This window comes from Scyliorhinus canicula, chromosome 2, assembly GCF_902713615.1.
Source record: "Scyliorhinus canicula chromosome 2, sScyCan1.1, whole genome shotgun sequence".
Lineage (NCBI taxonomy): Eukaryota > Metazoa > Chordata > Chondrichthyes > Carcharhiniformes > Scyliorhinidae > Scyliorhinus > Scyliorhinus canicula.
In genome coordinates, this window is record NC_052147.1 from 16805697 (window position 1) to 17959129 (window position 1153433).

The 1153433-nt window shown below is 47.1% G+C and overlaps 5 protein-coding genes across 8 annotated transcripts; 2 read left to right on the forward strand and 3 right to left on the reverse strand.

Annotated features, from left to right (window-relative positions):
• Window positions 1-127898: 127898 nt before the first annotated feature.
• Window positions 127899-144527, reverse strand: isca2 (iron-sulfur cluster assembly 2). Of its 3 annotated transcripts, none has more exons than XM_038774233.1 (5): window positions 144365-144527; window positions 134859-135048; window positions 134130-134245; window positions 131090-131265; window positions 127899-129853 (listed from the first exon to the last, which is right to left on the reverse strand). In XM_038774233.1, the coding sequence occupies exons 1-4, from the start codon at window positions 144427-144429 to the stop codon at window positions 131091-131093; spliced, it is 546 nt and encodes a 181-aa protein (XP_038630161.1). In that variant the 5' UTR covers window positions 144430-144527; the 3' UTR covers window positions 127899-129853; window position 131090. The 3 variants fall into 3 exon arrangements, with proteins under 3 accessions (XP_038630161.1, XP_038630169.1, XP_038630154.1); XM_038774241.1 differs by lacking the exon at window positions 127899-129853 and adding an exon at window positions 142335-142359 and having other exon boundaries at window positions 130926-131265; window positions 134859-135020; window positions 144365-144516; XM_038774226.1 differs by lacking the exon at window positions 127899-129853 and having other exon boundaries at window positions 130926-131265; window positions 144365-144526.
• Window positions 144528-144788: 261 nt separating this feature from the next.
• On the forward strand, window positions 144789-155220 carry LOC119951215 (NPC intracellular cholesterol transporter 2-like). The gene is made up of 4 exons (XM_038774254.1): window positions 144789-145337; window positions 152482-152589; window positions 153869-154041; window positions 154907-155220. The coding sequence occupies exons 1-4, from the start codon at window positions 145253-145255 to the stop codon at window positions 154991-154993; spliced, it is 453 nt and encodes a 150-aa protein (XP_038630182.1). The 5' UTR covers window positions 144789-145252; the 3' UTR covers window positions 154994-155220.
• A 2921-nt stretch (window positions 155221-158141) lies between these two features.
• LOC119951232 (NPC intracellular cholesterol transporter 2-like) lies at window positions 158142-172673 on the forward strand. The gene is made up of 4 exons (XM_038774286.1): window positions 158142-158339; window positions 163967-164071; window positions 166451-166623; window positions 172349-172673. The coding sequence occupies exons 1-4, from the start codon at window positions 158255-158257 to the stop codon at window positions 172433-172435; spliced, it is 450 nt and encodes a 149-aa protein (XP_038630214.1). The 5' UTR covers window positions 158142-158254; the 3' UTR covers window positions 172436-172673.
• On the reverse strand, window positions 161791-195380 carry LOC119951222 (haptoglobin-like). 2 transcript variants are annotated; one of them, XM_038774274.1, is made up of 3 exons: window positions 195290-195380; window positions 193164-193351; window positions 161791-161984 (listed from the first exon to the last, which is right to left on the reverse strand). In XM_038774274.1, the coding sequence occupies exons 1-3, from the start codon at window positions 195292-195294 to the stop codon at window positions 161929-161931; spliced, it is 249 nt and encodes an 82-aa protein (XP_038630202.1). In that variant the 5' UTR covers window positions 195295-195380; the 3' UTR covers window positions 161791-161928. The 2 variants fall into 2 exon arrangements, with proteins under 2 accessions (XP_038630202.1, XP_038630194.1); XM_038774266.1 differs by lacking the exon at window positions 161791-161984 and adding an exon at window positions 189500-191671.
• A 12927-nt stretch (window positions 195381-208307) lies between these two features.
• LOC119951242 (latent-transforming growth factor beta-binding protein 2-like) lies at window positions 208308-886091 on the reverse strand. Its single transcript, XM_038774298.1, has 36 exons — window positions 884985-886091; window positions 811840-811910; window positions 766757-767030; window positions 687778-687974; window positions 679769-679939; window positions 649358-649549; window positions 636567-636829; window positions 615752-615854; window positions 555415-555489; window positions 549162-549284; window positions 533628-533792; window positions 530930-531127; window positions 513706-513725; window positions 512278-512335; window positions 497656-497754; window positions 438036-438161; window positions 430346-430471; window positions 424603-424731; window positions 386642-386761; window positions 380275-380394; window positions 357922-358044; window positions 350087-350212; window positions 344368-344493; window positions 335523-335651; window positions 314829-314951; window positions 313734-313865; window positions 290557-290682; window positions 267781-267924; window positions 257467-257679; window positions 253903-253989; window positions 252432-252560; window positions 251350-251490; window positions 246232-246402; window positions 234785-235225; window positions 210268-210417; window positions 208308-209175 (listed from the first exon to the last, which is right to left on the reverse strand). The coding sequence occupies exons 1-36, from the start codon at window positions 885764-885766 to the stop codon at window positions 209018-209020; spliced, it is 5931 nt and encodes a 1976-aa protein (XP_038630226.1). The 5' UTR covers window positions 885767-886091; the 3' UTR covers window positions 208308-209017.
• Between the last annotated feature and the right edge of the window lie 267342 nt (window positions 886092-1153433).

A 1153433-nucleotide genomic window follows, 5' to 3' on the forward strand; every position in this document is an offset into this window, starting at 1 on the left:
TAAATACCATATAGTTTGTAGCGGGATGTCGGCGAATCAGCCGGTCGATCGTGACAGCCACCACTGCGAGTAAAAGGGATTTTTTTAGTTATCAAACAACTGTGAATTACTGGGGTCTTACTTCAAATGGCGGATCAAAGTTTTCAGTGCATTATTATTGTAGTGGATGGAGCGGCGCAGACCACGTACGAGGCACTGACAGGGGCCACGGGGAAAGTGAACCTACAGGGCTGTCGGTTCTATTGCCCAGGAATCGCCAGCGAGGCACAGAAACAGCTGGTCTGTTTGTGCACGGCGAGTTTCTCTGCTTTAAACAGAGAGAAAATAAACAGCAGGGAGGCAGGTTGAGGGCTGAGTAGCACAGATCAGGGAGCTACAATTCAAAAATGTCGGGAAGAAAAGACGCCATGGATCTGATTGATGAGGCGGAGGAGACATGGAACGCTTATGGGGAAAGGTTCCAGTCATTCCGCAAAGCCAGTCAGACACCAGCATGTCTTGTCCTTCCCTCAGCATGTTGCTCCTCCTTGGGATGAATTTATGTTGTGCCTCCCGAATAACCTCCAAAAACACCTGCCATTGCTGTTCCACTGTCTTCCCTGCTAGGCTCCCCTTCCAATCAACTCTGGCCAGCTCCTCCCTCATATCTTTGTAGTTACCTTTATTCAGTTGTCAACATTTAGCCGCCATTTTGAAGATTCCCAGCCATTGTGTCCGGTCTTCGAGGCCTGGGGTCTTACGCTGTCTTGTCCTCTTACGTTTCTCGAAAGGTTGGAGACTGTCTGACACAACTGGTTTCCACCACCCGCTGGGCCTACGTTTCTCATTACCGGGGTTTCGGGGGCGACAATACGGAGATGCAGGGGCTTCGATGAAATTCCGGATGTTGCTCGAAAATCCTATTGTGGATTTGGCCTTTCTAAGCTCAGTGGGTGATTATATTTTCCTGCAGTTCATCATTAATCCTGAACTTTGTTCTCTTGCGATGTATCGCTGACCTTGTGTTTATGCCTTTTAACCTGACAAGGGTATATGATATATGAGCACAGAGGTGGTCGTCGCCTTTTATCCGGTTGTGAGTAAATCATGCTGAGTTGTTAATACACAGTGAGCGTTGTTCAGTATTTCCATCGCTTTGTTTTATATATGCGCTGCCATCTTCGTTTTTACAATGAGGGAGTAGGTTTTTTTAGGTATCGTTCACTTTGTTTGGAAAGATGATGAGTGTTGCCACAGGCAGGATGGTGGGTGGATGGTTTAGTTTAGAGGTGGTTATTGTGGCCTTAAGCCCTCATAGTGACTGAGGAAAAACCCCCCATTAAACCTATCAGTATTGTGTTTGCCTTTTGTACTTTGGTTATTTTGAGACTAAGGAATCGGCACTCGTCTCCTTGGAAGGTACGGACTGACGATGTATCCGAGAGGAGACTGGGTCCATCTTTTATTTTCTCCTGTGATTGGCACTTCTTGTGTTGTTGGCATCGGGAGGAATGTGTATCGGTGCACATCTGGACTTAGTAGGTTAATCCTCACATCTATCCTTTCTTGGGTTGGTCTTTAATATTTACTTGGCTGCACGGATATTGGCAGTGGTCACTTGACGGAGTAGGTTAGAGCAGTAGTAACTGTGATTACCCGGGTCGGTTGGCAGGTATGTTGGGTGGTGGGGTAGGTTACCTTTCCCTGAAATGTCCCTCTTGGCCCCTGGTCTGCTCTCCTGCTCGAGATAGGAAGTACCCTCTTGGCTGTCGGGCCTGAGCGCGTCTGAATGCTGTGGTACAGCATGGTTAGTCTTTCTTCTGTCGGGGGTGAGGCTGGATGGAGGAGTAGGGCTCCTTCCTCCAAACGGTCTGATATAGGACTTCCTCCTTCTTGAACATAAGAACATAAGAACATAAGAAATAGGAGCAGGAGTAGGCCATCTGGCCCCTCGAGCCTGCTCCGCCATTCAATGAGATCATGGCTGATCTTTTGTGGACTCAGCTCCACTTTCCGGCCCGAACACCATAACCCTTAATCCCTTTATTCTTCAAAAAACTATCTATCTTTACCTTAAAAACATGTAATGAAGGAGCCTCAACTGCTTCACTGGGCAAGGAATTCCATAGATTCACAACCCTTTGGGTGAAGAAGTTCCTCCTAAACTCAGTTCTAAATCTACTTCCCCTTATTTTGAGGCTATGCCCCCTAGTTCTGCTGTCACCCGCCAGTGGAAACAACCTGCCCGCATCTATCCTATCTATTCCCTTCATAATTTTAAATGTTTCTATAAGATCCCCCCTCATCCTTCTAAATTCCAACGAGTACAGTCCCAGTCTACTCAACCTCTCCTCATAATCCAACCCCTTCAGCTCTGGGATTAACCTAGTGAATCTCCTCTGCACACCCTCCAGCGCCAGTACGTCCTTTCTCAAGTAAGGAGACCAAAACTGAACACAATACTCCAGGTGTGGCCGCACTAACACCTTATACAATTGCAACATAACCTCCCTAGTCTTAAACTCCATCCCTCTAGCAATGAAGGACAAAATTCCATTTGCCTTCTTAATCACCTGTTGCACTTGTAAACCAACCTTCTGTGACTCATGCACTAGCACACCCAAGTCTCTCTGAACAGCGGCATGCTTTAATATTTTATCGTTTAAATAATAATCCCGTTTGCTGTTATTCCTACCAAAATGGATAACCTCACATTTGTCAACATTGTATTCCATCTGCCAGACCCGAGCCCATTCACTTAACCTATCCAAATCCCTCTGCAGACTTCCAGTATCCTCTGCACTTTTCGCTTTACCACTCATCTTAGTGTCATCTGCAAACTTGGACACATTGCCCTTGGTCCCCAACTCCAAATCATCAATGTAAATTGTGAACAATTGTGGGCCCAACACGGATCCCTGAGGGACACCACTAGCTACTGATTGCCAACCAGAGAAACACCCATTTATCCCAACTCTTTGCTTTCTATTAATTAACCAATCCTCTATCCATGCTACTACTTTACCCTTAATGCCATGCATCTTTATCTTATGCAGCAACCTTTTGTGTGGCACCTTGTCAAAGGCTTTCTGGAAATCCAGATATACCACATCCATCGGCTCCCCGTTATCTACTGCACTGGTAATGTCCTCAAAAAATTCCACTAAATTAGTTAGGCACGACCTGCCTTTTACGAACCCATGCTGCGTCTGCCCAATGGGACAATTTCTATCCAGATGCCTCGCAATTTCTTCCTTGATGATAGATTCCAGCATCTTCCCTATTACCGAAGTTAAACTCACTGGCCTATAATTTCCTGCTTTCTGCCTACCTCCTTTTTTAAACAGTGGCGTCACGTTTGCTAATTTCCAATCCACCGGGACCACCCCAGAGTCTAGTGAATTTCGGTAAATTATCACTAGTGCATCTGCAATTTCCCTAGCCATCTCTTTTAGCACTCTGGGATGCATTCCATCAGGGCCAGGAGACTTGTCTACCTTTAGCCCCATTAGCTTGCCCATCACTCCCTTCTTAGTGATAACAATCGTCTCAAGGTCCTCACCTGTCATAGCCTCATTTCTATCAGTCACTGGCATGTTATTTGTGTCTTCCACTGTGAAGACCGACCCAAAAAACCTGTTCAGTTCCTCAGCCATTTCCTCATTTCCCATTATTAAAACTCCCTTCTCATCCTCTAAAGGACCAATATTTACCTTAGCCACTCTTTTTTGTCTTATATATTTGTAAAACCTTTTACTGTCTGTTTTTATATTCTGAGCAAGTTTACTCTCATACTCTATCTTACTCTTCTTTATAGCTTTTTTAGTAGCTTTCTGTTGCCCCCTAAAGATTTCCCAGTCCTCTAATCTCCCAGCAATCTTTGCCACTTTATATGCTTTTTCCTTCAATTTGATACTCTCCCTTATTTCCTTAGATATCCACGGTCGATTTTCCCTCTTTCTTCCGTCCTTCCTTTTTGTTGGTATAAACCTTTGCTGAGCACTGTGAAAAATCGCTTGGAAGGTTCTCCACTGTTCCTCAACTGTTCCACCATAAAGTCTTAGCTCCCAGTCTACCTTAGCTAGTTCTTCTCTCATCCCCTTGTAATCTCCCTTGTTTAAACACAAAACACTAGTATTTGATTTTACTTTCTCACCCTCCATCTGTATTTTAAATTCCACCATATTGTGATCGCTCCTTCCGAGAGGATCCCTAACTATGAGATCATGAATCAATCCTGTCTCATTACACAGGACAAGATCCAGGACCGCTTGTTCCCTCGTAGGTTCCATCACATACTGTTCTAGGAAACTATCGCGGATACATTCTATAAACTCCTCCTCACGGTTGCCCTGACCGACCTGGTTAAACCAATCGACATGTAGATTAAAATCCCCCATGATAACTGCTGTACCATTTCTACATGCATCAGTTATTTCTTTGTTTATTGCCTGCCCCACCATCTCGTTACTATTTGGTGGCCGATAGACTACTCCTATCAGTGACTTTTTCGCCTTACTATTCCTGATTTCCACCCAAATGGATTCAACCTTATCCTCCATAGCACCGATGTCATCCCTTACTATTGCCCGGATGTCATCCTTAAATAACAGAGCATGGGCTGCCCTGGGGAAGCAGTGTCCTGTTTCTCATGAGGTGATGCCGTTTTGTCCCAGGTATCCTTTCTGCAAAGGTGCACATTGCTAGACCTTGTTTGACGTTTGTTGGCTAATCTTGGTGTTCCTCTTTTCCTGGGGTTTCCTTTCTTTACCTGGGTTGTGGAGTCACTGATTCAGGCTCCAACCTTTATATTTTGGTTCGGGTCTTCCAGTGTTGACAGGGCCTGAACGGTGCCGCTGATTTGGCTGGAGAGGAGCGAGGTCTGTTGTGTAGTGGACCTTGTCATGGGATAAGTGTCCCTTGGTATACTGACTCCGGTGTACAGGAGTGTACAGTGTTAAGTCATGTCTTAGCTGAGGTGGTGTCGTGTTCCACTCACTTGGGATTTCCTTTTGTTGCCTGGGAATCTTGGGAGGCTGAGTTAGGTTCCGAATGTGTGATTGTTCTTGTGGAGGGGGATGTACACAATAGGGTGATGTGCTCCATGATTCATCCTGATATCCTTTCATCCTCAAATCCCCTCCTCTTTGCGGCATAATTTTATCCTGTTATTGTCTGTGTGAAGGGAGACTCCGACTGTAATGAATACAATCTGAACCAATCGTATGAATATTTGCTGGTATTCTCCATATAAATACATGGAATAATGATCGCTTTGTACCGTTCTAAGTTTTGGGGATTTGTTGCGCCTTGTGCTTTTCTGTAAAATATCCTCTTAGGGGCAGCACGGTGGCACAGTGGTTAGCATTGCTGCCTACGGCGCTGAGGACCCGGGTTCGAATCCCGGCCCTGGGTCACTGTCCGTGAGGAGTTTGCACATTCTCCCCGTGTCTGCGTGGGTTTCACCCCCACAACCCAAAAGATGTGCAGGATAGGCAGATTGGCCACGCTAAATTGCCCCTTAATTGGAAAAAATAATTGGGTACTCTAAATTTATTTAAAAAAAAAAAAATATCCTCTTAGAACTAATGTCTTTGTGAATTTCTTTTCTTTATTTTGGGGTTAAAGACAGGACTCACCAGCCTCGCTTGGGAGACCCCGCCAAGGCGCCATTTTGTACTGACCCACACAAACGTGGACCAGTCGTTATGGCACCAAGACCATTGGAGACCCCCGACTGGTCGGAGACAGGGTGAGGTGGCACAGCCGGGGTGCCAAGGTACCCATGTGCCAAGTTGGCACTTCCAGGAGTCGGACCCAGAAGGGCCTTGCCAAGCAGAGAGAATGTGAGAGGAGGTTCCTGGGGGGCCTCTCTAAGGTTGAGGGGGTGAGGGTCGTCAAAAGAGCAAACCAACCCAAAATGGCGCCCGGATTTGCAAGGAAGCCCGCCAGCAGGAAATCCCTCTAAGTGCAGCCTCAGCGGAGAGAATCTCCCCAAGACCAAAAAACCGGCAAAGTGCCGTTGGATAGTGGAATGATTCTCGGCACTGCAGCCGCCGAGAAACATCCCGGTAAACATGAAACTCAGCGGACTTTAACTTCAGTCCGCCGAATCATGCTGATTATAATGTGCCATTGGTGCCTCTGCTCTGAATGGAGTTGGGGGAGGTGCTCCCTGGTGCGCGTCCGAAAGTGGAGCAAAAATCTTATCCTATATTCTCGTTGGCTGTGTGAAGAATTGCTGCACGTGATGGTGAGCGCCATTTTACCATGTTGTCACGGCTTTAGCCTATTCTTCCTTATTCTCTAGTTTATCTGTTCGGCATCTTTCGTTGTATAATGTTTAATAGTTAAACTGAACCAACTGTGTTGGTGATCTCCTGTCTTTTCTGTATTCATCCATGCTGAAGTATTTATATTCTACCATATCTGAGGATGTTGTTGCATTATTTGTGAAAATGGAAGAACTCTAATAAAGATATGTATACATTAAAAATGTATAATTTCATACATAAATTAAATCTGCTGCGTCCTGCCCAGTCCACCTGCCTGTTGAGAGGGGCTGGTTTAGCACAGGGCTAAATACCTGGCTTGCAATGCAGAACAATGTCAGTAGCATGGGTTAAATTCCCGTACCAGCCTCCCTCCCCAAACAGGCGCCTGAATGTGGCGACTAGGGGCTTTTCACAGTAACTTCATTGTCTTATGGGAGCGGCGTTTTCAGAACCCCAAAATATATCATGGAGTTCAACCAACCTCCCCCTTTAATGTATTGTTGCTTTTGAAGCACACGGCTTGGTCTCCAGGTGTGGTATTACAATTATGGACATGTGGGTTTTTAAACACAAAATAATGTTTATTCCATAACTCAACTTAACCTTTTAAATAAACATTGGATCACTTAACACTCCTTACTTCAAAGATAACCCCGAAAATAATACAACACTAAATAATCCTTCAGTTGTTCCTTTAAACCTCCAAAAGACTTAACATCTTTAAACAGAAACACATCAGGTTAAAGACATTACTATTATGAGTTTAAATCACCCAAATGATTCAGAGATAATCTTTCATGGCAGAGATCACAGCAGATCCAGCTCACTGCAAAACACAGACACACCCAAGCTCTTTTCCTCAAAACTGAAACCAAAAACAGAAGTGAGCTCAGCTCAGCTCCCCCCACCCTCTGACATCACTTCAGTAATATGAGCTGCTTCATTTCTTAAAGGTACATTGCTTAAACATCCATTTCTTAAAGGTACTCTCACATGACAATTGGAGTCTACTTGTGACAATAAGCGATTATTATTATTATATCACTCTCCTCCTCACGGTTCACAATATTTCCCAAGTCTTGCATCATCGTGAAATTTTGCAATTGTGCCTTGTACACCCAGGTCTAGGTTAGAAATATAAATCTAGAAAAGCAGAACCCCCTCTCGATATCATCCCCAAGTCAGAAGTCAGTAATGTTTTCTATAATTGATATTTTTAATAAGTTTGAATTAAATAATTAAACTATTGCATAATGAAATTCCAGCGATACTATAAACTAATATTTCATTACTACCACATTGTTTGAAATAAAATGCGGGCTGGCTTTAATATTTTTCGCTTCGGAAGCATGGAGCTGAATTTTCCGGCCATTCCCACTGGCGGGATATTCTGGTCCCGCCGATGGTGTACCCCGCAGCATGTACCATGGCGAACAACACGAAACGCCGTTGGCACCGGTCGGACTGGGAGATCCTGCCACCAGCCAAATCCCCCCCCCCCCTCCCCCAGCAAATATGCCACAGGGTGTGTGTTTGTGCCGGTGTGGAAAATCCCATCCATAGTTGTGCTGATGTTCGGGGACTTACAACACTGGCTAGGACTGCCTCTCAAGTGGGGGCGAGCGTCCTCCAGACAATTAACACTCCTCCGACCGTGAAGCCGCAGTGGGGTTTCATGTGATTGGCGGGGATGCATTCTCCCATTGACAATTTGGATGGTGGGGTGGGAAATCCTACTGGCCACAGTTATTAATATGTATTCCAAAATTGGATTTTCTCACTTCATCACAGCTTCTGGATACCTACTGGGAGGGTGTTAATAAACAATTCTTCACCTCTATTGCAGTTATTTTTAATTGTGCGATAGTCATACACCAAGCAGCCTGATTAAACCAATCTAGGTTTGCTGACAATAAGGGGAGGAAACTTATTCACACATTTACCACAAATTCAGTGCATTAAAAAGCAAATGAGGCTCCACTTGCTTGGGATAAAAAACTAGAAATGGAGAAAAGAACACAATGTCAATAAATGAGGTGGCTGAGAAACCAGAGGGAAGAGAGTGTAAGATAAGTGGCAGAAAGAAGCACTTGTGAGAGGGGCAAGCAAGAGAGAGAGCTGAGAGGAGTCAAACAGACAGTGTAAAAGGAAGGTTATCTCGGAGCTCCAGCACCCTGCACTGATTGATCAAATGGCTTTGTCGCTAAGCCTTCCGCAGTAGTCAGAGTCCATTTAGCAAAACTGAATGGGGTCACGCAGCTCATTCCGACAGAACGATCTCACCGTATTGTCTTATCAGAGAAAGCGTTGTGATCTTATCAAACAGAACATGCCCAACATTTCTATTTCCATTATGCTTTGCAATGCTGTGCATGCCACCGACATGGCAAACTGTTACATGGACGTTACTGCACGCACGATGAGGGCGTTTCAAAGTGAATGTTTGCTAATGCCCGCTGTTGCTCAAACAGTCAAATGCCTGGCACATCCAGGAGGTGAAATTGTTGCTTCTCTGTTCTGTCTAACTAGCTCTCTGCTGTAGACTTGTTCGCTTAATATTTAGCATTCATAGCACTGCTGCGCTTCCAGAATCTGACAAGTATGTTGTGCTTGACGGAATGAAATGCAGGATGATTTGTTGCCCTGCAAACGTCACTCATTTACTGTTGTTAAGCTTTGTTGATGAAGTAATGAAAAGGGCTGTGTGATGTCCTTTGTGTTGCTAAATTCAGGATGGTTGGCAGTGTTCACACAGACCATAAAATAGCTTTAACTTGAACAAAGCTATAAATGTATTAATACTATTAATTTGGATTCAACACTTACTCCTACATAATACACAGTGATAATAAATATAATCTACACTCATCTACTACTCTCTACACTATAACATTGGGCGGAATTCTCCAACCCTCCGCCGGGTCGGAGAATCAGCGCAGCGCCCCGCGAGTCGCACCACGCTGCCGGGACGCAATTCTCCGCAATGTGGAGAATCGGCGCCGTCGGCGTGTTCAGCGCGGTGCCGTTCGGGGTATGCCCCGACTCACCGGCCCAGGCCAGCACGGGCCGGCATGCCGATTCTCCAGCCCGGATGGGCTGAGCGGTCGTCAACAAAAAGCCGAGTCGCGCCGGCGCCGTTCGAACCTGCTCTGGGCCAGCGGGACCTCGGCATTGAAGAGTCCGGGTGCGGCCTGTGGGGGGTGTCAGGGGTGTCGTGGGAGGGGGGGGGGGGGGGCCTCCATAGTGGCCTGGCCCGCGATCGGGGCCCACTGATCGGCGGGCCGGCCTCACTGCCCAATTGGCCTCCTTTCCTCCGCGCTGGCTCCTGTAGTCCTGCGGGGAAGAAGGCTACTGTGCATGTGATAGTTGCCGCCGGCTCAACTGCGCATGCGCGGACCCCGGGTTTAGGCCAGGATTGGCAGCTGGGGCGGCGGAGGCCACTCCAGCGCCGTGCTAGCCCCCACAGAATGGGGTCCCGGAACGGGTGCCGGAGCCGGAGTAAAACACTCCTGTCTTTACTCCGGCGTCGGCACTTAGCCACCCGTTGGGAGAATCCCACCCATTAATAATGATCTGCTCTCACCCACACTATCTTTCCTTCAGTCTGCTCTCTAGCCTTCTCCTCAACCTCTCACCCATAAGGCTTAATGTCTTATACACTTGTACACCTAGCTCTCTCTCGTGATCGAGTTATACATTTTTTGCCTTGCACATACTTCTAATATAGCCCTTCCTGCTACAGGTGTAACACACAGCTTTCCTAAACCTACATTTCTCCAGATGTGGGCTCCCAACACCAATAGCATTCTTCACCACTCTTGGTTTATGGACTGAATCTCCGATATCTCCGCACCCTCTCTGATTATGAACTTTTTTGTTCATTAAACTCTGTTTCCACATCTCTGCCGCTACTGCTGTTGGCAGTTTCCCGGCAATCTTGGTGGACCTCGCCAACTTGGACGCTTTGTTCTATCAAGCCTTTTTCTGCACTTTACATAGCACGGGCAATTTCTAACATCTTCTTCAGGGTTACTTCTGACTCTGCCAACAGTTTCTTCTGTATAGCAGTATTATTCACCCCACACACTAGCCTGTCTCTCAACATGTCATTGAGGCAGACTCACATTCACAATGTTCAGCCTCAACCTCACTAGGAAAGCTGTGATCACCTCCCTGGGGTTCTTGCCATTGAATTAAATGTACATCTCTGCAGAATTACTGAGCGCTTCAGATGGCTACAGTGGGCTGGTTTAGCACACTTGGCTAAATCGCTGGCTTTGAAAGCAGACCAAGGCTGGCCAGCAGCACGGTTCAATTCCCATGCCAGCCTCCCCGAACAGGCACCGGAATGTGGTGACTAGGGGCTTTTCACAGTAACTTCATTTGAAGCCTACTTGTGACAATAAGCGATTTTCATTTCTTACAGGGGCTGGTTTAGCTCACTGGGCTAGATCACTGGTTTTTAAAGCAGACCAAGCAGGCCAGCAGCGCGGTTCGATTCCCGTACCAGCCTCCCCGAACAGGCGCCGGAATGTGGCGACTAGGGGCTTTTCACAGTAACTTCATTGAAGCCTACTCGTGACAATAAGCGATTTTCATTTTTACATTTCATTTTCATGATAATGCCCTTTTACTATTTCTGAGTTCTTCTAAGGTTTTAGTGCCAAGGCACCTAGCGACGTCCGGCTCCCAATCACACTCTAGGTTTGGGCACCACAAACTGTTAACAGGATTACCCTCGGCTTCTCCTCACCCCCCCCCCCCCTCTATTTTGTTTGCTTTGAAGAAATATCTCAAGAGTTCAATGTATTGAACCCAATCCTCCGAATTAAGGTTGACTGGCTTAAGCTTTACAAATAGAGGTTTGTGACAACTTAGTGACTGCTGAATAGATGTGTTTCCAACAACTTGTACACAAGGCTAGCACTGCCGTCCTCCGTGGCTAATGAAAAGCACTCCATTGATCCTCGCCGCGTCGCCAAATGTAGTATCTTGGAAGGAATGGCGGCCACCAAGGAGAGCAACTATATAACTATTTATTAACAGAATAAGTATATAGAGAGAATTATGGTACCAATGACTTTGACCCCAGTTTCCAGACCGGCCAGGAAAACCCGCACTCAGCCCCAGGATTCGCATGCTCCGGCCCAAGTGGCCGAACGGGTGCCATGACCCTGACAACTCACCCCTTAAAGGGGCACATCTGGCTAAACTCAGCTAACAATCTCAAACAGGAATCTGGCGTGATTATGCATGGGCGCGTAGGAGCAGGATTAGGCCATTTGGCCCTTCAATGCTACTCTGCCCTTCCGCTGTTCTGACTTATCTTGCATAGTTTTACACCACGTGACACATGCACCCACTGTGCTCTCAGAGGAGAATGATTACAAGAGAAAGCTCTTTTTTTAATTAAAGCATAAGACGTGAAGTACTCTGTGAGCTGCTACTTTTCACTGTTACTCAGGTATCAGGCTATATTCCCATTTAATTAGTAAGTAAGTAAAGTCGCCGTAGTCCCAGATGATCATAGGCTGCTTTTCCCTTTGAGGGGGAGTTGTTCATGATGTACTCACCCAGATAATGAGCTATCTCTAATAGCAAAAGCTACAAATCTAATCCACATTATTATTTCAGTTACTAAATAATCGGATGAAGGTTATGGAAAGTGTTTTGCTGTTATCTGTTGTAAATTAAAAATCAGACACATGAATGTGTTGGACCCGCAGATTATCTGTTAGTCAGCTGGTAGGATATTGGCTAAATACTTACTCACATTTACTTTGCCAGAATTATTTCTTTCACTGCCCTGAAGGATTTCAGTGTTGTGTGTTTCTAAATAAAGCCGGTAAGATTACATAAAACTGCCTTTCCGTTTCTTTGTCAGCTTTCAGTGCCAGAGTTTTTAAAAATCAATAACTGGAAATATTGCAAGTCCATCCATGTCTGAGAGGTGAAAAGAAGGCTTAATGTTTCGGGTAAAGGCCTTTTCTGAGAACTAATTTCGTCAATTGCTGGCTCAGTGTCCTATCTTCCTGTGCCGAGGGTAGTGGTATTGATTTCAGGACCTGCATTATTTTGGTCCTATGGTCCAATATATACCTGGGTAAATCCAACAGAACATCCTTCATGAAGGTTTTTGACCGTGATCTGTCGGTGATTTCAATGTCTCTTTGCTCTTTAAGTTGCAGGTTCTGTCGCAGGTGTTGCATTATTAAACTTCCAAACTTGTTCGATAGTTCTATTTAGTTTGAACAACATTTCATCAGGAGTAACATTCGCGCCACACAAGTTCCAGGTAACGACCGTCTCCAAAAACACAGAATCTAATCGTCTCTCCTTGATACTCAATAGCAGTACCATTGCTGAAACCCCCACTATCAACATCCTGGGGGCTTATCACTGATGGAAACGGAATCAGATCAGCTCTCTGACTACAAGAGCAGGCCAGAAGCTGGGAATCCCGCGGCGAGTAACTCATCTTCTGGCTCCCCAAAGCCTGCCCACAAGGCGTACGTGTGATGGAATACTCTCTACTTGCCTGGATGAGTGCAACTCCAATAACACTCAAGAAACTCAACTCCATCCAGCACAAAGCAGCCCATTTAATTATCATCCCATCCATCAGCTTAAACATTCACTCCCTCCACCACTGGCACTCAGTAGCAGCAGTGTATACCATCTAGAAAACACACTGCAGGAACTCAAAGCTCTGGTAGAAACCTAGGAACAGGAGGAGGCCATTCAGCCCTTCGAGCCTGCTCCGCCATTTATTATGATCATGGCTGATCATCCAACTCAATAACCTGTTCCAGCTTTCTCCCTATATGCTTTGATCCCTTTAGCCCCAAGAGCCTCTTTCTCACTCCTTGGAAACATTTGGTCTCAATGGCTTTCTGCGGAAGCGAATTCCACAGGCTCACCACTCATCTCCACATCTCAGTCCTAAATGGTTTATCCTGTATCCTTGCACTGTGACTTCTGGTCCTGGACTCTCCTGCCATCGGGAACATTCTTCCTGCATCGACCCTGACTAGTCCTGTTAGAATTTTATAGGTTTCTATTTTTTATTACAAACATGTATCAAAACAGGTTACAGCAAATAAACACCTCAGGAAACATACTTCCCAACAATCAACTATACAGTCTGTACAAATTTCCCCGTTTTTCACCCCCCCCCCCCAACTCCCCCCCCCCCCCCCCCCCGCCGGCGACGAACAGCTCCTCAAACAAGTTCGCAAACACCCCCCACCTTTTCTCAAACTCCCCTGCTGAGCCCCTTAACTCATACTTTATATTCTCTAACTGCAGGAAGTCGTACAGGTCACCCAACCATGCTGCTACCCCCGGTGGCGATCCCGACTGCCACTCCAGCAAAATTCGTTGCCGTGCAATCAGAGAGGCGACGGCCAAGACATTGGCCTTCCTCCTCTCCATGAGCTCCGGCTTCTCTGAAACCCCAAATATCACCACCAAAGGATCCAGGTCCACCTCCTCCTCCACTATCCTGGCCAAGACCGCGAACACTCCCGCCCAGAATCTTCCCAATTTTTCACAACCCCAAAACATGTCTGTGTGATTCACTGGCCCCCCGCCCACACCTCTCACACTCATCTGCTACCCCCTGAAAGAACCCACTCATTCTGGCCCGAGTCATATGCACCCTGTGCACCATCTTAAACTGTATCAGGCTCATCCTTGCACAAGAGGAGGTCCTGTTTACCCTTCGCAGTGCCTCACTCCATGCTCCCCAATTGATCTCCATTCCCAACTTCACCTCCCATTTCTCCTTGATCTTTACCACCCACTCGCCTCCCTGCTCCCCCAGCCACTTATATATATCCCCAATTCTTCCCTCCCCTTCCACATCCGGAAGCAGCAGTCGCACCAGCAGGGTGTATCCCGGCAATCTAGGGAACCCCTTCCAGACCTTTCGCGCAAAGTCTCTAACCTGCAGATATCTGAACCCACTTCCCCTCAGCAGCTCTACCCTCTCCCTTAGCTCCTCCAGACTGGCGAACCCTTCCTCCAAATACAAATCCCTAACCTTGTCCAGCCCCACTTCCCTCCACCTCCTGTATACACTATCCACCCCCCCCCACCCCCCCCCCCCACCCCCCCCCCCCCACCCCCCCCCCAACCCCCACCCCCCCACCCTCCCCCCCCCCCCCCCCCCCCCCCCCCCCGCCGGCTCAAACCCATGATTCTCGCACAGCGGCGTTAACACCGACATCCCTTCCACCCTAAAATGCCTCCTCAGCTGATTCCATATCTTCACCGTGGACTACACCACTGGGCTCCCTGAATACCTACTCGGAGCCATTGGCAATGCTTCCATCACCATAGCTCTCAAACTAGATCCCTTACAAGATTCCTCCTCCATCCTAACCCACTCTATCCCTTCTCCTTCCCACCACCGCCGCACCTTGTCCACATTAGCCACCCAATAATAATGAAGCAAGTTTGGCAATGCCAACCAGCCCTGCTGCCTCTGTAGCAGGATCCTCCACACCCTCAGCACCTTCCCCGCCCATATAAAGTCCAAGGTGATTGTGTCCACTTTCCGAAAAAAGGCCTTTGGTATAAAGATCAGGAGAGCCTGAAAGATAAACAAGAACCTCGGCAGAATATTCATTTTCACCACTTAGACCCTCCCCGTCAATGTTAAGTGCAGTGTATCCCACCTCCTAAGATCCTACCTGGCCTCCTCCACCAGCTTTGTTAAGTTCCACTTATGGAACTTAACAACAGCCCCACCCTTTCCCTCACTACCCGAATCTCCAAATACCTAAACCTATCCCTCGCTACCATAAGTGGCATCCCCCTTAAATTAACCCACTGCCCCAGCTCATTCACTGGGAATACTTTGCTTTTCCCTACATTCAGTTTGTATCCCGAGAATCCTCCAAACCTCCCCAGCCGGCCCATAGTCCTTCCCATACTCTCCAATGGATCCAAAACATACACCAAGAGGTCATCAGCATAGAGCGACACCCGATGTTCCCACTGTCCCTTCATAATCCCCCGCCAATCCGCTGATGCCCTGAGAGCCATCGCCAATGGCTCTATGGCCAGTGCAAACAGTAACGGCGACAGTGGGCATCCCTGCCTCATACCCCTGTGTAAGTCAAAGCTTCGTGAGCTAATATCATTTGTCCTCACAGATCTTGTAGGTTTCCATGAGATCACCAATCATTCTTCTGAACTCCAGCGAAAGTAATCCTAACCAACTCAATCTCTCCTCGTACGTCAGCCCCGCCATCCCAGGAATCAGTCTGTCAAACCTTCTCTCAACTCCCTCTATAGCAAGACATCCTTCCTGAAATAAGGAGACCAAAGCTGCACAATATATCCCAGGTGTGACCTCACCAAGGCCCTGTATAACTGCAGCAAGACATTGCTCCTCCTCTATTCAAATTCTTTCAGTATGAAGACCAACATACCATTTGCTTTGTTGACCGCCTGCTGGACCTGCGTGCTTACCTTCAGTACTGGTGTAAAAGGGTGCCCAGGTCTCATTGCACATTCCCCTCTCTCAATGTATAGCTATGTGTGCAGGAACTGTCTCCAGCTGCCGCTCCAGCTCTGAAACCCGAGCTTCCAGGAGCTGCAGCTGGAGACACTTCCTGCACATGTGCTGGCCCCAAGCACTTCAAATGTATATGGATTCCCACATAGAGCAGGAGGAGCACACCATAGCTTTGAGCTTTCCTGCCATGACTTACCCTTTTAAATGTAACCTTTTGGGCGATAATTAAAAACAAATAATATCAATTACTTTCGGACCCTACTTCCCTGGTCCTCGTTACTACAGAATATAGCCCTTACAAACTATAGACCACAAAATATAGCCCTTACAAACTTTAAGCGATAAAAGTAGGATATACTTACCCAATCATGCTCATCCAATCAGCTGCTTCCACTTTCCCGACATCACTTTTAAATCCTGAAGTCACCTCAGGAGCTCCAAACTCCAAGCACACACTCCGCTCTCAGTCCCGCTCTTTCTCGTAATCCTTTAGCTCTGCTCTCAGTCTCAGACAGACAGGGGTGGGGCTCCCTCTGTTGTAAACCACTTCACAGCGAACTTACATTGGGTCTCAGCATATGGTCAGCAGTTACGTACGCGGTAAGCTCTGAATGTCAGCAGTGCTGGAGATCAGCTGGACGCCCAAGTCTGGAACCATAGCCTGGACTGATGTCAAGAGAATTTTTTTTTTTTTTAAAGGATTCATTATGGCCCCTTACAAGGGGGTCTAGGAGCAGAACTTTATTCTTTCCAGCCCTGAACTTAGGAATTCTGTAAATGTTAAAGAGCCTTGAAAGCTTTTTATTTTGGCAGTTTATCTCCAGGTCTTACGAGAATAGCTTTAAGACCGTGGCAAATAAATGTGAGTCATTGATTTGGGAGAATAGAACAAAGGACAAAGAACAAAGAAAATTACAGCACAGGAACAGGCCCTTCGGCCCTCCCAGCCTGCGCCGATCCAGATCCTGTTGCCTATTTTCCAAGGACCTGCTTCTCCTTTGCCTGGAGGGACTGTCAGGGGAGAATGGTTCTCCTTTGCCTGGAGGGACTGTCAGGGGAGCATGGGTCTCCTTTGCCTGGAGGGACTGTCAGGGGAGAATGGTTCTCCTTTGCCTGGAGGGACTGTCAGGGGAGCATGGTTCTCCTTTGCCTGGAGGGACTGTCAGGGGAGAATGGTTCTCCTTTGCCTGGAGGGACCGTCAGGGGAGAATGGTTCTCCTTTGCCTGGAGGGACTGTCAGGGGAGAATGGTTCCCCTTTGCTTGGAGGGACTGTAAGGGGAGCATGGTTCTCCTTTGCCTGGAGGGACTGTCAGGGGAGAATGGGTCTCCTTTGCCTGGACGGACTGTCAGGGGAGAATGGTTCTCCCATGCCTGGAGGGACTGTCAGGGGAGAATGGTTCTCCCATGCCTGGAGGGACTGTCAGTCTCACAGACTAATGAGTAAGCCAGTTGACAGCAGTATCACTAGACAGACTGTATTGTTTATGATGAGAATTGTTCACTGAAAATGTACGATTTGAGCCAGACTCATACATCTGTCACCAGAGCGGAGAATCGCGGCCCTTGTTCTTTTCAGCAGTAGGCAATGCCCTGACACATAGTAACTGTTGTGTTGTGTAATTTGGAATAACACAAGCTGCCACTTGATGCAGTTTTGAGTAAAAGATGCTCTAGACTTTGAAGTGAGTTCAATGTGTTTTATTGAACTATTAGCATAGTTCTCAATGAGTTTGACTCTCTGCTAATCTAAATGTAGTAACTCAGTCTAACTGAACTAGCCTTGCTCTCAGCCGCGTGGGGTGTGATGCTGGGGGTACACTCTGTCTCACTCTGTAGATGTTGGTCTGTGGGAAGAGGCGGGGTGTGAGTGCCTCATCCCTTTTATAGTGATATACCACCCCTGAGTGTCCTGACTGCTCATTGGTCGTATCCTATTCTATGTGTTCATTAGCTGCATGTTTGCACATCATGACAGTAACCAGTGGTTTCCACTGCCCAGACTAATCCAATGAATGAAAGAGTTGTAATTTGTCAATGCTGTCATATCTAAAACCATTTCTGTCATTTGACAGGCGGAGCACAGCAGACTCGAACATAGCATGGCAAACGACACACTGTCTGATTAGTGGCTTGTGGATTCCTGTTCAGTTCCCAGATCGCTGAGTTGTGTGCGCCAACACAGGCTCAAATCAGTATGAGGCAGAACCCAGATTTCCAATTAAATACTGAATTCTATTGAGATGGTGAGAATTAAGGGCCAAATCTGAGGCTTTTCTCTTTGAAGAATATAAAATGCAAACATTTAGCAAATCCATAAATCTTTTCTTCCTTACACACATAACAAAGCCATTCCCAACATAAGAAGCTGCAGTAGATTATATTAGGTTCCATCCTTCTACTAATTATCCATTATTCAATGCACAAACTATTTGAAGCCATTCACCAGATTTAAGGCTGTGACCAGTTCATGCGCTTGCCGTGCTTATTTGGCATCAGTACTCGATGAGCAATTAAGCATTGGGGGAGTCTTAAACCATTGCTTTTGGTGCCCGTGCAGTGCCCATTCCCCAGCTACTGACTCTATCCCTCTCCCAGACAACTGTCTGAGATTAAGCCAGTCAGTTTGCATCCAACAGTTTGCAGTTGGATGAGCATCCAACTTCATATTTATGCGATCGTTAAGGCCACCTATTTGCACCTCCACAACATCAATTGAATTCATCCCTCTTACTTAGAACATGGAACATACAGTGTAGAGGGAGGCCATTCGGCCCATCAAGTATGCACCGACCCACTTAAGCTCTCACTTCCTCCCCATGCCCGTAACCCCATCTAACCTTTTTTGGTCACTAGAGGCAATTTATCATGGCCAATCCACCTAACCTGACGTCTTTGGACTGTGGGAAGAAACCGGAGCACCCAGAGGAAACCCTCGCAGACATGGGGAGAACGTGCAGACTCCGCACAGACAGTGACCCAGCCGGGAATTGAACCTGGGACCCTGGCGCTGTGATGCCACAGTGCTAGCCACTGTGCTACCGTGCTGCCCTTCATTATTTAGCTCATTTGCTGCTGAAACCTCATTTCTACCTTTGTTTCCTCTGGACTTGACTATTGTACATCTGGTTGGTCTTCCATCCCCTGTAAACTGGAGGTCATCCAAAACTCTTCTGACCCTGTATTAACGTACAGCAAAGCCTGTTCCATTACCACTCCTGTGCGTGTTGAGCTACATCGACTCCACCTTGACTTTAAAATTATCATTTTTGTTTTCAAATCCCTCCTTGTGTTGGGGGCAAGAACTAACTCTATATTTTTATAAAATATATATATGATTTATTATCACCATAACTCATTTATAAAAATTGTAAAAACTGGAAAAATGACTGAGAGAAAAAGAATGTTCTGGCCTTTAGAAAAGCTGACACCTCACTATCTCTAAAGATGCGCTAATGACCCCCTGTGTCTGCAGTGGTCAAATCCAAGGGAACCGTACAAAGACCATTTACATTTCTCAGGTCAAGCCCAGCCAATGGAAACGACCAGTCTGATTCTGAAATCTCTTTTGGAACCCTTAATGGCTGAAATATTACTAATCGTAAAAACCCAGACTAAATCAAAGTGAAGAGGTGGGCGTCACATATCCCTCCACAAGCTGGTGGATCCTGTAATGTTGCCCTGTAGATCTGCAAAGCAGTCTGTCACCTTCCATCTTCCATCACCTTCTTGTCCAGGTTTGAACGCCTGGCCCCCATTTGCGCTGTTTCTACTGGAACTTCTAAACTTCTGTGTCGGTGCATACAAGACTAAGTCATCTTTACTGGAAAAGTGAATTATCCAGCATCAATCTTCAACCTGGTTACTCCGTGAAAGAATACACCATTGGACTTTGATTCTGGACTGGAGTCACGTGAAACAATAACTCTTCATTCTCAGTTTTTACCCTGTAAACCTTTCTTTTTCAATTGCCTCCTTCTTTTATTGTACAACTTAAAACATCTTCCTGTTTAGGGGCAGGTGGCGAGAGGAGAATCATGGAATCCCTACTGTGCGGAAGGAGGCCGTTCACCCCATCGTGTCTGCACCGACCCTCCATAGCAGCTGCCCACCCAGACCCCCCCCCCCGCTATCCCTGCAACCCCATCTAACCTTTTGTGTTGGACATTAAGGGGAAACTTAGCGTGGCCAATCCACAGACCCTGCCCATCTTTGGACTGTTGGAGGAAACCGGAGCACCCGGAGGAAACCCCCGCAGACACGGGGAGAATGTACCAGTTCCACACAGCCGGTCACCCAAGACCAGAATTGAATCCGTGTCCTTGGCGCTGTGAGGCAGTAGTGCTAACCACTGTGCCACCGTGCCGGCCTGAATCAGGGCTGTTTAAACTAAACCCCCTTCCTGTCCACAACAGTAGTCTGGATACTGTTTTGGTCCCTCCATTTTCTTTCTGAAATTGGTTTTATTTCCCATCTGTGGGATGTCTGACTATCACAGATGCCAGTGCGATCAGCTTTTAACTTTTAGAGCATCAGTGATGAGGAAAGTCTGCAAACTTTGCAGCGCTCAATGCTGCTTCTTGACCTGCTGGAATCACAAATAAACATGGGTTTCTGAAAGTTTACCATAATTGATTCTTTTGTAATTGGACTAATTCAATTTGAAATTATTCGACCCAGTTCATTTTGCATTTCGAAGAAAGATGAAAACATAATGCGAAGCTTTGTTGCATTGTTGTGCTATTCATTCTGGGCCAATTTATGATAAGACTCCAAAGCTGATCCAACAGCTTTAACGTTTTGAGATATGATTCAAAGACGGGAAGATTAATATCCTGTGGCCTCCATCAATATGCTTCAATCAGCAACAGCCACGGGCAGGCAAAGATAATGAGTTCAGTACTGCTATCTTTAAGTAATGTTTTAATAGACAATAGCTGTATTTGCAGGCACACAGTTTCATTCTGATTAATGGCAACCACTGTTTCCTCCAAATACAATTTTTTCAAAAGTTAAAAATTGTTGTAAATTCCTGCTTGTTTAGCCAAGATAAATGTAGTTACCCGATTATTTTGGCACCTTAACACCTGTTTAATCAAATTGCTGGTCATTTTCCTCCACAGAGAGAAAGAATAGCAAAAAATCAACCATTTACCTCCTGTAAATATGCTGCTTTAACATCTCCCAGCGGCCTAATTGGTCAATGAATCCTTATATAGATACTGATGCTTTCACCCAACACACAGCACTGGGCAATGTGGTTGTTCAATTCATAAATCGAGCTGAGCAGTCTACAATGTAAAGAAAGAAGGACTTGCTTCCTTCATGACCGCAGGATATCCCAAATCAATTGCAGCTCGCAAAGTAATATATAGTCTTCACGGTGGAAAACATCAGTGGGTTGCCAGAGCTCCAGCAGAACCTGGGGGCAGAGGTGAGTGCAGTGACCATTACTAAGGAGAAAATTCTGGGGAAACTGAAAGGTCTGAAGGTGGATAAGTAACCTGGACCGGATGGACTGCACCACATGGTCCTAAAGAGATAGCTGAGGAAATTATGGAGGCATTAGTGATGATCTTTCAGGAATCACTAGAGGCAGGAAGAGTCCCAGAGGACTGGAAGGTGGCTAATGTAACACCACTGTTTAAGAAGGGAGGGAGGCAGAAGATGGGAAATGATAGGCCGGTTAGCCTAATTTCGGTCATTGGTAAGATTTTAGAGTCTATTATTAAAGATGAGATTGCGAAGCACCTGGAAGTGCATGGTTAAATAGGACAGAGTCAGCACTACTTTGTCAAAGGGAGGTCGTGTCTGACAAACCTGTTAGAGTTCTTTGAGGAGGTAACAAGCAAGTTAGATAAAGGAGAACCAGTGGATGTGATTTATTTAGATTCCCAGAAGGCCTTTGACAAGGTGCTGCACAGGAGACTGTAAAATAAGTTAAGAGCCCACGGTGTTAAGGGTAAGATCCTGGTATGGATAGAGTATTGCCTGACTAACAGAAGGCAGGGAGTGGGGATAAAGGGGTCTTTTTCAGGATAGCAGCTGGTGACTAGTGGTGTGCCTCAGGGGTCGGTGCTGGGACCACAACCTTTTTACAATATACATTAATGATCTGGAAGAAGGTACTGAAGGCACTGTTGCTAAATTTGCAGATGATACAAAGATCTGTAGAGAGACAGGTAGTATTGAGGAAGCAAGGGGGCTGCAGAAGGACTTGGACAAACTCGGAGAGTAGGCAATGAAGTGGCAAATGAAATACAATGTGGAAAAGTGTGAGGTTGTGCATTTTGGAAGGAGAAATCTAGGCATAGACTATTTTCTAAATGGGGACATGCTTTGGAAAGCAGAAGCACAAACAGAGTTGACAGTCCTTGTTCACAATTCTCTTAAGGTTAATGTGCAGGTTCAGTCGGCAGTTAAGAAGGCAAATGCAATGTTAGCATTCATGTCAAGAGGGCTAGAGTACAAGACCAGGGATGTACTTCTGAGGCTGTATAATGCACATTTGGAGTATTGTGAGCAGTTTTGGGCCCCATATCTAAGGAAGGCTGTGCTGGCCTTGGAAAAGGTCCAGAAGAGGTTCACAAGAATGATCCCTGGAATGAAGAACTTGTCATACGAGGAACGTTTGTGGACTCTGGGTCTGTACACGTTGAAGTTTAGAAGGATGAGAGGGAATCTTATTGAAACTTACAGGATACTGTGAGGCCTGGATAGAGTGGATGTGGAGAGGATGTTTCCACTTGTAGGAAAAACTAGAACCAGAGGACACCTTCTCAGATTAAAGGGACGATCCTTTAAAACAGAGATGAGGAGGAATTTTTTCAGCCAGAGGGTGGTGAATCTGTGGAACTCTTTGCCGCAGAAGGCTGTGGAGGCCAATTAACTGTGTGTCTTTAAGACGGAGATAGAGAGGTTCCTGATCAATAAGGGGGTCAGGGGTCATGGGGAGAAGACAGGAGACTGGGGATGAGAAAATATCAGCCATGATTGAATGGCGGAGCAGACTCGATGGGCCAAGTGGCCTAATTCTGCTCCTATGTCTTATGGTCTTATAGTAACTGTTGCAAAGTAGGAAATGGAAATGCAATTGGCAATGTTTTGCAAAAGGATCAATTGTTTTGCTGCATCTTGGTGCACTGCGCAAGGTTATTCGTCTAAGATCAGATGAACTCTAGGTTAAAAGAATTAGGACAATGTAGAATCAAAGAATGGGATAGCACAGCAGGAGGCCATTCGGCCACTCACTCTTTACTTTAAGCTTAAAGACTGTGTTCCTGCCCTGGTGTCAACTTTCATTTTAAAGGGTCCACCATTCACCCTTAAGGCAATTCCAATCGGAAATATTTCACTCAGTTTGGCTGCATTCATCAATTTCTCTTCTTCAGAGTTCTTCTCCACTACGTAGGATGACACTGTGAACTGCTGCTTTACTGCTTTATTTGCAATGGTACGCCTTGCCTCATGCGACATGCTTGAACGGGCCCCCTTTGGTTTCAGAAGAAGCACACAATCTCCCAAACATGGCAGGTCTCCCGGGGATGGACCACAATGATAGTAGTCCACCCCAGATTCGGTTTGACGCCCTGATTACTTCCAATTCCTGTCTGACTGAGCTGTGCTTGCTGATCCCGCCGCAGACTTCGCAGCTGTACCGCACCATACTTGGTTAACCTTTCCTTCAGCCACCCTTTGAATCTCAGTGGCCACCTTTCTCGCCGTGTTCCATTGCCTGAGTTATCTCAATCGCTTTTTCAGACGTAATTGTGGTAGCCACCAGAAGCTTCTTCTGGATGTTGAAATGATGCATCCCACAAACCAGTCTGTCACACAATGTGTCACTGAGCACTATGACATTATTATAAATGTAAAAAACTGTAAGGGTTAATGTAATGTCTAAATCAACCACTACAGGGAGCGAGATGTACAACTATATAAGTCATTGATGCTAAGTCTTGTGGGCGAGAGTTGAGGAGAAAGCTAGAAGACAGACTGAAGGAAAGATAGTGTGAGTGAGAGCAGATCACAGTTAATGTAATAATGTCGAGATTAGTTGTAGATGAGTGTAGATTATGTTTATTATCAACTGTGTATTATATAGGAGTAAGTGTCAAATCCAATTAAGTATAATTAATACATTTCTAGCTTTGTTCAAGTTAAAAGCTAGTTGTGGACTTTGTGAACACTACGCCAACCATCCTTATGTTTAGCAACACAAAGACCATCACAAGCGCGAACCCAACCTCTCACTGCTCAGCAAGCTGGTGAAGTCTGGCTATGAAGGCTGAGACAGACCCTTCATGGCCCCTCACTGCAGAGTTGAACTTGTAACATTGGAGAATAATCGAGGGCCTTGGATTGTAATGTTCTTTTACCGATTTCACTATCTGGTCAAAGGTCTTTGAGTCGGGTGCCTCCAGGGGCTTCAGGTTCCTAATCAAATTGTAGGTCTGGTGCCCATGAACTGTCGAAAGTATCACCTTCTGCTTGTCCTCACCTGTGATCTCATTCATGGTAAAGAGGAAATGGAGTTGTGCGATGTACTAACTCCGTGGCTCAAGCCCTTGGTCAAATGGGTCTAGTTTACTATGGTAGGCATTTCCACTCACGGTTTAAGTGATTCCAACTCTTGATGGAGTTTCTCTGTTTTCTCGACCATTCCTTCCTTCCCCCCTTGATTCATAATGGACGGCTGCGATCGAATGTGGTGGCTCGAGATATGCACTGGGGGCTTCCAGTAGTTAACAAAATGGGTTTATTGACGAAAGACAAAGACAGATAGATAATAGGTACCGAACACTATACACCAGGGGCTGGATTCTCCGCCCCGCCGTGCCACATTTCAGGTTCACCCCGCCGGCGGAATGCTCCGTTATGTCGGCCAATCAATGGGGTTTCCTATTGTGGGGCAGACCCATGACATCAGGGAAACCCCCGGTCTGCCGGCAAAACGGAGCAGTCTGCCGGCAGAGAATCCAGCCCCAGGTCTTTACTCTTCAGTTCCCTGGTTCACACTTCCTGGGGCCTGCCCCCAGGGCCCCATGCAAACTCCTCATGGCTGGGATTCGTGGCTTCTGCTCGATTGGCCCCGAGCAGGTCACATGGTCAGTGGTGCCACAGTACAACACGGTGATCAAATATCTGTAGAATGTATGTGCTGAGCCATGGGTTGGAGAATCGCTGGGGGGCGGCATGAATCCCGCCCCCGCCGGCTGCCGAATTATTCAGCGCCGGGGTTTTGGTGGGGACGGGAATCGTGGCGAGACGGTCGGCGGCTGCTGGCAGATGCCCCCCCCCCGGCGATTCTCCGGCCCATGATGGGCCGAGTGGCTGTCCATTTTCGGCGGGTCCCACCGGCGTAAATTACCACAGATCCTTACTGGTGGGACCTGGCTCCACGGGCGGCCTCCAGAGTCCTCGGGGGGGACGTGGGGGGATCTGGCCCCGGGAGGTGCCCCCACAGTGGCCTAGCCCGCGGTCAGGGCCCACCGAAGCGCAGGCGGGCCTGTGCCGTGGGGGCACTCTTTCCATCCGCACCGGCCGCTATCAACCTCCACCATGGCCGGTGCAGAGACGAACCCCCCTGCGCATGAGCTGGGATGGCCGCAGCACATGCTGGCGCTCCCGCGCATGCGCCAACTCAAGCCGGCCAGCGGAGACCCTTCGGCGCCAGTTGGCGTGGTGCCAAGCCCTTCCGCGGCGACTGGCACGCCGCCAAACACTCCGGCGCCGGCCTTGCCCCTGAAGGTACGGAATCTCTGCACCTTTGCGGCGGCCCAATGCCGGAGTGGTTCACGTCACTCCTCGGCGCCGGAGTGGCCCGCCCCGCCGGTCCGCGGAGAATCCCGCCCCATTATTTTGGGAACAAAAAGCATTTACAATTATTGAATTGATTTTTTTTAAGTTGCTGGTCAGTCACGTTCCTATAACAGGCCTACCCTGTGGTTTATTTACATGAAAAAAGTAGAGATGATTTTCAGCATTAAAGAGTAGATAATCGCCTCAAAGTAGCGCAGGGGTTATCACTGTGTTAATGCTGAAAATTACACCATTGCTTTCAGAGGAGCCGACCAGTGGATGGTTGATGCATCTCCCTATTCAGGGGGTTGATAGTTTCACATTCAAATCGGGGCCATATGACATAGAAACACTCCACTGCGAGGCCGGAGAATCTTCCCCATTGTGCGGTTTGTGCGCCTGAGTTAGCAGTTTAAAAAAAAGGCTGTGAATTGAATTTACAAAAAAAAATTACAGTTAATACAAATTCAACCATGAGATGCCTGTCTTCCAGTCAGAAACCAGTGTTTTCTGCAGCATTATGTGATCTGTATCATTTCTAATTCAGCAACAATTTGGGAGGGGGTACTTTTTTTAGCGTGAAGGCAAATGCTAGAACTTGATACATTGGTACTTGGTAGCCAGTGCTAACTGTTGAGAAATAACATGGGTTAGAGGACAAGGAATAACTGGTGAAATTGTTGGTGTATGTATAAAGCAGGACAAACATCTTCAGGCTGTCTTCTTAATAAATAGGGCAAGCTGAGGGCAATGCCCGTTCGTTAGAGCTGGGGGACCTTTCTTCATGAGGAGTGCCAATACCTGGTGGGCTGGCGATTGAACATGGCCACGCCCATCCCCTTTATGATACTGCTGGGGTCTGAGGCTTTCCGGGGTGGGCGGGCTTCCCACATGACCAGGCAGCAGTGTGAGCATCCAGGAGGCTGGATGTAGCAGACAGGCGCATTAGAATTGCATAGTGTAGCAATGGCGGATTGAGCCAGGCCCTCCAGATCCCGAGGGGGACACCCTGAGTGCACGGGTTTGGCACCAAGTCATTCCCTACTACTCCCCGTGGCCCAGGTAGCCACCCCCCAGCAAGCCCAACAAGCTTTGAGAAAATATATGAGTTTTCTTACCCGCTCGCTCTCCCTGCTTGTAAGTATTTGCACCAATTAACGGCCATGTGACACCCGCCTGAGAGGGGTGGAGCCTCACGCGGGAGGGGGAGCAAATGACAGTTTTGCACAGATCTGCCCGCATGGGGCACGAACTTCATTACCGCCACCAGCGGAGGAGCGGATCCGGCATGGCTTCGGAATCGGCGCCGGGCGCAAATTGTGATTTTAGTATAACCCGCTATTCTCCACCTGACTGCAATTCTAGCTGCTGCCAACAAGCGGTGGAGAATTTAGCTCCAGAAGGCGGCAAAATCACGGGGCGGGATTCTCCAACCTCCCCGCCGGGCCGGAGAATCGCCGGGGGGGGGCGGTGTGAATCCCGCCCCGCCGCCCCGACGCCGGCTGCTGGACTGTCCGCTGCCGGATTTTCGGTGGGGCAGGAATCGCGTTGCGCCGGTCGGGGGCCATTGGCAGTGGCCTCCCAGGCGATTCTCTGCTCCTCGATGGGCCGAGTGGCCACCCATTTTTCGGCCAGTCCCGCCGGCGTAGATCAAACAAGGTCCTTACTGGCGGGACCTGACTCTGCGGGCGGCCTGCGGAGTCCTCGGTGGGGCGTGGGGAGATCTGGTCCTAACGGTCCGCCATGGCCGGCGCGGAGAAGAGGCCCTTCGGCGCCGGTTGATGCGGCGCCAACCCCGCCGGCGCCAGCCTAGCCCCTGAAGGTGCAGAGGATTCTGCACCTCCGGGCAGCCCGTCTCCGGAGTGGTTCACGCCACTCTTTGGCGCCAGTACGGCCTGCCCACTGGATTCCGGAGAATCCCGCCCAACCTTCGTCAATCGGCCAGAGAATCACAGTTCCCGACCAAATCAGGGACGGCGCCGCTTTCACGATGCACCCCACCCTCCAAAGCAGTGTGCCCGGAGAATGCGCCACACTACGTATCAGGACGTTGCCTGAGGCGCCCCCCCCCCCCCCCCCCCCCCACCCCCTCCCTATGCTCCGACCCTGAACCGACCGAGTTGCCGAAAGCGTCTGTCGCGTGTGGTCTCATCCATCAGGAACTGGGCCTGGCGGCTGCGGACTCGGTCCAGTGCCGCCACAGTCGGGGGAGGGCCGATCCGCGGGCAGGGGGCACTCTGCCAGGAACTGGGGATACTGTGGGGGAGTAGTCCAGGTCACACTAGCCGGTCGAAGTGGGGGGACACTATTCCATAGGCCGAGTCCCCAAGCAGCCTCCGCCATGTACACGGCATGGCCGCTGTAGGTCGCCGCTGTGTGCATGCGCAGCCAAGGACCCGGCAATCCCCTGGCCGTTTCGGCAGCTAGAGCCAGGTTCTCAACGCTGCCGGCATGCTAGCCCCCAGCAAAACGGGGAATCAGTGGCCGTTTTACGCACCACTCCCACGCCGGAGTAGGGACATAGCCCCAGAATCGGAGAATCCAGCCCCCCGATATCTCCTGGTTGAAGTTTTTTTTTTAAATCGCTAATTTTTTTTTTGTAAATTGAATTCACTGCCTTTTAAAAAAAACTAATAATCCAGGGGTACAGACAACACAAAGGTGATTGGGGACCAAATGACTCTGGAAATATGGGTAGATGGAGACCGCATTTACGCTTTGGCAAAGAGTGAACAGTTAGGTTTGAAAGCTCGCAGCTGCTGGGAAACTTCAGTTTACCAAGTCCAATGTATAATTAGTTTGCCAAATTGATTCTTGTTTCCACTCTGGCCTTTAATGCCACAGTAAAGTGGAGAGTGTCCAAAAGTGGATTGTAAAGGTATACTGGAGAATAAAGCCATTGCAGTGTGGTGTTCTAATAACCTGCATTATTTAACAACTACATTAGCCTGTTAATCTTTTAATTGCTTCTACTTCATTTGCTGCATTTTCTCCAGCCTACTCTCCTGACTCTAAAACCCATTAAACCCCTTTTGTTATTCACTTTGTACTTTTAATTCACTTCCAGGTCCTTTCATTTTTTCCCCCCCCCCAAATGAGTCTGCTCAATGTCAAAGGCTGGTTAACATAAACCATCAGTCAAATCATTAAAGCAAAACATCTTCAGTTTTAAGCGATGAGTTTCTCATTAAAAGTCCCGGTGTTCAAACATTTCAAACTCACAATTTGCTGTGTCACTTGATTAACCATCCACCACAGACTCATCCACTGATGATATCAAAATGTAAGGCCACACTTCCTGCCGGGATGTAAATTGCCCGTTGCACCATCAATAATGTGGGAGAGCGAGAGATTCAAATTGCAGAAACCAATTTCTGTCTTCCCGTGGCTGACTGTGGGGAAAATGAATAGTTTAATAAATGAGTACACATGCACTTTTCATCTGTACACAGAACCTCCCAGACAGTTATTGTTGAGGTCAAGCCAACACACCTACTAAAAAGTCAATGAGAACGTACCTTACACAGGCAGCCATTAATCATCGTAAGCCTTAGCATCTGTCGACTGTTAGAGGCGGGCAAAGTTCGATCTGGATGTGATTCAGTCCTCGCCAGCAACCCACATATTTCCAACAAGGATCCTCAGGTGTGGGAATCTCGCACTATTTTGGTCCACTGCTTAACCAAGATGGTGGCGAGGTTTTTATTAAATAAATGTTGCCACAGTCCCAGAGGACCACGGACTGCTCTCCGCTTTGAGAGCTGACTGGTGGTGAGGGTTAACATGCCTCAGGCGAAGGGCAAGGTTGAGTGAGCTCAGCCGGTCTGGGAATTGAACCTGCGCTGTTGGCGCTGATGTGTTAGGCAGGTTGGTTCGATGTGGACTGCACTCAATGCAGGGAAGTTAGAAACAGACGTCTAACACTGGAGAAGATCCCACACTGTTTTATTCAACTATAGAACTGCTATACATATTCAGCTGTGGGTCGACACTATACTGATCTGACTGGTGACCTTGTAGTAGCCTGACCAGACTTACTAGCTACCGCATGGTGTTTGCACTTGCTAGCTCGTGGACTCTGACTGTCTCAGTAGCTGGGTCCCGAGAGAACGGGAAACCTAGTGCCCTCTGGTGATTGGCTGTACTGTGTTGTATGCTTACTGGGCATCCTGTGTGTCAATCACTGCCTGTCTGCATCTCATTATATACATGAGTGGATTTTATGACAGGCGCCACTCTGTATCATGAACCAGGCGTCCATCCAACTGTGCTAACTGACCCCGAGGTCTTTTATTCCACCATCTATATCCGCCCTGAATGTACTTGATGATGGAGCATCCGCAATCGTTCGGGGTAGACAATTCCAAAATTCACAAACCTCTCAGTGAAGGGATTTCTCATCATCCCAGCCCTAAATTCTTTTCCCGTGACTGTGCCTCCATGTTTTAGATTCTGCAGCAACGGAAATCTAGTTTTCAGTGTCTAGCCTTTGAAGCCCCTTTAGTGTCCTCTTCACACAAACAAATTAGGAGATGTAGGCCCCTCAGCCCTTCGAGCCTACTCTGCCGTTCAACAAGATCATGGCTGATCTAGTTTTAACGTCACTCCAACATTCCTGCCCAACCCTGATAACCTTTCACCCCCCTGCTTATCAAGAATCTGTCTACTTACGGCTTTGAGCTATTCAAAGACTACCTCAGCCACCTTTGGAGGAAGAGAGTTCCAAAGTCTCAAAGAGCCGCTGAAAGAAAAAAAAATCTTCATCTTTGTCTTAAGTGGGTGACCCCTCGTGGCTCCTAGTTCCAGGTTCTCCAACAAGAGGAAACATCTTTTCCACACCCACCCTGTTAAGTCAGCTCAGGATCTTATATGTTTCAATCAAGTTGCCTCTTACTTTTCTAAACTCCGGTGGATACAAGTCTAGCCTGTCCAAGACAACCCACCATTCAAAGTATTATTCCAGTAAACTTTCTCCAAACGGCTTCCAATGTATTTACATATTTCCTTAAATGAGGACACCAATACTGTACACAATACTCCTGATGTAGTCTCATCAATGCCCTGTATAACTGAAGCAAAACCTCCCTCCTCTTGTATTGAATTCCGCTCGCAACAAACGCTAACATTCTATGACAATTCTATTCGGTGACAATAAGCTATTATTATTATTATTATCTCTCCTAATTGCTGGCTGTACCTGCATACTGACCTTTCACCATTCACACAGGAGGACGATATGGTTTCCCCTATTACATCTGCACCTATGGGGTCTCCCTATCCCAGGGGTCCCGGTGGTGGGGGTCTCCCTATCGCAGGTCCTGTGGGGGATCTCCCTATCATAGGGGTCCCTGTTGGGGGGGGGGGGGGGGGGAGGTCGGGTAATCCCTGTAATTGGGGGTGGGGTGGAGGGCACCCAGGCACTCCAGGGTTGGGAACCACTGTGCGGTGCGGGGGTGGTCGAGACCGATTTGCTATTTGCGGTGCAGTAGGTAAATTAGATATTCTGAATTCTCCCTCTGTGCACCCGAACAGGCGCCGGAGTGTGGCGACGAGGGCCTTTTCACAGTAGCTTCATTGCAGTGTTAATGTAAGCCACTTGTGACAATAAAGCTTATTATTATTATTAAATAGATGCAAATTGGTCCATTACGACCCATTTGCATTTATTTACACCGCCAGCAGAGGATCGGAGCATCGTGTTCGGGTCGCCGCCCAGCCTGATATTGTCCCGACACCCGGTTCTCCGTCCCATCGGGGAATGCATTCCCGGGATAGTGAATCCAACTCAATATTGGCCGGGATTCTCCGACCCGGCGGAGAATCGCGACCCCCGCTGCCCGCCGACGCCGACCTCCCCATTCTCCGGCGCTGTTTTTTTTCGGGCGACGGCGGGATCACCGCCACACCGATCGGGGGGCCGACAGCGGCGATTATCCGGGCATCGAAGGGCCGAGTGGCAACGAGTTTGGCCGAGTCCCACAGGCGTGGGTTACTCACCTCCCACGCGGCAAGACCTGGCAGGTAAATGTGCGGGGGCCATCCTGGAGGGAGTGCGGGGGGGGCCCCCACTATGGCTTGGCCCACGATCAGGACCTACCGATCGGCGGGTGGGCTCGTTCCGTGGGGGCCCACTTCACTCCATGCCGGGATCCTGTAGGGCTCCGCCATATTGCCCGGGGGCCGGCGCGGAGAAGGGAACCCCCCTGCATGCATATAAATATGCCGGCCGTTCCGCGCATGCGCAGACTCGCGTGGGCCGTTCCCCGCTGACTGGTGCAGCGGGGACGATTCCGGCGGCAACCTAGCCCCCTAGAAAGGTGAGAATTCCTCACTTTCGGGGGACGTTGACACCGGAGCCGTTGCCGCAGGTTTTTGTCCTGGCGTGGCGACATAGCCGCATTATTAGAGAATCCCGCCCAAAGTCTCTAATTATCTCTTCCCCAGAAACCATAGCAAAAAACCCTTTAGTCCTCCTTGTTAACGTAAACATGGTTTGAAAGGATGATGATCTCACATTTCCGACTTTTTTTTTAAGGGGAATGTTTTATTTACACAATAATCATACAGAGAATAACAAAACTGTGCACTCAATATATGAAATTTGAAACAATTTTTTTTTTAAGAGTGTGATTTAAATTACAAGTCTCAAAAATACATGATAATTCGCGTTTGAGTGTCTATGATTTGCAAAAGATACTTCTAAAATAGGGGCAGCATGGTGGCGCAGTGGTTATCACTGCTGCCTCACGCTGCCGATGTCCCAGGTTTGATCCCGGCTCTGGGATCAAACCTAACCTTTTGGACACTGAGGGAAAATTAGCGTGGCCAATCCACCTAACCTGCACTTCTTTGGACTGTGGGAGGAAACCCACACGCACACGGGGAGAGCGTGCAGACTCCGCATATATAGTGGCCCAAGGTGGGAATCGAACCTGGGACCCTGGAGCTGTGAAGTAACTGTGCTAACCACTGTGCTGCCCTGCAGCCCAAAGATGTCTTTAATCCTGGCACCAGGCAGGCAACACAACTTTCAGAACTCCCAGTTATGGTGGCAGAGAACAGTATATGTCTCCCTTGCTATACTTCCACCCTATCACGACCATATTCATTTCCAATCCCCCCCCACCACCCACCACCACCAAAATGGTTTCCAGCAGCAGGATGCTATGGTCAGTTTGCCCATCTATTCAGAAATCCTTGCTCCCATCCACACAAGTAGCAAGTACCTCATACTTGTTGGTCAAAGTCGATGGCCATTACTTCAATCTGGATCCCCATACTTGCCTGTACCGTAGTCACACCCTCCTATCCGCAATCACAACACAACTCTGGAATTCTACTCTGACTGCCTCCTGGAACAAACAGCGAGATTTTCCCCTGGGTTTCGGGACCCCAAACTGGGAACCAAATATGGGCTCCTGATCATACAAATGAAAAAAAGATTCAGGTCAGGAGGAACACATGGGTTAAGGGGAAGCCACTCCACTAGTTTAGGCCTGGCCAATCAATGAATACAACTCATGTCTTTATGGCAATTTGCCTCCGGCTCCAATACTCCCAGACCAGCAAAGCTGAAAAAGCGCTCTTAATTGAAACCTAAACTTGTCAATTGTCCGCCCCCCCCTCCTTGGAGCAGGCAACCAATCCACTTCCAAGAACTGCCCATGGGAAACATCCCAAAAGCATTGGGAGTTGACCTGATGTGTCTCCCTCCACTACCTTCTCTGCCCCTGGCCTCCATGCCCAACTACTATATAGCCAAGAACATTCAGCTCAAGTTGTCCAGGTAACTCTCCGCATTCTGCAGCTCAGACTCCAGCTGAACAGCTCTGTGCCAAAGATGCTCAAAACTGTCGACACTTACTACAGATATGGTCTTCCAGGATCAGGATGCTCTTGTTAACCTCCCACATATTACAGTTACAGCGTCTTGCCTTGTCTTGTCTGTTCGGCTTTATTTATGATGCCGGCGTTGGACTGGGGTGAGCACAGTAAGAGGTCTCACCACACCAGGTTAAAGCCCAACAGGTTTGTTTCAAATCACTAGCTTTCAGAGCACTGCTCCTTCCTCAGGTGATTAAGCTAGTGATTTGAAACAACCTGTTGGACTTTAACCTGGTGTGGTAAGACTTCTTACTGACTTTATTAATTCATTTGATTAGTTAATTAGCTGCTAATTTAGTAAAGTAATGGCAAAGTGACAGTTTCTTAACTTTGAGACAAAAGAAAAATACTCACCAGCTACTGGACGCAAAACAAAAATAATAAAAAGCAGTACGTCCTTCACCCACCCCGGCACCAATATCCTACTTTCGCTATCTTTCCCATTTTAGCACCCCTTTCTATTCACTCTGTGCTCCACACTCCGCAGCATCAAATTCCCATTCTAATTCTCTTCCCACACCGCGTGGTGCACTAAGGCAGACTGTTTCCATAGCTACAAATTCCCGGAATAGGTCACTAGACCGCCAGAAGCTTATAGCTTGAGGGGCGCCACTCCACATCAAGTGCGGCTAACCAGGAGTCTCTCCTGCTCTTACCAGCGGTAATTGGGGGGTGTTTGGAAGGGTTTTGCAGGTTGATATTTAACCTGCTTGACTGCGTTATGAACGCACCGTCCTTGGCCATCAGGTCCTGGGGTGGGATTCAAATCCAGAACATCTGGCTCAGAGGCAGGTGTAATATTCACGTCGGATGGCCCAAGAGGTGAATAACAGCATGATGATGCACAAGCAACCTCCCTCCCAGCTCTCCAGTCAGCCTGAGGTCACGTGACTCTAATATTCACTTAGAGGGGGCTGCACGGTGGCACAGTGGCTAGCGCCAGGGTCCCAGGTTCGATTCCCGGCTGGGTCACTGTCTGTGTGGAGTCTGCACGTTCTCCCCGCATCTGCGTGGGTTTTCTCCACGTGCTCCGGTTTCCTCCCACAGTCCAAAGATGTGCAGGTTAGGTGGATTGGCCATGCTAAATTGCCCTTAGTGTCCGAAAAGGATAGGTGGGGTTACTGGGTTACGGGGATAGGTTGGGAGTGAGGGCTTAAGTGGGTCGGTGCAGACTCGATGGGCCGAATGGCCTCCTTCTGCACTGTATGTTCTATGTTCTATATACTAATGAGACTCCTAGTGGTCAGTCGATGAATTACAACACAACCATGATATCACTACAGTAGGGACATTGCCCACTGCACTATAAGACCACCTTGAGGTATCAAATACCATCTACATATATAAAGAACATATGCCTCACGTCCTAGTTACAACTTGTTGTCATTTGATTCCAAGCCTGCTAGCGATGGAACATTGGTGACAAATGTAAATAGATCAGGAATTTTCAGCTCCATTGGTCTGAGGTTCCCATTCCGAGGGTAGTAGGGACACTGGGATTCTGGGAGCTCCATTATGGAGCAAGTGCTCACCACTTGTTTTGGTCATGACCATGTTCCTGGGAATAGGGCGAGGCTGTGTGGTGATAACCACTGTAGATATGCGTACTTGCAGTAGGGGGATGTATGGCTGTACCTGTAATACAGGTTCCTCCGGTAAGCCCCTGCCGGCTAGCTCCGCCCACAGGGAGCTTGTGTATAAATATGCGTGTGAGTCACTCAGACCCTATTCTACAGTTGCAGCCAGAGGAATAGCATCACACAGCAATAAAGCCTCGATTGTACATGTCTCTCATCTTTGAGTGCAATTGTTAGCGCCACAGGCTGTTGAGGGGTTATGTCGGAAAGCACTTGTGCCACACGGAGTGTGGAAAACCTGGAACTTTCCCTTGCATAAAACTGCTGAAACTTTCGAAACTGTGATTGATAGATTTTTTTTGTTGGGCACGGTTATTAAAGATTTCAAATCTAATCATAACACACATCCCTTGTTGCCTGCACTGAAGATAATGATCTTGGTTTTATGGAAAGCAGATTGAAAATATTCCAACAAAATAAGACAAGAGTTAAACCAACAAACTGATTTCTTTCACATAAAATACATGAATGAACAGAATAGATTTTTCAATGGGATTCAGCGATTGCCTCCAGTCCCTTGCACCTGTGTAATAATAAAATGCATGTTGTCCAGCTCAGTAACCGGACGACACGTACTGAAGGTGATTGTCAAAAGGGCCAGAGGTGACATGAGGTAACCTTTTTGGATACGGTGAATTGTGATGACCTGGAATGCACTCTCCGAAATAATGGCAGAAGCAGATTTAACAGCAACTCGCCAAAGAAAATTAGATGAACACTTGAAGGGAGGAAAATTGAATCGCTAGACTGTGGGAAGAGAGCAGTGGAGAGGATTAATTGGAAGGAGCGAGCAAAGAACAGGCAAAAGCATGATGGCTGAATGGCCTCCTTCTGTACTGAATAATTGCAAATGGACACCCTTGATCAAAAAAGAGTCAGTCAGTTTAACGTCAGTGGTGGGGTAATGTTATTATGGCCACAAAGGACATGAGGAATCTTCAATGGACCTCCCTCTGGGCTTTGTGGAGTATGAACGTCCTGATTGAGCGGAAGGGAACGAGCAAGCAGCGGGAGTTTAAAGGCTGCTGCTTCTACCCGGGCCGACGTTCTGTCGGTCCCCAGGCTTGGACTTGCGCACTGTAAGCTGCGGCCTTTTTCACTATGTAAATAAAAGGGTGTGATGGTGGAAGACTGGCCTTGGCAAAATTATTACAAATGAATAGTCAGGTGGGCAAATGAGAGTTAATTAAGAAAATCTAGCATGGATTTCTTCAGGGAAAACTGTGTTTAACCAACTTGCTGGAATTGTTTTGAAACAGAGAGGGTTGATGAGGGCAACGTTGTTGATGTGGTGTACATGGACTTCTGAAAGGTATTTGATACAGTGCCACACAACAGGCCTGTGAGCAAAGTTACAGCTCATGGAATCAAAGGGATAGTAACAGCATAGACATGAAGAAGGCCCACTTTCCCACCCCACCCCGTAACCCCACGCATTTCATGGACAATCCACCAAACGTTCCTGTTCGGCGCCGTACCACTGGATAAAGGGAGAGAGGCAGGAAGGTGGTAAGTCCCCGAGGTAAAATTTATGCTCTATTCCTTACAGATCTATTAACCAGATCTTTATGGTCACGTCCTCAGTCAGCTTTGCAAATTGTTTGTTGAAGATTACAACAACAAAAAAAACCACTAAATGAAGGAGATGATAAAACGGTGTGTTTGCATTTGGGGACGGCTGTCATGTTTGGAATCATGGTTATATTTTGGGTCCTATCTTGTCTTTCAATTTACTAAGAATGGTTTAGCAATAACAGTAAAAGTGTTAAATTGTCTCCAGTAATGAAGCTTCTCTCTCCACAATGCTGTCCAATAATTAACTCCAATCAGGCTTTAATTCTGTATGCAAATCAGCCCACCCGAATGAAACACTTTCGACAATAATTAAAAAGAGGGATTATCCAATCTAAGCTGCACGATTTAATGCTTTTTTAAAAAAAACTGGGTGTCTGAGAGCGTGGGGGCAGAGGTGAGAGATAAACAAGGTCCTGACATTCGGTGATACAAAAGTTGGATCTGGGTTCACTTTCTAACTAACAGCGCCATCTCGTGTTTGGAAGGAACATCACAGCTATCTCAGTTAAAGAGACCAATTGCAGATAATCAGCGCAGTAAAATCTCAGTTAAACAGTGCAAGAGTTTGTCAGGAAATATTCCACTTGGTTTCGAATTTCTATTGAGTGAAGCCACTTCATTCACAAACAGAATATAATTGGGTCTATCCCTTTTTTTATTTTGCTGCATTCCTGTTTGATCTTTCATTCAGCAATCAGAGACACCCTGACAAAACGCAACCAGCTTCAATTTTTTAAATGCTCTTCTCCTTCTGAGTGATGAATCACATGCAAGGCTGATGTTTCACACTTGCACCAGCCCCTACCCGTACATGGTAAAATCACAGACTTGAAATGTGTGCTGCACCATGGCTCCAAGAGGTGGCGCTGTCCATGGGGGCTTCTCCTGCCATTTTTCATCTCTCTGGAGAACTCTCCGAAGCACATGGTCCGGGAATCTCCAATCCCGCGGCCAGGTTCTGACGCCGGCGTGAAAAGCAGCGTGAACCACTCCCGCGTCAACGGTCCTCAATTGTCCAGTACGCTCCTCTACTTAGGGTTCTGGGTCGGCACCAGAGTGGTCTCCGCTGCTCCAGTCGGCCCACTGGGGCCGGCGCGAGTTTGCGCATACCCATGGGTTCCCGTCTCTGTGCCGGCCTCCGGGCAACATGGCGGAGCCCTACAGGGGCCCCGCGTGGTGGAACATAGGCCCCCACGGAACCAGCCATGTCCCCACGGAACCAGCCCGCCCGCCGATCGGTAGGCCCCGATCGCGGGCCAGGCCACTCTGGAGGCCCCGCCCCCGGGGTCGGATCACCCCGGCCCCCACCAGGAATTCCAGGTACCACCATGTGGGAACATACGTGACCCACGCCGACAGGACTCGGCCGAACTCAGCGGTCAGCGTCGAGGCCCGGAGAATCGCCGGGGGAGGCCGTTGCAGGCGAGCCGGCGATTCCGCAGGCACCCGAGAATCGGCACGCCGGTGTCGGGGGTCGGCTCTCGCCCCCCCCCCCCCCCCCCCCCCCCCCCTTCCCGGGGATTCTCCGAATCCCAGCTCTGGTGTCCACTGGTCCGCTGGAGATCAACATCAATTGGCTAACTCTGCAAAGGTCTGGAGTGGATACAAGAAGTAATATTATTCCATTTGTTAAGTCTCTTTTGCCTTTTTATCCTTTGGATTTTATTATCTGGGGGCACCTTTTTATTGTGCTGGTGACACTCGGTCAACAGAAAAGGCACTTGACATTGAAACAAAGGAAATAAGTTCCGATGAATTTCAAGGTAGTTTAGGGTTTCTTCATGAAAAGAGCGCTGAAGGTGATGTGGTCTTTTACGTGGACTAGTGGAGATATCAGACTCCATGCAAATCTAAAATGTTTTCTTCACCATTAGGGGTGCAATAGGATTTTAATATAACCTGAATAACCCACATCAGAAAGTTGAGACTGGGAATACTAGAAATCTCAAACAAAAACTGAAAATGGAGGAAGTGCATAAGCTGTGAAATAAAGGTGCTGTAATGAAGGTGCCCCGCATAAGGAGCACTGCTGTGGCCATGTGCATAAGAGCTGTAATGGACCGCTAAGCAAGAGGTTTGCCAAGACAAGCGAGGAATAAGCATTTGCAATCTGCAAACAATTTGGATATTTCTAAGCAAGCAAACCCACCAGCAACCCAATGTCACCAGGGGCAGCTTTCACGAGCCAGAGTTTTAATCAGTGACAGTACCCGGGGAGAGAGGAGTCCAGAGAGATGAAAGGTGGTAGGTGAAACTTTATTAGTGGCAATCGGTGCAGCATTTAACTACTTCAAACCAATTTCTCCCAAATAACCAAAAGGACTCCTGTTATCCAGCTCATTTTAATGGCTCAACAGCACTTGTGCCCACCACCCAGCCATCCCCCCCCCCCCCGACACCGTGCACCCACCCCCCCAGTAATCATTATTAGTAAAATGCATTTCTCGAGTGCCTGTAATTAATACACTTGTTAGTGGGTTGCAACAAATCCCAGAATAACATCACCAGTCAGTCACTGGCAGTCGCAGAGATAATTAAACACGAGGAACGGCAAATTAAGGCATTTGAAATATACACCCAAACTTACAGGAACTGTAAGACCACATTTACGGCAATTGTATACTGCAAACTCGCCAGAAAATACAAAACAGGCTTAAAGCCAACCCTACAGCACGGTAGCATGGTGGTTAGCATAAATGCTTTACAGCTCCAGGGTCCCAGGTTCGATTCCCGGCTGGGTCACTGTCTGTGCGGAGTCTGCACGTCCTCCCCGTGTGTGCGTGAGTTTCCTCCGGGTGCTCCGGTTTCCTCCCACAGTCCAAAGATGTGTGGGTTAGGTGGATTGACCATGCTAAATTGCCCGTAGTGTCCTAAAAAGTAAGGTTAAGGGGGGGGGGGGGGTTGTTGGGTTACGGGTACAGGGTGGATACGTGGGTTTGGGTAGGGTGATAATTGCTCGGCACAACATCGAGGGCCGAAGGGCCTGTTCTGTGCTGTGCTGTTCTATGTTCTATGTTCTACATAGCAGATGCAATCACTTTGTGCTGGGTGATTAAATCTTGTGGAGAAAGTTGAGGGACGCTGCCATGGGGGTTTGTTGGCACGGGGTGTTGAGGTAGCGGGGGAGGGGGCAGGAAGGATTGCAACCAGGGCTGTGAGGGGGGAGGGGGGGGATGCTGCCAGGGCACACAAACTGGAGGAGAGTGGGTACTACGGGTACTGCGCATGCACAGGATGTAAATGCCCTGGCAACATTCAACCCAGGAGGTGGCACTGTGGCCACAAATATGGTACCGATGTCCCTGGTTGGTTAGTCTCTAGGTGGTCCACGTGTTTACATAGGGTCTTCCCTTCAACCTTATCCTCGTACGAGAGAGGCCCTGTTTTCTCCTCTATGACCCCTGGGAACCAGAGTGCACCATCTCCGAAATTGCAGACATAAACCGTGGCTCCCGGGTGGAAAGTCTGGCCTGGCGTCATGATACCATCGCTGTGAGTCCTGCTACAGCTCTACATTCCCGCCCAGGTTTTGGAAAGACAGGCTCAATCGGGTTCTAAGGCGTCGGCCAACCAGCAGCTCCATTGGTGCCACCCCTGTCTTCACATGTGGCATAGTCCAATAGTTAGAAAGGAATCTTGCCAGGCCCGAATCCAGGGAGCCGGTGGTCTGCTTCCACAGGCCTCCTCCAAACGTCTGAACCACTCGCGTGGCCAGGCCGCTAGATAATGGGTGGCGCAGAGCGGTTCTCATGTGTCTGACTCCATTCATCCTTGTGAAGATCGAAAATGCTTCGCTTCTGAGCAGTGTCCCATTGACGGTGACCAGGACTTCAGGGAGCCCGTGAGTGCTGAATGAGCAACTCAATTTCTCGCTGGTGGCCCTCGATGTGGTAGACGCCATCTCGTAGATGTCGAGCCGTTGGGATGGACGTCCACAAGGATAAGAAAACATGGACCCCATAAAAGGCCCGGCGAGATAAGGATACAGTCTTACCCAGGGGCATCCTGGACATTCCCGAGGTGGAGGGAGGCGACAGGTGGGGGATTTTGATGGGCCTGACACATTGGGCAGTTACACATGACTCACATGATGATCCCATCCATTCCAGGCCACTAGATAAAATTTTGTGCCCTCATCTTCATTTTTGAAGCTCCCGGGGGGTGACCACTGTGCAAGTCCTTCGGGATCAAATCCTGACCCGGCAGAGAGCTTCCCACAGGAGGATGTCACCTTGCACACTCAATTCTTGAAGCTTTTGGGCACAGGTCTGAGGGGCTGTCCCCTGTAACCCGCCATATAACAACATGTCTCGGAGCTTCGCCAATTTAGGATCTTTTTGCGTCCATGCTCGTATCTGTACCAGCGGTAGGGTATCCATAAAGTTCAAAGTCGCTACAACTTCATCCACCACTGGTGGAGACGGGGGACTCACGGGAAGGGGAGATGACGGAGGGCGTCAGTTCAGGCTACCTGGGCCACCGGGCGATGCTGAATATGTGTAGCGAGCGAAAGCACCCAGCACTAAAGCTATGGGGGGAATCCCCTTGTCCTCCTTAAAGAGGCCCAGCAGAGGATAATGGCCTGTAATAATGAAGTGTCACCCATAAACATCCTGATGAAATTTCTTTACAGTAAACACCACCGCCAAGCCTGCCTTCTCTATCTGGGCATAGCGGTACTCTGCATCTACCAGAGTCCAGGATGCAATGAGGCACTCCGTGCCATCGTCCCATCTATGGGCCAGCACCGCCCTGATGCCATGGGGGAGGTGTCGCATGAGCAGCTGGGATGGGTCAATTGAGAGGATGACAACTTCCTCTTCACTTCAACCAATGCCACTTCCTGTGGAGTACCTCAGGCCCACTTTTGGTTCTTCTTGGAGTGCCAAGAGAGTGGCCAAGTCCGGAATGCATTTTCCATAGTAATTTACAAGGCCCAAAAATGGTCGTAGCTCTATGACATTCCTTGGAGTCAGGGCCCCTTTTATGGCCTGAACATTCTCCTCCACAGGGTGCAGGCCTTCTTTGTCAACCCTCTAACCCAAGTACAGGTTAAGCTTTCGCTCTAAAGACGCATTTGCTGTTTTTCAGCCAGGCGCCAACTTGGGAGAATCGTCTGAGAAACCTCCTCCAGGTTTCCCAGGTGATCCTCGTCAGTGGTCCCTGTAATAAGGTCATCGAACAAATACACCGACCTTCGGCAGTCCCTGAGTATGCCTTCCATCACCCTTTGGGAGATCGCAGGAGCTAAAGAGACCCCGCCCGGGAGGCGGATACACTCGTTAAGCCCCCTGTGGGTGTTTATAGTTGCTGACCTTTGAGGTGTGGAGTACAGTTCCAACTGCAGATAAGCGTGGCTGATATCGAGCTTAGTAAAGGAGCACCCTCCAGCCAGTTTTGCGTAAAAGTCCATGAATCCAGCCATAGGACAAAGGTCCAGATGGAATGCCCTGTTCAGCGTTAGTTTGTGGGCCCCACAGAGGTGAACGGACTTGTCCCTGCGGACCACTCTGCAAATTGAAATGGGAATATGATTCCAGTAGCTGCAGCCCTGCATCCACCTTTGTGAGTAAGGCATAAGGAACAGGCCGTGTCCAGAAATATCTGGCTCCCTTTATCCTGCCCAGGCCCTCCTGGAATATCTCTGGATACTTGCAGAGGGCCTCATGCAGGTTGCCAGTGCCAATCCAGAAAATTTGATGCCAATTGAGGCAGAGCATTCATAGCCAATCACACCCCAGCAGGTTAGCTCCCGGCCCCTGCCCTAAGACCAAAGGAAGCCTGACTGTGGGTCACAGTGGTTCCCAGGATACTCTGTGTAAGTTGTTAGCTTGGTCATGGTGTCACTCAGGGTTAGTGGCAAGATTCCTGTGCGGAGTCGGCGGCAGGTTTGCTGACAAAGTATGGAGACAACAGTCCCTGTGTCCATCTCCATCACCAGGGGGTGTCCATTCACCTGCAGTGTCACCCGAATTGACGGCACCTTCGGGGTCGTGATGCAGTTTAGCTGCATCATGTTTTCTTCCCCGATGGGGCCGTGTGCAAGGACCCGTGTCACGGCGACATCGTTGCCTGCCCTTGGCAGAGCTCTCTCCGCCCACTCTGGTGACCCTGACTACCGCGTGTTCTATGCCCACGTGCCTGGCAATGCTGTTGGAATTTCTCCTTGTCCTTGAGGTAGACGTCCTGCTGGTCAGCAGCGGCCCCCGAATACTGAGCCTGTTTGTGGTACTGTACCTTTACAGGTGACCTGGGCATTCAGGCACTGCCCTGGGATGTCACGGAAGTCCAATATGGTGGTTGGGTAACTTTATGGACCCCATAGTCCATGAGACCTTGACGTTCCTGTGCTCCTTTCTCCCCATTTCCAAGGGGCACTGAATGAAATGAAAATCTCTTATTGTCACTAGTAGGTATTAATGAAGTTACTGTGAAAAGCCCTTAGCCGCTACATTCCGGCGCCTGTTCGGGGAGGCCGGTACGGGAATTGAACCCGCGCTGTTGGCGTTGTTCTGCTTTACAAGCCAGCTGTCTAGCCCACTGTGCTAAACCAGCCCCTGCTAGCTCAATGGTCCACTTTAAATCCATTGTTGGCTCTGCCGACAGCTTTCTTTGCATGGCCTTGTTGTTGATTCCACACACAAACCTATCTCTCAACATTTCAGAAAGGGGCGACCCAAACTCGCAGTGCTCCGCCATCCGCCAGAGGCGGGTCAAGAAATCAGTCACTGACTCACCCAGTGTTCGTACAGCCATGTTGAATCACGACCATTGCATAATAACTAATGGCTTTGGGTCATAATGATTAGACACCAGAGCAACTAACTGCTCAAATGTCTTGGAATCCCTGCTCCCTCAACCACCTGTATATGTCCCTAATCCTATCCTCCCCCAACAATATGTACTCCGGTAATGGGGCGGGTGGAGAACGTCTGCCACTCCTTTCGCGCAAAGTCCCGCATCTGTATATACATAAACTCACTGCCCCTCGGCAGCTCAAACCTCTCCCACAGCTCATCGAGCCCCATAAACCTCCTCTCCGAGAACATAACCCTCAGCCGGTCCGGCCCCGCCTCTTTCGCATACCCTCCACTCCCCCTCCAACTTATACCTATGGTTCCCACAAGCGGTGCCAACACCGACATTTTATCCAACTTAAAATGCCTCCTCCACAGGTCCTGATGGTCGACTGCACCACCGGACTCCCCATATACTTCCTGTGGTAATATGACTAGAGGTACTACGGTAGCTGGGAGTGTGAGCTGCTTTTGGTGGAGAAGGCTTGCTGCTCATTGGCCCAAGTATTGCTTTCTCAATGGTCAAGACGAAGGTAGCTCCGCCCAATGAGGCGGGGTATAAGAACCCGTGTTTCCCAGTAGCCATCGTTCTTTCTGTACTCAAGCTGCTGGGGATACATCTTGTAGACTAAAGCCTTCAATTCGGACTACTCCTTTGTTTCTGTGGTTATTGATGGCGCATCACTTCCCCAGAGCTAACGGCAATGGGGCCGGGACCAGGGCCCTCATGCTGGAGGCTCTGCAGGATTCCTCCTCCAAGCTGATCCACTCCGCTCCCCCCTCCCTCCCTCCCCCACCTACCCCTCACCAACGCCCCACCAACACCACATTCGCAGCCCAGTAATAATACATCAGGTTGGGGAGCACCAACCCCCTTTGGCTTTGTCTCTGTAGCAGAGCCCTCGTCACCCTCGGTACCTTCCCAGCTCATATAAACTCCAAAATCAGTGCCTCCACCCTCCAAAGAAGGTCTCAGGGAGAAAGATCGGGAGGGTTTGAAAGACAAACAGGAACCTTGGCAGCACATTCATCTTTACCACCGGTACCCTCCAATGTCAAGTACAAAGTATCCCACCCCTTCAGATACCCCTCAACTCTCTCCACTAAAGCTGTCAAGTTTCATCGGTGCATCGTGGCCCACTGATGCTTCACCTGAATCCACAAATTCCTATATCGCTCTCTTAAACGGTAGTACCCCCAAATTGGCCATATTGACCGGGAACACCTCGCTCTTCCCTACATTCAGCTTATACCCGAAGGCCCCAACCCTCTTCAGCAGACCCAGAATTCTACGCATACTCTCCAGCGGGTCCGACACAAACAGCAGCAGGTCGTCCGTGTACAACAGCTCCTGATTCTCTTTGTCCCCCTCACAGTCACTCGCCACTCAGTCAACCCCCAAAGGGCCATTGCCAAGGGCTCAATCGCTAGCGTATCTGATTATAATTCTAATCCCTGATACCCTCCCTCTCCTGGAAAACCAGGGCAGCATAAACGCGACAGAAACCCAACCAAAATTGGCCACTCACCCTCCCCATAGTGGCTGATATGCAAGGATCATGAAAAGTTCAACTTTAAGCGTTCCCATATTCAGCTTCTAACTCAACAACAGCACATTTGACCATTAGGCATCGACAATAATTACAAATAAGCAACTGAATAAAACGGGAATTAGGGCCATGATCCCTTTACATCGTTACACAATAACAAATCAAATTTGTAAATGGTGCCCAATTCTCAGAAAGCAGAGACGCCCATGTTCTATGATTGAAAGGTAGAACTGTGGACGGAGGTTGTCACATTTATGATACAAATATGACAAAATCCAAGTACAAAAATGTTCTTCTCCCCACAGATAAACCACAGGTTAGGTGGGGATACTGGGTTACAGGGATAGAGTGGAGGTATGGGCTTAAGTAGGGTGCCATTTCCAAGGGCTGGTGCAGAGTCGATGGGCTGAATGGCCTCCTTCTGCACTGTAAATTCTATGATTCTAGATAAGAACGTAAGAACTACGAGCAGGACTAGACAATTCCGTCCCTCGAGCCTGTTCCGCCATTCAATACGATCATGGCTGATATAATCATGGCCTCAACTCCACTGGCTGTTCTTCGTATCCCTTCAACCCATTACTAATTAAAAATCTGTCTATCTCCTCCTTAAATTTACTCAATGTCCACCGCGCTCTGGGGTTGCGAATTCCACAGATTCATGACCCTTTGAGAGAAGTAATTTCTTCTCATCCCTGTTTTAGACCTGCTGTCCCATATCCGAAAATCATGACCTCTTGTTCCCATAAAAAACATGCAGGTTAGGTGGATTGGCCATGATAAATTGCCCTTAGTGACCAAAAAGGTTAGGAGGGGTTATTGGGTTACGAGGATAGGGTGAAAGTCAGGGCTAAGTGGGTCGGTGCAGATGGGCCGAATGGCCTCCTTCTGCACTGTATGTTCTATGTTCTTGTTCTATATTGCTGCACAAGAGAAAACGTTGTCAATACCTTTTATAATCGGATATACCCTGAATTAGATCCCCTCTCATTCCTCTAAATTCGAGAGAGTATCGGCCAAAACTTCTCAATCTCCCTTCACAAGACAAACCTCTCACCTCCGGAATCAATCTAATGAATCTCCTCTGATCTGCCGCCAATGCAACTACATCCCTTCTCGAGCAAAGGGACCAAAACTGTACACGGTACTCTAGGTGCGGCCTCACCATTGCGTTGTACGTTTGCAGCAACACTTCCCTACGTTTCTACTCCATTCCTTCAGCCAATAATGTCAAAATTCCATTTTCCTTCCTTATTACCGGCTGTGCCTGCATGTTAGCTTTCTGTGATTCATACACAGGATACCCACGTCCCTCTGCACCGAAGCACTGTGATGTTTCTCTCCATTTCAACCAAAATGGATGAGTTCACACTTACCCATGTTAAACTCCCTCTGCCCGCTCACCTAACCTATCCATATCCATACGTAAATTTCTTGTTTCCTCATGGCAACTTATTACATTGCCTATATTAGTGTCATCTGCAAATGTGGCTATACTACCTTATTGGGGTGCAGGAGCAGAAGGACCTGAGTGTATATGTGCATAGATGATTGAAGGTAGCAGGACAGGTCGAATGAGCAGTTAATAAAGCGTACAGTATCCTGGGCTTTATGAATAGGGGCTTAGACTACAAGAGCAAGGAGGCTTTGCTGACCTTACACAAAACACTAATTAGATCTCAGCTGGAATATTGTGTACAGTTCTGGTGCCAAGCTATATAAAAGATGTCAACGCATTGCAGAAGGCGTTTACAGAAATGATTGATTCTCGGGGTGAGAAACTTCATTTTGGAGGATAGTTGGAGAGGTTGGGAACGTTCTCCTTGGAGAAAAGAAGGCTGAGGGGATTTGGTCGAGATGTTCAAAATCATGAGGGGGCAGGACAGAGCAGATAGATCAAAGCTGTTGCCAGTTGAAAAAGGATCAAGAACGTGAGGGCACAGATTTAAAGTGATTTGCAAAAGTAGCAATTGTTATGTGAGAAACAGCGAGTGCTTCGGTTGTGAAATGCACGGCCTGAAAGCGCGGTGAAGTCAGGTTCAATTGCAACATTCGAAAGGGCATCAGATGATCATTTAACTAAAAACAATGAGCAGGGGTACGGGGAAAAGACAGGGGAATTGTACTAAGTCATGATGCTCATTTGGAGAGCTGGTGCAGACATGATGGGCCGAATGGCCTCCTTCTGTGTTGTAACAATTGTGTGATTCTGTGAATTGAGAGGCACGGATTATATGTATTCAATATCATGAGAGCTTCAGATTCCAACTCGCCAATTATGCTCAGCGCAGATATTCATTATTCCATAGCTAAACCATCAGAACCCAAACATTTGGGGCGGGATTCTCTCAGCCCGGGGCTGGGCCGGAGAATCCCCGCGACCAGCGTGAATCGCGCCACGCCGCCCCGACACGATTCTCCGCAGAGCAATGAATTGGCGCCATTGGCGCCACTATGGTTGGCGCGACGCCGGTCGGGGGCCGTTCTCTGCCGTTTCTCGGCCCGGGCTACAGCAAAAAACCTGAGTCACGCCGACGCCGTTCTAATCTGCTCTTAGCCGGTGGGACCTCAGTGTGGGAGGGTCCGGGGACGGCCTTTGGGGCGTGGAGGGGGGGGGGGATCGACCCCGGGAGAGGCCTCCGTTGTGGCCTGGCCTGCGATCGGGGCCCACCGATTGGCGGGCCGACCCCTTTAGCCTTACACCATGTTGGGTCGGGGCCGGCGCGGAGAAGGGAGCCACTGCGCATACGCGCGTTGGCGCCGGTGCCACTGCGCATGCACGGAACCCGCGGCACCCAGTTGATGCTGGGATCAGCAGGCGGAGCGGCATGGGCCGCTACAGTGCCCTGCTGGCCCCTTGTAGAATCAGAGAATCCCGTCTTTGATTTCTGTTTGTTAGTCATTCCCAAGTATTCGATACATAAACTATATGAATCCTTTTATCATTTTCCAACTTGTAACACACTCCTTGCCATTCGGCCTTTATTCATTCATGCAACATGTGTGTCACTGACTAGGTTGCCCATCCCTACTTGCCCTTGAGTAGGTGGAGGTGAGCCATCTCCCTGAACCACTGTAGCCCATGTGGATTCCGTATGTTTTTGTAACAGTTTAGATCTAACTGAGCGACTTTAGAACAGTACAGCACAGAACAGGCCCTTCGGCCCTCAATGTTGTGCCGAGCCATGATCACCCTACTCAAACCCACGTATCCACCCTATACCCGTAACCCAACAACCCCCCCCCTTAACCTTACTTTTATTAGGACACTACGGGCAATTTATCATGGCCAATCCACCTAACCTGCACATCTTTGGACTGTGGGAGGAAACCGGAGCACCCGGAGGAAACCCACGCACACAGGGGGAGGACGTGCAGACTCCACACAGACAGTGACCCAGCCGGGAATCGAACCTGGGACCCTGGAGCTGTGAAGCATTTATGCTAACCACCGTGCTACCCTGCTGCACCTTGCTAGGCCATTCCAGAGGACAGTTAAGAATTAACCACAGTGCCGAAGGTCAGGAGTCACATGTAGGCCAGGCCGGGTAAGGACGGCAGATTTCCTTCCCTAAAGGACCTCAGTGAACCAATAGGCTTTTTATGACAAATCTGGTGGTTTCATAGCCACTGCTACTTTTTGTTTCAAAACTCATATTAGTCTTTTGTTCCACGTTGACTCAAACAAATTTAAATTCCTCAATTACTGTGGTAAGATTTGAACTTATTCAGTCTCCGCTCTGAAGCGGGGACTGGCTACTACGTGCCGCTGAGCTAACCAGAGGCACACAGAGATGTCTGCCTGCAGTTATCATTGGGTCTGCTCATTTGAAGAATTGCCGCGAGTTCCCAGGAAGGTTTCTACAGACCAAATTGCATACTGCTGAGCTTCAACAGTAGCATAGTGAATTGTGCAGTATATAATTTAAAGCGCTTGTTTTTTATACACATTAGACAACATATTAGCCTACCTACTGTGAGAATTGCTTAGCCAATGCGATCAACAACACATACAGATATACACAAGTGACCTGATTTGGCCAAAGGACAAGTGTAATTAACTAGGATGCAGTTTTTGAGTCATAGTGGGATCAACGATGAAAAGACCCTGCTCTCTATATTAGAATGGAGCTGAGATTGCACAGCTTTCACATCCATCAATACTTTTAAATTCCACCTGGGGATTCAATCCCCCCCCCCCCCCCCCCCCCCCCCCCACCACCCGCTCCCAGTAGCAACCCATTCATAGCTACAGCAAGAAACTATCAACCATGTAAATATTTATTTCCCTGGCAGCTGAAATGTGTTTTCAATTGGAGCGCATGTATTTTTAATATGTATTATTCCTGACGATGTGCAGAGTCAGAAATTTGGAAGGAGCAGGGAGCACAAGAGAGGCTTTTAGTGCGACGTTGATGTAATCTACTTGGTGGAGCATTACCGAGGAATAATTCCAGCGAGGGTGCTTTCACTTTGTGGCAATATAATGAGCAACACTCTCTCCTCCCAATGGCTTCGAATGAAACATTTGGCCATGTTAAATACCCTGAATAAAAGCCAGATTATAGGCAATCCTGAAGCACGAGCATTAAACATTCGTAAGCCTTTTTCATCATCCCATCAAATCTGATTAATTTTTTACGAGAACCCAAGAGCAGTCAAAACGACACAAGATCAAATCCCATTTAATCAGCCGCTTGCAATCATCAGGAAAACAACCTTTTTCCCTGTTCTTTTAGGTTAATGGGATTTTTTTGTTGCCGAGTGAATTGAAGGACCATCTTATTTCTTTCTCCTGTGGGCCAATATTTTGCTAAATTGCCCGATGCCAACGTCCACTTAGTGAAATGGTGTTAATACCTCTGAAAAATTGAATTATCCTAAAAAGCTCTGTTAATTTCATACCCAATTAGGTAAAATAATTATCAATCTTGTGTTAGAATAACCGTCTCTATTTTTAAAAGTAATGCTATCCTCTTTTCACTCATTAGATCTACTTGCTGTTACAGTGAAAATGCTTCCTCACCTCTGCCAAAGTTGCTGTGGAAAAAGCAGCTTGACGTACCGTCCACCCAGTCCAATTACAGCCTCCTTAATACCTTCCCACAGGGATCTGCCTTGTTCATTGGTGTAAGGGCTTTGGTCGTTCAGGGACCAATTAAACTAAATCAAATGATCTGAGGGACAAAAGGAAAGGGGCAGTCTGAAGAGTCAACCACATTGCTGTGGGCCTGAGTCCCATGTAGGCCAGACCAGGTAAGGATGGTGGATTTCCTAAAGGACATTAGTGAGCCAGATGGGTTTTTAATGACAGCCGATTCACGGTCATCATTCGACTTTTCATTCCAGATTTTTTTTTAAATTGAATTCAAATTCCACTAGCTGCCATGGTGGGATTCAAACCCAGGGCCCCAGAGCATGACCTTGAGGTTTCTGGATTAGTAGTTCAGTGACAATACCACTATGCCACTGACTGAATTTTCAGAACTCAGCATATTGCATGGTTTGTCAAAGCCTTCCGGTTCCGAGCATAATCAGCCAAATAATCATTGAGGTTATCTCCCAATTGGGAACAATGTTTTATGGTCAGATTACAAATCAAAGCACTTATGACTGATGAGAGAACTATGGAGGCTTAGCACAGCAGATGTTACCGGTAGGCTAGGTTCATGAACATTTAAGGCTCAGCGGTACCAGGATGAAGTTGCAAACTGCTGAAGTTCTCAGCTCCAACCTTTTACTGGGGCGGCATGGTAGAACAGTGGTTAGCACCATTGCTTCATAGCGCCAGGGACCCAGGTTCGATACCCAGCTTGGGTCTGTGCGGAGTCTGCGCATTCTCCCCGTGACTGCGTGGGTTTCCTCCGGGTCCTCCGGTTTCCTCCCACAGTCCAAAGATGTGCAGGTTAGGTGGATTGGCCATGCTAAATTGCCCTTCGTGTCCAAAAAGGTTAGGTCATGTTACTGGGTTACGGGGATAGGATGGGGGTGTATGCTTGGGTAGGGTGCTCTTTCCAAGGGTCAGTGCCGACTCGATGGGCCGAATGGCCTCCTTCTGCACTGTGAATTCTATGATTCTTCACATCTGTGTTTACCCCCATCTCAGCTGCCCAGGAACAGTGGTGATGGATCGACTCCTTGTACAACTCCCAGCAATAATAAAGGTAACATACATTCAAGCCAAGATGATGTGTGACTTGAAAGGGAACTTCGAGCTACAGCGTTCGCACAGCACTGCGGTATTTGTCCTTTTCACTGTTAGTATCCACTGGGGAGGGAGATCTGTATTGGCTGCTTTTTAATTATTTCATCGTACAAGTAAGCTTCATGATCGTGCTTCTGATAATCATTCCATTGCTTGGCCGTTGTTGATGCAAGACGACTAGATCTGTAAGATTTTCAGAATTGTTGCTATAGCGGCCTTCTTTTAAAGGTCGTCTTCTTACATGCAAGCTGTGCGGTGAAGGTGCTGCTGAGTAGAAGCTTCTAGACTATTAATGCAGTAACATTGAAGGAGCAGCAATATATGCTCTTCAGGACGGTGTGTGATTTGGACCAGATTATGGTTGTAACAGTGTTCCCAACTGCAGCCTTTGTTATTTCCAAGTTGGCCAATGTTGCAGGGAGGGTGCTGCCAAAGGAACATGCGTGTCTTGCTCTGTGGTTGGTGTGCAAGGCAGTCACGGTGTGCCGATAGTGGATTGGGTGACTGCTTAGGCTAGTGAGTGAAATCAAGCAGACTGCTTTATTCTGAGCTTATGTAGAGATCCATGCGTGTCACTGCAGCTACAAGTGGAGGTTATTCCATTCCATCCCTAACGTGTGCCTGGTAGATGGTGAAAAGGTTTCTTGCAGCTAGGAGGTGAGTGACTCAGTACAGAGTGCCCAATTCTCATCTGCTCTTGTAGCCGTATTATAGAACATAGAACATTACAGCGCAGTACGGGCCCTTTGGCCCTCGATGTTGCGCCGACCTGTGAAACCATCTGAAGCCTATCTGACCTATACTATTCCATTTTCATCCATATGTCTATCCAGAAAACAGGGGCTGTTTAGCTCACAGGGCTAAATCGCTGGCTTTGAAAGCAGACCAAGGCAAGCCAGCAGCACGGTTCGATTCCCGTAACAGCCTCCCCGAACAGGCGCCGGAATGTGGCGACTAGGGGCTTTTCACAGTAACTTCATTTGAAGCCTACTCGTGACAATAAGCAATTTTCATTTTCAGTGACCACTTAAATGCCCTTAAAGTTGGCGAGTCTACTACTGTTGCAGGCAGGGCGTTCCACACCCCTACTACTCTCTGAGTAAAGAAACTGCCTCTGACATCTGTCCTATATCTACCACCCCTCAATTTAAAGCTATGTCCCCTCGTGTTGGTCATCACCATCCGAGGAAAAAGACTCTCACTGTCCACCCTATCTAACCCTCTGACTATCTTATATGTCTCTATTAAGTCACCTCTCAGCCTTCTCCTCTCTAATGAAAACAACCTCAAGTCCCTGAGCCTTTCCTCGTAAGACCTTCCCTCCATACCAGGCAATGTCCTAGTAAATCTCCTCTGAGCCCTTTCCAAAGCTTCCACATCCTTCCTATAATGTGGTGACCAGAACTGCACGCAGTATTCCAGGAGCGGCCACACCAGAGTTATGTACAGCTGCAGCATGACCTTGTGGCTCCGAAACTCAATCCCCCTACTGATAAAGGCTAGCACACCATATGCCTTCTTAACAGCCCTATTAACCTGGGTGGCAACTTTCAGGGATTTATGTACCTGGATGCCGAGATCTCTCTGTTCATCTACACTACCAAGAATCTTGCCATTAGCCCAGTACTCTGCATTCCTGTTACTCCTTCCAAAGTGAACCACCTCACACTTTTCCGCATTAAACTCCATCTGCCACCTCTCAGCCCAGCTCTGCAGCTTATCTATGTCCCTCTGTATCCTATAACATCCTTCAGCACTATCCACAACTCCACCGACCTTCGTGTCATCTGCAAATTTACTAACCCATCCTTCTACACCCTCTTCCAGGTCATTTATAAAAATGACAAATAGCAGTGGCCCCAAATCAGATCCTTGCAGTACACCACTAGTAACTGAACTCCAGGATGAACATTTGCCATCAACCACCACCCTCTGTCTTTTTTCAGCTAGCCAATTACTGATCCAAACCGCTAAATCACCTTCAATCCCATACTTCCTTATTTTCTGCAATAGCCTACCGTGGGGAACCTTATCAAACGCCTTACTGAAATCCATATACACCACATCAACCGCTTTACCCTCATCCACCTGTTTGGTCACCTCCTCAAAAAACTCAATAAGGTTTGTGAGGCATGACCTACCCTTCACAAAACCGTGTTGATTATCGCTAATCAACTTGTTCTTTTCAAGATGATTATAAACCCTATCTCTTATAACCTTTTCCAACATTTTACCCACAACCGAAGTAAGGCTCACAAGTCTATAATTACCAGGGTTGTCTCTACTCCCCTTCTTGAACAAGGAGACAACATTTGCTATCCTCCAGTCTTCCGGCACTATTCCTGTCGACAACGACGACATAAAGATCAAGGACAAAGGCTCTGCAATCTCCTCCCTGGCTTCCCAGAGAATCCTAGGATAAATCAAATCTGGCCCAGGGGACTTATCTATTTTTACACTTTCCAAAATTGCCAACACCTCCTCCTTGTGAACCTCAATTCCATCTAGCCTGGTCGACTGAACCTGAGTATTCTCCTCGACAACATTGTCTTTCTCCAGTGTAAACACTGACGAAAAATATCCATTTAACGCTTCCCCTATCTCCTCTGATTCCACACACAACTTTCCACTACTATCCTTGATTGGCCCTAATCTTACTCTAGTCATTCCTTTGTTCCTGATATACCTATAGAAAGCCTTAGGGTTTTCCTTGATCCTATCCGCCAACGACTTATCGTGTCCTCTCCTCGCTCTTCTTAACTCTCCCTTTAGGTCCTTCCTGGCTAACTTGTAACTCTCAAGTGCCCTAACTGAGCCTTCATGTCTCATCCTAACATAAGCCTTCTTCTTCCTCTTGACAAGTGCTTCAACTTCCTTAGTAAACCACGGTTCCCTTGCTCGACAACTTCCTCCCTGCCTGACAGGTACATACTTATCAAGGACACGCAGTAGCTGTTCCTTGAAAAAGCTCCACATTTCGATTGTACCCATCCCCTGCAGTTTCCTTCCCCATCCTATACATCCTAAATCTTGCCGAATAGCATCATAATTGCCTTTCCCCCAGCTATAAGTCTTGACTTGTGGTATATACCTATCCCTGCCCATCGCTAAAGTAAACATAACCGAATTGTGAACACTGTCACCAAAGTGCTCACCTACATCTAAATCTAACACCTGGCCGGGTTCATTACCCAGTACCAAATCCAATGTGGCCTCGCCCCTTGTTGGCCTGTCTACTACTGTGTCAGAAAACCCTCCTGCACACACTGCACAAAAACTGACCCATCTATAGTACTCAAACTATAGTATTTCCAGTCAAAATTTGGAAAGTTAAAGTCCCCCATAACAACTACCCTGTTACTCTCGCTCCTGTCGAGAATCATCTTTGCAATCCTTTCCTCTACATCTCTGGAACTATTCGGAGGTCTATAGACAACTCCCAACAGGGTGACCTCTCCTCTCCTGTTCCTAACCTCGGCCCATACTACCTCAGTAGACGAGTCCTCAAACGTCCTTTCTACCGCCGTAATACTTTCCTTGATTAACAATGCCACCCCCCCCCCCCCTCTTTTACCATCTTCTCTGTTCTTCCAGAAACATCTAAATCCTGGAGGCTGATCCAGTTAACTTTCTGGCCAGTATGATGGAGTCCCAGAATGATGATAGTTGGAGATTCAACTATGCTAATTCCATTGAACGTCGAGCGGAGGTGGGTCGACTCCCTTATTGGAGTTGGTTATGGCAAGGCCCGTGCGTGGTACAAATATAATATCCAGATCTTGTTGCATGTGGGCATAAACTGCTTGAATTGGAATTGGGGCTTTAATAATTAGCCTTCACTAACCATAACCAAGTTCCACATTCCTTCCATCCCACCCTCAGAATCATTTTCCTGGAGGTCGGATGGGGGACGTGGAGTCTGGCAGGGCTGCAAGCAGCAGATAGCTCATGGATCCAATTAATGGCAACTAAAGGCCAATTGTCAGAGGTCAACCAGAATTTTCCTGTCAGCCTCCAGGTATTGACAAGAGATGGGGGAAGAACGGCCCCAGCTGCCTGAAGGTAACCTCCAGACTGCAGACCAGAGGACCCAGCAGCACAAGGCAGCTTAGAGACAACCTCCTTCACCCCTGCATTCCTCAGATCAGATGCAGCTGCAGGTCGCTCGATGGGGGTGTTCCCCCACCCAGCGTAATACCAACGTGTTGCTGCGGTTACATTTTATTTCAGATTTTAGAGATTGGAGAGTGACGGCTGTATTTTGGGTGCCCTCTCCCTCACTTACCTGCAATGTTATCATCCTGCTGCATCAGAGCTGGACGCTCACTTTTTTGCCCTCCAGCTTTGAGAGTTCACCCACTGGCCAGCAAGCTGGCCTCTGGGCCATCAATAGACCAATTGAGGGAAAAGTATAGGGGAGTGACTGTTTCCCACACAGTGTGACTATCTGACCTTCATTCAAACCTCACAATGGAGTCCTGAAGCTTCCACGGAAAATCCAGCCAGGGGAGTGCATTGTTTATTGGCCAGATTGGATTTGCAATGTTCCACATTGTCGCGTAGCTGCTGGTCTAGTGGCTGAATTGGAACAGCTTACCTAGAGGATCAGCTTGTTTTGGAGAATCGGTCTTCAGCACCACAGTCTTGTCAAGATCTGTGGTGTTTGATGTGTCCTGTACACACACTCTCTCTACACCGTGTAATACCATCCATTCTTTGACATTTTATCATTTTGAGCTCCATTAACTCATTTAAGAACTCCGTCATAATGATGCCAAAATGACAGGGCGGCACGGTGATGCTATAGTTAGCATTGCTGCCTCAAGGTGCTGAGGATCCGGGTTCGATCCCGGCTCCGGGTCACTGTCCGTGTGGAGTTTGAAGATTCTCTGTGTTTGCGTAGGTCCCACTCCTACAATCCAAAGATGTGCAGGTTAGGTGGATTGGCCACGATAAATTGCCTCTTAATTGTGGGAAAAAATAATTGGGTACTCTCAATTTATATTTTTTTAAAAATGATGTCAAAAGGATTGTACAGACGTTGATTATCCCTGAATATTGAGGATAAATTGGTGCCCTCTTTAGTGAATACTGGAGTTTTGCAATCACTGTAGGATCCAGTCCCGGTAGTTAATAAACATGGAGCTAACCCACTATACGACCCATTTTCCTCAGTCCTATTGTATAATGCTGCAAGAAACACGTTCACTTTGTAATTAGCTGGATGGTATGATTGATTGAATTATAATCATTTTGAAACCATGTGAAATAACCGATAAAATGTAATTCAGGAAATCAGACCTCTTTCCTGTTTCATTGTGGAACGGACTCACAGCCAGGAAATTGATCTGATCAAATCTGTTGCCACCTCAGTGGAATGTTCCAATTCAGTTGATACTGGCACACGTCAGCCATTAACTCTCAGGGGAACTGAATTTCTGAAGCCCCGGTTCTCACTACAATCTAAGTTGGTACATTTCTCCCGCAGGAGTAAAGCCAAGTACTACACCCCCCCCCCCCCCGCCCCCCCCCCCACCCCCCCCCCCCCCACCCCCCCCCCCCAGCCTCCGCCTCCAAGCTTCAAGTGTGCGTTATAATTTCTTCCTCATTTTCCGAAGGCCTCTTCCATAGTGTTCAATTCTGTGCCATCAGTTGTAACCCTGCGTGGGACTCATGCAGCTGGGAATGATTGAGCTCTAGTGCTGATTGGGATGTGAGTTAACCAGCAGCAGTACAGCAGCTGACAGAAAGGAATGAGCACCTTCAAATATGTAAATGGACCCTGTGTAAATACTGCTGTAACCGGGCCCTGTGTAAATGCTGCTGTAACCGGGCCCTGTGTAAATACTGCTGTAACTGGGCCCTGTGTAAATACTGCTGTAACCGGGCCCTGTGTAAATACTGCTGTAACAGGGCCCTGTGTAAATACTGCTGTAACTGGGCCCTGTGTAAATACTGCTGTAACCAGGCCCCGTGTAAATACTGCTGTAACTGGGCCCTGTGTAAATACTGCTGTAACCGGGCCCTATGTAAATACTGCTGTAACCGGGCCCTGTGTAAATACTGCTGTAACCGGGCCCTGTGTAAATACTGCTGTAACCGGTCCCTGTGTAAATACTGCTGTAACTGGGCCTTGGGTAAATACTGCTGTAACTGGGCCATGGGTAAATACTGCTGTAACTGGGCCCTGGGTAAATACTGCTGTAACCGGTCCCTGTGTAAAGACTGCTGTAACTGGGCCATGGGTAAATACTGCTGTAACCGGGCCCTGTGTAAATACTGCTGTAACCGGGCCCTGTGTAAATACTGCTGTAACTGGGTCCTGTGTAAATACTGCTGTAACAGGGCCCTATGTAAATACTGCTGTAACAGGGCCCTGTGTAAATACTGCTGTAAACGGGTCCTGTGTAAGTACTGCTGTAACTGGGCCCTGTGTAAATACTGCTGTAACTGGGCCCTGTGTAAATACTGCTGTAACTGGGCCCTGTGTAAGTACTGCTGTAACTAGGCCCTGTGTAAACACTGCTGTAACTGGGCCCTGTGTAAATACTGCTATAACCGGGCCCTGTATAAATACTGCTGTAACCGGGCCCTGTGTAAATACTGCTGTAACCGGGCCCTGTGAAAATACTGCTGTAACAGGGCCCTGTGTAAATACTGCTGTAACCGGGCCCTGTGTAAATACTGCTGTAACCGGGCCCTGTGTAAATACTGCTGTAACCGGGCCCTGTGTAAATACTGCTGTAACAGGGCCCTGTGTAAGTACTGCTGTAACTGGGCCCTGTGTAAATACTGCTGTAACCGGGCCCTGTGTAAATACTGCTGTAACCGGGCCCTGTGTAAATACTGCTGTAACCGGGCCCTGTGTAAATACTGCTGTAACAGGGCCCTGTGTAAATACTGCTGTAACCGGGCCCTGTGTAAATACTGCTGTAACCGGGCCCTGTGTAAATACTGCTGTAACTGGGCCCTGTGTAAATACTGCTGTAACTGGGCCCCGTGTAAATACTGCTGTAACCGGGCCCCGTGTAAATACTGCTGTAACAGGGCCCCGTGTAAATACTGCTGTAACAGGGCCCTGTGTAAATACTGCTGTAACAGGGCCCTGTGTAAATACTGCTGTAACTGGGCCCTGTGTAAATACTGCTGTAACCGGGCCCTATGTAAATACTGCTGTAACCGGGCCCTGTGTAAATACTGCTGTAACCGGGCCCTGTGTAAATACTGCTGTAACCGGTCCCTGTGTAAATACTGCTGTAACTGGGCCTTGGGTAAATACTGCTGTAACTGGGCCATGGGTAAATACTGCTGTAACTGGGCCCTGGGTAAATACTGCTGTAACCGGTCCCTGTGTAAAGACTGCTGTAACTGGGCCATGGGTAAATACTGCTGTAACCGGGCCCTGTGTAAATACTGCTGTAACCGGGCCCTGTGTAAATACTGCTGTAACTGGGTCCTGTGTAAATACTGCTGTAACAGGGCCCTATGTAAATACTGCTGTAACAGGGCCCTGTGTAAATACTGCTGTAAACGGGTCCTGTGTAAGTACTGCTGTAACTGGGCCCTGTGTAAATACTGCTGTAACTGGGCCCTGTGTAAATACTGCTGTAACTGGGCCCTGTGTAAGTACTGCTGTAACTAGGCCCTGTGTAAACACTGCTGTAACTGGGCCCTGTGTAAATACTGCTATAACCGGGCCCTGTATAAATACTGCTGTAACCGGGCCCTGTGTAAATACTGCTGTAACCGGGCCCTGTGAAAATACTGCTGTAACAGGGCCCTGTGTAAATACTGCTGTAACCGGGCCCTGTGTAAATACTGCTGTAACCGGGCCCTGTGTAAATACTGCTGTAACCGGGCCCTGTGTAAATACTGCTGTAACAGGGCCCTGTGTAAGTACTGCTGTAACTGGGTCCTGTGTAAATACTGCTGTAACCGGGCCCGGTGTAAATACTGCTGTAACCGGGCCCTGTGTAAATACTGCTGTAACCGGGCCCTGTGTAAATACTGCTGTAACCGGGCCCCGTGTAAATACTGCTGTAACCGGGCCCCGTGTAAATACTGCTGTAACCGGGCCCCGTGTAAATACTGCTGTAACCGGGCCCCGTGTAAATACTGCTGTAACCGGGCCCTGTGTAAATACTGCTGTAACCGGGCTCTGTGTAAATACTGCTGTAACCGGGCCCTGTGTAAATACTGCTGTAACCGGGCCCGGTGTAAATACTGCTGTAACCGGGCCCTGTGTAAATACTGCTGTAACTGGGCCCTGTGTAAATACTGCTGTAACCAGGCCCCGTGTAAATACTGCTGTAACTGGGCCCCGTGTAAATACTGCTGTAACCGGGCCCTGTGTAAATACTGCTGTAACTGGGCCCTGTGTAAATACTGCTGTAATCGGGCCCGGTGTAAAAACTGCTGTTATGCTGAATAAATGTCTTTCTTGCAAATCCTTCGCACTGCCTCTTTGCCGTTTATTTCATTATCAATTCACAGTTTATTCCTTTGGCCCATTGAGTCTGCACCAACCCTCTGAAAGAGCAATCTACCTAGGCCCGCTCTCCCACCCTATCTCTGCAACCTAACCTACACATCTTTGGACACTAAGGGGCAATATAGCATGGTCAATCCACCTAACCTGCACACCTTTGGACTGTGGGAGGAAACCGGAGCACCCGGAGGAAACCCACGCAGACATGGGGAGAATATGCAAACTCCACACAGACAGTCACCCGAGGCTGAAATCAAACCCGGGTCCCTGGCACTGTGCTAACCATTGTGTCGCAGTGCCGCCTCGTTTCTTGTTGACCTGCACAGATCCTCCTCAGCTCTGAAATAAATACTGTCCTCCGGAAATAAAATTTGCATTTGCAACCAACTACACACCCGCTAGAGTTCCCTTTAATACTTGAATTATTAATATTGCTATTTACTTCGGTTTCTCACAGCAAAGACTAATTGTAATCTCTGCCTATCGGAGTTGTGGGTTTTTGAAAACATTGAACATTAGCTGGACCATGAATGGTTTATGACTAAACATTTAAATAAAATCTATGACTTCAGAAAGGCAACTGAGAGAGAAAGAGGTGGTGGGCAGAGGGGGTGGTTGTGAAAATAACCCGTGTAGGATTGAAGATTTAATGATTCAACTCTGCGTGAGGAAAATTATTTTGGGCCTTGGATTTCCTCATACCACGTGTAATGTTCCTCCACGTTCCTGTTGAAGTTTGATCAACGCAGCAGCAGATAGCCCAAGGAAATTCAGGCCACCATCTGAAGTTAATGTGCCCTCAGGAAATGTGTAAGTAGAAAATGAAATCACCCCTAGTGAATAGGGTCATTGTTCTGGACAAATAAAGTTCAGATACATGAATTAATCAAGATTTAAGTGAGGAATAAATATTGACCGGAACCCAAAAACTCCCCAGCTCTTATTCAAAACCGTTTGATCTTTTACATCTGCCCTAGAGCAGATGGGGCCTCCCTCGACACCTCACAGACCTAGATTGTGTGCTTGAGTCTCATGTGTGGAACTTGCCCCTACAATCGTTTGAGTCAAGAACTGTGAGTGCGAGCACCAAATCAAAATTGAAACTTCAGAACAATTTTCCGAAAAGGATTTGTAGATAATGCATGTGGTGTTCTTTTGTGTTTCTTATACTCAAGATGGATGTCGTAGCGTCCACAAAAACCACACAAGCTAAATTCAATAACAAAGCTAACATTTATTACACTACTTAATATAGAGCTCGGCCACTTACTCCTATAGCAAGCAATAATCTATTAAACTACAATCTACACTATACTAATACTTGTCTCATGCACAGAATCTTAAACTGTACTCTGCTCTCTTTCCTGCACTCTCTCCCACTCTTCCCCAGAAGCTTGAGAGTCAGTTCTTTATATAGGTCTGTTCCCAGCTCCATCTAGTGGTCAATTATGATACTACATTAACCCTTTATATACTAGACATTGTATATCACAATGCATTTTTTTTTAATGCGGCTGCACACTTTTCCCCCCTTTGGGGAATAGTGGAAGAAATCCTGAGCTGATTATCTGCCCATTGAACCACATTATGAACACATCTTCTGTGGCTAACAAGTCCTGGGGTTGGACTTGAACCTTCTGCTCCAGATATAGGAATGTACCACAAGACCTCCATGTTAATGCAGTTGAGTTGGTTTTATTGAAGAAGAAATACATAAGCTGCGCATAAAATATATATATAGAACATTACAGCACAGAACAGGCCCTTCGGCCCTCGATGTTGTGCCGAGCAATGATCACCCTACTCAAACCCACGTATCCACCCTATACCCGTAACCCAACAACCCCCCCTTAACCTTACACTACGGGCAATTTAGCATGGCCAATCCACCTAACCCGCACATCTTTGGACTGTGGGAGGAAACCGGAGCACCCGGAGGAAACCCACGCACACACGGGGAGGACGTGCAGACTCCACACAGACAGTGACCCAGCCGGGAATCGAACCTGGGACCCTGGAGCTGTGAAGCATTTATGCTAACCACCATGCTACCATGCTATAATATATATATATATATATATTTTAAAGCTGATGAAGCATCCTATTTCTGATTGTTCAGGAAGGAAATGAACCACAGTGAGTACATTACTGAGAGGAATGAATAGATTCACCAGAGATTGGAACAGCTTCCTGCTGAAAATTTTATATTTTGTTCTCTTATTTAAAGAAATTTGGAGGAAAATAAGCTCTGTAGAAGGTTTGATTATAATGTCATATCAAGGCAGCCGCAGGCTTGCAAACGGTTGCCCTGGCAACAGTTATTGCTGATTTCTGATTGAACGAGATTTGACTACATTTTTCCACCTAAAGCCAGATTGAAAGATGTCGGAGTTGTGATTACGAACTTGGCCAAATGAGAAATTTGGAAATAAACTGCGGAAAGATTCATTCCCACGGAGGCAACGGTAAAGGGTCTTGTTGCACATAATCAGTGGCTTCCTGTCGGATTCTCTCCAGTTTTGTCCACTTCCATCAGCTCTGGAAGGCAATGATGTTTGATTAATTCATGCACCTGTAATGAAACCAGGTTCTTTCTCCTCGCTCATCGTAATTGTAATCGTTCACGTGTGCGCTTTGACAGTGAATGCCAGCAAGCTGTCCAACTGTGGAGAGCATCACAGCCAAGCCTGAACCTATTCTCATCCATGTCCATTGCAACAGCAGGGCGCCCCACAGTAACTGACAGTGAGGGGCCAGGATAATCTTCACAGAGCAGTTGCTGGCCCCTGGGATTCACTGCTTAACTCAAATAGAACCAAAGCGGAGGTTTCTCTTTATCGATGGAACACAAAGGGGGAGGGTGTTCATTTGGATAGCACCCAAAATATGCACGATTCACCCGTTCACTGCGCTGTGGGCAGCACAATTAGTGTTGCCCACATGATGAATGAATGCAGAAAGAGCACCCATGTTAGTCAGTGGCTGTACATGTCAGCAGGGGCCCCAATATCGCAAGTGCTACTTAAAGGCAGCCTGCACCTCTGACATCCACTGTGACTGCAGACAGCAATAAGTGAATCTGCCCTGTGAAAGAGTGAAGGATGGCTGGCCACGTGGAGAGCATCCACTGAGGATTTCAGACATGTTACTGGAGGGCTGGGTGGGAGAGGTGGAAAGGAGGAGAGGCACCTTCAATCCACAAGGGGGCAGGATTCCCTTCACATACTTGCTCAGGGGGCAGTGGAAGTAGTAATAGAGGTTAATGTCATGGATGTTGCTTCTGGAATCTAGGTTCCTTGCAGGAAGAGGTTCCATGATCTTTCAAGATCAGCGAGTTCATCTTCACAGAAGCACAGGATTGTTACGGCACAGAAGGAAGCTATTCAGCCTATTGCATCTGTGCCAGTTCTGCAAATGAACATTGTGTCTCAGTGCCATTCTCCTGTCATTTTCCCCTTTACCCTTGCACATGCCACGATTGAACCTGCCTCCATCACACTTCTGGCCCGTGCATTCCAGACCCCAACCACTCGCTGTGTGAATAGTTTTTTTTCCTCCAAGGAGGACAATCCCAACCTCTTCAATTTATCCTCATGAATGAAATTTTTCATCCATGGAACCGTTCTTGTAAACCTCTCCTGCACGCTCTCCAACATCCTTTTGATAGTGTGGCGTCCAGAACTGTCCACAATACTCCAGCTGAGGTCAGCAACTTGTATGTGCCCTTTTGAAGTTCTACGCTCTCTTCAAATGGCATACCCAACCAACCCTACCACTAGTCACCATTTACTCCTCAATACACCATGTTCCCCATCACTCAACTACCAACAATCTCCATCCCTTATCTCCATATATTTTACCTCACTCTTTCTTGCACACCCAGCACCATTGCAAGTCCCGCACCTACAACTTAACATTAACTGTGGGTCAACTACATACAAAACAACAGATGAATAACAGTATGACCATACACAAGCAACCTCTATTCCCTGCTCTCCAGTCAGTCTGATGTCACCTGACTCTAACATTCACTTATATACTAGTGAGACTCCTAGTGGTCAGTCGGTGAATTACAACACAACTATGATATCACTACATTAATCAGCATGGAAAAGACAGTGCTGGCCATCATTGGGTGATGGAATCACTGAGGCCAGGATCCCCAGTCACAGTGAAGAGATTGACGATTAGGCATCACTATACATGTTGCTTCTTCTGTCACCCCACTCCTCCCTCATCCCACAATCCCTTCTGAGTCAGAAGCTGTTGATGGTGTAAACATGCACTTCATACTTCCTCTTCTCCCCTCTCCACAAACCCACACTTGTCCCTTTTCCACTTCAGGTACCCAAGAACTGGAAGAAGCTATCCAGTCAGCAGCGGCAAGGAGGCAGGCAGTAAAAGGATTCAGCCGCCATCACTCAATCTTACAGTCGGCAGCCGTCAGCTTCACGTCTGACACTACCTGTAAATTGGAAGGATCTGTGCGTGTGTGAGCACAAGTGCGCTGGACAACAACTGGGAGAAAGGCAGGTGCTGGCTCACTGATAGGTGAGGCATGTACAAGAATTCGGCTGTAGGGGGTTCAGGTGAGAACTTTGACGGACCAGGCATTTAGACATTTGGTTTTGTTGAAGTACTTTTCAATCTGCCTCAAAAGATAGGAGAATGGACCAGATCGAATATCAGATCGTTGTTTGCAGTGCATCCAGATGATATGTGTATGAATAGCCCTCACTCCCAACCCCACCATCACTGCAAAGCATGCAATCGTTGAACCAAAAAGTACAAAGTAAGGGTTCATGATAATAGCTGAATTTAGATGAGATAAGTGCAAGGCAATGTGTGTGTAGTTCATGGCAGCGTGAACCTTGGGGAAGCCTGTAATCCATACAAATGATGGTGCTCAGTCTGCCTGCTTCTCTCTGGAAAGAGGGAAATAGATTAAGCTGTCTCTCGACTCAGTGAACTTCTGCAGCAACACTCGGCAAGCTGAGATGTGAATTAAGTGCCCATCAGCAGCCTAGACAGATCCAAACATTCCGAGCCACCTTCAGAACAAGAATCAATGTGGTCCCTGTCTTACATTGAAGTTGCAGGTGTTGGCAGACTTCAGTTATAACCTCTTCAAAGACACCACAAGCATTCATCATTGCTGAATCAAGGTGAGAAAATTTCTTCCAAAGGATGCGCTACCTAAAGATCCTGCTGAAAGACCTTCTTCCCCTCACCTTCCTCCTCCTTCCCCTCATCTTCCTCCTCCCTCTTCTGGTAGCTTGTCCTGCTCTGCATGGCCTCTCTTCATTATCCCAGTCATGCTCAATTTTAAGGCAAAGACCTACCAGATCATTCATGTTTGGATGGCACTTGATTCAGCACAAACTTTTAAAATCAACAGATAAAGTATTTCCAGACCTACTGGAGCACTCCAAGACTATAGAAAAGCGCCAAAAATAAAACAATTATAGTAGAAGCTTGCAGAGGCAATTCAGTAACTAATCTGTAAGCAATTCTTAATCCCTTTATGCAGCACTGGTAAGGGTGCCTTCAAGTTGTTTAATATCATACACAACATTGAGACAGGACGTAGGCTGGAGCATCTCATTTGAAAATGACAACATTGTGCACAGATACAACAGAAGAATTAGAAGCAGGAGCAGGCGACCAGGTCCTTCAAGCTTGCCCCTGCCATTCAATATGATCATGGCTGATCCATGCCAGCCTCCACCCCTTTCCTGTGCCATTTCAACATCGCCCTCAATTCCTCGATCTATCAAATATTTATCCACCTTCACTTCAAATACTTCGAATGATCCATCCTCCACTGCCCTCCGGGATAGAGAATTCCAGAGAATCACCACTGTCTGCGAGACGAAATTTCTGCGCATCTCAGTGACCGGCCCTTTATCTTGTAGCTATGTCTCCTTGTTCGACACTCTCCCACTGGTGGGAGAGTGGTCACCTCTCACTCTTGTAAACGCCAAGGTATGCAGACCCAGACTATTCAATCTCTCTTGATAGTGTAGTGTGATCATGGTTGTGCTGTAATTCACCGACTGACCACCAGGAGTCTCAGTAGTATATAAGTGAATGTAAAGACAGCTGACCAGACACTGGCTGGAGGAAGTAAAAGAGAGAGCTTGCATGTGCATGAGTTTGCTGTTGTTCATCTGTTGTGTTGTATATAGTTTACCCCCAGTTAATGTTAATAAACGGTTTATAACTTTACCTACAAGTGTATTTGTGATAAATCAAGCCACCAAACAAGAACATTACAGATAGGATAACCCTCTTGTCCCAGGAATTAGCCTGGTGAATATTACCTTTGGGCTGCCTCCAATGCTATGATATCCTCTTTCAGGTAAGGGGACCAAACCTGTATGCAGTATTCCAGGTGAGGTCTCACCAAGACCCTGTATAATTACAACAAAACCTCCCTATTTTTAAACTCCAACCCCTTTGCAGTATAGGCCAAATACCAGTTTCCTTTTTAACTATTTGCTGCCAGATTTTTGTGATTGATGCACTAGAACACCTAGATCCCTCTGTACTTCACTCACCTGCAGTCTCTCTCCATTCAGATAATAATCTGCCTTTTGATTCCTCCTATCAAAATGCATGACCTCACACTTCCCCACATTAAACTCCATTTGCCAGGTTTCCGCCCACTCACCCAATCTATCTATATCCCGTTGCAGAATCGCAATATCCTCATCACAACATGCCCTTCCACCTATTTTTATATAATCGGAAACTTTAGGAACCTGACATTCTGTTGCTTCCTCCAGGTTGTCAATGTAAATAGTGAACAATTGCGGGCCAAGAATTGACATCGATACTCCACTAGTTACATCTTTCCATTCCGAAAAGGATCTATTTATTCCAATTTTCTGTTTCCTTTGTGACAGCTAGTTTTCAATCCATGCTAACAGATTTCCTCCAATTCCATAGGCTTCAATTTTATGCACCAGCGTCTTATGCGGCACTTTGGCAAAAGCCTTTTAAAAATCTAAATACACTACTTCTCCAGGTTCTGCTCGACCTACTTTCCCTGTTACATCCTCAAATAATTTGAGCAAATTTGTCAAACATGCTTTACCTTTCATAAAACCATGTTGACCCCTGTGACTGCATGGGTCTCACCCCCACAACCCAAAAAGATGTGCAGGGTAGGTGAATTGGCCACACTATATTGACCCTTAATTGAAAAAAAATAATAATTGGGGGTGGGATTCTCTGATTCTGAGACTAAGTGTTGACGCCATCGTAAACGCCGTCGGGTTTCTCGACGGCGTAGACATGGCCTCAGGATCAGCAATTTTGGCCCCTACAGGGGGCCAGCATGGCACTGGAGCAACCCACGCCGCTCCAGCTGCCAATCCCAACGTCAGATGAGCGGCACCGGTCCACGCATGCACGGTGGGACCGGCGCGATTTCCGCTCATGCGCGGTGTCTCCCTTCTCCACGCCAGCCCCGATGCAACATGGTGTAGGGCTACAGGGGAAAGCGCGGAACAAAGGAGGCCGGCAGCCCGAGAGGCCACCCACCAATCGATGGGCCTCGATCATGGGCCAGGCCACACCAGAGGCCCCCCCCACCGGGTCGGACCCCGGGTCATACCCCAGGTCGGACCCCCTGTACCCCCTACAGGCAGGGCCTGGACCCTTCCAAGGGGTCCTGCCAGGTAAGACCAGGTTAGAACGGCGCCGGCAGGACTTGGGTTTTTCCGCTACAGCCACTTGGCCCATCCCGGGCGGAGAATCGCCGGGCGGGCCCCGTAGAGCGGCCCCTGGCCCGCGCCGCACCGACCGTGCCGGCGCCAATGATAACGATTCCCCGCTCTGTGGAGAATCACATGCCGACGTCGGGGCGGCGTGGCGCAATTCGCCCCAGTCACGCCGATTCTCCGACCCGGCCCCGGGTCAGAGAATCCTGCCCAGGGTATCTAAATTTATTTTTTTTAAAACATGTTGACCAGGTTTGATTATATCAGATTTCCGAAACGATGAGCTATTTCCTTTTTGATTATTGACTCCAGTATCTTGCCAATAATCTAGTAAATTTACCAGTAATTTAAGTTAGATTTAAAAAAGAATAAAACAAAGATTAAGGTTAATTCTCTAAAAGTCCCACTGCGACCTTAACTCCCGGCACTCAGAGCAAAATGGCACTCCGATTGATTGATGTTACAATCTGCCTTCTCCAGCTGTGAGCAGTGCATGTTCAAACCCTCTTTGCCAAAATGGAGTCTTACACACAAGTACAGGCATCGGCTGTGATTTAACACACACAAAAAAAGGCCTGTTTTGGGCAAGTACAGCGGGATCTTTCTCTGCGCCTGCAGAGCTGAGAACCATCCCACTATCGAGCAGGACCCTGTCGTCCTCTTTGGCCGAGTTGCACTAACCTCACTTCCTGCACTGATAACCTCAGCTTATTTTCTAAGCCTTCAAGCTTTGAGATGTTGGAGTTAATGAACTTTAGATCTCATTGCTTTAATTTTTCTGATGGTTTTCATCCAATCAGAAACCACAAATAACAAACACCAGCAGGTAAAGTCTCTGGGAATGAAGCTGATCTTTGTAATGCCCATCCTTAAGGTACCATGCCACTTCATAAAGTGTGAAAATGGTGGGTGCGATCGAATGGCCTCGCCGTGCCTGACTCAGTGATGCGACAAGGCCGTTAAATCTCACGAGAGCCTCTTCCGAGATTTATAGCACTTGGAATGCTTCACAAGATCTAACGAGATCTCAGGAGACATTGCCATCTGGATCCTGCCTTCCAGGGCCAGGTCCAGATGAATATATTTTAATGAGCTATGAATCTCTGTCCCCACCCCCACCTCCCCACTCCTCCAGTGTACGTCTTGAGCCCCCTACCCCCCCTCACCCCACCTTGTAAGGGCCCCTAGGCCCGATCCCTGGAGCCGGCAGCTTGCCAGGGTGAAGCTGCCAGGGTGCCCAGGTGGTACTGTCAAGGTGCCAGGTGGGCAGTGCCAGGGTGCTAGCAGAAGTAACAGGGTACCACACTATCCGGAGTCCGAGCACCCGGGGGCCTCCGATGGCCAGGGAGACCATCTCAGGTGGCGTTGCACCTGGTCCACGTTTGTGTGAACCAGTGCTAAATGGAGCCACGGAGAGGCCTCCCAGACCTGAGCTTTAGCTCCCGGGACTCGGGAGAATCGGACGCAGGCATATTTAAATGAGCATGTGGACCTCGCCCAGAGATGGCAGAATCCAGATTGCGAATTCTCGTGAGGTCTCATTAGATCTCGCGAGGTGTTCCAAGCATCGCAGATTTTGTGAGAGGCCTTTAACAAAATGTCTCGGCCTCCTCGCGTCACTGAGTCAGGCGCGACGAGGTCATTCAATCACACACCATTTTCACACTTTAGGCGGTGTCATAGCATCTAAAAGATGGGCACAGAGACCAGTTTAGTCCCCAGAGACTTTACCACCTGGTGTTTGTTATTTGTAGTTTCTGAATGGACGAAGATTCCGAAAACTGTCAGGGAAGTGAATGTAATAAGATTGAAAGTTCATTCACTCCAACCTTTCAAAACCTGAATGCTCAGAAAATAAGTCAAGAGGATGGCGGGACTGGGAGAGAAAGTTGCATTGTATCAACCCTGAAGAGGCAGAAGACACCAGTCATTCTACCTGGGAGAGAATAACTGGCGCAGAAACCACAAAGTCAGAGTTCAGCGTAATCTCTTCCCTCACCCCGATACAGAGAGAAGGATGTATCCAAGCCTCAAGGGGCAGGATTCTCCGCCGCCGGGATGTTCCATTTTGCCGGCAGCCCGGGGGTTTCCTGACAGCGTGGGGCTGCCCCACAACGGGAAACTTCATCAAATATGCTGCCCATGATAACCTACAGCAGGGCATTGACTAATATCCAGGCTTGGGCTGGCAAGTGGAATTTTAAGTGCACACTGCATAAGTACCAGGTAGTGAATATCACCAACAAGAGAATTGGCGACATGACGGCACAGTGGTTGGCACTGTTGCCTCATAGTGCCAGGAACCCGGGTTCAATTCCAGAAAGCCAAACCCTCAACACCAATTCCATCATTGGGTATCCTACCATCAGCACCTTGCGGATCACTGTTGACCAGAAGCCAAACAGGACCAATAATATCAGCAATGTGGCTACAATTGGGTTATGGGGTAGGGTGGAGCCATGGGTTTAAGTCGGGTGCTCTTTCCTAAGAGCCAGAGCAGACTCAATGGGCCAAATGGCCTCCTTCTGCACTGTAAATTCTATGATAATTCTATGATACAAGTAGGTTAAATACTGGGCACGGTAGCACAGTGGGTGGCACTGTTGCTTCACAGCTCCAGGGTCCCAGGTTCGATTCCCGGCTTGGGTCACTGTCTGTGCGGAGCCTGCATGTTCTCCCCATGTCTGCGTGGGTTTCCTCCGGGTGCTCCAGTTTCTTCCCACAGTCCAAAGATGTGCAGGTTAGGTGGATTGGCCACGCTAAATTGCCCCTTAGTGTCCAAAAAGGTTAGGTGAGAGAGCAGTGTCGGAAAGTCTGTGTCTTCATCGGACTGGTGCTCCGGGGTGTCGCGGTCTGGTGTCTGGGGGCCCGTGTCGCTATCCCGTGCCGCCTCGTCGCTGGTACCTTTTTAGGGTTGTGGCAGCGGGCGGGGTGACTGGGTTGCGGGGATAGATTGGAGGTGTGGGCTTAGGTAGGGTGCTCTTTCCAAGGGCTGGTGCAGACTCGATGGGCCGAATGGCCTGCTTCTGCACTGTAAATTCTATGTCTATGTCTATGTCTATGACATGTGATTCACCTCCAGACACCTCAAAGAGTTCAACAGTATCTCTGACAAAGCTGTTTGTTCAATCGGCCCATGCCACGAGTCCATGTATGCACATCATACATCATTAGTACTGTAGAGGCAGCAGCTACAATCTGTATGGTGGACTGCAGCAACTCCCCAAGGTTATTTCAACAGTACCTCCCTCCCCTGTGTTTACTACCACTGGGAACGCCAAGAATGGAAATATTGTGGGGAAACGATCACCTTTATGTTCCTTTCCAAGTCACATACCATCCAGACTTAGGAATGTATCGCTGTTTCTTCACTGTAACTGGGTCAATATCCTGGAATTCTTTACCCAAGCACCATCAAAAACCTGGACTGCAAAAATTCACGATGAAAGACCGCCACCGGCTTCTCGGGGCAACTCGGGTGGGCAAGAAATATCACCCATATCACGAGAACTGATAAACTAGTTATTATTGACCCCCATTGCTCCCTCCGGCACATTTCTGTTTGGTTCTACGCACACACAAAACAGTTTGTTTGCAAACTAAAAATTATGTAGTCATTTCTGGGACTTGGATTTGAGTTCCAACCCAGACAATTCACTCATGTTTATAAAGGTCCAAATTAGGTCAGTTTGGATGCTTTGATCTAACAGTACAGAATTTAGAGCATATATCGTTTTGCGAGAATTTTTATATCGATGCCACAGGGATTGTATTGGTAACAGAATAATTTACACTCATCCAGTGAGAAATTTTACTTTGCATCTGCACAGATTATTGAAATTTGTTTCCTCTCGTACAATTGCTCAGGTTTGTGTGTGTGTGTGTTGTGCCATCTCAAATATCTTAGTAAAGACTTGGATAACATTCTGAAAGCTTTTTAGAATCCCGGATGGTGTACCCCGCCCGGGGCCACAACCCTAAAAAGGTACCAGCGACGAGGCGGCACGGGATAGCGACACGGGCCCCCAGACACCAGACCGCGACATCCCGGAGCACCAGTCCGATGAAGACACAGACTTTCCGACACTGCTCTCTCCAACACCTTCCCAGAGACACTCACCTCGGTTGAGCACTTTAGTACGCACCCCACATGTGCAGCGGTACCTCAGGTGGGAACCCCCGAGATGTGGACAGCCGGAGGACGGCCTGACCCCAGGGACGCGAGCTTCCGGAAACGGCGCTCCCATCGATGCTGGAGATGCAAACACAGAGCCAGGGACTACATGAGGGGGGTATCAGCAACCATCCAGCGCCTGCAGGTGCAGGAGATAATGCCGACTATGCGTTCCAACCAGGACAACACTGCACAGCTGCCGTCCACGGTGCCAGGGCCACCTGGATATTGCAGCGACGCTCCAGAGCATGGTCCAGACACAACGGGCGATGGCTGCGGGCATTGATGGCATTGGCCGGGCACTGGCATATCTGAGCCAGTCCCAGAGGGAGGTGGGTCAGTCTCTGTGTTCCATGGCTGTGAGCATTTTAACCCTGGTCGAGGCGAGAGTGGGCCTCCAGGGCTGGCAACGCCAGGTAGCAGGCAAGCCCCCAGAGCTCGCACTCAAGGACTAGCCCTAGGGCCATCGGTCACCCAGAGGGAGGAGGAGGTGATGGGGCCCATGCCTATGACCCCCGCAAGGGGGGGGGGCGGGGGGGGCGGAGGTGCCGGAACATCATAGCACCTTGGACTCCCCTTCCACCACTTCTTTCCGTGGCACATTCGATGGGCAGTGGGTAGAACAGGGTGGCACCACACCACCTGGGGCACCCAAATGACTGCAGGGCCCGTCCAAGCCTGAACGCTCCAGAGGACGGCCGCTAAAGGAGACCCAGGACACAGGGCGAGAATCGCAGTAGGCTGTCTCCATCCCTGATGTATCACCTGGGGATTCACCTAAACGTAGCGCTGGGGCCCATAAGGCCAGAAAGTTAGGCACCAGTTAAGTTGGCACGGGAACATTACATAGAGCCTAGGGCACAGATTTGTACATAAATGTTCACCTTATAGAACATACAACATACAGTACAGAAGGAGGCCATTCGGCCCATGGAGTCTGCACCGACCCACCTAAGTCCTCATTTCCACCCTATCCCCGTAACCCAATAACCCCTCCTAACCTTTTTGCTCACTCAGGGCAATTTAGCATGGCCAATCCACCTAACCTGCACGTCTTTGGACTGTGGGAGGAAACCGGAGCATCCGGAGGAAACCCACGCAGACACGGGGAGAACGTGCAGACTCCACACAGAACAATAACAATAAACACCTGTGTATAACAATAAACACCTTTGCACAAACATTACAATGTGCCTCGGTGCTTTGTCAGAAGAGTGTGAAGGTTTGGCTGGGCTGGCTGCAGAGAGAGTGCTGGGTGGGGACGGGGATGGGAGGGGGGGGAGATGGCCAGCCGCTGATGGTGGGCTCGGGCAGGGCCCACAGTTCAGTCACCACTCCCCACTCTGGTACCAAGTCCCACCCTCATCCCTCGCCTCAATGACGCTGGGAACCGCCGAGTGTGCCAGGGTGAAGACATCGTGCACGCGGCCTGGGTATCGGGCACAGACGCGCATCTCTTGGTCACACACCAGCTGCGCGTGCATCGAGTGGAACCCCTTTTGGTTGGTGAAGACCGGCCCCTCATGCGTCACTGCTTGAACCTGGGGCATCCCGGCAATGACGGCAAGCCCCACTGCCCGGGCACATTAGTGGACTCGGTCCACATTGGATTTGATACATTATGCCGAATGGGTATACAGGGTGCCCGTTACGGTGCAAATGCACCTGTGCACCAAGCTCTGCGAGTTCCCTCGCGGAATCTGGAAGGACCACATGGCGATAAGGTTAAGGGTGACCATCACCTTGATGCCCACCAGGAGCGGGTTTCTTCCCCCATACCCCACTCAGTTCCAGGTGCACCATGATCCAGCAGATATGCCATGCGGTCCCCCTGCTCAGCCAGAGTCTTTGACGTCATGCCCGGTCCGGCAGGTCTTCGAATGACAGGCGCTGCTGGAACGCTTGAGCCCTAATGCAGTGCCTCCTTCCCACTTCCACCTCGGCCTGTTGTGTGGCCGGCTCCCCATCCTCACCAGCTGGCTCCTGTTCCTCTGGGGCAGGCTCCGCTGCTGCAGGTTCCTCCCGAGCAGCTCTTGCTCGTACTTCCTCAGTGCATCCCCCAGGGCTGCGGCGGCTATGATGGTGGCAACCGTTCCTGGTTGGATTCCGAAATTCATTGTCTGCAGGGGGTGAAAGGCAAACATGTTAGCATGGTACATAGCCCCGTGCCCAACCAGGTCCAACGAACTACACGGTGGCCCGAATTGGAGCCCCTGCCACCACATGTCCCTCTCCCTCCATCCAACCTCTCACATCCCCACCCTCACCCCTAGCCATTCCCCCTGGCTCTCTGCCCTCCGCACCACACCCCTGACCCCGTTGGTGTCTGGTACCGCAGGGGCTTCTGAACCCAGCAACCAACCCTGCCGGCAAGGGTACCAGAGACTGGTGCTACCCATGCCACAGATACGCTCTGCGACCCCGTCCATCACCATTCTGTAAGAGCTACCTTGGTCATTGCCCTTGGGTGGGCTGCATGATACCCCGCTGGTGGGTGGCATCTGGCTGTGGGTCGGGGGGGTTGGTGGGATGGAGGTGGGGTAGGGGGAGGGTTTGGGGGTGGGGGGTGGCTACTTCCATATGGCTGGTGTCACTTTGCGCAAGCACAGGCCATGGTGAGTGGTCAGTGCGGTGCGCAGCAAAACTGCTGCCTTGCAGGCTGCGGCAATGGTGGTCCATGCCTGGACACTACCCCAGTCACGGGGGCCAACCCAATGCCATGGCCCATCCCCTGGTCAACCCTGCTACTCCCCGCTATGGCCTCCAGCCCTGGGAAATGCCCCCCTCCCCTCAGCCAGCCATGCCAGCAGCAGTACCGGCAGCCCACAGTCATGCCTTTGGGAACAGACCTGACCTCCTCTCTCCCTCAGCAGCCACGGCGCCTGTTTTCCGATTTTTAAATCCAGAAGTGAAACTCGGCAACAGTAATTCCTGCTGGCGGAGCCGGAGCATCACGAAAGCCCCATAGAATACCGGGTCGGGCCTATTAATGGTATTCCAATGGCGTTTACTGGATGTGCAGAGTAGAATGCATTGACGCTGCTGTCAAGGAGTCGGTCATGATTTTCGGGGGAATGGGACAGATCAGCGCCGACGTTTCAGCGCCGAGGTTTCAGCGCCGCCGTTTCAGCGCCAGGACGTTTCAGCGCCAAATATTTCAGCGCCAAATATTTCAGCGCCAGGACGTTTCAGCGCTCATTCATTCAGAAATCATTCTTGAGTATGGTCACAGGTATACCAGCTTTTACACTTAGTTATTTGGTCGTTTCATCGTTCTAACTATCTTTAGATTTTGTTGGTGTTTTATTATGATTACTGTTTAGATAATGTTAGAGTTTTGTTAACAAGTTTTTATAAAAAATAGTTTTAAACTATTTCGAAGACAATTATATCGGCCGTCCTAATCGCCGAGGAGCAGGCAGACAAAGTCCTTTATTTCCTACCGAGATGTGGAATATGTATCAAAGAACATTAGATGGGGATGACAGAACAAATAACTATGCTGAGGCGGCCAACAGGAGATTGAAAAGTGAACTGTTAATGTCACACCCAACTATCTGGAAGTTCATTGATGTCCTTAAGCATGTTCAAAAGGGAAGAGACGAGCACTTCGAGAAACTTTTAGCTGGCAATGAACCTCAATTAAAATTACTTAAATATAGAAAAGCTGATGAGAGGATATTGAAAATTGTTTCCGAATATGGCAGCAGGAATGAAATTGACTACCTTCGTTCAATAGGGCACAATTTAACAAATTAAATGCGTTTTTTCATATGAATATCCAATGAATGTCCAATGAACTTTCTTTTTAATGATTGATTTTATGAACTTACAGATTTGTAAATTGTTTTAATGTACTGTTTTTGGATCTTTATAAGTGGATCTTTTACAATAAAAACATTTTGTTAACACTTGAGTTTTATTTCATTTTATGAACTTACAGATTTGTAAATTGTTTAGTGCCAAAAAAAATTCTGTCATAACTATATGACAACATTGGAGAATTTTTTTTTTCTGGCGCTGAAATGTCCTGGCGCTGAAAAGTCCTGGCGCTGAAACAGCGGCGCTGAAACGGCAGCGCTGAAACAGGTGCGCTGAAACGGCGGCGCTGAAACGTACCGCACCCGATTTTCGGCTCATGTGCGATTCTCCACCCAATCGCGTTTCACGATTCCAGCGTCATGGACAGAGAATCCCACCCAATATTTCTCAAATTAGCTACACCCCAGGGATCTCCAAATCAAAACAATATTCCATGAGCCACCTATCTGTAAACAAGCAAATGCTTTTCAAATCTATCAGCAGATCACTCCCCCTGCAAAATCAAGGATTGGCTCACTTTTATGACCCTGAAATCACAGCTTTAGCAGACGTACTGGCTGTATGCACCTAGGACCCGTTTTAATAACAGAACTTGAACACATAGACACTATAACACTTAATAACAATTTAATAATAATCTTTTAATAGTGTCACAAGTAGGCTTCCATTCACACTGCAATGAAGTTACTGTGAAAATCCCCTAGTGGCCACACTCCGGTGCCTGTTCAGGTACACGGAGGGAGAATTCAAAATGTCCAATTCAACTCACAAGCACGTCCTTCGGGACTTGTGGGAGGAAACCGGAGCACCCAGAGGAAACCCACTCAGACACAGGGCGAACATGCAAAATCCGCACAGACAGTGACCCAAGCTGGGAATCGAACCCGGGACCCAGCTACTTAGACTTTATTTTAAAGAAGTGCATCTCTAGAGTTGGTGCCATCCTGATGATATTGCCACATGCACTGATCGAGTTTGTATTGCCAGAATTGTTTCAGTAATCTGTGGATAGACCCTACATTGAATGCCATTTGGACCACTGGCAAACAAACCCTTTGCTCATTGGTCGCAGAATCATGTTTTGAACCACGTTTGATGAGAAGCAACAGTTAAAAAGGAAACTGAGCTACTGTATCTAATCATTTGTAGAGAGTGTAATTATAGCGAGGAGTGCACTTCAATCTGTTAAAGTAATTGCAGGTTCCCTCAGCCCTTTGAGTGTAGATGCCTCCAATCAAGCTAAGATAATGAAAGTTCTGAGCGTTGAAATTTTTCTTCATTACTGACGGGTATTCATCAGGAAGATAATCTCATTAATGCTCCCCATCAGCCATTTCTTCAATAATTCCCATCTTATTATAGCGCCTCATGAAGGAAATGCTATCATTATCATGTTTTAATTGGGTTGTTTTTGAAGTGCAAATGAATGCAGTTTGCACATCGGGAGCAAAACGTTTCCACAGAGTTTCCTGCACGTCAGTCCTTATTACTGTGCACATGGACTGTAACATAATACAATATTCGTAACAAAGCCAACATGAAACACCATGGCGGATTTTAATTAGCAGATTATTAAATAAGAGCATATATCCATTCAGGTTTTCTCAAGAGATCATGGATAAAGGAGTATTATAATTAGATCTGTAATGTCCTAGTGAAGAACCTTAATAGCATTAGTTAACAAAGTTATATTTAAATAAATATTCTGACTGGAACAAATGTGTCTATTCTCCTTCTTCCACAAATTTAATTAATTCCAAGTTTCAATGAGAGGGAAGATGGTTCCAAGTATTATCAATATGTCAACAGGTAACAAAGTTAATTTTAAAATAGGAGAAGTAAAAAATGAGATGGTATTATAGTGGCTTCTGGCACTGTCCTTTCACTTGGGGTAATGGACAATGCAGCAGTGCATCATGGGACTGACCTTTAGCATTGGAAGGGTAAAAGTGAACACATGAGGAGAATCTTTTTTTTCACGTTTGCATTGCCTGGGAGGGTATCAATAGAACTTTTAAAGATACTTGAAGTGGGGTGGGTGGTGGTGGAGGGAGGCAGGGAGGGAGGGGAGGGGGGGAGGTGAAATTGCAGGGTTATGGGGAAATAGAATGGGACTGGGATTAATTGGAACTCGTTCAAAGGAGCCAGCACCGACACACAATCAGGAACTGTAGCATGAAGCATTAAAGTTACCAGACTAGAAATCCAGAGTCTTGCATGAATGCCCCAGGGAAAACAGAGAATCCATTTAAATAAATATAACTGGGATAAAACAACCAGTCTCCATAACGGAACTACTAGATTGGCGTAAAATGTTGCGGAATGTTCTTTACAGAGGAAATTGTTGACCTCACCCGGTCTGGCCTGCAATATGTCTCCAGGCCCATAGTAATGTGCTTGACTCTGAAACACCCTCTAAAATGGGGATTAACAAGCTACTCAGTTGTGCAAAACCACTGCAGAAAGGTTGAAAATGAACCAAATCAGACCAATCGCCCACCATCGGCCTCAGGACCAGGCAAAGCCTTATGCAGCTCAGTCAATCCTGTAGCGTTCTCCCTAACATCTGGGGACTTGCACCGTAATTGGGAGAGCTGCCAAGCTAGCCAAGCAACAGCCTGACATAGTCATATTCACTGAATAGTATTTTGCAGCCAATGTCTGAGAACACCTCCATCATCATCCCTGGTTAAGCCTTGTCCTCTCAGGACAGGCCTTCCAGCCGCAGTGGCACAGTGGTACGCAGTTGGCAAAGATGGCCATAGGAGTCCTCAATATTGACTCCAAACCACATGAAGTCCCATGGCATCAGGTCAAACATGATCAAGGAAATCTCCTGCTGATTACCACCTCATTCCCTGTGTCAACTGATAAATCATGTTGAACAATGAAGAAAGCAGGAGCTCAGAATGCACTCTGGATGAGGACGTCAATGCCCTTCACCATGAGTGGCTCCGTAAATCACTATTGGCCAAGCTAGTCATGTGCTATAGGATGCACCTGCCAGACAGGGCCTATGGCAAGTGATTAGAGAACCAACAGAAGGGGAGCTGCATCTGTTCATCCATGACAGGAGTGATGAGCGCACAATCATAGAACATAGAACATGGAACATAGAACATACAGTGCAGAAGGAGGCCATTCAGCCCACCAACCCACTTGCGCCCTCACTTCCACCCTATCCTCGTAAGCCAATAGCCCCTCCTAACATTTTTGAACACTAAGGGCAATTTAGCATGGCCAATCCACCGAACCTGCACGTCTTTGGGCTGTGGGAGGAAACCGGAGCACCCGGAGGAAACCCAGGCAGACATGGGGAGAACCTGCAGACTCCGCACAGACAGTGACCCAAGCCGGCGAATCAAACCTGGGACTCTGGCGCTGTGGAGTCACTGTGCTACCGTGCTGCCCGGTCGTCAAAGTTTTATCGTCACTCTGAGGATACCCTCTATCTTGTAGAGTGACACTGCCACTGTGCTAAATGGGGTAGATCCAGAGCAACTCAAAATGGGCATCAATGAAGTGTTCTGGGCTATCAACAGCACAGGATTGTTTTTCACCACAATCTGGAACCTAATTGTCTGGCATATCCCTCATTTTACCATTATCATCAATCGAAGATCAGTACCAAGCACACCCAAACATGATGTGCCAACCCTATGAAGTTGCAACTCTGGAATGAAAGCATGTTAAACAGACAAACATGATAGACAGAGCTAGGTAATGTCACAGCCAGTGTGTTAGATCAAAGCTCTGCGGTCTTGCCACAACCAGTATTGAATGGTAGTAGACAATCAAACAACCAATGGCAAGAGGAAGCTTCACATATATCCCCATTCTCAATGATGAGAGGAGCCCAGCATGTCAGAGCAAAGGGCGAGCTGCGCTGCTTTGGCAATCATCTTCATTCAGAAGTGCCAAGTGGTTGACCACATTGACCTTGTCCTGAGGTCCCCTGAAAGTCTTCACCACATTTGATTCTCTCCGCATGAGATCACAAAACGGCTGAAGTCAGTCAATACAGCCTGCCGAAATTAATCCCCCTCATGTCCATAACAGTTTATTAATAAATAACAGTTTAAATATGAAGCAGTAACTAATTAGAAAAAAGTAAGTGACCTGTAACATCAGTCAAGAGCAGTTCACAACGTGTGTTGATCTCAGTAACTTGTGATAATAGCATTCTGTTGTCCAGCCAGAAAGTTAGGAAATTCCTCCCTCGACATTTCTCCTCTTCCTCTGGTCGTTCTTCCATTTAAAGAAGGCAGCTCCCTAATGAGCACTGCCACCTCACCAGCAACTCAACAGTATACCATCCCTGACAGTATACAACCGACATACATGCACTTTTCAGAGGCCTGTTAGCTTACCCAGTGTTAATCGTCTATCTAAACCTTTCTGACCAATGCAAACAGGACAGGTATCCAAACTGTCAGGACGGTTGCTATCATCCCAGTTTTTCATGCTGCTCCAGGTCAGCTTTTTGAGTTTACATCATGTTCATAGTCATGTTCTGGTCCTTTCTAAACACTTGTATAGATAAGATGGTACACAAGGCACCAAACTAACTGCTTGGGAATGTCAACAAGGCTGCCTGTTTCGAGGCCAAAGTGTACAGAATAACTTTGCAGAGAGAGAATCTTGCTTCAGGGCAGCCATGTTCTCCTGCCAGCCACCATTTTCCTTTTGCAATTTATCTGCCAGCTCCCTTCACTCCTTGTACTTTTTATTCAGTCGTAAGGCACACAGATATGCACAGTAGGACAACTTACTCCAGACTTTCTCCAATACACCTTTTCCTTCCTGAACCTCTTTAGAAAGCATATCAAGGATACACGCGTAATCTCCATCACAATTCTCTACAGCTCCCAGGATATCGTTCATTCCTGAAGCTCCTGTCTCTTTTGTTGAACCGTCTATCAGTCGCACTCAAGCACATGCCAAACGGCACCACTCGTTTCACTGCAATCTAAGTTTGCTGTTCTCGAAATCCAAGCCAATATATCTCAGCTACTGTTTACCCCACTTCCGAGTTGGCCCTCTCTAAAAGTCAATAGTGAGTCAGCTGGGCTTTCACAACAATCGTTTCATGATCGTCATTAAACATGTAATTTCAGATATTAATTGAATTTAAATATCACCATCTGCCATGGTGGAATTCCAACCCAGGTCCCCAGAGAATTGCCCTGGGTCTTTGAATGATTAGCCCAGCGACAATACCACTTCACCCCCCCCCCCCTCACCATCTGCCCCTGTATCTTTATTGACCTCCCCCTTAAGCTAAATTGCCAGTTCATTTTTGCCAGTTTTGCGTTCATGTCCTCATGATTGTCCTATTTAAGTGGAAAACACTAATCTTAGACCCACACTTCCGTCCCTCACACTCAATTTAAAATTCACACATACGATCACTCTACCCAGGAGTGCCTTCATTATCAGGTCATTAATAAATCCTACCTCATTGCACATTACCAGGTCTAATAGCTTTGGTTGGCTCCAGAATCAAAAAATTATCCCCAAAACATTCTATGAATTCATCATCTAAGCTACCTTTGCCCATTTGATTATTTCAGTCTATTTGTAGATTAAAATCCTCCATGATAATCGCTGCAGCTCTGTGAGAAGCTCCCACTATTTTTTCTTTGTACCCCATTCTACAGTATGATTGCTTTTAGGGGTCCTGTACACAAGTCCCACAAGTGGACTTCTTGCCGTTATCATTTCTAATACCTACCCAAACCGCTGCTATATCCGGTTCCCTGAACTTAGGTCATCTCTCATCACTGTGCTAATGTTGGCATTAATCAACAGAACCACCCCTCCAGCTTTTCCAAACTTCCTATCCTTCTTAAAAGTCATATACCCTTCTATTTTTAAGCCCTAAATCGATACCATCCTGCAGCCATTTTTCTTCAATGGCTATTAGATAGTACTTATTAATCCCTATTTGCACAGTTCACCTGTTTTGTTTCAAATGCTATGTGCACTCAGACACAGAGCCTTAAGTTTTGCCCTTTTATTATTTTTTGTTAACTCTAGTCTTATTTGTTGACTCACTCATAGGTTTCTACTCTCCACCTCTTCCTGTCAAAGTCTGCTTGCCATTTCCTTCCTCCCTTGCCTTGTTTCTACACTTTGATATGCCACAACTGCCCATATTTGATTATATTTATTCTATTGATTCTATTTCTTTTATTTTCTATTTAGTTTAAAACCCTTTCTATTCCTTAGTTTTTCAGCTCCCAGTCAGGTTCAGGTGTGGGGTGTGATTTAACTAAATGGAAACAAAGTCCCACAGCGAGCATGTTTAGCCGCGTGTTTCCCTGCGCTTGCTGCACAGAACAATACCCTGCTATTTAGCCCTGCAGTTAGATAGGAGGCCACAGTGAGGAACACATGGCTGTGGCCTCACATAGCCCCGCTTTCTGCACTGAGGAGCCACACTCGCCGGAACCGCTCAGTGTAGCGAGAGATCGGGATGCCATTTTCTAATGGTGTCCCTATCACTGGAACCCCCAATGTGATCGCTGACCCTCCCCCAAACCCCAACTCACTATGTTGGGGAGGCACCCCCAGCCCGATCACCGCCGCATGAAAATGCTAGCTTGGCATCTTGACAGTGCCAACCTGGTACCCAGGCAGTTCCCCCGCCAGCAGGCAGAGCCATCTGAGCACCTTGGCAGTGCCAGGCTTGCACCCAAGTGACAGTGCCAGGGTGCCAGGATGGCAGTGCCAGGGTGCCCAGGTGGCATCAGCAGTTCCAGGGTGCCACCCTACCTAGAGGGCATGCACCTGGGGGCCTCTGAACACCTGGGAGACCCCCACATGTGCTGTTCCATCTGGTCCCCGTTTGTAGGGACTAGTACTGAACAGCGCTCTCCTGAGGGCTCTGAGGCAAAGGGGATAGACCCCATGCCTCAGGAAACTGCACATTAGAGTGAGTTATCTGTCTTGCTCTAATATGCAGATTTGCCAAAAAGTGATGCCGCCCACAATGGGCAGTATTCACATTGCAATGTCTCACGAGATCTCATGAGGTGTTGCGAGCCAGGTAGATCCCAGGAGCGGGGTCACCCGGCCTCTGTTGTGCCATGGTCCAACGCTTTTCAGCTGCAACCTGTCCGTTGGATTGCGCCCGTAGACTGTCCAAATGGTAAGGCTCCTACTTTGCCTGTGTATTGGTGCCAGTAGCTCCTGAACTGGAATCTACTTCTCCCACACTAGATTTTCAGCTACGCATTCATCTCCCTAATTTTATATACCCCATGTCAATTTGCACGTGGCTCGGATCAAAATCCAAAGATTATGTCTCCTAACTCCTCATACTGGCTATGCTGAACCTGGTTCCTCGTTCTATCTATCATTCTATCTATCTCTTTGCTTATTCTATCTCACTCCTCATACTCTCTATGCTGAACCTCGTTGCATCTATCATTTTATCTATCTCTTTGCTTATTCTATCTAACTCCTCCTACTCTCAATGCTGAAACTCTTTCCTCATTCAACATATATCTTCATAATTTTCTTCTGTCTTGAGCTTAGCTTTGGTACTTACTTGGCCAAGACAACTGGATCATCCCCCTATCATTTTAATTCCTCTCCAGCCCTGAACAGATGTCCTGAAAGCTGGCACGGGGCAGCTGAGAGGTAATCTTATTGAATGATATAAGGTATGACTGCAGCTGATGTTAATGCTGAACAAACCAGACCTTGGGTTGAAATCCATCCCATCTGATCATTACCTTTTCGTTTGTACTATCAAAACAAGGAGAGAAAGCTACTGAACACAAAACCACAGAACTCCAGAAGTAACCTTTAAAATTTGAAGAATTAAAATGTTTATTAAAAATAATGCAATGGTAATACCTAAACACACAAGGTAAAAGATACACATTTAGGAAAATCTTACAAAATAACCCCCAAAATGCTTATTCAATGGTACACAATCAAACGGTTCTTATAGATTATCAACCATAACATGCAGGAAATGTTACCCAAACTGAGAAACTGTTTTCACTTTAAACAGGAGTAAATTTCAGGACTTTGCAGAACTGATCAAAGCTGATGTGGTTTTCCCAGAGGGATATCCAAAACAAACTGTCTCTCAGGATACTCTCCTGGCACAAAGCAGGGTCACATTTTTTCATTAACAGACTTTTACAGCTTTTCAGCATATTCCAAAACCCAATACAGCTGAAACCCTGTTGTCATAAATACCTGTTCACCCTTTCCATCTTAGTTCTCCATTGTCTTCAAACATGACTTTGAAAATTCAGGAAATGCCAGTCCCTGTTTACCCAAGAATCTCGCTGTAAACTGCAAATGTTCTTTGATACCTTTGAAACTCCTTTCAATGTAACGACTGAAAATCTATTTCAAAACATATCTCCAAATGCAAATTTCAGGTCTACTCTGTTTCCTTGTAAGTTAACACCCACCGTCAGACCTCAGTGCAAATTTCAAAAAGGAAACACCTTTAATCTTGAATCTTTGGACTGCGGCAGGTCAAAAAGACAACTCACCAGCACCTGCCTAAGGGTGAGTAGGGATGGGTAATAAATGCTGGCCTCACCAGCAATGCCCACACCCCATGAATGATTTTTTACAATCCCTGTATGTTCATCCCTGAACAAGGTAAGGAGAACAAATCTATATGTTCCAGCTGCTATTCAATGAGAGAGACTGTGAATGTGCTTTGTGGGAACAAGCCCCACCATGTGTTAATAATGAGCATTGCTTTCAGCTGATTGGAACACTGACAATAGCATTAATTACATTCTTGAAAATTCTCTGAGCTGACAAGCAAAATAATCTGTTTTGTGAGACACAATGTGCACAACATTGCCTATGTCCGTTTATACTCCACTTTAGAAATGTGCAAAAAAAAAAACAATGTTTAATGCAACGTGCTGACCCTCATTTGTGTTTAAGTGAAATCCTTGGGACTTAAGAAGATAGGTTTTACAGTGAGAATCCGTCCTTGATGCAGGCAAGTAATTGCACAATCCACATCACCCCCTATCATTAGTGAACACAGCACTTATTGCGATCAGTGCTTGAGTGAATCACATTGCAGTGTGGCATTTAATTTTGCTCTTGAACAAGTTCTGCTGAAAGTTTATTTGGGGGTGCAGGTGGCCTTTTCTGCCTCATCACCTTTTTGTATTCATCTATTGATCTGGTCGGTGCCTTTTCCGACAAACATCTGAATGAAAAACATACAAATTATAAAAATAGGAGCGAGGAAATGTGAGCCGAACAAAAAAGTGAAATTGAAATAGTAGAGTGGCCACCTACATAATCATATTTATATGCTAATTTAATTTATTTCACAGAAGCTGTTCAGAATCCAATGCGGAGCCTTTGGCAGATGACTATAAAGCTTTATAGAGATATAACATGGCACCCCAGATATATAGAGTGTGGCCAAAATGATGGAACCAATTAAAGGAGTTGTCCGTAAGGATTTACATTAGCTCTCCCCCGCCTCTAGACACAAGGCTTATTCTCCCATTTTAGAAAGGTATGTTTTCTCGCAGCCGCGTGTAAAATCCAATGCAGAATTTCTTTTACCGAGAGTGACAGCAGGTTGTGAATGTCTCTGGAATAATTCTAGTAACCAGGCTGTTTCTGTTGAAGAGACATATTCCCAACTCCGAAGGTCATTCTCGCAGGAATGCTACGACACGCTTTAACCACACGGTGTTTGTGACCGGGACTGAGTCGCTTTGAGCTGAGCCTAACATGAAACATGAAACATTGAATAAAACACAAGGCAAGGTCAGACACAGCCACGTGAATGGAAGAGCTGCACAATTGTATTCCCAGCATCAGTCCCAGGTGTCAGCCTTAAGTCCAGTGATAACACCCTTGTTCCTTTAGTCAGTAGTGGAAGATCAAGCCCCATCCCTGTGATTTCAGCAGCTAATCTAGACGTTGCTGGAATTTAAAGGAAGTGTTCTGTTGTTGTCTGCCAGCTGAATGCAGAAGATCCCGTATCATTATTTGTGGAAAAATTAGGAAGTTCTTGGGCAACTTTTATCCCTCAACAAATAAACCTTAAATGGTTTATTCGGTCATCCACTGCTGTTTTGTGTATTTTTGCTGCGTGTAGATTTGCTGATATGCTTCGCAATTTTAAAATATATTTTTTTAAAGGCATTTTGCATATAGACATAGAAATATCAGATAACCAGAAATCCACAGGAACCGAAAAACAAGCCCACAACAGCCCCTGATACCAGTCCCATAATTCTCCCAGCCCGTTGGTTTCCCCCCCCATCTTATTTTCCCCAAAACAACAACAAAACAAACCCCTAACCTCCACACCCCCCACACCCCCTTCCCTGCCCCACTGCTGACACCTTAATTCATCTTAATTCATCGTAAAGAAAAGGTGGTCAAGAAGGCATACGGCATGCTGGCCTTCATTGGTCGGAACATTGAATAAAATTGGCAAGTCATGTTGCAGTTATACAGGACCTTAGTTAGGCCTCATTTGGAATATTGTGTACAATTCTGGTCGCCACACTACCAGAAGGATGTGGATGCTTCGGAGAGGGTACAGAAGCAGTTTACTAAGATGTTGCCTGGTATGCTGGGCATTAGCTATGAGGAGAGGTTGGATAAACTCGGCCTCTTCTCACTGGAACAACAGAGGTTGAGAGGCGACCTGATAGAGGTCTACAAGATTATGAGTGGGATGGACAGAGTGGATAGCCAGGTGTTCTTTCCTAGGGTCGGAGAGTCAAGTACTAGGGGGCATAGGTTTAAAGTGCATGGGGAAAAGTTTATGGTGATGGTTGCCCTGAACATCTTCGCCACAGGGTCCTTCCAGGTGTCTAGGATCTCGAAGACCTCGGTGCACAGGGGCATCCATGCCGTAACGGAGGCCCTGTATGCCCGCATGGCACAACATATCAAATTCAATGTGGACCCAGCCCACCGGGATACCCGGGCAGCAGGGTTAACCACCATCGGGAGGATGCCCCAGGTCTGGGGGGTGGGGGATCGACAGGACTCATATCCTTCGAGGAGTACCGCCGCATGAGGGGGTGGTCTTCACAAACCAAAATGGGTTCCACTCCATGAACTTGCAGCTGGTGTGTGATCACGAGATGCACATCTGCACCAGAAACCTGGGCACTGTGCACAATACCTTCATTCTGGCATAGTGGACGGTGTCTGACACCTTTGAGGTGCTCCCCCGGGTGAGGGGTTAGCTCCTGGGTGGCAGGTATTATTTGCTGCAGCAGTGGCTGATGGCGCTTACTCAGAGGATCACCCACGGAGACCCGTGACAACGATGCCAATGCAGTGACCAGGGGCTTGATCGAGTGGTGCATCAGAGTCCTGAAGATGCCTGGACCCCCCTAGAGGGACCCTCCAGTATAGTTCTAAGAGAGTCTCACGCATTGTGGCGGCCTGCTGGGGGGGGGGGGGGAATGAACGGCAGGCCTTGTCCAATGAGGACGGTGCGGGGGAGGGGCATGATGGGCTGGGCATGGGGCCTGGGCAGGCACAGCAGGCCACATAACGTGTGCACCAAGGCCGGCACACATGGATGCTCTAATCATCTCCAGGTTCACCGACTAGGGGGCCTGGCCGACGGTGGCGCAAACACCCGCCCCACCCCCACACTCCGCACACCTGCGACCCCTACAGTGATTCCAACCTGCCTCACTATGGGGTGGGGCCCTAGGTTGGCAGTAACAGGGGGTCAGGTCCAGGTGCTGGAGGATGATGACGACCCGCTCTGCGATGTGCTCTGCTGCACCGCATCGTATGATAACGTCTGACTCCTGTCCAGGTTCGCACTTTCCACCTGGGTGATCCCTCCGTGCGACCTGGCCATTCCATCACATGGTCCCACTGGACCCTTGGGTGGCGGAGGTGGGAATGGGGTGCGGGGATGGGGGATTGGGGTGGAGATGGGTTGAGCGGTGGCTGACCTGGGGCCCTGGCCCATCCCCCCTCCCCCCGAACGGTCACCCAACACCCCCACCCCGTGCTCCAAGTACCTCCTCTGCAGCCAGCCCAGCGCCACCCTCACACCGTCCTGACTGAGCTGCGACACAGATTGACACTTTGTGAACCGGTGTTTATTGTGAACTGGTGAACATGTATCTACACATCTGTGCCCTAGCCTCTAATGCTATCCTGTGTGCTGCACCCGTGCCAACTTAATTGGTATCTAATTTTCTGGCCTTAAGGGCCCCAATGCCACGAGTTGGATCCCCAGACGGTACATCAGGGATGGAGGCGGCCTGCTGGGATTCCTGCCCTGTGACCTGTGTCCCCTTTGGCGGCCGTCCTCTGAAGCAGGCCCAGCAGTCTTTCATGGGTCCCAGGTCACGTGGTGCCACCTGTTCTGCCCGCTGTCCATCGGATGTGCTAAGAAAAGGAGTAAGGGAGTCTGAGGCACTAGGGTGTTCCGGCACCATTTACCGTCCTCAGTGGGAGGCACCGGCATGGGCCACATCACCTCCTCCTCCCTCGGGGTGCCCAATAGCCCCTTGGCTACTTCTTGGGATAGGGGTGTAGTCAGAGCGAACTCTGGGGGCTCCCCCACCAGCTGGTGCTGTCAGTCCTGGAGACACACTCTCATCTCAACCAGCGTCTTAATGCCCGCGGCCATAGTGCAGAGGAACTGTGCCTCCTCCCTCTGGGACTGTGCTACGCCCCCCTGTGACTGGCCCAGGTCAGCCAGCATCCAGGAAATGCCATGAACGCCCGCAGCCGTGGCCCAGTCACTGGGCCATGCTCTGGAGCGCCGCTGTAATGTCCAGCTGGCTCTGGTACATAGCCCTGTCTAGTGCCTCAGAATGCTCCACGCCTTGGACATCTTGACCCATCACCGATACCTTCACCCCAAGGCCTCCACCGCGGATGCCACCCATGTAATGTTGGCTTGGGTGGCAAGCATGGTCAGCACCGCCTCCTGCCCCTGCAGACAGTTGGACCTCTCCAACTTCACCCGTAGGTGCTGGATGGTTGCTGACAACCCCTGATGTAGTCCCTGAATCTGCGGCCGCATCTCCAGCATCGATGAGGCCATAGAACATAGAACATAGAACGATACAGCGCAGTACAGGCCCTTCGGCCCTCGATGTTGCACCGACATGGAAAAAAAAACTAAAGGCCATCTAACCTACACTATGCCCTTATCATCCATATGCTTATCCAATAAACTTTTAAATGCCCTCAATGTTGGCGAGTTCACTACTGTTGCAGGTAGGGCATTCCACGGCCTCACCACTCTTTGCGTAAAAAACCCACCTCTGACCTCTGTCCTATATCTATTACCCCTCAATTTAAGGCTATGTCCCCTCGTGCTAGCCACCCCCATCCGCGGGAGAAGGCTCTCGCTGTCCACCCTATCTAACCCTCTGATCATTTTGTATGCCTCTATTAAGTCACCTCTTAACCTTCTTCTCTCTAATGAAAACAACCTCAAGTCCATCAGCCTTTCCTCATAAGATTTTCCCTCCATACCAGGCAACATCCTGGTAAATCTCCTCTGCACCCGTTCCAAAGCTTCCACGTCCTTCCTATAATGAGGCGACCAGAACTGTACGCAATACTCCAAATGCGGCTGTACTAGAGTTTTGTACAACTGCAACATGACCTCAGGCCACTGTTTCCAGAAGCCCTATATCCGTCTGGAAGACAGTTAGTCCCTGGGGTCGGTTTGGCCTCCGACCATCTGCCCTCTCGGAGGTTCCTACCTCTACCTGATTTGCTGATGCACATGCAGATCGTGTCCCAGGAGCCTCTTCACTAACATGCCCAACCGAGGTGAGTGTCTCTGGGACGGTGGGGGGTGTTGGAGACAGCTGTGGCTGGAATTCGGTGTCGTTCCCAGACTTGTGCTCCGGCTGGCATTTGGGGGCTTGCGTCGCTGTCCGTTCCCGCCTCCTCGCTGGACGTATCCTGAGGTTGTGCAGCTTCTTGTGACACTGCTGGCCGGCCCTAGTGTTGGGGCCCACGGCGCTCACGACCTCTGCCACATGCACCATCCATCAGGGTCTCGAGCTCTGCATCTGTGAACCGCAGTGCCATTCCTCTTGCTGCCATCTTGTTGGCTGGGATGAGTGTGTGTGGGGAGTGGAGCGTTTATGTGCAGCTGCAGCTTGTCAGCCTCTCAAATGCCAATCCCAACCCTGGAGAATCAGACACCATTTTTCATTGGAATTGCTGTAGTTCCACATGGTGTCGGTGCAGCCCTAATAGATCCTGAATTTCTCAGGACCGGCGCTGATTCCATGGTCATAGAACACCACCGATTCAGTCCCAGCATCTGTACTCAGTCTCTGAAATAGAGAATCCAGCCCCTTGTTTTCCTTTTTCTAGATTCTGACCTGATTAATACTACACTCCTGTATGCTCATCCGATGCCGGTGTCTATGTATTTACATTGTGTACCTTGTGTTGCCCTTTTATGTATTTTCTTTTTCTTTTCTTTTTTTTTAATGTACTAAATGATCTGTTTGAGCTGCTCGCTAAAAAATACTTTTCACTGTACCTCGGTACACATGACAATAAACAAATCCAATCCAATTATGTTCATCTACACAGGATTATGTAGAAAACTCATAAACTGAATTGCATATTGTGAAATATCAAAAGCCCTTGAATCATCACATCCAAAAGCAAAGTAAGAATTGATAGGTTTTGCATAGTGACCGACCAGGCAGTCTAAAAATGACTTCAGTCTTATTTTTTGGGACCATGTAGTTGGTTGCTTAGACAGACAAGTGTGTTCACAGTATGGGAGGTACTGCAGCCCGCTTTGCACACATTCTGATTCAAAAGTGACGATAGTTTTTTAAGAAGGTTCATGGACTCCAGAACTCTTCCAGAGAGCAGTCACCTCCCTTCATTTCGACCAGAGAGAACACCATTCAATGAGCGCACTAGTTTTTCTTAATCAAAAAATGACAACCCCACAGCCACAACCACACAGTTACAATTGGTTCCTGCTCGATATTTCTGTAAACTACAGTTTTCTAAAATTTATTCGAGTCAGGATTGTTCATTCCCTGAAATCACAGAATCATTGGGGAACTAAAGGAGGCCACTTGGCCCATCATATCTGCACAGGCTCTCCGAATGAGCAACTCAGCTAGTGCCGTTTCCCCGCCTTCCCTCCATAACCCTCCACTTTCTTCCTTTTCAGATGACAGTCTAACAAGTCTTTTGAGTGCTTTGATTGAACTTTCCTTCACCACACTGCCAGGCAGCGCATTCCAAACCGTTACCATTCACCGCAGTAAGAATGCTCACCTCACTTTTGCTGCTCTTACTAATTATTTTAAATCTGTGCCCCTTCGTTCTTTTTTTTTAAATTTAGAGTACCCAATTAATTTTTTCCAATTAAGGGGCAATTTAGCATGGCCAATCCACCTAACCTGCACATCTTTGCGTTGTGGGGGTGAAACCCACGCAGACACGGGGAGAATGTGCAAACTCCACACGGACAGTTACCCAGGGCCGGGATCGAACCTGGGACCTCGGCGCCGTGAGGCAGCAGGGCTAACCACTGTGCCACCGTGCCTCCCCTCCCTTTCGTTCTTGACCCATTCACTGCAACAGTTTTTCCCCATCGATTCTGCCCGAACACCCCCCCCCCCCCCCCCCGCCCCCCATGATTTTGAGTACCTCTGTCAAATCTCCTCAGGTTAGTCAGTCTCTTTTTTTAATTTACAGGATGTGAGAGCCGCTGACTGGACACACAGTTATTGTCCACCCCTAACTGCCCTCCATTTCAGAAGGCATTTGTTCGTCGATCACATTGGATCTGGAGTCCAACCAGGTAAGGACGGCAGACTTCCTTCCCTAAAGCGCATTAGTGAACCAGATTGATTTTTACGACTATCAATCAACAAGGTCATCATAAGACTTTTAATTATAGATTTTTATTGAATTCAAATTTTTTCCATCTGCTGTGGTGGGATCTGAACCTTGGTCCCCAGATCCTGCTCTGCATCTCTGGATTACTAGCCCAGTGACAACACCACTGTGTCACTGCCTCCCCGGAACACATTCCTCAGGAAGGAGTCAATTCACTCCATTCCATCAATTGCACATTGTGGAGCTGTCTCCAGTACCACCGCTTGGTGGCTGTATTTGTGTGGGAAAACACCCGTTTTCAATCTTGCGAACATCTGACCAATGAACTGCATCGAGAAATATCAAAGGAATTTGACTTCATTGCAACGAGACAGTAGGGTACAAAACTAATCAGAAAGCTCTGTAGCAGCATTCATAGAATCATAGAATTTACAGTGCAGAAGGAGGCCATTTGGCCCATCAAGTCTGCACCGGCCCTTGGAAAGAGCACCCTACCTAAGCCCATACCTCCACCCTATCCCCGTAACCCCACCTAACCTATTTTGGACACCAGGGGCAATGTAGCTTAGTCAATCCACCTAACCTGCGCATCTTTGGACTGTGGGAGGAAACCGGAGCACCCGGAGGGAACCCACGCAGACACGGGGAGAACGTGCAGACTCCGCACAGACAGTGACCCAAGCCGGGAATTGAACCTGGGACCCTGGAGCTGTGAAGCAACTGTGCTAAGCACTGTGCGACCGAGCTGTCACCCGATAAGAAGTAATAATTGTGTATTGAGGAGCAATACAAAATATTGAGGAGCAACAGAAGAAAGGTGTCACTATAATTTTCTTGGTTTGGCATTGACAGCAGTAGTAAAGATTATTGATCATAAACTATTTTAGGTAGTGTCTGTTTCCTCCTCTATATTTTGTGGTTTGTATTTTGAGCCACCACCTGACAGAGTAGCTTAGTTGGGGAGAGGAAATGGCAGTACCTCCTCTGGACCAAAGTGCAGAGACGAGGGTTCTTTATTTTTCTAAGTCTCGTATATTCGCCCAGCTATTACACAGTCAAAGGCACACTCGGATTCGGAAGAGATGAGACCCAGTAACATAATTGTTCAGGGATGTCACATCTCTCGTCTGAAGATGCCAAAAAGTATCAACAACAGTCAGCAATGGAGACACTATATTAACATCTTTAGTTCTCCAGTGTGTATGTAACTCCTTTACGTTGATGGATCATTTCATTTCTCCTCATGGTAAAATACTAGTCTTAAAACGATAGTGAATCTAATTAGAATAAATCCCCCTTGGTCAGTCTCTACTCCCCAGGCTTAGTCATTGTAAAAGGCTTTATCACATTCAATCTGACTTAATTAAACGTCAACATATTCATTATGTGGAAGGATTGAGAAGATTTTATTAATCCACAAAATGCAGAGGCCACTTGCTGGTTACTGTTCTGCTGCAATTGTCATTGCGGCCTGCTGAATAACCTATGGGTAACAAAGTTAATCAGCGGAAAACACAATGATGAAGGGTGAGACCAATAAATGGCGGCGCCAAGGGCAACCTGTGACTGGGAGGCACTGGCAATACTGGCACTCTCTGCCCAAACTGATAAATTAGAAAGTTCCCATCAATGCAACATTCTAATCCTGTGCTGCTCCCCAGCACCGGAAAGCAACATGATTGTCACTGTTGGAACTGGAACGACCTTTGCATTGAGCACCCTGGTCACCTCCAGCATGGGTTACACATCTGCTGAGAACCTGCCCCAGCAGATATTCCAAGATGAGGCGCAGCTTAAATTAGATGCAGCCTAAAGCTTGTAAGAATATACAGGGAGATACCAATTTGGTGTGTGGGTTACAAGTAGAGTTTGACATCCAAAGTATAACTTGCACAAGGCTGAAGTGAGAGTTACAAAGGAAGCAAAATAATCATCTTGCCCGATCCTGGTGGGATGCATGCAGACCCCTGTCTTTCTCCTCATGCTACGACCTGCTGGATCTATTGTTCTCACAGCATCCGGGTCGTACTCTGCCTAGTAACAGGTGGTGGTTGGATTATATCCCAGTGGAATGCTTTTCAGAGTCCCAAGGAGTTTCAGTTTTGGCAGCTCAGGGGTAAGGACCTGCAAAATCTCCCAGAAAGATCCTGTGTGTGTTCTCTCTCTCTCCAGAAGTTAGAGGCAGAACCAGTTATATCTCTCTCCGGAAAACCTGCTCTGATGATTGCATTCCTGAAATTACAGAGGCCTGACTACAAACCATAAACTTTAAAAAAAGTTTGAAGAACCAGTAAGAAACCTCGCCAGAAAAACTGTGAGTTCCACATTTCTAATCTACTGAGAACCAGAATGAATGAATGATTCTACAGAGAAGACCAGTACAGGCTGCGAACAGAGACTTTAACCTTCAAGCTTGCTGCGAGGAAAGGTGTGCTAAAAACCATCATCTGAAACAAAGACACTTTTTCCTTTCATTTACCACTTTTACCTCTTTCCACCCTCTGTGTCTATCCTATGTGCGTGTACAGAGGGTGGGATCAGGTTAAAGTGTGAATTAGGTATTTGTAAATAATGAATCAGTTGTATTTGCTGCATTGTTCATTATAGTTCTTGCTTTAAATAATCATTAATTATGTTTAAACTTACAAACCTAGTGACTGTAATTATTAGGCAGCCAAAGGTCAAATACTTAGGATATTTTTAGAAGAATTATTGGTTAACTCACTTGTGCTGTGACTCTGGGGCAGGTGGGGCTGGAATTGACAGTGCACTAGCCCAGTGTGTTCTATCCCCTTTCACACACAAAAGATCGTTTGTGAGCCCAGAGCCAATCAAACATTCATGAAATGAAAGGGCAGTGCTACAATCCATAGTGACATTCACCCAATCTCTCCTCCTGTTAACAGTCTTTCCAGGCAAGGCTAAATTATCAAATGTGTTGAGTGTTTTCATCGGTACCATGGCCTCATAACATGAAAGACTCGGCATGTTTGATTGCTGTGAAAGGAAGGGCATGGGTTTGATGAATCCAACGGGCGGAATTCTTCGCTCCCGCGCGGCATCGGGAAGGCCGTCATGAACTCGGCCGAGTTTCACGATGACCTCGGAGGCCGTTCCTCGCACCCTATTCAACCCCCCCCCCAACCAGCATGCGCGGTTGCCGTCTTCCCCTCCGCTGCCGCGCAAGACGTGGCGGCGGAGGGGAAAGAGTGCGTCTCTTTGAGACGCCGGCCCGATGATCGGCGGGCACCGATCGCGGGCCAGTCCCCTCCCGAGCACGGCCATGGTGCTCACTCCCCTCTCTGCCCCCCACAAGCTTCAAACCAGCATTTTGCGCCCATGTTCACGATGGCAGCGACCAGGTGTGGTTGCCGCTGTCGTGAACCGGTCGGGAACGGCAGGCCGCTCGGCCCATCCGGGCCGGTGAATCGCCGGTCGCCGTGAAAAACGGCGAGCGCCGATTCTTCCGAGCGGGGTGTGGGAGAATCGCAGGGGGCGCCAGGGGGTGTGGCCCTCCCACGATTCTCCCACCAGGCGTGGGGAGCGGAGAATTCCACCCAATTTCTTTCCAATGATTAAGAACTATGGTTTCAATGTGACTTTGTAGAAATTGAGCACCTGATGCCCAGCAAGTTATTTACTGTAATTATTGTCCAAAATACAGCACTTTTGGCACTTTGGTGGGCATACGACTCATTTGTAATTCATGCCTTTATCATCTATGTAAGGGCACGGAAAACAAAGGCAAAGAAGTAATGCTAACTGCACAAATTATTGGGTCATGTGAATTTGTTTGCAGGTTTTGGCACCCAGCGTTAGGAAGGAAATCAAAACCATTGAGGCAATTCATGAAAATTAAACCACAAATAAGAGGTTCTCGTTATAAAGATAGTGTTAATAATTAGAATTCCTTTTACGAGAACATTGAAGGTTAAAAGAAAGAGTGATTCCTTTTTTTTTACTTTGTTCATGAAATGTAGGCATGGCCCAGCATTTATTGCCCATCCCTAAATACCCCTATTGAGATTGTGATTTACCACCTTCTTGTGTCGCTGCAGACCATGTGGTATACGTACATCCACAGTGTACGACTGTTACGCTGCTGTTGGGAAGGGAGTTCAAGGATTCTAACCCACTTGCCTAGATGAGTGCAGCTCTAACAATGGTCACAAACATTGATACTTTCCACAACAAAGCATGCCTCTTGATTGGCATCCCATATACAACCTTAGAAATTCACTCCCTCCACCAGCTCACAGTGGCAGCAATGGATGTTATTCACAAGATGCACTGCATCAACTCACCAAGGTTACTTTGACAGCAATCTCCCAAACATTCGACCTCTACCACTTAGAAGGGCTTACGTAGTAGCTACATATGGACGACACCACTTGCAATCATCCTGACCATCTCCCACACTACCCTCAACAATATATTGCTGTTCCTTCATCGCCACTATAACCAATTCCGGTAGCATAGTGGTTAGCACTATGGCTTCACAGCGCCAGTGTTCCGGGTTCGATTCCTGGCTGGGTCACTGACTGTGCGGAGGCTGCACGTTCTCCCTGTGTCTGCGTGGGTTTCCTCCGGGTGCTCCGGTTTCCTCCCACAAGTCCCAAAAGACGTGCTGTTAGGTAATTTGGACATTCTGAGTTCTCCCTCTGTGTACCCAAACAGGCGCCGGAGTGTGGTGACTAGGGACTTTTCACAATAACTTCATTGCGGTGTTAATGTATGCCTACTTGTGACAATAAAGATCATTAAAAACAAAAATCCTGGAATCTCTATGACAGCATCGTCGGAGGACATTCACCACAAAGATTACAGTCGTTGTTTTAGAAAATGGCGCACCATCCCCATCTCCCGGGCAATTAGGGTCGGGTAATAAATGATGGCCTTGCCAGAGATGCCCTTATCTTATGAATAAAAATAAAACGACTGAGCATATAGCATACAAAATTCCCAGCATTGAGGAGCTGACAAACGTTCATTTGCATAGAGACTCAATTATAATAGCCCACCACACAATCCATTCAGGCATCAGCACAAAGGATTGTGCAGAGCGTAGACGCAAATAGCACACCCCAGCCAATACAAAGCAACACGTACTAAACCAAAAACAATTCACTCAATTCATCATTCGAACAATAAGCAGTAAAATGCTGATCATAAAATACTGTCATTATCTCCATTCTGCCCTCCCCAATTCTACTATAACATTTGGGGCTACATAATTATGCGTTCCTATAACACTACATTAGCTTTCAGAAAGCTTGCCCAATCACACTGGTTCCCCTGCAATGCTACTTTTATAGATAATGCCATAATGTCAGAAAATCATGAGAAAAGCCAGTGGATCCATCATACTTTCTAACAGTTCCTTACAACTTGTACCATTATGGATTCTCCCATTCCCCTCACTATTCCCAGCAGTAAGTGTCTTCAAGTTCCATCTACATGGAAACATATATCGAGTCTTTTCTGAGGGCCACGAAGAATCCAGCACGAGTTTTCAGGATACAAAGGAATAACATTTATTTACAATAACATTATATATACAACAGCAGCAGCAACTTCCCTTGCTGCTCACTCTTCTCTCTCTGCTGGTTCCAAACTAGCCAGCTCTACTTATGCAGAGAGTCTGCTAATGATTTCTCCCCCCCCCCCCCCCCCCCCCTCCTTGGGGAAGCTCATACTCCCATAGGATTGTGGGATTGTCATTAGTCCCCAGCCAGTGGTAAGCAGGCAGGTTATAACAGAGTCCTTGATAATGGACCCCAGTAACTTCCCTACTACCGACGTTCCTACATGGAAACATACATAGAAAATAGAAGCAGGAGTAGGCCATTCACCCCTGAGAGCCTGCTCTGCCATTCATCACTGTCTGTGTGAAGAAATTTGTCCTCACCTCAGACTCAAAAGGTTTACCCCTTATCCTCAATCTATGACCCCTAGTTCTGAACTCCCCCACCATCGGGAACATTCTTTCTGAATCTATGAGTTCCCCCCTCACTCTTCTAAACTCCAATGATTATAATCCTAACCAATCTTGTCTCCCCTCAAATGACAGTCCTGCCATCTCAGGAATCAGCCTGGTAAACCTTTGCTGCCCTCCCTCCATCGCAAAAACGTCCTTACTCAGATAACTGCACACAATACTCCAAGGCCCTATACAATTGCAGTAAAACATCTCCATTCCTATACTTAAATCCTCTCGCTCTGAAGGCCAACATACATTTGCCTTCCTTACTGCCTGCTGTACCTGCGCGCTTACTTTCAGCGACTGATGGACAAGGACACCAAGGTCTCGCTGAGTACCCCCTCTCTCAATTTACACCCATTCAAATAATAATCTGCCTTCCTATTTTTGTTACCAAAGTGGACAACCTCACATTTATCCATGTTTACTGCACCTGCCATGCATATGCCCACTCACTCAGCCTGCCCAAATCCCGCTGAAGTATCTGCATCCTCCTCACAGCTCACCCTCCCACCCAAATTTGTATCATCCACAAATTTGGAAATACAACATTTAGTTCCCTCGTCCAAACTATTAATATATAATGTGAACAGTCGGGGCCCTAGCAACATATCCCTGAGGTACCCCACTAGTCACTGCCTGCCAATCGGAAAAAGACCCATTTATTCCAACGTTTTGCTTCCTATTTGCAAACCAGCTTTCTATCCATCACAAGGCACTACCCGTAATCCCATGTTCTTTAACTTTAAATAGTAATCTGCTATGTGAGACCTTGTCGAAAGCCTTCTGAAAGTCTAAATAAACCACATCCACCGAGCTCCCTGGTCAACTCTATGTTGTAACCTGCCTGAATACTATAGGCTGGGGACTATTGGGTATCCCAAAACTCTTAGGGAGTATGAGCTCCCCCTATTAGCGGTTTCACCTGCATAACTAGAGCTAGCCAGTGTGGTACCAGCTAGAGGAGTGAAGCAGTGGTGAACTACTGCTGCTGCTGTATGTATAACATCATAAATAAAGTTTCTTTTTGACTCCACAAACTCGTGCTGGATTCTTTGTGGCCCTCACAGAACTCTACTAGTTACATCACCAAAGCATTCCAGTAGGTTTATCCAGCATGATTTCCCTTTCATAAATCCATGCTGACTTTATACCACTGCTTTCCAAATGCTGTGCTGTGAAATCCTTGATAATGGACTCTAGTAACTTCCCTACTACTGAAGTTAGGCTCACTGGTCCCTATTTGCTCTCTCCGTCCCTTTTTGAATAGCAGGGTTATATTAGCTACCCTCCAATCTACAGGAACCATTCTAGAGTCCAAAGCAGTTTGAAAAATATCCGCCAATGGATCTACTATTTCTAGGACCACGTCCTTAAGTATGAAGATTATCAGACCCTGGAGATTTATCTGCCTTCAATCCCATTCATTTCCAGATAACCATTTCACTAGTAATACTAATTTCCTTCAGCTCCTCAGTGGTATCTGAAAATATACCTAGAATGTTATCACCTAACTATCAGTTACCTGGGAGATTTATCACTTCAGTTCACATTGAACTGAAAAGAAGACTTACATTCTGCATCTTTCACATCCTCTGCACGTCCCAAAGTCTTTTTACAGCCAATTATCCCATTTTGGAATGTGTTGTAATGTAGGAACAGCCAATTTGAACACACCAAAGCCGCACAAAAAGCCATCTGGTACTGACCAGATAATCTGTTTTTGAGATGTTGATTAGGAGTAAAAATTGTTCAGACACGACGTGAACTCTCCGTGGCTTCCTCGACATTCATCTGAGAGGGTAGACAGGGCCTAACATCTCACCCTTCAGTACTGGAATTTCAGCCAGTAATGTTGTGCTCAAGCCCTGGAGTGGGATTCGAGCCCACAATCTTCTGACTCAGACGTGGTGTGCCACCAAATGAATCACAATTAACTAATGGCCAGGTAGTTTGTTCTGTGTATGACGGAGAACAAATCCCAGGTGGGAGTTTATTCCAGAACTCAAGTATTTGGAAATTATCAGCTGACAATTGTAGAATGAGAATCAAAGGGTTAAAAAAATTGCGAGATTTTAAACATACTTGTGAATTTGTGAATGCATTGAAAATATATTGAAATATAATTTACATTTATACAGTAATTTTGCAAGGTTTCAATGCATAGTACCTGACATTCTCTATCACTATGTTCTCACTTGCCTCCCACTGCTTGCTAAGGAGTGACTGCAGCATGTGGAGCAGTGAGACTTTCCCGACCACAGGAATAGTGTGTAACCACCCTATTGCTCTCAGCTATTGAGAGGATTGAAAGTGCAATGTTGCATTAAAAACTAATTTTGAACATCTGTAAGTTGTGCAAGGAATGACTCAGAAACAACGAATATTCGTACATCAGCGGCAGGGTAGCACAGTGGTGAGCACTCTTGAATCGCAGCGCCAGGGATCCAGGTTCAATTCCCGGTTTGGATTACTGTCTGTGCGGAGTCTGAACGTTGTCTCTGTGGGTTTCCTCCGGGTGCTCCGGTTTCCTCCCACAAGTTCCGAAAGACGTGCTTGTCAGGTGAATTGGACATTCTGAATTCTCCCTCCGTGTACCCGAACAGGCGCCGGAGTGTGGCGACTGGTGAACTTTCACAGTAACTTCATGGCAGTGTTAATGTAAACCTCCTTTTGACACTAATAAAGATTATTATTGTTAACTACTGAATCACTGTGGGCAGGGTGAGACAGGATGTGCAAATTCTGGCCTACGCACCATTCCCCTGCCCTGACAATTGCTTTTTGTTGCATATTAACAGCCAGTCAGAACACAACGTTCTTCATGTTGTTTATGTCTGTCAACAAATCACAGACCCCAAATGAGCTGGTTTATCAACAATACCCAAGTTTCATTTTCCACAAGTTCTGAAAGACGTGCTTGTTAGGTGAATTGGACATTCTGAATTCTCGCTCTGTGTACCCGAACAGGTGCCGGAACGTGGCAACTAGGGGATTTTCACAGTAACTTAATGACAGTGTTAATGTAAACCTACTTGTGACACGAATAAAAATATTATTATTTTATTTTGAGCTTTTCTCAGTACAGTTGGACATCATGTCAAACCATTATATTTTGGGGTGTTCTCGAAGGATTACTGTGACGCTACTGTGCAACCTAGTGCTGTCCTTATTGTCCAAATTGAAATATGCATAACTTTATACTTAAACTAACAATTTTCCTCAACGTTAAACATGGGGAAACAATGGTGTTGTGGTATTGTCACTGCACTAGTAATCCAGAGATCCTGGCTATTACGCTGGGACTTGGGTTCAAATCCCACCATGACGGAATGTGAATTTTCAATTCAATGAAAATCTAGAATTAACATTCGAATGATGAAACTATTGTGAAACCCATCTGGCTCACTCATGTCTGCCCACCTGGTCTGGTCTGACCTCCTTGTGACTCCACGACCACAACAATATGTGGTTCTTAAGTGTCCTCTAGCAAGCTCTTCGGAATTATTCAAGGCAGCCCGGTAGCACATGTGGCTAGCACGGTGGCTTCACAGCGCCAGGATCCCAGGTTTGATTCCCTGCTGGGTCACTGTCTGTGCGGAGTCTGCACGTTCTCCCCGTGTCTGCGTGGGTTTCCTCCCACAGTCCAAAGACATGCAGGTTAGGTGGATTGGCCATGCTAAATTGCCCTTAGTGTCCAAAAAGGTTAGAAGGGGTTATTGCGTTATGGGGATAGGGTGGAAGTGAGGGCTTAAGTGGGTCGGTGCAGACTCGATGGGCTGAATGGCCTCCTTCTGCACTGTATGTTCTATGTATCTATTCAAGCAGTAGGTGTTTGAACTGAGGTTGGAGAAGATGACATGGGTTAATAACCTCTGATCATTGTACCAATTTAGCCATTCACCACCAGATCTGGCTGGACCACATAAAGCACTACGGGGTTCTGCTCTTCTCTGGTAAAGCAGGATTCTGGAAAGCAATGGTAATCTCCAATTTTATTTTCCCTGCAAACCATCTTCTTAGAGGCCCCCTCCCCCTGTCTCCTCTACTCTTATCTCCAACAATGTGCAAGGGGTTCATGGATTTATTGGCCACTAAGATTGAGACCAGCTCATCAGCTGTCTTTGTCAACTCCCTCCCTTCCTCTAGCCACCTGACCAAACCTTCTCTAAAATTCCTCACAGCCCTAGTCCTGAACTCTCATCTTTCTTTTTGTTTCTCTCCTATCTCTCCCCAGTGAGGTCATTTTGCCCATGTGACCCACCTCTTGCTCCCTCGACCCTTCTTTCCACTAAACAGCTGAGCACCCAATTTCCCCTCCTGGTTCCCATGTTAGCTGGCAAGGTTCACGATCTCTCTCCTCAGGTCCTTTCCCTCACTCCTTTAATCTGCCTTCATCACCCATCTCCTCAATAAAAAGAACCATTAGCTCCACCTTTCCAAACAAACTCTTGCCCATCTCCAACCTTCCTCTTCCCTCCAAAATCTTTGAATATGTTGCCGTCTCCCAGATCTATTCCCATCTCCCCTGCATCTCCATGTTTGACTTCTTCCAATCAGTTTTCCGCAGAATTGTGCCAACTCTTATCAATGTCACAAATGACATCTTGTGTGCCTGGTTACCTTTCCCTCCTCATCCTTCTGAACCTGTTTGTAGTCTTTAACATTTTTATGTCTGCTCTTGCCCAGCTGGGTGGGATTGCTGTTGCCTGGTTCCATTCTTATCTAACTATTTAAAGCCAGAGAATCGCTTGCCATGGCATTTTTTTCCGCTCCCAAACCGTTACCTCTCGTGTCCCCCAAGGATTGATCCCTGACACGCCCCCCCCCCCCCCCCCCCCCCCCCCCCACCCCCTCCTATTTCTCATGATGTGGAGATGCCGGCGTTGGACTGGGGTGAGCACAGTAAAAGGTCTTACAACCCCAGGTCAAAGTCCAACAGGTTTGTTTTGAATCACTAGCTTTCGGAGCACTGCTCCTTCCTCAGGATTCACCTCTTACTGTTCTATTTCTCATGAACATGCTGCCCCTCAGCAACATCATCCGAAAATACATTGTTAGTTTTCACATGTATGGTGACAACTTTTAGCTCCACTTCACCATCTCCTCTCTCGACTTCTCTACTGTTGGCTTGCAGACTGTTTGTCCAACACCCAATATTGGATGAGCAGGAATTTCCTCCAATTCAATATAAGAAAGACTGAAACCGTTGTTTTCGTCACCCCCCACCCAAACTCTCTTCCTTAACTATTGACTCTATCCCTCCCCTTGATAAATGTTTGAGGGTGAACAAGATTCTTTGCAATCTTGGTATTATACTTGACCCCAAGATGACCCCGCAGCGGCACGGTGGCGCAGTGTTTAGCCCTGCTGCCTCACAGCGTCAGGGACCCAGGTTCAATTCTGGCGTTGGTTCACTGTCTGTGTGGAGACTGCACGTTCTTCCTGCGTCTGCGTGGGTTTCCTCCGGGTGCTCCGGTTTCCTCCCACGGTCTGAAAATGTGCAGGTTAGGTGGATTGACCATAATAAATTGCCCCTTACTGTCTCGGCATGTGTAGGTTAGGTTATGGGGTTACCGGGATAGGGTGGAGTGGACATGGGCAGGGTGCTCTTTTGATGGGTCGGTGCAGACTCGATGGGTCGAATGGCCTCCTTCTGCACAGCAGGGATTCTATGATTCAATGAGCTCCTGACCTCATGTCTGTGCTATCATCAAGACCACCTGTTTCTAACCCCATAACCGGCCAACTCAACCCTGCCTCACATCATCTGCTGCTTAAATCTTCACTTCTGCCTATCTTACCTATAGACTTGGCTATTCCAATGTACTCCCACATTCTGCCCACCATAAATGTTAGACCATTCGAACCTCCGTTGCCAATATTCTATCTAACCCACACCTAAATCCCTTTTCCATACCAGCCTCCCCGAACAGGCACCGGAATGTGGGGACTAGGGGCTTTTCACAGTAACTTAATTGAAGCCTACTTGTGACAATAAGCAATTATTATTATTTTCCGTTCACCCATTTCCCCCATGCTCATTGACCGGAATTAAATCCAGTCAAGCAATGCCTTGATTTTAAACTTCTCATCATTAGTTTCAAACCTTTGTCCCTGCCTACTTCTGTGATCTCCTCCAACCCTACCAACCTCTGAGATCATTCTGGCTACCAGGATATCCCCGATTTGAATTGCTCCAGCACTGATGGCTGTGCCTTCAGCTAGCTATGCTTTAAGGTCTGAGATTATTAATGGGCAGCACGGTAGCAGAAGTGGATAGCACTGTGGCTTCACAGTGCCAGGGTCCCAAGTTCAATTCCCCGCTGGGTCACTGTCTGTGTGGAGTCTGCACGTTCTCCCCGTGTCTGTGTGGGTTTCCTCCGGGTGCTCCGGTTTCTTCCCACAGTCCAAAGACATGCTTTATCATGGATTGGCCATGATAAATTGCCCTTAGTGACTAAAAAAGGTTAGGAGGGGTTATTGGGTTATGGGGCTAGGGGGGAAGTGAGGGTTTAAGTGGGTCGGTGCAGACTCGATGGGCCGAATAGCCTCCTTCTGCACTGTATGTTCTATGTTATCACCTCCCTACACCCCGCCACCTCTCTATCTCCCTCCTTTCCTTTAAGGAACTCCTTCAAATCTATCTCCTTCACCACGATTTCGGCCATCTGATCAAACGTCTCCCTATGTGGCTCAGTTTGCCTCACAACATTTTATTATGGTAAAGGCACTATAAAAATATAGGTTGCTGTCATACTTACTTAGCGACCTTGACTCCTTTAAATCTTGCTAGATCGGTGCAATAAACTGGAAAGTAGTAATATACGTTTTCATAGGGTGATGAATTTCTCCTTTACAGATGGCAATATTGTATTGCACTTTGCCGCCCACAAGCAAACTTAAGAGTATTCTGCCATCTACTGGGCGGGCAAGCTAAAACATTTTCTTTCGCAAAACAGGGAGTGCAAAATAAACAATGCAAACCACCCATGACTTTGGTTGGAATGTTTCGAAAAGGGAAGGGTGGAGATTAAAAGGAGAACATACATGTAGATATTGTCATTGACCTATATATTATAAAGGATCTTTAGAATAATAGGGTTTTGGAGCACAAAAAAGGAGACTTTGGCCCATCGTGTCAGTGTCAACCATTAATCCCATTTTCCAGCACTGGTCCATTGCCTTGTCTGCTATTACTGTGTGCTTTTGAGTCCATGAAGAGTTGTGAAATTTATCCCTATATTTCAGCAGAATCGGATTAAAATTTGGCTGCAAGTAAAACAAAGTCAAATTAGAGGAAGCTTTGCAGGAAGTTTAACAAGTATAATGAAAAGAAAGCAAGCAGGAGAGATATAGAGATCAAAACGTATTTAAAAAGACAAAATCAAATGATACAACGAGCAATCTACATAATCAGACAGTTTGACCTTCTAAGCAAATATGGGACACGACCGTACTTCAGCTCCCTGCCAACAGGTAGAAACATTTTCACCGACATCCAGCTGTGAAATATAAATGTTGGCCAAGTTCCTCCTTCCTGTAGATGTTTGATTGGGATAAATGATTCTGAGGTCAGAAATCAAAATGTCCAAAGAATTAGGCCCAGAAATCCCAGTGCTATCTTTAATGAGGTCTAAAGCTGCCTTGGTGTTTGGGCTCGTTATAACAGAGTTGGCATCTAACTGGAAAAAAAAAACTAGTATTTAATTGGACCGCTCCTAGCTTTTAATGGCTGATGTCTGCATTTACCTTTTTCGACTCCTATAACTATTGTATACTCCTCCATTGGCTCACCCCCTAGATGTCTCCATTTCAGCCCAAAAGTTCAAGTTTCTCCAGCCTTTCATCACTCCACATCAGGGACTAGCCTTATAGTTCACCTCTGCCCTGCCTCCAGTGCTGGTATACCTCTCTTGTTTCTCGATAACCTAGGTGTAGTGTGCAAGGTGCAGACTGGCCTGAACATTATACCATTTAGCTCGCTACCTCCACTGAACCATATCCTACTGCGCTGGTTTTAGAACTCTGCTTCCTATTCATACTGAGTGATGGTGGGACAAGTTTAACATCCAAACTAACAGGACTCTAATGTCTTTTTCGAATGTTTCCTCAGATATCGCAACATCATTCAGGGAGTAGGCACGCCATCTAATTTCTCTTCAGATGTATAGAGCTTCACTTATAGTCACATGAAATTCCACCTGTCAGTGTTCTGCCAATTTACACATCTTGTTTGATTCACTCTGTAATTTATAAGCTGCCTTTTCTGATTTCGTCGCCCTTAGCAATTTGGTATCGTCTGCAAGTTTTACTTGCATCGAGTATTTGAATCCAAGTCATCGAATTAAAATCGAAGTAAAGGTGTTCCCAACGTAGAGCCCTAAGACATGCCAGCTAGTAAATACGCCCCCATATTCTGACCTAACTCCTGAATTAATTATTTCCTACCCATCAGTCATGTTCTTACCACTCCCAATGTTTAACCTAAACCCCCCACAGCTTTCTTTCATGTTGAACTTCAATAAAGCCTTTTGGACGTCGAGGTACATCATGTCCTCTAGGTTTTTTGACAGTCCACTTGAGTGGGCAATGTATCAAAGATGATCAGGGAGTTTTGTCAGGAGTGGGAGTGTTGATCTGCAGAACTGTCAAGAGTTTGAAACTGCCTATTATGCTAAAATAGAAGTGAGGAACCAGTCTCGCCTGCTGACTGTCAATGTCATTGACATGCTAATGTTGCACCAACGTTAATACCTACAATCCAGAGGCTGATCACTTTCCACCAACAAAAACAAAAATCCTAATAATTAAACTATGAACAGCTATGATGCTTCAGAGCACAAGCCCCCAAGACATGAAAGCAGAATTAGGCCGTTCAGTCCATTGAGTCTGCTCCGCCATTCAATCATGGCTGATTTGTTCCTCATTCCCATTCTCATGCCTTCTCCCCATAACCACTGATCCCCTTATTAATCTAGAACCTGGACAGGATTCTCCACTGGCTGACCCCAAAATCATGAAATACGATTGGGCTAATTCGACGCTAAAATCGCGGCGGGTGCCGATTTGACGCCAAATCGCGATCCTCCTTCACCTCGACAGCGGCGTCAATGCGTTCCAGAGTTCACATACAGTAAACACCATTAGCATATCATTAACGAGCCTATCCGGTATTCTCCGGGGCCTCCGTGATGCGCCGCCTCTGATGAGCCGAATTCCCATCTTGTTGGCTGGGTTGTGTGTGTGTGTGGGGATTGTAATGTGTATAAGCGGCTGCAGCTTGTCAGCCTCCCGAGTGTCAATCACGGACCTGGTGAATCCCACGACCGTTTCTCATTGAAATCGATTGTGTTCCACGTGGCGCTGGTGCGAGCCCCTTAATAGTAGTGGAATTGATCCAGGTTCGGCGCCAGTTTTGCTGTTGTGAAAGTCCACAGATTCTGCGTCGGCGTCAACACTTAGTCTCAGAAACAGAGAATCCTGCTCCGTATCTATCGCTGTCTTAAACACACTCAGGACACGATTCTCCAGATAGATTTCTAAGCGTTGCAGCGAGCGAGAATCGCCACGCTTGGCCCAGCGAGGCCGGCAGCGCTATTCAACTTTAATTGGTTCACTTAACAAGGCCCCACACGCTTCTCACTGCACGTGAAGGCTCAGCAGCTGATTCGCTGGGACCGTGCTCGCCAGCACCCAGTTAACAAGGTCGAGCAGCACTTAAGCTGCACTTGCTCAACCAACCCCAGCCAGCTCGCAATAATGGTGCTGAGAAGACTGGCCCCAAGATTCTGGGATGCTGACCTGGGAAGACTCCTAGACGCAGCCAGAAGGGATGTCCTGTTCCCCCGAGGGTCCCGGAGGGTTAGCCATGGGGCAGCCAGTGCTGCCTGTGACAGCAGCTGTGAGCTTGGGCAGTGTGACCAGGAGGACTGGCCTCCAGTGCCGAAAGGTCAACGACCTACAACGGGCAGCACGGGTGAATAGACACCAACAAGAGGGCCCAGACTGATGGTGGGTGGCCAGACCTATGAATCCTCACCACCTTTAAAGAGCAGGCCCTGGAGGTGACTGGGGTGGCTGGGGAAAGAGCGGTCACCCACGCGGAGGCTGGCGGACGCCGCAGAGGTGAGGAAACACCAGGCTCCATCGAGAGGGCCTGCCAAACGTGCGTAGTGATTGCCTGACTGACTGACCCATTCCTCCCACTGACCACATGTCCATTCTCCTGCAGGTCCAGCAGCCGATGGGCTGGTCCATCCTGGGCAACACCCTGTCCTGACTCCGAGGAAAACATCTCGAGGAGAGCTCCGAGGATGCAATTGTTCTCGTTGCGGCATAGCTGTCATCCCTACCCTCCACCAGCGCAGATACACACACCTCGGAAGGACATGTTAGTGGTCAGGCGCACAATCTGGGAGTCCGAGGTCTGCTGGATCCCAGTCTGGTGCTGAGCCTCTGGTATAGGGTTACCCGGAGCTGATGGAGAGGACAGGGAGCAGCCGGGACATTCAGAGGGAGATGTCAGCATCACGCCAACAGATCCATAGCCGATTGGTGGAGTCCCAGAGGCTACGGGCGCAGGACATGGTGCCCGCAATATATGGCACCGAGGCCAAGACTACCAGGGTGGCGACCACAGTGAAGAACCTAGTGCACGAGGTCGGCACCATTAGTGAAGGTGTACAATGCGTCGCGCAGTTGATGACGACCATGGCTGAGGGTCTCGGCTGAATATCTGTCTCGGTGGAGGATATAACCCAAGACCAGGCCGACCTTGATGAGGTTCTACGGGACATGTCCTGCTCTCAGCTGGGAATGGCCGAGGTGCTGCGGAGCTTGTCCCAGTCACAGGTGGGCATTGCTGAGGCGCTGCATCGCATTGCCCACTCACTGAGGAGCATCAGCGAGGGCGCCGACACGATGGTGCGGACCATGGGGAACCGCCAGAGCTGGCAGAGCCGGATGACGCAGGGGCAGCCGGGGCCTGATGGTGGCCACCAGCTCCCCCAAGTTCCAACCCTCTGATAGGGCTGCGTCCCGCAGCCAGCACACGAGACATGGTGGCGCTGCTGTGCGTGCGCCATCGACAGGTGCAACAAGATCCTCCAGCCTTAGAGCCCCCAGAGGACACCTGCCGGGGCATCAAAGGCTACGGGATCAAAGGCTGGCTGCCTCCAACTCTGATGTGCAGCCCGGGGAGACACATAGATCTAAAGGTAGAAGGGCAAAGCACATCGAGGATCATTGAGGGTACCGGGGGAGGGGTAGAGTGGGTAGGTAGGGGGTGGGAGGGGAGGTGAGGGGGTTGGGAGGGTGGGGTGGCAGCACCATTGGGAGAGTAGAGAATTGTTACACATTAAACACCCTTGTGCACCAGCAATATGATGCCTCTGTCACTTTCTTCTGCAATGTGGGCTAACCTTCAAACCCTTGGCCCATCTCTCCAGGCATCACCCCTCCTTGTGGCACCCACTCACCCTCCGGCTATGGACATGACCCCGGAGCTGTGTCCCATCCCCTGAGTGTTTGGATGTTGGCTGCTGCGTGTGTGGTGTTACCTCTCGCAGTGTTCGTGCACAGTGTCCATGCATCAAGGTCTGATTGGGATGCTAGACACGACTCCCACATGCTACATGGTCCGCCCAGCCACGGGAATTCACTTGGGATGGGTGGTCACTTAACCATGATTGCCAATTCCCTGTTAGCAATAGCCTTCAGCTGCATGGCCAGAGGCCTCAGCAGTCAGCGCGGGCTTTAGGTGGTCGTTGGAGCAGACCAGAAGGAGCAAGGATTTCCCCGTAATGGGTACACACGATCCGGGGGTTGGCATGGTGGTACCACAAGCGGTTGCCCCCGGTTGCCCCTCAGCACCTCTCCCCACCCTCCTATGGCAGCCCACATCTGCAGAGGGTCCCCCACCTCCAGCTGAGGATCCCCCACCGAGCACAGGAGCAGCAATCGCAGAGCCCCCGGGCTCTTTGCCTGTGAGCAAAGATGGCTACTCACCATCTCGGCTCCCCACTAAAGCCCTTCCGCCAGGTTCACATTTTTCAAAAGGAGTACGAAGTGAGGCCAGCGTGACAACTTGCTGGGGAGGCTGCTGAATGACAGGAGGCCATAGGATAAGGGGTGGCTCTCTTTAATTGTATGGAAATGGAGCTTAAGTGGTGATAATTGGTTTCTCGCCACGTTACGGTGAGATCCCACTGTCGCCTACTGGAGCAGGCCAGTTGCATCGCAAACTGTTTGGTGCCTGGCGTAGTTCTCATTGTTGGCCTCTCCCGCTATTCACCGGCCTTGATTCGCTAGAGTGAAAGCCTAACGAGGCCGGAGAATCACGCCCTCAGTGACTTGACCTCCACAGCCTTCTGCGGCAATGAATTCCATAGATTCACCGCCCTCTAGCTCAAGAAATTCCTCGGGCGGAATTCTCCGCAAGGCCCAACGCCGTCATGAAACCTGGAGAGGTTCATGACGACGTCGGAAGCCTGTCCCAGCCCCCTATTCTCCCCTACCCGGGGGGGGATAGGCGGGCCGTACCGGGAAACCCGGCGGCCGGGCCTTGTCCCTGGCTTCAAGCCCCGGCGCGCCAAGAATGACGCCGCAGCGGAGCCTAATGACGTCAGCCGCGCATGCGCGGGTTGGACAGCTCAAACCCGCGCATGCGTGATCAAGCATGGCGGCTTGGTCTTACGGGGCGGCGGTGGGGAAAGAGTGCGTCCCCTTGAGACGCCGGCCCGACGATCGGTGGGTACCGATCGCGGGCCCGTCCCCTCCCGAGCACGGTCGTGGTGCTCGATCCCCGATCCGCCCCCCCCCCCCCAGGCCCCACACTTACCTGGCACGTCATGTTCACAACAGCAGCGACCAGGTGTGGTTGCCGCCGTCGTGAACAGGTCGGAAACGGCAGGCCGCTCGGCCCATCCGGGTCGGAGAATCGCGGGCCGCCGTGAAAAACGGCGGCCCACATTTCTCCGAGCAGCGTGTCGGAAAACCGGACACACCGGGCAAAATTCTCCGACCCCCACGACGGGCCGGAGAATAGCGGGAGGGCCTTCCCGACATTTTTCCCGCCCTCCCGCTATTCTCCCCCCCCCCCCCCCCCCGCCCAACTCCCGACACGAATCGCTGCCGCCGTTTTTTTACGGCCGGCAGCGATTCACAGCTGTTCGATGGGCCGAAGTCCCAGCCCTTTACGCTGTTTTTACGAACGGCAAACACACCTGGTCTGGCCGTTCGTAAAAACGGCGGGAACAACTCGCTTTTTATAACCATGGCACCGATTGGCACGGCAGTACCACGGCCGTGCCAAGGGTGCCATGGGCCCGCAATCGGTGGGCGTCATCCGCGCATGCGCGGGTTGGAGTATTCCAATCCGCGCATGCGCGGCTGACGTCATATGACACGTCAGCCGGCGCTAACTCCGGCAAGCGGGCTTAACGAAATTCGTTAAGCCCGTGATGCCGGAGCTTGCGGCGTCGGGCTGCTAGCCCCGACCGGGGACCAGAATCGGTTCCCGGTCAGGAAGGGGCGCGCTGGCGTCAAACCCGCCCGGGTTTGACGCCAGCCTTACGATTTTTCCCGTTTTGGGAGAATCGCGCCCACCATTTTTTGGGGGGGTGGGAGAATAGCGGGAGGTGCGGGAGCGGACACACACACCACACACCGCTATTCTCCCACCCATCGTGGTTGCGGAGAATCGCGGCCCTCATCTCAGTTTTAAAGGATCGTCCCTTCAGTCTGAGACTGCACCCTCAGGTTCTAGTTTCTTCTACTAGTGGAAACAGCCTCTCCACATCCACTCTATCCAAGCCTCTCAGTATTCTGTAAGTTTCAATAAGATTCTCCCTCGTCCTTCTAAACTCATACGAGTACAGACCCAGAGTCCTCAACCGCTCCTCATATGACAAGTCCTTCATTCCAGGGATCATTCTTGTGAACCTCCTCTGGACCCTTTCCAAGGCCAGCACATCCTTCCTTAGATACATATTCCTATATGTTGATATGAAGTCTCTCTCAGAGCAAGTTTAATTAGCAAGCACATTCAGGTTAACAATTACATGGTCCAAGAATCTCTCAAACCTAACTTTAACACTGAGATATAACAAACCATTTCCAGCTGTCAGCAACAAAGAAATCATATAAAATAAGACACATGCTTTTCCTCTCTTCTTCACATAGACACATGCTGACAGAGAACATTATATTAAAAGGGTTTTGCATTATTACTGCTGTGATCTTAGCTAAATCTTTCTATGTGACTATACTGTGAAGTGCACTTCTGAAGTTAAAATGAAGTGATAAATAAATAATATTCACAATTAAGTACTGCCAGAGGCGTCTTCATGGGACCTCAGAGAACACAACCTGTAATGACAGGCTTTTATCTCTTAAAGAATCCTTGGCAAGTTAGTGATGGTATGAGGGTGGACAACCAAGAGAGCAAGCAGGTATCCTTTCTCTTTGTAATATTGAATTCTTAGAGCTTCATTATGTTACAGATACCCCATTAATACAATTCCTACACAATGCATAGTTTTATTTCTCAGTCCCTTCTTCAGTCAGCGTGGGTGGTGCAAGCTTGGTATTTTCTTTTTTTATATAAATTAGAGTACCCAATTTATTTTTTCCAATTAAGGTGCAATTTAGGGTGGCACATCTTTGGGTTGTGGGGGCGAAACCCACGCAAACACGGGGAGAATGTGCAAACGCTACACGGACAGCGACCCAGAGCCGGGATCGAACCTGGGACCTTGGCGCCGTGATGCAGCAGTGCTAACCACTGCGCCACCGTGCTGCCCAGATTGGTATTTTCAAACTACGACACGTATGATCTTAAAGTTGAGATCGTGGCAGCCATTGAGTGTTAGCATACATCTTTTATAATTTTATTGTCACAAGTAGGCTCACATTAACACTGCAATGAAGTTACCGTGAAAAGCCCCTAGTCACCACACTCCAGCACCTGTTTGGGTACACAGAGGGAGAATTCGGAATGTCTAAGTCATCTAACAGCACGTCTTTTGGGACTTGTAGGAGGAAACTGGGTCACCCGGAGGAAACCCACGCAGACACGTGGGGAACCTGCAGACTCAGCACAAACAGTGACCTAAGCAGGAATCGAACCCGGGTCCCTGGCGCTGTGAAGAAACAGTGCTAACCAAATCTCAGACCCTGTCATATTTCTGTAACGGAGATTAAAAAGCAGAAGGAATTCTCCATTTGTTTATCTATTCATGGGATGGGGACGTCACAGACAATGCCAGCATTCAAAGCACATCCCAAGTCGCCCTTGAGAGGGCGGTAGTGATCCACCTTCTTGAACAGTCTCTGTGGTGTAGGCACTGTGCTGTTGGAAGGAAGTCCAAAGATTTTGGCTGAATGACCATGAAGGAATTGGCAGTATATTTCCAAGTCAAGGTGCTGTGCCACTTTGAGGGTGAAGATGGTGGTGCTCTTCAGCACCTCAGGTTCTCCTGGGTGATGGAAGTCCTGGGATTGGGTGGTATGTGTTTGGGATGTTTGAAGGAACCTTGGTGAGTTGCTGTAGTGTAGAGATTCACAACCTTTTCCCCGTTGAGGTGCCCCTTCCCCATATTTTAAAAATCCCATGGACCTCATACAAGTCCAAAAATTAGAAAGTAAATCGAAGTACTACAGTTTCTGGAAGTCTAAAATAGAAACAGAAAAGGCTGGAAATACTCAGAATGTCTGGCAGCGTATGCAGAGAGAGAGAAACAAAGTTAACAGCACGATTCTCCCTTTTATGGGTGGGTTTTGATTGGATAAACTTGAAACTAACGCAAATGTTGCCCTCCTGCACCGCAGATTGAGAAGCAAAATGATCTGGAATCAAAATCTAGAAAGGTCCACAGATCTAGATGCCCACCGACTGGGCCCACTAGCAACAGGTCAAATGATCAGAATTCAGACCGCATGGGGTCATGGCCAGTTGATGGTGGTACATGTCCTGCAGCCAAACAGTTACGTGGTAACCTCAGAAAGTTTCCAGTATGTACACAATCGCCGTCACCTTTTGCAAGTATTAGAACCAGCACCAACAGATAACAACGCACTTCAATCACCTGACCTATGACACCAGCAGAGAACTGACTGTCGAATTTAAGTGTTCCTTCCAACGGAAAAGTGGGGAGAGAAGGAGACACGATGGGTTATGTGCTAGTCACTACAGGTTAATCCTTTCCTCAGTATATATGTATGTAAATATTATGCATTGTTAACTTGTTTAATTGTATGTCACACACTGGTCTGTACATCGTTACCTGCTGCGCAGAGTGCTACATCTCATGTCACCGGGTGTCCCAACTAAACGGGGGAGATGGAGACTGAGAGGTCCACAGCGAACGGGATGACGTGTCTACAAAAGAGGTCACGATGTGGGAGCACAAGGGTGTTCCCCGGGAGCACGAACAGAGTACAAGTGACGATGTAGCTAGAGAGTTAGTGAATAAACTACCTTGTTGAAAGTCCTTGTTGTCAGTGATTCACTGACCCCACAACATATCAACATCACCCCTCCTAGAGAGGGACAGGGACGTTACCTAGACGTCTGTCCACACAGGCCTCAGTCTGTCTCTAGATACATCTTTCACCTCCATGTCTTGTGTTTCAATGACCTATTTTCAAATGTCATCCTATTGCTGATAGCTTCCAGTAGCTGTTCATTTCCCAGTGGCCTCGCTATACTGCCTGAGCAATGTGGGGCTCGCTGATTTTAGAGTGGATGGTGCCATGTTTCATGAGGGCAAGAGAAAAAAACTATTTACTTACATACTGACAGACTCTTTGAAACAGTCCCATGGCCTACGAGGGGCTGTAGACCACAAGTTGATATCTCCAGCTGCAATGCATCTTGTCAGTGATATACACTGCAGCAACTGCGGGAGTCAGTGTTTAAGGTGGTGCATGGGGTGCCAATCATGCGTCAAGGGTTATTTTCTCTTCATTTTTTTATCAATATATTTCTAAACTTTTGACAGCACCGACCAATCCAGGCTCGTTCCACGTCTGTCCCTCAGGGTCTGGCAATATCTCAACATCTCACTGAGTCACCCAAAGACGTGTGAATACTCACACGTGTCAGGTCAAAATAATCCATCTCATCCTCGTTTAGATATTTAATATATTAATAAGGAAAATCTCTAGAGGCCAGCAGGCCCGACTGCCCTGGAGCAGCCCTCCCTTCTGCACCAGTGCCTACAGATCTTCTACATGTCTTCTGGATTTCTTCTGCCCAGGAGAGGACTCTGGGGTGATGACCCACTGGGTCCTAACTGTGCCAGGTGACCTGCGTCTGCTGTGTTGTCCTTAAAGGGGCAAAGACCACAATCATCACAGGGGTGAGTTACTTGCCGCAGAATTCCCAACCGTTAACCTGCTCTTGTAGTATTTAGGTAGCAGTATTTAATTCAATGCATCAGTTAAGTTTCTCCTTGCAAATGGCACAGTGAACAGTCCCACGTCTGCCCTTTGTGTTGGAGGGAAGATCATTGTTGAAGCAGCTCAAGATGGTTGAGGCTGGGATATTGCCCCGAGCAACTCCTTCCTGGGACAGTGGTGATTGGCCTCCACCAAAACCACCTTTCCATGTACAGATATGAATCCATCTAGTGGAGATTTTACCCTTGATCTTCACTGAATTCAATTTTCTTGGGTTTCTCTCAGCTGGATCGGTGACATAAATACTGTGGCTACAGGCAGTCCCCAGTTGCACATGGTGCTAATCGCAGAGGCCTGTGTCTTTGGCTTGGACAGCACTGTCCCCTCTCTCAACCGGCCACCACAGTGTATTTGCAGACAAGCATGTAGTGGTGACCCACCCTAGGACAAGGCCCTGTAATATAAAGGGTTAATTTAGCAAGAGCCCATTTTCTTACAGCCATGGTGCATTCTGGGTGACGTAGCTTACCCTTGGCTGTCGTCTCATCCTCCAGCACAGGTGTTGGCCCACTAAAGGAACACAAGATTCAATCTGGCTGAGCAGGCTGTGGAGTCCAAGAGGACTGGAGGCTGTAACAACACTGAGGTGTTGCACGTTTTACTATGGGCGTAAAACGCGTTTATTGGAGTGTATTAACACGCCTCCGTATTCGACGTGTGCTTAACACTACTAGGCTCTGTTGTATGTAATTATTCAGCTCTGGGAGTCGCCAGTTGCCGTATAGACAACGTCACAAGTATTCCAAGGTCAAGTTCAAAGTAATAAAGACGATACACCGATTAGTAAGGTTCAAACGATCAATATTTATTATACAGTTATAATAAATACTCATGCACACACTAAGAGACTAAGCTATAACTAAACTTAAGTGAACAGAATACTTATCTAACAGGAACAGGCAAGGTCAGAGAACGAGGCCTTCGTCCTGGTCTTGTACTGCAGCCTTCAGCAAGCGTTCTGTTACTGGGGGTCTAGTGGGCTTGGATCGCGTAGCGAGCGTTGAACTTACGGTTTCGGCGGCTGGTGCTCAACGGCTGGAGTCAGGATGCAAGATGTCAGTCAGAGCCGGAGCACGGGTTTAACAGACCGGGCTCTGTGGGGAATTTGCCTTTATACCCCTCTCTAATGTCCTTGCCCCCTTCTAGGCGGGCTCTACCTTTCGGTACCGATTGGAGCGTTTCCAAACGGTTACCTTCGAAATCCTCCAAGGCGGGGGCTTCCCTCGATGTTGGGGGGTGGTTTCGATATTCGTTACTCTGGTGCCATCCTGCCTGCACAACCAATTAAGTGTTACATTGAGATGGAAATGTTGCCATTGTTTGTGCCTGGATCTGGGCTGCCTCATCAGAATGTTAAGCGCTTTGCCATTAACACCTTTGGCTTGGAGATCTTGCACCTGGCCAGAAAACTGGTTTGCTGCTTGCAAAATGCTAATTAGTTGAGAGCAGGCTGTCTGTTCTCACTAAACAGGCTTTTCCTTCTGTCTTCCATTTTAGTTTGGCTCAGTGTCCATTTTGCGTGGCCAGCATGGCTACATTCCCTCCTTGTGATCCTCACAATCATACTATTGTGAAGGATCACCTATGTACGTTGCCTTCCTTGTGTTCTGACCTCTTGCCAGTTCCTGTTCTACTCTATCTTAAACTATGGGAAGAAGAGAAAAATTTTTTTTAACTAACATTTCCACTTGGCCCTATGTCAAAGGGACATGCATTACTACAACTGGGAACCTCTACCTATCACTATTAACCTTAACCTTAACTTAACATTTCATCACTCTAAAACCTTAATCATTCACACCACAACATCACACTTCCCCACTCGGCAGTCGAGTATGGAACAATATAATACATGGCTGAACTTTTTATTTACAGAGTGTTGTAATCAGTGAGGGGTTGAGGGGTTTGGTGGAATCCGAAGATGGGGGATTGAACTCTATAGATGGGTGAGGTGCTGGAACGAGAGGCTCTCCTCTTCCATTTCCTCAACCTGAGGGTCTGTACTAGTATGATGAGGATCGCGATCACCAACAGTGATTCGATTATATAGGACATGGAGTACCACGTCATGAATTTAGTGCACCAGGTCTGAACCTCGCTGATCAGAGCTGAGCACTGGGGGTTTGCTGTAATTGAAACATTTACGGTGGGGGTTGTGGGGGAAACGTGTCTTGTTTCCACACATATACACATGACATTTAGAAACAATAGGTGGGTTTCCATCATTTTGCTGTTCTTCTTCTTTCTCTTCCTTCTTCCTCCGGTATTGACAATCCTTGCTTCGATCCCTGTCTCGTCCTTTGAAACCTTTGGGATCAAGCACAGTATCTGTCAATACACAGTTTAAGACCTTTACTTGTTAGTGCATCTGTCTTTCAAAACCCAATTGACCCTTTAAAATGACTGGCTAAGTCACACCCTGTGACTCCCCTCATTTTTTTTTTCAAAAAGCGAATTTAAAGACCAGCATACACCTAACAATCCTTCCTTCTGCGAGCCGTCTCGCAGGCTTTGCTGATTTACCATCCGAATGTTCCCGGATGTAAATAGCATGTGGGATGGTGGCCGAAGGGCTACCTAACGTAAAATGAAAACAAACTTTGAAACAAACATCCGAATGAGTTGCGTATGGGCCGCGACGGGTATGAGTTGGATGGGATCCCCGGGTAGGGCGTGCTGTGCCATACCCGAGCTTGGCTGACCAAGGGTTGGTTCTCAGACAGGGCGGGTCCTCAGTGCCGTTTGTCCACTGCCTGAGTAACCTGGAAAAAAAACGGGTATGAATGTGTTCATCATGACTTGCAGCCTCTATTCGCCGAATAGAGGGGCACCTAAAAAACCAAGGGAGCCAAGATGCTCCAACTGAGGACATCACTGAAGTTCTCAGAGATATCTGCGGACAAACTATTTGGCGTGTGGCCTTACAACTTTGGAAAAGATCTCCAATCAAACCGAAGTTCTCAAAGGTTTCGGCAGAGAAACTTATTGTGTATGTGAGGTGGTCACAATCTTTTCAGCTGAAAAGAAGATGTCCATCCTCCAGCTGAACAATGTACAATCCTGAAAACAAACAAACATAAAACGAAGACAAACATACGTGCAGGTTCCATCAGAAAGGACATCGTTTCCCTCAAACGATTCCTATTTTACATCATCTGGACACCTCACTTTGATTCTGCCTCTGTGAACAGGGTCACAAAGGGGTTGCCGTGTCGGGAGTCAGACACCGTGTCGTCCTGCTCTCCCGGATCCCACACCCTTGTGTGGATCAGGCATGCAACTTTGGAATTGTGTGACCGGGGGTCACTTTCATCGTTACGGACAAGTCTGTAGGAATTGTCCCTGTGCCATTGTGTAGTGTCGAGTGTGTTGTCGGGGTAGTCGGGGTCGGGTGGTGGTTCTGGATATTTGAGGTAGGTGACTTCCATGGGGTCACTGGAGTCGGGGTCGTAGTTGGTGCAGTGTGGGCTGTATGGCTGTGTGCTGTCGCTGTCTTCAGAGTCAGTGTCTGTCCTACTGTCTCTGCTGTGGCAGCTTGTGGGCGTGTCGGGGCGTGGTCTGTAGTGGTCTGTGGGCGGAGTCGTGGGCGAGTCCGTTGATGAACTGGTCTGTGAGGGGGATGGTGGAGAAGTGTCTCTGGTGGGCGGGGTGAAGTGTTCTGCTGCATCCAGCAGGACATGGTGAGCATGGTTGGCCTGTGTTCCATATGCCTTTAACTGGTTTATATGGAACCACGCGGTCTTCCCATTAGGATACTTTATCCTGTAAACGGAGGGGCTAATTTTGTCCGAAATTGAGTAGGGACCGGAATATTTTGGAGCCAAAAAACTGCTGGGGTTATAAACAGATAACATTACCTGTTGCCCAACCTGGAATTCTGTGGTGTGCACGGTCTTATTGAAACAGGCAGTACGTTGCTGTCGGCGTTTCCCTAGCTGGACTGCGGCTGCGATCTGTGCAGACCTCACAGTCTCAACTAGATCTTTAACTGCCTTTTCATGTGTGAGGGCCGTCACTTCGGGGCTTGTCATGTCCAGTCCTAAAAGGAATTCTGTACCTTTCATAGGGCGTCCGGTCATGAGTGTATGTGGTGTGTATCCTGTAGATGTGGAGACAGTGTTCCTTATGAACATAAGTGCAAAGGGGAGCACTGAATCCCATGTGGAATTATTCTCTTGAACCATTTTCCTGAGGGTCGTTTTTAGGGTCCGATTCATGCGCTCCACAATCCCGCTGGACTGTGGATGATACGCAATATGGAAGTTTTGTTTTATACCGAATATTGTCAGGACGTTCCTCATGACCCGTCCTGTAAAGTGAGATCCCTGGTCCGAATCGATACTTCGGGGTAAACCCCATCTCGTGAAGATGTGGTGGGTCAGGATCTTTGCAGCTGTCTTTGCTGTGTTTGTACGTGATGGAAATGCCTCTACCCATTTTGTAAAGGTATCTATCACCACCAGAACATACTTATAGCCATTCCGACAAGGGGGCAATGGACCTATAAAATCGATCTGGAGGTTTGTCCAAGGGCCGTTAACTGGGCGAGTATGCCGAAGTTGTGCTTTCTTAGAATACCGCTCCGGGTTATTCTGAGCACAAATCAGGCAATTCTCAATGTAGTGCGTTACATCATTCCTGAGATTAGGCCACCAACAGAGTTGCCTGAGGTGCCTCGTGGTTGAATCAATTCCTTGGTGTCCGTGGTTATCGTGAAATAAAGCAATCATTGCATTTCTATCCTGCTGTGGGACCACATAAAGTTGATCCTTAATGATCACACCCTCATGTGTGGTCAGTGCGTGTTTAAAGTGTTCGTACGCAGGCACAAAGTTTCCCTTGAAAACCTCCCTGAGGTCTCCGTCCTGTTTCTGTGCTGCTACGAGATCTTTAACTTCTGTTTGTGAGACTTGTACTGCGCTCACAGGGGCGCTAGCTGGTGCGCTAGCTGGGGGGGTCCATAAGTGTCCTCTCCTGGAACCTGCCTTAGCCAATGCGTCGGCTTTTACATTCCCAGGGGGTGATGACCTATGGTGGCTGCGAACTTTTATTATGCCGAAGGTCCTGTCCTTCGCTTTCTCTAGGATATGCTGGAGTAAGGGGGCTGATGGAAGGGGTTTTCCGTCTGCGGATACAAAACCTCTTGTCCTCCACAGGGGCAGAAAATCTGTTAGACTGTTGCAGACATATAAACTGTCCGAATATATGTCTGCTGGGCTGGGGAAAGAAGCGGGGTGGTCCACTATATAGGCTATGGCTGCTAGCTCTGCTGCCTGCGCGCCTAAGTGACCAGGTAACTTCAGTGCTATTTCCTCGAGAGCGCGCCCCTGCGCGTCCTCGACGTAGATGCCGCATCCAGTGATACGCTCACCATTTAAAACTGTGGATGAACCGTCCACGTATATCTTGAGGGGTCCACACGTGTCTGTGTGTGGGGTGCCTTGTGCTGGGTTTCCTAGCTTCCTGGGGGGTGTTTTTGCTATGAAGGGGCCTGTGTTATGCAGGGGAGCTACAATTTCACAGTCATGGGGCTGTCCGGGGTATTGGAGGTTGTCTGCTAAATATGTGTGTGTGCGTGTCCGTTTTACAGTAATGTCCCGTCCTTGTAAAAGTAGGGTCCACCTAGCTGCCCTAATCTGGCTAACTGAACCGTCCTTCAGTCGACCGTCTAGTAGTAGCTGTGTGGGTGTGTGTTCGGTTAGAATGGTGATGGGGTTTAGTCCGGTTATGTATGAAAAGTACTGTACTGCCCAGAAGACAGCAAGGAGGTGCCTCTCACAGGCAGAGAATCCTTGTTCTACCGGGTCTAACAGTCGGGAGGCATAAGCCACTGGTCTTAGCTGCTCGTGCCGTTCCTGAAGCAACACGGCCGAGAGGGTCAGATCGGTGCTAGCTACCTCGATTGCGTACGGGGAAAGTTGGTCTGGGACTAGCAGCGCGGGTGCTGCACTAAGGGCTCGTTTTAACTCTTCCACAGCGCCTGTATGCTGCGGAAGCCATTCCCAGGGGGCTCCTTTCTTAAGGAGGTCTGAAAGTGGGGCGGCTTTTGTCGCGAATCCGTCGATGTGGTTCCGACAATAACCAACCAGTCCTAAAAACGACCGGAGGGCTGAAACATTCTGGGGAAGGGGCAATTTGACAATCGAATCAATTCTTTTGAATTCGATCTCGCGTTTGCCGTGCGTGATGACTGTTCCCAAATACATCACTTTACTTTCCAATATCTGGGCCTTTCTGGGGTTAACTTTACATCCAATTGAAGTCAACAATTCCAGGAGTTCGGCCAGAAGCGAAATGTGCTCTGCCTTTGTGTCTGTCTGCAGTAGTAGGTCGTCTACATACTGTACCAGACATTCGGGGCGGGAAAATTTTTCTAGTCCACTTGCCAGCTGTCTGTGGAAAATGGAGGGGGAATTGTGGAATCCCTGTGGGAGGCATGTCCACGTATACTGCTGAGTTTTAAAAGTGAATGCAAATTTGTATTGGCACGCTTTTGCCAATGGTATGGACCAGAATCCGTTACTGATATCCAATACCGTGAAGTACTTGGCGTTGAGACCCTGCTTGAGCATGGTCTCGGGACTAGTAGCTACCGTTGGGGCTACTGCGGGGGTTACTTTATTGAGTTCCCGATAATCGATGGTCAGACGCCATGATCCATCGGGCTTCCTCACTGGCCAAATAGGGGCATTGTTGGTGGAGGCTACCGTTCTCAGTACACCTTGGTCCAACAAGCTACCTATAACTTTTTCTATTTCCACCTCTGCCTCGAGGGGAAATCTATATTGCTTTTGCGGTCGGGGGTCCTGTCCGGTAACATGAACTTGTCCAGTCATTCTGCCACAGTCATGACGGTGACTTGCAAATGCTGTCCTGTGTTTGTTCAGTAGGGCCTTAATTTGTCTGTCGGTGTGGAGTGTAGTCAGGTCGAATGAGTACTCTCCCACTGCGCTAATCCGATTAGCGTAGTCTCCTACTGTGAGGGTGGCTGGTGCTCTGTCTGCTCTCGCCATTCGCCAGACACACTGGTTCACTGGGTCGAACGATAAGCTGTGTGTGTTCATAAAATCAATCCCTAGGATGTGTTCTGCTGTCCTGGGAAGGTTTACTAGAACTACGGGGTGTCGTGTGGAAATGTTCCCTAGCTGAATTGCTATGGATGCTGTAATGTGCCCCTGCTGCGAGTGTCCGGTGAACCTGCTAAGTGTAATGGTGGAGGTGGTCGGCCACGTGTCTGAGTGCGCCGTGGTCGTAGAGTTAATGGTGGTGCGGGATCCTCCTGTGTCCCACAGTAACTCTATGGGCTTCCCTTTGACTTTCGCTGTGACTACGGGCCTCCCTGATGAGTCCCATAGTGTGTCACAGACCCAAGTGGGGGAGCCCGGACACCGTCAGTCCGTCTCGTCCACATTGGTGGGTCCTGACTGTACTGTAACATTATGGATCGGTTTTGACTTATTGCGGTTCAGAGTGCCTGTCTGCTGGCCTCTCTGAGATCGCTGGGGTGCATTGCACTCTTTAGCCCAATGCCCTAACTGTCCACAGTTATAGCATTCCTGTCCTTTCTGCTGAGGGCTGCTCTTGCCTTCATTTACCCATGCGGGCTTCTGGTGCTCTCTGACTGCTTGGATATCTGCAGCAGCCTGAGCCTCTTCTGGGGATCTAACTTTGCCTTTTGCCTGAAGCGATTGCTCCCAAGCGCGGGACAATCTTTTCAGGACCCATTTCTCGTTATGGGCCTCTTCTGAGGGGTCATAGCTGTTGCAAGCGCTCTGTCCTGCTTCTGTTGCGTGGGAGATAATTGTGCGCGTCCACTTAACCATGTTTTCGCGGGTTAAATGCGCTCTATCTAATTGTCCAAAAACTGCGCTGAAATGAATCCACAGCCTTCCTGCGAATGCTGTGGGGTGTTCGGATCTTTTCTGCCTGCATTTGTTTAATCCTTCTACTGGGTCACCTCTATTGTACCCTATAGCATCTAAAATGGCGGTGTGCATCTCCTCTAGGCTGCCTCCTGCCACGTTCTGTGGGTCGGGGAGGGCTGCTACTACACTTTGGTCTAAACTCAGCACGGTGAGCTTAACCTGCTCTCTCTCATCCAGGCCGTACATGGTAGCCTGCTGCTTTACTTTAGCGAAGAACTGGTGGGGGTCTGCGGTGGGGAGGAACGGAGTGATCTTTTCACACGCGTCCCTTAGCTGGGTTACTGTTAAAGGGGTGGTGTAGGTTATGTCTGGGGCGCCTTCTGATTCGGCTTTTCTCTGCGTGGTTACGGGATTCATGGGTGCGGTTATGGTCTGAGCTGTGGGGGGTTGGGGTGCCTGTCGTTTCTGCTGAGCTGCTGGCGCACATGTTCCCTGAACATAACGCTGCGCTGTCTCACTTAATTCCTGCCAATCTGGGGCATTTTCCCCATCTAACTGAGCTCCAAAGGTGCTTTGGAAGCCATTCTGCACCGAAAGCAGAGATTGCAGTTCCGCAATCTGTTTCCTGCATTTCGCGTGGTCAACTGTGCTTTGTCTTTGTTCGGTCGTTGCAGCATTGAGTGCTCTCAAAGCTGCTTTGAGATCAGAACATTGCCTCTGCAATGCCTCCACCTGCTTTTCTGATTCCTGTCGTATCAGAACGGCACGTTGCACGTCCTGATAGGCTTTCTCATACTGGGTCTGGGAACTGCTCAGATGAGCTAGACAAGACTGATGAGCCCTTTTGGCATCATCCACCTCTCTATCCTTCTCTGCCAACTTCCCTTTGAGATCCAGATTCTCCTTCTCGATGTCCCTGACATCGACCTTACTCATCCTATTCCTCTCTTCTAAATCTGTCCGGAGCGTCCTGATGACCTCCTCTGCGCCTCGCAACTGTGCCAAACAGGACACAATCGCCATCGGCTTGCGTGCTTTACCTAGGTTCTTTTTGTGTATTTGAGAGAGGTTCTCCCACCAAGTATGACCTATACTCCCGGGACCTGTCTCCTCATTTGCACAAAACTCTTTCCAAAGGGGCCATCCCTTTCCTTGTAAATATTTGCGGAGTTCCAGCTCCCACGTGGGACACTGACCTACCCTGCTACTGTTGCTGGTCGCTGCGACCACAAACTTTTCTGGATCCATCAGACGTTCCATTGCCTGCATGGCCATTTCCTCTGACTCTCTTTGTAAAATTTGGAACAGGGGGTTGTTGGGGTTGTGTTTCAGGAAACGGGTACGGCTTACGCTATTTTCCGATCACAAAACTACCGAAAGTTTGTCGCAACAAAAAGCTTTCAGTTTTACCTTACAGCCCTGTTAGTACGCATGCACTAAACACACTTCCGAATTACGCTTATTATTTTGAACACCTTGAATACTTGTGATCTCTTTCTTTCTCTGCAATTTGGAGTTCTAATTCAAATTTCAGGGTCCTGGACGGTGTGGGGTTTCCACTTACAACCGTGTCCCGTCAGGAAGTCGCCACTAAATGTTGGGCGTTTTACTATGGGCGTAAAACGCGTTTATTGGAGTGTATTAACACGCCTCCGTATTCGACGTGTGCTTAACACTACTAGGCTCTGTTGTATGTAATTATTCAGCTCTGGGAGTCGCCAGTTGCCGTATAGACAACGTCACAAGTATTCCAAGGTCAAGTTCAAAGTAATAAAGACGATACACCGATTAGTAAGGTTCAAACGATCAATATTTATTATACAGTTATAATAAATACTCATGCACACACTAAGAGACTAAGCTATAACTAAACTTAAGTGAACAGAATACTTATCTAACAGGAACAGGCAAGGTCAGAGAACGAGGCCTTCGTCCTGGTCTTGTACTGCAGCCTTCAGCAAGCGTTCTGGTACTGGGGGTCTAGTGGGCTTGGATCGCGTAGCGAGCGTTGAACTTACGGTTTCGGCGGCTGGTGCTCAACGGCTGGAGTCAGGATGCAAGATGTCAGTCAGAGCCGGAGCATGGGTTTAACAGACCGGGCTCTGTGGGGAATTTGCCTTTATACCCCTCTCTAATGTCCTTGCCCCCTTCTAGGCGGGCTCTACCTTTCGGTACCGATTGGAGCGTTTCCAAACGGTTACCTTCGAAATCCTCCAAGGCGGGGGCTTCCCTCGATGTTGGGGGGTGGTTTCGATATTCGTTACTCTGGTGCCATCCTGCCTGCACAACCAATTAAGTGTTACATTGAGATGGAAATGTTGCCATTGTTTGTGCCTGGATCTGGGCTGCCTCATCAGAATGTTAAGCGCTTTGCCATTAACACCTTTGGCTTGGAGATCTTGCACCTGGCCAGAAAACTGGTTTGCTGCTTGCAAAATGCTAATTAGTTGAGAGCAGGCTGTCTGTTCTCACTAAACAGGCTTTTCCTTCTGTCTTCCATTTTAGTTTGGCTCAGTGTCCATTTTGCGTGGCCAGCATGGCTACAGAGGCCCGGAGCAGCTGAAAGGTTAAACAGGGCTGAGAGAAATCTTGTCTCGTCACAGCATGCCCAACTACTCCTCAGCAAGTAAACTTCCAGAAACCCAAGGCTCAGGGGTGAGTGAGTGTGTGCTGGTTGTGAAAGACTGTAGCAGTACACATCAGGGGAGGGCATTCAGGCGATGCACTCACACCGTTCAATGGTGTGTGGCGCACGACATGATGATGCCATTTCAGAGGGGGCGGAGAATACAAAACCTGCTTCAAAAAGGCTCCGCCCCCAATTTCGGCATCAGAAGGAATTCGGCATCAGAAGGAATCGGCGTTCGGAATGGTGAATCCCACCCTGTGCGTGTGCGAAAGAACCATGAGACTGAGAGTGAGCTGACACACACACCCTCCCACACCATATCCCCCACATACCATACACACACACCTCAGTGCAGGGACATGTACACAATGCCTTCCCGCTCCTCCTCCTCTCCCCAAAAACATATCCGCACACAGGGCCAAGTGGGAAGGAAACGCCAAGCTAAACTGCAACTCACTTCCGACCCTTTTCTACGAAATGCATCACGGCCAGCTCAGACTGTGTGCCATCAGTGGCGAATACATGGTCGGTGTTAGTTAAAGCCAGCTCGCTAGCTTGGCCCTAGTGCTCCCTCCCTTCTCAGTAATCCAAACTTGGGGTCTGCTCTGCCTTTCTCTCTGTCGCCCTTCTTGTAAGCGAAAAGGCAAAAAAAAGTTTGTTAGCTCTACTGCTTGGCACTATTTTTAAACATCATTTTTACCCATTATTTTTTTTTTAAACAATCACTTCATTACTTTGACATTGCTGTTTATGTTTTGTTCATACCACAACCCTTATTTCTGAAATCCATGTTTAATGTTGCGGTGACTCAGATCTCAGGCAGTGGCTGCTGGGTTTCTTGCTGAAGGGGAATGAGAGGCTCACAGGAAGTCTCATCGCTTTTCGGAGGACGGTTTAAGGGGTTATTTTTGGTATAACAGAAATGGGAAGTGTTGAAAATGCTCAGCACGCCTGGTGGTTTCTGTGCAGAAAGAAACCTAGGTCGGTGATCCTTTATCAGCACTGACTCAAGTTTCTCTCTCCACAGATGCTGCCAGGCGCTGCTCAGTATTTCCAGTGTATATTTCAAATTTCGAGCCTTTGCAGTACTTTGTTGTCCTATTATATACTCCGTGGGAGGCATTTGTAATTTGGCTAGTTTCAATTTAAAAGGAGAAAATATTTATCACTCAACACCAAGTGTGATATTTCTGATCACCTGAGAATTGGAAATATAACATTATTGAAGGTGAATTGGTTCATGCTCATTTACTGGAAGGTTTTGCCATTTTTAAGCTTGGAAGTGAAACCAGGAATCAATCAGCATTGGAATATGTTACCGTTAGTTCAAGATATTCCTATGTAGGAATAGGACTGTTGTTTGTGGTGCAAGTCTTTCCGATGTGGCTGTCCAGATATTGCCTAGGCCAGATTCAAGGAAGAGGATCTGCTTGCATAAATGAACGAACAAATTGTGTGAATTTCTGAAGAAAATGTGGTTGCAAAGTGCATCATACTGAAACCTGATCTTTCGATGGGCTTCATATCTAGAGGCATAGAGTCCAAAATCTCCAGTTTTGCTAAACCTATATGAAAGGGTTTGACTGCATTGTGACTATGGTCAACTCTGGGCATCCAAAGGCTGTGAAGGAGAGGGGCAAAGGGCCCAGAAATTGGGGAATCACTGGGGTCCATTTCTCTCCTTTGCCATGGCGCTGAGGTCAGAGCTGGGTATTCTGTGGCAAGGGACACACACCCTGACTCCCCAAATCCTTTTATTACTTAAAAGTCAGCAAAGTGCATGGGAAAACCGCAGCCTCTAAGTTCCCCTCAAACTCACTCACGATTCTGACTTAGAAATGTAGTCGGCCCTTCGAATGCATTCAATGTCATGAAACCTCTGTATTTGGATGGCAGACACAAACTAAACTCATCGTGAAAGTTAGGGTTTGTCCATTTAAGGCTAAGGAAGAGTAAGATTTTGTTACTGCTGAACAACCTCAGACAAAAATAATTACTATAAGTGAGGAGCCTCAATCTTCCCTTTTTAATTGTTGAAATTTTGTTTTAAGTTTCAATGTTTAAAAACTCCCTCTTAATCTGATCTTTATTCTGCTTTCTGTTCCTGATGTTACAATAATTTAGTATTCTAGCTTTCACTTCTTGGATTAAACCAGAGGGCTGTTACTTAATATTCTCGAACCGAATTGGTCAAACTGACATAAGTTGCCTGCCCGGTTACACAAGTGCCAGGTGCTCTATAAAGGGCACTACGCCATTTCGATATCCCATTTACAGTAACCTGCTCATAGAAATTAGATACACAAGAGCAAGCCAAAGGTCAGAACAGCTGCAGTAAATTCTGGCCTACTGTCTTATCCAGTTTTGACACCTGAAAGTACAACACGTTACAACACTGAAGCGGCTCATGTCTCAGGAATATGACTTGATTAGATAGCATTCAGAAACAAGAAATCTGCTGTTGAGCCAAAGCTGACACCTAATGAAATACACACATGAACGCAGTGTGCCTATTTCAGTAACTTTTAAAACATATTTATATTAAAAACATGCCCGCATACAAAAACATCTCCAAGTCCTGTATATTTTACAATGTCTTAACAAGTGGTGTGGAAGCCAGCTTATCCAGAACTGGCTGGCAGTACTCCAGGAAGCATTAAAGAACAGTGTGAAGCATGCATTCAAAGAGTCTTTATTATTGCATACAAAACGATTTGCAATTTTACCACACGCTATTATGACAACCACTGTATGAGTGCAAAAAAAAAAAGCCTGTCTCGCCTGTTTCTTTGCAACATAAATTAAAAACACAATTGTTTATTTCTGTTGTGGTGCTTCCTTTCTGCTTCCAACACCGGTTGACAATTCCCACTCCCTTACACGCCGACACATTCTTTTAGCGGAACAAAGCTTCTGTTTCTGAAACACAACATGTTGCTGAGGGAGCAAGCATGGTTTCAGTGTCTGCAGCACAGGACAGATCGAGTGCAAGAGGTCACGAAAGGGGTGGAAAATTCCACTCGTCAGCTGCCTTGTGGTGAGGAAACCGTACAAACCCAGCGAGGTGGCAAAACAAAAAAACTGATCTGAGCACTTTTCCCCAGATTGGACCTTTATTTTCTTGCTGCGTGTGTTTATAAATTCTGTACTTTTCACTATTAACTAGCTTCTCATCTGCAAAGCTTTTTCTTGCTTGTTTTTTTTTTCCTTCCAGTACTTCCTCCATCTTAAGGCACTTGCCGTAACTTTTTAACATGGGGTGTGGTGTAGAATGGGTGTTACTCGATCGACCAACCATTCCACACCCTGCCCGATTTTCCTTCGCCTTGAGGTCAAAAATATGTTTCTTATCAGTTTTTCTAACACCAACCCACTGTGTCAGAGGTAAAAGTAACAGAAAATGCTGGAAATAATCAGCAGACCAGGCAGCATCAGAAGCTCTGACGAAAAGTGATTAACCTGAAACGTTAACTCCTGTTTCTCCTGCTCCACAGTATCTGCCCGACCTGCTGAGTGAATCCAGCGTTTTGCTTTTAGTTCAGATTTCCACCATCTGCAGTATTTTGCTTCTGCGTTGGTGCTTCAAAGTGGTTTGGTCTGTAGCTTACCGGATATCTCAAAAGTGATCATGCATTGTTTAAGCGTTGGTGTCTGCGTAACACATATCAGGATGTTCTAATAATTTTCTGTCATTTCTAAATATGTACAGCTTTCCTGAATTTGCAAAGAATAGGAGCAGTGGGATCAATATTCAATACTCCACGTGACATTTTATTGATACCACTTCATATCAGATCATTAGTGTCATTGCCATGGCAGCATTAAATACTTTACAGGTACATTTGCTTTTATCATTAATGTTTTAGGTCCAACCACAGAAGCCATTCTCAGAGTCGACCTGGTATTTGTACCTTTTCAGACATTCCTTGAAATCTACACGTTTGACTAAGATTTTGTCCATCTGTCCTAATATTGCCTTTACATGGCTGGCATAGAATTCTGTTTGACTCCTGTGAAATGCCTTGCGATGTTTTAGTATATTTAAAGGAGTTAAATAAATGCAGGCTGTTGTATCATACACCACTAGGTGACACTCAAGTGACAGGAAAAACTACAGGCTGGTTAGACAGCTGCTGGCCAGCAGTGAATAAAGGACAAGGGCCAGTTTCAGAGGCAATAACGGCAAAGTTGGGGAGTCAGAGAGAAAAGAGGGCATTTTTAAAAATTGCAACAAAAAAGGTTTCAAAACGTGGTCAAGTGATAAGGTTTATGGAAAACACGGGCAGAAATGTGTTTAATCAAATTGAGACCTGTAAATATAAAAATGCTATTCACCATTCTGTTAATCCCAGAAACAATAAAATTACATACAAGCCAGGAGCAGGTTGCTGCTCTGTATTAGTCTATAACCAGATCTTCCAACTATCTGAGAATAGGCAATAGTGGCATAGATAATAAAAATAAAGAACCCTTTCCCACAACAGTGCTTCCTTTGTGATGAAGACAGCTGATGTCAAGATAGCGATCCAAGCTTCACATTCTTCTCTCTGGACAGACTGGCATCATGCAGATTTCAGACAATGGTCCAGCCATATTGGACAAGTCAGCTCACAACCTATTTTGCAACTGGACATCAAAGGCAAATTGTAAAAGTGACAAATTAAAAAGGTATTCACACCAATTTACTTTTTCCTACATTATGCATTTTTTTGCAGAGCATATCAGACAATGTTGGAGAAAGGTGAAATAGCTGAGAGGAAATGTTTCTTGGTCTCTGCACCAGTATCAGGCTCAGGATGTTGTGAAACTTCTGCTGCAGTCAGTTGATTCTGTGTACATGACAGAACGAGTCACTAACGGAATATAGGAAGCAAGCGGTCACAAGATTGAACAGGCTCCATCCAGCACACAAGTAGAGACGAGAGAAGTTGGGATTGTTTTTTAAAGAACAGAGTAGGTTTTGGGGAGATTTAATAGATCAAAATTATGAGGGGTTTTGAGAGAGTAAATTGGTGGAAACTAGTTCCACTAGTAAGAGGGTCGGTAACCAGAGGGCACAGCTTTAAGGTAATTGACAAAAGAGCCAGAGGGGCACAATGAGGTTAACTGTTTCCTTGCAGTGAGTTGCTAAGAATTGGAATGCACTGCCTGACAGGGTGAAAGCTGATTGAATGATAATTTTCAAAACATTTGAAAATTAAAAGGTTTTCCACAGGGTTCTAATTGGAGCTAGCTGAGATGTGTCAAACCAAACTACAAAGATCAAGTGTGGCTGGTATGGATCATTTTACTTGTGCTTGAGCGCCAAGTAGGGAAAAATGCTGATACATGGTCAAGCAGTTGGAGATGGGCCCAAATTCAACAGTGGGTCATTTCCACCTGTACTAAGTTAAGTCTCCAAGAAGCGCATGGGCACCATACTAGATTTTTCTCTCCAGATAGGAGAAAATACATATACTGTCCCTGGGGCCGGGGGTTGGGGGGGGGGGGGGGGGGGGGGGGGGGGGGGGGGGGGGGGGGGGGGGGGGGGGGGGGGGGGGGGGGGGGGGGGGGGGGGGGGGGGGGTTAATTCCTTCACTGTCTCCCAAGGATATCATGTTAAGAAAAGGAAACATTTATACAACTCTTGCTATTACTATCACATTTTGTTTCAAAACACTTGGCACTATCGCAATACAAAGCATAAATAACGCAGCTCCAGTGTTCTGTTAACATTTGTTCTCTTTGCAATTTTCAACAAGGCTACAAGGTCACACCATTTTGTTTTGAGCTTAGCTGCACCTTCTCCAGGCCAGTCCAGCATTAGTCAGCGGATTTCTGAAATAGAAGACAGGGGACAAACCGCTGCGCAGGGCATCTCACTTTAGAGTTTGATGGAAAAGGAACTCCCGCATGAGCATCCATGTTCCGCCCGTGGATTGTATATCACTTGAAATGAGCTACGGATTAGCTCCTCGCTGTAATCCACCGTCCCTCCTTTCAAGTACTCCAGACTGTCAGAGTCAACGACAAGGCAAACTCCATCCTGTTCGAAGACCCTTGTTTGCAAAGACAACAATACAATTAACATACAGAGTATAAAAATTGATATATTTAAGATATTCATGCTAGACTAATTTATAATTATTCCGTTCTTGCTGGAAGTAAATTAACAACCACGAACTCTGATGTTTCAAATTTCATGCATTTTGGGAGTTTGGGCTCTCATTTTGGATAACTGCAATATAACCCACAGTGCATCACTGGTAAAGTAATGCGCCTTTTTAGATTAAGCCATATTTAAACAGAGTTGTTGTAGCACCAAGAGGAGTTAGAGAGAGATTTTCTCCTCCAAACCTCAATGCTATAAATTCCATTTTGTTTGCCAGCTCCCTTTATTGAATCTACCATGATTGAAAACATTTTTTGTAACGTGTGCTTTATCCGCTGCTGGCCAGGAGACGATAAGTATGATCGGAGGACAACATCACACACTTCCCCTTCTCGGCAGCGATAAAACAGTGCAGAAATCTGGAGCGGCACACCCTTGGTGGACCAGGATAGTGATTTAAAAATATAGAAACTGGGTTTGGGTCATGAGCAGACTTCAAAGTACACTGTTAGAAGGGAAGGTGAGAAAAGGAGCACTCAAACATTCAGGGTAAGAATCTAATGTTGAGAATTAAGGATTGAAATTAGCCCATTGAACTGATTTTGAAGTGTTGGCAATTTCTCATCAATGAGGTTTAACATTCTTTAAAAGTTTGAAATTTAGAGTATTGTTAAATTAAAGTTGCATCTCCCCCCCCCCCCCCCCCCCCCCCCCCGGTGGACTGCACTAGCTGGCCTACCAGCCAGGTCCCGCCATGTGGGACCATGCCCAATACACGCTGGCGGGACTGGCCAGAAACCGACAGCCGCTCGGCCCATCGGGTGCCAGAGGATTGCCGGGGGGCCGCTGCCAATGGCCCCCAACCGACGCGGCCTGATCCCCGCACCCTCCCGAAAATCGGCACCGGAGAACCCGCCCTGTTTCTTTCTCAGAATGAATTCAAACGAATGGCTTATGGATTCCAAAATCACACTGACTGCCTCTAATACCTTATGTGCTCTTTGGATGAGGACTGAAAGTGTTCCATCAAATACTCTAGGCATGACTGCTATTCAACTTACTTCAGAACCACCACCTGCTTAATAATCAAGCAACTGAGAGATAGTACAAGCACAAGTGTGCCTGCTTTCACTGTAATAAAAGGTTTCAAGGTACTTGACATGAATACTGGAAAAATTGACATTGAGCTGCATTTGGAGACAATAGGACAAGTGACCACCCCGCTCCATCCCACCCAGCACGTCCCTGACTCTGGTCACCCTAGCGGCACAAGCCCTTTCTTCCATCAACCATCTACATCCATATTGTTGGTGGTGTGAAATCATGAGCAGCTAAATTAGCATGAGTAGCTAAAATTGAGGTGCCAGAACTGGAAGAATGCAGATATCTGGAAGAGTTGTTGGCAGCAGAAGGTTACAGAGATAGAGAGAGGTAACGAATTGGAAGAATTTGAAAATTAGGTTGAGAATTTTTAAATTGAAGCATACTTAACTAGGAGCCAATGTAAGTCAGCGAGCATGACCAGGTGTGAATGAGGTCATGGCAGCAAAGTTTTGATTAATTTCAAGTTTCTGGAGGGACAATTAGAGGTGGATGCCAGAGAAACCTGACAATTTGGAGAGTGTGGAGGGATCGAGAGAGGTTGTGGTGAGGTAAAGCTTAGTGTTATCAGCGTAAATATGGAAACTGAGCCTGTGCTTTTGGATTTTTAAAATAAGTTTAGAGTACCCAATTAAATTTTTTCTAATCAAGTGGCAATTTAGCGTGGCCAATTCACCTACCCTGCACATTTTTGGGTTGTGGGGGTGAAACCCACGCAGACACGGGGAGAAAGTGCAAACTCCACATGGACAGTGACCCGGGGCCAGGATCGAACCCAGGTCCTCGGCACCGTGAGGCAGCAGTGCTAACCATTGTGTCACTGTGGTGCCCGGCTGTGCTTTTGGACGATGTCACTGAGGGACAGTAAGTAGAAGCGAAGTAAAAAAGGACCCCAAAAATAGTTCCTTGGGAAACGCCAGAGGTAACAGTGTACAAATGGGGAAAAAGCTCCACTGCAGGCTTACAAATGGATAGATAGGAGTGGACCCAGGTGGATGACAGTGGAGATGTGTTGTAGGAGGATGACGTGGTCAACCGTGTCAAAGACTGCAAACAGATTGAGGAAGACATGGAAGGATAATGTTAATCTTGATTAAAGAAACATACTTTCCAAAGGGAAAACAATCATTATAGGTAGATAAACAAAGATGCCAGACTGACAGTGTGGCTTTTTAAGAGCATCCACAACCATGGGACAAGCAGACGACAAGCTAGCATCCCAGATCTGTACAGTGCCTCCCATAGAGAAGGTTATAACTAAAATAGAGAGTTGAACCGATTAGGGGAGGCAGTGGCGTCTTGGTATTTGTCACTGGACAACTAATCCAGAAGACCCAGGGTGGGGACCTGGGTTCAAATCTCACCATGGCAGACGGTGAAATTTGAATTCAATTAAATCTGGAATTAAATGTTTAATGATGACCATTGTTGATTGCTGTAAAAACGAATGTCCTTTAGGGAAGGAAATCTGCCATCGTTACCTGGTCTGGCCTAGTTGTGACTCCAGACCCACAGCAATCTGATTGACTCTTAACTGCCCTCATGCTGGCCAGCAGCGGCGCCCACATCCCATGAATGAATTTTAAAAACTCACGTTTGCAGGTTATTGTCTGCCCTGGAGAATGCTTTTGCATGTGATGTTACTACAGCACTGAGCAAAAAAACATGCATCACCAGTGAACAAATCTCACTCGGGCTTTTTGTTTTTACCTGTCATCTGCCTCTATTGTTTTATCCATGGTGAATTTGTATTGGAATCCTGAGCAGCCACCTCCTTCCACTTGTACCCTCAGGAACTCGTCCTTTCCCAAAATCTGTTTTAGGCGCTGAAACAGAGATTTTTTAAAAAGGACTTTAAAAATGTAACGATTTATAAACTTCATTAAAAATTGCTCTAAAAGATATCTCCAAGCCATGACATTTCTTGCTATTTGACTATGGATTACATCACATTACAGTGTGGGAAATTGCTTGTGCTGTGGTTTGAGTCACTGCCTGGGACCAACAGAAAGAAAGCCATCTCATCCACTTTCATCGTGAAGGTTAATGAATTTTGGATGGGGTCACAAACAAGTTAGCAAGCATGAGACACAGCATAAAGCTGCTCATAATTCAGAACTAATTGGTAATGTCGCAGAGGGATACGACAAGCACGAAATGTTACACTGGCAAGGGGAGGGTTGTTAGTCTGAATCAATCTGGCAGATTGATTTCCCCACTCATTAACAATATGAGAGTTAGGAACTTCAGATTGGAATCCCCTACACTTCCTAAAGCAGCCCAATGCAAATTATAACAGCGGCAGCAATTAATGGACTAGGTATTATGAATCAGATCTAGAATTGTCTGATTTTAGCTCAGCTCTACTAGATATGAAGCCAAATAATTTTTACCAACATTAGAGGTCTCAACCAGACCCCACTGTTTTATTCTCTTTACCTTAACACAGCTCTCACTGATGAACACAACTTCCTGAGGTGCGCCATTCTTTGATTCCGTTTCTTGACCAGCTGTGAAGCACCTTCCTCCAGTTGCTCGCAAAGCTAGCAATTCCCGGGGGGCCAGGATGCGAATTTTGTCAGCCAATAATACAGGACGGCTCTGTAAAGAAATGGTCAAACATGGCACCCTGTTAAAAATTTAAAAATAAAGCAAAAAAACGTCAGTTTGCAGAAAAGAGTGAAAACTGAGACACTTAGTTTGTGTACATGACAGAATAAGGATAAAACAACAATGCTACAAACAATGACTACACTTCAGAAATACTTCATTGGTTGTCGGGTGCTTTGAAATATCCGGTGGTCACGAAAGACACCTTCAATGCAAGTCTTTCTCTAAGTTCAACACAACTATTAATTATCTTAACACTGTCATAATCAGAGGGTTTGTCACATTTAGAATTTAATACCGAGAGAGAAGAATTAATAACAGGTGCCGATAGCAAAATTCGCCAGGTTGCTGAAGCCAAGTCAAATTCCAACACACATCCAATTAGAAGAATCCAATCCAAATTCTTTTTAACACTGACACTGGCATTCAGCATGTCAGAGCTGCTGTGTCTCATGCTTGCCAACTTGTCGGTGATCCCATCCAAACGTCATTAACCTTCATGATGAAATGGATGAGATGGCTTTTCTGAGTTTGGGGTACAACTCATTGTAGGGAATGAGGAAGAAGCTTCATTTCCTCATTCAACTGAAACAGTACCGGATCTGGGCTTAGAATCATAGAATCCCTACAGTGCAGGAGACCATTCGGCCCATCATGTGGCTGAAGTTTCTCATCCCTGGAACCAATCTCGTGAATATTTTCGGCATCTCCTATAATGCATTTGTGCCCTTCCTAAAGTGTGATGCTCTTGTCATTTGAGAATACCTTTATGAAATGGGTGTGTATATAAATATCTGTAGTGAGAGTACCTTTCAGAAATGGGTGTTTATTACTGCAGTGATGTCAGAGAGTGGATGGAGCTGGGCTGTCTGTCAGCTTTTTACTTTTGTTTTAGGCTGTTTGCTGCAGGGTGTGTTTTAGTTTCGTTTTCAGAGCTGGATAGCAAGGGGTATTAGTCTATCTCTCTCTCTGTAATCTAAAAACTGTAAATCGATCCTTTGGTGATTTAAAACTAACAACTGCTCTCAGTAGTGACTTTAACCTGATGTGCTTCTGTTTAAAGGTTTTTTTTCAAAAAGTGTTCTGGACGTTAAAAGGACAACTTAAGGATTACTTAGTGTTGTATTATTTGGGGGTTGTATTTGAATTAATGGTTGCTAAGATGTTCACTGTATGTTTTAAAAAGGTTAACTTGAGTGCATATAGAATAAACATTGTTTTGCTTTAAAAATACTTTTCCATTTCTGCTGTACCACTCCTGTAGAGTGGGCCGTGTGCTCCCCATACCACAATCTATTAAAAGTTGTGGGTCAGGTGAACTCCATGATACGCTTTGGGGTTCTCTAAACCCTGGCCCATAACACTCTGAACTGGTAAAACTCCAGTCAAGGTTGAACCGTGTTCAATACAGGTTTATCATAACATCCTTAATTTTGCCCAGGATCTGGTATACTTCATTAACTGTTCTACCTAATAATAATAATCTTTATTGTCAAAAGTAGGCTTACATTAAAACTGCAATGAAGTTACTGTGAAAACCCCTAGTCGCCACACTCCGGCACCTGTTTGGGTGCAGAGGGAGAATTCAGAATGTCCAATTCACCTTACAAGCACGTCTTTCGGGACTTGTGGAAGGAAACCGGAGCACCCGGAGGAAGCCCACGCAGTCACGGGGAGAACGTGCAGACTCCACAGGCAGTGACCCAAGCTGGGAATAGAACTTCGGACTCTGGAGCTGTGAAGCAACAGTGCTACCCACTGTGCTCCCGTGGTCAAGGTTCTTCTGCTCCGGGACTGAACTCCCTTTAGAATTATAGTGTTCAATTCTGGTCGCCACACTACCAGGAAGTCATGGACGCTTTGGAGAGGATACAGAAGAGGTTTACCAGGATGTTGCCTGGTATGGAGGGCATTAGCTATGAGGAGAGATTGGATAAACTCGGTTTGTTCGATACAGGTTTATCATAACATCCAATGGAGGTTGAAGGGCGACCTGATAGAATTCTACAAGATTATGGGGGCATGGACAGTGGATAGTCAGAAGCTTTTTCTCAGTGTGGAAGAGTCAATTACTAGGGGACATAGGTTTAAGGTGCAAGGGGCAAAGTTTAGAGGAGATGGTTTTTTTGTTCACAGAGAGTAGTGGGTGCCTGGAATCCGCTGCCAGGGGAAGTAGTGGAAGCAGGTTCGATAGTGACTTATAAGGGGCATCTTGACAAATACATGACTAGGATGGGAATAGAGGGACACGGACCCTGGAAGTGCAGGTTTTAGGTTAGACGGGCAGCATGGTTGGCGCATGCTTGGAGGGCAGAAGGGCCTGTTCCTGTGCTGTATTTTTCTTTGTTCTATTAATCCCGGGATACTTCAGGAACCTGGTGAATTTTCTGCACCTACCATTAATTCTGCTCCCTCAGTATTAAATCCTAAACATCACAAACCCTTGGATTATGACAGCATTTCAATATTAAAAGAATCAATAGTTATGTTGAATCATTGGATAAGGATAAGTTATTCCAGCTCAGTATTCAACCTTGATGCCTTGCTCATCTTATCATGTAAGTCAGGGGTGAATAAAGAAAAATTTGCATTCTGCTCAGCAGGCAAGGTTGGTTCAAAGTTAGAACAGAAAATGACAGAAATATTAAGCAGGTCAGGCAACATCTGATCAAGAGGGATTAACCTGAAATGTTAACTTTGTTTCTCTCTCCAAAGATGCTGCCAGACCCGCGCTGAGTTTTTGCAGCAGTTTCTGTTTGTATTATGAAAAGTGCAGTCACTCTGGACGGGACTTTCTGTCCCTCGCAGTGCTTTTGGCAGTGGATGCAGATCGCCATCTGCCGGTGGGAGTGATCGTCCGACCCCCCACAGTATCTATGGCGTTTTGTGTGGATCATCTATCCCGTCGCTGTGAACCCGCCTCGGGGGTTGCCTTCATTGTGACTGAAAAATCATGCTGACGGAAAGGGCCGGAAAATCCCACCCTAGGTCTTGTAGGTAGCAGTCACATTCATCCCAGATGGAACAAACAGCAATGAGATAATGTCCAATTAATCGATTTTGGTTATGGGGCAAAAGATCAACCTTGGTTCAGACGAGAAGAACTCCCCTGCTCTCAAATATTATTCTACATCCACCTGAAGCACATTGGATCGTGTCTGAAAGTCAATATTATAGTGAAATACAATCATATGAAGAGATCCTGCAGGCTAAAAGAACCTGCATTATACAGTCCTAAATTAGCAAATGTGATCGATTTATGATCACTCTGCCAACACGACTCGTTTCAGGATTAATTTGTGATGTCCCTTGGGGTAATAGAATATTAAAATTAATCTGATCAACGGGTATTTACTAGATTCTCATGGAAACCATATGGATATGAAATAAATATCACAAATTCCAGGCTCCAACATATGCCCCTTACAATCTACTGATATTAAATACATGTAACCCAAGGAAGGGTGTGTTTGCTCAGCTTGAACCATTAGGATGCAAAAGATAGCAGCAAATAATCAAATTTAAAAATTAACAACTAAGGATTCTGCAGGACCAAGAATTACTTCTGTTGCCCTTTAACACAATGTGGTCACTCCCGTTGCTTTATGTTTCACTATCAACACTGTTCGGAACATTCTGTTTTCTAGTAAACGGCAACATTTCAACTCTCAAAAAGGTAGAGTAACTGAAAAATGAAGACAAATCCAGGGACATATGGCCTTACAACTTACGTCACTGAAACAAATGATCTGTTTGTTATCTTGCTGTGTGCAGACTGGTTGCCGCATTCGCGACATCACAAGAGTGACCATACCTCAAAGAACACGTCATTAGTTATCAAGGCCTTTGGGACATCCTACGTTTGCGAAAGGCACTATAGCAAGTTTGTTCATTTCAAAAACTTTTAATTTTAATGCCATTTTGTTGGGAATGAAGATTATGCAGCACAATAGTTTGCATCTTGAAACAAAATGTTTTGACGATAGAGTTTTGCTGATTTAATAAAGCAGTTAATTGTGTCGTAATAAACGAATAACCCAATTTAAATCACCCCTGTAATAATGAGGTTTATATGTCATACATCTGTGATGTCCACTTCAAAATACTCGTCAGCAATTGTCTAAGTTATTACAATCACAAAGGGCATCCATCTTATGGGAGTTCCATTTTTAAAATCATTCCTGAGATGTGAGCCGCTGGTAAAGCTCAGCATTTACTGCCCATCCCTAAGTGACCGCGAGGAGGTGGCCGCGCCGACCAATACTTTCATGGACATATGCCTCTGTGATGGGCAGATTGTCAATGATGAAGTCAAGTAGGTTTTCTTTCTTGTTGGTTCCCTTAACACCTGCTGTAATGCTATTCTGATAGCTATGGAAGGGCTCTGTCAGCAGTGATGCTATGGAGCCAGTCTGGTGATGGACACTCAAGTCCAAACCCAGAATCTAATATGCCCTGTAAGAAGTCTTACAACACCAGGTTAAAGTCAACATGTTTGTTTCAAACACTAGCTTTCGGAGCAGTGCTCCGAAAGCTAGTGTTTGAAACAAACATGTTGGACTTTAACCTGGTGTTGTAAGACTTCTTACTGTGCTCACCCCAGTCCAACGCTGGCATCTCCACATCATGGCTAATACGTCCTGGCTACCTTCAGTGCTTCTTCAAAATGCTGTTCAGTATGGTGATTCATCAGTTGAGGCAAGGTGGTAGGTTTAAATCAACAGGAAAGTTTCCTTGCACATTATTTATCTGATGCCATGAGACTTTATGGGTAGTCAATGCTGAGGTTCCCTCCGGAACTATATGGCACTGTGCCACCACCTCTGTTCGATACTGTCCGAACAATAGGACAGGACACATCCAGGGATGGTGGTAGAGTCGTCTGGGGCATGGACTGTATGATGAGCATGAGTAACCATGTCAGGCTGTTGTCTGTGACGCAGCTTTCCTTTTTTAAAAATAAATTTAGAGTAACCAATTTTTTTTTTCCCAATTAAGGGGCAATTTAGTGTGGCCAATTCACCTAACCTGCACATCTTTGGGTTGTGGGGGTGAAATCCACGCAGACATGGGGAGAATGTGAAAACTCCACACGGACAGTGACCCAGGGCCGGGATTTGAACCCGACCGAGGACCCAGGGTCCTCGGCGCCGCAGTCCCAGTACTAACCACTGCCACATCCGACACCTGTCAGACAGCTTTCCTAATGTTGGCACAAATTCACAGATGTTCAGGAGAAGAATTTTGCTGGGTTGACTTGTTCGTGATGCCTACATCAATGGTAGATGGTCTGTCTGGTGTTATTCTTGCTTAATCTTTCTGTACTGGTTTTGAAACAGGTAGGTCCCATTTTAGAGGACAGTTAAGAGTCAACCACATAGTTGTGGATCTGGAGTAACATGTAGGCCAGACCTGACAGCAGGTTTCAGACATTTCAAAGAACTTTACAGGCATTGAAGAGCTGTTTCATAGAATTTACAGTTCAGAAGGAGGCCATTCGGCCCATCGAGGCTGCACCGGCTCTTGGAAAGAGCACCCTACCCAAGGTCAACACCTCCACCCCATCCCCATAACCCAGCAACCCCACCCAACACGAAGGGCAATTTTGAACACTAAAGGCAATTTATCATGGCCAATCCACCTAACCTGCACATCTTTGGACTGTGGGAGGAAACCGGAGCACCCGGAGGAAACTCACGCACACACGGGGAGGATGTGCAGACGCCGCACAGACAGCGACCCAAGCCAGAATCGAACCTGGGACCCTGGAGCTGTGAAGCGATTGTGCTATCCACAATGCTACCGTGCTGCCCTGTTGTAATGAAGGAAACAAAAAAAAGCCTCTTGATTCCACTAGCCTTTGTCCTCCACTTAAAATCAATATCATCTGGTATTTCTTAGAGCTTTTCTTTCTTCGTCCTCTAAATAAGCTACCCTGTGCAGTTTTTTTCTGCTATCTAATTTGAGTGTTGAAAGCTAGACTCTCCTTTCAAGGTCTCTTTTTAAAAATTATTCCTTGGGTACGTGCAACATTGGCAAGTTAGAACTTAGCGTTCACCCCCATGTCATGAGAAACTGCAGTGACATTTAAGCCAGTTTGGCCACGAACAGGACATTAATGATTTCTGGACGATCTGGCAGCTTTCATGGTCATTTCTGATGCTACACCACAAACAGGGTTTACTCAATTCCATTTCTCAACTTGCTAACATGGTGAGATTTGAAGTCATGCTTTCTGTATTATAATTGCTGGGCAACAGTAAGCATTACCCTAGGGGCTGGTTTAGCACAGTGGGCTAATTAGCTGGCTTGTAAAGCAGAACAAGGTCAGCAGCACGGGTTCAATTCCCGTACCAGCCTCCCCGAATAGGCGCCGGAATGTGGCGACTAGTGGCGTTTCACAGTAACTTAATTTGAAGCCTACTTGTGACAATAAGCGATTTTCATTTCTAACTCAATTTTCAGAGCTCAAAGCAGCAAAACTTTATCTTCCTGTCACCTCACAATGTTAAAAGGATTTTAAAATGCAAGTTTCACATTGGTTAGTCATCGTCTCTTAATTTACATGCCCTTGCTTCAATATTTTTTATCTTTGGTTATGTCCTGCCCTTTACCTCAGTTTTGCTGATAGAAAGAGAAGTGCTGACTAATCAGAAGTGGCAGAAATACTGATGTTTCAAACCCATAACCTTTCACTCAATAAAAATGCACTCAAGTACAAATTCCTGATTAGCAGGTTCACAGTGCAATGTCCGACAGATTTTTAAACTGAGTGTTAAGTTTTTAAAATTTCTGCACAATTGAGCAGCATAAAAAAGCAATACAGCAACCAGTAAAGACAGAATTGAGCGCAAGTGCAAATAAGAATGGGGTTTCCATATTCTCCCAACCCCACAGAGCATAACAACACCCTTAAGCTGCAGTGTGGTTTCACGTCCCACTTTACAATGTTAAAGGCTATGGGCTCGTGTACAGACCTCTATTGGAGTATAACTGGTGTGTTATCAAATCTGCTTTAAACAGTGTTCAAATTGCCCTTTGGCTCTCCTGACAACTTAACTGGAGTTAATTTAAATGTTTACTGCGTGCAAGAATAGAAGTAAGAAAGAATTCAAGTGGAGAGCTTTCTCAGTCAGAAATCCCGCTTATATCTTGCAGCTTGGTTGGAACAATAATTATAATATAAATGTACCAAAAAAGAGCCGTTTTAATTTTGAAGTGAATACTTGGAGCTTTCAAAATATTTCAGTCTTTTTCACTGTCTGGATATGCTGTATAGCGATATGTAAAGAATCAAATACAAACCTTCAGCAAATGCAACATCGAGCAACTGCAGTAAAAGTTCACATCCATGTTGTGCGTTGAAGGTCGAGTGATAAAACAAGGTCAAATCAAAGGGTATAAAAATGATCAATTCAATTATGTCACTGTCAAGGACATTTTTCAATTTCAGTGGCGACAATTTAGAATATCAAAGAACCCAACATATGTCATTTCTTTAGTCCCGATACATTTTGTGGCTTCCTATGCCAGTTGGTACAGGTAGACCGTGGCACTTTTCTGCCAATATCAATTTGCTCTCAGATTTATATATTTACATTTAGTGAACTTATAATGCTAAATCATTTTTAAAAAATGACAAGAGACCTCAGCTCAAGACCCCCAAACTTATTAAAATGTATTATTCATAATCATGCAATCATATCATGTATGAGAAATTACACTTATGCCATATACATAATTCCTAACACTTCCCACAAAGTTTTTTTGAAATAAGACCAAACTATTATCAAAGTTGCAGCAAGTAGGCACAATCAATGGTGACAACTGTGGGCAGACTAGACTAATCACACCAAGAGTTTAATGAAGTTTGCATGCCATTGGCTATACTGCAACACTGTGTCTAATCCACAATACAATGCCGATTGACTTCAAATTAGATAAACAGTTGCTCTCACACAGTGTGCTCAAATAAAACAAAGGTTCCTTGTGTGTTTGATAACAGGTGCATATAAAATGGGATCTGAAATCCTGGCTTGCTTCTCTTTTGCCAATGATAATAGCCTATTGAAAACTATAATGATGAATGGCATAAAAAATAAATTATATTTTTGTGACAAAAAACATTCACCCAGGACATTATGTAAATGGTGAATATCACAATTGTGCTGAGGCACCTCAACAGTGCAACTTATCATAGAATTCACAGTGCAGAAGGAGGCCATTCGGCCTGTCGAGTCTGCACCGGTCCTTGGAAAGTGCACCCTACTTAACCCCACACTTCCACTATATCCCTATAACCCTATCGAACGTTTTGGACATTAAGGGGCAATTTAATGGTCAATCCACCTAACCTGCACATCTTTGGACTGTGGGAGGAAACCGGAGCACCTGGAGGAAACCTGCACAGACATGGGGAGAATGTGCAAACTCCACAGTCACCAGAGGCCAGAATTGAACCCAGGAATTGAGAGAGCAGTGCTAACCACTGTGCCACCTTCACCTATGTCGCCAACATAAATTTCACTGCACTTGTCGTAATAACCGTCCTGAAATGTCTGTAATGTTCCTTTGACTGCATTGAAGCAATTAGAGTGTGATCCATGTAGATGAGTTGAACAACATTGCACTTTCTGTGATGGCCATTTGAAATGTTTGTGACGGTATTTTACAAATAATGTATATTTTGCAATCAATAAAGAATACAAAAAAAAGCAGAAAAAGATGTGGAGAAGTTTCAATTAGGTTAAGTTGCCTTTGGACTTCTATCACCCAGGAAAAATATTCCAAATTCCAGAAAATTATAGTTGTCTCAACTTGAAGCCTGTTTCCAATGACAGCCTTCATCCAAAAGAATGCCAATGTATTTTTCCAGTTACTATAGGGCCTGATGCATAATATAGGGGGTAGACAGGTGGATAAGAGGGGCAGCACGGTAGCACAGTGGTTAGCATAGTTGCTTCACAGCTCCTCGGTCCCAGGTTCAATTCCCGGATCAGGTCATTGTCTGTGCGGAGTCTGCACATTCTCCCTGTGTGCGCGTGGGTTTCCTCTGGGTGCTCCAGTTTCCTCCCACAGTCCAAAGATGTGCAGGTTAGGTGGATCAGCCATGGTAAATTGCCTATAGTGGCAAAAAAGGTTAGGTGGGGTTATAGGGATAGAGTGGAAGTGTGTGGTTAAGTAGGGTGCTCTTTCCAATGGCTGGCACAGACTCGATGGGCCAAATCGTCTCCTTCTGCATTGTAAATACTGAGTCCTTTGCTAACATGGCCACCCGTTTGCACCTAGGTCGCCATAAAGGACAAATAACTGACTCTTCAGTTACATTTGCTCACCTCCTCCAGCAAAGCCGAACCGCAGCTGACAAGAGGCCTTTCCTCAGCGGCCCGGTTGCTATCATCTTCCCCTCCCCCACTCCTCCAGGTTACCAGGACACCCGGGCCCCAAAAACAAACGGCGGCGGCGGCGGCGGCGGCGACGACGGCTCAAGCAAGGTTCCGCCCCCCTCCTCCTCCTCCTCCTCTCCCCTCGCCTTCCCATTGGTCCGGCTGCAGGCCTGCCTCCTCGGAACAGCGGTTTCTATTGGAGGCTGAACCCGCCCGTCATAACCGCAGCGTCCACCCCGCCTCTTCGACGCGCGTCTATTGGCGGAGGAAGACACGACGTCACGGGGCGCAGGGCGAGAGCCGATTGGGTTACGGTGGAGTGTGCGGCAATCTGGTTGGGCTGCCCACCTGTCAATCACAACTGCCGGCGTGTGTGCGCATGCGAGCTGTCCGGGCACGTCTAGACGCCGCGCACCTTCGGAGAGGGGAAAAAATAGCGTTTAAATTTAGGGAGCGTGTTTTTAACGTTATTGATTACAGTGTATAAACGCTAACTGTGTGAATACTCGTGTCAATCTTCGGTAACCGGGGATTTTGAGGCCGTTGCGAGGCGCACCTCCGTTGCCGGTTGGTGTGGTACAAAATGGCGACGGTTGCCTCCGCGCTCAGGCCCTTAGCCAGCCTCCCGTCCAAGGGCCCTCCCTCTCGCAGTGGATGGGTGGGGTTTAATGAGTCCCACCCCCCGGGCGGGAGGGGTTTAATGAGTCCCACCCCCCGGGCGGGAGGGGGCTGGCATGTTGTGAGCTGGGGCACCAGCTCCTTTAAAGCGGCCGGTGCCCTGCTGCTCATACCTTGCCCCCTCCCTCCCCTTGTTACTTTGTTCTCGCTCAGGAGAGGATGGAGACCGTGTACCGGCTATTGGCGGCTCTCCTGGCTCTGGGGGCTCTGTGCGAGGCTGAGCCCGTGAAGTTTCGGGACTGTGGTGAGTGATGCGATCAAAAGTATATATGTATTTTTTTAAATTGTCTCATAATATCATTCATATATTCGAACTAACCCTCCTCAAGTCTGCTGGAAACAGTTTGAACTTCATTTGACAGTCGGGACGCCCGGGAGCGAAAGTACCATGCTGAGTCAAGGCTGCATTAGTTATCATTTTTATCACCGATTTAACCCTAGGCGGACTGCAGAGTAACTGGAGTACGTGCCTACATATTCCTGAAGGTAACGGGACTGGTGGTCAAAAGGCAGCTGGAGGCATTTTCCTTTTTTTTGGTTGAGAGTTTCAAGAGCAAAGTGGTTATGCTTAGACCCTATTGTAGGAACGATGCGTTTGCACTAGAAGAAACTTAGGAAGTTGTTGCCAGGAATTATCATTTTAGCTCTGAGAAAAGATTTAGACAGTCTGGATTTATTTTCTTTGGAACAGAGGCAGCTGAGGGGAGTTTTAATTGATAATAGCAAATTACTGCAGATGCTGGTATCTGGAACAAAAACAAAATGCTAGACAATCTCAGCAGGTCTGACAGCATCTCCAGAGAGAGATTGGAGCTAACTTTGGTGACTGTCAAAACTCTGATGAACTGGAAATAGGGTCACATTTGTACTGTTCTGAGGAGGGCCAACAATAGGTGAATATTGAAATGAAAACTGAAAAGCGCTTATTGTAACAAGTATGCTTCAATGAAGTTACTGTGAAAAGCCCCGAGTTGCCATATTCCATCGCCTGTTCGGGGAGGCTGGTATGGGAAGGATTGACAAGGATTTCATGGTCAGAAAGACCAAAAAATGCAAATAGCTGTGATTAAGGCTAACAAGGGTGCTGGTAATGGCACATAAAGAGATTAGAATGTGTTCATGACAATAAAGGTAAGCAGTGTGTCAGAGGGCAGCTAGGAGCGGGTGGGACAGACAGTGGTGAGAGAAAAATAGATTGATGAAAGAAATGAAAATAAATTAATAGAAATAAAAATGGGGTGAAAGTAGAGGAGCAAGTTCATAGTCTGACGTTATAGAACTTCAAGTCCGGAACAGTAAGAAGTCTTACAACACCAGGTTAAAGTCCAACAGGTTTGCTTTGAATCACTAGCTTTCGGAGCACAGCTCCTTCATCAGGTGATTCCGGAGGATGTAAAGGACCTAATCGGAAGATGAAGCGCTGTTCCTCCAGTTTACACTGTGTCTTTACTGGAACATTGCAGCAGGCCAAGGACGGACATGAGAGCAGAGCAGTGAGCTGAAATGGCAAACGACAGGAAGGTCTGCATTTAGTCGATCCAATGTAGAGTAGGCTGCATCAGGAGCAGTAAATATAGAAACCATACATAGAGATTGGAAGCAGGAGGAGGCCATTTGGCCCTTCAATGCAATAGACCAGATAGAAGGTGATGCCCTTGAAGCACTGTGTCTCTTGCAAACTCCACATAGACAGGCACCCAAGGCCGGAATTGAGCCTGGATCCCTGACACTGTGAGACAACACTGCTGCCTCTGCGGTTTAAAAGGGAGGTTTTTTTTTTGCCATGTAGGATTGCCTGAAAGGGTGGTAAAGGCAGAAGCCCTCGTAGGATTTTTTTATTTTTTGCATGTTATCACCTGCAAAGTTACAGGATAAGGTGGAATTTGTTCCTGAAATTAAAGTCAGCTTTTGAAAGAGTGCATGTATTTGAAGGTAGAATGTTAACAGATTTTTTTTTTTTGAATGGTGGCTTCCTGTGCTCAGTGTTAATACAAATAAAAAGTCAACATTGCTCATAGAAATACTTGAGCTCAAAAGTTCTGACTGCCAATCGGGCTTTTTTTATTAAGTACTGTTGAAGAAATTGCAAACTCTCCTTGTTTCAAACAACTTTGAATACAGCTGTGCTTGTAGTGCTTCTGTTACTACTGTTATATTTTGAACTTTAGTTCCTGCATTACAGCCTTCTAACTGTTGCACACTTGGATCCTGGTTACTTTCTTTACACACTGCATGTTGACTTTATGCATAAAAATTTCAAACCCCCAAAAAAAGTTCCCCCGCCTGGCCTTTCCATAGGACCTGTGGAATCTGTCATTTTGTTTTGAGGCTTATGTTATTGACTCCTGGTACTAGAGAGCTTACAATAATAGATGCACACGTGTGCAAATGCTGAACTGTCCTGATTCTGAACAGTTTGTGGTTAAAGTCACTGCATTATCAATCTTTAGCTGTACATTTTCCCTTTGAATTAGCAGAAATCTGATCAAAATATGTGCAATTACTTTCTTCCCATCCTTGCTTATTTCCCTTTTTATAAAGTTAATAAAAAATTTACATCCAGACAAAAAGAATTGCCAGTTATCAGGTGGCCCTTGAATGCTGGGGCTTTCAAAATTTGTATTTTTTCAATGTATTTTATTCCTAACATATTAATAAAAACACCAGAACGCAGATAATCTGAGGAACACTCCCCAACTCAGGTTTCCCCCCCCAAACCTCTGCTGAACCTCAATTCAAACTTCCCCTAGCCAGGCTGCCATCCATGGCGGCGTAGGCGACAACCATTTCAGCAAAATTCTTCGCCAGGCAATGACGTCGGCCTTCCTCCCCTCCATCAGCTCTGTAAGCAGTCTTACATCATCAGGTTAAAGTCCAACAGGTTTGTTTCAAACACAAGCTTTCGGAGTGCAGCTCCTTCCTCAGGTGAAGAAGGAAGGAGCTGCGCTCCGAAAGCTCGTGTTTGAAACAAACCTGTTGGACTTTAACCTGGTGTTGTAAGGCTTCTTACTGTGCTCACCCCAGTCCAACACTGGCATCTCCACATCATGGCTTCCATCAGCTCTGGCATTTACGATATCCCAAAAATCGCCACCATCAGGTCTGGCTCAACCTCCACAATCTTTGCTAGCATCTAGTACACTGCTGCCCAGTATGTCTCTAACTTCTCACAGCCCAAGAACATAATGCTGTGGTTTGCTGGTCCTCGCCAAGTCATGTGAACCCTGTGTACCACCTTAAGCTGTATCAAACTCGCCTTTGCATACGAGGAGATTGAATTCACCCTACGCAGTGCCACTCCACACTCCCCAACATAACTCCTCTCTTTCCCCCCCCCCCCTCCCATTTCCCCAAGATCTTCACCATTTACATATTCCCCTGCTCTTCCAGCCACCCATTTATGTCCCCAAACCTACCCTCCCTTTCCATGTCTAGAAGCAGCATCCTTTCCAAAAGGGCATATTTTGGAGCCTGGGAAACCTGTTCCACATCTTCTGTGCAAAGTCCCTTACTTGTAAATACTTAAATTCACTTCCCTTTGGGAGCTCTATCCTCTCCCACAGCTCCTCGAGGCTTGAGAACTTCTCTTCCAAATACAAATCCCTCGCCCTCACCAGCCCCACCTCTCTCCACCTCCTGTAAATACCATCCGTCACCCCTGGCTTAAAGCTGTGTTAACACCAACAGCTCCCGCCATCCTAAAATGTCGTCTCAGGTGGTTCCACACCTTTACCATCAGGTGGTTCCTGTACAACCAAGCTCTCAGTATACCTCCTCAGTGGCAGCGGTAGCTCTGCCTTCACCATGGCCCTCAGGCTGGACCCCTTACAAGACTCTACCTCCATTCTAACCCCTCTCCTTCCCACCACCCGCCTCACTTTCTCCACATTCACTGCCAATAGTAGTGCAGCAGGTTTGGCAACCCCCCCCCCCCCCCCCCATCTGCCTCTGCAGCACGGCCCTCTTCACCCGTGGCACCTTCCCTGCCCATATGAACTCTGAAATGACTATGTCCAACTTCCAAAAAATCAAAGCCTTTGGAATAAAAATTGGGAGCATCTGGAATATAAATGGAACCTTGGCAGGTTATTCATTTTCACCACTTAAACCCTCCCTGTCAGTGTCAGGTGCAGTGTATCCCACCTCCTAAAGTCTTTCTTTATCTCCTCCACCAAATCTGTTTAAGTTCCACCTATGCAATGTTGCCCCCCCCCCCCCCCCCCCCCCCCCCCCCAAAACCTGCCCGTCGCCTGGATCCCCAGGTCCATCAACGGTCCCTAAATGTCAGCCTCCTGTGAATTAGCTCCCCGACCCGACTCATTCACCGGGAGCACCTCACTTTTACCAATGTTCAACTTGTAGTCCGAGAAACCCTGAACCTCTCGAATAGGCTCATAATCCTCCCCATACACTCCAGTGGGTCTGACACATATAACAGCATGTCATCTTTGTACAACAACACCCGGTGCTCTCCACTTCCCCTCCTAATCCTCTGCCACTCTGCTGACCCCATCAAGTGCCATGGCAATGGCTGTATATCTGGCGCAAACAGCTGCAGGAACAGCGGGTATCCCTGCCTCATTCCCGGATGCAACCTGAAACTCCTTGAGCTCCTCTCATAGAATGTAGAGTGCAGAAGGAGGCCATTCGGCCCATCAAGTCCGCACGGGCCCTTGGAAAGAACACCCAACTTGAGTGCCACACCTGCACCCTATCCCCTTTTATCTTCGTAACCCAACCTAACCTTTTTGGACACTAAGGGCAATTTAGAATGAACAATCCACCTAACCTCCACATCTTTGGAGGAAACCGGAGCACCCGGGGGGAACGCACGAGAGAACGTGCAGTCTCCACACAGGCGGTGACCCAAGCTGGGAATCAAACCTGGGACCCTGGGGCTGTGAAGCAGCTGTGCTAACCACTATGCTACCGTGCTGCCTCCTCATTGGTCCATACACTCGCCACCAGGGCCACGTACAGCAAATGCACCTATGCCACAAACTTTGGCCCAAACCTTGAACAGGTACCGCCACTCCACCCGATCAAATGCCATAGACACCACTACCTCCGGTGCCCGCCCTCTCGATGGGATCATGATCACGTTCAGTAGTTGCTTTATATTACTAGAGAGTTGCCTGCCCTTCACAAAGCCCGTTTAATCCTCTGCAACCACCCCCTGGAACGCATCCTTCCATCCTCCTGCCACTAACTTAACCAGCACGTTCACACCCGTATTCAACAGTGATATGGGCCTGGACCCACGTTCTAACAGGTCATTCCCTTTCTTTAGTATTCATGTGATCGTCGCCTGTGTCATTGTCTCCAGCAGCTCCCCCTCCTTGTTAAATGCCCCCAGTGTTTGTGGTGCCATTTATGCCGCAAATCCCTTATAAAATACCGCCTGATAACCGTCCGTCCCCGGGGCTTCCCCGACTTAATCCCTGTATGCTTTCTGTTACTTCCCTCGGCCCGAGAGGCTCCTCTAGTACCTGCCTCCTCTCCTCGTCCAACCATGGAAATTCCAACCCATTCAAGAACCAGCCCACATCCCCATCCTCACCCCGCTGGATCCACCCCGTAAAATTCCTCATAATATTCCCTGAAGGCCTCCACTAACTTCCCCGCTCCAACACTACCTCCCACTGCCTCTAGCTGATGGGTAACGCGCGTCTCTCCTTCTCTCCATATTCATACTGAATCGCCTTTCATAGATGTGCAACCGCCCTTCCCATCGTCAACCTACTTAACTGCCCCTGTAACTTCTTTCCCTTCACCAATCCCTCCATGCTGGTGACCCTAGAACGCTCCCGATCCACCTCGACTATCTCGCCCAATAACCGTTCGTACCACTCTCCTTTTCCTGTCTCCGAGTGCTTTGAACGAGAGAATGAGTGGCCAAGTTTGGAATTGTTCCCAGCAGCCTCCTCACAAACCCCACATCGTCCCAATTTGGTGCGTATACATTCATTAGCACCACCGTTGTCCCCTTCAGCAACCTGCTTACCATCCCGTATCTATCACCCGGGTCCTACACTTCCTTAGCACTTACAAACCCTGTCTTTTCACTCAGCAATATGCACCCCCCCCCCCCCCCCCCCCCCCCCGGCCACTTTGAGTCAAACCCCGAGTGAAGTACCTGACCTAACCATCCCTTTCTCAGCCTAACCTGATCCCTCACCCAGAGGTGTGTCTCCTGCAGAATGACCACCCTGCCATAAAATCCTTGGGTGCGCGAAGAGCCGAGATCTCTTCACGGCCCGTTTAGCCCCCACACGTTCCATGTTATGAGTCTTACTCGGGGGCATTCTCGCCTCCCGATTCCGTCCCATTAAATTTAATCCAAAATGGCCTCCCTTCTCCGCCCATGACCACGCTTATCCTCCAACACTGCCACGTCGCATCTCCCTCCACCGCAACCTCACTTCCATTCATTATATTACCTGCCATATTACCAGCTCCTGCCTGAAGGCTCCAACCCACCCCTTACTCTTTGATCTGTGCAAATGGCTCCCTGTGGAAGCTTGGTTTGAGTCTTGTGTATATGCCCAGCACCAGCCATTGTCCTCGCCAGACCCCACTGGTTAATGGGAAATGCCAGATACTCCTGTTTATCAATGGTGGTTTAAATCAAGACCCATTGTCCTCTGATATCCCTTTGTCTGATCAGCCATTAGCTCATTAAGGAGTTGGGCAGCACGGTAGCATGGTGGTTAGCATAAATGCTTCACAGCTCCAGGGTCCCAGGTTCGATTCCCGGCTGGGTCAATGTCTGTGCGGAGTCTGCACATCCTCCCCGTGTGTGCGTGGGTTTCCTCCGGGTGCTCCGGTTTCCTCCCACAGTCCAAAGATGTGCGGGTTAGGTGGATTGGCCATGCTAAATTGCCCGTAGTGTCCTTAAAAAAAAAAAAAAGTAAGGTTAAGGGGGGGTTGTTGGGTTACGGGTATAGGGTGGATACGTGGGTTTGAGTAGGGTGATCATTGCTCGGCACAACATCGAGGGCCGAAGGGCCTGTTCTGTGCTGTACTGTTCTATGTTCTATGAGTCTGATGGCTTATTTTGTCTGTCCTTCGTTCTGCTGCAAAGTTGATCACCTGTGTCTGGACGTTTGTTACATATTCATAGAATTGGAGTGGGTAATCAAAGTCCATATCGCAATAACAGGTTCATGCTTTGACTTGAGTACTTTTGCATCCAGTATAGATTCCAGCCAGGTTTTCATGAGGCAGCCTCTGTTCCTGGTCCATGTGCATCCCCTCAGCCTGCCTTCAGTTTCTGTGCTACATGTGCTTTACTTGCCGCACCGTAATCTGTATACAGTATTGCCACAACACATTTCTTTCTGTGCAACTGTCAAGTTGTGTAACGTTGCCTGGCCTTTATATTACAGGATCTACAGTTGGAAAAATTCTTCAAGTGGATGTCACCCCCTGCCCCACTCTCCCATGTGTACTTCGCAAAGGAAAATCCTATGCTGTGAATGTCACCTTTACCAGCAGTAAGTATGTTTTAAATGTAAAATAGGAAAAGAACACACTTCTCTGAAAAGTCTACTGGTTTTTAGTTTGTTGGCAATTCTTTTTTAAAAAAAAAACACTTTGTCTATATGAAGCTGTGTGTAGAAAGTTTAAATGTTTTATATCTGCTGGCTTGGCAAATATCAAACATTAAATAGCAAGTTATATTCATTTGATGTTGTAATCTTTTCTGCTTCGAGGGTTACCTTTTATAATGAAACGATGGATGGTGTAGCGGTAATGTCACCAGACTAGTAATCCAGAGGCCCAGGCTGGTGTCTTGAGTTCCAGTCCCACCATGGAAGCTCATGATAAATCTGGAACTGTGAAACCTGATTGGTTGTTGTAAAAACCCATCTGATTCACTATTCTTTTGGGAAGGAAACCTGATGTCCTTATCTGGTGTGGCCCACATGTGACTCCAGACCCACAGCAATGTGGTTGACACTTAACTGCCCTCTGCAATGGCCTGGCAGACCACTTGTTTCAAGGGCAATTAGAATGTGCATCTGGCCTGGCCAATGGTGCCCACATCCCATGAAAAAATAAAAAATCTGGAAAATTTTTCAAATAGCTTAATGTATTTGAATTGTTTCCATTACTGAAGAACCTTGTAATGTCTTCCATGTGTTAAATGATCTGTTAAATTTGAAATATGTTTTGAAAATACATCAGGACTTAGTTTTGAAAGACGGAATTATTTTCCAACTGAGCATGCAAGATAAATATTGAGGGGAGGTTTTTTTTTTCAGATGGGACATCATAATCAGCACAAGCTTGGGGGGCCGATGGGTCTTTTCCTGTAGTGTACTTTTCTTTTTTTCTTTGCATTGATGCAAAAAGAAATTACACCCAAATGGGTGTGCGAAGGAAAATATAACCAACACAAACCTATAAATCCAGTAAAGATGAGGGGGAAACTATTGGAAACTAGAAAAGTGATTAACAGGGGGGGGAAATTAAGAGAAAGAAGTCCATATTAGAGGTTCTACAATTAAATTCAAACACACTAATTTTAATGGATGTGCTCATCTGACTCAAAAAGCCCAATCACTAAATCCCAGTTGCTGGTGTATATTGACTACAGAAAGAGACTATCGATGAACGGGGAGACGCTTCCATCTCCACCTAGTTGTCGTGGTCTTGGTGCTTGAACAAACATATAGGTGTGATCCTGTGTTCTGTTCTTTGCCTGTGATTCTTTTTAATGTGGCAATCTGAGTTAATGAGGCCTAACTGTTGCAACTATTCTTTCTTCAGAAACATCAAGTCAAACAAGCGTGGCTGCAGTTCATGGGATCCTGAGTGGAATTCCAATTCCTTTTTCTATTCCTAATTCTGATGGCTGTAAATCTGGGATTCGGTGCCCCATCCGGAATAATCAGAACTATCACTACATCAATTACTTACCAGTAAAAAACGAATACCCATCAGTAAGTGTTCTCATAATTAGTATGTTGAAATTAGTATGTTGAACTGAAACATTCACCTGATCTACAGGTTATTTAGTCCTGCTATCTGTTCCATGCAGCCTGCATTTATGTTTAAACACATTTCCTGCCAGTTAGTTACAAAGAAAATTAGTGCAGGGTGGTGCATCACAGTAGCCTATCCAATGGGAGTGTCACGTGATAGACTTTTTTAACGATATGTGTCCTGTGTACTACAGGGGCATTCACTATTTTTGACACCTGTAGGGTGTTTAGAACTCTGAAGCCTACTATCTAGTTAAACCAACAAACAGTGCTTTTGTGTATCCCATCAACAACAATCCCATCTACTGACTCTCGACAGCACTTACACATTTGATTTGCTATACCTTTCACTTGAAAATTTATTTGAGCTGGATAGAAACTACAAAAATACACTGCTACAACTGACTCCAATTGGGTTGTCCTTCCCACAGACTAGTGTGAAAGGAAGTGGCACTTTTTTGAGCTCATCAATACCTACACATGCAACAGAATATCGGAAGTTTTGGAATTCCACTTTTTTCTTTTTATTCATTCATGGATTGAGGGGGTCTGGCAAGGACAGTATTTATTTCCCATCCCTAACTGGCCTTAAACTGCTGAAGTCCATCTGGTGTATGTAGACTCCATTCCATTAGTGAGACCGTTGCAGGATTTTGACCCACTGACTGAAAGAACAGAATTCAATCCCAATGTCAGTCTAACTTATAAACTATTACCAATTGCCACATCATAACATTCCTAAGTTTAAGAAATGTATATGTGATTAACTTTAATGAACAAATGTGGTATTAACATTTTGATGTTTTATTTCCCCTTTTCCCAGATTAAGGTGGTGGTTGAATGGGAACTGAAGGATGAAAATAACAAAGACATCTTCTGCTGGAGGCTCCCTGTGCAGATTGCCAACTAAACTAGGTCACTAATTGCCAACTCCTGTAACAGCATCTATCCATTCTGTAGCCAGTTAGCAGTTTCTCGATTCTGCATCTTCAAGAAAAAATTGTCAAACTTGAACAAGGACAGAAGTATTAAATTACAATTTTTGCACTTGTACGTTTTTGAACATGGATTTCTAGACTGTTATCTGTCCTAGCCTTAACATGATGGGATTAATAAAGCTGTGAATTACACTGTAAACTGTTTTGAAATCCAGAGTTCTTTGGGCATCAATAAGAATTTAAACCATGGTGATTGTTTTTAAATTGAGGGTGTACTACTAGTTATGGAACTGACTACTAGAGGAATTACCTGGTTTGGATGCTTGGCAGCCTTTCTTATTTGGGCTTTCCTTATTTCTCTCTCCCCCCCCCCCCCCCCCCCCCCCCATCTCTCTCCCTCCCTCTTCCCAAACCCCACCCACTCCAAAATAATATTAGAAACATAGAAAATAGTACTCAGCCCTTCGAGGAATATTTTGCTTGAATTGTTCCTTCTTGGACTTTCATCTTTTTTTTTTTTGCTTGGGTTTTGGCCTTTTGTTTACCAGGTTCCTCCCTCGTCTCTTCCCCTCATGATTTGGCGACAACAATGTATTGGCAATCTTTTTTCCTGTTTGTCCTGTCTCCTTTGATGCAATGGGTACAGATTTGTTTATCTCGCGAGCCAGATGACCAATGAAGGTATGTCGGGTAAACCACTGGCAACATGTCGAGTGCTGTAAGTGGAAGCATCACTGACCCAATCCATACTACTGAGTGGGGCAGAAAGGGGTAGCATTGTCAGCGTTTGATCAGAACTCTCACCTTTGCACAATCAAGTGATTGGAGAGAGCGGGGACAGGGTCAATGGGTTCTTGCCTCCATGTGGACCATCTTCATCCCTTGACCCCTGTCTCCATTTCGGTGATAGACCAACCATCATTATTACAAACCCCAGACTCTCTCAGCTCCCTCAATTACAGTTCCTCACCCTGCTTCCTATATGGACTCCATTGCATTCTGTCAGTTTCTCTGCCTCATGTGCATCTGTTCTGATTGCCACAGTTGAAAATGGTGCTTCTGACATGTCTGCCTTTTTCCTTAACTAAGGTTCTTCCACACTGCTCCCGGTGGTTGATAGGGCTCAACCAGTTTTGATCCATTTCCTGCACCTCAACCCTTCCTCCCAGAACCATGAAAGGGTCTCCTGCTTGTTCTCATTTTCCACCCCACCAGCCTCTGCATTCAAAGGATTATCCTTTACCATTTCTGCACATTCCAGTGTGATACTACCATAAAACACAGAAAATAGATAAGCCTGCTCAGCTATTCATTATGACCATAGCTGGTCATCAAGTTCAATACCCTGATCAAGCCTCATTTCCCCCCCCCCCCCCCCCCCAATATCCCTTGATATATTTAGCCAGAAGAACTATCTAATTTCTTGAAATTACACAATGTTTTGGCCTCAACTACTTTCTGTGGTAGTGGATTCCACATTTCTCCTCACCTCGGCTCTAAAAGGTTTACCCCTTATCCTTAAACTATGACCCCTAGTTCTGGACTCTCCCATCATCAGGAACATTCTTTCTGAGTCTACTCTGTCTAATCCTGTTAGAATTTTCTAAGTTTCTATGAGATTCCTTCTTGCCCTCTTCTAAACTCCAATAAATATAATCCTAATTGAGTTTATCTCTCCTTGTATGACAGGCCTGCCATCCTGGGAATCAGCCTGGTAAACCTTTGCTGCACTCCATAGCAAGAACATCCTTCCTCAGATAAGGACAGTACTCCAGGTGTGACCTCTCCAATGCCCTATACAATTGCAGTAAAACATCTTGCGTCCTATACTCCAATCCTGCAATGAAGGCCAACAGACTTTGTGCCTTCTTTACCTGCTGTACCTGCGTGCTGACATTCAGCGACTAATGCACGAGGACACCAAGGTTTCACCGAGTATCCATTTCTCTCAATTTACACGCATGCAAATAATAATTTACCTTCCTATTTTTATACCAAAGCTGATAACCTCCCACTTATCCACATTATACTGCAACTGCCATGCATATGCCTGCTCATGCTCACTCAGCCACTCCAAATCCTGAAGCATCTCTGCATCCTCCTCGCAGCTCACCTTCCCACTCAACTTTTTATCATCTGCAAATTTTAAAATAATACATTTTGTTCCCTATTCCTAATAATATATAATTTGAACAGTTGGGGCCCTAGCATAGATCTCTGAGGTACCCCCCTAGTCACTGCTGCCAGTCAGAAAGAAAAACATTTATTCCATCTTGCTTCCTGTCTGCTAACCAGCTTTCTATCCCACCACAGGACATTATTACCCTTAATCCCATGATCTTTAGCATTACATATTAATCTGCTATGTGAGACCTGTCGAAAGCCTTCTGAAAGTCTAAAAACACAGCCACCAGTTCTCCCTGGTCAGTTCTACTAGTTACATCTTCAAAGGACTCTAGATTTGTCAAGCATGATTTTCCTTTTGTAAATAAATGCTGATTTTGATTACACCACTGCTTTCCAAATGGTGTGCTGACAATGGTGACCAAGGACATGAGTCCTGGTCCCACCCAGGTGTAATCCACCCAGTTTGTCTGGGTCCCTTCTGTTTCAGAACCAGTCCCAAAGTTGACAGTTTTGTCTCTGGCTGCTGCCTGATGTGCTGTGTTTTTCCTGCCCTCTGTTTCAATGCATCACTCCTTCCTCAGGCGAAGCGGTGCTCCAAAAGCTAGTGATTTGAAAAAACCTGTTGGATTTCAACCTGGTGTGAGACTTCTTAAAGTGCTCACCCCAGTCCAACGCCAGCATCTCCACATCAGTGCACCAGAGGGTGGGTCCTGGTGATTGACAGGGGGCGGGTGGCGGTGACGCGCCCAGCAGCTGAGTGACAGGGGGCGGGCCCCGGTGACGCGCTGAGTGACAGGGGGCGGGCCCCCGTGACGCGCTGAGCCGCTGAGTGACAGGGGGCGGTCCCCGGTGACACGCCGAGCCGCTGATTGACACAGGGCGGGCCCCGGTGACGCGCCCAGCCGCTGATTGACAGGGCGGAGGAAGGAGCCATTGCTGATGGCGGGCTCCGCGACAGGGGACTGTGTGCATCCCGGTCGGGTGAGGCTGGGCGGGGCGGAGTTTGGTTCCCTGGAGGTTGGGCGGGGAGTGAATCATGTGAGGGCCCAACCTCTATAAAGGTCGCTTGTGGCTGAGTGGCCTTTAGTTCAGGCGGTGTTAGCGGGATGGTAGTTGTGTGTTGGGTAATGGCGGCCCTCCTGGCCCTGGGCGCCCTGTGTCAGGCTGAACCCGTCAAGTTTGTGGACTGCGGTGAGTGATTTGAGGCGGGGGAGCCTTCACATTGACCTTTTTATATATCTTACTAACATTAAATTTCTTTCCCCACGTTCGCCTGCTCTAGTCTAGCAATTCTCTGAGCTTTGTACAACTTTCTGTCAAAATCAGGTTGTATTTCTCTGCGTCAACCTTTGCAAGACAATATGATGGCCCTGAGGGGTTTAAGTGCCATTCCACTGGACTGAAATACTCATTGGCTTTTCTTCGAGCGGACTGAGATATGCTAATTGTATTGGGAGTGTGGTGTGATGGTCTGACTCATGTTCATGTGAGCTCTTATCGCTGCAAGTGGCCGTTTGTTATTTTTTTGTGCTCTGAGAATTGAGTGTCTTCCGGCAGAGTAATGTTTTTCCAACAATGTGTGGGTTTCATAGAATCTCTACAGTGCAGAAGGAGGCCATTCAGCCCATCGAGGCATACAGCCCTCCAAAAGAGCACCCTACCTAGAGTGCACTCCCCTGCCCTATCTCTGTAACCTTGCGTATCAGTCATGGCCAAACTATCTCACTTGAGCACCTTTTTGGACTGTTTGAGGCAGCCAGGGGGAAACCCACTCGGACACAGTGAGAACATGCGAACTCCACGCAGTCGCCCGAGGCTGCAATCGAACCTGGCTGCTGTGAGGCAGCAGTGCTAACCAACCACTGTTGTGAAATGTTTGGTGCCAAAGCTTCGCGGCTGACCGGTGTGAATAAACAGCTGAAAATGTAAAAATGCCTGGGAATTATTGGGTTGCATTGAAAATCAAAGCTTGTCAGTTTGCTCGAAAGTTTTTTTTTAAAAAGCCTGCACTCATGAGAATTTGCAGTAGTGGAAAAGGAAAATTTCAGTCCACCTGTCTGCCTTTCCCTGTCATGCTCCGTTTCTTCTTGTCACCCCTCCACTTGACTTTTAACAGTGGACATTCTTGTTCCCTCTTCCTCACATATACATAGCTTCCGTTTTTAATACATCTATACCATTTGTCCTGGCCACTCCCTGTGATAGCAAGTTCCATATTCTCACCACATTTTGGGTGAAGGAGTTTGTTCTTGTTCTCACTTGCCAAACAAGTAGTGATGATGCTGAAAAGCAATACAATTAAATGGAGCCCCTTTTGGATGGCTATCATTTCTTTAAAAAAGTGCCTTCTGTTGGTGTTTGTTGGGGGCTGGTTTAGCACAGGGCTACTAAATAGCTGACTTTTAAAGCAGACCAAGGCAGGCCAGCAGCACGGTTCAATTCCTGTACCAGCCTCACCGAACAGGCGCAGAATGTGGCAACTATGGGCTTTTCACAGTAACTTCATTTGAAGCCTACTTGTGACAATAAGCGATTTTCATTTAATTTCAAGTTTGTTTCCTGTGTTGCACAGAGCAAGGTTACAACAGTCTTTGTTTGCTATTATGTATTGCGCAAAGTCTCCAAGGGCTACAAAGGCTTGCTGAAACACGTGTATGCAAGTAAAATCAAAATCTTGTTATATTCTTATTTTTGTTTCTTTTTCTTGTCTCTCTTTCTTCCTACTTTTCTTTACAGAAAGCTTCCAGTCCATGACAACTATGGAGTGAAGTGTATTGTACTGTATGCAATTATATTTTGGGCAGTAGAGTCCAGATTGTAATTTTTGTTTTGGAAGTCCTCCACCTTGAGCTGAATTTGAGCTCAAGTACAAATTTTGCCTTTCTGTGCTGCCTCCAGAATCTCCTGAGTGAGACAGTAGGAAATAGATTAAGGGAGATTCCTTGAAGATCTTCAGACAAACTCCAGGAAACTGCAGCTATTATCATTAATTACCGCTAGCCCTCCACCGACCTTCTATCACCCAAGGTGACCTTAATTCTCAGAAGCTCAGTCAATTTTCTTAAAGTAGAATGAATCCATACGTGGCCCACCGTTTGAAAGTACTGTTCACACTATTTCAAACCATCTAGCACTCAACGTTATTGCTGCAAAGTCTGCTGTCTCAGATTGTAGAATCACCTCCTAAAATGATCTTTATCATCTTAACTATTTTCCCCTCCACCATTTTGCACACTCCCTTTTCACCACTCTACATTTCTGCTTCCTCGTGACTAGAGAGCTTCAGAAATGTATTTCCTGTTCTTCCTGCAGATCCGTATTCTCCATAGAAATCTAAGGCTAATTTCACGCAAGGCTATGGTAACATTGTTTTAGTCACATGCATTGCATGTTTTACACCATGCAAGTAAAAAAAAAACTTGTTAGCAGTCACTTCGCTCATGATGTTTATCCAGTCCATATCTCCTACTGTCAGATTATTAAAACCACATTAAGGATCTATTGGTGGTGGCAGCAGCAGCCTTCCATTCCGTAAATTGATGGTTTGCACTACGTGTGGCTCATGAACCCCACTAAGGATTAAACCACTAATTATTTTTGCATTCCGGCAAGTATAATGACCTAACACAGCTTTAAAACATTTTATGTCAAGTACTGTTTCCTGTCACAGTCTAGTGGTTCCTGAATATCTGTGTAAAAAGTGCAGCTTTTAGCAGGTTACTTTGGTCAAGCTTTTGTGCAACTGGATACAGTAAACAGCACATTGCATCTCTGCTAAACTTAGTTACTTACAATTTACCGTGCCGAAGGAGGCTGTTCGCCCATCGAGTCTTACCAGCCCTTGGAAAGAGGGCCCATGTCTCCAACCTAACCCCGTAACCCAGGGGTGGGCAAACTTTTCCATGCAAGGGCCACATTCAGAAATTCACAATTTTAAAGGGCTGCATAGTATATTAAGTAAAATAATTACTTCACCCGGTTATGATTCTGGGTGCCTCATATAGAACACAGAACATAGAACAGTACAGCAGAGAACAAGCCCTTCGGCCCTCGATGTTGTGCCGAGCAATGATCACCCTACTCAAGTCAACGTATCCACCCTATGCCAGTAAGTAACCCAACAGCCCCCCCCCATTAACCTTAAAAAAAAATAATTTTTAAAAAAATTATTATTTTTTTTAATGACTTGGTGGGCTGCATAAAGACCGGCCCGCGGGCCGTAGTTTGCCCACCCCTGCCGTAACCTGACATAACCTTTTATAAATAAATAAGGGACAATTTAGCATGGCCAATCCACCTAACCTGCATATTTTTGGACTGTGGGAGGAAACCGGAGCACCCGGAGGAAACTCGCACAGACGCGGGAAGAAAGTGCAAACTCCACACAGGCCAGAATTGAACCAGGGAGCTGTGAGGCAGCAATGCTAACCACTGTGCCACCTTGCTTCCAGCTTCACAAAGTTCAGCCATCGTTTCCAAAGCTGCTATTGGTGTTATTGTGAAATTGCTGGCGGTGCAGCTATTGGAGAGTCTTTTTTTATCTGGAAAATCTCTGATACTTTGGCCAGTGTATAATCAAAATTCTGGCCAGTGTATAATCAAAATTCTACCGAGGTGCCCTTTGAACAAAAGGCAAAACAGGTTCACGGTTTAATGTAATTTTATTCACAATTCTCTCAACGAAGTATGATTCAAACTCTCAGCTGAGCTTTAGGTTTTACCCGCACTTAAGTGAGGAGGATGGCCAGGCTATAATCACTCTGGATATATTCTCTGGGCTTCAAAACCCAGGCTCTCTGCTTCTGGATGAAAGCAAATTACTGCGGATGCTGGAATCTGAAACCAAAAGAGAAAATGCTGGATAATCTCAGCAGGTCTGGCAGCATCGGTAAGCACAGTAAGAAGTCTGACAACGCCAGGTTAAAGTCCAACAGGTTTGTTTCAAACATGAGCTTTCGGAGCACTGCTTCTTCCTCAGGTGAATGGAGAGGTATGTTCCAGAAACATTTATATAGATAAAGTCAGAGATGCCGGACAATGCTTGGAATGCGAGCATTTGCGGGTAATCAAATCATTCAGATCCAAAGAGAGGGATAATCCCAGGTTAAAGAGGTGTGAATTGTCTCAATCCCGGACAGTTGGTAGGATTTTGCAAGTCCAGGCCAGATGGTGGGGGGGTGAATGTAATGCAACATGAATCCAAGATCCCGGTTGAGGCCGCACTCATGCGTGCGGAACTTAGCTATAAGTTTTTGCTCTGCAATTCTGCGTTGTTGCGTGTCCTGAAGACCACCTTGGAGAACGCTTGCCCGGAGATCAGAGGCTGAATGCCCTTGACTGCTGAAGTGTTCCCCGACTGGAAGGGAACATTCCTGCCTGGTGATTGTCGCACGATGCCCGTTCATTCATTGTCGCAGTGTCTGCATGGTCTCGCCAATGTACCACGCTTCGGGACATCCTTTCCTGCAGCGTATGAGGTAGACGACATTGGTTGAGTCGCACGAGTATGAGCCACGTACCTGGTGGGTGGTGTTTCCACGTGTAATGGTGGTATCTATGTCGATGATCTGGCATGTCTTGCAGAGATTGCCCTGGCAGGGTTGTGTGATGTCGTGGTCGCTGTTCTGAAGGCTGGGTAATTTGCTGCAAACAATGGTTTGTTTGAGGTTGCGCGGTTGTTTGAAGGCCAGTAGTGGGGGTGTGGGGATGACCGTGGCAAAATGTTCACCTTCATTGATGTGTTGAAGGCTGCGAAGAAGATGTCGTAGTTTCTCCGCCCCAGGAAAGTACTGGACAATGAAGGGTACTCTGTCAGTTGTGTCCCGTGTTTGACTTCTGAGGAGGTCGGTGCGGTTCTTTGCTGTGGCGCGTTGGAACTGTCGATCGATGAGTCGAGCGCCATATCCCGTTTGTACGAGGGCATCTTTCAGCATCTGTAGGTGTCTGTTACGCTCATCCTCGTCTGAGCAGATCCTGTGTATGTGGAGGGCTTGTCCATAGGGGATGGCTTCTTTAATGTGTTTCGGGTGAAAGCTGGAGAAGTGGAGCATTGTGAGGTTTCTGGAACATACCTCTCCATTCACTTGAGGAAGGAGCAGTGCTCCGAAAGCTCGTGTTTGAAACAAACCTGTTGGACTTTAATCTGGTGTTGTAAGACTTCTTACTGTGCTGACCCCAGTCCAACGCCGGCACCTCCACATCATAGCATCTGTAAGGAGAGAAAAGAGCTATTGATTTGTCCAGATGACCCTTTGTCAAAGCGAAATGACATAGAAAGTAGGAGATATTTATACTGGTAGGTGAGGGAATGAAAGATGAGTCATAGCCACAGAAACCCAGGGAAAAGAGTGCTAATAGCAGTCCCCAGAGAGAATAGAAGGTGTGAAAGGCCAAACAGCAGAGAAACTAAAATCAGAGGGTGAACTGTGACAGATGTAGATGTGGGGGAGGGGGGCATGAGTGGGAGAGAGGGTTAAATGAGGAGAAGGGAGAAGCAAAGGGGGATAAGATCGGGGGAGAAATATATATATTCGCAGGTGGGAGGATAGTTGTGGCAGGAAACCTCAATCTTTAAAAAGTACTTGGATGTTGTCATAACATTCAAGGCCATGGGCCTAGTGCTGGGAAGTGGGATTAGTGTAGATTCAGAGTAGCGTTTGTTTGGTGCAGGCTTGATGGGCCGAAGGGCCTCTTCTGTTCTGTACAATCCTATGGTCTAGGATTCTCGATGCAGTTATTCCTTTTACTGCATCAAGGTCTGGCTGATTTATTTGTGTAGTTAACTGAGAAGTGATAATAACTCACCATTACTATTTCAGGTTCTAAAGCAGAAAACATTATAGTGGATATAACGCCATGCCCCTCTCTGCCATGTGTTCTTCATAAAGGACAAACCTACAGTGTGAACATCACCTTTACCAGCAGTAAGTGGCTATAATGCAAATCTGAAAAGAACAAAAAAAAAACTGTGCAAATTGTTCAGACGGGGCCTTTACATTTTCACATTGTTTCAACATTTTCCAAATGTTACAGGGCCAATTCTATAAAGTTTACACAATTTGCTGGATTTCTGTGTCGCATTTCTCATATGGTAACTTCTATTCAAATAGAGAGCTGAACACCAAACAGGCCAACAGGCACCAGGATTAGATAAATACCAGAATGCACAGACAGAAAATGTGATTGAGAAACAAAATTTAGTATTTGACAAAAATTACGAGTATGAAAGAAAAGTGGGCATTTAATATTCGGAGGTAAGGTCGCTGGAAGTGGATTGGTAAAGTAATATGAATGGGCATGAGTAACAGAAGAAGATGCAGAAATCCTGTGGGAAATAGGAGAGGAAATAATATAGCAACCTCCGACTGGAACTTCCAGAATGCAAGAACCTCCAATGTTAAAATATCAACCGCGTAGGGAGAGCTAGACCGAGAAAACCCTCTTGCTGCTAGGGCTGGGAATGGAGGCTATTCTAGGATTGCTTGGAGGCAAGAGGTTATAAAGGGCTAGTGTGTTATACCAACTGGAACAGTAATTGGCCCCACCGTTGGTTTTGATGAACATAATGACCTGGATCAGAAATCCAATATAGAACATACAGTGCAGAAGGAGGTCATTCGGCCCATCGAGTCTGCACCGGCTCTTTGAAAGAGCACGCCCCGAAAGCCCACGCCCCCACCCTATCCCTGTAACCCAGGAACTCCACCCCACCGTTTTGGACACTAAGGGCAATGTAGCACGGCCAATCCACATCTTTGAACTGTGGGAGGAAACCGGAGCACCCGGAGGAAACCCACGCAGACACGGGGCGAACGGTGCAGACTCCGCACAGACAGTGACACAAGCCGGGATTCGAACCCGGGACCTTGGAGGTGTGAAGCAACTGTGCGAACCACTGTGCTACCATGCTGCCCCAAAATAATGCCATATTTCCAACTGGAACCAAACTGTGGATATAGCGGAGTATGGTAAAGCAGCTGAGTAGTTGAGGAAAGACCTTGTCAGTGTTTCAAATGGCCACATGACACTGGGTGGAATTTAATATGAGACGTTCAAGGACTTTTTCACAACACTGGGAGTGGTGGTGATGTCGGACGTAATGAATGGCAATACAGAAATGGGGACTTGGGTAGGAACTGATTTTTAAAATAAAAGTTCAAGACTGTCCTCATGAAACATTTAATTGATTCCAGATACTGAATTGTTATGCAGCAATGGGGGAAATTTGGAGTATGGACAAGGTTAACAGTTCCTGTTTATTTTGTGGCATCAGCTGTTCTGATTCTGTCTTTCCATCATTTGTTTATAAGATTTTGTGATCTTGAGAATTAGCCAAACCTGGGGTGAACCAACTGCAGACACCCACTGTTGGTACTGAAATTTTGGATTACCACTTTGAATACAGTGTAATATAGATCACTGTCATTAGAGGGGTCAGATGGAGAATTGCAGTAATGCCCTTTCGTCATCTTCTTTTTCATCTCTCAAATGGTGTTTCAATCCAACTCTGACTGATGGGAGGCTCCCCTTGCTGTGCTAGTGCCAACTGAAGTGAGTTTGAGGTGATCATAACTCCTGTTGAAAGTTGCAACACAGCATCCAGCAGAAAGCTATCCATAAAATATGGAGAAGAGATTCTCCAAAAACATAAATTTGAATACATTTATTTGATTTTAGAATAGAGCATGCAAGGAAGATCTGACCAAAGTTTCTAAAAGCCTTTTTGTAGATTGTTTCATAGTGCTAGCAACGGCAGATCAGACTTGAGTACTCCCATTTCTTCCTTTTCCCCTCATCCCAAGTGGTGAAGGATGGAATTGCATGTATGATCCATACTCTAGTGCATAGAATCCCTACAGTGCAGAAGGAAGCCGTTCGGCCCATAGCGTCGAACCTTTAAATGACCACACTACCTGAGCCCAATCCCCCGTCCTATTCCGGCAACCCCACCCTAAGGGGCAATTTATCGTGGCCAATCCACCTAACGTGCACATCTTTGGACTGTGGGAAGAAACCAGAGCATCCGGAGGAAACCCACGCATACACGGGGAGAACGTGCAAACTCCACAGTCACCCGAGGTCGGCATCAAACCCAGGACCCTCGCAAGGCAGCAGTGCTAACCACTGTGCCACCCAACAGTTGGTAGTCAGCACAGCCTTAATGTTGATTTTAACGGGATACTCACAATTTCCTATTCGCTTGCTGCTGATGCTGTGAAGCTCTGAAACATCAGACTTTCTGCAACCCTTGTCGGCTGTAACATTTTTAAAAAGTGGGCTAACTGTTTAATGTCTTCTTTCAGCAACTTCGAGTCAGACAAGTCAGGCTGAGGTTTATGGTATCCTAGCTGGAATTCCAATTCCCTTTCATATTCCTAACACTGATGGTTGCAAATCTGGGATTCAGTGCCCCATCCAGAAGATGAAGAAGTATAGCTACATCAATTCATTACCAATAAAGAGTGAATACCCATCAGTAAGTATCTTTATGAAACAATAACATCTCTTGTACTTGTTCATTCTGTGGCCTATTTGTTGAAAAGAGGGTGAAATGATTTGCAGATCAAACAAGTTCATTTGTTGTGGGAATAAATGTAGCCATTTGGAACAGAGATTTGTTTGTAGAGATCCTGAGTATGTAACGAGGAAATCTGTGACACATTGTTCAATTGGAATGTGTTATGAGGTTGTTCTAGAAAGTGACGACAATGATGTTTGCCATTTTTCAGGGAAGGGAATTGGAGAACCTAACAAAAGCTGTGTTTTGAGTATCGCCATTACCCTTGCAGCTCTTAATGAATTCAGTATGGGCGATATGTCACCGAGTTGTGGTGCTTTCTGGTGTTTTTAATTAATCTATTACTGTAGACATTTGATAAAAGATTTTTGAACAGGACAGGGTTAGTAGAAACAAGCCACATGATTCCACCGTGAAAGCAGCAGCTATACTGAAGCGTAAGGAAGAGGTTTTCCAAAACACTAAACCATGAGTGGGCACTACTGACCGAAGAAGACTCCAGTTGAAGAGGATACGATATCCAACCTTTAATTGGTTGGTATGGAGGTGGAAAATGCCTTTGAAACACCTCTGCACAAATCCTTCAATCTGGAGTCATGCTGGGAGTGGCTGTTCGAGCTCTTTTGTAACTATTCCACACTAGTCGTCTTTACTTTTTTTTTAACTGTCTGTTATTTTTGTCCTCCAAGTTTTACGTTATTCCTGCCTGTTGACTTAATCTTATCAACTGCTTGGGCCGGGTAGATCTTGAAAAGGGCAGGAAGTAAAACACACCTGATCAAAATGCAAGGGAAATAAAATTTGTTGAAAGCCAAGGAAATTCTGGTTCCATAACCAGGACGTAGCAGGTCAGGCAACTGGAGCTTGTGATTTGTGGACACCAGATCTGGATTGCAGATTAATGGGGACTTCTATAGCAGCTTTATGCTTTACAGGGGAATTATCAAATAAAATTTAACGCCGAGCCACATGAAATATTGAGGTATCTGGAATTCATACAGTGCAGAAGGCCATTCAGTCCACCGGGTCTGCATCGGGCCTCCGAGAGCAGCGTACATAGACCCACTCCCCGGGGCCCCACCTAACCTGCACATCATCTCACACTTGCGGGTTAATTTGTCCTGGCCAATCCACCTAACCTGTACATCTTTGGACTGTGGGAGGAAACCAGTGCACTCGGAGGAAACCCACGCAGACACTGGGAGAAAGTGCAAACTACACAGCTACCCAAGGTAGAATTGAACCCTGATCCCTGGTGCTGTGTTTCCTCTTTTCAGATCTAATTCTTTGACCATGCTTTTTGTTGTGTGATCGAATATCTCGTCATGTGGCTCGGTGTCATACTTTGTTTTATAATGCTCCTGAAAAACACCTTGGATGAGGTTACTGGAACATACATAGAAATATAACTTGATCTGAATTAGGATGCAGGCTGCAACACCTTCAAGATGTCAAGTTTATAGAGAATAGAATATGGGAGGCCAGTCAGGAGTCAGTTGGAATAATTGTGTCTAAAAGTAGCAAATGATTGCTTGAGGGTTTCTGCATCAGTTGTGGTAAGGTTGAAGTTGGTGACGTTCGAGATGGAAATAATGATGATGATGAAGCTGAGGTTGGACACTTATCTCGGGCTGACATATGACATCAAGCTTATGAATCGACTTGATTCAGCTATTCAGATAGTTGCCAGGAAGAGGAATGGAGAGTTGGTGGCTAGGGAATGGAATTTGCTTTTAACCTCCACTGACCCCCTCAAGGCGATCTTGATTTTTTTCCAGCCTATGAATTCCGCACGGTCGCTCGCCCATATCCCTTTCTTTGTTAACCCCCGGGTCCCTCCACTCCAACGTAATCCGCCTCCGGGTTACCAGGGAGGCTAAGGCCAAAATGTTGTCCTCATTCACCCCCTAGACTCCCAGTCTTCCGACACTCCGAATATCACTACCTCTGGACTCGGGTAACCTTCACTTTCAGTACCTTCACCATTTACATCTGCAAACCCCTGCCAAAACCCCATCAGCTACGGGCATGCCCAAAACATGTGACATGGTTCACGGGTGCTCTCCAGCCCCTCAAAGAACCTGCTCGTTTTGGCCACCATCATATGCGTACTATGGACTACTTCCACACGAAGAGGATGCATTTGCTCTCCTCAAAGTCTCCTCCCACAGCCCAGCCTCCATTTCCCTCCCCGCTCTTCCTCCCACTCCCGCGTGACTTCTCCTATCGGGGCTCCCTCCCAGTCCATTGTCACCCTACCCTCGCCAACTCTCTGCTTTCAACACCACCTTGCCCTGCAGCCCCAGGAGTGGTAGGTCAGGAAAGGACAGCACTTGCTTCCTAGTGTATTCCCTCACCTGTAAGTACTGGAACCCATTCCTGCTGGCCAGCTCGTACTCCTCTTCCAATTCCTCTAGACTGGAAAACCATTCGATCACTGCCTGCTGCTGCCCCCAAAACCCTGTGCCAACCCTGCTGGTGCAAATCAGATGCCAAGGCACCCTCCAACCACGGGTGTTGCTGCCACTATCCCCACATCCTTGGGGCCACCACCACCGGGCTCGTGGATTTCTGGCCGGCAGGAACGGCAGAGGTGCCATCAACAGTGCCCCTAAGCTTGTGTCCTTACAAGAGGCTGCCTCCACCTGCTCCCACACCAACCCCTCCTCCACTACCCACTTCCTATCCATGGCTATATTCTCTGCCCAGTAATAGTTTATATTTAGCAAGGCCAGCCCCCTGCGTCCGCATTCCAACAGCAGCTGCTTTACCCGTGGAGATTTCCCCACCCCCACAAGCCCCAAAATCAAAACATTAATTTTCCTGAAAAAGGCCTCTGGAATAAAGATAAGACGGTTCTGGAAAATATGTAAGAACCTTGGGAGTACCGTCATTTTCATGGTCTGCACCCACCCCGCCAGCGACCACAGGAGCACGTCCCATCTCTTAAAATCCCCCTTCAGCTGCTCCACCAACCACGCCAAATTTAATTTGTGTAGTTGTATCTCCTCCTCGTGCCACCTGGATGCCCAAATACCTAAAGCTCACCCCCACCATCTTAAACAGCAGTTCATCCAACTTCCTCTCCTGCCCACTTGCCTGGATTGGAAAGACCTCATTCTTTCCCATCTTTAATTTATACCTAGGAAAACTGGCTGAATTCCTTCATGATTCTCTTTCTCTTTCTCTCCCCCCCCCCCCCCCCCCCCCCCAATACTCCCAGTGGATCCTATATGTAAAGCAGTAAATAGTCTGCATAAAGCACGATCCTGCGCTCTCCCCCGACACTCTCTATCACCAAGGTCAAAAGCAATGGGGAGAGTGGGCACCTCTGCCTTGTCCCATGGTGTAGTTCGAAATACCTCAGACTCGCCCAATTTGTCCTTACACTCGCTACCGGCGCCCTATCCAGCAACTGGACCCAATCCACAAACCCCTGCCCGAAAGACAGAGAATCAACATCTCGAATTTCCTCCAAATTTCAATGCCCTCCCTCCTGCCAGTTCATTGTCTCTGAAGAACTCCATTACCTCCTCCGGTATTCCAAAATAATACTTGTGCCGTTGTGAGTCACGCAGAGGTGGGACGTGCACAGCATCCTGAACTTTACCCCCTTCTTAGAGGCTAGCCTTGTCTCTGTTGAATCCAGCTCTCCTCTTGGCCAGTTCAGCGCCCAGGTCCTGGTATACCCGGAGCTCGCTACCCTCCCAGGTACATCTCCTCGTCTGCCTGGCCCACCGCAAGACCTTCTTTGCCCAAGAACTGATGTAGCCTCCCTGCCATTGCCCTTGGCGGCTCCCTCATCAGTGTCCATGCGCCTGATCAACCTCCAGGAGCTGGTTGAAGGCTCCTTGCCCTATTAGCTGTGCCAGCATTTTGGTTACATAAGAGCCAGTGTCCACTCCCACAATGCCCTCTGGCAGCACCACAATTCTCAGATTCTGCATCTGGGAGCGCTTCTCCAGATCCTCCACTTTCTCCTTGAGCCGCTTCTGGGTCTCCCTCAACATCCCAATTTCGGCCACCAATGAGGTGAGCTGCTCTTTGTGCTCCCCCCATCGCTGCCTCCACCTTCTGGATCGCCTTGTTCTGGTCTCCAGCCTCAACCCCACATGGTCGATCCCTGCTTTGAGCAGGTCCACCACCTTCGCCATGTCCTCCTGAGCCCCCCTCCTCTGACTGAACTTTTTGTTCAGAAAGTCCACTAACTGCTCCATCAACCACTGAGCTGATGGGGCTGGTTCCTTGCTCTCCGCCATCTTCCCCTGTGTCGCACAGCGACTTTCTTGCTCTTGCAGCTCTTTTCTTCTAAACCCACTTCTGGTCCACAAATCCATCCACTGACCTCACCAGTGGAGTATAATTTTCCTCCACTACCTCTACACCTTTTTCCTATAAATTATTCACCCAGTAACTGGGGAAAAGGACTGAAAAAAACGCCTCGAGCGGGAACTGCCAAATGTGTGATCGCTCAGTTCATGGCCATCACCGGAAGTCCTAGGGCATGGAATTTGTGACAGGAAACCAAAGTAGTAACTTTAAACCTCCCAGTGTTCAGCTGGGAGGTATTTATGCTCATTTAGCAAGGAAACAGTTCAGAGCCAGTGGACAGGGGTGTTAATATCAAAGATGGGCATGGATTGGGAGCCACCAACGTAACTGGATTTTGGAGAAGAAAGGAGGTTGAAGATGAAGCTGTTGTTTGTAGGATGGAGGAATCGAGCTAGAATTGGGATGCAGCAAGTTTGAGAAGCAGGGTACTGAGCGTTTTGAAGAGGGGAGAGAATCTTTCACGATATCGGCTATCGTGGGAGCAAGGAAGAAGTTGAAATTGGGTTAAGGAAGCTGCCTGGGTCTTATGGGGAAGATGAACTAGGATGTATAAGAGGAGGGAGGAGAGAAACTTGAGCAGTGTCAGTTCAGATCCAGGGCCTGTAGGAAGAAGGATGTGGCAGAGGCATCTGATCAAATAATCTTACTCTTGATCACACAATCTTTGTGTGTCATTGGGCACCATGGAGGAGACTGGGAGAGTGGCCAGATGATTTGCAACACAAGTTATTGAAGGTTACTTTTACATCACAAGATGATTCTGGAGTAGTAAGCTGTTTTTGATGGTGCTTTCTGTGATCCAGCCAGATCTGGCAGTCAATGGCCAAGTCACTTCTCTGGCATATTCATGCCTTGGACTTGGGATGGGTGAGGGGAATGGCCAGGGTCAGAGAGTGTATATAGGCTTTAATGGGGGACTAAGGCAGCAAGATTGCAGGTGAAGGCGCAGAGGGGCAGGTTGATGGCTGCAGAAATGGCAAGAGTGAAGAGATAGCCAAAGACAGGACAGTTTGGATTTTAAAAATGCAGTTGTAAATGGTGAGTTTTCTTGGGCGGACAAAGAAGGAAATTTGTAGCGGGAAGTCGAATGTGGGTGAAGAACAATGCAGGCGATGGTTTGTGTTTGACGTGAATCGTGAGGCCACACGACGGGGAGGAACAGTTTTAAATGCACCTGGCCAATTTGTACATGGGTGGGGCATAATTTCTGATTGCATCTGAATTGAGGCTATTGGCACATTCAGCCTGGTACTTGAGAATAAATGAATGAATTGGTTTTTAGTGGATGCGGCAAGATTTTGCACTTGTTCTCTTAATCCTCTCCACACCTTCTTTCCCCACCTTTTACCAGGTTGAATTGGTGGTTAAATGGGAGCTGATGGATGACACTAAAAACATCATCTTCTGCTGGAAGATCCCAGTCAAGATCTCCAGCTAAACCAGACTGTGGAATATTAACTGCAATAGTAGCTTGGATAATGCATTCAGCTGCATGATGGGAAATTAAAAGCGACTTTTTTGGAGTGGAGATTTTTTTCATATTTTTTTACAAAATCTTGTACTTGTAACTTTGGAGCACAATTTTGAGATGAACATTGTGACCTGGCTTTGGCTTTAATACTAAGATTGTTCTTTGTACATTAACCTGACTGGCTCAATAAAGAAATTAACTCCAAGTTGAATGTTGTTTGGTTTTAAATCCAGGGAATATTTCCACAGTAGTTAAACTCTGATGGCATTTTGAGATTGGGACAGAGGGAATGGACTATTTAAATGTCTCCCCATTCTGAACCTCTTTCCAGTTACTGAGTTGCGATTTAAATTCTACCGTGTGCATCACACCCTCCTCCATGTGCCCCCTGAAATGTACATCACTTTTTAGTCCCTGGTGCCACTTTTCCCAAGTGAAAATAACCCTCCCACTTGCTTTTCTTCCTTTTCAACCTTTTTATTGAACTGTATTCAATCACAATCTGCAACCTCGTAGCCAAGCATATTCCTCGCTCCATTGTTAGCAAGCCAGGGGACCAACCCCACCAGCCAATCTCTTTTTAAAACAAAAAATAAGACTTACCAAGCTGACAACACATGACTACTTGCATAGCAAACAACAACATGATCAAGTTAAATCTCTATGCTCGCGGCGATGGAGCACAGGGAGTCATAGAATCCCTATAGTACAGAAAGAGGCCATTTGACCCATCAAGCCTGCACCAACCCTTTGAACAACCAGCCTACCTAGGCCCAATCCACAGCCCTGTAACCTTAGCTTGAGGGGCAATTTAGCATGTCCAATTCGTCTTACCGACACATCTTTTGGACTAAGAGGAAACTGGAGCCTCCGGAGGAAACCCCCACAGACACGAGGTGAAAGTGCAAACTCCACACAGGCACTCAAGGTGGGGATTGAACCCTGGACCCTGCTGCTGTGAGGCAGTAGTGCTAACCATTGTGCTGCTGTGGACCATCTCCCTCTGGGGCCATGCCACCACCTTCAGGTCTGTGCCACATAAGCCAGTGACTGCCACATTGGCTAGCGATGGGGCAGTGCTGCAGATGCTCTCAAACATGACTGACTGGATCACACTCTGGAGTGCCGCTGTAATGTCAGGATGGCCCTGACTCGTGGCCGCCTGTGATAAGGCAGCCTGGGCCTTGGCCACTGCCTGCACAGAGTACCCTAAGCATTGGACATCCTGACCCATGTCCGACACCTTCGTCCCTGAAGCCTCCATCGTGGGTGCCACCTGTGGTGCTGGCCTGTGTGGCATGCATGGTTGCCACCACCAACACCTGCAGATGCTTTCATGACTCCAACTGCCCCTACAGGTGCTGACACCCACTCATGTAGTCTCGGCTCTCGGACTGTGTCTCCACTATGAATGGGATTCCCCCCCCTTTCTAGACGCCAAATACCCATCTGGACAGCAACTGGTACCTGGGCTTTGGTTGCCCTCCCAACAGTTCACCACCTCGGGGGTTTGAACCTCCACCTGCTATAACACAGCACCTGTGGTGTGCACCCTATAGTGCCCCAGGAGCCTCTTCACTAATGTGCCCAACTGAGGTGAGTGTCTCTGGGATGATGAATGGTGTCGGAAACAGCTGTAATGGGAAATCCGTGTCGTCCCTGGACTGGTGCTCTTTGCTGCCACCTTGTTGGCTGGGATGTGTATGGGGAGTGGAGAGCTTGTATGTGGCTGCAGCTTGTCAGCCTCTCGAGTGTCAATTCCTACCCCAGTGAATCGGACACCATTTTGCATTGGAATCGGTCATGTTCCATGTGGTGCCGGTGCTAGCCCATTGACGTTCGGTGGATTGGTCTGGGAATGGTGCCAATTTTGCTGTCGTAGAACACCACGATTCAGTCCCAGCGTCAACACTGGCGTGTAGAATTCTGCCGGGGATGTTTGTTATGAAGAGATTGAGTACTGTCGAGTTTAGAAGACTGAAGAGATTTAATAAGTTGATAAAAAGGTATTGACAAGTAAACATGGAGGGGATGCTTCTTCTTGCGGGCCAGTCTAGAATGAGAGATAAAGGGGTAGCAGATTTAAAACCTAGATGAGAAGAAATTGCTTCAGAGTCATGAATCGGGGAAATTCACTATCCCAGAATACGGTGGAAGCTGGGCCATTGAGTAAATTTGAGGAGATGGACAGAATTTTAATTAGTAATGGGTTGAAGGGTTATGGAGACCGGGCAGCAAAGTGGAGTTGAGGTGGAGAGGAGATCAGCCATGATCGTATTGAATGGTGGAGCGGGCTCGAAGACTGAATTACCCACTCCTGCTCCTAGTTCTGATGTTCCCATACACAGCTCCCTCCACTGAAGATGACTGTTGATTTGCCTGAATCATGACTTTTCTTTTGACTGGCCTCTGTCCTGACAAATTTGGAAACAGCAGGCTTAGTCTGGCCCTAAGATGCCAGCCCATCAACAAGTCTGCTGGCAGTGCTCCCGGTATCGGATACAGAGTGGTTCTATAGGCCGGAAGGAATCGTGAGATTCTGGTCTCCAGGGCCGTCCCTGACTGCTCCTGTAGGCCCACCTGGACTATCAATGGTTTGATACCATTCAAGGAGGGGAAATTTTGAAATTCGGCACTTCTGAATGGAAGGCTGTTCCATTATCCAAAGCTTTGACTTGGGCTGGTGTTGCACGTTTTACTATGGGCGTAAAACGCGTTTATTGGAGTGTATTAACACGCCTCCGAGTTCGACGTGTGCTTAACACTGCTAGGCTCTGTTCTATGTAATTATTTAAGCTCTGGAGTCGCCAGCTGCCGTATAGGCAACGTCACAAGTATTCCAAGGTCAAATTCAAAGTAATAAAGACGATACACCGATTAGTCAAGTTCAAACGATCAATATTTATTATACAGTTAATAATAAATACTCATGCACACACACACTAAGAGACTAAGCTACAACTAAACATAAGCAAACAGAATACTTATCTAACAGGAACAGGCAAGGTCAGAGAACGAGGCCTTCGTCCTGGTTTTGTCTGCAGCCTTCAGCAAGCGTTCTGGCACTTGGGAGTCTAGCGGGCTTGGATCGCGTAGCGAGCGTTGAACTTACGGTTTCGGCGGCTGGTGCTCAACGGCTGGAGTCAGGATACCAGGTGTCAGTCGGGGCCGGAGCACAGGTTTAACAGACCGGACAACACGAGGTCCCTATCTTTTATAGGGGTTCCGTTGTCCTTCCCTCTTCTCGGGCGGGCTCTACCTATTGGATCAATTTCTTATCGATACTGGATTAATTCCCCAATGCGAGGGGGTCTCCGTGATGGAGGGGGCGTTTCTTATGTCCTTTTGTTCGGAGGTTTCTGGTGCCTCGATGTCTGGGTCTTGATTGGAATGTGTCCATTCAGAACCAAATGTATCTATTGTGTGGGTGTTCAAGTCTGATGGCCTCATTAGCATGCAAAGCGTTTTGCCATTTGCACCTAGCTAAGGTCTCTTCACCTGAGCCCAAACTGGTTTCTGCTGCTGCAGAATGCAAACTGCTCTTTGCAGACTGCTGTTCTGGCTGAACTGTCTGTTTCTCAGCAGCCTTCCATTTTAGTTTGGCTCAGTGTCCATTTTGCGTGGCCAGCATGGCTACATTCCCTCCTTGTGATCCTCACAATCATACTATTGTGAAGGATCACCTATGTACTTTGCCTCCTTGTGTTCTGACCTCTTGCCAGTTCCTGTTCTACTCTGTTCTAAACTATGGGAAGAAGAGAAAAAATTTTTTAACTAACATTTCTACTTGGCCCTATGTCAAAGGGACATGCATTACTACAATTGGGAACCTCTACCTATCACTATTAACCTTAACCTTAACTTAAACATGTAATCACTCTAAACCTTAACCATTCACACCACAACATCACACTTCCCAACTCGGCAGTCGAGTATGGAACAATATAATACATGGCTGAATTTTATTTACAGAGTGTTGTAATCAGTGAGGGGTTGAGGGGTTTGGTGGAATCCGAAGATGGGGGATTGCACTCTATAGATGGGTGAGGTGCTGGAACGAGAGGCTCTCCTCTTCCATTTCCTCAACCTGAGGGTCTGCACTAGGATGATGAGGATCGCAATCACCAACAGTGATTCGATTATGTAGGACATGGAGTACCACGTCATGAATTTAGTACACCAGGTCTGAACCTCGCTGATCAGAGCTGAGCACTGGGGGTTTGTTGTACTAACATTTACGGTGGGGGTTGTGGGGGAAACGTGTCTTGTTTCCACACATATACATATGACATTAAATAGTAATAAGTGGGCTTCCATCATTTTGCTGTTCTTCTTCTTTCTCTTCCTTCTTCCTCCGGTATTGACAATCCTGGCTTCGACCTCTGTCTCGTCCTTTGAAACCTTTGGGATCAAGCACAGTATCTGTCAATACACAGTTTAAGACCTTTACTTGTTAGTGCATCTGTCTTTCAAAACCCAATTGACCCTTTAAAATGACTGGCTAAGTCACACCCTGTGACTCCCCTCATTTTTTTTTCAAAAAGCGAATTTAAAGACCAGCATACACCTAACAATCCTTCCTTCTGCGAGCCGTCTCGCAGGCTTTGCTGATTTACCATCCGAATGTTTCCGGATGTAAATAGCATGTGGGATGGTGGCCGAAGGGCTACCTAACGTAAAATGAAAACAAAATTTGGAAAGAAACATCCGAATGAGTTGCGTATGGGCCGCTACGGGTATGAGTTGGATGGGATCCCCGGGTAGGGCGTGCTGTGCCATACCCGAGCTTGGCTGACCAAGGGTTGGTTCTCAGACAGGGCGGGTCCTCAGTGCCGTTTGTCCACTGCCTGAGTAACCTGGAAAAACGGGTACGAATGTGTTTACCATGACTTGCAGCCTCTATTTCGCCGAATAGAGGGGCACCTAAAAAAACCAAGGGAGCCAAGATGCTCCAACTGAGGACATCACTGAAGTTCTCAGAGATATCTGCAGATAAACTATTTGGCGTGTGGCCTTACAACTTTGGAAAAGATCTCCAATCAAACCGAAGTTCTCAAAAGTTTCGGCAGACAAGCTAACGTGTATGTGAGGTGGTCACAATCTTTTCAGCTGAAAAGAAGATGTCCATCCTCCAGCTGAAACATTTACATTCCTGAAACAAACAAACATAAAACGAAGACAAACATACGTGCAGGTTCCATCAGAAAGGACATCGTTTCCCTCAAACGATTCCTATCTTACATCATCTGGACACCTCACTTTGATTCTGCCTCTGTGAACAGGGTCACAAAGGGGTTGCCGTGTCGGGAGTCAGACATTGCGTCGTCCTGCTCTCCCGGATCCCACACCCTTGTGTGGATCAGGCATGCTATTTTGGAGTTGTGTGACCGGGGGTCACTCTCGTCATTGCGGACAAGTCTGTAGGAATTGTCCCTGTGCCATTGTGTGGCGTCGAGTGTGTTGTCGGGGTAGTCGGGGTCGGGTGGTGGTTCGGGGTTTTTGAGGTAAGTGACTTCCATGGGGTCACTGGAGTCGGGGTCGTAGTTGGTGCAGTGTGGGCTGTATGGCTGTGTGGTGTCGCTGTCTTCAGAGTCAGTGTCTGTCCTACTGTCTCTGCTGTGGCAGCTTGTGGGCGTGTCGGGGCGTGGTCTGTAGTGGTCTGTGGGCGGAGTCATGGGCGAGTCCGTGGATGAACTGGTCTGTGAGGGGGATGGTGGAAAAGTGTCTCTGGTGGGCGGGGTGAAGTGTTCTGCCGCGTCTAGCAGGACATGGTGAGCATGGTTGGCCTGTGTTCCATAAGCCTTTAACTGGTTTATATGGAACCACGCGGTCTTCCCATTAGGATATTTGATCCTGTAAACGGAGGGGCTAATTTTGTCCGAAATTGAGTAGGGACCGGAATATTTTGGAGCCAAAAAACTGCTGGGGTTATAAACAGATAACATTACCTGTTGCCCAACCTGGAATTCTGTGGTGTGTACGGTCTTATTGAAACAGGCAGTCCGTTGCTGTCGGCGTTTCCCTAGCTGGACTGCGGCTGCGAGCTGTGCAGACCTCACAGTCTCAACTAGATCTCTAACTGCCTTTTCATGTGTGAGGGCCGTCACTTCGGGGCTTGTCATGTCCAGTCCTAAAAGGAATTCTGTACCTTTCATAGGGCGTCCGGTCATGAGTGTGTGTGGTGTGTATCCTGTCGATGTGGAGACAGTGTTCCTTATGAACATAAGTGCAAAGGGGAGCACTGAATCCCATGTGGAATTGTTCTCTTGAACCATTTTCCTAAGGGTAGTTTTTAGGGTCCGATTCATGCGCTCCACAATCCCGCTGGACTGTGGATGATACGCAATGTGGAAGTTCTGTTTGATTCCGAATATTGTCAGGACGTTCCTCATGACCCGTCCTGTAAAGTGAGATCCCTGGTCCGAATCGATACTTCGGGGTAAACCCCATCTCGTGAAGATGTGGTGGGTCAGGATCTTTGCAGCTGTCTTAGCTGTGTTTGTTCGCGAGGGAAATGCCTCTACCCACTTGGTAAAGGTATCTATCACCACCAGAACGTATTTATAGCCATTCCGACAAGGGGGCAATGGACCTATAAAGTCGATCTGGAGGTTTGTCCAAGGGCCGTTAACTGGGCGAGTATGCCGAAGTTGTGCTTTCTTAGAATACCGCTCCGGGTTATTCTGAGCACAAATCAGGCAATTCTCTATGTAGTGCGTAACATCATTCCTGAGATCAGGCCACCAACAGAGTTGCCTGAGGTGCCTCGTTGTTGCATCAATTCCCTGATGGCCGTGTCCGTCATGGAACAAGGCAATCATCTGATTCCTGTCCTGCTGTGGGACCACATAAAGTCGGTCCTTAATGATCACACCCTCATGTGTGGTCAGTGCGTGTTTGAAGTGCTCGTAAGCAGGCACAAAGTTTCCCTTGAAAACCTCCCTGAGGTCTCCGTCCTGTTTTTGTGCTGCCACGAGGTCTTTAATATCAGTCTGTGAGACTTGGACTGCGCTCACAGGGGCGCTAGCTGGTGCGGTAGCTGGGGGGGTCCATAAGTGTCCTCTCCTGGAACCTGCCTTAGCCAACGCGTCGGCTTTTACATTCCCAGGGGGTGATGACCTATGGTGACTTCTTACTTTTATTATGCCGAAGGTCCTGTCCTTCGCTTTCGCTAAAATATGCTGGAGTAGAGGGGCTGATGGAAGGGGTTTCCCGTCTGCGGAGACAAAACCTCGTGTCCTCCACAGGGGCAGAAAATCGGTTAAACTGTTACAGACATATAAGCTGTCTGAATATATGTCTGCTGGGCTGGGGAAAGAATCGGGGTGGTCCACTATGTACGCTATGGCTGCTAGCTCTGCTGCCTGCGCGCCTAAGTGACCTGGTAACTTAAGAGCTATCTCTTCGAGAGCGCGCCCCTGCGCGTCCTCTACATAGATGCCGCATCCTGTGATACGCTCACCATTTAAAACTGTGGAGGAACCGTCTACATAAATCCTCAAGGGTCCACACGTGTCTGTGGGCTGGGGGCTTTGTTTCGGGTTCCCTATCTTCCTGGGGGGTGTTTTGGCTAAAAAGGGTCCTGTGTTATGCAGGGGAGCTACAATTTCACAGTCATGGGGCTGTCCGGGGTATTGGAGGTTGTCTGCTAAGTATGTGTGGGTGCGTGTCCGTTTTACTGTAATGTCCCGTCCTTGTAAAAGTAGGGTCCACCTAGCTGCCCTAATCTGGCTAACTGAACCGTCCTTCAGTCGACCGTCTAGGAGTAGCTGTGTGGGTGTATGTTCGGTTAGAATGGTGATGGGGTTTAGTCCGGTTATGTATGAAAAGTACTGTACTGCCCAGAAGACAGCAAGGAGGTGCCTCTCACAGGCTGAAAATCCTTGTTCTACCGGGTCTAACAGTCGGGAGGCATAAGCCACTGGTCTTAGCTGCTCGTGCCGTTCCTGAAGCAACACGGCCGAGAGGGTTAGATCTGTGCTAGCTACCTCGATTGCGTACGGTGAAAGTTGGTCGGGGACTAGCAGCGCGGGTGCTGCACTAAGGGCTCGTTTCAACTCTTCCACAGCGCCTGTATGCTGCGGAAGCCATTCCCAGGGGGCTCCTTTCTTAAGGAGGTCTGAAAGTGGGGCGGCTTTTGTCGCGAATCCGTCGATGTGGTTCCGACAATAGCCAACCAGTCCTAAAAACGACCGGAGGGCTGATACATTCTGGGGAAGGGGCAATTTGACAATCGAATCAATTCTTTTGAATTCGATCTCGCGTTTGCCGTGCGTGATGACTGATCCCAAATACATCACTTTACTTTCCAATATTTGGGCCTTTTTCGGGTTAACTTTACAGCCAATTTCAGTTAAGAGTTCCAGGAGTTCGGCCAGAAGCGAAATGTGCTCTGCCTTTGTGTCTGTCTGCAGTAGTAGGTCGTCTACATACTGTACCAGACATTCGGGTCGGGAAAATTTTTCTAATCCACTTGCCAGCTGTCGGTGGAAAATGGAGGGGGAATTGTGGAATCCTTGTGGGAGGCATGTCCACGTGTACTGCTGTGTTTTAAAAGTGAATGCGAATTTGTATTGGCACGCTTTTGCCAATGGTATTGACCAGAATCCATTACTGATGTCCAATACCGTGAAGTACTTGGCGTTGAGACCCTGCTTGAGCATGGTCTCGGGACTAGTAGCTACCGTTGGGGCTACTGCGGGGGTTACTTTGTTGAGTTCCCGATAATCGATGGTCAGACGCCATGATCCATCGGGCTTCCTCACTGGCCAAATAGGGGCATTGTTGGTGGAGGCTACCGTTCTCAGTACACCTTGGTCCAACAAGCTGCCTATAACTTTTTCTATTTCCACCTCTGCCTCGAGGGGAAATCTATACTGCTTTTGCGGTCGGGGGTCCTGTCCGGTAACATGAACTTGTCCAGTCATTCTGCCACAGTCATGACGGTGACTTGCAAATGCTGTCCTGTGTTTGTTTAGTAGGGCCTTAATTTGTCGGTCGGTGTGGAGTGTAGTCAGGTCGAATGAGTACTCTCCCACTGCGCTAATCCGATTAGCGTAGTCTCCTACTGTGAGGGTGGCTGGGGCTCTGTCTGATCTCGCCATTCGCCAGACACACTGGTTCACTGGGTCGAACGACAAGCTGTGAGCGTTCATGAAATCTATCCCCAGGATGTGCTCTGCTGTCCGGGGAAGATTTACTAAAACTACGGGGTGCCTTGTGCTAATGTTCCCTAGCTGGATCGCTACGGGTGCTGTGATATGTCCCTGCTGCGAGTGTCCGGTGAACCCGCTAAGTGTGATGGTGGAGGTGGTCGGCCACGTGTCTGCGTGTGCCGTGGTTGTGGAGTTAATGGTGGTGCGGGATCCTCCTGTGTCCCACAGTAACTCTATGGGCTTCCCTTTGACTTTTGCCGTGACTACGGGCCTCCCTGATGAGTCCCATAGTGTGTCACAGACCCAAGTGGGGGAGCCCGAACACCGTCAGTTCGTCTCGTCCACATTGGTGGGTCCTGACTGTACTGCTACATTGTGGATTGGTTTTGCTTTGTTGCGGTTCAGAGTGCCTGTCTGCTGGCCTCTCTGAGATCGCTGGGGTGCATTACACTCTTTTGCCCAATGCCCTAACTGTCCACAGTTATAGCATTCCTGTCCTTTCTGTTGAGGGCTGCTCTTGCCTTCATTTACCCATGCGGGCTTCTGGTGCTCTCTGACTGCTTGGATATCTGCAGCAGCCTGAGCCTCTTCTGGGGATCTAACCTTTCCTTTTGCCTGAAGCGATTGCTCCCAAGCGCGGGACAATCTTTTCAGGACCCATTTTTCGTTATGGGCCTCTTCTGAGGGGTCGTAACTATTGCAAGCGCTCTGTCCTGCTTCTGTTGCGTGTGAGATAATTGTGCGCGTCCATTTAACCATGTTTTCGCGGGTTAAATGCGCTCTATCTAGCTGTCCGAAAACTGCGCTGAAATGAATCCACAGCCTTCCTGCGAATGCTGTGGGGTGTTCAGATCTCTTCTGCCTGCACTTATTCAAGCCTTCTACGGGGTCACCTCTATTGTACCCGATGGCATCTAAAATAGCAGTGTGCATCTCCTCTAGGCTGCCTCCTGCCACGTTTTGTGGGTCGGGGAGGGCTGCCACTACACTCTGGTCTAAGCTCAACACGGTGAGCTTAACCTGCTCTCTCTCATCCAGGCCGTACATGGTAGCCTGCTGTTTTACTTTCGCGAAGAACTGGTGGGGGTCTGCGGTGGGGAGGAACGGAGTGATCTTTTCACAAGCGTCCCTTAGCTGGGTTACTGTTAAAGGGGTGGTGTAAGTTATGTCTGGGGCGCCTTCTGATTCGGCTTTCCTCTGTGTGGTTACGGGATTCATGGGTGCGGTTATGATCTGAGCTGTGGGGGGTTGGGGTGCCTGTCGTTTCTGCTGAGCTGCGGGCGCACATGTTCCCTGAACATAACGCTGCGCTGTCTCGCTTAATTCCTGCCAATCTGGGGCGTTTTCCCCATCTAACTGAGCTCCAAAGGTGCTTTGGAAGCCATTCTGCACCGAAAGCAGAGATTGCAGTTCCGCAATCTGTTTTCTGCATTTCGCGTGGTCAACTGTGCTTTGTCTTTGTTCGGTTGTTGCAGCATGGAGTGCTCTCAAAGCTGCTTTGAGATCGGAACATTGCCTCTGCAATGCCTCCACCTGCTTCTCCGATTCCTGTCTTATCAGAACGGCACGTTGCACGTCCTGATAGGCTTTCTCATACTGGGTCTGGGAACTGTTCAGATGAGCTAGACAAGACTGGTGAGCCCTCTTGGCATCATCCACCTCTCTACCCTTCTCTGCCAACTTCCCTTTAAGATCCAGGTTTTCTTTCTCGATGTCCCTGACATCGACCTTACTCATTCGGTTCTTTTCCTCTAAATCTGTCCGGAGCGTCCTGATGACCTCCTCTGCGCCTCGCAACTGTGCCAAGCAGGACACAATCGCCATCGGCTTGCGTGCTTTACCTAAACTCTTTTTGTGTATCTGAGAGAGGTTCTCCCACCAAGTATGACCTATACTTCCGGGACCTGTCTCCTCATTTGCACAAAACTCTTTCCAAAGGGGCCATCCCTTTCCCTGCAGATATTTGCGGAGTTCCAGCTCCCACGTGGGACACTGGCCTACCCTGCTACTGCTGCTGGTCGCTGCGACCACAAACTTTGCTGGATCCATCAGACGTTCCATTGCCTGCATGGCCATTTCCTCTGACTCTCTTTTTATAATTTGGAACAGGGGGTTGCTGGGGTGGTGTTTCGTAAAAAGGGTACGGCTTACGCTATTTTCCGATTACAAAACTACCGAAAGTTTGTCGCAACAAAAAGCTTTCAGTTTTACCTTACAGCCCTGTTAGTACGCATGCACTAAAACACACTTCCGAATTTCGCTTATTATTTTGAACACCTTGAATACTTGTGATCTCTTTCTTTCTCTGCAATTTGGAGTTCTAATTCAAATTTCAGGGTCCTGGACACTGTGGTGTTTCCACTTGCAACAGGATCCCACCAGAGTCGCCACTAAATGTTGCACGTTTTACTATGGGCGTAAAACGCGTTTATTGGAGTGTATTAACACGCCTCCGAGTTCGACGTGTGCTTAACACTGCTAGGCTCTGTTCTATGTAATTATTTAAGCTCTGGAGTCGCCAGCTGCCGTATAGGCAACGTCACAAGTATTCCAAGGTCAAATTCAAAGTAATAAAGACGATACACCGATTAGTCAAGTTCAAACGATCAATATTTATTATACAGTTAATAATAAATACTCATGCACACACACACTAAGAGACTAAGCTACAACTAAACATAAGCAAACAGAATACTTATCTAACAGGAACAGGCAAGGTCAGAGAACGAGGCCTTCGTCCTGGTTTTGTCTGCAGCCTTCAGCAAGCGTTCTGGCACTTGGGAGTCTAGCGGGCTTGGATCGCGTAGCGAGCGTTGAACTTACGGTTTCGGCGGCTGGTGCTCAACGGCTGGAGTCAGGATACCAGGTGTCAGTCGGGGCCGGAGCACAGGTTTAACAGACCGGACAACACGAGGTCCCTATCTTTTATAGGGGTTCCGTTGTCCTTCCCTCTTCTCGGGCGGGCTCTACCTATTGGATCAATTTCTTATCGATACTGGATTAATTCCCCAATGCGAGGGGGTCTCCGTGATGGAGGGGGCGTTTCTTATGTCCTTTTGTTCGGAGGTTTCTGGTGCCTCGATGTCTGGGTCTTGATTGGAATGTGTCCATTCAGAACCAAATGTATCTATTGTGTGGGTGTTCAAGTCTGATGGCCTCATTAGCATGCAAAGCGTTTTGCCATTTGCACCTAGCTAAGGTCTCTTCACCTGAGCCCAAACTGGTTTCTGCTGCTGCAGAATGCAAACTGCTCTTTGCAGACTGCTGTTCTGGCTGAACTGTCTGTTTCTCAGCAGCCTTCCATTTTAGTTTGGCTCAGTGTCCATTTTGCGTGGCCAGCATGGCTACACTGGGATTCTCTGCTTTCCGGCGGGCGGGCCGTACCGGTGCCAGGGAGTCCGGCTGCCGGCGGGGCGAGGTTCACCCTGCCCCCTCCGGCCCTGTGGGGGGGTCGGAGAATTCCGTTCAGTGGGTTGAAAAACACTGACGCAATTTCTCAATTGTGGCGTGTGACGCTGTCAACTTCGCTTTGGGCATCAACAAAGAGAAAAAACATCGCACAAGGATAGCCCCACATAATCCAACACAAACCCATACTCATGGCTGGCCCAGCCATGCCCAAGGGTGCAATGGGGCTGCAGCATTTGGCACTGTTCGCAACATGTCGCCAGACTCTTAATGTTGGCATCAATGCCAGGCCACCATACATAACTTCTGGTGAGCATCTTCGTCTTGGATATAAACGGATGGGCACTGTGCACTAACTCCATTCCTGTACTCCGTTTGGCCGGCAGCCCGGGGGGGGGGGTTTCCCGTTGCCCCACAATGGGAAACCCCACTGAACAGCCAGCGTAATGGAGCATCCAGCCAGCGGGGTGAAATGGAAATGGGACGGGGGGGGGGCAGAGAATTCAGCCCCCAGTATCTTTGCTCTGGCACATCAGGGACTGGATTCTCCAATAATGGGGCTATGTCCCTATGCTGGTGTTTCACTCTGGACTTTCCTTAAGAAAGTCCTGAGTGATTCTCCCATCTGCAGGGGGCTGGCAGGGCCCCGGAGTGCTTCTAGCAGCTCTGGCTGCGGATACGGGGCCCCTCACCTCCAATCGGGAGTCCGCACATGCACATGGCAGCGGGTTGCAGCGGCCGCCCCGTGGGACATGGCGGACATTAGAGCGGCATCTAAAATGTACCCCCCCCCCACCGAGGTTGTGTGTGCCCACGTGTTCGTGACGCACAATCGTTCCCCTGGCCGTCCATGAGGCCGCCCCCCCTCCCCCCACCCGGTGATCGATCCCCTCGCCCCCCCCCCCACAGTTTTGCACAGAGAATCGCGGCGGGGGGGGGGGGGGGGAGGCTCTGACAATGGCTCCCTATCCGCGCCGCATAGTTCGCACGCGAGAAACCCCTGGGCATGCGGCCACTGCGTCGAACGTGATTTAGACACAGAGGCTCATAGAATCCAGCCCCATGCCTCCAGCTAACAGCCCTGGTAAGATTGCTCAAATTCCACAGGGACAATATTCCGGAGCGGGGAAGGAGGAGAGGTTTAGAATTCCACAGGAACAATATTCCGGGGTGGCGATGGAGGAGAGGTTTAGAATTCCACAGGAACAATATTCCGGGACGGGGATGGAGGAGAGGGAGGATATTCTGGGACGGGGAAGGAGGAGAGGTTTAGAATTCCACAGGGACAATATTCCGGGACGGGGAAGGAGGAGAGGGAGTATGTTCTGGGACGGGGAAGGAGGAGAGGTTTAGAATTCCACAGGGGCAATATTCCGGGACGGGGAAGGAGGAGAGGTTTAGAATTCCACGGGGACAATATTCCGGGATGGGGATGGAGGAGAGGTTTAGAATTCCACAGGGATTATATTCCGGGACGGGAAAGGAGGAGAGGTTTAGAATTCCACAGGGAGGATATTCCAGGACGGGGATGGAGGAGAGGTTTAGAATTCCACAGGGATTATATTCTGGGGCGGGGATGGAGGAGAGGTTTAGAATTCCACAGGGAGGATATTCCGGGGCGGGGAAGGAGGAGAGGTTTAGAATTCCACAGGGAGGATATTCCGGGGCGGGGAAGGAGGAGAGGTTTAGAATTCCACAGGGAGGATATTGCGGGACGGGGATGGAGGAGAGGTTTAGAATTCCACAGGGACGATATTCCTGGACTGCGGCAGATTAATTTTAAATTGATTTTACGGGATGTCGGGGTCGCTGGTTAGGCCAGCATTTATTGCCCATCCCTACTTGTCCTTCACAAGGTGGTGGTGAGCTACCTTCTTGAAGCACATCTCCTCGAGGGGAGGGGCACGATTGAAAAACTCGGGCCTAAGACAATGAGACCATTCAGCAACAGCGCCCACTAGCTGCTCAAAGGGGGCTGTAAAAAAGTCTTTTCTGACTGATAAATTTTCCCTTTAGAATCTGCAGTCCATTGTTGCGCCAAACAAATTGCAGCTTCGTGGTCAGAGCTTCCCACACATCAGGTGAGGCAGCAGCAACTCAGCAGTGCCACCATTGCAGTCAAACACAATTTCCCATTGCAACCACTCCACGCTGCCGGCAAACCCTCGCCCCTCCGTCCACACTTTCTTCCCCCACCACTTTCCCATCTCAGCTCCTTTTCCCATCTGTTACACGCTGGAAGAGTGGAGTTTGGGGTGTTGTGATAATGTCACTGGTCTAGCAATCCGGAAACCCTCGTTCTTTCTCTGGGGCCAACAGAGTCAAGCCTCAGCACGGCAACTGGTAACATTTAAATTCAATTAATCAATCTGGAATTGAAAGCCAACTTTGGTTTTAGTGACCATGAAACGATGGTCGGAAAAACCCATCTTGTTCACTAATGTCCTTTAGGGGTGAAAATCTGCCATCGCCTGATCGACATATAGTTCCGGATCCACAACAATGTGGTTGACTCTTTTTTTTAAATAAATTTAGATTACCCAATTATTTTTTTCCAATTAAGGGGCAATTTAGCGTGGCCAATCCACCTACTCTGCACATTTTTGGGTTGTGGGGGCGAAACCCACGCAGACACGGGGAGAATGTGCAAACACCACACGGACAGTGACCCAGAGCCGGGATCGAACCTGGGACCTCAGTGCCGTGAGGCGGTTGTGCTAACCACTAGGCCACCGTGCTGCCCTGTGGTTGACTCTTAATAGGAGGTCCAACAACACCATCCGAACAGGGCAGCCTGCTTGACCGGCACCCCATCCTCTACCTTAAACATTCACTCTCTCCACTGGTGCACAGTGCAGCAGCAAGCTACTCTATTGTATCAAACCACTGCAGCATCTAAAAGGAATGAAGTCAGACGCACCATCCAGCATCAGACGAGGAACTGAACACAACAGCTAACCCTGCCCCGTTGACACTCCTTACAAACATCTGAGGGTTTGCGTCAAAATTGGGAGGGCTGTCTCACAGTCTAGACTGCCAGTCCCACATACGGAATCAGCTTACAATGTCCTAAACACCACCATTGGCATCCCTGGGTATGTCATGACCAACCAGCAGGACGGCACTATAAAGTGGCAAGGGTGTTGCCCTGGGAGTCCTCAACATTGACCCATGACCCCCATGAAGTCTCATGGCATCAGGTTAAACATGGGCAAGGAAAGCTGCTGATTGCCAACTGCCACCACCATCACCTCCCCTTGCTCCCGAGGGCGGCAAGTCCCGATTAGGGACTTTAATTCAAGAGTGGCTTGTTAGTACCACTAGTGACCAAGCTAGCCGAGTCCCAAATGACACACTGGCCAGACAACGGCCAGATCTAATAAAGTCCGGCCATCTCCCCTTGATTTCAGGACCATAGCCATTGCTGAATTCCCCATTATCAACATCTTGGGGTTACCATTGACCAGGAACAGCTATAATATTGTGGTATGAGAGCAGGTCCACACTCAAGAAGTTTGACACCATCCATACAAGGCAGTCTGCTTGATTGGCACCCCATCCACCACCTTAAACATTCACACCCGCCACCACCGACGCACAGTGGCTGCCATGTGTTCCATCCACAAGATGCACTGTAGCAACTCACCAAAGTTCCTTTAACAGCACCTTCCAACCCCACAACATTTACCACCGGGAAGGGCAAGGACAGCAGATCCATGGGAATGCCACTGTCTGCAAGTTGCCCTCCAAGACGCACATTAACCTGACTTGGAAATATATCGCCGCTGTTCCTTCACTGTCACTGGGTCAAAATCCTGAAACTCTCTCCCCAACAGCATTGTGGGGGTACCACGTAGGCTGCAGCGGGTCAAGAAGGCCTTGCCAACGACACCCACATCCCGTGAACAGATTAGTTTAAAAAAAAGACTCAAGGGAAACATTCACTTGGAGTTGAAGAACTGATATCCATGGAGAAAAGTTGGAAGCTGAATGCATCAGAAATTGCCTCATCTCGCCAGATGCTCTGGATGTTACACACAAGTCAGGCATTGAAGGGAAAGAGTCACCAGTCGATGAGACCAGTACTCTAGCTGCTCCACCATCTGTTGATCAACAGCAAATGCAGATCTTACTGGAAATCCAACAGGTGAGAGCTGCTCAGGTATTGTGACTCCTTCAAGGCCCCAAGTATATGATCTGGTTGGGCCTCAAAGGTAGCTCTGTGCTCCAATTCTGGGCACAACACTTTAATAAGGATGTCAAGCCCTCATTGAGTCTCTGCTGGTAGCAGTGACTCAACCCATTCTGAAAGGCGCTTTGGAAAATGCAAGTCATAAATCAGGAGAAATGTTATAATATTCAGGTGCCACCTGTACCTACATTGAGATCACGGAGAGGTTACATGGAAACACGTCAAACCCCCTCCGCCCCGTGAACCCCCCACTTACATTTGTCAAACACACAGAAATTCTGCTGAGAGATGACTTTATTAATCTGCTGTTTACAGTATTCCGTAAAGCAAGGATCATATTGTCAATAATCTGTTGCCTGCATTCCTTCATCTGTGGAACTCTCTTCTCCAGAAGATGGTGAGTGCAGGTCAATGAATATTTTGAAGGTAGAGGCAGATGAATTCTTGACTCCAAAGGGATGGGCGGTTTGTGGGGTCGAAGCCACACCCAGATCAGGCATGGTCTTATTGAATGACTGAGCTCAAATTCTGAGAGGCTGAATTTCCCACTGCTGCTTCTAATCCATATGATCATATGTTCCATTGCCTCCGTTTAATGGTCTACTTTATAAATAAAGCTGACAAATTAGTTCTGACATTTCAGGGCTTATGATTTCTACAAGTTGAAGGGCAGGAACTCTCCCCCCACTGTGTGGGGGGGTTGAAGAGACCCATAACTTGGGGCATGTCAGGTGATCAGAATTTGGGGAAAGGTGGAACCCCGCAGATTTTAGGGGGGGGGGGTGATGAGATGTCTACACAATTTGGGGGTGGCAGGAATGGGATTGAGCCTCAGGGGACTGTGAAAATTTATTGCGATGGAAGAAGGTCTGTGGTGTTACACACAGGTCTGTGGTGTGAGGGGCTACGAAGGGTGATCGCCTCAATCTTGTGCGCGAGGCTGGGGCTAATACAGCTGAAGGTTGTGTACAGGGTGCACCTCACAAAATCAAAGATGAGCCGGCTGTTTGAGGGGGAGGAGGATGTCTGTGAGTAATGTGGGAGGGGTCCCGCAAACCATGTTCATATGTTTTGGTCCTGCCTGAAGCTTGAAAGGTATTGGCGGGAGGTATTTAGCACAATCTCGGGGTTTTACAGACGGATACGAAGCCCGGTCCCCTGGAAGCTATTTTCAGGTGACGGACCGGCCCAGGCAGCAGGCGGGTGCGGGGGCAGATGTTTAGCCTTTCCTCACTGATCACTCAATGGTGGGTCCTGTCGGAGTGGAGATCGGCTTCTCCACCTTGCGCCTGAGTGAGACGGGGGGGATCTGCTGGAGGTTTTGACCCTGAAGAGGGTGAGGTTTGAGTTGAGGGGGGCAAGGAGGAGTTCTCCAATTGTTGGGGTTGTGGGAGTTGATTGCTGTTGAGGGGAAGAGGGGGGGGGGGGGAACTGCTTTCTTTTCTGTTCTACCTTTTACATTCTCCGTTATATGTTGTTCGGGCTGTTCTGTTTCTCTTTCTTTTTTGTTAAAATGATTAAAATATGGCGAATAAAAATATTTAAAATAATTTTTTTTTCAGATTAGATGCAGCCTGATGCCGACCAATAGGATTTTGCACAGGCGTGTTGGTTTGAGGGAAACCTTAGTCTAAGGATGTGCAGCAATGACGGTGTTGATCCAGTGGAGATAGCTAGACACCCGGGTGTACACCCCGTACCGTCCAGGCCGCCCACACCCAGTGCCCCAGGACACGATGCCCATTAGGTACCAGGCTCCTGAATGCTGGTCAGATACTAGGAACCCGCCACCCGTATCCCCAGCGCAGGCATCCTTCCCCCCTTCAGGAAGTCCAGCACAAAACATGTTGAAGGTAACCAGAGGACGGTAGCCCCCGATTCGGGCCCCCTGGAAAGCCTGCAAGCAGCGGTTCTGATGGATTAAAGGCAACGGTACATAACGCAGCCGGTCACGGAGGAAGTAGCCATCCTCGATGCCCCAGCCAGCCACATAACCTACTCTCCCAGGCTGGTAGAGGTCATTTCCCTTATGCCTCCGAGCCTGGGGTAAGCAGGCAGGCATTGCCCCCTCCTCCTCCCGGGTTGCCCTCAACTTAATCAGGGCAATGTCGTTATCAAAATTGTGCAGTTCCTCCCCAAACCCTGGGTGCACCACAATATCCTCAATCTCCTGAGTGGCCCCTGCCATGTGTGCTGCCAAGCTGGTGCCCAAGTTCATCCGGATCTGGGTGGTGTTGCGTTGGCGGACCAGGTTTATTCGGCGGCTGCCCTTGGGGTAGAAGATGTGAGCAGCTGTCAGAACCCAGCCCCCGCCGATCAGGGTGCCACCAGCCCGCCCCCGTCCCCTTGCCACCACCAATACGTGCCAAGGGAAGCTCCCCTCTTCTGCCAGCTTGCCGCCCAATATCCTCTGCACAGTTGTCACGGGGTTTGAAGGCCTTCCACAAACTGCAACAGTGGGAAGAAGGAAAACAGGAGTCAGCGTATGTAGTGTGAAGTGGGCAAGATAGAGAGAGAGAGAAACAGAGGCCAGATTTTCCTCGGGGTTCCTCGATTTGAAAGATTGGCTCTGAGCCCAGGTCGATAAAAGCAGAGGGGGGAGGGGGGAAGTAGTGGGATGGAGAGAAAGAGACACAGAGAGAGGAAGAAAGAGTGAGATAGTGAGAAAGAAAAAGATACAAAGAGAGGCAACGAGAAAGAGGGGTGAAATCTGCACTGCCCACTCCATCAGAGTTACCGATGCGGCAGAGAATTGCACGTTGGGCAATAAAACAGGACCGGCGCAATGCATCGGCGGCAGCAGTGAGCAACACACCTTGTGCCAACGGCAGGAGGCAGGCTCATTTGCATCCCATTAACGGCTGGAAGCCCAATTCTCTACACCTGCATGATGCTCCCGTCCTCTTGGCCAGGTTTCACGCGGGTATGGATTGCTGCAAGTATTTTTAAGCATGGCCCTGATGCAGTGGACCTCGCAGTGGGTCAAGGGGGTAAGTATGTAACATTGGTGCCTCCAAAGTCCATCGGAATGCCCCCCACAGCGCAAATCCTGCCCACTTTGTCCCTAGCCTCCCCATCAGGCAGTTATTATATCGAATGTGTCTGTGATAAAGGGGGCCTGTGATATGGAGGGGTCTCTGAAATGGGTGTGTCTCTGATATGGGGGGGTCACTGATATGGGGGGGTCATTGATATAGGGGTCATTGACATGGGGGAGGGTTCACTGATATGGGGGTCATTGACATGGGGGAGGGTTCACTGATATGGGGGTCATTGACATGGGGGAGGGTTCACTGATATGGGGGGGTCTCTGTTGGGGATCTGGTGGGGGATCGTTTAGCCTCACCCATGCGTGCTGTGGTGCAGGTGGTGACCCAGCAGTTTCCATGGTGGGGGTGGGGTGTGGGCCGGGGGGGGGGGGGGGGGTAAAGGATGCTCCTACTTTAGTTGTCAGTTGGTGGGGGGGGGGGGGGGGGGGGGGAAGCTGCCACCGGATCTCGGAATCAAGCTGTTGAAAATGGCAGCCTGATAGCGTGATTCGGAACGGAATCCCAGGAGCTCCCGGCCATGCATAAATATGCATGGAAAAGAAGAGGGAATGGCTCCTGGGCACTACTCCGAGCACCAGGAGCGATTCTACTCCGGCAGGAGATTATAATCTCCCAAACAGAAAACCCCGGCCAGAGAGCAGAAGAAAGAGACAGGCAGAGAGAGAGAGAGAGACAGATGAGCAGACAGAGAAAAGTGAAAGGTAGAGGCAGAGAGAAACAAAAATACCAGGGAAGAGAGAGAGGCCGAGAGAGTGAGAGAGAGAGAGACAGACACAGAGAAAAATGAAAGGCAGAGACAAAGGGAGACAGTGAGAGAGAGAGAGAGAAATAGGGAGACACCAGAGACAGTCAATAAGAGACAAAGAGATTAGGAGGGAGATAGAGATTACCTTGAAATCGAGAGCTTCCATTCCTTGTGCCTTCGCCCACACTCTTGCTTATTCCTGTGGCGTTCTGCTCCATGACCCAGGGTTTGATGGTAGTTTGGGGGTCACTGGCTGGTGGGATGTCTAAGCTTCCTCTGGGTTGCTGTGACACGGTGCAGTCACAGAGCAACACAAGTACCAGAGCCTGGAGCCTGGGAGGGAGAGTAGAGAACGGCGGCTGAGAGTTCTGATGAAAATCAGGAGTGGAGACAGGCGGGGCAAGCTTTTGGACTTCTGGCCCCCAGCCTCGCCTCAGGGTCACAACCCCAGATGCTGCCCTTGGTGAAATGTCACTCAAATTCTTGGGCCTCATGAGCGAGATAATGACCTCCTCATTGCCCAGAACATCTTTGTTGCCTGAAAAGCAACAGGCATCCTACCCTCAGCACCACAGCAGTGCCAAAGGAGAAAATGCAAAACTGCCACAAAATGGAAGGTCTCTCACGTTGTGGGCCAGGGTTTAGAGAACCCCAAAGTGTATCATGGAGTTCACCTGACCCACAACTTTTAATAGATTGTGGTATGGGGAGCACACAACCCACTCCACAGGTGCTGTGCAGCAGAAATGGAAAAGTATTTTTTAAAGCAAAACAATGTTTATTCTATGAACTCAAGTTAACCTTTTAAAAAATACAGTGAACATCTTAGCAACCATCAATTCAAATACATCCCCCAAAGACTACAACACTAAATAATCCTTTAAGCTTTCCTTTTAACATCCATACGACTTAAAAACAAAACCTTTAACAGAAGCAGGTTTAAGTCACTACTGGGAACATTTATAATTCTGAATTCACCAAATTATCAAAAGATAGTGGGCGCTATTCTCCGCCCCCCACGCCTGGTGGGAGAATAGCGGGAGGTCCTCCTGACATTTTTCACGCCCTCCCGCTATTCTCCCCCCCCCCCACGCCTTCACGCCCGTTTCAACATGGCAGCAAACACACCTGCTCGCTGCCATTGTGAAACGGGTGCCAGATGCCCGTTTGGGGCATCTGGGGGCCCGATTGGCACGGCAGTACCACGGCCATGCCAAGGGGGCATAGGCCCGCGATCGGTGCCCACGATCCATAACGGACACACTCTTTTCCCTCCACCGCCCCGCAAGATCAAGCCGCCACGTCTTGCAGGGCGGCTGAGGGAAAAGACGCCAACTGCGCATGCGCGGGTTGGCGTTGTCCAACCTGTGCATGCGCAGCTGACGTCATCGGCCGCGTCAGCCACGTGATGCTTGGCGTGCGGCCTTGACGACCGTCATCAAGGCCGCGCCGGCGTGACGTCCGGGGCCCCGCTCCTAGTCCCACCCGGGGGGGAGAATCGGCCCCGGAAGTGGGCGTGAAGGCTGCCGTGGGTCACGGCCTGTCCCACGGCAGCCTTTACGATTCTCCGCATTTGCGGAGAATCTCACCCAGTCTTTTGATGGCAGAGAGAACAGCAGTACACCTGCTCTGTCTGGCTTCAGCTCCAATACTGAAAACAAAACTAAAACACACCCTGCAGCAAACAGCCTAAAATGAAAGTAAAAAGCTGAGACAGCTCAGTTCCACCCACACTCTGACATCATTGATAAACACCCATTTCTTAAAGGTGCATTTCTGAAACACCCATTTCTTAAAGGTACTCTCACATGACACTTAAATTAACTGCCAGGTTCTTAAAATGGTGTTTGGTTTCTGAAGCTTGGCATTTAACCCCTCTTCCGTACAGATGGCGTCCGGCCTTGCCTATTGAAACCATCCTCTCCTCAGAGATCCAACACGATCACGCTTGAGTGGGGATTAGGCTTGACCTCTGGGCCTTGCTTAAGAAAGCAGCTATCAACAATCGAGTTCCAAAGAGGTATTTGTACCTAGGTTTCGTCTTTGGAATAAATTGAGGCTAGAGTCAGGAGGAGATGTAGCCTGTTGGAGGCTCCACAGTCAAGCCGGAAGTGTCTGCAGGTCTAAGTTCATGGGAGGGCCCAGTAAGCCGTTAAACATCAGATTGTAGCTCAGGGCCACAGAAAACGCCCCAGGAGACTGGAGCCAACAACAAATTTGGATCCCACTCAATGCACCACCGTGTCTCTTAACTAAGAGCGTCCAACGTACCTCATCACCCTTCAGCGAGAACAGATCCTGATTTAAATCGCAGTGTTGGAGCACACACACAGCAATACAGCACAAGCAGGAATAGGAGACATTGACCTCTTGGACTGTTACGGTCTATATTCTGCTGCCCACGTCACATACTCAGGAATGTTCATGGCTCAATCGTGTTGCAGTGGCAGGAACAGATTTCAGTTCAGGGCCCCAGAATTACAGCCCGGAAGTTACATAAAGAGTAGATCCCCCTCTACACTGTCCCATCAAACCCAGTGCAGGATGGCACAGAGTTAAACACAAAGTAAATTTCCTTCTACATTAATAAACACTCCCATGGCAGATACAACACGGGGTTAGACACAGGGTGGAGCTCCCTCTACACTGTCCCATTAAACACTTCCAGGACAGGTACAGCACAGGGTTAGATACAGAGTACAATTCATGTACACTGTTCCATCAAACACTTCCAGGACAGGTACAGTACAGGGTTAGATATAGAGTACAATTCCTGTACACTGTTCCATCAAACACTTCCAGGACAGGTACAGCACAGGGTTAGATGCAGAGTAAAACTCCTGTACACTGTCCTATCAAACATTCCCAGGGCAGGTACAGCACAGGGTTAGATACAGATTAGTACTGTTGTACACTGTCCTATCAGACACTCCCAGGACAGGTAGAGCACAGGGTTAGATACAGAGTAAAACTCGTATACACTGTCCTATCAAACCTTCCAGGGCAGGTACAGCACAGGGTTAGATACAGAGTAAAACTCCTGAACACTGTCCTATCAAACATTCCCAGGGCAGGTACAGCACAGGGTTTGATGCAGAGTAAAGGTTTCTTTACACCTGTGTTTCTGTAAGTTTTCCAATGTGACCCCATTCTAACATTTGAAAATAAATGAGATCCCAAATATAGGATGTATACAATCAGTATATAATGATTAAAGTACATGTAAAGTACACGATGGACATATAATACACCACACACACACGTATATTTATGAAAATTTGTGTTATTATTTTATGTACTCATCAAACCATAATTCAGCTGAGCCATTCCAGCTCATCAACTTTGGCAGGAAGTAGAGGACGGCACGGTGGCTCAGAAGTTAGCACTGGGACTGCGGCACTGAGGACCCGGGTTCGAATCCCGGCCCTGGGCTACTACCTGTGTGGAGTTTGCACATTTTCCCTATGTTTGCGTGGGTTTCACCCCCACAGCCCAAAGATGTGCTGGTGAGGTGGGTTGGCCACGCTAAATTGCCTCTTAATTGGAAAAAGAAAAATAATTGGCTACTCTAAAATTAAAAAAAAAACTTTGGCAGGAAGTGGAGGACATGATTGATGTTCACATTTGCATTCAACATCACAGATCCATCACACAAAGGTTCACAAAAGGCCAGCTTGTCATAATTGTTTTAAATGTGAGACAAGCTAAGTTTAAAAAAAGATTTCAAATGAAGATTTCAAATTATATAAAATAATATTCATAGTTCCAGAAGCTTCAGTTTCACTGTGGACTCTGCTACCAACAATGCAGCTTTAACATAAAATTGATTCAATTCACAAGGTAAGTTATCTTACCTGAATATGGAGCTGCGCCTCTCTCTACCTGAGGTCGGTTTTTATGAGGAACATGCAGAATAGATGCTCATGAATAGGCATAGAACATAATGTGCAATTATTAGCCACTGAGATTTCAACCAAGCTCTCCATATTCCCCAGTGACAGAAGATTCAATGAAGTTCCTCTCCCTCCAACTTCAGCAATCCACCCGCATTGCCTCCCACAATTACACACACTGCATTTGTGTGTCCATTTTTAAATGGTCTTGAGAGGGAAGAAAACATTTCCCAAACTGAGATAGGAGCGGGGTTGGATGCCACCTGGATTCAGCATCAGTTTGGGGTGCATTTTTGGAGAGGGGGAGCTTGCTGACCATTACAAATGGGAAATATTAGTTGATAATATGTAAATAATTCTAAATGGGAACTAAATTGCAACATAAATAGTAGAATTGTCAGAGAAAAATCATTCACAGTTTGAAAATGATAGAATATTCATAGAGAAATCATTCCCAACTAGTATTGGGTGTTTCCCATTACGACTAAAGTCTAATCCTTGTAGGAAGTAAGCTGTTTTGTGTCTTTGGTCACCTGCTTTGCAGGAGTCAGCTTTTCTTGAAACCAGACTGAGTGCTGTGGTGATATGCCTGTCGATAATAGGTGGCTATGTACACAGCAGTGTGACCTCCCACCAGCAGGTGGCGTCAGATATAAGTCAGGGCCATCCGGCTATCGAGGGAAGGTTTTAAGGCGTACATGAGGACAGTCATGCATAAGGGTAGTTCCAGGAGAGTCTAATGTAACTCTATGATAACTTGCTCTGTATCTGATCGTTCACCTTACCACGTGTACATTAATAAATCCTAGTTCTGGCTAAGTCACCAGCAGGCCCAGCCTAATGAAAGGCGAATGCTGCTCACGGTGGCAGGTCCTCAAGCAATTGAACTGTATAATACTTTTGCTTTTGACAATGAGGAGAGGAGTAAGCGATACGATAACGTAATTGGATACCTTGATCGACATTGCGCCCCCAAAAAGAATGAGACATTCGAGAGATACATGCTCCGCATGCGTACCCAGAAACCTGGCAAATCTGTCGACAGTTTTGTCAATGACGTGAGGCTGAAGGCCCAGTCCTGAAATTTCAGTAGCCTGAAATCTTCTATGATCCACGACTAATTGTGTTTGGTATATCAAACGATAAGCTACGTGAGAAGTTTCTGCGGGAAGAAGATGTGCTACTGGAACAAGGAATAAAGATTTGCCATGCAAGTGAGTTAGCTGCACAGCATCTCAGTACACTCTGCTCGATGCATTTTGGTGCCAACATAGAGGGAGACGCCAGAGCCATTAGCGCTGTGATGCACATCATAAAGAAATGTAGTCTCAGTGTGGGCGGCCATTTTAAGCAGCTGACAGGAGCCGCCCTCATGTGCCAGAAATGTGGCAATCGACATGGCCCACGGCAATGTCTGGCCTTTGGAAAAGTCTGTTCCAGGTACGGCCGTCTTGGTCATTTTGTGAAACTGTGTTTTTCGCCTCCTACAGTGGACCAAATCAGATCAGTTGAGGCAGTGGATCAGATGTCTCCGCACGACCAGTTCTTCATCGATCTCATCGCAACCAAGGACCAGAAGAGTCCGACTCTTAAAGATGAAGATATATTCTCAAAAAATAACGACGTTAGTACAAACAAACTTGAAGCCATCAAAACCAGGTGGAAAAGGTTAGTGTTCTATAATGACTCCTTGGTACGATGCAATCTCAACATCCGAATGAGAGCCAACCTCCTCAGTCAGTCCGCTTTGCACAGGCTGAACGCGCAGCCAAACCAGGAGTGCTGGTACACTACGGTACGAAAAAGATGGAGACATTTGGTGAATGTGAACTTTAGCTTAGTGCGCACGATACAATGTACATGTTACCATTTTATATTGTGGACATGAAAATCGAGTCCATCATCATAGGAGCAGATGCATGTGAATCCTTGAACCTAGTTGAGCGACTGTACATTCCAGAAGATGGGTGGCCAGGCAAATAGATTATCATAGAATTTACAGTGCAGAAGGAGGCCAATTGGCCCATCGAGTCTGCACCTGCTCTTGGAAAGAGCACTCTACCCAAGTTAACACCTCCACCCTATCCCCATAACTCAGTAACCCCACCCAGCACTAAGGGCAATTTTGGACACTAAGGGCAATTTATCATGCCCATTTCACCTAACCTGCACATCTTTGGACTGTGGGAGGAAACCGGAGCACACGGAGGAAACCCACACAGACACGGGGAGGAAGTGCAGACTCTGCACAGACAGTGACCCAAGCCGGAATCGAACCTGGGACCCTGGAGCTGTGAAGCCATTGTGCTATCCGCAATGCTACCGTGCTGCCCTACTACAAATCCCTAAAAGATTATCATAGTGCAGTCATTCAATGAGGATCTAGCGGATGTACAGGTGGAGGATGATAAATCGGATGAAGAGACAGAAGAGCCAAAGAGCATTCCGCAATTCTGGTTAACAGTCTTCAAGAAGGTGTATGTACTCAGTGGCATGATAAAAGAGCATGATGAGCCTGAATTAAAGCATCTACACAATGTGAATGTTAAATGTTCAGGGCATGAAAAGCCGAGTAGCTTCACTCTGGAGTTTACGTTTGAGCCGAATGAGTACTTTACAAATGAGGTGATAATGAAAGTATACCAGATGGATTCGCGGCCTGACAAGCTTAAATCTTTATTCCTTGATGAACTAGAAATGATAGACTGAAAGAAATGATAAAATGTCACGTTGAAAACAATTAAAACTAAACCGAAGCCCAAGGTTCGAAGTATTTAATTTCTTCAGTCCTCCTGAAGTTCCACAGCATGAAATGTTAAATAGGAGTTTGGCAGCAAAACTCGATGCTGACTTTAAAATTGGCTGCCTCCTGAGCGAATACATAATTCCGTGTGCAATGTTGTATTTTACAAGAGAAATCATTGTAGACGATGCAGACGCCGAGAGCATCCTATATGGCTGCATCACAGCTTGGAATAGCAACTGCTCGGTCCAAGATCGCAAGAAGCTGCAGAGTGGTGAACTCAGCCCAACCCATCACTCAAGCTTGCCACCCCACATTGATTCTGTCTACACCTCCCACTGCCTCAGGAAGGCAGACAGCATTATCAGAGACCCCTCCCACCCAGGCATTGCCTTCTTCCAGACCCTTCCATCAGGCAGAAGGTACAGAAGTCTGAAAACCCGCACATCCAGATATAGGAACAACTTCATCCCCACAGCTACTGGACTCCTCAATGACTATCCCTCGGACTGATCTGTTCCCTGTAAGAACATTATTCATGACGCCCTATGCTGCTCTTGCTCATGTGTTTGCTTTGTTTGGCCCCTTGTTCCGCACTGTAACCAATCACTGTCGATGTACATTTGTCAATGTTCTCTGTTGATTATTCTTTTTGTCCATTATGTACGTACTGTATACGTTCCCTCGACCGCAGAAAAATACTTTTCACTGTACTTTGGTACATGTGACAATGAATCAAATTAATCAATCAATATGAACACTATGAAGATATATATGATGACTTCGAAGATGATGTAGAAAGCAAAGGTGTAGAAGGTGAGCCAGATGAAGACAAATATGAAATGTTCGTCAATCTATTTTGCAGAAGCAATGACGAGCTTGATGAAATAGCCCGAGAAGTGCTGCTCCAGTGGTTTGGCAGGAATGACGAGGTGATCACAAGGCGCGCCAGACAAAGCTGGACACTGAGCAGGGAGAGAGCGCGGAGATGGCGCACTCCAAAATAAAAAGGGAGATCGCAGTGGCCGATACCTCAGAGGACCAGCTAGTCACAGACAATATCTTACCAATATTGGACAAGCTTGCTCCAAAGGCACTTAGTGAATCTTTTCAGGCCGCTGAAGTGGTTACGGTAGTCGATTCCCTGATCCTCGAGGCTACTCCACCAGCAGCTGATGACCATATCGCTGTGCAGCCCATCGGATCACACACATATACTAGGGCAGGACCAGGATGATCCATCACCTGCATCGTCAGATCCTGAGAATGTTGGCATCGTAATTTCCAGTAATGAGGAGCCCTTAAACGTTGTTCCAACAAGCCAAGAAGGGACAACACCTGATGTTATAGCTGTTACTTCACCCAGGCACTAGAGAGAGAGGCTCTCCATCCTCCAGATGAGGACGTAGAATTGGGCGTGGCTACACAATCCCGTGGAGATATGCCGGTGCCACAGGACCCAACTGAGGATCCACACACTTCGATGCACAGGGCGCAGACCAGCATTAAAACAGGGGTTGCCAAACTCAAGCATAAAAAGAAAAGAATTCATCAGATGATCCAAAGATGTGTGGGTTAGGTGGATTGGTCATGCTAAATTGCCCCGTAGGTAAGGTTCTAAGGCATACATGAGGACAGTTGTGCATAAGGGTAGTTCCAGGAGAGTCTAATGTAACTCTATGATAACTTGGTCTGTATCTGATCGTTGCCTTACCATGTGGACATTAATGAATCCTAGTTCTGGCTAAGTCACCAGCAGTTCTGTAGATTCATTGCTAGACAAGATTATGGAACACAACAAGTGCATTAGATGAATATAAATATTTGAATGATGTCTCCCAGGTGTCACCAGACAGCTGATGTTAATAATAATAATCATCTTTATTAGTGTCACAAGAAAAAATGCTGCACGCAAAAGAAAGACAGAGAATATAATGGAGTTACAACCAGTTTTATTTCCAAAGATGAAAATGATAAATTCATGTCTGTTGGACTTTCTAGACAACAGCTCTATTTTCAGAACAGTGATACTGTCTATAGGCAGTGCCAACCCATAACAAGTGACTAGACAATGGAATATTTGATACAATGACCGGAACAAATTAGAAGACGCCCATGACAGGTTGAATCAGGTTCTAGGTAATACCTGTAAAGTGGCTTTTCTTGGAGAGAAAGAACCATGCCATCTCATGGGAAAGTCTGGTACTGCAGCCACCCTGAGCAGCAGCAAATGTGTCCTTTTATCAATGAGCAAGCAAGATATTGTAAGCTCTGGAGGATTTCCAGTATTTTCTCGAGCAAGCACTGATTCCCACACCAACTCTGGTACTTTTTTCAAGCAAATCAGTAATTTTCTCCCTAAATTTGATTTGCTTAATTTTTCAATATATTTTGAAATATTTTACACATCAGTACAGAAACCAGGATCAAACAAATTTTCTCTGATTTCAAATAAGTTTTAGACAATAATTATTTTTTCTCCACATCGTTTGTTTCAAGATTCCAAGGGCGTACTTTTATGGCAGAGGTGGGACCATAAATTGTGGCAAGCTGTTCAAAGGCCCATTGACTTAGGTGTGACAGGAACATCCCATTGGTGGGAGCGACCACAAACTCCCCCACTCACACGATGTGGGGAATGGGTGGAAGGAGAGTTTCACTGTTGCTGTAAAATACTTAGGAAAACAACCAGTGCTTTTAGCAGCTGATTTTATTTTTCAAATAATGCAGATTGTTTTGTTAAACGTTTGTGGATTGTGTGACAACTGATAAATAGTTATAAATACCATAAATCAACCAATACCTAGGTCCTGAATGAGAAGGAATTATTAAACTAAATTATTCCCTGCTCAAGAAGTGTAAGCTTGTTTTTGCACTTGGTCTTCAGGTTCCACAAAGTACCAATAAAGTCAAATCTCAGCACAGTCCTGATAATAATTAGACCAATGTACCGTAAATATTTTAAAGATCCATTTAATATACCAGTAGAATAATGAGCAGTGTTAATGAGAATAACCTATAATCTAAATACAGTAGATTTGAAATTAAATTGAATAACCAAATTAACCATGATGCAATTCTTTTACAAAGAATATACCAGAGAACAGTTAAAAAGTCTCATACAAGTCATTGGACGTGGCTCCAACCGTATGGATACTTCAGGAGTGTTTTTTCTTCATCCACTAAGGGTGATCAGAAGAATTCAGATACACACTACTCAAGAGATTTCTGTTCATTAGCTTAAAGCAGTGCAAGGTTGGAAAATTACCACTTTAGATTCAACCCATGGTGATATGTGGTATTGGTTGATCTATAACAAATACCCAAAACTGCTCCACAGGGCAGAGAATTTGTATTTATGTGGTACAGTGTGGAAAATGCTTTCTAAAAGTTTCATTTTGCAACAGTGAACAGAAATAAAATGAAATATGGCTAAGGCACTTTAACACTTCAAATTATTAGCATGAGATATTTGCGTTTTTAGCCAGATCATATGTAAAGAGAATAAAGTCTGAACTGAAAACAATTACAATGTTATTACTAAATAACTAACATTTACCTAAAACATTAAATACATTGCATTTAGTATATAAATCTGTACAAAATGTATGGTCATTTTTTTTTGAGAATGGTACTTGTATCCACAAAACATATACAGGAATCAGGTGTTGTAGCTTTACAGATGTTTTAGTAGCAAGAATGATTTACAAGGGTGCCAGATTATTAATTATATAAAAAAACAAAATACACACACACAAAGAAAAAAAAATCATATGTTTTCTTCACTTGAGATTTTCAATAATTTACCTGTTCTTTGTTTACCACAGGTTAGATCTGGGTTAGGATTCACAACAGATTCATGTTATTTGCAAGACTTTTGGATTTGAATATAGATTAATATACAGGCTATAGTCAAGCAACGATTTGGACAGCTCATTTGTCATACAGGCATATGTATTAATTTTGTACATATCAATATGCTCCTTAAATTATATGTTATCACAATTATGTAGAAAATCATACTGTAGCTTTAAAAGAATAATTTGGCTCCATCAGTGACTCATCAAGATTATTCATTGAGCTGCTGGACTATATTTGTTCCAGATTTGATCCCATTTCCATGCTGCAGTATGAGCTCTGAATTTAGAATCAGCATTCCTGGGTCTGGGAGTGAAAAGTGACCAGCTTTTTCACTCCATATCCAGCAGCATCTGCACAAAGTTCATTGGATGATGGCAGAAGCAGGCTAAACGGTGATGCCCCATCATTGAATAGCTTGCCAGCCTAGAAGTTTAAACATGAAGATTGACTACCTCAACTATGTTTAGTGCTTGAAATCAGAGCCAATGTGGAATCAATAGCTTCAACAAAGGGCTGAGGGATGACAATTGGTGAGGCCAATAAGTGAACTTAATTCATGTTCAAGGCAACTGAGGTAAATTTTCAAAGCAAGGTAACAATAAAATTAAAGTGCATCCATAAGCTAATAACATCCTTTTAAAAAGAAAACGGCCAAGTAATGGCTCTGTATTAAAATCCAATTCTGAACTACTCAAAATAATATACATCCTATTTTACTGCAAATTTGAGTTACTCCCTTCTCATTACATTTTCTATTGTATGTCCTCAAACATTGAATAGATAATGTGAAGGTTATGATTGATTCAACAGTCTTCAGTAATTTTTGTTCTAGTTAGAATTTTCCTCTGATGACATTGGGTAAAGAAATGTTGAAGTTTTTTTAAAAATTGGTTCTATATCAACAATTGCAAGTACAGTGCATAGAGCATTGACGTCACTCAAGTTGCTAAAGTACATGTATCAAATTGGCTGAGGACAATAGCAGCCAATACTGCATTGTATGTTTCTAGCATCTTACCATATGAATAGTGGAAAAGATTACTTGAGGCTATGTATGATACAATTTCAGACCCATTTTCAGAAATCTAAACTTTTGAAGATTACAGTTTTAATTAATGAACTGCTTTCAATGCACTTTTAATCTTCAGAGATTTAGATAGTGGATTCACTTTAAGATAAGCTTTAACAAAGAAGCCAATTTTAATATTCCTCAATTTGGCAAAAATCCCATCTAAAGCTATCCATTATCATTTTTTCTGTTGGTATATTATGGGAGTTAAGGCACCAACAATGATTATTTAGGTTAAGGCTTATTTGAATTTTTCTTTACTTCAGAATTTCAGTCCAGAAGTTCTTCATCACAGATCTGGAAAAAGTAAGGTCATTGTACAGAAGCAGAACCCTAGAATGTCACTTACTTCATGTTTGAATAGATATACCCTGATGAAGCTGCTTTCAGAAGGAAACATAAGGAATAGCAGATGTAACACAGAATGCAACTTAGTGAGACTTGAATATATGTGAATGCTAGATCATTGATAAGTGCATGTTTTCTGCCTGGAAATGGTAGGGAGCAAGGTGCAAGTTGTTGATTAGTGCTGCGTAGCATGATCCAGCAAGATCTTGCTTACTGTTCTCCTCCGATTAATATTACAAATTGATTGTTATCTATGTGTTGCATTGAAATGTGAGCTGACCCCAGCAATTCCTTTGTGCTGCTGTTGTGAGGTACATTTCATTTTGATCTCGGGCTCTAGAAATACACCTGTCTGTCATCTGATTCTACAATGGAATCCATCCATGTTTTAATGAGGCCAGTAAGAATAACGTTTTTATTTGTAAAATCTACTAAAGTCTATAACTCAATCCTACATCACATGAGAGCTTTCAACTATGGAGATAAAATTTAGCTTATTTTTACATGAACCAAAAAATGAGCTCGAATTTTCAGAAGCCTCTGCCATCGGAAGACTCAATGGGGAGCACATCACCGCTGACTCCAGCAGGCCCGATACCATTTCCTGCTCTCACGAATGTTGATTGACATAAGGCAGGAATTCCACTCCTCACTGGGAGGATGTCCCACCATTAGCCAGCAGCTCTTCAGCCCCTCCAGCAACAGTGCTGCAATGGCCAGAAGAGGCACTGCAGGGAGCTGCCTGGAATTAAGTTCTGGGAACTAGAGAAGAGGGAAATGGCAGGGATCCTAGGGCAGGGAGGATAATGAAGGCTTCTGGGAGGTTTTATGGGGCTAATTGGGGTCCTGGGGATAGGCTGGAAGGGAGGGAGGTCACCGGGCCTTAAGGTGAGGGCACCCCTAGTCAGAAGGGGCATCAGATGGAGGCTCCCCACCCCCTTCCTGTCCAAGATCGAACTCTTTGTTTTTACGTTTGTCCTCCCTGATCTGTCATCTGTTCTCCAGCCTAAAAATTGAGGCTGGGTGGGAAAAGGCCCTTAAGTGGTCAGTGAATGCACATTCAAGGACCTTAACTGAGGCAAGGGCGGTTCCTGGCCGAAGCCCTGCCCACTCAATGTAAAACTGTGACCAGACTGGGCGGGCGAGATACTAGAGAGAATCCTATCCATACAATCTCATGCACTCTCCCACCTCAGAACCTGCTGGAGAGGAGTGTGGGTTAGGATGGGGCGGGGGGGGGGGGGGGGGGGGGGGGAGGTAGAGGAGGAGGAAATGGGGGACTTAAAATTCTGGCCATGCAGTTTGAAATTCCAAAAACATTTGACTTAATAGATGTGGGCAGCACGGTAGCACAGTGACTAGCATTGTGGCTTCACAGCGTCAGGGTCCCAGGTTCCATTCCCCACTGAGTCACTGTCTGTGTGGAGTCTGCACGTACTCCCCGTGTCCGCCTGGGTTTCCTCCGGGTGCTCCGGTTTCCTCCCACAGTCCAAAGATGTGCAGGTTAGGTGGATTGGCCATGCTAAATTGCCCTTTGTGTCCAAAAAGGTTGGGAGGTGTTATTGGGTTAGGGGGATAGGGTGGAAGTAAGGGCTTAAGTGGGTTGGTGCAGACTCAATGGTCCGAATGGCCTCCTTCTGCACTGTATGTTCTATGATTAGATAGGTGACACTTTTGAAATTTAGATTGCATTTTCTTTATAATGTCAAAGCTAACTGGAATTCAAAAGGAAGTTATTAAAATGCAACCAAGTTAGCAAAAAGAATGATCTATTTTAATATCATGGCTTGGCAACCATACACAACTAACAGCTTTTCCTATAGAAGTGAAAATTGAATCTTTGTGTTGCAAAGCTAGTTTCTCTCCTGCATTTACAGTTCCCCTATTATTACTTTCAATTGTCCTTGGCTCCCCACCTAAGTTTATGAACAGGATGCAACATTAAAAGTTCTTACTCAAATAGGGATAACTTTTCAGAATTTGTATTCCTGTTGCTGAGGTTTCCACACTGTCAGTGTACATTCGAAGTCCAATTTATTTAATTTTCCAACTGTTAAATTTAAATTTGGAAAAGTATTGCCCGAATTCCCAGTAGATGCTCTTGTCAGAGCCAAATTGTATGTCGGGTTGCACAGTTTTAAAATTATTCTAGGTGTAGGTTTTATTACATGAATAATCAGTCATCACTTTTTTTCACTGAAAATTATTCAAATTCATTGAAATATTTATCTTATGTCATCTTTAAAAAAAATAAATTTAGAGTACCCAATTATTTTTTTCCAATTAAGGGGCAATTTAGCGTGGCAAATCCACCTACTCTGCACATCTTTGGGTTATGGGGGGGTGAGACCCACGCAGACCCGGGGAGAATGTGCAAACTCCACACCACAGTGACACAGGGCCGTGATCGAACCCGGGACCTCGGTGCCGTGAGGCAGCTGTGCTAACCACTGCACCAGCATGCTGCCATTATGTCAGCTAACATCGATAAGACAATGCAATGATAGCCAAGTTTTAAGGAAGGAAAATAGACAGAAACTAAGAATGAAAATAAATATTTGTAGATTTAAAGAGATTAGCTCAGAAATTATGTCATCCGATATTACCTTTGGAATTTTTCATGCGCTCATATGAAATTACTTTGTGTGCTGTTTTAATAGGCATTATCCGTTTAAAATAAATGTGTTAAATATTGGACAAGATAGTTTCATACAAACATGACCAGTGGTTGGCTGTAAAATTACCCAGTGCTATTTCTAACATAAGGATTTCATATGGAAAGGAGCTGAAAACCATAAGCAGGAAATGATAATACAATCCTATTGACATATTCTTGTCAACACATGGGAGAATAGTCTGATATAGCGGCAATAGCTTGGTGGCTTACAGGAATGCTTCCAAATCACTATCACATGTAGCCAAAGATGACAATCAAGTGTCTGCAGAGATTTCAAGCGGTAATGTGACAGGTTTTCATTTGCTACACCTGGTATCAGCAGCCTTAACATGGGATTGATAGCTCTGCTGCCCACTTAACACCTATCACATGGTTGGCATTGTTTTGGAAGGTCTATCACTAGACACCTACACAATCTACGTTTTTCAAATGTATTTCGATATGCAAGTTTAGGTTGGAAATGGCTATGTTTGTGCTGTGCATGCTCCAATCATTACCAATGGTGGTAAATATGGATAGGAGGCCAAGCCAAGCTTCAATATTGAATCCAGGCCATACACAATCTGGAATCCTCTTCCTCAATCATCACCCTCCCCGCTGGCCCAATAAATGATGCCAGTGCCTCAAATTCATGACCAATGCCTCAAAATGACACGTGCCCTGTCATTATGGGTTCTCTTGTCTGGCTGGTGTGCCTCAAATGTCAAGATTAGCTTCAATGATTTTTGTGTCATTAGAAGCTGTAGTCTGTGATATTGATACATGATGGAAGTATGAGCAGAGATATCTAACGACAGAAAAAAAGGACTGCACTATACATTTTTTTCAACTGATCACGGGGACTTTGAACATGAATATCTAATGATATGTCATTTGAAAACTCTAGGACACCAAAACAGAATCTGTTTTAAACTAGGAAACATTTTATTTCAGAAACAATATGTATGTGAGTCTATCCTAACTATGTTCTCATACTGTAAAAACAAGAAATACTTTGTAGCAATATGTAATAAGAAATAACTTACTTTTTAATCTTTTGCTTAAGCAGGTGATATTTATCACTATGTCCGTGTCAATTATTTCAAAGCTGTTCAGGATGTCTTCAAGTAACAATGACTTCACGTAGTCTGTTAGTCTCAATCTATTGTATGTTACTTGTACTTTGTATTGCCTCTATTATTTTTCCCAATTAAATAATCACAAATCTAATCAACATTTTATTGAAGGTCACAGACATAAATTATTGTTATTGATGCTGGACTGGTGGATTGGTAGAGTCCTAGCACTGAACATTTACTCTCACTCATATAATCAAATTGATAATCCCAAGCAGAATAAACATGTATTTTCATTAAAATAAATCTCCAAGTGCTTCCTTATCTCTTGCCAGGCGACAGTGTTTCAATTTTTAGTGCTGTCTTGCTTCTGTTTCCGGTACACAGTCATTAGGATATTGGGAAAACATATAGCCTGGTAAACAGTTGCACTTATATGATCCCTCTGTGTTCTCACAGCTTGCATTTCTGCAGAGTATGCTGTCACTCAAATCTTCACATTCATTAATATCTGAAATACAGTTAACATGATAAGAGACATTTCAACTAATTGAAAAATAATTTTCACCTCAGAAATAAGAGCAGGAGTAGACCACGACGCCTCTCCAGCTTGCTCCAACATTCAGTTAGATCATGATGGACCTTCAATCTCAACTCCACTTTCCCAATTCATCTCTGCATTCCATAATTTTGTTGTGGCTATAATGTTCTAGTTACTGTGGATGGCATTTTTGTAGGATGCAGTTATTTTATATTCCATCAATTTTCCCCCTTTAGCTCCTGAAATATCGGCCACTTCCTGTGATGAGTATCCTTAGAGAGATCGTTGTCTGCTATTTGAGTTCAATAACTTAATAGGTTAAACTGGATCTTGTCATCACCGCATATATATATGATCACAATGAGAAAAGCCTGCATTCCTTTCTAACCTAGAGATGCTGAAGTAAATTCCCTCAATCCTATCAATACAGAGATTATTCACAACCTACTGTCTGCTACTTACACTTTGTAATGCCTCGGCAATTTTTTTTTATATAGAGATTAGCCAATAGTCAACTCATTTTAGCAATTAATTTGCTGGGTGATGCAGTGAGATAGAGCTTGGTCCTTTGATTTAGAGGATATGGGTTAAAATCAAATGATAATGACAGATCTAATGATAGATAATTAGGTCTTACTCTGATTGTCCCTAGTCAACTATAAAAACAGATGTATCACCTATGTATCACCTATGTTACAACTTAAGTTTACAACCACTTTCAGCCATGTACCACAAAACATTTTCTTATGACCCATTTGCTCAGTGCAATAGCTTTTTAATTCACATGGCTTCTTTTTGCTCAGAATGTCACCTTCCGCAAGGGGACCCTTCAGCTGAAGAAAACTGTATTTGCTGATAGAATAGTGTCAGCAATGGTACTAATGAGAAGGCTAGTTCTGTTTGGGAGAAATGATAAAGCAGAAAGCAGAACTGATAAATACCACCGATAATTCTGCATCCCACCCTCCCAACAGAAGGGGAGTGAATGGAGGTCAGGGGTAGCAGTTTGAGAAAGAAGGGGAAGTAGGGAGAAAGGTTATACAGAAGCAAAAGTACACTCACCTACACAAGTCATTTTTGTCATATCAAGCTCAAATCCATCAAAACAATCACATGTGTATCCTTCTTCCACTCGAACACATCGCCCATTTTCACAGCCATTCAGAATTCCACACTCTTCTGCTTGTAAGCCTTCAAAACTACTGGACCGATCTGGAAAAAATTAGATCAAATAGTGTCGATGAATATATGAGAAAAGCTTCAGGCATTTCCAGTTAGACAACACCATCTTTGAACTGACGATACCAATTCCTATTGAATATTGCTCTGCGATCCAGCTCAATTGTTGATTTCAGCTACATCCCACTGAAGTACCGTAGCTATGCTCATTGATTCCGCTGTGAACTGACAAGAGGTTAGGACACAAATCTGGCAGTTATAATTGTTAAAATCTAAAATATTTGAAATTGAGCAAATCACAACAGATTCAACAACTACAATTCTGAGTTCTGTTCCCATTGTCACTTACATAACCTGTATATTTAGTGAACTGTCTCCTAACTGTATGTCTTTCACTTCCTCTGTAGATACCTGCTGCTTACTCCCTCATCAGCTCATAATTCATTTTATTTAAATACAGTCCACATCACATTCAAAGATCTTTCTGATCTGTATTGTGCTCAGTATTGCCTCAAATTGTACATTAAAATCTTCATGATGGTTTGTTTTACATATAGATTCTCTTCCTTTTTGCATCTACACAAGAACTATGGTTTACCAATTATATACAAAACAGTTATGAGATATGGGCCCAGATCCTCCACGAGGTGGCAATCATTATTAGATTGCCACAGCGCTTGATAGTTTTTCCATGCCCCAACATTGCTTCACATTTCTTACTGGGTCATTCAAGCCAGACCTCTCGCATCTTGGAAAACTCCATTGCAGCAGTGTAGCATTGAAGGAGGTAGTGGGGAGGAGGCGGGGCAGGGGGGAATGGCCAGGACATTGATGTGTTGGGCAAGCCGGGTCTTTGTGGACTGCCTTTGATGCAGTAGAGAGAGAGACAGGCTTCCAACACTTGATGAGATGCAACACGATTTTATTGAACATCTAACTATATTACATGCTTAACTGTGGGTTGACACTATGCTGACTTGACAGGAGACCTGAGGCTAACCTGACCAGACTAATTGACTACCACATGGTGTTTGTACTAGCTGCTGCTCACGAGCTCTGACTGTCTCAGAGGCTGGATCCCAAGAGAGCGGGAAAACTGGTGCCCTCTGGCTTTATAGTGGTCGTGTCCAGTCTGGTGATTGGCTGCTGTGTTCTGTGTGCTCACTGGTCATCCTGTGTGTCAATCACTGCCTGTCTGCAGTCCATCGTATACATGGATGTATATTACGACATCCCCCTTTTTTCCCTAAAAATATGTGTTCAGGTCAATAAATAATGAATATGTGTACAGATACTTGACTATATACAGAATATGCTAATTTATATACATGGGAAGGTGTCTAGTGCAGATAGAGGGTAGATAACACATGCGAAAAATGAGATGTACAAATGTCAAAACGATGAGATAACAAGGTAATGCAACAGTCAGTCTATAAATTCAGTCTCTGTGGCGGGTGACAAATTCTGGTTGACCGCCTCAAGGGTGGGTCAGGGGCTGCCTGCACCTGAACGTGCGGAACTGCCTCCAATGTGGTGGTCGTAGAGGTCAGTAGAATAACTGGAAGATCGGTGGCCTCGTGGAAAGGCGCCTCCTGAGGAAGCAGTGTGCGAGGCGGGACAGCACGCTCGGGTGGCGGGCGTGGAAGTCTGCGCAGTGCCCGCCTGTTGCGCCGGAGAAAAGAGCCATCAGGTATGTGAGCGAGGAACGATCTTGGGGCCACTTGCTTGACCACCACAGCTGTGGCGGACCAGCCACCGTCAGGCAGCTGTACACGAACTCGGTCAGCAGGGACCAGCTCGGGGAGATCTGTGGCATGGGCGTTGTATGCCGATTTGCATTGGGCCCGAGACTGATGCATCCACTGTATGAACGGGAAGTTGTCAAGGTCCGGAATGTGGATGGCCGGAACAGTCGTTTGCAGTGTGCAGTTCATGAGGAGCTGCGCTGGGGACAGCCCAGTGGACAGAGGGGTCACTCTATAAGCTAACACTGCCAGGTTGAAATCGGAACCTGAGTCAGCAGCCTTGCACAATAGTCTTTTTACGATATGGACCCCTTTTCCGGCCTTCCCATTCGACTGGGGGTAGTGGGGGCTGGATGTGACGTGCCAAAAGTTGTACAGCCGGGCAAAATCTGACCACTCCTGGCTGAAAAAATAGGGGCCGTTGTCATCCATCACCGTGAGTGGGATCCCATGTCGGGCAAAAGTTTCCTTGCATGCCTTGATCACCGCCGCCGGCGTGAGGTCAGACAGTCTGACCACTTTGGGGTAGTTGGAAAAATAGTCCACTAGGAGCACATAGTCACGTCCCTTGACATGGAACAGGTCAACACCGACTTTGGAGGGCAGCACGGTGGCCTAGTGGTTAGCACAGATGCCTCACGCCGCTGAGGTCCCAGGTTCAATCCCGGCTCTGGGTCACTGTCCGTGTGGAGTTTGCACATTCTCCCCATGTTTGCGTGGGTTTCGCCCCCACAACCCAAAGATGTGCAGGCTAGGTGGATTGGCCAAGCTAAATTGCCCCTTAATTGGAAAAAATAATTGGGTAATCTAAATTTGAAAAAAAAAAACACCGACTTTGGACCATGGGGAGGTCACCATTTCATGCTGCTGCAGAGTCTCCTTAGGCTGGACCGGCTGGAATTTTTGACACGTCGGGCAATTGAGGACCGCGTTGGCGACATCTTGGCTGATGCCTGGCCAGTATACTGCCTCTCGGGCTCGACAGTGATATTTTTCGACCCCCAGGTGACCCTCGTGGATTTGGCCGAGAACCAAATCTCGCATGCTCTGTGGGATCACAATTCTGTAAAGTTTCATGAGGATGCCATCTACCACCGTCAGATCGTCCTTGACATTATAAAACTGGGGACACTGCCCCCTTTGCCAACCATTCGTGAGGTGCTGCAACACCCGCTGGAGCAGAGGATCCCTGGCCGTCTCCTCACGAATTTGCACGACCCGCTCATCAGAGGCCGGAAAGTTGGAGGCACAGAATTGCACCTGCAGGTCTATTTGACAAAGTCAGTCTGCTCACACGGTGTGGTGATAGATCTGGAGAGTGCATCGGCAACGAGCTCTTTGCCCGGGGTGTAAACCAGGTCGAAATCGTAGCTGCGTAGCTTGAGGAGGATGCGTTGTAACCGTGGCGTCATGTCATTGAGGTCCTTTTGGATGATGTGAACCAATGGCCTGTGGTCCGTCTCGACTGTGAATTTTGGGGAGGCCATACACATAATCATGGAACTTGTCGATCCCTGTGAGGAGGCCCAGGCATTCTTTCACAATCTGAGCGTATTGTTGCTCAGTGGGCGTCATGGCTCTGGAGGCATATGCAACTGGGGCCCAGGAGGAGGAGTCATCCCGTTGGAGGAGCACTGCCCCAATGGCATCCTGTCTCACGTCGGTGGATATTTTTGTTTCCTTGGCGGCGTCGAAAAATGCCAGCACTGGGGCCTTGGTGAGTTTCGCCCTCAGCTCACGCTACTCTTGCTCACGAGTGGGTAGCCACTGGAAGTCCGTCGTTTTTCTAAGGAGATGGCGGAGAGCTGTGGTGTGTGACGCCAAGTTGGGGATGAACTTCGCAAGGAAGTTGATCATCCCTAGAAAGCGGAGGACCGCCTTCTTGTCCTCCGGGGTCTTCATGGCGTTGATTGCCGAAACTTTGTCAGCATCTGGCTGCACGCCTTGCTGCGAAATGTGGGCGCCAAGGAATTTAATTTCTGATTGACGGAATGAGCTTTGGCTCTGTTGAGTCGGAGACCATGCTCGTAGATCCTGTGGAATACCCGCTTGAGGCGACCGATGTGTTCTTGAGGAGTTGTGGACCAGATAATGACATCGTCGATGTACACTCGCACTCCCTCGATGCCCTCCATCATTTGTTCCATTATGCGGTGGAACACCTCTGAGACGGCGATGATGCCAAAGGGCATTCGGTTGTTGCAGTAGAGACCAAACGGGGTATTGATGTGCACAGCTTGCGACTGGACGCACCCAGCTGTATTTGCCAAAACCCCTTGGCGGCGTCCAGCTTTGTGAAGAATTTGGCATGAGCCATCTCGCTGGTTAGCTCTTCTCATTTAGGTATTGGTAGTGTTCCCTCATGATGTTGCGGTTCAAATCTTTGGGGTCGATACAGATTCAAAGTTCCCCTGACGGCCTCTTGACGCAAACCATGGAGCTAAACCAGTCCGTGAGTTCCGTGACCTTTGAAATGACGCCCTGGTCCTGGAGGTCTTGCAGCTGCTGCTTGAGGCGGTTCATGAGGGGTACCGGCACCCGACGCGGTGCGTGAACCACAGGGGTGGCATTTGGCTTCAATAGGATTTTGTATCGGTATGGGAGTGTGCCCATACCGTCGAACACGCTATGGTATTGCGCTATGATGTCATAGAGTTGAGCCTGGAAGTTATCATCTGGTGAGGCTGTTGCTTGTGCGGATGACATGGTGTGAACCCGCTGCACAAGGTTCAGGGGTTTGCTGGCCCGAGCACCGAGCAGGGAAGCTCTGTCGGTTCCTACAATTTCAAATCGCAGCGTCACTTTTAATGACCTATTGGACACTGCAAGCTGGCATGAGCCACTGGCAGCAATGGCATTGCCATTGTAGTCGAGGAGCTGGCAGGCCAGTGGAAGAATGCTTGGTCTGACGCGGATGGTGTCGAGGTCAGATTTTGAAATGAGGTTTGCTGAAGCGCCGGGTGTCCAGCTTGAAACGTATTCGAGCCTTGTTAACCGTAAGGGTGGCACACCACTCATCGTGCGGATCAACGCTTAGGATTGGGAGTTGTTTCACCATCGTTGAGAAAGGCAGCGCATGCTTAGTGATGATGCCCACCCGGAATGGGGATTTGAGACATTCAGCGTCGGGATCTGGTAGGCTGTCGGGGTCGGAGTCTGTCACGGCCTGCTGTACCGATCGGACGCTCCTGCGCTGTGTCTGGGATCGCTGGATGCTGGGCAGTGGTGCAGATCTGCAAAGGGCTGCGTAGTGGCCAAGCTTGCCACACTGGCGACAGCGTCGTGATTTTGCCGGCCATTGCCGCTTTCAATGGGCGGAGCCACAATTCGGACACGTCATGACGCCGACGTCAGGACGTTCCGTGCGCCAACGCGCATGCGCTGTCCGGTCGAACGGCGTGCGCACCTGCGCAGGCTGGTCATCGGTCTCGCCGCCACCTCGGTCGTGGCGTGAATGCGCTGGATCCCGGGAAAAGCGCGCAAAATGGCCACTCTCATCAAGACTCAGGCCCTGCATTTGTTTGATGGGCTGCAACCGTTCTGCCTCGTGGAGGTTTATCCTTGCCGTTTCTGCCGCCCTGATATGTGTGTACCGGTTGTTAGCGGACTCGTGGAGAACGCAGGTTTCGATAGCGTTGGTAAGGGTGAGCTGCTTAACTTTCAGGAGCTGCTGGCGAAGGGAATCAGAGTGGACCCTGAAAACGATCTGATCCCAGATCATGGAATCAGTTGTTGAGCCATAGTTGCATGACTGCGCGAAGATGCGGAGATGGGTTAAAAAGGACTGAAAAGGTTCATCCTTACCCTGAAGCCTCTGCTGGAAAACGTACCGTTCAAAGCTCTCATTGACCTCAATGTCGCAGTGGCTGTCGAACTTCAGCAGGACTGTTTTAAACTTCATCTTGTCTTCGCCTTTAGCAAATGTGAGGGAGTTGTAGATGTGGATAGCGTGGTGCCCAGCTGTAGAAAGGAATTGTGCGATCTTCCTGGCATCTGATGCTACCTCGAGGTCGGTGGCTTCAAGATAGAGCTGGAATTTCGTTTGAAAATCTTCCAGTTTGCACCGAGGTTGCCGGCGATGCGGAGGTGCGGGGGAGGGCGGACGCTGTCCATGCTACCGGATGGCTGATCGCTAGTCAAGGCAGATTATCTCAAGCTAGGTCCGTCAAACTTCAGCATCACTCACTGGTACCATGATGTGTTGGACAAGCTGGGTCTATGTGGACTGCGTTTGTTTGATTTAATACATTCTGTACACTGTGGGCTGGGTATGCCAAAGCAGGAACATTACATGGAAAATTTTCAGAATTGTTTTCATTGTTTTAATGATTTCTAAGGACATTATATTCCAGGCACCCTTCTTGACTAATTATTTCCAAATGTTCCATTATTGTTGAATAAAATGTGCCAAAAAGGAAGAACAAGTTGTTTAATCAATTATGGAAAAATGTTTGATTATGGAGAAAATGGGGCCAGATCTTCTTCAGATCGCCCAGCCACCTGCCACCCTAGCCACTTGCCTCATCCACCTATTCACATCACTCACCACCCTGCCCGTTCACTCATTCATCCACTCACCAATTCGCTAACATTCAAAGTTTCAACTTTCAACAATAACGGAACATTTGGAAATAATTAGTCAAGAAGGGTGCCTGGAATATAATGTCCTTAGAAGCCATTAAAACAATGAAAACAATTCTGAAAATTTTCCATGTAATGTTCCTGCTTTGACATACTCAGCCCACAGTGTGCAGAATGTATTAAATCAAACAAAACTGCACATTTCAAACAAAATTTATTATTGTATCCATTATATTAGAATGTCTATTTATATTGAGAAGAAATGTTAGTTTAAAGTGCCATCTATTGGTAGAAAGAATGAATTTCATCACTAAATTGTTAAAGAACTCGGCAAGGGCAATTAGAAGTTTGGAGTAAAGTTATGCCTTTTCATAGCATACCAAGTTAGCAGTGATGCACAATCAATTGCACAAAGACGAGAGTCGAATACAACTGAGGCTTTACTACATTAAGATGTGTGGCCTCCTACAGCAGCTGCCGAAATGGCTGCTGTATGGGGAGCACACATATTTATACTCCGCCTACTGGGCGGAGCCAGCAGGCAGGGACTACCCTCGTACCTGTAGTACAGGGTCTTACCACACGTCTCCTAATATATACAACAGCGGTGATTACCACTTTCATCCCCTGTTAAAATTGAGTCCGGCGGGGGTGGCGGAGAACTATATACAGAACAGGTTTAATATACAGAGGCAAAAAAAATACTTGAAGTCCAGTACAAGGTGCTTTAACAGTCCCGAATCAATTACAGGTTTTGCCGGTCTGGGGCCTTGATGTGACGTTGGGAGCGATGCAGTGGTGGAGGCGATTCCGGTGGTGGTCTGATCCTCGGTGACTCCGCGAGGGTGCCGAAATCCTCTTCATCCTCGGGCGTGGGCAGGGGAAGGACGGATGGTCCTGGGGGGGATGCTGCTGGGTGCGCGGGGGGGGGAGGGGAGGGTGGCGCCGGGCCGGAGGGGTGTGTGTGTGTGGAACCTTCTGGTGCCAGGTCCCTGAGGGAGACAGTATCCTGGCGGCTGTCTGGGTACGTTACGTCGGCATACAGGGTGTTAGCATGGTGTTACTGCACCCTTTCAACCAAAGGGTCCGCCTTGTGGAGGCGTACGTGCTTACGGAGGAGTACGGGTCCTAGAGCTGCGAGCCAAGTCGGGAGCACCACCCCGGATGTGGACTTCCTGGGGAAGGCAAAGAGACGTTCATGGGGTGTGCATAGGAGCGACTGAATAGAGTGCAGTGCATCGGGTAGGACGTCCTGCCAGCGGGAGGCCGGGAGATTTCTGGACCGTAGGGCCAGCTGGACGGCCCTCCAGACCGTCCCATTCTCCCTCTCCACCTGCCTGTTTTCCCGGGGGTCATAGCTGGTCGTCCTGCTGGAGGCGATACCCCTGCTGAGCAGGAACTGACGCAGCTCATCACTCATGAATGAGGATCCCCTGTCACTGTGGATGTAGGCGGGGAAGCTGAACAGAGCGAAGATTATGTTGAGGGCTTTGATGACGGTGGCAGACATCATGTCGGGCACGGGATGGCAAAGGGGAATTTGGAGTACTCATCGACCATACTGAGGAAATACGTGTTACGGTCGTTGGAGGGGAGGGGCCCTTTGAAGTCCACGCTGAGGCGTTCAAAGGGGCGGGAGGCCTTCACTAGGCGCGCGCGGTCCGGCTGGTAGAAGTGCAGTTTGCACTCCGCACAGACCTGGCAGTCCGTGGTGATTGTCCTGACTTCCTCGACGGAGTAGGGCAGATTGCAGGCCTTGATGAAATGGTACAACCGTGTGACTCCCGGGTGACAATGGCGGCTAAAGCGATGCCTGATGCGTCGTTTTCCACTTGAAAGTGCAGGGTCTGGAGTCGGTCTACTCGTGCGCTGGCACATGTCCCTCAGGATAGGGCATCTGGGGGCTCGTTGAGCTTACCGGGGCGAACAAAATCTCGTAGTTGTAGGTGGAGAGCTCGATCCTCCACCTCAAGATTTTATCGTTCTTGATCTTGCCCTGTTGTGTGTTGTTAAACATAAAGGCTATCGACCGTTGGTCAGTGAGGAGAGTGAATCTCCTGCCGGCCAGGTAATGCCTCCAATGCCGCAGAGCTTCAACGATGGCTTGGGCTTCTTTTACGGCGGAGGAGTGCCGAATTTCGGAGGCATGAAGGGTGCGGAAAAAGAATGCCACGGGCTTGCCTGCCTGATTGAGCATGGCGGCTAAAGCGACGCCTGATGCGTCGCTCTCCACTTGAAAGGGCAACGTCTCGTCGACTGCGTGCATCGTGGCCTTGGCGATGTCGGCTCTAATACGGTTGAAGGCCTGTTAAGCCTCAGGCGTCAGGGGAAAAAGGGTGGATCAGATGAGTGGGCGGGCCTTGTCCGCATAGTTTGGGACCCACTGGGCGTAGTAAGAAAAGAACCCCAGGCAGCGCTTGAGGGCCTTGGGGCAGTGGGGAAGGGGAAGCTCCATGAGGGGGCGCATGCGGTCGGGATCGGGCCCCAGAACTCCGTTCTGGACCACATAGCCGAGGATGGCTAAGCGGTTCGTGCTAAATACGCACTTCTCCTTGTTACAGGTGAGGTTTAGGAGAGAGGCGGTGTGGAGAGATTTGGCAAGGTTGGCATCGTGGACCTGCTGATCGTAGCCGCAGATGGTGACATTATCTAGGTACGGGAAAGTGGCCCGCAGCCCGTACTGGTCGAACATTCGGTCCATCTCCCTTTGGAAGAACGAGACCCCATTGGTGACGCCGAAGGGAACCCTGAGAAAGTGGTAGAGGCAGCCATCTGCCTCGAAGGCAGTGTATGGGCGGTTCGCCTTACGGATGGGGAGCTGGTGGTTGGTGGATTTCAGGTCCACAGTTAAGAAGACCCGGTACTGTGCAATCTGATTTACCATATCAGATATACGTGGGAGGGGGTACAACGTTGAGCTGCGTGTACCGATTGATGGTCTGACTGTAGTCCACGACGATCCTGTGTTTCTCCCCAGATTTCACCACTACCACTTGGGTTCTCCAGGGGCTGTTGCTGGCCTCGATAATGCCTTCCCAAAGCAGTCACTGGACTTCGGACCTGATGAAGGTCCTGTCCTGGGCGCTGTACCGTCTGCTCCTGGTGGCGACAGGTTTGCAATCCGGAGTTAAGTTTGCAAATAGGGAAGGTGGGTCGACCTTTAGGGTCGCGAGGCCGCACACAGTAAGGGGCGGTAGGGGCCCGCCGAATTTCAGTGTTAGGCTGTGGAGGTTACACTGGAAGTCCAGGCCGAGTAGCAGGGCAGCGCAGACGTTGGAGACGACGTAGAGACAGAAGCCGCTGAATTCTACGCTTTGGACCATGAGCAAGGCTATACAGTACCCCCGGATCGCCACGGAGTGGGACCCGGAGGCCAGGGAGATTCTCTGATTGGCGGGGTGTACCGCGAGGGAGCAGCGCCTTACCGTATCTGGATGGATGAAGCTTTCGGTGCTTCCGGAGTTCAGCAGACAAGAGGTCTCGTGCCCATTGATCTTCACGCTTGTCAAGGCGATGGCTAGACTGTGCGGGCGAGACTGGTCAATCGTGACCGAGGCGAGTCGTGGTTGGTCATCGTTGGTGACGAACGATGGTGGAGCATGTGCCGTGGGGGAGACAAGATGGCGCGCCTGATGATCTTGGGTGGACAAGATGGCGGCGCCCACAGGCCGCACGTGTCGGGGTTGACAAATATGGCGGCGCCCATGGGCCTCACGTCGTCCGAGGAGGGGAAGATGGCGGTGCCCACTGGCTGCACGTGGCCCAAGGAGGGGAAGATGGCGGCGCCCACTGTCCGCGCTGGTCCGAGGAGGGGAAGATGGCGGCGCCCACTGTCCGTACGCGAGGGGGGTCGGGGCGATAGCAGCGACTGCGCGGGCCTGGCACACTGCAGCGAAGTGCCCCATTTTGCAGCAGGCCTTGCAAAGGGTGCTGCAGGCCGGGCAGCGTTGGCGGGGGCGGTTTCTGTTGCCCGCAGAAGTAACATCGGGGGCCCCAGGGTTGGCTGGTTGGCACGTGCCACAGGCGAAGTTGGCTGAGTGGGGTCCCCGATGTACAGGAGGGGTGGGCCGCGGAGCTGGGGGTATAGGCCTGAAGATTGCGCGAGGCGACCGTCATCGATAGTGCCAGCTTTTTGGTTTCTGCAAGGTCAAGTGTGGCCCCCTCTAAAAGTAGCTGGCGTATGAGATCTGACCCTATCCCCGTAACGAAAGCGTCCCGCATGAGGAGGTTCGAATGTTCCCTGGCCGTGACGGCCTGACAGTTACAGTCTCTGACCAGGGGAATTAAAGCACGACAGAAATCTTCTACGGACTGACCAGGGTGTTGTCTACGAGTAGAGAATACGTGTCTGGCGAAGAGCGTGTTCGTCCGCTGGGCGTAATTCCCTTTCAGTAGCGCCATGGCTTCCTCGTAGGTCGGCACGTCCTGGATAAGAGGAAATACGTTGGAGCTCAGCCGCGAGTAGAGTATCTGGATCTTCTGAGATTTCGGAATTGGGTCTGGTGCAGACCTGATGTGAGCTTCGAAACAATGTTTTTCCTTTTTGGCGTCGCTCGATTGCGGATCCAGCTGCAGGCGATCCAGCTTAATGCAGAGGTCCATCTTTTGAAAATCTTAGTGTAATAAATTGATGCATGATCAATTGCAAAAAGACGAGAGTTGAATACAACTGAGGCTTTATTACACTAAGATGTGTGGCCTCCTACAGCAGCTGCCGAAATAGCTGCTGTATGGGGAGCACACATATTTATGCTCCACCTATTGGGCAGAGCCAACAGGCAGGGAACTACCCCCGTACTTGTAGTACAGGGTCTCACCACGCATCTCCTAATATATACAACAGTGGTGATTACCACAAGCAGGCAAAACTCCCATTGCTTTATGAGTTTCAAAGATGTCCAAAGCAGAGATCAAAAACACTTGATTATCCTTTGAATCGATAGATTAGGGACCTACTGCTTAATAAAGGCACTATCCTGAACATTCATCATCAATGGCAAGTAGGATGCCAGGTTTACAGCAATCAGGATTCTCAAGTATCACTTCACCCTATCCCTAATCCACCCATGCTGCAAGTGAAAGGTAACATCCATTGTTTAAAACCGTTTCCTGGGAAGTCTGGAGAAAAAGAACTGGTCTCCACAGCAGTTCCAAAGTCCCTGAGTGGTCCTCAGGATCTCCTCCAGAATGCGTCCTTTTCCTGCAGAGCACCTCCACACCCCTCCCAATCAACTTCCACACCCCTATCACCTTCTAGCCCCTCCTCGCCACCTTCCACCCCCTTCCCCAATCATCTTCCATCCTTCCCAACACCTTCCACTCCCTCCCCATCGCCTTCCACCCCCTCCCCATCGCCATCCACCCCCTCCCCATTGCCATTCACTCCCTCCCCATCGCCTTCCACCCCCTCCCCACTGCCATCAACCCCCTCCCCATTGCCTTCCACCCCCTCCCCATCGCCTTCCACCCCCTCCCCACTGCCATCAACCCCCTCCCCATTGCCTTCCACCCCCTCCCCATTGCCTTCCACCCCCTCCCCATCGCCTTCCACCCCTTCCCCACCGCTTTCTACCCCCTCCCAATTACCTTCCACCCTCTCCCCATCGCCATCCAACTCCTCCCCTCCGCCTTCCCCTCCATCGCCTTCCACTCCTTCCCATACCCTCCACTCCCTCCCCAAAGCCTTTAACTCCCTCCCCATCACCTTTCACCCCCGCCCCATTGCTTTCCACGCCCTCCCCATCACCTTCCACCCCCTCCCCATCGTGTTCTGCCCCCCTCCATCGCCTTCCACCCCCTCCCCATCGCTTTCCGCCCCCCTCCATTGCCTTCCACCCCTCCCCATCGCCTTCCACCCTCATCCATCGCCTTCCACCCCCTCCCTATCGTTTCCTCCATCGCCTTCCACTCCCTCCCCATCACCTTTCACCTCCGCCCCATTGCTTTCCACGCCCTCCCCATCACCTTCCACCCCCTCCCCATCGCGTTCTGTCCCCCTCCATCGCCTTCCACCCCCTCCCCATCGCTTTCCGCCCCCCTCCATTGCCTTCCACCCCTCCCCATCGCCTTCCACCCTCCTCCATCGCCTTCCACCCCCCTCCCTATCGTTTCCACCCTCCTCCATCGCCTTCCACTTCCTCCCCATCACCTTTCACCCTCGCCCCATTGCTTTCTACCCCCTCCCCATCACCTTCCACCCCCTCCCCATTGCAATCCGTCCCCCTCCATCGCCTTCCATCCCTTCCCCACTGCCATCCACCCCCTCCCCATCGCCTTCCACCCCCTCCCCATCGCCTTCCACCCCATCGCCTTCCACCGCCTCCACATTGCATTCCGCTTCCCTGCATCGCCTTCCACCCCCTCCCCATCGCCTTCCGCCCGCCTCCATCGCCTTCCACCCTCTCCCCATTGCATTTCGCCCCCCTCCATCGCCTTCCACCACCTCCCCATTGCATTCCGCCCCCCTCCATCGCCTTCCACCGCCTCCCCATTGCATTCCGCCCCCCTCCATCGCCTTCCACCCCTCCCCATCACCTTCCACTCTCCTCCATCGCCTTCCACCCCCTCCCCATTGCATTCCGCCCCCCTCCATCGCCTTCCACCCCTCCCCATCACCTTCCACCCTCCTCCATCGCCTTCCACCCCCTCCCCATCGCCTTCTACCCCCTCCCCATCGTTTCCACCCTCCTCCATCGCCTTCCACCATCTCCCCATCACCTTCCACCCCCTCCCCATCACCTTCTACTCCCTCTCTATCGCCTTCCACCCCCTCCCCATCACCTTCTACTCCCTCCCGATCGCCTTCCACACCCTCCCCATCCCCTTCCACCCCTCCCCCCCATCGCCTTCCACTCCCTCTCTATCACCTTCTACTCCCACTCTATCCCCTTCCACCCCCTCCCCATCACCTTCTGCTCCCTCTCTATCTCCTTCCACCCCCCAACCCAGCACTTTCCATCGGCCTATCTATGCTCAGGAAACTGCCAACCAACTTATGCCTAGCAAGCTCCAACAAACACTAATCAAATGTGTCTGGGGAAATTGTTTTAGTGGTATTAGCTGATGGCAAAATGTTAATCAAGCCAACTGGAGAACTCCCCAGTTCCTCTTTGTATGGGATCTTAGAAGAGTAGTGTAAGGATCCTCCTATTTAAATCTGATTTACCTTGTCTATTCCCTTTATTTTTTTGTTACCTTGGCTGTGATAACTTTTGTATCTGGATAATAACTCAAACACCTTCTGGCAGATGTGCTGTTTGGTTTGGCCAGTGGAGACCCCGATACCAGTGCTATTTGGTCTGGCCCAGTGGTGATGTATTTTCAGAGACTTGGCTGGCAATCAATCGGCTACTTTGATTACCTATGACTTGACTGGCGCTCGATGAAGATTGCACTCTTCTGCCAAACTTAAACAGGCTTCATTTTGTAGAGTGAAGTTCCCTTTGGACGAAGAAGCTTGGAGAGCCATAGTTTTTTTCCTTTCTCCTGATGACCTCCCTAAGGTCCTGAAGAAAAGCTGTTTCTCTCTCTCTCCACAGCCAGTTAAACCTGCAGGAAGATTCAGACCAGCACTCGCTGCACGCAAGCGGGGTTCTATGAAAACCTTCTTTTAAAATCTAATAATCGGAGAACTCTGGGCGGGATTCTCTCAGCCCGGGGCCAGGCCGGAGAATTCCCGCGACCGGCACGAATCGCGCCACGCCCCCCCCCCCCCCCCCCGACGTTGGGATGCAGAGCGGAGAATCGGCGGCATTGGTGCCGGCATGGCTGGCACGGTGCCGGTCGGGGGCGCTCTACGCGGCCCCCCTGCCGATTCTCGGCCCGGGATGGGCTGAGCAGCCGTCGTAAAAAAGCTGAGCCCCGCCGGCGCCGTTCACACCTGTTCTCAGCCGGCGGGACCTCGGCGTGGAAGGGTCCGGAAGCGGCCTGTGGGGGGGTCCTCTAATGTGGCCTGGCTCGCGATTGAAGCCCACCGATCAGCGGGTCGGCCTCTCTGGGTGGGGGCCTCCTTTCTTCCTCGCGGCCCCTGTAGCCCTGCGCCATGTTGCGTCGGGGCCGGCGCGGAGAAGGAAGCCACCGCGCATGCGCGCGTTGGCGCCGGCCCCACTGCACATTCGCGGATCCCACGGTGCCCAGTCCACGCTAGGATCAACAGCTGGAGCGCCATGGGTCGCTCCAGTGCCGTGCTGGCCCCCTGTATGGTCCAGAATTGCTGATCCTGAGGCCGTGTTGACACCGTCGAGAAACGCGACGGCATTTCAGACGGTGTCAATACTTAGCCTCAGGATCACAGAATCCCACCCTCTAACCCTACCTCAGTAAGGCTGATAATTGCGAGTTCTGACTGAATGCACATACGAATCCAACTAGTGGTTTTCAGCACTCCGTATCCCAGAAGAGAGTGGACTACAAAGGCTTCAACATCAGCCACAAGAATCTTCCATATTTTAATCCCCCATCATTTTACCCCTTTCCCTTCCTGTGTGCACGTCTGTCTTGTATGTGTTTGGTAGAGGGGGAACAGTCAAAGGGGAAAGTAATAGATTGACAGCCATTATTCTAGTTTGATTATCGCATATTTTAACTCATTTCTTGTTATAAATAAAGTTTTTGTATTTTCCTTATGAATCTGGTGCCTGTAAGTTATTGGAGCAGTCTAGGGTCAAAGATCTTGAAAACTTTATAAGAATTATTGCTTAATTCACTTATGTTGTGACTCTGGGTCAAGGGGAGCTGAAATTGACCGCACCCTAGCCCAGGATGTTGTAACATAAATTGGAAGCTCAGGTCCGGCATACAAAGCATTAGACGGCAAATTTGGGTTACAATATAAATTTAAAGAGACACCAAGTATGTAGTGATATAATGGGGTGGCACTGGAAGCTGCTAAGCATTTTCGCCAGGTGGAAGACTTAACACAGGATTATTTGTAGGGGTTCCAAGACTGGCTGGTTGAATTGGCTGGAAAATTAAAAGTGGTTCTACCAGCTAGAGCTACGAAGGTGGAGGTATTTGAAGCCATTGCTAAATATTTCAATTTGATGGAGGTGCTAGGAGCACAGGGGCCCCGATGAGAGTGTGTAGCATTAGGGATGTCTTCTGGTGGAGAAATAGAGCTGGAGCGAGTTTGGTTGCAGTTAGAACATGAAAGGGAATTTTTAAAAATTGAGATGGAAATGAAGAGAGAGGAACGATGGAACAGTGGTTAGCACTGCTGCCTCACAGCTCCAGGGACCCGGGTTCGATTCTGACCTTTAATCTTTATTATTGTCGCAAGTAGGCTTACATTAACACTGCAATGAAGTTACTGTGAAAAGCCCCCTAGTTGCCACACTTCTGTTCAGGTACACAGAGGGAGAATTCAGAATGTCCAATTTGCCGAACAAGCACATCTTTCGGGATTTGTGGGAGGAAACCGGAGCACCTGGAGTAACCCCATACAGACACGGGGAGAACGTGCGGACTCCACATAGACAGTGACTGAAGCGGGAATTGAGCCAGGGACCTGGCGCTGTCAAGTAACAGTGCTAACCACTGTGCTCCGTGCCGCCCACATCAGATGGCTGTTGGTGTGGAGTTTGCACATTCTCTCCGTGTCTGCTTGGGTTTCCTCCTACAGTCCAAAGATGTATAGGTAGGTAGTTTGACCGTGCTAAATTGCCCCTGGGAGTGGGGTTGCAGGAATGGCGGGGGGGGGGGGGGGGACTGTGCCTGGGTAGGGTGGTCTTTCAAAGGGTTGGTGCAACCTCGATGGGCCAAATGACCTCCTTCTATACTGTAGGGATTCTACGATTCTGTGAAAAAGACAATGAGAAAAGAAAGAGAGACAGAGATAGATGAAAAAGAAAAGGACAGAGATTTCCAGTTTAGGTGACTGGAAATGCGTGGGAAGCTACCAGAGTGTAGAGGGGTGCTTAGTCCTAGAACGGAACTCAGTGGTGATATGTTTAAATTCATACAGACTCTCCGAACATTTGAAGAGAAGGAAGCAGAAATGTTCTATAGGCTTTTGAGAAAACAGCAACCCAAATGGAGTGTCCAAAAGCGAGGTGGACATTATCCGTGCAGAGTAAATTGACGGCGCGGGCACAGGAAGTTTATGCTGTCTTGTCCAAGTAGGAGTCAAAGGATTATGAGACGGTAAAAAAGACTATTCTAGATGCATACAAATTGGTTCCCCATGCATATAGGCAGAAAATTTGGAATTTAAGGAGACTGATGCAGACTTTTGCAGAATTTGAAAGGGTTAAGCAGAATAATTTTAGTGGATAGGAATGAGCATTGGGAGTTGAAACTACCTATGAGGCTCTGAGAGAGGCCATTCTCTTAGAGGAGTTTAAGAACTCCTTACCATGTATAAAAAAATCCTGTGGTGAAGACCAGAAGTTACAAACTGCTAGGCAAGTAGCAATTATGGCTGACAATTATGAGCTAATCCCTAAATTTAAACCTTTCTTCCATTACATCCATAATTTTGAAAAAGTTAGGAAGTGGGAGAGTGAGAGGACTGAAGGTAGCCAAGGTAGAGAATGGATAGCTGGGAAGGCTCCGAGATCTCCTCCCCAGACCAAAAAGGAAGGTCCTGTGGAGTGGAGGTGCGACTTGGAAGCCTAGACGTTACCATAATGTAATACGATAATGTGACCATTGGTGTAATAAAGTGGGACACTTTCGTGTAGCATGTTGGAAGTTGCAGGGAAAACCCATGGGACTTGTCAGATTTCGGGAGGAGGCTTCTGAAAAGGGAACGAAAGTGGAGAATACTATGGTGCAGACTGTAGCGTTAACTGGACTTAGGAGATCTGAGGTAAACACCGCTGTGGGATCAGATGTAAGGAATGAGGTAGTTGAGAGATATGCCAGAAAGATCATCACATTTTCTTTGACATAACAATTTTAAGAGACACAGGGGCTACTCAAACTCTCTTACTGGAGAAGGACCACGTAGACCCGCGGATGATGACTGAACTGCTGTTCATCGGGTAGTGGTACCACCCAAGTACCGTCAGAAAGTCCTGCGTTCATACTAATGGCAAGATATCTGGGAATACGGAAAACTCAGGTCTCAGTCAACAGGCATTTCTCCTGGTGGGGGCTGCAGGTCGCACGGTAGCACAGTGACTAGCACTGTTGCTTCACAGCGCCAGAGATCCGGGTTCGATTCCCGCCTTGAGTCACTGTCTGTGCGGAGTCTGCATGTTCTCCCCGTGTCTGCGTGGGTTTCCTCCAGGTGCTCCGGTTTCCTCCCACAAGTCCCGAAAGACGTGTTTGTTAAGTGAATTGGACATTCTGAATTCTCTTCAATCTACACAAACAGGCGCTGGAGTAGCTTCATTGTAGTGTTAATGTAAGCCTACTTGTGACACTGTTAAAGATTATTATTACAAGGATGTAGTGCAGTTCTGTAGTGCCTGTTATACCAGTCAGGTAATATGTAAACTCCAGCATATGATCCAACACGTGCCATTAATACCCATCCCGCTGTTTGACAAACCGTTTAGTTGGGTATTTATTGGTTGATTGTGTCAGACCGTTGCCTAAAACTAAGGCAGGGCATCAGTACATTCTTACGGTCATGAGTATGACCAGATGATTCACAGAATCTGTATCTTTACGAACCAATACTGTTAAGATAGTAGTGGAAAGACTGATACAGTTTTTTACCGCTATAGCTTACCATTGGAAGTGCAGTAGGACCAGGGGTCTAACTTCATGTCAAAATTTTCCAGGGTATAATTGGTGGGTTGGGTATCAAGCAGTTAAAATCAACTCTCTAATATCCCTAAACTCAGGGAACTTTGGAGAGGTACCATCAGACTCTCAAGACAATGATTAGGGTCTATTTCAATGACCAACCAAAGGATTGGGACAAAGAATTGGATTTTGTATTATTTGCTACTAGGGATTCCCCAAACAAATCTACTGGATTAAGTCAATTTCAGTTGGTATACGGTCATGAGATATGAGGGACATTAAAACTGATGAAAGAGAAGTATCTCAGACCAGAGGACAATTCCTCCATGTTGGATTACGTATCCACATTTCTGGGAATACTTACAGGGGCCTGTCGGGTAGCCTGGGAGCATTTGACGATTACTGGAGCTTGAACGGTGGCGGCCTGCAGCAGCTGCGCCGTGCAACATGGCGCCAGCCGCTCACGGCCCCTGCCTGCGGAATAGTGCCCCTCCCTTTTCCCGGCTCGTGAGCCCCAGACCGCCCCCCAACAGGGCCCGGCCCCTGATAAAGTGCCCGATGCCCGCGGATCGGCCCTCCCTCGACTGTGACGGCACTGGACTGAGTCGGCAGCCACCACGCCGAGTTTCTGACAGACGATACCACAAGTGACCGACGCCGTCGGGACCTCAGCCAGTCTAGGGCAGAGCATCGGAGAGATGTCCTGAGGCCATCGGTACGCTGCTTTGGAGGGGGCGGAGCATCGCGAAAGTAGTAGACAGGTATTTTCCGCCCGATTGCCAAACACGATTTCGGAGACTGGAGAATCCCGGCCAGGAGTCAGGGCAGAGCCACAGAATATTCTATACCTCCACGTGGAGTTTGCTTTCCCTGACAGTGGCTTGTGACTTCACTTCCACGTACAATCTTATGAAGGGTTGACAACTACTTAAAAATTACTTCCAGCCATTTAATATTTTCTGCAAATCATGTCTGTATGTTGATACATTCTCTATACAGCGAAAGGTTCACAGGGAGAATTTTAAAATTAATTACGTGGGCTGCTATGTAAGTGTTTTAACATTGTCCCAACTATACACTTCTCCTGCACTGTGCACAGTTCAACTGGCATCATGACCACCCATGGAATATTTATCATGAATTTAAATAAATAATGAGTGACATATCTGATGAGTGGTAACAAGAATTTGATGAAGCTAATTAATCATAAGGGCAGGAATTGGAAATATATCTGTTCCATCACTAAATGTCTAAATAGACAGAGAAATACAGCACAGAACAGGCCCTTCGGCCCACGATGTTGCGCTGAACTTTTGTCCTAGGTTAATCATAGAATTTTGGACAATTTTTCATGGCCAATCCACCCAACCCCCAACCTGCACATCTTTGGACTGTGGGAGGAAACCGGAGTACCCGGAGGAAACCCACGCAGTCGCGGGGAGGATGTGCAGACTCCACACAGACAGCGACCCAAGTCGAAATCGAACTTGGGACCCTGGAGCTGTGAAGCAATTGTGCTATCCACAATGCTACCGTGCTGCCCTTAAGAAGTTAACCTACACTCCATTATTCTACCCTAATCCATGTACCTATCCAATAGCCGCTTGCAGGTCCCTAACTTTTCCGACTCAACTACTTCCACAGGCAGTGCATTCCATGCCCCCACTACTCTCTGGGTAAAGAATCTACCTCTGACATCCCCTCTATATCTTCCACCATTTATCTTAAATTTAAGTCCCCTTGTAATGGTGTGTTCCACCCGGGGAAAAAGTCTCTGACTGTCTACTCTATCTATTCCCCTAATCATCTTATAAACCTCTATCAAGTCGCCCCTCATCCTTCTCCGTTCTAATGAGAAAAGGCCTAGCACCCTCAACCTTTCCTCGTATGGCCTACTCTCCATTCCAGGCAACATCCTGGTAAATCTCCTTTGCACCTTTTCCAAAGCTTCCACATCCTTCCTAAAATGAGGTGACCAGAACTGCACACAGTACTCCAAATGTGGCCTGACCAAGGTTTTGTACAGCTGCATCATCACCTCACGGCTCTTAAATTCAATCCCTCTGCTAATGAACGCTAGCACACCATAGGCCTTCTTCACAGCTCTATCCACTTGAGTGGCAACTTTCAAAGATCTATGAACATAGACCCCAAGATCTCTCTGCTCCTCCACATTGCCAAGAACCCTACCATTAACCCTGTATTCCACATTCATATTTGTCCTTCCAAAATGGACAACCTCACACTTGTCAGGGTTAAACTCCATCTGCCACTTCTCAGCCCAGCTCTGCATTCTATCTATGTCTCTTTGAAGCTGACAACAGCCCTCCTCACTATCCACAACTCCACCAATCTTCGTATCATCTGCAAATTTACTGACCCACCCTTCAACTCCCTCATCCAAGTCGTTAATGAAAATCACAAACAGCAGAGGACCCAGAACTGATCCCTGTGGTACGCCACTGATAACTGGGCTCCAGGCTGAATATTTGCCATCCACCACCACTCTCTGTCTTCTATCGGTTAGCCAGTTTGTTATCCAACTGGCCAAATTTCCCACTATCCCATGCCTCCCTACTTTCTGCATAAGCCTACCATGGGGAACCTTATCAAATGCCGTACTAAAATCCATGTACACTACATCCACTGCTTTACCTTCACCCACATGCTTGGTCACCTCCTCAAAGAAGTCAATAAAACTTGTAAGGCAAGACCTACCCCTCACAAATCCGTGCTGACTATCCCTAATCAAGCAATGCCTTTCCAGATGCTCAGAAATCCTATCCCTCAGTACCCTTTCCATTACTTTGCCTACCACCGAAGTAAGACTAACTGGCCTGTAATTCCCAGGGTTATCCTTATTCCCTTTTTTGAACAGGGGCACGACATTCGCCACTCTCCAATCCTCTGGTACCACCCCTGTTGACAGCGAGGACGAAAAGATCATTGCCAACGGCTCTGCAATTTCATTTCTTGCTTTCCAAAGAATCCTTGGATATGTCCCGTCAGGCCCGGGGGACTTGTCTATCCTCAAGTTTTTCAAAACGCGCAACACATCTTCCTTCCTGACAAGTATCTCCTCAAGCTTATCAGTCTGCTTCACGCTATCCTCTCCAACAATATGGCACCTCTCGTTTGTAAATACTGAAGAAAAATACTTGTTCAAGACCTCTCCTATCTCTTCAGACTCAATACACAATCTCCCGCTACTGTCCTTAATCGGACCTTAATCCTGGAACATCCTCCCCAAACAACATTACGGGTGAATCTAAATCATATGGACCACAGCAGTTGAAGATGGTGGCTCACGATCACCTTCAGGGAAGTTAGGAATGAATAATAAATGTTGGCTATGCCTACATCCCTCACAAATATAAATAAAAACTGTAATTTGACTATCATTTGATTAATTAAACCACATCTAATGTAACTGAAATGAAGCTTGATCATTAAAATCACGAGCAGTGCCTTCAGGCTAGGTCAAGTTCACTTCTTCAAAGTCAAAATGGAGCACATCATTCGTAAAATAATCGTGCAATGTAAAATTGCACCTGAATAAAGATGTTTAACAATCTACACACCTAAAACTAGAACTTTGGGGTATTTTGTGCCACTTGGGTAAAAGCTGTATCACAACTGTATTGCGGGAGGACACCTCAGAGGGCAGCGAGGCTATATGGGTAGAGATCAGGAATAAGAAGGGTGCAGTCACAGTGTTGGGGGTTTACTACAGGCCTCCCAATAGCCAGCGGGAGATAGAGGAACAGATAGGTAGACAGATTTTGGAAAGGAGTAAAATCAACAGGGTTGTTGTGATGGGAGACTTTAACTTCCCCAATATTGACTGGGACTCACTTAGTGCTAGGGATTTGGACGGGGCAGAGTTTGTAAGGAACATCCAGGAGGGCTTCTTAAAACCATATTTAGATAGTCCAAAGAGGGAAGGGGCTGTACTGATCCTGGTATTGGGGAATGAGCCCGGTCAGGTGGTAGAAGTTTCAGTAGGGGAGCATTTCGGGAACAGTGACCACAATTCAGTAAGTTTTAAAGTTCTGGTGGACAAGGATAAGAGTGGTCCTAGGGTGAATGTGTTAAATTGGGGGGAGGCTAATTATAACAATATTAGGTGGGAACTGAAGAGCATTCAGTTCTTCAGATTGGGGGCGGATGTTTGAGGGTAAATCAACATCTGACATGTGGGAGGCTTTCAAATGTCAGTTGAAAGGAATTCAGGACCGCATGATCCTGTGAGGCAGAAGGATAAATATGGCAAATTTCGGGAACCTTGGATAACGATAGATATTGTAGGCCTCGTCAAAAAGAAAAAAGAGGCATTTGTCAGGGCTGGAAGGCTGGGAACAGACGAAGCCTGTGTGGAATATAAGGACAGTAGGAAGGAACTTAAGCAAGGAGTCAGGAGGGCTAAAAGGGGTCACGAAAAGTCATTCGCAAATAGGGTTAAGGAAAATCCCAAGGCTTTTTACACGTACATAAAAAGCAAGAGGGTAGCCAGGGAAAGGATTGGCCCACTGCAGGACAGGGGAGGGAATCTATGTGTGGAGTCAGAGGAAATGGGCAAGTACTAAATGAATACTTTGCATCGGTCTTCACCAAAGAGAAGGAATTGGTGGATGTTGAGTCTGGGGAAGGGTGTGCAGATAGCCTGGGCCACATTGAGATCCAAAAAGATGAGGTGCTGGGCATCTTGAAAAATATTAAGGTGGATAAGTCCCCAGGGCCTGATGGGATCTACCCCAGAATACTGAAGGAGGCGAGAGAGGAAATTGCTGAGGCCTTGACAGAAATCTTTGGATTCTCGCTGTTTTCAGGTGATGTCCCGGAGGACTGGAGAATAGCCAATGCTGTTCCTTTGTTTAAGAAGGATAGCAAGGATACTCCAGGGAACTACAGGCCGGTGAGCCTTAAGTCAGTGGTAGGGAAATTACTGGAGAAAATTCTTCGAGACAGGATCTATTCCCATTTGGAAGCAAATGGACGTATTAGCGAGAGGCAGCATGGTTTTGTGACGAGGAGGTCGAGTCTCACTAACTTGAGAGAGTTTTTCGAGGGGGTCACAAAGATGATCAATGCAGGTAGGGCAGTGGATGTTGTCTATATGGACTTCAGTAAGGCCTTTGGCAAGGTCCCTCATGGCAGACTGTGAAGTCACACGGGATCAGAGGTGAGCTGGCAAGATGGATACAGAACTAGCTACGTCATGAAGGCAGAGAGTAGCAATGGAAGGGTGCTTTTCTGATTGGAGTGCTGTGACAAGTGGTGGTCCGCTGGGATCAGTACTGGGACCTTTGCTGTTTGTAGTATCTATAAATGATTTGGAGGAAAATGTAACTGGTCTGATTAGTAAGTTAGCGGACGACACAAAGGTTGGTGGAATTGCGGATAGCGATCAGGACTGTCAGAGGATACAGCAGGATTTAGATCGTTTGGAGACTTGGGTGGAGAGATGGCAGATGGAGTTTAATCCAGACAAATGTGAGGTAATGCATGTTGGAAGGTCTGATACAGGTAGGGAATATACAATGAATGGTAGAACCCTCAAGAGTATTGACAGTCAGAGAGGTCTAGGTGTACAGGTCCACAGGTCAATGAAAGGGGCAACACAGGTGGAGAAGGTAGTCAAGAAGGCATACGGCATGTTTGCCTTCATTGGCCGAGGCATTGAGTATAAAAATTGGCAAGTCATGTTGCAGCTGTATAGAACCTTAGTTAGGCCACACTTGGAGTATAGTGTTCAATTCTGGTCGCCACACTACCAAAGGCTGTGAAAGGCTTTAGAGAGGGTTCAGAAGAGATTTACCAGGATGTTGCCTGGTATGGAGGGCATTAGCTATGAGGAGAGGTTGAATAAACTTGGTTTGTTCTCACTGGAACGAAGGAGGATGAGGCGCGACCTGATAGAGGTTTACAAAATTATGAGGGACAAAGACAGAGTGGATAGTCAGAGACTTTTTCCCAGGGTAGAGGGCTCAACTACTAGGGGGCATAGGTTTAAGGTGCAAGGGGCAAGGTTTAGAGGAGATGTACGAGGCAAGTTTTTTACACAGAGGATAGTGGGTGCCGGAGGACGTGGTGGAAGCAGGGACAATAGTGACGTTTAAGGGGCATCTTGACAAATTCCATGAATAGGATGGGAACAGAGGGATACGGACCCCGGAAGTGTAGAAGATTTTAGTTTATACGGCAGCATGGTCGGCACAGGTTTGGTGGGTTGAAGGGCCTGTTCCTGTGCTGTACTTTGTTCTTTATTCTGCTCTCTTCAGGTTCCTTGTGGATAAAGCCAATGTTATAGTATAACTTCAGCCTGTTCATTAATGGGGAAAGTCTAATGGTGATAAAAAATGAACTGAATTACAGCTTACCGTTGTCACTGCTACTAAATAATGGGACTCTCCCTGGCTGTCGAGGGCTGTACTGTGGAGTGCGTGAATCTCCTCTAGAGCCATACTCAGGCCCAGGTTGTGGATTCCTTGATCCATATCCTTCACCAAACCGGGGGTCTGTCAAACCATATTGAGGAGTAAGATGAGGATCTCTCAGTTCATACACTGAGCCAGGTTGTGGATCTCTCGATTCAAATCTTGGTCCAAGATAGGGATTCACTGGTCCATATTCTAGTTCACGTTGAGAATCATAGGGTCTATATTCAGGCTGAAGATAATTGTCATCGGATCCAATTCCAAGTTGGAAATCTTGACCATAGGATGGTGTTTCTGGGCCGTATTCATAGCCAGGTCTATCATGGAGCCCAGTTGATACATCACCAAATATCCTAGGAATGTTACAAAGCTGTGCAAAATCATCTGTAATGATGCCAAAAGAAAATCAGTAAATAAAAAAGAAAAGCAAGCAAGAAAGCAGGTAAAAAGGCAATAAAAACTGTCTATTCTAATAACACAAATAATACAGATCTGGGGTTGCCTGGTTGTCAAAATTTGACAGTTCCAATATGATGTCCAATTGTGATAACTTTGATATAAAATGTGTTTATTTTTCCTGCGTCATACTTTGAAATAATAGATTACTTGCCTTGACACTTAGACCAACTTGTGATATATAAATCTTCTATATGCACACAAATCTGTCACAAACCTTCTTCCACATTGTTATCTTAATTGGATTCTTTTATACAAATATAAAATTCAGTTGACGTTTGAAAGTAAACATGAAACCACTACATATTTCTGATTATTATCCCTGTTTTTCTTTAGGAAAGGCAAACAAGCTAATTACTGACACACATAAGATTGAGGAAGAGAAAGAGAGAGATAGAAAGGGAGAGAAATTTTAATTGGACTTGCCTTTTAAAAAAATTAATCTGTGAAACTTTGAAAGAAAATAGAAATGTGGGAACGCAGGCCTGTCCTGTACTCAAGGGATGGCTCAAAAAAGCGTCCTAACATCACGTTTCCCCAAAAGGTCAGTGCAGCTGGTAACCATGTCCGAAATGCTATTCAGTTGAGGAACAGGGTGAATGACCTCATTTGCACCATCAGGGTAAGTCATCCTTCAATTCCTTCCAGTATCAAACGTTCATCATGTGCTAAAATGACCACTCTTTTCTCAGATCTCCCACATCCATGAGCGGAGGACACAAACCAATATTAATTCTCTCATGGAGACTTTCACATCACCACCATCCCATCTCACCCTCCATTCTGTGACCCTTCTGGGGAGAGCTCACCACACAGTGTACATGCATTTCATTCAATCTCTGCTCCAACTCTTCCAATCACATGCTTTTCTTTCATTTTCATTCGGGCCAGTCGGGAAAGATCACAGACTGGGAGATGGCTGACATCACTGCCCTCACTAAATTTGAGGAGGCAGCAGCTAAATGCTGAGAGGACAGGGATCGCTCCTGTGAAAAGGGGTGATGGTCTTTCCTAGCAACCGAGGACAGATCACAGCTCGATCACTTCATCAAATCCTGGGAATCAGTGATAAATATGCAGTTTTATATAGCTCATTCTCATCAACTGGAATTCTATTCTGTATTTTTTTAGGCATCGGTAGATAGAGACCCACAAGGCGTACACCTCAGTGGAGCACAGTTCTAGATTAAGCTCAGGGTCACTTTCTCGAGAATACCTGACTGATAGGTCCCTGCGGCAGTCGGAGGCAGGGAAGCCAGATCTCCACCACTCAGAGTGCTGCTGGAGACCAGGCACCCTCTGTGATGAACTTCTGGAAGCAGCCACCAATTCTTTGCTGGAGAATCAACAACAGAAGGTGGAACAAGAGGCAGAGATTTGGCAGTCACTCAGCAGTCTCGAGCGAATGATCGATGAGTCTTCTGCATTCTGTTTGAGTCATGGATTCGATATGCGAGGGCCTTGAGGTCACCATGTGAAGTTTGGTGACCATTGCGGAGGCCTTGATCCAGTTGGTCCAGCGGACCATGCTGGATTTGCGCTTGGTCCTGCACTCCATGGCCACACATCCTGGCAGGCACCATCAAGAAGTCGGCGACATGGAAACGAAACACCTTGACCTCCCTCCAGGTGAACCATCTCCTGTGGATGTCAGGTCAGAGCCCTCGGGCACCTACCGGGAGGATGAGCATCAACTAGATACCCCGGGGGCTTCCACTCCGGATGTGCCATTTTCAGTCCCCTCTGCCTGTGACTTACTCCAGCAGCACTAGCAACCGAGGGTGCTTCTGTCCCTGTGCAGACCCTCAAACCCCTCCTGGTCAGATTTGTTGTTACATTTGTTTTCACTGATCATCTCTATCCACCCTTTCATCAGGCTGGGATTCTCCAGACCTCAGACACCAGAGGATGTCCACCAAGGTCATCACAGGCATTGGGGCTTAGCAGTCAGCAGGCCCCTTCACCTCTGTCACCTGGTGGTGCTATAATTCTAAATAAATTGCTCTTTTGATGTGCATGTGCATGTTTAGACAACTGAAGGTGTTGTGAATTTGTCACTGTAATCCTTTTCTATCGAGGTTTAGACATCCTCCCGTTCAGTGACAATGTCCTACTTTGAGATGAACATTCATATGATGTTAACCTCACTTGAACTAAGTCTCCACTCCCTTGTGTGATGTCAGGGAGATGTGTTTAAATCTTTATTAGAAGTATAGAATGCAAGTATTTTTAACCCTTCTTCCTCAAGAGACACCATTGAGTCAGGGCAGCTCATCAGCACTGATACTCCAGTGGTATTTGTCTCTTCTCAGTGGTAGCACGAGACCGCAAGACATGCACATGAGGAGGAGATCCCTAGCACATCCTCATCTCATATTCGGCAGTGTTTGCATCATTAGATGGTGGCGAAAGCATCAAGTTTTCTCTCGTATCATTCTTGATCCTCAGTGCATTCTCATATCCCAGAGTGAGCACATTCACAAGGCAACACAGACCAAAGCAGAAATCATGTCTTAACAATTCATGAGGCCAGAATGTGCAAGTGTGCCTGCAGGACTCATTCTTGCTGCGAGTGGTTGGACACCCCTGAGATGGAAGGCATTGAGGGCTCGGAGAGATGTGGCCATGTGCCTCACTTAATGTTACTCTTCCTGGAACCTGTCAGCAATTGAAGTGTCACAGGCACATCTCCCAATTTTCCTCCATGGCATCACTGCCCTCATGCTGACCCTCAGTAGCCCCTTGAGCAGACTGGACCTCCAGATCTACATCTTCCGTTTAGCTCTCATCCTGCTCCAGTTCACCTTCTAGCAAGGGCTAAACTCTTTGCACAGTCAGACTGTGAAGGGCCCAACACACTGCGACCCTGTGGAAAGTCCTACCAGCAATGTAATGCAGTGAGCCACCTGAGTGGTCCAAGCATCTAAAATGCATTTTTAGAAACTCTATGGTCTGCTGGAAAGAGAGCATGTGCAACTATGAGCAGCGTTGTACCTGTCCTAGGAATGGCTGTCAGGGTAATACACCGGAGTCATCGGCCTGTGTTTCAGTGGGCAGCCCTTATCCCCAAGCAGCCAACCCTGAAGACATACGTGCCCCTCGGAACCTGAGAGTGACTCAGGATGCGGAAGTCATGGCAACTCCTCAGGTATGGTGAAGTATGTGCTTCCGATGATCACACAACAGTTGTACATTGATGAAATGGTTGCCTTTGCAGTTTAAGCACCTATATAGTCACAAGGGTGCAGTCTATTGCACTCTGCACATTTGGGAAGCCTGAGATGGCAGCAAAGCCGGAGAATTTTGTGGCTTGGCGATCTTCATCTGGAGCAAAGCTGACATAATGATAGACCTTCCTGTAAAGAGTGACCTATTTTATGCGTCAATGTGTAGTGGACTGAGGAATGCTGCACAGGTCACCCACTGATCCTGGAAAGACTCAGAGGCAAAGAAATTGAGTGCTGTGATCATCTTTAAAGCCACTGGCAGGAGAAAGCACCCAACACCATGTGGTGTCAAATCTTCCTGAATAATGTGGCATATGTAATGTACTAGAACATGGGACAAGCGCAAGTATGCCTGGCACTGCCGGGTAATTTGTAAATAGGAAACTCTTTGATGATAAACCCTAGGTCTGGTGAGTTGCCTCCATTGTCTGGGTCTCTCCTCCTGCTCAGACTCTGGCTCCCCTTGACCATGACCCCGGGGTGGGGTCACCTGCTGGAGCTGTGCTTGGTGTCTCCTTTCCTTCCTTCCCCTGCTCAATCTCCTCTATTGTGTCAGGACTCTGACAAAGGCAGCATTAAGCCCAGAATATAGTCCTTTTGCCTGCTCTCTGAAATTAAATATTAACGGCAAGGATGATTAAAGGGTTGAGAAGGTGAATTTCTGAATATGAAACCTGTGGGAAATTTAGGGTTCCACAGCTTTTACTTGCATGGTGGCTGATGTAGCCTTGTCCCCAAGACATTAGCACACACATTGAGGTGACCAAGGTGGCATCCCAGAAATTTGATATATGGAGCCCTGTGTGGTATAATAAGGTAAATTAAATGAGTGACCCAAAGTAGCTCTGCAATCCAAACTCTGATGAGGCATACCAATGAGCAATCAGTTGCTCATGGTCAATGAGTGGAAGCCAAATGGCCAGTTATGCTGAACACGTGACAGCCCTTCAGTGATGTGTGGTGAATTATATGCCTCGTATTTCACACTGTATTGCCTTACATGTATTGTGTCCATGTGGGCTCTGTATGCGAGCCGTTGCGCGGCTCTGCCCATGGGGGAGATGAGGAGTTTGTACTGGGCTCCACCCTTGGCTCCGCCCATGGTTCTGCCCATGGCTCCTCCCACTAACCGGAAGTATAAAGCACTGCAGCCGTAAGCCTGCTCTCAGTTCCTCTGGTCGCAGGCTGGCTTAATTGTAAGACTATTAAAACCACAGTTTACTTCCAATCACGTGTCTTGTGAATTGATTGTCTCATCAATTTAATAGTCTTAGGAAACTTGAAGAAAACTACTATGGAATCAGCCCTCAAACCTGACCGACTAGAACTCGACCCGCAGGCTGCAGAGGTGAAATAAATCTTTCTACACTGGCTCAGATGTTTCAAGGCCTACCTGGCTGAATCAAGCACTTCAGAAACTACGGAGGAGCAGAAACTCAGCCTACTGCACGCAAGGGTGAGCCATCGTATCTCTATGCAACTTAACTGTACTACCTCATATACGGAGGGCCTGGCCACGCTTGACCAAATGTGCGTGCGGCCATCAACGAGGTCTACGCACGCCACATTTTTACAACCCGCCGCCAGCGCCCCGCGGAGTCGCTGGAAGACTTTCTGCGCGATTTAAAAGCCCTAGCTCGGGACTGCAATTTTCAGGCTGTAACAGCCGCCCAGCATATGGAACTCACTGTCCGTGATGTATACGTGGCAGGGCTCAGGTCCAACTATGTGCGCCAACGGTTGCTTCAGAAAGGGGCCCAGAGCTTGGAGGACACTGTAGAGTTAGCTACAACCATGGAGGTCTCGTTCCGCAGTCTCACCTCGTTCCCCGCGGACCAAGCGACCCCATCATGGGCCCCCGACCAGCGACTGCCCCAGGCCTGCGCCATGCGGCCACCCACCCACTATGCAGCACCAGCGTGCCATTTCTGTGGGCAGCCCCAACACCCACGGCAGCACTGCCCGGCCCGCAATGCAACCTGCAGCAAAGGACACTATGCCCAGGTATGCCTAGCGAAGAAAACTCTAAACTCTCCCGCAGCCCAGAGCACTCGCTTCCCAAACACACAGGCCCGCAGGCCCCGTAATGCTGCAGCCTGTATGCCGACTCCGCCCCCACCTGACATGTGCGACTGATGTGGGCCGCCATCTTGGCAACCCTCCTCCATGCGGCCCGCCACGTGCGATCCACGGGGGCGGCCATCTTGGGCTCCATCCTCTCCAGTCTCTGAACCTCATCTCGAAGACTACGACCTTAGCGGACAGTAATCACGTGGCCACTCCAGCACAACTGATCGAGCCGCCGTCTACCCGCAACTCAGCGCGGTCACGTTGGACCAGTTGCGTCCGAAACACCTTCGCAACTCGATGATGACCGTTAAAATCAACGGGTACAGGACACCGTGCCTCTTCGACTCCGGGAGCACCGAGAGCTTCGTACACCCTGACCTGGTAAGACGCTGTTCGCTCCCTATCTTCCCTGCACGGCAAACTATCTCCCTCGCCTCGGGCTCACACTCTGTTCACATCCAAGGGCGCACCGTCGCGACCCTAACGATTCAGGGCGCCAGCTACTCCAATTTGCAGCTGTACGTACTCCCCGAACTCTGCGCCCCACTCTTACTGGGACTCGACTTCCAGTGTAATCTCAAAAGCCTCACACTCAGCTTCGGCGGACCCCGACCTCCACTCACTATCTGCAGTCTAGCGACGCTAAAAATTGACACCCCCTCCACTCTTTGCTAACCTCACTCCGGAGTGCAAACCCGTAGCCACTCGCAGCAGGCGGTATAGTCTGCAGGACAGGGTGTTTATCAGAACCAAGGTCCAGAGGCTCCTACATGAGTGGGTCAGAGAGGCCAGTAACAGCCCCTGGAGAGCTCAGGTGGTGGTCGTCAAGACCGGGGAAAAATTCCGAATGGTAGTGGACTATAGCCAAACCATTAACTGGTTCACGCTCCTTGGTGCGTACCCCCTCCCCAGGATTTCAGACATGGTGAATCAGATCGCCCAGTACCGCATCTTCTCCACGGTGGATCTGAAGTCTGTATACTACCAGCTCCCAATCCGCCCAGAGGACCGCCACTACACGGCATTCGAGGCAGATGGCAGCCTCTTCCATTGCCTCCGGGTTCCCTTTGGCGTCACGAATGGGGTCTCAGTGTTCCAACGAGCAATGGACCGAATGGTGGACCAGTACGGGCTGCGGGCCACGTTTCCGTACTTGGATAACGTCACCATCTGCGGCCATGATCAGCAGGACCACGACGCCAACCTCCACTGATTTCTCCAAACTGCCCAGAAACTTAACCTCACGTATAACACGGAGAAATGCGTTTTTCGCACGACCAGGCTAGCCATCCTCGGCTATGTTGTGGAAAACGGAGTCCTGGGCCCCGACCCGGACCGTATGCGTCCCCTCTTACAACTCCCTCTCCCTCATTGTCCCAGGGTCCTCAAGAGGTGCCTGAGATTCTTCTCGTATTATGCCCAGTGGGTCCCTCAGTATGCGGACAAAGCCCGCCCACTATTTAAGGCCACACTCTTTCCTCTGTCAGCTGAGGCCCGCCAGGCCTTCAACTGCATCAAGGAGGACATCGCCAAAGCGGCCATGCGGGCGGTGGATGAATCCGTCCCCTTCCAGGTGGAAAGCGACGCCTCAGCGGTTGCTCTCGCAGCCACTCTGAATTAGGCAGGGAGACCAGTCGCCTTTTTCTCCCGAACCCTCTCTGCTTCGGAACTTCGACACTCCTCGGTCGAAAAAGAAGCACAAGCCATCGTGGAAGCCATACGACACTGGAGGCACTACCTCGCAGGTAGGAGGTTCACCCTCATCACCGACCAAAGATCGGTTGCCTTCATGTTTGACAACTCACAAAGGGGCAAAATTAAAAATGATAAAATCCTGCGGTGGAAGATCGAACTCTCCACCTACAATTATGATATTATGTATCGACCGGGGAAGCTCAACAAGCCCCCAGATGCCCTGTCCCGCGGCACGTGCGCCAGCGCACAAGACGACCGCCTGAAAGCTATCTACAATGACCTCTGCCACCCGGCTCACCCACTACGTCAAAGCCCGAAATCTGCCTTTCTCCACCGAGGAGGTAAAAGCCATCACCAGGGATTGCCCGATCTGCACGGAGTGCAAACCGCACTTCTATAGACCAGACAAGGCCCACCTGGTAAAGGCCTCCCGGCCCTTTGAACGCCTGAGCATCGATTTCAAAGGGCCACTCCCCTCGACCAATCGGAATGTGTACTTTCTGAACATCATCGATGAGTTCTCCTGCTTCCCGTTTGCGATCCCGTGCCCTGATATGACCTCCCACACAGTCATCAGAGCCCTGCACCCTGTTCGGTTTCCCCAGCTACGTACACAGCGACAGAGGTTCATCCTTTCTGAGCGACGAGCTGCGTCAGTACCTGCTCGACAAGGGCATCGTCTCGAGCAGGACTACCAGCTACAACCCCAGGGGGAACGGGCAGGTGTAGAGGGAGAACGCTACTGTCTGGAAGACTGTCCTACTGACCCTCCAGTCCAGGAAGCTCCCGACCTCCCATTGGCAGGAGGTCCTCCCCGACGTGCTCCATGCTATTAGGTCCCTCCTATGCACCGCCACCAACCAGACCCCTCACGAACGGCTATTTGTTTTTTCTAGGGGCACTACCACGGGGGTTTCGCTCCCAGCCTGGTTGAAGACACCGGGCCCGGTTCTCCTCCAGAAGCACGTCCGGGCACACAAAACTGATCCACTCATAGAAAGAGTGCTCCTACTCCACTCGAACCCCCAATACACCTTCATTGAATACCCTGATGGCCGTCAGGACACTGTTTCCCTCCGGGACCTGGCGCCTGCAGGATCGAACTCCACCACCACTACCGCCGAGGTACCCCCCACGCTACACCCCACCTAACCCTCCGTGCCCTGCGCCCCCGCACCTATAGGTTCACTGCCGATGCTCCGCGCCCCAGCGCCTGTAGGTTTCCTGCGCTCCCCGTCGCCCGTCGCACCGGTCGGGTACGAAGCTCGGACCGAATCACCCCCGGGGTCCACCATTGTACGCTCGCCGACCGCCACCACCCAGCCACCCGAAGAGGCTGCAACCCTGGTGCTCTGCCAATCCCAAAGGACGACTCGGCCACCGGACCGGCTCAGTTTGTAGACCCATCACCCCCGCCGGACTTGATTTTTTTTACAGGGGATGAATGTGGTGAATTATATGCCTCGTAATTCACACTGTATTGCCTTACAGGTATTGTGTCCTTGTGGGCTCTGTATGCGAGCCGTTGCGCGGCTCTGCCCATAGGGGGAGATGAGGAGTTTGTACTGGGCTCCACCCTTGGCTCCGCCCATGGCTCCTCCCACTAACCGGATGCATAAAGCACTGCAGCCGTAAGCCTGCTCTCAGTTCCTCTGGTCGCACGCTGGTTTAGTTGTAAGACTATTAAAACCACAGTTTACTTCCAATCACGTGTCTTGTGAATTGTTGGTTTCATCATGATGTAATGCAATAAATGATGCAGCTGTACTTGCTTCACTATTGCCTGCATTCACAAAGTTCACATTCCAAAGTATTATGCTTGAAATGCAGTGAATGTGATGTGAAGCCTGAGGGAAGACCGAGGGGTGGGGAGCTGGAACCTGATAAGGTTACATGAAATGCTGACAAACGAGAGGGTCAAAGCGATGTCAAATCTTTGACAGAAAGGAGATGCACGCGGACTCTGGAATGGGGCATGGGGGATATTGTTAGCATGGGACATTAGAGATGGTTTGTACCGCCACTCAGAAGATCAGGCATGTGCGTTGGAGGAGACACTGTAATCTTTCGTTCTCATGGCAGTGGGCAACTCTGAGAAAGAACTGAGTTGTAAACATCCCTTTAACTGTGCTAATGAAAGAAGGGGGCCCTTAACCCAGAACTGGGGTCCTCCCACACTACCTCAGACCCCTCCTGGTCAGATTGGTGATTGCCATGTGGACTTCTATCCACCCCGTCGACAGGCAGTGTGCAAGGTCATTCCCCCCTTGAGAGCTTCATATCACTCCTTCCCACCTTTATTATGTGCTTTCAATCTACAGGCTGCCCAGTTTCCATCATCATTCCATCTGCAGCTCAATACATCGACAGCCAAGTCCAGGGACAGCAACTTTGAGACAGCCCTGCACATCAAGCTGTGCCTTTTCCTCTGGTTCCCCAAACCCCTTCCTGCAGCTGGCGTTCACTATGCTCCGAATGATTGCATGCTTGATGCACTTTTGAACCGTCTCCTTTCTCTGACACCTGACTATGAGGTCCACACAGCCCTTGAATTGCCTGTATTCTGTGACTCCATTCAACTTCACCATAGGGACATCTGAGTTCTGTGATTCTTGACTGAAAATCCCAGACCAAAGAAATCCCCTTTCTCAGAGTTGCCCATTGTCATGAGGACTAAAGACTAGTGTCTCCTACAAACCACACCCCTGGTCTTCAGAGCGGAGGTACAAACCATCTCTAATGCGCCATGTTAACAACACCCCAACACCCCCCCAATCCTGAGTCTGCGTGCATCCCCTTCCAGTTAAAGATTTGACATCGCTTTGCCCCTCTTGTTTGTCAGTATTTCATGCCTTACCAGGTTCCAGCTTCAGACCCCTCAGTCTTCCCTCCGCCTTTCATTGTTCCTCATCTTCCTCCACCACTCGTCACTCTTCCTTCCATCGTGCCTCTTTGCACTTTCCCCACTTCCCTTGAAGAGCATTCCTTCTCCATTTCCCCCGGTCTTCATCATCCCCACTCCCCCCCCCCCCCCCCCCCCCCCAACCTCCAGGTTGAAATTCTCATCTGCAAAAATGAATGTCTACATCAGTTTAGCAGCACAATGCTGTCCTTGCAGACAATGGTGTCAGCCACCGGGAGCAGAACCCCATGTATTGTCCAATCCTGGGTGCAATATTGGTCAGCGTCTGAAAGTAGAGGCCTGAATGAGTATCACAGAACAGTGGTATCCTTATAGACAACGTCGGCAAAGAGCAGGAGACCACCAAACCTACAGCCCGAGCAGTGTGGTGTTGATTGCAACAAGAGCAGTGCAGCGCTATGCAAATAGGCTATGTATGTTGCACTCACCTCAAAGTCACAAACTGAAATCTGGCTTGTGTATGGCAAATTTTTTTTGAATGGGTTTGACGCCAACAAATAGAGGAGGTGGGATGCGAGATTGGAAGGCAAGAAGAGATTCCGGCCAGCAGCTGTTTTAATGAGCATTCATGAGATTCAAATGAATGCACAGTTGTTCAAATCACTAGGCAACGAGAATATCAATCTGTCATTAACCTGCCATTGGGAGAATTAAAGACTGGGTGCGATTCTCCGGAAAGGTTTTGAAGTGTAGCAGCAAGCGGGAACTGCTATGGGTTTCCTGGAGCTTGGCCCGGCAAGGTGCTCGACGTTAATTGGTTCACTTAATGAGGCCCCACGGGCTTCTCACTGCAAGTGAAGGCTCGCCACCCGATTTGCCGGGAACGCGCACACCAGCCCCCTCCTCGCTAACAAGGTCGAAGAGCTCTTAAACAGCAGATGGACAGGGAGCCCCACTCAGCTCGCAGCCAGATAAAAAATGGAGTGCCCTTTAATGTCCCTTAAGCCCCTTAAGTCAAATTTACCCCTTAGTAATTATTTGGCATTTACTTTTCAAATAGGTATTGAATATTATCTTACCTGATGTTCTGGAGGGACAGAAGGCACACTGCAAGCCCCAGGCCTCTCCATATAAGCAACAGCATTCAGTGTATGTTGTTGATCTGGTCCTCAAAGGTTTGCTACAGATGTCGTCCTCAGTCACACCTTGCCAGCATACATCCAGATATGTGTCTACCTCTTCAGAGTCAACTAAAGAACAGAATTAATATCAACAGGGTTATCTTCAAAACAAGTCAAAATCTTCTGTCAGGTTACTGTTGGACACATTAAAAAAGGGTAAATCCTGTGAGGTTCCATGCTTTAGGTTCTTGTGTGCACAGGTGATGTCACAATAATGTGGTGTGCTGCCTGGAATTTCCCATCAATTGATTTAAGAAGAAAACAAATCACAGCCAACACACTTGTTAAGCCACATGCAGATCAACTTTCTCAGCCCAATACCAACTGTGTTCACGGCAGCCCAATTTTAAACAGCGGGCATCTAAATAGGCATTACATCCTCTAATATACGAAGGAACAAATGCTAATTTCAGGTATAGGTCCTGAAAGCCTTTTTGATGTCTATACAAACATGGTGATAGGTGAGCTTCTAGCTCAGAATGTGGTTGTGTGACGATCTTTGATCCAGAAGCAAAACAATATGAAAAATTGAAATTTCTTTGAAATGTCCAGGAATCTAATTATTTTAGAAAATGGCGAATTAATAAAAAAAAACAATTAGAGTACCCAATTATTTTTTTCCAATTAAAGGGCCATTGTGCTATGTGCTGCCGGGAAGGGAGGGCACTGAGTAAAGTGCGGGCTAGCACTTCCAATGTGCTCCCTTGAGGGAAAGCCATTGCAAAGCTCTCTGAGGGAGCTGCTGACTTGTAAAATATAGCTTTCAGTGGAAAAACTGCCACACGTGTTTGGACAGTACAATCACACAGAGACCTCAGTTTCTGTATACAAATGTTGATTTTATTGGAATCCTGACTTTCATCCCACCCTGGATCGACGTTGCAGCTTAAACGTGAAGGCAGCCTTGCGAATCGTTCTGCTGCCAACAGCAACTGCAAAGGGCAACATTAAATCAATTGCTGTTTATTAATGTAAATTGGCTTATTTATTGTCAATGGGCATATTTCCGAAACATGCTTGCAGACCAAAATATTGCATGCGAGCGCAATGACATTCTAGTGCAACATTCCAGAGCAAGACTGTAAGATTGCTACATTGTTGGTGGTTCTATTATTTTAGATAAAGTATTAAACTGAAGCCCTGTCTGCCCTCTTGGATAAAATAAAAGATTCCATGGTACTGTTTCAAAGAAGAGCAAGCGAGTTATCCCCATATTACTCAATCACAATTAAAAACAGGGGGCTGGATTCTCTGATTTGGAGACTATGTCTTGACGGCGGCGTGGGAACGGTGGCATTTCATGACCGAAAAATCGGCGTAATACGGCAGAAGGGGCAGAGCATCGTGAACGCGGCCCCGCCGCCAATTTCATTGCAAACAGGGATTCTCCGGCCGATCAGTCTGAAAATATTTACCCTTTATCCTCAAACTATGACCTTAAGTCTGGACTCCTCCATCATCAGGGGCATTCTTTTTGAATTTACCCTGTCTAATCCTGTTAGAATTTAAAAAGTTTCTATGAGATCCTAAATTCCAATGAATATAATCCTAACCAATTTAGTCTCTCCTTATATGACAGTGCCGCCATCCCAGGAATCAGCCTGCAAACCTTCAGTGCACTCCCTCCAGAGCAAAAACATCCTTCCTCAGAGAAGGACACCAAAATTGCACACAATACCCCCGGTGTGGCCTCACAAATGCCCTATACAATTGTCGTAAAATATCCCCATTCCTATACTCAAATCCTGCATATGCCCACTCACTCACCCTGTCCAAATCCCCCGAATCATCTTTGCATTCTCCTCACAGCTCACCCTCCCACCCATTTGTATCATCTGCAAATTTGGAGATAATGCATTTAGTTCCCTCATCCAAATCATTAATATATAATGTGAACAGTTGGATTCCTAGCATAGATCCCTGCGGTACCCTACTAGTCACTGCCTGCCAATTGGAAAAAGACCCCTTCATTCCAACGTTTTGCTTCCTGTCTGCTAACCAGCTTTCTCAGGACACTATCCACAATCCCATGTGCTTTAACTTTACATAGTAATCTGCTATGTGAGCCCTTGTCGAAAGCCTTCTGAATGTCTAAATAAACCATAGACATCAGTTCCCCCTGGTCAACTTTACTAGTTACATCTTCAAAGAATTATGGTACATTTGTCAGGCATGATTTCCTTTCATAAATCCTTTGTCTGATTATACCACTGCTTTCCAAATGCTGTGCTATGAAATCACAGGTCTATAGTTCCCTGTTTTCTCTCTACTTCCCTTTTTTAATAGTGGGGTTATATTAGCTCCCCTCCAGTCTTTCGGAAAAATTCCAAAGAACTTTGGAAAATGACCACCAATGAATATACTAATTCGAGGGCCATGTCCTGAGGTATTCTGGGATAATGATTATCAGGCCCTGAAAATTTATCCACCTTCAATCCCATTAATTTCCCCAAAACCATTTTTCTACCAATACTAATTTCCTTCAGCTCCTCACTAAAGCTTGTGTCTCGCAGAATTTCCGGCACATTATCCATGTCTTCCTTTGTGAAGAAAGAAGCAAAGTCCGAATTTAGTTCCTCAGCCATTTCTTTGTTCCCCATTATGAATTCCCCCTTTCTGACTGTAAGGGGCCTACATTAGTTTCTATCAGTCTTTTTCTCTTTTCATACTGTTGGGGAATATTAAAACCAAGTTTTGAAAATATTGTTAAAACAAATGCTTTTTGCACTCTGGCCCTGCCGAACAGAATGGCTCTGGACTATGTTCTTATTGAAAAGGGTGGAACTTATACCCTGATAGGGGCAGAGTGCTGCACATATATCCCGGAAAGTTCCAAGGAAATGACTAATTTAGCGGAGCACATCAAAAAGGAGGTAAAAAAAACTCAAACAGCCACCACCCAACACCTTGTGGAGTTGGGCAACTGGATGCTGAGCTCTGTGGGAACCTGTTTAGTTCAAGGCTTGATCTTGTTCTTCATTGTCATTCTTATTCTGTAGTGTGTTTTTATGCTTATTAGTGTTGCTGTAAACAATTAACTAAAGTCCCTGCTACGGTTATGCCTCTCAAGACTACCCGACATCCCTTTTTGCCTAATAAGCATGCTTCCTGTATTTAAAGGATTGTAACAGCTTATCGGCTTGCCCTTTCCAGTGTTGAAGGCTGTTCCTAAACAAAGGGATCATCAAAGGCATCTGTGAATGTATTCCTCTGCAATATTTTCCGCTTGCTTGTTTTTATTGACTCATTCTTTTAAAATTTTTTTAGAACAATCAAAACCAACTTTTGAAAATATTGTAACTGTAAGAAAGTATATATCAGCTTTTCAGAATCCAGACTAAAAATGTGACAATGTAACAAAGTAAGCACAGCCAGTACCAGTGTGAGCGATGGTATGGAGCACCATCCAGAAGTCACAATTCAAAACTTGTAAGCCAATAGGGGGCAGAGAGGGGGGCGGTACCAAAAATGTGCAGGTATAAAGTATTTGTTGCACGTGTTTCCCGTTCTTCTTCTAAGTTCTCTTTCCATTGTTTTCTTCTTTACGTCCTGCTGGGTTTTATTTATTTTGTTTGTATTTGAACATGTACGAAACAAGTTTTTTGCAAAAAACTCAATCTCAAACTACTACTGAACCCCGCCTCTTATTTGAAAATAAGAGATCCCGCTCATACCTTTAGAATCTTTTACAGTCAGTTTTTACTTTCCTTATCTCAGACTATTTAAGGAAGTGGCTCTAGAAATAGTAGATCCATTGGTGGTCATTTTCCAAAATTCTTTGGACTCTAGAATAGTTCCTCCAGATTGGAGGGTGGCAAATGTAACCCCACTGTTTGAAAAGGGAGGTAGAGAGAAAACAGGGAACTATAAACCAGTGAGCCTAATGTCGGTAGTAGGGAAGTTGCTGGAGTCCATTATCAAGGATTTCATAGCATAGCATAGCATTTGGAAAGCAGTGGCATAATCAGACAAAGTTAGCATGGATTTACAAAAGGAAATTTATGCTACACAAATCTACTAGAATTCTTTGCTGTTTAATGGTCTGTATACATCCCATGAAAGTTTTTTGCCCCTTGGTGTTTCTTAATTCAACCCATACAGATTCCACTTCGTCTGTGCTAATATCTTTCCTCAATATTGTATCAACATGTTCATTAATCAACAATGCAACTCCATCACCTTTTCCTTTCTATCTGTCCTTCCTAAAAACTGAATAGCCCTCAATGTTTAGTTCCCATCCTTGGAGCCATGTCTTTATAATCCCAACAATATCATACCCCTTTACATCTATCTGCACAACTACTTCATCCATTTTAATTTGAATACTCCGAGCGTTCAGGTATAAAACCTTAAGGCTGGTCCTTTTAACATTCCTTGTCCCGTCCCTTCTATTTTTAACAGTGTCATTATTGGACAATATTGTTCCCAAGTCTTTGTCAATATTGCTCTCGAATCAATAATTTTAAGGGATGTGAGAATAGGTTGACATCAGTCTCCACAGCTCAATGTCCATGGTAAGGATCTTGATAGAAAACAATTCCTTCCCATGGAACTTTGCCTGCTATCTCTCCATGTTGACATATATAAAGACCCCAAATTTAGTGTATGAAAAATGCAAAAGCAAACGCAATCAACCCAAGCATCACAGACATGACAACATTTCAACTGGTTTCCTTTGACACATAACTGAAAAGTAAACCATGCATTTCAAACTCCGATGTTAGCTGATATCATTAGGATAGCTAATATTGGTTTAGATTCTCTGGAATTATAGAGAAAAAACAGCCAATAAACATGTGCATACATGGGAACTTCAAGGGAAGAGGGTTGGTTTCAACCGTGGTATTATCTATGATTTAATGACCGTGTAGATCAAATTAAGAACAGGGTTGTGGAGAGTTGTCAGTGCTGATGGAGGGTGGGGAAGGAGGTGAGGGATCCTTTTAAATTTCTAGCAACTTGGAACAAATGTACAATTATCAATACATTACAAATAGTATGGGAACTTATATTTACCCCCTGATTCTGTGCCATTTATACATCTTTTGCGTGTTACATCCAGTGTAAGTGGTGGGCTGCAGAAACAATTAAAAGCTCCTGGTGTATTGACACACTCTCCATTCACGCAAGTATTTTCATCCTGACACTCATCAATATCTAAATAAATAATGACAAATAAAGGGAATAAATTAAGTTATTTCTTGAGAATGATATATCAATATTTACCAATCTCTACAAGTCATTTAGTACTTTCCCCAGGTGATAATGATTTCTGAAAATCATTTATGCAATTATCTTTCGGCTGCAAATCTTTTATTTACATTGTTGCAATGAAAGTATAGAATGCAGGGGCAAGTAGCATTGTGTGTAAATAAGGGGTGTGCATTCTTCCAAATGTGACTGTAAATTTATCTTCAAAACATAGAAAATGTGTTCTTAAATGGAATGTTTTAAAAATTGGATGGCCGACTTAGTGTTTACATATTCCCAACAGGAACCATAGATCTCTACAGTGCAGGAGGCCGTTCGCTCCATCGCGTCTGCACCGGCCCATGGAAAGAGCCTTTGTCTCCACCATATCCCTATAACCCAGTAATCCCACCTAACCTTTTGGACACTAAGGGGTAATTTAGCACGGCCAATCTACGAACCTTCACATCTTTGGACTGTGGGAAGAAACTGGAGCACCCGGAGGAAACCCATGCAGACACGGGAAGAAAGTGCCAACTCCACACAGTCACCTGAGGCCAGAATTGAACCTGGGTTCCTGGAGCTGTGAGGCAGCAGCGCTAACCACTGTGCCACCGTGCTGCCCAGCACTCATGGAATACACTGCAGGTGCACAGCCTGTGATTTTCAATACCTATAATGAATGGATGTAAAAATTGCAGGCTGTACACCAAACAGTTAACACCATGTTCCATTAGTGAGTGTAGCTTCCCACTAGATTTGTGGAATCTATATTACTTGGGGAGCTTTCATGTCAGTAACGTTTATAAAAAAAGTGAATAATTTACTGCATGCTTACTGGGCACAGTCAGTTTTAAATACATTTGTCGGCACACATAACTATATTCATGCTAATAGCTCAAACTTACCTACGCATTCCAGTCTCACATTGTCATAGTAAAATCCTGTGCCACAATAACAGGCATAGTCACCTATGTTATTTACACAGTGCCCATTCTTGCAAATTTCCGATCCAAACATTGCACATTCATCTGCATCTGCAGGTGGGAAGAAACACACTATTTTAGAGGCATTGTTTTAAAGTTTCCAGTCCTGGTGAAGTTCAGAGCTGAATGATTAGTAAGGAGTACAAAACTATCCAGAGAAGTGAGCCAACCAACAAAGTGTTATACCTAAAGTTGTACTGAACTATGACAGCAAATTTGTGATATCAGAACGTAAATGTTAAAAGGTGACCTGTTCGGGTGGGCACACTAAGTAATTTCTTCACATGTTCTGCAACAATCACCCATTTAAGTCCAAAGATGTGCGGGTTAGGTGGATTGGCCATGCTAAATTGCCCGTAGTGTCCTAATAAAAGTAAGGTTAAGGGGGGGGTTGTTGGGTTACGGGTATAGGGTGGATATGTGGGTTTGAGTAGGGTGATCATGGCTCGGCACAACATTGAGGGCCGAAGGGCCTGTTCTGTGCTGTACTGTTCTATGTTCTATAGTGAGCTTTGTGTGAGCTAAGTACAATGGGAAGCACAATCTGAGTTTAATTTACAGTTTGACAAAGTGAAAGAAACTTTTATTTGTTGCTGGCTCTGAAATAACTGATCTGTGAATTCTTGATGTTGGCATTCGGTTCCCAGGAATGTGACATTGGCCTGGATTTTATAGGGTGCCTGCACCCTCCCCCACCAAACCGGGATAAAGATCAGGGCCAATCAAATGGTGGCAAATCACTGGTCAGCACCATGAGCGGCTGGTAATTGGTCATTTAAGTGCTTCAATTGGGCCACAGGCAGGCGGGCGTTCTGATGCTCAGCGCTGGTAAAATCATGGTGGGGAGAGGGCAGGTGAGTAGGTGGTGTGGTGGGAAAAGGAAAACTCAGAAACAATCAGTCATGAATAAGAGCAAGTTTAGTTTATTTCTTAGCTCTGCAGAGGACACCCTCCTCTCTCTACAGGAGAGAGAGGAAAGCGTGCCGAGCGCAGCAAGCTTCAGCCTTTATACATTGAAAAGATACGAGTAAATCTCCATTCCATATAAGGAGTTGTTTTTCTCCTAGTTTTACAATCTCGACCTTCAGACAGCTGGGATATCGGTTTCTCTCTCTCTAACCTTGCACACACACAAACGCCTGCAGCTTTAGTTAATCACACTATTAAGCAGTTATTCAATATTAAGTATTAAAATTGTCCATTACAGTGGTGAGCATGGAACCCATGGATATTTACAAGATATTTACCTGCAAACCAGTTGTTGAGGTTGCTGTAAACCCCAGTCAAATATTAAATTTTCCAGCACTAACATTGTTGCATGTACGTTTGCAGAACTTCATTATTAAGATCGATTGCTGACAAATCAACTGATTTGGGCTACTTGAAGACTCACCTCCATAATTCTGTGATCCAAAGCTAAAAGAACCAATCTGAAATGGAATAAATCCTTTGCCATCGGGACAAATTTCATTATATTCATCTGAATTAAAGTAAAAAGAACAATTACTAATCATGCAGTTTTGGCTAATAAATGGTCTGAATAATAATTTGATCAGTGACCAAGATAATAATTGATTGTTTCATTGCCCTGTTGTCGTATTAAAATGGGACCATGGGAATCCTATTTGCTGGCTCTCTAGTACCCATACACATCCTGAAAGTGATGGTGACTGAACACTGGGTAATTATCATGGTGTATCCTCAGCCGTTTGCTTTCATATGGATTTCATTGCCTTGTAATTAAGTGTTATTGAACACACCCATTCACCTGATCATCCTGTGACTGCTATCCTCATGAGTGGCTCTTCCAGTTCTGATGTGGTATGTGGGGTAATTTAAACTTTTCAATTTGGGATTGGTACTACTCCTTGCGCTAGGTAAAGATAAAGTCCCTGCTTTGAGTGGCTCTACCAAAGGTAAAGTTGCCATAGTCCCAGATGACCACAGGCTGCTTTCCACTTTGAGGGGGAAAGCTGACTGGTGATGATTTAACCACACCTCAGACAATGGTCAAGGTTGAGAAGGTGAGCCTTCGGACTTCCGATGGCGGCCAGAGTGAGCGGTCGCACATTTGGTAGCTCCCGCTCAAAGTGGAATTTTTCTGCCCTTTCCCCGTCTGAATTTTGGATGAAAGAGGTGTAGGAGTGCCAGGAGAAGGTGTAACTCCTCTGGTATGGCTGGTGGATGGATCCACGAGCTAGGAGTGGGTCAGGAAGAAAGGAGCTGGTGGAACAGGAGAGTCTTTGTGCGCCACAGGTTAAGGTGGCAGAGGGCAAAGGAACTGTCATGCCCACCCAAATGTCAATAGCGAAGCTGGTGGACTTTTTAAATGAGAAGTTCAGCCAGCAGAGAAGGGAAGCCATGGAGGACCTGGCCAAGGTGGTAGAGCCACTCAAAGCAGGGATTGACCGAGTGGAGCAGAGGCTGGAGTCCCAGGGCCAGGCAATCCAGAAAGTGGAGGAGGCGGTGGGGGAGCACGAGGAGCAGCTCGTCTTGTTGGTGGCCGAGGTGGGGGTGATGCGGGAGACCCAAAAAAGGCTGAAGGAAAAGGTGGAGAACCTGGAGACTCGCTCAAGTTTTTTTTTTCAAGGCGGCAAAGTTTGAGCACCGTGGGAATTCCCGAAGGCATCTAAGTGTCCCAATACACTTGTCGAAGAGGAGGCCGGGCTTAATTGGGTCAAGGCAGCCCTCTTCAGCCCCTGCCCAAGGCTTCAATCCTCCTACCCCCCACGATTTCCCCTTACGGAGTTTTATAAAAGGTTTGGGGGGGGGACCTTGGGCCATTGCTGATGAGGGCATACAATGAGGCTAGGGAGAGGGGGGAACTACCCTGCACTATCCATTTCCCTGATACTGAAAAAAGATAAGGATCTGGGGCAGTGTGGATCGTACTGTCTGATATAGTTTCTGAATGAGGGCTTTAAGTTGTTGGCGAAGGTGTTGGCTTCGCGAATTGAGGACTGTATCCCGGGGGTGATAGGTGAGGACCAAATGGGTTTGTGAAAGGGAGACAGTTGTCGGCAAATGTGAAGTGGTCGCTTAACCTGATTATGATGACCCTGGAGGGGCAGGAAGTGGAAGTGGCAGTGGCGATGGACGCAGAGAAAGTTTTCGACCAGGTGGAGTGGGAATATCTGTGGGAGATGCTGGGTCAGTTTGGGTTTGGGCAGGGATTTGAGGACTGGGTCCAATTGGTGTACAAGGCACAGATCACAAACGTGCGGACGAACCGGGTGAGTTCAGGATATTTCGGGTTGCACCATGGGACAAGGCAGGGGTGCCCGCTCTCCACATTGCTTTTTACCTTGGCTATAGAGCCATTGGCAATGGCGCTTAGTATGCTGAGGGATTGGAAAGGGATTATGTGGGGGGGGGGGTGGAGCATCGTGCACAGGGTTAACATGTGACAGAGCAAGGTGTTCCCGATTGAGATCAGAGGCCAGGAGAGAAGGTTGGGAGAGCTGCCGTTTATGGTGGTGTGGCCGAGCTTCAGATACTTGGGCATCCAGATGACGCGGGATTGGGCGCAGTTACACAAGTTAAATTCGTCTCAGCTGGTGGAACAGATGAAGGGGGATTTTAAGAGATGGGATGTGCTGCTACTGTCGTTGACAGGATGGGTGCAGGTAGTGAAGATGACGATTCTTGTTTATATTTTAGAACCTTCCAATCTTTGTCCTGAAGTCATTCTTTAAGAAGATTAATGCATTGATCTTAGGTTTTTTTAAATTAAGGGGCAATTTAGCATGGCCAATCCACCTAACTTGCACATCTTTGGGTTGTGGGGGTGAAATCCACGTAGACATGGGGAGAATGTGCAAACTCCACACAGACTGTGACCCAGGGCCGGGATTTGAACCCGGGTCCTCAGCACCGTAAGCAGCAATGCTAACCATTGTGCCACGTGCCACCCCTATTGACCTTAGGGTTTGTATGGACGGGGAAGAGCTAGCGGGTGAAGAAAGATTTTTGGAGCGGGGGCGAGCAGGGTTGTGGGGTGTTGGCACTGCCAAATATAATGCATTACTACCGGCCGGCTAAAATCGCTATGGTAGTGGGGGAGAGGTCGGTATGGGTACGGATGGAGGTGGCTTCTTGTAGGAAAACAAAGTTAATGGCATTGTTGACAGCGGCTCTGCCGTTTTTGGCAGCCAGGTACTCCATGCCCAGTGGTGGTGTCGGCCTTGAGATATGGGACCAGTGGAGGCAGAATTTGAGTCTGGAGGGTGTCTCAATGTGGGCATCGATCAGTTTGTACCGGGGGGTCTGGATGCAAGGTTTTGGGGTGGCGTCAGGCAGGGATTGAATGATTTGGGGACCCGTTCATAGAGCAGCTTTGAGAAATTGGACCTGGAGGAGGAATACGAGCTGCCCAGGGGGAATGGTTTTAGGTACTTGCAGGTCCAGGATTTCGTGAGGAGGGAAGTGCCTTTCCTTTCCCGGGTTGCCACCCTTGGGCCTGCACGATAAGGTGTTGTCGAGTGTCGGGATGTGGGAGGAGGTTTTGCGGAGGGTGAATGTGTCAATCTTCACTATGAATGGCTACAATGCTTATGGTGCGGGCGTTCTGTTAGGATAGTGTATGACTCGGAGAGGAACTTGAAGGTTAGAATGGTCCTACAATGTAGATGATTTTGTCTTTTCCATTGTAGAGTTTAGAAGGAGGTGAATTTCAATTAACTGGCAGGACTAACTTCATAAGTAGAGTTGTGACTTTCAGAAAATGTTGAAATGTTAGTAAAACTAAACTCCAAAAAACAGCTGTACAATTACCTTTTTCTATAGCATTCATAGGACAGATACACCCAGAGTTTATGGTTTAAACTCTCATTGCAGTTAAACACACTTATCAAGAAATGCTGAAAGATAACATTTTATCGTTATTTTAGTTTCACGCACTCCAACACCATTTCAACTGAGTAACGTGTGTAAGTCCAAGTCCTGAAAATGATTTTACCTGTGTTGATTATGGGACAGGGGTGAACTTCACAATTGTCACCCCAACCAACTCCAACAGTACAGCAACATTCCTCTTTTGTGATGTTCCGGGATAGCAAATTATCGCAGAAGTTTTCATCATTCAGATTGTAGTAGCATTCCTTCAAATCTCCCTTTGCAGGTGCTGACATCCTGGGCAACTCTGGCACTATTGACACTCCTGGTGTTTCCTCTATTGTATTGGACAGATAAACATGTGAAATATAACTGATCAGAATTAGCCCAAACACTTAAGTACATTGCTGTTGTGCAGTAGCAATCTGCACTGGTCCACTATGAAGGTCAAATTAACTGGCTGTGATTTTTTTTTATTGTTCTTTCACAGGATGTGGATGTTGCTAGCTGGACCAGCATATATTGCCCAACCCTAATTGCCCCCGTGAAGGTGGTGGTGAGTCGCCTTCTTTAAACTGCTGCAGACCATGTGGTGTAGGAACATCCACAATGCTGTTATAGAGGGAGTTCCAGGATTTTGAACCAGTGACACCGAAGGCCCCAGATATTTGATAATGTCAGAAAAGTTTACCAAGGCTTCGGGTGGCGGCCATGGAATGAGTGGTTGCATATTTGGCAGCTCCCGCTCATGGTGATCTTTTTGTGGCTTTCATGCCGATTTTTCGCAGGGATTTTGTAAGAAAAAGGTGCAGAAGTAAGAGCAGAAGAGAGTGACCCCTAGTTTATGGAGCTGCGGCCCAGAAGTGCCCGGAAAAAAGCGAACCTGTTGGGTGAGGCAAGCGAGAAACTGATAGCGCACGCAGAGATGGCGGATGTGCAGGGTCTGACCCCGTTTGCTCAGTGGTCGATGGACCAGTTATGAGCTTCCTGAATGAGAAGTTCACCCAACTGCAGAGGACCTGGCCCGGGTGGTGGACTCAATCAAGGCGGTTGTTGACCGTGAGACTGGAGGCCCAGGGACAGACGATCCAGAGGCTAGAGGAGCAGGCGGGGGAGCAGGAGGACCAGTCCACCTCGATGGCAACTGAGATTGGGCTGATGCGTGACCAGCAGAAGCGACTGATGGAGAAGGTGAAGGACCTGGAGAATCGTTCACGGAAGCAGAACATTCGGATTGTGGGTCTGCCGGAGGGAATTGAAGGATTGGATGCGGGGTACATATGTTGGGAAGATACCAGAGAAGCTGCTTGGGAAAGTTGTATTCGACCGACCTATGGAGGGGGATCGAGCCCACAGGGCGCTGATGTGCACACCGCAGCGGGGAGTGCCACCGAGAGCGATGGTTCCTGGACAAGGTTTCCTGCATCGGTTCTTGGACAAGGCACACATCATGAGGTGGGCTAGGCGAGGCGATGCACTTGGGAAGACGTCACAATTCGGGTATACCAGGACCTGGGGGCGGGGTTGGCGAAGAGGAGGGCGAGCTTTAATAAGGTCAAATCGGCCCTGTACAAGAAGGGTGTAAAGTTCAGGCTATTGTTCACGGCCCGCCTATGGGTGACCTATTGAGGTCGGGGGTTGTACTTCGGCAGAGGAGACAGCGGACTTTATGAAGGAGAATGGGCTGACAGGAGAAGGATGATCTTGAACTTTGATTAAGGAGATCTGAACTATATCGTGAAAAACTTTGGGTTTAAGTTGTTTGGATCTTTTTTTATTTTTTTCTCCATTTCTCAGTTCTGGTTACGGTTAGGCCGGTATACTGTGCTTTGTTAAGGGATGAGGGGTGGGCTTTTGTTTTCGGATCTTGTTTGTTTTTATTTCTTGCCTTTAGTTTGACTGTTTGCACTAAGAACGGGGAGAGGGGAATGAGTGGGGAGTAGGATGCTAGGCGCCATGGGCGGGGACTGCCAGGCTAGCTGGGCGGGCTAATTCAAAGTGGGGGGTGAGCTGAAGATCGTTGGGGCGGGGGGAGGAGGGGGGGGGGGGGAGGAGTGGGAGTGCAGGGATTGGGATTATACTGCTGACGAGGAGGGGACTTTCAAACTGGAGGAGGAGGGTTGATGAAGGTAGTTGCCCGACGGCGGGCCAGGGAGGTGCAGGACATGGGCTGCAGACTGGCCTATGAGAGGTTATGGTTGATCGACAGGAGAGAGGGGGGATGAGTGCACCTGACCAGGCTGGTCATGTGGAACGTTCGGGGACTAAATGGGCCAGTCAAAAGGGCCCGTGTGTTCGCACACTTGAGGCAACTGAAGGTGGACGTGACCATGTTGCAGGAGACACATCTGAAGGTGGGGGATCAGGTTAGGTTAAGGAAGGGATGGGTTGGACAGTTGTTCCATTCGGGGTTAGATTTAAAAAGGAGGGGGTTGGCGATCTTGGTTAATAACCGGGTGGCATTCGAGGTGGGGAATTATAAAAGCGGATCCGGGGGGTTATGATTAGTGGGAAGCTGGAGGGAATGGCCGTGGTATTGGTAAATATATATACCCTGAACTGGGATGACGTTAAGTTTGTTAGACAGGTACTGGGGAAGATCCCAGACCTACATTCACATTGTCTGATTATGAGGGAGAGATTTCAATACGGTCCTGGAGTAAGGAGTTTTTATTCTACTCTCATGTGCATAAGGTGTATTCCCGGAGAGACGTCTTTGTGATGGACAAAACGCTGCTGGAAGAAGTGGCAGATGCTGAATATTCAGCAATAGTTGCGTCAGACCATGCCCCGCATTGGGTGGACTTACAAGTCAGCAAGGGAAAGGCCAAGTGCCCACAATGGAGGTTGGATGTGGGCTGCTAGTGGAGGAGAAGGTATGTGAGCGGGTGAGGGAGGCCATTCGGGTATATAAAGGGATCAATGACATGGGTGAGGTTTCTGCGGGGCTGGTTTGGGAGGCACTGAATTCATCTAAATTCAGGCCCATAAGGAGAAGGCTGAGTGGGCGAAGTTGGACAGGCAAAATTTTACAGGTGGACAGGAGGTACGTGGGGCGCGATTCTCCGCAAATCCGGCGTGCCGTGAAGGCTGGCGTGAAACTGGCCGTGTTTCACGCCAGCCTCTGAGCTCTGTCCCGGGACCCGATTCTCCCCCCCGGGCGGGGCTAGTATCGGGGCCGGGGGAATCACGGCGACGTGGAGTTAGCGAACATCGCTAACTCCGCCCGCCAAGAGTCACGGCGGCTGACGCGCACGATGACGTCAGCCGCGCATGCACGGATGACGTCATCACGCAGACGCGTCAAATCCACGCATGCGCGGGCTGTCATGCCCCTCAGAACAAATAGTGCGCAGGTATCGGAACTGCTGCCCGCGATCGGTGCCCACTGATCGCAGGCCCATGCCACCCTTGGCACGGCCGTGGTGCGGCCGTGCCAATCGGTGCCATGGTTGTCCGGGACGGGCACTTTGCGGCCGTTTTCACAAACGCTGAAAGCAGGTGTGATCGCGGCCGTGAAAACGGGCGTAAACTCCGCGGTATTCGGCCCATCGGCCTGCGGAGAATCGCTGTTCGCCGTAAAAAACGGCGAGCAGCGATTCGTGTCGGGGGGCGGCCGGAGTTGGGGGAGAATAGCGGGAGGCCGTGAAAATTGTCGGGAAGGCCCTCCCGCTATTCTCAGACCCGTCGTAGGCAGCAGAGAATCGCGCCCGTGGAGTCTCCGGATGATAGGCTTTTGAAGGAATGTCAGAGACTGCAGCTGGAATTTGGGCTCCTGTCTACAAGTAAGGTGGAGGGACAGTTAAGGAGGGTAAAGGGGGTGGTGTATGAATATGGGGAAAAAGACAGCAGGATGTTGGCTCACTAGCTGAGGAAATAGGAGGCAGCGAGAGAGATGGGGAAAGTGAGAGTTACAGAAGGGAAGGTGGGTTTTGGATCCGGTGGGGGTAAATGATGTGTTTCGGGAGTTTTATAATAAATTGGAACCCCCAACCGGGGAGGAGGGTATGATGCGATTTCTGGGAGGGCTGGAGTTGCTGAGGATAGATGAGGAGTTGGTGGAGGGTTTGGGAGTCCCAATTGGGCTTGGGAGAGGTTATAGATGGATTGGGGGCAATGCAATCGGGTAAAGCACCGGGACCAGACGGATACCTGGTGAAGTTTTATAAAAGGTTTTCTGAACTGTTGGGGCCGCTCTTGGTAAATGCTTTTAACAAGTCAAAGGAGCTGGAAGTGCTCACCCCAACATTATCACAGGCATCAATTTTCCTTATTTTGAAGCGGAATAAGGATCTGGAGAGCTGTGGCTCGTATGGGCTAATCGCCCTGTTAAATGTAGATACGAAATTGCTGGCAAAGATCTTAGCCACATGCATAGAGGATTATGTCCCAGGGGTAATAGTGGAGGACCAGACGGGATTTGTTAAGGGACGACACCTGACGTCCAACATTAGGCGGCTCCTAAATGTGATAATGATGCCTGCGGAGGGGCGCAAGGTCGAGATGGTGGTGGCCATGGATGCAGGAAAGGCCTTTGACTGGGTGGGGTGGAGGTACTTGTGGGATGTTCTGAGAAGGTTTGGGTTTAGACAGGGATTTGTGGAGCGGGTCCAGTTGCTATATCAGGCACCAGTTGTAAGGACAATCCGGGTTTGATCAGAGTATTTTAGTCTGTGTCGGGGGGCGAGACAGGGGTGTCCACTCTCCCCACTACTATTTGCCCTGGCCATAGAGCCTTTGGCAATGACGCTGAGAGCATCGAACATTTGGCGTGGGATAATGAGAGAGGGGGTAGAACTTAGGGTTCGCTCTATATGGATGATTTGCTCTTTGTATAACAAACCCGTGGGGGGAAATTGCAGGAATTATGGTGATACTGGAAGAATTTGGTCGGTTCTCAGGTTACAAACGGAATATATCGATGGTTAGGAAATGAGTAGTGGGGAGGGGTCAGTGTGGGAGCGAGTAGCGGTGGCATCTTGCAAGGGCATGAGTCTGAAGGCTTTGTTAATAGCAGGGGGGAGGTTGGGAGGGGAGGTTGGGGGGAGAGCCCATCGCTGGACCTGACTATAGAGCCACCCGCTCAAGAAAGTGGCCCAAAAGTGAGACTCCTTGGGACTCCTTTGTATTCCAGGCCATGCATATATTTACATGGCAAGGAATATGAAATCTCATCCTGCTTTACCACCCCAATGGCATTGTGAAACTGGTGCAATTCAGCTCCAGCATGAGAACAATGAGCGGGATTCTCCATTCCCCAATGCCAATTTCTTAATTGGTGATCGGGCGGAGAATTCCTTTTTACGATGGAATTGGTGATGTGCCTGTTTTCGCATGCTCTGCCTTCTCCAAAATGGCATAATCGAGGCACCATTGGGATGGCCTCAGGATGTCACCTGAAGGCCCTCCCCCGATGCTCCGCCCCCAATGGACCGGGTTCACGACGGCGTGGGGGCGTGTGGTCCCAGCTGTGTGGGAACCCAGTGTGGTGGCTGCGGACTGTGTCCAGCACCTCCATAGTTGGGCGGGAGCCATGTTGCTGGCTGGGATGGACTTTGGCGAGGGCTGGGGGGACTAGTGGGGGGTGGTGAGGGGCATTTCCAGGTGGGCACTATCTGGCAGGTCGGGTCCGTGCACGGCTGACGCCATGTTGTACGGCGCGACCGCTGCAGGTCGCGGCCATGCGCATGCGTGGCCACAACCCGGAGATTCTCCGGCCCTTTTTGTTGTGGAGGCCGGGAGGTTTACATGGCACAGCTGCTCACCCCTCATCAGTCGGAGAATCAGTGCTGGGGCGCCGCCGATTCTTTTGACGTAAAATGCCCGGACCCTCCAGACATAGCCTGAAAATCGGAGAATCCAAACCATAGTCTCCCAAATGGAGAATCCAGCTTCTCCTATCTTGCCTCACCCAGCAGCCTAGGATACATCTTGGACCTGGGGATTTATCCACTTTTAAGCCTGATAGAACCCCCAACACCTCCTCCCTCAGAATGCTAATCAGTTCAATTATAGTACAGTCTTCCTCCGTCCATTCTATACCTACATTGTCCTTCTTCATAGTGAACACAGATGCAAAATATTTAATTAATCACCTACATCTTTCGGTTCCACACACAGGTTGCCACTTCGATCCCTAATGGGACCCACTCTTTCCCTGGTTATCCTCTTGCCCTTAATATACTTGTAAAACACCATGGGATTTTCCTTTATTTTGCCCCAGTGTTTTTTCATGCTCTGCTTCGCTCCCCTAATTTATTTTTTGAGTACCCCCTGCACTTTCTGTACTTCACTAGGGCATCCACTGTTTTCAGGGCCATGTATCTGCAAAAGGCCTCCCTTTTGTGCCTTATCCATTCCTGTATTTCCCTTGACATCCAGGGTTCTTCGGACTTTTTGGTTCCACCCATTACCTCCATGGGAACATGTTGGCTTTGGATTCTCTGTATTTTCTTTTTGAATGACTCAAACTGCTCTGATGTGCACTTTCCTACAAGTTCTCTTACTTCCCCTTTTCTCTAAAGAAAACATTTAACTGCCTTTGATGTGGTCCAAGTGCTGTCATTCATAGCTAGATGTTTATAAATATTGCAGTTAATATCACAGCAGGCTACTTGAAATCCACTCACGCATGAAGGGAAATGAGATTAAACAATCCAGACAGCTGGGTGTCTGCAAGCTGTCAATCACAGCCGAGTAAAATTAATTTCACATTTATGCGAATAAAAGTCTTGCAAATCAAAAATCTGAGGGGGTTTGAACTCAGCTAATGTGATTTTTCCTTTCTAGGGGTTTACAGATGCTGTTTTCTCTGTGTGAGGTAACAGGTGTATTGCACAGGCGATTTTTAAAGCAGTGATCTTTTTTCACTGTCTCTGTCTAGGCTGCTGTCTAACTTCCACACAGAGGTCTCAATAATGGGGGGATTCCAGGTGGGGTCTCTCTTACGGGGGACTTCCAGGCGGGGTCTCTGTAATTTGGGAGTTTCTGTTGGGGGGTTTCTGTAATGGGCGGTCCCTGTGCGGGTCTTTGTAATGGGGGGGTTTCAGGTGGGGGATCCCTGTAATAGGGGGAGGTCTATGTGGGGTCTCTGGTGGGTGGGTGCCGATAGGGCGGTCTGGTGGGAGTGGGATGGCAGGATTTGCATTGTAAGAAGGGGGGAGGGGAAGGGGGCCCTCCAATAGGTTTTGGGTGCTCCTTCATGAAAATGTTACCCCCTTGGCCCACTGCGAGGTCCACTGTGCCAGGGCCATATTTGGAAATACCTGCACCAATTCTAGCCCATATAAATCCAGGCCTAGAGGACGTGAAATTCACGCAGGCTTGGAGAATTCAGTGCCCAGCCCGTTAATAGGATACAACTGGGTCAATTTGACCGATTTGCATCCTCGCACTGGCCCGACGAGCAAACCTCGATGCCGCCACCAGCGGTGGACCGGAGCATCGGAAACGGATCTTTCCTGTTTTTTGGCAGACACTGGATTCTCCACCACATCGGGAACTCCGCGAGAGGCGGCAGAGAATTCAGCCCCTTATTATTTACTGAAATGACATTCCCAACCTTCCTGGCTGGGAACCTCGTTACATCACCGACGGGGGTGGGGAGAATGGAAAATGATCTCACCGGCGAGACTGTTCTTTTCCAAGTTTTGCGAGATTTTGCGGCCATGACGCCTTTTGAATTCACAGATGCAAAATCGCAGCAAATGTTTTTGTTTGCAGGGGTTAGTTTGTTTTCCTTACTGTCGATTATGTACCTATTAAACAATACCACAGCAAAGACAGCAGAGGGCAGAATTGCTCTTCACAAGAAAATAGTTTACAAACTTTTAGACTTAATCATAAATTCTGCAAAATTAGATCTAGTTTGAGGGCTATGGTGACGGCAATGTTGCCAATGGCTATTCAGAGAGCCCGGTGGTGCAGTCCACGGTGAAGATTTGGAATCAGTTGAGGAGGCATTTTAGGGTGGAAGGGATGTCAGTGTTAACGCCGCTGTGCGAGAATCATGGGTTTGAACCAGGGCGGATGGATAGTGTACACAGGAGGTGGAGAGAAGTGGGGCTGGTTAAGGTAAGGTGTCTGTATTTGGAGGAAGGGTTTGCCAGTCTGTAGGAGCTAAGGGAGAGGGTAGAGCTGCCGAGCAAGAGTGAGCTCAGGTATCTGTAGGTTAGGGACTTTGCGCAAAAGGTCTGGAAGGGGTTCCCTAGGTTTCCGGGATACACCCTGCTGGAGCGACTCCTGTTTCCGTGGAAGAGGAGGAAGAATTGGGGATATACACAAGTGGCTGGGGGAAGGATGGGGGTAGGGAGGTGAGCGGCTGGTGAAGATCAAGGAGAAATGGGAAGCAGAGTTGGGAGGGGAGATCAATTGGAGAGTATGGAGTGAGGCACTGCGAAGGGTAAACGGGACCTTCTCTTGTGCAAGGATGAGCCTGATATAGTTTATGTCACATACCCAAGCCTCTGGCCTTTTGGACAGTTTAATATTACATTTCTGATCTGCCAAGTGGCCTAAAGGCAGAAAGGCTGATCGTGCAGCAGCAGCAGCATTCATTTCAAGGATTTCCAAGCCAGAAATGGAACCCACCACAAAGGAAACACCCTCTGGATCCTGACTTTGGACTCTGGAACTCACGTAAATTAATATTAATTTTCTGTGATCTTTGTGCTACAAAACTCCTTTCCTCTATCCATCCCCTTTTTAGCGTGTGAATGTGTGGAGCAGAAAGTGGGAAACACTTTTCTCTTTTAGGCGAGGCTGGTAGATGTCGGGGGAGGTTTCCCGCAGGCCTCTCGACAGCCAGTGCACCTCACGAGATCGAACCAGATCTCGATAGGCGTTGCGAACAGGAACCCGCCCACAATGGGCGTGACAAAGTCACACGCGCTTAAGTTGGTTTCAAACCCACTTTAGGCATATTCACCCAGATCTAGCAGGCTCCTGGCTTCCAATGGCTTCCCCAAGGAGTTCTCAGCTGGGTGCCGTTTAGTACTGGTCCACACAAATGTGGAATGGCACACAGGGAGTCTTCTGGACCAACAGAGGACGCTGGGTGGTCAGTGACAGGCAGAGTGGCCCTTGGTCTCCCCATGAACACAGGTACCTTATATTGCCAGGTTGGAAGATTGGCACTGCCAGCCTGACACTGTCAAGGTGCTCAGATGGCACTGCAAAGCTGGCAGGAGCACTGCCATTGTGCCAGGGTGGCACTGCCAAGGGTTAGGGCCTGGGGAGCCATGCCCATGAAGGAGGGTGGTGGGGGTGGTATGAAGGGTGGGGGGGGGGGTGCAGGGCGGGTATGAACGGTCTCTGGAAGGTTGAGGGGGTGAAGGGTGTGGCTCCTGGAAGGGGAGAGGGTGAAAAGGGACATGGGAAGGCCTGAAAAGCAAGTCCCTCAGCTACCCCACAGCGGGGTGTTATCACTTGAGGGGGTGTGGGTAATGCCCATGTGTGTGGAGGATGGCATTACCCATGGGTGGGGGAGTGTGAGGGACCCACGAGCCCACTTAGAAATTGGGGCACCCTTTCAAAATGGTGGCTTGATCGCGGAGAAGCCGACCTGGCCAGTGAGTCCAGCTCCCCAGTGATGACAATAATTGTGAGTGTGCGCTTGAAAGGGGAGAAGCTCCCCAGGGCTCAAATATGTTACTAAGTGAGGTTAGATAGCGGTGGGGAACTCGCCGACGGAGCCGGTGGGAGACTCCCAGCAAAACCGGCACAAATGACACTTGCCCAATGTGTAAAATAAATTAAACTTCTGAGTTAATCCTAACACAAAACTTGCTGTGGATTATTTGTGATATTGGATCACAAAAACCGAGGGTTTTGGAAAGCATTGTCTACGCTTTTCAAAACAAGTTCAAAATACCTTCTGCTTATGGACAGGCGATAAGAGGAAATCAATGCAATTCAATCCTGTCTGTTACACCTCACATTTCTACATTGAAATTCATCTGTCAATCAGTGTGCCTATGACCTTCTGCAACCTCCTGCTCCTGTAAATGCAATGTATTGTTCCTCTTAACTTTGCATCTGCTAAACTTGTCATCTGCAAAAGTAGATATACTGTACACTGTTCTATTCTTGCATCCAAGTTATCAGCATATATAATATAAAGTTAAGGCCTCAGTATAGGTCCCTTGGAACACTGGCATTGTTTTCTGATTTGCAATTCCTTCAAGCCTCACTCGTAGCAAGGGCTTGGTGATTTTACCCGAATGCACAAATTCTCTTATACATTTAATATTCCGATTAATTTTACTGGACCGGCATAAATGTAGCAATCCAGGTAGAACAGTGTATATTAGTAATATTAGTGATATTAGTAATATTAAGTACCAGACAGGTGTTTTAAAATCCATGATGTGATTTCTGTTTCCTAAACTGTAAACTACTGAACTGGCTTGTTACTTCTGCACATTTCACTTGGACTTACCCATGGCTATACGAGGGCGGCATTGGCCTCTTGCTGGATCAAAGTCTTCATTTTCATCCATACACTCACAGAAGAAGGAACCTTCAAAGTTTTCGCAGAGTGCTGTTCCACAAACTCCATTCATCATCGCACATTCATCAATATCTAAAAATGAAGACAGAATGAATTTTTAATGATGTTATTTATTTAGTCAGACAGCCTAATGCCAGTGATAGATACATGTCAGGCCAATGGCACCTTTCGCAAAGGAAATCTATCATCCCTACCCAGGCTGGCCTACATGTGACTTCAGACCCAGCAAAACACCCAGTTCTATCAAACCGTAACAAAGAGGTTGCCTACAGGATGCCAGTGGTTCAAGAAGGTATCCTATTTTCAACTTTTCAATGACAAGTAAAGATAGGCAACAAAAGCTGGCCTTGCCAGTGATGAATGAATAAAAAAGGTTACACCATTTCAAATTCACCTGTTCTGAAAATACCTTTTGAGTACAACATTTCTTGACTCTATGGGCTAAAGATTCATCTGCAACAATTTTCCGCTGCAGCGATTGTGATTCATTAGTTATCCGTTGCTCACTTGCGTTGAGATAAACAACAAACAAACTTTGTGCTGCTTCCTCATTTATGTAATTATAGTGCACAGCTGAGCACAACTAGCGCTATTGGCTGGTTATGTGCGCGGCAGGAAGCCTAACTGCGTGCGAGGCTAGTATATGTTCTCGCCAGCTTTCAGCTCTTTAACTAGGGCAGCACGGTGGCCTAGTGGTTAGCACTGCTGCCTCATGGCGCTGAGGTCCCAGGTTCGATCCCAGCTCGGGTCACTGTCCGTGTGGAGTTTGCACATTCTCCCCATGTCTGCAAGGGTTTCACCCCCACAACCCAAAAATGTGGATTTGCCATACTAAATTGCCCCTTAATTGGAAAAATTGGGTAATCTAAATTTTAAAAAAAAGCTTTTAGCTCTTCAATAAAATTTGTCCTTCTTAAGGTGAAGATACAATGAATTAAAGGGAGTTTCTGCTGGTTGCCCATACTGCAATTGTTTGAAGTTGCAAACAACGCAGAGAGAGGACTTCTAAGTTCTCTGATGCAATGCTGGAGTCCTAAGTTGTGGAGTTCAACTGGGGGTGAGAGGGGCCATGTTTTCACAGGTGGGGGGCGGGGAGCGTGGAGGAGGGGCAAGCCAACTAGATATCCCCTTCCCTTCATATGTGGTGTGTAAAACAGAGAGCAGAATCTTCTGTTCTTGCTGGTTGTGAGCTCGGAAGCATGTGTGTGCCAAAACCCCGCCGTCTTCCTGCACCCCCCCCCCCCCCCCCCCCCCACTACCAGATTTTTCTGGGCAGGAAGCCCATGGTCAACCCTCCTGCACTGCCACCTATTGAAGTCCTTAACATGGGTGATTTTAATATGTACACAGGCTGGATTAATCAAATTGGCAAGGGTAGCTTCGAGGGAGAGTTCATTGAATTTATTAGAGATTGTTTCTTGGAATAATATATTGTGGAACCAACCAAGGAGCAGGCTACTCTGGATTTGGTATTGTATAATGATGAGGGATTAATTGATGACCTCAGAGTTAAGGAACCGCTAGGGAATAATGACCATAGTATGCTTAATTCAGTTTGGGGACGAGAAAGTGGAGTCCCACACTAGCCTTCTAGAATTAAACAAAGGTTAAATACGCATGGTGACAGATTTGGCTCAAGTAGAGTGGGCAGGATGGCTAAAAGGTAGGACAGTTGATGAATAGTGGTAGTTGTTTAAGGAGATACTCAATTCCTCACAAATAAAATATATTACAGAGAGGAAGAAAGATGTTAAGAGGAGTAAAAAAACATCCGTAGCTAAGAAAGGAGGTTAAAGACAATATAAAGACAGAAACTATGGTATATCATGTTGCAAAAGCCAGTGGCAGGCTAGAAAATTGAGAAACTTTCAAACATAAACAAAGGGTTAATAAAAAAGTAATAAAAAGAGCTAAGGTGAATTACAAAAGAAAGCTAGTGCAAAATATCAAGAAGGATAGCAAAAGATTCTATAAGTACATAAAAAAGAAGAGAATCGCGAAAGTGAATGTTGGTCCCTTGGAAAATGAAACCGGAGAGTTAATACAGAAACACAGAAACGGCAGAGATGGTAAATCAATATTTTGCCTCAATTTTCACAGTGGAGGATACTGGTTCCATCCCGATAGGAACAGGTCATTCAGAGATAATAGAAAGGGTAGAACTTAGAAAAAGCAGCATCAATAGGGAAACAATACTCAACAAACTATTGGGATTGGAGGCAGACAAGTCCCCAGGGCCTGATGGCCTATATCGTAGGATATTAACAGAAGTGGCTGAGATCTTTTAACTTATCTATTTTTTTAAGTTTAAGAAACTTGGTCGAAGTAGAAAATTTGTCCATAATTGTACGGATTGACAGGAATTAAAATTTTCCTGTAGCTTCAACAGTAATAATGGTAGAACTGAATAGGTTTATGAATTTCAGTCAGCATTGACGAACATGCAAAGGTATCTATGCTTACAGAATAATGTTCTCAAGTTCTCAGCTGACAGGTTATACAGTATTTTCAAAGAGGAAACAAAATTGGTATGAATAATTAAGCCTCACAGAAGTGAATTAACTATTGAATCACAGATTTGTAGGATATTACCATTCAAACTATCCTTATTTCTTGCTCTTGAAAGCAGCGACAGTAAGCAAGTTCGAAACAGGAACATACTACAACATGGGCTAGGTTTTCATGGAGTTGGGGAGATTCTGGAGAGGGGTGAAAATGGCAGCTGGGACCTGATTCAGGGATTCCTCACCTATTTCCAGGGTTTGTGATATTTCCAAGGTTTACGGCATGGTAGCACAGTGAACATGGAACATAGAACAGTTCAACACAGTACAGGCCCTTCCGCCCACAATGTTGTGCTGAACATTTATCCTAATATAAGATCAACCTAACCTACATCCCTTCAATTTACTGCTGTCCATGTGCCTGTCTAAGAATCGCTTAAATGTCCCTAATGACTCTGACTCCACCACCTCTGCTGGCAGTGCATTCGACACACCCCACCACTCTCTGTGTAAAGAACCTACCACTGACACCTCCCTATACCTTCCTCCAATCACATTAAAATTATGTCCCCTGGGGAAAAGCTCTGGCTACCACTCCATCCATGCCTTTCATCACCTTGTACACCTCTATCAAGTCACCTCTCTGCCTTCTTCACTCCAGTGAGAAAAGCCCTAGCTCCCTCAACCTTTCTTCAGAAGACCCATGCCCTCCAGTCCAGGCAGCATCCTGGTAAATCTCCTCTGTACACTCTCCAAAGCATCCACATCTTTTCAATAATGAGGCGACCAGAACTGGACACAATAATCCACATGTGGTCTAAATACAGTTTTATAAAGCTGCAGCAAAACCTCGCGGCTCTTAAACTCAATCCCCCTGTAAATGAAAGCCAACACACCATACGCCTTCTTAACAACCCTATCAACCTGGGTGGCAACTTTGAGAGATCTATGTACGTGGACCCCAAGATCCCTCTGTTCCTCCAAACTTCCAAGAATTCTGCCTTTAACCCTGTATTCAGTATTCAAATTTGACCTTCCAAAATGAATCTCTTCACATTTATCAAGGTTGAACTCCATCTGCCACTTCTCAGCCCAGCTCTGCATCCTGTCAATGTCCTGCTGTAACCTGCAACAACCTTCAACACTATCTACAACTTCCCCAACCTTTGTGTAATCGGCAAACTTACTAACCCACTCTTCCACTTCCTCATCCAAGTCATTTATAAAAACCACAAAGAGCAAAGGTTCCAGAATAGAACTTTGCGGGCCACCACTGGTCACTGACCTCTAGGCAGAATATTTGCCATCCACTACCACTCGCTGTCTTCTTTTGGCCAGCCAATTCTGTATCCAGACAGCCAAATTTCCCTGTATCCCCTGCCCCCTAACTTTCTGAATGAACCTACCATGGGGAACCTTATCAAATGCGTAACTGAAATCCATATACACCACATCCACTACCCGACCTTCATCAATGTGTCTCGTCACATTCTCAAAGAATTCAATGAGGCTTGTGAGGCATGCGCTGCCTCTCACAAAGCCATGCTGACTATCTTTAATCAAACTATGTTTTTCTAAATAATCATGAATCCTATCTCTCAGAATCCTTTCCAATATTTTGCTCACCAGACGTAAGACTGATGGGTCTGTAATTCCCAGGGATTTCCCTATTCCCTTTCTTGAACAGGGGAACATTTGCCTCCCTCCAATCATCTGTTACTACTATAGTGGAGAGTGAGGATGCAAAGATCATAGCCAACAGCGCAGCAATTTCCTCCCTCGCTTCCCGTCGTAACCTTGGATATATCCCGTCAGGCCCAGGGGACTTATCTATCCCGATGCTTTTCAAAATTTCCAGCACATCCTCCTTCTTAATATCAACCTGTTTGAGTCTATTAACCTGGTTCACACTGTTCTCATGAGCACCAAGGTCCCTCTCTCTTGTGAATACTGAAGCAAAGTATTCATTTAGGGCCCCCCATCTCCTCAGACTCTGGGCACAAGTTCCCTCCACTATCCCTGATCGGCCCTACTCTCACTCTGATCATCCTCTTATTTCTCACATAAGTGTAGAACACCTTGGGGTTTTCCCTAATCCTTCTCGCCAGGGCTTTTTCATGCCCACTTCTAACTCTCCTCAGTCCATTTTTGAGTTCTTTCCTGGGTACCTTGTAACCCTCTAGAGTCGAGTCAGATCCTTGCTTCCTCAACCTTACATAAGCTTCCTTCTTCCTCTTGACTAGAAGTTCCACTTCTCTTGTCATCCAAGGCTCCTTCACCTTACCATTCCTTCCTCGTCTCAGTGGGACAAAACTATTCAGCACTCACAGCAAGTGCTCCTTAAACAATCCCCACATTACTGTTGTGCATTTCCCCAAGAACAATTGTTCCAACTTTATGCTCCTCAGCTCCTGTCTAATAGCAGTATAATTTCCCCTCCCCCAATTAAATACCTTCCCATACTGTGTGTTCCTATCCCTCTCCACGACTATGGTAAAGGTCAAGGAGTTGTGGTCACTGTCACCGAAATGCTCTCCCACCGAGACATCTCACACCTGGCCTGGTTCGTTGCCGAGCACCAAGTTCAATATAGCCTCCTCCCTAGTCGGCATATCTACATATTGAGTCAGGAATCCTTCCTGTATACACCTGACAAAATCTGCTCCATCCAAACCATTTGCACTAAGGAGGTTCCAGTCAATATTAGGGAAGTTGAAGTCACCCATGACAACAATTCTGTTACTTCTGCACTTTTCCAAGATCTGCTGCCCAATCTGTTCCTCTATGTCTCTGCTGCTACTGGGGGGGGGGGGGGGGGGGGGGGGTCTATAGAAAACTCCCAATACAGTGACTGCTCCTTTCTTGTTTCTGACTTCCACCCATACTGACTCAGTAGACAAACCCCCCTCAACTACCTCCTTTTCTGCAGCTGTGGTGCACTCCGTAATTAACAGTGCCACTCCCCCTTCTCTTTTACCTCCCTCCCTATTCTTCTGAAAACATCTAAACCCCGGAACATCTAACACATTCCTGCCCCTGTGAAATCCATGTCTCTGTAATGGCCACTACATCGAAGTTCCAAGGAGTGATTCATGCTCTAAGTTTATCTCCCTTATTCCTGACACTCCTTGCATTGAAACAGACACACTTTAACCCATTCTACTGAATGCAACTCTATCAACTGTCTATCCTTCCTCACAGACTTGCTGCATACTATTTCTGCCTGTTCAACAGCTACCCTATCCTCTGATCCATAGCTCTGGTTCCTATCCCCCTGCCAAACTAGTTTAAACCCTCCCGAAGAGCACTAGTAAACCTCCCACCCAGGATATTGGTACCCTTCCAGTTTAGGTGCAATCCGTCCTTCGTGTACAGGTCCCACCTTCCCCAGAAGATATCCCAATGATCCACATATCTGAAGCCTTCCCTCCTGCACCAGTCCTGTAGCCACGTGTTCAGCTGCACTCGCTCTCTGTTCCTTGCCTCACTTGCACATGGCTCCGGTAGCAATCGTGAGATCATCACTCTGCTTGTCCTGTTCTTTAGCTTCCAACCTAACTCCCTAGAATCACTTTTTAGATCCTCATCCCTTTTCTTAGCTATGTCGTGGTGCCTATGTGCACCTCAACTTCTGGTTGCTCCCCCTCCCCCTTAAGAATCCTGTCGACTCAATCACTGGCCCTGGCACCCGAGAGGCAACATACCTTCTGGGAGTCTCGCTCCCAGAATCTCCTATCCATTCCCCTAACCATTGAATCTTTTTTCACTTTTGCTTTTCTATTCTCCCCCCTTCCCTTCTGAGCCACAGAGCCAGACTCAGTGCCAGAGACCTGGCCACTAGGGCCTTCCCCCGGTACGTAATCCCCCCAACAGCATCCAAAACGTTATACTTGTTTAGAAGTGGTTAGCACTATTGCTTCACAGCGCCAGGGACCCGGGTTCGGTTCCTGCTTGGGTCACTGTCTATGCGGGAGTCTGCACGTTCTCCCCGTGTCTGCGTGAGTTTCCTCCGAGTGTTCCGGTTTCTTCCCACAAGTCCAGAAAGACGTGCTTGTTAGGTGAATTGGACATTCTGAATTCTCCCTCAGTGTACCCGAACGGGCGCCCGAGTGTGACGACTTGGGGATTTTCACTAATAAAGATTATTATTAAAAGTGTTTTTTAAGGGCGTGGGCTGTTGTTGTGAGCCTGCACCTCTGACCTAGTCAACTCCATTGCAGGGATAGGCAGACAATTCTCATAGCACAGAATTGTCCATTCGGCCAATTGAGTCTGCAACGACCCACTGAAAGAGCACCATCATGAGGCCCACTCCCCACCCTATCCCCATAACCCCATCTAACCTGCACATTCACACACTAAGAGGCAATTTAGCATGGCCAATCCACCTAACCGGCACATCTTTGGACTGTGGGAGGAAACTGGAGCACCCTTAGGAAACCCAAGCAGGCACAAGGAGAATGTGCAAACCCAAACAAACAGTCACCCAAGGATGGAATTGAACCCAGTGCCCTGACGCTGTGAGGCAGCAGAGCTAACCACTGTGCCACCGGCATATTTTAGTCTTCCACAATTTTCATGGAGTTGGGCTCAAAGAATCATGGTTCACAGCATCTCAGAGGTGTCATGAAGCACAGTCTGCATGAGGAAACCTTTTGAAAGATAAGTTTAAAAGGCTCTCCTTCATTAACCCAGGCTCACTTCTGATGGTGACGTGTAGAAGAGCAGTCACACACAAGGTGGCTCCAGCCAGAGAACTTTTATTTAAACATTTTATGCCTGATTTTTGGAGGAGATTTGGGCTGAAGTTTGGTTAGATCGATGGGTTAAGATTCCCACAACAAAGGGATGCCCAATAAATACAAGACTAGCAGCAGAAAAATAAGGAAACGTTGTTGAACTCGGAAGACTCAAGAGATCAATCGGTGAAGAAAATAGTGGAGGCTCCTGCAGCATTGGTGGCCACTAACTGCTGAGATGCTCATAAGCATCCTAGCGGGGGAATTTCAGAAACTACAGAGAGAGGTCTCTGAGGATCACGAACGGATGATTGAAGAGGTGATGTCCTCCATTTGACCAGCCTTGGCAAAAGTGGATGAAGTGATAAAGACTAAAAGAGGTGGAGGTGGCTCTTTCAAGGCAAAGTGACCAGATTACCTCAGTGGAAGTGGAGATGGCACGCATGGCTGGTGACAACAAGGCATTAAGAGTCAAGATGGGTGATTTAGAAAATCACTCCAGATGACAGAATTTGAGGGTGGCTGAGGGCTTGGAGGATCCAAGTGCACCAATTTTTACTATGTATAGCTAAAATGCATGGGATTGCGGGTGGTGTCTTGAGATGGATAGAAAGCTGGTTAACAGGACTACCGGTGACGATGATAATAAGACCATAAGATATAGGAGCAGAATTAGGCCACTCGGCCCATTGAGTCTGCTCCGCCATTCGTTCATGGCTGATATTTTTCTCATCCCCATTCTCATGTGCTGAGCAGTCACACATCAGGTGGCTCTCCTCCAGAACACAACCAAATAGGCAGTTTTAGTCGAAATTAGCCCGAAAATTCAGACTTATCCCACCACAATTAAGAAAGGGAGAGGATAGGAATAACATGCTAGCAAATGGGATCTTGAGAAGCCGTAGAGAAGGCAGGAAGGCAGGATCACAGGAAAAGTCCATGAGCAGTCGGCTGGACGAGTTGGCAGACCCATAAAGCAAGGAGCTCCCCAGCCACCTCAGAGAGAGGCAGACCGACGACCCAAACAATGGCCACCCACCCTGCCCCACCCGCCTGGAGTGGATGGAAGACACTCCTGACCAAGAAACCAGTGGCGATGAGGGAGGAGTTATGGAGATCCAGGTGGCGGTCAAGGTGGCATCAAGGTGTTGGTTGCCATCCTGATGGGGATCGATGGAATGGGGAAGAAGTTGGAAGCTCAGGGAAAGATGATTGTAGAGCTGGAAAAGGCATTGACGGAGCAGAGCAACAGGATTGTCGCACTGTATGCTGAAATTAAAAGGTTGGTGGTGACCCAGGGGAGCCCGAAGGGGAAGGTCGAGGACCAGGAGAATCGGCCCCAGTGCCAGAATATCCGTGGCCCTGCCAGAGGGGATCGAGGGCAGGGACTCGACAGATTATGGGGGGGGGACCATAAGGGAAATACAAGGATAAGAAAGGAATGGTTCTCAGATCGGCTTCAGGAAGTAAAGTGTAGGTTGAGGGAACAAGATGGCGTCGCAAGCAGCCACTTTGGAGGGTCTCTGAACAAAGGGAAACCCTGGAGTGCAGGAGCGCACACAAGTGGTGTAAACACAGTTGGCGGCCATGTTAGGTGCCCCCTGGACAAAGGGAAACCCCGGAGCACTGGGACCCGACCTCATGGTGAGAACGGTGACTGTAGGCATTTCGGACAGCCCCCTAACAAACGGAAATCCCAGGTTCAATCTCGGCTCTGGGTCACTGTCCATGTGGAGTTTGCACATTCTCCCCGTGTTTGCGTGGGTCTCACCCCCACAACCCAAAAATGTGCAGGATAGGTGGATTAGCCACGCTAAATTGCCTCTTAATTGAAAAAATGAATTGGGTACTTCAAATTTATAGAAAAAAAAAGAAAACCATGGCAGAAATCCCCGACATCGATATACACCGACTGATCATGGGGGGGAATTTAACTGTGTACAGCACCCATTGACAGACCAATCAAACCCCAGAACTTGGAAAAGGACAGGCATGGCTAGGGAACTGGGAGCACTTATGGAGCAGATGGCGGCAGTGGACCCGTGACGGTTCTTACCCCTGGTGAGAAGGAATTCTCGTTCTTTTCACCAGTACACATGGTATACGCCTGTATTGACTACTTTGTAGTGGGAAAATCGGTGCTTCCAGAAATAGTAAGAGCGGAATACTCCGTGATAGTCATCTCCAACCACGCTCCACATTACATGAATGTGAGGTTGGAGAGGGCCCCACATGGAGGTTGGACACGGACCTTTTGGCCGACAAGGTCTTCTGCCAGAAAACATTACAGGCCATCGGCAAGTACAGGACTGACAACTAGAATGGGGAAGTCTCACCTTCCACGTTCTGGTAGGCACTGAAGGCGATGATTAGGGGTCAGATTATAGCCAACAAGGCTCGTGGAAAGAGGGAAGAGAGGGCGGCCAGGCAGCAACTGATCGCATCCATACAGAAGGTACTCTGAGGCCCCAACCGTAGAACTTCTGGCGGAGAGTTAAAAGCTACAAATAGACTTTAACCTGCTATCCACCAGGAAGGCAGTGCACCAACTCCTCCAGACATGGGGGACCTTTTATGAGCATGGAGAGAAGGCTAGCTACCTGTTGGCTCACCAGCTGAGAAAGCAGGCAGCCACGAGGGAGATAGCCCGGATAAAGGACAGCAGAGGCGGACTGGTAGCTGAACCAAAAAAGGTCAACCAAGCATTTGAGGCCTTCTACTGGGGACTGTACACCTCTGACCCCGCGGCGGGGACTCGGGGATGAAACGGTGCCTTATTGGACTGGACAGTCCGTGGGGGGGGTGACAGAAGGAGGGAGCTGGATGCACCAATAGGACTGGGAGAGGTCATGGAGAGCATCACCTCATGCAGGAGGGGAAGGCTCCGGGACCTGATGGGTTTGCAGCAGATTTCTATAAAATATTTGCACCAGCTCTGGCCCTGCACCTATGTGAGATGTTCGCAGACTCGCTAGCAAGGGACACTCTGCCTCCAATGCTAACACAGGCCTCCATATCGCTGTTACTCAAAAATGACAAGACCCAATGGAATGCAGATAACATAGATCCATTTCTTTGCTTAACGTTGATGCAAAAATACTCGTGAAACCTCTGGTCAAGAGACTGGAAGACTGTGTATCAGAAGTGGTCACAGAGATCCAGATGGGCTTTGTCAAGGGTAGACAGCTAACTGCGAACATCAGACGGCTACTGAATGTGATACTGACCCCATCCGGGGAGAGAATACCAGAGATGATCGTCCTCCTGGAGGCAGAAAAGGTCTTTGACCGAGTCGAATGCAAGTACCTCATAGAGGTACTGGAGTGGTTTGGGCTGGGGATGGGGTTCACCTCGTGGGTGAAAATCCTGTACAACACTCCCAAGGTGAGCGTTCGGACCAACACCACTAGCTCAGAGGCACGAGGCTGGGATTCCCGCTCTCCCTGCTCCTGTTCGCCCTGGCAATTGAACCCATGGCGATCGCTCTGTGAGACGTTAGAGGCTGGAATGGCATCCGAGGAGTAGGCAAAGAGCACAGTGTCTCACACTAAGCGGATGACCTGTTCCTCTGCATCTCAGACCCACAGAACAGCTTGAAGCAAATCCTGATGCTTCTGAAAGAGTTTGGGGTCTTCTCGGGCTACAAACTCAATCTGGGCAAGAGCAATGTATTCCCGCTGAACCCGAATGGAGGAGGGACAGAACTGGAGGGTCTACTATTCAAACTAGCCCAAAACAAATTCCGCTAACTGGGGATCCAGATAGCCCATGATCAGACACGGCTCCAGAAGTGGAATCTGACCAGTCTGGCAGAGGAAGTCAGAAATGACCCACAGAGATGGGATGCACTCCCACTCTCCCTGGCAGGGAGGGTGCAGACGATTAAGATGAACATATTGCCAAGGTTCCTCTTCCTGTTTAGACCCATTTCGATCTTCATCCTCAAGGTCCTTTTCCAAGGAATAGATAAAATAATTATGGCGTTTGTGTGTGTGTGTGTCTTGGGGGGGGGGGGGGACAATCCAAGAATCCCAAGACTACACTGCAGAGGAGAAGAAAGATAGGCGGCCTGGCTTATGCAAACTTGCAATACTACCACTGGGCAGCCACAGCTGAGACAGTGAGGGGATGGGTGAGAGAGCCGAGCAAGGAATGGGTGAGGCTGGAGGGAATTCAACTGTAAGGGAAGGACCCTCCGGGCCCTCGCCACGACAACGTTCCCATCGACCCGGCAAAGTACATGTCTAGCCCAGTGGTGCTAGCTATGCTATAAACCTAGAACCAGATGAGACAACACTTCGGCTTAACCGAGGTGTCCACCATGGCCCCCATCTGTGGTAACCACAAATTCCCACCAGCCTTGCTAGATGCCACTTTGAAGAAGTGGAGACAGGACGGTGGGAGGCTAGTGATCAGGGACTTTTACATGGGGAAAAGACTCGCAACTCTGGATGAGCTGCTGGAGAGACTGGAGCTACCAAACGAACAGGAGCTTCGACATTTACAAATCAAACCTTTCTCCCCAAGGAGACAAAGAGGTATCCTAGGGCCCCGAGTGACACAATGCTGGAGGAACTGCTGGACGTGGACTTTATGGAGAAGGGGAAATGCGAGAACACCACTAGATGGAGCAAGACAGAAATTGGAAGGTGAACTAGGGACGGAAGTAGGTCAGGACTCTGGAGCGAAGCACTAAGTAGGGCCTCCTGCGCAAGTGGTGCACAGAGCACACCTAACCAGAACCCAAATGAACTACTTCTTCCCAGAGATGGAGGACAAGTGTGAATGGTGCCAGGGAGGCCGGCCAACCACACCCACATGTTCTGGGCATGCCCCAGACTTGTTGGGTTCTGGACAGCCTTCTTCGAGGCCATATCCAAGGTTGTGGGGGCGAGGATGATTAGCAGACAGGAACAAAAATTTGGAATAGATGGCAGGCAGTGACTAGTGGGGTACCGGAGGGATCTGTGCTGGGACCCCAGCTGTTCACATTATATATTAATGGTTTGGATGAGGGAACTAAATGTAGTATTGCCAAATTTGCAGATGATACAAAGTTGGAAGGAGGGTGAACTGTGAAGAGGATGAAAAGATGCTTAAGCGGGAATTGGACAGGCTGAGTGAGTGGGCATATGCATGGCAGATGCAGTGTAATGTGTATAAATATGAGGTTATCCAATTTCCTGGCAAAAATCGGAAGGCAGATTATTATTTGAATGGGTATAAATTGAGCGAGGTGGATATGCTGCGAGACCTTGGTCCTCGTGCATCAGTCGTTGAAAGTAAGCGCGTATTTTGGCCCTCATAGCGAAAGGATTTGAGTATAGGATGTTTTACTGCAATTATATAGGGCATTGGTGAGGCCACATCTGGAGTATTATGTGCAGTTTTAGTGTCTTTATCTGAGGAAGGATGTTCTTGCTCTGGAGGGAGTGCACCAAAGGTATACCAGGCCGATTCCTGGGATGGCGGGACTGTCATATGAGGAGAAGCTAAATCGGTTAGGATTATATTCATGGACTTTGGAAGAGTGAGGGGGATCTCACAGAAACTTATATAAAATTCTAACAGGATTAGACAGGGTAAATTCAGAAAGAATGTTCCATAACTAGGCATCATAGTTTGATTATAAGGGGTAAACCATTTAGGACTCAGGTGAGGAGAAATTTCTTCACCCAGAGATTGGTGAACCTGTGGAATTCACTACCACAAAAAGTAGTTGAGGCGAAAACATTGTGTAATTTCAAGAAGGAACTAGATATAGCTCTTGGAGCTAAAGGGATCAAGGCACACGGGGGGAAGATGGAATCAGGGTTTTGAACTTGATGATCAGTTACGATCATAGTGAATGATGGGGCAGGCTTAAAGGACCGAATGGCCTCCTCCTGCTTCCATTTTCTTTAAATAAATTTAGTGTACCCAATTATTTTTTTACCAATTAAGGGGTAATTTGGCGTGGCCAATCCCCTTAACCTGCACATCTTTGGGTTGTGGGGGTGAAACTCCACACAGACAATGACCCAGGGCTGGGATTGAACCCGGGTCCTCAGCGCCATAGGCGGCAGTGCTAATCACTGCGCCACCGTGCCGCCTACTGCTTCTATTTTCTATGTATGTTTCTATGTGTTTATGTCTCAGTTGTTTTGGAAGATGGTGGGGGAGGGAGAAATCGCGTCCCCTCCTGAGTCGGATCGGTCGTTGAGGCAGAAACCCCATGCTGATGAGCCATCACATGTGATTATCATGCTTATTCACAGTTTTCAAGTGTTGAGAAGGTGCTGGAGAGGTTTATGGGCACAAAGTCCATGTGGGGTAGACTGAGAGGAGTGCCACTAGAAGCACTTGTTTGAGGGCTTTGGTTCCGGCTCCACTTCTGTCTTCTCCTGTGAAGTGGACTTCATTTCTGGTGGTTGCGGCCACTCTTGAGAAGTGGAGACAGTTTAGGCAACATTTCATGCTGGGTGCCATGTTGTTGTTCGCCCCATTAAGCCCCATTTTGTGGTAAGAATCATTTTATTCCAGCGGCCTTGGATTCTTTATTTTGGAAATGGGGGGAGAAGGGATTAGAGTGGTTCAGGAACATGTTTATAGAAGGGAAGTTTGCTGGCTTTGAGGGGTGCTTGGGCAGGTTTCTGCTTCCAAAAATGAATCTGTTTATTCCTCTTGGTATCCTTGATGGATAGGGTTCTTTCAATGTTGAGCTGGGGGAAGGGAGGATATTGGATATTCATAGTTAGTTAGTGTTAATGGAGCAAGCTCCATTGGATAAGGATAATAGGAAGTGGACTAGGGTAAAAGGCAGTGGGAGAGGAAGCTGGATCAGACTTTTGAAGGGTAGGGTGTGGAGTGAAGCTCTACACAGAATCAACTCCACCTCCTCATGTACTAGGTTCAGATTGAATCAGTTCAATGTGATGCATAGGGCACATCTGATCAGGGCACAGAAGAGTGGTTTTTTTTTCTGGAGGTAGAGGACAGGTGCAAACGCTGTTCACGGGGTCCAGAGAATCACACATATAGGATCTGGTCTTGCCCTAAATTTGTGAGCTTTAGGGTCTCCTTCTTCAGCACCCTGTCAGGAATTCTTGAGATTGAGTTGGAGCCTTGACCTGTGGTGGCTAAAACTGTCTATGAACCACTTGGATTACTGTCCCATATCAGTAAAGCCCCGTTTCAACAATTTCTAAAATGCCATTTTGCAAAAAACTAAATCCTGACATTGCTAAACCTCTCATGTTTATCTTGGCATGTATAAAATCTGTGCTTGGTAACAAAAGTATATTGCTACCAAATTCTTATTTTTTAAATTGAAACTGGTGTAGTGAAATTTCTGTCAGTGTTCCAGAGATTTCCGTAAGATTATAAGTATCTTTCTAAAAAATGTGCTTTTGTTAAGGAAAACATGGCATGATTATTTAAAAAGTGACTTAAAAACAGCCAGACTCCCAAACACCCAGTTCAGATTTTATGTTGGGTCTCGCTTCATTTGAAGGGCAATTCTAATTCCTCCTGTTGAACCTTCATAGAACTGTAAGAAAGTTGAAGGTTTTTCAATTTCCTTTTTTACTGGAGACTTTAATAAGATTTACCACAAAACCTGTGCATATACCAGCCAGTAATTTATATGAACATGGGTCACAATACATTCTATTATGGTGTGGTGTGGGGGTTGGGGGGGGATGGTGACACAAGTGCCATAGGTAACCACAATTCAACGGGATCTCAATTTGTTGCCCCAATGCCGATCTCCACCCCAGCGACCGCCCTTTCTTAGGGCCCGCCAACCATGTTTAGCACCCTTTGTTCTGCTGCAGTGAGGGGCTGCAAGTCCGCTGGACTCCCTCTGAGCTTCTCCCACTCCCGGCACTTATGAGGCCTTCTCCGGACACACACACACAGAAAATGCACGGTGTTAGACAGTCCAATTCATGTAGCCCAGTGGGGTGGGTAGTTGATGGCTTCAGTGGCCAGGGCACCCGGCCATGCCAGCCATATTGGGTGCCGGCAGAGGTGCAGGGTGGGGTTTCACCCACCCTCCGGGTGGTGGTGGGGTAGGGCTACGGGTCTGTGGGATGGGGTTTGGTGCCAGGGCACAGTGTTGCCTACTCACCCTGAACGCCCTGAGGAGGTTGTGCAATTCTTTCAAGCATTGCTAGCCAGTCCAGACGGTGTTGCTCTGGAGAAAGGTAAGTGATAGTGGGATGAGGCTGGCTGGGAGGGGGCAGAAGACATAGGAGATATGAACATGAGTGTGCCCCTTAGGTGCTCGGTTCCTCGACGAGGCAATTAAGTGCCTTTGAATGAGGAGCCCACCCTACCAGTAGTGGCAGGATGAAACACTTAGGTAGACAATAGTTGTCTACTTAAGGACCACAACTGGCATCCGTGTAGGAAGGTCACCCACAAGACTTTCTTCGGCAGGAGGCAGCAGAGGGCGCCATCCTACCCAACCAAATGGTCTCCCCCACTTCTGAACTCAGCTTGGAGGGATGGGAGGCTGGAAGGGTCTTGAACTCTGCCCACTGTGTGCCTAAGTAAGGATTCTCCAATCAGACTGGTTCACCAAACATGCTGTTGCTTGCCATGTTCAAACAGGCCACAGATTCCCTGTCGAGGACAGGGTAAATTGCCACACCAAAGCCAGTGAAATATCTGTCGGCATAATGAAAGGCGAGAAGGCAAGCAGCGTTCTTTCACAATGGACTAAAAAATCCACAATGTGCTCACATCACCTAATTGGCATTTACAATCAATGGACCTGACGGTTGATATATTCATTGGATTGCTGGCTGGATGTTTGTTCTGGCCAGTACACTAGATTGAGGCAACTATTGCATTCACAATTTCTGGATGGTGTTTATGTAAAATATAGACAAAAATATGAGGACTGCACCATAGAAAGCTTACACATGAAGTTAAGAGGCTATACATTCTAGTCTGCTTTGCATTTGTTACTGTTCAATAAAATCCTGAGAAGAAAAACAATAAAATGCACAACTGTCATTATTAAAAGTGACTAATTACCAAACGAAAATGACAGCAAATCTTCAGAATTTTTAGAGTATATCACTTTCAAAGGCAAAAGAACATGTAAAGAACTCTTTCAAGGAAAACAGATTTGAACATTCACTCATACATCATCTACTGTTTTTAAGAACTGAACAAATAAAAGAACCAGCTGGTTACCCAGATAGTTTACTGTTGCCTCACCCTTACGCTCGGAGATGAAAGAAACTCAACATGACATGACATTTCATATGCTGTTTCAATAAGAATTTTCAGCCAGTGCTTGATTGAGTTCTGAAGACTGGGGAATGGTGGGTTTAACGTTCAGTACCCTTACATCATTCTGCATCATTTTGAAGTAACTGTGCTTTGTTCGGGAAATGGTAACTCTCCTGCTCTTTAGGAGAGCTGTTAGGGGCTTAGAGTGCAATCAGCCAATCTGTGCTTGGAAGGAAATTTTAGCGTTATTAACTTCAGTGGGATAGATTCTCTGGCCTCCCCGTGGCATGTTTCTCGGTGACCCGCCACTAGCCAGCGGCAGGATGTTCTGGTCCCGCCGCTGTCAATGGGATTTCTCATTGAATCCACCCCACTCCGCCGAAAAACCTGCGGCGGGGGTGCATTGTCAGTGGGACCGGAAGAGTCAGCTGGCATGAACAGCTGGAAGATCTTGCTCAGTGTTTCAATTTCTGCAAGATCTTAGCTGGTTACAAGAAATAAACAAAATGTTAAACCTGTGAAACAGTTTCTTTCGTAACAATCAAAATTTGGGACAAGGATCTACAATTTCACAACCAGTATGGTACGATCGCATGGAGGTTATGTTACCGAACCAGAGGCCTTAATAACAGGCGATCAGTTCAAATTCAATCTAGTATCAGTAATGGTAACTATGAAGCTACTAGGTTTTGGGCAGCACGGTAGCACAGTGGTTAGCACAATTGCTTCACAGCTCCAGGGTCCCAGGTTCGATTCCTGGCTTGGGTCATTGTCTGTGCGGAGTCTGCGCGTTCTCCCTGTGTGTGCGTGGGGTTCCTCCGGGTGCTCCGGTTTCCTCCCACAGTCCAAAGATGTGCAGGTTAGGTGGATTGGCCACGATAAATTACCCTTAGTGTCCAAAATTGCCCTTATTGATGGGTGGGGTTACTGGGTTATGGCGATAGGGTGGGGGTGTGGGCTTGGATAGGGTGCTCTTTCAAAGAGCCGGTGCAGACTCGATGGGCCAAATGGCCTCCTTCTGCACTGTAAATTCTATGAAAAAATTGTCTTGAAAATCCATTTGGTACAGTAATGTCCTTTGCGGAAGAAAATCTGCCATCATTACTTGGTCTGGCTTATATATGACTTCAGACAGACTGCAAAGTGATTGACCCTTAATTGCTCTCTGAAATGGCTCAGCATGTCATTCAGCTGTGATTAACTGATATGAAAAAGTCACATTTAACTAAAACCTGATGGTCCATCTTACATCAACCCTGGCAACAGACAGAACAAAGGCACACCCAACAAAAATTGAGCCTATAACGTTCTCCTTGCTATCAACTAGCAACTTGGACCAAGATTGGAAAAACTGTCTGACGGACCAGTCATGCAACAGCCGTGCATAGTCATAGGGCTGCATTTTACCACAGGATCTGTAATATGGTAGGGGAAGAGTCCAGTGCCTTCTCGCCAATTACTAGCAGTTGGGAATATGAGTGGCGCAGCTTCTGGATGGGCTGCAGTAGGTGTTCCTGTGCAGGGGAATCCCATAACGGCTGCTCAATGGACCATGGAGGGGCTCCCCAGAGCAACAACTACCTTGGCGGGTACATTCAACTGTTGGAATATGACCCCTCTTCTTTGATTGTTGATGCCTCCCTGTTTAGCTCTGGCTTGCTCAAAGAAACTTACCATGTCTTTCATGTTCAATAAGTATCTGAAAATGATTTGTCTGGCTCTTGATTATGGATAAATAGGCAAGCTGATAAATTCAATAACCGATTCGCATTCATTTCATTTGAAACATTATTTCATTAAGGCAAATACAGAAGGTGTTTGCTATAGAAGACATTCGTATTTTCATCCCCCTTAGCAGTAGTCCATGCAACATTTGGCGCAAGCATGGACAAACTTAAAAATTGAATGCCAACATGCCAACTTTTGCAATAAAAACCCCAAATCCTTTTAATCCTCTCCTAGTAATGCTGCTGGAATTGCAAGATAGTAATTCTGTGAGGAGTTGGTAAGCCTTCCAGGGTGGAGAGTAAGAACATAAGAACCAAGAGCAGGATTGGGCAATTCAGCCACTTGAGCCCGCTCTGCCGTTCAATATGATCATGGGTGATCTTCTCTTGGACCCATCTCCACTTTCCTGCCCGTTCTCCATAATCCTTCAACCCATTCTAATTAAAAATTTGTCTAACTTCTCCTTAAATTGACTCAATGTCTTGGCATCCACCACATTCGGCGGAACGGTAGCACAGCGAGAACAAAGATAGAAGGAACAAAGAAAAGTAGAGCACAGGAACAGGCCCTTTGGCCCTCCAAGCCTGTACCAATCAAAATGCCCTAACGAAAAACAAAACCTTCTGCCCTTTCTCAGTCCATATCCCTCTATTTCCTCCCTATTCATGCATCTATCCAGGTGCCTCTTAAGTGTTGCTAATGTGTCTGCTTCCACCACATCCTCTGGCAGCACGTTCCAGGCATCCACCACTCACTGTGTGAAAACGTACCCCACACATCTCCCTTAAACATTTCCCCTCTCACCTTGAACCTGTGCCCTCTTTTACTGGACACGTCCACCCTTGGAAAAAGCCTCTGACTATCCACCATATCTATGCCTCTTTCAATTTTGTAAACCTCTATCAGTTCTCCCCTCAGCCGCCGTCTTTCCAGTGAAAACCATCCTAGTTTATTCAACTTATCCTCATAGCCAATATCCTCAAGATCAGGCAACATCGTGGTGAACCTTCTTTGCACTCTCTCCAAAGCTTCCACATCCTTCTAATAATGTGGTGACCAGAACTGCACATAATACTCCAAATGCGGCCTGACCACGGTTTTATACGGCTGCAACATGATTTCCAAACTCCTGTACTCAATGCCCGGCTACTGAAGGCAAGAATGCCATATGCCTTCTTAATAAGCTTGGCCACCTGTGTTGCCACTTTTAGGCAACTGTGGACCTGCACCCCAGATCCCCCTGTGTGTTAATCTTCCTAAGGGTTCTGCCAGTTACAATATAATTCATACCTAGATTTGATCCTCCAAAATGCATCACCTCGCATTTGTCCGGATTAAACTCCACCTGCCATTTCTGTGCCCAAGTCTCCAACTTATCTATATCCTGTTGTAGCCTCTTACAATCCTCGGTACTATCAGCAACTCCGCCAATCTTCGTGTCATCTGCAAAATTACTAATCAGACCACCCACAGTTTCCTCAGAATCATTTATACATACTACAAACAACAGGGGTCCCAGCACTGATCCCTGAGGTATACCACTAGCTACAGATCTCTATTCTGAAAATCACCCTTCCACCGCTGCTCTCTCTCTTCTATAAACAAGCCAGTTCTGTATCCATCTAGCCAGCCCACCCTGAATCCCATGTGATTTTAGTTTTTGTACCAGTTTGCCATGTGGACCTTGTCAAGTAACTTACCAGAGTTCATATAAACTACCTGAACAGCCCTTCCCTCACCATTTTCCTTGTCACCTCTTCAAAAAACTCAATCAAGTTGGTGAGACATGACCTTAGCACTGTTACTTCACAGCGCCAGAGATCTAGGTTTGATTCTGAGCTTGGGTCAATGGCTGTGCGGAGTCTACATGTTCTACCCGTGTCTGCATGGGTTTCCTCTGGGCGCTCCGGTTTCCTCCCAGAAAGTCCCAAAAGACTTTTAGGTGAATTGGTGCTTGTTAGGTGAATTGGACATTCTGAATTCTCCCTCAGTGTACATGAACAGGTGACGAGGGGATTTTCACAGAACATCATTGCAGTGTTAATGTAAGCCTACTTGTGACACTAATAAGGATTATTATTGTTATTACTCTGGGATAGTGAATTTCACAGATTCACGACCCTTTGAGAGAACTAATTTCTTCTCATCTGTTTTAAATCTACTACCCCTTATCCTAAAACTATGACCTCTAGTTCTAGATGGCCCACAAGAGGAAGCATCCACTCGATGTTTACTTTGTCAGTAGCTTTTATCATCTTATATACCTCAATCAGATCTCCCGTCATTCTTCAAAAGATGAGTATAGGTCTAAACTGCTCAATTTTTCTTCATAAGTTAAACCCCATGGGCAGGATTCTCCGTCGGCGGTATCCTCCGCTTCACCGCAGTGCACACGTGCCAGTGGATTTCCCGACAGTGTGGGGGTGGCCACAGTGGGAAACCCCATTGGCTGGTTGTCGGGACGTAAGATCCCGCTGCCGGCAGGGGCAGAACACGGGTCTGGTGGGATGGAGAATCCCGTCCCACATCTCTGGAATCAATCTCGTGAACCTGCACTGAACTGCCTCGAATACAACAACATCGCTCCTCAAATAAGAGGACCACAACTGTACACAGTATTCCAGGTGCAGTCTCACCAATGCTTTGTACAGTTGCAGCAACAATTCCCTACTTTTATAATCTATTCCTTTAGCTACACAGACCAAAACTCAATTTACCTTCCTTATTACCTGCTGTGCCAGCATACTAGCTTTCTGAGATTCATGCCAAGGACACCCAGATCCCTCTGTACCGAAGCATTCAGAAGTTTCTCTCCATTTAGATAATAAGTTGCATTTCCATTTTTCCTCACACTTATCCAAGTTAAACTCTATCTGCCAAATTTTGGCCCACTCACCTAACCTATCTATATTCATTTATACTTTAACAGTTGAGGCCCGAGGACCGAACCCTGTGGCACCCCACTAGTTACATCTTATCAAGCAGAAAATATTGGATTTATTTAATGGAAACACAAACAAATTTTTGCTTGGTTCAAAGAATAAATACAAGTTAAATAATCCAATTCTCAGTTAACTCCCACGATCTTAACATTTTGAGTTGCTTCTAAAGGTTTCTATGGAATAATAAAAACAAATCTAATTTGACAGTTTCAATTTATTTATATATTAAATTAACTTTCTGCAGTTTCCAGCACTAAGGAACACCATGAATTATTTCTTAATAGCTTTTTACATTATTGGGATTTGTACTGTATTTAGCTTAAGAAACTTATTTCTGTAACACTTCTCGAGGAGGTAGTGGCACAGTGGTTTCTCATTGGACTAGGAATCTAGATACAAGGGTAATGCTCTGGAAACCTAGTTTGAATCTCACCATGGCAGAAATTTGAATTCAATAAAATTCTAATGATGACATCTTTACCCAGTCTGGCCTACTCCAGACCCACAGCAATGTGACTGACTCTTAAGTGCCCTCAGTTCAAGAGCAGTTAGGGATGGACCCAGCCAATGATAGATACATGGATACATACATAGAAGATAGAAGCAGGAGGAGGCCTTTTGGTCCTTCGAGCCTGCTCCTCCATTTATCACGATCATGGCTGATCATCCCACTCAATAGCCTAATCCTGCTTTCTCCCCATAGCCTTTGATCCCATTCTCCTCAAGCGCTATATCCAGCCGCCTCTTGAATATATTCAAAGTTTTCGCCTCACCACTATTTGTGTTGGTTTAGGGGTGGTTTAGCACACTGGGCTAAATAACTAGCTTTTAAAGCAGACCAAGGCAGGCCAGCAGCACGGTTCAATTCCCGTACCAGCCTCCCCGAACAGGTGCCGGAATGTGGCGACTAGGGGCTTTTCACAGTAACTTCATTGAAGCCTACTTGTGATAATAAGCGATTTTCATTTCATTTCATTTCAAATGTCTCCTCATCTCTGTCCGAAATGGTTTACCCTGAATCCTCAGACTGTGACCCCTGGTTCTGGACACACCCATCATTGGTAACATCTTCCCTACAACTACCTGTTAGAATTTTATAAGTCTCTATGACATCACCCCTCATTCTTCTGAACTCCAGCGAGAACAATCCCAACATAGTCAATCTCTCCTCATATGACGCCATCCCTGAAATCAGTCTAGTAAACCTTCGCTGCACTCCCTCGAGAGCAAGAACATCCTTTCTCAGAGAAGGAGACCAAAACTGCACACAATAGAAGAATGAGGGGAGATCTAATGACGCTCATGTCTCAATAGAAAAAAAGCACAATAACCTGTAGAGCTGTGGACATCAGGCTCAATCTCAACAGAATGGACATCAGCAACATCTAACTGTCAGATGAATTACAATTCAATAGTTTAGTCATCCTGCCTTGCACCAGGAACTTGTGCAACTAGCCTAGGCGTACAAATTTATTTTAGACATTCCAATTGGAGGCAGTGCAGAAGTCTGGAAGAATTTATAAAGCTTGGTTGAGGTTTGGCAGGAAGTTTCTAACTCATCCTTACCCACACATCCTTGTCCTCTTGGTGGAACCTCAAAACCTTGATCACAATGGCAGCGGAAGGAACCATCTGTATTTTCACAATATCCATGAGTACCGCAGATTGTTCCATTTATACACTCATCAATGTCTGCACAAAATCCAAACAAGTGGAATTAATTACAAATTTTCAAAATTGTTCAGTAATACTGTAAAAATAACTCAAGGAATGTACAATTACTGGAATAAGACCTCATTCTTCAGGAGGTTAAGATGATCTTAATGCAAATAGAGTAAGGATAATATCCCACAGATCAATATGGTGTTGATACTCATTGCTTATAATAGCAATGAAACAAATTAGTAAGTGCGGTGGAATTCAGATTTAATGATCATGCGCAGCCTGAGCAATCTCAGTTGGGTCTACCCCCCGATTCAGGGAAGAAGGTCCCTGCCCCACGAGCTGCCGGCCGATCTGACTGGCAAAAAGCTCTTGCAGCACTCAGTGTGGGTGCTGTTGTGATTGCTTGACAAGACAACATGGATTGTGAACTCAGTTAAGTCTGGGCTTTATGGGCGGAAAGGGATTGGCATTGTAGAGAGGTGACGAAGGGACTGGGCTCAGGTTTAACTAGGTTGTGGGGAAGCCCAAAGGGAGTACCACCTTTGGTGGGTGGGAGGAATACTCCTGATGCACACAGGAACCCCCCTCCAAAGGAGGCACCACCTTTGTTTCCACTTGAGTTGGTGAGAAAGGGCTCTGCTCACTTTTGTCCACTTTCCACTGCCAACCATATTATGGCATTAGAGGCAGAATTAAGACCTTTAATTGCCCCTTAGTTGGGCAGTTAAGGACGTCAATAGGTCTAAGGGTGGGCAGGGTGGTAGATACCTAACCCACCCAGTATATTATAGGGAACAAGTTGGGGGTAGGTGGCAAGGTACTTTGATTTGATTTGATTAAGTCCTTTGCAAAAAGAATGATAAAAGTCAAAATCTATTAAGTAGGGTGGCAATTGCAGAGGTATTCAAATCTTAATATTTATTTTTGAATGGTCAGTGCACATCTGTTTGGCATTTTTGTTACAGAACTGTAACAAAGCTTTTGGTTTCATTACTAGCATCAACATAATGTTGGCACTGGAACATTCATAAATGAAGGATGTAAATAAGGTAGTGCTAGATTTCTTGGATTCAATTTTAACCCTGTATAAGTGAATGGGTTGTAAGTAAGTTAAAATCTTGCGCTTAAAATGCGAATATTGGGCGAAGGCCATTAAAATATTAAGACAGTGTTCAATCTATTCCTTGCACATAGTTCATATACATATCAAACAGGTTAACCTGTGATTATCCCTCTCTCTGGATCTGTAATGATTTGATTACCTGCAAATTCTCGCATTCCAAGCATTGTCCGGCATCGCTGACATTGTCTATATAAATGTTTCTGGATCATACCTCTCCAGTCACCTGAAGAAGGAGCTGCGCTCCGCAAGCTCGTGTTTGAAACAAACCTGTTGGGCTTTAACCTGGTGTTGTAAGACTTCTTACTGTGCTCACCCCAATCCAACGCCGGCATCACCACATCATATATAAACTTTGACATAGACCAGGCCCAACAAGATGCTTGGACAGCAGGATTGTCCACCATCAACTGAATGCCCCAGGTCCAGGACTAATAGATGGCATGCATGTCGCCTTGCGCTCAACAGGGCATCAGGGAGTGCCCTACATCATCAGGACAGGGTTACACTCCCTGAACATGCAACTCGTGTGCAACCACCAGATGAAGATCATGCATGCATGTGTGCATGTTTCTAAGGGAGTGTGCATGACAACTACATTCTGGGGCAGTCGGACACCCCTGGCCTTTTCGAGAACTACCCCAGGATGGCCGGTTGGCTCTTGGGGAATAAAGGGTACCTGCTTAGGACCTGATTAATGATGCCAGTACGGAGGCCAGTGACCAATGCAGTGACACGATACATAGAATTACATAGAATTTACAGTGCAGAAGGAGGCCATTCGGCCCATCAAGTCTGCACCGGCTCTTGGAAAGAGCATCCTACCCAAGGTCAACACCTCCACCCTATCCCCATACAACAAGGCCTATGGCGCTACACAGGCTGTGATTGAGCGGTGTATCGCATTCCTCAAAATACAGTTCTGATGTCTCGACTGCTCTGGTGCTGCTCTTCAGTACAACTCTCAGAGGGTCGCCCACTTTGTGGTGGTCTACTGTGCCCTCCACAAACTGACACAGCAGCGGGGTGATACACTGGAGGTGGGGGAAATACGTGGCCACATCTAAGGTGGAGGAGGATGAGGAGGTGCCGGACCAGCTGGGACTGGAGGACTAGCCCGGGGAGGGATGCAGGACCAGCCGGAGTATGTAGGACAGGCAGCAGCGGTGAGGGTTTGGCAAGCCCAGGGAGGCCTTCACTCTTGCCCACTTCACATAGGACGTACCCTCATCCATTATACACCTTTCCCCAGACCCTCCCCAATACATCTGCAACCTCCCTTCACCATCTTCCCCTCTTTCCCCCCACATTTCCCAACCTCCTGGGGCTTCTGTAACATCATGCCAGGGGGATGGGACTGTGTCGGCACTGTCAGCAGGTCAATGTTGAGGGCAGGGTGGTGATGATAACTCGCAGAGAGTTGAGCATTGCTGCTCCTCAATCTATTGCGAAGTCTGACCCCTACCAGAGTTCTGTGCTCGCACACACCCATCACCTACATGGGGTGGGGGGGGGGGGGGGGGGGGGGATGGGGCAAGAGCAGGAGTCCAGGATCCCTATGTCTGGGGAGATGGGGCACGGAATTGGTGCCCGGGCCACATAGTGGAAGAAAGTACCAGAGATGTCACACTGGTCAAGGTGCAGATAGATATTTTAATTGGTTTTTCTGAGTGTTCACCACTGCCCCACTCTCCCGACCCCTCCCATGCGGCGGTGGCTGCCCTTTGGCAGGGGAACATGACATCCCATCTGGCCTCCTCTGCGTCCAACAATTGTGCCAGGTCAGCGTCACCAAAGCGTGGGGCTGGTCTCCATGGCAGCGTGGCTGTGAGCAGAGTGGAGCTTGCTGTGCAGGTGCAGTTTAGGAGGGGCTGGTTTAGCTCACTTGGCTAAATCGCTGGCTTTTAAAGCAGACCAAGCAGGCCAGCAGCACGGTTCGATTCCCGTACCAGCCTCCCCGGACAGGCGCCGGAATGTGGCGACTAGGGGCTTTTCACAGTAACTTCATTGACGCCTACTCGTGACAATAAGCGATTTTCATTTTTTCATTTATGTGTTGCTATGACTTGTTAGCAGGGGGCTGGTGTGCACGGTCCCGGTGAATCAGCCGGAGAACCATGATTTGCGGTGAGAATCCCATGGGGTCTCGGTTGTGGGCCAATTTTGTATAGCGGTGATAGCCCCGCTGGGCTCGAAGAGGAGCTCGTAGCATTTCCCGCTTGCTGCCACACTTGGAAACGTTTCCAACAAATCGTGCCCATCGAGTTGGACGATCAGCCATGATAATAACGAATGGCAGAGCAGGCTCGAAGACCGAGTGGCATCCTCCTGCTCCTATTTTCTGTTTCTATGTTTCTATCAAGGTAATGCATCATCACAAAAACATTGGAGTTTATTTTATTGCGTTGTAGTAATATTTTAAAATTATTTCTCAGTTAAAACATATTTAAATTATTGTACGTAGATTAAATTCCAGCTAGCAGTGTAATCTGGTCAACGTCTCTGTTCATTAAGTAATTTATAATCCATTTGTGATCTGGAAAATTCTAAGTTATCTAGTCAGATAACCAATTAGGGACGGACAACAAAGACTGACCTTGCGAGGTGATCACATACTTTGAACAAATAAGAAAAAACTCATTAGGAGTAACCTTAACCACATTCCGCAGGTGGGAAACCCAAGGAATCGAGTGAAATCTTGGTTTTACACCCCGCCCCCATAATCATAGAATTTACAGCACAGAAGGAGGCCATTCGGCCCATTGAGTCTGCACCGGCTCCTGGAAAGAGCACCCTACCCAAGGTCCACACCTCCACCCTATCCCCACAACCCAGAAACCCCACCCAACACTAAGGGCAATTTTGGACACAAAGAGCAATCGACCTAACCTGCACATCTTTGGACTGTGGGAGGAAACCGGAGCACCCGGAGGAAACCCACGCATACACGGGGAGGATGTGAAGACTCCGCACAGACAGTGACCCAAGCCGGAATCGAACCTGGGACCCTGGAGCTGTGAAGCAATTGTGCTATCCACAATGCTACCGTGCTGCCCAATACTTTCCATTGGAGAATGGCTTATTGAACCGGAATGGCAACCAATCCCGTTAGTTTGATAATGGGAGGGTTTGATTAACATTACCCCCACTTAAGCAGTTAAATACTCTATTGTAACATGGTTATCTTAGTGCTCTCTAACTTAACATTCTCCCTGAAATCTCACGTAGTGGGTTCAATTTACAGTGGCCGAAAATGTCCGTGGCATATTTGCCCACGACGTCAACCCAATACTTTCCATTTGAACTCCTCCCTAAGATTTAAAAATTCAGTTTCTTCACTGTATAATTAATACTTGTGTTACCTTATTGGACTCCAGTGGGTAATGCATTTGTTATTTTAAATTGTATGAAACATTGACAAGTTTATTATCGTGGAATACTTTAGAAAACTGCAAAGGACATTCAGTCCTCAAAACATAAAAGTTTGGTTTCTCTTTATTATTCCATGCTCACACAGGATGTATATGTCTATGAGTGTGTGAAATAAGCAATAAACTCACAGCATGCTGCATATTCTGCATAGGTAAAAGATTGTGAACAAAACATGATCTCATTCTGCTTGCCATCTGCATTTGCCCATTAAAAACCTTAGCTTCAATACTTTCTTTTATGAGTAATGAATGACACGTACAAAATTACTGTGGAATAAATAGGTTATTCAAAGGGTTACACTATTACACAGTCTTAGCTTTATGGATCTAATAAAGCATCACACATTTTTAAACCTTAAGCTAAAATAACGAAGTGTTAGAGAACTGGGATGAAAGAGGCATGTGAACATAACCGTTTACCCTCTTGATTAACAAATAGTAAGTAGCAAGGGGGCAGAAAGATAGAAGAATTGAGGGTAAGAAACGAGGGTAAAGCACAATTCTCTGGAAAGATTTTGAAGTGCGGTAGCGAGTGGGAACTGCCGCGAGCCTCCCGATGCTCGACCTAGGGAGTCTAGGGAAATGAGGCCCCATGGGCTTCTCGCCGCAAATGAAGGCTCATCAGCTGATTCGCTGGCACCCCACTTGCCAGCCCCCTGCTAACAAGATCGAGCAGCACTTAAGCTTCACTTGCTCAACCAACCCCATCCAGCTCGCAACAATGGCGCCCAGGAGACTGGTCCCAAGATTCAGGGATGCAGATCTGGCCAGGATTCTAGACGCAGTGGAGGACAGGAGAAATGTCGTGCTCCCCCGAGGGCCCCGGAGAGTCATTATCAGGGCAGCCAGTGCTACCTGGGACGATATGGCGGCAGCTGTGAACTCCAGGATTGTGACCAGGAGGGCTGGCCTCCAGTGCTGGAAAAAGGTCAACAACCTACACCGGGCAGCACGGGTGAGTAGATACCAACGCCCTCTCCGCCCTTCCCCCACCGAGATCGTTCCACCCCCACATGAGCATCCACCCCTAACCCTCCCTCCATCCCCCTCTCCCTTCAACCCTCCAACCCGTCCTTCATCTCCACTCCCTTCAACACCACCAATCTTTCATTCACACCCCCCCCTCCCACCACTGTGAACCACATGTGTGGCTAATGATGCCCTCTCCGTGTCTCCTCAGGAAAAGCTCCTCCACAATCGCTGGGAGATGGCCCAGACTGGTTTGATGCCGGACCTAAGAATCCTCACCTCCTTCGAGGAATTGCCCTGGAGGTTACTAGGGTGGCCAAGGACAGAGCGGTCACCAATGCAGAGGTTGGCGGACGCCGCAGTAGTAAGGAACCACTGGGCTCCATCCAAAAGACCTGTCAAGTTACTATTGCCTTACTGACTGACCTATCCCTCTCACTGACCACATGTCTATTCTCCTGCAGATCCTCCAGTCGATGGCTCTGGCCCATCCCGGGTGGCACCCTCTCCGGCCTCCCACGAGGGGAGCTCCGATGAAGACATGAGCGAGACGTCACAGCAGTCATCCTCACCCTCCACCAGCGCAGATATATGCACCTCAGTGGGAAATGTTAGTGGTCAGGCTTCTGGGGCACAATCTGGTATGCACCACACAGCTGCTGAAGCACATCAGGTGGAGGCAGGAGACAGTACTCGGGGGTCTGCTGGATTGCAGGACCCAGCTGGGTTCCAGCCTAATGCTGAGCCTATGGAAGAGGTATCCCAGAGTTGATTGGAGACAATAGGCAGCAGTGAGGACATTCAGAGGGAGATGAAAGTGAGGCTCCAGTAGATCCATGGCCAATTGGAGGATCTCAGAGGCTACGGATACAGGAGATGTCGCTGCAATGCACCGAGGCCAACACTGCTAGGGTGGTGACCGCAGTGGAGAGCTTGGTGCACATTGCGGCTCCATTAGTGCAGGCTCACAAGGTGACGCGCAGTCAGTGACAGCCGTGGCTGAGGGTCTTGCCAGAATGTCCTCCTCACGGGGGGTGTTACCCAGTACCAGGCTGACCTTGATAACCTCTAGGCATCCCCCCCTTCCAGCGCACAACGCGTGCAGGTGATGGGTGTAAGCGAGTACTTTGCAGACGGGCAGAGATCAGACTATGGCATGGATTGAGGAGTACTGGCACACAGCTGTCTGCAGGTTATTATCACCCTATCTTCCCTCGACAGTGACCTGCTGATGGTGCCGACACAGTTTCAGCACCTTAGAGTGATGTAACACATACCCTGGGATGGTGGGAGATGGGGTGGGGGGTGCGTAAGGTAGCGATGGTGGACCAGGCCATGTCCTAATTGAATCGGACGATTTTGAGGGCCTCCTTGGCCCTCTGGGCTTGCCGACCCTTCCTGTTGCCGCCTGCCTGCAGCCTCCGGCTCGTTCCTCCCTGGGCTTGCCCTCAAACCACTGCTAGTCCAGTGCTGGCTCATTAACCTTGTCATCCTCCTCATCAGAGGTGCCCACATGTTACACATTCTCCACCTCCAGCACATTGCCCCACTGCTGTGCAAGACAACCACAAAGTGGGCAACCCTCTGGGCGGTGCACTGCAGGGCACCACCGGAGCAGTTGAGGCATCGGAATCATATCTTGAGGAGTCCGATGCACCACTCTATGACAGCCTGGTTGGTCACATTGGCCTTGTTGTACCGGGTCTCCGCTTCGGTCTCCTGCCTCCGTATTGGCATCATTAGCCAAGTCTGCAGCTGGTACCCCTTATCCCCAAGAGTCAGCCACCCATCCTGGGGTGGTCCTCGAAGAGGCCAGGGATGACCAACTGCCCCAGGATGTAGCTGTCGTGGACGCTTCCCGGGAATTGTGCGCACACGTGCATGGTCTTCATATGGTGGTCACACACGAGCTGTATGTTGAGGGAGTGGAATTTCTTTTTGTTAACGTAGGGCACTTCCAGATGGCCCAGTGAACGTAGGGCAACATGCGTGGCATCTATTACCCACTGGACTTGGGGTATCCCGGCAATGGTGGAGAAACCTGCAACTGGCCATCTTGCTGAGCTTGTTCCATGTCAAAGTTGATGTAGTTTTTCACCCGGGAAATCAGATGCACCTGTGGGCTGTGGTCTGTGAGATACCATGCAGGTTCCCGCTCGAGCCTTGGAATGATCCCGAGGCATAATAGTTCAGGGCTGCGGTAAAATTGGCGGCCACCGGGAGCGGGTGTCCGCCTCCTTCATGTGGTGCCAAGTCTGCAAGGACTTGCAACTGTATAAGGTGTTAGTGAGGCTACACCTGGAGTATTATGTTCAGTTTTGGTCTCTTTACCTGAGAAAGGACGTACTGGTGCTGGAGGGTGTGCAGAGGAGATTCACTAGGTTAATCCCAGAGTTGAGGGGTTGGATTACGAGGAGAGGTTGAGTACACTGGGATTGTATTTGTTGGAATTTAGAAGGATGCGGGGGGGGGGATCTTGTAGAAACATATAAAATTTTGAAGGGAATAGATAGGATAGATGCGGGCAGGTTGTTTCAACTGGCGGGTGAAAGTTCACAAGCCATTTGGCCCATCAAGTCTGATCCGCCATTCGATCATGGCTGATTTCATCCTGCCCTTAACTCCACCGTCCTGCCCGTTCACCAGAACCCTTCAACCCATTGGCAATTAAATGTATATTAATCAAATGTAATAACGTTTCACATTGGTCTTTTCCACGTATCAACCTTCTTCCTCTGGGCTAGCAAGGCAGTTCAAATCTATAATATTCTCCAAAGTTGCTGTCAATGCCTGTACATTAGGGCAGCACGGTAGCCTTGTGGATAGCACAATCGCTTCACAGCTCCAGGGTCCCAGGTTCGATTCCAGCTTGGGTCACTGTCTGTGCGGAGTCTGCACATCCTCCCCGTGTGTGCGTGGGTTTCCTCCGGGTGCTCCTGTTTCCTCCCACAGTCCAAAGATGTGCAGGTTAGGTGGATTGGCCATGATAAATTGCCCTTAGTGTCCAAAAAATTGCCCTTAGTGTTGGGTGGGGTTACTGGGTTATGGGGATGGGGTGGAGGTGTTAACCTTGGGTAGGGTGCTCTGTCCAGGAGCTGGTGCAGACTCGATGGGCCGAATGGCCTCCTTCTGCACTGTAAATTCTATGTAAAAATAACAGATCTGTGGAGCAGGACTGACCTGCGATTTTTTTCTATTCCTACACTTTGCATATTTCTATCCCTTGCAACCAACCGCGTTTCTCCACAACCTCCCATCAAGCACAGTATTCAGCCACTAAAAGTAATGATTATCATAAGAACATAAGAAATAGGAGCCATTTAATATCATTCATGGCTAATTTTCTGCCTCAACCCCACAGGTGTGCGATCCAAAGCTGTGAATATCTAAATTGTATGTACTAAATTAATATTTTTAAAGCTGGAGGACTACATATACTGGATTGGCTTGAAGTGTGAATGCTTGAACTTGACCATAATAGTGAACAGTGAATAGTCAGGCATTATAACATTCCTCAAAGGTAAATTAGGCAAGTTTCATTGAGGAACTGGAATACTTTTTCTACCAAATCTCAAAGTCTCAGTATTTTACATACTGCATCACTGTAAAATGCAACATTTTGTTAGTTTTAGATATTTTAGAAGTTGGATATTTATTTAATGTTGGCAGTTCTGTAGGGCTATGTTGAGGTCAATCACAGTTGGAGAAGTCATAATGAGCATTTTCTGAGTGAAAGGTAATTAAGATACTTCAGCCTATGTTGTATCACACTCACGAGTAACTTCCGTTCCAAATTTAATGTTTAATTTTCCGACCATATTCCAAAATCCAAAGATCTGCAGGTTATGTAGACTGGCCAAACTAGTCCAAAGATATGCAGGTTAGATGGGGTTACAGGGATAATGCCGGGGTGTGGGCCGAGGTATGGTGCTCTTTTGGAGGATCGATGTAGACTAATGGGCCAAATGGCTTTCTTATGAACTGTAGGGATTCTATGATTCTATGATGTGTCATGTGAGAGTACCTTTAAGAAATAGGTGTTTAAGAAATCTACCTTTAAGAAATGGGTGTTTATCAGTGATGTCAGAGTGTGGGTGGAGCTGGGCTGTCTGTCAGCTTTTTACTTTCGTTTTAGGCTGTTTGCTGCAGGGTGTGTTTTAGTTTCGTTTTCAATGTTGGAGCTGAAGCCAGACAAAGCAGGTGTACTGCTGTTCTCTCTGCCATGAAAAGACTATTTCTTGATAATTTGGTGAATGTAGGCAGCACGGTAGCATTGTAGTTAGCACAATTGCTTCACAGCTCCAGGGTCCCAGGTTCGATTCCCGGCCTGGGTCACTGTCTGTGCGGAGTCTGCACATTCTCCCTGTGTGTGCGTGGGTTTCCTCCGGGTGCTCCGGTTTCCTCCCACAGTCCAAAGATGTGCAGGTTAGGTGGATTGCTCTTAGTGTCCAAAATTACCCTTAGTGTTGGGTGGGGTTGCTGGGTTGTGGGGATAGGGTGGAGGTGTGGACCTTGGGTAGGGTGCTCTTTCCAGGAGCCGGTGCAGACTCGATGGGCCGAATGGCCTCCTTCTGCACTGTAAATTCTATAAATTCAGAATTATGAATGTTCTCCGTAGTGAATGTAAACCGAATGTGCTTCTGTTAAAAGGTGTTTCTTTTGTCTTCTGGATGTTGTTTGGGAAATGTTTAAGGATTACTTAGTGTTGTATTCTTTGGGGGTTGTATTTGAATTCATGGTTGCTAAGATGTTCACTGTATGTTTTAAAACGGTTAACTTAAGTTCACAGAATAAACATTGTTTTGCTTTAAAAAAATACTTCTCGATTTCTGCTGTACCACACCTCTAGAGTGGGCCGTGTGCTCCCCGTACCACAATCTATTCAAAGTTGTGGGTCAGGTGAACTCCATGATACACTTTGGGGTTCACTAAACCCTGGCCCATAACAGATATTACTGATTTGTATTGAGCATGTACAATCAAACTGATACACACTGGAGAGCTTGACTAAAGTAATATTGCAGATTTAACAAACAAAAGCTGAAATTGTGCTGTGAGAGTGTCATTCTTGCTTCAACACAAATTGGCTTTAGGTGCACATTGGCATGAAAATGGCAGCATAAGATTAGTCACTTCCTGACTGATCCCAAAGTGCACGAAATGCAAGCAATGTGAGACTTCCTTCATGAGGAAGTGCCATAGTACTGTAAGTTCATAAGAAGTTCACTATGTCTCCCGTCCAATATTAAGCCATATTTTAAGTGTTCAGGGAGTATGGTAGTCCACCGAGACACTTATACACCTTTCTTTCCAGACTTGTTAATCTTAAGAGGTAGCATATGCTCCTGCCTGCATGCTCCAAGCACTTAAAAAATAACATTTTGGGGACCATAGTTTTGAACATAATTCAAACATGTAGCATAGTATTTATGCTACTCGACTAGTAACCTCGATGTCTGGAATAATAATCTGCAGATGCAAGATCAAATCCCTGTGGGAACTTAAATTAACCTAATTGAATAAATCATCTGGTTTAAAAAGCTAATAACAGTAATAGTGGATACTGGGTTATCATAAAACCCCAATTGTTTCACTAATGCTTTTCACAATAACTTCACTGCAGTGTTAATGTAAGCCTATTCGTGACAATAAAGATGTCTAAAATTAAAATTTAAAATTAATGCCCCTTAATAGAAGACCTTTCTATATAGCATTGGAACTGGCCTTTTAGCCCAACCAGCCCATGCTATGTTCATGGTCTATTGAATCCTTCCTCATCTAAATCTACCATTGTAATCCTTTATTCTCATCTCCCTCAGATACCTGTCTAACTTCCCCTTAAATGCATCAATGCTTCAAGCACTCGCTGCGGAAACAAATTCCACATTCTCATCACCTTTTGAATTAATAGGACTCTTCCGAATTCTAATTGCATGGCCCTGCTCTGTTGCATTTCTTGGTGAATATTATATGTTGATTGCCTCCAGAAATGTTACTCTCCACAAATAAAAACATAGCCCAAATTTTCGCACCCGGGTCAGGTTTTCCCGGCTCCCTGAACCTGACCTGAGAAAAAGAGACCCGTATACTGTTTAAGAGAGGTCAGAGGAGCTGCTGCAGAGTAGAAGGTCAGTGATAGGCAGGAGCTGGGAGAGAATGCAACAAAGATGTGTAGGTCACGAAATAGAGGAAGTCTAAATGGCAGCCTGAAAGGCTAGTAGTGGCATAAAGTAAGATATCAAAATGTGTAATGGAAGAGTAGTGGGTTTGCAGGGCCGAACGGTAGCATAGTGGTTAGCACTTTAGCATCACAGCGTCAGGGTCATAGGTTTGATTCCCTGCTAGGCCATTATCTGCACGGAGTCTCCCCGTGTCTGTGTGGGTTTCCTCCGAGTGCTCCGGTTTCCTCCCACAGTCCAAAGATGTGTAGGTGAGGAGGATTGGCCACGTTAAATTGCCCTTAACGTCCAAAAAAGGTTAGGAGGGGTTATTGGATTAGGGAGATAGTGTCATGTGAGAGTACCTTGACGAAATGGGTGTTTATAAATGGGTATGTATATAAATATGTGTAGTGAGAATACTTTTAAGAAATGGGTGTTTATTACTGCAGTGATGTCAGAGAGTGGGTGGAGCTGGGCTGTCTGTCAGCTTTTTTACTTTCGTTTTAGGCTGTTTGCTGCAGGGTGTGTTTTAGTTTCGTTTTCATGTTGGAGTAGAAGCCAGACAGAGCAGATGTACTGTTGATCTTTCTGCCATCAAAAGACTATCTCTTCAGCATTTGGTGAATTCAGAATTATAAATGTTCTCAGTAGTGAATGTAAACCTAATGTGCTTCTGTTAAAAGGTGTTTCTTTTGTCTTCTGGATGTTGTTTGGGAAGTTATTAAGCATTATTTAGTGTAGTATTCTTTGGGGGTTGAATTTGAATTAATGGTTGCTAAGATGTTCACTGTATGTTTTAAAATGGTTAACTTGAGTACATAGAATAAATATTGCTTTGCTTTAAACAATACTTTTCAATTTCTGCTGTACCACACCTGTAGCTTGGGCCCTGTGCTCCCCATACCACAATCTATTAAAAGTTGTGGGTCAGGTGAACTCCATGCTACACTTTGGGGTTCTCTAAACCGTGGCTCATAACAATAGGTAGACGTGAGGGCTTAAGTGGGTCAGTGCAGGCTTGATGGGCCAAATAGCCTCCTTCTGCACTGTAGGTTCTATGTTCTAATGACGGGCTGGATTAGAAATTGGATCCGACGCCCTTGAAATGAGTGTGGAAGCTGTCAGGTGTGGACATGGGCTGACCAGAAGGTCTGCTTCCGTGTTCCGACACTGTGGGAAAGATTCAAAGGAAAGCAATAAAACAAAAATATCCCTCCAGCCCTCACCCCATTCATTCCCCCAAACCACACATGCTCCATCAATGCCAACCCATACCACCTCATACCTCCCACCCCCATAGACCATTCATAACTTATGTCCCTGTACCCACCCTCCAAGGGTTCCCACAATCTCTAATGGCAACCTATGCTCTGTACCCACCCAATGCCCCCCCACACCCCATGTCACCCTATGCTCCCATTCATCCCCATAACTCTTTATAGCATAATGTCAACTCAGTGCTAACTCGTGTCAATCCATACCCACACCCATCACCCTTTGCCTTTATCCCTCATCTGATATTTACCTTGGTCAAACCACAGGAGCCATACTGACATAAAGTAGTGTGTCTATTGATGAAGTCCTCATTTTAAAAAATCACTTTCATTGATAAAAAACATTCAATACATTGAAATTCTTCGACTAATCCCTGATAGGAGCAAATATTTAACTTAAGTAGTTAATCCCTTTCCGAATGAAAACACACATTTCACCTATGTACTGAATCTTTTATGAAAACAAATATATCTTCCAAAAGGTTTAGAAGCTGTCAATCAAACTGCTCCCTTAACAGGTATCTCTCTGTGACAATGCTATATTGTAAACTCAGGCTGGCAGCACAAATGGTATAATGATGACCCTCAGACTTGTTACAACAGAGTGAAAGAGCACTGATTTTTTAAAACTCCACATTTAAAGGTGAGAGTGTGCATGTGAGGGTGAGCACATACATGTGAGGGTGAGCACGTGCATATGAGGGTGAGAGCGCACACATGTGAGGGTGAGCACGTGCATGTGAGTGTGAGCGCACGTACATGGGAGCGTGAGCACACGTGCATGGAGGGTGGACACGTGCATGTGAGGGTGAGAGCACGCATATGTGAGGGTGAATGCATGCGCATGTGAGGGTGAGAGCATGTGAGAGTGAGAGCATGTGAGGATGAGAGCATGTGAGGGTGAGAGCATGTGCATGTGAGGGTGAGCGCACATGCATGCGAGGGTGAGAGCATGCTTATGTGAGGATGAGAGCATGTGAGGGTGAGTGCATGCATGTGAGGGCACATGCATGTGAGGGTGAGTGCATGCATGTGAGGGTGAGCATATGTGCATGTGAGGTTGAGAGCATGAATGTGAGCGTGAGCACACACATGTGAGGGTGAGCGCACACATGTGAGGGTGAGTGCATACATGTGAGGGTGAGCACATACATGTAAGGGTGAGTGCACACATGTAAGGGTGAGTGCACGCATGTAAGGGTGAGTGTACACATGTGTGAGAGAGGGATCTCTCTTATTGAACATGGTCATTGACTGACACTTGTGTGGTGCGAATGTTATTGGTCATTTGTCAGTCCAAGCCTGGTTATTGTCCACGTCCTGTTGCATTTGGACATGGAATGCTTCGGTATCTGAGGAGTCACAAATGGTGCTGAACATTGTGCAGTTATCAGCGAACATCCCCATTTCTGACTTTACGATGGAACGTCATCGATGAAGCAGCTAAAGATGGTTGAGCGTAGGGCACTATCCTGAGGAACTCCTGCATTGATCCTTCACATTAAGGATATCCTCCATCGTGTTGTATGGCACTAGAACATAGAACATAGAACAGTACAGCACAGAACAGGCCCTTGGGCCCTCGATGTTGTGCCGAGCAATGATCACCCTACTTAAACCCACGTAACCCGTATACCCGTAACCCAACAATCCCCCCATTAACCTTACACTACGGGCAACTTAGCATGGCCAATCCACCTAACCCGCACATCTTTGGACTGTGGGAGGAAACCGGAGCACCCGGAGGAAACCCACGCACACACGGGGAGGACGTGCAGACTCCACACAGACAGTGACCCAGCCGGGAATCGAACCTGGGACCCTGGAGCTGTGAAGCATTGATGCTAACCACCATGCTACCGTGAGGCCCCAACTACTAACGTGATAAATGGGCAAGATTTTGAACAGATCTAGCAACTCAAGACTGGGTATCCATGAGGAGCTGTGGGCCATTAGCAGCAGCAGAATTGTACTCGTGCACAATTTGCAAACTCATGACATGTCATATCCCCCACTCTACCCTTACCATGAATCCAGGGGCCAGCCCTGGTTCAATGAAGAGTTTTGGAGACCATGCCAGGAGCAACACCATGCATACCCAAAAATGAGGTATCAACCAGATGGAACTACAGCACAGGACAACGTGAATGCCACAAAGAAGAAGCAGCAAGCAATAGACAGAGCTAAGCGATTCCACAAGAAACACATCAGATCTAAGTTCTGCAAACCTGCCACATCCAGCCGTGAATGGTGATGTATAACTCACTGAAGGAGGAGTCTCCACAAATATCCTCTTCCTCAATGATGGAGGAGCCCAGCACAACTGTGCAAAAGATAAGACTGAAGCATTCGCAACAATCTTCAACCAGAAGTGCCTAGTGGATGAACCAATTCGATCTTCTCTGGAGGTCCCCAGCATCACAGATGTCAGACTTCAGCCAATACGATTCAGTCCATGTGATATCAAAAAACAGTGGAAGGCACTGGATACTGCAACGGCTATGGGCACTGACAATATTCTGGCAATAATACTGAACGGTTGTGCTCCAGAACTTGTCGCTGTCCCAGTACAGCTACTACACTGGCAATGTGGAAAATTGCCCAGGTGTATCGTGTACACAGACACAGGGAAAATCCAACCCAGCCAATTACTGCCCTATCAGTCTACTTTCCATCATCAGCAAAGTGATGGAATAAGTCATCAACAGTGCTATCAAGCGGCACTTACTCAGCAATAACCTGCGCAAGGTTGCTCAATTTGGGTTCTGCCAGAGTCACTCAGCTCCTGACGTCATTACAACATTGCATCGTGTCTGGTATGACTCCAATCAGTGGTGGGTTTGCCCTCCCGATTCTCATTGACTCCAATTTTGCTGGAGCTCCTTGATGCCATACTCAGTCAAACACGGCCTTGATGTTAAGGGCAGTCACTCTCACCTCAACTATATCCACCCCTCCACCCTTGTGATCTCTACCCTGAACAGTTCCTACTGGTCCTCTTCTGAAGAATTCCCTGCCTCACAGGGAGCCTAAACTTTCAATCAGGCTGGAATCTGGGTGGGGAGTCTGTAAGATAAAAAGTACATGCCATGGAGTTAAAACTCAAGACTATTGGGAAATATAGACTTCTGACAAGAACTCCACTCCCACCTCCCACTCCTGTAACTTGATAATCTTGCCTCAGTAAATATCAGGGCCTACGGATACTAAATCAATGAATGAGGTTTGGTTTTAGTGCCTCGTCAAATTCCCAATGTTAATCAATGTTATGTAATAATATCTATGCTCTAATTACAAGTTGTCTGGCCACATAAGAAAGGACTGCTGCATTGTAGAAGTAGCCATCAACATTGTTAAGAATAGAGAGTAATCCATTTATATGGGCGCGATTCTCCGCCCCCCACGACGGGTCGGAGAATAGCGGGAGGGCCTTCCCGACATTTTTCCCGACCTCCCGCTATTCTCCCCCCCCACGGCTACCCCACGACACGAATCGCTGCTCGCCGTTTTTTTACGGCGAACAGCGATTCTCCCCTATCCGATGGGCCGCGTTCCCAGGCCTTTACGGCCGTTTTCACGAAACTCAAACACACCTGCTCTCACCGTTCGTGAAAACGGCCGCAAAGTGCCGTTCTGGAGAACCATGGCACCGATTGGCACGGCCGCACCACGGCCGTGCCAAGGGTGGCATGGGCCCGCGATCGGTGCCCACCGATCGCGGGCAGCGGGTCCGAACCCCGCGCACTCTTTGTTCCTCCGCCGCCCCGCTGGATCAGTCCGCGGGGCGGCTGAGGGGCATGATGGCCCGCGCATGCGCGGGTTTCACGCATATGCGTGATGACGTCATCCGCGCATGCGCGGGTTGGAGCCGTCTAATCCGCGCATGCGCGGCTGACGTCATCGTGCGCGTCAGCCGCCGTTACCCTTGGCACGCGGGCTTAGCGAAGCTCGCTAAGCCTGCGATGCCGTGGTTCTCAGGGCCCCGCTGCTAGCCCCGACTGGGGAGCAGAATCGGGTCCCGGGAGGGGGCGTGGAGGCTGCCGTGAAACACGGCCAGTTTCACGGCAGCCTTCACGACTCTCCGCATTTGCGCAGAATCGCACTGTTTTCCAATGCTCAAGGCTAATCACAATAAATCAAGTGGTTGGGTCCTCCAGAGAAACAATGAAGTACTGGTAATCATTTGACTGGATACCAACCCAAACTAACCTGACTGATGTGGTGCCAAAATCTTAAAATGTAATGCACTGGGGTTTGGTGGTGTTTCTTAAAATGCAGAATAACTTGGAGGAAATACTGAAAAAACAAGAATATAGTATAATTTTTGTTGCCTTTCCCACTTTTTTTTCCACAGAATGTTCTTATTCAGCATGAAATAAGCTGAATAAGATGGAACAAAGAAATCACTGCGGTTGCCTTGGAGAATACATAAACAGCTTTTGCTCAACTGTCCCAATGATGTGATAGCTTCAATTTCAGGGTGGGAAAGAAAACTGTTCACTTATGAACTCTGGATATTGTTCAGTCACAGATGTCAGGTATGGGTACAAAGAAAGACTAGCTTGGGTTTCACTTGTGAGATTATATTTTGCATCATGTTAAAGATTAAAAGGCTTGAATTTCACTGACAAATTACTCAGACATGTAGAGGCTTATTGTGCATAGAATTACACAAAAATTACAGATGTTACTTTCAACTAAGGCAGAGGTGTAAAATGGGTGGTAATGATCAGGTAGCTTTGCTCCAGATATGAATAAGAATGCTCAATTGCAGAGGTGAGGTGAGAGTTACTGAACTTGACATCAAGGCAGCATTTGACCGAGTTAACATCAAGGAATCCTAGTAAAACTGAAGCTAATGGAAATCAGGAGAAAAATCTCCACTAGTTGGAGTCAGAACCAGAACAAAGGAGGGGCTGCACGGTGGCGCAGTGGTTAGCACAACTGCCTCACGGCGCCGAGGTCCTAGGTTTGATCCCGGCTCTGGGTCACTGTCCGTGTGGAGTTTGCACATTCTTCCTGTGTTTGCGTGGGTTTTGTCCCCACAACCCAAAGATGTACAGGGTAAATGGATTGGCCATGCTGAATTTCCCCTTAATTGGAAAAAATTAAGTGGGTCCTCTAAATTTATTTTTTTTTAAAATACCCAGCACTAAGGAAGATGGTTGTGGTTTTTGAAAGCCAAACCCCTCAGCCCGAGAAAATCAAGCCAGGAGTGCCTCAGTATCCATTTTTTTGCCTCGAATAAGGCCATCCAGAATTCCCTGAGTCTGGGGCATGACCAGAACATGTGGGTGTGGTTGGTTGGCTGGACCCTCCCCCAGCACCTTTTGCACTTGTCCTCCACCTCCAAGAAGAGCCCGCTCATGCGTGTCTTGGTGTGAGGTGTGTACCTTGAGCTGCATCAGGCTTAGCCTGGTACAAGAGGAGGTAGAGTTGACTCTGTGCAGTGCCTCAATCCAGAGTTCTCTCCTTATTTCCGTGCCCAATTCCTCTCCCCACTTTTGTCTGATCTCGTCCAGTGGAATCCTAACCTTTTCCGTGAGCCTCCTGTATATGTCACCGCACTTGTCATCCCTAACCAGTCCAGCCACACCATCGTGTCCAGTAGTGTGTTTGTGGGTCTTTGTGGGGCACTCTTTTGTCTCCTTGTGGAGAAAGTTGTGTAGTTGCAGATATCTGAGCTTGTTCGCTTTCGAGAGTTAGAACAAAGAACAAAGACAATTACAGCACAGGAACAGGCCCTTCGGCCCTCCCAGCCTGCGCCGATCCAGATCCTTTATCTAAACCTGTCGCCTGTTTTCCAAAGATCTACTTCCCTCTGTTCCCCGTCCGTTCATATATCTGTCTAGAATGATGCATCTTAAATGATGCTATCGTGTCCGCCTCTACCACCTCTTCTGGAAAAGCGTTCCAGGCACCCACCACCCTCTACGTAAAAAACGTTCCACGCACATCTCCCTTAAACTTTCCCCCTCACCTTGAAATCGTGACCGCTTGTAATTGACACCCCCATTCTTGGAAAAAACTTGTTGCTATCCACCCTGTCCATACCTCTCATAATTTTGTGGACGTCAATCAGGTCCCCCCTCAACCTCCGTCTTTCCAACGAAAACAATCCTAATCTACTCAACCTTTCTTCATAGCTAACACCCTCCATACCAGGCAACATCCTGGTGAACCTCCTCTGCACCCTCTCTAAAGCATCCACATCCTTCTGGTAATGTGGCGACCAGGACTGCACACAGTATTCCAAATGTGACCGAACCAAAGACCTATAAAACTGGAACATGACCTGCTGACTCTTGTACTCAATACCCCGTCCGATGAAGGCAAGCATGCTGTATGCCTTCTTGACCACTCTATCGACCTGCGTTGCCACCTTCAGGGTACACTGGACCTGAACTCCCAGATCTCTCTGTACATCAATTTTACCCAGGACACTTCCATTGACCGTATAGTCCGCTCTTGAATTGGATCTTCCAAAATGCATCACCTCGCATTTGCCTGGATTGAACTCCACCTGCCTTTTCTCTGCCCAACTTTCCAATCTATCTATATTTTGCTGTATTTTCTGACAGTCCCCCTCGCTATCTGCAACTCCACCAATCTTAGTATCATCTGCAAACTTGCTAATCAGACCACCTATACCTTCGTCCAGATCATTTATGTATATCACAAACAACAGTGGTCCGAGCACGGATCTCTGTGGAATACCACTAGTCACCTTTCTCCATTTTGAGACACTCCCTTCCACCACTACTCTCTGTCTCCTGTTGCCCAGCCAGTTCTTTATCCATCTAGCTAGTACACCCTGAGCCCCATGCAACTTCACTTTTTCCATGGGAAACTTTAACAAACGCCTTACTGAAGTCCATGTATATGACATCTACAGCTCTTCCCTCATCAATTAACTTTGTCACTTCCTCAAAGAATTCTATTAGGTTTGTAAGGCATTGCCTTCCCTGCACTAAACCATGCTGCCTATCACTGATAAGTCTATTTTCTTCCAAATGTGAATAGATCCTATCCCTCAGTATTTTCTCCAACAGTTTGCCAACCATTGACGTCAAGCTCACAGGTCTATAATTCCCTGGATTATCCCTTTCAACAAAGGGACAACATTAGCAATTCTCCAGTCCTCCGGGACCTCACTCGTGCTCAAGGATGCTGCAAAGATATCTGTTAAGGCCCCAGCTATTTCGTCCCTCGCTTCCCTCAGTAAGCTGGGATAGATCCCATCCGGACCTGGGGACTTGTCCACCTTAATGCCTTTTAGAATACCCAAAACTTCCCCCTTCCTTATGCCAACTTGACCTAGAGTATTTGAACATCCATCCCAACCTCAACATCCGTCATGTCCCTCTCTTTGGTGAATACCGATGCATAGTACTCATTAAGAATCTCACCCATTTCCTCTGACTCCACGCATAAATTCCCTCTTTTGTCTTTGAGAGGGCCAATCCTTTCTCTAGTGACCCTCTTGCTCCTTATATACGAAGTTGGAGCTCCTTTGTGAGTTCCCCCATGGTTGCCTGTCTGTCATCGATGTACATGTTCTCCAATGTCAGCGTTCCTCCATCCCCTCCCCATGTCCCAAAGGTAGGGCCCACACCTCACCCTCTCCATGTTGGTTTCCCAGAGGTAGAACAGAGGATTTGGTTGGGTAGAACCCCCAATTTGCCACCCTTTTTGCAAAATGTGCATCTGCATTTCTAGGTACTCTTCCCCCCCCAACCAAGCTGGAGAGGTTTCATTTGTGGAACCTCTACCAGGTGTGGACCATTGGACCCCCAGGTACCTGAGCTTGATCTGGGTTATTTTAAATGGTAATTCCTCCAGCTCCGCTCCTCTCTCTTGGGGGTTTACCGGGAAGATTTCACTCTTACCCAGGTTGAGTTTGGAACCTGAGAAAGTGTCAAACTCCCTCAGGAGTCCGGTTATCTTTCCCATACTGGCTAGGGGATTCGACACATGGAGGAGCAGGTCATCTGCTTGGTTGAAACTCTATGCTTTCTACCCTGTCTTTGGATGCCCATCCTCCAATCTGCCGAATTAAGGGCGATAGCAAGCGGCTCAATTGCTAGTGTGAACAGGAACAGTGATAGTGGACACCCTTGCTTTGTTCCCCTGTGCAGCTGAAAGTATTTGGAGCTGGTGGTGTTTGTCCATAGCTTGCCATAGGAGCGCTGTATAGAAGCTTCACCCACGTGGCGAATCCCTCCATGAACCCAAATGGTTCAAACACCTCCATGATGTACCTTCATTCTACACGACATTAGGGAGGGGGGTCCCCTTGTGCATTTGGGACGGCTCAATTTGTGCGTGAGGTGAGGTGGTCTCCCGTGTCCGTAGGAGATGGTGTCTCCGTGTAGGGTGGGTTTCTGTGTTTTATTGGAGATCTGGGTGCCTTTTAAAAATGCCGCCCTCATCCCGGGATTCCCAACTGCTGCTTTCTTCTGGCCCTGTCCTGTGAGTGGGACAGTGAGGACTACACTGCCAGATGCTGTGCAGCCTGTGAGCTGTACGCCAGTTTTCTCGTCTCAGCCAGAATTCTGTGTAGGGAATGGAAAATTCCGCCCATGGGCTGAATCCAGGGCATGAATCCAAAAATGGTCATGGTGGGATCCTGGAGGAGATTTTCAAGGTGGCGGCCAATTAAGGTGGAAGTGGGAACCCCAGTTGGGAGAGCCCGTAGCCAGGAGGCCATCAGTATTCCATCAATGAGTTCCAGTCTGTCTCCTTTAAAATCCAGACACCGTGGGAAGATTGACCCCAATCGGAATTCTGATTCTTTCAATGGCCTGCCCATCACTGGTGGGTAAGTAACCATCACCAAACAAAAGCCACATCCCTGAAAACAGGCTAGAGGCAGAAACATGCTGGCAGACCAACACCAGCAGCAAGATACTGCTGGTACATCCTCCTCCAAACCTGGGATAATAATTTAGCCTCATGGTTCAGAACCCACAATGGCAGCTTGAGAATTTTAATCAGTTGAGGAAAATACATTTTTATAATATTTCTATTCAACTATCATTTCAGGAGGTCATGTCTTGTTTAGCTAGCCAGTTTAGCTCAGTTGGCTGGACAGCTGGTTTGTGATACAGAGCAAGGCCAACAGCAAGGTTCATTTCCTATACCAGCTTAGATTATTCATGAAGGCCCACCTTCTCAACCTTGCCCCACGCCCGAGGTGTAGTGATCCTCAGGTTACATTACCACCAGATAGCTCGCCCCTTCAAAGGGGAAAGCAGTCTATGGTCACCTGGGGTTATGGCGACTTTACTTACTTGACCTAGCACTGCCCATCTAAATGTTGGTGGAATATGAAAAACAGTCTGTGATCCCAACACAACTAAAAGCGAAGCAAAAACCTGGAAACAAATCCAGGACAAGTACTAACAAATCTGTCAGGCTGTCATGAAAATCCAAAAGGTTCACTAATATCCTTGATGGAAGGAATCCTGTTCTTGTTACCCGTCTGGCATATATATGACTCCAGTCCCACTCCAACATGGCTGATTCTTAACTTTACCTCTAATATGGCCCAATAAGAATTCAGTTAAAGGCAACTAAGGTTGGCAATAAATCCCAGTCTCACCATTGAAGCCCAGAACTGGAGAATAACGAGAGAAGTAGGCTATTTTTACATTATTTTTCACAGTAACTTAATTGAAGCCTACTTGTGACAATAAGTGATTATTATTATTGAATATGGACCTTCACGTCTCAACATGGCCAATGAGTGAATTCTTGAGAGAGCCCAAAGTATGCATATATTGATGGGACCATAATTTGTTAAAATTACCTCTTGATTTGTTTTTGCTAATTTTCTCAAAAAGTTTAGGATTGACCTATGGACATAGAAAACCAAGGATCTATTTTCAAGAACAAAAGGTTCTTGTCAATTGAATCAACCTCAGTTGAGAAAAACAAAATGATGTCTGAAAAGTATGTTCTGAAGGGAAACATAACAGATGACTAAATACTTTTAATTAAAAGAAAAACGAACTACATTAAAAACAAGTTGTTAAAAATTTCTCGAATTAACAAAGCGTGAAATGCTTAATAAAATATTCTAAATCTAGCAGACAGATCTTAATTCTTCAAGAATACTCACCAATGCATTCTCCAATAGCTGTCCGTTGGAAACCAGGCTGGCATCCTACAATACACTGATAAGAGCCAACTGTATTCTCACACTTCCAGGTCCCACACACTGAGCTGCCATATAAACTGCATTCATCAATATCTAAGTAGATACAAGCAAAAACAAAAGAGTTGGTGATAATTAGTGACATGTTGCTTAATAAACTCATGCATTTTAAAATGAATTGCCTTTGGCCCGGATTTTCCAGCCCCAGTGCAGCAAAATCCATCACAGCGGGTATGGTGAGTCAGCCAAACGTCCATTGACTTCAGGAGGACTGGAAGATCCCTTTGACAGATGGGACCTGAAAATCCTGTCCCTTATTACAAATTTCAAATAACAAAAAGAGGGCGGCGAAAGTCGTTAATGAACAATACCTTTTCTCAGTAGAATGGTTGACGAATGTGACCTTTAAAATCTAAGCAACCATTCTTCTCTGGGTACTTTAGAGCAATTTGATTTTCACTGAAAATTTAGGAAATCTGCACAATCTTTTACAGGCTGCAATTCAAAGTACAATGCAATTTCTAAAAACAGGAACATTTTGTTCGGTATTCTAAAATGCGAGCAGTCTCTCGTCATACTTCTCATGCCACATTCTATGGGACAGGTGGAGATGTGGCTGGGGTCAGGAGGGGTGGAGATCACTATTTAAAGAATTTTTGCAGAGTTTGTCAGCAAAACCCTATGTTTGCTTGTTTCAGTGATATAATGGACAGGAGATAACAGCGGGTCTAATTTCTCTTTTGCCTATGATGGGCATTTCGGAAAGTAACATTGGTTGGTATTGAAAGTTACTGCTTGAAACAGCCTGTGACAAAAATAATTGGCTGCATTTTAAACAAAAGAACTAACGCAGAGATAGGCTTAGTCACTTCCTTCTAATTTTTCTACCATGTGTTTGCAATTTTTTGAAATGTGTACATATGTATGTGCACCAACATTTATAATACACCTGATCTAAAACAATCATTATTGTACAATTTACTTTATAACACAGGTCCTTCATTACTAAAGTACAAAAGTGAGAAATAAAGTTGTTAATATTTTTAAACTGATTCTTACCTATACACTGCTCAGCTTCAGGTAAATGTGTGAAACCTGTTTCACATCGGCACATATAGGATCCATCTGTATTTATACATTGGCCCCCTGAACACTTAGCCTCCTCACTGCATTCATTCACATCTGCAGAATAAACAATATAACTGCAACACAGAACTCAGAAAGTATGAAATGAATAAGACAAAATATTTAGGCACGCACAACAGTATGAAGGACATGATTTAGCCACCGCCTTGCACCTGGCGTGGATCTGGGCGTGCCAGTTAAATAGTGGGAAAGGCCAAAATCGAGATTCGCGCCCGAATCAATTTGCTATCTTACCGGCCCACTCTTGATGGCGAGTTCTGAATCATGCCCAAATATGGCGAGCATATCACGAGCAAGGAAGTATACAGGAGGGGAACCATGTTTAGCATGGGCTGTAGTGGTTAGTGAAGGTGAGTTGATTGCAGGAGAACAGATCCCCGGGAACCAAAGCACAAATAGCTGGATTAATAGTTCTAACAAAGGCCCTGGAATGGGGCAAGGGAAAGCGAATCAATGTGTACACTGACAGTCGTGACGCTTGGAGTTGACAGCTTGGAGTTACGTTGTATTACAACTATGCCAAGTGAAGCATTGTGTGTGAATTGCCTGGCATAATGTTGTTCTAACCAATTTATCTGAGTCTATTACCATTGGCCGACACGAACTGACTCCATACAGTGATGTGTCCATTGTGGACGCGGATGACCGCGAGCGAACTGACGATGACCAGCGGATTCACCAATATGTCCAGAAGGGACTTCCAAGCATCCTGCTCTTGCGGACTGATTGGGAAGGACTTTGGAAGGAGGCAACACAAATTGACCACCTCTGGAACAAGGAGCGGGAACTCATCCAGACTCACGCCGAGAATGCTGCGGAACTGTTTCAGTCACAGAACTTTTTCTCTAAAATATGGAATTGGGGACTGAATGCCAATATCCATCCATGGATAAGTATTATATCGCACGTTGTTATACTTTTGTAGCTGTTTATATTGTTTGCCTTTTTTATTACGCTCTGTTGCCTCCGACGCCGCATTAGGGAATGGCAGACAGAATGTCGCCTCCTAGTTAAAGAGGAACTGTTACAGCTCTTACCTGTTGACTATTCCACACATCAGCCAAACTCCAACAAATTCAGAATGTCTCTTTAACTGCCTATTCTTGGGCTAGCCAAAAGGAGGGATTAAACGAGGGGTTCAGCGATGGTACCTCTTAAAACTGAATAGACATGCCACTAGAGTAGTTTTACATAAACTACTTTATTAAGGATTGAGATGAATTATAGGATTGAGTAATCATTATTAACCATTAAACATGTATTTTTAGGACATAGCAGTAATAAGTAATCAAATGGGAATTAGGATAGCTAACTTGACCGGAAGGACATCACTTCTGATATCTTGTCTTTGTGAAACAAATGCAGGAAGCTGGTTTTGCTGTCCTGCTTTTCACAGACAATGAATGCACAGGAAATTACTAGTAAGCACAGCTGTCAGGATGAAGATCAATCATGCGCTGCTTGCAATTCTATTGGGTGAAGTTTAAACACTGGTTGCAATTCTATTGGATAAGTTTAAACATAGCAGCTTCAGGGATTGGATCGCGTCCAACTGGGATGGGTTATTGATTTTTGAACGCCATCTTGTCCAGGTTGTTGCTGTGTTTTTTCCTCTGTACTGAGTTGAGCCCCACGTGGACGCTGACTCAATACATAGGTCTTGAAACCGCTCCAACATCACTGCCCCTCCAGTTTCTTCCTTTCCACCAGAATTTCCGTCGTTAGGGCCACCGAGAACCACCGATTCACATCTAAAATTCAGCAACCTCTACCTCTCGTCACTCTCAACCCTATCGCTGTGGGCCTCAAACAAATTAATCCCTCCCCCCCGAATCACTGCATTGAATGACTCCTAGAACATTTCAGCAGAGACCTCCCCGTTTTAATTGACCTCAACGTAGTTCTTTATCACAAAACTCCTTATTTGCCAAAAGTGCCGAATAGAACCTCCACCCTGCCCCGACCTAAACCTAACATCCAAATAGTGTGGCGCGTGTTCCAAGATCACTATTCCCGAATATTCCACCCCACAATCCTCATCAAAACAACCTTAACCACAAGAAAAAAATTGATAGGAGAGTATACCCGGGTTACATGGGAGAAGAAGGAATATTCCTTCTCCCCACCGAGTCTTAAACCTCCATATTTATGATCACCACTCCAGGTACCGTGTTACATTCTTGTACAGAGACAAGTACTGAGTTGGCGTACTAAACAACATCGAGTTCAAGACTAGTCAATTTTATTATAGTTATAATAAACTGTGGTAGAAAATTACTGATATTAAACTGCTACTAATAAAAACACGACTAGCCACCTCGATTTCTCCTCCAGACTCCCCCCAGGTTATAGTGTCACGTGCTATTACTTGCCTGACACCTACTGGTCAGAGGTTGTTTATATTTACACTTACACTTGCTTATGCATATCATTATACCCCCTTTCCTTGAGATTTTGAAGAAAACATATAATACATTAATTCAATAAATCTTACATATTATATGCATAACAATGTATTTACATCATGGACAGTTATATTATCCATTCACAGATCTAACCGTTCCGGTTTCTCGTTGATCGTCTCACTTTGGTAAATCTGGTGAATCTGCATGATAGTTCTGAACTTCTGTAGGTACATCTACTATGACTATATCATTGTTCTAAACATCATTCTGTACATTGACATTTGACTCGTTCACTGCTTGTGTCGGTTTTGATGAATGTAAATTTCATATGGATCCTCGCCTTGCTGTTCAGCAACAGTTTGTTTCACTTTTAAGAGTGCTCTTCTATTCCTCCTTAAAACCTGTCCTTGCTCAGTTATCACAGTGTAGGACCTTGGACCTGTTTTCTGCAATACCTAGCACATTTTGACCAGCCATCAGGATCCTCCACTTTCACCATGCAATTTGGCTTCAAAGGTTTCAGACTCCTGGTAGACCTGTCATAATAATTCTTTTGTTTCTTCTTCTGAGATTCCATCTGGTCCCTTATCTTCCTATTTACTCATTGCTTAGTCTGGCATGGCAGAGTTCGTAGTTTTCGACTCATCAACATTTCTGCTGTTGATAAACCACAACTTAATGGAGATTTCAATAGCTTAGCAGTGCTAAATATATGCCATCTTTACTGTCCATAGCCTTCTTCAGTAATTGCTTGACTATCTTAACCCCTTTTTCTGCTTTGCCATTTGATTGCAGGTATAATGGAATTGATGTTACATGCTTAAAATTATATCGGTGTGCAAATTCCTTCTTTCTTTATTGTTGAAACATGATCCATTATCACTCATTACTACCTCAGGTATATCATATCGTGCAAAACATTGCTTTTGTGTGCATGATTACACAATTTGCTGACGAGCTAGGTAATTGTGCTACTTCTGGATAATTTGAGGAATAGTCTACTACTAGCAAATATTCTTTACCATCAAGGTAGAATAAGTCTATCTCAACCTTTTGTCTAGGAACTAACACAATTTCACCTATTTTCATCAGTTCCTTTGCTTGTCGATATTGATATCGTTGACAAGTGGTACACTTTTCAACATGTTCTGTATGTCTTTGTTTATTTCCGGCCAAAATACTGTATCTCGCACTCTTCGCTTGCATGTCTTGATTCCAAGGTGACCCTCAAGAATCTTCTGGAGCAACTCCTTGCGCAGACTGTGGAATTACATTTCTCTCTTGCCTCAGTAATAAACTATTTGCTACACTTAGCTCTGATCGTATGGGATGATACTTAGAACATGAACCTTTTGGCCATCTATTGTTGAGATTGTGTATCACCATTTGTAATACTCCATCCTTTTACGTTTCTTCAACAATCAGTCTTGACTTTGCATTCAATATTGGTAGTGTTTCTGTAATCATATTTACATGAACCTGCACATCCTCTCCAATGGAATTGTCATCTTGAGCAGTTGTAGCTCTAGATAACGCATCCGCTATCACAATGTGCTTCCCAGGTGTATAGATTAATTCAAAGACATATCTCTGAAGTTTCATCATTAGACGTTGAATGTGAGGCGACATCTCACTGAGATTTTTCTTGATTATTGCAACCAGTGGTCTATGAGCTGTTTCGACAATGAACATAGGTAGGCCATATATGTAGCTATGGAATTTCTCCAAACCATTCACTAGCCCTAAACACTCTTTTTCTATTTGTGCATAACAACATTCAGATTCTGTCATAGATCTTGAAGCATATGCTACTGGCTTCCAATCACAACCATTTTCCTGTTGCAGCAACAATAAAAGATTATTATTATTATTAGTGCACCTAGACAATCCTCCGATGCATCTGTGAAATCTTGGTATTTTTTGTTGGATTGAAAAATGTTAATACTAGTGTTGTCGTTAGTGTTATCCATTCTTGTTCATGATGTTCAGTCCAAGTGAAGTTATTTACTCTCTTCAGAACATCTCAAAGACATGCTGTCTTTGCTGAGATTTGGTATGAACTTTCCAATGAAGTTGATCATGGCCAGTACTTTTAGTGCTCCCTTTTTATCTGCAGGTTGAGGCATATTTATTATGGCTTGTATCATAGAATTTACAGTGCAGAAGGAGGCCATTCAGCCCATCGAGTCTGCACCCGTTCTTGGAAAGAGCACGCCACTTAAGCCCACACCTCCAACCCTACCCCCGTAACTCAGCAACCCAACCTAACGTAAGGACAATTTACACTAACCAATCTACTTAATCTGCACGTCTTTGGACTGTGGGAGGAAACCGGAGCATCCGGAGGAAACCCACGCAGACATGGTGAAACGTGCAGACACCGCACAGACAGTGACCCAAACCGGGAATCAAACCTGGGATCCTGGATCTGTGAAGCAACTGTGCTAACCACTGTGCTACTGTGCCTCCCATCATGTCACCAGGCTCTATTCCTTGAGCAGATAATCTATCTCATGGGAATGTTATTTCCTGTACACCAAACTGACATTTGGCCTTGTTGAGTCGTAGCCCATTTTTTCTGACATTTTGTAATACCCTAATTAGCCTGTCATTGTGTTTGTCTTGGATGGAACCCCAAATTATGATCTAATTGATGTAAACTCTGTTGCTCGTTGTGTTCGCTCTCTAATTGGCTCTGTTTATGGTGGTTAATATGGTCGCCTTCCTTAATTCTAATCACGTTTGCTCAAGAGTCGGCAGGTATCTTTTTGATACCGCCACAAGGTTCAAAACCGAATACTGTTCAAAGACTCGATACACCAGTTAGTAAGTTCAAAATCAATGCTCATTTATGTGCACACAGTCAATTATACTCATGCACAAACTCTACTCACTAAACTATCACTACTACTGAAGCCTATACTTAGCTTCGGGTGCCCACTCAGTCAGAGGAACAATGGCTGTTGTCCGGTTCTGAGGCTGTTGGGGTCGAACTTGTACGGAATAGTAGCTAGGAGCGTCTATCTCGTAGCATGCGTTGACTTCGGACTTACTTGTTCTGGTGCAGCTGCTAGGCAGGCCTCTCACCGCTGAGAGCCAAGGCCAAGAAGAACGATTCTCTCTTGGGGGCTTCTTCTTATACCCAAAGGGGGCTCCGCGTGCTTTTGGGCGGTCCTTGAACTTGGTCCCAATTAATTGGACCATATCCTGATCATTGGTATCAATTTCCTCCAATAAAAGGGTGGCTGCCCTAAGTGGCCGTTGGTCTGCTTTGTTCTAGTCTCCTCTGGCACCTGGGTGTCTGCTTTGGTATCGTTTGCTTAAATGTTTCTCTTTTGTCCCTGGAGATGGCTCATTAGTATGCTAATGGTTTTGCAGTATTGGTCTTGTTGGGAGCTGCAAACTCCATTCAACAGCCAAACCTTGCACCTGCTTGTTTTCTCAGCATTGTCCATTTTTCCCTTCATTCTCTGCAAGTATCCAGTTTGTAATCAGGAGGTGGCCACCTCAGGTGGCTGCAACTCGAACATCTTGAATGCCTTCAATAATATGTTCCATCGCTCTGTGGAATATTTCTAAGGGCACACGAAGAAAGCAATACTAACCAAACGGAGTATTGAACATACAGTACTTGGTACTTCTTTCATCTAGCTTGAACTGCCAGAATCCTTGCGAAGCATTGCTGAAATAATTTGCACCAGATATCTCACTTGTGATCTCCTCTCTTTAATGTATCGGATAGTGTTCCCTTTTTATATTCGCATTTAAATCATTGGGATCCATACATATTCGAAGATCATAGTTTCTTTTTATTTACAGATACCATCGAATTGGCCCAATCTGTTGGCTCTTCAATCTTTTTTATAATGGCATGACGTGTCATCCTGTCTAATTCAGCCATTCGATGGTCACGTAATGGTGCTGGAACTCTTTTTGGAGCATGTATCATTGGTTGAGCATCAATTTTTAATTGCATCTTGGAACTGGAAGGTAAAACACCAAAACCGTGGGATACTTTTGAAAAAGCCTGCACAATGGACTCCACTGATCCACTGTGTGTGTTCAGTGCAGTCAGTGCTGCACACCCTTTTTACCAGTTCCACTTCATCAGCTAGCAACGACTCATGATCTTCAGCTACTATCGAGAATTTTACTTTGTGAACTTCAGCTTTTACTTGGACATCAAATTCACAGATTCCCGATGTGTCAATTTTCTGACCATTATAGTCCTTTAAGAAGAATGGTTTATTCAATATTCTCGGATTTAATTGCATAGTCTTGATATCACTGATGCTTATGAGGTTTGCTATTGCTCCTGTGTCAAACTTCACAGTGATAAGTGATCTATTTATTAACAAAGAAACTGTCCATTTATCCTTTGTCACTGTTGCATTACCATTTTTAGCACTTTTGTGATTGGAGGCGACATTCTATTCTTTTTGTCTGCATTTGCCTTGTTTTCTTTCGAGACTGCATCAATTATGTCATTCCAAATTAATGTCATCAATTGTATTGTTGACTTCCTTTCATTAACTTTTTTGCTTGTGAACCATTGTTTCACAAAATGATTTTTTCCTTTGCACTTGTGGCAAATTTTAATCATGGGTGGAATTCTCCGACCCCCCACAGGGTCGGGGAATCGCCCGGGGCCGGCGTAAATCCCGCCCCCGCCGTGGCCGGAATTCTCCGCCACCCAGGAATCGGCGGGAGCGGGAATCATGCCCCGCCGATCGGCGGGGGGGCCCGCGATGGGCCGAAGTCCCGCTGCTGACAGGCCAATCCCGCCGGCGTGGTTTAAACCACCTCTGTGCAGGCGGGATTGGTGGCGCGAGCGGGCCCCTGGGGTCCTGGGGGGGCGCGGGGCGATGAGACCCTGGGGGGTGCCCCCACGGTGGCCTGGCCTGCGATCGGGGCCCACCAATCGGCGGGCGGGCCTGTGCCGTGGGGGCACTCTTTTTCTTCTTCCGCCGCCACCACGGCCTCAACCATGGCAGAGGCGGAAGAGACCCCTCCACACGCATGCGCCGCTGGTGACGTCAGCAGCTGCTGACGCACCGGCGCATGCGCGGACCGGCGAAGGCCTTTCGGCCAGCCCCAAAGCCGGGCGGCGTAGCGCCAAAGGCCATTGGTGCCAGTTTTGGCGCTGGCCGGCGGGGTGGAAACCACTCCGGCGCGGGCCTAGCCCCTAAAGGTGCGGAGAATTCGCACCTTTGGGGAGGCCCGACGCCGGAGTGATTGGCACCACTCCGCTACGCCGGGACCCCCCTCCCCGCAGGGTAGGGCAGAATTGCGCCCCATGTCTTCTAACTAAAGCCCATTCTCCCATAAGAGACGTTCACGCACCTTATCATCATTTATTCCAAAGGCAATTTGATCCTGAATCATGAAGAATTTTAAAGTCCTGAAGTTACACATTTGTACTTTTAACTTAAGGTCGATATGAAACCTATCAAGGACTCGCCCGTCTTCTGCGTGCACATTGTAAATATGTATCGCTCAAAAGTTTCATTCTTTTCCGGCGTGCAATGCCAATCAAATTTTTAAATGACGGTATCAAAGCTTTTACTCTCGTCCTCTCGATTATATACATAGGTGTTATAAATCTCAATTGCCTGCAGATCTGCTACCCTTAGCTACAATGCTATATTTCTTTCATCTGGCTGCACTTGTAATCCTAGTTACTCAAAGTTATTCAGGAGTTTTTAAACTTTTCACCTTCTTCTTGCACTGGTTTTTCATTTTCCGAGATTTCCTTTTGTTCCACGTTTTCCTTGTACCATCATTTCACCAAATTTGAAGACTGTGTCCTAAAAATATTCACACTTCTGATCATTAGTTTTTGATCACCCGCCAGATACCGTGTTATGTTCTTTTACAGAGACAAGTACTGAGTTGGTGTACTGAAGAACATCTAGCTCAGGACTAGTCAATTTTATCATAGTATAATAAACTGTGGGGAGGAAACTAATGCCATCAAACTGGAACTAAAACAAGCACGACTAGCCATGACAAATCCTTCTCCAGACACCTCCCAGGTTACAGTGCCAAGTGCTATTACTTGCCTGACACCTACTGGTTGGAGGCTATTTATATTTACACATACACTTGCTTATGCATATCATCTCAGGGTCCACACCCCCATCTGGTCCAAGAACATGCACAACTCCTTCGCCATCCCAGACCTAGCCATTGATTTGGGACTCGATCTATCCATCCGAGGTTCCACTACACAATTAAAGTCCTCGCCCATCATCAACTGGTGTGAATTCAAATCTGGGATAGATCCTAACAATTTCTTAAAGTCCATGTCATTCCAATTAGGTGCATACACATTCATCAGCACCACCAATGTCCCCGCTAATACCCCACTCACTATCACAAACCTATCCCCCAGGTCCCGCACCTCCTGGCCACCACAAATACAGTCTTCTTGCGAAACAAAATCATGACCACGCTCGACTTTTAACCAAATCCTGAATTAAATGCTTGCCCCATCCAACCCTTCCCTAGCCGCATCTGCTCCTTAACCCATAAATGTGTCTCCTTGAGGAAAATCTCCACCTTCTAACTCTTTAGGCGCATGGACACCCGGGACCTATTAATCGTACCATTTAGTCCATGCACATTCCATGTTACAACCCTCACCAGGGGCTTCTATTCCTCCCCTCTACCAAAATCCACCATCCCCATCAAGCTTGGACCCACCCAAACCTCCATCCCCTCACGAAACTGGGCCCACCGAAGATGGCCACCTCCTTCACCTTCATCCAAACTCAACCAACATACCAAATGCATTGCCAAATCATCCCCACCTGCCGACCCCCCTACTCCTCCCCCTCCCACCACTCAGGCTAACCCTGGCAGCCCTCATCCCCACTCTGCTTCCGTTCACTAGCATCTCCTGCTGGCATGGTGACTCCCACCTGGAGACTCAGAGAAAGAGCCCCATGTATGCCTTCCAAACTCCCCATCCTCCGAGTTCTGCTTGCACAGCCACATCCCCTCCTTGACCCACCCTTTTATCATCTCCATCAATGTCCCATAGCCATTACCCAACCGTGCTCCTGAAGGCAGTCGAAAATTAATATTTCTGGTCCTCAAAAGTTATCCAAAGTTTGGCCGAATATAGCACCCCAAACTGAAAATGCTCTGCCTTAGCTTTATTAAACCCCGCCCATCTCTTGGCCAAGTCAGCACCGATGTCCTGTTAGATCCAAATCCGACTGCTTTCCCAACTGCAGCCCAAACTCGTCTTGGCCCACCTCAAGATCTTTTCTTTGTCCTGAAACTTGTGCATACGCACAATAACCGCCTGCAGCGGCTCCCCAGCCCTCGCTATTGCCTCAATGACCTGTGGGTGTGGTCCACCTCCGGGGCCTCGTCCAAGACACTCTCTTGTACCAACTTGGCAAAAACCTCACGACGTAGCCCATGGCACTTGTTCTGTCCACGTCCTCTGGCAGGCCCACCATATGAAGATTTTGCCGCCGGGACAATTCTCATGGTCATCCACCCTCACACGCAGTACCTGACTGACATCCCCCAGGATTGCCAGCTCTGACTCCAATGACATAACTCAGTCACTTTGGTCAGACACCACCTTTTTTACTTACTGGATCGTCGCTCCTTGCGCCTCCAAGCACCTCCCCACCCGGTCCAAGGTCCCGCAAGAGGTGCTATAGCACCCTTAATCGCGCTCGACCAGTCTCCCTGCAACTCCTATCGTTGCTGCCAAAATTCCTCCTTAGTAAAGCTCAGCTATTGCTCTATCGGCAGTTTAACCATCGACAACGATGACCTGTCCTCTCCGCCATCTTGTCTGCATCACAAGTCTCTTCAAAATCTTCGGCCAGGGTTCTCACCAACTTGAACCAGGTTTGATACCCCGTAGACATTCCAATTTCGGGGAGAAACAATCACCTTCCACTCTCCTCACTTTATCCATAAAAATCACCCATTAATCAGGTAAAAAGGACCAAAACTGACACCTCCAAGCAGGAGCCACCTCCTGTGCGACCAATCAGACCATGAACCAAGTCGAACATTTCTAATTAATGCAGAACAGTAAGCAACAAAGCCAGAATAATATTGGCCTCATGTCAAAACCTGAGAATAAGTCAGAGGAGGTCATGTTTGAACTATGTTTTTGCTAATATCCATGTCTGATCATTGAAGGACAGAAGTAACAGCTAGGGAGGAAAGCAAAGAAAAGCAATGAGTCAGACATTTAGACGGTGATTTTCAACTGAGGCAGACATCGGAGTGTTGGTGGCGGACAGATCACTTGCACTCAATGTTGACTGTGGAAAGCCTAACTGAATTTGGTGACAGATTCTCATTATAAAAAACTGTTCAGCTACCAGTTCTAGAGACGCACTGACAGGCAACCTGCTGATTTTGGGGATGGGGCGCGCAGAAGTCTGTTCATTCCTCGGTTAAGACCCATCAGCAGAAACACAGAAGGACAAGTAGAAACCATAATGACTTTTGTAGGGGGAGGAGATTCATTCATATTTGCCCTAGTCCCAAAAAATCAGTTAAAAACTGAGCAAATATTTTCCAAGCACCTTCCCTTTAAATGCTGCTGGTTAAGCCACTTCATATTTAGTTGCACCGGGCAGTGACCAATATTACACTCGGTTCAAAATGTATGATAGGAATCAGGGATTAAGGTGTAATGGTAGTGTTACTAGGTAAGTAACTCCAGAGGCATAGACTAATGCTCTAAGGACAAATGTTCAAGCCCCACCACAGCAACTGGTGGAATTTTCAATTAAATGATAAGACAATATTAAGGCCACGTCACGAGATTTGCAGTGCTCGGAACGCCTCGCGAAATCTAATGAGATCTTGCGAGAAGTTGCAATCTGGATCTCGCCTAGTGAGGGCGAGATCCAGATTAACATATTTAAGTGCGCCATTAGGTTCATTTAATTATGCCTACGTTGGATTCTCCCAAGGTCTGCGAACTAATGGCCTCGCCATGGCACCATTTAGCACTGGTCCACAAAACATGGACCAGGCGTAATGGCACCTGGGGAATTCCCAGGCCATTGGAGGCCTCCTGGTGGCTGGGTCCTGGGCAGGGTGGTATCCTGTCACTCCTGCTGCCACCTGGGCACCACTTGCCTGGCACCTTGACACTGGCATCTGGCACTGCTGAGCTGGCAGGGGCACTGCCAGGGTGCCAGGTTGGCAGTGCCAAGGTGCCCGGGTGCCAGGTTGCCCATACTAGGGATTGGGTCGGGGTGCCCTGCCCTTAAGAGGTGGGGGAATCGAGGTCCCTCTAGGAAGTAGGTTGGTGCAGTGGAGGGATGGGGATCAAGAAGCAACGGTGGAGGAGCAGAAGGGGGGGGCGTAGGATTGGGGGTGGCATTTAAAAATGGTGCTCCAACCTGTGAGTCATCTTCCTGCACTCATTGCAGGAAATGAGGTAAGTGTAGTCTCAGCGGGGTGTTCGCAGCCAAGGCCAAAAAAAAACTGCAGAGTCCCATTAGATAGCGGGGTCATTCTTGGCGCCACTTCCCTATACATGCCCAAAACGAGATTTTTTTTTGAGTGTCAAATCGTGCCTCAAAAGCTAGTCTCATGAAACTGTTGGGTAGTCACAAAAACCCATCTGGGTTAACTATGTCCTTCAGCGAAGGAAATCATCTGTCTTTACTGGTTTGGCTTGTGACTCCAGACCCTCACAATATTGTTGACACTTAAATGTCCTCTGAAATGGCCTGGCAAGTCACTTGGGTGTAACACATATCTACAGAAAGGTCAAAAGGTCTGCCTGGCATTAACCTTGGCACCAGAAATGACAGTAGCATATCCTACTCATCTGAGGCCCCAGCACTGATCTTTGTGGAACTCCAACTGTAAAATCACCCATTTATCTTGACTCTCTGCTTCCTGTGAGCTAACAAATGCTCTATCCATACTAATATGTTACCCCCTACACCATGAGCTTTTATTTTCTGTAGTGATCTTTGATATGGCACCTTATCAGATGCCTTTTGAAAGTCCAAGCGCGTCACAAGTTTTGCTTTATCCACCTTGCTTGTTACCTCCTCAGAGAACAAGGGCAGCACGGTAGCACATGTGGCTAGCACAGTGGCTTCACAGTGCCAGGGTCCCAGATTCGATTCCCCGCCGGGTCACTGTCTGTGCGGAGTCTGCACGTTACCCCCGTGTCTGCGTGGGTTTCCTCCGAGTGCTCCGGTTTCCTCCCATAGTCCAAAGATGTGCAGGTTAGGTGGATTGGACATGCTAAAATTGCCCTTTTGTGGAAGTGAGGGCTTAAGTGGGTCGGTGCAGACTCGATGGGCTGAATGGCCTCCTTCTGCACTGTATGTTCGATGTCTATGTCTAAACTCTAATGAATTGGTCAAACGCAATTTCTAAGGGCATGAATTTGACAGGCGTCACACGTTCAAGGACATTGTTACAGAAGAGTACTAGAGATGGGGTGGTAGTCTTCAAGGAAGTTGAGGCCAAAGGGTGATTTTGTGAGGAGATGGGTAATGGAAGCAAATTTAAAGGAGAAGGGACAATGCTTAAGAGTGAGAGTTATTAATGGTATCAGCTAACATGAGGACCAGGAGTAGATTAGTCAGAGTAGAGTGGAGGGAACAAGAGGAAATTAACTCAGAGGGCATGAGGGAGGATATAGAAAATAAATTAGAGAAAAGTGTGAGTTCAGTGCTAGGGCAAGAGGGAACTTTACAGGAAGTTTATTCCAGTGATTTAGTGGAAAGAAGGGAAATGGCAGAGGCAGCTGCTCGGATGGTCTCATTTTAGTGACAAAAGTGTCTTTGAGCTCCTCGCACTTATTGTGGAAGGTGTAGATGGAAGGAACAGGAGAGTGGGGTTTATGAAGGCAATTTTCAACAGGCATAAGAAGCTGGGGATTAACCTTTTATTCCAGGATAATCCTGGATTAGTGATCAGTTTTAGCAGACAGGAGCAGCGCACCAAAAGTGTTTTTAATCTGACAGTGAATGGCCTGAACCAATTGTCTGCTATATCCTTTCGTATCTCCGCCCTTTGGAATTAAGGATGCACAGGTGATGGTCATACCAGGGAGAATGGTTAGTGCATGATTAATAATTTGACTGAAGACTAGAACGTGAGATGTGAGAAAATCAATTGTAGAAATGTTAAGGCGAATGGAGAGTCAAAGGAAAGAGAGTTGGGATTTTGAAAGTGCCGTTGTAAATCAATTAGAGCATAGATTTTTCTAGGGGTAGACACAGAAGGAAGTAGGGTTAAGGCTTAGAAGAGGATATGGGTGGAAAGTGATACAGGAATGTTATCAGAGGTGGATTTATCTGTGATCGATACAATGGGAGATAAAAAGTATAGGATTTTCTTGCATTTTTTAGTCTTGTCCATTTTTTCATTTTTAGAATTAATCCTTGGGATTGGTATTTCCATCCAGTTGCTGTTCAATTTTGGATGGTAACTAAGAGTATTTATTTTGATTCTTCAGGAACTCCAGCATCCATTGTCACTCCCTGCATTTTCTTCCAGAATTAACAGTATTTAAATAATATGTTAATACTGGGAATTGATCATCAAACATAATTTCTTCCATGAACATCGTAACTAGGTTTAATCAGGTTCATTTTTGTGAGACTTCACCTGGACAAAGTATACAGCAGGAGTATCTCTCAAAAAGGCACCCAAAGGAGATTTTTAGTTTCAAATTTTAATATGGTCATGGTTAATGTTCCATCTGAGTTGCATGACCTCACAGCAACTGGACGTTTCCACTGAGACCAAGTATAAGTTAGCCTCTTTGCCTTGTAGTGCATTCGCAGTCAAACAAAAAAACTATTCTATGCTATGATTTCCAAGTTGGTTAAAAGTCGGATTATAAATTAGAAAGGAACATTCAGGAATTGAAGCACTGTTTCCATATAATTAAAGGGATTTCACATTTGAGACAAAAAGAATACATGCAATCCTTGACTTTACAACATTTGGGTTACTATAAACTGCACTTACAACATTTATAAATTGGCATTCTTATTTTAATTTTACAATGTTGGTTTAGACATTTAGAACCTACACCCAGCACGCTCATGTGTGCATTGATACAGACAGTTGAACTGTTTTCATTAGGTTGGTAATGAGTGTTTTATCATAAGAACATAAGAACATTAGAACTGGGAGCAGGAGTAGGCCATCTGGCCCCTCGAGCCTGCTCCGCCATTCAATGAGATCATGGCTGATCTTTTGTGGACTTAGCTCCACTTTCCGGCCCGAACACCATAACACTTAATCCCTTTATTCTTCAAAAAACTATCCATCTTTATCTTAAAAACATTTAATGAAGGTGCCTCAACTGCTTCACTGGGTAAGGAATTCCATAGATTCACAACACATTAGGTGAAGAAGTTCCTCCTAAACTCAGTCCTAAATCTACTTCCCCTTATTTTGAGGCTATGCCACCTTGTTCTGCTTTCACCCGCCAGTGGAAACAACCTGCCCGCATCTATCCTATCTATTCCCTTCATAATTTTATATGTTTCTATAAGATCCCCCCTCATCCTTCTAAATTCCAACGAGTACAGTCCCAGTCTACTCAACCTCTCCTCGTAATCCAACCCCTTCAGGTCTGGGATTAACCTAGTGAATCTCCTCTGCACACCTTCCAGTGCCAGTACGTCCTTTCTCAGGTAAGGAGACCAAAACTGAACATAATACTCCAGGTGTGGCCTCACAAACACCTTATACAATTGCAGCATAACCTCCCTAGTCTTTAACTCCATAAATGAACCTGTTAACATTTCTTGGTGTGGAGATGCCGGCGTTGGACTGGGGTGAGCACAGTAAGGAGTCTTACAACACCAGTTTAAAGTCCAACAGGTTTGTTTCAAACACTAGCTTTCGGAGTACTGCTCCTTCCTCAGGTGAATGAAGAGGTATGTTCCAGAAACATATATATAGACAAATTCAAAGATGCCAGACAATGCTTAGAATGCAAGCATTTGCAGGTAATTAAATCTTTACAGATCCAAAGATAGGGGTAACCCCAGGTTAAAGAGGTGTGAATTGTCTCAAGCCAGGACAGTTGGTAGGATTTCGCAAGCCCAGGCCAGATGGTGGGGGATGATTGTAATGCGACATGAATCCCAGGTCCCGGTTGAGGCCGCACTCATGTGTGCGGAACTTGGCTATAAGTTTCTGCTCAGCGATTCTGCGTTGTCGCGCATCCTAAAGGCCGCCTTGGAGAACGCTTACCCGGAGATCAGAGGCTGAATGCCCTTGACTGCTGAAGTGTTCCTCGACTGGAAGGAAACGTTCCTGCCTGGTGATTGTCGCTCGATGTCCGTTCATTTGTTGTTGCAGCTTTTGCATGGTCTCGCCAATGTACCACGCTTCGGGACATCCTTTCCTGCAGCGTATGAGGTAGACAACTTTGGCCGAGTCGCACGTGTATATACCGCGTACCTGGTGGGTGGTGTTCTCACGTGTAATGGTGGTATCCATGTCGATGATCTGGCACGTCTTGCAGAGATTGCCATGGCAGGATTGTGTGGTATCGTGGTCTCTGTTCTGAAAGCTGGGTAGTTTGCTGCAAACAATGGTTTGTTTGAGGCTGGATGAATGTAGCTCCAACAACACTCAAGAAGTTCAACACCATCCAGGACAAAGCCGCCAGCTTGAATGCTCCCTCTTCCAGAAACATTCAATCCCTCCACCACTGACAAACAATGACGGCAGTGTATATCATCCACAAGATGCACTGCAGGAACTCACCAAGATTCCTTAAGAAGCACCTTCCAAACCCACTGTCACGGCCATCTAGATGGACAAGGGTCGCAGATACCTGGAAACACCACCACCTGGATGTTCCCCTCTAAGTCACTCACCACCTTGACTTGGCAATATATCGCTGTTCCTTCATTGTTACTGGGTAAAAATCCTGGAATTCCCTCCCAAACAGCACTGTGGGTGTACCTACGCCTCAGGGATGGTTCAACAAGGCAGCTCGCCACCATCTTCTGAAGGGCAACTAGGGATAGGCAATAAATGGTGGCCCAGCCAGCAACACCCACATCCCATAAATGAATTTTTAAAAGTCCATATTCGTCCAAGTGGACCATCGACTCAAAAGACGTCAGGAAGACAGCGGCAGAGATAAAACCAAAAATGGAATAAGGCAACATGTAAATTCATAAAAGAAAAACCAGAAACACAATGAAATGGCAAAACCAGAGTGGAGAAGGATTTAAACTGAAATATTTTAGTTACTGTCTCAAAAAGGTAATTGCAGACAAATATCAATACAAAGAAAATTCTTAATTTCAACTTAATTCCTTGCCCCTATATCTGGAAGTTAGCTAATCAGCTGAATAATACAGAATTAAAAATGAAAAACGCAGATGGGAGAGAATTATATCCAAAGATTAAGATTACAAATTGACTTACACATTGTCCAACACAAAGCAAATATATATGTCCAACACAAAGCAAATAGATATAAGGAAACAATTAGCTGTGAGTAAAGTTCTAAAGCAAATTAATTTTACAATTGAAAAGAGATAAATTGATCAATCCGTGTATAAACTAAAGAGTCTTACTTACTAAATATCCATGGCTAATTTAATTGATAATCATAAGCCACAGAGCTAGCCACTTGTGCTACCGTGCTGCCCTTAATGCTTGCTACAAGGCCTGGGAGAGTAACAAAGGAATTTGCTTGCAATCTGGATGGATAGTCTTTCCAATTGTAGATCAAGTTGACACATTTGGTTCAAGTCCTAAATGCTTTAATTCACAGAATAATAGTTAGAGTTTCATAATTTAGCTGATAGACCATATGCTTGTGGAAATTATACAAAGTAAAGAAATGTGCAATACCATCCCAATTTAGTGGGCTGTCTTATTTAACTTAAATGGAATAAATCCTCTACTCTGTCCTACAGACACAGTGAACTGTGCTTCCTGATTAATTTTGCGGTCCTATTTCCAAAGTCCAGACTGCCCTTTTAAGGTGTTGAAGATTGTGCTTTTTCCAGGCTATTCAATTGCCGTTCAACCACAGGTTGTGTGTATTTTGTGAGTACATTTTGAAGTATGTTTTAATTATCAGGGCTACCACCTCAGTAGGCCATGCCTGGTTTAGCTAGAGCTACCCATATACATGATAGCGAAATAAAGATCTTAGACTGTGATGCTTATACAACAAAAGCTGAAAGCAGAAGTAAGCTATTCTATCCTGAACAGGAGGGTAAATATGTTTTCTAATTCATCCCAATTCAATTTTGCTTTCCACTAAATAGTTTTTTAAAAAGTATTTTATTCCAAACTCAAACCAATTATTATTATTACAGACAGCATCCACACATAAAATTAATATACAGTTTGTACAAATGTTTCCCCTTTATATCCCCCCTCCCCCTGGTGACAAACAATTCCTTAAACTTGGATAAGAACAGATACCATCTCGCGCAGATCCCTTCCTCCGACCCCTTTAGAGTAAACATAATCTTCTCCAGGCTCAGAAATTCCTGTACATCTCCCCTTTACGCTGCCTCCCCTGGCAGTGCTGCTGACTGCCAATTCTGTAGTAACTTCCACAGGGCAATCAAGGAGGCAAAGGCCACCACATTGCGCACTCCCCCCGCTGCTCCGGCATTTCTGACACACTGAATATTGCCACCAGGAGGCATGTTGTAACCCCAAACCCCCGTGTCCCCGACAAAACATCAAACACAACACAGCCCATCCCTAACCCTCCCCCCAACCCATGGTGGCGGACATAACCATTCGCCTCTTTTGTTGTCTGAAAATAATGCTTCTTCCCCTGGAACTGCACCCACAACTTGACAGCATACAGCACCCCAAACCAACTTTGTTTTGAAAGAGTGCCGCCTTCGCCCTGTTGAACGACATCTGCCTCTTGGCCAGTTCAGTCCCAATGTCCTGGTATAACTTTACCCGATTCCCCTCCCAGGTACAGTCCTCCATCACCTTTGCCCACCTCAGGATCTTCTCCTTATCCTGGAATTTGTGCAATCACACAATCACAGCCCGGGGTGGCTCCCTCGAGGACTAGTGGCCCGATCCACTCAGGGGCCCTCTCAAAGACCTTCTCATCTACCAGCTTCCCAAACATCTTCGACATGTAACTGGTGGCACTAATTCCTTCCACTCCCTCTGGCAGTCCCTGAATATGCAGGTTCTGCCGCCTTGACAGATTTTCCTGGTTGTCAACCCTCGCCCGCAGCACCTTGCACATCTTCCCCATCATCGCCATCCCGGCCCCCAATGAGACGATTTGGTCGCTCTGATCCATAACCGTCTTCTCCACCTCCTTGAATGGTGCCCGCTGCACCTCCAGCCGCTTCTCTACTTGCTCCAGGGACCCGTGAAGAGATGCCCTTGTACCCTCAATCGCCACCGACCAGTTCACCTGCATCTCCTTGCGCTGTTGTCTAAATTCCCCTTGATTAAGTTCATTAAGCTGCTCCATCTGCAAATAGGCCATCGACGACAACCCATCCCCCTTTGCCACCTTTCCCACTGCTGCTGCACCACGAGGGTCCTCCAATCCTGGACGAGGGCTCTTACCCACTTTAATTGGGTCTGGGAGCCCGTCGTCATCACACACCAGGGTAGAATCCACCACCCTCCTCTTTCCTCATGATTCATCACCAAAAATCACCCATCAGATGGGCAGAAAGTTTCAAAACCTCCACCTCCACGCAGGAGTGTGCAACCGGCCACACCCCAGCCGCCACCAGGAGTCGCTTTCCACCAAATAGTTAAGAGTGTAAATTATGTATCACTTATTGAGACAAACCATCAAATTGTTTATGGTTAAATCTCTGGCAAAAAATAACTTCCAATTAGCTTCTTAGAAATTTTTCATCTGAATTTAGATTCACAACCCAGTTCGAGGTTTTCCTGAGGAACTATGCCCCTTAAAGCAAGCTGTAACTCAATGCAAATTTTAAAATAACCCGTCTGTTATTTCCAAGATAATTTCCATCGACAAAAATGCCCCAAAAATCCTAAAATGTGACATGGCTTGAGGCGGAAAAATCTCTTGTTGCAAAAACATATCTAAAGTATCACAATTTGGTTATTTGACAGTACTCTGAGCACACAAAATTTGGCTAGAGAAACATCTAGCATTGATTTTTCAAGGCGTCTCTGGCAATCTGCTCACTTCTTAAATTACACGACACTAAATGAATGATCTCATGAAAGTTACAGAGCAAACTGTGCAGTGCAACCGACATGGCCATTAATGTGTATCTGCTGTTCTCATATATATATTGAAGTTACGATTCTAAACATTTTTTTATTACCGATATGCATTCCCAGACATTTTTACAAATTGCAACTTGGCCGTGTATTTCCTTTCGGGGTTTACAAGGTGTTCAACATTTCATTTCCTTTGACTGCCATATTTGTATTCAACCTCTAATACTTTTCTAATACATGGGCTAACTCTAAAACCGCATGGCAGTGACTGCAGTGCATGGAGTCAAAAGGCGTTAGGCATAAACACAGGCAGAAGTGACATCTGCATGCAGGTGAAGGAGAAAAACCAGAGTAAAGGAAGATGGCACAAAACCTAAAACCTAGTAAAGCAAAAGAAACACAAGCAGGAAAAATAAGTTTATCAAGAACTATGAAAGACGGGGAAATAAACCCCAGATTTTTATTTTATAGTCACTAAAACGTGGGATTGTCTAATTTATGACAATTTATCTCAGTCATCACCAAAGGCTTAGTACACTACTAGAGATTTCTGAGTGAGCCTGTCATCTGAATTCTGAATCAGAAGAGATACCAGGGATAAAATGCATTCTGGACCACTGGTGGAATCTTCTGTTCCCACCGATGTCAACATGAATGGCTCACCGCATCCGCTTCAAGAGAATTCACTTAAGCGGAGCCAGAAAGTTGCGGCCTGCATTTCAGTGGTAGGATAAACTGGTGATATCAAATTGGCAGCCTGTTTTACATCACTGTGGCTGAGTTTTCATTTTTATTGAAATCAAAAACATATCATCACCCATTTTGTTCAAATGCCGAAGAGCAATGCCATCTTCACTGTTGGCACAATGGCCAATATAAAATAAGTTTTACTTACAGCCAATTTATGAATTGTATTACATGTTACATAAACCACCATACAAAGAATTGGGCATTTTGACCGCAGAAACTTAAATATATCTCAGTATCTTACCTTCACAGCCTGTTCCATCAGCAGTAGTGGTATAGCCCTGAGCACAAAGACAGTAATAAGAGCCTGCTTCATTGTTTATGCATTCTCCATTCGGACCACAGATGTCTCTGGCCAAGCATTCATTAATATCTACGGAGTAGAGAATACACTGCAGAAAGTATGATACCGACAGTGAGAGCTCAGTCACAGAAATACAAGTAAAAACTGACCCCAAATCAAATTAAATTGAACTGGGTTATTTCACTATCCAAATCTAGTATTAGTATTTTTCATCACCATTTGTCACTTTTTGGGTAGGCTATTTAATCTAGCCACTTGCTGTTGTCCAATTCTTCATCTTAGGATAAGGAAAAACAAATACCTGCACACCAATGCAAATAGTATTTCTGTTTCACAGTATAAATTTATATTGAAGATAGCTTTTCAGAAGTTTTCTGCCCAGACCGATCAACTCTTTCAACTGAAAAAGTGTAACAAGTAATAACCACAAGAAAATACAGGGTGAAAGATAGGTGATTCAAAAATATTGGATATATGATCAAAGATATATTTTGAGAACCAATCGATAGCTCCTTTGAGGTTTGTTAATTTTCATTGACCTGAGATGGAAATCTTGAAAATCGAACAAAACGTTTCAGATTCACTTGATAAGATTTTCCATACCAACTTAAAAACAAACTAAAAGCTTCGCTGAAACATCTTACGATAAATAACTAATCCAACTGCAGTAATGAACTCAAAATGATCCATTTTAATGCCTAATTTTGTCTTGTGCCAAAAGCAAAATTAAATCCCAAACATTTCCTGTTTAGCACTTAATTCTTGGGATTCACCTTCCTCTAAATACTGACATTTTTGAATTAATTTTTAATTGGTTCATCCCAGTTCACTGGATCTTCACTTTTTATCAGAAGCCTACTTACGTGGTTGATGATGCTGGTTTGCATCTTAATTTAATTTGAAACAAAATAGGACAGTTGGTCATTCTAGCTTATTTATATGAATTTAATAGTTTGTTGTTTAATTTTGAGTAAAATCTACTATAATCAATATTTCCCAATAATTACTGAATTATTGACCTGTTTTTTAATTTCTCAACACGAGAAAGATAAAATTCAACTTTGCCACTAATTGCGTACCCTGTCTATTTACTTAATAGAAGGAAAATTGAATGGGCATATTGGTGTATAATGAGAGGGCTATTTGTTATGTTATGATCCTAGGACCAAACCCCTATGTTGTTATTTTGGGCCAATAATGCTCTATTTTAAAGGAGACAAAGTCTGATGGTGCGATTTAACAGAAACGTTTCTAAGTGTCATTTAAAAATATAAATAGATTACCCAATTCATTTTTTCCAATTAAGTGGCAATTTAGCGTGGCCAATCCATCTATCCTGCACATTTTTGGGTTGTGGGGACGAAACCCACGCAGACAGGGGGAGAATGTGCAAACTCGACACGGACAGTGACCAAGTGCCAGGATCGAACCTGGGACCGCGGCTCAGTGAGGCCTGAGTGCTAACCACTGCGCTATTGTGCTGCCCCTCTAACTGTCATTTTGGGTGCAATTGGTGGGGTGTTTCACGAGATCGCACTTAACGGCACTTAGTGCTGGAACTCAGCCCCCACAAGCTTCTCGCCATTACCGGCTGTCTCGCCGACTGATTCGCCGGACTTGTGCATCTGCGTCTCGCCGCTAACATGGCGGAGCTGCTTTTAAATGCTCCCTCGCCAGTCACTCACAGTCAACACACAAGCATGGCAGCACACCGAACTGCTCCTTGCTTTGGGGATGCCGACATGCCAGGCTTCTCGACTCTGTGGATGCGAGACGGGACATCCTTCTTCCATAAGGGGATCGGAGGACTAGCAGCAGAGTCACCAATACCACCTGGGATGCAGTGGCAGCGGCTGTCAGTGCAGGCAGCATATCAAGGAGTACCGCCGTCCAAAATAGAAAGAAGACCCAACAACTTCCACTGAGCTGCCAGGGTAAATTACCACCTATATCCTGGCATCGGTTGCGTCTGCCACCGCTCAAACTGCAAATCCCTAATACCACTGGCTGGCATTTCACACCCTTCCCACATCCGATCACCGTGTTTGCTCCTCAGAACCCCCTGACATCCAAAACTCTTCGTGTCCGGGTGGAGTGCCCAGCCATGCCTCTGCTATAGAGCTCCCAACCCATCAAGTGTGCGGCTCACAATGCCCTCTCTTTGTCCTCGCAGGAGAAGATAGTCCATAACAATAGGAAAATGCCAAGACGGGCGGTTGGGGGGGGGGGGGGGGGGGGGGGGGGGGGGAGTACCAGAGTCCGCGGCCTCTTTGAGGAACAGGCTCTGGAAATTACAGGATTGTCCGAGGAGCGGGCAGTCACAGACAGAAAGGTTGGGCTGTCGCAGAGGGACGATCCACTGCCACTTCACCCAGAAGAAGTGTCTTTAGTGAGTTGTTCATGATTCTACCCTCTCGCTGACCAAATGTCTATTATCTCGCAGGATTTCCATCTGATGGGGCCAAGCCATCCGGAGTCATTCCCCACCCCCCACCCCCGGGTCACTCAAGACACCACCTCGGAGGATAGTGTCACAGCTATCTCCCCACCTTCCACAGCGCGCAGACACACACCTCAATGGCCGACATTAGTGGACAGGTTTCTGGGGTACAATCTGATGAGCAGCACATAATTACTGATGAACATCAGGTCAAGGTGTAACATCCAAGGGAGTCAGCAGTTGGAGATCTGCTGGATCCCAGGACAGCTGAGTCACAGTCAGAATCCAAACCTCAGGACCAGGTTATCCCAGAGCTGATGCAGATGATAGGACACAGCTGTGAGATTCAGGAGGGTATGTCAGCGACATTTCAGCAAATGCACAGACGACTGGAGGAGTCCCAAAGGGTGCAGGTGAAGCAGGTGATGCCAACCCACGAAGGTCAATAGTGCTTGGGCGTTGACCACAGTGAAAGCCTGAAGCATGGCATCAGCATCTTGAGTGGTGGTGCCCAAGGCATGGCTCAGTCTGTGACAACCATGGTTGAGGGCCTCGACATCATGTCACAGTCATTGAGGGACATGTCCCAGATGCAGGTGGACATTGCCAAGGCACTTGAAAGCATGGCCCAGTCACTGATAAGCATCGCTGAGGGTGTCGATGCCATGGTGTAGACAAGGTAAGGCATCAGGACTGGCAAAGTCAATGACACAGAGGCCTCTGGAGCTCACTGCAGCTGCCCTCCATTCCATCGAGACCCCCCCAGGGCTGAATGAGCACCATCAGGGAGGAGGAAGTGCTGGAGGCCAACCCGGGGCCTACCACCAAGGAGACAACAGCAGTCTCCAGTTTTTCCAAATCCACCCGTCCTGACACCGGCACTGAGGAGCATAAGAGCTAACCTCATTGCGAGTATCATCATTCGCCTGCCTTGTATATAGACCCACTGACTGTGCCTACACAAAAAACTCCTTGCAGGTTCCTCAACAGAAACGAAGGATAAGTCTGAGAATGTGTTATCACGTCCAAAACTTTGACATAAAAATGATCTGTCCATCGATGTGTTACTTGTTCCACGTATCAGTGCCATTTTCCGTCCAGGAGCCGCAGTTGTATCGGCCCTCCCACATGGCCCAATCCTACTGGAACCAAACCCCGGCATCCACATATTTCACTGGCGCTCAAGGTCATAGAGCACAGAAAAGGCTCTTCGGGCCATTAGATCTGCACCAGTCAAACCGGCGCAAGGGGTAGTTGAACATCCTTGACTTCCAGCGTGTTTAAGCTGTGGTGACGGGCCAGTTACATACTGCACTCACCACAACAGCAACAAATGCATCAGCAATCTACGAAAGCATTTCTTCAACGGTGTCATCAGGTGGCACATGTGGATCAGCCAGATGAGCTTTTGTTTTTACAGTTTACGTCCACCGGCCAAAATGCTTAATTAAAATATTTCAAGATGACCCCTAACTGAACTATCCATTTTTTATCATGATCCTAATTCTCTCCCATGCTTTAATAAAGGGTCATCCAGACTCAAAACGTTAGCTCCCTTCTCTCTCCACAGATTCTATCAGAGTTGCTGATATTGTCCAGTATTTTCTGTTTTTGTTTCAGATTCCAGTAATTTGCTTTTACCCTGATCCTCTTCCTTGGGTGACAGTCCCCAATTTATGAGTAATGAGTATTTTAATGTAATCTTTCTTTGACACAGTTTATTCAACATTAGAGTTACTTACTTTAGTCAGAAATGTAATTAAACCTATCTTAATTTATTATACAACACTAAAACACCATCATTATTGGGTTCTTGATTATATCTCTCTTGGTTATGAGGTCATTATACCATTGCTTCACATTTTCTGTGGCATATTTTATAGAATTCACTCTAAAGCACAATGTCAATACTATAGAAACACTTGGCTCCTAAGATAGGATTGACTAGAATTTACCGGAGTAAATGGGTACCAGAGCAATCGGTCAGAAGGTGATAAAATTGAGGGAGAACTAGGAAATAGGGCCACTATGGCTCTGAGGAAGAGCAGACAGGGAGATGTTGCTGAAAACAGTGGGACTGGTGGCCTGGTGCATATGTTTTAATGCAAGAAGTATAATAGGGAAGGCAGATGAATTTAGAGCTTGGATTAGTACTTGGAACTATGACGTTATTGCCATTACAGAGACTTGGTTGAGGGAAGGACAGGATTGGCAGCTAAACATTCCAGGATTTAGATGTTTCAGGTGGGATAGAGGGGGATGTAAAAGGGGTGGAGGTGTTGCGCTACTGGTTAATGAGAATATCACAGCTGTACTGCGGGAGGACACCTCAGAGGGCAGTGAGGCTATATGGTAGAGATCAGGAATAGGAAGGGTGCAGTCACAATGTTGGGGGTTTACTACAGGCCTCCCAAAAGCCAGCGGGAAATAGAGGAGCAGATAGGGAGGCAGATTTTGGAATGGAGTAAAAGCAACAGGGTTGTTATGATGGGAGACTTTAACTTCCCCAATATTGACTGAGACTCACTTAGTGCTAGGGGTTTGGACATATCAGAGTTTGTAAGGAGCATCCAGGAGTGTTTCTTAAAACAATATGCAGATAGTCCAACTAGGGAAGGGGCTGTACTGGACCTGGTATTGGGGAATGAGCCCGGCCAGGTGGTAGATGTTTCAATAGGGGAGCAATTCGGGAACAGTGACCACAATTCAGTAAGTTTTAAAATGCTGGTGGACAAGGATAAGAGTGGTCCTAGGGTGAATGTGCTAAATTGGGGGAAGGCTAATTATAACAATATTAGACGGGAACTGAAGAACATAGTTTGGGGGTGGATGTTTGGGGGTAAATCAACATCTGACATGTGGGAGGTTTTCAAATGTCTGTTGAAAGGAATTCAGGACTGGCAAGTTCCTGTGAGGAAGAAGGATAAATATGGTAAATTTCGGGGATCTTGGATAACAAGAGATATTGTAGGCCTCATGAAAAAGAAAAAAAGAGGCATTTGTCAGGGCTAGAAGGCTGGAAACAGACGAAACCTGTGTGGAATATAAGCAAGGAGTCAGGAGGGCTAAAAGAGGGTCACAAAAAATCATTGGCAAATAGGGTTATGGAAAATCCCAAGGCTTTATACACATACATAAAAAGCAAGAGGGTAGCCAGGGAAAGGGTTGGGCCACTGAAGGACAGGTGATGGAATCTATGTGTGGCGCCAGAGGAAATGGGCGAGGTACAAAATGAATACTTTGCATCAGTATTCACCAAAGAGAAGGAATTGGTGGATGTTGAGTCTGGAGGAGGGTGTGCAGATAGCCTGGGCCACATTGAGATCCAAAAAGATGGGTTGTTGGGCGTCTTGAAAAATATTGAGGTGGATAAGTCCCCAGGGCCTGATGGGATCTACCCCAGAATACTGAAGGAGGCGAGAGAGGAAATTGCTGAGGCCTTGACAGAAATCTTTGGATCCTCACTGTCTTCAGGTGATGTCCCGGAGGACTGGCGAATAGCCAATGTTGTTCCTTTGTTTAAGAAGGGTAGCATACAGTGCAGAAGGAGGCCATTTGGCCCATCGATTCTGCACCGACCCACTTAAACCCTCACTTCCACCCTATCCCCATAACCCAATAATCCCTCCAAACCTTTTTTGGGACACTAAGGGCAATTTAGCATAGCTAAACCACCTACCCTGTACGTCTTTGGACTGTGGGAGGAAACCGGAGCACCCGGAGGAAACGCAGGCAGACACGGGGAGAACGTGCAAACTCCACACAGACAGTGACCCAGCGGAGAATCGAACCAGGGACCCTGGCGCTGTGAATCCACAATGCTATCCACTGTGCTACCGTGCTGCCTAAATAAAAATGAATTGGATGAAAATGTAACTGGTCTGATTAGTAAGTTTGCGGGCGACACAAAGGTTGGTGGAATTGCGACAGCGAGGAGCACTGTCTGAGGATACAGCAGGAATTAGATTGTTTGGACACTTGGGCAGCGGGATGGCAGATGGAGTTTAATCCGGACAAATGTGAGGTAATGTATTTTGGAAGGTCTAATACAGGTAGGGAATACACAGTGAATGGTAGAACCCTCAAGAGGATTGACAGTCAGAGAGATCTTGGTGTACAGGTCCCCACATCACTGAAAGGGACAACACAGGAACACAGGTGGAGAAGGTAGTCAAGAAGGCATATGGCATGCTTGCCTTCAGTGGCCGGGGCATTGAGTATAAAAATTGGCAAGTCATGTTGCAGCTGTATAGAACCTTAGTTCGGCCACACTTGAAGTATAGTGCTCAATCCTGGTCACCACACTGCCAGAAGGATGTGGAAACTTTAGAGAGGGTGCAGAAGTGATTTACCAGGATGTTGCCTGGTATGGACGGCATTAGCTATGAGGAGAGATTGAATAAACTTGGTTTGTTCTCACTGTAACGATGGAGGTTGAGGGGTGACCTGATAGAGGTTTACAAAATTATGAGGGGCATACACAGAGTGGATAGTCAGAGACTTTTCCCCATGGTAGAGGGGTCAATTACTAGGGGGCATAGGTTTAAGGTGCGAGGGGCAAGGTTTAGAGGAGATGTACGAGGTAAATTATTTACACAGAGGGTAGTGGGTGCCTGGAACTCGCTGCTGGGGGAGGTGGTGGAAGCAGGGACGATAGTGACGTTTAAGGGGCATCTTGACAAATACATGAATAGGATGGGAATAGAGAGATACGGTGCCCAGAAGTGTAGAAGATTTTAGTTTAGGCGGGCAGCATGGTCAGTGCAGGTTTAGAGGGCCAAAGGGCCTGTTCCTGTGCTGTAATTTTCTTTGTTCTTTGTCCTTATAACTTTGGAATTTCAAATGAAAAATAAATCCTTGTCATTTTACTGACCCTCCTTTATCTTAATTTGCTTAGGTTTCTAAATGCAGTGAGTAATCTTGTCACCTGCAACCAAAGGTAATGCAGTTCCTTAAATTGACTCCAGGGCTTCAAATACTTAAAATCAAAATGACCTGTTTAAAGTATATGCATTATACAAGAACTACATTGCACAGTATACTGTAATTGAGGATAAACACAAATCTTATTCTTTTGTTATATCTGATACCACACACATAAATCATGACCGCATCAGGTCACATATTCTCAATTAAATCAATTGCCTTTCCAATGAAACTTAAAACTTCAGCAGCCGCCTGGATTTTCACTGAATCAGGCTGACTTGGTAGCTATTTAAAAAAGGCCACTGAGTCTTGATTCTGGGATTCCTGACTCCATTCCCAAGCTGCCTGATCTTTGGAAGTGCCATGGAAGTGTGCATGGTGTTTCCTGCCAGAAGCCGGTATCAGATACTCCTGCCCTAGGTGAATCCTTTGCGAAGATAGGTATCTCCTACTCCTTCACAATTTTCATGGAGTCGGGCCAGGATTTTAAAGAGTCATGGCACATGATCCCTCATTAAATATGATTAGCTGAGAGGCCATATATCTATTATAATGATGGAACACCTGCTTCCCGAGGAAACATTTTTTGATTTACAGATCGGGCTCTCTGATCTATTTGGTCCATTTCGCAATATTTTGTGACATAACTTACGTAGTTAAGCAGTTTCAAGTGTTTTGTTCTTGAAATTTCAAAGGACCTGGATATTAAACACTTTTATTAGCTCATCCAGACTTCTTTTTTTAAGTACAGGAGAAAGTGATCAATGATTACAGTTTTAAAAACCTTTCGTTTTACATATCCCAATTTACACCGAGGTGTTCATTGGCTTTAGAAAGGTGTACAGATGGTCAGTGGGTATGGATGTGCAGAGCTTGACATAGTGGGCATGAGGGGACATGTGAGGTGATTGGAATGGCAGAGCTTGGCAAAGGGGACATAAGGACATATAAGAGGTAGGTGGGGGGCATAACTTGCCATAAAGGGCATAAGGGGTGGGTTTGAGGCATGAGAAGGCACGGATGGGGCAAGGGGAGTGTTTGGAAGGTGTGAGGGGTGAGGCCTGGAGGACTTCTGTATTTTATACCACTGGGACAAAGCTCTGTGACACTGAGGTGGTCTTTTAAATAGTGTTATTCTGCACCTGGCAGTTCCTGTGGCTGCCGCTATACTTTTGACCCAACTCCAGCTCATACCTGGCCCCTAGCAATGCAGATCTCGCCTTTGTGGTCATTTTGCTTGGGGCAGCAGACTAAGCTCAGAATTTTCTCAACCCCCTACCCACTTAGAGGATGAAAGTCCAGGGCAGCCAATCATGATTCAGTGTTCTATTAAATTTGAATTCTATTAAATGTTAATATTATGTTAAAGTGGTTTGGATACTGGGGCCATAAATTTACATGTCTACTGTGATGTCTTACCTTGACAGCCTGTACCGTCAGGAGTGTTTTCAAAACCTCTGGCACAAATGCAGAAATAGGATCCTTCAATGTTCGTACATTCTCCATTTGGGCCACAGATGCCCTTGCTCAAGCATTCATTCATATCTATAACAGCATATTTATTGCAAAATTAGAAAAACATGGAAAACTGCAGAAAAATTCTCCTCATCTACTCATTGGAATGTGAAACAAGTTACAGTCAACTCCCAACTTTTGCAACCCCTCTACGTTTACCTGCATGAATCTAATCGCGTATGCAATCATGTTCGTGGCCCCAAAATTTCACCAATCCATGATTTAGCATATATCTGTGCAGGAGACGTTACAATAAATTACATATCTTAACTACATACAGAATTGTAAGTGTATCAATGACTCTCACTTCATTAGACATGTTAGAAAATTAGCAGAAGGAAGGTTAAACTCTCAGGTTTCCCTCATGTTTCCCATGTAGAAAGCGCTCCCGTGCATGTGCTGCCTCTGGACTTGCACAAGTTTGCGATTTTACCCTACGTGAAACCCCTGCGAACAACAGAAGTTGACTGTAATTGAAAAAAAGACATGCTTTTCATTTTGTATTCATCATGACAGATGCAAGAATGCCCAATTTCAAAGGCAGCAGAAATTATACCTCCTGAAAAAGAGTGCTCAGTGGTTGGCAGGTCACCTCTGATTGGTTGAGGCATTGCCATGGAGAATGTGCCAGAGAACTATCATTCCCCCAGCTTTTGGTTAGTTTAAAGGAGGCACAATGCCTGGACATGTTCTTTTTGCATACAGAGGACACGTCCCCGATCTGAATATTTATAGCTTCTAGAAAATGTAAGTGAACCTCTTGCAAATCTGATTGATAATCTTAAATTAGTTGTTAGTGTGATTCTCAGGATTGTTCAGCAAGTGCGGTACAATCACAGAGTCACATTTAATGTTAGAAATTCTGGATGCGATTTAACGGCTGCAGCGTGCTTAAGTGAGAGCACGATGCGCCTGTTAGATCGCGGGAGATGGCAAAATCGGAATTGTGCCGTGTGCCAATCGGTTTGCGATCTAACCGGCCCAACCCAGTTGGTGAGATCCAGATCCTGCTGCAGAGTGGCCTCCAAGGAAGTGTGTAGCTATCTTCGGTCCCGGACAGTGAACCAGGGGGCATTGGGATTTCTGCCCCAGAGCTCTTGAGCTGCAGCGTGGGAGTGGGGGATGTCTCAGCAACTACAGGTCCGCCCTGCCACCCCCTGGATCGTATGTACCCATAACGGGGGCAAGTACAACTCCTGCCTGTCTGTCCCATCGACTACCCATAACTCCCACTGACCCTGGCAGCCTCTGGCCACGAGGCTGAAGGGTTGCAACAGGGAATCGGCATTCATAGTAAAGTGGGCTCAGAGGAAGATTCCAGGTGGGGGACATGGACAGAGATCAGAAACATCTCCTGTTAAGTAAAGCTGTGAAAAAGGAGCAGAGCAATGGGCTCTGAATTAAAGAGAGAGACCTGTGAGGAGCAGACTTGAAGCAAAGTGGACTCAAAAGAAGCCCCGATGATCAGAGAGGGCTGCCGAAGGTTGGTAACTGTGCTGTGGGCTGCATGGACAAAAGTACCCTTTTGGAGCAGTGACATTTTGCAATGGTCTGAATATATGCTTGGAAGGTGAAGCTTAAGCTTACATGAAGATCCAGAGAAAAGGAATCTCAGAAGTTGAGGCTGAAACTCTGGAGGTGAATCCTGGTTCAAGCCGTCTGAGTTCAAGCAACATTTTGGCACAATTCCAAGTAGAGTTTTTCAAATGTGGAGATCAGAAACCCTTGTGAGGGAGACAGAGTTTCATTGAGATCAGTTGTCTCACAGTGTGACAAGCGTCTGGGTGGGTTGTTGAGAAATTCATAGTAGTATCTGTTATTTACTTTGGAGTGTTGTGTGTCTGACCACAGTTTGCCAGTTGGTTCACATATACTGCATACTTAACCTGGATATTAGAGTATATGATAGATATGGTAAATTGTTTTCTCGTTCAGAATTTGTATGTATCTGCAAGAGATACAACTGGAATGAAAGAATATTTGAATAATTTTCTTGTGTTTGTATTGAGATCTTTCCAATATTTTTGCTTGGTATAATAGTTAATTTTTCTTGGTTTAATAAATGTTTCATTTGTTTTGTTAGATGTTCATCAGCAGACTCCTGTGAATTTGTTCAATAGCTTACCTCCATCGTTTCTAAAAAAATAAAATAAAAGTTAGGATCTACCAAGCCAGGTTTCATTTTGGAATCTGACTTGTCCAATTGTAACATCAGTTGGGATTGTAACATATGACTCTTGTTCAGACCTACTTGGGGCAGAATTTAACTGAGCCCTGCTGGTGGGTTTGCGCTTGTGAAGGCCAACTGGATAATTTTACAGACTCCTCTACCTCCAAACCCAAAGGCAAAAGTCCCTTATATTCTGTCCATGAGTGTGTGAATCCTTATCATTGAATCACATCCACAGTGCAGATGAGGCCTTTCAGCCTACTAAGTCTGCATCAACACATGAAAAACTCCTGACCTACCTACCTAATCCCATTTGCCAGCACTTGGCCCATAACCTTGAATGTTATGACGTGTCAAGTGCTCATCCAGGTATTTTTTAAAGGGTGCGCGGTAACCTGCGTCTACCACTCTCCCATGGATGCATTCTAGACCGTCACCACCCTCTGGGTAAAAAGGTTTTTCCTCAAGTACCTCATATGGCATCAATACTGAATGCAGTGCCCCAGCCCCATCACCACCCACCCAAATATAAATCACTTTCAAGTCAAAAATCCCTTCATTTCACTCACACCCAGATGTGCAGGGAAACTCAGTCACTGAGGCAGGAAGCAGCATGAGGGGCTCTGACTAAGAGAGGGAGGGATCAAGGGATGAGAACTGGGAGCACCTTCAATAGAGACCCCACTTCCATGAGCCTATTCTTCCCACTCGTGGCCCATCTGCATTTTCCTGCTATCCAAGAGCTAGAGAGCGCTTTGTTACGCTTCACAAAATGGTGAAGAGAGGGCTTTCCTCCATCCCATTGAAATTGCGAGACTGAGGACTGGATTTTCATCTTCAAGATGGGAATTAGGAATTGTGAATTTTCCCGACCTGGTGATTCTGCTTCCATCCTGGCAGCGCCTGCCCACCGTATTTTCATCGTGAGGTGGTAATGGGCTGGAGGCCCATTCTGAAGCAGATCTGAGTCAATAATGGAGGCAGGTGAATGTCAACAAGGGAAGGTTAGAAGGCCCAGCTCCATCTGCTGGGATATTGGTCCTCAACATGGTTGTTAGGTTCCCTAGCCTTCGTCGCTCACCCACACCCCATGCTCTCCATACCACCCGTGTTCACTTCATACCACCCCGACCCCCTCCATACCATCCATGCTGCTTCCAAACCCCTGATACATGCTCCATACACATTCTTCGAGTGTCTTCTAGGTACAGAATCAATGAGCCCGATAATAATACTGGTGTATCTTTATATTAATATTGCATCCATAGAATTTACAATGTAGAAGGAGGCCATTCAGCCCATAGAGTCTACACCAGCTCTTGAAAGAGCACCCTGACTAAACCTACGCCTCCACCCTATCCCCTAACCTAGTATCCCCGCCTAACCTTGCGACACTAAGGGGCAATTTAGCATGGCTAATCCACTTAACCTGCACATCTTTGCATTGTGGAGGAAACTGGAGCACCCGGAGGAAATCCACGTTGACATGGGGAGAAAGTGCAAACTCCACACAGAGAGTCACCCGAGGCTGGAATTGAACCCGGGTCCGTGGAGCTGTGAGGAAGCAGTGCTAACCACTGTGTCACATGCCAGGTGGCCACTCTTTTCTTCAAGGTGGCCACTGCGCAAAGGCCTGGGAAATCATAGTAACGATGAGCTTCTTCAATGTCTCTCCAAGAGGGTGCAGTAGCTCTGGAAATGCTGAATCTCCCATATTTTTCTTTGCTACCATAGAATTGTTCTCTTCAAGGATAATTCCACCAAGGCTCAGTGTCCCTGTGTAACTGAGCAGAGAAAACTCATATTTCAGTTTGCGCTGACAGCAAATCGACACGAGCAGCTGTTGTATGGCATGAACAGTGTGATATGTAATTCTGTCACCAGATATCTGGGGATCCCCATACTTTCATCACCAAAGGCCAAGCACTCCACCAGCTTGACGATCTTGTGGTCTTGTCCTCTTCAGTGGTGAGGGTGACTATTGCTGGAGGGTTTCTCCAGTTCTCTGTCTCTCTCCCTGCAGTTTTGTACTTCCTTCACGTGCAAGTAGAGAAAGCAGAGAGTTATGAATGTAAAAGTAGGGCGGCATGGTGGCGCTGTGTTAGCACTGCTGCCTCATGGTGCTGAGGACCAGGTTTGATCCCGGCCCCAGGTCACTGTCTGCGTGGGTCTCATCCTCACAATTCAAACAATGTGTAGGGTAGGTGGATTGGCCATGCCAAGTTGCCCCTTGATTGGAAAAATTAAGAAAAATGAATGTGAAAATGGATTGTGTGGAGAGGGTGGAATGGCAACATTTGTGGAGAGTGACTGAGTAAAATGAGAGTGAGTGTCAGTGCTGGCTGTTCAGATAGGGATCTGAAAAGGTGGCTGGAGAAAGGAATGAGTGGAGCTGCGATGCTGAGCAATGCTATGTTAGGGAATGTTGGGGAATTCAGAGTTTGGGGTTACACTAAATGCTAATCTTTCCCATACAATAAAGTGATTGAACTTCTTGTGGCACTGATTCCAGCCACAAGTCATCTTGTTCTTGCTATTTTCTTACTCGTTCATGGGATGTGAACATCACTGGGTAGGCCAGCATTTACATGACCATCACTAATTGCCCTTGTTCAGAGGGTATTTAAGAGTCAACCACTCTTTTCAGAGGATCTGGAGACACATGTAAGCCAGATCAAGTAAGGACAGCATTAGTGAACTAGATGTTTTTTTTACAGCAATCGACAATGGTTTCATGGTCATCCTCAGACTTTTAAAAATTCTAGATTTGTAGTGAATTCAAATTTCACTATCTGCCGTGGTGGGATTCAAACCAGGGTCCCAGAGCAACAAACAGGGCCTCTGGATTAATAATCCAGTGACAGTACCACTACGCCACCGCCTCTCCATAAATTTCATTTAATACTCATTTCTTCAGCTACTAACAGTTTTATCTGATTGCTTAAGGCTGGTCATTTCCTACTGTCTTTGGGTACTCATAGCCCACAAAATTGTTTCCTGATAAGCATCAGCGAATTGGGTGTGCCGGGTACGCGGCTGGGGTGGAGCATTGGGATAGCCTTCCCACATTGCATATCCATCCAATTGTTCGATCCTCAGTGAAAGACATGCAATGGAACCGTTTCAACGCCTGCTGGGCCCCTTTACACAAAGATCATTCAATTGGCAGGTGCAGGTCAGAATTATGCCAGCACTCTAATTGATTGAAAATGCCAGTAGCAGGAAAATAATGCACCGCCAGAGCAAAGTCTGCCCTCCAACTGCTGCGTTTTTGACCTGGTTTTGCAATGCCCCCACTGCAAGAGGGTAGATTCTGAAATTGCTCGGATTGCTGAGGTGATGCCTTGTGGAAATGGCAGTGGAATTTTCTGCTTTAGTATCTGGGCCCTGTCCATGTACAACTAACTTCACATTTCAAGCATGGAACTCCGACATCATCTCTGTCATACCTACCTTCGCATTTGTCTCTGTCTTCTGATACTCTGTATCCAGAATTGCAGGATGAACATGTGTAAGATCCCTCAGTATTTGTACAAAGCCCATTAAAACAAACATCAGGCGAAACACATTCGTCAATGTCTATAATATAAAGCATAATAAATTGAGTTAAAGTTTCCTAAATTCACGATTTAAGAGAAAAAAATACTTTTTTCAACCATTGAACAAATTGTTTTTGCTTTTGATCTGCCATAAATTTGTTAACTATATCCTTAAAGAACATTGAGGTAATAGGCCTAGAAATTCAGGTGTTCCCATTTTATACAAGCAGAGGGTTCTGCCTGAAAGGTGAAACCAGAGGCACACCTGATAGAGCACCTCAGGCCTTGTGACTATTGAGCAGCAAGCTGTGGTTGTTAATAGACAATCCTTTTTAAAATTAAATTTAGAGTACCCAATTATTATTTTTCCAATTAAGGGGCAATTTAGCAATGGCCAATCCACCTAACCTGCACATCTTTGGGTTGTGGGGGTGAAACCCAAGGCGACAGTGGGAGAAAGTGCACACTCCACACGGACAGTGACTAAGGGCTGGGATTCGAACCCAGGCCTCAGTGCCGTCGTCCCAGTGCTAATCACTGCGCCACATGCCATCCCTAATAGGCAATTCTACTGTGAAGGGAGATTGAAGACTAGATTACTGCAAGTATCGAGACTCCAGACATCCTGTTTCATTGCAGTATAAGGGTAGGTCTATGTTGCATAAAAAAGAAACAGCTTTGAACTACAAGTGCACAAGGACATTTAAAAACAAATCGTTAAAGATACATTTTCTTCATGGTACAATACAGGCTAAGTGATATTTTTAAATATGGATGCTAAGGATTTAACATGTGTTTTTCTGCACGCATGTTCTGCTGGCAAAGATAGGAAAATCCATTTAGTGGCCCTCCAGCCACTGTGTGAGTATCCACCAGGATGAGAAACATCAAACCCAAGAAGGGACCGACATGTACGCGAGCCCAAGAGTGTAGGGGTGCCGCTGCGGGGACCTTCTGGTGCTCTGGAAAGATGGAGCACTGCTGGGCCAATATCTTAATTTCTGTCCAAACCTGGCCACCAGACGTAGCTTCTCACCAGTATCTTCATTTTGGACACTCCAGGACGTCCGTTGTGAAGGTCCTTAAACATATTTGTCTGGCCCTTCGCTTGGACAACAACCCTCGTGCCCCACAGGAGGATACCAGCTCCGACAATTTGGAGGAGAAAGCCTTCAACTCCCATGGTAGCTGCTGTTACCGCCTACTGTAAAGCACCAGATGTTGCATCTTGGCAAGTGCAGGGTCGGTATGCATCCAGTCATGAACACACGTGGCACTGACAGGCAAGGAGTCCATGAAATTCAGGAAAGCAATTACTTTGTCTGGTGTTGGGGGGGGGTTCCACAGATTCAATCTGCAGGGAAAGCGGACGAACTTCCAGGTCCCTGGGCAGTGCTCGAAAGAGTATTCGTAAGCAGCCAATAACAAAGCCCAGCGCTGGATTCGCATAGATTCGTATTGGCAGGATCGCCTTCTCTTCACGGAAGAGACTAAGCAATGGCTTGTGATTGGTGATGATAAAAAGGTGACAGCCAAAGACATATTGATGAAACTACTTTACATCAAGGACGACTGCAGACCTTCTTTTCCGATCTGGGCACATTTTTGCTTGGCCGCAGCCAGCATCCAGGAGTCAAAAGCAATCGGACGGATAAAACTGCCTGAATGCCACAGCGAAGCATCGCACATAACGTACAATGATTTTGAAGAGTCAAGATGTCTCAATACCCTCGAAGAGGACAACCACCACTTCAACTTTTTAAACAGCGCATCCTGAGCCTGGCCCCAAGGCCAAAGCTGGCGCTTCTTCAAGAGCAAGTGGACGGGAGCCAAATTTGGAATAAGTTGCCCATAGTAATTAACTAGTCCAAGAAAAGAGTGAAGTTCTGTAGCGTCTCACAGAGCAGGGGCCATTTTGATCACCCGTACCTTCTGAGCAACCTGAGCGGGTGTAGGCTGTTCCGGTCCACGCACTATCCCAAATATACCACTTATTTCACGTGAAACATGCACTTCGCAGGGGGAACCCATATTCGGAAAACCACTTTAACGCTGCCTTGAGGCTCCGAGAGACCGAATTAATCTGCACTTGGAAGGTCAAGGATTAATCAAGAACAGTCAGCATGGTTTTGTTAAGGGAGGTCATGTCTGACCAACTTGACTGAATTTTTCAAAGAGATGACCAGGTGTATAGATGAGGGGAATGTATTTGACATAGTCTACTTGGACTTCAGCAAGGCTTTTGATACGGTCCCACATGGGAGACTGACAGCGAAGGTAAGAGCCCACGGGATCCAAGGAAATCTGGCAAATTGGATCCAAAATTGGTTGAGTAGCAGGGAGCATAGAGTGATGGTCAAGGGGTATTTTTCTGACTGGAAGCCTGTGTACAATGGAGTATCACAGGGATAAGTTTTGGGGCCCTTGCTGTTTGTGGTTTATATAAATGGTATTGATATGAATGTAAGAGGGTTGATCAGTAAGTTACGGAGTATATGAAAATTTATGGGGTGGTAAATAGCGCAGAGGATAGCCTTCAATTACAGGAGGATATAGATGGCTGGTTAGATGGGCTGATAACTGGCAAATGGAATTCAATCCAGATAAGTGTGAGGTGATGCATTTGGGCAGGACAAACAAGGCAAGGGGAATACATAATAAACAGCAGGACCTTGAGAAGCACCGAGGATCAGAGGGATCTTGGTGTGCATGTACACCTGTCCCTTAAGGTAGCAAAGGAAGCGGATACAGTGGTTTAGAAGACATGTGGTGTACTTGCCTTTATTAGCAGAGGCATAGAATTTAAGGGGACGGACGTGAGGCTGGAACTGTATAAAATGTTGGTTCGGCCACAGCTAGAGTATTGGGTGCAGTTTTGGAATCCACATTATAGGAGGAATGCGTTAGAACTGGAAAGGGTGCAGAGGAGATTTACCAAGATGTTGCCTGCCCTGGAGAGTTTTAGTTATAAAGGGAGAGTGGATAGATTTGGATTGTTTTCCTTGGAGCAGAGGGGACCGAAGGTGGACATGATTGAAATGTACAAAATTATGAGGGGCATAGAGTGGAGGGGTCAATGACCAGGGGGTATAGATTTAAGGTAAGGGGCAGAAGGTTTAGTGGGGACGTGAGGGGGAACCATTTTACTCAGAAAGTGGTGGGAGTTTGAAATTCGCTTCCTGACAGATGGTAAAGGAGAGATCCTCATAACATCTAAGAAGTATTTAGGTGTGCACTTGTAATCCCAGGGTTTACAAGGCTATGGGCCAAGTGCTGGAAAATGGGATTAGAATGGTTAGGTAGTTGTGTTTAACTGGCGCGGACGTGACAGGCCGAAAAGCCTTTTCTGTGCTGTTTGATTCTATGACTCGATTCTATGCAGCATCGACAACAAACCAGTTTACTCCTCGTCGGCAGTTTAATAATGACATAGGGAGTCCACACCGAGTAAAGAAACAAAGATTTATTCACGCAAGCGATATGTACACTGCCCGGTAGATCCCTACTGGGTTCTAGCTCAGTCGGTGCCTTACTGGCCAACCTTATATACATGGGTTGAGATACCCCGCCTTCACCGTGCAGGATATTACAATAAGCATTTCGAACTATTGCTGGGATGTTGCCAGGATCCATAACATTTGCAATGTCCAGTACCTTCAGTCCTTTAATGATATAATGAGGAGTAAATTGAACTGGCAAAAGTCTGAAAAGCATTTGTGAAGCTATGCCAAGATGGATTACCCACTCAGCACTTCTGGCTGAAGACGGTTGCAGAGGTTTTAGCCTTCTCTGTTGCACTAATGTGCTAGGTTTCCATATCATTGAGAATGGGGATATTTATGGAGCCCCTCCATTTGGTTAATTGTTCAATTATCCACCACCATTCACAAATGAATTGGCAGGACTGCAGAGCTTCGATCTAATCCATTGATTATGTAAACACTTAGCTCTATCTATCACATGCTGCTTTCACTGTTCAGCATGCATTGTAGGTTTAAGTAGACGCCTCATTTTTATGTTATACTATATTATTCAGCTTCCTCAAAGATCCTAAGCTAGCCTTTTTCCCTTCCTGCAATCATGGACTCCCTCGGTCCCGGTCTGACATCTGTCTTCAATTTTTGCCAAAATTTCTGCAATCATCCTGATGTTCCAAGTCACACTGCACTCAATCCCCCTTATCATCTCCAGTCATGCAGCAGGAAACTCACATGCCTGAACACTGTCTCTTCTATAGTATTCCTAACTTGATTGGCAAGCAAGCCCATCATTAAAGTTTGTTTCTAGACATAGGCATCTGATGATAAAAATAACATGCACAGAGTGGAGGTATTCAGGGAAACCTGGGGAGACATTGGAGGTGGGGAGAGGGGTGGTGTAAGGGTGAATTGGAATTCTTAGGAAAATGGCTGCTCAGAATATCGGATGTAGTTGGAAGGCTTGTGGTAAGATCAGAGTCTTTGTAGGAAAGCTCGAGGTGAAGTAAGAGGCCGGAATGGGACATTCGGAGACTGGAGGTCTTGTAGATGAAAGTGGAAGTAGGTCAAAGGTCAGAGTAAGTGAATCAGAGGCTTTGTAGGGAAGGTCAATGAGGGATTGGAGGCAACGTTTGGAAGGAGGGGCAGTAGTACATTAGTCAGGAGTAAATCTGTCAGTAGTGGAGAAACAGCTGCGGTAAAATCTAATGTATAACTTGTTATTCACCACTTCTGCTAAGCTCTCTAAATATTGGAGATTAACTTTCAAAGCATTCGAATTTTACTCATATCCTGAGGAATTAAAAAAAATATTTTCTAGGAGTGGAATTTTATGGCCCCTCTCACCTGCAGGATCTTTGGTTCTCACTGAAATCAATGGAGTTTTGAATGGTTTGCCTCATTTTACAGCCACGCCTCTGCCACAACTGTGCTGTAAAGTACCACCCTAGGTTTCCTTGCAACAACCATATTGTGCTGACTAATAGAGCAGATGGGAAAGGGGGAATCTGTTCTTCAGCATCTACAGTCAAGTCAAAAAATCAGTTGTATATTCATAGAATCACAGAATCCCGACAGTGCAGAAGGAGGCCATTCGGCCCATCGAGTCTTCACCAGCCCTTGGTAACAGCACTTAAGCCCACATGTCTTTACCCTATCCCCGTAACCCAGTAACCCTACCTAACTTTTTGGACACTAAGAAGAATGTCCAATCCACCTAACCTGCACATCTTTGGACTGTGGGAGGAAACTGGAGCACCTGGATGAAACCCACACAGACACTGGGAGAACATGCAGACTCCACACAGACAGTCACCCAAGGCCAGAATTGAACCTGGGTCCCTGGAGCTGTAAGGCAGCAGCATTACCCATTGTACCACCGTGCCGCCCGACATTATACACCTCAACATTCTTAGCACATTACTAAAAGAGCAAAATATGGTATCAATTAAATAAGAGTATCCAACTTTTTTGGAGGATAGAATCAATGTAAAATGTTTATGGCCAGGGCACCACATTAGTTCAAGAAAGGGCAGAACAGTAAAACAGATACCATCAGGTCAGGTATTCTATTGTTAGTTGTGATTAACTCACTTAGAATCAACTATTCAAAATAAATTAGGTGAAGCATTTAGAACTTCATGGGTTAAAAGAACAGCCAGTCTGGACATGTCCATTGAAAATCATGTCAACTAAATTAAATAAAGTATTCTGACTGATTGAATAGGCAAAGAAAATTTGCAGAGACAGTGTATGTGGGTTTTAAGAAGATGGTCGATCGGTTTCTTACAAGAGGCTTGAACAAGAAGTCAGTGAAATATCCGAAGAGGAAATAAGGCAGCAGAGAATGAAAGTTGCTTTCTGGACAGCAAACACAGAGCCTAAATGGGTGCTCTTCAGGATAAAAGTAAATTGGAAGGGCTATACCCCATACAAAAGTTTGTTACTCTTATGTATTGATAATTTGGACTTCAGTGAGGGGGAACAAAGTTTAAAATTAACTGAATTTGTGGAAGTAGGAGAATTGGCAAACTTCAAATCTGTAGAAGAATTCAGGAACAGATAAATAGGTTAGGGGACAGATGACAGATCACTTTAAAGTGGATCATTTAGACAAACAAGGAATGGGAGTATATGCTTAATGGGAATACACTGAAAGCCATGTAAGCAGAGAGGTCCAGTTCAAATACATAGTTCCACTGAAGAAAATGTGCAAGCAAAATCAGAAAGAGTAACAGAAATTTGGAATTTATAAATAGGAACATAAAGCGTAATTACATTTTTAAAATCGCGACCATCTACCATCTTGGATCGGGCTAGGAATTGGGATAGGGATGTTGGTCATAGATTTTATTTGGCGTAGAGTGCCCACTGTCTTCCTGACTCCCCACCATAATGTCAGCGGTGAGGAAGATCATGGACAGCCTTCTTGTCCAAAGGTCAATCGAGGTCCTTAAGTGTCACCACTAATATTCTACCAGTGGCAAGTGCATGAGGAGAGAGAGAGATAGAGAGAGAAGTACGCCAAGTGTGAAGGCCGCCTCGTATAGGCTCGTGGTCTCTCAGTGGGATCAGGGGATGGATGGGGTTTTGGTTCTCCTCATCGGGCATTCTGTAGCATTCCATTAGGGCTTCTCAGAATGGTTGGTGTGGGGCTGTTCCCAGCTTCCCATCTGATGGATGCGACCACTACTGTGGCCATTCAATTCAGCTTATAAAGTGCAAGAGTAAAGAAATAATTATAAATCTGTACAAAACATGGGTTTGTGTCCACCATTTCATGTTGCATTACAGACAGGACATTAAAGTCAGAGAGAACCTTCAATGTAAATTCGCCAGAAGTTGTCAGAGGTGTGAAACTGGTTGTGATGGCAGATTGGAGATTGTGAACTATTTCTATCTCCATGAAGAAGGCCAAAAGTGCATTTAATTGCATACAAAATAGGAACTTTCCCTTTAAATAACTTCATTTATAGGCAAAGTTTGATCAACCCTCGCTTCATCTGCTGTCCTCTTCTTCCTCTTCTTGGGCAGCACAGTAGCACAAGTGGATATCACTGTGGCTTCACAGCACCAGGGTCCCAGATTCGATTCCCGGCTGGGTCACTGTCTGTGCAGAGTCTGCACGTTCTCCCAGTGTCTGAGTGGGTTTCCTCCGGGTGCTCCAGTTTCCTCCCACAATTCAAAGAAGTGCAGGTTAGGTGGATTGGTCATGCTAAATTGCCCTTAGTGTCCAAAAAGGTTAGGAGGGTTAATTGGGTTACGGGGATAGGGTGGAAGTGAGGGTGTAAGTGGGTCGGTGCAGACTCGCTGGGCTGAATGGCCTCTTTCTGCACTGTATGTTATATGTTCTGTGTTCTACCGCTGTGCATTGCTGGCCCATTGACATCCTCTGTACCAACCAATGCTTTCTCCCCACTGCTCCTTTTGCCTCTGTTGTTCCTTCCTTTGTTGCTGCACGCACCAGATCTGTGACCAGCATCAATACCAAAATTTTACGACTTGAAAATTTCTAGGGACAGAGGACTATTAACGGCAGAATCCCAAATTAGTCTAAGTATACCAGTCAGAGCGCAGCCTTTTCCAATCCTCTGGGCCTGGGAATTTTAAACCATCAAGCTGGAATCTGCATTACATATAAGCATGCAAAGAAGGAATATCGGTTTAGGTAAAAAGAGTACACAAGACAGTTTTGGCGCATAGGCCACACACACAGAGCTCCTGAGTTAAATGATCTAAATCACACTTCATTTATTTAAAAATGCTTGCATACCTCTGCAGCTCTTTAGGTCTGTCACAGGTTCAAAACCTTGGTTACAAATGCATTTGTAGGATCCATCCATATTGATACAATTTCCATTGGCACAAACGGCAAAAGATAAGCACTCATTCTCATCTGAAACAGGCACAAAATCATATTCACAATAGAGCTTTGATAAAGAGTCATCCAGACTCAAAACTGTCACAATATGTGGATACTGTAAAGCACATAAAGGGTTAATGTAATATTACTACTAGTCACTAGATGGTGCTATAGAGCAACCATATAAATATCACATCCTCCTTGACTTCTGCGAGACAGATGGAGATAGATGAAGAGAGTGGAAGAGAGCAAGACAGAGTGGTTGTGAGATAGTTGTGTAGATATGTAGTGTAATTTTTACTTAACTAATTCCTTATTAATATGTTAGAATCTAATTCAGTGTAGTGTAATAAATTAGCTTTGGTTATCGAACACAAATTGCTGTTCTTTGTTATCACTTCAATCTTCACCATCCTGAAAGAACTAAAACAAAGAACACACTAGAAACGTTAGCTTCTTTCTCTATCCACAGATGCTGTCAGAAATGCTGCGACTGTCCAGTATGTTCTGTTTTTATAACAATAGGGCTGCAAGGTTCCTATTTATTTTTTAAAAAATATTGCAGAAGGTTCAAATATGCAAGAAAAACAGCCAAAATGCCTGCATTTTTTCACTTAATCTCTAGTAAATATTCACAACAATTACGGTATTTAATTAATAATCCACAAAATTGACAGGAGTAGAATTGAAATAATATAAAGTGAAAGTCTCTCATGGCAACATTACTGAGAAAAGAAAAAGTGTTCCCTTTATTCTAATTGTTCCATGAAGCACACACCATCAAGAATGTCTGCACTGATTCCAGCTGGCAGCACTGCATCTTGGATGTTCTCAAGGACTGAAATCATTCATACAAGGAAATAACAGGGTGTAAACAGGCTTCTTGTTGCACTGTCAACAAAAGGAGGTTTTGCCAAATCTACTAAATCACACAAGGTACAATTCATTTTATTTTAAGCACACAAGCTACAATTCACTTTTTTTCCCGCTCTTCCTCTTTCCAATGTTGTTTTCCTTTTTTGTTATGAGCACTGATTCATATTGGGTAAAATTTTATGAATGCCATAATGTCGCTGATGTCCAAACCAAGCAGTTACTTTTCACATGATCCAAGGCAATAAGATTTTTAAAAAAACTATAAAGAACCAATATTAAAGGTCATGTATTGTCAAGAAAAACCGAATCACTAATTTGTTTGTGCCTGCTCTGAGGTGCTGAGCCAAACACGAGCACTCCTATTACTAGCCTGGTAGAGATCAGTTGACTCAACACAGGCTAAAGATAAAGTCTTGGACATGATCCAATGGCCACGCTGCACCTGAAAAGCAGCTCATCACGGTGCAGTGTGGTCGATAAAAGTGCATGGTCGATAAAAGTGCATGGTCGATAAAAGTCAGGAGACCCCGCTCCTGGGATCTCCCCGACTCACCACGCCTTGCGAGATCCAACATGATCTCGTGAGACGTTGCGATGTAAACCCCGCCCATTGTGGGTGGGGGTCACTTTTTTGAAAATCTACATATTGGAGGGAGACAGCTAGCCTCACTCTAATGTGCAGATTCCCGAGGTATCTGAGGCTTTGAGATTCAACCCCTTCCCCTCGGAGATCTCGGGTGAACGCTGTTCAGCACTGGTCTTCACAAACAGGGACCAGATGGAATGGCACTTGTTGGTGTCTCCCAGGGGTTCGGAGACCCCCATTTGCATGTCGTTTGGGCAGGGTGATGCACTGGCACTGCCAGCCTGTTAACTTGACAGTGCTAGCTTTTAACCATGGCAGTGCCACCTGGGTGCCAGCTTGGCACTGTTGCTTCCAGGCTGGCACTGGCAAGGTGCCAAGCTGGCAGTTATGCATGCGCGATCAGGCTGAGGACCTTCCCATAATGCATTCAGGCTGGGGGGGTGGGGTCAGGGGTTGCTTCGGGGGCCTCAGAGATCGGAACGCTATTTAAAAAAGGCGTCCCGGTCTCTCACTATACTGGGACATTCCAGCGAGTGCATAAAATGGGGTTATGTGCGCCCTTATCCATGCGTTCCCCATTGAGACCTCTTATACAACACTAGTCGTGTTTCCCGGCGCTGCAAGCGTCGAGAAATATGCGGCTAAACGCGCTCGCTATGGAACTTTGTACAATCTCTACTGAGATTTTTGTACAATCACAGTAACATCTATGGGACCACCATCATTACAAGTTTGGTAGGGGTATGAATAGAAAGCCCATCGTAGTTGCAGGTTAACCGGAGATGGACAAAATGTGACTTTGCCTTCATTTTAAAAAAAATTTAGATTACCCAATTATTTTTTCCAATTAAGGGGCAATTTAGCGTGGCCAATCCACCTACTCCGCACATTTTTGGGTTGTGGGGGCGAAACCCACGCAGACACGGGGAGAATGTGCAAACTCCACACAGACAGTGACCCAGGGCCGGGTTATGAACCTGGGACCTCAGCGCCGTGAGGCGGTTGTGCTAACCACTAGGCCACCGTGCTGCCCTGACTTTGCCTTCATAACCCACATTCGGAGAACATGGTAAGCAATTAAAAAATATGCATCCATCCTTCTTTTATTTTCCAATCTAAGTTATGAGCATAGATTAAGAGAAATATTGGTCCTCAGGGAATGCGATTATATATTGTTCTCCAGTCCAAAACAAATCTGGCCTGTAATGGCAATTGTTTTAAAAGGTTGGTGACAGTACCAGATGAAAGGAAAATATTAGTATGGCTAAGTTAGTGAGAAGTTGGATTGGATGAGTTGAAGAAGCAGATGAAACTGAAGAGGCTAGGGTATTGGCACAATGGGATTGTGCAAAGCCTTAGGACTTAATTTTTCCTTCCAGGATTAGAAACCTGACACTTGAACCCATGGTGGGCTGGAGGGAAGACAAAACAGTTACATGAAGGCAGTCTTATTAATTCGCTGGAGTGTAGGTTTGGCCGTGAGTTAGTGTCGGTAGGAGCAGGAATGCAGGAGGCACTGTGCAAGTGCAGGCCACCACAGCAACTATTGCTGTGGCTAACATTTGACTGAGGGAATTGAGCAGTTATGGAAGTGGAAAGACTAAGAGCCAGAGGCCAGAGTAGACTGTCCTTTGTTTTGTAATGCTGACTTGGAGGTCTGTCTTGAGGCAGTGAGGGCAAGAAGAGAGGTGCTCTTTCCAGGAGGTGGACCTCCAAAAAGAAGTCCTCCCAAACCAAGCAGGCATGGAGTGAAATCTGCCTTGCCCATCCTGATGAAATTCGCTGGTGGCAGTAATGATGATGGGAATCCAGCACATTGGCCGATGCTGCACTTTTTAGTGTCCTCTGCCCATGCTCCAACCCATGCCGGTATCTAAATCTTGTCCAGCGAGGCTAAATTCTAAAATACTTGTAGATGAGGAGGAATGCTCTTGCCCTAGAGGGAGTGCAGCAATTGTTTACCAGACTGATTCCTGGGATGGCGGGACTGACTATGAGGAGAGATTGAATCAGTTAGGATTGTATTCGCTGGAGTTCAGAAGAATGAGGGGGGGATTTCATAGAAACCTCTAAATTCTAACAGGACTGGACAGGGTAGGTACAGAAAGGACGTTCCCAATGGTGGGTGTGTCCAGAATCAGGGATCACAGTCTGAGGATAATAATAATCTTTTATTATTGTCACAAATAGGCTTACATTAACACTGTAATGAAGTTACTGTAGAGAGTAGACCATTTAGGACAGAGATGAGGAAAAATTTCTTCACCCAGAGAGGGGTTGGCCTGTGGAATTCGTCACCACAGGAAGTAGTTGAGGCCGAAACATTCTGGGTAGTATTCTCCGCTCCCGGGACTAAGTGCCCGCACCGTCGTGAAACGCGACAGGTCCCGGGCACGACCTATTCTGGCCCCCACAGGGGGCCAGCATGGCGCTGAAGTGGTTCACGCCACTCCAGCGTCCCTACGCGGCGCCAAATGGGCACCGTGCCACCCGCGCATGCACAGTTGGGGCAGCTCAAACCTGCGCATGCGCAGTTGAGCCCACCATCCTGCGCATGTGCGGGGAATTTCTTACGTGCGCCGGCCCCTCAACAACATGGCGCCGGTGTTCTGATGCCGGCTGCGGAAAGAGGTAAGCCTGGGGGGGGGAGGGAGAGGCCGGCCCACCGATCGGTGGGCCCTAATCGCGGGCCAGACCCCATGGGAAGCCCCCCCCTGGTGAAGGAGCCCCCTCCCCCCCCTCACAGGTCACCCCCCCCCAGCGTTCTTGCACAGTTCCCGCCGGCAGCGACCAGGGGTGGACGGCGCCGGTGGGAACCTGTCGTGCTGGAGCGGCCGCTCAGCCCATCCGGGCCAGAGAATCGCCGCTCGCGGCGATTCTCCAAGCGGCCCGGCGCGATTCGCGCGGAGCAGGTTTCGGGGGGGGTGGGAGAATCGTGTGCGGGGGTTGGGGCGTCGTGGCACGATTAGCGCGGCGCCCCGGCGATTCTCCCACCCGGCGTGGTGGGGTGGGGGGGGGGGGGAGAATACCGGCCTCTATGTTTTCAAGCAGCAGTTAAATATAGCACAGGGCGAAACGGATCAAAGGATATGGGGGGGGGGGGGGGGGGAAAGCGGGATGAGGCTACTACATTGGATGATCAGCCATGATCATAATGAGTGGTGGAGCAGGCTCAAAGGGCCAAATGGACTCCTCCTGCTCCTATTTTCTATGTTACTATGAGGAAGGTTATTTTATTAGATTAAATTAGAACCATCTTATTTCTTTCTCAATATCTGCATCGAGCTATGTCTTAAATGATTAAAATGGTTTCCATCTTTAAAAGTCTCCCCAGAAGTTCATTCCAAGACATTGTTCTGCATAGAAATCCTGATATTACCTCTAAAATTATGTTAACAGTGTGTGTGCATATCCTCTTGTATAATTTATAATTATCCAGATTCCTTGGGCTGAATTCTCCACCGTCGGAATTCTCCGTTTTGCCGGCAGCCCGGGGGTTTCCACAGTGTGTGGCTGCCCCAAAATGGGAAACCCCATTGATTAGCCGGCGAAACGGAGAATTCCGACGGTGTGCCGCAGCAGAAATCCGGTGTGGAGGGATGGAGAAACCCGCCCCATATCACTGTGATAGTGACATTTTTAAAAATAGTTTGGGAATATGGTGGCTTTGTGTAAAGAACATTCTGAGTTGAGTCTCTTCTGACTCTCCAGTGACAATCCATCAACAAAACACATGTCAAGAGTGTAATGGAAGACCCTCCAGTCACTTGGATGAAAGAGGAGGTGCAAAGGAGGCGCCGCATAAAGCCTCATGTATACCGCCAGCGCTTGTCATTTGAGGACCTGCCAGACCGGGAATACTATCGAATGCTCCGGCTATTCAGGGGGCATTGTGACATCTCTGGGGAAATGGGGAGGACACCCATCCCAGTGGCCGTCAAGGTGATGGTCGCCCTGAACTTTTACTCCACGGGGTCTTTCCAGGCGGCAAATGGGGACCTGCTGTCCGGGATCTCACAGCGCTTGGTGCACAGATGTATCTGCGCCATCGCGGAGGCCCTATATTCCCAGTTGATCCATTCCAATGTGGACTGAGCCCACCAGGATTACTGGACAGCAGGGTTCGCCGCCATCGTCTAGATGCCCCGGGTAGAGGCGGTGGTCAATGGGATACATGTTGCCATATGAGCACCTGCAGATGACAGGCCACTCGACACAAACAGAAAGGGATTCCACTCGATGATGTGGCCATCAGATGTGCATCATGCAAATCTGCACCCAATATCCGGGCAGTGTGCACAACGTCATCGACAGTGCCACACTGGATGGTTCCTGGCCTCTTTGAGACCAGTCCAAAAGCAGAGACCCGCTACAATGACACCCATGCAGTGACCAGGAGCATGATCGAACAGTGATTTGGCCCTCATGATGCGGTTCAGATGCCTGGAGTGCTCTGAAAGGGGCCCTCCAGCATGGCCCTGGGAGGGCCGCTGCATTGTGGTGACCTGCTGCGCCTTCCACAACATTGCACAGCAGATATATGCTGGAGGAGGAGGGTGGACGTCAGTCCTCATCCGACGAGGAGAATGTGGGAGAGGATGAGGATGGACAGGACATGGCACCCGGGCAGGCACGGGAGGTTGCAATCTGTGCGCTAGGGCCAAATGGCAAGATACGCTCTGATCGGGGGAGGACTGGTCAGAGGTACGGGAACCACCCCTCTAACCCCCTCCCCACGCTTCCAACCCCCTCCGTGATAGTGAGACAGCTAGTCTCAGTTTAATATGTAGATTCACGAGCTAGCCGAGGCATGGGATCAATCCCCTTCGCCTTGGAGATGGTGCCTTTCAGTACTCCATTGTGGTTAGCACCATTGCTTCACAGCTCCAGGGTCTCAGGTTCGATTCCTAGCTTGTGTCACTGTCTGTGCGGAGTCTGCACGTTCTCCCCGTGTGTGCGTGGGTTTCCTCCGGGTGCTCCGGTTTCCTCTCACAGTCCAAAGATATGCAGGTTAGGTGGATTGGCCATGCTAAATTGCCCTTAGTGTCCAAAATTGCCCTGAGTGTTAGGTGGGGTACTGGGTTATGGGGATAGGGTGGAGGTGTGGGTTTGGGTAGGGTGCTCTTTCCAAGAGCCGGTGCAGACTCGATGGGCCGAATGGCCTCCTTCTGCACTGTAAATTCTATGAAATGGGGACCAGATGGAATGGCACTCGTGGGGGTCTCTCAGGGGATCGGATGTCTCCAGGTATATACCCTCTGGGCAGTGGTACCCTGGCACTGCTGGTGCCACCCAGGCACCACTGGGCCAGGCTGGGCACAGTCAAGGTGCCCAGCTGGCATTTTGTGTTCACTGGTGACTGGACTGGAGCTGCCTTTCACAGGTGTTGGGGGGTGTGGGGGTCCCTGAGATCCTCCCAAAGTGCATTGGGGTTGGGGGGGGGGTGGCAAGGGTTCGAATCTGGGGGTCTCAGAGATTGGCACTACCAAGGTGCCATGCTGTCATTTTCTGTGCTGTGGCGATCGGGCGGGGTCCTTCCCATTGTGCATTGGGGCTTGCGGTCGGCGGGGTCACTTTGGGGCTCCTTTTAAAAATGGCGTCCCGATTTCTCACTACACTGAGGGGTTCTGGCGAGTGGATCTTCTCAGTGCACAAAACGGGGCTATGTGCAGCCTCAGCCACACAGAGGATAGTCAGGGGCACAGATAGGTGCTTCTGTGGGCGTGAAAGGGACTCCAGGATGGCATGTTGCCTCCCTGGTGTCAGGGTCCAGGATGTCTCCGAATGGGTAGCGGGCATCCTGAAGGGGGAGGGCAAACAGGCAGAGGTTGTTGTACATATTGGTACTAACGACATAGGGAGGAAAGGGATGAGGTCCTGCAGCAGGAGTTCAGGGAGCTAGGCAGAAAGTTAAAAGACAGGACCTCTAGGGTTGTAATTTCGGGATTACTCCCTGTGCCACGTGCCAGTGAGGCTAGAAATAGGAAGATAGAGCAGCTAAACACGTGGCTAAACAGCTGGTGTAGGAGGGAACGTTTCAGTTATCTGGACCACTGGGAGCTCTTCCGGGGAAGGTGTGACCTGTATAAGAAGGACGGGTTGCATCTAAACTGGAGAGGCATAAATATCCTGGCCACGAGGTTTGCTAGTGTCACACGGGAAGGTTTAAATTAGTATGGCAGGGAGGTGGGCACCGGAGCAATAGGTTAGAAGGTGAAAAAATTGAGGAGAACTAGGGAATAGGGCTAGTATGGCTCTGAGGAAGAGCAGACATGGAGATGTTGCTGAAAACAGCAGGACTGGTGGCCTGAAGTACATATGTTTTAATGCAAGAAGTAATACGGGTAAGGCAGATGAACTTAAGAGCTTGGATTAGTACTTGGAACTATGATGTTGCTGTCATTACAGAGACCTGGTTGAGGGAAGGACAGGATTGGCAGCTAAACATTCCAGGATTTAGATGTTTCAGGCGAGATAGAGGGGGAGGTAAAAAGGAGTTGACTACTGGTGAGGGAGAGCATCACATGTGGGAGGACACCTCAGAGGGCACTGAGGCTATATGGGTAGAGATCAGGAATAAGAAGGGTGCAGTCACAATGTTGGGGGTTTACTACAGGCCTCCCAACAGCCAGCGGGAGATAGAGGAGCAGATAGGTAGACAGATCGTGGAAGGAGTAAATGCAACAGGATTGTTGTGAAGGGAGACTTTAACTTCCCCAATATTGACTGGGACTCACTTAGTGCTAGGGGCTTCGATGGGGCAGAATTTGTCAGGAGCATCCAGGAGAGCTTCTTAAAACAATATGCAGATAGTCCAACTAGGGAAGGGGCTATACTGGACCTGATATTGGGGAATGAGCCTGGCCAGGTGGTATGAGTTTCCGTAGGGGAGCATTTCGGGAACAGTGACCACAATTCAGTAAGTTTTAAAATGCTGGTGGACAAGGATAAGAGTGGACCTAGGGTGAATGTGCTAAATTGAAGAAGGCTAATTATAACAATATTAGGCGGGTACTGAAAAACCAAGACTGGGGGTGGATGTTTGAGGATACATCAACATCTGACATGTGGGAGGCTTTCAAATGTCAGTTGAAAATAATTCAGGACCGGTATGCTCCTGTGTGAAGAAAGATAAATATGGCAAGTTTCGGGAACTTTGGATAACGAAAGATATTGTAGGTCTCGTCAAAAAGAAAAAAAGAGGCATTTGTCAGTGCTAGAAGGCTGGGAACAGATGAAGCCTGTGTGGAATATAAGGAAAGCAGGAAGGTACTTAAGCAAGGAGACAGGAGGGCTAAAAGGGATCACAAAAAGTTATTGGCAAATAGGGTTTGGGAAAATCCCAAGACTTTTTATACGTACATAAAGAGCAAGAGGGTAGCCAGGGAAAGGGTTGGCCCACTAAAAGACGGGGACGGAATCTATGTGTGGAGCCAGAGGAAATGAAGAGGTACTAAATGAATACTTTGCATCAGTATTCACCAGAGAAGGAATTGGTGGATGTTGAGTCTGGAGGAGGGTGTGTAGATAGCCTGGGTCACATTGAGATCCAAAAAGACGAGGTGTTGGGCGTCTTGAAAAATATTAAGGTGGATAAGTCTCCAGGACCTGATGGGGTCTATCCCAGAATACTGAAGGAGGCAAGAGAGGAAATTGCTGAGGCCTTAACAGAAATCTTTCGATCCTCACGGTCTTCAGATGATGTCCCGGAGGACTTGAGGATAGCCAATGTTGTTTAGTGGTTTCTTCTTTATTGAGTTTTGTCTTGTTGTCAGATACTAGCAGAGACTCCGTGACCAGGTTTACATGGACCTGCACGTCCTCATCCAACTGGTGTGTTTCCTCTATGTCTGCGGCTCCAGATAGTGTATTAGCAACAATGATACTGTGGCTCTGTGAGTTTACCTTTGTTTTTGACTTTTACTTTCGCTTGCCTGGTGTTTAAATCAGCTCAAAGTCATATCGTTACAACTTCATGATAATTCGCTGAATCCTCGGGGACATCTCATTGAGATTTTTCTTAATTACCGCGACCAGCGGTCTGTTATCCATTTCCAGTAAAAACGATGGAAGACCATAGGCGCAATTCTCCGCACTCACGATGGTGCGGAGAATAGCGGGGGTCGTAAATTTTTACGGCCACGCTAGTCCGACGCCCTCCCGCTATTCTCCCCCCCCCCCCACGCCCGACTCCCGACACGAATCGCTGCCGCCGTTTTTTGACGGCGAGCAGCGATTCACAGCTGGCCGATGGGCCGAATTCCAAGCCCTTTACGGCCGTTTTTACGAATGGCAAACACACCTGGTCTGGCCGTTCGTAAAAACGGCCGTAAAGTCCCGATCTTGGCAACCATGGCACCGATTGGCACGGCAGTACCACGGCCGTGCCAAGGGTGCCATGGGCCCGCGATCGGTGCCCACCGATCGCAGGCAGCGGGTCCGATTCCCGCGCACCCTTTGTCCTTCCGCCGCCCCGCTGTATCACTTCGCGGGGTGGCTGAGGGGCATCCCGGCCCGCGCATGCGCGGGTTTCGCGCAAATGCGCGATGACGTCATCCGCGCATGCGCGGGTTGGAGTCTTCCAATCCGCGCATGCGCGGCTGACGTCATGTGACGCGTCAGCCGTCGCAAACTCTGGCAAGCGGGCTTAACGAAATTCGTTAAGCCCGCGATGCCGGAGTTCACAGCCGCGGCATACTAGCCCCGACCGGGGACCAGAATCGGTTCCCGGTCGGGGAGGGGGAGGCTAGCGTCAAACCCGCCCGGATTTGACGCCAGCCTTACGATTTCTCCCTGTCTGGGAGAATCGCGCCCCATATACATAATCATGGAACTTTGTGAACCCATTAGTCAGCCTGAGGCATTCCTTTTCAATTTGTGTATTGTCATGTGAGTGTCCCTTTCAGAAATGTTTTTGTCTTATCACATAGCTTCAGTGATGTCATTGTGTGGGTGGAGCTGGGCCATGGCTCTGTGAGTTTACTTTTGGTTTTGACTTTTACTTTCGCTTTGAGTTTGGACTGGTTTGTACTGCACAGGTTGAAAGAAGGGTTTCTCTATCTTCCTTTTAAAAGTTGTTTCCAGACTGCTTGATAACTTAAAAGAGATAATTGCTTTCTGAAAGGAATTCAAACCTTCTGTTTGGAAAGGAAACATCAATACCAAGTCTTATACCAGCAAGAATGCCGTGTGCTGGGCCACATCTTTGAAAATGGGTTTTTGGTTTATGGGACCTTGTTATTAAATTGGAACAGTTAAAGGGGGAATTCATGAAGGGTTGTACATAGATTATTGTAGCTATGTGGGATATTTATGTTTGTAGTTGATAAAAATTCTTGCATATTTGTACAAATGTTAACTAAATTTGTAGAATAAAGTTTGTTTTTTTAATTAAAAGCGCCTATGAACACTGTTGAATAACATCTGAAAGGCAGGCTCTTGTGCTCATCCGAGCCACATTCCATAAACAGTTGTAGGTCAGGTGAACACCATGATATACATTGGAGTTTTCTAAACCCTGGCCCATAACAGTATATCTGCATTCTGTATCAGACATCAATCTGGATGCATCCTGGAAGCCAGCTTTCTTCCAGATCTTACTGGAGTAGGACTGCTCCCACACCATCCTTTGATGTGTCCGTCGAAATTTTCATATTTTTCGCTGGGTCGAAAAATGTCTGGACTGGCACTGTGGTTCCTCACAAGCTTCCATTCCTTTCAGTGATTCGCGTTCCGCCACCATAACAGGAAATTTTGACGTTTAAATTCTGTTTATTACATTGATATCGAGCTCGCATCCTCCTCACGTTATGATTTAATTTCCATTGTAATCTCTAATCAATACTGTTTTGTTCACTACTTGTGGTATAATTTGCAGATTTTTGACATCAGACACATTGATGAGCCTGTCCCTCATACCTGTGTCGTTTGAATGTTATTACTGTGTCATTTATCATTAATGGCACTGTCCATTTATCTTTTCATGTTTCTGCATCAACTGCACTGTTGCTACAAATTGTCAATGCAACATTGTCATTTTGCATGAGTTCATGTCGATGAAGAACATGTCTCCGAGGCACTTCATCAACTGTATTGATGGCTTTCGTTGTTGCTCTTTTTGTCGAGAAAAACATTGGTTGGCAAAATGATTTGTTCTTCCACATTTGGAGCGTACCTTTCCAAACGCCGGGTTGGCCATTCAAAATGGCCAGCTGCACTGGGACCACATGTTTTATTCAACTGCGTCACTACACTAATGGCATCGGCTGCCTCTTCTACCTTTGTGCCAAAATCAATGTGCTGATCTGCTTTTCTGCAGGCTCGCTACCATGACATATATGGCTGGCATTTTCGAGTTGAAGCTGTTTCTCTTAGAAGCCTCTCACGTACCTTATCATTGGAGATCCTGAATATTATCTGATCGCGGATCATTGATGACTGGAGGGTACTAAAATTGCACCTTTAAGTCGGTGAGAAAACTACCAAATGATTTGCCCGCTTTCTGGGTGCGCGTGCAAAATATATTTTTTTAGGAGAGCAATGCCAATCAAATTGCTTGAGAACTTCGTCAACTTCGTTACTATCTGCCTCGCTTTTGAAGACAAACGCGTTGAAAATTTCAACTATTTGGGGACCTGCTACAATGAACAGCAACCCGATCTGCCTCTTGTCAGGCCAAGGGCTGCAACATAGAGTTTGAACTGCTGCTTAAACACCTGCCAATTCTCATCTACGTTACTGGTAACCCGAAGCTGTTGAAGTATCTTGATGCCTTCCATCCTGGATTTCGAAGTTTTATCACACATTGAGCATCATTCGCCAGCAACAACTGGCAAAGGATAGTGGAAAAAATGAAATTTATTTCTTCTTCTTTGAAGTTATCTTTAATTGTTCAGATCTGTGCAGAATCATCTTGGTCTTAGACGATCTTTACTCTTGGTACCATGTCATGTTCTGTAAACTGCCTGATTTAAATGATGCATTACAGAACATCTAGTGTAAATAATTTATTATGAAACAACTGCGTAGTAAAGATAACTGAAACAAATAAATAACAAACTACCAACACTAACTAACTATTATAGGGTTACTGCAAAATATGTCTATCCACCAACACAACTTACTCCCTTCTGCCTTGAAGTACAGAGCTGCATGGTAGACTTACACTGCCACACTGCCGGTCAGAGGTCATGTATAATATTATGTACAGAATTGCTTTATGCACATCATCACAGTGAACCAGATGGGTTTTCACAACAATCGACAATGTCAGACCTTTACTCAATCATTGTACATTCAATTCCAGACAATTCATTGAGGCCATCACCTTCCCCTGGGGGCCCTCCAGGCAGGGGTTTCTGCAATTTGGGCTTTTTAGGCAGGGCTCTATCACGGAGGACTTGCAGGCACGGGTCTCTTTTGTGGGGCTTCCAGGCAGGGCTCTCTGTAATAGGGGGCTTCCAGGCAGGGCTCTCTGTAATAGGGGGCTTCCAGGCAGGGCTCTCTGTAATGGGGCCTTCCAGGCTGGGCTCCTTGTAATGTTGGCAATCCAGGCATGGGTCTCTGTAAATAGGGGCTTCCAAGCAGGGGTCTCTTCAAATGGGGGCCTTCCAGGCAGGGCTCTCTGTGATGTGGGCTTCCAGGCAGGGCTCTCTGTAATGGGGGGCTTCCAGGCAGGGCTCTGTAATGGGGGTTTTTTTTAGGCAGGGATCTCTTCAATGGGGCTTCCCAGGCAGGGCTTGTTGTAATGGGGGGCTTCCAGGCAGGTGTCTCTGTAATGGAGGCCTTCCAGGCAGGGCTCTATGCAATGGGCGGGGTCTCTGTTGGGAGTCTCTTTAATGGGGAGCCTCTGGTGGGGGGCTCATGGGGTTTTCTAGGCAGGGTCTCTAATAGCGGGCTTCCAGGCACGGGTCTCTGTATTGGGAGTTCTAAGCAGGTATCTGTAATGAAGGGCTTCCAAGGAGAGGCTCTCTGTAATGGAGGCTTTTCAGACAGGCATCTGTAATGGGGCTTCCAGGCAGGGGGCCTGTAATGGAAGGATTCCAAGGAGGGGCTTTCTGTAATGAAGGCTTTTCAGACAGGGATCTCTGTATTAGAAGGGGAAATGCCGGAAAATCTCAGCAAGTCTGGCAGCATCTGTGGGGAGAGAAAAGAGCTAACGTTTTGAGTCCGATGACTCTTTGTCAAAGCTAACAGACAGAGAGAGTGGGATTCCATTCCAGAGAGTGGGGGTCCCAGTCTCTCTGTTAGCTTTGACAAACAGTCATCGGACTCAAAACATTAGCTCTTTTCTTCCCCTACTGATGCTGCCAGACTTGCTGAGATTTTCCAGCATTTTCCCTTTTGTTTCAGATTCCAGCATCCGCAGTAATTTGCTTTGATCTCTGTAATAGGGCTTCCAGGCAGGGACTCTCTGTAATGGGGGCGTTCCAGGCAGGGGCTCTCTGTAATGGGGGCCTTCTAGGCAGGGCTCTCTGTAATGGGGGCCTTCCAGGCAGGGGCTCTCTGTAATGGGGGCCTTCCAGGAAGGGGCTCTCTGTAATGGGGGCCTTCCAAGCAGGGGCTCTCTGTAATGGGGGCCTTCCAAGCAGGGGCTCTCTGTAATTGGGGCCTCCCAGGCAGGGGCTCTCTGTAATTGGGGCCTCCCAGGCAGGGGCTCTCTGTTATTGGGGCCTTCCAGGCAGGGGCACTCTGTAATTGGGGCCTCCTAGGCAGGGGCTCTCTGTAATTGGGGCCTTCCAGGCAGGGGCTCTCTGTAATTGGGGCCTCCCAGCCACTGGCTCTCTGTAATAGGGGCCTTCTAGGCAGGGTTCTCTGTAATGAGGGCCTTCAAGGCAGGCCTCACTGTAATGGGCGGCATGGTACCATAGTGGTTAGTACTGTTGCTTCACAGCACCAGGAACCCGGGCTCGATTCCCGGCTTGGGTCACTGTCTGTGTGGAGCCTGCACGTTCTCCCCGTGTCTGCGTGGGTTTCCTATGGGTGCGCCAGTTCCTCCCACAAGTCCCGAAAGACGTGTTTGTTAGGTGAATTGAACATTCTGAATTCTCCCTCAGTGTACCTGAACAAGCGCCAGAGTGCAGTGACTAGGGGAATTTCACAGTAACTTCATTGCACTGTTAATGTAAGCCTACTTGTGACACTAATAACGATTATTATTATTAATGGGGGGACTTCCAGGCAGTGCTGTGTAATGGGGGTCCTCTAATCAGGGCTCTCTGTAATGAGGGCCTTCTCGGCAAGGGTCTTTGTTTTGGGGGCCTTCCAGGCAGGGCTCTCTGCAATGGGGGGGGGGGGGGGGCTGCCAGACAGGGCTCTCTGTAATGAAAGCCTTCCATGCAGGATCTCTCTGTAAAAGGGGGGCATCTAGGCAGGGGCCTCTCATGGGGGACTTCCAGACAGGGGTCTCTTGTGTTGGGGCATCCAGGCAGGGGTCTCTTATGGGGGACTTCCAGGCAGGGCTCTCTTATGGGGACCATCCAAGCAGGCTCTCTGTAATGGGGGCCTTCCAGAAAGGACTCTCTAATGCGGGGGCATGCAGGCAGGGGTCTCTTATATGGGAAACTATGTTGGGGGGCTTCCAGGCAGGAGTCTCTGTCATGGGGTCTCACAAGAAGGGGGGGGGGGGGTGCCAGTGAGGAGGTCTGGTGGGGGTGGGGTGGGCAGGATTTGCATTGTGGGGATGGGAGGAGGGTGGACATCCAATGGACTTTGGGGGCAACTCCCTCAAAGAGTTACCCCATTGGCGACCTCTGACGTGTCGCTCTCCACCTGGAAGGGTGCGGACTCGTCCACCGTGCGCACCGCGGCTTTGGCAATATCTGCCTTGATGCGGCTGAAGGTCTGGCAGGCCACAGACGCCAGTGGGAAGATGGTAGCTTTGATCAGTGGGCGGGCTTTGTCCGCGTAGTCGGGGACCCACTGGACGTAATAGGAAAAGAACTCGAGGTACCTTTTCAGGGCCTTGGGGCAGTGTGGAAGAAGGAGTTGCAGGAGGGGGCGCATACGGTCGGGATCGGGCCCTAGAACTCCGTTTTCCACGACGTAGCCAAGGATGGCTAGTCTGGTTGTGCGGAAAATGCATTTCTCCTTATTATAAGTGAGGTTGAGGGCTTTGGCAGTTTGGAGAAATTTCTGGAGGTTGGCATCGTGATCCTGCTGGTCGTGGCCTCAGATGGTGACGTTGTCCAAGTACGGAAATGTGGCCCGCAGCCCGTACTGGTCCACCATTTGGTCCATCGTTCTTTGGAAGACCGAGACCTAGTTTGTGACGCCAAAGGGGACCCGAAGGAAGTGGAAGAGGCGGCCATCTGCCTCAAAGGCCATGTAGTGGCGGTCGTCCGGGCGGTCTGGGAGCTGGTGGTATGCGGACTTCACATCCACCATGGAGAAGACTCGGTAGTGTATGATCTGATTAACCATGTCCACTATCCGGGGGAGGGGGTACGCATCGAGGTACGTGTACCAGTTTATGGTTTGGCTGTCGTCTACAACCACCCGATTCTTTTCCCCGGTCCTGACGACCACCAGCTGAGCTCTCCAGGGGATATTACTGGCCCCGATGATCCCTTCCCGCAAGAGTCGCTGTACCTCGGACCTGATAAAAGTCCTGTCCTGGATACTGTATCACCTGCTTCTGGGGGCGACTGGCTTACAGTCGGCGGTGAGATTTGCGAAGAGCGGGGAGGGTCGACCTTTAGTGTCGCGAGGCTACAGACGGTGAGTGGGGGTAGGGGCCCGCCGAACTTCAGGGTCAGGCTCCTGAGGTTGCATTGGAAGTCCAGTCCCAACAGGAGAGGAGCGCAGAGATCGGGGAGTACATTAAAATTGGCGTACTCGGCGCCCTGTATCACGAGGTTCGCGACAGTGTACCCCTGGATCTGCACTGAGTGCGATCCGGAAGCGAGGGAGATTGTTTGAGGTGCGGGGAAGATTTGGAGCGAACAGCGCCTTACCGTGTCTGGGTGAATGAAGCTCTCCATGCTCCCGGGGTCAAACAGGCAAGGCGTTTCGTGTCCATTGACCCGGACGGTCATCATGGAGTTCCGGAGGTGTTTTGGTCGTGACTGGTCGAGGGTGACCGCGCCGAGTTGCGGGTAGCCAGCGTAGTTGGAGGTGATGGGGTGGTCCCGAGATGGCTGGCCCCGTCCGTCGCACATGTCGAGTGGCGTTGAAGATGGCGGCCAAGATGGCGGCCCCCATGAGTCGCAAATGGCGGGCCGCATGGGGGACGGCGGCCAAGATGGCGGGCCCCGTGAGTCGCACGTGTTGTGTAGAGTCAAAGATGACTGCCCCCACGGACGACACGAGGCGGATGATGCGTCCGAAGGGGGCAGAGCCAGCAGGCACGCAGCCACACTGCGGGGTCTGCGGGCCTGTGAGTCTGAGCGTCGGGTCTGTGATTTGGAGGGCTTGGACCTGGCCAGGCAAACTTTGGCAAAGTGTCCTTTCTTGCCGCAGTTGCTACAGGTCGCGTTCCGAGCCGGGCAACACTGCCTGGGGTGCTGGAGCTGGCCGTAGAAATAGCAGGGTAGCCCCCCAGGTTGGGCGGGCAGTCGCACGGCACAGGCCTGGGGTACTCTCTGGTCGGGTGTTCACGAGGGCGTCGCGTGGTCAGAGGGGAAAGCATTGAGGCTCTGAAATGCTACTTCTAGGGAGGTGGCCAGTTTTACCGTCTCTTCTAAGTCAAGGGCGCCCTTGTCAGGCGCTGTCTGACGTAGTTGGACCGGACTCCAGCCACATAGGCGTCCCGGATGGTGAGTTCCGTGTGTTGGGAGGCTGTGATGTCCTTGTAGTTGCAGCTTCGCGCGAGTACTTTCAGGTTGCGCAGGTACTCCTCCAGCGATTCCCGGGGTGTTGGCGGCGAGTGGTCAGGAGGTGCCTCGTGAACACTTTGTTCACCGGCCTCACATATTGCCGCTTCATGATCGCGACCGCGTCTGCGTGTGTGGTCGCTTCCTCGATTTGCACGGAGATTCGATGGCTCACCTGGGCGTGGAGGAGGCTCAGCTTCTGCTCGTCGGTAACGGAGGGCGAGGAGGAGGCGGCGAGGTAGGCCTCAAAACAGCGGAGCCAGTGCGAAAAAATCCCTTTGGCTTCAGCGGCCTGTGGATCGAGTTCCAGTCGGTCAGGTTTGAGGGCTGCTTCCATCGCGATGTTGCAGCTGATTAAATTGATGCGACCATCAATTCACACGAGATGGAGAGTTGAAGTGAACAGTGGCTTTAATCGACTAGAACAGTGCCTGCCTGCGACTGCTAAGCTAGTGAGAGCCGCCTACAGGGCTGCTGCTCTTTCAACCTCCCCTCAAGGGGGTGGAGCCAGGGGGGAGCCCACAAGGGCACCAACATGATACATTCCGTGCAGTACAGTACAATGGTCCATAGGTGGAGCCCACATGGGCAACAGCGTGGTACAATGTAGTACAGTGGCGAATGGTTAGTACAATACGTTCACCACAATTTCTGAAATAATTTGTGACTATGGGCAAATCCCATCCGAGGTCAATGGACTTCTCCATTGCCTGCGTCTCGCCCGTGGCGATCTTGTGGCGGGCAAGGTGGAAGAATCCAGCCCTATATCTCGTGGAATAAACTATATATGCTGTCACCCATTAAAATCAATTATATTTCTATGGGTATGCAGTTATTAAAAGCAGTTTAATTGTCAGTTTTATTCTTTAAACGTAACTTCTAAAGTCTTGTGGTCTATAATTCGAAAATTACAGGAAAAATATCCTGTTTTGTTAATCTCATACTGCTGAAAACACACCCAAATTCAATTTGGAGCAAGAGAACACACACTGCAGTAGCACATCTGTTGCAGTTTGCTCGGCAAAATATTCCCCTCGTCTTTTGGTTTGAATTTTTGACCTTCTGCAGTATGTTATCCAATATATGAGTATTTGATCAACAACATCTGCTTGAAATTTGTTACAGGAACAGGTAACTGCGAGATGGGGGTGGGGGCGCAGGCTCACTGAAAGACACAGAGTGCACAGTATTAATGCAAATGCCAAGGTAGGGAGAATATTATGAAGGGCGTAAGCGAGTCATTACTAAGAACCAAACAACTGTCTCATGTACACACAGTTCTATAGTCATTTTAAAAATTTAGTCTCCAGTGAATTGCCGTATTGTTGAGCTAAGAATGCTTAAAGCTGTGCCTGATTTCAATACACCATCTTAATTACTGGATTTTCTTCTGTTCGACATAAGGGGCACGATGTAACTAAATGGGACCAAAATCCAACAGCGAGCGCATTTAGCTGTGTGTTTTCCGGTGCTCGCAGTGCCGAGAGACACAACACTATAAAACAGCATTTACATTAGATAGAGGGCCTCAGCAGGGAATGCACGGCCAAGGTGGCAAATAGCCCCATTTTGTGCACTGACGAGCTCCTCTTGTCGGAACTCCTCTTTAGCAGGAAGTCTCTGTCTGGAGCCCCTGAAGTGATCCTTCCCCCACAAGTCCCAATGCACTATGGGAGGGGCAACCCTACCTTCCTGGGTAGCCCAATAAGTGCCAGGGTGCCAGTCTGGCGGTGCCAGGGTGGCACCAGCAGTGCTAGGGGTACTACCCAACCCAAAGGGCATGCACCTGGAGGCCTACGATCCCCTGAGAACCCTCACAAGGGCAGCAACCCCAGTGTCCCTGGAAGCGAAGATTGCTACTCACCTCCTCAGTTTCCCACAGCAGCCGTTCCGCCTGTTTCACCTTTTTAAAAAGATGTACTAATCAACAGCCGTGTGACAACTTGCTGGGGAGGTGGTTAGATCACGAGAGGCCATTAGATAGGCGGTTGTTCCCATTAAATATATGGAGATTGGCTAAAAGTGGTGATCATTGGCTTCTCATCAGACCATGGCGGGATCCTGATATCACCAACGCGAGTGGGCCGGTTAGATCGCAAACCGATCGGCACTTGGTACAGTTTCCAATTTTGGCATCTCTCCCGCAATCTAATGGCATGGGAACGGTGGCGTTTTACGACAGAACAAATGTCGTAAAACGACCACTGATCCTGCATTTGGCCGGGGGCGGCAAACATTCAACACTGAAAAGCATGTACTGGCCGGGATTCAATCATTCATAAGTGGACAACTTGTTCCGATTCTCTGGCAATATTGACCTTGAGAACATTCTGCTTGCTGTACCTCCATAGCATTGCCTTACTCTGTCTACTATCGCCAATTTATTACTGAAACCCTTGTTTGCAGTATTTGTTACGTCTACATTTGACCTATTCCAATGCTCTCCTGGCTGATCTGTCAATCTACACAGATTGCAAGCTGCTGCTCATCCAAAAATACATTTTCTGTTATGTACAAAATCTATTCACCTATCATCCCTGCTCTCGCTCATCTACGTTGGCCCGAGGTCACCAAATGCCTCAATTTTAAAAGCTTCAAAGCTCTAAAACGCCTCTTCTTTTCCTAACTTCTCTCCATATTGATGTGACCATCAATTCACTCGGAACACGATTGGAAGTAAACTGTGGTTTTAATAGTCTTACAACTGAGCCTGCCTGCGACCAGAAGAACTGAGGGCAGGCTCATGGCTGCAGCACTTTATACTTACGGCAGTGGGAGGGGCCAAGGGTGGAGCCCTGTACAAGCTTCTCATCTCCCCCTATGGCAGAGCCGCGCAACGGCTCACGGACAGAGCCCACAAGGACATAATACTATGCAATACAATACAGTGTGAATTACAATACAGTATGAATTCACCACACATAGCAACATTTCTACCAATAGGAGTCCACTTGCCAACTAATCAACACTCTATTCTCATACAGTATATATTGTTGTTTTCCCCTTATATTGGTATTCTCGTGAAATGTCCTCATGATTGCAAGATGAAAGGCTTCCCCATGTCTCTTTTTTGAGCAATACTCATTAAAATTGTTTAATTCTATTTTCAACCAGGCTGTCTGTCTGCCTGGCAAGGAAGGTGACACTACTGGGGTTTGTACCACTGGGGAAGATCACTGAGAAAAATATATTGATTGCGAAAGGGTAGGTTTTGGAGAGATGGCATCAGGGTTTACACAGAAGGCAGGGTGTGGAGGAATGGTTTTGGGAGGCTGTAGGGGGGCACGGGGGTGTGGAGAGATTTCAGGCAGACTGGAGAGATCTCAGGTAGTGGGGTCAGATATTGGAGGGAGGTTCACAAGCTCAGAAGTGCAGGACAAGCTCTTGGCTACTGCAGCCAACTCCTTTCAGCTGCAAGTCATCCGACATTAAATCCAATCCAGTTAAACTGAAAGTGGGCATGTTCATTTTTCAATTGAAGGTGTGTTTCCTATTTATATCAATTTAACCACCCGTCCCCAAATTAAAACTTCGCCAACCTGACAGCGGCTTGAGTGAGGCATTAAAATGACTGCGTAGTGACTTTGGACATTATGTTAAAAATGCTAAAATAAAAGTTGTTTTCATTTCAATCACTGATCAGTGATTCCTTAATTAGACTTCCATGCTTCCTTCTATAGTTCAACTATGCTCAGAAATGCATTGTGAATTACAAACCACCGCCTCCACCAGGTACCATGCTCTAAGAGGACATTAGCAACCATGCACTTCCATTGGATTGGTTTATGATTGTGCTTCGCAAGTACATTTGCCATAGCCTTCTGTCAAATGGCGGACCAGGAAACTGTCCCGCTCTTATCACCTGCCATTAGGCATAGAGGAAGGATTTACATGCTGATAATCAACTTGTTTGGCCATGTAATGAATGCACCTTCCATGGTCAACAAGTCGTGAAGTGGGACTTGAACATGGAGCTTCTGGCTCACAGGTAGGTCCATTACCACTGCATCACAAGACCATCAAATCCCAAGGTCTAATCTGAAAACTTATTTTTCACGTAACTGTTTGCCAGTTCCATCAATGTGCTACACTTATTGGAATGATCATTTCCTTCCAAACAAGTCCTTGAGTAGTGTGGGCTTGGTGGTTAATAGCACTTTATAATCATTGTGACTAAGGTTCTGATATATTGGTTGCATACAATTACCTAATAAAGGAATAATGTTGTTCAATTGACCTGTTCATTGGCAGAGTTTTTAGCCAAATGTTTGATGTGGAGCATTTACCCAAATTGTCTCCACCTGCATATTCCACTATAAATTATTGGCAGATTAGGAATGTTATAAGTAATTGCCTCCTATTTGAAAGTAAAATTGGAACCGTAGTCCAATTAAAAAAGATTATATCTTGCAGATCTCTTGTTTGCTGTAAATTCCAAATTATAAACTTTACTTGAACTCTATTAAACACATACAGGTCAACTTTTGTTTTTTTTCCATTACTAATATCACACCATTATCAATAGGTCATATAATAGGCTTTGTTTGGTGCAGAACTAAAATCTATTACAAAGTAACGCAACTTATACAGGATTCTACATACACAGGATTCTAACTGCTTAAAATAATCAAATGAGGGCAGCACAGTGGCACAGTGGTTAGCATTGCTGCCTACGGCGCTGAGGACCCGGGTTCGAATCCCGACCCTGGGTCACTATCCGTGTGGAGTTTGCACGTTCTTCCCGTGTCTGCATGGGTTTCACCCCCACAACCCAAAGATGTGCAGGTTAGGTGGATTGGCCACGCTAAATTGCCCCTTAATTGGAAAAAATAATTGGCTACTCTAAATTTAAAAAAAAATAATGAAATGAAATATCTTCAAAGCAGAATTTAAGTAATAAATCCATGTTACAAAATCTACAATTTTACTGTATTTCCTTGATGCAAGTAAGAGTGCCAATGCCATACAATTGAACTTTATGAATCTTACCTAGGCATTTTCCATTTATTGCTCTGTAACCAGTTGAACAGCTGACACATTGAAAGGAGCCCATGGTATTGATGCATTCTCCAGTAGGGCATGTATTAGGGCTGCGACATTCATCAATATCTGTTAAATTAATTGAAAACTTAGCTCGGGTTTTCCAAAACATCTTAAAAGCAAAGTTGAGATTTGTTACAAAATAACTGAATAGTCCATGGGCGGGATTCTCCCATGCCACGCCGTTTCGGAGAATCGCCATTCGCACTGGATTTTCGCGCGACACCGGTCCGACGCCATTCCGCTATTCTCCCAACTGGCGAGAACGGCTTCATTGAGGTCGGCGCCGCGCTGTCCGGAGAATCACCCGAGGTGCTAAGTTTGGCGGTTCTCCGGGCCCCCCACTATCCAGCTCACGCCGTCGTGGTTCACACCTGCAAAATAAATTTGTCAGCCAGTTGTGCTGGCTGACGATGCGTGGTGAGAAGGTGAGCGGCCGGCGTTTTCAGAGGCAGCATGTTGTCGTGTCTACGGTTGGTGCTGGCGGGGGGAGGGGTTTTGGGGAAGGTTGCCACAATGCTCGGAGGGGGGGGTGCTGGAACAGTGCAACCATGTTCGGTGGGGGGAAGGAGGGGGGAGAAGGAGGGGGGGGAAGGAGGGGAGGGAAGGAGGGGGGGAAGAAGAGGGGGAAGGAGGGGGGAAGGAGGGGGGAAGGGTGCAGCCATGTTCGGGGGGGAAGGAGGGGGAGGGAAGGGGGGGTGAAGGGTGCAGCCATGTTCGGGGGGAAGTAGCGGTGGGGAAGGTTGCAGCCATGTTCGGGGGGGGGTTGTTTCGGGGCAGAGGGCCTCCATGTTCCGGGGAGTGGGGGAGGGGGAGGGTTTTCTGCGGGAGCTACATGCCAGCCGGCCTGCCATGGCAGGGCGGTGGCAAAGCCACGCCTGCAAGTTGAGGTCATGTTGATGGGCAAAGGCCACTGGCGTTGCCATCCCGCCCGGCCACACACCTTGACCGTGGGTGCGCCAAGCCCCCCTCCCACAGGTGCCGCAACACCCAGCTGATGGAGACCATTTCTGGGAAGGGTCAAAGCGACACACATGCCAGCGTCCGTGAGGGCATGGCCAGCCCACAGTGGCGCAATGAGGAGGGACGGGCAAAACTGAGCAGTGGTCGTATACTGTGGGAAGGGGTCAGGGTGCCTGCGTGTCTGTAGCGACACCAGCCAACCGGGGCACACATGTACCCCATGGCACCTGGCTGTCGAGGTGTCAATGCGCCATCGTTAAACATGTTATATTCCTCCCCGCCCCTCCTGCAGATCGTAATGCTTGAGCACCAGCCAGCTGCCATGGCGGGAGCCGCTGCCCTGCAGGTGGCTCTTTGGCAGCATCGACGCAGGTGGCTCAGAGCAGCTGCGGCAGCGGTCGCTGCGGCAGAGGGACTGGCTGCAGAGGGCCCCATGTCACCCGCTCAGGCTGCGGGCCCGCCCGCCCGACAGTGTACCGTCATCGCATGTCCTTCGAGGACCTGCTGGACAGGGCATGCAGGAGGCGACTTCGGATGAGTAGGGAGACCGTCGCACATATATGCCACGTCATGGCAGACCTGGCACCCCGTGGAATGAGGGGAGGACATGCTATCCCAGTGGCCATCAAGGTGATGGTTGCCCTCAACATCTACGCGACGGGGTCATTCCAGGCGCCGAGCGGGGATCTGTCTGGTATCTCCCAGACACCAGTGCACCAGTGCATCTGAGCAGTCACCGATGCCCTGTATGCCATCACTGACCGGTACATCCAGTTTCCAGAGGACCGCGCACACCAGGATGCCCGGGCAGCAGGATTCACCTCAATGGCCAGGATACTAATGATCCAGGGGGTGATTGATGGGGTGCATGTCACCATGCGTCCACCATTGGAGAACAGGGACGTGTTCATGAACAAAAAGGGGACCTACTCCATGAACATTCAGGTGGCCTGCGACCACCGCATGAAGATCATGCACGTGTGTGCCCAGTACCCCGGCAGTGTGCATGATGCCTTTATACTGGCGCAATCTTTGATCACCGCCATGTTTGAGGGACAACAACCCCCCCCCCCCCCCACCCCCCCGGCTGAGGGGCTGGTTGCTGGGTGACAGGGGTTACCCATTGCAGTCGTGGCTGATGGCGCCAATACGGAGGCCACAGACCAACGCAGAGACCTGCTACAATGAGGCCCATGCAGCAACCAGGGGTATTGTCGAGAGGTGCTTTGGCCTCTTGAAGATGTGCTTCAGGTGCCTGGACCGCTCTGGAGGGGCCCCTCCAGTACCATTCAGAGAGGGTCGGCCGCATAGTTGTTGTCTGCTGCGCCATGCACAACATAGCCCAGCAGAGAGGCGATGTTATGGAGGAGGAGGCACAGGGGGAGCCCGATGAGGGCGACATATCTGTACATGAGGAGGAGGAGGATGGGGGGGGGGGCACAGACGCGACATGGGGGTTGGATATGGCCGGGAGGCTGCAGGACACCACCGGCTTGGCGAGCGAGCACGCGAGGCATTGACCGCCGCACGTTTCACCAACTAGGGGGAGGTCATCGCTGAGCAAGGCACTTGCACCACCAATCCGCACAAATGCACCACCCAGCACCACTCCACCTCCCGCACCATCTGACAACCCTAGCTCCCGCACCACCACTTTCACAGCACCTTACACCTGCGGCACAACGGGATGGTCTCACACAATTGCTTGTGTAAGCGGGTGTGATCAGTGCCATGTTGAATGACGACAACCCGCTCTGCGATGAGCAGCGAGCTCCGGATCGTTACACAATGTCTGACTCATGGCCACAGCTACACCTTCCACCTGGGTGGTCCCTGTATGCGTCACGGACACTCCACTACATGGCCATTTGGGGTAGCTGGCGTCAGTGTTCCGAGGACAACGGGGGGGTTGGAGGGGGGGAACACACACCCCGCCTCGCCGTTGTACCGACTTTCGACCCCAGCTCCACTCGGTTCCCTTCACGCACCTCAGGCACCGGATATAGCACAGAGGCATCTAGGTTTGGTGTAACAGTGACTTTAATCGTGGCATTCACACACAAGTGCCCTAGCCCCTATAACTAAGCTGTGCCCTGCACCCGTGCCAACTTACTACATGTCAAACTTCTTTGCCTTACGGGCCCTACCACTACGCCTTGGTAATTCCCCTGAGTGGAGGCGGACTGCTGAGACTCCTGCCCTGCGACTTGGCTCCTCGTCGACGCGCGTTTCCTGAGGCGGCCTGGCTTGGATGGACCAGGCTGCTCGGCGGGCGTGCTGGATGGCGTGGTACCAACCTGTTCTGCCCATTGCCCACCAGATGCACCAGGGACGGAACGGGGGGAATCCGAGTGTTCCGGGACCTCCCTTGCAGGAGTCTCCAGGACGGGCCCTAGAACCTCCTTCTCCCTCGGGGAGCCCGGTGGCCCCTGGGCCTCACTATGGGACGGTGGTGCGAGCGGACACAAGCGCCATGGCACCACTAACACCTGGCCATGCCAGTCCTGAAGTCCCGCTGTGGCATCGACCAGGGTCTGAACGTTCGCAGAGATGGAGCTCAGGGAGCGCACCATCCCTGTAAGGGACTGTGCAACCTCCCTGTGGGCCTGTCCGACGCTATCCAGCACGTGCGCAAGGCCGCCGACGCTCTCAACGATAGCCTGCTGAGACTGGGCCATGGCCTGCTGAGACTCGGCCAGACCCCAGAGCGCGGCAGCAATGTCCAGCTGGCTCTGGGACATGGCTGCCTGTGAGAGGGCAGCCCCATCCTGGGCCACGGATGACGCGTGCACATGAAGCCTTGCAGAACCTGACCCATAGCTGAAACTGTTGCCCCCATTGCCTCCACTACTGACTCCACCTGTGTGTTGTTGGCCTGTGTGGCAGCCATGACCGGCACCACTCCCTGCTCCTGGACACGGATGGACTCCTCCAACTGTGTCTGCAGATGCTGGAATGCGGCTGTCATCTCGTTGTCCACTCCCTGGGTTTCCAAACGCATCGGGTCTGTGGGTGCGTCTCCGACCGTCCAGCCCCTCGGCTGCTCCTACCTCCATCTGCTGTACCAGTTTGGCTGTGTGGTGCGCAACAGTTAGTGTTCCAGAAGCCTCATCATTAATGTACCCAACCGAGGTGAGGGTATCTGCGATGGTGGAGGGAGTGGTTGACAGGCAGTGACGGAAGGTCCATGTCCTCACCGGACCCCAGGTCTGGGGTCTCCTGGGTTGAACCTTGGACCGATGGACGTTGTCTCCCGCCCATGTGAGGGGCCGTGTCCGGTCTGTCCAACATCTGTCTGGCTGTCCTCTGTGCGTCACTGTCCAGAGTCCCCGTCCTCTGTCCGTCACTGTCCTGGCTCTCCGTCCTCTCTTCATCCGTTTCATGGCCGTCAGTGTCCTGACTGTCCGTCCTCTGTTCGCCACTGTTGTTTGTGTCGGTCCTCTGTGCGTCTGTCTCCTGTGGCCCGGCTTCGGATAAGAGCCCTTCTGTCCGTCTTCCTTCCCCTCCCTGGCGTGCATCCCTGTGGGCGGATGGACGTGGACCTGGACAGCAGTGGGTTGTCTGAGACATTCCAGGACGATCGTCGACTGGCCCTGGAATACACAATAAAGCATGTGTCGTTAGACTCGCGGAGTCGGGTGTGAGGGGGCAGTGTGAGGGTGTGCAGTGTGAGCGGGGTTAGGGGGTGGATGGGGCAGTGTGAGGGGGTGAAGTGTGAGGGGGGATTAGGGGATGGAGGGGGCAGTGTGAGGGGGTGCAGTGTGAGGTGGGGGGGGGGGAGGTGAGCGACTGAGGGAGTGTAGCCAGGCAGGGGAGTCTCACTTGGTGCTGCGCCTCCGATCTGGCATGGCGTTACCTCCCAGGTTGCGACTCCCCCAGCGAGGTCCAGGGCCCTCTACTCATGTGGACGGGGGTGCAGAACAGGTGACCCCCCTCCGGTTCTTGTACACTCCTGATGGTTGTGGGCTGCCTTATCCTGCGGGGGGGGGGGGGAAGCTTCAGAGTTAGACAGTCAGCAGCAAGACACGCAGATGTTGGCAACATTATGACTGGGGGGGGGGTTAGGGTTAGGGTTGGGCACTCCCCACGGCGGCTCGCAAGGGGCGTGTGGTGCCCATGTGGGTCGGGTGAAATGTGGTGCCCTCCACTCCTGTGTGGGCGGGGGAGCGGGGGGGGGGGGGGGGGGGTGCGTGACATGTGGTGGTGGGGGGGGGGGGTGTTGGCCCGAGGGAACTCTCGGGGTACTTACCCTGACTGCCCTTGTGAGGTTGTGAAGCTTCTTGCGGCACTGCTCTCCAGAACGTGGGTTGTGCCCCACAGCGCTAACGGCAATGCCCACATCACGGCAGTTGCGTCTGATTGTGCTGGCCGGGTGCGGGAGGCCACGTCATCGCCCTCCGCTCTTCCACTGCGTCCAGCAGTGTCTCCAGGTCATTGTCCCGGAATCTGTGAGCGGCACGGCGGTCCGCAGTCATCTCTCTGTGCGGATCGTGCACATAAAATGGCGTGGCACCGCGTCATCCGGGCGTCGCATGATGACGGCGCTGCTCTGGCGCCACGCCCACTGCGTTTCTCGCGGTCCCGCTGCTGGCCCCTTTTTGGGGCATGAATCGATGCTGCCAGTGGCCCGTTCGCGCCGTCATGAAACGCGACGGAGTTCACAAAGGCGCAGACACTCTGACTCGCCATCGGAGAATCCCCGCCCCATGTATCTAAAGAGTTGTCCCAGTACTATCCATGAAAGTTTTTTTGTAAAATATAGATTATCAAAATATAAGTAAGAAATAGAAAAATTCAGCTATCCAAATCTGTACAATAATTACGCGTTTTGCACTTCTGCAATCCAAGGCATCCAAATTTGCTTGCTTGCTAAATTGTAATGGTTTCATTCCATAATGTTCAAATTTTGGTGGGTCAGTTAACCTGGTAGAGGCTATATTTTACCACATGTAATCGGACTAAATTTTTCTAACTGCTGCTCTTAGTCAAACTCACTGTTCTCTGTCAGATTTGACTGTTTTCAGCTCCTTAATTGATAAAGCACTGCATCGTAATGAAATGTTCTATTTTTCCATAAGTGTCTGTAAAACTGAATTGCATTTCTATTCAATTGATCTGAGTTTATATATATCTATGGTCATGACAATGATAGGAAGGCAATGTTTCAAACAGTTCCAACTCTATTCACCATAAGAAAGTGACAAGAAAATGTGGATGAGCAGTGAAGAATAGTGTAGTATATTACATTGCGTTTTAACTAACCTTACCAGAAATTAATCTCAGTCATTATTGAATTCTCCACAATGGCGAGGATACAATGCACTATTAGACAGCAGACAATGATTTTATTTACCATTGCATTGTCCTGATCTAGTCATCATGTAACCTACTTCACAGTCACAGCGATAAGAACCTGGGGTGTTTGTGCAATGCCCTCTACGGCACAAATTAGCCTGCGCACACTCATTTATATCTGTGAAGCAAGAAATCAGAAAAAAAAATCAATGGATTAATTTTGAACAGTTATGTTGGTTACAATAATCTAAAAATATGATAATTCATATTTTTGAAATCAGAATTTCTTTTTCATTCACTTGTCACATGAAATAATGTATAATGCAAAATAAAGTATTTTTAATAAAAGGTTATAATGTTCCAAAATCCTTAGATTCTGGAAGGATGCCAATGGATTGGAAAATAGCTAATGGCAACATTTTTTATTCAATAAAGGAGGGAGACAAAGCAGAAAACTACAGGCCAATTAGCCCAACATCTGTCACGGGGAATTTGCTAGAATCCATTATTGAGGAGATTATAGTAGGATACTTAGATAATCATAATTTGATTTGTGCGAGGGAAAGCAGTTGAACTAATTTATTCGGGTTTATTGAGGAAGTAAGAAGCCAGGTGGGGAAGAAGGGGAATTTGTAGCTGTGGTGTACTTAGATTTCCAGAAGTAATTTAATAGGATGCTACAGCAAAGATTGATTTTCAGAAGTCATTTGATAAGGTTCTACACCAAAGCTTATGACACAAGATAGGTTTACATGGTTTTGGGGTAACATACTAACATGGACAAAGGATTGGTTAACTAAGAGGAGTTGGACAGTAAGGATAAATGGATCCTTTTCCAGTTGGAAAGCTGTAACAAGCAGAGCGCCACAAGGATCAGTGCTGGGATCTAAAACATTTACAAACTATGGGCAGGATTTAACTAAATGGGAACAAAGTCCCATAGCGAGCACGTTTAGCTCGCAGCGCCAAGAAACACAACGCTATAAAATGGCACTCACATTAGTTAGGGGGCCTCAGCAGGGAATACATGGCCAAGACCGCACATAGCTCCGTTTTGTGCACTGAAGAGCTCCAAACGCCGGAACCCCTCAGTGTAGCGTGCGATCGGGACATCATTTTTAAAAGGCGTTCCAATTTCTGGAGCCCCAAAGTGACCCCTGAACCCTCCAGCCCCAATGCACTACAGGAGGGTCCACACAGCCCCTCCCCTGCACCCCCACCCAACACCTACGCAGGGCACCCCTGGCCCAATCGCTGCCATGCAAAAAAATGCCAACTTCGCGCCTTGACAATGCCACCCTGACAGTGGCCCTGGTAGCTGTCAGCACCACCTAGGCACCTAGGCACCGCCAGGTTGGCACCAAGTGAGATCCCCACAAGTGCTATTCCGTTTGGTCCCTGTTTCTGGATGCCAGTACTGAGCAGCGCTCACCCGAAGTCTCCAAGGCGGAGGGGATAGATCCCACGCCTAGGGAATCTGCATGTAGACTAGCTGCCTCGCTTTAACATGCAGATTTGTAGAGTGGCACAGTGGCGCAGTGCTGCCTCACGTGCCTAGAACCTGGGTTTGATTCTGGCCCCGGGTCACTGTCCGTGTGGAGTTTGCACGTTCTCCCCATATCTGTGTGGGTTTTACCCCCAGCAACCCAAAGATGTGCAGGGTAGGTGGTTTGGCCACGCTAAATTGCCCCTTAATTGGAAATTTGAAAGAAAAATTATACATATTTGCTAAAAAGTGATCCCACCCAAAGTGGGTGGGATTTACATCGCAAAATCTCGCGACGTCACATTAGATCTCGTGAGGCGTTGCAAGATGGGTAGATCCTGGGAGCGGGGTCTATCAGCTTCCATCAGCAACATTGCGCTGTGGTGTGCTTCCTTTCGGGCGCAGCTTGGCTGTAAAAGCACACAAATTAATGATTTGGATGAAGGGACTGAAAGCATGGGAGCTAAATTTGCTGATGACACCAAGGTAGATGAAAGTAAGTTGTCAAGAGGAGATAGAGAGTCTGCAAATGGATATCAACAGATTAAGTGAACGGAAAAAAAATGGCAGATGAAGAATTATGTGGCAAAACGTGAACATGTTCACTTTGGCAGGAAGTATGGAAAGCAGTATACCAATTAAATGCAGAGAGACTGCAGAGCTCTGTAGTATTCTGGGATCCTGGTACATGCATCACAAAAAGTTAATATGCAGGCATAGCAAATGATTAGGAAGGCAAAAGGAATGTTGGAATTTATTGCAAGGGGAATGGAAGATAAAAGTAGGCAAGTTTACTGCAGCTGTACAGGGTCTTGTTGAGACTACATCTGGAATACTGTGCACAATTTTGGTTTCTTTATGTGAAAAAAATAATTGCATTGGAAGTTGTTCAGAGAATATGCACTCTACTCATTCTGGGATAAGTGGCTTATTTTCTGAAGAAAGGTTGGACATGTACCCATTGGAATTTTGAAGACTGAGACGTGATATAGATTTATTAGATTTGTCATGTGTACCGAGGTACAGTGAAAAGTATTATCTGCGTACAGTCCAGGCAGATTGTTCCATACATGAATAACATAGGACAGATGATGAATGCACAATGTAAATACATAGACATGGATATCAGGTGAAGCATACGGAGTATAGTGCTACAACAGTGGAGAACATGCGTAGAGAGATCAGTTCAGTGTATAAGAGGACCATTCAGAGTCTAGTAACAGCGGGGAAGAAGCGGTTTTGAATCTATTAAGTGCGTGTTCTCAAACTTCTGTACCTTCTGCTGATGGAAGAGGTTGGAAGAGATAATAACCTGGGTGGGAGGTGTCTTTGATTATGCTGCCCGCTTTCCCAAGGCAGCGGAAGGCATGACAGAATCAATGGATGGGAGGTGGTTTCGTGTGATGGATTGGGCTGTGTTCACAACTCCCTGTAGTTTCTTACGGTCTTAGGCCGAGCAGTTGCCATGCCAAGCTGTAATACAGCCAGATAGAATGTTTTCCATGGTGCAACTGTAAAAATTGGTAAGAGTCAATGCGGACATGACGAATTTCCTTAGTTTTCTGAGGAAGTTATAAGTGCTGTTGTACTGTCCATAGAGCATCAAAGGGAAATAGTTAGAATCTCTTGTTGGAGATGGCCATTGCCTGGCACTTGTGTTGCCTTATTATTACTTGCCACTTCTCAGTCCAATCCTGAATATTGTCCATGATTTGGTCATGAACTGTTTTGGCATCTGAGGAGTTGTGAATAGTGCAATTATCCGCCATCAACCATAACCATTTGTCTTTATGCTATGTATGATTCTAAAATGACTCAATTTGTATAGAAACAATAAAACCAGATAGACCACTCAGCATTGACAGGGACACTGATTAGAGCAAGGGAAAGTGTGCTCAGCTGACCTCATCAAGATCCCCTTCATTAACATCTTGGGACTTGTGTCAAAATTGGGAGAACCATCCCAAAGAGTGTTCAACCACAGCCTAAATCAAAGAATAACACATTTCAACAAATGTCCTGGACTCCTCCATCATCATCTCTATGTTTGTCCTAACACACTGGCATAGAGTATACAGCGGTTTACAGTTGGGAGGGAGTGGCCCCGGGAGTCCTCAACCTTGACTTCAAACACCATGAAATCTCATGACATTACATCAAACATGAACTGATTACCACCTACCACCCACCCTCAGTTAATGAATCAGTGCTTCTTCATGTTGAACACCATTTGCAAGAGGCATAGAGTACAGCATGGAGACAGATTGGAGAAATTCAATGTCCATCTTCAAGACTAACTCAGTAGCACCACTAATGGCTGTACTGGGCAAGTTTTCTTTTATTCGTTCATGAGACGTGGGCTTCGCCGGCTGGGTCAGTATTTATTGTTCATCGCCAATTGCCCTTGAGGGGGCAGTTAACAGTCAACCACATTGCTATGGGTTTGGAGTCACATGTAGGCGGGACCAGTAAAGATGGCAGATTTCCTTCCCTAAAGCACAGCAGCGAACCACATGGTTTTTTTCAACAATTGACAAACCATTAGACTTTTAATTTCAGATTTTTATTGAATTCAAATTTCACAATCTGCAGTGGTGGGATTCAAACCCTGGTCCCCAGAGCATTACCCTGGGTTTCTGGTTTACTAGTCCAGTGACAATACCATTATGACACCACCTCCATGCCCACCCCCCCCCCCCCCCCCCCCTCCCCAAGTCCTGAAAGAGATAGCTGCCAATCTATAGCCTGCTGTTTCCACAGAATGCACATAGTCCTTTTGTAGTTTACCAGATTGGAACCTGATTTTAGGTATGCCTGGTTCTGCTCCTGGCATACTCTTTTGCACTCCACAGTAAACAAGGGTTGGTCCCCTGGTTTGTTAGTAATGGCAGTGTGAGGGATGGGCAAGGGCCTGAGGATCCAGATTGTGGTTGAATACAGTTATGCTGCTGTACATTGCCCACAGTATCTCATAGATGCCCAATTTGAGTTGCTACATCTGTTTTGAATCAAGCAAGGTAGTAGTGCCAAACAAGAGAATATAAGGTGCCCTCAGTGTGAAGGTAGAACATTGTTTCAAGAAGGATTATGCAGTAATCACTCATCGCATCATGGATAGATGCATCTGTGACAGGGAAATTGGTGAGGACAAGGTTACGTAGGTTTTTCCTTCTTGCTGTTTTTTTCACCATCTGCTGCAGGCCCAGTCCGGCAGTTATGTCTGCTTTCTGCTGATGGGGCATACCTAGGCGTTTTTCTACTTTCTTTATGTGATTGCTTAGCTTCACCCAACAATGAATCAGATCAAAACTTTAACAGTTCTGTCATATCCAGCTGTGAATAGTCATAGATAATAGAAAGTGGGCAACATATTCAAAGACCCCTGCCACCCGGCTTAACTCACTCTTCCAACTTCTTCCACCGGGCAGGAGATACAAATGTCTGAGAACACGCATAAACAGTGTCAAAAACAGCTTCTTCCCCACTGATACCAGACTCCTAAACAACCCTCTTGTAGACTGACCTGGTTAATACTACACTCCTGTATGCTTTACCCGGTGCCTGTGTCTCTGTGTTTACATTGTGTACCTTGTGTTCTCTATTATGTATTTTCTTTTCATATACTAAATGATCTGGGGCAGCAGGGTAGCATGGTGGTTAGCATAAATGCTTCACAGCTCCAGGGTCCCAGGTTCGATTCCCGGCTGGGTCACTGTCTGTGTGGAGTCTGCACGTCCTCCCCCTGTGTGCGTGGGTTTCCTCCGGGTGCTCCGGTTTCCTCCCACAGTCCAAAGATGTGCGGGTTAGGTGGATTGGCCATGCTAAATTGCCCGTAGTGTCCTAATAAAAGTAAGGTTAAGGGGGGGGGTTGTTGGGTTACGGGTATAGGGTGGATACGTGGGTTTGAGTAGGGTGATCATGGCTCGGCACAACATTAAGGGCCGAAGGGCCTGTTCTGTGCTGTACTGTTCTATGTTCTATGTTCTATGATCTGTTTGAGCTGCTCACAGAAAAATACTTTTCACTGTACCTCGGTATATATGACAATAAACAAATCCAAATCCAAACAAAAGCGAGAATAGGAATCTCCATTGACATCCTCATCTTCAATGATGGCAGAGCTCTGCACCAGACTGCACAAGACAAAGCTGAAACATTTGCAATCACTTTATCCAGAAATACCAAGTGGATGATCCATCACGGCCACCATCCGAGGTCCTCATGCTTACAGATATCAGACTTTTTGCAAACTCTCTTCACTCCACGTTAAACCCAGAAACAGTTGAGTACACTATATTGTAGAAGAGTCTTGAAGGACTTGAAATGTCAACCGTGTTTGTCTCTTCACAGATGCTGAGTTTATCCAACATTTTCTGTTTTTATTTCAGATTTCCAGCATCCACGGTATTTTTCTTTTATTTGATACAGCAAAGGCTATGGGGCCTGAAAACATTCTGCCTGTAGTACTGAAAACCGTGTTCAGAGCGGGCTGTGCCTCTAGCAAACTGCTTCAGTACATGGGATCCACCCAAAAAAAGTAGAAAACGGCTTAGATATGGCCTATCAACAGGAAGTGGGAAAAACCCAATCCAATCAATTATTACTCCATCAGCTATTCTCAGTTATCAGCAAAGTATTGGAAGGAATCGTGCTGTTATACTGCATTCATTCACTTCCTTCATTGTCAAAACCTTGAAATTCACTCCCTAACAACACTGTGGGTGTACCTACGTCACATGGACTGCAGCGGTTCGATGAAGTTTTGACAAAGAGTCATCGGACTCGAAACGTTAGTTCTTTTCTCTCCCTACAGATGCTGCCAGACCTGCTGAGATTTTACTGCAATTTCTCTTTAGAATCAAAGGAAGGCTGTCTACTGGCTGGTGTCATACCTAGCACAAAGGAAGATGATTGTGGTTGTTGAAGGCCAATCATCTAAGCTCCAACGTATCATTGCAGAAGTTCCTCAGGGTAGCAGTTGAGGTCCAAGCACCGTCATCTGCTATATTAATGACCTTTCCTCCATCATAACATTAGAAGTGGGGTTTTTTACTGATAATTGCACAGCTTGTTCCATATGCAATTCCTTTGATAATGAGGCAGTCTATGTCCGCATACAGCAAGATCTGGATAGCATTTTGGCTCAAGTTCATAAATGGCATAAAACATTCATGCCACACAAGTATGAGAAATTACATTCTCCAATAAGAGCAAGAATAAACCCTTCAATATCCTGGAGCTTATCATTGCCTCCCAGAGTGTCTGGGCCAGTCAGGGGCTCACAGAGCAGCATTGCCACCAAATGGGGTTGTCTTTGCTGAGGCTGCAGGAAAAAGAGGCGCCCTTGAAGGCAATGTAACTTTTTGATGTACCTTGTAGAGGCCTGGCAGGCAAGCTCCTGTACTCTCCATCAGCAGCAGAATAACTGCGGGAACGGCCAATACCACCTGCTTTGTGTATCACAAAGCTTTTACCCAATGGTCTCCCTACGCTACAGCGGCCCCTCCTGACACCAGAAAATGGTGATTCATTGGCCACTTCATTGTTCTGTTTGGCTGCCAACATCTAATTAATGGGCTGCCACACCACTGAGGTTTCTGCCCATGAGAATATGTTCTGGCACTGACGCTTTGGGCTCCCCTCCTGACTCCTTTTGCCACCAGTTGAGGCCACCCTAGCCCGTCCCAGAGGGCAGGAAAAATTCAGCATTTCAGATCAATGGCCTTTCATCAGAATATATAATTTTAAAAATGTCTTGGATAATGAAGCAGGAAATCTTGCCTGAATCTGATGTATGCTTCTAATATATCCTAAAGTGTTGAGTATAATATCTCATTTTAGTGTTAAAATTATTTATTTTACAAAAGATTCACAAGCGCATAAGTAAAAGCAATATAATTTAAGTTATATTTACTGAAAATCACCATTCATTAAATGGAAGAAATATTGAAAGGAGCAGAGAATAAATTTCCACAGTATCATCTGCTTGTCGACCATAAATTTGGCAGAAGCACTGAAGAAACCTGGGAAATCAGCTGACAAACAGGAAAACCCCCAAGGAAATTCAACCCCATAACTCTGAAGATCAATGTTGCTTTTGAATAACTTTTGAGGGATACTGCTACTTTCCTTTGCATTTCTTAACGTGAGAATCAAGTGGAGGAGGAGGGCACCTGTTCTTGGTGGGCATCAAGGCCACTGCAGCCTGAACCTCTACGCCTCAGGGCCATTCCAGGGTTCGAGCGGGGACATGTGCGGCATCTCGCAAGCTACAGCCCACAGGCGCATCCGACAGGTCTCGAATACCCTGTTTTCTTGGACAGAGGACTATATGAACTTTGACATGGACCAGACCCAACAAGACACCCAGGCAGCAGGATTCTCCGCTATCGCCAGGATGCCCCAGGTTCAGGGGCTAATAAATGGCACGCATGTCGCTTTACACTCACCAGGCCATCTGGGGCTGCCCCAAGTCAACAGGAAGGGGTTCCACTCCTTGGACATCCTGCTCGTGTGCAGCCACCACCTTAAGATCATGCACGTGTGTGGGTGCACACTTCCCAGGAGTGTGCACGACACTTACATCCTCGGGCAGTCAAACATCCCCAGCCTCTTGGAGGATCATCCCAGGATGGCCGGTTGGCTCTCAGGGGATAAGGGATACCCTCTGATGACCTGGCAAATGACGCCAATACGGAGGCCAGTGACCAATGCGGAGACCCGATACAACGAGGCCCTTGCGGCCACATGGTCTGTCATTGAGTGGTGCAAATGTGGTTCCGATGCCTTTGGGCTCCAGTAGTGCCCTGCAGTACACCCCTTGGAGGGTGGTCCACTTTGTGGTCTGCTGTGTCCTCCACTACCTGGCACAGCAAGAGGCAACATGTTGGAGGTGGACGAACATATGGCCACCTCTGAGGAGGGGCTCGAGGATGATCCAAAGGAAGAACTGGAGGATTAACCATAAGCTGGAGGACAGGCACCAGGGCTAAGGGTCTGGAAAGCCTGGAGGGCCTGGGATGTCCTCATCATCACTCGTTTCACGTAAAACGTGGCCTAGTGCGTCATTGCACACCTCCCCCTATAGCCCCACTCTCCTGACGGTGCAGCCCCACTTACCCCACCACCCCCTCACCATCCCCCCTCCTCAGCCCCCTGTGGTGATATGCATCACTGTAGATACACAAAGGGGTTAATGTAAGTACACGTAGACTAGCTAGACACTAGAGGGAGCACCAGAGACATGACACACAGACATTCAACCAATAGGTCAGTAAGATAGGACACGACCAATGGCATTCACGATACACACAGAGGTGACACCACCACAGGAGGGCATTACACCAACCCATATAAAAAGGACACAGCACACATGATCTTCCTCTTTCCAGTGGAGACACTCAGTGTGTACACAGGGTTGATTCAACACATCACACCCACCACCTGGATTGTAGCAGACTGGTTCGTCAGTCTGAGTAGCTATAGAAGGATTAACGGGAGAGTCGAATCCAAATAGGAGAATTGTTAACAGTTTAAATAAATGTGTTAAAGCTATCTCCAAGTCTGAACCTTCCTTTGTCAGAGTACACATCAAGGAAGCAGCTTATGCTACGTCAAGAGCTTAACAAGACACCCCTCTTACCCACTAGCTACCCCTCCTTCCCTGCCTCACCCCTTCCCCCACCCCACCGTGCCCTCTCAGTGATCCTTGCGTCTAGGTGATTTCCCCAGGTTACACATCAGAGGTGGAGGCAGCCAGCTGCTTACTTCGTCCCATGGCCTTCAACGTCAATGGGTGGCTTCTGGGGCCATTGGGCCCCTGCTCACTTTCCGGCGGCACATGCACAGCTGTGCCGCACTGTACCAGGTACTGACTGTGAAACGCAGCGTCACCACTCCATAGGGTGGGTGCAGGTCAGCAACCAGCACTCCCTCCTCTCGGTCGGTGCCCATAGGGCCCTGGGGTTCACCTTGCGACGGAGGGGCAGCTGGTTCAGCCCCGGCTGCCCCTGCATCCTCTGGCTCTCCCAGTCCTGGCGGCTCCCCAATGTTTGTACCATAGTGTTGACGCCATCAACGATGCTCCTTAGTGACTGGGACAAGCTCTGCAGCGCCTCAACTATTCCCATCTGGGGATGGGACATGTCCCGAAGCGCCACATCATGGTCCACCTGGTACTGGGTCATGTCCCCCAGGAAGTCGGACAATCTGCCAAGGCCCTCAGCCATGGCCATCACCGACTGAGCCACGCCTTGGACACCTCCACACATACTGCTGCTGTCACGCATCAAGCTCTCCACTTCGGTCGCCACCCTAGCAGTGTTGGCCTCAGTACCACACATTGTCGGATTTAACTCCTGCGCCCATAGCCTTTGGGGCTCCTCTAATCAGCCATGGACCTGCTGGAGTTTATATAGTACTCTGACATCCCCCTTTGAATATCACAGCCCCACCCTCTCTCTGCATCAGCATCTGTCTGGGACCCAGCTGGGTCCTGGGATCCAGCACACCTCCAACTGCTGTCTCGCCTGGATGTTCCTGCCTCCACTTGATGTGCATCAGCAACTGTGTGGTGCTCACCAGATTGTGCCCCAGATGCCTGACTACTACCGTTGCCCAATGGTACTGGGTGCCAGTCTTCCTGGTTACGCTGACGGCCGCTGCCACTTCCTGCCCTGTGGCTGCCCCTCAGGGAACAGGACATCCTTTCTGGCCTTGACCGCCTCTAAGAGCCTGCCGCCTCTGCAACCCTGAATCATGGGGCCGGTCGTCTCGGCGTCATGCCTGCGTGCTGAGTGAGGTTGGTTGTGCAAGAGCAGTTTAAGTGCTGCTCTATCTTGTTAGTGGGGGGCTAGCGAGCGCAGTCCCGGTGAATCAGCTGGCGAGCCATGATTTGTGGCGTGAAGCCCATGGTGCCTCCTTAAGTGGACCAATTAACGTTGGATTGTTGTGATGGCCTCGCCGAGCAGAGCGCCAGGTAGCTCGCGGCAGTTCCCGCTTGTTACCAAACGTAGAAACTTTTTCATTGAATCATGCTCTACATAAGTATTGTGAAAGGGTTCAAAGGTGGAGCCACTCATTTAACAATGGGCAAAAATAACTGTTGCTGACTCTTTGATCCATAGTTGCTGTTGCAAACTTTCCACTCCAGAAGACCAACTTAGAAAACTACCCCTCAATGGAAGGTCCCATGATGAAGGTGTCCTTGTATTTCCAAGAAAGAAACTGACGTAAGAAAGTATTAAAAAAATTACTTTATTGCTACAATTGCTTTCATTGAATTGCCGTCTTGCCCTTTGTAGAATACCAGGTTTTTCTCATTACAAATATGGGTATTTGTACAAAAATAAACCATAATTTGCAGATTAATATTCCTGGTGATTGAAAACTAGATTTTTATGTACTGCAGGTTGGACACTTATTCAGCACTTAAAGGTCGATTGGGGTTATTCCCACTGTAGCATTCTGTTTTGAGTGCTGTTGCATGTGTTTCCATGAACACATTCCTATAAATTTTCACTTCAATCATTTTCTAACTCATTACCTTCATTAAAACATGATGTAATTGCTTTTGAATTTCTTTGTATTAAAAATTAAATGTACTGGCATAGCTTGAAAGAGAGTCTACATCTTGGATACAAACATCTGTCTGCTCAACATGAAGTCTCATAATTACAGAAATTATAGTTACATAATCTTATGTGTGTTAGAACGTAAATCTCTGTCACTGTAAAATATGCCATTCTAAACCAAATGAAGTTAATTTCAATTCTTCATTTGTTTTCTCCCCGAAGGCTGGTACAACCCAATTTCCACCATGGGGTAGGGGAATGTGGATGCCCCAGCTGGAATGGGTTTGTACCCTGTGCTGTTGGCATCAATCTGATCCATACTAGCTCTCCAGCCAACTGAGCTAAGCAGCCCCTCAAGAATTGCTCTTGCAGCACACACTTTGTTGAAGCTTGGAGCTATGGAGAGTGATGGTTGAGGCTCCAATTTCTTTCCATCACATGCTAACCAGGAATCTCTCACGCTCTTGCTACCCAAAATTGGTGTATGTTGGAAGGATTTACAAGTTGATACTTAACCTTTTTGGCCACATTATGAATGCACCTTCCTTGGAAGTCCTGGAGTGGTTCTGGTTCAGAGGCAGGGATGCAACCTCAGTGCCACAAGACCCCAAATTCCTATTCTACCACAAGGGAAAAGTACTGAAATGTATCTACATTTTAAAAATTATCTATCAAACCGGAAAGATTGAAGCCGTTCTCTTCAGCCCCACCACTAAATCTGTACTTCTGCCACTGATCTGTCCATGTTCTGCTCCTGTCTCAGCTCATTTATTGTTGCTTGACTGTTGCTGGGATAAAATCCTGGAACTCCCTACCTAACAGAACTGTGAGTGTACTCACAGCAGCTGAACTACAGCAGTTCAAGGTGACAGCTCACCTTCACAAGGGCAGTTAAGGATGGGCAATAAATGCTGACCTATCTAGCGATGCCCGCATCCCATGAAATAATTTTTCAAACTTGTTATTGTCGTTTTTCATCGTTCTTCTATGCTGAACTGAATTTCTTTTATCAAAAATATTTTTATTAAAGTTTTTGATATTTTAACAATTCAAAACTCACAATACAGCAAAGAGAAACAACACAAACCCCCTAAACCCGCCTCCCCATTAACTCAATCAAACCTCCTATAACAGCTGATTGTAACCAGCTCCTTGAAATGTAGCACAAACAAACCCCATCTCTTATGAAGCCCCTCACTCGTCCCCCTCAGAAAAAATTTCATCTTTTCCGGATACAAAAACTCCATTAGATCCCCCAGCCACCCTGAGGCACAGAGTGGAGCGACAGACCTCCACCTCAATGGGACTCGCCTGCGAGCGATCAGCAAGGAGAAGGCCGGTTGGGTGAGTGGAATTCCCTGATGCCTGTGATGTGGAGTGGATGGGGGAGTCCCCCTATTCTGTGAGGTGGTGTTGGGGGGGCGGGGGGGGGAGTGCCCTGATACCTGTGGGGTGGGTGGAATTCCCCGATGCCTATGAGGTGGGGTGAATGAGAGGAGTTCCCCGATGCCTATGAGATGGGGTGGGGGAGTGCCCCGCTGCCTGTAAGGTGGGGTGGGGAAATACCTGATGTCTGGAGGGCTGAGTGGTGGTGGGGGGGGGGGGGGGTAATTCCCCGGTCTGTGGGGTGGTGAGGGGTGGGGGAATGCCCCAATGAATCCAGAGTAATGCAGTGCAGAAGCGGCCCTTTGGCCGACCGAGTCTGCACCCACGCATGAAAGACATCTGACCTGCCGACCTAATTCCACTTGCCAGCACTTGGCCCATAGTCTTGAATGTTATGATGTGCCAAGTACACATCCAGGTGCTTTTTAAAGGATGTGAGGCAACCCGCCTCTATCACCCTCCCAGGAAGTGCGTTCCAGACCATCACCACCCTCTGGATAAAAATGTCTTTCCTCAAATTCCCCCTGAACTTCCTGCACCTGACCTTGAATTTATGTCCCCTCGTAACTAACCCTCCAACTAAAGAGAACAGCTGTTCCTTATCCACTCTGACCATGACCCTCATAACATTGTACCCCTCGATCAGGTCACCCTTCGTTCTTCACTGCTCCAGAGAAAACAATCCAAGCCTATCCAACTTCTCATCATAATTTAAATGTTCCATCCCAGTCAACATTTTGATAAATTACCTCTGCACCCCCTCCAGTGCAATCACTTCCTTCCTATAATATGACGACCAGAACTGCACACAGTACTCCAGCTGTGGCCTCACCAATGTTCCATATAACTCCAACATGACTTCCTTGCTTTTGTAATCTAGGCCACGATTGATAAAGGCAAATGTCCCATAAGCCTTTTTCACCTTTTTATGGGGCAGCACGGTTGCACAGTGTTTAGCACAGTTGCTTCAGAGCTACAGGGTCCCAGGTTCGATTCCCGGCTTGGGTTACTGTCTGTGCGGAGTCTACACGTTCTCCTTGTATCTGCGTGGGTTTCCTCCGGGCGCTTCGGTTTCTTCCCACAGTCCAAAGATGTGCAGGTTAGGTGGATTATCCTTCAATTATCAATTATCCTTCAATTTTCAAGAGAAAATAAACATAACCTGTACCCTAGCCCGGGAAGGAGGCTGCCAGTCGTTGCCTTTCGCCGTGCCTGGGTGCAGAGGCGGTCAGCACAGTCAGCAACATTGTCTGAACCAGCCAGCTGGCGGACCAGCTGCGCGGACCAGCTGGCAGATTGTTCGCGGACATCTTTAACCTGTCCCTACTCTGCTCCGAGGTCCCCACCTGCTTCAAGAAGAACACCATCATACCTGTGCCACAGAAAAACCAGGCAACGTGCCTCAATGACTACTGTCCGGTGGCCCTGACTTCAGTTGTAATGAAGTGCTTCGAGAGGTTGGTCATGAAGCGCATCACAGCTATACTCCCAGAACGCCTTGATCCACTGCAATTCGCATACAACCGCAACCGGTCCATAGCAGGCGCCATATCCCTGGCCCTACACTCATTAGACCATAAGACATAGGAGCAGAATTAGGCCACTCGGCCCATCAAGTCTGCTCTGCCATTCAATCATGGCTGATATTTTCTCATCCCCATTCTCCTGCCTTCTCCCCATAACCCTTGATTGTATTATTTATCAAGAACCTATCTATCTCTGTCTTAAAGAGATTTGGCCTCCACAGCCTTCTGCGGCAAAGAGTTGCACAGATTCACCACTCTCTGGCTGAAGAAATTCCTCCTCATCTCTGTTTTAAAGGATCCTCCCTTTAGTCTGAGATGGTTTCCTCTGGTTCTAGTTTCTCCGACAAGTGGAAACATCCACTCCACGTCCACTGTATCCAGGCCTCACAGTATACTGTAAGTTTCAATAAGATCCCCCAGACCCAGAGTCCTCAACGTTCCTCATACAATAAGTTCTTCATTCCAGGGATCATTCTTGTGAACCTCCTCTGGACCCTTTCCAAGGCCAGCAGATCCTTCCTTAGATACGGGGCCCGAAACTGCTCACAATACTCCAAATGGGGTCTGACCAAAGCCTTATACAGCCTCAGAAGTACCTCTCTGGTCTTGTATTCTAGCCCTCTTAACATGAATGCTAACATTGCATTTGCCTTCTTAACTGCCGACTGAACCTGCATGTTAACCTTAAGAGAATCGTGAACAACAACTCCCAAGTCCCTTTGTGGTTCTGATTTCCTAAGCATTTCCCCGTTTAGAAAATAGTCACTGCCTAAATTCCTCCTTCCAAAGTGCATAACCTCACACAGTCTCCTATGCGGCACCTTGTCAAAGGCCTTCTGGAAATCAAAATAAATCACGTCCAATGGTTCTCCTTTGTCTAACTTCCTTGATACCTCCTCAAAGCACTCTAACAGATTTGTCAGACACGATCTCCCTTTGACAAAGCTGTGCTGACTCAGTCCTATTTTACCATGCACTTCCACATACTTTGCGATCTCATCTTTACTAACAGACTCTCAAATCTCACCAATGACCTAAGTCAGGCTAACCGGCCTATAATTTCCCATATTCTCCCTCCCTCCCTTCTTCAACTGTGGTGTTACATTAGCCACTTTCCAGTCCTCTGGGACCCTTCCTGCCTCCAGTGATTCCTGAAAGATCATCACCAATGCCTCCACAATTTCCTCAGCTATCACTTTTAGGACCCTGGGGTGTAGTCCATCCGGTCCAGGTAACTTACACACCTTCAGACCTTTCAGTTTCCCCTGAACCTTCTCCTAAGTAATGGTCACTGCACTCACCTCTGGCCCCTGGTTCTCCTAGAGCTCTGGCATCCCACTGGTGTCTTCCACCATGAAGACTGATGCAAAGTAACTGTTCCGTTCTTCTGCCATTGTTTTGTTTCCTCTTATTACATCTCCAGCCACATTTTCCAGTGGTCCAATGTCTATTTTTGCCTCTCTCTTACCTTTTATATATTGAAAGAAAAACTCTTCCTATCTTCCTTTATATTACTAGCTAGCTTGCACTCATACTTCACCTTCTCCCCCCTTATTGCTTTTTTAGTTGTCCTCTGCTCACTTTTAAAGGCTTCCCAATCCTCTGGCTTCCCACTAATCCTCACCACTTTGTATGCATTTTCTTTAGCTTTTATGCTGTCCTTGACATCCCTTGTCAGCCATGGATGCCTTGTCCTCCCCTTAGCATGTTTCCTCCAGCTTGGAATGAATTTCTGTTGTGCCTCCCTAATAACCCCCAAACCATCCTGCCATTGCTGTTCCACTGTCTTCCCTGCTAGGCTCCTTTTCCAATCACTCAGGCCAGCTCCTCCCTCATGTCTTTGTTAATTACACCCTTATTTAATTGTAATACCGTTACATCTGATTGAAGTTGCTCTCAAACTGGAGGGTAAATTCTATCATATTGTGGTCACTGCTCCCTAAGGATTCCATCACCTCAAGTTCCCTAATCAAGTCTGCCTCATTACACATCACCAAATTCAGAATCGCCTGTTCCAAGCTGCTCCAAAAAAACATCTCTTCAACTTCGGGCAGCAGGGTAGCATGGTGGTTAGCATAAATGCTTCACAGCTCCAGGGTCCCAGGTTCGATTCCCGGCTGGGTCACTGTCTGTGTGGAGTCTGCACGTCCTCCCCCTGTGTGCGTGGGTTTCCTCCGGGTGCTCCGGTTTCCTCCCACAGTCCAAAGATGTGCGGGTTAGGTGGATTGGCCATGCTAAATTGCCCGTAGTGTCCTAATAAAAGTAAGGTTAAGGGGGAATTGTTGGGTTACGGGTATAGGGTGGATACGTGGGTTTGAGTAGGGTGATCATTGCTCGGCACAACATTGAGGGCCGAAGGGCCTGTTCTGTGCTGTACTGTTCTATGTTCTATGTTCTATTCCACAAATTCCTACCAACTTGATTTTCCCAGTCCACCGGCATATTGAAGTCTCCCATGATTATTGTAATATTACTTTTTTTACATGCCTTTTCTATCTCCTGATTTATTTCTGCCCCACATCCTCACTACTGCAAGGGTGCCCGTAACTCCCATCAGGGTCTTTTTACCTTTGCGATTCCTCAACTCTACCCCAGAGATTCTATGCCTTCTGATCCTATATGGCTCCTTGCTATCGATTTAACTTCATTCCTTACTAACAAAGCAACCCCGCCCCCTTTGCCCATCTGCCTGTCCTTTCAATAGGACATATATCCTTGGATATTTAGATCCCAGACCTGATCCGCTTGCAGCCACATCTCTGTGATGCCCACAACATCGGACTAGCCAATTTCAATGTGCGCAATGTGCGCAATTTACCTTGTTCCGTATACTGCACGCATTTTGGTACATCTTCAATCCTGCATTGACCACCTCCCCTTTCACACTCTCCTCAGTCACTGTACCCTGTACTGTGGCCCTTTTTGATTTTTGACTATGGCTTCTCTGCCTTTCCCCCTTACTGCTTTTTGTTTCTGACCCCATTTTACTTCCCTCCGACTTCCTGCATCGGATCCCATCCCCCTGCCACATTAGTTTAAACCCTCCCCAACAGCATCTAGAGCATCTCGACAACAAGGACTCTGACATCAGACTCCTATTTATTGACTACAGCTCCGCCTTCAACACCATAATCCCAGCCAAGCTCATATCAAAGCTCCAAAACCTAGGACTTGGCTCCTCACTCTGCAACTGGATTCTCGACTTTCGAACCCACATACTACAATCAGTAAGAATAAACAACAACACCTCCTCCACAATAGTACTCAATACCGGGGCCCAGTAAGGCTGCGTACTTAGCCCCCTACTATACTCCCTGTACACACACTGCTGCGGGGCAAAATGTGGTTCCAACTCCATCTACAAGTTTGCTGACAATACGACCATAGTGGGCCAGATCTCGAATAACGACGAGTCAGAATACAGGAGGGAGATTGAGAACCCAGTGGAGTGTGCATCGACAACAATCTATTCCTCAATGCCAGCTGGTCATGGACTTCAGAAAGCAAAGTACTGTTCACAGCCTTGTCAGCATCAACGGGGCCGAGGTGGAGATGGTTAGCAGTTTCAAATTCTTAGGGGTACACATCTCCAAATATCTGTCCTGGTCCACCCATGTTGACGCTACCACCAAGAAAGCACAACAGCACCTATACTTCCTCAGGAACCTAAGGAACTTCGGCATGTCCGCATTAACTCTTACCAACTTTTACAGATGCACCATAGAAAGCATCCTATCTGGCTGCATCACAGCCCGAGATGGGAACTGCTCAGCCCAAGACCGCAAGAAACTTCAGAGAGTCGTGAACACAGCCCAGTCCATCACACGAACCTGCCTCCCATCCATTGACTCCATCTACCCCTCCCGCTGCCTGGGGAAAGCGGGCAGCATAATCAAAGACCCCTCCCACCCGGCTTACTCACTCTTCCAACATCTTCCATTGGGCAGGAGATACAGAACTCTGAGAACACGCACGAACAAACTCAAAAACATCTTCTTCCCCACTGTTACCAGACTCCTAAACGACTCTCTTATGGACCGACCTCATTAACACTACACCCCTGTATGCTTCACCTGATTCCGGTGTAACGTAGTTACATTGTGTACCTTGTGTTGCCCTATTATGTATTTTCTTTTATTTCCTTTTCTTTTCATGTACTTAATGATCTCTGAGCTGCTCGCAGAAAAATACTTTTCACTGTACCTTGGTACACGTGACAATAAACAAAGTACAATCCATCAGCAGTGCTGTAAGTAACCGCACAACCTCCTCAGGGCGGCCAGGGTGAGTAGGCAGCACTGTGCCTCTGGCACCAACCCCCGTCCCACACACACACGTAACCCTAACTCACCCCCCACCCGTAGGGCAGGCGAACCCCCACCTGCACCACATGCCAGCACCCATACCGGCTACCATGGCCAAGTGCCCTGGCTACTGAAGCCACCAGCTACACACTCCCTGGACTGCACATATCAGACTGTCGAACAGTGTGTTTTATGTCCCCCCCCCCCCCCCCCCCCCCCCCCTCCACCACCACCAACTGCCCAGGAGAAGGCCACCCATAACCACCGGGAGAAGACTGGTGGGGGACCACCGGGAGAAGACTGGTGTTGGACCGCCGGACCTGCGGCCCTTCACCACCGCAGTGCAGAGCACCCTGGATGTGGTCGGTGGTCCTGAGGAAGGGGAAAAAGCCGGGGTGGAGGTCGGCGTCGGGCGAGGAAGTGAGGCCTCGCTGAGTTGACGTTCCCTGTGGCATGTGTGTCAACCCATCCCGAATAACACCCTCACCCCCACACCCCGCTCCACCACCACTACCTCTACTTCCCCGTCCCAACATCCCCTTTTCCAAACACATCCCCAACATCCCTACTCTATCCCCCAAACACACCCCCACCACCCCGGCCGTCAGTCTAATCATGCATCTCGTGTCTTGCAGGACCTGCTGGTGATGGGTGGGCCCTTCTGGTGTCCCCAGTCACAGCCAGGACCCCAGGTGTCAACCAGCGACAAAGACAGCGATATGGACGTGAGCGACAGATCCAGGACACCCCGGAGCCCGAGTCCGAGGTTGACACGGACTTCCCATCACAGCTGTCTCCAACACTCTCCACCATCCCAGAGACAAAGTCTCCTCATCTGGGTACTTTAGTGAAGAAGTTCCTGGAGTACTCTCTGGTGCGCACCACACACATGCTCTGGTACAGCAGGTGGAGGTAAGAACTCCTGAGGGGGTGGATGGTCATAGGACGGGCCAGCCCTAGGGACTAGCTGCCATCCAGACAGTTTTCGTACTTCTGGAATGGACAGTCCCATCGATTGTGGTGATTCAGTCGTAGAGCCAGGGACTACATGAGAGGATGTGGGCGAGTATCCAGCACCTGCAGGTGCAGGTGGAGGGGTTCAGCCACATGCAGGAGCAGGTGGTAGTGCTGACCATGCATGCCACCCAGGCCAACACCACATGATGTGATGATGTGTGTGAACGTTGCCGGGGGGCAGTGGGGGGGGGGGGACGCAAACCACGTTCATATATTTTGGTTTTGGTCCTGTCCAAAGTTGGAGGATTACTGGAAGGATGAACTCTAAAGTGGTGCAAGTGAAACTGGACCCGGGCCCTCGGGAGGACATATGCGGGGTGTTTGACAAGCCGGGGCCGGAAATGGGCGCGGAGGCAGATGTTGTAGCCTTTGGCTCGTTGATCATCCGAAGGCGGTTTCTGTTAGGGTGGAGATCAACCTCTCCACCCTGTGCCCTGGCGTGACGGGGGAACCTGCTGGAATTCTTGACGCTTGAAAATGTCAAGTTCGAACTGAGGGGAAGGATGGAGGGGTTCTACAATTCATGGGCTTTATTCATTATGCACTTTTGAGAATTGGATTACATCGAACCTTAGGGGGGGGGCTGGAAAAGCTGGGGGGGGGGGGGGGGGGGAGAGGGACAGTATGTGTTAATAGTGACTATGGGTGATTCCTGATTCCTTTTTGTCATTTGTTTATGTTGGCATGCGGGCTAATGTTTGGGGTTTGGTGGAAGGATGGAATTGTTGTTATTGAAATGGGGTTGACATTACATTTGTTACTGATTATTGTTGGGTGTAAATTTGGGAGAAAATGTGAAAAAGAATAAAAATATTTTTTTAAAAAGACAAGACCTTCGTTCATCCTCCTTCTCCAGTACATTGCCCCTCTGCTGCACAATGTTGTGGGGAACGCAGCAGGCTGACACGATGCAGGCGACCCTCCCAGCACCATAGTGGAGGACCCCTCCCGAGTGGTCCAGGCTTTTGAACTGCATCTTCAGGAGGCCAAAGCACCGCTCGATCACGCTTCTGGTCGCTGCATGGACGTTGTTGTAGCGGGTCTCTGCGTTGATCTGTGGCCTCTGTATAGGTGTCATCAGCTATAACTGCAGTGGATGATCTCTGTCACCCAGGAGCCAAACCCCCAGCTGTGGGTGTACCTCAAAGGGGCCGGGAATCGTCCAATGTGCCAGGATGAAAGCTTTGTGCACACTGCCTGGGTATTGGGGTACAGACGTGCATGTTGTGCATTTGACAGTCACACACCAGCTTCACATTCATAGAGTGGAACCCCTTTTGGTTTGTGTAGAGTGACCTGTCATTTGCAGGTGCTCGTAGGGTGACATGCATCTCTTCGATCACACCCTAGAACCGAGACTTCTCGGCGAGGGCAGAGAACCCTGCTGCCTGGGCATCCTGGTGGGCTCGGTCCACATTGAATTGGATGTAGTGTGCCGACTTGGCACATAGGACCTCTGTGATGGTGCGGATGCACCTGAGAACCGAGGTCTGTGAGATCCAGACAGATCCCCACTTGGCACCTGGAAGGAGCCTTTGGCGTTAAAGTTCAGGGCGACTGTCACCTTGACGCCCACCGGGATTGGGTGTCCTCCCCCATTCCCCCAAGGTGCCATGTGCATTATGATATGGCAGATACATTGCACTGTCCCCCTGCTCAGCCGGAGTCTTCGACAGCATGCCTGTCCACCAGGTCCTCAAATGACAGACATTGCCAATACTCGCGAGGCCTCATGTGGTGCCACCTTTGCACCTCCTCCTCCTCCTCGACCTGTTGGGCGGCCGGCTCTCCATCCTCAGCGGGTGCCTCTTGTTCCTCTGTGGCACCCTCCACTGCTGCAGGTTACTCCTCCTTGAGCATCTCCAGCTAGTACAGCTCCAGGGCTGCGGCGACTAGCGGCAAGGTCACCTTTGCTGTTTGAATTCCAATATCTATTGTCTGCAGGGCGTGAAAGGCCGACATGTAGCATGGTGCACACCCTATGCCCAACCATGTCCAATGGGCTACATGGTGGCCCCGTTACCACTACGGAGTCTGCCCCCCCCCCCCCCCCGCATGCTACCCCACCCCCCCCCCTTCCCCGCACCCCTGGCCCTGTTGATGCCTGGCACCATGACGGCATCTGGCCTTGGTGCCCATCCCTGCTGCATTGGGTACCGTCGGCTAGCGCTGCCCATGCCAGTGGTACACTTCACAGCCCCTGTCTGGCGCCTCCTGTAGAGTCTACTGTGGCCGTTGCCCCTGAGCGGGCCGCATGATGCCCCGCTGGCAGGGGAAGGCTGATTGGGGGGTGTGGTATGCAGAACCAGGGACCAAGGTGGGTGGTCAGTGGAGTGCATAGCAAGATGGCTTCCTTACATGGCAAGGCAAAGGTGGTCTGTTCCTGAACACTGCCCCAGTCCCATGGGGGGTCACCCCGGCCACACGCCCATCCCCCGGTCAAACCCCACCCCCCCCTAATCCCAGTCTGCCTGGCCATTGTCCAGTGCGGCAACCCATGGTCATGTCTGTCCACGTCCTACTTCTGCTTACTCCCTCATCAGCCATGGCATCGCAGAGGCCCCGAAGAATACCGGGTCAGGCCTGCTAATGATTTGCCAACAGCAGTTATTGTATGTGCGGAGTGGAAAATATTGACACCGCTGTCGAGGCACCCGAGAATCACGATTTGCCGTGAAACCGGTGCACGCCACAATTCCGGCATCAACACCAATTCTCTGCCCAATCACGTTTCCTGATTCTGACGTCAGCCAACGGAGAAACCGCCCAACCTCTCTGGACTCCTAGACTTACTGTCTCTGAGCTTGAAAAGTAACAAAGAGAGCCGTCTATAAACCAGTTCCTCATATATCAGCGTGTATAACCACCATCCAACTGTATTGTTTGCAATGGCTGTGAACTTCAAATCATCCTGAGTGGACAATCTGTCTGCAAACCTCATTCTGTGGCCACTGGGATTCTCTTTTCCCACTGTCAGCGTACCCCCACCCCTGGGTTTCCCGGCGGCATGGAGTGGCCTCAATGGGAAATTGCATTGACAAGCAGTGGGAAGAGAAAATAACGCCACCAGCGAATGATGTGCCACTGAGAAACATATGGCTGGGGACTGGAGATTCCCGCCCGAAGTAATAAGACTACAAACAACTAACTTTGTAACCTGATGAAAGTCGACCTCTTTGAGGAAATTCTGCAACAACATTAATATACAATTTTGGTTTCTGAATTCACCTGGCTACACTTCCAAGAATGGAAAAGCAGCTCCTTTTCTCCAGGTTTGCACCTAGATAAGTCAATCAGGTGACTTACGATCTGGTCCTTTGTTAATTGTAAAAGCGCACTATCTTCTTTGCATGCATTTTCTGAGAGTGTGTGAGAGATTGAGTGACGTAGCACTGGATTTGCAGGGTGAACATGTGGAGAAAAAAATCCTTCTTTATTTAAACACGAGGGGCAGGATTCTCTGGCCCACCAGTTTTCTGCTGCAGTGTGCCCTCGCCAGTAGAGGAATCATCCGTCCCGCCAGCCGGCCATTATGGGCACCTCTACACCGTCGGGAAATCCGTGGGCGTGAGTGCTCTGCCAGTGAAACGGAGGATCCCGCCAATGGAGAATTCAGCCCGAGATGTTTGCAGCTGATTATTCAAACTGGCTGTACACTCATGGTTAAGAAACACCCACATCTTACTTTTCAAAAACTGGAAGAGCAGTAAAGGAAGAAAACATGAGTTTTACTTCTTTCTTATCCCTGTTCATTAATTGTTCAAATTTTCTGTATCCGCTCCAGTATTTCCATATCCTTTTTATAATATGGTGAGCAGAAATATATACTGTACTTCAAGTATGCCCTAATGAAGACTCAATACAAATTTAACATAACTTCACTATGGGCACAATTTTACAGGTCCTTGCCATGGGAACTGTCAGAGCCTGGGGGGGGGGGGGGGGGGAGGGGGGTGCATGGGCAAAAGGAAGGTTAACCTGCTCTAACTGCGCGCAAGAAAGTAGGAGGAAGAACACACCTCCCTCACACGCTTTGCTTCCCAATCGGGCTCCAATCCTCTCCACACAAGGTGTTCTCTCCTTTTCTTGCCATTCCAACCGGACTCACACACCCTAATTTCCACCCTCCCCAGGGACCAGCATCCCAGCACTTGACATATGGGACTAGGTGTGGTGCCAGCAGTGGCCACTCTCCTTGGTGGTGCTGCTGGGACTATAGAGCTGCCGTTCAATCAACTTGGCCGACTGTTCTCTCAGATGGGTTTTGCTTCTGAATGTGGGGCCAAGTAAATCCTTCAGAGAATTAACACTCCACAGACATTAGCAGGGTGTGTTCCCCACTGACATTTTTGATGGCATCAGAAAAATCATGCCCTCTGTTTCAATTATATAATCTAGGTATGTTTAAACCCTAGTGCTCAATTTGCCCTTTTGGCTTTATCAACCTACTTTGATACTTTTACTTTTAGTGATTTGTGTATTTGTATTCCCAGATCCCTTTGCTCCCATATCTTATTTAGATCCTTATTTACCAAGTAATATTGACTTCCTTAATTTTCTCACTAAACTATAATACCTCACACTTATCTATTTAATGTCCATTCTGCAAGTTTATTAATGTCTTCTTGTAACTTGCAGTGCTATTGACCATTTCCCATCTCCCAATATGGTGCTGTTCACAAACTTAAAGAAGTGTGGCTTTGATTCCAATGTCTAAGTTGTCAATATAAATTAACCACAGTGGTCCCAGCACTGATCATTATGAGATCCCACTTCTCACCTTCTGCCACTCTGAATTGCAACCCATAAGACAAGAATAAATAGGAACAGGAGGCGGCCATTTGGCCCCTCGAGCCTGCCCTGCCATTCAATAGGATCATGGCTGTTCTGACATTTCACAAGTCCACTTTCCTGCCCTTTCCCCATAAATCTTGATTTCCTCATTGATCAAGAATCTATCTATCTCAGCCTTAAATATACGCAAGGACTCCACCCCCACAACTCTCTGTGGCAAGGAGTTCCAAAGACTCTCAATTGTCTGAAAGAAGAAATTCCTTCACATCTCAGTCTTAATTTGGCACCCCTTTGTCCTGAGACTATGCCCTCTAGTCCTAGACTGCCCTACTTATATACTCCAACCCCCTTTAAATAAGTGGCAATATTCCCATTAGCCCTCCTGATTACTTGCTGTACCTGTTATGCTCTTGGCATAGCATAAGCTGCTTCCTTGATGTTCACTCTGACAAAGGAAGTTTCAGGCGTGGAGATAACTTCAACACGTTTATTAAACTATTTACAATTCTCCTATTCGGATTCGCCTCTACTGTTAATCCTTCTATGGCTATTCAGACTGACGAACCAGTCTGCTACAATCCAGGTGGTGGGTGTGATGTTGAATCAACCCTGTGTCTGTACTCACTGAGTGTATCCACTGGAAAGATGAAGATCATGTGTGCTGTGTCCTTTATATATGGGTTGGTGTAATGCCCCCCTGTGGTAATGTCACCTCTGTGTGTATGTGAATGCCCATTGGTCGTGTCCTATCTTACTGACCTATTGGTTGAGTGTCTGTGTGTCATGTCTCTGGTGCTCCCTCTAGTCTCTAGCTAGTCCACGTGTACTTACATTAACCCCTTGTGTATTTACAGTGATGCATATCACCACACCTGTGTGCTACCTTTCTGTGTTTCGTGTAGAAGAGCCTCTAAGTTCCTTTGCATGGCAGTTTTCTGCACTTTTTCTCCATTTAAATACTTCTCTGTTCTTCTGATCTCTCTTCCAAATGAACAACTTCACATTTTCATCTGCCCCTACTCTCTGCTTTTTGTCTGGCAGCTAGTTCGTCATCCATTCTGCTGTTTGCACTCAACATGCTCAGACCTTATTCATTCATCTATTATGCGATAACTGACCGAAAACTTTTTGGAAATTTAGATACATAACATTTCCCACCCTTGCTTACTCTCTCTGTTAACTGTTTAATGGACTCTTAGTGATTGATCAAGCTAGACTTTACCTTTTGAAAACCAAGCTGACTAATTCTCATCATATTTTTCCTTCACAGATGTTTTCTTATTTTCTACATCAGTAAGGTGAAGCTTGAAGAGCTTCATAGATAGACCATGGGCTCTGTCTGCATTTCTAGGAAGCTCTTTAGAACAAAAAAACAGCTTCTTTAAAAATAACTATGGTTAGAACAACACCTGTTTAAAAGAGGAAGCACTTCAGATTTAATGGACTGTGAAGAGCTTTAAAAATAAACAAAGCTAACCCTCCTCAGAAATAGCCTGGACCTGTCAATCAATAGACTTGTAAAAACTAATGGACCGTGAAATTGAATATGTACAATGCAGTTCAAAGCTTTTAGGATTATCACCATGCCCAGAGGCTTGAAAAGGTTAAAGGGTAATGAATTGACTGTGAATAAAACACTTCACAATGTTCCAACACATCAATGCAAAGACTTTCACCTTCATCTGACAGATCATTGATATTGACATACTGGCAGAGGCATCAAAGGGTTCCAACACATCAGAAGGAAGACCTTTATCTATAACTTGACATGCTGAAATATAGTTTGATGATTTTCAAAGCTACAGAAGGGTACAACCCCCCCATCCCAGGAAGATCCATGACCTGAGCCCCTCAAGCCCAGCCCGAGCACCCCCCTCGCCTGACCTCCATATCCCTTAAAGGACCCACCTCAACACCCTGGAGGTAAGTGTGTGTGTGCGGTGGGGGGGGGGGGGGGGGGGGGGGGTGTTGCGGGTCATACCGGAAAATGGGTGCATCTGGCCTCAAATCCTGTAACTATATTTAAATTAATGCTGATCAGCTGTTCAGATCCCAAGAACCTGACCAGGCCAGGCGCTGCGGGCCGGGAGACTCACAATGGGTTGCCGAACTGCGAGAATCCCGTTTTGGCATTCACGCCCGATTCAACAGGCTATCGGGAATCCCATCAGGGGCTAACGACCCTGGAGAATCACAGCCATTATCTTTCCTGCCACTATTGTCTTATCCCTGATACAAATATTATCCCATTTTGGTTTTTATCATATAGATATCCAAAAAGAGTTCACACTCAGTACCTGGTCTGCATAACTGGTTCACGATGATCTCCTTGATGAATTATTGGTGATTGATACTTAATTTCTTCTGGTCTGATTCTGCTGATAAGTGCGATGGCATAGTATTTCTGATAATTTATAACTTGTGTTTTACCCCAGTCCATTTTCATTGCAAGCAAGAACCACTTGGATGCATACAAACTGAGGGAAGAGGGAAATTGCTAAGGTGCCTTACCATAGAGTAGATGGATTCTCAGTCTCAGTCCAACATTTATAAGCAATTCCCTGATTGTCCCAAGTCGAAAAATACCTGTTTCTCTCATGCAATCGTTATGAAAAATGGCGTCTTAAGCTTCAAAATGCCCTTTCATATCCATTAACAGTGCTCTATCTAAAAACACATTGCCGGATGTGAAGAGTCTGGTCTCCTATGAATGTTTATCAGTGAATGACAGTTGTTAAAGGAAACAAATTAATACGCAAGATAAATGTTTAAGAATGGTCCACCCCAATTCACCGGAAACAATCTTTTTTGTTGGTGACCATGGATGCAGAAAAGGCTTTTGATTGGGTGAAGTGGAAGTATTTGTGGGATGTCCTTGAAAAGTTTGGGTTTGGGCAGGGATTTGTGGATTGGGTCCGGTTGCCATATCAGGCACTGGTGGCAAATGTAAGGACAAACCAGGTGTGGTCGGAATATTTTAGCCTGTGTCGGTGGACGAGACAGGGATGTCCACTCTCCCCACTCTGTTTGCCCTGGCCATAAAGCCTTTGGCAATGGCACTGAGAGCATCGGACGTTTGGTGGAGGATATGAGAGGGGGTGTGGAACATAGGGGGTGGGATTCTCTCAGCCCACGCAGGGCCGGAGAATCGCCGGGCCGGTCGCGAATTGCGTGACGACACCCCGACGCCGGTCCGCCGATTCCCCTGTGAGTGGAGAATCAGCACCATTGGCCCCAGCGCGGTCGGCGCACCACCGGTCTGGGGCTGCGAACGATTATCTGCCCATTATTAAGCGATCCAGGTAAGGGGGCATGAGAGGAGACTGCGGGAGATGCTGTTCAAAGTGGTGGGTGGGAGTTTTAGGTACCTGGGAATCCAAGTGGCAAAGGACTGGGGTCTGCTTCATAAACTAAATTTGGGCAGGCTGATTGACAAATGAAAGGCTACTTCCATAGGTGGGATGTGCTCCCGCTGTCATTGGCGGGAAGGGTACAGACTATGAAAATGGCAGTCCTCCCGAGATTGATGTTCGTGTTTCAGTGTCTTCCAATCTTCATCCCCAAGGCATTTTCTAGGAAGATGAATGCGGCGATCTCGGGTTTTATATGGGCCGGGAGAGCTCCAAGGGTGAAGAAGGTCCTTCTTGAGCAGGGGCGCGGGGAGCGGGGGCTTGGTCCTTCCGAACTTTATTAATTACTACTGGGCGGCTAATATGTCGATGGTTAGGAAATGGGTAGAGGGGGAGGGGTCAGTGTGGGAGAGAGTGGAGGCGGCACCTTGTAAGGCCACAAGTTTGAAGGCTTTGTTAACGGCACCTCTGCTGTTCTCATTGGCTCGGTACTCCACAAGCCCAGTGGTAGTGGCAGCCCTGAGTGTGTGAGGGCAATGGAGGCAGCACATGAGACTAGAGGGAGCATCGGTGTGGTCACCGATCTGTGACAATCACCGGTTCGCTCCGGGGTGGCTGGACATGGGCTTCAGGTGGTGGCAACGGGCAGGGATAGAGAGATTTGGAGATCTCTTCATTGAGGAGGGTTTCCCGAGCCTGGAGGAGCTGGAGGAGGGGTTTGAGTTGCCGGGGAGAATGGGTTCCGGTGCCTGAGATTTTGTTCGGAGGTAGGTCCTGAGCTTCCCTCGCCTCCCACTAAGGGGACGACAGGATAAGGTGATGTCTAAAACAGGGGTTGGGGACGGGAGGGTCTCGGAAATATACAAGGAACTGATGGAGTGCGAAGGGGTCTCAATTGGGGAGGTGAAGAGGAAGTGGGAGGAAGAGCTAGGAGGAGAGTTGGAAGTCGAGTTATGGGGGAAGGCCCGGAGGAGAGTCAATGCATCCTTGTCGTATGCCAGGCTTAGCCTGATCCAATTCAAGGTGGTCCACAGGGCTCACATGACTATGGCCCGGATAAGTAGATTTTTTGAAGGGGTGGAGGGCAGGTGTGAGCGCTGTGGGGGAGGTCCTGCGAATCATGCACACATGTTTTGGGCGTTTCTAAGGCCGGGGCGATTTTGGCAGGGATTTTCAGATGTCATGTCTGAGGTCCTGGAAGGGAGGGTGACTCCGAGTCCAGAGGTGGCAATATTTGGAGTGTCAGAAGATCCAGGAGCTGGGGGGGATGGGGGGGACAGGGACAGGGGGGGGGGGGGGGGGGACACCGACTTTTGGCCTTTGCCTCCCTGGTGCCCGGAGATGGATTTTGTTGGGATGGAGGCACTGGGAGCCTCCAAAGTAGGGTGCTTGGGTCAGTAACATGGCAGGGTTTCTTTGGCTAGAGCAATTAATTTTGCCTTAAGGGGTTCATTACAGGGGTTCGCTCGGAGGTGACAGTTGTTCATTGACTTCTTCAAGGAGAATTGACCATCAGCTGGGGTTGGGGGGGGGGGGGGGGGGGGGAGGCATGAAAGTGATTAATAATGGCAGGGAATATAATGTATGTTTAGTTACAGTTTAAGGCTGGGGGAGTTGGGTATGTTATTGGGTTTTTTTTGCATGTGCCGGATTTGGCTGTTGTTTAAAATGTTAAAATTCTAAATGCCTAAATAAAATATTTTCTTAAAAAAACAATTTATTTTGTTCAGAAAAATACCCAACAGTAAATTAATTTAAAAATATACAAATATCAAATTTGTGTTATAACATTTTTAACTTCAAAACTTTGTTGAATCCTTGAGAAAATGTTGCCTGAGAACAAACGCCTAAGATGCCTTGCTTATTAATTTAATGTCCAGGATTATTTTTAATAGCATGAGCCAGAACTGCTTGGGACAGCATGGTGGCACAGTGGTTAGCAGTGTCTCACAGCGCCAGGGACCTGGTTCGATTCCAACCTCGGGCGACTGTCTGCATGGAGTTTGCATGTTCTCCTTGGTTTCCTCTGGGTGCTCCAGTTTCCTCCCACAGTCCAAAGATGTGTGGGCTAGGTGAATTGTCCATTCTAAATTGCCCTTTAGTGTCTAAAGGTTGGGCACTAACATGGGGATAAGGCAGGGGTGCTCTTTCGCAGGATCGGTACAGACTCTTTTTTTTTAAATTTAGATTAGCCAATTATTTTTTCTAATTAAGGGGCAATTTAGCATGGCCAATCCACCTACTCTGCACATTTTTGGGTTGTGGGGGCGAAACCCACGCAGACACGGGGAGAATGTGCAAACTCCACACGGACAGTGACCCAGAGCCGGGATCGAACCTGGGACCTCAGCGCCGTGAGGCGGTTGTGCTAACCACTAGGCCACTGATCGATACAGACTCGATGGGTTGGGTGGCCTCCATCTGCACTGTATTCTACACTTCAAAAAAATGCTGACAGAGCAGAAGCCATCCTATTGCGCTCTCAACAAAATCTACCATAAACCAATGCCCATTGATTCTATTCTGCATCACTGCTGTTTTCTCAGGTTAACAATCCACAGTGCATAAACTCAGTAGCCTGTTTCACTGACTTACACCTTAACTCATGACCAAGACCACTTATTACACATCTTCAGTGTCACACATGTGGTTAATTCACTCCCACAGCAACAAAAAACGCTCATTCACATCTTTGTCATCTCCATAGTCAATTTAATCAAGTTCTCATTAGTCTACAGAACTCCACCCTAGTATTTTACAGCCCTGAAGGAAGCATGCCTCTGCCAAAATGCTAAAAGAGTTACCTAGTCACATTCCCTGCCGTCTTCTCGAGTATCTTCTCGTAATTAATGTATCCCATCCCTGATATAATCTTAGTAAATCATTTCTATACTCTCTTCATGGCTTTAAAAACCTTTTTAAAATGTGATCTGGTGTAAATAGTAACAATATTCTGATTGAGTCTATCATTGGTACACATTTAGTGATATTCTCTTTAATTTTGTATGCTCATGTAGAATTCTGAAAATTGGAATAATATTCCAATTAAGCCTGTGATGAGTAAGACAAGATTTTGTTTCTGGGATTTGACTTGCTCAGCAAATAACGTCTGTTTTGGTCATAACACAAGCATCTTAGCTTCTCTTTTAAACATATGAATTAGGAGCAGGCATTAGCCCCTCAAGCCTGCTCCGCCATTCAATAAGACTGGGACTGATGTGATTGTAACTGGATTCAAGCCTAGCCTGTGCAACCTTTCCTGATAAAACAACCCAACCATTCCATGTATTAAGTCTAGCAAATCTTCTCTGAACTGCTTCCAATGGATTTACATCCTTCCTCAATAAGGAGACCAATACTGAACACAAGATGTGGTCTCACCAATGCCCTGTATAATTGAAGCATAACCTCTCTACTATTGTACTCAACTCCCCACGTAATAAATGGTAACATTTTATTGGCTTTCCTAATTACTTGCTGTTTCAGCACACTAACCTTTTGCGATTCATGCATGAGGACACCCAGATCCCTGTGCATTTCAGAGCTCTGCAATCTCTCACCATTTTGATAATATGCTGCTTTTTTATTCTTCCTGCCAAAATGGACAATTTTACATTGCAGAAAATACGGAGGCTGGGGATTGAGGGTGATTTAGAGATGTGGATCAGAAATTGGCTAGTTGAAAGAAGACAGAGAGTGGTAGTTGATGGGAAATGTTCAGAATGGAGTTCAGTTACGAGTGGCGTACCACAAGGATCTGTTCTGGGGCCGTTGCTGTTTGTCATTTTTATAAATGACCTAGAGGAGGGCGCAGAAGGATGGGTGAGTAAATTTGCAGACGACACTAAAGTCGGTGGAGTTGTAGACAGTGCGGAAGGATGTTGCAGGTTACAGAGGGACATAGATAAGCTGCAGAGCTGGGCTGAGAGGTGGCAAATGGAGTTTAATGTGGAGAAGTGTGAGGTGATTCACTTTGGAAAGAATAACAGGAATGCGGAATATTTGGCTAATGGTAAAATTCTTGGTAGTGTGGATGAGCAGAGGGATCTCGGTGTCCATGTACATAGATCCCTGAAAGTTGCCACCCAGGTTGATAGGGTTGTGAAGAAGGCCTATGGTGTGTTGGCCTTTATTGGTAGAGGGATTGAGTTCCGGAGCCATGAGGTCATGATGCAGCTGTACCAAACTCTGGTACGGCCGCATTTGGAGTATTGCGTACAGTTCTGGTCGCCTCATTATAGGAAGGACGTGGAAGCTTTGGAACGGGTGCAGAGGAGATTTACCAGGATGTTGCCTGGTATGGAGGGAAAATCTTATGAGGAAAGGCTGATGGACTTGAGGTTGTTTTCGTTAGAGAGAAGAAGGTTAAGAGGTGACTTAATAGAGGCATACAAAATGATCAGAGGGTTAGATAGGGTGGACAGCGAGAGCCTTCTCCCGCGGATGGAGGTGGCTAGCACGAGGGGACATAGCCTTAAATTGAGGGGTAATAGATATAGGACAGAGGTCAGAGGTGGGTTTTTTACGCAAAGAGTGGTGAGGCCGTGGAATGCCCTACCTGCAACAGTAGTGAACTCGCCAACATTGAGGGCATTTAAAAACTTATTGGATAAGCATATGGATGATAAGGGCATAGTGTAGGTTAGATGGCCTTTAGTTTTTTTTTTTTTCCATGTCGGTGCAACATCGAGGGCCGAAGGGCCTGTACTGCGCTGTATCGTTCTATGTTCTATGTTCTATTGTAGTCCATTTTCCAAATCTTTGCTCACTTAACCTAAGTATATCCCTTTGTAACCTCCTTATATTCTTTTCACAATTGACTTTTCTACTTATGTGTATGTAATCAGTAAATTTAGCAATCACGGGCTGAATTCTCCGCCGTCGGGATTTTCTGTTTTACCGGCAGCCCCCACGGGTTTCCCAATGGCATCGGGCTGCCCCACAATGGAAAACCCCATTAACCAGGTGGCGACATTTGGTGTGGCGGGACGGACAAACCCGCCCCATATCTGAGCTTTGACAAAGAGTCATCGGACTCGAAACGTTAGCTATTTTCTCTCCCTACAGATGCTGCCAGACTTGCTGAGATTTTACAGCATTTTCTCTTTCGACCCATATCTTTGCTCTCTTCAGACAAATCATTTGTACGAATTGTAAAAGGTTGAGGCCCCAGCACTGATCCCTGTGTATACCACTCGTTACAACTTGCCAACAAGAAAATGATCCATTTATACCTACTCTCCGTTTCCTGTTCTGTGGTCCAGGCAGATCTGATGGTGGCAAATGGCTAAACCAGCTGTTTGCCACATCCATTTGAGTTTGCATCCCTTAGATATAAGGGAGCAGAGTTGAAAGTTGTAATGGTGGGGTGGGCAATGAATGTGAGGTTGGGCAATGAATGTGAGGTAGAGCAATGGTTTTAATGAGGTATACTTCGGGCTGATGTTATAGCTTTACCGCAAAGAGAAAAGATATGGAGAAAGCCATCTCTGGATTCTTGCAAACACGATGAGTGGTTTTATTAGAGGTGTTGTTCATGCAATCTAAGATGGAAAATGAAGCCTGTGCAAACACTCACTGCTGACAGCACTACAGATTACATGATACTTCACCAGCAGGGATGTATTTTCTGGTACACTAACCTGTTAGGAATGTTTGAGCAGCTTGGGATGTTGTGATAATGGAGCGAGAGACTAGACAGTTGGAATTTTAAAAGTGCAATTGGGAGAGATTTTTTTTCAGGAATGGACAGAGAAGGAAGTTAGGTTGGGAAAGGGAAGGGGATGTGAGTAGACACCAATACATGGAAACAATCGGAGAAAGTCCTTTATAACTATTCCTATTCTTCAGAACTTGTCAGAATGGAGGACTCATATTTACCAAGACATTGATGTAAATAATGAGAGGTGAATCTAAAAACAAAATGACCACAACTGGAACAAATGTTTATTGAAGACCGAGTGCCAGCTGGATAAAACAAAATGGTGTACTAAGGTGACAAAATTGTCACCACTCTCAGTTTATGCTTTATGAAGTTTACAGAACATAAAACCAAAGCTGAAACAGGTGTGTCATGCCCAGCGAAGACAGGTCTCATTTTTACCTTTTGGCATGGTCTGCATTCAATATATATATCTCTAGAATTTTATTTGAAATGGACAATAACAAGGTGGCTGAGATAGCTGCCAAACATCAGGTGACTTCTGCAATTTATGTATTGACTCAAAGGTATTTCAACACTCCAGAAAGGTTCTTAATTAATAGTCTTTGGTGGGGGGCTCTACCTTGAATGGACATACCCAGACAGAATTTAGGCCTGCTATTGTTTCCGGTTTACCCAAAACGCAAACACAATAGACTTCCAGACTTCATGGTTTGAAGTGTAGGCAGGTCATGTACATGCGATCGGCCCAGAAGTGGTGGTGATTTCTGCTTCAGGCTGTGATTGTAACTGACACATGATTTCACATTAGCTGGCCAAAGGGCTGGCCAGCATAAAACTCAGCTGGACATAGGCTCAGTGCTGCCAGTGGGGGTGGGAGCTCGTCAGGCACCAGTTCAAATGGGGACCCAGCAGGTGCTTTAAATAGTCTTTAAACAACTTCCTGAAGCCTAACAGGTGCTGATGAGTAGTCTCAGAGAGCTGGCCATAAGAGAATCTAACATTTGGCAGCAGTTACAGCCTCAGCACTGCTGGGCACGCCAGGTGGGAGGGAAATGCCGATGGGCACTTTGTCCCCCGCTTTTCAGACGAGTGCCCATGCACTCTAGCGGAGATTCTGATTTCCTGGGATGGCAAGATGCCACCCAACAAAACAAAGCAGACTGGGAAGAGGTGGCAGCGGAGGTTAACGGACATGATGTGGTGCTCCGCACATACATACAGTGCCAAAATAATTTCAATGATCTTCTGAGTTTGGCAAGGATGAACGCTAAATTAGCAGGGTCCAGTGCGGAGAGGTCTGAAAGGATCGCCGTCCTTAGTGCTATTCAGGGGTGTAGGAATCAGAGTAACAGAAGGGACATATACCTGTGCATACCTAGAAGGTAAGATCAGATACACTGGGTCCATCAAAGGATCAGGTGTGCAAAAATGACAGGAAATTCAACATGGTGCGCAGGGTGGCGGGTATGCGAACATGGTAAAGTGTTGCAGGTGGAGGATGGAGTAATGAATGGCCTTTTGTACTTATGGGAGAAAATAAGCCATAATGCCACTGAGTGCACAAGAACTGACATCAGGGTCAAGGCAATATATTCTCAGAAATGTGCGTGATGAAGGCGGGCCATTGCACGGAGATGGAGGGAAGCCTTGGTAGCCTTGCTGAAGGAGCATCAAATCAAGGCTTCCCTGATGTCACTGTCTCCCTGAAGATTCATCACATCTACCTCTTCATCCTCAGCCTGTGCTTTTCTGGGATCTTCATCAGAACACTTGTTGAATCTTCCTCTGAGACATGTGGAGCTGCCTCGGTATACTCATCCTCGAGTAGGTTCACCATTGTCAGTGCCAGGTTTTACAAAGCAGACCATGATGACAAGGGGCAGATGGCTGGAGAGTACTGCAGGGCATACCCAGAACAGTCCCAGAACAGTCCTAGCAACAGAACTTCAAAATCAGTCGTCCTATTGACTTTTCAACCATTGCCCTTGTTGGAAGCATGAGACAGATTGTATCTCTCTTACACCTCTTCCCTAGGTTGACAGAATAGCATCCTAAGTCACCATTTCACAGTTACCCTTTATCATCCAGCAGCCAACCATCCAGCCAAGCTGGTAACATAAACAGCCTTGGCACCTGGGAATGTTGGAGAATGTATTCATCATGCGAGTGGCCTGGGTACTTTTCTCAGACTTGACAAGTCTGGGTCCTATGGTTGCATATTATCTGCACATTCATGAAATAGTAACTCTTCTTATTCTCAACGGTATCCAGCTGACCTCATAGATTATCATAGAATTTACAGTGCAGAAGTTGCTGGAACCTTGATGACCACACGAGTGCAGTCTATGGCAATGTTTTTCAAACTTTTTTTCCTGGGACCCATGCCACATTTGCTTACCTTTAATGTGAAAGGGAAGCCTGCTTGGCCTTCTAATCAGGTTCACAGGAGGAGAGGGAAATGTGCATAACAGGTGCAGACTTCAGTCAGTTCATTTGTGCCATCTTCACCTTTGTGTGAATGGAAAATTCAAACCCGCGCATGTAGGTCATTGTGAAGGGCAATAGCAACAAAATGCCCGTTTCACTCAGCACTGGATACTCCTGGGAGATGCTATTCCAGAATGCTGACACCCTCCTGGGCCTTTGGTGTGTTCTTAATATGCTATCACATATGCTGCCACAGGTGAGGTAGAGCAGCATAGTCTTTTCATTTGGAGTCAGCTGTAAGTTAATAACTGACTCTGGGTGGACTTCCGCTGGCGGCCATGGAATGAGTGGTCATACATTTGGTGGCTCCCGCTCGAGGTGGGTTTTTACGGTCTTTTCCCACCCGAATTGTGTGATATTTGATGGCAGAAGGTGCATGAGCACTGAGGGGATGTAAACCTCCTCTGGTGGAACTGGTTTATGGCTCATGTGCAACGTGAAAAAGACAGCAGCTTGAGCAAGAGAGTATTTATGGAGTGACAGAGGAGAAGATGGTGGAGAGTAGGGAGCCAGCGTTGCCCATCCAGTGTCTATGGAGAGTACTGCAGGGCATCCGCAGAACAGTCCTGGCAGCAGAACTTCAACATCAGTAGTCCTATGAATTCCTCAACAGCAAGTTCCAGCAGCAAAGGAAGGAGGCCTTAGAAGACCTGGCTAAGATGGTAGAGTCACTTAGTACAGCTTTTGTGAGTGTGGTGCAGAGGCTGAGACGCAAGGCCTGGCAATCCAAAGGTGGAGGTGTTGGTGGGGGAGCACGTTGACCTCGCTGGAGGTGGAGTTACAGATGGTGACGAGCAGTCAGAAAAAGCTGAGAGAGAAGCAGGAGGATCTCGAGAACTGCTCCAGGAGCAAAACCTTTGGAGCATGGGGATGCCTGCAGGCATTGAAGGTGCGGAGGCTGCCAAGTAGGTGGCGAACATGCTGGAGAAGTGATGGGGAGAGGGTCTTTGACCGTCACCTCAAGTTGGATCACGCACACAGGGCACTGAGGAGGAGGGCATTATGAATGCTGTTTTGTACAAAACATAGGTACGCAGGGTGGGTGGATTGAAGGTCACGATGGGGGGAGCAGTGAGGGTGAGTGTGCCTTTTGTTTTTCCATGTATGTTTGTTGTTTAAAGAGATGAGGGTTGAGGCGCGGATTGGAGAGAGAAAGGGTAGTTAGAGGCCCTGGGGTGGGGGCCACCATGCTAGCTGGTTGGGGTAGTTAACGGGAGTGAAACGGGAGGTTGCCAGGAGGTGGTAGTGGGAGAGGGGGGGGAACGGGTTGGTTTTTTGTTTGGTTATGGGGAGGGAGTGGTGGGAGGGGGTGGAAGGGATGCTGACATGGGAGTGATTGGTGTGGCGCAGTTGGTTAAGGATTGAAGGTGCAGAGGCTGCCAAGTAGGTGGCAAGCATGGTCTCTTGTGGTCTCTGACCATGCTTGGTGGATTTGCGGGTGGTTCGGTTGAGGCCCAACGGCTGCAGTGGAGGTTAGATGTGTGTTTGTTGGCGGGGGGTGAGAGAAGGCGAGGGCAGTCATTTGAGATTATATGAAGCAGAATGACATGGGAGATGTCACGGCATCCAGATTATAGGAGGCACTTAAGGCGGTAGTCGGGGTGAATTTATCTCGATTTGGGTGCACAGGGAGAGAGTAAAGGCGGGATAGCGAGGCTCATGAATAAGATTTTGAGGGTGGGTCAGAGGCATCCGGTTGTGCCAGAGGGTGGGCTACCAAAGGAGCGGCAGCGGCTCCAGATGGAGTTTGGATTGGTGTCCACAGGGAAGGCAGTAGGGCAATTGCGGAAGGCCAGAGGGGCAGTGTACGAGTATGGGGAAAAAGTGAGCCGAATGTTGGTGCACCAACTGAGGAAGCAGCCAGTGATGAGGGAAATCGGAAGAGTGAGGGATGAGAGAAGCAAACTGGTTTCGGACCCAGAAGGGGTGAGTGAGGTGTTTGTGGCTTCCTACAGAAGGTTGTATGATTCGGATCCCCCGCCTGGGGGTGCGCGGGGAGATTTGGGCCGGGGGGGGGGGCACAGTGGCCTGACCTGCAATCAGGGCCCACCGATCCGCAGACGGGCTTGTGCAGTTGAGGCACTCTTTCCCTCCGCACTGGCCGGTTTAACGATCTGCCATGGCCGGCGCAGAGAATAACCCCCCTGCGCATGGATGATGCCAGCACATGCTGGCGCTCCCGCGCATGCGTCCACTTGCGCCGGCCGGCACAGGCCCTTCGGTGCTGGTTGGCACGGCACCAAGCCCTTTGACACCGTCTGGCGTGGCACCAACTCCGCTGGCGCCGGCCTAGCCCCTGAAGGTGCAGAGGATTCCGCACCTTCAGGGCGACCTGATGCCGGAGTGGTTCGCGCCAGTCCGGCCCACCCTGTCGGGTAAGGGAGAATCTCGCTCCTTGTCTTTACTACTTTGTTAACAAAAAGAGTACTAACCTTGGCAACTTTGTTTGTCTTCTAAACTGACTAACGTGTAGCCAGAAAAGCAGGAACAGGAATATGTGCCCACTGTATTAATGCAATGGCCCTTTCCTTCACATGGCTCCAGTTCACATTCATTTATATCTTCAGATCCAAATCATAAGGTGCCAACGGAAAGCGGATTCAATCACAAAAAAAAAGAGAACAAAGTCATGGAATGCTAGTATATAACACAATCTTATTTTACTAGTATTGCGGGTTCAGTTATACTTTCATCACCAAAACACCAACTACTTCCTTTCAGTTCAGACAAAGGGTGCCTATTTGCAATAATCTCTTTTTACAATTGCTGATTTTGTTGTGCATTTTCAACAATTCCTGTTCTCACTGTTTTTTAGTTGTCTGCAGTGTTTGCTTGTCCAACTAACCAGTGCTCACCCCCATTGCAGTATGATTGACTAGCAGCCCTGTAGTCTTAGCAGTATGACCAGGATTGGTGGCCACTGCTGGGACTACAAGAAGTCCCACCAGTCTGAGTGTCTATCAGATGTAAGTCCACAGTCTTACTTGGGGACATGAAGGGAGGTCAGGGGGCGGGGATTCTTGATGGCAAGACCAGACAGGGAGAAAGCAGCAATCGTGCAGGAAATGGGGAATGGAGGGGGGGGGGGGGGGGGGGGGGGGTGTAACAGACTGGGGAAGAGAGAGGCACTTGATTTTGGAGGGGCACTTGATAATAGTAATGATAATAATATTTATTAGTGTCACAAGTAGGCTTACATTAACACTGCAATGAAATTACTGTGAAAATCCCCTGTTCGGGTACACTGAGGGAGAATTCAGAATGTCCAATTCACCTAACAAGCACGTCTTTTGGAAATTGTGGGAGGAAACCGGAGCATCCGGAGGAAAGCCACAAAGACGCGGGGAGACTCTGCCCAGACATTGACCCAAGCTAGGAATCAAACTCGGGTCCCTGGCGCTATCACTGTGCTACCGTGCCGCCCATCTGAAAGGGGGACCCATGAAGGGGGTGCCCCCTTCTTTCATGGATGAGACTTGTGCAGAATAATCTGCCATGCTTCCCCCCTGTTGAACACCTCTGCCTACTGTCCTCATAATTGAGGCACTTGTGGCAAATGGCCAATTAAGGCCCTAAATTGGGGTAAGGGCAGGTGGGCTACCTTAGGTCTTGCCCACTCTCTTTCACCACCCCCCCCCCCCCTCCCCCCCTCCCCCCCCTCCCCCCCACGCCCAAAATAAAATTGGAGAAGGTTGGAGGTGGGAAGAAGGGCAGCAGGAGTGGACAAAAAGGTAGCGGGAAGGCCACTTGAGTAATTTTATGGGCCACCCCACCCAACAACCCGCAGGTGGGGGCCCGTTAAATACTGCCTTAGAAGATTAATATGTTTATAATACAAGTATTATTTTGAAGCTTGCAGGGAACATAAAGACTGACACTAAGAGTTTCCATACATATGTGAAGAGAAAGAGATTGGTAAAGAGAAATTTAGGCCCCCTACAGACAGAAACAGGGGAATGCATAATAAGGGACAAAGAAATGGCTGAGCAATTGAATACATACTTTGGTTCTGTCTTCACAAATGAGGACACAAATCAGATCCCAGAAATGTTGGAGAATGAAAGGTTTAGTGAGAAGGAAGAACTGACGGAGATCAACATTAGTAGAGAAATGGTGCTGGGAAAACTGATGGGATTGAAGGTGGATAAATCCTCAGGGCCTGAGAATCTGCATCCCAGAGTGCTGAAGGAGGTGGCTCTGGAAATAGTGGATGCATCGGTGGTCATCTTCTGGGATTCTGTAGACTCTGGAACTGTCTCTGCAGATTGGAGGGTAGCTCACGTCACTCCGATATTCAAAAAGGGAGGTAGAGAGAAAGCAGGAAATTATAGACCAGCAAGCCTAACTCCGGTAATGGGGAAAATGCTTGAATCCATTATCAAGGACTTTATCGCAGATCATTTAGAAAGCAGTGGCAGGATCAGTCAGAAGTTAGCATGGATTTATGAAGGGAAAATCATGCTTGACAAATCTGTTGGAATTCTTTGAAGAGATAACCAGTATAGTCAACAAGGGGGAGCCAGTCGATGTGGTATATTTGGACTTTCAGAAGGCGTTTGACAAAGTCCCACATAAGAGATTATTGTGCAAAATTAAAGCGCATGGGATTGGGGGAAATGTATTGAGGTGGATAGAAAACTGGTTGGCAGAGAGGAAACAAGAAGTAGTGATTAATGGGTCCTTTTCAAATTGGCAGGCAGTAACCAGTGGGGTACCACAGTGATCGGTGCTGGGACCCCAGCTATTCACAATATATATTAATGATTTGGATGAGGGAACAAAATATAACAACGTTTGTAGATGATACCAAATTAGGTGGGAGGGCGAATTGTGACGAGGATGCAGGGATCCTACAGCAAGATCTGGACAGGTTGGGCGATGGCAGATGCTGTATAATTTGGATAAGTGTGAGGTTATTCATTTTGGAAGCAAAAACAGGAAGGAGGAAGGCAGATTACTACCTGAATGGTTGTAAATTGGGAGAGGGGAGTGTGCAGTGGGACCTGGGTGTCCTTGTGCACCATTCGCTGAAGGTAAGCAATCAGGTGCAGCAGGCGGTAAAGAAGGCTAATGGTATGTTGGCCTTCATTGCAAGAGGTTTTGAGTATAGAAGCAGGGATGTGTTGCTGCAATTGTACAGGGCCTTGGTGAGGCCACACTTGGAATACTGTGTACAGTTTTGGTCTCCTTCTCTGAGAAAGGATGTTCTTGCTCTCGAGGGAGTGCAGCAAAGGTTTACCAGACTGATTCCAGGGATGGTGGGACTGTCATATGATGAGAGATTGACTAGGTTGGGATTGTTCTCGCTGGAGTTCAGAAGAATGAGGGGGGATATTATAGAGACTTATAAAATTCTGACAGGACTAGACAGGGTAGATGCAGGGAATATGTTACCAATGATGGGTGTGTCCAGAACCAGGGGTCACAGTCTGAGGATTCAGGGTAAACCATTTCGGACAGAAATAAGGAGACATTTCTTCACACAAATAGTGGTGAGCCTGTGGAATTCATTACCACAGGAAGTAGTTGATGCTAAAAATTTGAATATATTCAAGAGGTGGCTAGATATAGCACTTGGGAAGAATGGGATCAAAGGCTATGGGGAGAAAGCAGGATTAGGCTATTGAGTTGGATGATCAGCCATGATCGTGATGAATGGCGGAGCAGGTTCGAAGAGCCAAAAGGCCTCCTCCTGCTCCTATCTAAGAAAGAACGAAGAAAAGAGAAAGTAAAACACAAATTATGAAAAATATTGCAAATTTAATTCCAGTCATAAACATTGGGCGGTGTTTTCTGCCATTCTGCCGCAGCATGTTCTGCGGAGGCGACAGGCCATTAGCCGACAGTGGGATCTTCCAGCCCCGCCGCTGTCAACGTGGTTTCCTATTGTTCACACCCTCCACCACTGCAGAACCCACAGTTGGGACTTGCCATCGTGTGGAGGGGAAAATTCCATCAGAAGGAACGGCCGGAAAATTGTGTCTTTTCATAGAATGTGAATCATGAAAAGAATCCAAGATTATATGTGATTAGTCAAAGGAAAAGGAATAAGCAGCTTTGCTGCCTTATCTACACCAAGTCCTCTTCATCCATTACCCCTGTGTTTGCTGTTCTACATTGACTCAAAGTTCATAACATCGATGGCTCAGACAAGAGGTCCATAACGGGATTTGAGGCGGCAAAATCTCAAACGTCATGAACCTGATTATCATGAAATTGACTACATTTAGATATTATAATACGGCTTAACGCCATTGCTCCCTGGAGAGCTGACTACTACCCCCGCCAGCTTGATGTGCCACTGGAGGGAATCACTACTAGTTTCCAAAAACAGAAACCAACCCTGATGACCATTCCGGGGACGCAGAGGTGAGTGTAGTCCCCAGGTAGTGAGTGATATGGCAAACCCTGGCACTGTCAGAGGGCAGTACCAAGGGCTGCGGCCTCTAGGGAACCCCACTGGGGTGGGGGGTTCCATTATGTGATGGAGGGCGGAACACACAGAATAGGGGTGCCCGATGATGGTGAGGATGAGGAGGTGTGGGGTGTGTTCGGTCACTCTGATGCCTGCGTGGTCTGGGGGTTGTGACCTGAATTTATTGCTGAGGTGGACTGCTGATTGTGTTCGAGGGTTGGGGGTGTTCCCCTTGTCTACTTTGCGTCTTGTGCCGGGGAGTGGGGTTTGCACCTTTACCTTCACTTTGAGATCAAGGCGTCTTTTTATCTCTGAATACGAGCTTTGCCGGCGAGTTGATGGCTCAACCCCCTTCTGTCTATGTAATCCTTGCCAGCACTTTGAAATTGCACAGGGTGCTGTTTGATCCGTCTAGAAAAGGCAGCTGTGAAATCAGTGAGTTTCATACTGCTTTTCTTGCCTGATCCGGCACTCTGCAATTTTGAAGAATTCCACCCAATATTACCATTCTCTGTGTTAAAATCATTCCATTCACACTTATGCATCCCCATCTCAGGAACGTCCTTCTTAAACCTTTTCACCTCACCATCTTTCTCTCTTCCTTTAAGGCCCTCCTGAAAATATTCCTCTTTGACCAAGCTTAATGTTCACTCATTAGATTATTCATCAATTTTTGTCTGATTACTGTCTTGTAAAGCGCCTTGGAAGATTTTCCGATGTTAAAAGCACTACATTTTTACATAAAATGGTTGCGAAACTTCGAACTTGATCGCCCAAAAGACTGGTGATGCAATTTTAGTTGGAACTTTAAATGTTAATAACTGTAGATTTTGTTGGATAAGGGTATCAAGGGATATGAAGCAAAAGTGCATAGCTGAAATTGAGGTAGAAATCAGTTAGGATCTTACTGATGACAAGGCTCAAGGGTCTGAATAATTCTGGGTTCCCATACAAATGCAAATTGCCGTTGTACACCAATCATGAAGAAAAAAAATGATAATCAGAAGGTTTGCAGGATATGTAACATTGAGCCTCTTCCATTCCCACTGATCAGGGCCTCATTGACTCCTTCTAGGTGAAACAACAATTTATTTGTCTTTTTTTAAGTTTAACATTGATTTCACTGGTCACTATGATTTCCCCATCATTCCGGGGAAATCGAATGCAGATTGGGTGATTAAGTTGTTGAACACTTATTTTCAGTTTGTATGCTTGAAGGAGAGTTTCTGGTCACTTGCCTTTTTAATTCCCTGCATCACTCGCAAGTTGTCTCTCTGTCGTCAGGTTCCTATACTTATTCTTTGATTGGGCACTTCACAACCTTTTAGACTTTGTGGAGTTCAACAGTTTCAAATCATAACCGATGAAGCCATGTTTTTCGAGCAGCAAATGATGTTAATGATTCTTCTGGTTGTTTAATCTGTCCTATCTTCCACCCTATTACAGACCTTCTCTTTTGTACTTCTCTCCCCTAATTCCGTTATGCTCCCTTTGCATGCTTGAAACCTGGAGCAGCCGTAATAATTACCAATTCTGATGAAAGGTCACTAGTCTGTAATGCTAACCATGTTTCTCTTGATTGTTATACATTTTGTGGATAATTGTATTGTATTTCATATTTGGATCAGTGTCTTACCACCTAGTAGTGCACTTCATATATCTTCACTCAATCATATACTTAGATGTCAGCATGATGTTTAGTTGCAAAAAATATTTTAAAAATAGCAACTCCAAGAACAGATTTTCCAAATATATTTTACCTATGCAGTCAGTGCCTTGCTGATTCAGCACAAAGCCAGTTGAACAAATACATCGATAACCTCCCACTGTATTTTCACATTGTCCATAGCTACAAAGCTGTGGGACTTCTCTGCATTCATCGGTATCTGTCAAGAAAAATCATCAAGTTCAAATGTTGTTCCAAGTAATTATATCTTACTGCTAAAGAAGAAATATGAAAGTTATATTTAGCCACATTTGCATATAACAGAGCGGTGTTGTATAAGGCATAAGTAAGTTTATGAAAAGTATCACAGGCAAGCGGGATCTACTGGTCAGGTCAATGGCACATCCCAGCGGTGGGTTTCCTGGCGGCGAGGTGTGCATTCAACGGGAAACCCCGTTGACAACAGCGAGACCAGATTATCCCACCACTGGCCAATGGCGGGCGCAGCAAAACATGCAACCGCCCACAGTCTCAAAAATGTAAACTTACTAAGATTTTGTAGAAGTATATCCAACTACACTGTAGTTAACAACAGGAACATACTTTATTTTTACTGCAGAAGAAGACATTTCAGAATAAATAAAAGATTTTTCTCTCTCTATATGCTTGCTAAAAATCATGATCAACGTCCTCACCACACCCTCCTGAATATCAGCTGGTATTGCCATTGAACTTGTCGCTCCGCATCACAAACCAGCTGTAAAGTCAATTGAGCTAACCAACCCCCACATCAGTGTATTTATAATATACAAAAATTATCAAAGCTATCATTAACTGCCCAGTCTAACTAATGGCAATGTCATAATGTCTTGTAGCAGGTGGTCTGAATTTTAGAAAGTGCCACATTGATAACACAGTGATTACTCTACATCTAACCACTGTTATGCTGGGTGTATGTAGCATTGTATGGAATACAAAGAGAAAAAAAAAGGTTATACCTCAGGGCTATTACCGAAGAAAGATCACTTCGAAAAAATGTTCTAACTGAATAAAAGATGAGTCACAGTTTATGGCCTCCGATATTAATAATCAAGTAATTCTTTTTTTAAACAAATTTAGAGTACCCAATTCTTTTTTTTTCCAATTATTGGGCAATTTAGCATGGCCAATTCACCTACCCTGCACATCTTTTTGGGTTCTGGGGGTGAGACCCACCCAGACACAAGGAAATGTGCAAACTCCACACAGACAGTGACCCGGAGCCGGGATCGAACCTGGATCCTCGGCGCTCTGAGGCAGCAACACTGCCCTGATAATTAAGCAATTCTGATGAGAAAATGCTGATTAATGTGAAAGAAAAAATATCTAAGTTTTCATGGTTTTTCTCAATACTATTAGCATGATGCATTTGTAAGATTGTGTAACATAGCACAGAAGTAAGGTAAATTTCTAAGGGTGGAATTTTGCCATTTTTCTGGCAACGTATCATCACGGGCAGGAAAAGTGAAGCCCAGTGGCTTTGCTGCCGACTTTTCCAGATGAATTTCTAAACACATTGTCAAAAAACCTAAAGGGCGGATCCAATGATGTCATGCTGGTGGGGAGGGCACCGAATGAGCCTGTCCAGCCAGCAACTTTGTCTTTTACAAATTTGCGGCGCTCTTTAGAGTACCACCAAGGAACTCCACCACCACCGCCCTCCCCTTCCCCACAGAATCCGTTGGCCATTCTCCAACTGAACTCCCAGGCATCTCCCCCTCAGAACCTCCCCACCCAAGTGCCATTCCCCCCCCCACCCCCAGAACTACCTCCTAGGGGCCAGGTGGCAATGCCTGGGCAGTACCAGGGGGCAGTACTCAAGCTGTGCCATGGAGCAGTGTCCAAGCAGTGCCAGGGTACTGCATGGACATGACCCTCTCCCTGAGGGCTGTACTCACCTGTGCACCTCCAGCAGGATCTGCTCACCAGGTGCATATCATAGGGGACCGTCGGTGTACCCTTACTCCAACATGAATGGACAATTTAACCTGTTGGGATTATCGGGCATAAACACTGTTAGTTAAAGAGATGCAAATTAGGATTCCTATTTTTAAAGTTGGGATTCCCATTAAGTTATTGGTGTGAGGCGGGGACAACGAAGTGGGGAAATTTCACTAACGTAAAAGCCGTTTTAGGACTCCCACTCAATTCTCTGCCCCCAGACCCATTCCTGCGCCCCCCCCACCCCCGAAAATGGGAGCGAAGAATTCCCCTCCAAGTCATTTGCAATAATGGCCAGAGTTTTCTTGTTCTGCCATGAACAGTGGGCTTCACTGGCACTCCCCAGGGGCAGTGTCAGATGTTCGGAAAACAACGGTAGTTTTAAGGAATTTATATTTGTATTGGTAACCATTAGAAATAAGGTATAGTTTTCAGTAAGTTTACTGTTTCTGTGCCTCGAAAGGTAAAGCCTATAGTTAGATCTATCTGAGACAAAGGTTTTTGTATGCCAGCGGGTTGGTTTTAATTCCAAATCTGATTCTACTGTGTTGAGAGAGGGCTACGTTGTGAAGGGTAAATAAACTAGTTGTGGTTGCTTAGCAACTGGGACCTGATATGGGAGAGAAGCATAGTTTAGCTAATTTGATTGCAGTTGGAGATAGGTAGTGAGAGAGAAGGTAGCTTTTATAGCTCTGCTAGAATCAGTTGGTTTAAGAAGCTAAAGCAGGAACATTTCTCTCAGCCTTGCTAGAAGAAAACCAATACTATGGAGTAATGGTTAAGAAAACGGATGCCAGAAACCTAAGGTCCAGTAGGGGCTGGTTTAGCACAGTGGGATAAACAGCTGGCTTGTAATGCAGAATAATGCCAGCAGCGTAGGTTCAATTCCTGTACTGGCCTCCCCGAACAGGCGCCAGAATGTGGCGACTAGGGGCTTTTCACAGTAACTTCATTGAAGCCTACTTGTGACAATAAACGACTATTATTATTAGAGAAATGAAGAGAAATTTCAAAGAATCTGGGCTTAATGGACAGAGAAAATGGGAACCGGAACATATTACTGTTCCATAAAGTCACAGAGTTGAAAAGGCATTTGATCATGAGAGGCCAGAAATATATCTGCAGCAGTGCAAAGTTTTGTGAGAAACTGTTAAAATTTGGGAGACATTATTTGAAATAACTGGAAATCGGTGGTTGGACCTTGAAATTTGTGTTAAAGCCTTTAAAACAAAAGAAACCTGAAGGGAGAGGTGTAAAACCTGAAAGTAAAAACTTGATGGAAGAAGTGGAGGAAAAACATAATTTTAAAGAAGATTTGAGAGTATGACTTTTGAAAGCGAAATTTGAAATCACTCGTCCAGAAGCCAGAGTTAAGGGAGACAAGGTGGCTATAAGAATCATATGGGTGGAGGGGATTTTGAGGAGAAATCCACAGACATTCACTTGGGTTCAGAGAGGAGTGTCTCTTGCCATAGTCGTCTTGTGTGCTTAAAAGGTACTTTGTGTGTTAATGAGACCATTATAGCTTAAGACAGTGTTCTTCAAAACCGGGGGTGCGACCCCGCGGTGGGTCGCGGGCGGGTGTCGGGAGGGTCACGGAGCCGTTGTCCGTGGCGCTCCCGATCGCGCAAATCCCCGTGAAGCATCCGGCTTTTAATAACGCCGGCTGCAAGGGGCCGCAAAAAAACTGCGGCAATAATTTGGCAGGCATGCGCAGTGCGGCCGCTATTTTTTTTAAACGGTTGCAACTTTTTGTTTTACAAGTTCTGTAGTGGTTTTTATTCATTTATTTTATTCATTAAATTTTTATTTTTTTCATTTATTTTATTCATTTTATTTTTTTTTACAAGTTTGGGGGGGGGGGTTTATGCATTTTTTTCATTTATTTGACTCATTTTATTTATTTATTTATTACAAGTCCGGGGAGGGGTTTATTTGATAAAAACTTACAGGAAAAATATGCAGAACTTTGGACAGATGGAGACTCCATGCTTTCCGACACCAGAAGGCTTCACCTTCATCCAACAGGTTCCATTGGAGGAATGTGTACGAGGGCCAAAGGGACCCAAAACCATTTCCTCCATTATTATCAGCAATAAACAAGGTAAGAGAAAATGGTGGGTCGCACAGGTCGGCTGGCGTGGGTAACGAAGGTCGGCCAGGTTGGATCTCGAAGGTTGGCCAGTTGGTAAAAATGGGTCCCCGGAAAAAAAGTTTGAAGAACACTGGCTTAAGATGTACTTTGTAATCTGAGTTAATCTTAAAATCTGTGTGTAATTGTGAAGCGAAGTAAATTGTATCATTATTCTTTTTTTTCCATGTTGAATAAATGGTTGTTTTCTTGTTACAACTAATTAGCGGTTATGTCACTCTGTTCTTCCACGTTTAAAAAAAATAAAGTAATCATTACTGTCTATTGAACCAGGGTTCCACTCTGGGATCTTCCTGTCCAGTTATAACACCAACTGCGATCATAACACAGGGTATTGCCTGGGCATGTTCCTCTCCCCCTGGGGGCTGTACTTACCTATGTACCTACGGCTGCCGTGGGTTTTCCTTTCCTTTGCATGGTTCACCTTTTGCAAAACCTGTTGTAAACCTTGCCAATGTGTCAAATTCATAATGTGTGTGTGTGTGGGGGGGGGGGGGGGGAGATGGGTTGTGATATGTCAGAAAGCCTGCAAATTCTATTTAAATGTATGGCAATAAAGGTTTCCAACATTCCTGGGTGGAATCTCCTCACGTCACTGGCAAGGGACAGGGAAAATCAGAATTTCGTCAGCATGATTCTCATTTTTTTGACTCATGGGGGGAGATTCTCTGAGCACCGCACGGAGAATCGGCGCCATTTGTGCCGGCGTATTTGGCACGACGCCGGCCTCAGGCCGCTGGAATCGGCGGGGCCGCGATTCTCCGGCCCGGATGGGCCAAGCGGCCGCGCCGATACGACAGCGTCCTGCCGGCGCTGTTCACCCCAGTCGCTGCCGGCGGGAACTATGCGCGAATGGTCGGGGGGAGGCCTGTGAGCATGGGGGAGGGGGGCTCCTTCATCCGGGGAGGGCCTCCAATGGGGTCTGGCCCGCGATCGGGGCCCACCGATCGGCGGGCTGGCCTCTTCCCCCCCGGGCCTACTTTCTGGCGCGGCCGGCCCGTGAACACCGTCGCCATGTTGAGTCGGGGCCAGGCGCACTACAGAAGTCCCCATTCACGGGTTGGCGCAGCGAAAGGAGGCTGGAGCGACGTGAACCGCTCCAGTGCCATGCTAGCCCCCTGTGGGGGCCAGAATAGGTTGCACCTGGGCCTGGTGCGCGCTGTCACATTTCGCGAACACTTGGACTCCATATTGGAGAATCGTCCCCCATGGGATTTTGTCATGTGCAAAATCCCAGCCAAAGTATTTCAGTTCCAATGCCCACTCATTATTTTTTCATACCTGCATGAAAAACTGCAGTCCATTATGTAATAAAATTTGAACATTTTTTAGCCAGATGAAGTTAGAATCATACAGAGGCATTCAATTATGGTTGTAGGAATCTCATGCCCTAGATATTTACAGATATAAAATATCCAAATTAACATTAATATGCGCTACATAAGAGATACACTAAAAAAATAATACATTTTTCCACATAATCTACCCATTCAGAGTGAATGATAGCATAACTGGAAACTATAATCACACATGTGAAACTCACAGTAACAGTTTTTCATGCTACAAAATATTTCACTTCGCACATTCACCCTCTGGAGCTAATCATCTTTCAAAAACAACCATTTTATGGGAGAAATAGTTTTTTTTCTGAGGGGGAGGAGAAGTTGAAATTACATGAGTCAAATCTATTCCAGCTCTCCTGTCTTTGCTAAATGGGCATTGTAACCTTTTTCAGTTAACGTATCCTTGTTGTTAAATGATCAGTGAAAAAGTGCTTAATTTATTAGTAGAGTTGTACGTAGCACAGTGGTTAGCACTATTGTTTCACAGCGCCAGGGTCCCGGGTTCAATGCCTGGGTTAGGTCACTCTCTGTGCTGAGTTCTCCCCGTGCCTGCATGGATTTTCTCCAGCTGCTCTGGTTTCCTCCCACAAATCCCAAAAGACGTGCTGTTATGTGAATTGGACATTCTGAATTCTCCCTCAGTGTACCCGAACAAGCGCCAGAGTGTGGTGACTAGAGGCTTTTCACAGCAACTTCACTGCAGTATTAATGTAAGCCTACTTGTGACAATCACATAGATTATTATTACCATAGCATGCGTTTAGAAGGCAAATGGAATTTTGTCCTTCATTGCTAGAGGGATGGAGTTTAAGACTAGGGAGGTTATGTTGCAATTGTATAAGGTATTAGTGAGGCCACACCTGGAGTATTGTGTTCAGTTTTGGTCTCCTTACTTAGAAAGGACATACTGGCACTGGAGGGTGTGCAGAGGAGATTCACTAGGTTAATCCCAGAGCTGAAGGGTTTGGATTATGAGGAGAGGTTGAGTAGACTGGGACTGTATCGTTGGAATTTAGAAGGATGAGGGGGGATCTTATAGAAACATTAAAAATTATGAAGGGAATAGATAGGATATATGCGGGCAGGTTGTTTCCACTGGCGGGTGAAAGCAGAACTAGGGGACATAGCCTCAAAATAAGGGGAAGTAGATTTAGGACTGAGTTTAGGAGGAACTTCTTCACCCAAAGGGTTGTGAATCTATGAAATTCCTTGCCCAGTGAAGCAGTTGATGCTCCTTCATTAAATGTTTTTAAGGTAAAGATAGATAGTTTTTTGAAGAATAAAGGGATTAAGGGTTATGGTGTTCGGGCCGGAAAGTGGAGCTGAGTCCACAAAAGATCAGCCATGATCTCATTGAATGGCGGAGCAGGCTCGAGGGGCCAGATGGCCTACTCCTGCTCCTAGTTCTTATGTTTAGCCAGGGAGTGCCGAGAAACACCATGCTATTGAACGGCCATTCGGGTAGATCAGGGGCCTCAGCGGGGAACCGCGGCCGAGGTCATACTTAGTCCAATTTTCTGCACTGAGGAGCCCTGCTCGCTGGCACACCTCAGTGCAGGGAAAGATCAGGACGCGATTTTTATCTTTTGACCCCCCCCCCCCCCCCCGATGTGACTGCCAAACGCCTCCCATGCCCCAAATCACTGATAAGGGAGTCCTCAGTCCCCTCCCCCCCCACCTCTAAACCAGGAAGGGCACACTCAGGCTCGATCCCCGTCGTGCAGAAAATTCCAGCTTGGCACCTTGGAGATCCCCACGAGTGCCGTTCCGTCTGGTCCCTGTTTGTGGGAACCAGCACTGAACGGCTCGCGCCTGAGCTCTCCAAGACAAGGGGGTTAGATCCCGCACCTCTCGGGAATGTATATTAGAGAGAGACTAGCTGTCTCACTCTAACATGCAGATTTACCAGAAAGTGATTCATATCACGACATTCAGGCCAGGCGAGCCGAGCCGGGTTGATCTCAGAAGAGGGATCTCCGACATCTACCAGCCCTTCCTCGCTGCTTTTCAAGCGTAAGAGACTGATAGATCATGCCCTAAATATATCTGGAGAAGCAGCAGGAGTTATGCAGAATGAAAACAGAATAATTATATTAATTCAACAATAGTCCTTATAACTTACATTATGTATGTTTGTGTAGTAACATGGGAAAATTTTTCAACATGCCAACTAGAATTATAGATAGGATTACTATTAAAATTTTACAAATGAAACAACCTGTTGCCACAGATCGAACACCATCAAAACAGTTCAAGATTACAAACTTATTCTTGCAGTTCATGAAGAACATTTATGAAATGTTTCTTACCAACACACTTTGTTTGCTGATTATCCAGCTGATAACCAGAGTCACATTTACACAAGTATCCGACTTGTTGGTTGATGCAAAGTCCTGGACCACAAATGTTTGGTGAAACGTCACATACATTTATAACTATAAGTGAAAAAACAACAAAATAATAAAAGCATAATATCCATTTTCAGACAGTAATTAGTTTCTATCAAGTTAATCAAGTGAGTGTTAAAATGGAACTTGGCATGAAATACTTATATATGTTTAAACTCTTCACACATTGTCAATCATGCGTAACATGTATCTTTTGTAATTTTCTAATGCTTTAACATAACTGTAATTTGAAGAATGGTTTAGTATTCAAGACAACTGTAAATTTGACTGAAGCTGTCCAGATGTATTCAATTGGCACCCCGAAATTTAACAGTCATTAATGTCAAACAAGTTGTCTTTGTCAATCAAAGTAAAATGCCAGAGATCAAGGAACATTTTGTTTTTTACAAAGAAAGATTGTTTAATTATTTTTGTAATTGTTTGGTTACCAGATATTGTTATACATCATTCATAGTAATTGGTGTATAGAAAACATTACAATAAATAACCAGCATTTACCTAGAGCTTTGTGGATCATGCTGGAGGCTGATTTTGAGGAGTGAGACTAATGAAACATTGGGTAGAATTTTAATGATGGTGAGTGATCATCACATGCCATCCTGAGAGTCGGCGCATAAAGCACTACTGCCAATTCTGGGAAGTTCAATTTCAGTTAACACTTACTTTGAATGGCAGTGGAAGGATGTCTCACCCATGAGAGCTCTTGGCCAACAGCTCTTCAACCCAGCCAGGCACAGCACCACCATGGCCAGAAGCAGGACTGCAGTGCTCTGCCTGGAATTAAGTCTCGGGACCGTTGTAATGATAAGTCCAGGGATCTTGGGGGAAGGAGGATAGGAGACAGCTTGGGGGGTCGCGAGGGTGGGCAATTGTGGCATCAAGGGATGGGGGGGGGGGACTGAGCTCCAAAAAAGGTACTTGGGGCGGCACTCAAACTCTGAAAGCGCCTTTATTTTTAGGCACCCCTCACCCACACCCCCCCCCCCCCTTTCTTGCCAGAGGTGGAGAAAAGTTTTTTAACTTGGTTTCCCACCCTACTCCATTCTCGTCAGCCTAAAAATTGAGGTTGGACGGGAAGACAACTTTTTTCTTATTCCAGACTCAAACCAAATTTTGTTACAAAAAACATCCACAGATAGCATTAATATACAGAGCTTGTACAAATTTTTCCGTCCAGTTTCTCACACCTCCAGAACATATGGGCGTGGTTCGCCAATCCCCTCCTCAACTTCTCACAAATGATCTTCCACCCTCGGGAAGAATCCACTCATCTGGGCCTTCGTCACTTGCACCCTGTGCATCACCTTAAATGATATGAGACTCATCCATGCGCACGAGGAGGTTGCATTGACCCGGCACAGTGCATCGCTCCATATCTCCATCCTAGCTCGATCCCCCTTCCCTTCCCACTTGCGCTTAATCCTGTCCACTCATGCTGTCTCTTTCTTTCCCAGCCATCCATGAATATTCCCAATCCTCTCCTCTCCCCATTCATCCGGAAGCAGTTTTTCCAGGAGCGTATATTCTGGTAACAAAAGGAACACGGGTAGTTCTTTAAGTACAAAATCCCGCATCTGTAAGCATCGGAACTTACTTCCCCACAGCAACTCAAATTTCTGTAAAAACTCCACCCACTCCGCAAACCACTCTTCGAGAAACGAGTCCCTTTCGCCATCTCTCATACATCCCATCGGTCCTACCAGGCACAAATCTGTGGTTCCCACACAACGGGGTTAGCACTGACTGGGCTGTTAAAATGGCTAACATGCAGGAGTCCTCCCTACTATCCTACTGCGCCATCAGGATCCCCAAATAACTAAACCGAACACTCGCAATGTTGAACGGCAGGGCACCCAGATTCGTGTTCCTTCCTAATTAATTCATCAGGAAGACCTCACTCTTTCCTCCATTCAATTTGTACCCTGAGAAGGCCCCAGATTTTTCCAGCAATATCACAATTCTTCCCATGCAATTTAATTAGTCGCTATGTATAGCAGTAGGTTGTCTGCATATAACGACACCCTGTGCTCCCCATCACCCCTCACAATACCCTGCCACTCTCACGAGGCCCGGGGTGCAATTGTCAATGGCACAATTGTCAGTCAAACAATAATAGTGACAGCAGGCGCCCCTGCCTGATTCCCTTACGTAGCTTAAACGATCTTCACTCAATCCCATTCTTTTGTACACTCACTTTGGGGGATGCACAGAGCAATCAGATCCATGCCACTAATGTCGGCCTGAATCCAAACCTCAACGTCTCGAACATATACCACCGCTCAACACAATCGAAGACCTTCTCCATATCCATCGATACTATCAACTCCAGCACCCTAATGCCGACAGGGTCATGACCACATTCAATAGCCTCCTAATGTTCCTGGACAACTGCTGCCCCTTCACAAACCAATATCTCCGGCACACACCCCTCCAATCGCCTGGCCAGTAACATGGCCAGAAGCTTTACATCTGTATTTAACAACGAGATGGACCTGTATGATCCATATTCCAATGGAATCTCGTCTTTCTTTGGAATCAAAAAAATAGAGGCCTGCACCAGAGTGTCTGGCATCTTTCCCCTCTCCAATGCCTCATTAAGCATGCTCAGGGAGGTGCAGGGCACATTCCCCCAAAACCATTCAGCCGGGAAGCCAACCAGCCCCGGTGCCTTCCTTGACTGCATTGAACCACCCCCTCCACTAACGGTAGTGCAGTGGTTCGCACAGTTGCATCACAGCTCCAGGGCCTCAGATTCGATTCCCAGTTGGGTCACGTCTGTGCCCAGGTGCTCTGGTTTCCTCCCGCAAGTCCAGAAAGACGTGCTGTTAGGTGAATTAGACATTCTGACTTCTTCCTCACTGATCTCGAACATATACCACCGCTCAACACAATCGAAGACCTTCTCCATATCCATCGATACTATCAACTCCAGCACCCTAATGCCGACAGGGTCATGACCACATTCAATAGCCTCCTAATGTTCCTGGACAACTGCTGCCCCTTCACAAACCAATATCTCCGGCACACACCCCTCCAATCGCCTGGCCAGTAACATGGCCAGAAGCTTTACATCTGTATTTAACAACGAGATGGACCTGTATGATCCATATTCCAATGGAATCTCGTCTTTCTTTGGAATCAAAAAAATAGAGGCCTGCACCAGAGTGTCTGGCATCTTTCCCCTCTCCAATGCCTCATTAAGCATGCTCAGGGAGGTGCAGGGCACATTCCCCCAAAACCATTCAGCCGGGAAGCCAACCAGCCCCGGTGCCTTCCTTGACTGCATTGAACCACCCCCTCCACTAACGGTAGTGCAGTGGTTCGCACAGTTGCATCACAGCTCCAGGGCCTCAGATTCGATTCCCAGTTGGGTCACGTCTGTGCCCAGGTGCTCTGGTTTCCTCCCGCAAGTCCAGAAAGACGTGCTGTTAGGTGAATTAGACATTCTGACTTCTTCCTCACTGAACTCGAACAGGCGCCGGAGTGTGGCAACTGGGAGATTTTCACAGTAACTTCATTGCAGTGTTAATGTAAGTCTGCTTGTGACAATAATAAAAATTATCGTTATCATCTCATGAAACCTTAGTGGCTCCTCCAATGTCTATCGCCTCTCCTTTCCCCACCTCTGGGAACACTAACTCATCCAAGAAACCTCCCATATCTGCCTCTTCCACTCCAGACTCCCTTGTAAAAATCTTCAAAGACCTTATTGATTTATACCAGCTCCTCATTGATATTTTCCAGCTCCGTCTCCACAGTGACCCCCCCCCCCCCCCCCCGCCCCCGTCACCTGCACAATTTCCCGTGTCACCGCTCGTCTCAACCGATGTGCAGCCGACTAGCCTTCTCACTATACTCATATTGGGCACCTCTTACACTATTGAGCTGACGCACCGCCTTTCTCGTTGTCCTGTTGTCAATCAATCGAACCGTCCCTGCAAGTCCTTCCTTTCTGCCAAAAGCTCTCGGCCGCCAGTATTTACGGTCCACTTCCACAATATCCTCCAGCAACTGTCTCCTCCCCCCAACTTTATATTTATGGGCCTGAAACTCAGCCACCTCCCCTGGAACACTGCCTTCAGTGCCTCCCAGAACGTGGCTGCAGTGACCTCCCCATTTTGTTTTAATCCTACATAATCCTTCATCGCCAATTGTCAAGTGTACCGAGGTACAGTGAAAAGTATTTTTCTGCGAGCAGTTCAAACAGATCATTTAGTACATGAAAATAAATGAAAATAAAATACATGAAAGGACAACACAAGGTCCACAATGTAAATACATAGACACCGGCATCGGCTGAAGCATATAGGAGTGTAGTATTAATCAGGTCAGTCCATTGGTGGGTCGTTTAGGAGTCTGGTAACAGCCGGAAAGAAGCTGTTTTTGAGTCCGTTTGTGCATGTTCTCAGATTTTTGTATCTCCTGCCCAAAGGAAGAACTTGGATGAGTGAGTAAGCCAGGTGGGAGGGGTCTTTGATTAGCAGGAGGTGTAGATGGAGTCAGTGGATGGGAGGTAGGTTTGTGTGATAGACTGGGCTGTTCACAACACTCTGATGTCTCTTGCGGTCTTGGGTCGAGCAGTTGCCATACTAGGCTGCGATGCAGCCAGATGGGATGCTTTCTATGGCTCTATTCCCTCTCACCCGGGTGCCGAAACCTCCATTGATCCATCCCTCCCATCTGCTCCATAAAGACCTCTAAATCTCTCACCATCCCTGTCCTCATCACCGACTTGGGCTTCGACTGGTCCACCTTCAAGCCCAGCACACAATTAAATTCACCTTCTTACTGAAATATATCACGACCCCCCCCCCCCCCCCCCCCCCCCACCCCCGGCCCCTTGCGTTTGAATCAAACCACGAGTGGAAAGTTTGCACCACCCACCCCTTGCTCAATTGGATCTGGTCTCTTACTCGTAAATGCGTTTCCAGCAGGAAAATCACATCTGCCCTTAAATGTTTTAGGTGTGTAAACAACCTTGATCTTTTGGCCGGCCCATTCAACACTTGGACATTTTATTTCAATCCTAACTGGAGGCTTTCGACTCCTCCATTAAGATCTGCCAAAATCTTCAATTCCCAAACCCACCCAACTATCCACTCCACAATTGACTTCAGCTCGCCCCCTTCATCCTCTCCTAGATCCAACTTAAAAACAACTGCATCACCAACCCAACCCCTCTCCTCCCCTTCCCTCCACCCCTCATTTTACCTCCCCCTCCTGCGCACCCCTCCCCCCCTCTTCCTCTCTGGCTACTCATCGCAGCCCTCTCCCCCACTCTGCTTCCGTTTACTTGCATATCACACGAGCATGGCGGCTCCTACCTGGAGGCCCAAACAAAGGACCTGACCTCCACCACCATCTCACCCATCCCGCATTCCTTTTACTCCATCCACTCTCCTCGCCGACCCATCATGCTCCCCGCCTAACAAACAAAAAGTCCCATCATCCCAAAACTCCCCCTCATCTTTTCCTAACTGGGTATCACGGGCAGGAAAGCCAACCAACCCAAACCACAGCAAGAAATGCACATTATCAACATCACACTTTTAAGAAAAAAATCAATAACACATCAACAATACAGTTCAACAAAACCTTGACCAGTCATGAAAAGTTACAACTCAACCCATCCCTAACCCTCCCCCAGCCCTTGGTCCCAGACAAAGTAATTTGCTTCTTCAGGTGTCTAAAAATAATGCTCCTTCCTCTGGAACGCCACCCACAACTTGGCAGGGTCCAACACCCCGAACCAAACTCTGATTCCAAAGAGCACCGCCTTGGCCCTGTTGAAACCAGCTCGCCTCTTGACCAGTTCGGCCCCAATGTCCTAACATATCCGGACCTGATTCCACTCCCAGCTACAATCCAGAGTTGCCTTGGCCCACCTCAGGGTCTTCTCTTTATCTTGAAATTTGTGCATTCCCACAATCACAGCCCAGGAAGGTTCCTCCGCCCTCAGCTTCGGTTGCAAAGACTGGCGGGTCCGATCTACTTCAAGGGCCTTATCGAAGACCTTCTCATCTACCAGCTTCCCGAACATCATTGATACGTAACTGGTGGCACTCATTCCTTCCATTCCCTCCGGCAGCCCCACAATACGCAGGTTCTGCCACCTTGACCGATTCTTCTGGCCGTCGACCCTCACCCGCAGCACTTTACACATTTCCCCCATCATCACCATCTCGGCCTGCACTGATATGATTTGGTCGCTCTGGTCCGATACCATCTTCTCTACCTTGATTGTCGCCCCCTGCGCCTCCAGCCACCTCTCAACTCGTTCCAAGGACACGCAAAGAGGTGACACCGAACCCTTAATCGCCATTGACCCTGCGTCTCAATGCGCTGTTGTCTGAATTCTTCCTTAATGAAACTCATAAACTGCTACATCTGCAACGTGGCTGTTGACGATGACCCATCCCCCTCTGCCATTTTTCCCACTGCTGCTGTGCCACAAGGCTCTAACTCCTGGGCGATGGCCCTCACCGACTTTAAATCAGGACCAGTAGCCCATCTTCATCCCACATACTGTGGGAGAATCCACCACACTCTTTTCTTCTCATGATTCATCACCATAAATTGCCCATCAAATGGGCAAAAAGTTCCAAAATCTGCACCTCCATGCAGGGGCCATCCTGTGTGCGACCGATCACACCATGGCCGTCACCTGAAGTCTCTGGAAAAGGCCTTATGTAACCATTAATTGAAAGTGTGGGTTTCCCATCCAGGTCCCTACCCGCCCAAATGTGAAATTGCATCTGGGTTGGGGCGGCAAGTCCCTGGGAGAATCCATCCAATCAATTCTCCACCCGAGAGAGAGGGGGGGGGGATAATTCTGTCCATTAAGTTCAATTGGATATTCCCCTCCCAACACTGAACAAATCACCATTAGAAAGCCAAAATGTGAGGCATGAAAGACCGCAATTTCAAAGTTGTCAGGCCATTCCCACCATTTGCCATTTTCCCTGGATTGAGGAACATGGCAGGTGCCACTTATAATTACTTTGGGTTTTCAATTTAAATTCCTGCTGAAAATTCAAATTTCTCTTCCCATGGTATTTTCCCCAAGGTGGGTGGTTTCCTGAAGGTTGTGGGAAGCTGACAAATATGTTAGTTTGTGAATTTGTGATGGGGAGGGGGGGGGGGGGGGGGGGAGAAAGAGAACCTGTTGTGTAGTTGGAAACATTGTGACAGGTAAGTTTAAATGATCTTGCCAATGCTCTCTCACATTCCCCATGCCCCCTCATATCCCAGCTAACCTCAAATCCCTTTCCATGCATCTTGCATTTCCCATATTGCTCCTTCCATGCAGCCGCCGTACCCACTTTTAGATGGAACTGTGAGATTGACAAGTCTTTGAAATGCTCCTGAAACTGATAAAATAAACAAACAGGCATTGTACAGCTGGGGGAGATTTCAGTGATTGGGAAGGGTAAAGCCATACCTAAAACTAAGGATGTCAATTTTAAAACTGAAAAATTGTTCAACCAGGAGCAAATGTAGGTCAGTGAAGACAGGTAAACATGACAAGCTCTGGTGTGAATTAGGTCACACGTAACAGAGTTTTGGATGACCTCAAGCTTATGGAGGATAGAATAAAGGGAGATTGTCAGAGGTGTATTGGAATAGTTAAATCCAGAGATGGAAAGGGCATGGATGAGGATGTTAGCAGAGGCTGAGCCAAGAACAAAGTCAGAACATATTATGGAGGTGGAAATATGTCATCTTAGTGTGGATGAGTTCAGAGGCAGCACAGAATTAAATACATTCCAGGAAACCACAGATTCCAATATGACCCACCACCCAACAATAATGCTCTCTGGGGCAGACTCATAAGAGCCAAGTAGGACTTCCATCTCTCACTGGGGCACAGGTCCCACCCTCTGGAGCTGCCAGCTAATCTCACTGGCTGGCAGCTCCATCAGTCCCGGCAGCGCCAGAAAGGAATCCTTGGCCTTGGATTCCCAGAACAGATAAGTCCATAGTGGTCCGTAGTAAACAATTACTCTCTCACCCTGGCCGTTTCCCCCGGTACAGCTCTCAATTCCACTCACTTAAGTCCAAGAAGAGAGATCTGAAAGGATATGGTGGACAATGTAGTGATCTGTAAATCCGGGCAAATCCGGAGCCTTCATATTCCCTCCCTTCGGAAATGATTTCTCTCCTTCCATCATCCAGTCATTCCATTTCTTTCTTATATTGTCTTTAAATGGCTTATTAACGGATACGTCAAGTGGCTGAACGACGCTAGTCAAGCCAGCTGGAACGATTCGCGAACAGCTTTCACAACAGAATCCACGCGATGTGACCTAAACATATCCCACACAAGTAAACTTTTTGGGCGTCGTAAACCACCTGCTCTTGATTCCCAAACTCTCTTCAGCCAAATCTTGCAACCATTATCGTTCATCCAACCTTTTTCATGGACATGGACAACGATACCATTTGGAAATTTTACTTTGGGCGTTAATTTCCATTTAAAGATAACCATTGGAGGAAGTTTCGTCCCATCTGCCATACACGTTAGTACAACCGTAAAATGTGTCTTTTCACGCCCTGTAGTTTTGATAAAAATACTTTTCTCACCGACTTTATTAACGGTTGAGTTTGATGGCATATCAAAATTCATGGGTGTTTCATCCATGTTTCCAATGCACGATAACTGATAGCTGTTAGTTTTGCGATGTTTGATTACAAATGTGTGAAAACTAGTCACTTTTTCTTCTAATTCTTTTGGGAGTCTCTGTGCAATTTTTGTTTTTCTTAACACAAAGTCATGTCTTTTCATGAACCGCGTACACCATCCAAGACTTGCAGTAAACTCACGAATGCCCATGTTTCTTGCTTCTCGTAAAGCATAAAGTCTAATTTTAGATAATACAAAAAAAATTTGAAGAGCACTGTATGGAATTTAAACAGTACTGTATGCTCAGAGACCAAACTGTACAGGGAATGATTATTCAAAACTCAAACAATCACTATCAGTACAGAAAGGATGAAGTCTAGAATTCGCAAGTGAAAAGACCAGATCGAAATGAAAAAGTAACTTGAACTTCTTACAAAGAAAAAAACGCTGAAATCCACTGCAAAATGGCGTGTGAGCACATTTACAGTCTCCGGGGAACAAAAGATGAAAATCTGCGAGTAGAAGCCGCGCATGCGCAGCTAAAATCAGCAGTTTTGCGTTCTGTGCATGCGCAAGCCACTCATGCCCAGTTAGAAAAATAAGTTTTGGTCGTGGATCATTCTGCGCATGCGCCAGCCGCGCATGCCCAATTGAAAGGAAAGATTGCACCATTCGAAGAAAAACCGCACAGGAAAGGAAGATTGATTTGCGCATGCACAATCGATTCCTACGCATGACGTCACGAGCGTCATGACATCAGAGGACCCGGATCATGCCCAGTGTAAAGGGAAATGCCCGAAAATTGAAAATAAGACACTTAAGCTGTAAAACCCAATTTTCTTACCTCAAAAGACTGAACAATGCCAGAACTTATACCAGCAGTTGAAAATAACTCTCACAACACCCTGGAACAAGCAGTCTGCACCATCCAAAGTGAAGTGCACAATGAAAAATCCGAAACCAAAGAAGGTGATTTATCCATTGAACATGAAGACAACGATAATAACTCCGAAACAAAAAGGGATGATTTGGCTATCGAACAATACACACAATACTGCTCAGACATGACTGAGTTATTCGGACATGCTGATCACAGCATCAGCAACAAGGTTGAAAAGTTCAACACTGCTCTTCTCATGGTAGATGAATCCAATACCATAGTGCCATGGCAGATCGTTGATACATTGGATGACAGCAATACCCAAGAAGACAACGCCATACAGAGAACACAGAAAGACTCCACAGAGAGCGCGATGACAGACTCCACAGAGAGAGCGATGAAGGACTCCACAGAGCAAGCGATGAAAGACTCCACAAAGAGAGTGACGCAAACCTCCACAAAGAGAGTGACGCAAGCCTCCACAGACAGCTCGGTGACAGACTCAAATATGGAAGCAAGCAAACACTCCATAGCGAATGCCATGCAAACAAGACCATGAAGGTCAACCCACCGTATCTGAGCAACCACAAGCAGACTATGAAAGCCTACCAAGCTCACATAATCAAGAAGACAATGTAAGTCTACCCACTGCATGCGAAAACAGTGACAATGCAATCACACTCAACATTCGGGAGGTGCAGGATCACAGCGAGACTGACAGATCTCAGCTCGTCTGTACAGAAGCACAGAATAGGGCTACTCATGAGTCCAGAGAGACCACGTCAATAGAAATCTTGAAGATTTTGACTCCAGAAGAGGGGCACCAAGAGTCCAGAGAGACCACGTCAATAGAAATCATGAAGATTTTGACTGCAGAAGAGGAGCACCAAGACCAACAAGGAAATGAAATTGTGACGATTTTGACTCCAGAAGAAGAGTACCAAGGAAGCAAAGAAGAGGAATCAAATCCACCACAAATGACTAATGTCACCAACATCAATACAACATCAGATCATTCTCACCATTCTCTAGATGAAACGCTCAATGTAACAGATACCACAAAGGACACTCGCACCAATAACTGTGACAATGACTCAAATTATCCACACGGAACACTCATTGAGCGTAACAAGAAAAACAAAAACCACAAGAAGCACAGCAGAAACAAGAACAACAGCAAGTACAAAAACAACATCAAGCGCAACAAGAACAACAAAAATCGCAAGAAGCACTGCAGAAACAAGAACAACAACAGCAACAAAAACTACAAGCGCAACAACAAAAACTACAAGAACAAAACAACAAGAAGCATAACAAAGACAACAACAAGCACGACAAAAATAATGACAAAAACAACAAAGACAGAAATGACAAAAACAACAAGAAGAACAACAATGAAAACAACAATGACAGAAACGACAAAAACAGCAACAAGAACGACAACGAAAACAGCAAAGACAGAAACGACAGAAACAACAACAATGAAACAACGACCTGCTCAAAATGGTGCACCTCTGCACATGAAGGACAATGCCACAGTACACTGCAAAACAATGGCAAGACTATAAACATGCCATGGCATGACAAAGAATCTTGTGCATTCACATCTGCTCCAGAACAATCAAGCACACCAGCTTTCAAGGCAGATGACATACTAAATCGATACCACAAGCACAGAAAAAAAAAGTCCACGTCAGTCAACATCAGTGGTTCGACCATTCAAACACCTCGGGATGACTTGTCGGTTACTTAACACACAGGAACACTGATGACATTCACAAAGGAGTTGCAATATCAATATCACCACGTCAACAAAAGAAAAAAAAACTCACCGAACAAATTCACAAAGTTTGGTCTCATAAATGTTTTTATTCAGATTGGACTCATAAATATCAATTGACTTTGTATAATAACCAATGTCATCACCACTTGTACAGATATTATATCATAAGTAATCTAACTGTTTTGTCCAATTTTCTTTACCACTGTACAGAAAATATGTAAAAGAGTAAAAGGGGGATGTAGTGACAAGGGGTCAATGTAGATGCAATACTGAGCAAGAGCCAGAGGGAGCACAGGAGAGGTATAAATAGAGAGAGACAGGAAGTTAGAGGCACATCACAGGAACGGCAGCTGGAAGCAGAACAGAGAGGCAGCTCAGATGTAACATTAAGTTAAGCGCTGGAGAGAGAACAAACTCACAATAAAGCATCGACTTCAACTTTAAGACTACGAGCTTTATTTAGAGACAAGAAACAACACAGACAACTTGTTTAACCATCCAGCGCCAAATATGATTGGACCACTTACAACACTATTGGGTCCTGCTCTCATCTGCCAGAACAGCTTACTATTCTGGGATCATCCTGCAATGCAAAGATAACATTGACTATTTTTCTCTAAACTTTCCTGTTCCCTCCAACAACTAAATGTGAGAAGCTTTTGGACTTTATCACTAGGTTTGAGACAATTTGATCAGCTGCTTCTGTCACAGTATTCCATTCCAGAAGCCCACCTGGTCAAACCTCCTTGAATGGTTCTCCTTGCTCTCGCCCTGAATTTGCATCTTGTTTCTCTCCTACCTCCTCACATGTCACCTCTGAGCTTATCTTGTCCACAAGACCGACCTCTTGGTCCCTTAATCCAATTCCCATTAAACTGATTGCCCAGCTTTGCCTCCTGGTCCTCATGGGCGGCATGGTAGCACAGTGGTTAGCACTCTTGCTTCACAGTGCCAGGGATCTGGGTTCAGTTGCCAGCTTGGATCACTGTCTGTGCGAAGTCTGCACGTTCTCCCCATTTCTGCATGGATTTCCTCTGGTGCCCAGGTTTCCTCCCACAAGTCCCGAAAGGTGAATTGGACATTCCGAACTCTTCCTCAGTGTACCTGAACAGGCGCTGTAGTGTGGCAACTAGGGGATTTTCACAGTAACTTCACAGCAGTGTTACTGTAAGCAAACTTGTGACACCAATAAAGGTTACGTTAGCCAAGGTTGTAAATGGTCCTCTCTCTTCAGCTGTTATCCCTCTCTCCTTTAATCTGGCATCATCATTCCCTTCTCAAAAATTAACTCTAGACTCCTCCCTTCTTACACATCATTGTCGCATCTTCAACCTCCCTTTCCTCTACAAAGCCCTTGAATGTGTTGTCACCTCTCAAATATCTTTGCATCTTTCCTGGAACTGCATGTTAGAATCTCTTTAAACAGGTTTCTGCCTATGTTCCAGTACCAACAACGTCTTAACAAAGTCACAAAATTGCATCCTATTGTTATGGGCCGGGGTTTAGAGAATATCAAAGTATATCATGGAGTTCACCTGACCTATAACTGTTTATAGATTTTGGTTATGAGGGGCACAAGGGCCTACTCTTCAGAGTTATGCACCAGAGCCTTAAGCACTTTAAATCAAAAACAAAGTTTATTCCACAAATTCAGTTAACATTTTATAAACACACACAATAAGTGTTTTTATCAACTACAAACATACATCCCCCTACACAGCCAAAGTTCTATAGAAGAATATACCCCTAAATAACTTCCCTTTCAACTGTCTCAATTTGGTAACAACATCCAAGACCAGCAAAACCTTTTTTAACAAAACAGTAGGTTTGAATTCTTTACAGAAAACAGGTATCACTTTTAAATTATCAAGTGATCTGGCCACCTTTTAACATATAGAGAGAGAGACCAAAATAAACCTTCTTTGTCTGAATGCAGCTCCCAACTGTCTGAACCAAATGTAAAACAGAGCCACAAACAGCTCCCAGCTCAAAACAAAAGTAAAAGCCAGAACAACAGCCCAGCCCAGCTCCACCTACAGAATGACATCACTGAAGCTATTTGATAAACACACATTTCTTAAAGGGGCATTCCCATGACACTATATAGCTGTGACAAAGGAAAAATTTCCCTCCTTGTCCTCTCAACATCTTTTTAAAAAAATATTTTTATTAAGGCATTTGTATAAACAGTAAATAAAAACAAACACAAGAGTAAGAACAAACAGGAACATTATAATAATTAAATAACTAACCAACCCCACAACCACCCTGACATTCCCCTCTATTCTCCTGCCTTTCCCATTTAGCCTCTTTAGCTCCCCCCTCCCCCTGCTGATGCCTCAATTTTCCTTCAAAAAGTCGATAAACGGCTTCCACCTCTGAGAAAACCCATCAACCGGCCCTCTTAAGACGAACTTTATGTTCTCCAACTTTAGGAACTCCACCAGGTCACTCACCCACACCACCGGTTTTCGTGGCTCCGATTCCCTCCACTCCAGCAAAATCCGCCTCCAAGCTACTAGGGAGGCAAAGGCCAGACCATTGGCCTATCTCACCCCCTGGACTCCCAGGTCTTCCGACACTTCTGGACTCGGGGCCACCTTCGCCCTCAACACCTCAGACATTACATCCACAAACCCCTCCCAGAATCCCTTCAGTGCCCAAAACATGTAAACATTGTTTGCGGGACTCCATGCGCACCGCCCACACCTATCGTCTACCCCCTCAAAAGAACCTTCCCATCCTAGCCACCGTCATGTGTGCCCTATGTACTACCTTAAACTGGATAAGACTGAGCCTTGCACATGACAAGAACGCATTCTCCCTCCTCAGAGCCTCCTCCCACAACTCGGCCTCCATTTCTCCCCCCAGTTCTTCCTCCCATTTCTGTTTGACTTCCCTTATCGGGACTCCCTCCCAATCCATTAGCTCCTTGTAGATCTCGGACACCTTGCCCTCACCCACCCCTTCCCTTGATAGCAACTTATCCTGTAATCTCAAGGGTGGCAAACCGGAAAAGAATGGCACTTGCTTCCTCACAAAGTCCTGGACCTGTAAGTATCTGAACTCATTCCCACTGGGCATATTCCTCCTCCAAGTACTCTAAACTCGCAAAGCTGTCCCCCACAAACGATCCTCGCCTGTCGCCAGGCCCGAAACCTCGCGTCTAATCCCCCCGCTGTAAATCTGTGATTGTCGCAAATCGGTGCCCACACCAAGGCACCTTTCAACCTCAGATGCTGCTGCCACTGTCCCCACACCCATAGGGCTGCTACTATCACTGGGCTCGAGGAGTACTTGGCTGCTGAGAATGGCAGACGCGCTGTCAACAATGCCCCTAAACTCGTACCCCTGTTAGAGGCTGCTTCCATCTGCCCCTTCACCGACCCCCCCCCCCCCCCACCCACTTCCTCACCATAGCTATGTTTTCTGCCCAATAATAATTCATCTCACAGTTTAAATGTATCAAATTTGCTCCAGATCTTATGATACCTGCAAGCAATTCCATTGAAAATCATCAACTCCCAACAGTGCAGAAGGAGGCCATTTGACTGATCGAGTTTGCACTGACCCTCCAAAAGAGCACTCTACCGAGATCCACCTTCCTGCCCTTCCCCGTAACCTACCCTGCCCATTCCTGCAACGTCACTTTAGCATGGCCAATCGACATAACCAGCCTATATTGAGCTGTGCGAGGAAACCAGAGCACCCAGAGGAAACCCACACAGACACAGGGAGAAAGTGCAAACTCCACACAGTCACCTAAGGCCAGAATTGAAGACGTGTCCCTGGCACTGTGAGACAGCAGTACTAACCACAGTGCCACTGTGTCGTCCTGGATGAGCTGATATATGTATTATGTTACGGCGCCCTGGGATAGAGCATGATCAATTCCAGTGCCCCTTGACCTGAAGTCACAACACAATTGAATTAGCCAATAATTCTGAGATATATACACAAAGTGTTTGGCCCTTGGCTGTCCAATAAGTATAGTCACCAGATTTGTAAATTTAAACACAATTATTTTTATTTATAAAATAACTTTAACAAATTATGCCGCAAATACAACTGGTTAACTATTATCTAATTCCTAATCCCCCATCCTCTACACACACACATATAAGACAGTCAAACACAAAGGGGAGGAGAGGGTTGAAGATAATAGGTAAAAGGAAAAAGAGTCTTTGTTTTAGATGGTTGTCTTTAAGCAGACCTTTCTTCAAAGTAAGCTTTCAGATCCAGGTCTTTGTTTGCAGCCTGTAATGGTTTCACTGTGGATTCATTCATTCAGGTTCTCAGTAGGTTCATAAATACATCAACTCACAGCCTTTCTGGACAGAGTGAGAGAGAGCAAGAGAGAGAGGAAGAGTGAGAGAGCGAGAGGAAGAGAGAGAGCAAGAGAGAGAGAAAGCGTGAGTGTGAGAGAAAGTGCAAGAGAAGGTCCTTGTCCCTGTGCTTCTAGTAGTTAAACTCTGTTTTCCTTTGGTCTCTGGAAATCATCCCTTCAGGCAGGATCCAATTACCACCTGTTACTGGTCAGAATACGGCCTTTTGGCCAATTCATTGGCCACCAGCCAATCAATTGAACTGAGTCCCCCTCATCTCTCGGGTGCTGCAAAGTCTAGGTCTTGCAGTCCAAATCTAACAGCATAATGTACTATGTTGCAATTTCTCAAATTCCTCAGTCTCTCGGCTGCTTTAAAGGTAAATGTCCATTAATCATCCATGGATCAAAAATAATAACGGCAAAAACAAAGGGGAAATAAGGGAATCCATCAGGAAGGCTCCTTACAAGTTTTTATTTAAATATGGCAGGTGGGCTGTCAATTTTGGCCCACCGACCTGGTATGGGAGATAGCTCTGGGGTGGGCAGCAGATTGGTGGGCTTGCATCCCCTCAACATTTCTTGTGCTCCTCCTGCTGAAAATACGCCCAGCTGGGAGCCATAATATCCAGCCACATGTCTTGTGAAAAAATTCTCATGGTGAAATAATAATGTTCTCTATAAAATACAAGAGATCCTTTATTAACATAACAGACATCCATTTCAAAAGTTCTGTAACAACATGTTTGTCCTAAAATGTTGTAAAGGCTGCCATCTATGACATTTGATACTAATCTCCTAATGCTGGTGTATCCTCTGAACAAGTTTGCCAAAAATATGTTGAACAATACGACAGTTATTTAAGAATATTCTCTGTGCTGAGCTAACATAAATTTTACTGTTTTAATTTTTTTCTGCTGTTCAGCTGCTAACAGTGAACTCCCTATATCATCACTACATTTTAGCATTATATTGGCATCTTTGATTTTATACTGCCACTTTCTTTCCATTTCTTTTCATTTATTTCTTCTTGTTTATCCTTTGAAATAGTTTTCTATTATTATTATATTAACAAGAAATGATCAGCTCCCAGCCCTCACCTAACATAGGCCAGGCAAAATTGGTTATACCACCACAGTAATTTGTGCCTCTAACTCACCAACTTTATTTCGGATATAATCGGCATGGCTGCATATACATAACTTCTACCTATCTATATATTTGGTAATCCTTTATTTTCTAAACTCTCCTCTTTCTGTCCTGGTTTGTACTATTTTCTTAAATGACTTTTTCGTTGTCCCAATCCTCCTTGCCACTTTTTATTGTCATCGCCAGATACCTTTCCACGTCACTATGTAATCCATGGAATAATATCTCATCTATTTTCTGCCCAATGTGCAGAACCTTCCACATTTCTGTTGTAAATTTCACCTCCCATTGATCTGCAGGTTTTATGTAATTCCTTTTTTTTCCCTCTGACTCAACTGCCACCCTACTTTAGTATCATTTTTAATCAATCCATTATTCATAATACTGAGTCTCCAGAAAGAACATGTTTGACTGGTTGAGTCATTCTTTATGTTATGTGCATTCTTATATTGGGCATGATTTAACGGAAAAGTTTCTAAGTGTAATTTGTGGCAGGTTTTGCTGGGAGTTTCCTGCCTGCTCTGCCGGCAAATTCCCATTGCTATCTAACAACACTTAGTCACTTTTTGGGCCCTGTGGAGTTTCTCACCAGTTTAGCCCACACCTAGGGCAGAAGATTTCAGCTGGGCCCGTCAACCATAAATTCACACCCAAGGTCAACCGTCCCATCCCTGGTGATATTGCAGTGGGTGCGGCCGAAAAATCCAGCTCTTAGAATTTTTTTCATCACTGGGGAGCTGAACTCCGAGATCAGGCTACCATTTTGAAAGGGTGCTCTGATCTCCAAGTGAGCTTGTGTGTTCCCACACCTCACACCAATGGCAATGTCATCCCCACACACATGGGCACAACACCACAGGTCCCCAAGTGAGGCCACTTCACTAAGGGGACCCTGGAGGCCCCGCCACACACCCTCACAGGCCTCCCCCTTTTAGGACCCCATCCATTACCCTCCAACCACCCTGAGGCCTCTTCTTACCTGCCCTGGACCCCTCACCCTTCATAGCCCCACTCCATCCACCTTTCATGGACATGGCCTCCCTCGGGCACTGAATCTTGGTAGTGACATCCTAGAACCCTGGTCGTGCTCCTGTTAGCTTGGAAGTGCCACCCAGACACCTTGGCAATGCCAGGGTGGCAGTGCCAAGGTGCCAGCCTGGTAGTACTAAAGTGCCCACATTCTAGTGGAAGGGCCAAGCGCGAATCTGCTCTGTCCTTGACCACCCAGGGATCCTCCAGTGGCCTTGGAGACCCCCTTGGTGCCATTCCACCTGGTTCATGCTTGTGTGGACCAGTTCTGAATGGCGCCCAGCTGGGCCTCCCTGGGGAGACCGGTAGATCCTGGGAAACCAATAGATACTGGGTAAGTAGGCCCATTGTGGGCGGGTTCCTGATCCTAGTGCCTCACAGGACCTGGGTAGATCCCGTGAGGCGTCTTGGCAGTCGGAAGGCTTTACCCAGGATCTACTGGACACGTCGTGTTCTATTTGCCGGTAGATCGCGCTTATTATCTCTTCAAATCTTGTCTGGGATAGATTACTTAGCTGAGGGTTAATGTTATCTCTCTTTTGCTGAACAAATTTGACCCAAATCCTTCAGACTGCATAATAGTACAAAGTGCAATTGTAATTGCGGTTGTAAACATGAGCAAAATGCAGTTAAAAAAATGTACTAAAATGTGAAAGCAGCAGACTATTCAGCAATAAAAGAGCACAGATGGCTTACTCAGACATACTCAGTATTACTTCATCAGATCCCTGCTGTCCTGACTTTAAATCAAAGCTTGTCACTTAAAGTATAAACTTGAAATATTTGTTAATTCTATCACATTTGTCAGATAGAAAACAGATAGTGGAAAGTCCAGATTCCACAGTTGATAGCTAATTTGGTTTTATATCAACCTGGCAACTCCACCAAAATAACATAATGTGAACAAAACAATCCAAACACTGTTCCATCTACTTTTATTACGATTTTTAAAAAAATCACTCTGTGCTCTGTGACTAAAACAGCTGGTAATCAAAATGATTAAAATAGCTTTATATAAATGATCTGAGTCAACTCCCGACTGCTTTCTACCCCTATAAAACACAAATGTATGCATCAGACTGTAACTTAGTACCACGTGATATAGGTTATGCTTTGAAGACAAGAGTCATTTTTAAACACCAATGCTTATTATGCCAGTAAACACAGCAGTCAAATTGCACACACCAAGACTTACCAACAGCAAATGAATACATCCCCAATTAATTTAAACCTGTTCTAATGGCATAAGGCATTATTTTAATTCAAGTCTTTATTTTCTTATTCTGCTGACACTACTGTCATCAAAGACAATACTCAGCACAGAATTTGTAACAATATTTACCGCTGGAGACATCATTAAAAAAATTCATGCACAATATATGGTGAGACCCTATGTTAGTGAAGTGGAATCAGTCAACAAATTTACGACCAACTTTCTTTACTGAAAACTGGTTCCATGGTACAAGATCAAGTAACCATTTACATGGAATTGTTGTATGTCATTACAGCTCGGGGTTTTGAGTTTTTTTATGTCAGATACTAGAGGATTTACATATAGGAGCCATTCCTGACAAACCAAAAATATCAAATCGTTTATGTAAACAATGCATTTGAATGAACTATAACAATATATTTGCCCAGAATGGGATAATTAGCAAGAAGTTCCTTGTAGATGCTATTGTAAATACAGCGAAGGAACTGAATTCAAAGAAATCAGTAACGTGTATCTTAATTTCAATTTTCTGTAATTTTTAAGTTGATGATACATGCTAAGGTTTAGTTCCACAATTGTTAATTGCTCTGATACAATGCCTAAGAGGCTATTCTTCACAAACAAGCCGAGACTATGATTTTAACACCTGGTGGGAATCAGTTAAAATGAGGGAAGCTACTTTGCCCTCTGATGCTACTGCCTTCTCATCATATCCTGATGTCAACCTACACTTTTTGAGTAGTTGAATGGGTCCCCCTCGGGGAAGGCATATGGGTCCTTCTTTAAATATAAAGATCACAAAAATGATTCCCAGGCTGAATAACCGTAGCTATAAAGATAGATTGGGAGATTTGACTGTTTTCCTTGGAATAAAGAAGGCTGACAGGAGACTTAATAGAGCTATTCCAGATCCTGAGGGGTGGACAGGGTAACTCACTAGTTTCCATTCAAGTAAGCATCAAAAATGAGAGGCCACAGATGAAAACAATTTTCGCCCAGAGGGTGTTTTGAGTTTGGAACAAACTTCTGAGAGGGTGGTGGAAGCAAGTTTGATTGAGGTATTCAAAAGGGAATTGGATAGCTATCTGAAAAGAAGGAATGTGAAAGGTTACGGGGATAAGGCAGTGGAGTGGAATTTGGTAGAATACTCTTTCAGAGAGTCAGTGCAGACTCAATGGACTGATGGTCTCCTTCTGCACTGTAAAAGATACATGATTTAGTGACCCTTGTGGAATTTCGGTTAGTTGTTTGTTAGTGTCAGCTGAGGATCAGAATAATCCTAAAAGAAGCCAGGCTGAAATTCTTCATGAGGAAAACAGAGTTTTACAAATATTTATGACTAAGATTGATGACATATATGCTGGCCGGGATTCTCCGATCTCACGACCAAGTTCTGACGCCGGAGTCAAAAGGGGCGTGAGCGACTCCGACGACAAAGGGCCTCCAGGCCCAGGCATTCACCCCTTCCTAGGAGGCGGGTATGGTGGCGGAGTGGTGTCTGCTGCTCTGGTGCTCGAAAGCTGGCACGCCAGGGCCAGTGCAGGTCTGCGCATGCGCGTGGGTTGCCGTCTCCGCGCCGGCCCCCAGGCAATATGGCGGAACCCTACAGTGACCTGGCGCGGAGGAACATAGGCCCCCCACGGAATTCCAGCATGGCCCCCGCAGCCAGAACTCCGAGGTTTTGCCGGTAGGACCATGCGTAACCCACGCCGACAGGACTCGGCCGAACTCGGCGGGCACTCGGCCCGTCGAGGTGCAGAGAATTGCCGGGGGAGGGGGGGCACGTTCAACGGCCCCCTACCGGTGCGGCGGCAACTCCGCGGGCGCGATTGCCGGCAATTCTCTGGTCACCGGAGAATCGGTGGCCCAGCATTGGAACGGCGTGGCACGATTCTCGTGCCCCCTGGTGATTACCCGACCCGGCGCAGGATTGGAGAATTCCGGCCACTGAGTGGACTCTGGACGCAATTCGCAAGATCTGTCTCAGTATCACTTAATGTATAGTTTGCAACTTATAATCAACCACAGTTTGCATGTTTAACGTATTCTGATCCTGGATTTTAGAGTAGAGGTGGTTACCCAATATAATGGGGGGGATTCTCCGCGCCCTCCCACAGCATGTTTCTTAGTGGCAGGAAGTGGCAAGCCATTGGTCGGCAGTGGGGTCTTCCAGTCCCGCCGCTGTCAGTGTGATTTCCCATTTCCCATTGAATCCAACCCTGCCACCGGGGAGATCCCACTACTGAGAACATCCGGAAAATCCCCCCCCCCCCAGTATTTAGTAATTGCTTTTTTTACTCTTGTATTGTAAAAATTGATTTGTTTTAAATGGCGGAATCTTGTGGTTCCACAATGGGCGGAATCACGTTTTGGCAAATCTGCACATTAGAGCGAGGCAGTAAGCCTAACTCTAATGTGCAGATCTCCGAGGTACCTGACGCTTTGGGATTCAATCTCTTTGCCTCGAGGAACTCTGGCGAGTGCCATTTGGTACTGGAACCCAAAAACAGGTACCAGATGTACCAGTACTTGTGGGGGTCGCCAAGGGGAATGGAGGCCCCTAGCTGCATGCCCTTTGGGCATGGTGGTGCCCTGGCACTGCTCGTGCCACCTGGGTGCCAGCCTGGTATTGCAAAGGTGCCCGGGGTTGCTTGGCATGTGTGTTAGGAGTGCGGGGGGACTTTCCCATTTGCATTTGGGGGGGGGCAATTTTCTTTGTGGATCTCGGAGATTGGGGCACCAACAATTTCTCGCTTCAACAGAGAGTTCCGGCGAGCAGAGCTCCCCATTGTAAAAAACAGGGCCATGTGTGGCCTTGGCTTCACGTTCCCCGTTTGGGCCTCTTATTCAAAGCAAGTTTGAGTGGTTTGAGCGACATTGCGAGTGCCGGGAAACACGCGGCTAAACGCGTTCGCTCAGGGACTTTGTTCCCTTCTGGGAAGATCACGCCATGTGTAAATAATATCCACAGACATTGTCCTGTCTATTACTTTAGCCACATCTTCTCAAGATTCAATCAAATTTGTCAGGCATGGCTACTCATTCCAAATTCACACTGGCTCTCTGTGATCATCTGAAATCTCCATATCATCATCTGAAATTTTTCAAGTGTTCAATCACGCAATCCTGAAATTATAGACTTCTAATTTCCTGACAACAGGTGTTAGTTTAACTAATCTGTCATGCACTGGTTTTCCTCTCTTATCTTTGTTAAGTAGTAGAGTGACATACACAAATTTTTAATCTAAAGGAGCAATTCCAGAATTGAGGGAACTCTGAAAATTCTAGTTAGGCCAACTACAATCTCATCTATTTATGTTAAAAACCTGCGACAAAAGCTATCTCGGGCGCGATCAATTGGCCACGCTACACCGAAAAGCAGCTCTCTGTGGCACAATGTGGCCGATAGAAGCTGGGAGGCCTCGCTCCCAGGATCTACCCGGCTCACAACGCCTCACAAAATCTAATATGGCCTCACGAGACTTTGTGATCACTTTTTGGCAAATCTGCATATCTGTAAGACAGCTAGTCTCACTTTAATGTGCAGTTTCCAGAGGTACCCGAAGCGTTGGTATCAAAGACCCCTCCCACCCACCTTATTCCCTCTTCCAACTTCTTCCATTGGGTAGGAGATACAAAAGTCTGAGAATACGCACTAACAGATTCAAAAAAAGCTTCCCCACTGTTACCGCACTCCTAAACGACTCTCTTATGGACTGATCTGATCTCTTCATACATCTTCTCTACTAAGTAGTACTAAACTCCTGTATGCTTCACCCGCTGCCTGTGTCTGTGTATTTAAATTATTTTAAAAAAAATTTAGAGTGCCCAATTCACTTTTTCCAATTCAGGGGCAATTTTAGCGTGGCCAATCCACTTACTCTGTACATCTTTGGGTTGTGGGGGCGAAACCCATGCAAACACAGGGAGAATATGCAAACTCCACACGGACAGTGATGCAGAGTACATTGTTTATTCATGTTAGCCCTATGTATTTTTTTCATGTATGCAATGATCTGTCTGAACTGCACGCAGAACAATACTTTTCACTATACCTCAGTACACGTGACAATAAACAAATCCAATCCAATCTATCGTATTCACCTCGAAGAGCTTGGGTGAACGCCATTTAGTCCCGATTTCTTGCCATATTGAGGAGTTCCAGCGAGCAGAGCTCCTCAGTGCAGAAAACAGGGCTATGTGTAGCCTCGGACGTGCATTCCGCGCTGCGGCCCCCTAACTAACCTGGGTGCTGTTTTATGCGTTTCTCTGCACTACGAGCGCTGGGAAACATGTGGCTAAACGCACTCGCTATGGGACTTTGTTCCCATTTAGTTAAATCCCGCCTTAAGTCCTTGGGATTTGCCCATCTTAAGTGTGATTAATTGCTCCAGTACTGTTATCTTGCTTACTTTAATTTTGTCGAGTCTCTGTCCCTGATTCAGTAATGGATACCTTGGGGTGCCACATGCAGGCCTCTCTCTATTCTAAATGCCGACAGAAAGTAATCAATCAGCATCTCTGCCATTTCCTTATTTTGATGAATAGCACTACTGTTATCAATTTTTGGGTCCAATCTGCCCCTGACCATACCAATTTTTCCGAAAGTAATTGCAAAAGTATTTTGTGCTGATTTTCGTATCCCTTGAAAGTTTCTGTTCATACTCCTTTTTTGTGTCTCATATTATCTGCTTTGTAAGCCTTTGCTGCTCTATGCATCTTTCATATTCACCAGAATCTGTGCATTTTTACATTTTCGTACGTAAATTATTTTTGTTTTAGGTTGTCTCCAGTTGTCCATGGCTGTATCTTTTGGCAACTTGAACTCTTGCTCTTTGGGGAATAAATAGGAATAATTGGAATAAAATTGGAATCACATTAAGTTATTTATTGAACACCTCCCACTGATCTTCTGTTGTTTTGCCCATTAACAGATTTGCCCAGTTTCCTGTGGACAGTTTCTGTCTCACCCTATTGCGGTCAGCCTTACCGAAAGCTAGTATCCTAGTAGTTGTTTTCACGTTTCAACTTTTCAAGAACTTCATTGAACATGATCATGTTATGATGGTTATTATAGGTGTCAGACTGTTAATGAAATCTAGCTCATTACTAAATCTAATATGGCATTTCCTTTCTTGGTTCCATGACATATTCTTGTGAAAACTATCCTGAATATATCCTAGAAATTCATTACCCTTCTGATATGTGCTGGTCTGCTTTTCTCAGTCCATATGAAAGCTCCCATCAAAACCACTCTGCCTTTGATACATGCTATCTAATCTCAGCATTTACACAGGCTATTGCTTCACAGCTACTACCAGGGGGCTAGACCAACGTCATATACAGTCTTAGATACCTTTATTACTAAGGGAACAGATTTAACAGGGGGTGGGGGTTTCTCACATTGCAACCCAGGTATTTTACCAGCCTCTTTGGCTGCAAACCTGTCAGTTAGGGATCATGAAATTCTGCCCATAAAGTATCCTGCTGTCTGCTTACTACTCATTATAGGCTCTCTCATCAAGGAGTTGATTTCAGCCTTAATGATCATCCAGGCTACTCCTCCCTTTCTAACATTTACCTACCTTTTCAACAACCTTATAACCTGCTGAACTAAGTCCTGACCATTTTCCAGCTGTCTTTCAAATATGATACATCAAATTAATCATTCTGATTTGTCAATAAGAATTCCTAATTATGCACTGCCTTAAAACTCAACCACTGATATTTCGCTTTCAGCTTGATTAACTAAATATTAAAAACAAAGTTGAGATGTAGCACCTTACCTCACAAAGTACATACACAAAATTGATGTTTTTGGAAGAATTAATTTGTGCTCACGAAGAATTGTGAATGACAATTAGGCTGTTTTTTCTTCTTTCTGTTCTTAATCTGAGTATCAAATAATTGAAAGGTCGGCAAACATTGGCAGACACATAAGAAAGCTCCCTCCAATCTGCACAGCTGCATTTCAAATAAATTTATAATTTTTCATTTTTAAGACAAGTTATCTTTCTCGCTGTGACTAGTAATTTGGATATTGTGGATGCGATCTACCGGCCATGTCACAGCCCCAATAGGAGAGTGACGTGGCCAGTAGGTCCCAGGTGAAGCTTCTCACGGGCTTCCTGACAGCCACAACGCCTCACGGGATCTACCCAAGTCCCGTGAGGCATCAAGGTCAGGAACCCACCCGCCCAGCCGTGCTCGGATAAATAGAATGTAAACCTACTTAAGGCCTATTTCCCCAATATCTATCGGCCTCCCCAGGGAGGCCGCAGCCAGGTGTCATTCAGTACTGGAAAATGGGGACCTTGGCACTACCAGCCTGGCACTGCCAAGGTGCCCAGGTGGCACTGCCAGGGTGCCAGTGGATGAATGCCAAGGGTCAGGGCTTCATGGGGGCCATGGCCATGAAAGGAGAGTGGAGGGGGTATGGGGTAGGGGGGCGGGGGTGAGAGTGCAGGGCAGGTTGGGGGCCTCAAAGGTTGGGGAGGGGTGACAGGTTGGGTCCCTGGAAGGGTGGGGGATGTAAGAGGGTGTGAGGCAATGCCCATGTGTGTGGGGGGTGACATTACCCATGGTAGGAGGGTGTGGTGGACCCACAAGCTCAGTTAGAGATCAGGGCACCATTTCAAAATGGTGACACGATCTCGGAGTTCAGCTCCCCAGTGCTGAAAAAAATTCGAAGTGTGGACTAAATCGGTGAGAAACTCCCTCGGGCCAAAAACGATTGTTGTTACGATAGCGGTGGGGGACTAAACTCCCAGCAAAACTGGCCAGAAATAACACTTAGAAACATTTCCGTTAAATCGTGCCGTGGCTGTGTACATCCCCGTTGAAAGTTCCATGCCATGCATTATTAATAAAGGAGGTTGACTTGAAACAGAAAACCTCAGTCTGCAGAAATAGTGCAAAACGACTGTCATATTATAGGCTGGATTCTAAGCAGAGTTTTCTGCACCCCACTGTAATGTTTTAGGCAAAGGCCCTTTAATTAGTTTGAGGTGGGACTTCCGTCTCCAGGAGGAAGCTTTCGAGACCTACCAGGTCAGAGGAAGGCATCTCTGCACACTAATAGTGGCAGCAGGAATGGTAACCACTGCTAGTTCTGCAAGTAGGTCAAGGAAGTGATGTTCAATGATGGACTGGGACATTCAGGAACATCCAGGATCTCACTAAGGCCAGGCCTGCGAGGGAGTGGGGTGAGTGGGGGGGGGGGGGGGGGGGAGGCGGGGGCTAGCAGTTTGTATTGAACAGGGTGGGTTAGTAATGTGGACATGGGGAGGTTAAATTGTGGGAAGAGGACTCTGATTGGCAGCAGGGTCCCAGCAAGGGGCACCCTTTTCCCCCCTTTAACTGGCTAGCAGCATGAAGGTTAAACTGCTGGGCTACATGTTAATTACCAACTTCTGCACATTCATCAGAGCGGTGATGGGATGAGGCCCTTAATTGGACATTAATTGCCCATTTAATGATCTCAATTTGGCCACAGGTGGGCTTGCAAATTTGTGGAGGAGGGGCAGGCACACCGCTGATTGTTTAGCACCCTAATTTACAGGTCAACCTGCCTGCAACTGCCCGCGGGTGTCCCGTAAAAGACAGCTCTATGGTATTGAGGGCGTGATTAGAAAGTTTAACCAAAGAATGGTGAGTTGGCAAAGAGAAATAGCACGGCAAAAATTAGATCTGATCTGCATTAATTTCAAATGTTAGGTCTGTCTTAGTATAATCAAGCGCAATTGTTTTCTTTCCAGAAAATGTAATGCTGGGCTGTGAGCTGGCCACTGCAGACATCGCAGCGCCATATCTCAACAGGGGCTTCCTCCAATCTGCTCCTTTATGGGTCACATCATTCTTTTTATGCCTTTTACTGTTTTTCTTTTTTCTGACAAGTGTTCCTGACAAGCGTCCTTTTTTATTTTCTGATTCTCAGCATGCTGCTGCAGAGTGTTTGCATAGCCCAGAAGGGAATTGATTAGTAATGGAATTAGTTTCCTCCTGTAGATTTGTTGGGGTTCATTAGGTGGTATCATACAAAGTACTTCAGTTATTAGATTTAATTGTACAATGAGCTTGAAACTTAACTCGGAAACTAAAACTATTCACAAAGCAGGTTACTACCTAGGGATATCAACGGCACACTTTACCCATTACATGCTATCATCCCAATACTTTAATAACCCAAAATAAACTTTGCAATCATCAAGATCTGATATTTCTATTCCCATTGGGCGGGACTTTCCTCCCTCTCCGCAGCGTGTTCTGCAGCTCGCAAGTGACCGGCACCGGGATCTTCTAGTCCTGTCGTTATCGATGGGTTTTCCTGTTCAACACACCCATTGCCCCTGGGAAACCTGCGGTGGGGGGTGGGCCATCAGCGGGACCATAAGATACTGCCAGCGTGAACGGCCAGAAAACCCTACCCATTATCTTTATAAGCACTCCCAATCAGATATAACAGGGGTTAGATGCAGAGTGTACCTTTACTCTCACCTCGGAACAGTAGTGCATTTTTCTACTTCCCTTCCTGGTGACATTTCTGAGATTGCTAAATTAACTGCACATTTCTGCCGACTAGAAATTCGATTGAGACTTCTAAAAGTCTTTTCTTTTCAGATTCTTATAGGCAACAAACATAGGAAACATTCATTTTATCAGACGAGGTGGAATTCAGACTTAAATACCTGTCAGAAAAGTACCCCGTAAATTTGCTTAAAGGGACAAAAGAACCGATCATTTAAATGGTCACATCCAAGACTCTCCATACCTTAGGCAATGTAACAGTTCAGTGTACACCATTGCTCCATTCATATTTTTGACATGTGTATGCTGATAATGTAACATTACAGAGCTGACATTAGTAAAGTAGACGTTGTGTTCATTTACTGTTACTCACCGCCATCTCTTATGCGTTTATCTTGATCACAGAATGTACGTTTTCGAGTAAGATATACTGATAATTTACATTTTTAAAATTCATTTTAATATTTAAGTAAAGCTCTTATGCGCAAATCTTCCTGTCATCATATGTACAATCTGCACTCACTGAAACAAACCCAGATATCAGAAAATTTATTATTTGAAATTAGGAAAACAAAGAGCGGGCATAAATGATCATTGGCAAGCAAAATCAAGATGTGTTACATATATTTTCAATACATTAACAGTAACTGGATAACGGAGGAAAGAGTAGGGCCCATTAAAGGCAAAAAAGGTAACCTATGTGTGAAGGTGGAGAATGTGGATATGGTTGTTAATGAGTAATTTGGGCAAGGTCGGCTGTTCACGCGGTGGGATCTTCTGGTTCCGGCAATGCTGCAGGTTTCCTGACAGTGTGGGGTGGATTCAATGGAGAATTCCATTGACAGCTGCGGGACTAGATGATCCTGCCACCAGCCAAAGTGGACCTCTTCCTGCCGCCGTGAAACATGCCGTGGGATGGCTAGAGAATCACTCTTTGTGTGTCTTCGCAAATGAGAGGGACAATGAAGATGTTGAAGGTCAGGAGAAGGAGTGTGATGTATTAAATGTGACAAACATAGGGAGAGATGAAGTATTAAGGGGATTAGCAACCTTAAAGTGGATAAATCACCTGAGTTAGATGACCTAGGGCAGCACGGTAGCGCAAGTGGCTAGCACTGTGACTTCACAGCGCCAGGGTTCCAGGTTCGATTCCCCGCTGGGTCAATGTCTGTGCAGACTCTGCACATTCTCCCCGTGTCTGTGTGGGTTTCCTCCAGGTGCTCTGGTTTCCTCCCACCATCCAAAGATATGCAGGTGTTAGGTGGATTGGCCATGCTAAACTGCCCTTAGTGTCCAAAAAATGTTAAGAGGGGTTATTGGGATAGGATGGAAGTGAGGGCTTAAGTGGATCGGTGCAGACTCGATGGGCCGAATGCCTTCCTTCTGCACTTTATGTTCTAAATATACCCCAGGCTGTTAAAAGAAGCCTGGGAAGAAATTACAAAGGGTGTGAATAAGTCCAATCCTCCCTGAATACAGGTAAGCTGCCGTAGAATTGGAGGTATGCTAACGTTGTACCTTTGTTTATAAAGGGAACAAGGGATAGATTAAATAATTACAGGCCTATCAGTCTGACCTTGGTGGTGGGCAATTTATTGGAATCAATTCTAAGGGCTAGATGTTATGATCTGGCAGGTGGTAATTGCCACACAAACCAAATCCCAGAGGAAAAATTGGCTAGCTTCTCACAACTCTTTTGTTTTTGGATTTTGGAGCATGAGAAGATAAGTGTATGGAAGTCAGCAGCCACAAATTCCAATAACACCTTTTGAGATTATATGTATTAAGTTAAAACATTTGGTAACAAAAGAAAAGAAAATTTGAACACCCAAGATTACATTTACACAGTTAAAATGTGTCTTACAGAACATTCCCCAAATGATTTCCTACTTGTTTGGACTCACAAATAACCATCCCTTTAGGGAAAAGTCTTCCATAGATATTTAATTGATGAAATCCAGTAATATTACCACAACACCACTATTAATGCAGAGAAATGTGAGGTAATTATTTTGGAAGAAACATGGGAAGACGATACAGGCTCAATGGTACAACTTTAAGAGAAGTACAGGAGCAGGGGGACCTCAGGTGCAAATTCTCTGAAGGTGGCCTGACAAGTTGAAACAGTTGAAGCCTTATAGGATCAGTGGGTTTATAAATAGAGACATAGAGTGTAAAAGCAAGGAAGTGATGCTACATCTCTACAAATCATTGGTCAGACCACATTTGCAATATTGCATTCAGTTCTTTAAAGCCCTAAAGCGAGTGCAGAGAATACCAGAATGATACCAGGAAAGAGGAATTTTAGATACAAGATAAGATTAGAGAAATTGGGCTTGTTCTCCTTAGGGAAGAGAGGATTAAGAGGTGATCTTATCGAGTTGTTCAAAATTATGAACAATTTGGGAAGGGTAAAGAAGGATATTCGGTTTCCACGAGTTGGTAAGTCAGTGACTAGGGTCACAATTTCAAGATGGGTAGCAAGGGAGCTAGGAGTGAGATGAAGAGAAACTTCTTTACTCAGAGTTTTGGGGACTTGGAATGCACTGCTTGGAAAGTGGTGGAGATGGATTCCATAGGAGGCTTAAAAAGAGAACTGCATATATAAGACCATAAGGCATCGGAGCAGAATTTAGCCACTAGGCCCATCGAGTCTGCTCCACCATTCAATCATGGCTTATATTTGCTCATCCCTATTCTCCTGCCTTCTCCCCATAACCCCTGATCCCCTTATTAATAAAGAACCTATCTATCTCTGTCTTAAAGACACACAGTGATTTGGTCTCCACAGCCTTCTGCGGCAAAGAATTCCACAGATTCACCACCCTCTGGCTGAAGAAATTTCTCCTCATCTCCATTTTAAAGGATCGTCCCTTTAGTCTGAGATGGTGTCTTCTGGTTCTAGTTCCTCCTACAAGTGGAAACATTCTCTCCATGTCCACTCTATCCAGGTCTTGCAGTATCCTGTAGGTTTCAATAAGATCCCCCTTCATCCTTCTAAACACCAAAGAGTACAGACCCAGAGTCTTCAACCGTTCCTCATACGACAAGTTCTTCATTCCAGGGATCATTCTTGTGAACCTCCTCTGGACCCTTTCTAAAGCCTGAACGTCCTTCCTTAGATACGGGGCCCAAAACTGCTCACAATACTCCAAATAGCGTCCGACCAGAGCCTTATACAGCCTCAGAAGTACATCCCTGGTCTTGTATTCTAGCTCTCTTGACATGTATGCTCGCATTGCATTTGCCTTCTTAACTGCTGACTGAACCTGCACATTAACCTTAAGTGAGTTGTGAACAAGGACTCCGAAGTCCCTTTGTGCTTCTGTTTTCCTAACCATTTCCCCATTTAGAAAATAGTCTATGCCTAGATTCCTCCTTCCAAAGTGCATAACCTAACACTTTTCCACATTGTATTTCATTTGCCTCTTCATTGCTCACACTCCTAGCTTGTCCAAATCCTTCTGCAGTCCCCTTGCTTCCTCAATACTACCTGTCCCTCTACAGATATTTGTATCATCTGCAAACTTAGTAACAGTGCTTTCAGTTCCTTCTTCAAGATCATTAATTGTGAAAAGTTGTGGTCCCAACACAGACCGCCTGAGGCACACCACTAGTCACCAGCTGCCATTCTGAAAAAGACCCCTTTATCCCCACACTCTGCCTTCTGCCAGTCAGCCAATCCTCTATCCATGCCAGGATCTTACCCTTAACACCATGGGCTTTTAACTTATTTAACAGTCTCCTGTGCCGCACCTTGTTAAAGGCCTTCTGGAAATCTAAATAAATCATGTCCACTGGTTCTCCTTTGTCTGACTTCCTTGTTACCTCCTCAAAGAACTCTAACAGATTTGTCAGACACGACCTCCCTTTGACAAAGCTGTGCTGACTCAGTCCGAATTTTACCATGCACTTGCAAGTACTTTGCGATCTCATCTTTAATAACAGACTCTAAAATCTCACCAATGACCGAAGTCAGGCTAACTGGCCTATAATTTCCCATCTTCTGCCTCCCTCCCTTCTGAAACAGTGGTGTTACATTCACCACTTTCCAGTCCTCTGGGACCCTTCCTGCCTCCAGTGATTCCTTAAAGATCATCAGCAATGTCTACATATATTTGAAGGTGATGCATTTAGAGGGCTATCGAGATAGGGCTGGGGAATGGGACTAGCTAGGTAACTTGGGATCCAGTGCATGATAGGTCAAATGGCCTCCTTCTGTGCTGTAATATTCTATGATTCTATTAATACAGTTGCTGTAAGGAAGGTATGTCATGTGGCTTCTCACTCTCTCCCACTCCACTCGAGAAACTTTAAAACAAAACTTTATGAAAAGCAGATATTTTATTGGGTTGGCTGGAATTCTGCTCATTTTCTTCACAGCTCTTTTCCCCAGCACAAAATAGCTCTCCAGGAAGTCTTATATCGCTGCTCCCAACACAGCTCTCACATCTCTCCTTAAGTGGTTTTTTTTCCCTTTTTCATCTTCCCTCTTTTATCTTTATTCCATTGGCCTTATCCTTCTTTGATGCCAGCTGCTTCTGCGATGGAAAAGTACCTCCTGTGCAGGCATGCTGTGCAGACCTCAGAGGTTGAAAAATATTCTGTCTAAAACAATTGATGTTAGACAGGTCTTTCTCGGAAGCACTCCAGAGTTGAAAAAAAACATTATGAAAAAAAAAGTACTCAGAGCACCTAGTCTTTCTAGGAAGAACATTAGAGCATAAAATAAAATCCACTATAGAAAAACTGCGGTCAGACAGGACACCTGCTCAAAAGAGGAAGCAGTTCAACGTTAATGGATGACGAAGTGCTATAAAAAACAAACATATCAAACTCTCCTTTGAGATAGCCTCCAGCTGTCAATCTAGAGGCTCGTAAAAGTCAATCATTCTCAATCAAGAGGCTTGTAAAAGCCAATCGTTCTCAATCAAGAGGCTTGTAAAAGTCAATCGGTCTCAATCAAGAGGTTTGTAAAACCCAGCTGTGAAATTCAATGAAAACAACCAAGTACAAGCACCCAGGTGACCTACCACTGGGGAGACGGGTGACTGCCACAGTTGACTTTAATTTCAGTAATGAGATTAAAATGAAAGCAAATTTGCTGTGATCAGTTTCTTGCCGTTTCTGGGTGAGATCCTGGTCAGGATCAGGAATTGTTTTTCACCCGGTGTAAATCCTATTTCGAGGCTCTCCCACAGTTCTCCCAATGTAGCGGGGTTTGCGCCATGCCTGAGAATTGCCCCCTCTATGAATTCTGAGGTTTTTAAGAAATAAGCCAGGTAAAACTCTCAAAAGTCTAATTTATGAATTTATCCTCAGTAAATCCTTCCTCTGTAAAATTCAAGTTAAAACTATTTATAATTATTACCTCTATGCGAGAATATGTAAGGATCTATAGTTATTAATTTCCTTTTGCTTTAGTCACAAGAGTTCAAAAATGACACATGTGAGTTTTGGCTGCTTATTCCCTACTTACTTGACTTCAGTGTTGAGTTGATGCCAAATTAAACTCAGATGAAAAGTGCAACTGAACTGTCTGCCGGAAGACAATATATTACCAAACATAAAAGCTATTTTAATTCAGTGGCAGACTTAGAGTTAAGAGAATGTAGGCTTAACATCTCGTGCTTCCATGTGATTCTGTATCATTTCCAACTACGTTACTCTAAAAGTATAAGATAATTTATTAATGACAATCAAAAAAACTTTATACAGTGAAAGAATGTGTATTTATATAGCACCTTTCACAATCTTCCACCTTCCCAGATTCATTCCCTAAAATGAAGTTCAGAACTTCCCTGGGCTTGCTAGTTACTGGCTAAAGAGGTTGTCGGTGCCCTCTCTGAATTTTAAACTGAATTCACGTTAATTAATACAAGATATTTGAAACCCTCCATTACTACTGCTTTGATGGGTGGAATTTAACCTTCCCAATGCAGATCCCGACCACCAGTTATCACAGCTGTGCTGAAGGAGGGCACGATGGAGGACCCGAGCAGTGAGGCGATATGGGCAGCTCAGAAATAGGAAGGGTGCGGTAACAATGTTGGGGCTGTACTACAGACCTCCCAACAGAGAGCGCGAGATAGAGGTACAAATATGTAAACAGATTATGGAAAGATCTAGGAGCAACAGGGTGGTGGTGATAGAAGATTTTAATTTTCCCAACATTGACTGGGATACGCTTAGTGTCAGAGGTCTATATGGAGCAGAATTTGTAAGGAGCATCCAGGAGGGACATGTGGGTGTTACTGATTCAAACAAAGCTGGTAGGTAGAGCTTGTGAAGTGTTTGCATCACTACCCATATGAGATAGTGTCTGAAGCTTACAGACAAAGGTTTAGAAATTTAAGGAAAGAATTTGGTTAAACATACATGGAGTTTGAAAGGCTCAAACAGAGTAATTTTGGTAGGTGGATAAGGGCTTTGAAAATAGATCAAACGTATGACGCTCTCAGAGAAATTATATTTTTGGAGGAGTTTAAAAATTCAATTCCTGATGTAGTGAGAACTCATGTGGAAGAACAGAGGGTTAAAACTGCGAGATTAGCAGCAGAAATGACAGATGATTATCAATTAGTTAATAAATCAAAAATTGGTTTCCAACATCAGTTTCAGCCGGTGAGGGATAGAAACTGGGGGCATGAGAAATACTCAAGTGGTAACGGTAAAGATGATCTGACGGGAGACAATAAAGAGAGTGTACCTCAGATTAAAATAGAAATCCAGGAGGGTGGAAAAGAGATGAAAAGTTTCAAAAGTTTTCATTGTAATAAACTAGGCCATGTCAGGTCACAGTGTTGGTGGTTGAAGAAAAGCACTGGGAAGGCTGATGTGGTAAAACAGAATAAGACAGTGGCATTTGTTGGAGCGGTAAAGGAAAGCCCACGGGAAGCGAAGAAGGTGCAAACGATTGTACAGCCTGTTCAAGAAGTAATTGTTAAGAAGGTGCTAGATGTCTTTAAAGAATTTATTTGTGTGGGTAAAGTTGACTCATGTGTATCAGGAGGAGCAGGTAAAAAAGTCACAATTTTAAGAGATACAGATCAATCTTTAATGGTGAGAGATGAGGAATTATGTAGTTTGGGAAGAATGTTGCCAGAAAAGGTGGTGATATGTGGAATTCAGGGCGAGAGGAGTAGCGTTCCATTATATAAGGTAGGGTTGGAAAGTCCAGTGAAGAGTGGTGAAGTGGTAGTAGGAGTAATAGAGAAAGTATCTTGTCCAGGAATAGTTTATCTTGGGTAATGATATAGCTGGATCGCAGGTGGGAGTGATGCCTACTGTGGTTGATAAGCCAGTGGAAAATCAGACAACTGAAGGGTTCAAGGACGAATATCCTGGGATTTTTCCGGATAGTAACCCGGTCGCAAAGTCACAGGTTAAGACAAGAGGAGAAATCAAAGAGTGAACAAGAAGTTGAAGTGCAATTATCAGAAACGATTTTTGATCAGATGGTTGAAAAAGAACAAGAACAGGTGGAAGATGAGGCGGATATTTTTAGTTCAGGAAAATTGGCGGAGTTACAACAGAAAGATGTAGAAATAAAACGGATATATCAGAAAGCATATACGGAAGAGGAATCGAAGAGTATACCAGAGTGTTATTACCGTAAAAGTGATGTCTTGATGAGAAATTGGAGACCTGTACATATGCAGGCAGATGAAAAGTGGGCAGAAGTTCATCAAGTAGTATTACCGGTAGGGTGTAGAAAGGAGGTGTTGCGAGTTGCACATGAGGTACCAGTGGGAGGTAATTTGAGAATAAGGGAAACTCAAGTTAAAATCCAGAAACATTTTTATTGGCTTGGACTACATAAAGATGTAGTTAAATTTTGTCAGTCATGTCACACATGTCAAGTGATAGGGGAACCTCAAGCAGTGATAAAACCAGCGCTCTTAATACCCATTCCAGCATGTGAGGAACCTTTTACGAGGGTCCTAATTGATTGTGTAAGACCACTTCCTAAAACAAAAAGTGGGAATGAAATCTTGTGACTATAATGGATGTGTCTACTAGGTTTCCAGAGGCCAGATATGGACTACCCACAGAAATTCAATCGGATCAAGGATCAAATTTTACTTCAAAGTTATTCAAAGAAGTTATGGATAGTTTAGGAATAAAACATTTAAAATCAACTGTTGTAGCCACCTAAAATGGACGCTGAGCTACAAAGTAAGCCAAGCGCTAAGACTGCAGGGAAAAAGGCAGTTTAGCCAAAACAGCAGTCTGCAAAGACAGCATTTTGCATTCTGCAAGTAGCAGAAACCAGTTTGGGCTCAGGTGAGAAGACCTTAGTTAGGTGCAAATGGCAAAACGCTTTGCATACTAATGAGGCAATCAGACCTGAACACCCACACAATAGAAACATTTGATTCTGAATGGACACATTTGAACCAAGGCCCAGACATCGAGGCACCAGAAACCTCCAAACAAAAGGGCATAAGAAACGCCCCCCCCCATCACGGAGACCCCCTCGCATTGGGGAATTCAAACAGTATCGATGAGGAATTGACCCAATAGATAACCAAAGGTTAAAGCCCGCCCAAGAAGAGGGAAGGACATTGGGATCCCTATAAAAGACAGGGACCTCGTGTTGTCAGGTCTGTTGTTCCGTGCTCCGGCCCTGACCAAGACCTTGAAGCTGTATCCTGACTCCAGCCGTTGAGCACCAGCCGCCGAACCGTAAGTGCCAGTACGACGCTCGCTACGCGAACTAAGCCCGCTAAACCCCCAGTGACCAGAACGCTTGCTGAAGGTTGCAGCCCAAGACCGGGACGAAGGCCTCGATCCCTGACCTTGCCTGTTCCTGTTAGATAAGTATTCTGATTACTTTAGTTTAGTCATAGCTTAGTCTCTTAGAGTGTGCATGAGTATTTATTATAATTGTATAATAAATATTGATCGTTTGGACCTTACTAATCGGTGTATCGTCGTTATTACTTTGAACTTGACCTTGGAATACTCGTGACGGTGTCTATACGGCACCTGGCGACTCCTGAGCTGAATAAATACATAGAACAGAGCCTAGTGGTGTTAAGCACTTGGAAGTTAATACACCCCAATAAACGCGTTTTACACTCATAGCAAAACGTGCAACATTTAGTGGTGACTTCCTGACGGGACAAGGTTACAAGTGGTACCCCCACTCCGTCCAGGACCCTGAAATTTGAATTATGAACTCCAAATTACAGAGAAAGTAAGAAAGTAAAGAAAATCACAAGTATTCAAGGTGTTCAAACTAATAAGCGTAATTCGGAAGTGTGTTTAGTGCATGCGTACTAACAGGGCTGTAAGGTAAAACTGAAAGCATTTTTGTTGCGACAAACTTTCGGTAGTTTTGTGAACGGAACATAGCGTAAGCCGTACCCGTTTCTTGAAACACAACCCCAGCAACCCCCTGTCCCAAATTAACTAAAAGAGAGTCAGAGGAAATGGCCATGCAGGCAATGGAACGTCTGATGGATCCAGAAAGGTTTGTGGTCACAGCGACCAGCAGCAGTAGCAGGGTAGGTCAGTGTCCCACGTGGGAGCTGGAACTCCGCAAGTATCTGCAAGGAAAGGGATGGCCCCTTTGGAAAGAGTTTTGTTTGAATGAGGAGACAGGTCCCGGAAGTATAGGACATACTTGGTGGGAGAACCTCTCTCAGATTCACAAAAAGAACCTTAGTAAAGCACGTAAGCCGATGGCGATTGTGTCCTGTTTGGCACAATTGCGAGGCACAGAGGAGGTCGTCAGGACGCTCCGGGCAGAATTAGAAGAAAGGAACCGAATGAGTAAGGTCGATGTCAGGGACATTGAAAAGGAAAATATGGATCTAAGAGGGAAGTTGGCAGAGAAACGTAGAGAGGTGGATGATGCCAAGAGGGCACATCAGTCTTGTCTAGCCCATCTCAGCAGTTCCCAGACCCAGTACGAAAAGGCTTATCAGGACGTGCAACGTGCCGTCCTGATAAGAGAAGAATCTGACAAGCAGGTAGAGGCTTTGCAGAGGCAATGCTCTGACCTTAAAGCAGCTTTGAGAGCACTCCATGCTGCAACCACAGAACAAAGGCAAAGTACTGTGGATCACGCGAAATGCAGGAAGCAGATTGCAGAGCTGCAATCGCTGCTTTCGGTGCAAAATGGGTTTCAAAGCACCTTTGGAACCCAGTTAGATGGAGAAAATGCCCCAGATTGGCAAGAATTAAGTGAGACAGCGCAGCGTTATGTTCAGGGAACATGTGCGCCAGCAGCGCAGCAGAAAAGGCAAGCACCCCCACCCCCTACAGATCAGATCATAACCGCACCCATGAATCCCGTAACCACGCAGAGAAAAGCTACAACAGAAGGCGCACCAGATATAACCTACACCACCCCCTTAACTGTAACCCAGCTCAGGGACGCATGTAAGAAGATCACTCCGTTCCTCCCCACCGCAGACCCCCACCAGTTCTTTGCTAAAGTAAAGCAACAGGCGACCATGTACGGCCTGGACGAGAGAGAGCAGGTTAAACTCACAGTTCTGAGCTTAGACCAGTCCATGGTAGCAGCCCTCCCCGACCCACAGAACGTTGCCGGAGGCACCCTAGAGGAGATGCACACCTCCATTTTAGATGCCATAGGGTATAATCGAGGTGACCCCGTAGAAGGACTTAATAAGTGCCGGCAGAAAAGATCCGAACACCCCACAGCATTCGCAGGAAGGCTGTGGATTCATTTCAACGCAGTTTTCGGCGATTTAAATAGAGCGCATTTGAACCGGGAAAATATGGTTAAATGGACGCGCACCATAATCTCACACGCGACAGAGGCAGGACAGAGCGCTTGCAACAGTTATGACCCCTCAGAAGAGGCCCATAATGAGAAATGGGTCCTGAAAAGGTTGTCCCGCGCTTGGGAGCAATCAATTCAGGGAAAGAGTAAGGTTAAATCCCCAGAAGAGGCTCAGGCTGCAGCAGATATTCAGGCAGTGAGAGAGCACCAGAAACCCGCATGGGTAAATGAAGGGAAGAGCAGCCCACAGCAGAAAGGACAGGAATGCTATAACTGTGGACAGTTAGGGCATTGGGCAAAGGAATGCAATGCACCCCAGCAATCTCAGAGAGGCCAGCAGACAGGCACTCTGAACCGCAGTAAGGCAAAACCCATCCACAATATAGCAGTACAGTCAGGACCCACCAATGTGGACGAGACGAACTGACGGTGTTCGGGCTCCCCCACTTGGGTCTGTGACACACTATGGGATCCATCAGGGAGACCCGTAGTCACAGCGAGAGTAAAAGGGAAGCCCATAGAGTTACTTTGGGACACAGGAGGGTCCCGCACCACCATTAACTCTACGACCACGGCACACGCAGACACGTGGCCGACCACATCCACCATTACACTTAGCGGGTTCACAGGACACTCGCAGCAGGGACACATTACGGCACCCGTAGCAATCCAGCTAGGGAACATTTCCACAAGACACCCCGTAGTTTTAGTAAATCTTCCCCGGACAGCAGAACACATCCTGGGGATAGATTTTATGAACGCTCATAGCTTGTCATTCGACCCAGTGAACCAGTGTGTCTGGCGAATGGCTAGATCAGACAGAGCACCCGCCACCCTCACAGTAGGAGACTACGCTAATCGGATTAGCGCAGTGGGAGAGTACTCATTTGACCTGACTACACTCCACACCGACAGACAAATAAAAGCCCTACTGAACAAACACAGGACAGCATTTGCCAGTCACCGTCATGACTGTGGCAGAATGACTGGACCAGTTCACGTTACCGGACAGGACCCCCGACCAGAGAAACAGTATAGATTTCCCCTGGAAGCAGAGGTGGAAATAGAAAAGGTGATAGGAAGCTTATTGGAGCAAGGTGTGCTCAGAACGGTAGCCTCGACCAATAATGCCCCTATTTGGCCAGTGAGGAGGCCCGATGGATCATGGCGTCTGACCATCGATTATCGGGAACTCAACAAAGTAACCCCCGCAGTAGCCCCAACGGTAGCTACTAGTCCCGAGACCATGCTCAAGCAGGGACTCAACTCCAAATACTTCACGGTATTGGACATCAGTAACGGATTCTGGTCAATACCATTGGCAAAAGCGTGCCAGTACAAATTTGCCTTCACCTTCAAATCACAGCAGTATACGTGGACATACCTCCCACAAGGATTCCACAATTCCCCCTCCATTTTCCACCGACAGCTGGCAAGTGGTTTAGAGAAATTTTCCCGCCCCGAATGTCTGGTACAGTATGTAGACGACCTACTACTGCAGACAGACACAAAGGCAGAGCACATTACGCTTCTGGCCGAACTCCTGGAACTGTTGACTTCAATTGGATGTAAAGTTAACCCAAGAAAGGCCCAGATTTTGGAAAATAAAGTGATGTATTTGGGAACAGTCATCACACACGGCAAACGCGAGATCGAATTCAAAAGAATTGATTCGATTGTCAAATTGCCCCTTCCCCAAAATGTTTCAGCCCTCCGGTCGTTTTTAGGACTGGTTGGTTATTGTCGGAACCACATCGACGGATTCGCGACAAAAGCCGCCCCACTCTCAGACCTCCTTAAGAAAGGAGCCCCCTGGGAATGGCTTCCGCAGCATACAGAGGCTGTGGAAGAGTTAAAGAAAGCCCTTAGCGCAGCACCCGCGCTGCTAGTCCCAGACCAACTTTCCCCCTATGCAATAGAGGTAGCGAGCACCGATCTGACCCTCTCGGCCGTGTTGCTTCAGGAACGGCACGAGCAGCTAAGACCAGTGGCTTATGCCTCCCGACTGTTAGACCCGGTAGAACAAGGATTCTCTGCCTGTGAGAGGCACCTCCTTGCTGTCTTCTGGGCAGTACAATACTTCTCATACATTACCGGACTCAACCCCATTACTATTCTGACCGAACACACACCCACACAGTTACTCCTAGACGGTCGACTGAAGGACGGTTCAGTTAGCCAGATTAGGGCAGCTAGATGGACACTACTTCTACAAGGACGGGACATTACAGTAAAACGGACCCGCACACACACATATTTAGCAGACAACCTCCAATACCCCGGACAGCCCCATGACTGTGAAATTGTAGCTCCCCTGCATAACACAGGACCCTTTATCGCAAAAACACCCCCCAGGAAGCTAGGGAACCCAACCCAAAGCACCCCACACACAGACACGTGTGGACCCCTGAGGATTTACGTAGACGGTTCATCCACAGTTTTAGAAGGTGAGCGTATCACAGGATGCGGCATCTATGTCGAGGGCGCGCAGGGTCGCGCTCTCGAAGAAATCGCACTAAAACTACCAGGTCACTTAGGCGCGCAGGCAGCAGAGCTCGCGGCCATAGCTTATATAGTGGACCACCCCGCTTCTTTCCCCAGCCCAGCAGACATATATTCAGACAGCTTATATGTCTGTAACAGTTTAACCGATTTTCTGCCCCTGTGGAGGACACGAGGTTTTGTCTCCGCAGACGGGAAACCCTTCCCATCAGCCCCTCTACTCCAGCATATTTTAGAAAAAGCGAAGGACAGGACCTTCGGAATAATAAAGGTACGAAGTCACCATAGGTCATCCCCCCCTGGGAATGTAAAAGCCGACGCACTGGCTAAGGCAGGTTCCAGGCGAGGACACTTATGGACCCCCCCAGCTAGCGCACCAGCTAGCGCCCCTGTGAGCACCGTCCAAATCTCACAGACAGATATTAAAGATCTTGTAGCAGCACAGAAGCAGGATGAGGATCTCAGGGAGGTTTTCAAAGGCAACTTTGTGCCAGAGTACGAGAGATTTAAACACGCACTGACCACACATGAGGGTGTGATCATAAAGGAACAACTTTATGTGGTCCCGCAGCAGGACAGGAATACAATGATTGCTTTATTCCATGATAACCACGGGCACCAGGGAATTGATGCAACCACGAGGCACCTCAGGCAGCTCTGTTGGTGGCCTAATCTCAGGACTGATGTAACGCATTATATTGAGAATTGCCTTATTTGTGCTCAGAATAACCCGGAGAGGTATTCTAAAAAGGCACAACTTCGGCATACTCGACCAGTTAATGGCCCCTGGACAAACCTCCAGATCGATTTTATAGGACCATTGCCCCCTTGTAGGAATGGCTATAAATACGTTCTGGTGGTCATCGATACCTTTACCAAATGGGTAGAGGCATTCCCCTCTAGAACAAATACAGCTAAGACAGCTGCAAAGATCCTGACCCACCACATCTTCACGAGATGGGGTTTACCCCGAAGTATTGATTCGGACCAGAGATCTCACTTCACAGGACGGGTCATGAAGAACGTCCTGACAATATTCGGCATAAAACAAAATTTCCACATTGCGTATCATCCACAGTCCAGCGGGATTGTGGAGCGCATGAATCGGACCCTAAAAACTACCCTTAGGAAAATGGTACAGGAGAACAATTCGACATGGGATTCAGTGCTCCCATTTGCACTCATGTTCATAAGGAACACTGTTTCCACTTCCACAGGATACACACCACACACACTCATGACCGGACGCCCTATGAAAGGTACAGAATTCCTTTTAGGACTGGACATGACCAGCCCCGAGGTGACGGCCCTCACACACGAAAAGACGGTTAAAGACTTGGTTGAGACTGTGAGGTCTGCACAGATTGCAGCCGCAGTTCAGCTAGGGAAACGCCGTAAACAACGCACAGCTTGTTTTAATAAGACCGTACACCCCACAGAATTCCAGGTTGGGCAACAGGTAATGTTATCTGTTTACAACCCCAGCAGTTTTTTGGCTCCAAAATATTCCGGCCCATACTCAATTTCGGATAAAATTAGCCCCTCAGTTTATAGGATAAAATACCCTAATGGTAAGACCGCGTGGTTCCATATCAACCAGTTAAAGGCATATGGAACACAGGCCAACCATGCACACCACGTCCTGCTAGACGCAGCAGAACACCTCACCCCACCCACTAGAGACACGTTTCCACCATCCCCCTCACAGACCAGTTCGTCATCGGACTCGCCCACGACTCCGCCCACCGACCACAACAGACCACGCCCCGAAACGCCCACAAGCTGCCGCGGCAGAGACAGCGATGCAGACACTGACTCTGAGGACAGCCACAGCACACCACACTACAGCCCACATAGCAGCGACTATGACCCCGACTACAGTGACCCCATGGAAGTCACTTACATTAAAAACCCAGACCCACCACCCGACCCCGACGACCCCGACAATACCCATTCACGTTTGGACCCAACACTATGGCACAGGGACAATTCGTACAGACTTGTCCGCAACGATGAAAGTGACCCCCGGTCACATAATGCAAAAATATCATGCCTGATCCACACAAGGGTGTGGGATCCGGGAGAGCAGGACGACACGGTGTCTGAATCCCGACATGGCAACCCCTTTGTGACCCTGTTCACAGAGACAGAGGAAAAGTGAGGTGTCCAGATGATGTAAAATAGGAATCGTTTGAGGGAAACGATGTCCTTTCTGATGGAACCTGCACATATGTTTGTCTATCGTTTTATGTTTGTTTGTCTTTCAGGAATGTAAATGGTTCAGTTGGAGGATGGACATCTTCTTTTCAGCTGAAAAGATTGTGACCACCTCACATACACGTTAGTTTGTCCGCCGATACCTTTCAGAACTTCGGTTCCAAAAAAACCAGTTTGATTGGAGATCTTTTCAAAGTTGTAAGGCTTGTGACCACCTTACACGCACTTTAGTTTCTCTGCCGAAACCTCTGAGAACTTCTATGGCGAGCAGCTCACCTTATCGGCTACAATATCTGAAGCCCAGCTCAGTTTTCAGATGAAGGAGCATCTTGGCTCCTCCATTGTTTTTAGGTGCCCCTCTATTCGGCGAATAGAGGCTGCAAGTCACGGTTAACACATTCTTACCCGTTTACTCCAGGTTACTCAGGCAGTGGACAAACGGCACTGAGGACCCGCCCTGTCTGAGAACCCACTTTGGTCAGCCAAGCTCGGGTATGGCACAGCACGCCCTACCCGGGGATCCCATCCAACTCGTACCCGTCGCGGCCCATACGCAACTCATTCGGACGTTTCTTTCAAAATTTTGTTTTCATTTTTCGTTAGGCAGCCCTTAGGCCGCCATCCCACATGCTATTTACATCCGGGAACATTCGGATGGTAAACTAGCAAAGCCTGCGAGACGGCTCGCAGGAGAAGGATTGTTAGGTGTATTCTGGTCTTCAAATTCGCTTTTGAAAAAAAAAAATGAGGGGAGTCACAGGGTGTGACTTGGCCAGTCATTTTTAAAGGGTCAATTGGAATTTAAAAGACAGATGCACTAACAGGTAAAGATCTTAAACTGTGTATTGACAGATACTGTGCTTGATCCCATAGCTTTCGAAGGACGAGACAGGGATCGAAGCAAGGATTGTCCATACAGGAGGAAGAAAGAAGGAAGAACAAGTTGAAGATGATGAAAGCTCACCTATTGCTTTTACATGTTATATTTGTATGTGTGGAAGCAAGACACGTTTCCCCCACAACCCCCACCGTAAATGTTTCCCTTACAGCCACTCCCCAGTGCTCAGCTCTGATCAGTGAGGTTCAGACCTGGTGCACAAAATTTATGACATGGTACTCCATGTCATACGTAATCGAATCACTGCTAGTGATTGCGATCCTCGCCATACTTGTACAGACCCTCAGGTTGAGGAAGTGGAAGAGGAGAGCCTCCCGTTCCTGCCCCTCCGTCTATGGAGTTCGATCTCCTATTTTCCGATTTCATCAATCCCCTTTGCCCCATGATGAATAACGCACTGTGTAATGAATAAAGAAATGTACCCATGTATTATATTGTCCTATACTCGACTGCCGAGTTAGGAAGTGTGATGTTGTGGTGTGAATGGTTAAGGTTTTAGAGTCTGTAAGGAAAGGTTTAAGTTAAGTTAAGGATAATTGTGATAGGTAGAGGTTCCCGTTTGTGGTAATGCATGTCCCCTTTGACATAGGGCCAAGTAGAGATGTCAGTTAAAATTTTTTTCCTCCCATAGTTTAAGATAGAGTAGCCCAGGAACTGGCAAGAGGTCAGGGAACACAAAGAAGGCAACCCAGATGCACTCAAGGCAACGTACATAGGTGATCCTTCACGATATTTTGATTGTGAGGATCACAAGGAGGGAATGTAGCCACCTAAAATGGACGCTGAGCTACAAAGTAAGCCAAGCGCTAAGACTGCAGGGAAAAAGGCAGTTTAGCCAAAACAGCAGTCTGCAAAGACAGCATTTTGCATTCTGCAAGTAGCAGAAACCAGTTTGGGCTCAGGTGAGAAGACCTTAGTTAGGTGCAAATGGCAAAACGCTTTGCATACTAATGAGGCAATCAGACCTGAACACCCACACAATAGAAACATTTGATTCTGAATGGACACATTTGAACCAAGGCCCAGACATCGAGGCACCAGAAACCTCCAAACAAAAGGGCATAAGAAACGCCCCCCCCATCACGGAGACCCCCTCGCATTGGGGAATTCAAACAGTATCGATGAGGAATTGACCCAATAGATAACCAAAGGTTAAAGCCCGCCCAAGAAGAGGGAAGGACATTGGGATCCCTATAAAAGACAGGGACCTCGTGTTGTCAGGTCTGTTGTTCCGTGCTCCGGCCCTGACCAAGACCTTGAAGCTGTATCCTGACTCCAGCCGTTGAGCACCAGCCGCCGAACCGTAAGTGCCAGTACGACGCTCGCTACGCGAACTAAGCCCGCTAAACCCCCAGTGACCAGAACGCTTGCTGAAGGTTGCAGCCCAAGACCGGGACGAAGGCCTCGATCCCTGACCTTGCCTGTTCCTGTTAGATAAGTATTCTGATTACTTTAGTTTAGTCATAGCTTAGTCTCTTAGAGTGTGCATGAGTATTTATTATAATTGTATAATAAATATTGATCGTTTGGACCTTACTAATCGGTGTATCGTCGTTATTACTTTGAACTTGACCTTGGAATACTCGTGACGGTGTCTATACGGCACCTGGCGACTCCTGAGCTGAATAAATACATAGAACAGAGCCTAGTGGTGTTAAGCACTTGGAAGTTAATACACCCCAATAAACGCGTTTTACATTCATAGCAAAACGTGCAACACTGTGTATCATCCAGAATCGCAGGGAGCGTTAGAAAGGTGGCATCAGACATTAAAGACAATGTTGAGGGTGTATTGTCAAGATTGTCCAGAAGATTGGGAGAAAGGAATTCTATTCGTATTGTTTGCAATTAGGGATGCACCTAATGAGTCTACCAAATTTAGTCCCTTTGAACTAATTTTTGGTCATGTGGTAAGAGGACCACTTAAATTGATTAAGGAAAAATTGGTGGGTGAGAAATCGGAAATTACACTATTGGATTACGTGTCAAATTTTAAGGAACGATTAAATAGAGAAGGTGAATTGGCTAGACAACATTTGAAAGTTGGACAAAATGTGATGAAACGGGTAGCGAACAAGAAATCCAAAGTTCATAGTTTTGTCAGTGGGGATAAAGTTTTAGTGTTGTTACCAGTGGTAGGTGAGCCTTTAAAAGTTAGGTTTTGTGGACCGTATCAGATTGAAAGGAAATTAAGTGAGGTGAATTATGTAGTAAAAACACCTGATAGAAGGAAGACTCACCGAGTGTGTCATGTGAATATGCTTAAAAGGTACTTTGAAAGGGAAGGAAAGAAAAAGGAAGTTTTAATGATTCTAACTCAAAGTGACAAACCAAATCCAGATGATTGTGAATTTGACATACCTCAAATTAAATTGGAAAATGATGATGTTCTTAAAAATTGGGATGAATTATTAAGTTACCTTCCAGAGGAAAAATGAACTGACCTGAAAGAGTTATTGATATCACATGAGCAAATTTGTAGAGATAAATTGGGAAGTACTAAAATGGCTAGACATGATGTAGATGTGGGAAATGCTGTTCCTATCAAACAACATCCATATAGATTTAATCCTTTAAAATTGGCACAGGTTAACAGAGAGATTGAGAATATGCTGAAAAATGGCATAATTGAAGTGGGTTGCAGCCAATGGAGCTCACCCATAGTGATGGTACCTAAACCAGACTGTACCCAACGGTTGTGTGTGGACTATCGAAAGGTGAATGCAGTTACAAGAACGGACCCTCACCCTATCCCACGTTGAAGGATAGCAATGAGAAAGTGGGACAATCTGCTTTTATTTCCAACTTCCAGACGTGGAAAGAACATTTAAAACATCGTATGGATTTCTTTGATCGACTTTTTCTTGGGGATAGCTGTCATGTGAGAGTACCATTAAGAAATGGATGTTTAAGCAATGTACCTTTAAGAAATGGAGCAGCTCCTTTTACTGAATTGATGTCAGAGGGTGGGGGTAGCTGAGTTGAGCTCACTTCTGCTTTTAGTTTCAGTTTTGAGAGAGAGCAGCTGAAAAGTGCCTGGCTGGTTTGCTGTGAGCTGTTTGAAAGGAAAAGCCAGTTTTGAGGAAAAGAGCTTGGGTGTGTCTGTGTTTGCAGTGAGCTGGATCTGCTGTGATCTCTGCCATGAGAGACTATCTCTGAATCATTTGGGTGATTTAAACTCATAATCGTAATGTCTTTAACCTGGTATGTTTCTGTTGTTTAAAGGTGTTCAGTCTTTTGGAGGTTTGAAGGAACATTTTGAGGGATTATTTAGTGTTGTATTATTTTCGGGGTTATCTTTGAAGTAAGGGGTGGTAAATGATCCAATGTTTATTTAAAAAGGTTAAGTTGAATTCATGGAATAAACATTGTTTTGTGTTTAAAAACCCACGTGTCCATAATTATAATACCACACCTCGTGACCAAACCGTGTGCTTAAAAACCAACAATACATTAAAGGGAGAAGTTGGTTGAACTCCATGATACATTTTGGCATTCTGAAAAAGCCGCTCCCATAACAAGAGCAGTATGTAAATAGCCCAACTCGGGAAGGGGCCATACTGGACCTGGTGTAGGGGAATGAACCCGGCCAGGTAGTTGAAGCTTCAGTCGGGGATTACTTTGGGAATAGTGATCACAATTCTGTAAATTTTAGAATACTCATGGACAAAGACAAAACTGGTCCTTAAGGAAGAGTGAAGGCCAACTATACCAAAATTCGGCAGGAACTGGGGAATGTGGATTGGGAGCTGTTGTTTGAAGGTAAATCCACATTTGATATGTGGGAGGCTTTTAAAGAGAGGTTGATTAGCGTGCAGGACAGACATGTTCCTGTGAAAATGAGGGATAGAAATGGCAAGATTAGAGAACCATGGATGACAGGTGCAATTGTGAGATTAGCTAAGAGGAAAAAGGAAGCATACATAAGGTCTCGGCGACTGAAGACAGACGAAGCTTTGGAAGAATATCGGGAATGTAGGACCAATCTGAAACGAGGAATAAAGAGGGCTAAAAGGGGTCATGAAATATCTTTAGCAAACAGGATTAAGGAAAATCTCAAAGCCTTTTATTCATTTATAAGGAGCAAGAGGGTAACTAGAGAAAGGGTTGGCCCACTCAAGGACAAAGGAGGAAAGTTATGCGTGGAGTCAGAAAAAATGGGTGAGATTCTTAACGAGTACTTTGCATCGGTATTCACCGAGGAGAGGGACATGACGGATGTTGAGGTTAGGGATAGATGTTTGATTACTCTAGGTCAAGTCGGCATAAGGAGGAAGGATGTGTTGGGTATTCTAAAAGGCATTAAGGTGGACAAGTCCCCAAGTGCGGATGGGATCTATCCCAGGTTACTGAGGGAAGTGAGAGAGGAAATAGCTGGGGCCTTAACAGATATCTTTGCAGCATCCTTGAACACGGGTGAGGTACCGGAGAACTGGTGAATTGCTAAAGTTGTCCCCTTGTTTAAGAAGGGTAGCAGGGATAATCCATGTAATTATAGACAGGTGAGCCAGACATCAGTGGTAGGGAAGCTGCTGGAGAAGATACTGAGGGATAGGATCTATTTCCATTTGGAAGAAAATGGGCTTATCAGTGATAGGCAACATGGTTTTGTGCAGGGAAGGTCATGTCATACCAACTTAATAGAATTCTTTGAGGAAGTGACAAAGTTGATTGATGAGGGAAGGGCTGTAGATGTCATATACATGGACTTCAGTAAGGCATTTGATAAGATTCCCCATGGTAGGCTGATGGAGAAAGTGAAGTCTCATGGGGTCCAGAATGTACTCGCCAGATGGATAAAGAACTGGCTGGGCAACAGAAGACAGAGAGTAGTAGTGGAAGGGAGTTTCTCAAAATGGAGAACTGTGACCAGTGGTGTTCCACAGGGATCCGTGCTGGGACCACTGTTGTTTGTAATATACATAAATGATCTGGAGGAAGGTATAGGTGGTCTGATTAGCAAGTTTGCAGATGACACGAAGATTGCTGGATTAGCAGATAGTGAAGGGGGCTGTCAGAGAATACAGCAGAATTATAGATAGATTGGAGAGTTGGGCGGAGAAATGGCAGATGGAGTTCAATCCTGGCAAATGCGAAGTGGTGCATTATGGAAGATCCAATTCAAGAGCGAACTATAGGTAAATGAAAAAGCCCTGGGGAAAATTGATGTACAGAGAGATCTGGGTGTTCAGGTCCATTGTACCTTGAAGGTGGCTGCACAGGTCGATAAGAATGGTCAAAAAGGCATACGGCATGCTTTCCTTCATTGGAAGGGGTATTGAGTACAAGAGTTGGCAGGTTATGTTACAGTTGTATAAAACTTTGGTTAGGCAACATTTGGTCTACTGCGTACAGTTCTGGTCGCCACATTACCAAAAGGTTGTGGATGCTTTGGAGAAGGTACAGAGGAGGTTCACCAGGATGTTGCCTGGCATGGAGGGCGCTAGCTATGAAGAGAGGTTGAGTAGATTATGAAAATCGCTTATTGTCACAAGTAGACTTCAAATGAAATTACTGTGAAAAGCCCCAAGTCGCCACATTCCAGCACCTGTTCGGGGAGACTGGTATGGGAATTGAACCCGCGCTGCTGGCCTGCCTTGGTCTGCTTTAAAAGCCAGCTATTTAGCCCAGTGTGCTAAACCAGCCCCTTTAGCATTATTTTCATTAGAAAGACGGAGGTTGAGGGGGGACCTCATTGAGGTCTACAAAATCATGAGAGGTACAGGCAGGGTGTTCAGTAAGAAGCTTTTTCCCCAGAGTGGGGGACTCAATTACTAGGGGTCACAAGTTCAAGGTGAGAGGGGAAAAGTTTAAGGGAGATATGCGTGGAAAGTTCTTCACGCAGAGGATAGCGGGTGACTGGAACGCATTGCCGGCGGAGGTGGTAGAGGCGGGCACGATAGCATCATTTAAGATGTATCTAGACAGATACATGAATGGGCAGGGATCAGAGGGATACAGATCCTTAGAAAATAGGCAACAGTTTTAGATAGAGGATATGGATCGACGCAGGCTTGGAGGGCCGAAGGGCCTGTTCCTGTGCTGTAATATTTCTTTGTTCTTTGTTGGTATGGTGGTAATGTCACAGGACTAGTGGTCTTGGAGCATAAGTTCAAATCCCACTAAGCACCTGGTGGAATTTAAAGGCAATTAATAAAAAGCTAGAAGATATAGCGAGTTTGACGACCATGAGAATTATCATTGATCACACCTTAAAGAAGCCACACCACCACATTCTTCCTCTCTTAAGTTACCTTGCAGATCCCCGAAATACAAAAACAGAAAAACTCATATTTACAGTTACATACACACAAAAGAGTTACAGTAAGGGAGCTCAAAACAAAGCTTATAAGTCTATCAGCTGACTTCCTAACTCTTGCAGAGCATCTCAACTTGGCAACTGGCTCTCCCAGATGGGAGGCATCCAAGTCTACAGCAAGAGCAGGCAAATCGGTAGAGTCCGAAATAGGGGCAGCACTGGCTACCTGTTCAATTCCCTCCGTGGCCCCTGATGATCCCCCTTGACAATATCCCAGTTCTAACACCACCATCTTGACAAATGGTATAATGGTAGCTGGGATTGGGTCTCCTTCTCAAATGATGAGCAGGTTTCCTAGCTTCATGGTCCTGTAGGTATATGGGATAGGCTAACTGGCACAGTCCCAGGCAACAACTCTCCCAGTTAACCATCGGGCTATCCACCAAAATTTCACACATACTGTGGGGCGATTCAGCCACCGCGTTAACCCCGGCGTGGAGCTGGGTGCGCCGGGTGAATACCGGGAAGTGCCCAAATCAGGCTTTGTGCCTGGAGCCTGGCCGATCGTGATTCACCTCATTTAAATATGCCGACACTGCATTCACCCGCTGCTGGGAATAACTGGCTGCACCGGCTAGGCCTCAACCTGGTGCCGTGGAGACTAGTCATGATGGCCACTCAGGGGGTCTCAGAGCCCATTGGAGCCCTCCAGATAGTCGGGTACATGGCAGGGCAGTATCTAGTTGGCACTGCAAGGGTGCCAGGCTGGCATTGTCAATGTGCCCAGATGCCAGGTTGGCACTGCCAAGGGTCAGGGCTCATGTCTGTGGGGGGTGACTTTCACGTGGGTGGGACCCTCAAGCTCACTTAGAGATCGGGCACCCTTTCAAAATGGCGTGCCGATCTCGGAGAAGCCAGTCTTGCCGGCGGCTTCAGCTCCACATTGCAGAAAAGATTTCCAAGGGTGCAATCCAGTGGCCACGCTGATGCGCGATCAATGAACACAGAAACTAAGGAGTAGTCCGAATCGAAGGCTTTAATCTACAAGAAGTGTGCCCAGCAGCAGGAGTACAGAATGACCTGGCTGCTGGGAAACATGGGTTGTTATACTCCGCCTCGTAGGCGGAGCTACCTTCCTCTTGACGAATGAGAAGACAACACTTGGGCCAATGGGCAGCAAGCCTTCTGCACCAATAGCAGCTCACACTCCCAGGTACCGTAATACCCCTAGTCATGCTACCACATTCACCCCTTGTTGAGAAAGGAACCCGGGTTGGGGGGGGCAGGCGTGTGCCTTTGAGAAGCCGGGGAATGAGAGGGGGGGGTGTCCCGTGCGAGTGGGATGATAGACTGGTAGTGTGACTAGTGATGTGAGATCATACCTCTCCAACGGTGGCTGCCCACTGGCCCGTAACTATATACAGGGACGTGTTCGAACACTGTTACTATTTACATTGTTAGAAAACAAGAGAACAAACAGAAAAGTCCATTAACAGTTCATATCGACTCGATCAGCCGATCGAGGGCCTTGGATGTCCTCTGCGACCTGCGGAGCTTCGCTGGAGACATTGGAGATAGGGGCGTCCATGACTCCAGGAGCGATGATCCGGTCCTCGTGGCTGCGTCCGTACCCCTAGGCGGAGCTGGGGAGGGCCAGGCCGTGGGGTGGGTGTCTGGTCCTCTAGGCAGCACGGGTGAGGGGGTCGGCGGGCCAGGGAGGGGAGCCCCTGCGGGAAGCAGTTGCGGCTGGACAGGGGGTGGGGGAGCTGGTGCCGGGGGCAATGGCGGGGATCCGGCAGGCGCCAGGTCCCGTAAGGAGACCGTGTCCTGTCGGCCGTCGGGGTACTCCACATGCACGTATTGCGGGTTCGCGTGGAGCAGCTGGACCCTCTCGACCAACCGGTCCGACTTGTGCGCCCGCACGTGTTTCCGGAGCAAGATGTGCCCGGGGGCAGCCAGCCAGGTCGGGACCGGGGTCCCTGAGGAAGACTTCCTGGGGAAGACAAGAAGGCGTTCGTGAGGCGTTTGATTGGGAGATGTGCAAAGCAGTGACCGGATTGAGTGGAGGGCGTCTGGGAGGACCTCTTGCCAGCCGGAAACTGGGAGATTTCTAGACCGTAGGCCCAGCAGGACGGTCTTCCAGACCGTACCGTTCTCCCTCTCGACCTGTCCGTTACCCCGGGGGTTATAACTGGTCGCCCTGCTTGAGGCAATGCCCTTGCTAAGCAGGAATTGATGCAGTTCGTCGCTCATAAAGGAGGACCCCCGGTCGCTGTGAATGTACGCGGGGAATCCGAACAGGGAGAAAATGGTGTGTAGGGCTTTAATGATGGTGGGTGTGGTCATGTCGGGGCAGGGGATGGCGAACGGGAAGCGGGAGTACTCGACAATCACGTTGAGGAAGTACGTGTTGTGATTGGTAGAGGGGAAGGGACTTTTGAAATCCATGTTGAGGCGTTCAAAGGGGCAGGAAGCCTTTATCAGATGCGTTTTTTCGGGGCGGTAGAAGTGCGGCTTGCACTCCGCGCAGATGTGGCAGTCCCTAGAGACGGTCCTGACCTCCTCGATGGACTAGGGCAGGTTGCGGGTCTTTACAAAGTGAAAGACACGGGTGACCCCCGGGTGGCAGAGGTCCGCGTGGAGGGATCGAAGGCAGTCCACTTGTGTGTTGGCACACGGGACAGGGCGTCGGGAGGCTCGTTCAGCTTCCCAGGACGATACAAGATGTCGTAGTTGTAGGTGGACAACTCGATCCTCCACCGCAAGATCTTGTTGTTCTTTATCTTGCCCCTCAGTGCATTGTCGAACATGAAGGCCACCGACCGTTGGTCTGTGAGGAGGGTGTACCTGCTGGCCAGATAGTACCTCCAGTGTCGCACAGCGTCTACTATGGCCTGTGCTTCCTTCTCGACCGAGGAGTGGTGGATTTCGGAAGAATGGAGGGTACGGGAGAAGAAGGCCACTTGTCTGCCCATTTGGTTGAGGGTAGCTGCCAGAGCTACATCAGACGCATCGCTCTCGACCTGGAAGGGGAGGGACTCGTCGATAGCGCGCATCGTGGCCTTTGCAATATCTGCTTTGATGCGGCTGAAGGCCTGGCAGGCCTCCATCAACAGGGGGAAAGTGGCTGATTGGATGAGGGGACGGGTTTTGTCAGCGTAATTGCGGACCCACTGGGCGTAATATGAGAAAAACCCGAGGCAGCGCTGGAGGGCCTTGGGGCAGTGAGGGAGGGGAAGCTGGTGGTTGGCAGACTTGAGGTCCACTGTGGAGAAGACCTTGTATTGCGCGATCCTGTTGACCAGGTCAGATATACGGGGGAGAGGGTATGCGTCCAGCTGCGTAAACCTGTTGATGGTCTGACTGTAGTCTATGACCATCCTATTCTTCTCCCCGGTCTTTACCACCAGAACGTGTGCTCGCGAGGCTGTTGCGAGCCTCGATGACCCCTTCCTTCAGAAGCCGTTGGACCTCGGACCTGATGAAAGTCCGGTCCTGGGCACTGTACCGTCAGCTCCTGGTGGCGACAGGTTTGCAATCTGGGGTGAGGTTTGCAAACAAGGACGGGGGATCGACCTTGAGGGTTGCGAGGCTGCAGACAGTGAGGGGGGGCATAGGGCCACCAAATTTAAATGTTAGACTCTGGAGGTTACATTGGAAGTCTAACCCCAGGAGTGCGGCCGCGCAGAGGTGGGGGAGGACGTAGAGTCTATAATTTTTAAACTCCCTCCCCTGGACCGTGAGGTCCGCTATACAACACCCCGTGATCTGTACTGAATGGGAGCCAGAGGCCAGGGCGATATTTTGTTTGACCGGGTAGACAGGGAGAGCGCAGCATCTTACCGTGGTGGGGTGGACGAAACTCTCCGTGCTCCCTGAGTCCAGCAGGCAGGTCGTCTCATGCCCATTGAGCAGTATCCTTGTTGTTGCCGTAGAGAGGGTGCGGGGTCGAGACTGGTCCAGAGTGACTGAAGCGAGTCGTGGCAGATAGTCGGAGTCTGCATCGGGCAGTGAGTAGTCACCCGCTTGGAGCCGATCCAAGATGGCGGCGCCATATTGCCGTCGGTCGCACATGGCGGGGGTGGCCAAAATGGCGGCGCCTGTCCCCCGCACGTGGCGTCGGAGGCGTAAAATAGCGACGCCCAGAGGTCAAACGTGGCGTTGGGGGATGGGGACAACGAGGTCCACGGGCCACACAGGGCCCCTGGAGAGAGAGAAGGGGGAGTCCGCAGCGACCTCCTTTGCCTGGCAGATGGCCACAAAGTAGCCTTTCTTTCCGCAGCCCTTACAGGTTGCAGAACGGGCTGGGCAACGTTGTTGGGGGTGCTTCGCCTGGCCGCAAAAATAGCAGTGGGGCCCCGCGGGTTTTTCGGGTGGCCCTACGGCGCAGGCCTGGGGGGAGTCCAAGTCCATGGAGGAGAGAGAGGCTGAGTTCCACGCTGCCCAGGGGGCCGCCGCGCGGTCGGGGGCGTAGGAGCGTGCGTTTCTGTTCGTGACATCTAGTCAGTTAGCGAGGGACCGTGCCTCCGGGAAACTCAAGGTTTCTCTCTCTAATAGTCTCTGGCGGATCTGTGGGGACTGCATGCCTGCAACAAAGGCGTCCCGGATGAGGAGTTCCGTGTGCTCATTAGCAGACACTTGTGGGCAGCCACAGTTCCTCCCCAATACAAGGAGGGCACGGTAAAAATTGTCCAGTGACTCACCAGGGATCTGCTGCCTTGTGGCTAGTAAGTGCCGAGCGTAGATTTGATTTACCGGCTTGACGAAGTGTCCTTTGAGCAGGTCCATGGCTGCGTCATAGTCAGCCGTGTCCTTGATGAGCTTGTGTAGTGGAGGATGTGTCGTTTCTGCTCCTTCATCGGGATGTTTTCCGCCGTACTAAGGTAGCTGTTGAAACAAGCCAGCCAGCGCTTAAATGCAGCTGCTGCATTCGCTGCGTGGGGGCTGAGTCATAGACACTCTGACTTGATGCGGAGCTCCATCCTTTAAAATCTTTCAGATTAAATTGATGCGCGATCAATGAACACAGAAATGAAGGAGCTGTCCGAATCGAAGGCTTTAATCTACAAGAAGTGTGCCCAGCAGCAGGAGTACAGAAATGACCTGGCTGCTGGGAAACACGGGTTCTTATACTCCGCCTCGGAGGCGGAGCTACCTTCCTCTCGACTAATGTGAAGACAACACTTGGGCCAATGGGCAGCAAGCCTTCTGCACCAATAGCAGCTCACACTCCCAGGTACCGTAATACCCCTAGTCGTACTACCACACATGCTGCACCCAAAAAAGCAGCTCGCAGTTTCCTGCTGAGGTCCTTTACACAATGCGATTGGCCATGGGACTTTGTTCCCAATTAGTTGATTTGAGCCCTAAGTATGGGCTGACCTGGGGAGTAACTCCCCAAGGCCTCCCCCAAAAAAGGTGTATGGGTGAATACTGGTTTGGATCTCTCACAAACAACTGGCAGGAAAGACCCTGCCAGACACACCCACAATGACATTTGAGGCATTATCCAAGCCACGCAGCGCCTGAAAAGCAGCATGACCGATAAAAGCCAGGGAGATCCCACTCCTGAGATCTATCCAGCTCCCAGCCTGGGCAATTTGGCAGTACCACACTGGCAACCTGGTCACAATCTCGTGAGACATTGTGATGTAAATCCTGCCCATTGTAGGCGGAATCACTTTTTAGCAAATCTGCATATTTGATAGAGACAGCTAGTGTCACTTTAATGTGCAGGTTCACGAGGCCACAAATGGGGACCAGACGGAACTGCACTCGTCGGGGTCTCCCAGTGGATTGGAGGTGCCTAGGTGCATGCCCTTTGGGCAGAGTGGTGCCCTGGCACTGCTGCTGTCACCCAGGCACCCTGGCACTTCCACCTGACTGCCAACTGGTAGGGGCACTACCAGAGTGCTAGGTTTGCACTGCCAAGGTGCCAAGCTGGCATTTTGTTTGCTGGCAATTGGGCCAGGGTTGCCCTGTGCAGGTATTGGGAACGGGTATTTGTTTCCCTTCCATAGTGCATTGGGGCTTTGGGGGGGAGGGGGTCACATCGGGGGCCTCGGAGATGGGGACGCTATACTGAGGAGTTCCAGCGAGTGCAGCTCCTTAGTATAGAAATGCAGCCTCAGCCACACTTTTCCCACTGAGGTGCCTTATTTCACGTAAATGGCGTTGTATAGCCATTTGTTTCTCGGTGCTGTGAGTGCCAGGAAACACATGGCTAAATGCACTCACAATGGGACTTTGTTGCCTTTTCGTTGAATCGCACCCTCAGAAATGGTTTGGTTGGATCCTGCCCTATGATGTCTATTTGGAACGACCTATCCTTCTTGCTGTATCTTGCTGGTCCGTGAGGAAAAATAAGATCAAGCTGGGTCCTGTGACGTTTGCCCATTATCACCTCAGCTGGGGTGACCCCAGTAATAGTATGCGGAGTTGAATTATACAAGAGCAACAAGTCCGCTAAATGAAGCAGCAGTGACTGATTAGCTTGTTTCTTCATTGATGCTTTGAAAGTTCAGCCAACCCGGTCGTAGGGGGCTGTCCTTACATGCTGGATCTCATTGGACTTAAGAAGAGTTAAAATTCTCGGCTGTGAAGACTGTAATTATCTGAGACAATCACTCAGGTAGGCCGTGAATGGCAAAGATTTGGCACAGCTTATAATTACTGCAGATTCGGATTGTGAGGTCTCGCTTCAACACTGGGACATTCAGTGCTGCCGATTTTGAAAACCGTACTGGACTAATTAGCCCCAGGTCTTCTAGACACCTCAATTCCACCTCCCCATTTTGGTGTAGATTAAAAGACAATGGTCAGGTGCAAAAAGATCTTTTGCTTCCGCCTCTACATAGATTTTGCTTTCACTCCTTTGATGCGTCCTAACTCTCCCTGGAAGACCTAGTGGTATTTCGTAGAAGTTCCTGAAAAATCCCGTGATGCTGAATATTTCTAACCAATTCAATTTGATTTTCTTCACCCAATTCTGCCCCATGAGGCTCGGCCATCATTCTGTCACAACAAGTAAAGGCAGCTGGGCTGACTGCTGTTGGTTATGATATTGGTATGGATGCCATCGCTAATATCTTTAATGCCACTCCAGTATAGGTGACTAAATTGGTCGATATACTACTGAGGTTCAGACTACAGCCCTCCCTGCAGCTACTTAAATGCTTGTTCATCTGCTACTGTGGCAGACACCTCTGTATCAACCTCCATTTTACGGGGGCGGCCATTGACGACAAGGACAACCTCGTTGGGGGTGTATTACTTAATCTCACCATGTTAAGCTTGTGTACACGCCTTTCAACATTCAAGCTCTGGATCAAATAGTGAATAGTGGCATAACCATTCGACTATAGACTATCTCTTACCTTTTCAGGTCTTAAGAGGTCACACTCCCACCCCCCCACACCACCCACCCTCCAACGTTTGATGAGATTCCATCGACTGGCTTAATTTATTCTCGTCGCCATTATTGTATTGCGAGGCAAGCAACGAGGCAGTGTTTAATTACAATGATGATTTATTTAAATAAGAACAACCCAATACACAGAACAGTACACAGGTCTTGTTCACACGACTCCCAGGTTAACTGACAGCCAGATTCACGCCTAAACATCTGATAGGCTAACATTCACATGCTCTATCCCCATGGGCTTAGGCCCTGTCATGTAGCCCATGCTGTATCGCCCCTTAAAGGGGCCATGCTACCACACTTTTTATTTCAGATTTCCAGCATCTGCAGTATTTTGATTTTATTATTATCTTGTACACCTTTATCAAATCTCCCCTCAATCTCCTTTGCTCCAAGAAAAAGTCAAGTTTCTCCAACTTGACCTTGAAGCTAAATTCCCTCATCCCTTGAAGCATTTTAGCAAATAGTCCTTGCATCCTAGACCTTCACATCCCTCCTAAATATAGTGAACAGAAATGGAGGTAATATGAAGCCCAAGATTCCGTAAGCTTTGCTAACTTCTCTATCAATATGTCCTGAAATCTTCAAAATTCTAAGCATATGAATATCCTTGTCCCTCCACAAGTTTAGAACTGCGCTATTAAGTATATATTAAGAATACTGCCTCTCCCTAATCCTTTTGCCAAAATGCATTACCTCACATTCTATCTGCCACTTTCCTGTTCATTCTGCGAGTCTATTTATGCCGTGTTACAATCACTTAGTACCATCCTCAATATTTATCACACTTCCCAAGTTTGGTATCCTCAGCAAATTTTGAAATTTTATTCTGTATTTCAATATGCAACTCAATATATTTCATAGATATTATGGGGACAATTTTGCACCCATGTTCGCCGTGAGCGCGTATGGTGGCATGGGCGCAAAATGCCGCGAGATTCGATAAACGTGATTCTCGCTGGCAAGATCTCATTTTTCGATTTTCCCCGCCCTTCGCTGGTGATGTAACGAGGTTTCTGACTAGAAACGATGGGAACTTCATTCCATGCGATTAACAGGCTTAGAATTCACCCTTCGCCAACATGACGTCATATCAGTGAGGTTTACTCCAGGTATTTAAAAACTTGGTCCTGCACCGCCACAGTCGAGAGAGGGCCGATCCGCAGGCAGGGGGGACTCTGTCAGGGGCTGTGGGCACTGGGGGGGGGGGGGGGGGGGGGTCCGGGGCGCGGGAGCCGGCCAAAGGGGGGGGGACTATTTCGCAGGCTGGGAGTGCGCGCAGCCAGCGACATGTTACACGGCGCGGCTGCTGCAGGCTGCACCATGCACATGCACAGGAATTCTACGGGACATATCGGCAGCTACAGCCGGGTGCTCCACGCTACCTTGATGCTAGCCCCCAGCCAACGGAGGATCACTGGCCGTTTTTACACCATTTCTTTCTGTCGTAAAACGCCACTGTTCCCACTGACATACTTGCGTTGATAGGAAGGGAATGGAGGAAATAGCTTGTTTTGCATGTTGGTTACATCTTTACATTTTTCACTATTGTTAAAGACTGTAGTGATTGTTAAAGACTGGGACCAACATTGTATAGCCCCAAGGCAATGATCCCACCCCAGGAGATTCAGCAGCATTGCCAAGGGTCCATTGACCAGACGATCCCAGCAGCATGCGGGGCCAGACTTATTATTTTGAATGAATGATGGATGGTTTTCAAACCGTGCACAAAATAAATGCTTCCCCTTTCATTTTAATACAATTTCTCAAACAATTTAAAGAAACTGTATTGCTTCACATGAAAATTGTCCATATATTTTCAGTACAAGATAGTAATCTAGCATTAAAAGTCCATTGCTACTTTTACAAATTTATACACATATAAGCGTGTTCATGACAAATTTATGTCTAAAATGTATTCTTGACAATTAGGTCTTACCTGAAATTTCTGTTGCAAATACAGAAGCCACCTGTCTAGCTGTAGATTCAGGAACAACGTGCACCAATGTAGGTGGGCTTGTCTTCACTACGACTTCCACTGCAGGAAAAAAAACTGTCAGTTCATAAACTAATCCGTTCCATTTGTGTGGAAACAACAGTCAAATCTAAAAATCCTTCAGAAAGGATAGACAAATCATGGAGGGCACGGTAGCGCAGTGGGTAGCACAGTTGCTTCACAGCTCCAGCATCCCAGAATCGATTCCCGGCTTGAGTCACTGTCTATGCAGAGTTTGCACTTCCTCCCCGTGTCTACGTGGGTTTCCTCCGGGTACTCCGGTTTCCTCCCACAGTCTAAAGATGTGCAGGTTAGGTGGATTGGCCATGCTAAATTGCCCTTAGTCTCCAAAAAGGTGAAGTGGGGTTACTGGGTTAAGGGGACAGGGTGGAGATGTGACCTTAGGTAGGGTGCTCTTGCCAAAGGCCATTGCAGACTCAATGAGCTGAAAGGCCTCCTTCTGCACTGTACATTCTATGTAAATACGTGCGGCAGAAAAATTAAGTGGGTTGGCTAAAAGCATAGGCAAAATAGTGGCCGTGATTCTCCAAACCTCCGCACCGAAATGGCGCTGGGCACGGGGTCGGAGAATGGAGCCTCAGACCTGCGATTGGGTCTGACGCCGGGATGTGATTCTCTGGCTACCAGAGAATCTGCGGCAGTCGCGCTCGCGCGCATGGTCGACACGGCGCTGGTCAGGGGCTGTTGAAAGAGGCCCCCGTGGCGATTCTCCACGGTCGACCGGCCGAGTTCAAGCCGGTGTGGTTCACGTATGGTCCCACCCGACAGGAGCTCGGCGTTTCAGCTGCGGTGGCCGTCCTGGTGGGGAGCAGGGGATCAGTCTCCGATCGACGGGCACGCGAGATCTGCGGGGGTGGGGGGGGGCTACCTTCTTCCACATCAGCCTGCTGTGTGGCTCTGCAGACCTGCGGCCACATATGGTAGCTGGAGAAGCACGGAGCACTCTGGCGCCGTGCTGGCCCCCTGTGGGCCATGGAATCGCTGGGCCAAGAGGCCCGTTGACGCTGGCATGAAACACTGCGGTGTTTACGCTGGCGTCAACACTTAGCCGTGTTTTTGGAGAACCCCCGGCCTGTCTGTTTTGCAAAGGTAGGACTAGAGTAAATTTCAAATATTGAGTGGAATAAGACAAAGAGAAAAGATTTAAATTCAATGCACTGAGAGACAAAGTGCCAATGTAGATCAGCTAAAATAGAACTAATAGACTTTGAGATGACGGCAAGCAGGATGGCAGCATGGGGTCTTTGGATAAGTTTACAAGCTGAGGAACGCAACAGACTTGCAGAAGGGACTTGCTACATCTTCAGTGAACAAAAGTGTGGAAAAGGGGTTTCAGTGGCAGACACTCAGAGGGACCAAAGACATACAATGTTGCAGAGATAAAAATTTGCAGTCTTGGTGGTAGACTGAATAAGGCACATTCTCCTACGAGTGACATTGATAGTTACCTTTAATGACTGCACAATTTTTCTGTTCAAGGCTTGCTATGGTGGATAAAGTACTAAAAATTGAAATAACCTTTTGTTTCTTATGATTTTGGCCAGGATCTTGCCAGTTCTACACACGTTTTCTGCTACAATGTATGCCTGCTGGAGGCATGTATTTGGCAGTATCAGATCAGTCCTGCTCAGATGGCTTTGATGGTCGGATCAGTCGGAAGGTAGGACGGGAGGGCGTCAGGATAGTTGGCTGAAGAGTTCCGTCCTCTGGCCGATCTTGCTGGAGGTGGGGTGGAAGTATTGGGCTTCCCATCTGGCAGCAGTAGCTGGCCAATCTGCATATCTGTGGATATTTAGAAGTGGAAAATTGTGGGCAGATTGGGGATGCCACCAGAAGGCCCCCACTAAGGCCGAAGCCTGAGACACTCATGGAGGTAGCTGGAAGGGTACCCAGGAAGTCCTGGCACCAGAACCACGGCAAGGCCATAACCTCTGAAACAGGGGTGGCCTGCAGCTATGAAGATATGAGTAAGAAGTCTTACAACACCAGGTTAAAGTCCAACAGGTTTGTTTCAAACACGAGCTTTCGGAGCACGGCTCCTTCTTCAGGTGAATGGAAAGGCTTGTTCCAGAAATGTTTATATAGACACAGTCAGAGATGCCCCGGAATGCGAGCACCTGCAGGCAATCAAATCATCAAAGATGCAGAGAGAGAGGTAACTCCAGGTTAAAGAGGTGTGAATTGTCCCAAGCCAGTTCAGTCGGTAGGCCTCTGCAAGTCCAGGCTTGTTGGTGGGGGCCGAATGTAATGCGACATGAATCCCAGATCCCGGTTGAGTCCGCATTCATGCGTGCGGAACTTAGCTATAAGTTTTTGCTCAGCAATTTTGCATTGTCGCGTCTCCTGAAGGCCTCCTTGTAGAATGCTGACCCGGAGATCAGAGGCTGAATGTCCTTGACTGCTGAAGTGTTCCCCAACTGGAAGGGAACAGTCCTGCCTGTTGATAGTCGCACGATGCCCGTTTATTCGTTGTCGCAGTGTCTGCATGGTCTCGCCAATGTACCACGCTTCGGGACATCCTTTCCTGCAGCGTATGAGGTAGACTACATTGGTCGAGTCGCACGAGTATGCACCGCGTACCTGGTGGGTGGTGTTTCCACGTGTAATGGTGGTGTCCATGTCGATGATCTGGCATGTCTTGCAGAGATTACCCTGGCAGGGTTTTGTGGTGTTGTGGTTGCTGTTCTGAAGGCTGGGTAATTTGCTGCAAACAATGGTTTGTTTGAGGTTGCGCGGTTGTTTGAAGGCCAGTAGTGGGGGTGTGGGGATGACCTTGGCAAGATGTCCATCCTCGCTGATGATGTGTTGGAGGCTGCGAAGAAGATGTCGTAGTTTCTCCGCCCCAGGAAAGTACTGGACGACGAAGGGTACTCTGTCAGTGGTGTCCCATGTTTGTCTTCTGAGGAGGTCGGTGCGGTTTTTTGCTGTGGCGCGGTGGAACTGTCGATCAATGTAGTCTACCTCATACGCTGCAGGAAAGGATGTCCCGAAGCGTGGTACATTGGCGAGACCATGCAGACACTGCGACAACGAATAAACGGGCATCGTGCGACTATCAACAGGCAGGACTGTTCCCTTCCAGTTGGGGAACACTTCAGCAGTCAAGGACATTCAGCCTCTGATCTCCGGGTCAGCATTCTACAAGGAGGCCTTCAGGAGACGCGACAACGCAAAATTGCTGAGCAAAAACTTATAGCTAAGTTCCGTACGCATGAATGCGGACTCAACCGGGATCTGGGATTCATGTCGCATTACATTCGGCCCCCACCAACAAGCCTGGACTTGCAGAGGCCTACCGACTGAACTGGCTTGGGACAATTCACACCTCTTTAACCTGGAGTTACCTCTCTCTCTGCATCTTTGATGATTTGATTGCCTGCAGGTGCTCGCATTCCGGGGCATCTCTGACTGTGTCTATATAAATATTTCTGGAACAAGCCTTTCCATTCACCTGAAGAAGGAGCCGTGCTCCGAAAGCTCGTGTTTGAAACAAACCTGTTGGACTTTAACCTGGTGTTGTAAGACTTCTTACTGTGCTCACCCCAGTCCAACGCCGGCATCTCCACATCATGAAGATATGAAGTATACCACACATGGTATCATGCAGGCAAAGTAAACATGACATCCACAATAATAACAAAGATTCAGTTTTTACTTTGCATTCCCTGACTAATGGTAAAGAGACCCAAAGGTGGAGAATTTTCAGAGTTCTACATAAAAGGAAACTTCAACAAGCTCCAGGAATCAGGTGAGGTCCTTGGTGACAGAATCAGGAGAATCAAGAGATTATGGTAGGACTCATATACAAAGAGGAATGTACATATTTCTCGTAATATAAATATTATACAAATATTATTGACTGAATAAATACGTCGACTTACCTCAGCTGGCACTAGAGCATTGCTGAGGAAATCCTGCTTTTAATAGCCATAGTCCTTTGATTGAGGCCTTAAACCAAACTCCAGCTGCCTCACAGGTGGACATATAAAGATCCCATAAGACTAACAAAAGAAAATCAGAGTTCTCCTGGGATCCAACATTCCACCCTCAATCAATACTGCTATTGCTAGGTCTAGCAAAGTATCATTGCCATGAACTATTGGGCAGCATGTTATGGCTAGGTTGGGGGGGGGGTGGGGGGAATCACTTAAATACCTAGATGCAGGATTCAACTGACATCCGTGATTCACCGGCTGTGTCCGGGAGACCTCACTAGATCGCCATTTAGTGCTGGTCCACACAGACGTGGACCAGTCGTGAAGGCACCGGGGGGGCGGGGGCTTAAAGGCCATTGAGGCCCCTAGATGGTCGGGCACAGGACAGGGTGGCACTCTGTCACACCCCTGGAACCTTGGCACTGCCAGTCTGGACACTACCAACCTGGCACCCGGGGGGGGGGGGTTGCCAATTAGTGGTGGGGTTCCCGGTGGGGAGAAGCTCCCGAGGCCAAAATAAAATGGCGAAGTGGCGTTGGATAGCAGGATGTTTCTTAACACGACAGCTGCCAAGAAACACCCCACTAACCGTGCCGTTCAGTGGACTTTAACTTGAGCCCGCTGGATCACGTCGATTGAATCTGACAAACATCTAGCTCAAATCAAACTAACTACCCAACAAGATGCAACTCTACAAGCACTAGTATGAAAGGATGGCCTGAGAGTGTCAAGGGTACCTGTGGTCACAAGAGCATATTGGGAATACCGAAATGAACCAACAGCCCAAGGCAGGATCTTGAACAAAGATAATAAAGTAATCATTCCCAAGGAGGAGAGGACAAATTCTGGAACATGTCCATGCAAGCCATCAAGGAATTGAATCAACTCGAAGAAAGGCAAAAGCTCCTTTTACTGACAAAACATGAGCAATTAAAGACCACATTGGTCATTGTGGTGCATGCAACGAATACCAAGGTAAACAAGCTAGAGAAACTTGATGATGCACAACATCCCAGACAGACTACGGCTAAAGCTGGGAGTAGACCTTTTCATTTTTTATAATCAGTAGGAACTGATTATCTTGTCATGGTAAGCTACTATTTAGGCAACTGGGAATTAAACCAGCTGACTTTAATGATACCAAGAGAAAAAGTAGAATGCCTGAAAACTAATTTCAGTCTGTACAGCATTCCAGACATTGGGATGGATGACAAAAGGTCCTCAGTTCACAAGTGAAGAATTCAGCCGATTCAGCTGGGATTGGGACATTTAGAATTACACACCATGTCTGCACTTTCCTCTGTTGAATAGAAAGGCTGAGGTGGCAGTGAAAATCGCCAAAGGACTCGTCAAGAAATGGAGCAAATCTAGCACTGACGTGAATGGCCAAATGTACCAGCGCAATCGCATGTTGATCCGAACAACAAGTGAAGCTGTTCCTTCACAGCAAAGCATTCAGCTGGTCAGGGAGAAGGATCTCAGAGGTCCACCAGTCCCGAACAACCGCAATGGAATAACAGCAGTCACCAAGGCAACAAGCGCCATGGGGACAACACTCTCCGAACAAAGAGCATCACCCAGAAGAACATTCAACACGCATGCATTCCATTCAAGACACTTGCCCGTTTTAAAGTCTGTGGGCAATACATGTGCAGAGACTGACTGGTAGACCAAGCAGTTGCTAATGTACGATAACAGTAACAGGATCATGTATGCAACTGTCGCTTTTGTTCGTTCGAGAAAGGGAGATGTTTGTATCTTTATTTAAATATGAAAGGGGCGGGGTGTTTGGGTTCTGAAGTGTAACCAATATGATTGACACCTCAGGATTTCCATAGATATGTGATAATGCCATGTGTATCAAGACAAGTTCAATAAAGCCTCTCACAGAGACAAACACTAACGAAGACTGTTATCATTATACTTGCAGCACTGACCTGTCCAATTGACTGGAAGCTCCAGCAATCCCAGCTGCGGCAAGAGTGCACGAGTGGGGAAACAGGCCCAAGAAGAAGCACATGGATCTTGGAGTAAGGGCAAGGTAAGTCTGAGGTATTGTGTGGGGACTATTCAAATGGGTTTTACAGAGCAGATGGGTACGAAGAAAGGAGGGGTACTATCTTGGCGGGCTGTCCCCAATGTGCAAAAGGACACGCACCACAGATAGTATCCCACCATTCTTCCTGTTCTTAAGCTTTTTGTTTTTAAAATGACCTGCTCACTCCTGCCTGACTGCTCACACTAACTGCATTATGGTGGGCAGCACATTATCAGAGTCGAATTGTTTTTTTAACTAGCTCAATTGACCCTTGATTATTTATTTAAATGTAACAGGCGGGCTGCTGATTTTGACATCCACACTTCTCTCCATTATGGGGGTAAACACGGGGTGGGTGGGAAGGTGGTGGGTTTTGCACCCTCCCTATTTCACGTCATCCCCGCCGAAAACCTTCCCGCCATGGACACATAAAGCAGCCAATTAACTTTTTTTTTCCTGCTATTACTGTTCATGGGATGCAACTGCCATATAACAGTACTGACACTTCACAGCATTTTAGATATTCTGTTCATGAAGTGTTACATAACTGCAAATAAATATCTTTTGACTCTTGATTGGTATACTTCAACCAAAACTTCTAATGCAGAAAGTAACAAACACATGGGGCTGGATTATTCGATTCTGAGGTTACGTCCGCAGAATCCGTCTGGTATTACGACCAAAAGGTCGGCACCACCCCCGCACTGATGCTCCGCCCAGTGGGGGGCAAGCAGCCACGCAACTTAAAGCTACCGATATGGACGCAGAACGGCTGGGTCCGTGGCCGAGTAAGCGCACGGGGGCGGCCTGTGTCAGCCGCGCGTGGGCCAGCCTGCCAAAAATTGCTCCCCTGTAACCTCCCTCGCCACCCCTGGACCACCCCCCACCAGTCTCCACCAAAGCCACCCCTGCCAGAAGACCGGCTCCCCCTTCTCTCCCCCCCCCCCCCAACCCCTGGCGGCGCTGGACACAGTCCGCAGCCGCCATGCCAGGTGTACGAAAAGTGAGAGGACACGTGACTGACACAGTAAGGAAGTGGGATCATCGGGGGCGGAGCATCGGGTTAAGAGACATTCTTAAGTATTGGGTTAAGAGACATTCCAATTAGTTGTCTCATTTGTGTTAAGTATACAATAATTGACACTGTTATGTAAAGGGGCTTCAGGTGGCCTTTGTGTCAGGTGATGTGATGATAAGAGTTTTGTGCGGCGTCTGATAAAGTGAAGCAAATGTTTCGATGACCCGAAGCAAAGTGTTTTCTGAGCTGGAATTGGAAGAGTTAGACTTAGAAGAACGTCTGGAGACTATATTACGTTATATGGATAAGATTTATAAAAAGAATGACTTGTTATGTGCGTATGAAGCATGGTCGGATTTTGATAGGTTCTGGAAAATAGAGGGTTTCTCCATTGAAGACTATATAATAGAATTTGGCAGACTATATAAAAGGCTGCAGAAACATAACCTGGAATTTCCACAGTCTGTGTTGGCCTTTAAATTACTTGACTGTGCTTAAGTGAGAGCAACATGGATAGGCTCCTGGTTTTGACAGGAGTTTAGTTTGCAGATAAGGATACCTTATTCGATCAGATGACAAAAGCTTTAAAAAAGTTTCTGGTGAAACATTCGATTCCGGTGGCTCTGATGGTCAGTCTGCAATAAAGCAGAATATGGAAGATACACTACTAACAGGATGGTGAAATCTCAAACCTACAAATAGGTTCCAAGACTATAGAAGAAGATCGGGGCCCGGAAATTATGAAGTCAGAAACCCAGTTGGAACCTACAACAGGAAGATGAACCCCAGAAATGCCCGGGGCATGATAAATCGATGTTTTTGATGTGACTCTCAATTCCATTATGCTTCAACTGTCCAACACATTATAATAAAAGTGTTTGAAGTGACACATGACATGGAAGAGTCAGAAGAGGAAAACGATAGTGACCAGAAAGAAGGCATTGTCCTATTAACAAGCAGTTTTACGCCAGTAATGTGGGTGTTAGTTGCAGAATCCTTCAATTGTGCTGTATTGGACAGTGGCTGCACATCTACTATGTGTGGAATTGACTGGTTAAAATGTTACCTGGACTCCTTGAATGCTGAAAATCGTAACAAAGGTTAAGGAATTTGAAAGTTCCACAAGTTTCAGGTTTGGGGTTGATACTATTCTGAAGTCGCTGAAAACAGTGGTGATCCCTTGCAATATTGCTGGAGTGAACCATTTCATTAGCACGGATGTTGTATCAAGTGAGATACCTTTGCTTCTGAGCATACCGTCGATGAAGAAAGCACGCATGAAACTGGATATGGAACAGGATAAGGCAACAGTTTTTGGGAAGAAGGTAGACTTACAATTTACACAGTCGAGACACTATTGTATTCCATTACTGACAAATAATATTTCAAGTACAGTTGTTAAGTATGTGTTAATGGCAGTTGAAAATGGGACTTTAGCTGATAAAAAGCTTGTTGTATTAAAACTGCAACGGCAATTTGCGCATCCGTCTCCTCGGAGGCTACAAAATGTATTAAAGGATGCAGGGGTAAGGAATAAAGACTATACTAAACTGATAGAATAGGTTAGTGATCACTGTGAAGTTTGTAGGAAGTACAGAAGGACACCAGCATGACAGATAGTAACCCAACCTTTGGCCAGGGATTTTAATGACATTGTTGCCATGGACCTGAAGATCTGGGATAAACAGTGGAGGAGGGCACAGGGGGCAGTGTATGAGTACGGGGAGAAGGCAAGCCAGATGTTGGCTCACCAGTTCCGGAAGCGGGAGGCAGCTAGAGAAATTGGGGGAGCCACGGATGCGGGTGGGAACTTAGTGTGGGGTGGGAAGGACATCAATGGGGTGTTCAGATCCTTCTATGAGGGGCTATATCGGGCGGTACCCCCTGGGGAAGCAGGCGGGATGGACCGCTTTTTGGATAAGCTGGAGTTCCCAAGAGTAGGGGACGAGCGGGTGGAGGGTTTGGGGGCCCCAATTGAGCTGGAGGAGTTGGTGGAGGCGCTGGGAAGCATGCAGACAGGAAAGGCGCCGGGGCCTGACGGGTTCCCGGTGGAATTTTATAAGAAATTTCCGGATTTTCTGGGCCCGCTGCTGGTGAGGATCCTGAATGAGGCCAGGGAGGGGGGGGTTTTGCCCCCGACGATGTCCAGGGCAATTATCTCTTTGCTCCTGGAGCGGGACCCTTCAGTGTGGGTCTTATAGGCCGATCTCACTCCTTAACGTAGATGTTAAGTTGTTGGCAAAGGTGCTGTCCAGGAGGGTGGAGGATGTGGTCCCGACTGTGATTCATGAGGACCAAACGGGGTTTGTAAAGGGGAGACAATTGAATGCCAACGTGCGGAGGCTCCTGAATGTTATGATGATGGCGCCGGTGGTTGGGGAGTCAGAAATAGTGGCGTCCATGGATGCGGAGAAAGCTTTTGATGGGGTGGAGTGGAGTTACCTGTGGGAGGTGTTGCGGAGGTTTGGGTTTGGTGAGGGGTTCATTAGCTGGGTGAGGTTGCTGTACAGCTCCCCGGTGGCGAGTGTTGTGACGAATGGGAGGAGGTCAGAGGACTTTCGGCTTTCCAGAGGGACGGGCCCTTGTCTCCCCTGCTCTTCGCGTTGGCAATTGAGCCCCTGGTATCTTGGGATCCACGTGGCTAGGACCTGGTTATGCATAGGCTTAACTTTTCGAGGCAGATGGAGGAGGAGTTTAGGAGGTGGGATGCGCTTCCGCTCTCGTTGGTCGGCAGGGTCCAGTCGGTTAAAATGACGGTGCTCCCGAGGTTTTTGTTTCTTTTGCAGTGCCTCCGCATGTTGATCCCGAAGGCTTTTTTTTTAGAAGGGTGAATAAGTCGATTCTGGGGTTTGTGTAGGCGCGGAAGGCCCCGAGAGTAAGGAGGGTATTTTTGGAGCGAAGAAGGGAGGTAGGGGGCCTGGCACTGCCCAACCTGTGTGGATATTATTGGGCGGCGAACGTGGCGATGATTCGCAGGTGGGTGACGGAAGGGGAGGGTGACGCATGGAAGAGGCTGGAGGTGGCATCCTGTGCGGGTACGAGTCTGGAGGCCTTGGTGACGGCCCCACTTCCACTCCCCCCGGATAAGTACTCCACAAGTCCGGTGGTGGTTGCGTCCCTCAAAATCTGGGGACAGTGGAGGTGGCATAGGGGGGAAGTGAAGGCCTCAGTTTGGGCCCCGATATGGGGCATTTACCGTTTTGCGCCAGGGAGAACGGGTGGGGGATTTGGGAGTTGGCACAGGGCAGGCATCAGACAGTTTGGGGACCTCTTCTTGGATGGGAAGTTCGCGACTCTGGAGGAGCTGGTGGGGAAGTGGAACCTCCCCCCTGGGAACGCTTTTAGGTATATGCAGGTCAGGGACTTTGTTAAGAGGCAGGTGGAGGAGTTTCCGCGGCTGCCGCCAAGGGGGGTGCAGGACAGGGTGCTTTCGGGGACGTGGGTCGGGGAAGGGAAGATCTCGGCTATCTACCAACTGATGCAGGAGGAGGAGGAGGCCTCAGTAGATGAGCTCAAAGTGAAATGGGAGGAAGAGCTAGGGGAAGAGATTGAGGATGGGACGTGGTTGGACGCCCTGGAGAGGGTGAATTCTTCCTCCTCTTGCGCACGGCTCAGCCTAATTCAGCTGAAGGTGCTGCACAGGGCTCACATGACGGGAGCAAGGATGAGCCGGTTTTTCGGAGGGGAAGACGGGTGTGGGAGGTGTTCGGGTGGCCCAGCAAACCACACCCATATGTTTTGGGCATGTCCGGCTCTGGAGGGGTTTTAGAAGGGGGTGGCAGGGATTTTATCGGAAGTGGTTGGGTCTAGGGTCAGGCCGGGCTGGGGGCTCGCGATCTTTGGGGTAGCTTCGGAGCCGGGAGTGCAGGAGGCGAGAGAGGCCGGCATTCTGGCCTTTGCGTCTCTAGTAGCCCGGCGCAGGATTCTGTACAGTGGAGGGATACGAGACCCCCGAGTTCGGAGACCTGGGTCAACGACATGGCTGGGTTCATCCAGTTGGAGAGGATGAAATTTGCCCTGAGGGGGTCGGTACAGGGGTTCTTTCGGCGGTGGCAGCCCTTTCTCGATTTCCTGGCGAAGGGGTAGAGAGTGGTCGGTCTCTGCAGCAACCCGGGGGGGGGGGGGGGGCGGGGGGGGGGGGGTTTGGGATGGTTGGGGGGGGTGGGTTTGGGATGGTTGGGGGGGGTGGGTTTGGGATGGTTGGGGGGGGGTGGGTTTGGGATGGTTGGGGGGGGGGGGTTTGGGATGGTTGGGGGGGGTGGGTTTGGGATGGTTGGGGGGGGTGGGTTTGGGATGGTTGGGGGGGTGGGTTTGGGATGGTTGGGGGGGGTGGGTTTGGGATGGTTGGGGGGGGGGGGTTTGGGATGGTTGGGGGGGGTGGGTTTGGGATGGTTGGGGGGGGTGGGTTTGGGATGGTTGGGGGGGGGGGTTTGGGATGGATGGGGGGGTGGGTTTGGGATGGTTGGGGGGGTGGGTTTGGGATGGTTGGGGGGGTGGGTTTGGGATGGTTGGGGGGGGTGGGTTTGGGATGGTTGGGGGGGTGGGTTTGGGATGGTTGGGGGGGTGGGTTTGGGATGGTGGGTTTGTTATGTTATTTTCTTCTTTCTTGTATTGCTATTTGTTATTATTTATTTTGGGGGGGGAAGAGTTCTTTTCTTGTTCTGTTTTGGTGTGGAAACACGCCTTGTTTGTTTTAAATTGCGGGGAGAAAATTTGTTATTGTTATTAAAAAACTTAATAAAAATTATTTTAAAAATAAAAAATTAAAAAAAAAGATCTGGGATAAAGCCAATAATATATTTATTTTGCATTTTATAGATTTAGCAACCAGATGTAGTCAATCAACGCTTGTATGAAGTAAAGACAAGAGAGTAATTCTGGATCAAATTGTTGAAAAATGGATAGGAACAGGAATAGTCCCACCGGCAAAATTCCTTATGGACAATGGGGGAGAATTTGCGAATAGGGATATGTGTGAAAATATGAATATCACAGTTATGAATACGGCTGCAGAAAGCCTATTTAGTAATGGTGTGTGTGAAAGAAACCATGCGGTAATAGATGACATTCTCCGGAACATTTTGGCAGATAGACCAAACTGCAAGCTAAATTCAGCTTTAGCATGGGCGGTACATGCAAATAATTCAATGCAGATGGTTGGGGGCTATAGTTCCTGTCAATTAGTGTTTGGTAGAAATCCTAAAATTCCGTCCACTTTGGATGACCAGCCTCCAACTCGGGAAGGGACTACAATTAGCTCTGCCTTTGCTGAGCATTTAAATGTATTACATAGCAGTAGAAAAGCTTTTTGGAAGCAGTAGTCTCTGAAAGAATTCGCAGAGCTTTAAGACATAATGTACGGCCATCAAATACCGTTTTTCAGCAAGGAGATATAGTATACTATAAGAGAGAACATTTTAATGAATGGAAAGGCCCAGGGAAGATCATAGGCATAGATGGCAAAACAATTATTTTGCAACATGATAATCAAATGATGATTTTTTGTGGGGTGGGATGAGTGATTTTGAAGCTACTGTAATCTCTGGTTTGAGGAAAGAATTCAGGGTTGGAAGTCAGGCTTCCGGAGCATTTAAATATATTGGACAGGAAATCGGACAGACTAAGTTAGGGGCAACTTTACGTCAGCAATCTTATTAGGAAAGCATCAGCCCAATAGCAATTAGTCGTGGCCGGTTTTACAAAAAGACGCAATGGTTTCAAAGATGGAAAAAGAGCAACTGCGTAGTTTATTTGGGCAACTGAATTGGTTAAGTAGACAGACTAGACCGGACGTGAGTTTTGATGTCTTAGAGTTGAGTACAAAAATGAATGATCCCAAAGTGAAAGACATAATAAGAGCAAATAAAGCTTTGGTCAAACTAAGAATGCAGGAGTGTGTTTTAAGGTTCCTGGTTTTAGGTGACCTTAGGCACTTGAAACTCATAGTTTATAGTGATGCATCCTATGCAAATTTATGTATGAGGTTTCAAGCGCAGGAGTTTTACAATTTTCCTTTTGGGGAACAATAGTAAATGTTGCCCTGTTGTGTGGGAAACAAAGAAAATAAGGAGAGTGGTCAGAGGCATTTTGGCTGCTGAGACGTTAAGCCTTGTAGAGGTGGTGGATATGGCCTTTTATATATCTCAGATATCAACAGAAATTTTGGGATTAGGGGATTTGAGTAATATACCTATTGAATGTCACATTGACAATAAATCCCTGTGGGAAAATGTGCACTCTTCAAAAAGTGTCACTGAAAAAAGGTTAAGGATAGACATCGCAAGTTTGAAGCAATTGTCAGACTGTTTTACAAAAAGAGGGGCAGGTTCACAGAAACTTTTGGATATTGTTAATGAAGGGCCCATGTTTCTGTGACTTTTCTTTTCTTCCAAAAATGAAAAAGAAAAGTGGGGGGAAAATTTTGTGTGTGATTTTGAGTTTCTTGTAATTTTGTTTTCACCTAATTATATTTTTTCTCCAAGGAAGGGGAGACTGTTAAGTAATGGGTTAAGAGACATTCCAATTAGTTGTCTCAGTAGTGTTAAGTATCCAATAATTGACACTGATATGTAAAGAGGCTTCAGGTGGCCTTTGTGTCAGGTGATGTGATGATAGAGTTTTGCGCAGTCTGTTAAAGTTAAATAAAGGTGTTTGTGAAAAGGAGCAGAACCTTTGACTCTTTATACAACAGCAGCTAAATATTTAACACAGGGGAGGGCCTCAGGTGACGTCCTCAGGCCATCCCAACGGCGTGTGGCGTACTCCTTGAATATGCCATTTTTGAGGGGGCAGAGCATCGGAAAAATGGTGCCGCCCCGATTTCGGTGTAAAAATAGATTCATTTAGCCAATTGCCAAATGCAATTTTGGCGTCGGCGATTGGAGACTCCTGCCCATGTTATTAAGCAGAACTTACATACTATAACTTCGAAAGCATAAAAGTTACTAAACAAATAAATCAAAGACAAAAATTATATAAACAACAAATGAGAATTCTTTCTGGTGTTGAACCAGTCGAACATTGATGGTGATAACAGGAGCAAAAGCACGGACATGGAAATCTGGAATGAGGTCTTTGGTAGGCAGGAAATAACAAACGTTTGGAAAGCTCCTTCAAAGAATAAAGACTTGAAGGGAAAATGTCTCATGACATCCCTCTTTGTTTGGTTGATTAGAACTATTTCTTCACAAAAGGTTGTATGTTTGAGGGATATTTCTAAAATACCGAGTTAAAGTACTATGCATTAAAAAGTCTGACTCCCAACAAAAGTAGAACTATATTGTATGCATCCAACAAATGTCTACATACTTTATTGGTTAATGAAGCATTCCTTCAGTGTCCCAAATTTAAATAATGTATATGTTGTACATTCTCACACATATACTTAAAATAAGGCAGTGAGTCGGAATACTTTGAAGTTTGGAGACAACTGCAGAAGATTGAAGTTGTGACATTCTCTGTGGCTTATTGATCATTAACATACAGCAATACAATTATATATAAAGTGGAACTATTTATATAAAAACAGAACTTAAAACTTAGTCATTACTAACCTGGATATGCATCAACTCTTGGGACATGAGCAGGTGCAAAGGGCTGAGGCTGTTGAGGCTGTTTTAAACAGAAACAGATGACATTCAGCAGAAAATTCAGTAAATATTTTTATCCTTACCCATAAAATATGTTTGAGCATTGCATTTTCTTTTTGGTTTCAAATTTGGGTTTATTGCTTAGAGAACAGATTGAGGCCAGCTAAACGTCTTTGAAGCTAAAGTTAAATCTCAAAAGGCAAAAATTTGGATTGAAACTGAAAAAAAACACAGGCTTCCATCATTAAAATAAAATTAATTGTTGAAATTTATACAACAAACCTGTTTTATGATCATTTTTCCTGAAGCAAACTTCTATAGATCTGTTTCTGAAGGGAAAATTGACTTGTAAACACCATCGGATCTCACTGTGCAGCCGTACCAGATCAGTAATTTAACCCTGATTTTAACCTTACCGGCTCACTGGGAACAGATAACTGTTTAATACCTCATCTGATTTTACACTCCATTGAAGTCAAAATCCATCTCATTCTGATTGTGTACATTACTGGTTCAAATCAGTTTGCCACAATTCTAGAGATAGTGTAAACAGCCTAGAATAGCCAAAATAGTTAAACCTGCAAATGCTGGGATTGCACTGCAACAGGTAAAATCAAAGTGACAACAATTCTCTATTCTGCCACCTCGACATTAAGACATATGTCGTCATACTTTACTGCAAATATGTCACTCAGTCTCACCTACGGATGACAGAACATGACCTTGTCATATGACCTAATTATGTTCTTTGTTGTGACATGGATTCAATATCATCTGAAACTGATTTTATATTACCCAAATAGATTTATCTTACAATCTTACATAACTATCAGACAAATTTGAATGCATATGAAAGGTGACAAGCCGGTTGAAATATTTAGTGTAACAAATGCGAGTCCTCAACAAATTCAAGATATTCTCCAGATCGTGTGACAGACTACGGTTTACTAACTGTGACAATCTAACATTGGGGAGGGTGGTGACGCAGTGGTTAGCACTGCTGCCTAGAGGTTGAGGACCCAGGATCGATCCAGTCCCGGGTTACTGTGGAGTTTGCACATTCTCCCTGTGTCTGCGTGACTGTCACCCCCACAACCTAAAGATGTGCAGGTTAGGTGGCTTGGCCACACTAAATTGCCCCTTAATTGGGAAAAAAATAATTGGGTACTCTAAATTTATTTTTTTTAAATGACATGTTAACATGCTGCTGCTGTTCATGACTTTAACAGCAACAACCCTTATGGTTTATTCCAGTGATAATTGAACCTGCATAAGGATAGTTTCCATCTTGCATAAATAAATTGTAATGAATGAATTAACTGCCAACACTTCTAAGTATTTACTAATTTGCACATTGTAATTAGTTAATTAGCCATTTGAAATAATACTTACAGCTTTTATTGTGGTATCATCTGCAAAGAAAGAAAAGTCAGTTACAAAAATTACACATTTATCTTTTCACAAAAAAGAATGAGCTATTAAAAAGAAAGGTTTGCATTTACATGGAGCCTGTCAAGACCACAGGACATCTCACAGCACTTTACACCCAAAGAAGTACTTTTACATAGAATGATACATCGAAAATAGAAGGAGGAGGCCATGCACCTCGTCGAGCCTGCTTCTCCATTCATTATGATCATGGCTAATCATCAAGTTTAATACTCTGATCAATCTCCCCTACCCCGCATCCTTTTAACCCCAAGAGCTATATTTAACTCGTTCTTGAAATTAACTGCATTTTGGCCTCAACTACTTTCTGTAGTAATAAATTCCAAGATTCATCACTCTCTGGGTGAAGAAATTTCTCCTCACCTCAGTCCTAAACTATGACCCTTAGTCCTGGACTCCTCCACCATCAGGAACATTCATTTTGAATCCACCCTGTCTAATCCTGTTAGAATTTTATAAGTTTCGATAAGATTCCCTCTCAACTCTTCTAAACTCCAATGAATATAATCCTAACCGACTTAGTCTCTCCTCATATGACAGTCCTACCATCCCAGAAATCAGCCTGGTAAACTTCGCTTGTGAAGTTGTACGAATTAAGTAATGGCATGATGGGAAAATCGGTCAACTACATGGTACAATGTAAGAAAGGCTGACTCCGCATAACTTAAAGCATGAATAAGATCAGAGAAGGTCAAGCTATTCCAAAATGCCTGACCTCTGTAAATTCTGATAAGGTTAACTCATCATGACCCAGGCTGTATGAGTAAGACAAGATATGGTCAGGGAAGAAGGAGTAACCGACCTCTTAATGTTCTATCAAAGGACAAGATGAGTGATGAGACAAAGAGTCCTAGGAGGTCAGCAGGTTGTACCATGTTTTATGACTTTGCTTATGTTTCCACCTCTGATCGAATTCCTGACTAAGCTGTAGTCACGCAATCTTGATAATGATAATGTATAAATATTGAACTGATTCTCTGTGTAAGCGCAGACTTGAGGAGGAATAAGCAGTGGGTAGGAACTGCTCTCTGAACTCAAGTCGAAACTAACTTTGTTGAGTCTTTCTACCACAGTCCAGAAGCAGGAAAAATATTGACTTCTACACGCTGTGCTCCTTCCATAGCAAGAACATCCTTCCTCAGATAAGGCCATCAAGACTGGCCTCAATATCCAGGTGTGGCCTCAACAATGCCCTATACAATTGCAATAAAACATTCCTATTCCTATATTTCAATCTTCTCACTATGAATTACCATTTGCCTTCTTTATTGCCTGCTGTACCTGCGCACTTTCTTTCAGCGGCTGATGCATGAGGTCACCAAGGTCTCGCTGAGTAATCACCTCTCAATTTACATCATTCAAATGATAATCTACCTTCTTATTTTTGCTACTGAAGCGGATAACCTCACATTTATCCTCATTATACTGCACCTGCCATGCATGTGCCCACTCACTCAGCCTGTCCAAATCCCGCTGAAGTATCTCTGCATCCTTCTCACAGCTCACCCTCCCACCCAACTTTGTATCACCTGCAAATTTGGAGGTAATGCATTTAGTTCCCTCATCCAAATCATTAATATATAACATGAACAGTTGGGGTTCTAGCACAGATCCCTGCGGTACCTCACTCGTCACTGCCTGCGAGTCGGAAAAAGACCCATTTATTCCAACTTTTTGCTTCCTGTCTGCTAACCAGCTTTCGATCCATCTCCAGACATTACCTGCAATCCCATGCGCTTTAACTTTACATAGTAATCTGCTAAGTGAGACCTTGTCGAAAGCCTTCTGAAAGTCTAAATAAACCACATCCACCGGTTCTCCCTCGTCAACTCTACTAGTTACATCTTCAAAGAATTCTGGTAGATTTTGTCAAGCATGATTTCCCTTTCATAAATCCATGCTGACTTTATCTGATTATACCACTGCTTTCCAAGTGCTGTGATATGAAATCCTTGATCATGGATTCCAGCAACTTCCCTACTACCAATGTTAGGCTCACTGGTCTATTGTCCCCAGCTTTCTCTTTACCTCCCTTTTTGAATAGTGGGTTATATAAGCTACCCTCCAATCTGTATGAACTATTCCAGAGTGTAGTCACTGTTGTCGGAAACATGTCAATCAATATGCACACAACAAGCTCTCACAAACAGCAAGCGGATAACGACCAGATAATTTGTTTTTCTGATGTTGATTGAGGGATAAATATTGGCCGGGCACTGGGCCTAACTACGCTTGCTCTTCAACATGGTGCCATGGAACATTTTTTGTCCACCTGAGTGGTGTGATGGAACCTTGCGTCTCATCTGCAAGAGGACACCTCTGACAGTGCAGTAGTCCCTCATTACTTAATTGAATGTTAGCCTTTATGAACTTCCGGTGGCGGCTATGAGGGAGTAGGTCGCACATTTGGTGGCTCCCATTTCGGTCGGACTTTTGGACCTTGTCCCCCGACATTTTTGCGCTTTTGAGCGCGGAACAGGAAAGCAGTACTCAGGCACAGGACCCATACAGAATTGTATGGACTTAAGAAGCCGGAGGGATCGTAAACAGCAGAAGAAGTGGTCAAGTAAGGGCACAGTGGAGGCTGTGAGAGAGACCAGCGTGGCTGGTGTTCAGAGCAAGGCGCCGACAGCCCAGCCCACAATGGTGCAGCTGCTGCAGACTATGCAGGAGGGCTTTTTGGCTCTGAAGCGTGACAACTTGGAGCCGCTACAGAAGTCGAGTGACCGGAAGGAAAAAAGGCTGGATGATCAGGCTAAGAAGCTCCAGCAGTTGGAGAAGTCAGTGGAGGAGCAGGCTGGCTTTCAAATGGTGGCGGATGTGGAGATTCGGAGGTTGATGGACCAGCAAAAAGTGCTTTTTGAAAAGCTGGAGGATCTGGACAACAGGATCTCACCGGCAGAACGTGAGAATCGTGGGCCTCCCGGAGGGGACAGAGGGGCTAGGCGCTGCCGCTTATGTGGAGGGTATGTTTCAGAAGTTCCTGGGGAACAAAGTGTTCCCGTGCCCGCTGGTGGTGGACAGGGTACACAGAGTGCAGGTGAGGCAGCCGTGACGAGGGGGTCCCCAACGAGCGATGGTGGTACGCTTTCACAGGTACCTGGACAAGGAACGGGTGCTGCAATGGGCAAAGAGCACACAAAGCTGTTCTTGGGACAATACCACTCTGCCTGTTTACCAAGATTTGAGTGCTGAGGTGGCCAGGAGGAGGGGAGGCTACCGGCAGGTGAAGGAGATCCTGTATAAAAACAAGGTGAAATTCGGGCTGCTTTTTCTGGTGCGACTGTGAGTTACGTATGAGGGTCAGCACCACTATTGCAAGGAACCCGAAGAGGCAATGGACTTCATTAAGAAGCAAGGGCTGGCCCTGAGTTGAGGGTGTTTGGACTCATGTTAGAACTTTCAAGTATATGTGGTGTCTCTCCTGTTTTGAAAATTGCCTGTATGTTTGGGTCTGTCTGTCGTTTCTTTTTTCGACCTTTTTAGGGGGTTGGAAGGTGGTAGGGATGTGTACTTTTTGCGTGGTTTACCTGAATATTTCCTTTTTGAGCTCTTTGATTAGTTGGAGCTTGGCTGGGGGGAAAATAATAAAGAAAACAGTTAAAAGGGTTGGGTTAACATGGATGCTTCAGGGGAACTTTATGCAATCTTTTCTGTGTCTGTATGGGAAGGACTGAGAGTGCCTGTTATTTCTTATCTCTTTTTTTGTCTTGTTTAACTTGAATTATGCAATTGTGGGAGTTGTTTATGACTTGTATAGAGTGTTTGCTTAAGTAGGGCTGATCTGAGGAAATGATATGGATGGGTCGGGGGAGCGGTGACTGGGAACAATGGGTGGGAGACACGCTGGTGCCGAGGCTGGGAGCCCTAGGCTAGCTGAGTGGGGCTAGTCAATGGAAGCTGAGGAGGGGGGTGTGTGCATATAGTTAGATTAGAGCAGGGGTTAGGTGATAGGATGGTGTTGCGAGGGGGGGGGGGGCAAGGCATGGCAAGAGTGAGGAGGTCATGGGTGGAGCCGGTCAGGAGGCAGGCCAGATGAGGCGCGACACATAGCTGGGGGGATGACCAAGGAAAGGGGATGGCTGATCGGCAAAGGGGGGGGGGGACAAAGTGCCCCCCCCAACCAGGCTGATCACGTGGAATGTTAGAAGATTAAACAAGCCAGTGAAGAGGGCAAGTGTGTTTTCCCATTTGCGGGTTCTGAAGGCAGACATAGTCATGCTGCAGGAGACGCACCTGAAAGTGGCAGACCAGGTTAGGTTAAGGAAGGGCTGGGTCAGTCAGGTCTTTCATTTGGGGCTTGATTCGAAGACGAGGGGTGTTGCGATCCTGATTAATAAAAGGGTACAATTTGAGGCAGAGGGCAGAGTCATGGATGGGGGTGGCAGGTTCGTTATGGTGAGGGGTAAGCTCGAAGCAGTGAGAGTAGTCCTGGTCAGTGCGTATGCCCCTAATTGGGACGATGTGGATTTTATTAGGAGGATGCGAGGGAAGATCCCCGACTTGAACTCGGGTAAGCTGATCATGGGCGGGGACTTTAATACAGTCCTCGACCCGAGCCTGGACCGGTCATGTTCAAGAACGGGCAGGTTGCCAGTGATGGCAAAGGAACTGAGAGGGTTCATGGAGCAAATGGGGGGAGCAAATCCGTGGAGATTTAGCCGGCCGACGGCGAGGGAGTTCTCGTACTACTCCCACGTCCAAACGGTGTATTCCCGAATTGAGTACATTGTTGTGAGTAAGGACCTGCTGGCCGGAATGGTGGGGGCAGAATACTCAGCAATTGCTATATCGGACCATGCTCCGCACTGGGTAGACCTGCAGTTTTTTAAGGAGAGCTTTCAGCACCCGCCATGGAGGCTGGAAGTTGGATTACTCGCGGACGAGGGGTGTGTGAGAGGCTGAGGAAATGCATGCAGAATTACGTCTAGGTGAACGATACTGGAGAAGGCTTGGCAGCGGTGCTCTGGGAGGCGCTGAAGGCAATGGTGAGAGGGGAGCTGATTTCAATCTGGGCGTACAGGGGCAAGACAGACAGGGCAGAGACGGACTGACTGATTAAGGAAATTCTACGGACGGAGGCCAGAGTTACTTAGGAAACAACAGAGGCTTCAGGCCGAATTTGGGGTGCTGACTACAGGCAAGGCTGTAGAGCAGCTTCGAAAGGTAAAAGGCGCGATTTATGAGCATGGTGAGAAGGCCAGTAGAATGCTTGCGCAGCAACTAAGGAAGAGGGAAGCGGCTAGGGAAATAGGGAGGGTAGTGGATGGGGAAGGTAATCTAGTGGGTGACCCGGCAGGGCTGAACAAGGTCTTTAGGGACTTTTATAGGAAGCTGTACACTTCGGAACCATTCGGGGGACCGGGGGGGATAAGGCGATTCCTGGATGGACTGACCTTCGCAAGAGGGGGGAGGGGGTTGGTGGACGGACTGGGGACCCTGGTTAGGACCGAAGAGGTATTGGGGGGCCTGAAGGTCATGCAGTCGGGTAAAGCCTCGCTTCCGGACGGGTATCCGGTGGAGATTTACAAAAGATTTGCCGGGATAGTGGGGCCGGTGCTGGTCAGGGTCTTTAACGTGGCAAGAGACAGAGGGAGTTTACCCCCAACGATGTTGCAGGCCACCACCTCGCTTATTCTGAAACGGGATAAGGACCCGGAGGTCTGTGGGTCATACAGGCCAATCTCTTTGATCAACGTAGACGCAAAGTTACTGGCCAAGATCTTGGCGACCAGAATTGAGGACTGTGTACCGGATGTAATTGTGGAGGACCAAACCGGGTTTGTAAAGGGGAGGCAGCTGGTGGCCAACGTCAGAAGGCTGCTCAACGTGATTATGATGCCCCCGGAGAGTAGTGGTAGCCATGGATGCTGAAAAGGCTTTTGATCGGGTCGAGTGGCATTAATTACTAGGATGATTCGGGTTCGGGGCGGGGTTCATCGACTGGGTTATTACATCAGGCCCCGGAGGCAAGTGTAAGGACGAATAGGTTGACATCGGACTACTTTAGACTGCACCGTGGCACAAGACAGGGCTGTCCTCTCTCCCCACTGCTGTTTGCGCTGGCCATAGAGTTCCGAAGTGTACAGCGCTGGCAATTGTACTGAGAGCTTCTAGGGGCTGGAAAGGGCTGGTCCGGGGGGGAATGGAACATAGAGTCTCGTTATACGCAGACAATCTGCTGTTATATATATCGGACCCAATGGTGGGGATGGACGTATTATGGAAATCCTGAGGGAACTTGCCGGTTCTCAGGATATAAATTGAACATGGCTAAGAGCGAGATGTTCGTAATTCAGGCGAGGGGGCAGGAGAGTAGGCTGAAGCGTTTGCCGTTCAGGCTAGTGGGGGAGAGTTTCCGATATTTGGGGACTCAGGTGGCACGGGATTGGGGCAAGTTGCATAAGCTCAACCTGTCCCGACTGGTGGAACGAGTGAGGGAGGAGGTCCGGAGGTGGGATGCGGTCCTGCTGTCATTGGCGGGGAGGGTGCAGACTGTTAAGATGACAATTCTGCTGCGGTTCTTGTTTGTTTTTCAGTGTCTCCCCATCTTTATCCTTCTTTAAGAGGCTGAATAAAATTATTCTGGGATTTGTATGCGCAGGGAAGTCTCCGCGGGTGAAGAGGGTGATGCTTGAAAGGAACAGAGGAGAAGGGGGGCTGGCATTGCTGAACTTCAGCAACTGTTACTGGGCGGCCAACATAGCGATGATAAGGAAATGGATAGTGGATGCGGGGTCGGTTTGGGAGCGGATGGAGGCTGCTTCGTGCAGGGGCACTAGCTTAGCAGCCCTGGTCACGGCGCCTCTGCCGCTTCTGCCGGCACGGTACTCCACCGGCCCGATAGTGGTGGTGGCACTTCGGATCTGGGGCCAGTGGAGGAGGCATGTAGGGAGGTAAGAGCATCGGTGTGGACCTCAATCTGCGGCAACCACCGATTTGCCCCGGGGAACATGGTATCAACTGTGGAGGAGGCCGGGGATTGTGAGGATGGGGGATCTGTTCCTGGAAGGGACCTTTCCGAGCATGAGGGTGCTGGAGGAGAAGTTTGGGTTGGCGAGAGGGAACGACTTTGGATACTTAACAGGTGCGGGATTTTGTACGCAGACTGGTGCCGTCCTTCCCACGTCTCCCGCCGAAAGGGTGGTAGGACAGGGTAGTTTCTAAGGGAGAGGTGGGAGAGGGTATAGTCTCAGACGGTATCTGGGAAAAAGCCCTGAGCAGAGTGAACACGACCGCAACATGCGCCAGCCTCAGCCTGATCCAGTTTAAGGTCGTGCACCGGGCCCACATGACGGGGGCTCGGATGAGCAGATTCTTCGGGCTGGAGGACAAGTGTGCTAGATGCGCCGGAGGGCCGGCTAACCGTGCAGACATGTTCTGTTCGTGCCCTAAACTCAGGGGGTATTGGCAGGGATTCGCAGATCTCATGTCCCGGGTATTGAAAACTGGTGTGGGAATGATCCGAGGTGGCAATCTTTGGGCTTTCGGAGGACCCGGGAGTCCAGGAAGAGAGAGAGAGGCCGACGTTCTGGCCTTTGCTTCCCTGGTAGCCCAGCTACCATACTGTTAGCATGGAGGGACTCAAAGCCCCCGAGGGTTGAGGTATGGCTATCGGACATGGCGAGCTTTCTTGGCCTGGAGAAAGTCAAGTTCGCCTTGAGAGGTTCGCTATTAGGTTTCGCCCGAAAGTGGCAGCCATTTATTGACTTCTTTGCAGAGGAGTAAGCGTCAGCAGGTGGGCGGGGGGCTGGGGTAGAGTACAGTAGAGTAGGGGGATATCGAGGCAGGTCCATGCGTGAACAGAGCCGTGGTTTACACTATGTTTAATTTGTGTCTTGACTTCTTTTTTTGAACTGTACAATGTCACTTTTTCTATATGCCTAAAATACCTTAATAAAGTTGTTTTCTAAAAAAAAAGAATGTTAGCCTGTATTTTTTCACTTAAGTAATCAACTCAGATATTATTCCCTGAACAGAGAAGTTAATTCTAAATCCATCAATGTATCCAAAATTTTAAAATGTTTGAAATATTATTTCCGCTGTTTGGTAAACGATATTACTTAGGACCACAAGAATCAGAAAGAGGGATGTTAGAAAATACTTTTAAGTGAAGGTTTATTAAATATGTAATACATTATTACACTGGGCTACGAAAGCCAAATATATCATGATTTTTAAGACTGAGTTCAACAAGCATTTGAAAAAGATTAAAGGATATGCGAATAGCGCAGCAAAATAGAATAACAGTATGTAGCTCCAACATGAAACTGGTACAATAAATCCAATGTCCTTCAAAGCTGAAAGTGTAGTACAACTGGGGCTATATTTGTGCATTAGTGCAGACTCTACTTTCACTTTACAGGAAATAGTCATTGTTTAAATTAAAAGTATCCCATATATATGCTTGATGCTCCTAGTTAAGTTGTTGGCCAAGTTAATAAATTGTTTAAAAAACCTGTTTGTTTTTCAGATCTTGGCTCTTTTTCAATATTAATCCCATATTATATTCAAATTTACTGAAGGGATCATTCAGTGCACACTAGAGAAAAATTACCAACTGTTTACTAGATGTATACTGTAAGGTCTCTGTTACTTGCAATGTCAGCTGATTTAGCCTGGTAATAGTTGTAACATTGGTATAAAACAATTATGGGGTACTTATATGGTTTCAGTTAAAGCATAAATCTAAAGTTAAAGCACCACATCATCCCAGAATGAAATTAAGCTCCAGTGGGAGGAAGTTTTATTCCACTACATTCTGTAGTTGAGTCATATTACACTTCATAAGTTTATGGTTGATGTAAAGTGGAAAATGACAAAACGTAGCCTGAAAATGCACCCTTAACAACCATGAACAAAGAATGTCCTAAAAAAAAATTGAAAGTGCTTTGTCATAAAACATTCACCAAAATCTGTTAGACATTTCACTACTGAGATTATGCACCCGACTCGGTGACTCAACAAGGCCTAATGAGATCTTGCGAGACATCGCAATCTGGATATCGCCCTCACTGGGTGGGATCCAGATTCGCATATTTAAGTGAGCAGTCAGCTTCACTTAAACATGTCTGCACCGGAGTACCCAGTATCGAATGCCCGTGCCTGGGAGACCTCACCATGGTACTGTTTCCAAGGGCACTTAGGGGGCAGAGTGGTACCCTGGCCTCCCTGATGCCACCTGTGCACTGCTAGTCTGGCACCTTACATTGCCACTCAGGGGCGCTGTCAAGGTGCAGGGTGCCAGGTTGCCTGTGCCATGGATCGGGACTAGGGGTGCCCTGCCCTTATGAGGTGGGGTGAGGAGGGCTCCTAAGGGATCCTGAGGCCACATTGGGGGGCTGGGAAATTGGGGAAGCATTTAAAAATGGCATCCCCATCTCTTCCTGCAAACTAAGTTAGTCAGTGCAGGAAGTGAGGGGAGTGCGGCCTCGGTGGAGCATCTGTGCTGGCTTCGCTTTCAGTGAACCATTCCCTGTGGTAGTGAGTTCCACATTACCATCACTCTTTGATATCGAAATGTGCATCTAAAACAGTTGATCGTGGCGATTAATTAAGGGAGCTACGTTCAGAATTTTAAAAAAATTTAAAAATCAAATCAGTCAATAGGGCAGCACGGTAGCATAGTGGTTAGCACAGTTGCTTCACAGCTCAAGGGTCCGAGGTTCGATTCCCGGCTTGGGTCACTGTCTGTGTGGCGTCTGCATGTTCTCCCCCAGTGTGCGTGGGTTTCCTCCTGGTGCTCCAGTTTCCTCCTACAGTCCAAAGATGTGCAGGTTAGGTGGATTGGCTCTGCTAAATTGCCCTAGTGACCAAAAAGGTTAATTGGGGTTACTGGGTTAAGGGGATGGTGTGGAGGAAGTGTGTGCTTGAGTGGGGTGCTCCTTCCAAGGGCTGGTGCAGACTCGATGGGCCAAATGGCCTCCTTCTGCACTGTAAATTCTATGATTCTATGATCCGAGCCTGGCCTCTCTGTGCAATGCCTGCTGATGGCTGACTAGTCAGGAGTGGTATCAATAAGTACTTTTTGTCAGCATTCCTTTCATTTATGAGGGGGACTAGGCTCGGGGGTTAATGTGAGGTGGCCCTGATCAGATCTTTGTCAAAGAAAATAATGTTTCATTGATAATATATGTATTGATATAGCTACAAAAGAATTGCATACATCAAAAAAGGAGCAAAAACATGATAAGAATGTTTGGGATTCCCTGACGCTCCTTTTTAAAAAGGAAGGGAGAAAACGGGGAATTATAGACTGGTTAGCCAGACATCGGTGGTGAGGAAAATGCTGGAGTCAATTATTAAGGATGAAATAACTGAGCATTTGGAAAGCAGGGACAGGATTGGTCCAAGTCAGCATGGATTCACTAAAGGGAAATGATGCTTGACAAATCTGGAATTTTTTAAGGATGTGACCAGTTGAGTGAACAAGGGTGAACCAGTGGATGTTGTGTATATGGACATTCAAAAGGCTTTCGACAAGGTCCCACACAAGAGCCAAAAGGCCTACACTTGCACCTATTTTCTATGTTTCTATGAACGTCTGCACAGCATGAATGTCTCCACCACACAAACAGTTACCATCCTCCTGGCAGGATAGCACAAGGTCTAACTAGTGAGGAGACCCATATTAAGAGAAACAGGACAGGGGTGACAGAGACTTTCGCCAATGTCAGTTGCGCAGCCACAGGTACCACTGTTGGTAGGGACTGGTGGTGAGGAGAGAAGCTCCCCACGTGTTATGCTGGGTGCCTGTCACTGATGGGGTGTAGTGCAATGAACTACATCATCTCGAAGGGGCCAAGGTTGGGGGGGGGGGGGGACATGAACGCAGTACAGCTCAGGGTGACCATGTATCCTTGTGTCAAGGGAATCCTCATCTTGCTGTCACTAACCCCTACCCCTGTGCAGAGACATGGGTTTTGGACTACAGTCAGCTGTGTTCGCTATCTACATGGCTGCTGCTGCCATTGTGAATGCGTGGCAGGGAGGGTGCAGGGTCAGCTCAGGGAAGATGCTGCACAAGAAGTGTCTGCCACAAAAGAGTAGGGGCCAGCCGGCCAGCAGTCTAACAGGCCGATGAGGAGGTGCGAAGAGTGTGGCCCATCAGGCCATGTGTATATACCATCAGGACCTGTCCATTGAGGAACTGCTGAATCTTGTCTGCCGCCAACGGCTCCGACTCACCAGGGATACTGGGTGTCACCTAGCGCCATTGGGTACAGAGGAGGATACCCGTTCCTGGTGACTGTCAAGTTGATGGCTGCCCTGCACTATTTTGCCTCTGGTTCATTCCAGGACTCGAGCTGTGTCCTGTGTCAAATTTTACAAATGTCTGTGCAAAGGTGCATCTGCGCTATCACGGATGCTCTATGCGCCTGGGCATCAGACTGCACCACCTACAATCTGGACCAGATCCAAAATGCCCGGGCAGGACTTGCCACCATCGCTGGCACATCCCAGGTCTAGGGGCAATCGATGGCACACACAGGAGCCAGTTGGTGAGTCTCTAAAGTGCCGGCTATCCAACAGGCCGAGGAGGTGCCGTATTAGGCCACGTGTTTACCATCAGAGCCTGTCCACATGGATCAGCATGGAGTGCCCTTCATCAATATGAAGAGCTTCCACTCCATAAATGTAGGGTTGGTGTGCGACCACCAGCTGTATGTCATGCACATCTGAGCTTGATATCCAGGCAGCACGCACAATGCATACATCCTGGCGCACATGTTGGTTCCTGGAATATTTGAGGTGAGTAACTCCCAGATAGATGTGAACATTTTTACCGAGGTTTTAATAATATTACTGCAAAAATACAAAATATAAAGTAATACAATTTCTTATAGTCATCACAAGAGACAGATAAGCTGTGGCACCTGGAATTACCAAAGTATAAAGACTGATGGCTGCTTGCCAAGAACCAGAGCTGTTACACCTTGATGGAAGCCCTTGTTGATGAAAACCACTGGCTGGTCCATGAGAGCCTTGAATCATGTGTGCATCATGTGTGCAGTCGATCGCACCCTGCATCTGGGGGAATAATAGCCTCAAACCCAATTACCTTCAAAGCTTGACTATCTAGATTTAGTGCAACAGTGCATATAGTCGCTGGCCTTCTTGAAAAGGGCACTGGTCACCACCTTCATGGATCAATGTTCTGCAGACGAATAGATCCCAGCCATATCTCCAGTGGATTCATGGAAGATCAGAAGGGGAGAGGTTCAGTGCCATGGTGACCTTCAGAGCAACTGATTCTCATGAGGCTCAGCTCATCCTGCTGCATGGCACACAGATCAATAAAAACTCCCGAGAGAAGTTCATTCCTCGGTAGCACTGCCATTTGAACATCTGCAGATAGCTGAGCCTCTCAAGGCTAACCTCTTCTGCATGCACAAGGCTGTTGCATGTTCCTCTTTCTCCTTTTCCTGTGGCCCCAGGCCCTCCTATTGATCCTGAGGTTGCTGACCTGACGTTGCCTTTTGATGGACTTCTCCTCTGCTCTTCTTTAATGGGGCCCCAAAGCATAGATGAATGAGGCTCAAGGCAGGTGGCCTCTTTGTCTGCAGAAGACCGTTTATGCAAATAGTACAGTCCCTCCTTTCCCTCACCCATGTCTTTTGGTCAAGTGCCACTGCCCTGAAGACATCCAGGCAGCTTATCATCCATTCCTGGCTTCATTATGTTGTTGTCTACGTTACTCCATCATCCCAGGCATGGTACTGGCTCTCTCAATAGTGGTTGGAGAGAGGTAGCACTGAGCTCCCGCTTGCTTGCCATTTCTCATTACCAGGCAAAGCCCTGAAGCTCCATGGTTGCTGTGCACCATTAGTAAAATTTAAAAGCACCATGAAATTGCTACCGGTTGGACAGTTAATTGCCTCAATTACCTTTCCACCATGTCAATGTCTTTTGTTCTAATTTTATGCCTCCCTGAGCCATTTCCAAGTCCATTGCAAAAAGCTCAGTGAAATGTCAACCATTGTTGAATTGGATGTGACAACTCTCAAGGTTATCTTTGTGAATCCCAACTACCAAACAATAAAAAAACGATATATCCGTTCAAGTGCTTACCTCGCAAAGACACACTTTCACAAATAACCTTCTAGAGGTTGCACGATGCGCACACTTTTTCATTTCTGAGGTGCTCCGTGATTAACAGACTCAGCTCATGGCACACTTATAATTCATTATTAATTCATGAAATGATAAATAATTTCTATCTTCGGTTTGTACCAGGATCTACAGTTTCATATCAGTTCAGCTCGTTACCTTTGCACCTTTAAAAATATATAAGTACATCGTGCTGATGCGATGTCGAGAATTTTTTCAATTAAACAAATATTCATATCTCTTTATTGTGGCCAAAGTTCAGGTATTCCTCCCATTAGGAAGTCCACCTTACTGCGTCATAGGGCTAAGGAAAGATTTATATCTTTAGAGATAGTTATAACAATGATTGGTTATATTTGTTAGGGTTGCACAGTCAAATCAGGTATAACTTTTCTAGAACTACTATAATTCAATAAAAAATATATTTTTCAAGAGAACACTATTACCCAAAATTATTACAATCACACATCTCAGCTACCATGTGGTGCAAAGTAATGCTATGAAAGTCCAAATAAATACCAACAAAGATTAGAGAAGTTTGAATGAAAAACACAGAAACATAGGAATTTGGAGGAATAAGCAATTCAGCCCCTCAAGCTTGCTCTGCCATTTAATTAGATCACGTCTGATCCCTTTCTGGTCCCAAATACCCACCTGCTCTCCATACCCATTTTTAAAATCAGAAATATATCTATCTCCGAGGGCAGCACGGTAGCACAACTGCATAGTACTGTGGCTTCACAGCCCCAGGGTCCGGGTTGGATTCCCTGCAAGGTCACGGTCTGTGCGGTGTCTGCACGCTCTCCCCGTGTCTGCGTGGATTTCCTCCGGGTGCTCCGGTTTCCTCCCACAGTCCAAAGACATGCAGGTTAGGTGGATTGGCCATGATAAATTGCCCTTAGTGACCAAAAAGATTACGGGGATAGGGTGGAAGTGAGGGCTTAATTGGGTCGGTGCAGACTCGATGGGCCGAATGGCCTCCTCCTGCACTGTATGTTCTATGTTCTTCTTTAAACCATTGAATGACTCAGACTCCACAGCAATATAGGGCAGCGAGTTCCACAAATTCACCATCCTCTGCAAGAAACAGTTTCTCCTCAACTCAGTTCTAAATCTATTACCTCTCAACCTATGTAGAATTACAGAATTCCTACAGTGCAGGAGGAGGCCATTCGGCCATAGAGTCCACACCAACCCTCTGAAAGAACACTCTACCTAGGCTGCATTCCCCACCTAACCTGCACATCCCTGGAAACTAAGGGACAATTTAACATGGCCAACCCACCTAACCTGCACATCTTTGGATTGTGGGAGGAAACCGGAGCACCCAGAGGATTCCCACGCAGACACCGGGAGAACGTCCAAACTCCACAGTCACACGAGGCCGGAATTGATCCTTGATGCTGTGAGGCAGCAGTGCAAACTACTATGCCACCGTGCCGCCCTTTTATCTGTAACTTCTCATTCTTGATTGCCTCACAAGGGGGACCATTTGGTCTATGTTTACATTATCAATCTCTTTTAGTATTTTATATATCTCGATCAGACCCTCTCTTGTCCTTCTAAACTCCATAAACTCCGAGTATAAGCCCAAACTGCTTAATCTCTCCTCGTACATCAACCCTTTCATCCCTGGAATCAATCTGGTCAACCTCCCCTGAACTGCCGCAATGCCCCCACATCCTTCCTCAAATAAGGAGACCAAAACTGGACACAATACTCCAGATGTGGTCTCACCAACACCCTATACAATTGAACCACACTTCTCTACTTTTATATTCTAGTTCTTTTGCAATAAACATTAACATTCCATTTGCATTTTTAATTACATACTGTACCTGCATACTGAATTTCTGCGATTCATGAACAAAGATACCCAGATCCCTCTGCCCAGATGCATTTTGAATCTATTTTCCATTTAGATAATAATACGGCTTTCTATTTTATCGGCCAAAATGGATAACCGCACACTAGTCTACCATTAAACTCCAATCTCCTAGCCTATCTCTATCTGTCTGTAAAATCTTTATCTCCTCTTCACTGCTTTCCCACCTATGTTAGTATCATCCACAAACTTGCTATGTTACACTGATTGAAAATCATTCATATAGATTGTAAACAATTGAGGCCCGAGGACTGCCCCTGCAGCAACCCGATAGTTACAGTTCGCGAGCCAAAGAAGGGCCCATTTATCCCAACCCTCTGCTTTCGGTCAGTCAAGCCAACCCTCAATCCAATCTAGTGTGATCAATACCTGTGATCTCACCTTCTTATTCAGTCTTTTGTGCGGCACCTTGTCAGACGTCTTCTGGAAGTCTAGATATACCACGACCACATGTTCCCCACTATCCAACTTGATGCTCATATCCTCAAAGAACTCAAGCAAGTTTGTCAAGCATGACTTACCGTTCATGAAACCATGGTGGAAATGGTGGATTGAGCTTTGTCTTTCGAAACGTTCAGTCATCTCCTCCTTAATAATTAATTCCAGCAACTTCCCCACCACAGTGGTCAAAGCTAACCAGTCTATAGTTTCCTACTTTTTGCCTCTCTCCTTTTCTGAATTGGGGTGCTACATCAGCGCACTTCCAATCCACCAGGACTTCTCCAGAATCCATGGAATTTTGAAATACCATAGCCAATGTATCCACTATTTCCCTGCCACCTCCCTTAATACCTTAGGGTGCAGGTAATCAGGTCCCAGAGACTTATCTGCCTTTAATCCCATTAGTTTATTCAATACCATCTCCCTAGTGATGGTTATTGCACTAAATGACTCCGCATTAACTGCAGTTCTTGGAAAATTTGCATTATCCTCGATCGTGAAGACTGAAGCAAAATTTTGGTTCAGAGCTTCCGCCATCTCGGTGTTCCCCATTGTTACCTCACCAGTATTGACTTCTAAAGGGCCAACATTTACTTTAGCTATTCTCTTCTCTCTATATACTTATAGAAGCTTTTGGTATCAGTGTTTATGTTTTCTGCTGGTTTCCTTTCATAGTTCATCTTGGCTCTTTTGATTTGATTTTAGTAGTCTTTTGCTGAACCTTACAATTCTCCATCTTGCCACTAGTTTTTGCAGTATGATATGCCCTAGTTTTTGCTTTTCTGCCTTCCTTGATTTTATTGCTTAGCCATGGAACATTTTTCTCCCTTTTACAATTCTCATTCCTCTCGGGAATATACTTTAATTGAGAGGTATTTAATATCTCCCGGAACATCTGCCATTGTTCCTCAACTGTCCGACCCTCAATTATTTGTGCCCAGTATACTTGGGCCAGGCCTGTATAATTACCTCTGCCCAACGCTAAAACTCTAGGTTGGCAATCTGTCTTCTCTCACTCAATCTGAATTTGAAATTCTAGCATGCTGTGATCACGCCTTCCAAGAGGATCCTCAATAACAAGATTATTTATCAACCCTTCTTCATTATATACAAAAAAACACAATGGTTTAAAAAATGTGATTCTACATGATTTATTACTTTGGGCAAAGACATTCTCCATTATTTGTAGCAGAATGATAATTATATTATTTTTTTCCTCGAGTTATCATTTCACTACGAATATTTATTGCATAACTTTGATCTATCTCAGTACGTATCAATGTGAAGGATGTTAGTGTTAAAGAATGAAACACTGGAAGTGAAATAAATTTACACTTCCCCCAAATGTGTTTAATTTTAATCTCAGAAGCATGCATCAATTATTAACTTAACTGGGTTAAGGGGATAGGGTGGAGGTGTTGACCTTGGATGGGTGCTCTTTCCAGGAGCCGGTGCAGACTCGATGGGCCAAATGGCCTCCTTCTGCACTGTAAATTCTATGATCTATGATTTTCCCCTCTTTGCAAGCTAGCTATGCATGTAGCCTTTCTGAATAAATCTGTCAAACTGGCCACATGCAGTGGACTGAAATTTCCTCAAACTAATTCCATATACAATAATTGACAAAGAGAATGCTCATCTTTTTAGTCTAGAGTAGAGTCAAAATCATCTAATTGAGCTAAAATACAGCATGCAAAATTAGTGGACTTTAAACGCAAATACAGTACTTACATCCTTCTAATCTTACATCCTCATTCTTTTCCTTTGAGGTTAAATCAGAATCCTTGATGGTGCTCTGCTGACTGTCAAGATATTGTTCGGAGGTAATCTGAGCTAATTCATGTTCTTCAGCAGGTCTCACTGAGATCTGGATGTGAGACCTGGAGTAATGATAGCCATGACCCGCTGGGCAGATTTCATTGAACACAACTGAAACATAACAAAGATTTGATGAAAATATTATTAAAGCAGGAATGCAGATGTTTTGTGCTGTCAAATTGTTGAAAAGATGAATGTTTGAATGACAAAGCTTTGTTAAAAACCTAAAGTTAAAAAAATCTATGTTATGAGAATTAAACTTAGTCTAGTACCGTTCTCTGTCATCCTGAAGTCAGTTACATACCATAAATCATTTCCATTAGTACAGTAAGAATAATGCATTTGCAATTTATTTTTCAACTTGAATGCTGAGTACATTTGCACACCTTAGATAGGCAAGTGCAATACTTTGGGTGAACAACATATATTTTAGAAAATTAACTTCTAGCATAAAAGGTTCTTGGCAGATCAGTATAACGTGGATAAATGTGAGGTTATCCTCTTCAGCAGCAAAAATGGGAAGGCAGATTATTATTTGAATGGTTGTGAATTGAGAGAGGTAGATACTCAGCAGGATCTTGGTGTCCTTGTGCATCAGTCACTGAAAGTAAACGCGCAGGTACATCAGGCAGTAAAGGAGGGAAATGGTATGTTGGTCTTCATCGTGAGAGGATTTGAGTATAGGAATAGGGATGTTTTACTACAATAGGGCAATTGCGAGGCCACACCTAGAGCACAGTTTTGTTGTCCTTATTGGAGGATGAATGTTTTTGCTATGGTGGGAAAGCAGCAAAGGTTTACCAGGCTGATTTCTAGGATGGGGGACTGTCATATGAGGAGAGAATAAATCGGTTAGAATTATATTCGTTGGAGTTTAGAAGAGTGAAAGGGGGGGATCTCATGGAAGCATATAAAATTATAACAGGATTGGACAGGGTAGATTCAGAAAGAATGTTCCCGATGGTGGATGTGTCCAGAACCAGAGGTCACAGTCTGAGGATAGGGTAGACCATTTAGGATAGAGATGAGGAGAAATTTCTTTACCCAAAGAGTGGTGAGACTGTGGAATTTGTTATCACAGGAAGTAGTTGAGTCCAAAATGTTGTATCATTTCAAGTGCAGTTAGATATAGCACTTAGGGCGAAGGGGATCAAAGGATATGGGGGAAAGCGGGATTAGGCTATTGAGTTGATTGATCATCCATGATCATAATGAATGGCATTGTGGGCTTGAAGGGCCGAACGGCCTCCTCCTGCTCCTATTTTTTCTATGTTTCTATGAACCAGATAGACTACATGGTCAGCGTGTTGGAGCAAAAGATCACAGTTCGGAAGCCCTAGTCAGAATCATGCAGGATTGGTAAGTGGGAAGGTGATGAGGGAGTATGTGGGTGTGTGGGTCCAAAGGTGGTTCAAGGATTCTTTATAATTCCTGAAGAAGGATCCCTGCTCCTTCTGGCCCACAAGCGAACCTAAAATGCAAATACAAAAACTTATCTTCCTTAGAGCCTTTTCCGTTCCTGATATATTGGCCTGGCAGGGAAGCAGCAATTGCTCCCTTATTCTGGCTTTGGAATAAAGTAGCTATTAACAATCAGAACCAAGAAGGGGTGATCTAATTTTCAAAAATTAAAAAATACTCATCCGCCCTAGGTTTCATACTTGGGACCACAATAAATAAACAGTAAACAATGGTGGTTCCTGGATATTCACTGTAGTGCACATTATGCACTCATTTTAAATTTATTGTTTCATTCTTTGAACGGTAGTTTTCCATTTAGTAAATTAAATCTGTTTTTAATGTAAGAAAAAACAATCTTTTCTAGGCCACGGTTCAAGTTCTAAATACATTTCAGGATAATTAAGGATTGTTTTTGATCCATAATGTTTGTTTCCTGACATATTTTCAGTATGAGGGAGATCACATTGCAGTGGCTTTTCCCAGATGGTTTTTACTTGATACTGAAATACTGTTTAAACAATATCAAAATTCATCCAAGAAATTTGCTCGAGAACAATTTTTTATCAAATGCATTATTTAAATGATCCATTGTGCCTTGTAAAATCAAATCAACTTGACCACTCTGTTTACACAGCATTAAAGAGCACAATCAACTTATGTGTTTGTATTACAAAAACATTCAAGTGAGTAAAATATAGTTAGCAGAAATTACATTAATTCTGATCTGTAACTTCTCATAAATAGATATCAATCTCTTTCATGGTGGCATGTGGGACAGTGGTTAGCACTGTTGCCTCACAGCGCCAAGGACTTGGATTCAATTCCGGCCCTGCGTGACTGTCGGTGTGGAGTTTGCACGTTCTCCCCGTGTCTCCATGGGTTTCTTCCGAGTGCTCCGGTTTCCTCCCACAGTCCAAAGATGTGCAGGTTAGGTGGATTGGTCACAATAAATTTCCCCTTAGCATCCAAAAAGTTGGGAGAGTTACAGAGATAAAGTAGGTTAGTCGGCCTGGGTAGGGTTCTCTTTCGGAGGGTCAGTGTGAACCAGATGGGCCGAATGGCCTTCTACTGCACTGTAGGGATTCTATGAGTCTTTAACCTTCAGCTATTTATAGAGAACAGTGATGCATAATGTGTAAAAGATTATCACCTGAGCCAGGAAGTGGACACTTCTCACAGTTTCTACCCCATCCTTTGCCCACACGGCTACAGCAGCAGATCTGTTTTGTGATTTGCTGAGAAAGAGGCAAAGAGCAGTTTCTTCTGGATAATGATCTGAAACAAGTTCCTTTTTCTACTGAAACAGCCTTGTCAGCTGAAAAGGAAAAAACATTTTTTTTAAAATTAACAATTGATTTATAGGAGGATAGTTCAAAAGGCAAATAATCTCCAATCTGCAAACAACCTATGTCCTAACATCCCAGAATGACTGATCATTAAAATGTTGAAAGCTTCAGTACCAAAAATAACTTTTGCTTCTTTTTAAATCCAGGTTGAAACAATTTTTAGGCAATATTATCTTCATTGTCTATGTTTCTATCATCAGTGTTCATTGATGCGGCTTTGTATAGTGTGATGGAATATTTTGTTTGTGTACAGAACAACAGTGGCTAGATTTTTTTTTTAAATGGCCGTGAACTCTTTGGGATGTCCAGGAGAGAGCTACAAGTATGTAAACATAAATTCTCATTTGCTCTTTTAAATTGTATATAATCTACTTTGAAAATGTTGGAATTTTGAAATATAACTTTCATTCGCAGCTGGCAAGTTCACAATGAGAATCTTCCGAGAAAGGATGAAAGGGAAGAGCAAAGGAGATGCCAATATCATCACAGAGCATCAGGATGTTTAAGCACATGAAGAGAAGAAATATAAGGGGGTTAGTTAGCCAGTATTGCTCTTGTACACCTCTTATTTAGTGATCAGTTCGAAATAAACTCTAACAAAGGCCAACTAGCACTTATTCAACTTGCAATAAAGGCACACTCCAGGAGACGTAGTGAGGGGGAAGATAAATAATTTGGGGATTTTCCACACGGAGGCGGCCCACCATTGGCTGCCAGTGGGACCTTCTGATTCCACCGTGGTTTCCCATTGAATGCATGCCACGCCTCGCCGCTGAGAAACCCGTGGTAGGGCGCGCTGAATGGCCGGAAATTTCCCGCCCACATATATGTATGATTGCATTTTATGGCAGTTATAAAACAACTGCAGGTCACAATTATTAATTGGCTATGAATCAGTTGAGGATATCAAATGTGCTATATAAATAACTGCAAGTTTTGTTCCATTGAGTTCTGCCATTGGAACATTGAGTAAATCCACGGCCACATAGAGCAGACCCCCATGTGGGAAACGACAAAGAGAAATTAGTTTTCCAGCAAAACAAATTCAACTGGTATTGAGCAATAGAAGCCTAAGCGATCCGGATCATGCCTCAAATATCACCTGTCTGCACTTTACCAATATTTTACATTCAAAATATCAACCAAGAACTAATTTAACCCACCTACTGGGAAACTGGTATGATTGGCAAGGCTGCCCATTACATATCTTACCCAATTTAACTTTCCATTGAAGTCAATTTTGGGGTGCCTATCAGATGTCATTAGTTTCCAACAGAACAATCCTAGAATAAAATTACTCTAAAGAAAACATGGAGCTGTTTGAGATTATTCTTAGTTAATCTTATCTCAAGGGAATGAGAAGAGGCAGTAATAGCCTCAAAGTTTCAGATTATGGTGGACAATATTCAGGCTAGTGTTCCTACTTTTCATTACTACACATGATCTGATGTAAAATATTAAGTGAGGTTTGATTCCTGAGCTATACTGATCTTGAACAATAATACAGTATAAGTCAATGGACAGAATTTGTGAGTGTGACTATTGTGCAACTACCAAATCATGGAGGTACTAATGGAAGATAATCTGAATCTTAGCAAACAGTTCAGATGGTGTGAAAGCACCCAAGTTTTCTGAAAGATTGACATTGTGAAGCATGTGTTCATCGCATATCTCAATCACTTCATGGGAGCGAATGTGATCACCAACATGAGAGCGGATGCGATCACCAACTCAACAATTCATCTGCTGGTTCTACATCTGAAAAATCACAGTGCGTACCCTTTTCTCTGCATCTGATGAACTGGTCCATGGATTCTATAGGCTGTTGTTGAAATGACATGAACTCTAGTTGATGTGGAAGCTTACCCGGATTCTGGACTAGTCTTTCAATGTAGTCCAAGTCTTTTAGGGATCATTTAGCTCTTCTGCTGTTCATCCTGATGTGTTCAACTGTGTAGACCAGTGTTTTCCAAACTTCTTTTCCCGGGACTCACTTTTACCAACTGGCGTAACTTCGAGAGCTATGCCGGCCGACATTTGCGACCATGCCGGCTGGCATTAGCGACCCATACTAGTCGACCTTCGTGACACACCATCATTGCTTATCTTCAATACAACAGGTGTACCTGCTTGGTCCTCATGATCGCACTTGCTTCGCTACTCAATGTGACATTTTTGATAAGGACGTCTGCTGACAATTTAAGTTCTCGCTGCATCCTTTGAAACAACTCAAGAGGTTTGTCCTCGAACTTGGCATGCTTAGTCTTCAAATGCCTTTGAAGATTTGAGGGTTTTAAACTTTCCTTTGCCAGTACTTCCCTGCATATAACACACATGGGTTTTGCATCCTGATTTGCATTGGCACAATAAAGCTAGAACTCAAGAACGCATCTTTATACTGCTTTGTTTCCAATTTCAATTTCTTCTTAATGAGTTGTTCACCAGAAGCCCTATGGCTCTGTATACAACTGACACCAGCTCTGTTTTGTCGTGCCATGGACTTTCCAGGGAAGCTCTCTCCAGCAGTGGGCGACATTAAAGGCCAGTTGCGGCCAGCATTCTTTTTTTTTTTACTTCAAAACTTTATTTCCTGTGCCTGACTTTTTGAAGTTTATGACTTTTTAACGACTGAAAATTAAAAAATTTCAGTTGAACATATGCATCCTTACATTAACATACAAACTTTGTTTTAAATATATTCCCATTTCTTTAGCAATTTAAACAAGCATAGGAAAGAGTACAATCGTGTTTTTACTTACTTTAGAAACTATGACTTTAGATGAGATGAAGTAACTTGTCAAACACACACAAAGTCACATTATTTCTTACTGGTTCCACTACATTGCACTATCCAAACATCCAAGTCATCTACTTCTCCATTCTCATTAAAAGCACTCACTTCCTGGTTTCCAGAGAGGGGCGACATAAAGTGATGACTGTGTTGGCTTCTTCTCGTGTTGGCATGAGTCAACCGTATTGACTGGACTCGTTTGATTGGTATTCCTGGCCAGTAGCTGCATCCACTCCAGTCACAGACTGCTGACCACTCCCCGACCAGTACTTCACACTGTGGGAGTGCAAGCAGATGTTGCGCCGATCGATGAACAGCTTGACCATGGAGCCGCAGGTCGCATACTGCTGATCTGTGGTGGATGACAAGCCATAGAGCGGAGCTCCAAGCTGGGGCCACTACCATTAGCATCGTGCATTCACGCGGATGCCCGTCAGCTCCTGTCCCAACCCACGCTGCGCGAGGTGACCAACACACAGCCTAGCCTTATACTGTCCGACACTCAAACGCCGCAACCAGTCGAGGACTGTCCACAGCCAGCAGTCTCCACAACCAGTCATGGCTGTTGGGGGATTTCTTCCCACAATCAGGAATGGCACAAGCGATCGCTCCACAAACCTCCTGACACCCGCCCACGATCCACCCGCAGATCGCAACGATGAGTTTGAAAAACCCTGGTCGACCTTCATTCCTAATTGCTAGGTGAATTATTATGGCTTGCTTGTTTGGTTCAGACACGACTTAATCAAGAAACCACAGCCCTGTGCGCTGTTTAAATAATTTGAATACGGATAGGTGAGATGAATCCCAATTTAAACCAAAGAATGTTGTGGACATTTTGACAATATTCCATTGACCTTCTTCTCTGATAGTATCTCGGATGAATGCTATGTTATATTACACTCTAATGTAATATGTAGTTATTCTTTACCTTGTGATCCAGAATGGTCTGATGAGTTAATGATAAAGAAACCACCAATCTTTAGATTGAAGCCACATTAAAAAATTGAATAATGATTATCTGAATAAAGTTCGCACACACTACTGAGCTATAACTACTAATAAAATAAGGTTGAATCTGTTAAACATTTATCTATAATCTAGTATTAATTGATGATGACCTCGTGTTAACTCTCTCTAATCTAAACTACTCCTCATGCTGTGATCAATTCTTCTCCTTTGCTAACTACCCAGTATTCCCTGAAGTCTGATATTTATACTGGGAACTGATGGTGCCCTCTAGTGTTTGAATTACATGAAGATGTAATAATTAACCCTTCACTGGCATACCTATATACATATCATTATATGCTACTGTAGCCACTTTCGCGCACTTTAGTGAAGTTCTACTGTTAAAATCGCAACTTTCTCTGGACTGATTTTTGTAATTGTTTTTGTGTGTTCGACTCTTCCTTGCTTGCTATCGATCAAGCCCATTATCTGGTCATTCACCTTTCCCGAATGAGCCAACTTGGAGTTGGTCCTCGACACACTATCCCTCTCACTGAAATGACAGGCTATGCACTGCAACTTCACCACAAGGAATCTGTCTGCTCATCAGCTCTTTACTTATAACCCAGCATTGTAACTTCACAGCTTTTCCATAGAACCAGCATTTGTTGTGGTTTCAGCACTCTTCAATGCTGCAAACACATTGCGATCTGGCCAAAACATCAAGGGTTGTCTCGTGCCATGGAACACGATCGAAGGCTGTTCACTATGTTGTACCTGCATTTAATCTTGCTGCCATGCTGTTTGACCATTGCTGAACATGTGTTTCTAAATCAATATAAAAAGTACCAATCACTCATAAGGGATTTGAAAACACATTGTGGGTTTGTTTCTTTAAACCAGGCACTTCAGAATATTACCTGGGTAGAAGATTTGAAGATATCAGCAGGAATGTTGGTGCCATGTTCTGTACCTCACAGGCCAAAATAAAACCAAGACTGATCACATGACACGGTGACAGGGTGGCACAGTGGTTAGCACTGCTGATTCACAATGCCAGGGATCTGGGTTCGATTCCAGCCTTGGATGACTGTCTGTGTGGAGTTTGCTCTTTCTCCCCATGTCTGCGTGGGTTTCTCCGGGTGCTCCAGTTTCCTCCCACAGTCCAAAGATGTACAGGTTAGATGGATTGACCTTGCTAAATTGCCCCTTAGTGTCCAAAAGGTTATGTGGAGTTATTGGGTTATAGGGATGGGCTGAGGGCCTGACCCTTGGTAGGGTACTCTTTCAGCGGATCGGTGCAGACCTGATGGGCCAAATGGCCTCCATCTGCACAGTAAGGATTCTATGATGATGGCATTCGGCTTCCTTTAAAAGATATATTACAACAGTGGGAGCCTTTCATGTACATCACCAAGAGGGCCAAGTATCACAACTACTGACTAAATTGGCCAAGTCCTGAAGGACATATCTGGCAGTATGTGCCTGCCTCACGGTTGTGAGGAAACCAACCTGAGGAAAAATCTACTTGGTCCTCACCAATCTACCTGTCACAGATATATCTGTACATGATAGTAGTGCAGAGACAGAGCCCCACCTTCTCACTGAGGACATCATCAATCACATTATAAACCAGTATTCCATGCCGGAATCTCTTTCATGACCTCATCAGGCGGGTCTCGGTAAGTTAAAATACTGCTGGAAGCTTTACTGAACTCCACATTACCTAGGACCACACAAAGTCCAAAATGAAATGAATGAGACACTTAACAGGCACAATAGACCCCTTGCCATTCTCCACATGGGTGCATTTCCTTTCCTTCCACTGTCCAATATCATTTTTAATATAGAGTATGATAATATAGAATATAGAGATAGAGTATGAGAGTAAACTTGCTCAGAATATAAAAACAGACAGTAAAAGTTTTTACAAATATATAAGACAAAAAAGAGTGGCTAAGGTAAATATTGGTCCTTTAGAGGATGAGAAGGGAGTTTTAATAATGGGAAATGAGGAAATGGCTGAGGAACTGAACAGGTTTTTTGGGTCGGTCTTCACAGTGGAAGACACAAATAACATGCCAGTGACTGATAGAAATGAGGCTATGACAGGTGAGGACCTTGAGACGATTGTTATCACTAAGGAGGGAGTGATGGGCAAGCTAATGGGGCTAAAGGTAGACAAGTCTCCTGGCCCTGATGGAATGCATCCCAGAGTGCTAAAAGAGATGGCTAGGGAAATTGCAGATGCACTAGTGATAATTTACCGAAATTCACTAGACTCTGGGGTGGTCCCGGTGGATTGGAAATTAGCAAACGTGACGCCACTGTTTAAAAAAGGAGGTAGGCAGAAAGCAGGAAATTATAGGCCAGTGAGTTTAACTTCGGTAATAGGGAAGATGCTGGAATCTATCATCAAGGAAGAAATTGCGAGGCATCTGGATAGAAATTGTCCCATTGGGCAGACGCAGCATGGGTTCGTAAAAGGCAGGTCGTGCCTAACTAATTTAGTGGAATTTTTTGAGGACATTACCAGTGCAGTAGATAACGGGGAGCCGATGGATGTGGTATATCTGGATTTCCAGAAAGCCTTTGACAAGGTGCCACACAAAAGGTTGCTGCATAAGATAAAGATGCATGGCATTAAGGGTAAAGTAGTAGCATGGATAGAGGATTGGTTAATTAATAGAAAGCAAAGAGTTGGGATAAATGGGTGTTTCTCTGGTTGGCAATCATTAGCTAGTGGTGTCCCTCAGGGATCCGTGTTGGGCCCACAATTGTTCACAATTTACATTGATGATTTGGAGTTGGGGACCAAGGGCAATGTGTCCAAGTTTGCAGATGACACTAAGATGAGTGGTAAAGCGAAAAGTGCAGAGGATACTGGAAGTCTGCAGAGGGATTTGGATAGGTTAAGTGAATGGGCTCGGGTCTGGCAGATGGAATACAATGTTGACAAATGTGAGGTTATCCATTTTGGTAGGAATAACAGCAAACGGGATTATTATTTAAACGATAAAATATTAAAGCATGCCGCTGTTCAGAGAGACTTGGGTGTGCTAGTGCATGAGTCACAGAAGGTTGGTTTACAAGTGCAACAGGTGATTAAGAAGGCAAATGGAATTTTGTCCTTCATTGCTAGAGGGATGGAGTTTAAGACTAGGGAGGTTATGTTGCAATTGTATAAGGTGTTAGTGCGGCCACACCTGGAGTATTGTGTTCAGTTTTGGTCTCCTTACTTGAGAAAGGACGTACTGGCGCTGGAGGGTGTGCAGAGGAGATTCACTAGGTTAATCCCAGAGCTGAAGGGGTTGGATTATGAGGAGAGGTTGAGTAGACTGGGACTGTACTCGTTGGAATTTAGAAGGATGAGGGGGGATCTTATAGAAACATTTAAAATTATGAAGGGAATAGATAGGATAGATGCGGGCAGGTTGTTTCCACTGGCGGGTGACAGCAGAACTAGGGGGCATAGCCTCAAAATAAGGGGAAGTAGATTTAGAACTGAGTTTAGGAGGAACTTCTTCACCCAAAGGGTTGTGAATCTATGGAATTCCTTGCCCAGTGAAGCAGTTGAGGCTCCTTCATTACATGTTTTTAAGGTAAAGATAGATAGTTTTTTGAAGAATAAAGGGATTAAGGGTTATGGTGTTCGGGCCGGAAAGTGGAGCTGAGTCCACAAAAGATCAGCCATGATCTCATTGAATGGCGGAGCAGGCTCGAGGGGCCAGATGGCCTACTCCTGCTCCTAGTTCTTATGTTCTTATGTTCTTATGTTCTTATTTTTCCTGAAAAAGGATGAGACCTAATTGAGTTGGAGTGCACACACAACTTCAGCGATATTGGCAGACAATTAGGATGAAAATATATTATAAATCAGGTCCATTAAATCTCAATCTTGCTTTTTATTTGCAAGAGAAAAATTCAAAAACCAGGGGCAAAGGTCATGGTGGGGAAGGGTGGTTAATATCAAGTCATTCAGTAGGCAAGAGCAGGACGTTGCAACACTGAGGCAGACATATTTGACTACCACCTTTGCAAGGGCAATTAGGGATGGGCATTATAAATGCAACCTAACCAGTGTCACTCACATCCCAAGAATTAATAAAAAAACACTTGTTTTGAAAAGTGTCATATAGAAGTGTGTTGTTCTCTCTTACTTGCCTCTATACATCGTGAAAACAGTAGGTGGCAGAAGATGATGGAATAATTTTCTATTCAGTCACATCTATGGTCATTAAAAAGGTTATTGGGTTGGTTTTACTAAGTCTTCTCCCTCTAAATAATGACTCAGGGAATGATTATTGCTGCTCCAGGAGCTATTTACAATCTCCGACACTCCCAAGATTATCAAGAGACGGTGACCAGAATTCTCTGTCCGGTCGCTGTTCGCGGGAGTTTCTGGTCGTGCCGGCATCTCAGTCCTAAATGATTTGCCCCGTAACCTTAGACTGTGACCCCTGGGTCTAGACTCTGCCGCCATCGGGAACATCATTCTTGCATCTACCCTGTCTGGTCCCGTTTGAATTTTATAGGGTTCTATGAGATCCTCCTCATTCTTTTAAACTCCAGCGAATATAATCCTAACTGACACAATCTCTCCACATACGTCAGTCCTGCTATTCCAGGAATCATCCAGGTGAACCGCCTCTGTACTCCCTCTATAGCAAGGACATCTTTCCTCAGATAAGGAGACCAAAGCTGCACACAGTATTCTAGGTGCGCTCTCACCATGGCCCTGTATAACTACAGCAAGACATCCCTGCTCCTGTACTCTAATTCCTGCGTTATGAAGATCAACATACCATTTGCCTTCTTTACAGCCTGCGGCACTTGCATACTTACTTTCAGCGACTGGTATACAATGGCACTCTGGTCTCATTGTATATTCCCTTCTCTCAATCTGTAGCCATTCAGACAATAATCGGTCTTCCACGATCACATGATAGAGCACGGTAGTGGCTGTGTTTTCATGAGCCCCAGCTTGGCTCATCTTTCAAGCTTATTTCTATCCTTGTGCACATCTCTTTTATGTCTTTTTACATGGCTTTTACTGAGTACCGAGACTTGTTGGTCAATGTTTCAGCACTTTTGAGTTGAGACAATGCCTAGATCAATACACTACCCCTAATCTTATGCAATTTAATTTTACACGCTAATCTTTTATGTGTGACTTTGTTAAAAACCTTCTGAAAGTCCAAATAAACCACTCGTTACATCCTCAAAGAATTCCAGTAGATCTGTCAAGCGTGATTTCCCTTTCATAAATCCATATTGACTCTGTCCGATTCTGCCACTGTTTTCCAAGTTGGAGTCTCGCATATTCCACAAAGGAATATTAGGCAGACAGGTTTATAATTCTCGATTTTCTCTCCACCTCCTTTTTAAAATAGTGGGGTTACATTAGCTACCCTCTAATTTGCAGGAACTGTTCTACGAATAGACCTTCAGGAAAGAGATCCCGCTCCTTTGGCTTTGAAATAGTGAACAAAAACAGTCACTTGCTAGACTGCAGTCTTGTTGGAGAACCATCAGTGCCTGAACTATTTGAAGAAAGAAAGAAAACAGTAAGGCTGGTAAGTGACCCCCAACACTGCCTTCTTCAGTTCCAATTTATTGCACCATTGAAACAATGTGACCATTGCAGCTGTTTATAGTAAGGGACACAGGTAGGCGCTTCTGTGGATGGGAAAGAGACTCCAGGATGGTTTGTTGCTTCCCTGCTGCCAGGGTCAAGGATGTCTCTGAACAAACACAGGACATCCTGAAGGGGGGGGGGGGGTGAACAGCCGGAGGTCGTAGTACACATAGGTACTAATGAAATAGGCAGGAAGAGTGATGAGGTCCTGCAGAAGGAGTTCAGGGAGTTAGGCAATAAGCTAAAAAGCAGGACCTCTAGGGTTGTAATCTCAGGATTACTCCCTGTGCCACATGCTAGTGAGGCTAAAAATAGGAGGATAGTGCAGCTAAATATATGGCTGAGCTGGTGGTGCAGGCGGGAGGATTTCAGATTTCTGGACCACTGGGATATATTCCGGGGCAGGTGTGGCCTGTAGAAGAAGGATGGGTTCATCTAAACTGGAGGAGCACTAATATCCTGACTGGGAGGTTTTCCAAAGTCACTCAGGAGGATTTAAACTAGTATGGCAGGGGTTGGGAACCAGAGCGCTAGTTTAGAAGGTGTAAAAACTGAAGGGGAAATAGAGAACAAAAATAAGAAAACAACATCACCATGTCTGCTCAAACACAGTGGTTTGAAGTGTATTTGTTTCAACGGCAGATGGATAACGGGTAAGGCAGATGAACTTAGAGCACTTATTAGTATTTGCAATTACGATGTTGTGGCTATCACAGAAATATGGTTAAAGGAAGGGGATGATTGGCAGCTGAACGTTGGAGGATATCGATGGTTCAGGAGAGATAGTGGGGATGTATAAGGGGTGGGGGAGTAGCATTACTGGTTAAGGAGAATATTATAGCCGTACTGCGGGAGGACACCCTGGAGGGCTCATACAATGAGGTAATCTGGGTAGAGCTCAGGAACAGGAAGAGGGCAGTCACAATGTTGGGCGTTCATTAAAGCTCCCCCCCCCCCCCCCCCCCCCCCCCATCCCACCCTCACTGCCAGCGAGAGATAGAGGAGGAGATAGGTAGAGAGATTTTGGATAGGTACAAAAGTAACAGGGTTGTTGTGGTCGGGGATTTTAATTTCCCCTATATTGACTGGGACTCATTTAGTGCTAGGGGTTTGGATGGGGCAGAGTTTGTAAGGTGTATCCAGGAAGCCTTCTTGGTGCAATATGCAGATAGTCCAACAAGGTAAGGGGCAGTACTGGATCTGGTATTGGGGAATGAGCCTGGACAGGTGGTTGAGGTTTGAGTAAGGGAACATTTTGGGAGTAGTGACCATAATTCGGTAAGTTTTAGGGTGCTTTTGGACAGGGATAAGGGTTAGGGTTAACCTTCGCGTTAAGGTGCTAAAGTGGGGAAAGGCAAATTATGATAACATTAGGCAGGAATTGAAGAATGTGGATTGGGGTGCGGCAGTTGGATAATGAATCAACGTCGGACATGTGGGAGTCTTTCAAGCGACAGTTGATTAGGATTCAGGAAAGTCACATTCCTGAGAGAATGAAGGATAAGTATGGGAAGTTTAGGGAGGCTTTGATAAAGAGAGACATTGTGAATCTCATCAAAAAGAAAAAGGAGGCTTTAGTTCGGTCTAGAACAGGGGTGGGCAAACTACGGCCCGCGGGCCGCATGCGGCCCGCCAAAGGTATTTCTGCGGCCCACCAAGTCATTAAAAAAAAAAAAATGTTTTTTTAAAAAATTTTATTTAAAAAAAAATTTTTTTTTTTTTAAATGTATTTTTTAAGGTTAATGGGGGGGGCTGTTGGGTTACTTACTGGTATAGGGTGGATACGTTGACTTGAGTAGGGTGATCATTGCTCAGCACAACATCGAGGGCCGAAGGGCCTGTTCTGTGCTGTACTGTTCTATGTTCTATATGAGGCGCCCAGAATCATAACCGGGTGAAGTAATTATTTTACTTAATATACTATGCGGCCCTTTGTGAATTGTGAATTTCTGAATGTGGCCCTTGCACGGAAAAGTTTGCCCACCCCTGGTCTAGAAGATGGGAACAGTCAAAACCCTTGAGGAGTATAAGAAAGTAGGAAGGTACTGAAGCGGGAAATTAGGGGGGGGTCATGAAAAGTCCTTGGCAAGTAATAATAATCACTTATTGTCACAAGTAGGCTTCAATGAAGTTACTGTGAAAAGCCCCTAGTCGCCACATTCCGGCGCCTGTTTAGGAAGGCCGGTATGGGAATTGTACCTGAGCTGCTTCCCTTGTTCTGCATTACAAGCCAGCTGTTTAGCCCATTGTGCTAAACCAGCCCCTAAGTAGGATCAAGGTGAATCCCAAAGCTTTTTATTCATATGTGAAAAGCAAGACGGTGGACCACTTAAGGACAAAGGAGGAATTTATGTGTTGAGCCAGAGAAAATGAGCGAGGTACTAAATTAATACTTTGCATCAGTGTTCACTAAAGAAAGGGACTTCGTGGAAGTTGATTCCTAGGTAGGGCATGTGTACAGTCTGGATCATGTTAACATCGAAAAGGAGGAGATATTGAGTCTTTTAAAAGATATTAAGGTAGAAAAGTCTCCTGGGACAGATGGGATTTATCCCAGAATACTGAGGAAAGCAAAGGAGGAAATTGCTGGGGTCTTGATAGACATCTTTGTATCCTCATTGGCTACATGTGAGATCCCAGAGGACTGGAGAATAGCTAATATGGTACCGCTGTTTAAGAAAGGTAGCAGGGATAATCCTGGAAACTATCGGCCGGTGAGCCTGACGTCGATAGTAGGTAAATTATTGGAGAGAATTCTCAGGGACAGGATTTATATCCATTTGGAAACAAATGGACTCATAAGCGATAGACAGCATGGTTTTGTGAAGGGGAGGTCGTGCCTCACTAACTTGATCAAGTTTTTTGAGGAGGTGACAAAGATGACCGATGAGGGGAGGGCGGTGGACGTTGTTTACATGGACTTCAGTAAAGCCTTTGACAAGGTGCCTCATGGCAGACTGGTACAAAAGGTAAAGCCACATGAGATCAGAAGTGAGATGGTAAGATGGATATAGAACTGGCTCAGTCACAGAGGCAAAGGGTATCAGTAGAAGGGTGTTTTTCTGAATGGAAGGTTGTGATGGGTGGTGTTCCACAGAGATCAGTTCTTGGGCCTCTGTTGTTTGTTGTGTACATAAACGATTTGGAGGAAATTGTAGCCGGTTTGATTAGTAAGTTCGCGGATGACATGAAGGTTAGTGGAGTGGCAGATAGTGTTGAGGATTGTCAGAAGATACAGCAGGACATAGATAGGTTGAAGTTTTGGCAGAGAAATGGCAAATGGAGTTTAATCCGGACAAATGTGAGGTAATGCATTTTGGTAGGACTAACATAGAGGTGAAATATATCGTAAGTGGTAGAACTCTTCGGAATATAAAAAGTCAGAGAGATCTGGGCATGCAAGTCAACGGATCTTTGAAGGACAAGTGGACAAGGTAGTCAAGAAAGCATACAGAATGCTTGCCTTCATTGAAAGGGGCATCGATTATAAAAACTGACAAGTCATGCTACAGTTGTATAGAACCTTGGTAAGGTCGCACTTGGAATATTGTGCATAATTCTGGTTGCCACACTACCAGAAGGGTGTGGAGGCTTTGGAGAGGGTGCAGAGGAGGTTTACCAGGATGTTGCCTGGCCTGGAGGGTGTTAGCTATGTGGAGAGGCTGAATAGACTCGGACTGTTTTCATCAGAAAGATGTAGGTTGAGGGGTGACCTGATTGAGGTCTAGAAGATTATGAAGGGATGGATAGAGAGAATGGGCAGGCACTCTTTCGCAGGGTGGCGGGGTCAGTCACCAGGGGGCATAGGTTTAAGGTCCGTGGGGCACACTTTAGAGGAGATATGCGAGGCAGGTTTTTTACGCAGAGTGGTGAGTGCCTGGAATGCGTTGCCAGGTGAGGTTGTAGAAGAACATTAATGTAGTTCAAAAGGCATCTTGACAAACACATGGATAGAATGGGTATAGAGGGATACGGCACAAAGAAGTGCTGAAGGTTTTGGCAAAGGTTAGTATCATGACCGGTACAGGCTTGGAGGGCTGAAGGGCCTACTCTTGTACTGTATTGTTCTTTGTTCTTTCTTTGTTCTTTGTATTTCAAACATAACAGGTGGGACATTCCAGTGCCACCGATTTTAATGGACTTTTAGCTGGCTCGCCGCATCCACCGTGGAGCCAGAAAACCCTGCCTGTTTCCAAATTTCTGTGGACTTTCCACTTCACTCTTGCTATTCATAGTAAACCATGTAAATGTCTAAAATTAAGGTTGGAACAGGATCCTAGCCTTCATCACCAATTTCCATGGAACCTTATTTGAGCAGACAACGCAGGTACCCGTATCAGGAGGAGTCTGTCTGGGCAGGTGCTTCCGACACCGAGTTTCCCTGGTTCCAGTTTCGGATTTGTCAGATGGCTGTTACACAAATTTGGGGGAAAAAGGCACACACCAGCTTGCTTGCCTCGATACCTGAATATTTAACCTGTGAGATTTCAAGAACTGCTCCTCTTAATGGAGGGGAAAGTGGTGGTATTTGTGTTCTTCAAACGGGTGGATATGCACTACTATTTCTTCCCCCAGCTAAGACAGGCACCGAAGATGCACCTGGTGGGCAGGTGCCACCCAATAATTTTTAGATTAGAAAAGCTATAGTGTCAGTAATAAGGTTAGGTTGAGATTAGCTGACATAAATATTTGGACTAAATTTAGGAAACTTTATTACTGAACTGGAAAGTTTATTACAAAATTTTATTAAGGGGTTCATTACTTGCCAGAACTGAATACATTACATACACATGGCCTAGATATTCTGAGGACCCTGTTCCACTGGTATGTTGCAGAACAGAACCAAATGAAATCCTTGTCTCAAAGGTCAAGGCCGCACATCAAATTATGGGAAAGGGAATTTTCACATCTGGGATAGGTAATTTGCACATCTGGGATAGGTTTCCAACGCTTTCATGGGGGTTAATGACCGAATCCAATCAACCATTTAAATGCCAAAATGTATCTTGACCTTTGGGCCACTTGGGCCTGAATTTTGTGCCTATCGAATGCACAATGCCAATGGTGATGGAAGAGGCTATGATTCCTGCTTTCAGCCTCAATTGTTGAAGCAACGCAATTTCATGCTGGCTGGTCAATTAAGGGCTGGCCAGTGTGAAATGCACCTGCACATTGGAGAAGGGCTGCCAGCAGGGGCAGGAATGTGGTAGGCGTCAGGTCCAGTGGGGATCCAGCAGGGCATTTCAAATCGTTTGAGGCAGCACCCTGAAGTTTGCCTGGGGTTCTAGAGGCGGCACGGGAAGCTGCCCAAATATAAGCTACAGTGATGACTTCAGCACACTCTCGACAAGCAAGGAGGATGGGCAGTGCAGGTGGGCACTCTGACCCCTGCTTTTCGGGCAAGTTCCCGTGCACAGTCAGAAGGGGGGGGGGGGCAGTGAGTGCCAGGCAGGACATCCTGATGCCATGGGATGACATGAGGATGCCGTGGGATGACATGAGGAGGCCACGCCACAAAATGAAGGAGGCCTGGGCAGAAGTGGCAGCCCAGGTCAGCGGCTACGACATGATGTGATGCATCTGAATTCGCATGAGGAGCAGGCTGAGGTGAGAATGCCAGTGTGCCAGTTGTCGGAGAGCTGAAGACCAGGATGAAGCTGAGTCTCAGGCAGTTGATGAGCCCTAGATGTTGTTATCAGGCAGATGTTGGATGTCCAGCGGGATGTCTGGTACAATCTGGCGGAGATTCCCGAGAGTCTGCATGCTACGGTCACGGCACTGTGTTGACCCTAAGCACCGTGCACACAGTCTCCTCCATTGAGAGTATGGCAACATTTTAACATAAAGTGGATTATCAAAACTGGATGATAGTTTGAGATGTTCAACATCTGACTGCCTTAACTGTATCCAGACATGTGACTGATTTACTTGACATAGAATCATCAGAATATTACTTACAGATGCAGTGGCTCCTCGATGTATCCAACATATACCCAGGTTTACAGGTACATCTGTAGCTACCTCTGGTGTTCAAACAGTTCGCATTTTTACACATTCCTGACATCAGGCATTCATTGATATCTGGGATTAAGAAGAGAGACCATTTTATTATTGGGCATAAAATAATAGATACTGTGCAGGATTTCCAACAGGTTCCATGGCTGCAGAGGATGCAAACAACAGGGAACCCCGTTGGCCACGGTGGGATCAGTGATCCCACCACTGGTCAATGGTGGGCACCTCCACCGCCGCAAAACACACTGTGGGGGGTTGTGGAAAAGCCCGCCACATGTCAAGATAACCTCTTAAGGCAAAACATTAAAACAAATTATATGAGATTGGCAAAGCTTTAAAGAGCACACCTGAAGACTTTGAATTAACTGATATATCAATGTAATTTATACTGTAATCCCATACTCCTCTTAACAGAAACATTCCTGTCAGCAGGCAAAGCCCGTCTAAATCTTGCTCTGCATCATTGGCAATGTTTAAAGAAAAAAGTTGCAAAGGAACTCTGCCCCTCACCACCAGTCCCCACCCCAAAAAATGACCTCACTAAACATTAGCCAGAATAAACACATTCACAGATTACGATAACACAAGGTCACATTGCATCAGAAGTCAATACTCATGATTCCATAAAGCAACATGACACTAGAGGGGCATCTTCATGTTTACCGCCTCTCCCTTAAACATCAATTGGACAGAGTTGAAAATCTTCAGGAGAGGGTTGCACACCTTTTATAGGCCCATTTTTCCGATCACCAATTTCAATGCAAAGAAAATCTGGTATGCTGTTAGTAGTGTGCAATCCTCTTTGCCAGATTTTCCTATCTGCTTTCTCCAGAGATAACGGTGAAAATGTACCCCATGTATCTCTGTTGATAGAACTTTGGGCCTTTTAAACTGATTTTTAAAATTCTGTCATGGAATGTTGGCATTACTGGCATGGTCAGCATTTTATGCCGATCCCAGAATCCAGAACTAAGGGAGATCAAATCGAAAAGCTTTTAAGCTGAAGTAACACACAGTAATAGTTGGTTAAGAGGAGGGAAAGCTTGTGGTCACTTATATAGGTATAAAACTTGAAAAATGAGTTAATATTCTACGTTTTCTTTTATATAACACTGAGGTACATGATTTGCATATGGGTGAGAAGAAATTCAATGAGCCCGAATTTCCCATTGCGAACTGGATGCAAGACACAAATTTAGCTTTATTTTAGGAAATCTTCCAAATACTCGACTCAGTGAGCAAGGCGATCCTGTTTTTCCCGAATTTAGTTTGGATTTTAGAGAGTTTCAAATTAGTCTCCAATTTTAAATGGTTTCTGTACAATTATTAATGATCTGCACAGGATGCATGAAGCCTGCGAATACAGATACCCAAAATCTGAATTTACCAGGGATAGAATAATTGTAGAGTGGTGGACGTTGCGCTTGCAGACATGTTGCGAGCAAAGGAAGATCCAACTCTACAAAAGCTATCCAGTTTGTTAGGCAGTGTGAACTCCATGTGCAGCATAGGACCACATTAAGAGGAGAAAGTAAACGATGGTACAAAGGAAACCTCATTGTCCAGTTAGTCAAGCAGCACAGAAACAACCCTGGGCTAGATTCTCTGATTCTCAGGCTATGTCCTGATGCCGGCATGGGAACGGTGGCCTTTTATGACTGGAAATTTGGCGCAAAACGGCCACCGATCCTCAGTTTGGCTGAGGGCTAGCAGGAAGGCAATGTAGAGCCACCGGCTCTAGCTGCTGATACGGTCCGGAGAATTGCCGGGTCCGTGGCCGCACATGCGTACGGCGGTGGCCTGCAGTGGCCGCGCCCTGCAACTTGGCATCGGTCGCACGCGGACCAGGCCTGCAAAATAGTGGTCCCCCTTTGGCCGGCTTGCGAGCCTTGGGCCACCCCTCAACAGTGCCCCCCAACCCCTGCCCCGACTGTGGTAGCGCTGGACTCAGTCCGCAGCTACCACGCCGAGTTCCCGACAGGTAATACATTAGAGACCCACGCCGTTGTGAACTCGGCCGGTCAGGGGTGAAGCATCGGGGGGTGCCTGAGGCTGTCAATACGGCGTGCAGTGTACTCCAGAGTACACTGCTTTGGAGGGGGTGGTGCATCGCGAGTGGGGCGCCGCCCCCAATTTAATCAGAAACGGGGATTCTCCAGCCAATTGACGAATGCAATTTCAGCGAACAGAGAATCCCGCCCAGGGACACTCTGGGCCAAGGTAACCAATACCCTAACCAACCAGTAGAGCGACCAAGTCAGTGCTGTGGTGCAAAATGAAATGAATGAATGAAAATCGCTTATTGTCACGAGTAGACTTCAATGAAGTTACTGTGAAAAGCCCCTAGTCTCCACATTCCGGCGCCTGTTCGGGGAGGCTGGTACGGGAATTGAACCGTGCTGCTGACCTGCCTTGGTCAGCTTTAAAAGCCAGCGATTTAGCTCTGTGTGCTAAACCAGCCCCAAAGCACCCCGACAGGCGAGATCAATATCCTGCAGTTTCAGCCTAATGCTTTCAATGTAACAGAATTGGACACATCAGCAAAGTGTGCAAGGCCAAAACATCTAAATGCACAGAAGACCCTGAGATCAGTCATGAGGTTGAGACTGCACATCAAAGAGGCCACACAGTCATGCTTCTTGGGTGAGATCAAAGATCCAGGAGTTTCATATTGGAATGCGGACATTTCAGTTAATGCCTATCTCATTAAACTGGACATGGCAGCCAACCCTATTGGGCAAAGAAATGTAGCTGAGGCACCTTTGACTTCAAACAACAGAGACACCAGTCTATGGACCTGGAAGAATCCGATGTCCAGTCATAGACATAATTCTGGAACAACTAAAGTATGGTGACAAAGAGATTTCTAGCTGAAGTATGTAATCTGTAGTCAGTCATTTTCGCTCTTGAGCAGAGATGCTTGTATAGCTCTGCATCTCTTCAAAATGGTAAAAGATGTCAAGACAAACACTTAAATTATACAGAAATTACTGGGATTTCAGCTCTAAGTGATTTTCTCCCTTTACAGAGCAGATTTGTCCATTGTCGATACAGTCACCAGAAAGTCCTCAGTGGTCAGACCAGCCAACCGCTCAGATGGTAACCACGACACCTCCAGTGGAAGATAGACAAGAGAGCAGCAACCAACAACCAGAAGAGCCTCAACCTCCAGCTCTGAAGACTGTTAACAAGGTCAAAATGGTGCAACTTAACCAGGCCAGCATGACAGTGCCACAGATGATGCTGGAACCAAGTAGCAGCCATCACAACTAATTGTAAAGGTGAGCTTACTAAAAAGCCATATCCTTACAGGGAAGGTCATCTTTCATCATAGAGGACATCACAGTGACCCACATGATGAAGGAACAGGAAAAAATGACATGAAGACGATGAGCACAATATTCAAAAAAGAAACATGATGCAACAAAAACTACCACAACTGCTGAATCAACAAAGAGCAGGACAATACCAAGGAATTAAAAAAAGAGAGGATGAAAATGTACCCATTTGTCAGAACAACTACACTAAATCAACAGAGTTTACCTGCAATGACAGTGCCTACCATTCCTCCAACCCCAGTGTGAATGAGATATGGAAAGATTAGTAGGTCTCCAGACTTCCTGAACCTATCCACTCAGACACGTAACAGGGGGAACTTGAAATATATTGGATAAAGACCTGAGGGGCAGGTGTAATATGAGGTGGCACATGTGGTTCAATGTGGGAATGAGTACAGTATCACCCACACAGTGATGCAAGAGACCTGCACCTACAGGTCAGTGTTGCGACAGAGCTGTGCGCACAAGCAAGCATGAAGGCAGCTCCTCGTGTGAACTTTTAATTATATATATCCATAGGTCTTGTAGTTAATAAATACATAGAGTCAACCTACTTAAGACGACAAAGACTTCATTAAGACTTAGCGAATGGTATCCAACACCCCACAACAGCTGCATGGTGTGTCCCCCGCCCACCACTGGGTAAATACCAGCAGTGGCAGGATAAGGCCTCAAAGTGGCATTATCTGTTCACTTAAGGACCTGAATTGACAGAAGTATGAGAAGGCCAGAAGTACGGAAGAACATTTCCACTGTGAATTTAATCAGGGCAGTGGCATGAAAGTAGCAGGATCCCCACCCACAACCATCCCATCCGATCCGATTAAATGTCTCCATACCAGACTTGCCTGAGTGAGGCCTGTAAATTCTGCCCATTAACTTTTCTCTCTCCATAGATGCTGCCTAACCTGAATATTTTCAGCATTCTCTGTTTTTTTTTTAAATTTCAGATATGCAGCATTTGTAACATTTTTCAATGGTATTGGAGAAGGCCATGGGATTGGAGGAAATGTATTGAGGTGGATAGAAAACTGGTTGGCAGAGAGGAAATAAAGAGTAGGCATTAATGGGTCCTTTTCAAATTGGCAGGCAGTAACTAGTGGGGTACCACAGGGATCGGTGCTGGGACCCCAGCTATTCACAGTATATATTAATGATTTGGATGAGGGAATAAAATGTAACATCTCAAAGTTTGCAGATGATACCAAATTAGGTGAAGGGTGAATTGTGACGAGGATGCAAGGATCCTACAGCATGATCTGGACAGGTTGGGCGAGTGGACAAATCAGTGGCAGATGATTTGGATAAGTGTGAGGTTATTCACTTTGGAAGCAAAAACTGGAAGGTAGATTCCTCCCTGAATGGTTGTAAATTGGGAGAGGGGAGTGTGCAGCGGGATCTGGGTGTCCTTGTGCACCAGTAGCTGAAGGTAAGCATGCAGGTGCAGCAGTCATTAAAGAAGGCTAATGGTATGTTGGCCTTCATTGCGAGAGGTTTCGAGTACAGGAGCAGGGATGATTTGCTGCAATGATACAGGGCCTTGGTGAGGCCACACCTGGAGTATTGTGTGCAGTTTTGGTCCCCTTCTCTGAGGAAGAATGTTCTTGCTCTCGAGGGAGTGTAGCAAAAGTTTACTAGACTGATTCAGGGGATGGCGGGACTGCCATATAAGGAAAGATTGACGAGGTTGGGATTGTTCTCGCTGGAGTTCAGAAGAATGAGGGGGGTTCTCATAGACACTTGTAAAATTTTAACGGGACTGGACAGGGTAGATGCAGGGAAGATGTTACCAATGATGGGTGTGTCCAGGACCAGGGGTCACAGTCTGGATTCAGGGTAAACCATTTCGGACAGATATAAGGAGACATTTCTTCACATAAAGAGTGGTGAGCCTGTGGAATTCATTACCACAGGAAGCATTTGATGCTAAAACTTTGAATATATTCAAGAGGCAGCTAGATATAGCATTTGGGGAGAATGGGATCAAAGGCTATGGGGAGAAAGCAGGATTAGGCTATGATCAGTCATGATCGTGATGAATGTCGGAACTGGCTCAAAGGGCCAAAAGGCGCCTGCTCCTATCTTCTATGTACCACGTACCTATAAACTGGGCTTATTCTCCATCAAGAGGAGAAGATTGAAAGGAGATTTGCTGGAGATGTTCAAAATCATGATGGGCCTGGGCAGAATAGATAGAGAGAAACTATTCCTGTTGACGGGACTGTCAAGAATCAAAAGACACGGCCTTAAGGTGACTGGCAAAAGAAACAATTCTGAAGTAAACAAAACATTGTATGCAATGAGTGTTTAGTATGTGGAATATGCATATATGAAATACAGGAAAAGTAGGCCATTCAGCCTCCCAACCTGCTCTGTCATTCATAAGGCCATGATTGACCTGCTTGTGTTTCAAGCTCTAAATTCCCATCTACCCATAATAACCTTTGATTTCCTTGCCTAACAAGAATCTATCCACATCTGCCTTAAAAATAACCAATGGGTCTGCCTCCACCATCTTCTGAGGCAGAGTTTCAAAGTCACACAATCCTGAGAGAAAAAAATACACTGCCTGAATGTACAGTGGATACAAATTCTATCACTGCTTTCAAGAAAGAATTGGTTAATTACCTGAAGATTAAAAAATAGCAAGACTAAGGTGAAAAAGCAAGGGAGTGGGTTTAGGTGAGTTAATCTGGCACAGACACAATTGGTTACAACACAGAAGTAAACCATTCAGCCTATGACTACTTAAACATCTTTATATACTGCCTTATTTAGTAATGGGACACAGGGTTGCATTCCCTCCTCAACTGTCTCACATGATTCAACATTCAATCTTTTAATACTTTATCACTCACCTTTACAGTTTGTCTGGTTCATTTTTTTATAGCCCAGAGGACATTCAACCTGGCCATTATGTATCTTGGGATGTTCTAAGGAATAAAGAAAGAAACCATGATTATGATTGCTACTACAAGATAAATATTGAGACTCCATTTGTAGTGCACACCCTTGGTGGACAGAAGTGGAAATTGCATAATTGGCCATATTATGCCAAATAAATTATTTGCAATCTATGCCCCTCCCAAGTACAGCTCTAGGCCAGGATTAGTGCCTTGCAAAACTTACCCCATGCAAAACTTACCCCAAAATATAACGTACTGCAAAATCCCCAAAGCAGGCCATTTATTTGATAACAATAATAAGAAGCAATCTATAACTTCAATGAAATCTATGAAGTAATTTGTCAGAATTACAGAAACACACAAAACCTCTAGAGTATTTGTTAAATTCTCAGCATAAACCTCCTGCATAAATAGTGCGACAAAACTACAAAATACACATACAGGATAAATAACTTTAAAAACAAACGGATGATTCTATGCAAATGCCATTCTTGTATTTGCAGACAGAACTCTACTCACATTTAATTCTGTGCTATCCTTCATATTACGCAGAATGTGCACCTCAGCAGCAGTAGGAGAGTGCCAGTATAACTCACACATGATTTTACCTTCCAAGTGTGAAAGGGAACTGCCTATAACAGGCAGTTAATTCAATACATCCATTTTCATCTTCCCAAAAAGTGAAAACGACGGTAAAGGACTACTGTAAGAACATTAAAGTATAAAATGAGAAGGCGCTTTTGATCAGTCCAAAGATGTGCAGGTTAGGTGGATTGGCCATGATAAATTGCCCTTAGAGTCCAAATTTCCCTTAGTGTTACGTGGGGTTACTGGGTTATGGGGATAGGGTGGGGATAGGGTGGAGGTATGGGCTTGGGTAGGGTGCTCTTTCCAAGAGCCGGTGCAGACTCGATGGGCCGAATGGCCTCCTTCTGCACTGTAAATTCTATGTAAATTCTATGTAAAACCTATTCTCTCCACATACATTCATGTTCATTTTACTCTGTTTAGTTTGATTGGGTGGACAGATGAGGTTGTTCGTGAAGGCCCTGCCTTCTCAATCTTGTCTGAGGTGTGGTGATCCTCAGGTTAAATCACCACCAGTCAGCTCTCCCCCTCAAAAGGGGAAAGCAGCCAATGGTCATCTGGAACTATGGCAACTTTACTTACTTTACATTTCAAAAGTACTCATTGGCTATAAAGTGCTTCGAGGCATCTGGTGATCATGAAAATCACTGTATAAATTCAAGTCTTACCTTCTACTTTATCTTTTATGTCTAATCATGCAAATAAGTAGAAAACCAAAAGGGTTCAGCACATCCATTGGCGCATCACGCCAATCCAGAAGCCTTCCTTTTACAGCTATTCTGATTCTGTCCCAATCATCATATTATCCATATAGCTATCCTTATTCCTTTAGTCATCTAATTCCATTTTTGTAGAACATCTTCAAATGCTCCATACTCACAACATGCACCACATTTTCTTTATGTACACATTGATTTTGATCAAATTATTACCAGAGGTAATGGCGCACAAGTCGACTTGGCATATGACAAACCCATTTTTCTGGCAGAAAAATCATATTTTTGCATATACCAACTTACAAGGCAACTCCCCCACTTTAAACCATGGCATGCTACACACATCAGAAGTCAGCTTCAGTTTTTCACCTCACAAATACACGTTTTCTTACCTTATAACTGGGCGAAAGTGATCAAGTAGGCAATAAGAAAGAGCTGCATTGCAAAGATGTGTGGTAGTTTCAGGCACACATGCACTGGGCAGACCCCACATGCTGAACAATGACAGAAATGTGACTTACAACAAAACAAATTAAGTTCAAAGCTGATTTCAAGCTGAAAGTTGTAACATTTGCAAACTTGTCATACTGTGCTGCAGAAAGGGAATTTGGTGTTTGTGAAAAACTGGCGTGGAAACAGCATGTGATGAATGTAGGAAATTCAGATATATTGTATTGTAAGTATTTGGTGAGTAAGGGGTATAAGCCTGATATAGAGTTTGTTTGACTGCTGAAATCATATTTTGAAAGAAGTCTTACAACACCAGGCTAAAGTCCAACAGGTTTGTTTCAAACACTAGCTTTTGGAGCACTGCTCCTTCCTCAGGTGAATGCTTCCCGATTTTTCCCGGGAGCGGAGAATTCCGCCCAAAATTAATGATACAATGATTATACTGATGTGCTGAATCACCTGACATGAGAGGTGTATTATTGACAACAGATCCAGAAACAGATATCAAGAGACAATAGAATTATGGTTACTTAGATACAAGACGAGCATAATCCAGAGAGCAGTTAATTAAAACTTAATTTTCCAAATATACTGATATGTCTGGTCAGGGGTGTAGAGTTCCCAGAGCCCAGCTCTAAGACCGCCTGAGCACCACTGGATGGTAAACTCTCCTTTGCCGTTTGGCCATCCGTTCTTCTGCTCCATATGTGGTTGTGATGGCAGGGGTGGCAGGGGTCACGTGGCTGGAGTCTGGCTGACTCTCTCCAAATAGCGCTGGGAACCGCTGCAGGGTCTGGAGATGAAGGAGTTTGACCTGGGGGGGGGGGGGGGGGGGGGGGGGGAGGGGGAGGGGGGGGGGGTGCCTGGACACCTTGGCTATCCTGGTTGCCATTGCTCATTCACCTGGGAGCTCGGTGCAGGCCTATAGCAGTTGCCTTCTGACTAAAGTTTATCACTTCACCACTTCTCTACATTAAGTTTAATTTGCCACATGTTTGCCCATTCCACCGGACTACCAGTATCAAATCTATCACTATCTGGGGTGGCACGTGGCGCAGTGGTTACCAATGGGACTGCGGCGCTGGGTTTAAATCCCGGCCCTGGGTGACTGTCCGTGTGGAGTTTGCACATTCTCCCCATGTCTGCGTGGGTTTCACCCCCACAACCCAAAGATGTGCAGGCTAGGTGGATTGGTCACATTAAATTACCCCTTAATTGGAAAAATAAATAAATAAATTGGGTACTCTAAATTTTTTTTAAAATCACTATCCTCCTCAGTTCACAATATTTCCAAGTCTTGCATCTCCTTCAAATTTTGAAATTGTGCCTTGCACACCCAGTTATCAATAGAAATCACAAAATCAGGGCGGCATGGAGGCGCAGTGGTTAGCACTGCTGCCTCACGGCGCTAAGGACACAGGGTCGATCCGATCCTGGCCCCGGGTCACTGTCTGTGTGGAATTTGCACATTCTTCCTGTGTCTACGTGGGTCTCACCCCCCACAACTCAAAAGATGTGCAGGCTAGGTAGATTGGCCATATCTTTTTATTAAAACAGTAAAAAATATATAACAAGGTCAAATGGTGCAAACACGAATTTCGTGTTGGAGAAACAGAATATCCTCCCCTCAGTACCAATATAAACAAAAAACAAATGGTACAAGCACTAAACTTTGCACTGGAGAGACCAGATACCCTCGCCGCCGTATCGACGGAAGGGAAAGGAAGGGGGGTGGTGGGGAGTGTGGGGAAAGGAGGGTGGTGAGGAGGGAGGGAGTCGAAGTGTTGGTGAAGGGGGGGGGGGGGGGGAATAGGGCACTGTCTGAACTATCTACAGAGGCAGAAACACAAAAGAACCTTCAATTATGATGTGCCAGATTCTGAGAGATCCCCAGAGGGGGTGAAGGGCGACACAGTGTCAGGCACGAGTGAGACCCACACCCCGCTACAGAGCGTCTCGTGCACCCTGCGCTCCCGACACTGGGCGGCTGACAGCCTTCGGACTGTCACCCTCCGGGCCCAAATCCTCCACCACATTGAGTGTGGTGGGTGACACGGGCCCACCAACCAACTCAGGGCTGCCTTGATCCTGCCACCGGGATCTCAGGCTCCTCCTGGGGTCCCGGGCCAGTGGGAGGCGGTGGTGCAGGTGTCTGCTCCGCCCCCGTCGCCTGGTCACTGGAAGGCCCCGAAAATAACTCAGGTAACAAGTCCCACTAAATTGCCCCTTAATTGGAAAAAAAGCTAATTGGGTACTCTAAATTTTTTCTTTTTTTTTAATGATCACAAAATCAGTGCTCCCTCTAAACCATTCCCCAATCAAAGTGAAGTTTTCTGTAATTGATGTTTTTAAATAGGCTTGAATTAAATAACTGAACTGTTGCATAATGTTTCAAAATACTATATGGTTCAAAATAAATTGCCTACAGGGACTCATATTTTCCATTTAAAAAGAATAGTTTTACTGATATTTGGGGACTCAAATAAATAGGAAAACAACATTATAGAATTAGAAACGATATGACTAACATACCCTGCATCTCAAAATTTGACACTGCACCAGTGTATCTGGTTAACCTGTACTATTGTTTGCATTTTTTTTGCCTGAGGCAATAACATTTAACAAATCAATAGGTTTCTTGAAATGAAATGCAATTCTACAATCAGCTGGACAAGTAAAAAAAAAAATTGTTTATAAACTAAAGCACATTTAATCAAATGTAATTTAAAAGGCAATTTGCAGGGGCTGGTTTAACTCACTGGGCTAAATCACTGACTTTTAAAGCAGACCAAGCAGTCCAGCAGCACGGTTCGATTCCCGTACCAGCCTCCCCGGACAGGCGCCGGAATGTGGCGACTAGGGGCTTTTCACAGTAACTTCATTGAAGCCTACTCGTGACAATAAGCAATTTTCATTTTTCATTTTAATTTCAAAAACAAATGTAAGACATTTATGTAAGAAGTGTTATGCTGACACTTATTTCCAAAGGTTGCTTGAAGGCCAAGTTATCTGTATATTAGAGATGTTAAATGTTCTAAAATACATTTACAATAGTGTTATATACTTTGCTAATGTTTTTACATTTACTTCAATGCATGGAAACTTCTGTTGGATAACATAGTCAATTTTTGAACAATCCATGAGGGGGCAGTGCTAACGAGGCAGCGCTGGCAAATCATTCTTTAACATGCTTCATGATAATCACAACTTGGATGATGAGATTACTACAGTATTCCTAACTTCCAGAAAAAGGAATGAAACAGATAGGCTAGATTATGCGCGAAGTAAATTGAAAGCTGCTAGTAAGATCATGGGGGAAAATGGAAAGTTGGCTGTACAAGGGAGTTCAATTGAAATTAATGGTCTTGTTGAATTATAAAAAAAGACAACAAGCAGGAAAATAGAAATCTGCATAACAGATCACAATATTTTATGTAGACAGCCTGGATTTACGTATGTTCACAACATTCAAAAGCTCTACCTCACTACTACATAATTCAGGTTGTCGACTCTATTTTTTTCAGACCATTTGGTATCCAGTCATGAACAAGTCACAATTTCCTCCAGTGAAATACTGGAGCCATTCTCTTTGGTCCCAGTCTGAAAGCCATTGCCCTGGCTATTAATGCATCCCCTACCCCATCCCAAGAGCATTATCTTAGGCTGAACGAGACTGTTTGCAAATCTATTCAACCCAGACTGAGCTTCTGATATACTCTCTCTCTCTAAGTACTATCAATCTTCTTCTCAATAATATCAATTGCCTCCATCTCAGCCCATCTGCTGCAGAAAGCATCAGCCATGCTTTTGTCAACTACAGGTTTGATTATTCTTAGCTGACCTCCCCAAAACTCTGATGTCAATAGGCCATCCTGCACCAGCTCGTAATCACCTGCTTGTGCTTGTTAACTTAAATTGGCTACAAATGCACCAACAACTCAAAATTAAAATTTGCAATCCATGTTTAAATTCTTTCATGCCCTCACTGTTCCTTATCTTTGGAATCTTTTCCAGCCCAACCATTGACCTTTCCACTCCACTGCATCTAGCCATTTGCACATCTCCCTCCCTTTGTCCTACTATTAACAGTTGTGTCTAGGTGCAAGAGTAGCCCATTAAGTCCTTATGAACCTGCTCTGGCATTTGATAAGATCATGGCTGTTCTGATTGTATCTTCAAACTCTAGTTACCCACCTCTTTTGATCAATTTTAATGTACCATGATTCCATCTCTGAAGAACCATGAAATGGTTTCTGCATTAAAGGCACTATGTAAATACATACTGCTATTGTTGTACAAAAGCAATAGGAACAACTAGAGGCTGTTTCACTTAAATTTGAAAATCAAAACATGATGGGCTTGATTCTCCCAAAACGGGAGAAATCGTAAGGCTGGCGTCAAACCTGGGCGGGTTTGACGCCAGCGCGCCCCTTCCCGACCGGGAACCGATTCTGGTCCCCGGTCGGGGCTAGCAGCCCGACGCCGTAAGCTCCGGCATCACGGGCTTAACGAATTTCGTTAAGCCCGCTTGCCGGAGTTAGCGCCGGCTGACGCGTCATATGACGTCAGCCGCGCATGCGCGGATTGGAAGACTCCAACCCGCGCATGCGCGGATGACGTCATCGCGTATTTGCGCGAAACCCGCGCATGCGCGGGCCGGGATGCCCCTCAGCCGCCCCGCGAATGGATACTGCGGGGCGGCGGAAGGAGAAATAGTGCGCGGGCATCGGGCCCGCTGCCCGCGATCGGTGCCCACCGATCGCAGGCCCATGGCACCCTTGGCACGGCCGTGGTACTGCCGTGCCAATCGGTGCCATGGTTATAAAAAGCGAGTTGTTCCCGCCGTTTTTACGAACGGCCAGACCAGGTGTGTTTGCCGTTCGTAAAAACAGCGTAAAGGGCTGTGAATCGCTGCCGGCCGTAAAAAAACGGTGGCAGCGATTCGTGTCGGGAGTTGGGCGGGGGGGGGGGGGGGGGGAGAATAGCGGGAGGGCGGGAAAAATGTCGGGAAGGCCCTCCCGCTATTCTCTGACCCGTCGTGGGGGGCGGAGAATCGCGCCCCTTATACGTAGAATCTGTAGGACTTTCAAACGGTGACAATAGCTGACAAGAGTGACAATCGGAAGACACAGGGTGCGATTTAATAGAAAACAGAGTTCTGTTTTTGGGGGCGTTTAATAGGATGTTTCTTGGCCCCTGCAGCACCGAGAACAGCCCCACTATTAAACTGCACTTTTCTTTGTCAAGGCCACACTTAGCTTCATTTCCTGCACTCAGGAGAGATCGGTGTAATTTTCAAATGTCGTTCCGATCTCTCAACTCCCCCCTCCCACCCGACATCCCAATTTTACCAAACAGGGTGGCCTCGAGCCTCCCTCATCCCACCTCATAAGGGCAGGGCATCCCGGGGAGATTTGCATACGTGCAGTGCGGTCAGCCTAATTTGGAGGTGTACCTGCGATAGAGACCCGAGGAGTTCGAGTGCAAGTAAGCATCCAGCAGAGGGCAGCAGAGCGGAGCTACTGATTGGTTGTTCCGAGGAGATTTGCATACGTGCAGTGCGGTCAGCCTAATTTGCAGGTGTACCTGCGATAGAGACCCGAGGAGTTCAAGTGCAAGCAAGCATCCAGCAGAGGGTAGCAGAGCGGAGCTACTGATTGGTTGTTCCGGGGAGATTTGCATACGTGCAGTGCGGTCAGCCTAATTTGGAGGTGTACCTGCGATAGAGACCCGAGGAGTTCGAGTGCAAGCAAGCATCCAGCAGAGGGCAGCAGAGCGGAGCTACTGATTGGTTTTTCCGGGGAGATTTGCATACGTGCAGTGCGGTCAGCCTAATTTGAAGGTGGTTTGTGAAGGGGCTGTTGTCAAGTGACAATTCAACCTGAAACAACCGTGGTTGTTGAGAAGGTAAGTTTATCTCTTTAAAAACTTACCTTGAACTGCATCAAGCTGTGCGTAGACCCCGGGTATGCAAACACCAAGTGTCACTACATACTGAGGTTCCACCTGTCCCCGGTGTTACGAAGGATGGGCCTGGCCTCATTGCCGCGGAACGCTCCAAGCAGTTGGACCGTGCCGTACCACCTGTCCTTCGTGGAAAAGTTTTTGAAGAAAAACACCTTTGACCACAAAGCAATGAAGCAGCGGTCAGCACGTAATGTCCTCGAGGCCCTTGGGGAAAAGGAGACTGTGGAGGACGTTGGATGGTTCCCTGAGCAGACTGTCAGAGTCCTCTGGCAGAACGCCTCATCACCAGAACTTTCAAACAAGCACCAAGACCTAGCTTGGCTGGTGGTGAGAAGGGCCCTCCCTGTCAGATTCTTCATGTACACCCGAAGGCTCAGCACCGTTGCACTCTGCCCTCAGAGTGGCTGTGGGGGAGATGAGACGGTCACACATCTCCTTATGGAATGTGCCTTTGCAAAGAAGGTCTGGAGAAAGATGCAGTGGTATCTGTCAAGGTTCATCCCGAGCAGCTCAGTAACACAGGACTCTGTGCTCTACGGACTGTTTCCAGGGACACACACCGAGACAAATATCAACTGCTGCTGGAAGGTCATCAACTCGGTGAAAGACGCTCTTTGGTCTGCCCGAAACTTGCTGATCTTCCAGTGCAAAGAATTGTCCTTGACCGAGTGTTGCAGACTGGCACATTCCAAGGTCCAAGACTACGTGCTGAGGGACGCACTCAAGCTTGGGGCAGCTGCCGCCAAGGCGCAATGGGGAAAGACCACTGTGTAAGGTCTTACCACCAAATGTACACCGATGGGTTGGTAACAGTGTAAAACCCCTCGGTCCGGGTCTTCAATACCACAATGTATGAAAGAAACAAAGCAATGTAAATATTTAAGAAAGAACTGTAACTTAAAGTAGGATACGTGTGTAACGTTATCCCAATTGAATTGAAGACAAATGAATGTAACTCAGATGGAAATGTACAGTCAAGACAATTTGAAATGTTCTGTAAAGATTATGATAAATTTTATGAATAAAGTAAAACTTACCTTGAAGGGTGACATTACAGCAAAGCAGTGACCTGATTGGCTGGCAAGGAAAGTGCTCCAATTAGTAGTTGCTGGGAGAAATTTAACTCTTAGTGTGTTGGTGAGTATTGTGATCGGTAAGTAAAATCTTTATTCCTTTCACTTATTAATTATTTGATACTATATCTGTAATCAGTTAAGGTAAAGGGTACAAATGGCAGGAGATCCCAGACCCATGTTATGCTCTTCGTGCGCAATGGGGGAGTTCAGGGACGCGGCCGATGCCCCTGACTTCTTCATGTGCGGGAAGTGTGTCCAGCTGCAGCTCCTGTTAGACCGCATGACTCACTTTGGAGCATCCGCGATGCTGAGGAGGTCGTGGATAGCACGTTCAGTGAGTTGGTCACACCGCAGATTAGGATTGGTGGTGACGGAGACACGGAATGGGTGACCAAAAGGCAGAGAAAGAGCAGGAAGGAAGTGCAGATGTCCCCTGCGGTCATCTCCCTCCAAAACAGGTATACCGTTTTGGATACTGTTGGGGAGATGACTCACCAGGGGAAGGCAGTAGTAGCCAGGCTCATGGCACCGTGGCTAGCTCTGCTGCACAGAAGGGCGGGAAAAAGACTGGCAGGGCTATAGTCATAGGGGATTCAATTGTAAGGGGAGTAGACAGGCGTTTCTGTGGTCGAAAACGAGACTCCCGAATGGTATGTTGCCTCCCGGGTGCTCGGGTCAGGGATGTCTCCGATCGGCTGCAGGACATACTGAAGGGGGAGGGTGAACAGCCAGTTGTCGTGGTGCATATAGGCACAAACGATATAGGTAAAAAACGGGATGAGGTCCTACAATCAGAATTTAGGGAGTTAGGAGATAAGTTTAAAAAGTAGGACCTCAAAAGTAGTAATCTCAGGGTTGCTACCAGTGCCACGGGACAGTCAGAGTAGAAATTCAAGAATAGTCAGAATGAATACGTGGCTTGAGAGATGGTGCAGGAGGCAGGGGTTCAGATTTTTGGGACATTGGAACCGGTTCTGGGGGTGGTGGGACCATTACAAACCTGATGGTCTACACCTGGGCAGGACTGGAACCAATGTCCTAGGGGGTGCTTTTGCTAACACTGTTGGGGAGGTTTTAAACTAATGAGGCAGGGGGATGGGAACCAGATTAGGAAGTTAGAGGTCAGTAAAGAAGCAGCAACTAAAGCCAGTAAGGTACGAGACAATAAACTCAATGTGACTAAGGGGAAGAGTAGACAGGAAAGAGATGATGAACGAAAAGGTGGTCTGAGGTGCATTTGTTTTAATGCGAGAAGTGTAGCAGGTAAGGCAGATGAACTTAGGGCTTGGATCAGTACCTGGGAATATGATGCTATTGGTATTACTGAGACTTGGTTGAGGGAAGGGCAGGACTGGCAACTGAATATCCCAGGGTATAGATGCTTCAGGAGGGATAGAGAGGGAGGTAGAAGGGGTGGAGGAGTTGCATTACTGATCAGAGATGATATCACAGCTGTGATTAAGGAGGGCATGATGGAGGATTCGGGCACTGAGGCAATATGGGTGGAGCTGAGAAATAGGAAGGGTGCAGTAACATTGTTGGGACTTTACTACAGGCCTCCCAAAAGCAAGCATGAAGTAGAGGTACAAATATGCAGACAGATTATAGAAAAATGTAGGAGCAATAGGGTGGTTGTGATGGGAGATTTTAACTTCCCCAACATTGAATGGGATTCGTGTAGTGTTGGAGGCGTAGATGGAGCAGAGTTTGTAAGGAGCATCCAGGAGAGTTTTTTAGAGCAGTATGTAAATAGTCCAACTCGGGAAGGGGCCATACTGGACCTGGTATTGGGGAATGATCCCGGCCGGGTGGTTGATGTTTCAGTCGGTGATTACTTTGGGAATAGCGATCACAATTCCGTAAGTTTTAGAATACTCATGGACAAGGACAAGAGGGGTCCGAAAGGGAGAGTACTAAATTGGGGAAAGGCAGAGTATAACAAAATTCGGCAGGAGCTAGGGAATGTGGATTGGGAGCAGCTGTTTAAGGGTAAATCCACATTTGAAATGTGGAAGTCTTTTAAGGAAAGGTTGATTAGAGCGCAGGACAGACATGTTCCTGTGAAAATGAAAGATAGAAATGGCAAGATTAGGGAACCATGGATGACGGGTGAAATTGTGAGACTAGCTAAGATGAAAAAGGAAGCATGCATAGGATCGAGGCAACTCAAAACTGATGAAGCTTTGGAGGAATATCGGGAAAGTAGGACGAATCTCAAACGCGCAATAAGGAGGGCTAAAAGGGGTCATGAAATATCTTTGGCTAACAGGGTTAAGGAAAATCCCAAAGCATTTTATTCGTATGTAAGGAGCAAGAGGGTAACTAGAGAAAGGATTGGCCCACTTAAAGACAAAAGAGGGAATTTATGCGTGGACTCAGAGGAAATGGGTGAGATTCTTAATGAGTACTTTGCATCGGTATTCACAAAGGAGAGGGACAAGACGGATGTTGAGGCTAGGGATGGATGTTTAAATACTCTCGGTCAAGTTGTCATACGGAAGGGGGAAGTTTTGGGTATTCTAAAAGACATTAAGGTGGACAAGTCCCCAGGACCGGATGGGATCTATCCCAGGTTACTGAGGGAAGCAAGGGTCGAAATAGCTGGGGCCTTAACAGATATCTTTGCAGCATCCTTGAGCACGGGTGAGGTCCCGGAGGACTGGAGAATTGCTAATGTTGTCCCTTTGTTTAAGAAGGGTAGCAGGGATAATCCAGGGAATTATCGACCTGTGAGCTTGACGTCAGTGGTAGGCAAACTGTTGGAGAAGATACTGAGGGATGGGATCTATTCACATCTGGAAGAAAATAGACTTATCAGTGATAGGCAGCATGGTTTTGTGCAGGGAAGGTCATGTCTTACAAACCTAATAGAATCCTTTGAGGAAGTGACAAAGTTAATTAATGAGGGAAGGGCTGTAGATGTCGTATACATGGACTTTAGTAAGGCGTTTGATAAGGTTTCCCATGGCAGGTTGATAAAAAAAGTGAAGTCGTCTGGGGTTCAGGGTATACTAGCTAGATGGATAAAGAACTGGCTGGGCAACAGGAGACAGAGAGTAGTGGTGGAAGGGAGTGTCTCAAAATGGAGAAGGGTGACTAGTGGTGTTCCACAGGGATCCGTGCTCGGACCACTGTTGTTTGTGATCTACATAAATGACCTGGAGGAAGGTATAGGTGGTCTGATTAGAAAGTTTGCAGATGATACTAAGATTGGTGGAGTTGCAGATAGCGAGGAGGACTGTCAGAGAATACAACAAAATATAGATAGATTGGAGAGTTGGGCAGAGAAATGGCAGATGGAGTTCAATCCAGGTAAATGCGAGGTGATGCATTTTGGAAGATCAAATTCAAGAGCGGACTATGTGGTCAATGGAAGGGTCTTGGGGAAAATTGATGTGCAGAGAGATCTGGGAGTTCAGGTCCATTGTACCCTGAAGGTGGCAACGCAGGTTGATAGAGTGGTCAAGAAGGCATCCAGCATGCTTGCCTTCATCGGACGGGGTATTGAGTACAAGAGTTGGCAGGTCATGTTACAGTTGTATCGGACTTTGGTTCGGCCACATTTGGAATACTGCGTGCAGTTCTGGTCGCCACATTACCAGAAGGATGTGGATGCCTTGGAGAGGGTGCTGAGGAGGTTCACCAGGATATTGCCTGGTATGGAGGGAGTTAGCTATGAAGAAAGGTTGAGTAGATTAGGATTGTTTTCGTTGGAAAGACGGAGGTTGATGGGGGACCTGATTGAGGTCTACAAAATTATGAGAGGTATGGACAGGGTGGATAGCAACAAGCTTTTCCCAAGAGTGGGAGTTTCAGTTACAAGGGGTCACGATTTAAAGGTGAGAGGGGGAAAGTTTAAGGGAGATGTGCGTGGAAAGTTTTTTACGCAGAGGGTGTTGGGTGCCTGGAACGCTTTACCAGCAGAGGTGGTAGAGGCGGGCACGATAGCATCATTTAAGAAGCATCTAGACAGGTATATGAATGGGTGGGAACAGAGGGAAGTAGACCTTGGAAAATAGGAGACAGGTTTAGATAAAGGATCTGGATCGGCGCAGGCTGGGAGGGCCGAAGGGCCTGTTCCTGTGCTGTAATTTTCTTTGTTCTTTGTTCTTGCTCCCAACCCGAAGTGTTGGCGAAAGTACCTCCAAATTCTCAATGAAGCTATTATTACCAGATTCACTGAGTATTTCCCTGGGGCCATCGGGAGCAGCGCTGTTGCTAGCGTCTTCAATCCCGACCCCCTGCACAAACTCTCCTCCATTCTGACTCACTGGGAATCAACCTCTATGACCCAGCTCCGCACCTTCTCCACATTCGCCACCCAGTAATAATACATCAGGTTTGGAAGACCCAAACCCCCTGCCTGCCTTCCCCTCTGTAGCAGCACCTTTCTAACTCTGGCCACCTTCCCTCCCCATTCCTTCAATCTCTCTAAAAAAAAGCCTTTGGCAGGAAAATCGGCAGGCATCAGAAAATAAACAAAAATCACGGCAACACGTTCATTTTAACTGCCTGTACCCGACCTGCCAGTGACAGAGGGAGACCATCCCACCTTGACAGATCAGCTTTCACTCTCTCCACCAAACTAGAAATGTTGTACCTACGGAGCCCCACTCCCCAATCCTGTGCAACCTGCACCCCCGGGTATCTTAAGTGAGTCCCTGCCCTACGAATTGGAGCACCCCCACCTCTGCCCCCACCCCCCGGCCGAGACACCACAAAACACTTACTCTTGGTTAGATTTAATTTGAACCCCGAGAAATACCTAAACACCCCATGCAGGTCCAATAGTCCCCCTATTGACACACTCGGTTCTGACACGTATAACAAGTCATCGGCTTATAAGGACACCCTATGCTCTACACCCCCCACCCCGCACGATCCCTTTCCATACCCTCCGAACTTCTTAGCACGATGGCCAACGGCTCAATCGCGAATGCAAACAGCAGAGGGGACATAGGACATCCCTGCCTGTAGAAGCCAGGTATTTCAAATACACTTAATATAGGTAAAAAGCTGCTTAAAGCATAAATATGAATTCCCAGTTTTAAAATGAAAGAAACATACAATTTCCAAACTCAGTCACAAAAGTCTGATAAGAACATTACATTTTTTCCAAGGACAAGGGTTGAATCCATGGCAACGAGGACTAAGAATGAACGAATTGCATGATTCTCACGCCATTTCAGATTAGAGTAAATCACATCCCACGATTATAATAGCTGAAACATTTTAGGCTGTGTTGCCTTGTTTTTAATAAATGGACAGTTAAAACATCGAATCAAATATAATATATATATTTGATTCCAACATTAAAAGACAGTTTGAATTATATTTTCGGAATTATGCCTCGCATAGTATGATGAGATAACATAAGGTCTCCATTGTTGCAGACAAGCAACAATTGGAAGTAATGTTACATCGTGAAGATGGACGGCTTGTTATCAAATCAAATGTGTTTGAGTCTAACCCAAACCAATTAGGATTATATTGGGGTGTGATCGGATCGCTTAAGACAGATATGAAATAGTATATCCATGGATGATTTGGCCACCATTTTAGAAAGGAAAGGAGAGAGGCAGAAAGGAAGAAGAAAGGAAAGGAGAGAGGCAGAAAGGAAGAAGAAAGAAGGAGAGAAAGACAGAAAGGAACAGCAAAGAGGTGGAGAGAGAGAGAGAGAGAAAGACAGAGAGACAGAGCGAGAGACAGAAAGAGCCATAAAGTAAAGGAAGAGAATTAGAAAAGAGTTCTGTATTCATATTTCATTTTCATACTTTGACTTCAGACTTTGACTTTTAAAGTTGTGTTCAGGCTACTGTCTCAGAAGATAATTCCTGTGATTCTTTGAAGAAAATCAAATTGTCTACAAACTACCTTTTAAATGATTTTCAAGTTGTAACCAATGAACTCCAAATAAAACAATTCTTATTTGCACCTGACAAGTTTTTAACTTGATTTTCTACTGAGTTTCAGCATTGCTCAAGAACAACCGGTAACCTTAAATTGAAGCTCTACTTCACAATCATAAGTTCCTTCACTGCCTATCCCCACGGTGGAGAGAAAAGTATCTTGAGCTGATGTTATCTGTGCGGACACTCACCTTCGGCTTCTTATATAGTAGCTTTATCCAGTCCACAAATCTTGGTCCAAACCCAAACTGCTCCAGAACTTCCATCAAGTACCCCCATCCTACCCGGTCAAACGCTTTCTCGGCATCCAATGCCACAACCACCTTTGTTTCCTTCCCCTCTGCCGGTGCCATAACCACGTTCAATACCCTCCAAATGTTTGAAAAGAGATTCCTCCATCTCACAATCCCCATCAGATCTTCATCTATCACTTTCGGGAGGCACTCCTCCAGCCTACCTGCCAGTACTTTCACCAATACTTTTGCATCACGTTTAAAAGTGATATGGGCCTTTACGACTCAAACTCCGTTGGATCCTTATCTTTTTTGAGCAACAGGGAAATCGATGCCTGCCCCAAAGTTTGTGGTAACACCCCCTTCTCTATCGCCTCCTCAAACATCCCCACCATCAGGGGTGCCAGCTTATGATTGAATTTTTACCAGCTTATCCTTGAATTTTTCCTTGAAGAGCCCCGTATCTCATACTTTATCTTCTCTAATCGCGGGAAGTTGTGCTGGTCACCCAACCAAGCTGCTACTCCTGGTGGCAATGCCAACCGCCACTCCAGCTAAATTTGCCACCGGCAACCAGAGAGTCAAAGGCCAAGACATCGGCCTTCCTCCTCTGCATATGCTCGGACTTCTCTGAAACCCCAAATATCGGCACCCCCTCCTCGACTATCCTGACTATGATCGCGAACACTCCCGCCCAGAATCTTCCCACTTTTTCGCAACCCCAAAACATGTGCGCGTAATTCGCTGGCCCCCACCCACACCTCTCACACTCATCTGCTACTCCCTGAAAGAACCTACTCATTCTCGCCCGAGTCAAATGCACCCTGTGCACCACCTTAAACTGTATCAGGCTCCTCCTTGCACAAGAGAAGGTCCCGTTTACCCTGTGCAGTGCCTCACTCCAGACTCCCCTATTGATCTCCTCTCCCAACTCCGCTTCCCATTTCTCCTTGATCTTCACCATCGCTCGCGTCCCTACTCCCCCGGCCACTTGTATATATCCCCAATTCTTCCCTACCCTTCCACATCCGGAAGCAGTAGTCGCTTCATCAGGGTGTATCCCGGCAACCTATGGAACCCCCTCCAGACCTTTCGCGCAAAGTCCCTACCCTGCAGATACCTGAACTCACTCCCCCTCGGCAGCTCTACCTCTCCCTTAGCTTCTCCAAATTGGGGAACCTTTCCTCCAACTACAGATCCCTCACCTTGACCAGCCCCATTTCCCTCCACCTCCTGTATACACTATCCATCCCTCCCAGCTCAAACCCATGATTCTCGCACAGCGGCATCAGCACCGGCATCCCTTCCGCCTTAAAATACCTGCTCAACTGATTCCATATCTTCACTGTGGGTGCACCACCGGGCTCCCTGAATACATACTTGGAGCCATTGGCATCGCTGCTGTCACCAGAGCCCTCAAACTAGACTCCTTACAAGATTCCTCCTCCATCCTAACCCGCTCTACCCCTTCTCCTTCCCACCACCGCCGCATCTTTTCTGCATTCGCCGCCAAATAATAATGAAGCAAATTCGGCAACGCCAACACCCCCTGCTGCCTCTGCCTCTGTAGCAGGGTCCTCCCCACCCTCTGCACCTTCTCCACCCATACGAAGTCAGAAATGATCGTGTCCACTTTCCGAAAAGTGGAAGTTAATTTGTACACAGCAATCTGATAATGACTAGAAAATCTGATTTAGAAATGCAGATTTAAGGATAAATTTGGCAAGGACAGTTGGGAGAACTCCACTGTTTTGCAAAATAGTTTCATGGAATCTTTTACGTGCACCTGAGAGGGCAGGTGAGGCCTCGACTAAGGTCTCATCTGAAAGTTGGGATTTAGTCGATTTTGTGCAACAGGATAATAAAAGGACAAACAGGGAGTCTCCCATGGGATCGGAGGCCCCCAGCTGCATGCCCTTTGAGAAGGGTGGCATGCTAGCACTGCTGGTGCCACCTTGGAACCCTAACAGTCCAAGTCTGGCACTCTGGCAGTACCACCTGGATGCCAGCCTGGCACTGCTAAGGTGGCCAGGTGGCATTGACAGCTAGAAGAGGTTCTGCCAAGGTGCCAAGTTGGCACTGCCAAAGTGCCACGCTGGCATTTTTCAGTGCCGATTGGGTCAGGGGTGCCCTGTGCAGGTGTTGGGGATGCATGGGGGGGGGGGGGGGCATCGTCAGGGGTTTGCTCCACTGAGGAATTCTGGCGGGCGAAGCTCCTCAGTGCAGAAAATGGGGCAATGTGTTGTCTGAGCCCTAAATGTCCCGCTGATGCTCCCGAGTGACGTTTGATAGCATTGTGTTTCTCGGAGCTGTGAGCACGCGACTAAACGCGCTTTCTATGGAACTTTGTTCCCATTTAGTTAAATCGCGCCCATAGAATGAGAAAAGATTGCCAAATGTCTTAGTTATTGTTGATTATCTTCTAACATTCACTGTTCGTCTGATTGATTTTAAAATATATGTAGTTTTAAAAAATATTTTACAGTAGAAATATTTATGGCAATAAAAGGAGTCCATAAATAGGCAGAAAGTCTAAATGGAACAAATTATTCATCACTACTTTCTCCCTTTGTTGACTATTATAAGGTAAGAATGATAACAAAGGCCCTTTCACAGAGTTGATTAAGTGTAGAGAGACTGTGGTCAGACATCTTCATTTGGAGCAGAACTTGGCAGAACTTCACACACATCAAGAATTTTATCTAACCGAATACTGATATGATGACACATATCCTACAGAGGAAAAAGGACAATTATATTGCACTTTAAGCAAAAAAATAGGATAACTGTAACAAAAAATTGTTTGACTGCACAGGTACCTCCTAAATCTTTTTCTTGTATTTATTCCTCTGAAGTTATAATCTTATTCAACAATCAAATTAAGCTTGTCGAAATTGGCTATTGTGTTAATCAAACCAAAACAAATATTTGGCAACCAGTAAGTAATGCAGATGACTTCAGCTGCCTCTGTGCCTACTCCTCCATTTGCAGCTCAGTTCTCCTATTTCACATAATACATAAATTAAGAACGAGCAAGGACACAATTTGTCATTTTCCACTGCAGTCTAAGCTCTCAGAAAACACGCTACTGGTATTGTGCCAAATGGATTCAAGAAAACAACAAGTTGCATTTATAAATTGCCATTATTGTGGTAAAACACCCACACTGTTTAATAGAGGTGATTATCAAACAAAGGACTGTGGGAGGGGTTCAAACAAAAATACAGTCTAAAATTCCGGAAAGATTTCTAAGTGCGATAGCGAGCAGGAACTGCTCCCGGCGCTCGGCCCAGCGAGGCCAGCAATGCTACTCAACATTAATTTGTCCACTTAATGAGGGCCCACAGACTTCTCGCCGCAAATGAAGGCTCACCAGCCGTTTCACTGGCAAATGAAGGCTTGACAGCCCTCTGCTAACAAGGTCAAGCAAGTACTTGCTCAGCCAACCCCAGGCAGCTCGCAACAATGGCACCCAGGAGACCGGCCCCAAGATTTCGGGATGTAGATCTGGGGAGGCTCCAAGATATATTGGAGGCCAGGAGAGATGTCCTGTTCCTCCGAGGGTGCAGGAGGGTCAGTCACAGTGCAGCCTGGCACGAGGTGGCAGCGGCTGTGAGCACCGGGAGTGTGACCAGGAGGACTGGCCTCCAGTGCCTGAAAAAGGTTAACGACCTACACCGGGCAGCATGAGTGAGTCAACACCAACCCCTCTGATGTACCATCGATTGCACGCGAGGCGAGTGATTTACCAAAGTCTGGCTTTAATTAACTAGAACACAGCTCAGCGATCGTCTACAGTGGAAAGGGACGATCGTCAGGCGTTTGAGCATTTATACCTCGTTAATAGAGGCGTGGTTAACTCAGCCTCTCGGCCAATCGGTCGTGAGGCACATGACCGACCAGGGCCAATGGTAAGCCGACGTTCTGGCCCAATGGCAGACGAGTATGCAGATCATATCATCACATTCACCCCTTACGGAGAAGGAAGGCGGGGGGGGTGTGAACGAGACCCGGGGGAGGGGGGGGGGGAAGAGAGAGAACTGATGATATGAGTAGCCGTCGGGAGAATAATTTTCTCTCCGTATCCTTATCGAATTTGGGGGCTTCCCACTGGCCCAGACATAACAATATTTACAAAAGAAAGTCCATGGGGCTGTAGAACTCTAGAGGGATTCAATCAGTCTTTTGGTGGTCCTTGACGTCCTGGCCGAGCGGCGTAGTGGAGGAGTTGTCGTCGGATCGGCTGATGGACCTGCTGACATCCTGGAGTCCGGGAGCGATGGACCTTGAGCTGGCCGCGGAGATGCCATGGATGAGGGATGGGGAAGCTGAGTGGGGTGCTGGGGTGAAAAAGGGGAGGGGGGGTCTGTGGTGGGGGGGGGGGGGGGGCGCACGCCGGCGAGTGCCAGGTCCCGGAGGGAGACCGTGTCCTGCCGACCGTCGGGGTACTCCACATACGCATACTGCGGGTTAGCGTGGAGTAACTGGACATACTCCACCAACGGGTCGGACTTGTGCACCCGCACATGCTTCCGGAGCAAGATGGGTCCGGGGGTGACCAGCCACGTTGGGAGAGGGGATCCGGAGGACAACTTCCTGGGGAAAACAAGAAGACGCTCATGAGGTGTCTGATTAGTTGCAGTACAGAGGAGTGAGCGGATAGAGTGCAGTGCATCGGGGAGCACCTCTTGCCATCGGGAAATAGGGAGATTTCTAGACCGGAGGGCCAGTAGTATGGTCTTCCAGATGGTACCATTCTCCCGCTCGACCTGTCCGTTACCCCGGGGGTTATAGCTGGTCGTCCTGCTAGAGGCGATGCCCCTGTCGAGCAGGAATTGACGCAGCTCGTCGCTCATAAATGAGGACCCCCGATCGCTGTGAATGTACGCGGGGTAGCCGAACAGTGAGAAGATGGAGAGTAGGGCCTTAATGACGGTCGATGTGGTCATGTCGGGACAGGGAATGGCGAAGGGGAAGCGGGAGTGTCCGTCGATAACCGCCAGGAAGTAAATGTTGCGGTTGTTAGAGGGAAGGGGCCCCTTGAAGTCAATGCTAAGACGTTCGAAGGGGCGGGATGCTTTGATCAGGTGTGCGCGCTCGGGGCGGTAGAAGTGCGGTTTGCACTCGGCGCAGATGTGGCAGTCATGGGTTACTGACCTGACTTCCTCGATGGAGTAGGGCAGGTTGCGGGCCTTAATGAAGTGGTGTAGGCGGGTCACCCCTGGATGGCAGAGGTCTGCGTGGAGGGAGCGGAGGCGGTCTATCTGCGCGCTGGCGCAGGTACCGCGGGACAGGGCATCAGGAGGCTCATTGAGCTTCCCAGGACGATACAAGATATCATAGTTGTACGTGGACAACTCGATCCGCCACCGTAAAATCTTGTCATTTTTGATCTTGCCCCTTTGTGCATTATCAAACATGAAGGCTACTGACCGTTGGTCTGTGAGGAGGGTAAACCTCCTGCCGGCCAAATAGTGCCTCCAATGTCGCACAGCTTCGACTATGGCCTGGGCTTCCTTTTCCACAGATGGGTGGCGGAGTTCGGAAGCCTGGAGAGTTCTGGAGAAGAAGGCCACGGGTCTGCCCGCTTGGTTCAGGGTGGCCGCCAGAGCTACTTCTGATGCGTCGCTCTCGACCTGGAAGGGGAGGGTCTCGTCGATGGCACGCATCGTGGCCTTTGCGATGTCCGCTTTGATGCGGCTAAAGGCCTGGCAGGCCTCCGTCGACGGCGGGAAGGTCGTGGTTTGCATGAGGGGACAGGCCTTGTCCGCGTAGTTGTGAACCCATTGGGCGTAGTATGCGAAAAACCCCAGGCAGCGTTTGAGGGATTTGGGGGTATTGGGGAGAGGGAGTTCCATCAGGGGGCGCATGCGTTCGGGGTCGGGGCCTATCACTCCGTTACGCACTACGTAGCCGAGGATGGCTAGGCGGTCGGTGCTAAACACGCATTTATCCTTATTGTACGTGAGGTTAAGGAGTTTTGCGGTTTGGAGGAATTTCTGGAGGTTGGCGTCATGGTCCTGCTGGTCGTGGCCGCAGATGGTGACATTATCAAGGTACGGGAAGGTAGCCTGTAATCCGTACTTGTCGACCATTCGGTCCATCTCCCGTTGGAAGACCGAGACCCCATTTGTGACACCAAATGGAACCCTAAGGAAGTGGTAGAGGCGCCCGTCAGCCTCGAACGCGGTGTACAGTCGGTCACTCGCGCGGATGGGGAGCTGGTGGTAAGCGGACTTAAGGTCCACAGTTGAGAAGACCGTGTATGTCGCGATCTCGTTTACCATGGTAGAAATACGGGGAAGAGGATACGCGTCCAGTTGCGTAAACCGATTGATGGTTTGGCTGTAATCGACCATCCGGTTTTTCTCCCCCGTCCGGACCACCAGCACTTGGGCTCACCAGGGACTGTTGCTGGCCTCGATGACCCCTTCCGTCAGCAACCTCTGGACCTCGGACCTGATGAAGGATCGGTCCTGGGCGCTGTACCGTCTGCTCCGTGTGGCGACGGGTTTGCAATCGGGGGTGAGGTTAGCAAACAGGGAGGGAGGGTCCACTTTGAGGGACGCGAGGCTGCAGACAGTGAGGGGGGTATAGGGCCGCCGAATTGAAAAGTCAAGCTCTGCAGGTTGCACTGGAAGTCCAGTCCTAGGAGTGCCGGTGCGCAAAGGTCAGGGAGGACAAGGAATTTATAATTTTTAAAAACCTTCCCTTGGACCGTAAGGTCCACGATGCAGCGCCCGGTGATGTGGACGGAGTGCGAACCTGAGGCTAAACCGATTTTGCGTGTTACGGGATGGACAGGGAGCGCGCAGTGTCTTACCGTGTCAGGGTGAACGAAGCTTTCCGTGCTCCCGGAGTCCAGCAGGCAGTCCGTCTCGTGGCCGTTGAGGTGGATCAGCGTAGTCGTTTTGGCGAGCGTGCGTGGATGAGACTGGTCGAGTTGAACGGCCGTGAGCCGTGGAGAAAATCCGTCGTCGCCGTCCGAGTCGATGCTGGAGGGATCTTGCGTGGCAGATCTGGAAGACGGTGGCCAGGATCCATATGTGAGGTGAACGGCCGCGAGCTGTGGAGAAAATCCGTCGTCGCTGTCCGATTCGATGCTGGAGGGACCTTGCGTGGCAGATCTGGAGGTCGGTGGCCAGGATCCACATGTGAAGTCTGTTCCCCAAGATGGCGGCGCCCAGTATCCGCACGTGGGGTCGGGGCCCCAAGATGGCGGCGCCCAGGACCCGCACGTGGGTTCGGCACCCCAAGATGGCGGCGCCCAGGAAGCCCTCGTGGCCGCTGGTGGCGGAGCTAGCGTTGCCGGCGCTGTGAGCGGTGAGGCGCGCAGGCCGGCTCCAGGAGGCGAGCCGGGTGTAGCAGCTGTGGGGACGCGCAGGCCGGCTCCAGGAGGTGAGTAACATGCATCAGCTGTGGGGATGCGCAGGCCGGCTCCAGGACGCCGGTTAGGTGCATCAGCTGTGGGGATGCGCAAGCCGGCTCCAGGACACCGGTTAGGTGCATCAGCTGTGGGGATGCGCAGGCCGGCTCCAGGACGCCGGTTAGGTGCATCAGCTGTGGGGATGCGCAAGCCGGCTCCAGGACCCCGGTTAGGTGCATCAGCTGTGGGAGGAGGTAAGGCGCGCGGGCCGGGTGCGGGGGGCCGGGGGCGGGGGGGGCAGAGTCGCGCTGCGGGCAGGCAGGGACCGGGAGGGCCCGGAGAGGCGGGCTGGTCGGGCGCCGGTGTCCGGGGGCGGGGGGGAGAAACGTGCGCGGCGGGCAGGCAGAGGCCTGGAGGGGCCGGGGAGGTGCGCTTGTTGGCCGGCGGGGTGCGGGTCGGGAGCGGCTGGAGGGGCTCTGGGGGAGAGAGAGAGGCACACAGGCCGTTTGCAGAGGCCTGGGGGAGGGGGGGAGAGTGCTGTGCAGCTTCCAGAAGCGCTGCAGCCAGCGTTTTGGCCTGGCAGACCGTGGAGTAGTGGCCCTTCTTCCCGCAGCTCTTACAGAGGGCGGAGTGGGCTGGGCAGTGCGAGCGAGGGTGTTTAGCGTACCCACAAAAGTAGCAGCGGGGCCCCGTGGATTTATCGGGGCGCCCCGTGGCACAAGCCTGAGGGAGGCCGGAAGCGGCGGGTGGCTGGTGGGAAGCGTGCCAGGAGGCGGCCTGGCCAGGGTCATAGGTGCGAGCGCTTAGATCTGCGACCTACAGGGAGGCGGAGAGGGTCAGCGTCTCCGTTAAACTGAGTTCGTCTCTTTCCAGCATCCGCTGGCGGATCATGGGAGACAGCATCCCAGCCACTTAAGCGTCTCTGATGAGTAGCTCCATGTGCTCTGTAGCGGACACCGCTACACAGGCGCAACCTCTTCCCAGGGCATAGAGGGCCCGGGCGTATTGGTCTAGAGACTCACCGGGGACCTGCTTTCTGGTGGCCAGCAGATGTCGAGCGAATACCCTGTTGATCGGTTTGATGAATTGTCCTTTTAGCTTTTGTATAGCGTCATCAAAATCCGTTTCCTTTTTGATTATGGCGTAAGCGTCAATACCCACGCTGGAGTGGACGACGTGCAGCTTCTGTGCCCCGGTTGGGGGGGGGTGGTTGTAGATGCTAGGAACCCTTCAAGGCAAGTCAGCCAGAGTTGGAAAAGTTCTGCAGAGTTCGGAGTTTGCGGGCTGATGCGGAGGCATTCGGGCTTCATGCGGAACTCCATTTTCAAAGTCGTAGTTAATTAAATTGATGTACCATCGATTGCACGCGAGGCGAGTGATTTACCAAAGTCTGGCTTTAATTAACTAGAACACAGCTCTGCGATCGTCTACAGTGGAAAGGGACGATCGTCAGGCGTTTGAGCATTTATACCTCGTTAATAGAGGCGTGGTTAACTCAGCCTCTCGGCCAATCGGTCGAGAGGCACATGACCGACCAGGGCCAATGGTAAGCCGACGTTCTGGCCCAATGGCAGACGAGTATGCAGATCATATCATCACACCCTCACCCCCACCCAATGGCACCCCCATGCGAGTATCCACCCCCCAACTCTCCCTTCAATCCCCCAACCCTCCGCCCACGCGAGTGCCCTATCTCTGACTCCTCAGGAAAAGCTGTCCCACAATAGCTGGGAGAAGGCCCAGATGGCGATGTAAGAATCCTCACCTCTTTGCCCGTGAGCAAAGATGGCTACTCACCTCCTTGGCTTCCTGCAGGAGCCCTTCTGCCATGTTCATGTTTTTAAAAAGGAGTACTAATCGGCACCAGCGTGACCACTTGCTGGGGAGGCCAATGAATGACGGAGGCAGTTGAAAATGGGATGGCTCCCATTAATTGTATTGAAATAGGGCTTGAGTGGCGAGAACTAGTTTCTCGCCTCACTTTGGCGAGATCCCAATTTTAGCTATGGGAGCGAGCCGGTTGCATCGCAAACTTTTTGGTGCCTCCTGCAGTTCTCAATTTTGGCCTTTCCCGCTAATCACCGGCCTCGGTTCGCTCAAGGTGAGAGAGCAAGGAGGCGGGAGAATTGCGCCCTCTATGTCCAGTTTCGGGCGTGTTTAACAGTGTGTTTCACAGCGGCTGCAACGCTGAAAAACACCATGTTATTCACTTTGCTTTTTATTGGCCTTGAGGTTTTTCTCTCGCCGAGGTCTCACTTAAGAGTTATTTCCTGCTGGCGAGCTTCTCGTGGATCGGAGTGCAATTTTGGAAGGCTGCCATGATCTCTCTTGCCCCCACCCGCTCCCATTTTTGACACCCCCTCCCCAGCCCTGGGGAGGGCCCTGGGAACACTCCCTCACTCCCTCCACCTGGTAAGGCCGCCCCCCCCCCCCCCCCACCCTCCCTCCACCCCGGGCCGGATCCCTGTCAGTGCCGATGTTGCACCTGAGCATCCTAGCACTGCCAGCCCGGTATCCTGGCAGAGCCAGCGTAGAACAATCAAGGTGTCCAGGTGGCACTGCCACGATGCCAGGCTGGCAGTGCAAGGGTGTCCAGATGTCAGAGGGAGTGGCAGGATGCCAACTTGCCCTATCACTGACCAGCCAGGAGTCACTAATGGCCTGAAAGACCCCCTCCCCCCAGGTGCCATTGTGACTGCCGAGTTCTCCCTGGTGCAGCCATTAGGTCCCGGATGCCAAGAGAATCCGGTGAATGGATATTTAAATGAGCCTAATGGCTTCACCCTCAGCACCTCACACCACGTCAGCAAACCTCCGCCAGAAGCCTCCAGCTTCGGACAGGCCCAAAACATGTGGACATGGTTCGTAGGCCCCCCATGCACCGTTCACACCTACCCTCCACCCACTCGAAAAATCTGCTCCTTCTGGCCACCGTCACATGCGCCCTGTAAACTACTTTAAACTGGATGAGGTTAAGCCTAACGCATGAAAAAGATGCATTCACCCTTCTCAGTGCCTCCTCGCATAGCCCAGCCTCCAACACCCTCCCCAGCTCTTCCTCCCACTTCATCTTAACTTCTACGATTGGGGCTCCCTCCCAATCCATTAACTCTTTATAAATCTCCGATACCCTACCCTCACCAACTCCTGCTTTCGACACCACTTTGTCCTGTAACATAGAACATATAGAACATAGAAGAACACACAGTGCAGAAGGAGGCCATTCGGCCCATCGAGTGTGCACCGACCTACTTAAGCCTTCACTTCCACCCTATCCCCGTAATCCAATAACCCCTCCTAACCTTTTTGGTCACTACATTCAGCCAATCTTTGTGTCGTCTGCAAATTTTCCAATCATGCTCCCTACGTTCACGTCCAAATTGTTAATATATAACACAAACAATAAGGGTTCCAACACCGAGCCCTGCAAAACACTCCTTGAAACAACTTTCCATTTGCGAGGGCAGCCATCGGACATTACCCTTTGTTTCCTGTTACTAAACCAACTTTTTATCCAGTTTGCCACATTCCTTGGGGCTGGCAGGCCAGGAAAGGACGGCAGCTGTTTCCTCACATGGTCTCAAACCTGTAAGTACCGGAACCCATTCCCGATAGACAGCTCATACTCCTCTACCTCCCCTCCAAGCTCGAAAAGCTGGCCCCCCCACAAACAGGTCCCCAGACCTCTCAATCCCCGCCCGCCACCACACCCGGAACCCCGCATCCAGCCGCCGTGGAACAAACCTGTGATTCCCACAAACCGTGGCCCCCTCTATGTTATTCTCTAAGTCTGAATAAAGATTGTAGACTTCCAGTTAACACAAATACTTTATTCAGTGGATTTGTTCTGTTTCCAGAGCTTAACTAGATATAATACAGTCAAGAGGTATGACCAGTGAAGCTAAGGTAAACTGCCTCTGCTGAGCTGTCTCTGTCTGCTGCTGCTCACTAGCCTTGTGCTTCTGAAAGACGCGGATCCTCCCTTGGGCTGGACCCTTTATACCCATCTCTGATGCTGCCCTATAGTGATGATGTGGCTGTTACATCTGTCTGTAGTCCCTGGTGTCTGTGCTGATGTATGTACAGATGTGCAGATCACTACATCCCCCCCCCCCCCCACTTTTATTTGACATGTTTTCTAGACTGGCCTCAAGAAAACTGTACATAACAAGTGATGAGAATATGCAAATCTGCACACTGTGAAAATGATAAACGTAATACAGAAACAATTAACTGTATTGTGAGTCCATCGTGAGAAATGTCCATATTCGTCTTGTGCGTGTGTTGAAGTGTCGTTAAGAATTAAGAATCGGGTGCCTTACGGCGTCTGCTGGAGTGTCTTAACGGTAGTAGTAGGGATGATGGTTTGATGTCATCAAGAGTACTGTCTGGCGTTGTGTGGCGAGGAACGTCCTGTGGACAAATGGACTCGGTAAAGTCCAGTGTGGGAAATACCGGTGTTGTAGGTCGAATCTGTAATAGATCCCGGCGGCTACGGCGGAAAAGTACTCCCGCAGACGATTTAACAATGTAGGACCGCGGTGCCCCTGCCTGATCACCGTGGCTGATTCAGACCATCTGCCTTCTGGGTCCCTGATTCTAATGGTGTTACCTATTGTCAGTGGCTTGAGTGGGATCGCATGTTGATCGTAGTAAAGTTTTTGTTTGGAGCATAGTGCCCGCATGTCGTTGAGAACCGGTGCGTTGCCGGGGTGTCGGAATTGCTTTGCCAGTAGGGTTGTCTGGATGTCTCTGCCAAAGAGCATTTGCACTGGCGACAGTCCTGAGCTCAACGGGGTTGCTCGATACGATAACAGAGCTAGGTTGATGTCGGAACGTGACTCGCCTGCCTTGCTGATGAGTCGTTTAATGATGTGGACACCTTTTTCCCCTGTTCCATTTGACTGTGGGTAGCGATTCTGTGTCGCACTGTGGTCTGACCTCGACTTTTTCCTGTGTTTGTGGTATTGATTCTGTATGTCATCGTTCGTGAAAGCTGTTTTGCTTGTTTGTTCTGGAGCAATGTGAATTTGTGAGATTCTTTATCATGCCATGGCATGTTTGTAGCCTTGTCATTGCTGTTGTTTCTGTCATTTCTGTCTTTGTTGTTTTCGTTGGCATTCTTGTTGTTGTCGTTCTTGTTGTTCTTTTTGTCGCGCTTGTTGATTCTGTTTTTGTTGTTTTTGCTTTTATTCTTGTTCTTTTTCTTGTCTTGCTTGTTGTTTTTGGGATACTTCTTGTTGCTTTTGTCCTTCTTGTTGCACTGCATGTTGTTTCTGTTGTTGCTGTTGTTGTTCTTGTTTCTGCTGTGCTTCTTGCGGTTTTTGTTGTTGTTGTAGTGCTCAATGAGTGTGCCAAGTGGATGATTTGAGTCAGTGTCACAGTTATTGTTGTCAGTGTCCTTTGTGGTATCTGCTACATTGAGCGTTTCTTCTTGAGAATTGTGAGAATGATCTGATGTTGCATTGATGTTGGTGACATCAGTTATTTGTAGTGGATTCGATTCCTCTTCTTTGCTTACTTGGTACTCCTGTTCTAGAATCATTTCTGGTTCACTTGAATCATCATTGATTTCTGGGTGCTCGTCTTTTGGAGTCATTTCAGGTTCATTTGAATCATCTGTGATCTCTTTGTGCTCTTTTTCTGGAGTCAAAATCTTCACTATTTCATTTTGTTGTGGGTCATGGTGCTCCTTTTCTGGAGTCAAAATCTTCAAGATTTCTATTGACGTGGTCTCTCTGGACTCATGAGTGGCCGTCCTCTGATTATTGAGTGCATCTGTGCAGACGAGCTGAGATATGTCAGTCTCGCTATGATCCTGCACATCCTGTATGGGAATTGTGATTTCTTCGTCACTTGTCTCACATACAGTGGGTAGACATTCAGTGTCTTCTTCTGGTGGCTCAAATAAGCTTGATAGATCTTCATGGTCTTGTACATGCATGGCGTTCGCTATGGAGTGTTTGCTTGCTTCCATTTTTGAGTCTGTCACCGAACTGTCTGTGGAGGCTTGCGTCACTCTCTTTGTGGAGGCTTGCGTCGCTCTCTCTGTGGAGTCCTTCATCGTTCTCTCTGTGGAGTTTGTCATCGCTCTCTCTGTCGAGCCCTTCATCGCTCTCTCTGTGGAGTCTGTCATCGCTCTCTCTGTGGAGTTTGTCATCGCTCTCTCTATGGAGTCTGTCATCGTCTCTTTGTGGAGTCATGCAGTGTTCTCGCTGTAGAGTCGATCTGTGCTCTCTCAACTGAGTCGTTCTCTGCTCTCCGTGTGACGTCGTCTTCGTCTTGGGTATTGCTGTCATCCAATGTATCGATGATCTGCCATCGCACCATGGTATTGGATTCATCTACCATGAGAAGAGTCGTATTGAGCTTTCCAACCATGTTGCTGATGCTGTGATCAGGATCTCCGAATAACATGTCTGAGCAGTATTGTGTGTATTGTTCGATAGACAAATCATCGCTTTTTGTTTAGGAGTTGTGATCGTTCTCTTCATGTTCAATGAACAAATCATCTTCTTGTGTGGAGGCTGGGACCCTTCGTGTTGCGTGGACCACTCTCTGTTTCTTGACGTCAGGCCGCAGCATAATCCTGCACTCGTGAGTCGGGATGTCATATATGCTGGGCTGAGGTTTCCCCATTCCGTAGAACTCATCGTCGGGGTCTTCACGTTACAACACCTCTAGTTGCAGTTCGGATTTGGTACTGGGATAGCCATCTCCCAAGATTAAATCTTCATCTGAGTCGTAGTCTACAAGGACCATATCATCTTCTAGGGTAGTGCTACCTGCTTGTTCCAGGGTGTTGTGAAAGTTATTTTCAACTGCTGGTGTAAATTCGGGCCTTGTTCTGTCTTTTGAGGCAAGAAAATTGGGTTTTGCAGCTTTAAATTTCTTTTTGTTCATTTTCGTGCATTTCCCTTTTCACTGGGCGTGGTCCTGGTCCTCTGGCGTCATGACGCTCGTGAAGTCATGCGTAGGACTCGATTGCCCATGCGCACATAGAGTTTCCTGTACTGTGCGCTCTTTTCGCAACTGAGCATGTGCGGCTCCTTTCTCAAGATCGCTGCCGCTCAGAACCTCCGTCTTCCTCCGATTCAACACTGCCTACGCCTCGTGGTGAGTGTTCGCGCCATTTTTACCGATTTAGTTTTCTAAATGATGATTCTGTGTTTGTACAGACTCAAAGTATTGATTTTGTTTTTGTTCATAAGCAAGGCATTTTTGTATAGCGATTTCTAAAGTTCGATACTTATTTTGTGAAAGTTCTTCTCTCAAATTTTTATCAGATAGTCCAGAAATTAATTGATGCATTATCAGAGTGATTCTGAAATCAGCATAATCACAGTCTTGTGGTATTAACTTGAGATTTGTAATAAAATCAGAGATGGGTCCTCCGTTTCTCTGACAAGAGTTAAATCTTTCCAGCATCTCACCAGACTGACTGTTACAGCATTCATCAAATTTTTTGGGTATAACTTCTACTTTGGTGTTGTCCACACCTTCTAAGTAATTAAAGCAATTAAAGCAATCTCTAGCTTCATGCCCTCCTGTTGAGAGTAATAGGGCTATTTTTGTTGGGTCAGAGGCAGTGCTTAAATCATTAGCTGTGATAAATATTTGGAACAGCTGTTCAAACATTTTCCAGTTATAACTTAAATTACCGGTTGTTTCCAGCTGCCATGGAGTCCCAACAAGTTCCATCGAATCAGTTAGTCGTCGAAAATCCATTTGCTGCCCTGTTTAAGTTTTTCATCTCTTGCTGGTGTCCAGCTAGCTTTCTGAAATCACTTCTGGTACCATATGTTATTCCCAAAGTCTGAATAAAGATTGTAGACTTCCAGTTAACACAAAAACTTTATTCAGTGGGTTTGTTCTGTTTCCAAAGCTTAACTAGATATAATACAGTCAAGAGGTATGACCAGGGAAGCTAAGGTAAACTACCTTTGCTGAGCTGTCTCTGTCTGTTGCTGCTCACTAGCCTTGTGCTTCTGAAAGAGGTGGATCCTCCCTTGGGCTGGACCCTTTATACCCATCTCTGATGCTGCCCTATAGTGATGCTGTGGCTGTTACATCTGTCTGTAGTCCCTGGTGTTTGTGCAGATGTATGTACAGATGTACACCCTCCAGCCTCTGGTGCTCGCCCCCACTACCTTAACTGGCAGCTCACTTAGCCTCATCTCCTGCCCCCCAATCTGGATCGGGAAGACATCACTCTTCCCCATGTTTAAAATATACCCCCGCGAGCCGGCCGAATTCCACCAATGCTTTCCAATGGGTCCGATATGTAGAGCAACAGGTCGCCTGCATATAGCGAGACTCTATGCTCCATGCACACCATGCACCCCCCCCCCCCCCCCCCAATAAAGATTACAATAATCTTTATTGTCACAAGTAGGCTTACATTAACACTGCAATTAAGTTATTGTGAAAAGCCCCTAGTCGCCACATTCTGGCGCCTTTTCGGGGGCACGGAGGGAGAATTCAGAATGTCCGAATTACCAAACAGCACGTCTTTCGGGCCTTGTGGGAGGATCTGGAGCACCTGGAGGAACCCCACGCAGATATAGGGAGAATGTATAGACTCCGCACAGACAATGACCCAGGGCGGGAATCAAACCTGGGATCCTGGCTATGAAACAACAATGCTAACCACTGTGCTACCATGCCACCCCAAGCTCACCCGATTCATCCTTACATTTGCCTTCGGTACCTGATGTAACAGCCAGACCCAGTCCACAAACAGCTTACTGAAACAAAACTGCTCCAGTACTTTCCATAGATATTCCCATTCTACCCAATTAAAGGCCTTCTCCTCATTCATAGCGACCGCCACCTTCACATTCCGTCCCTCCGTCAGCATCATTTTAACATTCAACAGATGCCTAACATTAGCCAATAGATGCCTCCCCTTAACAAACCCCGTTTGGTTTACTCCTATCATCCCTGGCACACAGTCCTCAATCCGCGAGGTCAGGATCTTAGCCAACAACATGGCATCCACATCCAGCAGAAATCGGACGGTAGGATCCACATTGCTCGGGATCCTTATCCCTCTTCAAAACACAAGTTTGAACAGGACTTCCTCACCACACAGGACTTTCAACCGATGCTATACACCAGATACATCGATGACATTTTTTTCCTTTGGACCCACGGCGAGACATCACTGAAACGACTACACGATGACATCAATAAGTTCCATCCCACCATCAAACTCACCATGGACTATTCTCCAAATTCAGTTCCATTCTTGGACACACTCGTCTCCATCAAGGACGGTCACCTCAGCACCTCGCTTTACCGCAAGCCCACAGATAATCTCACGATGCTCCACTTCTCCAGCTTTCACCCGAAACACATTAAAGAAGCCATCCCCTATGGACAAGCCCTCCGTATACACAGGATCTGCTCAGACAAGGAGGAGCGCAACAGACACCTACAGATGCTGAAGGATGCCCTCGTACGAACGGGATATGGCGCTCGACTCATTGATCGACAGTTCCACCGCGCCACAGCAAAAAAACCGCACCGACCTCCTCAGAAGACAAACACGGGACACCACTGACAGAGTACCCTTCGTCGTCCAGTACTTTCCTGGGGCGGAGAAACTACGACATCTTCTTCGCAGCCTCCAACACATCATCAGCGAGGATGGACATCTTGCCAAGGTCATCCCCACACCCCCACTACTGGCCTTCAAACAACCGCGCAACCTCAAACAAACCATTGTTTGCAGCAAATTACCCAGCCTTCAGAACAGCAACCACAACACCACAAAACCCTGCCAGGGTAATCTCTGCAAGACATGCCAGATCATCGACATGGACACCACCATTACACGTGGAAACACCACCCACCAGGTACGCGGCGCATACTCGTGCGACTCGACCAATGTAGTCTACCTCATACGCTGCAGGAAAGGATGTCCCGAAGCGTGGTACATTGGCGAGACCATGCAGACACTGCGACAACGAATAAACGGGCATCGTGCGACTATCAACAGGCAGGACTGTTCCCTTCCAGTTGGGGAACACTTCAGCAGTCAAGGACATTCAGCCTCTGATCTCCGGGTCAGCATTCTACAAGGAGGCCTTCAGGAGACGCGACAACGCAAAATTGCTGAGCAAAAACTTATAGCTAAGTTCCGCACGCATGAATGCGGACTCAACCGGGATCTGGGATTCATGTCGCATTACATTCGGCCCCCACCAACAAGCCTGGACTTGCAGAGGCCTACCGACTGAACTGGCTTGGGACAATTCACACCTCTTTAACCTGGAGTTACCTCTCTCTCTGCATCTTTGATGATTTGATTGCCTGCAGGTGCTCGCATTCCGGGGCATCTCTGACTGTGTCTATATAAACATTTCTGGAACAAGCCTTTCCATTCACCTGAAGAAGGAGCCGTGCTCCAAAAGCTCGTGTTTGAAACAAACCTGTTGGACTTTAACCTGGTGTTGTAAGACTTCTTACTGTTCAAAATTAAAGATGTTGAATGCCCAGGTCACCCAAAAGTTTCCCTGCCTGCATCGCCTCCACCAGTCCTATGGGTGCTCCCAACCCCTCTGCCAGGCCCTCCTACACTTTGGGAAACTTCAACCTGTCCAAGGGTTGGCCCATCTACCCCCCCCCCCCCCCCCCCCCCCAACCCCCCAATCGAGAGCTCCGATTTATAAAGCATGCTATATACCTCAAGTACCCCTTTTACCCCCACCGGGTCCAGTACTACTCCACCCCTACTATCCTCCACCCTTCCAATCTCTCTCGCCACCTTCTGCATCCTGAGTTGATGGGCCAGTATCCTACAAGCAGCCTGCTGGCCTTCTCGAAAGGGACAATGCTGGAAAATCTCAGCAAGTCTGGCAGCATCTGTAGGGAGAGAAAAGAGCTAATGTTTCGAGTCCGATGACTCTTTGTCAAAGCTAACAGACAGAGAGAGTGGGAAATATTCATACTGTGGAGTGAGAATGAAAGATGAGTCATCGCCACAGAAACCCAGGGAAACTTGGTGCTAATGGCCACAGAAACCAAGGGGAAGGAGTGTTAATGGCAGTCCCCAGAGAGAACAAAAGATGTGAAAGGTCAAACAGCAGGGAAACTAACATCAGAGGATGAACTGTAGGTGTGGGGGGAGGGGAAGCGGGAAGCAAAGAGGAGAAAGGTGCAGGAAAGAAAGAAATGGTAAAAGACAGTTAAAATGAAATGAAAACAAATGGGTCGAGGTGGGGCTGATCATCTGAAGTTGTTGAATTCGATGTTCAGGCCGGAAGGCTGTAGCGTGCCTAACCGGAGGATGAGATGTTGTTCCTCCAGTTTGCGTTGCGCTTCACTGGAACATTGCAGCAGGCCAAGAACAGACATGTGGGCATGGGAGCAGGGTCTTTTGTTAAAATGGCAAGCAACAGGAAGGTCAGGATCCTGAATGCGCATAGACCAAAGGTGCTCAGCAAAGCGATCACCCAGTCTGCGTTTGGTCTCTCCGATATAGAGGAGACCACATTGGGAGCAGCGAATACCATAGGCCAGATTGAAAGAGGTGCAAGTGAAATGCTGCTTAACCTGGAATGAGTGTTTTGGGCATGGAATGTTAAGCATGGAAGAGGTAAAGGGGCAGGTGTTACACCTTCTGCGATTGCATGGGAAGGTGCCATGGGTGATGGGAGAGATACTGGGAATGGTGGAGGAGTGGACTAGATTGTCTCGGAGGGAACGGTCTCTGCGGAATGCTGACAGAGGGAGTGAAGGGAAGGTGTGTTTGGTGGTGGCATCACACTGGAGTTGGCGAAAATGGCGGAGGATTATGCTTTGCATACGGAGGCTGGTGGGATGAAATGTGAGAACAAGGGGGACTCTATCCTTGTTCTGGGAGGGAGTGGAGGGGGCGAGGGTAGTGGCGTGGGAGATGGACCGCATGCTGTTGAGGGCCCTGTCCACAACTGTAGGTGGGAAATCATGGTTGAGGAAGAAGGAACACATTTTCGAAGCCTTCGAAGCCTTTCGAAGCTAGCCTTCTCCCCGTACTCATTGTGGTGATCCACTGTGTTAACTGTGTGCACCTGTATTAGGGGATGTACGGTAGGACCTACACTACAGGTTCACCGGTAGCCCCTGCCAGCTAGCTCCGCCCACAAGGAGCCGTATAAATATGCATGACCTCCTCCTGATCAGCCATTCTGCCAGCTGCAGTAGGAGGCCACGCATCTGACTGTAATGAAGCCACAGTTGTACCAATCTGAGTCTTTCATGCAATTGATAGTGCATCACTCATACACCGCCCCTCTGGCCTTCCACAACTGCCCTACTGCCCTCCTTGTGGACTCCAGCCCGAACTTCATCTGGAGCTCTGCCTCTGCTTCAACAATCTTGCCTCTGGGACCACCGAATACCTCCTGTCCACCAGCAAAATCTCATCTATCCGCCTTGCCATCTCTGCTCGCTATGCGCCTGGATCGATATGAACTCCCCCTTAATCACTGCCTTGAGTGTGTCCCCCAGCGTGGCAGCTGAGACCTTCCTTGTGTCATTGAGTTCAAAATACCCCCAAATGGTGGCACTTACCCACTGACTACCTTCTTATCCCCCAGAAACCCTACGTCGAGCCTCGACTGCAGGTGCTGGGCCCCTCCCAGTCCACTTGCAAGTCCACCCAATGTGGTGCGTGGTCTGATGCCACGATCGCCAAGTACCTCAAGTCAACCACTTCTGCCAATAAAGTTTACCTCAAAAAAATCAATCCGAGAGTACACCTTGTGCACATGGGAAAAGTGCGGGAACTCCTTTGCCCTTGGCCTCCCAAAGCTCCACGGGTCCACCCCCCTCATATTCCCCACCTCAAATACCATCCACATGCCACCCCTACGTCATCATGTTTAACTCCGAATGGAAGACTTGCCCTACCCACCCTTTAGTTTGCCTTGTCTGTGTTTCTTGTAAACTCCTCAGGTGCGTGAAAACACGCGACCTTTAACCGGACCATTCAGCCCCGTCACGTTCCATGTGACCAGCCTGGTCAGAGGACACCCCACTCTACTCCCTTGCCGATCAACCATACCCCTTCTTAGGCACTCACCTTCAATCCGTCAAAACACCTTGAAGGAGAAAAGTTCTCCAACAGTTAGCAAAAACAAAGATCCAAGAAAAAGCGGACCGAAAAAACACCCATCACCTCACACCTCCTCAATGTCCTCTTTCCCCTGTCTGTTCATTGTCCCTTATAAACTCCATCGCCACCTCTGGTGTTCCAAAATAGTGCTCTTGCCAATTAAAAGTCACCCAGAGGTGGGCTAGGTACAACATGCCAATCTTCACCCCTTTTTAAAGAGGGCAGCCTTCACCAGGTTAAACCCGGCTCTCCACTTCGCCAGGTTCGCGCCCAGGTCCTGGTACACCAGAAACCCGCTCCCAGTATCTTCTCCGGTGAAGACGCACCACCTTCGCCCTCGGTGGCTATTTCGCCTGCGGCTTCGTAATCAGCGCCATGTGCGCTCGGTTGACCGCCATGGACGATCAAAGCAGCCCTCCCCCAACCATCCTCTCCAACATCTTGGCTACATATGCACCAGCATCCGCTCCCTCGATGCCTTAATACATCCTCACGATTCTTAGGTTCTGCCTCCAGGAACAGTTCTCCAAATCTTCCACCTTCTCCTTGAACCGCTGAGTCTCCCGCATCACACCTATCTCTGCTGCCAACGAGGCAAGCTACTCCTCGTGCACCCCCACCGCCTCCTCCACTTTCCAAATGGTATGGCCCTAGGACTCGAGCCTCTGTTCCACCCGGTCAATTCCCATTTTTAACGGTTCTACAGCCTTGGCTAGAATCTCCTGGGCCTCCTTCCTCTGAAAATGAATGAAATGAAAAAAAGGAAAAAAAGCAGCTTCGAGTGGGAGCTGCCAAGTGCACGACCACTCACACCCTGGCTGCCATCGGAAGGTCCCTCATTATCAGATTAAAGAACAAACTTCCTTCCTTGGAATAGGTCGCCAGCCAGCTGGCATTTTGGCCTCAGTGAGTTGGGAATCTGATTTTTAAGACTTTAACCCCTGACCTTACCTAAATCCACGCTTTTTTCTTTAGGTTAACATTCCACAAAAAACCTGACAATAAACACATAAAAAACTAAGACAGATAGACTTAGGTTTGAAGAAGATTCCTAAAGGAGCAGAAAGAGCAATTGAGGTGGAGCACTTGAAGGGAAATATTCCACAGTTTAGGGCTTTAATTCACTGCAGCTTTCTGTTGTAGGCATCTGCAATTCATAGTGAGATGTCTGCCTGTCAACTGCCTGACACGGCAGTCATATGCCGACTAATTGGCATGTTGAAAACCACAGGCAACTTACGGGCTTCTCTCAGTTGTAAATTCCAGGTCTCACTACAGCATTTGACATTATCCCAGGGATGAATCAGAATTGCCTAAAACATTCTGCTGCTAATGTCTACAATCTGGAATAAACCACCCCTGATTCTAGCAAAATCTAGTGATCCAAACATATTCATGTGTGTGCTCTATTTTTGCTCCAAATGGTCATCCAGCTTTCTGTTCTGTAGAACATCTGTTTTCTTTCCTTGTGTCGCCCTCCATTCAGCTTCCTTGCTGTTTCTGATTAATATTCAGTGTCGGTGCAATGTGCATCATTGGACTCCTATTTAAGTAATTCTGCCATTTGATAAAGGTGGGAGCTCGACTGCTCAGGTTCTTTCTGTGCTTTTTTTCATGGTTCAGATCCTAGGATGGTTGGCATAGAGTTCACAAAGACCACAACTAGCTTTTCTATTAAACAAAGCTAAAGATTTGATTACACTACTTAATTGAATTCGACCTCTTACTTATTTGTAATTAACAATTGACAATAAATACATAATCTACACTCATCTACCACTAATCTCTACACTAATATAATGGGGTGGATTCTCCGCTGGCGGGATTCTCCATATTGCCGGCAACCGGGGCTTTACCAACGGCGTGGGGCTGCCCCACAATTGGAAACCCCATTGACCAGCCAGCACAACGGAGCATCCCGTCGGCGGGGTGAAACAGAAATGTGGCATGGCGGGGCGGAGAATCCAGCCTAATAACTATGATCTGCTCTCACTCACACTAGCTTTCCTACAGTCTGTCTCCAAGCCTTCTCCTCAATACTCCCCCAGAAGGCTCAGCATTGATGCTTTATATTCTGCATCTAGCTCCCTCTAGTGGTTGACTTGGACATAACATTAACCCTTACTGTTCTGTACATTTCTCAATGAAATACTTTCCAAATTCAATATGGTGGTGGACTTAATGGATGACAGGGTGGTAAGTACTGTACTGCCATTTTACCATTGTGTTTATGTGTATCAAAATGGGTTTAAAATTAACCACCATGATGTAAATACCTTCATGCATAATAGATTACAAAATCCTGATCCAGAAAAAGTCAAGCAAAAAAGCTTGGAAGAATAAAATGATTTATGTTTAAAGAAGTTTTAAGATTATTTGTAAGTTTCCAAATAAACTTCTGAAAGTTAAAATAAAAGGATACAGCAACTGTAATGAACTGCACATGAATGATTGTTGGACTCTGATTTACTGGACATGTCTGTTACATTACGAATGGAATCAAGGCATGGTTTTGATCTGCATAGTTCGCACATTTTCAGGCTTAAATACTCATTACTCTGGATTTATAAATTTGAAATATTAATGTCTGGTGTACTGTCCAATTGCTACAATTCTGTATTTGCACTGTGAAATTATATTTTAGGACTGATGCTATTGTATGAATCTTAAAAAGGGCAAACTGCTTTGTCTCTGCGGGCAATGGCCAAAAAAGTGCAGAAAAAGAAGCAGACAATTACAGTCACAGCATCAGCTGGTGGAAAGTTTATGTCGTTATAAAGTGAGTTACAAATAACATTGCGTAATTAATCATAGCCCAGAAAAAACATATTGAGCATAATTTAATGGCTTCGTCGCGCCTGACTTGGTGATATTTCGAGGCCATTAAATCTCCCTCTCGCAAGATTCTCAACACTCAAAATGTCTTGCGAGATTCAATGGAATCTCGGCGTCGCAATCTGGATCTTGCCCTCATTGGGCGAGATCCAGATTAGCATATTTGAGTGAGCCAATTGGGCTCATTTAAATACGTCTGCACCAGATTCTCATGGGATCCGGGAACTAATCGGCGCACATGGGTTTCAACAGACATGGACCATGGCACAATGGTACTGGGGGGAGGGGTCTTTCAGAGACCCCAGGGTGGTCAGGCTCTGGGCAGGGTAGCACCCTGGCGCTCCCACTGGCACCATGCACTTTGGCACTGTCAACCTGGTAGGACCTTTGTGCCAGTTTGCCATTTGATAAGTTCATGGCTGATCTGATTGTGGCCTCAACTGTACTTTCCTCTCCGTGCAACATCCTTGAAAACATTCAATGAGCATGCCCCCACTACTCTCTGGGATAGAGAATTCCATAGACTAACAACTCTCTGAGAGAAAGAAATTGGCCGTGATTCTCCATTCCAGAATCCAAGTTCTCCCTCCCACCAGTGGAGAATCGGGACTATGTCCCGCTGGCGCTAGGAGCATCAATGAGGCGTGATTCCCATAGCATGACTGTGCAAAAATGAGCATAGTGCTGAACATGCCAGTTTCCCTGCAGCGCCCAGATCCTAACACCTATAAACAGGCCCCCTCCCGCACACAATGCAAATGTTGACCCCCTCCCCCTTGACAACGACAGTACCCCAACCCTTCATCAAGGAGGGTCATCTTCCTCCACAACCACGGAATGCCGGGTCACCCCCTCCGTACCATATATGAGGGTGACCTAACCCCCCCTCCAGCCAACCTCCCTTCAGCCACCACCTATTGCCACCTTCAGCCACCCATCTCTTCAGCCACCCCTATTCAGTCACCGCTCCCTGGCATTGCCAATGGTGCACTGTCCCCTGGCACAATGGCACTGACACCCTAGCCTCGCATGCTGGACTCTGAGTGGGATCAAGGGGGTCAGCTCATTGCTCCAGTGCCCCTCTGCTGCTGTCAGGTTGAAGAAACAGGGTCCCCAAAGGTCCTGGGTATTGGGTGGGCTCAGACTGTGGGTAAGGTGTTGACTGAGGGCCCTGTGTCTGGACTGCCCCTTCCAGCCTTATGCAACCTGAATATTACTATTGACATGGTGATCTCAAGCAACCCTCAGTTCAACATCGTCATCCTGGTCTGACCTATTTAATCGCTGATGTGGCTTTCTCACTCTGAACTGCTCTGCTTGACAGTTAATGAGCAGGCCAGACCAGTGAAATGATTCACTTCCTCTTTTCTAACTGCAGAAAGCACTTGTATTATTGAAGTGGTCAGCAGCTGTCAATCATAACAAGAATGTTTATGAACATTGCAGTTAGGATCAATAGAGGGTGCTTTGAGAAGTCAATGTAAATAACATATATAGACACTTCCTTATCTAGCATATTAATTATCTGCTTAAAATATACAACCTGGCACAACCATCTTCATCTGCTTCAGCAATGACCTCCCATCATAAGCTCAGACGTGGGGATGTTCGCAGATGACTGCACAATGTTAAGCACCATTCATGACTCCTCAGATAATGAAGCAGTTCATGTCCAAATGCAGAAAGACCTGGACAATAGCCAATGTTGATCTTTGTCCAAGGATTTCTGGTAAATTATTTGGTGATCAAGTTTATTTGAGAGGATTTTCAATTGTTAACTTCTCATTTGCTGCATAAAAAAATCGGCTGCTGCCAATTGAAAATTGGAGGATGGGAGGGACTCAGAGCCCTATAGGTACTTACGACTCTCACTGACGAATGCGTAGGTGGACCTGTAAATGGGCAAGTAGCATACTCAGCTATTTCAGACATGGGAATTATCTTAAGTTTAAGAAAAATGAATCTTATTTCATTATTTTTGAACAAAGTAGGGAAAAAACTTGCTGCTTAACCTCATAGCTCGGAAATTCTGTGCATTGGCTGTTAAAAGTTGGAATAGATAGTTAAATTATCACTCAATTGATATTGAACATACTGAATAAAAGCAAATTACTGCGGATGCTGGAATCTGAAACGAAAGAAAAAATGCTGGAAAATCTCAGCAGGTCTGGCAGCATCTGTAGGGAGAGAAAAGAGCTAACGTTTCGAGTCCGATGACTTTGACAAAGAGTCATCGGACTCGAAATGTTAGCTCTTTTCTCTCCCTACAGATGCTACCAGACCTGCTGAGATTTTCCAGCATTTTCTCTTTTGCTTAATATACTGAAATATCTAATTAATAATATTTATTGTCACAAGTAGGCTTACATTAACACTGCAATGAAGGTACTGTGAAAACCCCCTCGTCGCCACATTCCGGCACCTGTTCGGGTGCACGGAGGGAGAACTCAGAATGTCCAAATTACCTTACAGCACGTCTTTCTGGATTTGTGGGAGGAAACCGGAGCACCCGGAGGAAACCCACGCAGACACAGGGAGAACGTGCAGACTCCGCACAGACGGTGACCCAAGCCGGGAATCGAACCTGGGACCCTGGCGATGTGAAGCCACAGTGCTAACTACTGTGCTACCGTGCTGCCCTCTGAGCTGACACTTTCAAGTGGGCTTCCTTGCCTTGTTGAATGCTAATGAGAGCCAGGATATATCACCATTATTTTTCTGAACTTTTAACCCCTGCATGCAACTGAATCTACTACCAGCACCCCAAACCTGGCAGATAGAATTTTCCCCACGAATCTGTTAAAATCAATGATACTGTATGCTCTTGTTTTAAAAAATGACTTATCAACTTGGTTACGCTGAACAAAATAATTTAATTCCATGCTTAATCCCGCCTGTTGCCAACTGCTGTGGTCACAGGTTGCCATGGTAGTGTAAGTCAGCTAAAAGGTGGTGTTGCCATTTTCCTCTTTTGCTAGCTCATGAGTCCCAGTGCGATAGTCAATGTTTCAAAAGAGGAGACTGCAACAACTACAGGGGGATATCACTTTTTATTGTCACCAGGAAGACCTTTGTAAGGGTCAAGCTTAAACGATTCCCTTTACTTGCAGGTTGAGCCTGCACAGAAGCACAATATGGTTTCTTTGTCAGCAGATCTACTGTGGACATGTTCTTCAAGGGGATTTAAGTACAGGAATTAAGATGTCTTTCTTCAATCCCACCGCACCTGGGGTATTATGCACAGTTTTGGTCTTTTTACCCAAGGAAGGATATACTTGCCATAGAGGCAGGGCAACAAAGGTTCACTATACTGATGGTGGTGCTGGAAAAGCTCAGCAGGTCTGACAGCATCTGTAAGGAGAGAAAGCAGAACTAGTTAATGGTTTGAGTCCTTGGCATTCCATCAGAACTGAAGGGAGGTATAATGTGTTAGAGATATGAGAGGTTGCAACAAAAAGTAACAACTTTATGAACAAAAGACAGATGGCCCGATGTGGGAGGGGTGGGGGGTAGCATTTATGCATTACTTGTATAGGATATTTTTTAAAAGAGGTTTAACGTGGACAAGAATGGTCACAATCTAAAACTGCCGAACTCACCATTGAGTCCCGAGGGCTGCAGGGTGCCCAAACGCAGAATGAGATGCTGCTCTTCTAGTTTGCACTGAGATTCACTCGGGCATTTCAACAGGCCAAGGATGAACATGTATGATATAAAGCTACCAAACACTGGGTCACTTGTCTTTTGTTCTTAAAGTTGCTACTTTTTGTTGCAATCTCTCACAACTCTAACACATTCTCCCTCCCTTCAGTTCTGGCGAAGAGCCAAAGGACTTCATAGTTTAATTCTGCTTTCTCTATTTACAGATGGTAGTAGACCTGTTGATTTGTTTCCAGAATCCTCTGTTCTTGTTTCAGATTCCAGCATCTGCAGTATTTTGCTTGTTTCACCAGACTGATTCCTGGGATGATGGGATCATCCAATGAGGAGAAATTCAGGAGACTGGGCTTGTATTCTCCAAGAGTTTAAAAGAATGAGAGGTGGTCTCAGTGAAACATACATAATTATTTTGAGGTTCGACAGAATAGATGAAGGAAGAATGCTTACCATGTCTGGTGTGTCTAGAATCAGAGAACAGAGTCTCAGAATAAGTGGTAGGCCAGTTTGGACTGAGATGAGGAATTTCTTCTCTCGGGCTGGTGAATTCTCTACCCCAGAGGAATGTGGAGGCTTAGTTATTCAGGATATTCAAACCAGACACCCGTAGATTTCTATATATTAAAGACTTCAAGAGATATGGGGATAGTGTGGGAAAATGGCATTGAGGTAGAAGATCGGCCATAATTTTCTTGAATGGTGGAGCAGGCTTGAGGAGGCGAATGACCCACTCCTGGTCCTACTTCCCATGTTCCTATGTTCTCCATACGCCAACCACAAGAGAATTGTAGGAAACAGGGTATTCCCCTTTACCTTACTTTTATAGCTCTCACTAAGGTATTCAACACTGTCAGTAGAAATAGTTTTGAATTGCTTATTAATCCCACTTGCTCCCTAGTTTATTGGGCCGCCTTCATCCCCATCTCATTTCACACTATGATTCTGGGGTATATTTTAAACTTGATGCCTGAGCATAAAATTAATGTTGTGCACCAGCCACCCATTTTACAAACCACAATTTTAATTTCCATTCCAATCAAGTGGTAACATTTTCATTAGTCCCAAAATAAAAAAGCAGCTATGGTTTTCCAATTGCTCTGATTACAAAGGCAGGTACTCCTATGGGTTGGGGTTACTAAAACCTGCAACTTCTGTTACTAAAACTTCTTTCAACATTAACTGCAATCAAGAAATGAACAAAATGCCTAGATTCGAGGCATCAATGGGAAATTAAACTTCCGAACACGCTATAATATTTTGTTGCACTGAAAAAGCACATTGCAATTTGTTGATTTAAAATTCAAGTTTTATGTTTCACGAAAAATAAATGCATTTTTATTTCACTGATGATTCAGATTCAAAATTAGAATTCCTGAGGACCAAATCACATCCGACGTATTCCCAATATGCATAAACATCTTCCAAGTATAACGTTGAATACTGAGCAAGTAACCTTGTTCCAAGCATAAACTGTTTTCCAACTATCCATCAAAAAAAAAATTGCATCATTAAATGGTTCTTGAAATAAAGCCCAAGATATCTTAACTGAATGGATTGGGGAAAAATCTGTTTATTGTCATCTCAATTTCTAAAGACACTTTTCGAGGTTACATTTAAATATCCTGTTGAGCATAATTCCATAAATTGCCATACATTACATTTATATGGCATATATGACACATCAGAAATATGATAATATCAGTAATTTAATTTCAACCAGGCAATTTAATTAAATGCAAACCCGACTGAGTGGTGATGACACTATACCCTTAAATGAAGCCTCCCTGCCTGGCTACACCTTTCGCTAACCACCCTGCCCAGACAGTCTTCCAGCTGGCTGGAATTGCACCTTCGGTTCCATTCTTATCTAATCACAGTCAGAGAATCATCTGCACTGGCTTATTTTTCTGTTCTTGCACTGTTACCTCCAGTGTCCCCCAAGGATCTATCCTTGGCCCCTCATATTTTTCATCCATGTGTTGCCCCTCATGATCCAAAAACACAGCATCAGTTTTCTACATGTATATTGACAACACCCAGTTCTACCTTCCCACCATCACTCTCAACATTGCCCCCAATCCCACTCCTCTTACCCCCACTGTCTTAAAGTTGTCAGACTGCTTGTCTGACATACAATACTGGATGAGCAGACATTACCTCCAATGCAGCAGAGTACTGCGCACCTGCATGGCAAAGGGCCATCACACATACATCTTGTTGACACTCAAATGAATGCAATAATGCACATTATAACTGGAACTCTTCGCTCAACACCTTTCCCCTGACGACTGTTCTTGCAAACATCACTCCACCACACAGCCACTGCCTGACAAAAAAACTACAAGCTGTTTGAAACCATCTGTGCGGCATCTCATTTAACATGCAATGATGACATGTTCAACCATCTTCCATTGGCCTTCCATATTGGCACTCCATATGGAGCAACCTTCCTGAGCAAGATCTCCCAGAAGACATTGTTTGGATCAAGCAATGGGAAACATACACAGTCAACAAGTTCCTCATGACAAACCCCATCTATCAAATGGCAAGCTTTGAACTGCCGTAGCGATAGTGGTCCTTGCTAAATAGGTTCAGAACAGGTCTGGGCCCCTGTGCAGCCAAGCTCCACCGCTGGGGCTTCATTCGGTACAAACCCGTTATTCACTTGTGGAAGAACACCAACAATGCTGCATGTTACCAAGGAATGTCCTGCTACAGACTAAGTGGCAGACTGCTCGCCTGAAACACAGCAAATGAGGAGGCTATTGCTTGGATTTGAGGATTTGCATTTGCTAAATAATAATAAACCTCAAACTAAGCATTGGGAAAACAAAGGCCATTTTCTGTGGTCTCAACCAAACTTTTCTCCCTAGCGACCAACTCCATTCCTGTCTTTCACAGTTGTAGAGGCTGAACCAGAAAAAGAAAGTTGCCATAGTCCCGAAGACCACAGGCTGCTCTCAACTTTTGAGAGAGCAGGCTGGTGGTGATTTAACCTGAGGGTCACCACACTCAAACGAAGGGCAAGGTTGAGAAGGCAGGGCCTTAATGAATAACACATGGTAGTAGACCTAGGAATATAAAAACTATTTGAGCACAAGTGGTTGCATGGATGAACATTGTCGCTACATATGTCAGTATATTCACATTTTCACAAAATAATGCCCACTGTTACCTTTCAGCATCATGAGATCAGCTTCACTCCCTGACATCTTCAACCCCCTTCCCAATGTCACCCTCCCCCCTCCATCTTCTTTAGGCCCAATTCCCAGCTTCACCCCTCCCGACATCTTGATCCCCCTCCCAGCTACACCCCCACCTCCTCAACCTGGGGTGCCAAAGGGAGAGACGAGCAAACCCCCCCCCCTTGCCCAACCCCCTTTCCCCGTGCCGGAGTCCCAGACTTCCTCCATGGGAGTCGCCTTTTCCGAGACCGTGACTGTTGTCAGCAGGCTCCTGAGGATCGACGCTAATGGCCCCCCCTCAGGAAGGCTGCAACGAAAAGGATAGATAGCTAATGCCCGAAAGGGCCGAAAGGCACAGCGCCAGAGCGAAAACCCCCACCCAGCACCCATGGTATGGTCGCTCCCAGGGGAAAAACAGATTTCATAGTCAACGAGTTAGACAACCGCTAGCACTTGCATTTTATCGCAGCGCCGAGGGTAGTGCTGATTCATCTGACCATCTGGGTAAATGGTTTCCCAGTCCTAATGGAACTTGATACTGGACCACAGTTTCTATGGTGAGCTGGCGCACATTCAACCACATTTGTTCCGGTATCCGACAGGTTGAGCTGCAGGATACAGACGCAAGGTTGGCAAGATACATGGGAGAACTGTTGGCAATCACTGGTACAGCAGAGCAACAGTTTGCAAATCTGCAATTAGTGGTAGTTCGAGGGACGGAGCCCAGCTTGCTGGAGCGCAATTGGTTAAAGTGCCTCTGGTTGAACTGCCAGCAGGTGTGCCAGATGTACCCTGATGGCCCAGATGCGATACTGGCCAAATTTCCAGACATCTTTAAGAAAGGCTTGGGTACTATCCAGGGAACTGCCGTCAAGATTTTTATGGATCTTGCGGCCCAGTCACGGTATTTTCGCGCCTGTCCCGTTCCTACACCTCAAAACCAAAAGTGGATGTAAAGCTGGACCGGCTCGAACAGTTGAGGATCATCTGCCCAGTACAGTTCGCAAATTGAGAGGCACCGATAGTGCCAGTGATGAAACCTGATAGTACAGTCAGGTTGTGCGGGGATCCCGTTCGGGCCGCTATCCGGTAGCCCAGATCGAAGACCTGTACGCATAGCTCAGCTGGGGTCACCCTTCCACAAAACCTGACATGAGACATGCCTACATACAGCTGGTTCTGGACCCAGATTCACAGAAGTACATGACGGTCAACATGCACCGCTGTCTGTATTAATACACCAGGTTGCCTTTCAGAGTGTCGTCCGCCTGTGCCATTTTCAAAAGGGTTATGTAAAACATACTTCGGGGGTTACCACAAGTCGTGGTTTACCTGGACAATGTTTTGATTACTGGGTTGTCGGACCGGGAACGTATGAAAACCTTGCGGACGTACTTTGACGCTTTAAGGTAGCATAGAACATAGAACAGTACAGCACAGAACAGGCCCTTCGGCCCTCGATGTTGTGCCGAACAATGATCATCCTACTTAAACCCACGTAACCCGTATACCCATAACCCAACAATTAACCTTACACTACGGGCAATTTAGCATGGCCAATCCACCTAACCCGCACATCTTTGGACTGTGGGAGGAAACCGGAGCACCCGGAGGAAACCCACGCACACACGGGAGGACGTGCAGACTCCTCACAGATAGTGACCCAGCCGGGAATCGAACCTGGGACCCTGGAGCTGTGAAGCATTGATGCTAACCACCATGCTACCGTGAGGCCCCTGCCTCAGGCTCAGCAGAGAAAATGACACATTCCATGGCAGGGAGGTACCTAGCCAAAGAGTGGATCATTATAGGTTGCACCTGGTCGATGACAAGGTGAGGGTGATCCGGCAGACCCCCGCCAAAAGACCCAACAGAACTCCATTCCTTTTGGGATTGCACAATTCATCCCAAATCTGGCAACCATGTTTTTAAAAGCATTACAACTGCTTTTAAAAAAGGGCCAGAGATGGGTTTGGCTTTCACTGAGGTGAAGTGGCAACTCTCATCCTCGCGGCTTTTGACATATTTCAACCCGTCAAGGCCACTTTTGCTGACTTGCAATGCCTCACCATGTGACATTGGAGCTGTTCTAGCCCACAGGATGGATAAGAGACAGGGTGATTTACCTCCCGAACCTTAGCAGCAGCAGAAATTAACTATGCCTAGATAGAGAAGGAGGGTTTGGCAGTCATTTTTGGAGTGAAACGTTTCCACCAGTATGTGTACGGTCACACTGTCATGGTCCTTATGGACCACAAATTCCTACTGGGTTTATTGAAGGAGGACAAGGCCATTCTTGGTATTGATATGGATCCGGCATTGGGCATTATTTTTGGTGGCATACAAATATGTCCTGGAGCACAGATCAAGAGCAAGGATCCCCCAGTGAACGCCCTCAGCCGTCTCCCATTGACAACCAGGCCACCAATGCCCATTTCCACAAATGACGTGATCGCAGCTTTACATGTTACGGACACTTTGCATGTTATGGTGATGCAGATTAAGGCTTGGACTCAGACAGACCTGGTGTTGGCCCGAGTCTGTCATAATGTGCTTCATGGGGCTCAACATCGAGTGCTCCCGGATGACCTGAAGGCATTCACCATGCAAGTAGCAGAACTCAGCAAGGAGGACGGTATTTTACTGTGGGGCTCAAGCAGGTAGTGCCAGAAAAAAGCTGTGGGGCCATTCTGAATAACCTTCACAATGGCCACCCGCTGCTCTCAAAGATGAAGATGTTGGACTGCAGTTATGGTGGCCTGGGATTGATACGGACGTCGAGGTTCTGGCAAAACAGTGCGTGTGGTGCCAGGAACACCAGAAGCTGCCGCCAGCGGCATGTCTCCACCCTGGGAGTCCATGGTCACAGCTACACGTTGACTTTCCGAGGCCTTTTCAAGGCTCGATGTTTCTGCTCATAGTGAATGCCCAGTCAAAGTGGTTAGATGTCCACCACATGATAACGACAATGTCGTGGGCCACGGTCGAAAAGCTCTGCCTGACCTACAGCGTCCACAGTACAACAATCACAGGAATTACAATCATTAGGAAAGTGATGCTGAGCAAATTGTTGGTGCTGCGGGCTGACAAGTGCCCCGGTCCTGATGGACTTTACCCTTTGGTCTTAAAAGAAGTGGCTAGTGAGATAGTTGAAGCATTGGTTTTAATTGTACAAATTTCCCTAGATTCAGGAAAGGTTCCATTGATTGGAAAATAGCGAATGTAACTCCTTTTTCGAAAAAAGAAAGAGACAGATGGCAGAAAACTACAGTCTGGTTAACTTGGCTTAGTAAAATCAGGAAAAGACTGGAAAATACCTAACATTTGGCAGTTTAACAGTCCAAAGATGTGCAGGTTAGCTGGACTGGTCATACTAAATTGTCCTTAGTCTCCAAAAAGGTTAGGTGCGGTTACTGGGTTGCAGGCATAGGATGGAGGTCTGGGCTTAAGTAGGGTGCTCTTTCTAAGGGCCGGTGCAGACTCGATGGGCTGAATGGCCTCCTTCTGCACTGTAAATTCTATGATTCTCTGAACAACTTCAATTTCCTGCCCACCACTGATCTGTCAGTCACTTATCCATCCACATGTTAGCAACTGCTAAAATTGTCAGTGGCGGAATCACATTGTGGGCCAACATTATTTTATTGCTCCCGCCCCATCTCCATTCCCACCTTCAAATAAACAGTAGAATGCTGCCCAATGTGAGAGTATTTGAATTTGTCTGACACAGAGCAGGAAACGTTTGCTATCCTTTTGAGTCCATTTTGCCTTTACCTCTCCTTTTCTCAATTCTGTGCCTCTTGCTTGAGTACAGTTCCTTTAATAGGGACAGTTATTGATGAATGGACAGCAAGCATTAATGGGTTATTCAACCACAGTGCAGAAGGAGGCCATTCGGCCCATCAAGTCTGCATCGGCCCTTGGAAAGGGCACCTACTTAAGCCCACGCCTCCACCCCATGACCCAGCAACCCCACCTAACCTTTTGGACACCGAGCAGCAATCTACCTAACCGGCACTACTTTGGACTATGGGAGGAAACCGGAGCACCCGGAGGAAACCCACGCAGACACGGGGAGAAAGTGCCAACTCCACACACACAGTCATCCGAGGCTGGAATTGAACCTGCGTCCTTGGAGCTGTGAGGCAGCAGTGCCAACCACTGTGCCACAGTGCCACTCCGACTGAGTTTAATGCTGTTCTCACCCAATGGCCACGTAACATTTTCAGTATAAAGAGTACAAAAAATTGCCCTTTCTACTCACAAAACTGGGTACACCAAGACCAATTGTATTTCACTCTCCTCGGCCTTGGCGGAGATAAGTTAGTAAACACAGACTATGATATCTAACCTAGGAACCTCCTCATTAGATAACATCATTCAGTTAATTTACCTACTGAATCATCAAAAGGTACAGCCCCATTATTTTCCATAGAAGCATGTGCTACAGGCAGTTATAAAGCAGCGCTGCTCCTGTCATTATTACGAGACAAAAAAAGTTCTATCGACTGCCAATATCTAAGCGGATGGTGCCAGTTTAATTGTCAATCTTTTCCATAAACTGTGGGCCTATTCAATTGGTGACTCATGACATAAAAGTACTAAATATACTTTCCCATTACATATCAAGAATGAACATAGAGAAGTCATGGAGTCATAGAGTTTTACAGCACAAAAGGAAACCCCTAGGCCCATCATGTTTATGTCGGCCATCAAGCATCTATCTATTCTAATCGCATTTTCCAGCACTTGGTCTGCAGACTTATATGCTATGACATATCAAGTGCTCAAAAAAATTACATTCTGCCAGCTGCTATGATGGGTTTTGAACCCATATTCCCAGAACCTTTGTACCACTGCACTGCCATCTTGCTGTAACATTGTGACAGAACAGAGAAGGAAAAAGGACCGATAGTAATTGTAAGTTTTTATATAGAGAGAAAGGCATAAATATAGGTGTTTGAGGATAAATCATTTGTCCCACAATTTCCAAACATGTTGCCAACTCACAGCCCTTTACTTACAAAGACTACTGTCAGAAACTAGCTATTTTAGTTTATATTGCACAAGAGTACAATAACGATATGCATAATTTCATTTTTAATTCTATTCTTAAATTTTTCAAACACAAAATAAAGCAAGTAAGGAACACATTTACAGAGCTCAGTGGGATTTTTTGTTCTGTTTAGAAACAGAAATCAGTGGCCTTTCAGTTTCACCCTTGTGATAGGGAAAAATTTCAGTTGTTTATCTTTATTCATACGCCACATGATCCCTTGGGCAATTATGTAAGGATAAAAATGAGTGTCCTGCCTTAGAGTACAACCCCACCCAATTTGTTCAGACAGTGAAGCATTGCTTCAAGATGTCAATTATATGTTCCACCACCAGGTCACATGCAAGCATGAGTATCATTGTGCTTTCTTTTCATCTCAGTGTGGGATTTCCAAAGTGGTGATAATAGCCGGCACAATAAGTTATATTCCAGTTTCTCAGAATAGCTATTGATCAAGTCTGTTTGGTCCTTCAAAGAGAATTACAATGGAAGTACCCCTCCCCCACTGCAGGTTCTTGAATCAGAACAATCAAGAGAGATAAAAGAAAATTACTGCGGAAGCTGGAATCTGAAACCAAAAAGAAAATGCTGGAAAATCTCAGCAGGTCTGGCAGCATCTGTCGGGAGAGAAAAGGGCTAACGTTTCGAGTCTAGATGACCCTTTGGCAAAGCTATCAAGAGCTATCTTGATATCAAAAATATCAAGAGAGAAACCGTATCAGGGTGAATTTCCAATTAATCCACCCAGCGCAAATAGACCCCAGCTGAAGCCTCATTAGGGTTATCACAGACCCGATGGCCAAGGGCTATCATGGTCCAACAAGACTACTCCCTGGAGAACCACAAGGAGTACTCACAACAGTTCTGCACTTGCAGTTGCAGGACAGCGGCGGTCGAGGCTACCAGCATTGACCGTGAACGCTTCGCCCTGGCCAGATGACACACATGTCCGAGCCAGGACCTTGCATATTGCCCCGCCCAAGGAAGAAGACTGATGCAGCTGAACTGCATCACGGTCACCAAAGTAGCCCCAATTAGAATAAAGCTTCAAGTCAGCCATTATTACCTGGACAAGGAAATCGACACGGGGCTGCTGTCTCTATTATTGGACAATAAACCTTCTGTAGGCTCTGTATGTGAATTCTGCTCCAGCTTGAGTGATACCAAGAAAGACCAAGCAACATACACAGGGGAACCGTTAGCCATCATAGATATCACAATGACCCCAGTCACCCACAGACAAGTCAATTAGACTACTATGGTAGTGGTTCAAAGACCAGGAACCATCTTCTAGACTGCAATTAGTTACAAAGGCTGGCAGCAGATCTTCCGGATGTGTACTGGCAGTCTGTACGAAATCCTCGGAAAGTATCCAGAGGTTTTCCAGGAGGACTTGGGAAAAATAAAGGGGGTCAGAGCAAAATCTTATGTTGACCCAGAGGCCCAGGCTAAATACTTCAGGGCCCAATCATAAGCCCTGCCTATATAAGTAGATGACAAATTGAGATGGCTAGAGGGTATGGGCATAAGTTCAGTTCGCGGAGTGGGCAGTGCCAGTGGCCCCGGGACACAGAGTCATCCAGACTCGAAACATTAACTCCCTTCTTCACAGTAACTTCATTGCAGTGTTAATGTAAGCCTACTTGCGACAATAATAAAGATGATTATAAGATGCTGTCAGACCTGCTGAGATTGTCCAGCATTTCCTGGTTTTGTTTCACTTATTAAGGATTTGAGAAGTTGATAGCAATTTAACAGTTGGAGAGCATGTGCATATATCTGATTCAATAGCTTTCTCAAATGTACAGAAAATATACTTAATTAAAGGTGCATCACAATACACAGCACTCTTCAGACCAACACACCTTGCAGTTCCATTCATTCTTCTCTCTCCAGACACCTCCACTCATCCCCAAATGAATAACCAACATTCACACTCACCTTCACCTTGTCATTTTGCACCCATCCTTCTTTATACTTTCCACAAATATTCTCTTCTTTCCTTTCGAATCATTCCACTTCTGACACTCATAACTCTTTCTGCCATTGGAGAAGAGTGCTGAACAGGAGGGACAGGTCGAGAACCAGGAGTGGATCTGCAATCATAGCCACATTGACCATTGTGGAAGCTTAGCTTTCAATATTCTGGATATTGATGCTATCCATGTGCATAGGCGAAAGAGAGATAGGAGTTTTCCACACATATGTCCACAGTATTTGATATCATACTGTCACTTGACACATAACAATCACCTCCTGCTGAATTGATGTTACCACTAACAGAAATGAATGCAGAGGAGGATGCAGTCGCATGACTCATCCACACCATCTATCAATGCAGATACACACACCTCAGTGGGTAATGATGTAGAGATAGCTGAGTTGTCACCTGGTGAGGTTTGCATCAGGAGGTGAGCAAGTGATGGAGACAGGGACAGCATTGGAGTGTCCCCATTGGTGGATACAGAGCACTTCAAGCGCTGCTCAGTCAGGTGTAGAAGCTAAGCCTCTGGGGTCATCTATAAAAGCATAAATTCTGGAGCAGAAGCAGGAAATGCATGTGCTTCCAATAGCATTTCCAGAGGCAGTGCAGACTGTTGGAAAGAGGTTACAAAGTATGTCTCGGCATGAGTGACAAGCTATATCTGTTACACTGGGTTCATCTCCTTGAGGAGAATGCCACCAACATGACAGAAAACTGACTGCATATAGACCCAGATCAATTGTCTGCGCACTTTTCATTTTACACAGAATGGAGGAAAGCCTTGCCTTGTTAGCGCAATGTCTCACGGAAATGTGGAAAAGTGCTCTCCAGCTCTTGGCTAACAGATATGTAGGTGGCCATGAGAAGCAAGACAAAGGAAGGACACATGGAAGTCGGAACTCTTCTCACACCTTGCTCCTCTATCCACTCCCAGACAGAGACCCACATGGTGTCTCCTGCTCCGGTTACCAAGTCTGCTCCTGCACAGGTATATTTGGGCAGTCCTTAGCAGAGATCTCATGGACTCTGTCATGGGAATGTCATTTTAAGAAATGTTTGTCTGCTCAAGTGGCTGCAGTGATGTCAGAGTGTGGGTGGCTCTGCTTTTTAGTTTCACTTTGAGGAAAAGCTTAGGTGTGTCTGTGTTTTTTAGTTTCATTTTAGCTTTGGAGAAACTGCAATCAGAGCAGGATGTCTGTAAATCTCTGGAAGCTTATGAATGTCCATTTGGTGATGTCAACGTGGTAACTGTTTTCAGTAGAGAATTCAAACATGATGTGCTGTAAAAAGGATTTTTGTCTTCTGGATGTTAAAAGGAAAGTTTAAGGATTACTTAGAATGTTGTATTCTTTGGGGGGTGTATTTGAATTGATGGTGCTAAAATGTTCACTGTATGTTTTAAAAAGGTGAACTGAGTTCATAGAATAAACATTGTTTTGCTTTAAAAATTACTTTTAAATTTCTGCTGCACCACACCTGTACAGTGGGCCGTGTGCTCCCTATACCACAATCTAGTAAAAGTCGTGAGTCAGGTGAACTCCATGATACACTTTGGGGTTCTCTGAACCCTGGCCAATAACAACTTTAAAACCCAAACATGCACCACGCAGGTATCTCAGTTGCCAGAGGAGGGAATCGAGCAACTTGCTCCTTTGAAGCCACAGGGTTTACACCACTTACGAGTAGAAAGAGTAGATGAGAAGGACGTATTAGTTGCACACGTTATTCACTTGGGTTTATATAATTATGTTAATCTTATTCTGTTTATATTTACATAAATGAATAAAACACTATCTAAACTCTTCTTTAATTTATCGTGTGTTGTTGCATCACAAATATCAAATAAATAGCAGCCTTCAGGAGAATGGTGTGACCAGGTTGGAAGATGAGGAAAGCGTCTAACAGGATAGCTTGGCTTTTGACTGTAGGAATGATTTGTGTTTGGTGGCAGGAGTGGCAGAGGGTTAATGATTGCACCGCCATATGGTCTGACAGATGAGCAGAAACATGTCTCATTCACAGGCTTCTCTGGCAGTCAGATGAAAATGTGCAGATAACCCGCTCACATCTGGCTGCTCCTCTTCCTCACCCTCCTGGCTACATTTTCCTGCTGCTGCAGTTCCATTCCTATCACCAGAACCATAATGCACATCACACAGGACACCGTCACCATCTAGAAACCCTGGTACAAACTGGAGGGTACCCCCAGATTTGTGTAGCACCTGAATCACATTTCCAGCAACCCAATGGCCTGTTCAACAATCATGTCTGAGGCCATATTGCTGTTGTTATACCTCTCCTTCGTATCAGTGGTGGGGCTCTTCACTAGGGTCATAAGTTAGATCCTAGGACGTGGCTCTGGTTTCCAAGGAGCTGCCTGTTCATTTTGTGTGAGGGTGAAAGCCTATGGGAGATGTAAAAGCCTGAGTCTCCTGAAGCACTGTTACTCTTATGTCAAGAAAGCTGACACTCTGCCTATAGACCCTTCAACCTGGAGCGCAGTGTCCGTATCCCCTGGGCTGTGGAGCAGAATGTGGCTGCGGAGAAGGTAGCTTCAGTACTATTGTCGGGATATTGTCAGGTCCCATAGCTTTTGCAGTATCCAGTGCTTTCAGCTGTTTCTTGATATCACCCGGAGTGAATCGTATTGGCTAAAGACTGACATCTGTGATGCTGGGGACCTCCAGAGGAGACCAAGATAGATCATGCACTCAGCACATCTGGTTGAAGATTGCTGTGAGTGCTTCAGTCTTGTCTTTTGCACAGATGTGCTGGGCTCCTCCATCATTGAGGATGGAGATATTTGTGGAACCTCTTCCTCCAGTGAGTTGTTTAATTGTCCACCATCATTCATGGCTGGATGTGGCAGGACTACAGAGCATAGATCTGATGTATTTGTTTTGGAATCGCTTAGCTCTGCCTATTATATACCGCTTATGCTGTTTGGCACACAAGTAGTCCAGTGTTGTAGCTTCACCAGGTTGATATCTCATTTTTCGGTAGGCCTGATGTTGCTCTCCTGCACTCTTCATTGAAAAAGGGTTGTTCCCCTGGCTTGGTAGTAATGGTAGAGCAGGGATATGCTGGACCATGAGGTTAGGTTATGACTGAATACAATTCAGCTGCTGCTCATGGCCACAGCACCTTATGGATTCCCAATCTTGAGTTGCTAGATCTGTTCTGAATCTATCCCAGTTAGCATGATGGTAGTGCCACACATGATGGAAGGTATCCTCAATGTAAAGACGAGACTTTGTCTCCACAACGACTGTGCGGTGGTCACTTCTACCAATACTGTCATGGACAGATACATCTGCAGCAGGCATATTGATGAGGATGAGGGCAAGTCTGTTTTTCCCTCTTGTTGGTTCACTCACCACCTGCTGCAGTCCCAGCCGAGCAGTTATGTCCTTTAGGACCCGTTGAGCTCGATCTGTGGTGGTACTACTGGTGATGGACTACATTGAAGTACTTCCACCCAGAGCATATTCTGCACCCTTGCCACCCTCGGTGCTTCCTCCAAGTGGTGTTCAACATGGAGGAATACTGATTCATCAGCTGATGGTGGCTGGTACGTGGTAATCAGCAGGAGATTTCCTTGCCCATGTTTAACCTGAAGCCATTAGACTTAATGGGGTCCAGAGTCGATGTTGAGGACTCCCAGGGCAACTCCCTCCCGACTGCTGCCACCTTTGCTGGTGAATGGTGATAGTGGTGTCTGAGACCTTGTCTGTAAGGTATGATTCTGTGAGTATGACTATGTCAGGCTGTTGCTTGATTAGTCTGTGAGATAGCTCTCCTAACATTGGCACAAGCCCCCAGATGTTAATAAGGAGGACTTTGCAGGGTCGGCACGGCTGGGTTTGCCGTTGTTGTTTCCGGTGCCTGGTTCGATGCAGTGAAGGCTGACAGCAGGGCAGATCAAAGTAAGGCCAAGGTGGATAAAATGTCTTCCAAAGAATTAGTGGTCCATCCAGTATTCATTTGTTTTTTGTGTTTTTGCAGCGGTTGAATACAACTGAGTGGTTTGCTCGGCCATTTCAGAGGACAACCACATTTTCAAGAGTCAACCACATTTCTGTCGTCTGGAGTCACATGTAGACCAGATCAGGTAAGGATGGCAGATTTTCTTCCCTAAAGGATATTAGTGAACCAGATGGATTCTTACAACAACCGTTTCATGGTCATCATTGGACTTTTAATTCCAGATATTTAATTGAGTTTAAATTCTATCAACTGCTGTGGTGGGATTTGAACCCAGGTCCCCAGATCATTATCCTGCGTCTCTGGATTAACTAGTCTAGCGACAATACCACTAAGCCATTGCCTCGCTGGTTGGTGTTGTTCCTCCTCCTAGTGCTGCTGCTGTTGATATGACTGTTCCTTCTGTTCCTTATCAGAGGTTCATGCCACATTTTCAGAAGCTGTTCCTGTGCTTCAGTGAAGGCTGACAGCAGGGCAAATCAAAGTAAAGGCCAAGGTGGATAAAATGACTTCCAAAGAATTAGAAATCACCTATGAAGCAGTAAAACCTGGCTCTCGGAACAAGCAAGAGCCAAACCTTGCCCATAGTTCAACTTCACTCTTTAAATGCTTTCCAGACTGTAAGTTTAATTGACCAATGACTTTCAACTTTGTTCTCGCCTGGTTTACCCAGGGAAGCTCCACGAGGCTTGTGAAGTCTGCCTGTTCAGTCCAGAATCTTGGGTTAACGATACAATTTTGTTTGAATATTTGAATCATTTTTTTCAAAAAAGTATTTTTATTCCACAAATTTTCAACAGTTTTACAATTTGCAAGCACCCCACAACTCTCCCAATCCCCTCCATCCCCACTCCCTCAAAAATCAACAGTAACAAACTCCCAAAAATTCATGATAAACAAACCTCAACAATTGTAGAACCCATTATTTGCTGCACCCCCCCCCCCCCCCCCGAGCAAATTTCACCTTTTCCAGGGTCAAAAACTTCATCAGGTTCTCCCCGTCACGACGAGGCGCAGGGTGGAGAAACTGACCTCCACCTCAACAAGAAGAAGCAGTGCTCCGAAAGCTGGTGTTTCGAAACAAACCTGTTGGACTTTAACCTGGTGTTGTAAGACTTCTTATTGTGTTCAACAAGACCCGCTTGTGATCAATCAATGAGGCGAATGCTAAAACGTCTGACCCCATACCCACCTGCATCTCTGGCCAGTCCAAAACCCCGAATATGGCTTCTGGGGGACCAGGCTCCACGTCACATGTAAAACCCCTGAGCTGGTGCTGAACACAGTCCTCCAAAATCTTTCCAGCTTCGGGCAGGACCAAAACAGATGTACATGGTTAGCAGGGCTCTCCACACATCGCTCACAGGCATCTTCCACCCCTTTGAACAGCCGGCTTATCCTAAACTTTGAAAGGTGCACCCCCTTCAGATATATCAGCTCCAGCCTCACGCACAAAGTCGAGGCATTTACCCACCGCACCACAGTTCCTCCTTTAGCGCCACCCCCAACTCTTTCTCCCACTTCGCCCCAGCCCCTCCATGGACACCCCATCCTCCTCCTAGGAAAACCTACCTTGTAAAGTCCCACACTTGCATATACCTGAAACTATCACCCAACGCTAGCCCAAACACCTCACCCAGCTCCTCCAAACTCGCAAATCGCCCTCCCAGAAACAGATCCTTCATTTCCTTAATCCCCTGCGCTTCCCTTCCGCAGATACTTGCATCCATCCTCCCCAGTCCGAACCCATGAATCCCCCTAATCGACATCCCACCGACCCAACTCCTAACATAAAATACTGCCTAAATTGCCTCCAAATCTTCAAGTGGCCACCACCACCACACTCACTGTATACTTATCTGGAGCCATCAAGAGCAGCGCCGTTGCCAGTGCCCACAACCCCGACCCCCTGCAAGAGCCCACCTCCATCCACAACCACAAAGCCTCCTCTCCCTGTTCCGCCACGAATCTTCTCTGCATTTGCCGCCCAATAATACATCAAATTTGGGAGGCCCAGTCCCTCCCACCAGCCGTCCTCTCTGCAGTACCACCTTCCTAATCCTAGCCACCTTCCCCACCCAAACAAACAATGAAATAAGCCTGTCCACCCACCTAAAAAAGATCTTGGGCAAAAAGACCAGCAAGCACGGAAACAGAAATAAAAATGTGGCAAAATATTCATCTTTGCAGCCTCTGGGCAGCACGGTGGCGCAGTGGTAGTACTGCAGTCTCACGGCGCCGAGGTCCCAGGTTCGATCCCGGCTCTGGGTCACTGTCCGTGTAGAGTTTGCACATTTTCCCCGTGTTTGCATGGGTTTCACCCCCACAACCCAAAAGATATGCAGGGTAGGTGGATTGAACATGCTAAATTGCCCCTTAATTGGAAAAAAAAATAATTGGGTATTCTAAATTTATTTATTTTTAAAAATCTTTGCTGCCTCTACCCGGCCTGCCAACGACAGAGGGAGATTGACCCACATCAGCAAATCAGTCTTCACCATCCCTATCAGGCTAGTGAAATTAAACTGTCCACCCTCGGCTCCAACACTGTGTTCCAATTTCCCCTACTGTCAACTCATGGGTGTCCAGATCCGGGGATGGCACCCAACGCTCTCTTCAGAAACCCCGCATCGTCCCATATTGGGCCAATATACGCTTACCAGCACCACCAACCTCCCCTCCAATGCACCCGTCACTATCACGTACCTGCCCTCTCTGATCCGCCACCACCTTCTCCATCTGAAACATCACCCTTTTGCCCACCAAGATCGTCACCGCCTGAGCTGCACTATCAAACTCCAAATGGAATACCTGACTCACCCACCCCTTCCTAAGCCTCACCTCACCCTTCACCCTCAAATGGATTTCCTGTATCATCACCACACCAGCTTTTAAACACTTCAAGTGCGCAAACCTCTCGCTCTGTTCACCGGTCCCACTAACCCCATCATATTCCACGTCACCATTCTGCTCCGCCCCTCCTATCTGCCATTACTATTACCCTGGTCCCTGCTCATCCGGCCAGGCCCGCCCCATCCTTTTGTTACCGTCGATCCGCTCCTCCTCTCAGAATCTCCCCAGCCACGTCCTCATGCAAACATTTTACTCAATATCGATCCCCTCCCCCCACCATTCATACCTTCCAGGTCCATTGAAACCTGCTTGACAAGGCTCCAATGACCGCGACCCCTCATTCCACCACATTCCCGTTCACTAGCCAACCTTCGTTGGCTAGTGCAGTGACACCCGTCTGAGTCCTGCTCCTCCTCTCCACTTCCCGAGTAACAAGGCCTCACTTGCCCAAAACCTCTGCTACCCTCCGCAGCTCCTCACCCATCGAAATGAATTGGTCACTATGTTGCTACAGTGTCTCCTCCACCCCCTTCAACTTCTCTCCTTGCTCCCGCACCTCGATCAACGTCTTCATCATTGCCGCCTTTACCGGGGCAATTACCTCCTCCTCCCACTCTTTCAGCAACACCATCACCTCCCTCCAAAGCACTTCAAAATGCTTGGCAAACAGCCTCTCCAAATCCACCGACATCACCTCAGTCAGGCATTCACCATGAGGGGAGTGACTTCACCTGGCGACCCAGCTCCCGCCAGCTTACTTCCCGCAGGACTCACAGCTGCACTCGCCAACGGACTTTCGCTTTCCCCCTTCTTTCCAGCACCTTTCTTTTGGGACTTAGACATTCCTCGACTTCCCACACCAGCTCATTTTTGTAAGCATTATGAGCTTAATATATATATGTGATAGCTTTATTAGTTCAAACCTCAGTTTTCATAACATAAATAAGATGAACAGGAATTTAAATAAAAGGATTATTCCTGCTGATTTCTGTTTGTTTTGCACTGGTTTTTACATTCCAATGTATAGTCATGAGATTCTCAGAAAATGTCAGGGCAAGTTTCTATTAGCATGTCGGTACAGAAACCAATGTACAGTCCAACATAATTTAGGTTGAAGAACTTTCATCAACTATGTTCACAAATAAAGGATGCTCATTAGTAAAGATTAAAAAGAATAAGGTTTCGGGTGTGACTCTTTAAAGGTACCTAGTCAATGATAATGGAAATGTTAATAATGTTCAGACAGGCCTGATAATCTGGCTAACATCTAGTGGATTCTCCAGCACTAAGGATTCATGTAATAACTCTTAAAAACCTTGATGGTTTACCTGGTTTTGGAGGACATTTTGTGCATTTATGGTATCCCCACGATATTCCGACACTCCCACAACAATCATCCTGTTTTGTGAGACCTGGAAGTGGTTTTCCACACTAAAATAAAAAGACAAGAAATTATTTAAATATTTTTAGCCACATGTCCCTTCTACCTTTAACATTTTTTCTTTGTCTAATATCCAATAGCTCAATTTTGGTCACATTCAATGGCCACTCATCAGATTGGCAAACTTGTGCTCAACAGGGCTATGCAAATGTAGAAAATGCCATTTTGGGGCTGCCACAGACACCTTCTTCTGTTCAGTGGTGTCAGTCAAACTCACAAGTGCATTGCATGACCCATACCCTCCTCAATACGTGCTCACGTTGTGGTTAATTACCTCAGAAATTTAAACAAGCTATTCTGATTTGATATGAACAAGATACGTGAACTCATTTTTTTTTCAAAAGTAAACCTAAAAAGCACCTGGTAAGTAAGACGAGGTCAGATACAAATTGATTAAACTGTTCAATTCACCACAAATTAACATACTGAACAATCATTATTGTCAGATTTGCTTAATGTTTACGCTCAGTGACCACTGTGGTGGCTGGATACGGCATTGTTCGCAGACAAGGGAGTGTGCGAGAGGATAGCATCCGTTATTGGGACCTATGTGGAGTTAATAAGAATGAGGAGGTCTCACCTTCCATGTTCTGGGAGACATTAAAGGCATTATTAGAAGGGGGTGGGGGGAGTTAAGTTTGATTAAATCTCACAGAGACAGGTCGGGAAGGGTGAGGAGGCAGAAATTGGTGGTCTGTTCTTGCGGTGGACCGTCAATACTCTGCTACCCCAACATAGAGCTGTTGGCGAAGAGGAAGAAGCTCCAGAAGGAGGTTGAGTTGGTCTCAATGGGGAAAGCAGTTAGCCAGCTTTGTCGTGTGAGAGGGACGATTTAAGAGTATGGGGAGAAGGTCAGTCAGTTATTGGCTCATCAGCTGAGGTGGCAGGCGACTTCTTAGGAGTTAATTTACGGTAAGGACCTGGGGGAAGGATTGGTTTCTGATCCAGAAAAGAATAACGGGGTATTTGAGACATTTTACCAGGAGCTATACAGGTCAGTTGAGGTGGCAGGTGACTTCTTGGGAGTTAATTTAGGGTAAGGACCTGGGGGAAGGATTGGTTTTTGATCCAGAAAAGGTTAACGGGGTATTTGAGACATTTTACCGGGAGCTATACAGGTCAGGAGGAAGACTCAATGTTGGTACAGTTCTTGGATAGATTCGTTTTCCGGATGGTGGAAAGGGAAAGAGGGCAGGAGTTGGAGGCACCCCTTGGGCTAGAGGAAGTTATGAAATGTATCTGTTCTATGCAGGCCGGAAAGGCACCGGTCCCAGAAGGTTTCCCAGTGGGATTTTATAAAACATTTGCACAGAAATGGGACTTTATCTGTTGGACATGTTTAACAATTCTTTGCCCGGGGGTGTTGCCGGCCACATTGGAACAGGTATACATTTCCTTAATCCTGAAGAAGGATAAAGATCCCATGGAGTGTGGGTCATATCAGCCCATCTCTCTGTTGAATGCTGATGCAAAGCTGTTGGCAGCTCGTTTGGTGGGGTGCCTGCCGGGGGGTAATTTCCAAAGATCAGACTGGGTTTGTTAAGGACTGACAATTATCGGCCAACAAAGGAGACCCCTGAATGTGGTGCTGTCGCTCTCATTAGGGGCCAAGCCAGAGGCTATCGTCTCTATGGACGCGGAGAAAACTTTTGAACGGGTGGAGTGGGGGTGCCTTCTTGAGGTACTGGGGCGGTTTGACTTTGGGCCAGTTGATTTCATGGATTGGGGCTTTTGTACAGGGTCGCCACAGCGAGCGTTTGTACCAATTCATTAAGTTCAGTTGTACAGGGGTACCATAAAATTTACAGTGCAGCAGGAAGCCATTCGGCCCATTGAATCTGCACCGGTCCTTGGAAAGAGCACCCTACTTAAGCCTACGTCTCCATCCTATCCCCGTAACCCAGTAATCCCACGAACATTTTGGACACGATTTGGGCAATTTAAAATGGCCAATCCGCCTAACCTACACATCTTTGGACTGTGGAAAGAAACCAGGGGCTGGATTCTCCGGTCGCTGACGCCACAATCACGTTCAGCGATTGGCCGTAGAATCAAAGTTCACAACAGAACCGGGGACGGCGCCGCTTTTGCGATGCACTGCCCCACTCCAAAGCGGCGAACTTGGAGAGTATGTTGTGCCACATATCGACAGCCTCAGGATGTTGCCTAAGGCCCGCCCCCCGATGCTCCATCCCTGACTGGCCGAGTTCCCGATGGAGTGGGTCACTTATGGTCTCGCCCATTTGGAACTCGGCGTGGCGGCTGTGGATTCAGTTGAGCGCCATCACAGTCAGGGGAGGGCCGATCCGCGGGCAGGGTGAGACATTATTCGGGGCTGGGAGCACTGTGGGGTGTGGTCTGGGGTGCGCAAGCTGGCCAAGGGAAGGTACCAAAGGTCAAGAGGACCCCATTACAGAAGCAGAGGCAGAACCTGCTCCATTATTATTGGGTGGACAACAGGGAGATGGTAATGCGATGATGGAAAGTAGAGGGGGCAGAATGGGTTAGGATGGAGGGAGAATCCGGTCAGGGGTCCAGCCTGCGGGCTATGGTGAAGGCAGCATGACCACTGGTGCTAAGGAAATACACAGAGATCTCAGTGGTGCATCCACAGTGAAGGTCTAGATCCAGTTGAGGAGGCACTTTAGGATAGAGGGGATGTTGATGCTAATGCTGCTGTGCAAAAACCACAGATTCGAGCCGGGAGGGGGACAGACGGTATGTAGAGGAGGTAGAAAGAGGTGGGGTTGGTTAAGATGAGGAATCTTTACCTGGAAGAAAGGTTTGACAATATAGAGGAACTGAAGAAGAGGGTAGAGCTCCTGAGAAGATGAGTTTAGATACTTGCAGGTAAGGGACTTCATGCGAAAGGTTTGGAAAGAGTTCCCCAAGCTACCGAATTTTGCGCTGCTGGAGCGACTGCTGCTTCTGGACATGGAAGGGGACGGCAGGATCGGAGACATATTTGTGTGGCTGGGAGAGTAGGAAGACGAGCAGGTGGTGAAGATTATGGTGAAGTGGAAGGAGTAGTGGGAGGGGAGATGAACTGGGGAGTGTGGAATGAGGCGCTACGGAGGGTAAACGTGACTTCCTCGTGCGCGAGGATACAATTTAAGGTGGTGCATAGGGTGCATATGACTCCGGCAAGAATGAGTGAGTTCTTCCAGGGTGTGGCAGATATGTGCAAGAAGTGTGGGTGGGGACCAGCAAACCACGTGCATATGCTCAGGGGCTGCGAGAAGCTAGAAACATTCTGGGCAAGAGTGGCTGCGGCACTAATGAGGATTGTGGGGGAGGAGGTTGTGTCGGACCCTTTGATGGCGATATTTGGGATATCAGAGAAGCCGGAGCTGATGGAGGGGAGGAAGGCTGATGTTGCGGCCTTTGCCTCTCTGGTTGCCCGGGGGTGACGGCCTGGCTGGGAGACTTATATGACTTTCTCCACCTGGAAAAAAATCATATATGAATTGAGGGGTTCAGCGGAGGGCTTTGAGGCAAGGTGGGGGATGTTCGTGGCCATGTTAAAGGAGTTGTTTGTCACGGGGGGGGGGGGGTGAGAGGGGTAGGTGAAAATGGGAAAAAATTTGGACAAATTGTATAACTGTGTTGGGCAATATGTTCCTCAGACTGTTTATGGTTTGTAACCATTTGTTTTGAATAAAATACATTTGAACAAAAAGGACCCCATTCCACCTCCGTGTGGAAAGGCAGAAGGAATGTGGCCAGTCTGCAACTTTAACAGCTCGGCTAAAGAGTGGGATGTAGGGGGGGTTAATTCTGTTTGGGGGGGGGGGGGTTCCCTCGTGCCCGTTGGAGACACTCCTCACTTTATGTCTCTCCCTCGTCCTCTAACACCCAAATTACCACCCCCCCAACCTCCTCAATCCCTCTCTGACCAATAACCTCAATCTTATCTTGCTAACCGGTATCCATCTTCCCTTATTCTCAGGACTGTTGGTAGTTCCAGCAGCAATCACTGCTGAATTCTAGCACTGTTGGGATTATTGGCCAGTGGTTCTCGAGGGCGGGACAGCGTGGGCGGATTCTCCATTGCCCGACGCCGATATCGTATTCAGCAATCGGGCGGAGAATCCCTTCAAGCCCAAATCGGCGGCGCTGCAGGTTTGACGTCGGTCAGCCATACTCCACCCCCTCCAAAATGGCGTCATCGTGTCGATCGCCACATGCCATTGGAATGGCGTTGGCACGTCATTGGAAGGCCCAGCCCGATGCTCCGCCCCTGATGGTCTGGATTCCCCAGCACGCGGTTGACGTGTGGTCTGAGTGGTCGGGAACCCGGCTGGACTCTGTCCAGCGCCGCCAATGTCGGTCGGGAGCCATGATGCTGGCCAGGAGGGCTTCCGTGATGGCTGGGGGGACTGGTGGTGGGTGGCCAGGGGTTGTGCTGTGGGGCCGTATTTGGCAGGTCACAATACCAACTCCCAATACTTCCAGCTGCACAGGGGCACCAGACAAGGATGCCCACTGTCCCCGCTGCTGTTCGCACTAGCAATTGAACCGCTAGCAATCGCGCTCAGGGCAGCAAAAAATTGGAGGGGGATCCGAAGGGGAGGTAGAGAGCACAGAGTCTCACTCTATGCGGATGATCTGCTCCTCTATATCTCGGACCCACAAAGCAGCATGGACGGAATCATCGCGCTCCTGAAAGAGTTTGGAGCCTTTTCGGGCTACAAACTCAACATGAGCAAAAGTGAGATCTTCCCAGTACACCCGCAAGGGGGGGGGGGGGGGGGGCAGCACTAAAGGGGCTGCCGTTCAATCAAGCCCGACATAAATTCCGCTACCTGGGGATCCAAATAGCCCATGACTGGAAAGGGATCCACAAATGGAACCTCACCAGCCTGACGGAGGAAGTTAAAAAGGACCTGCAAAGATGGAACACACTCCCGCTCTCCCTCGCGGGGAGAGTTCAGACGATCAAAATGAACGTACTGCCCAGGTTCCTCTTCCTGTTTAGATCCATTCCGATCTACATCCCCAAGGCCTTTTTCAAAGCGCTGGACAAACTCATCATGGCGTTCGTATGGGGGGGTAAAAATGCTAGGATCCCAAAGAAGGTCTTACAAAAAACAAAAACCAGGGGAGGGCTAGCCCTCCCGAATCTACAACTCTACCACTGGGCAGCAACAGCCGAGCGAGTAAGGGGATGGATCCAGGAGCCAGAGGCTGAGTGGGTGCGTGCGGAGGAGGCCTCCTGCATGGGAACCTCCCTCCGGGCCCTCGCCACGGCAGCACTCCCATCCCCACCCAAAAAACACTCCAGCAGCCCAGTGGTGACAGCCACCCTCCAATCCTGGAACCAACTGCGGCAGCAACTTGGCCTGACCAAAATGTCGAACAGGGCTCCCATCTGCAACAACCATAGGTTCACACCAGCACTGACTGACGCCACCTTCAAAAGGTGGAGGCAGGACGGGGGGACACTGACAGTCAGGGACCTATACACGGACGACAGGATCGCAACACTGGACGAACTGACAGAGAAGTTTCAGCTAGCTGGGGGGAACGAGCTACGGTACCTGCAGCTCAAAAACTTCCTACGAAAGGAGACAAGGACGTACCCACAACCGCCACGACAGACACTACTGGAAGACCTACTGGACGCAAGTATCCTAGAGAAAGGGAACTGTAGTGACATGTATGACCGACTGGTAGATAGGGACGACACCGTACTGGACGCAACAAGGAGGAAATGGGAGGACGACCTGGGGATGGAGATCGGGTGGGGACTCTGGAGCGAAGCACTGCATAGGGTCAACTCCACCTCCACGTGCGCAAGGCTCAGCCTGACGCAACTAAAAGTGGTACATAGAGCCCACTTAACAAGAACCCGTATGAGTAGGTTCTTCCCGGAGGTGGAAGACAGATGTGAACGGTGCCAAAGAGGCCCGGCCAACCACGCCCACATGTTCTGGTCTTGCCCCAGACTCGTGGAGTACTGGACAGCCTTCTTCGAGGTTATGTCCAAAGTGGTGGGAGTGAGGGTGGAGCCATGCCCGATAGTGGCGGTCTTCGGGGTTTCAGAACAGCCAGATCTATTCCTGGGGAGGAGGGCGGATGCCCTTGCCTTTGCCTCCCTGATCGCCCGCCGTAGAATCCTGTTTGGCTGGCGGTCAGCAGCACCGCCCAGAGCTGCGGACTGGCTGTCCGACCTCTCGGAATCTCTCCAAATGGAGAAAATCAAATTTGCCATCCGAGGGTCGGACGACGGCTTCCACAGAACGTGGGAGCCATTCATGCAACTGTTCCGGGACCTATTTGTGGCCAATGTACAAGAGGAAGAATAGTCGGGGGAAGGTAGCGGGAGGGGGGGGGGGGCTACAGGTTCGGTACGGGGGTTCGATGGCTAGCTAAGGCCCAAAACCAAACTAAATAAACATGTTGAGGGGGGGGGGGGGGGGGGGGGGGGGCGGGCGCAGTTACTACTACGAAGATGCTTACCTGTAAATATGTATGTTAATTTTTGCGCGTTTGTTTGTTGTTTTTTTTTTGTTCTTTTTCTCTCCTAACAATTTGTAATTTGTTCAATATAAAATATGAAAACTGAATAAAAACATTTATAAAAAAAAAAAGTATTTGGCAGGTCGGGTCCGCGCGCAACCGGCGCCATGTTGTATGGTGTGACCACTGCAGGTTGTCGCCGTGCACATGCGCAGCCACGGACCTGACCATTCTCACGCCATTTTTAGCGCAAGAGCTGTGAGTTTTATCTGGCGCTGCTGCTAGGCCCTCACCGGTCCTGGAATTAGTGAGGGTTCGGTGCCGATTTTGGCATCGTAAAATGCCACAGTTCCAATGCCGGCGTCGGCACTTAGCCGCAGAAAAGGAGAATCCAGCCCTATATGTCTGAGGTGTGGTAGTCCCACTCTCACCTTGATAAGGCCAGGTCCTGTGAATTATCGCTTCAAGGCAGGCCGCTTCAAAGTCAACATGCTGAAGATCAACATTTCTACTGGGAAGGAGGGGTTGTAGGCAAAGAATACTACTCCTCATCAACTCCTCCTACCTGCATAAAATCCACCCCCTTAAGTCCACCTCTTTCTCGAAGCTTTTGGCCATCGATCCTAATTTGGCTCAGTGTCTTTATTTTGTTTCTTAACTGTTCTCTGGAAGGGCTGCACTGTCAATGGTAGCACCTTTTGGATGCGATACTAAACCTCTCAGGCGGATGTAATAGATCCAATGGTACTACTTCGACAAGAGCAGTGGAATTTTGTCTATTATCCTGGCCAACATCCATCCCTTGATTCAGATCTAAAAAAAAAACGACTATCTGATGAAAGGTCACCGACCTAAAACATTAACTGTTGTTCTCCGGAGATACTACCTAATCGGTTTCATTTTCTGCAAAATGTTTCCTGCTCTTTCTGTTTTTATTTGACATAGATTATCTGGTCATTTTGGTATCTGCAAACTTGATTTGCACCAATTGGCTTTTGCATTTCCTACAATAGTGTCTATACTTCAAGAGTGCTTTATTAGCTGAAAACTACTTTGAGACATTCTGAGGTCACTAAATACATTATTTAAATACAAGTCTTTGTTTCTTTCCAGACAACCAGAAATCTAAAATGTTTAATTTTGTACGTTGCTACATTTCTGTCTTTCAGCATTTCTTATTACTGTGTATTTCTAAATACTGCAGTTTGAAATAGAACAATAAAATGTACAATGTTAACAATGTGAAATTGTCAATTTAAATTAATTTTTGGACAAGTCACAAAAATGTTTCCACAGTCCTCAAAGTTTAAAACTGAAATGCTCCTTCATCTCTGCACAACAGAGCAAAATAGATGTTTGTGGAATGTCATGATCATCCACAAGGGATCCTGTTGCTATCTAAACACATATAAACATATCCTTACATCCTGACAACTATTAATTCTTATGGGTACAGGTTATAAACCTTGGCACTTAGAAGGTAAATCCATCTTTCTTTACTCGTGTATTCTGCTGAAACAGGAGGCAGCTTTAAATGGGAACTAAATTAGCAGAAACTGGTAGTGCACTACCCGTCCATTTGTATCACCACATTGAGCAGTGTTTCATCTTAAAATGGGTTAAAGCAAACTAATTGATGTTTTTGGTCCTTTAACCCTCATTATAGGCTTTTTGTGAGAAATTCACTCTATTCTATTAGTAGTGGGATATTGAAAAAATTATGGATTCCATTCATGAGTCAGTTCGTGGAAGGGAAGATTTGGAAGGATCATTGCAATTTAATGGAATAGAGTCCTAAAACTTAAATCACCAAATCTGTACCATACACCAATGTTGCAAAAGTTGGCAATTTTGGAAATGTGATTTAAATGTCACATTTTCATAATGCATTAACTTAGTATGAACAGGACACATCTATAATGACGATGTGATCCTACAAGATAAAATAAATGTGTGCTTATGGACAACAGATTACATAGCTGGCAGAACCGTGGGCGTGATTCTCCGAGGCCGCGCCGGTTGGGAGAATCGCGGGCCGCGCCAGTTTTTCACGCGACGCCGGTCCGACGCGCTCCCGCGATTCTCCCAACAGGCGAAATCGGTCCTGTCGGGGTCTGCGCGGCACAAGCCAGAGAATCGCCCGAGACGCCCAAAATGGCGGTCCTCCGGTACCCCCGCTATTCTCCGGCCCGGATGGGCTGAAGTCCCGACGGCGTGACCCCAGTTCACGCTGTTGCCGTTCACACCTGCTTTTTTTAGTTGTGAGCCAGTCGTGCTGGCTTACGCTGAGCGCTGAGGAGGTGAGCGGACTGTCCCGGAGTCTCTGCAGACTGGGGAAGGCTTCCCCGAGAATACTGCGGCCAACGGGAGGGAGGGGAGGTGGGAGGAGGGAGCGGGTGGAGTTGGGAGGGGGGAGAGGGAGGGAGTGGAGGTGGGAGGAGGGAGGGAGTGGAGGTGGGAGGGGGAACAGAGGGGATGGCCGCGGAGTGGCCCGTCATCGCCGCGTAGGCCGCAGGCACTCATGGCCGGTATGTCCAGGGAGATGCCGAGGGGAACATTGACCCCCAAAACGCTGAGGAAGGGACAGGATGTAGGCAATGATGTCGAAGTGGATGGGGGGGTGGGAGGAGGAGGAGCCACTGATTGTGGAGCCAGGGCGCCACAGGCAGCCATCAAAGCCTAGGGTGTACCGTGACCGAATGTAGAATGGTCCTACTGGACCTCACGTGCAGGAGGAGACTACCGTTCAGCAGGGAGACGGTCGCACATATCTGCCACCTCGTGGCGCACCTCGCCCCACATGGAACGGGAGGAGGACACGCTATAACGGTATCCGTCAAGGTGACGGTGGCCCTAAACTTCTACGCTACCGGTTCCTTCCAGGCTCTGACCGGGGACCTATCTGGGATATCACAGGCATCGGTCCACAGGTGCATCCGGGACGTGACCGACGCCTTGTTCGCCATCGCGGACCGTTACATTACATTCCCCGAGGACCGAGCACATCAGGAAGCACGAGCCCGTGGATTCGCCGAGGTGGCCGGGATACCGATGGTCCAAACCCCCCCCCCCCTCAGCTGTGGGGCTAGTTGCTGGGCAACAGGGGTTATCCGTTGAGGTCATGGTTGATGACGCTGATACGGAGGCCTCAGACCAACGCGGGAGACCCTATACAACGAGGCCCATGCAGCAACCAGGGGTGTGGTGGAGCTGTGCTTTGGCCTGCTGAAGATGAGATTCAGATGCCTGGACCGCTCCGGAGAGGCCCTGTAGTACCGGCCCGATAGGGTCGGTCACATAGTTGTGGTATGCTATGCGCTGCACAACATTGCTATGCAGAGGGGAGATGCCCTGGTGGAGGAGTCAGAGGAGTAGGAGGAGGAGTCAGAGGAGTAGGAGGAGGAGTCAGAGGAGTAGGAGGAGGAGTCAGAGGAGTAGGAGGAGGAGTCAGAGGAGTAGGAGGAGGAGTCAGAGGAGTAGGAGGAGGAGTCAGAGGAGGAGGAGTCAGAGGAGGAGGAGGAGGAGGAGGAGGAGGAGGAGTCAGAGGAGGAGGAGGAGTCAGAGGAGGAGGAGGAGTCAGAGGAGGAGGAGTCAGAGGAAGAGGAGGAGTCAGAGGAGGAGGAGTCGGAGGAGGAGGAGGAGTCGGAGGAGGAGGATGAGGAGTCGGAGGAGTCGGAGTCGGAGGAGTCGGAGTCAGAGTCGGAGTCGGAGGAGGAGTCGGAGGATGAGGAGTCGGAGGAGTCGGAGTCGGAGGAGTCGGAGTCGGAGTCAGAGTCAGAGTCAGAGTCAGAGTCAGAGTCAGAGTCAGAGTCAGAGTCAGAGTCAGAGTCGGAGGAGGAGTCGGAGGAGGAGTCGGAGGAGGAGTCGGAGGAGGAGTCGGAGTCGGAGGAGTCGGAGTCGGAGGAGTCGGAGTCGGAGCCGGAGGAAGAGTCGGAGTCGGAGGAGTCGGAGGAGGAGTCGGAGGAGGAGTCGGAGGAGGAGTCGGAGGAGGAGTCGGAGGAGGAGTCGGAGGAGGAGTCGGCGTCGGAGTCGGAGTCGGAGTCGGAGTCGGAGTCGGAGGAGGAGTCAGAGGAGTCAGAGGAGGAGTCAGAGGAGTAGGAGGAGGAGTCAGAGGAGTAGGAGGAGGAGTCAGAGGAGTAGGAGAAGGAGTCAGAGGAGTAGGAGGAGGAGTCAGAGGAGTAGGAGGAGGAGTCAGAGGAGTAGGAGGAGGAGTCAGAGGAGTAGGAGAAGGAGTCAGAGGAGGAGGAGTCAGAGGAGGAGGAGGAGGAGTCAGAGGAGGAGGAGGAGGAGTCAGAGGAGGAGGAGGGGTCAGAGGAGGAGGAGGAGGAAGAGTCGGAGGAGGAGGAGGAAGAGTCGGAGGAGGAGGAGGAAGAGTCGGAGGAGGAGGAGAAGGAGTCGGAGGAGGAGGAGGAGGAGTCGGAGGAGTAGGAGGAGTCGGAGGAGGAGGAGGAGTCGGAGGAGTCGGAGTCAGAGGAGTCGGAGTCGGAGGAGTCGGAGGAGTCGGAGTCGGAGTCGGAGGAGTCGGAGTCGGAGTCGGAGGAGTCGGAGTCGGAGGTGTCAGAGGAGGAGGAGGAGGAGTCAGAGGAGGAGGAGGAGGAGTCAGAGGAGTAGGAGGAGGAGTCAGAGGAGTAGGAGGAGGAGTCAGAAGAGTAGGAGGAGGAGTCAGAGGAGTAGGAGGAGGAGTCAGAGGAGTAGGAGGAGGAGTCAGAGGAGTAGGAGGAGGAGTCAGAGGAGTAGGAGGAGGAGTCAGAGGAGTAGGAGGAGGAGTCAGAGGAGTAGGAGGAGGAGTCAGAGGAGTAGGAGAAGGAGTCAGAGGAGGAGGAGTCAGAGGAGTAGGAGAAGGAGTCAGAGGAGGAGGAGTCAGAGGAGGAGGAGGAGGAGTCAGAGGAGGAGGGGTCAGAGGAGGAGGAGGAGGAAGAGTCGGAGGAGGAGGAGAAGGAGTCGGAGGAGGAGGAGGAGGAGGAGGAGTCGGAGGAGTCGGAGTCGGAGGAGTCGGAGTCGGAGGAGTCGGAGGAGTCGGAGGAGTCGGAGGAGTCGGAGGAGTCGGAGGAGTCGGAGTCGGAGTCGGAGGAGTCGGAGTCGGAGGAGTCGGAGTCGGAGGAGGAGTCAGAGGAGGAGTCGGAGGAGTCGGAGTCGGAGGAGTCGGAGGAGTTGGAGTCGGAGTTGGAGGAGTCGGAGTCGGAGGAGGCGGAGGAGTCGGAGTTGGAGGAGTCGGAGTCGGAGGAGGCGGAGGAGTCGGAGTCGGAGGAGTCGGAGTCGGAGGAGTCGGAGGAGTCGGAGTCGTCGGAGGAGTCGGAGTCGGAGTCGGAGGAGCCGGAGGAGTCGGAGTCGGAGGAGTCAGAGGAGGAGTCGGAGGAGGAGTCGGAGGAGGAGTCGGAGGAGTCGGAGTCGGAGGAGTCGGAGTCGGAGGAGTCGGAGGAGTCGGAGTCGGAGGAGGAGTCGGAGGAGGAGTCGGAGGAGGAGTCGGAGTCGGAGGAGTCGGAGTCGGAGGAGTCGGAGTCGGAGGAGTCGGAGGAGTCGGAGGAGTCGGAGTCAGAGGAGTCGGAGGAGTCGGAGGAGTCGGAGGAGTCGGAGGAGGAGGAGGAGGAGGAGTCGGAGGAGGAGGAGGAGGAGGAGGAGGAGTCGGAGGAGGAGGAGTCGGAGGAGGAGGAGTCGGAGGAGGAGGAGTCGGAGGAGGAGGAGTCGGAGTCGGAGTCGGAGTCGGAGGAGGAGGAGGAGGTGCAGCAGGAGGAGGTGCAGCAGGAGGAGGTGCAGCAGGAGGAGGTGCAGCAGGAGGAGGTGCAGCAGGAGGAGGTGCAGCAGGGTTGGGCGTGGGGCGCACAACACAGACACGACCCGGGTGCTGGTAATGCCCAGGAGGCTGCACGACGGCACCGTCGAGGACAGCGGGCATGCAACGCATTGGTGTCCACAAGGTTCACGCATCGCGTGGGAGGGGATCGCTGAACAGTACCACTTGCATCGTCAGTCGTGCACACGGACAGCTCACAACCCCCATCACCCCCCCCCCCTCCCCGCCGCATCCCCGCTCCGCGTACACTGCTCCAATTCGGCATCACCTTACCACTGCGGCACTACGGTATAGCACTACATTGACGAATGTGTCAGCGGGTGTGATCAGTGCCATGTTGAATGATCGCCATGATGTGGAGATGCCGGCGTTGGACTGGGGTGAGCACAGTAAGAAGTCTTACAACACCAGGTTAAAGTCCAACAGGTTTGTTTCAAACACGAGCTTTCGGAGCACGGCTCCTTCTTCAGGTGAATGGAACAAGCCTTTCCATTCACCTGAAGAAGGAGCCGTGCTCCGAAAGCTCGTGTTTGAAACAAACCTGTTGGACTTTAACCTGGTGTTGTAAGACTTCTTACTATGTTGAATGATGACTGCCGATTTGCGATGAGCTGTGAGCTCAGAATCATTAGACAAAGTCTGACTCATGGCAATAGCTGAACCATCCATCTTGGTGGTCGCTGCGTTCATCAAGGACACTCCATCACGTGCCCGTGTGGGGTAGTTGGCATCGGAGTGCCGAGGACTACGGTGTCCGACTGTGGGAGGGGGGTGGGGAAAAGGGACTGCACATCTGGCACTGATGTTTAACCGCTCGTCAATCCCAGCGACACTCGGTCACCATCAGGAGCCCCGTGGCACCGGAGATAGCACAGAGTCTTACAAGTTAGGTGTGACAGTGAGTTAATAGTGAAGGTTATATACAGATGCCCTAGCCCCTTCAACTAAACTGTGCCCTGCACCCGTGCCAACGTACTATGTGTTCAACTTCCTTGCCTACCACTACTTCGAGGTGAATCCCCAGATGGTACAGCGGGAGTGGAGGCGGACTGCTGAGAATCACGCCCCGCGACATGGCTCCCCGTCGGCACTTGTTTCCTGAGGCGACCCGGCCTTGATGGGCCAGGCTGCTCGGCGGCCGTGTTGGATGACGTGGTGCCACCCTGCTCTGCCCACTACCCACCGGATGCGCCAGGGACGGGACGGGGGAGGCCGAGCGTTCAGGGATGCCCCGTGATGGAGTTAATGGGACGGGCCCCAGAACCTCCTCCTCCCTCGGGGAGCCCGGTCGACCCCGGGCCTCACTGTGGGACGGAGGTGCGATCGGAATGTGCCCCGTTGCCCCGCCGACACCTGGCGCTGCCAGGAGGCCTGAAACGGTATCGACCAGGGTCCGAATGTTCGCAGAGACGGAGTCCAGGGACTATTGACCTCGACCTGTGAGTGCGCGACGCCATCCAGCACGTGCGTCAGGCGGTCGATGCTCTCCGCGACTGACTGCTGGGACTGTGCTATGGCCTGCTGGGACTGGGCCATGACCCGGTGAGACTCGGCCAGGGCCCGTAGCGCGCCGGCAATGTTGTTTTGGCTCTGGCGCATTGCTGCCTGTTAGAGGACAGCCCTATCCTGGGCCATGGATGATGCGTGCACATGAAGCCTAACGCCTTGCAGAACCTGACCCATGGCCGAAACCGTTTCACCCATTGCCTCAACCGCAGACGCCACCCGTGCGGTGTCGGCCTGGGTGGCTGCGATGAGCGGTACCACTCCCTGCTCCTGGACGCGGATGGACTCCTCCAACTGCGTCTGCAGCTGCTGGAAGATGGCCCTCATCCCGTCATTGTGTCCCTGGGTTTCCAAATGCATCGGGTGTCTGGGTGGGTCGAGTAAATCCAGAAACCCGGGAACCGTCTGGGCGGAGCTGGATGCTTATTTGCCCAACCGAGGTGAGTGTCTCTGGGATGGTGTGGGAGACAGCAGTGCCGCAAGCTCTAGGTCCTTGTCCATCAGTACGTCCGTTATGTCCTGGTCCAACACATGGCCCGGCGCAGGGTGCATGCGGGTTCCGCAGCGGGTGAGTCCATTGACTGCGTGGCCGTCCTCTGTGCGTCTAGGTCCACAGACCCCGTCCTGTCCCCGTCACTGTGTTGTCTCGCAGCCCGACCTTCGGGCAATGCACAGCCATGATAGTCGTCACTGTCCATCCTCTGTACACCCCCCTCCAGAGTCCCGGATTTAGAGGACGGCCCTCCTGGCCGACCTCCTGCCACCCTCTGGTGTGCGACCCTTGGTGCGGGTGTCGTTGCGGATGTTCGGCTCTGTGTGGCACAAGACGGCCCTGGACGTTCGTCGGCTGGCCCTGGGGAACAGAATGATACGGGGTTCGTTAGACATGCTCGGCCGGGTGTACGGTGGTCCAGTGGGCAGAGTGTGATGGGAGAGAGGATGGGTGGTCCAGTGGGCAGAGTGTGATGGGAGAGAGGATGGATGGTCCAGTGGGCAGAGCGTGAGGGGACAGAGGATGGGTGGTCCAGTGGACAGAGTGTGAGGGGAGAGAGGATGGGTGGTCCAGTGGGCAGAGTTTGGGGTGCAGCACGGGCGAACCCCCTTCGGTTCTATTACGCTCCTGGTTGTTGTGAGCAGTCTTGTCCTGTTGAGGGGGTGGGGCATGGATAGAGCATCACAATTAGGCGGGTATCATCAGGGCGTTCAGATATAGGCTACATTAATGCTGGGTGGGGGAACATTGGAGCCACACCATGGCATCTCTCCAGGGGGTCGCAGCGCTCATGTGGGCCTGTTACAACGTTGTTCACCCCCTTCCACTCACTGTCGCCCCCCTCCCCCTCGTGGCACTTACCCTGGCAGCGCTGGTGAGGTCGTGGAGCTTCTTTCGACACTGCTCCCCGGACCGAGGGGTCTGCCCCACAGCACTCACTGCCGTGCCCACCTCACACCAGGCCCGTCGCACTGCGCTAGATGGGTGGCGATGCCCTCGTCCTGGGCAGAGGATGCCCCTGCGCTGCTCCACCTCATCGAGGAGGGTCTCCAGGTCCGTATCACGGAACCTCGGGGCTGCCCTCCGTGGTGCAGTCATCTCCCTCCCTCTTTTTCTCCGGATCCTTCCTTGCGCGAATCGCGCCTTTTAAGACGCGGCGTGGTGTCATTCGGGCGTCGCGCGCTGACGACGCCCGTTTCACAACACGCTCCCCCGTGTTCCTCGTGGCCCCGATGCTAGCCCATTTCCGCAGCCAGAATCGGTCGCGATCGGGGCCGTTTCGTGCCGTCGTGAAACTCGACGGAGTTCATGACGGCGAGGTCGCTCCGGCGCGGCCTCAGAGAATCGGGCCCCATATGTCCAATAGAACTAATAAAATGAACTTTTGTGTTTTCAAAAGTATTAACTTTTGTAAAAATTTTGCAAAAGTTTGGTGATTTCTGATGATTCCTTGAAAGTTAAGCGCATTACAGCTGAACACATCGATGTATTGCGGATGTCAGTGTATGAATTGACCTTTGAAGCCTTGAAAAATCTTCCCAAAAATGGGAGGTCGATTTAAAGGCATGTCGAAAAGTGAACTGCCAGTGTGGCTATGACGTTCATAATTTTGAAATGTTGTCAGCATCCAACACAAAGAGTGGCTCTGTCTTAAATTCCTGTACATTTTTGCAACATAGCACATATATCCTGCTTAGAACATAGAACAGTACAGCACAGAACAGGCCCTTCGGCCCTCGATGTTGTGCCGAGCAATGATCACCCTACTCAAACCCACGTATCCACCCTATACCCGTAACCCAACAACCCCCCCCCCCCTAACCTTACTTTTTAGGACACTACGGGCAATTTAGCATGGCCAATCCACCTAACCCGCACATCTTTGGCTTAATCCCTTGTGCTCAGTTAGAAGGTACTGGTAAGTAAAATATGCATTTATCAAGTCAAAAGTTGAGGCTGACTATTACAGCATGTCATTACTGAAAAGTACAGAGGGAGTCAACTTATATACTGGGAGCGTTTTTCAGCCCGCATGAGCCACCAGCAAGATCAGCAACATGGGTGCAAAGTATGGCAAGAATCGGAAAATCTGATTTTCGTCAGTGGGATCACGATTCCTGATTTTCCACACCCTCGCCAGTGACGTAATGGGTTTCCCGCCACAGAAGGTCAGGAACCTCATTTAAATATATTAATGTAATATTAGAAAGTCACCCCATTGGGACATCCCTCCCCATTGATTATTCATTGTGTTACGGGCCAGGGTTCAGAAACTCCAAAGTGTATTATGCAGTTCACCTGACATAACTTTTGTGCTGAATTTGGCTAGGATGAGCACAAAATCCTTCCCTCCAGGTGTGATTCATCAGTCTTCCCAGACACTTTAATCAAACAAGAACTGTGCTATCATGCCGTCCAGTATCGGAAATACAGATTACGCCTACCATTCCCCCAAATGTGACACAGTGAGATTTGGAAGCCTCAAGACCATCTGAATTTATAAAGTCAGAGATTGAGGTGAATTGAAAGATTGTATTCCATCAGAAGGGAGGAAAGATTTTTTATGAAAAGGGGTTTAATGTATTTATATGCCTGCATTCCATTGTAATGAAGGTAAATGGCTGTGCAAGGGTTAACATGGGACTGGTGAATAACACTGCCCACGGGTGATTTATAATGTTATATGGCAATAGACGGAATACTCTAGAAGCAACCTGCATGGGGAAGTAGCACCATGCATGACATTAACTGAGACCGGTAAATCATTGAAGATTAACAAATGGTTCATATTTAAACATACAAGTCTCAACATATCACCATTGAGGCACTACAAATGAGAGCACCATAAGAGAGCATGGTGCTAAATGATGGCAGCATAATACAACAATCAGCAACTGCTGCATCACATTATAAAATGTTTTGTTTAAATTATATCGGTTGCCAATGGGAGCCTACCATTCATCATCACATCTCTACCAGGAACAAATTGAAAGGGATAATCGTGCTTTTAAAGTTTCTACTTATTACTGACAATAACAGCAAAACATAGATCAAATAACATATTAAACTATACTGAAGTGTACTACTTTATACATGATGATTCAAAACTTGCATATGTCATTCATAAAACCTTCGTCAATGTGCTAGTGCCTTGCAACACCCTATAGGTTGTATGAAGTCTTTATCATTTGAGCATTGTGCATTGCCTGCATGGAGCAGCCTACAACAATAATAACATAGCCTATCACGTTTCTAAAATTCCACAATAAAAATTATGGAGTAAAGGACAAAGTAGAGGAGGGAACAGAGTGAAGGAACAACAGAAAGAGGAGAGGAAGAGTAAGGGCTCAAAGAGGAGAGGATGAGAGGTAAGGGGAGATAGTGAAAGAAAGATGAGGAAGAAGGGAACAGGAGCAAGGCTGGAAGAGAAAGAAGGAGAATTGAGAAGGGAGGGAAGGTGGAGGTAGCACAAAAGTTGAAAAGTTCTACATGGGGAAAGCCACTTAATCTATAGAACACTTCAGCTGGGGTTGTCTATTCATACCCCATTTTATTTCTCTATTTAATATTTAAAATGGTCACCCAACCACTTCGGTACCCCCGGTGGCGATGCCGACGGCCACTCTAGCAAAACTCGCTGCCTTGCAGTCAGAGAGGCGAAGGCCACAATATCAGCCTTCCTCCTCTCCATAAGCTCCAGCTTCTCTGAAACCCCAAATATTGCCACCAAAGCGTCCACGACTTAATATTCTTGAATACTTTCCTATACAGATTCTCACCCAATTACAATTGACGCTATTATAATGCTATTTATCTGGAACTACTATGGGGGTTCTTCCAAACTCACTTTCAGTAGGAAACCAAAACTATCAAGGAAACATCACAAATAATTACTTTCAGCCACAGGGCAAATTGTGCAGAAGGAATTAAAGGTAGAACTTGAGGAAACTTACAAGATCTGAAAAGTCTCAGCACCAAGATCTCAGGATTTAGGCAATAAAATAAAGGATTCTGTCCAAGCACACCATATATGTGCGAGAAAAGGGATTTTTTTTTTCTGGAAGGTTGGCCAGAATTCTCTGGTAATTGCGATTCACTTTTCCCGCCGGGGGCGCACCCATGCCTGCGAGTTATGGTGGCGTGGGGTGACTTCAATGGCAAATTCCATTAACAACTGGCGAGAATAGAGAATCCCGTCACCAATGAATGGTGCACTACCGAGAAACAAGTGGCTCGGGAGCTGTAAAAATCCTGCTCGTTGTCTAAAAATATCTCGTAAGTCCAATACTCCCAACTCTGGTAATGTACGATGATAAACATATGTATTGACTCTGAAGGGGTATCAAATCATTGGCCTAGATTCCCGCCGCCTACCAGTGGTAGCAGGGTCCCCAATGTGACTGAGAACCAAAAAATCGGAATTGATATCAGGAGTCGGCGAACGCCGAGCCGAACCCGATGCTCTAACCTTCGATTGCGGCAGGATCAAGGTTCACACCTGCACGCCAAGATGTAAATAAATGCAAATGGATCTTAATGACTCCAGCTCTCACCAAACATGAGCATGACATGGTGAGTCTCACAGTGGGTGATCCGAATGCCCCCCCCCCACAATGCACTACCTGCCTGCCCGTAACTAAAGGTGACCCCCACAGAGACCCACTAACTAAAGGAACCCCCCACAGAGGTCCTCTAACAATGGGACCACCCCTTGTCTAAAGTCCAAGCCCCAACATACCCATCCGCTACAAAAGAATCCACTGTCTGGAAGCTAGAGAGCAGTCCAGATAGGGAAAGTGAAAACCTTTGAGCTGTAACACTTGCCCGGGTGGGAGTCGTGCTGCCGACTGGGAGGGGGCTTTTGCGAGGGTTGGGAGGACTGGTGGAGGGAGTCCAGTGGGGCACTATCTGGCAGGTCGGGTCCACACACAGCCAGCGCCATGTTGTACAGTGTAACCGCTGCAGGTGGTTGCCGTGGGCATGCGTGGCACTGGACCAGGCAATTCTCCGGCTGTTTATTTCATGGAGGCCGGGCGTCTTATGTGGTGCGGATGCTAGCCCCTCACTGCTCGGAGGATTGGTGCTGGGGCAACGCTGATTTTTCCCATGTAAAATGCCACGGATCCTCCGGACATAGCCTCAAATCCGGAGACTTTAGCACAGAGTCTCCCAAACGGAGAATTAACTCTGTTTCTCTCATTACATATGCTGCCCGCCCTGCTGAGTTTTTGCAGAAACAGTGCAGAAATAGAACATACAGTGCAGAAGGAGGCCATTTGGTCCATCGAGTCTGCACCGACCCACTTAAGCCCTCACTTGAATGAAATGAAATGAAAATCGCTTATTGTCACAAGTAGGCTTCAATGAAGTTACTGTGAAAAGCCCCTAGTTGCCACATTCCGGCGCCTGTCCGGGGAGGCTGGTACGGGAATTGAACCGTACTGCTGGCCTGCCTTGGTCTGCTTTAAAGCCAGTGATTTAGCCCAGTGTGCTAAACCAGCCCCTATAATAATCACTTATTGTCACAAGTAGGCTTTAATGCAGTTACTGTGAAAAGCCCCCAGTTGCCACATTTCAGTGCCTGTTTGGGGAGACCGGTACGGGAATTAAACCCGCGCTGCTGGCATTGTTCTGCATTACAAGCCAGCTGTTTAGTCCACTCTGCTAAACCAGCCCCTTCCACCCTATCCCCATAATCCAATAACCCCTCCTAACCTTTTTGGTCACTAAGGGCAATTTATCATGGCCAATCCACCTAACCTGCATGTCTTTGGACTGTGGGAGGAAACTGGAGCACCCAGAGGAATCCCACGCAGACACGGGGAGAACGTGCAGACTCCGCACAGACAGTGACCCAGTGGGGAATTGAACCTGGGACCCTGTGAAGCCACAGTGCTATCCACTTGTTGCCCAATATTTTCTGCTTTTATTTCAGATTTCCAGCATCCACAGTATTTTGCTTTGATTATATTGATAAATGTGTGTATTGGTAATACACTGCTTCCTGAGTGTCACAATTGCCTAAATTAAAATACATTTTCCATTCACCTAATCTTTTATTATTTCTCTGAAATGTTATGCTTGACAGATAATAAAGATTTTACTGTATTTCACCAATTAATCAGGTTGGACCAACATTTGGAAACGCTTCTACACACAATGAATGGTAGAAGTATGGAACTCTCTTTCACAAATAGCAGTTAATGTCAATTGTTAATTTTGAAGCTAAGAATGATAGATTTCTATTAAACAAACATATTATGGGATATGGGACAAAGGCAAGTATATGGAATTAAGCCACAGATCAACTATGACGTAGTTGACTGGCAGAATAAATAGAGGGATTCAATTATCTATTAGTTCCTGTGATACATGAGCAAGATATTATGAGTTCACTTTCCTTATTACTTACTTTCCTTTTAATTACATAAATTGCAAATAATACCCTACCTGGCCATCAGCTGTTTCTTGGAAGCATCTTCCAACATTCATAGGCCTATGCTGTGGCTGTGGCTGCTCATTGATGTTTCCATCAGCATTAAGCTGTGATCTTTGCTGGACTGAATGGGCTGACTGTTGGCCCTGAGAAATTTTTATGCTGTTCGTGGTTGAGGCGTCAGGTGCATTCTTTACTCTTGCCACTTGATGAATCTGTACTGTGGCCTCTGGTGGGTGGTTTACATGGATATTAACCAGGGATGGGAGCATAAGAACTGTAGGTAAGATGGAATAATGATTTAGGAGTCATTTTTTTCCAAGCAGTAATATTTTCTTCACTGAAATTACAATAATTACTTCACTGACTAGGCTAGCATTTATTACCCATCCCTAATTGGTGGTGAACTGCCTTTTGAACTACTGAAATCCATGTGGTGCAGATACACCCACTGTGCAATTAGGGAAGGAGTTCCAGGAATTTGACCCAGTGACAATGAAGGAAGGGTGATCTATTTCCAAGTCAGGATGGTTAGTGACTTGGAGAGGAACTTGCAAGTGGTGGTGTTCCCATGTGTCTGCTGCTCTTGTCCTTCTAGATGATAGTGGTTTGGAAGGTACTGCCTAAGGAGCCTTGGTGAATTCCTGAAGTGCAACTTGTAGAGGATACACGCTGCTACTACTGTGCGTTGTGGTGGAGGGAGTGAATATTTGTGGAAGGGGTCAAGCACATTGCTTTGTCCTGGATGGTGTCAAATGTTTTGAGTGTTGTTGGAACTGCACTCTCCAGGGAAGTGGGGAGTGTTCCATCGCACTCCTGACTTGTGCCTTGTATGTGGTGGACAGGCTTTGGGGAGTCAGGAGATGTGTTATTCCACTCAGGATTTCTAGTCTCTCACCTGCTCTTGTAGCCACAGTATTTATATGGCTAGTTCAGTTCAGTTTCTGGTCAATGGTAACCCAGAGGATGTTGATAGTGGTGGATTCAGTGATGGTAATGCCACTGAATGTCACAGGGTGATGGTGTGATCCTCTCTCAGGGGCTGGTTTAGCACAATGCTAAATCGCTGGCTTTGAAAGCAGTCCAAGGCAGGCCAGCAGCACGGTTCAATTCCCGTACCAGCCTCCCCGAACAGGCGCCGGAATGTGGCGACTAGGGGCTTTTCACAGTAACTTCATTTGAAGCCTACTTGTGACAATAAGCGGTTTTCATTTCATTTTTCATTTTCTTATTGGAGCTGGTCATAACCTGAAACGTCTGTGCCGCAAATTTTATGTGCCACTTGCCAGCCTGGATATTGTCCAGGTCTTGCTGCATTTGTGGACTGCTTCAGTGTCTGAGGAATCGAGAATGAACATTATGCAATCTTCAGCAAACAGCCCACATCTGGCCTTATGTTGGAAGGAAGGTCATTGATGGAGTAGCTGAAGATGGTTGGGCCTCGGACATTTCCCTGAGGAACTCCTGAAGTGATATCCCGGGACTCAGATGACTGACTTCCACAACCACAAGCATCTTCCTTTGGGCTGGTATGACTCCAACCGGTGCAGAGTTTTCCCCGATTCCCAGTGACTCCAGTTTTGCTAGGGCTCATTGATGCTATACACGATCAAATGATGCCTTGATGTTAAGGACAGTCACTCTCACCTCACCTCTGGAAATCAGCTCTTTTGACCATGTTTGAACCAAGGCTGTAATGAGACCAGGAGCTGAGTGACTCTGGCAGAACCCAAACAAGAGCATCAGTGACCAGGTTATTGCTAAGTAATTGCCACTTGTTCGCACTGTTGATGACTCCTTCCATCACTTTATTTATGATTGAGAGTAGACCGATAATATGGTAATTGGCTGGGTTGCATTTGTCCTGCTTTTTGTTTACGGGACATACATGGGCAATTTTCCACATTTCGGATGGTTAAACAGAGAGCTGTCTGAACAGGCAGTCAACTGTCAATCAGTTGAATGTAATCGCTCTCAATGAGTATTATGTACTGTTGCAGTAAACGGAGCTAGCTAGTGAGACATCGGAGGCTCCACAAACACAGAAAGATTTGTAACCTGCATGCAGAAAGGGGCATGAGGATATGAGATTACACACGAGTGAGTATGTATTGAATAAGGAGTTGGGAATTTGGTTGAGACAGGAATCCTGTGCACAGGGGCAAAGAAGCAATCCTTTTTTCTGTCATTTTTCATCCTCCAAAGGCTGGTAAGTTTCCTTCCTTGTCTCCAGGTTAGGCAAGTGCAACTTTCTACTACTTTGTCTCTGTAAATTATTAGCTAATAGACTAATCAAATAAATAAGGTTGGACAGAAATTACACGGCTGGTGGTGTGCCATAACTGCAGCATGTGGGAATCTATGGAATATATTACAGTCCTGAACAAACATAGTCACTCTAAGGTCCTGAGCAAAAGTCAGAGTTGCGGACACTACAAGCATCAGGGAGGGAGAGAGTTATCTGAGCACTTTGTTCCAGGGAGCAGTCAATTCCCTTAGATTAGGCAGATCTTTAGAGTTGGTCAATGGACAGGGACAGGATTGTAAGTCAGGCAGGTAAGTGGAACCAGCATGAAATGCTAGAGAAGCTTCAGCCCCTGCCTTTGTCCAACAGTTACAACGTATTTGCTACTGTGTGGATAAGGCATAGGACTGCCAAATGGATGAGTGGACTGATCATAGCACCATCGTGAAGGATGCCATGTAAGTCGAGGGAGCAAAGGGGAATTTAGTAATGGTGGGAGACAGCAGTCAGAGGAATACATACTGCTCTCTGCAATCAAGAGTGCTAGTCCAGACAGCTATGTCTTGATGGTGTCCACGAGGGTGTAAAACTATGGGGCTGGGTTATCCCAAAATGAGACTATATCCCCATGCTGGCATAAAAACGGTGGAGTTTTACTACCAAATTTCCCTGGAAAAAGTTAGATAAATTCAAAACCCTGCAGGGGGCTAGCAGGGACCCGGAATGAATCTCGCAGCTTTTGCTGCAGATACTGGCCTCCGCACTTCCGGGTCAGAGGCCGCGCATGCGGACGGCGGCAACCTCCAGCAGCCGCGCCGTGCTCCATGGTGGACTTCGACTGCGGAGCCACACGAAAGAAAGAGACCACCTAATCGGTTGTGCACCCGAGCCTCAAACCCTGCGCCTTTAATCGCCGGCCGCCTATAAGGCCCTCCCTGGTCTGCAATCTGCCCGCTCCCGACCAGGGTGGCCACGGACTGAGTACGCAGCCGCCACGCGAGCACCCCGACCAGCAATAGGTGGTTAGTTCCATGCCGTCAGGAACTCGGCTGGTCGGGAGTGGAGGTTTGATGAGCGGGCCACTGGCAATGAGCCCCCAGTGGCCCAGCGTACTCCACAGTATTGCCGATTTTCAGTGCCTGGAGAATCGCCGGACTGGCGGCGGGTGCGATTACGGCGTCAAACTGAATTCTCTGCCACCAGCCGCGATTATGGCATCCGGCTGCGGAGATTCCAGCCCATGGAGTCCAGGGCTAAGCGCAAATCCATCAAAGTCTGCCAGGCCAAGGTCAACAACCTTCCCATGGTGATCTCAAGGTGCTCGCATATCAGAGTTACATAAGACAGTCTGCAGATATACTCCACCATCCTTTGCTCCAGTTTGCTGAGTGACTGCTGAATCTCTGCTTGATTTTCCACCATTTTGTTGTTGCATTTCCAGCTTAGAGTTGGTGGCGACTTTCAGAGGTTCAACAACTGACTCAGACTGAGCAGGTAGCTGTTCTACAGCAGCCCTCCAAGTGCCAGAAACCTGTCTGTCCCTGTCTCCGCCTATTGTGTGGAAGTGTCAGTGTGCTGTTCTCCTGTTGGTGAGATTGAGCCTAATCTAGATCTATGCCCAATAAGGCGTTTGTTTCTGTGCTGGTAGAGGATGAAGGTGAGCGTTGTGATGACTCTTCCTCAGCTTCCTCTCCTGACCCTGTGGGTCTTGATCTGCTGGTGCCTATAAAATAGAGAATAGAGTTTCAGTTCCTGAGCATGACTGCATGGGATTATTATGATGTGATAAATTTATGGAGGTGTGATGTGTAATTGTTTTCTGGGAGAATCTGATCTCCCCTTCCCGAGGAACGATTCCTGTCCTCCCCAGTGATCTCGGCTGCAGTCTCCTCAAAATCTGTGGTAGCAATTAGGTCTGACATGCCTTCCCCAGTCTGAGCTTTGTTCCTTCTGTTGTGGTCAAGCTTGCCCTTGATGAAGTCAAAAGAAAGGCATGTGCTGAGAATGGCTGGAGCATATTTTGGGAAAGATGCATGCTTCCTTTGTGTGGTGAGTCCTTCCCGGAAAGGGCTGAGGATGGAGTGTACACATCATGATGGATGGCATGGTGGTGATATGAAAGTTTCCATGAAACAAGCAGTGGTGAAATGTCCCCCCCACTAATGTTTGTCTGATATCTCTGAAAACAGTGGCCCTTTGAGTATACAATGCCATGATGAGAGTATGATATTGGAAGGAGTTGAAGGATGACTTACTCTGGAAGAGCGGATGTGATCATTGATCCTCTTCCTGCATTGGTGCGGTTGACAGTCGTGCTCACCTCCTTTGCAATGACCTTACAGACCAGAGAGCTGAGGCTGGTATGCTTCCTTGAGCTATACCTCTCTGCGTGACCAAACTCCTCTGATCAAGGCCTTGAGGCCTGGTGGGTGAAGTGGGGAGCTGCCTTCTTCTCCTGGCTTGTAGCTTTTGTTTACTAGACATTGATGTGTTAGGCAGGTTGGTTCGACGTTGACTGCAACTGGATGCAGGGAAGCTAGAAATAAACGTCTAACACTGGAGATGATCCGATCCAACACTGTTTTATTTAACTATGAACTGCTGTGCATGTTCAGCTGTGGGTTGATACTTGACAAATCCTACTGATGACCTCTTACTAGCTCGACCAGCCCTACTAGCTACCACATGGCAATAATGTCCACTGACTTGTGCACTCTGACTGTCTCAGTGTCTGGGTCTCAAAAAGAGCGGGAGTCTTAATGCCCTGTGGGCTTTATAGTGGTGGTGTCTTGTCTAGTGATTGGTTGTTCTGTGTTGTGTGTTCATTGGTCATCCTATGTGTCAATCACTGCCTGTCTGCATCTCATTATATACATGAGTGGATATTATGACAGACATTGCCAACAGTCTCCTCGAGACAGGTAGGCTGGAGAGAGTAAGAAGTGTGTGCTCTGAGACATTTGATTTTATCATCTGTACATTCAACCCCAGCAGCTTAATGGGGGGCAGGGGAATTGACTAAAGATCCGCCAGGTAATACAGACAGCTAGTCGGCTGTGCATAATTAATTAACTTCCAGGTGTGGAATCAGTGCAAATTCAGGTGTGGAATCAGTGCAAATTCCCACTATTCCGAGCTGCGAGATACGGGCCATGAATACTGTCCACCACTACACTTAATCTCAAAAATGGAGAATTCAGCCCATGATCAGAAAAAGTAATATAAAATGTATTACTTTTTTAAAAATCCAACATTAATTTGAGGATATTAGGTTCCACATTTGTAAAATTACTTTTCTGCATCAGAAAGGTTGATCAATAGTAATTAATACTTACCATGCTATTGAAAAGTCGCTTTCACATGACTATCCCAGCTAAAGATTATGGCCGGGATTCTCCCCTACCCAGCGGGGTGGGGGTTCCGGCGTAGCGGAGTGGCGCCAACTACTCCGGCGTCGGGCCTCTCCAAAGGTGCGGAGTTCCGCACCTTTATGGGCTAGGCCTGCGCCAGAGTGGCTCCCGCTCCGCCGATGGCGCTAAAACCGACGCCAACGGCCTTTGCCGCTACCCCGCTACACCCTGCGGGGGGTTGGAGAATTCTGCCCTATATTATCGGTCCGCGCATGCGCCGGTGCGTCAGCGGGCGCTGGTGGAGGCCATGGAGGCGGCGGAAGAAAAAGAGTGCCCCCACGGCACTGGCCCGCCCGACGATCTGTGGGCCCCGATCGCGGGCCAGGCCACTGTGGGGGCACCCCCCGGGGTTCGATCACCCCACGCCCCCCCCAGGACCCCGGGGGCCCACTCGCGCCGCCAATCCCGCCGGCGCCATGCCGGCGGGAGAGCCCTGTCAGTGGCGGAACTTCGGCCCATTGCGGGCCAGAGAATCGCCGCGGGGGGCATGCCGATCGGCGGGGCGTGATTCCCGCTCCCGCCGATTCCCGGGTGGTAGAGAATTCCGGCCATGGCGGGGGCGGGATTTACGCCGGCCCTGGGCGATTCCCCGACCCTGCGGGGGGGTCGTAGAATTCCGCCCTATATTATTATCTAACTTTACACGGTAGCTCAGTGGTTAGCACTGTTGTTTCACAGCACCAGGGACCCGGGTTCAATTCCTAGCTTGGCTCATTGTGGGAAGTCTGCACATTCTCCCCGTGTCTGTGTGGGTTTCCCCTGGGTGTTGCGGTTTCCTCCCACAAGTCCTGAAAGATGTGCTTGTTAGGTGAATTGAGAATTCTGAATTCTCCCTCGGTGTATCCGAACAGGTGCCATAGTTTGGCAATTAGGGGATTTTCACAGTAACTTCATTGTAGTGTTAATAATGGCTTTTTGTCACAAGTAGGCTTCAATGAAGTTACTGTGAAAAGACCCTAGTCGCCACATTCCGGCGTCTGTTCGGGAAGGCCGGTACGGGAATTGAACCCGCGCTGCTGCCTTGTTCTGCATTACAGTGACAATAAGTGATTATTATTGTCAGCCAGCAGAGGGCAGCAGAGCAGAGCTACTGATCAGCTGTTCTGGGGAAATTTGCATACGTGCAGTGCGGTCAGCCTAAGTCGAAGGTGAACCTGCGAAGAAGACCCAAGGAGTTTGAGTAAAGGCAAGCAACCAGCAGAGGGCAGCAGAGCAGAGCTACTGATCAGCTGTTCTGGGGAAATTTGCATACGTGCAGTGCGGTCAGCCTAAGTCGAAGGTGAACCTGCGAAGAAGACCCAAGGAGTTTGAGTAAAGGCAAGCAACCAGCAGAGGGCAGCAGAGCAGAGCTACTGATCAGCTGTTCTGGGGAAATTTGCATACGTGCAGTGCGGTCAGCCTAAGTCGAAGGTGAACCTGCGAAGAAGACCCAAGGAGTTTGAGTAAAGGCAAGCAACCAGCAGAGGGCAGCAGAGCAGAGCTACTGATCAGCTGTTCTGGGGAAATTTGCATACGTGCAGTGCGGTCAGCCTAAGTCGAAGGTGAACCTGCGAAGAAGACCCAAGGAGTTTGAGTAAAGGCAAGCAACCAGCAGAGGGCAGCAGAGCAGAGCTACTGATCAGCTGTTCTGGGGAAATTTGCATACGTGCAGTGCGGTCAGCCTAAGTCGAAGGTGAACCTGCGAAGAAGACCCAAGGAGTTTGAGTAAAGGCAAGCAACCAGCAGAGGGCAGCAGAGCAGAGCTACTGATCAGCTGTTCTGGGGAAATTTGCATACGTGCAGTGCGGTCAGCCTAAGTCGAAGGTGAACCTGCGAAGAAGACCCAAGGAGTTTGAGTAAAGGCAAGCAACCAGCAGAGGGCAGCAGAGCAGAGCTACTGATCAGCTGTTCTGGGGAAATTTGCATACGTGCAGTGCGGTCAGCCTAAGTTGAAGGTGGTTTGTGGAGGGGCTGTTGGCAACTGACAGTTAAACCCGAAACACTTTGTGAGTGTTTCCCACCCTACCTCCTCCTCTAACCAACCCCCCCACCCCACGGTGGTTGGGAAGCGGGAGCAGGGGCCTGTCGTGAAGGTGAGTGAGTGCCTTTAAATTTGCTTACCTTTCAGCGGGATCAGGGTTTGAGGTAATATCAGGTAAGCTCTTCCTTTCTTTTTCTTTTTCTTGTTTTTTTTTTAATCTAGAGGGGATGTCAGGGAAGGCAGTACAATGCTCCTCCTGCAGAATGTTTGAGGTGAGGGACGCCGTCAGTGTCCCTGCTGATTTCATCTGTGGGAAGTGCACCCAACTCCAGCTCCTCAAAAACCGTGTTAGGGACCTGGAGCTTGAGCTGGATGAACTTCGGATCATTCGGGAGGCAGAGGGGGTCATAGATAGGAGCTTCAGGGAAGTAGTTACACCAAAGACTGGAGATAGATGGGTAACTGTAAGAGGGACTGGGAAGAAGCAGTCAGTGCAGGGACCCCCTGCGGTCGTTCCCCTGAGTAACAAGTATACCGTTTTGGATACTTGTGGGGGGGACGACTTACCAGGGGTAAGCCATGGGGTACGGGCCTCTGGCACGGAGTCTGTCCCTGTTGCTCAGAAGGGAAGGGGGGAAAGGAGTAGAACATTAGTAATTGGGGACTCAATAGTCAGGGGCACAGATAGGAGATTTTGTGGGAGCGAGAGAGACTCACGTTTGGGTATGTTGCCTCCCAGGTGCAAGGGTACGTGATGTCTCGGATCGTGTTTTCTGGGTCCTTAAGGGGGAGGGGGAGCAGCCCCAAGTCGTAGTCCACATTGGCACTAACGACATAGGTAGGAAAGGGGACAAGGATGTCAGGCAGGCCTTTAGGGAGCTAGGATGGAAGCTCAGAGCGAGAACAAACAGAGTTGTTATCTCTGGGTTGTTGCCCGTGCCACGTGATAGTGAGATGAGGAATAGGGAGAGAGAGCAATTAAACACGTGGCTACAGGGATGGTGCAGGCAGGAGGGATTCAGATTTCTGGATAACTGGGGCTCTTTCTGGGGAAGGTGGGACCTCTATAGACAGGATGGTCTACATCTGAACCTGAGGGGCACCAATATCCTGGGGGGGAGATTTGTTAGTACTCTTTGGGGGGGTTTAAACTAATTCAGCAGGGGCATGGGAACCTGGATTGTAGTTTTGGGGTGCGAGAGATTGAGAGTAGAGAGGTCAGGAGCACAGTTTTGACTTCGCAGGAGGGCGGCAGTGTTCAGGTCTGTGGTTTGAAGTGTGTCTATTTCAATGCCAGGAGTATACGAAATAAGGTAGGGGAACTGGCAGCATGGGTTGGTACCTGGGACTTCGATGTTGTGGCCATTTCAGAGACATGGATAGAGCAGGGACAGGAATGGTTGTTGCAGGTTCCGGGGTTTAGGTGCTTTAGTAAGGTCAGAGAAGGGGGCAAAAGAGGGGGAGGTGTGGCGCTGCTAGTCAAGGACAGTATTACGGTGGTAGAAAGGATGCAAGATGGGGACTGTTCTTCCGAGGTAGTATGGGCTGAGGTTAGAAACAGGAAAGGAGAGGTCACCCTGTTGGGAGTTTTCTATAGGCCACCTAATAGTTCTAGAGATGTAGAGGAAAGGATGGCGAAGATGATTCTGGAAAAGAGCGAAAGTAACAGGGTAGTTGTTATGGGAGACTTTAACTTTCCTAATATTGACTGGAAAAGATATAGTTCGAGTACATTGGATGGGTCGTTCTTTGTACAATGTGTGCAGGAGGGTTTTCTGACACAATATGTTGACAGGCCAACAAGAGGTGAGGCCACTTTGGATTTGGTTTTGGGTAATGAACCAGGCCAGGTGTTAGATCTGGAGGTAGGTGAACACTTTGGAGACAGTGACCACAATTCGGTGACCTTTACGTTAGTGATGGAAAGGGATAAGTATACCCCGCAGAGCAAGAGTTATAGCTGGGGGAAGGGCAATTATGATGCCATTAGACATGACTTAGGATGTGTTGGTTGGAGAAGTAGGCTGCAAGGGTTGGGCACACTGGATATGTGGAGCTTGTTCAAGGAACAGCTATTGCATGTTCTTGATAAGTACGTACCAGTCAGGCAGGGAGGAAGGGGTCGAGCGAGGGAACCGTGGTTTACCAAAGAAGTGGAATCTCTTGTTAAGAGGAAGAAGGAGGCCTATGTGAAGATGAGGCGTGAAGTTTCAGTTGGGGCGCTTGATAGTTACAAGGAAGCGAGGAAGGATCTAAAGAGAGAGCTGAGACGAGCAAGGAGGGGACATGAGAAGTCTTTGGCAGGTAGGATCAAGGAAAACCCAAAAGCTTTCTATAGGTATGTCAGGAATAAAAGAATGACTAGGGTAAGAGTAGGGCCAGTCAAGGACAGTGGTGGGAAGTTGTGTGTGGAGGCTGAGGAGATAAGCGAGATACTAAATGAATACTTTTCGTCAGTATTCACTCAAGAAAAAGATAATATTGTGGAGGAGAATGCTGAGACCCAGGCTATTAGAATAGATGGCATTGAGGTGCGTAGGGAAGAAGTGTTGGCAATTCTGGACAAGGTGAAAATAGATAAGTCCCCGGGGCCAGATGGAATTTATCCTAGGATTCTCTGGGAAGCCAGGGAAGAGATTGCTGAGCCTTTGGCTTTGATTTTTAGGTCATCATTGGCTACAGGAATAGTGCCAGAGGACTGGAGGATAGCAAATGTGGTCCCTTTGTTCAAGAAGGGGAGTAGAGATAACCCAGGTAACTATAGGCCGGTGAGCCTAACGTCTGTGGTGGGTAAAGTCTTGGAGAGGATTATAAAAGATACGATTTATAATCATCTAGATAGGAATAATATGATTAGGGATAGTCAGCATGGTTTTGTGAAGGGTAGGTCATGCCTCACAAACCTTATCGAGTTCTTTGAGAAGGTGACTGAACAGGTAGACGAGGGTAGAGCAGTTGATGTGGTGTATATGGATTTCAGTAAAGCGTTTGATAAGGTTCCCCACGGTCGGCTATTGCAGAAAATACGGAGGCTGGGGATTGAGGGTGATTTAGAGATGTGGATCAGAAATTGGCTAGTTGAAAGAAGACAGAGAGTGGTAGTTGATGGGAAATGTTCAGAATGGAGTTCAGTTACGAGTGGCGTACCACAAGGATCTGTTCTGGGGCCGTTGCTGTTTGTCATTTTTATAAATGACCTAGAGGAGGGCGCAGAAGGATGGGTGAGTAAATTTGCAGACGACACTAAAGTCGGTGGAGTTGTAGACAGTGCGGAAGGATGTTGCAGGTTACAGAGGGACATAGATAAGCTGCAGAGCTGGGCTGAGAGGTGGCAAATGGAGTTTAATGTGGAGAAGTGTGAGGTGATTCACTTTGGAAAGAATAACAGGAATGCGGAATATTTGGCTAATGGTAAAATTCTTGGTAGTGTGGATGAGCAGAGGGATCTCGGTGTCCATGTACATAGATCCCTGAAAGTTGCCACCCAGGTTGATAGGGTTGTGAAGAAGGCCTATGGTGTGTTGGCCTTTATTGGTAGAGGGATTGAGTTCCGGAGCCATGAGGTCATGATGCAGCTGTACCAAACTCTGGTACGGCCGCATTTGGAGTATTGCGTACAGTTCTGGTCGCCTCATTATAGGAAGGACGTGGAAGCTTTGGAACGGGTGCAGAGGAGATTTACCAGGATGTTGCCTGGTATGGAGGGAAAATCTTATGAGGAAAGGCTGATGGACTTGAGGTTGTTTTCGTTAGAGAGAAGAAGGTTAAGAGGTGACTTAATAGAGGCATACAAAATGATCAGAGGGTTAGATAGGGTGGACAGCGAGAGCCTTCTCCCGCGGATGGAGGTGGCTAGCACGAGGGGACATAGCCTTAAATTGAGGGGTAATAGATATAGGACAGAGGTCAGAGGTGGGTTTTTTACGCAAAGAGTGGTGAGGCCGTGGAATGCCCTACCTGCAACAGTAGTGAACTCGCCAACATTGAGGGCATTTAAAAATTTATTGGATAAGCATATGGATGATAAGGGCATAGTGTAGGTTAGATGGCCTTTAGTTTTTTTTTTTCCATGTCGGTGCAACATCGAGGGCCGAAGGGCCTGTACTGCGCTGTATCGTTCTATGTTCTATGTTCTATATTACAAGCCAGCTGTTTAGCCCACTGTGCTAAACCAGCCCACTTGTGGCCTGTGTGCCTACGTAAGCCTACTTGTGACACTAATAAAGATTATTATTAGTTTATTTTTGTTCATAACTAATAGGCAAGTACAGCTCTTTTAATTTATCACAGTAATTTCAATGCCAAGCACCTCAGCGAGGACTACAACAGTGCATCCTGTGGAGGAGAGGGATATCCCTGACAACGACTTCTGGGTTTCTATGTGTATAGAGCCAGGAGTTGCTGTCCAATTTATTTAGCAATAATCAGAAGCTCTTTTAACCTCACCAATAATATTCACGCAAAATCCTGGCTATTCATATTAGCGGAGTCATAAGGAACTGGCATGCTTCCCTGTACTCCAGAAAAGTAATCTGAAATACGTTGGGTCCCCCCACCGTGCACCCTATTCCTAACTTTATATACTCACCCTGACCAGCACTGGATTAGTTTGTACTATCTGCAAGATGCAGTCCAACAACTTGCCAAGGCTTCTTCAAGAGCAGTTCACATATTTGTGACCTTTACCACACAGAAGGGAAAGGTCGTAGGCGCATGGGAACATCACCGGCTTCAGGTTCTCATTCAAACCACACGCCATCCTGACTTCAAAACATATTACTGTTCCTTTATCATCACTAGGTTAAAATCCTGGAACACTCCACGTGACAGATCACCTTCAAGGAATGCAGCGGTTCAAGAAGGTCACTTTCTCAGAGGTAATTGGAGATAGGCAATAAGTGTTGGCCTTGTCAGCAATGCCCACATCCCGTAAATTAATAAATTAATAACAAAAAGACATTTCCCATTCTTGTCCTGGAAACCACAGAGGAATGTAGAAAGTAAGTTAAATGGTATTCAATAGGTGGCAAAATAATTCTATCCACTCAAATCACTACAAATCTAAAGTACAAAAGATAACATTGTTTCAACACAATGGAATTTACCAATTTTGACAATGATTATTTTTTGCAAAGATTACAGTAATATAGATATCAATAATGACAATTAATTGAGAATGTGTCATATTACCTTGCTGGTTGGAAAGAGGGAGAGTGTATACAGACTGTGAATCAGAAGACCTGACAGGTACTGTCTTTGACACAGTCTGTTTTTCAGGAGGTACCGGAAGGTGGCAGAACTTCCCTGTTGAGTTTGATGGGCATCGACACTTGTCTCTTCCAATGCAGTATCCTCCATTCAGGCAGGGGATCTGGCAAAAATCTATAAAATAATTATAAGGAAGTCATTAATAAGAACGCTGGCTAATTTAGTTGATTTATAAATCATCTGTACAAATGATTTGCTGCTTTTGACTGCTCATTGGTGATTCTTAAGAGTCAAGAATGGGTGGCCAGATTCTCTGTTCCTCAGACTAAATGTTGACATTGGGCAGGATTCGTGGAGTTCTACGACAGCAAAACTGGTGCCACACCTGGGCCGATTCAACGACCGTTAAAGTGCGAGCACCAGCATCACATGGAACACAAGTCACATGGAACACAATCGATTCCAATGAGTAAAGGTGTGGGATTCGCCGGATCCGTGATTGGCACTTAGGGGGCTGACAAGCTGCAGCCGCATATACACACTTCACTCTCCACACACACACCATCCCAGCCAACAAGATGGCAGCAAGACACACAGCCCGAAGTTCACTGACGCGGAAGTGGAGACCTTGCTGGACATGATGGAGGAGAGGTGGCGACCATGTACACCGGGGTGCGAAACAGGCTTCCAGCCGCCGCCGTTCACCGGGTTGGATGCAGGTGGCAGAGGTGGTCAGCGCCTTGGGCAACACCGTCTAGATAGGCCAACAGTGTCAGAAAAAAACTGCATTACCTCCTCAAGGCAGCCAGGGTGAGTAGGCAGCACTGTGCACCTGGCACCAACCCCCTTCCCACACACGCATAACTCTAGCCCCCACCCCCCGCCTTCCCACCTGGATGGCAGCCGAAACCCAACCCTGCACCACATGCCTGCACCCATATCAGCTACCATGGCCAGGTGCCCTGGTCACTGAAGCCACCAGCTAACCACCCACTGGGCTGCTTGCGTCAGACTGCCTAACACTGAGCATTTTCTGCGTCCCTTCCGATAAGGCCACTCATAACTATCGGAGGCAGGAGATGACTGGAGGGGGACCACTGAATCTGTGGTCCCTCACCACAGCAGAGCAGAGGGCACTGGGCATAGTTAGCAGGCCCAAGGAAAGGCAGTCGCTGGGGTGGAGATCGGCTTTGGACGAGGAAGTGAGAATCCGCTGAGTTGCAGTTCCCCATGGCATGTGTGTCACCCCCACACCACCCTCACCCCCAACACAACCTCCACACACCTTCACCCTCCGTATCACCCCCACACCACCCTCAGCATCACCCCCACTGTCACCCGAATCACTCCCCCCACCCGCCACCCCCCCCACCAATGAGAATTCCCATAGACAGCGGCGGGAGAAGTGAATCCCGACATCAGCGAACAGCGTGACGCCTTCCACCACTGAGAAACATGCAGCTAGGAGGCCAGAGAATTCCGTTCTTAGGGCGTGATTCTTCGCTGCCCACAACGGGTCGGAGAATAGCGGGAGGGCCTTCCCGACAATTTTCACGGCCTCCTGCTATTCTCCCCCCCCCCCCCCCCCGTCCGGCCGCCCCCCAACCCGAATCGCTGCTCGCCGTTTTTTACGCCGAACAGCGATTCTCCGCAGGCTGATGGGCCGAATACCGCGGAGTTTACGGCCGTTTTCACGGCCGCGATCACACCTGCTTTCAGCGTTCGTGAAAACGCCCGCAAAGTGCCCGTCCCGGGCAACCATGGCACCGATTGGCACGGCCGCACCACGGCCGTGCCAAGGGTGGCATGGGCCTGCGATCGGTGGGCTCCGATCGCGGGCAGCGGGTCCGATACCCGCGCACTATTTGTTCTTCCGCCGCCCCGCAGGATCAGTCCGCGGGGCGGCTGAGGGGCATGACGGCCGCGCATGCGAGGGTTTGACGCGTCTGCGTGATGACGTCATCCGCGCATGCGCGGGTTGGAGCCGTCCAACCCGCGCATGCGCGGCTGACGTCATCGTGCACGTCAGCCACCGTGACTCTTGGCGGGCGGAGACTCCGCGTCGCCGTGATTCCCCGGGCCCCGATACTAGCCCCGCCCAGGGGGGGAGAATCGGGTCCCGGGACGAAGCTCCGAGGCTGGCGTGAAACACGGCCAGTTTCACGCCAGCCTTCACGGCACGCCGGATTTACAGAGAATCGCGCCCATCATGTCTCTGGTCAGTGGTAACCCAATCTGATATAATGAGATATTTGAATACTGACAGCAGAGCTAAAACAGAACAGAGGGCGCGATTCTCCGCAAATGCGGCAAATCGTAAAGGCTGCCGTGAAACTGGCCGTGTTTCACGGCAGCCTCCGCGCCCCCTCCAGGACCCGATTCTCCTCCCCGGGCGGGGCTAGCAGCACGGCCCCGTGAAGCACGGCATCACGGGCTTGGCGACCGTCGCTAAGTCCGCGCGCCAAGCGTCACGGCGGCTGACGCGCACAATGACATCAGCCGGGAATGCGCGGGTTGAACGGCTCCAACCCGCGCATGCGCGGATGATGTCATCACGCAGATGCGTCAAACCCGTGCATGCGCGGGCCGTCATGCCCCTCAGCTGCCCCGCGGACTGATCCTGCGGGGCGGCGGAGGAACAAATAGTGCGCGGGTATCGGACCTGCTGCCCGCGATCGGTGCCCACCGATCGCAGGCCCATGCCACCCTTGGCACGGTCGTGGTACGGCCGTGCCAATCGGTGCCATGGTTGTCCGGTACGGCACTTTGCGGCCGTTTTCACGAACGGTGAGAGCAGGTGTGATTGCGTTCCTGAAAACGGCCGTAAAGGCCTGGGAACTCGGCCCATCGGCCTGGGGAGAATTGCTGTTCGCCGTAAAAAACGGCGAGCAGCGATTCGTGTCGTGGGGCGGCCGTGGGGGGGGAGAATAGCGGGAGGGCGGGAAAAATGTCAGGAAGGCCCTCCCGCTATTCTCCGACCCGTCGTGGGCAGCGGAGAATCGCGCCCAGAATATTTTCATAGCATTGAATTTTGTCTTTGCATTTCATTGATTCAACATTGCATGTTCCTTGTAACAGCCTGCATGGGGCTGACGGGGTGGTCATTGTGGAATACAAGCTCCCTCACTAGGAGCTGGGGATCTCGATTAACCTCTGCATAAAAGGTCGGCCGCTAAGGCACTGTCCAGAACAGAAATCCGGTTGGGCAGTGTATATATTGTGTTGTAAATAACACAATTCTTTATTTTACTCCGTGTAGACTCCCCATGTCCCTATTAAACTAGTGAGGATGAATAAACTGGCTTGCTGTTGATGCTGCGACCTACTTGGCTGAGCCACCTCCCTGATTTTCAGGACCCAGGTTTGGATTTAGTTGATTCGCCATGCCTCTCTTTGGGCAGTTAAATTCATTTGATGCCAGTGTTAAAGATTGGAACCAGTACACAGATGAGGATGCATTACTATTACTTCTTCCGGACCAACGACATCACGGAGAACGGGCGCCTGTCAGTCATACGGTTAATGGCCTGCAGAGCGCACACGTTGGGGGGGTGATCCAGAGTCTCAAGTACCTGCCGGCGCCAGATACACAATCGTTCAACCAACTCAAGGCACTTATGGTTCTACACTTTGAATGACTACCGATGGGGTCAGGTTAAACATTTCAGTTTAATACGGTGGAGAGGTGCACCGCTGAGTCCGTAACCAAATTAATATCATGCCAATAGAAGATAGCCGAATTTTGTGAGTATGGAACTGCATTATCCAATATGCTCCATGATCGTTTGGTCTGTGGTATAAATAATATGGAAACATAATATGGAAACACGGGTGAAATCTCCCCGACGTATCAGCAGGCGCTGCAGATCTCCTTGTCCCAGGAAAACGCAGAATATGGCATCCAAACGATACAGTGGACGCAGGTGAACGTTTTGGGGCGTTACCCCTCAGATGGTCTCCCTATAGCTCGGACAGAACACCGCAGCGACTCCGGCCTCTGAGTGACTTGCGGCATCACCGGACTCAACTGAAAGTGATTCCGGCCTGTGTTCAATGTGTGGACAGCTGTCTAGGTGTACTCACAGGCAGAAGGAGACCAGCACTCCAGGTGCCCCTGTCAAGGTATGCTTCAGCCCCAGAAGAGGCCAAAGATGAGGCTGAGATGCAGCTGAACGGTTTGGCATTGCCCCGTGTGGTCCCTATTCCCATTCCAATTCAGATGAATGGCCATATGTTCCAAATCGAATTGGATATGGGAGCTCCCATTTCTGCTGGGACCAAGTACCTTTGGTCTTATAAAATGAGGTGTGCATACTTTGGCTTTGTGTGACACAATGGCTTGTTTGTGTCATACTTATATGGGGGAACGACTGAATATTGTGGGGTCCACTCTTGTTCTGGTTGTTTATGGCCGCCAATCAGTCTTCCAGACATTGTCTTCCCCTCATCGTTGCACAAGGAACTGGCCCTACCCTGTTGGGACACGACTTCCTACACCAGTTGCAGTTGGATTGGCAAGATTTTTATTTACATAAAGGACTATGCCATGCGCAGTAACTGGGTGATCCTCCCAGAGATGTTATTAGGCCGGACATCAGCGAAAAGGTGTGCCGTAACCAAGATTTGCAAGGGTGTTGCCCAGTTCGATGTCAACCTCTTTGACACGGTGTTCGTTCATAACTTCAAAGCTGGCTCTCTGGAATTTTCCATCAAACAGGAGTAATCTTTTACAAGTTCGGGTCTGGGAGCAACTGATGCAATGCTATTTGGATCACATTCGCTCATGAAGGTTACTCTCTGAAGGTCCTTGAAGGAAACATGTCATGGATCCTTTGGCTCCATTACCGAACCACAGATGTGCAGGTTAGGTGGATTGGCCATGCTAAATTGCCCTTAGTGTCCAAAATTGCCCTTAGTGTTGGGTGGGGTTACTGGGTTATGGGGATAGGATGGAAGTGTGGGCTTGGGTAGGGTGCTCTTTCCAAGAGCCGGTGCAGACTTGATGGGCCGAATGGCCTCCTTCTGCATTTTAAATTCTATGATCTATGAACCAGCCTGCTGTGACATCTTTGGTCTCTCTCAACACTGACATGCCCAATGTTGTATCTGCTGACTCTGAAATGGAGATGCAGAACCTCTGAGGTCTCGGACGCCAATCAGCTGCCTCCCCCTGATCATCCGCCACCGCGTTCTTGCCACAGACGATGTTCACCAAAACGGTATATGCCGACCGATCCGGTGCATCAGCTCAATAAGATTTTTCCGACATCCTCTGTCTGCTCCTCCATCTCCGCCTCAACAGTCATCAAGGGAGTCTTCGGATTTTGGGGTGGGGGGCTGGGGGAGGAGTTTAATAGCTCTCATGGGGACTATGGGGTGGGAATGATTATTTTCCCCGTGGTCCTTATGGAGTACGAGCTCCCCCACGAGTGGCAGGAGATCTCTATTAACCTCTGGAAAAAAAGTCGGCCAGAACAGGAATCCGGTAGGAATCTCCCAGGCAGTGTATATATTGTGTTGTAAATAAAATTATATTTTTTTATTTACTCTGTGTGGACTCCCCATGCCCTTATTAAACTCACAAAGCTGGCCATTTTTGAATCTACCCCCAAGTATTTTAAAATCGAAATATGGGAAGTAGCTTTCTCTAATGGTAAGACCTTAACGCGGACAACGAAAAGTTTACATTTCACTCCTAACTCATGTTGAAACAAATGTCACTGGTTCTTTGCCAGAGTTCAACATACAGTAAGCAATCGGGTAGAGTGGAAGACTTTGTTCGGCAGAACAATTTATTACTAAGAAATGCAACCTCTTGGCTGTAGCTCAAAATAATTTCTTCCTCTTGGCTGAAGCAAAAAGTGATGATAAAATTCACTAAAACAAAATTTATGTTTGTCATAATATCCGGCTCATAGAATTCTCCTGCCACTGGGATTCTTTTTTCCTGCTGACAGTGCACCCCCTCGCATGGGGTGGCTTCAATGGGAAATCCCATTGACAAGCGGCAGGAGCAGAGAATCCTGCAGCCAGCAAACAGGACACCTCCGAGAAACACGGGGCTGGGGGAACAGAGAATCATGCCCCGTATGTCCAGTTTTGAAAAAATATCTAAAATATATTATGGTGTTAAAGACTTGCAAAAGAAAGACTTGCATCAATATAGCACTTTTCATAACCAACATGCATCTCAAACCATTTCACAGTGCAATTAAGTACTTTTTGAAGTGTTGCCACAGTTGTAATGCAAGAAACGTGCAGCCAAGTTGCGTACAGCAAATTCCCACAAATAACAATGTGACAATGAACAGATAACCTGTCATATTGATTGAGAGATAAATATTGTCTGGGACAAGGGGGATAACTCCTCTGCTGTTCTTCAAAATAAAGGCGTGGGATAATTTACATCCATCCAAGCAGCCTGTTGGGGCCTTGATTTAACATCTTTTTTTAGAAACAAAAAAAACAACCTCGGCAACAGATAACAAACGCTCGAGCTCTTCCAGGTCTGCAAACGTTTCTCCCACAAACAAATCCCTGAAGTACTCTATCCCCACCCGCTGCCGTCCACATAACCTCGCATCCCCGCTGCAAACCTATAGTTTGGCATAAATCAGAACCCACAGCAACACGCCTTCCAATCCAAAGTGCTGTCAACACAGGTTCGAGACACTCTGTGCTTATCCAACCACCAGGCTCGTGGAATACTGTCATGTGAGTGTCCCTTGAGAAAAGGTTTTTGTCTTATCACATGGCTTCAATGATGTCATTGTATGGGTGGAGCTGGGCTTTGGCTGTGTGAGAGTTTTACTTTCGCTTTCAGATTTCACTGCTGTGGACTCTTACAGAGAACATAAGTGTTTTGGCCTGTCTCCTCTCATTTCAGTTTTCATTTTTTGTTTAAGTATTTTTATTCTCTTCCTTTTTCACATTTTATCCCAAATTAACACCCACCAGCAATAAACAATAATCAGTAACAAATATGTCAATCCCCATATCAATAACAACGATCCCATCCTCCCACCAAACCCCAAACGTTAGCCCGCATGTTCACATAAACAAATGATAAAAAAGAATCAGGGATTACCCATAGTCACCATTAACACACACAGCTCCCCTCCCCACAATCCTCCCATCCACCCGCCCCAACTAATGTTAGATGTTATCCAGTTCTTGAAAGTGCATAATGAAGAATGCCCATTAATTGTAGAACCCCTCCATCCTTCCCCTCAGTTCAAACTTAACCTTCTCAAAAGTCATGAATTCCAACAGGTCCCCCCGCTACGCCAGGGCACAGGGTGGAGAGGTTGCTCTCCAACCTATTAGGATCTGCCTTCGGGCGATCAACGAGACAAAGGCTGCAACATCTGCGTCTGCACCCGTTTCCAACCCTGGCTGGTCCGACACCCCGAATATGGCCTCCTGGGGGATCGGGTCCAGTTTCACGTGCACTACTTTAGAAATTACCCTAAAAACCTCCTTCCAGTAATCCTCCAGTTTTGGACAGGACCAAAACATACGGATGTAATTAGCGCCCCCCACCCCCCCCCCCCACACCCCACACACCCCCCCCCACCCCACCCCCCCCCACACCCCACACCCCCCCCCACACCCCCCCCACCCCACACCCCCCCCCCCACACCCCCCCCACCCCACACCCCCCCCCACACCCCCCCACCCCCACCCCCCCCACACCCCACCCCCCCCACACCCCACCCCCCCCCCACACCCCCCCCCCCCACACCCCACCCCACACCCCAACGACGTTCATACACATCTTCTACTCCTTCAAAGAATCGCCTCATCCTCGCCTTCGTGAGATGTGCTCTGTATACCACCTTCAGCTGTATCAGCCCCAACCTCACACAAGAGGTGGAGGAGTTCATTCTCCGGAGCACCTCACACCAGAACCCCTCCTCCATATCCTCTCCCAACTCTTCCTCCCACTTTGCTTTGGTCCCTTCCAGTGGGGCCTTCTCTTCCAAAATAGCTCAGTCAACCGCCGACACGACCCCCTTCTCCAGTCCCCCTGTCATCAGCACCACCTCCAGCAATGAGGAGGCCGGTTCCACCGGGAAGCTCTGTATCTCCTTTCTGGCAAAATCTCGAACCTGCATGTATCTCAACATTTCCCCCTGCTCCAGCTCATACTTCGCTTCCAGCTCCTTCAATCCTGCAAACCGACCCCTAAGAAATAAATCTTTTAGTGTCTTAATCACCTTCTCCCATTTCCAAAAATTTCCATCCCACTTCCCTGGCCCAAATCTGTGGTTTCCCCAAATCGGCATTTCCCTTGACTCTGCCCCCAACACGAAGTGTTGGCAAAACTGCCTCCAAATTCTCAATGAAGCTATTATTACCGGACTCGCTGAGTATTTCCCCGGGGCCATCGGGAGCGGCGCTGTTGCTAGTGCTTTCAATCCCGACCCCCTGCACAAACTCTCCTCCATTCTGACCGACTGGGAATCAACCCCTCTGACCCAGCTCCGCATTCACCGCCCAGTAGTAATACATCAGGTTCGGAAGACTCAAACCCCCTGCCTGCCTTCCCCTCTGTAGCAGCGCCTTTCTAACTCTGGCCACCTTCCCTCCCCATATGAACGAAGTAATCATTCCCTCAATCTCTCTGAAAAAAGCCTTTGGCAGGAAAATCGGCAGGCATTGGAAAATAAACAGAAATCGCGGCAACACGTTCATTTTAACCGCCAGTACCAGTGGGAGACCATCCCACCTTGCCAGATCAGCTTTCACTCTCCCCACCAAACTAGAAATGTTGTACCTGCGCAGCCCCCCCCCCCCCCCCCCCCCCCCCCCACCCCCGCCCCCAGCCCCGGCCGAGAAACCACAAAATACTCTTGTCTCGATTTAGTTTGTACCCCAAGAAAGACCCAAACACCCGAAGCAGCTCCAATATTCCCCCTATTGACACACTCGGTTCCGACACGTATACCAGCAAGTCATCGGCATATAAGGACACCCTATGCTCTATTTCCTCCCCTCACCCCGCACTATTCCTTTCCATACCCACAAACTTTTTAATGCGATTACCAGTGGCTCAATCCGAGTGCAAACAGTAGGAGGGACATAGGACATCCCTGCCTAGTCCCACGGCGGAGAGAAAAGTATCTCGAGCTGATGTTTGTGCGGACACCCGCCCTCAGCTCCTTATATAGTAGCTTTATCCAGTCCACAAATCTTGGTCCAATCCCAAACCGCTCCAGCACTGCCATCAAGTACCCCAATTCTACCCAGTCAAATGCCTTCTCAGCATCCAATGCCACAACCACCTCTGTTTCCTTCCCCTCCGCGGGTGCCATAATCACGTTCACTGCCCTTCTAATGCTTGAAAAGAGCTGCCTCCCTCTCATGACCCCATCTGATATTAACCTTATCACCTTTGGGAGCCACTCTTCCAGCCTACCAGCCAGTACCTTCGCCAATACTTTTGGGTCCACATTCAAAAGTGATATGGGCCTAAATGACCTCACCCCTCACCACCGCCTTTAGAGCCTCCCAGCCAACTGCCTTCGACATCTCACCCATACAGTTGAAACCTACATATTCCTCAATTACTTTTTCAAATTTGTCACAGAACCCTTGGTCCCCAAAAGTCCCACGTCTAATTTCCACCCTGGTCTCTGCGCTACCCCCTTCTCCAGTACCATATCCATCCACTGCGGAGCATGATCAGATACTGCAATTACCGAGTATTCCGACCCCTTAACCCCAGCCAGCAAAGCCTTCCCCACCACGAAAAAGTCGATCTGAGAGTATACCTTATGGACTGCTGAGAAAAATGAGCAGTTCCCTCGGGTGCAGAAACCTCCAAGAGTCCACCCCTCCCATTTCCACCAATAGCCCAGCCAAGGCCTTCGCCCCCCCCCCCCCCCCTTGATGGGAACAGCGACTGCGGCCGTGACCTGTCCAACCTTGGCTACCTGTCCAAACTTGGTTCCAGGTTAAGGAATGTGGGGAAAGCCTATGGGAGCTTTGCATTTGCACCGTTGCCTTATTTGGTCATATGTATGTGAAACTTGATGCCACTTGAATGTATATGAAATGAGATGTTTTGTCTCTTTGGCTGCACTCTGGCTGTTGAAGATTCAGGAGACTGTGATTGTGTCCTGCTCTCCCAACAGAGTGAGTCACCCCAGCTAGCTGGTTAAAATAAACAATAATTGATACCTGCAAATCCGTCTCAAATTTTATTGAGCCCAGACTGGCAGCAAAAGAATCAGGATTGACCCCAAACACCTTCTTTGCGAATCCCAATCGTTCCAATTGGGACTGTATACACTTAGCAGCGCCACTAACCTCCCCTCCAGCGCCCCTGTCACAATCACATATCTACCACCCTGATCTGCCACCACATTCTCCATCTGGAAACATACTCTTTTGCTGACCATTACCACTACCCCTCGAGCCCTTCCGTCAAATCCAGAGTGAAACACCTGACTAACCCAGCCCTTTTAAGTCTCACCCGGTCCTTCACCCTCAAGTGAGTCTCCTGAAGCATTGCTACATCGGCTTTCAAACTTTTAAGATGCGCCAGCACCCTTGACCTCTTGACCGGACCTCCTAACCCCCTCACGTTTCCCGTGACTATCCTAACTGGAAGTCTCTCAAACCCCCCTTCTTATCCACTATCATCATACCACCGGCCCTGTCCCATGAGCCTGACCTGACCCTATCCATTATTAACATCGAACCCCTTTCCCCCTCCCAAAAACCCCCCCTACATTTCCTCTCGAAAAAACATCTCCCAGCGTTGATCCCTTCCCCCCCCACTCGCCTCGTAGGCCCATCAAAAACATGCTAACTAGGCTCCAATGTCCGCAGCCATCTTCTCACCTCACCTCCGTTCACTAGCCGACTTTAGTTAGCTAGCATGGGTGGCTCCCCCGCCAAGGTATACCGTCCCCTCCCACCCAGTCCCAGAGAAAAAAATAAACACAACAATCCAACCCATACAATTCACTAAAATAAGATATTGTCGCAACACAGAATGCCAATCAACCCAACCAATAACTTGAACTCTAACAATATGAAGTGAAGTAAATTACAATACACGTCAATGAAAAGAAAGTTCTAGCATTTATACATTTTCCAGCTCCCCAGTCACAGTCCACAGTCTCTCTTCCAGCTCCGTTCCTCACGTCTGTCCCAAGCCTTCTGCCCTCACGAACACCTTAGCCGCCTCCACTGTCTCAAAATAAAAGTCTTTGGCATTATACGTCATCCTCAGCTTCGCTGGGTATCCCATACCAGATCGCACCCCCTTGTTGTACAGTGCCGCCTTCACTCGCCCGAACGCCACTCATCTTTTTGCCAACTCCACCGTCAAGTCCTGGTAAATCCGAACTCTAGCACCATCCCACTGCACCTCGCACTTCTGCTTCACCCAGCTTAACACCTTCTCCTTCATGCAAGACTTATGGAAGCAGATAATTACTGCTCTTGGCGGCTCATTCACTTTGGGCTTTGGCCTTAAATGACCGATGAGCTCGGTCCAGCTCATACCGGGAGGGGTTCTTAACCTCCCGCATCAACTCTGCCAACCTCTTAGCGAAGTACTCTGTTGGCTTCGGGCCCTCTGTCCCTTCGGGCAAGCCCACAATTCTCAGATTGTACCGCCTCGAGCGGTTCTCCAAGTCCTCGAGCTTTGCTTGGAGTCCTCTGTTGACCTCCGCAGCTCGTCCCCCATTGAGATGAGCTGGTTGCTGTGCTGCGACACGGCCTCATCCACTTCCTTCATCTTCTCGCCCTGCTCTCTCACCTCGGCCGATGTCTTTGCCACAACTACCCTCAACGATTGCCTCCTCCACCAATGACTTCAATGCGACCGCCATCTCCTTCCTCAAAACCTCTACATCCCTCCAAAACTGCTTTTCCTGCTCCACAACCATCACCTCGGTCATCTTCTCCACCGTAAGCAGTGCGGCCCCACCATGCGCTCCGGCATCCGCCATCTTGTCAGCGCCTTTGCTGGTCCTCTCATTCAACGTCGAGCCCGCGTTTCCTCCTTTCTTCGATGCAGTTTTTTGCATCCCTTAACGACTTATTATTTTTCCTTTTTCTTCCCCCCTTCTTCAATATTTAAAAAAAAAATTTCACCAAGTTTCTTTAAAACTTCTTTCTCTTCCTTTTTGTATTCCTCAATAATTCCCCTGGGACCAGACTCAGTCTTCTGAAAACATTCTAGGCGGGTGTCACCCGATGTGGGACATCTCACCTACATCGCGCCCTGGCTTCGGGCCTGCCGCATCATCCTCCGTTTGGCTCCGCCCCCGCTGCTCTGACCGCCACACGCGCTGGGCCCAACGCCTCCACTCCAGCCGCCCAACACCCACGCAGGGTTCCTCTCCAGCCCTGCTTGATGCCCGGGAGGGACCCAAAGGCCGACAACAATCGTGGGGCGAGCGAAGGATCGGGGAAACCCTCGAAAGCGCTGCAAATAGTGGCCACCGACGGAGCTCCTCTCGATGCGACCAACCCGCTCGCAAACACCACTGGAAGTCTGGTTTCATTTTAAATATCTGTTCCAGTTAAAAATAACTTGGTGGTGACTTTTAAGACATAGTTTGCTTTCCGGAAGGGTTTGAACCTGCTGGTGAGACGGGGTCAGAATCTCAGGAAAAACCAGTCTTATTCAAGTGAAAATGCACAGTGCTAAGCTATGCCGTTGAAAAGGGGTTTTGGTTTATGGGATTTTGTTTTTGAATTAGGACAATTAAGGGGGAATTCATTAAGTGTTATACATAGATTATTGTAGCTGTGGGGTGTCTTTATGTTTGTAATTGATAGAAATTCTTGCTGTTTGTTCGTATAAATGTTAACTAAGTTCTTAGAATAAAACTTATTTTGATTAAAATTCCTAGGAAGACTATTGAATCACATCTCAAGTGATGGCTCTTGTGCTCATCCTAGCCATATTCAACAAAAGTTAATGGTCAGGTGAACTCCATAGCCCACTTTGGAGTTTTTAAAACCCTGGCCCATAGCAGTACCAAACCGGCGAGAACAAGAGGGGCACCAACAAAAGCACCCTCAAACTGGTCCTCTTACACGAGGCCGCCTCCAACTGCCCCCAAACCAACCGCTCCTCCACTGTCCACTTGCTAGCCATTACAATGTTTTCTGCCCAGTAGTAATTCAACAAGCTCATTAATGCTAACCGCGTCTCATCCTCGGCAATGCTAACCACCGCCAAACCCCCACCACCTCCTTTGTCAATCCTGTTATGTTCCAGTGCATGGGCAATGATTGAGTCAATGCACCAAAGAACATCTAGTTCTCTACTAGTCGGATTTATTATTCTGTAACAAACCATGGATTGGAAACTAATACTAACAACTGGAACAATCACAAACACAACTAACCACCACAACTTCTTCTACAGATTCCCCCTCGGTTGCAGTGTCACATGGTATAACGTGCCTGTCACCTAGTGGTCAGAGGTCAACCATATTTACATGTACAATTGCTCATGCATATCACTACATATCCCTCACCAAGAACATCCTCCTCGCCCGTGTACCCTTCCCCGCCCATACAAACCTCAAAATCATCCCATTCACCTTCTTAAAAAAAGACGCAGGAACAAAAGCAGGAGAATCTGGAATACAACTTCGGCAGCACCACCATCTTCACCGTCTGCACCCGCCTCACCAAAGATAATGATGTGGAGATCCCGGCATTGGACTGGGGTGAGCACAATAAGAAGTCTTACAACACCAAGTTAAAGTCCAACAGGTTTGAGGTTAAAGTCCAACAGGTTTGTTTCGAAACAAACCTGTTGGACTTTAACCATGTGTTGTAAGACTTCTTACCAAAGATAATGGCAGCACATCCGACCTCTTGAGGTCTGCGCTCATTCCCTCCACCAGCCGCGCCAAGTTCAGCTTTTGCAGCATGGCCCAACTCCACACCATCTGCATTCCAAGATAGCGAAAGCTCGCCCCCACCACCAGAAATGGCAAATCTCCCAGCCTCCTCTCCGATCCTTGTGCATTAATTGGGAACAGCTCCCTTTTCCCTATATTCAGGTTGTACACTGAAAAGCAGCCAAACTCAGCCAGAATCCTCATGATCCTATCGAAGCTCCCAACCGGGTCCGAAATATACAACAGGAAGTCACCTGCATACAAAGAAACTTGGTGCTCAACCCCCCCCCCCCCCCTCCCCTGCTCCCCACCAGCTCACCCCCACCCTCCAACCCCTCACCCTCAACCCCCTAAGCGCCATTGCCAACAGCTGTATCGCTAGACAAAGAGCAGCGGCCAGTAACCCCTCTTTAGCCAGTTCCCTCAGGCCATGCCACTTTTACCCTCCTTTGGCCTCCTCCTCAGCGCCCTGCGTGCTCAATCCACCTCAGGAGCCGGTCACAGACCCCCTCCACCACCAACCTTTCCAACATACTCAACACATACTTTGCAGCCTGGACAAAGGAAGAGAAGAGTGCGTCTGGCATATGTGGATGGATTTTGCGGGTGAATTCGGTCCAGACAGAGGGGTTGAAGGACAAATGGGAGTAGGAACTGGGGCCTATATTGGAGGAGGAAGTGTGGAGTGAGGCCTTCGTAGGGTAAATGCCACATCATCATGTGCAAGGGTGAGCCTGATCCAGCTCCAGGTAGTCTTTAGGGCACACCTTACTAAAGCCAGAACAAGTAATTTTTTGGCGGGGAGATGGTGGTGGGGGGTGAGGATAGGTGTGAGTGCTATTTGAGGGGGCGTGCTAATCACACATACATGTTCTGGTCCTGTCCCAAGCTTGTGGGATTTCGGGTCTCCTTTTTCAGCACCATGTCGCCGATCCTGAACATTGAGCTGGACCCCAGACCTTTCAACGGCCATATTTTGGGGTTTTGGATATGCCGTAGATACCGACAGGTGCAGGGGCAGATGTCCTTGCTTTGCTTTGTTGGTTGCTTGGAGGCAAGTCCCGCCGAGTTGGAGATTGGCCACACTAAATTGCCCCTTAATTAGAAAAAATTATTGGGTACTCTAAATTTATGGGAAAAAGAACATGGAATTAAAAGTCTAGTGATGACCATGAAACCATTGTCAATTGTAAAAACCCATCTGGTTCACGAATGTCGATCAGGGAAGGAAATCTGCCATCCTTACCTCGTTTGGCCACATGTGACTCCGACCCACAGCAATGTGGTTGACTCTTAACTATCCCTCAGTGAGGGTGGCACAGTAGTGCAGTGGTTAGCACTGCTGTCTATGGCGCTGAGGACCCAGATTTGATCCTGGCACTGGGTCACTGTCTCAAACTGTTTGCATTTGAGACATTCTCCCTGTATCTGTGTGGGTTTCACCTCCAGAACCCAAAGATGTGCTGGTTAGGTGGATTGGCCACTCAAAATTGCCCCTTAATTGGAAAAGAAAAATAATTGGGTACTCTAAAAAAAAATTTTAAATGGCGCCCCAATCCGTGAGTGGTCTTCCTGTACTGGCAAGCTGAGCTTGTCAGTGCAGGAAATGATGTAACATTTCCTTGACAGGGAGTTCCTCACTGAGGCCAAAAATCAGCAAAGTGCCATTGCTAAGAAACACCCTGCTAAACCCGCCATTCAGCGGACTTTAACTCCGCTGAATCACACCCTATATTAGATCACTTGGACTTTTAGGTTTACACTCATATTATTCATTCACCATTCATTTAAGGAAAAAAAAGCCCCATCTCATTTCCTATCTGTGAATTGTCCTGCAATTTTGTTTACATTAAATGTGTTGTATAAATACAAGTAGTTTTTTTAAATAAAGAAACGTACAATATTAAAATAGACATTGCTAACCCACCAGTGAAGGGCTGAACCAAATAACTTCAAATAATCTATCATGCAAATTTTGTTGTGGGTAACTGAAATAAGTTGCACCTTATTTTTTGCTTCGCATCAGTCAAGAATGTATTAAAACAGTCACACTTGACCTAGCCCCAAAACTGATGACTTCTTGCATCTTCAGTAGTTACGATACTTACAAATATTAGTAGTTTTCCATTACTCTTATTTTCAGACATAGGGCGGGATTCTCCCGCAATTGGCGGGATGACCCGACGCCGGTGCCAAGAACAGCGCGAACCACTCCGGCGTTGGGCCAACCGGGGGACTTCCGGGGGCTAGGCCGGCGCTGGAGGGTTTGGCGCCGTACCAACCGCCGCCAAAGTGCCAGCACGAGTTGGCACATGCGCAGAACCGCCATTCCACGCATGCACAGACCGGCCGGTGTATTTCATGCGCATGTGCAGGGTGCTCTTCTCTGCACCGGCCATGGCGGAGCCTTACAGAGGCTGGAGCGGAAGGAAAGAGTGTCCCCATGGCACAGGCCACCCCGCAGATCGGTGGGCCCCGATCGCGGGTCAGGCCACCATGGGGCCCCCCGGGGCCGGATCCCCCCCCCCCCCCCCCCCCCCCCCCCCAAGGACTATGCTAGGCGGCCTCCAAGCCAGGACCATGTCCATTTCACACTGGCGGGACTAGCCAGGAAATGACGGCTGCTCGGCGCATCGGGGTCCAGAGAACTGCCGGGGGGCCCGCTGCCAACGGCCCCCAACTGGCGCGGCATAAATCCCGCCCCCGCCCGAAAACCGGCACCGGAGAATATGGCAGCCGGTGTCGGAGCTGCAGGGTGAGATTCACGGCACCCCTCGGGGATTCTCCGACCCGGCGAGAAGTCGGAGAATCCCACCCATACCTCTTGTTGTCTGGCATGCTAATGCTTAAATCAACTTTGCAAAGCATAGAACATAGAACATCGCAGTACGGGCCCTTCGGCCCTCGATGTTGCGCCGACCTGTGAAACCATCTGAAGCCTATCTGACCAACACTATTCCATTTTCATCCATATGTCTATCCAGCAACCACTTCAATCCAGTCATCACCATCCGAGGAAAGAGACTCTCACTGTCCACCCTATCTAACCCTCTGACTATCTTATATGTCTCTATTAAGTCACCTCTCAGCCTTCTCCTCTCTAACGAAAATAACCTCAAGTCCCTGAGCCTTTCCTCGTAAGATCTTCCCTCCATACCAGGCAACATCCTAGTAAATCTCCTCTGAACCCTTTCCAAAGCTTCCACATCCTTCCTATAATGTGGTGACCAGAACTGCACGCAGTACTCCAGGAGCGGCCGCACCAGAGAGTTATGTACAGCTGCAGCATGACCTTGTGTCTCCGAAACTCAATCCCCCTACTGATAAAGGCTAGCACACCATATGCCTTCTTAACAGCCCTATTAACCTGGGTGGCAACTTTCAGGGATTTATGTACCTGGATGCCGAGATCTCTCTGTTCATCTACACTACCAAGAATCTTGCCATTAGCCCAGTACTCTGCATTCCTGTTACTCCTTCCAAAGTGAACCACCTCACACTTTTCCGCATTAAACTCCATCTGCCACCTCTCATCCCAGCTCTGCAGCTTATCTATGTCCCTCTGTATCCTATAACATCCTTCAGCACTATCCACAACTCCACCGACTTTCGTGTCATCTGTAAATTTACTAACCCATCCTTCTACACCCTCTTCCAGGTCATTTATAAAAATGACAAACAGCAGTGGCCCCAAAACAGATCCTTGCAGTACACCACTAGTAACTGAACTCCAGGATGAACATTTGCCATCAACCACCACCCTCTGTCTTCTTTCAGCTAGCCAATTACTGATCCAAACCACTAAATCACCTTCAATCCTATACTTCCTTATTTTCTGCAATAGCCTACCGTGTGGAACCTTATCAAACGCCTTACTGAAATCCATATACACCACATCAACCGCTTTACCCTCATCCACCTGTTTGGTCACCTTCTCAAAAAACTCAATAAGGTTTGTGAGGCATGACCTACCCTTCACAAAACCGTGTTGACTATCGCTAATCAACTTGTTCTTTTCAAGATGATTATAAACCCTATCTCTTATAACCTTTTCCAACATTTTACCCACAACCGAAGTAAGGCTCACAGGTCTATAATTACCAGGGTTGTCTCTACTCCCCTTCTTGAACAAGGGGACAACATTTGCTATCCTCCAGTCTTCCGGCACTATTCCTGTCGACAAAGACGACATAAAGATCAAGGACAAAGGCTCTTCAATCTCCTCCCTGGCTTCCCAGAGAATCCTAGGATAAATCCCATCTGGCCCAGGGGACTTATCTATTTTTACACTTTCCAAAATTGCTAACACCTCCTCCTTGTGAACCTCAATTCCATCTAGCCTGGTCGACTGAACCTGAGTATTCTCCTCGACAACATTGTCTTTCTCCAGTGTAAACACTGACGAAAAATATCCATTTAACGCTTCCCCTATCTCCTCTGATTCCACACACAACTTTCCACTACTATCCTTGATTGGCCCTAATCTTACTCTAGTCATTCTTTTGTTCCTGATATACCTATAGAAAGCCTTAGGGTTTTCCTTGATCCTATCCGCCAACGACTTTTCGTGTCCTCTCCTCGCTCTTCTTAACTCTCCCTTTAGGTCCTTCCTGGCTAACTTGTAACTCTCAAGTGCCCTAACTGAGCCTTCATGTCTCATCCTAACATAAGCCTTCTTCTTCCTCTTGACAAGTGCTTCAACTTCCTTAGTAAACCACGGTTCCCTTGCTCGACAACTTCCTCCCTGCCTGACAGGTACATACTTATCAAGGACACGCAGTAGCTGTTCCTTGAAAAAGCTCCACATTTCGATTGTTCCCATCCCCTGCAGTTTCCTTCCCCATCCTATACATCCTAAATCTTGCCGAATAGCATCATAATTGCCTTTCCCCCAGCTATAATTCTTGCCTTGCGGTATATACCTATCCCTGCCCATTGCTAAAGTAAACATAACCGAATTGTGATCACTATCACCAAAGTGCTCACCTACATCTAAATCTAACACCTGGCCGGGTTCATTACCCAGTACCAAATCCAATGTGGCCTCGCCCCTTGTTGGCCTGTCTACATACTGTGTCAGAAAACCCTCCTGCACACACTGCACAAAAACTGACCCATCTATAGTACTCGAACTATAGTATTTCCAGGCAAATTTTGGAAAGTTAAAGTCCCCCATAACAACTACCCTGTTACTCTCGCACCTGTCGAGAATCATCTTAGCAATCCTTGTCTCTACATCTCTGGAACTATTCGGAGGTCTATAGACAACTCCCAACAGGGTGACCTCTCCTCTCCTGTTCCTAACCTCGGCCCATACTACCTCAGTAGACGAGTCCCCAAACGTCCTTTCTACCGCCGTAATACTTTCCTTGATTAACAATGCCACACCCCCCCCCCTTTTACCATCTTCTCTGTTCTTACAGAAACATCTAAATCCTGGAACCTGCAACAACCATTCCTGTCCCTGCTCTACCCATGTCTCCGAAATCGCCACAACATCGAGATCCCAGGTACCAACCCATGCTGCAAGCTCACCCACCTTATTCCGGATGCTCCTGGCGTTCAAGTAGACACACTTCAAACCAGCGTCTTGCTTGCCAGTGCCCTCTTTTGAACTTTTAACCCTATCCCTGACCTCACTACTCTCAACATCCTGTACACTGGGACTACAATTTAGGTTCCCAGAGGAACTTTTTGGAATTTCAATGTGAATTTACACAGGGAAATGAAAAGATGATGTAGTACTAAAAAATAATACCGATGATATTAGTGTGCCAAATGACAAACTTCTCGGCTGTTGTTTCTCCTACAATTCAATCAAGGTAAACACTTTGGCAGAGATCCATTACAAAAGTGTTGTGAATTCTAAAACTGATAATCATAACAGGAAAAAGTGATTTAATTTTGTAACTATATCAACACAAATCAAAGTTATATTCTAAAACATCATTTTTGGTTAATCACCATCTCAAAGCTCTGGAATAATGTGTAGCCTCTATTGAAATTTAAATTATCACATTTTATTCAATATTATTCTACGTTGACAAAGAATGTGTATTTTTCTCTTTCAATCTTCTATTAGTGATTAGTTGTTATGGGATAGGTAGCAAGATATTTCTATCCCCATTTTACTTATTTCTAACTTCCTTCACAATATCATAGTGATGTTTAATCAGCTGCTGAAATTAAGACCATTTATTGTGATTACTTTTGTTCCATTTCAGCACATTTTTGTCAAAATGCGGGATTCTATCCTGCCTATTTCTCACTGTGTACACTCATTGGTTGGGATTATTGGGCATCGTTGCAGATAGGATAGGAAAATGTCACTCAAAGTCTGTGTGAAAAGTAATGAAACAAAAGGTGGATCCCTGTGCTGTCAGGTCTCCACTTCCTTTATATCTTGTGGGCTTTAGAGATTTCATCAGGAGCAAGCGACAGTGCTGAGCATGTTACTGCAATTTTTATAGGATTATAAGGCTGGAGAATACATTTTTGTTCGATCATCGATTTTTCCTATAATGAGGATGCCTATATGCAGAGGCACCCTAAAAAGTTAGAAGATAGCTTATGCCAGCTCTGAGGCTGGCTAGCACCAAGCTGAAAGGACCTTTCAACGTAATCTGGAATGTGACAGCAGAACTTTGGTCGTGTGTGTGTGTGTGTGTGTGTGGCAGGTGTGGGGGGCTTTCAGGCCTGTTCTTCCCAATTTCCTTCCATATCTGGACAGCCGCATGTCAGACCTGCCATAGTTAAAGGTCCGTGGACTCTTCACAACTCAAAAGATCTGCCTGGAGGTTCCTTATTTGTATTTGTAAAATGCCTGCTTCAGGCATGAGTAAAAGTCGTCTCTTGTTTGCCATTGCCCAATGAGTGTGCAAAGCACTTATGGATGATGAATTTCCTGCTGCCATTTTGGGGCCTTGGTATGCTGCGTTGACCAATTTTTATGCCCAAGTCCTTTCTGTAAACTTTAACCAGTAATTGGCTCAGTTCTGGTGATGTGTTGAGGATACAGAGTGCAAGATGGAAGAAGAATAGAGCTTTATTTACATAAATTCTGAGAATATCCAAATCTTAATAATGATTTAGTTCAAAATCCTGAACTACATTATTCCGTGGTTCTGCATTTCAAGTTTTTTTATTGCCAAACATTTTTTGGAAAGGTCTCGGAATGCTGAAAATACAAACAAGTCTAGTAACATTTGTAAGAAAACAAGACATGTTAACCTTTTAGTTTTTGGCTCTCATCTGAACTCTAACAAAGCAACTAACGAGAGGCTTAATCTGCCTTCTCACTTTATTGATGCTAGTAGACCTGTTGTATATTCCAAGGCATTTTCTATTTTTCAATTTCAGATTTTTAGCAGAGTTTTAACTTTTCAAATTTATTCGACCCATTAAGAGCCTTACTTAATGGAATCCAGATGCTGCAATCCAGATGCAAAAGGCTTCAGGGCAAATTTTTGAGGAGTGCAGATGAAGAAAGGGAAGATTGTAGTTCAGCTCATAAGTGCCTGGTGCACACTTGACAAGAGTGTGAATCATAGCATTAAGCACAAACATCCTTTTTTTAACTAACGTCAATCATTGTCAAGTGATGTTCTGCACAAGGAATGAAACTTCACAATTTCAATGAAATTGGTTCCGAAACTTATGGGCTGAATTGTAACAGTCCAACTTGCTCGCAACAGGAGTCTGGAAAATTCAACAGCATGTTTGTCAGTTACTTTTTAAACTCAGTCACGATATTTGCATCTGACCTTTTAATTTCCCAGCCAATTAGGGCAAGTGAGTGTGATGATGACCCACAGCAGTGTATTTCAGCTTAAGTATTTAAATGAGTGTGCCAGGATCAGAGTTGAAACATGTTGGGGGTCTTCAGGCAGAACTAAAAGGAATGAAGACAAAAAAAGGCAAGGCAGCACCATACTTCTCCAATGCATCTCTAAACATGATGTAAGGGTCCACTGGAAGATTCTGTTCCAATTGGAAGTCACAAAGAAGCTCATCTCTAAAAACACGCACACTCCTGGGTAAAATACCAGATGTTCAACAACCTAATCAAGGCAGGAAAGATGAGTGGTATGGCATTCCTGATGTATAGCTAAACCCAGACTTGCAGTGAAAGTCTCAGGGATGCAAAGAGACAATATCAGACCAAGCTAGAGTCACAGACTAGCGTTACAGACTCTCGTCGGTTGTGGCAAGGCTTAAACAACATAACGGGCTACAAAGCGAAGCCAAGCAGAATCTCCAGCAGCAGTGCCCCCACCCCCCGATGAACTCAATGCATTGTATGCTTGGTTCGAGCAAGAAACCATCAAACCGTTGTCGACTGTCCCAGCAGCCCTGGGCACACCAACACCCACCACCACAGCTTCTGATGTCAGATCGGCCTTCTTGTAAGTGAACCCTCGGAAGGTGATGGGTCCAGACGGGGTTCCTGGTCATGCATTCAGATCCTAGATCCACTGCGATTCGCATACCGCCTCAATCGGACCACAGCAGACACCATCTCCCTGGCCCTACATTCATCCCTGGAGCATCTTGACAACAAGGACTCCAACATCAGACTCCTATTTATTGACTACAGCTCTGCCTTCAACACAATCATCCCAGTCAAGCTCATAGGAAAGCTCAAAAACCTAGGGCTTGCCTCATCACTCTGCAACAGGATCTCGACTTTCTGACCCATAGACCACAATCAGTAAGAATAAATAACACCTCTTCCATGATAATCCTCAATACCTGGGCCCCGCAAGGCTGCATACTTAGCCCCCTATTATACTTCTTATACACACATGACTGCGTGGCAAATTTTGGCTCCAACTCCATCTACAAGTCTGCTGACGACACGACCACAGTGGGTCAGATCCCGAATAACAATGAGTCAGAAGACAGAAGGGAGATAGAGAACCTAGTGAAGTGGTGTAACAAAACAATCTCTCCCTCAATGTCAGCAAAACTAAAGAGTCAGTCATTGACTTCAGGAAGCAAAGTATTGTACACACTTCTGACTGTAATTCCCAGGGATTTCCCAATACCTTTCTTCACCTCCTTCCAATCATCTTTGGATTGTGAGAGGAAATTGAAGCACCTGGAGGAAACCCATTCAGACATGGGAAGAATGTGCAAACTCCACAAAGACGACTTCCGGTGGCGGCGATGACGTAGGAAGCCGCACATCTGGGAGCTCACAATTTAAACGGACTTTTCGGCTCTTTTTAGTGCCCAAAACGGAACTTTTTCGACGTCTCCCGGTGGGAGAAGGTGTGCTGATCGACTTTCCCCGCAGTCCATGACTCGAACTCGGAGTGGAAAGGGGGAAAAAACGGCAGCAGCTCCCCAGAAAAAATGGGGGAAGGAATCCAAGATGGCGGCCGGCGGAGCTCCAGAGGAGTGGAAGCAGTGGGCCCTGGAGCAACAAGCTGCTCTCCTGCGCTGTTTTGCAGACTTCAAGGCTGAAGTACTGAGCTCTCTGCAGGAAACGAACAGAAGGCTCTCGGAGATTCAGACGACCCAGGGTGCTGCCATCAAGGAGTTGCAGACGCAGGCCACTGAACGAGAGGAGGAGGCCGGGATCCTCGTGAGTAAGGTGGAGGGACACGAGGCACTCCACAAGAAGAGGCAGGAATGCTTCGAGGAGTTTGATCACCGCATGAGGCGGAAAAATCTGCGGATCTTGGGCCATGCGGAGGGGCTGGAGGGGTCGGACCTGACAACCTACGTGGCTACGATGCTGAACTCGCTAGTGGGGGCCGGGTCTTTCCATCTGCCCTTGGAGCTGGAGGGAGCACACAGAGTACTGGCCAGGAGGCCTAAGGAGAATGAACCCCCGCGTGCGGTGCTGGTGAGGTTCCACCGGTTCAGTGATCGGGAGTGTGTGCTGCGCTGGGCCAAGAAGGTGAAGAGCAGCAATTGGGAGAATGGGGTAGTACGGATCTACCAGGAATGGAGTGCAGAGGTGGCTAAGCGGCGGTCCGGGTTTAATCGGACGAAAGAGGTGCTTTACAAGAAAAAGATAAAGTTCGGAATGTTGCAGCCTGCGCGCCTGCGGGTAACTTATTCGGACCGGCATTATTATTTCGATTCCCCGGAGGAGGCGTGGGCCTTCGTGCGGACGGAGAAACTGGACTTGAACTAGGGGTTGGGGGTTGCGGAGTCGGTTGTAATACTTTATTGCTGGATTCTGCTGTTGCTGTGTTCTCTTTTTTTTGTACTTTTGCAATTTTGATATGGTTATTTATGGGGGTGTTGTTCTGTTATGTTTTTTTTTGCTGTGGGGCATTGTTTGAGTTTTGTATCTTGCGGGGAGGGTTGGGGGGGTTTGTTGTATTCTATGTCGGGTTGGGGGTATGTAATGGGGCTGGTATTTGGGAGCTGCGTCAGAAGGGTCTGGTGGAGCAGTGCGAAAGCGCGGGCTTTCCTCTGGTTTCCCGCGCTGCGGGGCTGGGGGGTGGAGACGATGACGGGGGGAGGCGGGGCCTTAACTGGTTCTTCCCCGCGCTGGAGCGGTGCCTGGAGGAGGGATAGATTGGGAGATGATCCCACTTTGGGAGGTGTCGGGTTATTGGCGGGAGTTTCCGGGGTCAGCAGAAGTTAGCTGACCAATGGAGGACGGTTCGCGGCTAGGAGGGTTCCTAGCCTGGGGGGGAAGGGACGGGGGGAAAGGGGAATACCGGGTTGCTGCTGGTAGGGTCAGGAAGGAGCTGGTGGGGGCTGGGGGGACAGAGGTGAGGTGTTGTCACTGTGGGGACTGGGTCGGGCAGGGGGTGCTGGCCTGGGGCGGGCAGTCGACGGGGGAGGGGGACGGGACGCCCTCTGATTCAGTTGGTCACCTGGAATGCGAGAGGATTGAATGGGCCGGTGAAGCCGTCGAGGGTACTTGCTCATCTGAAGGGGCTAAAGGCAGATGTGGCAATGCTTCAGGAGACCCACCTGAAGGTGGCGGACCAGGTCCATCTGAGGAAGGGATGGGTGGGGCAGATTTTCCACTCTGGGTTGGATGTGAAGAACCAGGGAGTGGCGATTCTGGTGGGGAAAAATGTGTCGTTTGAGGCATTGGAGGTGGTGGCGGATAAGGGGGGTAGGTATGTTATGGTTAGGGGCAGGCTACAAGGACAGAAGGTGGTACTTGCTCGTGTGTATGCCCCAAATTGGGATGATGCGGGCTTTATGAGGCGTATGTTGGGACGGGTCCCGGATCTGGAGGCGGGAGGTCTGATCATGGGGGGGGACTTCAATACGGTGTTGGATCCTTCACTGGATCGGTCCAGCTCTAGGACGGGTAGGAGGCCGGCGGCGGCCAAGGTTCTGAGAGGGTTTATGGACCAGATGGGTGGGGTGGATCCATGGAGGTTTGTGAGGCCGAGGGCACGGGAGTACTCTTTCTTCTCCCACATACATAGGGTCTACTCTCGGATAGACTTCTTCGTGGTGAGTAGGGGACTGATTCCGAGAGTGGAGGAGGCCGAGTATTCGGCCATTGCAATCTCCGACCAAGCTCCGCATTGGATAGAGTTGGAGATGGGGGAGGTGCGGGACCAGCGCCCGTTGTGGCGGTTGGATGTAGGGTTGTTGGCGGAGGAGGAGGTGTGTAGGAGGGTCCAGGCAAGTATTGAGGGGTACCTCGAGGTGAATGATACGGGGGAGGTTCAGGTGGGGGTGGTCTGGGAAGCCCTGAAGGCAGTGATTCGTGGGGAGCTGATATCCATCCGGGCACACAGGGAGAGGAGCAAGAGGAGTGAGAGGGATAGACTGGTGGGAAAGATGCTGGAGGTAGACAGGAGGTACGCAGAGGCACCAGAGGAGGGACTGTTGGGGGAGAGGCGCAGCCTGCAGGCTAAATTTGATTTGCTGACCACTAGAAAGGTGGAGGCACAGTGGAGGAAGGCACAAGGGGCAGTGTACGAACATGGTGAAAAGGCAAGTAGGATGCTGGCTCATCAGCTCCGCAAGCGGGATGCGGCTAAGGAAATTGCTGGAGTGAGAGACAAGAGTAGGAATGTGGTGCGGAAGGGGGTAGAGGTGAATGAGGTCTTCAAGGACTTTTACGGGGAACTGTACCGGTCGGAGCCCACGGGGGAGAGGAGGGGAATGGAGAGGCTCCTCAACGGGCTTTCTTTCCCGAAGGTGCAGGAGGAGCAGATGGAGGGGTTGGGTGCGTCGATTGAGCTGGAGGAGCTAGTTAAGGGGATCGGGCAGATGCAGTCAGGGAAGGCACCGGGGCCGGACGGGTTCCTGGTGGAATTTTATAAAAAGTTTGTGGACCTAGTGGGCCCCTTGCTGTTGCGGACACTTAATGAAGCGTGGGAAGGGGGGACTTTGCCCCCGACGATGTCGCGGGCGCTGATCTCGTTAATTTTAAAGAGGGACAAGGACCCCAGCAGTGTGGTTCATACAGGCCCATATCTCTCCTCAACGTGGATGCCAAGGTGCTGGCAAAAATCCTGGCCACCAGGATAGAGGGTTGTGCACGAGGACCAGACAGGTTTTGTGAAGGGAAGGCAGCTGAACACGAATGTGCGGAGATTGTTGAATGCCATCATGATGCCGGCGATTGAGGAGGAGGCAGAGATAGTGGTGGCGCTGGATGCGGAGAAGGCCTTCGATAGAGTGGAGTGGGGGTACTTAGGGGAGGTGTTGGGGAGGTTTGGATTTGGTGAAGGGTTTATTAGATGGGTAAGGCTGCTATATGAGGCCCCGATGGCATGCGTGGCCATGAATGGGAGGAGGTCGGAGTACTTCCGGCTTTACCGAGGGACCAGGCAGGGTTGCCCCCTGTCCCCCTTGTTGTTTGCACTGGCAATCGAGCCGCTGGCGATGGCGTTGAGGGATTCAGAGAGGTGGAGAGGTTTGGTGCGAGGTGGGGAGGAACATAGGATGTCGTTGTATGCCAATGACCTGTTACTGTATGTGGAGGACCCAGTGGGAGGAATGCCGAGGGTGATGGAGCTGCTAGCTGAGTTTGGGACCTTTTCAGGTTATAAACTAAATTTAGACAAGAGTGAGGTGTTTGTGGTGCACCCTGGAGACCAGGAGGAAGGAATTGGTAGGCTCCCGCTTAGGCGGGCAGGGGAGAGTTTTAGGTACCTGGGGGTGCAGGTGGCCAGGGACTGGGGGACTCTCCACAAACATAATTTCACCAGACTTGTAGATCAGATGGAGGAGGAGTTCAAGAGGTGGGACATGCTGCCATTGTCGTTGGCGGGGAGGGTACAGTCCGTCAAAATGACGGTGCTTCCGAGGTTCTTGTTCCTCTTTCAGTGCCTGCCCATCTTTATCCCCAGGGCCTTCTTTAGGAGAGTGACTAGCAGTATTTTGAGCTTTGTGTGGGCACATGGGACTCCGAGAGTGAAGAGAGTGTTCCTGGAGCGAGGGAGGGATAGAGGCGGGCTGGCGCTGCCCAACCTTTTGGGGTACTATTGGGCGGCCAATGTGTCAATGGTGCGTAAATGGGTGATGGAGGGGGGAGGGGCGGCGTGGAAAAGAATGGAGATGGAGTCATGTAGAGGTATGAGCCTGGGTGCTATGGCAACGGCGCCGTTGCCGCTCTCCCCTAAGAGGTTTACCACGAGCCCGGTGGTGGCGGCGACCCTAAGAATCTGGGGACAGTGGAGACGGCATAGGGGGGAAACAGGGGGCTCGATGGAGGCTCCATTGGGTGGCAATCATTGGTTCATCCCAGGGAACAGGGATGGGGGATTTAGGGGGTGGCAAAGGGTGGGCATCAGTAAATTGAGGGACCTGTTTATTGGCGGGAGGTTTGCGGGCCTTTGGAACTGGAAGATAAATTTGGGCTTCCAGAAGGGAACATGTTCAGATACTTTCAGGTAAAGGCGTTTGCTAGGCGACAGGTAGAGGGATTCCCTTTGCTGCCCTCCCGGGGGGGCGATGGACAGAATGCTTTCGGGGGTGTGGGTCGGAGAGGGGAAGGTGTCTGACATCTATAAGGTAATGCAGGAGGTGGAGGAGTCATCAGTGGAAGAGCTGAAGGCTAATTGGGAGGAGGAACTCGGGGAGCAGATAGAGGACGGGACTTGGACGGATGCCTTGGAGAGAGTCAACTCTTCCTCCTCATGTGCGAGGCTTAGTCTCATCCAATTTAAGGTGCAGCACCGGGCCCACATGTCCGGGACTAGGATGAGTAGGTTCTTTGGGGGTGAGGACAGGTGCACCAGATGTTTGGGGAGTCCAGCGAACCACGCCCATATGTTCTGGGCATGCCCAGCACTGGAAGAATTTTGGAAGGGGGTGGCGAGGACGGTGTCAAGGGTGTTTGGATCCAGGGTCAAACCAGGGTGGGGACTCACGATTTTTGGAGTTGCGGTAGAGCCGGGAGTGCAGGAGGCGAAAGAGGCCGGTGTCCTGGCCTTTGCGTCCCTAGTAGCCCGACGAAGGATCTTGCTGCAGTGGAAGGATGCGAGGCCCCCAAGTGTGGAGACCTGGATCAGTGACATGGCGGGATTTATAAAATTGGGAAAGGGTCAAATTTGCCCTGAGAGGATCAATACAAGGGTTCTGTAAACGATGGCAGCCTTTTCTGGACTTCCTAGCTCAAAGATAGGTATCTTCGTCAATAGCAGCAGCAACCTGGGGAGGGGGGTTCCTTATTGTAGTTTCTATTATGTAACTTAATATTGTGTTAATTTGCGTTGTTGTTAACATGCTGTGTTGTTCATGGAGGTGGGGCGAATGTTTATGATTGCTAATATTATTGTTATTTTTGGTATTTTATTATGGTCTGTTGTTGTTGTATAAATTCAAAATTTTTCAATAAAATTTTTTTAAAAAAATACTCCACAAAGACCGTCACCCATGGCCGGAATTGAACCCAGGTCCCTGATGCTGAGAGGCAGCAGTGCTAACCGTTATACCACTGTGCCGGCCCTACCGTCCACTAATAAATCGTTCGGCAACCATAAACATTTCTCATGAAATGAAAGATGCACATTTCAGAAAAATACAACATTTGTGCAAAATGCAAGCTATTTCTGAATCAATATGGAAAACACAAGCGGATCTTGGCACAACAGAATCGGGATGGTAGCACTCCATAAATCCTGATGACACACTTACTATCCTACTTACACTTTGGTTCAGTTTACAGGTATTTTTATTAGATTGTTTCACAAGGCAACTCAGGAGCTTGCTTGTTTCAAGCAAGAGCCTATTGCTAATATAACAATTGTAACTTATATTTATATCGCACCTATAACTTATACCTACTTCCTTCACAGAGCATTATTACTCAAACTTTGACACAGAGCTATATGAGGCAATATTAGGGCAGATGACCTAATGCTTGTCAAAGAGGTATGTTTTAAGGTGCCATGTAAAGGAGGAAAGAGAGGAGGAGAGATTTAGATCGGGAATTCCAGAGCTTCGTGTCTAGGAAACAGAATACACAGTCACCAATCATGAATGAATTATAATTGGGGATGTTCAATAGATCAGAATCAGATGAGCAGATTTATTTGAAATCTGTGGGGCTTGAAGGGATTACAGAGAAAAGGCCATGAAGGATTGGAAAACAAAGATGAGAATTTCAATATTGAGCCACGACTTAACCAGGAACCTTTATAGCTTAGCGAGCACAGAGGTGATGGGTGAACAGGACTTGGCATGAGTGAGTTCTCGATGACATCAGGTTTACAGAAGGTACAATATGGAAGATCAGTCAGCAGCTGGAATCATCAAATCTACAGGTAACAAAGGCATGAATGAGGGTCTGCAGCAGAAGAGCTCTTTAAGGGATTCAAGTGATTTTACAGAGGTGGAAATAGGCAGGCAGTCTTGGTGATGGTGCAAATATGTGTTCAGAATTGTGCTCCGGGGACATTCACACAAACCAAAACACAATTTTGTGGTACTGATGAAGCATGTACTGCAAACATTATTCCCATTGCTATCAAACATCAAGTGGCCGAACTAGGCATTCAAAAAAAAAGTTTAAGATTCCATTATTTTTTTTAAAGGTTTTTGTAGGGTCGGAGGTGTATGCACCCCCTGACCCATACAAATCTTTTGGCCCAAATAAATTACCTCTACAGCAATGTCCTGCATGTGCACCTTGCCAGAAAAAAACATTGGCTCATTTCCATGTTGGAACTGATAGAATTCACAACTAGTCTCTTGACAGGCCAGCTGCATGAGAGTACTGCTTCTGTGGTCGCAGTTTGCTGGTGATAGGTATGTGACACCTGGTTCTCAATGTAGTTCGGGACTTGAGACAAGAAATTCAGCACAATAAATTTGTCATTTTTCTGAAGTTTGCCCAAACTCAAAATCTCCTTTTAGTTGTCCTCAAAGCTCTAAATGATACATGCTAATGTGATTTCATTACGATTTACATTAATCTGTAGATTAGTTTTCTAAATGTTGCACCTTGTTGCTTCCCAATGTCATAGAATTTTGAATCTGGGAATATTTGTAAACAAAGTAACAGGGGTACAAAAATTGGTTATTCTTCCCTGGAAATAAATGCAAAAATAGTAAATTTACTTACAGATTCGAAAACCTGATTTGGACACAGGACCATAACCATTTTCGCTGTAAAGGGTGGTTGGGTCACCTTTCTTACAATTGTTGTAACACTTTCCATTTATACACTGGCGTTTGCAAATAGTTGGTGTGAAGACAATTTTTATTGTTCCTATACTGGTGGTCAGATTTCCTCCTGCAAGAAACAATAATTCAGCAAGTAAGCAAAGAAGTATGAACTTTAAAATCATTGGTCCAGAACCTTAAGAGTTGTTGAAGCCAAATGGAGAGAATTAGATTTTGTGCAGAAATAGTTGTTATGCAACAAAGTAGCTGACAGACATCTCACAGAACCAAGGACTGGATGGAGTGTATCCAATTTATATTGGGCTATGTTCCAAGCTGTTATCATGGGGATGAAGTATAGAGGCATGCGGAATGTTAAGTAAGGACGGATTGTCAAATTGTACGAAGTCAATGAATGGCATTGCACTAACTTTCTGGTTACCAATCACAATATGTGAGGGGTTCAATTGTTAAGAGAATCAAAGGATTAATTAAAGAGCTCAAAATAAAGTCCAAGTTCAACATGACTAATTCTGCAAAGAAAAAAAATGTTTCCTCAGAACACTCCAGCTGCTCACAAATTAGATTTGAGTCAAGTGGTATGTGGACTTTTAAACTAACCCAATCACAGTTAAATCCTCTGCAATTGTGTCAATGTGTTTATGTCAATGCACTTGCTATTTCTAATCAACTGCTAATAATGAAATACATGTTTTATTCATCTTCTTAAAAGGTAAATTAAAAAGAGAATCTTTATACCTGCTGCTTCTGGATAACTGTTATAACCCACACAGGTCTTACAGATAGTGATGATCCACAACCGGATCTTGCAGAATACGAGCTCCCCGATAAGGGGGCGGGAACCCTTAACAAGTTCATATGCCTTTGTATAAATATAGTTGACTAATCAGGCACCAACTAGAGAAGATCCAGTAGAGAACTACTGGAGCGAAATGTAATAGTTAACCTCTTGAATTAAATAAGTTTTGTTTTTCTCTACAACTTGTGTGGACTCCTTTTGTTGCCCCTTTCAAAAATAACCAAAGCATTGTTTTCATGTTTGGAGTAGCAGGCAGTATATTGGCACAGAGTATTTCTATTACAGTTACAAATGCTCTTTTGATCAAAATCATGCATATCTGGATAACCAAATGTTTTTATCCCCATGGATTTATAATTGCTACCTTTATTTGCAATAACTACATTTGAAATATATGCCACAATATGCAAATACAGTTTTGTGAGCACCACAAATAATCCAGCACAAGTTTGTAGAGTCAAACAGAAAGTAACTTTATTTGAAACAATATATACACAGCACCAGTTGTTCACTACTGGTTCCCTCTGTCACCGTCTACTATACTGGCCAGCTCTATTTACACAGCTGCAAAGCTGAGGATTGCCCCGCCTCTCCTTTATTGGGGGAGCTCATATTCCCAAGGACATGGGATATTCAGCTCTAAAATACAACATGGGGCAACCAATTGTCCCCAGCCAATAGGATCCGGGCAGGTTATAAACATACAGACAGGAACTTTTATTTTAAAGTAAACAGTATCAATTCAATTTTCCAAAACACAGTTCCAGCTTTAATAACAGATGTGCTGGAGCAATCAGCATGGAAATCCAGAAGTGCCTATTTTAATAAAGCCTGACATTGAACATAGAGTTAACCAATAAGAAAAAATGGGGTGGAATTTTCGGCTCTGGTGACTAAATGCAGTGGCAGGCATGAAAAATGGTGTGTTTCCCGCCAACCAACGTGGTGGGTTTCTGTGCCAGATATCCACTTTTCAGCTAATTATATATGCATGAACATGAGTTATATCCTATCACATGGCAGAGTGCACTGGGATTTGTCCTGCCGGGACTATCTTTCTGGGCACCATATCTAAATTGCATCTTGTGGTGGTATGATTTGCATAGCTGTCTGCCATTGGTGCAGAACACTGGCTTACCATTGGCCCTGGTCGGTCATGTGCCTCTCGACTGATTGGTTGAGACCAGTCATGTGACGGCTCCCCGATTGGTCGAGAGGCTGAGTTAACCTGCCTCCAGAGCGAGGTATAAATACCCAGAACGCCCGGTGGTCGTCCATTTACTGTAGTCTACCGCAGAGCTAACTTCTAGCTTATTAAAGCCTAACTTTTGTTCAGCAACTCGTCTCGCGTTCGATTGATGGTTCATCACATCTTTCGCCCTGTGCAACCTAGGACTGATCATAGCTAGTGATGGACAATATCAGCAGGTCAGATAGCATCTGTGGAGAGAGAAGGGAACTAACATTTCGAGTCTGGATGACTCTTTGTCAAAGATAGAGAGAACTAGAAATAGGGTCAGATTTATACTGTAGTGGGGGAGGACCATAGAGTGGTGGGACTGGATAGGGGACCAGCGATAGGTGGAGATTGACAAAGATATCGAGGACAGAAGACAAAAGGGATGCAAATGGGGTGGTTAAGGCTAAGAAGGGTGCTGCTGGTGGCATATAAGAACAAAAGAACAAAGAACAAAGAAAAATACAGCACAGGAACAGGCCCTTCGGCCCTCCCAGCCTGCGCCGATCCAGATCCTTTATCTAAACCTGTCGCCTATTTTCCAAGTATCTACTTCCCTCTGTTCCCCGCCCGTTCATATATCTGTCCAGATGCATCTTAAATGATTAAAGAGATTAGAATGGCAGACCAAAGGTAACCTTATCATCTGCCTTGTTATCCTGCTCACAGTTTGTCTATGTGTCTTTATGCGGGACAACATCACCCCCCAAAAAATGGAAGCGATCCCAGAATGGAGGGGGGATGCCTTAGCTCAGAGCCCTCACTATTTTTGAAGAGCAAATGGCAGAGCCGGCCAGCGAGGACTGGGACCGCTACCTGTGCTATAGATGAGACCAGCGTCTCCCAAGCCAGCAAGGACCCATCAAAGTTCATCAGTAATCTAAAAATAACATGGGTGCTTTGTAATATTATTGACTATGTAGCCAATCGCTAATTATCTCTTCTTTTTTTGACTGGCATCAGCAGCAAAAGGAAGAGGCCCAGCAGCAGCCAGCCCATCAGGCCAGCTCTCACACCACCTCAGGTTAGGATCCTAGGGATCCATTAAATATAGAACCATCATTGCCTTCACCCACACCCTCCACCATACCTTTTGATCTGTTTAGCCCTTCGCAAACATTAAGGGCATTTAAATGGTCATTGGATAAACATATGGACGATAATGGAATAGTGTAGATGGGCTTTAGAGTGGTTTCACAGGTCGGCGCAACATCGAGGGTCGAAGGGCCTGTACTGCGCTGTAATTTCTATGTTCTATTAGCTATGTCCCACTCCTTCTTGAAAACATGTTTTGGCCTCAACTACTTTCTGTGGTAATGAATTCCACAGGCTCACCACTGTCTGGGTGAAGAAATTTCTCCTCATCTCAGTCCTAAATACTTTACCCCATATCATTAAACTGCGATGCCTAGTTCTGGACTCCCCCGCCATCAGGCACATCCTTCCTGCATCTACCCTGTCTAGTACTGTTGAAATTTTATAAGTTTCTATGAAATCCCCCTCAATCTTCTAAACTCCAGAGAATATAATCATAACCAACCTAATCTCTCCTCCAATGTCGGTCCTGCCATCCGAGGAACCAATCTGGTAAACATTCTCTGCACTCCCTCCATAGCACAAACATCCTTCCTCAAATAAGGAGACCAAAACTGCACACAATACTGCAGGTGTGATCTCACTAAGACCCTGTATAATTGCAGCAAGACATCCCTGCCCCTGTACTCAAATCCACTCACTATGAAGGACAAAATACAATTTTTTCCTTCTTTACCTCCTCCTGCACCTACATACTTACTTTCAGCGACTTGTGTACAAGGACACCCAGATCTCATTGCACATTCCCCTTACTCAGTCTATAATAATTATGATAATAATATGCCTTCCTGTTTTTGCTCCCAAAGTGAATAACCTCAAACTTAGAAACATTATACTGCATTTGACATGTATTTTCCCACTCACTCAACTTGTCCAAATCACATTGAAGCATCTCTGCATCCTCCTCACAACTGACCCTGCCACCCAGCTTTGTGTCATTTGCAAATTTGGAGGTACATTTAGTTCCCTCATCTAAATCATTGATATATATTTTAAACAGCTGGGGTCCTAGAACTGCGGTACCCCACTATGCACACTAATCTCTTATGAGGGATTTTGTAGAAAGTCTTCTGAAAGTCCAAAGAAACCACATCCACTGGCTCCACCTTGTCAACTCTACTAGTTACATCCTTGAAGCATTCCAGTAGATTTGTCAAGCATGATTTCTTATTTGTAAATCTATGCTGAGTCTGTTCGATCCTGCTACTGTTTTCTAAGTGCTGTGCTATTAAATCTTTTATTTTGGACTCTCGCATTTTCCCCACTACCAACATCAGTCTGATTGGTCTATGATTCTCTATTTTCTCTCTGCCTCCCTTTTTAAATGTTGGGGTCACATTAGTGGGTGGCACGGTAGCACAGTGGGTAGCACTGTTGCTTCACAGCTCCAGGGTCCCAGGTTCGATTCTCGGCTTGGGTCACTGTCTGTGTGGAGTCTGCACGTTCTCCCTGTGTCTGCATGGGTTTCCTCCGGGTGCTCCGGTTTCCTCCCACAAGTCCCGAAAGACGTGCTGTTAGGTAATTTGGACATTCTGAATTCTCCCTCTGTGCACCCATACAGGCGCTGGAATATGACAACTAGGGGCTTTTCACAGTATCTTCATTGCAGTGTTAATGTGAGCCTACTTGTGACAAGAATAAAGATTATTATTATTATTACATTAGCTACCCTCCAATCTGTAGAAACTGTTCCAGAATCTACAGAATTTTAGAAGATGACCACCAATGCATCCACTATTTCTGGGGCTACTTCCTGAAGTACCGTGGGATGTAGAGTATCAGGCCCTGGAGATTTATTGGTCTTCAATCCCATCAATTTCCCCAACACCATTTCTCAACTAATACTGATTTCCTTCAGTTCCTCCCTCTCTTAACCCTGTGTTCTGTAACATTTTTGGTACATTATTTGTGTCAACCTTTGTAAAGACAGAACCAAAGTATGCATTTAGTTGGTCAGCCATTTCTTGTTCTCTGTTATGAATTCCCTATTTCTGACTGTAAGAGACCTAATTTGTTACGTGCAAGTCTGCCTCATCTGGCCCATCCTATATATGGCCTCTTCCTCCAGAGCCTCAGCTTCCTTTCCCTCATCAAGGTCAGCCCGCTGAACATCCTCATTATTGACAGAAACGTGCAGTTCCTCCATTTCTCATCTGGCAACCCGTCACCCCTTTGTAGTGCCATGTTGTGCAGCGCGCAGCAAGCCACAATGATGCACGAGACCCTCTGGGGAGAGTGCTGAGAGTGCCGTTCAGACATAGAGAACACATCATCAAGAAGACCAATGGTCTGCCCAATCAATGAGCCTTTTGCAGAAGGAGCAACATGATACCTCTGCTCTGAGGCACTTTGTGGCTGGCAAACAGGCTTCATCGGCCATGTTGTTTGCAGGTAGCGTTTGTCACTGAGGAGCCAACTCTGGATGCACTGAGGACTCTTGAAGATCTGTGGCACCTGCAAGTGACTCAAGATATGTGAGTTGTGGGAGTTTCCAGGGTATCTCACATATACCTGCATAATCTGCTTCTGGTGGTTGAAGACCAGCTGCACATTGAGAACGTGGAACCCTTCCCTGTTGACAAATTGTAGTGTCTGTTCTCAGGGAGATGGTGTCCTGAACCTGTGGGAATCCACAGATCGCTGAAAATCCCACTGCTCTGGCAGTCTGACTGGTTTAATCGGAAGAGAACTGGATGTAATTGTTCACCTTGCTAAATAGGCTGTCCATAACATCTCACATGCATTTGTGAGCAGATACTTGAAAAATAGATCCCCAGTGGAGACCTGGAAGAGCCACTCATGAAGAGGTTCAGAGCAGCCGTCACTTAGAGCCACTAGCAATGGGCAGCCTCCCAGTCCCTGAGGATTCAGCTACTCCCAGAGAATGTGGGAAATGTGAGATACCACATCCCTAGACATGCAAATACATCGATGGCACTGTTTCTTGCTCATCTGGAGGTATGAGGGGGTTCTTTTGTATGCTCATGGCCTTCCCAGATACCTCCACTCAATGGTCTGTCAGCCTCAGTTTCTGAGGGGCCCCACTGGCGCTTGTTCATCAGGGTTAGGCTTTTTCCTTCGCTCAGCCAGGAGGCGATGGGTCTTTCTTCTCCTCCCTCTTAGTTGCCTGATTGCCAGGATCAAGGCAATTCTGTCTGCTGCATCCATGAGGCACTCATGCTTGCACCCGTGGAATCATTCCAACCATTCCATCCTCATTGAGCCATTTGGAGTGCTGCAGCCTTCTGAATCATCGGCAGTGAACCCACTCTCTCTCTCTCTCTCTCTCTCTTCCCCCCCCCTCCCCACCCCCCAACCAAATGGCACAGACATGACAGGTCTTTGTCACAGGGGCTTGGATCTAACTGAGTTTTGCTCGATGAGAGAGGCCTCAGTCAGGGCACTGTCAGACTGTATACAACAGCTCTAACTTGTAATTCATGTTATGAGAGTATTGTGGGGGAGGGGCTTTCAAAATCATAAAATGCCAGTTGCAAAGATTAGGGGTCTTAGAGCCATCAGACATATGCATTTTAGCCCATGACCCCTTTTCAGTTCGTTCCTTTTGACACTCAGAGTACGATTCTCCAGAAAGATTCCTAAGTGTGGTAACGAGCAGGAACTGGCGCGAGCTCACTGGCGCAAGGGACCGGCGAGGCTGGCAACACAATAGTGTTAATTGGTTCACTTAACGAGGTCCCACGGGCTTCACGCCAAAAATGAAGGCTCACCAGCCGATTCGCCGGGACTGTGTTCATCAACGCCCCCGCTAACACGGTCGAGCAGCACTTAAACAGCACTTGTACACCAACCCCATTCACCTTGCAACCATGGCACTGAGACGACTGGCCACAAGGTTTGGAGTCGCAGATCTGGGGAGGCTCCTAGATGCAGCTGATGCCAGGAGGGATGTCCTGTTCCCCCGGGGGCCCCAAAGGATCAGCCACAGGCCAGCCAGTGCCACCTGGGATGAAGTGGCAGCGGTCGTCAGCTCGGGAAGCGTGACCAGGAGGACTGGCCTCCAGTGCTGCAAGAAGGTCAATGACCTACACCGGGCCACATATGTGAGTTGACACACCTCTCTCCCCCTCCCCGTTCCCTCCCCCATGCGACTAGCCTTCCCAACCCACTTTCTGCCCCCCTTGCCCTCCGATCAGCTTCCAACCCTCCCTTTACCCCCAACCCTTCCTTCACCCCCCCAACCCTCCCTTCACCCCGTCACTTCACCCTCCAACACTTCCTTCACCACCCAACCCTCCCTTCAGCCCCCAACCCTCCCTTCACCTCCCTCCCTTCACCCCCAACCCTCCCTTCACCTCCCTCCCTTCACCCCCAACCCTCCCTTCACCCCCCTTATTGACCCTTCCTGGCCCACAATCGCCGGGAGAGGGCATAAACTGGCTAAAGTGTGGTGAACATAAGAATCCTCACAACCTTCGAGGAACAGGCCCTGGAGAACGACCAATCTGGGGTGGCCCCCTTTCCAGCCTCCCATGAGACCACCGCAGAGGAGAGCGCCGAGGATGCCACAATTGATGCATCACAGCTGTCATCTCCACCCTCCACCAGTGCAGTGACACATATCTCGGTGGGCGACATTAGTGGTCAGGCTTCTGGGTCACATTCTGGTGAGCACCACACAGTCGCTGTTGCGCATCAGGTGGAGGCAGGGTGATAAGTTGACCAGATAGGTGAAGACAAAGAGCCAAACTTATAGGAAAATAATTTGGGAAGTTTACTAAATTGTGTCCCTCAAGAAAAAGTTAATGAAACAAGCCTACAAGATTCAAAACTGAGAGATATTTCTGTTACTCACCTCGTGGCAGTGCATTTTTATTTTCTGCCAACACTTGTCCATTTGCCCTATAATGGTTCTGAACTGATGTCTGCCCATTGCCATTGAATAACGCATTGGAGAGTAACTGTCCATTTCCATTTGACAGGTGTTTCACAGTGCGTGATGTTCCTGATGATTGCTGAGTACTACCATGCTGTCCTTGTCTATGCTGTGTACTGTTGAAAGAAAGTAAATCATAAATCAATCTCAAACCATACAAACAATATAAGAAATAATGATGTTTTGTAAATAACAAGCACTTGAGGGAGATGACAGAATTATTCTGGAAAAATCAGCCTAGCAAAATGTATTCAGTTAAATATATAAGAAACAATTTCAGAAACACTTCAAAAATGCCTTTACATAAGTAAACAAAATAGAATGTTCTGGGATTCTCAGCAGGGAAAATGCAGCATCTATGGAGCGAGAAACAGGCCTGGATTATCATCTTTGAGTGGAATAACAGGTGTTGGGAAAATTCCTACCCTCCCTTTCCATAAGAAAGAGCCCAGACGGATGTAATTTTAATTGGGGAAGTTAGGTGTTGGCTGGAGCTAGGCCAGCCAACCCGAGAAAATGGTCAGAGGCAGCCAGGAAATGAGGCAGGCTATTTAAAAGGCATGCTTCGGTGTTGTGCAACTTTATGCCAGTTAAAATTAAAACAAGAAGGCCCTGCAGTCTTCATCCCTCACAATCACCTCCCATGACCCACCAATACCACCTCATGTCTCACACCCATCCCTTGTGGCCCCTCATGATTCTAAGCCAAGATATGTTCCCCAAACAATTCCTATGCCCTCTCATGTTCCACCTTCTGCCAAGGTATGTCCCCCAAATAACCCCTATAGCCACTTGTAGCCCCAGGTCAAGGATTTTTATGGTCTCAGCCAAGCCTTATTATGTATTATTGGCTGAGAGCCCAGAATTCAATAGTCTGTCAAAACACCTTAGCCCCAGAGAAAACACTGCTTGATTGAAAGCTCTCATTCTCTGATCTTTTCTGTCAACTTCACAATGTTTATTTACACATGTTTAAGATGTTTCAAGTGCTTTCAGTTTCAGCTATTGAAATTTTAAATGGTCAGAATGATTGACAGAGCTTTGGTACCTTTAAGGATGAAGATCCCACTTTCAAGAGCTGGCTGTTAATTAGGGGCTACAGCTGGTATTGCAGTCAGTCGCAAGCAGCAAAGACAGAGGAGGTCCTGGAATGGAATGTGGAATGGAATATGAGGCTCACTGGGGCCAGTGAGGCAAGCCGCAGGGAGGTAGTGGTGGAAGGCGGAGGGAGGTTATCATCAATGAGATCGAAGGCTGGTGTTTCCAGCAGGATGCCCCCCATTGACCACAGATTGCCCGATCAGGAGATGCTCCCCACATTCCTTTTCAGCCCACATGGAGACTGTCAGCTTTTACTGGGCACTTCAGGGCATCAATTGGTCCCCAGACAGGAAGGCTGTACTGATCCTTCTTGACCCCTGACTGAATGGCAGGGTGTAGGGAAGGCAATGGGCACTCCATACCCTGTCTTCACTCCCTATTCTATGGCAACCCCCACACAGCCCCGTCCGCTCAGCCCACTCTGAGGATAGAATTAAATTCTGCCTCTTGCATCAAGGAGCTATTTCGTGTTAACTTTCTATTCACTTAAATTGCAATGTAATCATGTTGCTGGTACTATCTTGACACTTATTAATTTCTCACAATGACAACATATTTTCAAGCATTGTCAATATTACTATGAATAGCTGTTCCATTCATGATTCTACTGTGGCAAATTTCCGTGGTGTTAGTACAAGAATCAGAATAATTTCATTAAATTATTTATATCAATAGATTTTCACAAGGAAATGAACAGGAAGAAATATCAATCATCACATTTCTTCATTTGAAAATATGTAGAGAAATAGTCTAAGTTTATTCTGCCCCTACTCCCTTCATCTGCTGAGTATAAAAAGCGCCTGTCTAAGCCACTTACAAGTGTTCTGGTCACTAAAAATGAAATGTTCCTTTAAAATGTAAAATGCCTAGGACCATAATTGGAAACGAGACTGAAAAAGTAATGAAATGTATCTGCCAATCGGATTTCCTCAAACAAACATATGGAAATGAAGTAGCTATTAGCCATGATCCAGCCGAATGGCAGAAAAGGATCTGGGGGTCGATTAGTCTACTCCTGTTCCTATGTTCCTATTTAGCAACAGAAAGAAAAATCAAGGTACAGAAAAATACTGCTGTCTCTGTGCAGCTTACTAAACAAGGAACGACAGGATCATACATTTTTGACTGAGGGAAAACCAAAACGTACACAAGAATTATCCATGACCCACGTAACACTTATCCACATCCAGGATTTAATTTCATTTATATCTGATTATAATGGAGCTTATGACCCATAACTTTTGAGCTGCAGGGCATTCATTGGCAATCTCTGCTTCAGCGGATTGACCAGAAATCATAGTCGCACGATCTGGTTGTACGGATGATGTTTCCTCTCATGATAATTCTGTGATACATGGTACTGAAATTGATATGTGCAGATAATTGATCTGCCTGTTGGTTCCACACCAATTCATCTTCAGTTTGTACTGAATAGGAGATTGGGCCAGTTTGAGCCAATACAGTTGCAGGAACCCACTTATTGCTAGAGGTATATCTACAAGTCAACACTTGCTCTCCTTATTTAAAGAAGTGTCTTCTCAATTTACTTTCTCATGATCTGCAACTGATCATTACATTCTACTATCTTGGACATCTCTGGTAAGAGTAGATCAAATGTAGTTGTCACTTTCTTTTCCTTAGTAGTAAAGCTGGGGAACTCTCTGTAGTCGCATGTATGGTCAATACATTGCCAAGAACCTGTTTAAGAAGCGATGTAATGAACCTAGGTCCTTGGAAGCTTTCAGTGCATGCTTCAAGGACTGAACACACCTTTCGGCTAAACCATTCGTGGATGGATGGTAAGGCACTGATTTTATGTGTTGGACACTATTCATCTTTAAATAGTCCTCAAACTCCTGAACAATGAGCACGATTTGTTCTGGTTTCCCAAATCTAGCAAAAATCTTATCAAACTTTTCGATGGTCTGTTCCACGGTTGTTGATTTCAGCAGGACAACCTCAGGCCACTTGAAATGTGCATCGACTACGACCATGAACATGCACCCCTCGTATGGACCAACAAAGTCAACGTGTAGACTTTGCGAAGGCATTTCAGGTCACTCCCATGGATACAATGGAGACAACGGTGGTAAGTTCCTTATCCACACACATGACTGGGACCGTCCTGTTTTTCCCTCTATGTGGGCATCAATGCCTGGCCACCAAAAGTAGCTCCGTGCAAGTTCCTTCATTCAAACCTTACCTAGGTATCCTTCATTTAATTGTTCCAATGCTCTGTCACAAATTTGGAAGAATTATTACTCTCATACCCCACAACCTGCCTTATATTGTCAACTGGAGTTTCCTGGAAATATGTGGTTTTAATTCAGGATGCGTTCCCACTATCCTCCCCTTTAGTACAATTTCAGTACCTTTCCCATCACAGGATCATTTCTGGTATGTCGTTGGACCTGAGCTGAGCTGCAGTTACTGGAACGTGTTCTATCTGCTTACAATAGAGGATATTTTCCCTACTGGCTGATATCTGACCAGCAGGCAAAAGCAAAGCTTTAAAAAAATATATTTTTATTAAAGATATTTTACATATGTACGTAGAAATATCAGAAAACCAAAAATCTACAGGAACAAAGAACACAGGCCCTCAACAATTCCTGATACCAAGCCCACAACTCTCCCAGACCCCTTAATTTTTCCCCCTTATCTCTCCTCCCCCCCCCCCCCCCACCAAACAGAAAAGACTACCCCAACTCCCCCTCCCCCCAACACCTTATTTCACCTTGAAGAAATGGATAAAAGGCTTCCACCTCCAACGTAACCTCTCCTCCGTCCCCTGTAAGGCAAACTTTACCTTCTCCAAATGCAGGAATTCTGCCCGGTTGCTCACCCACACCCCCACCTTTTGCAGATCCGAATCTCGCCAGCACAATAAAATCCGTCTTTGGGTTATCAGGGAGGCAAAGGCCAATACATCAGCCTCTCTCCCCACCTGGATTCCCAGATATTCCGACACGACAAATATCACCACCTCTGGACTCGGGGCCACCCCTAAACCCAGAATCTCGGACTTAACATTCAAGAACGCCTGCCAGAACCCCCTCAACTTTGGACACACCCGGAACATATAGATGTGATTTGTGGCCCCTGCACACTGCCCACACCTATCCTCCACCCCTGCAAAGAACTGGCTCATCTTCGTAACCGTCATGTGGGCCCTATGCTCCACCTTAAATTGGATGACACTTAACCTTGCACACGACAAGGACGCATTGATCCTCCGCAGGGCTTCCTTCCATGTCCCAACCCTCATCTCCCTGAAACCAAGCCCACAATTCTCCCTCCCCCTTTAATTTTTCCCCTGATCTCCCACCCCCCCACCAAACAGCAAAGACTACCCCAACCCCCCCTCCCCTCCCCCAACACCTTATTACTCCCAAAGTTGAGAGGGTTATGGCAGGGGTTCTTGAATGTTAAGTCCAAGATTCTGGGTGTAGAGGTGGCCCCTGCCCAACTCCTCCCATTTGCGACTAATCTCCTCCACCGGAGAGCTCTCCCTTTCCATCAACCTTCCATAAATGTCTGACATTTTTCCCTCCTCAATGTTATCCTCGGACAATAGCTCACCTTGCAACACCAGAAGGGAAGACCCGGGAAGGACGGCACCTCTCTCCTCAAAAAGTCCCTCAGGTATCTAAAGCCACTCCCCTTAGGAAACTCATACATTTTCTCCAGCTCTTCCAGGCCTGAAAACTTATCCCCTATAAACAAGTCCTTACATTTGCTCCAGCTTTTCAGGCCTGCAAACTTGTCCCCTACAAACAAGTCCTTAAAGTACTCTATCCCCACCTGTCGCCACCCCTGGAATCCCAGCCCCGCCGGCACAAATGTATGATTGTCACATATCGGCTCCCAGAGAATGTCTTCCATCCTGAAGTGTGCCTGCAATGGTTCAAAACTCGCAATGCTGAGACCACCACTGGGCTCACGGAATACCGGACCGGCAAAAGTGGAAGGGGCACCAACAACAACAGGGCCCTCAAACCCGTCCCCCTACATGATGCTGCCTTCATCTTCCCCCTAACCAAACCCTCCTTCACTGCCCATTTCCTGGTCATTGCGATATTCGCCGTGCAATAAAGTTCATCAAACTCGGCAATGCCACCGCCCAACCCCCGCCTCATAGCCTCTCCAAAACACCCTCCCCACCCACGGGTTCTTCTCTGCCCAGATGAACCCTGAAATTATGAAATGGAAAAAAAAAATGAATTATCCCATTCACCTTCCTAAAAAAAGGACATCGGAACAAAGATGGAGAAGTTCTGGAACACAAACAAGAACCTGGGCAGCACCATTATTTTAACCGTCTGCACACGCCCAGCCAGTGACAGCGGCAACACATCCTACACCTTAAAGTCTGCCTTCATTCTCTCCACTAGTCGTGCCAAATTCCATTGATGCAGCTGTGTCCATTATCACGAGATACCGGAAACTCGCCCCCACCACCCGGTACAGCAACCAACTCCCCTAACCTCCTCTCCTGCCCCCGAGTATTAATTGGGAACACCTCGCTTTTCCCCATGTTCAATTTATACTCCGAAAAACAGCCCAAATTCCATCAGGATCTCCATGAGCCTATCAAAGCTGCCCCCCGGGTCTAAAGATCGTCCGCATCCAACAAAACTCTGTGCTCCGCCCACCCCACTCAATCCCTCCCCACCTCCTCGACGCCCTAAATGCGATTGCCAATGGTTCTATCGCCAAAGCAACGGGGCAAGCGGACACCCTTGGCTCGAGGCAAAAGCAAACATAAAATGCATTAGCATTGGCATGGCTCTCTGATTGATGGTATTTGATCTCGTAGGAATATGGAGATAACATTAAAGACCATCCTTGGAGTCTATTTGCTGCCAACAAAAGAATACCCTTATGTGGGCTGAAAATAGCTGTTCAGAGGCATTCAGCTCAAAGTTCCCAACTTCGGGTAGTTGGGGAACACACTGAGAGCCAACCCCTGCCCTTTCTGATGACCCCACCTATGCCCCCACCCCTCAAGAAACCCCTCCCTCCTTCATCCACCTGTGGCCTGGGATCAGTGACTATCCTAAGCCTCTGATCGCTGCAATACTGTGAGCAGCAACCACTTTCCCAGTGTTACATCTGCTCAATAAAGCTGCTGACCTCTGATTGGCCAGCAACTCCTGGCAGGCGGGGCTTCCACCCTCAGGTTCTTGACCCTGTGGAAGCTGGGGGTGAAGGGACACCCTGGCAGGCAAAGAACAACAAACCTTCAGTCTTTCAATGGTTAATTGACTGTTAGACTGGAGGTGGGATATCCGACCCTCAGCTTTAAGTGGTTCTGTCTCAGAGAGCTACCGGCTAACTAGAGTGGTTGGTGGTCTTGGCAGACCTCAACAAGAGGGCTGGAGGCCAAGTCTTGAAAGGCCATTGGGGAAGAGGAATCTGAAGAGGAGTAACACAATGGGTAAACCCTCTAATAAGCCTACCTGGGCTGTTAAGGAGGGACCCCTTCTCTACCTGCCTCCAGCCTGCAAAGAAAAAGCTGCAAGGCTGGGTGCTTGGTATGGGCATCTCTTGCCACCAGTTAAATCCCAGTGGTGTAGGATGAGGCCCTTAAGTGGTCATTACTGTAACTGCAGACTAAAAGATCTTAATTGCCGCATTGGCAGGCAAACCACTTGGCGTCACCCCTGCTGCTGGTAAAACTGCAGTGGTGGCAGGGGCGGGTAGGTAGGCAGTAGCCAGGTTGCCTGCTGGATTTTATACCCCACACGCATTAAATCCACTGGGAGGAAGTGTAAAATCCAACCCTATTTTGCAAACAAAGAGCCAGTATTAGAGAACTACATCAATGGATAATTATGTAATATAAAGGCAGCATCAGTCATCCCTCAATAACTTACTTAATGTTTTAAAATGACTTACCCGAATTAGCATAGGGCAGATGTTTTGAACAAGGACCACTTTGCATAATGTTCAGATATTTTTCTCCATAATGAGTGGATTGTGCTACCACAATCCTTCAATCCTATTTCGGGCTTCAAAGCAACACAAGAGAAGCTGATTCAAGATGGGCTGAATTTTACATGCCCCCCGGTAAGTGTTTTCCCCATGGGGAGGAGGGGCATGTAAGATAGGATGGGCACTCATCCCAACACCTTCCCACCCGCCACCAAGCTCTTCCCCATAATACGGGGGAGGGGGGGGCACGGAAATCAGCAATCGACCTGCCATAATTAAATGGTAATAAAGGATCAATTAGACTTATCAAGCCAATTGACCCTGATAGCATGCTGCCCACACCATAAAATATTTAGCATGGGCAGTCAGGTGGGAGCAGGAAACTCTATTTTTTAAATCAAATATTTAAATGGGCAGGAAGGTGGCGTCACTCTTCGGCATCTGTCCTTTGCCAATCACGGGAAGAACTTCCTCCCTCAGGTCAATTCCCCCTTCCTTCCTACCCACTCACTCCCTTAAACCCACCCATCCCACCCCGCTCCTCTCCCTAATCTACCCAAACCCTCTTTGCCCAAGACCCCAGACTTACCTGCTCTGGGTATTCATATGGCTTGCTCTTCCTCTTCTCTGTCAACCCTGCAACTGCTACTGATAGCCTACTGGCACTGCTGGGACTGATGGAACTGCCGGTAAATTAGATTGGCCAGCAGATCTAGATGTCAGGACCTCTTCCCCAACGAGGGGCAAAAGTCCCACATGGCCCTTGTTAGTCCCCACTACAGTGCTTTTTAGCTGTGGGGCAGGTTGCCATGCTGATGTGTTTTCCTGGGGAGTGGTGCCTCCTTAACTCTAGAAATAGGAATGCTAAGATTTTTGACAGGTTCCTACTACCAATATGGTTAGTTTATCCAAAAAATGAATTGGACACTCATCACAAAGGGTTACAGTAATTGACTGACAGCATAAAAATGAGGCATTTTTAATTTCAAACTCCTGTATCTATTAATCCAGAAATTGATCCAGTTATTATTTGAATCAGACAACAGCTATTTTTTCCACTTTTCTCTTTCTATAAATCTTCCCATTAACAAATCACACACCTTGTATACAAAGATTTGACACAGCACATTCAAGTCCAGATTTCAAAAATTCGTCTGTCCATCTTGATCAATTATGTAGAGCAGTATTTCACTATACATTAATTCTGTCAGTTAGTGTTTTGCAAAGGTCAATCTGTACAGTTTCTTAAATAAATCTCAAGAGTTTTTCAGTCAAAACAATTTCTCTCAATACCAATCTGACCTAGTGTTTGAAAAACAAATACCTTGCCAGATGTTCATCATTAAATATTTATTTCAGGAAACAGTAAAATATTCTTTTCTAGAATAAAGAAGTACCAAAACTTTTATACAGCTTAATTTTGAAGATTTGGACTATCACAGTGCAGTTTCCAATGACGTTAGAATAATTACAAAATAAGTATTTTTAGCAACACAAGTTTACAATCATGAGATCCATATCCTTGATTAAGAAAATGGTATAAATTAAGGGCTGGGTTTTATGTGCCCCCATCAGTCGTGCTTTCGGTGGGGGAGCATGTAAAATAAGGCGGGTGCTAACCCCATCACCTTCCTGCCCACCCCATGCTCATGGCAGATGGGAGCGCGCTGAAATCGGCAGCCCACCCACCATAATTAAATAAATAATCAAGGTTCAATTGAGCTTATTAAAAAGTCAATTGACCCCGATGTTACGCTGTCCGCAGCATAGTACAGTTGGCATGGACAGTTGGGTGGGAGTTGACAAGCCGTTTTGAAAACATGTTTCAAAAGGGTGTTAAGGAAAGTACTATCTTCAAGTGGTGCCCTTTGCGCATCGGCGGGGGGACCCCTTCTAAGATAGTACCCTATTCCTACCTTCCTGCTTCACAAAACCCACCATCCCCACTCCCTTCCCTAAACTTCCCTAATCCTCCCTAGCCGTGCTTTCTTCTTGGGCTTGCTTGCAGTCTTGGCAGCACCCACTAATGCACTTTTGACGCTGGGTGGGACATCCTCATCAGTGAGGGGTGGAAGTCCCATTATCAGGCTATTTAGCCTGCCTAAAGCATGTTACAGCTGTGGGCGGGCTGGCACAAAGCGAGTTAGCTCCACGTAAACTTGGCTTCTGAGGGAGCAACTCTGCTACCCTCCCCTGCCCTGTAATATGCAGCCCTGGGGCTTTAACTAAAACATGCAGACAATGTTTCTCCACATCGAAACTCTAGTTTCTAATCATACTTCCAAGCCATAAGTTCATATTGAAAATTATTAAAATATAACAATTTAAAGCACTGATTCATTCACACCTTTACTGCAAACAACGTCACTTCAAGGTTGAAATCCCTGAGTGAGCTAAATGTGTTACTAGGTCAGATTTTCATCCTCGAGGTAGGTAGCAGGTGTCAGGAAAATTTCCCACTTGGCCTGCCCACGCACCTCGGGGAAAAGTGTCAGGAAATATTTGATTTCAATTGTGAGGGGTTAGCTGTGGCTGGAGTTTGAGAAGCTGGTCTGGGGAAGTGTTTGAAAGTAGATGTAGGTGTGTCAAAGTGGGCTGTTTAAGTGTCTCACATCGGTATTGTGGGATTTTGTCCCAATTATAATGAAAAAATGTAAGGCCCTCTAGGCCTCATCCCTAACACTCCTCACCCTCAAGCACACAGCATGCGCCATCCAAGCCACTATATTCTGCCCCAACAAGCCCCTATTGCTCTTCATGCCTCCCATGGTATGACCCCCACCATTTCCCATTTCCCTATTGTCATTCATTTCCCCCAGGCCAAGCTATGACACTTCCATGTCCATTCATCCACTGTACACTATATGGAACCATTGAACCCTGTAGCGACAATAGGATTTGCACAAAAAGCTTTAAAGATCAACAGTCATCATTAATACTTGCCACTTTTTTAAAAAACTGTTTTATTACAGATCACTAAAAATGTCAATCATCCACCCCATTCAAAGTATCAAATGGCAAGCATTTGAAACTGATTTACTTTGTAAATAAACATTGTGTAATTGACAACTTAGATCAGAGAACCAGAGCTGTCAAACAAGCAATATTTTCCCTGGGGCTCAACTGTTCCAGTGCTTCAATGGTTACCTGGGCCTTCAGCCAAGAATGCATACTGAGACTTGGCTAGGGGCATAGCTAGTTCTGGGATCACATGTCTTCAGCACTATAACCAGGATTTTGTCAGGGGCCATAGCTCTTGTTGTATCCTGTGCACTCAGCGATTTCTTTATATCATGTGGAGTGAATTGAATTGACTGAAGGCTGGCATCTATGATGGTGCAGACTTCAGGAGTTGACTGAGGTAGATCATCTACTTGACGCACATAGCTGAAGATGATTGTAAACTCTTCAGCCTTATGTTTTGAACTAATAAACTGGGCTCCTCCAGCATTAAGGATGTGGATGTTCGTTGTGCCTCATCCTCCTGGTAATTGTTTAGGTTTTCTCCACTCAAAACTGGATCTGACAGGACTGCAGAGCACTGATCTGATCCAGTGGCTATGGTTTTACTTAGCTCTCTCTATAGCATGCTGCTTTCCCTTTTCATATGTAATAATAATCTTTATTAGTGTCACAAGCTTACATTAACATTGCAATGAAGTTACTGTGAAAATCCCCTAGTCTCCACACTCCGGTGCCTGTTCAGGTACACGGAGGGAGAATTCAGAGTGTCCAAATAATCTAACAACACGTCTTTCGGGACTTGTGGGAGGAAACCAGAGCACCCGGAGGAAACCCACGCAGACACGGGGAGGACTTGCAGACTCCGCACAGACAGTGGCCCAAGCCGGGAATCGAACCCGGGACTCTGGTGCTGTGAAGCAACAGTGCTAACCATTATAGCTTCACCAGGTTGGCACCTTATTTTTTAGATATGCCTGGTGCTGCTCCTGTCATGGTTTCCTACACTCCTTGTTGAACTAGGGTTGGACGTACTGGCGCTGGAGTGTATGCAGAGGAGATTCACTATGTTATTCCCAGAGTTGAGGGGGTTGGATTACGAGGAGAGGTTGAGCAGACTGGAACTGTACTCATTGGAATTTAGAAGGATGCAGGGGAGGGGGGATATTACAGAAACATATAAAATTATGAATGGAATAGATAGGATAGATGCGGGCAGGTTGTTTCCACTGGTGGGTGAAAGCAGAACTAGGGGACATAGCCTCAAAATAAGGGGAAGTAGATTTAAGACTGAGCTTAGGAGGAACGTCTTCACCCAAAGGGTTGTGAATCTATGGAATTCCCTGCCCAGTAAAGCAGTTGAGGCTCCTTCATTAAAAGTTTTCAAGATAAAGATAGATAATTGGTGTACGGGCAGGAAAGTGGAGCTGAGTCCACAAAAGATCAGCCACAATCTCATTGAAAAGCGGAGCAGGCTCGAAGGGCCAGATGGCCTACTCCTGCTCCTAGTTCTTATGTTCTTATGGTCTCCTGGCTTGATTGGAATTGATAAACTAAGAGATATGTCAGGCGTTGAATTTACAGACTGTGATGGAATACAATTCTACCATTGCTTCTGCTGGCTGCTAAAATTGGGAGAGGTGATCCACAAACTAATCAAGTAATGATGGAACAGATGGACACTGAAGTTGCCCACCCGCAATACATTCTGTACTCTCTACTACTCTCAATGCCCTTTCCATGTAGTGTTCAATATGGAGGAATACTGATTCATCGGCTGAGTGTGTGTATGTGTGTGTGTTGGGGGGGTGATGAGGGCAAAGGGCAGTAGGTGGTAATCAGCAGGAGGTTTGATGGCATGAGACTTCATGGGGCCCGTTTAACATCTCCCAGGTCAACTCCATATCAACTGTTTACCACTATGCTGCCATCTCCAGTGAGCCTTTCTTGACAGTGGGATCAACCTAAGGGATGATGATGTTGGAGGAGTCTGGGGAATTAGCTGTAAGATATGATTCTGTGATTACAACTATGTTAGGTAGTTACTTGACTAGTTAGTGGGACTGTCCTTCCAATTTTGGCCCAGGATCCCAAATGGTAGTGAGGAAGACTGGTCAGAGTGTGACTTTGTCATGTCCCGTGTCTAGGTCGATACTATGTGGTCCATCCAGGTTTATTCTTATTTGACTTTGCTGTAACAGTTTTATACAACTGAAAGACTTGCTAGGCATTTATGAGGGCAGTGTCAACTATAATGCTGTGGGTCTGGAGTCACATGTAGAAGCTAGGCAGAAGGTAAATGTGTAAGATAGGTGGTTAGGAGTGGGGATTGGGTGATTGTTTCTGGGTGGGGGTCAGCGGGGGGAGGATCGCGTGGCCAGTTGGGGAGGGTCGGGTGCTTGGAAGGACAGCCAGAGGGTCGATGCCATGCAGTCCTTAAGGGGAGACATCTGAGGGGTTGCCCAGTGCATCTTCTGGAGTACTTCTGGATATGACACCCAACTCCCCCCGAACTACCCACTACCCGGAGATTGGAAGTTATGGACCATTAATTATTATTGGAGAGAAGACAATAAGGGGACTCCACACTGCATTCCCTGAGACAAATGGATAGCGCTCCACATCATGGGGCTACAGACAACACAGCCTGTGTATCTGACGCAGATGTCCAGGGTGACATGAAGTGAAAGTATTATGCAATTTTTCAACTCCCAACTCATCGTCATCCTGTGATGTAGCCACAAGTGGAAGCTAAAGATAGTGTGGCCATGAAACCCCTGATTTCCTTCCTAACCTCTTCCCTCACATAAACCCTACCCTTGTGCTTTTAAGCTTTCAGATACCAAATAAATGGTATCGGCAACAGCAGACATAGGAGGAAGAGGTAGAGCTACCCTGGTGAGGAAGCACAATCTCTTAATCTTACACTCACGGTGGCACATTCTCCTGGTCAGCCTCCCCGAACAGGCGCCAGAATGTGGCGACTAGAGGCTTTCCACAGTAACTTCATTGAAGCCTACTTGTGACAATAAGCGATTTTCATTTCATTTTCATTTAATTTTTCATTTTCATTGCGTGAGTCTTATCTCCACAACCAAAAAAGATGTGCAGAGTAGGTGAATTGGCCACATTAAATTGCCCCTTAATTGGGAAAAAAAAAGAATTGGGTACTCTGAATTAAAAAAAAAATCTTATATTCACAATCACCAGCTCAGATACTTGCCACTGTGAAATTTAAAGCAGGGATCAAAATATAGTGGCCAGAGTCTTCAGGATGGCCCCCACCATCCAAAGTGTTGGCAGAGAATGCATCCCGTCAATTCCAGCAGGCCCACTATCATTTTACGCTCTAACGAGGGTTGAATGGCAGAAGGCAGGGCTTCCATCTGTCATTCCAAGAACAGAACTGTAGTGGCCAGAAGAAGCACTGCAGGTAGCTGCCTGGAACTAAGGGCCGAGAACTGGGGAAAGGTCAGTGGCAGAGGTCACGTGGGTAGGGAAGGCCTTGAGGGTCACCAGGCGGGTGATCGGGGTATTGAAGATACTTCACGGGGTGGTGGGGGGGTGTTGGGGGGAGGTCCAGAGGTCGGCAGGCTTCAGATGGAGAGTTCAACCATCCATTGCTGCCTGAGATCTAACTTAGTTCAATTTAGTCTCCCCACTCCCCGGTCATCAGCATAAAATTCTGGCCGGTGAGTCACTAATGGAATGAGAAACAGACAAAGAAGCTTTTCTGCCAGTCCCTGGAAGATGAGGTTGCAGATCTGTTCTGCAGCACATCACTCAGATGGGGACTTGGATAAAGCAGCCTAGGAAAAAATATTGGTGAAAATGCACAGAGACACTTGGGGCTTTGGCCTGTCTATCAGCCTCTTATCAATATTTAGGGTCTTGGAGGAGACCAATTCCAATACAGCAGAGGCTAACACACAGAACTTGCAATGCTAGCCAACTCCATAAGAACACTGACAGACCAACCTGTGATGGAGTGTCAGTTGGTTTTGGTAGTGGAAGTTCAGATAAAGGTCATGACATCCATGTTTGCTGCCATGCAGGCTCAGACAGCTGCCATCGTGGGTTTCGATCTGTGCTGAATGGGGCATACAGGTTCTCTAAAAAGTCCAGCAACATATGCTTTGGCAGATTATGAGAAATGTTGAGGTACCATCTATAGAAGTGGCATCGACTCAAAAAAGATGACCCTTCTGCCCTGCCTGCTCCAACTGCCACTCCGACAGTACCCTCACTATTGTCTCTCAGCTTCGACTGATGCCGCACATACCAAAATAGTTCATTCCAAAGTCAAGCCCTCAAAGCCCTGAGCTACTGAAGAACATTCAGTTTAATTCGGAAGGGGAAAATAGAACACAGGAGTAAGCTTGCAGAAAACATAAAAACTGACTGCAAAAGCTTCTATAGATATGTGAAGAGATAAATACTCGTGAAGACAAAGGTCCCTTACAGTTAGAATCAAATTCATAATGGGCAACAAAGAAATGGCAGACTAGTTGAACAAATACTTTGCATCTGTCTTCACGAAGGAGGACACAAATAACTTTCCAGAAATACTAGAGGACAAAGGGTCTAGCATGAAGGAGGAATTGAAGGAAATCTTTTTTAGTCAGGAAATTGTATTGGGGAAATTGATGAGATTAAAACCAATAAGTCCCCAGGGCCTGATGCTCTGCATCCCAGAGTACTTATGGAAGTGGCCCTGGAAATTGTGGATGCATTGGTGATCATTTTCCAGCATTCTATGGACTCTGGAAGAGTTTCAATGGATTGGAGGGAAGCTAATGTAACCCCACATTTTCAAAAAGGAGGGAGAGCGAAAATGGGGAATTACAGACCGGTTAGCCTGATATCGGCGGTGGAGAACATGCTGGAGTCAATTATTAAGGATGAAATAACTTGAGCATTTGGAAAGCAGGGACAGGATAGGTCCAAGTCAGCATGGATTCACATGCTTGACAAATCTTCTTGAATCTTTTGAGGATATCACCAGTAGAGTGGATAAGGGTGAACCGGTGGATGTTGTGTATCTGGACTTTTAAAAGACTTTTGACAAGGTCCCGCACAAGAGATTAGTAAGAAAAATTAAATCTCATGCATATTGGGGGTAATGTATTGAAGTGGATAGAGAACTGGTTGGCAGACAGGAAGCAGAGAGTGGGAATAAACGTGTCCTTTTCAGAGTGGCAGGCAGTGACTAGTGTGTGATGATCTGCATAAGTAATCTTGTATATAATAATGTACATGACATCCGACCACCAGGTGGCAGTGTAAACCTACCACGGGATTATGTGCCTAGGGGAATTGGGAGTAAGTCATAAGTCGTGTTGGTGGATAGACAAATTTTGCAGTAGCTCTAGTATAGCTAGTTAATGTTAGTAGTTTATTATATATTTATTCCAGTTATCTTTACCACGCAATTTTTCCGGAATAAATTATTTTAAACTAGTCAAGAATTAGATGTCCTGTAGTGCATCATTTACACCGGCCAGTCTACAGAACATGACATGGCACCAGGATTGATGATTGACTAAGAACAAGAAGATTCTGCAAAGATCCGAAGAAGAAAGAAAACACATTTTGCTACTAACGATATTTGCAACTAGTGCTCAATGCACGGTAAGACGTTGAACCCAGAATGGAAGGTATCAAGGCACCTCAGCAGCTTACCAGTAACGTAGATGAGAATTGGCGGGTGTTCGAGCAGCAGTTCAAACCCTGTGTTGCAGCTCTTGATCTGGAGGCACAGCCTAATAAGAGACGCATCGCTTTGCTGTTCACTGTAGCAGATCCCCAAGCAATTGAAATTTTCAACATGTTTCTCTTTGAAAGCGAGGCGGATAGTAAAAACTTTGACGAAGTTCTCAAATAATTTGATCGGCATTACACTCCTAAAAAAAGTGAAACTGTTGAGCGCTATATATTTCGCATGTGCACCCAGAAAGAGGACATGCAGTTGAAGGCACAGTCATGTCATTTGAGTACCCAGTCATCAATGATCCACAATCAGATCATGTTCGAGATCTACAACAATAAGGTACATGAGAGGCTTCTAATAGAAACACAGCTTCAACTCGAAATGCTACCAAGATATGTCACACTAACTTGCTTGCAGCAAAGCAGATCAGAACATTGAATCTCCAGCATTTTGGCGCGAAGGTAGAAGAGGCGGCCGACGCCATTAGTGTAATGACGCACTCAAATAAAAAACAAGGTCCCAGCACAGACGGCCACTTTGAGCAGTCGGCCCATCCTCCATTTCATGCCCGCGATGCCGCTAACGGCATTTGCCACGACAATGTCCAGCATTTGGAAAGATATGCTCCAACTGTAATGGCAGAAATTATTTTTCGACACAATACTTTTCCAGGAAAAAAGCGGAACAAACAAAAGTTATCAGCACAGTTGATGCAGTGTGCCTCGGGGACACATTTTTCTGTCAACGTGATTTCCAGTGAAGGCAAGGATGGTCAAGTCATGCCAAACAACAATGCTTTCTTGACAATTTGCAGCAATAGTGAATTAAATGCAAAAACTCAAAAAGGACAAATGGACAATGACATTAATGATTAATAACACATTAATAACATTCAAACTCGACATAGGTGCGAAGGCCAACCTTATCAATTTATCCGATTTAAAAGAACTAAGAATTAAACCGCAAGGAGTAAAACAGCATTGTTATGAGACTACAACAGAAATTAAATTATGACGTTAGGAGTGTGTGAGCTTGATGTCAATGTAAAAAATAGAGTTCACACTATTAGATTTTGCATTGTAGGGGCGGAACGTGAATCTCTACTAGGAATAGAAGCGTGTGAGGAACTTCAGCAAGTTTACAGTGCAGAAACCACAGCTATCAAACAACATGCATCGGTAGATTCCGTATTGAAGGAATTTCCTGAGATTTCTCAAGGCTTTGGCACTTTATCTGACACCTATAAAATTGGATTGGATTTGTTTATTGTCACGTGTACCGAGGTACAGTGAAAAGTATTTTTCTGCAAGCAGCTCAACAGATCATTAGAAAAGGGAATTAAACAAAATTCAAGAAAATACATGAGAATGCATAATAGGGCAACACAAGATATACAATGTAACTACATAAGCATTGGCATCGGTTGAAGCATACAGGGTGTAGTGTTAATGAGGTCAGTAAATAAGAGGGTCATTTAGGAGTCTGGTGACAGTGGGGAAGAAGCTGTTTTTGAGTCTGTTCGTGCGTGTTCTCAGACTTCTGAATCTCCTGCTCGATTGAAGAAGTTGGAAAAGTGAGTAAGCCGGGTGGGAGGGATCCTTGATTATGCTGCCCGCTTTCCCCCGGCAGCGGGAGGTGCAGATGGAATCAATGGATGGGAGGCAGGTTCGTGTGATGGACTGGGTGGTATTCACGACTCTCTGAAGTTCCTTGCGGTCCTGGGCCGAGCAGTTGCCATACCAGGCTGTAATGCAGCCCGATAGGATGCTTTCTTTAGTGCATCTGTAAAAGTTGGTAAGGGTTAATGTGGACATGCCGAATTTCCTTAGTTTCCTGAGGAAGTATAGGCGCTGTTGTGCTTTCTTGGTGATAGTGTCGCCATGAGTGGACCAGGATAGATTTTTGGTGATGTGCACCCCTAGGAATTTGAAACTGCTAACCATCTCCATCTCGGCTCCGTTGATGCTGACAGGGGTGTGTACAGTACTTTGCTTCCTGAAGTCAATGACCAGCTCTTTAGTTTTGCTGGCATTGAGGGAGAGATTGTTGTCGTTACACCACTCCACTAGGTTCTCTAACTCCCTCCTGTATTCGGACTCGTCGTTATTCGAGATCCGGCCCACTATGGTCATATCGTCAGCAAACTTGTAGGTGGAGTTGGAACCAAGTTTTGCCACGCAGTCGTGTGTGTACAGGGAGTTGAGTAGGGGGCTAAGTACGCAGCCTTCCGGGGCACCGGTATTGAGGACTATTGTGGAGGAGGTGTTGGTGTTCATTCTTACTGACTGTGGTCTGTTGGTCAGAAAGTCAAGGATCCAGTTGCAGAGTGGAGAGCCAAGTCCTAGGTTTTGGAGCTTTGATATGAGCTTGACTGGGATTATGGTGTTGAAGGCGGAGCTGTAGTCAATAAATAGGAGTCTGATGTAGGAGTCTTTGTTTTTGAGATGCTCTAGGGATGAGTGTAGGGCCAGGGAAATGGCGTCTGATGTGGACCGGTTGTGACGGTGTGCGAATTGAAGTGGGTTAAGGCGTTCTGGGAGTATGGAGGTGATGCGCTTCATGATCAGCCTCTCGAAGCACTTCATTACAACCGACGTCAGTTAAATACAATTAAAGGAGATTACAAAGCCAGTGATTCACACACCAAGACGTGTACCAGCTCCATTGAGAGACAAATTGAAGGCTGAGCGAGAAAGGATGACAGCTTTAGGTATAATTAAGCACAGAGAAGAACCCACAGACTGGGCAAATTGGTTGTGTCAGAATAAAAGAAGAAACCACCAAAGTCACAGTCTTGCAAAAAGTGAGAAAATATCTCCATGAGGGATGGCCCAAAGGATTCTGCTCAAGTTTTTATAATATAAGAGCAGAGTTAAATGATGCAAATGGATTGTTGCTACGAAAACAGAGAATAGTAATTCCACACACATTAAGTTTGGTAATTCTTAGCTAAATCCATTAAGGGCACACGGGAAAAGTGCAAGAAAAGAGCCAAAGACACAATCTATTGGCCGGTCATTATCCAAGACAGTGCAGGAGATTGAACAGCTGCACACAGTGCGGGAAGCTAAAAAAATGCACACTGTGTAGGAAGCTTTGATTCAAACTGCCGAAAGAGTCTGTTACTCCAAAAGTAGAGAGCCAACCGCTCTTTCAAAAAAGAAGGCAGAGGAGGTTTGGGGGCAAATCTACAAAGAGGTTTGACGATAGATTCACGAGAAGACTTCAACGATTGCAGCCAGATGACATGGTCAAATTGAAAGATTCCAAAGGGAATGGATGGTCAAAGTATGCAAAGGTACTGTGGCGAGCAGGTCCAAATTCGTATCTCATCATCACATATGAAGGTGTTATCTTATGGAGAAACAGAAGAGCTCTGCTGAAAGATCAGCAACCTTCTGTAATGCAACCACAAGGAGTGGTCGGTAGTCTTAAACAAGCTCAAGAAGATACAATCCAGCACACGGAGCAACGGCAACAAGATAAAGACACAACGATACAAGAACAATAAGCAGTATCCACAACTACAAAGGAAGATGAAATATTTCACAAGTGCAGCAGCTACTCATAAGATCAACAAGGCTAAGACGCAAAGCTGAGAGACAGAGGGCGGTATTCACCCCTACCCGGCGGGGCGGGGGGTCCCGGCGTAGCGGAGTGGCGCCAACCACTCCGGCGTTGGGCCTCCCCAAAGGTGCGGAAGTCTCCGCACCTTTAGGGGCTAGGCCCGCGCCAGAGTGGCTCCCGTTCTGCCGACTGGCGCCAACAGCCTTTGGCGCCACGCCGACCGGCGTCGGGGCTGGCCAAAAGGTCTTTGCCGGTCGGCGTGAGTCTGCGTATGCGCCGGAGCGTCAGTGGCCACTGACGTCACCACCGGCGCATGTGCGGTGGAGGGGGTCTCTTCTGCCTCCGCCATGGTGGAGGCCATGGCGGCGGCGGAAGAAAAAGAGTGCCCCCGCGGCACAGGTCCGCCCGCCGATCGGTGGGCCCCGATCATGGGTCAGGCCACCGTGGGGCACCCCCCGGGGTCCGATCGCCCCGCGCCCCCCCCCAGGACCCCGGGGCCCGTGCGCACCGCCTGCTCCCGCCGGCACCAGAGGTGGTTTAAACCACATCGATGGGAGAGGCCTGACAGCGGCGGGACTTCGGCCCATCGCGGGCCGGAGAATCGCCGCGGGGAGGCCCGCCGACCGGCGGGGCGCGAATCCCGCCCCCGCGGATTCCAGAGTGGCGGAGAATTCCGGCCACGGCAGGGGCGGGATTTACGAAGGCCCCGGGCGATTCCTCGACCCAGCGGGGGGTCTGAGAATTCCGCCCAGAATTTGTGAAAGACTAAATAGCTCAAAGATGTAAATATTTATGCATATCATACTGAATTGTAAAAATTATCTAATGAATGTAAATAACAACATTTCCAAAGGACAGGGGATATGATATGCATAAGCAAACGTGTATACAATAATGTACACGACATCTGACCACCAGGTGGCCGTGTAAACATGCCATGGAGACTGCCTAGTATTTGGGGGTAAGTCGTGTTGGTGGATAGACGTATTTTGCAGTTGCTCTTGTATAGTTAGTTAGTGTTAGTAGTTTGTTATCTATTTAGGGCAGCACGGTAGCATTGTGGATAGCACAATTGCTTCACAGCTCCAGGGTCCCAGTTTCGATTCCAGCTTGGGTCACTGTCTGTGCGGAGTCTGCACATCCTCCCAGTGTGTGCGTGGGTTTCCTCCGGGTGCTCCGGTTTCCTCCCACAGTCCAAAGATGTGCAGGTTAGGTGGATTGGCCATGATAAATTGCCCTCAGTGTCCAAAATTGCCCTTAGTGTTGGGTGGGGTTGCTGGGTTATGGGGATAGGGTGGAGGTGTTGGCCTTGGGTAGGGTGCTCTTTCCAAGAGCCGGTGCAGACTCGATGGGCCGAATGGCCTCCTTCTGCACTGTAAATTCTATGATAATCTATTTATTCCAGTTATCTTTACCATGCAGTTGTTTCATAAAAAATTATTTTAAACTAGTCAAGAATTTTTTTTCTGTAGTGCATCATTTACACCAGCCAGTCTACAGAACATGACATAGTGGGGCATCACAGGGTTCACAGTGCTGGGACCCCAACTCTTCACAATATACATTAATGATTTGAATGAAGGCACTGTGTGCAGTATTTCCAAATTTGCAGACGACACTAAGCTGGGTGGCAGTGTGCTATGAGGAGGATGCAAAGAAGCTGCAGGTTGACTTGGACAGGCTGGTTGAGTGGGCAAATACTTGGCAAATGCAAAATAATGTGGGCAAATGTGAGGTTATCCACATTGGTGGCAGAAAACGGGAAGGCAGATTATTATGTGAATGGTGGCAGTTTAGGAAAAGAGGAAGTCCAACGAGACCTGGATATCATGGTGGAACAGTCGCTGGTTGCAGGTACGCAGGCGGTGAGGAAAGCTAATGGCATGCTGGTCTTTCATAGCAAGAGCATTAGAGTATAGGAGTAGGGATGTCTTGCTGCAGTTGGCCAGGGACTTCGTGAGTTCACACCTTAAGTATTGTGTGCAGCTTTGGTCTACAATTTGAGGAAGGATATTCTTGCCATTAAGGGTATCCAGCGCAGGAGGCAGCACCAGGAGACACTGAGGGAACAAACCACTCTCCAATGGGGGAAGGGAGATTCCCCTTATGTATGGTGGGGGGAGAGGGCTGCGCGCCGGAGATCACGTTGGGGGGAGGGGAGGCGAGTGCCCACCGATACTTCTGTGGTGTGGGGGATTGCCTTGTAGCTTGTGGAGGCGTGGGAGGGTGGGAGGGTGGGAGGGCGTTCAGAGTTCTCATTGATCGGAGCGCCCTCTGAGGCCCCACCCTGCCAGAGTGATGGCAATAAACATGCCCACTAATTTTCTGTGGACAGAGTGTCAGAAGATCTGAGCAGAAAATATGGCTGTATTTCTGGGAGGAAACATGCTGGTTTTCAATCAAAACCTGCCACTGAGCATTCCGCCAAATGGGTTTGAAGTTTCAGAAGAACAGGGATGTTATGTCAGGTAGAATTACCAGAAATTGTGACAGCAGTTTTTCACTTGAGGAATTTTGAAGCTGAGTCATTTAGCATAGACGACGTACCTATGCCCAGCTATGAATGCCGTTTAGCTGATATACCTGGTCCAGTTAAATGTTTGGTAAATGGTGACTCACAAGATTAGTTAGCAATAATAATGCTGTTGTAAGTTAGGAGAATTCTGTGTGATAATTATTCTGATCAATGTTTGGTATGAATGTAACATAAATATTATCGCACGGTAGCACAGTGGAGGGAGGCACAGTAGCACAGTGGATAGCACTGTCACTTCACAGCACCAGGGACCCGGGTTCGATTCCCGGCTTGGGTCACTGTCTGTGCCGAGTCTGTATGTTCTCCCCATGTCTGCGTCAGTTTCCTCTGGATGCTCCAGTTTCTTCCCACAAGTTCCAAAAGACGTGGATATTCTGAATTCTTCCTCAGTGTACCCGCACAGGCTTTGTAGTGTAGCGACTAGGAGATTTTCACAGTAACTTCATTGCAGTGTTAATGTAAACCTACTTGTGACACGAATAAAGATTATTATTTGCAATCCAGTATTGATATTGTCGAGGCAACTGCTGTGGGTTAGAATGAGATGCTTCATTAATTGAGTAACTGTAAATGGAGCTGGACAGTTTAGATTGTCAACAAACTCCTCAGTTTATGGTAGAAGGAAGATGATTAATTGAGCCACATAGGATCGTTCAGCTGAGGATGCTACCTGCAGTGATATCGTGAGGCTGCGATAATTGGTCTAACAATCATAATCATCTTTCTGTACAAGCAATATAGGACTCAAGGTTGTTGATTACATTTAAACACGAAATTGTAAGAGTTCTTCTTGTTTATTCCCTTATTCCCAATTCTTTTATTTTCATTTTACATTTTTGATATATGGATGATAAATAGACATGTGTCTTTATGAAATGAAAAATGAAATGAAAATGAAAATCGCTTATTGTCACGAGTAGGCTTCAATGAAGTTACTGTGAAAAGCCCCTAGTCGCCACATTCCGGCGCCTGTCCCGGGAGGCTGGTACGGGAATTGAACCGTGCTGCTGGCCTGCTTGGTCTGCTTTAAAAGCCAGCGATTTAGCCGAGTGAGCTAAACAAGCCTATATAGAATTTATAGCGCAGAAGGAGGTCATTCTGCCCATCGAGTCTGCACCAGCCCTTGGAAAGAGCACCCTACTCAAGCCTCCGCCTCTACCCTATACCCATAACTCAGTAACCCCACTTAACCTTTTTGAATACTAAGGGCAATTTAGCATGGCCAATCCACCTAATCCGCACATCTTTGAACTGTGGGAGGAAACCCACGCAGACACAGGGAGAACGTGCAGACTCCATACAGACAGTGACCCAATCCGGGAATCGAACCTGGGAACCTGGAGCTGTAAAGCAACTGTGCTAATCACTGTGATAGAAGAAGGCAGCAGTCTGTGCCTTTAGTTCAAACAGAAGATTCCAGAGGGCTGTGCTATTTTAGGCTGGTGACTGCAGACTGGCCAGTGTCAGTGATGACTTGGATTGATTGATTTGGCTGATGGCCAGCACTTTGGCTCAAAAGGCTGTGTTCTGCCCGGTAACAGGTGGTGATTGGATCTGATCCCACTGGAATGTTTTCAGCATCATGAGGTGTCAGTTTGGTTTTGCTTTTGATTCTGGCAGCCTGAATGAAGGGATCTAACTAACTCTCTCCAAAAATATTCACCTAATTCTCTACAGAAGGCCAGTGTGAGGACTGTCTATCTTTCTCTCCAGCTAGTCTGGGTGTCGTTTTCTTGAGACTGCAGAGGCACGGAGTTAAACCACGATGTGAAATAAAGTGTCTCTGCAGAAAGTTATAGGCCTGAATGTGAACCTTGAGCTGAAGGCCCAGTTTGATAAGAAATAAAGTGTCTCTCCAGAAAGTCTGCTGCCTCTAAGTATTGTATTTCCAAAGCAGTCTGGACCCTGAATGAATGACTCTACAAGGAAGACCAGTACCAGCTGTAAACCAGAGACTCTGGCCAACCATCATGCTGTGAGGAAAATGTGCCAAAGAAACACCATTTGAAGCAAAGCCTTGTCTTTTGACCTTCATCCTTACTACTTTTTCCCCTTGCCATACCTCTGTGTTTGTCTGCCTTGAGTGTGTGGGCAGAGGGTTGGACAGTTCAAGGAGGTAGTAGGTATTAGTTTATTGTTATCCAGTTGTATTTACTGCATATCTCATGATAGTTCCTGGTATAAATAAACAATAATTGTATTTCAACTTACAAACCTGGTGACTGTAATTACTGGGCATCAAAAGACCAAATACTTTAGGAATTTTTATAAGAGTTATTGGTTAATTCACTTGTGTTGCGACTCTGGAGCAGATGGGACTGGAATTAGCCGTGCACTGCCCAGTGTGGCGCAAGAAATTAAATGTTGAAATTCACAGAGCTCAGTTTTTAATTTGAAAAGCAGTCCACATTCCTACCCCTTGAAGTAAACATGTATTAGAAATTTGGCTGACCTGCACTCCTTGTGAATTTAGCCTCCCAGAAATACATTTATAATGATCAAAATAATAATCTTTATTATTGTCACAAGTAGGCTTACATTAAACACTGCAATGAAGTTACTGTGAAAATCCCCTAACTGGCACATTCCAGTGCTTGTTCGGGTACACAGAGGGAGAATTCAGAATGTCTAATTCACCTTTTCTAATGCACAACTGCACTGAGAATATATACAAGGTAATTCCTTCTTACTTTATTTGGCAAAGTGCATGATAAATTAGCTATAAATGTCAATGGTGTTAATCACAGATACCATTTAAATTTAAAAAAAATAACCAGCCAGAAAACAATGCACACATGCACAGTACATCTTTGCCACTCAGCAGGCCAGAAGAACAATAAATGATGGTTTGGTGGTTGCATATCAGACTCTGCAGATGCCAGTTGTGCCCTGAAATTAATATCTGTTGCATAGCCAAATCCTTACATTCTAATGGCACTTTGTTACAAGTACAATAAAGCACTTTAAGCATTGGAAATTTACTAAATGTGGCTGTGGTAAATAAATGGTTTATTTCTCCATTACTTCTGTGGACACTGTAATTGACTTGGAAACAGTTTTATACTTGAAACTGAATGTTCTTGTCAAACTGAAGATATTTATTAACCTATCATTGGCACAAATTTATATTTTACTTGCAACATGAGTCACTCGGTACAAGATTCTGAATGAAGTCGATGTCAAATAATGAGAATTAAATTTTGTTTAAACTTGGCCAAAGATAACTTACACTGAACTCTCAAACTTTGGAAGCTTATGCAAAACCCAAGCTAGAAGTGTGTTATGTTTTATAAGTTATCATGCCTTTCCCTGTCTGATCTACAGCCACTCTTAAGGTGCAGCATTAGTTCTGTTTATACGCACTGCAGTTGAACTATACACAACTATTGATAATTAATTCATACTGTTGAATTCTGTGTGGCCTTAAATATTACCACAACTCATTTAGAGACCTAAAATCCATCTATGGGCTGGATTTAACACAGCTCATCGTAGTGAGAAACATGGCAACCAGGAGAGGAAGAGGCCCCACTTTGGTCTTCCAGCAGTGCCAAAACACCCCCCGATTAAGTTGTAGGGTTAGACGGGGCTGACACAGAATTCCCAGCAGTCAGCAGCTGGATTTCAATTAGGTTCATTAATGAGCCAATTGACGTCCATTATTCATCAGCACACTGCAGTTTTGTGGTGGTTCAGTAATTAAATGGGACAGCATGGCTTTTCCAAAACTCCCAAAGACCAAGCAGGTAACCCAAAGTGGGGGTCCCTCGTAGTCAGGCGCTCTGTGCCCAATCGAGAGACATGGCATTGGCAAAGGTGTGGGGCATTGAAAGCCACACCCCTGCCCTTGCCCCTAATTCCACTGCGCCCCCACCTGTGACCTCAAACCCCGCAATCCGAAGCCTGCCTTTGGTCTGGGGTCCTGTGCTGTGGATAAAGGGGAACCGGTGGATCTATTGTCCTTCGATTTCCAGAAGGCATTTGATAAGCTGGCACATCAAATGCTCTTGCATAAAATGAAAGCTCATGGTCTAGGGCAGGGGTGGGCAAACTTTTCCGTTCAAGGGCCACATTCAGAAATTCACAATTTTAAAGGGCCCCATAGTATATTAAGTAAAATAATTACTTCACCCGGTTATGATTCTGGGTGCCTGATATAGAACATAGAACATAGAACAGTACAGCACAGAACAGGCCCTTCGGCCCTCGATGTTGTGCTGAGCAATGATCACCCTACTCAAGTCAACGTATCCACCCTATACCAGTAAGTAACCCAACAGCACCCCCCCCCCCCCCCCATTAACCTTAAAAAAAATTTTATTTAAAAAAAAAAAAAATTTTTTTTATGACTTGGTGGGCCGCATAAAGACCTTTGGCAGGCCGCATGCGGCCCGCGGGCCGTAGTTTGCCCACCCCTAGTCTAGGGGGTAAGATATTGGCATGGCATGAAGATTTGCGAGCTAACATAAATAGAAAGTTGGCATAAATGGGTCTTTTTCTAGTTGCCAGGATGTGATGACTGATGTGGCAGAGAGATCAGTGCTGGAGCCTCAACCTTTTGCAATGTATAGAAATGACTTGGAAGGGACTGAAGATACAGTTGCTAAATTTGCTGACAACACAAAGATAGGTAGAAAAGTAAATTGTGAAGAGAACTTAAGGAGGCTACAAAGGCCATAGATAGGTGAAGTGAGGGCAAAGATCTGGCAAATAGAATATAATGTGGGAAAATGTAATATTGTCCATTTTAGTTGGAAGAATAAAAATAAGCTTATCTAAATGGTGACAGATTGCAGAACTCTGAGGTGCAGCGAGATCTGGATGTCCTCATACATGAATCACAAAAAGCTGGCATCCAGGTACAGCAAGTAATTAGGAAAGCAAATACAATGTTATTGTTTATTGTGAGGGGAACTATTTGCAAAAGTAGGCAGGTTTTGCTTCAGTTGTACAGTTGACCACATCTGGAGTATTGTGTACAGTATTGGTCTCCTTATTGAAGGAAATATGTAAATGCATTAAAAGCAGTTCAGGGAAGGTTTATCAGACCAATGTCAGAAGGTTGTTTTACATGGGAAGGTTGGAGAGAATACGTTTGTGTCCACTGGAGTTCATGAGAGTAAGACAAGACTTGATCAAAACTTTTAAAATCCTGAGGGATATTAATAGGGTGGATGTGAAGAGAATGTTTACTCTAGTTGGAGTGTCTAGAACTAGGGGTCCCTTTTAAAAATAAGGGGTCACTTACTCAGCCTCTGTTTTGTGATTAGGTTTTTTAAAAATGTTTCCAATTAAGGGCCAATCCACCTACCCTACACATATTTTTGAGTTGTGGGGGTGAGACCCACGCAGACACGGGGAGAATGTGCAAACTCCACACGGATAATAACCTAGGGCTGGGATCGAACCCGGGCCCTCAGCGCAGTGAGGCAGCAGTGCTAACCATTCACCACTGTGCCGTCCCGGTTCGGGACATTAGATGCATTTAACACCGGTGTTGAAGACTGGAACCAGGAAGCAGAAAGGATGCATTACTTCTTACGGGCCAAGATCACAGAGTACAAGCGGCAGATGGTCATGCTGAATGGTGTGTTGGGTAAGCTGGGTCTACGTGGACTGCGTTTGATGCAGTACTGAGAGAGACAGGCTTCCAACATTTGAAGAAATGCAACATGATTTTATTGAACAACTAACTATAATACATGCTTGACTGTGGGTTGACACTATGCTGACTTGACTGGAGACCTGAGGCTAACCTGACCAGACTATCTTACTACCACATGGTGTTTGTTCTAGTTGCTGCTCACGAGCTCTGACTGTCTCAGAGGCTGGATCCACGAGTGAAAACTAGTGCCCTCTGGCTTTATAGTGGTCGTGTCCTGTCTGGTGATTGGCTGTTGTGTTCTGTGTGCTCATTGGTCATCCTGTGTGTCAATCACTGCCTGTCTGCTCACCATCATACACCTGGATGTATATTATGACATCTGCCCCCCCCCCCCTTTAAAAAAAATATGTGTTCAGGTCAATAAATAGTGAGTATATGTACAGGAACCTGACTGTATGCAGAATATGATAACTTATATACATGGTAAAGTGTCTAGTGCAGATAGAGGGCAGATAACACATGAGAAAAAAAACGATATGTACAGATGTGTAAATGATGAGATAACAAGGTAATGCAACATTCAGTCTATAGATTCAGTCTCTGTGGCAGGCGACAAATTCTGGTTGACCGCATCAAGAGTGGGTCAGGGTCTGCCTGCACTTGAATGGGCGGAACTGCCTCCAATGCAGTGGTCGTAGGGGTTGGTAGAATAACTGGCAGAGCGGTGGCCTCATGGAAGGGCGCGTCCTGAGGAAACAGTGTGCGAGGCGGGACATCACAGTCGGGTGACGGGCATGGAAGTCTATGCAGTGTCCCCCTGTTACACCGGAGAAAGGAGCCATCAGGCATGCGAACGAGGAACGATCTCGAGGCCACTTGCTTGACCACCACAGCTGTGGCGGACCAGCCACCGTCAGGTAGCTGAACACGAACTCGGTCAGCAGGGACCAGGTCGGGGAGATCTGTGGCATGTGTGTCGTATGCCGACTTGCATTGGGCCCGAGACTGCTGCATTCTCTGTAGGACCGGGAAGTTGTCAAGGTCCGGAATGTGGACAGCCGGCACCGTCGTCCGCAGTGTGCGGTTCATGAGGAGCTGCGTTGGGGACAGCCTAGTGGACCAAGGTGTCGCCCTGTAGGCCAACAGCGCCAGGTTGAAATCAGAACCCGAGTCAGCAGCTTTGCACAACAGCCTTTTAACGATGTGGACCCCTTTTTCGTCCTTCCCATTCGACTGGGGGTAGTGGGGGCTGGATGTAACGTGCTGAAAGTTGTACAGCCGGGCAAAATCTGTCCACTCCTGGCTGAAGAAGCAGAGGCCGTTGTCACTCATCACCGTGAGTGGGATCCCATGCCGGGCAAAAGTCTCCTTGCATGCCTTGATTACCGTTGCTGATTTGAGGTCAGTCAGTTTGACCACCTCGGGGTAGTTGGAAAAGTAGTCAACTAGGAGGACATAGTCCTGGCCCTTGGCATGGAACAGGTCAAAATCAACTTTGGACCATGGGGAGGTCACCATTTAATGCGGCTGTAGAGTCTCTTTAGACTGAGCCGGCTGGAACCTTTGACACGTTGGGCAATTGAGGACCGTCTTGGCGATACCTTGGATGATGCCTGGCCAATATACTACCTCTCGGGCTCGATGACGACACTTTTCGACCCCCAGGTGACCCTCGTGGATTTGGACGAGGACCAACTCTCGCATGCTCTGTGAGATCACAATTCTGTCAAGCTTCATTAGGATGCCGTCTACCACCGTTAGATCGTCCTTGACATTATAAAACTGGGGGCACTGCCCCTTTTGCCAACCATCCGTGAAGTGTTGCATGACCCGCTGGAGCAGAGGATCCCTGGCCGTCTCCTGATGAATTTGAACGACCCTCTCATCAGTGGCCGGAAAGTTGGAGGCACAGAATTGCACCTGCGCGTCTATTTGACAGACAAAGTCAGTCTGCTCACACGGTGTGGTGATAGATCTGGAGAGTGCATCGTCCACAATGAGCTCTTTGCCCGGGGTGTACACCAGGTCGAAATCGTAGCGGCGGTGTTTGAGGAGGATACGTTGTAGCCGTGGCGTCATGTCATTGAGGTCTTTTTTGATCATGTGAACCAATGGCCTGTGGTCCGTCTCGACCATGAATTTGGGGAGGCCATACACATAATCATGGGACTTGTCGATCCCTGTGAGGAAGCCCAGGCATTGTTTTTCAATCTGAGTGTATTGTTGCTCAGTGGGCGTCATGGCTCTGGAGGCATATGCAACTGGGGCCCAGGAGGAGGAGGAGTCCCGTTGGAGGAGCACTGCCCCAATGCCAGCCTGGCTCGCGTCGGTGGAGATTTTTGTTTCCTTGGCGGGGTCGAAAAACACCAGCACCGGGGCCTTGGCGAGTTTCGCCCTGAGCTCATGCCACTCTTGCTCATGAGCGGATAGCCACTGGAAGTCCGTAGTTTTTTTTAACGAGATGGCTGTGGGCTGTGGTGTGTGATGCCAGGTTGGGAATAAACTTCCCAAGGAAGTTGACCATCCCTAGAAAACGGAGGACCGCCTTCTTGTCCTCCAGGGTCGTCAAGGCGTTAATTGCTGAAATCTTGTCCGCATCTGGCCGCACGCTGTTCTGCGAAATGAGGTCGCCGAGGAATTTGATTTCCGATTGACCGAACGAGCATTTGGCTCTGTTGAGTCAGAGGCCATGCTCGTGGATCCTGTGGAACACCCGCTTGAGGCGATCGATGTGTTCTTGAGGAGTCGTGGACCAGATAATTACATCATCGACGTACACTCGCACCCCCTCGATGCCCTCCACCATTTGTTCCATTATGCGGTGGAACACCTCTGAGGCGGAGATGATGCCAAAGGGCATTCGGTTGTAACAGTAGCGACCAAACGGGGTATTGAACATGCACAGCTTTCAACTGGCGCGTCCAGTTGTATTTGCCAAAACTCTTTGGAGGCGTCCAGCTTCGTGAAGAATTTGGCATGAGCCATCTCGCTGGTTAGCTCTTCTCGTTTAGGTGTTGGGTAGTGTTCCCTCATGATGTTACGGTTCAAATCTTTGGGGTCGATACAGATTTGAAGTTCCCCAGACGGCTTCCTGACGCAAACCATGGAGCTAACCCAGTCCGTGGGTTCCGTGACCTTAGAAATGACGCCCTGGTCCTGGAGGTCTTGCAGCTGCTGTTTGAGGCGGTCCTTGAGGGGTCCTGGCACCCGATGCAGTGCGTGAACCACAGGGGTGGCATTTGGCTTCAATAGGATTTTGTATTGGTAAGGGAGTGTGCCCATACCTTCGAACACACTATGGTATTGCACTATGATGTCATCGAGTTGAGCCTGGAAGTTAACATCTGGCGAGGCTGTTGCCTGTGCGGACGACATGGTGTGAACCCGCTCCACTAGGTTCAGGAGTTTGCAGGCCCGAGCACCGAGCAGGGAAGCTCTGTTGGTTCCTACAATTTCAAATCGCAGCGTAGCTTTTGAAGACCTATTTGACACCGCAAGCTGGCATGAGCTACTGGCATTGCCATTGTAGTCGAGGAGCTGGCACGCCGGTGGAAGAATGCTTGGTTAAACGCGGATGGTGTCAAGGTCAGATTTTGAAATGAGGTTTGCTGAAGCGCCGGTGTCCAGCCTGAAGCGTATGCGAGACTTGTTAACCGTAAGGGTGGCACACCACTCGTCGACCGGATCAATACTCAGAATTGGGTGTTGTTTCACCATCGTTGAAAAAGGCAGCGTATGCTTGGTGATGATGCCCACCCGGAATGGGGATCTGAGGCCCTCAGTGTCAGGATCTGGTGGACTGTCGGGATCGGAGTCTGTAACGGGTTGCTGTACTGACCGGATGCTCCTGCGCTGTGGTTGGGATCGCTGTGTGTTGGGCAGTGGAGCAGATCTGCAAAGGGCTGCGTAGTGGCCGAGCTTGCCACACTGGAGACAGCGTCGAGATTTTGCAGGACATTACTGCTTTAAATGGGCGGAGCCACAGTTGGAACACGTCATGTCACCGACGTCAGGACGTTCCATGCGCCACCGTGCATGCGCAGTGTGGTCGAACGATGTGCGCACTTGCACCGTCTGGTCGTCGGTCTCGCCGTCCCCTCGGTCGTGGTGCGCATGCGCTGGAGCCCGGGAAAAGCGCCCAAAATGGCCATTCTCATCCAAACTCAGGCCCTGCATTTGTTTGATGGCCTGCACCCGTTCTGCATCGTGGGGGTTTTGCCTTGCCGTTTCTGCCGCCCTGATATCGGAGTACCGGTTGTTAGCATGCTCGCGGAGGTCGCAGGTTTCAATAGCGATGGTAAGGGTTAGCTGCTTAACTTTTAGGAGCTGCTGGCGAAGGGAATCGGAGTGGACCCCGAAAATGATCTGATCCCGGATCATGGAATCAGTTGTCGAGTCATAGTTGCATGACTGCGCGAGGATGCGGAGATGGGTTAAAAAGGACTGAAAAGGTTCATCCTCACCCTGAAGCCTCTGCTGGAAAACATACCGTTCAAAGCTCTCATTGACCTCGATGCCGTAGTGGCTGTCAAACTTCAGCAGGACTGTTTTAAACTTTGTCTTGTCTTCGCCTTCAGCAAAGGTGAGGGAGTTGAAGATGTGGATTGCATGGTCCCCGGCTGTAGAAAGGAAGAGTGCGATCTTCCTGGCATCCATTGCGGCCTCGAGGTCGGTGGCTTCAAGATATAGCTGGAACTTCTACTTGAAAATCTTCCAGTTTGCATTGAGGTTGCCGGCGATGCGGAGCTGCGGAGGAGGGATGACGCTGTCCATGTTACCAGATGGCTGATCGCTGGTCAGAGGCAGATCATCTCAAGGTAGGTCTGTCAAACTTCAGCATTACTCACTGGTACCATGATGTGTTGGGTAAGCTGGGTCTACATGGGCTGCATTTGATGCAGTAGCGAGAGAGGCAGGCTTCCAACACTTGAAGAAATGCAACACGGTTTTATTGAACAACTAACTATAATACATGCTTGACTGTGGGTTGACACTATGCTGACTTGACCGGAGACCTGAGGCTAACCTGACCAGACTATCTTACTGCCACATGGTGTTTGTTCCAGTTGCTGCTCACGAGCTCTGACTGTCTCAGAGGCTGGATTCCCGAGAGAGCGGGAAAATTAGTGCCCTCTGGCTTTATAGTGGTCGTGTCCTGTCTGGTGATTGGCTGTTGTGTTCTGTGTGCTCACTGGTCATCCTGTGTGTCAATCCCGCATGTCTGAACACCATCATATACCTGGATGTATATTATGACACTGAAAGCCTGCCGGGTGTAGTCCGATAAGTTGACAATGGATTTCCCTGTATCGGTGATACCTACAACACAGACTATGCTGAGAGACTGCCAACGCACCTCTCTCACACTCCTTAACCACTTCGTACAACTGCTCTGCACCAGATGCTGCAACCTGGAAACCAAGATAGAGTCCATATTCTCAACTTACGCACAGGACGCAACAGACCAGCTGTGGGACATTGCCAAGCAGACGAGGTGTGGGCAGCACAGTAGCATTGTGGTTAGCACAGTTGTTTCTCAGCTCCAGGGTCTCAGATTCAATTACCAGCTTGGGTCACTATCTGTGCTGAATCTGCACGTTCTCCGCGTGTCTGCGTGGGTTTCCTCCAGGTGCTCCGGTTTCCTCCCACAGTCCAAAGATGTGCAGGTTAGGTGGATCAGCCATGAGAAATTGCCCTGCGTGACCAAAATGGTTAGGAGGGGTTATTGGGTTACGGGGATAGGGTGGAAGTGTGGGCTTAAGTTTCCAACTGCCAGTGCAGACTGAATGGGCCGAATGGCCTCCTTCTGTACTGTAAATTCAATGATTCTATAATTCTATGATTCTATGAGACAATGGTATTATGTCACCTATATGCACACCAAGAACAGGAAGCTTGAGAAACTTGGCATCACCACCAGCAGCAACTTAGCCTCCCCCAGTGCCACAGTAGAAAATGATAGAGGGAAATCCATTGTCAAATTGTCGGACTGCACCCTTCAATCAGATGAAATCAGCAGAAGGCTCAATTTCTACACCTACCACCAAAATGGACCCCATCAGTCTCGCGGCATACACCGAGGAATTCATCAGGCAAATAAGGCTCCGGGAGTTCTTCCACAGACCCCAAGAGGACTACAGTGAACCCAATGAGACAACCAATGAACTGGAACAGCAGACAGAGAGATCTATGGTGCAGCAAACAAAGAGGAAAGAGTGGAATTGGACCCCTCCAAAAGGCCACTGCCCTAGACTCGACATGTATGCTCAAGCCGTCAGGAGTCGTGTCAATGCCAGATTCATCAGTCGCATTCACACGACAACTCTGAACGTCACCCAAGCACAACGCAATGCCATCCGTGGTCTCAAGACTAGCCGCAACATTGTCATCAACCAGCAGACAAAGGGGGGGCCACGGTCATACTGAACAAAACGAACTACTGCAAAGAAGTGTACCGACAACTCAACAACCAGGAACACTACAGACAGTTACCCACAGATCTGACAAAAGAACACACCTGCCAACTCAACAAACTGATCAAAAACTGTGATCCAGACCTTCAGAGCACCCTACATGCTCTAACCCTAACACTAATCCCACGTTCTCCCCCCGTTGGAGATCTGTACTGCCTCCCGAAAATACACAAGACCAAAACACAAGGCCGTCTTATTGTATCAGGCAATGTGTTCCTGTGTGAGAACCTCTCTGGCTACATTGAGGACATTTTGAAACCCATTGCACAAGGAACCCCCAGCTTCTGTCGCTACACTACGGACTTCTTACAGAAACTCAGCACTCATGGACCAGTTGAACCAGGAACATTCCTTGTCACAATAAACGTCTCAACACTCTACATCAGCATCCCCCATGAAGACGGCATTGCTGCAGCAGCCTCAGTACTCAACTGCCAATCTCCAGACGGAATTCTACAACTCACCCACTTCATCCTGGATCACAATATCTCCACCTTCGACAACAGGTTCTTCATCCAGATACACAGAACAGCCATGGGGACCAAATTCGCACCTCCATACACCAACATCTTCATGTATGTGTAGCACGGTAGCATAGTGGTTAGCACTGTGGCTTCACAGCGCCAGGGTCCCAGGTTCAATTCCTGCTTGGGTCACTGTCTGTGCGGAGTCTGCACGTTCTCCCTGTGTCTGCATGGGTTTCCTCCGGGTGCTCCGGTTTCCTCCCACAGTCCCAAGACGTGCAGGTTAGGTGGATTAACCATGCTAAGTTGCCCTTAGTGTCCAAAAAGGGTAGGAGGGGTTATTGGGTTAGGGAGATAGGGGGGAAGTGAGGGTTTAAGTGGGTCGGTGCAGACTCGATGGGCCAAGTGGCCTCCTTCTGCACTGTATGTTCTATGCACAAGTTCGAACAAGACCTCTTCAACGCACAGGTCCGTCAACCGACACTATATTCCAGATATATCTATTACATTTTTTTTCTTTGGATCCACGACGAAGAATCACTGAAACTACTAAACAATGACATCAATAAGTTCCATCCCACCATTAGACTCACCATGGACTACTCTCCAGAATCTGTTGCCTTCTTAGACATACACATCTCCAACAAGAATGGTCACCTCAGCACTTCGCTTTACGACAAGCCCACGGTTAACCTCACGATACTCCACTTCTCCAACTTTCACCCTAAACACATTAAAGAAGCCATCTCCTATGGACTTTAACCTGGTGTAGCAAGACTTCTTAGTGAGCCAATCCTCTAACCATGCTAATATGTTACCCTCTACACCATGAGAGGGTAGTGACCTTTTTTTTGAAAAACATTTTATTGAAGACATTTTCAATATTTACATAATCATGAAGCACAAAAGCCACCCGCAGCAACAGGAAACAAACCCCACCCTTCCAGCACGCACCCCCAACAAACACCCACACTCACCCCTCTGTCACCCCGGCACCCGGTGCTCTTTTCCAGTTTTTCACCTCACTCCCCCACCCAAACAAAAAATAAAACAAGTCCTCCCCCCCGCCTGTCCTGTTGATGAATGAATGCTCCTTAAAGAAGTTGATGAACAGATTCTACCTCAAAGTGAACCCATCTTCCTCACCTCGAATGGTAAACTTGATCTTTTCCAAATGCAGGAAATCGCTCACCCATACCCCTACTTTTGGTCACAGTAAGTTTCCTTCCACAAGTCCCGAAAGATATGCTATTAGGTAATTTGGACATTCTGAATTCTCCCTCTGTGTACTCTAACAGGCGCCGGAATGTGGCGACAAGGGGCTTTTCATAGTAACGTCATTGCAGTGTTAATGTAAGCCTACTTGTGATAATAAAGATTCTTATTATTATTATTAAGTGAGAGGGAAAACATTTGGAAGATGGAATATGATATGGAAAAATGTGAACTGATCCACTTTACAGGAAGATTTAAAAAGCAGTATGTTATTTAAATAGAGAGAGAATGTAGAAATTGATGGTACAATGTGTGTCCTGGTATATGAATCATAGCAGATTAGTATGGAGGTACAACAAGTGATTAGAAAGGCATATGGGATGTTGGTATTTATTGCAAGGTGGATGGAGTATAAAAATAGGGAAGTTTTGTTGCAATTGTCTACAGCCTTCACAAGACCACATCTAGAATAATATAGTTTCAATCGAAAAAGGATAAAATAGCATTAGATGCAGTTCAGACAAGGTTCACTTGACTCATTACTGGGATGAAGCATTTATTTTATTTCGAAAGTTTGAACAGGTTACGCCTCATACTGATTTGAGTTTATGAGAATGAGACGTGATCCAGTTGAAATGTACAAGATGCCGAGGGGACTTTATAGGGTGGATATTGAGAGGATGTTCCCTCTTATGTGGAAACTAGAAAAAGGGGACAGTGAAGTGAAGCGGGATTCTCTGTCGCGTCAAACCCGTTTTCTGGCATGGCGCGCTCCTGATGGCAGCGTAATCCTCTGTCGTGGGAGCCGGTCAATAGGGTTTCCCAATGTGGCCATCCCTACGCCATCAGGAAATCCGCCGATGTAAGTGCGCTGCCAGCGAAGCGGCAGATCCCGTCAACGGAGAATCCCGCCCGAGGTTTCCCATTTAAAATCAAGATTAGGATGATCATTTTTCTCTCAGAGGGTATGTTGAATTCTCTTCCCCATAAAGCAGTAAAAGCTTGATCATTGTATTTATTCAAGACTCAGTTAGATATATTCTTGATAGACAAAGGAGTCAAGGCTTATGGGGGTTGACAGAAAAGTGGAGATGAGGACACCATCAGATCAGCCATGGGGCAAAATCATCTGGCTGATCACACCAGCTGAGAATATTATCAATGGAGCAACGCTGATATTTCTTATAAATTAAAAGATAATCTAGAACACTTGAGCACTTTGCTTCTAATTTGAATATTTTCATCCATATTAAGTTTTACTCTCTGTCAGATTACGATTTTGGTCGGGTCTGTGGTGGAAGTGAGAAAATTCCCATTCAAACCCTTGATCATCAGCTATAGATATTGTGAAATCGTATAAATGCTACGCATGATTGTCCATTGATGCGGATAGAAAATGGTTGGTAGCATTTATGCAATTTGTGGATTGTGTGGCCAATAGTTAATGGTCCCTGCTGATCATGTACATTTAAGAAATTCTCCATGTTTTGTGACCCAAAACTTCACTAAGCAGTGCAACTTTGTCAGACCAGAATTATGGGCAAGTGGACAAGAACTGCATCATTATATGTGGAGTTGTGACTGGACCTGAACACTGTACAATCATTAGTGAACGTCTTCACTTCTGATCTTATAATGGAGGAAAGATCATTGATGAAGCAGCTGAAGATGGTTGAGCTTTGGGACACTGATGTGAGACATCCCTGCAGCAATGTCCTGAGATGATTGGTCTCCAACAACTGCAACTATCTTACATTATACGAGGTGTTATGACCCCCTGGGAAGTAAGGGAGTGTGCACCATCGATTCCCATTAACTCATAATGAGTATAAACTCTTCCAATAATTGGGGGCAGAGCTTCCCCCTTAACAGGGAAGGCTCCACAATATAAAAACCCCAGCCTGGGTACAGACCGTGGAGTGTGACCGTTCGGGGCAGTAGTGTATCTTTGTATACTACTATGCGTCCTGAGTGTTTCTCGCCTGTCGGATTCTACACTGGCGATGGCGTTGCCGCAGCACTGCATGTTCCATAGCAGGACCGCTTTGTCTAGACCACAAGGGGCCTTAGCTCAACCGACTGAGATAGAACATAGAACCTATATGCCTCACATAGGAAAGCAGGAGGCCTTCAATGTGAGTACTGATGAATGGGCTCAATATATAGAGTGTATGCAATATATTTTTCGGACCAACGGATAATTGGAAATGAACGGTAGACCGCAACCCTACTAACAACAGTTGGCGGGCCAACGTTTGCCCTTATCAAAAGCTTGACACACCTGGACTTGCCTCACTCCCGGTCTTTTGCAGCTTTGCTTGTCTTGGTAGAAAACCATAAAAATCTAAAATCGTCATTCATTGTGCACCGATTTCGCTTCCACACAGCCACCCATGCCCAAGATGAATCAAACAACAATTTTTTTGGGCATGTTTAAGGAAGCTGGCTGAGACTTGCTGGTTCGACCCTACCCTGAGCAAATCCCTTCATGACCGTTTTATCTGCAGGATTCGCGATGCTGTCATGCAGAGGAAGTTGCTGAACTGAAACAACTGACTTTGCAGTAGGCAATTGAGATCGCCATCTCCTGCGAGAGGGTGGAGCTGGTAGTCCAAGAGCAGTGGCGGTATTGAATCTGGGGCACTCTGGAAGATGCCGCCAAGATCTATCCTGGCCGGAGGATCAGGAGACCTGGCAGTGGAGCACCCTCTCAAAAGATGCTGAGTGTAGAACTAGGAACAAATCCGTAGAGCAGGGATACACAGACAAACATCCAGGCCCAAGACCCGGTGAGCCATGCGATGACCAGCCACCGGCCTCCCCTCCAGACTGTTCCTCCCTCCCCCATGACAGTGCATACTATGTCGACGGCCGCAAGGAGGATCCTACCAACTCCAAACTGTTACAGCACTCCAGGTCGGCCCAATTCGAGCGTCCCTTTTGGGAAATAGGCACCCCATTGACATAGAGCTCGATATGGAGCATCTGTGTCCATGATCAGCCACTACACATTTGAGGGCATCTGCACCTTGCTTCCATACATTGACTTTCCATGACCCCGAGACCAGATTGGGCACTTACACCGGAGAGCCGTTGGCCAGGTACCAGTGACTTATGGGCACCAATCTACAACCTACCATTGGAGGTATTCCATGGTAGAGGAGCAGGTTTGCTGGGTCGGGACTGGGTGCACCATTTGAAACTTCGGCAGAATATATGCCGCATGAATCAAATGGCCCCGAGGGATTCTCTGCCAGATTCCCCGAGCTCTTCGCAGATGATCTGGGAACAATCAAAGGTGCTGTGGTCTGAATCAGCATAGACACACAGGAACTACATCGCTATTTCCAGACCCGCCCGGTCCTCCACGCATTGCGGCCAATAGGCAATGTCAAATTGAACTGGCTGGAACATTTAGGGAACATTTGCCCTGCACAATTCATCGATTGGGTAACCTGGTCATGCCAGCACACAAACCAGATGGTTTTGTGCGTCTCTGCAGGGACTATAAGATGAAGGTGAACCACTTTTCCTGTTTGGACCGATACCTGGTCGCTCACAAAGCTGCGCGGAGGACGAACGTTCACAAAACTGGACATGACACATGCATATCTGCAGTTTATACTGGACCTGAACTCCCGCTGGTTCATCACTGTGAACACCCACAGAGGTTTATACAAATATACCAGGTTGCTATTTGAGGTCTCATCCGCATGTGCTATTTTCCAGCATGTGATGGAAAACATCCTGCGAGGGTTACTCAGGGTGGCTGTCTACTTGGACGATGTCCTCATCACGGGGGCACCAACCTGGAACATCCGGCGAACCTAGCGGTTCACAGTATATACTGACTATAAAGCGTTCTTTGGCCTATTCATGAAGAATGAGGCATATGAGTACAGCTTGGAAAACTGTCCCAGCGTGAAGATCCTGCATGCAGATGCATTAAGCCACCTCCCCTGCCCACATGGCTGCCAACACCTCCCTCTGCGGTGCTCATTGTGGCTGGGCTCCACTTTATGGGCTCATTGCTGGTGATGGCAGCCCAAATAAAGAGTTGGACCCAGAAGGACGCACAGGTGTCCCGGGTATGCCATATGGTGTTGTACACAGCCCAGCACAGGGCGTTACCTGATGACTTTCGTAGATTATAATACAATTTACAGTGCAAAGGGAGGCCATTCGGCCCATCGAGTCTGCACCGGCTCTTGGAAAGAGCACCCTACCCAAGGTCAACACCTCCACCCTATCCTCATAACCCAGTAACCCCACCCAACACTAAGGGCAATTTTGGACACTAAGGGCAATGGCCAATCCACCTAACCTGCACATCTTTGGACTGTGGGAGGAAACCAGAGCACCCGGAGGAAACCCACGCACACACGGGGAGGATGTGCAGACTCTGCACAGACAGTGACCCAAGCCGGAATCGAACCTGGGACCCTGGAGCTGTGAAGAAATTGTGCTATCCATAATGCTACCATGCTGTCCATCAGAACAAATTAATCTACACTCCATTATTCTACCGTAATCCATGTACCTATCCAATAGCCGCTTGAAGGTCCCTAATGTTTCCGACTCAACTACTTGCACAGGCAGTGCATTCCATGCCCCCACTGCTCTCTGGGTAAATAACATACCTCTGACATCCCCCCTATATCTTCCACCATTCACCTTAAATTTATGTCCCCTTGTAATGGTTTGTGCCACCTGGAGAAAAAGTCTCTGACTGTCTACTCTATCTATTCCCCTGATCATCTTATAAACCTCTATCAAGTCGCCCCTCATCCTTCTCCGTTCTAATGAGAATAGGCCCAGCACCCTCAACCTTTCCTCATAAGACCTACTCTCCATTCCAGGCAACATCCTGGTAAATCTCCTTTGCACCTTTTCCAAAGCTTCTACATCCTTCCTAAAATGAGGCGACCAGAACTGCACACAGTACTCCAAATGTTGCCTTACCAAGGTCTTGTACAGCTGCATCATCACCTCACGGCGCTTAAATTCAATCCCTCTGCTAATGAACGCTTGCACACCATAGGCCTTCTTCACAGCTCTATCCACCAGTGGGAACTTTCAAAGATCTATGACCCCAAGATCTCTCTGCTCCTCCACATTGCCAAGAACCCTACCATTAACCCTGTATTCCGCATTCATATTTGTCCTTCCAAAATTATTTTTTGCACTGAGTGCTGAATTTGGTGCATTTGAGTGCTATAGTGAGAGTTTGGTGACTGAGGGAGTATAAGGGTTCATTTTTATCTAAAGGCTAGTCTTTCTTTTATTTAGTTAATTAACTTAAAACTTGCTGTTTGGTTTAGAAGAAGGTGAATTTTCAATCAGCTTTAAACAAAGGTTCTACTTGTAGGTACTTGCAGCTGGAGCTTGTTAATTAGTTAATTGGATTACGCCAGTTTTCAGAGGCTAGATTCACAGTATAAAAGGGATCCAGCTAAAATGCAGACCTTGTTTGCACTGAGTGCTGAATTTGGTGCATTTGTTGGTGCATTTGAGTGCTATTTTGAGAGTTTGGTGACTGAGGGAGTGCTGAATTTGGTGCATTTGAGTGCTATTGTGAGAGTTTGGTGACTGAGGGAGTTAGGTGAGGAGGGAGCAAGGTGATCGTTTCATTTCATTTCCGCAAAGAGTGAGAAGGGAGCCAGGAGTTTACAGAGAGTGCAGCTGACTGGGAGCAGAGTCGGAGGGCGGAGGTCCAGTTGGTCCACAGGGCAGCTATATTCTGTAAGGTAAGAGGGGATGGAGGCTAGGGCAGTTGCATGCTCCTCCTGTAGGATGTGGATGGTGAGGGATACCACCGGTGCCCCCGCTGACTATACCTGTGGGAAGTGCACCCAACTCCAGCTCCTCAGAGACTGTGTTAGGGAACTGGAGCTGGATGAACTTTGGATCATCCAGGAGGCAGAGGGGGTTATAGAGAAGAGTTACAGGGAGGTAGCCACACCCAAGGTACAGGACAAGAGTAGCTGGGTTACAGTCAGGGAAAAGAAAATGAACAGACAGACAGTGCAGGGATCCCTCGTGGCCATTCCCCTTCAAAACATGTATACCGTTTTGGATGCTGTTGGGGGGGATGACCTTCCAGGGGAAGATCCTAGCGGCCAGGTCCCTGGCACTGAGTCTGGCTCTGGGGCTCAGAAGGGAAGGGGGATAATAGAAAAGCAATAGTAATAGGAGATTCAATGGTTAGAGGAATAGATAGGAGATTCTGTGGTCGCGAGCGAGACTCCCTGAAGGTATGTTGCCTCCCGGGTGCCATGGCCAGGGATGTCTCGGATCGTGTTTTCAGGATCCTTAAGGGGGAGGGTGAGCAGCCAGAAGTCGTGGTGCACATTGGTACCAACGACGTAGGTAGGAAAAGAGGTGTGGAGGTAATAAACGAGTTTAGGGAGTTAGGCTGGAAGTTAGAAGCCAGGACAGACAGAGTTGTCATCTCCACATGCCACGTGATAGCGAGGCGAGGAATAGGGAGAGAGTGCAGTTGAGCATGTGGCTGCAGGAATGGTGTAGGAGGGAGGGCTTCAGGTATTTGGATAATTGGAGCGCATTCTGGGGAAGGTGGGACCTGTACAAGCAGGACGGCTTGCATCTGAACCAGAGGGGCACCAATATCCTGGGAGGGAGGTTTTCTAGTACAATTCGGGAGGGTTTAAACTAAGTTGGCAGGGGAATGGGAACCGGATTTGTAGTCCAGAAAATAAGGTAGCCGATATTCAGGATGCCAAAATGTGTAGTGAGGCAGTGGGGAAGGTAACACTGACAAAGGAGAGTACTTGCAGGCACGGAAATAGGTTGAAGTGTGTATACTTCAACGCAAGAAGCATCAGGAATAAGGTAGGTGAACTTAAGGCATGGATCGGTACTTGGGACTACGATGTGGTGGCCATCACGGAAACTTGGATAGAAGAGGGGCAGAAATGGTTGTTGGAGGTCCCTGGTTATAGATGTTTCAATAAGATTAGGGAGGATGGTAAAAGAGGTGGGGGGTGGCATTGTTAATTAGAGATAGTATACCAGCTGCAGAAAGGCAGTTTGAGGAGGATCTGCCTACTGAGGTAGTATGGGTTGAAGTCAGAAATAGGAAAGGAGCAGTCACCTTGTTGGGAGTTTTCTATAGGCCCCCCAATAGCAGCAGTGATGTGGGGGAACAGATTGGGAAACAGATTTTTGAAAGGTGCAGAAATCACAGGGTGTAGTCATGGGTGACTTCAACTTCCCAAAGATCGAGTGGAAACTCTTTAGATCAAATAGTTTGGATGGGGTGGTGTTTGTGCAGTGTGTCCAGGAAGCTTTTCTAACACAGTATGTAGATTGTCCGACCAGAGGGGAGGCCATATTGGATTTGGTACTTGGTAATGAACCAGGGCAAGTGATAGATTTATTAGTGGGGGAGCATTTTGGAGATAGTGACCACAATTCTGTGACTTTCACTTTAGTAATGGAGAGGAATAGGTGCGTGCAACAGGGCAAGGTTTACAATTGGGGGAAGGGTAAATACGATGCTGTCAGACAAGAATTGAAGTGCATAAGTTGGGAACTTAGGCTGTCAGGGAAGGACACAATTGAAATGTGGAAATTGTTCAAGGAACAGGTACTACGTGTCCTTGATATGTATGTCCCTGTCAGGCAGGGAAGAGATGGTCGAGTGAGGGAACCATGGTTGACAAGAGAGGTTGAATGTCTTGTTAAGAGGAAGAAGGAGACTTATGTAAGGCTGAGGAAACAAGGTTCAGACAGGGTGCTGGAGGGATACAAGATAGCCAGGAGGGAACTGAAGAAAGGGATTAGGAGAGCTAAGAGAGGGCATGAAAAATCTTTGGCGGGTAGGATCAAGGAAAACCCCAAGGCCTTTTACACATATGTGAGAAATATAAGAATGACTAGAGCGAGGGTAGGTCTGATCAAGGACAGTAGCGGGAGATTGTGCATTGAGTCTGAAGAGATAGGAGAGGTCTTGAACGAGTAATTTTCTTCAGTATTTACAAATGAGAGGGACCATATTGTTGGAGAGGACAGTGTGAAACAGACTGGTAAGCTCGAGGAGATACTTGTTAGGAAGGAAGATGTGTTGGGCGTTTTGAAAAACTTGAGGATAGACAAGTCCCCCGGGCCTGACGGGATATATCCAAGGATTCTATGGGAAGCAAGAGATGAAATTGCAGAGCCGTTGGCAATGATCTTTTGATCCTCACTGTCAACAGGGGTGGTACCAGGGGATTGGAGAGTGGCGAATGTCGTGCCCCTGTTCAAAAAAGGGAATAGGGATAACCCTGGGAATTACAGGCCAGTTAGTCTTACTTCGGTGGGAGGCAAAGTAATGGAAAGGGTAGTGAGGGATAGGATTTCTGAGCATCTGGAAAGACATTGCTTGATTAGGGATAGTCAGCACGGATTTGTGAGGGGTAGGACTTGCCTTACAAGTCTTATTGAATTCTTTGAGGAGGTGACCAAGCATGTGGATGAAGGTAAAGCAGTGGATGTAGTGTACATGGATTTTAGTAAGGCATTTGATAAGGTTCCCCATGTTAGGCTTATGCAGAAAGTAAGGAGGCATGGGATAGTGGGAAATTTGGCCAGTTGGATAACGAACTGGCTAACCGATAGAAGTCAGAGAGTGGTGGTGGATGGCAAATATTCAGCCTGGAGCCCAGTTACCAGTGGCGTACAGCAGGGATCAGTTCTGGGTCCTCTGCTGTTTGTGATTTTCATTAATGACTTGGATGAGGGAGTTGAAGGGTGGGTCAGTAAATTTGCAGACGATACGAAGATTGGTGGAGTTGAGGATAGTGAGGAGGGCTGTTATCGGCTGCAAAGAGACATAGATAGGATGTCGAGCTGGGCTGAGAAGTGGCAGATGGTGTTTAACCCTGCAAAGTGTGAGGTTGTCCATTTTAGAACATAGAGAACATAGAAAAATACAGCACAGAACAGGCCCTTCGGCCCACGATGTTGTGCCGAACCGTTGTCCTGGATTAATCATATATTATCATAGAATTTACAGTGCAGAAGGAGGCCATTCGGGCCATCGATTCTGCACCGGCTCTTGGAAAGAGCACCCTACCCAAGGTCAACACCTCCACCCTTGTCTATCCTCAAGTTTTCCAAAGGCCTTCACCTCCAAGATTCTGTGTCTCAGCATGGAGGACAGCGTCCTCCTTTGGTGGACCAATGTGGTACTCCCGAAATACGGGCGAACCATCTTACTACAGGTCCCCCATAACGGACACCCGGAAATGCCCAAGATGACGATGCTCGCCGCAGTTATGTCTGGTAGCCGGGCATTAACACGGGAATCGAGAAACTGGCCCGAAAATGTGGGCTATTCTAGGAACACCAGATACCTCCACCGGTGGTGTCATTGCAACCTTGGGAATGGCTGGGCCGACAATGGTTGCGCCTCCACATAGACGTGGTCGGTCCTTTTCAGGGATCGATGTTCCTCATCATTGTAGATGCACACTCGAAGTGGCTCGACATCCACAGGATGCAGGCAATGACTGCATGTGTGACTGTGGATTGCCTGCATTACACCTTCAGCACACATGGTATCCCGGATGTGCTGGTCTCCCACAACGGAGCCGCTTTCACTAGTGCAGAGTTCAAGGGTTTTGTGGCCGATCCACCACATACAGACCGCTATTATCACCTGGCCACAAATGGACTGGCCGAACGAGCGGTCCAAATGGAGACGAAGAAGCTGACCAATGGAACCTGGGAAACCGATTAGCCCATTCTGTTTAGTTGCAGGGCCACACTACATGCGGCCATGTGGCAGAGAATGGGGACAAAGGGGTCTTTTTCAGGATGGCTGCCGGTGACATGTGGTGTGTCTCAGGGGTCTATGCTGGGACCACAACTTTTCACAATATACATTAATGATCTGGAAGAAGGAACTGAAGGCACTGTTGCTAAGTTTGCAGATGATACAAAGTTCTGTAGAGGGACAGGTAGTATTAAGGAAGCAAGGGGGCTGAAGAAGACAAGTTCAGCTTCTTAGACAAGCTACGACAGTGGGCAATGAAGTGGCAAATGAAATACAATGTGGAAAAGTGTGAGGTTATGCCTTTTGGAAGAAGGAATTTAGGCATAGACTATTTTCTAAATGGGGAAATGCTTCGGAAATCAGAAGCACAAAGGGACTTGGGAGAACTTGTTCACGATTCTCTTAAGGTCAGTCGGCAGTTAAGAAGGCAAATGCAATGTCAAGAGGGCTAGAATACGAGACCAGGGATGTGCTTCTGAGGCTGTATAAAGCTCTGGTCAGGCCCTATTTGGAGTAATGTGAGCAGTTTTGGGCCCCGTTTCTAAGGAAGGATGTGCTGGCTTTGGAAAGGGTCCAGAGAGGGTTCACAAGAATGGTCCCTGGAATTAAGAACTTGTCGTATGAGGAACGTTTGAGGATTCTGGGTCTGTACTCGTTGGAGTTTAGAAGGATGAGGGGATCTTATTGAAACTTACAAGATACTACGAGGCCTGGATAAAGTGGACGTGGAGAGGATGTTTCCACTTGTCGGAAAAACTAGAACCAGAGGACACCATCTCAGACTAAAGGGACGATCCTTTAAAACAGAGATGAGGAGGAATTTCTTCAGCCAGAGGGTGGTGAATCTGTGGAGCTCTTTGCCGCAGAAGGCTGTGGAGGCCAATTCACTGAGTGTCTTTGAGACAGATATAGATAGGTTCATGATTAATAAGGGGATCAGGGGTTATGGGGAGAAGGCAGGAGCATGGGGATTAGAATATATCAACTATGATTGAATGACAGAGCAGACTCTATGGGCCAAGTGAGCAAAGAACAAAGAAAAGTACAGCACAGGAACATGCCCTTCGGCCCTCCAAGCCTGCGCCAACCGTGCTGCCCGTCTAAACCAACATCTACACTTCCGGGATCCACATCCCTCTATTCCCATCCTTTAATGTATTTGTCAAGATACCCCTTAAAGGTCACTATCATCCCTGCTTCCACCACCTCCTCCGGCAGCGAGTTCCAGGTACCACTACCCTCTGTGTAAAAACTTAACTTGCCCCCAAGTAATTGACCCCTCTACCCTGGGAAAAAGTCTCAGACTATCCACTCTATCTATGCCCCTCATAATCTTGTAGACCTCTATCAGGTCGCCGCTCAACCTCCTTCATTCCAGTGAGAACAAACCAAGTTTATTCAACCTCTCCTCATAGCTAATGCCCTCCATACCAGGCAACATCCTGGAAAATCTCTTCTGCACCTCCTCCACATTCTTCTGGTAGTGCGGTGACCAGAATTGAACATGATACTCCAAGTGTGGCCTAACTAAGGTTCTATACAGCTGCAACATGACTTGCCAATTGTTATACTCAATGCCCCGGCCAATGAAGGCAAGCATGCCGTATGCCTTCTTGCCTACCTTCTCCACCTGTGTCGCCCCTTTCAGTGACCTGTGGACCTGTACACCAAGGTCTCTCTATCAATACTCTTGAGGGTTCTACCATTCACTGTATATTCACTACCTGTATTAGACCTTCCAAAATGCATTACCTCACATTTGTCTGGATTAAACTCCATCTGCCATCTCGCCGTCCAAGTCTCCAGACAATCTAAATCCTGCTGTATCCTCTGACAGTCCTCAATGCTATCCGCAATTCCACCAACCTTTGTGTCGTCTGCAAACTTACTAATCAGACCAGTTACATTTTCCTCCAAATCATTTATATATACTACGAACAGCAAAGGTCCCAGCACTGATCCCTACGAACACCACTAGTCACAGCCCTCCAATCAGAAAAGCACCCCTCCATTGCTACTCTCTGCCTTCTATGACCTAGCCAGTTCTGTATCCACCTTGCTAGCTCACCTCTGATCCCATGTGACTTCACCTTTTGTATAAGTGTGCCATGAGGGACCTTGTCAAAGGCCTTACTGAAGTCCATATAGACAACATCCACTGCCCGGCCTGCATCAATCATCTTTGTGACCTCCTCAAAAAACTCTATCAAGTTAGAGACACGACCTCCCCTTCACAAAACTGTGCTGCCTCTTGCTAATGCGACCACTTGCTTCCAAATGGGATTAGATCCTGTCTCGAAGAATTCTCTCCAGTAATTTCCCTACCACTGACGTAAAGCTCACTGGCCTGTAGTTCCCTGGATTATCCTTGCTACCCTTCTTAAACAAAGGAACAAATTGGCTATTCTCCAGTCCTCCAGGACATCACTTGAAGACAGTGAGGAACCAAAGATTTCTGTCAAGGCCTCAGCAATTTCCTCTCCTGCCTCCTTCAGTATTCTGGGGTATATCCCATCAGCTCTAGGGACTTATCCACCTTAATATTTTTCAAGACGCCCAACACCTCGTCTTTTTGGATCTCAATGGGACCCAGGCTATCTACACACCCTTCTCCAGACTCAACATCCACCAATTCCTTCTCTTTGGCCTAATTCTGCTCCTATGTCTTATGGTCTTATGGAATAAATAGAAGTTCATATTCGAGAAAAGATATTTAAAGGAACTGGAAAATGTTGCACCAGCATTGTTAGATAAATACAAGCATAGTTCAGTTCAGATCTGTTTTGTACAGTTCACTTTTCAAAAATTCCACATTTCCCAAATGTCAGCAGCAGAAAAGACTATGTATAGAGTCCATCGATCTCCAATCACAAACAGAAATATAGGATCACTTGAAAAAATGTACTTTGCTAAAATAAATCCTGCCTCACTTCACCTGATTAATGAAATGAATATCACAAACCATAGTGGGATGATTATATAACATGGAAATGTTACACTGCAGTATTTTAATTATTATCTTTGTTGTAGTGTCCAATAATCAACAGTTTAATTTATTGCCTTCAGCATGTTATGTCACTTGACAGAATTAACCTCAAAATGATAGTTGAACAAAATTGATTTTAATTACAGGCCGGAAAGGATATTGCCCTCTAACTCTGCCAGAGCTAAGGATTACAAAAATTTTCAATGCTGGAAACTTTGAAGTTAGACATCTGGTCAGTGTAAATTTCCCAGATTCACAGACAGACAAACCCTCTCAAATTCATCAGGTTAAAAAGTTCATTCATACCTATGGTGCCTATCCTTGCATCATAACTTTGCACAAATGGTGGCCGATGTTTCTGCTTTGTTTTCCTTTCTACATTACAGAAAAATTTTCTGGCCTCTCGCCATCTTCCACACATGGTAGACTTGGCATCAATCCTGCTTTATCCTGCATTTCCTCTTTTGACAGGCATTGGGGCAGCACACTTGAACCGAATATCATAATTTGCTTATATTTGAAGGAAAATACTTTAAATGTAATTAATTGCCTGTGAAGTGCTTTAGAATGTTCTGAATGTCTCCATGTTTCACAATGCTAATTTTTCAGTGTGATACAGGCTTTTTCTGAATATTTTTCAAGGCTATGACAACAGGATTCTAATTAACATATTGTGGACTAGTGACCTGCGCAGGAGGTTGAATTTCAGTTTGTGAAGAATGCTCCCGCAGGAGTGCCAGGGTACCACCTTGCTCAGAGGCTGACCACCCAGGAGTCTATAATGGCCTGGGAGACCCCCCCCCCCCCCCCCCACCCCCCACCCCCCACTCCCCCACTCCAGATGGCTTGTGGAAGCCAGTGCTAAAATGTGCTCTGGCGAGGTCTCCCAGGCGAGGCCATTAGTTCCCAGGCAGCAGGTCAATACGGCGCATGCATATTTACATGAGCAATATGGTTCATTTAAATATGTTAATCTGGATCTTTCCCCAGATCATGACATCTTGTCCGATCTCAATAATTCCTGCAAGGCGTTTCAAGCGCGCAAATCTCATGAGAGGCACCTTGTGAGATTCAACAGCCTCATCGCATCACCAGGCTGGGCGTGACAAGGTCATTAAATCGCACCCTACATTCATTAGTTGTAGGGAACTTAGTCCTTAGAAACTACATCCATGCACTTAATTTTGAAAAAAAATTATTATTTAATAAAGGAGGAAATTTATGTCCCCCAAATCTTTCTGTTGTGCCACTCTTTAGATTTAACTAAGACCATAAGACATAAGAGCAGATAATGACCATCCAGCCCCTCGAGTCAGCTCTGCCACCAAGCAAGATCATGACTGATTGGGGACTTTTCACAGTAACTTCATTGCAGTGTTAATGTAAGCCTACTTGCGACAATAAAGGTTATTATAATCCTCAACTCCACTTTCCTGCCTTATCCCCATAAACCCTTGATTGCCTTACTGATTAAAAATCTATCTGTCTCATCCTTGAACATACTCAATGACCCAGCCTCTACAGCCCTCTGCAGAAAAGAATTCCACAGATTCACTACCCTTTGAGAGAAGAAATTCCACCTCATCTCTGTCCTAAATGGGTGACCTCTATCGAAGATTATGTCCCCTGATTATGTCCCCTCCTCCCCCACAAGTGTAAAAACCTCTTGGCGTACTTCTCGTAATTATATTCCATCTGCCAGGTTTTTGCCCACTCACATAACCTGTTTATATCCCTCTGTAGACTCTTTGTCATCCTCGCTGCTTGTTTTCCTACTTATTTTTGCAAACTTGGCAATGGAACATTTACTTCCCTCGTCCAAGTCATTAATATATATTGCAAATAATGTTGGCCCCAGCACTGATCCCTATGGCACGCCACTAGTTGCAGGTTGCCATCCTGAAAATACCTCTCTTATTCTAGCTCTCTGTCTTCTATCATTTAGCCTATCCTCCATCCATGCTGATATACTATCCCAAATACCATGAGATTTTATCTTACTAAGCAGCCTTTTGTAGCCTTTTCTGAGCTACCTTATCAAACACGTTTTATAAATCAAAGTACATTATGACCGTGAATTAAGCGACCCGATGCAGATCCGGGTGCACCGGGAGAATCGTGTCCGGGCCACAAATCAAGGGGGGGGTGGGGGGTGGGGAGTGGGGGGGGGGGGGGGGGGGGGGGGGGGGGGGAGGCTGAGCCAAGTAGAGGTGGGATGAGGGGAGTTAGTGTGTTTGGGGGGGTCAAAAAAAGTGGGGTCCTGAAGGGATAGGGGTAGGGGATATCAGGGCTGCCGGACAAAATGGTGTTCCGATTTACAAGGAGCCTTTCCTGTAAGCTCGCCAGCAGGAAATCCTTCTAAGTGCCGCCTAGATAGAGAGAATCTCCCCAAATCCAAAAGAATTGGCAAAGTGCCATTCGATAGCAGATGTTTTTGGCGCTGCGGCTATTGAGAAACACCCCGCTAAGCCCGCCGTTCAGCAGACTTTAACTTCAGTCCATAAGACAAAGGAGCTGAATTAGGCCACTCGGTCCATCGAGTCTGCTCCGCTATTCAATCATGGCTGATATTTTCTCATCCTGATTCTCCTGCCTTCTCCCCATAACACCTGATCCTCTTATTAATCAAGAACCTATCTATCTCTGTCTTAAAGGCACTTCGTGATTTGGCCTCCACAGCCTTCTGCGGCCAAGAGTTCCACAGACTCACCACCCTCTGGTTGAAGAAATTCCTCCTCATTTCTGTTCTAAAAGATCTTTCCTATAGTCTGAGATGCTGTCCTCTGGTTCTAGTTTTTCCTACTCGTGGAAACGTCCTCTCCACATCCACGCTATCCAGACCTCGCAGTATCCTGTAAATTTCAATAAGATCCTCACTCATCCTTCTAAACTCCAACGTGTACAGACCCAGAGTCCTCAACCGTTCCTCATATGACAAGCTCTTCATTCCAGGGATCATTCTTGTGAACCTCCTCTGGACCCTTTCAAAGGCCAGCACATCCTTATATTCTTGTATTTTAGCCCTCTCGACATGAATGGAAATATTGCATTTGTCTTCTCAACTGCCAACTGAACCTGCACGTTAACCTTAAGAGAATCGTGAACAAGGACTCCATAGTCCCTTTGTGCTTCTGATTTCCTAAGCATTTCCCCATTTAGAAAATAGCCTATGCCTTTATTCCTCCTTTCAAAGTGCATAACCTCACACTTTTCCACATTGTATTTGGTCTGCCACTTCTTTGTCCACTCTCCTAGCCTGTCCAAATCCTTCTGCAGCCCCCCTGCTTCCTCAATACTACCTGTCCCTCTACAGATCTTTGTATCATCTGCAAACTTAGCAACGGTGTCTTCAGTTCCTTCTTCCAGATCATCACTGAAAAGTTGTGGTCCCAGCACAGACCTCTGAGGTACACCACTAGTCACCGGCTGCCATCTTGAAAAAGACCCCTTATCCCCACGCTATGCCTTCTGCCAGTCAGCAAATCCTCTATCCATACCAGGATCTTACCCTTAACACCACGGGCTTTTAACTTATTTAACAGTCTCCTGTGCAGCACCTTGTCAAAGGCCTTCTGGAAATCTAAATATATCATGTCCACTGGTTCTCCTTTATCTGTCCTGCGCATTACCACCACAAAGAATTCGAAAAAATTGTCATGTTTTGCCTTCATGAAGCCATGCTTACTGGGCTTGATTATCTAATGTATTTCTAAAGGCTCTGCTATTACATCCTTTATAATTGGCTCTTTAACATTTACTGAAGAAAGATGTTAAGCTAACTGGCCTATATTTACTTGTTTGATCTCCCTCCCTTTTTAATAATAATCTTTCTTGTCACAAGTAGGTTTACACTAACACTGCAATGAAGTTACTGTGAAAAGCCCCTGGTCCCCACATTCCGGCACCTTTTCGGGTACACAGAGGGAGAATTTAGAATGTCCAAATTACCTAACAGCACCTCTTTCGGGACTAGTGGGAGGAAACTGGAGCACCCGGGGGAACCCACGCAGACACAGGGAGAACGTGCAGACTCCACATAGATAGTGACCCAAGACGACAATCGAACCTGGGACCCTAGAGCTGTGAAGCAACAATGCTAACCACTGCGCTTGAATAAGTGTGTCACACTGGTAGTTTTCCAAACCACTGGAGCAATGTTATGCACAAGGGGGAATTTTCCTTTTTTTTGCACAATGGGGCAACAGGCAGGAAAAGTGGCATTGATGGCTTTTTGTGCTGCAATGCACGGAACTTAGTAAAAAAAACTTGAAGGGGCAGGACCTATGATGTCACACTGATGGGGCAGGCTCTGACTGAGGCCACCCTGCCAGCAACTTTGTTTCTTAAAGATTGGGACACCACTTATGAAGGCCGTTCCTGTACAACGGTTAGACTGGAACCCTAGTTGTCCTAACTCCCTTCCCACACAACATGTCAATGGCACTGCCCACTGCCCAGGCTATGCCAAAGGGAAGTGCTTGGGCATTGCCTGGGGGAATTGTCCTAGTAGTGCCAAGGAACCGCACAATAATGAACCCCCCCCCCCCCCAAAGGATGGACTCACCTAAACTCCTCTGCCTGCCAGGCACACGTCATGGTAGACCTGTTGTAATGGGGGGGAGCAGGTTGGATATCAGGTCTAGTGGCCTAATAATGACATACAAATTTATTACAATAGGGTTCTGACGTTGAATGTCAGGATTCCTGCTATGCCACTGATGGGGGGCAGGAACAATCGCGACGGGATTTTCCACTGATGGAAAATGTAATTTGCGCCTCCTGTAATATTTTACACTCCCATTACCAGATCTGCCCGAGAAGAATGGGAGGGGATTGTGGTTCACTATTCAAATAAAATCTATTTTTACAAACATATGACAGAATATTTTTAAAAGCCCAACATCTGCACACACCAGATGTAATTTAATCCTATTGATGATGGTCTCGCCCGCTGGTTGGAAAGCCTTCATTATCTCCTTGGGGAAGGCCTGCCACAGGTAATTAAGTAACGACCTTCCTGGAGAATAAGGACCCCAGAGTCAGAAATCCTACATCCTCTCTCGCCCCCTCCGAGTACTGTGAGCCAATCAGCATCCGGCATCTCTTCATGGAAGGCAGCATCAACTGCTGCCCACCATAGTCCCAGGACCAGCAAGGGACCCAGATGAGCGAGGATACGGTAGGGGTCATGGGGTGCTGGTCATGAAGAGAGGTGGGGGGGGGGGGGGGGGTCAGTGGCAGGAGCAGAGGGATGTCTCTCAACAGAGCCCCTTCCCAATGCTGGATCCCTTGATCAGGCACTGTGCCTGACAACAAGGGATCCTCCACTCCCATCCCTGGAGCCCCCAAGCAATCATACTTTGATTTGGGCTTCCCACATAGCAACTGTCCTGCTGGTTGAATATCAACATTAATTGCCCCTCTAAGGGCTTCAATTGACCGCGAAGCAGGAAGGTCACCATGAGATTTTCCACCAAGATTTAATCGGAGCAGAGGTGGGACAGCAGCAAAGCCCGCTTCAAACCTCCCACCAGATTAAATGCCCCCACATTCAAACTCACCTCAGGGGAGGGCATTACATTCTGCACACTATATGGCTGGGTTCATCACTTTACAGTAAGAAGTCTTACAACACCAGGTTAAAGTCAAACATGTTTGTTTCAAACACTAGCTTTCGGAGCGCAGCTCCTTCCTCAGGTGAATCATGCAGTGCTCCGAAAGCTAGTGTTTGAAACAAAGATGTTGGACTTTAACCTGGTGTTGTAAGACTTCTGACTGTGCTCACCCCAGTCCAACGCCGGCATCTCCACATCATCACTTTACAGTTAGCAAAGTAGTTGGGAATATTAATTGCCTATTGTATAAGTCAATATATCTCCTGTAGCAAAGTTCATATTATATCACAAGTGCAGTTTTTTAAGGACCGTAAGATTATAACATGTAAAACACAATGACACTGAAATTCAATTACACTATTTATTCTTGGACTTGTGCCTGTAGATCATCTATAGCATTAGTCTCACCATAATTTGTGAGGTCAGCTCAGCTACCTGCCAGTACAAATCTCACAAAATACAGGAGCACTAGACAGAGATAATAATATAATAACCTTCATTAGTGTCACAAGTAGGCTTACATTAACACTGCAATAAAGTTACTGTGAAAATCCCCCAGTCGCCTGTTGGGGTACACTGAGGGAGAATTCAAAATGTCTAATTCACCTAACAAGCATGTCTTTCGGGACTTGTGGAAGGAAACCGGAGCACCCAGTGGAAACCCACGCAGATGCGGGGAGAATGTGCAGACTCCGCATAGTGACCCAAGCCAGGAATCAAACCCAGGTCCCTGGCGGGTAAACGGCAAATTGGGAAACAGCAGATACGTAATATATATTTTTTCTAAACTGACATAAAGAGATCATGTGTAACACGAGACCACTTTTAGAATTGCAGTATCTGCTAGAGAGGCTCAAGATTGGAGAATGTTTGTGCAAACAAAGCTGAAAGTGAGAGAAAGAAATTGATTGATTGCTAAGTCTGGATTAGTGACAGATGCACATGGGTGTGATTCTCCGACACACCAGCCCCGTTTTCCGAGCATGGCACGCCACTGTCAGCAGCAGGATCCTCTGTTCCGGCAGTCGGTCAATGGAATTTCCCATTGTGGCCATCCCACGCAATTGGGAAATTTGCGGCCGTGGGTGCACTGCCGACAAAGCGGAGGATCCCAGTGATGGAGACTCCCACAGGCACTTTGCAAACTACTTTGAGAGAGGTGGTGATATAAAACAGCATATACCCAGGACTGAAGACCAATGTCACAATAAACCCCATGACCTGCATCAGAGCCGAAAAGTTAACAACCACCCTTCATATGGCACCAACTGACAGAGAGAATTTGAAAGTCAAACCCACTCTTTGGTCTCTGCAACAAGATCTGGTCCAATATTTCACTGTTACAGTCCCCTCTAACTGAACTCCTCTGAAATGTGCTTTTTCCTCACCAAATACAGGCTCAAACACTAAGATTAAAACAAATTACGGCGGATGCTAGAATTGGAAACAAGAACAGAAAATACTGGACAATCTCATCAGGTCTGATAGCATTTGTGGAAAGAAAAAGGAGCTAATGGGCGGGATTCTCCCACTGTAAGAACGTTGTGGATGAGACGCCGCCAATGGAAAAATCATTGACCTTGGGCGGGATTCCCCAGTCGCCGGGCAAACAAGGCCGTAGAATCCAGTTGATTGTTTCAAGTCTGGATAACTCTTTGTCAAAGAGAGAAAGAACTGGAAATAGGGTCAAATTTATACTGTTGTTGGGGGGCGAGCTTGGAACAGGGGGGCTGGATAGAGAGCCAGCAATAGGTGGAGATTGACAAAGATATCATAGATAGAAAGACAAAGGGAATGTAAATGGTGGTGATAATGACTAAGAAGGATGTGGATAGTGGCACATCAAGAGATCATAGAACATAGAATATACAGTGCAGAAGGAGGCCATTCGGACCACTAAGTCTGCACTGACCCACTTAAGCCCTCACTTCCACCCTATCCCCGTAACCCAATAACCCCTCCTAACCTTTTTGGACACTAAGGGCAATTTAGCATGGCCAATCTACCTAACCTGCATGTCTTTGGACTGCAGGAGGAAACTGGAGCATCCGGAGGAAACCCACGCAGACACGGAGAGAACATGCAGACTCGCACAGACAGTGACCCAGCGGGGAATCGAACCTGGGACCCTGGCGCTGTGAAGCCACAGTGCTAATCACTTGTGCTACTGTGCTGCCCAAAATGTGTTAATGGCAGAACAAAGGCGAGTAATGTGTTAAAGGACAACCTGGAACAGGGAACAGGTGGCCCAAGTGGGGTGGGGTGGGGTGGGGAGAGAGGGGACAATGGTGAGGGAAAAACAGATTGATAGAATAAATTAAAATGAATTGATAGAAATAAAAATGAGGGAGAGAGTTTACATTCGGAAGTTCGGAAGGCCGTAACAGAGGGGCCTCTGTTAGGGGCCTCTGTTAGGGGCCTCACGGTAGCATGGTGGTTAGCATCAATGCTTCACAGCTCCAGTGGTCCCAGGTTCGATTCCCGGCTGGGTCACTGTCTGTGTGGAGTCTGCACGTCCTCCCCGTGTGTGCGTGGGTTTCCTCCGGGTGCTCCGGTTTCCTCCCACAGTCCAAAGATGTGCGGGTTAGGTGGATTGGCCATGCTAAATTGCCCATAGTGTAAGGTTAATGGGGGGATTGTTGGGTTACGGGTATACGGGTTACGTGGGTTTAAGTAGGGTGATCATTGCTCGGCACAACATCGAGGGCCGAAGGGCCTGTTCTGTGCTGTACTGTTCTATGTTCTATGTTCTATGTAACGTGCCTAATTGGAAGTTGAGATGCTATACCTCCAGTGTGCGCTGTGCTTCATTGGAACATTGCAGCAGGCCAAGGACAGAGAGAAGGACAGTGAGTTGAAATGGCAAGCAACAGGAAGGTCTGGTTCCTGATTATGGATGGACTGGAGGTGTTCTACAAAGCAGTCATCCAGTCTGCGTTTAGGGGCAGCACGGTAGCATGGTGGTTAGCATAAATGCTTCACAGCTCCAGGGTCCCAGGTTCGATTCACGGCTGGGTCGCTGTCTGTGTGGAGTCTGCACGTCCTCCCCGTGTGTGCGTGGGTTTCCTCCGGGTGCTCCGGTTTCCTCCCACAGTCCAAAGATGTGCGGGTTAGGTGGATTGGCCATGCTAAATTGCCCGTAGTGTCCTAAAAAAAGTAAGGTTAAGGGGGGGTTGTTGGGTTACGGGTATGGGGTGGATACGTGGGTTTGAGTAGGGTGATCATTGCTCGGCACAACATCGAGGGCTGAAGGGCCTGTTCTGTGCTGTACTGTTCTATGTTCTATGTTCTCCAATGTAGGTTGCATTCGTAGCAGCGAATGCAATAGACCAGATTGAAGGAGGTGCACGTGAAGTGCTGCCTCACCTGAAAATAATGTTTTATGCACTTGGATGGTGAGCAGGGAGGAGGTAAAGGGGCAGGTGTTATACTGAAAGAGGCAATTTGGCCCATAGTGTCTTCACCGACCCTCCGAAAGAACACTCTACCTAGGCCTACTCCCACGTCCCATCACCATAACCTGCACGATGATCATGACCAATCCGCCTAACCTGCACATTTTTGGGAGGTAACTGAGGGAATATCAATCGCTTTCTAAAAATCTAAGTTTGTTTATATTAATATTTAACATCTGGACCATGTGGCGCAGTGGTTAGCACTGATGCGTTATGGCGCAGAGGTCCCAGGTTCGATCCCGGCTCTGGGTCACTGTCCATGTGGAGTTTGCAGATTCTCCCCGTGTTTGCGTGGGTTTCGCCCCCTCAACTCAAAGATGTGCAGGATAGGTGGATTGGCCACGCTAAATTGCCCCTTAATTGCCCCTGGATATCATTGTCATACAGGACGAACAGGTTTGCTTTAAGCATTTGCAACTTGAGAAACTTTAGCTCAGAATCATTGAGTTGGAGGGCAGGTGAAGACACTGCAATGCATCAGGGAGTGGGAAAATTACCTGGACACTTAGGGCGGAATTCTCCGCTCCCGCAATAAATTGGGAAGGCCGTTGTGAACTCGGCCGAGTTTCACGACGGCCTTGGAGGCCGCTCCTCTCACCTTATTCACCCCCACCTGGGGGGCGAAGAGCGCTCCGTAACTCTCGGCCGCCGGGCCTTGACGCTTGCGTCAATGCGGTGCGCCGAGAATGACGTGATGGCGGCGCCTATGTGACGTCAACCGCGCATGCACAAGTTGGCCGGCTCCAACCCGCGCATGCGTGGCTGACGTCACGACGGCTGATGGCTCAAACCCGCGCATGCGCGGTGGCCGTCTTCCCCTCCGCTGCCCCGCAAGACGTGGTGGCTTGATCTTGCGGGGCGGCGGAGGAGAAAGAGTGCATCCCTTTGAGACGCCGGCCCAACAATCGGTGGGCACCGATCGCGGGCCAGTCCCCTCCCGAGCACGGCCGTGGTGCTCACTCCCCTCTCTGCCCCCCACAAGCCTCAAACCAGCATTTGTCACCCATGTTCACGATTGCAGGACCAGGTGTGGTTGCCGGTGTCGTGAACCGGTCGGGAACGTCAGGCCGCTCGGCCCATTCGGGCCAGAGAATCGCCGGTTGCCGTAAAAAATGGCGAGCAGCGATTCTTCCGAGCGGGGGGGGGGTGGGAGAATCGCGGGGGGCACTAGCGGGGCATGTCGTGAGTCGCCCGGCCCTCCCGCGATTCTCCCACCAAGCGTGGGGAGCGGAGAATTCCGCCCTTAGTACCAGGATGCAGTCACACTCCTTAGGATAAGGTTTTCTGATTGGTCAATGGTCATGGGCAGGGGGGGGGTGACTTCGAGTGAGGCAGGTAAGGGGACCCAAAGGGCAGAAGTGCAGTTTGTTCGACAGGTCTGAGGTTCTTTCAGCTTAAGCGGGAGCTACAGTGTGCCATGGCACTATGTATGGGAAGCCATTCAAGTGGAGAGAGCAAAAAGGCTAGAATTTGATATTGTTCTCTGCAGCAAAGAGTGAGAGTCCAGAAGTTTGTGTTACCTGTCTAGTATCAGGGCTCAGGATATCTGCTAAGGGCTGGAGAGAAACTCGGAGTGGGAGAGGGAGGATCCAATCATCGTGGTCCATGTAGGTAGCAACGATATAGGCAGGATGAGGTTGTACATTGTCAATATGAGGAGCTAGGCATTAAATTAAGAAGTGGAACCTCAAAGATACTAATCTCTGGATTATTATCTGAACCACATGCAAATTCAAATAAAACAAATAGGATTAGAGAAATTAATGCATGGCTCAAAGACTGGTGTGCTAAAAGTAGGATCCGGTTAATGAGGCACTGACACAAGTACTAGAGAAAGTAGAGGCTCTGGCATTGTGACAGTCCACACCTGAACTGGGCTGAGGCCAGTGGTTCTAGTGAGCCATATAACTAGACAAATAGGGAACATTTTAAACTAAATAGTAGGGGCAAGGGATCAAATTTGGGATGATGTGGTAAATCAAAGAATAGAGACAAGGCAAGAGAGAAAGGTACTAATACGTCGAAGAGTAAATCATCAGATTTACATAAGACAAATAGAAGCTGAAGTAAAATGCAATTATAGTCAAAACAAAGAGAAATATGAAACTCTTCTTCTTTCAGTTTGTACCTTAATACCACTGGCAGAAAATAATTCCAAATCCCGCCGCAGCAGATTTCTGTTTCGCCCCGCCGGCGGATACTCCGTTATGCCAGCTGGTCAGTGGGGTTTCCCATTGTGGGGCAGCCCCACGCCGTCGGGAAACCCCAAGGCTGTCGGCAAAACGGGGCACCCCACCAACAGAGAATCCAGCGCATGATATTTACACTTCAATCTTTAGATAATTCCTCACTTGTCATTTTTGTGTCTGCTTGAAATTGATACTCCTTGTTTAATATCTTCTGTAAATAGCAGGCTTTTTGAATAAATTTGATTCAGTTTCATTATGACAAAATGTAAGAGCTCCAAAACGTTATTGCATTTAAGAAAAACTAAACAGAACTTTATTGGAAGGAAGACACAAACCTTCAACAAGAATCAGCTGCTTTTAATACAGCTATTTGAACTCTCAAAGCTACAATTCCAGATGCTGACACACACCACAGTGTTTCAAACTATAGTGCCAAGTCCTTACTGCAAAATATTTTGCCCGGGATCTCCCACTCACTTTACCAACTGTTCAGCAAAACTAAGGTAAACTGGACTGGAAATCTGACAGGCGTATGCTCCACCATATCTACAGATATTTTTATTTCCTTTTAATTTCCCTGTAAAATTTCTGAGCTTCAACGGTCAATTGAGGTCAGGGATCTATTTGCCCAGCAGGCAAGCCAGCCCGTCATGTCAGGGATGTATCCCAATTATGTGGAAGGGAAAAATTGGACCATAATTTCAAGATATAGTTCTAATTCTTGGCATTGGCACATACAGTATCTGAAACAGAAGCATAAACTCTTCACACCAGAAACGTTTACCATTCTCAAATTACAACCATGTCTCTAATACCCTCGACCTTCTACTCATTCTTGTTTTGAGGCAGCCAAATGCAGAAATTTAGGAAAAGTTCTGTCCCACAGGAATTGTACTAGGTTTAGCTTCCAAACATTTTCCAGTGCATGGAACTAGCGGTATGAGTGCCACTTCAAAATTGCAGATACTTCATTTTAATGTACTTTTGGAAATATACCATACAGAAAGCTATTTCCCACTGTTCTGATGTGCAAGATTATAATGATAATGAATGCTCTTTTTAAATGGTTGTCTATGGTTATCAGGTGGCTTGACTTTCCTGGAAGGCTTTCACCCATTTCTTCATTTTATTATTTGTTTTTTTACTCTTAGTGCTTGCATTTTCTAGAGGCCTTTTGATGATACACATAAATTAAAGCAGATAGCAACCCTCCTGACAACAATCACGTGTTGTATAATCTTAACTTTACCAGTCATTAAACAGAGGATCAATTACTGGGCTATTTTGTCTCTTGGTTTCAACTCACATTTGTACCTTGGATATCCTCCTACCTGACAGTCTTAGATACCTGCCTCAGCCTTCGGCTACAGTGTTTTGTTCAGGCTCCCTATACACAATCACAATTCTTATTCCCTATTGCGGAAATCTCATTTAATTATCTGTATCCATTTAAATTTGACAAATGTGCATTTTTGCTCTCATACCATTTGTTTGTACTTTAAAGGTACCATTTAACCAGAAAATATTTATGTCCAGTTTTGGGCATGTTTAGTGGGGTATTTCTTGGCGGCTGCAACGTTGAAAAACATCTGGCTATTTAATGGAACTTTGATTTTTTTTGGGCCTCGAGGAGTTTCTCTCCACCGAGGCCGCACTTAGACTCATTTCCTGCAGGAGAGCTAAAGGCTCCTCGCAGATTGGGCCTGTGACATTATACAAATGTACAGCATGTAAAGAGTTAATGTTATGTTAAGCCCAGCCACTAGAGGGAGCTATGGGACAGTGCTATATATTGCACAGGCTCTTGGACATCCGGGCAGATTAGGTTGGAACTCAAGGAGATTAGATTCATAGTGTGTTGCAGAGTTAGTTAAAATATAATTGTTATAGTTAATATATAAAGTTATAAATCTTTATTGTCACAAGTAGGCTTACATTAACACTGCAATGAAGTTAATGTGAAAAGCCCCTAGTCACCACATTCCAGTGCCTGTTTAGGTACACAGAGGGAGAATTCAGAATTCTCAGCTGGTACGGGAATTGAACCCACGCTGCTGTCCTTGTTCTGCATCACAAACCAGCTGTATAGCCGACTGAGATAAACCAGCCCTTCTATAATAGATAGTGTTAGTGAGTGTAGTTTAATTCTTATATGTATGTTTGCTATTTGGAATAAGTGTCAAACTCACATTTAGTAATGTTAAAATAAAGTTAATTTAGTTCTTTAAAAAGAGCGTATCTTTTTGATCACTACGTCTACCATCCTGGAAACCCCTAAGGGGCTGGTTTAGCTCACAAGGCTAAATTGCTGGCTTTTAAAGCAGACCAAGCAGGCCAGCAGCATGGTTCGATTCCTGTACCAGCCTCCCAGGACAGGCGCCGGAATGTGGCGACTAGGGGCTTTTCACAGTAACTTCATTGAAGCCTACTCGTGACAATAAGTGATTTTCATTTTTTTTTCACAAAGATCACCACATGGTACCAGGTTGTGTATTCCAGAAAAGCAAGCAGTAAGAAAGAAGAAAGAAAATAAATCAGCGCATCGCTACACATCTAAAAATCTACAAAGAAAAAATGAAAACCCAAGACCAAAATGGATGATGTGCAAAAGCCTAATTTCTTCAAGAGGTCTGGTATATTAAGTTTAAATTGGTAAATCTTCAAGCAGCAGTTTGAGGTCTTTCTTTCTGCTTCTGTGTTTGAATTACCTCCTGACATTAGAAAAATAGCTCTCCTACTAATTCTGGCAGGTCCGCAGGTATTTGAACTCTTTAATTCATTTAATTTTTCAGAAAATGAAGACAAAAATAAATATGAAACAGTAATGGAGAAATTTGACTCTCATAGAACAAAAAAGGTCAATGACGTGTATGAATCGGGCGGAATGCTCCGCTCCCGGGAAAAATCGGGAGGGCCGTCGTGAACTCGGCTGAGTTTCACGACGGCCTCGGAGGCCGCTCCTCGCCCCCTATTCTCCCCTCCCGGCGGGGCTAGGAGCGGCACTCCTTAAATCTCGGCCGCGGGGGCGTCGCGCCGAGAATGACGCGGCCGGCACGCCTAATGACGTCAGCCGCGCATGCGCAGGTTGGCCGGCTCCAACCCGCGCATGTGCGGCTGACGTCATGACGCTGACGGCACGAACCCGCGCATGCGCGGTGGCCATCTTTCCCCTCAGCCGCCCCGAAAGACGTGGCGGCTTGATCGTGCGGGGCAGTGGAGAGGAAATAGTGCGTCCGATTTGGATGTCGGCCCGACAATCGGTGGGCACCGATCGCAGGCCTGTCCCCTCCCGAGCACAGTCGTGGTGCTCTTTCCTTTCTAGGCCACCTACAAGCCCCAAACGGGCTTCTCACTCCTGTTTCACGACGGCAGCAACCAGGTGTGTTTGCCGCCATCGTGAAACGGCCGTGAAAGGCAGGCCGCTCGGCCCATCCGGGTCGGAGGATCGCCGTTCGCCATGAAACAAAACGGCGAACGGCGATTCTTCCGAGCGGGGGGGGGATCGCAGGGGGCGCGAGGGGGGCGTGAATTTTGTCGGGGGGCCCTCCCGCGATTCTCCCATGCCACGTGGGGAATGGAGAATCACGCCCTAGTAGGGTGTAGCTAAAAGGATAATCTTTTGACTCTTTTCTAACTGATTTGAGGCTCTGAGCGCAATCCTACAATTTTTCCTCAATTATTGAATCAATCCTACCTGACCAAATTGTTTTTGGCATCTATGAAGAGCAAATGTGGGAACGTTTACGACAAAAACTAAACTTAACTTTGGAAGAAGCTATCAACCTCTATAAAGCGAATGATCAAGCCACCAATGAATATGCCGAATTCATATTCCGGGAAAGAGGCGCAAACTTCAGCAACACCATTGCTTTGAAACAATTCACGCTGCAGCAGATTGCTGTTCTGCACAGGCGATGGTGGAAAAAAACCGCAAAAGGGACTTTTTAAATAAGTTTTTATTCTCCATTTTCACATTTTCCTCCAAAATTCCCACCCCACCCCCAAACAGTATACGGTAACAAATACAAAATCAATCCCGTTAACAATAACAACGGTCCCATCCTCCCACCACCCCAAACAACGGCCCACCTGTCAATATATGCATCTAATAAAACCCCCGCCCCTGGTCACCCTAGAATCCATACCCCCCCCCCCCCCCCACACTCAACGCTGTCCAACCTCCGAAAGAGTACCGTATGTGATACCCAAGAGTTGTAAACCCCCCCCCCTCCCCTCCAACTCCTCCCACCCGCTGCCTCTTGTAAAACCCCTTCCCCCAACCTCGGTTCCTTCCCCCCAACTCTCCACTCAGGCTAGACCAACCGGACCCTGATCTGCCAGGCTCCGATGGCCACAGCCCCTCCCCCCACCTCACTCCCGTTCACTGGCCAGTTTAAACCGGCCAGCGCGGAGTCCCCCGCCCGGGTCCCTTTCCCCCTTGCCCAGTCCAAGGAAAGCACAGAAATCCCCTTTTAGCACACAAACCCCGCATATCCACCTACACCCCAAAGAGCCCTCGCTTCGAGTGCAAATCCCATCACTTCCCTTGTCCAAATATATACACCATTGGCTCCTTTAGCCCATACACCCGGACGCAGTGAAACAAAAAAAGAAGAGACAAAAAGGAAGAAAATACAGTCCTGAGGTTACATCGGTACATGGCCATTTCTCAATTTCTCAGTTCTGCCACAGTCCTTCTGCCTTCACAAACTCCTCCGCTGCTTCCGCCGTTCCAAAATAAAAGTCCTTGAGCTTATAAGTCACCCTCAGCTTCGCTGGATATACAATGCCGCACTGCACCTTGCTGATGTACAGTGCCCTCTTCACCCGGTTGAAAGCAGCCCGCCTCCTCGCCAGCTCCACCGTAAAGTCCTGGTATACACATATACCAGCTCCAGCCCACTGCACCACCCGCTTCTGCTTGGCTCAGCACAGGACCTTCTCTTTTAAACAGTACCTACGGAAGCACAAAGTCACTGCTCTTGTTGGCTCACCCGCCTTTGGTACAGGCCTCCCCGACAGATGAGCCCGATCCAGTTCATATCGGGAGGGATCCTCCCCCTGCCCCAATAGTTTCGCCGGCATAGCGGCAAAATACTCCGTCGGCCTCGGCCCTTCAACTCCTTGGGGCAGCCCCACAATCCTCAAATTCTGTCGCCTGGACCTGTTTTCCAGGTCTTCCAATTTTCCTCGCAGATCCTTGTTCACCTCCATCGCCTTCCGCATCTCCTTCCCCATCGAGGTAAGTTTATCACTGTGCTGCGCCACCGTCTCCTCCACTACCTTCAGCGCCACCCCTTGCGCCCGCACCTCCGCCATTGCACTCGCCTCCGCCGTCGACACCGGGGAAATCACCTCCTCCACCAGCACGCTCAAAACCTCCCTCATCTCCTTCCTCATTGCCTCCAGGTGTTTTGCAAACTGCCTTTCGAATTCTGCAGCCATTACCGTAGTTATTTCTTCAGCCTTCAGCAATGCGGCCTCCCCTGGAGCTCCAGCCTCCTTTTTCCCTGGTGACCCCGTGGTGACCTCACCACTCCCCAACTGTTCTTTTACCGGCCGTTTCTTGCTGATCCCGGACATCTTCTTCTACTGTGCCTCCTCCGTGCCTTCTCCTTGCCTTTGACGCCTCCGTGGACCCTAGGGCCGGGCTTAAAGCCCCGAAAATGTCATTCCCGATCGGAAGCCCTCCGTTGCGCGGCCGCCTCCCGCCCGCCGTCACCGGAAGTCCGCGCAAAAGGGACATTTGACACTCTGCGCATGTGCAAGATCAGTTCGCACATGCACACTTTGAAAAGGACGTAAACGGAAGTTGACCGATTTGTGCATGCACACGAAAGGTTAACACATGACGTCACCAACATAATGACATATACATGCTATGGACACTTCCACTTAAAGCAACACTGTCCTGCATTTGGAAAAAGGTGTACAACATGTAATAAATTCAATCATTTTGCCACACACAATGCAAATTTAAAACAACAGCACAACAGAATCAATTAAGGCAGCACGGTGGTGCAGAGCACTGCTCGCTCACAGGTTCGATCGTGGCTCTGGGTCATTGTCCCTGTGGAGTTTGCACGTTCTCCCTGTGTTTGCATGGGTTTTGCCCCCACAACCCAAAGATGTGTAAAGTAGGTGGGTTGGCCACGCTAAATTGCTCCTTAATTGGAAAATATGAATTGGGCACTCTAAATTTATTTTTTAAAAAGATCAATTTAAAAAGGCATTTCAACAGTATAAAAATGTCAACACCATACAAAACAAAGAAGAAGAAGAAAAATTGTTCAAAACACAGATTCATTTAACTATGCCTACTTCGGCAGCATGGTGGCGCAGTGGGTTAGCCCTGCGGTCTCACGGCGCCGAGGTCCCAGGTTCAAGCCCCGGCTATGGGTCACTGTCCGTGTGGAGTTTGCACATTCTCCCCGTGTTTGCGTGGGTTTCGCCCCCACAACCCAAAGATGTGCAGGGTAGTTTGATTGGCCACGCTAAATTGCCCCTTAATTGGAAAAAATGAATTGGGTATTCTAAATTTATAAAAAAAATTTAAGAAAAAAAAAACTATGCCTACTTCACTGGATAACTTCATAATAGAAGTCATCACTAAAACAAATGGAAACAATACTAGTGATAAACTAATCAGACAGCTATCTGATAGAACTAGAGATTGGATAGAAACATTGATCATAAATGGATCAGAGGTGCAATTTAAATTGGACACTGGTGCACCTGCCAATCTGATCACATAATCAGATTTGGGCAAAGCGGAGACCCGTCCAAAATATAACAAGACACATTGTAGATGAACAGACTACAATGGAAATGAAATAGCAACAAAATGTTCATGCGACCTCATAGTTCAGAGTGGTGACATCAAAATTCCACTGATTTTGAAATTGTGGATGACACAAAATCCTCACTTATTGGAGCAGAGGCATGTCTAAAATTAAACCTGCTGAAATTAATTAAGCAGGTCAAAGCATATCAGCATGAAGTTGCAAAGAAAAATGTAGTACTTGCGGATACATTATCCAAATCCACAATGCACGAGGATGACAAAGTTGTTGATGTTGTACGCAGTAATGAAGCACAAGCTAATTTTATCACAGCAATGCTGTAGTTTAACATCTGCTACCTGTCACAGATGCTAAACTACAAATAATCAAGGCAGAAATCGACGAGATAGCACACTTCAGCAAGTGATACAATATCTGCTTACTGACTGGCCAAAAGGAAAATGTGCAAACTTTCGCAACATCAGAGAGGACTTGACTATCATAGACAACTTTCTATTGAAAAGCGACCATATAGTAATTCCATCATGTCTTAGACAAGACATTCTCGCAAAAATCGACGAAGGTCGTTAAGGCATTGAGAAATGTAGAAGACGTGCACGGAAATCGGTGTATTGGCCTGGCATCAACAAGGATATAGACAATTACATTCAACAGTGTTGGATATGTCAACACACCAACCGGCACAATGTAAGCAGACCTTAGTGGAAAGCGAATTAGTTACTCAACCATGGACTAGAGTCGCAATGGACATAGTTTACATTCAACGCTGTGATTATTTGATAATCATTGACTATTACTCAAATTTTCCGGAAGTTATCAAACTATCCGACTCAACAACACATTCAGTTATCAAGGTAACAAAGGATATATTTTCTAGACATGGTATACCAATTACTGTTGTCACAGACAATGGATCATGTTTTAGCAGCCTAGAGTGGTTACAACTAAATATCAATATAACTTCACACATGTAACATCTAGCCTACTATACCCACAGGCAAACAGGAAAGCTGAGAAAGGGGTAGGAATTGTGAAGCAGTTTCTCAAAAAAGCTATGGAGGACAAAAAGGACTTTGACTTAGCACTGTTAGCATACAGGACTACACCATTGTCATCAGGGTTTCCTCAAGCACAACTTTTGATGGGACGGAAAATACGAACTACGTTATCAACTTTGATTATTCCAAACAAAGATCAACAAGTCGTGCATCAAAAAATGCAGCAACTGAAGAACAAACAAAATACATACTACGATAAAAACTCCAAACTACTGTCTACATTCAAAGAAGGTGATGTCGCACACATTCGTAATCCTGAAGGTGGATGGATGGACATTGCAAAAGTACTCAATGATCTCTCGCCAAGATCATAAGACATCAGAACACAATCTGGAAAGACTTTTAAAAGAAACAGAAGAGATAACTTGAAACGTCAACAACCTATACATTCACAGAATCAGCTACCATGAGTCAAAAACTCATATTTCCTACAAATGTTCCAAATATTGTCAAATGTACCAGACAATTCACAGAACCAGTAGTAACATTAAGATCGTCTACAAGACGTAGGAAACCTCCAAATAAATTAAATTTGTGAATTTGTAAAATAACATTAGTTCTACCATTGTTGACATGTGTATAATATTGTAAACAAGAAAATGTATGGACAACATTTATTTTTCAAAGAAAGGGGGATGTGACATTATACAAATGTAAAAGAGTTGATGCTATGTTAAGCCGAGCCACTAGAGGGATCTAAGGGACAGGCTCTAGGACTTCTGGGCAGAATAGGTTGGAGCTCGAGAAGATTAGATTCATTGTGTGTTGCAGAGTTAGTTAAAATAAAATTGTTACAGTTAATAGATATAGATAGTGTCAGTGAGTGTAGTTTAATTCTTATATGTATGTTTGCTATTTAGAATAAGTGTCGAACTCACATTTAGTAGTGTTAAAATAAAGTTAGTTTAGTTCTTTAAAAAGAGCTTTGTGTATCTTTGTGATTACTACGTTTACCATCATGGAAACCTCTCACAAAGATCATCACAGGGCTGTAATTTTGTCTGGTTACCCTAATCTCTCCTCCCACCCCCTTTCAGTGCCCTCTACAACCTCCTTCCCCTTGGGCCTGATCGCTGGCAGTGACAACCAGCAACCAGGCACCCTGGCACTGCCACCCTGCCAGTCTGGCAGTGCTACCCAGTGACAATGCCAAGCCAGCATAAGAACATAAGAACTAGGAGCAGGAGTAGGCCATCTGGCCCCTCGAGCCTGCTCCGCCATTCAATGAGATCATGACTGATCTTTTGTGGACTCAGCTCCACTTTCCGGCCCAAACACCATAACCCTTAATCCCTTTATTCATAAAAAAACTATCTATCTTTATCTTAAAAACATTCAATGAAGGAGCCTCTACTGCTTCACTGGGCAAGGAATTCCATAGATTCACAACCCTTTGGATGAAGAAGTTCCTCCTAAACTCAGTCCTAAATCTACTTCCCCTTATTTTGAGGCTATGCCCCCAAGTTCTGCTTTCACCCGCCATTGGAAACAACCTGCCCACATCTATCCTATCTATTCCCTTCATAATTTTATATGTTTCTATAAGATCCCCCCTCATCCTTCTAAATTCCAATGAGTACAGTCCCAGTCTGCTCAACCACTCCTCGTAATCCAACCCCTTCAGATCTGGGATAAACCTAGTGAATCTCCTCTGCACACCCTCCAGTGCCAGTACGTCCTTTCTCAAGTAAGGAGACCAAAACTGAACACAATACTCCAGGTGTGGCCTCACTAACACCTTATACAATTGCAGCATAACCTCCCTAGTCTTAAACTCCATCCCTCCAGCAATGAAGGACAAAATTCCATTTGCCTTCTTAATCACCTGTTGCACCTGTAAACTAACTTTTTGCGACTCATGCACTAGCACACCCAGGTCTCTCTGCATAGCAGCATATTAAAAAATTTGAACATTTAAATAATAATCCCGTTTGCTGTTATTCCTACCAAAATGGATAACCTCACATTTGTCAATATTGTATTCCATCTGCCAGACCCTAGCCCATTCACTTAATCTATCCAAATCCCTCTACAGACTTCCAGTATCCACTGCACTTTTTGCTTGACCACTCATCTAAGTGTCATCTGCAAACTTGGACACATTGCCCTTGGCCCCCAACTCCAAATCACCTATGTAAATTGTGAACAATTGTGAGCCCAACACTGATCCCTGAGGGACACCACTAGCTACTGATTGCCAACCAGAGAAACACCCATTAATCCCCACTCTTTGCTTTCTATTAATGAACCAATTCTCTATCCATGCTATTACTTTACCCTTAATGCCATGCATCTTAATCTTATGCAACACCCTTTTGTGTGGCACCTTGTCAAAGGCTTTCTGGAAATCCAGATATACCACATTTATTGGCTCCCCATTATCTACTGCACTGGTAATGTCCTAAAAAAATTCCACTAAATTAGTTAGGCACGATTTGCCCTTTATGAACCCATGCTGCGTCTGCCCAATGGGACAATTTCTATCCAGATGCCTCGCTATTTCTTCCTTGAAAGATTGCAGCACCTTCCCTACTACCGAAGTTAAGCTCACTGGCATATAATTACCCACTCTCTGCCTACCTCCTTTTTAAAACAGTGGTGTCACGTTTGCTAATTTCCAATCCCCCCCCCCCCCCCCCCCCCCGAGTTTAGTGAATTTTGGTAAATTATCACTAGTGCATTTGCAATTTCCCTAGCCATCTTGTTTAGCACTCTGGGATGCATTCCATCAGGGCCAGGAGACTTGTCTACCTTTAGCCCCATTACCTCCTTAGTGATAACAATCCTCTCAAGGTCCTCACCTGTCATAGCCTCATTTCTATCAGTCACTGGCATGTTATTTGTGTCTTCCACTGTGAAGACCGACCCAAAAAACCTGTTCAGTTCCTCAGCCATTTCCTCATCTCCCATTATTAAAACTTCCTTCTCATCCTCTAAAGGACCAATATTTACCTTAGCCACTCTTTTTTGTTTTATATATTTGTAGAAACTTTTACTATCTGTTTTTATATTCTGAGCAAGTTTACTCTCATAATCTATCTTACTCTTCTTTATAGCTTTTTTAGTAGCTTTCTGTTGCACCCTAAAGATTTCCCAGTCCTCTAGTCTCCCACTAATCTTTGCCACTTCGTATGCTTTTTCCTTCAATTTGATACTCTCCCTTATTTCCTCAGATATCCACCGTCAATTTTCCCTCTTTCTACCGTCCTTCCTTTTTGTTGGTATAAACCTTTGCTGAGCACTGTGAAAAATCGCTTGGAAGGTTCTCCACTGTTCCTCAACTGTTCCACCATAAAGTCTTTGCTCCCAGTCTAACTTAGCTAGTTCTTCTCTCATCCCATTGTAATCTCCTTTGTTTAAGCACAAAACACGAGTATTTGATTTTACCTTCTCACCCTCCATCTGTATTTTAAATTCCACCATATTGTGATCGCTCCTTCCGAGAGGATCCCTAACTATGAGATCATGAATCAATCCTGTCTGATTACACAGGACAAGATCTAGGACCACTTGTTCCCTCATGGGTTCCATTACATATTGTTCCAGGAAACTATCGTGGATACATTCTATAAACCCCTCCTCAAGGCTGCCTTGACCGACCTGGTTAAACCAATCGACATGTAGATTAAAATCCCCCATGATAACTGCTGTACCATTTCTACATGCATCCGTTATTTCTTTGTTTATTGCTTGCCCCAGCATAATGTTACTATTTGGTGGCCTATAGATTACTCCTATCAGTGACTTTTTCGCCTTACTATTCCTGATTTCCACCCAAATGGATTCAACCTTATCCTCCATAGCACCGATGGCATCCCTTACTATTGCCCGGACGTCATCCTTAAATAACAGAGCTACACCACCTCCCTTACCATCCATTCTGTCCTTCCGAATAGTTTGATACCCTTGGATATTTAACTCCCAGTCGTGACCATCCTTTAACCATGATTCAGTAATGGCCACTAAATCATTGTCATTCACGATGATTTGCGCCATCAACATATTTACCTTATTCCAAATACTATGAGCATTCAGGTAAAGTACACTTATGTTGGTTTTTTTACCTCTGTTTTGAATCTTAACACCTTGATCAGTAACCTCTCCTAAGTTATATTTCCTCTTAGCTTTTCTCCTAATTTTCCTTGTCATTGAACCCACATCTTCATGTAACAACCTGCCGTGTTGCTTACCATTAATGGTTTTACTTCCCGTTTTATTCCTTTTAGTATTACTGGGCCTATTCACTGAGCTCCCCTCAGTCACTGTACCTTGTACTGTCGCCCTTTTTGATTTTTGACTATGGTTTCTCTGCCTTACACATTCCCCCTTACTTCCTTTTGCTTCTGTCCCTGTTTTTTAAAAATAGAATTTACAGTGCAGAAGGAGGCCATTCGGCCCATCGAGTCTGCACCGGCTCTTGGAAAGAGCATCCTAACCAAGGTCAACACCTCCACCCTATCCCCATAACTCAGTAACCCCACCAAACACTAAGGGCAATTTTGGACACTAAGGGCAATTTAGCATGGCCAATCCACCTAACCTGCACATCTTTGGACTGTGGGAGGAAACCGGAGTACCCGGAGGAAACCCACGCACACACGGGGAGGATGTGCAGACTCCGCACAGACAGTGACCCAAGCTATCCACAATGCTACCGTGCTGCCCTTCCAACTTCCTGCATCAGTTCCCATCCCCCTGCCACATTATTTTAGACCCTCCCCAACAGCTCTAGCAAACACCCCCCCCAGGACATCAGTTCCAGTCCTGCCCAGGTGCTGACCATCCGGTTTGTACTGGTCCCAGCTCCCCCAGAACAGGTTTCAATGCCCCAGGAATTTGAATCCCTCCCTCTTGCACCATCTCTCGAGCCACGCATTCATCCTATCTATCCTGACATTCCTACTCTGACTAGCTCGTGGCATATGTAGCAATCCTGAGATTACTACCTTTGAGGTCCTACTTTTTAATTTAACTCCTAACTCCCTGAATTCAGCTTGTAGGACCTCGTCCCGTTTTTTTTACCTGTATCGCGGGTGCCTATGTGCACCACGACAGCTGGTTGTTCACCCCCCCCCCCCCCAGAATGTTCTGCAGCCGCTCCGAGACATCCTTGACCCTTGCACCAGGGAGGCAACATACCATCCTGGAGTCTCGATTGCGTCCGCAAAACCGCCTGTCTATTCCCCTTACGATTGAGTCCCCTATCACTATAGCCCTGCCATTCTTCTTCCTGCCCTGCTGCGCAGCAGAGCCAGCCATGGTGCCATGAGCCTTGCTGCTGCTGCCTTTCCCTGGTGAGCCATCTCCCTCAACAGTATCCAAAGCGGTATATCTGTTTTGCAGGGAGATGACCGCAGGTGACACCTGCACTTCCTTCTTACTCTTGCTCGGTCTTTTGGTCACCCATTTTCTATCTCCCTCAGTAACTTTCACCTGCGGTGTGACCAACTCGCTAAACGTGCTATCCATGCTGTCCTCAGCATCGCGGATGCTCCAAAGTGAGTCTATCCGCAGCTCCAGAGCCGTCAAGCAGTCCAACAGGAGCTGCAACTGAACACACTTCTTGCACGTGAAGGAGCCAGGGACAGTGGACGTGTCCCTGAGCTCCCACATCGCACATGAGGAGCATGACACGTGTCTGGGATCTCCTGCCATGTCTTAAACCTTAGGTTAACTTATACAACTACAATTTCAAAAAACGAAAGAAAAAATAAATAAATTAGACAATGAAAAGAAAAACTACTTACCAGTCACTTTCCAAGGTTAAAAAGCACCTCCTCCCCACCTAGCTTCAAATTCCCAAACTCACTCTTGGTTGTGCCTCACTCTGGCTGTGTCTTCTCTGGCTCACTGGGAGAACTCACCCAGGGTCTCAGATGCTCTCGTGGTTCTCTCCCTTTCTTGATTACCTCACTGCACCAAATTACCAAGTTTCAAGTTCCCACTCTGGATGTGCCTCACTCCGGCTGTGTCTCCTCAACTTGCACAAAGCACTTCCAGACTTTCTGGATAACATTGCCAGGGTGCTGGGTTGGTAGTGCCAAGGTTCCCGGGTGCCAGCGGGAGTGCCAGAGTGCCTCCCTGCCCTGTCGCCAACCAGTCAGGGGTCTCTAATGGCCTGGGAGACCTCCACAGGTGCCATTGTGACTGGTCCACAGTTGTAGAAACCAGCACTAAATGGTGCCCTGGCGAGCTCTCCCATGTGTGGCCATCAGGTCCCTTGCCCTGGGAGAATCCCGCATACATATTTAAATGAGCCCAATATCACCCAGTGAGGGCAAGATCCCGATTGCAACATCTCACAAGAATCTGTTAAATCTGGAGAGGCGTTGTTAGCGTCACAAATCTTCCCAGAGGCCGACTGCGAGATTCAACAGCCTCGTCCCGTCACTAAGTTGGGCACGACAAGGCCGTTAAATGGTGCCCTAAATCTGACCAAATATAATTAAAGAAAGTTGAGTGGAAACAAACCATTTCTATTTCAATCTGTCTCAAACCTACCAGTAGTCGTCCTGATGCTATTAATGCCAAAGAAAGAACATGTTATATCTCAAAATGAAGCATAGTTTCAACTGATGACTTCAACATATGTATTCAACATCATTTACGGTACCTCAAAACAATTTCAAAATTTGACACTAAAATACTCAAACTGCATCTTCAACTTCAGACACATCCAACTCCAAACTTTGAAATACAGGGGCATGTTCAAAATCTCCCATCCAGGTATAAATTGACATGGAGGATTGGGCATCCATATAGAAACTGAGTGATTTTCAATTTCATTGAAAACAAAGAAAACGTTCAGCAATTTCTGTCATGAATCCAATCATGGCATTCATTGTATTATTGTAGAATTAAACTAATTTACTATTATTAATAACTGTACCTCAGAAAGATAAATCAAAGATTAATATTACTATATGGAAGGGATGTTTTACTTTCAATTTATGAAAACATATTTTCAGTTATTTTCCACATTAGCAGTCCACAATACCATGAAAATAACAAGAGCCTAGAAATGAGTTTGTTAGTTGACAGATGTTTAAAGTATTTTTAGGACTTTCCTTTGCTCACTATTTTGTCAAAGGCATTACGTGGTTTATTTTGAAAGCAGACAATGAAATGTCATTTGAATCAATAAATGTTGCCAACAATAATTTTTGATTTATGAAGTGCAACTAGAATTAAGAAAATGGTTATGCCAAGCTTTCCCTTTCACAGAAAGTATGGAATCTACCATATGTAGCCATTCACTTTGTGGTCAAGACTGGAATTGAGTGAACTGCCAAAACTGATAAAAATGATTCAGTATGACTGAAGCTCAAGTCAGCTGCGTATTTATCACACTAGGAAGCAAGTATTCCATCAAGAAATGGGTATTCTATCAAATATTCTATCAAGAGTGGGCAGCATGGTAGCATAAGTGATTAGCACTGGGGCTTCACAGCATCAGCGTCCCAGATTCGATTCCACGCTATCTGTGTGAGTCTACACGTTCTCCCCGTGTCTGCGTGGGTTTCCTCCGGGTGTTCCGTTTCCTCCCACAGTGCAAAGACGTGCAGGTTAGATGGATTGGCCATGAAAAATTGCCCTTAGTGACCAAAAAAGGTTAGATGGGGTTATTGGGTTACGGGGATAGGGTGGAAGTGAGGACTGAAGTGGGTCGGTGCAGATTTGATGGGCTGAATGGCCTCCTTCTGCACTGTATGTTCTATGAATCTATGAAACTCTTAATTGGGTAAAGAACAAAGAACAAAGAAAATTACAGCACAGGAACAGGCCCTTCGGCCCTCCCAGCCTGCGCCGATCCAGATGCATTATCTAAACCTGTCTCCTATTTTCCAAGGTCTACTTCCCTCTGTTCCCGCCCATTCATATACCTGTCCAGATGCTTCTTAAATGATGCTATCGTGCCCGCCTCTACCACCTCCGCTGGTAAAGCGTTCCAGGCACCCACCACCCTCTGCGTAAAAAACTTTCCACGCACATCTCCCTTAAACTTTCCCCCTCTCACCTTGAAATCGTGACCCCTTGTAACTGACACCCCCACTCTTGGGAAAAGCTTGTTGCTGTCCACCCTGTCCATACCTCTCATAATTTTGTAGACCTCAATCAGGTCCCCCCTCAACCTCCGTCTTTCCAACGAAAACAATCCTAATCTACTCAACCTTTCTTCATAGCTAGCACCCTCCATACCAGGCAACATCCTGGTGAACCTCCTCTGCACCCTCTCCAAGGCATCCACATCCTTCTGGTAATGTGGCGACCAGAACTGCACGCAGTATTCCAAATGTGGCTGAACCAAAGTCCTATACAACTGTAACATGACCTGCCAACTCTTGTACTCAATACCCCGTCCGATGAAGGCAAGCATGCTGTATGCCTTCTTGACCACTCTATCAACCTGCGTTGCCACCTTCAGGGTACAATGGACCTGAACTCCCAGATCTCTCTGCACATCAATTTTCCCCAAGACCCTTCCATTGACCACATAGTCCGCTCTTGATTTGATCTTCCAAAATGCATCACCTCGCATTTGCCTGGATTGAACTCCATCTGCCATTTCTCTGCCCAACTCTCCAATCTATCTATATTTTGTTGTATTCTCTGACAGTCCTCCTCGTTATCTGCAACTCCACCAATCTTAGTATCATCTGCAAACTTGCTAATCAGACCACCTATACCTTCCTCCAGGTCATTTATGTAGATCACAAACAACAGTGGTCTGAGCACGGATCCCTGTGGAACACCACTAGTCACCCTTCTCCATTTTGAGACACTCCCTTCCACCACTACTCTCTGTCTCCTGTTGCCCAGCCAGTTCTTTATCCATCTAGCTAGTACACCCTGAACCCCATACGACTTCACTTTTTCCATCAACCTGCCATGGGAAACCTTATCAAACGCCTTACTAAAGTCCATGTATACGATATCTACAGCCCTTCCCTCATCAATTAACTTTGTCACTTCCTCAAAGAATTCTATTAGGTTTGTAAGACATGACCTTCCCTGCACAAAACCATGCTGCCTATCACTGATAAGTCTATTTTCTTCCAGATGTGAATAGATCCTATCCCTCAGTATCTTCTCCAACAGTTTGCCTACCACTGACATCAAGCTCACAGGTCGATAATTCCCTGGATTATCCCTGTTACCCTTCTTAAGCAAAGGGACAACATTAGCAATTCTCCAGTCCTCCGGGACCTCACCCGTGCTCAAGGATGCTGCAAAGATATTTGTTAAGGCCCCAGCTATTTCGACCCTCGCTTCCCTCAGTAACCTAGGATAGATCCCATCCGGTCCTGGGGACTTGTCCACCTTAATGTCTTTTAGAATACCCAAAACTTCCCCCTTCCGTATGACAACTCGACCGAGAGTATTTAAACATCCATCCCTAGCCTCAACATCCGTCTTGTCCCTCTCCTTTGTGAATACCGATGCAAAGTACTCATTAAGAATCTCACCCATTTCCTCTGAGTCCACGCATAAATTCCCTCTTTTGTCTTTAAGTGGGCCAATCCTTTCTCTAGTTACCCTCTTGCTCCTTACATACGAATAAAATGCTTTGGGATTTTCCTTAACCCTGTTAGCCAAAGATATTTCATGACCCCTTTTAGCCCTCTTTATTGCGCGTTTGAGATTCGTTCGACTTTCCCGATATTCCTCCAAAGCTTCATCAGTTTTGAGTTGCCTCGATCCTTTGTATGCTTCCTTTTTCACCTTAGCTAGTCTCACAATTTCACCCGTCATCCATGGTTCCCTAATCTTGCCATTTCTATCTTTCATTTTCACAGGAACATGTCTGTCCTGCGCTCTAATCAACCTTTCCTTAAAAGACTTCCACATTTCAAATGTGGATTTACCCTTAAACAGCTGTTCCCAATCCACATTCCCTAGCTCCTGCCGAATTTTGTTATACTCTGCCTTTCCCCAATTTAGTACTCTTCCTTTCGGACCCCTCTTGTCCTTGTCCATGAGTATTCTAAAACTTACGGAATTGTGATCGCTATTCCCAAAGTAATCACCGACTGAAACATCAACCACCTGGCCGGGATCATTCCCCAATACCAGGTCCAGTATGGCCCCTTCCCGAGTTGGACTATTTACATACTGCTCTAAAAAACTCTCCTGGATGCTCCTTACAAACTCTGCTCCATCTACGCCTCCAACACTACACGAATCCCATTCAATGTTGGGGAAGTTAAAATCTCCCATCACAACCACTCTATTGCTCCTACATTTTTCTATAATCTGTCTGCATATTTGTACCTCTACTTCATGCTCGCTTTTGGGAGGCCTGTAGTAAAGTCCCAACAATGTTACTGCACCCTTCCTATTTCTCAGCTCCACCCATATTGCCTCAGTGCTCGAATCCTCCATCATGCCCTCCTTAATCACAGCTGTGATATCATCTCTGATCAGTAATGCAACTCCTCCACCCCTTCTACCTCCCTCTCTATCCCTCCTGAAGCATCTATACCCTGGGATATTCAGTTGCCAGTCCTGCCCTTCCCTCAACCAAGTCTCAGTAATACCAATAGCATCATATTCCCAGGTACTGATCCAAGCTCTAAGTTCATCTGCCTTACCTGCTACACTTCTCGCATTAAAACAAATGCACCTCAGACCACCTTTGCGTTCATCATCTCTCCCCTGTCTACTCTTCCCCTTAGTCACATTGAGTTTATTGTCTCGTACCTCACTGGCTTTAGTTGCTGCTTCTTTACTGACGTCTGACTTCCTAATCTGGTTCCCATCCCCCTGCCACATTAGTTTAAAACCTCCCCAACAGTGTTAGCAAAAGCACCCCCAAGGACATTGGTTCCAGTCCTGCCCAGGTGTAGACCATCCGGTTTGTAATGGTCCCACCGCCCCCAGAACCGGTTCCAATGTCCCAAAAATCTGAACCCCTCCCTCCTGCACCATCTCTCAAGCCATGTATTCATTCTGACTATTCTTGAATTTCTACTCTGACTGTCCCGTGGCACTGGTAGCAATCCTGAGATTACTACCTTTGAGGTCCTACTTTTTAACTTATCTCCTAACTCCCTAAATTCTGATTGTCGGACCTCATCTCTTTTTTTACCTATATCGTTGGTGCCTATATGCACCACGACAACTGGCTGTTCACCCTCCCCCTTCAGTAGGTCCTGCAGCCGATCAGAGACATCCCTGACCCGAGCACCCGAGAGGCAACATACCATTCGGGAGTCTCGTTTTTGACCACAGAAACGCCTGTCTACTCCCCTTACAATTGAATCCCCTATGACTATAGCCCTGCCAGTCTTTTTCCCGCCCTTTGTGCAGCAGAGCTAGCCACGGCTCAATCGCTAGTGGAAATAACATAGATAACAATATTAATTACTGAAATACTGCATATCAAAATAACAATGAATTTTTAAATACCAATGGAACAGAACAAATCAAAAAGTTACTTACACAAAACTTTGACCTACTGGTGAAGCCTTATGTCTAGCTGAAGCTTCACTCGTAATTTTTGTATTGTTTTTTGCATTGCTTTCAATCCTCGGGAATATATTTGAATGCAAAGCAGATGATCGAGATGAGAAAGATCTTGATGAGAAAGCACGGGGAATGTATGGTTGTTCTGGAACAATTTCTTCACACCTAGAACCCTGGAACCCTGACCGGCAGACACAGAGCTGAGGTCGTGAACAAGAGCCTCTGTTTTGGCATGGTGGATCACACACAGCTGTTGAGAAATATCAAATTAGAAAAAAATCACTATACCATAGAACTTTCCAAACACAATTTTTTTTAGAACAATTTGACAAAAGCACTCAAATTAAAAGGAGAAATTCTTCCTCTCTTTGACAGTTTATTTTGCCAAAACACAAAAGATATTCAGATGATCACTAAAGAATATCTTTGCTTTCAAATTAATTTCAAAATCAGATCTTACTCAGTCTGGCCAATACGTGACTCCAGATCTGCAGTAAGGAGGTTGACTCTTTACTGTGCTCTGAAATAGTACTAGTTTGTATTTATGAGAGATGTAGGCTGTATCTAAGACACTGACGTCCCAACCTCCCCATTGCCACATGTTTTCCTGTGGCAGAGGTGACTTGCCATTGGCTACTGGCGGGATCTTCTTGTCACACCAATGTCTATGATGTTTTGTAGGGCTCGCTTGTCTCACCGCCAGGGAACCTGCCAGAGGGGGAGCAGGGGGCTGCCAACAGCATGGCCAGAGGATCCTGCTGACAGGAAGGATCGGAAAATCCCGCCCATCACCATTTCTGCCTCAGATGTTGTACCCTTGTATCAGACTCCAGAGACATGAGCAAAAGATCTAGTCTGGAAATGGACTGAGGGAATGTTGCAATACCAGAGATGCTGTCTTTCAGATGAGACATTGAACCAAGGAATTATGTTGCATTCCTATTCCTTAACTGTCCTTGCTCTGTAGCTGCCACTCAGCACATGCAATGAAGGTATAGATATCCACTGTCCTTACCTCGTCTGGCTGATATGAGGCTCCAGACCTACAGAAATGTGGTTGACTCTTAACTGCCTCTGAAATGGCCTAGCAAGCGACTTGTATCAAGCTGCTACAAGAAAGTCTAATAAGAACAAAAATGAATGGACCACCCAGTATCAACCTAGCATTAGAAATGATAAAGGCGGATCGAACTGAATTCCCAATCATCAACATCCTGGAGGTTACCACTGACTAGAAACTGAACTGGACCAACCACATCAATACCATGGTGAAAAGAGCAGGTCAGATACTGGAAATTCAGCAGTGAGTAACTCGCCTCTTGGCTCTCCAAGCTGTTCCATCATCTACAAGGCATAAGTCAAGATCACGAATACTCGCCACTTGCCTGGATGAGTGCAACTCCAAAAAACTCAGGAAAATTGACACCAACCTATTAGTAGCCCCCATGATTGGAATCCCATCCACCACCTTAACAGCTCACTTCCACCTTTTCAAAGGCAATTAGGGATGGATAATAAAAGCTAGACTTGCCAGCGATGCTCACATTTTATCAAGAATTTTCAAAAAAGCCAGTCAGCCCTGCAAAATCCTCCTTATTGATGCCTGTAGATTGTGTCAAAATTCAGAGAGCTGTTCCACAGACTAGTCATGTGATAGCCTGACATGGTCCTACTCGCTGAATCATACCTTCTAACCAATGTCCCAGTCTCTTCCAACATCATCTCTTAGTGCGGCCTGATGCATCAGCAGGACAGACTACCCAACCACCCCCAGAAATTGTGTAATGGTGTTATACAGTTCTGAGGGGATGAGCCTGAGAATCCTCAACATCAGTTCCAGACCCCATGAAGTCCCTTGGCATCAGATCAAACATGTTCAATGCTTTCATGCGATATAGATCAGGTGGCCACTTTTTGGCATTTGTGATGATATTAGCTGGCAAGTTCTCAATGAATTCGGATACAAAGAGATACCATATGCAAGTGGTCATCAACACCGCCTTTCCAATGGGGTTCAGGGGACATGCCCTGCATCAAATCCTGGATGTTTGCATATGCTAGTTACATTTTCCAGCTGTTCGGGGGCAGCATGGCAGCACAAGTGGATAGCACTGTGGCTTCACAGCACCAGGGTCCCAGGTTCAATTCCCTGCTGGATCACTATCTGTGCAGAGTCTGCACGTTCTCCCTATGTCTGCGTGGGTTTCCTCCGGGTGCACTGGTTCCCTCCCACAGTCCAAAGACATGCAGGTTAGGTGGATCAGCCATGATAAATTTCCCTTAGTGACCAAAATAGTTAGGAGGGGTTATTGGGTTACGGGGATAGGGTGGGAGTGAGGGCTTATGTGGGTCGGTGCAGACTCGATGGGCCGAATGGCCTCCTTCTGCACTGTATGTTCTATGTTCCCCTATGTTCATGCCAGTGGGATCTTCTCGTGGGAAATCCTATTTATAGCAGTGGGACCAGAAGATCCCGCCATCAATCAATGGACTGCCTCTCGTCACAGAGAAACACTGCAGGGAGGCCAGAAAATCCCACCCAACATTACTGACACAGGTGTCAACACCAGAGAAAGCAAAGCCACTCGTCTATCCCTTGGGACTACTGGAATGCTACTTCGAGACCCAGTGTCTCCATATTTGAGAAGACACTTGGCATTCCATCTGAACAACAATGCTGGTAGGAATTAACTCAACATTTCTTTCTGCAGAAGGCAACATACTCTTGGATCTCTGAAATAACCTGGGAATCACCCGGAAAAGGATTTTTCCCCTGTTGGCCTCAACTCATGATTACCAGCCAAACATTAAAAGCCAGGATCCAGAAATGCACTGGAACATCATATGAGAACACAGCAAGTATTCTTTACACTGCAACATTGACCCTACTTTGCTGCAGAATACGGCTCTGCCTCATCATTCTGTAAAAATAAAACGGATGCATAGTTAAATACTATGGGCAGCCTGAGGGACATTTGAGTCCATTCCAACTGAGTATTTCCTGGTGCTGTCCAACATTGTACCACCTGAAATGAAATGAAAATCGCTTATTGTCACAAGTAGGCTTCAAATGAAGTTACTGTGAAAAGCCCCTAGTCGCCACATTCCGGCGCCTGCCATTCGTCGTGCTGTTATTGGGATCCATGAGAAGGAAAAAGTCATGAGTAACATTGAGCTTCCCATTCACAAGGACTTCAAAAATCCACCAAGAAAGCAGCTAAAAGTATTTTGACAATTCTGTGAAAAAGCAGCTAATATTCATGCAACTGGTATCAAATGACTATCCATATGGATGGAATCATGGGACATATGCCACTTAAAGAGCCAACAACTCATCATTGATCCAAAAGTAGAGGTCCCTGTCTTTGACTTCCCTTGAAGACTGTGGGCAATGTTCAACTGAATCCACACAGGGCATGAACAATGCACCCATTCCTCCGTAAGTGGAAGGTGAGGGACCACTCAAAGTGCATATTGCACACTCCATCAAACCTGGAGAACAAAACTAGTTCAATGAGCAGTGTAGGAGAACATGTTGGATTAGTGATGAGGTGTTGGCTCTTTCAGTTGCATGTGTCCCACAATTCCATCCATGTGGATAGTGATTTGAAATCAGGTGCAGCATCAGGCATGCCTATAATGAGCAGCCAACCTGGTCAAGCTACAACACAAGACTACATGCATGCTAAACAGCAGAAGCAGCATGCTATAGACAGTGCTAAATGAACCCATGGCCAATGATTCAGATCAAAGCTCTGTAGTCTTGACACATCCTCTTGCAAATGGCAGGGGACAACTAGCAGCAGGAAAGGCTTCGTGGACAACCCCATCCTCAATGATGGTGCAACCCAGCAAGTGACTTCAAATGCCCAGGTTGAACTGCTTCCTTCTGTCTTCAGCCAGAAGTACCAAATGGATTATCTATCTCTGTCTCGTCCTTACATTCCCACTAACAGAAATATTAGCCAAGTAGGTTCACTCCACGTGATATCAAGTGCAATGGCTGAGTTGAGGGCAGAGATAATAGCTGAGTTGAGGGCAGAGATAGACATTTGGAAGTACATTAGAGGCAATTGATTCTGGTCTTGCTAGCGACACTCACAATTCATGAATAAATAAAACGTAATTCAACAAATTGGGGAGTAAGCGAGTTGAGTTGTTCTTGCAGAGAGCTAGCATGCACTCAAAGCACTGAAGGCACCTTCCCTGCTGTAATCATTTTGTGATTCTATATTCCTAATTGTGAGAGAATGCATTTCAGGAGAACAAACAAAGTAAGGGAATATATAATAAATAAATATATAAGAGATACAGAGGGGTCTTAGTGTGCATGTAGGTAAAATTATGTAAGAAATCATATAGGTTACTTTTCTTAAGCAGGAAGGTTATGCTAGAACTGTATAAAACACTAATTAGATCACAGCAAGTGTACTGCACACAGTTGTCACGAAGCAGAGGTAGTTTTAAGTAATTTATGTCTGCATTGTTGTATATTATAAATAAGGTACACATTTAAATGGGTTTAATCTAATGTTTTTGTGTAAGAAAGGGTTAAAACTCTCGTTAGATTGAGGTTAAACAAATGTGTTTGCATGTATAGGGGGTTTGGTTTAACTTCAGACAGTGCCTGTATTGTGCTTTGAGAGTTTATTATGTGAAAAGCAAATAAGTGTAAAGAAGGACTGAGTAGTTGCTTAGCAACTAGGGGCCACTTTAGGTTAGGAAGGATTTTTGAGTTTAGTTTTAACTGGGCGCAAGGCATTTGGAGCTAAGTAGTGAGAGGGAAGACAGCTCTCACTGCTCTGCCAGAAGCAGAACCATGGAGTAATGGACAAGAAAACAAGTCCCAGAAACGAAAGTACGGCTAGTTTTAGAAACCAGGAAATTAAAAGAATAGTTCCAGGAAGATTGAAGTCAATGGGAGGACATGAACTGGAATTTGAATCATTCAAGTTAAAGACAGAGCTGAAAAGTACAGAACTGGTGAAGTTGGCTGGAGAGAACCAGATATCTGAAGCAATCCTAAGGTTGGTGACCTTAATACAGTCTGTGAAGCCAATCTATTGGTGGCTGAGTACCTGAGAGATTGTACGGAAGCTTGAATGCACGTGGCAATTCAAGACAAAAAAATACTGAAAGGTGAGTTTGAAATCCTGGAACTGAATCCTTTCTGGAAATAGCTGGCAGAAAGCATTGTTGGAAAGAAAATTCTAAGCCATGGAGTGGAGTTTGGCAACGTTTGTGTAATAGTAATCTGGAAGGGATTTGAGGAGAAATCCACAGAAGTTCGATTGGGTGGCATCTGCCACTTGGTTTCAAAGTGGGGTGTGTCTGTTGATTCCAGGGACTTTATATTTACTGAGACATTATAGCATAAGATATGTTTTGTAGCCCGAGTTATCCTTATAAATCTACATGGGAATATAAGTGGGAGTGAAGGACTATTGTATTAGTCAATTCTTTCATGTTTAAAAAATGGTTTATTTTTCTGTCGTTAAAAGATTATTGAACGTCCTGTGACTTTGTTCATCCATGTTTTCGGAAAAAAGTAAATATTACAGTGTTTTGACCCATGGTTCCATTCTGGGACCTTCTCTTCCAGCAATACAATCAACTAGGAATGTAACACAGTTGTAGTCACTGCATTACAAGTCAAATGTGATGACACTCGAAAGGCTACAGAGATGATTTATGAGGATGTTTCCAGGACTGGAGAATTTTACCTACAAGGAAGAGACTTGATTGGCTGGGGTTATTTCCTTCAGAACAGAAAAGGCTGTGGGCAGTGGGTGAGGGTGGGGGGAATTTAATTAAGGAATATGCAATTATGTGGGGCCAACACAAAGTTGATGGGAAGGACCTACATCCCTTAACAGAGAGGTCAGTAACCAGAGGACCTAGAATTAATGTAATTGGTTGCAGGATTAAAGGGGAGTTGAGGAGAATGTTTTTTGCCCAGAGGTAGTAATTTCGAACTCACCACCTGAACAGAGGTAGAAGCAGATGTATTTAAAAAATAATTGGGTGTATATCTGAAGTGACATAACCTGGAAGGCTATAAAGAAACAGCTGGAAATTGAAATTAGACTGATCACTGTTTTTCAGCTGATGTGGACACAACTGGCCAACGGTTGCCTTCTGTGTATAAATATTCTATGTTTCTATGATACAGCAAAAGCAATAGTCATGGATTTCAACTATCCTTAAATACATCGAGTGTTTTAAGTAAACAGGGCACAGATTTCTTGAAATTCATTCTAGAGAATTATTTTAACCAGTAATAAGAGAACAGGCATTTCTGAACTTAATTTGTAAACAAAGGATATGATTTGCAATTTAGTAATTTTTTAGCACTATCAGTCCATATCTAAGAAGTGGACATTTATGGGCAGTACCTCCACTCTGCCTTCTGTTAGCACCCCAACATACAGCCCATATGACTCTCTGGTCTTATCTGCTATAAATACAGTAGTCTTTCTAGTACGTTCTCTTGATCAACATAAGAAATAAGAGCAAGAATAGATAATTCAAAGCATTGAGCTTGCCATTCTAATCAATGTGATTATGCTGATCTTCTGACTCCTCCACTTTCCCATTACCTGATATGGGCCAAAAATCTCAGTCTACAGTCGTATTGATTATACTTAACAATGGATGTCAATGGAAAGTACCTGTTTAGTATTAATTGTCATTAGAAAGTCATGGATTAATCAAGGACAATCAACATGGATTTGTGAAGGGAAAGTCTTGTCTGACTATCTTGAGGTAGTCAGGAGCATAATGGGTCCCTTCAAGAATTGATAAAAGAGACACTGTCAATGAAAACAAGGGGATTACAGACAATTTAAATAATTGATTTGAGCTAACCTAACAGGAGAAGAGAATCACATGCCAGAAACCCCAAAGAAAGTAATATTGAATCAGGGACAGGGACTCACCAAAATTAAATTAAGTAAAATAGCAGTAATGAAGCAAATACTGGCATGGAGGAGTGATGGGCAGCATGGTAGCACAAGTGATTAGCACTGTGGCTTCACAGCACCAGGGTCCCAGGCTCGATTCCCTGCTGGATCACTGTCTGTGCGAAGCCTGCACGTTCTCCCCATGTCTGCGTGGGTTTCCTCAAGGTGCTCTGGTTTCCTCCCACAGTCCAAAGACGTGCAGGTTAGGTGGACTGGCCATGATAAATTGCCCTTAGTGACCAAAGAAAAAAGGTTAGGAGGGGTTATTGAAAAATGAAATAAAAATTAATGAAATTAAATGAAAATCGCTTGTTGTCACAAGTAGGCTTCAAATGAAGTTACTGTGAAAACCCCCTAGTCGCCACATTCTGGCGCCTGTTCGGGGAGGCTGTTACGAGAATTGAACTGTGCTGCTGGCCTGCCTTGGTCTGCTTTCAAAGCCAGCGATTTAGCCCTGTGCTAAACAGCCCCTTGGGTTACGGGGATAGGGCTTAAGTGGGTCGGTGCAGACTCAATGGGCCGAATGGCCTCCTTCTGCACTGTATGTTCTATGTTCATAAATTCCCATGACCTGATGGATTCCATTCCAGGGTTTTTAAGAATGCAGGTGAGAAAGATTGGACCATTAGTTGACCGTCAATTCAAGGATGGGGGCCACTCGGGGTCATGTGATTCTGCCATGGATCTTCACATGACTGAACAGGCCAATTCTCAACTTTTAGACCTTTGGCACATGGAACAGAATATTGCACAATGCAGTAGGATCCATGATGCAGGATCGGTCTTTTTTCTTTCCTTCTCTGCCAGTGCAATGCCTCATTATTAAGATGTTTAGACACAAAATTTGATTTTTAAAAATTAATTAACAGTATGTGGGTATCACTGGGCGAGCTTTAATTGCCCACCCCTAATTGCCCCTGAGAAAGTAGTGGTGGGCTGCTTCTTGAACCGCTGCATTCTTTGTGGTTTCAGTACATTCACAGTGTTGTTCGGGAGGGAGTTCCAGGATTTTGACCCAGCGACAGTGAAGGAATGGAATAAATTACCAAGCCAGGGTGGTGAGTTGCTTGGAGGAAAACTTTCAGATGTAGTGTTCCCATATATCTGCTGCCACTGTCCTATATGCTAGCAGTTATGGGTTTGGAAGGTTCCACCTAAGGAAGCTTGGTGAGTTTTTACAGTGTATCTTGTAGATGGTATGCACCATTGCCACTGTCCATCAGTGGTGAAAGAAGTGATCGTTTGTGGAAGAGGTATTAATCAAGTGGCTGCTTTGTCCTGGATGATGTCAAATTTACTGAGTGTTGTTGGAGCAGCTCTCTTCTGGGCAAGTGGAGAATATTCCATCACACTCCTGACTTGTGCCTTGTAGATGGTGGACAGGCTTGGGGAATCAGGAGGCGATATATATGCTGCAGGATTCTTAGCCTCTGTGCTCTGTAGACATAGTATTTATATGGGCTAGTCTAGTTCAGTTTCTGGTCAATGGTAATCCTCAGGCTATTGATAATGGCAGATGCAGCAATGGTAATAACATTGAATGTCAGGAAGCGATGGTTAAATTCTCTGTTGTTGGAGATGGTCATTGCCTGGCACCTGTGTGGCATTCATGTTCCTTGTCGCTTGTCAGCACAAACCTGGATATTGTCCAGGCTTTGCTGCATTCGGAAATAGACTGCTTCAGTGTCTGAGGAGTCACAAATGGTGCTGAGTATTGTGAAATTATCAGCGAATATCTCCTGGCCTTATGATGGAAGTGTCATGGGAGTGTCCCTTTAAGAAATGTTTTTGTCTTATCACATGCTTCAGTGATATCATTGTGTGGGTGGAGCTGGGCTGTGGCTCTGTAAATTTTTACTTTCACTTTGAGTTTGTAGCTGGCTGTGGCTCTGAGTTTTACTTTCACTTTGACTTTGGACTGGTTTGCACTGCACAGGTTAAAAGGGTTTCTCTATCTTCATTTTAAAAGCTGTTTCCAGACTGCTTGATAACTTAAAAGAGACAATCGCTATCTGGAAGAAATTCAAACAAGGGGCAGAATTCTCCGACCCCCCGTAGGGTCGGGGAATCGCCCGGGGCATTCATAAATCCCGCCCCCGCCGTGGCTGGAATTCTCCGCCACCCAGGAATAGGCGGGGGCGGGAATCATGCCGCGCCAGTCGGCGGGCCCCCCGCGCCAGTCGGGGGCCCCCCGCCGCGATTCTCTGGCCTGCAATGGGCCGAAGTCCCGCCGCTGTCAGGCCTCTCCCGCCGACGTGGTTTAAACCACCTCTGGCGCATGCACGGCCTCACGCCGGCCGGTGAAGGCCTTTCGGTCAGCCATTCGCGCCGGCTGGCGGGGCGGAAAGGCCGTTCGTGGCGGCCAGCGGGGCGGAATTCTCCGCACCTGTAGGGGCTAGGCCCGACGCTGGAGTGATTGGCGCCACTCCAGTACGCTGGGACCCCCCGCCCCACCGGGTAGGGGAGAATACCGCCCCCTCTGTTTGGAAAGGAAACAAGAGTATCAATACCAAGTCTTATACCAGTAAGAATGCAGTGTGCTGGGCCACACCTTTGAAAGGGGTTTCTGGTTTTACTTGGATCTTGTTAATAAATTGGAACAGTAAAGGGAGGATTCATTAAGGGTTATACATAGATTACTGTAGCTGTGAGGGGTATTTATGTTTGTTGTTGATAAAAAATTTTCGTGCATGTGTGTGTTTATACAAATGTTAACTAAATTCGTAGAATAAAGTTTGTTATTTTGATTAAAAGCGCCTAAGAACTCTGTTGAATAACACCTGAAAGGCAGGCTCTTGTGCTCACCATAAACAAAATCACTGAACAGTTGCAGGTCAGGTGGACTCCTTAATATACTTTGGACTTGTTGAACCCTGGCCCATAACAGAAGGAAGGCAATTGATGAAGCAGCTGAAGATGGTTGAGCCAAAGAAACTACCTTGAGGAACTCCTGCAGTGACACCCTGGAACTGAAATGACTGATCTCTAATAACTTCAACCATCTTCCTTTGTGCTGGGTATACCTGAACCAGTGGAGCATTTCCCCCCATTCACATTGACTCCAGCTAGGACTCCTTGATGCCACATTCAGTCAAATGCTACCTTGATGTCACTCTCACCAAATTCTGGAGTTCAGCTCTTATCCAAGTTTCAGCCAGAGGTCAAAAGCTGAGTGACGCTGGTTAACTCAAACTGAGCATCAGTAATCAGGTTATTGCTAAGTATGTACCACTTGACAGCACTGTTGATAACCCCTTCTCTCACTTTTTAAAATTCTTTCATGGCATGTGGACATCGGTGGCTGGACCACAATGTGTTGCCCATCCTAGATTGGCCATGAATTGAGCTGCTTGCTTGGCCAACAGTCACAGCTAGCCCAGACCAGGGAAGGAGGCTAGGCTGAGAATCCAGAAATCCATAATATGCTGAAACACCTGAACCCAAGAAAAAATGTTGCTTAATTGACAGCTCTGGCTCTTAGATCTATGCAGTCAAATGCAGGATGTTTATTAAAGCTGGAGAAAGAAGTTTCATGTGCTAGCAGTTTTAGATATTGATACTTTAAAGCATCTGGATGATTGTCATCATTATTGGTCCATAGTAAAATGGAGATTACTTTTTTTAAAAAGTGGAAATTCGTCAATGAATAATTTTTGTTAAAGCTTTATTCACACATCCTATTATCACAATAGGTTTCATTGGTTCTATACAGTGTATAGAGAGTGAATGGGTCTGGAATTTCCACAATGTGTCATTGGGGGCCATGAGGGGCATGCGGATGAGGGTGGGGGAGGGCATGAGGATGATATTTTTGAACTTGTCTTTCCATAGATCAAAAGGTTCCCTCATGCAGAATGTTCATGACACCTCGGCGGTGCGGTGAACCACAACTCTTTAAAATCTGGTCCAACTCCATAAAAATTGCAAAGAAATAAGACATGCCTATCCACGCAGTGGAGCTAGCTGGGTCGGGAATGCGCGTTTGCGACCCGTATCAGCCGTGTTCTTAAAAGATACTGTTAAAAATCAGAAACTCTGGGAATGGGGTCAGGAATATCAGAATTGGGTGCTGACCACCAATTTTAAAGGTCAGTGGAGTCTCCCTGACTCCACAAAAATCCATCCCTTTCTGGCTCATCTGTCAATCTAATCCTATAACTGAAGTTAATGGTCTTGAGAGTAGCAGCAGATCATAATCACTGCTCCCATTTTTGCGGACTGCAACTGATCGTAATATTTTGCTGTGGTTACTTATTGCACCTCTGGACACATTTTTCATTTCTTGTACCATTACCACACGCTTGCCTTGCACCATCATCCTTTTTATCATTTAATCACTCATTCGTTCTCCCACAATACAAACCTTCCTTTTTGTTCTTTCCTTCCCTTCCTATATTTTCTGCCACAGTATTTTCTTCAACCTATCTCTAATTTACATCTCTAAGATTTTTAAAATTTTAATGACACATCATAGGCCTGAGATATTAACTCTCCTGCTCCATCCACAGATACTGTCTGTCATTGCTGAATATTTCCAACAGTTTATGTTTTTATTACCAGAGTTAGGCCTACCATTCCCAGTTTGAGACACTGACGGCTTCCAATACATTTTCTATTAAAACTTTAACTGGAGAAAATGTGTTCACTGATATTCATCGCAAGGCATCAGTCTTTCTTCTATTAAATACTATTTACCACAGATTCTGTGTCTATAGAAAAAACCTGGTATCATTACATCAATGAGGGTATGATTTTAAAATTCCTCTCGGTCAAGCTCATTTGGACTGAAATGTAAAGAGAGAGAAATGCCACTCAGTTCCAATTTAGTAATATAACAATTAATGGGTCTTGCCTTTGAAGCACTGGACACTTGGGACATTAAATTTCTAATTCGAGAAAACAACATTTATGGCTGCTTTTGCTTGGCATATAAAGACAGTGGTAATGCAAGCATGGATCATTGATCTACCTTATTAAACGTAACACTTTGATTTTAAGTTACACAGAATGCAATGAAGTAGTTGACACCTTCGAGAAAGGAATTTTTTATTTAAAGACAGTCAGGAAGAAATAGCAACTTAATTGTCAAGGGGCAACAAAACAATTAATTCAAAAAAGTCCTGTGGAAAATAACATTCACACTTATAGACGTTAGATAAGTTTAAGGTTGTTACTTTTTATGAATACTAAGGATGATGGGCTGAACGACTCGTGTGGTTCCATTATTCATGTTTTCCAGCAGAAGTAACACAAGTTTAAATAATTCATACTTCTCATTACGTATTTCTATTTAAAATGAAAAAACTCCATACCAAGCTGATTAGTCTATATTGACAAACTATATATTACTAGAAGATCTCAATATTTAGCACAAAAATATGGTTTAAATATAGATGCTCTATAACAGGGGTGTGGTCTAAATAATATCAGTAGTGCATAAGCTTCTGGAAGCCATGATTAAGGATAATGGACGTTGATTTTTTTTTAAACAACCAATATAGATTCATAAATAAGAAAACAAATTAACCTGAAGTTAGGTACTAGGAACACAACATCAAACTTAACAGCTGTTACAAAATGGTGAGATGTTAAATTGTGAAGATCAGATGAGACTTCAGCAGGACAGTCAACTGGGCATGAAAGAGACTCCTGACCAATGTGCACATTGGTCTGTTGACTGCTGTCATCTATGGGGTTAGTTGTGCCAATGTTGAGTTCTCGAGTTCTTATCAAAACCTTCTTCTTCTTGAATCTCATATAGGGTCTGCAGTCTGGGTTATGCAAGGTGAGCCAAAATGAACATCACCGGCCTGGCTGGGGTGGGCATAACTTCACAGAGCCAGTACTTTTACATAACGCCTCTACACCAACCACGAGTGGAGACACACTCGCATTTTGGTGGGGTCATAATGTAGATTAGAGCAAGGAGCACTGGGTAAGCATCACATCATGAGTGAGCAGGAGGAAAAGAGTGAGGCAAAGTCCGTTGTGGAGCATCCCCGTCGGAAGAGAGGCAAACCTATGCGTCTCAGGGTGAACATATTAGGCCTCAGGTGTCTAAGACAAGGGACAGCGAGACAAATTAGTTCCCAATTGTTAAGGTTCCCTGAGGCATTTCGGAGTTATGGAGGAAATCTTGCAGTACTTCTGAAGCATCAAGGCTTAGAGATTTGAGCACAACAGCTCCTCCATTAGAGAGTAACCATCCATTGAGAGAGCCATGTGTAACATCACTCTGAGTGGGTGCTGGAGCAGTGTACTGATATGCACAGAAAGGGTGAAAATCTCTATTACATGCAATGCTCAGTGTCCCTAGGGTACATAGACACAAGGAGTGGTTGCTAATTGTGTCCCAGCCGGTGGCTTTGTCCAGCTGTCAAAGGCACCATGATGAGGCTGAGTCAGTTTAAGTGGCTGATGAGGGGTCACTCATCAGGGAGAATGGCTTCATTCCTCGTCTCTTTGGCCCCTCCAACTAATCCCTGCTGCAGGGTCCTGCAGCAGAAGCTGCCTCTGCAATGATACACATGCACCAGCCTGGGGAAGTGCAAAAGCACCTCAACGACAAGGATGAAATCCACAGCCATCTAAGTCAGATGTATATTCAGTGGAGCAGACTGCCTCCACCTCATCTTCAGCCACAGAGGGACCATCATGAAGGAGTACTGTGAGCGCAAGGCACCATGCTGTTCGTTTCATTTCATGGGCTATCTCGGTGATGTATGTTTTGTTCATGTTTTCATTGATTTATGTAATTATAAAAATATTGTTTGATGATATCACTCAGGCTTCCGTATGTTCATGGATTGTGACAGGAGCCGGTGAGAAGGCTAAGGGGGAAGGAGGCAGTTGGTTGTGACGTCATGGACTTGTGAGTGTCAGGTCTGTGAGGTGTACAATGGTGATGCTCCTCATCTGTGGATGGGCAATGGGATTATCAAGACACATATGTTTTTTAATTTTAGATTACCCAATTCATTTTCTCCAATAAAGGGTCAATTTAGCGTGGCCAATCCACCTACACTGCACATCTTTGGGTTGTGAGGGCGAAACCCACGTACACATGGGGAGAATGTACAAACTCCACACAGACAGTGACCCAGAGCCGGGATCGAACCTGGGATCTCGGTGCTGTGAGGCAGCAATGCTATCCACTGCACCACCATGCTGCCCTGGGATAGTCAAGATATATGTGCTGGATGGAAAACCTGTCTGGGTGATTCAAGGTCAGATTGGGAGTCATGTGACATACGCCTGGGTGAAGCAGCCATGCCAGCCTGATGAGCGCTGGGAAGATATTAGCTGTCTCCCTCCAATATGTGGGTGCTAGAACCCCCTGCAGGACCCCCTTTGTCATCCTCATCCTCGATTTTTCCTTCTCCCCATTATCATTTGAGGAAGAGTGGTATATCATTCAATCCTCCTCATCCAGCTCCAGGCTTGTTGGAATGTGTTTCCATGTTATGCAGCATGCAACTGAGAACCACATTATAATAATAATCTTTATTATCATAAGTAGGCTTAAATTAATACTGCAAAGAAGTTACTGTGAAAAGCCCCTAGTCGCCACATTCCGGCACCTGTTCAGGTACACAGAGGGTGAATTCACTCTGATCAAATTACCTAACCCATTTTTTTTTCCAATTAAGGTGCAATTTAGCCAATCCACCTACACTGCACATCTTTGGGTTGTGAGGGTGAGACCCATACAGACACGGGGAGAATGTGCAAACTCCACACCGAAAGTGATGTGTTCAGATCTTTTGATCCATATTTGAACCAAAGTTGTAATGAGATCATGAGCTGAGTGGCTCTGGCGGAACCCAAACTAACAGTCAGTGTGAAGGTAATTGCTAAGTAAATGCTGCTTGATAGCACTGTTAATGACACCTTAATTTACTTATGACCCAGAGCGGACTGATGGGTGGTAATTGGCCGGGTTGCATTTGTTCTGCTTTTTGTGTACAGGACTTACCGGTCAATTGTCTACATTACCGGGTAGGCACCAATGTTGTAGCTGTACTGGAACAGCTTGGCTACGGACACAGCAAGTCTTCAGTACTATTGCCGGAATATTGTCAGTGCCCATAGGCTTTGCAGTATCCAGTGCCATCACCCATTTCTTGATATCACGTAAAGTCAATCGAATTGGCTGAAGACTGGCACTTGTGATGCCAGGAACCTCCAGTGGAGGCAGAGATGGATCATCCAGTCGGCACTTCTGGCTGAAGATTTTTGTGAATGCTTCAGTCTTGTCTTTTGCACATGTGTGCTGAGTTCCTCCATCATTGAGGATTGGGAAATCTATGGAGCCTCCTCCAACAATTGTGTTGTTTAATTGTCCACCACCATTCACGACTGGATGTGGCAGGACAGCAGAGCTTAGATCTGATCCAATGGTTGTGGAATCGCCCAGCTCTGTCTATCACTTGCTGCTTTTGCTGTTTGGCACACAAATAGTCCTTTGTTGTAGTTTCACCAGGTTGACACTTCATTTTTGGGTATGCCCGGTTCTGCTCACAGCATGTCCTCCTGCACTCTTCATTAAGCCAGGGTACATGCCCTGGTCCATTGGTAATGTTAGAGTGGGGAATAGGCCATGCCAAGAGGTCAGATTGTAGTTGAGTGCAATTCTGCTGCAGCTGATAGAACATAGAACATAGAAAAATACAGCACAGAACAGGACCGTCCACCCACGATGTTGTACCGAACCTTTATCCTCGATTAATCATAGATTATCATAGAATTTACAGTGCAGAAGAAGGCCATTCAGCCCATCGAGTCTGCACCGGCTCTTGGAAAGAGCACCCTACCCAAGGTCAAAACCTCCACCTTATCCCCATAACCCAGTAACCTCACCCAACACTAAGGGCAATTTTGGTCACTAAGGGCAATTTATCATGGCTAATCCACCTAACCTGCATATGTTTGGACTGTGGGAGGAAACCGGAGCACCCGGAGGAAACCCACGCACACACGGGGAGGAAATGCAGACCGCACAGACAGCGACCCAAGCCGGAATCAAACCTGGGACCCTGGAGCTGTGAAGCAATTGTGCTATCCACAATGCTACCGTGCTGCCCTTAAGAACAAAGATGAATTCAGATGGTCCAATGTGTCTCATGGATGCCCAATCTTGAGTTGCTAGATTTATTCGAAATCTATCTAATTGTGTGGTGCAGCACAACATGATGGACGGTATGCCCAGTGTGAAGATGGGACTTTGTCTCCACAAGGACTGTGTGGTGGTTACTCCTACCAATACTGTCATGGACAGATGCATATGTGACACACAAGTTGCTGAGAATGTAGTCAAGTATATTTTTCACGGGCTGCACAGTGGCGCAGTGGTTAGCATTGCAGCCTCACGGCGCCAAGCACCCAGGTTCAACTCCAGCCCCGCGTCACTGTCTGTGTGGAGTTATCACATTGTCCCCGTGTCTGCGTGGGTCTCACCATTGTCATGGGAATGTACTTTTAAGAAAAGGGTGTTTATCAAATATCTGCAGTGATGTCACTGTGGGGTGGAACTGGGTTGTGTCTCTGGGTTTCACTTTCGTTTTGAGCTGAAAGCTGTTTGTGACTTTGTGTTTTGCTTTCCTTTTAGGCAGTTGAAAGCTGAATTCAGACAAGGAAGGTTCATTTTGTCTTGCTCTCTGTATGTTAAATTTAAAAGTGATAACTGTCTTGTGGAAATAATTTATACTTACTGCTTTTTTTAAAAAGGGGGTTTGGCTTATGGATGTTGTTCGGAAAGTTATTAAGGGTATATAGAGTACTGTATCTGTGGGGGGTACTTGTATTGGTGGTTGATAAAATGTATACTGTGTATTTATAAAATGTTAACTGAATTTATAGGCTAAATATTCTTTTGTTTAAAAATACTTCAGGTCTCTGTTGCATAACACCTGGAAAGTAGGCCCTTGTGCTCCTCATAACAAAAATCTTTTAAAAGTTCCAGGTCATATAAACTCCATGATATGCTTTGAAGTTTTCTAAGCCCTGGCCCATAACAAACTGGGGGCTTGTGGGGTAAAAGTCAATATTTTGTGATTGGGTTGGCTTAGTGAACTTAAAGACAGTGAGGGTGACCATATTTGTGTTTGCTTTTCAGGTGTGGTATTCCAGTTTAAATAGGGAGTGTGTTGTGGACAATGGCTCTTTCAGAGGCTCAGAAGTTTATGGGGGTGGAGAAGGTCACAAAATACCTTACAAACAGAGACTAAAAACAGGCTTTTAGATTTGGCAAAAACATTGCAGTTAAAATTAACTGACAGAATACGAAAAGGAGAGGTACTTAGGGCGGTAGCTGAGCATTTAAAATTGCCTGAAATACAATCAGACTCATGGGAAATGGCAAAAATTCAGTTACAGATCAAACAACTTGAACATGAAAAAGAATTAAAGCAGCTTGAAAACGAAATGAGGGAAAAAGAGAGACAAAAGGAAATACAGATCAGGAAAAAAGAAAAGGAGAGCGAAGAAAGGAAAAAAAGAAAGAATAGCTGTAGCAGAACAAAAAGAAAGAGAAAGGGAGGTACAGATGGGAAAAAGAAAAAGAGAGAAATAGAGGAAAAAGAAAAAGAGAAAGCGAGAGATGAAAAAGAAAAAGAAAGCGAGGAAAGGAAAAAATAGAGAGATTTTGAATTCAGAAGATGGCCATGAAACATGACAGTAAGAAGTCTTACAACACCAGGTTAAAGTCCAACAGGTTTGTTTCAAACACGAGCTTTCGGAGCACGGCTCCTTCTTCAGGTGAATGGAAAGGCTTGTTCCAGAAATGTTTATATAGACACAGTCAGAGATGCCCCGGAATGCGAGCACCTGCAGGCAATCAAATCATCAAAGATGCAGAGAGAGAGGTAACTCCAGGTTAAAGAGGTGTGAATTGTCCCAAGCCAGTTCAGTCGGTAGGCCTCTGCAAGTCCAGGCTTGTTGGTGGGGGCCGAATGTAATGCGACATGAATCCCAGATCCCGGTTGAGTCCGCATTCATGCGTGCGGAACTTAGCTATAAGTTTTTGCTCAGCAATTTTGCGTTGTCGCGTCTCCTGAAGGCCTCCTTGTAGAATGCTGACCCGGAGATCAGAGGCTGAATGTCCTTGACTGCTGAAGTGTTCCCCAACTGGAAGGGAACAGTCCTGCCTGTTGATAGTCGCACGATGCCCGTTTATTCGTTGTCGCAGTGTCTGCATGGTCTCGCCAATGTACCACGCTTCACCATTGGCGAGACCATGCAGACACTGCGACAACGAATAAACGGGCATCGTGCGACTATCAACAGGCAGGACTGTTCCCTTCCAGTTGGGGAACACTTCAGCAGTCAAGGACATTCAGCCTCTGATCTCCGGGTCAGCATTCTACAAGGAGGCCTTCAGGAGACGCGACAACGCAAAATTGCTGAGCAAAAACTTATAGCTAAGTTCCGCACGCATGAATGCGGACTCAACCGGGATCTGGGATTCATGTCGCATTACATTCGGCCCCCACCAACAAGCCTGGACTTGCAGAGGCCTACCGACTGAACTGGCTTGGGACAATTCACACCTCTTTAACCTGGAGTTACCTCTCTCTCTGCATCTTTGATGATTTGATTGCCTGCAGGTGCTCGCATTCCGGGGCATCTCTGACTGTGTCTATATAAACATTTCTGGAACAAGCCTTTCCATTCACCTGAAGAAGGAGCCGTGCTCCGAAAGCTCGTGTTTGAAACAAACCTGTTGGACTTTAACCTGGTGTTGTAAGACTTCTTACTGTGCTCACCCCAGTCCAACGCCGGCATCTCCACATCATGAAACATGACAGTCAGTTAAAATTGGTGGATGTAAATAAAAACATATGGTCTGAGAGTGATGAGTCGAAGGTTTGGTGGAGATCTATTTAAATATGTCCAAGGTTTGATGAGAAGGAGGTAGAAGCCTTTTTCATTTTATTCGAGAAGGTAGCTAATCAAATGAAATGGCCACAAGCCAGGTGGGTACTACAGTTTCAAACAAAGTTGGGAAGTAGAGCTAGTGAAGTGTTTGCATCACTATCAGAGGAGGTATCTGGGACGTAGGAGGAGGTGAAAAAATCCATCTTAGGTGCATATGAACTAGTGCCTGAAGCCTACAGAGAAATGTTTAGAAATTTAAGGAAAGAACCTGGTCAAACATACATGGAGTTTGAAAGGATCAGAGTAACTTTGATAGGTGGATAAGGGCTTTGAAAATAGACCTAACGTATGAATCTCTCAGAGAAATTATACTTTTGGAGGAGTTTAAAAATTCAATTCCTGATGAGAACTCATGTTGAAGAGCAGAGGGTTAAAACTGCGAGATTAGCAGCAGAAATGGCAGATGAATATGAATTCGTTCATGAATCAAAGTTTGGTTTCCGACATCAGTTTCACCCTGTGAGGGAGTAAAAACTGAGGAAAAGTGAAATATTCAAGTGGTAAAGGGGATCTGATGGGAGATAATAAGGAGAGTGTACCTCATATTAAAAAAGAAATCCAGGAGGGTGGAAGAGAAATTAAACGTTTCAAATGTTAGATGTTTCTGTAAGAACAGAGAAGATGGTAAAAGAGGGGGGGGTGTGGCATTGTTAATCAAGGAAAGTATTACGGCGGTAGAAAGGACGCTTGAGGACTCGTCTACTGAGGTAGTATGGGCCGAGGTTAGGAACAGGAGAGGAGAGGTCACCCTGTTGGGAGTTGTCTATAGACCTCCGAATAGTTCCAGAGATGTAGAGGAAAGGATTGCAAAGATGATTCTCGACAGGAGCGAGAGTAACAGGGTAGTTGTTATGGGGGGCTTTAACTTTCCAAATATTGACTGGAACTACTATAGTTCGAGTACTATAGATGGGTCAGTTTTTGTGCAGTGTGGCAGGAGGGTTTTCTGACACAGTATGTTGACAGGCCAACAAGGGGCGAGGCCACATTGGATTTGGTACTGGGTAATGAACCCGGCCAGGTGTTAGATTTAGATGTAGGTGAGCACTTTGGTGATAGTGATCACAACTCGGTTATGTTTACTTTAGCAATGGGCAGGGATAGGTACATACCGCAAGGCAAGAATTATAGCTGGGGGAAAGGCAATTATGATGCTATTCGGCAAGATTTAGGATGTATAGGATGGGGAAGGAAACTGCAGGGGATGGGTACAATCGAAATGTGGAGCTTTTTCAAGGAACAGCTACTGCGTGTCCTTGATAAGTATGTACCTGTCAGGCAGGGAGGAAGTTGTCGAGCAAGGGAACCGTGGTTTACTAAGGAAGTTGAAGCACTTGTCAAGAGGAAGAAGAAGGCTTATGTTAGGATGAGACATGAAGGCTCAGTTAGGGCACTTGAGAGTTACAAATTAGCCAGGAAGGACCTAAAGGGAGAGTTAAGAAGAGCGAGGAGAGGACACGAAAAGTCGTTGGCGGATAGGATCAAGGAAAACCCTAAGGCTTTCTATAGGTATATCAGGAACAAAAGAATGACTAGAGTAAGATTAGGGCCAATCAAGGATAGTAGTGGAAAGTTGTGTGTGGAATCAGAGGAGATAGGGGAAGCGTTAAATGGATATTTTTCGTCAGTGTTTACACTGGAGAAAGACAATGTTGTCGAGGAGAACACTCAGGTTCAGTTGACCAGGCTAGATGGAATTGAGGTTCAAAAGGAGGAGGTGTTAGCAATTTTGGAAAATGTCAAAATAGATAAGTCCCCTGGACCAGATGGGATTTATCCTAGGATTCTCTGGGAAGCCAGGGAGGAGATTGCAAAGCCTTTGTCCTTGATCTTTATGTCGTCTTTGTCGACAGGAATAGTGCCGGAAGACTGGAGGATAGCAAATGTTGTCCCCTTTGTTCAAGAAGGGGAGTAGAGACAACCCTGGTAATTATAGACCTGTGAGCCTTACTTCAGTTGTGGGTAAAATGTTGGAAAAGGTTATAAGAGATAGGGTTTATAATCATCTTGAAAAGAACAAGTTGATTAGCGATAGTCAACACGGTTTTGTGAAGGGTAGGTCATGCCTCACAAACCTTATTGAGTTTTTTGAGAAGGTGACCAAACAGGTGGATCAGGGTAGAGCTGTTGATGTGGTGTATATGGATTTCAGTAAGGCATTTGATAAGGTTCCCCACGGTAGGCTATTGCAAAAAATAAGGAAGTATGGAATTGAAGGTGATTTAGCGGTTTGGATCAGTAATTGGCTAGCTGAAAGAAGACAGAGGGTGGTGGTTGATGGCAAATGTTCATCCTGGAGTTCAGTTACTAGTGGTGTACCACAAGGATCTGTTTTGGGGCCACTGCTGTTTGTCATTTTTATAAATGACCTGGAAGAGGGTGTAGAAGGATGGGTTAGTAAATTTGCAGATGACACGAAGGTCGGTGGAGTTGTGGATAGTGCTGAAGGATGTTATAGGATACAGAGGGACATAGATAAGCTGCAGAGCTGGGCTGAGAGGTGGCAGATGGAGTTTAATGCGGAAAAGTGTGAGGTGGTTCACTTTGGAAGGAGTAACAGGAATGCAGAGTACTGGGCTAATGGCAAGATTCTTGGTAGTGTAGATGAACAGAGAGATCTCGGCATCCAGGTACATAAATCCCTGAAAGTTGCCACCCAGGTTAATAGGGCTGTTAAGAAGGCATATGGTGTGCTAGCCTTTATAAGCAGGGGGATTGAGTTTCGGAACCACAAGGTCATGCTGCAGCTGTACATAACTCTGGTGCGGCCGCACCTGGAGTACTGCGTGCAGTTCTGGTCACCACATTATAGGAAGGATGTGGAAGCTTTGGAAAGGGTTCAGAGGAGATTTACTAGGATGTTGCCTGGTATGGAGGGAAGGTCTTACGAGGAAAGGCTCAGGGAACTGAAGTTGTTTTCGTTAGAGAGGAGAAGGCTGAGAGGTGACTTAATAGAGACATATAAGATAGTCAGAGGGTTAGATAGGGTGGACAGTGAGAGTCTTTTTCCTCGGATGGTGATGACCAACACGAGGGGACATAGCTTTAAATTGAGGGGTGATAGATATAGGACAGATATCAGAGGCAGTTTCTTTACTCAGAGAGTAGTAGGGGTGTGGAACGCCCTGCCTGCAACAGTAGTAGACTCGCCAACTTTAAGGGCATTTAAGTGGTCACTGGATAGACATATGGATGAAAATGGAATAGTGTAGGTCAGATAGGCTTCAGATGGTTTCACAGGTCGGCGCAACATCGAGGGACGAAGGGCCCGTACTGCGCTGTAGTGTTCTATGTTCTATGTTCTATAAATGTTTTCACTGTAATAAACTAGGCTATGTAAAGTCACAGTGTTGGTGGTTGAAGAAAAGCACTGGGAAGGCTGATGTGGTAACACAGGATAAGCCAATGGGATTTGTTAAAGTGATAAAGGACACCCCAAGTTAAGCGAAGGAGTGCAAACGATTGTGCAGCCTGATCAAGAGGTGATGGATAAGAAGGTGCCAGATCTCTTTAAAGAATTTACTTGTGTGGGTAAAGTTTACTCATGTGTACCAGGGGGAGTAGGTAAAGAAGTCACAATTTTTAAGAGATACGGGAGCTAGTTAATCTTTGATGGTAAGAGATGAGGAGTTATGTAGTTCGGAAGGAATATTGCCAGAAAAAGTAGTAATATGTGGAAATCAGAGTGAGAAGAGTAGTGTTCCATTATATAAAGTAAGGTTGGAAAGTCCAGTGAAGAGTGGTGAAGTGGTAGTAGGAGTAATAGAGAAACTATCTTGTCCAGGAATACAGTTTATCTTGGGTAATGTTATAGCTTAATCGCAGGTGGGAGTGATGCCTACTGTGGTGGATAAGCCAGTGGAAAATTAGACAACTGAAGTGTTGAAGGAAAAACATCCTGGGATTTTTCCAGATTGTGCAGTAACAAAGTTGCAAAATCACAGGTTAAGACAAGAGGAGAAATCAAAGAGTGAAGATAAAGTTGAAGTTCAATTATCAGAAACGATTTTTGATCAGGTGGTTGGAAAAGAACAAGAACAGGTGGAGGATGAGGCGGATATTTTTAGTTCAGGAAAATTGGTGGAGTTACAACAAGAAGGATATAGAAATAAAATGGATGTATCAGAAAGCATACACGGAACATAAATCTGAGTATATACCAGAATGTTATTACCGTAAAAGTGATGTCTTGATGAGAAAATGGAGACTTTTGCATATGCAGGCGGATGAAAAGTGGACAGAAGTTCATCAAGTGGTATTGCCAGTAGGGTATAGAAAAGAGGTGTTGCGAGTAGCACATGAAGTACCAGTGGGAGGTCTTTTGGGAGTAAGGAAAACTCAAGCTAAAATCCAGAAACATTTTTATTGGCCTGGACTACATAAAGATGTAGTTAAATTTTGTCAGTCATGTCACACATGTCAAGTGATAGGGAAACCTGAAGCAGTGATAAAACCAGTGCCCTAAATACCCATTCCAGCATTTGAGGAACCTTTTATACGAGTCTTTATTGATTGCGTAGGACCGCTTCATAAAACAAAAAATGGGAATCAATATCTTTTGACTATAATCGATGTATCTACTAGGTTTCCAGAGACCATTCTGGTATTCAATATTACAACTAAAAAGATTGTGGAGGAGTTACTTCAATTCTTTACTAGATATGGACTACCCACAGAAATACAATCGGACCATGGATCAAATTTTACCTCAAGGCTTTTCAAAGAAGTTATGGATAACTTTGGAATAAAATTTTTTTAATCAACTGCGTACCATCCAGAATCTTAGGGAGCGTTAGAAAGGTGGCATCAGACATTAAAGACAATGTTGAGGGCTTATTGTCACAATTATCCAGAGGATTGTGATGAAGGAATTCCATTCGTACTGTTTACAATTAGGGATGCACCTAATGAGTGAACCAAAGTATGCCCTTTTGAACTAATTTTTGGTCATGGGGTAAGAGGACCACTTAAATTGATTAAGGAAGACTTCCGGTGGCGGCTATGAGGGAGTAAGTCGCACATTTGTTGGCTCTCACTCCGGTCTGACTTTAAGACCTTTTCCCCTGACATTTTTGAACTTTTGAGCACTGGAGTGAAAAACAATAGCACTCTAGATCTGAATCCATACAGAGTTGTATGGACTTAAGGAGCAGAAGGGAGCGAAAGCAGGCGAAGAAGGGGCTGAACAAAGGTGGTGTGGAAGCTCAAGTGGGAGGAAAGATGGCCGATGAACGGACCACGGAAAGGACGGTCCAGGCAGCACTGGACAACATGCTGCAGGTCATGAAAGAGAGCTTCGCAGCACTGAAGCGGGATAATTTGGAACCGCTCCAGAAAGCGGTGGTGGAGCGACTTGACCAGAGGCTGGATGCTCAGGATAAGAAGGTCCAGGCACTGGAGAAGACAGTGGAAGAGCAGGCGGATTTCCAAACAGTAGCGGACGTGGAAATTGGAAATTAGTAAGTTGAAGGAGCAGCAAGCAAGGCTGATGGACAAGCTGGAGGACCTGGAAAACAGGTCTCGCCGGCAGAATCTGAGAATCATTGGGCTCCCGGAGGGGGCCGAGGGAGTGGATGCCACGGCATATGTGGCAGACATGCTGCAGAAGCTGGTGGGGGATGATTTCTTCCCGCGTCCGTTGGAGCTGGACAGGGCACACAGAGTGCAGGCGAGGCAGCCACGAAAGGGGGGGGGGGGGGGGGGGGGGGGTGATGGTGGTCAGGTTCCACAGGTTCGTGGACAAGGAGCGGGTTCTACAGTGGGCCAAGAGCACGAGGAGCTGCTAATGGAACAACAGTGTCCTGCGCATCTACCAGGATCTGAGCCAGGAGGTGGCCAGAAGGAGGGCAGCCCACAGACAAATTAATGAGATTCTGTTTAAAAAGGTCAAGTTCGGGCTACTTTTCCCGACGCGGCTTTGGGTCACATACCGGGAACAGCAACATTATTTTGACGACCTGGAGGAAGTGATGGACTTCGCTAAGGGGCATGGACTGGTACCGAACTGAGGACCCATGGACTCAAGTTAGAGTGTACTAAGGGATGTCTGCAGTTGTTCACAGATTGCCCTTCGTGTTAGCGATGTCAGTCGGCATGCTCTTTTACTTAAAACTGGGGGTGTTCTTGTGTTTGTGTTTGCCTGTTTGAAAGTTTGCAAGTTAAAGCCAAAGTGATAGTTAAAGTTTAAGTTGTTGGGTGCTGGGGGGCTGTTCGGGTTCTCTTTCCTTTTATTTTCTTCTGGGAATGTTGCTTTGTTCTTTGTTTGTTTTCTCTCTGTCTCAGTCCCAGAGCGATTGCTCGAACAGGGCTGTTCTGGGGAGGTGGTGTTGATGAGCGGGGGGGGGGGGGGGGGGGGGGGGGGGGGAGCCGGGGGACAATAGGTGTGAGACATGGTGGCGCCGGAGTTGAGAGCCACCAGGCTAGCTGCTTTGAGCTAGTCAACGGGAGCGAGGTGGGGGGGGGGGGAGGTGTGTATACAGCCAGTATATGGCAGGGGTTAGGTTACAAGGGGTTGTTGCTGGGAGGGGGGGGGGGGGGAGATGATCGAGCGAGGGAACTGAACCAGGTAACAGGGAAGGGGTCGGGGGTGGGAGCTCCCAAGAGGCGGACCAGGGGAGGCGCGGCACATGGACAAGGGGTGGGTCCAAGAAGGGGGATGGCTGATCAGCGTAGGGGGGGGCAGGGTGCCATCCAACCAGGCTGATCACCTGGAATGTTAGAGGATTAAACGGGCCAGTCAAGAGGACACATGTGTTTGTGCACTTACTGGCTCTGAAGGCGGATGTAATGTTGCTGCAGGAGACGCATTTGAAAGTGGCGGACCAGATTAGATTACAGAAGGGCTGGGTTAGCCAGGTCTTCCATTCGGGGCTTGACGCTAAGACCAGAGGGGTCGCGATCATGATTAACAAACGGGTTATGTTTGAGGCGGACAGCACAGTTGCGGATGGAGGGTGTAGATTTCTCATGGTCCGGGGCAAGCTTGAGGGGGTGAAGGTGGTTCTAGTGAATGGTTACGCTCCAAACTGGGATGATATAGATTTCATCAAAAGGCTGCTGGGGAAAATCCCCGACTTGGATTCGCACAAGTTGATTATGGGTGGGGACTTTAATACAGTCCTCGACCCCGACCTGGACCGGTCGTGCTCCAGAACGGGCAGGGTCCCGGAAATGGCAAGAGAACTGAGAGGGTTCATGGAACAAATGAGGGGGTGGACCCCTGGAGAATCCGCCGGCCGACGGGGAAGGAGTTCTCGTTCTATTCACATGTTCACAAGGTTTATTCTCGTATTGACTTCTTTATTATGAGTAGGGACTTTTTGGAGAGGGGTGAGGGATACAGAATACTCGGCGGTCACCATTTCGGACCATGCTCCACATTGGGTCGACCTGCTGGTCTGCAAAGAAAGTTACCAGCGCCCACGATGGAGGTTAGAGGTGGGATTGTTGGCAGAGGAGAGGGTGTGTGAGAAAGTGGGGAAATGCATACAGGACTACCTGCAGGTCAACGATACAGGGGAAGTCTCAGCAGCGGTGCTCTGGGAGGCGCTGAAGGCGGTGGTGAGAGGGGAACTGATCTCAATCCGAGCCCATAGGGACAGAACGGATAGGGCAGAGATGGACAGACTGGTGCAGGAGATGACACGGACGGATAGGGAATATGCGGACTCCCCGAGGGCAGAGCTACTTAGGGAACGACGGAGACTGCAGGCGGAGCTGGGAGCGCTATCCACTGGGAAGGCCGTAGAGCAACTCAGAAAGGCCAGGGGCGCGGTGTATGAGTATGGGGAGAAAGCCAGCAGAATGCTTGCACAGCAACTTAGGAAGAGGGTGGCAGCCAGGGAGATAGGGACGGTAGTGGATGGGGCAAGGAACCGGGTGGGAGACCCGGCAGGACTGAACAGGGTATTCAGGGACTTTTACAGTAAGCTGTGTACCTCGGAACCCCCCACGGGGCCGGAGGGGATGAGGCGCTTCTTAGATGGGCTGACCTTCCCAAAGGTGGGCAGGGGGATGGTAGAGGGTGGGGGCCCCGATTAGAGCTGAAGAAGTAATGGGGGGCCTGAAGGCCATGCAGTCGGGTAAAGCCCCGGGGCCGGGTGGGTATCCAGTGGAGTTCTACAAAAAGTTTGCGGGTATACTGGGGCCGGTGCTGGTTAGGGTGCTTAACGAGGCAAGGGACAATGGGGTGCTACCCCCGACGATGTCGCAAGCCACCATCTCACTGATATTAAAACGGGATAAGGATCCGGAGGTCTGTAGGTCCTATAGGCCAATCTCCCTGATTAATGTAGACGCTCAACTGCTGGCCAAGATCCTGGCGTCCAGAATCAAAGACTGCGTACCGGACGTGATTGTGTAGGACCAAATGGAGTTTGTTAAGGGCAGGCAGCTAGTAGCCAATCTAAGAAGGCTACTCAATGTGATTATGATGCCCCCGGAGGGCAGAGAGGTGGAGGTAGTGGTGGTAATGGATGCCGAAAAGGCTTTTGACCGGGTGGAGTGGGACTATTTATGGGAGGTGCTGGGACGGTTTGGATTTGGAGAGGGCTTTGTGGACTGGGTTAAACTGCTATATTAGGCCCCGGAGGTTAGTGTAAGGACGAACAGGACGACATCTGAGTATTTTAGACTACACCGCGGGACAAGACAGGGATGCCCCCTCTTTCCACTGCTGTTTGCGTTGGCCATAGAACCTCTGGCAATTGCTCTGAGAGTGGCAAGGGGATGGAAGGGAATGGTCAGGGGGAGATAGAACACAAGGTCTCGCTCTACGCGGATGACCTGCTTTTGTATGTGTCAGATCCAACGGCAGGGATTGACGGGCGTATGGAAATCCTAGGGGAGTTTGGCCAGTTTTCGGGCTACAAGTTGAACATGGCAAAAAGCGAGATGTTTGTGGTGCAGGCGAGGGGTCAGGAGAATAGGCTGAGGGAGCTACCATTTAGGCTGGTTGGGGAAAGTTTTAGGTATCTAGGGATACAAGTGGCACGCGACTGGGGTAAGATGCATAAGTTGATCTTGTCCAGGATGCTGGAGCAAATGAGGAACGAGTTTTGGAGGTGGGATGCGCTCCCGCTGTCACTAGCGGGTAGAGTACAGACAGTGAAGATGACGATCCTCCCGAGACTCCTGTTTATTTTTCAGTGTCTCCCTATTTTCATTCCGCGGTCCTTCTTTAAAAGAATCAACAAAATCATCCTGATTTGTTTGGTAAAGAGGGAGATGCTGGAATGGAACCGTAGCGAGGGGGGGCTGGTGTTGCCGAACCTCAGCAACTACTACTGGGCGGCTAACATAGCCATGATAAGGAAATGGATGGTGGGTACGGAGTTGGCTTGTGAGCGGGTGGAGGCTGCTTCGTGCAGGGGCACCAGCTTGGCAGCCCTGGTCATGGCTCCCCTGCCGCTCCCGCTGGCCTGGTACTCCACCAGCCCTATAGTGGTGGCGGCTTTGCGGCCAATGGAGGAAGCATGCGGGGGAAGTGGGAGCGTCGGTCTGGTCCCCAATATGTGACAACCACCGATTTGTCGGAGGGCGGGGGTGGGCAGGATGGGCGACTTGTTCCTGGAAGGGAGCTTCGCGAACATGAAGGCGCTTGAGGAGAAGTTCGGGCTGGCGAGGGGGAATGACTTTCGGTACTTGCTGGTGCGGGATTTCGTACGTAGACAGGCCCCGTCCTTTCCACGCCTTCCACCAAGGGCGATCCAGGACAGGGTAATTTCCAGGGGTGAGGTAGGAGAGGGGAGAGTCTCAGATATTTATAAGGAGCTTATGGGAGCGGAGGACACAGGGTCCGAGCAACTGAAACTTAAGTGGGAGGAGGAACTTGGTGGGGGGTTGGAGGGAGGCATATGGGCAGACGCTCTGAGGAGGGTAAATACAACCGCAAAATGTGCCAGGCTCAGCCTGATTCAGTTCAAGGTGGTTCACCGGGCCCACATGACGGTGGCCCGGATGAGCAAATTCTTTGGGCTGGAGGACAAGTGTGCTAGATGTGGGGGAGGACCAGCGAACCATGTCCACGTGTTCTGGGCGTGTCCAAAACTCAGGGGATACTGGCAGGGATTTGCGGACGTCATATCCCGGGTACTGAAAACAAGGATGGCGATGAGTCCAGAGGTGGCGATTTTTGGGGTGTCGGAAGACCTGGGAGTACAGGAGGGGATAGAGGCCGATGTTGTGGCCTTTGCTTCCCTGATAGCCCGGCGACGGATACTGTTGGCCTGGAGGGACTCAAAGCCCAAGGACCGAAGTATGGCTGTCGGACTTGGCAAGCTTTCTCGGCTTGGAAAAAATCAAGTTCGCCTTACGAGGATCACTATCGGGGTTCGCCCGGAGGTGGCAACCATTCATCGACTTCTTCACGGGGAACTAATCGTCAGCGGGGTGGTTAGAATAGTGTAGAGTAGGGGGGAAGAATAGGCGGGTCTATCTGCGAGAGTGGTACTGTTATTTGCACTATATTTTTTGTAATTGGTATCTGCACACTAATGTATATTGTTACTGTTGACAATGCAAAAATTCCTCAATAAAATTGTCTGTTAAAAAAAAAATTGATTAAGGAAAAATTGGTGATTGAGCAGTCAGAACTTACATTATTGGATTACGTGTCAAATTTTAGGGTACGATTAAATACAGCAAGTGAACTGGCTAGACAACATTTAAAAGTTGCACAAAATGTGATGAAATGGGTAGCGGACAAGAAATCCAAAGTTCATAGTTTTGTCAGTGGAGATAAAGTTTCAGTATCGTTACCAGTGGTAGGTGAATCTTTAAAAGCAAGGTTTTGTGGACCTTATCAGATTGAAAGGAAATTAAGTGAGGTAAATTATGTGGTAAGAACGTCAGATAGAAGGAAAACTCACCGAGTGTGTCATGTGAATATGCTTAAAAGATACTTTGAAGAAGAAGGAGAGCAAAAGGAGGAGGTTTTCATGATTCTAGCTCAAAGTGAAGAACCGAATCCAGATGACTCTGAATTTGACATCCCTCAAATTAAATTGGAAAACTAGGATGGTCTTAAAAATTGGGATAAATTGTTGAGTTACCTTCCAGAGGAAAAACAAACTGACCTGAAAGAGTTATTGATATCATATGGGCAAGTCTGATGAGATATGTTGGGAAGCACTAAAATGTCTATTTATGATGTACATGTGAAACGCTGTTCCAATTAAAAAACATCCACATAGACTTAACCCTTTAAAATTAGCATAGGTTAACAAAGAAATTGAAAGTATACTTAAAAATGGCAGATAGAAAAGTTAATGCAGTTACAAGAATGGACTCTTAGCCAGTCCCACTCTTGGAGGATTGCATTGAGAAGGTGGGACAATCAGCTTTTATTTCCAAACTGGGTTTACTTAAAGGTGACTGGCAGGTACCTTTATCTGAAAGGCCGAAGGAGATTTCAGCTTTTGTGACTCCAGATGGCAAATGCCAATTCAAAGTTATGCCATTTGGCCTGAAAAACGCCCCAGCCACATTTCAACGGTTAACTAACAAAGTCGTGGGTTAGCACTGCGGCCTCACGGCACCGAGGTCCCAGGTTCGATCCCTGCTCTAGGTCACTGTCCATGTGGAGTTTGCACATTCTCCCCGTGTTTGCCCCTACAACCCAAAAATGTACATGCTAGGTGGATTGGCCACGCTAAATTGCCCTTTAATTGGAAAAAATGAATTGGGTACTCTAAATTCAAAAAAAATAACAAAGTTGTTTCAGGATTACCCAATTGTGCGGTATACATCGACGATTTCCAAATTTTTAGTCAGACATGGAAAGAACATTTGAAGCACCTGATGAAGTTACTCAATCGACTTCAGGAGGCGGGTTTGGTGGTAAACCTAGCCTAAAGTGAATTTGGAAAAGCCCAAGTTACGTCCCTTGGCCATACAATCAGACAGGGATGTATGGTTCCATGGGACGTGCAAACAAAAGTTATTGGGAGTTTCCAATAGCCTCGACACGATGGGAAATAATGTGATTTCTTGGCATGAGTGGATTTTACTGGAAATTTGTGCCGAATTTTAACAGTGTGGTCACTCCACTGATGGACTTGCTAAAGAATCATAGCAAATTTCAGTGGACAGCAGAGAGTCAACAGGCATTTGACTGTCTGAAAGCTGTATTAACCACTGCTCCTGTGTTGGCCACCCCAAATTACACAAAACCATTCAAAGTGGCTGTTGATGCGAGTGATGTGGGCGTAGGTGTGATGCTCTTACAAGAAGATGACGAAGGAATCGAGTGGCCTATTGGTAATTTTTCAAAGAAATTGAATAAGCCCCAGAAGAAGTATTCAATGATTGAGAAGGAGACTTTGAGCTTGGTGTTCGTTTTGCAACATTTTTGCATTTATGTGACCAGCAATTTATCTGAAACAATTATATATACTGATCATAATCCATTGACATTTTTGGCACGATTCCAGAATAACAATGCCAGGCTGTTTTGATGGAGTTTATTGTTACAGCCATTTCATTTAAAAATAATACATGTGGCAGGACAAGAAAATGTGATAGCTGATGCTTTGTCATGAATGTGATGAAGAGAAGCATGTTCGATGGAGGACAAAGAACTAAAATGGACTATGTTATTATAAATGTTTGCATGTGCTTTTTTTCGGTTCTGGGGTCTTGAGATCCTTGTCGACATGAGAGCTAAGTGGCGGAAGAAGCGTATGCGCAGGCTGAAGCGTAAAAGACGAAAGATGAGGCAGAGGTCGAGGTGAACAACTGCTGAAGATGCAGTACTGACCAGGCTTTGATGAATCTTACTTGGCAAATGGACACTGACGCTTCTGTTTATACATCTTTTTCTAAGACTCAACGATATGGAGACACTGGGTGCTGGTCATGAGAAGATCTGTACATTGATCTGTTCTGGTACTGTGCCTTCATGTACAGTCGTTGTGAAATAAAATGGGAAAACTGATAAAAAAAAAAAAAATAAATAAATGTTTGCATGTTTTGTCTTGTTTAAAAAAAAGATATATTTACTGTCAATATTACTTGAAGGAAAGTGAAAAGGTGAAAAATGAAACCATCTTGCAGTTGATAGTTTATTTTTTTTCTTGGAGGGGAGGTATTATGGGAGTGTACCTTTAAGAAATGGGTGTTTAGCAAATAACTGCAGTGATGCCATTGTGTTGGTGGAGCTGGGTTGTGTCTCTGGCTTTTACTTTCGTTTTGAGCTGGAAGCTGTTTGTGGCTTGCTTTCGTTTTAGGCAGTTGAAAGCTGAATTCAGACCAGGTTCATTTTGTCTCTCTCTCTGTATGTTAAAAGGTATCTAGATCACTTGATAATTTAAAAGTGATAACTGTCTTGTGTAAAGATTTTGGGCGTGATTCTCGGCTCCCCACGCCGGGTGGGAGGGCCAGACGACTCATTTCATGCTCCCCTGGCACCCCCCGCGATTCTCCCTCCCCCTCCCCCCGCTTGGAAGAATCGCCGCTCGCCGTTTTTCACGGCGACCGCCAATTCTCCGGCCCGGATGGGCCAAGCGGCCTGATGTTCCCGACCGGTTCATGACAGCGGCAACCACACCTGGTCGCTGCCGTCCTGAACATGGGTGCCAAAGGCCCATTTGAAGCTTGTGGGGGGCGGAGAGGGGAGTGAACACCACGGCCGTGCTCGGGAGGGGACTGGCCCGCGATCCGTGCCCACTGATCATCGGGCCGGCGTCTCAAAGGGATGCACTCTTTCTCCTCCGCCGCCCCGCAAGATCCCGGCTGACGTCACATAGGCGCCACCATAGCGTCATTCTCGGAGCACCGCCTTGACGCAAGCGTCAAGGCCCGGCAGCCGAGAGTTACGGAGCGCCGCTCCTAGCCCCCCGGGCGGGGGTGAATACGGTGAGAGGAGCGGCCTCTGAGGCCACCGGAAACTCGGCCAAGTTCACGACGGCCTTCCCGATTTTTCCCGGGAGCGGAGAATTCCGCCCTTTATATCTACTGCTTTGTGAAAAAGGGAGTCTGGCTTATGGATGTTGTTTGGAAAGTTATTAAGGGTTACATATAGAGTACTGTATGTGTGGGGGGATAGTTCTGTTGGTAGTTGATAAATATATACTGTGCATTTATAAAATGTTAACTGAATTCATAGAATAAAAATTGTTTTGTTTAAAAACACTTAAGGTCTCTGTTGCATAACATCTGGAAAGTAGGCCCTTGTGCTCCTCATAACGAAAATCTATTAAAAGTTGTAGGTCAGGTAAATGCCATGATATACTTTGGAGTTCTCTAAACCCTGGCCCATAATACCCACACAACCCAATGATGTGCAGAGTAGGTGGATTGGCCACACTAAATTACCCCTTGGTTGGAAAAAAATAATTGGCTTCTCTAATTTTTAAAAAAAGTTTATTTTTCACTCTTATTGGTTCCCTCACCATCTGCTGCAGACTCAGTCTAGCAGGCAAGTATTTTAGGACCTAGTCAACTTGTTCTGTAGTGGTGCAATTGAGCCATTGAAAGTCCGCCATCCAGGGTACATTCTGTGCCCTTGCCACTCTCAGTGGTGTTCAACAAAGAGGAGTACTGATTCATCAGCTGAGGGGTAGATGTCCTCTGTTCAAAGCAGAACAGAAACTAAGACTGGATCACATGACATAATTTTCTTCCAGTGATGTCATACTGATATCCCTCAAAGGCAGGTTACAGCATCCGACTCCCCAAAGTCTTTTTGTTACCCACAAGACACATGTCAGGAGTCATTTGCCTTCAATTGCCTGGATAGATGCAGCTCCAACAACATTCAAAAATCTCAAAACCATCAGCCGCAAAGCTGCTCACTTGATCAGCACTCCATCCACTACCTTAAATATTCACACCCTCCACCACAACATGGCTGGAATAAGTATCATCTATTTTTCGATTGCGAGGTTTCCGTAAACGCCAGGAAACACCCCGCTAAACCTGCCCGAAACGGGACTCTTTTTTTTTCATTAAATCACGCCCCCTGTTGTCACATTTAGTGCCAGATTTCATAATTAAATTCTTACATCCACATTTATAGTGGTTACTCTCTCTGTGAAACATATAACATTACAATTAGATCTTTTTACTAGTCATATTAGCATCATACTGCATCGGGACTAAATTAAAGTAAAGTTCTCCTGCTGGATCTATAAGTAATTTTCAGCTTCAGCACTGCCACAAACTAACAGTGTTGGCAGTGTTAGATGTTTAGCTGCTGTTGTATAAAGAGTCAAAGGTTTGGCTCCTTTTCACAAACACCTTTATTTTACTTTAACAGACTGCGCAAAACTCTATCATCACATCACCTGACACAAAGGCCACCTGAAGCCTCTTTACATATCAGTGTCAATTATTGGATACTAAACATAAATGAGACAACTAGTTGGAATCTCTCTGAACCCATTACTTAATAGTCCCACCTTCCTTGGAGAAAGAAAATAATTAGGTGAAAACAAAATTACAAGAAACTCAAAAACACACGCAATTTTCCCTTTCTTTTTTTTCCATTTTTGGAACAGAAACAGGCACCTTTCATTAACAATATCCAAAGGTTTCTGTGAACTAGCCCCTCTTTTTGTAAAACTGTCTGACAATTGAGAGCTACTGCCGACCCATTTAATTTTTGCTATTTCCCCTCTGTCCAACATCTGTTTCAAACTTGCGATGTCTATCCTTAACCTTTTATTCATTGACACTTTTTGTAGAGTGCACATTTTCCCACAGGGAATTATTGTCAATGTGACATTAAATAGGTATATTACCCAAATCCCCTAATCCCAAAATGCCCGTCGATATCTGAGATATATAAAAGGCCATATCCACAGCCTCTACAAGGCTTAACGTCTCAGCAGCCAAAATTCCTCTGACCACTCTCCTTATTTACCATTGTTCCCCAAAAGGAAAATTATCAAACCTCCTGCACTTGAAACCCCATACATAAATTTGCATAGGACGCGTCACTATAAACTATGAGTTTCAAGTGCTTAAGGTCACCTAAAACCGGGAACCTCAAAACACACTCCTGCATTTTTAGTTTGACCAACGCTTTATTTGCTCTTATTATGTCTTCCACTTTGGGATCATTCATTTTTGTACTCAACTCTAAGACATCAAAACTCATGTCCGGTCTAGTCTGTCTACCTAACCAATTCAGTTGCCCAATTAAACTTCGCAGGTGCTCTTTTTCCATCTTTGAAACCACTGCGTCTTTTTGTGAAACCCGGCCATGGCTAATTGCTATTGGGGTGATGCTTTCCAAATAAGTTTGCTGACATAAAATTGCCCCTAACATAGTCTGTCCGATTTCCAGTCCAATATATTTAAATGCACCGGAAGCCTGACTTCCAACCCTGAATTCTTTCCTCAAACCAGAGATTACAATAGCTTTGAAATCACTAGTCCCACCCGATAAAAAACATCGACATGAATCATAAAGATGCCAGAAAGATTTCCTTTACAATGCCAGTAAAACATTGCCGGATCTATTTTCAACTGGCAACAGCCTAAACTGACCTCACCAAAAAATACCAGACTCTAGGCGTATCATTTAATCCATACACATGTCTGTTCAACTTCCTGAGTACCCCTTCTGCGTTAGCTGCCTCTTTAGGACGACGGAGAAAAATGTCTCTCTGGAGCTGATGTCCCTGCAAAAAGGCAGCTCTTATATCTATAGATTTGCATTCCCATACCTTTGGGGCTAATAGAGCCAAGAAGATCTTTGAAATAACCTTTCCTGCCATAGGTGAGTCTACCCAAAAATCCTGATCTTCTAAGTTTTCTTCAAATCCCCTTGCCACAAGCCTGGCCTTTGCCTTATAAATTCCATCCAGAAGAATCTTTTTTGTGCAAATCAATCTGTGGGATAGAGTTCTTTGTCCCCCATCTGGTACTTCTGTGTATTTACCAAATTCACTCCAACTATGCAGTTCTTGCTGTTTGGCATCTTTGATAACTTTTTCATATAATTTATTGGAAGCCACCAAAATCTCACATGCATGTGGGCTTCTACGCCTATTAGTATTTGTAGTTTTACTCATGTTCCGAGACCTTGATAAACTACGTCCCCTCTCCCGCCTGGTATCTCGTTCTGTACTACTACTGCTTGATTTTTCCCTTCTGCTGTGCAATGTCCTTTAAATAGTTCTCGACCTTTTCCTGCGGACCTGTTCACTATCCGATGTACTATCACTGTGTTATAAACTGGCACTGTGTTTCTGTGCCCTCCGTTTTTGAACTTTATGTTCCCAATCCATTATCTTGACTCCCTCCCTGAATGCTGTACATTCAACCAATGTTTATACTTTTCCTACTCTACTAATAACAGCTGCATCCATTGACTAGACCCTTCAGGCAAGTATGTCACTTTTGTACCATCTTTTGGCAGTTGTCCTTTCGGAAAAATGACCTGTTCTAATTCATCAGAAGTGTTTTGTACCTCTACAGAAACCCTGTCTATATCAGTTAACTGGTCCTCATAGTTCTGTAACACCTGTGCACCAGATGACCCTGGCTCCTCGTCATGTCTGTCTGCTCCATCTAAATTTGAAAATTTGTAATCTGTACCCATTATCCTTGATGAATGTACCCCAACAGTTTGATTGCCATGTTGCAATATAATTGTTTTGCCATCTATGTCTATGATCTTCCCTGGGCCTTTCCATTCATTAAAACTGTCTCTCTTATAGTATACTATTTCTCCTTGCTGAAAAACGGTATTTGATGGCGGTACATTATGCCTTAAAGCTCTGCGAATGTTTGCAGAGGCTTCTGCTTCCAAAAAAGCTTTTCTACTGCTATGTAATACATTTAAATTCTCAGCAAAAGCAGTGCTAATTGTAGTCCCCTCCCAAGCTGGAGGCTGGTCATCCAAAATGGATGGAATTTTAGGATTTCTACCAAACACTAATTGATGGGGACTATAGCCCCCAACCATCTGCAATGAATTCTTTGCATGTACCCCCTATGCTAAAGCTGAATTTAGCTTGCATTTTGGTCTATCTGCCTAAATTTTCCGGAGCATGTCATCTATTACCACATGGTTTCTTTCACACACACCATTACTAAATGGGCTTTCTGCAGCCGCATTCATAAATGTGATATTCACGTTTTCACACATATCCCTAAACTCATCATGAGCAAATTCTCCCCCATTGTCCATGAGGAATTTTGCCGGTGGGTCCATTCCTGTCCATATCCATTTTTCCATGATTTGATCCAGAATTACTTTCTTTTCTTTACTTCGTGCAAACGATGATTGACTAAATCTGTTTGTTAATCTACAAAATGCAAAATAAATATATTATTGGCTTTATCCTAGATCTTAAGTTCCATGACCACAATGTCGTTAAAATCCCTGGCCAAATGTAGGGTTACTATTAGTTATGCTGGTGTCCTTCTGTACTTTCTACAAACTTCACAGCGATCGCAGACCTGTTCTATCAGCTTAGTATAGTCTTCATCCCTTACTATAGTCTTCATCCCTTACCACTGCATCCTTTAATAAAATTTTCAGCCTCCGAGGAGACTGATGCGCAAATTGCCTATGCAGTTTTAATACAACAAGCTTTTTATCAGCTAAAGTCCCATTTTCAACATCATTAACAACAGTACTTGAAATATTATTTGTCGGTAATGGAATAGAATAGTGTCCCAACTGTGTAAATTGTAAGTCCACCATCTTTCCAAAAACTGTTGCCTTATCCTGTTCCATATCCAGTTTCATGTGTGCTTTCTTCATCGACGGTCTTCTCAGAAGCAAAGGTATCTCACTTGATACAATATCCGTGCTCATGAAATGATTCGGTACGGCAATTTTGCAAGGGATCACCATTTTTTCAGCGACTTCAGCGTATTATCATCCCCAAAGCTGAAACTTGTGGAACTTTCAAATTCCTTAACCTTATATGATTTTCAGCTTCAAGGAGTCCAGGTAACATTTTAAACAGTGAATTCCACACACAGTAGATGTGCAGCCACTGTCCAATATAGCACAATTGAAGGATTCTGCAACCAACACCCTCATTACTGGCCTAGAACTGCTTGTTAATAGGACAATGCCTTCTTTCTAGTCACTATCATTTTCCTCTTCTGATTCTTCCGTGTCATGTGCCGCTTCAAACACTCTATTATAACGCGTTGGACAGTTGAAAGCATAATGTTATTGAGAGTCACATCATAAACATCGATTTATCATACCCCGTGCATTTCTGGGGTTTATCTTCCTATTGTAAGTTCTAACTGGGTTTCTATCTTCATAATTTCCGGGTCCCGATCTCCTTCTATAGTCTTCAAACCTGTTCGTAGCCGTACGATTTCGCCATCATGTTAGTAGTGTATCTTCCATATTCTGCTTTATTGCAGACTGACCTATTTGTGTCATCATTAGCCATTGGAATCAAATGTTTCCCCAGAAACTTTTTTAAAGCTTCTGTCATTTGATCGAATAAGGTATCCTTATCAGTAAACTGAACTCCTGTCAAAACCAGGAGCCTATCCATGTTGCTCATTCTAGCACAGTGAAGTAATTTAAAGGCCAACACAGACTGTGGAAATTCCAGGTTGTGTTTCTACAGCCTTTTATATAGTCTGCCACATTCCATTATATAGTCTTCAATGGAGAAATCCTCTATTTTCCGGAACCTTTCAAAATCCAACTATTTAGATTGTATATTGAGTCTGAAGAGATAGGAGAGGTCTTGAACGAGTACTTTTCTTCAGTATTTACAAACGAGAGGGGCCATATTGTTGGAGAGGACAGTGTGAAACAGACTGGTAAGCTCGAGGAGATACTTGTTAAGAAGGACGATGTGTTGGGCGTTTTGAAAATCTTGAGGATAGACAAGTCCCCCGGCCTGACGGGATATATCCAAGGATTCTATGGGAAGCAAGAAATGAAATTGCAGAGCCGCTGGCAATGGTCTTTTCATCCTCACTGTCAACAGGGGTGGTACCAGGGGATTGGAGAGTGGTGAATGTCGTGCCCGTTCAAAAAAGGGAATAGGGATAACCCTGGGAATTACAGGCTAGTTAGTCTTACTTCGGTGGTAGGCAAAGTAATGGAAAGGGTACTGAGGGATAGGATTTCTGAGCATCTGGAAAGACACTGCTTGATTAGGGATAGTCAGCACGGATTTGTGAGGGGTAGGTCTTGCCTTACAAGTCTTATTGACTTCATTGAGAAGGTGACCAAGCATGTGCATGAAGGTAAAGCAGTGGATGTCGTGTACATGGATTTTAGTAAGGCATTTGATAAGGTTTCCCCATGGTAGGCTTATGCAGAAAGTAAGGAGGCATGGGATAGTGGGAAATTTGGCCAGTTGGATAACGAACTGGCTGACTGATAGAAGTCAAAGAGTGGTGGTGGATGGCAAATATTCAGCCTGGAGCCCAGTTACCAGTGGCGTATCGCAGGGATCAGTTATGGGTCCTCTGCTGTTTGTGATTTTCACTAATAACTTGGATGAGGGAGTTGAAGGGTGGGTCAGTAAATTTGCAGATGATACGAAGATTGGTGGAGTTGTGGATAGTGAGGAGGGCTGTTGGCGGCTGCAAAGAGACATAGATAGGATGCCGAGCTGGGCTGAGAAGTGGCAGATGGAGTTTGACCCTGACAAGTGTGACGTTGTCAATTTTGGAAGGACAAATATGAATGTGGAATACAGGGTTAACGGTAGGGTTCTTGGCAATGTAGAGGAGCAGAGAGATCTTGGGGTCTATGTTCATAGATCTTTGAAAGTTGCCACTCAAGTGGATAGAGCTGTGAAGAAGGCCTATGGTGTGCTAGCGTTCATTAGCAGAGGGATTGAATTTAAGAGCCGTGAGGTGATGATGCAGCTGTACAAAACCTTGGTAAGGCCACATTTGGAGTACTGTGTGCAGTTCTGGTCTGGTGGAACAAACCATTACAAGGGGACATAAATTTTAGGAAGGACGTGTAAGCTTTGGAAAAGGTGCAAAGGAGATCTACCAGGATGTTGCCTGGAGTGGAGAGTAGGTCTTACGAGGAAAGGTTGAGGGTGCTAGGCCTTTTTTCATTAGAACGGAGAAGGGTGAGGGCCGACTTGGGAGAGGTTTATAAGATGACCAGGGGAATAGATAGAGAATAAACAGTCAGAGACTTTTGCCCCGGGTGGAACAAACCATTACAAGGGGACATAAATTTAAGGTAAATGGTGGAAGATATAGGGGGGATGTCAGAGGTAGGTTCTTTACCCAGAGAGTAGTGGGGGCATGGAATGCACTGCCTGTGGAAGTAGTTCAGTCAGAAACGTTAGGGACCTTCAAGCGGCTATTGGATAGGTACATGGATTATGGTAGAGTAATGGAGTGTAGATTAATTTGTTCTTAAGGGCAGCACGGTAGCATCGTGGATAGCACAATTGCTTCACAGCTCCATGGTCCCAGGTTCAATTTCGGCTTGGGTCACTGTCTGTGTGGAGTCTGCACATCCTCCCCGTGTGTGCGTGGGTTTCCTCTGGGTGCTCCGGTTTCCTCCCACAGTCAAAAGATGTGCAGGTTGGGTGGATTGGCCATGATAAATTGCCCTTAGTGTCCAAAATTCTATGATCTATGATTAACCTAGGACAAAAGTTCGGTACAACATCGTGGGCCGAAGGGCCTGTTCTGTGCTGTATTTCTCTATCTATCTATCTATCATGCTTCATACGCACTTAATAAGTCATCCTTCTTATAAATCTTATCCATATCACGTAATAGAGTCTCCAGACCTTCTTCTGAGACTAACTCTTCCAATTCCAGCTCAGAAAACACTTTGCTTTGGATTTTACTGTTATAAGGCAGAGAAAGAGCCAATGCCATACCTTGTTTTCTCCTTCCCAAGGCAGTTACCTTAGTCCACATAACTACTGCACTTCTCCATTGGTCGTACAATCCCCTTTCAGAAAATAAGGGGGGGGTAGTCATGTCCGGCCATCTTTATCCTAGGTTCAGCCATATATATATATATTTCTTCTCACTCACTCCTTGGTTTGGTCTGGAAAAGTTCTATCTTTCAACCCTTCAGATTTGCACAGCAACCCTTCCTCTGCTACCATTTGTTAAACGTCTAGCTGCTGTTGTATAAAGAGTCAAAGGTTCTGCTCCTTTTCACAAACACCTTTATTTTACTTTAACAGACTGCGCAAAACTCTATCATCACATCACCTGACACAAAGGCCACCTGAAGCCTCTTTACATTTCAATGTCAATTATTGGATACTAAACATAAATGAGACAACTAATTGGAATGTCTTTTAACCCATTACTTAACAGTCTCCCCTTGGAGAAAAAAAAGAAATTGGTGAAAACAAAATTACAAGAAACTCAAAAACGCACTCAATTTCCCCCTTTTTTTCATTTTTGGAAGAAACAAAAACAGTCACAGAAACAGGCGCCCTTCATTAACATAATGAGACAACTAATTGGAATGTCTCTTAACCCATTACTTAACAGGCAGCATATTAAAACCTTCCTTACTGGGTCCCACCCACCAAATTGGGTAATTTGTGTCACTTCAGTGGGTTCGGCAAGTAGAGCACCTAGCATACGCTTGTAAGACCATAAGACATAGGAGCAGAGTTAGTCACTCGGCCCATCGAGTCTGCTCCGCCATTCAATCATAGCTGATATTTTTCTCATCCCCTTCTCCTGCCTTCTCCCCATAACCCCTGATCCCCTTATTAATCAAGAACCTATCTACCTATTTCTGAAAGACACTCAGTGATTTGGCATCCACAGCCTTCTGCGGCAAAGAGTTCTACAGATTCACCACCCTCTGACTGAAGAAATTCTTCCCCATATCTGTTTTAAAGGATTGTCCCTTTAGCCTGAAATTATGTCCTCTGGTTCTACTTTTTCCTACATGTAAACATCCTTTCCACATCCACTCTATCCAGGCCTCACAGTATCCTGTAAGTTTCAGTAAGATCCTCCCTCATCCTCCTAAACTCCAACGAGTACAGACCCAGAGTCCTCAACCGTTCTCATATGACAAGCGTTTCATTCCAAAGATCATTCTTGTGAATGTCCTCTGGACCCTGTCCAAGGCCAGCACATCCTTCCTTAGATACGGGACCCAAAACTGCTCACAATACTCCAAATGGGGTCTGACCAGAGCCTTATACAGCCTCAGAAGTACATCCTTCTTAAACGGTGGTGTGACATTAGCCACTTTCCAGTCCTCTGGGACCCTTCCTGCCTCCAGTGATTCCTGAAACATCACCACCAATGCCTCCACAATCACCTGAGCTATCTCTTTTAGAACCCTTGGGTGTAGTCCATCTGGGCCAGGTAATTTATCCACCTTCAGACCTTTCCGTTTCCCCAGCACCTTCTCATTAGTAATAACCACTGCACTCACCTCTTCCCCCTGATTGTCTTGGAAATCTGTCATTCCACTGGTGTCTTCCACCGTGCAGGCTGATGCAAAGTAACTAATCAGTTCCTCTGCAATTTCTTTGTTTCCTATTATTACTTCTCCAGCCACATTTTCCACTGGTGCATTGTCTATTTTTGCCTCTCTCTTACCTTTTATTTATTCAAGCGCCAGCATCCGTCTTTCCCCTGGATTCAGGACTCAAGAGTTGGAAATCCCACCCAAGAGTTGCCAGCCAATCAGAGGCTGTCAACACCATCAGAAGTGGTGGCTGCTGCAGGTAATGTTTAAGCTATTTCACCAGGTATCGTCGCTGGGCCCTGGGCCCAGGTGACTAACGTGAGAATGGGAGCAGGGATCACGTGGAGGGAGTCACAAGAGGGGAGCAGGAGGTTCAGAGGCGAAGATAGGTGATTGCTTTCTGCAGCCACACCCCTCTTCCTGAAGCCGGGTCCTGTAATCGGGCACAGAACGCCTGTCAATGAGAGACCTCACCTTCCCCAATCCCTTTGGTAAATTGATGGCACCCCGTTTGATAGACAACCTTTGGGAGGTGCAGGAAAGCTGTGTGACCCCTTTTTAACCTCTGAACCAGCACTAAATTTGGTGAGTTCAGGTATAATTGGTGCGTTTCCCTTCCTGCCTTCTAAAATTAATCGCGGGAGGTTTTTCTGCTGCTAGGAGTTTGATATGATTATGTGGGCTCTGCCTTTTCCACCATGAGAGACTGGATTAAATTCCGTCCGAGGTTTCTGCAATTTTCTGTGCCCATTTCAATCGTAAACCTTTTTTCATAATTAGATGTTGATTCGATTTTATTCGCTCATTTTCCCCTGTATCAATTCTGCTGTCTGAGAAGTGATCAGTGTCTCTCATAATACTTCAATCAACTGTACTTCCCTGTTTTCACATTTGATGTATGGCTTCCTATCAAATAGGAATGGAATTGCTTCTGTGCTAGCTGATCCAATTACCTGCCCTATTTCCCAACTTCAAATGAAGAGGATGTCTTGACTCAGTGCGTAATACCACAAAAGCTCAACTACTATATTGCAACAGTTATGTATTATATTATAAACCTTTTGTGACATGTAGGAGTGACACTGGGAGGTCTGGAGATGGTCCTGTTTTAGCTACCCTTACTTAAAATGCCTTTTTCAGCAATGAAACATTCAAATAAAACTGCAACTGCACAAACTTTATATATTTTTCTGACCATTGTTCTTTTCACTTATATTAAACAGGAAAATTTGGTGCAAAATGTGTGAACTGAATTGTTTGCACGGGTCAAAGCTTAGTTACAAAGTAGCTACAACAGATCTTGCATTTTAATCCAATTCACTGGCCTATCAACAACTATTTTGGGTCCCTCTTGCACTTTGGATTGGCCCTCCAATCCCATGGGGAGTCTTCCAGGTACAATGAGCTAGCCTCCCAGTGGCATCCCACCCTGAAAGTGTATCTTGCTTCCAGGGATTTCCATGTCCCACAGCACAGCCCTCAACAGCAATGACCACTCCCATGGCTCTGATGACATGCCTAAAGGGTTCATTCCTCCGATTAGTGGAGCCCCTACATATTAAAAAAGATTTTACTTGCCCTTCAAGGGCATTAGCACATGTAAGTATCTCCATGCAATCTCAGCAGCAGCCAACTCCATTGGTGCCACTGCTAAGCTGCCAGCCTCGTGTTTGGGTCGCCAGTTCAAAGAGCGGGCCACTCTGCTCTTAATGGGATGGCGGTCCTGACAGCAGCCTAACTGGTTATTGATCTGCTCGTGCATCTGCCATTTGCCAACACAGGTTTGGGACTAACCTTTGGTCCAGATAGTGGGATTCACAGCATATCAGTCACATTCCAGCCTAGTTAATTATGCTGGAGGATGGTATTCTGTAGGAATTTCTAATGGATGAAATCATTGTGGTGGGTCTTGGATTCCACACCAAGGCAAGAAAGGTACTCATTGAACTTTCCATTATTGATGATGTAACAGGTGGCAGGGGAAGATGAGTATTTTCTTGCTGGACCACATTTTTTCCATCAGGTTTGGGATTTCCATGGTGAGGTAAAGGACTTGAGAACCTGGTCCAAATGCTTTCACACAGGATTCCGCTTTTCAACTTGAGTACTCTTTTCATAGAACCATAGAATTTACAGTGCAGAAGGAGGCCATTCAGCCCATCGAGTCTGCACCGGCTCTTGGAAAGAGCACCCTACCCAAGGTCAACAACTCCACCCTATCCCCATAAACCCCATAACCCAGTAACCCCACCCAACACTAAGGGCAATTTTGGACTCTAAGGGCAATTTATTATGGCCAATCCACCTAACCTGCACATCTTTGGACTGTGGGAGGAAACCGGAGCACCCAGAGGAAACCCACGCACACACGGGGAGGATGTGCAGACTCCGCACAGACAGTGACCCAAGCCGGAATCGAACCTGGGACCCTGGAGCTGTGAAGCGATTGTGCTATCCACAATGCTACCGTGCTGCACCACAATATATAAATTATCATAAAGCAGTGGCCAATAGATTCTTCAAATCTAGTGTTATTCTAACAATTAGCATAAAAAGTACTATTTTTATATTTCTTGTTGCACTGTCTATCATTCATTGCAGGCAAATTGTGTTACATCTTGGTAAGCAGGAAGGACTACAGATAATTTCTCTCTGTCTTCTTTCAAGTTTTGGGAAGATGAAATGTAATTGCAACAAGCATTCTTTGTGTACAGTTGAAGTTAATTGCTCATAAATTAAATATCCAGCATGGCGCTGAAGCAACATAACACCATCAGTATTATACTTACGTTTTATACATCTGTTTGTACCAGGGCTCACAGTCCATCCAGAACAGCACTGTCTTCCACAAACATTAGCTCTGAAAGCAAAATTTGTGTGTTAATTATGAAATTATGTCTTTAACCATTATTAATTTTATTTGTTATACAATATGTTTATTTGGCTGTATAAGCTATTGGATCATTCATAAAACCATTGTAAGCAATACATTTGGTACTCCCTGATGAGTTTGCAGTTCATCCAGTGAACAGCAATCTCTACGAGGCACCATGTGCAATTGTGCTGTATGTGTTGACTAATCTTGGTTGGAGAGGTTTAGAGTAATGCAATTGGCCTCAGAGTCATATCAAAAGGGGAATACTGGCCAACTTACCATTACTTCTTGCTATCTAGCTACTCCATCCAGAATGCAATAACAGTATTGGGCCCTGCTGTGATGCCCTCAAATATCAAAAAAGTGCTGGTATTCATTGTCAATGTCCACACGTGTGATAGTTACTCAGGCATATGGGGTAACTTAAAAGGAGAAACAAAAATAACTCCTCAAAAATGCAACTGTAAGCATGGTGGCGCAGTGGATCGCACTGTTGCCTCACGGCGCCGAGGTCCTAGGTTCGATTCCGGCTCTGGATCACTGTCCATGTGGAGTTTGCACATTCTCCCCGTGTTTGCGTGGGTTTCGCCCCACAATCAAAAGATGTGCACGGTAGGTGGATTGGCCACGCTAAATTGTTCCTTAATTGGAAAAAATGAATTGGGTACTCTAAATTTATTTAACAAATGCAACTGTATAATCCTCAAAGTAATTTTCTATGCTCTGGGACTGCTTTGACCCCCGTTTTCTAATATTCAATATGATAATTTACTCAGTCTGACGAATAAATACCTGCTTCTCCTTTTGCCGGTATTACTCCTCAAGATAATGTGTCACTAGGGGAAATTTCAATTCAGCGCAATTCACATGCATGAGCATACTTCGGTTGCTCCAATGAATTTTGTAACAACCAACAAGCTATTTTCTTCTGCACTGCAGATCACTCAATGCCCCTTAGGCTTTTCCTGTCTGAATTCAGCCACATTTATGCCAAGTACAATTTCTTAGGATTGATCTAAGTCTGGGATTATAAGAAAAAATTCAAACTCAGCCATGATAGATCCAGAAATTCACAAAATATGTCAGCTATCCACATACTAATTTATAGAAATTGAGAGCAGATGAGTACTTCAGTACTTATTTTCAAGCTTTTGACAATAGGTTTCATCATAGTTTTATTTTGTAAAACTATTTATCTTTAATTCATGAAAAGTGTATTTCTTCATTTGTCGAACTAAACTATAATCTCCCTATCTGCTTTTGTACAGCTACAAAGAAGAAGCGACACAAGCCCAGACACAGTTGTATGTTCAAAGTGCTAACAGCAAAATTCGATGTGCTGCAAGAGAATACAAAAAGAGAAATAACCATTATTAGAAGATTGAATTAAAATGCATCTCTGAAAAACAGGATTTACAATGCTTTCACATCCAATGAGAAAGAATTGAGATGATGGGAGAAAACAGCAGTGCAAGCCCAATGAAAAAGTGGGAGAGAGGAATATCTGATAATGGAAAAGAGAAACAAATAATTTAGTCCTGGTTTCTTCATATTTTACCAGCTATTTCCCAGCAACTTTATCTTTAATCTCTGGGGTTTTTTTTATCCAACCAGGTGTCTACTCCTATTTGGCCCTTCATCCATTCTCTCATGGTGTTTCTTCCTTTTCAACATTCAATCTATTTTGGTGCATCTTTTAGAGGTCTGAAGCCTTTCATTTTGTTTCAGAATTATCTCCGGAGGGATATGGTCTGCATCAAGTTTCAAAATGAAAATGTTGTTAGTAGTTTTGTATTCAATGATCCCACTCATCTCTGCATGCCATCTATTTAACATATTATTCAACAAAATAATTTCCCAAACTGTTTTCAAAATGTTTGTATCTTTGTGTCGAAATAAGTTGTTATACTTTCCAATTCTTATGCAAACTGTGGAAGAAAGGCAATAAATTTCAAGTCATTCTCTTGTTTGTACATCAGAACTTCTGGTTATCGGTTTAAATTCTTGTCGCTGCTTCTTAACTCACTAAAATGGCTAAGTATTAAACCTCAGAGTTAATAATGCACCTGGATATGGCCGGCAATCATCAAAAATTGAGTTACTAAAGTAAGAAAAAGTACTGATAGGAAACAGCAACAGAGTGCAAATACCATGAATACATCTCATTAACCCTGATGCTTGATACTTAGCCCGCCCTTGAACCCATTTTGAAACAAAAAGGTTGGAAGATTTGACAATATCAAAGTGTAATGAGCAAAATTTGTTTTATTTCTCTTCTTTCATGCTATATACAATTCACAAGTTTAGGAAGACAACTTTGATCTGTGTTACTGAAATGTAGTGATACGGTGAGATTTGCCCAAGAATTCAGCCTTTTTCACAATGGGGAACCTTTCTTCTGCTCTGTAAATAGTGCAATGTAGAGGATACCACATCTGAGAAGGCATGGATATGAATGTGCATTTACACACAGGAACACAGTTTGTTGCAATTGTCATGTTAAAGTACCTTTAAGAAATGGAGCAGCTCATATTACTGAAGTGATGTCAGAGTGTGGGTGGAGCTGGGTTTTAGCTCAGCCATTTTGCAGTGTCTGGTTTCAGTTTGAGAGAGAGCAGCTGAAAGTGCCTGGCTGGTTTGCTGTGAGCTGTTTAAAAGGAGAAAGCCAGTTTTGAGAAAAAGAGCTTGGGTGTGTCTGTGTTTGCAGTAAGCTGGAATCTGCTGTGATCTTTGCCAGGAAAGAATATCTCTGAATCATTTGGGTGATTTAAACTCATAATAGTAATGTCTTGAACCTGATGTGTTTCTGTTTAAAGGTGTTAAGTCTTTTGGAGGTTTGAAGGAACATTTTGCGGGATTATCTTGTGTTGTATTATTTTCGGGGTTATCTTTGAAGTAAGGGGTGTTAAGGGAGCCAATGTTTATTTTAAAAGGTTAAGTTGAGTTCATGGAATAAACATTGTCTCATTTTAAAAACCACGTGTCCATAATTGTAATACCACACCTGGAGACCAAGCCGTGTGCTTCAAAAGCAACAATACATTAAAGGGAGAGGTTGGTTGAACTCCATGATACATTTTGGGGTTCTGAAAACCCCGTTCCCATAACACAATGATGTTCTGTACCTATCATACAATGAAAATCATTTTTAAGTTCCCTTTGTTAGTGACAAATCATAGTTCTTTATTTATATCCACAAATTAGTACACTGAGACAGATAACAACATCCATTTATATGGCATCTTCAACAAAGAATATGTTTTAAGGTGGTTTACAGAGCGGGGGGGGGATGGAAACCTTGCCAAAGAAGGAACAGTTAGATGAGGTATTAGGAACTTAATCAAAGATAAGACGTAAAGAGGATAGCAAGAAAGGTGACAAGACTTAGGGTGCAAATTCTGACGTCTAGTATGTCAGTAACTAGACAGTCATGGATAATGGGGCAACCAGAAAATGGAGCCACTGAAGAGTTCATGAGAAGATAGGTTACAAAAATAGGGAAAGTTGAGGCAATTAAGGGGGCTTGAAGGCTTAGACAAGAATTTTTATGCATTGGAGACAGAGCAATTGTTGATCAGCAAGGTCAGGAACTATGTGAGAGCGGAACCTGCTGCGGGACAGAATACATATGACAGAATTTTACAAGCTTAAGTTGACAGAACATAGAGGATGAGAAGCTAGCCATGAGAGCACTGTAATAGTCAAGTTACAGGTGGGAAAGGTGTGGCAGCTTCTAGAGGCAGATCAACTGATATATGAAATGAATAATGAAATGAAAATCGCTTTATTGTCACGAGTAAGCTTCAATTAAGTTACTGTGAAAAGCCCCTAGTCACCACATTCCGGCGCCTGTCCGGGGAGGCTGGTACGGGAGATAGGCAGAGTCAGGAAATGTTACAGAGATAGAAATATGTGAACTGTGTAATCAGAAGGATTGGAGTTGAATTCTCAGCTCAGGATGGTTTGGGTCAATATGGCCGGCATCAATGGTAAGTGGGTTAGGATATAAACAAGTTAACTTTTGCAACAACGGTTATTATAATAACAATAATAATCTTTATTAGTATCACAATTAGGCTCACATTAACACTGCTGTGAAAATCCCCTAGTCGCCACACTCTGGCGCCTGTTCAGGTGCACTGGGGGAGAATTCAGAACGTCCAATTCAGCTTACAAGCAGGTCTTTCTGGACTTGTGGGAGGGAACCGGAGAACCCGGAGATAACCCACGCAGACACGGGGAGAACGTGCAGACTCCGCACAGTGACCATAAAATAAGGGCCCATGGTATTCGAGGCAAGGTACTAACATGGATTGACGATTGGCTGTCAGACAGAAGGCAGAGAGTTGGGATAAAAGGTTCTTTTTCGGAATGGCAACCGGTGACAAGTGGTGTCCCGCAGGGTTCAGTGTTGGGGCCACAGCTGTTCTCTTTATATATTAACGATCTAGATGACGGGACTGGGGGCATTCTGGCCAAGTTTGCCGATGTTAGGGGCCTCACGGTAGAAGGGGCCTCACGGTAGCATGGTGGTTAGCATCAATGCTTCACAGCTCCAGGGTCCCAGGTTCGATTCCCGGCTGGGTCACTGTCTGTGTGGAGTCTGCACGTCCTCCCCGTGTGCCCGTGGGTTTCCTCCGGGTGCTCCGGTTTCCTCCCACAGTCCAAAGATGTGCGGGTTAGGTGGATTGGCCATGCTAAATTGCCCGTAGTGTAAGGTTAATGAGGGGATTGTTGGGTTACGGGTATACGGGTTACGTGGGTTTAAGTGGGGTGATCATTGTTCGGCACAACATCGAGGGCCGAAGGGCCTGTTCTGTGCTGTACTGTTCTATAGGTGAAGGGGCAGGTAGTATTGAGGAGGTGGGGAGGCTGCAGAAAGATTTAGACAGTTTAGGAGAATGGTCCAAGAAGTGGCTGATGAAATTCAACGTGGGCAAGTGCGAGGTCTTGCACTTTGGAAAAAAGAATAGAGGCATGGACTATTTTCTAAACGGTGACAAAATTCATAATGCTAAAGTGCAAAGGGACTTGGGAGTCCTGGTCCAGGATTCTCTAAAGGTAAACTTGCAGGTTGAGTCCGTAATTAAGAAAGCAAATGTAATGTTGTCATTTATCTCAAGAGGCTTGGAATATAAAAGCAGGGATGTACTTCTGAGGCTTTATAAAGCACTAGTTAGGCCCCACTTAGAATACTGTGAGCAATTTTGGGCCCCACACCTCAGGAAGGACATACTGGCACTGGAGCGGGTCCAGCGGAGATTCACACGGATGATCCCAGGAATGGTAGGCCTAACATACGATGAACGTCTGAGGATCGTGGGATTATATTCATTGGAGTTTAGGAGGTTGAGGGGAGATCTAATAGAAACTTACAAGATAATGAATGGCTTGGATAGGATGGACGTAGGGAAGTTGTTTCCATTAGCAGGGGAGACTAGGACGCGGGGGCACAGCCTTAGAATAAAAGGGAGTCACTTTAGAACAGAGATGAGGAGAAATTTCTTCAGCCAGAGAGTGGTAGGTCTGTGGAATTCATTGCCACAGAGGGCGGTGGAGGCCGGGACGTTGAGCGTCTTTAAGACAGAAATTGATAAATTCTTGATTTCTCGAGGAATTAAGGGCTATGGGGAGAGAGCGGGTAAATGGAGTTGAAATCAACCATGATTGAATGGTGGAGTGGACTCGATGGGCCGAATGGCCTTACTTCCGCTCCTATGTCTTATGGTCTTATAGCTGGGAACCGCACCCGGGTCCCTGGCGCTGCAAAGCAACAGTGCTAACCACTGTGCTACCATGCCACCCAAGGTAGATGATACATTTATGGCAGATGAGTCACAGAAGGGCTGGCTGAGACTGGGCTTTCCAAGTCGACCAGGTTTGCACAGCTTGCTGGGCGAACTATTAAAATAGAAGTGTGAACTCTTGGGTGAACAGGTTTTTGGCAAGGGGGGGGGGGGGGGAGTCACAAGCCGAGCCACGCCATTGTATTCTCGTGACACTGGATTTCGTTAAATATATTTTTTTTAAACGCGCGATTGGTTGCTCACTCCGCTCCACTCCGTCCCCGAATGAAAACGGGGAAGGAAGGGGGCGAGGTGCGGTACCAGATTTGAGCGCTGCCTGATTTACCTCAGCGCCCTCGACCGTTTCGAAGTTGAATTTGAAATGGCGCCTGACCGTTGCGCACGTGGCGGCCCAGCGCGCGAGGCGGGAGCCTGGCAGGCACGCGGCCGGCCGGCCGGCCGGCACAGCCAGCTGACACACACAGCCTCACATCAACAGGTGCCGGCACGAAAGTACAGGTATGAGCAAGTCGGTAAAAGTGCAGCTGAGACCCCGCCGCCCCGATTCAAACATGTCCTTCTCGGGCACCTTTCCAAAGTTAGAAATTCCCCTTGGCTTTTTGTAGTTGGGGAAACTCTGGCGTCTTTTCTCTTAGCAATTCGCTTTCTGCGAAGGGGGTTGTTACGTTTCATGAATGAGTGTTTATTTTTCACAGTGCAACTCCTCAGGATGCAGTTTTGTCAGCGGGATTGAAAAATAACCAGTCACGATGCACCTGCAATCATCATCCTTCTCAAGCAGCCAAAAAACTTAAGTGGTTATAGACATACCAAAGTTCCTTAATGGAGCAATAACGTGACCAAGGATCATGAAAAGTTTAAACATGATAAAAAGATCATTTTGCTTCTCAAAACTCGAGCCCTTAATTAAATTAGAAAATAAAACTAGTCCAAGATATCAAAAAGGATAACAGCATCTTATAGAAGTACATAAAAGGAAAGAGAGTCACTAAAGTGAATGTTGGTCCCTTGGAAGGTGAAACTCCAGAGAGTTAATAGTGGGGAAGACAGAAATGGCAAAGATGCTAATACCATTCCTATAGGAACGGGCAATTCAGAGGTAATAGAAAGGGAGGAACTTAGAACAATCAACATCAATAGGGAAACAATACTCAACAGACTATTGGGATTAAAGTATTTAAAAAAATAAATGTAGAGTACCCAATTCATTTTTTCCTATTAAGGGGCAGTTTAGCGTGGCCAATTCACCTAGCCGGCACATCTTTTGGGTTGTGGGGGTGAAACCCACACGATCACGGGGAGAATGTGCAAACTCCACACTGACAGTGACCCAGAGCCGGGATCGAACCTGGGACCTCGGCGCCGTGAGGCAACAGGGCTAAACCACTGCGCCACCGTGCTTCCCAGGATTAAAGTGTTAAAGGAAGTGGCAACGAAGATAGTGGATCCATTGGTTAGAGTATTCTAAAATTCCCTGGACATGGGAAAGGTTTCAGTGGATTGGAAAAATGCTAACATAACACCCTTATTCAAAAAGGAGTCAGGCAGAATGGGAAATTACAGACCAGATAGTTTAACATCTGTTGTTGGGAAATTGTTCAAGTCAATTATCAAGGATGTAATGTCAGGACAATTGGAAAGTCAAAACGCTATCCATCAGATTAGCATGGTTTTATGAAGGGCACATCATGTTTGACTAATTTGCTAGATTTCTTTGAGGTTGTAACAAGCAAAGCAGATAATGGGGATCCTGTAGATGCAATATATTTGGACTTCTGGAAGGCGTTTGATAAGGTGCCGCACAGAAGGTTAATTTTCTAGGTAAAATGACTTGGGATTAGTGGTAATGTATTAGCTTGGACAGAATGCCGGTTGACGGACAGAAGACAGAATCGGGATAAATAGGTCTTTTTCTGGATGGCAAGATGTAATTAGTGGGTTACCACAGGGTTCTTGGGCCCCATCTATTTCCAATCTATATAAACAACTTGGGTATGGGGATAAAATAAAATTACTGCGGATGCTGGAATCTGAAACAAAAATGAAAAAACACTGGATAATCTCAGCAGGTGCAGCAGCATCTGTGGAGAGGGACGGGAGCTAACTTTTAAAATCTGGATGACTCAAAAGCTAGAGAGAACTGGAAATTGAGTCAAATTTATACTGTAGTGGGGGGGGGGGGGGGGGTGGAACGGTGAGGCTGGATAGGGGGCCAACGATAGGTGGAGATAGACAAAGATGTTTAGGACAGATTACAAACAATGTAAAATGGGTGATTAAGGCTAAGAAAGGTGCTGATAGTGGCAAATAAAGAGATTAAAATGTGTGAAAGACAGTTAGCCCAAGTGCAGTGGGGGGAGGGGGGAACAGTGATGAGAGAAAAACAGATCAATGGAATAAATGAAAATAAAAATAAATTGATAGAAACAAAATGGGGTGAAGGTGGAGGAGAGAGTTCACAGTCTGAAGTTGTTGAACTCAGTGTTGTCCAGAAGGCTGTAACGTGCCTGATCGGAGGATGAGGTGCTGTTCCTCCAGATTGTGCTGGGGTTCACTGGAACATTGCAGCAGGATGGCGAGTTGAAATGGCACGCAACAGGAAGGTCTGGGTCCTGCTTACAGACGGACCGGAGGTGTTTTGCAAAGTGGTCACCCTGTCTGCATTTAGTCTCTCCAATGTAGAGTAGATCACACTGGGAGCAGCGAATGCAAAAGACCAGATTGAAGGAGCACTGCCTCACTTGAAAAGAGTTTTTAGGATCTGAGATGGTGAGCAGGAAGGAGGTAAAGGGGCAGGTATTAATTCTTCTGGGATTGTATGGGAAGGTGTCTTGGGAAAAGGGTGAGGTATTTGGGGTGATGAAGCTGTGGACCAGGGTAGCCCGGAGGGAACGGTCCCTGCAAACTGCTGACAGGCGGGTGGGAGAAGATGTGTTTGATGGTGGAATTATGGAATCCATAATATTCTGTTTCTTAGTAAAGGACATGGGTAGTGTGGAATCCAAAATATCCTGGTTCTCAGTGAATGATGTAGGTCTGTGGAGACAGAATGATGGAGGTAGCCATGCACTTTTCTATAAACTACCGTAATTTCCAAGGGCAGGAGGGAGATAATTATGCAAAAGAAAGATTGAAAGTGCTCATTCCGTAAGCCCTGTTTTCTACTGGCTAGAATTACTATCCTTTCATTGCTTTAAAATGAAAGTTTAACTGTGATATTATTGGTGTGCATGACATGCAAATGAAGGATTAGACTGCAACCTGTTAATCTATTGGTTGAATAAACTATAACTGTTTCTGCTTCGCTGGACTCAGACAGAGCAATGCAATGAACCCCACTGAGTTGCTCTCCTTGTGCACAAGTCAATAAAGAGTACTCCCGTGTATGCCTTGCAGTAATTCTGACAGAAACATGCTGGAATTGGCGCAACTGGCGGAGGATGATTCTTTGAATGGGGAGGCTGATGGAGTGAAAAGTGAGGACAAGGGGGACCATATCCTGGTTCCGGGAGAGAGGGAGGGGAGGGGTGAGGGCAGAGGTGTGGGAGATGGGTTGTACATGGTTGAGAGCCCTGTCGACCCAGAGGGTGGAAAACCACGATTAAGGAAGAACGAAGACACGTCAGCAGCACCGTTTTGGAAAGTGGCATCATCAGAATAAATGCGAAGGAGGTGAAGGAACTGGGAGAATGGGATGGAGTCCTTACAGGATTTGGAGTGTGAAGAGTTGTAGACGAGGTAGATGTGGGAGTCGGTGGGTTTGTGATGGATACAGGGATAGAAAGTTCTATAGCCAAATTTACAGATGACACAAAAGTAGGTGAAACAGGAAGTTGCAATGAGGAAATAAAACCTTACAAATGGATGTAAATAGGTCAGGAGAGTGGGCCAAGATCTGGCAAATGGAGGTTAATGTGGATAAGTGTGAGGTCATGCATTTTGATCGGAAAAATGAGAAAGCAACTTATTATCTAAATGCGGAGAGACTTTGGGATCCTCTGATGTAGAGGGATCTGGGGGTCATTGTTCATAAGTTACAGAAAATTAGCATGGAGGTAAAGCAGATAATAAAGAAAGTGAATGGAATGTTGGCATTTACAGCTAAAGGAATAGAGTATAAAGGTAAGGAAGTGTTGTAGCAATGCACAAGGCATAGGTAAGACCACACCTGGAGTATTGTGCACAGTTTTGGTCGCCTTATTTGAGGAAAGATGTAGTGGCATTGGAGGCAGTTCAGAGGAGGTTCACTGGGTTTATTCCAGAAATGGGGGGCTTGTCTTATGATAAGAGATTGAACAGTTTAGGCCTATACTCACTCGATATTAGAACAATGAGGAGAGAGCAAATTGAGATATACAAGATGATAAAAGGTATGGATAAAGTAGATATAGAGCGAATTTGTGGGGCATTCAAGAAGAAGAATCATAGTCCTAGGATAAGAGGTGGCAAATTTAAAACGACTTGAGGAGAATTTACTTCTCCCAAAGGGTCTTAAATCTGTGGAATTTGCACCCCAGAATGCGGTGGATGCAGGGACAGTTAGTAAATTTAAGGAGGAGTTAGACAGATTTTTAATTGGTAACGGATTGAAGGGTAATGGAGAACAGGCAGGACAGTGGAGCTAAGGCCAGGATTAGATCAGCCATGATCGAATGGCGGAGCAGACTCGATGGGCCAAATGACCCAATTCTGCCCCGATATCTTATGAATGTACGAAAACCAAATTACTGCGGATGCTGAAATCTGAAACAGAAAATACTGGACGATATCAGCAGGTCTGACAGCATCTGTGGAGGGAGAAGGGAGCTAACATTTCAAGCCTGGATGACTCTTTATCAAAGCTGTCAAAGTTTTAAATACTTTGTTCTCTTTGACTCTTGTTATCTATCGTGATAATTATTCAATTTATTACACTTCCTCTTGGATTATCCTCTGTATATTTTGAAAGGTTGGTCTTTTGGAACCACTGTAACCAGAATCTCGCCAATTTCTAATTTTTCAGTCACACAGAAACTTTCCAGTGTCTAATAATTATTTCTTGAGTATAGTTAGTGAGAGAGGTCTTGAACTACAGTGGGGAATGGCCCTGCCTCTGCACCAGAAACTCTGGGTTCGAATCCCACTCCAGGACTTGATAACCATGTAAGGTGCATTCATAATATAGCAAAACAGGTTAAAACAGCGAAAGGAGAGCCAGGAGTTTCAATGTTTAAAACAGCGAGAGGAGAGCCGCGAGTTTCAGTGTTTAAAACAGCGAGAGGAGAGCTGGGAGTTTGTGTTTAAAACAGCGCGAGGAGAGCTGGGAGTTTGTGTTTAAAACAGCGAGAGGAGAGCTGGGAGTTTCAGTGTTTAAAATAGCAAGAGGAGAGCCGGGAGTTTCAGTGTTTAAAACAGCAAGAGGAGAGCCGGGGGTTTCAGTGTCTAAAACACCGAGAAGAGAGCCGGGAGTTTCAGTGTTTAAAACAGTGAGAGGAGAGCCGCGAGTTTCAGTGTTTAAAACAGCGAGAGGAGAGCTGGGAGTTTCAGTGTTTAAAACAGCGAGAGGAGAGCCGGGAGTTCAGTGTTTAAAACACCGAGAGGAGAGCCCGGAGTTTCAGTGTTTAAAACACCGAGAGGAGAGCCGGGAGTTTCAGTGTTTAAAACAGTGAGAGTACAGCCAGGAGCAGAGAGGAGTGGACCTGTGCAGGACACTGCGCTGCAGGTAGGACAGCTGATTGTCTGTTTGTTTATTTCAAATTGAAAAAAACCCGGTAACGTGATGTCACAGGAGACTGTGGCCTGATTGGCTGAAAGGCAGACTGGGCTAAATTTGAATATTTGTGGAGTTACTAGGTTTAATTTGATTTAAATTACTATTTTTACGTTGATTTGAATTACTATTTTTAAAATTTGACTTAAATTACTATTTTAGAGTTGATTTGAATTACAATTTTTTAATTTTTTAATCTCACTTAAATAATTATTTTGGGTTGATTTAAATTACTATTTTTAAGTTGATTTAAATAACTTTTTAAATTTCAATTAAATAACTAATTTGTTGTCAGATCAAGCAAGGTAAATACTCTGGGGTAAAGCTAATTAAATAGTACACAGGAGATTGGATATAATCTGACACAAAAACATCTTTGTCAAGTTTAATTTCAAAAGTTTAATTTAAAGGAATAAATCATGGCAGGACAGCTCCAAGGTGTGGTCTGCTCCTCTTGCTTCATGTGACAGGCTAGGGACAGTTCCAGTCCCCAGGGTCAGCATGTGTGCAGGAAGTGTCTCCGGTTGCAGCGCCTGGAAGTTCGAGTTTCAGAGCTGGAGCGGCGGCTGGAGACACTGTGGAGTATGCGCGAGTCGGAGAGCATCGTGGATAGCACATATAGAGAGGTGGTCACACTGCAGGCTCAGACTCCGCAGGCAGGAAGGGAATGGGTGACCACCAGACAGAGCAAGAGAGCGAGGCAGGTAGTGCAGGAATCTCCTGCAGAACAGATATACCGCTTTGGATACTGTTGAGGGGAATGGCCTCTCAGGGGAAAAAAAGCAACAGCCAAACTCGTGGCACCACGGTTGGTTCTGCTGCAGAGGGGAGGGGTGATAAGTGTGACAGTGCAATAGTTACAGGGGATTCAATTGTAAGGGGAATAGACGGGCGTTTCTGTGGGCGCAAACGAGACTCCAGGATGGTATGTTGTCTTCCTGGTGCAAGGGTCAAGGATGTCTCGGAGCGGGTACAGGACATTCTGGAGGGGGAGGGTGAACAGCCAGTGGTCGTGGTATACATTGGTACAGACGACATAGATTAAAAAAAGGATGTGGTCCTAAAAGCAGAATACAGGGAGCTAGAAGGAAATTAATAAATCGGCCCTTGAAGGTAGTGATCTCAGGGTTACTACCGGTGCCACTTGCTAGTCAGAGTAGAAATGACAGGATATATAGGATGAATAGGTGGCTGAAGGGATGGTGTCAGGGGGAGGGTTTCAGATTCCTGGGGCATTGGGACCGGTTCTGGGGGAGGTGGGACCTGTAAAAACTGGACGGGCTACACCTGGGCAGGACTGGAACTGATGTCCTTGGGGGGCTATTTGCGAGAGCGGTTGGGGAGTGTTTAAACTAATGTGACAGGAGGATGGGAACCGATGCAGGAAGTCGGAAGGTAGTAAGACAGAAACAAAAGGCGGTAAGGGGGAAAGTGTAAGGCAGAGAAGCCATAGTCAAAAATCAAAAAGGGCCACAGTACAGGGTATAGTAACTGAGGAGAGTTCAGTGAATAGGCCCAGTAATACTAAAAGGAATAAAACGGGAAGAAAAACATGAATGGAAAGTGACGCAGCAGGTTGTTACATGAAGATATGGGTTCAACGACAAGGAAAATTAGGAGAAAAGTTAAGAGGAAAAATAACTGAGGAAAGGTTACTATTTTAGGTGTTAAGATTCAAACAGAGGTATAAAAGCCAACATAAGTGTACTTTACCTGAACGCTCGTAGTATTCGGAATAAGGTAAATGAGTTGATGCCGCAAATCATCATGAATGACTATGATTTAGTGGCCATTACTGAAACATGTTAAAGGATGGTCATGACTGGGAGTTAAATATCCAAGGGTATCAAACTATACGGAAGGACAGAGTGGATGGTAAGGGAGGTAGTGTAGCTCTGTTATTTAAGGATGACATCGGGGCAATAGTAAGGATGACATCAATGCTATGGAGGATAAGGGTAAATTTGGGTGGAAATCAGGAATAGTAAGGCAAAAAAGTCACTGATAGGAGTAGTCTATAGGCCACCAAATAGTAACATTATGGTGGGTCAGGCAATAAAAACAAAGAAATAATGGATGCATGTAGAAATAGTACAGCTGTTATCATCGGCGATTTTAATCTACATGTCAATTGGTTTAACCAGGTCGGTCAAGACAGCCTTGAGGAGGAGTTTATAGAATCTATCCGCGATAATTTCCCAGAGCAGTATGTAATGGAACCTATGAGGGAACAAGTGGTCCTAGATCTTGTCCTGTGTAATCAGACAGGATTGATTCATGATCTCATAGTTAGGGATCCTCTCGGAAGGAGCGATCACAATATGGTGGAATTTAAAATACAGATGGAGGGTGAGAAGGTAAAATCAAACACTAGTGTTTTGTGCTTAAACAAAGGAGATTACAATGGGATGAGAGAAGAGCTAGCTAAGGTAGACTGGGAGCAAAGACTTTATGGTGAAACAGTTGTGGAACAGTGGAGAACCTTCCAAGCGATGTTTCACAGTGCTCAGCAAAGGTTTATACCAACAAAAATGAAGGACGGTAGAAAGAGGGAAAATTGACCGTGGATATCTAAGGAAATAAGGGAGAGTATCAAATTGAAGGAAAAGCATACAAAGTGACAAAGGTTAGTGGGAGGCTAGAGGTCTGGGAAATCTTTCGGGGGCAACAGAAAGCTACTAAAAAAGCTATAAAGAAGAGTAAGATAGATTATGAGAGTAAACTTGCTCAGAATATAAAAACAGATAGTAAAAGTTTCTACAAATATACAAAACAAAAAAGAGTGGCTAAGGTAAATATTGGTCCTTTAGAGGATGAGCAGTCCAAAGATGTGCAGGTTAGGTGGATTGGCCATGATAAATTGCCCTTAGTGTCCAAAATTGCCCTTAGTGTTGGGTGGGGTTACTGGATTATGGGGATAGAGTGGAGGTGTTGATCTCGGGTAGGGTGCTCTTTCCAAGAGCCGGTACAGACTTGATGGGCCGAATGGCCTCCTTCTGCACTGTAAAGTCTATGAGCAGGGAGATTTAATAATGGGAGCTGAGGAAATGGCTGAGGAACTGAACAGGTTTCTTGGGTCGGTCTTCACAGTGTAAGACACAAATAACATGCCAGTGACTGATGGAAATGAGGCTATGACAGGTGAGGACCTTGAGATGATTGTTATCACTAAGGAGGTAGTGATGGGCAAGCTAATGCGGCTAAAGGTAAACAAGACTCCTGGCCTGATGGAATGCATCCCAGAGTGCGAAAAGAGATGGCTAGGGAAATTGCAAATGCACTAACAATAATTCACCAGACTCTGGGGTGGTCCCGGCGGATTGGAAATTAACAAATGTGACACCACTGTTTAAAAAAGGAGATAGGCAGAAAGCGAGTAATTATAGGCCAGTTAGCTTAACTTCGGTAGTGGGGAAGATGCTGGAATCTATCATCAAGGAAGAAACAGCGAGGCATCTGGATGGAAATTGTCCCATTGGGCAGACGCAGCATGGGTTCATAAAGGGCAGGTCGTGCCTAACTAATTTAGTGGAATTTTTTGAGGACATTACCAGTGCGATAGAGCCAATGGATGTGGTATATCTGGATTTCCAGAAAGCTTTTGACAAGGTGACACACAAAAGGTTGCTGCATAAGATAAAGATGCATGGTGTTAAGGGTAAAGTAGTAGCATGGATAGAGGATTGGTTAATTAATAGAAAGCAAAGAGTGGGGATTTCTCTGGTTGGCAATCAGTAGCTAGTGGTGTCCCTCAGGGATCAGTGTTGGGCCCACAATTGTTCACAATTTGCACAGAGGATTTGGAGTGGGGACCAAGTGCAATGTGTCCAAGTTTGCAGACGAGACTAAGATGAGTGGTAAAGCAAAAAATCCAGAAGATACCGGAAGTCTGCAGTGGGATTTGGATAGGTTAAGTTAATGGGCTAGGGTCTGGCAGATGGAATACAATGTAGCCAAATGTGAGGTTATCCATTTTGGTAGGAGTAACAGCAAAAGGGATTATTATTTAAATGATAAAATATTAAAACATGCTGCTGTACAGAGAGACCTGGGTGTGCTAGTGCATGAGTCGCAAAAAGTTGGTTAACAGGTGCAACAGGTGATTAAGAAGGCAAATGGAGTTTTGTCCTTCATTGCTAGAGGGATGGAGTTTAAGACTAGGGAGGTTATGCTGCAATTGGATAAGGTGTTAGTGAGGCCACACCTGGAGTATTGTGTTCAGTTTTGGTCTCCTTACCCGAGGAAGGATGTACTGGCGCTGGAGGGTGTGAAGAGGAGATTCACTCGGTTAATCCCAGAGCTGAAGGGGTTGGGTTACGAGGAGAGGTTGAGTAGACTGGGACTGTACTCGTTGGAATTTAGAAGGATGCGGGGGGGATCTTATAGAAACTTATAAAATTATGAAGGAAATAGATAGGATAGATGCGAGTAGGTTGTTTCCATTGGCTACTGAAAGCAGAACTAGGTGGCATAGCCTCAAAATAAGGGGCAATAGAGTTAGGACTGAGTTTAGGAGGAACTTCTTCACCCAAAGGGTTGTGAATCTATGGAATTCCTTGCCCAGTGAAACAGTTGAGGCTCCTTCATTAAATATTTTTAAGATGAAGATAGATATAGTTTTTTTTATGAATAAAGGGATTAAGGGTTATGGTGTTCGGGCCGGAAAGTGGAGCTGAGTCCACAAAAGATCAGCCATGATCTCATTGAATGGCAGAGCAGGCTCGAGGGGCCAGATGGCCTACTCCTGCTCATAGTTCTTATGTTCTTATGTTCCCACTCCAGGACTTGATAACCACGTAAGCTGCATTCATAATATAGCAAAACAGGTTGATTATTACCTGCAAAACATGCTTCTGAGAGGCAGTAGGTGCAGGTGAGACTCTTGGTCAGGAATGCTTGCTGTGGAGTGGTACCCCTCAAGCTATAGCCTCAGGCAAGTGCCCTGTTCCAGGAAAAACAAGCTACAGAAAACAGATGTAAGCATGTGCTTTGTCTGCCTCATGTGTCTCTAGACGTTGGAACTCATCTATGTCTAAGTCGTCAGTGCCCCACAGATTTCCTTTTTAGCCTTCAACGTGCAAGGATATACAACATCTGGCCCAAGGAATGTATTAGTCTTCAGTCCTCTTAACCTGTTAAGTACCTCCTCCATACTTAGTTCAGTAATCCTCTGAAACATGTTTAATATAATAATTGTATAGCAATCAATATTCCCTCCCTAATGGATAGTTAAAGTAAATAATCAAATTATTCTACTATTTTTCTTTAATCTTCCATTTCATCATCACTTATATCTTTCATAGTTCTCGTTTTCTTTAACCACTGTTTTACCCTAAATATTTATTATTTCTCCAAATACAACACGGACTACATTTTCACAAGTACCTAATTAACTGCGAAGCTAAACTTTTCTAAAATATTTGTTAGGCTTCAGCTGGAATATTAGCCAGAATTTCCGGGCTATTGAGATTCTCTTTTCCTGCTCGCAGCACACCCCACCCGCAGGTTTCCTGGTGGCATCAGGTGGCTTCAATGGGAAATCCCACCCGATAGATCAGTCTGTGCAGAGGCCAGTCATCCAGCTCCGAGTACTAGGTTGACATTCAGTGGGATATTTTTATCTGATGGGAGTTGTGTGCATCAGGTTGTTGAAATATGAAGTGCTCTACCCAAAGCAGTGGTGAAAGCAGAATGAATAATAGCTTTAGTGCAGAAGGAAGCCATTCAGCCCATCAAGTCTCACCGACTCTGAAGAGCACCCTAACCAGACTCCCACCCTATCCCTCCAACCCTGTAACCCCACGTAACTGGCACACCCCTGGACACTAAGGGGCAATTTTATTATGGCCAATCCACGTAACCTGCACATCTTTGGTTTGTGGGAGGAAACTGGAACACCTGGAGGAAACCCACACAGACACGGAGAAAATGTGCAAACTTCACACGGTCATCCAAGGCCGGAATTGAATTGCTGTTAGGCAGTAATGCTAACCACTGTGCCACCATGCTGGCATATATTTCTTTTAGATAGCTGGCACAGGCATAATGGGTTCAGTAGCTTCCTGTACAATGGCATCAAATTATATGCCAGTACACGGAGATAAAAATCAACTCAGTGTAATGTTGCAGTAATGAAGTCGTTCAGGCATTTAAAAAAAAAGTCAAAACACAATAAATGCAGATATTGTATTCTGAAGAAGTGTTAAATTAATTTAAAGTAAGGATTTCCAAACTGTGTGCAAGCAGTTGAGCTATAAAGCACATCTGTGGCACAGATTTCCATTGACCTCCTACTGAAAGACAGCATTAGACTGAAGACATCACAAGCATGTTAAATATCCCACATAAGATGGATGTTACTTTTTTGTCACAGAGCCATCTCATGGAATCTTGCTCATTTCTTTGATTTGTTGCTTGCTGCTATATGCTTTTTTAAAAAAGTAAATATACTTCTGGTTTATATTGCCTTCTGCAGAACGAATCTCCAAAGCTGAGTAACTATTAGCATGTATATATTTGTTGAGGTACAGGAAGTTTGTTATTAAAATCACAATTGAAATATTCATAATTTTAAATATAATTTCCCTATTTTGTTTCAAGTTTCTCATTATTCCTTGTCCCAGAATGATCTATCCAGTTTAATCCTACAAAATAAGTAAACAAATATGCTTATAAGAAGATTCTGGCTTCTTCAATATTTTTCTATTGAATATCTAAGATTTGTGCTCACCAGCAGTGATTTTAATTGCAATTCAGATAATCTTGGCAGTTGGGAGCCTCAAAGTCTGTGTTTCATCTGCAGTGGATTCTATCCTGACCCTCTTCCGCCACTAGTAACATATCCTCCCTCCCCACCCCCAAACATAAAGAAGGTCTGCCTTGTGAGAGTATGTGCAGAAACAAAGTAATACAACCAACTTCTTTATACAATTTTGGGTGATTTAGAAGTTATACGCATATTGTATAATTTATCAAAAGCAAGATATAAAGTTGTGATTTTTCTCCATTCTGTACGCAGAAGTATAATATAATGTTCTGACCTCGACTCTCCTGCCAAGAAGTAGTTTTCAATTGTCTTTTGCCTTGCAGTAATCATAATTTAACCAGAGTTGATGTGATGCTGATCTACTTGTGTTTTTACATTTCTACTGCCTCTTTTTCTGCCTCTTTATCGCCATTCTACTTTTAAAAAATAATTGTCAGCAGTTGGCTATCCAATTAAGCTTTCTAATGAGCTCTCTCAACTCAGTGAAAAGTAAGGGTGCGATTCTCCAGAAAGATTTCTAAGTGTGGTAGCGAGCGGGAACTGCCGCAAGCTTCTCAGCGATCGGCCAGGCTTGGCTGGCAAGGCTATTCGACGTTAATTGGTTCACTTAACAAGCCCACATGGGCTTCTCACCGCAAATGAAGACTCGCCAGCCAATTCGGCAGGACTGCGCTCGCCAGCCCCCCTCCCCCGCCCCATCTAACATGGTCGAGGAGCACTTAAACAACACTTGCACAGCCAGCCCCATTCAGCTCGCAGCCAGCACTATTAGTGGAGGTGTACAAGATGTGGCGCAGTTGATGACGGCCAGGGTTGAGGGCCTCGGCAGAATGTCTGCCTCGATGGGGGATATGACCCATTACTGGGCTGACCTCGATGAGGTTCTGCGGGACATGTCCCGCTCTCAGATTGGAATGGCCAAAGTGCTGTGGAGCTTGTCCTAGTCACAGGTGGGTATTGCCGAGATACTGCAAAGCATGGCCCAATCACTGGGGAGCATAGCCGAAGGCCCCGATACCTTGGTGCAGACATCAGGGAGCTTGGCAGAGCCAGATGACGCAGGGGCAGCCAGGGCTCGAAACAGTTGCCCCTTTGTCCAGAGGTGCACGACGGGGTTCTAGGGACACTGAACGGGAGGAGAAGGCGCTGGGTGCCAGCCTGGACCTGTCCCATGGAGTGGGGATGGTGGCCACCAGCTTCGCCAAGTTCCACCCCTCTGATGAGGCCGCGTCTAGATGTCAGCACAAGGGACAGGGCAGCCCGTTGTGCATGTGCTGTCGATAAGTCTGCTGGGAGCCCTCCACCCCAGAGAATGCTTGCCAGGGGCATCAAAGTACATGGGAAGCGGTAAGCAACTGGCTGCTTCCACCTCAGATGTGCATCCTAGGGACACACCTAGTCGTAGCGGTAGAACAAGGAAGGATAAGCATGTTGAGGATCAGAGGGCACCGGGAGGGGGGAAGAGGGTGGGGGTTAGGTAGGGTGTGGGGAGTGAAGGGGTGTTGGGGAGAGTGGGGCAGCACCATCGAGAGAGTGGGGCATTGTTGGACACCTGTGACACATTAAAACCCTTGACCACAAGCAGTATGATGCCTCTGTCACTTTCTTTCATAATGCGGCACGACCTCCGAATCCTTGGCCCATTTCTCCAGGCATCTCTCCCTTCCTGTAACATTCACCCACGCTCTGGCCGTGGAAATGTCCCCGGAGCTGTGTCCCATCCCCTGGGTGTTCGGATATTGGCTTCTGCATGTGTGGTGTTGCCTCCTGCAGTGTTCAAGCACAGTGTCCATGCATCAAGGTGTGATTGGAATGCTAGGCAATGGCTCCCACATGCTACATTGCCTGCCCAGCCACGGGAATCCACTTGGGTTGTGTGAAGTGCTCACTTAACCACTATTGCCAATTTCCTATTAGCAATAGGCTTCAGCCGCACATCCAAAGGCCTCGGCAGTCGGTGGGGTTTATAGGTGGTCGGTGGGGCAGTTACAAGGGTTGCCCCCAGAATGGGTACACACGATCCAGGGGTTGGCATGGTGGTGCTGCACGTGGTTGTCCCCCCACGCCTCCCACGCCCTCGCATGGCGGCCCACTGCTGAGGAGGGTGCTCCCCCCAGTCGAGACCCCACCCCCCCAGACGGGGGTCCCCACCCCCTGCTGAGCAAAGATGCAGCAAGCCCAGTACCGCTGGGCTCTTTGCCTCTGAGCAAAGATGGCTACTCACCTGCTCGGCTCCCTACAGAAGCTCTTCCGCCAGGTTCACGTTTTCCAATGGGAGTAGTAATCGGCCTCTGCATGACCACTTGTTGTGGTGGCAGATGAATCACGGGAGGCCATTGGATATGGGGTCGCTCCCGTTAATTGTATGGAAATAGGGTTTAAGTGGTGATAATTGTTTTCTCGCCATGCTGCGGCGAGATCCCGATTTGCCTACATTAGTGGACCGTTTCCATTGCAAACTGTTTGGCGCCTGGTGTGATTCTCGTTTTCGGCCTTTCCCACTATTCACTGGCCTCGTTTCGCTCAAGCCAGAGCGCAACGAAACCTGAGAATCACGCTCTTTTAAGAGTGGTGATACAGAGGCAGTGTAAGTTGTGATCCATTTGCATCCTTTTGTATAAGCATCATCATTCCCTTCTAAAACCACCACAAAATGGCCAGGCCTGCGGCATATTAAATGTATAGAGGTTTATTAAAACTGGGAACAACATTTATGTTACGTACTAGTATTTATTTTCTCCCTTTTTCACACTTTCTCATGTAAATATCTATGGGTGAAAAGATAAGCAGCACTTGTCACATCAGAGACTTGTGTCTTGCATTCTAGAATTTCAAATTGTTCAACAACACATTTTCTCCCAACAACAACAACCCCCCCCCCCCCCCCCCCCCCCCCCCCCCGCAAGCCCCCAGCCCGGTCCCACCCTGGAACCGACCACCTTGGACAAGGTCCCCGCCACCCCCTTCCAGAACCCCTCCAACGCCGGACATACCCAGAACATGTGGGTGTGGTTCGCCGGGCCTCCCGAACACCTCCCACACCTGTCCTCACCCCCAAAGAACCGGCTCAGCCTGGCCCCAGTCATGTGGGCCCTATGCAGCACCTTCAACTGAATTAAGCTGAGCCGTGCACAAGAAGAGGACGAATTCACCCTCCCCAGGGCGTCCGCCCACATCCCCTCGTCGATCTCCTCCCCGAGCTCCTCCTCCCACTTCGCTTTCAGCTCCTCCACCGAGGCCTCCTCCCCCTCCTGCATCACCTGATAAATTGCCGAGATCCTACCCTCACCGTCCCACGTCCCCGCGAGCACCCTATCCTGCACCCCCCTTCGCGGCAATAGCGGAAACTCCGCTACCTGCCGCTTAACAAACACCCTAATCTGCATATATCTGAAAGTATTCCCAGGGGGGAGACCCCACTTCCCCTCCAACTCCTCTAAGGTCGCAAACTTCCCTTCGAGGAAAAGGTCCTCCATCCACCTGATGCCTGCCCTATGCCAAATCAAAAACCCACCATCTATTCTCCCTGGTGCAAACCGGTGGTTGCCCCGTATCGGGGTCCAAACTGTGGCCTTCACTTACCCCCTATGCCGCCTCCACTGCCCCCAAATTTTGAGGGAAGCCGCCACTACTGGACTCGTAGAATACCTTGTCGGGGGGAGTGGGAGCGGGGCCGTCACCAGTGCCTTCAAACTCGTGCCCACACAGGACGCCACCTCCAACCTCTTCCATGCGGCATCCTACCCCTCTATCACCCACCTACGAATCATTGCCACATTCGCAGCCCAGTAGTACCCACACAGGTTGGGCAACGCCAAACCACCTACCTCCCTGCCTCGCTCCAGGAATACCCTCCTCACTCTCGGGGTCTTCCGCGCCCACACAAACCCCAGAATACTCTTATTAACACTCCTAAAGAAAGCTTTCGGAATCAAGATGGGGAGACACTGGAAGAGAAACAAAAACCTCGGGAGCATCGTCATCTTAACCGACTGGACCCTGCCCGCCAAAGAGAGCGGCAGCGCATCCCACCTCCTAAACTCCTCCATCTGTTCCACCAGCCTCGAAAAGTTTAGCCTATGCAGGGCCCCCCAGCTCCTAGCTATCTGGACGCCAAGATATCTGAAGCTCCTCTCCGCCCTCTTCAACGGGAGCTCCCCTATCTCCCTCTCCTGGTCCCCCAAATGCAGCACAAACAGCTCACTCTTCCACACGTTGAGCTTATAGCCCGAAAAGTCCCCAAACTACCCAAGTATCCTCAACATCTCTGGCATCCCCCCCCCCCCCCCCCGCTGGATCCGCAATGTACATCAGTAAATCATCCACGTACAGCGAACACCCCCCCCCCCCCCCCTCCCGCACAATCCCCCTCCAGTTCTTCGAATCCCTCAGTGCCATGGCCAAGGGTTCAATTGCTAACACGAAGAGCAGGAGAGACAGGGGGCACCCCTGCCTCGTCCCCCGGGACAGCCGAAAGTCCTCCGACCTCCTCCCATTCATCACCATGCTCGCTACCGGGGCACTATACAGCAGCCTCACCCAGCTAGTGAATCCCTCACCAAACCCAAATCTCCTCAACACCTCCCACAGGTAGCTCCACTCCACCCTATCGAAGACTTTCTCCGCATCCATCGATGCTACTATTTCCGCCTCCCATCCGCCGATGACATCATCATAACATTAAGAAGCCGCCGCACATTGACATTCAGCTGCCTCCCCTTCACAAACCCCGTTTGGTCCTCATGGATAACCAGCGGGACCACATCTTCCACCCTCCTGGACAGTATCTTAGCCAACAACTTTCTGTCCACGTTGAGAAGCGAGATCGGCCTGTAAGACCCACATTGGAGGGGGTCCTTATCCCGCTTCAGAATCAGTGAAATTATTGCTCTCGACATCGTCAGGGGCAAAGCCCCCCCCCCCCCCCCCCCCCCCCCCCCCCCGCCTCATTCAGGGTCCTCACTAACAACGGGCCCAGCAAGTCTGAGAACTTCTTATAAAACTCCACCGGGAACCCGTCAGGTCCTGGTGCTTTCCCTGTCTGCATGCTCCCCAGTGCCTCCATCAACTCCTCCAACTCGATTGGGGCCCCCAGACCCTCCACCCGCTCCTCCTCGACTCTTGGGAACACCAGCTTATCCAGAAAGTGGTCCATCCTGCCCACCTCCCTAGGGGACACGACCGGTACAGCTCCTCGTAGAAGGACCTGAACACCCCATTAATGTCCCTAACACTCCGCACCAGGTTCCCTCCTCTATCTGTGACTCCCCCTATCTCTCTCGCTGCCTCCCGCTTCCGGAGCTGGTGGGCCAGTATCCGACTTGCCTTCTCCCCGTTCTCATATACCGCCCCCTGCGCCCTCCTCCACTGCGCCTCCGCCTTCCGAGTGGTCAGTATATCGAACTCCACTTGGAGACTGCGACGCTTCCTCAAAAGCCTCTCTTCCGGGACATCCGCATACCTCCTGTCCACCCTTACCATTTCTTCCACCAACCTCTCCCTCTCAACCCTCTCCCTGTGCGCACGAATAGATATCAGCTCCACTCTAACCACTGCCTTCAGCGCTTCCCAGACCACCCCAACTTGCACCTCCCCATTGTCATTAGCTTCCAAATACCCCTCTATGCACCTACGGTCCTGCCCACATACTTCCTCCTCTGACAGAAGCCCCAAATCTAACCTCCACAGCGGGCGCAGATCCTTCCCCTCCCCCAGCTCCAGGTCCACCGAATAAGGAGCGTGGTCAGATATGACTATCGCCAAATACTCCGCCCCCACCACTCTTGGGATTAGCACCCTGCTGAGGACAAAAAAATCAATCCGGGAATAAGCCTTGTGGACATGGGAGAAAAAGGAAAACTCCCTACCTCCCAGCCTCAAAAACCTCCAAGGGTCTACCCATCCCATCTGATCCATGAACCCCCTCAGCACTGAGGCCGCCGCCGGCCTCTTGCCCGTCTTAGACCTCGAACTATCCAGAGCTGGGTCCAACACAGTATTAAAATCCCCTCCCAAGATCAAGCCCCCCGTCTCCAGGTCCGGAATCCGGCTCAACATTCGCCGCATGAAACCTGCACCATCCCAGTTGGGGGCGTACACATTAACCAGAACCACCCACTCCCCTTGAAGCCTACCACTCACCATTACGTATCTACCACAGCTATCCGCCACCACACTCGACGCCACGAACGACAAGCTCTTGCCAGCTAAAATCGCCACTCCTCGATTCTTCGCGTCTAGCCCCGAGTGAAACACCTGTCCAACCCAGCCTCTTCTCAGCCTCACCTGATCCGCCACCTTAAGGTGCGCCTCCTGGAGCATGGCCATGTCCGCTCCCAGCCCCTTCAAATGCGCCAAGACCCGGGACCGCTTCACGGGTCCATTCAGCCCCCTCACATTCCATGTGACCAGCCAAATCTGGGGGGTCTTCCCCCTCCCTCTGCGCCGGTCAACCATAGCTTTCCCTCGGCTCACCACATGCCCGCAGAACCCCCCAGGCCCGTTCCCCACAGTGGCAGACCCCTCCCCACCCCCCATCACCAGCAGTTCCCCTTTGGCCCGTCCAGCAGCAACCCGGTACCCCCCTATCCCCCCCCACCAAGCCCACCCCCCCTCCCCCCCAAGCTAGGGCCCCCCTAGCTGCATAATCCCTTCCATTGTACTTCCGTATGTCAGCCGACTCCTGCTGACCCCGGTTGCTCCCACCACCCCAACGACCCCCCCCCGGTGTAACACAACCACCACTCCCCCCATCCAGTGCCGGTCCCGCCCGCTGCGCCTCCAGCGCGGGAAGAAAGCCCGTGCTTCCATCTCGGACCCCGCCCCCCCGACTCAACACGCGGGAAAAAGAAGGGCGCGTGACCCAGAGGGCCCGCGAACAGCTCCCCAGCCCTCCACCAGTGAAAAACAAGAAAGCACCTGAATAAATAAATAACAGCCCCAAAAAGCTAAAAGGCATCAACAAACACAGCCAGAAAAATGAAAGGATACCCAGGAGGACAAGGCCTCCGGACTATGTACATCAGTCTCCAGCCCCCCAGTCCTCAGTTCGAGACCAACTTCTCTGCCTGGACGAAGGCCCAGGCATCCTCCGGGGAATCAAAGGGCGACCTTTGTAAGTGACCCAGAGGCGAGCCGGCTGTAACAGACCAAACTTCACTCCCTTCTTGTGAAGCACTGCCTTTGTCCAATTAAAACCAGCCCTTCTCTTCACCACCTCCGCGCTTCAATCCTGATAAATCCTGATCTCTGCATTCTCCCACTTGCTGCTCCTCTCCTTCTTCGCCCACCTCAGCACACACTCACGGTCAACGAAACAGCGAAAACGGACCAGCACCACCGTAGGCGACTCGTTCGGCTTGGGTTTCCTCAACAGCACTCGATTGGCACCCTCCAGCTCCAAGGGCCCCTGGAACGACCCCGCAACATCACGGCCACATAGGCCCCCAAGTCCGAACCTTCCAGCCCCTCCAGGAGGCCCAGGATCCGCAAGTTCTTCCGACGGGAGCGGTTCTCCATCTCCTCCATCCTCGCTAGCCATTTCTTGTGGAGCGCCTCGTGTGACTCCACCTTCACTGCCAGGCCTAGGAGTTCGTCCTCGCTCTACGAGGTCTTTTGCCGTAGCTCTCGGATCTCTGCACCCTGAGCCGTCTGAGTCGCCATGAGCTTGTCCATGAGGCCTTAAGTGGTTCCAAAAGCTCAGCCTTCAGCTCTCTGCAGCAGCGCTGAAGCAGCTCCTGCTGCTCCTGTGCCCACTGCTGCCATGCTGCCGGTTCCCCGCCTGCCGCCATCTTGTTTCTCCTGCCTCGCACCTTTCTCTGCTCCAAAGCCGATTTTTTAACCACTCCGCTCCTGGTCCAGTCCATCCACCGGCAGATAAGCGCAGTGGATGTGTTCCCACACCGGGAAAAGTCCAGCCAGCACTGCTACGGACCCTTAAAAGAGCCCAAGAGACCGAAAATAGCGGGAGGTACCGAACGTGCGGCTTAGCTCCGCATCACCGCAACCGGAAGTCAACTCAAGTTGTTTTGAGGTGAAACGAAAGACCAACATAGACATGAGAGCTGAATTCAGAGGTGAAGCGAGATTGAGTGCTCTTGACATAAAGGTAGCATTTGGTAACAAGAGGCCTGAACAAGATTGGAGCCAATGAGAATCAGGGGAAAACTCTCCACTGGTTGGAGTCATACCTCGCACAAAGGTACTTGTTAATCATTTCAGCCCCAAGACATTGTTGCAGGAGCTCATCCGGAACTGTCCTGGTCTCAGCCATCTTCAGTTGCTTCACCACAGACCTTTCCTCCAACATAAGTTCAGAAATGGCGATGTTTACTAATGATTGCACATTGTTCAATACCATTCCCAACTCCTCAGTTACTGAAACAGTCCATGCTCGCATGCAGCAAGACCTGGATAACAGGGCATTAGCTAATAAGTGGCAAGCAACATTCATGTCACACATGTTCCAGACAATGATAATTTTCAAAAAGAGAAAATCTAATCATCTCACCATGACATTCAACAGTATTATTACCATTGAATTCCCAATCAACCATTGACCTAAAACTTAATTGGACCAGCCCTATAAATACTGTGGCTACAAGAGCAGGTCAGAGGCTGGGAATTCTGCATCAGGTATCACCTCATGACTTTCCAAAGCCTGTCCACGACTTCCTCGAACAGGCGCCGGAATGTGGCGACTAGGGGCTTTTCACAGTAACTTCATTGAAGCCTACCTGTGATAATAAGCTATTATTATTATTAGGAGTTTGATGGAGTTGAGTCTACTTGCCTTGATGAACACAGCTTCATTGGCACTTAAGCGGCTTCATTGGCACTTAAGCGGCTCACCAATATCTAAGTCAAAGCCACCTACTTGATTGGTACCTTATCTACAAACTCAGCATTCACTCACTCCACCATGCACTGTGGCAGCCATGTGAAGCAGCAACTCACCAAGTCCTTCAACAGTATCTTCCACGACTTCTGCTACCCAGGACAAGGGCAGCAGGTGTATGGGGACATCACCACTTGCAAGTTCCCATTCAAACCGCACTATTCTGATTTGGAACTATATTGCGGTTTCCTCATTGTCACGCAGTCAAAACTGTGGAACTCCCTACCTAATAGCACTGGGGGTATACCTACACATGGATTCCAACGGTTCAAGAAAATGGCTCACCACCACCACCTTCTTGAGGACAATTGGGCAATAAATGTTGGTCTTTCCAGTTGCGCTCACATTCCATGAGCAAAAAAAAAGTTCTCCAGTGACAAGCCGATACTTCCAGGTTCCTTTCATGAGCGAGACTAACTGGTCAATCATTAACAGCGCCTTAGAGTACTACAGGCATGTCTGATTCATGTATCATATTACCAAGTCTGCTAAAGGATTGACTTGGTTCTGAATTTCCATAAGCAAGCGTGTCTTTCTGAAGCCACGTCAGCCTTAAAGAGACCCCGTTTACAAACTGCTTTAAACAGTAAACACTTTGAATAGTTGCCTATTAAGTACAGAATTTATCTCACTGGTGGGAGAAGTTGAACAGTCAATCAGTGGCAAAATTACAAATTTAGTTGTAGTAGTCCCCTTCAGATGTGAGTTCGATTTTATATTCAACATTTAAATATAATGTATTCTACTTTTATTCCCCCCACCATTTTGCCCTTTTTTGAAAGCTGTTTCTTCCATTCTTACATTTTTTCCCCTTCCAAGATAACGAGCCAGCCAGAAGAATAAGCGTGGACAACATTTGCAGATTCATCAATCTAATTTAACACTGCTGTTCAGAAATAAGAGAATCCTGCAAGATCATAGATTCTACACTCTTTGAGCTCGGAGGGGCTAGTTAGCTCAGTTGGCTGGATGGCTAGTGTGTGGTTCAGATTAATACCAACAGCATGGTTTCGGTTTCCCTATGGGCTGAGGCAGACTTGGGATCTGCACCCTTGCCCTACCCTTGAGGAAGGCATTAGCAAACCGCCTGATGAAAACTGCAAAAGCAAGGCTCAGAATGAAGCATCAGCAATGAACCAAGGACCTGTCTTCAGGCAAAGCACACATGACGCATGAAGGAAGCTCTGTCTGTGCCTGGACCAAACTTCTTCCTCGATCAACATGAATAAAAACAAAAGCACACATTATTCAACACATTACTGTTTATGGGACTGTGTGTATGAAATTGCTGCTACATGGTTGGTTAAAAGCAACAGTGCTACTGTGTGTAAGCCCCTTGGGATATACCTGAGTGATATGGTAGGGCTGGAATAAATGCAAGTGTTTTCCTAATCATTTTACCAATTGCACACTTACTAAACCAAACAATGCATGAAAACGTACTGATTTAAGTCAGTGGAAAAAGTGCTAGTTATTTTCTGAAACTTCAACTGACAAAAAAATGAAGATTGGAATTCATGGACATGAAGAGTCATAGGTGTACAGCGACATCATTAATTATGAACTTTGTTGCATAACATCGTGCCACATTATCCGGTTCACATATTTTGGTCGCGATCCTCCGGCCATGCTATGCCAGAAAAGCAGCTGCCCACAGCACAGGGTGGCCAGTGAAAGCCGGGAGATCCGCTCCCGGGATCTACCAGGCTCGCAATGCCTCATCAGATTCAACACAATTTTGCAAGACGTTGCAAGGGGAATCCCGCCTTGGGCAGGATCACTTTCTGGCAAATCTGCATGTTAGAGTGAGGCAGTAAGCCTTACTTTAATGTGCAGATTCCCGAGGTTTCCAAGACTTTGGGATTCAATCATTTTGGTTTATGGGACCTCGGGCTAGTGCTCTTTGATACTAGTCCCCACAAACGGGGATAAAACGGAACAGCACTCGTCGGGGTCTCCAAGGGGATCAGAGACCCCCAACTGCATGCCCTTTGGGTATGGTGGTGACCTGGCACTGGTGGTGCCCTGGCACTGCTGGTGCCACCTTGGAACCCTGCCAGTGCCAGCCTGCCACCCTTGCAGTGCCACCTGGGTGTGAGACTGGCATTGCCCAGGTGGCACTGTCAAGGTGCCAAGTTGGCATTTTCTGCACATAGGTGTTGCCTAGTGTGGGCGTTTAGGGGGGGGGGGGGGTTGTGGATAGTGTGTTCGGGCTGTGGGGAGAGATTCTTTGGTGGGGGGGTGGATGGTGTGTTCGGGCTGGGGGAGAGATTCTTTTTGGGGCCTCGGAGATCAGACTGCCATTTAAAAATGGTGTCTCAATCTCGCGCTACAATGGGGAGTTCCGGCAAGCAGAGCACCCCATCGTAAAGAACGGGGCTATGTGCGGCCTCGGCCCATTCAGGCCCCTTATTCAAAGCCAGTTGCATCGAATAGCTATCTATGTGCTTCTCGAGCACTGCGAATGCCTGGAAACACGTGGCTAAACACGCTCGCTCGGATACTTTGTTCCCTTTTGGGAAGATCGTGCCCAATGTTTCTGCTACATCGTACATTTAATTTTAACGAAAATCTAATTTAAAAGGTTTTCATTTGGTTATTAGTACAGTACCAATTTATCACTATCATTGAGGAGTAGATTAAGTTTGATTCAATTAATAGTAATCTTACCACTATATCAGAAGGTTTGGGGTTTGTATCCCATACGAGGATGTCAGTATATAATTTGTTACCAAGCTTTGCTGCATTGTTGGGAGGTGCAATTTAAGGAATCAACATTCAACTTTTTGGTGAAGATCTGATGACTTTCTTTTGCTACTGCAAAATTAATAAAAGTACTGCGTTGAGTTTTATTCGAAGAGTTGAAAGTTTAGGTTCACAAGAGGGTGGTGCTGGACACTTGATGGGGTCAGAGGAGTTTGAACATCTGTCAAGAGAAAAACCCTTCAGTAATGGAGATTATTGTTGCAGTTCCTTTTGATTTGATTTGATTTATTGTCACATGTACCGAAGTACATGTGATGCAGCTGGATAGGATGCTCTCTATCCCACATCTGTAGAAGTTTGTGAGAGTCGATGCAGACGTGCCAAATTTCTTTAGCCTCCATAGGAAGTAGAGACGTTGTTGGGCTTTCTTGACTGTTGCATCAACGTGAGTGGACCAGGATAGACTGTTGGTGATGATGTCCCCCAGGAACTTAAAGCTATTGACCATCTCCACTTCGGAGCCATTGAAGCAGATGGGAGTGTGTGTCGTGCTGCGCTTCCTGAAGTCGATTATCAGTTCCTAGGTCTTTCCAACATTTAGAGAGAGGTTGTTTTCAATACACCATGCAACCATGTGATTTATCTCCCTCCTGTAGTGTGATTCGTCGTTGTTTGAGATGCGGCCCACCATAGTCGTATCATCCGCAAACTTATAGATTGAGTTAAAGTTAAATATTGCCACACAGTCATGTGTGTATAGGGAGTACAGTAATGGACTGAGCACACATCCTTGCAGGGCTCCTGTGCTGAGGACTATTGTGGAGGAGGTGCTGTTGCCTATCCTGACAAATTGCGGTTTGTTGGTGGGGGGGGGAGTCGTGGATCCAGATGCACAAGGAGGGGTGAAGTCCAAGATTGCAGAGTTTGGTTATTAGTCTTGTTCGGATAAAGGTGTTGAAGATGGAGCTGTAGTCTATGAACAGCAGTCTTACATAGTTGTCCTTGTTGTCGAGGTGTTTGGGTGTTGATTGCAGAGCCAGTGAGATAGCGTCTGCTGTGGACTGGTTGCGGTGATAGGCAAACTGCAGTGGATCAAGGCCGTCTGGGAGACTGGCAGTGATCCGTCTCATGACTAGCTGCTCGAAGCATTTCATGATAACAACGTTAGGGCCACCGGTCGGTAGTCGTTGAGACAGGCTACCTTGTTCTTCTTTGATACTGGTATTATGGTGGTCTTCTTGAAGGAGGTGGAGACCTCAGAGCAGAGGAGTGAGGTGGTGAAGATATCTGCGAATACACTCGCTAGCTGATCTGCGCAGGCTCTGAGTGCTCGTCCAGGGACTCCGTCGTTTTCCACTGTAATAGTGGGTATGTGTGTGTTCAGGGCTGTTGGGGCGGGTGTCACTGATACATTGGCTGACTGCTCAAAGCAGGCATAGAACTTTTTAAGATCATTGGGTAGGGATACTCCAGCCCCAGATATTCCGCCTGGCCTTGCTTTATAGCCTGAATGTAGTATGATTTAGAGATGGAGCACAGGTAGCAAAGAGAGTGCACAGAAGGAAAAGGAGGAGACCTTCTAAGGGAAGGTTCCATCATACCAAGTGACCTTAGAGAGAACTTTTTCCACCTGCAACTCGTCCAAAGCATTGTTTACGATACCTACGTTTTATCAAGGAGGTTGGACATTCTTAACTGTACCACCCCCTGCAACCAGTCCTGAAACCATTTAGCAGAACGCAGACAGCATTGCCAGTAACCATAAAGATCACTGTGGTCCACCAGTTGGCCCTTCCAGGCAGGAGCCAGATTCCCAACATTTCACAGTTCACCATACATCAATGCATTAAATGCCCTGTTCAGAAGGAAAATTAATTTTATTGTCTGCTTTCTTACTGGAGAAAAACAGGAGAGAGTACCTTGTCCTCTTGGCCAAAATCCTGAAATAAAAGCTGCCATCACAAAACCATTTAATTACAACTTGAGCCAACAACATTTCCAATTGAACTATTCATGCCTTTGCCTGGCCGTATGCGCCACAGTGCCACCCCTCTGAATGCAGCATGGGAAAGGGCTGCTGAATTTATTGAGAGAGATGTCAGATGGATTTACAGAAGAAGCAATTCCTGACCTTGAAGGCCCTGCGTTCAACTGCAGTAACTCAGCATGGACAGGAGCAATCTAGGCTGGCTGGCTAAAAGAATCAACAGGGCCATAGATGGAGTGGTAATGATGAAAACATGAATGCTGTTACCCTCAAGAGATGGTATGTTCAGCATCTCAGCAAATCAAGTAACCTACTGGAGCACAGAATGTTGGATTACAACGAGAGCTCACATTCCACTTTAAGCACATATTTCCACAGCTATCATGGCAGGAGCCAATGCCTGCATGGCAACAAGCTGGACTGGTATGACCACAAGAATTAATTTAATGATGTGGGTGGCTTCTTCCTATGTTGCAATCAAAACAGAGACATTAACCACCAGATAGTGCACTACGGCGGAGTAAACTAATCCTGTCATGGAATTGGGCATCACTCAGGAAAGGAAGGCCTTCAAGTTCTGTATGGTTGGAACTGGACTGCCTCATGCTCTTCAACAGTGACAGAAACTGTCTGGAAGATCTGATAATGCACCAAACACCTTGGTATGCGTTCTAATCAGTGTTCTGGTAGACGGCTACATCAAATACCTCATCTGAATCCCCAGTAGCATAACCCGTCTGCGATCTCAACCAACAGTGAGCTGCACATGTGCTACCCTTTCCCCCTGACTTTGCTCCAACCTGCTTGTGCCGGGTGACTCAACTCATGCAGACCCTAGCTCTAAGCTGCCCTCTAAGGTACAGCCAGTATTTAATCTGAGCTGGCAGCTGCGATTGCCATACCAAGTTACAGTGCTCCTTCATTAGACGTCAGGTGTTGCTATCGCTCTTCATGGTGAGACTACACTGTCTCGTCATACAGGAAATTCTGGGAGATCTGAAAGCATAAATGAAGAGATTTGTGATGTGCAGGAGGGGGAAAGGCTGGCAAACAGGAAATCCATGCTGACACTTCATGCCAGATAGCAGGATGAAGATGTGATGGAATGTGAGAAAGGGCAAAAGGCAGGAATGTACTGTTGGGCAGAATGTTTTTCACAATGCTAATACAACAGCCTCAGTCACAGCTGCAATTGAGAGCCATTCCCTCCATTGATCTCAGACAATGCAGTTGTACCTCTTCCCGTCTGCTACAACCTCCTCCTACAAGCGGGAAGAGTGTCAGTGAGTATTTTGTAATGTGTTTGGGTGATGTGCCTGCCATAGCTGAATAGCAGGAAGTATGTGGAAACTGCAAGAGGTGGTTGAGAGGCTGGCAGCATTGGCAAGAGTGAAGTGGAGCATTTGAATGTTAGACATAGAACATTACAACGCAGAGCAGGCCCTTCGGCCCACGATGTTGCGCTGACCTAAAGCCCATCTACACTATTCCCTTATCATCCATATGTTTATACAATGACCATTTAAATGCCCTTAATGTTGGCGAGTCCACTACTGTTGCAGGCAGGGCATTCCACATCCTTACTACACTCTGAGTAAAGAACCTACCTCTGACATCTGTCCTATATCTATCTCCCCTCAATTTAAAGCTATGTCCCCTCATGCTAGCCATCACCATCTGAGGAAAAAAGCTCTCACTGTCCACCCTATCTAATCCTCTGATCATCTTGTATGCTCTATTAAATCACCTCTTAACCTTCTCTCTAACAAAAACAGCCTCATGTCCCTCAGCCTTTCCTCATAAGATCTTCCCTCCATACCAGGCAACATCCTGGTAAATCTCCTCTGCAGCTTTTCCAATGCTTCCACATCCTTCCTATAATGCAGCGACCAGAACTGCACGCAATACTCCAAATGCGGCCGCACCAGAGTTTGTACAGCTGCAACATGACCTCATGGCTCCGAAACTCAATCCCTCTACCAATAAAAGCTAACACACCGTACGCCTTCTAAACAACCCTATCAACCTGGGTGGCAACTGTCAGGGATCTATGTACATGGACACCGATATCTGTCTGCTCATCCACACTACCAAGAATCTTACCATTAGCTCAGTACTCTGTATTCCTGTTACTCCTTCCAAAATGAATCACCTCACACTTTTCTGCATTAAACTCCATTTGCCACTTCTCAGCCCAGCTCTGCAGCTTATCAATGTCCCTCTATAACCTGCAACATCCTTCTGCACTGTCCACAACTCCACCGACACTAGTGACATCTGCAAATTTACTCACCCATCCTTCTACGCCCTCCTCCAGGTCATTTATAAAAATGTTTTTACCCTCATCCACCTGTTTGGTCATCTTTTCAAAGAACTCAATAAGGTTTGTGAGGCACGACCTACGCTTCACAAAACCGTGTTGACTATCCCTAATCAAATTATTCCTTTCTAGGTGATTATAAATCCCATCTCTTATAATCCTTTCCAAGACTTTGCCCACAACAGAAGTAGGGCTCACTGGTCTATAGTTACCGGGGTTGTCTCTACTCCCTTTCTTGAACAAGAGGACAACATTTGTTATCTTCCAGTCTTCTGGCACTATTCCTGTAGACAATGACGACAGAAAGATCAAAGCCAAAGGCTCTGCAATCTTCTCCCTAGCTTCCCAGAGAATCCTAGGATAAATCCCATCCGGCCCAGGGGACTTATATATTTTCACACTTTCCAGAATTGCTCACACCTCCTCCTTATGAACCTCAATCACATCTAGTCTAGTAGCCTGTATCTCAGTATTCTCCTCGACAACATTGTCTTTTTCCTGTGTGAATACTGACAAAATTGCATCATAATTGCCTTTCCCCCAGCTATAACTCTTGCCCTGCGGTTATATACCTATCCCTTTCCATCGCTAAAGTAAATGTAACCGAATTGTGGTCACTATCACCAAAGTGCTCAACTACCTCCAAATCTAACACCTGGCCTGGTTCATTACCCAGTACAAAATCCAATGTGACCTCGCCTCTTGTTGGCCTAACTACATACGGTGTCAGGAAACCCTCCTGCACACATTGGACAAAAACTGACCCATCTAAAGTATTCGAACTATATCGTTTCCAGTCAATATTTGGAAATTTTAAGTCCCCCATAACAACTACCCTGTTACTTTCGCTCATATCCAGAATCATCTTTGCAATCCTTTCCTCTACATCTCTGGAACTTTTTGGAGGCCTATAGAAAACTCCCAACAGGGTGACCTCTCCTTTCCTGTTTCTAACCTCAGCCCATACTACCTCAGTAGACGAGTCCTCATCAAACGTCCTTCCTGCCACCGTACTACTGTCCTTGACTAACAATGCCACACCTCCCCCTCTTTTACCACCTGCGCTGAGCTTACTGAAATATCTAAACCCCGGAACCTGCAACAACCATTCCTGTCCCTGCTCTATCCATGTCTCTGAAATGGCCACAACATCGAAGTCCCAGGTACCAACCCATGCCGCAAGTTCACCCACCTTATTCTGGATGCTCCTAGCGTTGAAGCAGACACACTTCAAACCACCTTCCTGCCTGCCGGTACATTCCTGCGACCTTGAAACCTTTCTCATGACCTCACTACGCTCAACCTCCTGTCCACTGAAGCTACAATTCAGGTTTGCATACCCCTGCTGAATTAGTTTACATCCTCTTGAGTCCTGATTACTGATGGGTGAGTGATGGGGATGAGGTGCATTAAGCAGCGTTAGATGCTGCTGTAGCATTGGAGAGGAAATATCAGTTGACAATGCATTCATTGACCTTGCATGACATCATTGAACCTTTTCTGCCACTACAGCCAGGTCCTCACAGGCAGACTCTGAGAATTAATCTCCATGGCCATCTGTTCCCATTCGTACAAACATATGAACATACGAATTAAGAGTTACAGTCGGCTATTCAGCCCTTCAAGCTTGCTCCACCATTCAATAAGATCATTGCTGATGCGATTGTGGCTTCAACGTCACATTTGCCCTACCCCCGATAGATTCTTGACTAACAAGGGAGATAAAGTTTGTCCACCTCAGGACTTAAAAATATTAATTGACCCAGCCTCCACTGCTCTCTGGGGAAAAAGGTTCTAAAGCTCACAATCCTGTGAGAGAAAAACAAATTCTCATCTCCATTTGAAATTTTATCCTGTGGAAATTTCGCCATCATCAAGATCTGCAGCGCTGTATCCGAGATCTTAAATGCCTTTTCTCTGCTCTGCTGCTCCATTTAAAGGCCTCTTCCATCCTGAAAAGCCTTCCAAATACTGCTGCAGCAGCTGTTGTAGCCTCAGTGCAGCTCTAATTTACGAGGGGAAGGCTGTCTTTAAGTGCAGGCTAGTTAGACGTCATGCGAGCCATGCAAGCTGCTGGGACTCTGAGTGTGCAGTCAATCAAGAGTGTGTTTTTGCACATTACAATCATGTTGATTGGGAGGCAGCACAAAGTTGCTACCGAAATAGGACCGAATGTTGGGTGCATCGCAATCCCAATGCTCAAGACCAGGTCTAATTGGATTTTTTTCTCTTATAAGCTGTTATGCAAAGACAAGTTTTCTTACATTCAGTTACCAATGTAAAATGCAAATAATTGGAAGTAGGATACATTTTTAAATATTGGTGGTGTAAGGTAGAACATGAACTCTAATCCATTAATAAAACAGAGGGAGGAGCTTGACAGCTTAAGGAGCTGAGCTCTTGCCTCCCATTTAATAGGTTGCAAGTTCAAGTCCCAAGACAGTCTTTCATTGGCACTAGTTTGTCTCACTTGGGTAAATTCCATCAGTTCCTGTCTAAGAAACTAATGAAACACATACAACAGACTTCCAGATGGATGAGGGGGATCAGAATGTATGATAGATGATAACCCACAAGAAATATTGTTTTCTATATAAAATTACAAACATTAAGATTGTTGAGCAGTCAACTAGACAGCATGCAGTGCCAGAAATTAATCTAACTCTGACATGAATGTAAATTTGAGTTTAAAGTCATGTTCTATGGGCCTTTTATTATATAATATGCTTTATTTTCAATTTATTCCGTGGTAAATAAGTACGATATTGCAAGTAGAATAGCAACAAAAATAACTTGTGGGCAAGTACCATAATTTCTAAGTACTTAAATTTTCTGAGCATTTTTTTTTTTAAATTTAGAGTACCCAATTTATTTTTCCAATTCAGGGGCATTTTAGCGTGATCAATCCACCTACCCTGCACATCTTTGGGTTGTGGGGGCAAAACCCACGCAAAGACGGGGAGAATGTGCAAACTCCACACGGACAGTGACCCAGAGCCGGGATCGAACCCAGGACCTCAGCGCCGTGAGGCTGCAGTGCTACCACTGCGCCACCATGCTGCCCTACTGAGCTTGATTTTAACCCAGAGAGGATTTCAGGTGTAACGCCAATGCAAATGGGAATCAAGAGTAGCTGCTTATCAGTGAAATATATCTGGTCCTTAGTCAACAGCTAACTTCCAGGTAAATTGTGGGGGGGGACTTCAGGAGGATCTGTTGATAGGGAAGGGATGGTGTGGGAGAGAACACAGTGGGGGGGGGGGGGGGGGTCGCGACTTTCATTTGTAAGTCCAGTGGAGCCCACCTGCTGCTCCTTACCTGCTTCGGCTTAGAAGTAAAGTCACAGAACATTCCCTGCTTAGGCCCCAGTTAAAGTTGCATTGGAGTCCCATTAATATCATAAGACCCACAATTTGCATTAAATTATCCTCCTCTGCCTGTTTTCATAGCTGAGTAAACTTCCCACTGTTTATTGACCCAACCCCCTATCCAATTTCTAAATTGTATGTAGATTGAAAATTAAGACCCCCCCACGCCTCTTGTCTCTTGATTATTCTGTAAAGTGAATCCTTTTATTAATATTGTGCATTTACAGATGAGCAACAACTTGCACTTGTATAGTACTTTTACTGCAGCAACATGAGTTGAAAATCCTTAACAAAAGTTTTAGTAATACATATTTTTGCCTCTTGAGCCACAGAAGCAGATATCAGCATAGATGACCAAATGCAAAGCCAAAGAGGTAGGTTTTAAGGTGCATTTTAAAGAAGAGAGTGTGGTGAATCACAGTCCGTGTAATTCACACTGTTATTATATACGATGTACTGTGTCTGTGTACGCTCGTTATATGAGCAGTTGCGCGGCTCTGCCCCTAGGGGAGATGAGGAGTTTGTACTGGGCTCCACCCTTGGCTCTGCATGGCTCAGCCCATGGCTCCTCCCACTAACCGGAAGTATAAAGCCTTGCTTCTGAGCCTGCCTGCCAGTTCATCTCAGCACAGGCTGATTGGAGTATTGCGTACAGTTCTGGTCGCCTCATTATAGGAAGGACGTGGAAGCTTTGGAACGGGTGCAGAGGAGATTTACCAGGATGTTGCCTGGTATGGAAGGAAAGTCTTATGAGGAAAGGCTGATGGACTTGAGGTTGTTTTTGTTAGAGAGAAGAAGGTTAAGAGGTGACTTAATAGAAGCATACAAAATGATCAGAGGGTTAGATAGGGTGGACAGTGAGAGCCTCCTCCCGCGGATGGAGGTGACTAGCACGAGGGGACATAGCCTTAAATTGAGGAGTAATAGATATAGGACAGAGGTCAGAGGTAGGTCTTTTACGCAAAGAGTGGTAAGGCCGTGGAATGCCCTACCTGCAACAGTAGTGCACTCGCCAACATTGAGGGCATTTAAAAGTTCATTGGATAAGCATATGGATGATAATGGCATAGTGTAGGTTAGATGGCCTTTAGTTTTTGACTTCCCATGTCGGTGCAACATCGTGGGCCGAAGGGCCTGTACTGCGCTGTATCGTTCTATGTTCTATGTTCTAGGCAGGCTCCGTTGTAAGATCATTAAAACCACTGTTCACTTCCAACTACGTGTCGTGTGAATTGATGGTCACATCAATTTAATGATCTTAGGAAACAAGAAGAAATCGATAAGAAGGAATCGAAGAAACAACTCAAGAAACAACTGTGGAATCAGCCCTCAAACCTGACCGACTAGAACTCGACCCGCAGGCTGCAGAGGCAAGAGAAATCTTTCAGCACTGGCTCAGATGTTTTAAGGCCTACCTGGCTTAATCAAGTACTCCAGAAACTACAGAGGAGCAGAAACTCAGTCTACTGCACACAAGTGTGAGCCACCGTATATCTTCTCAACTAAATAGTACCAACTCGTATACAGGGGCCCTAGCCATGCTAGATCGAATGTACGTGAGACCCATCAACGAGGCCTACGCGCGCCATATTTTTTCGACCCGCCGCCAACACCCCGCGGAGTCGTTAGAAGAATTCCTGCGGCAGTTAAAGATTTTAGCTCGGGACTGTAATTATCAGGCAGTATTAGCTGAACAGCACATGGAACTTGCCGTTAGGGATGTGTACATGGCAGGCCTCAGATCGAACTATGTGCGCCAGCGGTTGTTAGAAAAAGGGGCCGAGAACTTTTTTTAAAAAATAATTTTTATTAAGATATTCACAATATAAACAACAAAACAATATTAACCAAACAACCGTAGTAAAAACCAAAGAACAAAAACCAACCCCCCCCCCCGCAACTACAAAAACAAACAAAAGAAAACAACAAAAAGGAGAGAGATAACACCCGCCACATCCAACAAACCCCTGTACACAATTCTCCCTCCCACCGAACCAAACCCCCCCCCCTCCCCCGGGTTGCTGCTGCTGCCAGCCTATTTCCCTACCGTTCCGCCAGGGGGCCCAGAACTTAGAGGACATGGTAGAACTAGCTACCACTATGGAGGTCTCATTCTGCAGCCTCACCTCGTTCCCCACGAACCAAGCGACCCCATCCTGGGCCCCCGACCAGCGACTGCCCCAGGCCTGCGCCACGCGGCCACCCAGCCATCATGCAGCCCCAGTGTGTCACTTTTGCGGGCGAGCCCCAGCACCCACGGCAGTACTGCCCGGCCCGCAACGCGACCTGCAGCAACTGCGGTCGCAAAGGACACTATGCCCAGGTCTGCCTGGCGAAGAACTTTGCTATCCCGTGCCCCAATATGACCTCCCACACAGTCATTAGGGCCCTGCATAGTATCTTCACCCTGTTTGGTTTCCCCAGCTATGTACATAGCGACAGGGGTTCATCCTTTATGAGCGACGAGCTGTGTCAGTACCTGCTCTAAAAGGGCATTGCCTCGAGCAGGACTACCAGCTACAACCCTAGGGGGAACGGGCAGGTGGAGAGGGAGAACGCAACGGTCTCGAAGACGGTCCTACTGATCCCCGCGGTCCAGGAAACTCACGACCTCCCATTGGCAGGAAGTCCTCCCCAACGCGCTCCATGCTATTAGGTCCCTCCTATGTACGGCCACCAACCAGACCCCTCACGAGCGGCTATTTGTTTTTTCCAGGGGCACTACCACGGGGGTTTCGCTCCCAGCATGGTTAAAGACACCAGGCCACATTCTCCTCCGGAAGCACGTCCGGACTCACAAGACTGACCCAGTCGCAGAGAGAGTGCTCCTGCTCCATTCAAACCCACACTATGCATTTATAGAGTACCCTGACGGCCGTCAGGACACTGTTTGCCTCCGGGACCTGGCACCTGCAGGTCCAACGCCGACACCACTGCCGCTGAGATACCCCTCACACTATACCCCTCCCAACCCCCCGCGCCCGTGCCCCCACGCCTGCAGTTCCGCTGCCTGTGCTCCGTGGCCCCGCGCCATTGGGTTTCCGGCGCTCCCCATCACCAGTCGAACCAGTCGGATACGAAGCTCTGGCCGAATCACCCCCGAAGTCCGCCATGGTTCCCTTGCCGACCGCCACCGCCCGGCTACCAGAAGAGACTACAACCCCGGTGCTTCGTCGATCCCAGAGGACGACTCGGCCGCCAGATCGACTTAACCTGTAATTTATAACCTGTAAATTGTAACTTGTAACTTGTAATTCACAATTGGGAATTGGTAGGCACATCACCCCCGCTGGACTCGATTTTTACAGGGGGTGAATGTGGTGAATCACAGTCCGTGTAATTCACACTTATTATATATGATGTACTATGTCTGTGTAAGCTCGTTATACGAGCAGTTGCGCGGCTCTGTACCTAGGGGGAGATGAGGAGTTTGTACTGGGCTCCACCCTTGGCTCCGCCCATGGTTCCGCCCATGGCTCCTCCCACTAACCGGAAGTATAAAGCCTGGCAGTCTGAGCCTGCCTGCCAGTTCATCTCGGCACAGGCAGGCTCCGTTGTAAGATCATTAAAACCACTGTTCACTTCCAACTACGTGTCGTGTGAATTGATGGTCACATCAGAGAGATGTAGAGAGAAAGAGAAGTTTTTAGAGGGAATTCTAAAGCTTAGGCGTAAGGCAGCTGATAGCACAGCCGTCAATAATGGTAATGTGTGAGATGCCAGATATGGAGGAATACAGAACAGTTCAGAGGACTGAGGGCTGAATTGTTTGCAAAGGTAGAATGGAAGAAATATGAAAACAAGCTTGAGGATTTTAGGGAGTCTCAACTGTGAGTCCGAAGCCCCCACAAATTGTCTGCACATGGCCCGGGATTTTACTGCCCAGCCGCAGCGTGTCTCCCTCCAGTGGATGCAGCAGGACATTTAAATCTCCATTCAGTTTGGTGGACCATAATATCCGTCAGACAGAAGGGACTGTAAAATTGTAACCATGTAATTAAAGAGGTCCATTGGTTACTTCCTGTCTCCACTTTGCATTTGAAGTAAATTTAATGCAAGGTTACGTTATTGAGGTAACTGAGTTTTACATTTCCCAGCCCCAAGTCACGCATCCAGATGAGCACAATATCACTTTATCTCCAGCTGCACACAAAACATAAGGAACCTGAAACCAGCGCTTGGCTCCGGAGCTTCATAGTCACTAATACAGTGCTGTGTTGTCAAGGAGAAATTTTCAACAGACACTTTCAACTTGGCTTGTTACTAAGAGAGTACTGTGTACAATTTTGATTTCCATACCCAAGGAAGGATATTAACAAAGGTTAATTAGACTGATTTCTGAGTTGAGAGTGTTGTCTATGGAGTAGAGTGAGCCTGGGCTTTCTGGAGTTTAGAAAGATGAAATGTGATCACATTGAAACATATACAGTTTTGAGAGGACTAGACAGGGTAGATACTGAGAGGCTGGATATTCTGTCTAGAACTAGAAAGCATAGTTTCAGGAGAAGGAGGTGGCCATTTTGGACAAAAAATCCGGAAATATCTTCACTTGGAAGTTTTGAATCTTTAGCATTCTCTACGCCAAAGAGCTTTGGACACTTAGTGGTTGTGTTTATTAACAGCGTTGAGAAACTCCCCCCCCCCCCCATGTTTATTAATAGCATTGAGAACCCCCCCTCCCCCCGCGCTCCAAAGTACTGTGGGAAGGTCCCCCCAGCCTCCCCAACATCCGCACAGAGCGCCTCCGTCCCAATCACTAGCACACAGAAAATGCAAGCTTGGTACCTTGGACGTGCCCCTGTCAGTTTCTAGGCATCACCAGGCTGGCATGCATGTGGCATTGCCAGGGTACCAAGCTGGAACTGTCGAGGTGAGACACTGGCAGTTCCAGGGTGCCCAGGTGGCACCACCAGTTCCAGGGTACCACCCTGCCTAAAGGGTATGTACTTGCCTCCAATCCTCTGGGTGACCCCCACAAGTGCCATTCTATCTGGTCCCCATTTCTGGGGACCAGTACTAAACTGCGCTTGCCCGAGGTCTCCGAGATGAGGGAGATAGATCCCAATGCCGAGGGTACCTTGAGAAACTGCACATTAAAGAAACTAACTGTCTTGCACTATTATGCAGATTTGCTAAAAGTGATCCCACCCACAATGGGCAGGATTTACATCACAACATCTTGTGAGATCGCGTTAGATCTCGCAAGGTGTTGCGAGCCAGGTGGATCCCGGGAACTGGGTCTCCTAGCTTTTATCGGCCATGCCGTGCTGCAGCGAGCTGCTTTTCAGGTGCAGCGTGGCCTTTGGATCGCGCAATATCTCTTTATCACTCCTCGGATTCTGTTGCCAAATACCTTGGGCGGGATTCTCCATTTCTGAGGCTAAGTAACTCAATTTCTAAGACTTGGGCAGCACGTTAGCACAGTGGTTAGCACCGTGGCTTCACAGCGCCAGGGTCCCAGGTTCGATTCCCCGCTGGGTCACTGCCTGTGCGGAGTCTGCACGTTCTCCCCATGTCTGTGTGGATTTCCTCCGGTGCTCCGGTTTTCTCCCACAGTCCAAAGATGTGCAGGTTAGGTGGATTGGCCATTCCAGATTGCCCTTAATGTCCAAAAAGGTTAGGAGGAGTTGTTGGGTTACAGGGATAGGGTGGAAGTGAGGGCTTAAGTGGGTCGGTACAGACTCGATGGGCCGAATGGCCTCCTTCTGCACTGTATGTTCTATGTTAAGTGTTGAAGCCAACACAGAATCGGTGCACTTTCATGACAGTAAAACTGGATTGATTTAGCAACTGTGTAGGGGCTAGCATTTGCGCCACATGGAACACAATCGATTCCAATGAAAAATAGTGCGTGATTTGCCGGGTCCGTGATTAACACTCGGGAGTCTAACAAGCTGCAGATGCACATATACATTACAATCCCCACTCACACTCATCCCAGCCAACAAGATGGCACTGGTTATGCTGGAGCATGCCCATATAGCTGATGGGTCAGCTTGGGTCAGAGGGCGGCAAGTGTTCCGTGCCTGTCCACCCTGACCCCACAGCCCAACTCCTGGCCATCCCCAGCTGCTCTCCCGGCCCTGGCAGAAATCCCCGGCCAGCGGCACAACTATTAGCAAACTATGGTGATGTTCGACACTTTCTGTAGATTCCCCCTCTCCCTCAGCAGCCACAACGCCAGATTTTAAAAGCACAATTGAACCGCGCCATTGGCAACTCAGCCCATCGGAGGCGGAGCATCGTGGAGGCCCTGGAGAATACCAGGTCGGGCCCGCTAATGACATGCAAACGGTGTTTACTCTACATGCATTCCGTACCGCATTGATGCCGCTGTCAAGGTGACCGAATAGCGATTTGGCGTCAAAACCTATTCTCTGTCTAATCGCGTTTCGTGATTCCGCCGTCAGCCAACGGAGAATTCTTTCCCTCAAGTCTGTAAACTGATTATTAACCACACTAACTCTGCTACTGGAAACAGATTCTCCCCATATTATCAAAGCACATATAATTTTGAACATCTGTATTGAATCTCTCTTTAAACTTGTCTCCTCTAAGAAGAATCCTAGCTGTTCTAGTTTTTCCACTTAAATGATATCCCTCATTCCTGGTGCCATTCTAGTAAATCTCTTCTGCACCCTTTCCAAGGCTGTCAGTCTCGGTAAGGTTTGGTTCCCAGGAATGTATACAATACTACAGCTAAGGTTTACCATTGTTTTATAAAGGTTAGCATAACTTCTTTGCTTTTATTTGTGATAAATTGAGTCAGCTAATGATTCAAGTTCTAACTCGGCCTGCCTTGGAAGTGGTACAGAGAAGATTAATTCAATTAAATACTGTTGCGAGGATTGTCCTATAATGAAAGGCTGAGTTAATTAGGCCTATACTTCCGGAGTTTAGCAGAATGAGAGAGAGGCGATCCCATTGAAACATGCATGATTCTGAAGGGTTTGACAGAAACTGAGCAATCATTTCTCCTGGCTGGGGATAAGGCATTGAAGGTTTAAATCAGGAGAAATTTCTTCACTCAGAAGCTTGTCAATCTTTTGAATTGGCTACCCGAGAGGGTTGTGGGTTCTCCATTGTTGGTTCTCCATGGTCGACGGCTCATTGGAAGAGACCAGCGAAACCCATCTAGGAAAGACGTAGAAAGTTTCATTGATTGTATTTAATATTACTGGAATAGACCAATTGGGTCACGTCTCTGCATGTATGTTAGTTAGACTTGTTTGTGCAGATTAAGTTTTTAAAGATTTTGCCCATGCTGCTGCTGGAACTGCAAGTGATAATAATCAGGGGAATGAGATTCTGGGACCAGGTTGAACATTGGGACAAATGTCTCCTTAACTAGTAAGTTCAAAGGACTGAGAAGGAGAGTGAATTAGATTGGATGAATTCACTGTCAAATCAAGAACAGAAAGGGAAATAGAGCAAAAGAAAGATTAGACTTAGAGAAAAGGTGGGACCAGGCGGCGGGGGCGGGCTCCGGGGTCCTGGGGGGGGGCATGGGCGTCCTGGCCCCGGGGGGTGCCCCCACAGTGGCCTGGCCCGCGATCGAGGCCCACCAATCGGCGGGCGGGCCTGTGCTGTGGGAGCACTCTTTTCCTTCCGCGTTCGCCATAGTATTCAAGATGGCGGACGAGGAAGTGACCCCCTCCCCTGCGCATGCGTGGGGATAACGTCAGCAGCCGCTGACGCTCCGGCGCATGCGTGGACTTCCGCCGGCTGGCGAAGTCCCTTTGGCCCCGGCTGGCATGGCGCCAAAGGCCTTTCCCGCCGGCCGGCGGGGTGTCAACTATTCCAGCACGAGCCTAGCCCCTCAAGGTTAGGGCTTGGCCCCTAAAGGTATGGAAAAATCCACACCTTAGGGGCAGCCCGATGCCGGAGTGGTTCATGCTACTCCATCCCGCCGGGACCCCCCGCCCCGCCGGGTGGGGAGATTCCCGGCCCATGTCTGATCTTTTTGTGGACTCAGCTCCACTTATCCGTCCACTCACCGTAACCTTTTAATCGAAGCGATGGGGGTCTCGTCCACCGGCGAGAGCCTTCCCAAGATTCAAAGACTCACGGGCCGTACGAACCGCCCAAAACTCACAGCCAATCAGAGGCCAACAGCCCTTAATACCTCGGAAGCACCTCCAGGCTGCTGCTGTCGGTAATGCACCCAGCCAAGGCCTAGAATCACTGAAGGAACTAGGCCTGAGTGATGGCAGTAGGAGCTTGCGGGATCGGGGCTCTTGGGGAGGAAGGAGGGGGTCGGTAGAAACGGTGGGGAGGTGGCATTCAGCAATCTCCCCATTCCGATGCCAGATCCCTCGATCAGGCACTAAGTGCATTTGAGTGAGGGACCCCTGCTCCCTGCCACTCCCGCAAGCATCCCTGATGGTGTTTGCTTTTCCCATTTGCTTTTATCTTTTATTTTTTGAAAATTTAGTGAACCCAATTCATTTTTTCCAATTAAGGGACAATTTAGTGTGGCCAATCCACCTACCCTGCACATCTTTGGGTTGTGGGGGCGAAATCCACGCAAACATGGGGAGAATGTGCAAACTCCACACGGCCAGTGACCCAGAGCCGGGATCGAACCGGGGACCTCGGTGCCGTGAGACAGTAGCGCTAACCACTGTGCCACCGTGCTGCCCTTATTCCCACTTCCTTCACGGCAGTTCCCCTGCACACCACTGGATGAATACCATCAGTGGCTGAGAGCAAGGCTGTCCATTTGCCTTCCTGCGACAGTCACCATGGATGGATGGAGACGGCGGGGGGTGGTGGGGGTGGTGGGGGGGGGGGGGGGGGGGGGAGCATTAAATACCACTCAGGGTGAATATTTGTTCCTGATAGATTCAGGAATCCACATCTCATTTTGGTAATCCAAAGTCCTTCAACGGAAAGAGCAGGGCCTGGATTCTCTATCCCCCCAACCACGTTTTCCGGCACACCGCGCCCCCGCCAGCAGTTGGATTCTCTGTTCCCGCAGCAGGCCAAAGGGGTTTACCATTGTGGGCCACACCACGACGTTGGGAAACCCGCAGGCGTGGGTGCGCTGCCGGTGGGGCGGAGGACCCCGCAGATGAAGAATCCCGCAGCAGATGTTTCTGGACTGACAACTAAGAATGCCCACTGATGGGCAGTTTGCAAGGGGAGTGGGATGCCTTATAAACTTATGGGGGAAAAAATGGGCCGTAGGGAAAAAGGGCAAAAGTCCATGGGCTATAGAGAAACAATGAGGGGAATGGAAGGAGAGAAAGTGTCCAGTGAAGGGTGAAGGCAGATGGGAAAAAATATACAGAGTTGATCACAAGGTTTGGAGTGGTCTGAGTGGTTGATGAGTGATAGGGGAAGTATCAAAAATAAGGAGGGAAGTGGCAATTGTAAGGTAAAGAAGCAAAGGGAAGCTTTTCTTTTACACTATTAATTCCAAATTAAGTGTTCATACAATTGGTAGCATTTTTCAAAGGGACTGATAATTGTATAAGTTTGGATGCAGGTTATGCTTTAAAGTCTTGCATGGAAAATATTTCACTGAAGTTTTTTTACGTCATTAATTACTGTTATTGGGGAAAATGCAAATAGGGAATTATAAATTACAGCCACTGATTCAGTTGGTTCTTTATCTTCTTTATAGGCTCTCCTGACTGGTCATCCAAGTTTATTTCTTTGCTGCTCTACTGCTTTGAGCCAATTTGCGATTGGAACAATGTGATATAGGGAAACTGTTGCCAGAAGTAAGTGTGACACTTAGAAGAAATATTCACTGTTTGCAAGACTGTTAATGTAGTGCTGATTTTATATATCTACACATGTCTTGATTCTGTTACATGTTTTATATCATCATTTATGTGCCATGCCTATATATATCAAATTTCATATCCATAAACTCTGGCAAATTGCAATTGAACAGGTAGTCAACAAACTAACTTTGGGGCAGCACGGTGGCGCAGTGGGTTAGCACTGCAGCCTCACGGCGGCGAGATCCCAGGTTCGATCCCGGCTCTGTCCGTGTGGAGTTTGCACATTCTCCCCGTGTCTGCGTGGGTTTCGCCCCCACAACCCAAAGATGTGCAGGATAGGTAGATTGGCCACACTAAATTGCCCCTTAATTGGAAAAAATGAATTGAGTACTCTAAATTTTTTTTAAAACATACTAACTTTGATCAGAAAGTCAGCATTAAATTCCCCCAAAATGTGGCAATCAAGAAAATCAACCAACACGCAATGGGCTGGATTCTCCGCAGTCCGAAGCCGTAATAGCGGCCGGCGCCGGGGCGGTTTGACGCCATAATCTTCTCCAGGCACCTAAAATCAACATCGCCGCGGAGTACGCCGCGCGGCAGGGGACCCATTGCCAGAGGCCCGCTGAGCAAACCGCCATTCCTGACCAGCCGAGTTTCCCAGTGGCTGCAGATATAGTCCGTAGGCCCCCCCTGGTCGGGGGCGGGCGCTTTGGAGACCAGGGGGGGCCTTACAGGCAGCCGGGGATTAGATGTGCAGTGTTTGAGGGGCGGGTGCACGGCCGATTCGGGGGTTTATTTTTTTTGTCTGCCTCCGCGGTCCGAGTCCGCCATGGAGCACGGCGTATCCACTGGAGGTCGCCGCCGTCTGTATGCACGGCATCTGACCCGGAAAAGCGGGGGCCCGTATCTGCAGCAAAATCTGCGAGATTCACTCCGGGTACCTGCTAGCCCCTTGGCAATTCTAGGCTTCGAATTCGTTTAACCTTTTTCACAGAATTTGGGAGTAAAACTCCAGCTTTTTTATGCCAGCGTGGGACATAGTTTTGGGAGAATCCAGCCCAATGTATTTCCTGCTCATTGAGGTATGGAATATCAACCAATCCCACAGTAGGATTGAGGAGGCAGACACAGAGTAAAAAGTCCTCTGTTCTGCCCCAACCATTTGTCTCGACCTCAATCTTAGAACAGCACCCCTCTCTTAAAGATCTGGGGCTGGATTCTTCGAGCCTCCACGCCAAAATCATGATCGGCGCAGGGGCGGAGAATGGGCGTTGACGCTGCAAACCGGCGTGACGCCGCTTCCACGGTTCTTCAGTCCTCGAAGAATCGGCGTGAATCGCGCGCGCGGTCTAAGTGTAGCGGGTAGAGGGCCATTGACAGATGCCCCTGAGGCAATTCTCCAATGAAAACTGGGCGAGTTCTCGACAGTGTGGTTCGAATCACGTTTTGCCTGTCGGGAACGATCAGCAGCAGCTGCCCCGGTGGGGGACGGGAGTTTCCTTCACCAGGGGGACATCAGCGACGGCCAGGCTAGCGATCAGGGGCCACGATCTGCAGGCACGTGTAATCTCTGGGGGCCTATATTGTTGGGGCCGCTTCGCGTTGTGAATCGGCCATGTTGTGTAGGGCAGTCGCCGAAGGCCGCTGCTATGCGCTTGCGCAGACTCCTGACCGAACGTGCAGGGCCCTGTATCGACAGGCAGAGTGAAACGCCTATATTTTGACACTGGAGTGGGGACATAGCCCCAGTATTTGAGAATCCCGCCCCTGACTTTTCATTTTGCAATATTCATACCAGCCATCTTTGAAATCTCTGAATGTAATTACCAATTGTTAACAAATAGTCATTTGGTTGCACAGAACTTGAGTCTGGCTGAAAAAAGGACATTTTGAAGAAGCTTTTCACCTTGCACTCATGCGGGCAGTCACAAGAATACCGATGTCAGGGAACACAATGGTGGAATTCTCTAAATGCAAAGACGAGCAGCTCTCGCACCGCCTGTCTCGCCAGCCACTCCTATTCCATCTCCCTCACCTCACCTCGCACTCAAACCCCAGTTGAACCTCAGACCTTTATCGTGGTGGCTGCATGAGTTCCAGAACAAGGTGCTGTCCAAATTGACACTGATGTGTAGCACCAGGACTGGGGGGAAGGAGACCCTCTACTCCCCAACCCGATGTGCAGTACTGAACTACAATGGTGACACAGGAGGTTCAATGGGTCCAGCAGCAGAGTGCTGTCCATGAAGAGCAGCTCAGCATGGAGCTAAAGGATGAACAGGGCATCAGGACCAATATGGCACTATGTCAAAATTCTTTGCACTCACCTCAAAGGCTCTGGTGAATGGAAGACTGCCTTGTGCATGCCACTCATTAAAAATCGCGTTTGACACCGGCGTGCTTTCCTACTGGTGTGACACAGAATCGGGTCCTGTCATGAGATGCAAATGGTATTCACGCCACCTACCAGTGAGATAACCGACCCATCATTTGCAATTGTAACATAATTTTATGCCGATGTGTTTCTGACTCTTTGGCTCCTGCCTGATTCTCCGAACCCACTCAGCAACTTTACCTGGTTTGACTTTTCAGCCAATGCTGGGCAGTTAACTGTCAGTCACCATTAACTGTTGCATTCTCCATGGCTATGCCTCTATGAATTAGAGATCACTTGCCAACGAATCCACACTCCCTTCTCACAAAGTATAAGGTTGGTTGCCCTGATAGCGGTATTCTTGTGATTGTCCTGATGAGTGCACGACGAAAAACTTTGACAAATTGGGGGTGATTTTTAGTCCACCATTACTATTAGAGAGAATGGCGACGGGAGTCGAAAATCCAGAGAAGTGGAAAACGCGATTCTCTCTGGAGTGATCATGACGCGATCTACCAGCTGCGTTGCGGCCGAAACACGGCGCAGCCGGTAGATGCCGGGAGATCCCTCTTCCGGGATCGACCCAGCTCTAACATGATCTCGCGAGCGGTTGTAGTCTGAATCCCGCCCACTGTGGGCAATATCACTATTTTGCGAATCTGTATATTAGAATGAGACAGCTAAGGTTCTTTCTCTCTACTGTGCCTATCACATCCTTCATTATCAGTCTAACAAGCAGCCATGGCTGCATCGTAGATCGGCGCATCCAGGATAAGAGGAAATACGTTGGCGCTCAGCCGCGAGTAGAGTATCTGGATCTTCTGAGCATCCGGAATTGGGTCTGGTGCAGTCCTGCTGTAAGCTTCGAAACAAGCTAGCCAATGTTGAAAGTCCTTTTTGGCGTCACTTGATTGCGGATCCAACTGCAGGCGATCCGGCTTGATGCGGAGGTCCATCTTTTGAAAATCTTAGTGTAATAAATTGATGCACGATCAATTGCAAAAAGACGAGAGTTGAATACAACTGAGGCTTTATTACACTAAGATGTACGGTCTCCTACAGCAGCTGGCAAAATGGTTGCTGTACAGGAAGCACACATATTTATACTCCGCCTACTGGGTGGAGCCAGCAGGCAGGGACTACCCCCGTACCTGTAGTACAGGGTCTTACCACACATCTCCCAATATACACAACAGTGGTGATTACCACAAGGTCAATGGCAAACCCTCCCAAACATGGAACATTTCCCCTACCAAGGAAGTCACCTCTCCTCTAAGGCTGACATTGATGTGGAGATCCAACATCGTATCCAATTCATAGCACTACCTTCGGACACCTAAGGATGAGAGTCTTTGATGACTATGACATCCGTGCTGGTACCAAGATCCTCGTGGCAGTTGGCCTCCCAACTCTTTTATATGGCTAAGAAACTTTGACTACGTACAGACGCAACCTCAAGGCCCTGGAGAGGTATCATCAACGCTGTCTGAGATTGATTCTCCACATCAGCTGGGAGGACAGGCGTACTAACATCAGAGTCCTTGAAGGAGCCAAGAGCACTAGCTTTGAGGCCATGATCATCCAAAACCAATTCTGTTGGGGCAGCCATGTGCTTGGGATGCCAGAGTCCCGACTGTCAAAACAATCCTTCTTCGCCCAACTCAAAGAAGGCTCCCGAATAAGAGGAGGACAAGGGGAGATATTCAAAGACATCCTGAATGTTTACCTCAAGGAATACAACATATACCTTGTTCATTCGGGGGGGGGGGGGGGGGGGGGGGGGGGGGGGGGGGGGGGAGGAAGGTGGCTAGGATTAAGAAGGTGCTGTTGCAACGAGGACAGCAGTCAGGGGGATTGGGTCTCCCAAATTTATTGCATTATTACTGGCCGGCAAATGCTAGAAGGTGCGGGGCTGGGTTAGAGGGGAGGAACTCCCAGTGGGTTAGATTGGAGGAGAGTCTATGCAGGGGATTGGGGTTTAGGGCATTGGCAACAACACCATTGCCCATGGCCCCGGGGAAATATTCAGGGAGTCTGGTGGTAGTGGCGATGTTGAAGATCTGGAGGCAGTTGTGCCAGCACTTTAGGTTGTGGGCGGGGTCAAGGGAAATGCCGATTCAAGGGAATCATAGATTCGAGCTAGGAAGGTGGATGGGAATTTTCAGAGATGGGAGGAGAGGGGAGTTAGGGTATTAAAGGATTTGTTTATGGGAGGTTGTTTTGCAAAGTTGGAGGAGCAGGCGGGGAAATATGAGTTGGGGCAGGGAGAGATCTTTAGGTACGTACAGGTCCAAAATTTTGCCAGGAAGGAGGTACAGAGCTTTCTGATGCTGCTGGCTCCCACACTGTTGGAAGAGATCATGAAGACAGGGGGAATGGAGAAGGGGGTGGCGTCAGTGATTTATGGGGTAATTCTGGAGAGGATTAAGATGAATTGGGAGGAAGAGTTGGGGGTGGATATTGAGGAGGGGTCATGGTGTGAGGTGCTCCGGAGGGTGAATATGTCAGCTCAGAAGTGACCTACTTGGACGAAACTCCTCATTGAAGGGACACAATTCTTTGAGAACACCTGATGCAAAAGGACGTCCAGAAAAGGAGCCTGAGAAAGGAATACCCGCGATCCAGAGTTCAAGGCAGCAGCGGCCCTAGGGTTGCTGGCGCCCCGGGCAAGCTGAACTTCGGCGCCCTTACAAGTGCCAATTTTAAAGGCCTCCAGTGCTGCGCTCCATCACCTTTCCCCGCTGCGGATAGCCTTTTCCTGCTCCCCTCGGCCACACAGACACTGAGCAGCCGCCAGCAGCTGAACCAGACCGGCAGGCGGCCGAGGCCAATCAACATGGCGGCCGCACAGGGGGTGGGGCCAGGGCTGAAGGAGCACCCCACGCGACTCCGGGCTGCGCGTGGGCAGCTACTGAGCATGCGTAGCTGCCATCAAGCGGAGGCAACATGTTGCAAATGTGCAGATCGTCCTTAGAATCTTACAACCTCAGTACTGATGGCGCCCCCTAGCACATGGCGCCCCGGGCGACTGCCTGAGTTGCCGGTACCTTGAGCCGGCCCTGGTTCAAGGGTCAGTCCGACCTCCCTGAAACACCTGCCTAATGGGTGATCGGAAATGCGGCTTTAGGATCGAGTTCATCAGCCACGCAAGGACCCACAGAACCTATATGACATGAATACTGGATAGCAGGTGATCGATGAAGAAGAACTATTTCCTCTAAAAGTATAGTATCTGGAAATTAGTTCACAACCTTGGTCACCTTGCAGGCACATCTCACTTAATGGCTATTAAATCGAATGTATTGATTTCTATTTGTGCTATTAATTTGTTGAAAATCTCAATAGCATTTGGCTTTGCTATTTTTATAATTTTCGATGACTTTACCTTGCTCACAAATGTCCTATTACCTCTGCTTATTTTTACTCAAAACGCTGTTTGATATTTCCCTTGCTGCTTTCAAATTTACCCTTTCCTGAATCCTCCACCCCTGCCACTCCCCCAATCCTTTATTTTGCCAGAACACTGGACACAACCTGGTTTAATTCGAGTCTATCCCAACACAACAGCACCCTCTGTCTCCTGTGCTGTTACTCGTGGTTCATAAAGTGAAAGTCCTGCTTCCCACATTAATCCTCAGATACATAATTACATTCTAATCTGTGTTTTCCTGTATCAATTGGTGCAATTCTGAGTTAACCATTCAGATTATGTGGTGGATTAGCTCAGTTGGCTGGTCAGCTGATTTGTGATGCCGAGCGAGACCAACAGCACGGGTTCAATTCCCGTACCTGCTGAGATTATTCCTGAGGGCCCACCTTCTCAACCTTGTCCTTCGCCTGAGGTTTGGTGATCTGCAGGGTAAATCGCTACCAGTCAGCTCTCCCCCTCAAAGGGGAAAGCAGTCTACCGTCATCTGAGTCGATGGTGACTTTACTCCAGCAGAAGCACTTTGTCTCCCAACTATAAATCACTTTTGAGGGACTGCATTTTAATTTGGATCCCAACCACTCAAATTCTCAGCAGAACATCATTCCTAGTTCTACCTATATTGTTGGTTCCTACAAGAAAGATGACAACTGGATAGTCTCCCTTCTGTGCCAAGTTCTTCTCCAGCCACCAGATTTCTTTAACCCTGGCGTTGGGCAGGTTTCAGAACTCCTGTTAGCGACTGTCGGGAAGAGTATCTATTCCCCTGACTGTACTGCTGCCTATCACTACCACTATCCTTTTCTCTTCCCTGATTTGAAAGGGCTCCTGCGCTATGATGCTACCACCAGTTTGTCCATCCGCACACTTAGCAAATACCTCATAACTCATAACATAAAAGTCAAGGGTGGAGTCACCTCCATTGCTACCTTCTGGATGCCCAGACTGGCAGGCACACCCTATGTACCTGACCATCGACTAATTGTAAAGCACTACCAAGCATAAGTGGTGTGACTGCCTTCTAACAGAAGGTGTCCAGGTCATCATCCAATGGAGAGGCCACAGAAAGTCTTCAGCTCATATTCCAGCTCACAAAAGCCTGATCTAACGTTCCACAAGCTGCAGATACTTACTGTCGATCTAGGGCGCATCTAACCAAATTCGTTCGAAGTGTGGTGGCGAGCGGGATTTGCCAAGTGTTTCACGATGGCCGACCTGGCCAGGCCATCACCGGTACCTAACTAATTATGCCACTTAATGATGCTTTACGCCGCAAATGACTGTCCCACCAGCTGATTTGCCGGGACCACACCCAGCAGCTCCCCGCTACCTGGGGTAGCAGCATTTAAACCAATACGCAGAGCAAACCCCAGACAGCACACAGCCATGCCACCGTGTAGACCAGCACCACGATTCAGGGGTGCTGACCTGGCCAGCCTCATGGATGCAGTCAAGTCCAGGAGGGATACTCTGCTCTCCCGAGGGGGTCGGAGATTCAGCCACAGGGCAGCCACTGCCACCTGGGAGGCAGTAGCAGTGGCCGTCAGTTTCTGGAGTGTCACCAACAGGACCGGCAACCAGTGCCGCAAGAAGCTCAACAGCCGGGCCGCATGGGTGATTTGGCATCGGCCCCTGGCACCAGTCCTGCCTGCCATCTCGCCCCCCAACCCGGTGATTGAGTGTGGCAACACCCCCTCAGCTACTCTGTGTCATTCACCTCCACCCGCCACCTCCAGCACAATGGTGTGTCCATGCCCCAACACATCATGGCACCCACCAGCGCACCCACCCATACCTGGCAATTCTGTCCATGCCTGCCCCCCCGCCATGCCCTCTCCGCCCACCCACAAAGTATTCAGCATTTGGCTCACAATGCCGCCTCTGTTTTGCCACAGGAGAGGTTGGCACGCAATCAGCGGGAATTGCCCAGATGGGCGATGGGTTGCCAGACCTCAGGGACCTCATCCCCTATGAGGAGTAAGCCCTAGAAGTCACTGGGGTGACCGAAGACAGATCAGTTGCCAACATCGAGATCAACCTGCGCCACAGAGGCAAGTATCTGTCAGTCCCCACCCAGATGACCTGTCACAGGTGAGTTGCTCATGCCAGCTGATGACCCTTCCCTCTCACTGACTACATGTCGTTTCTCCCACAGGATCTCCATCAGATGGTGCCAGCCCATCCAGGATGGCCTCTCTCCCTGCCGTCCAAGAGGAAAGGCCCAAGGATGCCACCGTCTGGGCGTCACAGTTGTCATCCCCACCCTGCACAGAGAGATACACCTTGGTGGGCTCAAACAGTGGACAGGTTTCGGGGCCACATTCTGCTGAGCACTTCACAGTTGCTGAAGCACATCAGGTGTAAGCTGGAAGGTGCAGGAGAGACAGCAGTCAAAGGTCTGCTGGATCCCAGGACTAGCTGAGTCCCATTCAGATGTTGAGCCTCTGGATCAGGATACAGTCGATAGTATCCTGATACTATCAGGATATGAGATTCAAAGTGGGATGTAGGTGATACTCCAGCAGGTCCATAGCTAATTAGAGGAGTCCCAAACGCTAAGGGTGCAGGAGATTGCACCGGCAATGCATGGCTCCGAGGCCAACACTGATAGGGTGGTGACTGCAGTGGAGAACCTGAGCATGATGTCATCACCATGAGTGTTGAAGGCTTGGCTCAGTCAGTGACGGCCATGGCTGAGGGCACAGACAGCATGTCCCAGACGCTGGTGGACGAGTCCTTGATGCAGGTGGACCTTTCTGAGGCGCTGCGGAGCATGTCCCAGACTCAGGTGGACATTGCGGAGGTGCAGGGGGGCATGCCCCAGATGCTGGGGGACGTGCCGCAGTCTCAGGTGGACCTTGCCGGGGTGCTGCGGAGCATGTCCCAGCCTCAGGTGGGCATTGCTGAGGCACTCCAGACCATGTCCTGGTCATTGACCACTGTGTCCCAGACGCAGGTGGACATTGCATTGGATTTGTTTATGGTCACGTATACTGAGGTACAGTGGAAAGTATTGTTCTGCAACTGTTTAGTTAGATCATTTGGACATGAAAAAAAATACATAGGGCAAACATAAAATACACAATGTAAATACATAGACACAGTCATCAGGTGAAGCATTCAGGAATGTAGTGTTACTCAGTAGTTTGAAGAGACCAGATCAGTCCATCAGATGGTCGTTTAGGAGTCTGGTAACAGCGGGGAAGAAGCTGTTTTTGAATCTGTCAGTGCGTGCTCTCAGACTTTTGTATCTCCTGCCCGATGGAGGAAGTTGGAAGACTGAATAAGCCAGGGGGGAGGGGTCTTTGAATATGCTGCCCGCTTTCCCAAGACAGTGGGAGGTATAGACAGAGTAAATGGATGGGAGGCGGGTTCATGTGATGGACTGGACGGTGTTCACGACTTTGTTTTTCTTACGGTCTTGGACTGAGCAGTTGCCATACCAGGCTGAGATGCAGGCAGATAGGATGTTTTCTATGGTGCATCTGTAAATGTTGATAAGGATCAATGTGGACATGCCAAATTTCCTTAGTTTCCTGAGAAACTATACGTGCTATTGTGCTTTCTTGGTCACACCGTCAACGTGGGTGGGCCAGGACAGATTATTGGTAATGTGCACGCCTAGGACTTTGAAGCTGTCAATCATCTCCACCTCGGCCCCGTTGACGCATAGAGAGGTGTGTACAATGCTTTGCTTCCTGAAGTCAATGACCAGCTCTTTAGTTTTGCTGACATTGGGGAAGAGATTGTTGTCGTTACACCACTCCACTGGGTTCTCTATCTCCCTCCTGTATTCTGACTCATTGTTGTTTGAGATCCGACCCATTATGGTTGTATTGTCAGCAAACCTATAGATGGAGTTGGAGCCACATTTTGCTGCGCAAACGTGTGTGTTTGTGTATAGGGAGTATAGTATAGGGCTAAGTACGCAGCCTTGCTGGGCCCCAGTATTGAGGGCTATCGAGGAGGAGGTTTTGAGGTGTTGTTATTTATCCTTACTGATTATGGTCCATGGGTCAGAAAGTTGAGGATCCAGGGCAGAGTGAGGTGCCAAGTCCTAGGTTTTGGAGCTTTGATACGAGGTTGGCTGGGGATTATGGTGTTGAAGACGGATCTGTAGACAATAAATAGGAGTCTATGTATTGGCCAGACATTGCAGAGCATAGCCCGGTCAAAGGGGGACACCGTGGAGGGCATTGACACCATGATGTGGTCATTGGTGAGTTGCCATAGCTGGCAGAGCCAGGTGACTCAGGGGTATCCGGAGCTCAATCCAGCCGCCCCTTCTGTCCCAATGTGAACCCCCCCTAGGCGTTTGGGCACCGATCGGGAGGGCAGAGCTCTGGAGGCCGACCCAGAGCGTCCCCACAGGGAGATGATGGCAGTCACCAGTTCCCCCGAGTCCACCCCCCCCGTCCCCCTACAATGGTGCATGTCGGGGTCAGCATGCAGAACAGGGTGGCATGGCCAGGTGTATCCTGGGGGCACATCTTGACGTAGCGGTAGAGCACAGAGGCTAAACACGTTGAGGATCACTGATAGGGCACGGGGATTGGGGGCAGCAACATCAGAGGCTAGGGACAGATGGGGTCGCGATTGTACTTGTGCACCATTAAAACACATTATACCCGAGGCATTGAAACCTACGTTATTCCACACTGCGGACCCCCTGCATGCCCCCTTCCCCAGTTGCACCCTGGCATCCCCGGCCCACGCCCCTCCGGACTCGCTGCTACCGGAGCAGGCGCAGGTTCCCTCCCTGGACCATAAACACACCCTCTGGCCGCGGGGATGTCCCAAATGCTGTGGCCCAGCTCTTGGGTGTTGGAATGTTGGCTGCTGCCTCTCTCGTATTGATGCCTCCAAAGTTCAGGCAAAATATCCAGGCCTCACAGTCTGATTGAGATGTTCGGCAGTACCTACGCCCTGCTTCTTGGCACACCTACCCACGGGAATCCACTTGGGAGCTTTGAAGTGCTTACAGTGCTAGAATTTCCAATTCACCACGGGCATTAGCCTTCAGCTGCGCAGCCAGCAGCTGCCACGGTCAGTGGGAGTTAAAGTGACCTTCACCATATTGCCATGAATGGGGCTCTATCACAGGCGTGTTCAGTGGTCCAGACAGGCAGCAGCTGAAGTTCCACCTCCATTTTGGGTATAAACTATCCAGGAGTTGGCATGCCGGGCCCGCGTCACAGGACCACTACTACCCCCCACCCCCCCCCCCCCCCCCCCCCACCCAGCCCAAGGATGACCCCATGATGGCTGCCTGTCCCCCCAACTCCCGAAGACTTCCCCACACCCCCATGCACTGGTGCAGCGCCCCAGTGCCCCCTGGCTGACTGCCTGATTTCGAAAAAGGCTACTCACCTCCTCGGATGTCCACAGCAACCATTCCGCTGGCTTCACGTTTTTAAATAGGTATACTAAACGGTGCCAGCATGACTGCTTGCTGGGGAGGCGGTTAGATTATGGGTGGCCGTTCAATAGGGGACTCTTCCCGTTAATGGTATGGAGTTTGGGCTTAATTGGTGATTATTGGTTTCTCACCACACGCGGTGGGATCCAGATCTCGCAAACTGGAGCCAGCTGGTTGGATCGGAAACCAATTGGCGCCCACTGTGGTTCCCGATTTCGGCCTCTCCCGCTATTCAGCCGCCGCCTCATTTTCACGTCTGGCACAATGAGGCTGATAGACCGCGCCCATAGTTATCCAGAATTGCAATGCTCCCCAGAAGGTTCCATGTGTTGCAGTTGTGGCACAGCACCTCCCTATTTAACCTTATTTTAACCTTATTTATTTCTTTGATCAGTTAATTTTATTGATTGAATCAATTATTTTTTAGTTTTATTCAACAATTGATTTATCTAGCTAATTAATTTAATAAAGGAATAGCAAGTTAGGTTTGCAGCTTAGAAACAAATGGAACATATTCACCAGCCACTGGAGATTTTTTAAAAAGCAGCATTTCTTTTTTACCCTTCGGAACTGAATTTCCATTTGCAGCAAATTCCCGACTTTACCATTCTATGAAATAAGAGCACTTGCATGACCACTCTGTGCTCCACATAGTACTTCTAAAGCCAGCAGGCAGAAAAGATTTCCATCCTATCAGTCTGGGCTGGATTTGAAACAGGGCCCCTAGGTATAAGGGCAGAGTTTAAGCCACTGTCACATAGTTCCTCTCTAATTACCGTGTGTAAGCCAATCTCAACAAAATGATAGAAACTGCAAATCTTGGAAAGCATTTTTGAATTTTGAAAAATAAAATCTGTTTTTGTTTTGGAATTAAACCATCAAGAAAATACTGTAATTTGTTTTTTTATTACAATGTTCTGGCTGGATTTAAATATCTGAAGTCATTGGATCTCGTGAATTCTCTCTAAATCTGATCAACAATTGAGCTTTGCCATCATCATTTACAGTTTGCGACAGAACAAAAGATTTCTGCTACCACATGCTCCTGAGCTCCCTTTTCCGACCATGAAGAAGCATTCCGGCCCCCCCCCGCATCAGTAAATATACAGATCTACTTGATTATCCAACAAATGTGTGAGACATATTTATTTAGGCTTTATCCATCTCAACAGGGTGAATTAAAAAATTATCCTCAGGAAGTAATACAAAAGTTAGTTCACTGTCTATGAATATATCTTTCAAACACTATTCAAATCCTTTCCAGACAAGGTTAAATGCAACTCCATTTCAGTAGCTAACAATTTAACATTGTAAGTTACAAGGTAATATTCCTCCCTTGACAAAATATTGGGCGCGATTCTCCGCTGCCCACGACGGGTCGGAGAATAGCGGGAGGACCCTCCCGACATTTTTCCCGCCCTCCCGCTATTCTTCCCCCCCCCCCCCCCCCCCCCCCCCCACGGTCGCCCCACGACACGAATCGCTGCTCTCCATTTTTTACGGCGAACAGCGATTCTCCCCAGGCCGATGGGCCGAGTTCCCAGGCCTTCACGGCCGTTTTCACGAACGCAAACACACCTTCTCTCACCGTTCGTGAAAACGGCCGCAAAGTGCCGTCCCGGACAACCATGGCACCGATTGGCACGGCCGCACCACGGCCGTGCCAAGAGTGGCATGGGCCTGCGATCGGTGGGCACCGATCGCGGGCAGCGGGTCCGATACCCGCGCACTATTTGTTCCTCCGCCGCCCCGCAGGATCAGTCCGCGGGGCGGCTGAGGGGCATGACGGCCCGCGCATGCACGGGTTTGACGCATATGCGTGATGACATCATCCGCGCATGCGCAGGTTGGAGCCGTCCAACCCGCGCATGCGCGGCTGACGTCATTGTGCACGTCAGCCGCCGTGACTCTTGGTGCGCGGACTTAGCGACGGTCACTAAGCCCACGATGCCGTGCTTCACGGGGCCGCGCTGCTAGCCCCGCCCGAGGGGGGGGGGGGGGGAGAATCGGGTCCCGGGAGGGGGCGCAGAGGCTGCCGTGAAACACGGCCAGTTTCACGGCAGCCTTTACGACTCGCCGCATTTGCGGAGAATCGCGCCCATTGTGTCCTTTTAACTTTGAATACTGCTGTGGGAAAGTCAGCTGTCTTACTAAGAATAGGAATAACAAAGTGTGATTTCAAAACTTTGACATTCAGAGCTTAAATCTTCATTTACCTCTTTTATGATGTTACGGTAGCACACTGGTTAGCACAGTTGCTTCACAGCTCCAGGGTCCCAGGTTCGATTCGCAGCTTGGGTCACTGTCTGTGCGGAGTTTGCATGTTCTCCCCTTGTCTTGGTTTCTTCCGGGTGCTCCGGTTTCCTCCCACAGTCCAATCCCCCGCTGGGTCGGAGAATCCCCAGGGGGGCCAAGCGGAAGGCCTGGCCCGCGATCAGGGCCCACCAATCTGCAGGCAGGCCTGTTCCGTGGGGGCACTTCTTCCGTGCCGGCCCCTATAGGGCTCCGCCATGGCCGGCGCAGAGAAGAGAACCCCCCGCTCATGCGGCAAAATACGCCGGTGGTTCCGTGCATGCGTGAGATCACTTCGGCACATGCGCAAACTCGTGCAGTCCCTTCGGCGCCGGCTGGAGCAGCGCCAACCCCTCCGGTGTCCACCTAGCCTCCGAAAGTGAGGAGAATTCACCACTTTGGGGGGCTGTTGACGCTGGAGTGGTTGGTGCCGGTTCTCCTGCCGGCATGGGGACTTAGTCCCCCAGAAGGGAGAATTCCACTGCAAAGATGTGCAGGTTAGATGGATTGACCACGCTCAATTATCTTTAGGGTAGGTGGGGTACTGGGTTACGGGGACAGGATGGAGGTGTGGGCTTAAGTAGGGTGATCTTTCCAAGAGCCGGTGCAGACTCAATGGGCCAAATGGCCTCCTTCTGCACTGTAAATTCTAATATATTAACTGAATCTTTCACCATGATTCCTTGGGCTGAACTTTTAAAACCCAAGTGGGGCAGAAAAACAGGTCGCCCATACTTTCCTGCTACTAGATGCCAATTTGGCAGCGTGTTTCAAGCTTCGGGCTATTTTGGAACATGTCGGTTCAGAGGATGAAATGACTACCCACGTGTAAGTGGCAGGTAACTAGTTAGGTGCATTATAGGGCCTAGCAAGGCCCCTCAGACTCCACCAGCTGGAATTTTCTAGGTGGACCACCTCCTGCCACCCCACCCCAGCAGTAGGTAGATATGGCCGATGAAAGGAAGTGGCCTCTCAGCGGCAGACAGGGGGCTTCTTAGATTCTCATCCACACATACAAATTACGACTACAACAGCAGCCATAGGATGTCCTGTGGAGGAATTCCCCTTTCACAATAGCAGTCTTTCAGCTGTGGCCAGTTTTAATTTGAGGACTTTTGCAAGGTGTCAAGAAGGTGCCTCCATCTTGACGTGTCATCTTGTCATCTGTCTCTTACCTACAGTGACATGTCCCACTTCTGATGGTGGAGCTTCTGTGCCCCCATTGTTGAAGGGCCTCCAGCTGGACAGTGAGTACATTCTCTGACCACTAATGGGCCTGGCACTCAAAAATTAGAATGGGTGTATTACGTTGACACCATCTTCATAAAAATGAATTTATCGTAAGTTATAAATCTGTACAGAAGATTGTTCTAATAAAACAGCAGACAAACAACACAATGCAAAACATTCAACTTTTTGGATCAGGACCTGGAAATGATGCTGATGTTGGGGTTAAAGCTCCTGAACAAAGGTTCAGTCTTCTATTTCTAATACACATTGTATAGTAGCCCATTGTTATTTTTCTGGTAAATTATTAATTAGACAGTCAGCCCCAGAACATTATTGCAGGATTTCCTCAGGTCAGTGGCCTCAGCTATCTTCAACTGCTTCATCAATGATATGATCTTCCCTCCATCATAAGGTCAGAGTGGGGATATTTGTTGATGATTGTACAATATTCAGCACCAATCACAATTCCTTAGATGCTAAAGCATCCCTGTCCATATGCAACAACACCTGGACAATTTTAAGCTTGGGCTGATGTATAGCAAGTAATATTCATGCCACATAAATGCCAGGCAATGACCATCTCCAACAGGTGAGATTCTGACCACCACAACCTTGACATTCGTGGCATTACCATCACTGAATCGTTACTATCAACATCCTGGGGGTTACCATTGACCAGAATCTGAACTGAACTAGCCAAATATATGCTGTGGCTACCAGAGTAGGTCAGAGGCTGAGAATTCAATTAAGTGTAGCCTCGTCTCCTGACTCCCCAAAGCCTGACCACCATCTACAAGACACAAGTCAAGAGTGTGATGGAATGCTCTCCATTTGCTTAGGTAAGTAGAGCTGCAACAACACTCAAGAAGCTTGACACTGTCCAGGACAAAGCAGTCCACTTGATTGCCACTCCACCCATTCAACATTCACTCCTCCAACACCAACACACAGTGGCAGCAGTGTGTACCACCCACAAGATTCACTACAGCAACTCACCAAGGGTCCTCCAATAGCAGCTTCCAGACCCACAACCGCCACCACCTAGACGGACATGGGCAGCAGATGCATGAGAAATGAAATGAAAATGGAATGAAAATTGCTTATTGTCACAAGTAGGCTTCAAATGAAGTTACTGTGAAAAGCCCCTAGTCGCCACATTCGGCACCTGTTCAGGGAGGCTGGACGGGAATTGAACCGTGCTGCTGGCCTGTCTAGGTCTGCTTTCAAAGCCAGTGATTGAGCCCTGTGCTAAACCAGCCCCTCCTTCACCACCACCTTCAAGTTCCCCTCCAACTATATACCATCCTGACTTAGAACCCAACAGCGGTGTGTCACAATCTTGGAACTTCCTTCCGAACAGCATTGCAGTATTCTTACAAAACATGTACTGCACTGCAGCAGTTGAAGATGGTGGCTCACTATCACCTTCTCACAAGCAATTAGGAATGCGCGATAAATTCTGATCCAGCCTGTGATGCCACATCCCATGAACAAATAATTTTTTAAAAGTCAAATTTATAAAGAGAAGTGTGCAGCTTCAGCAAACTTCAAAGGAAGGCAAATATTTACACCATGTGTGATCTGTGATTTTCATTTAATGTTTTCATAATTTGTGGAAATGACTTCATCACATCACACATTAATTACAGGAACTATCTGTCCTCCTTGTAAATCCATTTATGGATGAGACTCACTTAACCGTTCATAGACATGCAATTTCAAAATATATTTGCCTGACTGAATTTCCAATACAATCGTGCATTTGAACCTCAGTCACAGAAGAAGATGTACCCTGAAGCAATACTAATTAATACTTTGTTTCCAACATCGGCACTTATTCCAATGTGTTCCATCAACCTATTTAAGATTATACTATCGCAGTGCTCTGAATAGCCATTTTGAAAATTACAATTACAAAGTACGTCTGGATGGAATTCATTTTCATCAAATATTTTTCATATTTCATGGAGATGACTTCATCACATCACATTTTAATTATAGGAACTGTTTTTTTACTTTGAAATCCATTTGAAGAAAATATTTCAAACATGTGCTCAGTAACCTAATTAATAATCAGTGCTTCCAGCTGCATAAGAGGGAAGCCATAAAAGAACAAATGATGCACCATTAAACCCATTTCTTTTAACCACTTTACACAATTAAAGAGAGAGCCTTATTAGCAGGATTCCTTTTAAAAATCTCAGGTTATTATGACTAATGCCTAAATGCTTTTTTGCTTTTTCTTTTTTGATTCTTGATGGTTTACTCCTTAACCCTACTTGTTTAAATTGGAATACTTGATATAAACAAAAAGCATTATGAATATCTGTAAGATATGATTTATGCCTCCCTTTTGGAGACGACTGAAACTTGCTTGCAAACTCAGTAAGAATCATCAGATCAATCCATTCATAGGCAGATGTTTGTATCCCTGAGGACCTTTATAATGCGTGTTTTCTATTTCACCGTTGCTCCCAACTTCTTTGGTGGGAGGCAATTTAGCTGCAGCTTTTGGAAGGTTCTAAATTACAATGAGTTTGTGGAAAAAGCTTCAAGAGGTGGTTAATTCTCATAGTGTCACGGTATATCACCAAATAGGCTGTTTGATTCTGAGCTTGTTGCTCCTGTTCTGTATTTCAACACCACAATTTAACAAAGCAGTTTGAGGCTACAGCTGTTCAGCCATTAAACGTGTTTAGCTGTTGCCAAGCCCAGCTCTATTGTAGCCATTTTGATAAATAGACAGCTTATTTGAAATGTTTTTGTGAGCATTTGAATTAAACTTTTGTTGGATCTCAAAATGCTGGCTGCTCAAGACAGATGGATGTTCAGTGCTCAGGTTATTTTTCATGTCAGACATTGGATTCATATGCTAATTCAAATGAATCTGACATCTGTTTTACTACTCATTTGTATTGAGGAGTGGTTTTATGAACCATTGGGTCGAAAAAAATAAACACAACTGTAGATTCTCCATGTCTCCCAGGCAACTTCCCCCCCCCCCCCCCCCCCCCCCCCCCCGTCCACTTCACTCCACCCCATACCCCACCCCCATAGTTGGCTTGTTTTCCAGCATAGTTGATTTTACAATAATTCCCCTGTCTACTGAATAATGAACATTAAACAGAAAATAAAATGAAAAATGTGGTCTGTATATAATGTATGTGGAAAGTAAGCCAAATGTGGTTGGGTGAGAGCAGAAAAAGCATCAGCAAACACGTTTTTGGAGTGTGTGGGATTTGGCAAACTAGTCTGCCTCCCAATTTATACTGGCAAGTATCCATACTCCTCTGTATTGGCCTAGGCCTGCTTCCAGGACTGCATTGAGTTCAGGTTGAATTGGCTTTGGGAGTTCATCTAGTGTAGAATACAAAATGGAGATTGGAGACATCCAATTTACCTATGAACTGATATCTAAAAACTAAATGAAATCGAACAAGTGCGGCTGATGTTTTTCATCTGAAAGGTGAATATTTGTTTGGGTTTGTTGCAGTCCTAAGGATGGCATTCGGGCTGATGCTGGAAGGAACTGCTGGTGCAGGGGTATATTAAGTTTTCACCAGACCCGTTGCTGGATAAACTGTTGCCAAAGAGCTCTTGAAGAGGGTAAAGTGGGTGGGCCTTGCTCTACTCCATCCTTCTCACTGTCATCCTGTTGCAAATATTCCTCACATCTTCCTTTGTAGCTGGCTTCATGAATTAGCTCCTCTGGATGGCAAAAGTTTGTAGCATTTGCATGCAATAACAATCCTAAAGAGGACTATACAGAGATTGATCTAGGCAGCAAAAATATTGCCTCAGGAGGTCTATTGTCTGGCCTATCAGGTCTTGAAAGGAGGCATCGCACCAGTTGTATCTCATCACTGCATTTTTGACTGGGTTCCTGGGAGATCAACCATGATCTAGTTAAATGATGGAGCAGACTCGAGTGGTCTGAATTTCCTACTCCTGCGTGCCCTAATAATGTTCCTGGCCAGACTTGAATAGAATAGCCATTGTTCCCAAACAATCAGTATCTGACCTGATGCTTGGGATGAAAGGGAGAAGGGACTGAGGACTGATGCAGGATAATGGCATCAGGCATGCGTATTATCAGGAAACAAGGCACAGAATTGCAATGTGTACTTGTTGTTGTTGTTGCATGTTCAGTGAGTGAAATCCCTTCTTATTCAGGTAGACTCTGGGCTCCTTTACAAGCAACTGCAAGTCTGTAAGTGTGAATTTGTTAACACCTTGCACCAGGGCAAATCCTGCAACTTTAGAAATGCCTGGAGGCTTTGTCATTCTAATGCATGCGGGAGTTATGAAGTTTTTAGCTTTCAGTGTATCGCCATCTGACAAATTCAGAACAGACAAGGATACCTAACCTTGTACTGGGCTGTCCTTGGTGCTGCATCAGTTAACAGATTTCTGTGACAGCCTGTCTTTTAAAGCATAGCCCCATCATACACTTTACAGTGAACTATAGTTAAGAATTTTGGCTCTAAATACTCGTGGGGTTCGAGCTCTTGTTCGCTGCCTTCCTTTTGTTACTCTGCAGCTGTGGGTCCCTGGATTCTAACCTATTCCCTCCTCCTCTTCCAGGCACAATACAAATGCAAGTACCAAACGGAATGAAAGCGATGAAAAGTATATTGGAACATTCCAGAAAAACATCTTATAGAATCATAGAATTTACAGTGCAGAAGGAGGCCATTCAGCCCTTTGAGTCTGCAACAGCCCTTAGAAAGAGCACCCTCCATAATAATTAATAATAATAATCTTTATTGTCACAAGTAGGCTTACATTAACACTGCAATGAAGTTACTGTGAAAAGCCCCGAGTAGCCACATTCCGGCACCTGTTCGGGTACACAGAGGGAGAATTCAGAATATCCAAATTATCTAACAGCACGTCTTTCGGGACTTGTGGGAAGAAACCGGAGGAAACCCACGCAGATTTAGGGAGAACGTGCAAACTCTGCACAGACAATGACCCAAGCCAGGAATTGAACCTGGGACCCTGGAGCTGTGAGGCAACAGTGCTAACCACTGCATGAGCCCACGCCTCCACCCTATCCCAGTAAATGAATTGGGTACTCTAATTTTATTTTAAAAATTTTTTAAAGATGCGAGCAGAATCCCATCAGAGAGAGAGAGTGGCTGACAGGCAAAGCCATTGACTGCTGCAGCTCATTAAGCGCAAAATAACTATGTACAAAGTAACTAATGGTGTTCCACAGGGATCAGTTCTGTCTGTATCTAGTGGTGTTGCACAGGGATCAGTTCTGGGACCTCTGCTCTTTGTAATATATATAAATTACTTGGATGAAAACAAAGCATGTCTGATTAGCAAGTTTGCAAATGATACAAAGATTGCAGGAGTTGGAGATAGTGATGAAGATTGTCAGAGAATACAACAGGATATAGATAGCTGCGGGCTGCAAAATTGGGCAGAGAAATGGCGATAGAATTTAACCCGGACAAATGCGAGGTGATGCATTTTGGTAGATCCAAAAAAATGTTAAATATGCGGGCAGAATCCCATCAGAGAGAGAGAGTGGCTGACAGGCAAAGCCATTGACTGCTGCAGCTCATTAAGCAGCAAAGTAACTATGTACAAAGTCAGCAGGAGCATAGAGATACAAAGATCTGGGCGTGCAGGTCCACGGATCCTTAAAAGCGGCAGCACAGGTGGAAAGGGTGATGAAAGCATATGGCACGCTTGCCTTCATAGGACGGGGTAACGAGTAGAAAAGCTCGAAAATCATGTTGCAATTATATTGAATGTTGGTTAGGCCACATTTGGAATACTGCGTCCAGTTCTGGTCACCACATTACCAGAGGGACGTGGAGCCTTTGGAGAGTGTACAGAAAAGGTTTACCAGAATGTTGCCTCATATGGAGGGTATTAGCTATGAGGAGAGATTGAATAAACTGGGATTGTTCTCCCTAGAGAGACGGAAGCTGAGAGATGACCTCATAGAAGCTTGTAAAACTATTAGGGGTACAGATACGGTGAACAGTTGGAGGCTTTTTCCCAGGGTAGAAATGACAACACAAGGGGGCACTGGTTCAAGGTGAGGGGGGAAAGGTTCAGTGGAGACGTGCAGGGGAAGTTTTTTTACACAGAGAGTGGTGGTGGCCTGGAATGCACTGCCTGACCTGAACATGAACAGACAGGGTATTGAAGGATACAGACACATGAACAGACAGGGTATTGAAGGATACAGGCGGTTAGTCTAGATAGGATACGTGATCGGCACAGGCTTGGAGGACCAAACGGCCTGTTCCTGTGTGCTGTATTGTTCTTTTATCTTTGTTCTTTGTACAATATCATGGAAGAGAAACTAAGTCTCTTTCTCACTTTTTAAAAATAAATTTAGAATGCCCAATTCATTTTTTTTTCCAATTAAGTGGCAATTTATCGAGGCCAATCCACATACCCTGCACATCTTTGGGTTGTGGGGGCGAAGCCCACGTAAACAAGGGGAGAATGTGCAATCTCCACACGGACAGTGACCCAGAGCCGGGATCGAACCTGGGACCTCGCGCCATGAGACAGCAGTGCTACCACAGCGCCACTGTGCTGCCCCCTCTTTTTCTCTTCTGACCTGATCCATCTTCAAGGTTGCCTGTGAAAGCCACCACCAATCATATCAATTGTAGGAACCAAACAACTACTGCAAAATCTACACATTTTCAAGTCCTTCACTAACTAAAGTCAACGAATCTCAACTATGCAATACCAGGCTTGCACCGAAATAGAGACTGAGTTAAATTCCAACTTTGTAATGACTGATTTGCTTTCAGCTGTATTTAATGTTTGTGTGTGTAATAGTGTGGGTAAGTTGGGCGAGTGAGACGTCACATTTTCATTAACACTAAGGACACATGCGTGAGAAATAAACTAACATTAATTTTTAAACACAAAAGCTTGCTGCTGGGTTATTCAAATTGACCCAGTCACTCTGAGGGTAAGAAAATACATGCATCGACAATCAAATATTGATCATGGGCCATAGAACGTTAACAGGCATGATTTACCAGCTGCGTCCCACCTGAATCAGGATGGGATGCAGCTGGTAGATCCCGTGAGAGGCCTCTTCCTGACTGTTGTTACACCTCGCAAGATCTTGCGTGATGTCCAAATCAGGATCCCACCCACAATGGCAGGGCCAAATTGCAGAGTTAAGTGAGCTTAAAAGCTCACTTAACTTTACCAACGCCAGATCCAACTGGCTCCTGGGATCTACCGGCCTCGTTGAGAAATCCCCAGCTGGATACCATCTTGCACTTGTCCCCATAAATGGGGACCAGGTGGAACGGCACCTGGGGGGATATCCCAGGCTATTAGAGGCCCTCAGGTGGATGGTATCTAGCCAGGATGGTACCCGAGCACTGCTAATGCCACCCAGGCACCTTGGCACTGCCAGCCTGGCAGTTCCACCTGGATGCCACCCAGGCTGGTAGTGCCAAGTGGCATTTTGCCTGCACTGGAGATCTGGCCCAAGCTGGCCCTGCCCATATGAGGTGAGGTGCAGGGGTTTCGAGGACCTTGCAACAGGTGAGTTGGGCCATTGGGGGAGGTTCCAGAGGTCGGGGGGTCAAGGGAAAATGGTGTCCTGAAGCATCTTGAGTTTGAGCTCATTGGGGCAGCCCGAATAAAAAGGGTGCTGTTAGATAGCAGGAGGAATGACCCCTCTAATGGTGCCCAGAACGGACTCTTTTTTTCCCCATTAGATTGTGCCCAACATCTTAGAAATTGTCCATGATAAAATATTGAGAAAACAAAGGCACCATACAGTCTCAAATTGGCACATATGTCAATAAAGCTCTCTGTATTGCCCAACAATGTATCAACGGCCAACATTTCCTCTTGCAAGTTTTTTATGCCCTTCTTCTAGCCAGGTCATATTAAAGTATGACACATACAAATGTGAAAGGTTAGATCCATTAGATCAGATCCAATGCCCTTCATTGTATCCTGTGGATATCCTGCCATACTATTAATTGACTTCCTGTTTTTATTTGTACACCAATGCCTTCCAGCAGACATGTGCTTCAAAAGTATGGCTGTTACAAACTGTTATTGTTGCAGCATTGCTCGCAATATTGCTCTCTGCTGGAAAGTGGAAAGTGCAGAAATGTGGAATTCTTTTACATTTTGGGGTATTTGTATTTCTGCCTGATTTCTTTTCATTTTTGCCTATTGTCACTCATTATTTCATTCAAATCTCCAAAATTAAAAAAAAGAAAGGCGAATTGTCTTCTTTAATTCCATGGGGATTAACAGCAGAAGACATGCATAGACTAGTATTGGTCACAAAACCTACCACAACATTCATAGGTATTTGTGGGCAGCACGGTAGCACAAGTGGATAGCACTGTGGCTTCAGAGCGCCAGAGTCCCAGGTTTGATTCCCTGCTGAGTCACTGTCTGCGGAGTCTGCACATTCTCCCAGTGTCTGCGTGGGTTTCCTCCGGGTGCTCCGGTTTCCTCCCACAGTCCAAAGATGTGCCGGTTAGGTGAATTGGCCATGATAAATTACCCTTAGTGACCAAAAAGATTAGGAGGGTTTATTGGGTTACGGGGATAGGGTGGAAGTGAGGGCTTAAGTATGTCGGTGCAGACTCGATGGGCCGAATGGCCTCCTTCTGCACTGTATGTTCTATGTTCTTAACGACATTCCCGTGATCACATCTTTGGAAGAATGTCAAAGCACTCATTGATTTGACTACATTTTTTATGACTGCACCCGTTTTGGATTCTCCCTGTTCAGCTTTTCGAAATTGTTAGCAATTATTTTCTCCAATATATCATTAAAACCTTATCAGGCCGGGAGTCTTTAAATTGCATAGAATTTAGTTGCCTTTTTCGAAAGAAAAACGTGGAAAACAGTAGGGAATGTTTAATTAAATAATCCAACAAATTGGATCAAAGCTGTCAATTTTTTTTTTGCAGTGTCTCTTGTTTTTATCCCACTACAAACAAGTAAACATCATTCTAATCATTTCAATGAATTTGCGATTGGTCCGAAAAGTCTCAATGTTGGCACTGGTCTGACTTTGACAACGAAGTAATTCTCTATTTGCTCCCTGACCGTGAATAGATACACAGCGAGTAATTCTTTTGGGGTGCGCAAATAAATTACATCAATAAATTCAAGTGTCTGCGCATTATTTGAATAATGCCCCTTAAGAAAATCTTTGGTCGGCTGTTTTTTTTCCTGTTTCAATTTCATGTGAAGCAACAAGGGGCGTTTGAAACAAGACACTGGGAAGCTTAATTGATCTCTGTGGATTTGAACAACTGATCTTCCTCGTTTGATCGTAAAATCCGAAAGGACTTTAGGAAAGTTAAAAGTTGCAATGTGTTGCACAGCGCCACGCTGCAAGAGCATGCAAAAAAAAATTACAACCCAGACAACCAACTCAGCGACAACAAGCATGTCCCGTGAAGCAATGCAGCGCGTTTCATGTATTTACAAGAAATTGCTTATTAGTGGCATTGCTCCCTTTGCTTAATGAGTATATATTTTACTCTGGCTAACTGTGAAGAGCTGCCTTTGTTTTCCTTCCTCAGATCTTGCTATTCAGGGATGCGCTTTCACTATTTCTCATTTAAAAATAAAAATCTGTCACCAGTCCAAGAGCGAGAGCAGAAGAAGACCAATTGTGAATTAAAGATAGTTTTCTTCCTGCAGAAGTGCTCACCGCGCCCCACCCCCTCCCTCGCAAGTTTACTGTTGGCGCCGACGGTTTTTAAGAGCATGAAGTCATTGAAGCCGAGGTTTGTGATTCAATTCTGAAGCAGCTGATTAAAGCCAGGTATGTCCTTGACTTTACTCTGGAACGAACCGGGGAACACAGGTCGGGATATCGTTACCTTGCCCACGTCATGTAGCGCAGGAGTATGAATCTTTTATATACTCAACCCAAATGGACGAGTACAAAGCATCCGCCTTTAAAAAGGCAAGAACTACGTTTAATAAAAACAGAAAGAAAGTCTGTTCGAGATTTGCGGTTTAGAAAAACACATGATCGTCATGATGTGCTTTCGCGCGTCTACTTTCCTCTGTACATATATCACAATCTAAACGGTCCTCTGCAAAATACCCATCAACGTTCAGGTCGTTTCACTTCAACACAAGCGACGCCACCGAGAAGTGATTGAAACTGATCGGCGAACAAACTACAACCCTCCTAGTCTGACTTGTGTGTGTGATTCGAAGTACGGATGTACTTTAACAAACTCCTTCATTGTGCTGCAGCGAACCCAGACTTGCATTTCTAATCCATCTACGTTGATATGTGAATCGCTGCCCCCGAACACGCGGTGCATTTTTAACTCCTAAACTGCTGTGTGCCTCGCCAGTTCATGTGGAGGAGGGACATTATCCCAGGTCTCCAGAAGCTGCGAGTGATTTAGTCCAGTGTATTATTAGCTCTAAGTTTTGAGTAACAACAAACTAATTCCAAATTCATGGTCCTCCGGTATGTAGGACACTACATTACTATGGCATAATGTGCCAGCTCTCCGGGACTGTATCTCCTATTAAGACAATATTTAAAAAAAATACAGGTGGAGAGATTTTGTGTGCGATACAGCTAATTGTGCTACCTGTAATTCCCAGGATAATATTCCCGGTGCAAGCTGAAACCACAGGGAAATAGCCTGGACTAGACAATATTGTGGAAGGACTGGCTGATATCGACTAAGACTAGATATAATGTTATAACGTCTTTTCTTTGGAAGGTTTGATTTAAATCAAACGCAGTTTCCAAAATAGCTGCAATAGTCTTGCATAAGAGAAATACTAGTGCAATATTGCAAAACGTGAAATGCCCAATTTTGATTTAATACTCACTGTTCACGTACAGAGGTTATTCAGATAGTGCATTATTAGTCTGAGACATTACGTACTGCATTTTTGAAGTTGAGTAACTTGTTATGTATGTAATATAGTCACAGCATTTTATTCAGATATTTTCATTCTCACCCTATCAGTCTCCTGCTCGGTGCTCGTCTCCCTGGGGTTTGTCTGGCAATCTGCCTGTTTCTCAGCTGGGAAGTACTTGCCGTTAGCCGGGTCCTCAAAGAACCTGAAGCCAACAAGCTAGCCCGGACAGGTGAGAGTTTGCTGCCCTGGGTGGAAGCTGGATTCTTCTCCTGGGGCGAAAGAGACCTGCCGCCGACGTTGGAATGAAAACCACGGTTCACTGTGGACGAAGCGGCGTAACTCTGCCTTGCCGGGGTCCGGCTGTTGTCCTGGGCTGTCCCGTGTAGTTTCCGGCTGCTCTCCCGGGACGATGCCGCGCTAATGCGGGATGCGATGGGGCGGCTTATCTTGGCTGAGGCAGGGTTGACTGTCCTGGATCGGACGGGGGAATCGCTTGGCCGGTGAGTTGCCGCTGGACTGGCCCCGGCTAAATTCTGTCCGTTTACCCGTGTGAGAGCGGTGCTACTTTCTCGGGCAGCGAGAGCTCCGCTGTGGCCAGGTGAAATTTGGCTCTGTGTGCGGGATAACACAGGGGCGTTCGGGTCGGCTGGCGCCCGGGTTGATGCGGTATTTCTATCCTGGCTCCTCCGGCCGCCCAGTGTGGTACTGAGGGCTGCCATCCTGGCCCTGCTCGCTGTCAGGTTGGAGACCGCCTGTCCAGTTCTGAGAGCTGCAATGTGGGCAGAACTACCTCTAAAACTCCTCTGAGACTCACTCAGGACAACAAAGCTCCCCAAAATCACCAGCACAGGGAAGCAGATCCTGAAGCGGCTGCACTGCATCTTCCACACAGGCTGATTCCGCTTTCTTAGAAACAGCAGATTCTCAGTTCAGTCTCCTGTTATAAGATCCCAAGAAGTTCTTGCGCAAAACACACACACACTCAAAAACTTTCTCGGAAAGCTCCAATGAAAACGCTTTCCTTTTTTTTGATCCCTTATTAATATGAAAAGCACTTCCGAGACCACTCCACATCCACCTTTAGAAGTTTGCCGGATCCGGTAGATTCTGGTGCATGTGGGTGACTGTCAGTAAATGTGGTGGGGGAACAAAAATAAGCCAGCCTCTGCCTGGAGAGTTTTTAAAGGAACTCTGGCTTTCCTTTGCGATTCCTTCTGAAACATGCCTGACACATAGAGGACGCTCTCGCCCACTCTCAATGCACCGTGACGTAAGGAGAAAAGCTAATTTAGCATCGGGAGGATTCTGATTCTGTGCTGCTTGCAACACCAACCTGCTGGCTCCTCGGTGACAGGACACGGAGGCGAGGAGGTGGCTTCACAGCAGAATAATTGGGGAAAGCAAGGCGGCAAAGCTCATCCATCACCCCAACAGTTCCAATGGGCATCAGAATGCCCGCGTCCAGCGGGAATATGTGTGCACAATGCCATGTTCCTGGAATGGGAGCCCTAAGGGACACATTCAGCCTATCTGTTAAGACAGAACCGTCTGCTACTTAAATGCACACAGAGGCAGGTTGCGATTAAAACATTGACCTTGCGGCGGGAACACCGACCAGTTTACTGAGATTTAATAATCGCCCGTAATTTGGGAGCTAGAGCCTGGCGTTGTTGCAAATTGCTGGCGCTCAGGTTTGTTTTGATCGCCCGCAATCAGTGACAATTTATTCATTTATGACGTCGGATATATAGAAAGTTTGAGGTCAAATCTATCCATGTAGTTGGGTTTCTTTATTTGCAGCTGCCGAGGCTTGTGAAAGTACTCTGGTTTCCACTTCTGCCGTTTTCTGATAATGTTTCCTCCAGGCGCTGGCAATCATTTTCAACCCCATCAGGGATATCCGAACGCGGAGGCTGGCGTTTCAAAGAGATGCAGCAACATATCAAAGTGAAAATCCCGGCGGGTTTGTGCCACATGGAAATTCAAAGCAAAGTTAAACGACTTAGGATACCAGTTCGGAATCCGGCAGCATCACCGTTCTTTCCTCACTTTTAGCAGTGAGTTTATTTAGCACCTGTAGCAAGCAAGGACATTTATCCCATCCCACAATTCTCAAATTGTCCAGCTTCTCCCGAGCTAATTCCAGCTGATACCATCCCCCATGCATATCATAGAATTTACAGTGCAGAAGGAAGCCATTGGGCCCATCGAGTCTGCACCGGCCCTTGGAAAGAGCACCCAACTTAAGCCCACACCTCCACCCTATCCCCGTAACCCAGCAATTTTGGCATGGCCAATTCATCTAACCTGCACATCTTTGAACTGTGGGTGGAAACCGGGGCACCCAGAGGAAACCCACGCAGATATGGGGAGGACATGCAGACCGGATCCGCACAGACAGTGAGCCAAGTCAGGGATTGTACCTGGCACCCTGGACCTGTGAAGCAACAGTGCTAACCACTGTGCTACCGTGCCACCCATATATCTGAAATGGTATGACAACCTGGAACCCCAGATGATTCCTGAATCGAGGTTCCCTTAATGCAGCCTCACGAGCGACAACATGTCATTTTATTTCCTGACACTCCATTAATAATTATATACCAGTAAGAAATTACAGGATGCTGAGGACCTGGGTTCGATCCTGTCCATGTGGGGTTTGTACATTCTCCCCATGCTTGTGTGGGTCTCGCCTGCTAAATTGCCCCTTAGTTGAAAAATAAAGAATTGGGTACTCTAAATGTTGCCCATGAATACTGCGAATCAGTGTGTAATTTGCAAAATTAACAATAATTTCCAGCATCAGGTCTGATATAGTGTCCCAATCGTTTTGAGACTTCACAGAAGGTTTAGAGGGTGAATGCAACTACTTGTATTTATAACATGCCTTTAACATGTAGAAAAGTTCCCCATGGCTTTTCGCAAAAGAAAGAAAGGAAAAATCAACAGCTCTAACCAAGATTTGAAATGAATGACTGGTGTCATGTGAGAGTACCTTTAAGAAATGAATGTTTAAGCAATGTACCTTTAAGAAATGGAGCAGCTCATATTACTGAAGTGATGTCAGAGGGTGGGGGGAGCTGAGTTGAACTCACTTCTGCTTTTAGTTTCAGTTTTGAGGAAAAGAGCTTGGGTGTGTCTGTGTTTGCAGTGAGCTGGATCTGCTGTGATCTCTGAGGTGTTAAGTCTTTTGGAGGTTTGAAGGAACATTTTGAGGGATTATTTAGTGTTGTATTATTTTCGGGGTTATCTTTGAAGAAAGGGGTGGTAAGTGATCCAATGTTTATTTAAAAGGGTTAAGTTGAATTCATCGAATAAACATTGTTTTGTGTTTAAAAACTCACATGTCCATAATTGTAATACCACACCTGGAGACCAAGCCGTGTGCTTCAAAAGCAACAATACATTAAAGGGAGAGGCTGGTTGAACTCCATGATACATTTTGGGGTTCTGAAAACGGCGCTTCCATAACAATGGTCAGACCCCTAGTTTAAAAAATCAGATCCAACAGTTCTTTTGTAAATCATGAATGAGCTCGGCTTGTGTTAAATCATATTTTTTGTTAAAATCATAGAGATTTGCGGATACATATGTTTAAAACTTCTTGGACATCAATAGAAATAAAAATCGAGAAAGGTATGAAGTGAGCTGCCAATGTGCTATTACTAGTGTTATACTATCCTCCAAAGTCAGAAAGTTTAAAGTGCCTTTGGATTCTCTGGCTGTTGGGGGAAATCGACACAATTGTTGCAACTGCCTGGAATGGAAAGGCCCAGTTTGCCCTAATGTGTCAAAATCAATTGTACCATTCTGGGATTCACCAGAATCACTGGGATTTCATCACTGGGATTCTGACTTCACCTGATGAAGGAACAGCACTCCGAAAGCTTGTGATTTCAAATAAACCTTTCAAATAAATGTTGGTTTTAATCTGGTATTGTGGGACTTCTTACTGTGCCCACCCCAGTCCAGCGCCGGGATCTTCACATTCTGGGATGGTGAAGAGCAAAGACTAGCCACTTTTCGCAGGGAAAGAAGGGAAATCAAAAGACAGATTCTTCAACATTCCTCTCTGGGCCAAAAACATTCTGGCAGACTGTTACATAGTAAAGTCAGAAACTGTGGGATTGTAAAAGGAGAAAATCATAAATACTTTAAATTTGAAACTTCATTAATATGAAATATTTCATGACACTGTCATACACTTCACCCTGTATAGTTTTTTTCACAATCAGAGCAAGTAAATGATACAAACTGAATAACATCACCATATTGAATTGGTTATGTATCATTTGGGGGGGGCAGGGAGCAGAGATTTGCAAGCCAGGAAAAGCACTAATAACAGAATAACCTCTGTAGTAAACAGGTGAAATTCCCCCCAATTTCCCACATACACGGAATGCTGATTTCCATCCTGCCTTTTCATCCTGCCTTTGGGGATGGGTTGGTCAGGAGGTAAATGGAGGCCAGCCACTTCCCAACAGGAAAGGAAAGTCAAAGGGCAAGTCAACCAGGGCCAGTTTCATAATTATACTTCCCTGTAGCCCTGTTTTCTATTATGACTAAAAAGTTACTTTGCAACAGGTATTAGTTAACAAAAGTAGAAAGCCAAAATATGCACTGGATAAGCTTTCACTGAGGTCAAATTTTATCCCTAATTTATTTTCCTTGGTTTTCAATTAAAAACTGTGATTATATCCATCCCAGTTGATCTCATTTGGAGCAGCTGTATGCTGTGTACTTTAATTGTGAACAATTAGGTCTGATTGAGGATATCTGGTGTTATTCATGTGCGCTGGCAGGTCAGGCAATCATTCTCTTCCCCTTTGCTTCTCCGTGGAAGTGGACAGTTCTTCCTCCAGCAGGCATTTAGTCAAAATTACAAAAGACAAAAAAAATTAGATAATCGCAAAAATAGTTTGATCACTCATTAGCACATCATTATTATCTCAAGATAAGACAAACACATCTAACAGCAGAAACTTCAACATCTCATTGTACATAAATAAAATAGAATGAACTTAGTGGAGCATAACGCATAAGACGGTGAACAATCTGTGGGAATAATAGTGACAGATTTGGCAACTCTATCAGGAGTGAGAAGATGGTAAAGACTCAGATCAGCTAGGATAATAAATTTTCCCTGCATTTTGTTGAAGGTAATAGATAAATTCAAATATATGATTTGGTCAAACTGCCTGCCTAGTTCCCCAGTAACAGTGCTGATGGTTATTATATATATAGATATTCTGAAGTGGTTGTAGATAATTCACAAAGTAACAGCAAATTTATTATACAACACTGGGGAGTACTGAGAGACATGTAGCATACCACATATAGAAATGCATCAATCAAATGTGTATCTAGATATAAAATAGTGATGGAAAAATAGATCAATAGATTATTGGAGAAAAAATATTGGAAGAGTTTATATTAAATCCTAATATCTATTAAAGTAAGTTCACAGCAACTAGTTTTGATTGGATTCAATCATAGTCCAAATAAACTAAGACAAATTAAATTTGCTTCCTTATGTGTTATGCTCCACAAAGTGTATTTTATTTTATTTATATTTTACAGGAGAATGAGATGTTGGAATGTGTTTGTCATGTGTTGAGATAATAATGATGTTCTAACGAGTGATAAACCTATTTTAATTAAAGTTGCCAGTGAACGAGAGTGAGTGATGGTTGATTTCTCATTTGTGCAGCCTGAACAGTCACTCCAACACCCTTTGCTGATACAGCCTCCTTTAATGCTCTGTCACTTTATTATTCAATACAAGGTCACAACTCCAGCAGTGTTGACTGACTATCAGAAGATAGGGCACATCGGCATTTGCACCAGATTCAAACTCCCTTTATGTTGCTTTGATCCCTGTGTTGCAGAATGCAAGGTTACTGTCACTGCAAATATATTTATTTTATGGAGCAGATTCTACTCACAAAGTAGAAACAATGTTAGTGAAAGATCAATTCAGACCAATAAGTGGAAGCTGAATTACTGGTCTTTATGAATTCTCTGGGCTATCAGTCTTCCCGTGACCAGATTAATGTGGTAGCATGAGCAACCTAACACAGCTACCAGCATTTATTTGCCGAGAACCACAGCACTTAGTTTCAAAGGGAAGCCATAAAACAACTTCTTGAGGTGGATCTCCATTCTATTGGAGCCATTAATTCCAGCTGGTAAATATCATGGTGCGGTTGATGCAAATTGCAGTATAATGTTAACATTATTTTGCTGGACTTATAAAGTCTCGTCGTGATTAATCGAACCTGAAGTTAATCAAAATATGCTCTCCAAACTTAATCATTATGTGCCAAATCTGTGCCAGTTTGAAAATAGTGATTGTTTTTCAATATCCCCAAATTAGATGCTTACATACTGAAATCTGGTGAGATTTATGACTGAAATTATTTCTTTTCGGCAACCACCAAGAACACTGCTCTGTTTGCTGCATGCTTTGCATATCTGTATCTAATTTGCCATTGCTGCTATTTCAGTTTAGATTCGAAATTGATTTTTAAGATTAGGTGCATAAATATATGCATTCATGTGTCTTTGGAAAGAAACCCTGGGCGGGATTCTCCATCGGCTGACGATGAAATCGGGAAAGGTGATTGGGCGGAGAATCGGTTTTGACACCGAAATCATGGCGGGTGCCTGATTCACGCCAAATCTCAATTCTCCGGTGCCTTGGCAGCGGCATCAATGTGTTCCACTCCACACGTACAGTCAATGGCATTTGCATATCATTAGTGGGTCTGACCCGGTATTGCCTAGAGCCTCTGCGATTCTCCACCTCCACCGGGGGGGTTTCTGACGGCGAAGTTCACTTGCACTTTTAAAAATCGAGAATCAGGCGCCGTGGCTGATGAGGGAGAGAGAGGAGGTAGGACATGCAAAGGCACGACCATGGGCTGCCTGTCCTGACACTGGTTGGGGTGGGCCCTGCCAGGGCTGGGGAGGGATGTGAGAAGGGGATGGGCATGGGGCCCGGGTGACACCCCATGGGACTGGAGCGGTGTTCAGGCATGGACTGCCATTGCCACGGCCTGCAAGGCAGGCAACTTGCTGCGCACCCCACTGACCATTCATCCTGGTCCTTGGTTCTGCCGGGTGCCACCGACCATAAAGATGCCCCCACCCCACCACCCTACCACCCCTGCACTCCATCCTCCGCCATACCAACCCCATAACTGGCGGCACCCGGCGGCGGAGCATCACGCGATCCGTTCAAGGGCAAAGTCTCTACAGGGGCCACCAGACGGGGCTGTGGAACATACCGCTGGCAAGGATAGTGCCAGCCGATGGTACACCTGCAGCAGGGATGGGCGCCAGGGCCCAGAGGCCCCCACGCTGCCAGGCCCCACCGGGGCCAGGGTTGCGGGGAGGGGCGCATGCGTGGGCAAAGTCCGCAGTGCAAACTGGGGTCATCAAGTAGTCCATTGGACATGGTTGGGCATGGGGGTATGCACCATGCTAACATGTCGTCCTTTCACCCTCTGCAGACAATGGATATTGGAATGCAGCCAGCAATGGTGGCCTTCCTACCTAGTCACCGCAGCTCTGGGGGATGCACTGCAGCTGTACAAGCTGGAGCTACTCGAGAAGGGGAAGCTGCAGCAGTGGAGCATGCCCCAGAGAACAGAACACAACCAGAGAGGATGGAGAGCCAGCCATGCAATAGGCTGAGGAGGAGTAGGAAAGGGGGCACTGCATGAGGCCTCGTGTGTACCGGCAGCACCTGTCATTCGAGGACCTGCTGGATCGTGCATGCCATCGAAGCAGAGGGACAATGCAACATATCTGCTGAATTGTGGCACCCCTGGCATTGCGGGAGAATGGGGGGGGACACCCGCTCCCAGTGGCATTCAAGGTGACGGTCACCCTTAGCTTTTACGCCATGGGCTTCTTCTAGGTACCGAGTGGGGACATGTACAAGATCTCACAGAGATCCATCCCCCCACCCACCCCCCCCCACCCCCAACCGACCTGTATACCCTCTGCAGCCAGCCCAGACAAGCCCACCCCTCACACCCTTCTGACAGAGCAGCTAGGGCATTGTGCGCAGGTGTCTAATGTGAAAACACATTTACAGATTTGTGCCCTAGCTTCTATACTGCGCCGTGCACCCATACCAAGTAAATGGTGTCTAATTTTCTGGCCTGACAGGCCCTAATGCTATGCCTTGTGGATCCCCAGATGGCACATCAGGAGTGGAGGCAGCTGCTGTGATTCCCGCCCTGTCACCTGGGTCCTTCGGGTGGTTGTCTTCTGGGGCAACTGGGCCTGGATGAGTCCAGCTGCTGCTCGGGTGTCCCAGGAGGCGTGGTGCTGCCCTGTTCTGCCCGCTACCCATGAGATGCACTGTGGACAGAAGTGGGTCGGATTCCAAGATGCTGCGGTGTACCGGCACCTCCCCTGCAGGAGTCACCAGCATGAGCTCCATCACCTCCTCATCCCTCAGGGTGTCCGATGGCTCCCAGGCTAATCCATGGGATCGGGGTGCGAGCAGAGCGAAACCCTGATGCTCCCTGCCACCTGGCAGTGCCAGTCCGGGAGGCCCACTGCTATCCTGGCAGGGGATGTAAGCTCACGGCCATGGAGCACAGGGAGTGGACCACCTCCATGTGGGACTGCACCACATCATACTGTGACTGTGTCACCCCTTCTGGGTCTGTGCCACATAAGCCAGTGACTGCACCATCACCTCCTAGGACTGGGCCACCTCCCTCAGTGTCTGTGCCACTTTGGCTAGCATATGGGTAATGCCACCGATGCTGTCAACCATGGCCCGCTGTGACTGGCCCATGCTCATGAGCTCCACTGTGATTTCCAGGTGGTCCAGACACCTGGCTGCATGTGAGAGGACAGCCCTGTCCATGGCCTGAGCCACCAACTGCAGAGAGTGCTCCAGGCCTTGGACAAAAGACCATAAGACATAGGAGCAGAATTAGGCCAGTCGGCCCATCGAGTCTGCTCCGCCATTCAATCATGGCTGATATTTTTCTCATCCTCATTCTCCTGCCTTCTACCCATAACCCTGATCCCTTATTAATCAAAAACCTATCTTCTCGGTCTTAAAGACACTCAGTGATTTGGCCCCCACAGCCTTCTGCAGCAAAGGGCTCCACAGATTCACCACCCTCTGGCTGAAGAAATTCCTCATCATCTCTGTTTTAAAGGATTGTCCCTTCAGTCTGAGGTTGTGCCCTCTGGTTCTAGTTTTTCCTATAAGTGGAAACATTCTCTCCACGTCCACTCTATCCAGACCTCGCAGTATCCTATAAGTTTCAATAAGATCCTCCCTTATTCTTCTAAACTCCAACAAATACAAACCGAGAGTCCTCAACCACTCTTCATATGACAAGCTCTTCATTCCAAGGATCATTCTTATGAACCTCCCCTGGACCCTTTCCAAGAAGGCCAGCACATCCTTCCTTAGATATGGGGCCCAAAACTGCTCACAATACTCCGAATGGGGTCTGACCAGAGCTTTATACAGCCTCAGAAGTGCATCCCTGGTCTTGTATATTAGCTCTCTCGACATGAATAACATTGCATTTGTCTTCCTTACTGCAAATTGAATTTGCCCATTAACCTTACGAGAATCTTATACAAGGACTCCTATGTCCCTTTATGCTAATTTCCTGAGCATTTCCCCATTTAGAAAATAGTCTATGCCTCCATTCCTCCTTTCAAAGTATATATCCTCACAAGTTTCCACATTGTATTATATCTGCCACTTCCTTGCCTGCTCTCCGAGGCTGTCTAAGTCCTTCTGAAGTTCACCTGCTTCCTCAATACTACCGGTCCCTCTACAGTTCTTTGTATCATCTGAAAACTTAGTGCCCTCAGTTCCTTCTTCCAGATTGTTGATGTCTATTGTGAAAAGTTGTGGTCCCAACACTGACCCCTAAGGCACACCACTAGTCACCGACTGCCATCGTGACAAAGACCCCTTTATCCCCACTCTCTGCCTTCTGCCAATGAGCCAATCCTCTATCCATGCCAGTATTTTACCCTTAACACCATGGACTCATAACTTATTCAAAAGCCTCCTATGCGGCATCTTGTCAAAGGCCATCTGGAAATCACGTAATATAACAGAAGATAGAAAGAATGTTTTTCAATATATAAAAGGTAAGAGAGAGGCAAGAGTAGACATTGAACCACTAGAAAATGAGGCTGTAGAAGTAGAAATAGGATTCCTATTGTCTAACTTGCTTGTTACCTCCTCAAAGAACTCTAACAAATTTGTCAGACATGACCTCCCGTTGAAGAAGCCATGCTGACTCAGTTCTATTTTATCATGCGCTTCCAAGTACTCCACAATCTCATCTTCAATAATAGACTCTAAAATCTTGATGACCAAATGACTTGATGACTAAAATCAATGACCAAAGTCAGGCTAACTGGCTGATAATTTCCCTTCTTCTGCCTTCCTCCCTTCTTAAACAAGGGTATTAAATTAGCCATTTTCCAGTCTTCTGGGACTCTCCCTGCCACCAGTGATTCCTGAAAGATCAGTACCAATGCCTCCACAATCTCCTCAGCTATCTCCTTTGGAACCCTGGGTTGTAATCCATCTATTCTCGCTGATTTATACCTTCAGACATTTCAGTTTCCCCAGAACCTTTTCCTTAGTGATCGCCACTACATTCACCTCTCTGTCCCCTGATTCTCCTTGAGTTTTGGTATCCCACTGGTGTCTTCCACAGTGAAGACTGATGCAAAGTAACTATTCAGTTCCTCTGCCATTTCTTTGATTCCTATTTCTACTTCTCCAGCCTCATTTTCTAGTGGTTCAATGTCTGCTCTTGCCTCTCTCGTACCTTTTATATATTGAAACAAACTCTTCCTATTGTCATGGGAATGCCACTTTAAGAAATGTTTGTCTGCTCAAGTGGCTGCAGTGATGTCAGAGTGTGGGTGGAGCTGAGCTTGTATGCTTTTTCTTTTGCTTTTATGCTGTTCCTGACTTCCCTTGTCGGTCATGGATGCTCCGTCAGGGTCTTTTTACCTTTGCGATTCCTCAACTCTACCCACACATATTCTATGCCTTCTGATCCTATATCGCATCTTGCTGTTGATTAAACTTCCTTTATTACTAACAATGCAACCCCATCCCTTTGACCACCTGCCTGTCCTTTCGATAGGACACATATCCTTGGATATTTAAATCCCAGCCCTGATCCCCTTGCAGCCACATCTCGGTGAAGCCAATAAGTATGCAACAAGCTCATTTACCTTGTCCCATACACTGCATGCATTTAGGTACAGCACCCTCAGTCCTGCATTGAACATGTCCCTTCACGTATTTGTCACCTTTTTTTGCTCTGCCTGAAGTTACATTCCTGCCACCTTCTATACTCTCTGTTCTATTACATGGTCTGGAAACTTTACTAACCTCTCCTGAGCATGATTCAGATGAAGACAGTCCCATCGGACAGGTCCCCTCTTCCCCAGTACTGGTGCTGATGTCCCATAAATTCAAACCCATTCCTCCCACACCAGTCTTTGAGCCACGCATTTACCTCCTGAATCGTTTTGACCCTATGTCAATTAGCTTGTGGCTCAGGTAGTAATGCAGTGACTATAACCTTTTGGTTCTGCTTTTTAATTTAGTTCCTAGCTGTTCATACTCCCTTAGCAGAACCTCTGTCCGTGTCCTACCTATGTCATTGGTACCTACATAGACCACGACAACTGGATCTTTGCCCTCCCACTCCAAGTTCCTCTGCAGCCCATATGAGATATCCCAAACCCGAGCACCAGGCATGCAACACAACCTTTGAGATTCTCGAAGGTCATGCTGATGCATAGCCAAAACCCTCACCCCCAAGGCTACCACTGCGGACTCCATCGGTCTGGTGTTGGCCTGGGTGGCAAGCATGGCCAGCACCACCTCCTCCTCCTATACGAGGTTGGACTCCTCCAACTCCACCTGCAGGTGCTGGATGCTCGCCGACAACCCCTCATGTAGTCCTTGGCTCTGCGACTGCATCTCCACAATTGATGGGACTGTCCTTCCAGAAGCCCAAAACCCGTCTGGACGGCAGCTAGTCCCTGAAGTTGGCCCGCCCTCTGACCGTCCACCCCCTCGGGAGTTCCTATGTCCACCTGCTGTACTGGAGCATGTGTGTGGTGTGCACCAGATAGTGCCCAACCGAGCTTAGTGTTTCTGGGATGGTGGAGGATGTTGGAGACAGCTGTGATGGGAAATCAGTGTCATCCCCATATCCTGGGATACAGGTCAGTGGCTCCCGTCCGTGTTGGTCTCATCCACGTCGCTGGTGGGCACCTGGGGTTCTAGCTGTGGCTGGGGTCGGGGAACACCAGAAGGGTCCGCCCCATCACCTGCAAGGCAAGATGCATGATTAGACTGGAGGGGGTGGTGGATTGTGGAGGTGATGGGGGGGGGGGTATGGGGAGGGAGAGGGGTTTGTTGGGGAGGGACAAGTAGGGTGGTGTTGGTGATGGAATGGGGATATGGGAGTTTGGTGGGCGGGTGGGTGTACAGACAGTGCCTGGGTGGAGTAGGGGTGGCGGTGGTGGGGAGAGGGGGTCGGTGTCACACGTGACATGGGGAGCCGTAACTCAGTGGGGTCTCACTTCCTCGCCGGATGTCGACCTGCACCCCGGCCTTGGGCCTGCCAACCACGCCCAGAGCCCTGCTGCGGTGGGGAAGCGCAGGTCCGGCAGTCCCTCTCCATGCTTCTCCCGCTCCCGGCGGTTATGGGCCAGCTTTGCCTGAGGGGGCCGTGGGGGGGGGGCGGGGACAGAAAATGCACAGTATTAGACAGTTCAACACATGTAGCGCAGGGAGTGGGCAGCTAGTGGGTTCAGTGGCAAGGGCACCCGCCATGGCGCCTTGTATAGGTGCCAGCATGTGGTGCAGGGGTGGGTTCAGCTGCCTTCCGGGTGAGGAGGGCGGGGGTAGAGTTACAGGTGTGTGGGATGGGAGTTGATGCCAGGGGCACAGTGCTACATACTGACCATGGCCATCCAAGGAGGTTGTGCAGTTTATCCCTGCACTGCTGGCTGGTGTGGATGGTGTTACCAATGGCGCTGACCACCTCTGTCTCCTGCACCCAGAGCCGGCGAATGACAGTGGCCGGCAGCCTCCTTCCCAGCCTGGGGTTCAGGGTCACCGCCTGTCCTCCATGGCGTCTAGCAGGGTCTCGAGCTTGGTGTCCATGAAACGGTGTGCCATTCTCCTCCCTGCCATCTTGTTGGCTGGGAGGGTCTGTGTGGGGAGTGTAGTGTGTATATGCGGCTGCAGCTTGTCAGCCTCCTGCATGTCAATTGCGAACTCAGCGAATCCCGCACCGTTTCACATTGAAATCGATTGTGTTCCATGTGGCACCGGGTCTAGCCCCTTAACGGTCGTGAATTGGACCAGGTGCGCCGACCATTTTGTTGTCATAGAAGTTCACAAATCCTGCCCCGATGTCATAGATCATAGAATTTTACAGAAGGAGGCCATTTGGCCCATCAAGTCTGCACCGGCCCTTACAAAGAGCACCCTACTCAAGCCCACTTATCTACCCTATACCCATAACTCAGTAACCCTTACTTAACCTTTTTGGACACTAAGGGCAATTTAGCATGGCCAATCCACCTAATCTGCACATCTTTGGACTTTGGAGGGAGGAAACCGGAGCACCTGGAGGAAACCCACACAGACATGGGGAGAATGTGCAGACTCCGCACAGACAGTAAACCAGCCGGGAATCGAACCTGGGACCCTGGAGCTGTGAAGCAACTGTGCTAACCACTATGCTACCGCGCTGTCAACCTTTAGTCTCAGGAACAGAGAAAAATGCCACCTATGTTTTGGTTAGAAAGCCAAAAGTATGCATAATAGCCACAACTCCATCCAACTTATTTTGCTGGTTGGAATTGCTGTGCACACAGTGGACCACAGAATCATTGAAGCAAAATATTATTCTGTAGCTGATGTAAACTCTGCTGGAGTACACATGGTGCTGTGAGCTCTTTCTAGTCATCAAAAAGTTATCCACTGTTTTCCCGTGCTTACTTACTCCTTATCTGCTCAAATGCAAGATCTTAAAATAACCTTGATAGCTTGCCAGTTTCCGGGATGGCATAATTGGGTTCAGCCCAGTGTTAGGGGAAAGAAAAATCAGCCAAAGCTCCCAATTACTCCTTAATTCTTGAAGAAATGAAATGATGAGAAGACTGGACTCAGGGGTTGTCTTCATAGATATTTGGCAAGTAGATTGAAGAGCCAAAGCAACTTACATTCAATGTAATTACCTTTAATGTAGTAAAACCTCTGAAGACACTTTCTTGGAGTGTAATTAGGCAATATTCAATATTGAGTCACATAAGGTAACAAAAAGTTTTGTCAAAGAAGAAAGTTTGAAGGAACATCGGAAGGAGGAGGAGAGGTAGTGAGTACTATGGAGGAAATTCCAGAGCATAAGGCCTACAGCTACAGAGTAGAAATTGTAAAGACGGAAGTGCAACAAATACACTAGAGTTAACAGTCTTTCTCCCATGTTCTCCCATGTAGACAGAGGCAAAAAAGTTTTAAGAAACGAATTAATCTTTCCTATATTCTGTAAACATTGAGACACCTGTGGCTATAGCTAGTTTTAGTACTCTGGTGTTGAAGCTGGTCTGAAAAATAACTGACAGGAATTCATTTTCAAAAGTAAATTGCATAGGAATCCTCAGGCAAATGGGAATGTGCGTAATTTATTTTTAGAAGTATGAATGAATCTAAGATTTAATTTTTGGAATATATTCCCTTTATTTGTCTGTTGATGTTTAGCACATATGGGACATGTTGGTATTTGCTGAATAATACTTCAGGAAAAAAGCCCCGATTCTATCTGTACTTCTGTCATCTGTGGTTTTATTCACACTTTGGCTTGTTATCATTTGCAACTCCTGCACCTTTTATTTGAGCTCATGTTTGAAACCATGACAGCATAGTACAATATTTGCTTAGGGCATGTAAGGTTTAATGGCATTACAGAGATAGGTTGGGGAAAGATGATTCATATGTGATGCAAATGGAAGGATTTATAGGCAGCGACAATGAGGTGAGATTTCATGCGTTGGGGATCAGAAAACAATGCCTGTCTGGAAGGATAGAGGTGATGGAGAATTATGAATTATGGTGGGACAGGATAGGGAGTTTTGTGGATACAGTGAAGTTTTGAACAAGTTCAAACTTATGGTGGTGGAGGATGGGAAGTTAACATGGGAGACTTTGGCCAGGTGTTTTAACAGTTACAAATGTGCAAATACAGGATTCAGCAGCACTGGAGGTGAGAAACAGGAGGAGATAGGTTGACAACAAATCTTCCCAATGGTCATTTGGAGGAAATTGTGCCTCATCCATGACTTGATGTCTTATAGGCAGTTTGAAAACCAGAGGCTGTCAGCTTGAGGCAAATGGTACAGAGGTGAAGCTAGGCACCATCAGCTCTTATGCAGAAGCTGCTCTGTTCTTGTGGATAGATAATGTTGTTGAGGAACAGCAATATTTCAAGCCAAATTAAAGCAAAATACTGTGGATGTTGGAGATCTGAAATAAAAACAGTAAGTGCTGCAAAAACTCGGCAGGTCTGGTAGCATCTGTGAAGAGGGAAATAACATTAACATTTCACGTCTGATGTTACTCTTCTTCGGAACTCAAGCGTTCTAAAGAAGCCGTATTGGACGCAAAACAATGGGCTGGATTCTCCGATCGTCAACGCCAAAATCGTGTTCGGAATCCGGCCGGAGAATCCACTTTTACGTTGGAATCGGGAGCAGCACCGTTTTTATGATGCTCCACCCCCTCAAAAATGGCGCACTTGAGGAGTACGCCGCACGCCGTTGGGGCGGCCTCAGGACGTCAGTTGAGGCCCTCCCCCAATGCTCCGCCCCCGATGGGCCAAGTCCCCGGTGTGGGATACGTGTCCTCACAACATTCCTCACAACCTTGCATGGCGGCTGTGGACTGTGTTCAGCTCTGCCACAGTCAGGGGGGGGGGGGGGGGGGGGAGAGCCATTCCTCTGGCAGGGGGGTGCTTTGGTGGGAACTGAGGGGGTCGGGTGGGGTATTGTCCGGGGATGGTGAGGGGGGCTACAGGGGGCCAGTTTTTGGCAGGCCAGGTTTTGGCACGGTTGGCGCCATGTTGTCCGGCGTGGCCTCCACATCCGCCGCTGTGCGCATGCGTGGCCACGGAACAATGCCATTCTGTGAACGTATCCGCAGGTAGGGCTTTATGCAGCGCAGCTGGCTAGCCTCCCAGCGGGCGGAGGATCGGTGCGGGGTCGTTGCTGACTTTCTAGTCGGATGACCAGACGCATCCTGCAGACAGAGCCGCAGGTTTGGAGAATCCAGCCCAATGACTCTGTTTCTCTCGCCACAGACACTACCAGACCTACTGAGTTTTTCCAGCACTTTCTATTTTTAATATCACAGTCTTATATGACTCAGTACGGATGTCAACACTGCATTGGAGCACCTGTGCACAGTATCAGAGAATGTAACGTTGGAGAAGTAAATCCCACTCTATTGAGTTTCAATCACAGCCAGATTGTGCTATAAAGCACTGACACTTCATGTGGTCGGGAGCTGGGTGGGGGGAAATGTGAATTTCGAAGGTGATACAGCGAGTGAATTTAAGAGGTCACTGAATAATTGTGTTAAGTTTGCTGGCATCACGGGGGAAAAGCAAATACTGTATGCTGTGGGCGGCAGTCGATCAAATTGGTTAATGATGTCATGGTATCTGGCAAGACCTAAGCAAGGGAAAGAGAAAACAATGTTTAAATATGAAAGAGTTACATGTCCTTACCAAAAAATCGTAGCATTTCCTTTGAAGCAATATTCAAGCTTGCCAGAGATAAGCAAGCTGCGCAGTACTAAAAACATGGATATAAACAGACTTCAGAGAAATACAGATCTGATACAACTGTGCAATTCCAATGTCTCAAACCACTTCCCCTCCACTTCAATTATACAGCAATCCTGATCCAAGCATAACATTGAAATATGAATTCCTGATTTAAACATATAAAAAGATCATCTCTGATTATTTGTTTTGTAATGCTGTTGCCCATAAGGTAAACTACTGCCAACTTTCACCTAAGGCAACAGCATCTGTCTGGTACAAAACATTTTGGCTCAGTGTTACCTGTTTTTCTTATGATAGCATCTCTGAATGAACCATTAAATAAGACTGTGAGACAAAGAGTTGGAATTTGTATGTTTTTATTTGCATTTCATTTGAGTCCCGATCCTGGTGTTATTTTTCCTGGCAAGGTAGGCATGCATTTAAGCAACTTGTCACTGTAAGTATTCAACTGAAATCTTTGACCTCTTGTCAGTGTATCATAAACTGACCTGGGTTTGTAATTCATCAGAGAATAATTCCATAATACCATCATGAGAAGGATCAGTAATTATGAATTGTTCAGGCTAACTTATTTACATCAAATCAAATCTCTTCTACCATGTATTACTTTGTCAGTTATATCGTGCATGTATATTAATAATAATCACATTTAAGTCTGACCTTTTGTTACTGCTTTATTTTTTAATGGGGAACATGACTAATATCAGCAAGCTAGTTGATGCATCCCACTGTTGGATGTGGTGTAACTACTGAAGATTATTTTTGTGATGTAAAGAATGCAACATTACAGTGATGTAATCTTCAATAGGTTATTGATAAATCATACTGTTCTATTTGTACTGGAATTAAATATAATATGGGCGGCATGGTGGCTCAGTGGTTAGCACTGCTGCCTATGGCGCTGTGGACCCGGGTTCGATCCCAGCCCCGGGTAACTGTCTCTGCGGAGTTTGCACATTCTCCCAGTGTCTGCGTGGGTTTCACCCCCACAGCCCAAAGATGTGAAGGTTAGGTGGATTGGCCACACTAAATTGGCCCTTAATTGGAAATAAATAATTGGATACTCTAAATGTAAAAAAAAAGGATACAAATAATTGATTAGATAGAAACCACTAGGTACTGTGATACAAGAAATTAGACGATCAATTGTTTGAGAGGCACAGATAAATTTAAGGACAAAACATTGAACTTTTTAATGATATTTGAACCCAGAGGTTTGCTACTGCCTTGGAACTCTACAGAATATTATTCTGTCTAATGCATAGAAATATAGCATATTGTTACTTCTTCCATATTTCTTTTTACAGCTCCTATTTTAGATTTTTCTATTGGCACTAGGATTGTCTTGGAGGGCAGTGACAAATTACAAGCTCTTACTGGTCTGTCATGTGCTTTGAATGGCAGAGGTATTGAAATTTATTCACGAACCAACAATGTGAAAATACCATTCTACAAATATAAAAACATACTATAGAAAGGCAAAAACATTTTATACAATGCTGTATACTCAGGAACCCTTTCTTGCAATGGTACAGGCTTGGCTTTTTGAAGTTATTGTAATTTTATTTTCTCTCATCACCTGGGCCCGCACTAACACCAACCAAATAAGACAAACAGGGGATCTACTCTCAGGTTTCAGCCAGCGTCTTTCTGAGCCAGACTTCATGAGATGGGAGAGCAGTGTATTGCTGGCTTGCCTTTGCATTTCCCCTCCCTCTCTGTGGAGAGATGCTTGACTTTCTTAGGGCAATTTCTTAATTGAAAATGAGAACTTGATAGTTGGAAAGGAAGGAATCACAGCTCTGAGCCCAGTCCCCATCACTCTATTATGGTGTAGATTGGCACACCATACCACCTTATGTGGAAATATAACCTGACTTTTTAAAATCAGACCATACAGATGTATTAAGCATTTGCACAATTCTATTTGTACAGAGTAGTCAGTGAGATTAATTTTAACTCCTTATGGTGCTTTGAGCTAATACTCTTTTCTGGCAAGTGGCAGGATGCTGATTTCATCCCCATAATATCATAAGTGGCATTTAGCGGAGCCCACTCATTTGGGTATGCTGTCAAATGCCAATGCAGGACCTGTACTTCCTGAACCACTCTGAGGAACCCCAGGATGCAGATGGTTAGAGCTCACCTTCAGTGCACGTGGTCAGGCGGCTGTGACTTGTGAGCATGAAGCATCCAGCAGCTAAACACAAGACATTCAGCTATACTAGAATACAGAAGATTTGTAGCACTGAGACATGGAAATAATTAAATGTATATAATATATTTTTAAGGAAAACCTACAGTGGAATAAGAGAAAATACTGTATGACGAATGAGCATGTTTTTTTTACAGCATTTAAAAGTGAACTTAATTCTTTCAAATGTTGATTTTTCAAATTCACTTAATTCCAAAATAAAAACATTTTCCAAGCCTTTTTCCAGGCTAGTTTCCAGGATCTGCGGTTTTCCAGTTCCGCCATCAAGATCTGAGGCCCTTGAACTGCAAAAATCCATCTCTGCTAATTTTTATCAAAATTGATTAAAACATTTTTGATGCTAAATGAGCCTTTTCTGTACCCAGATGTAATTATGTCTTTGTTTGACTCACTGAGCAATGAGCAATCATTTGACCAAAGTGAACACCGGTAAAAAATCAATCAAGGCCATTGGCTGGTCTGTGGATCTCTGCTGTACATGATGCAATGTGGATTGGGACTACCTGGGGGTTGAATCTCTGATTTTTCCTGGCAAACTTTAGTTAAATTAGATAAATTCAGTGTCAACGTGTCTCAGCTGGTGAACTCTTGCCTCTAATTCAGAAAATTAGCCTTCAGAACATAAACTAGGTTCACACCTCAGCACAGGACTTAACAGAGTGTTTGTCCGTTGGAGGTGCTGTCTTTTGAGTGAGGTTTTAATGGGGGCCCCATATGGCTGCTCAGATGGATGGAATTGATTCATAGAACATAAGAACATCGAACAGTACAGCACAGTAGATCAGTGACTTCTGGTGTAAAAACAAAGAGTGCTGAAAATACGCCCCAGGTCTAACAGCATTTGTGGAGAGAAACTGAGATAACATTTTGAGTTCACTATGGCTCATCACACAAATGTTAATTCTGTTTCTCTCTCCACATAGATTGCCAGACCTGCTGAGGTTTTCCAGCACTTTCAGTTTATATTCAGATGTCCAGCATCTGCAGTGTTTTGATTTTATATTCGAGTTTTCCTGGTGTTTTGGCTAACATTCTTTCTTCAATAGGCTGTGTATTGATCTTTGAGGTCTTTGCTGTGTGAAAATTTCTGTTGCAGTCTGGGGGTGGGGTGGGCAGGTCTTGCTTGTGGGGGATAGGGTGGCCCTCGGACGGTCTTTGGGGCAACTCCCTTGAAGAGTTACCCCTTTTGCCCACCACGAGGTCCACCATGCCAGGTACACATTTAGAACATAGAACAGTACAGCACAGAACAGGCCCTTCAGCCCTCGATGTTGTGCCGAGCAATGATCACCCTACTCAAACCCACGTATCCACCCTATACCCGTAACCCAACAACACCCCCCCACCCCCCCCCCCCAACCTTACTTTTTTTTTAGGACTCTACGGGCAATTTAGCATGGCCAATCCACCTAACCCGCACATCTTTGGACTGTGGGAGGAAACCAGAGCACCCGGAGGAAACCCACGCAGACACGGGGAGGACGTGCAGACTCCGCACAGACAGTGACCCAGCCGGGAATCGAACCTGGGACCCTGGAGCTGTGAAGCATTTATGCTAACCACCATGCTACCGTGCTGCCCTATGAAATTTCTCACGTCCTGCCCTATGAAATTAGTAATTCTCGCCAAGCGATTGCCGGCCCAGAGGACCGGAGAATCACACAAGCCCGAAGAATGTTGGGTGGGATTCTCCATTCCAGAGATTAAGGCCGGGATTCTCCGACCCCTTGGCGGGTCAGAGAATCCCGGGGGGGGGGGGGGCGAGAATCGCGGCACGCCGCCCCGACACTGGCTCTACGATTCTCCGGTGCCGATTTTCACACCACACTCACCCCCACCCACACTCTCACCCTACACCACCCTCACCCCACACCAGCATCACTCCCACCCACACATACCCTACACCACCCCCACACCACCCTCACCCCCACCCACACACTTACCCTACACAACCCTCACCCTACACCACCCTGACGATCATCCTTCTCCTCCAACACATCGACCCTCTGCTGTGCGATATTGTGGCGGACGCAGCAGGCTGCCAGAGTGCGGACGACCCTTTCAGCATCACACTGGACTGGTCCTCCAGAGCAGTCCAGGCACCTGAACCATATCTTCAGGAGGCCGAAGCACCGCCCAATCAGACCCTGATCCCTATATGGGCCTTGTTGTAGCGGGTCTCCACATTGGTCTGTGGCCTCTGGATAGCTGTCATCAGCCACGACCGCAGCGGATAGCTTCCGTCACCCAGGAGTCAACCCCTCAGCCGGGGGGGGGTGTGTCTCAAACATGTCAGGAATTGTTGAGTGTGCAAGGATGAGGGCGTCATGCACACCGCCTGGGTATTCGGCACAGACGTGTACAATGAGCAGCTGATGGCCGCATACCAACTGCACATTCATCGAGTGGAATCCCTTTCAGCTTGTGTACAGCGGCCTGTTATCCGCAGGTGCTCGTAGGGGGACATGCATCCCATCTATCACCCCTTGATCCGGGGCATCCCTGCGATGGCGGTGTACCCCACTGCTTGGGCAACCTGGTGGGCTCGGTCTACATTGAAGTAGATGTATTGATCTACCTGGGCACATTGGGCCTCCGTGATGGCACAGATGCACCTGTGCACCGAGGTCTGTGAGATCCCGGGCAGATCCCCACTCAGCGCCTGGAAGGACCCCGTGGCATAAAAGTTCAGGATGACCATCACCTTGACAGCCACCGGGAGTAGGTGTCCTCCCCCGCGGTGCCAGGTGTGCCATCGTCGCACTGTCTCTCTGCTCAGCTGATGTCTTCAATAGCAGGTCTGGTCTGGCAGGTCCTCGAATGACAGTCGGCGCTGGTACACGCGAGGCTGCATGCAACGCCTCCTGGCACCTCTTCCTCCTCGGCCTGTTGGGCGGCTTGCTCTCCATCTAGGGCAGCTGCCACCTGCCCTTCTGCTGCACGCTCCGCTGGTGCAGCTTCCTCCTCCTCCTCGAGGAGAATCCGCTCGTACAGCTGTAGGGCACCCCCAGTGTTGTGATAACCAGCAGGAAAGCCACCATTGCTGGTGAATTCTAATATCCATTGTCTGCAGGGGTGAAATGTCGACATGTTAGCATGGTGCATACCCCTGTGCCCAACCAGGTCAACCGGGCTACACAATGCCCTGGTTGGCACTGCAGGATCCTCCCCGGCATGTTGCCTGCCCCCCCCCCTCACCCCTGACCCTATTGATAGCCACCCCATGGGGGCCTCTGGCCCTGGCACCCGTCCTGATGCCAGGGCTACTATACCGTTGGCTGAGGACTATTATGGGTGTTGCCTGAGGTGGATGGCTGCCGGGGGGGGGCGTTTGGGAGCGTGTGGGGTGGCTGGGGAGTGGGGTGGGGTGCGTGGGCAGGGGGCACCCATACGTCTGGTGACACCGGTCAGAACCAGGGGCCAAGGTGGGTCAGTGGGTGCGCAGCAAGATGGCTGCCATAATGGCGGTCCGTGCCTGGGCCCCGCCCTAGTCCCGTGTGGGGGGGAGGGTGGGGATCATCCCGGCCACTCGGCCTGTTCTCCCCTGACCCACGCCCGCCCGCACCCGGCCCTGGCAGGGCCCCACCCCAACCAGCATGGCCAGTGTCCGGGCCGGCAGTCCTCAGTCGATCCTCTCTGTATCCTACCTCCTCTCTCTCTCTCAGCAACCATAACACCGGTTTCATGAATTTTAACAGCACAAGTGAACCACGCCATCGGGAACCCGGCCCATTGGAGGCAAAGAACCATGTACACCCCGGAGAATACTGAGTCGGGCCCGCTCATGATATGCAAATTATGTACGCGTGGAGTGAAGCGCATTAACGGCGTTTTCAAGATGATGGCGAATTGTGATTTGGCGTCAAATCGGCGCATGCCGTGATTTTGGCGTCAGAAGCTATTCTTTGCCTACTCGCATTTTCCAATTTCAGTGTCGGCTAATGGAGAATCCCGCCCATGGTGTCCAGTCCGTTAAGTGGAGCAGGGGGTTTACCTCGATCCCGATGTCAGCGGGGGATCGGCGCATCAGAAATGGGTCGGCAGTCAGCACCGATCCCATTTTCTTCAGAAGCACTGGATTCGCCACCTCACCAGTAATTCCACTGCAGGCGGCGCGAGGCGGAGAATTTAGTCCTGTGTGTCAGAAACTTTATAAATGTGGTGAGGTGATTTTGGACGATTGCTTCTCTGTGAAATCATAAAAACATTCCAAATTGAACAGGTCTTTAAGTTATTTATTTCAGGCTTTTTAAAAATCACATTAAAACAGTGCATGCAGGAAACGAAGAAAATTGATTAACCGCAGGTGAAGTTAAACCCAACAAGATTTCTGACCTGATTTTTTTTTATCTAATCAACAACAAATGCACCGAAGATGCCTAAAACAATTAGAATATTTGAAACATGAATATCTGTACTCCTGTGAACCAAAATCAAATTAACAAATACAATACACACAGCACCAGCCTACTGCAAAGCAAAATCCTACACTTTTTTCTGTCAGTGAGTCACCCATTCAAAGAAGTAACTACTTCCAATGTTTAATTTAATTGAACATTTCCTGTCTGAGCTAGATCTGTGTTCCCTCTCCTATCCCTCATTCTTTTGTGACCAGCCTAAAAAAGAGTACTCAATCCTGAATAAGATGGAATTATATTTCAGAATATTATGTAGAGGGAGAAATATTTAACAGTTGAAAATCCGCTGCAAAAATCAAAATGTGCAATATACATTTATATTTTGGTTTAAAGTCAAGATAAAACATAATTGTTGGGAGTATTACATTGTTCTGTCCCCTATTTAGATGCAGACATGAACCTAATTAAAACTAAATGAATTAATCCATACCTTAAGATCATGGACAGGAAGTGTTATATGAATACATTAAGTGTTCTTAGTTGTTTGATCAACACTAAAAGAGCAAAAGCCAGGTTCATGTTATAAAACTGGTTCAGCCTCAGCTGGAGTATTGTGTCCAATTGTGGGCACTTTAGGAAGGTTGTGAAGTTTTACAGAGGGTGCAAAAATGATTTACCAGAATGATTCTAGAGATGAGGGACTTCAACCATATTGATAAGTTGGAGAGGCTCGGGTTCTCCTCAAGAGAAGAGTTGTTGAGAGGAGATTTGATAGATTTATGGGGTCTAGACACAGAATAGATGGAGAGAAACTGTTGTCATTGGTGGAAGGACAGAGAACCGGAACATGCAAATTTAAGATTATTGTCAAAAGATCCAAATGGTGACACAACAAACAACCTTTTTACACAGCTAGTAGTCAACAATTGGATCACATTACCTGAGAGTAGTAAGGGGGAACTGGAAAGGCACCTGAACATAGAACATTACAGCGCAGTACAGGCCCTTTGGCCTTCGATGTTGTGCCGACCTGTGAAACTACTCTAAAGCCCATCTACACTATTCCCTCATCATCCATATGTTTATCCATGACCATTTAAATGCCGTTAATGTTGGCGAGTCCACTAATGTTGCAGGCAGGGCATTCCACGCCCTTACTACTCTCTGAGTAAAGAACCTACCTCTGACATCTATCCTATATCTATCTTCCCTCAATTTAAAGCTATGCCCCTCGTGCTGGACATCATCATCCGAGGAAAAGGCACTCAGTCCACCCTACCTAATCCTCTGATCATCTTGTACGCTTCAATTAAGTCACCTCTTAACCTTCTTCTCTCTAACGAAAACAGCCTCAAGTCCCTCAGCCTTCCCTCATAACATCTTCCCTCCATACCAGGCAACACCCTGGTAAATCTCCTCTGCTCCCTTTCTAATGCTTCCACATCCTTCCTATAATGTGGCGACCAGAACTGCACGCAATACTCCGAATGCAGCCGCACCAGAGTTTTGTACAGCTGCAACATGACCTCATGGCTCCGAAACTCAATCCCTCTACCAATAAAAGCTAACACACTGTACACCTTCTTAACAACCCTATCAACCTGGGTGGCAACTTTCAGGGATCTATATGCATGGACACCGAGATCTCTGCTCATCCACACTACCAAGAATCTTACCATTAGCCCAGTACTCTGCATTCCTGTTTTTCCTTCCAAAATGAATCACCTCACACTTTTCTGCATTAAACTCCATTTGCCACCTCTCAGCCCAGCTCTGCAGCTTATCTATGTCCCTCTGTAACTTGTAACATCTTTCTGCACTGTCCACAACTCCACCGAATTTAGTGTCATCTGCAAATTTACTCACCCATCCTTCCACGTCCTCCTCCAGGTCATTTATAAAAATGACAAACAGCAGTGGCCTCAAAACAGATCCTTGTGGTACACCACGTGTAACTGAACTCCAGACTGAACATTTCCCATCAACCATCACCCTTTGTCTTCTTCCAGCTAGCCAATTTCTGATCCAAACTGCTAAATCACCCTGAATCCCATGCCTCTGTATTTTCTGCAATTGCCTACCATGGGGAACCTTATCAAATGCTTTACTGAAATCCATATACACCACATCAACTGCTTTACCCTCGTCCACCTGTTTGGTCACCTTCTCAAAGAACTGAATAAGTTTTGTGAGGAACAACCTACCCTTCACAAAACCGTGTTGACTATCGCTAATCAAATTAATCCTTTCCAGATGATTATAAATCCTATCTCTTATAAACTTTTCCAAGACTTTGCCCACAACAGAAGTAAGGCTCACTGGTCTATAGTTACCAGGGTTGTCTCTGCTCCCCTCCTTGAACAAGGGGACAACATTTGCTATCCTCTAGTCTTCTGGCACTATTCCTGTAGACAATGATGACATAAAGATCAAAGCCAAAGGCTCAGCAATCTCTTCCCTAGCTTCCCAGAGAATCCTAGCATAAATCCCATCCGGCCCAGGGGACTTATCCATTTTCACACTTTCTAGAATTGCTAAAACCTCCTCCTTATGTACCTCAAGCCCTTCTAGTCTGGTAGCCTGTATCTCAGTATTCTCCTCGCCAGCATTGTCTTTTTCCTGTGTGAATACTGACAAAAGATATTCATTTAGCACCTCTCCTATCTCCTCGGACTCTACGCACAACTTCCCACTACTGTACTTGACTGACCCTACTCTTACCCTAGTCATTCTTTTATTCCTGACATACCTATAGAAAGCTGAGGGTTATCCTTGATCCTACCTGCCAAAGGCTTCTCATGTGCCCTCCTGGCTCGTCTTAGTTCTCTGTTTAGAGCCTTCCTAGCTAACTTGTAACTCTCGAGCGCCCTAACTGAACCTTCACGTCTCATCTTTACATAAGCCTCCTTCTTTCTCTTGACAAGTGATTCAACTACTTTAGTAAACCACGGTTCTCTCGCTCGACCACTTCCTCCCTGCCTGACAGGTACATACTTATCAAGGACACGCTGTAGCTGTTCTTTGAACAAGCTCCACATTTCAATTGTGCCCATCCCCTGCAGTTTCCTTCCCCATCCTATGCATTCTAAGTCTTGCCTCATCGCATTATAATTGCCTTTCCCCCAGCTATAACTCTTGCCCTGCGGTATATACCTATCCCTATCCATCGCTAAAGTAAACGTAACCGAATTGTGGTCACTATCACCAAAGTGCTCACCTACCTCCAAATCTAATACCTGTCCTGGTTCATTACCCAGTACCAAATCCAATGTGGCCTCGCCTCTTGTTGGCCTATCTACATACTGTGTCAGGAAACCTTCCTGCACACATTGGGCAAAAACGGACCTATCTAAAGTACTCGAACTATCGCGTTTCCAGTCAATATTTGGAAAGTTAAAGTCCCCCATAACAACTACCCTGTTACTTTCGCTCCTATCCAGAATCATCTTTGCAATCCTTTCCTCTACATCTCTGGAACTTTTCGGAGGCCTATAGAAAACTCCCAACAGGGTGACCTCTCCTTTCCTGTTTCTAACCTCAGCCCATACTACCTCAGTAGACGAGTCTACTCATCAAACGTCCTTTCTGCCATCGTAGTACTGTCCTTGACTAACAATGCCACCTCTCCCCCTCTTTTACCACCTTCCCTGAGCTTACTGAAATATCTAAACCCCGGAACCTGCAACAACCATTCCTGTCCCTGCTCTATCCATGTCTCCGAAATGGCCACAACATCGAAGTCCCAGGTACCAACCCATGCTGCAAGTTCACCCACCTTATTCCGGATGCTCTGGCATTGAAGTAGACACACTTTAAATCACCTTCCTGCCTGCCCGTACACTCCTGCAACTTTGAAACCTCACTCATGACCTCACTACTCTCAACCTCCTGTATACTGGTTCAGGTTCCCAACCCCCTGCTGGATTAGTTTAAACCCTCCCGAAGAGCATTAGCAAATTTCCCCCACAGGATATTGGTACCCCTCTGGTCCAGGTGTAGACCATCCCGTTTGTAGAGGTCCCACCTACCCCAGAATGAGCCCCAATTATCCAGGTATCGGAAACCCTCCCTCCTGCACCATCCCTGCAGCCACGTGTTCAACTGCTCTCCCTATTCCTCGTCTCGCTAGCACGTGGCATGGGTAACAACCCAGAGACAGTAACTCTGTTTGTTCTCTATCTAAGATTCCACCCTAGCTCCCTGAATTCCTGCCGAACATCCCTATCCCTTTTCCTACCTATGTCATTGGAGTCTATGTGGACCACGACTTGGGGCTGCTCTCCCTCCCCCTTAAGGATCTCGAAAACACGATCCAAGACATCGCGGACCCTGGCACCTGGGAGGCAACACACCAACCGTGAGTCTCTCTCGTTCCCACAGAATCTCCTATCCCCCTAACTATGGAGCCTCCAATGACTAATACTCTACTCCTCTCCCCCCTTCCCTTCTGAGCAACAGGGACAGACTCTGTGCCAGAGACCTGGTGAAGGATGGCTTTCCCCTGGTAAGTCGTTCCCCCCACCAGTATCCAAAGTGGTATACTTGTTACTAAGGGGAACGACCACAGGGGATCCCTGTACTGACTGCTTCCTCCCAGTCCCTCTCACCATCACCCATCTATCTTCATTCCCAGGAGTAACTACATCCCTGAAGCTTCTATCTATGACCACCTCTGCCTCCCGAATGATCCGAAGTTCATCCAACTCCAACTCCAGTTCCCTAACACGGTTTCTGAGGAGCTGGAGATGGGTGCACTTCCCACAGGTGAAATCAGCAGGGACACTGACGGCGTCCCTCACCTCAAACATTCTGCAGGAGGAACATTGCACAGCCTTCCCTACCATCCCCTCTAGATAAAACAAGAAAAAGAAAGGAAGAGCTTACCTGATATTCACGCAACCCCTTAGGTTAGAGGAGGTGGAAGGGTGGAGGACACTACAAGTGTAGTGTCTTGGGTTTAGCAACCACCCAACTTATGTACAGGAACTAACAAGGCCACGTCTCCTGTAAGGTAAGTTTTTAAATAGGGAAACTTACCTTCCCGACAGACCCTTGGCCACTGCTCCCGCTGAAAATCTGAAGAGAAGAAAAACGCAGGACTGTGGAGAAAGGGCAAGAAAGTGGGACTAGCTGAGTTGATCTTGTAGCGTTAATATGGACACAACAGGTAGAATGGTTGTAAGCATTCTATGATTCCATAATTCGATGTTTAAATGGGATCCTTCACCAGAAATTAGTTTTAAAATTTTGATTTGATGAGGTACAACCTTATCCCTTCTGAAGCTGTTTAAAAATAAAACCAGCCTTAACCCCAATTTATTTGAGCAAACCTTTGGTTATTTCTCCTTCATAAGTTCAGGGCCCATTTTTTGAGGATGACAACTCTGTGAAGAATTCTATGTTTGTCTAAAGGCAGTATAAAACGGAGGTAAACTTACTCTTTCTTTAACTCAAGAAAGCCTGGTTAAACTGGCTCCTTTTAAAACATAAATACATTTGGACTGAGAAAAGGTATGCAGATTTGGATTTGTTTATTGTCATGTGTACCGAGGTACAGTGAAAGGTATTTTTCTGCAAACAGCTCAAACAGATCATTTAGTACATGAAAATAAAATAAAATAAAAAGAATATACATAATAGGGCAACACAAGGTACACAATGTAAATACATAGACACCGCACAAAAGAGAAAATGATGGAAAATCTTGGCAGGTCTGGCAACATCTGTAGGGAGAGAAAAGAGCTAATGTTTTGAGCCCAATGACCCTTTGTCAAAGCTAACAGACAGAGAAAGTGGGAGATATTTATACTGTGGAGTGAGAATGAAAGATGAGTCATAGCCACAGAAACCCAGGGAAACTGGGTGCAAATGGCCACAGAAACCAAGGGGAAAGAGTGCTAATGGCAGTCCCCAAAGAGAACAAAAGATGTGAAAGGTCAAAACAGCAGAGAAACTAAATCAGAGGGTAAACTGTGATAGATGTATATTCGGGGGGGGGGGGGGGGGGGGGAGAGGAAGGGGGAAGCAAAGAGGAGAAAGGGTACGGAGAGGTTGATAAGATCGGGGGGGGGGGGGTTAATATATATTAAGAAAGACAAGAAAGAGAGAAATGGTAAAAGACAGTTAAAATGAAATGGGATGAAAGTAAATGGGTCAAGGTGTGGTTGAGCCAATCATCTGAAGTTGTTGAATTCGATGTTGAGACCGGAAGGCTGTAGTGTGCCTAACCGGAAGATGTGATGTTGGGAGGAACAACATCTCATCTTCCGGTTAGGCACGCTACAGCCTTCCGGTCTCAACATCAAATTCAACAACATGCCATAACCTCTCCAGTCTGCAAATGCAAAGTTCAGAAATTTATGGAACATTTTTAAACAGTCCCAAGCAACTCATGGACTAACCATGTGATCGTTCGGATACTGCAACAAATCGAGAAGGCATGGGTTCACCTGATGTTCGGGCTGAAGGTAGAAAGTGGTAGGTAATGGGGGGTGGGGAGGGAATTATATTTGGCGGGATTCTCTGACTTCCCACCCATGTGTTTCTCGGAGGCATGAAGCATCACGCCGTTCACTAGTGGCGGGATTGCATCAGGGTCGAATAATCTTTTCTTATTTTAAGTACTTTAAAATAATGGATGTGTGATATCTAGATATAATTGCGTGTTATAAATATACAATTTATATGTTATGTCGCTAAATATCTTAATTTGCAATATCAAAATCTGGCTGTAATGTGTGCACAGCAGATCATTTCCACAAAGTCCGTAGTAACATTGAATCACAGAATTTACAGTGCAGAAGGAGGCCATCCAACCCATAGAGTCTGCACGGCCCTTGGAAAGAACGGCCACTTAAATCCACACCTCCACCCCATCCCCGTAACCCCTCCTAACCTAAGGGCAATTTAACATGGCCAATCCACGTAACGTGCACATCTTTGGACTGTGGGAGGAAACCGGAGCACCCGGAGGAAACCCGTGCAGACATGGGGAGAACATGCAGACTCCGTACAGTCAGTGACCTAAGCCAGGAATCGAATCTGGGACTCTGGAGCTGTGAAGCAACTGTGCTAACCACTGTGTTACCGTGCCGCCCATATTAGCGTAATTAAATTCTCAAAAGAAAGAAAAGGGGGGAAGTAATATCTTTCTGTGCTGTATTGACAGAATGCAATTAAGTTAAGAGAAACATTTGTACAAACCAACTAATACCAACCTGTTTACAAATTGTAGCATACTTGCATATGTCAATCTGAAAGGGCTGCACAATCACTGAATGAACCCATTTTGTTTGTCCAACTATGAAAATGAATGAGAACAATTCAAAGCTTTCTCAAGTACCTAACGATGGACACTTTGTCTATCAAGTCTTTACTACAGATTAGTTGGAGGTAGAAAATTATGGGGGATGGGTGAAAGTTGGCTTTCAGGTTGGACGTCAAATGGGCACAATATTGGTATCACATCCACATCATTACCCAGCATAGCAGTCCGGAGGTCCAAATCACTTTTAATTCAAGATTTTTAAAATCATAGATTCATAGAATTTACAGTGCAAAAGGAGGCCATTCGGCCCATTGAGTCTGCACCGGACCTTGGAAAGAGCACCCTACCTAACCTCACCCCCCCCCCCCCCCCCCCACCCCTATCCCAGTAACCCCATACCACCTTTTTGGACACTAACGCAATTTAGCATGGCCAATCCACCTAACCTGCACATCTTTGGACTGTGGGAGGAAACCAGAGCACACGGAGGAAACCCACGCAGATACGGGGAGAAAGTGCAACTCCGCACAGAGACCCAAGCCGGATATCGAACCTGGGATCCTGGAGCTGTGAAAGCTGTGAAGCAACTATGCTAACCACTGTGCTACCATGCTCCCCCCATAAAATGACAACATGCAGTCAAATGGACACTGATGGTATTGCTCACCGGTCCGTTCCAGAGGAAGATCAGGCAGCTGTAACGACAGTTGAATGGCCAGGTCTGTTTTCGAGTAGTTCGGTGTTGAGCATGGGCTGCAATGAGGTGCAGGATTTGTTTTGGGATCCAGAAGGTAATAAGTGTATGAGTTTCTGTCAAGAGAATAGATATTAACTTGTCCCTGTGTTTCTCACCTGTTCTCAAGTAGCTCTTTAGTATAAATATTTATAATGTCTGTTAACACAGATCTGCTGCTGTGCTATTTTTACTTGTTTGAATGTCCATTATCCAAATCTTCTCAGGATTTGCTTCACTCTTATACTGTGTTAACCTTCCTCCTTAAAGTAGGCATTAGAACACCGGAGGGCGCCAGCAGAGTTTGAGTGCTGTGGAGTTAGAACAAGTCATATTGTTCAAAGGATGAACATTTCAGTGAACTTTGCAAAATCAGAATCAAACGTCTCAAAGTAGAATAGTTTAAGCTTCTTTATATGTTTGCCAAAATGAGGTGGAAAGCAGCCCTCACCTCTACTTGTGGGAGAATCAGATTGAATATGAACCCCTGCAGCACCACCAGGGCCCAAAGTGGCATAAGTTACAGACACTGAGCAACAACATCTTGCATTTATGTAGCACGTTTAACGTTGCAAAACATTCCAAGGTGCTTCACAGTAACATCATGAAACAGAATTTGGCACCAGGTTACATGAGTAAATATTAGGACAGATGACCAAAAGTTTGCTCAAAGTGGTACATTTCATGGAGTGTCATAAAGGAGAAGAGGGAGTTAGGGAGGAATTTACAGAACTTGGTGTGGAGGCTGCTGAATGCCAAAGGTGGAGCAGTTAAAGTTGGGGATGCACAAGAAACCAGAATTGGAGGAACACATCGATGTAATTGGGTTGTAGGACTGGAGGAGATTACAGAAATAGCGAAGGGGTTGAGAACTTTGGAATGGATTGGAATTCAAGGATGAGAATTTTAAAATGAGGTGTTGCCAGATTGAGAACCATAAATACTTAGTTGCCCTGGGGCCTGCTAACTGACATCTCTGCAAAAAGGAGAAAATGTAGAACTATGTAAATGTGAGCTCATTGAAGTTGTCTGTTTACTGATATGAAACCAAATGCTTCAACTTTACTATTAATATGCAAAGGAGGTTTTGAGCAAAATCTTGCCCTGCGAGTGTATCAGGACATCTAATGCTGTCTGTTGTTGCTTAGACTTCGCAGTGCTCCCTTCATCTCAAAAGAGATTGGCCCACTAAATTGCTGAGAGTGCAATTTAATAATGGCATTGTGAGGAAAACGAAACCTCTGGGTACTGGTTGATCAGGACGATCAACAGAGCATGTCCTTAACTAATGAGATATAAATATTGGGAAACAAACAGTGGATGAACTTAGAAGGAGGATGAATTAAAGGGGATGAATTCAATGTCAAATTAGGTATAGAAAGAGAAATATAGAGATGGAAAGAAAAATTGGAAGAGAGATAATGAAGAGAAGCAAACATAAGAAAGGAAACATAAAATGTAAAATTTGGCATTTTAAAAATCTTTTAACATAATTAACATCCTAAAAGAATGAAACTTTACACTCGTAATGATAGGCATTTCCATTCATGGTTTAAATGATTCCGACACTCGCTGAAGCTTCTGTACTTTTTCAACCCTTCCTTCTTGATTCACAACGACTGTTGGCTGCGATCAAAAACCTTTACCTCATTGCCAATGTGGTGGCTTATGACATACACTGGAGGCTTCCACCAATGAACAAAGTAGTTTATTGTTGAGAGGCAAAGGCAGTTAGATAACAGGTGCAGAACACTATACAGCTGGTCTTTGCACTTCAGCTCCCTGGTCCATATTGCCTGGGGGCCCAGGGCACCACACAAACTCCCCATTGGCCATGGTTCACATGTTCCCATGCAATTGGTCCCAAGCCGGTCACGTGGTCCATGGAACCCGCCCCTTAAAGAGCCGTACTGCCACAGTTAGATTCTCCCCTGTTGGACATGGTCATTGGCTGCCACTTGTGTAGTGTGGATGTTACTTTTCACTCGTCAGCCCAAGCCTGGATATTGTCCCGGTGTTGCTGCACTTGGATATGGACTGCTTCTGTATCTGAGGGGAATGGCTCTGAACTTTGTGTAATCATCATCAAACATCCCCTTACGATGGAAGGAAGGTAATTGATAAAGCAGCTGAAGAAGGGTGGGCCTAGGACACTATCCTGAGGAATTCCTGCAATGATGTCCTGGAACTGAGGTGATTAACCTCCAACACCACAATCATCTTCCTTTGTGCTTGGTATGACTCTAATTAGCAGAAAGTTTCCCCTCGATTCCAATTTACTCCAGTTTTGTGAAGGCTCCTTGATGCCACACTCAGTCACATGCTGCCTTGATGTTAAGGGCAGTCACTGTCACCTCACCTCTGGAGTTCAGTTCTTTTGATCCATATTTAAACCTAGGCTGCACTGACGTCAGGATTTGAGTGGCCCTGGAGAAACCAAAATAGAGAATCAGTGAGCAGGTTATTACAAAACAAGTGCCACTTGATAGCACTGTTGGTGACCTCTTCCATCACTTTTTAAAATAAATTTAGAGTACTCAATTCTTTTTTTCCCAATTAAGGGGCAATTTAGCACAGCCAATTCACCTAGCCTTTTGTCGGGATGAGACCCATGCAAACACGAGGAAAATGTACAAAATCCACATGGACAGTGACCTGGGGCCAGGATTAAACCCGGGTCCTCGGTACCATGAGGCAGCAGTGGTAACTACTGCGCCACCGTGCTGCCCCCCTTCCATCACTTTACTGATGATCAAGACTGTATGTTGCAGTAATTGGTTGGATTGGATTTATCCTGCTTTTTGTGTAGCTGTGAACAAATAAATAATAATAAACAGCTAACTGTTGCTCATAGTAAACTATGAGCAAATTATTCGTCCTGATTTAAATGTTCTCTCCATTCAAGCTGACACAAGGTTTTCAATATTTCTGAAGAAGTGTCTTATTTTCCCACTGAGATTATTTCAAATAAAAGCGATCCTGTGCTTTTTAAAATCCCCTCCTTATTTTGAAGAATGCTGAAATTTCCCCCTCTTCCACCCTGGGAAAAAGCTTCTGACTATCCACTCTGTCCATCCCCCTCACAATCTTGTTGATTTCTATCAGGTCCCCCCTTTCTGTACATAGTGAATATCACAATGTGCACTATGTCCACTTCCTTGAAGCTTTTCCTCTTTATCTTTCTTTCCTTTGTGAATTATTTTATTTCAATTACATCTCCTTAAGGACTAAAAATGAGTTAAGAAGGCAAAATTGTGTCTCTTGCTTTGTTTGTTTAAATTTCTAATAAAACCTGTTTATTTGCGGAAAGAAAATGACAACATTTCTTATAAAAGTTGCCTGCATTAAAAAACTTTTCAAAATTCCTCATTGACCTTTTCAGTACACAGTATTTAATATTGCAGTGTCACAACATTCTGCATCTCATTATATTCCACTGCAAAACGTTAGGAGGCACATTCCCATCGGTAACTATTGCAGTCTGAATTTGTAATTCCACACCACAAATGGAGACGTGAAGCAGAGACTAAACACTTCCACACATGGATATGAGAAATAATTAAGATGAGCAGCAAATCTCCTGTTTACCTTTGCATATTTCTGAGGTACCAGCAATAAAGCACCGTAAGACTAAGCCTCAAACCTCATTCCTTGGTATAAGAATGATGTGCAATAGGAGAAGGCTTTGAGGGAGTGGAAGATAAAATGAAAATAAAAGATAACAATGAACAAAAAATAAAGAAAATTACAGCTCAGGAACAGGCCCTTCGGCCCTCCAAGCCTGCACCGACCATGCTGCCCATCTGAACTAAAACCCCCTACCTTTCTGGGGACCATATTCCCCTATTCCCATCCTATTCATGTATTCATCAAGACGCCCCTTAAAAGTCGCTATTGTATCTGCTTCCATTACGCCCCCCAGCAGCGAGTTCCAGGCTCCCATCTCCCTCTGTGTAAAAAATTTGCCTCGTACATCTCCTTTAAATCTTGCCCCTCATACCTTAAACCTATGCCCTCTAGTAATTGACTCTTCCACTCTGGGAAAAAACTTCTGACTATTCACTTTCTCCATGCCCCTCAGAATCTTGTAGACTTCTATCTGGTCCCCCTCAACCACCGTCATTCCAGTGAGAACAAACCAATTTCCTCCAACCTCTCCTCATTGCTAATGCTCTCTATACCAGGCAACATCCTGGTAAATATTTTCTGTACCGTCTCCAAAGCCTCCACAACCTTCTGGTAGTGTGGCGGTCCAAAGCCTCCACATCCTTCTGGTAGTGTGGCGACCAGAATTGAACACTATATTCCAAGTGTGGCCTAGCTAAGGTTCTATAAAGCTGCAAAATGACTTGCTAATTTTTAAACTCAATGCCCGACCAATGAAGGCATGCATACTGTGTGCCTTCTTGACTATCTTCTCACCTGTGTTGGCACTATCCGTGACCTGTTTATTTGTACACCCAGATCCTTTTACCTATTAATACTCTTAAGGGTTCTGCCATTTACTGTATATTTCCCATCCATATTAAACCTTCCAAAATTAATCACCAGATTTTCCAGATAAAACTCCCATCTGTCATCTCTCTGCCCAAGTTTCCAATCGATCTATATCCTGCCGTATCCTCTAACGGCCCTCATCGCTATCCGCAATTCCACCAACCTTTGTGTCATCCGCAAACTTACTAATCAAACCAGTTACATTTTCCTCCAAATCATTTATATATATTACAAACAGCAAAGGTCCCAGCACTGATCCCTGAGGAGCGCCACAATTCACAGCCCTCCATTCAGAAATGCACCCTTCCACTGCTACCCTCTGTCTTCTATGACCGAGCCAGTTCTGCATCCATCTCTGATCCCATGTGACTTCACCTTCTGTACCAGTCTGCTATGAAGGCCTTACTGAGGTCCATGTGGACAACATCCACTTCCCTACCCTCATCAATTATCATCGTCACTTCCTCGAAAAACTCGATCAAGTTAGTAAGACACAACCTCTCCTTCACAGAACCATGTTGCCTCTCGCTAATATGTCCACTTATTTCCAAATGGGTGTAAATCCTGTCTCGAAGAATCCTCTCCAATAATTTCCCTACCGCTGACGTAAAGCTCACCAGCCTGTAGTTGCCTGGATTATCCTTGCCACCCTTCTTAAACAAAGGAACAACATTGGCTACTCTCCAATCCTCTGGGACCTCCTCTGTAGCCAGTGAGAATACAAAGATTTCTATCAAAGCCCCAGCAATTTACTCCCTTGCCTCTCTCAGTTTTCTGAGGTATGTCCCATCAGGCCCTGGGAACTTTTCCACCTTAATATTTTTCAAGATCCCCAATACAGGGCAGCAGGGTAGCATGGTGGTTAGCATGAATGCTTCACAGCTCCAGGGTCCCAGGTTCGATTCCCGGCTGGGTCACTGTCTGTGTGGAGTCTGCACGTCCTCCCCCTGTGTGCGTGGGTTTCCTCCGGGTGCTCCGGTTTCCCCCCACAGTCCAAAGATGTGCGGGTTAGGTGGATTGGCCATGCTAAATTGCCCGTAGTGTCCTAATAAAAGTAAGGTTAAGGGGGGGTTGTTGGGTTACGGGTATAGGGTGGATACGTGGGTTTGAGTAGGGTGATCATGGCTCGGCACAACATTGAGGGCCGAAGGGCCTGTTCTGTGCTGTACTGTTCTATGTTCTATGTTCTACCTCCTCGGCGGTCGGCCAGAGAATCCACATTGTGATGCTCCCCCCTTTTTTGCGATGCTCCACCTCCTCAAAACGGCGTCGGGTCAGCCTCAGGACGTTATCTGAGGCCCCCCCCCCCCCCGATGCTCCGCCCCCGAAGGGCCGTGTACCCGACGGCATTGATCGCATGTGGTATTTTCGGGGGAACTTGGCGTGGCGGCTGCGGACTAAGTCCAGCGCCGCCACAGTCAGGGTGATGGAGCCGATCCACAGGCAGTGGGGGCTTCGGCACGGGCCAGGGGCTTGGTGGGGCCTGGCCAAAGGGGGGTCACTATTTGCCAGGCCGGTTCTGCACACGGCCGGCGCCATGTTGCACGGTGCGGCCGCTGCAGGCTGCCGCCAGGCCCACGCGCAGCCTTGGACCCGGCAATTCTACGGCCGTATCCGCAGCTCAAGCTGGGTGCTCTATGCTGCGTGCCTACTAGCCCCCCCCCCCACCAGTCGGAGGATTGGTGGCCTTTCCGCGTGTTTTTTCGGTCGTGAAATACCAACGTTTCCATGCTGTCGTCAGCACTTAGGCTCAGAATCAGAGAATCCAGCCCCATGTATTTTGCAAAGGTGATGTATTCAAGTACTAATGGATGTAAATTAGGTGGAAGAAGGGAAGTCAACATGGACTTTTTCACCCAAATGATAACAGAGCTGTGAAATAGTTACAGGAAATGTAATTGAACTGACAACTTCACTGCAGTCTAGAGGACGTGCTGTTCTGGAGAGAAGAATCAAGTTGAGCAGGTGGGAGTTGATCTACAAAAATTAGGCATGCTGAATGTAATGTCCTATTTCCTGTTTCAAACAAGTCTGCAATAAAGACAAAATGAAAACATTAGCATAGTACATCTAGAGGTCTGCAGCATAACATAACTTTTCATGACCATCTCAGTAATCTTTATACTGTCTCAAAGCAGTACCATTTTTGTTCTAGATCAAACTGACCTAGCAATTAAAGTCCTCTGATTGGGTGCAGTAGTATACAATGCTTGGTGAACATATGGAGCATTTCAATGTTTGGCGTAAACCCAAATAGTGACACAGGCTCAGCTCCTTGGACTGTAATGATATCATGAAGCTTGGTGAAACAATTGGAAATATAAACAATGAAAATATAAGCAGCATATGAAGAGTAGAATGACAAGAATAGTACAAATGACTTTGGGATAGAAAACGGTGTATGTCCATTTTATGGGTGTAAAATGGGGACAACTTTTAATAACTTTGCAGTGGGACCATCTGGATTAAGATGTTCAGGTCTCGGTCAGACTGGATGGACACCTGAATCAGGTGTTAGCTAACATGCGAAACATGCTGATGAGGTCCAAGGGTCAATTTCCATCAATCCGGGAGCCTCTGGTTTGTAAGATGCTTGTCATATGGCACAGAGTCTGAGCCCAGACCAGAGTTTACCCCCTTCAAGCTTAATCTGAATAGAGATCCAGGAAGTGAAATACTGGAGTTAACACTTTCAGTGGCAGTGAAAACTGGACAAGAAACTTACCCTTGTTGTATTCTATTTTGTCATTTATATCTTGCACTGGTCAATATTTGTTGCTACACCAGTCATCTTAAATGGTTTGTGTTCTGAGCAAAATATTTGGCAAAGGCTCACTTGGTTTTTACTAGCCTAAGTTCCAAATGGAAAAACATAACTGGAAAAACATAACTGGAAAATGTCACTGGAACAAAATATATAATTGGCTCTTCCACTTGACCAAACATGTAAGATTCGCCCTGTAATCAAAACTTCTCATCACATTCTAATTATATATACCTTTAAATTCTTGAATTGTGCAATACAGTGATTCTTTTAGAAGTAATTGAGTTTGGCGAGGCCAGTTATCTCAGATGACTAAACAACTAATGTGTAATTCAGAATAACACCAATAGCATGGCGTTTGATTTCCCTTCCAACTGAGGTACACTTGGGTCTTACCTCCTCACCCTGCCATGTAGTACAAATCATAGCTAAGCTGTGGCTTGGTGACGCTTAAATAATCAAGTATGCTGTCTGGAGAGGATGAAAAATTGAGTTGAAAAAGGTAACTTCCTGTATTGGAAATGTATTTGCCAACCATGTTAGTTGACATGCAAGCGGCATTTTGGCTAAGATGAATGTGAGGTCAGGTGTAATGCCTGGATCTGGTATGTCTCTCTTGTGGGGACCATGAATCGGATTCAATTTGAATTGTTTTTTGGAGCAGGCAAGGAGCTGGATTTGGGGTTCGCCCCTGTCCACACTCTGAGATCGGGCTTTGTAACTCTGATAAAGTAAGAAAAAAAATAATAATATACTTTGCAAAACGGAGTTGTGTCATTTGCACACATGGGGCTGGATTCTCCCCTACCCGGCGTGACGGAGGGTCCCGGCGTAGGGGAGTGGTGCCAACCACTCAGGGGTCGGGCCTCCCCAAAGGTGGGGAATTCTCCCCACTTTTGGGGGCCAGCCCCGCGCCGGAGCGGTTGGCACCAGAAGACTGGCGCAAAAAACCGACGCCCCCGGCAGCAGGGCTGGCTGAAAGGCTTTCACCGGTCGGCGCATGCGCCGGCAGTGAAGTCAGCGGCCAGCTGCCGTTGACGTCACCACCGGCGCATGCGCGATGTGGGTTTCCCTTCCGCTTCCGCCATGGCGGAGGCCGTGGTGGCCGCAGAAGAGAAATAGTGCCCCCAGGGCACTGGCCCGGAGTCTGAGCGGGGGGCCCCGATCGCGGGCCTGGCCACCGTGGGGGCACCCCCCGGGGTCCGATCGCTCCCCCCCAGGACCCCGGTGGCCCGCGCCACTGATCCCGCCGTTACAGAGGGGGTTCAAACCTCGGCGGCGGGAGAGGCCTCCTAGCGGCGGGACTTCGGCCCATCCGGGCCGGAGAATCACCGCAGGGGCCTCGCCAGTCGGAGTGGCGAGATTCCCGCCACCGCCACTTCCCGGGTGGCGGAGAATCTCTGCCACGGCGGGGGCCGGATTTTTGGCGGCCCCAGGCGATTCTCCGACCCTGCTGGGGGTCGGAGAATTTCGCCCAATATCATTGTGACTAAAATTCAATGTTCTCTGCCAGATCCCTTACTCATAAATGTGACAAGCTGCATTTAAACTTTAAAATTGGAAAGGAAGTTTTACGGCATCTCATTTGTCTAAAACCTACAGGAAGTTTACACTAAGTTTAGAAGTCTTGTCAGCATCTCATTATGATCCACTACACTTACAAACATGAGACCTGTCAACGTGAGCATTTTTTTCAGAATGGTTTACAAGGGACCATCTGCAGAACTATCAGCATTCCTTCCTTTGCCAGGATTATTCATTTCTCTCTCTAATTGTCCTACAACTTTGACTCTTCAACTTTTTTTCCGAATAGAAACCAATGACTTCAGGAAACAGTGACTATCCCAAATAAAAAAGTCGGGTCTTGACCCTGATTCAGTCAAAGAAAAGTGTTCCACATGCACAGGAATAGTATAATGCTGGCAGCTATTACAAGCTAGAATTTCCTGAAATTGGGTTTTAGAGGTTAGAATTTTTGAGTGGAACAGTATAATTGTGAAATAATGATAACAATATCCATTCATACTGCATCCTCAGGATTTAATCGTTTTTTAAAAAATAATTAAATATAATGTTTATCCTGAAATTGGTCATTCATGATATTTTGGTAAAGGCAAAGTACAAATTACATGACTTCTTCCTCCTTAATATTTCTTTGTGCCGATTGTTCCTGAGTTAATCTTTCTGCCCCTGGATAAAATGAAAACTATCCATCTTCTCCCTTGTCAATAATTTCATGTTTCCTCTGACCTCATGGCAGATGTACAATACTCCTTTGAAACACTCTGAGCTTTAACCTTTGGTAGTTACCAAATTAACAGGCAACACAGCCCCAGACTGAAAGTTGCTCCATGAACATAGTGTTTCCTCATTTCTGCATCAAAATGGAAAGAGGAAACTAATTTATGTTGTTTGGGACTTCACATCACATTAACATTTTAACATTAACATTGGGCGGCATGGTGGCACAGTGGTTAGCACTGTTGCTTCACAGTGCCAGGGACCCGGGTTTGATTCCCGGCTTGGGTCACTGTCTGTGCGGAGTCTACACATTCTCCCTGTGTCTGCGTGGGTTTCCTCCGGGTGCTCCGGTTTCCTCCAACAAATCCAGAAAGATGTGCTGGTTCAGTGAATTGGACATTCTGAATTCTCCCTCTGTGTACCCGAAAAGGCACCGGAGTGTGGCGAGTAGGGGATTTCCACAGTAACTTAATTGCAGTGTTGGTATAAACCTACTTGTGACACTAATAAAGATTGTTAATATTGCAAATAAATTCAGTGAAATTACAAATAGACTTTTTTCGAGAAGATTCTTTTGTAGATTAGATGCAGTACAACTAGAGATAGCACAGTGCTAATTTGTTGTAAATTTAGAAGCTTGCTCCTGCTCTCCATATGCCTGTCAGTATCATGGGATGTTCTGATATGAAAACACTTTACAAATGCAAGTTGGGGACTTCCGGGGGCGGCGATGACGTATGAAGCCGCACATTTGGGAGCTCCCGATTCAAACGGACTTTTCGGCTCTTTTTGGAGCCCAAAACGGAATTTTTTCGACGTCTCCTGGTGGGAGAAGGTGTGCTGATCGACTTTCCCCGCAGTTCATGACTTGAACTCGGAGTGGAAAAGGGGAAAAAACGGCAGCACTCCCCAGAAAAAAAGGGGGAAAGATTCCAAGATGGCGGCCGGCGGAGCACCAGAGGAGTGGAGGCTGTGGGCCCAGGAGCAGCAAGCTGCTCTCCTGCGCTGTTTTGCAGATTTTAAGGCTGAGGTGCTGAGCTCTCTGCAGGAAATGAATAAAAAGCTCTCGGAGATTCAGACGACCCAGGGTGCTGCCATCCAGGCGTTGCAGGCGCAGGCCACTGAACGAGAGGAGGAGGCCGTGGTCCTCGTGAGTAAGGTGGAGGGGCACGAGGCACTCCACAAGAAGTGGCAAGACCGCTTTGAGGAGCTTGATCACCACATGAGGCGGAAGAATCTGAGGATCTTGGGCCTTGCGGAGGGGCTGAAAGGGTCGGATCTGACAACCTACGTGGCCACGATGCTGAACTCGCTAGTGGGAGCAGGATCTTTCCATCTGCCCCTGGAGCTGGAGGGAGCCCACAGAGTACTGGCCAGGAGGCCTAAGGAGAACGAACCCCCGCGTGCAGTGCTGGTGAGGTTCCACCGGTTCAGTGATCAGGAGTGTGTGCTGCGCTGGGCCAAGAAGGTGAAGAGCAGCAATTGGGAGAATGGGGTAGTACGGATCTACCAGGATTGGAGTGCGGAGGTGGCTAAGCGGCGGTCCGGGTTTAATCGGACGAAGGAGGTGCTCTATAAGAAGAAGATAAAGTTTGGAATGTTGCAGCCTGCGCGCTTGTGGGTAACTTATTTGGATCGGCATTATTATTTTGATTCCCCGGAGAAGGCGTGGGCCTTCGTGCGGACGGAGAAGCTGGACTCGAACTAGGGGTTGGGGGTTGCGGGGCCGGTTGTAATGCTTTATTGTTGGTTTCTGCTGTTGCTGTGTTTTTTTTTCTGTACTTTTGTAATTTTGATATGGTTATTTATTGGGGTGTTCCGTTTTTTGTTGGGCGGCATTGTTTGGGTTTTGTATCTTGCGGGGAGGGGGGTTGGGGGGGTTTGTTGTATTCTGTATAGGGTTGGGGGTATGGAGTGGGGCTGGTATTTGGGAGCTGCGCCAGAAGGGTGTGGTGGGGCAGTGCAAAAGCGTGGGCTTTCCTCTGGTTTCCCGCGTTGCGGGGTTGGGGGGTGGAGATGATGATGGGGGGGGGGGCCTTTACTGGTTCCTCCCCGCACTGGAGCGGTGCCTTGAGGAGGGACAGGGTGAGGAATGATCCCACTTTGGGAGTGGTCGGGTTTTTGGCGGGAGTTTCCGGGGTCAGCAGAAGTTAGCTGACCCACGGAAGTACAATGGAGGATGGTTCGCGGCTAGGAGGGTTCCTAGCCTGGGGGGGGGGGGGGGAGGGGGGGGGGAAAAGGGGAATACCGGGTTGCTGCTGGCAGGGTCAGGAAGGAACTGGTGTGGGCCGGGGGGGACAGAGGTGAGGTGTTGTCGCTGTGGGGATTGGGTCGGGCGGGGGTGCTGGCCTGGGGCGGGCAGTCGACGGGCTATGACTAGTCGACAGGGGAGGGGGGCGGGACGCCCTCTGATCCGGTTGGTCACCTGGAATGTGAGAGGATTGAATGGGCCGGTGAAGCGGTCTAGGGTACTTGCTCATCTGCGGGGGCTAAAGGCAGATGTGGCAATGCTTCAGGAGACCCACCTGAAGGTGGCGGACCAGGTCCGTCTGAGGAAGGGGTGGGTGGGGCAGGTTTTCCACTCTGGGTTGGATGTGAAGAACCGGGGAGTGGCGATTCTGGTGGGGAAAAATGTGTTGTTTGAGGCATCTGAGGTGGTGGCGGCTAAGGGGGGTAGGTATGTTATGGTTAGGGGCAGGCTACAGGGAGAGAAGGTGGTACTTGCTAGTGTGTATGCCCCAAATTGGGACGATGCGGGCTTTATGAGGCATATGTTGGGACGGGTCCCGGATCTGGAGGCGGGAGGTCTGATTATGGGGGGGGGGGGGACTTCAATACGGTGTTGGATCCTTCACTGGATCGGTCCAGTTCAAGGACAGGTAGGAGGCCGGCGGCGGCCAAGGTACTGAGAGGGTTAATGGACCAGATGGGAGGGGTGGACCCATGGAGGTTTGTGAGGCCGAGGGCACGGGAGTACTCGTTCTTCCCCATGTACATAGGGTTTATTCTCGGATAGACTTCTTCGTGGTGAATAGGGGACTGATTCCGAGAGTGGAGGAAGCCGAATATTCGGCCATTGCAACCCCCGACCACGCTCCGCATTGGATGGAGTTAGAGATGGGGGAGGTGCGGGACCAGCGCCCGTTGTGGCGGTTGGATGTGGGGTTGTTGGTGGAGGAGGAGGTGTGCAGGAGGGTCCGGGCAAGTATTGAGGGGTACCTCGAGGTGAATGATACGGGGGAGGTCCGGGTGGGGATGGTCTGGGAAGCCTTGAAGGCAGTGATTCGTGGGGAGCTGATATCCATCCGGGCACACAGGGAGAGGAGCGAGAGGAGTGAGAGGGATAGACTGGTGGGGAAGATGCTGGAGGTAGATAGGAGGTACGCGGAGGCACCAGAGGAGGGATTGTTGGGGGAAGAGGCGCAGCCTACAGGCTAAATTTGATTTGCTGACCACTAGAAAGGCGGAGGCACAGTGGAGGAAGGCACAAGGGGCAGTGTACGAACATGGTGAAAAGGCGAGTAGGATGCTGGCTCATCAACTCCGCGAGCGGGATGCGGCTAGGGAAATTGCTGGAGTGAGAGACAAGAGTGGGAATGTGGTGCGGAAGGGGGTAGAGGTGAATGAGGTCTTCAAGGACTTTTACGGGGAACTGTACCGGTCGGAGCCAACGGTGGAGAGGAGGGGAATGGAGAGGTTTCTCAACGGGCTATCTTTCCCGAAGGTGCAGGAGGAGCAGGTGGAGGGGTTGGGGGCGCGATTGAGCTGGAGGAGCTGGTTAAGGGGATCGGGCAGATGCTGTCAGGGAAGGTGCCGGGGCCGGATGGGTTCCCGGTGGAGTTTTATAAAAAGTTTGTGGACCTAGTGGGCCCCTTGCTGGTGCGGACACTTAATGAGATGTGGGAAGGGGGGGCTTTGCCCCCGACGATGTCGCAGGCGCTGATTTTTTTAATCTTAAAGAGGGACAAGGACCCCCAGCAGTATGGTTCATACAGGCCCATATCTCTCCTTAATGTGGATGCCAAGGTGCTGGCAAAAATCTTGGCCACCAGGATAGAGGACTGTGTGCCAGGGGTTGTACATGAGGACCAGACAGGTTTTGTTAAGGGAAGGCAGCTGAACACGAATGTGTCATCATGATGCCGGCGATTGAGGGGGAGGCTGAGATAGTGGTGGCGCTGGATGCGGAGAAGGCCTTCGATAGAGTGGAGTGGGGGTACTTATGGGAGGTGTTGGGGAAGTTTGGATTTGGTGAAGGGTTTATTAGATGGGTGAGGCTGCTATATGAGGCCCCGATGGCGTGTGTGGCCACGAATGGGAGGAGGTCGGAGTCCTTCCGGCTTTACCGAGGGACCAGGCAGGGTTGCCCCCTGTCCCCCTTGTTGTTTGCATTGGCAATCAAGCCATTGGCGATGGCGTTGAGGGAGTCATGGAGGTGGAGGGGTTTGGTGCGGGGTGGGGAGGAACATAGGGTGTCGTTTTATGCCGATGACCTGCTACTGTATGTGGCGGACCCGGTGGGAGGGATGCCGGGGGTGATGGAGCTGCTAGCTGAGTTTGGGATGTTTTCAGGCTATAAACTAAATCTAAGCAAGAGTGAGGTGTTTGTGGTGCACCCTGGGGACCAGGAGGAGGGAATTGGTAGGCTCCCGCTTAGGAGGGCAGGGGAGAGTTTTAGGTACCTGGGGGTGCAGGTGGCCAGGGACTGGGGGACTCTTCACAAGCATAATTTCACCAGGCTTGTGGATCAGATGGAGGAGGAGTTCAAGAGGTGGGACATGCTGCCATTGTCGTTGGCGGGGAGGGTGCAGTCCGTCAAAATGACGGTGCTTCCGAGGTTCTTGTTCCTCTTTCAGTGCCTGCCCATCTTCATCCCCAGGACCTTCTTTCGGAGGGTGACTAGCAGTATTTTGAGCTTTGTGTGGGCACATGGGACTCCGAGAGTGAAGAGGGTTTTCCTGGAGCGAGGGAGGGATAGGGGCGGGCTGGCGCTGCCCAACCTTTTGGGGTACTATTGGGCGGCCAATATGTCAATGGTGCGTAAATGGATGATGGGGGGGGGGGGGGGGGGGGGGCGTGGAAAAGAATGGAGATGGCGTCTTGCAGAGGTACGAGCCTGGGTGCCTTGGTAACGGCGCCGTTGCTGCTCTCTGCTAAGAGGTAAACCATGAGCCCGGTGGTGGCGGCGACCCTAAGAATCTGGGGACAGTGGAGACGGCATAGGGGGAAACGGGGGGCTCGATGGAGGCTCCATTAGGTGGAAATCATCAGTTCATCCCGGGGAACCCTGATGGGGGATTTAGGGGTGGCATAGGTTGGGCATCAGTAAATTGAGGGACCTGTTTATTGGCGGGAGGTTTGCGGGCCTGGGGGAACTGGAAGATAAATTTGGGGTCCCCCAAGGGAACATGTTCAGATACTTGCAGGTAAAGGCGTTTGCTAGGCGACAGGTAGAGGAGTTCCCTTTGCTGCCCTCGTGGGGGGCGATGGACAGAGTGCTTTCGGGGGTGTGGGTCGGAGAGGGGAAGGTGTCTGACATTTATAAGGTAATGCAGGAGGTGGAGGAGTCGTCAGTGCAGGAGCTGAAGGCTAAATGGGAGGGGGAACTAGGGGAGCAGATAGAGGATGGGACCTGGGCGGATGCCTTGGAGAGAGTCAACTCTTCCTCTTCATGTGCGAGGCTTAGTCTCATCCAATTCAAGGCGCTGCACCGGGCCCACATGTCCAGGACTAGGATGAGTAGGTTCTTTGGTGGTGAGGACAGGTGCACCAGGTGTTCGGGGAGTCCAGCGAATCATGTCCATATGTTCTGGGCATGCCCGGCACTGGAAGAATTCTGGAAGGGGGCGTCGGGGACGGTGTCGAGGGTGGTTGGATCCAGGGTCAAACCAGGGTGGGGACTCGCGATTTTTGGAGTTGCGGCGGAGCCGGGAGTGCAGGAGGCGAAAGAGGCCGGTGTCCTGGCCTTTGCGTCCCTCGTAGCCCGGCGGAGGATCTTGATGCAGTGGAAAGATGCGAGGCCCCCAAGTGTGGAGACCTGGATCAGTAACATGGCGGGATTCACAAAATTGGAGAGGGTCAAATTTGCCCTGAGAGGATCAATACAAGGGTTCTATAAACGGTGGCAGCCTTTTCAGGACTTCCTGGCTCAAAGATAGGTATCTTGGTCAATAGCAGCAGCAACCCGGGGGGGGGGGGGGGGGGGGGGGTGTTCTTTATTATAGTTTCCATTTTTTCTATGGTTATGTAACTTAACATTGTGTTAATTTAAGTTATTGTTAATATGTTGTTCATTGAGGATGGACGAATGTGTATGACTGCTATCATTATTGTTATTGTTGGTATTTTATGGCGGTTCATTGTTATATAAATACAACATTTTTCAATAAAAATTATTTTTTTAAAAACAAATGCAAGTTGGTATTGTTATAAACATAAAGGTAGTGGGCCAATAATTGGGGAACTCTCTTCCCCAAGAGAGCAGTGGCGAGTTAATGAATATTTTAAAGGCAGAGGTAGATTTGGGGCCTCACGGTAGCATGGTGGTTAGCATCAATGCTTCACAGCTCCAGGGTCCCAGGTTCGATTCCCGGCTGGGTCACTGTCTGTGTGGAGTCTGCACGTCCTCCCCGTGTGTGCGTGGGTTTCCTCCGGGTGCTCCGGTTTCCTCCCACAGTCCAAAGATGTGCGGGTTAGGTGGATTGGCCATGCTAAATTGCCCGTAGTGTAAGGTTAATGGGGGGGATTGTTGGGTTACGGGTATGTGGGTTTAAGTAGGGTAATCATTGCTCGGCACAACATCGAGGGCCGAAGGGCCTGTTCTGTGCTGTACTGTTCTATGTTCTATGTTCTATGACTAATAAGGGAGTCAATGGTTATCAGGAGTGGACAGAATGTGGAATTGAGGCCACAATCAAATCAGCCATGATCTTATTGAATGGTGGAGCAGGCTCGAGGAGCTAAATGGCCTGCTCTTGCTTCTATTTCATATGTTCGTATGTAAATCCACCATCTTACTGATGGAGGGGTGTTTATTCTGATTTTCGGGCAGACTGTCATTTAGGTGGTCAGTGTGATTAAAACATTCAAATTGGGATGAACTGGTGTTAGCAGAACCGTCCCAATGGCATTTTTGTATATCAGCTAATTGGATGGTTAGACTAATCGTTCAAAGAGCCAATACAAGTACAATTCTATGCTGTAAGATTCTGTGTGTGGATTCTCCGTCCAGCGATGCTGGAATCACGAAGAGCGATTGGTTGTAGAATCGTGAATCAGCAGAAAATCGAGGCCAGCGGCAGGCGCCCGACAGATTACATGCTCCAGTGCCTCGACAGCGGAGTGAATGCATTCTACGCCGCATGTACAGTAAACACCGCTGACATATCATTAATGGGCCCATCACGGTATTCTCCTGGTCTCCTGCAATGCTCCGCCTCTGCCAGGAATTGCCGATGGCGAGGTTCACTCGGGAAACTGGCGCAGTGGCCTCTGAGGGAGAGAGCAGAGATAGGACATGTTCCCAATGGCGCAGCAATGGGCTGCCTGTCCAGCAACTAGCTGGGGGGAGGCATCTACCAGGGCTGCGGGGAGTAGCGGGGGTGACCAGGGGATGGGCCCAACGTGGGTTGGGATGCCCTCCTGGGACTGGGGTGTCCAGTCACAGACTGTCATTGGCACAGCCTGCAAGGCAGACATCTTGCTGCACACCCCACTGACCACCCACCGTTTCTCATGGTTACATAGAGCGATATCAGCCGTATAGTCCATCCTCTCTGCACCAACACCCCCCCCACGTACCTGCAACTCCCTCCGTGATTCTGGCCTGCCTCACCACGGGGTGCGGGTCTAGGGTTGGCAATATCAGCAGGGCTGGTCCATGATCTGCGATGATCTAATAATAATCTTCATTAGTGTCTCAAGTAGGCTTACATTAGCACTGTAATTAAGTCACTGTGAAAACTCCCTGGTCGCCACATTCCGGCGCCTGCTCGGGTACACGGAGGGAGAATTCGGAATGTCCAATTCACATGACCAATTCAGGGCCTCACGGTAGCATGGTGGTTAGCATCAATGCTTCACAGCTCCAGGGTCCCAGGTTCGATTCCCGACTGGGTCACTGTCTGTGTGGAGTCTGCACGTCCTCCCCCTGTGTGCGTGGGTTTCCTCCGGGTGCTCCGGTTTCCTCCCACAGTCCAAAGATGTGCGGGTTAGGTGGATTGGCCATGCTAAATTGCCCGTAGTGTAAGGTTAATGGGGGGATTGTTGGGTTACGGGTATATGGGTTACGTGGGTTTAAGTAGGGTGATCATTGCTCGGCACAACATCGAGGGCCGAAGGGCCTGTTCTGTGCTGTACTGTTCTATGTTCTATGTTCTATGACAAGCAAGTCTTTTGGGACTTGTGGGAGGAAACGGGAGCAGCTGGAGGAAACCCACGCAGACACGGGGAGAACGTGCAGACTCCGCACAGACAGTGACCCAAGCCGGGAATCGAACCCAGGTCCCTGGCGCTGTGAAGCAACAGTACTAACCACTGTGCTACTGTACCGCTCTGGTGCTCCGCATTATTGACCTGGGGACCTGGCCCGTGCCCACCCCCATTCCCTGTGGTTATGCGCCATCTTGTCCTGGGAGGGGGACAGAAAATGCGCAGTGTGAGGTAGTAGGATGCGGGCAGCACAGGGAGTGGGCAGCTAGTGGTCTATGTGTGCAGGGCATCCAGCCATGGCGGGCGGTATGAGTGTTGGCATGTGGTGCAGAGTGAAGTGCAAGCAGACTGCCGGCAGGTGGGGTACGGTCACCCTCCGGGTTGGCGGGGATACGTGTGTGTGGGACAGGGGTTGGTGCCAAGGGTACGGTGCCGATTACTCACCCTGGCTGCTCTGAAGAGGGTGTGCAGCTTTTAACAACACTGCTGGCCGGTCCTGGCAGCCTAAGCAGTTCCTGGCCCCGCTGGCATCTGACTTGCTGGGTCTGGATTTAGGTTAAAGAGCCTCACAAACTGCTAATTAGTGATCCACTCACCACAGACTGATATTCCAGCCAAGAAAATGACTATGAAGGCTTGCCCATCTCCCCGCGATGGAGGTTGACGTGTGGCAAACAGGAGAGAGCCCAATGCAACACAGATGTCCCTGTAGCAAGCGAATCACTACTCTCCCACAGCCCAGTCCTTCCCAAGACCTCACCCCATGTCTTTTCTCTTCCAGACTCATCATCAGACAAGGCCGGGCTGCCCGGGGCCAGAACCTCAGCACACCCCAGAGAACCATTCCTGGAAGAAACCGACATTTCGACACCGCTTTCACCAGCACCATCCACCAATGCAGAGACTATCACCTTGATGGGTAATGTTAGCGATCAGGCTCTTGGTTCACCTTCTGGTGAGCACCACACACACGCTGCAGACTTTGTCAGACAATGAAGAGCACCAAAACTCAGCTCACAGTGTTTTGTCATCATCTTTGTCCCATGGACAAGACCTGCTGGTACTACCAACCCCGAACCAACACCCTGTGGTGATGCTGGTAGGACCCTCGGGGTGGGAGTTGTGGCAATAGGAAGGAGTGGAAGGCTAGGGGAATGTGGAGTGAAGAACTGAAGGTAAGGAGAGGGGTGGAAGGACTGAGGGATAGGGAAGAGTTGTGGAAGGACTGAGGGAGAGGGAAGAGGTGTGGAAGGACAGGGATCGGGAGAGGGTGGAAGGACTGAGGGAGAGGGAAGGCTGGAAAGACTAAGGGAGAGGAAAGGGGTGAAAGGTTCAGGGGAAGGGGAATTCTGTGTGGGGTTTGGGGGAATGAATGAAGTAAGGGGGAGGGGTGAGGGGAAATGGGATGGGGCGGTGGAGCTGCTGGTGGCCATAACTCAGCAGGTGATGATGGTGTCCCATGCCAACTCAGGCTCCACTCCCAGGTCCTCCTGGACATCATCTTCGTCCTCTCATCAGATGGGGTTTGTTCTTCCTCCTCCTATAGCATGTTGCCCCTCTGTGCGCAATGTTATGAAGGATGCAGCAAGGGCTGTACAGTGATACAATGGTTAGCACTGCTGCCTCACGGCAGCGAGGACCCAGGATTGATCCCGGCCCTGGGTCACTGTCCATGTGGAGTTTGCACATCCTCCCTGTGTCTGCATGGGTCTCAACCCCGCAACCCAAAAACATGTGAAGGGTAGGTGAATTGGCACGCTAAATTGCCCCTTAATTGGAAAAAAAAGAATTGGGTACTCTAAATTTATTTATTTTTTTAATTTAAAAAAATGAAAGACGCAGCAAACCATCACGATACTCGAGACACTCTGGGGACTATTTTGGAGCGCCCCACCAGAGCAATCCACGCATCAAAAGTGCATCTTGAGCAAGCCGTGCACCGTTCAATGACGCTCCTAGTTGCTGCATGGATGTCATTATAATGGTTCTCCGCCTCAGTCAGGTGCCTCCGCGCAGGCATCATTGGCCATGACCTCAGCGGGTAAGCCTTGTCACCTAATAGCCAACCCCTCACCCGAGGGAGCACCTCAAAGGTGCCAAGAACCGATGAGTGCACCAAGATGTATGCACGCTGCCTGGATATTGGGTGCAGACGTGCAAGATGTGCAGCTGGTGGTCACACACAAATTGCACACCCATGGAGTGGAAGCCCTTCCTATCGTTGAAGAGTACACCCTGATGAGCTGGTGCTCATTGGGGGCCATGCGTGCCATTGATCACTGCCTGGACCTGGGACATGCCAACAATGACAGCAAATCCTGCTGCCCGTGCATTCTGGTGGGCCTGATCCAGGTTGATGTAGTACAAAGCCTGGGTGCATAGGGCATCCATTACAGTGCAGATGCACCATTTTTTGAAAAAATCATTTATGGGACGTGAGCGTCGCTGGTTAGGCCAGCATTTATTGCCCATCCCCAGTTGTCCTTCAGAAGGTGGTGGTCAGTTGCCTTCTTGAACCGCTGCAGTCCTTGAGGTGTAGGTACACCCACTGTGCTGTTACGGAAGGAGATCCAGGATTTTGACCCAGCGACAGTGAAGGAACGTTGATATATTTCCAAGTCAGGGTGGTGAGTGGCTTGGAGGGGAAACTCCAGGTGTTGAGGTTCCCAGCTATCTCCTGCTCTTGTCATTGTAGATGGTAGTGGTCATGGGTTTGGAAGGTGCTTTCTGAGGAACCTTGGTGAGTTACTGCAGTGCATCTTGTAGATGGTACACACGGCTGCCACTGTTCATCAGTGATGGAGGATTTGAATATTTGTAGAAGGAGGAGCAATCAAGCGGGCTGCTTTACCATGGATTGTGCCAAACTTCTTGAGTGTTGTTGGAGCTTCACTCATCAAGGCAAGTGGAGAGTGTTCCATTATACTCCTGACTTGTGCCTTGTAGATGGTGGACAGCTTTCGGGAGTCAGGGGGTGAGCTACTCGCCTTAGGATTCATAGCCTTTGACCTGCCCTGGTAGCCATAGTATTAATATGGATAGTCTAGTTCAGTTTCTGATGAATGGTAACCCCCTCCCCCCAGGATGTTGATTGTGGGGGATTCAACAATGGTAATGCCATTGAATGTCAAGGGTGTCATGTGAGTGTCCCTTTAAGGAAGGTTTTTGTATTATTACATGGTGATGGAACCATCAATTCACCAGACACGTGTTTCCGACATGAATCTAGGCTTTAATCAACTTACTACAGAGCCAGCCTGTTACCCGTTGATGAACTCTCAGTGAACTGCAGGCTGACTCTGGACAAGGGTATTTATACAGCAGCACTAGGGGGAGGAGTCGTGGGTGAAGCCAAGGGTGGAGCCCTGTACAAGCTCCTGAGCATTCCCAGAGCTACTCCCCCTAGTGGTTGGATAACGCTACTGCGCTTACAAAGACATAGTGTGAATTATCATATTACATTCACCACATTCACCCCCTGCAAAAAAATCAAATCCGGTGGGGGTGGTGGTCTACAACGTCAGTCTGTCCAGTGGACGAATTGTCCGCTGTGATCTGCGGAGCACCGGGGTTGCAGCCTCTTGCGGTGGCTGGATGGGTGGTGTGTGCTGGGGTACGATGGCGGACTCCAGGGAGGGTTGTATCCGAGCTTCATACTCTCCTGATTCGACCGGGGACTGGGGGCTCTGGGGGTTGGCTGGCGCGGGTGCGCGGAACTGGTGGAGCGAGCCCGCGGGCTCAGGAGCGCGAGGGGGCGGCAGCATGGGGTGTAGGGTGAGAGGTCCGTCTGTGGGGGTAGAGGGGGCGCTGGATCCGGCGGGTGCCAGATCCCGGAGGGATACCGTATCCTGACGGCCGTCAGGGAACTCGACGAATGCGTACTGGGGGTTGGAGTAGAGCAGGAGCACCTTCTCAACAAGGGGGTCGGTTTTGTGTGCAGGCTGGAGCAGCATAGTGGCTGGGTGGCCGCGTAGCACAGGCCTTGGAGAGTCACTGGTCGGGGGCCCATGATTGGGTCGCGGGGTCCGCGGGGAACGAGTTAAGGCTGCGGAAGGAGACCTCCAGCGTGGTAGCAGCTTCCACAGTCGTTTCTAAGTCTTGGGCGCCCTTTTCCAGCAATCGTTGGCGCACATAATTAGACCTGAGGCCCGCTACAATAACATCGCGTACAGCAAGTTCTCTGTGTTCAGCTGCGTTAACCGCTTGATAATTACAGTCATTGGACAAATTATTGAGTTCCCTTACAAATTCGGCGAGTGATTCGGTAGGCCGCTGGCGGCGAGTCGTGAACACATGGCGTGCGGAAACTTCGTTAATGGGCCTCACATATATCTTATCGAGTACTGCTAGCGCTGCAGTATATGAACCGACCGAGTTTAGTTGTGTAGAGATTCTGTGGCTCACCCTCGCGTGCAGTAGACTCAACTTCTGGTCCTCTGTCGTTTTGGCTGTGCTCGCTTCTGCCAGATAGGCCTTGAAGCACCGCAGCCTGTGGGAGAAGATTTCTTTAGCCTCTGCATCCTGCGGGTCGAGTTCCAGGCGTCCAGGCTTGAGGGCTGATTCCATGATCGATCTTGAATGTTCTTAAGTCGATTAAATTGATGGAACCATCAATTCACCAGACACGTGTTTCCGATATGAATCTAGGCTTTAATCGACTTACTACAGAGCCAGCCTGTTACCCGTTGATGAACTCTCAGTGCACTGCAGGCTGACTCTGGACACGGGTGTTTATACAGCAGCACTAGGGGCAGGAGTCGTGGGTGGAGCCAAGGGTGGCGTCCTGTACAAGCTCCTGAGCATTCACAGAGCTACTCCCCCTAGTGGCTTTGTGAGTTTTACTTTCGATTTGAGATTTTTGGACTGGTTTGAATTGCACAGGATGAAAGAAGTGTATTTCTCTATCTTCATTTTAAAAGCTGATCCAGACTGCTTGGTAACTTAAAAGAGATAATTGCTTTCTGGAAGGAATTCAAATCTGCTGTTTGAAAAGGGGAACAGAGTACCAGTAGCAACATCTTATACAATTGAGAATAGCGTGTGCTGGGCCACACCTTTGAAAAGGGGTTTCTAATTTTGATTTGATTTTGTTTCTGAATTGGAAAAGTTAAAGGGGAATTCATGAAGTGTTATGCATAGATTACTGTAGCTGTGTGGGGTCTTTATATTTATAATTGATAAACATTTTTGCTGTGTGTGTTTATACAAATGTTAACTAAATTCTTGTAATAAAGCTTGTGTTTTTTTTATTAAAAGCACCTAAAAAGTCTGTTAAATAACACCTGAAAGGAAGGCTGTTGTGCTCACCGAGCCAATTCAACAGAAAGTTATAGGTCAAGTGAACTCCATAATATACTTTTGAGTTTTTTAAACCCTAGCCCGTAACAAGGGGCAGTGGTTAGTTCCTCCCTTATAGGAGATGGTCATTGCCTGGCACTTGTGTGGTACAAATGTAACTTGTCACTTGTTAGCTCAAGCTTAGATATTGTCCAGGTCTTGCTGCATTTCGACTTGGATTGCTGAGGAGTCTCGAATGGTGCTGAACATTGTGCAGTCATCTGCAAACATCCCCACTTCTGACCTTATGATGGAAGAGAGGTCATTGATGAAGCAGCTGAAGATAGTTGGGCCTAGGTCACTACCCTGATATGTCCTGGAGCTGAGATGATTGACCCGCAACCACCACAACCATCTTCCTTTGTGCCAGGTGTGACTCCAACCAGCAGAGAGTTTTCCCGCTGATTCCCATTGACTCCAGTTTAGCTAGGGCTCCTTGATGCCATACTCAGTCAAATGCTGCCTTAATGTCAAGGGCAGTCACTCTCACCTCACCTCTGGCATTTAGCTCTTTTGCCCATGTTTGAACCAAGGCTGTAATGAGGTCAGGAGCTGAGCGACCCTGGCGGAACCCAAACTGAGCGTCCGTGAGCAGGTTAATTGCTGAGTAAGTGCTGCTTGATAGAATTGTTGATGATTCCTTCCATCACTTAGCATGGTTTCAAGTGAGCAATGCTTGAAACATAAAAAATGCAGAGCTATGGGAAACAAACAGGGGAATGGAACTACAGCCATTGGATTACTCTTCAAAGTGCCAGCAGAGCACAATGGGCTGAATGGTCTCCATCCCGCTGTATTTATCTACAAATCTACGATCTGTTAACTGATCTTTGTTTCCTTTTATCTCTTCGAATTATTATGTTTTGCCTCCACACTCTGCATTCTATATTCCTCATGTTATTATTTACACAAATATGTGAAAGTTATGATGGATTCATCTCTGAACGTATAAGAGATATTACTTTATTAGGCTTTGAACTTTGCAAGGACTTTTGTTCCTAAGGATAGCTACTTGCATTATTTACTTGGAACAGAACTGACAATGAATATTGCAAAGCATCATTAACTGAGGAATTGTGAATCATTGCTATATGTTGGCATACATTCAACAGTGAACTTTATACTGACTGTAAGAACTATGTAGCTGTGCCAGAGTATTTTGCTGCTGCATCTTGGTTGTAATATCTGTTTTCCCTTACCTTAAGCATAGGTTTCTTGGTGACCTATTATTGTAATACTTTGCGATTTCTATCGTGCTCCAATTTGTAAGTTGTTAAACTTAAGAGCAGAGTTTACAATACTGTCAAGGACCATAACTATCATGTCGAAATCAGGAGACTGGACTAATCGATCTCAAGACGGCCAGGAGGTGGGATTTTCTAAGATCCTAAGTGGCGAAAATGGAGGCGCACCGCATGCAGAGTGGGCACGTTGAAAGCCTTCACTCCCAAAGTATCTCAGCCTGGTGTTTCCAATGCAGTGGCTCAGGGTGTACAGCTGTTGAATAGCCACTAAACTCTCCAAGGAAATAAACAGATGCTTCACACCAACTATGTAAACATTGCCAAGCACTTATAATAATGATGAGGCAATTACTATCAGTCAAGAGCCCATAAAATTCCCCAATTAAATAAACGGACTTCAGAACTGCTATCTCAATAGTAACCAGATGCTGCACAAACTTGTAACTGTAGGGTGTTATGTGGTGCTGGAGTTCTGGATTCATAAGAACATAAGAATTAGGAGCAGGAGTAGGCCATCTGGCCCCTTGAGCCTGCTCCGCCATTCAATGAGATCATGGCTGATCTTTTGTGGACTCAGCTCCACTTTCCGGCCTGAACACTATAACCCTTAATCCTTTTATTCTTCATAAAACTATCTATCCTTACCTTAAAAACATTTTAATGAAGGAGCCTCAACTGTTTCACTGGTCAAGGAATTCCATAGATTCACAGCCCTTTGGGTGAAGATGTTACTCCGAAACTGAGTCCTAAATCTACTTCTCCTTATTTTGAGGCTAAGCCCCCAGTTCTGCTTTCACCCACCAGTGGAAACAACCTGCCCGCATCTATCCTATCTATTCCCTTCATAATTTTATATGTTTCTATAAGAAACCCCTCATCCTTCTAAATTCCAACGAATACAGTCCCAGTCTACTCAACCTCTCCTCATAATTCAACCCCTTCAGCTCTGGGATTAACCTCATGAATCTCCTCTGCACACCCTTCAGCGCCAGTACGTCCTTTCTCAGGTAAGGAGACCAAAACTGAACACAATACTCCAGGTGTGGTCTCACTAACAATTGCAGCATAACCTCCCTAGTCTTAAACTCCATCCCTCTAGCAATGAAGGACAAAATTCCATTTGCCTTCTTAATCACATGTTGCACCTGTAAACCAACTTTTTACGACTCATGCACTAGCACACCCAGGTCTCTCTGCACAGCAGCATGTTTTAATATTTTGCCATTTAAATAATAATCCCTTTTGCTGCTATTCCTACCAAAATGGATAACCTCACATTTTCCCAACATTGTATTCCATCTGCCAGACCCTAGCCCATTCACTTAACCTATCCAAATCCCTCTGCAGACTTCCAGTATCCTCTGCACTTTTTGCTTTACCACTCATCTTAGTGTCATCTGCAAACTTGGACACATTGCCCTTGGTCCCCAACTCCAAATCATCTATGTAAATTGTGAACAATTGTGGGCCCAACACTGATCCCTGAGGGACACCACTAGCTACTGATTGCCAGCCAGAGAAACACCCATTAATCCCCACACTTTGCTTTCTATTAATTAACCAATCCTCCATCCATGCTACTACTTTACCCTTAATGCCGTGCATCTTTATCTTATGCAGCAACCTTTTGAGTGGCACCTTGTCAAAGGCTTTCTGGAAATCCAGATATACCACATCCATTGGCTCCCCGTTATCTACCGCACTGGTAATGACCTCAAAAGTTTCCACTAAATTAATTAGGTACGACCTGCCCTTTATGAACCCATGCTGCGTCTGTCCAATGAGACAATTTCCATCCAGATGCCTCGCTATTTCTTCCTTGATGATAGATTCCAGCAACTTCCCTACTACCGAAGTTAAGCTCACTGGCCTATAATTACCCGCTTTCTGCCTACCTCCTTTTTAAAACCGTGGTGTCACGTTTGCTCATTTCCAATCTGCCGGGACCACCCCAGAGTCTAGTGAATTTTGGTAAATTATCACTAGTGCATTTGCAACTTCCCTAGCCATCTCTTTTTGCACTCTGGGATGCATTCCATCAGGGCCAGGAGACTTGTCTACCTTTAGCCCCATTAGCTTGCCCATCACTACCTCCTTAGCGATAATAATCACTCAAGGTGCTCACCCATCATGGCCTCATTTCTGTCAGTCACTGGTATGTTATTTGTGTCTTCCACTGTGAAGACCGACCCAAAAAACCTGTTCAGTTCCTCAGCCATTTCCTCATCTCCCATTATTAAGTCTCCCTTCTCATCCTCTAAAGGACCAATATTTACCTTAGCCACTCTTTTTTGTTTTATATATTTGTAGAAACTTTTACTATCTGTTTTTATATTCTGAGCAAGTTTACTCTCATAATCTATCTTACTCTTCTTTATAGCTTTTTTAGTAGCTTTCTGTTGCCCCCTAAAGATTTCCCAGTCCTCTCGTCTCCCATTAATCTTTGCCACTTTGTATGCTTTTTCCTTCAATTTGATACTCTCCCTTATTTCCTTAGATATCCACGGTCGATTTTCCCTCTTTCTACCGTCCTTCATTTTTGTTGGTATAAACCTTTGCTGAACACTGTGAAAACTGCTTGGAAGGTTCTCCACTGTTCCTCAACTGTTTCACCATAAAGTCTTTGCTCACAGTCTACCATAGCTAGTTCTTCTCTCATCCCATTGTAATCTCCCTTGTTTAAGCACAAAACACTAGTGTTTGATTTTACCTGCTCACCCTCCATCTGTATTTTAAATTCCACCATATTGTGATCGCTCCTTCTGAGAGGATCCCTAACTGTGAGATTATTAATCAATCCTGTCTCATTACACAGGACCAGATCGAGGACCCCTTATTCCCTCGTAGGTTCCATTACATACTGTTCTCGGAAACTATCGCAGACACATTCTATAAACTCCTCCTCAAGGCTGCCTTGACAGACCTGGTTAAACCAATTGACATGTAGATTAAAATCCCCCATGGTAACTGCTGTACCATTTCTACATGCATCAGTTATTTCTTTGTTTATTGCCTGCCCCACCATAATGTTACTATTTGGTGGCCTATAGACTACTCCTATCAGTGACTTTTTCACCTTACTATTCCTGATTTCCACCCAAATGGATTCAACCTTATCCTCCATAGTGGGCCTAGGTCAACTCTCATTTAATGATTTCTGTGCTCGAGTAAGCTTCAGTGCCTTGGATGCTTTGCTAAAGTTTGACAGGATCAATGCATTTCTCGTGTCCCTGCGCCCCTGAATGATCCTTCTCATCTGCATCGATGTGCTCAGCCTCTGTGTTAGAATTCCTGTAGGGCAGAAAGAGACTGTTTGGTCCATCAAGTCTGCACCGAACCTCTGAAAGAGCACCCTACCTAGGCCCACTACCTTGCCCTATCCCATAACCCCACCTAATCTTTGAACATTAAGGGCCAGTTTAGTATGGATAATCCACCTAACCTACACGTCTTTGGACTGTGAGGGGGAACCGAGCACCCAGAGGGAACCCGTGCAGACACGGAAAGGATGTGCAAACTCCAAACAGATAGTCACCTAAGGTTGGAATTGAACCAGGTCCCAGGCTCTGTGAGTCATCAGTGTTATCCACTGTGCCGCTCCTTCATCTGACCCATCACTGCCAATCCTCCCAATCTGTGCAGTTGCCTTGCTTTCCACAGTCTTCACTGAGTTCCCCCTTAACAAAGCAGGGTGCAACATGTGACAATTATGAGGGAAACACGCTCTTGAAGATACTGCAATGCTTCTCCTGGATCGGTCCAGGCATCTGAAGTGCATCTTCAGCAGTCCAATGGTCCTCTCCACCACCACTCATGTGGAGGCATGAGTCTTGTATCTCTCCTCGGCCTCAGTTCTTGGGTGACAAAGTCGGGTCATCAGCCACCTCTTCAAGAGGTCCACACACACAGTGGAGACAATTTCCGAATCTATAACGTCACATATTATACTATCCCTGGATAGACGTGGCCTCTTGCCGCACTGGCCTTGAGACATTTGGACGTAGTTAGAGCACTGTCCTTAAACTCTAGCCGTTGGGTGGCATCTTTGGTGTCCCCTCCGGCCTTAACTCCATGAGCTCACTTGGGCTCCTCTACCTCCTGCCCCTCTCTTCCTGTTCAGAGGAGGATCCGTTAGCAGAATACAGTATCCCCACTGGATCAGATGCAAATGACCAGTGCCTTGCAAATGAGGGATCATTGTGCTCCAGTCCTCAGGGAACCTTTCAGCTTTGACAAAGAGTCATCGGACTCGAAACGTTAGCTCTTTTCTCTCTCTACAGATGCTGCCAAACTTGCTGAGATTTTCCAACATTTTCCCATTCCTTTCAGGGAAGGTGAAGTTCTGAAATGCTGCAAGGTTGACTTGGCAGGCTTCAGAATTACTAGGATACTCAGGGACAGCTCTGCACTCATGCAACCACACACTCACAATAACAGAGAAAGTGCTGCTGCCCCAGCAGTCTTTTATTCCATCCTTGGGCGAGGGTATGCCAAAAACCGTGATCAGCACCCACCTGTTTTGGCTGTGTGACAAGCTGAAAACCACTTATGTATCATAACATCACTGCTTATTGGATTGTTAATGGCCTTAATTGGGCATTTAATTGTTGGCGGGTGGCATCTGATTTGATGGGGTGGATCGCACTCCCAACCACAAAAATTAAAATTCTGGCCTTGGCTATTTTCTATATTCATGAATTGTAAACATGGAGACTCATTGAAGTAATGTGGAATTTCAAACATATTGTACTTTTGATGAAAACTTCAATGTTTCACTTGTTATGATCCTGGACCAGAACCCAACATTTGTCAGGATACTGGACAGGAACCACAACCACTTTTTTTGATTTGTAAAACTGTGAGAAAAGGGGGCAGGATTCTCCGATAATGGGGCTAAGTGTTGACGCCGTCATAAACGCCGGAGCAGGGATCCTGCGCCGCACAGGTGGCCAACATGGCACTGGAGCACTTCACACAGCTCCAATATGCGCGCCACAGCCGGTGCGGGTCAGCGCATGCGCGTGGGTTGCCGTCTCCACTCCGGCCCCTGGACAACATAATGGATCCCTACAGGGGCCCGGCGCAGGTGAACATAGGCCACCCCCCCCCCCCCCCCCGGAATTAGCCCGCCCGCCGATCGGTAGCCCCCGATCGCGGTCCTGGCCAATGTGGAGGCCCCTCCCCGGATCCCCCCTCTCCCCCACCAGGATGGCCCCCACAGCCAGAACACCGAGGTCCCGCCGGGTAGGACCACACACGAATGACACCAGCGGGACTCGGCCGAACATGGCAGGATTTTGGCCCGTCGAGCGTGGAGAATCGCATGGCCCCTGACCGTCGACCACGCCGGCGCCATCGGCGCCGATTCTCACTTCGCCGGAGATTCGGCAGCCCGGCGTTGGAGCGGCGTCACGGGATTTCTGCCCAGGATACTTCACTCCAAGAGTTCTTCCACACACAACTAGGGATATAGCATATTAAAGCAAACTTTATTATTAACACAGCATTAAACTACCTTAGCATTGCAGAATGTAGCTTAAGTACCAGTTAAACAACGCTTAACAATTGAATGAAACACTTTAACTCCTAACTGCTACTTTTTTTATCTTCAGTCGAGTAAAACCCATCACAGGTAAAAAAGAAATACTTTAAAATAAAGTTAGCAAACATAGGATTACTTGCCCCAACCTGGAGCACGATGCAGCCGGTAAGTCTCGTGAGCCTCTTCGTCTACTCCCTTCTGGACTAGGTCTCTTCCATGAGGACAAGGCGATCCCATTCATAGTACCTAAGGATTCAATGCTAGGCTCTGTGATTGGCGGCTTATGAGTATTCTTTCAAGCACCGCCCAGGGATCCAGATTATGCATGCTGATGCATTGAACCGTCTTCCCCGACAGGTCAATCCCGCTAACCCTCCTACAGTGGATCAACTGATTGCTGTCCTGAATTTCCTGGACTCCTTGCCCATCACTGCCTCATGTGGTCATGATTGGACACAAACCCACCCTTTTCTTGTCAAGGTGCATCGTCTGGTGCTATACGATGGGCAACATCGGCAGCTACCAGGGCGTTGAAGGCTTTCTCCTCAAAATTGTCAGAACTGACCGTGGAAAATGGTATCTTGCTGTGGGGCACCAGGGTTGTTGTATGGGTAAAAGAACAGGCTGCCGTACTAAAGGACTGAGGCACCCTCAATTACGATGCGAGAGCGAGGTCGGTAATCAAAAGGCTTTAATCTACAGAGAACTGAACAGCATTCGAGAGAAGTGTGCTCACCACATGGAGCCTTCTCCTATATACCGTTTCCTGGGGGTGTAGCCAGAGGCGGAGTCCCCCAGGGTTCCAAGCATCTTAAAGGGGCAAGGTATTAAAGGTCAGGTACCGTTTACGGCAGTTATTAATACCGTTCATCACAAGGACCATCACCACGGACATCCCAGTGTGTCCAAAAATGAAGATGCTGATGTGAAGCTAAGTGGTGGCTGGGATTGGACAGATATGGAGACATTAGCCTAGCAGTGCTCCATCTGCCAGGAGGACCAGAATATCCCCTTGACGTCATCCCTGCATCCTTGGTAGTGACCGGGACACGCTTGGGCCCACTTGTACACCAATTTTGCTAGTCCCTATTGAGTTTGATGTTTCCCGTCTTAGTGGATGCCCACTCAAAATGGCTAGAAGTCCACAAGTTGACAACGATCACCTCCCAGGCGACAATCAATGGAATCCCAGAGGTACTCATGATCGATAACGGTGCCTCCTTCACAAGTGAGGATTTTGCCACTTTTGTGAACAGCAGCAGGATTTGTTACGTTCACACCATCCCCTACCATTCAGCATTGAATGGTTTGGCAGGTAGGGCCATACAGAGAGGGCTGTACAGACAGTGAAACAAGGGCTCTAAACAGACATCCGGCTCGATGGACGCAAGACTGGCAAGATTTTTATTTTCATACAGGATCACGCCACAGGCCCCAGCTTACATGTTAATGGGTCATAGACTTTGTACATGGCTGAGTTTGATTCTGCCAGACATAGGCGCGAAGGTGCACCATAACCAAGATTCACAAGGGCATTGCCCGGTTCGATGTGACCTCTTCGCCACTTCACACCTGATGATGCGGTGTTCATTCGTAACTTGACTGATGGTGCTCACTGGCTCTCTGGGATTGTCGACCGTCAAGCGGGACCAGGCTCATAACAAATTTGAGTCTAAGCTCAACTAAGGAAGTGACACCTGGATCACATCCGCTCACGACGGTTGCTCCCTCGAAGGAAGCCTGCCTTGGATCCACCAGCTCCGATGCCGACCAGCTACTGTGACGTCTTCAGTTTTTCTCAACGCCGACATTCTCGACGTTGTCTCCTCAGACTACGAGATGGAGATGCAGGCCTCTGAGGTTTTGGACGCCGACGCCATAATTCAGCTGTCTCCTGACAATAGTCCGCCATGTCGTTAATGGTGCCAATATACGCCGACTGATCTGACCCATCAACTCCATGAGGACTTACCGGAGCTGTAGAGACTCCGACGTCCTCCGCCTGCTTCTCCTTCTTCGTCTCGTCGCTTATCGAGGGGGGTCTTCGGACTTTGGGGTGGGAGGGAATGTAATACCCCCATGGAGCCTACAGGGTGGGAATGCTTGTCTTCCCCATGCTCCTTGCGGAATACAAGCTCCCCGGCTAGGGGCGGGGTATCTCAGTTACCCAGTATATATAAGGTCGGCCTATAAGGCACCAAGAGTGTTTGTACTGTTTGTAAATAAAACTTTATTCTTTTATTCAGTCCCTGTGTCCTTATTAAAGCACATCATCAGGGAAGGCCCGAGAAGATTGTGCTCCAAATTCTTGCCAGCACAAATTCCGCTTTTGGCCTCTCGTGATATTTTGCGTGCATTACGGGAGTTGCCCGCGCGGCTAATGGGCCCACTAAATCCCGCCCTAGATCTTTCTAGTTTGAAGAATTAATTGTGTATTCTACAGCTCCCTAGCCAGTGCACTTTATTTATCTTAACCTTTGTGATGACACTCATAGGACAATATATAATAATTTATCATTAGTTGTGCTGACCCTTGATAAAGTTCACAGATCGCATCTTCTTCTAAAGTTCCCATAAGTAAGAAGTTGTATAAGTAAAGTTTGCTGGTGGCATAAATTACATCACTAGTGTTCAGTTTTCCCTGCTGTTAAAAATGTCAACAAATGCGAGGAATATAAGTCATTTATTTGCTTTCCATCTGCAGTATGGCGCCTGTGTTAAGCCCACCTGATTCACCCTTGGGGATAGTCGTGCTATAATTAAGTTACACACTACTTCTTATTGATCCCAAGGCTATATTAAATCAGAGACATTGACTGTCTTCTTGTCAGCTTACAAAGGATGCATTTATAACATATTATGAATGAAGTATTTAAGCAGTCATTACCAATTAATTCTCCCTTTCACAAAACAAATCTGTGCTGTTTTCTTCATGTTGTGACTTTGCCCGAAAAACAATCATACATACAAGTTGCCAGGCAGCCAATAATCTTTCTTCACTAACATTGTCCTCCTTTGGCTCCCTTGTGTTGACAAGATCATTGTAAACTTAAGCAGCTGTTCTTTCCATTAGTCTATACCACTGTTAATCTCTCAGTCTAAGAGTGTACTGTCTAGTCAGCAAATCAGAGTTTCCTCAGCAAATTCTGTCTACTCTGTGAAACTTGCTTGTTTTATACCTGAAGATGTGATAAGTTAAAATACAAGCAACAAATCTTTGAGAATGTTTTGGCTGATATAAGAGCAGAATTTAATACCATCTAGTGTTAACATGGTAATGAAAGGACTTTCATTTATGTAGCATCTTGCACAATCTCACAGTAGCACAGTGGTTAGCACTGTGTCTTCACAGCGCCAGGGTCCCAAGTTTGATTCCCAGCTGGGTCATTGTTTGTGCGGAGTCTGCATTTTCTCCCCGTGTCTGCGTGGGTTTCCTTCGGGTACTCCGGTTTCTTCCCACAAGTCCCGAAAGATGTGCTGTTAGGTAATTTGGACAATCTGAATTCTCCCTCTGTGTACCTGAACAGGCGCCGTAGTGTGGCGACTAGGGGATTTTCTCAGTAATTTCATTGCAAAGTAAGCCTACTTGTGACAATAAAGATTTTTATTATAATCTCAGGATTATAATGTGTAACCACATTTGTCATGTAGGTAATATATGGAATGGAAGGAGCCCTTTGTGAAGCAGATTTGGACAATGAGAATGATTTATTTTAAGCATCAGCAGGTTCTGAGAGCCAAACTAGGTTTGCTTCTTTTTATCCAATATAAATTTATCTAGCTTCCCAGTAAATGTACCTGGCGATGTTAATCACTTCAACTACTCCATCGGAGTATGAATTCCTCATTCTTACCACTCACAACTCCAGGGCAGGACTTTTAGGCCCCAATGGATATGAGTGCAGAAGCAGGTGTGGACATACATTCCTCTGGTGCCTGGAATGCAAGTTTTGCAGCAATTTCCTACCACGGGCCATCTTCCTCAAGTGGGATCAGAATCTCCACCTACAGGCAGTGTGTAGCCAATTAAGAGTCTTTAAAGGCCTATTAAAATCCTATTAAAATTGGTTAGTACTGTTGCCTCACAGCCCCAGGGATCTGGGTTCGATTCCGGCCTTGGGTGACTGGCTGTGTGGAGTTTGCATGTTCCCCCCATGTCTACATGGGTTTCCTCCAGGTGCAAAGATGTGCAGGTTAGATGGATTGGCCATGATAAATTTCTCCTTAGTGCCCAAAGATGTGAAGGTTAGATGGATTGGCCATGATCAATGCACAAGGTTATGGAGATAGGACAGGGGAGTGAGCCTATATTGAGACCAAAATCCTGTTCTCTCTAATGTTTTCGTACAGCATATGTACTCACATACAAGGTGAATTCATATATAAGGTGACCCCAGGCCTCTCGCCAAAAAAACCCACCAAATTCCCATTGCCCATTTCTAAGTTGAGGGTCAACATTACAAAATCTCTATCTGCTACATTTCTCAGGTTTCTGTTGGTGAACTCCACAAACTCCAACTTCTACTTCCTCGTTTCAATCAGTAGGGCTAGAAAGTGGGGAGGTAAAATTGGACGGGTGACATATCCCACCTGGACGCTACCATCTTTAATCTACTTTCTTAGGCAGATGGCAAAGGATGTTGGGGGTCTATCCTTAAATATGTAGATTGGTGCTCAATGACTTATTGGACTCTGACTCTAATTCTAACTATAGCATGGACAGAGAAGATTTCTGGGAATAGAAGAGGTAATTTAAGGTGAAGAAAAGGTCACTTGGAGGGGGTTTGTCCAAACCCCCTCCAAGTGACCTTTTTTTCGCCAACTTGCACTTCAACCCGGCTGGCTGCCCCTTGCATGCTTCTATTCAAGTGGGCAGTTGGCCAGTGGAATGCAGATCAGCAATCAAAGGTGCCCGAGTCTCACATTGATAAGATTGATGCGGTGGGGAGGGAGATGTGTGGCATGCCACTCAGCACATGCCTAACTCCCTCTCACTACCTACACTACTTTTGCTTTTATTTGAAAATTGGAGCTAGTGTGTTGCTGACCTCTCCCTTTGCTCCACCAATGTTGTGGTAATTAAATGGTAACTCTCCCTTTCAGCTTTAACCTTTGCTCGCACTATTAATTTTAAACAGCTGACACTGTGTATCTATTTTGCTGGGCTGACTCTGATTTTTAATCAGTGATAATTCAGCAAATTCAGCCCAAGCGAGCTTTGGAAAAATATACAGAAAGAACACAACATTTCAGCAATGGCACCTAGGTCTGAAGACAGGAGGGAAAGCAGCCGTCTAAATATTGTGGGGCTGGAGGAGCAAAACAGACAGAGGGAGCACAGCAATAGCAGATAGGAATGCAGTGTCACTTTGCTGCCGCTGGATTTACTGCCTTTGGAGAAATTGCATTACTACAATAGAGTTCTCATGATGTGGAGATGCCGGCGTTGGACTGGGATGGGCACAGTAAGAAGTCTTACAGCACCAGGTTAAAGCCCAACAGGTTTATTTGGAGTCACTAGCTTTCAGAGCGTAATTCCTTCATCAGGTGAATGTCAATAGCTTTCGGAGCTGATGAAGCTTTTGTGATGCATGTTGATTTCAGCACTAAATGACAGATTACTGGTGGTTGAGAGGCCGAGATATGTGATGCCATTAACAACCTCCAGAGTCACATTGTCACATTGGTGGCAGTATGGCAACACCCTGGACCCTGATATTTGTCTTCTTGATGCTGATGTTCAAACTGAACACTTTTTATAGGCGTTAGAGAGTTTGTTGAATTGTTGCTGAAGGTGTTCCTCAGCATGAAGTGTTAGTGTGGCATTGTAATAATGATAATCTTTGTTCGTGTCACAAGTCGGCTTACATTAACACTGTAATTAAGTTACTGTGAATCAGTGTAGAGCAACTCTGGTGCGGACTTGGCACACCTTTGTCTTGGACCTCAGATTGGCAAGGCTCGAACAACTGTTTGTCAGTTCTGCTATATAAGTAGACACTTTCTGGACATGATGTGAAGTCATCTGACAGGAACAAAGAGAATAGAATATAGAACAGTACAGCACAGAACAGGCCCTTCGGCCCTCGATGTTGTGCCGAGCAATGATCACCCTACTTAAACCCACGTAACCCGTATACCCGTAACCCAACAATCCCCCCATTAACCTTACACTACGGGCAGTTTAGCATGGCCAATCCACCTAACCCGCACATCTTTGGACTGTGGGAGGAAACCGGAGCACCCGGAGGAAACCCACGCACACACGGGGAGGACGTGCAGACTCCACACAGACAGTGACCCAGCCGGGAATCGAACCTGGGACCCTGGAGCTGTGAAGCATTGATGCTAACCACCATGCTACCATGAGGCCCAAAAATGCTTTTCTGGGCTCGTCCGGGATTTGAACCCGGGACCTCTCGCATTTTCTCGCAGCAGAAGACCCAAAGCGAGAATCATACCCCTAGAATCCTGTTTGACTCCACTGTGATCTCAAAAGGTTCCGAGGTGGTCCTATCATGGCTAACCTTATCCACTGTTGCCTTGGAAAGAGGAGATCATGACTTTCTGCATGACGGGGATGTGCGGAGTAGTCGCACATCAGGTGGCTCTCTTCCTAAAAACCCCAAATTAGGCTCTTTAACCCATCAGCACAAGGATAAGATGCTGAGCAACAGTAGCTCCAGAGGCTGTAAAGAGACATAACGCATCAGAGACCAGGATAAACAAGCGGTCAAGTTAGCAGACGCACAATGTGACAAAGTGCTGTCCACACCAGAGCGAGAGGGACCGGCAAACTGCACATGGGGCTGCCCGTCACCAGAGGGCAGATGAAGGAAGTTCCTCTCCAGGGAACTAAGGGAGCACAGGGAAGAGATAAAGACGGATATTCAAGCTGCGGTCAAAGTGGCGGTCATGGAGGCCCTGGCCACCATACAGGTGGCCCTGGACAAGACAGAGAGGTGGCTGGAGGCCCTGGGGTACACCATCAAGGAACTAGAAAAGCCTCAACAGATCAGAGTAACTGGATCGTTGCCCGAGAGACAGAAATAGCGAGGTTGGTCGAGACGCATGGAAGTCTGAAAGGGAAAATAGAGGACCAAGAGAACAGGTCACGGCATCAGAACGTAAGGATAGTGGGCCTGCTGGAAGGGATCGAAGGCAGGGACGCCACGGACACAGTAGCCCAGATGCTGGGATACCTGGTGGGATGGGAAATCTTCCCCAACCCGCCAGAAATAGACAGAGCCCACCAGTCGCTCCGGCCGAAACCCAAGGCGGGAGAGCAGCCAAGGGCGATGATCGCCATGATGTACCGGTATCAAGACCGGGAATCAATCCTGCGCTGGGCCAGGCAAACAAGGACCTTCAACAGATCAGAATAAATCAGGAAATTAGGGCAGACCTGGCCAAACGCCCAGCAGAGTTGCACCGACATGGGAAGTCAAAAACTAAAGGCCATCTAACCTACACTATGCCATTATCATCCATATGCTTATCCAATAAACTTTTAAATGCCCTCAATGTTGGCGAGTTCACTACTGTTGCAGGTAGGGCATTCCACGGCCTCACCACTCTTTGCGTAAAAAACCTACCTCTGACTTCTGTCCTATATCTATTACCCCTCAATTTATGGCTATGTCCCCTCGTGCTAGCCACCTTCATCCGCGGGAGAAGGCTCTCACTGTCCACCCTATCTAACCCTCTGATCATTTTGTATGCCTCTATGCCCGGGCAGCACGGTACCATGGCGGTTAGCATAAATGCTTCACAGCTCCAGGGTCCCAGGTTCGATTCCCGGCTGGGTCACTGTCTGTGCGGAGTCTACACGTCCTCCACGTGTGTGCGTGGGTTTCCTCCGGGTGCTCCGGTTTCCTCCCACAGTCCAAAGATGTGCGGGTTAGGTGGATTGGCCATGCTAAATTGCCCGTAGTGTCCTAAAACGTAAGGTTAAGGGGGGGTTGTTGGGTTACGGGTATAGGGTGGATACGTGGGTTTGAGCAGGGTGATCATTGCTCGGCACAACATCGAGGGTCGAAGGGCCTGTTCTGTGCTGTACTGTTCTAATTAAGTCACCTCTTAACCTTCTTCTCTCTAACGAAAACAACCTCAAGTCCATCAGCCTTTCCTCATAAGATTTTCCCTCCATACCAGGCAACATCCTGGTAAATCTCCTCTGCACCCGTTCCAAAGCTTCCACGTCCTTCCTATAATGAGGCGACCAGAACTGTACGCAATACTCCAAATGCGGCCGTACCAGAGTTTTGTACAGCTGCAACATGACCTCATGGCTCCGGATCTCAATCCCTCTACCAATAAAGGCCAACACACCATAGGCCTTCTTCACAACCCTATCAACCTGGGTGGCAACTTTCAGGGATCTATGTACATGGACACCGAGATCCCTCTGCTCATCCACACTGCCAAGAATTTTACCATTAGCCAAATATTTCGCATTCCTGTTATTCTTTCCAAAGTGAATCACCTCACACTTCTCTACATTAAACTCCATTTGCCACCTCTCAGCCCACTTCTGCAGCTTATCTATGTCCCTCTGTAACCTGCAACATCCTTCCACGCTGTCTACAACTCCACCGACTTTAGTGTCGTCTGCAACCTTCTGTGCCCTCCTCTAGGTCATTTATAAAAATGACAAACAGCAACGGCCCCAGAACAGATCCTTGTGATCCGCCACTCGTAACTGAACTCCATTCTGAACATTTGCCATCAACCACCACCCTCTGTCTTCTTTCAACTAGCCAATTTCTGATCCACATCTCTAAATCACCCTCAATCCCCAGCCTCCGTATTTTCTGCAATAGCCGACCGTGGGGAACCTTATCAAACGCTTTACTGAAATCATATACACCACATCAACTGCTCTACCCTCGTCTACCTGTTCCGTCACCTCAAAGAACTCGATAAGGTTTGTGAGGCATGACCTACCCTTCACAAAACCATGCTGACTATCCCTCATCATATAATTCCTATCTAGATGATTATAAATCGTATCTCTTATAATCCTCTCCAAGACTTTACCCACAACAGACGTGAGGCTCACCGGCCTATAGTTACCGGGGTTATCTCTACTCCCCTTCTTGAACAAAGGGACCACATTTGCTACCCTCCAGTCCTCTGGCACTATTCCTGTAGCCAATGATGACATAAAAATCAAAGCCAAAGGCTCAGCAATCTCTTCCCTGGCTTCCGAGAGAATCCTAGGATAAATCCCATCAGGCCCCGGGGACTTATCTATTTTCACCTTGTCCAGAATTGCCAAAACATCTTCCCTACGCACCTCAATGCCATCTATTCTAATAGCCTGAGTCTCAGCATTCTCCTCCACAACATTATCTTTTTCCTGAAGGCGTGAAGTTTGGGCTGCTGTACCCAGCTAAACTCTGGGTCACATTCCAAGGCAGGGAGCTTTTCTTCACGACCCCTGCAGACATGGACAAATTTGCCCGGGAAACAGGCTGAGAAAGCAGCAGCAAAGTCAGCGGCGAGATCAGCTGAAGGGACTGTATTGTTGCTCGTTATGCTTTCCTTAATTTGCTCTGTTTTAATTACCTTTGCTCAAGAGTCATCAAGTATCTTTCTGATACCACCACAAGGTTCAGAACCGAATACTGATCAATGACACGATACACCAGTCAGTAAGTTTGAAATCAATGCACCTTTATTTACACACACAGTCAATTATTACTCATGCACAAACTCTACTCACTAAACTACAACTACTACTAAAAGCCTATACTTAGCTTTGGGCGTCCGCTCAGTCAGAGGAACAATGGCCGTTGTCCAGTTCTGATACTGCTGGCTTCGAACTGGTATAGAATAGTAGCTAGGAACGCCTATCTTGTAGCGTGCGTTGACCTTAGACTTACTTGGCTGGTGTTTGGCGGGCCTCTCGTCGCTGAGAGCCAAATGCCAAGGTGAAGATGAAGAGTTCAAGAGTTCTTAAGAGAGCGCTCTCACCTTGGGGTCTCTGTTTTATACCCCAAAGGGTTTCGCGCCCTTCTGGGCGGACCCTGGACTTGGTCCCAATTAATTGGACCATGTCCCAATCGTCGTATCGATTCTCTCCAATAACGGGGTTGTTCCTCGATCGCTGGGCGGGCCCTAGGTAACCGTTGGCCTGCATTTGTTTTAGTCTCCACTGGCGCCGGGGAGTCTGCCCTGGTACCGATTCTTTAAATGTTTCTCTTTTGTCCCCGGAGATAGCTCATTACTATGCTAATGGCTTGTAGTTTCAGTTCTGTCTGGGCTCAGCAAGTTGCAATCCACAGGAAACCTTGTACCTGCTTGTTTTTCTAGCACTGTCCAATTTTCCCTGTACTCTTTGCGAATGTCCATTTTGGAATCGGGACGTGGCCACCCCAAGTGGCTACAGTATCAACCTGAGAAACACGTTGCGTGGGACTGCACTACCTCATTCTGAATACGGCAACCAAAATGTAGGAAGGAAGGGATGAGGGTAGCGGAACACAGGAGAGAGTGAGGAGGATGGCAAGTGGGGAAACTGTATATGCGTAGCCACATAGCCGACCCAGGAGGAGGGCCACCACACTAGTGGGAAAGCTAGCACCAGGGGATGGGGGGGGGGGGGGGGGAGAAGACAAGGGGGGAAAAGAATCATAGGGGAACCATAGAACATAGAAAAATACAGCACAGAACAGGCCCTTTGGCCCACGATGTTGTGCCGAACTTTTGTCCTAGATTAAGAACAAATTAATCTGCACCCCATCATTCTACCGTAATCCATGTGCCTATCCAATAGCCGCTTGAAGGTCCCTAATGTTTCCGACTCAACTACTTCCACAGGCAATGCATTCCATGCCCCCACTACTCTCTGGGTAAAGAACCTATCTCTGATATCCCCCCTATATCTTCCACCATTCACCTTAAATTTATGTCCCCTTGTAATGGTTTGTTCTACCCGGGAAAAAAGTCTCTGACTATCTACTCTATCTATTCCCCTAATCATCTTATAAACCTCTATCAAGTCGCCCCTCATCCTTCCCCATTCTAATGAGAAAAGGCCGAGCACCCTCAACCTTTCCTTGTAAGACCTACTCTCCATTCCAGGCAAAATCCTGATATATCTCCTTTGCAACTTTTCCAAAGCTTCCATGTCCTTCCTAAACTGAGGCGACCAGAACTGCACACAGTACTCCAAATATGGCCTTGCCAACGTTTTGTACAGCTCCATCATCACCTCACGGCTCTTAAATTCAATCCCTCTGCTAATGAACGCTAGCACACCATAGGCCGTCTTCACAGCTCTATCCACTTGAGTGGCAACTTTCAAAGATCTATGAACATAGACCCCAATATCTCTCTGCTCCTCCACATTTCCAAGAACCCTCCCATTAACCCTGTATTCCGCATTCATATTTGTCCTTCCAAAATTGAGAACCTCACACTTTTCAGGGTTTAACTCCATTTGCCACTTCTCAGCCCAGCTCTGCATCCTATTCATGTCTCTTTGCAGCCGACAACAGTCCTCCTCACTATCCACAACTCTGCCAATCTTTGTATCGTCTGCAAATTTACTGACCCACCCTTTAACTCCCTCATCCAAGTCATTAATGAAAATCACAAACAGCAGAGGACCCAGACCTGATCCCTGTGTTATGCCACTGGTAACTGGGCTCCAGGCTGAATATTTGCCATCCACCACCAGTCTCTGATTTCTATCGGTTAGCCAGTTCGTTATCCAACTGGCCAAACTTCCCACTTACCCAAACCTCCTTACTTTCTGCATAAGCCTACCATGGGGAACCTTATCAAATGCCTTACTAAAATCCATGTACACTACATCCACTGCTTTACCTTCATCCACGTGCTTGGTCACCTCCTCCAAGAATTCAGTAAGACTTGTGAGGCAAGACCTACCCCTCACAAATCCGTGCTGATTATCCCTAATCAAGCAGTGTTTTTCCAGATGCTCAGAAATCCTATCCCTCAGTACCCTTTCCATTACTTTGCCGACCACCGAAGTAAGAGTAACTGGCCTGTAATTCCCAGGGTTATCCCTATTCCCTTTTATGGGCGGCCTTCCCCTTGGGAGGGAGGTTGGGCTCAGAAACAGAAAAAACACAGTGTTAGACAGTTCGACACAAGCAGCTCAGGGGGTGGGTTGCTGGTGGCTTCAGTGGCCAGGGCATCCTACCATGGTGGCCGGTTTTGACACCTCAGCGTGGGGTGGAGGGGTGTGGGGTAATGGGTGTGTAGGACAGGAGTTGGTGCCAGATGTACAGTGCCGCCTACTCACCCTGGCCACCTTGAGGAGATCATGCAGTTCCTTCCGACACTGATGTCAGATCCAGACAGTGTTGCTCATGACACTGACGGCATCTGCCACATTGATCGTCCAGAGCTGAATTTTATTGGAATGGAAGTCAGAAGATCCCAAAGGTTGGGGAATATTGAAGAATTCCTTAAACTTGCAAAAATGAAGTTTGCCCTTCGTGGCTTAGGTAGGGAGGGGGGGCGGGGGCGGGGGGTTGTGGGCGAGGTGCAAGCAGTTCCTGTCTCTGTTTTTCAGATCTGTTTGTTACCAGTGCGTAAAGGGGTGGGGCGTGTAGGGAAGGTGGGAAGAGGGAGGAGCGAAGAGGGGAAAGATTGAGTGGAAATAAGTGAAAAAATCTCAAATTAGCAGAATTGTATTTTGTTTATTTTGTTATTGAATGATTGTTTGTATGTTGTATGTCCTGATTTGAATAAAAATATTTTAAAAAATATAATGGCCCTTCAGAATAAGCCACATTGTACGGTAGCAGTGCTGTAAAAAAAAAAAATCATGTGGTAGAATAGCTTAAGAATATGAATGAGATCTTATAATAACACTGCCCAAAATTGGGCCTCATGGTAGCATGGTGGTTAGCATCAATGCTTCACAGCTCCAGGGTCCCAGGTTCGATTCCCGGCTGGGTCACTGTCTGTGTGGAGTCTGCACGTCCTCCCTGTGTGTGCGTGGGTTTCCTCCGGGTGCTCCGGTTTCCTCCCACAGTCCAAAGATGTGCGGGTTAGGTGGATTGGCCATGCTAAATTGCCCATAGTGCAAGGTTAATGGGGGGATTGTTGGGTTACGGGTATACGGGTTACGTGGGTTTAAGTAGGGTGATCATTGCTCGGCACAACATCGAGGGCTGAAGGGCCTGTTCTGTGCTGTACTGTTCTAAAAAAAAAACTGCACTATGAATCATCTGGTACCGTGAGGCCAAATTGAATCATATGATTTAGTCATGGGACCTGTGAGCCATTCAAACTTTTTTTCTTTTTCCTTCCTTGCTTCCTTCCTGTCTTCCTTCCTTCCTGCCTTCCCTTCTCCCTCCCTTCCATTTGCCCTCCCTCCCTCAGAAGGACAGTACCAAGCTGTATAAATGTGGCAAAGCTAACTTCTTACTTAGCTTAAGAAAGAATTACTTCAACTTGTAAAAGCAACATTACTGAGGCAAGTGCTGACATACTCAAATGAACAAAGCTTCTGATTGTGAGTGTTAAATTCTCAAAAGAAATCATTACAAGCTCACATTTCTCTCCCTTTATTTAGACAGTAAAGTCATGTTTGGTACATGATATAATTTGGCACAATTCTGATTGCAAAGAATGCATTAGGCCAAGTTTATGGATTTTATGGATATAAGTATGTATGCATGCATATTTTATGAGAGTAATGTCAACTGTGGCTATTGCTGTTGTGAAAGTCCAGACGATTGCAGGAAATGAAGGGTAGGGGACACAGGAGGCCTCACATTGGGACCATCACTGTTCCAGAATAAAAGATTCTGGGCATCATTACCTGGAGCAGGCTGCGGAGTGACATATGATGAGGCTCAAGCTCAGTAAATCAGCAAATACTGCATGGCACATGATGAATTTCAGCCAAAATAAGCAAGAACAACAGTGCGATAATAAACTTTGACAAAGCTTTGACAAAGTCATTCAGACTCGAAACATTAGCTCCCTTCTCTCTCCACAGATGCTGTCAGACCTGCTGAGATTGTCCAGTATTTTATGTTTTAATTTAGAACAATAGTGCTATCAGTAGAAATTAAGCCAATGAACTTTCTACTGATGTTACTGTGGCCATTTAAAATGGGCACTCACAAAGGATGATGGGAATTGTGGTCAAGTTGGGACACAGACAGTACACAGTCCCTGTGTATTGGGCAAAGGAAAACCAGATCGAACTGAAACTTGCACCTGTTAAAGGTCAATCACTGATTTCCCCAGGATAATAGACTCAAATAAAGGAATAGCAACAGTAGCAGAGTCATCGGCGGTGCTCCCTCTTGTTTGGAATGGCATACGTACTTGGGTAACTAGGACCCGCCTAGCCATCGAGGTACCTTCCCCTAATTGGCCAGAATCGATTAGGGTGATCGAGACCCTATCGATCCATTGGATCCTGAGTTAGCACCGCCCAAAAGGGCACGAAAAAGGAGAAGGATAAGAGGCACTGGGCCACTAGGGTTCGGTCTCTTTTGGGACCGGCCTGTGTCAACACCAATTGCAGCATAACGACCAGCCAAGTTCAAGACCCGCGATCGCTACCTGTGAGAGACGAGCCGCAGCTGAGACGAACCTGACCACTTCCAGCCGACACGCATGGGGATTCATATAAAGACCTTATCTACCTGCACAGGGCCGGTCACACAGAAGTTAAGGAAAGGTCACCTTAGTTGATAGGTGTCGTTTAATGCGTAGCCGCGTGTATCATTGCACATAGAGATAAGTCTTGTGTTTAATAATAAACTGTCCTTTGAACTAACATACTGGTCGTGTGGTCATTTAGTCAATACAGGACACATACTCGCAGCTTGTGGTTTGTTAATAAAGATAGCTACATTAACTTCTAGGTATTCAAAGTGACTTGTTTGGAATCAACCACTGCAAAGCAATCTGCAACTTCTGAGATGTGACAGAAGCTGAGTATAGGAACATCCATCAATCTGTGCAGTTCAACAATGATCACGCAGAAGCAAAGAGAGTTTAAGCAGCTGGCCAGGCTTTCCAAGAGTGAAGTTTATTACTATTTGTAAAGAGATATTCGTAATCTTGGGGCATACATGAACAGAAATGTTTGTATCTAAGAGAGATATTGCCCCCCATGGTAGATCAACCATACCCAGTCTCTGATTGGCAACAGAGAGAGGCTGTTGAAGAAATCCCTTGGGCACATGAAAGGTACAGTCTTGCCGTATCCACTTCCGAAGTTTAGCAAAATTGTTAGTGTGCTCCATATTTCAAAGCATTGCTATTGAGAAAAACCTTCTACGAGGGCCAGCAGAAAGAGAGAGGGAAAACAAACTAGAAGACGGTGCTGATTAGCTTTTGACCAGAGGACCAGGTAGGAAGTGAGCTGCAAAGCTTCTTTTCGTCTGCAAGTGGTTGAAATTGCTTTTTCTCATTTGCATTAAATGAACGAGAATTTTCTTTTTGCTTTGTTCAAGTAGTCAGTTTTCTTTTTTTAAAAAAACAGAATTTGGCTCGATATGAAAGTACTGAATTCTATTGGTCACTGCTATATATGGCAGCATCTAAGTACATGTGGTCCCGAAGCCCCCATGTGTCATTCAGTAGGGTCAATCCTTTGAGTATTTTGTGAAGTTATAGGCACACGTCCAGTGGGCAGGGTTCCCAGCCGCAGTGTGTACTTGGAAAATTATCTCTAATGTGTTTTCCTAATGTGCTTATCAGCAGTTATGAGTCATAAATTTCTATATATGTGTGGTGTCTGTGATCAACTTGCTTCCTTCAGCCAAGAGGAAACACGTTGATGCCAACTGTTGTGCTTGAATTTCAGTGTACCCTCTGGCTGAATTTGTAACATCTGATGTGTCCCGTATTGAATCACTGGAGTAGATCTTTAGTTTTAGTGCACAGAAGGAAACCATTTGGCCCATGTATGTGCCAGCTCTATGCTAGAACAATCCAAAACCAATTGCAAAGTCCCCCTTTCTGTCTTTTTTCATAGTTCTGAATCCTCCAAATATTGCTTCAAATTTTTAACTTATTTTGCCTTGAATTGTCTGTCTGACTCATTTCCTGTGACAACACGTTTCATACCTGCTAAGTGAGGAACAACTCATCCTTCACAATAGTGCTTCTTTTGCTGATGATCCATCATTACTGATTCTCCAACCAGAGTAAGCAATCTTCTCCTGCTTACTATATTAAAACTCTTCATTATTCTAATAACCTCTATTAAATCTCTGAGCCTTCTCTGCCCTAGTGCTTCATACCCCTTTTCATAACTGAGTTCTTGGTGTCAGACTGGTGAATCTACTCTATAGATGGTTTTTAATGTCTTTCTATAATAGAACCATAGAATTTACAGTGCAGGTGGCCTAGTGGTTAGCACAGCTGCCTCACAACGCTGAGGTCCCAGGTTCGATCCCGGCTCTGGGTCACTGTCCATGTGGAGTTTGCACATTCTCCCCGTGTCTGCGTGGGTTTCGCCCCCACAACCCAAAAATGTGCAGAGTAGGTGGATTGGCCATGCTAAATTGCTCCTTAGTTGGAAAAAATAATTGGGTAATCTAAATTAAAAAAAAAAAAAGAATTTACAGTGCAGAAGGAGGCCGTTCGGCCCATTGAGTCTGCACTGGCCCTTGGAACGCCTCCACCCTATCCCTGTAACCACACCCACCATTTTTGGACAATAAGGGCAATCTGAAACCCCAAAAATCGCCACCAGTGCCCATGATTGCCAATGTAGTATCAAAAAAGGACCTCCAGAAGCCCATCAACATTGAGCACAACCAGAACATGTACTCATGGCGAACCTGGCCCCCTGAATACCCAACACATCTTCCTCCACTCCATCAAAAAACTGACCCATTCTAGCCTTCGTGGGGTGTGCTCGAAACACTACCTCAGCCTCGCCAAGATCAGCCCCAGCTCCTCTGCCCACTTTGCATTCACACCTCAACCAAACACATCTCCTCCCCCACGATCCACGTATATTCCCGATGTACTGGCCACCTCCAACCCCGAACAGGATAAAATTTGCTCGAGCAAGGTCGAAGGTTGCTTCACCAGGAAGGCTGGAAAGTGCCTTTTGACCCAGCTACGCACCTGGAGATACTTGAACCCATCAGCATCTGTCAGCCCATATTTCTCCTTCAGTTCATCCCAGGCTAGCAAACCGACTCTCTAAAAACATGTCCCACCTTAGCCAACCCCTTTTCCTTCCACTCGCTAACCTTCACACCCGATCTAGTAGGCTCAAATAACTGGGTTGCACAGATAGGAGCTAGCCTCAAGGCAGCCTTCAAATTGAAATGTTGATGGAATTGCCTCCAAGTTTTTAACGTGACTGCTACAACTGGGTTAGTTGAATGTTTCTTCAGCACCACTGGGAGCGGAACCATTACCAACACCCACAGGTTTGCCTCCTCACAGACTCTGCTTCCACTTAGACCTACAGCTCCTCCGAATCCCCACACTATTCTAGCACCTTTTCAACATTGGCTGCTCAATCGTAATATTGTAAGTTTGGCAAGGCCAAGCCCCCTGCTTGTCTCTCACTCTGGAGCACCGTTCTCCTGATCCTTGGGCCCTTACCTGCCCAAATAAACCCAGTCACAAGCTGACCGATCTCTGAAGAACACCTTTGGGAGGAATACCAGTAGGCATTGAAATAAAAACAAAAATCTCGGCAAGATATTCACCTTAACCGATTGCACTTGGCTTGCCAGGGAAGGTGGGAGACTGTCCCACCTCTGCAGGTCTGCCTTAACCTTCCCTACCAGACTTGTGTAATTCAACCTCCGGAGACTCCCCCAGTCCCTTGCTATCTGGACCCCTAAATACCAAAAATGACTTCCTGCTCGCCGGAACTGCAACCTACCAAGACCCCTCTGCCTCGGTGTCCCAACTTCCAAGTATTCGCTCTTTCCTATATTTAGCTCATAGCCAAAAAAGGCCCCAAAACGCTGCAACCTCCCCCCCCCCCCTCCCGATAATGTTTCCTACTGACGCCTCCAGATCTCTAACATATAACAGCAAATCGTCAGCATACAGCAAGAACCTATTCTGCCCTGCTCCTCTAACTATTCCTTCCTACGTCCTCAGCTAGTGGCTCGACTGGTAACTAAGCAACAAAGGATACATAGGACATCCCTGCCTGGTGCCCCTGTACAGATGAAAAGGCTCAGAAGTCACTTTGTTAGTACAAACACAGGCAAATGGGGCCGCATACAACAGCCTCACCCACGCTATGAAGCCTGGTCCAAACCCACATTTCCCTGGTATCACGAACAGATAGTCCCACTCTACCCACTTTCTCCGCACCAAGCGAAAATAGCTGGTAGCTACAAAACAGAGGAAGCTGACATCCAGAGGAGGCGTTTGCCCCATTGGGCTCCGGGCCTGTGCACTGCTACATCTGGCTGACTGGGAATGCATGTGTGGGACAGCCGGCAGTCTTGAAAGCCGGTTGCGGCCGTTGGGCACTTCTTCTCGTGATCGGGAATGTCGCAACCGATCCTTCCGTGACCCACCCGACGCTAGACTGTGACTCACCCATGGGCCGTGACCGTGAATTTGAAAATGACTGTTGTAGATAGTGAAGTATCTTGGGGAGTCAGGAGGTGAGATACTTGTTTCAGAATTCCTGCCTCTGACCTACTCTTGTAGCCACAGTATTTCTATAGCTGGAGTAGGTAAGTTTTTGATCAATGGTAACCCCAGAATCTTAAGTGGGGGAATCAGCATTGGTAATGCCATTTAATGTGAAGAGGAAATTGTTACTTTCTCTCTTGTTGGTGATTGTTATTGCCTGGAACTTGTGTACTACAAATGTTACTTACTTCTTATCAGCTCAAGCCTGAATTTTGACCAAATTTTGCTGAATGCAAAAACAGACCACTTCAGTATCTGAAGAGTTAAGAATGTTTCTGTACACTGTGCAATTAGAACATCCCCATTTCCGATTGCATGATGGAAGGAAGGTAATTTGTGAAGAGGCTGAAGATGGTTTGGTGGATTTACTTCTTGAGGAACTCCTGTGATGATGTCCTGGGACTGAGATGACTGGCCTCCAACAACTACAACCATCTTCCTTGATGCTAAGCTGATAGTTTTTTTCTTTCTATTTATTTGGCAGATAAACTGTTATTTCCACACAGCTTTTTAAAAAATTTTCAAGTGACCCAGAACGTCTATTTCCCAGGAGGCCATATGCCAGAGGTACGCCAGAAGACGTGCTGGGAATCCCCAGAGGTCCTCATTTGAGGGCAGCACAGGAATTGCCCAGGAATTTTAAACTTCTGTTTGGCAATTATTCTGTGCCTGAAAACACCTGACATTCTGCTTTAAATCAGAGACTTCAGATGGTTCCAACTCTCTGAGCAGAATAATTACCCAGGAAATGTTAGAAGGATTAAAATCGCTTCTAACTCCTGGGTAAGTATGGTACCCAGGGGGCCCTCACTTGAGTCCCTGACTCCCACCTTCCCAACTACCTTCCCAATCCCTGACTATTCCCACCCCCACCACCAGACTGCCTCCCTGACTACACACCCAGCTCCCCAACTAGCCCCCATCTATCCTCCACAAGCCCGAACTACCCCCACTCCTGACCACTCTCCAAACTACCCGCCAATCTCCCCCGACTCTCCTCCAGTCTACCCAAAGCCCAGACTACTCTCCTGATGCCCACTGACAACCTAACCCACCCAACCCCTGAACACCCTATCCCCCACCTCAACAGCCTAACCAACTCTGATCATAACCCCACCATCCGTTACCACTCTGACCACCCATAACCATAGAATTCCAACAGTTCAAAGGTGGCCATTTGACCCATCAAATCTGCACTGGCCCTCTGAAAGATCACCCCACATAGGCCTGCTGCCCAGCCTTATCCCCAGAACCAATACTGTACATCCCTAGATACTAAAGGACAATTTAGCATGGCCAATCCTGTATATCTTTGGACAATGAGAGGACATCTTCGGACCCGGGTGAAACACACGCAGACACAGGGACAACATGCCCAATGCCGGAATTGAACCCGGGTCGCTAACACTGTGAGACAGCAGTACTAACAACTGTGCTACTGTGCCGCCCCTGCCCCAACCACCTCCCTAACCACCCCCAGTGATCACCTCCCCTCACCACCCACCCTGATCACTCCATCCCTCACTATTCCTCCAAATACCACCACTGGCCATCCAATGTCACCCGGCCCAGAGAACCTCTTGGCTACCACCCCTGATCATCTGATCTCCTCACCACCCGACCCCCCAACCCACAACCACCGCACCCACATCCCCAACTACTGTAACCCCTCACACACTTGTCATTTTTTTTAACAAGCAATTTTATTGAGGTATTTTCTGGCATTGTAAACAGTTACAGATTACAGAAATATGCAAACAACAACGGAAAACCAACACTTCAACCAAACCATAGTGCAGATAACCACTCCTCTCCCATAAACACTACCCGCCTATTTATCCCTCCTACTCTACCACAGTTCGGTTTTCGGGGGTTTTGAGTCCCTCCATGCCAGCAGTATTCGCCTCCAGGCTATTAGGGAAGCAAAGGTCAGAACATCGGCCTCTTTCTCCTCCTGGACTCCCGGGTCTTCCGAAACCCCGTAAATTGCCACCTCTGGACTCATCACCACCCTTGTTTTCAGTACCCGGGACATGACACCCGCAAATCCCTCCCAGTACCCCCTAAGCTTAGGGCAGGCCCAAAACATGTGTACGTGGTTCGCTGGTCCTCCCGCGCATCTAGCGCACTTGCCCTCTACCCCAAAGAGTTTTCTCATCTGAGCCACCGTCATGTGGGCCCGGTGAACGACCTTAAACTGAATCAGGCTGAGCCTGGCCTATGTTGCGGTTGAGTTTACCCTACTCAGGGCTTCTGCCCATACCCCATCCTCCATCTCCCTGCTGAGTTCCTCCTCCCATTTGAGTTTCAGTTCCTCAGTCTGGGACTCTTCCCCCTTCATGAGTACCTTGTAGATATCCGAGACTCTACCCTCTCCTCCTTCTCCTCTAGAGACTATTCTGTCCTGGATCCCTATTGGCGGGAGGCGTGGGAAGGATGGGACTTGTCTGCGTATAAAGTCCCGCACCTGTAAGTACCTAAAGTAATTTCCCCTTACCAGCCCAAATTTCTCCTCCAACGCCCTCAAGCTCACAAAGCTCCCCTCTAGGAACATATCGCCCACCCTCCTCACCCCCGCCCGCCGCCATGTTCAAAACCCACCATCCATGTTCCTGGGGGGGCGAATCGATGGTTATCACATATTGGAGCCCAGACCGATGCACCCACCTCCCCTACATGTTTCCTCCACTGGCCCCATATCCGCAGGGCCACCCCCACTACCAGGCTGGTGGAGTACCTGGCCGGCGAAAGCGGTAGGGGAGCCGTGACCAGGGCTGCCAAGCTGGTGTCCCTGCACGAAACCGCCTCTTCCCGCTCCCAAATAGACCCCGTACACACCATCCATTTCCTTATCATGGCTATGTTAGCTGCCCAGTAACAGTTGATTAGATTTGGCAACGCGAGTCCCGTCCCGCTGCGATTCCTTTCCAGCATCGCCTTCCTCACCTGCGGGGATTTTCCCGCCCAGGCAAAGCTCATCATGATTTTGCTGGTCCTTTTGAAGAAGGACTGCGGGATAAAGATCGGGAGGCACTGAAAAATGAACAAGAATCTTGGGAGGATTGTCACCTTTACCGTCTGCGCCCTCCCCGCAAGTGATAGCGGGATTGCATCCCATCTCCGAAACTCCCTCTTCATTTGTTCCACCACTCTAGTCAAATTTAACTTATGTAACCTGCCCCAGTCTCGTGCCACCTGTATTCCCAAGTATCGGAAACTTTCCCCAACCAGCCTAAATGGCAGCTCCTTCAGCCTATTCTCCTGGCCCCTTGCCTGCACTACAAATATCTCATTGTTGGTCATATTTAATTTGTACCCTGAGAACCGGCCAAACTTTCTCAATGTTTCCAGTATATTGTCCATCCCGGCCAGTGGGTCCGACACGTACAGGAGCAGGTCGTCCGCATAGAGAGAGACTTGTACTCCACACCCCCCTAGTCATTCCGTTCCACCCCTTTGCAGCTCTCAGAGCAATCGCCAACGATTCTATGGCCAGCGTGAACAGCAACGGGGGGAGTGGGCATCCCTATCTGGCCCTGCGATGTAGTCTGAAATAATCTGACGTTGTCCTGTTCGTTCTTACGCTAGCTTTTCTGGCCTGGTACAATAGTCTGACCCAATTAACCAGTCCCTCCCCGAACCCAAACCGTCCGAGTACCTCCCACAAATAGTCCCACTCCACCCGGTCAAAGGCCTGCTCAGCGTCCATTGCCACCACTACCTCCACCTCCTTGCCCGTTGGGGGCATCATAATCACATTAAGCAATCTTGTCAAGTTGGCTGCCAGCTGTCTGCCTTTAACAAACCCTGTTTGGTCGTCCCCAATCACCTCCGGTACACAGTCCTCAATTCTAATTGCCAGGACCTTGGCCAGGAGCTTGGCATCCACATTGATCAGGGAGATTGGCCTGTATGACCCGCAGGATTCCGGGTCCTTGTCCCGCTTTAATATCAGCGAGATGGTGGCCTGCAACAGCGTCGGAGGTAGGGTCCCCCTGTCCCTCGCCTCATTAAAAACCCTGGTCAGCACCGGCCCCACTATCTCCGAGAACTTTTTGTAGAACTCTACCGGGTATCTATCCGGTCCCAAGGCTTTACCCGACTGCATGGCCTTTAGGTCCCCCAGTACCTCCTCCGCTCTAATCAGGGCCCCCAGCCCGTCCACTAGTCCCCTGCCCACTTTTGGGAAAGTTAGTCCATCCAGGAACCGTTTCATCTCCTCCGGGGGTTCTGAAGTGTTGAACTTATTATAAAAGTCCCAAAACACCTTATTCAGTCCTGGCGGTTCCTCCACTGCTCCCCTTCCCGTCCATCACCCTACTTATTTCCCTAGCCGCCTCCCTCCTTCTGAGTTGCTGCGCCAGCAATCTGCTAGCCTTCTCCCCATGCTTATACACCACTCCCCTTGCCTTCCTAAGTTGTCCCACAGCTCTACTCGTGGATAGCAGTCCCAGTTCAGCCTGCAGTCTCCGTCTCTCCCTGAGTAGGTGCTCCCCCGGGGACCCCGCATGCTCCTCGTCTATCCGGTGGATCTCCTTAACTAATTTATCCATTTCTGCTCTGTCCGTCCTATCCCTGTGAGGCCGAATTGAGATCAGCTCCCCCCTCACTACTGGCGTCAGCGCCTCCCACAGGGTCGCTGCTGAAATCTCCCCCGTATCGTTCACCTGCAGGTAATTTTGCAGACACTTCCGCAGTCTCTCACATATCCCCTCCTCCGACAGCAATCCTACGTCTAACCTCCATTGCGGGCGTTGGTAATTCTCCCCGCAGACCTGCAGGTCCACCCAATGTGGGGCACGGTCCGAAATAGTGATCGCCGAGTATTCCATATTTTTTACCTCCCTTACACAGTCCCTGCTCATAATAAAGAAATCGATCCCAGAGTATACTCCGTGGACATGTGAGTAAACCAAATATCCCCTTCCCGTCGGCCGTCTGGCTCTCCATGGGTAAACTGCCCCCATTTGCTCCATGAACCCTTTCAACTCCCTTGCCATTTCTGGGAGCCTACCCGTTCTGGGACATGACCGGTCTAGACCCGGGTCGAGGACCGTATTGAAGTCCCCCCCCATAATCAACTTGCGTGAGTCTAAGTCTAGGATTTTCCCCAGCACTCTTTTAATAAAGTCAGCGTCGTCCCAATTTGGAGCATATATATTCACCAGCACCACTCTCCTCCCCTCCAGCTTGCCCCTTACCATAAGGAATCTGCCCCCACCGTCTGCGACTACGCCCTCCGCCTCAAATTGAACCCGCTTATTGATCATAATTGCTACCCCCCGGGACTTCGAGTCCAAGCCCGAGTGGAAGACCTGGCTGATCCAGCTCTTCCTTAGTCTAATCTGATCAGACACTTTCAAATGTGTCTCCTGCAGCATAATTACATCCGCCTTTAGAGCCCACAAGTGCGCGAACACACTTGCCCTTTTGACTGGCCCGTTTAGTCCTCTGACATTCTAGGTGATCAGCCTGGTTGGGGGGCACATGCCTGCCCCCCCCCCCCTCTCCCCCGCGCCAGACAATCATAGATTATCATAGAATTTACAGTGCAGAAGGAGGCTATTCGGCCCATTGAGTCAATCATAACCTTTCTTGGGCCCACCCCCGGCCTGTGTTTCTCACACACTTGTCTTATCTGCTTACCTTCTCACTGGGTTCTCAAAGTAGCTTTTGGACCTTTAAACTTACCGATTTACAGCAGATGGTGCTATAAAAATGACAACGTCATCCAGACTCGAAACGTTAGCTCCCTTTTCACTCCACAAATTCTGTCAGGCCTGCTGAGGTTGTCCAGTATTTTTTCTTTTTGTTTCAGAATCCAGCATCCGCAGTCATTTACTTTTATCTATAAAAATAGGTTTGGCTTCTGCTGCCATGCACCAGATGGACTTTGGTACTTCTGAGCTGCACATTTCTCACCAGGTCTGGGTCAGAAGTCTGGATTAGAAATGTACAGCTCCCAACGCGGCTCAGTTTAAAAAAAGGAGTCAAGTGGCAATCCGATGGTGATTTCGACTGATTTCGATTTTCCATCCTTTTAAGATTGCTGATTCATCCCATATTGTTTATGACCAAGAACGCTCTTGTGAAATTGTAAGTTCATTATAAGAAGACTATCCCACAAAGCGATAATTCTAGTAAAATAACCAATTTTAAAACGCATTGTTGTTTACTTGGTTGTGACCATTTCATTAAAAAGGTACAATCCATTTTTGGCTGGAATAGAAGTTGCCTTTATGGCTTTAGGACTTGAGAGTTTGAGTCCAGCAAAGACTGAGTGATGAAAGATTTCTCCTGTTGCTACAGCAGTTCTGTAATGGAAGTTATTGGGCAACAGTGCAAAGCAAGTTTGACAGATGATGTCCTCCAGGCCCTCAAAAAGCCCAAATGGACAACTTTGGGTCAGCTGGCCACAAGACAGTGCTTAAGGACTGACAGTGATCCAAGACTTGCTGAATCTGCTCGGAACTTCATAAACTCTTCAGCGACATAAAGAAATGGTCCAAGGTAAGCAATTATTTAATGGACCAAGCCTCAAGAGAAATACAAACAATGGCTGTACTAGCTGTCAGACAGTCATAAATAATTTTCTAAACTCAAATGAAATATTCAGTTCAGGAAACTGTTTAAGATCCTTTTGCTACCAAAATATCACAGCTGCAGGCAGTATGTGGAGGACAGCGTTAACTCAGAACGACTAGTCTGCAGTATCTATAATCAAACTATAGAGTGTTCAGGTGCATGCCTGATTTTTAAGATGGAAAATAAATACCTATCCAAAGACCTATCCAGAGAGGAGACTTGTAGATGAAGGTGGGAGGGTAAGGATAATTTTTTTAGATTAGCTATTTTAGCTAGATACTTTTTTCCCCTTACTCCGAAAATATAATTTATTCATAAAATCTTCAAGTACATTACATTGTAGTTTGAGTTTGGCATTACATAAAGTGCAATACAGATCAGATTCTTTCAATGCAGCACATGAAGTGCCTCACTACACATCCCATAATAGGTCATATTTGCCATGGACATTTAAATTTCACGTCAAACATTCTCTACTGCATACAGCCTGAGAAGGTATTTCCCCATTGAGACTTTATGATAGCTGCCCCAGCTCTGTTGCATCACATCCAAGACCCTGGAATGTGCCTGTCTGCAGCATTCAGTCATCAATAGCTCTTTGCACTGGAGGACTAAAAAGCGCCTGTCACCAAGTAGCAGGCCAAGGCATAAGTCTGACCTCAGTCTTGCCCAGGATATAATGTGAGCATTTATACACTAGCTTTCATGTGCTGAGGATGTCCTAAAGCAGTCCACAGGCACTAAAGCACTCTTGAAGTATAGTCACTGTTGTATCATTGGCAGCCAATTTGCATACAGCAAGGTCCTACAAACGGCAAAGAGAATAATTTACCAGATAATCTATTTTGCTGGTGTTGGGAGTGTCGGCCCTAGGTTGACAGTAACAGCGGTTATGGCCCATGGGGTGGAGGATAATGACAACCCACTCTGCGATAAGCTCTGCATCGTATGACGAGGTCTGACTCCTGCCCACGGTACCACATTCCACCGTCCACCTGGGTGATCCCTGCAAGTGAGGTGGCCATTCCATCACAAGGCCTCATCAGATACCTGGGGTGACGGTGATGGGGACTTCGGAGGGGAGGTGGGGTGGGGGGATGTAGGGCGCCCGGGCAACCCACTACATCTGCCCACCCCGATCCCCCGCCCCACACCCCCTCTCTGGCCAGCCCAGACCAGCACACCCCTCACACCCATCTGCCAGATCACCGAGGCAGGTTGTAACAGTGGTAACAGATGTTTAATGTGACAAACTATATACAGATTTTTGCCCTCTCCCCTATAACTAAACTGTGCCCTGCACCTGTGCCATTCAACTGGTGTCTAACTTTCTGACCTTAAGGGTCCTAACGCTACATCTAGTTGGGTCCCCAGACAGTACAGCAGGAATGGAGGTGTCCTTCTGTGATACCCTCCCTGTGACCTGGGTACCCATTGGCAGGCATCTTGTGGGGCGACCGGGCCTGGATGAGCCCAGCTGTTGGTTAGGTATCCCAGGTGGCATGGTGCCACCCTGTTATGCCCGCTGCCCACCAAATGCACCAGGGACAGGACGGGTAAGTACGAGGTGCTGGGGTGTACCGGCTTCCCCCTGCACAAATCACTAGTCCTCTCTCGGGGTGCCTGATGGCCCCTGGGCTACTCCATGGGACAGGGTTCGAACAGAGCTAACCCCTGAGGCTCCCTCGCTACCTGCTGCTGCCAGTGCTGGAGGTCCGCTCTGGTCTTGACCAGGGTCTGCATGCTCGCGGTATTAGAACACCCGGAGGCCTTGTTCATCGTGGCCAAGGATTTCAACCAGGCCAACCTCAAGAGTGTACTGCCAAAATTCCACTAACACATCTCCTGTCCCACCAGGGACGACAACAATCTAGACCACTGCTACACAAAAATCAAGGGACCTACCGATCCATCCCCTAACCGCTCTACGCAAAATTGAACCATAAGACGGTGCTCCTTCCCCTGGCATACTAAGCGGGAGAATCTGGTTAAGTAGGTTGTGCAGTGCTTATCCGAGGAAACAGAAGAGCTGCTACATGACTGCTTGGAGTCAGTGGACTTGTCCATATTTAAAAACTCAGTGACCAGCCTAAATGAGTATGCCACCACCGTCACAGACTTTATCAGCGATTATGTAGAAGTTTGCAAAAGAAGGTAGTATGTACATTCCCCAACCGGAAACCACGGCTTAATCGGAAGATTGACTCCCTACTGAAGGCCATATCTGAGCGTTCAAGACAGGCGACTCTGACCTGTACAAGATATCCAGGTACCTCCGTAAAGACATCAGGGATATCAAGAGACCATATCAGACTAAGCTAGAGTCACAGACTAATGCCACAGATTCCCATCAGTTGTGACAAGGCTTAAACAACATAACGGGCTACAAAGCGAAGCCAAGCAGAATCTCCGGCAACAGAGCACCCCTCCCCGATGAGCTTAGTGCATTCTATGCTCAGTTTGAGCATGAAACCATCAAACAGTTGTCAATGCCCCAGCAGCCTCGGACACACCTATACTTACCGTCACAGCTTCCAAAGTCAGATCCACCTTCTGGAAAGTGAACCCTCGGAAAGCAATGAATCCTGAAGGGGTCCCTGGTTGTGCACTCAGATCCTGCGCGGACCAGCTGGTAGATGTGTTCGCGGACATCTTTAACCTCTCCCTTCTCTGTTCTGGGGTCTTCACCTGCTTCAAGAAGACCACCATCATACCGGTGCCAAAGAAGAACCAGGCAGTGTGCCTGAATGACTATCATCCGGTGGCCTTGACATCGATCATTATGAAGTGCTCCAAGAGGTTGGTCATGAGACACATCAACTCCATACTCCCAGAATTCCTATTTCCACTGCAATTTGCATACCGCCACAACCGGTCCACAGCAGATGCCACCTCCCTGGCCCTACACTCATCCCTGGAGCATCTTGACAACAAGGACGCCTACGTCAGACTCCTATTCATTGACTATACCTCCGCCTTCAACACCATAATCCCAGCCAAGGTCATATCAAAACCCAAAACCTAGGACTTGGCTTCTCCCTCTGTAATTGAATCCTTGACTTTCACACAGACCACAATCAATAAGAATGAACAACAATATCTGCTCCACGATAGTCCTCAACACCGGGGCTCCGCAACGCTGCGTGCATAGCCCCCTACTATACTCCCTATAATGATAATCTTTATTATTATCACAAGTAGGCTTACATTATCACTGCAATGAAGTTGCCCTATACTCCCTCTACACACACTGCTATGCGGCAAAATTTGGCTCCAACTCCATCTACAAGTTTGCTGATGACACGACCATGGGTCGGATCTCGAACAACAATGAGTCGGAATACAGGAGAGAGATAGAGAACCTAGCGGCGTGGTGTAACAACAATAATCTCTCCCTCAATGTCAGTAAAACTAAAAAGCAGATCATTGACTTTAGGGAACAAAGTATCGTACACACCCCTGACAGCATCAACGGTACCAAGGTGGAGATGGTTGACAGTTTCAAATTCAAGGTGTGCACATCTCCAACAATCTGTCCTGGTCCATCCACGTCGACTCTACGACCAAAGAAGCACAATAGTGCCGATACTTTCTCACGAAACTAAGGAAATTTGGCATATCCACATTGACTCTTACCAACTTTTACAGATCCACCATAGAAAGTATCCTATCTGGCTGCATCATAGACTGATATGGCAACTGCTTGGCCCAAGACCGTAAGAAACTACAGAGAGTCGTGAATACAGCCAGTTCATCACGCAAACCCACCTCCTATCCATTGACTGTCCACACTTCCCGCTGCCTGGGGAAAGCGGGCAGCATAATCAAAGACTCCTCCCACCCAGGTTATTCACTTTTCCAACTTCTTCCATTGGGCAGGAGATATAAAAGTCTGAGAACACGTACTAACAGATTCAAAATCAGCTTCTTCCCCACTGATACCAGACTCCTGAATGACTCTCTTATGGACTGATCTGATCCCTTCACACATCCTCTCTACTGAGCAGTACTACACTCCTGTATGCTTCACCCGATGCCTGTATCTAAGTATTAACATTGTGTATTTATGTGTGCCGTATGTTTTTTTTTCATGTACGGAATGATATGTCTGGACTGTACGCAGAAGAATACTTTTCACTGTACACCGGTACACGTGACAATAAACAAATCCAATCCAATCCCCATGCCTGATACCATAATGCTGCTGATGCAAAAGAATTCCAAAAGCACAGCGCATGAATACATCAACATCCTTTAATATAACGTTAATACAGGTCTGTTCTATTGTGTGTAGTATGTGGCTTATTAAACCCTGGACACATTGGTTCAGAAAAAGGAATATTTTTCTGCTTTGGTTATTGTCATTTCAGTATTGCGTATGGTTGAGTGTTGAATTTAGAACCAAACAAATCCTTTATTAATTAAACCTATTACCCCAGGCAATTTAATTTCCACCAGTCCTTCACTGAGCCTCTGTCTTATCTAAGCATGTGTTTCATTAGACTCTGGCGGTTTGTAGAATAGCATTGCCAATGCCTTCAGAGAGCTTTGTGTGCTTCAAATAGCCCTTTCTCGACATGTTCTTGGCTGAAGAAAAAAGGCCGCAGGTTTGATCCTAGTTTTGGGCTATATTAGCTGATCATTGTTCAGAAGTGCAACTGTTGTCAGCACTCTCGGATCAGGGAGGGAAACACCCTTGAGCTTTCCTGATCCCTATCCTGTCACCACTGCTCAGATTATGTTCAACTGTTAAGCACCGATTCCCTCAAATGGCTGAAATATCTGTCAATGCTCATAGTTTGCATCTGTTGGAGAGGCTACCTGGGCCATCAGCGCCAATGGGTCCATTTTCCCAGCCAGGGACACTGTGCTTTTGAGACAGAAGATGAGAAAAACCAGGAAAAAGGGGAAAAAATTAACTGCAAAGTCAGAAGAAAAATAATTTCACTGAACGCCTTTTCAATTTTTGACCTTTCAGTACAATGCCAAGAATGAGGGTTACAGGGTCAGGAACAGCAATTACACAAGTCCATACACAATATGGAGACTTTTCCCCGGCAACAAAGGCACACCAGTTCACTTACAGTTTAGAGCTCAGAATGTAAAGAGTCTGTTCTAAAGCAGCCTCTGTCAGCACTTCAGTCTGTCATCCATTAACATTTAAATCAATGTGAACTTTTGTATTCCTCCTGTGTGGCTTGCAGAACCTTTAGTTAAAAATAGATTCTGAAAGGGAGCATCTCAGAACTTCTCACACCTCCCACAGCAATAAAAATTTTAACTTAAGTGGCATAGGTTTCGTGCCCTCCATGACAATTAGGTTGAAGCATTTACTGATACTATTTCAGTGATGTCTTTTTTTGACATCAAACAGAGCTCCTTGTTCAAGCATTTAGAACATAGAACATGGAACATACAGTGCAGAAGGACACCATTCGGCCCATCGAGTCTGCACCGATCCACTTAAGCCCTCACTTCCACCCTATCCCCGTAACCCAATAACCCCTCCTAAACGTTTTGGACTCTAAGAGCAATTTCGCGTGGCCAATCCACCTAACCTGCACGTCTTTGGACTGTGGGCAGAAACTGGAGCACCCGGAGGAAACCCACACAGACACGGGGAGAACGTGCAGACTCCGCACAGACAGTGACCCAGTGGGAATTGAACCTGGGACCCTGCCGCTGTGAAGCCACAGTGCTATCCATAGTGCTACCGTGCTGCCCAAGTGATCCTCAAATACATTTAACTTGCTCACAGCAAACTCTTAGTTTTCAGAAGCTGACTGACTCTCCTCAGAACCAAAACCAATGTGTCTTTCAGTGTAGTAGGATGACATGCCACAGGGTTGATAATTACCTCTTCACTGCAATACGCTACATTGGAGACCACCAATGTTAAGCCGGGCGGTAAATACCTGTCAGAAAGAATGTTCAGGTTATAACCAATAGCAAATAATAGCAAAAGCAAATGTTAATATATTTTAATTTACTTACCGAGCCCCCGCCACATGATCCCCATGATGTGTTTATCTGTGTTGGGCTAACATCGACTGCAACTGGATGCAGTAAAATGAGAAACAGGCTTCCGACACAGGAGATGGTCCAACACTGTTTTATTGAACCTGCTGATTGCTGTACATAATCTGTTGGGGTTGACACTCTATTAACCTAACTGATAACCTCCTACTGGCTTGATCAAACTAGCTCTCTACCACATGGTGATGATGTTCATTGACCTGTGCACTGTGACTATCTCCCTAGCCATGTCCTGTGAGAGAGAGAGAGAGAGAGCCTTAATGCCCTTTGGGCTTTCTAGTAGTGGTGTCCTGTCTGGTGATTGGTTGTTCTGTGTCGTGTGTGTTCATTCATTATCCTGTGTGTCAATCACTGCCTGTCTGCATCTTATGGTATACATGAGTGGATATTATGACACCCCACTCACTAAATATTCGTACCTCGGCAATGTGACATCATGTCGGCAAAGTTTACAACAGGTTTTGAAAATGTGAATGAGTCAAGTCAAGAGTCAAGAATGAGTCAAGCACAAAGGTAAGAATAGCCCCCAGGAGGGAGAGGGATGTGTCAGGGCTGTGCCAGCCTGTGCCGGGGCAGTGCTGGGATGGACCTTTTGGGGAACCCATCGGGGGCATTATGTTTGTTGGGGGAGGAGGAGCCCCCGATGCTGATGCTTCTGTATGAGAATCCTAATGGTGATGGAGTTGAAGAACCCCCGATACCTATGGTGAAGGTAAAAACCCCTGATGCTGGTGTGGAAGGGGGACAGGACCCTCCGATGCCTATGGAGGCGGTGGTTTCCCCTTGACCGTGGAGGGCCGCGAGCTGTGGGATTTTCTTTCTGTGCTGATCTCTGCCACAGTAACGGTGTAAACCACACCCACTGATTTTCAGAGTGGCTCAAAGTCTGGACTAAACACTCAGCTCTGCAGCTGGATAGCTACATGCCAGGTTTCAGTCAGATGGTCCCCTCTGCTGTCACTTCCCATTCCCACGAATTAGCACACGAGTTGAGTGAGCTCAGGCACGCTGGCCTGCGACAAGACTGAAGGTGGACCCTACCTGTGAGGTGCAGTGAAATAAATATTTCTAAAAGATCCGGGGACATTTTGACCTCCTCAATAAGGTGTCCCAGGAGACTGTGGTTAGGATTTGAGGATGGTTGCCATCTCACGCCATCTTATCAAGTAATGAGCAGAGATCAAAGTGCCTGGGTGCAAGAGATAGTCGTGCCAAAGATGAGTCCAAAGTGGTGCTTTGCCCAACGTTGATTAAGTGGCCTCACTCTGACCCTGAAAATGCCTGCCAGCTAACCACTAAAGCAGGGTTTGTCAAACTGCGGGCCGCAACACGCGGGTGGGTCATGGGCAGGTGTCGGGAAATTAGCTTGCACTGGGAAACATCTGAAACTCTGGTTTAAATCACAAAGGTCAGGTAGTTCCAATTGTCTTACAGGAATAGTTACCCAGGAAAAGATGAAACAAGTAAAACTACTTTGAATCCCTGGGTAACTATAGTACTGAACCCTTACACCGACCCCCACATGGGGCCCGTTGACTACTCGTCTCACCCCCCACCACAAGACCCCCCCCCCCCAACACCCTCCCGATCCCCATATGATCTCCCGATGACCCTTCTACCCTCCCATGAGACCACCCTGCCCACCCACCCAACCTAAATTACCCTTCTGAGCACCCCACTCCTGACTATGCTGTCCGATTACCCCCCGAATCTCTGACTATCCTCCCAACACTCCGACTATCCTTCAGACCTCTGACTAACCCCTTAACCGCCAGGCAGCACGGTGGCGCAGTAGTTAGCACTGCTGCCTCATGGCGCCAAAGTCCCAGATTCGATCCCGGCTCTGGGTCATGGTCCGTGTGGAGTTTGCACATTCTCCCAGTGTCTGCGTGGGTCTCACCCCCACAACCCAAAGATGTGCAGGATAGGTGGATTGGCCTCGATAAATTGCCCCTTAATTGGAAAAAATGAATTGGGTATCTAAATTTAAAAAACAAAACTCCTCAACCGCCAACTATTCATCCCCGCAATTACCCCCCAACCACATGAGCACTCCCACTCGCAACTGCCCTCTCAACCTCCACTCCCCTTCCCAACCCTCTGTCCACCCCTACCCTCGAACTACCCAAACATTCCACTAAACACCTGGCCCCTCCCCACTGACTAACCCCCTGATCACCCAACCCTTCCTTCACTGACATCCTGACCCACCCCACTGATCACCCAGCCCCCTCACCCGGACCTCCCACAGTAAAGTTCCGACACTGGAATTGCGTTCGGCGATTGGCCGGAGAATCCATTTTTACGCTGAAATTGTGGCGGCGCTGTATTTGGATGCTCCGCCACCTCAAAAACGGCATTATCGCTGAGTGCGCCGCACGCCGTTGGACAGACACCTGAGGCCCTGCCCCTATTGTTCCACCCCCGATGGGCCGACTTCTCGACAGCGTCGGTCGCATGTCCTCTCAGCTTTCGGGAACCTCGTGGACTTCGGGGGGGGGGGGGGGGGAGGAACTGTTTCCCTGGCCGGGAAGGCGGTCCGGGGGTGGTGAGGGGGGGTGGTTACAGGGGCACTATCTGGCAGGCCAGGTCAGCGCGCGGCCATGCCATGTTGTACAACGCGGTCCCCGCCGTGAGCATGCGTGGCCATCGACTCAGCCATTCTTCGTCAGTATCTGCAGGACTGTAATTAGTACGACTGCTAGCCCCCCGGCGATAATCGGTGCGGGGACGCCGCCAGCTTTTTGGTCGTAAGACCAGACGCTTCCTCCGTACATAGCCGTAAAATCGGAGAATGCAGCCCATAGTGCCCAGCATAAAACAGACTGCAAAGGGTATTCGGGATACAATCCAAGAAACCCAAGTATTTTTGTTGCAAAATTATTTTTCGTATTGTTTGCACATTAAGCGTAAAGTTTGTTTCAACAATAATTTTTTTGGAATTCTATTTCTATTTTTCATTCCTATTATGTTAAATGGCAGGCAATTAGCATGAGAATGTGCATGAATAGTCCCAATTTCATGGCATTGACCCAAATATTACTGATAAAATCATTTAAGACCAAATTTAACTGAATATATGTAAACACAAAAGCGATGAAATATGAAATAATAAAGCGATCTGGAAAGAATAATCTTCTGGGATTCAGGTTTAAATTCAGTCCAGGTGTAACCTCTGTAAGAAATAAGAAAGACTTGCATTTATATAGCACTTTTCATGACCTCAGGATGTCCCACTGCGCTTTACAGCTAATGAAGTACTTTTGAAGTGTAGTCACTGTTGTAATGTAGGAAACACTCCAGTCTCAAGTGAGTGCAAGTCCACAGTAAACCAATGTATATTTTTCAGTTAACCTCTGCCTGACTCTAAATCCTTCCATTCCCCCCAAGGCAGCTTTCAAAAATGTGCTTGTTCCTGTTATGTAAATGAAATGAGCACAGGAAAATTTGAGAGCCTCAAAGTGAGTAATTAGGACAGATACAAACAACAAAGGCAAGATTCAAATCAATTGAGGACATCTTTCTCCTTTCCCCCTTTTTTACACGAGGCGTATTTGAAATCCAGGCCTAAAAGGCTGTGGTTCTGGGTCAAGGGAAATTAAGAGGACCGAGATTGGAAGATACGGTAAGTGTATCAAAGGATATAGAATAAAAATGAGCAAATAGGAGGTAGGGCACAGAGCAGCCATGAACTTACCAAACGGCGGATCAGGCTTCCTATGTTGCTATGTCTCCTTAAGTTACTGGCAATATTCTCGATGTGGAGATGCCGGCGTTGGACTGGGGTGAGCATAGTAAGAAGTCTTACAACACCAGGTTAAAGTCCAACAGGTTTGTTTCAAACACGAGCTTTCGGAGCACGGCTCCTTCTTCAGGTGAATCTATTCCCAATGTGAACCCGATTTTAAAATGTGGTCTGAGTGCATCTCAGGACCTCAATGCCTCCAGGACACTTTGAAATTTTGAAGATGCTTGTGCAGGGGGAGGGAAAGGGAAACACGCTCACCATCAATCAGGTGAATCTTCAGCATTCACCTGAAGAAGGAGCCGTGCTCCGAAAGCTCGTGTTTGAAACAAACCTGTTGGACTTTAACCTGGTGTTGTAAGACTTCTTACTGGGCAATATTCTCACCCTTGAATGTCTGTGGTTTTAGGACTATTAGGCAAACTGCAGTGAAATCGAGGGGGCTGGTTATTACCAAAGCATTCCTCTAATTGTTGATAAATCCAGCAATAACCCCTTTCTGTTGTTGCACAATAGCAGAGATACTGACAATATTCTTCAGCGTGTAGCTGAACTTAACAATTAGGGCAGATTTTCAAAGTGTGGTTGAGAACCCAACATCAAAATTAATCCCAATTCCTGACCCAGTGGTGGATCAACTGCAGCACTCTGGAACGCAAATGCCCTAATTGGGCAGGTGACAAGCTCGGAGGTGGCAGCTGCCAGTCTGGCACCAGTGAGAAGAGCAGGTGACAGCCATGCTGAAATGAGCAAGCAGCTCATCAATGGGCAGCAAGATAAAGAATGTGCGAGACCGGAAAAGCTAAGGTAACATGCATATTCTGGTGCAGATTATCCAAGGGTCTGATAACATTCACTGTCACAAGGGGAACTTTTCATTGGCCCTGTGTGTACCTGAAGCTGTGCCTTAATGTGCACCAGACTGTTCAGGTTCACTGAAATCAGCTTTAAAAATTGCATTTCCAAACATCTGGCTCATTAACAAGCTCCGAAAGGAACTTAATGGGTCGTTAATTGATGGTGAGCGTGTTTCCCTTTCCCTCCCCCTGCACAAGCATCTTCAAAATTTCAAAGTGTCCTGGAGGCATTGAGGTCCTGAGATGCACTCAGACCACATTTTAAAATCGGGTTCACATTGGGTCCCGATGCCACAGAAATTCGGCCCAATATTTTTGGTGTTTGGATTGGTAGCAGTCCCACCTCTGAATCAGAAGGTTTTGGGTACCGTGTCATGTTCTGGCCCTCAGTATATTGTCCAGGTTTTTCGGGATGCACGGGAGAGCCAAGTGCATCCCATTAAAAAATCCCTGAGCCACCATTAAATTCCAGAGAGTTCAGGGATAAATGCCCTCAAATGACTCATTAATTAACTTAATTGATATCCTGCAGCATTGGGAAGGATTCCCCTATCAAGCTCTTCTCATCCCCAATTTAATTGGAAACAAGTAGCACAATGCCAGCAACTTGATGCAGGCCATTCTTAACCAATTCTCCCGGCCTCCTAACCATCATGCCCGCTGCAGCAGGCTCCATTAAATTCTGTGCATTGTATTGAAGAGTAGATAAGTTATTTGCTCAATTATTCTTCCATTATGCTGTCATATGGATCTCACTCATATCACTATCGAAATTAATGTTGAATGTTTTAATAAATCATCTGCCATAGGGCAGTTTGTCTTTCTGTATTGGCACAAAACCATTTGCTCTCATTATTTGATTTTGCTGTTCTTTCTGTGCCAAGTCCTGTTCTATAAGTTATACCTATGCTGTCTGGCCAGCCTACCACCTACCCCCTTTGGTTTCCATGCTTTCATCTGCCCAGGCCCTAAGTTCTGGAATACCACCTGCAAACATCTCCACCTCTCTCTCTGTCTCCTTCTTTAAGATGTTTCTTAAAACCTACTTCTTTGACCAAGCTTTTGGCTACTTGTCCACATTGTAAACATGCTCAAGCAACATCTCTCCTAGCTTCCAATCAGTCTGAGGTCACCTGACTCTAACATGCGCATATATACTAATGAGACTCCCAGTGGTCAGTCGGTGAATTACAACACAACCATGATATCACTTCACTCATCCCTATTAATGTGCTTCAGTGTCAAATGTTGTTTTATAACTCTCTTACGAAATGACTTGGGATGTTTTAATACATTCAAGGTGCTATATAAATGCAAGCAGTTGTTGTTAAACAGAAATGAGAACAGTAAAGATGGCCGGCTTTGATTTTAACCACTGTCTGATTTCTTTTGAAATGGAATCGGGGGAGGCTGTTCTTTGAAGAGTGATATTCATGTTTATTTGTGGTTATTTGGTGGTATTGACCTGTGAACACTGGTGTACTTCTTTCCACCTATGATTGTGTACTTCAGCTAATATGGCAGTGTAAATCGTGGAAGATGTCAAGTCCAACTGAATGCTTTTAATTCTGTTGTGAAGGAGGTGGAATTCGCCTCCTCTTTCCTGTCTTGTGGATATCAAGGAGTTGAACTCCTGAGTTGTGATCCACTGCTCTGCTAACCACTGTCGAACAAAGGCTACTTCAGTATGCATGAAATTAGATTTTGTGTGGGTTTTGTGAGCCAGAGCTCTCAATTTTCTCATCAGCACACCTGGATTATCTGCAGTTTGTTTCTCAGATGAGGCAAGAATCTAATTTCCTGTTAAAGGAGTGATTATTCCAGCTGAGCTTTAACTCAGTTGCTTAAGGGCCTATTCCTGGCCTGTACCTAACCTGCTGCTGCCAGCAAAAAAGAGGTGGGTAAGTGGTTAAAATAGTTACCTGGCACCCCGCCTTGCATGCTCGAGGGGTTAACACCTGCCACGGTTTTGACTGTTGCGCAGTTGGGCAATATCAACTCCACAGACAGGTGAAGAACTCATTAATATTTAGATGCCAACCCCAATTAACGCAGTCACACCCATTTAATGTTGGCAGCAAGCAGGGGCAGGGCCAGAAATGGCAAATGTCTTCAACTGTTTTTTAGCTATCTTGTGGGAAAGAGTACTCCCGCAAGCCTGACATGGAAATCACAGGTCCCCTCTGTATCAGGCTTTTTTCTTCATCCCCCAATCATGATCACCTGCTGTCCAGGCACCTGAACCCTAGAAACATTCCCTTCGTGGTCCCTGTTGCCCAAAATCCAAGTCCAAAGTCCATCTTTTCAGTGAGTCTCTGAGCCTCACCCTGGGGGTGGGAAAGGTGGATGGTTAGCCACTCACAGACGTGGAATTAAAATCAGGCCTTTAAATTCTAGGGGATGGTTTAGCACAGAAGGCTAATTAGCTGGCTTGTAAAGCAGAACAAGGTCAGCAGCATGGGTTCAATTCCCGTACCAGCCTCCCCGAACAGGCGCCGGAATGTGGCGACTAGGGGCTTTTCACAGTAACTTCATTTGAAGCCTACTTGTGACAATAAGCGATTTTCATTTCTAACTCAATTTTCACAGGGCTCAAAGCAGCAAAAAAAAACTTAGGGGCTGGTTTAGCTCACTGGGCTAAATCGCTGGCTTTTAAAGCAGACCAAGCAGGCCAGCAGCACGGTTCGATTCCCGTACCAGCCTCCCCGGACAGGTGCCGGAATGTGGCGACTAGGGGCTTTTCACAGTAACTTCATTGAAGCCTACTCGTGACAGTAAGCGATTTTCATTTCATTTCAAATTCCCACGTGGAGTGCCAGCTTGCCATGATGGAGAGGCTTGAACATTCCGTTGTTCCCGAGAGCAATGCTGCCAGGAGTCTTAAGCCAGGAGTCTTAAGCTCCTGACAGGGTCACCCATGACAGTGAGGTTGGAGGGGAGGAGACAGTAAAAGCACAATCCAAAACAAGTCCTCAATGGTGGATCAGGCGGACAACATTCGTATGGCATCAGCGGTTGCGATGGTGGATGAAGGTTGCTGCAGTAGGGTGATCCCCAGTCATTGAGGTTCCCTTGCCACTGGAACTGGACCGTGTAAAGAACCATGTGTCTGCTGATGTGCAACAGCATATCCACATTAAAAGATGTCCCACACCAGGTGTCTACCTAGATGAAACCAGCACAACCCCCACACACACAAGCCCTGCAGTGATCAGCGAGAGGTGACGGAACAGGACTGTAAGATCTGGAAGTCCCTATCTCGTACCAGCACATTGGCGGTGGAGCTTGATTCAATCATCTTGCTCTTGGAATGGGAACAGGAGAATGTTTTGGCAGCTTTCTTCGTGGCTGAACAACCCCTTTCAGGATCCACCCAGCATGGGGAAAGGGCTAGAAATGGTGCCCTAAAAATAGTCTGTTCCATCACCAGCCTGGCTGAAAAACCACATCCAGCAGGCTCATCTATCTGCGGTCAGAAAATCGAGGTTTGAACGTTCATGGATAATGAGCAAAACAATTAACCAGAACAGAGCACTGTCCTTGCTGCCCACGAACTCAGGCACTTCAACAGTGGTGTTTCTGCCCTGCAAGAGACCCAAAGAGCAGGCGAAGGGCAGCTGAGGAAAATGGTGGTGGTTACACCTTCTTCTGGAGAGGAAAACCCAAGGGTCAGCCCAGGACACATGGAATTGGTTTCGCCATCAAGAATGAACTTGTCAACCAAGTCTCGGAGATCCCTGTCAGCATCAACGAGTGCCTCATTACCCTCCGTCTATGACTTGCCAAGAACCTGCAGGCAATGGTTGTGAGTTCCCATTCCATAACCCTTAATGCCAATGATGAATCCAAAGAAGGCTCATACTCCAACTTGGACGCCATACTGTCCAACATTCCCAAGGAAGATAAGATCATCCTCCTTGGGAACTTCAACGCCAGGGTTGGAAAGGACTCCCAAATCTGGAAAGGAACCATCAGAAAGGAAGGAGTTCAGAATTGCAACTGTAACGGGCCTCTCCTGCTTTCCGAATGCATGGAGCACGAGCTTGCCATCACTAACACAATGTTGCACCAAAAATCAAGTTCATAACTTCCCAGAGATATCCACGATCAAAGCACTGGCACATGATCAACTTCGTCATCGTCTGATCGCAAGGCCAAAAGGATGCCTTTATCACCAAAGCGATGACCAGTGCAGGTGACTGCTCAGGAGACCATTGGCTCATCCGCTCCTCTATGTCCATCAAACTCCATCAGAAGCAGTGGAAGATGAAGAAACAGCTCTGAAAAAAGATAAACATTAAGCAGCTTCAAGAGGCAAGCATGCCAGTGAACTTCCAGCAATGTCTTCTCCAAAATATCCAAAGTGTTCATTCTAATGGACTGGAGGAAAACTGGAGAGAGCTGAAGACGATCATCACCTAAAGCTGTGAAGAAACCATTGGCTCCAAGACCAGGAAACACCAAGACTGGTTTGACGAGAGTGACCACACCATCCAATACCTTGTCAACCAGAAGAGTAAAACTCTCTGCCCCTCGCAAAATGACCTAATCAGGAAGGCAAAGAGGAGAGCTCATCTATTGGCCAAGGTGGAGGAACAAAGAAGTACTAGGGAAATCAAAAACCAATGGTGGACTGAGAAAGCTAAGGAGCTGCAATTCCTCACTGACAAGCATGACACCCAGGGCTTCCTCAGTGCCACCAAGGCAATATATGGACCCAATACCCTAGTCCTCAAACCGGTCAGAGGTAAGGACTGAACCTTCATGAAAGACAGTGAAAACATCGGCCTTCAATGGAGAGAACATTTCAAAGAACTCCTAAACCGTGATACAATCATAGATGATGACTTGATTGAGGAAATCCCCAACTCGCCATCAAAGATGGTCTTCAACTGAGTGGATAATGCTTGGGAACTGGGGTGCTTGCACTATGTAATGGTCGGGAGCATGTTTGAAGTGGGTGGAGGGAGTGGGGGATTCTCGCCTTTATTTGTGGGGGGGGGGGTTATGTTCAATTTTGAGATTGTAAGGAGTTGTAGGAGTGAAAAGTTTATGTGGGGATGGATGTTCCCATTCCCCCCTCCTGTTTTATGAGTCTGTTTGTGTTTAACATCTGTTTGTTTGCTTTTGGAGAAGGCAACCTGGCGTTCAGGAGAAGTCCTTGTTTGGGTGGGGGAGGGTAAGGCCAGCAGGAGGCCTTCTTCTTTGAGCTGAGGAGTAGGGTGGGAGAGGAAGGGGGAGGGTGAACAGCGAGGTCCCGAGGTGGGGCAGCACGGTAGCATGGTGGTTAGCATAAATGCTTCACAGCTCCAGGGTCCCAGGTTCGATTCCCGGCTGGGTCACTGACTGTGCGGAGTCTGCACGTCCTCCCCGTGTGTGCGTGGGTTTCCTCCCACAGTCCAAAGATGTGCGGGTTAGGTGGATTGGCCATGCTAAATTGCCTGTAGTGTCCTAAAAAGTAAGGTTAAGGGGAGGGTTATTGGATTACGGGTATAGGGTGGATACATGGGTTTGAGTAGAGTGATCATGGCTCGGCACAACATCGAGGGCCGAAGGGCCTGTTCTGTGCTGTACTGTTCTATGTTCTATGTTCTAAGCTGAATTCAGGGAGTTAGGAGTTAAACTAAAAAGTAGGACCTCAAAGGTAGTAATCTCAGGATTGCTACCAGTGCCACAAGCTAGTCAGAGTAGGAATGTCAGGATAGATAGGATGAATGTGTGGCTCGAGAGATGGTGGAAGAGGGAGGGATTCAAATTCCTGGTGCATTGGAACCGGTTCTGGTGGAGGTGGGACCAGTACAAACGAGATGGTCTGCACCTGGGCAGGACTGGAACCGATGTCCTTGGGGGGGGGGGTTTGCTAGAGCTGTTGGGGAGGGGTTAAACCAATGTGGCAGGGGGATGGGATCCAATGCAGGAAGTCGGAAGGTAGTGAACAGGGACAGAAACAAAAGCCAGTAAGGGGGAAAGTGTAAGGCAGAGAAGCCATAGGCAAACATCAAAAAGGGCGACAGTACAAGGTACAGTGATTGAGGGGAGCTCAGTGAATAGGCCCAGTAATACTAAAAGGAATAAAACGGGAAGTAAAAATGTAAATGGTAAGCGACGCGGCAGGTTGTTAGATGAAGATATGGGTTCAACGACAAGGGAAATTGGAGAAAAGCTAAGAGGAAATATAACTTAGGAGAGGTTACTGGTCGAGGTGTTAAGATTCAAAACAGAGGTAATTAATTCTTTGATATTATATTTGTAGTCAGTTAAGGTAAAGAGTAAAAATGGCAGGAGATCTCAGACCCGTGTTATTCTCCTCGTGCTCAATGTGGGAGTTCAGGGACGTGGCCGATGCCCCGACTCCTTCATGTGCGGGAAGTGTCTCCAGCTGCAGCTCCTGTTAGACCACATGACGGCTCTGGAGCTGCGGATGGACTCACTTTGGAGCATCCGCGATGCTGAGGAGGTCGTGGATAGCACGTTCAGTGAGTTGGTCACACCGTAGATTAGGATTGGTGAGGGAGACAGGGAATGGGTGACCGAAAGGCAGAGAAAGAGCAGGAAGGCAGTGCAGGTGTCCCCTGCAGTCATCTCCCTCCAAAGTAGGTATACCGTTTTGGATACTGTTGGGGGAGATGACTCACCAGGGGAAGGCAGTAGAAGCCAGTCTTATGGCACTGTGGCTGGTTCTGCTGCACAGAAGAGCGGGAAAAAGACTGGCAGGGCTATAGCCATAGGGGATTCAATCATAAGGGGAGGAGACAGGCGTTTCTGTGGTCGAAAACGAGGCTCCTGAATGGTATGTTGCCTCCCGGGTGCACGGGTCAGGGATGTCTCAGATCGGCTGCAGGACATACTGAAGGGAGAGGGTGAACAGCCAGTTGTCGTGGTGCATATCGGCACCAACGATATAGGTAAAAAACGGGATGAGGTCCGACAATCAGAATTTAGGGAGTTAGGAGATAGGTTAAAAAGTAGGACCTCAAAGGTAGTAATCTCAGGATTTCTACCAGTGCCACGAGACAGTCAGAGTAGAAATTCAAGAATAGTCAGAATGAATACGTGGCTTGAGAGATGGTGCAGGAGGGAGGCGTTCAGATTTTTGGGACATTGGAACCGGTTCTGGGGACGGTGGGACCATTACAAACTGGTTGGTCTACACCTGGGTAGGACTGGAACCAATGTCCTAGGGGGTGCTTTTGCTAACACTGTTGGGGAGGTTTTAAACTAATGTGGCAGGGGGATGGGAACCAGATTAGGAAGTTAGAGGTCAGTAAAGAGGCAGCAACTAAAGCCAGTAAGGTACTAGATAATAAGCTCAATGTGACTAAGGGGAAGAGTAGACAGGGAAGAGATGATGAATGCAAAGGGACAGGTGGTCTGAGGTGCATTTGTTTTAATGCGAGAAGTGTAGCAGGTAAGGCAGATAAACTTAGGGCTTGGATTAGTACCTGGGAATATGATGTTATTGGTATTACTGAGACTTGGTTGAGGGAAGGGCAGGACTGGCAACTAAATATCCCAGGGTATAGATGCTTCAGGAGGGATAGAGAGGGAAGTAGAAGGGGTGGAGGAGTTGCATTACGAGTCAGAGATGATATCACAGCTGTGATTAAGGAGGGCACTATGGAGGATTCGAGCACTGAGGCAATATGGGTAGAGCTAAGAAATAGGAAGGATGCAGTAACATTGTTGGGACTTTACTACAGGCCTCCCAAAAGCGAGCATGAAGTAGAGGTACAAATATGCAGACAGATTATAGAAAAATGTAGGAGCAATAGGGTGGTTGTGATGGGAGATTTTAACTTCCCCAACATTGAATGGGACTCGTGTAGTGTTGGAGGCGTAGATGGAGCAGAGTTTGTAAGGAGCATCCAGGAGAGTTTTTTAGAGCAGTATGTAAATAGTCCAACTCGGGAAGGGGCCATACTGGACCTGGTATTGGGGAATGATCCCGGCCAGGTGGTTGAAGTTTCAGTCGGTGATTACTTTGGGAATAGCGCTCACAATTCCGTAAGTTTTAGAATACTCATGGACAAAGCCAAGAGTGGTCCTAAAGGAAGAGCGCTAAATTGGGGAAAGGCAGAGTATAACAAAATTCGGCAGGAGCCAGGGAATATGGATTGGGAGCAGCTGTTTAAGGGTAAATCCACAATTGAAATGTGGGAGTCTTTTTAGGAAAGGTTGATTAGAGTGCAGGACAGACATGTCCCTGTGAAAATGAGGGGTAGAAATGGCAAGATTAGGGAACCATGGATGACGGGTGGAATTGTGAGACTACCAAAGATGAAAAAGGAAGCATACATAAGATCGAGGCAACTCCAAACTGATGAAGCTTTGGAGGAATATCAGGAAAGTAGGACGAATCTCAAACACGCAATAAAGAGGGCTAAAAGGGGTCATGAAATATCTTTGGCTAACAGGGTTAAGGAAAATCCCAAAGCCTTTTATTCGTATATAAGGAGCAAGAGGGTAACTAGAGAAAGGATTGGCCCACTCAAAGACAAAGGGGGGAATTTATGCGTGGAGTCAGAGGAAATTGGTGAGATTCTTAATGAGTACTTTGCATCGGTATTCACCAAGGAGAGGGACATGATGGATGTTGAGGCTAGGGATGGATGTTTAAATACTCTGGGTCAAGTCGGCATAAGGAAGGGGGACGTTTTGGGTATTCTAAAAGACATTAAGGTGGACAAGTCACCAGGACCGGATGGGATCTATCCCAGGTTACTGAGGGAAGCGAGGGTCGAAATAGCTGGGGCCTTAACAGATATCTTTGCAGCATCCTTGAGCACAGGTGACGTCCCGGAGGACTGGAGAATTGCTAATGTTGTCCGTTTGTTTAAGAAGGGTAGCAGGGATAATCCAGCGAATTATAAACCTGTGAGCTTGACGTCAGTGGTAGGCTAACTGTTGGAGAAGATACTGAGGGATAGAATCTATTCACATCTGGAAGAAAATAGACTCATCAGTGATAGGCAGCATGATTTTGTGTAGGGAAGGTCATGTCTTACAAACCTAATAGAATTCTTTGAGGAAGTGACAAAGTTAATTGATGAGGGAAGGGCTGTAGATGTCATATACATGGACTTCAGTAAGGCGTTTGATAAAGTTTCCCATGGCAGGTTGATAAAAAAAGTGAAGTCGTATGGTGTTCAGGGTGTACTAGCTAGATGGATAATGAACTGGCTGGGCAACAGGAGACAGAGAGTAGTGGTGGAAGGGAGTGTCTCAAAATGGAGAAGGGTGACTAGTGGTGTTCCACAGGGATCCGTGCTCGGACCACTGTTGTTTGTGATATACATAAATGATCTGGAGGAAGGTATAGGTGGTCTGATTAGCAAGTTTGCAGATGATACTAAGATTGGTGGAGTTGCAGATAGCGAGGAGGACTGTCAGAGAATACAGCAAAATATAGATAGATTGGAGAGTTGGGCAGAGAAATGACAGATGGAGTTCAATCCAGGCAAATGCGAGGTGATGCATTTTGGAAGATCTCATTCAAGAGCAGACTATATGGTCAATGGAAGAGTCCTGGGGAAAATTAATGTACAGAGAGATCTGGAAGTTCAGGTCCATTGTACCCTGAAGGTGGCAACGCAGGTTGATAGAGTGGTCAAGAAGCCATACAGCATGCTTGCCTTCATCGGACGGGGTATTGAGTACAAGAGTCGGCAGGTCATGTTACAGTTGTATAGGACTTTGGTTAGGCCACATTTGGAATACTGCGTGCAGTTCTGGTCGCCACATTACCAGAAGGATGTGGATGCTTTAGAGAGGGTGCAGAGGTGGTTCACCAGGATGTTGCCTGGTATAGAGGGTGCTAGCTATGAAGAAAGGTTGAGTAAATTAGGATTGTTTTCGTTGGAAGACGGAAGTTGAGGTGGGACCTGATTGAGGTCTACATAATTATGAGAGGTATGGACAGGATTTATAGCAACAAGCTTTTACCAAGATTGGGGGTGTCAATTACAAGGGGTCATGATTTCAAGGTGAGAGGGGGAAAGTTTAAGGGAGATAGAACATAGAACATAGAACATAGAACAGTACAGCACAGAACAGGCCCTTCGGCCCTCAATGTTGTGCCGAACAATGATCACCCTACTTTAAACCTGTGCGTGGAAAGTTTATTATGCAGAGGGTGGTGGGTGCCTGGAACGCTTTGCCAGCGGAGGTGGTAGAGGCGGGAACAATAGAATCATTTAAGATGCACCTAGACAGATATATGAATGGGCGGGAACAGAGGGAAGTAGACCTTGGAAAATAGGGGACAGGTTTTGATAAAGGATCTGGATCGGCGCAGGCTGGGAGGGCCGAAGGGCCTGTTCCTGTGCTGTAATTTTCTTTGTTCTTTGTTCTTGTATAAAAGCCAACATAAGTGTACTTTACCTGAATGCTCGTAGTATTCGGAATAAGGTAAATGAATTGATGGCGCAAATCATCATGAATGACTATGATTTAGTGGCCATTACTGAAACATGGTTAAAGGATGGTCTCGACTGGGAGTTAACTATCCGAGGGCATCAAACTATTCGGAAGGACAGTGTGGATGGTAATGGAGGTGGTGTAGCTCTGTTATTTAAGGATGACATCCAGGCAATAGTAAGGGATGACATCGGTGCTATGGAGGATAAGGTTGAATCCATTTGGGGGGAAATCAGGAATAGTAAGGCGGAAAAGTCACTGATAGGAGTAGTCTATAGGCCACCAAATAGTAACATTATGGTGGGGCAGGCAATAAACAAAGAAATAACTGATGCATGTCGAAATGGTACAGTAGTTATCATGGGGGATTTTAATCTACATGTCGATTGGTTTAACCAGGTCGGTCAAGGCAGCCTTGAGGAGGAGTTTATAGAATGTATCCGCGATAGTTTCCTACAACAGTATGTAATGGAACCTACGAGGGAACAAGCGGTCCTCGATCTGGTCCTGTGCAATGAGACAGGATTGATTAATGATCTCATAGTTATGTATCCTCTCGGAAGGAGCGATCAGAATATGGTGGAATTTAAAATACAGATGGATGGTGAGAAGGTAAAAACAAACACTAGTGTTTTGTGCTTAAACAAAGGAGATTACAATGGAATGAGAGAAGAGCTAGCTGAGGTGGACTGGGAGCAAAGACTTTATGGTGAAACAGTTGAGGAACAGTGGAGAACCTTCCAAGCGATTTTTCACAGTGCTCAGCAAAGGTTTATACCAACAAAAAGGAAAGACGGTAGAAAGAGGGAAAATCGACCGTGGATATCTAAGGAAATAAGGGAGAGTATCAAATTGAAGGAAAAAGCATACAAAGTGGCAAAGATTAGTGGGAGACAAGAGGACTGGGAAATCTTTAGGGAGCAACAGAAAGCTACTAAAAAAGCTATAAAGAAGAGTAAGATAGATTATGAGAGTAAACTTTCTCAGAATATAAAAACAGATAGTAAACATTTCTACAAATATATAAAACAAAAAAGAGTGGCTAAGGTAAATATTGGTTCTTTAGAGGATGAGAAAGGAGATTTAATAATGGGAGATGAGGAAATGGCTGAGGAACTGAACAGGTTTTTTGGGGCGGTCTTCACAGTGGAAGGCACAAATAATATGCCAGTGACTGATAGAAATGAGGCTATGACAGGTGAGGACCTTGAGAGGATTGTTATCACTAAGGAGGTAGTGATGGGTAAGCTAATGGGGCTAAAGGTAGACAAGTCTCCTGGCCCTGATGGAATGCCTCCCAGAGTGCAAAAAGAGATGGCTAGGGAAATTGCAAATGCACTAGTGATAATTTACCGAAATTCACTAGACTCTGGGGTGGTCCCGGTGGATTGGAAATTAGCAAACGTGACACCACTGTTTAAAAAAGGAGGTCGGCAGAAAGCGGGTAATTATAGGCCAGTGAGCTTAACTCCGGTAGTAGGGAAGATGCTGGAATCTAACATCAAGGCAGAAATAGCGAGGCATCTGGATGGAAATTGTCCCATTGGGCAGATGCAGCATGGGTTCATAAAGGGCAGGTCGTGCCCAACTAATTTAGTGGAATTTTTTGAGGACATTACCAGTGCGGTAGATAACAGGAAGCTAATGGATGTGGTATATCTGGATTTCCAGAAAGCCTTTGACAAGGTGCCACACAAAAGGTTGCTGCATAAGATAAAGATGCATGGCAATAATGGTAAAATAGCAGCATGGATAGAGGATTGGTTAATTAAAAGAAAATAAAGAGTGGGGATTAATGGGTGTTTCTCTGGTTGGCAAATCAGTAGCTAGTGGTGTCCCTCATGCACAACCACAATTGTTCACAATTTACATAGATGATTTGGAGTTGGGGACCAAGGACAATGTGTCCAAGTTTGCAGGCGACACTAAAATGAGTGGTAAAGCAAAAAGTGCAGAGGACACCGGAAGTCTGCAGAGGGATTTGGATAGGTTAAGTGAATGGGCTAGGGTCTGGCAGATGGAATACAATGTTGACAAATGTGAGGTTATCCATTTTGGTAGGGATAACAGCAAAAGGGATTATTATTTAAATGATAAAATATTAAAACATGCTGCTGTGCAGAGAGACCTGGGTGAGCTCGTGCATGAGTCACAAAAAGTTGCTTTACAGGTGCAACAGGTGGTTAAGAAGGTGAATGGAATTTTGTCCTTCATTGTTGGAGGGATGGAGTTTAAGACTAGGGAGGTTATGCTGAAATTGTATAAGGTATTAGTGAGGCCACACCTGGAGTATTGTGTTCAGTTTTGGTCTCCTTACCTGAGAAAGGACGTACTGGCACTGGAGGGTCTGCAGAGGTGATTCACTAGCTTAATCCCAGAGTTGAAGGGGTTGGGTTACGAGGAGAGGTTGAGTAGACTGGGCCTGTACTCATTGGAATTTAGAAGGATGAGGGGGGATCTTATAGAAACATATAAAATTATGAAGGGAATAGATAGGATAGATGCGGGCAGGTTGTTTCCACTGGCGGGTGAAAGCAGAACTAGGGGGCATAGCCTCAAAATAAGGGGAAGTAGATTTAGGACAGAGTTTAGGAGGAACTTCTTCACCCAAAGGGTTGTGAATCTATGAAATTCCTTGCCCAGTGAAGCAGTTGAGGCTCCTTCATTAAATGTTTTTAAGATAAAGATAGATAGTTTTTTGAAGAATTAAGGAATTAAGGGTTATGGTGTTTGGGCCGGAAAGTGGAGCTGAGTCCACAAAAGATCAGCCATGATCTCATTGAATGGCGGAGCAGGCTCGAGGGGCCAGATGGCCTGCTCCTGCTCCTAGTTCTTATGTCATTAGGATGTGCCTTTGAGCAGGGGCAGCTGCGCTAGCAGGTTATGCTAGTGAACGGAAGTGAGGTGGTGGGGGAGAAGGCCAAGAGGGGTGGCCGGGGGGAGGGGGGGAAAGGGGAAGTGGGGGGAAGAAGGGGAAGGGGAAAAGCAGGGCAGGGTTTTGCGACACGGCAGGGGGTGAGCGATGACATGGTCAAGGGCGAAGAAAGGGGCCATCTGGGATGGGCTCGGTACAGAGTGGAATTAAAGGGGCAGGAATTAAGTGGGGAAGATGACGGACGGCAGAGGGGATTGGAGGCGCAAGCCTCCGGTAAGGTTGGTAACGTGGAACGTCCGGGACTGAATGGGCCGGTTAAAAGGTCATGGGTGTTCGCGCACCTCAGGAGCTTGAAAGCGGGGTGGTCTTTTTCCAGGAGACACACCTCCGTGTGAAGGACCAGGTTAGGTTAAGGAAGGGGTGGGTTGGGCAGGTTTTTCACTCGGGGTTTGATTTGAAATCGAGAGGTGTGGCGATTTTAATGAGCAAAAAAATGGGATTCGTGAGTGCGAAGGAGGTGAGGTATCCAGGTGGGAGATATGTGATTGTGAGTGGGGTATTGGAAGGGGCACCAGTAGTGTTGGTAAATGTGTATGCCCCAAATTGGGATGATGTAGGTTTTATGAGGGGGTTGCTGGCAGCAATCTCGTATTTGGCCAAGTATCAGTTGACCACGGAAGGAAATTTTAACTGTGTCCTGGAGCCGAGGGTGGATAGATTGAGCCCCAGGTCGATGGGTAGGGTACGAATGGCAAGGGAGCTGGGTGGGGTTTATGGAGAGGAAGGGAATGGTGGATCCATGGTGCTTTCAGAACCCAGGGGGTAGGGAGTATTCCTTCTTTTCACACGTCTATAAAGTGTATTCGAGGATTGATTACTTTGTAGTGAGTCGGGAGATTTTGGTTGGGGTGAAGGGGGCAGAGTATGTGGGGATAGTTATCTTGGACCATGCACCCTACTGGCTGGATACTCGGTTCAGTATGGAACGAGAGCAGAGGCCGGGGTGGAGGTTTGACTCGAGGTTGTTGGCGGATGGAGGTTTTTGTCATAAGGTGCGGTTGCCGATTAGGGATTATGTGGAGTTCAATCAGAATGGGGAGGTGTAGGCGGGCATTTTTTGGGAAGCACTGAAGGCAGTGGTCCGGGGAGAAATTACCTCATTTATGGTTCGTGCGAATAAGGAAAGGAGGGCAGAACATAACCGTCTAGTGCGCAAGATAGTGGAGGTGGACTGGGAATATTCGAGGGTGCCCACCGTGGAGGGATTGACGAGGAGAAAAAAGTTGCAGGGGCAATTTGACAGGCTGACAATGGGGCGGGCAGCAGGGCAACTGCGTAGGGCAAGAGGGGTGCAATACGAGTATGGGAAGAAGACGAGCCGCATGCTGGCGCACCAGCTTCGGGGTAGGCTGCGTCCAGGGAAATATTGAAGATCCGAACTGGGGCTGGGGATGTTGTGTCAGAGCCAGGGAAGATAGTAGGGCATTTAGAGAATATTACCAGGGACTTTATGAGGCAGACCAGGAGGAGAGGAGAGGGACATGGGGTGGTTTCTGGACGAGTTGTAATTTCCTCAGGTGGAGGAAGCAAAGAGGCAGGCATTGAAGGAGCCGCTGGGGCTGAGGGAGGTGCTGGATAGTATCAGTGGTATGAAGTCGGGGAAGGCCCCTGGGCCAGATGGGTACCCGGCAGAATTTTATAAGGAATTTGCAGCGGACCTGGCACCACATCTATTGGGGGCATTTAATGAAGCACTGGAGAAGGGGGAGTTGCCGGAGATGATGAAGCAGGCAGTAATCACACTAATCCCAAAAAAAGGGAAGGATCCGGTGGAATGTGGGTCGTATGGACCCTATCACTATTGAACACGGATGTGAAAGTATTGGCTAAGTTGTTGGCGGGGAGGATGGAGGATTGTGTCCTGGGGGTGGTTGCAGAAGATCAAACAGGCTTCGTGATAGGCAGACAACTCGCGAGTAATATAAGACGGTTGTTGAATGTGGTGATGAATCCGTCGAGAGCTCTGGTACCGGAGGTGGTGGTGTCCATGGGCGCGGTGAAAGCATTTGATCGGGTGGAGTGACGGTACTTGTTCAAAGTTTTGGGAAGGTTTGGGTTTGGGCTGAGATTTGTGGCATGGTTGCGGTTGCTGTATGTGGCGCCAAGAGTGAGGGTGAGGACGAATGATATGAGCACACGAAGCTTTGACTTACACAGGGGTATGAGGCAGGGGTGCCCGCTGTCGCCGCTGCTGTTTGCGGTGGCCATAGAGCTATTGGCGATGGCTCTCAGCGGGTCGGCAGAGTGGCAGGGGATAATGAGGGGACCGAGGAAGCATCGGGTGTCACTTTATGCCGATGACCTCTTGCTGTATGTTTCGGATCCCCTTGGAGAGTATGGGAAGGATTATGGGCCTGTTGGGAGGTTTGGCGGGTTCTCAGGATGCAAGCTGACTGGAGGGAAAAGCTAGGTATTCCCGGTGAATGAGCTGGCACAGCGGGCTAATTTAGGGGGGATGCCATTTACGGTAGCAAGGGATAGGTTTAGGTACTTGTGGATTCAGGTAGCGAGGGAATGGACGGGGCTGCATAAGTGGAACTTAACGGAGCAGGCTCGAGGGGCCAGGTGGCCTACTCCTGCTCCTAGTTCTTATGTTCTTAACGAAACTGGTGGAGGAGGCCTGGGAGGATCTTAAGAGCAGGGATACACTGCACTTAACGTTGGCGGAGAGGGGCCAAGTGGTGAAAATGAATATTCTGCCGATGTTCTTGTTTATCTTTCAGGCTCTCCTGATCTTTACACCAAAGGCCTTTTTTCGGAAAGTGGACACAATCATCTCTGACTTTGTATGGGCGGGGAAGGTGCCGAGGGTGGGGAGAACCCTGCGGCAGAGGCAGCAGTGGGAGGTTGGTGTTGCCACACTTGCTGGATTATTATTGGGCAAATGTGGACAAGGTGCGGCGGTGGTGGGAAGGAGAAGGGGTGGAGTGGGTTAGGATGGCAGAGGAATCTTGTAAGGGGTCTAGTTTGAGGGCTATGGTGACGGCAGCATTGCCAATGGCTCTGAGTAGGTATTCAGGGAGCACAGTGGTGCAGTCCACAGTGAAGATATGGAATCAGCTGAGGAGGCTTTTTAGGGTGGAAGGGATGTCGGCGCTAACGCCGCTGTTCGAGAATCATGGGTTTGAGCCAGTGGGGGGAGGGGGGGGGGGGGCAGGGGGGGGGTGGATGGATAGTGTATTCAGAAAGTGGAGGGAAGTGGGGCTGGTCAAGGTGAGGGATTTGTATTTGGAGGAAGGGTTCGCCAGTCTGGAGGAGCTAAGGGAGACGGTAGAGCTGCCGAGGGGTAGTGAGTTGAGGTATCTACAGGTTAGGCACTTTGCACGAAAGGTCTGGAAGGGGTTCCCTAGATTGCCGGGATACACCCTGCTGGTGCGACTGCTGCTTCCGGATGTGGAAGGGGAGGGAAGAATTGGGGATATATATAAGTGGCTGTGGGAGCAGGGAGGTGAGCGGGTGGTGAAGATCAAGGAGAAATGGGAGGTGGAGTTGGGAATGGAGATCAATTGGGGAGCATGGAGTGAGGCACTGCGAAGGGTAAATGGGACCTCCTCTTGTGCAAGGATGAGCCTGATACAGTTTAAGGTGGTGCACAGGGTGCATATGACCTGGGCGAGAATGAGTGGGTTCTTTCAGGGGTTAGCAGATGAGTGAGAGTTGTGGGCGAGGGCCAGATAATCACACAGACATGTTTTGGGGTTGTGAAAAATTGGGAAGATTCTGGGCGGGAGTGTTCGCAGTCTTAGCCAGGATAGTGGAGGAGGGAGTGGACCCGGACCCTTTGGTGGCGATATTTAGGGTTTCAGAGAGGCTGGAGCTCAGGGAGAGGAGGAAGGCCGATGTCATGGCCTTTGCCTCTCTGATTGCACGGCGGCGAATTTTGCTGGAGTGGCGGTCGGCATCGGGCGTAGCAGCATGGTTGGGTGACATGTACGACTTCCTGCGGTTAGAGAAGATAAAGTGAGTTAAGAGGCTCAGCAGGGGAGTTTGAGAAAAGGTAGGGGATGTTTGTGACCGTATTTGAGGAGCTGTTCTTCACGGGGGGGGGGGGGGGGGGGGGGGGGGGGTGATGGGGGGGGGGGGGGGTGAACAAGGAGGAAAATCTGTACAAACTGTATAGTTGATTGTTGGGAAGAATATTTCCAGGGGTGTTTATTTGCTGTAACCTACTTTGCTGCAAGTTTGAATAAAATGCATTTTTTTAAAAATCAAAGATAATCTTCGACTCCCACCAAGCATGGATGAAGTAAAAGCCACCGTTAGACACATGAAGAATGGAAATGCTGCAGCAGTGGACAGGATTCCAGTGAAGATTTTCAAACTTGGAGAAGAGATCAAGTGTTGCTGAAAATCTGGGACAGAGAAGAAATTTCTGCTGACTTCATGGGTGCGATCATCGCTACTATCTTCAAGAAAAGACTGGGATCCACTGAGGAATCTCCCTACTCTCCATCGACCAGATCCACGCGAGCCGCCATCTCACAATCTTTGATGAAATCCTTTCAGAAAGCCAAAGGACAAGTTTTCCCTGTTGGCTGATGCCAAAATTGCAAAACACAATTGGGCGGAGAATAGGTTTTGATGTCAAAATCACGATGGGCGCCTATTTGACGCCAATTCGGTATTCTCTGTCAACTCGACAGCGGAGTCAATGTGTACCGGAACGCACGTCCAATAGATACCATTTGCATGTCATTAGCGGGCCTGACCCGGTATTCTCTGAGCCTCCGCGATGCTCCGCCTCCGATGGGCCAAGCTCGGCACGGTTCACTTGTGCTTTTAAAAATCATGAAACTGGCGTCATGGCTGCTGAGGGAGAGAGAGGGGGTATGGAAAGTGCACAACATCGCCATAGTTTTCTGACAGTTGTGCCACCTGCCGGGGGCTTCTGCCAGGGCCGGGAGGAGTAGCGTGGGGTGACCAGGAGGTGGGCTATAGGGCTGAGTTGGACAGACATGGAATATGGATGGACATGGAATACTTCTGCCACATCGTTCGTGGAGCTTCAGTATGCAGATGACATTGCCATCTCCACTCATTCAGAAGAGGATCTCCAAACAATGCTTGACACCTTCGAGGAAGCATACCAGAGAATTGCTTTCAGAAGAACCTCAAAAAGACTCAAGCCCTTTACAAACTCATCCCAGGGTAGGATTGTCTCTCCCTCCATCAAGATCAAGATTTTTTAGATTAAGATTTAGTTTCTTGTCACGTGTACATTGGTACATTAAAATGTATTCTACAAACCAGGGGATCACGCCATACATGAAAACATAGAACATATCATAAATACACAACTCAACATCATGAAAAAACATGAACATCAACAGCGGGTGAAGTATACGGTATGTAGTGCTACAACTGCCGAGAAGAGGCATAGAAAGATCAGTTCAATCCATAAGATCAGTTCAGACCCTAAGAGGCTCATTCAGGAGTCTGGTTACAGCGGGGAAGAAGCTGTTTTTTAATCTATTGGTGCGTGTTCTCAAACTTTTGTATCTTCTGTCTGATGGAAGAGGTTGGGAGAGAAAATAACCCCTGTGTGAGGGGTCTTTGTTTATACTGCCCACTTTCCCAAGGCAGAGGGAGGTGCAGACAGAGTCAATGGATGGCAGGCGGGCCTGCGTGATAGACTGGGCTGTGTTCACAACTCTGTTGTTTCTTACGGTCTTATACCGAGCAGTTGCCATACCAAACTGTGATGCTGCCATATAGGATGCTTTCTATGGTACATCTATAAAAATTGGTAAGAGTCGTTGTGGGCAATTTTCTTATTTTCCTGAGGAAGTATGGGCACTGTTGTGCTTTCTTGGTTGTAGTGTCAACGTTGTTAAGTAATGGGTTAAGAGACATTGCAATTAGTTGTCTCATTTATGTTAGGTGTTCAATGATTGTCTCATTTATGTTAGGTGTTCAATGATTGTCTCATTTATGTTAAGTGTTCAGTGATTGACACTGATATGTAAAGGGGCTTCAGGTGGCCTCTGGACCTGGTGATGTGATGATAGAGTTTAGTGCAGAGTCTGTTAAAGTGAAATAAAGGTGTTTGTGAAAAGGAGCTGGACTTTTGTCTCTTCATACCACAGCATCGATTATGTCTAACAATTGGTAGCAGAGGACGGTTGCTGTGTAAATGTGAAGGGTTGAAAGATACAATTTTTCCAGATCAAACCAAGGAGGAAAAAAAAAAGGGATATATGGCTGAACCCAGGACGAAGATGGCTGGATATAATTATCCTCCCTTATTTTCTGAAAGGGAATCATACGACCCATGGAGAAGTGCGGTAGTTATGTGGACTAAGGTGACTGCTTTAGGAAAGAGAAAGCAAGGTATGGCATTGGCTCTTTCTTTACCGTATGGCACTAAAATCCGAAACAAAGTGCTTTCTGAGCTGGAATTGGAAGAGTTAGACTCAGAAGAAGGTCTGGCGACTTTATTACTTTATATGGATAAGATTTATAAGAAAGATGATTTGTTAAGTGCGAAAGAAGCATGGTCGGATTTTTGATAAGTTCTGGAAAATGGAGGATTTATCTATGGACGACTATATAATGGAATTTGGCAGACTTTATAAAAGGCTGCAGAAACACAGGCTGGAATTTCCACAGTCTGTGGTGGCCTTTAAATTACTTGACTGTGCTAGAGTGAGCAACATGGATAGGCTCCTGGTTTTGACAGGAGTTCAGTTTACAGATAACGATACCTTATTCGAACAGATGACAACAGCTTTAAAAAAAAATTTGGGGAAACATTCAATTCCAATAGCTCTGATGACCCAAATAGGTCAGCCTGCAATAAGGCAGAATATGGAAGATACACTACTAACAGGATGGCGAAATCGTATGGCTACAAACAGGCCTCAAGATTATAAAAGGAGACCGAGACAAGGAAATTATGAAGACAGAAACCCAGTTAGAATCTACAATAGGAGGATGAACCCCTGAAATTAAAGGATGCAGGGGTAAGGGATGACGACTATACTGAGCTGATAGAACAGGTTAGTGATCGCTGTGAAGTTTGCAGGAAGTACAGAAGGACACTAGCACGACCGATAGTAACCCTACCTTTGGCCAGGGATTTTAATGACATTGTGGCCACGGACCTTAAGATCTGGGATAAAGCAAATAATATATTTATTTTGTAGATTTAGCAACCAGATTTAGTCAATCAACGATTGTACGAAGTAAAGAAAAGAGAGTAATTTTGGATAAAATTTTGGAAAAATGGATCGGGACAGGAATGGGTCCACCAGCAAAATTCTTTATGGACAATGGGGGAGAAATTGCTAATGTTGAGTTTAGGGATATGTGGGAAAACATGAATATTAGAGTTATGAACACGGCTGCAGAAAGCCCATTTAGTAATGGTGTCTGCAAAATAAATCATGCTGTTATCGATGACATGCTTCGGAAAATTTTGGGAGATCGACCAAACTGCAAGCTAAATTCAGCTTTAGCATGGGCGGTACATGCAAAGAATTCATTGCAGATGGTTGGGGGCTATAGTCCTTATCAATTAGTGTTTGGTAGAAATCCTAAAATTCCCTCCATTTTGGATGACCAGCCTCCAGCTTGGGAAGGGACTACAATTAGCTCAGGTTTTGCTGAACATTTAAACGTGCTACATAGTAGTAGAAAAGCTTTTTTGGAAGCAGAAGTCTCTGAAAGAATTCGCAGAGCTTTAAGACATAATGTACGACCATCAGATGCCGTTTTTCAGCAAGGAGACATGGTATACGATAAGAGAGACAATTCTAATGAATGGAAAGGCCCAGGGAAGATCATAGGCATAGATGGCAAAACATTTATTTTGCAACATGGTAATCAAACTGTTAGGGTACATTCCTCAAGGATAATGGGTACCGATTACAAATTCTCAAATTTAGACAGAGCAGACAGACATGACGAGGAACCAGTGTCATCTGGTACGCATGTGTTACAGAACTATGAGGACCAGTTAATTGATATAGACAGGGTTTCTGTAGAGGAACACGACACTTCTGATAAATTAGATCAGGCCATTTTTCCGAAAGGGCAACAGCCAAAGGTTGGTACAAAAGTGACATTCTTGCCTGAAGGGTCTAGTCAATGGAAGGATGCAACTGTTATTAGTAGAGCAGGGAAGGCCACTGGAAAGTATAAACATTGGTTGAATGTACAGCATTCAGGGGAGGAAGTTAAGACAATGGATTGGGAAAACGAAGTTCAAAAATGGAGGGCACAGAAATGCAGTGCCAGTTCAGATAGTACATCAGATACTGAACAGGTTCGCAGAAAAAGGTCGAGAACTATTGAAAGGACATCCCGCTACAGAAGAGAAAGATCAAGCAGTAGCAGTACAGAACGAGATACCAGGCAGGAGAGGGGATGTAGTTTATCAAGATCTCGGAACAAGGTAAGACTACGAGTACTAATAGAAGTAGAAGCCCACGTGCACGTGAGATTTTGGTGGCTTCAAATAAATTAGATGAAAAAGTTATCAGAGATGCTAAACAGCAAGAATTGCATAGTTGGAGTGAATTTGGGGTATACATGGAAGTACCGGATAGGGGACAAAAAGCTCTATCCCACAGATGGATTTGTACAGGAAAGGTTCTTCCAGATGGAACTTATAAGGCAAAGGCCAGGCTTGTGGCGAGGGGATTTGAAGAAAACTTAGACGATCAGGACTTAAGGGTAGATTCACCTACAGCAGGAAAGGTTATTTTCAAGATCTTCTTGGCTCTATTAGCCACAAAGGCATAGGAATGCAAATCTATAGATATAAAAGCTGCCTTTTTGCAGGGGCATCAGCTCCAGAGAGACATTTTTCACCCTCCACCTAAAGAAGCAGCTAACACAGAAGGGTTACTCTGGAAGTTGAACAAATGTGTATATGGATTAAATGATGCATCTAGAGTGTGGTACTTTTCGGTAAGGTCAGTCTTGTTAAAGTTAGGCTGTTGCCAGTTGAAAGCAGATCCTGCAATGTTTTACTGGCACTATAAAGGAAATCTTGCTGGCATCTTTATGATGCATGTCGATGATTTTTTGTGGGGTGGGACTAGTGATTTTGAAGCTATTGCAATCTCTGGTTTTAGAAAAGAATTCAGGGTTGGGAGTCAGGCTTCCGGTGCATTTAAATATATTGGACTGGACATCGGACAGACTAAGTTAGGGGTAACTTTATGTCAGCAATCTTATTTGGAAAGCATCAGCCCAATAGCAATTAGTCTTGGCTGGGTTTCACAAAAAGACGCAATGGTTTTGAAGATAGAAAAAGAGCAACTGCAAAGTTTAATTGGGCAACTGAACTGGTTAGGTAGACAGACTAGACCGGACGTGAGTTTTGATGTCTTAGAGTTGAGTACAAAAATGAATGATCCCAAAGTGGAAGACATAATAAGAGCAAATAAAGTGTTGGCCAAACTAAAAATGCAGGACTGTGTTTTGAAGTTCCCGGTTTTAAGTGATCTTAGGCATTTGAAACTCATAGTTTATAGTGATGCGTCCCATGCAAATTTATGTGATGGAATTTCAAGCGCAGGAGGTTTTATAATTTTCCTTTTGGGGAACAATGGTAAATGTTGCCCTCTTGTGTGGGAAACAAAGAAAATAAGGAGAGTGGTCAAAAGCATTTTGGCTGCTGAGACGTTAAGCTTAGTGGAAGCGGTGGATATGGCCTTTTATATAAGTCAGATATTGACAGAAATTTTGGGATTAGGTGATTTGGGTAATATACCTATTGACTGTCACATTGACAATAAATCCCTGTGGGAAAATGTGCACTCTACAAAAAGTGTCAATGAAAAGAGGTTACGGATAGACATCGCAAGTTTGAAGCAGATGTTGGACAGAGGGGAAATAACAAAAATTAAATGGGTTGACAGTAGCTATCAACTGTCAGACTGTTTTATGAAAAGAGGGGCTAGTTCACAGAAACTTTTGGATATTGTGAATGAAGGGCGCCTGTTTCTGTGAATGGTTTTTTATTTCTTCTACTCAAAAAAAAAAGTTAGTTTCTTGAAATTTTAGTTTCTTGAAATTTTGTCTTCACCTAATTGTTTTTTTTCTTCAAGGAAGGGGAGACTGTTACGTAATGGGTTAAGAGACATTGCAATTAGTTGTCTCATTTATGTTGTGTTCAATGATTGTCTCATTTATGTTAAGTGTTCAGTGATTGACACTGATATGTAAAGGGGCTTCAGGTGGCCTCTGGACCTGGTGATGTGATGATAGAGTTTAGTGCAGAGTCTGTTATAGTGAAATAAAGGTGTTTGTGAAAAGGAGCTGGACTTTTGTCTCTTCATACCACAGCATCGATTACGTCTAACAAACGTGGGTTGACCAAGGCAGATTGTTGGTGATGTTTATGCCCAGGAATTTGAAGCTGCCAACCATCTTCACCTCGGCACCATTGATACAGACATGGGTGTGAACAAAATTTCACTTGCTGAAGTTGATGACCAGCTCCTTAGTTTTGCTGACATTGAGGGAGAGATTGTTGTCATTGCACCATGCCCTTAGGTTCGTTATCTTCTTCCCGTACTCTGAGCCCTTATTGTTTGAGATCCGACCCACTGCGATCGTGTCATCAGCAAACTTGCAGATGCAGTTTGAGCCGAACTTTGCCATGTAGTCATGTGTGTCAAGGGAGTATAGTAGGGGTTAAGTATGCAGCATTGTCGGGCCCCAGTATTGAGGACTATCATGGAGGAGGTTTCGTTGTTTATTCTTACAGATTACTGTCTGTGGGTCAGGAACTTGAGGATCCAGTTGCAGAGAGAGGATCCGAGTCCTAGGTTTTTGAGCTTGGCTATGATCTTGGCTGGGATTATGGTGTTGAAGGCGGAGCTGTAGTCAATGAACAGGAGCCTGACATAGTAGGAGTCTGACAATGGAGAAAGCCTCCCAAACATTGCAAACTTCCGATACCTGGGGAGTCACGTCTCCTCTAAGGCTGAAATTGATGTGGATATCCAACATTGTATCCAATACGCTAGCGGCTCCTTAGGAAGCGTAAGGACGAAGGTCTTTGACTACCGCGACATTCATGCTGACACCAAGATCGCTGTGTACAAGACCCGTCATCCTCCCAATCCTTCTGTATGGCTCAGAAACGTGGACTACATACAGATGCCACCTCAAGACCCTAGAGAGGTACCATGAACGCTGTCTGAGACTGATTCTCTGCATCAGCTGGGAGGACAGGCAGACTAACATCAATGTCATTGAAGGAGCCAAGAGCACCTACATCAAGGCCATATTCATCTAAAACCAGTTCCACTGGGCCGGCTATGTGCTTAGGAGTCCCAACTACCAAAGCAAATTTTCTTTGGCCAGGTCAAGGAAGGCTTCCAAACAAGAGGAGGACTTGGGACACGCTTCAAAGACAGACTGAAGGCTTACCTCAAGAAGTACAACATAGAAGTCGATGCCTGGGAGAGCCTTGCTCAGAAGAGACCTACTTGGAGGAACCTCCTGATTGAAGGGACACAATTCTTTGATGTCACCCAGTGGCAAGACGAGACCTGAAATAGGAGCCTGAGAAAGGAATACCAGTGATCTATAGTTGAAGGACCAATCCCACCTCCCGGAAACACCTGCAAATCATGCAGCTCTCACATCAGACTAATCAGCTATGCAAGAACCCACAGAACTTAAATGACCAGTAACATGCAGTTTCTTAGGTGGACAATCATCCTTGTTAATGAGTGATCGCCAAGGAATAAGATTGGGGTCCTGCTGATGGGATGGTGCTGCATCAACCTCATGGATTATTGCTTTGGGCAGACTGCTTGATATATAATTCCATAAGCCCCTCATTAATGATGCTAAGAAACTCGCCTGTGTTGCTTGCAGATTAATCAATTGGATTGATACATTGGCGCGTATTCTCCATTGCCCGCAGTGATTGAGATTCCCAATCGGACGGAGAATGGAGCGTACCCCAAAAATCCCATTTGGTACCAATGCCAAGCCCGTTGCGATGCTCTGATCCCCCTCCAACATGGGGTTGGTAGCTGAGGCCACCGGCGGGGGATAAGAGCATCGCAATGGCATCAGACCCATTGTGGTTTTAATATAATTAATATGCTGGTAGCCCAATTCCCCCCCACCCCCATTATGCACTGACTCCGACAGCGGGAAATTCACTAGGCAGGATGGTGCAAGTTTGTCCATGTGTGGTCCTGATGTGGTGGACCCCAAGGTGGGCCAATGGGGTTAGTGCATAACTAAGGTGCCACCTATAGTCCATCAGAAGGCAACCCTACTCCCCCACAATGTAAATCCTGTTCCACCACTGACAAGTAGGGAGGGGCATCTTCCCCCCCCCCACAGAAATAATGTGTCACCCCCCCACCCCCCATAGCACGTATGCATGAGGGTGACCTATCTTTCCCGTCATGCTTGAATGCATCTCAAGTAGCCTGCTTTGATGCTAACTACAATATTTATACACACTCTTGCCATGATTGAAGCTGCTTGTCACATCAAAAGGAGTTAAGTACTTTCTGTTGTGATTAAGAGCAAGTGAAACCACTTAGCTCCTTTTGATATAGAACATACAGTGCAGAAGGAGGCCATTCGGCCCATCGAGTCTGCACCGACCCACTTAAGCCAAGTAGGGAAGGGCAGGGGCATATGGTGAGGATCTATCAATTATAGCAAGAGTGTTTATAAAAATTGTGGTTAGCATCAAAGCAGGGTGCTTGAGACGCATTCAAACGTGAAGGGAAAGGTAGATCAACAATCCAGCAAGCACCTGTCTAAAACTGTTAACCACTGGCTAGTGAAATGTATTGCTGTGTGAAATTGAATGGAATATTTACATTTGAAAGGCTGTTGGGGATTTGAAGCCCTTTGAAGTGTACTTGGCTTTCACCAAAGCCTCTGACACTTGTTACAGCTGCTGCTTTAAACACTTTTGTTTGAGGCTGCAGATGTTAGGGAAGGGTAAGTGAAAATGCAGTGATCTTTCACATTACAGCCTGGACTGCTCTTCAGCTTTCAGGAAGGGTTGACTGATGGAGGGGTCTCTGATGGAGTCTCTGATGGGTGCCTAATGGGGCCTCTGCTGCGGGTTCTAATGGAGTCTCTGATGGGGGTGACTTATGGGTGGGTCTCATGGGGGTGACTGATGGGGGCCTGGGGAGTTGGTGGGGGGTCGGTGGGGAGACGGTTGGGTCACTCTCATGCGTGCATGCTGTGGAGGAAGGGGTGACTCATTATTCTCATGGCGGGGAGAGGGTACCCGTACTGGTCGGGGTTGGGGGAGAGGAGGGAAGGACTTGTGTAGTGGGAGTGAATGGGACCCACCGCCAGATCTCGGGGTTGGGCTGCCGGCCTAAAATGGCAGCAGGATACCGGAATTCCGAGGGAAACTGGCGAACTGTTCCCCGTGCATAAATTTGTATGGAAAAGGGGAGAAACTTGCACTTGGGTGCTGTCCCAATTCTCTGCTGGCGGGATCACTAGGCTCCAGAACAGAAAATCCTGGCCAATATTTCTTCCTGTCACTTTAGTCCCCCCTCGGCTGTGTAATACTTATAACCCGCCTTGTTTACTCCTGCATGTGAGATGGAGTTGTTGTTTTCTCGTTTTCTTCCCTTCCTGTGGCTATGACCATTGCTTTCACTGGACAGTCCTCCCTGGAGCAAGTTGCAAGATTGCCCCATGAAAAATTCCTCTGACCCATTTGATCGGTGAGCAGGTACTCAGGATTGTGGCATCCTGTCTGTGCACTAAAGTGCGATGCTACTGGTCCGGAATAATCTAAAACAAATTTCAGGAATAAATTAACATTCCAGCACTGTGCCCCAGCTTTAAGTAACAAAAATAATGCTTTAGAAGGCAAAAAGAAATAGTTAACAGTTACTGCTCATGCAGAAAGTCTCAGTTACAGATGTTTGCTTGATAAATGGCTGCTCTTTACTTTCTGATTTGTTCAAGCTCAATCTATCAACATTGGATAATTCTGGCAGAAATTCCAGGACTAGGTTAAGGGCAGATCCCACGGCTCCTGTTAGTTACACCAACTAATGTAAACATTTCCAACTCTCACTTCTATAATTTATGTATTTACTATAATTTGCTCGTGTGGATTTTAGTATGTTATTCCTTCAAGAAGTATGAAAGTGTCTGACTTTTGCAAATTATTTTTAGAGTAAGAGTCATTTGCAGTTTGGACTATTCTTCCTCCACTGCCCCTTTCCATTTCATTTTTTTAAAAAAATTCCAATTAAGGGACAATTTAGTGTGGCCAATCCACCGACCCTGTACATCTTTGGACTGTGGGGGTGAGACCCATGCAGACACGGGGAGAATGTGCAACCCCACAGGGACCGTGACCTGGGGCTGGGAACGATTCCGGATGCTCAACGCCGTGAGACAGCAGTGTTCATCACTGCGCCACTGTGCCGCCCCGCTCCCTTGCATTACAAAACACAGTCTCCTCCAAACCACCCATTGGAGTACAGAATCTAGATTGCACAATTCTCTCATACTACCCTTTAAAATTCAGAACCTTCAGTACACTGGTTATAGTTTATATCTATGCATTTGTCTGCCTTCTTTGATTGTATAAATCTAACTCCAGATTTCCAACCTTTCTTCAGAGTAGAATTGGCCTCATGGCTCAAACTGCAGAAAATCATAACGAATGGATGCTAGTCCATTTATTGCAATTCAAAATCCATCTACTCTTTATATTGCATCATGTCATGCCACATCACATCACATCATATCACATGCTACAAAATCTTCCAGAGGGAAGGTCATTTGAAGTATTACGTTAAAGATCAAGTGCAATCACTGTGAGTGGGTCATGAACCCATGTCGGGAAGCCTCAATGGATTTCAAATCCAACACTTGATCACTCAGCCATCAAAGTTACAAAATAATCTTTTACAAAATCAATCTTCATTCAAGTTAGTTAGCCTGAATGTTAACTTTAAAAAATGATGTGTTTGGATCAGATGCGTGCTTAAAGTATCAAAAATCTGTCTCCCAACACAAACCTGCCTCAACTTGCCTTATTCTGGCTTTAACCGAGTCTGGGGGTGGGTGAGTGACCAACTTGATCTGTAGAGGTGAGTGGATAATGAGTCTGGGAGATACTGTCAATTAACTTTTGAATTTGACTACCGTCAACCAGGTTTCCCCATTTACGGGTAACTCACCTACTTTGTTGAGGCAAGGACTTTGAATTCAGAAGGTAAATATACTTCATACTTACTGTTTCAATCCAAATATTAGCCCAAGGAGCCACCTTGATCAGCGCTCAACCATCAATGGCCTTCCCTCTGAGACCTCAGACCTACATCAACATCCCTCACTAGATCCTAGCCCAGTCCTTCCCCAGGCCTCAATTTCCAACAAATTCCACCAAGCTGAACATCATCCCATCACCACGCTCAGACCTCCCCCCACCATAAGTCCCCAATCTTCCCCCATAGCAACGGGCCCCAATTGGTGCCTCCCAGCCACATGATCTCCCCGACATGACCAGACCCCAACCCAATCTCCGACACCAACCTCCACACCTTCCCACCCCACCCACAACCACCAGACCCTATTCTCTTACACACCAACCACTAGGTCTCAATCTTCGCCCATACCAACAGGCCCAGATTTCCCAACCCACACCATCTGGCCTAAACTACCCCACCCCACAAGGTCCTGATCGTCTCCAACCCCACCAGGTCCTGATTTTAATCCCCACACCACCAGATCCCAATCCCCACCCCACCTCTTTCCCCCATCTCTGCAACCCCATCACCATGCCCTGATCTCCCAACTGTGAGGCCAAAAATTTCCAACCCACCAATAAGACCAAGGCCCAATTTCCTCCCTACTTGGCTTCCATTCCCCATTACTCTTTCCCACCACGCACAAATTTGTCTATGTATTTTGACAGAGGTGACTTTGTGGGTCAATCAAAGGCTGTTCCAAGCACCAAACATGTTGAAAAGAAAAGGCTAGGAAAATGTTAGGTTTGGAGAATGCTGGGTCTTCGATGCATTGGATATCATCATCACCGAATACCAAATCTGCTGCCATCCCTAATTCAGTACCTACTAAGCTCTTAAATCAATATTCCTTTCTGGTCTCAGCACACCTTCCTGGCAACCTAAAGTTCACCGAAATTGATTGAAAAGATCAGACTGATTGAAGGTTTTGCTTCTGACAGCCTGATTAAGGATAGCTATAGAATTCTGAAACCTTGCAAAGTTTCCTTCCCAAAATGACCATCACAATTTATCCCTGGGCTCTGTCACATGTCCCTGTGTGTAATCAATTACAATTAAGCTCTCAATGAAAACAGAAAAAGCACAAGATAATTTTTCTCAAGGTCCTCCTGAGTTTTAGGAGAATGCCAAGCCCAGTACAGGCACGTCACATTATGATCTTTCAGTCAATACTTGTAGCAATTGGACACAAGCAAGCTGTTAAGATTACTGCTGCAAATCATGTGACTTTTGGCATTTCGATTACAGAGTATCAAGTGTCTGGCAAATGCCTAATGAAATCTGGAATCGATGAGGATACCTTACAGCCATTTGTAGAATTCACACATCTTATTGTTTAAGGATGGGTTTTGTGAGGGCCACGAATAATCCATCATGAGTTTGTCAAGTCAAACAGAAAGTAACTTTATTTGAAACACTATGTACACAGTAGCAGTCGTTTACTATTGCTTCCTTCTCTAGCCGGTACCACACTGACCAGCTCTGTTTATACAGCTGCAACTACTAATTATTGCCCCGCCCCCCTCATTGGGGGTAAGAACCATGGGGGAACCAATTCTCCCCAGCCAATAGGATCTGGGCAGGTTATAACATCAGGACAACACCTAAATATTATGGAATTTCCAGACTGCTTTGTCTCCATGTTTCATACTGAACAAAAGAGATGATCAAAGCCCAAGGCCACTATCAACTTCCCATTGCCTCACAATGTCCTTCTCTATCCAAACTAGACAGGGTGGGTCTTTGAAGTGTTAATGCAGTGGCCATGTGATTGAAGCTGGTTTCGGGGACTGCACCCTTATTACCCAAGGATGTTCTATGTTGGTTTTTACTGGAATTAGGAATTATTGCAGAGCCGTAGAAATGTCTGAACAATAACTGGTTTATTGGAGAAACATAACTATTTACAGATAAGACTGCAGGTATTACTCAGCCTAAGCCATGAGCTTTCACCTTCTCAACTTTTGGCCATGTGCCTCTTACATCATCATTTGGGTAGTACTGTTTCTCAAGTCCCAGACATTAATCTTTTCAGCCTTAAACACCATAACAATATATCTGCCGCAAGCCTTTGTCCAAATATATTTTACATTTATATTTACATACTATTCCATCTCCCCTCAAGTCCTTGACATCATAGATGTAATCAGTCTGGAGATTTCATGACTCTCCCTGATCCTTGTCTGGCTTGGTGCTCTGTAGTCTTCCTTTGGACTTCTTTTCTTTGACTTTTCTTTGACTTGGTTGGTCTTCGGTAAGAGTTGCAGTGTCTGGTAGCTTAAGCAGCAGATACATGTGAACACCACCACTTTCAAGTTGCCCTCCAAGACACACACCATCCTGATTTGGAAATATATCACCGTTCCTTCACTGTCGCTGGTTCAAAATCCTGAAACTTCCTCCCTAACAGCACTGTGGGCATACCTGCACCGCATGCAGTTCAAGACGACAGCTCACGATCACCTCATCAAGGGCAATGAGGGATGGACAATAAATGCTGTCCAAGCCTGCAACACCCACATCCCATGAATAAATATTTAAAAATTGACAGTTTGTGACTCAGCATATGGGGCGCGATTCTCCGCTGCCCACAACGGGTCGGAGAATAGCGGGAGGGCGTCCCCAACATTTTTCCCGCCCTCCCTCTATTCTCCCCCCCCCCCCCCCCCCCCCACGGCCGCCCCATGACACGAATCGCTGCTCGCCGTTTTTTACAGCGAACAGCGATTCTCCCCAGGCCGATGGGCCAAGTTCCCAGGCCTTTACGGCCGTAAACACACCTGCTTGCTGCCGTCGTAAAAACGGCCGCAACATGCCCATTCTGGGCATCCAGGGCCCCGATTGGCACGGCAGTACCACGGCCGTGCCAAGGGGGGCATGGGCCCGCGATCGGTGGGCACTGATCGCGGGCAGTGCGTCCGTTATGGACGGATCAGTCCGCGGGGCGGCCGAGGGAGATGACGGCCCCGCGCTTGGGCGAGTTGGAGCTGTCCAATCCGCGCATGCGCGGCTGACGTCATCGTGCGCGTCAGCCGGCGTGACGCTTGGTGCGCGGACTTGGCGACGGTCACTAAGGCCGCGATGCTGTGCTTCACGGGGACCCGCTGCTAGCCCCGCCCGGGGGGGAGAATCGGGTCCCGGGAGGGGGCGCGGAGGCTGCTGTGAAACACGGCCAGTTTCACGGCAGCTTTTACGACTCGCCGCATTTGCGGAGAATCGCGCCCATGGTTCTTTCAAATGTACAAAGCAAATTCTCTTATTAGGATCTAGACTTAATCCTCTTTTTCCTCTCCTTGCTATTATTCCTCTATCAATCCCATGTTTCTCTCGTTTTATTAGAGTTTGTGTGTTTATCCTTCTTGCTTTTGATATGATCCCTATCCTCGTCTGTTTAGTTGACTCTGGTTCTTTTTGGCGGTTTTGTCCGCCTTTCTTTCCGTCAAGAATGATAATTCCTTGTAGCCTCTTGTTTGTGAAGTCTTGGGTAAGCTTGGATAGCTGCCTCTTGAAACAATTGCTTTGGTAGGACAGGAAGCTGGGAGGAAAGCACATGATCAAGATCTTGCTTTTGCTCTAACTCCAGTAACCCTGGTGTATCAGTAAGGTCAGTGTCGTCCAACATGGAAGAGGTAGACCTTGCCAGGTTTGCTCCTGTTTCTGGTTCTGAACATTTTGACTGCTCACATCCTGGACTACCAATTTTGGTGAATGGATAGTTGTGGATGCACTTACAAGGGGATGGCCACTGTCGGATGAATTATACCATCTACCAGTGTATTCTATTGCTTGAGTTTCATCATCCACTTGCTCAACAGACTCAGAGTGATGAAGGATCAGAGCCACACTCGGGTACTTGCTGGCCCAATCGGTTTGTTACCTCTTCAGTAAGAACAGATATATCCTCCATCTGCTGGGCACCTTCTTGGAAAATGGTTGGATTATCGGCCTCTGTCATGTGTCGAACAATCGTCAATTTAGACAGTCAGTGCATGTGTACGGATTTGAGAGGCTCTGATTTGGTCTCATTGATGGCTGTTTATTGATGTCCGTCTGCTGCCTTGATGAGGTTGAGGTCAACATCGATGTTTTGGCTCACATGAGAGAACTCCTGATTGCAAATAACATTTAATGTTTCCAGTCTCTGTTTGTTCTTATATTGGAGTGTTCCTATGACTTGTAGCTTGATCCCTCCTAGGCCATGTAACTGAGTATCACCTGTCCTTCTCATTGTTTTGCTAGCCAAGATCTTTACACTTTGACAAGATTGTTACACTTTCTCCTGTATCCAATTTGAAATTAGTAATGTGTCCATTGACACAAATGTTCGTATTCCAGAAAGTGTATCTTGTATCTTTGAACTTGCCTGGGAAACATTATTTTTCATCTTTTTGTCGAGATTCCTCAATTTCATTAACGGCCTTCTGTGTGAAGATTCGCTTGTCATCCCCTGTATATCTCGAGGTTTTAGTTCTGCACATCTTTCCAAAGTGTCAAATTCTTTTGGAAAAAGTATTCAGCAGTGTTTGCAGGATGCTGTTCATGCCTGGGAGGCATTTTGGTGCCACAGCGCTGGCATGGTTCACTGGTGTCTTGGGCTTTTGTTCCAAACGGGTTATTTTTCCCGAGAGTATCTTTGACATTCATCTGTTTTTTAAAAATATCGATTGGGCTTCTCAATCTTTACAAAAAATTTGCATCAAACGAACAAAAGCAGAAAGATAGCTATAGGTATCAATGTACAGTAGGTACAGCACAAAACAATAGGAAGTGGCACTGTGGTTTAGACTGCTGCCTCACAGTGCCAGGGACCCAAGTTCAATTCCAGCCCTTGGGTGACTGCGTGGAGTTTGCATTCTCCCCATGTCTGCGTGGGTTTCCTCCAGGTGCTTCCTTTTCCTCCTACAGTCCACAAGTGTCCAAACTTCCATAATCCCATCACCCAGCCTCAGATCAAAGGGCAAAATTGACCGCCGGACCACCAGAACCAATACTGCCTTCAAGAGGACGACAGGATATCGTGGGACCAAGAAGCAAAATGAATCTAAACTGCTCCCACTCTTAAAACACAGGGGAAATGCACTCCAGGATGGGAGGGACGATAGAGGGACCCCAAGACTGTGGAGCACGTGGAGGGAGAGCGGACACGACCCCCCCCCCCCCCCCTCCATAACCGCGAACCCTTTCCCTCAACCAGGACCACTTAAGAGAAGAAAGGATTAGGCCACCCAAAAGCCAATGTAGATATGTATCGGAGTGTCCATGACATCAAGGCCTACCATCCAACACCAACCAGCCCTCATTGGCACCAATACTAACAGAGAAGCAAAAGGAACACCCCCAAAACCTCTCAAAGTCAGAAGAAGAATGAAGAACAAGAACTGTCAGAACTAACCCAAAGGACCCACAAACCATCTCAGACATTACGATTAGATGTGAACTGGTGAACCAACTGACAGATAGCGCCTTTCAACTCCCAAGATTAAAAAAAAGTAAGGATAGAAGAGAAAAAAAATGAAACCTCGTGGGAGGGACCTCCCCACCAGACACACCACCTATCACCAAATAAAGGACATTCAGATCTGCCTCATTCACAAGAGCTCTGACAGCAATTAAAACAGTCAAAGAGGGAGACCCAAGAGAGACGACCGACTACCCCCATAAAGGGGAGTCCAGCAAACCCCAGTGCTGAACAGGATATCCTACAGTCTCCCTGGGCCTGAAGAAGAAATAGGCGGAGCCAGAAGGTAGATTAACTCTCACTGGGGGGGCCTTCCTATAGTGGAGACTGAACTAATCCCACCAACTAAATTGTCCATCTTTCCACCTGCTCCAGCTCTGCTCATTTCCCCCCCCCCCCTCCGAATATACATTAGGATAAAGATACTGTGCGTAATTCATGAATTCATCACAACCGAATAATTCACTTCCCTGCAAGCAAATTAGTTTTTAAAAAAATATTTTATTACAATCGTGGACAATAACAGCAAAACAACATTCCAACAAAACAGAGTTAATAGTTTGTACATTTTCCCCCATTTACTCCCCTCCCTACCCATCCACATATCCTTGCGACAAATATTTCCTCAAATATCGTCATGAATGACCTCCACCATACCTCAAAGCCCTCTTCCAACCCCCTGAAGGCAAATTTATCTTTTCCAACCAGAGAAACTCGTACAGATTCCCCAACCAAGCCGGAACCCCCCGGTAGCATAACCCACCTCCAATTCAAAAGAATCCGTCGTCAGGCAATCAGAGAGGCGAAGGCCGCAACATCGGCCTCCTTCCCCTCCAGCAGTTCCGGCACCTCCGAACCCCCAAAGATTGCCACCTTGGCTTCACCTCAGCCTCAAACACCGCCTCCAAGAGAAGCTCTCCAAGTTCTCACAACCCCAAATCATGTGGACATGATTTGCTAGTCCCCGCCCACACTTCTTGCATCCATTTGTTACTCCTGGAAAGAACCCACTCATCCGAGCCTAAGTCATGTGTACCCTATGCACCACTTTAAACTGAAACAAGCACATTCTAGCACAGGTGAAAGTTGAGTTCACTCACAGCATCATCTCACACCAGATCCCCCATCCTATCTCCTTCCCCAACTACCCCTTCCATTCTGCTTAATCCTTTCCACCAGCACCTTACCCTGCTCTCCCAACCACCCATAAATGTCCCCGATCCTGCCCTCCACCACCTCATCTCTGTTGCCTACATCAAGTGCAACATATCCCACCTTTTTAAAGTCCCCCTTAAACTCCTCCATGAACACTATCAAGTTCTACCTTTGTATTGTGGCCCACTCATGCGTTACCAGAATCCCCAGATGCCTAAACCACTCCTTTGCCATCTTAAATGGTAGCGCCCCAAGTTTTCCCCACCCCATCATGTTCACCAGGAACACCTCATTCTTCCCTACATTCAACTTATAGCCAAAACATACCCCGAATTTCTCCAATAAGCCCATAATTCTGCCCATATTTTCCAACCGGTCTGACACAAACAACAACAGATCATCCACAAACAATGACACCCAATTCTCCCGACCACCCCCCACAATCCCTGCCACTCAGCTGACGTCTGTCATGTGAGAGTACCTTTAAGAAATGGGTGTTTATAAATGGGTATGTATATAAATATCTGTAGTGAGAGTACCTTTAAGAAATGGGTGTTTACAACTGCAGTGATGTCAGAGAGTGGGTGGAGCTAGGCTGTCTGTTAACTTTTCACTTGCGTTTTTGAGCAGGCTGCAGGATGTGTTTTAATTTTGTTTTCAGAGCTGGATAGCTGAAGTCACAGCCAGAAGGTGTATGAATCTCTCTCTGTAATCTAAAAAGTATAAATCGATCCTGGTGATTTAAAACTAATAACAGTAGTGACTTTAACCCGATGTGCTTCTGGTAAACGGTGTTTTAAGTCTTATGGATGTTAAAAGGAATGCTTAAATGATTACTTATTGTTGTACTTTTGGGGGTTGTATTTGAATTAATGGTTCCTAAGATGATGTTCACAGTATGTTTTAAAAAGGTTAACTTGAGTTCATAGAATAAACGTTGTTTTGCTTTAAAAAATACTTTTCCATTTCTGCTGGACCACACCTGTAGAGTGGGCCATGTGCTCCCCATGCCCCAATCTATTAAAGGTTGTGGGTCAGATGAACACCATGATACACTTTGGGGTTCTCTAAACTCTGGCCAATAACACGTCCGATGGGCCATCGCCAAGGGCTCGATCGCCACACAATGATGACAGAGGGCACCCCTGCCTCGTTCCCCTGTGCAACCCAAAATACCCCAAACTCATCTTGTTTATTCGAACATTAGCCATGGGGGCGCATACAACTATTGAACCCATGTCACAAATTTTGGTCCCGACCCAAATCTTCCCAGAACTTCAAACAGGTGCACCCACTCTACCTGGTTGAATGCTTTCTTCAAGTCCATGGATACAATCACCTCTGGTCCCGTTCCCCCGACGGAGTCATAATTACATTCAGCAACCACCTAATGTTACTGGAGAGCAGCCTCCCCCTTCGGGTTGGTCCTCCAAAACCACCTCCGGGATGCACCCCTCTAACCTACATGGCAAAACCTTTGCCAGGACTTTCACATCCGTGTTTAGCAGCAAAAGGGGCCTGTGGGAGCCACACTCCAATGGGTCCTTCCTCTTTTTCGGGATCAACAAAATCGGCACCTGCACCAGATAGTCTCCCTTTTCCACCGCCCCACTAAACATACCAACAAGGTGGGGGGGTCAACTCCATCGCAAACTGCTTGTAAAACTCCAGCAGAAAGCCATCTGGTCCCGGGGCCTTCCCTGACTGTATCCTACTAATGCACTCCATCACCTCCCTTAACCCCAGTGGCTACTCCAATGCCTGCCTCTTCCCTTCCTCCAACTCTGGGAACTCCAACACATTCAGAAACTGCCTCATATCCTCCGGCTACCCCACCAGCTCAGCCCGATACAACCCCTCATCGAAAGCCTTAAATACTTCATTTATCCTCTCCGGCTCTGACACCACCTCACCCTTCTCCGCCCTCACCTGCAGAATTTCTGTGGATGCTGCCTGATGTCATAATTGGTGGGCTAACGTATGACTCGCCTTCTCCCCTTACTCATACTGCACCTTCCTCGCCCTCTGCAGCTGCTCCACCGTCTTATTGTTGTCAACCAGTCAAATTGCCCCTGCAACATCCTCCTCTCTGCCGAGTATCTCCTGTGCACCTCAACATCAATAACCACCGGTGTTCTTCCCTCCTCATCCTATCCCTCTGGGTCTTGAACAAACTAATTTTGCCTCGGACCACTGCCTTCAAGACCTCCAAAACCATAGCTGCTGACACCTCACCATTCTGGTTGAGCTCCACATAGTACTTAATTGGTACTCTCTCCTTCCCACAAAACTCCTGAACAGTCAAATATCCTGAGTCCAATCTCCACCCCGGCCTCTGCACCTGTCCTGAACAAAGCCTCACATCCAACCAGTACAGAGTATGGTCTGAGATCACAACCCCTGCATATTCCGCCCCTACCGTCTCCATCAACATCTCCCGGCTCACCATGAATAAAATCAATCCTGGAATAATAATATTATCATTATTATTATTATTATTATACACATGCGAAAAGAAGGAATACTCCCTTCCTCCCAGAAGTGGGGGGGCGGAGGGGGCACGGGGGTGGGGGGAGAGCAGTCACATCCCCTTACAAATATTTACAACTTCCCCCCACATCGGCAAACAGGAACAATAACAAAACCCAACTTTCGCAGACATAACTCATTCATCCCAAGTCACCATTCAGCTCTCCCCCAGCTTATGATTCCTGATAAAGTTATTCGCCTCCTCTGGTGTCCCAAAGTAATATTCCTGGCCTTCATAGGTTACCCAAAGTCTGGCCGGGTACAACACCCCAAGTCAAATCTGTTGCCAGTGCCTGGGCCTTGCTGAACGCCGCTTGCATCCTGGCCAACTCCGCTCCTATGTCCTGATAAATCTGGATTTGATTTCCCTCCCATTCACAGACCCGTTTCGCCTTAGCCCATCTCAGGACTTTTTCTTTGTCCAGAAACCTGTGCATCCATACAATCACTACCTAAAGGACCTTATGTGCCCGGTCCACCTCTGGAGCATTATACACCACCATCTCCTCCACCAACCTGGCCAACATCCTCATTCTCTTCACTCCCTCTGGCAGACCAACATTCTTCAGATTTTGTCACCTGGACCTATTCTCCTGCTCTTCCATCTTCAACCTCAGTGACTTGCACAGATTCCCCAAGATCCCAAAGGCACAATACAGTCACTTTGGTCGGACACCACATTCTCCACCTCCTGGATCATTGCCTCCTGTGTTTCAAGACACTTTTCCACCCGTTCCAGGGACCCAATGAAAGGTGCCACTGCCCCCTCAATCGCCTTCGACCAGTCGCTCTGCATTTCCTTCCTTTGCTGCCAAAATACCTCTTTAATGAGGCTCATTAATTCCTTCATCTGCAGCTTTCCCCCTGCCGACAACCCTTCCCCTGCCGCTATTTTTGTAATTGGTGCTGCGCCACGAGTCTCCTCCAACACTTTCGCCATGTCTTTCATTGTCTTCAGCCGGATATGAAATCCCATAAACATGCCAACCAGGGGAGAACTTCCCCTACACTTTCCGTTCCACCTTTCCGCTGAATCTAGCCAAAACACGAGTGAAAAGAGCCAAAACCAACACCTTCAAACAAGAGCTGTCATGTGCGCGACCACTCACTCCATAGCCGCCACCGGAAGTTACTGCAAGCAAATAAGTTGACAACATCAACAGACAACAACATAATTATGGGGAGCAAAGTCCAGGATAGCAAGTGAGATGCGAGGCAGTTATCAGGATAAAGACTTCCCCACTGGCACATGAAGAAAGCCGATATCAAGGACAAAGCAGGATCGAAGATGGTAAGCACTCTTCAGGATCTTCCAAGGATTCCAACAAGCGAAGCTCGAAACCTTATTGCTTCCAACATGCCATCTCACCTGAACCCAAGCAGCCAACAATCCAGGCTCTTGGTGGGGGTGGTGGGGGTGGGGGTGTCACCCAGCATGCTCAGCCATCCCCAACCACTCTCGACCGACATCAGGAAAATGATAATATAGGACAAGGGGATGGAAAGTCAGCCCGACCCAGGCCTTGGACACAGCATTAAATGTGCTCCCTCGATCCACCGAGGACAGTGCTCCCTCTGCTACAAGAACCTTCATGCGCACCTCCAACGCCTCCATGAAAATACCTCAACTCTTGAAATTGGTCTTTGACACTCTTGCACTACAGAGCCGAGATGTTCGGACAGATCAACTTAATCGCCAGCAGCCATATCTAACGGAGCACACCGCACAGTCAGGGCCGGAGCCTCCCAAAAGCAGCTGCCCGCCCCAACTCCTTCCAGCCATCATGAATCAACGAGGATTTCAGCATTTTGTTTCACTCAATAGTGCTGAAATATTGAACAAATCTCAGGACATAGTAAAAACTATGTATGCCAAAAGAAATATAAAATAAATGTGCAAACGAATAAAAAAATGAGCAGAGCCAGTGGGCTCGATTGAACAGCCTCATTGCATCCAATCCAGTGACACGACGAGGCCGTTAAATCTCATGAGGGGCCTCTCGGGAGATTTACGACGCTTGGGACGCCTCGTGAGATCTAATTGGATATCGCTAGACATCGCGATCTGGCCCTCGCCCTCACTGGGCAGGAACCAGATTTGCATATTCAAATGAGCAGTTCGTTTCGCTTAAGTATGTCTGCGCTGGAATATCCCAAAGTCCTGTATCGAACGCCCACACCTGGGATACATCGCCGTGTGCCGTTTAGCATTGCTTTCCACAAACATGGACCAGGTATAACGGCACTTGTGGGTGGGTTTCCCAGGCGATCGGAGGCCCCTGAGTGATTGGGCTGTGGGCAGGGTAGTACCCTGATGCCGCATGGGCATTTTGGCACTGTCACCTGGCACCTTGACACTGCCACTGGGGCACCCTGGCAGTGTCACCTGGGCACCCTGGCAGTGCCACCTGGGAACCTTGACACGCCACACATGAATAACTTGTTTCCAATGGTGAGACATTCCATAACCAAGAGGCATAGATTTAAAGTGATTACACAAAAGAATTAGAGGTAACTTGAGGAAAATCTTTTATTTATGTTAGAATTTGGAATGCACTGCCTGACAGGGTGGTGTATACAGGTTAAATAATAGTCAACAAAATTGAATTGAATAAATGCTTTTTAAAAATATATATTTATTTAAAAATGTTCATATTAAACAAAACCATCCAAAACAATTAACCAAAATTACACAATAGAAGAAAGAGCCAAACAAGCAAAAACACATCTTAACTTTACCCCAAAAAACTAAACTATACCCGTAATGGCTGAAGGTGACTAGCTCCTTAAAAAAGGAAATGAATGGCTGCCATCTTAGGTAGAACCCTTCTACCGATCCTCAGGAGGCTGAATTGGCACGGCAAACAGTGGTGGTGTGAAGGGTAAGAAAGATGCACAAGGTCCCAGAGTGAGAGGAATGGAGAATTTTTGGGGGAGTGGTGATGAGTAGCTTCCAGGGTTGGATAAGATCACACAAATTGGAAAGATGGTGGCCATGAAGCAGTTTAGACACAAGGATAATCACTTTAATGTTGAGAAATTTCAATTTGCGGTCCATTGTAGATCAGCAAGGACAAGGGTAATGTGTATAAGTGGATTTGGTGCAGAAGAGGCCTGCAAAATTTTTGTGGGGCAATGGAAACCCTCCAAATAGCCTTAGAAATTTGTCAATGTGCCTCCCATTATTTTTCACTTATTACTTTTTCCCCTTTCCTTGGCATGAAAGCAATGCTTACATGAATCATAGATCAATTTGTCATTGGTCAAATACCATGCCACTATGTCACATATTTCACTCATGCTTTCAATGTGTACTTTGGCCTGGAAAGCTGCAAACAATAATGCTATATTTCTTTCTTCACTGGCATTATTCCATAGCCCTGCAATTTTTAGTATCAGCATCAACATCCATTCGTTTTCATTTTTCCTTTATTAGTAAAAAAAGGTATTAAATGGTCAACCACAGTCAATGAGGCAACAAGTTTAGCTGATATGGAAAGCGATAAGAGTGCTTATCTTTGGCTGGGGTTACAGCACGCTGGGGTAAAAACTCCCAGGATTGTCATGTCCGGTAACATTGGAAGATTTCCTCTGCTGTCTATTTTTAGGACCCAGAGTTATCATTGGAACAAAAGGGAAACTAGAAGACATTTTTTCACACGGAGATTTCTCAGGACATAAAATGCCTAGCTACAAGTAGCTACTGAGGCAGAGATAACTTCATTTAAAAGGAAATTAGATTAGTATTTGAAAAAGAATTAAAGGATTTGGAGAAAGGATGGTGCAACGCGATGAGATGAGGTAGATTCAACTGAAGAGCTAACATAGATATAGCCACATTCTGCTGCATGGCTCCCTTCCATTCTATGACTCCATAAAAGTTCTAAAAGAACATTTTTAAGATTTCACCATCAATGCTGAACAGAGGAAATATTTACAAATGCATAGTGAGCAGAGGGATTATCGTTCCTTTTTGCACTGGAAGTCCATTTGAAGGTCTACCTAAACTGGGATCAGTGGGTAAATATGTGCCCAAGGCCCCCACCTGATTGTTGACCATTCTTTAAGTGAAAGATGGACAAATAAGTTGAAAACATTATCCCCCTCCAACCTCAGCAATATTTCTTAATGCCATTACTTTGTCAAAATGCTGCTATGAAAATTAAATCACAAATCCTCAGACATTGATTGGATACATCCTTTCAGCCTTAGAAAGTAATATCAGGACATTTGGAAAGTCAAAACGCAATCCATCAGAGTCAGCATGGTTTAAAAAGGGTAAATCATATTTGACTAATTTGCTAGAGTTCTTCGAAGATGTAACAAGCCAAGTAGATAATGGGGATCCTTTATATATAATGTATCTGGCCTTCTGGAAGATGTTTGATAAGGTGCCGCACAGAAGGTTAATACACAAGGTTAGATAATATGGGATTAGGGGTAATTTATTAGCTTGGGTAAAAAACTGGCTGACGGACAGATGACAGAGTCAGGATAAATGCACCTTTTTCTCGATGGCAAGATGTAATTAGTGGTGTGCCACTTGATCCCCAATTAGTTACAGTCTATATTAACGACTTGGATACTGGAATTTAAGGCTCCATAGCCAAATTTTCAGATGACTCTAAAATGGATGGGACAGTAATTTGTAATGAGGAAATAAGAACCTTGCAAATGGATTTAGATATGTAATGTGGCAGATAGATTTCAACATGGATAAGTGTGAGGTCATGCATTTTGGTCAGAAAAATGGAAAGGCAACTTATTATCTAAATGGGAAAAGACTTTGGGGTGCTCCGGTGTAAGGGATCTGGTGTCCTCATGCATGAGCCACAGGAAGCTAGCAAGCAGGTACAGCGGGTAATAACGAAAGTGAATGGAATGTTGGCAATTATAACTAAAGGAATAGAGTGTAAAGGTAAGGAAGTGTTGTTGCAACTATACAAGGCATTGGTGAGACCACACCTGCAGTATTGTGCGCAGTTTTGGCCCCTTGTTTGAGGAAAGATATAGTGGCATTGGAGGCAATTCAGGGGAGGTTCACTAGATTGATTCCAGAGATGAGGAGTTTGTGGTATGAAGAGAGATTGAGCAGTTTAGGCCTATATTCCCTGGAGTTTAGAAGAATGAGGGGAGATCAAATTGAGGTATATAAGATGATAAAAGGCATGGAGAAAATAGACATGGAGCAGATGCTTCCTCTTGTGAGGCATTCTAGAATGAGAAGTCATAGTCTCAAGATAAGGGATAGCAAATTTAAAACAGAAATGAAAAGAGACTACTTCTCCCAAAGGACTGTGAATCTGTGCAATCCGCTCCCCCAGAGTGTGGTGGATGCTGGGAAAAGTGATCAAATTTAAGAAGGAGTTAGACATTTTAAATTAGTAATGGATTGAAGCGTTACGGATAACGGGCACGGCAGTGGAGTTGAGGCCATGATGAGACCAGCCATGATCATATTGAATGGTAGAACAGGTTTGAGAGGCTAAATTGCCTACTCCTGCTCTTAATTCTTATGTTCCGATGTTTTAAGAAAGAACTAATCTGTCTATTTCCACCTTCCAGCTCTTGATCTGCAACACTGTAAGTAATAGCATCTCAGGCAGAAATCTAGTGTTCTTGATTAATAAGGGGATTTCTTCATTGATAAGGGGATCAGGGGTTATGGGGAGAAGGCAGGAGAATGGGAATGAGCAACATATCAGCCATAATCGAATGGTGGAGCAGACATGATGGGCCAAATGGCCTGATTCTGCTCCTACATCTTATGGTCTTACTGTAGACAAATTGCATGAATTTTGCACAATTTTCACAAAATGCATGTCATGTTTAAGATGGATAATGGTTGAGGTCTCCTCAATAGTGCCTAAAGTTTACAGAACAGTAAGGGCTCTAGCTTTGATCCCAGACATGTTCTGAATTAGCTAACCTCATTCAGGCTGGCTGAAGGAATGCTATGCTCTAGTGGGCTCTGGTAATATAGTGAACAGGAAATTGGACAGGGTTCCAGCTCCTAATTGCTAATGCAAAAGCCCCCATTAGGAGATGCACAAGTGGGAACATTGGATAATGGGTGATTCGAGTGAGTTACTGGGGGCAACTAACACTCCGAGGCAGAGCAGGACAATGATGCATAGCTTTTCTGATAAGGAAAAGAAGAGAATAGTGTATGTTATTTTTTAAAAAACAATAGAAGTTAATATAGAACATAGAACAGTACAGCACAGAACAGGCCCTTCGGCCCTCAATGTTGTGCCGAACAATGATCACCCTACTCATCCACCCTATACCCGTAACCCAACAATCCCCCCCTTAACCTTACTTTTATTAGGACACTACGGGCAATTTAGCATGGCCAATCCACCTAACCCGCACATCTTTGGACTGTGGGAGGAAACCGGAGCACCCGGAGGAAACCCACGCACACAGGGGGAGGACGTGCAGACTCCACACAGACAGTGATCCAGCCGGGAATTGAACCTGGGACCCTGGAGCTGTGAAGCATTTATGCTAACCACCATGCTACCCTGCTGCCCCGAATATGTGCCCTAATAAAACATTTGGGTACATGTTATCATGTAGGGAATGGACTGCTGTATTTTGTTGGACTCGTCACCTGCTAAAGTATCAAGTTACCTTAGAAATAACTAAATAAAAGACGTTTATAATAAACGAAGTCTAGAGACATGTAGATACTGGGAAACTCTTGATCTGATAATAATTAAACGGATAATCAAAACTCATTATGAACTTTTACAGGAACTGAAGGAAACAAAGACAGGGACACCCAATGACCTCTTTGTTTATTTCAACAGCTTCAGCTGCCTATCTTGTTCAGATATTTTGGTTCCATTTTAAACTCTACTTCCTCAAGCAGGAAGTCATTATAATTATTCCGCTATTGAATGAAACATCCAAGAGGATACACAATGAGTCATTGGTATCACATTAGACATAGGATGTGGGAACATGGGCAGGAATTAGCAATGCCATTTAATTCATCAGGCTCACTGCAGCCCTACACCCACTTCACCCCTCACCCATTTAGTTTGCTGTACTGGAATTACTCACCATTACAATCCTGCATCTATACAGGAACCCATCCCTCCGTGTGGCAGTCTATTCTAACTGTGGCTACATTCTCTAAATTAGCGCTGAATCAATTCACCAGGGTGCACATTAATCGTGTCACAGGGCTTTACACTAAGTGCATTCACTGCTTTAGATGGGAAAATATTCCACTTCAGTTTTCATTCATTATGCTACATGCCATTTTATTAAATCCGAGCAAAAATGTATGTTCACTGGAACAGCTTTACATATATATTCACTATCTAGCACACATTCACTGTGCTAGGAGATAGTTTATTCCAGATGCTAATTGCATTCACGGGCCTGAGTAACTCTAATACAGGTCCAATCACAATAACCTAGGGTGAGATTTTATGACAATACTGCACCCGAAAAGCAGCGCAGGGTGGCCAATAGAAGCTGGGAAACCATTGTGGGTGGGATCACTTTTCGGCAAATCTGCATATTAGAGTGAGACATAGGGCGGAATTCTCCGACCCACTCGCAGGGTCGGGGAATCGCCCGGGGCCGGCGTAAATCCCGCCCCCGCCGTGGCCAGAATTCTCCGCCACCCGGGAATCAGCGGGAGCGGGAATCAAGCCCCGCCGGTCGGCAGTGCTCCCCGTGGTGATTCTCCGGCCCGCGACGGGCCAATGTCCCGCCGCTGACAGGCCAATCCCACCGACGTGGTTTAAACCACCTCTGTGCCGGCGGGATTGGCGGCACGAGCGGGCCCCCGTGGTCCTGGGGGGCGATCGGACCCCGGGGGTGCCCCCATGGTGGTCTGGCCCGCGATCGGGGCCCACCGATCGGCGGGCGGGCCAGTGCCATGGGGGCACTCTTTTTCTTCCGCCGCCGCCACCATGGCGGAGGTGGAAGAGACCCCTCCTACCGCGCATGTGCCGGTGTGACGTCAGCGGCCGCTGACACTCTGGCACATGCGCGGACTCGCGCCGGCCGGCGAAGGCCTTTCGGCCAGCCCCAACGCCGGCTGGCGTAGCGCCAAAGGCTGTTGGCACCAGTCGGCGGAGCGGAAGCCACTCTGGCGCGGGCATAGCCCCTAAAGGTGCGGAGAATTCTGCACCTATGGGGTGGCCCGACGCCGGAGTGGTTGGCGCCACTCCGCTACGCTGGGACCCCCCACCCCGCCGGGTAGGGGAGAATTTTGCCCATAGAGTCTCACTTTAATGTGTAGATTCCCGAATTACCCAAGGTGTGGGATCAATCCCCTTCACCTCGAAGATCTTGGGTGAGATGGGGACCAGACAGAATGGCACTCATGGACCTGTATTCTCTGACTTGGAGACTATGCCCTGATGCTGGCATGGGAACGGTGGCATTTTATGACTGAAAAATTGTGCAAAATGACCACCGATCCCCTGTCTGGTGGTGGGCTAACAGGCACAGGGCGTAGAGCCCCCGGCTCTAGCTGTCGAAACGGCCGGAGAACTGGCAGGTCCGTGGCTGCGCATGCGCAGGGCGGTGGCCTGCAGCGGCCGTGCCATGCAACAGGGCGCCAGCTGCACGTAGTCCTAGCTTGCCAAATCGTGTCATCCTTTGGCCAAGCCCGCCACCCCTGGACCACCCCTCACCAGTGTCCCCTAGCCCCTGCCAAAGCCCCCCTCTGCCCACGGATTGGCTCTCCCCCAACTGTGGCGACGCTGGACTCAATCCACAGCCGTCACTCCGAGTTCCCGAAAAAATAATACCATGAGTGACCCACGTCATCAGGAGCTTGGCCGGTCGGGGTGGAGCATCAGGGGAAGGGCCTCGGGTAACGTCCTTGGGCCGTCCATACGGCGTAGTTCATACTCCCAGAGTACCCTGTTTTGGAGGGGGGGAGGCATCGCAAAATTAGCGCTGCTCCCGATTTCGGCACCAATCTGGATTCTCCTGCCGAATGCAATTTCGGCGTCAGAGACCAGAGGATCCCACCCATGGGGTCTGCCAGGGGATTGGAAGCCCCCACATGCATGCCTTTGGGCAGGGTGGTATGCTTGGTGGCACTGTTAGTACCACCAAGAGACCCTGGCACTGCCACGCTGGGTGAAAAGGTGGCACTGCCACCTGCCTTGTGCACTGCCAGGTTGGCATTGCCAAGGACCAAGCTGGCATTTTTGTGCACTGGCGATAGGGCTTGGGTGCCTGTGTAGGTGTTGGGGGGGGGGGGGGGGGACCCTCTCATAGTGTGTTGCATCATGGGAGGAGTTCGCGGGTCAAATGGGGGCCATTTTTAAATGTCACCTCGACCTCTTGCAACACTGAGGAGTTCCAGAAAGCAGAGCTCCTCAGTACACAAAATGGGGCTATGTGCGGCCTCGGTCACGCATTGCCTGCTGAGGTTCCTCATCTAACGTAAGTGCCGTCTTATAGCTATGTGTTTCTCGGTGCTGCGAGTGCCGGAAGCATGCAGCCAAATGGGCTCATTATGTGATTTTGTAAAATTTAGTAAAATTGCTCCCTCTGTATCAACAGGCTAATGGATTTCTAGCTCTCAGCAAAGCCTCATTATGATTAGTTGGCTGAGAGCCCAGAAATTCATTAGAGTACTGAAACACCTGAACCCGAGGGAAAGTATTGCTTGATTTAGTTCTGACTTTCTGATCTATGCTGTCAATTGCACAATGTTTATTTACTCAGGTAAGAGATTTCAAAGACTCTGCTCATGATACTTTAAAGGGTCTGGACAATTACTGTTCTATGTTCTATCACATGGAGCACACCAGAATGACGGGGAGTGGGATAGCTTGATCATGGTTTCGGACAAAGCTCGGCACAACATCGATGGCCGAAGGGCCTGTCCTGTGCTGTACTGTTCTATGTTCTAATTAACCCTATTATTAGGCTGCAGCAAAAAGGAATTGTTTTAAGAAAGTAAAACGATGCGGAGATGGGGGGGGGGCATTTGGTGCAGAGCTCAGTGTCAATCAGGGCCACCGTGTAACCTGTTGGACCTGGTTGGGCAAGAGGTTATGCACCATGCTAACATGTCGGCCTTTCACCCCCTTCAGCCAATGGATATTGGAATTCAACCAGCAATAGTGGCCTTCCTCCTAGTCGCCGCAGCCCTGGGGGATGCCCTCTGGCTGTACGAGCTCGCACTGCTCAAGGAGGAGGAAGCTGCAGCAGAGGAATAGGAGTCAGCCGCCCAGGATGGAGAGCTGCCTGCCCAACAAGCCGAGGACGAGGAGGTGCAAAGGAGTTGCTGCATGAGGCTTTGTGTGTACCAGCAGCGCCTGTATTTTGAGGACCTGCCGAACCAGGCATCTCGTCGAAAACTCCAGGTGAGCAGAGATACAGTGCGGCATGTCTGCCAGATCATCGCACACCTGGCACGCGGGGGATTCGGGGTGGATATCCATTCCCGGTGGCTGAACCTTTACGCCATGGGGCGCTTCTAGGGGCAAGTGGGGACCTGTCCGGGATCTCACGCATGGGTGCATAGGTGCATCCGCGCTGTCATGGAGGCCCCGTATGCCCAATCAGCACAATAATTCCACTTCAATATGGATCGAGTCCACCAGGATGCCCGGGCAGCGGGGTTCATATCTCCCTATGAGCACCTGCAAATGACAGGCCGCTCCACACAAACAAAAGGAGTGAGACTCTATGACTATGCAGCTCACCTGTGACCATTAGATACGCATCATGCATGTCCGCGCCTGATTACGGGACATTGTGTAAGACGCCTTCATCCAGGCACACTTGATGATTCCTGGCGTATTTGAGACCCCCCACCCCACCCCGCTGGCTGGGGGGTTGGCTCCTGAGCAACGGGGGTTATCCGCTGCGGTCCGAGCTGATGACATCTATCCGAAGGCCACAGACCAACAGCAAGACTCGCTACAATGACGCCCATGCAGCAACCAGGGTGTGATCGAGCAGTGCTTCAGCCTCCTGAAATGTGGTTCAGGTGCCTGGACTGTTCTGGAGGGGCCAGTATAATACTGAGAGGGTCACCCACATTGTGGCGAAGTTGATGAACATTTCCAGGTCTGGACGAGAGCATGATACGGCACCAAAATAGTCATGAATGTATCGGTAAAGGAATTGTGGGAGGTGGCCCGGACAGACTTGGAAAAATTCATCAACTTCGCTTCCAGTTACCACCCCTCCATCACTTTCACCTGGTCCATCTCAGACACTTCCCTTCCCTTCCTTAATCTTTCTGTCTCCATTTCCCGCAATAGACTATCCACTAATATCCACTACAAGCCCACTGACTCCCACAGCTATCTAGACTACAGCTCTTCACACCCTACACCCTGTAAGGACTCCATCCCTTTCTCTCAACTCCTCCTCCTCTGTCGCATTTATTCCGATGATGCCACTTTCCAAAATGGTGCTTCGAAAATGTGTTCCTTCTTCCTCAACCGTGATTTCCCACCTACAGTTATTGACATGCCCTCAATAGTGTGCGGTCCATCTCCGGCGCCACTACCCTCACCCCCTCCACTCCCTCCCAGAACAAGGATAGAGTCCCCCTTGTTCTCACATTTCATCCCACTAGCCTCCGTATACTTCTCCACCATTTTCGCCAACTCCAGCGTGATGCCACCACCAAACACATCTTCCCTTCACTCCCTCTGTCAGCATTCCGCAGAGACCGTTCCCTCTGAGATAATCTAGTCCACACCTCCACCAGTACCTCACCCATCACGCATGGCACCTTCCCATGCAATCGTAGAAGATGTAACACCTGCCCCTTTTCCTCTTCCATGCTTAACATCCGAGGCTCAAAACACTCATTCCAGGTTAAGCAGCGTTTCATTTGGTCGGCTGCATTCGTTGCTCCCAATATGGTTTGCTCTATATCGGAGAGACCAAACGCAGACTGGGTGATCACTTTGCTGAGCATCTTTGGTCTGTGCACATTCAGGACCCTAACCTTCCCGTTGCTTGTCAGTTTAACAAAAGACCCTGCTCCCATGCCCACATGTCTGTTCTTGGCCTGCTGCAATGTTCCAGTGAAGCGCAGCGCAAACTGGAGGAACAACATCTCATCTTCCGGTTAGGCACACTACAGCCTTCCGGCCTGAACATCGAATTCAACAACTTCAGATGATTAGCTCTACCCCACCTGGACCCATTTGTTTTCATCCCATTTCATTTTAACTGTCTTTTACCATTTCTTTCTTTCTTAATATATATTTAACCCCCCCCCCCCCCCAATCTTATCCACCTTTCCTTAACCTTTCTCCTCTTTGCTTCCCCCTTCCCCTCCCCCACATCTACAGTTCATCCTCTTATGTTAGACCCTCTGCTGTTTGGCCTTTCACATCTTTTGTTCTCTCTGGGGAATGCCATTAGCACTCTTCCCCTTGGTTTCTGTGGCCAATTTTCCCAATATCTCCTTATGGGACTCAGTGTCAAACCTTCTCTTTGAGATGTTTTACTACTTTAAAGGTGCTCTGTAAATACAGATTGTTTTTGAACTGGGCAGGGGAGTTGGATATGGGATAAAGATAATTGAGGGAGCTTTTGGAAAAACGTCGTTCTCGTAGCTCTTTTGAAAATCAATTGTCACATTGTCCTTTTTTTGCTTTTATTTAGGACAAGAATGTATTAACTATGAAATCTGAAAGTTTTGGGAAATTTATCAGAATGCATCACTTGATTAAAAAGATTCAATATGTTACCAAGGTTCACTTCCCCAAGTGACCTCTTGAAACATTTAAAACTGGGATAACTCCTTTAGGCTTTTGTGTATATACATGCGACACAATGCAAAGCAGGCCTATAATTGATGTACGAAGACCATATAGAATCTCCACAGTGCAGAAGGAGGTAATTCGGCCCATCGCATCTGTACCAACCCTCTGAGAGAGCACACTACCTGGGCCCACTCCCCACCCTATCCCCGTAATCCTGTGCATTGATCATGGCCAATCCACCTAATCTGCGCAACTTTGGACTGTGGGTGAAAACTGGAGCACCCGTAGGAAACCCACGCAGACACAGGGAGAATATGCAAAAATCATGCAAAAAGTCACCCAAAGCTGGAATTGAATCCTGCACTGCCAGGCAGCAATGCTAATCACTGTACCACCTTGCCCCCCCCCCCCCCCACCCCCCCAGACGGCCCTCCAAATTTGCACAGTTTACCCTGATGAAGTATCATGCTCTACTCCTGTCACAGACCAATAAAATAACTAATTATTTTCCTCTCAGAACCTCATAGTCATGGCCATTCTCAAGTTATCAATTTTCTTGGGATTAACTATTTCAAAATTTGAAGGAGAATAAAGGAACCTTGTGGACCTTCCAGTCGGTGATGCTGCACTCACCAGATGATATGGTAGACTGCCATAACCTCCGGTGTTCAATTCATTCCCTGTTGAATAAGTATTTTTGCTGGCTGGTGAACAATGTAGATTCTAGTGCAAATTTCAGTTTGCCCACTTTTACGATAATGGTTCAAAAGAACATAATGAATGATACTCCAAATTATAACAAAAGGCGTAAAGATTATTTTTTTCTGGGGATTTTGTCCTCTAGACCTTCCCTATTAGGAGGTTATTGTACAACTGTTTTGGCTGTGAATTAATTCTGATTAACCACGCACGATTACTGTTTTTGCCTGAATAGATTTGTCTCTGTTTTGTTTTAAATAGGTTAATGCCTCCGTTAAAATTAGAGACAAAAGTATTTCACATGCATGCATTGAGTGTTCATATGCTAACATTCACACATTATAATTTCAAGGCCGTTGTTTTTGGCAAACACAGCTGCGTTATTGCAGAGGGGACTTCTGTTTTTTTAGTAGTGGGATTGTGGTCTGTGTTCAGTTAATTTGAGGAATAGAAAAAATCCCAGATGGGCCAGACATTATTTTTCCTGTGGTTTAAAGGAAAACTGTGAATACTGGAATTTTGAAAGAGAGAACGATACAGCCAAATTTCTGAACAGAGAAAGACCAAGGTCCATCAAATTCACCTTCAACAACCTGGGGGGGGCAACAGGGTACAACAACAATGGAATTGTGGACTGATCACAGCAATCATTCTCTCTTAATTAGTCGGCAACAGATCCAGAAATTGGAATTTACATCCCCAGTGATGGAAAGCTTGCAAACATCACCCTTTACCACCTGTTCATTTCAAGCACACTACACTTACTATATTCCCATAGACACAACTCACATGGGCAGAGGAAAACAATATCCAACTACTGATAAATCAGGATTAATTAAGCAGGGAAGGCCAGGGAAATGGTAAATAAGTCAACTACTTTTTTTAACCACACTTTCCAATTTGATATATTATATTCTGTGGTTCATTTCATCAGGACATAGTGGGCCGGATCTTCCAGGAATGCCAATCACTGTCGGGATTGCCACTCTGCTCCTATTTTCTTACCTCGCACTGGAGCTCCACATTTCTCACCCGGCCTCCAAACCGGGCCTCTTCAGAAAGGCAGAAAGTATCTGTTCAGGGAGTCCTTCTTCCTTGGGCTTAATTGTTGCGGGAAGTAAAGTCAAACTCCCTTTATATGACTCTATCTGCCGTATACAAGTATGTTTGGAAGTCATCAAACCATTTCGAGAAGTCACAGAGAGAAGGTAAATGTGTGGGTTAAAGGCGGGGGGAGGGTTAAGGTGATAGGCGAGTGGCAGGTGGGTGGGTGAGTGGGTCGGCTGGCAGGATGTATTTGAGCAGGTCTGGGAGGTCAGGGGTTGGGAGTTAATCTGGTGGTCAAAGGTTGCGCGAGGGGTGTAATTAGGTGTTCGGTGGGCAGTTGTGTTTTTTGGGGGCTAGTCGGATGGTCAGGGGTTAGTCAGGGATGTATTGGGGGGGTCCATTGGGGAGTCAGGTGGTCAGTAGTATAGTTAGCCCGGAAGTAGAATTGTTTTTAATCCTTCTACATTTTCCTGGGTATTTATTCTGGTAAATGAGTCTGAACCATCTGTAGCCTCATACTCTAGTTAAGAGTACAGTAAGAAGTCTTACAACACCAGGTTAAAGTCCAACATGTTTGTTTCAAACACTAGCTTTCAGAGCAGTGCTCCTTCCTCAGGTGAAGGAGCAGTGCTCCGAAAGCTAGTGTTTGAAACAAACATGTTGGACTTTAACCTGGTGTTGTAAAACTTCTTACTGTGCTCACCCCAGTCCAACGCCGGCATTTCCACATCCTAGTTCAGAGTGTCAGAGGGTTCCAGACACGGGATGCCAATGATAAGTCCAATCTTCCCGGGAAATTCCCGCATAGACAGTTGCATCAAGACTTCCGAGGGGTCCCCAAGCACAGCTTGGGGGGTATCTCGGGGTTATGACCATCCTGAAATCGGAAGTTCTGGGTCATTATAATTTCATCCTGTAATACAATTGAAGATATCTTTAGAGGGCAAAGAAATACTTCATTCTGCAGGTTGCATGTGTAGAATATTTTAGGCTGCACAAATATTCTGAAGGATATCCCATGCCGTCAAGACTTTTTTGAGCAATAGATACACAAGCTGAAATTTCAGTCTACTCACAGGTATATGGTTAGAATTTCTGCTATTGGGCAATTTCAGTAATATCTGTAAAATTAGCAGGTTTGGATTTACTAATTACTAATTAGTACTACCAGGCATGCGCTTGGTGAAAATGGAGCATAAATTTACGCACAGAGATCATGGGCGTGATTTTATGGCCGTGTTGCGATGAGGCTGTTAGATCATGGGAGAAGCCAAAAATGAGAATTGCACTTGGCGGTGATCTATTTGCGATCTAACCAGCCAACTCCCATTAGTGAGATCAGCATCCCGCTGTAGTGTGGCGAGAAACCAATAATTACCACTTAAGTCCAATCTCCATGCAATTAATGGGAGTGGCCACCTATCTAACGGCCTCCTGTGATCTAACCCCCTCCCCAGCAAGTAGTCACGTGGTCCACCATCGGGAGGGGCGTTGTGCAGCCGTCCATGGCTTCGGCTGGAGGGTGGGTGTCTCAGCGCCTGCGGGTCCACCATGCCAAACCTAGTTCCAGGGACAATGCCAGCCCCAGCCAGCCTGTCCCACCGACTACCCATAACTCCCACTGACCGTGGAGGCCTCTAGCCCTGCGGCTGAAGCCTATTGCTAATTGGGAATTGGCAACCTTAGTTAAATGAGCACCTCACATTTCCCAAGTGGATTCCCATTGATAGGCGTGCCATGTAGCATGTGGGGGTTATCGCCTCACATCACAATCAGACCATGATGTTTGGACACTGCAAGAAACAACACCATTGACACAGTGGCCAATATCCGAACACCCAGTGGCTGGGCCCCAGAACCAGGGACATTTCCATAGCTAGAGTGTTGGTGAGAGCACCGGGGAGGGGGCCTGCGCCGGTCCACGGAACGTTATATGCAGGTGTCTGGGGTAGAGGGTGTGGGGTCCCGTGACCATGGGCCAGGGCTGCATGGGCAGGGCTTGTTGTGGGGGGGGGGGGGGGGGGGGGGCAATGGGGGACATGGAAGACAACGCTGGCTCTCACTCCCACATCCTCTCCTAATTCCTTATAGATTGGGGAATCGAGAACCAGCGGGCATAGGTTTATGTTAAGAGGGGAAAGAGGAGCAACCTTTTTACACAGAGGGTGGTACGCATGTGGAATGAGCTTCTGGAGGAAGCGGTTGAGGTAGGGACATTGACAATATTGAAAAAGCATTTGGACAAATCCATGCATAGGAAAGGTTTAGAGGGACCAAAAAGAAAATGCTGGAAAATCTCAGCAGGTCTGGCAGCATCTGTAGGGAGAGAAAAGAGCCAACGTTTCAAGTCCAGGTGACCCTTCGTCAAAGCTAAAGACAGAGAAAGTGGGAAATATTTATACTGTGGAGTGAGAATGAAAGATGAGTCATAGCCACAGAAATCCAGGACAATGGGGTGCTAATAGCCACAGTAAGCAAGGGGAAAGAGTGCTAATGGTGGTCCCCAGAGAGAACAAAATGTGTGAAAGGCCAAACTGCAGAGAAACTAACATCAGAGGGTAAACTGTGACAGATGTAGATGTGGGGGGAGGGGAAGGGGGAAGCAAAGGGGAGAAAGGGTAAGGAAAGGTGGATAAGATAGTGGGTGTAAATATATATAAAGAAAGGCAAGAGAGAAAGAAATGGTAAAAGACAGTTAAAATTAAATGGAACAAAAACAAATGGGTCTAAGTGGGGTAGAGCTAATCATTTGAAGTTGTTGAATTCGATGCTGAATTCAGAAGGCTGTAGCATGCCTAACTGGAAGATGAGATGTTGTTCCTCCAGTTTGCGTTGAGCTTCACTGGAACATTGCAGCAGGCTACGGACAGACATGTGGGCATGGGAGCAGGGTCTTGTGTTAAAATGGCAAGCAACGGGAAGGTCAGGGTCCTGAATGCGCACAGACCGCAGGTGCTCAGCAAGGCGATCACCCAGTCTGTGTTTAGTCTCTGATATAGAGGAGACCACATTGGGAGCAGCGAATGCAGTAGACCAAATTGGAAGAGGATCAAGTATAACGCTGCTTAACCTGGAATGAGTGTTTTGGGTCTGGGATGTTAAGCATGGAACAGGTAAAGGGGCAGATGTTACACCTTCTGCGACTGCATGGGAAGGTCCCATGGGTGATGGGAGAGGTGTTGGATATGGTGGAGGAGTGGACTAGATTGTCTTGGAGGGAACAGTCTCTGCAGAATGCTGACAGAGGAAGCGAAGGGAAGATGTGTTTGGTGGTGGCATCACGCTGGAGTTGGCGAAAATGGCGGAGGATTATATTTTGCATCCAGAGGCTGCTGGGATTAAATGTGAGAACGAGGGGGACTCTATCCTTGTTCTGGGAGAGAGGGGAGGGAGCGAGGGTAGTGGCATGGGAGATGGACCACACGCTGTTGAGAGCCCTGTCAACAACTGTAGGTGTGAAATCACGGTTGCGGAAGAAAGAACACATTTTCGAAGCACCATTTTAGAAAGTGGCATCATCAGAACAAATGCGACGGAGGCGAAGGAGCTAAGAGAAAGGGATGGAGTCCTTACAGGGTGTAGGATGCAAAGAGCTGTAGTCCAGGTAGCTGTGGGAGTCAGTGGGCTTATAGACATTAGTAGATAGTTGATTTCCGGAAATGGAGACAGAAAGATCAGGGAAGGGAAGGGAAGCGTCTGAGATGGACCAGGTGAAAGTGATGGAGGGGTGGAAACTGGAAGCGAAGTTGATGAATTTTTCCAAGTCCGGACAAGAGCATAAAGCTCCAAAATAGTCATCAATGTACCAGTAAAGGGGTTGTGGGAGGGGACCGGGGTAGGCCTGGAACTAGGAATGCTCCACATAACCCATAAAAAGGCAAGCGTAGCTAGGACCCATGCTGGTACCCATTGCCACACCTTTGATTTGGAGAAAATGGGATAAGTTAAAGGAGACGTTGTTGAGCGGTAGAACAAGTTCAGCCAGGCAAGGAGAATGGTGGTGGATGGGAATTGTCCAGGCCTCTTTTTTGAGAAAGAAGTGAAGGCCATCCTGGTGTGGGATGGAGGTGTAAAGAGATTGCACATCCATGGTGAATAAGATGCGGTTAGGGTCCAGGAACTGTCAATATGACGCAGGGCATCAGAGGAATTCCAGATGTAGGTGGGGAGGGAATGGACGTCCAGATAAGAGGAGATAAGTTCGGTGGGGCAGGATCATGCTGAAATTTGCTTTTATCCAAGGTTTAGAGGGATATGGGATAAATGCAGGCAAATTGGGTTAGCTTAGATGTGCATGCCCCTGGTCTAGGTGCATTAGATGGCACGCATGTAGCCTTGCACGCACGGGCCGTCAGGATGTGCCCTACATCAACACGAAGTGGTTCCACTCCCTAGACATCCAACTCCTGTGCGACCACCAGATGACGATCATGCATGTGTGTGCACACTTCCCAGGGAGTGTGCATGACAATTACAGCCTGGGGCAGTCGGACATCCCCGGCCTCTTCGAGGACCACCGCAGGATGGCCGGTTGGCTCTTGTTGGATAAGGGGTAACTGCTGAGGACCTGGCTAATGACGCCAGTACTGAGGCCAGTGACCGGTGTGGAGACCCGATACGACGAAGCCCATGGAGCCACTCAGGCTGTCACTGAGCGGACTCCTCAAAATGTGGTTCCGATGCCTCGACCGCTCTGGTGGTGCTCTGCAGTATACCCCCCAGAGGGTCGTCCACTTTTTATTGAGGTACTCTGTGTCCTCCACAATCTGACACATCAGGGGAGGCGTCTTGCTGGAGGTGGAGGGGAAGGAATATGTGGCCACTGAGGAGGAGGAGGATGAAGGGGCGCTGGACCAGGAGGAGCAGGAGGGAGGACCCGCAGGACCAGCCAGAGGATGGAGTACAGGCGTGAGGGGTGTGTCCGGAAAGCCTGGAGGGCCACGGAGGCCCTCATCCTCGCCCGCTGCACATAGGACATGGTGTCGTCCATCATTCCCCCTTTCCCCAAGTCCCCCTCCTTCCTGTGGTGTTCTTTGTGTTGCTTAATTAGAATGGTTGGCTTAGTATTCCACAAAGACCAAAGTATAGCTTTTATTTAAACAAAGCTATGATTTTATTTACACTACTAAACTGGGTTTCGTCACTTAGTCCTTTAGAATACAGAATTGATCAATAACATCTAACTGCACTCATCTACTGCTAACTTCACGACTGGTATAAACTATAATTTTTTTTTAATAAATGTTTTTTTATTGCGTTTTTGAACAAGGTATAATTACCGTTATGTACACAGGATAAGAAACATGTGTGTATATATATATATATATATATAGAAGAGAAGGGCACACCCAAACATACCAAAGAGAAGAAAATAGTACATAGTAAAAAAAAAATACAATAAAAAATAAAATAGAATAACTGGTTGGGTATTATGCACCAGCTCGACAGCGGCAGCTCTGTACACCTGGCAAAATTATTTACAACACGCAAGTACGTGACTGTTTGCGGGGGAAGGGGGGGGGGGGTGGGGATTGGGGTGGCAAATATACATTTGGGTGCCGGGGAGATAAATATAGTGTGCGATACTTGGCTGTGTTTCGTGTTGTTGTCGCCTGCTTCTCCCGGACAGATCTCGCTGCCGTCTCGCGCTCGCCTCGGCTTCTGCTGCTCCTCCCGTCCTCCGTCTTTATTTTCCTCGTTCCCTGCTCCTGGAGATGTCATGCTCATTTTGGTATCCTGTGCCTTCCTTCCGGCTCCCATTTCCCTGCCCTCGAGGGGGGCCACCTCGTTGGTTCTCCTCTCTTGTACCCCGCCCCCCCCCCCCCCCCCCCCCCCCCCCCCTCCACAGCTCGCCTCTCTTTCCTCAGGTTTAGCTGTCTCCCCCCCCCTCCCCCTTCCCGGTTTATCTCTCCCTTTCATGCCTTGGCTACTTTCCCCTGATTCTTGACTACTTTACCCGATTCTTGGCTACCTGGCTATTCTTCCTCTTGTTCGTTGGCCACAAACAGGTCCCGGAACAGTCGCGTGAATGGCTCCCACGTTCTGTGGAAGCCGTCGTCCGACCCTCGGATGGCGAATTTGATTTTCTCCATTTGGAGAGATTCCGAGAGGTCGGACAGCCAGTCTGCAGCTCTGGGTGGTGCTGCTGACCGCCAGCCAAACAGGATTCTACGGCGGGCGATCAGGGAGGCAAAGGCAAGGGCGTCCGCCCTCCTCCCCAGGAATAGATCTGGCTGGTCCGAGACCCCGAAGACCGCCACTTTCGGGCATGGCTTCACCCTCACCCCCACCACTTTGGACATTGCCTCAAAGAAGGTTGTCCAGTACTCCACAAGTCTGGGGCAAGACCAGAACATGTGGGCATGGTTGGCCGGGCCTACTTGGCACGGTTCACATCTATCCTCCACCTCCGGGAAGAACCTACTCATACGGGTTCATGTTAAGTGGGCTCTATGTACCACTTTTAGCTGCGTCAGGCTGAGCCTTGCGCACGTGGAGGTGGAGTTGACCCTATGCAGTGCTTCGCTCCAGAGTCCCTACCCTATCTCAATCCCCAGGTCATCCTCCCATTTCTTTCTTGTTGCGTCCAGTACGGTATCGGCCCTTTCTATCAGTCGGTCATACATGTCACTACAGTTTCCTTTGTCTAGTATGCTTGCGTCCAGTAGTTCTTCCAGTAGTGTCTGTCGTGGCGGTTGTGGGTACGTCGTTGTCTCCTTTCATAGGAAGTTTTTTAGCTCGTTCCCCCGGCTAGCTGAAATTTCTCTGTCAGTTCGTCCTGTGTTGCGATCCTGCCATCCGTGTATAGGTCCCTGACTGTCAGTGTCCCTCCGTCCTGCACCCACCTTTTGAAGGTGGCATCAGTCAGTGCTAGTGTGAACCTATGGTTGTTGCAGATGGGAACTTTGTCCGACATTTTGGTCAGGCCAAATTGCTGCCGCAGTTGGTTGGTATAAACTATAATCAAACCTTCACAGACTTTCACTAGCTATCTCCTGCCTAAGGCCTAGCATCACTGCTTTATATAGTAGTATCAGAAGCTCCCTCTAGTGCTATTCATAGTATTATATTAACCCTTGTAATGCTGATAGTTTTGATAATACCACACTTCCCACCACCCCTCCTCCCCTCCATTTCCCTCCCTCCCAGGGTCTGTCCAACATCATTCCAGGGTGATGGGACTATGTCAGCACTGTCAGCGGGTCATGTACAATGATAACCCCTCAGAGAGCAGAGCACTGGTGCTCCTCATTCAGTGCCATCATCTGACGCCTGCCTTTCTGCAGAGTGCTCGTTCACACCCATCACCTGCGCCATGGTGTGCTGGGGTGGGGGAGGAGGGGTGGAGGGGGCGGGGGTGCAGATGAGTCCAGGACCTCCATGTCTGAGGAGATGGGGTGTGGGATTGGTGGCTCAGCCGGCATTGCGGAAGAAAGTGCCAGAGGCTTCATATTGTTTGAGGTCAACAAATTTTAATCATTAACAGAAGTGTCCCCAACTGCCCTCCCCACCCCTCCTAGACCCTCCCCACCCCATGACCCCCCACCCACCTTGCAGCAATTCCTGTTCGCTATCACATTTTGAAACCTTTTGGTTAAATCGCGCCCCAGGACTCTCTCAGAGGGATGTACAAGATGCAATGGGACTTACAGAAGGGAAGGAGGCAAGTTATTTTGGTACTGGCCAATATTTGTCCCCCAGTCATCACCAAAGACAGGTTATCTGGTCATTTATCTTACTGATGTTTATGGTACCTTGCTAGCTGTAAATTTCCCTTGATTACAACAGCAACTACATTTCAAAAGCACTTTGTTGGCTGTCAAGCACTTTGAAGTGTCCTAAATTTTAAGTAAAGGCTGTTTCTTTCTTCAGAATCAATCTATCGTCATTAATTATTCTACTGCAACCTTCAATTTTGATAAGACTTTATGTTGTGTGTCTAGGATGCAGGCTGCAGGCAATCCTGTTTTAGTATTGGCTCTCATCCAGATGAGGAGAAGTAGGGCCCATCACCATTTAATACAGGGCTGTGAGGAGCACCTTTTGTATGAGAAATTAAACTGAGTCTGCTTGCTGGGGCGAATGTGAAGATCCTATGCGCTATTTTGAAAATAAAAACAGGAGAGATGTCCACTGCCCTGGCCAATATTTATTCCTCAATCGACATCTAGTAATTGTCGCATTGCAGTTGGAGGGAGTTTGCTGTACATAAATTAGCTGTTGTGTTCCCTATATTGCAATATCGTGAGTACGCATCAAAAGTACTTAATTGGCAGGCATTTTCAAAATGTCGGTCGCGACCCACGGGTGGGTCGTGGGCGGGTATTGGGAGAGTTGCGGAGCCTTCCATTGCGGCGTTCCTGATCACATGAATTTGTGCGCAACAGCAATGCCGGCTTTTAACAATGTTGGCTGCGAGCGGCTTTGAAAATGACGGCCGTGACCAGATTAAAAAATGCGGGCGCACTACGCGTGCGTGCCCGCTCATCGGTGCGCATGCGCAGAACCAAGTGAGAAGCATCGCCTCCTCCTGACATCAGCGCACTGACCCAAGAGAAGATTTTTTTTTTAAATTCAATGCCTGAAGTGAGGCAGAGAGCAGGTCACGCGCCCTGAATGCTGACGTCACGTGCTTTGGGCATGATTGCGAATCCTCCATTTTGTCAGCAGCAAACAAGTAAATGAGGACCAAGCAGGCTCACCTCTCACATTAAAGGTAAGAGAAAATGGTAGATCGCGAATGTCGGCTGGTGTGGGTCTCGAAGGTCGGCCCGCATGTGTCGCGAAGGTCGGCCCGCCTGAGTCGCGAAGGTCGGCCTTCATGGGTCGCGAAGGTCGGCCAGTGTGGGTCCCGAAGGTTGGCCGGTTGGTAAAAATGGGTCCCCCGAAATAAAGTTTGAAAAACACAGCACTATGGGATACCTCAGTGGTCATGAAAAGTGGACATAAATGCAAGTGTTTCTTTCTGAAATCTCCTATTAATCAGAAAGTTAATATGTTGTGCCTTAGGTGTCAGCCTACCACCGATCCAAGAATCTCGGTTATAGTCATGCATGGACAAGAGAGCTATTCTTTGAGGCTCAGTCTGACCCAGTCTCCTCCAAATAAAGAGCCACATGGCTCATTTGAGCCTTAAGAACACTGTCCATCATCATTTAAAATCCCTGCTCCAAAGAATGAGATATAAAGTGATAGATTTGCTATCCATCGCTGGAGGATATTAAGGATATTTAGCTGCAGGGAGACTTATTTAATTCCCCATCAGTTTGCCAGTTCACTGGGCCTTTGTAGAAGTGCCAACAGAACCCCCATGGTCTGGTAAAGAACATCTGGGTGGCCCATAATATTTAACACCTGCCAAATGAAAGATTCCCAGGACATCAAAAATGTTTTAAAACCTTACACTCCTCATTAAAATTGTTTACGTTCTTCATATATTTTCCTGCCATTGTTTCGACAGAACTGTACTACAGAACTTTGTCTTGTCTCGAACACTAAAGTAAGGATACAAATTCATGACTGAGGGGAGAGGGGGAAAGAAAGCCTTGTTGTGAAACATCTGCAGTTAAAATAACATTCAGAAAAATTGGCAATGTGCTATCAATTGCAAAACCGAACCTCTTAAAGACTGCGACCAGTGACCCATCCATTGCAGAAAATGCTGTTGGGCCAGATCGGGGTTACCAGCCAATTTCAATTTTATTTGGAAATTCAGCAGCAATCCACAAAGTGAACAAAAATAGGAAATTTAATTTTGTATTAAACTCTTAATAGATCAATGTTGCTCACGATACTTCTCTTCTTCCGAAATTTAAAAGTCATTCTCTGTCAGTTTTTGAAGGCATAATAATCATCCCTTGGTAGTGGACAGGAACAAATGGTGACAGGAATCTTAAATAATCAGCAATGCAATGATAAGCACATTTCTGACTTCTGCATGCTTGTAGAATGGTACTGTTTCTGTTCAAGGTAAGTGACTAAACTCCCTGAAAGCCAACGTTCCATGTATGCTCAATCAATTGCACAAAGGTGTGGTGATATGCATCACTGTAGATATACAAGGGGTTAATGTAAGTACACGTAGACTAGCTAGACACTAAAGGGAGCACCAGAGACATGACACACAGACACTCAACCAATAGGTCAGTAAGATAGGACACGACCGATGGGCATTCACGATACACACAGAGGTGACACTACCACAGGAGGGCATTACACCAACCCATATATAAAAGATACAGCACACATGATCTCCCTCTTTCCAGTGGAGACACTCTGAGTTCAGACACAGGGTTGACTCAACATCACACCCACCACGTGGATTGTAGCAGACTGGTTTGTCAGTCTGAGTATCTATAGAAGGATTAACAGTAATGGCAAACCCGAGTAGTTGAATAAACGTGTTGAAGTTATCTCCACGTCTGAACCTTCCTTTGTCAGAGTGCACATCAAGGAAGCCGCTTATGCTACGCCAAGAGCATAACAAGACATGGTACGCAGGAGTGGCTGTTTCAATCCATATAGTTACAACTCAGCGAACAGTGACAACCAGCAACAACACCCAGGCAAGATGTTCGGGATTCCGGTTCCGCAGCAGCTCAGGTACAAAGGCAATCTCAGTGAAAACTGCCGTTGGTTCAGGCAGAGATTCGAGATCTACCTGGTAGCGTCCGACCTAGGTGGCGTGCCGGATGCAGAGAAAATAAAGCTCCTACTCACCATTGCGGGTCCACAAGCAGCTGAAATCTTCCAGACCTTCAAATACTCAAAGGGGCAAAACAAGAGCGATTTCTAGGCAGTCCTGGAAAAATTCCAAAAATTCTGCGAGGAGAATACAAGAAAAAATGGGGAAAGACGCACCAAAACTCACCACGAGGTAGGCTTGCAGCAGAAATCTGCAGTTTTTAATTGCAGCCATCTTGGTAAAGGTGCTGCACATGCGCAGTGGAGAAAAAGGCCCCAAGTAAAGGAACAGCGATCTGAGCATGCCCAATCGCTTCCTACTACCTACGTCACGTGCTTCGTGACGTCAGAGGCCCCAGACCACAGCACTTAAAGGGGAAATGTCCCAAAACACGGAAAAAAATTTTAAAGCCGTAAAACCTGATTCTTTCACCTGGAACGACAGCACAATGCCTGAAATTCAACCAGTAGCTGAAAGTAACCTCCGCAGAACCCTGCAAGAAGCAGTTAGCACCGCCCAAAGAGATGATACAGTCCTTGAATACTACGACTCCAACCTTTATTTCTTCTTTGGACATCACGAGCCCAATGCCAGCTCCGACACAAAAAGTGATGATATGGTCCGAGAAGACTACGACTCAGACGAAGGTTTCATCATTCGAAATGGCGACCTCAGTACCAAATTCCGACACAGATGCGGATGTGTTCTTCGGATTTGAGGACCTTCAGCCCAGCACATATGACATCCCAACTGGTGAGTGCAGGATTATGCTGCGGCCTGACACCAAGAGACAGAGAGCGGTACAAGCCCACAGAAAACGGCCTGCTGCCACACAGAGAGTGGTCCACGCACCGCAACGGGTCCCCGACTCCACACCGAGAGTGGTCCGCGCACCGCGAAGGGTCCCCGACTCCACACAGAGAGTGGTCCACGCACCGCAACGGGTCCCCGACTCCACACAGAAAGCGATGAAAGACTCCACAGCGAGACAACTGCACGTCTCCACACAAGAAGTGACTCGAGTGACACAAGCCTCCACAGCGAGTTAGTGGACAGCCTCCACGATAGAAGCAATGCAAGACTCCAAAGTGCAGTCCTTGCATGAACAAGACCATCAGAGTCTAGCAACCTCCTCTGAGCAACCAGCAGATGACGATGCAAGTCTGCCACGCTCAAGTGAACAACAGCAAGACTATGACAGTCTGCCATGCTCAAGTGCACAGCAAGAAGACTATGACAGTCTACCACGCTCAAGTGAACAACAAAGCGACTATGACAGTCCACCCACATTGTTTGAGCCACCAGAAGACTCTGACAGTCTACCCAGCTCAAGTGAACAAGAAGAAGCTACTGAGGCTCTATTCACTGTATGTGAGACAAGTGACGACGGCATCCCACTTCCCAGAGTGACAGACCTCAGCTAGTGTGTACAGAGGCACTCGACGATCACAGTGAGACTACTGGTGACTCCGGTGACACCACGCTACTTCAAACCTCATTCGCTCGAGCCTCTCCACAAGCAAATGCATTCCTGAATGTTTTGACTCCAGACATGGAGCATCAAGAAATCTCAGCCGACTCCAGTGAACCTGCTATGACTCCAGATGGGGAGCATCGACAAACCAAAACTGACTCAGGTGAAACAGACCAGACTCCAGATGGGGAGCAACCAAACGCCAAAGCTGATTCAATTAAGCCAGACATGACTCCAGAGGGGAGCGCCGCAGACTCAGTGATGGCACGCTCAAGAAAACAGCAATGCCACAAAACGCGCTGACATGAGTAACTGTGTGAAGGACCCGTAATGAGTGTGGTCCTTGAGCGCAGTGAACAAAACATCACAACCTGTAAAAACCATATCAAAGACAACGACACGATGCGTACCAAAGACAACATCGTCGACAGCAAGCACGACAAAGACTACACCAATGGAACTACGACTGGTACGACATGGTACAACTCTGCCCATGAGGGACACTGTTACTGCTCAGCTCAGTACAATGACATACCATGGCAGGACGATGCATCTTTCCACTTCACGTTTGCTGCATTCCTGGGGCGACCCGGCCTCGATGGGCACGGCCGCTGCTTGGGCATCCCGGGTGGCATTTTGCCAACCTGTTCTGCCCGCCAGATGCACCAGGGCAGGAGAGGGTGGTGCTGGGGTGCTGCGGTGTTCCGGCACAGGCCCCATCACCTCCTCCTCCCTCGGGGTGCCTGATGGCCCCCGGGCTACTCCATTGGACGGCGGTGTGAGCAGAGCTCTCCCCTGAGACACCCCTGCCAGCTGCCGCTGCCAGTCCTGGAGTCCCACTCTGGTCTCGACCAGGGTCTGCACGCTCACGGCCATGGAGCACAGGGAGTGGACCACCTCCGTCTAGGACTGCACCAGATCACGCTGCGACTGTGCCACCACCCTGTGGGTCTGTGCCACATCAGCCAGTGACTGGGCCACCTCCCTCTGGGGCTAGGCCACCCCACCCAGTGTCTGCGCAGTGCTGGCCAGCACCCGGGCAATGCCGCCGATGTGAATGGGCCACGCTGAGGAGCGCCGCTGCAACTTACAGCTGGCTCTGTGAGTGGGCAGCCCTGTCCTGGGCCTTAGCCTCCGCTGCACAGAATGCCCCGGCCTTTGACATGCTGATCCATTGCTGAAACCGTCGCACCCAATGCCTACACTGCAGACCCCACCCGTGCGGTGTCGGCCTGGATGGCACGCATGACCGGCACCACCATTCCTGCTCCTGCACGCGGATGGTCTCTCCTCCAACTGCGCATGCAGGTGCTGCATATCCACTGTAATCCCCACTTGTAGTCCCTGGGTCTCTGCTGCATCTGCACTGTGGCTGGGACTGGATGTTCCTGAAGCTCAGGACCAATCTGGGCGACAGCTGGTTCCTGTGGTCAGTCTGCCCTCCGACTGTTAGGCCCCTTGTCTGCTCCTACCTCCAACTGCTGTCCCAGATGCGATGTGTGGTCTGCACCAGATAGTGTCCCAGGACTTCTTCACTACTGTGCCCAACTGAGATGATAGTCTCTGAGATGGTGGAGGGTGTAGGAGACAGCTGTGGCGGAAGGTCAGTGTCCTCCTCCGACCCGAAATCCAGGGTGTCCTCAGTCTCAGGCGGTGGGCAGGTGTTCGAGCTGCTCTCCCTGTCAGTGCTCGGCTGTCTGGGGGCACTGGCTCTGGCACTGGCACCGGCTGGGGGCAGGGGCGCCAGATGGGCAAAGCCCCATCTCCAGCAGGTCCTGTAAGACACAAGACGACATGTGTGATTAGACAGCGGGCCGGGAGGGGGTTTGTGGGAGGTGGTGCCGGTTTGAGGGGGTGTGGGTTGAGAGGGCTGAGGGGGGATGTGGGTTGAGGGGGGTGATGGCAGGGGGAGGGTGTCCACACGGGATCCGCCACTAAGCAGGGTCTCACTTCCTCTCCCGCCGCCTAACTCTACTTCGGCGACCTCCCTTTGCTCCGGGCAGCCAACCACGTCCATTGCCCTCTACTCGGGCATGGTCATGGGCTGCAGTTCTGGTGGTTCCTTCCCGCTCCCAGAGGTTGTGTGTGGCCTTCTCCTGGGGGGTGGCAAACACAAACAACGACACCGTTAGACGGTCCGATGCATGCAGCCCATGGGTTTGGTGGAGGTTGCCTCAGTGGCGAGGGGCCCGGCCATGGAGGCTGGCATGGGTGGTGGCATGTGGGGCAGGGTGGGGTTTTGGTCACCCCCAGGGGGTGAAGGGCCAGGTTGCAGGTGTGTGTGGGGAGGGGGGGTTAGTGCCAGGGGCACGGAGCAGCCAACTCACCCTGCCGCCCTGAGGAGGTCGTGGAGTCTCTTCCGGTACTGCAGGCCAGTCCCGACGACGTTGCCCACGGCTCTGACCGCCTCTGGCACCTGCGCCCAGGCACAGCGAACGGCTGCGCCTGCCAGCCTTCCTCTCGGGCCGGGGTACAGGGTTATACTTCTCGCCTCCATGGCATCTATGAAGCTGTCCAGCTCAGTGTCCCTGAACCATGGCGCAGCGCTCCACCCAGCCATCTTGTTGACTGGGACGGTGTGTGTGGGGGAAGGACTGTTTAAGTGCAGCTGCGGCGTGTGAGCCTCATGTGTGCCAATCACAGATCCGGCACCGTTTTCCATGGAATTGATTGCGTTCCACATAGCGACGGTACTAGCCCATTTAAACTAGCTGAATCGGTGCAGCTGCTGCGCTGTTTTTTCTGTCATAAAACGCCATGGTTCCCACGCCTGCATCGGCACTTATCCGCAAAATCGGAGAATCCAGCCCTAAGCGTTGACGCTGACGCAGAATTCGTGGAGTTCCACGCCAGCAAAACTGGCACCGCATCTGGACCGATTCTGCCACAGTTAAGGGGCTGGCACCGGTGCCACGTAGAACACAGTCGATTCCAATGAGAAAAGGTGTGGGAATCGCTGGATTTGTGATTGACACTCAGGAGGCTGACAAGCTGCAGCCGCATATACACACTACACTCCCCACACACACCATCCCAGCCAACAAGGTGGCACCTCAGAGAGCAGCTCCAAGATTCACGGATGCTGAGGTGGAGATCCTTCTGGACGCTTTGGAGGAGAAGCAGATGACTCTGTACCCTGGCCCGGGAAGGAGCCGCCACCATTTGTCCTGCCTGGGCGCAGGTGGCAGAGGCGGTCAACTCCATGGGCATCACCGTCCGGACCAGGCAGCAGTACAAACTGCACAACATCCTCAAGGCGGCCAGGATGAGTGGGCAGCACTGTGCACTTGGCACCAACCCTGCCCCACACACCCATAACCCTACGCGCCCTGCGCCACCAACCCCCCCCCCCCCCCCCCCCCCCCCCGGAGAGCGGCTGAACCTCCACCCTGCACCACATGCCGGCATCCATACTGGCCACCATGGCTAGGTGCCCTGGCCACTGAGGCCACCAGCTACCCACCTCTTGGGCTGCATGCATCGGACTGTCTCACACAATCAAATGGCCGAGGCATTGAACAGGTATTTTGTGTTGATCTTCACAGTGGAAGGCACAAGTAACTTGCCAATAATTGATGGCAAGGAGGATATGGCAGGGGAGGATCGAGAAAAGATTATTATCACTAAGGAGATCATGTTGGGCAAACCAATGGGGCTAAAGGTAGATAGGTCTCCTGGCCCTGATGGAATGCATTCCCGGGCACTAAAAAAGGTGGCGGTGGAATAGCAAATGCACTCGTGGTAATTTGACAAAATTCACTGGACTCTGGGGCGGTTCCAGCAGATTGGAAAACAGCAAATGTGATGCCACAGTTTAAAAAAGAAGGTAGACTAAAGGCGGGTAGACTAAATCTTGTATCAAGGAAGAAATAGCCAGACATCTGGATAGAAATTGTTCCATTGGGCAGACGCAGCATGGGTTCATGAAAGGCAGGTCATGTTTAACTAATTTACTGGAATTCTTTGAGGACATTATGGGCGTGGTGTACAAAGGGGAACCGGATTTCCAGAAGGCATTCGACAAGGTGCCGCACAAAACGCTGCTGCATAGGATAAAAGTACACAGTGTTACGGGTAATGTATTAGCATGGATGGAGGATTGGTTAACTTGCAGAAAGCAAAGAGTGGGGATAAATGGGTGTTTCTGGTTGGTGATCAGTGGCTAGTGGTGTGCCTCAGGGATCAGTGTTGGGACCGCAATTGTTTACAATTTACACACATGATTTGGAGTTGGGGACCAAGTGTATGTGTCAAACATATGACACATGACACGTAGATGACACTAAAATGTGTGGGAGAGCAGTGTGCATAGGACACAGAAAGTCTGCATCCATTTTAGTAGGAATAACAGCAACATGAACTATTATTTAACTGGTAAAAATTGTAGCACGCTACTGTGCAGAGAGACCTGGATGTCCTTGTGTATGAATCTCAAAAAGTTGGTTTGCAGGTGCAGCTGGGCTAAATCACTGGCTTTTAAAGCAGACCAAGGCAGGCCAGCAGCACGGTTCAATTCCCGTACTAGTCTTCCCGAACAGGCGCCGGAATGTGGCGACTCGGGGCTTTTCACAGTAACTTCATTTCAGAAGGCAAATGGAGCGACTTCCGGTAGTGGCCATGGACGGGTAGGTCGCACATTTGATAGCTCCCGCCTGTAACGGACTTTTGGATCTTTATCCCCCAGTTTTTTGGGGATTTTATGGGATAAAGCAGTGAAGAGTAAGACAGTAAGGAGAAATCCCCCTCCAGAGAATTGGACAAGAAGTGGCCGTGTGAGACGACAAAGTCCTATAAGGGAGACGCAAGCAGAGCTGGTAACACGGGACAGCATGGCGGAGGGCAAGGGCCGCGGGGAGATGGCACAGTGGTCGACGGAGCAGCTGGTGAAGTTTTTCAAGGATTGCTTCGCCAAGCTGAAGAAGGACACGCTGGACCCGATAAAGGCTTCAATTGATCAAGTGGTTCAGAATCGGGAAACCCACGGGAGAGCGATCCAGGAGGTCGAACAAAAGTTTTCTGAGCACGAGGAGTATATAACTGTGCTGTAAAGCAAGGTGGGGATGATGAACGACCGCCAGAAAAGAATGCAGGAGAAGCTGGAGGACCTGGAGAATAGGTCCAGGAGGCAGAATCTCAGAATTGTTGGACTCCCTGAAGGCAGTGAGGGATCGGATGCGAGGGCTTATGTGACGGACATGCTGGAGAAGTTGATGGGGGCTGGGGCGTTCCCTCGGCCTCTGGAATTGGACAGAGCGCACAGAGCCCTCGCGAGGAAGCCCAGAGCACAGAACCCTCACGAGGGCCATGGTGGTACGTTTTCACTGATTCATGGACATGGGACACGTTTTGCGATGGGCCAAGGAAGAACAGAGCAGCAATTGGGAGAACTGTGAGTTGCGCATTTATCATGACCTGGGAGCGGATTTGGCCAAGAGGCGAGCTGGGTTCAATCGGGCAAAAACAACCTTCTTTAAGAAGGGGGTGAGTTCGGGATGTTGTACCCAGCCCGCCTGTGGGTCACACATGAGGAACGGGACTTCTAATTTGAAACGCCAGACAAAGTATGGACCTTTATTAAAGAAATGAAGCTGGAGGTGAATTAAAAGACACTTAAGCCTTGGAGAAGTACTGTGGCAGCGATTTGTGGTGTTGGATTGTAAAAATGTAAGTAGCTCTATGTGAAATAATGGGCTGTGTGGGTGGTTAAAGGTTGATCTGTCTTGTAGGGACCTTGTTAGAGAAGGGGATAGGCTTTAAATTTAGTTCTCCTTTTTGGGTGACTATTTTTCTAAAGTGATTGTTTCTTCACTGTTTTTGTTTCCTGTTGTTTGTTTATTGGGGAATATGATGCTTTTAAAATGTTTATTAATGTGGGGGGGGAGAGAAGAGAGTGCAATAGCGAGACAGACTGATTGGTGCCAGGGGCGGGAGCTATTGAGTCAACATGGGTCAGCTGAGGAAGTGCAGTGTGGGGTGGAAGGTGTTAAGCTGGAGCTTGACTTGGGGGATTGGGTTTTTAGTGTTGTTGCTGGGGGGGGGGGGGGGGGGGGAGAGAGCTGCTTTGCTGACAGGGGAGGAGCTGTTATTAGGGGACATATGGGAGGTCGGGATTGGCGACAGTCCGAGTGGGGATTCGAGGAAGCGGAAGGCGCGAACTCGAGGCTGGCCTAAAAAGGGGGATGGCTAGTCGCCAGGAGGGGGGGTTTGGAAGCCCCCCATGCAGGCCTAATCTCATGGAACATGAGAGGACTGAATGGGCCGGTCAAGAGGGCTCGCATGTTCGCGCTTTTGAGGGAACTGAAGGCGGACGTGGCAATGCAACAAGAGACACACCTAAAGGTTACAGACCAGGGGTGGCATTCTCCCCTACCCGGCGTGACGGAGGGTGCCGGCGTAGGGGAGTAGCGCCAACCACTTAGGGGTCGGGCCTCCCCAAAGGTGGGGAATCCCTTATTGGGGCATTGCAGAGGAACCTTTACTGTAGTTGATTCGGAAGTACTTTATTCTGCAATCTCAGCAGAGTGATCAAGCCTTCGAAGGTGCGCACTGTCAGGTGTGTGAACAAAGGGAAAGTTCAGCTTTTCTAAACAAAAAAGTGAACATTTGTTTAGCTGTTATTTTATTTTATTTTATTCCTCCCCACCTTTGGGGACCCGCCCCGCGCCGGAGCGGTTTGCACCAAAAGACTGGCGCAAAAAACTGGCGCCCCCGGCAGCGGGGCTGGCCGAAAGGCTTTCGCCGGTCAGCGCATGCGCCGGCAGTGACGTCAGCGCGATGTGGGGTTCTCTTCCACTTCCGCCATGGCGAAGGCCGTGGCGGCCGCGGAAAAAATAGTGTACCCAGGGCACTGGCCCGGAGTCTGAGCAGGGGGCCCCGATCGCGGGCCAGGCCACCGTGGGGGCACCCCCCGGGGCTCGATCGCCCCCCCCCCCCCCCCCCCAGGACCCGGGGGCCCTCTCGTGCCGCTGATCCCGCCGTTCCAGAGGTGGTTCAAACCTCGGCGGCGAGAGAGGCCTCCCAGCGGCGGGACTTCGGCCCATCCAGGCCGGAGAATCACCGCAGGGGCCTCTCCGATCGGAGTGGCGAGATTCCGCCGCCGCCACTACCCGGGTGGCGGAGAATCTCTGCCATGGCGGGGGCGGGATTTTAGGCGGCCCCAGGCGATTCTCCGACCCTGCTGGGGGTCGGAGAATTTCGCCCCAGATGAGATTGAGTAAGGGGTGAGTTAACCAAGTGTTCCACTCAGGACTGAACTCAAAGACCAGGGTGGGTAGTGAACTTGGTCAGCAAACGAGTGGCATTTGAGGCAGGGAGAATCGTGTCAGACAAGGGGGGTAGGTACATAATGGTGAGTGGGAAGCTGGAGGGGGAGCGAGTCGTACTTGTGAACATATATGCTCTGAATTGGGACGACATGGAATTTATGAAGCGGGTGTTAGGTAAGATCCCAGATTTAGAGTCACATAACCTGATCATGGGAGGGGACTTCAACACAGTCATTGATCCGGAATTGGACCGGTCAAAATCCAGGACAGGGAGGAGGCCGGCTGCGGCAAAGGAATTGAAGAGTTTTATGGACCAGATGGGGAGAGTAGACCCATGGAGGTTTGCATGGCTGAGGGCGAAGGAGTTTTCCTTTTTTCACGTCCACAAGGTGCACTCTCGCATCGACTTTTTTGTTCTGAGCAGAGCGCTAATACTGAAGGTGGTGGATACTGAGTACTCGGCAATTGCAGGGTCGGATCATGCCCCACACTGGGTGGATCTATGGGTTAGTGTGGAGAGAGGGCAATGCCCGCTGTGGAGACTGGATGTTGGGTTGCTAGCAGACGAAGCGATCTGTGGGCAGGTTAACAAGTCCATCCAGAACTACCTGGAAACAAATGATACGGGGGAGGTCTCTGCAGCAACGGTTTGGGAAGCTCTGAAGGCAATAGTCAGAGGGGAATTAATCTCGATACAGGCCCACAGAGAAAAGGTGGAATGGGCTGAGAGGGATAGATTAGAGAAGGAGATACTCCAGGTGGACAGGAGATACTCGGAGGCCCCAAAAGCGGAGCTACTGACGGAACGGCAGAGGTTACAGGTAGAGTTTGGGCTGCAGTGGAACAGTTGAGGAAGACAAATGGGGCGATCTATGAGTCCGGGGAAAAGGCAAGCAGAATGTTGGCACCCGAGCTCCGGAAAAGACAGGCAGCCAGGAAGATAGGTAAAGTAAAGAGTAGAGACGGTAATACTGTCCTGGACCTAGCAGGGGTGAACAAGATGTTTAAGGACTTTTATAGTAAATTATATGAGTCGCAACCTCCGGCTGGGGTGGAGGGGATAAGCCATTTTCTGGATCAGTTGAGGCTCCCGAGGGTGGAGGAGGACCTGGTGGAGGGGCTGGGAGCCCCAATTGAGATTGAGGAAATAATCAAGGGGCTGGAGGGCATGCAGTCAGGCAAGGCCCCGGGGCCTGACGGCTACCCGGTGGAATTCTATAAGACGTTTTCAGAGATATTGAGCCCACTGCTGGTGAGGACATTTAATGAAGCAAAAGAGAATGGTGTCCTCCCCCCAACAATGTCGCAGGCCTGGATTTCATTGATCTTGAAACGGGAGAAGGATCAGGAGAAATGCGGGTCATACAGGCCGATTTCTCTACTGAATGTGGATGCCAAACTGCTGGATAAGATATTGGCCACAAGGATAGAGGACTGTGTCTCAGGGGTTATAGGGGAAGACCAGATGGGATTTGTTAAGGGCAGGCAACTCAAGGCCAATGTTTGAAGGCTTCTAAATGTTATCATGATGCCCTCAGAAGGAGAGGAGGTGGAGGTGGTGGTAGCGATGGATGCGGAGAAGGCTTTTGATTGGATGGAGTACCTGTGGGAGGCGCGAGGAAGGTTTGGGTTTGGTGAGGGCTTTATTGACTGGGTGTGGTTGCTCTATCAGGTACCAGTAGTGAGTGTGTGTTCGAACCGGCTGAGGTCGGGTATTTTGAACGACACGGAGGGACGAGATAAGGGTGCCCCCTCTCCCCATTACTGTTTGCTCTGGCCATAAAACCATTGGCCATGGCGTTAAGAGCCTCTAGGAACTGGAAAGGGCTGGTCTGGGGGGGGGGGGGGGGGGTTGGTGCACCAGGTCCCGCTCTACGCGGATGACCTGCTCTTGTACATTTCAGACCTGTTGGAGGGGATGGGGAAGTAATGCGAATCTTGGAGGAATTTGACAATTTTTCGGGGTATAAATTGAACATGAGGAAAACGAAGGTATTTGCAGGTGCGCGACTTCCTGAGAAAACAGGTGCCGGCCTTTCCGCTGCTGCCGCCACGGGGGATACAGGATAGAGTAGTTTCGAGTACCTGGGCGGGAGAGGGGAAGGTATCGGATATTTACCAGAAGCTTTCGGAGGCGGAGGAAACTCCGGTGGAGGAGTTTAAGGGCACGTGGGAGGACGAGCTAGGAGGAGAGATAGAGGTGGGTCTATGGGCGGATGCCCTAAGCAGGATTAGTACCTCCTCATCGTGCGCCAGGCTTAGCCTGATAATTTAAGGTAGTCCACCGGGCACACATGACAGTGGGTAGGATGGGCAAGTTTTTCGGGGTAGAGGATAGGTGTACGAGGTGCGCGGGAAGCCCAGCAAATCATGTCCACGTGTTTTGGGCATGCCCGAAGCTTGGAGGGTTTTGGCAGGGTTTTGCTCAGGCAATATCTACGGTGCTAAAAACACGGGTGGTGCCGAGTCCGGAGGTAGCGATCTTTGGAGTGTCGGAAGTTCCGGGAGTTCAGGGGGCAAAAGAGGCTGACGCCTTGGCCTTTACCTCCCTGGTAGCCCGGAGACGGATCTTGCTAATGTGGAGGGACTCGAAGCCCCCGTGTGTAGAGACCTGAGTTAGTGACATGGCTGGGGTTCTCAGTCTCGAAGATAAAGTTTGCCTTAAGAGGGTCAATGTTAGGGTTCTCCCGGGGGTGGCAGCTGTTTGTCGACTTTCTTGGGGAAAATTAAAAATGTCAGCAGATGCAGTATTCCAAGGGGGGGGGGGGGGGGCGGGATTGTTGTTGTATGGTTGAGGTGTGTGAAGATTGGGCTGGGGGGGAAATGTTTCTTTTACCATGTGGATGTCATTATTTTTTTTACTGTTATAAAAATTTTCAAATACCTTAATAAAATATTATATTAAAAAAAAGAAGGCAAATGGAATTTTGTCCATCATTGATGGAGTTTAATAAGAGGGAAGTTATTTTGCAGCTGTATATGGTGCTGGTGAGGCCACACCTGGAATACTGTCTGCAGTTTTGGTCTCCTTACTCGAGAAAGGATGTACTGGTGCTGGAGGGGGTGTAAAGGAGATTCACTTGGTTGTTTCCAGAGTTGAGAGGATTGGCTTACGAGTAGACTATGACTATACTCATTGGAATTTAGAAGAATGAGGGAGGGTCTTATGGAAACATATAAAATTATGAAGGGAATAGATAAGATAGAAGCAGAGAGGTTATTTCCACTGGTTGGTGAAACTAGAACTAAGGGGCATTGGCTCAAAATAAGGGGAAGCAGATTCAGGACTGAGTTGAGGAGGAACCTCTTCACCCAAAGGGTTGTGAATCTGTGGAATTCCCTGCCCAGTGAAGCAGTTGAGACTATGTTTAATTCTGTATTAGATTTTCTACTTGCTCTGCTGTGTGAAAATAGGATGGCTGCAGTTCAAGAACCATGGGGGGAAACTCACCTCCTAGTTCTTGCATCCAGATTCTGCCTTCACCATCCCTGAAAGAGGTCTACCACGAGGTGGTAGGTGATATGACAATCCTATGATGTACATAGAACCCAATTGTCATTTTGAGAGGTGATGGTGGATTTTGTAGCCATGCTTGCTCCACCTGGCTTATCTGATGCTACCACCAAGGAGGATCAAAACGTTAGTTCACTTTTTTTTTTGTGTGGCGCCAAAAGCAGAAAGAACTACACACTGTCCACAATGTAGACCATTGAGACCCTGGGCTGCCCTTTCCTCTACAACCAACTTACAGGGTCGTCCTTGAAGTCAGCCTCCAGGCACCCAGTATTGTGTCAGCCCGAACCGGGGTGCCTATTTGGTGCCTGCAGGCCACCGAGCGGCAGGATGTTGCCGCCTAACCTCCTGCCGGACACTGTTGACCAGCTGGTCTTTCTTTTTTCTCTATTCCTTTTTACAGGATGTGGGCTTCACTGGCTAGGCACGAATTTGTTGCTCATCCTTAATTACTCTTCAGACGGTGGTGGTGAGCTGTCTTCTTGAACCGCTGCAATCCCTGAGGTGTAGGTACACTTACTGTGCTATTCTGTCCATCAGTCAGCTGCCCACTGGTTAAAATCTATTCTGGTGTCAAATTAGTCCTAATAACTAAGTTTTTAACAACTGGATTAATTCATCAATGCATCAACGGTTGGTATCCCAGAGATTAAAACTAACCCGTTGCAGAGAGGATTATGAGAGCTGCCAGTTTCACTGCTACAGGTAAAGGTGAGCTAATGTAAGAACAGGAGCATATTATTAAAGGGCCTCACGGTAGCATGGTGGTTAGCATCAATGCTTCACAGCTCCAGGGTCCCAGGTTCGATTCCTGGCTGGGTCACTGTCTGTGTGGAGTCTGCACGTCCTCCCTGTGTGTGCGTGGGTTTCCTCCGGGTGCTCCGGTTTCCTCCCACAGTCCAAAGATGTGCGGGTTAGGTGGATTGGCCATGCTAAATTGCCCGTAGTGTATGGTTAATGGGGGGATTGTTGGGTTACGGGTATACGGGTTACGTGGGTTTAAGTAGGGTGATCATTGCTCGGCACAACATCGAGGGCCGAAGGGCCTGTTCTGTGCTGTACTGTTCTATCTATCTATCTATTCAGCTCCATGAACTTGTCCCCCTCATGAATTTGAATATGGCTGTAACTTAAGTCCATTTACCCATCTTGGTCTTGGAACTCTTCATATGCTTACCGAATACAAATCGTCAGAAGAAGATTCATATGACTAGAAACATTAGCTCTGTTTCTTTCTCTGCAGATGCTGCCAGTTGAGTTTCCCAGCATTTTCTGTTTTTATTTCAGATTTCCAGCATCCGCAATATTTTATTTTAATTTTAATGTGTAATTTACTGCCATTTCTTTTCTAGGAATGCCTACCTTGAAGAAGTACATCTCTGATGGGATTTCACCTTGTCTCTTTTACCATGTTCACATTCATTGTTTTCTATTTTTATCCTGGTATCTGACAAGGTGTTTACCAAAACCCGCTTTTGGTGATATTTCCTTTCTCACTGACTGCCTCTGTCTCCCACTCACCCCATGTGGATTCCACCTGAAATTTCATTCCTTATGTTTTGAATTTATGCAGGATTACAGGTATCTTCAGGACATACAACGCTCCTTGGTCTACTGTTCTTGCTGCATTCTGAGTGCTATGTGCCGCCATATGCACACTCTTCACCTCATACTCCAGTAGCACTGGCTCGCCCTCTCTCAAAGCTGCCTTGTCCCAAGCTCCATTTTATTCTTCATCTCATCCGATGCCTTAACAGGAAGATTTTTCTCTTCCTTTCAGGTGTTAAGGAACAACTTACTGATACCAATGCCTATCCAGGACCCTCCACACCTTCCCATCCCTCCGATGCCATTCTTTCTTCTAATCGCAAACTGTGCCGTGTGTTCATCATACCCTTTGACCTTCTCCTCTCTGGTGCTAAATGTTCTGTACTCTGCAGTACTCCCCTTACGTACTCACCTCAATGAAAAAGATCTCTGAAGGAGACTGATACAGACTCAGTGTGTTAACTCTTTCTCTCTCCACAGATACTTCCAAACCCCCTGAGTTTTTCCAGAATGTTCTGTTTTTGTTACCCCTGAATGGCCTCGCTCTAAATTTACGGTTATGATCACTATTCTCAACTCCTCTAGCAAAGGAAACATTTTCTCTCGATCTACACCAATTAATCCTTTAACCATCTTAAACACCTCAATTTGTTCACCCGTAAACATTATAATCAAAGGGATACAAGTGTAACTACTGCTGTACTAAATCCATCTGAAAGTTATTATATAATCAACTCTTAGTTATTCATTATGTCAAAATTTACATCTTTTCTTAGATCCAATGGTTTATAAAGTCCTCCTTTATCTTCTTTCTGTGTACACAGGTCCCACTTTATATATCCCTCCATCAACCAGATACGCCTGCTTGCTGAGGTTTGTTTTTGCTCTTTTTGACATTATTAAGATCAGATGCGAGTTGTTTTAATTAGTGCCAGGACTGAATAGTTTGTCTCATGCAGAGCTATAAAAACAAATCTGTAGATGCTGTATTCATTGGCATTAATAATTGCAGGTGGTACAGGTTTGTGTCGATTAAAATCAAACGCAGGACTACCATAATATGTACCGCAAACAGAAAAACCTTGTCCATCTGTTATGCACATCTGACAAAGTTCCAAAAAAAACCTGAGCTGAACATATAGAAGTGCAGGACCGTCTTGAAGTGATATTAATTTTTTGTGGATCTTAGACATGTTTAATCTGACGGTCGGGATCTCATTGCATAGATTCCTGCAGGATTGGTGCGGGGGTGGGGGTGGGGGAGGGTGGTGGGCAGTTTGATTCTAACAGCAGGTAAGATTGGACCCAGCTACCTGATGGTCTCAATGGGAGGCCTGGACCATTTGGAAATTATTCCAATCTTACCTTTCAGCTAAAACTCGACGGTGAGTGCAACATGTAGTTTCCAACTGGTGACAATTAGAGTCAAATATAACCCACTGTTTTCAATACAGTTCAGACTAATTGTGGATGACCCAGCAGGTCTAGATTAGCCCTGCAATCTTCTTGGGCCTTCATGCCAGGTCAGGCCTCTGTTCCTGTGCACTCTTGAGCCTGAATACTAATGGGTTCACTTTGGTGATATTGTCTCAACCATCAGATTGATACAGTAAGAAGTCTTACAACACCAGGTGAAAGTCCAACAGGTTTGTTTTGAATCACTAGCTTTTGGAGCACTGCTCATTCACCTGAGGAAGGAGCAGTGCTCTGAAAGCTAGTGATTCAAAAAAAACCTGTTGGACTTTAACCTGGTGTTGTAAGACTTCTTACTGTGCTCACCCCAGACCAACGCCCACATCTCCACATCATCAGATTGATAGAGGAAGGGATAAGCCCATTGTCCTTATAATATTACAGCTGTAGCCCTTTTTGGTGAAGCCGATTTGAGGAGGAATCTGAAGCTTTCTCTAACAATGTACCAATGCATCATTACCAATTTATGAGCAACCTCCCCTTCCCCGCCCCAAGATAGATCATTTTGATTATCAGACAATGCCTTTATTTTTAGCAGATATAATTTTGAGGTTAACCATCCATTAAACTGTTTCAGCTGATGCAGTGTGAGTGGTTGACGTGCCACCAGAAATGAATCTCTTAGGACGTGAGTTCAGTATACTGTTGATGGTCTGACTTGGATGGTCATACTCACAGTTTGAGCTGTTTCTCATGTTTCACTTTTGGAGCAAGCGGCCCCAGCTTACCACTCTCACACGGGTCAAGGCTGTCTAGATAGTTTGTGGAAGGTTGAAACCTGGGACTTCACCTGTCGGGTCAGTTCCCAGGTTGTGGTGTTGATGTTTGTAGTCAATCAGGAGGTACACCATCAAGAGGTGGGGCTGTCATCAGCTCTTTGGGTGTGGATTGTGTTCCAGTAGAGACTACAAGATTTCAGAGTGTGTGGGTTTATTTTGAGGCTCTAAGTCAATGGGGATGCTTCATTAGCCGTCAGCCAACCTTACCTTCTGTCAGCTTCATAGTGGCTCAGTGCTTAGCACAGCTGCCTCACTGCGCCAGGGACCCGGGTTTGATTCTGGCCATGGGTGACTGTCCATGTGGAATTTGTACATTCTCACTATGCCTGCGTGGGTTTCCTCTGGGTGCTCCAGTTTCCTCCCACAATCCAAACATGTGCAGGTTAGGTGGATTGGCCATGCTAAATTGCTCCTTAGTGTCCAAAGATGTCCAGGTAAGGTAGGGTTGTGGTCACGGGGATAAGCCGGGGGAATGAGCCTGGGTATGGTGCTCTTTCAGAGGGTCAGTGCAGACTCGATGGGCCATTCTCTGATCATCATAGTCTATGATCAGCCTGTGCTGTTCTTCGAGGAGCATGTTTTCCCTGAATTAAACATACTCCTAAGTCCATTGCGCATTGGCACTTGCTTAGCTATATAGTGTTTTTGTCCAGCCTCCATAATCGTTACAAGAAAACTGTGTGGGAATGATTTACATTCTTCTGATAGACTCCAAAATATTAGGTATAACCTGAGAGCTGGATTGGGTAGGACATTGACATGTAGCGTTTGACATGGTTGACCAGGCCATTTTCCAATCCATCATCCCTGTTATCCAGCTCTGTGGGACTGCTCTCACCTGGCTCCATTCTTATCAATCTACTTATAACCAGAAAATGGCGTGCAAATTTTCATTTCCTGCTCTCTTGCTGTTACATCTGGATCCAAGGATGTAAAACTGGTCCCCTCTTATTTCAAATCTTTCCCTAGTTACCAATTCTATCCCTCTGCCTGGCAACAGTCTGAGATTAAGCCAGTCGGTTCAGAGCAGATTTTACGGTTCCCCACCTAAGTTACAGGACTGGGGGCACCTCCCTCAAAGGCTACCTTTCCTCTTTGAGTGCCCCACAAGGTTCTACCCACCCCCCATCCCCACAGGTGCCTCCCCTTGGCTGCTCCATCAAGACCCCAGCCCCCCTCTCCCCACCTCCCACGGGCCTTATCTCCCCTTCCTCCCATGAGGCCCCCAGCACTTAGCTGGTCCTAGAATCTGGACTGCGAATCTTGGGACTATCTGCAGACCCGAACCTCACCACTGCTGCTGACGGTGCTGCTGGGACTACAGATTGGCCGACAGCTCTCTGAGGAAGGACTTCCACCTGAATGAACGGCGGACGTCATGTCTTCAGCCAATTAATGCTTCTCTGAAAATTCAACTATCTGAAAAATCCTGCATTTGAATTTAATATTCGCATCCTTGTTTTCAATTCCCTCTATGGCTTCACCCCTCCCGATCTCTGTAATCTTCTCCAATCTCACAACTCCCTGAATAGATCTAATTCTGGCCACTAGTGCTTTCTCAATTTTAATTGCTGCACCAGTGGTGCGTTCAGTTGCCGAAACCCCAAATTTTGTAATACCCTTCCTGACACCTCTCTACCTCGTTTACCACCTTAAAACCTCTTTGCTTAAGTTTTTGGTCATCTGACCTAATATCATTTTATAAAGTTTAGTGTCATATTTTACTTTATAATGCTCCTGTGAAGCATTTTGGGATGTATCATTATGTAATAGTGCTGTAGAAAGTCAGATTCATGACCCACCGGCCGTGTCCTGCCAGAACCGGGCATAACGCGGCCGGTAGATGCCAGGAGAGGCCTCTTCCAGGATTTACCCGGCTCACCATGCCTTGTGAGATCTACCAGGGTCTTGCAAGGTGTTGTGGTCTTGATTCTGCTCATTGTGGGCGGGATCAGTATTTGGCAAATCTGCACATTGGAGTGAACAGTTAGTCTCACTCTAATATGTACTCACCTGATCTACCCGAGGTTTTGGGATGTAACTCCTCTGCCTTGGATACCTTAGGCAAGCGCCGTTCAGTACTGTATCTCCCAAATAGGAACCAGGCGGAACGGTACTTGGGAGGATCTCTCAGGGGATCGGAAACCCCAGGCGGTTGGCCTCCAGGCAGGGTCTCAGCCTGGCACTGCTGGTGCCACCTTGGCACTGGCACTGTGGCAGACAAGGGCCTTAAGATAATATTGTTTATGTTCAAATCCCTGCCAATACACTCTGTACCTTAAGAAATGGTTGCTCGTAATTCTTAGAACAGGTAAGATTCTGAATTTAATGTTGAACATGTACAGCAACCAATTGAGGCCACTGTGATACCAGAATCTCACAGAATCCATTTTCTCATAACTTCAAAACAGATCAATGGCATTATTACAACTGCACCAAATTCAGAGAAATATTGCTCTTGGGCGCTTCGCTGTGAAGATATAACAACAACAGCAGTTTATTTATTCAACTTTTACGAAGTATTTAGATGAGCACTTGAGATGCCATTGCATACAAGGCTGCGGACCAAGTGCAAGAAAATGAGATTGGAATAGTTATGTGCTTGATGGTCAGCGTGGACGCGATGGGCCGAAGGGCCTCTTTCCATGTTATAAAACTATATGAACGCAAACTAACCAAAAAAAAGCAGAGTCTGTTCTGGGTGGGAATCGAGGGGCCGTTCTCTTGTCTGCCTCTGTGTATCTGAGTCTTCTATTAGGCCGTACACAATTTGTCCCACAGAAAGGAATCAAACAATATCTTATCCAATAAGACAAAGTACCTTGACAATTCCCTCAAAATGTCCAAAAAAAATTCCTTCTTTAAAGAATATCTTATTTTGAAGTGGCAAACACACTGTTCAAATCTGAGGCTGCTAACACTCCTCAACTACTCAGAATGAGAGTTATTTCTCCCTTAAATCAAACATGGGGAGGCGGTGGCATCTTGGTATCGTTGCTGATCTAGCAATCCAGAGACCCAGGGTAATGATCTAAGGACCCAGGTTGGAATCCCATTGGTAGTGGAATTTAAATTCAATAAAATATCTGGAATGGAAAGTCGAATGATGAAACCATTATCAATTAACGTAAAATCCTTTAGGGAAGGAAATCTACCATCCTCACCTGGTCTGACCTACATGTGACTTCAGACCCACAGAATGTGGTTGATTCTTAAATGCCCTCTAGCCAGCCACTATGAAAACACAAAAAAGGAATGAAACTGGACGGACCACCCAGCGTTGAGCTAGGCAATGGAAAAGTCAATGTCAAACCCGTGTCGACCCTGCAAAGCCCTCCTTGCTAACAGCTGGGAGCTGGTGTCAAAGTTGGGAGAGCTGCCTCACAGACGAGTCAAGCAACAACCTGACATTGTCTGTAACTTACAGACAATGTCCCAGGCACCACAATCACCATTCGTGTCTCACCAGCAGGACAGTCCGAGCAGAGTAGGCGGTACAGTGGTGTAAAGTCAGGATGGACTTGCCCTGGGAGTGCTCAACATTGACTCTGGACCCCATGAAGTCTCATGGCTTTAGGTTAAACACGTACAAGTAAACCCCATGCTGATTACCACGTACCGTCCGCCACCAGTTGACGAATCAGTATTCCTCCATGTTGAACACCACTTGGAGGAAGCACTGAGTGGCAAGGGTGCATAATGTACTCTGGGTAGTACCACAACAGACTGGGCTGGCTGGGTCTTATACCTGCTAGACTGGGACTGCAGCAGGTCATGAGGGAACCAGCAAGAGGGAAAAGCGTACTTGACCTCATCCTCACCAACCTGCCTGCTGCAGATACATCTGTCCATGACAGTATCAGTAGAAGTGACCACAGTCCATGTGGAGACAAAGTCCTGTCTTCACAATGAGAAATACCCTCCATCGTATTGTGTGGCACTACCATTGTGCTAAATGGGAAAAACTTCAAACAGGTCTAGCAACTCAAGATTGGGCATCCATGAGGTGCTGCAGGCCATCAACCGTAGCAGAATTGTACAACCATAATCTGTAACCTCATGGCCCAGCATATTCACCACTCTACCACACCACCAAGTCAGGGGATCAACCCTGGTTCAATGAAGAGTGCAGGAGAGCATGCCGGAAGAAACACCAGGTATACCTAAAAATGAGGTGTCAACCTGATGAAGCTACAACACAGGACTACTTGTGTGCCAAACAGCATAAGCACCAACTAATAGACAGAGTAAGCAATTCCACAACAAGTGCATCAGATCTAAACTCTGCAGACCTGCTACATCCAGCCGTGAATGGTTGTGGACAATTAAACAACTCACTGGAGGAGGAGGCTCCACAAATATCCCCATCCTCAATAATGGAGGAGCCCAGCACATCTGTGCAAAAGACAAGGCTGAAGCATTTGCAACAACCTTCAGCCAGAAGTGCAGAGTGGGTGATCCATCTCGGTCCCCTCTAGAGGTCTTCTGCATCACAGATGTCAGTCTTCAGCCAATACGATTCACTCAAGAAGCTCAACACCATCCAGGACAAAGCACCTGCTTGATTCCTCCCCCTTCCACAAACATTCAATCTCACCGCCACCGACGCTCAATGGCAGCCATGTGTACCATCTACAAGGTGCACTGCAGGAATGCGCCAAGGTTTCTTAGACAGCATCTTCCAAACCCATGACCATTACCATCTGAAAGGACAAGCGGCAGATACCTGGGAACCCCAGCACATGGAGGTTCTCCTCCAAGTCACTCACCACCCTGATTTTGAAATATATCGCCGTCCCCTCACTGTTGCTGGGTCAAAGTCCTGAAACTCCCTCCCTATCTGCACTACCTGTACTTACACCACACGGACTGCAGCGGTTCAAGAAGGCAGCTCACCACCACCTTCTGAAGGGCAACTAGGGATGGGCAATAAATGCTGGCCTAACCAGCGATGCCCACATCCAAACAAGCGCCGGAATGTGGCGGCTAGCAGCTTTTCACAGTAACTTCATTTGAAGCCTATTTGTGATAATAAGCGGTTTTCATTTTCATTCATTCATTTTCATACTTGAGAGTAGGGCGGAGAATAAGGAGCTGGTTTAGCACAGTACTAAATAGCTGGCTTTGAAAACAGACCAAAGCAGGCCAGCAGCACGGTTCAATTCCCATACCAGCCTCCCCAAACAGGCGCCGGAGTGGCGATTAGGGGCTTTTCGCAGTAACTTCATTTGAATCCTACTTGTGACAATAAGCAATTTTCATTTCATTTCAATACTGCAGGATTAAGACTCTCATAAAAATAAGATTTTGTTCCAGATTAATCCTTTAAGTGTTCATGTGTACAGGCACCAGAGACCACAGGGCAAATTTTCTTTACCCTATTCCCAAATAACATTCAAAAACCAGGACTATAACCGAGAAGAATTGGGCACTAATCTTTTCCTTGGCTTGACTGAGAAGCACTGATCCTCAACTTCCTCTGTGGCCTTCTCACACATGACTGTGCCTGAGGAGAAGCTCAGTAATGAAAACGGTTTGCCAGTGAATTTCAGGTTGCTCTGCACGCAGATTTCCTGCAAAAGCATCATGTTCATATCAAGGGATTATTGCTTCCAGAACAACCCAATGTTACTATATCCTGAGCTTCCAATGATTGCTCTCTACCTTATGATCAGTGATTCACTAACTGAACAGCGGGTCAGGCTTGAGGGGCTAAATGGTCTACTCTTGTTCCGATACCCTGAGGATTAATGGTTTTGCCATTCAGAATTCATTCAGTGATGGCAGTGTTTAGCACTGTATCACCCTCTTGTATGTATGGCTTATTTGGAGGCTGGTGAGGGGACACAACTACAAAACTAGCTTGGCAATCTTACAGTCAAACCAGCATTGTTCTCTGATTCCTTGTCCATCATTCTACATATTTTCTTTTTCCTAGTGCTTGGCACCACCATGTTACCTTTTTTATTAATTCCCTCTAAAGCAGTGGCAGTACCCAAAAAAGGTCTCCCCCAAAAGGTCTCCCCCCTCCCCACAGGTGCGCCTTACCACCTTGGCTGCTCCATGAAGACCCCCAGTACTCCTCTCCGCACACCGCGGCCAGTAGATCCCAGGAGAGGCCCCCCCCCCTCCGGGATTCCAAACAACTGTTTAAAAACGCACATAGCTGTGTTCGCGCTGGATCCGATGGCCACCCAGCATCTAACGGCCTTGCCGAGGAGACGCCGTTCAGTATTGGTCCCCACAAACAGGGGCCAGGTGGAACACTATCTGGGGAGAGTCTCCAGGTGATTGGAGGTCTTCGGATGGTCTGCCTCTGGGCAGTGTAGCACCCTGGCACTGCTGGTGCCACCTGGGCATCTTGGCACTGCCAGACTGGCACCCTGCCAGTCCCACCCTGGCAGTGCCACCCGGGTGCCAGCCTGGCACTGTCAGGGTGCCAGGCTGGCATTTTGCCTGTGCTGGTATCGGACCCCGGGGTGGCCTGCCCGTGTGAGGTGCGGTGGGAGGGCTTGATGACCGCCTTATGGTTGAGTTGGGTCGGTCGGGGGGTTGAGAGATCGGGACGCCATTTAAAAATCGCGTCCCAATCTCTTCCTACACTGAGGACGCCGTTCGCCCGTGCTCCTCAGTGCAGGAAATGACATTGAGTGCGGCCTGGGGGTGGGGTGGGTGGGGGGGGGCGTTCCTGCTGGGGCGCTGAAAAAAACAGAGTGGCGTTAGATAGTAGGGTTAGATAGCAGCTATAAGCGCTAGGAACAACCCTGCTAATCCCGCCCAGAACAGACTCTAGGGCGCGATTCTCTGCAAATGCGGCGAGTCGTAAAGGCTGCCGTGAAACACGCCAAACACGCGCCCCCTCCGGGACCCGATTCTCCCCCCCCGGGCTGGGCTAGCAGCGGGTCCCCATGAAGCACGGCATCGTGGGCTTAGCAACCGTTGCGAAGTCCACGCGCCAAGCGTCACGCCGGCTGACGCGCACGATGACGTCAGCCGCGCATGCACGGATTGGACGGCTCCAACCCGCGCATGCGCGGGGCCGTCATCTCCCTCGGCCGCCCCGCGGACTGATCCTGCGGGGCAGCGGAGGGAGAAAGAGTGCGTCCGTTACGGGCGCACTGCCCGCGATCGGTGGGCACCGATCGCAGGCCCATGCCCCCCTTGGCACGGCCGTGGTACTGCCGTGCCAATCGGGGCCCTGGATGCCCAGAACGGGCATTTTGCGGCCGTTTTTACGACGGCAGCAAGCAGGTGTGTTTGCGGCCGTAAAAACGGCCGTAAAGGTCTGGGAACTCGGCCCATCGGCCTGGGAAGAATCGCTGTTCGCCGTAAAAAACGGAGAGCAGCGATTCGTGTCGTGGGGCGGCCGTTGGGGGGGGGGGGGGAGAATAGCGGGAGGGCGGGAAAAATGTCGGGGACGCCCTCCCACTATTCTCCGACCCGTCGTGGGCAGCAGAGAATCGCGCCCTATATTTCTTTAGTTAGATTGTGCCCGTAGAGAGTAAACATGTGCAGAAACTTTCATCTAGCACTCATTTCCTGTCTATTATCCTCTGTTGTCCTCTCTGATAGTAGAGTTAATCATCTGCAAGATGTCCGCACCCATAAAGTAAGCTTCTGGTGTAAGAACGTTATTCTGGAGATTAAATCCCAAGCTCCTCCACAAGGATTAAGAGAGGACTATCAAGGGGAGGGCTGTCCTGAACTAGTGAGCTATTTCAGAGCAATTCCTCACTTGACTGGATAAGGTCCACACAAAGTCTTAAAAAAAAAGATTTGTAAAACAAAAGCTTTGCCTGTCCTGAATTATTTAAGAATTTGATTGATATTCAGCATACCAAGCGTTTGTATATTCTGCAGAGAGAATGCATTCTGCCCTGAGGCTAAAGATATTATACATCGCTGATGCAGCTTGCAACCTCACATAAATACTGAAACCTGAGAACATGAACCAGAGATTGCTCGAGGGTTATATCTTTGATTATAAATGGCCTGCTACTTAGCCTTGGGTGATGAGTATATCCATCAGATGGATGGCCTGCAACCTTCAACATGAATCCAACAGCACCAACCTTTCACCACTGAAGAGCTGATCCCTCGCTTTACGTTGCTGTAGTGACCCTGTTAATTGCAGTGTGCTGGCCCACATCCAATCAGACTATCTATAGGTTAACGGAGCCCAGAGCTTGAGTGCTCTTTCATTCCACTTGGCTGAGATAAAAAGGAGAACAAAGCATTGATGCACCATATTGCTTTTGCAAATAATTAGATTATCCCTGTTGCTGTGAAGGAGTGTGTGAGCAACATAGATAAGGAGAAGTGTGTACAGACCCTAAGGCAATAAAACCCAGTTGTGTGGAACAGGTATGTTTATTTCCATTTTGACAAACTTTGAACTATTTATGGGCACAAACTCCTCACTGAAATATCACGTTCCAGCTCACTGCCAATCTGTAGGTGCTGCCCATAAGAAGGTCGGAATATCGTACCTTCTGAGCTCCCCTCCAGAACCTCTAGATTCACCCCCTCCCTTCAGGCCACTCTCATTACACCATACACTGTTCCACAGTTCAGAGGCAGATGCCTGGGCATAACCTTTAGAGGAAAGCCACTGCAGCCAATTGTTAGAAGTTTGTTCCAGTTGTGCTCTTCACAGAAGAGTGCCACTTTACATAGTCATTGAGGACTGGAAGATCCCGCCGACCACAGTCTTACTTTCCTATATTTCTTGATATTTTTCTACAAATTTGGCAAATTCCTTTATTACCTCTTCTCAGTGGTCCACCTCCTAGGCATGCCCACACTTGGTTCTACTCTCACTTATTCCAGGCTAGAAATCTTTCAACAACATTAATTTCTCATCTCACCCCTGCATAGTGATAATTGGAGCTCTCAAAGGTTTTATTAATGCCCCCTCACCACACCTTTTCATCATTACACGGTGAACTTTCTGTAGGAATGGAGGGTTATGGCAAAACTTGCGGTGAAGTAGGAGAGAGACAAATGAAAGAGCCAGCACTGTTGCTCCTTTACAAACACAGGGATTCTGCTCACCTGGAATATAAACAGAAAGTGCTGCAAATACTCGCCCGCTCCGGCGAAATTAAGAACCTGCCATAGCGTGGCGAGAAACCAGTAATCGCCACATAGGGCCAATCTCCTATCAATTAATAGGAGTGACCCCATATCTAATGGCCTCCCGCGATCTAACCGCATCCAGGTCCTCCATGCCCGGGCGTCATATTGGTTGAGGGCAATGTTTTTTAGTGCTGTACATATGTGTCGCCAATTGCCCCAATCCCCCGATGGTGCCGTCCCACCTTCTCCACCCCTCCCAACCCCTCCTCCTACCACTCCACCCTGCTTCATCACCCTCCTCCTTACCCCCAAACCCCCTCCCCCCCGTGGCCTTTCAGTAATCCTCGACCTGCTTAGCCTTACGTTCTACCACTGCACCCAGATGTATGCCTAGGATGCACAATAGAGATGGAGGCAGCCTGCTATCTGCCGCGTCCTTTAGCCTTCGATGCCCCTGACGGGCATCCTCTGGGGGCCCTGGGGCCAGAGGGCCCCGGCCCGCTTGCTGGTGGCATATGCCCCACCTTGCCACCCTGTTCCAGGTGCTGACTCCAAGGCATGCCGTTGTTAGGGAAGTGGGTCTCGGGGGAGCTGGTGGCTGTTGTCGCCACTCCGTATGGTGGTTCTGATTTGGCATCTAGTGCCCACTCCTCCCTGTTGGTACCCATAAGGCCCAGGAGTTCACCTCGGGGCAGTTGGATCGAGCCCTGGCAGCAACTGTGTCATCTGGCTCTGCCGGCCCTGGCTCTCCAATGTTTGCAGCACAGTGCTGACGCCTTCTGGGATGCTGCTCAGTGACTGGTACATGCTCCGGAATGCCCCAGCAATGCCCACTTGTGACTAACAGATGCAGCACAGTGCCTTGGCAATGCCCACCTGAGATTGCAACATGCTCCACAGCGTCTCATCAAGTTCCACCTGGGACTGGGGCATGTCCCCTTGCGACTGGGACATGCTGTTGAGGCCCTCTGCCATGGCTTGATTGAGCCATGCCTTGGACACCACTACTCATGCTGCTAATGTCGTGGTCCAGGCTCTCCACTGCAGTTGCCACCCTAGCAGTGTTGGCCTCGGTGCCAAGCATTGCCGACACCATCTCCTGCACCGTAGCCTCTGGGACTCCTTCAATCCGTTATGGATCTGCTGGAGTATTGCTGACACCCCCTATGAATATCACAGCCACATCCTATCATCTGCTTCAATTACGGGTAAATCTGGTCCAGAAACTCAGCATCTGACTGGGAGCCAGCTGGGTCCAGGGATCCAGCAGACCACTCACCTGGGCATTACTGCCTCCACCTGAAATGTATCGGCAACTGTGTGGCGCTCACCAGAACATGCCCCAGAAGCCTATCCACTAATTTTGCCCACCAAGGTGGGTGTGTTTCTCTGTACTGCTGGTGGGTGGGGATGACAACTGTGTTGCAAATACAGTGGTCCCCTCGGAGCTCGCCTCCAAGGTTTTCTCATGGGAAGTGCGGGGGTGGGGGGAACCACCACAGATGGGCTGACACCGATAGATGAGGCTCCTGCGTGTGGTCAGAAGAAGGGATGGGTCATTTTGCATGGCATTAACAACTCATGTGACAGGTCATCTGGGTGGGGGCTGGTGAAACCTCACCTCTGCACTGTACGCCAACCTCTATGTCAGTCTCAGGTCTGCCCTCTGCCACCCCCTCGGCCTCCAGAGTCTGTTCCTCATCGAGGGTGAGGAATCTGATGTCCCACACCCCGCCGCCCCTCTGGGCCCTCTCCCTCTGTTGTGGGCCAACTGCTCCAGCGGTGAGACAGAGGGGGCATCATGAGCCACATGCGTCATTCATTGCAATGGTGGGGGGACTTCGGGGGGGAGTCGTGAGTATTGGGGGGCAAGGGGAGTATGCGGGGAAGAGTGGTATGGGGATGTCGAGTATAGGTGGAAGGGGAGTAAGGGGGGGATGTGCTGTATGGGGGGTTGGGAAGGGTCATATGCCAAACATACACCAACCACTACATGCGTGACAATCTGTCCTCGGCCACTCCCACAGCCTTCAGGGTCCGTTCCGCGTAGGGGGTGAGGGTTCTGATGTTGGGCACATCGCCTCCTTTCTCGGCCTTCTCCCAAATGTTGTGGGCCAACACAGAGGGGGCATCGTGAGCCGCATGCATCGTTCACGGAGGGGGTGGGGAGGCTTCGGGGGATGGAATAGTGAGTATGGGGGGAAGGGAGTATGGTGGGAATGGAAGTATGGGGGGAATGGAAGTATCGGGGGAATGGGGAGTATGGGGGCAACGGAAGTATGGGCAGATGGGAAGCGGAGTATGGGGGGGAAGGGGAATATGGGGGGAAGGCGTGTATCGGGAGAGTGGGTGAAGGGGAGTATGGGCAGATGGGAAGCGATGGGGGGAAGGAGAATATGGAGGGAAGGGGTGTATCGGGAGAGTGGGGAAGGGGGTATAGGCGATGGAAGGGGAGTATGGGGAGAAGGGGAAATGGGCGGGAAGAGGAGTATGAGGGAAGGGGAATATGGGGGAAGGGGAGTATGGGCGATGGGAAGGGGCATATGGGGGGAAGGGGAATATAGGGGGGAAGAGGAGTATGAGGGAAGGGGTTTATGGGGGTTATGGGGGAAGTTTGGAAGGGGGCGGCATCGGCGGCACTGCTGGACATGGGTGGGCCGAGGCATGGAACAGTGCTGGGCAGAGGCTGTGCCAGGCACATGCTTGACAGGGATCGTCGGGTTTGCGGGGCAGGGCCAAGGAGGTCAGTGACAACCTATCCGTGCGGCCTGGTGGAGGTCTTTGACCTTTTTACGGCATTGGATGCCAGTCCTCCTGGTGACGCACCCCAAGCTGATGGCGCTGCTACTTCCTCTGAGGCGGCACTAGCTGCCCTGTGGCTGACCCTCCGAGACCCTGGGGGAAACAGGGCACCCCGTTTGACCTCCACTGCGTCCAACAGTCCGGCCAGGTCAGCATCCCCGAATCGTGGGGCTGGCTTCTCGGTGGCATGGCTGTGAGCAGTGTGGGACTGACTGTGCAGGAGCGGTTTAAGTGCTGCTATCCCTTGGTGGTCGGGGGCTGGCGCGCACGGTCCTGTCAAATCAGCTGGCAGGACAGTAATTTGCGGCTACAAGCCAATGGTGCCTTGTTAAGTGGTCCAATTAATGTTTTCTAGCTGTGATTGCCTTGCGGGGCTGAGCATCGGGAAGCTCGCGGCAGTTCCCGCTCGCTACCACACTCAGAAACTTTTACATTAAATCGGACCTAATGTTTCAAGTCAATGAGCTTTCACCAAAACTGGGAAAGATTGCAGAAGTAACAGGTTTTCAGCAAGTATGAACAGAAAAAGGAGGGAAAAAAGAAAGAAAATAAGGAAAGGCCTATGATAGAGTGAAAAGCAGGAGAAAAAAAAATGACAGAAGGAGGATGATGCAAGTAATAGTTATAATAATAATAAATTGCTTGTGCTATTGGGGAGAGTTTAAATTAAGTGGCATGGTTGTGGGAATTGGGAAGTAAGATTAGAGAGGAAGACAAAGAAACACAGAGAATTGGGAGAGACAGATGGCACTAGAGCATGGAGTAATAAGACATTAGATGGGCAGAGTAGGAGGAATTCCATAAGGACTAATTTAGGTTTACTGTGTCAGTTTATGAATGTCTGGAGTGTGGTCAATAAGGCAGGTGCAAGGGCAACACGGTGGCACAGTGGTTAGCATTGCTGCCTCACGGCACCATGGTCCCAGGTTCGATCCCGGCTCTGTGTCATTGTCCATGTGGAGTTTGCACATTCTCCCCGTGTTTGCGTGGGTTTCTCCCCCACAACCCAAAGATGTGCAGGTTAGGTGAATAGGCCATGCTAAATTGCCCCTTAACTGGAAAAAATGAATTGGGTACTCTAAAAATTACAAAAAAATAAGGCATGACCATGTGGGAATATGATGTCACGGTGAAAATGGAGATCTGGCTCAAAAGGTGCAGGAGGCTAGGGGTGAAAATCCGCTATCCTTACCTGGTCTGGCCTACTTGTGATTCTGACCCACAGCAATGAATGGAGTTTAATCGTAACTGCTTTCTGATGTTGCTTCACAATCCATTCAATACAAGGTCAATCAGGGATGGGTAACAAATGCTGGCCTGGCCAGCAGTGCCCACAACCCATGAATGTATAAAGAAACAAAAAGGAAAGTTTCTGCAATGTAATGCTAAATGTGCGTGTAAACGTATGTCTGATCTACTTCCTACCATAGGTAACACTGTCAATTCCTCAATCAATCACACTGCATTGTATGAAAACGCTTCCTTGATTGAGCAAAATGGTGATGACCAATTTCCACTTCTAGTTCTATTTGAACAGCTGTCTTGTTCTCCACTGTTGAATTTCCAGGTGGGAGAATGAAGTTCCTCATCCCCAATGGAAATTCCTACTTTAGCTGGAAGAACCAAAGCAGTGGAAAACATGGGCTGGGATTCTCCGAGCCTCCGTGCTGCAATCGTGCACGGAGCGAGGTGGAGAATGGGGTGTCAGACCTGCGACTGGGTCCAATGCCTCCCCACGTATTCTCCGGGACCGCCAATTGCGCATGCGGTCGACGCGCCGCCGGTCGGGGGCCATTGAAAGAGGCCCCCGCAATGATTCTCCACCAACAACTGGCCGAGTTCCCGTCAGCATGGTTCACTCATGGTTCCACCCGGCGGGAGCTCGAAGTGGCGGCTGCGGACCCTGGTGGGAGGTGGGGGGATCCGTCACCGGGGAGGGCCTCCAGGACGGCCAAAGTTCCGATCGGGGGCCACTGATTGGCGGGCGACGGGATCTGGGGGGCGCCCTATATTGTCGGGACCGGCCCGCTGTGTGGATCCGTCATGTTGCGCGGACCCGCAGCCGGAAGTGCAGGGCTCCATATCGGCAGCCGGAGCTGCGTTGAGCACTCTGGGGCCCTGTTGGCCCCCTTCAAAACAGAGAATCAACAGTGATTCGCGCCAGTTTTCTCACGGGCGTAGGGACATAGCCCCATTATGAGAGAATTCTGCCCACGAACATTGGCCTGAAAATTAATGTTGTATGATGAGTACGACGACTATGGATTGAAGAGTGGTGCCAGAGAAAATGATGTCTGACAAGAAACAAAGTACCGTTTCATTGTAGATGAGGAGCTAGTCAGCAGACAACAGGAATTCCTGCCTGCAGAAATGTCATTGCTTATGATTTCCTCTGCTCATTCTCTCTCAGCAAACATGAGCACTGCAAATCAGTAGCACTAGATCACACATGATCCAGGAAGGCATCTTATTCAGTATAATTTAACAGGCCATGAAACAGACAAGCTTTATTTATTAATGTAAGAGGAAAACAGCTGGAAATCTGACATAAAAAGCAGAAAATAATACAAAGCAGGACTGTCAGCAATAAACTAAATAGAGAGCCACTAATAAATTCAAGAGGGAATTTGACAGAAACCACTTCACTCAGTGGTTAGAATGTCGGACTCACTGGACAGAATTTTACAGTCTGCTGCCGATGGGTTTGCAGGCAGAGGCCGACAAAATTCCCCAGGTAGCCTTTACGCCACCTTCCTGCCTACCCCTGACCTGTCTGCAAATTTACAGGGAGTGGAGAGGCTCTGTTATTGTCCACTTAAGGGTTGCTTCCTGCTCCACAATTATCTGGTGGGAGGAGATCAGGGACAGGGAGGGGTGACGAGAAGATCATGGGCGGGATTCTCCGACCCCCCGCCGGGTCGGAGAATCGCCGGGGGGCGCATGAATCCCGCCCCCGCCGTCCGCCGAATTCTCCGGCACCGGAGATTCGGTGGGGGCAGGAATCGCACCGTGCCAGTCGGCGGCCGCTCGCAGCGTCCCCCCCGGCGATTCTCCAGCCCACGCTGGGCCGAAGTCCCGCTGTTTCTTTGCCAGTCCCGCCGGCGTAGATTAGCGCAAACCATTCTGGCGCCGGCCTAGCCCCTGATGGTGCAGAGGATTCCGCACCCTTGGGGCGGGCCGACGCCGGAGTGGTTCATGCCACTCCGTCCTGCCGGGATCCCCCGCCCTGACGGGTATGGGAGAATCCCGCCCCACATTGCTCATGCCTCAGGCAGGAAAGAAAGTTATGGGAACCTGCCTCCATTATGGGGGGGGTGCCACTCCTCCCACCCCCCCCCCCCCCCAAGATCTGCAGCTCCTTTGCCCTCTTCCATGGTTGTTCCCTTCCTACCTGGCCTTGTCATCATGACCCCCAAGTCCCCCCTTATCTCAGACCCCCCTTCCCTGGGTCTCCCTTCCATCACCGCTGTGAGACCCTGCACCCAATGTTTGCTGTGGCCTCTGGCACTTAGACTGATGGGGCTGCTGTCCTAATAGTGGTTAATGGTTCTGGTAGTGCAGCCGGGACTACAGAGCTGTCCCAGCCAATCATATGGCTGGCAGTTCTCCTAGCCAGAGCTCTCTTCTGAGTGAGGGTGGAAATTCCACCTCCAGCCAATTAATGCTCCTCGGAACATTGTGGGGCATCTGTCATCAAGCAAGGATATGTTCCCTGCTCTCTTTGGATAGCTGGGTGCAAATCCACGCCACCCAAAAATTCTTGTCCTATAAAATGTGGGGCGAATGCTATAGAGGCGTTTAAGGGGAAGTTGGATGATGTGTATTTTCAGTGATTCCTTACAAACAGCCTGCAGCTGAACAGGTGCACTTGAAGAGAATGCTTGCGTGATGCCATTTGCGTGGGTAGCTGGCAGTGTAACATCACAGCCTGTAATGTTAATATCTCCCGAATAAAGCTCTTTTCGATGAACCTCCACGATCTCCTAAAGTGAATCCTGCGAACACCACACAAAATAACAGGTGACAAGGAAGCCGGACACGCTTGCAGCCACTCGACAGAAGCACAGAGGACAAAATAATAATAATAAAAATCAGCTTCAAACAAAAACTATTGGCGAGGGAGTCGAATAACGATTGCAGTCACCCAGGTGAACAAAAAAGAACATCGAAATTTCAAATAAAATATCCTTGGAGTGAAGCTTGCCACATGGTCTGCCCGGAAATGAACTTGGTAACCGTGAGTAGCAATTACTCAGCGACAAGAATTTTAGAGCTGGTGGTGTTGCAAAACACAACAAAAAACAGGCTGTGCTCGGGTTGCTTTGGGAGAAAGTGCTAAACATTTGTGGCACAAGGTGCACATGCAGGTCCTTCCATAGAGAAAAATGGCAGAGTTTTGTTGCGCTGTGGGACCTTTTGATGAGAATACAGAGCGATGGAACTCGTATACAGAACGATTCGACTATTTTGTTCAAGCTAACAAGATAGTAACAGATATAAAAGTCCCAACATTTCTGAGCATAATGAGACGGAAAACATTTAACTTCCTTAGGAGTCTGGTACAGCCGGAAAAGTCTGGCATAAAAATAAACAAAAAAATAGTGAGAATTTTGCAGGGCCACTATTTACCAAAACCTCTCGTCATCACAGAAAGGTTTCAGTTTCTGAGGGAAATCAGGAAGAAGGGGAATCAATTGCACAGCTTGTAGCTACACTGAAAGGATTAGCTGAAGACTTGAATTCACAGATGTATTAAATGATACCATCCGAGATAGACTAGACTGTGGGTTGAGGAACGAGGCAATTCAAAAGCAGTTGTTAACTGAAAGCAATATGACTTTAAAGAAAGCCTTGGAAGTTGCTGCATCAATCAAATTAGCAGCCAAAGAAGCTCAACAGTTGAGTTCAAACACAAGGATTCACAAGATGTTGAGCAAAACTAGTACACAAACACAGACTCACTCTTGCCAGAGGTGTGCTGAAATCGAACACTCAGCAGCAGATTGATGGTGCAAAGACATCATGTGCAGAAATTGTGGGGGAAAGGGCCACATCAAACGTGCATGTTGGAAAAAGAAACAAGCTTCACGTAAAAGTTACAAAAAAGCAAGAGCCGAATAAAATAAATGGCAAACAGAATGAAGGAAAAAGTGTCCATGTAGTAGAAAAAGTCGTGAAGAGAGACCCAATTCATAGCCTGAAGACACATTGTCATTAAATGTAGTAGCTATTGCTGGTGCTAAAATCGGTACTGGGTGACTCCACTACAGGATGGACAGCTGGTAAAGATGTAAGTGGACACTGGGGCAACAGTCTCACTGGTACCAGAGACTGTTTATAAAGGAAAGCTCTGACATATCTCTCTGAAATCCTCGAAGATAGTGTTAAAAACTTACACTGAAGTTGAGGGGCCATAGTGATGTAACAGTAAAATTCAATGTACAGACGGCAGATTTGTCTTTGCACATAGAAGAAATTATCTGGGAACTACTGGGATCAACTTGTTTGGAAAACATCAGATCAAATTGGGCCGAAGTAAACTTCAGGCGTTACAAAATCCTGAAGAAACATGTTTTCAATGGTGATCTGGAAAGTATGAAGGTTACCTCAGAAAAGTTGAAAATCAAAGAAGAAAGTTAGATGAAATGCTGAAAGGCTAGGTTGGTTCCTTACGCAATCAGACCTAAAGTAGAGGCAGAATTAGAGTGATTGGTGAAGACCTGGAGCGGGATTGTCCGCCGGCGTGATTCTCTGTTTTGCCGGCACCCGGAGTTTCCCGATGGCGTGCGGCTGCCCCACAATGGGAAATGAGGGGCTGGTTTCTCCACCCTGCCGCGCCACTTTTCAGCTCAACATGCCGGTGGGATTCTCCGGTACGCCAGCCGGTCAATGGGGTTTCCCATTGTGGGGCAGCCCCACACCTTCAGAAACCCCTGGGCGCCGGCAAAACGGAGAATCCCGCCGCTATTGACCGGCTGACGTAACGGAGACTTCTGCCGGCGGGTCAGGGCAGAAATGTGGCGGAGCAGAGAATCCAGCCCCTGAGTCCTAGAACTTGTTAACATGAGTGAATTGGCTACACCGATTGTGCCAGTAATGAAAAAAGATGGATTTGTGGTGATTTCAAAGTAACTATTAATCCTGTACTCCAAGCAGAACAATACCTCTACCCTTGATTGATGACCTGCTCACTGGGTTGGCTGGAAGCCAACGTTTTAGTAAGCACAATCTCAATCAAGCGTATCTACAAATGAACATGGATCAGGAATCATAACAGTTCCTGAATGACTGTGACACACAAAGGGTTATTTTGATACAAAAGATTCCCATTTGCATCACTTCAACTCCGGCATTGTTCCAACAGACCATGGACCAAATTTTAAGCGGTTAAACGGAATCCAGTGCTACCTGGATGACATCCTGGTGACTGAGAAGAATGAGGAAGAACATCTCCGCAACCTAGATGCCACACTTCAGAGGTTGGGAGATTATGGGTTAAGAATCCAAAGAGACAGGGACAGCACGGTGGCAAGGTGGTTAGCACTGCTCACTCATGGCGCCGAGGTCCCAGGTTCGATCCCGGCTCTGGGTCGCTGTCCGTGTGGAGTTTGCACATTCTCCCCGTGTTTACATGGGTTTCGCCCCCGCAACACAAAGATGTGCAGGGTGGGTCAATTGGCCACGCTAAATTCCCCCTTAATTGGAAAATATTAATTGGGTACTCTAAATTTATTTTTAAAATTTTTTTTAAAAAGAGTCCGAAAAGACAAATGTGAATTTTTCCAATTTTCCATCGACTAGAGGAACATTTAATCACCAAAAGGACTGCATAAGCCACCTTCAAAGGTCAAAGCTATTACCGAGGCATCCACACCTCAGAATGTTAACCAACTTCACCTGAGGTTTACTAAATTACTACAGAAGGTTTGTCCGCAATCTGGCAACTTCTTAAACCCCTGCATAATCTACTGTGTCAAAATAAAATGCGGAAGTGGATGGATTGATGTGAGAAAGCATTTGTGGAAGCCAAGGAGGCGCTGCTCAAGTCCAAAGTCATGACACATTTTGATCCAAATCCACTCCTGCAATTGGCATGAGATGCATCCCCCACTGGTTTTTGGGCAGTGGTTTCCCACATCATACCTACAGGTGAAGAGAAACCTTTTCATCCAGAATATTGAATAAAGCAAAAAGCAATTATGTGCCGCAAGAGAAAGAAGCCCTAAGAATTATTTTCAGGATAAAATGGTGCTCTCAATTCCTGTATGGGAGGAAAATTCACATAATTGACATACCATCATCCATTAACCACAATTTTTGGAAAACGTATCAGGATTCCATCACAGGAAGCGAGCAGAATGCAGAAATGGACATTGCTGTTGTCAGCACACACATATACTGTCAAATATTGTCAGTCAAGCCTTCATGGTAATGCAGATATGGGGCGAAATTCTCCGACCCCACGCAGGGTATTGCGTATCGCGTCAGTCCGCTGCTGGCCCCTCCGGGAACGGAGAATAGCGGCCTAAAAGAAGGCCCCGACGCCGGAGTCATCTACACCGATTTTTCTCGCCGGAAATTGGCGTTACGACGGTCTGCAGAGAATTTCGCCCAGGCTTTCCCAACTACCCTTACCCGATAGTTTGTCGATAAGTAGTTTGTGTGGAAACGTGTTCGACTTCAAGAAGGTCAATAATACTCCTGTAACCGCAGGACAAGTGAGGAAGCACACCCAAAGTGATCCAGTACTTTCCAAGGTAATGGATATGGTGCTTCAAGGCAAGAACGGAGGAGTAAACCCTGAGTTATGGCTGTATACCATCCAAAGGTCTGTACAGACAGGATGTCTCTTCTGGGGAATGAGAGTCATCATTCCACCACTGTTAGGAAAGCATGTATTGAACCAATTACATGAAGGCCATTATGGTATTGTGAGAGTGAAGGAGATAGCAAGGAACTATTTCTGGTGGCTGATTTAGGTACCGAAATAGAAGAGAAAGTGGAAATGTGTTCGACTTTCAGGAAACTGTAAACCCTTCCGCCATTAGCACTGTTGCACCATGGGAATGGCCAGAAGAGGCTTGGCAACAGTTATACGTTGATTACGCAGAACTGTTTGAGGGGCGGAATTCTTGCTCATGTACGGGAATACTACTCACTCAACAACCCAAGTTCCTGCAGCGTCGCTAATGATTAAATGTCAACTACATACAGCATTCGATTTACTAAAACCACCAAAGACAAAAAAGAAAAAACAACAGGAACAGTTCATACAGCATGAAAGAAAAGCAAAATGCCATGTTTTTCACCAGGGACAAGACGTTCTGGCAAAAAATGATTCGATAGGTGAAAAATGGATTCCTGCATAGCACAGATCAGACTGGTCTCCTATACCGTCCAAACACAAGGCAATGGAATCTAGAGGAGGCACGTGGATCAATTTTTGGCGACAGGAATCAATCCGCCAGAGGCAGAAATGACAGACTCCAAATCCAGCTATGCTGAGGGATGACCTGGACCTTCCCAAAAACCTGGCACTAACAGAACCAATTGGGGAAAATAGCACCTCAATTGCCAACCAAACACCGAGTCAATCTCAGATCATAATGTTGACTCTGGTTAAAACAGCCACTGATGATGTTCAAACCAAGCCAAAGACATCAGAGGTTGTAGCAGGTAGTAAGAAGCAGATGTCTGAGGTTCGCCAACAACCATTCAGAGAATGACAGACTCCAAAATGTCTGACTTATTGACTATTGTTCATTGATTGTGTTATACTGCTTAATATGTTGGAGAGCTTTTGATTTAAAGAGGGAGGGAATGGTGTGTATTTATAGTATTTTCAGTGATTCCTTACCAGCAGCCTTGTAGCTAAACAGGGGCACATTATGAGAATGCTTGAGTGGATGTCAAAGGCCGTTTATAGAGATAACTGACAGTATGACATTGTAGGCTATAGTGTTAACATCTCCTGAATGAAGCTTAGTTTTTGTTCAACCTCCATGGGCTCCTAAAATCAATCCTGTGAACACCACACTGGATAAGCGCAGAAAAGAGAAAAGGATTTCAAATTATTCTGATAGCAATAGTTTAAGAAAGGTGGGAGGAGGTTGATGTGGAGCAGTTGGGCCGAATGGCCTGTTGTATACTCTGTATAACTTTGTGTTAAGAATGGAACAGCATTTTAGGTAAAAAAAAACTTTCATCAAAAGTGAAAAGAAACACAAAACGTGGTGGAGTCAGAAAAAGGCCAATACCAATAGTCAGCTAAGCAGACTATTAATACAAAATAGAAGTTAACGTGCTTAAGAGCTGGCTGAAATGCTTTCTAAGTACCAGCAAGAGATGAAAAATGTTGCATGATGTCATAGAAATTTCAGCACAGAAAGAAACCTCTCAACCCTTTCTATGTCAACTGCCTGTTGGAGGTGCTGCATTTCGGATGTGATGTTAAATTGAGGCCACATCTGCCTATTTAGCTAAATGCAAAAGGTTCCAAATGACATTATTTTGAAGGAGTGCAGGAGAGTTAATCTTGTTGTCCTCGCCAATATTTATCCCTCAATCAATAGAACAAAAGAAGCTGATTATCTTGTCATTTCTGGGAGTTTGCTGAGTTAAAATTGGCTGCTGCTTTTCCCACATTACAATAGTGGCTACATGTCTAAAGAGTGCTTCATTGGCTGAAAAGCACTTTGAAATGTCCAGTGGTCTTGAGAAGCACTACATAAATGCAAGTCTTTCTATTTTTCGTTTATACTGCTCTGCGTTGTTTATCCATAACCTTTGACGGGTTCATCAAGTGTTTATCTAACTCCTACATAAACGTCACGATTGACTTCCCTTCAATGCACCAGGCACTCCAGTTGGGGTGTAACTATTTATTCTTTTTTTGTTGCAAAATACCAGCATTGTTGTAATGTTTGTAGACTTTTTTTTTGTTTCAGGTTTAGTTCAGTGTACAGGAAAGCCTGTTAATTCACACAGGAACATTTTTGCAAAAAAAGGTATGACGTGGAACCCTTTCGTCACTGAAGGAGGTGTGGGCCAAAGCAAGGGACACAAAGCATCAGGAAAACAGGGAAACAAAAACAACAAGGACTGAAGCGGAAGGACTGAACACACACATTTTCTGGCAAGTTGCTTCGTTTGTCCGATCCTCGCCAAAACTTGGAAAAGCAATTTACCCCTGCGTAGTTGGCGAGGGGAAGATCCAGTCATTGAGGCTCCTGTGATTATACAGTATAAGAACCTGGAATTCTAGAGCAGAAGAAAGCACATCTAAATTCCATAGCAATTGAAAATAATTGTTTGCTGGACACAATACTTTATAAGAAACAGCAGTACCACAGCCATGTTACCACGAGGTTTGGCATGATCAGCAGCTGACACATAATGCTGTTGCAAAGCAACCGTGATATGAAACCATTGGATTTCGTCACATGTTTTCCAATCGGCTGTGCGGTGAACTAAGGAAGAGGAAGAATCTCTCCCCACCCCTATGGTTGTTGTCTCACTGTAGTAACAGTGTCTGCTTGCTCTGTGCATGAGAGAGGTGCAGTATGCAGGACACAATAAGCAGCAGTATTATGTTTGCTTCTGTCAGAATCATGAACGAGTTACAATTGATAGCACCAAGCTCGAAATTTAGCATTTTATGCTTTGTTTTGGCAGCAAAAGATTTCCACAACTTTTTTTTTGTGCTGGAGCGTGGCAATAAACAATTTAATTTGTTGGTTTGCTTCTCATTTTTCAAGTAATTTTATTTCAAGGTGGTATGTAGATCGCTCACAGTACCTCTATTCAATGAGGTGGATGTTGGTCCACCAGGTGAATTCTTGATCTTAACCCTATCAATGAAGGAGGGCAGAAAGACTGTGCTATTTCTCTGTAAATAAACAGTGATCGGAGCTCAGATGCTGTCTCTTTCCAGAAATGTGCTGCCTGTCAAGTTACTCAGCTGCAAAGACCAGGAAGATCCCTGATTGATTCCACCTCTGTTGAGTTAGCTGAGAGCTGGATTGGCAGTGTGATGATGTTTATTCCCAGTCGGCTGGTGATATGCTCTCATATGATGATGCAATTTGCTTCAGAAGTAATTATAACACAGGCGTTCCTAAAACATTTATTTATTTATTGGGTGAATGAATCAGGAGAGGTAGGGGAATTAGCAAAGGGTGCCAGCTTCTGAACTTTAAGCAATGACCCTGCAGTAAAATCTGTTGACATTGCATGAGAATGTGATTGGACTCATCTGGGATGTACTCTCTTGAATCTCTTGATGCCACTTAATGACAGCGAATTAGAGATGTGAATACTTTTCAGCCCATTGTGAGTCACTACCTTCAGGCAAAGCTCACACGTAAGTGTCAGTTTGAGGGACACTACAAAAGGATACTGGTGGTAAATACAATTGACTAATAATAATACTAATTGTGAGGTAAAACATTTTAGGAGGAAAATAAAAGAATGAGTACAACTCAGTGAAGGACGTGAATGAATGACCTGATGGATCAAATAATTTTTTGAAAGGAAAAATTAACACGGAGACCAATAGAATTTTGGGTTTCATACACATAGATATTGAGTACAAGAGTAATTATGAGTTTAAAGAATAAAGTAGACCACAGGAAAAGTACCGTGTGCAGTTCCAGGCACCTCATTATAGCCACAGAGAAGGCATTCCATAAATAGGATATTGAGTGAATTGTGAAAGATTATTCCCTCTGTTTGGGGAGTCAGTGGGGATATTAATTTAAAACCATTACTGAGAAGGCGAGGTGGGGAATTAACAGAAATTTCTTCACAAAAGAGGCTTTCAAACATAAAATGCTTTGGAACTGAGAATGGTTGAGGCACAGGGCACTCCATCTTTTAAGGGAAAATTAAACAAATATTTGATGCAGAGGAAGATACAGTGGTTACGGGAAGAGATTGAGGCAATAGAGTTTTAGATGACCGTGCACTTTGTCTTTAGTTATGTTTGGAGTCCAGGCAGGTCAGTTCAGGTGGGAATACAAATGTATTTCAGAAATCAATGTATATAAACTTTATATTTCACACAGTAAAGCAGCAGCACTAACCATAGCAGTAAGAACACATGGCACTATATATTCCGCTATGAGGAAATCTTAATGTACATGATATTGTCGTTAAATTTAAACTGGGTGCATGGCCAGCCAATATCGTTCTCCTGTAGATAATTCACCTTGGCTCCAAGGTTGAAGATCCTCTCTCTTTATACTCTTTTCTTTGTGACTGCGTCTGGCATTCAGCATCCTGTCCCAGTCACAACTTCCCTTGGTCTCCCATGACATTTATTAAATGAAGAAAAGAATGTCCTATTTAATGAAATGGTTCCCTTTTGATGAATTAACATTCTAGTATTGTTGCAATTTATATCAGTAAGTACCAGTTAGCCTATTACAGAGCACAATATTCCTTCAGTCAATTGTTAATTCAACCTTTTGGGCCTCCTAACCATAAATCTGGTTACTATTCATTCTAAGCAACCTCTCAATTTTCAAGTCTGCCACTCTCATCCTGTAGCGCAATATTTCATTGCAAAGACATAGCCTACTTGTTATTCTAACCTCAACACTCTTATTACCTTTCAACCACAGATTCCACTTCCTGATTCATTCAGTCATTCAAAAACCATCTGTTTAAACTATTTCCCTGCACATAAATGCAAAACAGTAATCAGGCACCAATTGGTTACTTTAAGACTTTGTGGCTTAAGGATTATATTATCAGGTTTGACATGTAAAAGCTAAAATTTACACATAAGCAAAAAAAAAGCAATTTTAATCCAGCAGATTCCCTCATCAATCAAGTCAGCCACAGGATCCATGCCGCTACCCTGATTAATACTCTCCTGACTGATCTATTACAGTCCCTGTGTCTATTACCTATCCAGAGGAAGGGAGCTGCAGGACGATGTGTCTTTGGTGTGCCCGAAGGTACAAATTGTAGGCCTCTACTGGCTGAAAGACAGTCTCTGAGGATAGGGAGGACAGAGTGAGGACCAGCTAATAATCCAGAGTCAGAAGAACTGAGTCTGCGGACGTACATGAGTGTTGTGTTCTGTTGTCTTGACATTGTAATGATGCTTACAGAACTGCTGGCGACTTAACTCGAATGATGGTTTATTCATGAACACGTGGAAGGTTAACATGCAGAATACTATACAGACTGGGTTGCTCTAGAACTATCCGATTTGTGACTGTTCTGGTGTACACCTTACTATCAATTGATGAGTCGGGCACATCACGTGATCATGGTCTGATGCCACCAGCTGGTTGGAAGTCGCATTACTAACTGCATACAATAATATTCACAGACATATCACCACATCCCCCTTCCTTTGGAGATGTTAACATGTACAGAAGTATCTTTTGCCAACATTATTTGTATTATCTTTAACACATGTGGCATGTGTATGTTCAGATTTAACTGAACTTTAATTTACGTGATATGTTGATTTAACTGAGCTTTAATTTACGTGATATGTTGATTTAACTGAGCTTTAATCTACATAGTATGTCTGCTACAAATGCTCTTTGTGCACAGCATATTGTGCACTTCTGATGGGATCACCCCGATGATCGTCTGAGGTCTTGTCAGCTTTCTGGAACACTGGTTCCTTGCTGGTCTGTTGTGCCTTAGCATTTTTAGACGATGCGCCTTGAAACCCGGTCGTCTTGTCGGCCATCCCTGTGTCTTAAGTTTCTTCCGTTTCTTTACTCGATACTTTTCGCTGCCACGTTGTTGTGTGCTCTCACGATGCTCTTTGTTGCTGCGTTGCTGTGTTCTCTCCCGATGCTCTTTGCTGCTGCGTTGTTGTGTTCTCTCACGATGCTCTTTGCTGCCATGTTGCTGTGTTCTCTCGCGATGCAATTTGCTGCATTGTTGTATGCTCTCGCGATGCTCTTTCTGCTGCATTGTGTTCTCTCGCGATGCTCTTTGCTGTTGCGTTGTATTCTCTCGCGACGCTCTTTGCTGCTGCGTTGTTGTGTGCTCCTACGATGCTCTTTACTGCTGCGTTGTTGTGTTCTCTCCCGATGCTCTTTGCTGCTGTGGTGTTGTGTTCTCTCGCAATGCTCTTTGCTGCGTTGTTGTGTGCTCTAACGATGCTCATTGCTGCTGTGTTGATGCGTGCTGTCATGATGCTCTTTGCCGCTGCATTGTTGTGTTCTCTCGCAATGCTCTTTGCTGCTGCTGCGCTGTGTTCTCTTATGGTGCTCTTTGCTGCGGCATTGTTGTGTGCTCTTCACGATGCTCTTTGCTGCGTTGTTGCGTTCTCTCGCGATGTTCTTTGCTGCTGCGTTGTGTTCTCTCACGATGCTCTTTGCTGCGTTGTTGTGTTCTCTCGCGATGTTCTTTGCTGCTGCGTTGTGTTCTCTCACGATGCTCTTTGCTGCTGCGTTGTTGTGTTCTACCGCAATGCTATTTGCTGCTGCGTTGTGTGCTCTAATGATGCTCTTTGCTGCTGTGTTGATGTGTTCTCTCGCGATGTTCTTTGCTGCTGCGTTGTGTTCTCTCGCGGCACTCTTTGCTGCTGCGTTGTTGTGTTCTACCGCGATGCTATTTGCTGCTGCGTTGTGTGCTCTAACGATGCTCTTTGCTGCTGTGTTGATGTGTTGTCTCACGATGCTCTTTGCTGCTGCGTTAATATGTGCTCTCATGATGCTCTTTGCTGCGTTGTTGTGTGCTCTCCCGATGCTCTTTGCTGCTGCGTTGTTGTGTGCTCTTCGCGGTGCTCTTTGCTGCTTTGTTGTGTTCTCTCACGATGCTCTTTGCTGCTGTGTTGTTGTGTTCTCTCACAATGTTCTTTGCTGCTGCGTTATTGTGTTCTCTTGCGATGCTCTTTGCTGCTGCATTGTTGTGTTCTACCCCGCTGCTATTTGCTGCTGCGTTGTTGTGTTCTACCACGATGCTATTTGCTGCTGCGTTGTTGTGTTCTCCCGCAATGCTATTTGCTGCTGCCTTGTGTGCTCCCGCGATGCTCTTTGCTGCTGCGTTGATATGTGCTCTAATGATGCTCTTTGCTGCTGCGTTGTGTGCTCTCGCCATGCTCTTAGCTGCGTTGTTGTGTGCTCTCCCGATGCTCTTTGCTGCTGCGTTGTTCTGTTCTCTGGCGATGCTCTTTGCTGCGTTGTTGTGTGCTCTCATGATGCTCTTTGCTGCTGCGTTGTGTGCTCTCACGATGCTGTTTGCTGCTGCATTGTTGTGTGCTCTCTCGATGCTCTTTGCTGCTGCATTGTTGTGTACTCCTGCGATGCTCTTTGCTGCCACGTTGCTGTGTGCTCCTGCGATGCTCTTTGCTGCTGTGTTGTTGTGTGCTCTTGCAATGCTCTTTGCTGCTGCGTTGTTGTGTGCTCTCATGATGCTCTTTGCCACTGCGTTGTTATGTGCTCTTGCAATCATGGAATCATAGAATTTTACAGTGCAGAAGGAGGCCATTTGGCCCATCGAGACTGCACCGGCCCTTGGAAAGAGCACCCTACTTAAGCCCCATGCCTCCACCCTATGCCCTTTATCCCCGTAACCCCAGCTAACCTTTTTGGACACTAAGGGGCAATTTATCATGCCAATCCACGAAAGCCACAAATCTCTGGACTGTGGGAGGAAACGGGAGCACCCGGAGGAAACCCACGCAGACACGGGGAGAACGTGCAGACCCCGCACAGACAGTGACCCAAGCCGGGAACCGAACCCAGGACCCTGGAGCTGCGAAGCAACAGTGCTAACCACGATGCTACCGTGCTTCACCAACCCTCTGAAAGAACATCTACCTAGGCCCACTCCCCCCACCCTATCCCTGTAAACCCACCTAACCTGTACATCACTGGACATGAAGGGGCAAATTTATCATGACCAATCTACCCATCCAACCCATCTTTGGACAGTTTCAACAGTTCTTTCCTGGCTGTTCCCCCACTGTACCGTTGCCCCACTTCTAATGGTCTTCCTGCAATAGCATCAGCAAGCACCATCAGTGAGGTGTTCTTTGCTGCTGCGTTGTGTGCTCTCACGGTGCTCTTTCCTGCGTTGTTGTGTTCTCTCGCAATGCTCTTTGCTGCTGTGTTGTTGTGTTTGACCGCGATGCTCTTTGCTGCTGCGTTGTTGTGTTCTCTCCCGATGCTCATTGCTGCTGCATTGATGTGTGCTCCTGCGATGCTCATTGCTGCTGCATTGATGTGTGCTCTCCCGCTGCTCTTTGCTGCTGCGTTGTGTGCTCCTGCGATGCTCTTTGCTGCTGCGTTGTGTGCTCCTGCGCTGCTCTTTGCTGCTGCGTTGTGTGCTCCTGCGCTGCTCTTTGCTGCTGCGTTGTGTGCTCCTGCGATGCTCTTTGCTGCTGCGTTGTGTACTCCTGCGCTGCTCTTTGCTGCTGCGTTGTGTGCTCCTGCGCTGCTCTTTGCTGCTGCGTTGTGTGCTCCTGCGATGCTCTTTGCTGCTGCGTTGTGTACTCCTGCGCTGCTCTTTGCTGCTGCGTTGTGTGCTCCTGCGCTGCTCTTTGCTGCTGCGTTGTGTGCTCCTGCGATGCTCTTTGCTGCTGCGTTGTGTACTCCTGCGCTGCTCTTTGCTGCTGCGTTGTTGTGTTACTTCGGCCCGTTGGCCCTATTGCCAATGTCTTCTTGCTTGGTGCCCTCGGTGGGACACACACGGGGGGCGGGATTCTCCAGTATCTGGCGGATGGGCCATATCGGCGGCAAAGAGTGGCGTGAACCACTCCGGCGTCGGGCTTCCCGGAAGGTGTGGAAGCCTCCGCAGCTTCAGGGGCTAGGCCAGCACTGGAGTGGTTGGCGCCGTTCCAACCAACGCTGAAGGGCCTCCGCCGGCCGGCACAAGTTGGCGCATGCACAGGAGCGCCAGCATGTTCCACGAATCGCTGCCGTGATTCCTGCGCATGCGCAGGGGGTTCTTCTCCGCACCGCCTATGGCGGAGCTTTACAGTGGCCGGCGCAGAGGGAAAGAGCGCCTCCACGGCACAGGCCCGCCTGCAGATCGGTGGGCCCCAATCGCGGGCCAGGCTTACGTGGGGGTCCCCCCAGGGCCCGATCCCTCCACGTCCCCCCCGAGGACGCCGCAGGCTGCCCGCAGAGCCAGGTCCCACTGGTAAGAACCTTGTGTAATGTACGCCGGTGAGACTGGCCGAAAACAGACGGCCGCTTGGCCCATCGCAGAGCGGAGAATTGTCAGGGGGGGGCCGCTGCCAATGGCCCCTAATCGGCGCAGCACGATTCCCAGCCCCGCCAAAAAAACGGCGCCGGCGAATTCGGCAGCTGCCGTCGGGGCGGCAGGGCGGGATTCACGCCGCCCCCAGGCGATTCTCTGGCCTGGTGGGGAGTTGGAGAATCCCGGCTGGTAACTCCCACTTCCTTTCCTCTGTTTTTGAGTGCGATTTTGTGACTGATTCTACGACCACTCATCTTGTCTTTCTTGATGGCGATTTTGTGACCACTTCTCTTTTTTTGGTTTGGCTCTGGTAGCACCCAAAACGCCGCTGGCCTGCACCATGGAAGCAGTAGTATGTGGGTTATCTGCAGAGATGCCTCGTAATGGCGTGCTTCCAAGGGGCTGTGCGGTGGTGGTTAAGTGAGCATCTTCAATGACCCGCTGCAGAGCCTCACACTCTGGTATCTGGGCTGGATTGCACTCCGGTTTCTGAGTTGCATTAGCATCCCCAGCGTTGGCCGCTGTCCGTACCTCTTGTGCTTGAGCCCCAAGTTATGGCTCCTCATCACTCGAGATTAATATGCGCAAAGCATCTTTTCCAGAGAGATCAGGTAGACTGACTCATCCTCATCTTGCGATAATATATGCGTATCATCCAATGCCGTGGACTGCATCCAGACTCAGTATCAGCTGTCCTCATGGAGCTGCACACAGTACAGGCCATGGCTCATCCTTGTCATGTACTATTATGTACGTTTCATCTGTAATTTGCACCTCTAACTCCTCCTTCGGTGGAGTGGCCTCGGGTATCGGGGAGTCCACTGCCGGAACGTTTCCATAGGCCTGCGATGATTCCCCATATGCTTCTGGAGCTAGTTTCTCCTGAATGGGTACTATGTCTTCTGTTTGTAGTTTGTTCGGAGCTCCATCGTTTTTCTCCGAGGTATCTGCGCCTGCAATCTTACTGTTTATTTCTATGTGCGCCATCTCACAGTGTTGGCACTTCTCGGTGTCCGGCGCAGGATGGCCGCCCCTTGTGAACACCTTGTGATTCCCGCCAAACCACCGACGTAGCGCTGCACAGGCTCCCTCACTGAGTTTGTCATCTCTCCCTTGAAACAACCTTACTCGTGTTTCATATTCATCCTTACTCCAGCTCATCCTCCAAACCATTGCTTCCTTCATCGTCTTTGTGACCTTCGTACATACCATCAAGGTACTCATCCTCGGAGTCAGTACCATCATCAAAAACTTCTCCTGTAAAGAATGACATTGCACATGGAATTATGTATTCACACAGGAGTTGATCAATTTGGAAGCCAGCAGCTAGTCTTGCTGCAGAGCTTTTATTTAACATTCCTGCTCTGGAACCTCAGGGGGAGTGAAGAAGTTGAAGAAAGAGTAATTTGAAACCGTTTTCATAACTGTTTTACGAGTGGGCCGACACTTGTGCAACTGCTTCATTTTAATGGTTTTCAGTGAGACATTTTTTCCTTTCTTCCAGCCAATGTGGCAGCCATTGCACCCCATGATTGTAAACATGAAGAAACCTGACCCATCAGGTCCCGACTCCACCTGGTATGTTTTTGCGAGCACCTCATTTGTGAAGTAGTAATTCGATTCAAACTTGAACTCCAGAGAGAAGCTCATTGGCTGTCTCAAATCTGAGACCTTTATGGTGACAGCTTGTAGAGGCTGCAAGATGGGCTCATCGTGCTCCTGTATCATGCCACTGAACATATCCTCATTTTCGAAGACCACTAACCAGAACTCTGAAGTGTCCTTTGGATCCTCCACCTTTGTCTCTGGTTGATCTTCATCAACTTTTACTATGGCTCCTATTTCAATGGATAATCTCATCACTGTATCGAGCGGTGAGTCGCTGTAATCTTCTGCCGCTCATCTAAGTCCAGGGCCTCACAAGCATTCGCAGCAAGGATGCACTCACATTTAGTGTCCGCAGTGGAAAATGGTACATTGTGCCATTTATTGAGTACTCATGCTTCGAGTTCACATTCCCCCAGCATCGCAATCTCATTCCCATTGGAGTCTACCAGCAGTCTTGGTTGATTTACAACTTTCGGTGGAACTTGCAGCCCTTGCAAATGGCACAGACTGAAGAGATTTGCCCTCGCCCCCATGTCGAGCTTGCATTTTACCAGTGTGTCATTCAGCAGCACTGGAATTGACCACTTGTTTTCGATGGTATCCACTGGACCATCACTGTTATTGCATCTGGTCGTTAAAACTTCTTCCTCTTTTATCTTCAGACTCATCGTGGCCTTGGTTGAAATGAAATCAACGAAAAATAATTCTTCAAGGGGCATCACATCAATTGCATTGATGGACCCTGTTTGGATCAGTGTAGGACACAAAAATATTGGCCGGTTCCCTGGCAGCATATACGCATGGCGGTGGCCTGCAGCAGACGTGCCGTACAACATGGCACCGTCCAGTGTACGGACCCGACCCGCCATCCGCGACCCCACAGGATACCCCCGGCTATCCCCTTGCCACCAACCACCAGTCCCCCCCAGCCCTTGCGGAAGCCAGCACCCCCCCCAACTCCTGGCCAATGGCATGGATCCCGTCCAAGTGTGGCAGTGCTGGACACAGTCCGCAGCCGTTACGGCGGGCTCCCGACCGCTCAGACCACACGTAACTGCGCGGTCAGGAATTTGACCGATCAGGAGCGGAGCATCGTGGGAGAGCCTGCCAATGACACGCCAATGCTGTTGCAACGGCCTGCGGCACGCGACGTGATTACGCCTCTTCTGAGGGGGCGGAGAATAGCTGACTGCCGTCAAACAGGCGACAGCCCCCAATTTGGGTGTCATTGTGGATTCTCCGTCCGATCGCCGATTACGATATCGTCGTCGCCCAATGGAGAATCTTGCCCCATTTCTTATTGATCTACATCACAGTGATGATGGCACTGGCATCTTCTTCCATATTGGCGCCAAAATGTTTCGAGCTAAGTGTACTAATTTGTTTCAAGCTGGGTAGCAGGGTAGCATGGTGGTTAGCATAAATGCTTCACAGCTCCAGGGTCCCAGGTTTGATTCCCGGCTGGGTCACTGTCTGTGTGGATTCTGCACGTCCTCCCCCTGTGTGCGTGGGTTTCCTCCGGGTGCTCCGGTTTCCTCCCACAGTCCAAAGATGTGCGGGTTAGGTGGATTGGCCGTGCTAAATTGCCCGTAGTGTCCTAATAAAAAAGTAAGGTTAAGGGGGGGTTGTTGGGTTACGGGTATAGGGTGGATACGTGGGTTTGAGTAGGGTGATCATGGCTCGGCACAACATTGAGGGCCGAAGGGCCTGTTCTGTGCTGTACTGTTCTATGTTCTATGTTCTAAGTGTACTAACTTGTTTCGAGCTGAGTTTGCTGTGCAGCCAATTCACTCATACGGCAAATATTTATTGCATTTTCCAATATCAAATCTTCCCGCAGCAATCTCTTGTGGAGCTTGTCATTTGATATTCCAAATACTATTTGGTCGCGGATCATCGAAGATTTTAGACGACTGAAATTTAGGACTGGGCCTTCAGCCTCAAAAGATTCGCTTGGGTTCTGGGTATGCATACAAAAAATGTATCTTTCAAATGTCTCATTCTTTTTCGGAGAGCAATGCCAATCGAAGTATTCTATCACTTGATTGTATCTCTTGCTTTCCTCTTCGCTGTCAAAAGCGAAAGTATTGTAGATTTCAATTGCTTGTGGACCTGCCACCATGAGCAGCAACACAATGAGCCTCTTGACAGGCTGTGCCTGCAGGCCAAGAGCTGAAACATAGAGCTTAAACTGCTGTTTGAAAATGCCCCAGTTTTCGTCTACGTTACGCAAAACTTGAAACTGGTGGGGTGCCTTTAAACCTTTCATTTCAAGCTTCACCATTGTTTATTGTGTTGAGGTGCCACAGACCAGAGTTTACCAAGTTGGCTGAAGAATCTTCCTTTTATTCATTCTTTGGCCGGTTTTACTTCGTCTTTTCTGCTGTTACCTTTAAATGTTCAACACTCCTGGTACCATGTTGTGCTCTGTTGTCTTGACATTGCAACAAAGCTCACAGAACTGCTGGTGAATTAACTAGAATGATGGTGGATTGATGAACATGTGGAAGGTTCACATGCAGAATACTATACAGACTAGGTTGCTCTAGAACTATCAGATTTGTTTACTCGATACTTTTCAATGCCGTGAGCTCTGGGAGCATCACCAGGAAGACCGGCACCCAGTGCCGTGAGAAGATCAACTACTTTCACCGAGCCGCATGGGTGCGTTGGCGCTGGACCTCTGGCACCGAGGACAGATCTGTCACCAAGGTAGATGTTGGCACACGAACAGAGATGAGGATCCACTGGCCCCCACCCAGATGACCTGTCACATGTTAATGTTATACAGACCAACCCACCCCTCCCACTGACCACATGCCCATTCTCCCGCAGGGTCTCCATCCGCCAGTTCCACTGATGCCTCCCATGCGAACACCTTGGAAGGGAGTGTTGTGTTCTGTTGTCTTGCCATTGCAATGATGCTTACAGAACTGCTGGTGACTTAACTAGAATGATGGTTTATTCATGAACACGTGGAAGGTTAACATGCAGAATATTATGCAGACTAGGTTGCCCTGGAACTACCCGATTTGTGACTGTCCTGGTGACAGGGAACGGTAGGGCAGCCAAAACTAGAGTTCCCTGGATGTCAAAGGCGATGGAGAGTAGGATGAGGCAGAAAAAACGGGCACATCAGAGTTGTAAATAACACAAGGGAAAACCAGGGCTGAATATAAAAAGCTCAGATATGAAATGAAATGAAATGAAAAAGTAGGGCAGCACGTTGCACAAGTGAATAGCACTGAGGCTTCACAGCACCAGTGTCCCAGGTTCAATTCCCCACTGGGTCACTGTCTGTGCGGAGTCTGCACATTCTTCCCTTGTCTGCATGGGTTTCCTCCGGGTGGTCCGGTTTCCTCCCACAGTCCAAAGACATGCAGGTTTGGTGGATTGGCCATGATAAATTGCCCTTAGTGACCAAAAAAAGCTTCGGAGGAGTTATTGAATTACGGGGCTAGGGTGGAAGTGATGGCTTAAGTAGGTCGGTGCAGACTCGATGGGCCGAATGGCCTCCTTCTGCACTCTATGTTCTATGATGCAGTCGATAAGGTGTGACCGTGATACTCGGAGGTGGATAGAATTCACAGTGCAGAAAGTGGCCATTTGGCCCATCGAGTCTGCACCGGCCCTTCGAAAGAGCACCCTACCTAAGCCCACACCTCCACCCTATCCCCGTAACCCAGTAACCCCAACCAACCTTTTTGGACATTAAGGGCAATTTAGCATGGCCAGTCCACCTAACCTGCACATCTTTGGACTGTGGGAGGAAACTGGAGCACCCGGAGGAAACCCACGCAGACACGGGGAGAAAGTGCAAACTCCACACAGTGACCCAAGCCGGGAATTGAACCTTGGACCCTGGAGCTGTGGAACAACTGTGCTAACCACTTTGCTACCATGCCCCCCAACACTCCAGCAGGTCAATATCTGATTGGCGGAGTCCCAGAGCCTATGGGCACAGGAGATAGCACTGGCAATGCATGACACCGAGGCCCACACTGCTCTCCAGTGGAGAGCCTGGAGCACGACGTCAGTACCAAGAGCCAACTGGCCATCCTGCGGCAGTCCCTGAGGCCAGGGATGGCCAACAGCCCCTGGATGTAGCTGGCATGCACACTCCCTGGGAAGCATGAACACACGTGCATGATCTTCATGTGGTGGTCGCACATCAGCTGGACTTTCAAGAAATGGAACCCCTTCCTGTTGATGTAGGGCACTCTCTGACAGCCAAGTGAGCATAAGATGACATGCGTGCCATCTATTACCCCCTGGATCTGGGACATCCCGGCGATGGTGGAGAATCCTGCTGCCCGGGCATCTTGTTGGGGCTGGTCCATATCAATGTTTATGCTGCGTGGGCAAACAGGGCGCCCATGACCTCACAGTTGCACTTGTGGGCTGTAGCTTGTGAGATGCCACACTAAGTACCCTATCGAGACCTGGAATAATCCTGAGGCATAAACATTCAAAGTTGCGGTGACATTGAAGGCTACCGAGAATGGATATCCTCCTCCTTCACGTGGTGCCAATTCCGCAAGGACATGGCACAGGTGCCGCACCATCCCCTTGTTGAGGCGGTGCCTCCTGTTACACATGCTGTCTGTCATTTGTTCGAAAGATTAGCAACACATGTACACCTTGGGTTGTTGCCGGCCTCCCCCTCTGGGTCCCTCCCTGACCTGATGGGCAGCTGAGTCCTCAGGCTGTGGGGCGGAGCCTGCAACTAGGACACCCCCTCGAGCTTCTGTCAACACTGCTGCCGCTGCCTTCTCCAGCACTGTGACGGCAGCCACTGTGGGTTCCAAGATATCATCCATCCTGTGTAATATCTGGAAGGAATTAGAGAGCATGTGAGGCTGACAACCAGCTTTGTCTTCCACCCCACGACGCTGCATTCCCCTATTGCTCCCCTCCCCCATCCCTTGCTATCCGACACGCCCAGCCCACACACCATGGCCATACCGGGGGCCCCTGCTCACCAGACCCCAGACCCTGTACCCCAGACACCCGAACATAAAGTTTCTTGGACCAGGCGCTGATGCCCTCCCCGGTGCACACACCCACACTCTGGTCGCCAAAATATCCCCGGTGTTGGGTCCCAGCCCCTGAGTGTTGGAATGTTGGCCACCGTGTCCGTGATGTTGCCTACTGCAATGCTCAGGCACAGTATCCAGGCATTATGGTCTGATTGGGATGCTAGGCAATAAATGCCACATGCTACATGGCACACCTACCCACGGGAATCCAATTGGGAGCTGTCAAGTGCTCACTTAACTACGATTGCTAATTTCCAATTAGCAATAGCCTTCAGCCATGCGGCCAGAGGATTCCACAGTCAGTGGAAATAATGTATGGGCAGTGGGGCAGACAGGCTGTGGCTGGGGTGGCCCCCGTAACGGGTACACACGATCCAGGGGGTGGCATGGCAGACCTTGGAGATCAGGACACCCTTTCAAAATTTCTGAAGAGCCGGTCTGCCCAATGGGTTTGACTGCCCAGTGATGAAAATAATCCAGGGGGTGGCATGCTAAGACACCTCCCCCCCGCCCAGCCCATGGGTGACCCCCACCCACCCCCCCAACCGATCACATCCCACCCCGACCGAGGCTGGATCCCTAGGACTCCCCAACCCCCACTGCCTGAGCAACCCCATTGTCCCCGGGCTCAATGCCTGGGAGCGAAGATGGCTCCTCGGGTCCCCGCAGCAATCCTTCCGCCAGTTTCACGTTTTTAAAAAGGAGCACTAATTGCCGTCCACGTGATCACATGCTGGGGAGGTGGTTGGATTAAGGGAGGCCATTAGATAGGGCGTCCCTCCTATTAATTATATGGAGGTTGGCCTTCAGTGGTGATTGTTGGTTTCCCGCCACGCTACAGCATGATCCTGATTTCGCCAACGGGAGCGTGCCGATTGGTGCCCGGTGTGGTTCTCGACTTTGGCCTCTCCTATGATCCGACAGCCTTGTCGCATTCTCTCTGGAGCGCAATGCGGCCATTAAATCGTACCCTTTTTCACTATTTTGGGTCCTGAGGAGTTTCTCACTGGGCTAGCCCACACATCGAATTATTTTCATCACTGGGCAGTTAAACCCATTGGGCAGACCGGCTCTTCAGAAATCAGGGCAGCATTTTGAAAGGGTGTCCTGATCTCCAAGTGGGCTTGTGGGCTCCCCGCAACCCCCACCCCCCACCCACCCACAGGCAATGTCACCACCCCCCACCACCACCACAAACATAGGAACTACCCCACACTCCGCAAAGTGATGACACCCCGCTATGGGGTCGCTGAGGGCTTCTTCGTTTCAGGTCAACTTGGGCTGCCTTTCGGGCCCCCCACTTTTCAAGGACCCCCAACCATCTGGAAGCCCCTTCATACCCGCCCTGCACCCTCACACCCTTCATTCCATCCCCCTCCTTTCATGGGCAGAGCCACTCTCAGGCCCTGACCCTTGACTGTCCAACCTGACACCTGGGCACCCTGCCGGCTTTGCAATACCACCCAGACATCTTGTCAGTGCCAGGGTGGCAGTGTCATGGTGCCTGCGTTCAAGGGGAGGGTCAGGGGGCCATCCTGTCCTGTCTCTGACCACCCAGGGCCCTCTGATGGCCCGGGAGACCCATAGGTCCAGAACAAAATATACAGTCAACGCGCAAAGCAGGCATTTAAAAACCTCCACGGACTGCTCGAGCCAGCCCTCCTGCATCCTCAGCTCGGTAGTAGCCTATCCTCAGCTCAAAATCCTCCTCGTCGCATTCCAGGTAACAGAGACCTTCTTTCTTCCTTCCCTTCATCCAGAAAGCAGCAAGTAAGCCCAAGGGGAAGAGGCAGCAGGCAAGTAGAAAAGGCAGCAGCAAACAGCAAACAAACTCTCAGCTATCGCATCCTCCAGGCATTTGCAGCCACCAGCAGGAGCAAGCAGCAAACACAATGTGGTGAACCACTGTGTGTACTTGTATTAGGAGATGTAAGGTAGGACCTATATTACAGGTTCGGCGGTAGCCCCTGCCGGCTGGCTCCGCCCACTAGGAGCTGTATAAATATGCGTGTCCACCATTGATCTGCCATTTCGCCAGCTGCAGAAGGAAGCCACACATCTGACTGCAATAAAGCCACAGTTGTACCCAATCTGACTCTTTGTGCAATTGATCGTGCATCACACGACCTGCAATTATTTTAGTTTATTGACAGTATCAAAATACAGATGACAACACAATGAGGACACCAATCACTTGGCACCCAGAACACACTCACTCCGCCCCCACCCCCGACCTACATCAGAGAAAAGGCACACCAGCTAAACCCACTGGAAAAGGCCACTCCAACATGGAGCATGGTGAAGGAGAAAGAGAAAGGGGGGGCACAGTTCAGCCCAGAACAGGTCCTACACAATGTAAACCAAACCAAATACAGAGCAACCACCGAAGTAGAACACAAAACAGGCAGGTCAAAAAACCAAAGCAAAAAAGAAAGGAACAATGCCACCAGCTGCTGAGGCAGTGCAGCATGCACCGCCACTCATCCCCCCCCCCCCCCCCCCCCCCCACCACCCATCACAGCACACCTACATCAGTGGAACGGTGCCCAATGCGAGTCCAGAAAGTATGTGTGTGAACGTCAGTGCGTGCATGCCAGTGAGAGTGTGCATGCATAAAGAGTATATGTGGGAACGACTGCGCGTGTAGGCCTGTTAGAGTACATGTGCGTGAGAAAGAGCAGCACAGACCACCGGTAAAGGTCATGGCAACACAGGGCACAGCGGAAGAAGGAAAGGGAACATCCCATCACCCCCCACCCCACCAGTAGCGTGCACCGAAGGAAAACACATAAAGACAGCAACATAACGAGCACACCAGCTGCCCACCAAAGACCAAAATCGAGACAAGAAACAAAAAGAATACAATACCACCAGCTGCGGAGTCAGCGTGCGCCTCCCCATGGCCCAGCAGCAGGCCCACATTGGTGGATAGTCGCCCAATGCATATACAGGAGAGTATGTGTGTGAACATAGTGCGTGCATATCGGTAAGAGTGTGCATATTAGAATACGTGTGTATGAGAACGAGCAGTACAGAACACGGGAAAAGTTCACGCTGACACAGGGCACAGCAGAGGAAGGAGAGAGAACACCCCATCCCTTCTCCACCACTGGTAATTTGGCAGGGACCAGGCCATAGAAGCGAGAGGGGCCGCAGCAGACAAGCACACAGCTGCCAGACAAAAAAAAAACAACACACTGTTAACATTGCAAAAATTGCTCCACCGCCCCGACAGTGGACCTGTATCAGTGGAAAGCCGCTTAGTGAGCCAACCACCGGAAGGTTGCACCGACATGGAGTATAGCGGAGGAGGGAAAGAAAGTGAAAACCACCTTCCCCAACCAGCATTGGCAGAGCCTTGTTCCAATGACTCCCAGGTCACAGAGGCAGGGTGGGTGAAAAAATAAACCCCAGTTACATGGTATCCATCATACAATTCCCCCTCCACGAACATAGACCAAACACAGAACAAAAGTAAAACAAGGAACATCAGCAACCTGCACGGCTCTCATAACGGAAGCAGCAGATGGCGACTGAACATTAGAGTCTCCGGTAGTCCATTAAAATGTCTCGACGCAACTTCCAGGTTGCGCAGTCAAGATAGGCCACCTCCCCTCCTCTCCTGCTGTATCAGAATCCGATCTTCTATCACCACCCTGCCCGAGGATTGGGTCACAGGATCAAAGGGGACATTAACAGGTGACCCACAAGTCCAGAACAGAATACACAGTCAATGCACAAAACAGACCTGTAAAAACATCCACAAACTGCTCGAGCAAGTCCTCCTACATCCTCAGCTCTGCAGTAGGCCCGCCAAAATCCTTCCCTCGCCGCACTCCAGTAAAAGAGACTGAAAGACACACCCAGATTGATGCCAGGCTCAACACGGTGGTCACATCGTGCCCTTAGTCTCCCAAACGGATCATTTTGCCCAGTATTTGTATAGTTTCTCTGCCATTTCCTTATTCTCCACTACAAATTCTCCTTACTCCTCTTGTAATGAACCTACATTTGTTTTGATAATCTTTTCCTTTTTACAGACCTAGAGAAGCTTTTATAGTCAGTCTTTCTGCTTCTTGCTAGTTTACTCTCGTTCTATGTTTGCTTCTTATTTTGGTCCTGCTTTTCTGTAATGTTCCCACCTTTCATTTTTTTGGCAACTTTATATGTCTCTTCCTTTGATCTAATACAATCCTTAATTTATTTTCTTTGCCACCGTTGGAATGCTTTCCTTTCAGCTTTTGTGCATTAAAGGGATGTTTGTTTGTTGTAAACTAGGTATTAGTTCTTCAGTTCTTTAGCAATTGTCTGTCCACTGTCATTCCTTTTAATGTAGATTCCCAATCCACATAGCCAATTTGCCACTCATACCTTCATAATTTCCTTCATTTAGATTTAAGAGCCTTGTTTCTGAATGAACGACATCACTGTCAAACAAGGCCTCTGGACATTACCACAATGCCACCATCTCCCCCCTTTAAATAGCAATAGAACTGGCCACCTCAAGTTATTTACCACCCAGGCCTGCTAGGCAGGAGAAGTAAGCAATGGTCATCAGGGGCGGGATTCTCCGACCCCACGCAGGGTCGGAGAATCGGCCGGCAGCGGCGTTATTCCCGCTCCCGCAGGGTTTTTAAATCTCTGACCGGCCAAAAACCGGCGCTGTGCAAATCTCGCCGGCAGCCTCTGAAAACAGCTGGCGCCGGCGGGATGTCATTATATTTTTAGTTTCCACAAATCTCCGGCCCGGATGGGCCGAAGTCCCGCCGACGTGGCCACGGGTCACGTCGGCGAAAATCACAGTTGCTTTAAAACGTCGTCAACCATTGATGATGGTTGACGCCGTTCAGTGTCGGGGGGGGTGGGTTGCGGCATCGGGGGGGGGGGGGTGGGTTGCGGCATCGGGGGGGGGTTGCGGCATCGGGGGGGGGTTGCGGCATCGGGGGGGGGTTTGGGGGCAGCGGTGTGCAGAGAGGGGGGGCGACGGATGCCCGGGGCCAACGCACCGTCGCCCCCCCCCCCTCTGTACGCCGCTGCCCCCTACCCCAACCACCCCCCCCTCACCACCCCTACCTCCCTCCAACGCCCCTACCCCCCTCCCCACCACCCCTACCCCCCTCCCCACCACCCCTACCCCCCTCCCCACCACCCCTACCCCCTCCCCACCACCCCTACCCCCCTCCAACGCCGCCCCCCCATCCCCCCTCCAACGCCGCCCCCCCATCTCTCGCAACGCCGCAACCCCCCACCCTCAACGCCGCAACCCCCCCTCATCGCCGGGTCCCCCCCTCAACGCCGGTACCCACACACCCCCCCGCTCTCTCCTCCTCCCCCCCTTCCTTCCTCCCCCCCCTCCTTCCTCCTCCCCCCTTCCTTCCTCCTCCCCCCCTTCCTTCCTCCGTTAGTGGGGGGGGGTGCGGCGTTGGAGTGGGGTAGGGGTGGTGAAGGGGGTAGGGGTGGTGAGGGGAGGGGGTTGGGGTAGGGGCAGCGGCGTGCAGAGGGGGGGCGACAGTGCGTTGGCCCCGGGCATCCGTCGCCCCCCCTCTCTGCACGCCGCTGCCCCTACCCCAACCCCCCCCTTCATCACCCCTACCCCCCTCCAACGCCGCACCCCCCCACCCCCCACTAACGCCGCACCCCCCCCACTAATGAGGAAGGAAGGGGGGGGAGGAGGAAGGAAGGGGGGAGGAGGAAGGAGGGGGGGGGGGGGGTGTGGGTACCGGCCTTCAGAGGGAGGGGGGGTGTGGGTTCCGGCCTTCAGAGGGAGGGGGACGGGGTGTGGGTTGCGGCGTTGCGAGAGATGGGGGGGCGGCGTTGGAGGGGGGAAGGGGGGGGCGGCGTTGGAGGGGGTAGGGGGGGCGGCGTAGGAGGGGGGTAGGGGTGGTGGGGAGGGGGGTAGGGGCGTTGGAGGGAGGTAGGGGTGGTGAGGGGGGGTGGTTGGGGTAGGGGGTAGCGGCGTACAGAGGGGGGGGCGACGGTGCGTTGGCCCCGGGCATCCGTCGCCCCCCCTCTCTGCACACCGCTGCCCCCAATCCCCCCCCCCCCGATGCCGGGTCGCTCTTCTCCCCCGCCCCCCCCCCAATGCCGGGTCGCTCTTCTCCCCCCCCCCCCCAATGCCGGGTCGCTCTTCTCCCCCCCCCCCCAATGCCGGGTCGCTCTTCTCCCCCCCCCCCCAATGCCGGGTCGCTCTTCTCCCCCCCCCCCCCCATGCCGGGTCGCTCTTCCCCCCCCCCCCCCCCAATGCCGGGTCGCTCTTCTCCCCCCCCCCCCATGCCGGGTCGCTCTTCTCCCCCCCCCCCCCCCATGCCGGGTCGCTCTTCTCCCCCCCCCCCATGCCGGGTCGCTCTTCTCCCCCCACCCCACTGGGTCTCTCTCTCTCCCCACCACACAAACGCCGGGACTCGCCACTTCCGCAGCTGGAGAAACTGACGCCTATCGCGTCAGTCCGCTGCTGGCCCTTCCGGGAACGGAGATTGCCAGCTTAAAAGAAGGCCCGGACGCCGGAGTCATGCACACCGCTTTTTCCCGCCGGAAATGGGCGTCACATCGGTCCGCGGAGAATTTCGCCCCTGGTGGCAGCTTTGGAGATAGTGTTGACATTATAATGATCCTGCTCCACACTGATTTAAATCAAGTCGTCCGTAGCCTGCCTGTTTTATACTTAATTAATATCCCCCAGAACACCTGAGCAGTTATGACAAGCAGGTGGGATGTAGAGAAGTTTATTTTTCTGTCCACCGTTGCTCTTTTTCAGCGCAAACAAGATGATAAATTAAAACCATCCCCCCATTGGGTGTTTTACAAGCAAACTGGATTTCTAGAATGTAATTAAAGTGGTGGTGGGGGAAGGAGGCAAAATAAAACATTAGACAGGAAATATTTTTCAAGGTAGAGAAGATAACCATTAAATTTGCACCTAGAATGACAGTATTTTTCCTTTCCTTTGAACAGGATTAATGTTGACTGATGGTGTGCAGTTATTGTTCTTTTGGGGAGTGCATGTTACTGTCCTCCAGTTTTTCTTGTGTAAAATAACATTGATATGGAAGTCACACCCATCCAGTGAATAAACACAGCCTGTCACCATCTATTTCAACTGGGATAATCTTGGAGGGCAGTAATCAGATCTGGGAAGAATTGCTGATATGATTTGTGAGGTCTATTGTTTCACAATTGCTTTTTGAGGCATTTTCGCTCCCACGTTCTGGAAAGGGTGTTGGCTCAAGGCAGTACAGAGGCAAGTTTTATGGCAGCACCAATTCAGTGTGTCGATGACATATTAAGTTCTTCATCTCAGGTGCGGGAAGGTACAGAGCAGAGAGCCAGATGTTCCCCTTAAGGAGTCAGAGTGGTGACACAGTAGAATTAACTGTTCAGAACAGACTCAGATAACCTTCGCAATGGCACATCTTTAACTTGGCAAAGGTTGGGGAAAAGGCAAAACAATGACAATAAGTCATAACTCTCATTTGGAGAGCCGGCGCAGACACAAAGGGCTGATAGGCCTCCTTCTATGCTGTAACAATTCTATGATTCTGTGGTCAGGCCAATAACTCTTTCAGTTAAGATCCCTCTTATTGCTAATGTCAGATACCAAACATGAGTGGATCAGTATAGTTTCGGACTGAATGAAATTTTTTTTTATAAATGTTTTTATTCAGTTTTCGTATTTTATATTGAACAAATTACAAATTGTTAGGAGAGAGAAAAAAAAAACAAACAAAAACAAACACGCAAAAATTAACACACATATTTACAGGTAAGCATCTTCGTAGTAGTAACTGCGCCCCCCCCCCCCCCCTCCCCCCCTCAACATGTTTATTTAGCTTGGTTTTGGGCCTTAGCTAGCCATCGAACCCCCGTAACGAACCTGTAGCCCCCCCCCCCCCCCCCCCTCCCGCTACCTTCCCCCGACTATTCTTCCTCTTGTACATTGGCCACAAATAGGTCCCGGAACAGTCGCATGAATGGCTCCCACGTTCTGTGGAAGCCGTCGTCCGACCCTCGTATGGCAAATTTGATTTTCTCCATTTGGAGAGATTCCGAGAGGTCGGACAGCCAGTCCGCAGCTCTGGGCGGTGCTGCTGACCGCCAGCCAAACAGGATTCTACGGCGGGCGATCAGGGAGGCAAAGGCAAGGGCATCCGCCCTCCTCCCCAGGAATAGATCTGGCTGTTCTGAAACCCCGAAGACCGCCACTATCGGGCATGGCTCCACCCTCACTCCCACCACTTTGGACATTACCTCGAAGAAGGCTGTCCAGTACTCCACGAGTCTGGGGCAGGACCAGAACATGTGGGCGTGGTTGGCCGGGCCTCTTTGGCACCGTTCACATCTGTCTTCCACCTCCGGGAAGAACCTACTCATACGGGTTCTTGTTAAGTGGGCTCTATGTACCACTTTTAGTTGCGTCAGGCTGAGCCTTGCGCACGTGGAGGTGGAGTTGACCCTATGCAGTGCTTCGCTCCAGAGTCCCCACCCGATCTCCATCCCCAGGTCGTCCTCCCATTTCCTCCTTGTTGCGTCCAGTACGGTGTCGTCCCTATCTACCAGTCGGTCATACATGTCACTACAGTTCCCTTTCTCTAGGATACTTGCGTCCAGTAGGTCTTCCAGTAGTGTCTGTCGTGGCGGTTGTGGGTACGTCCTTGTCTCCTTTCGTAGGAAGTTTTTGAGCTGCAGGTACCGTAGCTCGTTCCCCCCAGCTAGCTGAAATTTCTCTGTCAGTTCGTCCAGTGTTGCGATCCTGTCGTCCGTGTACAGGTCCCTGACTGACAGTGTCCCCCCGTCCTGCCTCCACCTTTTGAAGGTGGCGTCGGTCAGTGCTGGTTTGAACCTATGGTTGTTGCAGATGGGAGCCCTGTTCGACATTTTGGTCAGGCCAAGTTGCTGCCGCAGTTGGTTCCAGGATTGGAGGGTGGCTGTCACCACTGGGCTGCTGGAGTGTTTTTTGGGTGGGGATGGGAGTGCTGCCGTGGCGAGGGCCCGGAGGGAGGTTCCCATGCAGGAGGCCTCCTCCGCACGCACCCACTCAGCTTCTGGCTCCTGGATCCATCCCCTTACTCGCTCGGCTGTTGCTGCCCAGTGGTAGAATTGTAGATTCGGGAGGGCTAACCCTCCCCTGGTTTTTGTTTTTTGTAAGACCTTCTTTGGGATCCTAGCATTTTTACCCCCCCATACGAACGCCATGATGAGTTTGTCCAGCGCTTTGAAAAAGGCCTTGGGGATGTAGATCGGAATGGATCTAAACAGGAAGAGGAACCTGGGCAGTACGTTCATTTTGATCGTCTGAACTCTCCCCGCGAGGGAGAGCGGGAGTGTGTTCCATCTTTGCAGGTCCTTTTTAACTTCCTCCGTCAGGCTGGTGAGGTTCCATTTGTGGATCCCTTTCCAGTCATGGGCTATTTGGATCCCCAGGTAGCGGAATTTATGTCGGGCTTGTTTGAACGGCAGCCCCTTTAGTGCTGCCCCCCCCCCTTGCGGGTGTAATGGGAAGATCTCACTTTTGCTCATGTTGAGTTTGTAGCCCGAGAAGGCTCCAAACTCTTTCAGGAGCGCGATGATTCCGTCCATGCTGCTTTGTGGGTCCGAGATATAGAGGAGCAGATCATCCGCATAGAGTGAGACTCTGTGCTCTCTACCTCCCCTTCGGATCCCCCTCCAATTTTTTGCTGCCCTGAGCGCGATTGCTAGCGGTTCGATTGCTAGTGCGAACAGCAGCGGGGACAGTGGGCATCCTTGTCTGGTGCCCCTGTGCAGCTGGAAGTATTGGGAGTTGGTATTGTTGGTCTGTACACTCGCCATGGGAGCGTTGTACAGGAGCTTTACCCAAGCGGTGAACCCTGTTCCAAGCCCGAACCGCTCCAGTACCTCTATGAGGTATTTCCATTCGACTCTGTCGAAGGCCTTTTCTGCGTCCAGGGAGACGATCACCTCTTGTGTTCTCTCCCCGGAGGGGGTCATTATCACGTTCAGCAGGCGCCTGATGTTCGCGGTCAGCTGTCTACCTTTGACAAAGCCCGTCTGGTCCTCTGTGACCACCTCAGGTACACAGTCTTCTAGCCTTTTGGCTAGGATTTTGGCCAGTATTTTGGCGTCTGCGTTCAGCAGAGATATGGGTCTGTATGACCCACATTCCGTTGGGTCTTTGTCTTTCTTAGGTATCAGCGAGATTGAGGCCTGTGCTAACGTGGGTGGCAATGTGCCCCTAGCTAGCGAGTCTGTGAACATCTCCCGCTCGGACTGAATGAAATGCCCATCTCTGTGCTGCTTTGGTCTATCTTCTCATACAGCTGGTTTGAGACCAACATCAGGAGAAATCCAATTTCAGATTGGATGCGTGGGTCAAGGAAGTGGTTAATCTTCAAATATTGGACAACTGGAACACAAAATAAACATCCCTGTGAGATGAGAAGTGGATGCACCAAATGAGTCAGGGCTAGAAGAGGCTCATTAGGTTAATTTTTATTATTGGGATGGATTTTATATTCCCATGCAAAATTGTGTTTTTAACGGGTGTCATGTCGCATGCGTCAGGTGGCCAGTTAACCGTTACCTGCTCACCCCTGACCTATTTCCCATAATAAGACAAGTGATAAGGCATTCACTAGGTCGCACATTAGTAGGTCTATTTAGGCCCTTAGGTCACCAATTATTGGGCATTTAAAGACTTAAGTCTGCCTCCATTGCTATTATATGCTGGCCAGCAGAAGGAGGACTAGTGTTGACAGGCCTTTTCAACAAATGTGACGAAATGGTAGGAAGGAAGGAAGGAGGTTATCTCCTTTGTGGTGCCCTGTACACATCACAGGCATCCCACTAAGTCAATACCCCTCCTTTGAGCCTCCCCACCTCGCCTTCAGACCCACAGGTCGCCCCCAGCTTGTTATCACTGTGCAAAAGCCTTCCGTTAAAGTCAGTTGCTTTTCAACTGACATTACTACTGGGGAGTGAGAGGGGTGGGGGAGTGAGCAGTACATCCCCACTCTCCCCCTAAAACTGTCCTGCTACCTCTCACCTCTTCTCCTCCTCCCCCCGAACCATAAACCTCAGCCTTCTAGATGTCCTCTAAGTCACACTAAGAAACCTAGCAAGTCCTCGAATTCCTCTCCCTTCCCTGTACTCCATAGTCAGGTTTCACGTCCTTTCCTGACAGCTGAAGACTGTTCCACACCTAGCCTCCCCCACTATTGCCTGCATTACTGCTTCCACCCAGTGGCCAGGCAGTGATTCCTGCCAGGTTCAAGTGGGGTCTGATCATAAATAAGGTCCAGAGCTTTCTGCCTCTGTCACTCCCCCTTCTCACTTCGATGCCTCTCGTTCAGACCAGTCTTCCTTCCTGCTGTAAGGGGACTCGACCATTCACAATCTGATGCCGCTCTGCATTGTCTGTTGATAGGCTCATTTGTATTTGTTGAGTCTATCAGAAAATGCACTGATTGGTGCCCACAGACACCAGCCGACGGCGGGGTCCCCCCATTGGTCAGGGCCCTGTGCCTAGGCATGGTGTGTTTCATTGTACATCTGCCTCTGGTGAGATGATATTAAGGAGCAAATTTGCAAGGAAATTACAGAATGGTGCAAAAACAACAGAGTAGTAATAATGGGAGGCTTCAATTATCCTAATGGGATAATAACAGTATAAAGGGCAGAGAGGGAAAAGAGTTTATGAAGTATTTCATGGGGAATATTTTTGATCAGTATGTTTCTTGCTCAAAGAGGTTCTGCTTCTGGGGAATTAAGTGGGTCAATAAAGGGGATCAAGTGCCAGTTGGGGATCATGTAGAGGGCAGTGATCGTTGTATCATAGATATCAGGTTACATGTGCAAAAGGACAAGCAACAATCTATAGTAAAAATACTTATTTGGAGGGATCGGCAGACCAATCTATAATGGAATAATGGATTGTCTTTAAAGAGCAGATGGTGGGAGTACAGTGTAGGTACATCTTCATGACTTGGAATGGTAGGGCAGCCAAAACTAGAGTTCCCTGGATGTCAAAGACGATGGAGAGTAGGATGACGCATAAAAAACGAGCACATCAGAGTTGTAAGGTTAATAACACAAGGGAAAATCAGGGCTGAATATAGAAAGCTCAGGTATGAAATGAAAAAGTAGGGCAGCACGTTAGCACAAGTGGATAGCACTGTGGCTTCACAGCGCTTGGGTCCCAGGTTCAATTCCCCGCTGGGTCACTGTCGGTGCGGAGTCTGCACGTCTCCCCGTGTGTGTGTGAGTTTCCTCCAGGTTCTCCGGTTTCCTCCCACAGTCCAAAGACGTGCAGGTTAGGTGGATTGGCCATGATAAATTGCCCTTAGTGACCAAAAAGGTTAGGAGGGGTTGTTGGGTTACGGGGACAGGGTGGAAGTGAGGGTTTAAGTGGGTCGGTGCAGACTCGATGGGCCGAATGGCCTCCTTCTGCACTGTATGTTCTATGTTCTATGCACCAACGAGAGAAAATGAGAAGAGACAGGTAATCAATATAATAGGGAAGCCAAAAATCTTCTGTTGGCATATAAATAGTGAAAGAAAAGCAAAGGACAAGGCAGCATACAAAATGATTATTTTGGATCTGCCTTTACCACGGAAGTCGATGCTGCCAAAGTCATAGTGAAAGCAGAGTTAATTGAGATACTGGCTGAGTGAAAAATTGCTAAAGAGGTGGTATTCCACTGGTTGCTGTACTGCAAATGAATAAGTCACCAGGACCGGATGGTTTGCATTTGAGTGTGCTGAGGAAAGAAAGAGTGGAAATGACTGGCCATAGTGGGGTTTGGTCGTAGCACCATTGCTTTTCTTGATATGTTAATGACCTAGACTTGGGTGCACAGGGCACAATTTTAAAACTTGCAGATGACATAAAACTTGGAAGTATTCTGAATTGATAGGATCATTGTGTTCAAGAGGACGCTGACAGGCTGGCGAAATGAGCATCATGTGGTAGATTAAACTTAACGCAGAAGTGTGAAATAATAGATTTTGATCAGAAAAATGAGGAGGGGTAATGTAAAATAAAGGACACAATTCTAAAGGGGGTGCAGAAAAAAAAGAGACCTGGGTGTATTTGTGTGCAAATCGTTGAAGGTGAAAGAACAGGTTGAGAATGTGATTGAAAAGGCATATGTAAAGCTGGGCTTTATAAATATAGGCTTCGGGTGGAATTTTCCACTCTGGAGATTGAGCCCATCTCCCGCCGGCTGGAATGGCGGGTGTGTGTGCCAGATTGTCCGCACATGCATGGATGGTATCCACGTTGGCCCTTATGGCGGATCAATTTTCCAGGCAATATTTAAGCCGCACTGCCCAAGTGCATCATTCACCCTCAAGTTGAGTGACAAAGCACTGGGGTACTTCTGGATGTGGTTTAGGCACACCGTGACATCCTGCACTTCACTGATGGGAGACCGAGATCTATGAACCTCAACACTCGGTCTTGGGAGAAGGTTGCCAGTGCGGTCAATGCCAACGTGGCTCACAGGAGGCCTGCCAGCCAGTGCAGGAAAAGGATGAATGGTCTCATCCATTCTCCCAAGGAAAGTCAACCTTCTCCTCACTCTCACAAGCCCATCAAGCAATTACAGACTTACATTGCACAGAGATCTCACACTGCCAACACAAGGGACATCACCACTCTCACACATTCGATATCTTCATCTCCTCTCACATTCTTGCAGCTCAGATCCTCAGCCCTTACACAAATCCAGTCATAAACCCCAGAAGGCAAGCATCCTTGTCATCTTTCTTGGCATTCACCCCGCTTACGGTGGTAAGCTTGGCAGCACGGTAGCATTGTGGATAGCACAATCGCTTCACAGCTCCAGGGTCCCAGGTTCGATTCCGGCTTGGGTCACTGTCTGTGTGGAGTCTGCACATCCTCCCCGTGTGTGCGTGGGTTTTCTCCGGGTACTCCGGTTTCCTCCCACAGTCCAAAGATGTGCAGGTTAGGTGGATTGGCCATGCAAAATTGCCCTGAGTGTCCAAAATTGCCCTTAGTGTTGGGTGGGGTTACTGGGTTATGGGGATAGGGTGGAGGTGTTGACGTTGGGTAGGATGCTCTTTCCAAGAGCCGGTGCAGACTCGATGGGCCGAATAGCCTCCTTCTGCATTGTAAATTCTATATAAATTACCGTCTGTCCATTTGTCCTTATGCAGGAGAAAATAACCCACAACAGCAGGGAGGGATCCTGGACCAAGAGGGATTTCCTGAGCCCCTCACAGAGTTTGAGGAGCGTGTGGTAGAGCTGGAATGTGAGGAATGGGACCATGCCTGTGGTGAGGGTGTGATCAATGTCTTAATACCCAGTGAGGACCCATCACCACCTCGCTAATCATCTGACAAAACTGTGAGTGCTTTGTTGTGTTGGTCACAATGCAGACAATCACAAATAATCTCATCTTTCTTGACAGGCACCAGGACGAAGAGGAATCATGCCCAGCCCCCACTCCTGCTTGGATGAGGAATCTGAGGACCCACTAGATGAAGACCCATTACAGCAATCACTAGCACCATCCACCAATGCAGAGACACAGACCTCACTGAGACATAGATCTGGAGCAGACCTGGTGTGGCAATCTGGTGGACATAGCGCAGACTCGGGTCCACAGCAGATGGAGGCTGGGACTTCCAAAGTCACCAGTACTCAGAGGACTGCTGGAGATCAGACTCCTTCTGAATCCAAGTCAGATGATGAGCCTCTAGACTCAACCCGAACACAGATGTTGGAGCTGCAAAGACACACATTGGAACATCAGGCAGGGTTGTCAGATGCTGTCTCCAGATTTCAATAGATGATGGAGGAGTCTGTCTGCAATCGGTCTGATGCTATTGTTCCAACATGTAGGCGCACTGAGGTCAATATTGGTAGGATGGCAATTGCCATGGAGAGTTTGGTGCAGGACTTAGTGCTTGGTATGCAGCAGGACCTGCATTCCATCACTCTAGACAAGGTGGGATCCATCAATGGCTAAGCAAGAGGGAGACCGGCATCTCAACCTTAGTCCAGGTGCCCCTTCTCCTCAAGGAGTCAGGCAGGGAATGCTCAGCCACCCATAGGGAGGAGGAGCAGCAACTAGACACACAGGGTTATCCACCCGGGTGACTCCAAGAGTGTCCAGACGATCCTAATCCTATTTGCCTGCGGCCTGAGTGGAGTGGAGGCGGCCTGCTGCGATTCTCACCCTGTGACCTGGGTCCCCTTTGGCGCCCGTCCTCTGGAGCAACCGGGCCAGGATGGGCCCGGTTGCCGTTTGGGTGTCCCAGGTGGTGTGGTGCCACCCTGTTCTGCCCGCTGCCTGTCAGATGCACCAGTGAAGGGGGGGGGGGGGGGGGGGGGGGGGGGGCGGTCCAAGGCACTGCGGTGTTCCAGCACGACCCTTGTGGGAGTCATTGTCACGGGCCCCCATCATCACCTCCTCCCTCAGAGTGCTCCTTGGGATAGGTGCGAGCGGAGCTAACCTTTGAGGCTCCCCACCACCTGGCGCTGGGGCATGCAAAACCACATATTCATCAGCGGGTAAGGAAGATCGCAGGGGGGTCCCGCCTTATAGTTCAATGATTCCTGCTTTTCACTGAAGAGTCAGATATAACATGAAATGTGGAATGAATCCACATACCACAAATCCATCATACCAACCAAACAAGCCCAAAAGGTTTCCATTGCTTCCAACCTTAATATAAATGTTTCCTTGTTTCTTTCCTTCGCTTCTTTCTTTCGTATTTGTTTCATACATTATTTCATAGATCAGCACATATGACCTCCTTTCAGTCTTCTGCCAAACTAAATGGAACAAAATAGAAATAAAAAATTGTAAAATAAATTATTTTCTGTGACAAATTTGGAATTTGAGAAGGTTTACCAAGCTAAACCTCTCCACTCATTGAAAGACTTCTGATATCAATGGAAGATGCCTGACAAACACAATCCATATTGCATGCAGCATATGCAGCGGGAAGGTGGTGGTATAGTGATATTGACACTGACCCAGGATAATGCTTTGGGGAACCTGGGTTTGAATCCCACCATGGAAGATGGTGAAATTTGAATTCAATAAAAATCTGCAATTAAAAGTCTAATAAAGACTATGAAACCATTGTCGATTGTCGGAAAAACCTATCTGGTTCACTAATGCCCTTTAGGGATGGACATCTGGTTGCATACATGTGACTCCATCCCACAGCAATATTGAACAAGGGCAATTCGGAATGGGCAATAAATGCTGGCCTAGCCAGCGATGCCCATATCCCATGAATTAAATTTTTAAAAACACACACTTCTGAACAGGTTACCACCGTTGGATCCTCCATCAGAGCTATCTGGTTTCCATCAATACGCTGCAGGGGATGGCTTATGTTCTGCCACTTCTTCATCATCCTCTCTCAATATCTCTGCTGTTTTGCTTCAATATATTTCTCCACTCAGTATCCAATGGCCTATCCTGCTCCTCCTGCTCAACTTTCCTCATGTCCCACATCGCTCACAACCTCTTGACCTCTCATGTATTTCTGGAGCAGGACCTCTTCCATACCCTTCATTGAAGCAATACAAAATCAGTACTACCTTGATTTGCAAAACTGAACTTATCTTGTGGGCTCTTTCCTTCTCCACTATGAGCGGCATGTGCAGTTTTGAACCTTTTTTTACATAAATGGAGTGTTTCTTTACAAAGCTTTCCCTTTCTGACTCTGAGTCATTCTGCGGTGAATAGTAGGTGAGCAAAATTTAGCTTCTATCTTGTAGAGATGATGGGTTGAAGTACACAACCTGTCACCCATGGCATTCCCGGGTATCAGGCTACAAAATAGCATTAGCAGAACAGGGCTTCAAACAACTCTCAGAGCAGCATGATCCTTGGTGCAAGAGAACTCAGGAGGGGAATGCAGAAACAATAAAAGAAAATATTAAAAAAAGAAATATATGAACATAAAATACGTCACCAAAACTTGATATAAAAAAATTGAGTTAATCGATTGAAAATTATCCAAATTTCCAATCTAAATCGAGCTTGGCTAGTAATGAGCTTGTTAATTATTTCAGTACAACAGCCAATTATACTTTCACTTCATTGCATTATTTCATCCCTAAGTATTTATAAAAGGCCAATAATTTTGCTACAGCTTATTTATAAGTCCACAAATGAGCTGCTCCATAGTGCAGGAGTCACATTTGTACAGTATTGCTTAATAGCAATTGGTTATCCAGGATGCATTGTATATTTCTTTGTAACTTAATTAACTTCCGTTTAATAGACAAATGTTTCAATAATGATCCTCCAAGGCCAAATCAATTACGAAAGACAACATACGTTATTGGAAACTTTGCGTGGAAACAAATATTTTATCAGTAATAAAGCAGCTATTTTGAAATGCACAGCTGGAATTTTTATTTAAGAGCTGCTTTGGAATAAATATTTCCTACATTTTTTGAAATTTAAAAGGTGGGTTTGGATAAACAGACCGGTGTTTGTGTTTCTTTTTTGTTTAAGAGGTGTTTTTGGATTAATTGTACCTTTTAATTCTAAAAGCTGGGCTTGGATTAAACGTACCTATGTTTATCTTTTATTTAAGAGCTGTTTTTGGAGAGTTTGAAAAGTGATCTTCATATAAAAGTATTTACATGAAAGTAGTCCAGCATCACTTGTATAAAAACAGCAGTGGAGTTGCAGGTTTTGTGCTGCCATTTTGATATTACTAAGAATAAAGTTTGGTGCCGAACATAAACTCAAACAGATGTGGCCAAAATGTAGGTGGGGGTCACAGTTTAGGCTCTTTTAATACTCTATAAATCTCATGCCCACCTCACCTCACAATGGGACTCCACAAGGCTTTAGAATTTGCTAGTGGCATTAACTTTTACCTTAAACAAATGAGCTTGAGCTTAACAGCTTCTCTTCTAGGGTGTCTCGCAGAAATAAAAAGGCAGCATCTTCAGGAGGTTTCAGCTTGCAAATTTTCATTTCTAAACATTCCACTGGTGCAAATGGTTGAATCAAACAGCTTTCTAGTCAGACACAATATAATCTAGTCGCTTGGCAGTACAGAACTTGATTATTGCTAAAAAAAAAAGACTATGTTGTTGAAGCTATTCACCTTGCACTCATCAGAACAGAATCGCAAGATAATATGAACATGTGAGGAGGGGGTGAAATGACTCTGCTGTTCTTCTACTCCAGATTTGAACGTAACAGGGATTTGTGTGAATTTAGAGAGGTTGCGTTTTGCAAAGTCTGCAAGAATTCCACTACTTATCCTTTCAGATTGTAAAGTATTCATCAGACAGGTTTTCCGAGGTTAAACAAAGAACAAGGTAATTTTTTTGGAACCAACTCTTGAGCTAAAGTAAAAGGAAAATTGCACCCATCAATCATCTATCACATGCATTCATCTGATCCCACACACATTCCAGTTCAGAAGGCAAAATAAGAGCTTATGCTTATAGGATTTTTACATTTCATGAAAAGTAAAACAGAGAAGTATACAGTTAGCCGTTTCAATTGGCTGGTCTTAATTGCACGCTTTGGCTGTTTTATTGAGCTGTCTTCCTGGAGACAGTTGCAGGGTGCTGATTTCCACATTTTATTCCAAAAGGTCTTGATTCACAGTAGATTTCTCCTCTCAGGAGTAAAACTGGGTACAACACTTTCAAGAGAGAGAGGGGCAGAGAGGTACACATCTTCAGCAGCCTCTTTTCAGTGCAGCATTATCTTTTCTTCTCACTCTCCCACTGGGTAAGCAGTCCTTAAAAGTACCACGCTGGCTGTATATTCCAGAGAAATTATATTAGTTCATGCTTGCAGCAGTTATTGTTTCAGAAGACATAATTATATATTGATGGCTTATCTCAGAAACATTTGAAACCTCTCAAGATGGTGGGAAACCAATGGAGGGATGGTTCCTTCACGTTCCCCAGGGGACTGAGTGTCTCCCACTTAGTGGAATGCAAGATTGTGTGGATTACCAGTCTGGACAGTTTTCTATTGTCTATACAGAGTGGAAACTCCCTTGTCAAATACTTATCCAATTCCCTTTTAATTGTCACTTATGGCTGCTGTTGTTTATGTATCTCCAGACCCTCTCCTTGGAGAGCAGTGTGAAGTAATCGATTTCAAAGGCTAACTAACAGTCCGAAAGACCATAGTCTAAGAAGTCCATTCAAGGCCATGACCATCATTATCCCTCCCAGTATAATGGTCCATCCTATATGACAGGAGGTTTTATAGGCTCCTACAACCCATATGACAGGGGCTGGGTGGGGAGGGCAATGGATGGGGACATCCATTCCCATCAGTTTCACCTATCCTGCTGAATGTCAATCCAGAATTCAGAGTTGGTGATGGAACAATACATAACATTTACGGAAAGCATTCAACATTCTGACAACCCCCTTTACAGAAAAGACCATGCACAATTAGAAGCATCTGAATCTGACAGCAAATACTTAAACAGTGACATCAAAGAAAAAGACCAGTTCAACAGTTAAACACCACAGCCATATTTCTGCCCCACAATACAACAGAAACCATGTCCAATTGTGTACTTCCTTTAACATTGTCTCAAAGAACTTCACAAGTGTGTTATCAATTAAAATTTGACACTAGGGGCAGCACGGTGGCGCAATGGGTTAGACCTGCAGCCTCACGGTGTCGAGGTCCCAGGTTCGATCCCGGCTCTGGTTCACTGTTCGTGTGGAGTTTGCACATTCTCCCCGTGTTTGCGTGGGTTTTGCCCCCACAACCCAAAGATGTGCAGGCGAGGTGGATTGGCCACGCTAAATTGCCCCTTAATTGGAAAAAAATGAATTGGATACACTAAATGTTTTTTTTTAAATTTGACACTGAGGCACATAAGGAAATATTTGGACAGATGAGCAAAGCTTGGTCAAAGAGGTAGATGTTGTGAAGATAGAGAGGAAGGTGGCGATGTGGAGAAGTTTAGCGAGGGAATATCAAAGCTTAGGGCCTAGAAAGCAAAAATGCCATGAGCACCACAGAAGATCGGCTTACATTCTAGATTGTTTACAGAAAACGGACAGCCAACCACAACTATTTGTAAATTAATAAAGTTCGTAATAAAATATATGGACTGACATATGTTCTGTGGAACATTATACATCATTGCTTTGAAAATAAAATAGATAAATTAATTACTTTTCTTTGAAATTGCACTAGCCTATTTCATCCTGTCTGCATTTCCCTCCCCCTGTTATACAACAAGGAGTTATTGATCTTTTGAAGCTGAATTCAATTTAGTATAAGATCCCTGTTTTGGTAAAGAGAGATGACAGATAATAAGCTTCTCAAACATCCTGCAGTAAGGGATCTAGGACAAGCTGAATGGAGTTAGATAAAGCCTTTGGTTGTTAGCAATAAATTAATCTGAAACTCTGGCTACCGTATAAATGCACAAAATGTCATCATTTAGAACATGCCGCTGAGATCAAAAAGAAAAAAGTAAAACACGGAGTAAAATCTCAGCAGTAGCTACTTGTGGCACATACTAGTCTTGGCCTAGATTCCAGCTCAATTAAAGACTCATTCACACCATTTCATAAATTCTCACACATAATAAAAGAGTCTAAATAGTTATTCTCAGAATGATTTAAGATTACACATTTTGGTATTAATTAAAATAAATTTGATATTGCAGATTATAAGCCACCACCCATGACTTCAGCCGAAAAGGAACACACTTTACAACCCCTTTGAAGTTTCTCTGAACAATTCCATATATATCTACAAGGACTGTTCCCAACCAATGAGCATTTGGTAAGAGAAAAATCGAGATACAAAGATGAAAGATGAAAAGAAAAGTGTAAATTATGAAAATGCAAGATTTTGCAAACAGAAAATATTAAAATGTGCAGCAAATCGGTCAAGATCAGACAAGGAAAGATAGACTGACATTTCGAGTGCAAATGTTGAAAAAGGTCAGCCTGACCAGTTAGGAGCAGTATTCCAGGAAATTTGACTGCTGTAGTTCTACTCCAGGATTTGAACACACCCTAGTCTGATGTTCCACTTCCTTGCTTTTCAAGAATCTAACTACTTCTACCTTAAAGATATTCGAAGACTCTGCCTCAACCACCTTTTGAGGAAGAGAATTTCAAAGTCTCACAATGCTCTGAGAGGAAACATTTTTCCTCATCTCTGTATTAAATGGGAGACCCCTCCTTATTTTTCCCTCCTTATTACTCTTTTAATCATTCTTTGCTTTTTCAAATTTTGTGTCCAACCTTCAGACCTGCCAACTTTACATGATTATGTGCTTTCACATTAAGTTTCATACTATCTTTAATGTTTTAAGTTAACCGCAGATGTGGATCCTCCCCTTGGAATTTTTATTTGTTATTGGAATGTATCTATTCTGTGTGTTATGAAATATCCCCTTAAATGTCTTCCATTGCATTCTATGGACCTATTCCTTGACCTAAATTGTTGGTTCCGTTTCACTAGCTCTGCTTTCATGCATTCATAATTGGTCTTATTTAAGTTTAAAATATTAGTCTCAGACCCACTCTTTTCTTCCTCAAGCTGAATGTAAAATCCAATCATATTACAATCACTGCTAGCCTAGGGCCCCTTCACTATGAGGTCATTAATTAATGCCCCCTTATTACACAATACCAGGCCTGCTCTCTTGTTGGCTCCAGAAAGTGCTGATCTCAGAAAATATGCCAAAACCCTTCTATGAATTTTTTGTCTGAGCTACCTTTGCCCATCTGATTATTCCAGTCTATATGCTGATCAAACCCCCCCACCCCCGCCGCCCTCAAGATAATCACCATACATTTCTGACAAGTTCCCACTATTTTTTCTTTGATACTCTGTCCTACCATGTGATTATTTTTAGGGAATCTGTACACATATCCCACAAGTGACTTCTTACCTTTAGTTTCCTCATCTCTATCCTGGTTTTCTGAACTTAAATCATCCCTCTCTATTATCCCAATGTTATCTTTAATTAGCAGCAGCATCCTTCCACCCTTTCCTGACTTCCTATCCTTCCTAAAAAACACATACTCTTCACTGTTCAGGTGCCAATCTATGCCATCCTGCAGCCATGTCTCTAACAGCAAACAGTTCATCTGTTTTGTTTTGAATGCTCTGTGCATTCAGATGTATTTTTATTATTTTTGTAGCCTCTAGCCTTATTTGTTGAGTTTTTAGTTAATTACTCTCAGACTTGTACTCTCTGTTCATTCCTGTCATGGTCAATTTATCATTTCCCATATTAATGCTTCTATGATGAGGCTCAAAGCACCTGTATATTGAGCCTTGCGCTTTATTTCCATGGAGCCAATAAACTTTGAAGAGTGGCAGAAGAAGGAGCAATGGAGTGAGGGCAGGAAACAAAGTGAAAGAAAATACGGGGAATAAGATGGAGAAAATTAAGAGAGAGAGTGAAAGGCAAAAATGAATGAGAGAGAGGAAGCCAGCATGCATACCAAGGAGCTGGAGTCATCACACTATTTGGAAATAAAATGCAGATTTGATAAATGAAAGGGCATTTGGAAAACAAATATGTGCAGAAGTTTGCGAAAGCATTGGTGTCTCCTTTCCGGGTGCTGCGACCATTAATTACTTCACCATCTGAGGTACCCCTAAAAATGTAGAAAACTTTTGGGAATTAAGAATTTAGTCTCAAACATAAGTCTCCCTCTTAAACAGTGCCTTTGTCTCAATGTTCCTGACTGTCTGTCTGTCCATCTATTTGTTTGTGCGTTGCCAGGGTTCCTACTTGGAAAGGAGGTTGTTTTGTAACAGATGGATGTGTTCGCTGGAACAAAACAACATTTTTCATTCTTTCTTTGGGTTATTTTGGTCTTATTTATGTCATTTAAAATTATATAAAATTTTATTTTGTCTCATATGAAATGATTACTTTCTGGGCACAATAAGAGAGGAAGAACTTTTGCACATTCCAGTTTTCCCTCAATATCAAAAACGGGCAATCAGAAAAGATTTAAAGTGAACAGCATTTGTCAAGCTCTCCCCTCTCTAACACAATCATCAGGTTCAACATCACCACTACCTGCCCACCGACATCACCAGAATGACAGCAATTGCTGCAATATGGATGCATTGCTTGTACTCTTTCAAAATTCCCTAGATTCTGGATGGGTCACAGCAGGTTGGAAAACCACAAATGTACACCATTGTTCAAGAAATGAGGGAGATAGGAAACTACGGGCTTTTGCTAGAATCCATTATTAAGGAGGTAGTATTCGGACATTTAGAAAATTATTATAAATTCAGGCAGAGTCAACTTGGCTTTGTGAAAGGGAAACTGAGATTGACAAATTTATTCGAGTAATTTGGGGGTGGAGCAAGCAAGATGGATGAAGGAAAATCAGTAAATGTTGTATATTAGGATTTCCCAAAAGCATTTGATATTGATAAGGTGTCATATAAAAGGTTACTGCACAAAAGCTCTTGGTATTGGGGGTTGGGGAGGGGCAATGATATATTAGCATGAATAGAGGATTGTCTAACTAACAGGAAACAGACAGTTGGGATAAATGGGTGATTGTCAGGCCGGCAAACTGCAACTTGTGGAGTGGCACAGGGATCACTGCTGAGGGCTCAACTATTTACAATCGACATTAATGACTTGGATAAAGGGACTTTGGGCAGTTTTGCGTATGATTCAAACCCGGGTTTAAGATGCATACAGTCAGTATGCCTGCAAAAGCAGTGATTAAGGGGTTGTAAAAGTTTTCCAGAGTCCATTCTTTTCATTAGGCAATGTACATATGGTCACAATTTATTGCAATTTATTCTGTCTCCAGGAAATGAACAGTGTACCTCAATGAAGAGAAATTTCTCTGAAATTGCTCTCCAAAATTTAAAGATGCTCAAATTCCAGGAAAGGGATCTAATTGCCATTCTTGAACTCTGCCCGTTCATAATCAAGCAGCAATGTTCATTATGAAGTGAAGTAAGAATGAGTGGTCGTGATCTGCTAGTATGCTGTGTTAGTAGAAATGAGTGTAAAATGGTGAAATTGTGTTCACTGCAATGATTTTCCCAGATGACAAACAATCCTGACTTGGTCATGAAGAGAAAATGTTGACCACAAATAAAGTACTTTGCCATCAGCAAAAGGTGATCAATGAGGGAGAGTCAGATTGCCTCCATCATTCAAGCAGTTTTTAAGAGAGTTGACAAATTCTGATCCATTTTTTCTCTCTCTTCCCCTCCCCCCACTTATATGCATACCTTCCCCCTCCAAAAAAAAACTCAAGCAGACAATTTGTTCAAGGCTTCTAACTGTGGTATACTTGCAGTCTTTTTATGGCTTGTCATCAAGAAATCCCACAGCCTGGGCGGCATGGTGGCGCAGTGGTTAGCCCTGCTGCCTCACGGTGGCGAGGTCTCAGGTTTGATCCCGGCTCTGGGTCACAGTCCGTGTGGAGTTTGCATATTCTCCCCGTGTTTGCGTGGGTTTCGCCCCCACAATCCAAAGATGTGCAGGGTAGATGGATTGGCCACACTAAATTGCCCCTTAATTGGAAAAAATGAATTGGGTACGCTAAATTTATTTTAAAAAAGAAATCGCTCAGCCTGACTGAGGAAGGGCCGGGTCTAATTTGCAGCTCATTCCACCCCCTCCCATGACACAATGAAGATCAAAATTTTCCTTCCAAGGAATCTGGGGCTTGAACTCATGTCCTAAGAGCCCAGAACACATATTTCTTTAGAACCTTGACATTTGATATTGTACAACCTTAAGTTAAAACAGGAGCTGCTTAAGGGTGAATTTTGTTGGGATTTTATAAACGGACAGGTCAAGAAAACAAACAAACCTTTTAGTGTGAAACAAGCCACCAGCTTTCCATCCTGTCTTTCTTATTTTTACTCATAGGGTTTCAAATGCCACGTGTCCATCACCTCCCACCTGATAAATGGTTATCTCAAGTGATCCCAAACTCTTTCATCTATCCACATTAATCAAACTACACAGAGAAGATAAACAAATGTCTGTCACCAGACGATTGCAATGTTCTGCCGAGTAACACTTCAACTGTGTTGGAGCGCAGCCCCCCGTTAGCTTGCTTTTGGGCTGCTTTATACTATTTTATTCCCAGGACTGTTTTAAGGCTGTTGTAAAATTGAATTATGCATTCAGCAAAAGCAATCTGATAATCTGGAAAGACTGCATTGCATCTAGGCTTTGACTTCAGTGCCTTGCTCAGGGATGGCTACACTGTTGAAGTTGCTGTCATTTAGCTGTAATATTAAACTGAGGCCAGGTCTGTCCTGTCAGGTGGAGCTAAAAGATTTTGTACTACTTTGTAAAGAAGAGGTGGGAGATCTGTCCAGTGTCTTGACAAACATTTATCCCTGAGCCAACATCATTAAAACTTAGGGCGGGATTCTCCTACCCCCTGCCAGGTCGGAGTGGAATCCCGCCCCCGCCGGCCACCGAATTCTCCAGGCCTCCAAAAGTCGGCGATGGACCAGTCGGGGACCGGCGTGACTCAATGGGCCCCGGGGCTGCTGGAAGTCTCCGGCCCGCTAGTTTTTTGTCGGTCCCGCCAGCGTGGATCAGACTAGGTCCCTTACCGGCGGGACCTGGCGGCGTGGGCGGGCTCCAGGGTCCTGGGGTGGGGGGGGCGGGGCGATCGGGCCCCTGGGGGTGCCCCCAAGGTCACCTGGCCCGTGATCGGGGCCCATCGATCCGCGGGCGGGCCTGTGCCATGGGGTCATTCTTTTCCTACGCATCAGCTATGTCAGCCTCCGTGATGGCCGATGCGTAGGTGACCCCTGCGCATGCGCGGGGATGATGTCAGCAGCCGCTGACGCACCCACGCATGCGCGGACTCTCACCGGCTGGCGGAGTCCCTTCGGCCCCGGCTGGCGTGGCGCCAAAGGCCTTCCACGCCGGCCAGCGGGGCGCAAACCACTCCGGCGCCGGCCTAGCCCCTCAAGGTGCGGGGGATTCCGCACCTTTGGGGCGGGCTGATGCCGGAGTGGTTCACGCCACTCCGTTCCGCCGGGACCCCCCACCCCGCCGGATACGGGAGAATCCCGCTCTTCACTATCACATTGATGGTTTTGGGAGCTTTCCATATGCAAGTTGGCTGGTAAATTTCCTACATCAAACAGTGACAATACATCAAAAATATTTAATTGACTATAAAGCATTTTGGGGTGCCCCAAGTTCAAGAAAAGTAAGGGGTGGGATTCTCCGCTGGAGTGATTCCCTGCTCTGCCGGCGCCCGGCGTTTCCCGATGGCATGGGGCTGCCCCACAATGGGAAACCCCATTGACCGGCCGGCATAACGGAGAATTTTGCCGGCGGATCGAGGCAGAAATGTGGTGCAGCGGGGCGGAGAATCCAGCCCAAGGTCTTTATTTCTTTCAAGATGTCCAAGATATGCATTTCTAAAGGCTACATGGCGTAGAGTTTATAATATGGCAGGTGGCCTACATGTGCTAGTCCCAAATCAGAAGTGTGGAAATGGGCTACAGTGTAGGCATGCAGGGTGCCCACATAAAGTACTGGAATGTGTCATTATAATATTTGTTAAGGACAGGGGGTGGGGAGTTATTTAAACAATGTGATTTCTCCTCTCATTATCCATCTATAGACAGAAAAGTATTTTGATTTTCTCCCCCTTTATAAGCAGTGGCATGTTTCCCAACCCCTTAGTTTTGGTGTGATTCGGTGTATTAATAACCCCACAGCAAACTCATGAGGATGAACTTAGAGGGTTAGTTTATTTGTGCACATGCAAACATGGGAGGAGGGTTTCAATGTTGTTTCCCTTTTACTCATAGAGCAAAACAGGGATAGAGAAGGAAAGATTTATAGGGAAAAGACCACAGAGGAAACAATTATTGTTTCAAGTATGTCCAGAGTCCATCAATGGTGTATTACTTCTCAGAGATTGTCAGGCCCCTGAACTGATTGCAGGATAATTCATTTTTCCAGTCGAGTTGACTTCCACAATGAGTTAGGCATGCAGAGATTAATCCGTCTTGTAGGTGGTGGTACAGAGGTTCCAGTAGAAACTGTATTGATGGGGTAAGGGATCCAAACATGAAGAGAGCCCCTTTTTTGTTGCTGCTGCTGGTCGATGGAAAGCTGGCAGACTGAGCTTTCCAGCACAGCAAAGCAGTATAACTGTTTCCCCCAGCTAGAGGTTTATGTCACATGATTCTCACATGTCCACACCACCCTTGACAAAGGATGTGAATTCCTCGTTTGGGACCCCGGGATTTTTAAATGTCCTATCTATTGACAATTGGAAGGAAGGTTGAAGGGCTCTTTGCCCCAGCAGATTAGTAGACTCCAGTTAGCCAGCCTGGGTTCTGAAATGCTGACAGCCTTTGTATAGTTCCCTTTTAATTTGTATAGTTCCCTTTTAATTTGTATAGTTCCCTTTTAATTTGATCTCTCCAGTCCAGAGTGGGAGAGAGGGGGGTCATTAGTGACTCTTCAGAGATAACAATGTTCAATTTTTTTTCAATACTGAAAAACATGTTTGTTTGAGTCATAGACAGACATAGCTTCAACATTTTAAAAAGTCATTCTTCCATTTTTAACATTTTATCAATTAGCCATGAGGATATACGTTTTTAAAATATATACAGTGTGAACTCTTGATAAAAGCAAATTACTGCAGATACTGGAATCTGAAACCAAAAGAGAAAATGCTGGAAAATCTCAGCAGGTCTGGCAGCATCTGTAAAGCTCCTTTGACAAAGGGTCATCTCGACTCGAAACGTTAACGTTAACTCTTTTCTCTCCTTACAGATGCTGCCAGATCTGCTGCCATGTTCCAGCATTTTCTCTTTTGGTTTCAGCGTGAGCTCATAGTCTCATTAGTATTAGTATAAAAGCCTTGCCCTCTTTTAAGAATAGACTGCCTCAGTGACTGAATCGCGCAATGTTAAACATGCCCAGAGAAAATCACAGTTCCAGCAGTCATCTTGGAACCCGGAGGAATACTATTTAAAGGTCTATTCTTCTTTATACAGGTCGGTTGTTTTATTTTCCGTCTTAAGCTGTTTGTTATCTTCCAGGCCTGACTGGTTAGCTATATTCTCTGTACCCCCTGTCTCCCCCGGACAGGTTGTTCATTACGCCTTGAGTCAAAAGCTTAACTACTGTTCCGAATCAGCTGGTCAGTTGTGTGCGAGCAGTTGGGGATTTCTCAATCTTCAATTTCATTCTACTCTGCCCCTTCCCAGAGCAACAGTATTGAGTAGATTGCGCATTCATCATGGCAGTATGGATAGATGCTCCAACATGTCAACATGACCTGATGATGGAATATTATTCTTTTTGCCAATGTAGATAATGCGCCACTGAATTATGTTAAAGAATATTGGTGCATTGGCCTTTTGATGGTCTTTTTTTCTGGTAATTAAGTATCTTTTCTCTTTCAGCACTCAGAAATAAGAACATCCAGCTTCAATACAGAAAGGGTCACCTGCAGGGTAAGTTCCCTTCCACCTTGTTACAAAGAAAGATAGAAAGAAGAAGCATTCATCCAGCACCTTTCACAACCTCAGGAAGTCCCAAATCACATAACAACCAATAAAGTGCTTTATGAAGAATAGTTATTATTGTAATGGAAGAGATGCATAGCAGCTACTTCACCACAGAAATAGCAAAGGTCCCACAAACAACATATGATAATAACCTGAAAGACTGGGTGGAATTTAACATCCTCCCTGTGACGAGGGAGTGTTTGGTCAGGTGGGAGGATGGGTGCAGACCCCACTGTCTTCCCTTGACCCCATGCCCACCCCGCTACTAATTGAGGCCCTTAAGTGGGTAATTAATGCCCACTTAAGGGCCTCATCTGCCAGTGCCAGCAGCAGATGGGGACTTGCCATGCAGGAAGCCCAAAAAACAAATCTTGGCATCTTTGCTTGCTGCTTCCAGGGGTGGAGGTCACTTCATTCTAAAGCACTCAGTGCCTGATCAAGGGACTTGGCATCGGGAAGAGGAGGGCCTTCTGAGAGCCCCCTCACCTTGCTGCTGACCACCACACCCTGCAACTCCCCTCCTGCTATAAACCACCTGTGCTTGGGTCCATGTCGATCCTGGGCCTCAGTGGTTTTAGAGCCGGCAGCAGACACCACCTCCCCTGTGGCACTGCCAAGCAATGAAGAGTTGCCATCCTCTGACTGGCTGACAGCTCTCAGTGCATGTGACTTCCCCCCTGGGGTCATTCATTCTGGGGAAGACTTATCGCTGCCCAGTTAATTTCCTTCTCAAAAGGAGGTGACATGGGGCTCTCTTGGTCTCCAGCTAGTGGGCTGGGATTATGTGGTCTCCATTAAATACTTGTCACTGTGTTGGTGGTGTTGATCTAAAAATACATCAAGAACAGGAACTGAGCCAATTTGGTGATACGAATTCATACCTTTGAGATGACACAGCTCTAAACTGTTTTAACATAGAATCCTTGCTGCCAGTGGAAAAACTTTCATCCAATTAATCTGGACTGAATTTGATCTCAAGTGTTGGAGATGATGGACAATGTTACAATATCACAGAATCATAGAATCCTTACAGTGCAGAAGGAGGTCATTTGGCCCATCATGTCTGCACCGACCCTCTGAAAGAGCACCCTAACATAGGCCCACTTATAATGTAATATATCTTGCCACCAATCCCCTCAATGGGCTGTACAGTAATCCCCAACCCCACATGATATCCTCAACAAAATCAGAAAAAAAAACAAATCCAACATAAATAACACTAAGGTGAAGGAAAATAATTTAATTACTACAACGAATAGCAGGCCCACTCTCACTGGCAAAAATCAATTAACCATATGTACTGATTCCCAGGAATTCAATCCCATGGTTTATCATTCAAGTGGAGCAAATCAATTATTAGTATACTGAGAAAGCAAAGGATTAAACTATTTCATATTGTGTGAAATTTCTAATCCAGGATTATCCAAATTTAACAATCCAAGCAGTTGAATATCATCTGAAAATTGCAGGGAATTTGAGAAATGTAATCACCACTGTATATAATATAGGTTTGGATTAAGTATTTTCTTTTCTGGATTAGGTGAATTATGAATGATTAAATGAACTGTGGAACGAAAATTTACAAAGTACCCTTTTTATCTTTATAGATATCTTAATTGAAGCATGACATTTCTTGGCAAACTGTGAGAGCACAATTAGCACAGTATAAAGACAGTAACCATGGCCATGCCAAGGACATGTCATCGACGCACAGATCAAAATGTGCACAGGTCAGTCAAAGATTCAGTCACTTCACACAGCAAAAGACAGCTCAACTCAATGGGAAACTTATGAAAATTCCTCCACCAGCCTACCATTTTGAGTTTTACAATTATTGATTAAGATACAAAATGGCTAATGTATCTTGAAGCAGTTCTACTCCAAAAAAGAAAATTAACAGGCTAGGAGAATTTCTATTATATCAATACGCAGAATGTTACACTTTACTGAACCTGTTATGTCCCCTCCCCCAAATCCTGCTCCATTTCACATAATCATGCCTCTCATTGGTTCAATATCTGTGCCATGCCAGGTTTCACCTTGGGTTACTTGTCGGTATTGTATTAACAAAGTTGTTTTTTGATTTCCAAATATTTTATTTTTCTTTGATTAATTGCTATACTTATTAAGGTTACAGATGGAAATGAGCAAATAGGCAGTGTTTCACTTCTGGCACCCAGTCTCAGAATCAAACATTTCCAGAACAAGTATTCAACAGATTAGGTGTAGAATAATCTCTTTCTAATTTCAACACCATTTACCTTAGCCTGCTGTACCTGTGAGAAGGCCTCACATTAAATGCTATTGGGATCTCTTCTGAGAGGGATTGCTAATTCTCAGCAAATTGCACTTAAATAGTGTCATCAACATAATTAGTTACTTTATAATAGGGGACCAAATGCCAAACAAGAGTTGTGGAGCATTTAAATGAAATGACCAAGGATGAATGAAAAGAGCATAGAATTCATTCTGGATGGGGAACTTCAATGTCCATTACCAAGAGCAGCATGGTACCACCACTACTAACCAATCCAGCTGAGGCTTAAAGAAAATATCATCCACTGACTCTGTGGCAGGGAGTGTAGGAACCAACAAAAGGGAACAACCTGCTTGCCCTCACTGCCATCAATCTATTTTTTGCAGATGCACTTGCCCATGGCTGGTTGGAGTGACCATTGCACAGTTCTTGTGGAGAAGAAGTCCACCGTGCTGTGTGGCACTGCCACTGTGCTAAACAGGATAAATTACGAACAGATCTACCACTCAAAACCCAACATCCATGAGGCATGATGAGTCATAAGGAGCAGCAGATCTGTACACAACAACAATATGTTACCTCGTGGCTTTATATATCCCTCACTCTACTAACACCATCAGGCCAAATAATTAATGAGGAGTGTAGGAGAGCATATCAAGAGCGGTAGGAGTCACACCTGAAAATGAAGTGCCTACTTGGTTAAGCTCTAATGCCGGATCACATGCATGCCAAACCATGCAAACAGAATGCAAAGACAGAGCTAAGCAATAGCAAAGGATCAGATCAAATCTCTGCAGTCCTGCAACATCCAGCCGTTAATGATAGCGGGCAATTAAGTTTAAAGTGTAATGTAAATGGAGCACCAAGTCTGAGCAATTAATACCATTTGTATTCCAGGTTCAGGCTAAAGAGGCTGCTTTGAGACATGTTTATATACAATCCTAACAGCTCATGGAAAAGGAACCATTATCTGTCAGTTTGGACTGGAGTGGAGCCCAGGACATAGCCAGACTGACTGTGACCAAAGAAGGGCAGATCCTAGAGTCAGAGAGACATCTGCCCAATTCTATGATTCAAGAATGAAAAGATACTGCCAGCTAACATAAAAAGGAATCCCAAGGTCTGGTGTAAACATATACGTAATAAAACGGGAGTAAAAGAAAGAGTAGGGCAGCTGAGGGTTTAAAAAAGGGGATTTGCACATGGAGACACACTCGAAGAATTTACAATTGAGAACAAGAAGGTGTTAGAAAGGCTATCTTTACTTAAAATAGGTACGGTACCTGGACTGGATCACAGAATCATAGAATTTACAGTGCAGAAGTGCAGAGTGCAGAAGGATGAGATGCATCCAAGGATACTGAGGGAGCTGAGATTGTAAATTGCAGAGGCAGCACTGATGATCTTCCAAGAGCAAGATGCTGAATTGAAATGATAAGTGACCGAAAGGCCGTGGTCATGATTGCGGACTGAGCAAAGGTGTTCTGCAAAACAGTCATCCAGTGTGCTTTTGGGCTCCAGTGAGTAAAATGGGAAATTGGAAGAGTATCATTGGGGATACAAGCATGGATCATGAATGCAGCAGGTGAAGGTGAAAATAAGTCCACAAAAAAGAGTTAATAATAATAATATTTATTGCTACAAGCAGGCTTACATTAACACTGCAATGGAGTTACTCTGAAAAGCCCCTAGCTGTCACATTCAAGCGCCTGTTCAGGCACACGGAGGGAGAATTCAGAATGTCTAAATGACCTAACAGCGCATCTTTCGGGATTTGTGGGAGGAAACCGGAGCGCCCAGAGGAAACCCACGCAGACACAGGGAGAACATGCAGACTCCGCACAGACAATGACCCAAGTTGGGAATCGAACCTGGGACCCTGGCGCTGTGAAGCAACGGTGCTAACCACTGTACTACCGTGCCACCCATGAAAACATAGTGCGCGATTGCATAGCAGAGGATGGTTTCGACCCATCGACCTCTGGGTTATGGGCCCAGCACGCTTCTGCTGCGCTATTCTGCTGCTTCAAGCCTCTTAGCCCTTCTGTTCACTTCATATGTTGCACATACACCACATATGGTGAAACCATTTAAGTAAATGTTCTCCAAATAAATGTTTGAACTGTGTATTCAATACAAGCCTACTGAGTAGTTCCTCTGTGAAAAAAATAGGCATGGATGATCTCACTTGTCTGTACTGAACTTGGCAGCTCTTCAAACGATCAGATTTTTAATGCTTTAGTAGAACTGAGATGTTTGTCTCATTTAATTGAGATACAGATATAGCAAAAAAGACTCTGAAAATTGCATAAATTTCACTTAAAATAACATTTTGCTCCATGAGTGAAGATCAATTAATCTTTGTTCTTCAAAGGGATTAACACAAGAACACGATTCTAGGAGTGGTACCATTAATGCTCCATTGGAAAAAAAATCAAATAATGAACAAAATGGATTCATTTTCAAATCCCTTTGAGTGTTGTTTTGTTGATTTTAAAAATGGTCTTGTTTGAAATGAGTGACCTTGGGTTGGATTTTCACAGAACCTTGTTACTTCAGAGACCTTTAAAAATGGTAGGCAGCACTCAGATCCAGGGCCTCCGGCTGGGGACGTGGATTAAAATTCCACCACGGCAGCTGGTGGAACTTAAATTTAGTGACCAATTCGGGATTATAAAGCTAGTCTCAGTAATAATGACCATGAAACTATCGTCAATTGTCGTGAAAATGTTCTTTCCAGAAGGAACTCTGTCATCCTTACCCAGTCTGGGCTGCATATGACTCCAGACCCACAGCAATATGGTTGACTCTTAACTGCCTTCTGAAATGGCCCATCAAGCCACACATTCAAGGGCATTTAGGCATGGACAATAAATCCTGGCCTTTCCAGTGATGCCCACATATAATAAAAAGACTAAAGAAAATAAAAGTCCTTCCCCCATTTCTGACAGATCCCATTTTTGCTGGTTGGGGAAAGTGGTTGGGGTGCGAATCACACTGGAGGTAACCCAATTTCAGTAGGATCATCTGAATTTAGTGCTAAGCTCAAACAGACCCCATTTTAGCTGTTGTGAGGGCTTCAATCTCATACCGCAAATTGATGGTATAGATGTAAACTACATTGAAGGGTGGGTAAGGTCAGTTGAACTGTCATGGTCTAAAGTTTTTCAAATTCCTCACTTTTAAAATATAAAATAAATTCATGCAGCTGTCAGTGATTATTAAAAAAACCTCTGCTCAATTGCTTTGATTGATTAATCATCTAGAGATATATATTTAACATGCCCCCAATCTTATCCACCTTTCCTTAACCTTTCTCCTCTTTGCTTCCCCCTTCCCCTCCCCCCACATCTACAGTTCGTCCTCTGATGTTAGTTTCTCTGCTGTTTGAACTTCCACATCTTTTGTCCTCTCTGGGGACTACCATTAGCACTCTTCCCTCTAGGTTTCTGTGGCCATTAGCACCTGGTTTCCCTGGATTTCTGTGGCTATGACTCATCTTTCATTCTCACTCCACAGTATAAATATTTCCCACTTTCTCTGTCTGTTAGCTTCGACAAAGAGTCATCGGACTCGAAACGTTAGCTCTTTTCTCTCCCTACAGATGCTGCCAGACCTGCTGAGATTTTCCAGCATCTTTCGTTTCAGATTCCAGCATCTGCAGTAATTTGCTTTTATCTAGAGCAGCATCTGTTTGAGCAGGTTTAATAGAGGTATTTGTTGATATTTCCTTCAAGGCTATTTATAATGAACGCTTGGCTGAGGTACACAGCTGCGACTATTTCAGCAGGAATTCTGAATTCACAGTTTGAGTGGCAGCTTAAAGAAGTTATCAAATGATTAGGGGTATGTTGATTTTTTTGTTCTCATAAGAGATTAACCATTTGAGAAGAATTGGAGCATTTTTCAATATCAAGAATGTATAGGGAGAACTGTATTAGATTTTTAGAAGTTCATCTTTTTAATCTGCGCATGTTTTCTGTGGTCTGCCCATGGTAACTATTGGATACGTTGGCATCAAGTTGTTTGAAGGTGGGTGATAAGAGTTGGCAGAGGTATGAGAGACCATGCAGATTGGCAGTGGCCATGAATTGCATTGGGGGTATGAGTGGCCATGGGGATGGATGGAAGTGTGAGGGGTGAGGGCTAGAGGACATAGAATTTTCCAAAACAACTCCCAGAGAACCAAACCAGGCTTTCACACCCAGCTCAGCACTTGCCTGCACCTACTCTCCTCAAATGTGCCTCTGGAATCAGCAAGCCCAATTTCTTGCAACTCCTAAAAGGGCAGCACGGTGGCACAGTGGTCAGCACTGCTGCCTCACAGCTCCAGGGTCTCGGGTTCAATTACAGCCTTGGGTGACTGTCTGTGTGGAGTTTGCACTTTCTCCCTATGCCTGCGTGGGTTTCCTCCGAGTGCTCCGAGGGATAGGGTAGAGGCGTGGGCTTAAGTAGGGTGCTCTTTCCAAGAGCCGGTGGAGACTCGATGGGCCGAATGGCCTCCTTCTGCACTGTAAATTCTATGATTCTATCCTCCGCATCGTACCCTCTCCACACATCCCAAATCTCTAACCGCCAAAGTGATTTGAGGCTCCTTTTACCAAGCCAGGTCCAGCAAGTTGGGAAGTTTCATTGCTTCAGCTATCCCGCTTGGTGTACAAAATCCAGCCTATGACCTCAGCTGAGCTTTATAGGGTGAAGGAGATAAATTTACATTTAAACAGTTAAGATACTGCATCCTTAGATTCATTTTTATATCTTACTGATATCAATTGAAATATCTTGGATGCCCACACAGAACCAGGTCATTTTGTCCAACTGTCCATGTCAGTGATTATGCTCTGCATGAACCTCTTCCCACCCTTTCATCTAGCCCGATTAGCATAACTTTTTATTTATTCCTCTCTCACCAATCTGGCTTCCTCAGAAATGTAACTACTCACCTAAACTACGTCTTGTGAAAGCGAGTTCAACATTGTAATTGTTCTCTGCATAAAGACGTTTCCCCTTGTTCTGCTCTATTATTCATTGCAAACATACCAATCAAAGGACAAGGATTGGTAAAACAATCATGTGTTTTTATTTGTATTTAAAGATAAGATTACATAGATACTGGGCGCGATTTTCCTAAATGGAGATTAAGTTTTTGCGCCGTGGTGAATGCCGTCGCATTTCACGACAGCGCGAAACGGGCGCGGGGACAACCGATTCTGGCTCTCAGAGGGGGCCAGCAGGGCGTTGGAGCGATTCATGCACAACAAAGTAGGCCCGGGGGGGGGGAGAAGCCGGCCCGCCGATTGGTGGGCCCCGATCGCGGGCCAGATCCCATCAGAGCCCCCCCCCCCCCCCCGGGGACGGTGCATCCCCAACCCCCCCACGGGCCACCCCCGACCCTTCGCGCAGAGTTCCCCGCCGGTCAGCGACCAGGGGTGAACGGCGCCGGCGGGATTCTGCCGTTTCCGCATGGCCACTTGACACATCCGGGCCGGAGAATCGGTGGCCCGGCCGCAGCGGCCCGCAACCGCCACCGCGCGAAACGTGCCAGCGCAAATGCCGCCGGTTCTCTGCGCATCGGAGAATCGCCGGCGTCAGGGCGGCGTGGCGCGGTTGTGCCGATTCTCCAGCCTGCTGCAGGGCTGGGAGAATCGCGCCCACAGAGGTAACTGGGAGGCTGGGAAGACGCATTTACCTTGGAGAGCTGCTACTGTGTTTCTAAGTACAAAGTCATTTGGTTGCACAGAACATCCTTTCTTGAGGTAAGTCAGATTGATTGGCTGCAGTTTAAAATATGTACCCTCAAAAGTGCATATGCATCATATCATAATATCCCCCTTTTCCCTAAACTAGAAGTTTACCTTTAAAGAATCTATTAAAAACTATTACAAACTATTTACATGAGACCAAAGGAAAATAATTGTGTCTGAATATCCCTTATGCAACGCAATAAATTTACACTTCTCTGAAATATAGCATCAGCTATATTATCCACCCAGAATTTGTCAGAGTGATCATGGTTGGTGGCTTCTGTATGTTTTGTGAAGGCTAGTTATGGGTGTTTTGTTTTCCTTGCATCTTAGGCCATGGCCTAGTCACAATATAATGACTCGGTGTTTCTTGTGGTATTCTGTTTAGAACATAGAACATTACAGCGCAGTACAGGCCCTTCAGCCCTCGATGTTGCGCCATCCTGTGAAACCCCTCTAAAGTCCCTCTACACTATTCCCTTATCGTCCATATGCCTATCCAATGACCATTTGAATGCGTTTAGTGTTGGCGAGTCCACTACTGTTGCAGGCAGGGCATTCCACGCCCTTACTACTCTCTGAGTAAAGAACCTACCTCTGACATCTGTCCTATATCTATCTCCCCTCAATTTAAAGCTATGTCCCCTCGTGCTGGACATCACCATCTGAGGAAAAAGGCTCTCAATGTCCACCCTATCTAATCCTCTGATCATCTTGTATGCCTCAATTAAGTCACCTTTTAACCTTCTTCTCTCTAACGAAAACAGCCTCAAGTCCTTCAGCCTTTCCTCATAAGATCTTCCCTCCATACTGCTTGGAGCTAGTACTTGATATGATCTTGGTTCTGGGCATTCTGCTGGATTCCATGTGCCATCAGTTGGGTGTTTGTACTCAAATTGTTTGTCTGACATTCAAGTTGGGTATTTTGTTACCTGCATGCCAGTGTGGGCATCTTTCATCTTTCCCAGCTAATTGAATAATGCATCTTGTACTCCTGGGAATGTGAATGAATGATGGCTGGAGAAGGTTGTCTGCACTTGACGCCTGAATAGTAGTTCCATATTTGTTCCACAATATGATGAAGCTTGCAAGTTTGGAATGGGTATAGATATTCGGTTCTAACTGTGCCGTATAGCCTGTCAGAGTTAAGTGACCTTCTTCTAGTGTAAGCACAGAGTTTCCAATGGTGTTCCTTGCGGTCCTCATCATTGTCATGTCGAGGCCATGAAGGGTGACCAAGGACTGATTGCTGCATGCTGGTAAGGCCTGAATGTATGGTGTCCACAATATGATGTATCTGGTAGACCAAGGTGTGTATGTGGTAAGTTTGTCAATTGTTGGTTGATCCATCACTTGCCACCTCGGTGGATACATAGATTTCAGTGCGCAAAGTGGAGGAATGTTTGCACCAACACCGGTATCCAGTTTTGCATTCAATTTGTGCTGTCCTTGCATCTATGGCATACAATCTGGAGGGTGGCAAAGGCTTCTGTTGATACAATGTGCCAATACATTCTTTAATGCTCATTATGTGGAATGCCTCCTCACTTTGTGTATTGATGGGTCTGCTTTATCTGGCACACCTGGCTGTATAACCTGACTAGACATGGGTGGCACGGTGATGCAGTGGTTTGCACTGCTGCCTACAGCCTACGGACCCAAGTTCAATCCTGGCCTCAGGTCACGGTCTGTGTGGCGTTTGCACATTCTCCCCATGACTACATGGGTTTCAGCCCCATATGAAATGAAAATCGCTTATTGTCACGAGTAGGCTTCAATGAAGTTACTGTGAAAAGCCCCTAGTCGCCACATTCCGGCGCCTGTCCGGGGAGGCTGGTACGGGAATTGAACTATGCTGCTGGCCTGCTTGGTCTGCTTTAAAAGCCAGCGATTAGCCCTGTGAGCTAAACCAGCCCCTCAACCCAAGCCATAACCCAAACCAGCCATAACCCAAAGATGTGCAGGGAGGTGTATTGGCACTGCTAAATTGCCCCTTAATTGGAACAAAAATAATTGGGTACTCTAAAATTATTTTTTTTAAACTTGGCTAGACATTTTGTGGATCCTATTTGGATGATATCTTGTCACATGCCCTTGGTTGTTAAGAATGCTGTACCTGTGTGGCCTTTGGTGGTGACTTTTTGTGACACCTTTACTTTCTGTATTCATGCTTCCAGTGTCCCCTGATACCACATGTACTTACATACATTATTAAAAGCTGGGCTGCATTGCCATAGTTGCTTACTGAGTTTGCCTGTAATGGCTTTCATGGCAATGGTGACAAATTGTGCATAGAATATAAATTCTGGGTGGTTCCTTCCACTTTGCAGTGGTGCTTCCACACTCTGACCTGTAGGTTGTTCCAAGATGTCTTTTTCGAAAGCTTCTATTGGGGTAGATGCTATCATGAGCTTGATGGTCTGTCGGCTAGCTCTGATGCCATAAAGTTGCAACAACCTGCTTGTCGCTAAATCTACATATGAGTTCATCAATGGGCTCTGTCATTTGTTGTGTAAAATATATGAATTCCAGACACTGTATTCAGACGTTGAGCTTCACTTATAATTGATCTTCGAGCTTTGACCATGTTTTATCTGGATCTTTAAGGTCACTGTTCAACAGACCTGACATATTCAATCTGTGGAGGCATTCATTGCCCGCAGCAATGTTAATCTTAATGGCTTGTTTATCTAGTCTGGAAACATTGAGGTCCAGAAGACAGAGCTCAAAGCGTTGTTGGAATAAAGTAAACTCAGACAGGAGATCAGTTGCCTTCCAACTGAGTGTCGGTCATCCTGTGGCTTTTTGCAAGATTATTAAGATTAGCTGGAAAAGGAACAAATATTCAGGCTTTTTTACAGACCTTCATAACTTACTTTCACTTCCTGAGTCGCAGTGCCATAGGGTGTTGCTTGGCCACAATGTTGACCGGTTTCTGCCTTACCAACCCATGCTGCCATCCTCTCCAGCCCCCAAATCAACCCTGACCACCAACCAGCTGCCCGTATTTTCTAACCAGACCAGCATGACCACTTGACATGAGTGGTTCACCAAGAAAATGTTAAAAAGACTTGATCCTGAAAGTAATTCAGGCCTTCCGACTGTCATGATGGACAGGCAATTGACATCTTGCCCATTTGGCACCAACTCAAATCTCTCCCTCTTAGTCTCAACTGCAGTTGTACATAATAAACCATAGTATCTTAAGAAGAGAAATCTAAAAGGGTACTCAGTGATCACAAAAATAACTTTTCAACCATTTTTTCGCTTCTCATCTTCACCCGGCTAGAAAATACTAATTGGCATTAAGATTTCTATTCAATAGTGTTAGTGCTTTGACAGGCGTCAGTGATGTAGGGAATTGGAGGCACCTAGGTGCTTTCCCACAGAGGAAAATGGGAAATCGTGAATGAAGCAGATGAACGAAAAAAGATGTCCTCAAAAAATAATTCAGGTCCATTAATCCTGGTAATTTCAACCATTGGATTTGCTTGATTCATGCGTCGCGATTCTCCGGGTCTGCCTGCTGGAATCGGGATTTGTGATCACCCACAGAAAAGCGCATCGGGCCAAAATCGGGATTGATACCGGATGTCAGATCCATTGTAGGTCTCTGGGTCCGCCTTGCCGTCCATAACTTTCTCTTCTTGATAAACTTCAGCAGGATAGAACCTAATGAAATTTGCCTTGTTTGTTGCTATTGCAGACAGATGTTAGAACACGGTGAATCGTGGAAAGCAAACCACCACATCAGAAGAAGTGTTTGCTCTAGCTTCCAATGTGTACTTTACGTGAGCTGGTGCCTTTTCTTTTCTTAAGCCAATATTAACCCTGCACGTCTGGTTAAGTGAAACACACCAAGTATTTGGAGATGACTTTTAGCTGTTAAACTGGAGCTTTGCCGGAAGTCTGGTATAAATGCCATCTGGTGAAGTTGTGCCAGCAGAGCACAAACAACTCCAAGGATATTCCCAACTCATTATCATTAACGTATTACAATAGTATAACTTCTCACAATTCAGACGTAGCTCTATTACTGTAATATTAACTACAAACATAACTTCAAAATAATCCTCAACAAAAATGTTTTGCTGCTTTGCATCGTGTCTTCCTTCACTTCCCCATTTTTGTTTTAATTCCGTTCCCTCCCATTTTGCACATTTACTTAGTTTTACCGATTTCAGTCCAATCTAACTTAACGTTTGATTCTAAAGCATTTTCTACACTTTAAATCCACCTTTAAAAAGCCATGAGGAGGTTTCCCAACAGAGAGTTTGTTTTATAGTAACAAATCATTCTTTCTAAAATTGAAATATTTTCAGTGGCCAATTATGTAAGTTGTTTTTCTCTTCTCCTTTGTTATCCATTTGCCAACGCTCCATGTTTGAGAAGATACAGCAGCCTGGTGTCAATCTTCCATCAATGGTAGGCTGAGGTCATCGACTGAAGTGAGAATAATCGAAAAAGGTGTTGGGAGGGTGGTGAGTCGGGTAAGTGAATGACATGGGCAGGGATTCTCCATTCCGAATTTGCCCACTATCTCTGCCAGCGGTAACGGAGAATCCCGCTGACAGAAAGGAACAGAGAATCTCTGCCAGATTCAATTCTTCATTACTATTTTATGAATTGATTATTGGCATCGCTGACAAAAGGCTTTTATTGCCCATCTCCAGGTAGTGATTGACCACTGCATGGTTTGATACAGCTGATTGATTTACTAGGCCACTTCTGGAGCCAGTTAAGAGTCAATTGCATTGGTGTGGAACATTAGCCTGGTAAGAACAGTGGTGTCCCTCCCTAATATTGACCTTCTATGACAAACTAACAACCTCGTGGACACTTTTATGGATACCATATTTTTATTAAACTGAATTCAAATTCTCAAACTGCTCCAGTGGCACTTGAATTTACTGGATTGCCAGTCCAGAAACATAATCACTATGATACCCCATCCATTCCAAGTGAGAAAATTATGAGTAGCTAATTCCTACGTTTCTAAGGCACACCACTAGAATTGTGACTCGAGCATTCCATCATCATCAACTCCCTTGCATAATTCAATCTCGAGGAAAAAGAAAAAACAATCAGAAATGGAGAATGAGATAGTTGGGACAATTAGAGCTTTCAGGCTGAGAGGAATAGACCTTTGCTAGGCAAAGCTTTCAAGGGTGATGAGGCTAAAGTGGGTAAAATAGTTCATGTACACACAAATCAGCAAATAGAGTGATGGAGCAGAATCATGGAGCTGAATGGCCTACTCCAGTGTCAATGGATCCATGACTCAATGCTGGTGAGTGAAAATACTCTCATTCATCCTTTTCTCATTGAGAGTCCCTTCAGGTTTCAAAAAAAATAAATCCTGATTGGTCACCAGGCCACCTTTTGAACAACGGCCATTGAAACTCAGCACACATGATGCCCCTTGTCTAAATACAAGAGCAATGAATATTCTTGTCTTGATTCGATGGAAGTGCATGTGGAAATCAGAATCCCAAATTAGTTTCTATTCACACGCATTGGATTTCTTCTTCAATCCTCTGGAAATTCCTATTTGGTGAATAATATTTTGCCCAGATTACACAATGTGATATGTTTATCTTACCTCGTTTACAGCCCAGATTATAAACATTTGACATGTTGGACAGAACATGACTAATTTTTTCAATCTGGGTAAGATGACATCACTGCGATTGGCTTGTTCTCTGTAGTTACACTAAGTAATTTGGCTCATAGAAAGAAATAATAAAGCTGGACTGGTGCGTGAGCCAAACTTCTGTGGAAAGTTCTATAATGCACGATTACAGAGCACTAGCTGGACACAGTGAAGTCATCCTAACCAAACACACTCGGCTCTCTGTGGTGAAGCATTGCAACATTGGATTTTTACCACACCGCAGCAGAAACAATCTCAATGCACTTGACCAGAAATCATGTTGATGAGGATATGACTTGTTTCTGTTTTTAAAGTGTTTCCTCACTTACTTGTTCTTTAAAAATCTAGAGAAGGTGTCCAATTCCCAGCCCCTGCTAGTGCCGGATGAATTATAGGGTGCGACCGAATAGCTGAGGGTGACTTTCATGTGATACTTTCTTATTTTTTTTCTGTGGACGGCATTGGTTTCCACATGTCACATTTTAACACAAAAATTAGACAAGTCATTATGGCATCACGTTCTCGATTCCCTACATCGTGATTTTGGATCATCCTTTCACGATACCATACCTAAATTTTGGAAACAAGGATCGGGTTGGCCCTGGGAGAGCATGCAAAGATGCACCAGACTTTATTATATTTAAGAGTCTGCAAACAAGTCACTGGGAAATCTGCGTAGTGGCGTCTCCGTTTGCCCAGTGTAGAGTGTAAATACTTCACCAAAGTTTTCAAGGAGGTTGACATGATTAGAGACACATGAGGATATACAGGAGTACATAGAACATACAGTGCAGAATGAGGCCATTTGGCACATCGAGTCTGCACCGACCCACTTAAGCCCTCACTTCCACCCTATCCCCGTAACCCATTAACCCCTCCTAACCTCTTTAGTCACTAAGGGTAATTTATCATGGCCAATCCACCTAACCTGCATGTCTTTGGACTGTGGGAGGAAGCCAGAGCACCCGGAGGAAACCCACGCAGACACGGGTAGAATGTGCAGACTCCGCACAGACAGTGACCCAGCGGGGAATCGAACCTGGGACCCTGGCGCTGTGAAGCCACAGTGCTATCCACTTGTGCTACCGTGCTGTTGTACTGGCATTTAATGAGCTAACACTGCACAGCCTACAGGTACAGATTGTTCTAATATGGTCCTGCTATCTTGGAATCTAAGCGTGGGACTTGAGCTCAGACAGATTATCGACATATCCTGGTATCTGGTTAACACTTGTTGATCAGTACTACATCTAAATAGGTTACAGAATAGGCATGTTGCTCCGAGACATGATTCCAACCCCTGTTTCTTGAGAGTGAAATAAATGACTGTCTGATGTCGATAGTACATCATCATCTATGTCATACATTAGCATAGCCCATCTGTTTAGTACACCACCCCCCCCCCCCCCCCCCCTCCCCCCATGAAGTGTACTCTCCTATTTTCAATCGCAACATGAAACCACTGCCAGGACCATTCGGCCCAACCAGCCGCCGGGCTCTTCCAGTCCTACCGAACTTCAATGGATATTTGGCTGGCCCGCCACATCTCCCCGCAGTGGGTCCCACCATGGCAGGGCCTGAGAATCTCAGCCTATATCTTTAACTATTTATGTGGCATTTCTATAACTCCCTTTTTTACAACTACAGCTTCTACCCTGCTCCAACTCATACTCTTCCCGTCCCCAAGTCACAGACCTGGGAGATTCAGTATCCCATATAATCTTGGTCCTTAGGGAAGACATTTTGGAGACATGAGTTCTTTCCTCTGCACCTGATAGGTCACCATCATCTGCAGAATAGGATGACAATTTAGCAGCACAGGTGTCAGCATTGTGGGGAAGCAGGGTGCAAGTTTCAGGATAGCTGAATTATAAGGACAATAAAGACTTTTCACTGAAAGGCTGTTGGAAGAGAGAAGACTGAAGAGAAACAACCTTTGGTCTCTCTGGGACTAGAAGAGAAGAACTCAGGACATTCTGAGAAAGTAGTTGTTTCCCCGAAAAACACAGGGAAAAACCTTCAGAAGGGGGATGATCTTCAGATCCAGGGAAGATTGTCACAGCTGTATCATCCACTGCTGTATTTAGAATGAAAAGGCAATGAAGATCAATGCTTTGAATGAACTTAGACAATGAAAGAAAAAACAACCAAATTCCTGTAAGATCGTCAGGAATAGAAGAAAATATGGGGCTGGATTCTTCCATTGTGAGGCTATGTCTTCACGCCGGCATGGGATCGGTGGCGTTTTACGCCCGCAAATGCTGCCAAAATGGCCACCGATCCTCCTTGTAGCTGGTGGCTAGCACCAAGGCAGCGTAGAGCACCCAGTTCTAGCTGCCGATAGGACCCGGAGAATTGCTTGGTGCAAAATACTGCCCCCCCTTTGGATGGCTCGCGAGCCCCAAACCACCCCCCAACAGCCCCTGATAAGTCCCACCCTGCCCGCAGATCAACCCTCCACCGACTGTGGTGCTACTGGACTGAGACCGCAGCTACCAGGACGAGTTCCCGATGGGTGAGACCATGAGAGACCCACATTGTCAGGAACTCGGCTGGTCGGGCGTGGGCCTCAGGCAATGTCCTGAGGCCATTGGTACATCGCTTTGGAGGGGGCAGAACATCGTGAAAGCGGCGCTGCTCCTGATTTGATTGTGCACGGGGATTCTCCGGCCGATCGCTGAACGCATTTTGGCCGTCGGCATCCGGAGATTCCCGCCCATGATTTCCCAATGATATTTCAGCAGGATTATCTACTTTCTCTGGCAATGGATTTCTTGTTACACCTAGATGAGATGTATGAAATGTATTGGGCTGATGCAGCCTGGCAAGGCCCCTGGGCCTGATGGCTTCCCCATCAGAATTTGAAAAAGATTCTGGGAACAGCTCATCCCCTTAATATTGGATATGTTCAATTACTCACTTTCCCACTTTATCGCTTTGTGCGGATGACCAACTTCTGGACATTATGACCCAACTCCCTCCATAGACAGCATAATGAAGATGCTTAAAACATTTGGCTCTTTCTCTCGTTAGAAATGGAATTTAGGCAAGGGTGAATGTTTACTGGTGCCCCCCCCCCCCCCCCCCCCCCCCCACCCCACCACCACCATTCACCTCACCCATCCACCCCACCCACCCAGATACTTATCTTTATGCCTTTCTGATATCAGTTCCCATTATTTGGGGGTCTGGATAGCCCATAATTAGGCCTCACTTCAGAAGTTAAGCTACTCAAGCCTGGTTAATAGTGTTAGAGTGGATCTACAGGGGTGGAACAACCTCCCTCTGTCTCTGGCGGGTAGGATCCAAACAATTAAAATGTTTGTACTTCCGAGGTTTTTATTTAAGGATCTCGGCACCATCAGCTGTTAGGACATTTAGTTATACTGTTTAAGTTTTAGTTTGTGTTTTTGTTGGGGATTTGTTTGTAATTTTTGACTTTGTACTCTTACGTCGCCATTGGTTGATTATTTGTTATTTTGGGCAGGATAAACTGACCATCCCGCCGCCTGTTTTTCGGCAGCGGAGGCAGCCCGCCAATGAGATTCATGATCCCGCCATTGTCAACAGGATTTCCCATTGACTTGCACCCCTCATCGCCAGGAAACCTGTGCACCGTCGTGGGACCGGAATATCCCTCTGGCATGAACAGCCGGTAAATCCCCGTCCTTTTTATAGTGTAAAACTTCAAAAAATATATTTATAAAAGTTGTCAAAAAGTTGTGGAAATTGAAGCATTATAAACGGAAGTCAACTAACAATAATTTTCTGCAGTCAAACTGTCAAGCTTCATTTTTACAGTGAACCATGATGGTGAAAAGCTATGTGATCACTGATTTTGAATTATTAACATAATTCTCCAATATTTAACTTGGTCATTTGGACCCTTCAGTTGGTTTACATCTAGAAAACTAGTCACTTCTCAGTGGATGGTATTTTTCGGCGTTGTAAACAGTTACAGACATCAACAAAAAGCAAAAAAGGTAAAAATGTGCAAACATCAACGTAGAATCAATACTTCAATCGTACCATACTGCACATGCCCGCTCCTCTCCCATGAACACTACCCGCCTATTTATCCCTCCTACTCTACTCTAATCCCCCCCCCCCCCCCCCCCCGCTGACGCTCACTCTCCCACGAAGAAGTCGATGAATGGTTGCCACCTTTGGGCGAACCCCTATACAGATCCCCTCAAGGCGAACCTAATGTTTTTCATACCCAGAAAACTCGACATGTCCGAAAACCATAGCCCAGTCTTCGTGGGCTTTGAGTCCCTCCATGCCAATAGTATTCGTCGCCGGGTTATCAGGGAAGCAAAGGCCAAAACATCGGCCTCTTTCTCACCCTGGACTCCCGGGTCCTCCGAAACCCCAAAAATTGCCACCCCTGGACCCATAACCACCCTTGTTTTTAGCACCCGGGACATGATCCCCGCAAATCCCTCCCAGTACCCCCTAAGCATCGGACATGCCCAAAACATGTGTACGTGGTTCGCTGGTCCTCCTGCGCACCTAGCACACTTGTCCTCTACCCCAAAGAATTTGCTCATCCGAGCCACCGTCATGTGGGCCCGGTGAACGACCTTAAATTGAATCAGGCCGAGCCTGCCACATGTTGCGGTCGAGTTTACCCTACTCAGGGCTTCTGCCCACAGCCTGTCCTCCATTTCACCGCCTAGTTCCTCCTCCCATTTGAGTTTCAGTTCCTCCGTCTGGGACTCTTCCCCCTTCATGAGCACCTTATAAATATCTGACACTCTACCCTCTCCTCCTTCCCCTCTAGAGACTATTCTGTCTTGGATCTCCATTGACGGGAGGCGTGGGAAGGATGGGACCTGTCTACGGACAAAGTCCCGCAACTGTAGGTACCTGAAATCGTTTCCCCTTACCAGACCAAATTTCTCCTCCAAGCCCCTCAGACTCGCAAAGCTCCCCTCCAGGAACATATCGCCCACCCTCCCCACCCGCCGCCATGCTCGAAACCCCCCATCCATGCTCCCAGGGGCAAACCGATGGTTGTCACATATTGGCGCCCAGACAGACGCACCCACCTCCCCTACATGCCTCCTCCACCGGCCCATATCCGCAGGGTCGCCCCCACTACCGGGCTGGTGGAGTACCTGGCCAGCGGCAGCGATAGGGGAGCCGTGACCAGGGCTGCCAATCTGGTGCCCCTGCACGAAGCCACCTCCACCCACTCCCAGATAGACCCCATACCCACCATACACTTCCTTATCATGGAAATGTTAGCCGCCCAGTAATAGTTGATCAGACTCGGCAGTGCCAGCCCTCCCTCGCTGCGGCTCCTCTCAAGTATCGCCTTCTTCACCCGCGGGGATTTTCCCGCCCAGACAAAGCTCATGATAATCTTGCCAATCCTTCTGAAGAAGGACTGTGGGATAAAGATCGGGAGGCATTGAAAAATGAACAGGAATCTAGGGAGGATTGTCATCTTTATAGTCTGCACCCTCCCCGCCAGCGACAGTGGGAGTGCATCTCATCTCCGAAACTCCCTCTTCATTTGTTCCACCACCCTGGCCAAATTTAACTTGTGCAGCCTGCCCCAGTCTCGCGCCACCTGTATCCCCAAGTACCGGAAACTTTCCTCAACCAGCCTAAATGGCAGCTCCTTCAGTCTATTCTCCTGGCCTCTTGCCTGCACCACAAACATATCACTCTTGGCAGTATTTAATTTGGACCCTGAAAACTGGCCGAACTTCCTCAGTGTTTCCAGTATACTTTCCATCCCAGCCAATGGGTCCAACACATACAGGAGCAGGTCGTCCGCATAGAGAGAGACCCTATGTTCCACCCCACCCCTGGTCATTCCCTTCCATCCCTTTGCGGCTCTCAACGCCATCGCCAACGGCTCTATGGCCAGCGCAAACAGCAACGGGGAGAGCGGACAGCCCTGTCTGGTCCTGCGATATATTCTGAAATACTCTGACACTACTCTGTTCATCCTGACGCTGGCTTTTGGGGCCTGATGCAGTAGTCTGATCCAATTCACCAGCCCCTCCCCGAACCCAAACTGTCCAAGCACCTCCCATAGATATCCCCACTCCACCCGATCGAAGGCCTTGTTGGCGTCCATCGCCACCACTACCTCCACCTCCTTGCCCGTCGGGGGCATCATGATCACATTGAGTAATCTTCTCAAGTTGGCCGACAGCTGCATGCCTTTCACGAACCCAGTTTGGTCATCCCCAATCACCTCCGGTACGCAATCCTCCATTCTAATCGCCAGGACCTTTGCCAGGAGCTTGGCATCTACATTGATCAGGGAGATTGGCCTGTATGAACCGCACACGTCCGGGTCCTTGCCCCGCTTCAATATCAGCGAGATGGTGGCTTGCAACATCGGCGGCGGCAGGGTACCTCTGTCCCTTGCCTCATTAAAACCCTCGCCAAGACCGGTCCCACTAACTCAGGGAACTTCTTGTAAAACTCTACTGGGTATCCATCCGGCCCCGGGGCTTTCCCCGACTGCATGGCCTTCAGGCCCCCCAATACCTCCTCCACTCTAATCGGGGCCCCCAGCCCATCCACTCGCTGGGGGCTACCTACTGTTGGGAATGTTAGCCCGTCCAGAAACCTTTTCATTTGGAGCAGGAAGCCAACAAACAGTTAACAACTGCCCCAACAGCCACAGACACACGCATACCTACCATCACAGCCTCAAAAAGTGAGATCAGCCTTCTTGAAAGTGAACCCACATAAAGTCTCTGGGTGTGCACTCAGACCCTGCGTGGACCAACTGCCAGGTGTGTTCACAGACATATTCAACGTCTCCCGACTCTGATCAAGGTTCCCAGCTGCTTCAAGAAGACTACCATCTACCGGTGCCAAAGAAGAACTAGGCAAGGTCCATCAATGCCTACCATCCGGTGGCCTTGATATTTATTGTTATGAAGTGCTTTGAGAGGTTGGGCAGGAGACACATCAAGTCCAGACTTCCAGAATGCCTTAATCCACTGCAATTCGCATACTGCCACAATCAGTCTACAGCAGATGTTATCTCCCTGACCCTACTCTCATCCCAGGAGCATCTTGACAACAACGACTCCTGAGTCAGACTTTTATTCATTGTCTACAGCTCCGCCTTCAACACCATAATCCCAGCCAAGCTCATATCCAAACTCCTAGGACTTGGCTCCTCCCTCTGCATTTGGATCCTCGACTTCCTGACCCGTAGACCACAATCAGTAAGGATAAACAACAACACCTCCATGATAATCCTAAATACTGAGGCCCTGCATGGCTGCATACTTTTGCAGTGTTAATGAAAGCCTACTTGTGACACTAATAAAGATTATTAGATTATTATTATTACTTAGCCCCCTACTATACTTTTTATACACACACACAGGATTGTGTGGCAAAATTCGGCTCCAATTCCATCTTCCAGCTTGCTGATGACACAACTGTAGTGGGTGGGATCTCAAACAATGATGAGTCAGAGTACACGAGTGAGATAGAGAACCTAGCGGAGTGGTGTAGCGATGACAATCTCTCCCTCAATGTCAGCAAAACTAAAGGGCTGGTCATCGACTTCAGGAAGCAAAGTGTCGTACGCACCTCTGTCTGCATCAATAGTGGAGATGGTTGACAGTTTCAAATTCCTAGTGCACACATCACCAACAATATGTCCTGGTCCACCCACTTCGATGCTACAACTAAGAAAGCACAACAGCGCCTATACTTCCTCAGGAAACTAAGGAAATTTGGCATGTCCCCATTGACTCTTACCAACTTTTACAGATGCATCATAGAAAGCATGCTATCTGGTTGTATCACAGCTTGGTATGGCTTGGCCCAAGACCGCAAGAAACTTCAGAGAGTCGTGATCACAGCCCAGTCCAGCACGCGAACCGGCCTCCCATCCATTGACTCTGTCTACACCTCCCGCTGCCTAGGGAAAGCGGGCAGCATAATCAAAGACTCCTCCCACCCGGGTTATTCTTTCTTCAACCTCTTCCTTTGGGCAGAAGATAGAAAAGTCTATTGCTGCCTCACAGTGCCAAGCTCCCAGGTTAAATCCCGGCTCTGGGTCACTGTCCATGTGGAGTTTACACATTCTCCCGTGTTTGCATAGGTTTCGCCCCCACAGCCCAAAAGATGTGCAGGTTAGGTGGATTGGCCATGCTAAATTATCCCTAATTGGAAAAAATGAATTGGATACACTAAATTTATTTTAAAAAAAGAAGATATAAAAGTCTGAGAACATGCAGTAACAGATTCAAAAACAACTTCTTCCCCACAATTCCCAGACTCCTGAATGACCCTCTTTTGGACTGAACTGGTCTCTCTACACACCTTCACTACTGTTGCAGCACTATACTCCATATGCTTCACCCTACGTCTATGTCTACGTATTTACATTGTGTATTTATCGTGTGCCCTGTGTTTTTCATGTATGAAATAATCTGCCTGGACTGTGCGCAGAACAATACTATTCACTGTACCTCAGTGCACGTGACAATAAATTACGCCTCTATCACTGGGGCATAATTGGCTACCTTTTTCATGACAAATGTGGCTGCCTATATCTATTTTCTAATTTACTATTAAATTGCAACATAATGCATATATTCTAGCAAGGTATCCCTATTATTTTTATTCTTATTGTGTACACGTAGCACGTTTGGAGGGGTTGGTTTGTTCAGTTGGCTAGATGGCTGGCGTGGGGTTCAGGATAACAGCAACAGCACAGATTCAATTCCCATTTCAGCTGGCACCTTCCTCCTCACCCTGCCTCTGAGGGTAGAAGAATATAGTAAACCACCACTGGCAACGGCTGCCAAGAAAACAGCGCAGGATGAAGAATCAGCAGACAATGAGCCAAGAGCCTGCCCTCAGGCAGGGTACACGTGACATGTCGTGACCATGTTTTGCATTCACCAATTTTATGGTGTGCCTTCCTGCAGCTCACAACGGAAAATAAGCTGCCTGGATTCTCTCAATGGAGGTTATTATCCAGAGGTGGATCTGAAGAGAAATCCAGTTAGTGTTGTTTCCCTGCAATATTTACTCCATAACATGTTCCTTTGAATGCTTGTATTGAGTTTGCCTCTACACATCTTTGAGGCAGTGGAGTCCAGATCATGACTATCTGCGTTAAAAACAATTATTCTCATCTCGTCTCTAGTTCCTCTGCCAGTCACGTTAAGTCTATGCCCTCAGTTTATCCACCCTTCCTTCAGCCTTTGGTAACATTGGGCAGAAGTTTCTAATTTGTTTTGCAGAGTGTGGCAGCAGGCAGGAAAAGCGGCTTGGAAGTTGCTGACCTCAATGGCGACATCCTCTGCCGTATTGCGAGCAACATAGAGAAAAAAAACCAATGTCACGCTGGTGAGACGGGCTCTTATAGGGCATCACTTCAATGACCTGGCTTGACTGGGCTCGATAGGTACAGCTGGTTGAACAGAAATGAGAGTCCGTCTTCCCTTTACTGGGCCGAGTTACAGCAGTATTCACGATGCCAGCTTGATTTGCCGACTCCAAATTGGAGGTTGCCACCTCTCAACTCTTCAAGTAGTCGACATGCCTTCTGACAGTCTTCCCATTCACATTGACCACATAAGACAACGGCTTCGATTGGGCCACAACCCGTCCTTCTAACCAAACAGAACCTGAGGCTAATTTTCAGACCAATACTGTGTCTCCCACCCAGAACGACATATCGCCCCTCTGCTCTGACCTCTGACACTTCTGGGAGGCCTGACATGCCGCCAACCTCCTCGCCAAATTTGGCAATACAAGATCCAATCAGGTTCTCATCCGACAGCCCGTGAGCTGCTTAGCTGGTGTGAACCCTATGGTTGAACCAGGGGTTGAGTTGTACAACAACAAAGCTAGCCAACTCCTGGCAAAGGGTTCATCAGATCGCTGTTTCATGGCATTATAGAAAGTTTGGATGGTCCTCTCAGCCAGACCAATCGACGCTGGGTGGTAGGGGGCTGTCCTCGTGCATCGCATGCTATTGGCTCGCACCAATCATCACCGGTGAAGCAGGTGCCATTGTCCAAAAAAAATTGACTTGGGAAGCCCGTTAATGGCAAACACCTGGCGCAAGGCATCTACCATAGCCACCAAGGTAGTGGTCCCATCTCTTGAACCAGTAGTCACTTAGCGGGAATATCCACCAGCACCAAAATCATCTTGCCCATAAACCGCCTGCATAATCAATGTAGATAGGAGACCTGGTCATTCCCAAGGGTGAAGAATGGTGGAAGACAGCAAAAATTGCTGCATTTGAAAATGGTGGCACTATTGTACTAGTTCTTCGATGGCTTTATCTACACTGACTATCAGATATATTCTGCACCAACATCTTCACCTTGGTCTGTCCTGGGTGGGCTGGGTGGGTGCTATATAGCTCTTGAAGGAGGAGCCCCTTGGCCTGAGGCGGGACAACCGCCCGTACTCCCCACAAAATCATCCCATCTTCACTTGTCAACACGTTCTGATGAGTGAAATAGGGCCTCAGTTCATTGGTCTTCTTGAAATGCCAGCCAGACTGTATCATTCATTTGACCTTTGAAAGAATAGGGTCTCTTTGGGTCCATCTGCAGATGTGCCCTGGGGACACTAGCAGAGTGTCCAGGAAGTTTAAAGCTCGAAAAATCTTTGGGTACAGGTGGTGGCAGAATGCCCTTGGGCTGGGCTTAATGCATCCTCATGCATCTGCATCCCAGGCTGCGGCTCTGGGCGGTATGGGTTTATCTTCCCTTAAAAGTCCCAGTAAGGCTTGCGGTCAGTCACTCTGTCAAACTGTCAAAGCCCTCCTTCTCTATCTGGGCATAGTTTTGTTCTGTTTCAGAAAGGATCCTTTGGACAAAGGCAAACCATTTTCAATTATGTGGGATAAAACTGCTCCTATACCATATGGCACCTTGGCAGCACGGTAGCATAGTAGTTAGCACAATTGCTTCACAGCTCCAGGGTCCCAAGTTCGATTCCCGGCTTGGGTCACTGTCTGTCCGGAGTCTGCACATTCTCCCCGTGTCTGCGTGGGTTTCCTCCAGGTGCCACGGTTTCCTCCCACAGTCCAAAGATGTGCAGGTTAGGTGGAGTGACCTTGCTAAATTGCCCTTAGTGTCCAAAATTGCCCTTAGTGTTGGGTGGGTTACTGGCAGGGCCGGCTCAAGGCACCGGCAACTCGGGCAGTCGCCCGGGGCGCCATGTGCTAGGGGGCGCCAGAGACTCGGGTCCCGCGCATGCGCAGTTGGACAGGTGCCAACCAGCGCATGCGCGGTGGCCGCCCTCCCCCAGGGCGGCCCCCCCCCTCGGTCCGCCCCCTCGGTCCGCCCCCCCCGCTCTGTCCGCTCCCCCCCCCCCCCCCCCCCCCCCCCCCGGTCCGCTCCCCCCCTCGGTCCCCCCCCCCCCTCCGTCCCCCCCCGCCCCCCCCCCCCCCCCCCCCCCCCCCCTTGGTCCCCCCCCCGCCCCCCCCGTCGGGTCCGCCCCCCCCCTCGGGTCCGCCCCCCGGCCCCCCTTGGGTCCGCCCCCCCCCTCGGGTCCCCCCCCCCGCGGGCGCCGAAGTTCAGCTTGCCGGGGGCGCCAGCAACCCTAGGGCCGGCGCTGGTTACTGGGTTATGGGGTTATGGGGATAGGGTGGAGTGTGGGCTTGGGTAGGGTGCTCTTTCCAAGAGCCGGTGCAGACTCGATGGGCAAATGGCCTCCTTCTGCACTGTAATGTCTAAGAATCTATAATAATTGACCATACCAAGGAATGGTGTAATCGCGCTGACATTGTTAGGTGTAGGGACGTCTCGTATGGCCTTGACATTCTCTTCCAAAGGGTGCAACCCTGCCGCATCAATGCAAAATCCTAGATAGATCACTTCTGAGGCCTGAAAAGTACATTTTTCACATTGGGTGGACTACTGCAAAATCCTTCCTGTAGCCTGGCCATGTGGTTTTCTGATGTAGTGCCAGTGACTAGCACGTCATCAAGGTAAACCATCGCCATGGTAATTCCCTGGAGGAGATTTTTCATTGGGGGGGATAGGCAGGGAGGGGGGAGGCAATGAGGGACGCCAAAAGAAACAAAAGGGCGAGGACACAAAGGGAGGCGATCACAACGGCAAGAATAAAACACAACCGTCTGACTCCTGGTGCGTTTAAGTACCAGGAAGCAGTGAAGTGTGAATCTATACGGCGGTGGTGGCCGACCACCGGGGGCTCCCAAACAGGAGTCCCCCATACCTGTACACAGGTTCTGTAACGGGGAGACATAAATAACTGTCTAGTTCGCATGATTTAGTTTCCTCGTTACTTTTTCTTTGTTGTGCACACTAAGAGCGCGATCCAACTTACCAGCAGCTTACCGCAGCACAGCGTGGCCGTTGAAAGCCAGGAGACCCTGTTCCCGGGATCTACCCAGTTCGCAGTATCACACCAGACCCAATGCGATCTCGTGAGACATTGCGTGGTGAACCCCGCCACAATAAGCGGGATCACATTTTGGAAAATCTGTATATCAGAGCGAGGCAGTTAGCCTTAAAGCCTCACTCTAATGTGCAGATTCCGAGGTACCCGAGGCTTTGGCATTCAACCTCTTCACCTCAGAGATCTTGTGCGAGCGTCGTTCAGCACTGGTCCCCACAAACGGGGACCAGATGGAACGGCATTTGTGGGGGCTTCCCAGGGCAGGGGATCAGATGCCCCCAGCTGCATGCCCTTCGTGCAGGGCAGTGCCCTGGCATTGCTGATGCTACCTGGATATCCAGGCAGTGCCAGCCTGGCACCTTGGCAGTGCCATCTGGGTGCCATCCTGGCATTGCTAAGGTGCCTGGGTGGCATGATAGCTGGCATGCGCACTGTCAGGGTGCCAGGTTGGCATTGCCAAGGTGCCAAGCTGGCATTTTCTGAGTACACAAAATCGGGATGAGGTTGCCTGGCGGGGTGCGGGACGGGGTGGGGGGGGGGGGAGGGGGGATGCTGGGGTCCTCCCATAGTGCTTGCGGGCTGTGGGTGAGTTTGGGGATTGTTTTGGGGGCCTCGGAGATCTCTCACAACACAAGGGCGTTCCGGCGAGCGAACCTCCCCACTGTACAAGATGGGGCTATGTCCATCCTCGATCGCAGGTTCCCTGTTCAGGCCTCTTATTCAATGCGAGTCAAACACACTGTGATCAACTGCACAGGAGTTCAACCTACATGCTAAAGGCAACACCATCCAACTTGCAGGTGACGTGCTTTTGACTATCTAATTGCTTCTGCAGGATTAAGGAAAGCCCTGTGTTGTTGGGGGAGGTGATAAGCCAGGACAGCACGGTAGCACAGTGGGTAACACTGTTGCTTCACAGCGCCACGGTCCCAGGTTCCATTCCTGGCTTGGGTCACTGTCTGTGCGGAGTCTACACGTTCTCCCCGTGTCTGTGTGGGTTTCCTCCGGGTGCTCCAGTTTTCTCCCACAAGTCCCGAAAGACGTGCTGTTAGGTGAATTGGACATTCTGAATTCTCCCTCAGTGTACTGAAACAGGTGCCGGAATGTGGCGACTGGGGGTTTTTCACTGTAACTTCATTGCAGTGTTAATGTAAGCCTAGTTGTGACAATAAAGATTATTATAAAAAATGATTATTATAAAGTGTTCTTTCAGTCTGAAGGGAGTAGTTCTAGACCTTTGAAAGGGATTGTATGGGTTGTCTCTGAATACACCATTTTCTTCAGTCATGGGGGCTATGGTTGCAGTTCCTTCAGGGCTGCAGGATGAGGGGGTGGAGCAGAGGTAGCAGAGACAACAAGCTGTTCACAGAAGGAGGACACTGTACTCATCTGGAGTCTTCAGAGAGCACGTCCCCGATCTGCCTCTCAGACAGAGCATGTATGAAGCACTCGCGTTTCAGCAAGGTGGTTGTCACAAATGTGCCACCTCCTCAGACCAAATCTGTGGCCTCAGATCAGCAAAATGACTATAGTGGCAGTCGCCAGCAAGATCACTGTCATCCTCAAATTCTATGTCAGTTGATTCTTCCAGGCCTGAGCCAGTGACATTTATAATATATCGCAATCTGACTTGCATTGCTGCATCTGGGAAGTCAACCAAATTCTGTATGACGGGAGAGGAGCATCTTCTTTCCAAACAGAGAGAAACAAGAGAAGTGGACACATGGCTTTGCCAGGATATCAGAATTTCCACTGGTGCAGGGAGCCACTATCTGCCCACACATGACCAAATGGCACTGCATCCCAAAGGGTAGATATATCGTAATTGCAAAAGGCTCCCCTCTCTGAATATGTTCTGATATGTGACCGTGCCAGGTCCAGCATGCTGGTTAATTTCCACTATCCACAGCAGGTACATGGAAACATCTACTCATGGAGGCTCCCCTCCAAATCACTCACCATCCTGAGTTGGAAATATATCGCCGTTCC

What these genes read in the sequence shown, in the direction of transcription:
- isca2 (XM_038774233.1), bottom strand. Translation starts at nt 144,429, where the DNA reads ATGATAGCAACCGGGCCGCTGAGGAAAGGCCTCTTGTCAGCTGCGGTT. An exon ending in GTTCGGCTTTGCTGGAGGAG is followed by an intron (nt 135,049 to 144,364) that starts GTGAGCAAATGT and finishes AATTTTTAACAG; the next exon opens with GGTGCCATGTTTGACCATTT. An exon ending in TCAGTGAGAGCTGTGTTAAG is followed by an intron (nt 134,246 to 134,858) that starts GTAAAGAGAATA and finishes TCTCTGTTTCAG; the next exon opens with CGCCTAAAACAGATTTTGGG.
- LOC119951215 (XM_038774254.1), top strand. Translation starts at nt 145,253, where the DNA reads ATGGAGACCGTGTACCGGCTATTGGCGGCTCTCCTGGCTCTGGGGGCT. An exon ending in CGTGAAGTTTCGGGACTGTG is followed by an intron (nt 145,338 to 152,481) that starts GTGAGTGATGCG and finishes TTTATATTACAG; the next exon opens with GATCTACAGTTGGAAAAATT. An exon ending in GAATGTCACCTTTACCAGCA is followed by an intron (nt 152,590 to 153,868) that starts GTAAGTATGTTT and finishes TTCTTTCTTCAG; the next exon opens with AAACATCAAGTCAAACAAGC.
- LOC119951232 (XM_038774286.1), top strand. Translation starts at nt 158,255, where the DNA reads ATGGTAGTTGTGTGTTGGGTAATGGCGGCCCTCCTGGCCCTGGGCGCC. An exon ending in CGTCAAGTTTGTGGACTGCG is followed by an intron (nt 158,340 to 163,966) that starts GTGAGTGATTTG and finishes TTACTATTTCAG; the next exon opens with GTTCTAAAGCAGAAAACATT. An exon ending in GAACATCACCTTTACCAGCA is followed by an intron (nt 164,072 to 166,450) that starts GTAAGTGGCTAT and finishes GTCTTCTTTCAG; the next exon opens with CAACTTCGAGTCAGACAAGT.
- LOC119951222 (XM_038774266.1), bottom strand. An exon ending in TGGAAGCTCTCGATTTCAAG is followed by an intron (nt 191,672 to 193,163) that starts GTAATCTCTATC and finishes CCACTGTTGCAG; the next exon opens with TTTGTGGAAGGCCTTCAAAC.
- LOC119951242 (XM_038774298.1), bottom strand. Translation starts at nt 885,766, where the DNA reads ATGCAGTGCAGCCGCTTCAGGATCTGCTTCCCTGTGCTGGTGATTTTG. An exon ending in AGACAGAGACAAATGCGAAG is followed by an intron (nt 344,494 to 350,086) that starts GTAGGTATGACA and finishes ATGCTGTTATAG; the next exon opens with ATATGAATGAATGCTTGAGC. An exon ending in AAGAGGACAAGGATGTGTGG is followed by an intron (nt 267,925 to 290,556) that starts GTAAGGATGAGT and finishes CTTCATTTTTAG; the next exon opens with ATATTGATGAATGTGCGATG.